This window comes from Podarcis cretensis (genome assembly GCF_951804945.1).
Source record: "Podarcis cretensis genome assembly, chromosome: 3".
In the NCBI taxonomy this organism is placed as follows: domain Eukaryota; kingdom Metazoa; phylum Chordata; class Lepidosauria; order Squamata; family Lacertidae; genus Podarcis; species Podarcis cretensis.
This window is the reverse complement of record NC_137172.1, coordinates 99,579,148-100,686,504: the sequence shown is the minus strand read 5'-3', so window position 1 is coordinate 100,686,504 and position 1,107,357 is coordinate 99,579,148. Positions and strand designations below refer to the sequence as shown.

The 1,107,357-nt window shown below is 42.7% G+C and overlaps 9 protein-coding genes and 4 long non-coding RNA genes across 25 annotated transcripts; 6 read left to right on the top strand and 7 right to left on the bottom strand.

Annotated features, from left to right (window-relative positions):
• The first annotated feature begins 61,917 nt into the window (after positions 1-61,917).
• On the top strand, positions 61,918-94,950 carry TDRP (testis development related protein). Its single transcript, XM_079970185.1, has 4 exons — positions 61,918-62,073; positions 62,766-62,975; positions 89,647-89,750; positions 90,535-94,950. Exons 2-4 carry the CDS (start codon positions 62,868-62,870, stop codon positions 90,878-90,880), a joined length of 558 nt encoding a protein of 185 aa, XP_079826311.1. The 5' UTR covers positions 61,918-62,073; positions 62,766-62,867; the 3' UTR covers positions 90,881-94,950.
• A 7,522-nt stretch (positions 94,951-102,472) lies between these two features.
• On the bottom strand, positions 102,473-121,448 carry FBXO25 (F-box protein 25). 3 transcript variants are annotated; one of them, XM_079970031.1, is made up of 11 exons: positions 121,289-121,448; positions 118,570-118,712; positions 113,781-113,881; positions 112,630-112,679; positions 112,012-112,104; positions 110,479-110,572; positions 109,825-110,009; positions 107,747-107,929; positions 107,097-107,240; positions 105,175-105,201; positions 102,473-103,611 (listed from the first exon to the last, which is right to left on the bottom strand). In XM_079970031.1, exons 2-11 carry the CDS (start codon positions 118,704-118,706, stop codon positions 103,522-103,524), a joined length of 1,104 nt encoding a protein of 367 aa, XP_079826157.1. In that variant the 5' UTR covers positions 118,707-118,712; positions 121,289-121,448; the 3' UTR covers positions 102,473-103,521. The 3 variants fall into 3 exon arrangements, with proteins under 3 accessions (XP_079826157.1, XP_079826156.1, XP_079826158.1); XM_079970030.1 differs by lacking the exon at positions 121,289-121,448 and adding an exon at positions 120,164-120,457; XM_079970032.1 differs by lacking the exons at positions 105,175-105,201; positions 121,289-121,448 and adding an exon at positions 120,164-120,450.
• Positions 121,449-149,233: 27,785 nt separating this feature from the next.
• On the bottom strand, positions 149,234-174,932 carry LOC307212679. The gene is made up of 4 exons (XR_013837086.1): positions 174,838-174,932; positions 151,930-152,065; positions 150,970-151,088; positions 149,234-149,992 (listed from the first exon to the last, which is right to left on the bottom strand). It is a non-coding gene; the product is annotated as an uncharacterized lncRNA (long non-coding RNA).
• A 51,084-nt stretch (positions 174,933-226,016) lies between these two features.
• Positions 226,017-241,375, bottom strand: FAM110C (family with sequence similarity 110 member C). The gene is made up of 2 exons (XM_079970043.1): positions 239,925-241,375; positions 226,017-230,636 (listed from the first exon to the last, which is right to left on the bottom strand). Exon 1 carries the CDS (start codon positions 241,032-241,034, stop codon positions 239,949-239,951), a length of 1,086 nt encoding a protein of 361 aa, XP_079826169.1. The 5' UTR covers positions 241,035-241,375; the 3' UTR covers positions 226,017-230,636; positions 239,925-239,948.
• An 8,813-nt stretch (positions 241,376-250,188) lies between these two features.
• LOC307212719 lies at positions 250,189-254,118 on the top strand. 2 transcript variants are annotated; one of them, XR_013837137.1, is made up of 3 exons: positions 250,189-251,326; positions 253,630-253,730; positions 253,868-254,118. It is a non-coding gene; the product is annotated as an uncharacterized lncRNA (long non-coding RNA). The 2 variants fall into 2 exon arrangements; XR_013837138.1 differs by lacking the exon at positions 250,189-251,326 and adding an exon at positions 252,040-252,765.
• Positions 254,119-321,821: 67,703 nt separating this feature from the next.
• SH3YL1 (SH3 and SYLF domain containing 1) lies at positions 321,822-836,746 on the bottom strand. Of its 2 annotated transcripts, none has more exons than XM_079970065.1 (10): positions 836,740-836,746; positions 345,969-346,079; positions 344,957-345,070; positions 342,470-342,534; positions 338,169-338,281; positions 336,005-336,133; positions 334,286-334,445; positions 333,573-333,633; positions 332,143-332,199; positions 321,822-322,622 (listed from the first exon to the last, which is right to left on the bottom strand). In XM_079970065.1, coding segments are annotated over exons 1-10 (1,008 nt in total). In that variant the 5' UTR covers positions 836,741-836,746; the 3' UTR covers positions 321,822-322,425. The 2 variants fall into 2 exon arrangements, with proteins under 2 accessions (XP_079826191.1, XP_079826190.1); XM_079970064.1 differs by lacking the exon at positions 836,740-836,746 and adding an exon at positions 352,535-352,694.
• LOC307212814 lies at positions 322,630-327,067 on the top strand. Its single transcript, XR_013837244.1, has 2 exons — positions 322,630-324,265; positions 324,643-327,067. It is a non-coding gene; the product is annotated as an uncharacterized lncRNA (long non-coding RNA).
• ACP1 (acid phosphatase 1) lies at positions 352,958-362,160 on the top strand. 2 transcript variants are annotated; one of them, XM_079970197.1, is made up of 6 exons: positions 352,958-353,101; positions 358,362-358,435; positions 359,143-359,256; positions 360,936-360,997; positions 361,758-361,863; positions 361,993-362,160. In XM_079970197.1, the coding sequence occupies exons 1-6, from the start codon at positions 353,059-353,061 to the stop codon at positions 362,068-362,070; spliced, it is 477 nt and encodes a 158-aa protein (XP_079826323.1). In that variant the 5' UTR covers positions 352,958-353,058; the 3' UTR covers positions 362,071-362,160. The 2 variants fall into 2 exon arrangements, with proteins under 2 accessions (XP_079826323.1, XP_079826322.1); XM_079970196.1 differs by lacking the exon at positions 359,143-359,256 and adding an exon at positions 358,973-359,086.
• On the bottom strand, positions 366,664-381,374 carry ALKAL2 (ALK and LTK ligand 2). 2 transcript variants are annotated; one of them, XM_079970198.1, is made up of 6 exons: positions 381,062-381,374; positions 378,417-378,751; positions 371,370-371,423; positions 371,193-371,273; positions 368,369-368,434; positions 366,664-367,294 (listed from the first exon to the last, which is right to left on the bottom strand). In XM_079970198.1, exons 2-5 carry the CDS (start codon positions 378,685-378,687, stop codon positions 368,370-368,372), a joined length of 471 nt encoding a protein of 156 aa, XP_079826324.1. In that variant the 5' UTR covers positions 378,688-378,751; positions 381,062-381,374; the 3' UTR covers positions 366,664-367,294; position 368,369. The 2 variants fall into 2 exon arrangements, with proteins under 2 accessions (XP_079826324.1, XP_079826325.1); XM_079970199.1 differs by lacking the exon at positions 381,062-381,374 and having other exon boundaries at positions 378,417-379,132.
• TMEM18 (transmembrane protein 18) lies at positions 531,559-538,731 on the bottom strand. Its single transcript, XM_079970208.1, has 5 exons — positions 538,335-538,731; positions 537,179-537,299; positions 536,372-536,426; positions 534,502-534,595; positions 531,559-533,220 (listed from the first exon to the last, which is right to left on the bottom strand). The coding sequence occupies exons 1-5, from the start codon at positions 538,374-538,376 to the stop codon at positions 533,125-533,127; spliced, it is 408 nt and encodes a 135-aa protein (XP_079826334.1). The 5' UTR covers positions 538,377-538,731; the 3' UTR covers positions 531,559-533,124.
• Positions 775,149-998,751, top strand: SNTG2 (syntrophin gamma 2; the record flags this gene model as incomplete). 4 transcript variants are annotated; one of them, XM_079969901.1, is made up of 17 exons in its annotated part: positions 775,149-775,758; positions 861,665-861,742; positions 876,429-876,485; positions 876,589-876,646; positions 891,150-891,193; positions 891,303-891,344; positions 914,648-914,735; positions 919,654-919,745; positions 931,970-932,097; positions 941,608-941,737; positions 957,458-957,496; positions 964,368-964,484; positions 977,391-977,462; positions 981,364-981,573; positions 988,321-988,413; positions 991,935-992,045; positions 998,620-998,751. In XM_079969901.1, the coding sequence occupies exons 1-17, from the start codon at positions 775,687-775,689 to the stop codon at positions 998,749-998,751; spliced, it is 1,563 nt and encodes a 520-aa protein (XP_079826027.1). In that variant the 5' UTR covers positions 775,149-775,686. The 4 variants fall into 4 exon arrangements, with proteins under 4 accessions (XP_079826027.1, XP_079826026.1, XP_079826028.1 ...); XM_079969900.1 differs by having other exon boundaries at positions 861,665-861,802; XM_079969903.1 differs by having other exon boundaries at positions 775,688-775,758; positions 861,665-861,802; positions 876,434-876,485.
• A 621-nt stretch (positions 998,752-999,372) lies between these two features.
• Positions 999,373-1,017,884, bottom strand: LOC307212758. 2 transcript variants are annotated; one of them, XR_013837184.1, is made up of 4 exons: positions 1,017,624-1,017,884; positions 1,013,493-1,013,653; positions 1,003,325-1,003,440; positions 999,373-999,479 (listed from the first exon to the last, which is right to left on the bottom strand). It is a non-coding gene; the product is annotated as an uncharacterized lncRNA (long non-coding RNA). The 2 variants fall into 2 exon arrangements; XR_013837185.1 differs by lacking the exon at positions 1,017,624-1,017,884 and adding an exon at positions 1,016,726-1,016,942.
• TPO (thyroid peroxidase) lies at positions 1,003,981-1,104,418 on the top strand. 3 transcript variants are annotated; one of them, XM_079969747.1, is made up of 18 exons: positions 1,029,218-1,029,726; positions 1,030,756-1,030,849; positions 1,032,317-1,032,401; positions 1,038,430-1,038,599; positions 1,039,384-1,039,516; positions 1,042,035-1,042,164; positions 1,042,963-1,043,169; positions 1,055,115-1,055,630; positions 1,066,485-1,066,743; positions 1,069,131-1,069,301; positions 1,071,546-1,071,783; positions 1,072,626-1,072,834; positions 1,073,405-1,073,575; positions 1,076,607-1,076,738; positions 1,081,896-1,081,995; positions 1,101,160-1,101,301; positions 1,102,614-1,102,691; positions 1,104,242-1,104,418. In XM_079969747.1, the coding sequence occupies exons 1-17, from the start codon at positions 1,029,676-1,029,678 to the stop codon at positions 1,102,647-1,102,649; spliced, it is 2,844 nt and encodes a 947-aa protein (XP_079825873.1). In that variant the 5' UTR covers positions 1,029,218-1,029,675; the 3' UTR covers positions 1,102,650-1,102,691; positions 1,104,242-1,104,418. The 3 variants fall into 3 exon arrangements, with proteins under 3 accessions (XP_079825874.1, XP_079825873.1, XP_079825875.1); XM_079969748.1 differs by lacking the exons at positions 1,029,218-1,029,726; positions 1,102,614-1,102,691; positions 1,104,242-1,104,418 and adding an exon at positions 1,003,981-1,003,998 and having other exon boundaries at positions 1,101,160-1,101,559; XM_079969749.1 differs by lacking the exons at positions 1,081,896-1,081,995; positions 1,102,614-1,102,691; positions 1,104,242-1,104,418 and having other exon boundaries at positions 1,101,160-1,101,305.
• The last annotated feature ends 2,939 nt before the right edge of the window (positions 1,104,419-1,107,357 follow it).

The window sequence follows — 1,107,357 nt, the reverse complement described above, 5'->3', positions numbered from 1 at the left end:
ATATTGCAGGTTGGAAGGGGCTGTGGCTGAGAGAGTTTATGAAAGCCCTAATTGCAGTTTTTTAATGTTCAGAAACAAACAGACAATAATCAATTATTGCACATGAAGAAGTGTTGTTGTTTTTTCAGCCACAGGTTCAGATCGTGCACTTCAGGAATGCTCTGTAACATTTTGTTGTGGGGCCTCATTTGTACCATATGAAAAAGCTGAAACAAATCAAAACAAAAACTGACATCTGTGTTTCCTGTACCCCACATTCAGCTAACATTGCACCAGTTGTTGAATAAGAGTGTGGCTTCTATGTGGGAAAAGTTTCATGTATAACTATAATTAAGGGTGACTCAAGCCTTATTGGGACACGGGTGGCGCTGTGGGTTAAACCACTGAGCCTAGGGCTTGCCGATCAGAAGGTCGGCGGTTCAAATCCCAGCGACGGGTTGAGCTCCTGTTGCTCGGTCCCTGCTCCTGCCAACCTAGCAGTCCGAAAGCACATCAAAGTGCAAGTAGATAAATAGGTACCACTCCAGCGGGAAGGTAAACGGCGTTTCCATGTGCTGCTCTGGTTCGCCAGAAGTGGCTTAGTCATGCTGGCCACATGGCCCGGAAGCTGTATGCCGGCTCCCTCGGCCAATAAAGTGAGATGAGGGCCGCAACCCCAGAGTCGGTCACGACTGGACCTAATGGTCAGGGGTCCCTTTACCTTTACAAGCCTTATTCTGAGGTTTGTATGTTAGGGAGGAAACTCTAGACACCACCACCTCTAGCAACAGAAAGGCATGTATACAGAGGCATTAAAACTCTTATGAGCCCCCAAGTTGGAAACTGAAGTGGTACAGCCCAAACACAACTTTATAGCCTCAAGTCAGAACTGCAACTGGAAGAAGAATTTGGCATGTGGTGTAAGCATGACTGTTTGGGTGTCCTAACTGCATCATGGAACTGTGAAAGAAAATCAATTTCCTGCACTGTCACTCAGTGTCTTTTGCAGGCATTGTTACCTTCACAGAAACTCAGACAAAGAGAATATTTCATTTACACCCGTCAAACTTCGAAAAAGTGTTAAAATTAATCAGGTGGGCAGTGAGTAGAAAAGGGGGCACCCGTGCGCTAAATCTATATTCCACTACCCCACCAATGAGCCAGAGTTTGCCGGTTGCATTTGCAAACAATTCCATGATCATAATATGCATAAAGGGAGATTGTGTGTAGCTCCAATACATCGGGCAGAGATCTGAAGGTAAGGTGGAAAGATGGGGATATATGTGCCGTTTTGTTTTAAGATGGCAGCCCCAGTGACTCAGTGCATCTTGCTGTTGACCAGAAGGTCGGTGGTTTGAACACCATAGAATGTTAGTCACAGGCCTGGTTATAGAGAATTGTTTTTGTTTGGCACCTAACAATATGCGATGAAGGTGCCAGGCAAACCTCCCTGGGGAGAGTGTTCCTCAAAAAGGGAGGCACCACAGAAAAGGCCCGTTCTCATGTTGCCACCGTCTAGACCTCTCACAGAGGCGGTACATGAAGAAGGGCTTCAGATGATGGTCAGGGTCAGTTAATATGAGGAGAGGCAGCCATTCTAAGGACTCGCAGGTGGGGGTTTTTTTTTGGGGGGGGTTAAAATGTTTAGCTTCAATCCATCTTATCCCCATGAGCCGCATATGTTCCAAGCTTCACCTACACTGGTACCCAAGTCAATTTGGATATCAGAAAGCTGCAATATGATAATTATGCTTTTGAGTCTGCCCCTCCCCTGAGGAGTCCAGAGCAGGGTTTAGCCTTACAGCAGTAATGTAATGTAGATTGAGCTGGTCAAGGCTTCTTAGCTGAGCAGATACTTGAACCAGATATTCCCCATCTAAGCTCAGAATGGGATCCATTGTGCCACACTTACTCTTGGAATCCAAGTCCAGCATGCATCCAGATTTCACCCTAATATGCATGTGAAATCAAGTTCTTATCATACGTCATAGAATTGTATAATTGGAAGGGATCAGGAGGGTAATCTACTCCATCCCCCTGCAATGTAGGAATCTCAACTAAAGCATCCATTACAGTTGGCCAGCCAACCTTTGCTTACAAACCTCCACTGAAGCAGAGTTCACCACCTCCCAAGGGAGATGGCTCAGCTGTCAAACAGAGATCATATCTCCTCTTAGTCTCCTCTTTTCCAGGCTTAACATAACCATCTCCCTCAACCATTCCTCATAAAGCTTTCCAGACCCTACTCTGCACACTTCCATTTTGTCAATATCCTTTGTCAAACCCAAATCTAATCCAGCTAAAAAATCTTCTATTGGTCAGTTTCACCTTAAGGCGGTGTAGCGAGAGATGAGGGAGAAATTCAGCTGTGTTTGCATTTAAAGCCAGATAATTTGCATTTCCTGATAACAATATGCAAAGCAATACACAGCCATCCAAATTCACACCACTATGAATTTTGCAATGCAGCTCTCCAACCAATGTGTACAAAAATGTATGTTCTAATATTTTCCAAAAAATAAAACCCTTGCAATAATAATAATAAAAAAATAAATTTTATTTATATCCCACCCTCCCCAGCCAAAGCCGGGCTCAGGGCGGCTAACAACAATCAAATAATCCAACAATCAAATAATCCAACATTCTAAAAATATTTCATTATAAAAATTAATTAAAATCAAATTGATGGCAACCGTTAAGCAAAATTCTGTGCAGGTTGCCAGAGGAGGGAGTCAGGCTGCGCCCTGACCAAAGGCCTGGTGGAACAACTCTGTCTTGCAGGCCCTGCGGAAAGATGTCAGGTCCCGCAGGGCCCTAGTCTCTTGTGACAGAGCGTTCCACCAGATTGGAGCCGCAGCCGATAAGGCCCTGGTTCTAGTTGAGGCCAGCCTAACCTTTCTGTGGCCTGGAACCTTCAGGATGTTTTTATTTGCAGACCGTAGGTTTCTCTGTGGTGCATACCAGGAGAGGCGGTCCCGTGGGTACGAGGGTCCTAGGCCGTATAGGGCTTTGAAGGTTAAAACCAGCACCTTAAACCTGATCCTGTACTCCACCGGGAGCCAGTGCAGCTGGTATAGTACCGGATGAATGTGATCTCGCAGTGAAGACCCCATAAGGAGTCTCACCGCGGCATTCTACACCCGCTGGAGTTTCTGGGTCAGTCTCAAGGGCAGCCCCACGTAGAGCGAGTTACAATAATCCAGGCTGGAGGTGACCGTCGCGTGGATCACAGTGGCTAGATCAGGGCGAGAGAGATAAGGGGCCAACTGCTTAGCTTGGCGGAGATGAAAAAATGCCGCCTTTGTTATAGCTGTAATCTGCGCCTCCATAGAGAGGGAGGTATCGAAGATTATACCCAAACTCTTAACGGACAGTGCTGGCACTAATTGCACCCCTGCAAGAGATGGGAGTTGCCCCCTCAATCCCATATCGTCCCGTCCCAGCCAGAGGATGCATTGTATTAGGGGTATTTGTTTGTAAAATGTGTATTTTGGGCAAAATTGCATACAAAAAAAGTGTATCTTATAAATTTGCACTAAAATGCAAAATTTCATGAGATTTTTTTTAGAGCACAAACTGATTTGGAGACCTGAATTTAAGATTGGAAAAATGAGAAACGGAGAGAAACTGAAATTGACAGATCCGCTCATCCCTGGCTGTAGCTAGATAGGAAGGGCTGAGCAATAGATACTCTGTTGCTCAGTCCTATGAGCTGCTGTGTCACCCCCTAGCACTGGAAGTATGTGACATACAATGTGATGCATTCCAGATAACAGGTGATGAAACCATATCTGTAACTTGATTGCACACTGTTAGGATACTGGCAGAGGTTCCCATGTCAGTGGCTGGAAGAAACCTAATAAATTCACAAAGAATGCATCTATCAATACTTACTAGCCATGGTAGATAAACAGAACATTCATGTCCAGAAGCAGTCTACCCCAGAGTACCAAATCCTAGGAACAGAGGAGGGATATTTCAAACACACCAGGCTGGAGGTTTTTGGAAATGGGATGCTAGATTCAATCAGCCCTTTGTCCTGCTTCTTCTCTATTTGCTGGTTGGTACAAAAATTCTGCAGCAGGAAACATGTCACTGTAGACAGGCTCAGCATCCCAAAACGTTTGAATTGTGTTTGCCACGGGCTCCTAAACAAACAAAAACAAACTTTAGAAACAAAGAGGGAAAGCCAATTGAGGTCAATATTACTTGAAAGCTTTATAAATTACCTGTAACATGAAATAAACTTGTTCACTAATCAAAGTTGGTGCCTCTAGACTGGAAGAAATTGAAAACACGGCGCAGAATGAAAATTGCTAACTGTTTGGGGGTTGTTGCTGTTTTGTAAATGGAGTGGCCTTGGTGAGAGAGGGGGGGGATAAAAGGGGAGAAATGCAGAGATTGAAGAGGACAGGCGGCAGTGCCAAGCTGCAGTACAAGATGGATGGAAGTGGAGCAATGCAGAAAAGGCGCCGTCTGTGAAAGGGCACATCAGGACACGGGGTTCAAATTAAATGCTAGTTAAGAATATAATAGGGGGTTGATCAGTGTCACTGTGCTTTATTCAGGGTTTCCATTTGAGAGTTCCAGCTATCAAATGCTTGTTCAATTTACCCAAATTTCTGTGTTTTTTCATGATGGTTTCTAGCAAAGCTGTGTCCCTGCACCACCAGCACCCCACCACATAATAATTCATTGGGTGAAAAATCGGGAACTGAGTCCCGGCACCCTTTAGGTGTATTTCAGCATCTCTGCAGTGTTTGTGGAGGTCGGGAACAGTGTTTTTTTTTTAAGGGGGGGAGCCCTGCTTCTCACTCTCCCCAATGTTGTTCTTAAATGCCACATTTTGAAAACCATTTCGAAGGTACTATGTCCTAGTTACAGTTCTGAGAAAGGGAACTTCTGGCACCAGTCCCCCCCCACTCCACCCAGTTTTCCTGGACTCCAGCTCCCATCATAGTTGACCACTGGCTCTGCTGGTTGGGTCTGAAGGGAGTTGGGAGTCCAGCAACAGTTGGATATGCTACAGTTTCCTCACCTCTAGGGAATTGAACCCCATAAAGGTTTGATTCAGAATATGGGGGTTAGCAGCCTTCTGGCTGGTTTAGAAAGCATGATTGCAAACCCTACATATGTTGTGATTTGGGGTCACCTTGTCTTGAGGGCAAGGAGAGAGAGATAATGCTTCTTCTTCTTTGGCGATCACTCATAGCCGAGTAAGATTGTCTTTCATAAACACGGTTTTAACAATAAGTCCGTAAGTGACTGTGGAGACCAATTCTGGATCCACACGTCCTTCCACAGTGGGGACATTGGTTTCCAGGTGGGAGTTAATTACGGTGTGGATTTGCCAAGCATTCCTTCCTCTTAGCACGTTTCTCCCTTGCGTCCTGAGTTCAAGTGTCTTCAAAGCCCATGACATCTTTGGTAAAGGCTGTTCTCCAACTGGAGCACTCACAGGCCAGTGTTTCCCAGTTGTTGGTGTTTATACTACATTTTTTTTAGACTTGCCTTGAGACAGTCTTTAAACCTCTTTTGTTGAACACCAGCATTATGCTTTCCATTTTTAAGTTCGGAATAGAGTAGTCGCTTTGGAAGAAAATCATCCACACAATATGACCAGTCCAAGGAAGTTGATGTTGAAGAATCATTGCTTCACCACTGGTGATCTTTGCTTCTGATATTAGTTCACCTGTCTTCCCAAGTGATGTGTAATTTTTTTCAGAGACACTGTTCATGGAATCTTTCAAGGAATTAACCTGCTCACAGCAAGTGCATCATAGAAGCTCTGCAGCAGGGCATTTTGTTTAAAGTGATTATACCAAACAAACAAACAAACAAACACCTGAAGCTTTCCTTATAGAAATTATGGGGAGAGAACTCCCCAAAAATAGGGGACTAAATTAAATTGCAGCAAGGATTTTATAGGCTCAAAAATGGAAGGAAGAAGAAATTCCCACAGAATGGTTAAGTAAGGTGATGGACTATACAGAAATGGCAAAGTTAACACCTAAAACAATAGAACCCAATGATGACAGTTTTGTGGGAGAATGGAAGCCTTTTTCGGACTATTTAAAGAAATGCTACAGTTTGATGAATTCGCGAGAAGGATTTGAAGTACGAGCAACAGAAATAATTAGGATTTGCTGTAATATTGTTATGGCATAAGACATAGAAGACAGGGTGTAGCAAAGGTGGAGAAAACAAAATCACCATGGAAAATGGGATGGGAAATTGACAAAACAAAACAAAAATATGCATTGGAGTGTATATGTGGAAATTGTTCTTTTTTTTTCTTGAAATTTAATTTTTAAAATGTCTTTTTTTGAAAAATTAAAAGCTGCAGTAGATATGATACATAAACGTGAAAATTGCTTTATTACATGGGCAGTTCTCAACTACGAAACATATCAGAGGTTTTCTGCTTTAGTCTTCCTGGAGTATTGCAATGGGCAAGCAGATTCTGCACACAACCAACCACAAAATTGTTATCTATACTGAAATATCATGCATGTTTATGCAGAAGTCTCCTTGTGTCAATGTGGCTTGTTCCTTTGTTTACAGCTGCATTCTTAAATTGCTTCTGCTGCTTAGATCCAGTTTTAAAAATTAATAATTCATCACACTAACAATACTATCAATGGAAATAATGAATTATAACAAGTTTTTTTATATATATATATATATATATATATATATATATGCATGGATTAGGAAACATAATTGAGGAAAGAACACACTAGACTCACTTAACAGACACAATGATTGCGTTTTCATTTTATATATAGAAGGAGCTTAAAATGAAGGTCATATCTGAATCCTATTAAAAGTCAGGAAAAGCATTCTTGTTTGTGAGAATTACAAGACTGTGCTATTCCATTTACATTGGTAAACAGATTAAAAACACTTGGCATATTATTCAATTAAATGCAAGATTGCTAACTGACAGACTGAAGTACATTGATTTTTTCCCCCAATTACATTAAGCTAAGTACACTGCAAAAGGTTGCATTAGCTTGTTTGCTTAACCCTTTCATACTTCGCTACCATGGCATGCAAAATTAGTAACATAAAGCACATTTAATCATTTATTTTCTAAATGAATCTAGCAGTGTAAAAACAGGAACCTCCTGTTTGGAACTTCTTGATATATATATTTTTTTCTGTCACTGGAAATCTTACATTTCTGTTTTGAGTCACATGGCCAGATCAAGCTGATATTTTGCAAGAGGGTGGCACAGAAATATTAGTATTTGTAAGCAAAAAAACAGACAAACAAACTTTCTCCAAGGGGTTTTAAGAAACAGGATCTACACACATTAATCTCTTTATGCCAGGAATGATAAATCTCGGGTCCAGGGGCCAAACTGGACCCTCCAGATTTTTCTAACTGGCTTTCTGGACTGCTCCCTTGGTCACTTCCCCCCCACACACCATCTTATTTACTTCTTCTCATAACACTTTTTGCTTGGAAGTACAAGGGGGGGTGGCATGTGTGTGCATACATACCTAATTTTTATTATTAATTCAATTGATCTCCCCTTCTTCCTTCCAAAGGAACCCAGGTTGGCAACTAGCCTACTGTGAAAACGGTAAAATTTACATTTGTCATTGTGTCCACTTTTCCTCTGGCCCTTCCTCCATTGACACGTGGCCCCCAAAATGTTGCCCAGACTTGACCCTCCCCCAAGCCTTTTATTTTTAAAAGTAAGCACTGTGTAGCTGCAAACCATGGGGAGGGAGGGCTCATTCGCCCCTCCAGATTTGCAGAGGAAAGTCACCATGTGTTGCGGTTTTTCAGCCACACACCAGAAAAATTGTTATTTGAATTCAGGTGGCTGATCCACCAGCTTCTAAGTTAATTCACCAATGAATCTGAGAGAAAGCAGAATAATGGTGAGGTGTTTTACATTGAACAGCATTTCCTGAAAGTGTCAGTTGTTTATTATCAACTTTACAGCTCTGCTGGGAGATTGTTTGTGTTACTGCATACTATTTATTCCAAAAGGTTTCATTCACCCCCATCATCAAAGGAATTATCATGTTCGTTTTCTTCCCTTAAAGGTTATGATTCAATTCTATTATTACTGCCAACCATATGTTATGGGATGCTTAAGTTTCTAGCATTCTCCCTTTCTCGACAGAATTTCCGGAGGGATACGTTATGTCACCTCTTGACTCTAAAGTATTTACAGTCATACCTCGAGTTAAATGTGCTTCAGGTTGAGCATTTTCAAGTTACGCTCCGCAGCAACCCGGAAGTAACGGAGCACGTTACTTCCAGGTTTCGCTACTCATGCATGCGCAGACGCTCAAAATGACATCACGCGCATGCGCGGAAGCAGCAAAATGTGATCCGCGCACAAGCAGACGCGCAGTCGCGTCTTACGTTCTATTCGGGATGCGAACGGGGCTCTGGAACGGATCCCGTTCGCATCCAAAGGTACCACTGTACTGTTTTCTTTTTTGATGATTGGGGTAGAAAATTTAATTCAAGGACGTGTTAAAGAGAAATGAATGATGAACTCCGGGGAATTATTATTTTCAAAAAATAATTCCGAGGAATTATTATATTCAAAAAAATATAAATCACAATAATAATAGATAGTCCAACAATGTACTGACCATTCTTTGTCATCCTAGCCCACTCAACAAAGGAAAAGATAAAAGAGACATCAGGTTATTAGAACAAGCAGTAAGATATAAGGACATACTGTAAGAAGAGCCCGTCTGGTCCAACATTCTGTTCTCAAAGTGGTCTCTGTAGGAAGTTTGTAAACAGTCCCTTCCAACTCTATGATTGTAGGATTCTAACTGTAGGACAAAAGAACAAGTTTGCTCTCCCTTCTTGTAATTCTCAGCAGTTGGTAACCAGGAACACACTCTTTGGAATTGTAGGTAAAACATAGTCAGAATGGCTATGTTGCCGTTATTAATATTGCACATTTGGAAGCGATAGGTTGAATAAAAACGGACTCTTCTTGAAATAAAAATGTGGCCAGCATGACTAAGCCACTTCTGGCGAACCAGAGCAGTGCACGGAAACGCCGTTTACCTTCCCGCTGGAGCGGTACCTATTTATCTACTTGCACTTTGACGTGCTTTCGAACAGCTATGTTGGCAGGAGCTGGAACCGAGCAACAGGAGCTCACCCCGTCACAGGGATTCGAACCGCGACCTTCTGATCGGCAAGTCCTAGGCTCTGTAGTTTAACCTACAGTGCCACCCACGTCCCTTCTGATAACGTTATCCTCCATTAATTTGTCTAATCTTATCTGAGTTGTTTGCCATCACTACCACCTGTAGGAGCAAATGCCATCATTTAACTATGCACTGTGTAAAGAAGTACTTTTTTTTTAACCTCTCCTGAATCTTCCAACGTTCAGCATTGTTGCATTTCCCTGAGTTCTAGTGTTATGACAGGAGAAAAACCTTTCTCTATTCACATACCTTGCATAATCCTATGCACCTCTTTGCACCCCTGCAAATGGAAGTACAAAGGGTGGCAAGAATGTTTTACTTGCCTGCATTTTTTATTATCACAGCTACATTTGCAGCTTTGATACACAGTTGAGAAGGAGGAGGAGGAGGAGGAGGAGTGAATGGATGAACCACTCTCAGAAATTTTCCTAGTAATATAGTGACAACAGCTATAACTCTAACCTAGGGGATATCTTGTGGTGAAAAAAAATAGATGACTTTCTCTGAAGAATACAGTTCATATTAGTTCATTACAGCTCTGAAACTAGGTTGTTTTTTCCAAAATACTTTGACTTATCTTTCTCTAACAGGTATAGTGTGAAGCACAAAACAACATATCCATTACTGTGGTTTACTTTTTAATGGGCTCCCCCCCTTTTTTTAGACAATTGGTCACTGTTTAATATAGGAAGAACTTATTCTAGGCATGTTTGTTCAGTCCTTCGGGATGCGGGCACGGGTGTCACAGCAAACACACAAAACCATCGCTTTCTGATGAATTACAGTTTGCCTGGCTACTGTGCTGCATACTGTAGCATGACAAAGCAAACTCTGAAATGTTTAGATAAGCAGGCTGTAAATTGCTTCTTCCTCAGCTCAGCAAACCGAGTTAAATCTGTACGGCAAAGGCTTTTGCACCTCAAACGTTGTTAGAAATAAATAGATATGTACACAATATCCTGAAAGGGCAGAGGAGTGAGAGTGATTTGTTAAAAAAAAACAGGCTCTTCCAGGGTAATGAGAGATGACTACAAGCCCAGCATCCTTGCCGATCTCAGTGCTCGTCTTTTTGTATGGGTTCAGCATGGCCTTGAAAAGCTTTGAGAGCTGTATGGTGAACCTTAAGCAGTATTTTCAATGCCCGCCTTCAGGTGCACTCCTGAAAAGGCACCAGAATGAGGAGAACTAAAGTAAGGGGGCAAATCCCAGGGTATGATCTGAAGGACGTGAGGTCACTACTTTGCCAAGCAGGTATGGGAGACTTCCTGGGAACCACATCCATGTTTCAGACTATCCCAGTATTAAAGAAAAGCAGGTGACATCTAAGAAAGTCAATGTGACTGTCCACAGAGGTCTCCAATGAGCTGAGACTTATAAACGACATGCAAGGAAGGTCATACAACCAAGGTTGAGTACAATGAAGTATCCCACACCTGTAAGGATGCTGTCAACAGCCCTGGAAAAGAGATACAGTGGTACCTTGGGTTAAGTACTTAATTTGTTCCAGAGGTCCATTCTTAACCTGAAACTGCTCTTAACCTGAAGCACCACTTTAGATAATGGGGCCTCCCGCTGCTGCTGTGCTGCCGGAGCACAATTTCTGTTCTCTTCCTGAAGCAAAGTTCTTAACCTGAGGTACTATTTCTGGGTTAGTGGAGTCTGTAACTTGAAGCATCTGTAACCTGAAGCGTATGTAACCCAAGGTACCACTGTATTAGAGCCACAGCTAAGAGCTGAGTGCAGGGTGGGGAACAAAAGTAGAGAAATTACCCCAGAAGGAGCATGACGTGTTCCCCACTGGAGGTACTACCCCTCCCCTAACACCCCTAACACCCCTAGATCCTGACATACGTTAATTTGTTGGGTTTAAGGACGTTTCCCTCCCCCCAAACTTACAACATGATATATTAAAAAGTATCTTTATTTCTTCAAGACCTCTGTTTTGTGACTTCTGTTTCTGCAAAGATTAAAGCAAGATCATACTCTCCTTTTTCTAATATCTTCCAGATAAAAAAGGTTAAGGCCTAGTAAAGAAGGGTTAAGTAAAGGTAAAGGGACCCCTGACCGTTAGGTCCAGTCGCGGACAACTCTGGGGTTGCGGCACTCCTCTCGCTTTATTGGCCGAGGGAGCCGGCGTACAGCTTCCGGGTCATGTGGCCAGCATGACTAAGCCGCTTCTGGTGAACCAGAGCAGCGCACGGAAACGCCGTTTACCTTCCCGCCGGAGCGGTACCTATTTATCTACTTGCACTTTGATGTGCTTTCGAACTGCTAGGTTGGCAGGAGCAGGGACCGAGCAATGGGAGCTCACCCCATTGTGGGGATTCGAACTGCCAACCTTCTGATCGGCAAGCCCAAGAGGCTCAGTAGTTTAGAGGACAGCTAAATACAGACGGAAAGAGACACAAAGAGAAAGAGGATTTGTGACAGTTAGGGAAGAAAAATATGAGCTTGTCTGATTTGTCAAATCAGGATGCAAGAATAACGTCAGAAGAGGCATCGAAGTGTGGCACAGTTCTTAGTCATGTCCAAATCATGTGACAGTGGTAAATCTTTTCCACCACACCCCATAAAGCAGCTCCTTCCCTCCCCCTCCCCGACAGATTTTCTGCTAAAATGCTAAACAGCCCACCATTTCTCAAAATCCCCTACATCTTCATTTTCCTCAGGCACAATCTGAAGTGTAGATTTTAATTATTTCCTTTCTCCTCCACTACCACCATGCTATTCTTTTTATATTCTCTCATCATCGGTTCCTCCTGCCCATATCCCGAAAGTTCAACCATAATTAAAATCTGTCTAAATCAAATCAAAATATTGTGGGAATGCATTTTCTGCTTCACAATTAATGCATTTTCTGCTGCGAAGAATTCTTGAATTAGCCACGGAAAAGAAGAGTTCAGCCAAAGGGCAGCATAATGTCCCTCTTACTACAGATCATGTCTAAGAATACCAGCCTGATCCAGTTGTCCCCAACTGGGCTGGCCCAGCAATGATATTCCACAAATAGGTACCCTTGTTTTAACAGATTAGGATATTTATCCATTCAACAAGAATATATTATTCATTTGGGAAAGAGAAATAAGTCATCAGCATTGTTGATAGCAATCCCACTGCGAACACTGGAGAAGAAAATCCATTCCTAAAAGAATGATTCCTTATTCAGTCCATTTAAGCACATTTGGCCCCCCTCCAAACCAGAAATCATAATTCATATTAGCAGCGTGAGGCTGGAAAGCTGAGCAGATACTTTGTAGATGCAGTCCAAGCATTCTTGGCTAGATTAAAATTTTAAGAAGTATTTTAGAATGCACGAAACATTGGCACTGACAGCTGAGTGCAAAGAATGCTGTAATTGTGCATTTGGAAGTCTAATCACTCCTTGGTAATGCTTGTACAAACAGAGCTCCTGAGTGGCCGCCTTCGTGCAGCAGCCAATGGAAGAGGTGGCTTCCACCCCAATTTGTTAATCCATAGTGTGAGCACTCACACTGGGCATCTATCCAGCCAAAGGTAAGCACATTTCGAGTCTCATCGATTTCGGCAGCAGAGATTTAAACACATGCTTAGCTCTTCCCAATCAATGGGACTTCAAAGTGTTCAGCCTTGGCTGGAGCATGCCTAAGATAGGTCAGAACACCTTAAAATACAGAACAAATGCCACTGTTCTAGGCACAGTGCCCAATCTACTCCCGTCCTCTGCACAGCAGCAGCAGCAAGGCGGCCAGAGGTGCAACTATCAGCTCATTAATTTCCAGCCATCCCACCGCAATTGCTGGCAATGCTAATTTCCATTCATATGGTGTCTTGGACTTCAGACTCCAAAAGGCACTTAACAAATGACCTACATTAATCCACACACCCAGTACCAAAAAATGCAGCTGTCTGGGCTGCAGCCAGATTGCCATTATATATCAAAGGGCATTTAAGGAAAGAAGAATTTTGTACACCTTTAATCTTGCAGGAAAGGAAAGGAAACAAGCCTGGAAACACAGGTGTTCAAACTGAAGATTAAAGAGTGAAACACTCATGGGGGGCATCAACTGAGGGTCCACTCCCCAGCAGGGGACCACTGGCAAGAGCCCCACGGACTTGCTGCAGAGAAGTGGATAGGGGGAAGGATGCTAATTGAGGGCACCTTGCTCAAGAACTCTCCAAAATCTGGAGCCAACAGTGCCCTCTCTCCACTTCAGTAATAAATTCTCTTCAATAATAAATCGATCAAAAATGGTGGGATCCTTAATAATTATTGTTGTTATTCTGTAGGGCATGAGACTCTTAATCTCAGGGTTGTGGGTTCAATCCCTACATTGGGCAAAGGTTCCCCATATTGCAGGGGGTTGGACTAGTTGACCCTCGTGGTCCCTTCCAACTCTACAGTTCTACGATTCTGTCGTTTAATTTATATACAGCTTAAGGCAAAATAGGCTCCTATGAGATTTACAAGCACAAAAATCAATGACACAAACATTAAAATATAAACATCCGTAATAAAAAGAGGGGTTAAAACAATCCCATTAAAACCGCTATTAAAACATGAAACTCAGGTGGGGTATCAAGAGAATGCCTTTATGAACAAGGACACATTCAAAAGCCAGTGGAATGCCAATACTGATGGGGCCTCTCATATTTCAGCAGAAAGTGCATTGCATAACACCAGCACCAGCACTGAAAACGCCTGCTTCCACATCACAAGCTGAGGATTTTAGGCCATTGCAAGGGAGGGAGGGCAGAACCCCCTTTGTTCATCTTTAGCACATCTCAGGGCCACTGATTTCACATGATTGTGTTGAATGACCCTGGACTTTGACAGATAGCTTGGTCAGTGTTTATAATAAAACATCTATTCTATATATGAATGTCTCAAAGATGTCTTTGCATCCTGCTTGTAAGTTTTCAAGAAGCGTCTGGCAAGCTACTGCTTTGGGAAGGGCGGAAGCCCTCAATTCGACTGATCTTAGTTTTGACCCAGCAAAACTCTCCTTATGTTATTTTTTTCTATTGTTGTTGTTGTTGTTTGTTGTCTGGCTGGGTTTCTTCAGCCACTCTGGGCGACTTCCAACAAAATATAAAAAATAATAAAATGTCAAACATTAAAAACTTCCCAGAACAGGGCTGCCTTCAGATGTTTTATAGAAGTTGTCTAATTCTTTATCTCCATGACATCTGATGGGAGGGTGTTCCACAGTGAGGACACCACTTCCAAGAAGGCCCTCTGCCTCTGAATGTTTTATTCTCCTTTTTTTTTGTCTTGTCTGTTGCTGCCTGCATGTGCGGGAGACATCATACTTACATAGCTATGAAAGCTGACATAAAAGGATATTTCAGACAACCTGGAGATCACATTGCATTCATTCTTAGAAGACAGAAAGCTTGTCAATCACCCTACTAATGGTACAAACCTCCCTAAGGTTGCTGTCCCTAGCATACTTTTTTGGAATCAGCTCCATTAAAAATCAACAGGACTTGCATCCTAAATAAATACGCTTCTCAGCATCAGGGTGACTTTGCTGAAGACATGCTGTCTGCCCATTTCTTACACTGGACAGCAGCATCTAAGCACTTGAAGTTGGCTCGCTTCCTTTTGTGATAATATTCTTGTTTAAGGGATTAATGTCCTAATCCATTAAAACTACAGTGCTTATTTGGGGAACAGCATTGTTGTGCCAGCTCAGTTGGGGACAACTAGATCAGATCCTTATTCTTGGAGATAATCTGCAGGAAGAGGTACATTATGTTGCCTTTTGGTTGAACTCTACTTTTCTGTGGCTAATGCAAGAATGGTCCGTGGCAGAAAATGCATTAATTGTAAATTAAACCTTTTGAATAGAGGAAATGGGGGAAATGCTTTTGTATAATGTCTGGCTTTCATTTAGACCAATCTTCACTATGACTGACCTCTGCAGGCATGGGCAGGAGACTCTATAACATGGGCAGGCAAACTAAGGCCCAGGGGCCAGATCCGGCCCAATTGCCTTCTAAATCCGGCACTCGGACGGTCCGGGAATCAGTGTGTTTTTACATGAATAGAATGTGTCCTTTTATTTAAAATGCATCTCTGGGTTATTTGTGGGGCATAGGAATTCGTTCATTTCCCCCAAAAAAATATAGTCCGGCCCCCCACAAGGTCTGAGGGACAGTGGACCGGCCCCCTGCTGAAAAGGTTTGCTGACCCCTACTCTATAAAAATAGCTGCTTGCCAATAGGTTGTAGTTATACAACAGGGTGCTTAAATATATAGGTTGGCACAGAGGATTCAAATCCAGAGGCAGTTTTAGAATGGAATTAATAAAAATAAATCAATTCTTAGGCTGCTGAGCCGGGATCTTGTACTCAACTAACTTTTAATAAGAGCAGTACCATTGCAATTAATAGACTTTAGTTAGCCATGGCCATTAATTTAATTAGGTCTACACTGAATAAAAAACTAGCTGAATATAATACGTTGAATTATATATTGCTCTCTAGCTTTCGGAGTAGGGTCAGTGTGTGTGTTACTTACAGGCTTCTTAAGAGTGGAAGTAGAAGTGACTAGTCTTTTTTGGTTTCCCAAAAGAAGTTTTGCCCTTCAAAACGGAAAGCCAGTGATGTCAAGCTGGCCAAGTTTTAGCCATCATGTTAAATCTAGGCTATGTTCATCACACTGTCTATGGATGGACACACCTGGTGTTACTGCTATCACACAGGGCTGGGGTAATGAAGAGGGGTGGCCATGGACTTCTGCCAATCTCTTGGCCAGCTGCCAGGATGTTTCGAATAAAGCAGAAGTGTTTCATTTTGTTTCATGAAAACCACCAGCATTATTCTCACCTAGCAACGTGCTCACAGATGCATCCCGCCACCCCTCCCCAAAAGCTCAACTCCAGCTCATCATTTCACATGTTGCGGTTTGAGAGCCCACCTGCGACCTTCTTTTGTAGCCACTTTCTGTGAGTTCTGTTGAGTCAAAGGAAGGCGGTTGCCAAGCAAGTGTAGCATAGCAACACAAGAAGGTGCCTTATACCAAACCATACCATTGATCCAGATTGTTCAGTATTGTCTCTACACCGACTGGTAGACCTTGACACTACAGGGGCTGGCACTTCTGAGACGTTCTCCATGCAAACCTTGAACTCTACTCCTGAGCTACAGGCCTCCCTCTAATGGCAGTGGCTGCTATCAGGATTACTCTTGTGCCCAGATTCTTCTGCAGTGTCTTCAACCCACCCTACAAAGCACAGGTTTAGGCTACTGTATCAGCTATCATTTGCCACTGGAATAAAAAGGAAATGTTGCCATTGGCTCTGTTCATATTAAGAGTCTACCAAGTTTCACCACCACCCTGAATAGTCCCAGGCTCACTCGCTCACTAACAAAATATCTGAAGTTTTAAATAACCTCCAATAAGGATGTTGATTTTGTTACCTGTCTGCCATATTCCCAATCTTTAGTTCTCCACATGTCCATGATTTTCCCATTTCTTCTTCACAAGACATCATGAAAATTCGCCAGCCTCTTTGTTTAAATTGCTCCTAAAATATACATTTTTGTGTTACGAAACTATGTGCATGGTCTCTTTCTTCAGGTCACAAAATCTTTAATAAAATTTGTGTGTGTGTGTGTGCATGCAATTTTGCCTGATTTGCAAAATGTTTTCCTAATGTAATGCATTTTAGTACAGCGTTTTCTTGACTATATGCATATTTTTATGCAAACTTTGCCCCAGTATGTGCATTTTTATGCACTTTACATGGGTGGAGAAATGCATTGCAAAATTCAGAGAAGATGCCTCTATTTCAGTTCATTTATTGTTTCACAAAGTAAAAATAGGGTAGGTACACCTTTAGAGGCAAACTGAATCAAATTTATCCCCCATCCCTAGTCCAGACCAAAAAAACCCTGACATGGCACTGCTGTAAGAGACAGGGCAATTTGCAATATTGCAGCTGCTTCCTTTTTTAAAAAGAAGAACTGCGTAAGTGGCCCAGCAGGGCAGTGCTCAGCCTCAAAAGAGTGGCTTAATAACTCAGACCTAGCCGGAAATGTGAACTGGCATTTGCTATAAATGTGACAGAGCAAGATGAAAACAGTTTACCTTTCCACACCTGAACAAGTTTATCAAACACTAATTTTAGTTCATCCTCTTAAAAGCTCCATGTATAATACACAGACAACAGCGAAGCCCATAAGTCAGCGCAATCCAATTTGTATTGTTACATCTCTTCAATGACCTTCTTTCTTCTCTCCCCTTCCTTACCTTCTTCAGCACAATCTATAACCTTTCTCTCTATACAGAAGTCAAAGGCTTTAGCCTTTTTGCCCCTAAAGCTCATTAACCCTTTATTTGCTTTCCTAATGAGCTTGGTACATACCAAAAGAGCTTTCCGATATTGTCAACATACCTTGCTCCAGGCAGGAGTGTCAAGGCCTTCTGCCAATACTTAAGCTTTGCAGATGGATGACATGTGACAGCTTATATAATTGGCTTGGGCTTTATATACTAGTAGACACTGGGATGCAGAGGAAGACCTGTTTCCAGGTCTGGGGGGGAAATACATGTTTGTCCAACTGTACAGATCTCTCTGATAATGCTGAGTGAAGTGTTTTCAGGGGAATAATAATATATACCTGCATTATATACCTGCATTATATACCTATGTGGCATTCTTGATTTCATCTACCAACTTATCCTAAAAAATAATTCTGGTATCTTAGAAACTGAAAGTCCGCCAAAGACTTGGATAAAATGGTTATACTTCTGCGGAGGATCACGCCAGGCTATATCAGATTACTGCAGGTAAGACAGTTGTACCTACCTCTCTCTATCCATCTGTTTCTGGCTATCTATTTTATTTACGCTTCTGAAATGCCTCTGTGTTGCTCACACAGCTTATCATATGTGCTCCACCCAGCAGAATGACTTGGTGAAACTAAATTTCCCATCCATTCATGAATGTCCAATTAAACCTTTTCCGGGAAGTGCATTTGCTATAATGCATGGTAATTGGTATCATTCTAGGTCACACAACGCAAGAAAGTGTATGTTGGCACTTTCTCTGGATTTAAGCAAGGGCTGTATTTTCCTGGAGGCAAACTGCAAAGAAAATGGGCATTTAATATGTGAAGAAAATGTTAATAACGTTAGTATGGCAGGACTCCAAACCCATTAACACAGACAAGCAGTGAAATGTTTCAGTCGTTAGCTGATGATGATCTGATCTTTAACAAATACAGATGAATCACAGCCTAGGGGAAACCAAATGATTTAGTAGTGTACACACACACACACACACAGAGAGAGAGAGAGAGAGAGAGAGAGAGAGAGAATAATTCCCTTAGGTAAATGTAGCGGTTGAGAATACAGTAGCAGCATCAAAGATCTGAATTGAGGACTTTGAGGCATTTCCCACGATTCAATTTCATGGCATTTACAAGCACCCAGTATTCATTGATCAGGATGTTCCACAAATATTGGCAGAATAGTTTATTATGCCAGCAGTTAGGGTTTCTATAACAATTAATATAGAATGACTTTCTCGTCACCTTGTATGTCTCTGTCTCTTATTAACTAGAACTGCCTGTGCTCTGCATGTCCTTATGAATCCTTGTTTATAATGCATTAAAGCATCAGGGGCATTCACCAAGGCTAAAGCCATAAACTCTCGTTCTTTAAACTGGTGAAGAATGATGATGAACCAGGCCTATTGGGCGGGGGCAGCGAAAAAAACTAGAAAGCTCTCCCTGGCACTCTGCTTCTTTAAAACAGAGTTCAGCAACACACTGGTAGTGTTTGAGTGACGAAGGTGATTCACACAAAGTTTCTGCTTAGGAAACCGGGGCAAACTTGACATTCCATAATGTACACACTCCTGTTTACTTCCACTGTACTCATAGTGTACACACTCAGTCCATATCTATCCTGTACCTAGCCTGTCTTTCGTTATGCAATACTGTGTTTTGATATGTTTCACCCAGTGCTTTTTTCTGGGGGGACGCATACCCCTAAACTTTTTGTGAATCTAAGTTTGTCCTCATTGAGGGGCAGTATTTCAATACGAGTAGGAAAGTGAGAGTACCCATAAAAAAAGTTTTTAAGAAAAAAAGTTCTGGTTTCATTCCAAACCAATTTCAATCCAAATGACCTAGCTGGGTTTTAAGCCTGTCGATCACGACTGGACCTAATGGTCAGGGGTCCCTTTACCTTTACCTTTTTATGTATATAGCCAAAGTCAAAGAATGAGGAAAATAAGCAGAGGCTAAATACTTTTTCCAGTTTTCTTTGAGTAAAGAGGAGACTGAAGCGTATTCAGTAAACTGGACATACAACTTTTCATGTTTTTGATGGATGATGTTAGGTCGAAGTAGAAGCCAGAGAAAGGAGATGGGGTGGTGGAAATCAACTTTCCCTGTATTAGGGAACTCAGATGGTGAGAGCCAACATGATGGAGCATAAACATGGCCACTGAGAAACAAGAGTAGGGGTGTAACAGAATGCATGGGGAAACAGTGAGGGGGCAGCTGCGAAAAAAACCAACTCAATGAGAACTGAGCATGCTCAGAAGCTGCAGAATGTTGAGTGCAAACTTGAAAAGAAAACAGGGTCTGGGGGAGTGGAATGCCATGCTCTGACTGGAAGGAATGGCTTCCTTGACACTGACCATCACAGCTGATTTGAGGGAGACTTCATTGCCACATTTGGTTGCGGGTCCTGCTGCATATTCCAAGTTCCAAAAACATATATCTTTCTCTTTGCATCGCCTTCAGATGATTCCAACCTATCATGTGCCATGCTCTCTTGCAGACTCAGGCTGCTGGGAAAATCGTCATCAACACATCAGACACCGTGATGCAACGTGCAGCTGTGCTCCTGGGCATGTTTGGAGTCAGTATGTCCACCTACAGCTCACTTCAGCTTGCGCAAAAGAAGCGATTCCCACTGACCTTTTGACCCGCGTCCTGGGAACTGAGGCTGAAAAGCACCCATTTATTCCCACCAACTGCGTCAAGCCAGTGCGAGGAGGCAAATATGCCAGTGAAAAGGAAGGCCTGTCCTCCGCTATCATTATGGAGGTCGTGAGCCCTCAGTCTTGTGTTCATCTTTTTCTTTTCTGAACTTAAAGCGATGGAAGAAGAACTGCAGATCTTCCCAGGAGAAAAATAAATGACCGCCGACTGAGAGAGACGTTAGATTTTACCTCAAGACAGAGTGCCTCCAGAATGTGATGGATTTCTTTTGCTCTACACAATACGTATAGAAAGACCTTTATACCCAAACAGGAAAAATGAATAGGCAAGCAAGTACAGGCTGATCGGCTCTCTCTCTCTCTGTGTTGCTATGTTCAATTAGGATAATCTCATTATTTAGCCTCAGAAAGTCATTTTGAACAGAAGGTTTTGCTTGGAAAGGGAGGAAATGCTTAAGACAATTTTGGCAAGATGGAGGAAGAATAACTGCAGTCCCTTAAGGACACTTTCCCCCTTGTATTTTCTTTTTTTAAAAAACATTGTAAACATTGGGGAAGATCAGTACAGTAAGAGACTTCAAATGGCGTTGGCCAGCAATACAGATAAACTGGGAGTTTTGTGCAAAGTAGCATCCTGAAATTCAAAGAAAATGCAAAGAAAATGAACGGACTTAAACCACTCTGCATGTGTCAAGAGATCTGTGCTTACTAGCTGGCACAGTTAACTCTGAAGGTGCACATTGCCTGTAAGGTTGAGGGTTTGGGAGCCTGAAACCTCTGGCCATTGCTTGGGCAGTGAATTTGCAGTGCAGGAACACTATGTCACCTCCCACGACCACTTCCAGATTTCCCTTAGGTGCCATTGTTTTGCAGGAACGAAATCATTCTCAGAAGAGTGATCTATGCACACAAAATACATTGAGAGGCACTGAAAGCATAGAAATACCAAAAATTTCTGGAATTTTAAAAAACCCGAACTTATGTTTTGACTTGTGGTTTTGCACTTCAGTACTCTGCTTCAGTAAGATGAGGACAGCATGCTTGATCACTTTCCCTCCTGTAGGCTGTAGATCTGACAATACATCTTGATTCAACTGGGAATTGAGTTTGCCTCTTCGATGCATCATATTCACAACAATATGGAACAGAGAGACAGCAATCATTATTTTGCAGGCATCTTGCGCAAAGACTGCTTTCATCTGTGTTTATAACATTGGTGGTCAGTGAAACAATATTTTTTTCTTTTGTTAATGATACAAATTATTTCCTTTTGTAAACAGTATTTATGTTCAACCACTGTGGGGCATCACACATGTCTTTTTTTTTTCCTTAAAAAAATATAGACTTCAGCGTTGTTTAATGCGGCTTTATCAATCACAGAAAGGCTTATCCTTAAATGCTGCAGCGCTTTTTCTTTATATTTGGAATATTATTGGATTCAAATAAATTAGAAAATTAGGTTTTCAGAGTTAATCCTCTGGAAAATTGTCTAATTCATTGTACGTTTTGTTTCTGCTCCTTAGAATTATTTGACAAAATGTTCCTTCTTCCATCTCTACTCTTAAGCAAGCAGACAAAGATAATACATAGCATCTAGGAGTATTTGGAAATACTTAATAGTGGATATTACAACTTGCCCTAGCAGACAGGTGTTTTTTTTTAAAAAAACAACAACGTTTTTACATCAATGCAAACAATTTTAAAAAGTTAAATTGTTGTGGGGAAACTTATTTTCCAAATGTAATATTTCTCTCTACCACAAAGGTGACAATTAAACTGCCAGAGTGTCACCATGTTCAGTTCCTTATTTATAATGGATTTGATTTTTCCTTAGCTGGGACACATCATGCATCTCATCTGCTTTCAAGTCTCGCAAATGCAATCAAATAAACATTCCACAGTGGGGTGGGCTGGCTTGTGATAATATGTGCTTGTTTCATTTTGTTATTTTTAAGTTCTAATCCTTTGGGGGAAAGTTCCTAATTACAAAACAGGTCTGATGCTTTGATTGAACCATGGTGGGCTTAATAACTCGGCGTACTAAAGACACTGATTAACAACACAGTGAAGATATTAGTTTTATATTTATTCCGTATGCACACAGAGACACAGGCCTGGGGTTGTACATACCCCATTGGGAATCGTAAGCAATTGAGGGCATAGCAAATACAGCACCCACTGGACTGCTGCATCCAGCCTCCAGGGCTGTACGTGCAGTTCCTGTTACTGAATTCGGAATCCAGCTTGCATTCTTGATCTGCTCATCGGCAAGGCAGATTTAACAGAACTACCAAGCGCTGATCCTGCAGAGAATAACAAAGGCAGCTAACTCCAAACTCTCAACCACTCCCAGCAGCCAGCTATACAGCTGCAAATAAAACATTTTAAGTGTGTTTTAAGTGCAATATATAGTTTGACACTAGATAGCAATGGTGAGCCTTATAGAAAATTCAATGTATTTTTAAAAACACTTTTTTTAAAAAAAAGCATTTTCAGAATGGTTTTTATATATGTGTAGATTCCACCCCAATCCTTCTCAACAGGCTTATCAGGTACAGTGGTACCTCAGGTTAAGTAATTAATTCGTTCTGGAGGGCCGTACTTAACCTGAAACTGTTCTTAACCTGAAGCACCACTTTAGCTAATGGGGCCTCCTGCTGCCACTGCGCTGCCAGAGCACGATTTCTGTTCTCATCCTGAAGCAAAGTTCTTAACCTGAAGCACTATTTCTGGGTTAGCGGAGTCTGCAACCTGAAGTGTATGTAACCTGAGGTACCACTGTATACAAATGCTGCAACATGTCACTGCTAAGGGCTGAATGCATACATCACTGACTCAAAGTCAGTGTATTACACACATCATGGGTGACACTGTCGTCTAAACCACTGAGCCTCTTGGGTTTGCCTATCAGAAGGTCAGCGGTTCAAATCCCCGCGATGGAGTGAACTCCCGTTGCTCTGTCCCAGCTCCTGCCAACCTAGCAGTTCGAAAGCATGCCAGTGCAAGTAGATAAATAGCAGCAGAAAGGTAAACAGTGTTTCTGTGCGCTCTGGTTTCCATTACGGTGTTCTGTTGTGCCACAAGCGGTTTAGTCTTCCTAGCCACATGACCCAGAAACCTGTTTGTGGACAGACACCGGTTCCCTTGGCCTGAAAGCGAGATGAGCGCTGCAACCCCACAGTCACCTTTGACTGGACTTAACCATCCAGGGGTCCTTTACCTTTTAACCTTTTTGCAGGGCTATGTGCTGGTGTTATTCATCATCTGAGTGTGAGACCCTTTCACATGACAACTCATACCCTGTGCAGTATTGCCGCATTGGAGAAAGCATCCCAGAGAGTAGTTGTAACAGTGGAAAATACCATATCCGATGTGGTAACTCACTGCACTTATCTTGAAAGGGGACTACAGAGCAGAACAGCTGAGGATCCTAATATGGGCCAGGCTGGAGCAAGGCTTGTTGTGATTTATTAAAGGTGGTTTTATATGCCCGGAAGAGGGCTCTGAACACAGGCCTGCAACAGCTGGGTTTGGCTTTGTTCAAGGGATGAGAGGGAGGGAAAGAGGAAGGAAGTGGATGGATTGCCCTTAAAGAGACAGTGCATAGTTAATTCATTGTGCCTGAGACCACAGAAAATGTCTTCCCATTGGTTTTGTTATATCGGAAGCTTTCTTATATATCCATCTAAAGAAGGACAGCCAGCTAGATCTAGCATCTATTCAAGGTCAAGATCAAATTACAACAGACTGCTAATGAAGAGGTGAGAAGGAGAATGTCACTATTGTAACCCAAGGGCACTTCCAATCCTTAAGAAGAAGACAAAGGCCTCCCTTGGGTCTCAGTTTGGGCTGCTGCTTGGCTCTGGCAAGAGATCTCTCATCAAGCAACTCCGTTTTTCTATCCCCCTCCCCTGCTTGTCTTTTAATTTGCTCGCTGATTAAACACATTGCTCCAGGCCTTGAGTTTGCCTAGAGGATTATTTTTTCACATTCTTCCCTTACTGAGAATCTGATGCTTAATTTGATAACATTCAGTGGGTTGGGTGCTGAGTGAATGAATGGGATAAGGGATAAGGAGCACCTTCCAGATCTGACCCCCCCCCCCATATTTAAAATCACAATTCTGCCTGTAGGAAGTCAGTGCCAAACTTAATTCTCACATGCCCATATAGGCCCCTTTCTCGCCACCTCTTTCCTTTATTAACTCTTTTTCCTTCTCAGATGCAGCTCCCAGAATTAAGAGCACGGCAGCACTGTTATGCCAAGGGGTGAACATAAAGGAAATGAGTCCCCATGCTACTGGACTGAGGATAATACAAATTATTCACATATAATGGGAGACTTATACTGGAGGTTAGCTCAGTGAAAACCTAATATCCTCTCCCAGGAAAGCTTCTTGGCACAATCAGACTGAGCCTTCAAGTGTTATTGGTCCAGGCTTGCAGATGCTCTTTCAGCAGTGATTAGCAGGCATCTTCAGAATTGATTTTGAAATGTTTACTAAAAAAACAACCACATTGTTTATGTTGTCAGGCTCAGGCAGAGAATTAAATTGGGGGGCGTTGTTGTTACAGTTAGCCAGTCATCTGCAATTTTGATTTTTAATCTGTACATATGTATATACCATACATGGTTTTAAAAAATGAAATTGCAGTATAGAAGTATTTTTTTTTACAAATAAATAAAAATATCTTCTTGTTTTCCTCCATATTGGGGAAATATAGTTATTTACGAGGGCATTTCAGTGATGCTGTGTGCCACTACTGATGCTCACTTCTGGCTGTTGTTGGTCGTGAAATGCGTTTTTATTTAGAGCTGGTTCCTACCTCCCACATCTTTCACTGCTTTTTGAAGTTTGTTTTATGTGACTGCCATTGCTCTGAGCCCTCTTGAATATCAAAACTGAACAGAAAGTCAGGATGCATGATCGTCTAAAGGAATTGATAAAAGTCTTCCATACATGTGTACCTCTCCTGCTCTCCCAGTCCCAAACTGCCAGACTCTCCTAGCACCCTTGCTAAATGCTGCTATTCTTGAGAGCCTTTTCACATATGAGGCTCAAATAAGTTTGCTTCCATACATTGTTCCCCAGCTGGATGCTCGAGCCACCTTAAGAAAGGTGGCATGCAAATACCAAAAACCAAACAGCCAAAGTATAATGATTTATAAAAGAAACTTTAGGACCGCCTATGTATCTGGCTGGCTCACTGGATCTGCATAAGGTAAAGGTAAAGACCATTAGGTCCAGTCGTGACCGACTCTGGGGTTGCGGCGCTCATCTCGCTTTATTGGCCGAGGGAGCCAGCGTACAGCTTCCGGGTCATGTGGCCAGCATGACTAAGCCGCTTCTGGCCAACCAGAGCAGCGCACAGAAACGCCGTTTACCTTCCCGCTGGAGTGGTACCTATTTATCTACTTGCACTTTGACGTGCTTTCGAACTGCTAGGTTGGCAGGAGCAGGGACCGAGCAACAGGAGCTCACCCCGTCGTGGGGATTCAAACCGCTGACCTTCTGATCAGCAAGTCCTAGGCTCTGTGGTTTAACCCACAGTGCCACCTGCGTCCCTTTTGGATCTGCATAGCGGGGAGCTATTGTTATAATCAATTAAATTGTCCTATGTACTAATGCACACACCAAAAGTCACAAATCCTTCCTTTTCCCATCTTTGCTTGGGCAGACAGCATTGCTATAATTATACAGTGGTACCTCGGGTTAAGAACTTAATTCATTCTGGAGGTCCGTTCTTAACCTGAAACTGTTCTTAACCTGAGGTACCACTTTAGCTAATGGGGCCTCCCACTGCTGCTGCTGCGTGATTTCTGTTCTCATCCTGAAAGAAAGTTCTTAACCCAAGGTACTATTTCTGGGTTAGTGGAATCTGTAACCTGAAGTGTCTGTAATCTGAAGCATCTGTAACCTGAAGCGTCTGTAACCCGAGGTACCACTGTATAGGAAACGATCACCAAGAATGCCTTTTAAAAAATACCCTGCTCTTTCACAAGTCGACCTTGAATGACTTAAGAACTGGCTTTTGGACTTTGCTGAGTCTTACCTTCTCCTTGCAACACCTATTCGCTGAAATCTGAAACAGCATACCAGCAGAGACGTCAGACTTTATTCAGTTTAACAGTGGCCAACAAGACGTTCTCCCAAACTGGGAACAACACACCCTCTTCCTTTCTTTCTATCAGAATGGAGAAGCACATATAATGGCAGTACTGTACCTGTGTTTAAATCTGTTTGCCTTGGAGGTGCTTTGTCTCTCTTTTCTGTATTTGATTGCCTTTCCATTAAAAGGTTTATGGTGCTGTGCAAAAGGCACACTCCTCCTTTTCCCCCCTTAAGCCTTTGCCATCTATAATCTTTTCTGTGTCTCTATTCTGGGTGTTCAAAAGCCACTTGCTCCACAGTGATTGCTCCTTAAATGCAGTTCCTCAAAGGCTCTCTATAAAAATTATCCCCACCCACCCCAATTTCTTTTTGACTTATGCTTCTCTGTGTACCTCAAGGTACAGTACATTTGTAGGAGCAATGCCTCCGGTTCTGTATGGCATTACAAAAAAGCATTGTGCCGTTTATGGATCAGATGTTCAGGGCTGCGACTTAGGGAGGGGGCAAGCACCCCCTTTACCTTCTTCCCAGTGTTTGATGATCTATTATTTGTTAGGACCGTGTATAATTCTGGCTAGCTAAGGGGATCTTTCCACTAAGATAGCGCCTTCATATTAGAGTGCCTCTATGCAAGAAGATCAAACCTATCCATTCTGAAGGAAATCAGCCCTGAGTGCTCACTGGAAGGACAGATCCTGAAGCTGAGACTCCAATACTTTGGCCACCTCATGAGAAGAGAAGACTCTCTGGAAAAGACCCTGATGCTGGGAAAGATGGAGGGCAAAAGGAGAAGGGGACGACAGAGGATGAGATGGTTGGATAGTATTCTCGAAGCTTCCAGTATGAGTTTGACTAAACTGTGGGAGGCAGTGGAAGATAGAAGTGCCTGGCGTGCTCTGGTCCATGGGGTCATGAAGAGTCGGACACGACTAAACGACTAAACAACAACAAAATAAGTGAGCACAACAAACACTTGCTCAAAATCTTTAAACACAGTGGGGCGTCCCACATTTTTTCCTTTGCAACTTTGTCCATTTTCAATAGAGGGAACTTTTGGACACAAATAAATATTGGCTTTCCCCTCCAAGACAGAAATTTATTTGCTTCTTCTCTACTGCCTCTGAAATGGCACCCCTGGAGACGACAAGAATACCAAGGGGTAGAATAGCCTCCTAGCAAAGCTTGGAGAATGAAACATCACAGAATAGTCCTCAGGTTTTCTAGTCGGTTGTTTTTTTTTTATCATAGCCTTTGTTACAATAAGTGTTGAGTTTAAGGTTACCAGATTTTTTTCAATGAATCCGGGGACACTTTTCAACTGATAGGATTTTGTATGGGGACTGATTTGTAAATCCGGGGACCGTCCTCAAGAAACTGGGACATCTGGTAACCTTAGTTAAGTTACAACATGAGAGCGAGCTGAAGGGGTGAGCACATTGTGCTAAAACGTCATCACCATTCTCGTCACCATCTGACTTATGGAAAGCAATCTTTTGAAAAAGGGAACATCCTGTTCTCATAGAGGCTCCTCCCCCCATTTATGGCCCCTGGAAAATCAGGGTTGCAAAATACAATGAAATACCCTCCAAGTGTCCCGATGTTCCAGGGACAGTCCCGGAATTACGAAAGCCATTCTGACCTCTGATTTGATCCCAGATTCTCCCTCTTTCCTCCACCAGTGCTGCCTCAGCTGAACTTGGGGAGGAAGAGCTGGCACATGTCCTGAGTGACAGGAGCTGTGAGAGGGCATCCTGTTGCCTCCCCATGGCCTCTCTGCTGCTGGTGGTCTCTTCCCTTGGGAAGCTCATACTGGCAGCTGTAGAGCAGGTGAGGAGGAAGAGAAGCAGAGACTGCCAAGGCCCAGACCCCTGTGATGTGCCAGCTCTGAGAGACAGGCAGGGGGCAGGGCCCCCCTGGGCAGCAGAAAGGGGAATAATGATAATAATAATAATAATAATAATTTATTATTTATACCCCTCCCATCTGGCTGAGTTTGCCTAGCCACTCTGGGTGGCTCCCAATCGAGTGTTAAAAACAATACAGCATTAAATATTAAAAACTTCCCTGAACAGGGCTGCCTTCAGATGTCTTTTAAAGATAGGATAGCTGCTTATTTCCTTCACGTCTGATGGGAGGGAGGGAAGAAGAGCGGAGCACAAGAAGTCTTGATTTATTTTTATTTTTTTGAAAAAAAATGCTTTGTGCCCCCATATCTAATCTTGCCCCTTTCTAAAATTTATTTATTGGCTTTTTTATAAATAATTTTAATTAATTCTTTTATTAATAATACTCCAATTAATACGATACCAAATCTTACCACAGCATAATGCAAATAATAAAGCCAATTATACATTCCAAACTATAAATTTTAAAATGACTTCCCATGTTCTGGGAAAGCTGCCAAACGCCATGGCGGACGCACTCTGTGTGTTTTACTTATTGTAAATCTACCAAAGACTAAAATAAAACAAAATCAGGATTAAGCTGCTTTCTCAGGACGGCGGAGGGTGTGCTCGCTGTATTCCATTGGTGAGATGGTGGTGGCAGTTGCTCTTCTTCTGATAGGAAATGCTCAGGGGGAGGACAAAAAACAGGGTGTCAAAGAGGGTCAGTTGTGGGGGAGTGAGAAATGTCCCCATTTTCATCTGAGGAATGTTTGAAGGAATGATAGAAGACCTATACAAGTAGACAGTGCTCCCTGTTTTACAAGATGGGAGTGATCGTCACTGTCCCTCTCATGTGGTGACACCATTTGGTAAATCCTGAAGTGACCTTGTGCATCCAGGAGGAAATGCCTAACTTCATTTATATTTTCAAAACAGTTAGACGTAATGCCGCTTTCGGCCCTAGAGAAACATGTTTCACTGAAGTATTGCTGCTGACGGAAGCATGCTCACTTGTTAATCAGCCTGTTATCAGCACAGACTCATAGTTCCAAGTCATTCAGTGGTTTGCCTATCAGAAAATGAACTGGAGCTTTTGTCAAGGTCCTTGTGCGCTGCCAAGTCAAGATCATGAATGATTCAGGGAGACCATCTGGTTCTATGGAATTTCATACATCTTGGCTAAATGACTGTAGTGCTCGTTTTTACGGTTACGAGATATTCTAAACGGAGAGATTTGGAGGATGCCTTCTGGCATGGGGTTTCTGTGTGAATGTAATTGATGCACCTGATGCTTCATCTTTAAGAGAGTCACACAAACAAATATTTTAATCTTCCCAGATCTTCTGAATTAACACCGAGTAAAACTGCTTGAGAAAAAACAAGCAGCGGAAGATCAAGTGTCTGCAGCCAGCAGCTCCTTTTCTGGAAGAAAATATATGAAGGATGCAGCCTTGAGGCCTCTGTTCAGAACTTTGATGACATTCCTTCCAACAAAATTATGGCTTCAGCTTACTTTACTTCCCTTTAGCTGGCAAAGGATGCACTTAAAAATAAAAACAATCAATGCAAGTGCCCAGTACATCTGGCATCTGTTCTAGAAAAATGCTTTTTTATTATTTCTATTTTCTATTTTTACACAATGGCTTCTTTCCACATCTCAAAGCAGGATCTCACTAGTCTATTCCTTAGGGATGTTGAAGAAAGACAGTTGGGAATCGTATGACAACGGCAACCACCGCCAAATATTGGCTTACCCTTTGAAAACAGATCAGCAAAGTGGTATCCACTTTGCTTGTTTAGCAGCCTGACTCGTCAATTCCTCCTGGCTACTACTTTTTCAATGCACACACAGGACTTCCTTGAGTGAAAGGATTTCTCTATTCGCTTTGTTAGAGGACACAAGTGCACAAAGTCACAAAGAGATGCAAATGTACAGCTACCCCTTCCATTGAAGGGAAGTGTGCTTTAATTCAGCGGTAGAGCATCTGCTTTGCATCTCCCTGTAGGGCTGGCAGAGACCCTTGTCCGAAATCCAGGAGAGCCACTGCTACACAATACTGGGCAAGATAGACTTGTTGCGTGTTGAGACCCCACAGCCACCCCCTCGTTGGAAATAACTCACACAAGGACACGGATATTAGGTTTATGTTATTGGGCAAATTTTGGCCACAACTTTATTGAAATTACAGAATGTGAGCGGTATTGGCTTAGGCATTAATTGGACCTGACGCTGTGGGTTAAAGCCTCAGCGCCTAGGACTTGCCGATCGAAAGGTCGGCGGCTCGAATCCCTGCGGCGGGGTGCGCTCCCGCTGCTCGGTCCCAGCGCCTGCCAACCTAGCAGTTCGAAAGCACCTCCGGTGCAAGTAGATAAATAGGGACCGCTTACCAGCGGGAAGGTAAACGGCGTTTCCGTGTGCGGCTCTGGCTCACCAGAGCAGCGATGTCACGCTGGCCACGTGACCCGGAAGTGTCTCTGGACAGCGCTGGCCCCTGGCCTCTTAAGTGAGATGGGCGCACAACCCCAGAGTCTGTCAAGACTGGCCCGTACGGGCAGGGGTACCTTTACCTTTACCTTTATATCTGACTCCTGCCCATTGTGCAGGAAGTCCAGTAAGGGTAAGCCACCGGTAGGGGGAGCCCTGTCAATGCAAACCAACTCAAGCTCCCCCTGGTGTTCCCGTCAGGGTCGTGTCAAGGCCTTAGCCCCCCAGCCGGGCTTCAGACTAGATCAACACCCCCGGGTTCCTTTAACGGAATACCCTTAAGCATGGAGGGGCAGGTGCTGGCCACACCTCCCCTCCCCCACACAAGGTCAAACAATGCCTAACCGTAATCCTAACAAAGTTGTGACGATTGCTACGAGGCAGGCGAAAACCAAGTGGCCAGTGCCAATTTGCCAAGTGGAAAAATTCCTACCAGGCCCCTCGGACAACCAAGGCGACCAGCTAAAGTCCATAGCAAGGCCATTGCCTGACCTGCAAAATAGGGAGGGAGGGCAGGTGATTGAGGAAGCGAGCCAAAGAGGAAGTCCTCTGGCTCGCTCCTCTGTTTAAACGGCCCCAGCCATGCCCTCCGGCCAGCAATTTGGCTAGCCGGGCTCTGATGTGGCCGGGATCCCCCAGGCAACGGGGGACAAAGTCCCTCGCCCCCGGTGGGGAGTGGGTGGCCACGCGGTCCACCGCGACTCCTCCCCACTGGGAAGTGGAGCAGATTTGTCTGATTCAGAGGAAGGCAGCTTCCTCTGTTCACTGAAGTTCAGCACTGAAGTTTGTGATAGGGACCTGAGAGATCCATAACTGGAAATGGATTTTTTTTTCTGACTCCCCCTTTTTTTTTTTACAGAAAAACCCCATAGAGAATGTTTTTGTTTGGTTCAGAGGACCTGAGACTGTTAGGTCACATCCACACCAGACCTTCATAGCACCCTTATACTCTTTAACAGTCATGGAGAATTCTGGGAACTGTAGTTTAAGGGTGCTGACCTCACAGAACTGCCATTCCCAGCACCTTTAGCAAACTACATTTCCCATAATTCTCCCATGACTGTTCAAGTGGCATAAGAATGTTCTTAATGTCTGGTATGTGAGAAATTAGAAGCAGGGTGCAGAATAAGCTTAACGGCTGTAGGGATTAATGTCTGGGTTCTCCTCCTCTTCAGTTCTGGCCCAAAAGGAGAATCCATTTCAGTTTCACTTTGGCTAGCTCAAAGTAAGGGTTATTCAAATAGTTTTAAACAAATAAAATAACCATTTTCCTTAAACCTCAGGGTGGGTGGGTGAGGGATGCTACCATCCTCAATATTGACTGACACATCCAGACTATAATTTAAAACTATAGTGCCAATATTGACACCACGTTCTTGTTACCACTGAAGGTTATTGCTCCATATCTAGACACAGGGAAGGTCATAACACCAATGTAAATTCCAATTGAAATGTCAAGTTGTTATAACCTGGCCATTTAAATTAATATTTTTTTAAAAAATAGTGGGTGTCAACTGCGGGAAGGAAGCAAGGTTCCAGAGTTACATAATCTCTTTTTGACACTCGCTCTGGCAGTGGATACATAAAGGAGGTATCAACATAAAGAACAGAACATTTAGATTTCCAGGAGAGAGAAAAAAAGGTTTGCTCTTGCTACTCAGAGTGGGCAGGGTATCACCCAGATAGAATGAAAAAGTGAAATAAATGCAAGCTGAAGTCCTTTAAACCTTTTTAATTTTTTTATTCTAGGCCCCTAGGGCATTGACTGAACAGTTAGAATATAGCAGAATGCATCGCTCTAATGAGCATTTTAATTGAATGGTTCAGGTGTTCAACCTGTAAGCACAACGGACCTAAAGACAGCTGGGCTTGCATGCTATTGATGGAGAGGTATGCCGGGAAGGGATACTGATCGCCATGGTAGTATTCCATTATTTCATGCAGCTTACTGCTGCATTCCAGTTCTTCCATACATTCAGAAACAAACCTGTATGTCGCTATATGCCAGCAAAAAATGGATGCTCAGACCTTTGAGTAGCTTCTGTTCACAAATGGAACTGAACACCACCCTTGCGCATATATTTCTTCAGAATACACATATTTCCTCTCTGCAGATCCCACATATCACTTCATTTTTAAAAATAAATTTTATTTCACATAATTGTTTCAAAATATAAGCAAAACACAGCAAATACGTACACACATATACACTTCAAATAAGCACATATACATGAAAAAGGAACAAAAGAGGGGGGAAAGAAGAGAAGAAAAAAGAAGAAGAAATAAAGAGAAAAGAAGAAGAAGAAAAGTTGGAAGAATTTCTTCCAAATTTATTCTACAAATATCTCAATATGAAAATAATAATAAAAATTCATTGATTGACTTCCATCGCTTACACTGCACTTCCTATATACATTTTTTGATGTTACACAGAACATCCACACAAATACCACAACTCATAGAATTTAAGAAGAACATACGAAGAGCTCTGCGGAATTAGTCCAAAGACCTATCACAGTCTGGCACCCTGGTGTCACACTGAGGCCATTTTAAGGTTCCTGTACATGGCAGAGATAATATTGCCGCCCCACTCTTAAACATTTCCTAGCTAGGTATTTGGATCTAATACTGGCATTCTTTCCGCTAATTAGCTATGGAGATAAACACTAATGTTATTTAGCACTCTGATGCTATGACTGAATAGGTTTAGGCTTCCAAACATGCATATGGAGAAAGCACTCAAAATAGTCCTCTGCTTTCTATCATGCATAAGGGAGAACTAAAAAAAATTAAAATACAGAATTTTCATAGTCTATGGCTATAGGAATCTCTTCTGATTTTAGCATCTAGCAATTTGCTTCCTGAAAATCCCAGCTTTCACTAAAATGTTTTTTTTAATGCTTTATTGAAACTAAAGAGAAACAATGAACAGAAATTCATCTAGAAAGAAAACAGTAATAAATGTTACATCAAATCACAATAAATTCTTTTTACATCTATGATGACTTCCCGTCACCCCATCATGCATCTACCACTTATTTTTTCTAACGCACTATCCATTTTCCTTTATTAATTTCCATTAAAGACTTATTCTCCTATAAGTATCCACAATATAGCAGGAGTCATTTAAGGCCCGCCATATTATTACAATGTTCCTTAAGGTGTTTTCTGTACACATCCCATTCTTTAATAAATATCTGTTCACTATGACCTCTCAGTTTCCCTGTCATTTTTGCCAACTCAGCGTATTCTAACAGTTTACTTTGCCACTCCAGTTTACTCAGGATTTTTTCCCCTTTCCAATTTGTAGCAATTAATAATCTTGCAGCTACTGTGGTGTATAAGAATATTTCCCTCACTTTTTTTGGTATATCTATGCCTAGTATCCCCAGGAGGAAGGCTTCCATTTTTTTTTTTTTAATAAAGGAGACCTTAAACATTCTTTTGAGCTCGTTACAGATTACATCCCAAAATTCTTTATTTTCTTACAGGTCCACCACATATGTGGGATTGAACCTTCCTCTTCCCCACATCTCCAACATTTACTTGAAGTGTTTTTATATATTTTAGATAATTTTAATTGCATCAGGTACCAACGGAATTGCATCTTCATAAAATTTTCTTTCAAGGCATAACATGCGGTGAACTTCATATCTACCTTCCATAGCTTTTCGCCAGGCATCCATAGGGATGTTGTAACCAAAATCCTGAGCCCATTTAACCATTACTGATTTTACCTCCTCCTTCTTGACTTCCCAGTCAAGGAGGAATCGGTACATTTTAGAGAAAACTCTCTCTAAAATGATTTCCCCCCAAGATCTCATGATTGTGGAGATAGGTGTGAGGAACAGAATGTGTGCAAAATGACCAAATTATTTCCCAGCGTGACCTTATCACACATAATTACCTTCCTGCAAGGATCTGACACTATTAATTAATCTCCTCATCAAACTCCAGAATATGACGGGATGTTCATCTGTAATTTAGTAATAGTTCCACTGAAATATTAAAAATGTGTTCACATACTTGTCCGCCTGTTCAAATTCTTGCTGTTCCGTAAACAGGCAGATTTTGTTATGAATCACACTTTGCATTTGTGGTGACTGTCAGAAGTTGCAGTTGCAAACGAAAGACAGGGCTCTTACTCGGTGAATTCCTTCCATGTGTGTTTACATGACAAAGGAAGCAAGTGAGAGAAAGAGTAAGCAAGCCATGAACATAAAATAAACCAGCGAGTAGGATTTAGCAGTCTGTTTTTTTTTTTTATAATAATTTTTATTAATTTTCCAAACAAATAATAAAAACAGTATAAAACAGTATGACTTCAAGCTCATCAGTTCATACCCTTTTTTCTTTGACTCCCCCATACCTCCCCATCCCTGCATCCTTGTTTAATAATTCTTTAGCAACCCTTAGGTCCATTGTCTTAATTCCCTTTCATAAAAATTTCTTAAGTTTTTTTTGTTTACTGCTGCAATTCTTAACTTCTTACCCCCTGACATCTTAACATTCCTCAATTTTGCAATTATTTTTAAGATATATTTTGAATTTCTTCCAGTCCTCTTCCACTGTCTCTTTCCCCTGGTCCCGGATTCTGCCCGTCATCTCGGCCAGTCCCATAAAGTCAATCACCTTTGTTTGCCATTCTTCCAGAGTAGGTAGTTCTTGCGTCTTCCAATACTTTGCCAGTAGAATTCTTGCTGCTGTAGTGGCATACATAAAGAAACTCCTATCCTTCCTTAGCACCACTTGGCCCACCATGCCCAAGAGGAAAGCCTCTGGTTTCTTAGGAAAAGTCCACTTAAGGACCTTCTTAATTTCATTATAGATCATTTCCCAGAAAGCTTTCACCTTTGGGCAGGTCCACCAAAGGTGGTAGAAAGTGCCTTCAGTCTCATTACATTTCCAACACTTATTATTAGGCAAATGATAAATTTTTGCAAGCTTGACTGGGGTCATGTACCACCGGTAGATCATTTTCATAATATTTTCTTTTAAGGCATTACATGCAGTAAATTTAATACCGGTGGTCCATAACTGTTCCCAGTCAGCAAACATAATATCATGACCGATATCTTGTGCCCATTTAATCATAGCTGATTTCACCGTTTCATCCTGTGTATTCCATTTTAACAGCAAGTTATACATTTTTGATAAGTTCTTAGTATTGGGTTCCAACAATTCTGTTTCTAGTTTTGACTTCTCTTTCTGAAATCCTATTTTCCTGTCCTGTTTAAACGTCTCATTTATCTGATGGTAATGCAACCAATCTCGAACCTTAGGCTTTAGTTTCTCATAACTCTGAAGTTTCACCCTTTCGCCATCATATTCTAAAATCTCATGATATTTTGGCCATTTAGAATCCATATTAAGCTTTTTTACTTCCCTAGCTTCCATTGGTGACACCCACCTAGGAGTTTTACTTTCCATCAAATCTTTGTATCTAATCCAAGCGTTATACAATGCTTTCCTTACAATATGGTTTTTAAAGCTTTTATACACCTTTACCTTGTCGTACCATAAGTATGCATGCCAACCAAAACTATTGTCGTACCCTTCCAGATCCAAAATGTCAGTGTTCTCAAGAAGTAGCCAGTGTTTCAACCAGCAGAAAGCTGCTGATTCATAATAAAGTCTTAAGTCCGGCAGGGCAAACCCCCCCTCTATCCTTTGCATCAGTTAAAATCTTAAATTTAATTCTGGGCTTTTTGCCCTGCCAGACAAATTTTGATATGTCTTTCTGCCACTTCTTGAAACAGTCCATCTTGTCCACAATCTGCAACATCTGGAATAAAAACAGCATTCTAGGCAATACATTCATCTTAATAGTAGCAATTCGGCCTAACAAGGAAAGTTTCAACCTTGACCATATTTCCAGATCCTTTTTAACATCTGACCAACATTTTTCATAATTATCCTTAAATAAGTTCACATTCTTGGATGTTAAGTTTACCCCCAGGTATTTTACCCTTTTTGTTATTTCCAAGCCTGTTTCATTCTGAAAACTCTCTCTTTCTTCCATTGTTAAATTTTTTTCCAACACCTTCGTTTTTTGTTTATTCAATTTAAAACCTGCTACTCGACCAAATATTTCAATTAGTTCTAATACTCTTTTAGTACTAGTGTCTGGCTGTTGCAAGGTCAATACTAGGTCATCTGCAAATGCTCTTAATTTGTGATGTCTAACTCCGACCTGAACTCCTTTAACCAACTGGTCCTTTCTAATCATGTTTAACAAAACCTCCAGGACTGATATAAAAAGCAAAGGGGATATTGGGCATCCCTGCCGTGTACCTTTTTCTATGGGTATTTCTTCTGTTACCACATTGTTTACAATTAACTTGGCCTTTTGTTGAGAATATATTGCACCTATACCGTTTTCAAAACCTTGACCTACCCCCATCCCTTGGAGATTCTTTTTCATAAAAGTCCAACAGATATTGTCAAAGGCTTTCTCCGCATCCACAAAAATCAGAACTGCTTTCCTGTTAATGTCAACATCTAACAACTCCAAAATGTCTATAATGTTCCTCACGTTGTCTGACATATGTCTACCTGGGAGAAAGCCTGTTTGGTCCTTATGAATCTCTTCTATCAACACTCTTTTCAATCTTTTTGCCAAAATGTCTGCAAAAATTTTGTAATCCACATTGAGTAAAGATATAGGGCGGTAGTTTTTGACCTGATTCTTCTCAGTCTCTGTTTTCGGTATAAGTGAGATGAAAGCCTCTTTCCACGATTCAGGTGCCTTTTTCCCCTTCAAAATTTCATTGCAAACTTCCTTCAATGGTTGTATCAGCCATTCTTTCAGCATTTTGTAGTATTTGGCCGTCAGGCCATCTGGTCCTGGTGATTTTCCCAATTTCATATTTTGGATGGCACCCTCTATTTCTTGTTCTGTTATTTCCTCATTTAAGATCCTTTTACTTTGTTCTGGAATTTTTGGTAGACCGTATTTTCTGATGAATTCTTCTATTTCTTGTTCATTGATTGGCCCTTGTGCATACAATTTCTTAAAAAAACTTTGAAAACAATTCTTTATCTCATTAGGTTTGTGGATAGTTTTTCCATCCACTTCTAGACTTGTTACAGTATTCATTCTCTGCCTTTTTTTCAGTTGCCATGACAGAAGTTTCCCACATTTATCCGCTGATTCAAAAGTTCTTTGTCTCATTTGCTTTATCTTCCATTCTATTTGTTGGTTCATGAGCTCCATGTACTGCATCTGGTAAAACTTTATTTCTCTCAAAATCTCATGGGACTTTGGTTTGGACCTCAGCTTCTTCTCTCCTTCTTTTATTTTTTCTAAAATTTTTTCCTTCTTCTCATTTTGTTGCTTCCTCTTTATAGAATTCTGTTGAATTAGGAAACCTCGCATCACGGCTTTGCTTGCGTCCCAAATTATTCTTTTTTCCACATCTGTTTTCCTGTTGATCTCAAAGTAATCTTTTAATGTTTTACGGGCCTTCTTGTGGATCTCTTCGTCCTTAAATAGGGTGTCATTCATTCTCCATCTAAAGGATCCAGTTGTTGTTAGTTTCATTTCCATCTTCACCGCATTATGGTCGGAGCATGTTTTTGGACATATTTCTACTTTTTTTGTTCTTGACGCCAGACTGCTAGAAATCCAGATTTGGTCTATTCTTGTCCATGTCATTTTTGCTTCAGAGAAGAAAGTTCCCTCTCTCTCTAGAGGATTCCTTGTTCTCCAAATATCAATCAAGTCCATTGTTTCAGTCATTTCAAAAAAGGTCTTTGGTAGTCTCCCTTCTTTTGAAATCACTTGTCTCTGTGCTTTATCCATGTTTGTTGAGACAACTCCATTCATATCTCCCATCATTAGGATTTTATAGTCTAAAAAGTCAACTAATGTCTCATGCAACTTCCTAAAGAATTCGGCCTTCCCCTCATTTGGGGCATATACTCCAACAATCAAAATCTTTTCTCCTTGAATTTGTATTTCAATTGCCAGGTATCTTCCTTGTTCATCTTTAAATATCAATTTTGGAGCCAATTTTTCCTTTGCAGGATTTAGCAGTCTGGTTGATTTCTTATTTCAAAAAGTGTGATACACTCAGTTAAATAGTCCTCAGGGTTTTGCTCATGCTCATAGCTCATAGCTTAGATGATCACCATATATGACAGGGTATAGCCAATGTGCTACTCTCCAAATACTGTTGGATTCCAACTCTCATAATTTTTGACCATTGGCCATGCTAGCTGGGGCTGATAGGAGTTGGAGTCCAATGATATTTGGAGGGTACTGCTTTGTAGCCAGTGGGATGGGGCAGGAATATGGCAGCAACTCTTAAGGTTTGGCCTCTGACTGTGTGGCTTCGTCTGTTTCCCTGACACACTTTGAACTATTTGTTATCTATGTGCTTTCGTCAGAGGACTCACACTCTCAGTTTCATTGCTTGAAATGACACAGGATGATAAAGGAATATTCATGGTGACTGGGGGCGGCCGCCAAGACCACATAACACCAGTCTTGAAAGACCTACATTGGCTCCCATAATGTTTCCGAGCACAATTCGAAGTGTTGGCGTTGACTTTTAAAGCCCTAAACGGCCTTGGCCCGGTATACCTGAAGGAGCGTCTCCACCCCCATCGTTCTGCCTTGACACTGAGGTCCAGTGCCGAGGGCCTTCTGGCAGTTCCCTCACTGCGATAAGCAAAGTTACAGGGAACCAGGAAGAGGTCTTTCTTGGTAGTGGCACCCGCCTTGTGGAACACCCTCCCACCAGATATCAAAGAGATAAACAACTACCTGACATTCAGAAGACATCTGAAGGCAGCCCTGTTCAGGGAAGTTTTTAATGTGTGACATTTTAATGTATTTTTGGTCTTTGTTGGAAGCCGCCCAGAGTTGCTGGGGAAACCCAGCCAGATGGGTGGGGTACAAATAATAAATTATTATTATTATTATTATTATTATTATTATTATTATTATTATGATTAAGGTCAGGGTTAAACTAAATGGCCTTTAAAAAACCCCAAACCCCTTCCTATCTTGCAATTCTAAAACCTTGCATTGTTTTTTTCTCACAAGCACCTAGTTGTCCACTGTGAGAACTGGATGCTGGACTAAATGGGCTGTTGGTCTGATCCAACTGGGCTCTTACATTTTTATGGTGTACAGCTAACCTTCTTTAATAGAATGCTGCACGTAGAAAGCTAACTTCTACCAGTTCCATCAATGAGGATGATGATGATATTTATACCCTGCCCATCTGACTGGGTTGCTCTAACCACTCTTGGCAGCTTCCAACATATATAAAAACATAATAAAACATTACACATTAAAAAGCTTCCCTATCCGGGGCTGCCTTCAGATGTCTTCTAAACGTTGTATATTTACCAATCTCCTTGACATCTGATGGGAGGGCGTTCTAGCCCACTCTGACAGGCAGTGGCTATTCTGGGTTTCAGACAGGGGTCTTTACCATCAGCTGTGCAGGCCTATTTTAGAAACACTTTCAGATTTAATTGCATAATTCCAAGTGATGAGGAATCCATTGACTGTTGGTAACTTGCAGGTGCAAGGCACTATCCATATGCTGATGACACTCAGCTCTATTTCTCCATAACATCTGAATCAAGAGAGGCCATTTTGCTTGCTTTCTGCTTTCTTGCACAACTATTCAGTTCTGGCATAACAATGGTGTTATGCATAGCAGCTTCTGGCCAACGAGGACCACAGTATTGTTATTGATGGTTATGATATAAATGCTATTGATGGTTTTGAACTGCTCTTCTAGAAAAATCTGAATAGTGTTGGCTGTTTCTTTTAGACTCCAAATATTATCAGTTCCTAGAAAATAGCATAATGCATTCTCTGTAAAAGAGCCATCATAGAATAATTATGCCTGGTATTTAATCTCTGTGTTATTGCCTGAGAAATTAATGCATTTGCCAAAGAAAGAGATAAACAGTGAAACAAAAATGTCAGAGTCAGTGATTCACAGAAGTATGTCATTAAAGGAAACTGAAATTTTATATTCTGTCATATCCTTTTATTACTTCAATAACAGCATGTTGCACATCAATTTATCATAAATCATACTAGAGATTTTAGAGGGAGGATGCAGTTTTATGAAAATGAGAGTCTAGTAGCCTCATATCAACCCAAAAAACAAAACAAGAAACCCACACACTATGGCAGGTGAATTATATATGCAGTTCTGTTAAAATAGAGAGATTTATCATCACAGATTTTTTTTTTTAAAAAAAAAAAACAAAGCTAGAACAACTGAGACACTTATATGGGAGTAAAAGTAGGAACACCATATTTATTTAATAGAGTCTAGCAAATCCATGAGCTCTCTCACAGGTAGGGATATATGAGTTCCATCTCATTCTGTGTTCATTACAATCAGTGCTGATTTCGTTCTGCTACAGTTCAGCTTTGACTAAAACCTATGTTATTTTTCTCACTACCCCTAATGGCCAGAATGAAAGCACTCACTGTTCTGGTTAGCTTATGAAGGGCAGGCTGTAGGTTGGGAAGTAACACTCATCACAGAAACACCAAGAGAGGCAGCTGCCGCCATTGCAATCTTGATTTCCAGGAGCGGTCCCAGGGTGGTGCTGGGGGGGAAGTCCGGGAGGGCAACTTGCCATGGTCTCCTCAAACCTTGTGATGGGCCTGCTTACAGTGCAATTCTAGATAAAAGTATGCCCCATTGAGTTCAATGGGCCTTCCCCCAAGGAAAATGTGTTTAGGAGTGCAGCCTCATGCTGATTCAAAATGGTATCCAGTTGTATCCAAATGTGGGCAAAAACCAGCTCCTTAATCTCAGGAACCATCATGAGGAATCTTAAGAGGTGTCCAAACTGAAACTTTCAAAAATTTATAGCAGATAAATGCATCTTCAGGCCGACATTCAGAGGAGACAAAATGAATTCTGGCTCTTTCTGTTAGGGCTTGATGTATGGAGTGATGCCAACATTATTCTCTGGACCCACTAGGCCTTCAGTTTCAGTTATAATAAATTGGCAAGACCTGCTGCTTATGTACCATTTACCTTAACCCCTATGCCTCTCTAGGACATGCACACATCCCTCATCCTCCAGCCTATTCAACTACAGTGGTACCTCGGTTTAAGAACAGTCCTGTTTATGAACGATTCGGTTTACGAACTCTGCAAAACCAGAAGTAGTGTCCCGGTTTGCAAACTTTACCTCGGTCCACAAACAGAAACCGAATGGTGGAAGGGCACTGGTGGCGGGAGGCCTCATTAGGGAAAGCGCACCTCAGTTTAAGAACGGATTCGGTTTAGGAACGGACTTCTGGAATGGATTAAGTTTGTAAACCGAGGTACCACTGTATATATCACACCCTCCAACCCCTTGAAGACAAAACCTAGGACTCCACCTTCCTGTTTTTTATTATGAGAGGACAGTGGCCATTTGGGTTGCTGTGATCTCACACGATTTTGCACTGCAGCCTCACCCAAAAGTGCTTTTTCAGGCACCCCAAAAGTGCACCCTTTGTAGCACTATGTGAGATCACAGCCCCCCCCCACAAAACATTTTTTTTCAAGTGCAAAATTGCACGAGATCATAGCAATCCAAATGGCCATTCTCTTGTGATAAAAAACAAGATGTCCCAGTTTTTCCAGGACACTTGCAGGGTAAGCTATATCTGCCTATGAGCAGATTAAGATGGTAAGTGTCTGGATGTCAATAGCACTGTGATAGATGCAGGGCCCAGCACAAAAAGACCCAGGGCTCAGGCACCATGGGCTACCCTCTGACATTGCCCCTGAAGTTCAGCATCCTTAGCTATCCATCAAAATATCAGGCAATTTGGAGAGGACACCTGCATTCAGATCTGCAGAGGCGAACAGAGGTTTCATCGCACAAACAATGTGTGACCATTCAGTTCTGAGACCTTCCAGCAACTCTAGGAATGTTCTGTTTTGTATACAGTGCCGTGTGTTCTCAATAATACATATGAGAGTAAATGTGGTTAAAAACAAAATACTGTTGCAGTACATTCTGTCATCTTTCTTAATGCAGTTAGAGAAGGGCACAGCTGGAAGGAAGCTTGACAGATTTCCAAGCTCCAGGGTTGCCAGGTCAAAATATCTAAGTTAAGTGAAATGGCAGTGCAGTTGTCTTTGTTTAGCACAGTTTTGCAGAGCCAGAATGTACTGAAACAAGAGTTGGCCATTCTGTCCAGCGCAAGGGATGTCTCTTACAAATAGGCTCTTTTCTTGTGGTCTCAAGCAGCCCCAGCTGCAAATTCTAAAGCAATGCTTCCTAACCATTTTGGTATGATGACTCACAAGTTTGTTGTCACATTGATTTTTATAAAGTCTGTGACCCACTTGTGGGTTGCAGCACCCAGATTGGGAACACACTGATCGGAAGCACAATTACTGCAGGAGAAACAAAAGAATATGGGGACCTATGTACACTCCCAAATTGCTCCTGGAAACTCTTCTACAACCTATCAGTCACAATGACACTCACTGAGAGTGACTTCACATGGAAAGCAGAGAATGACAGAAGGCAATGGCCAAATTCTCTGTGAACCCACCCATTCCACACCTTATCTGGGACACAGTGTATACCTGTCACCCATTGCATCAAGGCTTTGTTGCTGAAATGTTATTGACTGATTACTGTTTTGTGGTTTGACATTTTAATGTATGTTTTATTAACTGCTTTGCAGACCTGAGGGTCAAAGATTTGGGATATACCGTATTTTTTGCTCTATAAGACTCACTTTTTCCCTCCTAAAAAGTAAGGGGAAATGTGTGTGCGTCTTATGGAGCGAATGCAGGCTGCGCAGCTATCCCAGAAGCCAGAACAGCAAACGATCCCTCTTGCTGTTCTGGCTTCTGAGATTCAGAATATTTTTTTTCTTGTTTTCCTCCTTCAAAAACTAGGTGCGTCTTGTGGTCTGGTGCGTCTTATAGAGCGAAAAATACGGGTAAATGAATCTATAAATAAATAAAATAACACTGTCGAGACACAGTGCATCGCCTCCCTTGTTGCAGTGTAATTAGCTAACTAATAATACCAAAGAGTAGCAAAGAGTAACATTCCAAAACCTAGAGAACTTTGCCCCCAATTTGACTTTTGTTATTCTTTCCTTCATGGCAGCTCCTACTTGTTTGGTAAATTATAGCTCAAAGCACTTTAGTAATTTATTAATTTCCATCTATTATTTATTGCCAGTGTTATTTTTCATCAGTGAGGAGAGATGCTCTTTCAGTAAAGATGTTTAGGTCAAGGCCCTTTAATTATTTCAAGATTAATGATGCTATCTTAATCCCAAACTGCCATTTGAATATTGGAGAGGGGCACATGCATCTGGAGAAGTAGTCTTTATTGCAAGCTAAAGTAAACAAAGCAGAATCCAGATGATCTGACTTGCAGTGAAAGTGTCTGACTGCTAGCTAAAGCCAACACAGAATTAGACTCACTAATTCTACATAGTCATGTGATGGTGGCATCTTAATCCTCTTCTCAGCTAAGAGGTTAACCTTCTTCAAACTCTTTCTGAAAGTATTATAAGAAGCTAATTTATGTGATGTGCTTTCCCATCTTTGTGCCAAAGTATTATCGGGAAGAATGCTTTTTCCAGTCTGGAAGTGGGGCAAATTATTATGTTTGTGAGAACTCATCATTGCATGTGAAAAGCCTGATGTTGTGTGTGTGTGTGTGTGTGTGTGTGTGTGTGTGTGAAGGAAGGATTGTGTCAGCATGGCACTTTTAAAGACTAGGCTCTGTATTCAATAATGAGAAAATATGCAGGTTTCACACTATACATTATGTTTTCTTACTGGGTAAATTATATTGAATGAATGCTTCATCATCATAATCAACAACAACAACAACAACAACTAGTATTATACATGAAAGTACTTTAGGTTAGTTGAATAATCTACAATGAAGGATTAGAATTCAATTACTCTTCCCTCAACCTGGAATCCCACTGAACGGGAGGAAGCCCTTGTACAGTTGAGAGCTCTGTGTGTACATTGGAATATTAACAACACCAAGTCAGAATAGCAAGATCTCAGCATCCCTGTTCCATAGCCTCCCATAATATCACAAATTCTGCCAGAAACTGGGGATGGTGACAATGACAAACAACAGGGCAAAGTAAACCTTCAGTCCCTACTATACCCATCTCCATTTCAGCCTGTCTAACCCATCTTAATTCTGTCACTGTAATCTGAGGTTCTGTGAGATGGTTTGGCACAAAGTTTAGAAACTACCGTATTTTTCGCTCTATAACATGCACCCGACCATAACACGCACATAGGTTTTAGAGGAGGAAAACAAGAAAAAAAATATTCTAAACAAAACAGCGGATGTATGATTTTTGTGGTTCATGCTGTGGCCACAGACATGTGATCTGACGGTGAGTTTGGGGTAGCCCAATGCAAAAATCCTGAGAATCCATGTGGATCCATGCTTTGTAACCACGTTTTTGCACCACTGCGGCCCCAGGCAACAGTGGGTGCGTGATTTTTTTTGGTGCAAGCTGTAGCCATGGACATGCTATGTGATCTGATGGTGAATTTGGGGTGACCCAGTGCAAAAATCCTGAGGATCCATGTGGATCTGTGCTTTGTAACCACGTTTTAAGTGGGGAGGGAAGGAAAAGCACTCAAGGGACAAGGGACACGCATGGGGTGGGTGGAGAAGGATGCTGTTAATAATGCAGAAGAGGGGTATAAGAGGAGAAGGCTCCTCTCCTCTCCCGCTTTGCTCCTTTAAAGCAAGCAGGCTCTCTGTCTCTCTCTCCTCCCCACTCAGCTCCTCTTCTCCCGCTTTGCTGTTTCAAAGTGAGACACGGAGGAGGGAAGGAAGGGGAACTGTTATGTACTGAGTCAAATAGGATCCAAACTGCAGCAGTCTGATTGGTCCTAGAACAATAGGATCCAAAAGGCAGCAGTCTGATTGGTCCTAGAACAATAGGATTCAGAATGCAGCAGTCTGATTGGTCCTAGAACAATGCAGCAGTATGATTGGTTGGCAGGAACCACCCAGTCATGCTCCAGATTGAAGTGAATCCACAACCTGATTGGCTTACAGTAGAATTCCGGAATTAGCCAATCATGTGCAGCCCATTGTGTAAATAATGTATATAAAGCAGATACTTTGAGGGGACATTCATTCCTCCTCACCACTATGAGCTGAATAAAGAGCATGAAATCACTTTGCGACTCTGAGTATATTTCACTGGCGACGAAGGTGGGATCCCGCTGAGCTGACTGCCACACACAGCACCGCAGCACCGCCACCTGCCGCACCGCTGCCTCGCACCGTGTATCCAGGCTTCAGCTCCGGGACACAAGGAACTCAGAATGGCAACCGACAGCAGCTTCTCGCCGTTCAACCCAGCATCCGGAGACTGGGAAGCGTACGCCTCCCGTTTCACCTTCCTCCTAGAAGCCAAAGGGGTCACCGATGAAGAAGACGCCAAGAAGAGGGCAATATTCTTCAGCGTTTGCGGAGAGGAGACATTTGAAATCGCCCGGGCTCTCCTTGCGCCTGAAGACGTTGCTACTGTTCCATACAAAACAATAATGGAACAGCTGAAGGGGCACTTTTCGCCACAGCCCTCAGTGGTAGTTCGTCGAAATGCCTTCTATGCAAAGCGGCAAGCCCCTGGGGAAACCATAACTGGGTTTGTGACCTCTCTCCGCCAAGCCGCCCGGTTCTGCAACTTCTCAGAGCTGGAGAACATGCTTCGTGACCGCCTCGTCGGTGGCCTGAGGGATGAGAAGCTGCAACGACGCCTCTACGCTAAGAAGAACCTAACGTTCCAGGTCGCTCTGGAGGAGGCCCTGGCAACGGAAGCTGCCGAGAGGTCGACGCAAGAGGCACGGCCGAGCCAGCCATCCCAACCGAGGGTCCACCACGAAGACCTCACCGACGACTCAGGATCTGACAGGGAGGAGGTGCACCGAGTACAGCAGCGCACTCAAGCAGCCCACATACCACAGCTGCCTCGACGAGAAGGAGGGAACTGCGCAAGCTGTGGAGAAAGTCACGAGAGGAGGACCTGCCGTTTCCGCAACGCAGAGTGCAGGCAGTGCAGAAAAGTGGGACACATCGCCCGGGTGTGTCGGGCTCGGCCCACCCGATGCCAGGCATCAGATGACCAATCCAAGAACCCCAGGTCCCGGGGCCCAACGCACCAAGGCAACTCGACGGACCTCACGGACTTCCAGGTATACCAGTTGCCCCACCCCAACGTAGAAAAAATTTATGTAGAGGTACAGATAGAGGGGGCCCCATGCCGCATGGAGCTTGACACGGGTTCAACTCTATCCATAATCTCGGCAAGGACCTTAAGGAAACTGTGTCCGACTGGGGGTCCCAAACTCAGGCCGGCCCCATTCACCCTCCGGGACTTCCAGAAACGTAAGGTCCCCACAATGGGGGTGGGGACCTTCAGGGTGCAATACCGAGGGCGGACGCGGCAACTGGACTTACTTGTGGTCAAGGGCCCCTACATTAGCCTACTGGGATTGTCATGGTTTGGACCACTGGGGCTAGCTGTCACCGGGGTGAACCACACTAGCTTACAAGTGGACGTGGACGCCATATGCAAGGAATTTCCGGGGGTTTTCGATGGGAAATTGGGACAGTATACGGGCCCCCCCATTGCTCTACAGCTTGACCCCGCAGTACGACCGGTCAGGCTCAAGGCCCGCCGGGTCCCTTTCGCCCTGAAACCCCGTATAGATGAGGAATTGGACCGGCTCATGGAGCAAGGAGTGCTGGAACCGGTGCCTAATGCCCCCTGGGAAACCCCAATCGTCACACCTGTCAAGCCTAATGGTTCAGTCCGCATCTGCGCAGACTACAAATGTACTATAAACAAGGCCCTCACGGCCCATGCATACCCAGTGCCAGTGGTCAGCCATGTCCTTGCCACCCTGGCTGGGTCGAAAATTTTTGGCAAGCTGGACTTGGCCCAAGCATATCAACAGCTGCCAGTAGATGAGGCCACAGCAGAGGCACAGACGATTGTGACGCACAGAGGAGCATTCAGGGTAAAGCGGCTGCAATTCGGTGTCAGCGTGGCACCAGGCATATTCCAGAATCTAATGGACTCTCTCCTTAAAGGGATTCCTGGCGTCACCCCCTTCTTCGATGATGTGTTGATTGCCGGGCCCACACCAGAGGAGTTTGAGGACCGCCTCCGCACCGTTCTGCACCGTTTCCAGACAGCAGGTCTCAAGGTGAAGCGGGAAAAATGTCTACTAGGAGTGCCCCAGGTGGACTTTCTGGGATTTATGGTGGACGCAGAAGGGGTCCACCCGACTGGGGACAAGGTACGGGCCATTTGTGATGCCCCAGCGCCCAAGAACAAGACTGAACTTCAGGCCTTCTTGGGACTATTGAACTTTTACCATTCCTTCCTTCCCCACAAGGCGGCGGTAGCGGAGCCCCTACACAGACTCCTGGACAAGCGGGCCCCTTGGGTGTGGGGCCAGCGCCAGGAGGCCGCATTCCAGGCAGTCAAGGACTTGCTTGTCTCAAACTCGGTCTTGGCACACTTCGACGAGAGGCTGCCGGTGGTGCTAGCATGCGACGCCTCACCCTATGGCATTGGCGCTGTCCTGGGACACCAACTCCCAGATGGAAGAGAGGTACCGGTGGCATACTTTTCCCAGACACTCAACGCAACTGAGCGGAACTACTCACAAATTGACAAGGAGGGTCTGGCAATCGTGAAGGGAGTTAAAAAATTCCATGATTTCTTGTACGGGCGGCCCTTCACCGTGGTGACTGACCACAAACCGTTGCTTGGCTTGTTTGCCCCCGAAAAGCAGACCCCCCAAGTGCTGTCTCCTCGCGTCCTCAGGTGGTCAATTTTCCTTACCAGCTACCAGTATGCACTGATTCACCGCCCTGGGAAGGCGATGGGCCATGCGGACGCCCTCAGCAGGCTGCCACTACCGGAAACAGGCCCTGACCCAGCACCTGCACAAGAGGTTATGAGCCTGGAGCTGCTTCCTGACCGCCCCATTCAGGCACAAGAAGTTGCACACCATTCCAAGAAAGATAGGGTCATCTCCCGGGTCCTGGACTGGGTGTGGAGGGGATGGCCCAGCAGCAGCCCCGGGCCAGAATTCGCCGGCTACACAACCCGCAAACATGAACTGTCGGCCCACAAGGGGTGCCTGTTATGGGGAAGCAGGGTCGTTGTTCCCCAGCCCCTCCGAAAAAGGGTCCTCACAGCCCTACACGAGACACACCCTGGGGTAGTAAGAATGAAGGCTCTTGCCAGGAGTTATGTGTGGTGGCCGGGGATTGACGGAGAGATAGAGGCCTGGGTCAAACACTGCCAGGCCTGCCAAGAATCCCGCCCAGATCCCCCAAGGGCCCCAGTCCAGTCCTGGGAGTCCGCCCGAGCACCATGGTCACGACTGCATGTGGACTTCGCTGGCCCCTTTCAGGGGAAAACATTCTTCATAGTGGTGGACTCCTACACCAAATGGCTGGAAGTCGCACTGGTACCGTCCACTTCTACGTCCGCAGCCATCCGGGTACTACGCAGGCTGTTTGCTACCCACGGGCTCCCTGACACTCTCGTCTCAGACAACGGGACTGCATTTACGTCAGGAGAATTCCAAACCTTCACAGCGCAGAACGCCATCCGCCACATCCGCTCGGCGCCATTCCACCCTGCCACCAATGGCCAAGCAGAACGCATGGTGCGGACCACCAAGGAAACCCTTCGCCGCATGACGCAAGGGGATTGGGAGTACCGCCTTGCCACATTCCTTCTAGCACAGCACAGCACCCCCAGCTCAACAACTGGCAGGAGCCCCGCTGAACTACTAATGGGTCGGCGCCTTGCAATCAGATTGGACCGCCTTCACCCCGATAGAGCTCAGGATGAGGTAGTGGTGGGGGAAGGCAGGAACCCCCGGACCTTCGAGGCCCAGGACCCAGTGTACGCAAAGAATTTTGGGGCAGGCCCTGCATGGGTACCCGCCACAGTCACCAGGGTCACTGGCCCCGTGTCGTACGAGGTGCTAACAGATGGGGGGCAATGCTGGCGCCGCCACTGCGACCAGATACGCCGACGATTCCCGGGAGAAAACCAGGAGGAGGAGGACAGGTCAGAGGAGTCCCAAGGGAACAGTGGGGCAGTGAGGCCCATAGAGCAGCAGGGGCCAGCAGGAGAGGCAGAATCAGTAAATACAGAGAGGACCCGTGAGGCTGAAAGGACACCGGAACCAGAACCACGACTGAGCGAGCCGGTTGCGCCAGACCAAACAGCCCCATCACAGCCAGCATCCTTGGAACACGAGCCAGAACCTGAACCCCGGACCAGGGAACACCCCAGGCCGCAACGCACACGTAGGCCGCCAGCGTACCTTGAGGACTATGAATGCGACCTCCCGGGCAGGACTGGAACTTAGAGGGGAGGGGTGTTATGTACTGAGTCAAATAGGATCCAAACTGCAGCAGTCTGATTGGTCCTAGAACAATAGGATCCAAAAGGCAGCAGTCTGATTGGTCCTAGAACAATAGGATTCAGAATGCAGCAGTCTGATTGGTCCTAGAACAATGCAGCAGTATGATTGGTTGGCAGGAACCACCCAGTCATGCTCCAGATTGAAGTGAATCCACAACCTGATTGGCTTACAGTAGAATTCCGGAATTAGCCAATCATGTGCAGCCCATTGTGTAAATAATGTATATAAAGCAGATACTTTGAGGGGACATTCATTCCTCCTCACCACTATGAGCTGAATAAAGAGCATGAAATCACTTTGCGACTCTGAGTATATTTCAGGAACCATGGATCCTCTGCTCACGACTGCAGCAGATCCCCCCGCCATCCGTAGGCATTCGCTCCATAACACGCACAGACATTTCCCCTTACTTTCTAGGAGGAAAAAAGTGAGTGTTATGGTGCAAAAAATACGGTAAGTTATCCTTTTAAACACAGTCATACGTAAGGATGCGAGATTACAATGCTGCTATCACATCTTTAAACTATTCCATTATCAGTACGATGCAAATGTTTTAAAATATCTTTGTTCATTAGCCAACCTGTTATTGTGCAATAAAAAAGGGTTCTGTAGTATCTTAAAGACATAAACAGATGAATGGATTTTTGTGGACCTAGAAGCTGTGCTGGGAGAGAAAAAGAGAAAAGATAAGAAAAATACAGAAGATGCAGTACTCTGATCTAATCAGAGTTAGTTATGCCCCTAGACGCTTGACATTGTGTAGGGTGCTCTTTCTGATGATATCTTAGAGGTGCAGTGAAGGGGAAAGTGAAAAATGTCAAAGCATTGCCATGCCCTTCAGTAAGCAAAAGAAGAAAAGAAGCACATGTGCTGTTGATGATTGTTGACATGGTATCCTACCCTTCCTCTTGAAGGAGCCCAGGGTAAAAGAAGAAGAAAAGTTTGGATTTGATATCCCGCTTTATCACTACCCGAAAGAGTCTCAAAGCGGCTAACATTCTCCTTTGCCTTCCTCCCCCACAACAAACACTCTGTGAGGTGAGTGGGGCTGAGAGGCTTCAGAGAAGTGTGACTAGCCCAAGGTCACCCAGCAGCTGCAGGTGGAGGAGCTGGGAAGCGAACCCGGTTCCCCAGATTACGAGTCCACCGCTCTTAACCACTACACCACACTGGCTCTCTGGTAGCTAACAATTACAACACAAACAAAATGAGCATAAAACTTTTCCTTTCCAAATGCTAACATTTTTAGAATTTCAGAACTCGGTAGATAATGACCTATGCAGAGTACTACCAATAACTTTCCAAGCATCATATTGTTGTGGCTATATCCTTATAGTTTTGTGTCTACTGGTTTAAATGGAGCTAACCTCAAACAAGTGACTGAGGATCACTACTGAGAATTAAAATACAGATTTTCAGCACTACTGAAAATGTTCACATGGCACAATGGGTATTTTTAGCTCAGTCTTATTTAGAATTGGTCATAGTATCTAAACTATGCTGTTAAGGTGCTACACTCAATATGCCAGCAAGTTTGGAAAACTCAGCAGTGGCCAGAAGATTGGAGAAGATCAGTCTACATCCCAATCCCAAAGAAGGGCAGTGCCAAAGAATGCTCCAACTATCGCACAATTGCACTAATTTCTCACGCTAGCAAGGTTATGCTTAAAATTCTACAAGGAAGGCTCAAGCAGTATGTGGACCGAGAACTCCCAGAAGTACAAGCTGGATTTAGAAGAGGCAGAGGAACCAGAGACCAAATTGCAAACATGCGCTGGATTATGGAGAAAGCTAGAGAGTTCCAGAAAGACATTTACTTCTGCTTCATTGACTATGCAAAAGCCTTTGACTGTGTCGACCATGGCAAACTATGGCAAGTTCTTAAAGAAATGGGAGTGCCTGATCACCTCATCTGTCTCCTGAGAAATCTCTATGTGGGACAAGAAGCTACAGTTAGAACTGGATATGGAACAACTGACTGGTTCAAAATTGGGAAAGGAGTACGACAAGGCTGCATTTTGTCTCCCTGCTTATTTAACTTATATGCAGAATTCATCATGCGAAAGGCTGGGCTGGATGAATCCCTAGCCGGAATTAAGATTGCCGGAAGAAATATCAACAACCTCAGATATGCAGATGACACAACCTTGATGGCAGAAAGTGAGGAGGAATTAAAGAACCTTTTATTGAGGGTGAAAGAGGAGAGTGCAAAATATGGTCTGAAGCTCAACATCAAAAAAACGAAGATCATGGCTACTGGTCCCATCACCTCCTGGCAAATAGAAGGGGAAGAAATGGAGGCAGTGAGAGATTTTACTTTCTTGGGCTCCATGATCACTGCAGATGGTGACAGCAGCCACGAAATTAAAAGACGCCTGCTTCTTGGGAGAAGGGCAATGACAGGCCTAGACAGCATCTTGAGAAGTAGAGACATCACCTTGCCAACAAAGGTCCGTATAGTTAAAGCTATGGTTTTCCCAGTAGTGATGTATGGAAGTGAGAGCTGGACCATAAAGAAGGCTGATCGCCGAAGAATTGATGCTTTTGAATTATGGTGCTGGAGGAGACTCTTGAGAGTCCCATGGACTGCAAGAAGATCAAACCTCTCCATTCTGAAGGAAATCAGCCCTGAGTGCTCACTGGAAGGACAGATTGTGAAGCTGAGGCTCCAGTACTTTGGCCACCTCATGAGAAGAGAAGACTCCCTGGAGAAGACCCTGATGTTGGGAAAGATGGAGGGCACAAGGAGAAGGGGGCGACAGAGGACGAGATGGTTGGATAGTGTTTTCGAGGTTACCAGCATGAATCTGACCAAGCTGCGGGGGGCAGTGGAGGACAGGAGTGCCTGGCGTTCTCTGGTCCATGGGGTCACGAAGAGTCGGACACGACTAAACGACTAAACAACAACATGAATAGTAATTTATGTAGGAATATGTATTGGAATTATAAGTAGCATATATAGTACCTTAGAAGAACTTACGTTCATTCTTTTGCAAGAGAAATAATGCTATACTTCATTAACAAATGTTTCATAGCAGTTCTTCAAGTAAAGCATTCATTAGGTTAATGCTACATACCGGTACTAGGAAAAGATTTCTTTCTTTCTTTTTGTAGGCTTAGTAATTACTAGGAGGGCTGCTATTTATGTTTGTATAGAAAACATGCTCTGACATCAGCTTCACTTGTTAGGAGGAAACACTGTTGGGACATATTAATGTGTTCCTTGCTTTGAATTATATATTTTAACAAAGAAACTTTCCTAAAATGAAAAATGAAAATGTCACCCAAGAAGCTTATTCCGTTTCCTGATTTTGACCACAAGTTTGTGTTTGTATCTGTAGCTGGAAGCTATGATAGCTATTTGTAAGATGTAGGGATTTTCAGCAAGGGGTCAAAACACTGTGACACCAAGAAGCATGCTGATTTTAATTACCAGTGTTGGCTTTTTGTGGAATGATGTCAAAGAAACTTGCAAGGTCATTGGCACTTCAGATATCCTTGCACAATTACTTCTGGATTAACCCTGTAACCTAAGCAAGCTAAATCTCTTCTACTGAGAACCAATGATACGACATGAATCGCATCGGCATTTGATAACACCTATATACCTTAGTGCCAGGTTTGTTCTAGGGTCATTGCTAGGTTCTTGAAAGTCTCTGGGCACAGGCGAATGGAGGAGCTGAAGGAAGAGGAGAGGACAGAGGGGGAAGAAAAGCTGTGAGTGGAGGGAAGCCCTTTCCCCGTCCTTTGGGCTTCCTGGAAAACTGAACAAACCTGCTATTCCTGGAACTGGGCATGGAAAGTGCAACTGAATGGGACACAGCTATGGGCAGCCATCTAGGTACCATCTACCTTGGGCCTGCCCATAAAAAGCTAGTCTAGAGTGAGAGACTAGGGTGATGTCCACTGTTTCCAGGATCTCTTCTTCTTGTGAGACTTTTATGAGTGAGATGAGAGTTTGTTTGGACCCTGGGTGAGGGTCCAAACTCAGAAGCTGAGTGGGTAGGTATGTCAGAAGGAAAATGAATTGAGAGTGATTTTTACATATTAGTAACTTTGTATGTAACTGTGTGTTTTTGTAATATTTTGTTTAAGTTATCTGTTGCTGCTTCAGTTTTTTGCACGTTGCTTATATTTAACAAGTAGTATAGAAATTAAATAATTGCTCAATAATCAACCAACGAACTTTGTGTATGCTAACTAATGTCTATAGATGATGCTGGGTAATTTAGATGGTGGCTTAATAAGATATTATCAGCACTGTGTTTACAGTGCACCAGCCATTTAAAAAAGAGGGGAGGGGCAAGATATTTGTGGCTCACTACAAAAGACCCAGGGCTCAGGTTCCCTGGGCAGGACCAGCTGCATGAGGGATGGGGAGTGAACAGAATTATGTGTATGATGTAATAAATCCCTGCAGTCCCTAAGGTGTTGCACTGGAGGTTGCTGTCTCAGAGTGTTGAAATAAGAATCAACTACCAGTCTGGTCAGATTTTGTACATGGAAAGGTCCTTCGACCTGGGTGTCAAAATGTCTTGGACTGGTTCTGCTCCTGGATCACTCCCAAAAAATGCCCCAGGCTTTGTTACCTTTGAACTAATCCTGCTTTCCACAGTTGATCATTGCAGTGGCAAATGGAGATGAAATGCTCTCCATCATTTTGGCATGATGGTGTCATTGTGGCAGGGACACTGGAGAGGGTCTTCTCGGTGGCTGCTCCCAGACTTTGGAACTCCCTCCCTAGAGATGTTGAAGGTGAAGACCTTCTTGTTCCAACAGGAAGTCTCAAAAAGGCTACCACATATAATTTTGGTAAGGTGCACATTTATTTGAATATATCAAAAAAAACTTATCCTTCCTGGAAACTTCAATATTAATCTGCTTCCATTGACAGACCTGGTGCTCAGAGGGGATTTTTAAGCAGACGACACTGGTCACCGAAACCGTGAACTGCCCCAATCTCATCCAATAAATGTATTCAAAGTTTATCCTGTATCACCTGTGTCTAGTCATCTCAGATTTATTCTAGCATTCAAAATCTCTGAACAGCTTCAGTGAAGCTATCAAAGCCTTACATATTTTCTATATATCTTCCAAAAAGTATATTGATTTGAGGCCAAGGAAGAATGAGATTGAATCTTGGGCAGCAACTATTTTGCAGTACATAAAATTGTTATGGCTTTGAACAGAGGCATCTTACTGCGACAAAACGAGTTTTCCCGCCCCCCCCTTAGAACAGGAAACTGACAGTTTTTCTATAGAACTCATTTATCCCTTCTAACCTTGGGAATACTTTAGATAACTGTACTTTAAAGAAGTTACAGGAAACCTTTTACAATATTTTGCTATCTGTTCTGTTAAGTTGTGGGTGAACATATCAGACGACACAGCGATTCTTCAAACAGCTCTTGTTTATTCACAGGCCAGAACAGAACTGAACTGAAGGGTTCAGCCAGCCTGTCTATATAGAGCTACAGTACAACATAACTGTAACAGTTTTCTAAAACTATCCAATCACTGAACGTCACTTTCGATCCCTTATTTGCATAACTATCTACAGTATCCCCCTGCTGGCCCAGGGTGAGAACTTCAGTACATAACATGTTTCCCAACTGGAGATATTCAAGTGCAGTGTTTCCTCCCCAAACCTGGCCAATATCCAAACAAAGAACTGCACAACTCCTTTCATTCACCAAAAGTGGTCTGGACAACAGTTTCTCTCTACAGCAAGGTCCCCCTGCCACGTGGCAAACTGCTTTTAAACTTGAGGGGAACTCCACATATAAAAGCAGTTTATATGTGAGGGTCTGATGCTGAAAAATATTTAAGGACACAGCTAAGTTAGTTCTGTAATAAAGCTGCAAATTTACAGCATGAATCAGTTTCACCACCAAGACCATCTCTATGCATTTCTATCAGGCTCAGTGGAGCATCTTCCTTCCTTCACCTTCCATATCAGGCCCTCATGTGATCAATGATCCTTATTCACAAGAGGAGGAAATGTCTGTAATAGGGATCAATCCCTTCTGCTCCTTCCCAGAGTTCCAGTCTGAAAATCACTGTCCTAAAATAATGTTCTCAATAAATATAATTAAACTGAGAGGTTGCTTCTCTAAATAGCCAACACATATGGGGGGAAACCCCATTAAGTTGACTTTCATGTTCTGCTGAGAAACTTTATTTTTATTTCTTTTATTTATTAAGATAATTTCTAAACTGCTCTTCTTCAAAAGAGACCCTAGAAATTTCTGAAATAATAGGGGTACCAGTGCTTTTAGACCCCCAATTGTGTCTTTTATCAATTCTGGGAGTTGAATGTGGACTTATTATGTAAACCACATATATTTTTTCTATTAGTAGCTACTCGTATAACCATATCACAGGGCTGGAATGAGTCATTGGGCTTTTCCTTAAACATTTGGTTCAATAAAATAAAATTTATCCTCATTTCAGAAAAATTGTCTCATAAATTAAGGTTATCTTTTGATGTAGCTAAACCTATGGATTTATATGACAAGTCGATCACAGAGATGACATGTCCCAATGGAATATGTTTTTATTTATAGCACTTGTTTTGTATTCTCTTTATATCAGATTGGTTTTTGTTGTAACATCTAATTTATTGTGTGGTCACTTGCGAATGTACTTTATTTTATGTGGGAAAGGCTGTGGACCCAGGGCTTTTTTTGTAGTTTTTCCTTCTTTTTTGTTATTTTCTACATACATGCATACATATATATGTATATGTATGTATATAGTGATACCTCGGGTTACATACGCTTCAGGTTACAGGCGCTTCAGGTTACAGATTCCGCTAACCCAGATATATTACCTCAGGTTAAGAACTTTGCTGCAGGATGAGAACAGAAACTGTGCAGCAGTGGTGCAGTGGCAGCAGAAGGCCCCATTAGCTAAAGTGGGGCTTCAGGTTAAGAACAGTTTCAGGTTAAGAACAGACCTCCAGAACGAATTAAGTTCTTAACCCGAGGTACCACTGTGTGTGTGTGTGTGTGTGTGTGTGTGTGTATACACCAAATTGTTTTTTTAAAATTCATAATAAAGTTTTTAAAAAGGAGATCTTAGAGTGATATCCACATGTGGACAATTAAAAACACAAATTATATAATAAAATGAAAATAGCAAAATGTCATTCCATTTCAAGTACACTAGTCCAATCAACTGAACAAAACTACAGCAGAAATCCTGCATCACAGAACGTCAAGTAATGCCATTCTGACCTGGATGTCTGATTTAAAAGGTATGTCTTCACACCATACCAGAATCTCAAGAAGGAAGGAAAGACTGAATTGGGATGGGAGGGAACGCCCCACAGATGGGGATCCACACCCGAGAAGGTCCAGTGTCATGAACAGCCACTGAATTTATAATTGTTATGATGATAACTTGGACCATGGAGATCTGGGTTCAGGTCCTACCTGATCACAAGTGGTCTCTCCAGTTCCATTAGTAGCCAAGACTGATTTCCTTCAGTAATTTAGAAAGTATGTGGTTGAACTATACCTGTTTCAGAGGATGAAAACACTGCATTTGTCTATTGCATTTATCCTTTATAAAAGGATAATATAGTTGCACTAAGCATGACACAATGCTCTCATCTCATGAAGCTACTTTGCTTGAAGCACTGATATTCATCAGAGAGAAGGGAAAAAAAACTTCCTGGCGATTCATACCGTTCCATCACCTTAGAAGTATGTGAAGGCTAAAAGAACAAAATGTCTTCCCCAAGGCAAAATATTTACGCACACAGAAGAAAAAGAATTTGTAAGTTTACATGTCACTGTAACCAGATATAAGACTATTATTTTAGCACCCACTTAAACAAGTTTATCCACAGGAGGGAATGTTTTAAGAGTTTGGGGTTTACAGGCCTAATATTAAACATAAGATGAAGGAAGATTAGAAACAGAAATGAGAGATGAACCCACAAGGCTTGGTACTTAACGCAAAGCATGGACTTTATGGAAGAACTAAAATAAAAGAAAGTAAAAAGAAAGAAAGAATGAAAGTTTACTTTTAAGATTGACTTACTGCACGCTGGAAATGTTATATGTTGTCTATTTGCTTCCTTAATATTTGTGCATTGAGCCTGAATGAGGAACAAGAGACGTTGCTTCAAAATCTGATAACAAATATGCTGCAAGATATTTTCATAGTAATTTAATTACTGTGGAAAGTCTCTAGCCTGGTGGCAGAGCATACATTTTGGATGTAGAAGATTGCAGGTTCAATGGAAGGGCTTCAAAAGACTTGTCTGAAACCCCAAGGAGCTGCTGCCAAGTTAGCATAGACAGTGCTGAGCTAAATGGACCAGTGGAGTGATTTAATAGAAGAAAGCTTCCTATGATCATACCCCAAAATATTATTACAGGGCAATCCCCAGGGCTGGCCTGCCCACGAGGCACACTGAAGCATCCGCCTTGGGTGGCAGAATCAAATAGGGAGGTAGAAATAAAGAAAATTAACTAACTATCATATTTTCCCCTGTATAACATGCCCCCATGTATAACACACCCCCTATTTGGGGGACTTCAAATAAAGAAATCCTCCATATGCACTATCCATGTATAAGACGAGCCCACCCCCCCCCCATTTTAAATTTGAAAAAAATGGGGGGAAATATAGTTTTACACACAGAAAAATACAGTCAATAAATTAATAAAACAAATTGTCTGAGGAGTAACCTTATTAGTCTGTTTTAGCAAAAATAGCAAAGTCTTATAACTTTGTTGCAGCATAAGCCTTTGTGCACTAGACTAGAGCTTACCTGATGATATGCATAAAGTATTTTACACATACGCACACAAACACACACACACACACACACACACACAGAGAGAGAGAGAGAGTTAAAAAGATGGCCAAATAGTTATGAAATGCAAGATGTGCAGTCTGTGACAATTCGATGTAAGATTAAGTGTATACCGAATTTTTAAGAAATGACTTTTCGTAACAGCAGTAACAAGTAATAATACAATGTTCCTAACTTTGTCATGCTGTTTGAACACCTGCTACAAAAGAAAAGAAAAACATTATCTCAATTAAGACCTAAGTAAAGTTGATCAAACATACTAATAAATTGTATTTCAGCAATTTCTAGTTCAGAGAGTTAAGAGCTGGAGTTATCAAAGTAGTTACAAGGGCTTAAATCTGGCTGAAATGGTTGAAAAATAACTTTTTTTGTTTCATAAAATCACCCCTTTAAAAATTAGTAAAGCAGTTGAAACCTTTATTTTATTTTTTGCATTTGGAGTGAACCAGTGATTGTGCACAGGATTTTTTAAATGGAGAAATTATACAATCTGTAGAAAAGATAATTAGAAGTTGGTTACTGTATGACCCAATTATGTTCTTATTAACCTAAAGCGTACTACCATAGAAACAAGAATTAATTTCAGTATTGTAACAGTTGCACAGCTTTGTAATGTTAGGGAGTGGAAATCATAAAAAACACCATCACTAGGCGAATGGAGCAACAAATTTTATAACGTTGCAGTAGCTGAACAATTTATAATATTTATTTATTTATTTATTTATTTATTTATTTATTTGTACTCCGCCCATCTGGCTGGGTTTCCCCAGCCACTCTGGGCGGCTTCCACAAATATTAAAAATACATTAAAATGTCACACATTAAAAACTTCCCTAAACAAGGCTGCCTTCAGGTGTCTTCTAAATGTCAGGTAGTTGTTTATTTCTCTGACATCTGATGGGAGGGCGTTCCGCAGGGCGGGTGCCACTACCAAGAAGGCCCTCTGCCTGGTTCCCTGTAGCTTGGCTTCTCGCAGTGAGGGAACTGCCAGAAGGCCCTCGGCACTGGACCCAAGCTACACACTGTTACAGCAGGACACCTCCCCCCAAGTGGTCCACATACATTAATTACTGAAGAGAGAAACCACATTCATCAAAGATATTACTTATATTTTTAATTTGTTGTGATGCTTACTAAGTGGGTAAGAAGATTTTTCTTTTTTTGGTGGAAATTAGTTGGATTCAGTGCTGATAATGAGCTTATATACAAACTACTTTTATACCCTGTATTTTTTTATGTGTATATATATATACACACACTAGCAAATGGAAAATGGATCACCATGGGAGCTGTCCTAGCTTGTATGGGAACTCATGAGATGGATAAACAGTGAAGGACGAGACAAAACACCTTCAGTGTCTCTTTGGTCCATGGAGGGGGGGGGAGTAACAACTTTGGGAGGAGCTGCGTTTTAGTTTCTTGCAGAACAAATAACCCCAAGCAGCCTTGTGACACACCTTGTAGGCTGGCTCTTTGATTCATGAGCAGAGTCTACAAAAATCGCAGCCTGGCTCCTGCCACACCAAGCGTGTGACGCCCTTTCCATATGCCATGGGACACCTTGTCCGTGTGCAATGTGCAGGGCCGGATTTAGGTTTGATGAGGTCCTAAGCTGCTGAAAGTAATGGGGCCCTTTATATGTCCAGCTGTCCTTTGTCAACAACAAATTGCTGCTGTTTTTGGTGTTGGATATATGCTATATGGTAATTTATGGACCTAATAGGTATCTAAAGCCATTTGCCACTGTTTTATTTTATTTGTATTTTATCTTATATTTTGGAAATGTACATCCAGGCCGTTTTTTTCCTTTAAATTTTTTTGGGGGACCCCAAGAAAGTGGGGTCCTAAGCTATAGCTTGTTTAGCTTATACATCAGTCCGGCACTATTCATGCAGTGGCGTAGCGTGGGTTGTTAGCACCCAGGGCAAGGCAAGTAATTTGCGCCCCCTAACCCGTGGATTTGCGCCCCCTAACCGTAACCCCCAGATGTTGCGCCCGGTGCGGCCGGCCCCCCCTGCACCCCCCACGCTACACCACTGTGTTCATGAACAGTGTCTACAAAATCGCAGCCTGACTCCTGCCACACCAAGTGTGTGACACCCTTTTCACATGCCACGGGACTTCTTGTTCGTGTGCAGTGTGTGTGTTACGTGCGCACGCCCCCGTTTCTCTTCGCCTAAACAGACTTGTGTCAAACCAAGTGATGTGTCCCTGCTCACACATTCGAGACACGCATCGAGCTCCTCTAGAGGAGCTGGATGGAGCGGGGGGGGGGGGAAGCATTGTGTGAACCTGTAGGTGGAAGTGTGTGTCTATATATGCACAATGTTGGGTGGAAGTGGAGAAAGAAAGGAGTGTAATTGGGAGGTGCTGCTGAATGAGCTAAGTGAGCCCTGTGCTCCCAGTTGTGAGTCAGAAGGGGAGAGGGCTCCTGGCAGAGAAACGGGGGGGGGGGTGCATAGGAGGCAACTCTTAGGGACTGAGGAGGGCTAATAAAATATTTGAGGGGGCTGGGTCCACCTCCCCCCCCCAATTCTTTTTGATGGGCATTTCATTGTGTGTGTGCCCTGTCATGCCTAGGCAAGGCGGTGCTGACCTGCCCCCCCCCCCAAATATTACATTGAAGTTGGCACCCCTGTGTGTGTATGAGGGAGAAAAGGGGGTGCCAACTTGAGTAAAATATGGGGGGGCAGGTAAACGCCACCCTACATAATGGATCACAATTACGCGCACCATTTGAATGGCAATGGCTATCAACTTTGAGGAGGCCAAAAGGGGCCTCGGGCCCTAGGAGTTGGCGCCTATGCCAGGGTGTGGGTGTGTGTGAGGGGGGGAGATGATGCGTCGACTTTAAATATATATTTAAACACACGGGCGCCCCGTGTTGTTGACAGAGGAAGCAGGACCAGCTCCAGTTATCAGACAGGCTTCGCCTCCTTCCACCAGGCCCAGCGGTTGCCATGGCGACGAGGCAAGCCCGCTCGAGCGCCCTCCCTCCTTCCCCTCGCGCGCCCGCCACCCCAACGGCTCTCGCTCCCCTCGCGCCGCCCAGTCAGCCGCAGACATGGCAGCGGCCGCTCGGAGGCTCCGCGCTGCTGCTGCTGCTGCTGCTGCAGCTGCGGTGCTGCTGGCGGCTGGGACGGCCACGGCCGCGAAGGAAGGTCACAGGTGAGGCGAGCGGGGCGGGGAATTGAGGTGGCAAGGCAGCCCCGGCCAGGCCTTCTCCTCCTTTCTTTTTCCTTCCTTCCCATCCTCTCCTCTCAACTCTCCAACAGCGGCGCCCTCTCAGGCTAAGGAGCTCCTACCGCCTCTCCTCCCCACCGGAGAGGAGGAAGGGGAGGCGTGGCCGTGGGAGGGGGGGGGGTCAGGACTCAGCCCCACACTTGGTGCCTCCTCCAAACCCCTCATTCCGGCATCGGGGCTCCTTCCGGACCTCACCACGTAAAACGCGTTTTGTTTCGGCTCCCCTTGAGTATGTACAGAGTGCATCCCACCCCAACCCCCCTTTACCCACATCACAGCCATATTGGGGAGGTTGCTGCACTTCTTGCTTGAGGGGATCAAACTTGGCCCTCCCAGTATTTTCAAGGTGGAGGCTGTGAACTGTGAGGCAGGGGAGGTCTGATGAGGGTTTTTTTTTAGTGGGGTGCATTGCCTGCACAGGGAAGGGGTTGTGCCCCCCCCCTTCTCACACCTTGCGCCTGTCCCATGTCTATCTTGCATTGGGATCCCCTTTCCTGGGCCATGTGTCTCTGCGAAAACTCATTTTCTCTCAAGAAGGGCTTGTTGAGCTGAAGAGCAAAGTCATCTCCTTATTTTTTTTTTTTAAATTAACCCTCTTTTTCTTCTTCTACTTTCAGGAATAAATAAGACCGGAGTCGCCTGTCCGCTACACCTCTTCCTCCTCCCCTCCCCTCCCCCTCCCCACATCCCTCTCTTCTCCTCCTCGCCACCCTCTAATAATGTGGAAACTCAACAAGAGCGGCAAAGTTCTCCTGGATGATTCTCCGGAGGAAGAAGAGAGCCAGTCCCCACCTCCAGCGACACCAGCAGCTACCTTCTCAGCACAGGTAAAAGGCACCAGACTGCTGACTCTGCATCTTTGTATTTTTAGTACCTTTGCAGCCCTGGCGTCTGTCACCTTTCCTTCAGTTTTGTAGGACAGTCTCTTTCTCTCCTCCTTCCCCCACCCCTTTTTACCCATGCCAGAATCTTGGCATTTTTATCTCTGATCTGGCATTATGAGTAATCACTTTCCATTCCCCTTGGATGCCTTAATAATGAGTCTTGTGGCAAGGAGGAACTGGTATGAACCACTGCTGTTTTGTACATACCCTCTGGGAAGCTGGTGTCAGTCTCTCCCTAAAACTTCATGCTCAGCAGTGTTAGGACTCCTGTAGCCCAGTGACTTCATACCTCAGGCCACTCTCTTTTGTCCCTGATCTTCATCCTTAGGCATAGTCAGCGAAGGCACAAGCTCAGTTAAACACAGCAAAAAGAGTAGTGCGTTCTGGCATAGCTGTCAACGTTTCCCCGTTTTTAAAGGGAAATTCCCTTATTCCGAATAGGATTCCGCGCAAGAAAAGGGAAAAGTTGACAGCTATGCATTCTGGTCTGTTGAAAATTTTTATGATTCTGTTGAAAATCCTTATGATTATGATTAAAGCAAAGAGGCTTAAGATTTGAGATGGAATCTCTTTGCATTTTATGTTTTATGTTGTTTATGTTTGAAATACGTAAGTAGTTTTGTCTCAAGTTTCCTTTAAGTTTAAAGTCTCTTCTTTTACCTTTTTGTACAAATGCAAGTTCCATATCAGCACTATAGTCTACTGAAAGCATTACAATTTATTGTTACAGTTTACTTTTTAAACAGGAGGGTGTGAAAGAGGAGGAAAACGAATTATATCATAAATGGATGGATGTATGACTTATGTCCTGATCCAAAACATTGATTTCAAAACTTATTTAACTTAGTGAAACATAAGTGGCGTACCTGGAGTATAAGTTTAGATCCATTAATTATAAATAGTTCATGTATTAAGATGCTACTAATTTAATTGGGATGTATGGGGTTTTTGTTAATGTAAAGTTTAAAGAATTCTGAACGGTACAAAATGTTTAAGGTAACTTGGGCAGTATCCAATGCTCCTGTTTTTCTAGCACAATGGATGTGTACTAGCAGAACTTTTCCACCCTCTTCTTTCCACCGCAGCCCTTTGTGTGCCCCTAAAATCAGATCCAGAGGGTTGGGGACCCCTTTAATGATTGTTGGGTTGGGGGGATGGAAGAATTGGAAATAGAGGTGCCACTGCACTGAAGGCACTGCTTTGGAGACAACCCCTTGTATTTAAAACTTATAAAGGTTGGATTTAGGTTAATGTTTGAAAATATGAAGATTATTAAGAATTAAGAAATATTTATCCGACTCTGAATCCAACCATTTAGGTCTCAGTTCCAGCACTTCATATTTTGACCTGCTTTAAAACCAAAATCCTTGTAAAATACTCATAATCAGGAAATATCAGCACTGAAAAACAGGATAAAGACAAGTGAACAATTTGGAGACTGAATTGGTGGCCTTCACATTCTCACCCCAATTCAGATAAGAAGAGTCATCATGTGTAGGCTTCTACTACATATCACTTGTTAGATCAGGAACTGTGGGTGCAGATAGGATGTGAATCTAAATGCACATCCAAATTTGGATATTCTCTATCCAAGCTTCTACAATGCTTTACTTTTCCTCATACAGTATCTAGAACTCCACCCACATTCTACATAGGACTAGAGGTGTGTCAGAATGCTTATTTGTTGCTGAGCAAATTCCTTTTACTAGAACTGCAGTCCTATGCACATTTACTTAGGAATTAGACTCACTGAACTCAGTGAGACTTATTTCTGAATAAACATGCAGAGGATCAACCTACAGATACATTGCAAAGAGAACTGCTGTCCTGGCTCTACAAGCCTGAGATGCCACAGAAGTTGTGAAATCAAGTACGTGAGGCATCCTAATGCAGAGTTAGTTCACTAACAGCTAGTACTCGCTCCTTGTAATTCCAAGCTTCTTGTCTTAGATAGTTCTGACCACAATAATAAATACCTGAACGTATGTTGTATGTAATTGTTCATGAGGAATATGATTTGGATTTGTTGATAAAAGATAATGAAGCTGCTTGCCTGTTTTGTTGGCTAATCCACAACTTGGTTACAGTAAAGTGCTTGGATTTAGGTTGATCAGAAGTTTATCTTAAATTGGGCTGTAGATAAACAGTAGCTTGCCTGCAGTGTGGAGGAGGCAGAAATGGGAGAGTGCATGTTGCTTCCCTTCTCTTTGGATTCAGAGATGGGCAGAGTTGAGTGGGATTGGATTCTATTACAGTTGTACTTTCAAAATTGTTTGCTTTGGTCTGCTTCGGCATTTTTGTTAAAAAGGTTTTCCATTGCTAGGTTCTATAATAAATATATTTTTGAATAGCAGATTAACGTTCAAAACATTCAGTAACTAAGCCAGTAATAAACTGCTATAATAATGCCAATAACACGGAGAGCTGTCTGCTTGGTTTCCAAAGACCAATAGAGAGCTACTACTGTGAACAGTAACAAGGACTCAACCTGCCAACCTTAATCTCCTCATTGGATAGTAGGTACAAAAGAAATGTGGCTTGAGACTCATTTGCTTCTAGAATCAATGGTTAACTGGCTACTAGAAATGGTTGACTACTAATCCCAGCCAAAATATCTGGACCTTTCCGCTCTACTCAATCAGGAGATTTGTTCCTAATAGCAAACTAGCAACTAGTCAACTCAGCTTTTTCATTTTTTGATGTGTAGCAATCTTACTCCTCCAGTCCATGACATGTTTGCCGTCTTCCATCACATGACACATCCTCAAGGCTGTGTGAGACAAAGGAATGTAGTGAAACGTACTGTGCATAGTAGCTCCATAGGTCATCCTCTTTGCTGGTTGTGCATTAATGAGCTATTTCTGAAAAAACTGGGGAAATGAAACTTTACACAGTATTACTAACTTCTGTTTAATCAACTGATATTATGCTCTGCTTCCCCTCATAGGTGCTTGATGTGAAATCATACATGTTGCCAAATAATTTGAGGAAACACATTTCATAAACCTATCTAATATCTGGGATCTTGGGGTAGCAAGAAGCTTTTTAATGGTCTCCTCTATATCATGGTTGCACAATTTCTCCCTTATGTAGTCTGCATCTGCATGTTACTCCACAATTTTCACCTGAAGTCGTTGCCAAATCTTCTGTTACATAGAATCATAATCACTGGGGGATTTTGCCATATCATTTTAATATAACATCAACAATGAATGTTGTAGAAAAGCATTCTGATGGAATGAAAGCAACTATTTACCGTGCCAAAATGGACACATGAGGACTAAGGGCCAAACTAGTTAAGTTTCTGTCTCTTTAAATATGGTTAAGTGTGTGTGTTGCGGAGAGAAAAGTGTAGTTAAAAGGCATAGTTGATAAATTGGTGTGGATTGTATTTTGGATTTGCAGTAGATCTCCTAATGCATCATTTTATTATAAGCTGTTTCATTATATGCTGTTTTGATTGGTATAATAATAGAAAAAAGTGAAGGGTATACTACTGCTGGCCCTGGATGCACAAACGGTCATATGGAGACACCCCATAGAAGCTTTTAAATAGCCTTCCTGGATCATTGCCAGGTTGCTTTAACATTGCTGTTTCATATAGCATTGTAGCCACATTGTAATCCCCAAGTGAAGGTCTTTATTGCTTCTTCTGGGGCATTTTGAACTTCTTTGCTGTCCAGGCTACTCCTGGAAAAATGGGAACAGAGCCATCTCTGGAGCCATGAAGAACAAGATACTGGATATTCCCAAGGGAGGTGCATGAGACTTTGTCCTGGAGTGTAGGGACTGGATGCTATATTGCATGCCCCAGTATTATGGCAGCTACTGGCTTCTATGGGGAAGCTCAGCACACTCTTCTATGCTTTCAGGGCCACAGGACTGCACCCTTCATCTTTTCAGCTATTCACTTAATCAAAAAGGTTAATGTTACAGACACAGCAATAAGAGAGCCAGCAGGATTTCAGTCACTATTATGCTCAGTCCGAAATAAAACATCCCAGCTCCTTCATATTCAATCATATTAATGGAGTTCCTGTATAGATAGTGTGTGTGTGTGGAGGGGGTGTCTTCTAAAGCTGCCTATATATTATAGAGTGGGAGGCTGTGATTTTCCCTGCTAGTGTACTGCAGCCTGTGAAAGTTGTCAGTGATGTGTCAAACTCTAATACTTGTATTGACAGGGTGTGTTTTTTAATTTAGTTAATGTAATAAGATAAGTATTGAAAGCAGACTTTAATTTTGAACTTTGAGAATGAGCTGCCAGCTTGATTCTCCAACCCTGAAATTAAAGAAAGTGAAAAAGATAGAAAAAGAGCCGAAAATTATTGATGTTTCCCTTTGACCTGTTTTCCTTTGATCTTGTATTATGTTGTACTTAAGCAGTAGAAGTGCAGAGACATGTTTCATATTAATTGCAGCTTATGACTGCTCAGTGAATGTTTCATAAGTTGGCCATGCAATTTTATCTGTATATTAATTAATGACTTTAAAAGTCTTTTTTATACAATTTTGACACTAGCTTTTATGTTAACTGAAGGAACTTCAAGAGAGTCCCTGAGGGCATAGGAGGAGATCAGTACCTTCCAGATGTACTTTACATACATCAAATGAGAGTAATGAAGTCAGATTTTTATACAGTACGCAACAAAGAAATTGTTTGAATTGGGAAAGTAACATTTTGGGAAAAATCCAGATGAAATTACCAGTAAATAAATTCTCTTGAAATCGGAGAATTCCAAATGTGAACTACATGCATTGATAAGATGTGCCTAATATTCCCTAGATTGCACAGTTTGTCTTTTTACCTTCAGAAGTAGCATGTGATATGCAACAAAAATTCCTTTGCAATGTATTTTCACTCCCCTGTAAGAATTCAGAGCTCCTGTTCCAGCCAATCAGCCACACCTTCTTCCTGGACACTAAAGATTGCCAATTCACTCTCCCTATCCCCCACATTTCTCTATTTTTCTTTTCAAAGTGACAGTCAACGTTCCTAAAGTCTGAACATGCTTAGTCCCCCCTGTACTGATTTGGGGTGATGGTAAGTCAGCCCTTTTTGGTGGTTTCAAAAATCCCCCCAACAGTATTATTTATTAAATTTATATGTTGTCTAACTTCCAACTAAAACAAGAGTGACACAAATACATTTTAAAAAATCAATACAATAACATTGATGCTACAATGTTGTTAATTCCTTGCTCTTGTTTCTCACTTCCTTTTTTTTTTTTTTTACTGCAAACCTGCTAGCACAAGACTTTGTGTTTACTATTAGAAGTGATATTCTGCCAGCAGGTACTTCTAACACTTGTAAAGTGAGGGAAAGGGAGTTGAAGGAGTGCCTGCAAGCACAAGTGTAGAAGTGGGGTGCTTGCCTGGGTAGGGGGGGATTTTTTTTGTTTGAAATCACCCACCACCACCATCACCTTACAAGTGCTTGGTATTATCCCTATCTCAAGGCTGTCATGTTTATCATAATCCTGAGGCTATGTTTTCTTAGGATCCAAAATTCTAACGCTTAAGTACATATCCCAAATTCTCTATCAGAATTAACTATGCAAATAAAATTCTTGACTTATGTACTGATCTTTTTGCTTCATTTAATTCCTGTCAATCAGGCATGTAACCTGAGAGTTGTTTTCATCTCTCAGACCTACACTTTTTTGTAAGCTTAACTCATTTTTGCTGACCTTGTTGTTTCATGTAGCTGTAAGAATGAGATATTGCGCCCAAGATCAAATATTTCTGTTGTTTTTTTAAATATATTTATTGAATTTTCCAAAAATTAGTTTAAAAAACAAAAAGAAAGAAAAAACAGCAAAAATACAAAAAACACAAAATACACAAAATTAAAACAGATACAATTTCGAATACTTATTTCCATTAACTTGTTTCTCAGACCTCCTCTCACCTCCCCTTCTTGTATTCCGATTTAAATTTTTAATTCAACAAATCCTTATATTCAAAAATAGACATCAAATACTTAAACAACATTGCTCATTACACTTTTCCTAAAGTCGACCAAAATATCCCTTCCATGGCTTTCCCCAATTCCAAACAAATAACAGAACATAGTAAAAATAAAGCAAGTTATAGTTATATACCCTTTGGATTCCCAGACCCCACCCACCCCTTTCCCGGTTTCAGTCCCCAAAAATGTTCATCAGTTCAATATCTTGTCTAGCCTGGAGATCTCACGTCCGAGGCTTTTAAATCTCTTTCAGCCCCTCTCTGCCGGCCTTTTTGATAAACCTTAATGTTAAACCCCAGATTTCGAAAAGGCTTTGGCCCAACAAGGTCCATATTCTTCCCAGCCAGCCCTCCATACTTAAAACCTCAAGGGTACCCCAACATACTCCTATCAAGTCCAAATGTCCCCAAGATCAAGTTTGTAATCCTTCGGTCTTCAGATCTCCACAAAAGGGGATCTCCACAAAAGCGGAGCTCGGAGGGAATCCGCCATTAAACGATGGTGCTAACCCGGAAGTCCCAAGATCAAATATTTCTGAGCACTGTGCTCTAGTAGTGGCCCACCGCTAAGATCTTAGGGAAGCCTACATCTGGGAAGGAGATGCTTTATTGAGATGGATTAATTACTATCCGTCTTAACCACCCTTTTGTGAGTGGTAAAACTGCTTGTAAGAAGTGTGTGGTCTAAGGCAGAGGCTTGGCCCTTAATATAGGCAATAAAAGATTCTGTGGTCACATTTACTGACCAATGTGACCACAGATCACTTTTCAAGTTAGGGATGGTTGCTCCAAGATGCCTTTTGTTTTAAGTACTTCCAGGCTGGGCAAAGCTTTCATTGGAGACAGGAGCTCCAAAGTGTCATAAGCAAAAAGTGGGAACTGATGCTGTATTCTTTCAGGAAATTTACTTTATTCCTATATGTTTGCATGGCATAATATAAGGGCTGGAATTGCTTTACTCTTTTCCTTACAGATTCATAGAGTGACAGTACATGTTACTTCAGCAAATACATTTGCTAGTACTAGGGCTGAGGTATCCAAAAGGAAGAATCAATGGTGGGAAAGGAGTATTTGAGTCTTCATTTGCATGCATTCCCCCCCTCCCATGCAACTTCTATCTCACAGGCTTTTTCTCTCACTTATTTCCACAGACTTTCCCTCACTCTTAGAACTGGGGGGCAGGCGGGGGGGGGGAATGGTCCACTGGAAGGATTGCGGGTGAGAATTGTCAGGCAGGAACATGTTAAGTAATACTCTCCTGTCCATTGATTCTCCCCCTGCTAATAGTGATGCCCCTCCCCCTCCACTGTGCATAAGCATTATGGGACAGACATGTTGTGAATTTTCTAAACCAAATAAAAAAAACTATAAAATGCTTAACCAGGTTTCCATTTATGATTATCCAGACAAGGAATTCTTTATTTTTACAACCAATAAATTTGTGCAAGAGAGAAGGTGCAGGAGAGAAACATACTGGAAAGGATAAACTTTATTTAGGATGCCCCCCAATTTTCTAAATCAGTTATATCTTGATTAATGGGGCACTTTTGAATTTTAACATCCAGACATTGTTGTATGAGGGTCCACAATTTGTTTTTCAGTGCAGACCCAACTATTAAAGTGAATGATCAAACAAGACTGGTTTATTATTTAACCACAAAAGAAGCAGAGGAAAAGTAGATCTAGAGAGTAATCTGTATACAAAAGAGATCTGTGTGCTTGTTGAATTAATCCCTCGAGCACCTTATGGTTTGCAGAATACTCAAGAAAAGAGCATTTGCACATTCCTCTGGAAGCACACTGAATGTACTGGCACTATATTGCCAGAAGTGGATGGTTGTTGCCAAGGCGTTAAATCAGGATTTCTTTACTGCATAGAAAGCAGCCATTAGTTACTTGTTCATTAACAAAAGAATGTTAAAATGTTCAGTAGTAAAAACACTGTTCAAAATAAAAGTAAGAAGCAATTTCAAGCTCTCGTCATAACCAAAATATACTAGCATAAGGGAAACTAAATCTTAGATACACAGATAAAAATCTAATATCCTCATAATATTTGGGGAAAGAAATACAACCTGTTAATAGATATGTGTTAACATTAGGGCACTAGCTTAAAATAGGCCATTGAAAACATAGCTGCATAGCCTGAGTGTTCCCCATCACATCTATTGATGTGTGTGTGTGGGGGGGGGGGCTTTGTTGCATACCTGGGCCTTCCCTGCCTTCAGTAATTTATAATGGAGGAATATACCATTTCTTTGGAAACACTGATCTGTTTCTTATGTTGGAATGATTAGAATGGCTTCCAAGCAAGAGGCCCAAAAGTGTATCTGAGAATGCATGAATCTCTTGAATTTATGTAATTTGCAGAATGTTCCTGCAGGAAACATTCCATATTTAGCTGTGCTTGAAATTTCCTCATAGCCATTGCATTTGCTACATAATCATCACGCTGATTTTCCTTCAAGGAAAGTAATATAGATTACTACTGCTTATAGGGAAGAACTCTGAATGAGAACTTGGCTTGAATGCTGTGGACAGGATTGCTAATCAGTGGTAAGACTGTTCCCTAAACATAATGCCCCTGCCATTTTATTGTTGTCATATTCTGTGGCTTACCTCAGACAGAGATAAAGAATGCCACATATTGAATTGTTATTACTACTTCCTGCAGTGCTTTGTTTTTATTGGAAATATGCATTTAGTCTTAGAAGCAGGCACAGCCTGTTGAGCAGGCTTGACCCAGGCAACTAAATTTATGAGAGCTACATGGATTTTCCTTGAGGAAATATACCCATCAGTGTGAAAGGCAATCTGCAAAATATGGTGCTCAAAATAGTTCCCCGTCCCCTACCCTGAGGTAATTTATAACTACATCTATTGTAATTTTTTGAAAATCTGTTACTATGTTTTACTTCTCAGATAGGAGCAGGAGTGTGTGTGTGTGGTCTTTCACCTTTTCCTTACCTGGTAATTTTACACTCAAAATCCCCAAGCTCCTCTTTCTACCATCCAGGGGAAAGATACCCATGACCCCATGGAAAAGCCAGTAGCTTTGAGAGGGTTTTTTTGTTGTCTGCAGAAAAATAGTATTTTGGAGAAAAGGTTTAGGCAGCCTTTCTTCCCATAAAAGAGCAGTATAGGAAACAATATAAAAGTAAAGGTAAAGGACCCCTGACAGTTAAGTCCAGTCACGGACGACTCCGGGGTTGCGGCGCTCAACTTGCTTTATTGAGGGAGCTGACGTTTGTCCACAGACAGCTTCCAGGTCATGACTAAGCCACTTCTGGCAAACCAGAGCAGCGCATGGAAACGCCATTTGCCTTCCCGCTGGAGCAGTACCTATTCATCTGTTTGCACTTGATGTGCTTTTGAACTGCTAGGTTGGCAGTTAATATAGGGATGCTTAAATATATTCTCCTAAGCGCTGTGGTCTAAACCACTGAGCCTTGGGCTTGCCAATCAGAAGGTCAGCGGTTCGAATCCCCGCAACGAGGTGAGCTCCCATTACTCGGTCCCAGCTGCTGCCAACCTAGCAGTTTGAAAGCACACCAAAAAGTGCAAGTAGATTAAAAGGTACCGCTCTGGCAGGAAGGTTAATGGCGTTTCCGTGTGCTGCTCTGATTTCGCCAGAAGTGGCTTAGTCATGCTGGCCACATGACCTGGAAAAACTGTCTGTGGAGTGGACAAATGCTGGCACCTTCGGCCTGTAAAGCGAGATGAGAGCCCCAACCCCAGAGTCGTTCGCAATTGGACTTAACTGTCAGGGGTCCCTTCACCTTTACCTTTACGCAATTAAAACATGCAAGTCTCTATAGCTGTTTTACATTAAAAACAAAAACTGCCAGAAGACATGTCTCCTGTACAGCATTTAGGTTTTTACCTGTGTGTATCCGAAAGTGAGGCTATAGAAAGGCACTGTAGATCAGAAGTATCCCTGAGATGTTTCTGCAAGGTTGGGAGGCTTTATCTGGATCAGTGGTAGCAATTTGCTTTGTTTATTTTTTCTTAGGCATAATGTTGCTCTTCAGTAGTTCAACTGGGTGTGTACAGTGACTTTTTTTTGTTAAATAGCAGTCCTTCCAATGTTATTCAGAGCATAAAGTTTACTGAGTGACTTTCAGCCTGTCATTTTCTCTCAGCCTAACCTGCCTTCCAGGATTGTTGTGAGCATGAGGTAGGAAAGGGAGATATTATTAAGCTCTGTAGTGAGTATATGTTTAGAAGTATGAGGTAAGCATGAGTGAAGGTTAGCACCTGAGATACCATCTACAACAACTGTAATTGGAGAGGAAAAGTTTGATTTAGGAAATTTCCAAATTGCAAAAGAAAATGGATTGTTATCAGATCTGAACTGGATATAAACATTTGAGCAAGCTGCAGAAAAGTTAGAGAAATCTACCCTTTTCAGTTTTTACAAATACCCTCTTATCTAAATGAGATCAGGAGAAATTACCAGCTAGATAGAGAAGATACTTACACTGAAACTATATTATAAAAATCTATCAAATGCTCATAAAAATATTGTTGGAGAACATTACAAAACATTTATTAGAAAAACCAATACAGTGATGTGGAAAGCGTTTTATATTTTATATACTATAACTGTCATTATATCTAAAGGCTGTAGGATTGTCCAGCTTGTTTTGAAGGTTCATTTGGCTGTTCATATTTACCTAATCAGGAAAATATCAAAGTATGTTTTTATAGTGATATGAAGATAGTTTTAAAAGGACTTGAAGTGCATTTCATGTTGTGCCAAGCCAGGAATAGAATGGAAAAGTTGGTTTTACAGTGCAGTACAATTCTGAGCCTCTGGCTACATTTTCTGTGAATTACACACTTTGGTACCTGCATTAATTATAATAATGGGTTTAGCCAGAAAGGTGTGCTGTTTCATCTTTGATACTGGATATGGTAGCATAAAGTTCATATACAAGGGAGTGTCTGCATTTTGTTTAATCAGAATACTACTCACTTTTCCAAAGCTTGGTTCGTTAGTCTATAGATGTAGGGAGAAGGTGGTAGCTGAATGCAGCCCATTTATTACATACACACAAATTTAAAACATGGATGAGATAACGAACAAGGAACAAATAGTACTACTTAAATGCTTACCAAAGGAGGCTGTGATCTGAAGCATATATGTTTGGAAGCAGCTTCCATCAATTATAATGCACTTCAAAACAGAAATGGTTAGAACTGGAATGCCAATGTGTAATATATAGTGGTGCTTTAATTTAGCAGATTAAGACTCCCTTAGGTGATTCTAAGCACATTTCAGAAAAGCTATGGCAGCATCTATTGCTTGCATACAAACTGTACTGACAGTAGACCTTTATAAAACTGCTACCTGGGCATAGATCTACATATTTAGAAAACATTTTTCTTTGGCTCCTGTTCACATGCCAAATTTGGAAGAACAATTTTACAGTCGCCGTTTGCCTTGTACTCCTCAGTCACCATCTGGAGAGTATGCTGCTGTTTGAGCCTCCATCTGTGCGACTATTAAGAGGTTGTCAATGAAAGGGGAAAATTGTTACTGATAACTGCTCTTTTAATGAGAGATACTCTGTATACCATTTCAGAACCTTCTAAGTTAAAGGTTGCTCAGTTTAAGACTGAGTTGAGATATGAAAGAACTGAGATACTGTATAAGCACCCAACTTTTCCCTATATTTATTTGCTCTTACACATGTTTGAAGGTGAAGGGAATGTTTTCTAATGGATATTCTAAATTGGCTGTGGTTTCAAGCTGCAGAAGAGTAGTTACATGTTAGAAATTGTGATGGCTATAAAATCATTTTTGAAGACCAAGCATCATGTGGTTAGCACAATTGCTGCAAAAGCATCCAGAACTACTTATGGCTACTGGTCATTACTTCACTGACCCTTCCCCATATTCCTTAGTGACCCACCCACCCATTTAAAGTGATACATCCTGGCTGTCTGGATTCTTGAATCTTAAGAGGAACTTCTGCTGGGAAATCTTTTTAGCATATTAAGTGAAGGGGAATACTCCTTCATCACTTAACTATGGGACACTGGTGAACACAGACTTTTGCTAGAAGCTGGTGCCCCAGATGCTAGTGAGAAAGCTTTTGAATTCCCCACAACTCTTTTAAAGTTGGATATTAAGCAAAACAGCAATAGTGGGGGGAGGAGAGAACAGCTGGACATGATGTAAATGATCCTAAGTCTGCAGTCTGTAACAGTCTTAGGACAAAGTGCTGGAGATGCTACAGAGACATAATAAGACCTAGGGGCAAAACAGATTTCAGGTTGCACCAAGGACAATTTTGATGAAGAAGCAACAATGGCTGTTCTACTATCTGTATGTGTAAAGACGAGCAGTTCGTTGGATCTACTTCCAGCACTCAACTAGTTCTACAGTTTTTGTGTGTATTGGAGAACGCCGAAAATAGTTGACCAAAGCTACTACTGAAATATAGAATTTAGCTTTTGAGCATTTAATGGCCTCTAAAAAATAGGTGGCACTACCCAATTTGGCTTGTAATGATTCTTTAGAACAGGGGTCAGCAAACTTTTTCAGCAGGGGGCCAGTCCACTGCCCCTCAGACCTTGTGGGGGGCCAGACTGTATTTTGAAAAACAACAACAACCCAGAGTGAATTCCTGTGCCCCACAAATAACCCAGAGATGCATTTTAAATAAAAGCACACATTCTGTTCATGTAAAAACACCAGGCAGGTCCCACAAATAACCCAGAGATGCATTTTAAATAAAAGGACACATTCTTCTCATGTAAAAATACGCTGATTCCCAGACCATCCGTGGGCCGGATTTAGAAGGGGATTGGGCCGGATCCGGCCCCCGGGCCTTAGTTTGCCTACCCATGCTTTAGAAAGTACACCACCTAAAATTATTATGCACTTCTGCTTCTGCTTCGGAGAATCTCTGTATGCAAAAAAGGTGCCCAGCACAGTGAAGTGTATATTTGATTTAAATTGTAGAACGGGAGTTTCTATGGAAGAAAGTAAACTATGGACATTTAATCTATGCATTTATAGAAATATCTGTAGTTCTAATTAGTGCTTAATCATTATAAAAGTTTCATGAACTCTCTGAAACTGAAAACTGATTACAGTTTCTAATTTTTATTTTTCTTTTAAGAATAAAGATCCATGTTTTCATAATGAAGTTACATCCTCTGTTTCACAAATTGCAACAAAGGTATAAACTTAATATTGAGATATGAATTCAAACTTGTTTCATGCAGTATTTCCTTTTCCTGGATATTTTACAGTGCACCAGCTTTTTCTGGGTAGGCTGACAAACAACATTCCTCTATTACGTCTTCAGTGACGCGACTTAATTGTTTTGGTATTAGAGTCACAAGCATTTTGGTCTTTGGTATTTCATATGTTCATCACATGGTTTAACATTTGAAAAAAATATGAATAAATAAAGAATCCTAATAGGAGTTCATTAAAACAGTTGCCGCACTGATTTATTTTGCCCTTTGAATCTTAATTTTAATGCTTTGATGTTTAACCTTTGTACTGAAAGAGCTAAGATTGCTGTGAATAAAATTACATATGGATATGTAGTTAACAGGCTGATCTTAAACTTCGTATTTCAACTTCTAGCAGATTCGCATTTAGGAAGAAACACAAGAGTAGCTATGATTTTACAAAACATTCTATTATGGCAGTAATAGAGAAATATTTTGTTGGCACGACAAGCCGACCTGCAAGATTGCAGGTACAAATATTTCGAGTCCATGTGTCAGTATAATTAAATAATACACAGTGAAAGGTCGAATTACCGTATTTTTCGCTCTATGACACGCACCCGACCATAACATGCACATAGTTTTTAGAGGAGGAAAACAAGAAAAAAAATATTCTAAATGAAACAGTTGATGTATGATTTTTGTGGTTCATGCTGTGGCCACAGACATGTGATCTGACAGTGAGTTTGGAGTAGCCCAATGCAAAAATCCTGAGGATCCATGTGGATCCGTGCTTTGTAACCACGTTTTAAGTGGGGAGGAAAGGAAAAGCACTCAAGGGACAAGGAGCACGCGTGGGGTGTGTGGAGAAGGATGCTGCTAATAATGCAGAAGAGGGGTTTAAGGGGAGAAGGAACATGTGTGGGGTGGGTGGAGAAGGATGCTGCTAATAATGAAGAAGAGGGGTATAAGGGGAGAAGGCTCCTCTCCTCTCCCACTTTGCTCCTTTAAAGCAAGCCCACTCTGCTTTTCTCCCTCCTCCCCACTCATACCCAGCTTAGCGAGCTGAAAAACTTTGCTGCTATGTAGCGAGCTAAGTGGGGAGGAGAGAGAGAGGGACAGAGAGCCTGCTTGCTTTAAAGGAGCCAACCGGGCAGGAGCCGCTTACACGAGTGTAAGCGGCTCCTCTCCTCTCCCGCTTTGCTCCTTTAAAGAAGCAGGCTCTCTGTCTCTCTCTCCTCCCCACTCAGCGGCTCTTCTTCCGCTTTGCTGTTTCAAAGCGAGCCACGGAGGAGGCAAGGAAGGGGAACCATGGATCCTCTGCTCACGACTGCAGCAGATCCCCCCCCGCCACCCACAGGCATTCCCTCCATAACACTCACAGACATTTCCCCTTACTTTCTAGGAGGAAAAAAGTGAGTGTTATGGTGCAAAAAATACGGTAAGTGTGTGCAAGTAAAAATTTGATGTTTTCTGACTTTCAGATGATTAATCTTTAATAATATTTATTATTATTATTTTAAGTATAATTTTTCTTCTTTTCAAAATTAGAAATGATAGAATTGCAATGCTTTCTTTCCTCTCCACTCATGAGATTAATGAATCACCAGCTGGTGTCTTTTTTACAGTCTTAATTATAACATTTACTGCCTGAAAGTACTGAAATAATTAACACTCGAGACTGGAATTACACAACAAGGTTCTTATAATAATGTAACTTTTACATAATGTGGTATTATATGAGCATGGCTGCTGCCTTCCATTTCTGATTCTTCAAAGTGCTCTGTTCTAGTGGCACATCACCTGAGCACCTGAATGCCCACTTTAGGCTGCAGATCATTTGCATGCCCAACAAAGTCAGACTGAGAGTGTATCTTTCCACAATACCTCCCACTTCTGAAACCTTTACTTTTAAGCTTACTCTTTTTTTTTTTTTAAGTCATTTAGCAATTCACAATAAAAGCCACAAAAGGATATGGAATGTCTCCCATTCTTCCCTACTTCCTGTCTTCCATACGCATTCCTTTGAAATGTGTTATTCTTAGGTGTTCTCAAAGCAGTGCTTTTCCTTTTGTTCTGAAGTTTGAATGAGGCCTCTAGGTGTTTGTATTCTGTTAATATTCTGAAATGCTGCCAATTTCCCCTTAGATTAAAACAAGACTCAGATTTTTACCAATTCATTATTCACAGGAATGTCTTGATGACACATATTGTCATTTCCAGAGACCTTAAACCTAGCGAATTGTCAAGTCTTCTCCTTGAAGCAGTATTCTTAGGTGCCAGACCTATGGACATGATTTTGTGAGAAGCATGATAGTTAGTGTGGAAACTGCAGTGTCACAAATAGTGGCCAAGGACCTTTAAAAAGAATATGTAAGTTCACGTTCTGTGTAAGAGGATATGGAGCACAGCTGCTATATCAGAGTTTCATTCTTACTCAGTGAAACATGGTTTGTTTCTCTAGCACATGTTGTTTGCCTTTTGTAGGTAGAAGAAGCCTATTCATTGTAAGAAGTGGCACTTGTGTGACTGGGATCTGACTAGAACATTTCTTAAGAAGAAACTTTCTCAGAATCTCAAGGCAGACTTCATGAGCTAATCACTGTAAATCAAGCGTGACAATATGTTCAAACCCTGTCAAATGGTTTAATATTAATGAAGAGCTTAGGCCAATCAGTCTGATCTCGATGTCTGACACATAGGTGCTAGACCTCAGGACACAGTCAGTGATCTAGAGTTTCCTCCTGAAGGACACCTCACTGTAAGGTGGAGTTCAAGTTGAGGTCTGAGACTCAGACTGCGAGAATGAGTGAACAGGATATATATGGCCACATGTTACCCATTGGCTGTCTGGTGCAGATGAATTAAGGTAGGCTAGCAATGGTTTTCAGTTGGTGGGTTGGGATTCACTCACAGCCTAATCTAAGGTGGGTCAGAACAGCAGTACTAGAAAACATAATAAAGCATTACATATTAAAAGTCCACAAATACATTTGGGGCCACAAATTTGGGTCTATAAATATATGTTTAGGTTAGAGGTGGGTCCCAGGTCAGGAAAGCTTGAAGGGCTTATCCTAGTAACAGCCCTTTCCTCAGCCAGGAAGGCAATACTTTCTCACCAGCAACATGTATGCAAGTCTACCCATCCCCTTGTTTTGTATTACTTCTTTTTCCCTGTTGTTTTCTAGAGAATGTTTTTGCTGGCATTTCAACATCAAATTATACTAGCTTTCTTCTTGTTTTGCAGCTTGTAACTTATGACACTGAAAAAATATGACACCTTGTTGTGGCCCAGGACTTGTAAACATTTCCTCAGACATGATCTAGATTTTAGTCTGGCATGCTCCCAGGAAACAAGATAATCCACATACCTGCTCAATAGAAGAGGGATTTTTTTTTGGGGGGGGGGGTCACAGCAGGGATTGCTATACAAGATAGACTAAAGGTAAAGAGTGTTGTAATTGAGGGGAGGAGTTTGTTAGTAACAGGTAAAAGTACCTACAATAGAAGAGTTTTGTATTCAGGAGAGAAATGAGCAGCATTGCAGTACTTGGGCGTCGGTGAATGCTGAATCCTAAGTATGCTGGTAAGAATTGATTTATTTAGGAATAGAACTTCAGTTGGAGACTAAGTATGAGTCTCTGTCTGTCTGTCTGTCTGTCTCTTTCTCTTTTTCTTACTGGAATTCTACCAAAATAATTATGTTTTCAAGGATCCTTGGGCTACAATTCTATACTCACTTACCTGGGAGTGAGCTCCATTGAACTCAGTGAGACTTACTTCTCTCTATGTGTGATTGCATTGTTAATCTGAGGTGAAATAGTTGAAATATCTGTTTCCTTTTGTGGCACAGAAAAAAGTATTTATCCAGTGATGAAAGGAGGAAGGGCAACTTCACTACCCAAGAGGATGGGAATCAGTTGAAAAGTAGAAGTTGCTTTTTCCATTCACCCATTGCTAGGCTGGTCCAGGTGCATGGTTGTGTTGAAAAGAAGGATTTGATGCCAAAGCATTTTATGTTTGAGTATATCACTACTAGAATATATCTTGGAGAGCTACAACCCTAGGCAAAGCATTTTATGTTTGAGTATATCACTACTAGAATATATCTTGGAGAGCTACAACCCTAGGCAAAAAAGGCACCCATTCTATTAAGTAAATCTGTGTGTTCCAGAGTCATACAAGTAACATCTAAAACAGCAGAAGCACATCACAATTATAACACTTCAGAGTCTGTCCATATTGCATTTGTAGAGTTAACAGTATTTAACTTTACTGTTACTAAGTCTTTGTTACCTTAGTTTGGTATCAAGGGAAAGAAATGCCTCTAGTTCCAGCTCTGCATTGTTATAGCCAAACTAAGCCTTGGTAAAACAGGCCTAGTTCAATAATAACGGAGTCTCTTGTCAGTTGTGGTTTTTCTTTTCTCCATAGAACAAGATTCTTACTAGTATTTCCATAATTATTTATTTAATATTTGTTTTTCAAGTCCCAGGAACAATACTGAAAACTTATGCTCGAGTTACATAAAAGAATGGAGGCACGCTCCGGTACATGCCAAATGGCTATTGCAGAGGCAGTTCAGGATCCGTCCATTGTTTCCATTGGAGTTCTGCTAAGCTAACCAAACATTAAACATTAGGCACTCCAACATGGCTGTAGTGAGGGAGAAATTACTCTTTTTGCACCCCTGGATAACACTAGCTTTTATGGTCTTTTTATTCATGTGGCTTCAGTGAAGCGCCAATGGACATTGCTCGGGCTTAGAGGATAATATTTTTTAGAAATAGAGAGAGAATTGATCTAGGTTTCGTATGAACAAGAACTGTGCACAACAGGGGCTCAAAACTGTTAAGGATTGTGAGGCCCATTGATTTCGATAGCAGTGACATAAGCATGCTTTAATTTTCTCATTAGCACCAGAGCAACTTAAAACACTTTGGTTGAATCATGCCATAGAAGTTTTTATAATAATAAACAACAATTTCATAACATTATACTCACATTCATTAATCTGGAATAACTACCGTATTATCTCTCCATGGCAGAGAGTGCCTATCAGCAGCTTCAGCTGGTACATCAGCTGCACCCTTTCATAGACAGGGATAGCTAAGCCACTATGATACCTGCACTATTAACCTCATGTTTAGACTACTATAACATGCTCTATGCAGGGCTTCCCTTAAAGTTAGTTTGGAGGTTGCAGCTGGTTCAGAATGCCACAACCTGAGTGGTGGGTGGTATCCCTTTTGGGGCACAGATCATACTCAAAGGAAGGGATCTTCACAGGCTAATTTTAAGGTCTCGCTGCTTACATATAAATCCTTAAACAACTCTGGACTAGGTTACCTGAAAAACTAGTTCCCCTCCATTGCGCTATAGGAACATTAAGATAATCAAACAGAACCCATTTTGTCTTGCTACGGCCTGATGATAACTGACTTGTGGTGATGTGGAGGTAACCTATTCGCTGGTGGTGCCAGTGTTATGGAATGCAGTCCCCACTGAAATATAGGAGGCCCCAAATGTATTTACATCCCGCCAACTGTTAAAGATTCACCTGTTTAGACAGACCTTCCCTTGATCTCCCAACTTGAGTCTTCTGTTCTAATGACTATGTTCTTTTAATTGGAGTTTTATTGTGCATTTTAATTATGAATAGTTATATTTTAATGCTTGTGTAATCAGTTTTTAAACAACTTTGAAGCCTATTTTGGCCCATGATGTACAAAATTCATCTGTAAATACTTCCAAATATTGGTTATAAAGATGTTCATTCTTAACATACAGAATCTGAAAGTGCTAGCTATACCGTCCATCTTTATAAGATAATAATTGCAGCGTCACTGGCTGCATTGTTGCCCCTGTGTTTTGCAAGGTGACATCCATTCTTGAAGAAAGGCGAGGCTTGGAGCAGCTCTGTACTAGGCTCACCTTGAAGTAATTGTTCCAGCCTCTCGTGGCTGTCATATTGTATAGCTGCCACAAACAAATATCGTGCATTAGCTGTGTCAAGGGCAGAAGGGTGGGAGGGGGGAGCAGGATTTCCAAATCAACACAGTTAAAACTTCTCTCCTTTTGCAAACTGAGGAGGGTAGGACAGGAGCAGGTGGCTCTTCCTTAAGCTGCTTCAATGCCTAGTTCAACAGTGGCCACCAAGCTCAGAGTAACTCTACAAGAGATATGAGCCCTCTGCTAGACAACCTTTGAAAGAATGTCAATGTGAAGCAATATTCTGGGAAGGCAATCATCTAACAGGTTCAGCCTATTGCCTACTTTGTTTGTTTCTACCCTCTCCTGGAAGCTGTAACCCTGGAAACTAGTAATTGTGAACTGGACTAAGTATTTTTGTCATCCCTCCCCAGAGGCTATGCTCAGCCCAAGGACTGAGCAAAAGCCTAATACCACCCCTTTAAGGTGGGGCTTTGTAAAATCTAGTTCCATGAGACTTTCTAGCTCATTTAAAACTGTAGTCAAGATTTTACATAGGCCTACAACGATAAGAAATTACGTAGCTGAAATCACTGGCAGGATGTGATAATAAATCCTTGAGAATTGTTACTTTTGCATTGTCTGTGATTTTACTATATTTACAAAGTCAGACCTATTAATTAACAGTATTTATAAACCATATTTTACCCAAAGGTCCCATACACACACACACACACATTTATAGCCAGATAGTATGTCAGCTGAAATCAAAATAAACAAATTGCGATACAATTTCAGAGAGAGAGAGAAAGAGAGTTAGTTGGCAGTGGGAACTAGAAACAACATATTTACAGGGATAACCATATTTCCCCTTTCATAAAGGCTGGGCAAAGAGATGCAACATTATCTGATGCTGGAAGGAAAATACTTTTGAAGCATGACGCACCTCAGAGTGGTACATCTTCATATATGTTGAGGATTTGGGGCTTAAGATTTTTAGGATGTCATCATTAGTGCTTTGAATTGGGCCTGGAGGATAATTGGCAAGTTATGCACACTGGCCATTATCAAGAGATACATGCAGTGTATGATGCAACGGAGATCTCATTGGATGACTAGCCTCTAGCCATAGGAGCCAACTCCAGTGGGCTGTGGGTGCTTGAGCACCCACAATAATATAGTTGCAGGGGCTGGGCACCCCCAAGGTCAATCAGCAAAGCCAGAGAGAGGCAGCCAGCCAGCCTCTGTTGCACTCCCTCTGAGAGAGCAGTTCAGCGCTGCTCTCGACAGCCAGCCAGTGAGTTACCCTTCTCTGGGGGAAGGCTCAGATGTGGGAGCAGAGTCTCTCTGCCTCTGAGTCTGAGCCCTCTCCAGAGAAAAGGGTGTCTCGCTGGTTGTGGAGAGAAGGAAGAAGAGATGCCACTGGCAGCTGCAACACAGGCGTGTGACATCACATGCACATGCCTACACATAGCCCCCCCTCCAAAAACGCAATGTTGCGTGTCGTGCGTGTGATATCACATGCACTACTTAAAGGCAAGTGTGTGTGACATCGAGCGTCTGTGTTACAGTGGCGGGCACCCACAATCCTGAGGGTGAGATGGTGCCCCTGCCTCTAGCTGCCCATTGTAATGCAGATTTATGTTTGCTCTGTACATGCAGTTTCATTCAAAAGAAACCTGTTTTGGTATGTGGATCTCTTTTCAGGAGCAATTTTTAGTCAAATTTCCATTCCATTGTGTCTAATCAGCTAAATTGAGTATCTGTTTTCAAAAAAGCTTTGAGTCGCTAAAGCATCATAAATAATTTAAAGATAGAATTCTGAGCATGTGATGTAAATGGAGATAAATGATTCTTAACAGAACTGATTTATATTTACAGTAATTTTTTCAGAAAACTTATCTTTAAAAAGCTTTCTACTTTTGGAAACACATATGGCAACCTTACGAGAAATAGATTAGGATTCTATTACAGTGGTACCTTGGGTTACAAACTTAATTCGTTCAGGAGGACCCGTTCTTAACTCCAAACTGTTCTTAACCTGAGGTGCACGTTCGCTAATGGAGACTGCCACTGCCGCCGCGCCACCGCTGCGCAATTTCCGTAATCATCCTGGGGCAAAGTTCGCAACTCGGGGTACTACTTCCGGGCTAGCGGAGTTTGTAACTTGAAGTGTTTGTATGCCCGAAGCATTTGTAACCTGAGGTACCACTGTATCTCTGTGTGAAACTCATAGGCTGTTATGGAGGGAGTACAGTTTTTGTTCCATTATGATCTTCAGTTCCTTTCCCCAGTTTTTAATTAATTACTAAATAAGAAGTTTCTTAAGTCTAGGAAGCACCTTTAGATGCTTGCAGGTTGAAAATCTGTTTATTTTTCATTGTTGTTTCACATCATGAATTCAGACTGTTCTTCCTAGGTTTCCATATGCATTTGGTGTTAAGAACATTTATAAATTATTCTGAGCTAATGATCTTGTATCAATACAACAAAAATTGCATTCAGGGCTGTCTTACTCATTAGGGTTAGTGGCACCCTGCGCCATGGTGCCTGCCCATCATGGGTGCCCAGCAGTGGGAGTCCAGGACTGACCAGGAACAGCTGCGAGGGCATGCTGGGCAGCGATGGCGGCTCTTCCTACGGCCAGCCGTGCTCTCTCACTTCCTGCCTGGGAGAGGAGGCAGCGGTGGCAGCGGCACAAAGCTACACGGTGCCCTTCTCCCTCCTGCCCCCCCCCCCCCCGCGGCAGTAGCGGGACTGCTGAGGACGCCTGCGTGGCAAGCGAGCCTTGAGCTGCCCATCGCAGGGGGCAGGGAGGGGGCGTGCCGAGAACGTCACCCCCCCACCCCTTCCATCGAGGAAAAAAGTGGAGGAAGGATACATTCAGATTTGGGGTGGTGGGAGGGGAAAGCTGAGGGGGGGCGCACTACCATTAGGACTCAGTTCGGAGGTAAGGATGGACTTGAGAGCATGTTCTCCATGCAGTTAGTGGTTAAAAACAAACAAACACCAACAAAAATTCCTTGAAAGGTGGGTGTGGGTTTTAAGGTCCTATTAGATTCAGCAGGTAAGTGCAGTTAGGGCTGCAGCCTTTGTGACCCAAGTTTTGGGTCCTTTTTAGGTTCAGGATGTCACTGCTTTACACCCACCCCCACACTATTTGAAAACGTCAGCTTTGTACTTAAACACAAATTGGCCGAGAACTTCATTCTCTGTGTCTTTATCAATTTATTTAAAGAACAAACTGGTGATTGCTTTAACTTTTTGATATGTGGTGATCTGAATCATGAGGATGAATTAGAAGAACTTATGAGTCTTGAATGAGTCTTGCTTTGGAATTGAGGACTTCATTAGATTTTCTTCTGCCTTTTCATTTTATTTTGTTCTAAGGGCTTGTTGTTAGAGATAATGTGTAAGTGTGGTGTCAGCTCCCTAAAAAAAAGGTAAACAGCTCTGGGGAACCTTTCCTTTAAAAGTCAACAACTTTGGGGTCCCCCCCTTAAAAAAGGTTAACAACTCTGGGAAATGGGGGGGGGCGCCACTGGAGGGATCTTTGCACCACGGCACCAGATATGCTTAAGATGGCCCTGATCGCACTGCAACCCTATTTCTTTGGAGATACAACAGTTCTATTCTGAAATGTTCTTCTGTAACATTCCTAATATTAATGACCTGTATTTGATATTCTTCATTTCACAATATTCCCCAATCTTACTATTTGATTCACTGCATTGTTTGTGTGGGATCTTTTCCTTCCAAATGACAGTCACTTCTGTTTCCCTCTCCTATCTCGAACAAAATGCTTTCAGGGAAGGTTTGTCATGCACATGTTATAACTTGAGCAGCGCATTTGGATTTTTTTTTTTTAGCTGATGTACCTTATGATTCAGGGCCTCTTGATTTCACTGCTGATACAAGTAGAATCAAAATTGTCATCCTCATCTGTTTTCCTTTAACAGTGACACATAGCTGTTCATATTTCTTGTTTCACAAGCTGTGCTCATTAAATTACAATTACTTGATGGCAGAAGATTATTTTGGGGAGCTGGGAAGTTGGCTACTGAAAGTGTAGAAACCTGCTCCAAGAAGCTGTGTGAAGTTGAAAAATAAGAAGACAAAATGGCCTCTCAAGAATCTTCAGTTAGACTTTCACTACACAATCAGTTCAAGCACACTTGTGAAAGATCAGTCATGAAAACAATATAATGTATTATACTTGCTCATCTACTACTTCTGCTACTACTAGTAATAGTAATGATGATATTGCTTCATAAGGCTGAAATTATATAGTGTAGCATTGAATTATTTGAACCTTCAGGGGAAATAAGTCAATTTAAATTAAGTTTTCCTTTTGGATTTTAAAAGGCTCCCATAGTGTACTCTAGGGGACACCAGAATAGTACCCGTCAGAGTGCGTGTTAATTCCTTAAATAGCACCCACATATTCTTTAAGTATTCCCTTAGAAATCTACAATTCATGGGATATTATTTGCTCTTCCTACTCAGTTCCCGTTTACACTGGCTTGGTATCTCCTACACTGTATCCCTATTCCTTAAACATATCCACATTTCATTGAATTCCAGGATTGGATGTGCACCTTTCCTTCCCCATTCTGGACAGAGGGTAGGTGCAAATAGCTTCTCTCTGTGAGCAAGTGCAGTTGTTCCTTTCTCCCATTGATGGTGGTAGGGCATGCAAGTACCATTTTTGTGGCCCTGTCTCTTTCTCTGCTCTTTTAGATGTGCAGCTATTATGTGTTATGCCACAATCCCATGGCAGCAATTATGCAACTGGCATTGACACCACTCTCAGGAAATTTCAGATGTGTTCAATAGCCCTCCAAAGGTTGGTGAACAGTTTTTGAATGGGCCATGAGCAGCAGTCTGAAGAGACCCAGAAGCTGAGAACTAGGAGCCAGGACCAAAGGGCAATCAGGATCTTAAGGCAACTAGGAGGAAGAGCTGGAGAACAAGCTTAGAGCCAGGATGAAGGAGCAAGAACAGAAATGCAAGACCTGATAGAGTTCATGAAAGCCTTGTTGCTCTAAGCAAAGCCCAGCTTGGGGGGGGGGGGCCTAGTTCTTTATAAACCTTCCTAGCCTGCAGGAGACAATGGCCAACCTGAGCAGGTAGAGCCAGACCAGAACTGGAAAGTTCCTACTTGAGAGGCTGCAGTTACATGGCTCATTTCATGGGGCAGTGCTCAGCAGTTCCTAAAAGTGGCCATGGATGTTGACCCTTTGGCAAGGACAGGTGTCAGGAGAGTGGAATGGGAGTATGGACGGCTGACTTGGAACAGTAGAAGGAGCACTCCACAAGGCAACATATTTAAAACAGCACAACCTATATGCTAGAGTAAGGTATCAGCAAGCATGGGGGAACCTTGAGGTTTGCAGAAGTACAAAATATCTTTAGAACACGCCCCCCCCCCCCCCCAGCTAAGCAGACCAATAAAGACTGAGTGTACTTAATGGACAAAGCATGCTGGTAGAATGGAGCTACTTAAATCCTGCACAGCAGCATACCACACAAACGGTTTGGTTGCACACCCAATTGGTTGCTTCCTGTTAATAGTTCACAGCAGAGGAACCTCTTGGTATACCCCATTTGCCTCAGTGTAGAAGGCAACCAAGCTTGAGGTGAATTTCAGTGTGCATTCAGTAACCTTAGCCGTAAAGGCAACAAATTTGATGTTTTATGTCATCAGCCAAATAGGGGTGAACAGAACCAAGTGGTTCCCCTCCAGAAAATTCATGCCACTGCATGAAATGGATTGCAGAATAGCTAGAATGGATTCTGTAGTTAATTTAAGGCACGCATCAAGAGCCCTAGCTGGCCTTGTTTTATATGAAATACTCTAGGAGGCTGTGTTGCAAGGTAAGCCATGTACGGTGAAAAGATGCTTTCATACTCCAGCCATAATCAGTGCTCCATACAGGGTAGCAGCATTTTTGAAATGTGCCACAATATTTCTCCAAATATCAGTGATTGCTGTGACTATTCATTGGCTATAAAGACTGAAATGTGGGAGCCAGCTGATTTCTCTCAAAACTCAACAACAGGTTAGGCCCATTTTGCTTTGCACCTTGGGTTCTACAAGGGCTAGAGACTTCCTTTTTTAAAAAAAAGAAAGAAAGCTGGGAATCTGGAATGGCTATTCTCTCAGGCTCCTCTGTCATACTGTCTTCTAGACCAAATAAAAAAGGAACCTATCCCACTGTAAAAGCTTTCTTATTGTAAAATAATCTGGTAATTTCCACTACCTCAAGCGAGTACTCTTATCAGCAAAGGTGATCAGCTCTAAAGACAATTGAGAATTCCTTGGTTTCATTACAGTAGGCAGCATTCTATAGCCTTCTTTTATAACAACACTTTCAACCTGATAATATCGGTGAACAGATTAGCAAATGAGTGGCAATAGGCTTTAACCCAGTAAGAAACTTTTAAACATTTGGTTAACAGGTGGGTTTTTATTTTTTTTTACTTTAAAAAATGGAGGAGCAGCTGATGTAATTTCTTCATTCCAGCAGTCATAGGTGCAACCTGAAACCTACATACCAACTAGGAGAGCCTAATTTAAATGCCTACCTCCCACCTTCCATTTTAAGATTGCAACTAAATGCAGCCTCCATGCTTTCAACACCAGAGGTTTTCTCCCTCCCCTTCCCTGCTTTATTTTGCCAGCTATCCCGATAAAGAGTTATCAAGAACTCACAAACTTCTACATTATTCTGTGACATTTTGGTTGGTCTGATACATGTATTAACCTAATGTAGATTTTGGAACTATGCATTTAAATATCCACTTTATGGATCAAAATGAAGACATAATTCTTTAAGGCAAAGAAATGAATCAAAATTATTCATAGCTAAGTCCTGATTAGCGTTGGAGACTTAAACACACATATTTAACATTTCAAAGTCCCATCATTTGAGCTAGTAGCCAAGGCTCTCTTGCATTCTCCCTGGGTCACAATTGGTGGAGCAGAGAAAATAGACAAAAATCCCCTTTGAGAGCAGGAATCCTAATGATGGTTCATGTTTGGCAGTTGTTCAATTTTAATGCAAAGTTACTTTAGAAATCTAACATGCTGACATTACTGTTCTGCCAGGATTGTGGGAGGAACGAAGCAAAAACTTTTCAGCAGCACGTACTAGTATACTGTACGTATGCATTAAACCATAATTTATTTTTAACTATGGTTTAATGTGCCATTTTCTACAGCGGTGTTGTATTTTGTAAATGGCATTTCCGTGCGCTCTGGCTTCCGTCACGGTGTTCCATTGTGATAGAAGCGGTTTAGTCATGTTGGCCACATAACCCAGAAAGCTGTCTGCAGACAAACGCCGGCTCCCTCAGCCTGAAGCGAGATGAGCACCGCACCCCATAGTTGTCTTTGACTGGACTTAACTGTCCTGGGGTCCTTTACCTACCTTATATTTTGCATACATTAAATTTTACCTTTACCTACCTTATATTTTGCATACATGAAATTAATTTGTAAAACTATCATTTTTAGGTTCAAGGAGCAGGTTTTCGAGGTTGGAAGGAAGTAACATCCATATTTAATAAGGATGATGAAGAACAGTTACTAACAGGATGTAAATCTCCAAAATCTAAAGGGTATGTATATAGGGGAGTGGGAAGTGATATAAACATGGAGTAAATAATGCAAGTACCAAGGCCGCTACAGGTGTTAAGGCTAGAATCAAGATAATCAGGTAAAAAAACTATTTAAAGTTTAGAAGGTAAGACAGTTCTTACGTCACATTTATATTATTTTTCAGCTTGCAAGATTCTGTTTAAGTTAAGGATCCACATGGGGCAGAAGAAGCAGTTATTGTAGACAATCTACTGAAGTGCAGTGGGATTTTTTAAAGACAGTTGGGTGGAAGCAAAGTACATAATCTTCTCTGAGGGCCATCAGCACAAGTCAGTCTTTGTCTTTCAACCATCTGATGCAAATTCTGTAAATTTCAATTGAAACAATATGCTCATTATAGTATCAAATAGAGGAGCAGATAAACCCAAAATGACAGACACATGTGCATTGCCTACCTTACCTTTCACACACAGATCATCAACACTATTCCTTGTGAGACTTATGCTGGTTGCACATAGGAATCTACAGCTTCTCTTATTAGGGAAAAGGGGTAGGCTACAAGTTTAATACATAATAATGTATTCTGTTCTGATAAATTCTATATTATTTTATTCTCTGTTTAGCCATTTTTCTAGAGTAGAAATGTAAAACGTTTAAATAAAAATACATTTCTAGTGAGACTTGATCAGTTATACAAGGATAACGACAAAATTGTTCTGGTCTTCCTCTGTCTTAAAAGTAAATATGTGAACTTTCTTCCCCCAAAATGTGTTCCAATAAGAACAAATTTTTATTGTTCCCTAGAACAAGCTTAAAATTAAAAGAGGATGTGAAGTCCGAAAAGAAAGGTGGATTTTGGGACAGTTTGGTGATAAAACAGAACATCCAGTCCAGGAAGCCAGACGAAATTGAAGGATGGGAGCCACCACAGATCCCTGCCAGTGATAACCTCAGTGACGCTGGAAGTACTCTGAGTGACTATCCATCTTGGTCAGGTTGGGAAGACGAAACCAAAGGCTCCACAAAATACACCAACCTGGCAAGCTCAGGAAATAGCTCAAGATGGAGCATCAGATCAGCTGGAAGGTTGGTTAGCATAAGGCGACAAAGCAAAGGCAACCTTACTGATAACTGGGAAGAACTAGAATGACATACAAAATGTGAAATGTTCTATAAGTGATAATAAGCGACATGGTTATGTATATCTTCAAACCAAAATCAAAACTGCTTAATATTGCACCTTTACAGAAGAGTATTCAAATTGTCCAACCATCTGCTCACCTTATCCTAAGTTTCTTAGTTCTTCCGTTTTCCATATTGAATGAAGTCGAGCACCTACTTTGTGCCTATATTTCACACATATTCTATAGCACCTTGGCTCGCTTTTTAAAAAAACAAAACCCCCACAATTTAATGAATGTATACACTGGTTGAATATTTGACTGCCTTACATAAGAACTTCTCTAGTTTGAAGTTCTCTCTTCCCTAGTTTTCAGACATCAAAGATCTATATTTTGAATGCTGACCCTGTTGTGTAAAAGTGCTGATTTGCCGTTTGACACTGCATTGTTTCAGCTTGATACATTGCTTTCATTGTCCTGAACATGAACACATGATTCTCAGGCTGGAACATCGAAGATCCTGCATTTCCCCTAAAGTCCTGAATTGCACATGACTTGTAAGAACCCCACATGTACGTGTTTCTTCTTCCGTTACAAAATATTCGCTGATGAATTTCAGGCTTCCATGTATTATGTTGATTAATCAATAATACGGCTAAAACAGGTTTGCAATCATCCCAAACCACATAACCACAGATGAATGAGGTGACCGCTAAGATCTGATTTATGTATTTCCTAAGTGCTGTAGCAGGCAACAAAAGTAGCTTTTATATGCTTGGGCTTCACATTGCAGTAACAACATACAAAAGGGCCCATCGCCTCAATAACCTAGGTCACACAGGTACTTTCTATACTAGTACAGTCTGAAATGGGTCTCTGTGTGCATTACCAATGCAATAGGGAGCCTACCCTTATGACTATGAGTGTTGTCAGCATCTACTATATCATTTAGGAAATGTAGGAATCAGGCCCAATTGTGAGAAAACTATCTGTTTGAAGGGTTATTATTGCTTTTTTCCTTCTGTCCCTATTCCCTCAAACTATGACTCCATGTTGCTCTTTTGCAGGACGTGTTTGATGTTCTCTTGGCATTTACAGAATGACAGTAGTTAATGCTCTGTCTCTGCTTTGTACAAGGGTTATTTAAGTATGTGTATTTGCTGTTGTGAGGTTTAGTCTTACTGGTTGCTGCTACTTTTTTATTAATAACAAAGAGCTATGCATTATAGTGCACATGGGAAGTTGGAAATGTACTGTAGGTAAAGTTTAGGGTATCTCACCCCCCTGAGTACTTTTACCTATCCATTTTATTTAAAATTGTCCAATTTATGAGATTGGAGTGACATAAAGACACTGTAATTCAGTGTACTCGCACCACTGTGACAGAAGAAGTCCAATACATCAATTTAACATCTCCTTTCAATCATAACATAAGATATACACATATGTGTTACATGTGTGCCATTTTTGCATCTGTGATAGCCAAATTCTAACATTTAGCTATATGACACAAGATAATCTTTGCTGCATTGAAGACAAATTGTTAATGGTCAGAATAACCGAGCACCACAACTTGCATTTCTTATGACTTGGCTCTGCGTACAACTTTTTTCAATGGCTGGAGATCTAACTGGCTCAGAATAATTTTGCCCAATTCTTCAGTTCTTGCAAAAGGAAGTCTTAACCCTGACACTACTTGGATGAAAGTAGCAAATTGTCAGTAAAAGAGGAAAAATAGTAGACAGGAGTCACCAGAGAGCCATCTGTTTTTCTAGCTGCCACTATTACTGATCTGAATATGTAAAAAACATGTTAAAAGTGCCTTGTTCTATAATACTGCACCATAAATGCTCAAACCTTTTAATTACTTCCTTGTTCCTTGTGGACACTTGTTTAATACTCTGTAAAACGAATATCAATCCAAGATGCTAGAATTAACTATTTGTCCCAAATTATGAATCTTTACTTGATACTGATGCTGAGCCCATGTACCACAGCTTGTACGTTATTCAGCAATATGGACACCTTTAAAAAATTCAAGACTTGCTTCCAGTGAGATCAGCAATTTTTAAACAAAATGAAATGTTTTATAACTATGCAGACTATCCATTTTATGTTTTCATAATTTAATAGCCCATTCCACATAAAACGTTGTCACCCAGTGAAAGTTTCTGTCACTGGTGGATACAACCCAAAGATTTTACAGTACTCTTGTGCAGGTTGCAGGATTCTGTGGACTCGTCTGTCACAGCTAGAGAGTGCTTGTGGAACAAGAGCTGTCCTCCTGTTCTATTCAGGTAGCCTGCAGCTTGGAATTGCACTATTAGTCCAACTCTTCTTGCTCTCTCCCCCCCCCCCCCAAATGTATTTGAAGCCAATAGCATTTGTGCTATTTTGGCAGGAGGCCACAAAAAGCTTGTATCCTTTCCAACACCAAACTGTACCCGCTTGCTATGGCAATACAATATTTTGCTTTGTAGGGTTGGGATTCTCAGCTGTCACACAACTGAACCTGTATTGAAAAATGCAGATTTGTTTAGGCAAGTTAAAAGCAGAGGATGCAAACCAGTCAAAGCTGACGCTTGTAAGTCTCATTCGGTTGAATGGAAAAGTGAAATGCATGTTTAACTTTCACACATAGAAATAAGTAAGACTTAACACTGCTTAACTTTGGCTAGACCATGTTCTGAATTTTATGTCTTAGATATAATTGCAGAATATAGCCATTTTCTTTATGCAAAGATTTCTATAGTTTACAGTCCTTTGGAGGGCCTTCATACAGCAGGAGCTGAATTGTGGGACGTTGGCACTGAGCTCTGTCTTGGGAAAAAACCCAGGAACGATGGGGCAAAGGTGGTTAGAAGCTCAGTGTTCACCACCTGTGGAAACTTTCTTAAACTGTGATAGGTAGGGGTTATGCCTTGCACATTATACTGTCAAGTGCCTGTACTTTACCTTGATGACATGTTTGTGATGCTACGGCTTGATTCCACGTGAAAGAAATGTTCACACATTTGTGCTGCATTTAGATACCAATGAAGACAAAGAAACATCCATCACTCTAGATCCTGTGTGTTGGCTTAAGCTGTTAAATAGTCTCATTTGTGCTGACGCAGTGCGAGCTTATGCACAGATTCTGACCCACTTCTCAGAAAAGAGTTCCCGTTGCTCCTCTCAGTCACACGACAGGCAAGCCTTTGCTTTAGCTTCTACAAGGCCAGCACACTACAAGGCGTGCCTAGCCCTGCTTTTCTACCTTCCCACCACAACCTATGCTGCCATGAACAGCAGGAGCTCTGAAGGAAGCACTAGCAGCCCGCTGCTGAGCTTGATCCTGTCCCAAGCACTGATGTGAGGGGAGATGTTTCCTTCTTCGTCTGTGTGCTCTGGAGTGGGTGGCAGGCCCACAGGATCAGGCCTCAAGCGGGAATCTGAGATACATAAAGTATCATCTGATTTTTAAGCTAGGGGAGATATTTGTAAAAATGGGACACAATCCAACAAAAGTTCTGCACTTTCATACCTCATTGATTTCCATGCTATTTAATGTGTTTCTCTCTCATTGAAATCAGTGAGATGCAAGTGTCCTTCAGTTTGGCTGGATCATGCTCATATTTTCCTAAAGCATCATTCTTTAATTTTAAGGGCAGTGGTTAAATTTTAATGTAATTTATGGTTGTGCTTTTGTAGGATTATTTGTTTGAAATGAGATTACTCTTTTGTGGTATTTTATGTCTTGGGCAAATTTTTATTCTTTCAATTCTTTTAAAATATCCACGATGTAGATGTTTGTGGACATTCCCTTTTTTAAAAAAGGCATATATCCTTCTTTGCTTTGTAAACATTTGATTTTATGTCCACTGGTTTTAAAGACACCATTACGATTGTATTCCAAGATTGCACATATGTAATGATTTAAATGTTTATATTGCCTTTTCGCTGCACATAAGCATAAATCTTGGCTTGAACTCCATGAAGGTGAAAACGCTTTATGTGGCTGTAACAAGTCACAATGCTCACAGTTTCTCTGGTATTTTATTAGTTTCACTTCAAATATAGTATTTTCACAGATGAATTAAAAAAAAATAGTTGAAACCAAGCTGTTGAATTATTTCAATTAAATCTATTTCTCTTAAGACAGGAAAACCTGTCTGTATTAGTCACTGAGATCCTGCCCGCCCATCTGACTGCCATACTTCTCAAAGTGCCATTGGTCAATTTGTTTGATTTCACAATAGAGCTATAGAAGTCAGTTTCATGGTCTTAGCGTTTCCACATCTGCAAAAAGAACAAAGGTCCAGGGTATTACTTCCCCTGTGGTTACCATAGGTTTAGGTACTCCAATGTCAAATACTCAGCTGCAACAATGCATAAGTGTTTGAGTAAGCAATGGGCTTTTAAATCACCTCTGGCAAATGTGGATTAGTTTAACAGAGCATTTTGGAAGAAAACTACAGATCACTTGCTGCTTATTTTCTACATTTATTCTTTGCCTTCAGCCTTTCACTTACATGAAAAAAATGATACACATAACAAACACAATAAACCACACTAATATGAAAATAGCTGTAAGACATGGTAGATAAAGGCACAATAAAATACGCTACCCTCTTCCGCTTACAAGATTAAAAAGACTGGGGGGAAAGGTATTTGTCCGATGTTGAAATCACATCAAGAAAAGCACCGAACAAAGTCTCCCTAGCGAAAGCACTGCAGAAGGTGCCACCCTGAAAAATACTCTCTCCCCATTCACATTGGCACAAATAAGAGAATAGCCTCTGATGATGTGAACAGGAAGAGGTTCAGTACAAGAAGTCCAACAGATACTGGGGTCCATAGCTGTACACTGCTTACAGCGCAGGGTACTTTAAAAAGTCACATAGCTCACAGCTTTAAAAAATATGATTAAAAACATTTATCATTTCTGAAAGATGGCCTGCATAACTTTCTGTGGTATCTGTCTCTGTTCAAGAAGGGCGGAAAACCTTGCTGGTGGTATTTATTTCTTGTTTGGCTTTGATGGGAATCTTTATGTAAATACTGGTCAAGGCGCAGTGTGGTTATGCCTCCCCTTTGCACATAGCAGCAAGTGGCCATTTATCTCAGCCAGCCGTATTGTGAAGAGTTTTGCTTCCGTTAGCATTAGAAGTCAGAAATCCCCACCAGGGAGCTGCGATGTTATCCCTGGCTACTTGGTTCTTTTGTACAATGCAATAGCTACTGGGCAGCTTGTCTGAAACCTGCTCTGGAGTCACCACTATGGGGGTTTGCGTAAATATCGAATATAAACCAGAGACTGATGGTTGCTTCATGACTATGTATGCAAATAGAGATCTGTGGCACCTTAAAAGGCTGACAGATCCATTATGTCAAGGCAAGCATCTCCCAAACTTCCAGAGCAAATATTTGGGGTGCACGTGGGATTGCAGATGAAGGAGAGAAAGGAAAAGTCCCATTGCCTCGAACTCAAACATGGGCAGCACTGAAATCCACCTAAAATGTTGACTCCCTGCCCATTCCAATATTTAATTAAAAGCTTAATGTTGCAGTTCCTGCCTGTTTTACTGCTTCCTTTTTGAGAAAGAGAGATTTTCCACAACAGACAAGCTGGTGCTACAATTGTTTGCAAAAGTATAATGTCCCGCCCGCCAAAAGAGTCAACATGAACAGGCCTGGGAAAAAACCTAGGATGACAAATAAAAACACAGGACTGCAACAATTTGACAATTTCTTCATCGCCTGGACTCTATAAAAAACAAGAAAATCAAAGATAGAGAGCTGGTGTGGCAGCCACTGAGGCACTTACTAATAATGAAATTATTTGCCTTAAAATAAGCAATGCTGGCTACTGTACCCATGTGCACAAAACTACAAACCAGAGCTGCATACACACATTCAAAGTACATTCTTTCCCTCAAAGAGTTCTAGGCACTGTAGTTAACCCCTCATAATTCCAATTCCAAGCAACCCTTAACAACCTACAATACGCAGATAATTATTTGAGGTGGGAAATGTCCTCTAGCATACTTTAAAGGTATATCATGCACACAGCCTTTTACCACCGGGTTTCTTTGCAGGAACATTTCCTTGGCACTGCAGGAAGATGCCAATCACAAAGGTGCCACACTTGTTTCTGCTTGGGGTGTTGCTAAACCAAACTGCTCTTTGACCAACCGTTATGGATTAAACTGCAGCCCTCGGCTATTCGGTGTAACTCAAAAGACACCAGAATGCCCTAAAAATGCTTCTTGAGAAAGAAACCCTCTTTAAATGATCTCCAGAATGATTTCACAATGGTATTTTGTACTGTGTATTTTATAACCAACCCTATTTTCCCCTCCTTTGCATGCAAACTCCCTTTTGAAACATGTTTAAACAATCGTACCAGCACTTTCTAGAGCTGTCTGATTCCCCCCCCCACAAAAAACCACAGCAGAATATAGCTTGGTGAGATGTGGGGAAATTCACTACATGATCGTGTACCCAGGGGCAGTTTGCAGAGGGAAGGGAAATGACCATACAAACCCAGAGAGAAAACATTATATTGTGACCCATTTTCTGTGAACAACAACAAGAAAAGTTAAACAAAGACCTTCTACTGATCTCCGATTTTCTTTATCCGCCCCCTGCTGCTCAAGGACCTCGACCCTCCTCACTTTCGCCTGCTGTACACTCTGTTTAAGGTAAACAACAGACTCATGATAATGACTTGGCAGTACAGCATATGGCAGCTGTAAACAAGAAGAAAAACAAATCAGTCTTCGCTTCCCATTAGGAAGCAAGCTATTGTTTGATAAAGATCTATGGGTTGATTCCCTTCAGCTCGAAACAGCCCTATGGAAGATTTATTTATTTCCATTTCCCCACCTCAACAGCAGAGTAATTAACATTCCTAATGTAAATAGATTTCATATAAAATAAATCAGCTGCCGCTCCTAAGAAATGTAAAAACTATTCAGATCCGTGGGACGAGGTTGTGGCATTGTCAAACATGCCCTGTTACTATTTTATTCTTACTGTTCCCAGCTGTGTATTGGGACTTGAGCCAGGGTCAATTCTAGGTGAGCATAAAAGCCTTTCCATTTGCTGGTGGGTTTTTTTTTATGAGTTTGTCCTTGAGAACTTTGATTGGCTTTGCAGAGGAGAGAGAAGAAATGCCAGGCTAGAGGGGGGCGGCAGTCAACTGAGCTCAGCCTTCTGTTTCAGACTGAAATCACCTCATTCAGATGCCCACAAGAAATTTCACCCAACTAAGGCCATACTGTTTAACTAACCCCAGTCGTTTGACTCCTGCAGCACGGGGGTATTCAGGAAAAGACTCTGAAGCCTAGTTCCCAGGACCAAAATGAGACAGTGGGTTGGCTCCAAGTAAGTCATTGTGCGAGTGGAACGACTTCTGTTTGTGCAGTGGGACTTCCTCTCCTATGCCACCACACATGTGCCTACACACAGAGAGAGCAAATATGCTCCAGAGTTTCCTTCACCGCCAAGAGCAAATTTGGGGGGGGGGGGGCAGAATGTTCGGGAGAAGTCATTCCACTCACATAATGACTTAAAGAGTCAACCCTGTTAACTGAACTTAAGTCCAATTGATGTGAATGGCTCCCACTGATTTCAAAGATATGATATATTGGGACCCACTGAAATCAGTGGAACACATTTCACAGCTAGGTTAATCTGGAGCCATTGGCTCATACATCAGAATCTGGTCTGCCAGAGAATCTCTATAAAGGAGATGGCGTAGGCTTGGGCTGCTATTTAAAGAGTGTTAGGCGCTGATAGGAAGGTGCTCAAATCCCTCTCCTTACCCAAACTGCTATTTTAAAGTAGTTTACACCACCTTGTACACCATGTATGCCATCTTGAGATCCTTGGACTATAAAGGTAGTATACAAATGTAGTAAAAAATAAATGTAATAAATAATAATAAATGATGTAATAAATATTGTCTCCTGTGGGTGGTCCCAAGACTGGAATTAATCCCCATGTGAATAAGAGGGGCTTTAAAAGAAAAGAAAAACTCAGGCTGGAAGAGAGGTTTCAGCATCTTCCCTTCTCAGTGTAGGGAAATCCCATTGGAAATGATGGAAATTCTCCAACATTAACTGACTGTGATCTGAGCAACTACAACATCCTACCAGAGCAGTTCAAGCCCAACTTTTAAGTGCTAATTACTCCCACAGTCCTCTGGTTATTCCAAGGCCACTGGAAGAGCATCTCTTTGCTTCTTTCTCTTCTTACCAAACATGGTAGGAAATGGACATTATTGCTGCAGGAACTTTGGCACAATTGCTGGAAGTCATGTGCACATGAGTCATCCAACTCTGTTCACTCATGCCTTCATTGTACCAGGTCCAGAGGGCACACCTCTGAAGACCTTTAAAAGAAGAAGAAAACAACCTAAGAAGGGTGCATTAATATCTTTACTGTGGAAAAAAATCGCTCCAGTTTCTACCCTTCTCCACCCAGTCTTTCAACCACTGCTTCTACAGATGGTACAGACTAGCTGACTTCATTTGCTAGAAAAATGAGTATCATCCCTGCTATTGGAAGGCCCACAGCTTTGTGATAGACCTAGCAGAGTTTGCATGCATATTATGTATACTATAAGGTTCAAAACCGTCTGCCATATAGAAACCACAGCCAGTCTCAAGAAACAATACTGCACCAGATGCACCAGAGGTTAGATTTATATAGACTCAGAGACACAACATGACCACATTCATACATCATGATAAACCATGGTTCTTAGCTTGCACATTACTTTTTGAGTGATACAGGAGTGCCCTGATCACTCCTACTATGCTCCTGCCCTGGAACAATCAAGAGAAACAAACCAGGAAGACGCAGTTAAGCTTTGCTTCTAGTTACAACCAAACTAGGGATCATGGTTTCTTGCTTCCCAATAAGCCATACTCCGTAAACCAACCATGGTTTAAAAAGGTGGCTAGCATTTGTGGCTCATTTCAGAGGAAAACCTATGATCCCAGGTCCGGGATCATAACAGGAAGCCAGGCTTCTGATTGTGACTTGTAAATGTGGCCACCAACTCAACAGCAGAAACACAGATGCAATGATGTAGGCTTTTGTTCCCATGTCCTCAACATTCCACATAAAGGAGGGAATGTGCCATAAATGAATGAGTATCAAGAGGCTGCAAACAGTCAAGTGTACACTTTGTTGTCCAGGCTTGCCTTCTCTCCAGTCATCTCAAGCCATGCCAAAACTTTGCCCCAATGTCCTTTTATTTTGTAAAGAGTACTTACACTCTAGGCTACCAAAGTAGTTTCTCCTAGACATATGAGAAACCATTGGTCCTCAGAGCCATTATTAGACACATCTCAGCTTGGAGTTGATCAAAATCCATTTTACAGGACCTTGCCAAAACAAATAAGCCTTTGCTTTGATTAAGAGCATGCGAAAGCTTGCTTCTTCACTTGATCATTCTCCAGATCTTGTTGGACAGCCATTCCCACCACCCATAGATACTGATTATGGAGATGCTGTCAAACCATGCTGGGGGTTGTGTGCACAGGCTTCCTATCCTAGCTCCATCTCAGGAGTAGCAAGCCTGTTGGCTTCTGGATGTTGTTGGGACTCCAGCTCCCATCATCCCTCACCATGGACAGTGCTGGCTAGGACAGATGAGAGTTGGGAGTTCAACAAAATCTGGACAGCACCACATAGACTACCTTTGATTTAACTTCCACCTCCTTCCACTGCCCTTGACTGCTCCAGTTTGCAATCAGTTTGCACCTTGGATTATTCATATTTTAAGCCTGAAAACAAGACCTGCATTTTATACTTTAAGGTATAGCACCTTGTTGATCTGAGGCAAGGGTAGGCAACCTAAGGCCCATGGGCCGGATGCAGCCCAATCACCTTCTCAATCTGGCCCACAGACGGTCCAGGAATCAGCGTGTTTTTACATGAGTAGAATGTGTCCTTTTATTTAAAATGCATCTCTGGGTTATTTGTGGGGCATAGGAATTCGTTCATTCCCCCCCACACACATAGTCCGGCCCCTCACATGGTCTGAGAGACGGTGGCCTGGCCCACAGCTGAAAAAGGTTGCTGCTGAAAAAGGTTGCTGACCCCTGATCTAAGGGCAATGTGGGTTGTGGGGAAACATATTTTATTTCTGATCAGGCTGCAACGTAAGACACTTCTTATAAGGGAAAGTTAAATCCACACATGGTAAAATTGCTTAGGCAATTGCTGTCATCACTTTTCTGTCACAGGGGAAACTCAAGCTGTGCTTCGTTTCTTTATTGTCTCTGCTTCAAGCACTTCCCAGCATTCCCTACAGGCTTCTGTTTGCAGTTCACAAGATGGAGACATACATATAACTGTGGCCAGGACATTAGAAACTGATTGCTCCAAAATACAATCTAATTGAACTCAAACACAATCCAAGTCAGCAGCACCCTTTGTGGCCTCCGGGGATAGGAAGACCATTAGCACGGAGGACAGATGACAACATTTCAGAAGATAAGCCCTAACACCACCTTCCAGGCATAACTGAAGGTTGCTATTTTTACTCTCAGCAGAACCCCAACTTTGGTATGTTTTCCCTTCCGAGAGCAAACAAAGCCTGAATCCAGGTATCTTGCAGGAATAATAAAATAACTCATAAATCAGGCAAGCAGCATTTATGTTGGAGATAAGCAACAGGTTCACAGTACAAGTAGTCCCCTCTCATCTTTAGACACTGGTACGTCACACAACAGAATGCTAGATGCCCAAAGGCTTGGGTTAATATGTACTTGTTTCCACCATCTTTTCCCTCAGCCATACAGTCCTGCTTCCACATTGCTATAGCCGAGTATGACTGTAGTTGCTGGGAAACTGGAATGAGCCAGACAGAGGGGGCTAATGGGCAGTCAATCCCTTTCTTTCATCCTTTGAGAGATGTCAGCATTCATCAAGAAAAATTGTTGCATTAGGGTTACTGTATTTTTGAGCTCTGGAGCTTTTAAAGACATTTTTGGCATGATTTAACTCCTGTTGCCAATTTTCCAGGACATTTGCCCCACTTGTGAAAAATAATCCAGGATGCCATTTTCAGAGGCGAGTTCCAGTACATGTCCTGGAAAATCAAGACGTATGTCAGCCCTAGCTGTATGCTAGTAGAAGAGGGGGCACTCATAGGGTCTAACTACACAAATGCATATAGCAAGCATCTAAATATTCTAAGAAAAGATTGTTGTGGAAAAATGGGGAATCTAACTAGAGAAGCAGCCTGGGGTTTGGGGTTGGAGAGATAGATTAAACCTTCCCCTGCCTGTTGCTTCTCCATTCTAAAACTACTTCTCCTTTGGCTATTTATTAAAAAGGCAAAGACTTGTTTGAGCTCTTAGGGAAGCCACTCTCCTTCCACTCCTCATATGGGGATAACAGGGACATCTCACAAGTGAATGTGACATGCAATTATCAAGATGCAGAGGATTGTTATCACATGGCCAACTCAGCCACTTTCCTGTAGATCCAATAGCCACAATAAGCCAATATGATGATAGATGCATTTTTAAGCATTCATGCTTGAAGAAAATCACATTGATCTCAATCAAATCAAATATCAAGAAGCACTGAGTGCCAAGAAAAAGAATTCCAGACAAGAATTAATAGGCAAAAACCATGATTTATTTGTGTACAAAACTAGAGTCAAAACACACTGTGGTATGTAATGTAAGGCCTGTACTCACATGTATACTACATTATATTGGAATGATCGTTTCAAGATTTTCAGAACACGCTGCAAGTTGTTTTAAATTTGCCCTTTCTGAACTACACTATTACATCTCGAGGTGGGGTGGGGGAGTAGCATCCAAGAGAGTGCTAGCCATTATCAGGCTATTTTCAGTTCCTCTGGAGTTAGCCAATAGTTTCCACAGCAGTACCACGTAGCATTGCTGTACTTGTTACGAGAAACCACCACCATATAAAAGGATGGGACTACCATCAGAAAGCTTCATCGCACTGCAGGAGCCAGCAATCAGCAGCTCACATTATTTAGGACACAATTAAGTTTGACATAATTAATAAAATATATTTTAAGAAAAATAAATATTCTGCATAATGTATTTACAAAATGGCATTGGCTTCTTTCACAAGAGGATGCACAACAGGTACACAAAACTATGTTTTTTACTGATGTGCAGAACTCAATAGCTGACATGGTATGTACAAAGAAGCCTACAGAGAATCTCCTAACATTTATAGGATGTGCAAATTGTGCACAATTGAAATAGGATGTGAAGGGGATGAAGACAAAGATCAAATAAGCAGGTTGTTTTTGGTCACCAAAATGGAAACTGCCTACAGTTATCAACTAAAAATCACTATAGCCCTAACAAAAATGTTATAAATCATCGATGTATTAACAGTTCCAAAATTTGCCTAAAACTCCAATGATTCCTTTTGTAGACACCTTCTCCGGCTTCCACGGTACATCTTCCCTTGCAAAATGAAATATTCCTTCGATTTGCCTGCTGCAAACTGAACATCTTACATGATGCTCTGGTCAGTATTCTCTCCTTTAGACCCTATGACATCCCTTTATAACTACAAAGCACATTCTGGGAAATATTGCACAAAAAGCATAATACATATACTGCATGACTGTACAAAAATATATATGAAGAAATCACCAAGAATTAATGGATTGCACTTAAAATTTGAAGAGGTCTATGAAGTGCTGAGGAGAAACTGGCATGAAGCAGCTGCTGGGATCATTGGCTGTGCAGGGATGTCCTGTATCCTAAAAAAATGAAGGGCATAGTTATTCTCTCTTTGCATAGGCAGGCAAACTATTACTGGTTATGAAGCAGTATCCAAAGCCAACAGTTTATACATAGTAGCTGCTACTATTTATAGATATCAAAATATTGCAACAGCAGTGCCGTTTTGAGAGAAAGATGCGTATCTTGTTCAAGGTCTCCTGCTTCTATCTTTAAATCACATATGAGGCAAGGCCTGGAGCCTCTTGGGAGCTCCAGTTGTACCCAGTGACCAATCCCATAGTTGCTCATGAAGGAAGTGCTTTTGTGACTGTAAGAACATAGTCAGCTGCCTCTTACAGAGTCAGACCCTTTAGTATTGTATTGACTACACTGACCAGCAGATCTGCAGGGTCTTGAACCTTTGGGACATTTACATGCAAAGCACGAGCTCTTCCACTGAACTGTGGTCATCCTAAAGTGTACTTGTGCATGGTCTTCCTAAAATGCACTTGTACAGTACACATTTTTCTTTAGGCAGGCAGTATAAAGAATCATGCATCCTTGCTTACTGGAGTATCATGATGAGAAAAAGGGTGCAAGTATAGGCAATGTATTTGCTCTACAGCTTGCTTGCTGGAGTGCAATACACCCTGTTCTTCATCTGAAACACACAGTGGCTTTGACAGTGTAGGGTGAGGTGCAGGAGACGGGTGTAGGGTGGTGATGGTGGTCATCAAGATTAGCCCTTTTGTGCAGCAATCTGTTTTAAGACAGATGCAGAACAAATTAAAGGGATTCCAGTAAAAGTTTGATAAGGTGTTACAATGTAATGCTTATACGTCCCTTTTACTACTTATGCCGAACATTTCTTCTTCTTCATGTATTGTTTGCACATTCCCTTTCTGTTGTATAGTACAGTGGTACCTCTACTTACGTTCACCTCTGGTTATGTATCCTTCAGGATACATGCGCGGCAAACCCGGAGGTGTTTTTCCAGGATTTACTGTGTGTGCATGCGCAAAAGTGCTCTGCGCCGCACGCATGCGCAGAAGCGGCACCTCCAGATACTCACACCTTGGGATCTGACCAGAGCTCCGGAACGGATCCCGTGCGCAACCGGAGGTACCACTGTAAATGCGCATGGCTATAAACCTTGTAAATAAAAATGAAACCATGCAAATTTTTCCATGCCTACTTAAATGTAAGCCAGAATGAGTTCAATGGGACTTTCTTTCTCCTGGATAAGTGCAATATATAGGACTGCAGCCTAAATAAATGAAAGCATTCCTGGTCATTAGCAACCTAAAAAACACAGCCTTTAAACATAATATAACTTCTCAGGAGAATTAGCTACATTCCTGTGACAAAGTTTAAGAGAGGAGTTCATTGGAAACTTCATCTGATTACATCAGACACTGAATCTTTTTTATGTAATATTTAAAAAGCAGCATTTTATAGCCAAGAAAAGAATTCTAGAAATCTCAATTAAGTGAGAGAACAACATGTTCAGGGCTGTGACATTACAGTAATAAGGATCTTATTTGCTTCAGCTATGTAACATGGATACAGAAGAAAGGCAGGATGAAATGCACATAAAGTACCTTGAGTAACAAAGCAAGGTGGTAGTCCTTTTGAGGAAGTCATGAAGGAAGAAACAGGTAGAGGGGCAGAGACGCAAAAGAGAGGAAGATTTTATTGGACAGAATGACAAGCAGCAGAGTTCAGTACATGATATACAACAGCTTTCTGCAGGGCATTCCTATCTAGGCAATTTTACTGGTTAGAAAAGTTATCCTGCTTATAAGAAATGAAAAATGAAAAAAAATAAAAGGTCAGGAATTGGCATCAATCATGTGAAAGAAATTTTTTGCACTGTATGTCTGTGATAATTAAAGTCCTTGGTAAGGAAACAAAAAGGGAAGATTTACTTTGCCACTCTGACCCCAGCAGATATTTAAAGAATTTGGCCACCTTCATTATCTCAAACACCAAAGATTTTCTCATAAGATGCCCGTAAGTGGACATGATATCCTCAAAGCAGTACCTGGAAGCATGTTCTGCTGAAAGCAACAGAGCTTGAGTCCAAGAAAGCAGACATGAGATCTCATTGCAAGTACCTTAGAACACTATGAGAGTTAAACATCAGCGACTGCGAATGAATTATATTGAATATAATTTGAATATATCTTTACCCTTTTCAGAGTTTCTTTATTACCACATTTCCACATGAGGTTCTTCAACTACCTCTGAGCTTGTATTGTATTATTTGTGTTAAAAGTCCAATAAGTGCCCATGCAGACAGACATGAGATTCTAGCACATGCTCTTACTGCAAACATGATTCAAGAGCTGCTATATGCCACATGTAAATACATTCTTTGGAGCAACTTCAGTTGCTGCTAGATGTGCTAGTAAGTGCGATACTGGAGTACCTTGAACATACAGCTTTTGTGAGTTTCTAATGTAAGTGAGATGGGCGCACAACCCTAGAGTCGGACACGACTGGCCCGTACAGGCAGGGGTACCTTTACCTTTACCTTTAATGTAATGATTAAAGGGAAACTCACACTGGAGAAATCTACATGGTCCTGAAGCTTGTACAACTAAGAGTTTGCAAAATTGCTATTTTGCTATTTGATACCTCTGAATAAGAATAGGCAAATGTCATTTTTTGTTTCTCGTTTTTCCAGTCTTACGTTCTTCATATCAGGTTGTGATTTTTCTCTTTTAAAAACTTCTCTTGACAATCCATCTGCATTTTAGTGCTATTTTCTCCTAATATACATATTTTTTGCAAAGAAATTTTCCCTGTTCTACTGTATTTTTTGACTGTTATTTTCACTAATATATGCATTTCTATGCACTTTTTATATGAATTACTTGGCTGGAGAACTGCATTGCAAAATTCAGAAAAGTATGAATTTGGAAAATAGCTACATTTTTGTTTGCGTATTGTTTCATAACATTAAATAGATTTCCCTTCAAACTGAATTAAAATCTCTCTCCGCCCCCCCCCCCATCTCTATATCTGACAAGAAAGAATCACAACCAGGCAACTGGAAAGGAAACTTTTTGCAAATGCCCATTTGTCTTTTTTTTTTAGACCACAAATCATTAAAAAGGAAAACATAGGAGCAGGCAGCGTAACAAGAGCTAAGGAATGACTAACTTTTTAAGACCTATCTATAAGTCAGGTTCCCCCACTGTAATCCCCCTTTTGGCTATTGCGCACAGGCTCAGGAAGTGGAAGCTTCCATTTGCAAATATTTAAGTTGCTTTCAGTGTTGTGTTTGGCAAGCCCCCGATGTGCTCTAAAAATAAATTCCCAAAATATTTAATTGTTAAACATAGTACAAAGCTGAACTTTTACATTCTGAATTTGTTTTGAAAGCTATTCATATTTCAGACCAGCAGACTATTCTAGTTTGTGAAACGGAAACTCTATATATAAGACTACTCCTCCCTCTGTTTCCTCAGTTACTGAATAGTTTCCAACCTAATATTCTAGGTATTTCATTTCTTACCTTCCAGAAGAGAATACTGCAATGGCGACAGAAATGCAAGGTATCTCCATATTGTTCCTTTATAGGGTAACATTTCTGAAGTGCAAAGAACATCAGCTTCCAGTCAATATGACCTTTTTCTGACAGAATAGGGTGCCTATAGAACTGAACAGAAAGGTAACATTTGAAGGCTATTGTGCTGTTTTAACCAGCATCTGACTCAGATTTTTTAAAAAACTATTTTGGTATGAAAAGTAATGGAAAGTCAGATGTGAAATATTTTAAGAGACTGTGCAGATGTTGACCCCCATTTCCCATCATTTTTGACCATTGCCCATTCTGGAGGGCTGGAGGGTACAGTCCCTGTGCTAAAAAAAAATTAGGTTATTATTTACAAATGGTTATACTCTACATACTTGATGTGATCAAAGCTAGTTACATGCTTATTACAGAGCAGGTCCAAATTCAGGAAGATTTACTGAGCAGTAAACATCAGACTGTGCCATGCACTTACACTCATATGCACTCTTAATTGGAAGCAGTTCCACTGAAACCAATGGGATTGATTTCCAAATACATTTGCTTATAATGAACACATGAGAACACCCCCATGTGTTTTCTGTTGGTATACACAGCCTCTCTCAACTCTACAATAACAAAGTTCCTCTAACCTGTTTTTCAGCAAAATGGTACAGGCAAAGCTTTTTCCATAACTGCCTGTCTTCACTGAGCATATACAATGTGGGAGACACTTGGCCCAAAGTGATAATGTCCCAGCAGTCTGAGAATCTATACAAGATGTTGTTCAGCATATGTAAAGGGAGATCGCAGAGTGTAAGTCCATTGGTAACTTGCTGAAAAACAAGTTAACAACAGTTAGTTATAAGTTCAAAAGTAAACTCACTATTTCAATTTGAGCAGACTTAGGTGTCTTTGTTTTTTCCCCCCAAACACTCAAATCTAAACAGCTAAATTCATCTGAAGGTTGCAGTCCTAATGCCACATAAAGGTAAGGTAAGGTAAATGACCCCTGGATGGTTAAGTCAAGTCAAAGGCAACTATGGTGTCCAGCGCTAATCTCGCTTTTAGGTCAAAGGAGCAGGCGCTTGCCCACAGCTTTTTGGGTCATGCGGCCAGCATGACTAAACCACTTCTGGTGCAATGGGACACTGTGACGAGTGCCAGAGTGCACAGAAACGTCATTTATCTTCCCGTCTCAGCAATACCTATTTATCTACTGCACTGGTATGCTTTCAAACTGCTAGGCTGGCAGAAGCTGGGACAGAGCAACGGGAGCTCACCGTGTCATGTGGATTCAAACTTCTGGCTGACCTTCTGATCAGCAAGCCCAAGAGGCTCTGCGCCACCCGAGACCCCTAATGCCACATACCTGGAAACAAGCCCCATCAAACTAAATGGGACTTGCTTCTCAGTAGATATGGCTAGGATTGCACTGTAATTCATCATAAAACTTGTTGAGTATACGCTTTATTGTGAAAAGAAAAAGGCAACAGTTGTTAAAGTGGTCCCCAATTTTGGACCCATTTGCCTGGATCCAAAGTGGTGTGGCTTGTCCTGCAACATCTGCTGCATCCAGATGTTGTGGAGGATGCTGTCCTGTCCCTGTCTGCCAGTCTGTATGCAGAATGGGGAAGGTGCACCATCTTGCGCTTTGCTTCAGGTAGTTAAGTGTCTTTGGGGCTGGTCCTAAATGCCAACTATTAATGCATTTTTAATGGTTCTGACTAAACCTATAAAATATACCGTTAGAGGACCAAATAAATATTTTCATACAGCCACAGTACATTTTTGAAGGCTTAAATATCAGCAGCATAGCTGTCAACTTACAGATTTGAAAATAAGGGACCAGCAGCCTTGAAAATAAGGGACCAGCAGCCAAAATAAGGGGCCTGCAGCCTCACCTGTTCCAGGCACTCCAGTCTTCCTGTCCTCCTGCAGTCTGGTCAAACTCATGCTGGTAGCTCCGAGAACACTGTCCAACCAACTTTGTAACCAGAGGTTCAACTGAATAGAATCTGAATCACATGCACCACAAGGCCTATGCAGCCTCAACTTAAGATGGCTCCCCGGCCTGGCTTTGCACTGCAAAGTTTGCAGCAGCACGTGCAACAAAATGGCGTCCAGCATTCAAAAACCCCCTCAGCTGGCATTAACTAGCCACACACAAGGCATGCAAGCTCCACCCCCTAGTCGTTCTTAAACTTCTTATTGGGTGAGCAACACAGCCAAGCAACACAGTTGGAGCCTCCCTGGCCAGCAGGGAGGGAGGGAGAGGAGCTGCTTCCTTTGAAATTTAAGGGACATAATTTAAGGGACATAATTTAAGGGACATTTAAGGGACATCCATCAATAAGGGACAGCAGCGGGACATGGCCCTGGAATAAGGGACTGTCCCTTCAAATAAGGGACACTTGACAGCTATGATCAGCAGATACCCAGTACTTTTTGGGAAGCAACTTGGTACAGGATGATGTCTTGAAATCAAGCACTGAAAACAAAACATTGCCTATTTCACCATCACAGTTTAATTATCTTGGTGTCCACTCTACTCAACAAATGTTGATTATTTTTTTAAAAAAACCTGCTTTATGCCTGTTTATAATTCCGTATCAGAGAGGAGGGGGAGGACAGAGAGAGGCAGACAGATGACACCCTGGTGACACCCACAGATAAAAGGATTTCACAGCTCAAATGTCACATTTAACAGAGCCATAAAAGCTGGGTATACCTTGGGTATTTGAAGATTATTGAGCTGCTGCTGCCACAGAAGGATGGTTTCCAACCGGCAAATCCAAATATTGATGTTTCCTACTAGTACCGATTTCCCCACGCCCCGTATTAATATGCACAGCGCAGAACTCAGCTCCTGAAGAAGGTCTTTGATTAGACGTGGGTTGTATTGGTCCTCCAGAACTTCAAGTGGGAATTTAGAAACACATGTGAGAATTCTTGCTTTCTTACTACACTTTACATTTATTTTAAAGAGCTGAAAAGCTGATCCATTGTCGTTTTATAATCTTAAAGGTAACAGCCAAGAATTGCTGCACCAGCAAATAAATGCATATGGCAGGACCAAGTATCTGGGGTTTCCAGCATGATGGCCTTGTTCACACAACATGGCAAGCTGAACTATAGCTTAGCTGGACCAACTAGATGTGGGAGCTCTTGGAGAGGAGCATGCAAATGTGGTGATCCACCGCTGTCTTTTTTATTCCCACACTGCACTAAGCCAGTACATTCCTCCTCCAACAACCCCACTCACTGACCTGCATGCAGTTTCTTGTTATCCATGGCTACTAGGCAAGTGCTTTCTTAAAATCTAAACAGCAATTGATCAAAATGCAAAAGTGTCATTTGCAGCTATGGAAATTTGTGTCCTTACCTTTGCAAACAATTTTGTCCAAGATATTGAAATAGTTCTTTTGAGCTGCACCGCTCAATGAAGTTAACTGAGATTTTGCTATTAATTGCAAAAGCTACAAGATAATAATTGTGTATTAGAAGATGTGTAACAAATAAGCCACAATTAGTTATGTTCTTTAGATTCCTCAACATACAGCATAGGTGGGGGAGGAAGGGGTAGAGTCCCTTCCCTTACTCCATTTCTCCCATGTCAAGTTTTAGTTTGTTAGCTCCTTGGGGCAGGGAAATAGCAATCAGGTGGGCAGGCAGATGAGCTGCCCTCATGATATTTGTGTCACTGTGGCTTACCTGCATGGGGCAGGGTGGCAGCAAGATCAGTGCTGTGCAGATGTGACAGCATGTTTACTCATAAGTGAAGTATCACTGTGTTCAATGGGGCTTTTTATTACTCTTTCTAGGCTTCTCATAGTATATGTTTAAGATAAACACACATAAACACACTTTCTCAGGCAACGTTCACATTTAAGCATGAAGTTCAGAGTTGTCATGCCAATGTCTTATTAGCCCTAACTGTGATTACTGCCGCCGCCAATATAATAGTTGGCTTGTGGTCAAGCTCTAGAAGGGAGATGGTTGAGTGGAGGAATGTACAACCTCTCTATTTGGCTTAGCTATGGTTGAGCAAATTATTATTATTAAATTTGTATACCACCCTTCATTCCAGGATCACAGGGTGGTTCACAACATAGTATAGTTGATCCTTAGCAGCAGTATGTCTGCATTAGCCTACAAATGTGAGTTACATTCAAAACAAAGCTGCTCCCAGGAGTCACCTTTGACAGAGAAATCTGACCATCACCATCCCCGTGTCTTTGGGAACATGAATAGACACTAAACAAAAAAATTAGATCACATTTGGTCACTTGAAGGCCCATTTTGTTTGTTGGCAGAAAGTGGCAGATAAATTATAGTAAAACAGCATGAACTAAAATGCAGACTCCTAACCAAAGCTGTTTAATACATCAGTTTACAGAATGGAAATGAGTAAAATAAAGTCCAGTACCCAAAGAGATGCTTTAGGCAGGCTCAAAGGTTTGTGTACAACCGATTCTGACAAATTTTCATTTTCTAGATGCAGCTTGCCAGGTGACACATGGGGGATGTCACTGGACAAACAAGTCTAAAGCCCTTGTAGGGAACACAGGTACAGCCAAGCAGTCCTTTGGTACTGGTCTATAATAGTTCAGAACCACAAAGAGCATCATGGTAAGACTCAGAGATCTCACACAAAGGACCCCCGGAGAACTCTTTTCTGATTGCTTGAGACATTGTCGCTTTACAATAAATGTCAATGTCAATTTTTAATCTGAGAAATGGAGGCAATTCCTTGGCTCTAGTTTAAGAGGAACTCTCTTAACGTTAGCAACCTTTTGAATATACAGAGAATATATATATATATATAGAGAGAGAGAGAGAAAAAAAAATATATATATATATAAATTACAGTAAGTTAAATTCAATCACAGAACTACATAGTACAAGAGCATCTTACTTTTACCACGTAATTGAACCTTCTGATGTCCTGAATTGCACTTGAAAAATCTAAGCGATTAAAAGCTTCTCCCAGCGTGCAATAGCCATGTCTCTTGAAAAGAAAAGTGGGGAGGGGGAGAAACATGTTAGAGTCACAAAAGAAGCCTTCCCGGAGAGGATAAATGTGAGAAGCCTGGAATGTACCACCCACACAAATCATATAGCTGCTAATGTCCCACAGTCACCTAGCTACGCATTTCCCCAATACTCATGACATATGGGTTGGAAAGTAGAAGGAAAGAAATAAGTTGCTGCTTTGGGAGCCGTTGTTCATGCTGCCTCCTACATTCACCAGTGGCCATTCTCTCCATCTGTCTACATAAGGAAAGTACTATGCAGTAGTATTGTGCTTTAGTATGTTCAAGCTAGCATATAGAAGGTATGAGGAAAAACCCACAACACTGAAGCTTTGAAATCTGAATTACTCTTCCCTATGCAACTGCTTTGTCATGCTGACTCTCCCCCCAGCCAACTAGCTAAATAAATAAGAGTGCAGCTAGCTAATAAATACATTAGTGTGTGTGGATTAATTAAATGGATAATTACCAAAAGCACATAAATCATGCCCACCACTTACTTCTTTAGTGCTTTCTTTATGAACATATATCCATTTTTCACGATAGAAGCCTGGAAGCAAGATAAGGAACACCTTTTTTAATATTCTGCTGCAGATGTATTGATTTACAAGTAAAGAAGACAACGATTCCCCATCAAAAACTAGTAGGCAATCATATGCAAATTCTTTTGCAAAAAGATTCTAACAATCTTTAATAATATGAGAGGGAAAGGTTTTCCACCAATTTTTTAAAAACCAAAACTACTGTCCTGTCCACCTGTGGCACTATGCATATGAAAGCAGATTTCTCTGTGTGTATCCCTGCCTAAAGCCATGGTTTAGAGTTACAAAGACAAGTCAGTGATCTTTCTACCTCCTCTTCCAGTGCAGCTACAGAGGAGTTTGGAAGCTTCCACTTCTGACTGCCTGCAGTTTGTCATGTAATAGACTTCACCCTAGTTAGCAGAAACAAGTCCATTTCAAACCAAATTTTTGATGCTAGTTCGTTTTCTCTAAGTGTAGTTAAGATTAGCCACAATTTAGGGCTCAGACACAACACTGAACTATAGTTAATCAAGAATGGAAGTAAAAACATCCAATCTCAGCAATTTTGTGGGATAAGCATGGCCAACACCACATTAATTAACAATCCCATCAGACACAATTATGCGAATGATTGCTTGGAAGAATCATGAAAGCCATTGTGATGCAAAGAATCATGCATGAAATAAACCAAAATCTATCTGATTTAAGGGAAGCACATTTTCAAGTAAATTTCTGTAAGTCCTGGGTACATTTTAGAAATATTTGAAATGAGATCTTGATTTTACCTCCCACCAGCAGGCTACATACACCCACAATCAAAATTGCACAGATGCTAGTTTACTCAAGTTCACTGTTGGTAAAAGTAAGCCTCCCTATTATTATGTTAAGAACAAAACCCTTAACCAAGATTATTTTTTCATTACCTTCCCTTACCTTTTTTTCATGGAGTGTGTGCAAATGATTAGCATGTTACACATGTCATTTGTTTCCACTGAAGTAATTCTTAGCTACTCTAGCATTCTCAAATACATAAGTATTTGCATTATGTATAGGTTCTGCTGAAATACGCTGGAAAGCAAGCTTACACTGTCAACTATTATCAGAACTAAAAAATAGTTTAGTCTTACACTGAGATTTTGCATTGTTCCTAAAATGATCCTTTTTCCTTTTCTTGCTTGCAAATTCACAATCATCAGCACAGTATATTTCTTCATCATTATCTAAGATGCTGAAAGGGGAAAAAAATCCATTTAAAGAACCAATACCTCAGATACAATTGAACAAACCACAGTATGTGAAGGTAGGAATGAGTCATTTGCATTTCAGAGTTTCATGTTGTTTTGATGGCTGTTGGTTTTACCAGTGCAACAACTCAATCCTATGCATGTACCGGTATACTTGAAGGTAAATCCCACCATATTGAGTTGTGCTTATTCTCAAGTAAGTGTTTCTGATTTCAGCCTAAGGGTTTATGTACACTTATCTGAGCATAAGCCCCACTGAACATAATGGGCCTTTATTTTCAAACAAACATGTAAAATCACACCGTTGCTTCAAACACCTAGACCAGCAGGCTGTTTTCATCATGGCCAAGATGACGCCTATGAGAAGCCTGCAAACAAGACATAAGCAAAATACCCTCGCCTCATTTCTGCTCCCAAGGAACTGGGGCAGAGAATCATGCTGCCTCTGCAGGTACCATTCAGAGCCTTATTCTCCACTGAAATCTGCCATCCTGAATAATTACACGTCATTTGAAAACCGGACCACCTCACACCAACTCCAGAAAAATAAAAATGAACATGTTAGGCAGTATAATATTAGTAGAGATTAAAATAGAGGAAAGATGGATAATCGTAGGAAAAATGCACCAAAATGAACAAGAATTGTCTTTCTACCAAAAAATAAAAAATAAAAATTAGAAGAGTGTCTTTGAAGGCCCACACCATGTCTAATCTATTGGAACTATTTTGATATCTTGAATGGAAAGTACAGTCACGTTGTGTTAGGTGTTTAAATCTCCATAGATCTATTAACTCCATATTCCTTCCCTTCATTGGACCTTATCATTTGATATAATCTATCATATTCTGGGAATACTACCCCATTCAAGTCTCCAATTATTATTATTTTTCCATCGTACAATTCAAATAACCCCTCTTCTAACAAATTGGATGATTAAAAAGAGGAGGATCATGTGTAGTAGTAGAAAAGCAAAAGGAACCAGGAAAAGTGTGGAAGGAAAGTCATATGGTATATACACTTTGGTATGGTTGTAAGTGGGACAGCGAGAGGGGAGTTAATTATGCTCTCTGTTCCTGTTTTGAAAATGCAAATATATATATATATTTAAATGAACAAGTTAGAAAGCAACCATCTCAATACACATCCTGGAGAACCCTACCTATTTACATGCCGCAATTCTGAAATCTGCCTGTAAGTTCCTACTCTGCTTCCTGTTCTTTAACCCAGTAGTCTTCAACCTTTTCAGACTCAGGACCCACTTTTAATCCAAACATGCATTGTGAGACCCTTTTCCTAAACTTTTACCTTATATTTGCATGGTGGTAGTGCTCCTGTTGTGACCCATCTTGGATCAGGCCATGAAGACCAGTGCTTTAACCAATTACTATTTCAAATGAGGACCCACCCTCTTATCCCATAATAGGATACTATCATGGAGTCTTGGGTGAGGGACTTGGTTTAAAAACACTGAAAGTCTAAGTACAGAAGGTCTCCTAGATCACCCCTGTCCACCTGCTTGTTGACTCACAAAGAAACAAATGCATGTGTTTATTTACAAACTGCTTTTATGTAGCCTTGTGAATCAATTACCAAGGAAGCAATTTCATTTATCATTCACATACGCAAAACACAGAAAATATCTGTGGTAAATAATGCTAAAATAATTCATATTTTTCTGTTGCAAATTGTTTTGAATTATTTTAATAGTGTTGTTATATTATTATAAATCCTCTAGATATTCTTATAAATTCTACAACTACTCAGACTGATCCAGTCCCAGTGATCACTACTTTAAAAATCACCCACCACCCAAAAAACCCTCATATGCAATATGTTAGTTTTTTGCAAGCTACGAAAGGGTTCCGTCCAGATGATCAGTATTTTGCAGGAGGGGTTCAAGGACATACCCACACCATGCTAAGCCTCTTCAGCACTCAAAATCAGGGGTTAGCATTACACTACCTGCAATATGTCAAGTCCTCCGAAAGAGATGGCAACCCTGTCATAATGTCCTAGAGGCTCAGTTTATTGACAATCTTTTTGCAAGTTTAAAAAGAATCTAGGATATAGAAAATAAAATTGCTAAAAATGAGTTTGATGTGGAAAGCTATTTAGAAGGTTTACAACAACTTGTAAATTAAAGCTTTTTATTTTCACACAGAAAACTGAAAGGTGCACTAGTTATATCAACACAAGACAAAACACTCAGTTTTCCAAAACACTGATAACCTGAGATTGTTTCCTTTGCAAATAAGTTAGCCTCACACAGATAAGCAAAACTGCTGAAGCTTTACAGCACAAAGTGTACAAAAGGAAAGTAAAATTACTTTTATCTTCCCATCTTTATTCTGACAGGAAAATTGTATACATGCATCTTCCCCCACTCACCAGTGTTCACTTTTATTAAAACAGCTGAGTTTGTCAAATGAAGGTATTTATCACTGTCAATTCAGAGTTTTAAAAAGCACCCACAATATAGCCTGGATGTTGTAAATCACCAAGACAAGAAAAATAAATATTTTTTGTGTGGGGGGGGGAGGGGAGAGGAGGAGGAAAATCACACACTAATCTGGAGGATTAAACAGCAAATATTAAAATGGTATTGCACATCAAGAATTTAACAAAGCATCTCACCAACTTTCCAAATGAATCAGAGAGATCTAGCATAGTATTGAATAACTTTTGAAGTCTCTTCTAGTTGGGCATGGGTCTTTCTTTACAGTGGACTAGCCACTATTTGATGAGCTGTCAGAGAACAGAGCTCAATTTAAAGGAGACCTCTATTTGAGAGACTGAATCATCAGAAGGGGGATTATGGTCCTTGAAGTTGGCTACCAATAGTCAGTGGTACTGGACAGGAGACCAAGAAGGCACATAGGCCACCTGATTCCCACATACTTTCCAGTGATGGTGAGATGCATCTCCACTTAAGTTATGGAAAATATTTCTAAATTTGTATATTCTGTGCAATTTTTTTCCAGCTAGAAGTTGTCCAATAGAAACCTGAATTAAGTAACAGCCTACAATCCACATTTGAAGAAGTTTAACACAGGCTTGCACTGGCAAAAACTTGTATCAAAGTCAAATTTCCCTGATTTTCTAAGACAACTGAGGCAGAGCCATTCAATTCTACCCTGCTTGCTTTACACAAGTCATGTCGCCACAGCTGGAAGCTGTGAGCAGCATGCCTGTTCAAAAGTTGTTTCACTGCAAGTCACCCAGGCAAGAAACTGTTTCAGTGTAGGAGCACAATCCCTTCTATAGGTCTAGGTCTGAGCAACACCTGGCACACTGCTGACACCAAACAGATATAAGGGCTTATCTTTTGCCAGTTTGGGGAAATAACAACAAAAACTAAGGGGCAAGACAAAATACCAACCCGTGATTAGAACTACCATTTTATTATGAATACCACTTTACCATTAGAATTGTCTGTGACTGTTAACTATGTGGTTTATGTGAACGCATGATGTGCTTATTTAGATCATCGAATGTCTGCATGCCACACAATATAAAAGCCATCCTAATATACATACTTCCTGATTTTTCCCCCCTGAAAGAAGGCTTGATTGGCCTGTTTGTTGCCACCAGCAAAACAGGTGCTTAGGTTTTCAAACATATGCATCCTTCATGCCCTTGTAGTGAAGATCACACAGCAAGTCCCTCCAAGCCTGTAATTTCAAGCTTTTCACAACGATGACCTAGTTTTACCAAAATGGATCTAATAGCCCACCTTATATTTAAAACAGGCAAGTCTCCATGACAACACTGCATCAAATAATTAGGTTGTAACATTTCTTCTGAAAGCCATATTATTTTAAATAACTAAAAAGCAGCTTTTAGTTACCCTGCTCTTAAATAAAAGGTGGTGTCCCTTCTCCACAGAATAATGATTGCATGTACCACCACACACTATCCCTACTGCATAGGGGAAAGAACAGGATATTATTTTGCAATATTCACAGCACTGTTACTTGTGTCATCCCACAAAATCCCACATAACCCAATGCAAAATCCAATAGCAAATTATTTTAAGTCAGTAACAGTAAGACACCTAACACTCTTTGTAGCTAGATGAAAAGTCCAAGTGATTTAACAATGCTGACAAATGTTTTACCTGGGAAAAAAATATACTGCCTACAGTCCTAAGGTTTGAAGTCCAAAAGCAACAGCTTTACTTCTAAAATGATTTTCATCCCAAATCCTTAAAACTATGCTTAGTTTCTAATTCCACAAACTACTGCATTTCAACTTTCTGGGCTTTCACTTAAGTGGGCACAATAAATTGTCTCTACACTCTTCTCTTACCTCCCATTCCTTGAACAAAAGTTTTCAATGCTATTTGTTTTGTATCCTGGTGGCAGTAATGGTCATGTGTTGTTGTTGTTTTTAAAGCTAAGTGCCAGCTATGCAACACTTTACATAAAGAGGGCATCAGAAACTGCCCCTATATGATTCCTGTTCCTAACTGTACCTGTAGCTTGAGCATCAAATCACTACATGAATTTGAGGAAAAGGTTCCTGCCATGATTAAGATCAGCAAATAAACAGACAGTTTCCTCTGTGTGTTAAATACAGCCCTGAGATACATGCCCACCTAGAGAAAAATAGGCATTGACTTATAGCAGTATTAAGCTAATGAGAAGGGGCCCCTTCTTTTTCTTCTCTTACACATTATGACTGATGTTGTTAAGCTGATTGTTTTCATCCTCAAGTTCTGAGCTGCAGGGCTCACATCGCTTCCAACCATCTTCTGTCTTCATCCATCTCCACCCTGGAGATCGCCAATCCTGGCCCAGAAAAGGCATGGTTTCCTTAAAGGCAACAAATGATCAATGCAACTTTTAACAGTGTTGTTGTTATGTCAGCAGGATGATATTTATAAATTAACATCAAGAGAAACATTGTGGCAAAAGATGGCAACAAAATAAAAGACATAGCCATGAAGATGAGAATATAAATGGCTATTAACCAATTTGGTCAGAGCATGCCTCCTTGTGTGCAGTATTACGCTAAACATTTCCTTGCAAGAAGATGGGAGGCAACATGAAAGGAACAAAGGCCATGCCATTAGTATCCTGAACTAGTGCACACTTTTACCAGCACTGATCTAAATGGCACAATATGCTGAACACACAATATTGTTATGTCAAAGTAGTTTGTTTCACTTAACATTTTATTTATAGTCACCTTGTAATAAGGTTTTGCTAAATAAAACAGAATATAAATTTCATTAAATAAAATAAAACAAACAAATAATAGGCTGTTTCAGGAATGGCTGCATATGGGTAAAGCGGATTCATCAATCCTAAGAATGCTATCTACTATATGTTGTAACCCCCCCTGTCCATCACTCTGACATTCCTCTTCCACCACCTCACTTTTCTTTGAACATCAAAACTCCTGCATATAGTCAAAATAACTAGTAGCCATGGAGAGTCTTATCCCCCATGAAATCTCCTAAATAGCTTTTATAGCCATCTAAGTCAGTGGATTAATGATCAGAATATTCTGTAATACTTACCAACAAAATAAGTGTTGCAAAATATTTATTCTGACTAACCCCATACACATATATAACGTCTTTCTTCCATCATGCCAAGTAATTTAGTGATATTAATACATAGATTCAATGGCACTGAACAGCAGAATATTCAGGCCAGTGCTATTTTACACAACACACATTTCATAAGATATAGAAATTAAATTCTACAATGTTTTAGTTACACAAGCAACCACCTTGCCCTTAGTTTTGCTAACCACAACTGTGTTTTCCACACTTCTATAACCTCAGTGGATGCCAAAATAGACTCACACCACTTCATTCCATCTCATATTCTTTATAGCTACTCCCTTCTCCTGGCAACAAGCAAAGATGCAAACACAATTCTGACAGTCCACACTCCTATCACCTGCTATCCAACTCTGGCCACAACTCTTCACCAAGAACAGCAGTCTCTGTGGCCCAATTCCAGGCATGTGTCTTTGACACAGTCAATAAAAAATAATGTATACATATAGAACAGAGATTGCTGATATTTGGCAAAAGCGTTATTTCTATGCCTTTAACACGTACTTATTTAAGATACAATGGGTTGTTTTTGTTTGTCTTCTTAAACTGAAGTAAATGAAAATGGCACTTTGGTTAAAGAAGGGACCTTAACACAGAACGCCATTAGAATCTCCTACATTTAGTTATCAACATTTGTGACTAGTAGGCCCTGGAAACCCAACACTGGGACCTAATTTATCCCCTCTTACTCACCTTCATGAAAGAAGGGTGATCAACATCACTTGTTCCCAAACACCTGCTCCAGGCTTTTAATGTACATATTTATTTTACCAGGCCTTTTATGAACCATAAGACTGGATATCATTATTCCTATGAATGCTCTGAATCTGTTTCACTTGATTTTATATTGTTCTTAGGTTATATTTCTGTTTTAATTGACATTTTTATACTGAGCACAATGCGCATCGCTTGGAGGATTTTAAAAACATAAATCTCTTTAGAAATGTTCATAAATAAATAAAGTTTCGATGACCTTTACTCCTGGCTACACGACACACACACACACACACACACACACACACACACATTATATACATACAGTGGTACGTCGGGTTAAGTACTTAATTCGTTCCGGAGGTCTGTGCTTAACCTGAAACTGCTCTTAACCTGAAGCACCACTTTAGCTAATGGGGCTCCTGCTGCCACTGGAGCACAATTTCTGTTCTCATCTGAAGCAAAGTTCTTAACCTGAGGTAATATTTCTGGGTTAGCAGAGTCTGTAACCTGAAGCGTATGTAACCCGAGGTACCACTGTATATATATATATATATAGATTCACATACACACATTATATATATACACACATACATATATATAATATTTAAAATATTCTGTGTATAATATATACATACACACAAGAGTAGAAAACCACACCTAAGGACAGAACTGTAGGGGGGGAGACCAACACCCCCCCCTCACTGCAATGGACATGTACCCTTCCCAATAACTTTTGAGGGGGCACCACATTCATTTTGGGGGAGGGGGCTATACTACAGGCCAGGGGCTTTGGGGGCCATTTAGAGGCAGATTCTTTTTTAAGAGACCAGAGGATTTGTGTAAAACCTGGGGGGGGGAGGGAGAGGAACAAACTGAAGCCCCCCCCACCCATTGGAAGGACTCTTGGCCAAAATAATGAAGAGGCGAAAAGCAACACACACACACCCCCTCTTGGCAGCCCCTGCCAGACACAGCCTCCCCCTCCCCCCCCCCCTGCTCCTTTCTCCCCTGAGGGGACCGTTGGCCTTCCAACGGCCGCCTCCCCTCCCCCTCCAACGGCTCCCACACAACCTCCCCTCCCCCCCCCCCCCGCCTTCTCACCACAATCGCTCCCAGCCAAGGCTGATACTGTCTCTATTGACCGAGACGTCGACGACAACAAGGAACTTCGGTTTCTCCGGCTCCCCGCCCCCCGCCCCTTCTTCGCTTTTCCCCCATTGGCCCTCCTGAGCGGCGCTTGTTGCCACCCGGCATCCCGGCCGCCGGTTGGCTGCTCGGGGCGTTGTGACGTCCCAGGTTCCACCTCCCACACACGTCACGTGACGAGGAGGGACCGGAGCACGTGTCAATGTTTTGGTCAGGAGGAGGAGGAGGCTGGGAGAAGGAGGCGGATTGGGGGCGGGGCCACGCTCCTCCCACCGCCCCCTGGGCGGGGCTAGGAGAACTCTTGAGAAGCGAGAGAGCGCGAGTCGTGCTGAACCGGCTCGGAGCGGCGTCGCTGCTTTGCATCGGATTGCATTTCATACAACCCGCTTTAAGGAACAACGTCCCGTGGAAGTAGCGCGTAGTAGGATGGAGCTCCGCAGAACATTTGCAGCAGCAAGTTCCGGAGGGTTGTGTGTGTGCTAAACCTTACGGGTGTTTCTCTGTAACCTTTCAATTTGCATCGTCTTCTTCTTCTTGTTATTATTATTATTATTATTATTGTATATTTACTTATATTCCCACTTTCCCCCGGATAGGGGTTGAAGGCGGCTTGCGGATAAAACATAGAGATAGAGAGAAAGCAATCATTAAAAAGCAATTAAACATTAATAGAATATATATATATATATATATATATATATGTATGTATATGTATACACACACACACACATATATATATGCACACACCAGTTTTAATGAGTGCTCTGTAAATGATAGTTAAAGTCTTTATATATCAACCTTTTGTGCTCTTCCACACCCACCCAGTGTTCCTGGCCCTTATTTTGGATTCTATTAGCTTCTTTTAAATTCTTACAGACTTTTATATTCACCTTGTGTTTTAATACCTTTTAGCTTTCTAAAGCACTTTTTAGATTTTAAATTCTGGTCTATGACCGTAATAGAGATTTGTATTTTGGGGGTGGGGGTGGGGGGAAGAACCAAGTTTTAGTTAAGTATTTTTTTACTATTTTTATACTTGATAGGGGGTGCAGCTCTCCCTCTCTCTCTCTCTCTCTCTCTCTGTGTGTGTGTATCTATGTGAGAGCTTTTGTTGGTTTGTAAGTCACTTTGGGTTGCCCTGGCCAAGACAAGGCAACTCACAAATTTAATAAATAAATAAAATAAATCTATTAAAAACACACAGTCACAACAAAAACAGTGCCAGCCCCTCTCATTAAAAACTACATAGCAGGCAGGGATTCAGGAGCTATACAGGGCCTCTAGGGAGGTAAAAACATTGGCAACGCTGATATCCTGGCAGAGCGTAGTCAGATCCAGTTTGTATTTCATTTGGTCAGCAGTTTATTAGGATAGAGCCCTAATTTTTAAGCATCATGTATCGCCATGCCTGCCCACCTGTAGAAACACAAAAAGCAATGTGATAAACACATATTACACATATGCTTGGATTGGAATTCAAGGGAACTTTCAAGCTGTCCCTTGGTTAAGGCTGCAGTTCTTAATCCCTAACCATTGGTAGTGCTGGCTGGGGTTGATGGTACTTGGAGTCCAACAACTTCTGAAGGGACTCAGGTTCCTCATCCTTACCATATACACTTACATGGGAGTAAGCCCCATTGAATTCAAGAGGACTTCTGTGTACATATGGTTAGGATTATGCTGTTAGGCAATAATTTAACTCACAATTCTAAACTCATTTTACTTGGAAGTATATGATTTCCTTGGAAGATTCAGGGAAGCTTACTTCCTTTTTTTTTATAATAATTTTTATTAATTTCCACACATATAATAAAGAACAATGTAAAACAATATCACATCATACTCATCGGTTCTTACCCTTCTTTCTTTGACTTCCCCATACCTCCCCATCCCTGCATCCTTGTTTAATAATTCTTTAGCAACCCTTGAGTCCGTTATCTTAGTTCCCTTTCATAAAAAATTCTTAAGTTTTTTTTGTTTACTGCTGCAATTCTTTACTTCTTACCCCCTGACATCCTAACATTCCTCAATTTTGCAATTATTTTTAAGATATATTTTGAAGTTCTTCCAGTCCTCTTCCACTGTCTCTTTCCCCTGGTCCCGGATTCTGCCCGTCATCTCGGCGAGTCCCATAAAGTCGATCACCTTTGTTTGCCATTCTTCCAGAGTAGGTAGTTCTTGCGTCTTCCAATACTTTGCCAGTAGAATTCTTGCTGCTGTAGTGGCATACATAAAGAAAGTCCTATCCTTCCTTGACACCACTTGGCCCACCATGCCCAAAAGGAAAGCCTCTGGTTTCTTAGGAAAAGTCCACTTAAGGACCTTCTTAATTTCATTATAGATCATTTCCCAGAAAGCTTTAACCTTTGGGCAGGTCCACCAAAGGTGGTAGAAAGTGCCTTCAGTCTCATTACATTTCCAACACTTATTATTAGGCAAATGATAAATTTTTGCAAGCTTGACTGGGGTCATGTACCATCGGTAGATCATTTTCATAATATTTTCTCTTAATGCATTACATGCAGTAAATTTAATACCGGTGGTCCATAACTGTTCCCAGTCAGCAAACATAATATCATGACCGATATCTTGTGCCCATTTAATCATAGCTGATTTCACCGTTTCATCCTGTGTATTCCATTTTAGCAGCAAGTTATACATTTTTGATAAGTTCTTAGTATTGGGTTCCAACAGTTCTGTTTCTAATTTTGACTTCTCTTTCTGAAATCCTATTTTCCTGTCCTGTTTAAACGTCTCATTTATCTGATGGTAATGCAACCAATCTCGAACCTTAGGCTTTAGTTTCTCATAACTCTGAAGTTTCACCCTTTCACCATCATATTCTAAAATTTCATGATATTTTGGCCATTTAGAGTCCATATTAAGCTTTTTTACTTCCCTAGCTTCCATTGGTGACACCCACCTAGGGGTTTTACTTTCCAGCAGATCTTTATATCTAATCCAAACATTATACAATGCTTTCCTTACAATATGGTTTTTAAAACTTTTGTACACCTTTACCTTGTCGTACCATAAGTATGCATGCCAACCAAAACTATTGTCATACCCTTCCAGGTCCAAAATGTCAGTGTTCTCAAGAAGTAGCCAGTGTTTCAACCAGCAGAAAGCTGCTGATTCATAATAAAGTCTTAAGTCCGGCAGGGCAAACCCCCCTCTATCCTTTGCGTCAGTTAAAATCTTAAATTTAATTCTGGGCTTTTTGCCCTGCCAGACAAATTTTGATATATCTTTCTGCCACTTCTTGAAACATTCCATCTTGTCCACAATCTGCAGCGTCTGGAATAAAAACAACATTCTAGGCAATACATTCATCTTAATGGTAGCAATTCGGCCTAACAAGGAAAGTTTCAACCTTGACCATATTTCCAAATCCTTTTTAACTTCTGACCAACATTTTTCATAATTGTCCTTAAATAAGTTCACGTTCTTGGATGTTAAGTTTACCCCCAGGTATTTTACCCTTTTTGTTATTTCCAAGCCTGTTTCATTCTGAAAACTCTCTCTTTCTTCCATTGTTAAATTTTTTTGCAACACTTTCGTTTTTTGTCTATTCAATTTAAAACCTGCTACTCGACCAAATATATCAATTAATTCTAATACTCTTTTGGTACTGGTGTCTGGCTGTTGCAAAGTCAATACTAGATCATCTGCAAATGCTCTTAATTTATAATGTCTAACTCCGACCTGAACTCCTTTAACCAACTGGTCCTTTCTGATCATGTTTAACAATACCTCCAGGACTGATATAAAAAGCAAAGGGGATATTGGGCAACCCTGTCGTGTACCTTTTTCTATAGGTATTTCTTCTGTTACCACATTATTTACAATTAATTTGGCCTTTTGTTGAGAATATATTGCACCTATACCGTTTTCAAAACCTTGGCCTACCCCCATCCCTTGGAGATTCTTTTTCATAAAAGTCCAACAAATATTGTCAAAGGCTTTCTCTGCATCCACAAAAATCAAAACTGCTTTCCTATTAATGTCAACGTCCAACAGCTCCAAAATATCTATAATGTTTCTCACATTGTCTGACATATGTCTACCTGGGAGAAAGCCTGTTTGGTCCTTATGAATCTCTTCTACTAAAACTCTTTTCAATCTTTTTGCCAAAATGTCTGCAAAAATTTTGTAATCCACATTGAGTAAGGTTATAGGGCGGTAGTTTTTAACCTGGTTCTTCTCAGTCTCTGTTTTCGGTATAAGTGAGATGAAAGCCTCTTTCCACGATTCAGGTGCCTTTTTCCCTTTCAAAATTTCATTGCAAACTTCCTTCAATGGTTGTGTCAACCATTCTTTCAACATTTTGTAGTATTTGGCCGTCAGGCCATCTGGTCCTGGTGATTTTCCCAATTTCATATTTTGAATGGCACCCTCTATTTCTTGTTCTGTTATTTCCTCATTTAAGATCCTTTTACTTTGTTCTGAGATTTTTGGTAAACCGTATTTTCTGATGAATTCTTCTATTTCTTGCTCGTTGATTGACCCTTGTGCATACAATTTCTTAAAGAAGCTTTGAAAACAATTGTTGATCTCATTGGGTTTATGGATAATTTTTCCATCCATTTCTAAACTTGTTACAGTATTCATTTTCTGCCTTTTTTTCAATTGCCATGACAGAAGTTTCCCACATTTATCCGCTGATTCAAAAGTTCTTTGTCTCATTTGCCTTATCTTCCATTCTATTTGTTGGTTCATAAGCTCCATGTACTGCATCTGATAGAACTTTATTTCTCTCAAGATCTCATGGGATTTTGGTTTAGACCTCAACTTCTTCTCTCCTTCTTTTATTTTTTCTAAAATTTTTTCCTTCTTCTCATTTTGTTGCTTCCTCTTAATAGAATTTTGTTGAATCAGGAAACCTCGCATCACGGCTTTGCTTGCGTCCCAAATTATTCTTTTTTCCACTTCTGTTTTCCTGTTGATCTCAAAGTAATCTTTTAATGTTTTAAGGGCCTTCTTGTGGATCTCTTCATCCTTAAATAGGGTGTCATTCATTCTCCATCTAAAGGATCCAGTTGTTGTTAGTTTCATCTCCATCTTCACCGCATTATGGTCGGAGCACGTTTTTGGGCATATTTCTACTTTTTTTGTTCTTGACGCCAGACTGCTAGAAATCCAAATTTGGTCTATTCTTGTCCATGTCATTTTTGCTTCAGAGAAGAAAGTTCCCTCTCTCTCTAGAGGGTTCTTTATTCTCCAAATATCAATCAAGTCCATTGTTTCAGTCATTTCGAAAAAGATCTTTGGTAGTCTCCCTTCTTTTGAAATCACTTGTCTCTGTGCTTTGTCCATGTTTGTTGAGACAACTCCATTCATGTCTCCCATCATTAGGATTTTATAATCTAAAAAGTCAACTAATGTCTCATGCAACTTCCTAAAGAATTCGGCCTTCCCTTCATTTGGGGCATAAATTCCCACAATTAATATCTTTTCTCCTTGAATTTGTATTTCAATTGCCAGGTATCTTCCTTGTTCATCTTTAAATATCAATTTTGGAGCCCACTTTTCCTTTGCATAGATCACCACACCTCTTTTCTTTACTTTGTCTGATGAGATAAATTCTTGACCAAGTCTCTTATTTATCAGTAATTTCCTATGTATCCTGGCAATATGGGTTTCTTGCAAACATATTATGTCTAATTGTTCTTTCTTCAAAATGTGAAAAACCTGTCTTCTTTTCCGAGGAAGGTTCAAACCGTTACAGTTCCAACTAAGGAGTTGCAGAGACATTTTGTATTTAGGTAGCTGTTCCTCCAACTGCTCCAAGCTTCTGCTCTTCCTCCGATGGTGGTAGTGAAAGTCCAAATGACAAATTTGCTATATCAGGTGGTTCCCTCTCCTCCACAGTTCCTTTCTGCAGATCCTCCAGGTACCTCTCCAAAAATTGTTCTTTGTCCTGAATTGTTTTTATTTTAATCTTCCTTCCTTTGAAGTTAAAGGACAATCCTTGTGGAAACTCCCATCTGAATGGTATAGTGTTTTTCTTCAGCAGGTCTGCTAGGCTTTTGTAATATGTTCTCACCTCTAAAATGTATTTAGGAATGTCCTTAAAAATCTGTATCTGACAATTTTGGATCACCAATGCCTTTTGATAATGCAGATTCAATATTCTATCTCTTTCTTCTTTTGATCTCAGTGTAATTAGACAGTCCCTTGGTTTTTTATCCTGCTTTCTACCCAGTCGAAAGGCTGATATTATCTCAAGTTCCTCGTCTTCCTCCCATTCCTCCTGCCAAAAAGTTATGATGTTCTCTGTAAGAAATTTCACAAGGTTGTCCCCTTCCCCTTCAGGCACCAATCTAAATTTTAAGTTCTTCTCTTTACGTTGAAGTTCCAGTAAGGAGAGGGCTGCATCATGCTCATTCACTTTTTTAATAATAGGCCCAAACTTTTCCCTTGTCTCTTCAGCCGTTGTTTTTGCACTTTCTGCAATCTTTCGTGTTTCTGAATTTTCCTGAATTAATCTATTTATAGAATCTGTGTTAGATTTAACACTAGCTGTATTCACATCCAACCTTGTTGTCAACTCTGTTAATTTTTTAGAATTCTCTGTCGATAGCTTTGTCAATGCTTCCAGGGATTGATTTATTTTAAGTAGTGCCTGAGTCATAGGATCCATAGAAGCTGGTGTTTTTTCCTGCACAGCTACAGTTCCTGATATAGAGCCCCTTTTCTTCTGAGATTGTTTTGCTTTCTGCCTTGTTACTATCTCTTCTGTAGGGGCACTCATATCCTCAAGGTCGTTTTCACAGAGTTGATTCCCAAGTGGAAAATCCCACTGTTACTTTTCCAAGTGCAACAGTTTCACATAGAACCCTCTAGAGGGAGCATTCAATTGTATCCAAATGGCAAAGATAGAAGAAAACAAAGAGGCAAGGAAGTATAACAGTAGCCAGAAGTTTCCAATATCCAAATTGTAATGTCTCTATTTTCTATGTGGCCAAAATGCAACAGGGTACGTCTAAGGTCCGGTAACTTTGTTGCAAACAAGCCCCCACTTCTCAAAGTTTGACAGTCCACGTCCCGGTGTCTTATTTGGGCAGCCCGACCCCGGGGGATTTGGCAATGGAAGATCTTAATTTTCCATTAATTTTCCAGCAGGTTAACAACGTTCCAATCCCTTCCCCCCTTCTCCTGCCAATCTGGGGGGAGGTTTTAAGTCCGATGTCAGTTTGACAGCTTAAAAAAATTAGAAAGATTCCCTTTAAGCGCAGCTTGATTTTCGTTGCTTTATCTCTTCTGCAGTTCCGGGGAGGCAGACTTCCTTAATTTTTGCCTTTCCCGTTTTCAGCCAAATTTCTTTTTTAATGTCCCGTTACTTTTTCAATCTTACTCACGGGTGCTGTAGTCAAATTCCAATTGCAGGAAGGAATCGGCGCTCTCCGCTCATGGCGACGCGGCTTCACTCCGCTAGCTGGGTGACGACTCTCAGCACCGCGCTTACCCCGATGCCGCTCCGAAGCCTTTAAAAAGGCTCCTTCACAGTACCGGGGGGCGCAAAAGGTGCCCACCGAATCTCCTTTGTTCACAGGCTCCGCGCCTGTGATTTTAGGGGTCCCCCGCTTGCCGTAGCGGGTAAGACCCGAACTAACGGAGCAGTCCTGCCTCGGAGCTCGAGGCTCGGACCGCCATTAAGCGCTGGCGCCGACCGGAAGTCCCCAGGGAAGCTTACTTCCAAATAGGTGTGATATCAGGATTTGTTTCCTGTTAATCCCCATGCATTCCATTCTGCCCCAAAGAACCTTTGCTTTGGCAGAGAAATTTGCCCAGAGGACAACATGATTTATGAATGAACTTGAATGTCTTCTTTCTGTCGTGTATTTAAATCTCCGACTTTATAAAATGTATTCACTGACACTAGGCATTAATTATCACTGTTAACCTCTCCCATCAGATTAATTCTTTGGCTTTAGAAGGATGCTCTAATTACATATTGATCGAAAGATTTATCATGTCAATGTACGTCCAGTTTAAACAATAGACAAGGCCAAGGATATTAAGCAAGGCAGCCAGATAGGTAACCCCTTTATTTACTGCGGCAGCAGGACAGCACCCCTAGGGTAAGGCTGAAGAAAACTGTCTCCAGAAAAGGGTTCTTACAGCTTTTATACATTTCCATAAATGGCAAAATAAATCAGAGCAAGGCACACGCGCACACCAGTTCCCTTTGCGTTTGTTATATGACATCTCTTTCCTGATGTTTGAGTTTCTCAACCTTTGCCATACGTCATCCTCAAGGCCTTCAGCTGGTACGTGGCACAAGGTACTTGACTGTGTACACAACAAGCAATAAACCTTTAGTCAGAGACATTAAACAGAAAGTTAAAAATTAAACAGACAATCGCACAGGAAATTTTCTATTCTTCTCTTCACAATCACATCTTTTTGATTTGCACCTTGGAAAGATGTCATATGAATGAGCAGAAATGGGACAGAATAGCTAATGCCAAATTAGAAACCAATGGCTGCTTTCTTGAATTAATTTGAATTAATTTAAACACCAATGAAATATGCATCAGACCTCTTTAGTGTTTGGTATGTATTGTATGTATCTAATGCAGCTTTGCACCTCCACTAGCAACTTGACCAGCAGGACACTCGACCCTGCTTACAGCAGCCCTGCCCCCATGCCTCCCAAAAAACTGCTCTTGTGGGTTTGAGGATCTTGTGGAATAGTCAGGGATATGACACAGAGAACTGAAGAAGGTTGAGGGGATTTGGAAAAAAACAGGTGCCTTCCTTATTGTAGTAGAAACAGCGATGGAAAGGGAATAAAAAGGTAAAGGTAACCCTGATCATTAGGTCCAGTTGTGGATGACTTTGGGGTTGCGGTGCTCATCTCACTTCATTGGCCGAGGAGGCAGCCCATCTAGGAGTGACCACTCCCCGCCTAAAACAGGGGGCGCCCTTTGCGTGGACGCATGCAGCCCCTAGATCTGGAGCGGCTCCAACAGCATAGGCTTGGCTTTGCCTTCCCTCAGGTGGGATACCTGGAGGTCTCCGCATACCTCAGTCAGTTGTCCAATCCCACCTGGGGGAAGCGTTGCCAAGGAGACCAGGCCAGTTAGGGGAGGGATTAGCTGCCCACACAATAGAGGGAGGATCTTACCTGGGAATCCTCACTTGGCTCCAGAGCTTCTCCCACCCTACCCACCCTCAGTTAATGTCTTTTTGCAGATTAACTTTTCTTCACTGGTTTTGCAGGTTAACTTTTCTTCACAGGTATGCGGGCGCTGCTACGTTAAGGTCGCTGTTAAAGGGCCAGAAAGGAATTTCCCTGCATTGGCAGGTTTCACCTTTCCCGTAGCAAAACATCACAACTTTGGCGGTATCAGGCCTTGGGCGGAATCCTTTAGTCCATCTTCCTCTTTGCGGCGGCGATACCAGGGTTCCCCCTTAAAGGGAGGCTTTGACCGTATGCTGAAAGGTCGTCATTGCTCTCCCCTGTGGTGGCGGCGTAACAGGGACGGCTATCTCTGCTTGAACATATGTTCTCCAGAGCCAGCCCATCCCCCACACAAACACTGGATAACCCTGATGCTCCTTAGGTCCCTGGCTGGGGACTGGGGAGGGAGAACGCCCAATGCCTGAGCCAAGGTCTACCCACATTTGAAATTTAATAAAGTTGTGGCCAATTTAATCCCATAGCACGTTGTCTTGAGTCGTTATTCCACATGACGGGGGGGATCTGGGGACTCCGCCTGTCCACGCAAAAGGAAAACTCTGGTCCTAAACCTCTGCTGCCTTGTGGGATATCTTTGGGAGAAGAAAAGACTGAGAAGTAAAGCCTACAGAAAACCAGAGTGGAGTCCCTAAGATGGTTGGATGGTGTCTTGTATGCCTCCTTCCAGTAACTCGTGTACCCAAGCTGGTACCAGGCATATTGCTCTGCTTTCCTTTAGACCACACCAACAAAACCGTGAGCGGGGTATTGTCGCTTGGACAACCTAGAACCTCATACACTGCCCAGCCTTGCGCACCATGGATGTTGCAAAAGCAGCCCTTGATACTGGTCACTGACTGTAATAAAATGATGGAACCACCTCTCTTGGTATGCCCCACAGAGGACCTTAAGGTCCATGAATCATCATAGTTTAGAGGTACCGAGCCCTAAGGAAGTTAGATTATCCTCCACCAGGGCCATCACTTCTCAGTGATGGTTCTGACCTGGTGGAATGCTGTGTCCCGTGAGACTAGGGCCCTGCAGATTTTAACTTCCTTCCGCAGGGCCTGTAAGACAGAGCTTTCAATTTGAACTTAGCCTGATCTTTTATTCCCCTTCCTTCCCTCCCTCTCCCCTCTTTATGAAGATTACCCACTCTGGGATCCCACAGTTTATTCTCCCCTGGTCTCCTCACTGGTCCAAATAGGACTAATTTAGCCAGCTAGCCCTGGTGATCATCTAATGTTTATTGGATGGATTTCCCCCCTAAATTGGTTTTTTAATTCTGAATTTATTGTTATTCATGTTTTATACTGTATTTAATGCTGTTTTTTGTTGCATCAATTAAGTGTTTTAAATTTGTTGTTAGCCGCCCTGAGCCCGGTTTTCTGAATTGGGAAGGGTGGGGTATAAATAAAAAATTATTATTATTATTATTATTATTTATTATTAAAGCAGCAGTTTGACTTCACTCCACTGTCCCTCAAGAAAGATGGATACCAAGCAACATGCCCTGACCCTCAATAAAATTATCAGAGCAGCCTACAGAGCACAAGAAAAAGAAACTAATATGCAACTCCCCCCAGCAAAATCCGTAGGAGCTGTATAAAACATTTGAATCCCAACCAAGATCCCATGACTGGCTCAAGTGTTGTTTCCGTGTTTTGCATCTGTGTCCACTTAGCAGATCTTGGAGTTCTTAATAAAACACAAAGTGGATCTCACATGCTTGAAGCCAGCCCAACTGTGTCAAGGTTTTATAATGGCATGACAAGAACTACCATGTTGGTTTCACTAAAGGCAAAAAAGCATTTTCATCCAAAGTAGTTAATAGGGGGAAATGTTTTCAGGTATAGGACAGATTACTTCAAACAATAAAGGAGCAGAAACCAGACCTTGCACGTAACTGCACAAGATGTATTTAATGATGCATAATTTCAGCCAAACAAGTGTTCCACCAAGTGATTTACATTAATGCAGTATTCAGAAGCATGCTGTTAAGGGGGAGAGGGGAACCCGCAGAATCATATTGTACAACAATTGGAGACGGTTGTGAATTCTTCTGGCAGAAATGGGAAGCAGAGGTGGCAGCAATTTTGTGGTTATAAATCTCCGAGACGGGAGGATGGATGAAAAGCATTACAAAAGTGGAACATGCAGTCATTCATTCATCCGTCAATGGAGAATTTGGCATGGTACTTCTTTTCCTTTGACAAAAGACACTTTGCAAAACCATCAGTGTGGATTCTCTGGAAACAAGAGACTGAGATCAAGGTAGTAGTGTCCCATTTATAAATTGCATCAGTGGGAAGTGGACCTTCTCATTTGCTTTCTCAGCCAACAGTTTTTTTTTTTTTTTTTTAAGGATTAATCATAGCAAGTAGGCACAACCGTTTTGCCATTGGGAAGCACATGGGATAATCATAAATTAATTGTGACCACTTTTGAGGAGTTCCGTAAAGCACACATAGCTGAAGAAAGTTTGGTTGATGTTCATAATAATGGGAGTATTAATGGAAGTGGGAGAAAGACCTTTCCCTTCCTTCCATGACGGCATGTCTTTGGACACCAGTTGTGCCAGAGGTTGTCAAGTGAGCAGCCAGCACAGCTTTCAGGTGCCTCTTACCAGTTGCTGGAAACTGCAGGGGAGAATGTTATTGTAATTGAATCCTGTTTACGTGCTTCCCACTGGCATCTGGTTGGTCACTGTGAGAACAGGATGCTAGACTAGACTGGCCATTGGCCTGATCCAGCAGGCTATTCTTATGTTCTAAGCCAGGACAAGAGTGCTTTCTGGAAATCCAAGCCAACATTTGTGAGGAGAAGCAGGGTTGGCATCTAGATTACTTGTCGCTCTGCAGAGACCAAGGCAACTTGCTTTTCTCAGTCTTAATACCGTCATGCAATTCTACTCAATAGTGATCCAGAGTAGATTTAAATGACTAGTTAGCAGAATGAATGCCAACCTAGCAGTTCGAAAGCATGTCAAAGTGCAAGTAGATAAATAGGCACCACTCCGGTGGGAAGGTAAACAGTGTTTCCGTGTGCTGCTCTGGTTCGCCAGAAGCGGCTTAAGAGATAAGAGAACCAGGTTAAACCAGCTGTACTCAGCTTCTATGAAGGAATAACCCAAACATCACAAACCTTCTGCTTATTCTTTCACACAGAGAAGCTTCCAGAACACTCTTGAATTAATTAGAAAAGAAGAGATCTCTACACATCAGATCAATACTTTCTGCACTAAGAAATGCAAACTGACAAATACAACACTCAAACTACAACACTGTGCTGTAGTGGTGAGGGACCTTTCTAGCCAGATCCTTATCAGATCCTATTCTTGTGGGCCAAATTTGACAGGTGGGTGGAGTTGCCCACATGTCAATTGCATGATGTCACATATGCTTTACTGGCTCACAAGTCTCTTCAGAATCCTCACAGGTATCCTGCCTCGGTGTTCCGGACACACACACACACACAACAGGAACCTCAGCTCAACTCCTCTGATGCTGCAGAAACAAAGCACACTGCACAGATGAGGGGAGGGGAGCCACGAGCCAAGTACGGAAAAGTAAATGACCAATGAGGAGCCAGCTGCAGTCATTGGCATTGGGCTTTGCATGAACAAAAAGGTTTATTACTGGACTCTTCTGCTATACTAGCAGAAGAATGCAACTAATACATTAGAAGAATGCAGCTAAGTCTGTGACGATATAAACATACCGTATAGAAATCATCTAACATTTGCTAAGCACTGTACAGAAAATTGTGAGCAGGTGCACAATCTGTTACCCATGTCTTTGTGTCATTAATGACACTCTTTTTGTCATCTGGCTGAACTCATTTGATGATAACCGTTGTGGGTGACCGTGGCTGTGCAGCTGCAGTTTTCCGTTACTAACTTGTCTTTCTTGAGCGATGGTGTGTTGGCACAGCCAATAGTGAGATCAGATTGCTGGTTGCGTAGTCTGAATTCGACCGCATCAAAACAATGACTTTAAAAGGAGCGGTATGTACATATAAGCAAACAGAGTTAATGGAAGAAATGGAGAGCGTTAGCAAAGGTTTACAACCTCTCCTGACATAAGAAAGGCAGAAAACGAGAAAGAAAGAAAGAAAGAACTGTTTCCAGAGGCATACAAATTGTTCAACAGGCAGGTTTTCCACCCGAGTGAGATTGTATGCAGGCTTCAGTCAACAGTGCAAGGCCTTGAAAGAATTACTGTATTCAAAGTCATTTCGTGTCCCCTCAATTGTTTGTTGCAAAACAGAACTGTTCTGCATCTTCAATCATATTGTAAAAACTAGACAGAATCCTTGAAATATTGGAAGGCTTCAGTCCTGAACATGCATAAGTGCTTGTTCTGACAGAGGTTTTAGCAAAGGTCACAGAAATACACTTTCCATCAGGGAAGGTAATAACTGTTAAGTCATTTTAAATTTGCAGTGCAAGTACAGTGATACCTCATGTTACAGACGCTTCAGGTTACAGTTGCTTCAGGTTACAGACTCCGCTAACTCAGAAATAGTACCTCGGGTTAAGAACTTTGCTTCAGGATGAGAACAGAAATTGTGCAGCGGCGGTGCGGTGGCAGCAGGAGGCCCCATTAGCTAAAGTGGTACCTCAGGTTAAGAACAGTTTCAGGTTAAGAACGGACCTCCAGAACGAATTAAGTTCTTAACCTGAGGTACCACTGTATCACCAAATAGTGGTCATTGTTGCAACATACAGAAAACAGAACTTTAAGCAAATTGCATATACTTAACACTAGATGGCAACAGCACACATTGAAAATAAGCATTTGTTTGTTTGTTTTTTAAGTATGCAAAAGATAGGAGATAAATCTTTTTATAGCTGGTTTGTGTTTGTTTTTATTCACGAATATGAAATCAAATCAAAGCCAAAGAAAATACATTTCTGCACTGCTCTTGTTGGGATTTCCAGTCAAACTTTATATTTATATTTCCCCTTGCTTCAACGCAACGTCATCTAACCTCCCCACAAACAATTCAGAATGAATGCTAATAAAATATCCAATGCCATCTGATCTCCCTTCAAACAAATCACAATGTTCAACAAACCAGTCATCTCGAAGCTACTCATGAAAGCCTGAAAGAGGGCGGGGGGCAGGCGGGGGCGGGAGGCACAGGAACAAGAGCAGATTTGTGTGTGAGCTCCAGTTCTGGTATGGAAAATAAATTCCTGGGCTAAGCATGCATGCCTTCTTATGCAGTTTTATCCCTACCTTCCTGAGATATTATTTTGCACCTTGCTCTAGATAGACTCCAGGTTTCTAGCGCAAAACGAAGTAGCAAGTCTAAATCTGTCCACTCCTGTGGTAACAAGGCCTTGAGGGCTACCTTTCATTTTATCATTTCTTGTTTTCTGTCATTGTCATCATCAGCATCACATAACCCTTAAGATATCATATCCTAAGATCTTAATTCAACATTTAATTGCCTATCCAGGGCTGGCCTGCCCAGGAGGCAAGGTGGGGTGGTCACCTCTATGGCTGCCCACACCCACCTCCTCCACACCCAGCCATACCCTTTGCCACCACTGCCACTTGCCTCCACTTGCCAGTGTGGTGTAGTGGTTAAGAGCAGTAGACTTGTAATCTGGTGAACCGGGTTCGTGTCTCCGCTCCTCCACATGCAGCTGCTGGGTGACCTTGGGCTAGTCACACTTCTCTGAAGTCTCTCAGCCCCACTCACCTCACAGAGTGTTTGTTGTGGGGGAGGAAGGGAAAGGAGAATGTCAGCCACTTTGAGACTCCTTCGGGTAGTGATAAAGCGGGATATCAAATCCAAACTCTTCTTCCTCCTCCTCCTCCTCCTCCTCTGCAGTGCTCAGTGATAGAGGAGGAGGCAGGCACACATGGAGGATGAGGAGATGGCAAAGGGGGCAGCATTTTCAGTTTTGCCTGAAGTAGCAAGACATCCTGGGTCAGCCCTGTCTCCACTCCAAATACTTCTTTGTCTTGTCACAATGCCACCACATGTGAAGGAAATCTCCTTAGTCTTTTTGGCACTTCCAACATATATTTGGATAATTTTTATTCATTTTTTATTTTATTTTTTGTATCTGGGCTGGAGACCACTTGCTTGTCATCTTAAACCAATTCCCCTTTATTCCTATATTGAAGGAAAACTTTTGAGCATCACCTCAGATATCTAAAGGCCCGTTTACCCTAATATTTTGATCCCATTTTATCATATAATTGCTTGCTTGCTCCAGTTCTTTATCATATTCGCTGAGCAACTGATATTGCTAGCATCTGTCTCTTGGTCTTTGCTATAAGATACCATTTTAAAAATAAAGAAAGAATCACAGGTTCCTACACAGTTAAAATATGCTAGTACCCAGTGGAAAGGTCAACGAGAAAAGAAAAGTAACAATAATATTTAGTACTCATTTTGTAAGTCCTTGAAAACCAAGTCTGATCAATCTAGGATCCCTTAGTTTCACCTCCAAGGGCTGCTAATGCATTAGATTCCGAAATGTATTATTGAACAAAAGAATAGATTCCTGTAACTCTAAAAAAAAGTGATTGTAGGCCTGTCAGTTGTGGAGTTCTCCATCTCACACACAGAATAAAAATGTATTAGCAACATTCTCTTTATGCATCTTAGCAGGAGGCCCAAGGAAGTGCTACCTACAAATCACCAATGCAGATTCCTCCTCAACTCCCTGTTCATGCTTTCTTCTCAATCTGTCAGAGAGATGATAGCAGCTTTGCTCTGATGCTCCTCAGATGTGCACAATGCGATAGTCCCTGAACGGCACGTAACCAAAACGTACCCATTCTCCACTCGCTTTCCTCTTGATTAAGAACCATAGTAGAAGATTCTGGGTGTGACTTGAGAGGTGGTACGTTTCTCTGCACCAAGGGAGGCAAAGAATAATCAGGCTAGCATATAGAGAACCCAGTGATTACCCAGAGCTGTGCACAGCAAGCCCCCTTTCTGTGCCACACCAACATCAAAGGGAGGGGGGAAGCAGGGAGAAGGAAAGGCTGATTTCTAGCAAGGATCAACAGCTGCTTTCAGCTTTCTGATGGGGATTCAGCAAAACATCCAGAATGCACTAGGGAAACATTTAGGGAATGTGTCAGGGATGTGGTCCGTTGATTCAGTCGCACAATTATCTGCATCTGATTGCACTGTCGGCCACTTGATAACCCATGAGAGGCCACATGTAACTAGACAAGCTGTACAATCATAGAATCATAGAAGTGTAGAAATGGAAAGGGACCCCAAGGGCCATCTAATCAAAACCCTGCAATGCAGGAATAACGATGGGGAGTCCCAACGAAACCTGCATCAAAGCCTGCACCAAATCTTTGATAAAGAAATAGAACATTATTGGAATGTTGTTGCTGAAACTGAACCGGTATAAACAGACTATGTGTCCTACTTTAAAGAGGATGGTCCTCTATTTGCAGGAATAACTTACATCATGTGGTATGGCTTTAATAAGAGGTATGAAGTCAATCTTGTCCGAAATCCTACTTGGGCCATCCTACATGGAAGCTCTTTTCCTGTCCACGGATGTGCACAAAATGATTCATGTTTTTTTTAAAGAGAGGAGACATGTTTCCTAAGTAAGTGCTGTACAAGTCCTATTTGTGAGGAAAACAGGAAGGATAGAAATTGCAGTCCTACCGTCAATATGTTACCAGCTGCCACTGCAGGTGGGAAAGGGACAGGCAGGCCTCCTAACATTTGATGCGTTGATAAGGGGAGATAAGAAAGCAGCCCAGCCTATGAGAGGGGAGAAAAGGAAAGAGGAATAAAAAAAATTTAAATGGTCAAAGATTCCAAGTCATATCTGTCAGACCAGATTTTTTGGCGCGTGTTCTCGTGATGTGCAGCAGGTGTGACCTCTGATTAACGCTGGTTGTTTTGTGTATCTTGTACTGCAGAAAGCACTGAGGGCATAAAAAAGATGGCCTATTGTGCTAAATATTTTAATATGCCTGGAGATTACATCAGCTGCTATTTTAAAAATTAATTTTAAGCATGCAGTTTAGTTCATACCACATATCTTTCTAGTTTGGGAGATGCCATAGCAGATCTGAAGAGTTTCTTTGGATATTCATTATCTATAATGGGCAGCTCTGGATTGCAACAAAAAATGTGTACTAGAAAGAGCTGCAATCCCAGACACTGATTGGGGTGGACCTAAGTGTGCATGCCTGGGGTTATCTTGGACTGCGGCCAGGGTGTTGCAAAAACAAGGAAGAGAATTTCTGGCTGGGATGTAACTTGCCTTTCAGGCTGGAACTGATGCAAACTTGTAGCCATAACATATATAAAAACATGTTTGCTCGAAGACGGAACTGCTTAGATCGCATTATAAATGCAGTTGATTTGAACAAAAATGCCAACTTGGATTTTAACGAGTTTTGCAAATTCTTGGACACAATATATCCCCCTTTGGTAAAATTGGCAAACATAATTGAAACAGCTCACAGCACAATCTAGTAGTGTACTGTATGTCTGCTCAGAGAAAAGTCATCGTGCATTCAAGAGGATACATGTATCCACATAACGGCACGTCATGTTTGTAAATTCTCCATACCGTTAGGCAAGATGATACAGGCGGACGGTTTGCAAATAGCAACATCCTATGCATTCCATAATTAGTTAATTAATTGACAGTGACTGTATCAGTCTTTTGAGAACAGGTGTGCTACTTGGCAGTTTCTGCAGAAAAATGAAAGTTGTGGCTGGAGTCTACTGGATACAGAATGCAAAGAGGCTAACTTTGGGATAGATAGATAATACAGTGATACCTCGGGTTACATATGTTTCAGGTTACATACGCTTCAGGTTACAGACTCTGCTAACCCAAAAATAGTGCTTCAGGTTAAGAACTTTGCTTCAGGAGGAGAACAGAAATTGTGCTCTGGCGGCGCGGCAGCAGCAGGAGGCCCCATTAGCTAAAGTGGTGCTTCAGGTTAAGAACAGTTTCAGGTTAAGTACGGACCTCCGGAACGAATTAAGTACTTAACCCGAGGTATATGTTTGTAGTGCTCTTGCCATTGGATTTCTCAAGCACAGCCACTAAGAGAGATTTTCAGCCCCAGAACATCTGTTAGCAAGCAAGCACAACCTGTTATAAGCCTATAAGAGAGCCAATGGGGCCTAATGTGTAGACTTGTCATCTTTTCCAAAAGGAAGAAAAGATGAGCCAATGCTTATTTGTGTAAATTGGTTCATTTCACCGCTGATTGTAAATTGTCCATTGACTAGCAGTGAGCCCAGTCTTTGGGGCTTTTCTTTTTCTTTTAGACATCCAGGAGATAACACTCCCTCCTGAGGCTGCCAAAATAAAACTGGTCGGGTGGTGACCTTTGTAAAAAGAGGCCAGAATTTGTTTAAGCTAATGCTGGGAGGAGGGTAGTTGCCTGAAGCAAATGTCAGTGCGTCCCTCAGTCCATCGCAGGAAAGACCAGAGGATGGAGGAGCATAAGGCTATGTCGCAATGGTGAGAGGGTGACCGTGAGATTATGAAAAGTGTTAAAAGTAACAGGGATATGATGCATGATAATATTGGGATACAGGAGGTTTGCAATGAGAAAAGATGGAGACTTTATAGAAAGATTCTGCAGAAAAATAGCAAGACATTTGCTGGGGCATTTCACGGCATGTGATAATGTATGGGAAATTTAAAACACTGTCTGATCCTGGCATTCTAACAGTACACAATGCTTTGCCCCTTAAGTAGCTCAGGGCTTCTATTGGGTGTGGGTGAGGAGAATAATAATAAGAAAAATTAGCTGCATCGCATACTATGCGAGCACAGCAATCTGTAGCATAATTGACTGTGTGTGTGTATCTTCTTTGAGAATATGATTGATCTTGGTGCCATCTCAGCATTAGAACTTGAGTGAGCAGTCAGGGGGCTGAGTACAGAAAAAAGAGCTATTTAAAATTAAGCCATTTCAGAGATGCGACAGCCAGAGGTGGCTGCTCTGTACATTTCAGTGGAGTAATGAACTTTCTGTCCTAGCTGCGCATAGGACGTTGATTAGTCAATGTAGGTTTCTTTCAGTTTCTCAGTTTTCCAAAAATAAATTCAGTTTACCACATTTCCACAGCAATTTGTGCTTTAAAAAAAAATCTTGTGGAAATTAGGATTTGAGTGTGAATTCCTCCTAATATACACATTCTGCATGCAGTTTTGATTAATATGCACATTTTTGAAAGCAATTTCTCCCAGTACAATGCACCTAGTTTTTCTGTAGTTTTTATGCATGCTTTGCCCCAACACATGCATTTTTGCACACAGTGGCTGGCTGAATAACAACAACAACAACAACAATACTAATAATACTAATACTAATAATTTATTATTTATACCCTACCTATCTGGCTGGGTTTCCCCAGCCACTCTGGGCAGCTTCCAACTGAATATTAAAAACAATACAGCATCAGACATTAAAAACTTCCCTAAACTGGGCTGCCTTCAGTTGTCTTTTAAAAGTAAAAAAGTTGTTTATTTCCTTCACATCTGAAGGGAGGGCATTCCACAGGGCAGGCACCACTACTGAGAAGGCCCTCTGCCTGGTTCCCTGTAACCTCCCTTCTCGCAGCGAGGGAACCACCAGAAGGCCCTTGGAGCTGGACCTCAGTGTCTGGGCTGAACAATGGGGGTGGAGACACTCCTTCAGGTATACAGGACCAAGGCCGTTTAGGGCTTTAAAGGTCAGCGCCAACACTTCGAATTGTGCTCGGAAACATACTGGTTGAAGAACAGCACTGCAAAATTCAGAGGAGTGAGATTTTCAAAGAACCATTGTGTTTTGGTTCACATATTGCTTCAAGAAGTGCAAATCAGGTCAGTTTCTCCCCCATCCCTAACTGCACAGGGCTGCTTTGGAAGGGTGTCCTATGCTGTGCATAAATTCAAGCTGGTTTACTAGATTGTCCTCACATATTCTCTCCTCAGTATTTTCTGGGCATAGATTCCTTATACCAAGAAAAGCTTGGACCACCATTCACTTGGAGACATCGACTGGCCTGGGGCAGTCACCCATTTTGAATCCTTGCTCCTCTGCTGGTGTGTGGTAGGAGGACTGATGTATGGTGGTTGTTTGCTGTTAAATAGCTCACACATTGGTTTTCACTAGAAGATGGCAGACGGCTCACAGAAACAATTTGACTCGCCTCTTGCAAGATGAAAAGGTTCTGTCTAGTCCAAGAGACATTTATTATGATAGCTTGATGCTGAATAGGATGGAAAAACAGAGCTGAGATTGCGGTGATGAGACAAAATAAAGACCCATTGAGATGTGGCATCTCCCCTGTGATTACATTGTCTCTGAAGCACCATACACCAGGTGTTTCAGCCCGAGATGCCATCAAATACTTAATACAAATTGGAGTTTTCATACACCTCACAGAAGACACCCTGTATTTTTGGTTTAATACACCTATAATATTGTAAATTATCCAGGGCACTTCAGATACGCTGTAATCACAATCCGCTTCAAACGCTCCTAATGGCACAGTGTCATGTCATCTTTTTTATTACAGGCACAATTTCATGGAATCAGAAAGACTAGGTGGCATGTCTGGAGATGGAATGGGGGAAAACCCACTAGGTGCAAGCAGCTTATGTGGCAAAGCTTGCAGCTGCTCCTGGAGCAGCCACTGTGTGGAATCCGTTTCAAGAAGCCTTTATGTTGGGGTTGCAACATGTAGATTGGGGGTGCAGATCTGCACTGCAAAATTAAGAGAAGTGTGGATTTCAAAGGATGTCTATGTCTTGGTTCGCATATTGTTTCAGAAAGCATGAGTTAATTATGCCCCCCTTTAAATGCAAACTGAATCAACTTTCTTCCCCATCCCTATTCTCCACCTTGCAAATAAGTACTCGCCTGGTAGGCACAGAAAATGGGAAATTACCTGCTGGTAAGAGGGCAAGTGAAGGGACGTGGATGGCACTGTGGGTTAAACCACAGAGCCTAGGATTTGCCGATCAAAAGGTCGGCGGTTCAAATCCCCGTGACGGGGTGAGCTCCCGTTGCTCGGTCCCTGCTCCTGCCCACCTAGCAGTTCGAAAGCATGTAATGTGCAAGTAGATAAATAGGGACCACTCCAGCGGGAAGGTAAACGGCGTTTCCGTGTGCTGCTCTTGTTCGCCAGAAGCGGCTTAGTCATGCTGGCCACATGACCCGGAAGCTGTCTGCGGACAAACGCCGGTTCCCTCGGCCAATAAAGCGAGATGAGCACTGCAACCCCAGAGTTGGTCACGACTGGACCTAATGGTCAGGGTTCCCTTTACCTTTACCTTAAGAGGGCAAGTGGGCACTCCATCCCTCCTCAGCAGCCAGTAAAAACACCAAGGGAACAGCTAGCAGAAGGAAGCCTCTTCTTCCAGACCAAGCACAGAAGGGCAGTAAGCAGGTTGCTGCTGCTGCTGCTGCTACTGGAGGAGGACTTGAGCTTTCACTTCCTTTTCTGGTTACCTCCAGACTGTTGATATTTTGCGGGAGGGACATGATTGCAGGCTGGTTGGTTAGTGCAGTTGGTTCAGTTCAGTTGGTTAGTGCATCTGAAGTGGATCACAGTTAGGAAAGTGATGAGGGGAGGGACTAAAAATTTGGGATAAACAATTGACAGGAAGGTGTATGGCCACCTCTTAACAACAACAACAACAACAACAATTTATTATTTATACCCCGTCTATCTGGCTGGGTTTCCCCAGCCACTCTGTGTGGCTTCCAACAAAATATTAAAATGCAATGGTCTATTAAACATTAAAAGTTTCCCTAAACAATAAAGATAAATAAAGATGCATGTTTGCCTCCCTGCAAACAGATCAAAGCAAACAGATCAGTAAAGAATGAGCATCATTTAACCTCAGTGAAAACTTTGTGCAAGCAAATTGGGATGAAAGCTCAATAGACAGGTCATCTGGAGGTAACAAAGGTCAGCCTCCAGCATTCTACTTTTTTGGGGGGGGGGGGCAAGCTAGTGTGTTTTGCAAGCTTATTTGCTAAGCTGTGCAATCTTACCAAAATATAGACAGGCACAGTACTCCAAAATCCACGGCGTAAAAATATCAAGAATAAAACAGCATGCTACAACACAGAACCAATTTCAGAAAAGATATTCAGAGCATACATTGTGAAAAGTCGTTAGAATATCCAAGTCTTCACTGACTATGGAAAACAAGCAGTGATGGAGCCAAGGGGCTCCCTGTGGTTCCAGATTTTTCACGATCCATGCATATTCTCCATTTGCTGGGTAATATTAAATAGATGAGTAAGCTCTGGGCTGAATGATTAGGTTGCAAGTGAAATCCTGTATGCCTTTTCTCAGAAGTAAATACTGTTGTGTTCTGTGAGGCTTCCTTCCACAGAACTGTGGTTTTTCTAATCCTAATCATCCCCTCAATCAGCTTTAACTTCAGCGGTGCAAGCAATCCATGGCAAAGTTAATATTCCATGAAGGGGAAACAACATTTTAATGTGGGTTTGGGGGACATATGGTTGTGATGCTTGTGATTCCTTTAAAGCTCAAGAATCAAGTCCATCACAGGTAAATTGAGACAGGTCTTATTTTCGTTACTGCTCTCACCTGCCAACTACCCTGCTGTTCTGAAGTCAGCAAAGGTAAGATTTGCAGACTAGACGCCGAATCAGATGCGTATAGTGTGGCATTGTGAGTGCTCCAGAGACATTTGCCAGCTGTTGCTGAATTGACCCCTGCAGGTAAATCCCGTACCAGGCACACACAATGAAAGCTATAAATTCAGAGAAGTACCGGTATTTCATTCCGAAAAATGAGGAACACAGCATTACTGACTAGCTGAACAGCCCTGAGAATACAATGGATCCTGGAATTAGCCAAATGCAAATAGGTTCAGACTCCCCATACCTTTGAAGTGCTGAGCAGTGGAATGAATATTGGCACATGCAGGGATGGGAGAGGAGCTAGACTTGCTGTTCTCCTTCATTTGAACAAGCACAGAATGAACAATCAGCACTGCAGTAGCACGACTAGCTGGGCAAATCATCACATTTCCCCAAGTGAGAGAATATTGCAGACCGAACGCTTGGAAAATGCAATCTCTCTGCAATGCAAGCACCAAGTGTTGCCAATTAACAGCTCTCAGGTGGTGCTTGGTATGAAGGCCATGCTAATTCAGGCTCAAGGTTATATTAAGTTGATTTTGCAGGCTTTGAAAGGTCCTGTTTTCACAGCTCTCTCCATCTGGATGCTGCAGGGCCGGCTCTACCATTAGGCAGAGTCTGGTGGCTGAATTTGGGTGTCATTAAAGGGTTGCACATGGAGAGCCAGTGTGGTGTAGTGGTTAATAGCGGTAGTCTTGTAATCTGGGGAACCGGGTTTGCGTCTCCGCTCCTCCACATGCAGCTGCTGGGTGACCTTGGGCCAGTCACCCTTCTTTGAAGTCTCTCAGCCCCACTCACCTCACAGAGTGTTTGTTGTGGGGGAGGAAGGGAAAGGAGAATGTTAGCCGCTTGGAGACTCCTTAAAGGGAGTGAAAGGCGGGATATCAAATCCAAACTCTTCTTCTTCTAATATTTTAATGTATTTTTACTGGTGGGGATAGGGAGGGCTGTTTGTAGGATTTTCTGTTGCAATATACAGTTACTGACATTCACTTGTGTGCATGAAAGAGTTTACCTGAGCACCAAGCTCAGGTTACAAGTGGATATGGCTTCGTAGGCTCTCAGCAGCCTATGTTCTCCTCTCCCCATTTCTTCATACTTCCTGGAACAATTGAAGAAAGAGCCATGTGGTTTGGCTCCCAACTCAGCAAATGCTGCAAGTGAACTGAATTTCCCCAAAAGGGAAATTTCAAAGCCTGCATCTTTGCTAACCCAAAGATTATATGTAGGTACAGAAACAAGTACTTTTCATTTTAAGTTGTTTGGAACCTTTTAAATTTTTGTTTTGGTACCAGTGGATGGAGACCTATTTGCTGTAACTTCTGGAAATTCTGTGAGTAAAACCATTTGTTTGCAAAGCTAAGTGTCTGTGATTTATTCTAGCCTAAGTATTTTGGTGGGGAACATTTGTTTAAAGGTGGGTCATAGCTAATGTAAATCTAACCAACTTTTAATGTGCTTGGAGCAATTGCCAGTGTGCTTGACTCCGCTATGAGAGAGTAGGAATCTATTTTCCAAACTCTTCTCTCTTACAGTTTCTGCCTCCGATAGTAACATGGCTCACCTTGGGCACCACGCACCACGCACCTCAACTGTGTATCTGTGTGAGTGTGCCTGTGTGCACAAGCCTGGCCCAATGCATTTTGGCACTTGAGACAAACCACAAAATGGCATCCTCTTCCTTTCCAGGGAAGAAGGGGGGGGGAGTGAAGATCAACACCAGGAACAAAGAGGGAATAAAGATATACATCAGGATCCACTTCCCTGTGAATTTTGCCACCTGAAGCAGTAATCTCACCATGCCTCATGGGTGAGAAGGCCCAGTGTCCGTGCCCAATTTGCTGTTCATGTATCTGGAGGATGTGACACTTTATCAAAAATGGGGTAGGGGACAAGTTTGATACCGAACAAATTTTGGACCACTCAGGTTGTATAACATGGAGAAGTTTAATATTTTGTTATCCTATCTGCTTGTAGGCGAAAGTACCCCATTGCTTCCCAGTTTGCCTAGGGTTTCCTGCTTTTTGCTGCACTTTATCAAGAGTGGACTGTTTCTTGGGTGTTTGGTATTATCCACTCCTTTCTCATTACAACAGCAACCTACCAGCAGGACTTTGAATAGAGAGGATCAGCCTAAGAAAATGCATGAAAAGGTGGATGACTCATCAAGTGTTGCATGGTAGGCTAAACAGAGGCATGACATTTTATCAGGTTTGGTGACTAGACACCGATAGGCAGGCTGTGTTCTTCAATGACGTGAAATTATAGGCCTTGTCTAGTAAAAATAGAAACTGAATGAATCAGTGACAGCTTTGGAGGGGAATTTCCTGTTCCAAATGTCAGTTAATAATACTTGATATGAAGTGTTTGATGCCAGCAGATCAAACCATTTCCAGAGTAATCTGTCGTTAGAAACCAGAAGGAGAAGGCCAACACTGAAATTGAGAACGTAGAGGTAAAGAGTGATTTCTCTTAAAATGTATTCCTTCCCTGACACTGGAAATAAGCAGCTATAAATAAGTAAATAAGTAGTTGGGGCAGAAATGCAATTCATCTCACATCTGAAGGTAGATTTACTGAAATTGAAGCAATATGAGAACCGAAACACAGCCGTCTTCAGAAATTTGTTGTTCTCTAAATTTCAAAATGCAATTTTCCGGCTGAGTAATATGTGCGGAAGTACATCTTTAGAGGAAAATGCAGAAAATGCACACATTAATAAAAGCAACGCACAAAAATGTGCCACATTATGGAAAACTGCTTTGCAAAAAATAGTAGGAGAAATTTGCACTAATATGGTAGATTTTCATATGGACTTTGTAAAAATAATTAATACAAACTAATGTGGAAACATGGAAAACTGAACTTGAGACTGGAGAGAAACCCAAATCATAGAGCTTCCCCTTCTGCCAGTGGCAGCTGATGTTTGGAAAAGCAGACCCTAGTCCCTTATGCGGTGAGCTTTGTGTGTAGTTTTGGAAAGAGAGACATCTATGAAATGAATGTGTAATATGAGAATGTTTCATTTCTGTATGAATTATGAAAAACAATTATGTAATGAAAGCAAATAAGCAAGACTTGGGGGTTCTGCCTATAGGGTATGGCAGCCTTGGCCTGCTTTTGCAGTAAAGAGACCAAAATAAATAAATAAAATGTGCTTTGGCTCCATTTGCGGCTTCTCAGCTCTATAATAATAACATAGGCGTGATTAGGGCCTGAGTTCTATGTTTACTTCTAGCAGGTTTACAGTAGGAAAGAGATGATTACGCCTCTTCAGTTTAATGTGGAAAATATTTACTTATGAATGTCCCCCCATGTAGGGATAGCTGGCACTTGCCCTAGAATAATAACACTTAGCGCTTTTTGAGTGCTCTGAACATGGTGTGTGCATTATCTCAGTAACCCTGAGACTGGCATTACTATTATTACACCCATATTGCAAATGAGGAGCTGACTGGAAGCTTCCCTAAGGCTACTCAAGTGAGTTCATGCTGGAAGTGAAACCTGCATATCAAGGGCTCTGGCAATTCTCAAGTCTTTCCCCTGATGTGGTAAATGCTAGTTGAATTTCAGCTCTTTCCCCCTGCCATTACCTTGCAAAAGATAGGAAAATGTGACAAGGTTATGTTGTGAAGTAAATGTGAAGATTGGACTTGAGTCTTGATGCCTATGGCCCTAGTCATGTCCCCTTGCAGTGCTTCAAATTGCTCTGCTTCTGTGTCTTGGCTTGTTACACGTAACATTTTATTGCACTTTCACTATGGTATATGGCGTATTATATAGTGTATGAGGTGTTAGAGGACTGGATTGGTTTGTCTGCTTCCTTGTTTATTTTTATGGGAGTTGGGGGTGGGTAGTGCCTCTGGTGGGGACAATGGTGTAGCATGGGGGCACAGGGACTGTTGCCCTGGGTGCAAAATTGTTAGGGGGCACAAAATTTCAGCACCTGGTGCTGCCTCAATAATGCTGGGCGCTCCCGTTGTTGGGTTCTGTTGAAAGTGACTTCTCCATACAAACCAGGAAGTGACCTCTCTAGAGAACAGAACAACTCTTCTTTTCTTATCTCTGTGGCTCTGATCTCCTGAATGACATGGACACCATTAGGCAGTTGAGTTGAATGTGCATGCTTACATCGTCCATATCCTTCCTCCTTTCTACCTCCCTTCCGTGTAGCCCTGGGCACTGGCAACCCATGCTACGTCACTGGCTGGAGAAAATGCAGTGTTCCTTCTGGGGTAGTTTATCTGCCTTTGGTCCTCACCTTGCACTCGGCTCTCACCTGTGACTTCTAGAAGCTGCCAGAATATGACAGCAGCCACACCTTGGGAATGGCCTTGATGGGTTGCCTAAACCAGGTGAGGGTAGCTGATGGGTCTCAAACCATCAGTGAGTTAGGGACTTCTCCTGCATGTGAAGACAGGCTCTGGCAGATTGAGCAGATGTGACCAATCGTAGGTCCAACGGTCAAGAAGGCGGTTTTTGCACATGCTGTAGAGGGAAGTGGCATGTCAATAATTCATTTAGGAATGCTTCATTGTTCTCAGGCTTGTGATGCATAGTCCAAGGCAACCCCACTTTTAAGTTTGAAATGGGCAATGGTGGTGCATGCCAACTGAGAAGAGGAGGATCAAATGAGCCTCAAGCTTCCAGGCTTCTCAGAGCTTTTGAAAAACTCCATTACATCAGGAAACATGAATATGTATTCCTAATTGCAGAGTCAAGGTGGGTCTAGTGGCTGGCCAATAGAGGAGTATCTTGTAAACCCAGATTTCAAGCTTGGTTCTCCACAGCATAGTCTTGTGACTCTGCCTACTGAATTAAACAAAAGATTGCTCAGGACTGGATTTTGACTGAAACTCCGGGTGTTCAAGGCAAGTTTAGGAAGGGATAATTTAAAATCATGTTGTGGCACCTTTCCCAGAGCTATCTTGTAAGTTCAACAGTGAGGGACATTGAAAATGTTCATTTCAAGATAACAGCTTGTGTGTTTTGAGAGCTTCGCTGGATGAAATAGCCATCAGCACTTTCTGATCATGCAAATATGAGTACCAGTCACTGGAGGCAAAGTTCTTAAATGATGACTTTATTGTTCAATAATTCCCATCCCAGTTTTCTTAGCTACAGAGGCCCAAAGCATGAGAGTCATTGCAAACCAGCAGCGTTGCAGACTTGTGTTTTCCATGTTTCATGACTCCTTGAGATACGGTAATTCATTTGGGATTTAGACAGCAGGCAGGAGAATAATAGCTTTAGCTTTTCATTTAATGGGCTTCTTTTCCTTTTCATCATATCCAATGTCAGTAAAATTACATTCGTAGGAGCACATTTACATCAAACATGACTCACTATTTTTAATTAGAAATACTGGCAGAAAATGATTGGGAACATGTCTTCTGGTAACGTTCATTTCACAAAGTACATTTCAATTGCTGCCTTTTTCTTTCTTTCTTTTAGGTCACCCCAGACAACTGCAAAGTCTCCTATTGGAAATAGTCCTTTTGGTTTCCCACATGTTCAGGACCAGAGAGAAGGGCAAAACAGCAACGCCTCATCCATTAGCCTGGCTAGGACCATCTGCCATTCTGCTCCTCCCTCCCAAGAACAGTCATCATTGGCAGCCTTTACACCTGGCTTCCTCAGAGGCCCCCTTCAGTTGGCATCAGAAGATCAGGCAACACATCAAGGAATCCTCCACTGGTCTGTCTACGGCCAATGGCTCTTTGGCTCTTTGTTGGTGGTTGAAGAAAGCAGTGCAGATCTGAGTTGGATGTGACTTTTATCAGCCACCTGTAGGGCCTTGGAGGTAGTGTGGCCATGTATATAATACTGAAAAAGAGGAAACGCTTCACACACCCAGAAAGGACACAGATTTCCATAAAATGTGCACACACTAATTTGTATGTATAGATGCAAATTCAGGAAGGATGACACTCAGTTGGTTAGGACATGGTGCTTATAACACAAATGTTGCAGGTTTGATCCCCATATGGGGCAGCTGCATATCCCTGCATTACGGGGGGTTGGACATAGGTGATCCTCAAGGTCCCTTCCAACTCTATGATATGTATTGTATTTCTATTTGAATTAAGTGTATACTCAATTCAAATAGAAATGCAATGCATATCACCATACTGGGGAAGACAATGATGACCTGTATGCCTGCTCAGTCTGCAATCTAGGCATTGTTCACCCTTCATGGGCAACTTTAGGGCCCCTCTTGCTGTCTCCCTTATCTTTATCCCCCATCTTGGATGGGACAGACCTTCAAACAGAGGGGTCTCCTCCATAAAGTTGGTCATAGTAAAGGTAAAGGTAGCCCTGCCCGTTGGGTTCAGTCGCGGAAGACTCTGGGGTTGCGGTGCTCATCTCGTTCTATAGGCCGATGGAGCCGGCGTCTGTCCGCAGACAGCTTCCGGGTCATGTGGCAGCATGACTAAGCCACTTCTGGCAAATCAGAGCAGCGCACAGAAACACCGTTTACCTTCCCGCCAGAGCTGTACCTATTTAATTACTTGCATTTTGACGTGCTTTTGAACTGCTAGGTTGGCAGGAGCAGGGACCGAACAATGGGAGTTCACCCTGCCGCGGGGATTTGAACCACCGACCTTCTGATTGGCAAGCCCTAGGCTCAGTGGTTTACACCACAGCACCACCCGCGTCCCTAAAGTTGGTCATATGGCCACCTTATTTTAAAGTAAAAAAGTGGGGTAAATATTCTAAAAATAAATAATGCATGCATGCATCCCTTTTGGGGCTTATGATCTTTCCAATTGTATGATTCCATGAATCTTAACTATTGTCACCTGGTAAATGCAGGCTTTCATAGATGTAAAGGACAGGGCAAAATGACAAATGGATTGATCCAGGAAGATGAATGCTTTGGCTGCAATATATTTGATGTGGAGTGGCACGGTACACAGGCCTGCAAAGGGAGAAAGCAATATGCTACATTAGTCAAAGCAGGATATAATGAAGACTATCAGCCTACAGGCTGGTAAGTAAAGGACAGGTATTGAACATGATGAAGGGTAAAAGACAGCAGAATTGGGCTACGTCCTAGATGTGTGAGTTATGGGCATGGGAAATGTCAAAATAACCTTGAGTCTGTGAGAATGATTGCTGCAGAGGATGTCAATGGCATCAACAGATTTGTCAGAGGAAATTATGGAAATAAATTAAGATTGATGCAGGTATCAAATAAGCCATCAAGCCCCCACTGTATTTAGTGTAAGAAATGACAGAAGCTAAATGAACATTGTAGAAAGGTTTCTGAGGAGCTAGTGGCTCTAACAAATTCCAAGAAACTCTGCAAAAATCGGGAAAAATATTACAGCAATTAAAATTGCACGAATCAATTTTTTTCATTATAACCTTAGAATAAATGAGGCTTATATTCCTAAATGTAGTGACAAAGAGCTATATATAGGCGAGGAGTATTAATTATACATCTCTTGGTTGGGGAGTAATAAATCTCAGTTGAGTTAATGTCATTAATTAACACAATTTGATAGGGGACGATATTGAGTTGTGCTGAAACCCTAGGAAAGGCCTTTAAATATTCTTTGCGATTCTGCGTTTGCCTCTTTCAGTGCTCGCTTTACCTTCAAATTGGGAAGCTTGTTGATTCATTTTAGTGTGGGGAAACTTTCAGAATCACAAGCAGCTGAGAGCATTTACCAGAGGAATAGAATATATTTAACATTCTGCTATTGCGTACTGCATTCTATAATACTAGGGAGTGCCTCCCTGTTTGCTCCACTTACCAACTCCATGGAGAAAGAAAAGGAAGAGAAGTCCCTGGCGGGTCATGGTGGCACCTCTTCCTTCTCTTGAGGTGACCCATAGAGAAAAAGTCAATGTGACCATTAGTCATGATAGCCATTTGCAGGCCTCCAGTTGCTGGAGAAAAATAATAGGAGAGGATTATTGCCTCCATGCCTTGCTTTTGGGCTTCCAAGAGGCATGTGGTCAGATACCGTGGGAAACAGAATGTTGGACTTGGGACCCTTTGTCTGATCCGAGACAGCTCTTCCGGTGGCCTCACTTTCTAGGAAAACTAATTTAATGTAGATGAAGTATTTCCCAGCTGGCCCAGGTGTCATAGATAGTTCTGTTCAGTGGTGGCTGGTGCCCATTGGCATATCCTCCAACATTTCTCCGATGGAAATGGGGACATCCTATTCAATAATAATAATAATAATAATAATAATAATAATAATAATAATAATAATTTTATTTATATTCCATCTGGGCAGCTTCCAACTTATATAAAAACATAATAAAACATTATTTTTTATTTTATTTTTTTTTAAAAAACTTCATTTTGTAGGACTGCCTGTCTTCTGAAAGTTGTATAGTTACTTATCTCCTTGGCTTGGGGTTGCATAACACCATACCCTCCAACATTTCTCTTCCTAAGAGACTTCCTAAGGAAAAGTGGGACATTCTGGAATCAAATCAGAAACGAGGACAGGATTTCCCCAGGAAAATAGGGACACGTGTTAGGATTTTTATCCACCCAAGCTTGCTCAGCAAATAGCACTATGTTGTTTATATCATGTGAGTGCCTGAGAGCATGAGACAGGAAGTCTCAGGACTGTTGGAGTATTGCTGGTGAGTTTAGTTTCACTTCTGTGTGTTAGGCTGTTCTGTACTGATGCTGAGAGAGCACAGTCATGCTGGTGTGTTCTTTGTATATAGACTGTTAATAAAGTATATATATATATATATATATATATATATATATATATATATATATATAAAGACTGTTAATAAAGGGATGCAGGTGGCGCTGTGGGTTAAACCACAGAGCCTGGGACTTGCCGATCAGAAGTTCAAATCCCTGTGACGGGGTGAGCTCCCGTTGCTCGGTCCCTGCTCCTGCCAACCTAGCAGTTCGAAAGCACGTCAAAGTGCAAGTAGATAAATAGGTACCGCTCCGGCGGGAAGGTAAACGGTGTTTCTGTGCGCTGCTCTGGTTCACCAGAAGCGGCTTAGTCATGCTGGCCACATGACCCGGAAGCTGTACGCCGGCTCCCTCGGACAAGAAAGCGAGATGAGCGCCACAACCCCAGAGTCGACCACGACTGGACCGAATTGTCAGGGGTCCCATTACCTTTTAAAAGTAGTTTTAGAGATACTGATTAACTCTTCTTCTGCTATGAGATGCGAGGAGATGAGCGTGCTCCTCTCAGGAGGGAGGGATCTTTTATCACCAGTCTCTCTGGACTGAGGAAGATTTACAGCCAGAGGGTGGCCACCGGAAAGATGCCCCGGTGTCTTGGGGGGAAGGTGGTGGCCTTCCCGGGTGTTTTTCCAACAACTTGGAGGGTGTGCATTGGGACTGGTAGGGCAGAATTCAGTGAGATCAACAGAAGGTAATGACAGAACCAATGGCAGGCACTTCCTGCAGTGGCGTAGCGTGGGTTGTCAGCACCCGGGGCAAGGCAAGTAATTTGTGCCCCCTAACCCATGGATTTGCGCCCCCTAACCCGTGGATTTGCACCCCCTAACCCTAACCCCCAGATGTTGCGCCTGGTGCGGCCGGACCCTCCTGCACCCCCCCTGCTACGCCACTGACTTCCTGTACCCTTCACCCCCTGACTTACTATATGTAAGAAGGCTGGCAAGTAGGGCACTAGCTGAGGGCAGGCTGAGGTTGGTGGGTCAGTGAACCAGCCGCCACTGGTTCCGTTCAGGAGGGTGCCTAAAGTGCAGCGATACGAATTCCCCTCCCTCCCTCTCCTCGGTTGTTCAGCACAACTTCCATTACTGATTCCGAGATACTGCTCCGAAGTTTGGAGAAAAGGCCACAGGGCGTTTAAAGATACTGACACTCTTCGGATTTTATGATCCAATCTATTATTATATAAAAAGATAGTTTGTTCAGCTTTGTCTCCAATGCTTCGCTGTGTCCTGGAGCAGGATATAATTCAGTTGTGGGAAATGTCCTTATGATTCACTGACTGTTACTTTGCTCTGCACATATCTCGATAATTGCCATCTTCTGACCACACAGCTTTAGACAGAAAATATATCCTGTGCATTCATATTTCATCCACTGGAAGGCTGCAAGGGTTTCCCAGGCCTCGTTTCTCCCCCCCCCCCCCCCTTTGTGAAGAAAAAGAATACATGTCCTGATTAATTTTAATCTATCTGAAGCCTTTTGGTTAGTAATTCTAATATCAATCAGAGTGCAATTACCATCAGTTGAGAGTGCTAATATTGATCAAGCCATAACTTGTATCATCAAAAGTTTTCTTTATTTCAAACGGCAAGCATGAAAAGCCACTGCCTTATAGTCGATGTAAGCCATGTCGCTCCATTGTGGTTCGGAGATCAACGCTTTGTGCTCTTTGAACACATTTTAGACCATTGACTGAAAAGCCAGTCTAGACAAATTCTCTTTCAGATCAACAATCACCACCAACATTGCAATTCCTATTATACCCAGCCAGATGGGAAGGGTATAAATATTATTATTATTACAGTGGACGCTCGGGTTGCGAACATAATCTGTGCGGGATGCAGGTTGCAACCCACAGCGTTCGCAACCTGCAGCGGCATGTCTGCACATGCACAGGTTGCAATTCAGTGCTTCTGCGCATGTGCAAAGCGTAAGTAACCCGTTCCGGTACTTCCGGGTTTCGGCAGGTAGGTAACCCAACAAAACACAACCTGAAGTGTCTGTAACCCGAGGTATGACTGTATTATTATTATTATTATTATTATTATTATTATTATTATTATTTAGAAAATTACCTCTCAATTCTCCACCCACCAATGCTAGGCATGGTTCTACACTGAATGCCAGTGTTTCCTAATTATAGCTCTGATCTGACTGGTATGGTCTTTGGCTGACTGACACCCGATGCCCTTTTAAAATGTCTTGCGGAAGCAGGGAATGTTGCGGTTGTTTTTGTTTTTCTTATGTATTTTCTGTTTTCTTATTTATTGTGTTTTTATTTTGTGAATCACCCTGAGATCTATGGGTATAGAGCAGTGTACAAATTTAATTAACAAACAAACAAATAAATATGAAAAGTAAAGGGGAGCCACCATTTTACTGTTTTTTGTTTTCACTTTGTATTTGCTGGTATTTTAATTATTTGTGTGTTTTAAACAGATTTTATATGTGTCTATAGTTCTAATTCTATTGATGTTTCATTATTTTTTAAATGATGCTTTTTTCTATGTTTTTAGTGATTCTTGTTTTTAATCTGTAAGCCGGCTTGAGTCAGGTCAGAGGAAAAGGTAGGGTATAAAATCATCATCATCATCATCATCATCATCAACAACAACAACAACAACAACAACAACAACAACAACTTGTGTGCGCTATATCAGGTTTAGATGGTTGATATTTTGTCAGTATACACTGTGTTTGTATTCTTTTGGTTTGGATATAAGTAAATATATATTGCTTGTTTTCCATTGTTACTAGATTCCATCAAAAAATTATATACCATCATGCCAAGAAGGGTTGTCTGCAAACGTCTGCGGACTTTGGACAGAGAAAGGTTCCCCAGTGAAATTCATAGATTTTCTGGTGTGTGAATTTGAGTTCTCAGAATAAATTTGCTCCAACCTGCTTAAGGCACAATACTGTCTACTTAGATGGGAGAGACATGACATGTAAAGGTAACTGAGCAACACAGTCATGGTGTTGTTTAATGCTGACTCCTGCCCAAAGTGTAACACATTGCTCTGTTAGCTTCCTTCCACCTTGCCTCTTGCCCCAAACAGCTTTCAAGCCAAGGTCAGAGCAGTAGTTCAGCATCACATTCCCAGCGGCACCACGCCATAGGAGAGAGCCTAGTTATCTGAGCTTCATAATTAATGAGCATTGTAAAGGCTGACAGGAGGGAAGGTAGGAGGTTGGATGTGGCTTAATTAACTCTGACATTACCTGTAGAAATGCATACGGATGGAAGCAATGCTTGAAAATTACCACTTGGATTATGGGTTTGGATTGGGCCTGTGTGCTGGTTAGGATAACTGATCGCCAAGGCTGGGATGTGGGTAGAAGTTTGAGATGTCCTTAGAGACCAAGACACAGGAGGATGAATTGAGGAACAAACCAGATTTTATGACTTAAAAACCAGGACAGAAGGAGCAAACTGTAATGCAGGATTGTTATGTACTGAAGTTCTCACCCTGGGCCAGCAGGGGGATACTGTAGATAGTTCAGGTCCACATATGCAAATAAGGGATCGAAAATGACGTTCCGTGATTGGATAGTTACAGAAAATGGTTACTGTTGCGTTCTAGTGGAGCTCTATATAAGCAGGCTGGCTGTACCCTTCAGCTCAGTTCTGTTCTGGCCTGTGAATAAACAAGTGCTGTTTTAAGAATCGCTGTGTCGTCTGATATGTTCACCCACAACTTAACAAGGATCATGAAGCAAGCTGGAAATCAGGACCAAAGAACAAAGGCTACACCTCCAGTCCTCCAGTCCATGGGCCTAATTTGGACCATCAGGCAATTTTGGCCAAATCATGCCGGCATGCTGTATATGACATGTAAAAAAAGTACAGTGGTGGCTGGGCTGGGCCAAAAAGAGGCTTCTGAAGCACTGCTGGTTGGCTGGTTGTCAGCACTTCACATGCAGTGCTTCTGAAGCCCCTTAGATCAGTTGATTGGTGGTGTTTCAGAACCGATGGGCTTCCGAAGCGCCAACGATCAGCTGACTAGCAGGACTTCAAAGCACTCTGCAAAGAACCTTGTGCTGTGCTTTGAAGTCCCACTCACCAGCTGATTGCCAGCACTCCACCTGATGGTGAAATCAGGTGATGGACTGGTAAGTGGTCAGATCCACTTCCCCACCCCTGGGCTATTCAGTAAAGGAAGACCTTGTTGTTCAAGCAAGACGTAGCTGAAATAGGAAGCCCTCTTTTACTCTGTCCTGTCCAAGTGGATCCAAAGATCAGCATGGGTGGGTGGTGTCTGGCTGGGCATTGCAGATTCTCCGGCCAATTAGTCCCAAAATGATTTGGATATAACAAAAAGAGGGCAACAGAAGAAGTGTAGAACCATTAAAACTATTAAGAGTGTGGAGCCATTAAGTGTAGAGTCAGACCAATTAACCATGTCACAATGAGTCTCCATGCCTACTGCCAGAAGATCTTGCAGGTGGGTGGCACTTTCCATGCTACAACCTCCACAAGGAGCAATTGCCGCATTAGGCAGCCAAATAGTGGCTGCCAACTTTAGAATATGTGCTGCAAGGGTTAGATTGCTTGTGACCTGATTGTTTCTGGATCCTCTCCCATTTACCTTTCTGTGATTTCCGCCATCTGCCATTACAATATAAGAAAATCACTTTTTCTTGCATTAAGTTCAAGACTGGTTATATCATCCGTTACTTCTCCTAAACCACTGGAGAATGCCCTGCAAGACTCAGCTGTCAGAGGGAATCAGGCCCTAAAATGATAATCAGTTAATTACTGCCAAAATGAAACCATTCCTATTCCCTTTGGGTGCTTTTTGATCGATTCACCAGTCACTTTTCAAAACATATGCAAAAAAAGAGAGAAAAGCGCCAGGAGAAAATAGAAACAATTCCCTTATGCCTTCTGATAAACTTGCCTCTGCCACCCCCCAAAATCCATGCCAAATTCGCTTGGAAGGCTAAGGGGAAATGGGAATAGGCTGCTGATTTTTTTTTGTGTGCACAGCTACTGCAGTTGCTTAATTAAGTCAGGCGGTGGAAGGCAAAGTTCAACTTTGTTCTTTTCTCTTTTCCTATTCCAGACTTTTTCTGGGATATGTTGCGTTTTTATTTAGGATGCTGTTGGGAAAAGCTGTTGCACAGCCATAACGATACCGAGTGTAATGAAAGGCAGAGTGACCCTTCTTTGTTCTAGCCATGAAGATTTTGAAAACCATTCTGGCAATATTAAATTATTGCATTTGCAGCCAGCGTATCTTCTGTGAGGGAACTCGAGGTGGTTGGCAAGCAGCCTTCCACCCAGACACTGAAGAGACCCAGACCTCCTTGACCACAGCAAGGTTGACACATCATGCGCCTTCAGATGATGTCCTGGGAATAACCAATCTTCACCTTGAAGTTCTTGAGCACAGGATGTTGAAGGTCAGCATATATCAAGCTGTGGAGTTGCAACAGCACTTGTTTATGTGCAGAGCAGGACTGCAACCCAAGCCCTCTTTTCCTGTCAGCGGGGCTGCACAAAGTGATGTGCCTGTTAGGAGCTCATCCTACACTCAAATAGGACCCTGGTAGAGACACATGCCCAACTGGCATGTTCCCTCCCTCCTGGTTGATCGTTCGGGAGCTTCAAAACCTTTCTTCTGCCCGAACATCACAGCGACTGATGCCAACAGACATTGGCACACTTAGGGATCTGCAGAGTCTTCACAGCTTGTGTGACAGACCTCAGCAACTCAGCAACTGCGTCGTCTCCAGGGAAGAAAGGGGGCGAGCCAGGGGCTGCCCTGACCTTAAGTGGCCCTAGGAAGGCCCGCCCCTGCCGCCAGCCAATTGGCTGGCGCCACAGGGTATGCTAATTGGGTGAATCCCTGTCTCCTGTGAGGCTGACGCCAGCCTCGCAGAGTGAGTGTGGGCGGGGTCGTGATCCCACAACCCCCCCTCCTCCTGAAGATCGGAAGGGGCATTGGCACACTTAGGGATCTGCAGAGTCTTCACAGCTTGTGTGACAGACCTCAGCAACTCAGCATTTTATTTACATATAAACACACACGGAGCAGTGCAACATGGCTACCTCTCTCTCTAGCATCAGACGGCAAAGAGAAAGAACAAAGGACAATAGTCCCACTTCACGGAACACAGTAACACAAACATCCTGTCTCCGTCACTTCCCACACTTTGTGGAGTCAAAACATACACCGTCATGTGATAGACAAAAATCCCATGACTCCAATCGTGGAGCAGGAATTCTAACAGTGCCCACTGCCACATGTACAGCCCTGCCATATCCAGCAGCCTGGAGCTGGTGCAGCAATTGGGCCCAGATCAAGTTCCATGCCATAACATGCCTGTAGTGAAAGTGCTGTGGAATCCGATAGATTCCAGGCTAGCTCAGCCAATCCCTGCCCTCAGAGCGCCCCATTTCAGAGTCTTCCACTGGCTGCTGTGGAGATCCCTCAACATGCACATGCTAGCTTAGCCACTGGAGAGCTGGGTGGAGAGAAGCTTCTGCTTAATGTAACACACCCACCCAGCCTGGTTTAGGAGGTTTCGATTGCTCCTGTTACCTATTTAGTAGATGAAGTTGATTAGTGGTACATAGAAGACCAGACCCTCCAAGTGTCCCTATTTTCCAGGGACAGTCCCGGATTTACAGAAGCTGTCCCAGTTTCTGATTTGATCCCAGAATATCCTGCTTTTCTTAGAACAGCCCTATTTTCATTGGAGAAATGTTGGAGGGTATGGAGTTATGCAACCCCTGAGCCAAAGAGAGAAGTATACAAACTTTAGAAGACATCTGAAGGTAGCCCTGTATAGGGAAGGTTTTTAATGTTTAATATTTTATTATGTTTTTTATTTATGTTGGAAGCTGCCCAAAGTGGCTGGGGCAACCCAGACAGATGGGCAGGGTAATAATAATAATAATAATAATAATAATAATAATAATAATAATAATAGAATAGGATGTCCCTATTTTCAAGGGAGAATTGCTGGAAGCTATGGAGAACTGCTTCAGTGGCTGGATGAGAGATGGGAAGGCCTGGAAAAAAGCCGGAAAAATGGGGTCCCCCCTCATGGCCTCAAAATTTCCGGAATTTTTACATCTCTAGGCATATGTGAAGTGGTTCTCAAGCACTACAATGATTTTTGCTTTGTGTTTTGGTACTCAAAGTTCCTTTCCATATAACCTTCATAAAATAAAAGTTTTGGTCACGTTCATTTTTTCAGCTGTGCTCAGGGTGGACGGAAACGGTATTTCTACGTTCTGTATTAAATTTCACCCTCAAGATAAGCATAATGGCTGGGCTACAGTACAACTGCCAATTCATTCACCACAGTGCTGATAAGGGCTGCAAGCTTTGCTGCTATTGACTGGCTTTCCAAGTTCACTCATTTGCGGAATATCTTGAGATGGCAAAGACGTTCGGTAGAGATCTGAGGATCACTGCAGTAAGAGGGCTCTTCATTAAGAGAATGTGTCACAAGAGTTCCCTTTCTGTGTAAGCAGAATAAAAAGCGGGTTATCCCTTTGTTACCAACACCAAACAGAAAATAATGGTTTGTCATTTGCTTTAGATGTCCCCAGCAAGCTTCTATCTACCGTATCTATCTATCTATCTATCTATCTATCTATCTATCTATCTATCTATCTATCATCTATCTCTACATAAACAGATATAAAACAACTGCAGGAATGGCCTTTGATGGTTTTTAGGTGGATTTCACTTTCTCAATTGAAGTCTAGGAAGCTACTCTTGCTTTCTTAATTTTAAAGCAGTGTGTTTTGAAATGAACATATATTGATTGTTCCATTTTCAGACTTCCGGTCGGCGCCAGCGCTTAATGGCGGTCCGAGCCTCGAGCTCCGAGGCAGGACTGCTCCGTTAGTTCGGGTCTTACCCGCTACGGCAAGCGGGGGACCCCTAAAATCACAGGCGCGGAGCCTGTGAACAAAGGAGATTCGGTGGGCACCTTTTGCGCCCCCCGGTACTGTGAAGGAGCCTTTTTAAAGGCTTCGGAGCGGCATCGGGGTAAGCGCGGTGCTGAGAGTCGTCACCCAGCTAGCGGAGTGAAGCCGCGTCGCCATGAGCGGAGAGCGCCGATTCCTTCCTGCAATTGGAATTTGACTACAGCACCCGTGAGTAAGATTGAAAAAGTAACGGGACATTAAAAAAGAAATTTGGCTGAAAACGGGAAAGGCAAAAATTAAGGAAGTCTGCCTCCCCGGAACTGCAGAAGAGATAAAGCAACGAAAATCAAGCTGCACTTAAAGGGAATCTTTCTAATTTTTTCAAGCTGTCAAACTGACATCGGACTTAAAACCTCCCCCCAGATTGGCAGGAGAAGGGGGGAAGGGATTGGAACGTTGTTAACCTGCTGGAAAATTAATGGAAAATTAAGATCTTCCACTGCCAAATCCCCCGGGGTCGGGCTGCCCAAATAAGACACCGGGACGTGGACTGTCAAACTTTGAGAAGTGGGGGCTTGTTTGCAACAAAGTTACCGGACCTTAGACGTACCCTGTTGCATTTTGGCCACATAGAAAATAGAGACATTACAATTTGGATATTGGAAACTTCTGGCTACTGTTATACTTCCTTGCCTCTTTGTTTTTTTTTCTATCTTTGCCATTTGGATACAATTGAATGCTCCCTCTAGAGGGTTCTATGTGAAACTGTTGCACTTGGAAAAGTAACAGTGGGATTTTCCACTTGGGAATCAACTCTGTGAAAACGACCTTGAGGATATGAGTGCCCCTACAGAAGAGATAGTAACAAGGCAGAAAGCAAAACAATCTCAGAAGAAAAGGGGCTCTATATCAGGAACTGCAGCTGTGCAGGAAAAAACACCAGCTTCTATGGATCCTATGACTCAGGCACTACTTAAAATAAATCAATCCCTGGAAGCATTGACAAAGCTATCGACAGAGAATTCTAAAAAATTAACAGAGTTGACAACAAGGTTGGATGTGAATACAGCTAGTGTTAAATCTAACACAGATTCTATAAATAGATTAATTCAGGAAAATTCAGAAACACGAAAGATTGCAGAAAGTGCAAAAACAACGGCTGAAGAGACAAGGGAAAAGTTTGGGCCTATTATTAAAAAAGTGAATGAGCATGATGCAGCCCTCTCCTTACTGGAACTTCAACGTAAAGAGAAGAACTTAAAATTTAGATTGGTGCCTGAAGGGGAAGGGGACAACCTTGTGAAATTTCTTACAGAGAACATCATAACTTTTTGGCAGGAGGAATGGGAAGAAGACGAGGAACTTGAGATAATATCAGCCTTTCGACTGGGTAGAAAGCAGGATAAAAAACCAAGGGACTGTCTAATTACACTGAGATCAAAAGAAGAAAGAGATAGAATATTGAATCTGCATTATCAAAAGGCATTGGTGATCCAAAATTGTCAGATACAGATTTTTAAGGACATTCCTAAATACATTTTAGAGGTGAGAACATATTACAAAAGCCTAGCAGACCTGCTGAAGAAAAACACTATACCATTCAGATGGGAGTTTCCACAAGGATTGTCCTTTAACTTCAAAGGAAGGAAGATTAAAATAAAAACAATTCAGGACAAAGAACAATTTTTGGAGAGGTACCTGGAGGATCTGCAGAAAGGAACTGTGGAGGAGAGGGAACCACCTGATATAGCAAATTTGTCATTTGGACTTTCACTACCACCATCGGAGGAAGAGCAGAAGCTTGGAGCAGTTGGAGGAACAGCTACCTAAATACAAAATGTCTCTGCAACTCCTTAGTTGGAACTGTAACGGTTTGAACCTTCCTCGGAAAAGAAGACAGGTTTTTCATATTTTGAAGAAAGAACAATTAGACATAATATGTTTGCAAGAAACCCATATTGCCAGGATACATAGGAAATTACTGATAAATAAGAGACTTGGTCAAGAATTTATCTCATCAGACAAAGTAAAGAAAAGAGGTGTGGTGATCTATGCAAAGGAAAAGTGGGCTCCAAAATTGATATTTAAAGATGATCAAGGAAGATACCTGGCAATTGAAATACAAATTCAAGGAGAAAAGATATTAATTGTGGGAATTTATGCCACAAATGAAGGGAAGGCCGAATTCTTTAGGAAGTTGCATGAGACATTAGTTGACTTTTTAGATTATAAAATCCTAATGATGGGAGACATGAATGGAGTTGTCTCAACAAACATGGACAAAGCACAGAGACAAGTGATTTCAAAAGAAGGGAGACTACCAAAGATCTTTTTCGAAATGACTGAAACAATGGACTTGATTGATATTTGGAGAATAAAGAACCCTCTAGAGAGAGAGGGAACTTTCTTCTCTGAAGCAAAAATGACATGGACAAGAATAGACCAAATCTGGATTTCTAGCAGTCTGGCGTCAAGAACAAAAAAAGTAGAAATATGCCCAAAAACGTGCTCCGACCATAATGCGGTGAAGATGGAGATGAAACTAACAACAACTGGATCCTTTAGATGGAGAATGAATGACCCCCTATTTAAGGATGAAGAGATCCACAAGAAGGCCCTTAAAATATTAAAAGATTACTTTGAGATCAACAGGAAAACAGATGTGGAAAAAAGAATAATTTGGGACGCAAGCAAAGCCGTGATGCGAGGTTTCCTGATTCAACAAAATTCTATTAAGAGGAAGCAACAAAATGAGAAGAAGGAAAAAATTTTAGAAAAAATAAAAGAAGGAGAGAAGAAGTTGAGGTCTAAACCAAAATCCCATGAGATCTTGAGAGAAATAAAGTTCTATCAGATGCAGTACATGGAGCTTATGAACCAACAAATAGAATGGAAGATAAGGCAAATGAGACAAAGAACTTTTGAATCAGCGGATAAATGTGGGAAACTTCTGTCATGGCAATTGAAAAAAAGGCAGAAAATGAATACTGTAACAAGTTTAGAAATGGATGGAAAAATTATCCATAAACCCAATGAGATCAACAATTGTTTTCAAAGCTTCTTTAAGAAATTGTATGCACAAGGGTCAATTAACGAGCAAGAAATAGAAGAATTCATCAGAAAATACGGTTTACCAAAAATCTCAGAACAAGGTAAAAGGATCTTAAATGAGGAAATAACAGAACAAGAAATAGAGGGTGCCATTCAAAATATGAAATTGGGAAAATCACCAGGACCAGATGGCCTGACGGCCAAATACTACAAAATGTTGAAAGAATGGTTGACACAACCATTGAAGGAAGTTTGCAATGAAATTTTGAAGGGGAAAAAGGCACCTGAATCGTGGAAAGAGGCTTTCATCTCACTTATACCGAAAACAGAGACTGAGAAGAACCAGGTTAAAAACTACCGCCCTATATCCTTACTCAATGTGGATTACAAAATTTTTGCAGACATTTTGGCAAAAAGATTGAAAAGAGTTTTAGCAGAAGAGATTCATAAGGACCAAACAGGCTTTCTCCCAGGTAGACATATGTCAGACAATGTGAGAAACATTATAGATATTTTGGAGCTGTTGGACGTTGACATTAATAGGAAAGCAGTTTTGATTTTTGTGGATGCAGAGAAAGCCTTTGACAATATTTGTTGGACTTTTATGAAAAAGAATCTCCAAGGGATGGGGGTAGGCCAAGGCTTTGAAAACGGTATAGGTGCAATATATTCTCAACAAAAGGCCAAATTAATTGTAAATAATGTGGTAACAGAAGAAATACCTATAGAAAAAGGTACACGACAGGGTTGCCCAATATCCCCTTTGCTTTTTATATCAGTCCTGGAGGTATTGTTAAACATGATCAGAAAGGACCAGTTGGTTAAAGGAGTTCAGGTCGGAGTTAGACATTATAAATTAAGAGCATTCGCAGATGATCTAGTATTGACTTTGCAACAGCCAGACACCAGTACCAAAAGAGTATTAGAATTAATTGATATATTTGGTCGAGTAGCAGGTTTTAAATTGAATAGACAAAAAACGAAAGTGTTGCAAAAAAATTTAACAATGGAAGAAAGAGAGAGTTTTCAGAATGAAACAGGCTTGGAAATAACAAAAAGGGTAAAATACCTGGGGGTAAACTTAACATCCAAGAACGTGAACTTATTTAAGGACAATTATGAAAAATGTTGGTCAGAAGTTAAAAAGGATTAGGAAATATGGTCAAGGTTGAAACTTTCCTTGTTAGGCCGAATCGCTACCATTAAGATGAATGTATTGCCTAGAATGTTGTTTTTATTCCAGATGCTGCAGATTGTGGACAAGATGGAATGTTTCAAGAAGTGGCAGAAAGATATATCAAAATTTGTCTGGCAGGGCAAAAAGCCCAGAATTAAATTTAAGATTTTAACTGACGCAAAGGATAGAGGGGGGTTTGCCCTGCCGGACTTAAGACTTTATTATGAATCAGCAGCTTTCTGCTGGTTGAAACACTGGCTACTTCTTGAGAACACTGACATTTTGGACCTGGAAGGGTATGACAATAGTTTTGGTTGGCATGCATACTTATGGTACGACAAGGTAAAGGTGTATAAAAGTTTTAAAAACCATATTGTAAGGAAAGCATTGTATAACGTTTGGATTAGATACAAAGATTTGCTGGAAAGTAAAACCCCTAGGTGGGTGTCACCAATGGAAGCTAGGGAAGTAAAAAAGCTTAATATGGATTCTAAATGGCCAAAATATCATGAGATTTTAGAATATGATGGCGAAAGGGTGAAACTTCAGAGTTATGAGAAACTAAAGCCTAAGGTTCGAGATTGGTTGCATTACCATCAGATAAATGAGACATTTAAACAGGACAGGAAAATAGGATTTCAGAAAGAGAAGTCAAAATTAGAAACAGAACTGTTGGAATCCAATACTAAGAACTTATCAAAAATGTATAACTTGCTGCTAAAATGGAATACACAGGATGAAACGGTGAAATCAGCTATGATTAAATGGGCACAAGATATCGGTCATGATATTATGTTTGCTGACTGGGAACAGTTATGGACCACCGGTATTAAATTTACTGCATGTAATGCATTAAGAGAAAATATTATGAAAATGATCTACCGATGGTACATGACCCCAGTCAAGCTTGCAAAAATTTATCATTTGCCTAATAATAAGTGTTGGAAATGTAATGAGACTGAAGGCACTTTCTACCACCTTTGGTGGACCTGCCCAAAGGTTAAAGCTTTCTGGGAAATGATCTATAATGAAATTAAGAAGGTCCTTAAGTGGACTTTTCCTAAGAAACCAGAGGCTTTCCTCTTGGGCATGGTGGGCCAAGTGGTGTCAAGGAAGGATAGGACTTTCTTTATGTATGCCACTACAGCAGCAAGAATTCTACTGGCAAAGTACTGGAAGACGCAAGAACTACCTACTCTGGAAGAATGGCAAACAAAGGTGATTGACTTTATGGGACTCGCCGAGATGACGGGCAGAATCCGGGACCAGGGGAAAGAGACAGTGGAAGAGGACTGGAAGAACTTCAAAATATATCTTAAAAATAATTGCAAAATTGAGGAATGTTAGGATGTCAGGGGGTAAGAAGTAAAGAATTGCAGCAGTAAACAAAAAAACTTAAGAAATTTTTATGAAAGGGAACTAAGATAATGGACTCAAGGGTTGCTAAAGAATTATTAAACAAGGATGCAGGGATGGGGAGGTATGGGGAAGTCAAAGAAAGAAGGGTAAGAACCGATGAGTATGATGTGATACTGTTTTACATTGTTCTTTATTATATGTGTGGAAATTAATAAAAATTATTATATAAAAAAAAAAAGATTGTTCCATTTTCGAATTCTTATTTCTTGAGGGGTCTGGAATTTCCAGGGGCCTCTCGGCTTCCGTTTGCGAGTGCCAGTTCTCCCATTGAGATGGGATGCTGCTTTCATCGATCCTCTCATTTTTCATAACAAGCCACTACTGTATTAAACACATTCTGGGAGGCTGCCCTTAACTGTTTGTAGCTGAGAAATGGAACAGGACAAATACAGTGGTACCTCGGGTTAAGTACTTAATTCGTTCCGGAGGTCCGTACTTAACCTGAAACTGTTCTTAACCTGAAGCACCACTTTAGCTAATGGGGCCTCCTGCTGCCGCCACGCCGCCGGAGCACGATTTCTGTTCTCATCCTGAAGCAAAGTTCTTAACCTGAAGCACTATTTCTGGCTTAGCGGAGTCTGTAACCTGAAGCATATGTAACCTGAAGCGTATGTAACCCGAGGTACCACTGTACTAGCAATTTGCTTTTATCATGGAACTAATGAAAGCAATGAACATGAAGATGGGAGTGAAGGGGCCTTGTAGCAGAGGGACCACAGCAGACCCAATCCAGCTCCCAGGTCACCTGCACACTATGAGAGATGCATTGCATTACTACTGATAGACTTTGGGGGGGGGATGTCCTTGGATGTACGGTTATTACCAGGTATGTTGAATTCTGCTCCATCACTCTCATCTGTATGATATCCTGTGGTCAGCAGTCAAAATGAAGCAGCTATCTGAAGTTAGTGAAACTCAGGAACTGATATGATCATAGCATTAAATGGCTGTAGGCTGGATAGCGGAAGCAAAGGATGTAGGCTTTGATCTTCTGGAACACTCGGGGGTTGCCTTCTTCCCCTTTTCCAATGTGATGAAAGCTCAACTTCGGCTAAGAGATCCAGTCCAATTTACTGAGCGCTAAGATGATAAATGGCTTCACTGAAAACCAGTTTGACTAGGTGCGTTTTGAAACTGTTTTTTCATGGTTTTAAAAAAGTTGATAAAAGCTTGTTATCTTTCAGAAGTAACGGAGGAAGAAGAAAATCTCCCAAAGTGAAAATTGTGATGCACAGTTCCTCTAAAGAAAAATAAAATGTAAGAGCCTTACGTGTTCATCAAGTGTTAGTCAAACTTATCCATTTATTAACATTTATCAGTTTCTGAACACTCTAAAAATAACAAAGCGAAATGATTTACGATATGTATACTGCTCGGCCATTACCTTGATCCAGAGACAGTTATGCATGAACAGATCTAACAAATTTTTCCGCATGGGGTGAGATCACTGGGAGAGGAACAGGAGTGTGGAGGGAGTGGACCGCCTCCGACACCACTATTCAGGTAGGAGGACATGCGCTGCACACCCCGCGCACGCCAGGCGCCATACCCCCACAGGCAGCACTCCACGGCCCCAGAACACGCACCACGCCATGGGATGTACACCATGCCCCCCCGGAATGTGCACCACGCCCACGGGGGCCACCAGCCACACCCCCGCCTGCTCTCCGCCCCTGGTAGTGGAGCATGCAGCTTCACCACTGGGTGAGATCCTGCATTCTCACATAACCTGGTCATGATGCACAACCATATGTGTTAAGGCTTCTCCACATGACAACATGTTTAGTTAGCACTCATCCTGAGTTACTTGTGCAAAGCTTAAACACTAGTTGCCCAGTCTTTAGTGAGCTTTCGTTCTGATTTGTTTGCTAGGCAGTTATAAGGCAATGAGCACTCATCCAGATTTGCTACTGGAGTGTTTAAACGTCTTCCCATGAATCATTTCTCCATTCCATGCTTTTGGGTGCTTTTCTCTGTTGGTTTCTTAACTACACAAAGTCCATTTTGTTTTTGTTCTTAAAGCAGATTTGCTGTGTTAGGACAACTGAGACTACATTCATGTGGCTAGCATGACTAAGCTGCTTCTAGCGAACCAGAGCGTCACACAGAAATGCCGTTTACCTTCCTGCCGGAGTGGTACCTATTTATCTTTGCAAATAATATGAAAATGAGAGCAGGGGTGTAGCATGGGAGGGGACAGGAGCAGTTGCCCCTGACGGAAAATTGGTAGGGGGCGCAAACTTTCGACACTCAGTGTTGCCTCAATACAGCTGTTCCCTTCCGTCACTGGGCTCCATTAAAAATCGATTCTCCATACGAACCAGGAAGCGACCTCTCCAGACAATGGAACGACTCTTCTTTTCTTATCTCTGCGACTGCAATCTTCTGGGTGATGTGGACACCATTACGCAGTTGAATGTATGTATACTCCATCCATTTCTCTCCCTCCCAACCCCTCCATGCAGACCTGGGTGCTGGCAACCCCTGGTACGCCACTGAATGAGAGCTGAACTTGTGCTATATTCCACTATCATTCCAGAAGTGAATCAAATATAATGTGGGAGGTAACATCATGAAATTGGAATAAACTGTTAAGTGAATGCAGCCAGTGTGTTTTAACCCACTTCAACCGTACAAACCAAAAGTTCTGGTGTGTGTCTGAATCCCTCCTGAGAACTAGTGACAGTCTTAGCATCATAGAATGGCCTTTGTAAAGTGCCCTGGTCTTTTGTTGGCATTGGCACACCTCCTTTTCCATTTTAGAGCGGTGATGAAGCTGGGACAGCGCCTACAAATGGAGGAAAAGCATTTGCACAACATTGCCCAAATGGTTGGGAGTGTTCCTTTCCTCCGAGGGTGGCTGTGTATCTGATTTTACATGGAGAAGTCCTCTATTTGCAGCTGTGCTTTCTTCGTTTCTTGTTCTTAAATTCCATCCTTCCACATGCTGGAACCCAGAGCAGCTAACAGCCGTAGCCACAAAGCACAAGACCAGGATCACAAGACTTTAATTCAAGTTATCCACAGATCAGAAGCAACCTTTAAAAGCACAATTCAGCAGGCAATAAGCTCTCTTGTTTAAAATGTGCAGCAAAGTTCCAAGAGCCTGGTATTTGAAAGGCTGCCTAGCTGAGGTCCTGAGGCTTAAAGATAAAGAGCCACATGGAGAGAGAGCAGAGACCTTGCACTACACTGTGTGCACCTGGGAAACAAACAGAGAGGGCATCCAGGTCTCTGGGTCATAGCCTTTCCCACTATAGCGAGAGACACACTGTGTTTCTATTTAAAATTATAGAAATTATTTTTTTTATTTGCTCACACACATATAAATCAGCACGGGCAGATTTTATTTTTAATTTTTTAAAATAAATTTATTTATTTGGTTTTTCAAATTAAAGTTTTACAATCACATATCCAATATACATCATAAAAACAAGATGCCAAAGAATCTCCTGGACTTCCCTCCTCCCCTTTGTGGCTCCTATCGTTAGTCATTTCTTCCTGCATCTTTTATAATAATCCAAATCTTTTACAACTCCATTATATCCAAAATTCACCATTAAACTGCAAGTGTTATTCCAATCCTACTAACAGTTTTAACTGTTTGCAATGATTTTTAAGATCAATTATAAATTTTCCCCATTTCTTATTAAGATTTTGGTCTCCCTGATTTCTTTTGCCATTTCGGCATAATCCATCAACTTAATCTGCCATTCTTCTCTGGTTGGGACTTCATCTTCTTTCCATCTCTGGGCCAATGACATCCACGCAGCTGTGGTCGCATGCATCAATAATCTTTTCTGCTCCATTGGGATTTTGGCACAGCATATGCCGATTTTAAGCAAACCTGCGCCTTCTTTAATCCTCTCTCTTTCTTGTGAGGGTGACCATTCTTTCAGCATGAGATCTACTCCTAAAATAGATGCACCTTATGTAAGAGAATGCAGGGATGCGGGTGGCACTGTGGTCTAAACCACAGAACCTAGGGCTTGCCAATGAGAAGGTTGGTGGTTCGAATCCCCGCGACGGGGCGAGCTCCCCTTGCTCAGTCCCTGCTCCTGCCAACCTAGCAGTTTGAAAGCACATCAAAGTGCAAGTAGATAAATAGGTACCGTTGCAGCGGGAAGGTAAATGGCATTTCTGTGTGCTGCCCTGGTTCGCCAGAAGCGGCTTAGTCATGCTGGCCACATGACCCGGAAGCTGTACACCAGCTCCCTCGGCCAATAAAGCGAGATGAGCACCGCAACTCCAGAGTTGTCCACGACTGGACCTAATGGTCAGGGGTCCCTTTACCTTTTATGTAAGAGGACAGAATTGAGGCTTTGCTTCAAATTAAATTCGGCCTAGAATCCATTCCCTCCTCCCCAAGAATATGTATGTAAATTTGTTTCTGTTCCTTTCTTTTTTTCTCTCCTTCAGCAATTTTTTTCTCCCCTTTTTTCCTCATTTTTTTTCTCTCTTCACCTGTTCACACAGTGGCCAGCCAGATGTCTCGCACTCTCCTTCCTGTAGTTTTCGGCAACTGGTGTTCAAAAGCATATTACCTCTGCCAGTGGAAGTAAGACATAGCCATCAGTGTTAGCAGCCATTGATAGCCTCCAGATACCCTCTCCATTCAGCAGTTATGGGAGGGAGATGCAGGATTGCTCCTACAAACCATGCTGGCACCCCCAGCACTAATGTACCACAGGGCTATATACCTTGGCAGCCCTGTGTTTGGCAGCCATGTGAAAGGGATCCTGTATGTTTAACAACAGGCTCCTCCTACAAAGTAGGAGCCTTGGCCAGTCAGGCACAGGAGACTGATCACAGAAGTGGGGCTTGTTCAAAGAGGGATGGCATCCATTAGTGTACCTAACTAAGGCAGGGAGTGGAGCTCTTAATGCACCACCCAAGTTTTAACTGGCATTAGCCAATAGGGAAGCGTGGTATGTAGGAAGAGGTTCGGTATGGCGCAGTGGTCAGAATTGGGTATGAATTGAGGAGATTGGGATTAAAATCCCCACGTAGCCGCGAGACCCTTAAATGCCTCAATTTCCTGGCATTTTGGAGATTTGAGTACACATGGTAACTGCTTAGCAGCACAGATTAAATCGACTTTCCCTCCTCCTAACTGGATCAGACAGGTGAACATTTCGAGAAAGCCTGGCTGCATATTTGTTTTATTAATCATTCTAGTTTAGAATGAGGTCTCTTCAGAATCAAAACAAAATAAAAAAATTCCTTCCAGTAGCACCTTAAAGACCAACTAAGTTAGTTCTTGGTATGAGCTTTCGTGTGCATGCACACTTCTTCAGATACACTGAAGTATCTGCATGCACACGAAAGCTCATACCAAGAACTAACTTAGTTGGTCTTAAGGTGCTACTGGAAGGAATTTTTTTATTTTGTTTTGACTATGGCAGACCAACACGGCTACCTATCTGTAACTGTCTCTTCAGAGGTATCTGAAGAAGTGTGCATGCACACGAAAGCTCATACCAAGAACAAACTTAGTTGGTCTCTAAGGTGCTACTTGACAATTTTTTAATTTTTAAAAATATATATTTCTACTGCATCAGACCAACACGGCTACCTACCTCATTCTAGTTTAGTTCAAGAGGAAGGGGATATGTTTGGTTCTAGAAAAATAGCAAGTGTGTCACATTGATTTCCATACTACATCCTGGTTTCACCAAGCAACTTGCTTTCGTACTTAAATGACAAAAATGGTTTATTCTCTTCTTGGAGAGAGAGAATAAATGGAGACACTGTTTGTCCTGGGTGACACAGTGACAAAAGCCCAGAAAACAAGGTGTCAAAGGTACAAAAAAGTGTATCGTTAGATGCTTTTCTTATTTGAAGTGTTGTTAAGTCTAGGATTGGCATAGACCTTTGTTTACAGTTTCATACATCTCTTTGTCTTCCACTCAGATCAAAGGTGGTATTTTTTGATCAGAGAGAGGGGAAAGGTGTCCTTGGTTTTTGAGTTATTCTCTGTATGCTACAATCTGTATTTGGCCTTAAATTAAAACTTCACAACTCTCTGTTGTTTTCAAACCCACCCGAAAGAACTTGGCACTATAAATGGAGCTGAAATTTCACTAGACTGTGTTCTTTCCCAAAATTATGTAGGTTGGAAAGAGGGTTTGCAAATTCACTCTTACTGATTCTGTTCCTGGTTCTGTTCTGAATGTCCTTCCTTAGACAATGTACAAAGATGGCCTCTCAGAGAGGTCAAACTGTGAGTCCTTTGGAAAACATGGCTATGACAGAGCTGTGTTAAGAGTCGGCAAACGCTGCCAGCTCAAAGTGTGAGAGTGTTACTTCTTGTGGCCTTCCACAGAGGTGTGGTATTCCTCCTCCCAACAGAGGAGCAGAAGCCATGACCTTCCAGATGTTATTGGACTGCAAATCCCATCATCCCTAACCAACACATGAAGAGCCACAGGTTCCCCATCCTTGCAATACGGCCATTAGAGACTTGCTCTGATTTCTGACATTGTCTGATACACTAGGCTGTCTATTTGCATGGCACCAGCCTTCTTATGGATCCCAAGGATGTTTGATGGGCCCCCTTCTGTCCCCCTTTTAAAGAAAACTGGTAAACATCATTTTATTCCACCCTCCTCTGGGGCATCCTTAGTTTTTCTTACTGTATCAAGAATATACAAAATCGGTTTGGTTATTTCATTGGCTTTGTTATTGGTTTTTAGCATTGCCGTGTTCACCTTCCCCTGCCTTGCTTACCTTGATTAATGTTATTACTTTTTAATGGGTTTTATTATTGCTCTATGGCATGTTGTTGGCCACCCTAAGGGATCCCTTGGAGCCATATGGAGTGCCATAAATGTCAACAAGCAAGCAAGCCAGCCAATTAATGCCGAAATGGAATGCTCTCTTTCAGCTAATACCAACTCAAGTCCCTGATGTGGGGAGGGCAGTTGCTTATGGAGGAACTGTTTGTATGTTGCAAATAGACACTGGGAATTTCAAGGTGTGTGTGTGTGTGTGTGGCGGCATCCTAGTGTATCTTTGTGTGCCTTGTGTACTGAGATGCATTACACATCTCACCGCGTCAGCTGAGGGTCGTTCCATTTGCAGGGCAGCTTTTGTATTGCTGCAAAAGTGTCTCCAAGTACAGAGATACTTTTCCCTGGAGGTAATAATGACAACCATTCAGATATATGAGAGAAAGTGAAGAGATGCATGCAGCGACACCAATGATTTGGAGACCACATTGGTTATAGAATGGTTTGTGCTGGCTTTCATGTAGTATATGTGGGGCTACCTTTGAAGGTGACCCGGAAACTGCGACTAATCCAGAATGCGGCAGCTAGACTGGTGACTGAGAGTGGCTGCTGAGACCATATAACACTGGTCCTGAAAGACCTACATTGGCTCCCAGTACATTTCCGAGCACAATTCAAAGTGTTGGTACAGACCTTTAAAGCCCTAAATGGCCTTGGCCCAGTATACCTGAAGGAGCGTCTCCACTCCCATCGTTCAGCCAGGGGTGAGGTCCAGTGCAGAGGGCCTTCTTGGTAGCGGCGACTGCCCTGTGGAACGCCGTCCCACCAGATTTCAAGGAAATAAACAACTACTGAGTTTTAGAAGACATCTAAAGGTAGCCCTGTTTAGGGAAGTTTTTAATGTTTTATCGTGTTTTTAATATTCTGTTGGGAGCTGCCTGGAATGGCTGGGGAAACCCATTTAGCTGGGCAGGGTATAAATAATATATTATTATTATTATCACTTATTAATTATACACTTTGCATCTAGAAGACACCAAACACTAATCTCTAATTAGAATGGGTGTAGATGGGTGTTAGAGGGATCTTTGCTGAGACCCTGGCTGTTGGCTAAGGCCTTTGGTACTGAGTTAAACTAAATATCAATCTAATATGATTCAAAGCTTTGCTTTACTGTTTTAATTGTGAGCGAGAAATCCAGCTATAGTGTTCAACAAGCACCTGACCTTTATAGCTTCAGATTGATTTAATGCCAGATGATCTGATACTGTACAAATATTAATTTACATCATCTGCACTTTGTGTTTGCTATGATTGCCTAATTTTGGAGAAAAATGAGTTTCGGTCATGCATAGGAAAGAACTGAATTACTAATCTAAATGCTTTGAATAGTCTGAATGAAAAGATGTTTAAAGGGTATGTTGTTGCTGCTGTTAATGAACGGAATGGGACACTTCTGAGTAGACATGCTTAGGATTGCTCTGTAAGGCTATTGGGTGTGTGTGTGTGTGGAGAACCTCTGTCTCTGGTGCCAAATATCTGGCCCTTGGGACTCTACTTGGCCCCCAATCCCAGACCACATCATTTGTTGACCCTGACCCTCATCCTCAGATGTTTCAAGACATGAGTCTTCAATGCATTTAGTGTAATCACCAAAGTTTGGGGTTTCCTCCCTAAACAATGGAACTTACCTTCCCCCCGAACAATGGAACTTACCTTCAGTTCATGAGGCCAGTCTCATTAGACCTCTGAGAAGAGCATCAGCAAGTTTTGCAATTCTCTATGCCTTCACTGCAGGGCATGCAGGGAATACTAAGCAGGGGGAAAGTCTAAACTTAGAAAGTGACTGGTTTCTTCTCCATGGAGATATGGATCACACATCTAAGTAGGAGGAAGAATGCCATGTTGGGAGATTTAAGCACCGGCTCCTAGAAAGGCTGCTACTGCACTCTGCTGGTCTGTTTCATGTCAGCCAGTAACTCTGCCAGAACAACACTGCCATAGGGACTTTGCTTTTTAATCACAATGAAAGGGCAATAAATATGGGACCTTTACACAAAGTTGCCAAAAAAGCATCCACACAGTGTGCATGTGGTTTACCTCAGCATGTTAAACCAGGAGCGGCAAGCCTGAGGCCCTCAAGAGGTTTCTAGATCACAGCTCCCATAATCCCTGCTGAGCTGGCTGGGGGTTCAACAGCATACAGAGGGCCACAGATTCCTCACCTTTGTGTCCTTCCCTCAGGCAGAGGGGAAGCTTCCCCTGTTTGAGGGGAAAGGTTCCCCGCTTCAGATCTCAAGCTGAAAACTCACTTAGCTGCTCTTTGTGTTAATCACATTTGTGTTTCCTACCTTCTTCTGTGTTTCCTGAGGCAGCATGCATGGGATGCACCTACATTCTAGCCTTGCTCTGTGAGATGGGGTGGATCGAAAGATCATGGGAGGCCAAGGAATACCTGGTACATGTGCCAGGCCTTCACGGCATATCTCACTGACAAGGATATCAGCAGCCTGTGGACTTGGACCAGGGATAGCCAAGAAGCCATCTTGTCCCATATATCCCTGTCCAGCAATGGCATTCCTCAGATAAGGCACTGCCAGGGGCACAGGCTGCTGGGGGACAAGCCTTTTTTGGGGGGCCCCAATATTTTTGGAGTAGGGGCCGCCCCCAATGTCCAAAAGTGCAGAGCTTCCAGTGGCCGGTTCCTTCTCCTCCTCCTCCTCCTCCTCCTCCTCCAGTCCTGGAGAGGAAGGTGGGTTGAAGCAGCCTCTTGCCAGTCATTGAGTTGCATGGTTGTCACATGCGTGACATCAGGACATCACATGTGCGATGTCGGCCCCCCTAAACTAGGCAGCTGCCCTTAGGTTCACTGGACGGTACTACTCTGTTGCCACTGCTGAAGGGAAGAATCAACAGCAGAGCCGGTTTTAGGGTAGCGGAACTGGTTTTGATCACACTGGACCCTGCACTGCAGGGGGCGCCACAACAGTGCTGTAGAATGGAGTGTGAGAGGCAAAGGGGCGCCAAATTTTGGCACTGCACAGACTGTTTGGTCTACTTCTGTATATGGAATGAGGGACACCATCTTGTCCTTTGGCCGGGACACTAAATGTATTGGGTTGGCCATGCCTCACAACTACTCTCTTACACACACAACCTTCTCCACTCCTGCCCTCCATCTCTCTTGAATATACACACAACATTCTTCCATCTCTCTCAGACACACACACACACATGTTTATCTTCTTCCTCCCAGTGCAACCACATTTCCTATCCTCACACAGCCAATAGCAGTGCAGGGACAGCGATCAGAAGTGCTGGAGGAGTTCACCGGGCTCCCACAGCGATCACAGTGTACAAAGGATTGCTGTCTCTGTGCCATTAGCAGTGCAATCTTGCTGCATTAGAATTGCTGGGTGGGACAGGTTAAAGCCACCACTCTCCAGAAATCTCTTCTCGGGGCAGCAGAGAAGAGGTGGGCTGGGCTGCCTGGCACATGGTGGACCTCAATGAGAGTGATCAAGGGTTGCCTGTGGCCCACTGGCTGCCCATTTCAGGACATTAAGAGGAAAAGCCTGCAATATTGTTGTGCATTTAACCACAATGATAATTGCACTTCCAGCTGATTATGGAAGATGAATGCTTCAGCAATGCTAAGTTCCCCAAGCATGGAGCTTCCTCATAACCTCAGAAATTATCTCCCACTTTCAGACTAGTCCCCCCTGCTTGCTCCGCTTGCACCAGATTGTCGGAACCAATTTAGTGGAAGCCGAGATACAAAATGAAGAAGACTAAGCTAATGAGAAGTGCAGGTGTCTGGGGGGTGAGTGGGAGGCATAAAACATTTCTTCTTCAAATAAAGCTCAAATCCAGTGCATATAATATATGTTTGTAATTCAGGAAGCCAATGTTTTCTGCAGAAGAAAAGAAAGAAAAGGCAAGAAAATCATCTGGTTAAGGGTGGAACTTTTTAAAAAGCGCAATGTAAAAAATGTGCTCTTTAACAAACTATTAAGCCTATTTATTCTAAAACATGGCCCTGGATTTGAGCTCCCAAAGCAGCTCCTCCCCCCCACCCCCGCCCCCCGTTCCTGCCTTCACTCTACAGGAATTTTTCTAATCTCCCTACAGCACATGAGGTAATTACATCTAACCAGAATATATCAGCACAGACAGTTTTGAGTTCAGGCTAATCTCTCATTCCAACCAAGTAGAAGTCATTGCATATCTCGCTTTTTATGCTCTCACATTATGAAGTGAAATGCCTTGGACATTTGCAAAACAGCATTATTTCAAGACCAGAAGAATATGGCAAGCACAATTCCCCTGGTATCTCATTTGCTCTTATCTGCAGGGAATTCTTGACAATGAGAATGTGTCTGTAGTAGGCATTGAAATTAGCATAGCATAGCACAGCTTCCCATCTCTGCTCCAAGGCTTCCAATTCCAGGAGGCAATCTGGGACTACAGTGCAACCATGTGGTCAAAGATATCTAAATCCTAGAATAAAACAGGCTTCAAAAAGCTGCTAAGCCACTTGTTTTGTGAGTGAAGCTGCCCTTCAAAATGAAAAGAAGCATTTCGGGAAAAACCTGTTGCTTAACTTCTGGCAAGTTGGGCTCACTTTTGCCCTTTCCACAGATGCCATACACTGTTGGCGTGTTTACTGGAAAAAGGAAGATTTCCCTCAGCACGTAAAACCAGGCATATACAAAATGATTAGCCACAGTGGAAATCTGACAAAGTAGATGGCGCTCTGGAAGCAGACTTTTGTTTGTGCATCCAGGTGGTCGTCTGAATTGCAATGTTCATCTGGACCTGGCTGGAAGATGCAGGCATGTATGGGCATTCCTACAAGAGCCACTGGTTGTTGCTCTAGATCAGCGTTTCCCAAACTTGGGTCTCCAGCTGTTTTCGAACCACAGTTCCCATTATCCCTGACCACTGCTCCTGATAGCTAATGATGATGGGAGTTGTAGTCCAAAAACAGTTGAAGACCCAAGTCTGGGAAAGCCTGCTGTAGGTGAATATTGCTGAAGGTGGACTGAGAGAAGAACCAGAGCAGTAAGTGATGAATTGAATGAAAGTTCAGGAAAGCTGCTCGAGTGTGGATATGACTGTTACAGCAGGGAGGAATTCTTCTTCCTGCTTCCCTACACTTTTGTAGAGTGTAACTGGGTGCAGGCTGCCCAAGGGCGGGAGGTACCAACTTTCAGGAAATGTGGGGGTGCCAGGGCCCCACAGAGTTGGCGCCTATGTAAGTATACATTAATAATAATAATAATAATAATAATAATAATAATAATAATTTATTATTTGTACCCCGCCCATCTGGCTGGGTTTCCCCAGCCACTCTGGGCGGCTTCCAACAGAGATGTAAAATACACTAAAATGTCACATATTAAAAACTTCCCTGAACAGGGCTGCCTTCAGATGTTTTCTGAATGTCAGGTAGTTGTCCATCGCCTTGACATCCGATGGGAGGGCATTCCACAGGGCGGGCGCCACCACCGAGAAGGCCCTCTGCCTGGTTCCCTGCAACTTGGCCTCTCGCAGTGAGGGAACCGCCAGAAGGCCCTCGGAGCTGGACCTCAGTGTCCAGGCAGACCGATGGGGGAGGAGACGCTCCTTCAGATATACTGGACCGAGGCCATTTAGGGCTTTAAAGGTCAGCACCAACACTTTGAATTGTGCTCGGAAACGTACTGGGAGCCAATGTAGGTCTTTCAAGACCGGTGTTATATGGTCTCGGCGGCCGCTCCCAGTCACCAGTCTAGCTGCCGCATTCTGGATTAGTTGTAGTTTCCGGGTCACCTTCAAAGGTAGCCCCACGTAGAGTGCATTGCAGTAGTCCAAGCGGGAGATAACCAGAGCATGTACCACTCTGGCGAGACAGTCCACAGGCAGATAGGGTCTCAGCCTACGTACCAGATGGAGCTGGTAAACAGCTGCCCTGGATACAGATTTGACCTGTGCCTCCATGGACAGCTGTGAGTCCAAAATGACTCCCAGGCTGCGCACCTGGTCCTTCAGGGGCACAGTTACCCCATTCAGGACCAGGGAATCCTCCACACCTGCCCGCCTCCTGTCCCCCAAAAACAGTACTTCTGTCTTGTCAGGATTCAACCTCAATCTGTTAGCCGCCATCCATCCTCCAACCGCTTCCAGACACTCACACAGGACCTTTACCGCCTGTGGCATATATAGCATATATGGCATATATAGGCGATTACTCCAGAACGGTATTCGCCAATTACTTTTACTTGCCCCTTCTCCTATTATTCCATATAATAGGAACACCATAGGATCCTGCTCTTTTGTTCTAGAAATATACGACTGGAGAAGTGTGTGTGTGTGTGTTATTGGGTTATTGTTCTTATTTTGATTTTATATATTGTGATCATTTATGTGAACCACCCTGAGACCTCTGGGTATAGGGTGGTATATAAATTCAATAAATAAATAAAATAAAATAAAATGTAGGTACCTATGATTAATGGCAACTCTTTTATTGTTCATGTTGGAGCCAGTTGTTTCTGCACATTAAAGGTAAAGGGTAAAGGGACCCCTGACCATTAGGTCCAGTCGTGACCGACTCTGGGGTTGCGGCGCTCATCTTGCTTTACTGGCCGAGGGAGCCTGCTTACAGCTTCCAGGTCATGTGGCCAGCATGACTAAGCCGCTTCTGGCGAACCAGAGCAGCGCACGGAAACACTGTTTACCTTCCCACCGGAGCGGTACCTATTTATCTACTTGCACTTTGACATGCTTTCAAACTGCTAGGTTGGCAGGAGCAGGGACTGAGCAATGGGAGCTCACCCCATCGCGGGGATTCGAACCTCCGACCTTCTGATCGGCATGTCCTAGGCTCTGTGGTTTAACCCACAGCGCCACCCGCGTCCCTCTTCTGCACATTACTTCTTAATGAAGCATCTCCTTGCATCTCCACCTACTGATTGAAATCAGATAAAATTTATTCGGCCGAAGTTATTACTCTTTGCAGTGATAATGGGAGTTTTCGGCATGCACTGGATAAGTTAGGCACAAGGTGCATAGGCTTTGGAAAAATGTTCAGTTTGTCATAGCCTTGAATGATCCAGGATTGCTTTCTGGCTCTCAGAGGTCCAGTGCTAAGTATGTAAATGGAGAGACAGGCAAAACCCACAGAGATTTTTTGTTTGTTTGTGTGCCTCATGTCACAATAGAGTGTGGTAGAATCAATGACATCTATATGACAGACAAAATAGTTATTTGTTTGAGGAATGCCCATTTTAATGCATTGTCAGGTTGTCCAGCCCACTTTGGGAAATGGTGTGGTTATAAATATGCTAAAGACGCTATGAAGAGCTGCGTTAAAATCTGGAGTAAAAGAGTCACACAGATAAACATGTGTGGTGGCTTTTATCCACAAGCAAGCATGAAGAAGAGCAACAGGCAAACTCAACATTTCTAAAAGAGTCTGCCTGTTCACAGAGTGGAGTTAAGTTATTCATGGATTGATGCAATGAAGTTGGACTGCACTGGCCTCTGTGCACAGCTATCGTGCTGACTGGGGATGATGGGAATTGTAGAACTGGAGGGTTCTTGGTTGCCAAAAGTTGCCTAGAAAATAACCTGTAAAGGATAGCATGTGGCACTGAATGCAACCACGAATTCAAACAAGCAACATGGGTTTGCATAGCCTCAGACCTAAAACATAGGCTGAGATTTAGCTGAGATTTTTGCATTGCAGCGGGTTGGACTAGATGACCCTATGATTCTGTGATATAACACTTGCAGGATATGATTATTGGGCAGCATAGGGATTTTTTAAAAAAAATGTGATAAAAGATAGCAATCGGAAGAGCAGCCTTCTTGTCACAGCAGCTGGTGAAATTAAATAATGTTACATTACATACCATATTGTGAGCTTTTAGGTCCGACTGTGCTTAATGGTTATGCTGCCAATGTTAGCAGCAGGACCAGAACAGATTATGAGCAGCTGAAGAACTTGGCGAACTTGCGAGATAATCTGAAAACAGTGGTCCCAGAGGAGAGGACTTGGGAAATCAGGAGTGCTGTTATTACATGAAGGAATGTTGTATAACATATGCCATTTTTTAAAAAATGAAATGCATACAATGGTACCTCAGGTTACAGACGCTTCAGGTTAAGATGCTTCAGGCTGCAGACTCTGCTAACCCAGAAATAGTACCTCGGGTTAAGAACTTTGCTTCAGAATGAGAACAGAAATTGTGCGGTGGCGGCGGGAGGCCCCATTAGCTAAAGTGGTACCTGAGGTTAAGAACAGTTTCAGGTTAAGAACAGACCTCCAGAACGAATCAAGTTCTTAACTTGAGGTACCACTGTATACTGAATTTTGTGGCTGCTGTTTCAACAACAAGAAAGAGAAGAAGACTTCACGACATCAATCTAACAGCACGGTCTTAAACCATGCCGAAGTTTGGCAATGTTATCTGGAGAGGTGTCTGAACTTATGGAGAACAAACACAGAGAAAGATAAACTGTTCCCCTCCCCCCCAAAAAAATATAAGAGAGGAACAATGTGTGCCATTGCGTCCCCACTCTTCGTGTCATTGGCTGGGTGGGGCAACAAAAGGCCCTGCATGATGCTGACATAGAATCATAGAGTCAGAAGAGCTCCACCCTCTGCAACGGAAGCCAGTGTAGTTCTTTCAGGGAAGGCATTCTATGCTGGCAGTAGGTCACTCTGGTTGTTGGGATTTCATTCTCTCCACTGCTGATGTGTGATTGCTTTCATCACATGTCTGTGTTGACATTCCATACTATTGGAGTCATGAGAATGGAAGTTCAGTTACACTGTTCCGTTATGTTGTACTTTTGCTTTTTTTCTGTTCTCTCTCTCAGAGAAGGAGGAGACAGGAGCCATGATTCCTTTGTTCTGTAACACTTGATCTTGTACATAATAAATTAGCTTAGATTCCACACCTCTATGCCTAGTTTCTGCTTGGACTCTGCTACAGTATTGTGTGCACATATCTGGCGTGCTCTGGTCCATGGGGTCACAAAGAGTCGGACATGACTAAACGACTAAACAACAACAACAATCATCTTTGGATATGTGTCGCAGAAGCGCATTGGGATGGAGAAGTGGTGGATGATCCCGAGTGACACTTGAGGGGAAAAAACGCAGCTGCTTGGTGTTTTCCCAAGTGGGTCACGAAGCCCAGCGCAGTACACCAACACTGGTTAGCAGCTTAGCTGCTAGATTCTGGACCTGCTACAGCTTCCAGATCAGCCTTAAGGGCAGTCCCACATAGAGTGCATTGCAGTGATCTACCCTCATGGTTACCTGTGCCTAAACCACTGTGGCTGAACTGTTTATCACATGAATCAATGTATGAAAGCAACTAAGCATTTGCCAAAAAATCAAAGTGTTGGCATTTGCCACAGACTTAGACATTCTGTAAATCCATGGATTTCAATGTGATATGCAGACCTAATTTTGTGTTGTATTGTGACCATAAAGCCCAGTGATATGTGCCAAACAAAGCACATGCATAAATACTTCTGTGGATACAAATTTTTAAAAAAGTAAAATTTGAAAAGCATGAAGAACAAAAGAGCATGTTGAGTAAGCAGAATGTGAATTTGGGTAGTGGGTTTTCCAAAGGATCTCCTGTTGTGGCATGCATAATAACAATAGATGTTCTCCAACGGGAACATTTATACTACAAGCATACTTCCAAAAATGTCATGCAGACACCATTTAATTAGTGACAGAACTGTTAGAGGCTGAGAAATATCTCCCATATATTATGCAAACACCATTTTAGACCATGGAAACCATTTTTCTTCATTTATTACCATTTGTCAAGGTGAAGAATAAAGTGACACATTGGAAGATGGTAACTATAGTAGAAAAATGATGAAAACTATAGAGCCATTGTATGAATAATGCATTCATTCAAAATATTGCTCTTCATTAGAAAGGCAAGCTATTTCAGCGAATGACATCACCGGCACATAAACATTGCTATCCGAGATATCAGTTTACTAAAAAAAAAGAAAAAGAATGGTCAATTTAACTTCAATGTTTATTATACACAATGTTATGAGCTACAGTATGTGCATTATAATGAAAGGGAGAGGAGGTTTCTTCCCCCTGCCCCATTTTCAGTGATTCCCTTCATCAAGTTTGCCCCCACGTGTGTACATTGGTCTTGTAAATAAGCCCACAAACGTTTCTAGTCTGGAAACACTTTTATTACTCCTGAACAAAATTGAAAATGTCTTGCGAAGAAGTTAGTCTCACTATATTCACAAGCACTGATCCTATGCATGGTTTACTTAGAAGTATGTCTCACTTTATTGACTAGGGGTGCAGTCGGAATATTTTGTGGGGAATACTTTGTTAAGTTTTCCTGATTATAACGCTAGCACTTCTGCCTCAGTCTCCAGTGTTCCTTTCACACTACAGTACCTGATGCATGTGGGAACTGTGGTTTTTTGACTAATATAGTGGCATGCCATGCTCAATTCCATTCACTCCAGTGGGTGTGGTGTGACACAAATATGAATGTCATGGGACAACATTGCTACTCCGTCACCCTTTCCGTACATCTGCACTTTTCTTTCCCTGTGAAAATGGCGGGAAAGAATTGTATGCAAGTATGCCAGCCCAATCCTGCCAACCTAGCAGTTCGAAAGCACGTCAAAGTGCAAGTAGATAAATACCTTCCCTCCGGCGGGAAGGTAAACGGCGTTTCCGTGCGCTGCTCTGGTTCACCAGAAGCGGCTTAGTCATGCTGGCCACATGACCCGGAAGCTGTACGCCGGCTCCCTTGGCCAATAAAGCGAGATGAGCGCCACCACCCCAGAGTTGGTCATGACTGGACCTAATGGTCAGGGGTCACCTTTACCTTACCTTTATGCCAGCCCAAACTTCATCACTTTACTACCTCAATTTTCCAGAGCAGTTTGTTTCGTTTCCCTAACTGTTAATTTCCACATTATATTTGAGCTTTCATGTCACATAAGAGCCACTTCCAGAAAACTAATGGCATAAAGAGCACACTTAGCATTCTGTGTTAGTTCATTCCAGAAAAATAATAATCCATTGACAGCCCCCTTAAGCTGGAAAACTGAGAAAGCTGGCTTCTGGAAATATGAATGTATGTGACACCGAAGGAGGAAGAGGAGGCTGTGCAGCCGTCCGCTAGGCCACGCTGGTCCCCATGGCAACTCCTGACACTTCTCCAAGGCTGCGGAGGAGGATGATAGTGGACAAAGGGAGGGGAGAGTGGACAGGCAAGTGGCAGGGGTTAGTGCAGTGCTGGATTTACGTATAAGCTAACAAGCTATAGCTAAGGGCCCCACTCTCTTGGGGACCCCAAAAAAGTTGAAAGGGGGGGGAACTGGATGTACATTTCCAAAATATAAGATAAAAAATAAAATAAAACCTACATACAGTAACAGTGTTTTGTGCTGTGTCGGCTCCTATGATGTAAGTAATGGGACCCAGCTGCTAGCCTGCTCCCTAAAATATCACTGGTTTGCTCATTATGAGTCTTTGTAAATTGTGTTTCTAAAGGAACTTTTGTTATTGCCAAATGCCAATGTGTTTGCATTATTAAGTTTGTTATGAATAAAAAATCATTTTACGTTAGAGCTTAATAATTATTTCACTATTAATATACTTCTTAATTGTATTTTACTGTTAATATACTTCTTAATTGTATTTCAGTTCAACAATTACTTTGATAAAATACATATTTTGTTATGTGCAAATGGCTTTAGATACCTATTAGGTCCATAAATTACCATACAGCATATATTCAACACAAAAAACAGCAAAATTTGTTGTTGACAAAGGGCAGCTGGACATATAAAAGACAAAGGACAAAGGACATATAAAGGGCCCCATTACCTTCAGTAGCTTAGGGCCCCATCAAATCTAAATCCGACCCTAGGTCAGTGGGACGGTGCAGGGGGTGGTGCCCTGAATTGCCCTCCCAAAATGTTGAGAGGTATGACATTTTCCTCATAGGCTTCAGTCTATGGCCTCAGCAAGGTTTCATTCTGGACTACCACTGCTAAGGCTAACCATGGGTCTATCCTCTACATAGCTATGCATTTGAGTTAAATTGCTATTGATGAAAACAGGAATTATCTCCTTGTCCTAATCTCCTTTCCATCATGTGTGGTAAACATCTATATCTGCTGCTACCAACATCTACTATATTTCTCTGGTGCAACATTTGCTGAACAGAGGTAGGAACCGGAAAATATATACACCTTGCATGTTAAGACTGAGACTTCCATCTCCTAAGATAGTCTTCTGATTTGCAACAATAAATTGCTTTGCAGCAAATGCTGCAAATAATTGTTTTCAAATCAGAAACAAAAAACAAAACAAAACGCTTGCACCTTCTAGAATGGATGGATTAATGCCAAACCCTTTGATATTTACTAAAGTAATTTTCTTCCTGCTTTGGTAGCTCACAGTGAGGAGTGTTGCTCAGCTAATGAAGTGCTTTCAACGAATCCAAGTCTTAGCTAAAGGCTGCTCACGAAATGCTTAAATAATGTAGAGCCCTTGATGGGAGAATATAAAGCAGAGCAGAAAAAGCCTTTGGTTTGGTTTCGCTTGATGTAAACAAGGAAACTGACCCTTGCAGCTGATACTTCAAGTAAAATTAGTGGGGCAGAAGGTTTCGGTTTACATCCTTTCTCCCAAATCACAGAGCTGGAAGGGGTCTTGTTAGTCCGACTCCTGGCTCTATGCAGGCAACTCAGAACTAGAGAATCCCTAACCAATGCACCACAAATCTAGGTACATGGGTTCTATTATTGAACTGCCGCTACTATGTGGGTGGGACGCAGGTGGCGCTGTGGGTTAAAGCCTCAACGCCTAGGACTTGCCGATCGAAAGGTCGGCGGTTCGAATCCCTGCGGCGGGGTGCGCTCCCGCTGCTCGGTCCCAGCGCCTGCCAACCTAGCAGTTCGAAAGCACCTCCGGGTGCAAGTAGATAAATAGGGACCGCTTACCAGCGGGAAGGTAAACGGCGTTTCCGTGTGCGGCTCTGGCTCGCCAGAGCAGCGATGTCACGCTGGCCACGTGACCCGGAAGTGTCTCCGGACAGCGCTGGCCCCTGGCCTCTTAAGTGAGATGGGCGCACAACCCCAGAGTCTGTCAAGACTGGCCCGTACGGGCAGGGGTACCTTTACCTTTACCTTACTATGTGGGTGGCACTGTGGTCTAAATCACTGAGTCTCTTAGGCTTGCCGATCAGAAGGTCAGTGGTTCAAATCCCCATGATGGGGTGAGCTCCTGTTGCTCAGTCCCAGCTCCTGCCAACATAGCAGTTTGAAAGCACACCAGTGCAAGTAGATAAATAGGTACCGCTGCAGTGGGAAGGTAAACGGCATTTTCGTGTTCCTGTTGCACCAGAGGTGGTTTAGTCATGCTGGTCACATGATCCAGAAAGCTGTCTGCGGACAAACACTGGCTCCCTCGGTCTGAAAGTGAGTTGAACACCGCAACCCCATCATCGCCTTTGACTGGACTTAACTGTCCAGGGGTCCTTTACCTTTACCTTTACTATCAGGAAGGTTCTCCTAATGTTCAGCCCAGATCTACACTCTTGTAGCAATCTCTGCCTGCCCACCACCAAGTGCTGCTGAACACAGCTGGCCAAACAAAAGAAGGTAGCCCAGCTTTAATGAAGAATTTGATTGTTATCTCTGGGATTTTTAAACTTTGGGCTTTTTAGCTTTCCAATGGAATCTAGATAAGGCTTGCATGCCACTTTACATTATTATTTTATTTTATTTTATTTTTTAATTTGAATCATTTATATATATATATATATTAAAGAAATCTCTAGGCGGTTCTTCTGTAACCTATCTTAAAACATCAAATTGAACAATGCAAAATATCCAAATAAAACAGTGAAAAAGAGAGGAAGAGAGAGAGGGAGATACAGAAGGAAGGAAGAGAATCAGCGATTGTATGTGACTGCGTCTGAGTATGTTTGTCTACTTCTGCGGAAACAGATTATATATATCTATCAATCATCTATCTATCATCTATCATCTATCTATCTAATCTATCATCTGTCTGTCTGTCTATCTATCTATCTATCTATCTATCTATCTATCTATCATCTATCTATCTAATCTATCTATCATCTATCATCTATCTATCATCTATCTATCTATCTATCTATCTATCTATCCATCTATCTATCTATCCATCTATCATCTATCTATCTATCTATCTATCTATCTATCTATCTATCTATCTTCTATCATCTATCTATCTATCTATCTATCTATCTATCTATCTATCTATCATCATCATCTATCTATCTATCATCTATCATCTATCTGTCTATCTATCTATCATCTATCTATCTATCTATCTATCTATCTATCTATCTATCTGTCTATCTATCTATCTATCGGTCTATCATCTATCTATCTATCTATCTATCTATCTATCTATCATCTATCTATCTATCTATCATCTATCTATCTATCTATCTATCTATCATCTATATCTATCTATCTATCATCTATCTATCTATCATCTATCTATCTATCTATCATCTATCTATCTATCTATCTATCTATCTATCTATCTATCTATATCTATCTATCTATCTATCATCTACCTATATCTATCTATCATCTATCTATCATCTGTCTGTCTATCTATCTATCATCTATCATCTATCTATCATCTATCATCTATCATCTATCATCTATCATCTATCATCTATCTATCTCCAATTACACCACTCTGGCTCTGATTTATCGCTATATATTAATGATCCAGTTACCTGTCACAAATACAAAGCTCTCTAAAGTGGAACAATGAAAAAGGCATGGACATCTAGGATTTTTTAAAACAACAACAACACACACACATTTGTCTCAACTTATTTCTGAGTTGTGAATCATCCAGAGAGGGGTGACAACTGATGGCAGATACAAATGCTATGTAAAACAATCCCGATGCATATTCCGCAGCCACATTGCGAGCCCAGAGGAACTGTCAGAGCATCTTTCAAGACGCTGGAATCTGAAAGAAGGGGGGATAGTTAACTTTTCCCTGCCAGAGGAGTATTGGAGTCATTTTTAGCAAGCAAGAGTGTGTGTAGGGAACAGCCAAAGCAACAGCCCAGCAGTTCTGTTTCGAAGACAATATTGCACTCTGGCTTGCTATTACATTTATCTCCCACTTTTTCTCCAAAGAGCTTGAGGTGGTGTACATGGTTCACCCCCCCCTTTATCCTTACAACACAACCCCCCACCCCCAAGAGACTATTTGTTCATTTCACGCTGTGTGCCCTATGCAGCCTTGTGTCTACAGGGAGGTCAACACAAGGTAGAGACTGTCGCCTGGGCGAGAATTCTTCTATGCTGGTTAAACATCTGCCTTACATCAGATAAAGATCCTCTCCTCAGTGAAGTTTTCTTAGACCCCTTTCTTTCCCCAGGGCTACAACAGTTTAACAAGAAGGTACAGCAACTCGGGCTGTCAGTAGAACTTTTGCGATTGATGTCCCTACCATTTGCTAAGGTTATTTGTTCGTGGCTCAAGGTTATCCCATGAGCTTCATGGCTGAGTAGGGATTTGAACCCAGGCCTATGAGGTCCTAGTCCAACATGCTAACTATGCTGGCTCATACTGAATTGCACACTATGCACATGCCCTCCAACATTTCTCTGATGAAAATAGGCACCTTCTGTTCAATAATAAAAAAAATAATAATTTTATTATTTATACCCCCCTCATTTGACTGCTTTGCCCCAGCCACTCTGGGCAGCTTCCAACAAATATAAAAACATAAGGAAACATTAAACATTTAAAAACTTCCCCCAAAAGGGCTGCCTTCGCATGTCTTCTAAAGGTTGTATAGTTACTTATCTCCTTGGCTCAAGGGTCGCATCACTCCATACCCTCCAACATTTCTTTGATGAAAATAGGGACATCCTAAGAAAAAGCAAGACATTCTGGGATCAAATCAGAAACCAGGATGGCTTCTGTAAATCTGGGACTGTCCCTGGAAACTTTGAGGGATACTTGGATGTCTATAATGCACCCTTTTCATGTTATGATAGTAATTTCTAACTGAGAGTAAATCTTCAGTACAGTCCCTTTACCAACCTCAGTATTCTTATTCAAATCCTTACTTTAACTCTGAAAAAGACTCCTTTTCCTTTACCTCACAGGACCATGTCTCTACTCATTTTCCTTTTTGATTTGTCTGCTCTGGAGGCATTCATCACTTATTGAATACCCAATAGCAGGAGCAGCAGGGAATATGGTGGATAGTGTTGACTTTGGGTGGGGAGACTTCACTGGCATTGAATGGGAGCATTTCTTTCACTGCAAATAGTAGGCATGGGTTGCCCAGTCTGGGTGAGGAGTGCTGCAGGAACTGAAACTGCACTGCTCTACCCTGATCAAGATCAGTCCCCTTTGTGCTCCCAGCTCACTTAAAAAAAAAAGCAATTTAAGCAACTGCTAATCATTTGAGTGGTGTTTACCTAGTTTGGCCTTCAGTTTTAAAACAGCTGGTTTTGCTCTCTTACCACACCCCAGGCACTGAAAGCGATTGCCACCGGCACATCAGAGAACTCCTTGTACATATTCCCCCCCTTAAAATATTAGAAGAATTTCATTCATAAAAAGATAGAGTGAGGGGAGAAAGAAAGAAAGAAAGAAAGAAAGAAAGAAAGAAAGAAAGAAAGAAAGAAAGAAAGAGAGGGGGGGAATGAAAAAATATATACCGTTACATTACCATACATTAATATACAGATGTATGGAAGTGAGAGCTGGACCATAAAGAAGGCTGATCGCCGAAGAATTGATGCTTTTGAATTATGGTGCTGGAGGAGACTCTTGAGAGTCCCATGGACTGCAAGAAGATCAAACCTCCCCATTCTGAAGGAAATCAGCCCTGAGTGCTCACTGGAAGGACAGATTGTGAAGCTGAGGCTCCAGTACTTTGGTCACCTCATGAGAAGAGAAGACTCCCTGGAGAAGACCCTGATGTTGGGAAAGATGGAGGGCACAAGGAGAAGGGGGCGACAGAGGACGAGATGGTTGGATAGTGTTTTCGAGGTTACCAGCATGAGTCTGACCAAGCTGCGGGGGGCAGTGGAGGACAGGAGTGCCTGGTGTTCTCTGGTCCATGGGGGTCACGAAGAGTCGGACACGACTAAACGACTAAACAACAACAACAACATATTATTTTTATCCTAATAAACAGGTAACTGTCAATAACCTAATATATGCTGTGTAAACTCATTCCAAATATCATTGTATTTATCCAAAGAAAGTCTGCATCTATAAGCTGTCCGTTCACATGTTGCCAATGTTGTCATTTGATTAAGGGGAATTGTATCTCTATTCTTCCAATGCATCAGTATCAGTCCCTTGGCCACTCCTTGTACATCTTTACAACCACAGAAGAAAAGATGCAGCTGCTTCCTTACAGCTGATCTAGCTTTTTTTGTAGATGGGACTCAGATAAGAATTGTCACACTGTTGACATTAATAAGTGTGGGGATTCATACAGCGACAAACCTTATCTGGGATCTTCATGTCCCAACAATCCAGGTAAAAAGCTCCAGAAACAAACCAGAAGCTATTAGAAGAGTCATGTTTTTCCCCTGCCTCCTCATACCTGTTAGGAGCCCTTCCTCTCATTAGTTGACATAAAAAAATAATTTAAAAAAATCTTCAAGAACAGCTCCATTCAACACTATCCATGGGAGTTCTGTTTCTGCTTACGCAACTCTGAACCACAAGGCCAGACTGATGGGTGGTGAGAGTAAACATTAGCCTAGCCCTTAATTTCTTAACTGATATGATTGAAACTCCATTTTGGTATTGCTTCAGTAATGTTGCCAAGATTACTTTTAAAATATGTAATTGCTAATTCATCCATTCCTGGTGTTCCTTTTTTAAAAATTAAATTAAATTAAAAGCTTCCTTTAAAACCCAGAAACCATACCATCAAGTTTGCTTCTATTTCTGACCCTTATTGCGCACTTGAAATTCATTTGCTCAGACATCCTTGTGGAAGAATCACTTACCTTGCTTCCAGTGCTGAAAGGAGATATTTAATTAAACATCAACTCAGTCAAAATAAAGCCTGGAGCAGTATTCAACTCTGTAAGACATCTCTGCCTACGTTCTAGCAGCTAAATAGTGCCTCCTCCTATTCAAAGGCTTTAAAGAAATTCAAGTGCTGCTTATTTTAGAAAATTCAAGCGCTGTTTTCTTGGAAACTATTTGAAACCCTTTCCTGAGATTTTGAATTGCCTCAGTGGTGTAGCGTGGGGGGTGCAGGGGGGGCCGGCCGCACGGGGCGCAACATCTGGGGGTTAGGGAAATCCACGGGTTAGGGGGTGCAAATCCATGGGTTAGGGGGCGCAAATCCATGGGTTAGGGGGCGCAAATTACTTGCCTTGCCCCGGGTGCTGATAACCCACGCTACGCCACTGAATTGCCTTAGCTCTAATGCAGCATGTGGTTTCAGGAAAAGCATCATCAACACCCCTAGATATCACTGGAACTACTGGGATGCATCAGAGCTATAAATCCCATGAAACTACTGCAGGAGATATCTAGGACTTTTGTTCTTGATCAAGGCAGAAAGAGCAAGAAAGGAGACAATAAGGTATTTGTCGGTGCTCAGATACGATCAGGGATCTTTAGAACTGAGCGCATGAATCAATTTTGCTAAAGTTCTGAGTTGAGATTCCAGATTCTGATCTTGTATTTTAAGTTTAGGACACCCACTCTATGCCAGGGACTCATGACACAAATGAGCATCTTGCACTCTAGTGGCGGATTAGAAGTCTGTCCGTAAAGGTGAAGCAAACTGGGAAGATTCTTCACTGTAGAAAAATGTCCACTGTTAAGTTGTGGGTGAACATATCAGACGACACAGCGATTCTTCAAACAGCTCTTGTTTCTTCAGAGGCCAGAACAGAACTGAGCTGAAGGGTTCAGTCAGCCTGCTTATATAGAGCTCCAGTACACATAATTGTAACAACTTTCTAAAACTATCCAATCACTGAACGTCACTTTCGATCCCTTATTTGCATAGAAGAAGAAGAAGAAGAGTTTAGATTTGATATCCCGCCTTTCACTCCCTTTTTAAGGAGTCTCAAAGCGGCTAACATTCTCCTTTCCCTTCCTCCCCCACAACAAACACTCTGTGAGGTGAGTGGGGCTGAGAGACTTCAAAGACGTGTGACTAGCCCAAGGTCACCCAGCAGCTGCATGTGGAGGAGCGGAGACGCGAACCCGGTTCCCCAGGATTACGAGACTACCGCTCTTAACCACTACACCACACTGGCTGCAGTATCCCCCTTCTGGCCCAGGGTGAGAACTTCAGTACATAACATCCACGTTTGCAGAAAATTGGACTAGGGAAAAAGAGGAAATGCCTCGCCACAAAAGAGGATGCAGGATTGCACAAAATTTGCATGTGCTAATTTATAACTATAGAAGCAAGTTTAGAAATGATTAAAAGGTAAAGGTAAAGGGACCCCTGACCATTAGGTCCAGTCGTGGCTGACTCTGGGGTTGCGGCGCTCATCTCGCTTTATTGGCCGAGGGAGCCGGCGCACAGCTTCCAGGTCATGTGGCCAGCATGACTAAGCCGCTTCTGGCGAACCAGAGCAGCACACGGAAATGCCATTTACCTTCCCGCCGGAGTGGTACCTATTTATCTACTTGCACTTTGATGTGCTTTCGAACTGCTAGGTTGGCAGGAGCAGGGACCGAGCAACGGGAGCTCGTCGCGGGGATTTGAACTGCTGACCTTCTGATTGGCAAGTCCTAGGCTCTGTGGTTTAACCCACAGCGCCACCCGCGTCCCCTTAGATATGATTACCGTAGTTCAAATAGAAATGTGGTACGTCTCACTGCAGTGAGGAAGATGGTCGCCACGTGACCTGCTCAGCCTGCGATTGAGGCACTAACTGGTGCTGGGCAATGCCAAGGCTCCACTGCCCCTTCTTGCAGTGGTCTTAAACTGAACATGGACTGGACAGGCTTCAAACAGAGGACTGTCCCCTGTAAAATGGGATACATGCAACACCAAGCAGGAGCTAATGGGACTGCCATAATTGGTGTTGCTGCTTGAATAAGTCAAGGTGGCAGGAGTGTTATCACACCATGGGTGCCCTGGCCCCTGGGTGCTATGCAGTGTGCATGGCCCTGGCACCAAAATTTGTGGGTGCCTGGCTCCTTCATAGGGAATTTTGTGGGTGCTTGGGTACCCAGGGCCCCAGGGAGTTGGCACCTATGCAAGACGGTCTCAGGGATATGGGGGGGGGGGCCCTCAGGCTATGAATGGCTATAAAATTTCAAAAAGGGCCTGAAAGCACATGGGCAACCAGCCAGTATAATATAGGTTTATCTGTTAGGATCATGCCTGGCCATACCAGACTCCGTCTGAGTTGGTATTTGAACATAGGTCTCTCCAATGCAAGTCTGTATTGCTCCCAAAATGGCAAAGTGGTGTGTCACGCATGTTCTCTCGGATGTGGTAGCCCTCCAACAGCATGTCTGAGACCAGCCAGTCTTCAGGCTGAGGATGAGGTATCCAAAGAGAGGGTCACATGCCCACTGCTTGATCCTCAAATGAAGGAGGTAGCAACCCTCTCCCTTCCTAATCTGAGGTACAACACAGGGGGGATATTCTTTGCTTCCTCCCAGATCAGGCTGGGAGATGTCTTTGAGCCCCCACTCCATGCTAATGTGGTAAAACATCCTACTCTGTGGTCATCTCTGGTCACAATTGATGGTAAAGTGCTGACAAAAATATTAGATTACTCATTGGTTTGATCCAGCAAAGTCATTCTTGTGCTCCTCTGTCCTTATGAAATAAACCAGAGGTCAAGTTGCACCAGTGCTATTTTTCTAGAAAAAGAGGTGTCTTGTTCACTTATAATGGCAATGGCACCCACCTGAGAGGTGCAGGAACTGAGTTCCTGTGAGTTTCAGCTGAGAAAAGCCATGAGTTGTACCTTGGTGTATGTTAAACCCAAGTGTAGTGGGGGCCACCCTCCTGACACCAGCTTTACTGCTGCTCATATGGTAAAAGGTAAAAGACCCCTGGATGATTAAGTCCAGTCAAAGTCGACTATGGGGCTGCAGCGCTCATCTGGCTTTCAGGCCGAGGGAGCCGGCATTTGGGTCATGTGGGCCAGCATGTGGCCAGCATGACTAAACTGCTTCTGGCACAACGGAACATCGTGACGGAAACCAGATTGTATGGAAACGCTATTTACTCATATGAACAAGGATGGGCTTGGTGCAAAGTTGGGGCCCTGTAGTTGCTGTATCAGCACTCTAGCAATGGCAACCTCATTGGTGCAACCATAACAACCATAATAATTTGTAATAATTTATTATTTGTACCCCGCCCATCTGGCTGGGTCTCCCCAGCCACTCTGGGCAGCTTCCAACAAAGATTAAAAATACATTAAAATGCCACACATTAAAAACTTCCCTGAACAGGGCTGCCTTCCAATGTCTTCTAAATGACAGGTAGTTGTTTATTTCCTTGACATCTGATGGGAGGGCGTTCCACAGGGCGGGTGCCACTACCGAGAAGGCCCTCTGCCTGGTTCCCTGTAGCCTTGCTTCTCACAGTGAGGGAACTGACAGAAGGCCCTCGGCGCTGGACCTCCGTGTCCGGGCAGAATGATGGAGGTGGAGATGCTCCTTCAGGTATACTGGGCTGAGGCCGTTTAGGGCTTTAAAGGTCAGCACCAACACTTTGAATCATGCTTGGAAATGTACCATGCAGCTCCAACCTTGCTACTGCCCTGCTTCAGCTTGTTGAAGATGCGGCAGTGACCCCAGAGTCAGGCAGCCAGATCCACCCCAACTCCACATATGCTGCTGCTGGAGACATGCCTTAGATATCAGGTTACCAGCCCAGCATCCTTAGATGGAGTGATCTTTGCACCAACCACCCTTCCATTTTCTGTATTTACCAGGCACTTAAACAAAAGGAGCTCCTGAGGCAATGCAATGACTCACAAGGAAGTCAGTTTAGCTACAGTGAATTAAAGCCTCATAATAAGTCCATTGAACTGTGATGACAGCTGCAGCTGGAAAGTGTTATAACATGTGTGCCCAGAGAGCCGCTGCAAAACAGGGCAGGAGGAGAAAGGAATGAAAACACAAGTCTTAGGGAGTCAAGGCAGGTTAAAGTTTCAATGGCAAGAAAGAGAAGCAATGCAGAATAAAGGGAATGAGAGAATATGTGAGGCAGAGTGAGTGGTTTGTTTAGACCAGTGTTTCCCAAACTTCGGTCTCCAGCTGGGTCTCCAGTTCCCATCCCCCCTCACCACTGCTCTTCCTAGCTAGGGATGGTGGGAGTTGTAGAAACAGCTGGAGACCCAAAGTTTAGGAAAAACTGGTTTAGGCCAATAATAGGGGATCTGTCCTCTCCCCTCTTTTGCTAGTGATTCAGATCTTGAGGTGATGAGCTAAAAGCATAAGAATCGCATTGCTGCATCAGATGAAAGGCCCTTCTGTTCTCCCAGTGGCCAATCAGATGTCCACAGGAAGCAAACAGGCAGGACATGGTTGCAACAGCTGGTGAGCCCTAGCAACTTGTATTTAGAGACATACTGTATCCAACAGTGCAGGGTTTCCCAAACATGGGTCTCCAGATGTTGTTGGACTACTAGCATCCCTAGCTTGCAGGACCAGTGTCAGGGAAGAAGGGCCAAAAACAGCTGGGGACCCAAGTTTGGGAAACCTTGCAACGGTGGAAGTGGAACAATAGCCATCATGGCTAGTAGCCACTCTTCCTCTATGAATTTGTCTCTAACCTTCTTCTAATTCCATCGGAGTTGGCGGCCATGACTACCTATTGTCAGAGCAAGTTGCGTAGTTTAACTACATGCTGCATGAAGGGAGTCCTTTCTTTCACCTGACCTGAATCTTCGAACGTTCAGCTTCCTTGGATGTCTGTCCCTGGGTTCTAGAATCACAAGAAAGGAAGGGAAAGGGAAAAAAAATTCTCTTTCTGTTTCCTCTGCTTTTAAATCGGTGGCTGACTGAAGTCAGAGAAAGGGTTTCCCACTTGAAAGATTCAGCTGCAACTCTACTCAGCCTGGATAGCTCAGTTGGTTTGAGTGTGGTGCTGATAATGTCAAGGTCGCCGGTTCGATTCCTGTATGAGATAGCATTGCAGGGGGTTGGACTAGATGGCTCTCAAGGTCCCTTCCAACTCTATGATTCTACTAGCTATGATGGCTTATGTACACTGCCTCCAATATCAGAGGCGGTATGCTTGGTATATTCTTCTGCATGAGTCCATTCAGACATAAGCCTGAGTCCCTTCGGGTTCAAAGGGACTTGTTCTTAGGTTTAGGATCACAGCCTTAGGCAGTATATTAACCTGCCAATTTCTTTCCTTCTCTTGGAGACGCCCCTGAATTTTGTAACACCTTCACGGGAGGTGTGGAGTTGCGGTGATAGGAGAAGCTCCCTCTGCTGAAATGCTTCTTTCCTCCCAAAAAATTATCCTGAGAAGCCAGGAGCTCTTTTCCATGCCAAAACCGGCAGCAACGTTTAGCAGAAAGAAACGCTGAGCCTTCAAAGCAGCCGGGAAACCTTCTGACAAATTGTTAGCATACTCCTCTACTAGGGGAAAAAAGTTCATCTTGTGCCCCTTAACCCGCTATCCTTTTTTAAAAAATCCTTACATCAGTAAGGCAATGACTCAGTGACAATGAAGAGTACATGCTGCTTAATTTGAGGCCAGCTGACCTTTGCAAGTGAATACCTCGTCCGCTAGGAAAGTGGGAAAATGTAGCTTTAAAAAGGCCAGCAGCGCCATTATGTTGGAGGCATATCAGCAGCACAACAGGAAGACAAGCCTATTGAACTGATACCCTTATCTCATTTAGAAAAGCCCTTCTCTTAAAAGAGGAATTCTAGCAAGAGGGAGAGAGTTCCCTGCCCACCCCCATAGGAATATCTGCTGAATTAATTGCCCTGTTTGTTGGACTTCAGCAAAATGCAGCTCCCCACTCAGGCTGCAGCAAGGGCTAAGTGGTTCTGATAACAAGCTGTTTCTCCCTCACTTCCTATCACCCCGGTGCTTGCATGAAGAAAGCCAGAAATAGCATTACATCTGGAAATTCCTGAACAAATCATTGGATTAATTCCCTAGAGGAGCCTGGTACGACACCTCCAGTCTGTCTGCTAGCACTTGGTGAATCAATATATCCTGCTATTGCCATCAGCAAAATTTCTGTTATTCACTTAATTAGCTTTTACACTGCAAACAAGTTTTTAAAAAGATTCCTATGAAAGTGAGATGCTTAAAATAGCTGGATTTGCACTCCCATCATCTGGCCAAATTGAGTATCTCTGTACAGTTGAAAAGTAGACGGTTAACAGGTAAATCGGATTGGTTATAATCAATGACATTATTTCCAAGGGTTGCTGTGCAGAGAATTGCATAGATGTAAAAATATTTTCTTCAACATTTGGCCTTTTTTTTTGTTTTTGTTTGCTAACCCAAACCACAGTCAGTTGTGACACCAACAAAACCCCTTCCCAGTTCCCAGTAAGTTAACATCACTTTCCTAGTTCAGGGGGTGTTGATTTCAGTCAGGGAAGCCACTGTTTCCTGTGATGACCTCTACACACAGTCACACACACACACATTCAAATGTCCTTGCTGCCAAGCCTTGACTACCCTTCAGAAGGCTAAAAATCAGGAAGATGTTAAGCTGCAGTGCTGTATCCACTTGGAGAAATGCCCTTGAACCATTGTATCGTATTGTGTTGTTCACAAATCAGAGGAATATGACAATTAACTGTTGTGTTAAGCTGCTGAGTCCTCTGTCTCCTTCCTAGTTGGCTACTATGGTACAGTTTTCTTGTTTTTCTCTGTGTCAAGAGCACTAGTTTTGAGCTACCAGATGGAGCAATTTAAATAGTCTAACAGGGGAGCCTGTTGAAAGTACCCAGGCCCATAATTAACCTCTTTAGAGGAGGGGGGAAGCATTGTCCCCTTCCATTCCTTATAAAAACATCCACTATCCCATTGCCAAGTAGGAACAATGCTTAATTGTTTGATTTTGCCTTTCACAGTATATATTTGCCTCGATCCAAAGCACACCTGTGCTGACGGAGATGAATCGACTTTGGTGGGTCATGCCAGCACAAGCTGCTAGGGCTGCCATTTGTGTGTGTGCTTCTAAAGCAGTTACAGCATCTGGTTATTCTTTTTCCAATAGCAAAGCCTAAGTGTATGGCAAAAGGGCGGCAGTTGAGTCAAGCAATTGAAATTAGTCAACTGTAGCTTTGTGATTATGTTAAATTAAAGGGAAGCCAAAACCCAATATGTCTTTTATTACAGCCTGGAGCTAGTTTACTTCAGATTATGAAGGTGTGCAAAGGAGTCAGCCTGTCATTTTGGAACTTGCTAGAACTCTTTGCCACATAGGCCTCCCCTGAGGTGGCAAACCAGCATCTGGGCAATACAACTCCAGACTGCAGGTAAATTCTCCTACATACGAAAACAAAAGAAAAGCAAAAACAAACCTTACTAAGGCACCCATGAGACAAAATGAGGCAATCGCCTCAGGCAGCAGGATCCTCAGGAACTGCAGATCAGAGTGGAGATCTTTATTCCCCATTTGTTCCTGGTGTCGCTCTTCGCTCCCCACTTCTTCCCTGGAGGGGAAGGGGGCGCCATTTTGTGGTTCGCCTCAGGTGCCAAAATGTCTTTGGCCCAGCCCTGAACCTTACATATAAAACAAACTAACAGATTGCAAGCAGGAGGCGGGGGGCAGGGAGAGCTCAGTAGCCTTTCCCCTCAAACACTAGTTTCCTCTTACAATGTGATAAAGGTAAAGGTAAAGGGACCCCTGACCATTAGATCCAGTCGTGGCCAACTCTGGGGTTGCGGCGCTCATCTCACTTTATTGGCTGAGGGAGCCGGCATACAGCTTCCGGGTCATGTGGCCAGCATGACTAAGCCGCTTCTGGCAAACCAGAGCAGCGCACAGAAATGCTGTTTACCTTCCCGCTGAAGTGGTACCTACCGTATTTTTTGTTCCATAAGACGCACCTTTTCCCTCTTAAAATCTAAGCGGAAATGTCTGTGCGTCTCATGGAGTGAATGTGTGGTCCCTGGGGCTGGGTGGGGGGAACCCGGGCTTCTCTAGCCAGCCACGACAAGCTCTGGGGCTGGCGGTGAGGGAAGCTCAGCTGAAGCCTGGAGAGCAAGAGGGGTCGGTGCACACCGACCCCTCTCGCTCTCCAGGCTTCAAAGATAGCTGCCTGAAGCCTCCGGAGCTCAGCAGGAGCTCCCACTGTGCTCCGGAGGCTTCAGGTTCCTTTCGCAGAAGGGTAGGTGCCCCTTCAGCTAAGGCGCAGCGCCCCTTCAGCTAAGCGGGAGGAGAAATGGAAGGGGCTCTGTTTCTCCTGCCGCTTCGATGAAAGGGCGCTGCGCAGAGAGGGGGAGATTTTTTTTTCTTGTTCTCCCCCTCTAAAACAAGGTGCGTCCTATGTTCGGGTGCATCCTATAGAGCGAAAAATATGGTATTTATCTACTTGCACTTTGCTGTCTTCCTGCCATCTATAGTAAGCTGGAGTGTATTTTTGCTCCAACAGCAAGGAGGAGAGGAGTCGGGTGAAGGAACCAAAAGATCTTTGAAGCAGTAAAAGCAGTCTACAGTGGTACCTTGGGTTAAGAACTTAATTTGTTCCAGAGGTTCGTTCTGAAACTGTTCTTAACCTGAGGTACCACTTTAGCTAATGGGGCCTCCTGCCGTGCGATTTCTGTTCTCATCCTGAAGCAAAGTTCTTAACCCAAGGTACTATTTCTGGGTTAGCAGAGTCTGTAACCTGAAGCATATGTAACCTGAAGCATATGTAACCCGAGGTACCACTGTACTGCGTATTCTTTTGTTGACACAGAGGCTTTTGAAAAACCCATTCATGTTTTAAGAACCGGTGAGCTTTCATGCATAGACTTAAACAACTGGCTGCTTGCAACCTGACTGAAGGAAAGTCTTATCCCAAAGTCAATGATGTCCACAACTCTGGTCCTTATGGACACATGCTGGCATTGATTTTCAGTCAAGGCTTATGCCTGGCAGTTACAAATGGATCAAGTGAGAAAGGGAAGGTCGGAGGTTTCTGTAACCATTTCCACTTGTGATTTGTTGCAGTTTCTTGGTCTGAGTTGCATACGACAGTGCCTGACAGAATCAGAAAACCATTACCTAACTATATAAATGGGATGCATTGCTCCTTGGAGAACTAATGGATGTCCATAGAGCAGTGAGCAATTGCCCTTGATATGGGCCGTGCAGTGTGTGTTCTGTGATTAGAGACACTGTACAGAACTGACAACACGGGTGAAAGAAACTGGCTACCTAGTCTGTCTCCACTAATGCCAGTGCTACACAGCACAAAAATCCATGTTTGAAGGTCCTGCTTGTGTGCTTTCCACAGGCATCTGGTTGACTGTTGGGAAAATAGGATGCTGGACTAGATGGGACATTGGCCTGATTCACCCGGCTCCTGCATTCTTACACGCCTAGAACTGGTAATTCCAAAGTTTTAGCATTTGGGGCTTAATACCCTGAGCTCTGCAAGGACAGATCCTGAAGCTGAGGCGCCAGTACTTTGGCCACTTCATGAGAAGAGAAAACTCCCTGGAAAAGAGCCTGATGTTGGGAAAGATGGAGGGCACAAGGAGAAGGAGACGACAGAGGACGAGATGGCTGGACAGTGTTCTCGAAGCTACCAGCATGAGTTTGACCAAACTGCGGAGGCAGTGGAAGACAGGAGTGCCTGGTGTGCTCTGGTCCATGGGGTCACGAAGAGTCGGACACGACTAAACAACAACAACAAAACAACCCTGAGCTCCTTGAATTCATAAAGGCCTTGAGCCATTGTATACAGCACTGTGCACGGCACATAATCTGAAATCCCCCAAACAACCTAAATAGCAGTGTGTTTCAGTGAAGCCTCCCACAGGCTAACAATAATTTTGCAATATCTATTTGTTTGCAGGTATACAGTTGAGCAGGAGGGAAACAGACACATGCTCAGACCGAACAGTGTGATTGTTTAGCATAACACTAATTTTCCCAAAGCAACAGAACATTGGGGCCCTCCATGCATGGCTCCTTCTTGCCAGCCACCTGTGATCTGACTGGCTACGTTCAGCCAAATCTGTCATCCCTTCAAGTATTGTGTTGTTTTGCATCACAAACACTGCATTTTACGCCACCACCCACAAACGTTTACTGATGCATCAAATCAAGGTTAGCTCCCTGCTCCCTCCATCCAACTCTCCCAACTTTATTTTACCCCTCCAAACCTGTGCCAAAGTTTTGTGTGAGTCCTGCGCCACAAACTCAAGGGTGTGCAAGAGAAATATACAATGGCTGGCCCTAGCAAACTCTCAGAATCCAACATTATCATATCACTTCTGAATTTACACACAAAAAGAGTATGGTAGTTTTGTGCAGTTTCGTGTCAGAAACACTGGTTTTGTGATGCCATCCCCATTTCTGCAAGGCGAGTTATGAAGCCAGAATCCCTCTGAGGGAAGGATCCTCCTCAACTACTTCTAACATATTGTCTGCCTTCACTGAGCCGAACAATTGCGGCAACTGCAATTCTGTTTCACACTTAGCAAGGGATAAGTATAGTATTGCACAGAGCCAGAATCCATTTTGTGTCGCTGCCTTCGCATGCCCATATGCAGGCAGGAGAGGGAGTGTAACCTGTAACTGTGGGAGATCCCAGAATACCCGTCAGATTCTTTAATTAGTCACTGTTTACCCTGGATCACCTTTCATTTTAATTTTGGTAGCAGGAGAATGCAAGGTGTGCGTTCCCATGTGAATGAAATAAATAAGGCACTTATCACATCGCCAGCCTGGGGCTGCAACCACTTATATACTTTTATATGTGGAGTGTAGGGCCTCTTTAGGCTTTGAAGCCTGGAAACCCAATTATGACTTCAGGGGAGCTGTGTGCCCATGCTAGATTTATAAAAGCAGCATTTGAAAAAGCTAAACCTTCAATACCTATCTACATCTAAAAGTAGCTTCTGAATAGCAGGGTGCAAAGTTCACCTTCTTCTTCTTCTTCTTCTTCTTCTTCTTCTTCTTCTTCTTCTTCTTATTTTCTACATATTGCTAGGGAGAGGGATGGGCACCAGGTTGGCTCTGCCAGGGCATTTTCACCACACCTCACCACCGCCTCCCCTTTTTACCTCCTAGTAAGAAGCAGTAACATGGTCAGGTGAGTTCTGCCCCTCCACCCTGCTGACTGCTAATGCTTAGAACTCAATTAGAGTTCTTTGTTAGATCCTCGCCAAAGCTGTGTCAAAGTTTTGTGTGGCAAACCTTGAGGTTTGCAATTACAGTAACGGAGCTTTGCCTTAGCTCTCCACATTCAAGAGAAGGGACATTTGTTTAGAGAGCTCCTGCTCCTGATTAGGATTATAAGTATTAGATATTTATATGTTTGCAGAGTTCTCTAAGCAAAGAAAGGCAGGTCCTCCCTGATCTGAGGAATTTGCAACCTAAATCCAGCATGTCAGTTTGTGCATTCTTCTTTTAAAGGTACGGTCCATAAGAGTCTATCCCAGCATGTCTTTAAACCATTCGTTTCATGATTGTAACAGGGGTTCAATGCTTAACTTGTCAAGAAAGGTACTTTAAGCGTGACCTGAGTCTAGGCTGCCGGTGGATAAAATGCAATTATTAATAAAATATCTGTCATTGTATAGTTTGGGTGCAGCAGTTAAAAGCAAAGTCATTGCAGCCTCTCATACTCAAGATGCAATGCCACACAAGTTGTTTTTGGCTAAATTCTTCCTCTTCAAGACATCTTGTTTGAGAGGTGTGTATTTTTTTTGGGGGGGGGAGTTTTGAGGCTTGATAACCTCACTCAGCTTGGAACACTCTGCAACTATCATGTTTCATTTTGCTGCAACATGGTGGCTATTTGGCGTTTGTTTTCTTTGCTTGTTTTAGGATTACAGAAGCTGGAGTTAAAAGTGTAACCTCTTTGAGATCCCACAGTATGGTGGGACATGGCAAGAAAAGGACCTCTGTGATCCTTTACGTCCCAATCCTCTCCCTCCCTCTCTTTGTGGGGAGTGATAACTTGCTTCTTGCCGGCTTGCACTTTTGTTTTCTCAGCCTGTCATTTGCTTTAATTCCACTCCCACCACTGAAATGTAGTCTCTCCATCTAACTGATGCACAAAAGGGATTCATAAACATGATGGCGTGATCTACTTTCAGACACATGTTCTTAATTTCAGCTTAGGGCTGTGGGAGGGGCTCAGCGGATGAGACCCATCAGCAGAAGCCCTGAGCGAGGACTTCCACTTGGGCAGTAGGGCTTTCCCCCCTCCCCACAACCGGCTGTTGTGGGGCAGTTAAGAGAGAACCCACAAACAGCACACGGGGGGAGGAAATGGTAGGTACCAGTAGTTCCATGTGGCAAGCTGCAATGCTTGTGCAGATGGAACCTTTGCCATAGCAAGACATTGAATGTCATCCTCTCTCTCTCTCTCTCTCTCTCTCTCTGTGTGTGTGTGTGTGTGTGAGAGAGAGAGAGAGAGAGATTCTCTTAGATTAAAGGCTTCACCAGGGTCCTCAAGGGCCCCATGCAAGATGACGACTACAAGATGCACTTCCTCAGATACCATTGTGACTGCTGCACTGGGATATGACAAATAGATACCGCTGTGGCAGCAAGGTAAACGGCATTTCCGTGCACCCTGACACTTGTCACTGTGTCCTGTTGTGCCAGAAGTGGCTTAGTCCTGCTGGCCACATGACCCAGAAAGCTGTCTGTGGACAAACGCTGGCTCCCTCGGCCTGAAAGCGAGGTGAGCTCCGCACCCTATAGTTACCTTTGACTGGATTTAACCATCCAGGGGTCCTTTACCTTACATTTTACCTATATGGAGTGGGAGGGATAAGGCAATTCTCAGGTACTCTTGCCCTGAGTTTTTAAGAGATTTTTAGACCTTCACTAAAACCTTAAGCATGACTGCCCGGCAGCCAGTGTTCTATTTAACTAGTCTAAAACAATAGATCCATTTAATTGTTTAGAACAATAGTGACTCACATTGTTGGCCAGTAATGCAAATACTCCTCAGGAATAAGCAGGTAGTTTGAAACATGGTGTGAGGCTGGTAAATGGCTTTTTCGCCCTCCCTAAATGGCACTAATTCCTGCAACTACCCAAGATGCGCTGTTTATCAGTGAACTGTGGGGAGCTGAATTAAGTAGCTGTGTAATAAGTATGCATGGCACATTGCCATTCCCTTTTAGGAAACTTTGCATTGGGGTTTGCCACCCATTAACCAAACAGGAGATACTGTTGACTTTTGTACCATTGAATATTTCTACTCTGGGACATTGCCTATTATTGAGGGAGCTAGCCCTCCTTCTGCCTAGATAAGAACTCCTTACTACTGCAACCTCACAGTCCATTTCCTGCAGCCCCATTGCACAGGACCAGCCTACAAGCGCGTGGCACTTATCTCGAGGCTGACAGCGTGGACTAAAATATGTCTGGAACAAAAGTGGTTAAGCCAGGCTATGTTCCCAGTTTGGAAGCCTGCACACATGACCTTCATTTAAGCAGAGAGAGAGAGAGAGAGAGAGAGAGAGAGAGAGAGACAGAGAGAGAGAGAGACAGAGAGAGAGAGAAGGGAATAACTTTTCTCCACCATATAATACCCTTATAAGGCTGTATCATTTCTTGTGAAATGAAATCACGCTGCAGTCCTTTCCCAATGCAAAAGGCAGCAGGAATTCAGCACTGTACAAATGCACCGGTGGAGACAACCCAATGCATCTGCCAGTGTGTTTGTACCTTCCCAATAGTGGTAATAATAATAATAATAATAATAATAATAATAATAATAATAATAATTTATACCCCGCCCTCCCCGGCCAAAACTGGGCTCAGAGAGGCTAATAAAATCAGACAATCAGTTAAAATACATCCTAAAATCAGATCAGGATCAGAATAAAATCCAATCAGATGGCAACCCGCAGATTAGGGTTGGGGACCTTGAATGCTCACCAAGCCCAACTGTTTGTGCTGAACTTAAATGAGCCTGTGAGAAAAATTGGGAGGCCACTTTCATGCAAGTTCTTATGAAAGGGGAGAGGGAGTCAGACTGAACCCTGACCAAAGGCCTGGCGGAACAGCTCCGTCTTGCAGGCTCTGTGGAAAATGTCCCACAGGGGCCTGGTCTCTTGTGAAAGAGTGTTCCACCAGGCCGGGGCCATGGCTGAAAAGGCCTTGGCCCTAGTCAAGGCCAGTCTAATCTCCTTGAAGTTTAGGACCTCCAAAATGTTATTATTTGCGGACCGTATGGTCCTCCATGGGGCATTCCAGGAGAGGCGGTCCTGTAGGTATGAGGGTCCTAGGCATATATTCTGTTTTATATATTACAAACTATTGTGTCTTTTTATATATATAAAAAGGACAGATTGGGTGGAAGGGTTAAATGGACAGATTTGGGGCATTTTGTGGGAGATTATATACACCCCTACACACAGTGGGGGACATGACACAGATTTTTCTGGTACGTGGTTCCAAGTCAAGGTGCATTATACCCAAAGTCAGTGAAGTTCTTCTGGCACCTGAGAAAGGAAATGCTACACCTCCCCAGCAGTGATACCAGCACCACTACAATAATTAAGAATCTGCTGCACTTTTATGACACCCCTAATTGTCTGTCTGGATATTCACTCGATGGACTGATTCAAAATGAAGGCAATGAGAGCAATCTGTATGAAAGTTGAAGATAATTGAATACCAGGCATGGAAAATTGCAATTTCCTTCCCCTTGTGGCTTCCCCTTTGGGTTTGCTCATGATAGCCATGCCTGCCTCACCCCTCTACTCCGCTATTTGTTGTGTGAGGCAGAAGAGGACATAGAGCAGGGGTCAGCAAACCTTTTCAGCAGGGGGCTGGTCCACTGTCCCTCAGACCTTGTGGGGGGCCGGACTATATTTTGAAAAAAAAAATTAACCAATTCCTTTGCCCCACAAATAACCCAGAGATGCATGTTAAATAAAAGGATACATTCTACTCATGTAAAAACACGCTGATTCCTGGACCGTTCGTGGGCCAGATTGAGAAGGCGATTGGGCCGGATCTGGCCCCAGGGTCTTAGTTTGCCTACCCATGACATAGAGTCATCTAAGTAGAAAGAAACCCAGCAGGAAAGCATTACAGTGTTGGTGTGAATCCTACTTTATGATCCTGATTGGTTCTGGCAGGATGGAAAACACAAACCGTATCAAATCTTTTTTCTTGACAGGATAGACTGGCTTCCGATAGAGAGAGAGAGAGAGAGAGAGAGTGAGACACAATACATTTTGTGCACCAATCTCCTCGCTCCACCAAGAGACCCACCGGGCCGCCTCAGGTGTAGCAATGACCTATTTAAATTGCAGCATTAAAATGGATGAGGGTGCTTTCCTTTTTATCTCCCCAAGTTTTTGACTTCTAAAAGAAGCGCAAGGAACATGCTAATTCCAGCAATGTTTGATCAAACTTTGGCAGTGGTGAGGATTTAAAGGAGAAACTTAGCACTTTCAAACCACTGACAGAACAATGCTTTAATGTTTTGACCTTCACGATGTATTAAAAAAGGGGGGGGGGAGTGTGAATGAGTAAAGATGCTACTGTCCTTTTTTATTTAATTGAAACAGCAGGGGAAGGGCCTCCCCCCCCCACCCCCGCAAATACTCTGCTTAGCAAGCTTAGCAAGCAGGCTGAAAACACTAAACACACACTGAAAGCACTAAACACACTAAAGGGTTATAACTGAAGCATATTGGGAGAAGAGAGCAAAGGCGAGGAGATAGCCAACATGTATTACACTTTAAATGGCACCCAAAACCTCACCACTTATAGCGAGGATTTTGAATAATGCCTTATGAATAGCATTCATTCCGAGAGTAGCAGCCATTGACCTCTCTGCAAGTGAAATAAGAGCCTGTGTCCGTTGACGTGCATAGGAAAGAAAAAAGTCTGCAGCCTTGAAACTGGGTGGGTGAAGGGAAATGCCCACCCCACCAAGGGTCCTTGGCGATGGTGGCACTGTGGGCTTCCTGTTTCATAGACTCATATAGCGTAGTTGTAGTCTTGGAAGAGACCCTGAGGTAAGGTTACCAAAAAAAATTCAATGGATCTGGGGATACTTTTCAACTTCAACAGATTTTGTCAGTGGACTGATTTATAAATCCAGGGACTGTCCCCGGGAAACAGGGACGTCTAGTAACCTTACCTTGAGGGTCATCCAGCCCAACCCCTCGTCTTGGGTGGCGAGGCTTTCTTCCCTGCCCCAGGTTGTTTTGTCCCTGGCATCAGGCCTGCAGTCTTTCACTTCATACATATCTCCAGCCACTCATTCAAAGCCTTCCCTAGGTCAGTACTACTTTTGGATTCTAATGGGGCATTTGAAAAACCACTTAAAGCAGGGGTTTTCAACCTTTTTCAGTCCACGGCTCCCTTGACCAACTACATTCTTTTTGCGGCACCCCTGTGGGGCTCAGGAGCCCAGTTATGTCACCCCTTGCTTGCAGAGCTGACAGTCTCTCACCCTTTTTGAACACCCTCTCTTGTGGAGTGTACTCTCAGCTTCCTCTCCTCTCCCCTCTCCTTGGGAGTCCTGGTAGACTAGTTGGCTGAGCTCCCTCACCCACTTGCTTGCTTACTCCAAGGCTGCCTCAGCTCCTGGCAACCAGTATCCCCTGACCAGCCCCAAACGTACAATTTGCCTGGGGAGCTTGTAGCCAGGGCTGCTGCAACAAACAGCTGTACAAGTCTTTGGGAGCCAGAGACACGAGAGGGCATCAGAGGAGGGAGGGAAGGAAAGAGGGGGAGAGACCAGTGTTTCCCGTGGCACCCCTGACCATCATTCAGAGCCAGTGTGGTGTAGTGGTTAAGAGCGGTAGACTCGTAATCTGGTGAACCGGGTTCGCGTCTCCGCTCCTCCACATGCAGCTGCTGGGTGACCTTGGGCTAGTCACACTTCTCTGAAGTCTCTCAGCCCCACTCACCTCACAGAGTGTTTGTTGTGGGGGAGGAAGGGAAAGGAGAATGTTAGCCACTTTGAGACTCCTTCCGGTAGTGATAAAGTGGGATATCAAATCCAAACTCTTCTTCTTCAAGGCACCCCAGGGTGCCATGGCACACTGGTTGAAAACTACCGGCTTAAAGTCTTCCCTGTTGTGCTCAGACATTTTTGTTTACCCTCTATTCAAGTTGAAGGAGGCAGTTGTGGGGAAGAGAATGCCAACCCTCAACAGGTACCCTTTGGGCCTTTCCTTCCCCCAACAGTCAGTCTAGGAGTTGCAGAATATCCCTCCTTCCGTGCAAGTCTACGGAGAGAGGATTTCTGTTTAAAGGTAAACAATCTGCTGCAGTCCCCCCCCCCCTAAATTGTCCACACTAACTTGCAGTTAGGTTTCAGAAGGAGATCTTTCCCAGAATGATCTAGAGATACTTGAGAGTAGATTTGGGACAATCTGCAGGCACAACAGAGTCTTCACCCTTGAGCTACAGCCCTTTCCCAAATAGGAACATCAAGCTTTCTCATCAACACAGATGAACTCTGTGTGTAGACTGGAGCTACCACACCACCTCCCAGGTTCAGGGCTTGGGCAGGGCTTCCAAGAAACAACAGAAGACAACATACGACTCGTGGGCATTTGATATAGTGCAAGGGAGGCTTCCAGACCTGCCAATGTCCCAGGCAGGTGCACCTAAGGAAACGTAGATATCTCAAAGAAGGCATCTTGTTATGATTTTGAAACAGGGAACTTGGCTTTGTGAGTTTATATCTTTTTATCAGTTGCTCAAGGCATAAGCAAGGCTACCATTTTAATGTCTCTGCTGGCAATCTAGGAAGACGTTTCTGAAATGTGATTGCACTTTTCAGGTGGGTTGAGAAAGAAAGAATAAGCAACCCACAGCAACGCGACCCGAGGCACACAATAATTCTTTTGAAATGTTCTGCCAATTATTTTGAATTGCTTAATACAAAATGCCTCCTATTGACTGGAAGAGTCTAGTCTGTACAAGCTAAACCACTGGTAGAATATGTGATTATTATTTTTTTAATGCCTGGGAAGTTATACCACTTGCTGTTCTTTATTGTATGCATACACAAGCAGGTAGATTAGACATAGATGTGCTTCCTAAATAATGCTTTGCACTGTTGTGGGACGGAGCTGTCTAGCAGAGATTATCAGCATTTCTAGACTTTTGGTGAGTCGAGATGAATAAGAGGAGTCGTGATTACCAATTCACATGCATCTTATTTTAACTTGTGGCGTATTTTGTACGTTTTTATTTTATCACAAAGAATCAATCACTATTGGAAAAAGGGCTGAAACAGCACATGCACTGAATAATCTGAAATGAATAATCTGAAATTTAAGTGAAGGCACTGACACTACAGATTTAACTGATAGTAGAATCATAGAACTTGGCAAGATCACTGGTATACTTACTTTAGTGCCAACCTATGCCACATGACTGTGTTTGTTTCATGCATCAGGAATTGGACTATTTGATAGTCACAGCAGATAGCTATCTTATGTCAAAAATACAGCCTAGCACTTCAGGGGCAAAATTTTCATCCTTTCCCCAATTGTAATGTGCATGTAGGTTTTGGAAATGTCAGCAAAAGAGCACTGGTTTCATTAAAATTATAGCCTTGGGCTAATTTATATTTCTTGCTTATATTTTACATGTCATCACCTTGGCTCCAGAAATTAAATAAGCAGTTGTGCTTTGGTCTTGCGATAACCCAGTCATCATTTTAAACTATTTATAGGTCACTTTCTCAATCTGTTCACTTCCCTCTGGGCCTCAGTGTTTGAAACAATTAAAGACGTTTGAGGTGGCAGGAGAGTTTTGCATTCGATGGCCAAGAAAATTCTCTCCCAGAAGTCTTGGTGGATGATTGCTGATTCCTCTATTTGCAATTCACACAAATTTGAGTCTTTTTTGGCTAGATCTTGTGTGTGTGTCTTGCTGGAGACTGGATTGTCCATATCTCTAGCATAACTGCCTCAATTATAAGGTTACGATTTGTGCACCATCCAAAAAGAGAGGGCATATTAGCATAAGATTTGCATGCACTGATTTATAGGCGTTGATGCAAATCTAGAAATAACTGCTATACTTTAAACAGAAAGACAGTGTATTTGTCCAGAGAAGAGCAGATTGTGCCTGTTTGGTCTGTTATTGAGGTGCAGCTAACTGTTGGCAGGCAACTTCAAAACTCTTGATCTCCCTTCTGATGGTTCTTTATTTTTAAACTCGACTTGGATCAGACAGGCCTTTGCACTTCCAAGCAGACGACAGTGCTCATCCTAGCATAGGGTTTGCCTCATCTGATGAACTAACAGGACTGTTTTATGGCCACTTCACACATTTCATCCTCTTATATGGGATTTTGTATATAAATTTTTCCTTGGCTCTTTTTGCTGGCCCTTTTTGCTGGCCCAGCATGGATAGTTGGCCCCAGTGAATATTTGCCGTTTTCTCCCCTTATGAAGGGAGATAGTAGTAATGGGGGACTTCAATTACCCGGATATTTGCTGGATGTCAAACTCAGCCAAGAGCATAAGGTCAAACAGATTCCTCACTGGCCTTGCAGACAACTTCGTTGTCCAGAAAGTGGAAGAAGCAACAAGAGGAACAGCCATTTTAGATCTGGTCCTAACCAATGTTGATGACCTGGTTAGTGGGGTAGAAGTGGAAGGATCATTAGGCGCGAGTGATCATGCTCTTCTGAAGTTTACTATAGAGCGGAAAGGAGCAGCCAAGCATACTAGGACTCAATTTCTTGACTTTAAGAAAGCTGACTTCATAAAACTTAGGGAAATGCTGGGTGAGATCCCATGGACAGTAATACTAAAAGGAAAGAGAGTTCATGATGGCTGGGAGTTTGTTAAGAGGGAGATAGTAAAAGCACAACTTCAGGCAATACCAATGAGACGGAAACATGGAAGGTGCCTAAAGAAGCCAGGGTGGCTATCTAAAGAACTTTTAACTGAGTTAACATTAAAAAAGGATGTGTACAAAAAATGGAAAAGGGGGGAAACCACCAAAGAGGAATTCAAACAAATAGCCAGCACGTGTAGACACAAAGTCAGAAAAGCTAAAGCACAGAATGAACTCAGGCTTGCTAGAGAGGTTAGGTAAAGGTAAAGGTACCCCTGCCCGTACGGGCCAGTCTTGACAGACTCTGGGGTTGTGCGCCCATCTCACTCAAGAGGCCAGGGGCCAGCGCTGTCCGGAGACACTTCCGGGTCACGTGGCCAGCGTGACATCGCTGCTCTGGCGAGCCAGAGCCACACACGGAAACGCCGTTTTACCTTCCCGCTGGTAAGCGGTCCCTATTTATCTACTTGCACCCGGAGGTGCTTTCGAACTGCTAGGTTGGCAGGCGCTGGGACCGAGCAGCGGGAGCGCACCCCGCCGCAGGGATTCGAACCGCCGACCTTTCGATCGGCAAGCCCTAGGCGCTGAGGCTTTAACCCACAGCGCCACCTGCTAGAGAGGTTAAAAGCAACAAAAAAGGCTTTTATGGGTATGTTCGTAGCAAAAGGAAGAAGAAAGAAACAGTGGGGTCACTCAGAGGAGAAGATGGTGAAATGCAAACAGGGGACACAGAAAGGGCTGAACTCCTCAATGCCTTCTTTGCCTCAGTCTTCTCCAATAAAGAAAACAATGCCCGACCTGAAGAATTTGGAGCAAATGATTCAGCAGAGGAAACACAGCCCAGAATAACTAAGGAGATAGTACAAGAATACTTGGCTAGTTTAGATGTATTCAAGTCTCCAGGGCCCGATGAACTGCATCCAAGAGTGTTAAAAGAACTGGCAGATGTGATCTCAGAACCACTGGCAGTCATCTTTGAGAATTCCTGGAGAACAGGCGAAGTCCTGGCAGACTGGAGGAGGGCAAATGTTGTCCCTATTTTCAAAAAGGGGAAAAGAGAGGACCCAAATAATTACCGCCCAGTCAGTCTGACAACAATACCAGGGAAGATTCTGGAGCAGATCATTAAGCAAACAGTCTGTGAGCACCTAGAAAGGAATACTGTGATCACCAATAGTCAGCATGGATTTCTGAAAAATAAGTCATGTCAGACTAACCTGATTTCGTTTTTTGACAGAATTACAAGCCTGGTAGATGAAGGGAATGCAGTGGATGTAGCCTACCTTGATTTCAGCAAGGCATTTGACAAGGTGCCCCATGATATTCTTGTAAAGAAGCTGGTAAAATGCAGACTTGACTATGCTACCACTCAGTGGATTTGTAACTGGCTGTCTGACCGAACCCAAAGGGTGCTCATCAATGGTTCCTCTTCATCCTGGAGAAGAGTGACTAGTGGGGTGCCACAGGGTTCTGTCTTGGGCCCGGTCTTATTCAACATCTTTATCAACGACTTGGATGATGGACTCAAGGGCATCCTGATCAAATTTGCAGATGACACCAAACTGGGAGGGGTGGCTAACACCCCAGAGGACAGGATCAGACTTCAAAACGACCTTGACAGATTAGAGAACTGGGCCAAAACAAACAAGATGAATTTTAATAGGGAGAAATGTAAAGTATTGCACTTGGGCAAAAAAAATGAGAGGCACAAATACAAGATGGGTGACACCTGGCTTGAGAGCAGTACATGTGAAAAGGATCTAGGAGTCTTGGTTGACCACAAACTTGACATGAGCCAACAGTGTGATGCGGCAGCTAAAAAAGCCAATGCAATTCTGGGCTGCATCAATAGGAGTATTGCATCTAGATCAAGGAAAGTAATAGTGCCACTGTATTCTGCTCTGGTCAGACCTCACCTGGAGTACTGTGTCCAGTTCTGGGCACCACAGTTCAAGAAGGACACTGGCAAACTGGAACGTGTCCAGAGGAGGGCAACCAAAATGGTCAAAGGCCTGGAAACGATGCCTTATGAGGAACGGCTAAGGGAGCTGGGCATGTTTAGCCTGGAGAAGAGGAGGTTAAGGGGTGATATGATAGCCATGTTCAAATATATAAAAGGATGTCACATAGAGGAGGGAGAAAGGTTGTTTTCTGCTGCTCCAGAGAAGCGGACACGGAGCAATGGTTCCAAACTACAAGAAAGAAGATTCCACCTAAACATTAGGAAGAACTTCCTGACAGTAAGAGCTGTTCGACAGTGGAATTTGCTGCCAAGGAGTGTGGTGGAGTCTCCTTCTTTGGAGGTCTTTAAGCAGAGGCTTGACAACCATATGTCAGGAGTGCTCTGATGGTGTTTCCTGCTTGTTAGGGGGTTGGACTCGATGGCCCTTGTGGTCTCTTCCAACTCTATGATTCTAAGCTGCATTCTAACATATTTTAGTCAATTGTTTGTTTGGTTTTGGTTTCTTATAATGATTTTACTGTATTTCTATTCAGTGTTAGCTGCCCTGAGCCTGGTCTTCGCCAGGGAGGGCAGGGTATAAATAATTTATTATTATTATTATTATTATTATTATTATTAGGATAAGCATAAAGTATTTTACATAGAATCACAGAGTGACAGCATTGCAGCATGGTAAGATTATCTTGTCCAATCTGCTGCAGGGCAGGAACCTCAACTAGATCATACATGATAGATGACCATCCAACTTCTGCTTAAAAACCTCCAAGGAAGGAGAGTCCACAATCTCCTGAGGGAGACTGTTCCACTGTGAAACAGTTCTTACTGTCAGAAAGTTCTTTCTGATGTTTAGTCGGAATTTCCTTTCTTGTAACTTGAGGCCATTGGTATGGGTCCTACCCTCTGGAGCAGGAGAAAATAACCTTGCTCCATCCTCCATGTGACAGCCCTTGAGATATTTGAAGATGGCTATCATATCTCCTCCCACTCTTCTCTTTATCAGGCTAAACATAGCCAGTTCCCTCAATCATTCCTCATAAGGCTTGGTGTGGCGATCACACAGGGTCCCTGGACGTTTAACGGTCTATTGATCCCTGTGCCACCACTGTGCTCGCTTCCCTGCTGCCACCAACCCGTTACTCTCGGGTAAAACACTGAGTACAGACAGTTGTTAAAACTGAACCAAATAAACAAGTTTATTTTATAAGCATTAACAAGTTTATGGTTTCTCAGATAATATTCCTGTTAGTTTCTTAACTTTAGTTTCTTTACTGGCCTATACCTTCCTAATACCTTCTGACTGATTATCTCAACTCTTTGACTGACCCTCTTAACAGATTCTCTCCCTCTCTCACATCAGACTAGCCCAACCCACAGACTTATCCTCTCTGTCTCTTCTCCAGACTGACTTCTCAACCACCCTAATTCTCACTCCTTCCCTTGGGTTCCTATTGGTTAATCATTTTACACTTAGTTAACCCTTTTCTTATGACCCAGTATGATGTCACACACCTAGGAGGGCAAACGCCACACTTGGTTTCCAGACCCTTGGTCATCTTGGCTTCCCTCCTCTGCACACGTCCCAGCTTATCAATGGTGTGGTGCCTGGGCATTTACAGCAAACTTTCTAAAGCACATTTGTGAAAAACAGATGTGTATGAGAATACGCCTGTATCACAGAAATATAAAGAGCTGCAGCTCTCTTTTAGCAAAACCAGATTTGCTCCTGCAAAATGTTGGAAAGAGCTCTTGCTAAATGGCTTGTTGAATCTCTTGACCAGAGCCTGAAGCATCTATAAACATTTCTGCTATTGACACCAGGATGCTGTCTTTGCCAAGGCCTTCATCAGGGGTTGCAAGGAAGTCATGATGAGTTAACTCGCAGCCATGAAGAAACTCTTTGGATTCCCCCGCTGAGTTTGTTGGGGGAAAGCCTCCCTTGTTCTTTTGATGCTTTCATACAATCATAGATTTGCAGAGTTGGACCAAACCCTGGGGGTCATCTAGTCCCACCCCCTGAAATACAGGAATCTTAACTAAAAAATATGGTCTGAAGCTCAACATCAAAAAAACGAAGATCATGGCCACTGGACCCATCTCCTCCTGGCAAATAGAAAGGGAAGAAATGGAGGCAGTGAGAGATTTTACTTTCTTGGGCTCCATGATCACTGCAGATGGTGACAGCAGTCATGAAATTAAAAGATGCCTGCTTCTTGGGAGAAAAGCAATGACAAACCTAGACAGCATCTTACAAAGCAGAGACATCACCTTGCCAACAAAGGTCCGTATAGTTAAAGCCATGGTTTTCCCAGTAGTGATGTATGGAAGTGAGAGCTGGACCATCAAGAAGGCTGGTCGCCGAAGAATTGATGCTTTTGAATTATGGTGCTGGAGGAGACTCTTGAGAGTCCCATGGACTGCAAGAAGATGAAACGTATCCATTCTTAAGGAAATCAGCCCTGAGTGCTCACTGGAAGGACAGATCGTGAAGCTGAGGCTCCAATACTTTGGCCACCTCATGAGAAGAGAAGACTCCCGGGAAAAGACCCTGATGTTGGGAAAGATGGAGGGCACAAGGAGAAGGGGACGACAGAGGACGAGATGGTTGGATAGTGTTCACGAAGCTACCAGCATGAGACTGACCAAACTGCGGGTGACAGTGGAAGACAGGAGTGCCTGGCGTGCTCTGGTCCATGGGGTCGCGAAGAGTCGGACATGACTAAACGACTAAACAACAACAACAACAAACTAAAACATCCTTGACTGGGGGCCATCCCACCCCTGCTTAAAAACTCAAATGAAGGAGGTTTTTGAGTCATTAAATCATCAAAGCATTTGTTTCATTAAGTCAGCTCATCTACAGCTTTTTAAAACTTTATGCAGAACGTGTCTTATCTGATGTTTCCTTGTAAGGATGGAGCCGCCAGCATGCCTCAAGTAAGCGGTATTCAAAAACTGAATATACTGCTTACAATGCTTGGCCTCAAAAAGTCACTGCTCATAAGAGAAGAAAGAAATATTCTTCCAGGAAACTGGAAGGGTGATTAATATTCCATAGCTCAGTTTATTTCTACCAGGCTGTGCTTTAGTGGGAAGTCCCAGAATGTCCTGCTTTTCTTTAGGATGTCCCTCTTTTCATCAGAGAAACGTTGGAGGGTGTGCCATTTCATATTCCTAAAACTAAGCAAAGGCGATGTCTTGCTACAGATCTTTGTAACCTGCTCCAGGAGGCCTTTTTATTTATATTTTTGCTGAAGAGTAGGACAAAAATGCTATAAATAATTAGACATTAATTATTTTTTTGAAATTGCAGATTAATCTTGCTCTCATTCTTTTGGTGTGTATTTTTTTTTTTTTAATATCTCAATGTAATTAGATTTCCCACTTCCTCCATTATATGCTGCCATAGACCTTTCCCCCCCCTCCTGAAAGATTTGTTGCTGTGTTGCACAGACCTCACCCTTGGGATCCATTCCTATGCCTTTGAAGATGTCCTGTTTCTATTTATCAGACTCTCTGCAGCGTTGTCTCGGGAGATTACATTCCACTCTGTCTTTTGACTTCCTTCCCTGATGAAACTCAAGGACTGTTATTTGTCTCTTTTTATGATCTCACTATAGGGACGCAGGTGGCGCTGTGGGTTAAAGCCTCAGCACCTAGGGCTTGCCGATCGAAAGGTCGGCGGTTCGAATCCCTGCGGCGGGGTGCGCTCCCGCTGCTCGGTCCCAGCGCCTGCCAACCTAGCAGTTCGAAAGCACCCCCGGGTGCAAGTAGATAAATAGGGACCGCTTACCAGCGGGAAGGTAAACGGCGTTTCCGTGTGCGGCTCTGGCTCGCCAGAGCAGCGATGTCACGCTGGCCACGTGACCCGGAAGTGTCTCCGGACAGCGCTGGCCCCTGGCCTCTTAAGTGAGATGGGCGCACAACCCCAGAGTCTGTCAAGACTGGCCCGTACGGGCAGGGGTACCTTTACCTTTACCTATGATCTCACTATTAGTAAATCTGACTCAATAAAACGTGATTCATTGGTGCTCATAAATTCCTGTCCCCTTTTCTATGTCCTCTGTGCTACTCACAGCAAACAGAAGCATTTTAAAATGCAATATGGCAACTCATCCGTTTTCAGCGAAACCTCTAAATTCATCTTTACCTAACTTATAATAACTAAAGTACACAGTGCAGTGGTGTTATGCAAGTGGGATGTTGGAGCCAAAGTCCAGGACCACCCATCAGAATGAGCAGAAGCCCATCATATTAGATTATCCTCCACCAGGGCCAGGGCCTTCTCAGTGATGGCTCCGACCTGGTGGAATGCTCTGTCCCATGAGACCAGGGCCCTGCAGGATTTAACTTCCTTCCACAGGGCCTGTAAGACAGAGCTATTCCACCTGGCTTTCAAATTGAACTTAGCCTGATCTTTTATTCCCCTTCCTTCTTTTCCCGTCCCCTTTTTATGAAGATTACCCGCTCTGGGATCCCACAGCTAATTATCCCCTGGTCTCCTCGCTGGCCCAAATAGGACTAATTTAGCCAGCTAGCCCTGGTAATCATCTAATGTTTATTAGATGGATTTCCCCCCTAAATTGATTTTTTAATTCTGAATTAACAGAACAGAAATCGTGCTCTGGCGGCACGGCAGCAGTGGGAGGCCCCATTAGCTAAAGTGGTGCTTCAGGTTAAGAACAGTTTCAGGTTAAGTACGGACCTCTGGAACAACTTAAGTACTTAACCCGCGGTACCACTGTATTATTTACAACCGAGCTGGATTGCCACATTTTGAAGGAATTGAAGTAATGCATATTACCATCTCAAGAGATGGGGGCATGTAAGATCATTTGATGTCAGCGAAATAATACTGATTTCCATTTAAAGAAACCCCTCAATAGAATGTTAAGTCTAAAATGACCTACTGCTCCACTGAGAGTATAGCTTCAATTGAATGCATCTTTTACACCTATGCTTAGATATTGGCACACCACCCCAATATCTGGCCTGTGAGAGATTCCAGGATTTTCTCACCCAGGGTTTGGTTTCCTTGGAATGAGGGACAGTAGAGGTTATGGCTTATTAGCACATAGATGCAACCTGAGCCTATCATGGTAGGTTTCACAGTCTTAGCACCTTAAAACGGTCTTGCTTCTCCCATAGCCAAAGCCTTGGATTCAAACACAACTTAAACATAGCTGTCAAACATTGTTCTGACTCTCCAGCTCACTGCTTTAACTTCTAGGTCACATCACTGCAAAACTCTACTCCAAACTCCGGCTTTGTCTGTTGAGGGAGGGGCCCATTTGCCATACCCCTTAATCCCCCATCACCTTACCAGGAAGCCAATTTGGCTATTTCCAGGAATTAGAAGGCTTGATTAGATTTTCACACTTGCTGGGTCCAGGGATTAGAGGTGCCTGTCATACAGTTTAACACTCCAGGCTCAATACTATGTATGCTTTCAATCTGTTCCCCAAACTGTGGACAGTTATCCTTCCTACAAACGTAGGAAATCCCAGTTAATACTGCTTCCCAGAATCCTGTGCTCCTATTTGCTCCATCAGTCAAGGTTCAGGGGTGGGACCATACTTTCTGGGAAACTGTGGTACTCCAGAAATTTGGGTGATTTAAATCCCAATATCCTCAGTGTGTGGGTGGCTCAAACTGGAGTTTGTGGCAATTTCAAATATAAATTCTCCTAATAAATAATTGTGTACAATCATATATTTTCTTTCTGTGTATTCTTACATTTCCATAGGGTGAGCCGTGTTCAGTGTCGATAATTTTAAGTGTTAGGAAAATAGCACAGATATTTGGATAAGAGAATGAAACATTTTTTTAGTCAGAAGATGGGTGTTGATGTGAAGACTCCAGACATCCCAAAGAGAGAGATCTGGCATAATATATTACAATTCCTCAAGTGCTGTTTTGTAAATATGTAGGCGCCAATAGGTATCATGACTGCACTGAGGGCGGGAGGATGTGTTGCAGTGTGTAGTAAACAGACAGATAATTGTTAAAAGCTTGTGGGGGGGATAAGGAGGAGAACAAAATAAATAGTAATAATAATAACAAGAAGAATAGAATGGGGAAAGAAGTCACCCCATTGGCCATGGTTGCAGTGGAACATCCTATCAGCAAGCAACATTCTGAAGAGCTGTGCCTTCTGCTTCCTTTCATAGCTTTTAGAGAAGTAGCTTTATAGAAAAATGTGTGCTAAATTAACAGAGGAAGTTGCCAACTGATGGGCTGGTCCTGGCATAGGCAAACTTGACTCTCCAGATGTTTTGGGACTACAATTCCCATCATCCCTAGCTAACAGGGCCAGTGGTCAGGGATGATGGGAATTGTAGTCTCAAAACATCTGGAAGGCCGAGTTTGTCTATGCCTGGCGCGAAATGCACATTGAACACATTTTAAAATAGAAATCCAAAACACAGAAAAGAACAAAGGAATGTTTCCATTTAGGAAGGAATGGATTGAGCCCAATGAGGGCCCTTATGTATGCCTCCTTTCCCCTTACTTACTGGGGCACAATAGGAGTGGCGAGAGTTTGTGGTAGAACCCACAGCAGAGCTTCTGATATGCAGCCTCAAGCACGTGCACAGCATCCAGGCACAGTAAAAGCTATGGGAACTATATCCCACATGCTTTTCAGCTTATTTGGAACTGATGTTGCCATGAGCATTCTCTAGAATACTGGGAACCATGGGGAAAATAGTCCCCATGGTTCCTGACAGCCTTAGCTGTTTGAAGGCTTGCAGCAGCAATTGGAATCTAAAGTGCAATACTTTAGTACCACTATGGAACTATCTTGGCCACCCCATCACTGACCAAGGTATGTTTGGGAAAGGCAAAACCATACCAGGACGTGCATCTTTTGTGAAAGTTACTAATAAGAAATCCAATGTAGATAAGGACACATATACGTATATACACACATACAATCTTTAATAGCTTTTAAAAATTCAGTTTACAGATGTACTATAATACAAAAATGGATTTAGTTCGCATAACCTGTAAAAATGTCACGAGTGTAGCTACTTTCCTCTGCAATATCCCGGGGTATGCAATTAGTATGCAAAATACAAGAATTTTGGGTCCCGAAATGCGTTCCTTTTATTCATAAGCCATGATTGCATGCCAGATGGCATAAGCTGGCCCAGTAAGAGAAACAATGTGTTATTTTAAGAAACAGCCATATTTAGTCCTGCAATAAGTGGCTGCAATTCCCAGTGGGAACTACATTTCTTTTCCTCTGGATGACAGATCTGGATTATGTTTCAAGTCCTTTTGTAATTACTTCTGAGTAATTTGGACACTGCGTGCAGCCCCTGTGTGTATCCTGCTCAGTGGGAGATTATTAACCTCTTTTCTTCTTCTCTGATGGAAAGAGGATGAAATGAGTTCAAAAGAACGATTTCCCCTCCATTCTGTTCATAAATTCATTATAAAGGAAGTCTCAGGCCTGAGCTGAAACATTGGTGGAGGAATGACTAATGTTCTCTGCTGCAGCATTTAAACTTCAAAAAATAAAAGCTGGATTCAGTCAAATGCCTCAGACAATTACGCAGGGACCAAGAATACCAATGGCTATTAGATGGGTTGGCTACACTGAACAAGGGCAATTTAAATCCTAAAGCCTTCCAGAAGAAGGTCGGGCAGAGAAGAGAAACTTTTAAGAGCTGATGGTCGTGAGCCATTGTTGCTTATAGCACATATACTCATTCCACAATTGTCTGAGGTCCGTTAACATTTTCTTCATTGCCTCCATAGCACCCTTAATGGCACTTCCACATTCCACATTCTAACAGGTTTTCTAGCACATTGTCTGTTGCAAAATTGTGGGATCAGTTTCAGGTGATTTGGCCTGATGAAACAGACAAGGCGCATGCGATGACTCAACCACCAACATGCTCCCTCAACCGTTATTCCTCTTGGCATACTAAAGATTGCTGAGGGGTATCACCAGGTGGAATCACTGCCAGTCAATGGTGATGACATCGATGGGTGGAGAATGTTGATGGGCTGGTTGATCAATGGCCTGACATGCTATGTTAGATCACCCTCCTTGTTGATATACTTGGTTAGCCGCAGTTCAATTTTAGTTTTAATTTCATAGGTTGGAACACTCTGAAAGGCTACATCACACTTTATAGTTTTTAGAGTACACCTTAAAACGTAATGTAAAGATGATATGTTTGTGTTCATTCATCAGCTTGGCTGCTGCAGCTCTCTGGCAAAGTGATAACACTCAGGGATAAGTCCACGTGTTAGTGGTGGTTATATTTATTACCTGCCCTTTACTGCAAAGTCCCAGTGTGGGTTACAGCAATATAAAACACAGCATTAAAACCAGCTTAAAACATTACAATCACAACCCGACTGGATCCTTGAGATTAAGGAATAGATGTTTATGAACCATTTCTGAGCGCAATTCAAAGTGTTAATGCTGACCTTTAAAGCCCTAAATGGCCTTGGCCCAGTATACCTGAAGGAGCGCCTCCACCCCCACTTTCAGCCCAGACACTGTGGTCCAGCTCCAAGGGCCTTCTGGTGGATCCCTCACTAAGAGAAGTGAGGTTACAGGGAACCAGCCCTTCTCGGTAGTGGCGCCCACCCTGTGGAATGCCCTCCCATCAGATGTCAAGGAAGTAAACAACTATCTGACTTTTAGAAGACATCTGAAGACATCCCTGTTTAGGGAAGTTTTTAATGGTTGATGTTTTATCGTGTTTTTAATATTCTGTTGGGAGCCGCCCAGAGTGGCTGGGGAAACCCAGCTAGATGAGTGGGGTATAAATAATAAATTATTATTATTATTATTATTATTATTATTATTATTATTATTAACCTTTCGAAGAATGACATTCACAAACATTTCAGCCACGTACATGTGACTTGAAATGAGTAACTGCTTTGCTTGAATTAGCATGTAAGCACTGTTGCGTAATGAAAACTTATGAGTAACTCTGATATGGTGGGTGATGGCAAGGAGAAGGTGATGCATGTCTGTAACCCAATAGGTTGGCAACAAATAATCACAGAATAAAATGAGGCTGAATGGACAAAATTAGGTGGCACCATTTCCCTCAGCCTGCCAAGTCTCTCACCGCATGGGTATATAGTTAACTCACTGTTTAAACTACCGGCCACTCCCTGACGTTTACTTCCAGATTAATAACTCCATGTCAGAACATTAAAACAACTTCAGTGGAATGGATTAATCATTCACCAAGTCCTACATTCGGTCTCCAGCAGCAGCCATAAGTTCATAACAGAATACAGTACTAACAGAGTATTTTATTCCCTATCACTTACACTGACATTTCTTCATTTTTAACTTGAGATGCATTAGCTTGAAGTCATTTTAGCTGACCTTTCAACTCTACAGTACCAGTCCATGTAACACCAAGGACTGACCTTCAGGAAATATGCAATTGATAAATGCCGGTGCTTTTGATCTTGGTCCCAGATCAACCCCAGACAGAATGACGACCCGTTTCACATTGCCGACAGAATAAAAGACTGAAATGCATTTTGTGGCTTGTTATTACAAATGGAAGCAAAAAGAGCTGCTTCTGTTCTGTCAAACAGAAACTGTTGGATGCAGCAGCTGTTGCCTTCATGCTCTGCTTGTGGGTTTCTGAGAAACATCTGGATGACCACTCTTTGAAGTGGGATACTAGACCACATGTAATTTTGGTCTAATCCAATAGGGCTCCTCCTTTGTTTCAAATCCTAAGCCCTTCATAGGATCTGCATAATGAAGGAAGATATGGCTTCACCTGGAACAAACACCCCCCCCTCGAGAGTCTATGCAATAATCTGTAGCCAGCTCCTGCTGGGCGGAAGCTTGCAAGTTGTGTGCACGGTTTTCTCAAATTATTTATTTTAATGCACTCTTGCCCACCTGGAGATTTAATCCCTCTCCCTGCTGCCTGGCTTGGGCGCAGGCTAACCAGGAGACATCAGGTTGTTCGTGTTAACCTCGCAACCCTAATGACAATGCACACATAAATGTGCACATGAGCATGCACCCACACATAGCAACAGTATAAACACAATTCCCCCCCAGAAAAACCCAAATTTTGTTCTTTGTGTGCGTGCGTGTGTGTATGCATAAAATTTACAAATAATATATGCAGAATTTAAAAAATAATAACAACATAATATATGAACATAAATACCAGTCAGAACCATATTCCTTTTTCTTCCCAGAGAAATTTGTACAAGCCTTTAGTAGCCAATATTCACATCTTCACATCTGGGTTCCTGTAATGCCTGTTTGCATTATACTGTACGGGTCATTAATTTTCACCCAGCACTTTCATGGCAAATGCCAGCATCTAGTCATAAAGCTGGACTTTGTACTTACTCCCTGATAAAATTACATCCATGTGCACTCAACCTTTTTCACAGCGAAGGAACTAGTTGTGGATAAATATATGGCAGTTATAATAAAAATGTGTGCAACTGTCATGAATCTAAGCTGATTGTCTTCCGTTATTCCATACAGTAAAAAGTAATGGGACGGTTTGTGACCTTGCAGCCTCATCTTTCATTTTTTAGTTTTCAAGCCTTTGAGAAGACCTGTGTCCTACAGATAAATGTTAGTATTACATTTTTAGTATTACATTTTTATCCCATCTTTCATCAAGGTGGTTGTCCCTTTTCCCATTTTATCCTTACAACAACCCTCTTCTCACTTCAGGTCAAGGGAGCTGGCGTTTGTCCATAGCCAGCTTTCTGGGTCATGTGGCCAGCATGACTAAACAGCTTCTGGTGCAAGAGAACATCGTGACGAAAACCAGAGTGCACAGAAATGCTGTTTACCTTCCTGTCATAGCGGTACCTATTTATCTACTTGCACTGGTGTGCTTTCAAACTGCTAGGTTGGCAGGAGCTGGGACAGAGCAACAGGAGCTCACCCCTTCGTGGGGATTCGAACCGCCGACCTTCTGATCGGCAAGCCCAAGAGGCTCAGTGGTTTTGACCACAGCGCCACCCACGTCCTTCCCATACAGTAGAGCTGGCCCAGACATGGTGACTGGCCCAAGGTTGCCCAGCGAACGTCATGGCTGAGTTGAGATTCACCCAGGTCCTAGTTCAATATTCTAACCACTACACCAGACTGTCAAACTATACCAAGCAAAATCCCCATAACAAAACAAGCACTTCCTACTCTGACCTCTTCTCATCTTATCCCCCTAGAGCATAAATAGGAGGGAATTACTTGCACAATGCATGTGCTGTGAATTTGTCACCTGTGTACTAACTAACCAAAATGAGGAATAAGCTTCACAACAAATGAGGATGCCATGAGAAGGGAGGTGAGTCAACAGTTCAGGGCTACAGTTTACATGATAAATGTTAGCCAAGGAGCTTTGCCAATTAGTCTGTTTGCTCTTATCTCAAACCTTCCCACTGACTTCCCTCTGCAAACCTTGTCTGCACACTCTCCCAGCTCCTTTGTAATCCTCCATGAAATTTACTATTCTCTACCAACTTGTAGTTTCTCCTGACACCTTTTTATCCCTTACTCATCCTTGTTTGCTATCAAAGCTGCTTAGGAGATTACAAGTGCAGATAGAAATGTTTTCTCTTTGCTTCATGCAGTGGATCTTGAAGGCATGCGCTGTCAGGAGTATACATGCTGGAACTCACCATGAAGTTGTTACGGTAAGATGCCGGGCGACTCAGGGCAGCCCTGAACAGAGGCCAGTTTGACAAGAGCTGTGTTCACTGCCTGTGGAGGTGCTAAAAACTATGGCAAGCTCCCTAGCTGGTTTGGGGTTCTGGTGCAGGCCAAATAAATGCACCCTTGGCTCCCTCATTCTCTTAAGATTCAGGTGGATGGCTAGAACAGCTTGGAAGGGCCCTCGCACAACGTGTGTGTGTGCGCGCGCAACAGTAGGAGCCTGGCTGAAAAGCTTAAAGTCCATGGCAACTACAAGGGAGAGGGACTGAAGAAAAGAAGATACGAATTGGCCTTGCCACGTAGCGTGACCAATCGCAGCCAGGAGCTAGGTGGAGTCATTGATCTGAAGAAAAGTGTAGACTCGCACATGCTGGCCAGCTTCCATTTTGACTTGAAATGTTCGTTTTGGGCTTCTCGGAAGAATGTAAAGGCAAGAATCAGTCAGGGGGAGCACCAGCCCGCAACAGTGCCCACCTGAGAGGTGCCGGAACTGCGCTCTGGTACGCCCTGGCTGAAAAAAAGCACTGCATGCACTTATGATCTGTTAAAAATCACCAAGTCTGTTCAATGCACCTAGTTGGGAGCAGGGGCTAGGGACATAGGAAGCGGCATTATATAGCATTAGGTCATTGGTCTGTCTTGCTCAGTATTGTCTATGCTGATTGGCTGCAGTTCTCTAAGCTTCAGATAGGAGTCATTCCATACCTACCTGGAGATAACAGGTGTTGAATTGAGACCTTGTGCATGCCAGGCATGTGCCCCACAGACCTATGGTTTCGCCCCATACATTCATTCTACAAACCATTTTGGCTAATGGCTGTGCAATGTGGTTTAAATGGAGTTTATCACAGAGTATGAGCTTCGTAGGAAGCTGTGATCAATTACATCTCCCCGGTGAATATGCCTGGATGATATCTGTGTTCTCCATACATGGATTTTGTCAAATTGCCTACAGTACTTTACATGTACACAGAAAACGTCTCCCATGCATGTATGCAGAAAAAACATACTGTGTAAAGCTGCCCATATTCTCATAGAGTTTAAAGAGGAAGGAAGACCACTCCACCATTAGCTTGTCACATAAATAAAGAATTGCACAGCACACTGTGAAGTGGATTACATTTGTGGATTAGCAGCCTTAACCATATAGCTTTTATCCTTGTTTAATGACCTCTTGCCATGTTAGCAGCCTTTTGTGTGGGTCAGGAACCAATCCTGATGTCAATGAAGTGATGATGCAACTTTTTATAATGGAAAAATATATTTGTTCCACAAAGCCATTTAGGCACTAAGCAAAAAGTAAAACAACAACACACACCTTTTAGGTTTCCCCTAAGCACTGAGGAGATTTGAAAGAAATGCATATTTTCTAAATTCATTATATACATTATATACAACCACAACAAACAAAACAGCCCAATGAGACAGATGATATTATCAGAACATCTAAAGGATGGGGGGAAGACTTCAGATATTGAAGTCAGAATATCTCTACTTAGTGACTCATAAGTACATTTTCCTTAGATACATACTATTACTTACATACATTTTTAAATTAGAAATTAAAGTGCTAGCTTAGTTTCCCAGCACTGGAATAAATTACAGCACGATACATTTCATCCTTGCCCCCATGCAGACATATTTACACATACAGACTTCCTATTTAACAAGATTCCCAATCATTTCAATGGCAGGAGAGGATCTGTGTACATAAACTAATTTATGTACAGAGCAGTTCCCTCCATTGAAATGTATGTGGACCAGATAGGAACTTCTGCATTAAGACTAGATCAAAGACTTGAGGCAGTGGGGTGAATCATTAAAAGAAACCCCCTCGTCCAGTGCCTCTGATGACCCTTCTCTCTGAAGTGCCTGCATTTTCAAGGACTAACGACAGAAGACGCACAAAATTGATCACTAGGTGCTTATTTCACTTTCTGTAACAAGGTTAGCTTTTCTTTGGTGCAATATGGCAAGCATTTGGAAGAGCTTATTTGCTTCATGGACTGAAGTAGAGAAGCAAAATAAATTTCACTTTACTCCATTTCTTTCAGAACTTGCCCAAGAACTAGTGCTATAAAAACCAGAACAAAACAAAGACGACAACAACAACAACAAACAACACGTGACTACGTTTTTCAGCTTTCAACAAGGGCCCTACCCTCCATTATACCAAACACTGCATAGTAACATGGATGTAAGAGAATTGATGCTTTTGAATTATGGTGCTGGAGGACTGCAAGAAGATCATACCTATCTATTAAGGAAATCGGCCCTGAGTGCTCACTGGAAGGACAGATCCTGAAGCTGAGGCTCCAATACTTTGGCCATCTTATGAGAAGAGAAGACTCCCTGGAAAAGACCCTGATGTTGAGAAAGATGGAGGGCACAAGGAGAAGGGGACGACAGAGGACAAGATGGTTGGACAGTGTTCTCGAAGCTACCAACATGAATTTGACGAAACTGCAGGAGGCAGTGGAAGACAGGAGTGCCTGGTGTGCTCTGGTCCATGGGGTCATGAAGAGTTGGACACGACTAAACAACAACAAGAGAATGCAGGGTGGAATCATAGGCACCAACTCCTAGGGGCAGGTTGTCCTCGCTCCCCTCAATATTTGTTGGCGGCGGGCTGAGTCCCCCCCCCCAACGTTGAGGGGGCAGAGGAGGCCGAGCGTGGAGATGAGCACAGCGAAGCATCAGTGGCCGGCTTCTCCTGAGCGCATGAGAGGAGGAGCCACCGGCTATTGAAGCCGCACGGTCCTGGGCTCTGGGCTCAGCCTCCTCCCAACAAATTGCACATTGTGTGTGTGATGTCACAGGGATATGTGACACTGGGCTCTATCATTATTGGGAGCAATGTTGGGTGGAATTCAGCATTGAGCTAATTTGGGAATGTGTATGCAGATGAAGCTTGATTCTGCAACTGGACTTCCCCCGTTTTCCTCTCCCTACGCACCCACTAAACTTGTTTCTGGGTTTCCCCTCAACCCTCCAGAACAGATTTAGGGGCTACACCATGGAGGAGGGGGCAGGACAGTTCAGCTGAGCTAGGGAACTGCGTTCCGTGCATGCACGACAACTTCATTGAATCTCGTCAATCTGATGTTTCTTCATTAGGTGAAGAATTCATAAGGGATTCTCTGACTAAAGAAAAGTGACTGAAGCATGCAGAAGCACAGGTGCTGGAATATTATATATATATTTTAAAACAACCCCAATAATAATTCATTTTTAAACAAAGGACAAGCTCTATAGGGTCAGACCAAAGGCCTACCTTGCACATCTGTTCCCCAGAGTGGATAACCAAATACCTCTCCGGGAAGCCCCAAAGAACGACCTGAAAGCAATAGCCCTCTCCTCCTGTTGTTCCCCCTAGCAACTAGTTCCTTGTTACCTCTGATCCTGGAGGTAGCATATAGCCATCACCATTTAGGGCGTCTTGGGAACAAGGGACACCGTCATATTTTATGAAGCTGAGATATTTGGGCATCCGTGATACTTAGGTATCTAAATCAGGGCTGTAGAACTACAGCTCCCATCGTGACCACCTGTGACCATTGGCCTTGCAGGTTGGGGCTGCTGGGAGTTTTGAGTCCAACAAAATATGGAGGACTATAGGTTTGCCACCCCAGTTCCTAAATAAAATGATGGTTCAATCTCAGAACCCTATTCCTAAGTGGCCTCAATAGTGTACGTCGCTGTCGCTGTCAAGAATTAGAAACCCAAGGCCAACGGCAAGCCCACTCCTACTTTCTCAGGCTTAAGTACACTGAGAAACAACAGTACTAGCTCTCAAGTTCTCGAGTAGAGGATTGCAGCCGCACCCTTTTACTAAAATGGTAGAATTATGGGTAAGGTTATCCAGGCATAACAATGTATATCGATCTCATAACAGGAACTGCTCTCTGTACTTCCAGTTTGACCATGCCAGCCTTGGAATGACTGGTGGGCACAATCTGAGGAATGTTCAAACATTTCCCCCTTTATTTGTTAATAAAGCTAAGCTGAAACTTTATGGCACGTCAGCATGTCAATTAATCCAGCATGTGTGACTGCAGCGTTTGGTTAATAAGCATGCCTCTTTTTTTCTTTCTTTAAGAATATCTGTTATACATAATATCAGTATTCCTTCCAGTCCCAGATTCCACTTGTAGATTCTTGTTATGAGTGTCCGTGTGTGTGTGTGAGAGAGAGAGAGAGAGAGAAAGAGAGAGAGAGAGAGAGGGAGAGGGAGAGAGAGAGAGAGAGAAAGAAAGAAATACCATATTTTTCTTTGTATAAGACTAGGATTTTTCCCCTAAAAAATAATGTCAAAATTTTGGGGGCATCTTATACAGGGATACATCTCTCCTCATTTTCTTGAATCAGAGTCCCCCAAAATAGAGGGTGTCTTATACATGGGCGCGTTTTATAGACGGGAAAATACGGTAAAAGGGGAAGGCATGTTTGCACCTGCTTGTTATTGCAGAAACGACAGCCATTCCCAAGTGGCAAAGGAGCAAACCCTGTTTGGAAAACCACTCAAAAGTGATCTTCTCACAGACGTGGCAAGCACCTTAGACAGTGATGTGCCTCCAGGCCTGTCTAGATCATCCATTTTACCTTGCAGTCTAGCCAAGTTGTTTTTTTAATAAAGAAAAGCAATGTCATTCCCTACCAAGGAGTACTGTTCCATGTACTGTTTGGTAACATACCATAATATGGCTCGATATTGTACACAAGTGGAAAGTGCTACCATACACACAAGGAAGGGTAGTGGTGGTGGAGCTGTTGATTTGCTTGTCTGGCTACATCCCTTTGGGGATTTCCTCTCAGCCTTTGGGACAGGGACATGAGGAAACCACAGTTAAAAGAGAGGCTGGGAAAAGAGAGAATCTGGCTTGTAGGGTCAATAGGGAAAGCACAAGTTTTCTATGCAGAAGGTTGCCTTCAATCCACATTATCTCTAGGCAGAGTTGGGAATGGTTCCTGCCTGAAACCTCGAGAAGCTGTTGAGCTAAGGGGACTAGTGGTTTGATTCAGTGTAAGGCAACTTCTAATGCAACCCTGTCCACTGCATTTTTCTGGTACCCAGATTAAGTTTTCCTGGAGAAAACTCTTAAAAACACACACACACACCTACAAACACTGGATTCCAGGTGTTGCATGAAAAACAAGCAGTATGTGGGAGATCCCTCATGTGAAGAAAGAATGGATAAAGCGTATACACTTGAGAGACATTGTTTAGGAAAGCAGTTTCCTGTTACAAATGAAGGTGAAGGCTTTGTCACCAGAATCCCAGCTTCAGGGAAACTTTGCACCAAAAGTCATTCCCGTGTAGAAAATCAGTGTGAACATTGGGCAGCTGCACATATGCCTATTTTGCCAGATGTGCGCATTATGTGTTTATTCGTTAGGAAACCACCGCTCAGTGCAGTTTCCCATAGCATAAACACAGGGCACACAGGGCATTATGTTCCTCACACCTAACAGTGCACATGCAATTTGCTATTACAGAAGTGATACTAATCTAGGACATTGCCTTCTGTGAAAAGACACTCAGAGGTTACCAGCTCTCGGTTTCTGCTTCGCTAGAAGATTGAGCGTCAGATAAATTCCATGTGCAGACCAGCATCTCTGTTCCCCTTCAGTATGTTGGTATTATGAGGCAATGACTTCAGATTCTTCACCCTTTAGCTATGGCTGTTCCTTCTTTTCCAGGTGCTGGTATTGATTCCCATTTCAATTTGCAGTTCAGTCGTCTCATGGGACTCACTTGTGCAGGTGAGGAACCATGAGAGAAATGGTTGCCACAAGTCCGTATTCCACCATTTTGCTACAAGTCCATGTTCCCAGCCTCCATCTCAGGGGAATTCCTCCATTCTAAGAAAAGAAGGGGAAAGTGTTATTGAAATACTATGAAACACTTCATGCTGCCATTGAGCTAATATATATTTTTTTATCCAGCTGTATAATGAGTACTGGAATAGTATTTTAAAGTTTGACTGCATTGGTGGTTTACTATATAAGATCTCTGCTGGATCAGACCAAGAGCTTCTCTTGTCTAGCATTCTTACCTCACAATGGCCAACCAGATGCCTATGGAAAAACCCACACGTAGGCTCTGAGTGCAACAGCAGTCTCCTCACTTGTACCGGTAATTCCAAGCAATTGTTATTCAGGCACATACTGCCACTGATACTGAAGGCAAAAAAAACACTTGAGGGCATGAAGCGAGGCTGGCGAGTGGTGTGCCAAGGGCCAGATAGAGGCCTGGAGGGCCGCATTTGGCTCCTCGGGCTCTAGACTCCCCACTGCATGGCACTGCCTGTTGTAACAAAACATGCCTCCTTTAAAAACGACAGCACATACCTAAAGGCTTAAATGATAGAAATGGCTCCTTAACTAGCAACTCCTTGAGCTAAATTAGATTTCCTGCACTGCACACAGGTCTGCTTTATTTATTCATGCCGTGTTTTACAAGTCATACTAGAACCCCATGAAAAATTAAGCTGGGGATATAAAAGATTCATGGCTTAAGCTCCTGACCCATTAAAAGCTCAGAGCTTTGTGCAAAAGCAGTTCTCTCGGGGCACCTTAGCATACAGTCGAGTAACTACATGCATGCCCTGTTCAATTGCTCCCCTCTTTTCTTTGTCCGCTGAGGGACGGTGACATTTGTTGGTCGCCATGTAAGCAGCTCACCAGTCAACACTTCCTGAGTCTTGGCCACTGAGCTTTCATAAGCCCGCGGCCTACGAAACTCTCCTGCCCCCAAAGCTGAAGAGGGGCCCATTTGCTCACAACTTGCTTTGCCTCTTTTTGCCCCTGCGTTAGCCCTCAGTTTTTTTTTAAGCAAACGTTTAGACGACAAACGCGGCAAAGCCCGGTTAAGCACAGCTCTGAAAAAGCAGCGGGAACCAAGTAAAACTCCGTAGGCACTTCCTAGCAATCGTCTGGGGATAATTGCTGTCAACCAGAACTCAGCCTTATAGGCCCTGATAGAAAAGCTCCTCTAACTGCTAGTTATTTGTTCTCTTGCAAATAGAGGCTTAGCATCCGCGTGGGTGGGATGTGCCTGGATTTTCAGCAATTATGGGTTGCATTCTCAGCAGGTGCAGCAAGGCAACCTCCCTTGGTTTAAATCACCAGCACTTCGCTCGAAGACCTGAATGTTTTATCATTAACGTTAAACTCATGCCAATATGTGCTGTGTTTCTCAGGTTACTGGAATGATTCTGATTTTGTTGTGAAAATCATTCTTCCTATTCCTGCCTGGCAAGACTCCTGGGCAGTTAAGAGAAGAGGCAGAAATTTAACAGGCTGTGTAGAGGGGAAATGGTGGTAAATCCAGCGAGGTTTACTGGATAACTACTTGACCCAGTGGTATTTTACTGTGACACGCATATATTTACATGATAAGCTAATCGTCTGTGAGATGTATTTTTCAAGTGGAAACTATTTTTCATATATCAGGAACTGAATCAGAAATCACGGGAAGCAGGAGAGTAAAATTCTCCTCACCACCTGGTGAAATTATGTGCAAGTGCCAAACTTTTAACCACTGCCTTTCTTCTAGAAAAAAAAAAGGTGCCAGAACTGCGTACACTTGAGTACTTCCAGGGGAAAAAACCACTGGTTGTATTTTTGTACAGGGCAGCTTCAAAGACTGTTTGTGCAGGCATCATGTTAGAGAGATCTTAAATGTGGTTAAAAGATTGGTAGCAGGCAGCAACTCACTCCCTCTCTTCCTTTGGCAGCATTACTGATAGTGTGGTCGCCATGGAGTGGAGTAGCTTGGGGAGCGGGTGGCTCTGCCGTCTAAACCACTGAGCCATTTGGGCTTGTCGATCAGAAGGTTGGTGGTTCGAATCTGTGTGATGGGGTGAGCTCCCGTTGCTCTGTCCCAGCTCCTGCCAACCTAGCGGTTCAAAAGCACACCAGTGCAAGTAGATAAATAGGTACAGTGGTGCCTCGCAAGATGAAAAGAATCCGTTCCGCGAGTCTCTTCGTCTTGCGGTTTTTTCGTCTTGCGAAGCAACCCTATTAGCGGCTTAGCGGATTAGCGCTATTAGCAGCTATTAGCGGCTTAGCGGCTATTAGCGGCTTAGTGGCTTAGAAAAGGGGGGGGGAGCGAAAAAAATCACAACTCGCAATACATTTTCGTCTTGCAAAGCAAGCCCATAGGGAAATTCGTCTTGTGAAGCGCCTCAAAAAACGGAAAACCCTTTCGTCTAGCGGGTTTTCCGTCTTGCGAGGCATTCGTCTTGCGAGGCACCACTGTACTGCTGCGGTGGGAAGGTAAACAACGTTTCCGTGTGCTGCTCTGTTTTCCGTCATGGTGTTCCGTTGTGCCAGAAACGGTTTAGTCATGCTGGCCACATGACCCAGAAAGCTGTCTGTGGACAAACGCCGGCTCCCTTGGCCTGAAAGTGAGATGAGCACTGCAACCCCATAGTCATCTTTGACAGGACTTAACCGTCCAGGGGTCCTTTGCTGTTTTACCTTAGCATTCGTGGAACAGCGCTAACTGTGGATAACAGTAACTAGGGACTGGAGTTAGCTGTATTGCAAGCCAGTTCCAACTCTGGTTGAAAGCTAAAATTCTCCAGGATTTCAGTCAGGGGCCATTCCCAGCCCTATCTGAGGATATCTGGTATCGAACCTAGAAGCTCCTGCAGGTAGACTACCAGCTCTGCCACTGACCTATGGCTTTTTCTTCTCTGCCACCCACTGTGCATTTTGCCTGTGCATCAGAGGGTGGTGCTCTCCTCATTCTCTATACAAAGGTGAGCCTGGTTTATCAGAGCACTTAAAAGCAATCACCGCATTTTAGGGCTTTGATCTGTTAATTAAAAAAAATAAATTATATGGCTCCTACCAGTTGGGCTGCTGGAAATCTTAGCAAACTAATTACAGTGCACATCCAGCACAAAGTTTGAAAAGAGCCACGGGTGCTTAACTCTACAAGCCTTAAGCAGTTCCACAGACATTACTGGACATGAAGGCACAAGGACAAACTCAACGTGCAGGCTTTGCCATCTAGATTGTAAGTAGGGTATCCTTCTGCCCCAGGGTGTTTTTAAAAAATATGAACTCTGTTCCACAGTTACGATCCTGTCTGCTAGCTGCCTTTCTTTAGAAGTGCAGGGCCTGATAAAACTGCTAACAGGCACAGGCATCTCTGTTTGCTCTCTGGACAAGGGCCAATATTTGCAGGAAGTCAAGGATGTGTTGTTTCAAGGCAGGAAGTTCCCAGCCTTGCAAAACTAGGCCTGGATTACAGAGTCGCAGGTGTATGATTCTCAAACGGCTCATCCTCTGACTAATCAATTGTGTAAATAACGTGATGATGAATTATATCTGGGCATTTTGTAGTTTAGATTAAGAGAGATTACCTGGTCTAAAAGGCAGCGTGTGTGTTGCCTGTGTGCTCTTAAAATGCAACACTTGAATGCTTTTAGTTTAATGAAAGCTTATTCTGTGTCAGCGAGTATCACAAAAAAACAAGCCTCTTGCAGGCACATGACCGTACATTTTACCACATTTATGCGAGCACAAAATGTGCAATTAGTTGCCAAGAATGTCCAACAGAGAGCCTTATTTGAACATTGTACGTCCTGGCTCTCAGATGGTCTTTACTATGATCCCCCTTCAGAGCCTTTATAAGTGCTTGCAAATTAGTAATTAGTGGTGCCCATTACAGTGGGTGTTGAAGCTTATTGGGTGACCACAAAGCTTTTTGAATGACTGTGGACTGAGGATCCTTGTAAGGCGAATAAAATAGGTAAAGGGGGGGAAAGCACAAACACTGCCCTGAACACTTTGAGGAGTGGGGGATATAAAAATGCTAATAAAATTAATGTCTCTTGGAAGTTTACAAGTGGGACATTGGGATAACAGCATTGCCCTGGAGTTTGTCCCCACCATTTCAGATTCAGGAAGGGAGAAGGCTGTTTGTGTTATAATCTCTTAGGCTTTTTTTAAACAAAAAAATCAAGTTTTTGGATTGTCCACCCATTTTAGAGATGGGAACATGTTTTCTCGAAAGACTTCTACAGGCTCAATGCCTTGATAAGGTGGCACATGTGATGCTTGATTAACTATTTTGAAGTGTCCGCTCTGCACAGTTGGCTGCTTCCCAGTTGTGGCACAAATTGTTTTTTATCTGCGATCGCTGGGTGCTGCCAGTGGATGGTATTGATGAGCGACAGGTGACTTGTAAGGGCATGAAATAGGGTGGGTGTGTGAGAGAGAGGGGGGAGGGGGAGGGAGGGCGAGTGAACGAGGTCATGTTATATGTCTTAATATGCACATAAGCAGCAATTCTTGCCAACAGATTGCGGGTGGGATGGAGGCCCCAATCCACATACATTGTACTGGATCCTGAAAATCCTGTTGGTGGCTCATGGCTCTGAGTAAGCCATGACAACAAGAGCCAGAGTTTGGTTTTCCCTCCACCCCCACCCTCTGAAATCCTGCCTAAATTTGCATCTGTCCTTATATATTAGTATGCACGTATTTTATGCAAACTGGTGCCCCAAATTTCTGAAGTAGCAAGTACCAGCAGTTTAAATGGATGATGCCAGAACAGCCGCCATGTACCAAATAACAAGAAATTGTGGAGAATACCAGGACAGAAGCAGGATGGTCATACGTTCTAGACTAAGGGGAATTTAAGAAGCATAGACTCTGTTATGTACTGTAGCATTCTCAGGTGAATAGCCAATCCCATCCTGCTTGCTTGCCCCACAGGGATCTACAGTACCAGTGGAAGACATTTTGCCATCTGAAGCAGAACCCACATCCTCTGTTTATTTTAAACAACTCTTGCTCCATCATTCACACACTGATTCCTGCCTTCAGTAAATACCTGAATCAGGCTGCTTCTCCCTGATGCATGGCTGGGTCAACCCAAATTCTCAAGGTATCTGTTCTATCTACTCTCCTTAGGCATCTCTATCTGTCTCACTTGCAAGTTAAGTCCAACTAAATTCAGTGGGACTTACTTTTGGGCAGCAATGCTAAGGCTCAGGACTGGACCATGATATTTTCTGCAACACAGACAAGACCAGTATTTAATTACAGAACCTTCTGTTTATTGACATGAGGAAGGGCTTTCATAAGAGCATAGGGAGAACCCCCTTCTGGGTTAGGTCAAAGGCACATCTAGCAGCCTACAGAGAACTCACAGGCAGGAATTGAGAGCAAGCACGTTCTCCCCACTTGTGATTCTGGGCCACTGGTATATTGCCTCTGACAGTGGAGGGACAAATTACTTAACATAATTTCATAGGAGAAAAATTAATTCATAGTAAATCACATCTATTCTGCACCTGATAGTGGTCTGGTATTGCATCAGTATAGATACAGGAGGGGGGCGGGGGTTGTGTTTTTAAATAAATGCTCGACCTTAGTTAATCATGGAGAAATCTTCAGCTGCATGCAGAAATGATTAGGATATACATGTGAGGTATTTGTGGTGAGGCTTCCCCGCCTCTCATAAAAAACATGTATTAGATTTATGAGAGAAAAAGCTATTATTACAGTTATTCATTTCCCCCAGGAATGGAGATAAAGAGATTTGTTGTTTTTGCTATGCTTAAAATAAAACCTTAATGGGATTCTGACCTCGGGCATTTCGGTTCTGCTACCTTAAAAGAAAAAAAATACCAACCAATGTTTAACTGTTTAGCAGAAGCTATCAAGTGTTTTCTGCTTTGAACTCCACCCTACCCAAAGTTAACACCGTGGGAATCCTCTGTGTTGGAACATCAGTAGTAGTGCCGGATTTATGTGTAAGCTAAACAAGCTATAGCTTAGGGCCCCACTCTCTTGCCCCCCCCCCCATATTCTTCTTCTTAATTGTATTTCACTATTAATATACTCCTTCTTGATTGTATTTCAGTTCAACAATTACTTTGATAAAATACATATTTTGTTATGTGCAAATGGCTTTAGATACCTATTAGGTCTATAAAGTACCATATAGCATATATCCAACACAAAAACAGTGTCTGAGATAGTAGAAGACAGGAAGGAAGGAAGGGAGGAAGGATGGAAGGAAGGAAGGAAAGAAATGCCAACAGATAAGGATTGGGCCCTTGGGAGGTTCTTAATTTGAAAGGGAGATGCTAGGTGCTGGCTGGTCAGCACTTTTCTAAATGGTGCTGAACTCTGTTCTGTGAGAATCAGGCTATAATTAAACAATTGATGCTACACTTAGTAATCGTGGTTCTGTGCTTGACTGTGGTTCTTTGAAATGCACCTTTTTAATCCAGATGCTACAAGCGGAGAAACCCTGTAATTCGCAAGGTGTAGGTGCAGTGGGTAAGATAGAGAAAGGAGCCTTCAACTGTATACCTTCCCTGCCAGGTCCATATGAGCTGCCCCTATGTCTCTCTCTGTGGCTGTTCACACACCATAGTTTTAAAAATGTATTTGATGCATGTGACTGTCTCCAGAAAAATAATTTGGGAACTGTAATTTGTTGAGGGTGCTTTGCTGAATATACCTGAAGAAGCGTTTCCACCTCCATCGTTCTGCCCGGACACTAAGGTCCAGCGCCGAGGGCCTTCTGGCATTTCCCTCCCTGCGAGAAGCCGGGAACCAGGCAGAGGGCCTTCCCGGTAGTGGCACCTGCCCTGTGGAACGCCTTCCCACCAGATGTCAAAGAGAAAAATAACTACCAAACTTTTAGAAGACAACTGAAGGCAGCCCTGTTTAGGGAAGCTTTTAATGTTTAATAGGTTATTGTATTTTAGTGTTCTGTTGGAAGCCGCCCAGAGTGGCTGGGGAAACCCAGCCAGATAGGCGGGGTATAAATAATAAATTGTTGTTGTTGTTGTTGTTGTTGTTGTTGTTGTTGTTGTTGTTGTTGTTAAAGCACATTACTTCCCCCAAAGAATCCCGAGAACTAGTTTGTGAATGCTGTTGGGAACTGTAGCTCTGTGAAGGGTAAAGTACAGTTTCTAGGATTCTTAATGTCCTTGAAAAGTGCTACAAAAGTGGGATCCATGCAACCTATGTCTTGAAAGCGAAGTAAATGGGAATTGTTTGTTGTATGTATTTTTAGCAACTGAAAAATAAGTTTTAAAAAACCCCAAAACATTGCAAATTCTTCAGCTGGGAATTCCTCCATACAATGACTGCAATATAACACAGACACATGGGCCTCCTTAAATCTGGAAAAGTGCAAGAGGAAGGGCACCCAGTCCCTATCGGCCTAAAAACAACAACATGGAAGCATTCTGCCAGCTGTGCACAACAGGCACCAATGAGGTGTTTGTAGATTATGGTCAGTTTCTGGACAGACCGTGGTGGCTTTGTTTAGCAATTGACTATTCCAGCATGCTCAAGGCTGCTGTGTCGCAGCCTTAGGATGCTTGCAGACATACCTATCTACAAGAACACCTGGCCGGTTTATTTATCAGACGGGTTTCCAGTGTTTGTTTGTTTAACTTGAAACCTTGCTTGGAATAGGGAAGGGTGTCATTTTGTGGTTGTCACGTGGGACACCAAAGAGCACTCTGCACAGCCAGCTGTTTCTGGAAACAGGAAGAGCTGCTTGCTCCCAGCACATTCCTGCTTAGAAGAGAGCAAAGCAGTTGCTAGTTCTTGCAAAGCTCCTACTGTGCATTGGTGCCCCTGCAAACACCATAGAATGGATGAAAGGGGTGTAATCTGATGACCACTGAGTGCTTAATCTCTGTTCATTCCAGCAGGACTTGTAGTATACTTACCTGGATACTGGACTTTGCCCCTTGTTATGGAAGGACATGGAGCCTGTCATAAGTCAGGGACATTCTGTCTTGATATAGCACTTGATAGACACAGGGTCAGTATTCATGCTCAGTGTCCCATTAGCACATCCAAAATCACATATGGAAACAGTGGTGCAACACACAGATAGAGATGGCAACTATTTCTGTATTCTCTGTACAGTATTCTGCATTTTATTTGCCACTGGGATTATTGGAATCACTGTCATTAGCTGTGCATACAAATGTTTTCTCACAAGGATAGATCACAGTTGCACAGACAGAGAAGAAAAGGTCTAGTGCGATCCAGCCTTCTGTAAAATCAACACAAGCAAGGCCCAAGTCTGTGTGGAACTTTCCATAACTACAGGGCTTTTGCATGTTAAAGGGGTTTTTCTTTTAATCTCTCCCATGAGTATACCCTCACCATAAGCACGTTGTTTGCAAAGGAACCTACTTGCAAGAAAGCATGGCTAGGTTCACAAGCGAACATCACCATCCCATCCATGTTTAGTGGGAAGTGGGTCCCACCAGGTTTAGCGGGGTAAAATCGTAGTACGGAGGATTGCAAGCCTAATGCTCAAAATTTCCTTTCTATGCAGCTGCAGCCATATTGCCCAGCTGCTATCACTTTGAGCAAAATGATTTAAATGAAATCAAACAGCAAGAGAAATTCCACTTTTCAGCACATCAGAGAATGGGGGTGCCAGGAGACAGGTGGTACAAGCTATTACGGGGATATGAGAGGAGCCGTGTCACTCAACAAACCAGGTGGAATGAAGAAGAGGAAGGGAGACTGGCAAAAATTGAATTTAGCATGGTTTGCTTGCATGTGCAGAGGGATCCCAGACAGGGAAATGAGGCAGGGGACCAAAACGGACAGCTCCTAAACAGCAAGGGGTCCAGTTTGCTTATCTTGATTAGATATAATTAAGTCCTGGGTGAATTTCTAGATTTCCTGTTAACATAGCAGGAACTTTGGTAAACAAACTATTTGCCAGGCAGCAGACTTCAGGCGTGACTTTTGACTTCCTCCTGAGGGTTTGATCCCACTCTAGCAAAGTAACACGACTTTTAAAAAGTCAGCTTAAAAGCCCTAGCATTCTATGTCATGCGAAGAAGAGAAAAACAACAACAACATTTCTGGAAAGCAGATCAGGTGTACATACTGACGACATTGATCTGCATAGAATTTGAAACTCCAAATGCAGCCATTGTGCCCAGTCGGCACATCATCTATATCTTTCCTCCCTGTCTTTGTAGATTAAGTCCTCCGTTCTTTATGCCCCTTAGTATGGTTCCCCCCATGCAAGAGGTGAAGGGAGGAGGTCACTGTGTAAAGAAACACTCCAGTACAGCCAAAGATACATAAGATAATATAAGGTGGGCATTGCATACCCATTATCCTTACCTGGCTATGATGCTTTCGGAGGTACTATAGCATGGTCTTAGCCTCCTTGGCTTTCTTACATGTGTACAGCCATTTGATTATCCGAGCATTGCGTTCAATTACTGACGTGCCAGTAGGGACCTGTTCTGTGAGCTCTTCTTCCAGGAGCCCATCGTCACCGCTGTGCCTCGTGAAGTCGCTTTCCGACGTTGCCACACTGATGCTGCGGATACGGAAGGAAAAGTTGTCAGAAGCCACCGAAAAGTTCTCTTGGCCAAGGTCCTCTATTACCTCAGTGTCCAGACCACAGTACTTGAAGAACGTGTCAAACTCGGAGAAAGATTTCGAATACCGAGAACTAATGTCCGACTGGGACCGGTGCAGACCTTTCCGCCTCACCTCCTTGATTTCATGAGGGGCTACCGTCAAATTTGAGGCATTTTCACATCTGCTGGTGAGGATGGCTGCTGGGCCTGTGTTTGGGGGCGCATTGAGTCCTGCCAGATCAGAGTTTTGGCTTGCGCCTTTGACCAAAATGGACCCTTCTGTTTCAGGGTCAGCGATATCTTCCTTCAGAATGGCCTTGGCTGCCTCAGAAGGCGACGGTTTTTCCTTGAAAGGACTCGGGAACAGCCTTCGGACCAGACTCCCACGAGCGCTCTCGTGGCTTTGACCTCTCACAAACTCACATTTCTGGCGATAGATCACCAAAGAATCTGGCCTGATCTGCCTCCTGCCACTGCTGCGCCTCACAATCGGAAGGTCACCACGCTCAAGCGGAAGGGGGCTGGGATCCATGGTGTTGTTCACGTTGGATGGGGCACGCTTCTCCTCAGGCAGGTGATTGTTGACTTTCTTGCTCTCCACAGAGGTGCTCTCGCTGCTGCTGCTCTCGGAAGCTGAGCTGAGTGCGGTGACCGGCTCCTGCTTAGTGTTGATTACCTGCTGGCTTTTGACATACTTGGCCTTGTCTGCTGCCAGTCTTTCCACGGCGCTTTTCCGGCCCGGGTTGCCCGCCTCCATCTGCTTGCGAAGGTATTCGGGGCCCTTGTTGAGCAGCCGTACTGTCAGCGAGGAATGGAAGCCAGAGATGGCATGCATTCTCACCGCGTGAGAGATTTCTGTTGGCATAGCAGGCAGCTCTCAGGTGTCCCACGAGCTCAATCACAGTTCAGGAAAAAAAATCAGCCGATTTCACAATCCCTGTCTCCTCCCTTAAGTCCCGAGCCTTCATGGATAACAAATTCAGGGATCCTTCCCCAAAACAGCTAGCCCCTGCTGCTAGCTTGCTTTGTTTTTATTACTATTATCTATCTTTGAAAGAAGAAAACTCCTCTCTGCCTTAGAAACAGCCCAACTGTCTGCGCTTGCTGCAGACACTCTGACTGCACGCACCTCCACACAGCTGCTTCCTTGCACATTCACCTTTCGGCTGAGCCAACCCCTGCGAGCCAGACACAGCCAATCCTGTCTGAGCGCCGAGGCCTCTCTGACATCACCCAGAGAAGGAGATGGCTCATTGACGTTAGAGGAGTGGCTCAGACCATCAACACTCCATTTGCCTCTAGCAAGGACAAGCCCTAATGAAAGTGTTTGTTTAGCATATGCTTTCAGCTGCCTCCTCCTACAGCAGCCAGGGAAGTCTGTGAATGAAAATACTGGAGGAGTCCTGCTGCAGCAAAAGGCTGAGGGACAGAGGTGCCTGGGAAAGAAACTTTGCAAACGCACTGCTGCCTCCGCCTAGAGAGGAACTAGGTTTAAAAAGGGCACAGGATTGCTTCTTTTACCTGTTTTGCTATTTTGGAAATTTCCTGCCGCAGCTCCAGAACTAGCCCTATTAAATATCTTCTGGGGCAACAACAGACACACACATAACAAGGAGCCCATAAGTCATTGACTCAAAGCTGCTAGAAATATCAGAGAACCATTAGGGAAAGTGAGATAGAAGAAGCCAAAGATGGATTTTCTTTTACACTTTTTAACCAGAGATTAAAACCCAGCGACCTTTCTCATGCACATCATTTGCTCTATCATTGAATTGCAGTCCTTCCTTCACCCAATGAATACCCTTCGTTCTTTGCTTTAAAAAGCCATCAGGCAGCTCAACAGCTGCTGTGGCTTGCCCTGGGGATATGTAAAGCGATTGCTATCTGGAGATTTCCTACCTTGAAGTCAGAGGTGCTGTCAAGCTTGGTTCATTAATATATATCAGGTGCTTAGGGACTCATCCTTACGCAAGTTATTATTAAGGCATTTGACTGGAAGAAACAGTTGTGACATTTGGAAACTGACTGGTCACATACTGTCAATGGGCCACCTATCATTTGACTTTAGTCCAATATGGCCAAGATCTGTAAGAAGTCAAGAAAAAAACATATTGGGTAAGTGCAGCCTCCATGTTGTTGTTTTATTGTAGCAGGCCTTAGCCAAACTTGGGTCTCTAGCTGCTTTGGGACTACAACTCCCATCATCCCTAGCTACAAGGACCAGTGGTCAGGGATGATGGGAACTGTAGTCCAAAAACAGTTGGAGACCGAAGTATGGGAAACACTTTTTTAGAAGCAGATACCACACCCACTGCTGCCATGCAGTCCCTGGAAAGTCCTCCCCACACCATGAGGGATTGTGGCCCTTGAGATAACAGGCTTCCCACCTTTGTTCAGTTTTCAAAGAAAATATGTATTTTTCTGTTTATTACTTTGTTCCAGTCTTCCCAACATGACTGATTGCAACTTAAGTTCTTACTTCTGCTCATTACCTCCATCTTGGCTGTGACATCCTGCTCAGACACAATTTTCTGCCACACCAACCCCAGTCCCAGGTGTTTTCAGTAGATCAGATGCTTCATGACAGATATTCTCCACGTTTACACAAGGCAAGCTCTGAATGTAGACAGGATGCCCTGTTTTCTGCTAGCCCACTTCTTGGACCTTCTTCTGCACTGAGAGGCTTCAACCTGCACACGATAACAAGCTTCTCCTAATTGAATTAACTCTCGAGATTAAGTAATGTTGTGGATAACAAGGGTAAAATGGCTCAGCTCTTCACTATAATTATATCAATTCCAAAGCTGTAAGAAACAAATGAGCTTAAATCCCAGCATTCAAGGTTCATTAGGTTTACTTTGCACGGAGCAGAATCACACATGCGATCAGTTCCTATAGTGCATGCAAATGTTCCGGACAAGAGCCCAGTGTTTCTTGCTGGATAGTGTGTGATGTTCATAAAACGTATGCTCTGAGTTCCATTTAAAAACACACACACACACACACACACACACACACCCGTCCTTATGAGGTCATTTCTGCATCAGGAATCTGTTAGGATATTTCTGCTTTTGCAAACAGCTGATGTCACTGGAGAGATGTTCAGACCACAGGATAAGAAGAGGCCGCTCTAAGTTGTGTCAATTGATACGCAACTGAGCTGCTTTTTCCTCCCTCCCCCATTGTGAAGCATCGACTAGAGTGGGAGGGGAAAGAATCGGCAAAGGATTATCAAAGTTCACCCAAAGTGCAACCCAGACAGGCTTGAAACTGTCTGCATATAATCCCTGGTCAAACAGTTAAACTGTAAGGCTTGGCATACAATTTTCATTTCCTTGATTGAGAAAGAGGCACCAGTTGCTAACTGCGTGGGGAGGGCCAAGCTGCCAATCTGAGCAATGTTAACAGTTCACTCTTTGCTTGTCTCCAGAATTCCTCTGTCAGTGAACTTCTGCCTAATCACACGCTTGTGAACCAGCCAAGGTGGCCTCTGCTCTTTCTTAACGCCAGCCTTGATCAAGGAAAGGCCTACCATTGACTTCAAAGGGTTTGGGATAGGTGAGTGCTTATGACCTCATTTCAGAAAAAGGAAACCTGAGAGAGAGAAATGATGTTGGGACTGAGAGGGAGGCCTGGAGATGCTATCTGTGAAAAGCTCGCAGGTGGTAGGACTGAGAATCTGCTGAAGAAAGCCTGACAGTGAGTTGAAAGGAAGGGCAGATCTATATAATACATGCAACACACGTCCGTCTCTCCTAGCATCGCCACCGCACCACACATTTAAAGCCCGCGACTCCCCCTAAATAATACTGGGAACTATAGTTTGTTAAGGGTGCTGGGTCTGTGAGATGGAGTCATTTGCATAAAATGTACAGTGGTGCCTCGCAAGACGAAATTAATCCGTTCCGTGAGGCTCTTCGTATAGCGGTTTTTTCGTCTTGCGAAGCAAGCCCATTGACAGCTTAGCAGATTAGCGCTATTAGCGGTTTAGCGGCTTTTAGCGATCAGCTGTTAAGCGGCTTATCAGCGGATCAGCTGATAAGCGGCTTAGCGGCTTAGGAAAAGGGGGGGAAAGGGGGAAAAAACCCGCAGGAACTCGCAAGACATTTTCGTCTTGCGAAGCAAGCCCATAGGGAAATTCGTTTTGCGAAGCGCCTCCAAAACAGAAAACCCTTTCATCTAGCAGGTTTTCCATCTTGCGAGGCGTTCGTCTTGCGGGGCACCACTGTACTTTGGATGCACCTGAAATCAACAACTTTTGCATCCAAATATGGCAACCGTATTACAGTGGTACCTCGGGTTACATACGCTTCAGGTTACATACGCTTCAGGTTACATACGCTTCAGGTTACAGACTCCGCTAACCCAGAAATAGTCCTTCAGGTTAAGAACTTTGCTTCAGGATGAGAACAGAAATCGTGCTCCGGTGGCACGGCGGCAGCAGGAGGCCCCATTAGCTAAAGTGGTGCTTCAGGTTAAGAACAGTTTCAGGTTAAGAACGGACCTCTGGAATGAATTAAGTACTTAACCTGAGGTACCACTGTATATGGTTGAATACAAGGGATGATTAAGGCAAAGGACACACAAAACCAGGTTTGGAAGAGAGATAGCACCATGTCCATGTTCAGCGGGTTAATTCCATGGACAGGGAATAATAGAATCATAGAACTTAAAGAATTGGAAGGGACCCTAAGGGTCATCTAGTCCAACCCCCTGCAATGCACGAATCTTTTGCCCAACGTGGGGCTTGAACCTTGAGATTAAGAGTCTCCTGCTCTACCGACTGAGCTATCTATTTTATACTAATTGTAACAAGGGGAGAACTGGTGCAATTTATTTTGCACTAAGAATAACAAGGGGGAACTGGTATAGTCATTTAAAATGGCAGGAGTTGTTCACCTGGCTCAGGGTGGTAGAGCAGGAAGAGCAGAGGGAAGAGGTGTACAGGCCTCCTGGTGACTTTCCTGGCATCTTTGTAAACAGACTTTCCCCCCTTTTGAAGGACAAGGATGTGGGTGGGGGACCTTTATGGTTCCATGAGCCAGATCCTTATCAGGATCTGCCTCTCAGGCAATTTTGACAGGTGGGCAGTGGGGATTGCAGTTTACCCCTCACAGAAAGTGTGTTCTCCTTCATGGGGAGCACGTGTTGTGGTGGGGTCTAACAGGACACCCCCTCTTGGTTACTGGGCGGGACCATTTGGATGGCCATGGCTGTGACTGGGCCAATTTGGGTTGTTGGGGAGATTTTGATGTTACCATTTAGAGGGTTGGCCCAAAGGTTGTATATTCTTGGCACACAGCTTTTTTCAGTCTCTTTTGCTGCGTGCATTGGATTGCCTGCCCACTCTCCCTAATTTAGGGCTGTTGCATTTGACATTGCTATACCTGTCATGGGGTCGTCTGCTTTTGGGGGCAGGGGCCTGGGAGGAGTTTTGTCCATTTAGCTGATTGGCTGGTGCCATTTGGTTTTTGCCTACTGCGTAGCAAATCGTCACAATCTGTAAGGTTGTGCATAGGCATTGGTTAAAATTTGGTTGGTGGAGGGGTAAGGGTTGGCTGTGCCTGTCCCTCCAATGCTGCTGCTGCAAGAGAATTCCGTTAAAGGAATCCAGGGGTTTGCCAGACATTTGTCCGTATCCCTGGCAAGGGGCTAGGGCCATGCAAGCCCCTGGGAGCATGGGAGGGGTGACGGTCTGGTGCCCAGCCCCATTCTCTCCCCAATATTGTTTTCCCTTGCTGACTTCCGCGGAATCCGGAAGTCAGTTTTGTCCCGGGGCGGGAGACAGATAGTCGTAACCAATGCCTAAGCAACCACTCACATTATGTATTTTAATAAAGTTGTGGCCAAAATTATGCCAAAAACCTTAAACAAAAATTCTGTGTGAATTGTGATTTATTTAGGGGGGTGGCTTGGGGACCTCGACACGCAACTATAATTCTCAGGACCCTTAACACATCAATAGCTCCCAGGATTCCTTTAGAAAAGCCATGTGCTTTAAATGTGCAGTGTGGTGACAATCCTGGAATGGACAAGCAGTGCGAACTGTATAAGGCAACTTCAAAAAAGATATTTTTGTTTGTCCTGTACATTTTGTATTCAATAAAATCTTACTTGTTCATTTATTTATTTTTAAAAAGCCCAGCCCTTGGAGATTTCATGCGCTGTTAGCTTCCCTTTGATTCTTATCTTTCCAGTCCCTCTCTCGCTGCTCTTTGCAGGCAATGGATTCTTCCCCCTTTGCTTGTTATATCCTGTCCAGCCTACTGCGATATTATCTAACCCCGCTCAGACTTTCACAGACAACGGATCTATAAGGATGCCTGATTACTGAAAGCGATTGCCCACAGGCAGCTAGGAACAAAAATAGCCGAGCACAGCATCGTGATTGAACTGACGTGCTGCATTTGACAGGCAGGTCTTTTAAGACATTTCATCCTCCTTGTGCATCAGATATGGGGCTGAGTTCTGCAGACCAGTTCAAAAAGTCTTTATGTTAAATTAGATCCTGTTCCCTCCTCACCCTCTAGCCTTACACTCTCCCGTCTGCCTTAGCTAACCAGTCTGTGTGGTAGAAATGGCAAGGCAGGAGACAAGGCCTTTCCTTTTCTTCCCTTCTCACCATCTTCCTCTTGGAGGTGGTTTACCTAGAGATGAACCCCAGTAGCTCACGTGCCACCTTGACACACTCTTTGAACCTAATCTACCTCACAAGATTGTAGTGAGGATAAAATAGGTACAGAAGAGGCGGAGGAGAATAAATAATCAATAATCCCCATTATTTGGAGGGGGGAGCCCTTCACCACAATGAATGGTGTTGCCCCAGCACAACTTTGTGTGAGACAAAATACCTCAAGGACCACCTCTTTCCATATGAACCTACCTGGACCCTGAGATCATCTTCTGAGGCCCTCCTTTGTGTGCCTCCTCCTCGAGCGGTGCGGAGGGTGGCAACACGAGAACAGGCCTTCTCTGCAGTGGCTCCCCATCTGTGGAATGCTCTTCGCAGGGAAGTTCACCTGGCGCCTTCATTACACACCTTTAGGTGCCAGGCAAAAGCGTTCCATTTTAACCAGGCCTTTGGCTGATCCGTTTGACATCCTATATACCCTTTTAAAATGTAGCTCTTTTCTGGGGGGTTGCTATTGTTGTGATCTTTTCTGTGAATCGCCCTGAGACCTCCGGGTATAGGAAAGTATATGAACTCAATTAATAATAATAATAATAATAATAATAATAATAATAATAATAAACATAAACTCAACATGAGAATGTTCTATTCAGCAACATCCTTGTAGCAAGCGAAGTTGCTCTTAAGTTATCCAATATGAGGGATCAAGGAAGAGTACACTTTTGACAACAATCTTGTGAAGCATGGATTCTTGAGTCCTGTAAGGCCAGCTCTGGGCTTTATGGACAGTTGCTGCTAAGCCGTATGAGCTCCAGAAGTGCCGATTCTGTTCGCTACGTTCTTGCAAGGTTCAGTGATTTCACAGTAGATCATTAAGCCTGTTTCCCCGTAAGGTGCTGACACCAAAACCTCTTTTCTCCTCTGATTTTCAGTTATGCTGGCATTTGCTGAGCCTTCTGTGACTCACTTGACATCTGCCCAGACTTGCCAAGCAGGAGCAAAGTCACCTCAAGGACCAAAGCATTCCAAATCTAGAGTGAATGACTTTCCGAATGGGTTACATTACAAGGAGCTGTCTTAGGCCTTTCATCTGCACAAGTGTTTTTCCTCATTACCCTGATGTAAATATTACATGTTTAAAATGATATACAGGCTGCAGTCCAAAACAACATTTACTCCACAGTGGTGCGGAATTAACTAGATCTTAGAGCACGGAAGGAATGTTAGCATGCATTTGCTTATCATCTTCCAGGAGCTTAAGTGACCTCTCCTCTCCTTTATTTGTGAATGCAGCATGGGAGTTATCAGCTTGGCATATTGTTTTGACTTTGAAAGGAGACACAACAGCATACCAAGGCTGCAATTCCCGCCTGCCTTGCTACACTTTCACACATTTGTGGTGTGTTGGTCTTGCATTGAAACAAGCAGATCCTTCACGCCAGATGTCCACACATATCTTGTGGTAAACCACAAGTGAAACGTGAGAACTTCAGAACATTATTACCAAGACGTTGTGGCTCGGGGTCAGTCTCTGTCATGTTTTTTTGTTGTCATCACTTAGAAAGTCTTGTGAAGGCAGATAGATCTACCACAAGGCTGTAAACAGGGTGGTGTGAGAAGCACATTCTAATATATCAACCACTAGCAATATACACATCTGCCAAAACATTTGCTGTGGTAAAACACTGCTAGAACACAGCTACATCATCATCACCATCATCATCATCATCATCATAATTTATTTGTTCCCCGCCCATCTGGCTGGGTTTCCCCAGCCACTCTGGGCGGCTTCCACAAAGACCAAAAATACACTAAGATGTCACACATTAAAAACTTCCCTGAACAGGGCTGCCTTCAGATGTCTTCTAAATGTCAGGTAGTTGTTTATCTCTTTGACATCTGGTGGGAGGGCGTTCCACAGGGCGGGCGCCACTACCGAGAAGGCCCTCTGCCTGGTTCCCTGTAGCTTTGCTTCTTGCAATGAGGGAACCGCCAGAAGGCTCTCGGCGCTGGACCTCAGTGTCCAGGCAGAACGATGGGGGTGGAGACGCTCCTTCAGGTATACTGCGCCGAGACCGTTTAGGGCTTTAAAGGTCAACACCAACACTTTAAATTGTGCTTGGAAACGTGATGAAAATGGTGCCACGTATAGCTGCTAAATTTTAATGGGTGCTTTTCACTAGAATGTTGCAAACCGAGTGAAATGCAAATATATTGCGAACACTTCACCTGAGGAAGGTGAGATTTTTCCATTGCATTTTTCTTCCACCCCTTCAGTATACCTGAAGGAGCATCTCCACCCACATTGCTTAGCCCGGACACTGAGGTCCTCCTCCGAGAGTCTTCTGCTGTTTCCCTCACTGGGAGAAGCGAAGTTACAGGGAATCAAGTAGAGGGCCTTCTCGGTAGTGGCACCCTCCCTGCGAAACGCCCTCCTTTCAGATGTCACGGAGATAAAGAATGACACAACTTTTAGAAGACACCTGAAGGCAGCCCAGTATTGGGAAGTTTTTAATGCTTAATGTTTTTATTATGTTTTTATATATGCCATAAGCCGCCGGATAGGTGGGGTATAAATATTATTATTGCTATTATTGTTGTTGTTATTATTATTATTATTACTTGTCCTTGTGCACTCTTCCCACCCATTCTTCATTAGCATCTGTGATAGACTAGGAGCACAATCCTACGCACACTTACTTGGGAGCAAGCCCAATGCAGCAGGACTTCCTTCAGAGTAAACATGGTTTCCTTTCATTCTTAGATCTTATTTCTATCCCCTTCTTTCTATGCCACAGATACGCTTGCGTCGGATTGCACTGAAAGTGCACTTTCATAACAGTGGCTGTGCAGAATACGGTCCGATGAGAACTAGTAGACCCAATATCCTACAGTCATCCGCTTAATTCCTTCCAGGTGGGATTCTGGCACACTCAGGGCTGTTCATACATTTATAAGGGGAGCAGATGGCCGAGGTGCGCACACCCACTGAGAACAGCTGGCAGCTGTCACAGCAGCAAAATACGGTCCCATTTGATAATGAACTTCCAAAATAATTCACCTCCTGTTGGGAGACCTTGCACTGCACTCTGGCTGTATAAACACGGAGCATTTTAACTGAGAACCTTGCCATCATGAAGGGGAGAGATATTTTCTCCCAAAAGAAAAACAATTTAAGCTTATTTTAATGTTAGTAGTTGGTGAAAAAGCAAGGTAAATCTAGAGGGGTGTTTTTTTTTAATGTATGGAGCTGGGAATGCATTTAACAGACAAGGACCATTGATGTGTCCTGTTTTGTTTTTTAAAAGAGTGCAACAATAAAAACATATAACAAATGTGCATTCTGGAGACTAGGAGGCTAAGAATGTGCTCACAGAGGACCATCGCAATGCACAAAGCACTTTTGCAACTGTCTCTCATTTATTCAAATAGCAACAAACAGGCTAAAGAGGAGGGATGTTGACTTGTCCAAGGTCAAGCAAGTGAGCTTCATGGTTGGGTAGAGATTAAAAGCTAGCTCTCCCCTCTCAAAACCCAAGCTCCCATATTTCGTAGCCCATATTGATCTGATGGACATCAACTTCTCCTACATGTGCAACTCCCCATTGATGCGAGGTTACTTCCAAGGCACCACACGTATGTCTGAATTGTGTGTATATTTGAATTGTGCATATTTGAAACACCATTGAAAAAGCTTGCAAACACCTTCTGAACCTCTGCGAACCCTTGAAAACCCCTATAAAAAAACAACAACAACCAGCAGCACTTACCAGAGGCCAAACTCCGCCACAATTGCTCCCTCCAAATCTTCTTGCTCAAACTCCCAGATCTCCACAGGTCTCAAGAGTCAGTGCAAGGACTCCTGGGATTGCTAGATGCTGTTTTTGCAACTTTTTTGCCCTTTCTGGGCGCTCTTAGGGCTGTTTTTGCCATTGTTATAGTCACCTCTGGGTTCAGCATGGTGCAGCGGTACACAACCGCATGTCAATTGACTGTTGCCTATACTTCTGAGCAGATATGCACAGAATCAGGCTTTTAGCTGTGAAGTCACTCCAAGAGGGGACAAGCCTAACATTGCCCTCGGTCCCATTGCCACCTTTGCTTCATCTCCTCCCCTGGAAATACAGTACAAAGATATTCAAAACAAATGCTTCATGCTTCATGTTGTGGTGGCCACTCATCTTAGAACAAATTAGCTCTATTTTATTTTTGTTCCCCCTCATTTCTTGATGTATCCTGAGTAAATACAGCTGGCCATACCGTAAGAAAATAAAACATTGTGGATCATTTCCCTAATCCATTTTTCCCCCTCCAGCTTATGCAAGTCAATTTATTCAAAGGATCTTCCATCAATATGCAAAAAAAGAAGAAGAAGAGGAGCAGATTTTCTTGGATGACCTACTGAGATAATAATGTACTCAGCATATCTCTCAGATCCAACTGAAGTGACAAGTTTCTGTAGCATTAATCCTTCAGGGGATGTGGTTTGGAACGAGATCAGAGCGAAAAAAGGAGAAAACTTTGCTGTAGGTTAAGGATATGTTTTCATTTAAAAAGACGTCAGTCAGGTTAATTCACTCTATCACTTAACCAAATTAAAGGAACACCGAAGATGTTGAACACACATTTTTAACTAGGGTTGCCCTGAATAATTCATGCAATGCTTGCTGGAAAACAACCAACAGGCACTGTACAGCTCTTGAGTCCACGAAAACAGAAAAAGGGATTGAGGGAGGGAGAAACCACTTAGAAATATTATGTTGTCAAGCGGAAAACTATATGTTTATGCTTTCTAAACCACGGCTATGTGTTTAATCTTCAAACTTTGAGAGGCAACATGTAAAAAAATAATCAAAATAAGGAAAAACAGCTTTGTGCTTTGTGCGTCTGTAGAATGTGCTACTAGGCCCTTTGAGGCCTAGCTGTAGGTTGCCTTTTTATGTTTATAAAACTCTTGCAAAATGCATTTTATGCCATATGAGGGAACTCAGCAAAGCAAGTTCCCACTTATAATTTGTTTCTAAGCAATGAACATGTTACAATTAGCTGCTCCAGTTGCATGATGCTGGTTTGTGAGGGAAGTAAAATTCTTAAAATACAGCTTGTGTTGTGGTTTCAAACAAACTCAAGGGTTGGCTGGCCAAGCGTTTTATTACTTCATTATTGTTATTACATGTATATTGCACATTTCCCTCAAAGAGCTCAAGGGGACCTATATAATTCTCCCCCTCCTCACAACAACAACCTTGTGAGGTAGGTTAGGCTGAAAGACAGTGACTTTGCTATGCATTACTAGTGCAAAGGTATTACTGTACACACACAAACACACACACAGTAGCAGAAGAAAGGGGGGGGGGGAACCTGTTGACTATTTCTACTTGGTATTCCCCACTTTCAAAAAAGAACGCACAATGTTAAAATTATGCATCCAGGGAATCCAAATTCAGTGCAACCGAATCAGTATGCTTACGAAGATTGGTCTTGTTTACATATTTTATTTATTTTGCATAATTTATACGCTTTTGTATATTTCATTCTGCTTTTCCTAATCAAGGAAACAGGCCTGGAGCTTGACAAGACACGGCAGCCTCAACTCACTCAGAGGAATCCTTATTTAGCCTTCTGACTAATTAGATTTTTATCCCCATACTTCCAAGCATATCTTCCTACTCTTAATGGCTAGACTTCTGGTTTATTTATTTTTATGGAAACTGGATCGAGCACCCTTTCTACACCCCCTCCAATCAACTTTGTAGCATTCACGGCTGCATTTTAAGAACAACAGACAAGCACCAGCATCAGAAAGCTGATTCCTGTCTCCTGCTTCTCATCTAATTTGTCCCACGTTGTGTGTTTCCATGGAATCAGGGCATTGACACAGCTCTGTCAATACTCTCGGTTGCCCCGATGACGAGTGGCTGATTTTATCAAGGCTGCCATTTTGAATGCCATTTCCACGCTTGATGTAAGTTACTGAGGTGTTTTTGGAAAGGCCTACATTTGTGAGCCCCTTTCATCACAGGACTCAGCTATACAGCTCCAAATCAAACATTGTAAAGTGTAATATACAAATGTGACACTAGATGGTGACACAGAGCTATGCAAAATTCAATGTGTTTTTCAAAACATTTTTTAAAGCATTTTTACAGCGTTTTTTGTATGTGTATAGATTCCACTGGGGGACACAGGTGGTGCTGTAGGTTAAACCACAGAGCCTAGGACTTGCTGATAAGAAGGTCGGCGGTTCGAATCCCTGCAACGGGGTGAGCTCCTGTTGCTCGGTCCCAGCTCCTGCCAACCTAGCAGTTCGAAAGCATGTCAAAGTGCAAGTAGATAAATAGGTACCGCTCTGGCGGGAAGTTAAATGGCGTTTCCGTGTGCTGCTCTGGTTCGCCAGAAGCGGCTTAGTCATGCTGGCCACATGACCCGGAAGCTGTACGCCGGCTCCCTCGGCCAATAAAGCGAGATGAGCGCCGCAACCCCAGAGTCGGTCACGACAGGACCTAATGGTCAGGGGTCCTTATAGATTCCACCACAATTCTCTCCATATGTTGAGTGATGGAAATGAGGGAGAACAAGCAAAAATAAGTAAGCTTAGAAAATAAGTAAGCTTCAAATTCAAAGGAGTACCTCAAAAAAAAAAAGCACTTATTATCTGACTGGCAAAGGCAAAAGCCATACAGAATAGAAAAGTCTTCACTAGCCGGTGGAAAACAGTAAAGGGTGGTTGGGGGGTGAGCAGCCAAACTTCATAGAGAAAAACGCTCTGCATTTTGGGTACTGCACAGAGAAGGCCATCCTTCAATGTGTTGCCCTCTGTTTCTTCCAGGTGGGATGCAATGGCCTTTCTGCCAGGTGCAGGAAGCAGCCTGACAAGGAAGGAGGCAGTCCTTTAGGTATCATCGAACCAAGCCGCTTAGGGCTTTAATGGTAATTACCAATGCTTTAAATTGTTCCTGGAAACCAGAGCAGCTGATGCAGGATAAACATCTTTTGGTCTTTGCCACCTCATTGCGGCCCAAATGTGGCTTCTGAAATGCTCAGTTGTTGCTTTCTTATCTCTGTAGATGATTGCGTGCTTTGTTGTGCTATATAGGGGAGAAGAACAGACAGAAACTTTGACTCGCAGATAAAGGGAACAACAGGCTCAATGGAGTTTTCAGTGTACAGATACATCTCTCCAGTGATAACCTTTGCCCAACTTAAGGAGAACACAGAAGAGATCCAAAGTGAAATTGATTGACTCTTGGCCACGGGTTGGCAAACTAAGTCCCAGGGGCCGGATCCGGCCCAATTGTCTTCTAAATCCGGCCTGCGGACGGTCTGGGAATCAGCGTGTTTTTACATGAGTAGAATATGTCCTTTTATTTAAAAAGCATCTCTGCACTATTTGTGGGGCATAGGAATTGGTTCATTCCCCCCCCCAATATAGTCTGGCCCCCCACAAGGTCTGAGGGACAGTGGACCGGCCCCCTGCTGAAAAAGTTTGCTGACCCCTGCTCTTGGAAGTCATAGAGAATGCTATTAACAACAGAGGCAGGGCTGAGATGTGGGAAGGGCTACGGCTATGTTTTGGGTGCATAAGGTGCCAGGTTCGATCCCTGACATCACCAGGTATGGACCCCTGCCTGAAACCCTAAAGAACTGCTGCCAGTTAGTGTAAGCTGCACTGCACTAAATAGGGGTCAATGGTTCGACTCTATAAAGGCAGGATCCTACATTCTCATGATGAGCAACCACTGTGCCCCTAGTACATAACCTCAAACCTTTCTCCGATGGAAATAGGGACATACTCCATAATAATAATACCCTGCCCATCTAACTGGGTTGCCCCAGCCACTCTGGGAAGCGCCCACCATATAAAAACATAAAACATAGAGTGGTAGTTAGAACTGACAGAATATGTCAAATGGGCAAATTTAACGGTGAAAATCGGAGACCAAGCAAGGGCAGATTTTAAGGAGGAGTGGAAACCTTATGTTGAATATTTAAAGAATTGTTGCATGTCGAGGTTCCCAAGCCACCCCCTAAATAAACCACAATTTACACAGAATTTTTGTTTAAGGTTTTTGGCATAATTTTGGCCACAACTTTATTAAAATACATAATATGAGTGGTTGCTTAGGCATTGGTTAAGACTATCTGTCCCCCCGCCTGGGGACAGAACTGACATCTGGATTTCAGCGAAAGCCAGTAAGGGAAAACAATATTGGGGAGAGAATAGGACTGGGCACCACACCGTCACCCCTCCCCGCATGCTCCCAGGGGCTTGCACGGCCCTAGCCCCTTGCCAGGGATACGGACAAAAGTATGGCAAACCCCTGGATTCCTTTAATGGAATTCCCTTGCAGCAGCAGCATTAGAGGGGCAGGCACAGCCAACCCTTACCCCTCCACCAACCAAATTTTAACCAATCTCTAACCGCAGCCTTACAAGTTGTGACAATTTGCTGCGCAGTAGGCAAAAAACCAAATGGCACTAGCCAATCTGCCAAATGGACAAAATTCCTACCAGGCCCCTGCCCCCCAAAGCAGACGACCCCATGACAGGCATAGCAAGGTCAAACGCAACAGCACTAAATTAGGGAGGGTGGGCAGGCGATCCGATGCACGCAGCAAAAGAGACTGAAAAAAGCTACGTGCCAAGAATATATAAGCTTTGGGCCAACCCTCTAAATGGTAACATCAAAATCTCCCCAACAACCCAAATTGGCCCAGTCACAGTCATGGCCATCCAAATGGTCCCGCCCAGTAACCAAGAGGGGGTGTCCTGTTAGACCCCACCACAACACGTGCTCCCCATGAAGGAGAACACGTGTTGTAAACCTGCAACAAGGCGGGTAGGATTTGAATGAAGATCAGCAGTTGAATACTGTGGAGAAGATGGCATATGGAATAACTATAATAAGAAATAATGGAAATTATGAGGGAGACTATGGAAGGGTGGGCTGGAAGTCAAATGTGAAATGAATGTGAAGTAGGAAAGCATGTACTAATTTGTAAAGCTTTGAAATGCAGAAACAAAAACTATAAGGAAAAGAAAAGAAACTGGGGTGACTTCTGTAATATTGTTCCTGAAGAATAGAGGCACTTGGAGGGTCTGCTAGTAGGCCGCAGGATGTCACCAGGTGTCATCTTTCTGAGGGCTTCCCAAAATCCAGAGCTCGCTCTTAAACTGGAATATGATGCCACCAGGAGCTGATTCCATGGTCAGGAAGGCCCTACACACCCCTGGTGTGGTTTGGTCATCCTAGCCATGTGGAATCCGCCCACTGCTAGGGTGACATTTGAAAGACCCTTACGTGGAATCTCCTTCTGTGTTCTTTCACTTGACTGTCTCAACACACCTCCAGCTAATGATGGTGCCAGCAAATGAGTGGTATGTTGGTGGGATGAGCAAAGATCCCTGGCAAGCAGGGAGAGATAAATAATAGAAGGGCTTCCTAGGGTTTTATTTCTGCTCTAAAAACAGCAGTATATTTTCCTGTCCCTTGCATGGCAGGGCTCTCCTGACTTCAGTGGAAGCTGTTTCCATGCAGAGCTATAACTCTTAAGCTGGAAAAAAAGAAAAAGAAATAGCCTGATATGAATATGGCACGTTCAGTAATGTGCAGAACTAATATGCATCTTTCATTTGAACAAAGACAAGCAATGTAGAATTCCCAGGGCACCACTCTGAATACCCCCCAGGTAGAGATGTAATGGAAGAAATAAGAGTTGGGCAATTACTTTTCACTCTCCTGCTTCCTCAAAGAGGACCTGATGGGAGACATTTAGAAGTATTAATTTCTGACAGCAGGCAGGGAGCCAGAGGTCAAAGGGCAAATTCTTTTCACCATGACACATTCAGGAGCATTCAATTTACCTTTGTCATCTCCATCTCAAGTAGTCCATGCACAAGAATGGAAACAAAGCACATAACCGGAAAGCAAAACAAGCAATTGACGTCAGCTCCTGCTCTGAAATAAAATGTGAACAGGCACGGAAAGTTTCAAATATCAGCAGAAGAATCAAATGTTATACAAGAGTAACCATCTTTCCTTGAAATATATGCATTTGCCTTCAGCTCTATTTTCTCTTGCATGCCAGAATAAATATATTTGGTGCTTTTAAGAGTGCAGATAGAAATTCACAATATATTGGTTTCTTTTATTTCCATACTGTCGGACTTATTCGCCTTAGGCAATGTACAAAAGCAATGCATTCAAATGTTGAAAACGCATTCAGATGCTGAAAAACAGCACATAAAATATTGCAAGGCCAGGGCTTTGTTCTAATAGCAGTGAGATATGGCAGTAAACCATGTCAGGCTGCAGGTGGAATATTCCTTCAAAATAAATAAAAACCCTGCACATAGAAAACAAGATCCTCCTTTCAGTTGTTCACATTCTGTGAGACTGCATGGAAGAGAAGAGAAAGGCTATGCATGTTCACTGAATGCCTGAAGTACTAGGGCAGAGCTGGAATGTTACCTCAGATTTACTAACCTTATTCACAGTGTGTGTATGAAATTTAGGAGGAGTGTGAAGATGTATTATGGCGGTTTATGGGGGGGGGGGGTTGTGTGAAAGTTTATGATTGGGCAGCACCATCTTTCCCCCCTCACAATTCTCCTCTGAACACTGCTACGTGATGGCATCACATTGTTGTGAAGAGACATGTGAGGTTGGATCAGAGGGGCTTCTGCCAGCTCTCAGGAGGAACCCTGACATCCCCAAACAGGGGGTGGTGAAAAAAGATGCAGTGAAGATGCATTGTATCTTTTGCCTCCCACCCCTCTTCCTCCTCCTTTTCCTCCTCCTCCTCCAAATTTGAGCCAAAAGTTATTCACAGACAATTGCCATCACTGAGGTGCACGTCTTACTGCAGCTGTCCTTGTTGCCTGGCCCTGGTCAGCCATTGGCCAAATTTTGCTGTTTTTCTTTAAAAATAAATAAATACATTTCTCTTTCTAGAGTTGCAGGGTTCAGTTTCCTTGATAGAATCTGCAGGAGTGGACAGGTCCAAGAGGCATCTTGTCTACCACATATGCCTTACAAATGAACCCTAAGTAGGGATGAGTAAAGCTGTCCACTTGCCATTTCTCTCACTTTCTCATTTTCCTAATCTTACATCCAGTTCTCTGTTATTTTCGCATCAGTTTGAAAATCTGTTCTATTGGCTAGCACAGAACGCTTTGTTCAAGCCTAATTTTGGGTGTGTGGGACCCTGTGGGCATCAGGAAAGGCCTCTCCTGTGCGCTTGTGAGCACCTCACGGACAAGCCCTGCAGTTATGTACTGAGTTGAATAGGATTGAAAATGCAGCAGTCTGATTGGCCCTAGAACAATAGGATCCAAAATGCAGCAGTCTGGTTGGTCCTAGAACAATAGGATTCAGAATGCAGCAGTCTGATTGGTCCTAGAACAATGCAGCAGTATGATTGGTCTGCAGGAGCCACCCAATCTAGCTCCAGATGGAAGTGAATCTACAACCTGGTTGGCTTACAGGAGAATTCCAAAATTTGCCAATCACGTGCAGCCCATTGTGTAAATAATGTATATAAAGCAGATACTGTGGGGAAACAATTCATTCCTCCTCACCACTATGAGCTGAATAAAGAGCATGAAATCCACTCTAGACTCTGAGTATATTTCACCTGCCATAAATACTTCAAATGTACCAAGCCAAAGTTGTGCATTTCCCCCTTACAACAGCAACCATGTCACTAGTTGATGAGCTTGCTGCAAAGCCTGTTAAACTCCTTTACGCGCTAACAGTAAAAACAATAAATCCACCAGAAGATTACATTTTAATGGCCTCATATAGATGTGGCGCTTGACTCCCCTTCCCCAGTTTATCGCTCCTATGGCATTTTAAAATAACCGTGTCTGAGTCATCATCAGAGGTCTGAGAAGACGTACCAGTAGATGAGGAGGAATCGCCATCTCTGCGCCTCTGAGCCCTGCGTTTGGAGCGATGACTCCTCTGCCGCTTGCCACCAGATGAAGGGACTCTAGGCACTGGGAGTTCTTCCTCTGAAGACTGCACACTGAGCGCCTCCCTTGAAGGGGCCAACCAAACCTGCACAGAACTGAAAACATGTGAGGAGCTTGGATGGGAGAAATTTCCCCCTCCCGCATGCTGTGCAAGTTGAGGCCCTGAGCTCCCACACCCTGGGGGTGCTGACTGCGAACGAGGCAGTATATATAGGGTATATATAGGTCCCTCGAACCGTTTGGACTGCGCCCCATTGGCCAGAGTGAACCCAATATCGAGGGACCTACCAATTGTGGCTGACCAATCTTACCCACCCACAACATAGGTGGTCGGCCTTCAGGTCTCACTGCAACATGTGAGGACATGATTTGGCCATGCTAACTAGATAGCAGTGGCATAGCATGGAGGGGAAAGGACACAGGGGAGGTTGCCTTGGGCACAAAATTTCAACACCCAGTGCGGCCTCAATTCAGCTGCACACTTCCATCGCTGGGTTCCACTGAAAATGACTTCCCCATGAAAACCAGGAAGTGGCTTCTCCAGACAACAGAATGACTCTTCTTTTCTTATCTCAATGGCTGCAATTTCCTGGGTGATGTGGACACCATCAGGAGTTGAATGCACATGCATACTCCCTCTGTGTGGGTAGGCGTTGTCCCGTTTCCTATCACAGCTAAGCTTAAAGGTAAAGGTAAAGGGACCCCTGACCATTAGGTCCAGTCATGGACAACTGGGATTGCGTGTTCATCTCGCTCTATAGGCTGAGGGAGCGGGTGTTGTCCACAGACAGCTTCTGGGTCATGTGGCCAGCATGACTAAGCCGCTTCTGACGGACCAGAGCAGTGCACGGAAATGCTGTTTACTTTCCTGCCGGAGTGGTACCTATTTATCTACTTGCACTTTGATGTGCTTTCGAACTGCTAGGTTGGCAGGAGCTGGGACAGAGCAACGGAAGCTCACCCTGTCGCGGGGATTCAAATCACCAACTTTCTGATCAGCAAGCCCTGGGCTCTGTGGTTTAACACCAATAGCACTTGCATAACTACACTCCACATTACAGTCGCATTTCAACCTTTTACTGTGTTTTCAGGAGATATGTGGCATTTTCCTAGCTACAAGTATATAGAACTTTAGTAGCTAAGAAAATGCTTCCCAAGCCTAATGCATGCCAATATTGTACTATAAATGGGGACTTAAGGTGCAATTACTATTTTAAAAAGATTGTGTGGAAAGAAGACACATGCTATGCTTTGTTCTCTTGAATTTTTATAATATCTTGAAGCCAAAAAAGGTATCCATTAGATACTAATAAATGTATTCTGTAATGTATACGTTCCCCTCATGCTGTATGCATTCTATTTTTTTAACAGTTTGGTAAAACTCAGTTGCACAATTTAGAAGAAAATTTAATATTTTGCAGGATCCTAGTGGTAGCAGACAATAGTGCTACAAATTTAAATAATAAAAACAAATTTATTATATGGTTGCAGACCTCATAAATACGAAACCTTGAAATCATGCAACTTTTAACATGCATGGTGTGTGTAATATAAAATATATAAACTCAGAACAGAAATCAACCAAGATACCACCGAATTAGCAAAATCTCTTTAAGAGTTTGAAAAAACTTTTAACATTTGTAAATTATAACAAAAAGGGGAAAAATTACATACAAAGAAAAGAAAATAACCCTCAAAGCACTAAAATCATATGCAGCCTAAGATCCAGCAGGAGTCAACAAACATTTACAATATTTCCACACAAATGGGAATTTATTTAAACTAAGGAATTCACATTTAATGAAAATAATGAAGGAATGAAGAGTTGGCACCATTATTTCCCTTGCTTCCCAATTACTGGTAGTCCAACAGAAATATAATGAGCACATGTCTGCTTAAACATATTTTCATAAAATCCACACTTTGGAATAAGCAGGAGGGACCATATAGCCACAGGCTTCTTCATTTGTAAATAAAATAAAATAAAAGCATGCCATATTGGAAAAGCCTCTTGCTACTTTCAGCTCGTGAGAAAACTTTCATAGAAGAGCAATTTGCCAGATTTTTCAAGACCAATAATCTAAGTTGAGAAAGGCTCATGTGTGCTCTCACCTGGCTGGTGGTTCAGCACACAGAAAGTCCCCAAGGCTAAGGAGACGCCAACCTTCTTCTTCTTAAAGAAAGCCAGGGAGCTGCAATTTCCCATCATCTGCATTCACCTTTCATATACAGTGGTACCTCGGGTTAAGTACTTAATTCGTTCCAGAGGTCCATTCTTAACCTGAAACTGTTCTTAACCTGAAGCACCACTTTAGCTAATGGGGCCTCCTGCTGCCGCCACGCCGCCAGAGCACGATTTCTGTTCTCATCCTGAAGCAAAGTTCTTAACCTGAAGCACTATTTCTGGGTTAGCGGAGTCTGCAACCTGAAGCGTATGTAACCCAAGGTACCACTGTAGTCTAGTAAACAAGTGCGAGGGCAGGCAAGGAGCCAGGAGCCCTGCTTTTGGAAATCCCTGCTTTCTTTTACATTTGCTTCAAACAGTAACAGCTTTTTCAATCTGCCCTATGGTTGACTTAAAAGGGGGCCCAATCATCTGAGATGCCAAGGACATCGGTGGCCAAGTTCTGCCAGCTAACAACATCCCAGGAAAACTTGATTGATGCAATTTAACCATGCACAGAATTCAATTTGACTGTAAACATTGCACCTTTTGAAAGCCGTCTGGGTACCACTCCATCCACAACCTCCTCCTTTCACACTAAGACACCCTGTTATGTTTGTTTTCCTTTCGAAAGGCGAGACTTAATTGGGGCAAGAGGCATGGCAGTAGTCACCAGACAACATACCATTGTCTGAAGAAGACTTTCAGATCCAGCTTTTGCTTTCTGAAGCCAGACACTTGTGCGGTTCAATTGACTACTCCTAACCTGCCGCAACAAGGGGATACAGGAGGATAGGCAGGGTCAGGCAAACATACCAGCTAGTTCAGACTAGCATCCCTTCATTCATTCATCTACTCCCACCCACTTAGAATCTAGCCAGCAGGCACAATTAATGAGTCACTCTTAATTAAATGCAACAAGAGATTACACTGTATAGAGCCAGAGTTACTGAGGACAGGCACACGTGATGGATTTTGTCAAGTGGTGTCAACTTTACTTGGGAATATCATTAATTTAAAAGCAACTAGCCATCATTATAGAGAACCCCCTGCAAGACCATGGTTTCCTAAGGATTTCATTTGGTCTGCATTGTTAAGCAACCCCCTCTGATTCACCCTCTTGACTACTATACAAAATGGAATGTCCTTATCTGTTGGGTTGCACACCGCTCCGTATTTTGTAGTAAAGGCTTTGGCTCAAAAAAGTACCAAAATTTGTATTCAAATGCACACAATATTTTGGGGACAAAATGTCTACAAAAGCCACAGCAAGCATTCTTGCATTTTTAGAACCGGATGTGCAAACTGAGGATATAAACAAGGCAGAATGGGCTCATGCAAAACTGACACGGGCCAGAAACAGAATGATCCATTGAGTTACCACCAGCTTGGTCCCATACCCTGCTCTGGAATAATTTGAGCACCCAAAGGGTTGATTGATGCAGGCATGTAAGCTCAGTTGGCAACATCGCCAAATGCCCTGTATGGAAAAGTTTTGTGGAAACAACGTAATACACAAAAGTTCTGTCCAAGTTACTTACTTATTTGGGGGGCGATCACAACCCAGAGGGGCTGAGCAGAGCAACGATGTCGCTGCTGCATCCATATCTACTGGTGCAGCAACTGGTCCCAGATCAGGTGCAATGCTGTCACTTGACAGCAGTAAAGATGCCTTGGCATTCCACAGATCCTGGGCTAGCACAGCCCACCCCTCCCCTGTGTCAGGAGCTCAGCCTACACACGAGTAAGACCCTGGTAGAGACACATTCCCCACTAGCATGTTCCCTCCCTCCTGGTCGATCATTCGGGAGCTTCAAAAGCTTTCTTCAGCCCGAACATCACAGTGACTGGTGCCAACCAACACTGGCACACTTAGGGATCTGCAGAGTCTTCGCAGTTGCGTAACAGATCTCAGCAACTCAGCATTTTGGCTAATCAACTTTCTTTACATATAAACACACATGGAGCATTTCAACATGGCTCCTTCTCTCTCTAGTATCAGACAGCAAAGAGAAAAGGAACAAAGGACAATAGTCCCACTTCACGGAACACAGTAACACAAACATCCTGTCTCCGTCACTTCCCACTCTGTGGAGTCAAAGCATACACCGTCATGTGATAGACAAAAATCCCATGACTGCAATCATGGAGCAGGAATTCTAACACCCTGCCATTTCAGGCCCTTCTGGTGGCTGTTGCTGATAGGGATTTCACTTTTGATACTTTTGTCCATTTAGTGGGTAGAAGGGAGAGGTTGGTGCTGATGGAGTGATCATTGTGCCACTCCATTGGCAGTGGCTGGTAGAAGGTTGGTTTAACTAGCAGAGCAGGGCAGAGATGCTGCCCAAGCCACAACCATCCCAACCCAGCTGTGTATGGCAGCCCCAGAGGCATCTTTCCTGTTGAGCTTACTGGTGCCTTGCGCCAGGGCGCTGGCCTCCCAGGGGTGCCCCAGCGAGTGGGGGAGCTGCGTGGCTTTGCCAGTGGCTTCCCCTTTCCCTGCACCCGCCAGCTGCGCCTCGCCAACCATATGGCTGGTGGGCGTGCAGCTTCCTCCCAAGCCTCCGTAGGAGGAGAGCGATCCCCACAGAGGCTTACGAAGGAAGCTGCGCTCCGCCAACTACCGTATTTTTCGCTCTATAACACGCACCAGGCCATAACACGCACGTAGTTTTTAGAGGAGGAAAACAAGAAAAAAATATTCTAAACGAAATAGTGGATATATGATTTTTGTGGTTCATGCTGTGGCCACAGACATGTGATCTGACAGTGAGTTTGGAGTAGCCCAATGCAAAAATCCTGAGGATCCATGTGGATCCATGCTTTGTAACCACGGAGGAGGGAAGGAAGGGGAACCATGGATCCTCTGCTCACAACTGCAGCAGATCCCCCCCCGCCACCCGCAGGCATTCGCTCCATAACACGCACAGACATTTCCCCTTACTTTCTAGGAGGAAAAAATGAGTGTTATGCTGCAAAAAATACGATATATGGCTGGTTGGCATGCAGCGCTCTCTCTCTCTCTTGCACGCCCTGTGGGAAGAGGGCGATGGCGAGGGGGAACCGGAGTGCGAGGGGAAGGAGGAAGGAAGGAAGAAGAAGAGAGGCGCCCCCCAACTTGCCCCCTTTCTTCCTCCAGCTGTGGAGCCGCTGCGCTGGGTTTGCAGCCCTGCTTGCAGGGTCCCCTTGCCCATCCTATTCAGCTACATCTAGCCTGAGCCGTGAGTAGCAACAGCTGCTGCCCTGGTTTCTCTCTCTCTCCCTGGAATCATGCCCTGTGTTTAATGTTACGGGCAACTCTACCCCAGGGAAGGGAAGCCTCCTCCCTTCACTCTTCTTCTTCTTCTTCTTCTTCCTCTTCCTCTTCCTTCTCCTTCTCCTCCTCCTCCTCCTCCTCCGGGGGTGGGCTCCTTCTCCACACACCCCCACCAACAAGGTCCCAAGGGGTTGTAAAGCAAGCCAGACCATTTAGCACTGACCCCATTCATTCCAGCAGCTGGCCATCACCCACTCCAAGCCCTGCGAAAAATATCATCACCATTATTATTATTACTATTATTATTATTATTATTATTATTATTACTACTACTACTACTACTACTATTACTACTACTACTACTGCCCTCCACCCATAGATATCAGCGTGGCTCACAGCCTGAAACTACGGTGCTAAAAACTAGAACAAAGGCAAACCAAACCAAGCCAGCAACCCTCCTTCTCCCTTATTTGTGAAACAAGCCTGTTAATTGCCTATCCAACAAAACAAAAAAAGGCACTGAAGGTTTTTAAGATCAATGCAACCAAAAAGCATTGTAGGGGGGTTGGTCTAGATGACCTGCAGGGTCCCTTCTAATTCTACGTCTTTCTGAAAAAACACACACGCACAACCCAGCTATGGTCCTTCTGCAGTCCTCGCCCCAAGCAACTGCGTGTGAGACTTGCTCCCCAGAAAGTGTGCCTTGTCTTGCTACCTGTGATTTTTGGCCTCTCGTCAGCCCCCTCCCCCAAATCTATTCATATTCCTTTCTCCCTAAACTCCAGTATTACATTTTCCTCTGGTTGAGACTTAAAACAGAAAGCCCTAATTCCCAACTGTGTTTCTTGCTGCAGTCCTGCTGTCTACTCAGAAGTAAGGTCCTATTAGATTCAGCAGGGCTTACTCTCAGGTAAGTGCAGTTAGGGCTGCAGCCTTTGTGACCCAAGTTTTGGGTCCTTTTTAGGTTCAGGATGTCACTGCTTTACACCCACCCCTCACAATATTTGAAAACGTCAGCTTTGTACTTAAACGCAAATTGGCCGGGAACTTCATTGTCTGTGTCTTCATCAATTTATTTAAAGGACAACAAACTGGTGATTGCTTTAACTTTTTGATATGTGGTGATTTGAATCATGAAGATGAATTAGAAGAACAGCTGAGTCTTGAATGAGTCTTGCTTTGGAACTGAGGACTTCATTAGATTTTCTTCTGACTTTTCATCTTATTTTGTTCTAAGGGCTTGTTAGAAATAATGTGTAAGTGTGGTGTCAGCTCCCCCAAAAAAGGTCAACAACTCTGGGGAACCTTTCCTAAAAAAGGTCAACAACGTTGGGGTCTCCCTGTTAAAAAAGGTAGACAACTCTGGGAAAGGGGGGGGGCTGGAGGGATCTTTGCACCACAGCGCCGAAGGCCTTGGGTAGCCCCCAGTATTTCCCCACCTTTTCCTGCCTTTCTAAGACAAAAACTAAACCAAACAAACAGGGAACCTGTCAATCCCCTGCTGGACAGCTTTGGTATATCTCAATCCAAGCTAAGTCTATCACTAAATTAAATTTGAAACAGAAAAGTCACCAAAGATCTCATCTCCTTCATGTCTTCTTTGGCTGACAGCCTTATAAATGAAGCAAGAAGAAAAGATTAATTAACGTGGATGAGATCAGAAGCAGACTGTCGAGCAACCAGGAAGAATAGAGCAGTGGGAAACAGGGCATAGGTGCAGAGTTTATATTTTAAGACAGATACATAATGAAAGGAAATTAATCATACCGCCTTAAAAATGGTGCGAGCGTGTAACCAAGCAACTGCGCCACATTCATTTCAATCTTTTATCCTTTGTATTCTCATAAAATTACTTTTAACCAATAAATTTCCTTCTCTAATGAGATAGCGTGTGAACGTGCTGCTGAAACCAATGAATGTTAATTTTAAAGCATCTAGTACATATCGTTATGAGTTTGTGGGTGCCAGACCCATTCTAAACCCTGGACCCAGCAAGTGTTAAAATATAAGCCAAACTAGCTTCCTGTGTTCTGGTAACTGACTGGGTGATGGGCCATTAAGAGAGCAAAGGAGAGGGGGCTCAGTGCCAGATGACGAACGGGTGGGATCCCTCCTCCAGCTCTGAGAGCGTTAGTAGGATGAAGTTAGAGTTGAAGGGTGGAGTTTGCTGTGATGTGACCTAGATTTTTTTTTTTTTAAAAAAAAAGCTACAGGAGAGAGAGAGCGCACACGATGACCAATTTCAGCTTGAATCCAAAGCTGTGGCTATGGGAGAAACAAGACCTTCTTGGGGTATTAATGCTGTGAGCCCCTCCATCATAGGCTCAGGTGGTATACATGTGTGAATAAACCATAGTGGAACCTCTACCTGCAACCATAATCCATTGTGGAGGTCCGTCTGGAGGTCAAAAAGGGTCGCTGGGAGAGGCGTTGTTTTGCGCAGGCTTGGGCGGAGATTGCCACTCCTGCGAATGCGTGAACGGCAGCAAACCTTCCAGTTACCTCCGGGTTTGCCGCGGACATTGGGCGAAATGGACGCAGGCGGACGTAAGAAGAGGTTTTACTGTATCATAAAGACACCACAGTCTCCGCTGTGCCTTATTCCCAAAAGGAAACATGGAGACTGGGCAAGTGTGCCTGGAACCCCAGGAATCCTGCACCACCCGGAGATTGGGATGGAATAATGCAAACATAATCACTGACTCCATGAACTGGCTTTCACTAAGACTATTTTTACTTTCACACGCACTTGTTCGCCACCCTCAAGGATAAGCAACACAGCAGGAGTGCGGAAGCTGTTGCCCTTCCAGTGCTGTTGGGCTTCATCTGCTACCAGCCTCAGTGATGATGGGAGTTGAAGTCCAGCAACATCTTCAGGGCCACCAGTTCCTCATCCTTGCATTATGGTACGGCAGCCCATCACGATCCCCTGCCAAGCAATCACAGTGCAGTTTACATACAGGGCAACATATGACTGAGGTGGGGTGGGGAGACTTCAGACTCACGGGATTCGTCTCATCTTTTTACTAGAATCTCAAGGTTTGCAAGCCACTGGAGCCAGTTGTAAAAGACATACAGTGGTACCTCGGGTTACAGACACTTCAGGCTACAGACTCCGCTAACCCAGAAATAGTACCTCGGGTTAAGAACTTTGCTTCAGGATGAGAACAGAAATCGTGCTCTGGCGGTGCAGCGGCAGCAGCAGCAGGACGCCCCATTAGCTAAAGTGGTGCTTCAGGTTAAGAACAGTTTCAGGTTAAGAACGGACCTCCAGAACAAATTAAGTTCTTAACCTGAGGTACCACTGTACTGTGAGACTCAAAGAACAGTGAGCACAGGAATTTACTTTGAATATATGAGCTAGCACTTCCACACAACACAAATCCACAACAGAATTTGAGGTGAGGATGTGTCATGGAGTTGCTTCTCCCACCTGGATGTCCTCTTCACCTTTGCTTGATTTGTGCACCTCTTTGGGCATGTGCAGAGTGTCGTATCATGAGTGAAGGGGGGGGTTGCCTAGGGTGCAAAATACCCTTACACTGGCACAGGCTATAATGTATTGACCTGTAGTACATAACAACAACAACAACAACTCAGGGGGGAATCATATTATTTTCATTGTTTTAAATCAGGCATAGGCAAACTCGGCCCTCTAGATGTTTTAGGACTACAACTCCCATTATCCCTTACCACTGGTCTTGTTAGCTAGGGATGATGGGAGTTGTAGTCCCAAAACATCTGGAGGGCCGAGTTTGCCTATGCCTGATTTAAATGCTCAGGATTTCCCAGCTGTAAGCTGTTTCTTCCAGAGAACTTTCTCAGTCTTCTAGGCCAGGTAACCCTGAGACAGATGTGAGCATGCACTTTTAGTTGCTTTGACCCCACCCTGTACTAGCGGCAGCTTCGCAGAGCACGCCCACCCCTTCATGCATGTTTCTTTTTTCTTTTTTTTAAAACTTCTCAAGAATGAACATGTTCGTTCTGCTTGCCGCTTGACTCCACAATCAGGATGGTAAGAGCCCTGAGGCCTTCCCCTCCAAACACATGAACCGCCTGACGTGGGGAGAAGAAAAGTTATTTGCTCTTTGAAACCAGGGGCAGTCCTCTTTTCCTGCATCTATTTCAGGGTTCTACATCTGTTTTTTCCACTGGACTATCAGATCGGAGCCATCAGAGCAAAAGGCATTTTTGGGGAAAAAGAAAGAAAGACAGTTCTTGCCTCAGTATGGGCAGAACCAAACATTCCCCGCCTCCGCACCAGTAGGATCCAAAAGAGCTTGCAATGTGTTTGCAGAGGAGAGTTGGTGAATGCAAGGGGCTTAAATGCACCCCCTTCCCCTCCTATGTAGCAATAAGAAGCTTCCCGTAATAATATTCCCGCTATCGTGGGCGGTGTGGGTTTGGAAACATGCATTTTCTGAGATAACATCTAGCACCCAGCAGAGAAAAAGGGAGATGGAAAGGCAGATGTAGAAATCAAAGGGAAAGACCAGCGGGAAAGGGAAGAGATTTCTGCTTGCCAGTGGGTATGTAGAAAGCTTTGACAAGCTCCCATTGCAAAACAGCAATTATTAATGCCGGTGGGTAGAAGCGAAGCCCACAAACGCATGTCTGTACTTAAGAAACCTGATGGGATTGTATAAGATGGGTGTGAGCCACTGCCTCGCCTCCTGTCCTAGATGTGACCGGATGCCAAGGAGGGAGCAGGAGCTCAGAAGCAAAATATAGGTTAGACCAGGGAGTCGAGGGACCCCAGGACCTGGGACTCTCTGATCCCAAGCCACACACCTCACTGATCCCACTCTGCACTCTACTCAAGTCCTTTTTTGCCTGGCTGGAGTGCATCCCTGAATGACAAGAATGCTTCTTGCCTGCCTGGATGAAAGACAGAGAGAGGCGGAAATGGGGGAGGGGGAGGGGGGAGAGAGTGTGCATAGAAATCTCTGGGTTTTGTATGGCTTGGGTGTAAGAGTTGCATCCAATGCTCTGCTCACCACTGAAATGTGTCCCCCGCCAGGTGGTTGTCCACAAGAGAACGTGGTCTTCAGGAGACCACTAAATGGTCTTAGTCGGGCATAGGCAAATCGGCCCTCCAGATGTTTTGGGACTACCATTCCCATCATCCCTGACCACTGGTCCTGTTAGCTAGGGGTCATGGGAGTTGTAGTCCCAAAACATCTTGGTCATAGTTCTTCTTTTTGGATGACCTCCCCTTAGGGAGTTCATAATCTGAGGTTCATGCTAAAGGGGGTCAATCTCAGACTGCAGGAAAATGTGAGGACATTTGGTACCAGAGAACTAGGAGGAGAAAAACCTAAAGTTTAGGGTAGCCACAGCCCTTGATTTAAGTGGGTCTACTTTGAGTACGATTTGGTTAGATACAATGCTTTGTCAGCAACATATAAGATACTTACTCTTTTCTCTCTGATCAGCTGTTGCACTATTAATTTATGTCAAGTTACTTTGCAAGGTGGGACGCAGGTGGCGCTGTGGGTTAAAGCCTCAGCGCCTAGGGCTTGCCGATCGAAAGGTCGGCGGTTCGAATCCCTGCGGCGGGGTGCGCTCCCGCTGCTCGGTCCCAGCGCCTGCCAACCTAGCAGTTCGAAAGCACCTCCGGGTGCAAGTAGATAAATAGGGACCACTTACCAGCGGGAAGGTAAACGGCGTTTCCGTGTGCGGCTCTGGCTCGCCAGAGCAGTGATGTCACGCTGGCCACGTGACCCGGAAGTGTCTCCGGACAGCGCTGGCCCCTGGCCTCTTAAGTGAGATGGGCGCACAACCCCAGAGTCTGTCAAGACTGGCCCGTACGGGCAGGGGTACCTTTACCTTTACCTTACTTTGCAAGGTATTTATTTCCTTCTCCCTTCCTTTCTTCAGTGAGGCTTGTTTAAGTCCTCTTGATGGATAGTGGTATGTGACTTGCTTGTGTAACCAACATTTGGCTGAAAATTATTCACCTCAGTTGTCATAACCTTGTGGATTCTCACTTCATTAGTTCTAGAGACACTTGGGTGAGAGGACAGAAATAGCGTGGTTCCTCCTGACCCTCCTGTGAAAGTTTGTTAAGTCTAGAGCACTTAACTTACTCAGATAGCAAGTCTTTGTAAAATAATTAGTCAATATTCACCTTTAAATCTTGGCAAAGAAACATAAATACATCATTAATACGCTGTGTTAACAACCTGTGAGGAGATGCTATGAGGCATGTACTGAACAGGTATTAATTATACACTGATGACATATCCTCCTATAACAGAGAATGTATTTCTATAATGGATGGGCTCCTATTTCAGAATGGAGGAGACATTTGATTCAGTTTGCTTTTGAAGGAGAACCTACCCAATCTGCACTTTCTGAAGCAGTGTGAAAACTGAAACACTGTAGCTGTAGCACTCTCTTCTCCAGAGCACACTCTTCTCCAGAGCCAGTCACATAGGAAGAAGAAAAGTTGCGAAATAATGTCTCACCCACCCCCAACCAAATTCTAGCAAACTATTGATAAATCTTAGATAATTAATAGGTTCTCACTCTACATGTGTCAAGGCCACCAAAACCCATTTCTGCCTCCAAACCTGGCCAAAAGCCCTTCTAAAATGCAACCAGAAAAATCAATTTTATCCGCACAAGCATTACTTTTCATCTAATAGGTACAACGTTTGTTTGGCTGGACAACATCATTATGCCAGCGGTTTGGTAGTGTTTGCATTGCTCAGCGTCAATTATTGCTTCTGTAATCTTTGTGTTTTTGTGTACAGTACTCCCCAAGTCATTACGTTACCAAAGCCACACTGAGCATAGGGCTGAGATGTTATACTTAGGCAGTGCTATTTTTATAGAAAAAGAGTTGCCAGAACTCACCATGAACACCTCCCTTGTTCTCTTATAATGGCAATAGCACCCACCTGAGAGGTGCCAGAACTGAGTTCTAGTGAGTCCGGCTGAAAAAAAGCCCTGTACTTAGGTATAGTAGATGTCTGGCTTATTTAGACATGTTAGACCACTACGGGAAGAGATTACTGCTGAGGTAACGTGGCTCCTGGTCTACCAAAAGCTATTCACTAAAAGCTTGCTGGCATACAACACTGCTGCAAGTCTACGTTTTTAAAATACATTTGAAAATTGCATTTCTCTGAATTGATTGGAAAGGAAGTCCATGAAATAGTCACATAGCTACACCGAAGTTCCATACCTATAAGTCATTTGCCAGCAATTTGAAATTGTGGGACTGTGCTAATTATTAAAACAGACGACATGTATGATAAAACAGGAACAATATGCGACACTCCTTCAGTTTCTTGAAAGTATGTTCCTTCCTCTGTGACACAGGCGTTCATTTGTCTACCTCAGGGTTTCCAAAACTTGGGTCTCCAGCTGTTTCTGGACTACAACTCCCATCATCCCCAGCTAGCAGGACTAGTGGCCAGGGATGATGGGAATTGTAGTCCAAAAACAGCTGGAGACCCAAGCCCCGTCCTGCCTCATTCTCAGGGCGCTTGAGAATTTCCATAGCATTTGGGTGTGTGCTGGCTTTTGAGTGCACCTTGTTGTGAGGTGGCCATGGGTGGCAAAAAAAAAAGTGTTTTCTTTCCCACTAAACGTTTCTCCAGCACTCTGCTGCCTCCCCAGCTTCCCAGGATCCCTGATCTGGGGGAAAAGGAAAAGAACAACTTCTATAGGCAGAGTTACCTCATAATGTCATTCCCTGGACCTCAACTGAAGCACACGCAACCAGGAAGGCTTGAGAATACCAGCTACTGGTGAAATGATTTCCAGAATGAATGAGAGACAAGTCACATACATTCAGAAGTAATTGGCTCAAAAACCCTGTGCTCCGCACGAGAAAGTCATCAAAAAAAACCCCTCCGCTTTGGTAATTTTCAAATGCAATCTCTTTTCTCACAAATTGATGGAGAATAACCATAGGCGCTGACTCCATGGGGCCTGAGGGGGCCCGAGCCCCCTCAAAAATTCGTTTGGGGGGGCTCCGCCCCCCCAATAATTTAAGAAAATTATTAGTTATATTATGCTTTGTAAAATCACAAAATTATGTTGGTATTTTTTATTTTCCTTGTTTGACGATAGTTACCTTTTAAAATACATTCAGTAATGAGTTAAAACAAAGCCACTCCCGATCTAGAGAGGGGATGGGGTTGCGGGCTCTCGTTCCCCCAGCAGCAGCGGTTTGGAGGTCTTGGGCCCCCCCAATATTTTTTATAAGTCGGTATGGGCCCCCCCCAATATTTTTTATAAGTCGGCGCCCCTGAGAATAACAGTTGAAACATGTGTGAATCCTTCCATTTCAGCATGCAAGAACCCAACTGTGATCGTGGGAAATGGACATCAAGAACTCTTAGCAAACATGGCATCTCTTTTTGCACTTTGAAGGCTCAGAACTTTCCTTTTCTTCTCTGGAGGGAATCCCCCTTGCAACTGGAAAATCAGCTAAGAGATGGACATCATTGGAAAATGGATGGCTCATCTCTATGAGGTTAACTGTCGTCTTGCACAAACAAACTTCAAAGCCACCAGGGGGTGTGGGAAGGAGGGGGGAAAGCGTTGAGCGGCTCCATGTGTTCTCTGACAAGAGCTGCGTGTTCTGGCAGCCTTTGTGGCTTCTTGCACCCCTGAAGGTATGAGCATTGTGTCTACGTGCTTTTTTTTGCTTTTTTGAAGGTTAGGCAAGTTCTTGCTATTGCTAAAGCATATCTATATATATATTTGACAGCTAGCTTTTGCAAACAAGCCTTTCCCAGTCCAACCTTGATTGTGACATCCTGGGTGGCTATTACCCAATTCTGTATTTTTACAGAATCTGGTCGTGCAGCACAATCCTACACACACACACACACACACACACACACACACACACATATACGAATTAAGCCCCACACTGAGGGTGAATCACTGAATGTGATGGGGACTTTCTGCTGAGTAAGTGTATGTTTATGATGGCAGTCAAGAGTGTTTAGTATATCTGAATGAATGAATTGGATACAGAGTAAAATGTGCAGTAGGGAGCTGGTGGTAGCTGACTTTCCTGCCTCCTGATTTCCCTGTCAAACTCCGCAGCCCTGATAACTGAGTTGACCTGATCTACAAACAGCCCACGTGGATGGCTCTGTGGTCTAAACTGCTGAGCATCTTGGGCTTGCTGATCAGAAGGTCGGCGGCTCGAATCTGTATAATGGGGTGAGCTCCTGCTGCTCTGTCCCAGCTTCTGCTAACCTAGCAGTTCGAAAGCATACCAGTGCAAGTAGATACATAGATACCGCTGTGGCAGGAAGGTAAACGGTGTTTCCATGAGCTCTGGCTTCCATCACAGTGTTCCATTGCACCAGAAGCAGTTTAGTAATGCTGCCCAAATGACCCAGAAAGCTGTCTGTGGACAAATGCCAGCTCCCTTGGCCTGAAAGCAGAGATGAGCGCCGCACCCCATAGTCGCTTTTGACTGGACTTAACCGTCCAGGGGTCCTTTACCTTTTTACCTTACATGTAACTGATAGATTTGATGGCTGTGATTTGTACAGATATTATTCCTGCACATGGTTTTAAATCTAAAATGAGAGCAATGTCATGATTGAATCCTGCTTGCAGGTGGCTCCATACAATATGATGCTTTGCCTGTTGATTCAGAAGTAAGTTTGACTGAGATCAGTGTAATTTGCTGCAAAATAAGCTTGCACAGGATTGCAGCCATAATTTCTCTCTCTTCATCTTGCTCTCTCTTCTGCTTATCCAAGAAAACTATAGCAATATGGGCAAAACAATAACAGCAACAAAAAATATATTCATTGCCCTATTCTGTTAGGGATGTTTTTATTTCAGGACACAATGATTATTTCCCAGGCTCTCCTGTCAAAGTCAGGACATTTGGCAAGCCAGTTTTAATTAACGCGTGATTGATTATCTATCATATGATTTGGTTTGCAAATTGCTGCAACGTTTTTGTGCAGAATTTGGCAGTTTTCCACTCTAAAGGTATTCTAAAGGACATATTTGAATGTGAACTATACAAATTGTTAGTTATAAACAATAGGATCATAAGTGATCTGAGATATGTGTGTGGAAGTGAGCCATTCATATGAATCTCCCCAAGTTGTTAAAAAAAAGGGGTGTGTGGAACAATCACCACGAGATGTTAAGGCACTTCTTAAATGCTGGGAAGCTGTGGACATCCATCTTGCTTGTGACGAAACACCATCCCTGTGTCATAATGCAAGACATGGTGGAAGATCTGACACCTACTTTTGTAGGAGTCCCTGGCTGTAACCCTAGAGAGCAGGATCTTCAGCCTCCGTTCTGATCTTTGGTCTAAGCTAGTTGGTTTGGCTCCTCTGCAAATTCCCTGCTGACCATGGTGAAACCAGGCTCCTTGCCCTTCAGAAGAGTATCGTAATCCATAATTAGTTTTTTAGATGCTTAGTTACATCACCTCCTGCAGCAGTTCCCACAACAACAGACTGCTAAATTTATGGCAACTCCAGGGCAATAAGGATCATATATTACTATTTTTAGGCCGGGGGGTGAGAAAGACTTGGAAGCTTTTCTCTGTCAGCCGTGAACGTGACAGATAAACTATCACTGAACTGGAGAGAGTTTCCTGGCATTTTCTGAGCCAGTGAGCCTGGAATCCCACAAGTGAAATAAAGCAAGCTTTAGAAATGTCGTAACTATGTGGATTGGGAAAGAGTTCTGGTAAAGAGAGCATCTTGGACCACGTTTCCCCCAGCCGTCTTTATTTTATGATAAATGCAGATCAATTCCCATTAGTATATAATATTCCAGGTATGTTTAATCATTGTAATTGTAATATAATTCCTTTTTATACTATCAAAATACATTTAAAAACAATTTCCATTGCCAACATTAATCTGTTTCTTTGCTTCCTTTCCTATTTTTCCAGTAATTTAAACACATACATCAATTTACAAATAAATACACTAATTACTGCCTTTGCGTGCTGTTTACTGACTTGTTTAAATCTCCCCTAACAGGTCTTGGGGCATTCTGAAAGGATGAGAAGATTGCCATAAAATAATCTATATGAATTCATATAGATTTCATATTCTTTTGATATTTCAGAGAGGGGGAGAAATAGGTCTCTTTCAAAAAAATAAGTATAAAACATTTGCATCACAGTATCACATTCTTAGGGATGCAGGTGGTGTTGTGGTCTAAACCACAGAGCCTAGGGCTTGCCAATCAGAAGGTCAGTGGTTCGAATCCCTGGGACGGGGTGAGCTCCCGTGGTTCAGTCCCAGCTCCTGCCCACCTAACAGAAAGCACATCAAGTGCAAGTAGATAAATAGGTACTGCTCTGGCGGGAAGTTAAACGGTGTTTCCGTGCGCTGCTCTGGTTCTCCAGAAGCAGCTTAGTCATGCTGGCCACATGACCCAGAAGCTGTCTGCAGACAAACGCCAGCTCCCTCGGCCTATAGAGCGAGATGAGCGTGCAACCCCAGAGTCGTCCGCAACGGGACCTAACAGTCAGGGGGTACCTTTACCTTTACCTATCACATTTTATCCCCTGCTCCCCAAATTGTGTGCAAATATGCACATTCATCTTCAGTGTAAGTGTAAGTGGCTATCCTATTGGTTGCCACTGGTGGAGCACTGTGGAGCACGACATGTTGCAGAGATAAAGAACCCAACCAGGAGACACCATTTGCTTTTTCCGTTGTGGTAGGAGAAAGTGGCCCTTGAAACAAGTGGTTCCCGAAAGGTTATCCTATGGCAAGGCAGTCCCACTGCATCCTCTGCTAGGTGCAGCAAGCTTTCCTCGCTTCCTGCATTTTGTCTTCAATTGTCACTTGGTGTGCAGATAGGTAATAATGCTTATCTCCATCTCATGGGGGGGGGGTATCATTCACCTAGCCAACCCCATCAGCAGAAGCCAGAACACAAGTACATACTTCCACTTGCACAATGGGGCTTTCCCCTCCTCCTCCTGTCTCCTTAACCCCCCAAATTTTTTTGACTCAGGGGAGTTAGAAGTTCCCAGAACAGAGCACAGGGCGAGGAGAGAGGGTTTTCTAAGCTGCAGTGATTGAGCAGATGGAATCATTGGTAGAGTGCATTGCTTTCATGACTCCTGCATAGCAAACAGGACTACGTCAGGCAGTTAGTTTGTGTGTTAGTATTTGCACACAGTGAATTACTTGTGCCCTGTTTCCTTAGGTACAGGCCAGAGTCTCCCCACCCTCTCTTCCCCTAGGAGAGACTCAGCTTCAGGCCCTGAGGAGCCCCGTCAAAGAGTTGTCTACACCCAGTTTAATCACATCCTGCTGGTTGCAAACACCTGCTCGAAACCCAAATCAATAGTTGAGTTCAGCAGACAAGAGAGGTGCAATTCAGTTTTGATGGAAGGTGTGACAATTATATGCCTGTTGGAAATTATTTCCCTTTAGCAGAATGGCTTTCATTCCGCCCTCCCAACCTTCAGGTTTGTGTAGTCTGATCTGATCTGCTGGTTGCCCTTGGAAATTAACAGTTAGGTGTATTAAGATTCACCCCTGGGAAGCTGTGTTGCTTTTAAGTACTACAGGCACTGCCCATGTCTGCTCAGCCAGTTCTCTTGAAGACTTTGCACTTAAGCAAATGAATTTGCTTTCTGTCCGAAGCAGAAAAAGGAGACCTGGAATAGGTGATGGGTTTGTGTGTGATGCTGTCAGAGTAAAAAGTGGTGGGGTAGAGTAAACAGACTGGATAAATGCGTTTCCCAGAGAACAGAGTATTTTTAGTTCCCAGAATTTGAAGATCAAGCTTTTGATTGAAAGCTCTCCGCACATCACACGCACCCCCTAAATGGGGCATTTGTTCACATTTTCTACTTCACAGCAAACTTCACAGTTCCTTATAAATGTTTATGCATCCTGGAGAGCTATGAACTTTACTTTCCTATCTTTATAAACATTACTAGAGTGAACATATTTACACTGGTCTACAGTACCAGATTAACATTGCTGTGTTCCAGTCAATGGGCTTAATGTTACAATGGAAATCAATCGGACTTAAATGTGCTTATAACTTCAGGTGAACTGCTGACAAGTGGGCCATAAGAAAGATCTAAGCTGTGCCTTCCTCCCCATCTGCGGATTAAAAATAATTCAGTGTGGAAACCTGAAGAATGCTGAACCCCAGACTTGGAAGCATCTGGCCTCATTTTGAATTCAGTCCAATCCCTTTTGAGCTGGGACCCACTTAAAATGGTGCATTTTCTTGCTGGGGGTTCATGGGGGGAATTGCAAACCTCACTAGCCCCCCTTATCATAAGTCAGCAGTGGAAAGTGTTCAGAACCAAATACCCATGGTAGGTGCAGATATCACATATCCTTCCCTTCTCTCTTTCTATGCTTCACTCACCCATAATATATTTATACTCATTGATTCATTCTCTCTCTCTCTCTCTCTCTCTCTCTCTCTCTCTCTCTCTCTCACACACACACACAAAATACCCTTCTTCCCTGTATCCAAACATCCTTCATTCATTCTTTCCTTTTATAGGTTTCTAATGCTGTTTTACTGATTTTATGCTGCTCTGCGGTTTCATACTGCTTCTTGTTAATTTTGTGCTGGTGCTGCTATTGATTGCTTTCGTATTATGGCTGGTTATATCTGTTTTGCACTGATTTAAATATGTGAGCTGGCCAGACAACAGTTGATTGGATGGGATTGAAATCTTAAATAAACAAAATAATATGAATTCCTTCTTATCCATCTCTCTCTCTCTCTCTCTCTCTCTCTCTCTCTCTCTCTCACACACACACACACACACACGATAAGATGCTTTCCAAGCTTGAAGAAAAATTGTCATTGATTGATCCCTTAATCCAGGGGCAGGGAACCTCTGGCTTCCAGGCCAGTCTTGACCTGCAAGGGAGTCCAAGTTGTCCTGTAAGGCCATTTTCTTCAAACCTTGCCCATGTGGCTATCAAGGTGACATTACATGACAGGCAGGAAGGTGGGATTTGATCCAGCTGTTGAGTGGAGGGAGGGAGTCCCACTCAGTTTGCCTGAGCATGCCTGTTCTCCTTCTGATGTCAACAGATGCACACATATAAATCAATGCTTATTTCAGTCTCAAACCTTCAAATAATTCAGCATTTCAGAAACAAATGCATGAAGGTGGCCTTGGGTTCTCTTGTCTCCTGCAGGTAGCGTTGATGTGTGAGCTCTGACAAGAACGTGCAGCTCCTGCACAAGTGCTTTAGTTTCGTGGAGGGGAATATTTTAGTGTGCATGGCAGCTTGACAACCTAGTAGGAAAGAAGTTCCTGGAGCTCAGTCCTTGATTGACTGATTGATAATCACAAACTGGGTTGACCTATGGCAACCCCAAGTCCTAGGGAAGACCTTCAGGGCAGGGAAGCTCTGACCACACCAGATTTTTGGATCAAGGGTGTCAACAAACAGGTGCAACTACAGTACTTACCGCAATACAATTGTCTTGAGCAGGAAGGTTGGAGGACCGGGAAACTGTTACATATATACAATGGTACCTCGGGTTAAGAACTTAATTCGTTCTGGAGGCCCGTTCTTAATCTGAAACTGTTCTTAACCTGAGGTACCACTTTAGCTAATGAGGCCTCCCGCTGCCGTCACACGATTTCTGTTCTCATCCTGAAGCAAAGTTCTTAACCCGAGGTACTATTTCTGGGTTAGCGGAGTCTGTAACCTGAAGTGTCTGTAACCTGAAGCGTCTGTAACCTGAGGTACCACTGTACACTGAAGGATAAGAATACTGTAGGAAGCAATGGCTGGAGCAATATCATTCAGCTGATGCAGATCTTTGGCACAGGGCAGGGAAACGATTGGTGGAGCAGTTGGAATTTCTAAGTGTATGATAAACAGGCTGAAGGAATGAATGAAAGAGAATGTGCATGGTTTAATGAGCTAGATTCTTGTCAGCAGCATTATAAATCCTCTGGTCAGAACAACCTTGAAATGGGCAGGGAATACAGCTCAGCGAAGCCAGCTGAATAAGAAATCGCCTTCCCTTCTCTGCACATTTGCGGGGAGATTTCTCTTAAAGGGATCTCTTCAGCTTGCAGCCTGGCTCTGTAACAACATCTAGTGGTTTCCTCAGAATACTGCCTCATTCCAAAGAACCTGGATCGCTTGGGAGAATATCAACAACCACTTCAAAAAATATTTTTAAGGCATCCCCACCTTGGATTGATTATTACACACACACACACACACACACACACACACACACACACTGGCATTGTAGCACCTGCATAATTCATATGACTAAGAACAATCATGTCTGATTATAAAGTTTATTATTTGCACATAACACACTTAGAACTAGATTTCACCAGGTTTTTAATCTCCATGCTGCTTTTCCTCATAACATGCATACTTTTGAAAAGCAATAGTAAACTGAAGGTGTTTTAGTTGATTTTTTAATCAGTACAAAGAGGCTGACACTTGGTGAGGTGAGGCTGCATGTTTGTTTTTTTCAGATGAACATAACTATTTCTGCCAGTGCTTTTTCTAGAAAAAGAGGTGCTGGAACTGACCACGAACACCTCCCTCGTTCTCTTAGAATGGCAATGGCGCCCACCTGAGAGGTGTCAGAACTGAGTTCCGGTTGAAAAAAGCCTTGATTTCTGTCATGTTTTTAGAGTACTGAGCTGTTTACCATTTTGTCATCTGCACAGGAAGCTAGCTAATGCTGTGTTAGACCATTGCTTAATCTTTCTCAGTGTTGTTGATAATGGCCCTCCAGGATTTCAGAGAAGGGTCTTTCCCTCCCCTACTTGGATATGTCAACTGGGATTTCTCCATGCAACTCATGTGTACAGCCGCTGAGCTATAACTCCTTCCCCCACTTGTTAAGAAAAACCATAATTTTTCTTAGGCTATATGACCATGAGTTCAGCATATTACTCAAAAATTTCCAAGAGCGAATTGGGATTAGGCCTTGAAGTGTGTTATCAGGAATCCTTGCATCCCTTTTGGACCATAAATGGGGAATCTTTGAGACTGGTGAGAGGCCAAACTTTTGACTCTGATCAAGCAAGGTGTTCTTTGTTTACACTGAGGAATTTTGCTTAAGGCTCCAGAACTTTGCCTGCAAGCCAAGACATCAACATGCACTATGAATTTTAAGCAGTGTAGAAAGTTGGTGGAGGCAGTTGGCACCTCTCTGGCATCTAATCAGATTGTTGTGTGTGTGTGTGTGTGTGTGTGTGTGTACACACATCAGGATTAAATGAATACAGAGCAATTAGTTTGCACCAATGATGAATTCCAGAACTAAAGAAAATGTCTTGCTTAATAGTGAATATTTTTATTGATATGCTATTATTTACATAAACAAGTTTCTCTCCAACATGATATGCACTGCCATACCTTCCATTCCAATATTCAGAAATGAACTCCATCTTCCAGCAAATTCAACATGCCATAGTCTTCCCTCCTTTGAACAGATTTTCCTCATCTATTTCTGCCCATTCCAAACATTTGATTAACCACACCCACTCTGTTAATGCCAGCTACTTCCTTTCTCCAAAAAATGTTTTTCTTATTTTTCCAAATGATGACAAATCAAATCAAATTACTTGAATACAATTTCTTAAAATCAGGTTTCCCGCTCCTGTTGCAAACCCTATGTTGATCATTTCCTCCTATAGCTGCATCATTTCTTATTTAGTGTCCAGTTGTCAATCTTCATTCGCCGTTACGTTAGTGCCTGTTACTTCCATTCCTGCCTGTACACACACACACACACACACAGCAACTACCAGGCAGATACATACTAATGGTACCAGATTCAAAGCTACCTCATCCTCAGTTACTTTGAACAAAATCAGCTGCTGTGGATCGCCATGTCAGAGATGCCTCCAATAGTTGTGATTCGGCACCCCCTTTGCACCACATATGCAAAAAATGGGCATCCCTGGCTGTGCATTTCCAGCATTTAAAACGGTTTACGGAATAAATTTCATTTAATGGCAGAATATAGGTCTGCGTACTCTACTGATCTCTGGAAAGGAGGGTTATCATAGCCGCTGTGAAAAGTATCCCAACGTTGCAACCGGCCGTCTGATTGAGAGATGCAATTGCAATGCAAAGCAGAGGGATGCTAGGAATTGGTTTTAGCTGCGGGGCCACAAGGAGCAGACAGGTGCCACTTTGGCTCACTTTGTGACTCACCACCTGTCTAGTGGAGCAGGGCCATCTGTATGGCTGGAAAGGGCCAAACTAGGCTCCAGTTTGTGTCACTGGGGCCGGATTCAGATCCCTGACTGAAAATGCAAGAGCTCTTGTTGTGCCTTCATCTGGTCCTGGGATCTTAGAATCAGGTCCCGTGATCCTCAGAGGGGGTAGGGAATCTTTTTCAGCCTGAAGAATGGGCCCAAAATGCAAGAATGTGAGTGGAGCAATGGATGTGGCTCTGACCTTTGTACAGGAGCCTACATTCCAGCCAGGTAAAAGTCACATCTCAGTCATCCATTCAGAGGCATTATCTCATTTCAAGGGGCCATTCCAGGCAGGCAACTGCACTTGAGGAGGCCACAGAGCAGAATTGTGGCCTGAAGAGAAACCTGGGGGCCAGATACAAATGCCTGGAGCAAGCTTAGATCCCCAAATGCTATTGGACGACAACTCCCATCATCCCTAGCTACCAGAACCAGTGGTCAGGGACGATGGGAGTTGTAGTCCAACAACATCTGGGAATCCAAGTTCTCCATCCCTGGTCTACAACCTCAGTGCCATGGCTCCTAGGATTGGCTTTAAAGGAAACGGACACTCTCCCAAAGCTTTAATTGTAAGTGCTTTCATTTAAAGATTAAAGAACACCTATCAGCCAAATTCTACTTTTAAAAAATTGGAACAGTTCATATCAGCACTGGGCAATCACCCTGCATGTTATATTTGGGTGGAACAAACATTTTAGCGTATTCTCAGAGATGAGCCAAGGCAGATTTGGAGATAGTTTAGCTTGTTGCAAATCCAAGAGCCTGTGATTTGTAGCTTTTTTGATTTTGTGGCATTGGAGTGGAAGTCATTCAGCTTATACATGATGAGAATAGTAATGAAAAACCAATTTGCAAGGGGGAAGTTAAAGCGTTCGAGTAAAAGACAGGTTGAGTTAGTTCCTGAGTCGAGAGAAGTTGTACTTGCACTTCTTCAAAGAATTGCTCTCCTTCTAGAAAGATAAATAATATATATTGTTTTCTGCTTCTTATGTAAAAAATAATAAGCAGAGTATCAGCATCTTTGCCAGATGCAGAAATTTGTTCTGGATGAGTGGGGAGGAAATGGGCAGAATAACATAAACCATTAATCATTAGTGCCTTTCCGTTAAATAAAATCTCTAATAGAGCCATCTTACTTTTCTAAGATGAAAGGATGAAGCCTGTAGCTTCAGCCTCACAAATTAACTTAAATAATATAGTCATGTGGTGTATAGAATTGAACTACCTGAATGTAAATTGAATTCCTGTTTGCATGTTCAGACTGGCTCCCTGTGGCTACTGTTTATGACACTCAATGTGAGTATAGACTCAGTGAAGCATCATATGCAAGGCCCCAGACTGTTTATGGTTCCCACCAGACAAAAATGGTCCCCACTAGATTGCATCAGTAGACAGTGAGCTCTTCTTCACTGGAGGTATTTAAGCAGATGTTTAACAGTCCTGTTATGGATGCTGTATTTGCATCCTGTACTGCAAATCCCACAGTGAACCAGGGCTTAGGCTAGATGACCTCCAAATTCCCTGCAGTTCTCTGGATCTATTTTTGGATGTTTGGTTTTTTTTTATTGAGGGCTACTACAAACGTAGTAGCCCTCAATGCCTAGACAGCATCTTAAAAAGCAGAGACATCAACTTGCCAACAAAGGTCCATATTGTTAAAGCCATGGTTTTCCCAGTAGTGATGTATGGAAGTGAGAGCTGGACCATAAAGAAGGCTGATCGCCGAAGAATTGATGCTTTTGAATTATGGTGCTGGAGGAGACTCTTGAGAGTCCCATGGACTGCAAGAAGATCAAACCTCTCCATTCTTAAGGAAATCAGCCCTGAGTGCTCACTGGAAGGACAGATCCTGAAGCTGAGACTCCAATACTTTGGCCACCTCATGACAAGAGAAGACTCCCTGGAAAAGACCCTGATGTTGGGAAAGGGCACAAGGAGAAGGGGATGACAGAGGACAAGATGGTTGGACAGTGTTCTCGAAGCTACCAGCATGAGTTTGACCAAACTGCGGGAGGCAGTGGAAGACAGGAGGGCCTGGTGCGCTCTGGTCCATGGGGTCACAAAGAGTCGGACACGACTAAACGACTAAACAACAACAACAAATGTGCAAAAAGCAGCACAGGGGTAAAGAAAAACAAATGAGTTAATGGAATAACTGCAAACAAAATTAAGCATATTAATTTTGCACATGGTCATCTGAAAGGGATTCCCACGTGGTGGGGTTGATGTTGCCAGCCTTCATGTCATGTTTGCAGAATCTTCGTAAGCGTTGCCTGGTGCTTGAAGCCAGCTCCCCGTAGAGCACATCCTTGGGGATCCTGCCATCTTCCATTTGTGGACGTGACTGAGCCAGTGTAGGCATCACTGAGACAGGAGTGCAAACATGCTGGGCAGTGACCAGAAGAGGGCTGACTGATGGGAGGAGCGCAGAGAGAAGAAATGCCATGGTGCATCTGCAGCAGCTCAACTGGACATCTTCATCTGCCCCAGCGGCAACCAAACATGTCTCTCCTATATTGGTCTCTAGAGCCACAGCAGGTGCTGTAACCTTCCAACAGTTTGACTCCCCTTCTCCCAAAAGGTGCACTCCTCCATTGTCTCCTGAGAAAGTCGGATTCCAACAGCAACAACATACATGCATATCAATTATGGTAAAGTGTTATAAGCCATAAGAATGGGTATGCATGCCAAAATAAGAGAAAGGTAGCTGAGCTTAAGTCAATGGAACCATTTGCCGGTAGGTTGTGACTGATTTAAGTCCCATTGACTTTTGCATCCCAAGAATAGTTAGCTTTGTCTGGAGCAGGGCAAAACACTCTTTGCTCTTTGATTTTGCTTGCTCTCAGTAAGAGACAGCTCAATCTGCTCTGGAAGTGATCTGTAGAACTTGTTCTTGTTGCCAACAAGGAACCCAGAAGAAGAAGAAGAGGAGGAGGAGGAGGAGTTTGTATTTGATATCCCACTTTATCATTACCCGAAGGAGTCTCAAAGCGGCTAACAATCTCCTTTCCCTTCCTCCCCCACAACAAACACTCTGAGGTGAGTGAGACTGAGAGACTTCAGAGAAGTGTGACTAGCCCAAGGTCACCAAGCAGCTGCATGTGGAGGAGCAGGGAAGCGAACCCGGTTCACCAGATTACGAGTCCACCACTCTTAACCATATGGCCATATGGCAGCATGCTATGAGGCTGCTTAAAATAAATGCCCCTTTGAGCATCTGGTTGTGAATTAAAAAATACAATGAGATATTTTAGCAAGTAATTGTGCAATTCTATGCAGCTTTTTCTGAAAAGTAAGCCCCATTAAACTCAACGTGACATACTTTTCAGTAGACATGCATGGGATTGTGCTGATTTTAAGTTAATAAATAGCTGCTATTTCCTAAGGCCTTGCTGCATAAGCATAAGAGTGGTTTTAACCCACGGCAATTCAACATGAAAAATCATGGCATTTCAGCAACACTGTAGCGTTGCCCCTGGCAATGTGACAGGCAGGTAAAGCAGTCCAGATGTTTAGGCTAGGATCACAAAACACATTAATCCTCAGCAATTCCACTGCAGGGCTTTGTTCCACAGCTGCATTTCACTTTGTGCTCAATCACATATTGATCAATGGCAACAATAGCTTTGAAAGAGAACGTTTGTTTTGCTAATGCGCATTTAGTCATGAAAATCGGCATGACTTAGAAAACAAATTGGGAAGAAACTTGATTCTCTTATAAATATGTTAGATGATCTCTTGCATAGTTTCAGTGTTTACTAGTTTTACATGTTTGGCCTGAGAGCTTTCTCTCAGAAAGGCTGCAGCCACCTACTTCCCTTCTTCTTATGCATACAAAACAACAGAAGTAGATGTCTGGTATCAGAAACAGGTTCTCTGTAAGACCCCCACTTACACTGTCCAGGCTACCAGCATGTGGGAGGTAATTCTTGCCAGCATCATTAAACCTAGCTCATTGTTGTGCTTCAAACATGTTGAATGCTTGTCTTCCAACTATAACAATTTGAATTCTCTGCCACTATTACAGTGGTCGCTGCTATCATTCTGTGCTATGTCTGTCTATTTTAAGCTGACAAAGGAGTCCATTTATTTATATTTTCTTTCCAGAAGCCAAGATGAGTTATTGCCATTTCTAAATCAGCAGTGTGCAGCTGCAAGATGTTTCTTCTTCAAGCACATTTCCTGTTTGTTCTTTAAGTTTTAAACACTAATGTATTTCATCCCTTAGGTCCAAGGTAAGGTTTATGTTTAAGATAATGATCACACCTCCATCCATCAATAAAATGACTCACTTATATGCAATAGATGGCAGAAAGAGCAGAGTGGACACACAATCCACCTAGCCCTTTCTAGGACTTGTTGCATCCACTCATTCATCTTGTGGGCCTGAGAAGATGATGGCTAACTAATGGACATGAATCTGGTATTAGCTCTTGTCCAGAGAAATGAGGGCTGCACAGTCTTCCAGAGTGTTCCCAGGTAGCATCTTAACCATTCTGTAATTCTTCTGCATTTATAGTTTGCCCTACACACACACACACACACACACATAACTTCTATTTTGCGGTAAGAACATTTTTAGCCCTATTTCTATAGTCTTCTTGCATGAGCAGAGGAGAGAAAGAGAGAGAAATTATGGCTGCAATCACATGCATACATACTTTGCAGCAAATATCACTGATTTCAGTTGAGCTTACTTCTGAATCAATAGGCATAGGATCAGATTGCATGGAGCCAACTGCAAGCAGGACTCAATCATGACATTGCTCTCATTTTAGATTTAAAACCATGTGCAGGAATAGTCTCTGTACAAATCACAGCCATCAAATCTATCAGTTAAATGTAAGGTAAAAAGGTAAAGGACCTCGGACGGTTAAGTCCAGTCAAAGGCGACTATGGGGTGCAGCGCTCATCTCTGCTTTCAGGCCAAGGGAGCCAGCATTTGTCCACAAGCAGCTTTCTGGGTTATGTGGGCAGCATTACTAAACTGCTTCTGGTGCAATGGAACACTGTGATGGAAACCAGAGCTCATGGAAACACTGTTTACCTTCCCACTGCAGTGGTACCTATTTATCCACTTGCAGTGGCGTGCTTTCGAACTGCTAGGTTGGCAGGAACTGGGACAGAGCAATGGGAGCTCACCCCATCGCGGGGATTTGAACCACCGACCTTCTGATCTGCAAGTCCAAGATGCTGAGTGGTTTAGACCACAGAGCCACCTATGTGGGCTGTTTGCAGACCAGGTCAACTCAGTTATCAGGGCTGTGGAGTTTGACAGGGAAATCAGGAGGCAGGGAAGTCAGCTACCACCAGCTCCCTACTGCACATTTTACTCTGGATCCAATTCATTATTTTTTCTCCCATTTATATCCTACCACTGAAGAGGAAAAAATAATAATAATAATGAATTGGATCCAGAGTAAAATGTGCAGTAGGGAGCTGGTGCAGAGTAAAATGTGCAGTAGGGAGCTTTTTCTCCCATTTATATCCTACCACTGAAGAGGAAATAGGGGACGCAGGTGGCGCTGTGGGTTAAAGCCTCAGCGCCTAGGACTTGCCGATCGAAAGGTCGGCGGTTCGAATCCCTGCGGCAGGGTGCGCTCCCGCTGCTCGGTCCCAGCGCCTGCCAACCTAGCAGTTCGAAAGCACATCCGGGTGCAAGTAGATAAATAGGGACCGCTTACCAGCGGGAAGGTAAACGGCGTTTCCGTGTGCGGCTCTGGCTCGCCAGAGCAGCGATGTCACGCTGGCCACGTGACCCGGAAGTGTCTCCGGACAGCGCTGGCCCCTGGCCTCTTAAGTGAGATGGGCGCAGAACCCCAGAGTCTGTCAAGACTGGCCCGTACGGGCAGGGGTACCTTTACCTTTACCTTTACTGAAGAGGAAAGGGAAAGCCTAGACAAAGCTTTTGTTCACAGGTGATAGTGCTGCTGAATCATTGTTATGGCTTCTGCAGTCATATTGACCAGGGACATAGCAGGGCTATGGTGATTTAGCTTTTGTTCTGGGAAACTCTTTGATGTTCACTCAAATGTGTTTTCACCTCGATTTAGGTGGTTATTACATTGGTGTGTGAAGCGAACATAGATCCCAGAAGGAAATTAAATGCACTTAGTTCCTCTTCATCACTACCGCCATGAATTAAATCCAAGTAATAGCAGCGCTTGAGGAACTGCTGCCTCTAACACAAATTTAAGCTAATTAACAAATGACAGAGAACACAGCTTAATGGTCTCCACCTCAGATTTAAAACATTTGCTTGTTATCCACCCATAAATATCACATTGCAGAAAGTGGCTGAAGCTGGCTTTAAAGGGGATTCATTGCCAATGCAGGTTCCCACATACTAAGTATGGGCTGACAATTTAACACAGTAAAAATGATGCCACTTCAGAAGAAGAAGAAGCCTTCATTCTGGGCCCGTCTACATCTTTTCAGCATTGTGAAGATATTTAAAACCATGAGCACAAAAGGAGCTGCCTAGAACTATCGCTTCTCTGGTGTCTTGCAGCTTCACCAAGTTCTCTGTATCTCAATCTATTTTTCTAGAAAAAGAGGTGTTGGAACTCACTGTGAAACTTGTTCTCTTATAATGACAATGGCACCCACCTAAGAGATGCCAGAACTGAGTTCTGGCGAGTTCCGGCTGGAAAAAAGCCCTGCTCTTATCCAAATGGAGAGACTTAAATCAGTTCATACAGAAACAGCATGCCATAGTTGCTTGTATAGTGAATATTTCACATATTAAGTCTCATTTTTAAAGAAACAAAGTTGTGTGTTGACAAAAGGGAAGTGTGGTAGAGAGCATCCTAAAACGCCTGCTGTTCTTTCAGAGAGAAAACAGGAAGGTTGCTGATCAGGATTATCCCTCACGCCTAAACAGAAAGGCACTTTGAAGCCACTGTGTTTTGTCTTAGTCCCATTTCCCCACTCTGCTGAATTTGTGCTGTCTCTGATTTGTGTGTCAAGGGGCTGTGTACACACCACTGCTTTAAGACACAGTGAGGGTTGCTCTTTTTCCCAATTTGAAGTTAATTTGGAAGAAAAACACGCCAATATGCATTACGTATTTCATCAGAAACAACGACAGGCTAGATACAGGATAGACATGGATTGCGTCAAATGTTGTGTGTACACCACTTTTCAAAGCAGTGCTGGGAATGCACTGGATGTGGAGTAAATAGGAATGTGTACGCAGGCTGGATGAGTTTTGAAGAAACTCTAAAGCAAATCAGACTGATTCTCTGGAAGCCTTGCTTTGAGCAGAGGAGGAGCATTAGGACTCACAGAGGATGGCAGGATACTGGCAAGAACTGCTGAGTCATCAGAAGATGTTGTGTGTGAGAGAGAGAAGCTGGGTCATAGGGGACCCAGTGCAGCATTTGCTGTGAGGAGAAGGGCCAAAGAGCAAACCAAGTCTGCAAATGAATAACATTAGAATTGGCAGTTTTACACAGGGATTAGTCAGCGATACAGTTAGGTAATTGCAGACTCTGAATTTAATACGCTTATAGAATCCCCCCTTCTGGAAACGGCAAATTGCATTTCTTCACTTTCTTCAAAATGTGGTAAGCCTTGTTGCATTTGCAGGCCCCGCTGCCCATTTTCCTGAGTGGGGGTCTGGATTCTGTCCCCCTCCCCCCAAATCCTGCCCTGACAGCGCTGCTGGTCTTACTTGGTGCAGCAGGTCCTTTTAAACTGAAATTTTATTGCAGAATTATTAAAGAAAGAAAAGCAAAAGGGAAAACACACACACACAGAAGGGGGGAATGGTATAAAATGGTATAAAATCAGTTAACATTTACAATAAAATAAACATGCACCATAATTTATGTATAAAGATCAATATATGCCACCCAAATGTCCAATTATGTATCCAAACAAAGTTGTTTATGAAAAGTGCATAGCACGAGCATTAAGGCCTTCAGCCCATTGCATAATAGAGTTGTACCTTGGATCCGGAAAACCTTGGTACTCGGACGTTTTGGCTCCTGAACACTGCAAACCCGGAAGTGAGTGTGCTTCAGGTTACAGACTCCGCTAGCCCAGAAATAGTACCTCGGGTTAAGAACTTTGCTTCAGGATGAGAACATAAATTACACTGCTGTGGCGCGGTGGCAGCGGGAGGCCCCATTAGCTAAAGTGGTACCTCAGGTTAAGAACAGTTTCAGGTTAAGAATGGACCTCCAGAACGAATTAAGTTCTTAAACCGAGGTACCACTGTAGCTCCCCCACTACAGGGAAATAATTCAAGAGTGTGTGAGCACTAACAAATATCCAAGAAATTTCTTTCTCCACATAGGACTCAAAAGAGTTATTTGATCTGCCTCTCTTGAGGTGGCCAGAAATCTTTTAATTTCCCTAAGCTTCCTTAGCACAGGCTGCATTTCAGAGAATACACATTATTATCAATGCTATTTGGAAAAATAATAATGGAAATGCTCTTTACTCTGGCCCTTATGAACTCTAAATGTTCAAACAAAACAAAACAAAATCCTACCAGTAGCACCTTAGAGACCAACTAAGTTTGTAATTGGTATGAGCTTTCGTGTGCATGCATACTAAATGTTCAATAACTTAATTTCAACATGCTGCCTATTTACTACTATGATGTATCCACTACGTTCTTAAGGAGGCTTAACTGAGTACATGGAATGTTTTATGTTCCTCACCCTCTGAAATGTATATCCAAACAGCTTGTTTATATTTCATGATCTCCCAGTGCTGCTGAATCCTCTGGTTCTTTATGTTTTCGGCATGTACAATTGGTACATCTTCAGATCAACAGCTATGTTGCTGGAGGCCCACAGTAAGGCGGCAATAATTTCACATCATGCTGAAAACAATATAATAAAGCTGTGGTTTTTAAAATTCTCCTATTGGAGAAAGAGCAAACACAAATGTGTTTAAGAGGCTGGGTCGCAAACAGGTATTTGTTTGAATTATTTAAAGGGTTTAGCTTTACTATTTTTTTTAATGATGGCTTTTCCACCGCCCCCATGCTTTTAGCTGTTTCTATTTTAGCTGTAAGGTGCCTTGAATTCCTGTCAGAGAAAGCCCTGATATTTGCATGCTCTACTTTCTACAGGATAAGTCTCTCAGTAGCTCCTTTAAAAAAGGTAAAGGACCCCTGACAGTTAAGTCCAGTTGCAGATGACTCTGGGGTTGCGGCGCTCATCTCACTTTACTGGCCGAGGGAGCCGGCATTTGTCCGCTCCGCAGACAGTTTTTTCTGAGTCATGTGGCCAGCATGACTAAGCCACTTCAGGCGCAACGGAACACCGAAACCAGAGCAGTGCATGGAAATGCCGTTTACCTTCCCGCCGGAGTGGTACCCATTTATCTACTTGCACTTTTTAGTGTGCTTTCAAACTGCTAGGTTGGCAGGAGCAGGGACTGAGCAACAGGACCTCACCCCATCGTGGAGATTCGAACCGCCAACCTTCTGATCGGCAAGCCGAAGAGGCTCAGTGGTTTAGACCACAGAGCCACCCGCGTCCCTCAAGTAGTTCCTAGACATGGATGAATCTCACAATTTTGTTTCTCTAAGTTTCTCATTCTTCCAAACTTCACTTCAGTACTCTGTTTCCGCAGCAATTTGTGACCCGCCCCCCTGCAGAAAATCCTCTTGAAAAATCACCAGGATTTTAGGATGAATATTCCTTTTTTCTGTTTTATTGAAGAAGAACAGGATATTTTAATGCCACCATCATCACAGAGGTGGCTGTGGAGAGGATATACAGTGGTGCTCCACAAGACGAATGCCTCGCAAGACGGAAAACTCACTAGACGTAAGAGTTTTCCGTTTTGGAAGTGCTTCGCAAAACGAATTTCCTATGGGCTGGCTTTGCAAGACGAAAATGTCTTGCGAGTTCCTGCATGTGTTTTTTCCTTCCCCCCTGTCAGGGAACTGCCATCGGAAGGACAGGTGGTGAGAAGGCTTCAGGAGAATAGGAGAGACACTTCTTCAGCAGAAGAGGGAACCAGTAGGGGGAGTGCGGGAGCTCCAAAGGAAAGGGAGTCGGAGGGGAGGCTCTGGGATACTTCCAGTGAGAACAGTGAGGAGGTATCAGGACAGCCTTTAAGGACCCCCACCCCCCGCCGGAAACTGTCACGCAGGGAATCCAGGAGGCGCATGTCCGTGAAACAGCTTTTATGTTGGAAACGTTTCCGCAAACGCCCACTGTCAGATTCTACCAGCGACTGACGGAGCCATGCTGAAGGGCTCCGCTCAAGGCAGGGCTTCACTACACTGAGTGAGCTCTGAGGGATCCAGCTTCAACGCACAAGCAGCTCATTATCCCACCACAGCAATCTGACAGTCCCTGAAAGCAGCTTGTGCAAAGAGAGGCATCATGAGCAACCCAGCCGGAGCCGGAGATGGGGGAGCAGCTGCAGCCGGTCCTAGCCTGGAAGAAAGGTACAAGATGTTGGAGGTACAGTTAGCTCTGCAAACGGCGAGGCTGGAGGAGAGGAGGGCTCATGATGCAGAAAAGGGGAAAGCCGCCCAGCTCTCGAGGAAAGTGCCTGGACTGGTGCAGAAGTTTGGGGGTGATCCCAGGAATTATCAAGCCTTCAGGACAGAGATGCAATATGCCCTCAATCTGCAGTTTGATGATTTTCCTGATGAGGAATCGAGGGTTGCTTATGTGATTGGCCATCTCGAAGGCGGGGCAAAACATTGGGTGAGGCCACTAATGGCAGCCAATAATGAAGCCCTAAGGGACACAAGGAAGTTTTTTCGCGCCATGGACCTGATGTTTTCCAGCGAGATTGAGCAGGGAGTGGCGCGCAGGCAGTTAATGGCGTGTAAACAAGGGAACCGATCTGTCCGTGAGTACTGGACTGAGTTCACCATGTTGATCCATAAATTAGGTTGGGATTTGTCAGCGGAACCGATACAAATGCTGTTCGAAGAAGGACTATCTTCGGCAGTGAAAGACGAACTTTCCCGGGGGCCCAGGGCGGAGTCTATGGACCATCTGACTAAATCAGCGCTGGCCATAGGATCACGCCAGGAGGCCAGAGCCTTGGAGAAGCGGGAAGGGAAAGGGGAGCGTTGGAGGGATTTCCGCATTCCAGAGATGCCAGAGCAGCCTTCTCTGCCAGCAGAGCCGATGGAAATCGGAACAGCGCGCGCGCGCGCAATTTCAAACCCCAGTGAAGGGCGGAAGAAGGAGGGAAAAGGCGCCAAAAAATGTTTTCTCTGCCAACAGCCAGGTCACTTTGCCAGAGTTTGTCCGCAAAGAAAGGAATGGCAAGGAATGGCGGGAGCTGTTGGGGAGGAGGGAGAAGGAGCTAAGGAGCAAGTAAAAGCCAACGCCTGGCTGCCACCGACGGGGCACAGCAGCCAGGCCAAGGAACAGTAAATGTGCCCACGCCAGAACCCCCAAGACCAGCTCTTGTAATAGAGGTATTGCTGGAGCTGGCAAACGGACACCCACTAAAAGTGAAGGCGCTATTAGACTCAGGCAGCTCCTGCAACTTTATGAGTAAGGAGTTTGCAGCCGCACATCAGATACAGACCATTCCTTTAAAAAATCCACTGCAGGTGACCACGATTGATGGGAGGGCGCTGTTGGGGGGAGAAGTAGACCAGCAGACTGTCCCCATGACAATGAGGGTGGCAAGACACACGGAACGGATAGCGTTTAATATAGCCACGTTGGGAGGAGCGCCCATCATTTTGGGGATGAGCTGGCTAGCGCTGCATGATCCGCTTGTGGGATGGCATCAGAGAGTGGTTTCCTTTGGGTCAGCACATTGTATGGGACACTGCACAGAAAAAGGGGGCCAAGTAGGCACTCAGGCCACGTTAGCAAAGATAGAAGCAATGGATCAAGGTAGGGTACCACGACAATATGCAGATTTTGCCGACGTCTTCAGCGAAAGGGAAGCAGATAAACTACCCCCGCACAGACCCTTTGACTGCCAAATCAACTTACTCCCAGGAGCGCAATTGCCAGTGGGCAAGGTGTATGCAATGTCTGACAGGGAGATGCAGGAGCTAAGGGAGTTTATTGACAAAAACCTCAAGCGTGGGTTCATCAGGGAGTCACGAGCGGTGGGGGGTAGCCCAGTGTTCTTTGTGGACAAAAAAAACTCGGACAAACCGAGATTAATTGTGGATTTCCGGGCCCTAAACGCAGTGTCCGAACCCGTGACTTTCCCTATGCCCAGAATCGATGACATTCTGACCCGGGTGAGAAAAGGGAAGATTTTTACCAAGCTGGACCTGAGGGGGGCATATAACCTGATACGTATGAGAAAGGGAGATGAGTGGAAAACCACTATGTTCACCCCCCTGGGGGCATTTGAGTACTGCGTTATGCCTTTCGGCCTCCAGGCGGGATCAGCAGTATTTCAATCATTCATGAATCACGTACTAGGACCATTGCTGTACAAGAACTGCGCTGCGTTCTTGGACGATGTACTGGTGTACTCAGAGGATGAAGAGCAGCATGTGCGAGATGTACGAGAGGTACTGAGCAAACTGCAAGAAAACCAGCTGTGGGTGAAACGGGAGAAGTGTCAGTTTCACACCAGGGAGGTGGAATTCCTTGGGTACCGGTTGTCGGACAAGGGGCTGGCCATGGATCCTAGCAAGGTGCAAGCGGTGCTGGAATGGAGGCCACCGAAAACTAAGAAAGATGTGCAGAGGTTTTTGGGGTTCGGAAACTTCTATCGGAAGTTCATCAAGAACTTCGCCCATTTAACAGCCCCCATCACGGATTGTCTCAGCAGTAAGAAGAAATTTGTCTGGACGGAAGAAGCGCAGCGAGCTTTCGAAAGTTTAAAGAGGGCGTTTGCTTCGGAAGAACAACTCTTACACGTGGATCTGCAGCAGCCGATGAGGGTGGAAACCGACGCGTCTGACAGAGCGGTGGGCGCCGTGCTCCTGCAGCCAGGAGCGAATACGTCGGAATGGAGACCGTGTGCCTTCTTCTCGAGGAAATTGAACAAGTCTGAGAGGAATTATACAGTGTACGACAGAGAATTACTCGCCGTCCACGAAGCGTTCAAGAGATGGAGACACCTGTTGATTGGTGCGCAACACAAGGTTCAAGTGCGGACAGACCACAAAAATCTAGAATACTGGAGAACAGCCCGAGTATTGAACCAGAGACAAGTAAGATGGGCGCAAGAGTTCTCCAAGTTCAATTTTGAAATTCGCTACGTGCCAGGGGCTGAGAATGTCAGGGCGGACGCTCTCTCCAGAAAACCTGAGTACTTGGAGGGGGAAGGAGGGGCGGAAGAAAGACATATCATCTCAGAGGACCACTGGGTTTGTGGGGCGGCATTGGTGGGGCAAAGAGAACTGGTAGAGGGTATTGAAAACGATGAATATGCCCAAGAAAAACTTAGGGAACTCAGGGAGACAGGTGAGAACGCAGGGGGGTTTGAGGAAAAGAACGGAAAACTATATTACAAAGGGGCGCTCTACATACCAGATGGGGAACTAAGAGGGCGGGTGCTTAAACAGTTGCATGACAGCCCCACGGCGGGGCACTTCGGGCAGCACAAGACCATGTGGTTGGTTACCAGGGAGTTTTGGTGGCCCAAGGTGCGGGAAGACGTGCGGGAGTATGTCAGGGGATGCGACAGGTGCCAAAGAGCAAAGGGAGAGAGGTTGGCGCCAGCAGGGTTATTAGAACCCTTACCCACCCCAGAAAGGCCATGGGAGATGGTATCCATAGACTTCATGACCGATCTACCGAGATCCAAAGGGAAAACCGCGGTCATGGTGGTGGTAGATATACTAACTAAGATGTGCCACTTTATAGCTTGTTCACATGCAGTGGCAGCGGAAGAAACCGCAAGGTTGTTTGTGGAGCACATTTTTAGGTTGCATGGCGCCCCCTTGAGGGTTTTGAGCGACAGAGGAAAACAATTTACTTCTAGGTTCTGGAGGAAACTAATGAGCATGTTGCATGTGGAGGTAAGTTTTTCCACCGCCAGGCACCCAGAAACAAATGGGCAAGCAGAAAGGGCAAACGGGGTTTTGCAACAATATCTGAGGTGTTATGTAAAGGACAGAGAAACTGATTGGGTAGACTGGTTACCTTTGGCAGAATTTGCCTACAACAACGCGGAGAACGTGTCCACAGGGATGAGTCCCTTTCTAGCCAATTATGGGTGTCATCCTCGGGCGTTTCCAGGAGAGGGCGGGGGAAGGTGGAGTGTACCTGCAGCGGAAAATTTTGTTGAAGAGATGGAAGCGATCCACCGTCAGCTCCAACTCAACTTAGAGAAAGCCAAAGAAGAATATAAGAAGCAAGCAGACAGAAATAGGAGGGAAGGCGAAACCATAAGGGTGGGTAACCGGGTGTGGCTATCCACCCAAGGACTGCCGTTCAAGGGAGGGTGTAAGAAATTGAGACCCAAACGGTTGGGACCCTTTGAGGTCATACAGCAGGTCAACCCAGTAGCATTCAAACTCCGATTGCCCAGTCACATGAAATTGCACCCAGTATTTCACAGGTCATTACTGTCGCCGTACAGAGAGGGATGTGAGTGGGGGGAACATGAGAGGGAGGTCACCCGGACACCCGTCATAGAAGAGAGAGAACGCAACATGGATGTGGCAGGGATCATTGATTCCAGGTGGAAGGGGAATCAGGTGGAATACTTGGTAGAATGGGAGGGGGAGGAAGAGTCAGAAAACACATGGGTACCGGCAGAGGAAGTCAAAGACGAGATTTTAATAGAAACGTTTCATCGGCGTTTCCCAAGGAAACCACAACCAGTGGCAAGATTTAGGAGGGAACACTTCGGGACTACAGATGAGGAAGGGGAGTTTGAAGGGTTCCCAGAGTCGGGAGTGGAGGTGGAAACAGATTCCGACGAAGGAGAGGAAGAGGGGGAAAGAGACGGAAGGCCGTGGTTAGAAGTGTTTGAATCCTCGGAGGATGAGGGGAGTTCCTTCCAGGGATTTCCGTCCTCGCCGCCAGTAAGAGAAGAGGCGGGAGGGGGTGAAGGGGGCCCTGGGGGGGAGGTGGATGTCAGGGAACTGCCATCGGAAGGACAGGTGGTGAGAAGGCTTCAGGAGAATAGGAGAGACACTTCTTCAGCAGAAGAGGGAACCAGTAGGGGGAGTGCGGGAGCTCCAAAGGAAAGGGAGTCGGAGGGGAGGCTCTGGGATACTTCCAGTGAGAACAGTGAGGAGGTATCAGGACAGCCTTTAAGGACCCCCACCCCCCGCCGGAAACTGTCACGCAGGGAATCCAGGAGGCGCATGTCCGTGAAACAGCTTTTATGTTGGAAACGTTTCCGCAAACGCCCACTGTCAGATTCTACCAGCGACTGACGGAGCCATGCTGAAGGGCTCCGCTCAAGGCAGGGCTTCACTACACTGAGTGAGCTCTGAGGGATCCAGCTTCAACGCACAAGCAGCTCATTATCCCACCACACCCCCCCTTTTTCTAAGCCGCTAAGCCGCTTATCCGCTAAGCCAATAAGCTGCTAAAAGCCGCTAATAGCCGCTAAGCCGCTAATAGCGCTAAGCTGCTAAGCCGTCAATGGGCTTGCTTCGCAAGACGAAAAAACCGCTAGACAAAGAGACTTGCGGAACGGATTCTTTTCATCTTGCAAGGTACCACTGTATTGATTGAAAATGTATTGTCTTATAACTGCATTTTAACTTCTGAATAAAAGTTGTTTTTTAAAGGATGAATATTTCCTAATAATCATATTTCTGTATGCAGTTTTGAAGAACATGCACATTTTTGGCAAGCAGGTTCCCCATATATAATGTATTTCTGTATGTTATTTTCACTTACACATGCTTTTTGTGCATTCCCCATAATGTATGCATTTTTTGTGCATGCTACTTCGTTGGAGAAAACTTTTATGTTATAGGCATACAAATAATATAAATTAGTAAGATTGCATTGTTAGTGACAAAACTGTTTTTTAAGTACGCCTGTATATATATATATAATATATATATAATATAATATATATATATATATATATATTATATAATATATATAATATATATAATATATATATAAATATATATCATCATCATCATCATCCCACCCTTTTCTAAGATATACTCTTGCTGTTGCTACTGTGGAAATGCAATTTTGGAAATGCACTTGTGGAAGGGGACAGCAATTGCAGGAAGGGAGGGACCCCATAGCTCTATCTTTCAACTCAGCCTTGCTACCTCTTAACTTTCAGTCTTTGCCTCCTCTATAATAGTGGCGGACTGCATTTAACATTTATCTCTCCTGTTCTGTGTGTAGTTCTGGCCCAAATCTGGAGTAAAATGTGTGTATGACACAATTTCCCACAGCACAGGTTTCAAGGTGACCTTGCCCTGCATCTAATCACTTGCACTTTTCATTTTGAAACTCTTCATTTCAAAATCTACAGCAAACTACTTACAAATCCTTGCTAAGTGTTGTTGTTGTTGTTGTTTTGCGAGGGGGCACAGGGGTAACATACTGTGCTTCCTAGGGAAAGAAAACATTTGAGATTTGTTGCTTATTTGAAATCCTACCACGGTCATCTCTCCGGAGGGAAGCGCCGCTAACATTCCGGAGATTTTTGATTATGTTTTGAAAAACAAGGCAAACAGCCGTCAGGCCAAAGCAGTATGTGGCATCTCCAGAACATTTTTCCTGCCAAGAAGATTGCTTTCATGGCGCAGCTGGCCATGTGGATTTATACAGCGTTTCAAAGTACATGGAGCGTCCGTTGCCATAGAATTTAACTTCACTTTCAGGGGGAAAGCTTAGTTTGTGATAAAAGACATAATAAAATACGAGGACGATTCTGAGATGCCTTTAAAAGTAAAACGATAAAATATTAGGCCCTGCATCAGAGGACTAAAATATATTCAAAAGTAGCTCTGGAAAAATTTGCTTAACAGACAAGATTACTGTACTCACATATTCTTTTACATCTTTTGTCTCCAACTGGTGGCTATAACTCCCAGTGGTGGACATGAAAGCCTTGTGATTAAGACAGGTATGGAATCAAGCAAATTAACAACAACAGCAACATTGTTGAGTTCATATACTGTAAGGGAGCGGGTGCAGTGGCGTAGCGTGGGGGGTGCAGGGGGGGCGCAAAATTGGGGGGGGCACGCTCGCACTCGCAGCTCTCTGCCCCTACCTGTCTCACTCACTCTCTCTCACTGCAGTGCTGGCTGTGCGAATCCGATCCGAGCTGCCGGGTCGCTGCCCACTGTGGAGGGGGAGGGTGCCAGGCGTGCATTGCGGTGCGGAGCGGAGCGGAGAGAGAGCGAGGGAGGGACTATCTGGGGAGGGACAGTGCAGCGGCTGCCCAGCGCAGCGCTGAGCGCGGGAGACCAGCCCAGGCAGCCGACCCGACCAGCCCAGGCAGCAGCAAGAAGAATCTGGCAGCGGCGGCAGGTTAGGGGTTAGGGGCGCAAATTACTTGCCTTGCCCCGGGTTAGGGGGCGCAAATTACTTGCCTTGCCCCGGGTGCTGACAACCCACGCTACGCCACTGAGCGGGTGGCACTGTGGTCTAAACCACTGAGCTTCTTGGGCTTGCCAATCAGAAGGTCGGCAGTTCGAATCCACACAACGGGGTGAGCTCCCGTTGCTCTGTCCCAGCTTCTGCCAACCTAGCAGTTCGAAAGCACGCCAGTGCAAGTTGATAAATAGGTATTGCTGCAGCGGGAAGGTAAATGGAATTTCCGTGCGCTCTGGCACTCGTCACAGTGTCCCATTGTGCCAGAAGCAGTTTAGTCATGCTGCCCACAGGACCCAGAAAACTGTCTGTGGACGAACACCGGCTCCCTTAGCCTGAAAGCGGAGATTAGTAGCCTTTGACTGGACTTAACCGCCCAGAGGTCCTTTACCTTTTAATCTTTATATACTGTCTAGACTTACCAGAAAATAAGCCCTATTGAAGCAATGGGGCTTCCTTCTGAGCAGACATACATAAGTCTCATACTGTAACATTAAACATGGCTGTGGTAGGGAACTATACTTGCATAAGGCACTGGGAAATATACTGCTTTGTAGTGACTGTGTGTTTTGTTTTAAAGTGTTATCCAGATGGCTTAAAAGTGTTCACTTTGAAGATTAGGTTTCTGGAATCGTTTTGGGATTCATGCCAGCCTTCTGTGCAAATGAAATGAGCATCTTCCCCACCCTGGACAATGCTCCCCTAGACCCCATTATTACTGAGGATTTCATTGGTCGCTAGCCTGTTTCTAAAGAGCATGTTACATCTTTGCTTTCACATAGCTTCAGGTACCACACTCTGCCTGAACTACCTGTTTGGTACCAGGCTGTTGTGTGACCTACTGATAAATCAGTACAGTATTGGTAGTTTTAGAATGTGCTTTTATATCTACTAAGCAGTATATATTAGAAGGAAATGAGCGCAGATTTTTCAGACCAGTAGGGAAGAAATGAGTGCTGTTTGAAGGCAAACTGCAGTAAGTCCATGTTGAAGCCAGACATGGTGTTTAGTGACATCTAGGGACCATATTGCGTATTTTCCTCACTGCATCCAAAGGTTTGAAGTTGAGGTCAAAACTATTTTCTATGGAATGTCAGGTGTGTTTTGTCTCTACAAATGGCAAGTTAGCCTTTCTAGATGGTTGAAAAGCAAGCGAGGTATAAAGTTAGGAATAATAAGAGAACTCCTAATTTCATGCGGAAGGGGGAAAGGATCCACAGTGGCCGAACTCTGATTGATTGATTGATTGATTAATCAATGAATTAAATTTATATCCTGCCGTTCCTTGCAAAGGAGTCCAGGGTGGCAAACACACACAGGGTAACAATTAAAAACATCTGAAAACGATTCCAGTACAGTTGTTCTTCAGAAGACCACAAATACAGCATGTGTTCCTCATGTGCCACAAACGCTGTTCTGCGTGTGGGTGTACAATGCTTTATACAAGGATGTGCGTGCAAACTTGTGCAAGTGGAGCCGGGCTTCTAGATTTAAGCTGGACTCTCTTCATTTAAAAAAGAGGCTTCACAGTCTTGTTTTTCAACTGTGCTGCAAACCTGCCTTCGCGACTGAACAGCCAGACGTGCTCCCACTGCCACCATTGCTTCAAGCTCCAGCCCAGTATGAATACCCCTGAAGGTCCTGCTCTTGGACTTCTGCCTGTTTCTAGCCCAGCCCTCTGTCACACATCTCTCTGGCTTTTGTCCTCACTACCAGTGAAGTAAGATAGGGAGTCTAACCATTGGACCTCAGTTGCACAGAGCAACTTCCTTTCTTATACAGGGGATCCATACCTGGGGGGCATTATCGTTCGTGCTTTGCTAATTCCACAATGGGATCCTCCATTAGATCTTAACCGTTACTGGATCTAGGAATTAGAAGAGACTCAGAAAACATACAGCCTCCCCCCTTTTCCCCAATACCATATTTTTTGTTAGAAGAATATGTCTAATAATCAGCTATGCAGAGCGTCTCAGAACCCAAACGATTCGGAACCCGAATGACGGAAACCTGGAAGTAATTGCTTCTGTTTTCAAATGCACCTCGGCGCGTTTCTCCATTTTTTCAATGGATTTTGCCAACTGCCCATTGATCCTCGGTTTTCGAACATTTCGGAAATCGAACAGTCTTCCAGAACAGATTACGTTTGAAAACCGAGGTTCCACTGCAGTTCATATTGAACCCATTACCAGTAAAAGAGAGAGAAAGATGCACAATTTGCCCTGCTTCAAAAGCAAAACTTGAAACATAAAACATCTCCATCTTTTGTTTAGCTTCCTGCTATTCTGTTTACAACTCTTTTCCAATGGTTTTCCATTCCGACCTTCCCACTCATAAGTCACACATTTGACATCTTCTGAAAGAGAAAATGCTTGTATTCTGTCACAGAGCAATGGTCTCCATCACTCAGCTATCGGTGAAGCTGTTTGCCTGATGTAGCTATTGATTTTGTAATTACCTTGCCCTGTGTTTTCTTTCCAGGTTGTCTGTAATTAGGGGTGGGGAAGAGACAGCTGACTCTATGGACCAAGCTAGACATTATTTGACCCATGTATCTCCCAATAACATCTAGATCCAGGATAGGCAACCTGTGAAGCTCCACTTGCCATCAGACTCCAGCTCCCATCAGCCCCAGCCAACCCCACCAGTGGAAGATGGGTATTATAGTCCAACAACAGTCTACAGTTTTCCCAGCCTTGAACCAGGTAGAGCAGATGTGTAACATTATACCATTACATTCAGTCTTACTCTAATGATCTTCACAGTGCACTCTTGCAGAAATCTTTCCCATTTACATGGCAGTGGCGTGTGAGGTCTTCTGTTGTGAGAGACTTGGCCTTGCTGTTTTCCCTGGTCATATTTCTGCCAGTATACTGTTTTAATAAAACTTGGTCCTCTTACAGGGTTTCTAAACACCACGAGAGTCTTTGATCTACAGTCATAGCTCTTTTCAGAACACCTCCTGGAAAACATAGATATATTTTTCCAGATGGGTATAGAAGCAGACCCAATATGGACTAAAAGTGTCTACAAACTGGGCCATTTGAGTCAGGGTAGTGTAAACAAACTCCATTGGCCTCCTGTTATTTATTTGTTTATAGCATTCCTCCAGCGTTAACTTACAAACGTTCGAGCCTATTTTTATCGGGTTTAATAAAAAGCTTCTCCTGGGTTAAGAAGCCGGAGGCCAAGTTTCTGCCTGGATCATAGCCACAAGGCTGATCTACAAGATTCAGAAAACACAGGTTGGCTATGTAAGCAGGGAAAGATGTTTTAACTTCAAGAGCACTGGCTTCTATTGCTCTGTTGTAAATTATAAAGTTGACTTGAGGAAGAGAAGTATATAGTTTTAAGGCTGAGCACATGCACACACACACACACACACACACACACACGGCTTTTTTCAGCTGGAACTTACTGGAACTCAGTTCTGGGACCTCTCAGGTGGGCGCCATTGCCATTATAAGCGAATAAGGGAGGCATTCATGGTGAGTTCCAACACCTATTTTTCTGGAAAAATAGCACTGTGTATACACACACACACACACACACACACACCCGGAAGGAAAGGTCTCTATTCCACTTTACAAGCCGACGAGCACTGCTGTCACCCTGAAAATGTAATTGCCACAATGTACGTCTGGCGGTTCCCTCATTGTGAGAAGTGAAGTTACAGGGAACCAGGCAGAGCGCCTTCTTGGTAGTGGCGCCTGCCCTGTGGAACGCCCTCCCATCAGATGTCAAAGAAATAAACAACTATCTGACGTTTAGAAGACATCTGAAGGCAGCCCTGTTTAGGGAAGTTTTTAATGACTGATGTTTTAATGCATTTTTTAATCTTCTTGGAAGCCGCCCAGAATGGCTGGGGAAACCCAGTCAGATGGGCGGGGTATAAGTAATAAATGATGATGACGATGATGATGTGCCAAAATAGCTAGAGCTGTACAAGGACTGGGAAAGATACCTGCCTCAAACCCTTCATAGCTAGGGGGCAGTGTTAACAATGGTGTTATGTACTGAAGTTCTCACCCTGGGCCAGCAGGGGGGATACTGTAGATAGCTATGCAAATGAAGGATCGAAAAGTGACGTTCAGTGATTGGATAGTTTGTATGCAAATGAAGGATCGAAAAGTGACATTCAGTGATTGGATAGTTTTAGAAAATGGCAACAGTTACATTGTTCTGGAGCTCTATATAAGCATGCTGACTGAGCTCCTCAGATTAGTTCTGTTCCAGCTTACAAATAAAGAGCTGCTTTGGAAGAATTGCTGTGTCGTCTGATATGTCCGCCCACAACTAAACAAATAGGAAGCTTGACGGACCAATAATTTGACTTGGCATAAGGCACCATCCTGCACTTCTATAGTTAAGACCAACATCAACTGCAATGGAAGCTGCTGAAAATGGAAGAAAAGGCCTTTTCAACTATCATGCCACATCCATCACACAGTTGGTTACTGAAGCAAAGAGGGGTGAGTTTCAGCCTAGAGAGGAAGAGGTTGCACATGATTTAACATCATGATAGATGTTTCGAGTTCAGCTGTGGGGCTCAACACTGTATTCGATACACAAGGGGTGGCAAAACACCTAAAACCTGCTTGTCAGGTGCAACGGTATGAATGGCTGCTAAGTCACGAAAAGCATAAGGCAACTTCCATCGCTTGTTCCCTTCAGATGTGACATATACTCGGAGTCAAGTGTGAATTTCATGCTCTTTATTCAGCTCGTAGTAGCAATGAATGAAACTTTCCCCAAAACGTCTAGCTATACATACATTATTTACACAATGGGCCCCACGTGATTGGTTAGTTCCGGGCTGCTCCTGCAGGCCAATCAGGTCGCTGATTCACTTCCACCTGGAGCTGGATTGGGTGGCTCCTGCAGACCAATCAGACTGCTGCATTCCCAATCCTATTGTTCTAGGATTCAGCTCAGTACATAACAAGATGTGTTGCAGTTGCAAAAACTTCCTTTCAAATACACTTTCTTGGAGTTTTATTAGGGCAGCTCAGAGCTCTCCCATAGAGCTGCAGTAGATATAAACAAAACCAGGCATAATTGTTTTATTAGTGGGAAAGGACATGGAGCCAAAGTGGTACACTTTTATCACGAGAAAATGTTCCATGCCCTCATGCAATCCCACCACTGACAGATTGCTGTACAGAAGGGTCCTGCTACAGGTTCTCACAGCACTGCTAGAACGTTACATATTGTAACTCCAGCCAGACTGGAATTCATTTCATTCTGAAGGTCTTGCCCCTTTTTTTTTTGAGCACATCCTGCAATATTGTAGCATGAAAAAAATAGATAAGACTTTCCTTTTTGCTTTTTTTTTAAAGGGGGCAATAGGTTACCTAATCCATGTGAGGAATATGGAACTTCCTTTCGAATTCAGCATAATATTCAACAGGATGAAGTTTCCTGGAAGCCTGGGATGTGAGGAGGGTGGGAAGGAGAAGAATAGTAAAAATAAATAGGAAACAAAAAGACAGTTTGAAAAGAAATTCCTGTGCTTGGAGCTATTTTAGGACTATGTGAAATGGCAACGTTGCAAATTGGACTATCCAAATGCTCATAAGGTTGTAAGTAACATAGTACCAAGTGCTTCCCAGGAATCTAAAAACAAGCAGTCTTTTACCCTGGCTGATCCTGTGTTTGTGAATATTTTTCTTGGGCTTATGTTTTCCATAGAATTAGTCGACTAAATCCATTTTCTAACTAAATCCAGTGATGTGCATGCATGCTACATTTTAGAAGAGCATGGAAATCTGGTGCAGTTCCTCACTAAAATATGTTTGTTTCAAGTGGACTGTGGTATACCTTTTACCATTTACTACCTTATAGTTGCAATGACTACTTGCAACTTCTATTGATCACTTACAGATGTCAGGCTAGCAAAGCCATCTTTACCTGCAACAAGAGCCTGGGGAAATATGCACAGCTCTACAAATCATGCAAGATTCTGCATGGAGTCCAGAACAGTGCTGGTACTGGTTCTTCTTGTTCTGTCACACTGTAAAAAGGCATCTTTCCATTTCCTTTAGCTAGCAGAAGAGATGGCTACAGAAGTTAAACTGGAGCAGCTGGCTGTACAAAGAGTTCTTGGCACTCCTGGGCTGCAGTTGTCAGACTTTGGGTTGGTGCTGGCTGACTGCAGCTTCCCAAATATGCAATAGGATAAATTAATGAATTGCCACAGAGACCGAGGATACCAGCACTGCTTTTCCAAAGAAAACCGTTCTTGCAAAAGGCGTTTCTGAACATTTCAACATCTACAGAAGGTGGTGAGGTGCAAGCGGTATCCAAAAGTTTGAGATAGCTGCAGCACAAAAAAAAAAGAGAGCACTCTGAAGAAATTAATATACTGCATGTTCAGACCTAGAAACCTCTCCCCTAAATAAATTCATACTTGACTCAAATTTTTGGTTTGGTTTTTGGCAGAATTTAGGCCACAACTTTATTGATTACAGAAAGTGACTGGTTGCATAGGTTCTGATTCGACTAGCTCCCTGCCATGCAGGTAGCGCTGACCCAATGTTCCAGCATAGGTCAAGCCAAGGGTGAACACCGGGATAAGCGGAAAGCCGGGAGCAGGCTAACTCCACCACCCAAATATCCCCCTGGACTCAGGCACAGGCACAACCCCCTCTCAGGGGTTAACCAAACCATTGAGTCCCTGGATTCCTTTAATGGAATACCCTTCACATAGGGATGGCGAGAGCGTTCTCCCATCCCTATCACCTGAACCAAAGCCTATCCTCAACCTTACAAGTTGTGATGATTTGCTACACGGCAGGCGAAACCCAAATGGCAACAGCCAATCAGCCAAGTGGGGAAAATTCCTGCTGTGCCCCTGTCCCAACGACAGATGACACACGACGGCATAGCAAGCTCAAGCGCAAAGCCCTAAAAGTAGGGAGAGGTGGGCAGGTGTTCTGAATGCACGTGCCGAAAGAAGAAGCTCTGGGTCACGTGCATGGGCATAAATAGGTCCCTCAAACTGTTTGGACTGTGTCGCATTGGCCAGAGTGTACCCAGCTTTGAGGGACCTACCAATCGGGTGTTGTGGCTGACCAAATGTACCCACTCACAACACAGGGTGTCGGTTGTCCAGGTCTCACTGCAATATGTGCCATCTTTAAGGGAGGACCCGATTTGCTGTGGATTTGTGGGTGCCCTGACTCCCCTGGATTTCTGGGTGCCCTCCTTCTCCCTAGATTCCTGGGTGTTGGGGTTTAATCAGTGTATAGAGAAATTTTATATTTGACTACCATGTAGTGCTCTGATTTAATTTATTTTTTATATTATGTTTATGTATGTGGGTATTGTTATGTATTTTGTTATGTGAATTTATTTGACACAGTTTATTGTGCTGTGTGTGTATGATTAAAAAGGTAAAGGGACCACTGATCATTAGGTCCAGTCGTGGCCGACTCTGGGGTTGCGGCGCTCATCTCACTTTATTGGCTGAGGGAGCCGGCGTACAGCTTCCGGGTCATGTGGCCAGCACTACTAAGCCGCTTCTGGCGAACCAGAACAGCGCACGGAAACACCGTTTACCTTCCTGCCGGAGCGGTACCTATTTATCTACTTGCACTTTGAGGTGCTTTCAAACTGCCAGGTTGGCAGGAGCAGGGACCGAGCAACGGGAGCTCACCCCATTAAACCGCTGACCTTCTGATCGGCAAGCCCTAGGCTCTGTGGTTTAACCCACAGCGCTACCCGCGTCCCTGTGTGTATGATTACACACTTACATATTGGTTCATTGCAAACCACTGAGACCCTTTGGATAGTAAGTGGCTTATAAATGAAATTAATAATAAAAATAAAAATACAGAGCAGGTCCAGCTCCAAGCAAGAAATCTTACTGATATGTAACACATAAACAATACACCAATTGAAATGATGATAAAGCAGTTTTTAAGAAAGAGAAGAGACAAAATATAGGTTAATTCAAATATTAACAGGGTAGGTTCACGCTATACATACAGTGGTGCCCCGCAAGACGAATGCCTCACAAGACGGAAAACCCGCTAGACGAAAGGGTTTTCCGTTTTGGAGGTGCTTCGCAAAACGAATTTCCTATGGGCTTGCTTCGCAAGACGAAAATGTCTTGCGAGTTCCTGCGGGGTTTTTTCCCTCCCCCCTTTTTCTAAGCCGCTAAGCCGCTTATCAGCTGATCCGCTAAGCCGCTAAGCCGCTTAACAGCTGATCCGCTAAGCCGCTTAACAGCTGATCCGCTAAGCCACTTATCAGCTGATCCGCTAAGCCGCTAAACAGCTGATCCGCTAAGCCGCTTATCAGCTGATCCGCTAAGCCGCTAGGCTGCTTATCAGCTGATCTGCTAAGCCCCTAAGCCGCTAATAGCGCTAATCCGCTAAACCACTAATGGGCTTGCTTCGCAAGACGAAAAAAACGCAAGACGAAGAGACTTGCGGAACGGATTCTTTTCGTCTTGCGAGGCACCACTGTACATTGCTTTGCTGTTACAACCGATCCAGTGCTGTTCTTGTGAGGATAGAATTCATAATCCTTCAAACTAGGGAAGTGCAAGGTACTTTTTAGAATAGGAGAACATGTGAGGGGTAGTATGGCTGATCCATTAGACCATATGCAAAATAGACTTAATGACAAATCAAATTCATTCGTTAACTATTCATTATTGGCTCGGCTTAAGCAAGAAAGCCTAGGGAATTTTCCGGCCTAGGGCCGTGACCTCCATAGACGTGAGGGTCTTTTATTTTGGAAATCTGTTTATTTTTATTATTATTTTTTGCACAGGGTACCTAAGTGCCCACGCAACTGGTGTCCCTATAAATAAAACGCAAGATGTAAACAATTGGGCCTTTGTAGGATTTAGCATTGTTCCACCAAAGTTTCCCCTTGCTCTTTTCCCAACTTAAGATTCCCACCGCTTTTCCTTGAAGAAACATTTTCCGTTCCCACGTTCTTGTTTCTTTTTAATAACATGCATTTAATTATGAAAATAAGGCAGGGCCACGGGGTTGCTTTGAGACTGATGGGTGTTTTGGACAGCTGCGGCTTTCAAGAAACGGCAGTTCTCTTTTTTGTGGGAATGTAGTCCCGGGACTGTGATCTTCTGTGAAATTGAGGCCTGCGATCATGTGGTAAAGACATTTCAGGGACTCCCATTTTGCAGAGCACACTCCTTGCCCTTTTGCATCTCCTAAATTGGGCATCGTGTTTGGATGTAAAGGTACACAGAAACTGTGTATGGGGCGGGGGGAGTCACAAGAGGCCAAAAAGAAAGGCTTTCAACTCTCATTGACAGTTGTCCAGAGAGTTGTACCAGTCAACAAATCACTGACAATGCCATGCAACTCCAAAAAGAAGGAGGCCACTGAATGAATCAGATGTTTAGTACATACAACAAGAAATATTTCAGCATGGAAGAGATGCCACAAAGGAGCTATGATGCTCAAAAGAGACCACCTTTTCTGTGAGTCCTGGAAGACTTGCTTCTTGCCTTGCAGGCCACTTTCTACCTGGCCTGAGAGGGCTTTGGGGCCCTGAATGGCTCCAGCTACAATAGCTGAGGCTGCTGAAGAGGTCAGAAGCTATCTTTGCTGTGAGTCCTGCAGGACCTGCTGCTTAGGACTCTTGGGGTGGGGTATTGGTGAGGCGTTTTTGTTGGGTCAAGATTTAGTTTTGGAGATGCTTAATTTCCGTTGTTATTGGTATTAACTTTTTGCATCTTTATTGTTAGACCTTTTGTGGGGACTGTTCAATTTCATTGTACAATGGTACCTTGGTTCTCAAATTAATCTGTCCTGGAAGTCCATTCCAAAACCAAAGCGTTCCAATAATCAAGGTACGGTCCTATAAAATAAATAAGACAGTACTGTAGATGATAAAAATGATTTTTTTTTTCTTACCTGCATTGATGATAGTTATTGTTTGGATGGGGGACTTTTATCCATTTCCGCAGTCACACAATCAATCAATCAATCAGTAGCTGAACTGGGTTCTACAAAGTCACAAAAACAAATTAACTGAAAAAGCCTCAAAAACACAAAACAAATAGCAAAAACAAAAGCACCAAACTTAAGTCCCTTTGACTTTCAAAAACCAAGGCGCAGCTTCTGATTGGTGCAGGCATCCTGGAAATAATAGCCGACAGCTGCATTGGACGTTCAGCTTCTGAAAAATGTTCAAAAACCAGAACACTTCCAGGTTTTCGGTGTTTGGGAACCAAGGCATTTGAGAACCAAGGTACCACTGTATACTTACTGAGACATTGTTATTCCATGTTTATAACTACTTTTGTAATCACGCAAATCTTTCCATGTTGTATGCTGCATTGAGCCTGGTTCAGCTATGGAAAGTGTTATGTACTGAGCTGAACCCTAGAACAATAGGATTCAGAATGCAGCAGTCTGATTGGTCCTAGAACAATAGGATCCAGAATGCAGCAGTCTGATTGGTCCCAGAAGAATAGGATCCAGAATGCAGCAGTCTGATTGGTTCGCAGGAGCCACCTAATCCAGCTACAGGTGGAAGTGAATCAGCAACCTGATTGACCAGCAGGAGCAGCCAATCAGGCTTCTGGAAGAGGTGAATCTGCAACCTGATTGGCCTACAGGAGCAGCCTGGAATTAGCCAATCACACGGGGCCCATTGTGTAAATAATGTATATATAGCTAGATGTTTTGGGGGAAGTTTCATTCATTGCTACTACAAACTGAATAAAGAGCATGAAATTCACACTCGACTCAGAGTATATTTCAGAAAGGCAGCACACAAATAAACAATGATGGTGATGAAGGATGCATCAATATGAGCAGTGCTATTTTTCTAGAAAAATAGGCGCCGTAAGTCACCATGAACCCTTGTTTTTCTAGAATGGTAATGGCGCCCACCTGAAAGGGGGCAGAACTGAGTTCCAGCAAATTCCAGCTGACAAAAGCCCTGAATATGAGGCTAACGGTACTAAGTTCATGCCTTGGGAGCTAATACTTCTCTCATCCTATGATCAGGCCTCTGCCAGGGTCATTGCCTTAGCTTCTTTTCAACTATGCAAATGCAGATCACAACTTTAATCCTGTGCATGCTTACCAGAGCTGAGAGGTGAAGTGCATGCTATAGCTGCAGAAGATCCCAAGTTCAAGACTGGTCCGAAGCCATGGAGAACTGCTGCTGGTCTGTGTAGACAATACAGTGGCACCTCTGGTTAAGTACTTAATTCGTTCCGGAGGTCCGTTCTTAACCTGAAACTCTTCTTAACCTGAAGCACCACTTTAGCTAATGGGGCCTCCTGCTGCCGCTGCGCCGCCAGAGCATGATTTCTGTTCTCATCCTGAAGCAAAGTTCTTAACCTGAAGCACTATTTCTGGGTTAGCAGAGTCTGTAACCTGAAGCGTATGTAACCTGAGGTACCACTGTACTGTGCTAGATGGACCAATGGTCTGATCTGGCCCTAGACTTCTTCCTCTTTCCCCATATATTTGGAAGTGAACGTTCTTAGGATTAGATTGCAAAACCCAACAATGACATTTCTCTTAATTATACCAGCTTGCCTTATACCACCACCATGGCCAGGGACAGTCCCACCATTAGACAAAATGAGGCATCTTCCTCTGTGCCATGCATCCCCTAAGCTAGCCTGCTGCCCTCAGGTGCAGTGTATCATTGCCAGCGTTGAAGGACTTGCTTAGCATTTCACATCCACCTTGGCTTGCCTCTATGATCTATGGATGCATCCAGGCCATTGTCTGGTCCTGTTTCACTGACTTGAGTTTTCAGTTCCTGCTGCCTGTGAATGAGGACAAGATGCTTAGCCCTCTGAGCTTATAAATTCCTAGCAGGGACAGGGTGCATCTGGGAGGCTATCAATGCCTCCATGATGAGAGGGAGGTTGTGAGACTACTCTAGAAGGAGCCCTTTCTTTAGACCTTGAGGGCTACAAGAGCATCAGCTAGCAACAAATCTACCCCTTTTCTGGGTCAAAGGCAGGTGGCTGCTGTCCAGCTTCCAGAAGTGGCATTTGAGGTGCAGTGGGGGGCATGAAATGCTGCAGAAAGACTCCACCCACCCACCCACAAATCTGAGCCTTCCTCACATGTCCAGAGTGTTGTGCACAGCCCTTAGATCCAAGACATTGCCTTTCAATAATGGTGATGAAAATAAACCACTAACATTGTTTTTTAAAATAAATCACCAGCCTGTAACTTGCTAGGCTTTTGCTGCCCATGCACTCCACTCCCCCCCCCCCCCCCAATTCCTGCTTGCCCTCGCCGGCGTTCTTCTCCCCCAGCAATCAGGTTTCTGTTGAAAGAATGCTGCAGAAGAGTGGAAAGCGACTTTCATCCTCTCTTAATGATCGGATCTCTTCTTCCTGAGAAGAAACAGCCTAGAGGTCTCGGGTGAAGAATGAGATTTCCAGCATTGTGACAAGAATCCTGTTTGACAACCCTGTTTATGTTGTAGGAAATAATGACTGCTGACAATTTTGAGGACCACCCGCTGGATTATTTACTTTCAGAGTCAACTCTGTTTAGATAGTGTTACAGTTTCGCATCTGGCCTGCCCGCACATGCTACTTGAATGCTGTGTTTCAGTTAGCGCAATGCGCCGGGAGTGTAATCAATAATGTGTATATGTCACGTTGTCAAGCAAAGGCTATTAATATCACACTCTTGAGGCTCACATTAAACATTTTGCTCACTTAAAAGGCCAGGAGCCCATTAATGGAATTGGGTTTTCTTTACATACTAGGGATGGAAATGCTGGTGGAACAGCATGTGGATGATTGCGGGTCGCTTTTAAGATGGAAGAAAGTAGTTTGTGCTTGTATTAATTCAAGGGGCACTAGCTGGTCCTTATTTCAGGGATCAGGTGTGCTGTTTGGCCCCTTTTGGACTGTGCTACAGAGAGGGAAGGGATGCGGGTGGAGCTGTGGGTGAAACCACAGAGCCTAGGACTTGCTGATCAGAAGGTTGGCAGTTCGAATCCCCACGACGGGGTGAGCTCCCGTTGCTCGTTCCCAGCTCCTGCCAACCTAGCAGTTTGAAAGCACGAAGTGCAAGTAGATAAATAGGTACCGTTCCGGTGGGAAAGTAAATGGCGTTTCCGTGCGCTGCTCTGGTTCGCCAGAAGCAGCTTAGTCACGCTGGCCACATGACCTGGAAGCTGTATGCTGGCTCCCTCAGCCAGTAAAGCAAGATGAGCGCCACAACCCCAGAGTCAGCCACGACTGGACCTAATGGTCAGGGGTCCCTTTACCTTTACCTTACAGAGAGGCAAAGGGAGATTTTGTGCTTACATGAGTCTCTACCATACTAAGCCTAGGACCAGCATGGACTGCAGTGTACAAAGATGAACTCCAGATTCATTTTATGGTAGCTTTTGAAGCTGCTTTATATTGAATTACTGTGTTCTCAATTTTTGCTTTGTAAACCATTTGATCCTAGAAGTCAGAATTGTTTCAAATAAATAAAACTTGCAGGTCTTCCCCAGCACATTGTCTACATGGCCAGTTGTCCTCTACAGCACAAAACCAGGAATGCTGGAAGTTCCCAGGACACTTGGCCCCTTTGGTTTATACACACTAGGGCAGGTTACAGCCAATCGGATGGATCTGGATATGTGGAGCCCTACCGTTAGGCAAAATGAGCCAACTGCCTCAGGCAGCAGATGCTGGGTGACGGGGAAGTGGCAAGATGTAGGAGGGCAAAGCTACATAGCTCACCCTGAGTTCCCCAAGCTAGACTGGTGACTTCAGGTGCTGTGGAGGACACTGTCCCATTGCCAGTGTTGAAATAAGACTCAGTTGCCAATGTGAGTGGCTTTTGTACATGGAATGGAGGGGGAATTGCTCTTTGCTTCAAGCAGCAAAATGGTTCAGACTGGCTCGGAACCCAGGCTGCGTCAGTCACGCTTTAATCTGAGCAATCATATCTGCTGCTATGGAAGTATCCACTTGGGCGCCATTTTGTGGAATGTACCCACAGAAGAAGGTGGGATTAGCTTTTAAGTAAATATGAGTGGGCTGTTAGTACGGATCCAACCCAATGTGCTTATCCTCAGAAACCTCCAGGTAGAAACTGAGGCACTATCTCCATGACTGGTAAGGCTCTAGTATAAATAAACACAGATTCACCCAAAAATTAAGGACTTTGCAATTAAGGAGAAGGTGTACTCAAGCAGAATGTGCCATCAGTGGGGTGGAGGGAAGGATCGGTGTGAAAGAGATATTCCTCTCAAGGCATGCTGTCATTCCAGCACATGCACGGAAATGGCTACTTCCTGTTTACCCATCCATGTTACAACAAAGCATACCTATGGGGTTTCATAGATAGCAGCCTGGTTCACACGCCACAGTAATCCATACCTTGGCTCAGCTGCCACGCTGGCCTAAAAGTCAAGTGGAAGAACAAATTTGTGTGCAACTCTTTGGGAGTATGCGCAGTCCTGGCACACCATAATTTGGCTTACTATGCGGTTTGAATGAGAGTAGCTGAAGCTCAAAACTGATTACACTAGTCAACAACAAATTTGTTGTCTGGGTTTTTTCAGTTGATTTAGGACAAATCTGATGTGCTGAATCCAAAAATCACATTGGTTTTGCTCAATCAGGTCAAGTTTTTGAGCTATGGCCACATGTTGTTTTTTAACGTTTTTGTAATCTTCAATCAGCACATCGTCCTGTAGCTCATTGTGATGAAATTCCAGTGCCTATCTTCGGAGAACTTCCTGACATTAGTGACGAAGATGCCTCCAGTGTTGAAGGACATGAAGAAGAAGAAGTGGTTCTTGAAGATGATGCTCCACATCCATTTTCCCAAAAGGAGTTGAATGATCTAGTTCATGACCTCAGCTTGTCAAAGGACTCTGCCAAACTGTTGGCATTCAGATTGAAGGGAAAAAACCTCCTTTCTGACAGTGCTCGCATCAGCTTCTTCCGCAACAGGCATCAAGAGTACCTCCATTTTTTCTTGGAAGAGAAGGACTTGGTGTACTGTGCAGATATTGCGCAGCTTCTGCTCAAGCTTGGAGTGCCACAATACGAACCCAAAGATTGGAGACTGTTCATTGACAGCAGCAAGCGATCACTGAAATGTGTTCTGCTACACAACGGCAACCAGTTTGCCTCTATACCCCTGGCTCACTCGAGTACACTGAAGGAGAACTATGAAGCAGTGAAGTATGTGCTGGAGAAAATTGGTTATGATCACCATAAGTGGTTTATTTGTGTTGACCTGAAGATGGTGAACTTTTTGTTGGGACAACAGCCTGGCTTCACCAGGTACCCATGTTTTCTGTGCATGTGGGATAGTAGGGACCGTGCTCAGCATTACACGAAGAAGGACTGGCCTGTGCGGGAGGAATTGGTGCCTTGTAAAAAAAGGAACATCATCAACAACCCTTGGTGGACAGAGACAAAATACTCTTCCCACCGCTGCACATCAAGCTCGGCTTAATCAAGCAGTTCACCAAGGCTCTGGACAAGGATGGTGACTGCTTCACTTACTTGTGCCAGGCTTTTCCAGGATTGACCATGGAGAAGTTGAAAGCTGGCATCTTTGATGGTCCTCAGATCCATCAGCTCATCAGTGATCCAGAGTTCGGAAAGTCAATGAACAAAGTGGAACTGGAAGCGTGGAAGGCATTTGTTCTGGTAGTGAAGTACCGTATTTTTTGCCCTAGACGCACTTTTCCCCCTCCAAAAATGAAGGGGAAATGTGTGTGCGTCCTATGGGGCGAATGCAGGCTTTCACTGAAGCCTGGAGAGCGAGAGGCATCGGTGCGCACCGACCCCTCTCGCTCTCCAGGCTTCAGGAAGCTATTCGCAAGGCTTGTGGGCAGCAGCCTGCAGCCCGGAGCATGGGGCGCCCTCCGGAGGACGCCTCATGCTTCGGGAAGGTGCTGCAAGCCTCCCGCGCCGGGCGGGAGGTCCAGCCGGGTGCGCGGGGCTTGGGGCAGCAGCCTGCATCCCGAAGCACGGGGTGCCCTCCGGAGGACACCCCGTGCTTCGGGAAGGTGTCCGCAAGCCTTGCGTGCTGGGCGGGAGGTCCCGCCGGGCTCGCAAGTCTTGCAGACAGCAGCCTGTTCTGGGGGCTGGGGTCAGGGGAAGCCCCACGCCTGGGGGGGGGAAATATTTTTTTTTTCTTTATTCCCCCCCCCAAAAAACCTAGGTGCATCTTATGGTGCGGTGTGTCCTATGGGGTGAAAAATATGGTACTTTCTTGGCAACAATAAGTCCAGAAACTACACAGAACTTGTCAACAACATGCTGACTGCTTTCAGAAACCTGGGCTGCAACATGAGCGTCAAGATGCACTACCTATTTTCACATATGGACCGGTTTCCTGAGAACCTGGGTTCAATGAGTGACGAGCAGGGGGAGAGATTCCATCAGGACATGAAAGAGATGGAGACCAGGTATCAGGGTCGCTGTGACGCAGTCATGATGGCTGACTACTGTTGGACTCTGAAGAGAGACCTCCCTGCCGCTGCGCATTCCAGGAGTTCCAAGAAATGGAAGTTCAAGCCCTGAAGTTTGAAAAATGGTGAAGCAACATGCAATTTACGTGTACTTACCTTTATCAATGCCCACCATTCAGTTTACAGTAAACCTGACCTGATGGAGAGAAACGGATGCCATTTCCTGATTCAGCAGTGCAAAAATACCCTAAATCAGTTGTAGAAATCTAGACAACATTCAAAAAGTAAAAAATTGTTGCCCAGTGTTATTAACCCCTTAGCATTTATTTATTTTAAAGCAAAAGTGTTCCAAGGCAACAGACTTGTGCAGCAGTGCCACAGAGGGCCAAAAGTGAGCAAAAAGGCTGTGATTCTCTAGCCTGGATTGCTCGGTTGGTTAGAGTGTGATGCTGATAACAACAAGGTTGCAGGTTTGATCCCCGTATATTCCTGCATTGCAGATGATCCTCAGGGTCCCTTCCAACTATACAATTCCATGATGCTATGAATGCCTCTCTTACTCTGTTACAGAGGATTGGTGCTATTTTAAAATCCTGCAGATAAAACAAAGGATGGTTTATCCCTTCAAACACCACACCGCTCACTTAAATATTATCTTCACTGCTGCCACTGCTTCTGTAGATCAAGGACAATGCCTTTTGGAAAGTAGCAACCAGTCATTTATATACAACACTTGCTGAAAAGAATCCTTAGTCGACAAACGGCACACGCTTGAGAATAAACTTTCCAGATGCCCACATCTTATAGCAAAACTCTGATGTGATAAACTGTATAAGAACTAAAACCCCGAAAGCCACAATCTAGCTAAAACAAAGCACATGTTAGCAGGTGCCAGTGGCGTAGCGTGGGTTGTCAGCACCTGGGGCAAGGCAAGTAATTTGCGCCCCCTAACCTGGGGCAAGGCAAGTAATTTGCACCCCTAACCCCTAACCTGCCGCCGCTGCCAGCTTCTTCTTGCTGCTGCCTGGGCTGGGTATTCACGGTAAGGTAGCCACAGCGGCGGTGGGTCCGTGTCAGGTGATCTGAGGCGAGTTGCCGCTGGCGCTGCGGCCCAAATGACGCCGCTTACCTGGAGGAGGAGGGCAGAGAGGCGAGGAAAATGCAACATGGTCCAGCAGCTGCAGCAGCAGCAGCGGTGGCGGGGCTGTGAGGAGGGGCTGCCTGCCGTGCCCTCCGCAGCCCTGATGCGCGGGGACCGTGGCGAGCGCTGAGAGCCACTACCTGCCGGACGCCTTCAGCCCGGATGCGTGCACAGCTTGTCGGTTCCGCGAGACATGGGGCTCTGCTACAGCCTGTGCCCGAGGCTCTTCGGCGACTCCGGAGGCGACGAGCACATCCCCCCCAGATGTTGCGCCCGATGCGGCCGACCCCCCTGCCCCCCCACGCTACACCACTGGCAGGTGCCCAGACCTCTTTAAGAGAGCCAGTGTGGTAGGGCTAGGACTGGGGACAATTATGTTGTCATGAAGCTCCTTTGGTAAACTTGGACCAGTCATTATCTCTGAGCTAGCCTACCCTCTCAGGATTTTATGCAAATCAGTGGAATTTAACAGTGCTTCACTTTGGCTAGAGTATGGGACAGAGGAAGGAAGGGGGAATACATTTTTTGGGGCAAGTTGACAGCAGGGTTGTTGTTTTTAGCAGGAACTCAGGGCAACTGAGTTCTCTTGCATTTTTAAAATCAAATCATTCGGGTTTTTGTCTGGGTGTGTGTGTGCTGGAACAGATATAAACCCAGTGCCTGAGCCACCCTATATATATATACAGTTGTACCTCGAGTTAAGAACTTAAGAGAGCCAGTGTGGTGTAGTGGTTAAGAGCGGTAGACTCATAATCTGGGGAACCAGGTTTGCATCTCCGCTCCTCCACATGCAGCTGCTGGGTTACCTTGGGCTAGTCACACTTCTCTGAAGTCTCTCAGCCCCACTCACCTCACAGGGTGTTTGTTGTGGGGGAGGAAGGGAAAGGAGAATGTTAGTTGCTTTGAGACTCCTTAGGGTAGTGATAAGGCAGGATATCAAATCCAAACTCTTCTTCTTCTTCTTCTTAATTCGTTCTGGAGGTCTGTTCCTAACCTGAAACTGCTCTTAACCTGAAGCACCACTATAGCTAATGGGGCCTCCTGCTGCCGCTGCGTCGCTGCTGCATGATTACTGTTCTCATCCTGAAGCAAAGTTCTTAACCCAAGGTAATATTTCTGGGTTAGGGACGCAGGTGGCGCTGTGGGTTAAAGCCTCAGCGCCTAGGACTTGCCGATCGAAAGGTCGGCGGTTCGAATCCCTGCGGCGGGGTGCGCTCCCGCTGCTCGGTCCCAGCGCCTGCCAACCTAGCAGTTCGAAAGCACCTCCGGGTGCAAGTAGATAAATAGGGACCGCTTACCAGCGGGAAGGTAAACGGCGTTACCGTGTGCGGCTCTGGCTCTGGCTCTGGCCAGAGCAGCGATGTCACGCTGGCCACGTGACCCGGAAGTGTCTCCGGACAGCGCTGGCCCCTGGCCTCTTAAGTGAGTTGGGCGCACAACCCCAGAGTCTGTCAAGACTGGCCCGTACAGGCAGGGGTACCTTTACCTTTACCTTTAATATTTCTGGGTTAGCGGAGTCTAACCTGAAGTGTATGTAACCTGAAGTGTATGTAACTCGAGGTACCACTGTATAATCAATAAAATTGTGGCCATTTCTAATTCATATCATTGTCTGCTTGAGTTTATTAATCACATCTGACATTTAGCCACTGACCAGGGAAGTGGGGTGGCACTTTGACCGGGCTAGCAATAAATTAACTAACCAACTTCGTGGTGAGTTCCCCCTCCTTTTTCCAGAAAAAAAGCACTGGGAAAGGGTATGACATATCTGTCATTCAAAACTAAAAAAAACCTTAGGCCTTATCTTAACGATGTACAGAAGGGCAATATTTGTAGTTCCGACAGTCTACTGGCACAGACAAAATGGTGACTTCTAACGTGAAAGCTAAGTCACCAGCTGAACAGAATGCAAACAGTTACTTCAGAGATACAAAATGCTAGGAAATGAAACTTGGGTTATGGAGCTAACATGTGCTGGCAAGGATTAGGTGTTCCGAGCATGAGAAATTTAAAAACCAAGCTAAACTTGACAAGGGGGTCAGTTACATGGGGATATCTGAAGAGAAAGATCCTGTTACTACTAAAGCAAATGGAAACTCCATCCATTGCTTTGGACGCACGGAGACACTTTTTTGGACGTTAGTCCAAGGCCTAATGAAGCCAACAAAAAAATCTTCAGAAAGGTCCCTTAAGGTTAGTGGATCCATGGCATCCTGTTTATAGCCCAAGGCAAACTCTTCTTGTTGTATGTAATACATGGATATTGGATGGCCCAGATTTGAAGTTAATTAAACACACATATACAAAGTAAATGACCCGCAACACTTAAGTAAGTGACCCGCAGAACTTTTGTCAAGCTTTTCTATGTCTGTTTGTCAGAGCCTGATGGATGACAAGCAACCAATTAAGAGTTAAAAAATGATGGCTTGCGTTTTGTAACGCAATGTGGGAGTTTGTTTTAGAAATCAAGTACGAGGGAAATAGATTAGGTGAACCAGTGCACAAAGGATGTGCTAAAGAAATCAGTCTACATGTAACACGAGAATTATACGTGTGTGTGTGTGTGTGTGTGTGTAAGTAAAATGGGACTATATTTCATTCAGTATTTTTTTAAAAAAAAACAACAACCAACAATGAAGCACATGCATCTAGCATTTTAAAGAGACCCCATTCTGAACCAGGCATTACAAAAAAAAAGTTCTAATTCTGGATGGACTACTTGACCAAACTTTCAAAACTGCACCACTTACCGTAGCAATGATAGATGACACAAGAATAACTGGCCAAAGAAAAATGATGTATGTTCTCGCACCACCCCACTTTAAAACACTGCTTTCTATTATTGTAAGTATTTCTAATAAGTCAATCTTACCTTCTCTAGAAACATTTGCCAAATATTTGCCCCAAGGCTAGGCTGCAGTTGAGGCCATTTCCAAATCAATGGTTGGAGCAATGGTTCCAAACTACAAGAAAAAAGATTCCACCTAAACATTAGGAAGAACTTCCTGACAGTAAGAGCTGTTCGACAGTGGAATTTGCTGCCAAAGAGTGTGGTGGAGTCTCCTTCTTTGGAGGTCTTTAAGCAGAGGCTTGACAACCATATGTCAGGAGTGCTCTGATGGCGTTTCCTGCTTGGCAGGGGGTTGGACTCGATGGCCCTTGTGGTCTCTTCCAACTCTATGATTCTATGAAATCAGAGACTTCACAACACAAACTTTTCATGATTTACTCTTTCATTTCATTGCTTTTGAAGAATATGAAACAAAAACCAAAGATACCCATTTTTTACCCTGTTTACGTAGAGGAGCAAGCGGACTCGGACCCACACATGCAGACAAGCAGAACACATATTTAGGACTTTGATGAGCCTTTCCTTGCCTACTGAACACATGGTCCTTCTGGAGTAGCTATCGCTAGTGATTAAATATATACATATACCCTGCAAGTATATATATAAAAAAAAGGTTCAGAATCCCGAAAGGCGATGGAGATGGGGCTCCATGACTTTTTTAACAGTTCAGTTGAAAGACCATCAACTTTGGGCTGCTGTTCTTCTCCTTGAAATATTTCAGTCCCTGCCGATCATTTACAAGAATTCTTATACATGAAACAGTGGCTGAATTTGCTTCTCCTCCTCTTCCCTCCCAACTCCCTTTTCTTTTGTGTCATGTCTTTTACATTGTTAAGCTTGAGAGCTGGGACATTTGGAAGATTTTCCTGCAGCCTCTTTTAGTTGAAGAACGAGGTAAAAAAATGCTTTACAATTAGTAATAATAATGTACAAACTTACTAGTTAATCAAGTTTTTGTTCTACAGGAATGTATAATATCTATGGGCTTCTGGAAATACCCAAATTCCGAATTTTATAGCAATCAACACATCTCGGGTTCTTTGTGTGCTGAATTTCAACTTCCTGGGAGACTTGCATACCATAAACATTTGGGGATAACACTTTGGGTGTCCTGTTATAAGTGAGAGGTATATACAAGGGACTCATTTTTCTGGCAGTCAGGTAGCCAAAGAAAACCACTTGGGTCTAGTTTATTGGGATTTACTCTTAACAAGTTCAGTGCTCCTGTCAGTCAGCAAGTGGGATTCAGTCATATGCATGGAGAAATGAATTTAAAATAAAATTAAAAACCCTCCCCATCTATCCAATGGTAAAATGTGTAAATATATATTATTTGTTCATTTAATAAATTTATACATTGCTTGAATGTAAAAAATCTCAAAGCAGTTTACAAAAAGATAAAAAACATTATTTGTCTAGTGTTGCAGCTAATGTGGAAACTGCAGGGTGATATTCTGCTGAGCAATATACAGAGCTGAACAACCTGCCCCACAGACAGCCATAACATCCGAGCAAATCCTTTCCCAAGGAAAGCTTAAAACTTTGGTTGCCATTCACCTGTGAAAGGAAAAATTGAAACAACGAATGGTAAAATAAACTACAATCGACAGGCTGATTCTGAATTGCATTATTAAAAGGAATATACAATTCCTTAATGTCCTCCCTCTGAGAATTTCTAAGGAAAAATAAAATACGATAAACACTTGGTTTATACTCAAAATATGCCTGAGTACTACCAGAGGAGGCAAAAAAAAGGGGCCACACTATATAGAAGATGGGGAGTAAACAAGGCATTTATAGGAGTTAGAATGTGTCAAATAACCAGGGGTAACCAGTTCTACGGATAGGAAAAAAGACCACAAGTTTAATGATGCTTGTCTTTGGTATGTAATGAAAGCTAGACTTCTCCAGTGTGGTGTAGTGGTTAAGAGCGGTAGACTCGTAATCTGGTGAACCGGGTTTGTGTCTCCGCTCTTCCACATGCAGCTGCTGGGTGACCTTGGGCTAGTCACACTTCTCTGAAGTCTCTCAGTTACACTTCCCAGAAGTCTCTCAGTCTCACAGAGTGTTTGTTGTGGGGGAGGAAGGGAAAGGAGAATGTTAGCCGCTTTGAGACTCTTTCGGGTAATGATAAAGTGGGATATCAAATCCAAACTCCTCACATATTTTTCTAGTTACTGGTTAAGGTCCTCTTTGGATGGTATGAAAGAGGAGAAAACCAGGAGGCACAGCAGGACTTAACCACTTTGACTTATGGATCTTCAATTGTGTACTGGGGCTTCCAGTGGAACGTCAAACCTCTGGAATCCAAGGGCCATCTATGCTCATGAAAGTGAGTAGCCTAAATACTTAGTTTGCCAAGGAACTGCTAACTTCAGGGCTAAGTCATCACACATGACAAAAAAACCCTGCCCTCTCTCTCTCTCTATTCACCATGACTCTGCTGGAGCAAGTCACAGACAAGGGTGGTGATGGTGAAACAGCCAGAAGACAAATTCAAAACATGGAACGGCTTTGTAAACGTTGTACACACTGTAAATGCTTGTTGGTTTTAAGAGAATGCCGAAGAATTCCAATTGGCAAGATTTTTATTTAAAGATTTTATTCGACATTATTAATGACAAGTGTTAAATACAAAGCACACAACATTCAATCTAGCATCCCTGATGCAGCTCGTTGCGATTAGACTCCATGATTTCACCCATTTACAAATAAGTTACAAAAAAAATATTAAAACACAAATTTTCTGAAAATATTAAATTAAAAACAAAATCTGTAAAAAATACAGGGCTTGATCCAGCAGAAAGAAGGCACACGCCCCCTCACAAGGAGGAGCTGAATAAGGCTCAACAGAACCAGAGGGTAAGGCAGGACAGGGAAGCACTGAAAGGAATGAGAAGCCCATGTGCACCTCCCTTATCCACAGCCTAGCCCTTCCAAGGTGCATCAATGGGCAACAGAGATGGCACACACAATTCTCTCATTCTCTGCAATATCTGCATGTACACCTGGGAGAGGAAGGGCAAGGACAGGTAAACAGGGCTCCCAATGGCATTTCTCTGCTTTGGCCAACACGCAACTGGATCAAGCCAAATATTTGTAATTAACAATTTTTTGTTGCATATTTAAGAGCAAGTAGTTAAGACAAAAAGGGCAAGGCCACCTGAATGTGCTTTAATTCATGGTCACATAATTAGCAGGGAAAATGCCAGTCCTGCCTTGCAAACTTCCTTCCCACCAATCAAACTGTGAATCTGTTTTCGTCGTGATCTTGATCCTATCGCCCACGTTGAAAGTCAAGTCGCCTGGCTGCTGTCCTTCAAACGGATATAGCGCTGTAACGAATGTAGGACTGGTGGCCTTTGAGTTTCCTAAGAAACAGAAGAAGTAGAAGAAGACGGCAGTTCAGGACCTGGGTTTCATATTGAACGATAAATTTCACAGAGTGCTGAAGTCCAGCTTGCCTTGACAACAAGTGAGCTGCCACAAAGTACAACATAAATCACCCCAAACCACTCCAAGACTGGAGACCAAATTTTGTTACAAGTTAAACAGGAAGTCAAGCGTTTTCATGCATGATTCTACTTCAAGCCTTCTGGTCCATCTTCATTGTCCTTCATACAAAGGATGGTCTACTCAGCATGTATAACATGTTGAAGATTGGAGCAACTGAGGGGAGGGAGAAAAGGGGAATGTGGCACAGAGTAAGATATGGGGGAAGGTCTACACAGATCTTACTATGTTGGTTAGAGGTACACATCCAAGTTCTGTTGAGTTTCGTAAAATTCCAATACATATTGCATAAGACACAGATACAATTTACAGAGATGGAGAGAGATAAAGTGTTCAGAGGCCATAGAATGCGGTAGGCAACCAATCCATAATTGGCTATCTAAACAACAACTACAAGAGGAAGGCGGCCCGTTTTCTTCATTCCCTTCTTGTATTTGGCTGGCTACTTCTGGGCAAGGTGGACCTTTGGTCTGAACCAACACTATAAGGCTCTTCTTGCATTCTCAAGATCTAGCAACATTTGTCTATCAAAATACTTCCTGTGAACAAAATATTCAAGGCACCTCCTATTGGCAGACTCAACATCTAAAAGAAGAAAATGTTGGTGTTGAATGGTTTGGGCAGTTCCTACTTGTGTTGCAGGCAAAAGGGGCTAAACAGTAAGGGAAAAAAAGAAAAACCACATTGAAGCACAGAAAGTTGAAATCTAAAGTCCTGCAGGAACTTAGATCTGAGCTATCTATCAGCTCAAGCATAACCAAAATATTTTTTAATTGGTGTGCAAGTAAGCGGCGAGGTTTTCTTCTCAGCTTGCAGGAGAGAAGATATTTAACCCATTTTGCTCATACGAGAGCCTACACACACTTTACCTTACAGTTGAGGAAGCCAGAGTGAAGGCAAAAATTAAATAAAATACTGCAAACTTACAGGGCAAATTAGCCAAAGAATTGTGCACCTTCAATTCCAAACTAGAGTTGGTAAACCTATAGCTGGTTGTGTGTAGCATCTGTTTATATTTAAGAAATTTACAAAAAACAGCATCTCTGGACAACTCTTGTTGGCAGCATTCCAGCCTTTTGAAAATACACAACAACCATTTGTTTGCCTTTAGAGTATTTTAAGGAAGGTTTGTGGGAAACAAGGCCATGCAGTTGTTACGTAAGTTGTTACATTGCAACTGTATTTCAAAAAGATTTAAAAAATGCTCAATCTACACAAGATGGTGCTACAGTGCTACATTCAAATGACGAAAACGCTATTGAGCCCTGTTCATCTGTTAATAGCAAACTTGTAGACCAAACATTTGATGATAATCTTGTCTTGTGTTTTTGTTATGCTATATCCATGTAGAATGGAGGAAGATGTTTGCTACTGAGAACGTTCCTGTGAGCTGGGGTGGGGGGGGCTTCAACACATCTAGCAAATTTTTATCTTGGGAAACTGGCCAAGGTGCTTGCTCAAGAATGGCTAATCCGTTCAACATTAAGGTACTTGTAGCTTAGTTTGGGACGCAGGTGGCGCTGTGGGTTAAAGCCTCAGCGCCTAGGACTTGCCGATCGAAAGGTCGGCGGTTCGAATCCCTGCGGCGGGGTGCGCTCCCGCTGCTCGGTCCCAGCGCCTGCCAACCTAGCAGTTCGAAAGCACCTCCGGGTGCAAGTAGATAAATAGGGACCGCTTACCAGCGGGAAGGTAAACGGCGTTTCCGTGTGCGGCTCTGGCTCGCCAGAGCAGCGATGTCATGCTGGCCACGTGACCCGGAAGTGTCTCCGGACAGCGCTGGCCCCTGGCCTCTTAAGTGAGATGGGCGCACAACCCCAGAGTCTGTCAAGACTGGCCCGTACGGGCAGGGGTACCTTTACCTTTACCTTTTTAGCTTAGTTTTATAGGAGCAGGAAGCTCAGCAGATCAGCTTGCTGTGTTATGTGACAATCCTAAATGACTGTTGCTCCATTTGCTGCCTTGGGCACTTTTTGGAAAAAAGCCAATTCCTGGGCTTGGATCCATATGAAAAAGCCCTGCTGAATGATGCCAAGATCCAGCACTCTCTTTCCACAGTGGCCAACCAGAGGCAACCACACCAATGTGAGCATTAAAGCTGTTTAGAAGGGGGGGGAAACCATCATCTGAGTTCATGTTCCTCATGCAGTGGGAGCCAAGGCAGAGAGAGAATTTCCCATGCAAGCAGGAACCATGACTGTGCAGGTTCTCAACTGTGCCCGTTAGACATGCAGGGGCAGAGCTGGGGAAACTGTGTGGTGCGTTTGTGTGCAGGCACACAGGCTTCCTTGCATCCATGTATGTGCAAGTGTGTGAGAAAAGGAGGGGGGGGGAGACAGCTGTACTATCCCACAGGTATTCATGGACACCCCTTCATGAAACAACATAGGGGAGAGTTTTCATATTTTATTTCAGTTCCATCAAGGGTGGAGATAGTTACCAGATTTTTGTAACTACTGCTGCAGTCTAAGAGAGCCCTGCACTTACAAAACAGAGAGCTACCCAGAGCTTTAAAAGCCTACTGTTTCCTGAGAAAGACGCGTACACCATCATTTGCTTGCCTGTTGCAGGTGGTGCTGTGGTCTAAACTACAGAGCCTAGGGCTTGCCGATCGGAAGGTCAGCGGTTCGAATCCCCGCGGTGGGGTGAGCTTCCATTGCTCGGTCCCAGCTCCTGCCAACCTAACAGTTTGAAAGCACCTTAAAATGCAAGTAGATAAATAGGTACCACTCCAGTGGGAAGGTAAACTGCGTTTCCATGCGCTGCTTTGGTTTCGCCAGAAGTGGCTTAGTCATGCTGGCCACATGACCCGGAAGCTGTCTGCGGACAAACGCCTGCTCCCTCGGCCTATAGAGCGAGATGAGCACTGTAACCCCAGAGTCGTCTGCGACTGAACCTAACGGTCAGGGGTACCTTTACCTTTACACTCTTGTTGATTACTCTTTTAATGCAGCTCTGCAGTAGGGCAAGATTGCACATGACTTACGGAGAAGCGTTGCAGAGAAGGGGTACGGTTGCGAAAGAAGCAAAATTCGCACTAACCAGTTTTGGGGGAAAGGCATCTATTATTAAGGGAGAGGCTCAAAGCACCAACACTGCCATTTACCCATTCCATCGTTTCTATTAAGGAGACATGCCTAATTTTTTGTGGCTTGCTCTGCACAATGGGTTGGCTCAGTTTAACATATCTTCATGCATTTATTTACTAAGAAATGATTGTGAGAGTCAAGAACTAGAAGTGAGATGTGCCCTTTCTCTATCCATTGTTACTCATCCAGCTTTGGTAAGAACACTTTGCCTCTGTTTCAAGCAATGCAGCATTATTTAGGGAAAACGGTGTTCTGAGGCTCCTATGCATGCCACAGACATTTTCCTGCACCGCACGCCACACTACAACAAATGCTGATAAAGCCTGCTTACGTTGAGAAGTGACCTATAGTAAACCCCAAACATAAGCTTTGTCAAAGACCACATTTCTCTCCCTTTACCCTCTTACGAAACAGATGTTGGGAGAGAGGTTTAAACGGCCAGCAACGGTGACCTGGCAACTCCATGGCTATTAATCCAATTCATATACAAAAGTATCATTTTTTTATTGCTGTTTGTACTGGGAAAGTCTTACAGCGTCTGCCATAACCGATCTCTGTCATAATCTCTAATCACGCTTCCCCCTCCGTCAGAGGGCCGGGGGGAAAGTTGTAGGGGTGGTAATATAATGCTCAGATCGTCTCCCACAGGATATTTGCTCCACAATAATAGCCTGCAACAAGGGGCTATTAGACCAACTCTCCCAGATTGCAAAAAGTTTGCTTACGGGCAGTTAATTATCTACGACTCTGTTAGATACCAAGATATAGAATCAAGTTTTGAAACTAAAATTAGGATTGTTTCTCAAAAAGGCAGAGGAAGAAAATGAAGACATTAGGGGAGACAGCAGTGATGGGGATGTTTTTTGCACCATTCGTCAAGGCAGTGTGCTCTGCCACGCATCTGATCTGAGTCTCCTACTTTGAGTCTGCTTTTCAGTGGCACATTTCAGATCCACATCAGGTGGCTTTCTACTTTGGTAGCATGATTCATTTGGTTAAGAAGCTAGCCCTATAAAACCAGGCTCTCTCTGTTCCTACGACATGCCCTGTTTAAAATCCATGTGCCTATTATAGCCTGGAGAAACTGAATACAACTGGATTTTGTATAGATTGATTCTTCTTACAAGTTCTTTCCAAAAAGCAAAATGAATTATATGCCTTTGTTCCTTGCCTCAAGCCTGGGGTGCTATTGGATGGAGAAGGCTTAACTTCTTCTTTTTTTTAATTCAGCCTTTAATTACTGCCAAAAAACCTCCATTGTACACTAAATATTATTTGTTTCCTCTGTGAAAATGGCATAGTTGCCATGTTAAGGATACTAAAAAGGTAGACGCTCTTAGTGGCTGCCTATTACTCAAGTTAGTTTTTAACAAAATGGCATTGACCCAAAACACACATAAAACAAAGACCTCAATTTTCTAGTCCTAGCATGCACTGACCTCAATCTTTATGTGCCTTTGTAATCAGCTGGCTCAGCAGCAGGAGATGGAGTCCCCCCCCCCCGCAATACAATCATAATTCCACATAGTATTCTCTCTCTCTCTCTCTCTCTCTCTCTCTCTCTCTCTCTATTTTTGCTCGTTTCATGACAGTATAAGCCAAAAAAAGAAGTTTGATTTAAAATGATGGCACAAGAGTGCAAGAAATAATATTATAATAGCAGAGCAATTTCAAAAATAGGAATTGTTTCCTGGGATTTCCTGTTTAATGATGAGAATTAAGACAGTTTATAACAACAGAGGGAGGTAAGCTGCTAGATGGATGTTTATTTTAGATGAAAATAAGCTACAAGCCTGACTAGAGAAAGAGAACCACAAAAATAGGACTATGCTGCCTTAAACCTTTTAAAAGGGAGAGAGAATTCACTCTAATGTTTCCAAAGTCTCGTACGTCACCGTGGCTTACGAATTTACAGAAACACATTATTCTCTTGCTTAAAGATCTGTTCATACAAATATCCATTAGTTAAACCTGATCTGATTTGCTGCTTTTTACAGTTTATAATCTGCTACAGGTTTCTCTGTAGAGACCATTACACACTGCAACTCAGCAGACATCTCCCTTCCCTGCTTAAAAAGAAAAAATACTTCAAGTCTTGCTTTAGCCATTAAACATACAAATGGTTTACATGCACGCTCAATATTATCTCTGTTATCTCTGTTACCAAAGAAATAGTCGAATATTCATTTCACTACTAAGTGGTGCTATCTTGCCATCTACAATAATTTCTTCTGAAGTCCCTTGAGAAAACAATCAATGGTTACAATTTTATTGCTATGTGCAGCAAGGCATTGCAATGCAGTCTTATTCATGTTTACTCATAAGTAGGCCCCATGGTGTTCATTCCTAGTATACATGCATGTATGACTGCAGCCCAAATAGCAAATTCCATGCTAGGGAAAATTAGGAAAGTAACTGAAAAGCTGATGTCGTATACAAATCTATGGTGCAATCGCCTTCGGAATACAGTTCTGGTTGCCTCAACTCAAAAAGGTTATAGACTGTTAAGAAAGTTTCAGGAAAAGGCAACAAAAAATTTAAAAGGAAAGGGGGTGGAGCAACTCCTGTATGAGGAAAGATTGCAGCACTTTGCTTTGTTTTTTATAATAAGTCAAGTAAGAGGCGACATGATAGAAAATTATAAAAAATTCTGCAAGGTGTGAAGAAAGCAAATGGAGAATTTTTTCTCTCGCTCTTTCATAGCACTGGAACTCATGAAACCAATGAAGCTGAAAGTTGAAAGATTAAAGGACAGTTTGTTGTTGTTGTTGTTGTTTAGTCGTTTAGTCGTGTCTGACTCTTCGTGACCCCATGGACCAGAGAACGCCAGGCACTCCTGTCCTCCACTGCCCCCCGCAGCTTGGTCAGACTCATGCTGGTAACCTCGAAAACACTATCCAACCATCTCGTCCTCTGTCGCCCCCTTCTCCTTGTGCCCTCCATCTTTCCCAACATCAGGGTCTTCTCCAGTGAGTCTTCTCTTCTCATGAGGTGGCCAAAGTACTGGAGCCTCAGCTTCACAATCTGTCCTTCCAGTGAGCACTCAGGGCTGATTTCCTTCAGAATGGAGAGGTTTGATCTTCTTGCAGTCCATGGGACTCTCAAGAGTCTCCTCCAGCACCATAATTCAAAAGCATCAATTCTTCGGCGATCAGCCTTCTTTATGGTCCAGCTCTCACTTCCATACATCACTACTGGGAAAACCATGGCTTTAACAATACGGACCTTTGTTGGCAAGGTGATGTCTCTGCTTTTTAAGATGCTGTCTAGGCATTGAGGGCTACTACGTTTGTAGTAGCCCTCAATAAAAAAAGATGCTGTCTAGGCCTGTCATTGCCCTTCTCCCAAGAAGCAGGCGTCTTTTAATTTCGTGGCTGCTGTCACCATCTGCAGTGATCATGGAGCCCAAGAAAGTAAAATCTCTCACTGCCTCCATTTCTTCCCCTTCTATTTGCCAGGAGGTGATGTGACCAGTAGCCATGATCTTCGTTTTTTTGATGTTGAGTTTCAGACCATATTTTGCACTCTCCTCTTTCACCCTCAATAAAAGGTTCTTTAATTCCTCCTCACTTTCTGCCATCAAGGTTGTGTCATCTGCATATCTGAGGTTGTTGATATTTCTTCCGGCAATCTTAATTCCAGCTAGGGATTCATCCAGCCCAGCCTTTCGCATGATGAATTCTGCATATAAGTTAAATAAGCAGGGAGACAAAATGCAGCCTTGTCGTACTCCTTTCCCAATTTTGAACCAGTCAGTTGTTCCATATCCAGTTCTAACTGTAGCTTCTTGTCCCACATAGAGATTTCTCAGGAGATAGATGAGGTGATCAGGCACTCCCATTTGTTTAAGAACTTGCCATAGTTTGCCATGGTTGACACAGTCAAAGGCTTTTGCATAGTCAATGAAGCAGAAGTAAATGTCTTTCTGGAACTCTCTAGCTTTCTCCATAATCCAGCGCATGTTTGCAATTTGGTCTCTGGTTCCTCTGCCTCTTCTAAATCCAGCTTGCACTTCTGGGAGTTCTCGGTCCACATACTGCTTGAGCCTTCCTTGTAGAATTTTAAGCATAACCTTGCTAGCGTGAGAAATTAGTGCAATTGTGTGATAGTTGGAGCATTCTTTGGCACTGCCCTTCTTTGGGATTGGGATGTAGACTGATCTTCTCCAATCTTCTGGCCACTGCTGAGTTTTCCAAACTTGCTGGCATATTGAGTGTAGCACCTTAACAGCATCATCTTTTAAAATTTTAAATAGTTCAGCTGGAATACCATCACTTCCACTGGCCTTGTTATTTGCAGTGCTTTCTAAGGCCCATTTGACTTCACTCTCCAGGATGTCTGGCTCAAGGTCAGCAACCACACTACCTGGGGTATATGAGACATCCGTTTCTTTCTGGTATAATTCCTCTGTGTATTCTTGCCACCTCTTCTTGATGTCTTCTGCTTCTGTTAGGTCCTTTCCACTTTTGTCCTTTATTATGGAAATCTTTGTATGAAATGTTCCTTTCATATCTCCAATTTTCTTGAACAGATCTCTGGTTCTTCCCATTCTAAGAAGTACTTTTTTGCGCAGTGTGCAGTCAAACTATGGAACTCGGTCCCATGGGAGGCAGTGATGGCCGCCATTTTGGATGGCTTAAAAAGAGGATCAGTTAAAGGCTATCAATGGCTACTAGCCACAATAGTTAAGTTGTGCCTTCACTGCTAAGAGGCAGTATGTCTCTGAATACCAGTCACTGGGAATTGCAGGTGGACAGAGTGCTGCTGTACTAGTGCCCTGCTTGTGGTCATCCCATGGGCATCTGGTGTGAGAACAGGATGAGCATTGCTTCAGCAGACTCTTCTTGTTCTTATGTTTTAGGGCAAACTACTACATTACCGGATGCAGGTGGCGCTGTGGGTTAAACCACAGAGCCTAGGACTTGCTGATCAGAAGGTCGGCAGTTCGAATACCCGTGACGGGGTTAGCTCCCGCTGCTCGGTCCCTGCTCCTGCCCACCTAGCAGTTCGAAAGCACATCAAAGTAGATAAATAGGTACTGCTCCGGTGGGAAGGTACATGGCGTTTCCGTGTGTTGCTCTGGTTCGCCAGAAGCGGCTTAGTCATGCTGGCCACATGACCCGGAAGCTGTACGCCGGCTCCCTTGGCCAATAAAGCGAGATGAGCGCCGCAACCCCAGAGTTGGTCACGACTGGATCTAATGGTCAGGGGTCCCTTTACCTTTACCACATTACCATTGCCTGTTCCATGTGGTGAAGTCCTGTTTTGCATCGAGAATGTCTATGTTCAGGAACTAGCCATGCACATGCATACACAGCCATTCCTCACTCAGGTGGAGGATAATCTCCCTTGGAGCATTAACACTAATGGGATAATGTTCAAGTGTCTTCCTAACAAGTAGAACCGTGATTTCTTAATTTGGTGTAGTTTGATCAGTGGTACTGTACCAACAAAGATAGAGTGGCTTGCCAAATTATTGGAGTACTACAATATATCCAAAACAATGGGAGAAATTGGAAGGATCTCAAAAGAGGAGGCAGACAGGGACTGGAAGGTGTTTAAAAGATACTTGCAAAACTATATCGAAAAATCAGAACTCCTATTAGAATAAACAAGTTTCGTTTCAAATATTGGAATACTAAATAAGATGGATAACAATGTGTAATAGAAAAAGAAGCATGAAATTAGGTTAAAGGTGTGTGAAAGAAAGTAATAGAAGTAGAAAGAAATTGCAATTGAGTAGATTGGAAGTCTAACACAAAGGGTGAGGGGTGGTGGATGGTGATGGGAATTATCTGTGGGATTGAGTGTAGGTATGTTGTAGGTATGTTGTATGTATGTAGGTATGTTGTATGAAATGTATGTTTGTATGTTTGTATGTGTATTAATGTTGAATTATTTTAACAAAAAAAAATATAATTAAACAAAAAACAAAAAAACAAAACCCAGTGCAAAGAGTTTATCTTTTTTTGCATGCAGGACCTTTCAACGACAAGAAATGAACACAACATTACATCAGCCTGCTCCTTGGATCTGGACTACAAATCTTGTAAGCTTTATTCAGCCATGTTAGGTACATTCTAAATAAATCTCTCTCTAAACATCTGAACCAAAATAAAGAGAGATTGAAACTCGTGCATACTTTCAAGGAGGAGGCTGGAATAAGAACAGAGTAGTGGCCCAATTTGGATTGTTAAGTGTCAAGATTTGGTCTTGTCAAGAGATTTTGTGAATTCTCAAAAGCTACTTTGACACTGATGATGAATGATAATATTATAATATCAACACTCACCCACTGCGGCAGAATAGCTGGGAAGTTCAGGGTAAAGTCTACCTGGTGTTCTTACAGCTGCAGAGGAATTCAGAATATATTTTATTAGTTAATATGCCCACTTAATATCTTCTTTAATAGTCTCAGTTTGATTATCATGAAGCTATAGTTGCTTTTTCCAGAAATGACAGTCATAATTAAGCAGACCAAGAGAGAACAAATAACGACCAAAAAAATCATAATAATAGTGAAAACAACAAACCGTTTTGTTTCCAAGACAATACATACATATATCAAAGCAGATGCGGTAGGTGTAAGGGGGGAAAATGCCTCTTCTGTGCTTACCAACTGCAGGGTTTTTGCAAGGATTTGTATTAGAGTTATTTCAACCAACACCTGAGTAAAACTGATGGCAGCTTCTAAAAATCAATTTTAAAAACAGCATTTAATAACCCAGCTGATCCACCAGCTAAGGCTACAATAATATCCCCACCTACCTGGATGCAAGTATCGGTGAAGCTACTGAGACTTACCATATTTTTCCGTGTATAACACGCCCCCGTGTATAAGACCACCCCAATTTTTGGGGACCCCAAATTAAGGAAATGGGGGGAGATTGCCCAGAGTTGTTAAGATTTGGGGGGGGGGGGATTGCCCAGAGTTGTTGAGCTTTTTTGGGGAGGGATTGCCGACAATTGCTGACCCACCTGACCACCGCTGCCAAGCACATGCCTCACCAAAGCCACCAATTGTCTGCCCGCTCGCCACCAGCAGGGGCACCAACTGCCTGCAAAATTGCTGCAGCAGCTGCCAATCACTAACACGCCTTGCTGCAGTCACAAATCATCAGCACAATTGCTGCCGCTGCCGCAAATTACCACCACGCCTTGCCAAAGCCAGCAATCACCCGACCAATCGCTGCTGACCATCTCCTGCTCATGACTGTCAATGTCCCACCTCTGCACTATCCATGTATAAGATGACCCCCAATTTTTAACATTTTTCTAGAATATAAAAAGCTTGTCTTATACATGGAAAAATATGGTACCTCTTAGAAGGCCTGCATAAGATCAGGGTTGAAGTGCCAGTGTTCAGCAGCGTGGCCCTTTCCCCTATATATGACCCTTTGTATACAGCAATGCCTCCCCCACCCCCACCCCCTCCTTGAAGTAAACAAGGAACGCACCATGGACAGAAGAGCTCTGTAGATACAGGTGGCAGCTGATGCAACAATGTGACAAACCAAGAACAAGGCAAAATCCTACATATACAAGACTTGTGCACATACACAGAATCACACCCCCCCATCTCGTGCCGGCAGTCAAGAAACTTAACAATTTATGGAAGAAAAACAGAACTCAGGGCACATAAAACTAGAATGTATGTTTTTGTTTTTTTTTTGAGGGGGGGGGGTTTACTGCAAAAAGAGAAAGCTGATAGTTATACAATACCTTCCGGTGTGGTTTGCGCCGGAGTCCTGCGTGATTGTCGCTTCGCCGGTTGCTCGTTAACCTGGCAGGGGAGGGGTAAGAGAGATGTCAATATTTTTTACCTTCGGTTACAAGTGCAAGAAACTCAAAGGTTGTGAGAATACACACACACACACACACACACACACACACACACACATATCTTCCATGTTTACTGAAACACTCATGCCGAGCCATTCGGCTCAACGCAGTGCCATAATTGTTGTGCACTGCTCTTCAAATGCCCACACCTGGCTGGAAAAGTGGTCCTGAACTATGCTATTGCCCCTCTCACATGAAGAAACCACCAGCTTGCATGTGGCTGGAATGCAACATACTGTGCTATAGCAAGAATCGTCTCCATTGCCCCCACCGCCACACTTTTTGCCTTTAGGCCCTCCCCCCGCGCCCCCCACTATTGCAAGAGCAAGGGTGTCTTGTTCTTGGCTCTTCAGAAATACAGTGGTTCCTCAGGTTACATACGCTTCAGGTTACAGACTCCGCTAACCCAGAAATAGTACCTTGGGTTAAGAACTTTGCTTCAGGATGAGAACAGAAATCGTGCGGCAGCAGCTGAAGTGGTGCTTCAGCTTAAGAACAGTTTCAGGTTAAGAACGGACCTCTCGAATGAATTAGGTTCTTAACTCAAGGTACCACTGTTGAACCAAGCAGATTTCGCATGAGCCTGCCCACACCTTCTTGGGTTCCCTTGTTACTGCCATCCAGCTTCTTCCCTCCTGAGTTTCGTATTGCAGAGTGAAAGACTCAAGGATGTCATAGAGGTCCTGCGCCAGAGGAGGAGGAGGGATGTCACCATACAAAATGGCACTAGCACGGACCTCCCGACCGTAGAACCTGGGGAAAGATGTGTGTCATGTTTAGTCTGCTAGGTGGTGAAGAGGGATTTCATGCAGTACCCTCACCAGGGGTAGGCAACCGTCTTGAAGTTGAGGACTGCCTACTAGCAGTAAAGGTAAGGGACCCCTGACCATTAGGTCCAGTCGTGACCGACTCTGGGGTTGCGGCACTCATCTCGCTTTATCGGCCGAGGGAGCCAGCGTTTGTTGGCGTACAGCTTCCGGGTCATGTGGCCAGCATGACTAAGCAGCTTCTGGCAAACCAGAGCAACGCACAGAAACGCCGTTTACCTTCCTGCCGGAGCGGTACCTAATTATCTACTTGCACTCTGACGTGCTTTCGAACTGCTAGGTTGGCAGGAGCAGGGACCGAGCAGCAGGAGCTCACCCTGTCGCGGGGATTCGAACCACCGACCTTCTGATCGGCAAGTCCTAGGCTCTGTGATTTAACCCACAGCACCACCTGCAGTAGGTGAGGCCAAAGCCAAAAGTGGGTGGGGCATTCATTTCCCACCCCCCCACCCATTAATTCTCTTTTTCACAGACACAGAACCACCCCACCCATCCTTCTACACACAAGCACATCTACTACACCCATCTATTATTATTATTATTATTATTATTATTATTAATTCAATTTATATAACACTCTTTTATCAGAAGAACCGAGGGCACTGCACAACATTTAAAACACATTACAGAAAATCAGTGATAAAAACCTAACAGAAACACAGTCAAAAACATACTGACAGACAGCCTAATAATAAAACAGTCATCATAATAACAGTCCACTCCCCCCCACTTTCACAGGCCGTAGATGATTATAATAGCCATAGGCCTGGGTAAAGACATATGTTTTTGCCTGGCGCCTAAAGACATGTAGTGATGGCGCCAGGCGAGCCTCTCTGGGGAGAGCATTCCACAATTGGGGAGCCACCACAGAAAAGGCCCATTCTCTAGGTCTCTCATCCTGGCCCACATATGCATGCAGAATGCGTGTCTGCCTCTTCAGCTGTAGGAAGAGCAGTAAGGAGCAGGGGATGCCCTGAACTAGAAAGCCATAGGCTGCTATCTCTATGCTCAGTTTTTATCTCTATGGTCTGAAGACAATGTGTGCTTGATTCTCTTGCTAGCCAGACTGAGTGTGAAACATCCTTGCCTGAAATCATGGAGGAAGATGGGGCCTTCCTATGTTCTACAATGTGTTCGATGTTCTTTCTTCATTTACAGCATGCCTGTTACTCCAAGCAGCTTACGGTAGAGTCCACAGTTCCTCCTCCCTCTATTTTATCCTCACAAAGACCTTGTGTGGTAGGTTAGAGAGAGATCATGACCCACCCAAGGTTAGGGTGAGCTCCTTGGGCGGGTGGGAATGGTTCTGTCCTATCTCAGGGAATGAACATTGGTCTGTCCTGTCTCTATCAGACACTCTAGCCACTACAACTCCAGTTATATTATTTCATAAATGTATACCCTGGCCTTTGTGGGGCTGTCATGGTGTTCTGACAACAGGAGCTAAATTTTGAGAAGAACGATCTCAACTGCCCAGCTACTTACTTGCCATTCGTCTCCTTCCTTTCAATTAAGCAGCTTCCTTCTAAAGACACCCCGGCGAACAGCCCTCGAGATCTGCAGTATGTATAGACAGCGGCAGAGCTTCTCAAGGCAACGTCACCTTCAAGATTTCTAAGTGGGAGGAAAAAACAGAGGGTGGGATCCAGCTCAGGAGTCTCAGCAGTGGAAGCCCTGTGCGAGGACTTGCGCTTGTGCAATGGGGCTTCCCCTCCTCCTCGGAGTGGGGGGGGCAGGAGAATCCCTGGGGACCTTATGGGGTCCTCGCCATAGGATCACATTCACCCGGTGCTATACCAGCTGCACTGGCTCCCGGTGGAGTACAGGATCAGGTTGAAGGTCTGGTTTTAACCTTTAAAGCCCTATACGGCCTAGGACCCTCGTACCTACGGGACCGCCTCTCCTGGTATGTCCCACAGAGGACCTTATGGTCTTCAAATAAAGACATCTTGGAGGTCCCGGGCCACAGAGAGGTTAGGCTGGCCTCAATCAGAGCCAGGGCTTTTTCGGCTGTGGCCCTGATCTGGTGGTCGCTCTGTCACAAGAGACTAGGGCCCTGCGGGACTTGACATCTTTCCGCAGGGCCTGCAAGACAGAGCTGTTCCACCAGGCCTTTGGTCAGGGCACAGTCTGACCCCCTCCTTTGGTGATCCTCGTAGAACTCTGGCCCAGTGGTTGCCATTTGATTTTAGAATGCTGTGTTACTTTTATTGCTGTTAGCCGATCTGAGCCCGGCTCTGGCTGGGGAGGGCGGCATATAAATATATTATTATTAAATATATTATTATTATTATTATTATTATTATTATTATTATTATTAGGGTGGAGCTGGAAGGGAGAGAGGAGTGACTGCTTTGTCTGCCAAGCTGAAATGATTGCTCCGATGGAACAACTGCCTTAGTGCAACACAGAATTCCTCCTATAACCACAGAATGGGAGGACTTGGGAGAGTTGGAAGGGACCAGGTGGGTAATCTAGTCCAACTCCCTGCAACACAGAAATCTTTTTGCCCAACATGGGGCTCAAACCCACAACCCTGAAACTGAGAGTCTCATCCTCTATCTGAGCTATCTCATCTCATGATCTGTTCTCAGCTTGGGATACATTTCCACATTTCACCAATACTCGAGTGTGTGTGTGTGTGTGTGTGTGTGTGTGTGTGTTTGCATTTGCACATTTCCTCCCTTTTGAATAAGGCTGGCAGAACAGTGTAGTGGTGCCCCCATCCTTGGTGGTAATAGTCAACTTACTCTATATAAGAATAAACCACTACAAACCCATTTGGGTATAAACATAATAAACCTGATTACTTGTATATAGACAAATATGGATGTTTTCAACAGAGATCTTCACCCTAGCCTAAAGTCCTGTCCAGCCCACAGTGTACACTGTTGCAACGAGGAAACCTTATGCTGCAAGCTGCTTGCACCCACGTAGTGCTATTAAGAATTTTTAGGGATTCTGCAAAACAGTGCAATCCCCATGAAACAACTCTTGCTAAACAGAGTGTGCGTCCCCTCTCCTTGCTTAGGAGCCAGGGAAGAAAGACCTGAAGGATCTCCAGCTGTTTTGGAACTACAACTCCCATCATCCCTAAACTAGCAGGCCCAGTGGTCAGGGATGATGGGAACTGTAGTCCCCAAAACAGCCGGAGACCTAGGTTTGGGAAACTCCACCCTAGAGAAAGCATGCCCATGTATCCCTTTGAATTCTCTTTTCTTCTAACTAAACGGAGAGAAAGGAAGTGGAAATCAGAGACATGAGTCACATAAGTGGGTGGAAAGCAACAATCTACAGGATCTGGCCCAAAGGCTTCCTTGCACAGCACCCATTATTGTCAGGAGCGCTTAGTGCTGTTCCTGACGTGCTGTTTTGTGTTAACTGTCTTGGAGAAAACCCCTGCTAAAATCTTCCTGCCCACTCTGCCACTAGGCGGTCTCCAGAGACTAGTTTTGATATGAGGAAACAAACATTCAGACAGCCGACTCCTCAAGGCACCGTGAACTAGAACAAGTCCCTGGAGCTTTCCCTCCACTCCACTCTCATTGGATGATCAATAACACCATTTTCAGCTTACTGAAGATAAATAAAGCTGTACGGTAACAGCTTTTGAGAGCTCAGTATCCTTTAGCATTTCAGTGACACTCACCTCCCCAAAGGCCCAATAGCGACTGTAAAATTTCCTCCCAGAGTAAGATTGCCACCTTTTGCAAAAGCTTCAACAGCTCTCTCATGGTTCAGTATTACCACAAGGTCTGACACCTGGAGAGAGAAAATTAAAAAGCAGAATGTTGAATCTATTTTCAGAAGGAAAGAACTCAGATTTTTTCGTTTGCCTACAAGCAGAACAGCAGAGAAAAAGAGGCCCTATTGAAAGACTTACTTTCGTGAAAACAAGCTGAACCAACAAATCTAGTAATCCCGGTGAATGCTTATCCTGGGGAACAAGAACTGAAGTTAGCTATTTATTTGTCTGACCAGGGCACACTGAAAGAGGTGGAAGGACACACACATCCTGCAGGTTGCCCATCACCCCATTGGTGGATTTTTATTTTAAATAAAGGTAAAAGGTAAAGGGACCCCAGACCATTAGGTCCAGTCACGGACGACTCTGGGGTTGCGGCACTCATCTCGTTTTATTGGCCAAGGGAACTGGCATACAGCTTCCGGGTCATGTGGCCAGCATGACTAAGCCGCTTCTGGCGAACCAGAGCAGCGCACAGAAACGCCATTTACCTTCCCACCGGAACAGTACCTATTTATCTACTTGCACTTTGATGTGCTTTTGAACTGCTAGGTTGGAAGCAGGGACCGAGCAACGGGAGCTCACCCAGTCGCAGGGATTCGAACCACCAACCTTCAGATTGGCAAGCCCTAGTCTCTGTGGTTTAACCCACAGCGCCACACGCGTCCCTCTTTATTTTAAATAGGCAACTGTTTAATACACTCTTGCATGTGTACACAGGGCACCACAGTCACCCTCTTCGAGCTATCCAAACAGATCAGCTCATGAGCAGGGAGTTATTGCCCAACCTCTGCTCATCAAATGATCAAACTGGGTATACTACACCTCTTCTTCTTTTTGCTGCTGCAAAAACCAGTGGGATCTGGAAAAGTTGCTTTCAAGTCATGCTTAAGCCCCCAAACTTGGGTGTGGGTGAACCACACTTTAGCTACTATGCATAAGTTTTTTTTTTTTGTTTTTTAAAAGTGCTCTTCCCCTCATTTAGCTTGATAAACCCCTTGATCATATGGGAGACTGAAGGGAGTTAAGTAGCTGTTATCTCAGAAGGAGCAAAAATGCAAACAAGCCCTTAGGAAAGAACTGCAATACAGATGTTCGTTCTGAAAGCATCCCTTTGTCACCTTGACTTGCACTGGCACAACCAGAACTGAATTGAGTGCACTGTTTTCAAACAATGCCTAAGAAATGTAGCATTTGTTTGAGTGAAGGGAAGCAACCAGGGTGACTTGCTGTAGAATGAAAGAAAATCAGGATGTAATCATTTTGGGGTGGGATGGGGAGCAGGGGCGGAGGAAGGAGGGTGCAGTAACGGCGGGCTGCCCTGGGTGTCACTACTGAGGGGGGTGACAAAATGCCGGGCGGCACTCACTGTGGGGCCTGCAGCGCGCCTGAGCCACACATCTCTCCTGGGAGTGATGAGGTGGCTTGGGCGCCCGCAGGGTCCACTTTGCTCCAAACAATCTGCCCACCGCATCCCCCTCAGCTGTAGGGCGGCTGAGTGGGAGGAGGCAGGCAGACTCCTTGGAAGCCCCGCAAAGCGTCATACCCCGACTGGCCCTGCCCTGCAGGCAGCTGATCCCGCCCCTGGGCACAGGGCACTCGTGCTGCCCCAGGCACCAAACTGGCTTGCTCTGCCACTGGGGGCAGGGAGAACATTAGGCTGAGAAAACTCTCCACACAATACAGACCACGATCATTTGGCCAGTCCTGGGTGAAGTGTAATTGGAGGTCCAAGTGACAATTGTTTTGCCCTAGTTATGCCTGCTCACAACACAGCAACACAAGTAGCTGCATTGCTCCCAACTCAGACAAGTCGGTGGGACGAAGGAAGCTGCCTTTCCACTTTGACTTCTGCGGCTGCACCTGCACATGGCAGCTGCTTCCAACTTCCTTCCAAGTTGAAGTAGCTTTCAACAGAATGGGCAGCTGCAAGAATGGATCAGCTACTACACCAACCGCACCACCAGGGTTTTGTTTAGATTTCTTTTGGCTAGCGACAACAGGTGGTATTCACCGCTAGTACTATTCAGAGTGGACCCATTGAAGTTAGTGGACATGACTAACTTAGGTTTACTGAAGTTAGTGGACTTCGGTTCATTATTTTCAACAGGTCTACTCCAAGTGGGATTTAGCTGCATACAACCCTTTGCTCTAATTTTTTTTTTTTTTAACCTGCTTGGGCAAGAACTGGTTGGCAGTCGACAAAGCATGCACAGAAGAGATCAAGGTTATACAACACTCGCTGGCAGCATCTCAGGGCTCCGTAGCCATGCCAGTTATCCATCATCAGGAGTGGGCAGCGCCTTACTTACTTTTTAGAAAAGCAAACAAATGGCATGCTTCCTGTTCAAGTTTCCTCTCTGGACGTAATTCTCAAGGAAAAGCATTATAGCTGTGCTTTAGTTTGGCAAATGAATGTACCAGATAGGCAAGCAAGCTCTTTTTTGTCTTCCATCACTAACACTTGAAAGACACAGGATGGGATACAGATGTTGTTGGACTACAACTCCCATCTTCCCTGAGCTCCGGCCTTGCTAGCTAGGGGTGATGGGAGTTGTAGTTCAACAACATCTGGGGACCCACAGGTTGAGTAAGGCTGCATCGCTTCCCAACTTGGGTCTCGAGCTGTTTTTAGACTACAACTCCCATCACCCCTAGCTAGCAAGACCAGTGGTGAGTGGGAACTGTAGCCCCATCTGGAGATCGAAGTTTGGGAAACACTGCTGTAGATGTTCACAGAATCGTAGACTGGAGAGTTGGAAGGGACCCTGAGAATCATCCAGCCCAATCCCCTGCAATGCAGGAACATGCACCTGTCCCCATATGGAGATCAAGCTTGTAACCTGGGGAATTATCAACACCATGCTCTAACCAATGGAGCTATCCAGGCTACAACTCCAATCATTCCTAAGCATTGGCTATGCTAGCTGAAACTGATGGGAGTTGCAAATCCAACATCATCTGGAAGTGCATGGGATCTCCATTCCTGACTACAACAGAGCCTCTTGCAGTCTGGCTACCATAAAGAAGTACAGTCATACCTTGGAAGTCAAACGGAATCCGTTCCGAAAGTCTGATTGACTCCCAAAACGTTCAGAAACCAAAGCGCGGCTTCTGATTGGCTGCAGGATGTTCGGTTTCCAAAAACAGTTTGCAAACCAGAACAGTCACTTCCAGGGTTCCGGCATCCGGGAGCCAAAACGTTTGAGAACTGTCACGGCTAAAATGGCCGCTGTTTCTTTAATGCAAATAAAGCTGGGTCAGCATGACTCAGTGGTCTGCACCAAGTTGTATATATAAGTGAGAAATGTTAGTTTGTTGCTGAGGCTGGTGTTTGGGTTGGTTGGTGCTGGTGTGTATAGTTGTTCAGTCATGTTTTGCACAAAGACTTTTAAGAATAAAACTCTGCAAGGATATTCTCGTGGACTCTTTTATGCAGACAAGGGTCCGAGGACCAGGCTGAAGAGACAAAGGGAGGTCAGAACCCTTTCCTTCTTTTTTTTGCTTTTTACAAACACTGACAAGAACTAGGCTGTTTGAAAACCAAGGTACGACTGTATCATAAATGTGAATGCAAATATGAATGCTTTAAAAAGAACTCTTGCCCAATATAAAGAAAATCTTATTGAACCACAGTCATACCTCTTCTTGCTAACACTTCATGTTGTGTTTTTTCGGGCTAAGAACACGGCAAACCCAGAAGTGTTTACTTCCGGGTTTCGCTGCACACACACAGAAACGTTCTGCGCTGTTTGCACATGCGCAGAAGCATTCTGTGCAGTTCGTACATGCACAGAAGCACTCTATAGCACTTCACACATGCGCAGAAGTGCAGCTCTGGTTACAGACTTTTTGGGGTGCTAACGGAAACCTCAACCAAAGGTACCACTGTATATGAGTTTTAGTCAATCACGTACCAAATCTGCCTAAGTTTGCATGCAAGAGGGAAAAAACCGTCCTAAAGGAGGAAGACATGCTCTCTGTGTTACTGTGTGATAAATACAACTGTTGCAGCAGGCACTGTCTTAAAAGAGAACCATTCTGCCCCTTTTCACACACAGGATCCTCATCTGTAATTTTTACTACGTATATCATCATAATTTAAAAACTGTGCCCAATTAACTAGAGACATGGTTTTAGGAGCCAATCAAAATGTGTGTGCGTGTTTTCTAACCAACTAACTAAACGTTGCAGCGTTAACTTACCTCGATTCCAATCTCAAATCCGCCACCAAGGCCAGCTATCCCGATGGCAGACGGAGCTGACCAGACTAGAAGAGAAACAGAAACACACTGTGAACATGCAGAGTGTTTTACTTTAGAACTGAACAAGCCAGGCAGGTGCAACAGGGAAAGAGGATGCTGCTGTATTAGATTCACGCATTTGAAGTTCATTTGCAAATAATCCAATGCTATTCTGCATAGCTTTACTCACAAAGAAAAAGAACTTCGAAGGAAATCGCTTCATACAGTTCAGGCATTTCTACAACGCTGAATTTTTTGTTCCAATACTGACTTGCAAATGAAAGACTGCACATTCAAACAAAATATGTATGTAATACAATACGTAGGTCATTTTGAAAAGCATGATACAAATGTCTATGTCAAAGTGTGCCAAGGAAAGCTGGAAGCTGTTCTTCAAAATGTTTTATTTTGCTCCCAGTTTTGAATCTCATGCACAGCTGGAGAAACTACAAAATCCAGACAGTTTTGGTAAAATTTAGAAGCCTCGAGTAAGGCAAGTCACATCATGTGCTACATACACCACTGAAACATAAACAAGCCACAAACTATTGTTCGGGAATCTTAACAGGAACTAAATTCCTTTCAAACCCTCCATTAGCTTCTGCCGGCCACTAATTGTCAGACTATCTGCCATGTCAATAGAAGGAAGTATTGCAAGTGGAGAGATGCTACTGTCTCATTATCTAATGTCCTATTATTCCTCGTAAAATGTGTCCACGCTGGTTTTTGCAACTGAGGTTCTGTGTTTATGTCTTAGGGGCTGGCCACTGAGAAAATGGGATGCTTGACTCAGGCCTGCCCCAAGACATTTTGGCACCTGAGAGGGCCACAAAACAGCAAACAACCCAGGGAAGAAGGGGTGAGTGAAGATCTACCTATCAGGAACGAGGAGAGGAATAAAGATCTACATCGGGAACAAAAGTGGGAGGAGACCAGCAGCCCCTCCTATTCACCAAGAGGCCGTTGCAGAGGTGGCATTTGGGCTGCCAATGATGGAGCAGATCTGGCCTCAAAAGAGAGCACCACAGATGTTGCTGCAACTACAGCAGCGAGTGATGCATTCTTCCTCCCCTTGGGCATCCTGCCTCCTGAGGTGATTGCCTCGCCTTGCCTTATGGGCAGGCCAGCCCTAGCTGGACTAGATGAGCCATTGGTTTGATCCAGTAGGAACTTCTTATGTTCTTAAGACAGTTCCCAAGGATGTCACTAGGCATCTATTATATGAAGAGGGAACTTGTAGCCTCTCTAGATGTTGTTAGATTACAACTCCTATCCTCTCTCACCACAGCTTACGCGACCTGGGGCTGATGGGAACCTATCACCTGGAGAGCCACAGAGGTAAATATACTTCTTCTAAAAGAAACGTGGAGCTGCTCATTTTTAGTCACTGGAACTAACCAAACAGGACTCTCACGTACAGGAATGCTCCCATTACGTAATCTGCAGTGTTTTCAAAATTGCAAGCTGCTTTTTATGACCGAGTATAAACTCAAGACAAGGGAACATTTGTTTGCGAGCTATTCTTTGGAGATTACGGAAGCGCTCAGTGCCTGCCAGCAAAAGGACACAGATGTGTGCCTTTGAAACATGCCTCCACCAGCAAGACAATTCTGTCTCAGTTTTAGGATTTTTGTTTTCAACGAGTGCCTTCACACAAACTGATCTGCTGGAGGGAGGGGAAAGCTTCAGGCTTCTTGTCTTGCTAATAAGAGGTTTCTGTGAATGGGTGTCAAGGTGCTTGTTGACCGGAGAAACCCTTTCCAACCTGGTGCCCATACTATGTTGCTAAGGCTACAACTCCCACTATCCCTGACAATTGGCCAAGAGGGCTAAACAGATAGACTCATAGAGCTGGAAGGGACCACAAGGGTCATCTAGTCCAACCCCTTGCAATGCAGGGATGTTTTGCCCAATGTGGGCATTGAACTTGACCCTGAAATTAAGAGCCACATGCTCTATGAACTGAGCTGATTGGAAGGAGGCAAGTGAGATGTGTGTTAAGAATCCAGCAATAACTGGAGGGCGCCAGGTTGGAAAATCTGGTCTAGAGAACAGCACACGGTTCTGTACTTTAACTTCACTATTACGCTCCTGGACATCATGAGATTGATTTCTTTTTGTACAACTGAATAAATCCTGATAGAATGATCTAACCTTCTCTGCCTACCCCCTATCTTCCCATTTTTATAATGCATAAATATACTCAGTCAGATAATCAGATGAACAGACACATACTTCAAAGTAGTGAAATTTGTGATGGGGGCCTAAGACTCAACATCCTCTACGTTCAGCTGGGAGGGTAGTTGCCAGATATGCCCAATTCATAATAGCTCACAATTTCATCCCAATGGACATGCAGGCCCTGTTGAAGCTTGAAAAACTCTCGGCATCTCTTTTTGCATGCAGAAGCATTTGGACTGCTTTAAAAGGAGGAAAGGGCAAACTTACTTCCGTTAGGGAGGCGAGCCAGAACGATCCCACTGCCTCCTCGAGCTGTTACCAAAAACCCAGCTTTGATTACAGACAAGACTGCAAGACCTTTTGCTTTGGCAATTACATGAGCTGCAAATAATGAAATTAAATAGTTAGATATTATGGAGGCAAAAGAACCAATACTAGGGTTGCTGTATTTCCAGAGGTAAAAATCTGGGCAAAAAAAGAAAAAGTTGTTGAGCCACCAAAAAGAGGACATGATCAGGATTTCCTGGACATATGGCAACCCTAACCACTCCGAATTAGGGGGGGGGGGGGGAAGCTTTTTTCATTTAATTAAGCTATTATGCAGAGACTTGACACTTTGAGGCAAAATTTTGCTTTGATACTCTTGATCAAGGAAGTCAATGAAGTCTGAGGGACAGACTTTAGTTTCACTTTCAAATCTGGGACCAATGGGCATGTTAGTTTTGAAGCTTGCCCTTCTGTGTGTGATACTGATTACTTAAAAGCAGAGGGGCAGGAAAGGAATAACCAGATTGCCATTTAACTGGCATTTTACGGGGACCAAAATGTTCGAAAACCAAATCGCTGTTTCTGATTGGCTGCAGGAAGCCCTGTCGGACGTTCAGGTTCCAAATGAACGTTCGCAAACCGAACAATCACTTCCGGGTTTGCAGCATTCGGGAGCCAAAACATCTGAGTTTCAGGGTGTTCAGGGTGTGCAAGGTACGACTGTACTTTGCAAATGAATTTGCAGGACATGCCTTGGACCACTGCTTTTTCCTAGACTGCGATACCAGCTTCTTTCCGGGAAACAGTTTATAGAAAGCTGGGATTGCAAAATGTAACAGGGGCTTTAAAAAAGAAAAAATCTGCACACAATCCATTTCATGTTACCAAATGCAGATCCCAGGCCTTTAATCAGGTGAACTCACAAAGACAAGACTAGAGGGAAACTTAGCTCTAGAAAGAACAAACAAACTGAAGTTGTGAACAACAAGATGAAAAACTCTCTTTTACTAACCAGGTATGATCTTGTCAGGGCCATTTCTAGAAGTGATTTCTGTAAATTCTCTTAAAATCTTAGCTGCCTTCTTTGCTTCCGACTTCAAATTGGAAGGTATAGGGTTATTCACTGAAAAGGAGGGGAAATATAAAGGAGTATTGTAAGCAAAACATGAATATTTCAAAAGGGGGTAAGAAGCATCTGTTAGTTCCAAGAGCTGGTAACATTTGTTGCATCCCTAACAATCTGGCACAAATGTCTTGCTTAGTAACATCATATAATGCTACCACTATCTCCTCCATTATCAGCATAAAGACATGTCTGTGGAGAATCATTCCACAGTACAATTTGCTATTTTTGAGTATTGAGCCTATGGAGAAATGACACATTCTTTCACCAGTAGCTCTGAAGTGTGTGTCAAGCTAAATAAAAAATTTATCCAATTTCATTCCACCAATGAGCAACCAAGAGCTGCAGCAGGCAACGTTAAAATGCAGATAAGTTCCAGCAAAGGGACTTACTAGCTGATGGCTTTGGAGTGATTATGCCACAGCTGATTCAAGAATGATGACATCGAACCCTACGTGAGTCAAGCATATGACAGAACAGGAAAACAGGCAGGTTTCTAAAAGAAGCTTGAAGTCTGCAATTAGAATTCGGACTAACAGTGCTGTGTTGGTTGAATATCTCTGCAAAGTAGAGGCTCTCACTGCATATCAAGATGGTTTAAATAAATAAGGTTCCACTGCAATCTCCATTAGCCCAAGGGGGGAAAAATCATATTCTTTTGGGTCCTCTTGAAATGCTTTGTAAATACCTGTCCTTCATTGCTGTCACAAGAATAAAAATGTAAACCATGATGCCTATGGAGCACAAAACCTATTGTTAGTAGCCAAATTGTTTACATTCCATTCATCCATCCACACTGGACCTAAGTATTATTAAACATTAAGCCACTTAAAAGCATGGGCACTTAGGCTGAGCTATAAAGGTTAAAACATTTTATCTGTATTACTGAGGTGTTAAAAGTTACTGAGGAGCAAAAGTAAATATGTGAATAGCTTAGGTGGCAGAACCATTAGACTTTTTGGCGTAGCCTTGAAATACTTTTCACCTAAGGAACGGTTGCAGAAACTTTATTCATGTAACACAGTGTCATCATTGTGCATTGTGCTTGCAGCATAGGAAAGGACAGGAGTATTTCTTGAGGAGCTTACAATCTAACAAGATACACAGCAGAGAGGCCACGGGGGAAGAATGTGCTATCATGAAGTTGCATGCATTTAAGGCTTAGTTTTAATCTCACTAATGCATGAGCAGATTGCAACGAAGACTTCTCCAAGGTGGCATGTTTTGCAGGAGGGATTTGAAGAGAAAGAGGTGACCTCACAGAGAATAGTTTGTCATCAATACAACGCAAACATCTGTCTTAGTTTTAGTCCTCAAGAGAAGTTAAAAGGAGTGACTGATGGTAGCAGGACAATATAGGCAGTGCACATGAGAGCTGGTAAAGATTTTTCAAGTATTAACAGAAGCCCTGTTGAGCATAGGATTGCAGTCACAGAATGTGAAATAGTTGGGGATTTTTAAACTCCTCTGACTTAGATCCAAATGAGAAACTCAAAACACTGCCAACCCTATACAATGGAGTAATCAATCCATAAACAAACACTGTGTAAGATATTATGAGTTAACAAAGATCCACCCAGTAAGATAACAGAAGGCAAAACTAATCTGCTCATAATTTATCAGGTGAAATATTTCTCAAAATTAATATACAAAAGGTCAGCTGTGTCCAAAATAAGGAGCCAGAAAGATAGGAGAGCATGAGATATCAAGAGTGGAGAAAACTCCCTCCAATGAAATTGCTCAGTACAACTAAATCTGAAGCAAGGATTGGGTGGAAGATAGTCTTGTAAATGCACTGTACCAATCACGTTATCCTTTGAGTACCTCTGATGTCTCCCTTTTTTTGTTCATGAAGAAGGGGGGTTGTCATAAAAAAGTCTAGCACAAAAACATGAACACAGCAGGTGGAAAGAATTTATACCCCAGCGCAACAAACCTGACTTGCAAAACTTTCTTATCAGAGAGAGAGAGAGAGAGAGAGACATCAAGATGGTTTGTTGGAAATCTGGCTGCACATGGTTATCAGAGTTTAATTACATTTCCAATTATACTTTCAAACTGTACAACGCCACAATCATAGTACAGTGGTACCTCGGGTTACATACGTTTCAGGTTACATACGCTTCAGGTTACAGACTCCGCTAACCCAGAAATATTACCTCGGGTTAAGAACTTTGCTTCAGGATGAGAACAGAAGTCATGAAGCAGCGGCGCAGCGGCAGCAGGAGGCCCCATCAGCTAAAGTGGTGCTTCAGGTTAAGAACAGTTTCAGGTTAGGAACAGACCTCCAGAACGAATTAAGTTCTTGACCCGAGGTACCACTGTACTGAGTAAATACCCGCCTTTTAAAAACATCACATACAAGGTACACAAAAGGCACATGCTTTAATCAGTTGTTATAAGTTCAGTTTTATGTTTGCTATGGGAACGGTGCAACCTTATCATTGGACACACAAAGTGATATAGAGGCAAAATAGTAATGAAATGCAGCTCTGAATCTCTTTTCAGGCAAGTCCTTAGGGAATCTAACAATCCCACCTACAACTACTCAGAAAAAGTCACGTTAAGTTCAGTGGGGCTTGCTCCTAGGTAAGTGGGTATAGGATTTCAACCCAAATGACAAAACATTATCAGAAGGATTTTATGAATCTCACGGCAAATTACCTTCATATTTGAAACAGCTTGAAATGAGCCTCTAAGTACGCACAGACTGAACTCCCCATCCTCCCCCTAAGCAGGATAATCTTGCTGAATGAAAGCTAAAGGGTAAAATAATATGACAGCAGCTGAGCAGAAGAGGAGAATGAAAATATTTGCTTGAATTTACCTCTTTTAAAGTGGCTGCATACAGATACAGAGATATTAGATGACTGCAATATTTTGGAGAAGCAAAACCAAAAAGGAAAGCAATGCTAAGAAGCATGAAACTTTCATGTAATTCAGGCTTTCAGACAATGTTTTTGTAGCAGTCAGGTGTCCACATATGCAACAGAGGACAGCTGTGGTCCTAAGCTTCTGGTATCTCCAGGTAAACTGGGGGGGGGGGGGACGACAACTGCTGCTAGTCAGTGTAGACAATACTGAGTTAGACAAAGCCAAAGGCCTGACTTGGTAAAATACGCTTTCTCTTCTTAAATTGCTTTTTATCAATTTGCTAAACAGTTATCAAGGCGGAATACAGAGCTTGGTAAGTGAGAAAAATATATATCAGCTAAAGACTGCAGTCACTTTTGTTCCAACATAGATAATAATAATAATAATAATAATAATAATAATAATAATAATAATTTATTTATATCCCACCCATCTGGCTGGGCCTCCCCAGCCACTCTGCGCGGCTTCCATAAAAACCAAAAATACAGTAAAATCACATGTTAAAAACTTCCCTGAACAGGGCTGCCTTAAGATGTCTTCTGAATGTCAGGTAGTTGTTTATCGCTTTGACATCTGCTGGAAGGGCGTTCCACAGGGTGTTGCTCCATAGTGTTGCATGTGATATAACGTATGAAAACAATGATCACCCAATCTTACCAAGCCAATAAAGGCATACCATGCTTTATAGAAAGTGTCTGAGGTTTCTGTTTTGTTTTGGATGCAATGCTCCTTTTGTATATGGTTAACTTGTCCCTAATAATGATGTCCCATACTTGCGAGATCCAAGCTTTGAAGACGTTTGTATTTAGAGATTTCCAGTACAGTGGTACCTTAGGTTACATACGCTTCAGGTTACATGTGCTTCAGGTTACAGACTCCACTAACCCAGAAATAGTGCTTCAGGTTATGAACTTTGCTTCAGGATGAGAACAGAAATCAGGCTCCTGCGGCGCAGCGGCAGCAGCGGGAGGCCCCATTAGCTAAAGTGATCTTCAGGTTAAGAACAGTTTCAGGTTAAGTACGGACCTCCGGAACGAATTAAGTACTTAACCTGAGGTACCACTGTAGTTTGCTATCACTAATATAGTTCTGTAAGATGCTTATTAGCTATATCTTGGCTCTGTATAGTAAAATAAGATACCAAAGCCTATTTTGGGTCTTGTTGCATGGACTGCCTAGTATGGATACAAATATTATTCATTAGGTGTCGCTGAAACCATTACAAAACAAAATACACAAAATAAAATACATTACACAGTTATCAATAATTATTATAACTAGGCATTCTGTCAGATAAGAGTAGATAGTGGTGAGACGGCTTGTTTTGAGCTCTGTGGTTTGTTTTTAGCTCGATTATTTTAAAAATTGCAGTTCCAGCTCTTTTTTGTTAACTGCTTTGAGGTTTTCTTCTACAACCAAGATACAGTTTAAATAAATTTTATGAAATAAATAAATAAAATTGCATGGCCTCCCTATTTAAGGGGAAATGAATGCGGAAATACAGCTTTAGCATTATAAAACAGCATACTAACATTTAAAAAGCCCAGGTAATATTTTTCCTGTGCTGCGGGAAAATGGGAGGTCAGGAAAAACGAGACAAGCACCTCAGAACAAATCTTTGCATGATACTCCAACTCAAGGTTAGCTTTATCTGAAAACAGATCACAGGCATTTTAGCAAGTAGTAAAGATGTAAGTGCAGAAAACAAGGACATGAGAAATGTCATATCTGACTGCTTTTAGTTCTCTTAACCTTGCAGGCTGCATATCATACTTTGGGAGGGCAACTGATGCAAGTGTTGCCAATAGGATTTCACATGCAAAACCCCTTATCTGTATTCAGAATACACACATTTCAGTTTATTCAGTGGAGTCAACATTATTACATTCCCTCTGCTCTCTTAGACTGAGAGTTTGAGGGCATATCCTGACTTCTCAACGAAGTTTGTAAACCACTCTGCAATACTTACTCACTTATTCCATTTGTGCCCTGCTCTTCAGCCAAAAAGCCTCCAAGAGAGGCTTACATTGAAACATTCTGAATTGCAATATCAAAGCCACAGATTTCAGAGAAAAGGAGAGAACATTGACCACAGCTAGACGTGCTGGCTTTTGTAGGTTTATGATAGATACTTAGGATAAATTGATTTTTATTATTTTTAAAAAACTAACAGCCAAGAACAATAATTACCAAAATTCACCAAGCAACAGTTCTTCACCATCACCCTTCCAGGTCCCAAGGTACATTAAGAGAAAAATAAGTGAGTGCAGACACAGTGATTTATAATAGTTCCTTTGGATTGGATTTCCAGGTTATTTTGACACCATGGCAAACTCTTTTGTCATTGGCAAAAAAACCTACAGCTGGTCACAGCAGATGATGGAGAAATTCATGACTTTATTGTAGCAGTGATTTAACCCTCCATTAGCTTCTGCCAGCCACTAATTGTCAGACTATCTGCCATGTCAATAGAAGGAAGTGTGGCAAGTGGACAGACGCTACTGTCTCATTATCTAATGTCCTATTATTCTTTGTAAAATGTGTCCATGCTGGTTTTTGCAACAGAGGTTCTGTGTTTATGTCTTAGGGGCTGGCCACTGAGAGAATGGGATGCTGGAATCAGGCCTGCCCCAAGACATTTTGGCACATGAGCGGGCCACAAAACAGCACCCTCCACCAAGGAAGAAGGGGTGAGTGAAGATCTACCCATCAGGAGAGAGGAGGGGAATAAAGATCTACATTGGTAACAAATGTGGGAGAGACCAGCAGTCCCTCCTATTCACCAAGAGGCCGTTGCAGAGGTGTCCAATAATAATAATAATAATAATAATAATAATAATAATAATAATATTTGTACTCCACCCATCTGACTGGGAATAAAAATAGGAATATAATAACACACATTGATACAACATAAATGGGGATTTTGGCTAGCTTGCACCTATTCAGTCCAACAACAACAACAACATTATTTGTACCCCACCTATCTAACTGGGAATAAAAATAGGACTATAATAACACACATGTTAATACAACATAAATGGGAATTTTGGCTAGTTTGCACCTATTTAGTATTATGATAATAATAATGCAGTACCCTGACTGACTGGGTTTTCTGGACCGCTTCGTGTGTGTGTGTGTGTGTGTGTGTGTATGGGAATATATTCCATATAAATATACCATTACACATTACAATCATCTTTTGACTGAACAAGAAACATAAAACAAGAACTGGACTCGAAGTCTGTGATTCTAAAAGTGACTTACACTAAGGCAGTCCTATTAATTTATCAGTGGACTTGTTTCACTCTTTTTAAATAATGATTTATTATTTATACCCCGCCCATCTGGCTGGGTTTCCCCAGTCACTCTTTTAAAGCTTTGCAAGCCCCTCATGTGGGGGGAAAACTGGACTTATAGAACTAGACGGGGAAGAATTAGGGAAACTTGGGGAATAAATATGGGCAAGACACACCCCACGTGTACTTTTCCCCAAAACTCCATTTCCTCTCTCCCCCCCCGCCCCCACCACCTCCCAAATTCCCACCTCCCTCATATCCACACCAACCAAGCCTACTTACTGCTTCCAAGAAGGTACCATCCACACCCACCCCTGGCTTGGGAAAGCCTCGGGAGTATCTACAGCAATGCAGCCAACCACTCGCGACAGAAACTATCCCTGCGTTCCACTCTAAAGACCCCGCCTTGCAAGAGGCAGCAGCAGCAGCAGCAGCAGCAGCTGCTGCTCACCTGGAGCAGGTGCATGGGCGGGCGTGAGGCGCCATAGGCGTCTAAACCACGCGCCTGATTTTCTTTTTTCTAACGTTGGAATCGAAGCCAACGGGGCCGTCAACTCCTGAAAGGGAATTAAAAAAAAATAAAAATGATTTCAACTTTATTTCGTATCCTTCACATTCGCCCGCCCCCCCCCCCGCCGCCGCCGCCGCCGCCACTCAGGCATTATACGAAGACGGCCGTCGGCTGCCGTAAAGCGGGAAGGGCGGCTTTTCGCGACAGTTGCGAGGGCCTCCGAACTGCCTCTTTCGCCTCATTTTCCTGTTGGCGGTTTCTGAAAGAAGGAGAGAGAGAAAGAGAGAGCGAGAGCATGGCGGCCGGGGAAGCTAAGTCCGTTTTATTCGTTTGCCTGGGTGAGTGGAAAGTGGGGCTGGAGAATGGGGGGAGGTAAAAACGCAGCTTTTTAAAAATAAAAATAAAAATGCATGGGGTTTAATTATTATGCTTTTCTATGTGTTGGAAACCGCCCAGAGTGAGTAGTTGTAGTAGTGGTAATAGTAATAACAACAACAACAAGAAGAAGAAAATAATAATAATAATAATAGGAAGTGTTATGCAAGCTAACAAAATATGTTCATGGACTTGGAATACAAAAATGTGCTGCACATTCATATTATTCAGTTCTCTAAGCTGTCCTGTTTCCTCCCCCAATTACAGTGGTACCTCGGGTTACATACACTTCAGGTTACATACTCCGCTAACCCAGAAATAGTGCTTCAGGTTAAGAACTTTGCTTCAGGATGAGAACAGAAATCGTGCTCCGGCGGCGCAGCGGCAGCAGGAGGCCCCATTAGCTAAAGTGGTGCTTCAGGTTAAAAACAGTTTCAGGTTAAGAACGGACCTCCGGAACGAATTAAGTACTTAACCCGAGGTACCACTGTCTATCAGAAGAGCTAAGCCAGGAGCAGCTAGAAGAGCCATGGCATTCTTTCTTGTGAAGAAAGAGATGGGCAGCCAGAGTGGAATCCAGTGTTACCACTAAATCTCTTAAAACTTGTACATACAAGAGCTGCCTAGAAGCGAGAAACATTTACATTTGGAGTAGGACAGAAGCTGCCGTGCTGTCTGTGGTGATGGAAGGAGACTGTTTTACATAACACCACCTCCCCCTGGCTTTATAATACATCTATTACTCATGCGTTTGGAGGGGGTCTGTAACTTGGCAGACAGAGAGAGAAGGCCTGAAATACAGGACAAATCTGTCAATACAGGACTCAGCATTTTACACTGAAATGCGGAACAATCCTGTATTATACAGGACAGGTGGCAACCCTACTTTCTGATGATCTCCTGGTTCAGATCTTCCACCTTCCTTTGTGGCACTGGCAGAACTATGTTTATCCTAGTAATGGGAAGGGGCATTGGTGAGTTTAGTGGTTTCCCACCACCATCACCTCCCCTGAGGAATGGCCGAGTTGGGAAGGTAAGATACAACTTGGATACTAGGGCTGGGTGATACCTTGTTTTCAACATCACAATATATCACCAGCTAAATATGATATCTTGATATATCACGATATATATCTGTGGTGGCGGAGGGCCTTGCTGCCCCCCACGAGGGCAGAGGGTCCCACCATACCTCCCTGCAGTGGTAGAGGGTGCATCACACTTCCTCGCAGCAGCAGAGAGCCTTGCCAGGCCGCCTCATGGCAGCAGAGGGTGCCACCCTACATCCCTGTGGTAGCAGTGGGCCCAAGAGTGTGAGGGATTATCTTCATTTCTTATTGGTTAGGACAGAGGAGGGAGAGAGCAAACAAAGCTGGAGACACCAGTGCCTGCATAGTATGTGCCTGCAATTTATCTGCAAAGTATCGTTCCACTGAGGAATGGGAAGTTATTAAGTCTTCAGCTTTTATTTCACCGGTACATGTCCTATGTTTACATTGATTTGCAAAATATAAAGCTGGTCAAATATCACTTAGCTTCTGCTTTTGGTTTGTAATAGGAGTAGTGGATATTCTTTACATAGCAGACTATAAGTTACTTAATACTTGAAGAGTAACATGTCTGTGGATCTCTTGTGGTGTACAGTACATGTGAGAAATAAATGGGAAGGGTAACAACAGAAATGAAGGCTGTATGCTGCTACATTTGCTCAGAAGTACCACTGAATTATGGGGCTTACTCCAAAGTGCATAGCTTTGTTTTAATATTCCCGTTGGTCCCTAGGGCATCACTGGTGTAGGAAGGACTCCATCTGCCCCAGTGCTGCCCTGGCGAGCGAAAATAAAGCATCTCTTTATCTTGGCAAAAAATTCTCCCACAGGCATGCTATCATTATTAGAAGGTCTTAGAGACAATCTCCCTCCCTCCCTCCCTCCCTCCCTCTCTCTCTGTGGTGTGGCATTGTTTAGAGAATGTCCTGTTTCCTAAGTCCCTGGTGCTGACTTTCTAGAAACGGTGCCAGGAGAGAGAGAGAGAGAAGAGAGGTTCTTTTACAAAGGTAAAAAGAGGTAACATTGGCCCTTCACCCTGTTTCTTAGATTAGTGGACAAGTTGAAACCTCTCCATTAACCAGTGTAGTCCCTGGGGTTCAACAGTGTCACCTGCTGAGAAAATTATTTAAAGAATAATACTTCTATTTTGAAAAGGGAAGCCAAATCATTTGGGGTTTTAGGGGCCACCAGATGTTGATAGAAGCCGATTACAGCTCAGGTTGGCTACTCCTGGTATTCAGTCAAAAAATCCTCTGGAAGAAATGGATGAACCTTTCCCTGATAGCCGGCACTGAAACTACCCTGCAGAGTGAAAAAAGCAGGAGAGGAATTTTATGGAAGCTACAGCCTGATTATGAGATTGCTGTTACTCTGCCCAGCCTCATTGCTTCTGGGGCAAAAGAAACATGAAATGACTATTTTGAAACATGTATCAATTGGTAAAAATCAAATAGATGCATCTAAACATGGGCCCTGTCCATAGTTGTACAGTCTGGACTGTTTCAGTGAGGCATGCACAACAATCATTCAGTGGATTATGCCTGATATATCTCATTCCTTTGCCCACATGTGAAGTAGGAGATATCACTTTATGAAACCTTTTTCCTTGATTAAATTGTGTTGATGGAGGTGCTGCAGCTGAGAGAGTGGATGACGTCTCTTAAAATCTCTAAACAAATGATAGTGATACAGTTTTTCTCTGTCTGCATTTAGAAATCCTGCTTTTAATCCTGGCTGGTTGCTTTTGGAAAGTGTTCAACTAGGATTAGACTAGGGTCCGGCAGCATGGTGTGGAGACTGTAGATAGAGCTCTCTCCTTCAACACTTAGAAGCAGTGTTAGAAACTGAGATATGAAAACTAGGAGCTAAATGGCACCTTAAACCCAGGTTATGGGTGCAACAACAGAATGTCTAGGCACACTTTTTTAATACCAAGGAGACAAAGCTGAAAATGAATGAACTGCAGCTAAAATATTATGTTCATTTTCCACATGGTCTCGTCCTTCCCCTGCCCAACCCCCTAATATTCCTAAGAGGGTCTCTTCTCCAGTCTTCAGAGAGTAGCTGGAAGTGAGGAGGCAGAAAAAGGTCCTCCTGTCCTTACACTCTGCAGTTTTAATCTGAAATCATGGGTGTAGTACTGCGCCCAGAGCTCAGAAGCTGCTCACACTAATGAAATTCCCTGTCGCAAAATGCACCTAGAGCATTGAGAGTTTCGAACACTGCTTGGAAGTTGGGTGCTACTCAATTAAATTGATTGGCAGTAGATTGGACGTAGTTAGAAGACAATACCTATTTGTGCAACACATTTGTTGTTGTTGTTGTTTAGTCGTTTAGTCGTGTCCGACTCTTCATGACCCCATGGACCAGAGCACGCCAGGCACTTCTGTCTTCCACTGCCTCCCACAGTTTGGTCAGACTCATGTTTGTAGCTTCGAAGGCACTATCCAACCATCTCATCCTCTGTCGTTCCCTTCTGCTCGTGCCCTCCATCTTTCCCAACATCAGGGTCTTTTCCAGGGAGTCTTCTCTGTGCGACACATAGTTAACTTAATTTGCTTCCACAATGTGTGGTTTTGGCCATTGGACAGGGATAACTTTAAAAGGAGACCAGACATAGTCATGAAGGATTGATTCATCAACAGCTTCAGCCATGACTGGACATGGAAGAGGCATCTAGAGCTGAACTAAAACTCCTGACTGGCAACAGCAGGAGTTGATGCAGCAGTGTGTACACCTCTGCATCCACAGCCCCACCACTCACATTGGGGCAACATGAAAAAGTTCCTCTTCACTACACCAGATCCTAGGCTGAGCCCATGGCCATCAACTGATGGCATCAGAGCCAGCTGCAGAGCCAGTGAATCCTGCACTGGCACACATGTTGTGAGTTCCTGCTGGCAGTAGCCTCTATCTGCCATTTGAGGATCAGTATTGAAATTTGGCTGTGAACACCCCACCAACACTCTTTGCTGGTGGGGTTCTTTGCCTAATCTAGTCCTCTTCCAGCACAGGAGGGCGAAGCTGTTAGTGTACCTCTAAATACTAGCAGCTGGAGGGGACAGAATACTGGAGAGGGAAGGTGCTGTCAAGTCCTGCTTATGTGCTTCCTGGGAACATTTGGTTGGCTGCTGTGTGAAAAGGATGCTGGATTAGATAGACACTCACTCTTGGTCTAATTGAGGTCCCAGGAGATAGTTATTATATGCTTAGTAGCTACGTTAAAGTTGCACTGTAGACTCTTGTCAGCCAAAACGAGAATGTGTGCATGTTGTCATTGGAAGTTGCATTGCTGCAGAGTGATGAACAGACTGAAACCAAATAGTAATCCTGCCTTTACTGTTTTAGTATCAGAAGAGGGATTATCCATTAATGACCCCTTCACAATGCAAACACTGAGTTAGGCAACGCCACTTTTATACCCATTATGTTGAGGTGCAAGGAGAAGGTTGGCCTGTAGTTCATCTTGTAGCACAATTCTATCTGTGTCTACTCAGGGGAACAAATCATATTAAACATAATATGACTTACTCCCAAGTAAACAACTCCAGGGTTTCAGATATAAGATTTATTTTGTAGGGAAAGGAGATGGGGCAGAAATGAGTTAATACCTCCCCCATGTAATTTCTTGTATCTCCTTGTTGAGCCCCAGCTTGTATTTTACTAGTATGAAGTTAAAGACTGCATTACAGTGTACTTGTAGCTTGAGTCAAAGCAGGTAGTTGTTACTCAGTGGAAAAGTCTGCAGGTCATAGGCTGTGATTTCACTAGGTGTTTTAGGAACTAGGCTTAAAATCTGGAAATGCTGGTGATTTCAGTGGAATGTGTTGGTGAAATTGTCTTTTGGGGATGTAGAATTCAATCTGTAACAATACATTGTCAGCAATGCTACTGGAAACCAATAAAGCCCATAGAACACTGGTGTGTACTGACCTGCAACAATCCACCTCTGCTAAAAGTTGGCTGCTATTGGTGAACAATAATGGGCTTCTCGCAAGCCAGGTGTGGAAGTCAGGAAGTGAACACTGCTGTGAAACTGCACAGAAGGGGGAGCTGATAAACCCTGTGGCTTTCTTCAGTTCTTCACATCTACCTCCACAGGTTCTGGAATGTTTCACTTTAAGAACACAGGAGTGAGAGATTGCATTTTAGAGTCACTGTATCTTTATTTCCACAGGGAACATTTGCCGCTCTCCTATAGCCGAAGCTGTTTTTAGGAAACTTGTGACTGAAGGAAACATTGAAAACAAGGTAAGTTTTATTTTAGCCGCCAAAGCCGCCATTCTGTTAGCATGATATAAATATTTTGACCTTACCTGCATCTGTCTGTACCAATTTATCAGCGTTTCTTTACCAAAGCCAGATTAAATGTATTTCCATCAGAAGTGCTAAATGGCAGGTTGAGGGGCATCCCTTATCAGAATAGGCTCTGTGTATGCTCTCAGGACCTCAGTTGTATTAGGCATGTGCTACTGCACTGCAGACAATATAAGCAAGCTAGGGATCTATTGATTAAACCCCTACTGGCAAATCAGCTGGGTAAATCTGAAACCTAGTATACTAAATATCTTCTGGACAAGTATAATGGTATCACAGTGGCCGTGGCAAAGTTTCTTTCGGTAGTCATACGTATCAAAGATCATCATACTTAAGACTAAACAAATATCATCTCAGTCTCCCTCTGCCAGGGGGTTGTCTGTATGAATCTGCATTTTATTCTTAATCTGTGTTATGGATTTTTGGACTGCAATAAAGATTATTATTATATTTTGACTTGTTTTTCTGTAGTGGAGGATAGACAGTGCAGCAACATCTACGTATGAAGTAGGAAATCCTCCAGATTATCGAGGCCAGAATTGCATGAGGAAACATGGTGTTACCATGAATCATATTGCCAGGCAGGTACTGTACCCATATTGCTTTCACTGTATGTATGCATATGTTCTTGTTGTTCACAGTGGGTGATAGACAGTGGTGCTGTTTCTGACTGGAATGTGGGGCGCTCCCCAGATGTGAGGGCTTTAAGTTGTCTGAGAAATCATGACATTCAGACGGGCCATAAAGCACGACAGGTAGAAAGAGTCTGTTTGTTGTTTTCTGGAAACTGTGGGTGGTGCAAAAGTCTTGGTAACTGCTGTAGGTTGGATTGCGCATGGATTGGCAAAGTATTAAATGTTTAACTACTCAGTGTCGTCGTGGTTAGAGCAGTGGAAATTCTAACAGCATCTGCGTAAAGTGGTTGGAAGAAGCCGTGTTCCAGAGCCTGTTAACACTGTTCCCTGACTGAAATGATTTCAGTGGTTAGGAATATTACTATTTTATTTCTTTGCTAGCCAAGGTGAATCACTTGCCATGAACCTAGTTTGCCATTTTGTTGCCCATTCCTCCAGTTTAAAGAGATCCTTTTGAGTCATATTGCACTTGGCTTTTCATAGTACAGTGGTATCTCTGGTTACAGACGCTTCAGGTTACAGACTCCGCTAACCCTGAAATAGTACCTCGGGTTAAGAACTTTGCTTCAGGATGAGAACAGAAATTGTGCCGTGGCGGCAGTGGGAGGCCCCATTAGCTAAAGTGGTACCTCAGGTTAAGAACAGTTTCAGGTTAAGAACGGACCTCCAGAACGAATTAAATTCTTAACCCGAGGTACCACTGTACTAAAGAATTTGGTGTTGATTGCAGGCTTGGACTTCTCACCCCTGGCTGCAGTTCATTAATAAACAAGTTAAATCACACCAATCCCAATAGAGACTCACTGTTAGCTTCCCTCCATTGTGACAACTGTTCCTGGTTCAGAGCTTAAGCAACTCTGCTCCAGTAGACAATTGTAGGATATAAGAGATGGCTAAATGATATTGATTTCAGTGTCTCAGTTAAAATAAATGCACATAATTTATCAAAATTCCTTTAAGGCCTGACCTTCTTTAGATGGATTCATAACTGCAGCATTTCTGTTAGACAAAGGATGTGTCACATATTCCCATCTGACTTTTCCTTTCCTTTCGTGAGGTCTTGCTTTAGTTGTTTTCCCCATTTACAGATCTTTTTATTATTGTTCCTTTAGCTTCACTGGTGCCCTTTTTGACCTTAAACTCCCTTTGGTCCACTTCATGTAAAACCCATAGAACTCAGCATAGATTAGAGCCTCTCAGCAGTTCTGAGTGCCTGCCTTCTACTTTTTCTTCTATTTCTTCTATTTCTTCTTCTTCTTCTTCTATTTCTTCTATTTCTCTTGATATCTTGATTCCTCCCCCCCCCACCCAATATTTAAAAGCTTAACAAGGAAAGCTTAAATGGTATAGTTCACATCTGTTGTTTTCAACACATCAAAATGTGCTCTGAATGTTATCACAGTTCAAAAGAAGAACTGATGGCATCTTTGGAAGAGCACATTGTTGAACAATACTTTTACATCGTAATCATTACAACCCTATCCCAGAATTTCTGAACAGTGTGTGATTTTTGAGAGATAATATGAGCAATAACTTGTGTAAATGTTCCCTGGCCAAATGCTAAAACACTAATTGTTCTGTCTCCAGTTTTATTTTTCGACAATTGATTTCTGAGCTGCTTACTTTGCAGCTGTCAGTTAGCATACATAAATGTCGTTTGGCTTTAGAATTTTAAATATGTATTGCTAACTGCCATCACTGCCACACTGGCTTAACCTTATTTTGCATTTTTTTTAATTAAGAATTGTTGTGACATGGATCTCTGTTAACAGTGTTTAAACATATTTGTTAAATTCTAGGTTACAAAAGATGATTTCCTGACGTTTGATTATATGCTTTGTATGGATGAAAGTAACTTACGGTAAGTTGTGAAAACTATGTGCTTTTTGCTTATAGATGATGATAGTTCTGATTATTCTAGCCTAAATGGGTTGTTTGCTACATTTAGTGCCTCCTAATAGACACTAAAGCCCTTAAAGAGTATTCCCTAATAGACACTAAAGCCATTAAAGAGTATTCCCACTACACCCTTTGTCTAAAACATGGGGAGGGAAACAGATTAAATTCCAGATGTTATTGAACTACCCTCAGCTCTGGCCAGCATGGTCAATGCATAGAGATGATGGGGAGTTAATTCAAACACAGCTGGAGGACCACAGGTTCCCCGTTCTGGATCGGAATAGCATTGTACCTTTTGCATTATAGTAATTTATTCCTCATTTGAGCAAATGATTGCCAGGATTACTCTGCAAAAGGAGAACAGGCTGCTGTATGAAATCTATATTTCTGGTGGATCCAGGTGTTATTTCAAGTCAATGTTCTGAAACTGTTGCATATATTTTCTGAGCCTCTCATTAGTATTTTTGGCTCCATAGTGTTAATATTCCATAACTTACACTTATACTTGGGTACAACATTACATAAAGATTTGTGTGTTAGATGCTGCATACTAAATCACATCACACTGTTAAAAGTGTGTGGGTTTTTTTCCTTTATACACTGTGATTTTTGTTTCCTTTATGCACTGCAAACTCTAAGGACATCTTAGTGTCAAAGGAAAAAAAGAAAGAAAGACATGCCACACTTAATGACAAAAAGTTGCCTAAACTTTTGCTTTGTAGAGATCTGAAAAGAAAAAGCAATAGTGTTCAAAACTGCAAATCTCAGATTGAGCTGCTTGGGAGCTATGATCCACAAAAGCAGCTTATTATTGAAGATCCGTACTATGTAAGTATTCAATTCTATTAGTCCTTTTTAACTCAAAATCAGTGTTTTAGCAATCAGTGTTGTAATAAAGAAATATGTTTAACTTAAATTGGTTCATTTTTTTTTTTTTGTCTCTGCTTCTTTCTATAGGGGACTGATGAAGATTTTGAAACTGTTTATCAACAGTGCCTTAGATGTTGTAAAGCATTTTTGGAGAAACCTCATTAATGGGGCAAGTGTTTGTGAAAGCAAATAATATTTAGCTGTTCTGTAAAATTATTCTCAATTGATATTAAATTGTAAAGATTCTAAAAATAAGTCCTTTTTTAGCATACTTAATTTCATGATGTGCACTGCACCTTGTACTTGAGAAATGGTAGGCTTATAAAATTAATATTGACCTTGATCAAGCATCTATATAAGGGGGAAAGCATCCAGTACTGACAAAATAAATGTGTATCTGAAGAAGTGTGCATGCACACGAAAGCTCATACCAAGTACTAACTTAGTTGGTCTTTAAGGTGCTACTGGAAGGAATTTTTTTATTTTGTTTTGACTATGGCAGACCAACACGGCTACCTATCTGCAACTAAAATAAATGTGTGTGATTCTTGGTATACATATTCCACATAGTATGTAAAAGAATTCCTGTATGCATACTCTAAATATGATACACCTATGCTGTTTTCCATTGCTACTTGTATGTATGGTACTTTTTAATCTTAAACATCTTTCTTAGAAGTATTTTTTGGATGTTTTGTCACATGATTAAGAACTGAAGACTTAACAAAACAGTCTCTTTTTACTTTTTCCATTATTTGTGATTTGAAAGAGAGAGAGAGACTTACAGCCATATAGAGTTGAGCTGTATGAATTTCACAAGTCTGCATAACCACATAATAAGTTCGTTGTGTGGTCTCTTGATGCGTAGTACAGTCTCCTAGAGTCTTGGTCTCTCTTTTTTTTCCTATTTATTAAAACAAAACCTAGCCTTTAGTAGCTGCTGAGATGATGCTTGAAAGAGGATAAATACAGCCTTGTGAAGTCTTGGAGCAGTGTGCATGGCACAAAGTGTTCTTTGCAGATCATGTGTACTAACGGAAGCCGAGTAAATTAATTAAATATGCTTCACTTGCCCTAACATATACAACCTACAACCGTGTTAATTTCCACACAACAGAATTTCGGCATTACCTTCTTTTTAATCATAAGTATACACAGCCCTGCTTTTGAATTATGGAGCTGGAGGAGACTCTTGAGAGTCCCATGGACTGCAAGAAGATCAAACCTATCCATGCTTAAGGAAATCAGCCCTGAGTGCTCACTGGAAGGACAGATCCTGAAGCTGAGGCTCCAATACTTTGGCCACCTCATGAGAAGAGAAGACTCCCTGGAAAAGACCCTGATGGTGGGAAAGATTGAGGGCACAAGGAGAAGGGGACGAGATGATTGGACAGTGCTCTCGAAGCTACCAGCATGAGTTTGACCAAACTGCGGGAGGCAGTGGAAGACAGGAGTGCCTGGCGTGCTCTGGTCCATGGGGTCACAAAGAGTCGGACACGACTAAACAACAACAACAACATACACAGCCCTGGCTATAGATGAGAAATGTCTGAAGAGAAGAGTTAATAGGCCAGTAATTGCCTCATTGAGAACTAGGACTGCTCTCTTCTGCTTCATGGGCATTCCCTTATAGGTCTATAAGCGAGATTTCCTTTTGACATTTTCATTTAACATTATCATGGTAATCATAATCATTATAATTTTATAATTTTACACCGCCCATCTGGCTGGGTTTCCCCAGCCACTGGTAAACATTCTGTAGATCATAACCACATTCACCACTTTTTAAAAAGTGATATATGTTTAGTGCCTACACCCTCCTGTCTCTTATAGCTGTGATGCCTTTCCTGAATATCCTCATGCTGGAACTTCTATGTGCCTCCATCATGTTTTTTCTTTCCCATCATATCAAACACATCCTCCTTGGTGGTTTGCTTTCAAGTGGCTTCATCAGTTACTGATACTCCTCGGAGCTTCTCTTCCTAAATTGTTTAAAGGATGCTTTTAATACTCTTCTCCCATCTCCTTTCTTGTAAATAAGCTGTCTTTCATGACTGTGCCAGTTCGAAAGCATGCCAGTGCAAGTAGATAAATAGGTACCGCTGCGGCGCGAAGGTAAACGGTGTTTCCGTGCGCTCTGGCACTCGTCACAGTCCTCCGTGCGCCAGTGGCGGTTTAGTCATGCTGGCCACATGACCCGGAAAACTCTGGACAAATGCCGGCTCCCTCAGCCTGAAAGCGAGATGAGCGCCATAACCCCATAGTCGCCTTTGACTGGACTTAACCGTCCATGGAACCTTTACCTTTACCTTCTTATCACCTCTTTGAGGTTCAGTTCCTCACGATGCAGAGCAGTACAGAGAGCATATGGGTAGAATCATTTTATGGGATGCCATACTTTTCCCTGCGTTGGTTGCAACTTGGCTTAGAAGAGCTAGATAGACCATGGGATTTGAAAAGATCACTAAATCCTTGATCCCAGGCTATTCCTTAAAATGTCTGGGCATGATGACAATATGTGACTCGCAAGTTGGCATTGCTTAGCTTCTCTCTTGCCCCACCTCCCTTTCTTGGAAGAGCATTTCATTATTGCTGCTTCAAAACTGAGCCAAAGAAAAGCTTCTGTTACCCAGAAGCAAGCAGCAAAATCCATAGCGTGCCACAAATGTGCTTTACTGCTTCTAGTAAAGGATGCTACTGAGTGCAAAACTCCTCCGGGTAATAAATAGCTCAACATATAACATAAAGCACATACTGAAGGGCGTTGACATGAATAAATGTCTATTTGTAAATAGTTGGATGTCTGAGCTATTCCTGGTCTACTGCTTGGTGTCAAGCCCTGCAGTGTAATAATGCATGGTAGGCTGTCTTATCTTTTAAACAGCCAATTATAAAAAATGTTTGCCAAGATCTTTATCTTCCTACTTAGCAGAATTAATAAATACAAGCTGCAGACCAGAAAATAGGAAGTTGTCACAATAATTCCTTTGGCTGAGTGTTGCTATAAACAGTGGTTATTGAAGTATTTTGCACTGTGTGTACACATTAAGACATTAACATTTCCCCTCTCGCCTACTGCTTCTCATGTCCCAAGCACATTTGCAATATTTATTTATTAGTTTATCTTATTTATTAGATTTATATACCACCCGCCATCATAAGATTTCAGGGCTGTTCGTGAGATTAAAACGCAAATAAATAGTTAAAAACAGCAAAACAATACCCCCCCCCAGACACATTTAAAAGGCTGTGGAATATTAAAACAGCCAAAAGCCTGATTGAAGAGGAACGTTTTTCGCCTGGCACTTATAAAGAAGGTGCCAGACAAAACTCCCTGGGGAGATCATTCCACAAATTGGGAACCACTGCAGAAAAAGCCAGTTTTCATGTTGCCACCCTCTGGACCTCGTGTGGAGAAGGCACAGCAAGAAGGGCCTCAGATGATGAATGCAGAGTCCAGGTTGGTTTATATGGGAAGAGGCGGTCCTTGAGGTTCTGCAGGTCCTGAGACTTCAAAGGGAAGCTGAGCTTGTATAGCCTGCATGCCTCAAACTTTGAAGTGGGCTAGTAGATATTGGAGCAGCATGAATCAACTTCCTGTTGGTGCTGCTGGACTGGCATGTTGTGTTCCTGGTTAAGGACTAGCATGGGCAGGGAGGTTTAATGGTGCTACTAGATAATACTACACGTTTACTTAGTGTTGAGGGCAAACTTTCTTTAAAGAATCTAGATTCAGGTAGGTAGCCGTGTTGGTCTGGCGCAGTCGAAATAAATTAAAAAATTGTCCAGTAGCTACTGGACAATTTTTACATTTTTTTCTTTAAAGCAGGAATAGTGTTCTTCGAGATTAGATCCATATTTTGGGTACCTTTCCCATTTCCCCAAATAACAACCCTGCTGGATTTAAAATGCACCTAGTTGAATTCCATTGCGTGCAAAACTCCATAGCTATTGATTTAAAATGTCATAGGAAATTCAGAGGCAAATAGCTATAATTTATTTTAATAGGCTATGCTCAAGTGCTGCTAGGAATATATTTTTGTTTTAATAAAAATGCTAAGTTTTATTCCTGTAAAGTTTACAGCCGCACTAAAGTTAACTGTCATACTACTTGACTTGAAAATACAAGAGCAAATAAAATAGGGAAAAGATCAGCTTAGCTGTATTGATCCTTGCAATGTTTTCATTGCCTTAGTTTCATAATGTAGCTAATTACTTTGAGTACACTATGTGTTGGTGTTTTTTTTTTTAAAAAAAAAGCCTGCGTGAAATACAAGTGGCCATCTGAATCTCCGATCCTGATACACACGGAACACTTTTCCGTGGTTGCTTTCAAACTCCCATTTAAAGGAAAAACCTTCAGGTGTTGCAAGTATATGGAAATGAATGTTTCATATTGACGGGACCCCAAGGCAACACTTAGAGAGGAGGGGCAAGAGCAACAATTACCATGCTTCCATTAAATATAGCTACAGTATTGAATTGGATAGAGATGGCTATTTTAATAAGCCCTGGTGATGGTGACTTGGCAGGATGGAAAAGGTGGTTGCACAGGCAAGTAGAGTCATGGGTGGGTTACCCTTCTGAATGAACTGTTTGCAAGGATGCTGTTAGCCCACATGAAGCCCACCTTGGGGCATGTTCCATCTCTCATCACACAAAACATCCCCACTTTGAAAAGGAATTTGATGTCTTTGTCTAGTGCAGTTCTTTCCCTACTACAAGTAGGAAGAAGAATAATGATGATGAAGAGCCAAGTTATAAACCCAACACTTTATTATGTATGTTATTTACAGTATTTACATATTGCACATTTAGCTGGAATGTTCATACCTCTATTGTACAGGAAACAGATGGCATTTTAGTGGATGCAGAATCCAAGTTTTACTTAAAACATGTTTGTCTCTTCCACATGGCATGCAGTTTGTACTCAGTAAGAGTACACCATAACAGATTTATGAAACATTTGTAACCAAACACTTTCAATTCCATAAGCAAGAAAGGCAACCTTCTCCACAGGAAGGCTTCCTTGAAAGTGTCCCATGACGTCTCTAAATGAAACATGTTCTTACTTGGGAGGTTGATAATTCACTGAATTTTTTGGCAATGCAACACTTCTGATATAGGGTGGCCTTAAAGTATGAAACATTTTAAATTGTTATGGTAGAAAAACTACCAGAAAAAAAATGTCTATCTGTAAACAGTGGTGACAGAATAGAAAACACATGTTTTAAAGATTTTATGGGAAGTAGTCTATCAACTTGCAAAAATAAATCTCTTGTTCACAATGGAATATGTTACAAAGATGGTAAGTTCAATTTCCCTGTGGGTTTCCAAGGCACTTCTCTTGGTTCTTGATAATAGCTTTTTCCCTTGATAGTAGTAACATCTGAAGCAAAGATAAGACAACACCGCCCACCACAAAATATTAGTTTCTCGGTTTTCAAGAGAGCAAAATATTTCACTTTTGTTTTTGCTGCACAATCTGGCATACTAAAACTCTGGGTCGGTTACCATTTGCTGTCAAGGGATGGGGATTTAGGTAAGTGAGCTAAAGCCTTCACAGTTCATGAGCAGCAGTTCTTGGCTACTCCAAGGGCAACAATATATTTTTACTTCTTCTTAAATACACTGATTTCCCTACTTGTGGCAATCATTCCTATATGACAGGCACCCCCAAACTCGGCTGACTACAACATATATATATATATATATATATGTGTGTGTGTGTGTGTGTGTATATATATATATATATATATATATATATAAATGGCTTTATCATAAAAAGTAAGAAAAGTCAAGTAAAGTATGAAGAATATTGAGCTTCACCCCAAAGTACAGTTTGTTTTGTTCTACAATGTTTTATTCACAAGGGCTGAAAAGGATCTCAATCTCAGTGTTGATTCCAAGAGAAATGAATAGGTTTTGATTCCTGATATTGCTTACTGTTGTTAAGTTGGTATTTCAGTGAAATAGAAATGTGCAGTTTTGGATACAGATTCAGCTGAATGCACATAACGTGTTTGTTCATGCATCAACTACATTATAACTGTATCATAGATACATTAATCACTCCTACATGTATATTTTTAAGCTGCATTCAAATATGGCATAATCAACCTGTAACTTTAAATAGAGACCCAGTGTCAATACATAGATGCTGACTCAGCCCCTGAAAATAAGCTGTGCCTGGATGTGCTTTGTTTCACTATCTGCTAACTGCATACAGCTATGAATTCACCCTTGATGTCTGAGAGTCTTTATGCTGCTTTCCGGTAGGGGGTATCCTTTTATTTATGGCTGGTATTTTGCCGAGTGAAGGGCGTTGTGTCATTCTCTCTGAAAGGGGAATACCTTCTCCAAAGAGCTATTGCGCAATGCTCATTAATTGTATCAAGTCCACAATGGTGATGTTGCTATGCATATACAGGCAGTGTGCAATTGGTCCTTTCAAAAAGCTTACCTTATCCTTCCGTGCACATTGGACTTACTGCCAACCGAGTAAGAAGCCTGGCACATCTTTTATAGTCTAGTGAAAAGATCATAAATAGAAGTTAACAAACAACCCGGCATAACTTGAGGTGTTTTTTTTATAAAAAAAAAAGTTTATTATCGTAAGGTTATACAAGGAACTGCAAGCATGTTGCAATTCATTTTGAAACCATTTATTTTTAAGTTATAAGTTTGAATTCTTTGCTTAGAAATCTGGCTGTATAAATGAGATTTTTTTAGTTTTTAAAGGGATTTTCTCTGCTTTTGCATGTATAATGCTATGCAGACTGGCCTGGAAGAAAGCACCTCTCAAGAAGAAACGGACGTGCACATGTAAACAGCTAGCTCCCATGGCTATGAACATGCACAGGAGAAATAGCTGCAATGCATGTCTGGACAGCTTAGGTATGCAGGATAGCAAATAAAATTGTGGTGTTCATTCCATAAAATGAAAATTCTCATTTTCTACTAACAATGAACTAGCAAAGACTGATAATAATCTGAAGCTGAAAACTCGAAGGGGATAAAAATTAGAGCACTGTTCATCTTCAGTTTGAATTTCTTGCCCTTTATTTGAGCCACAGATTACATTTTAGTTGTGTGTACAAAAATGTAATAATGTGAATATTGCCAACTTGTATCTGCTACTGTATATACATCAGTCAGGATTGGTCCCAGCTCATATGACATGTACACTTGGTGGAAAGCTTGAATATGGGACAATGAAATGGCCACAGTAAGATAATCATATCTCTAGGTTAATAAATCAAGATATGAGCAAGGATTTGATCTATGCATACGGGCCCTTTGCTCCCCCATTTCTGATGTAAGCAAGCAAATCAGAAAGTCTTCAGTTAACTGTAGTTTCTCATTTCATCTGAGCTAGGATATTATCTCAGCTTCAAACCATGGCTTAATATCATGACTTGTTCCAAAGTATGAAATGGAAAACTGGTTAATTAGAGGCTTGCATACAGAGACTGCATGTGCAGAGAAAAGGCCTGTTCATATTACTGTCTGAAGGTGAGCAATTTGTGAAACCTCTAGACTTTGTAAAATCTAATGACAAGGATCAAATTTTTAGGCTGCTTATCAAACTACTAAGCTCATGAAAGCTCATGAAAGATGTATACCTGCAAAATTCATTCAGGTAATCAATTTTATGTGAACTACAGCCTGAAAAGAAACTATTTTGTGAGCCTTCACATTTGACTTAAATCGTTCTGCAACCTACTTTGAAGGCCAAAACATTAATGTGTGTGTAAAAGCCCTGCTGTTATGGTTTTTGGATACTACAAAAACACAGTTAATCTAGTAAGGGAATTAATTCTTCTATGATTGGCAGTAGAATTAGTAATTTTCTCTAATACAGCAAATGACATGTGTCTGACTTGCACATGCAAGTAGTTTTTTTTTTATGCACAGTTGCCAAGAATAAACAATCAAAATGTGAGTCAAGGTATTTAAATGGCTGTCAAGTCAGGCTAAGGCTACTGGGGGAACAGACATTAAAGATGCACCATTAAGTACTCCTCCCTATATCACACTAATATAATCTATCAGCTATCTGTTGAGAGGACTATCTGTTGAGAAACTAGTCAGCAGCCCAAGCAGTGATGTGCAACGGTAAAACCAGCTGGATGGGAACTGTTCAATTAGTGTTGCCTCATTACTATTCCCCCCCCCCCCGCAAAATGGTGTGCATAGGTTAGGGGGGGAAACTCAAATGCAATAGTTAAGAGTCATAGTTATCATTCTTAGGCTCTTGGATTATGGGTGTACAGTAAGCCTGCAATTTACAGGCATTTAACTTGTGCACATTCAGCTTCACATGCATGACGAAAAATAAAAAGGGGCCAGGGTTCTTGGTGAAATGACTTTGGCAATGCCACCCACCATTGAACCCAGTGTGTTTTGACTATATGCGATTTTGGCTTTGGGCAATCCCCGGAATGTAAGGAAATGCATCATTTTAATAAGTGTGACATTGGTGTCAGCTGTGACTTCTGCCAGTTAAACAACTTCTTAACTGCTTATGCATCTCTCTCTCTCTCTCTCTCTCTCTCTCTCTCTCTATATATATATATCCCAGTGTTGCAAACCCAGATTTTATTCTTTAATGTCTGTTATCTGATGTACTATTAAGTTCCAAGTTACTATATTGCAAACCAAAGGCAAAGGAGTTGACAGATAATTGGCATACAAATTTGAACTGCCTGCGGAAAGTACATTTTAAGTTGATAGTTAAAGCCATGAGACCTCTTGGAGGAGTCACAGCAAGAGCACTTAAAATATTGTCCCATGGGTTGCAACTCTGTGGGTGAAATCCAACAGTGTCTGTCTGCCAGCAGAATGACTGCTCTTGACAGAATGGGTTCTCCCACCTGCAAACTCCCAACATCTGTTCTGGGTGGTTGGAAGACCCTATGAAGCAGATCTGTAGGGAGACGTCTGCTCACATGATGCTGGATGTTGCCCTATGCTTAGGAAATTTAAGATGAAACTCATAGTTCACACTTATAGGTACTGCTGGTTGTCTTCAACAAACCCATTGAAATTAATAACCATGACTAGCTTATGTCCATTACTTCAGTGCATATACTCTTGAGTAAAAGCGAGTTGAGTACATCCCTGAATATTTACATTTGAGTCTCATTATACAGCAGTCTGTTTAATTACTGTAATTCCACAAACTCCTTAAATAAACCGAATAATAATTGCATTGGAAGACAGCTCTTTATTGAATGCAACTAAATTAAATGTCTGGCAATGGATTCTTGGGTGATAACACTTACATGCAGGAATGGTGCAGTCTCTTGTATGATGGTAAAGTCTATGAAAGTGTTTAGTGCATTTTGGACCAAAATAAAGATGACCTGGGGGAGAAAAGAAGCAGTGGATCAGTTGAATTAGTAGCGTAAGAGGATAATTACAGACAAAAGTACCATGATAGAATGATAAATTCTGCTTACCTGTTAAATGGTTTAAAAACTTGTCTTTCATTCTCAGATCTCTAGGAACTATTTCTGTTAAAAGGAATGAAGGACATTGTAACAGAGTCGTCATTCATGTTCATTTAGCTTCTAGCTAATTTTAAGATGTTAAACTGGTTGAAAAAGGCAATGGCATTTTCATGGATCTTAAAAACCAATTGTAGGCTCATTATTTGCCCTTTGTAAAATTCTCATGTTCTAAAATTCTCATGTTCTAAAAAAACACACAACCCACCTAGATACACCTAAGCAAGTGTTTATAGCATTGAACACCCACTGAAATCAGTAACATTTTGAGTAAAGACAGCTGGGATTGAATTTAATTTTGTTCACAATTCTGGGAAGCAAGTGCCATTGAAATCAAGTGGGATGTTAAACTGGTTTGAGCAAACTGGATGTTAAACTGGTTTGAGCAAAAGCAGTCAGCTTCTGTCCTACTCCAAATGTAAATGTTTCTCACTTCTAGGCAGCTCTTGTATCTACAAGTTTTAAGAGATTTAGTGGTACATTGGATTCCACTCTGGCTGCCCATCTCTTTCTTCACAAGAAAGAATGCCATGGCTCTTCTAGCTGCTCCTGGCTTAGCTCTTCTGATGTAACTGGCGGAGGAAACAGGACAGCTTAACTGAATAATATGAATGTGCCCTACATTTTGAAATTCCAAGTCCATGAACATCTTTTGTTAGTTTGCATAACACCTAATATTATCATTATCTTTATCATTATTATTCTTCTACCCATTTCACTGGGTTGCCCAAGCCACTCTGGGCAGCAGAATATAAAAACACAAAAAAACACCAAATATTTAAAACTTCCCTATAAAGGGCTGCCTTCAGATGTGTTCTAAAAAACCATATAGTTGTTTATCTGTTTGACATCTGACAGGAGGGAGTTCCACAGGGCGGGTGCCACTACTGAGAAGGCCTTCCGCCTGGTTCCCTGTAACTTCATTCTCGCAGTGAGGGAACCGCCAGAAGGTCCTCGGAGCTAGACAGCGGGAGTGGAGACGCTCCCTCAGGTGTACAGGGCTGAGACCATGTAGGGCTTCAAAGGTCTGCACCAACACTTGGAATTGTGCTCGGAAACATACTGGGAGCCAATGAAGATCCTTTAGAAGCAGTGTGATATGATCCTGGCAGCCACTCCCAGTCATCAGTCTAGCTGCCACATTCTGGACTAGTAGTTTCCAAGTCACCTTCCTAGACATTCAGACAGTGCCATGTTTGTGCATCTGAGTTGAGCTGTTGAAACACAGGTGCCACTGCTTGGGTATGTGATGATTAATGGGAGTGTCAGTAAAACATGCAAATCTGCTGACATGTCAGAGACCAGCTGTTGCTCCATGTTCATGTTAACGAAGAATTTTGCATTATATGGTTTTACACATACAGTAGATGTTTGGGTTGCGAACGTGATCTGTGCGGGAGGCGCGTTCGCAACCTGCAGCGCTGCGTCTGCGCATGCACAGGTCGCAATTTGGGGCTTCTGTGCATGCGCGAGCCCCGAAACCCGGAAGTAACCCATTCCAGTACTTCCGGGTTTGGCGCAGTGCACAACCCGAAAACACACAACCTGAAGCATCTGTAATCCAAGGTATGACAGTACACGTACTTATACAGAACTATAGACACCCATAATGAAGAACCTGGAGTTTGGCATAACAGAATCTGTAGTGTCCTATTTACCGTATTTTTCGCTCTATAACACGCACCAGACCATAACACACACGTAGTTTTTAGAGGAGGAAAACAAGAAAAAAAATATTCTAAACGAAATAGTGGATATATGATTTTTGTGGTTCATGCTGTGGCCACAGACATGTGATCTGACAGTGAGTTTGGAGTAGCCCAGTGCAAAAATCCTGAGGATCCATGCTTTGTAACCACGGAGGAGGGAAGGAAGGGGAACCATGGATCCTCTGCTCACGACTGCAGCAGATCCCCCCCGCCACCCGCAGGCATTCGCTCCATAACACGCACAGACATTTCCCTTTACTTTCTAGGAGGAAAGAAGTGAGTGTTATGGTGCAAAAAATACAGTAGTTCCTAAGCTCAATTCTTCTGAAATAATTGCATTTTGTTATCCAGGACAGACAAATGTTCATCAAGCACGGTCTGAGAAACTGACTGAATAGGAGCATATTTTCAGGAAATGTAACCACAGTATTGTAAGGGAGGACAACATAATCTACTTGCGTCTTACTCATGTGGTTTGCTTTCCCACATACTGTATTAAATGGAGGGGAATGCAACTAGTTCGTTGAAATCCTCTTTAGCTCCTTGTGGCTGTCTCCTTGATTTACTGTCACATTTTATTGCTTTTTGTTACTTACATTAAGACATCCGTGTTGATTGCACATGAAATGCTACACTTGTCCCTTTTTTACCATAAATGAATGCCTAAGTGGCCTTTGAATTCCCCTGGGACCTCTTTATTGCATTTAAAGTCAGAACTACTTCCAACCAGATCTGATTCACTGGTAAGTTTTAGACATTCTCGAAATTCACCATTTATTTACAGTACTTCTAAGCATATCAAGCTCAGTTGAATTGACCTTATAATATTTGACCTAATTATGTCATGCGCAACATTAAATGCTTAGATGTTTCTTTCAAAAGTCCCTCAGGGGACACTCAGGCATTAGATGATTGATAGGTAGAGTTCTGGATAGTAGTTCCTTGCAATGATAGCGAGACTGCTGGGGAAAAGCCTTTCAGAAGTTGGCAAGTTGCTTCAGCACTGTTTTATTTTGATTAGAACAGGTTCTACTTCAGCTGCTGTGCTCCAGTTATGTGCTGCACAGTGGTTCTACATCAAGCTCGAGCCGTTAGTTAAGCAGGTTTTCAGTGTGAAATCTGTTTCTAACACATTCCTCATGAAAGTTGTCCAAAACATGAATAGCACCATGTTAGGGAAGGTTGATGCAGACTGTGATGGATTCTATGATTTCAAACTGCAGCTGGAATCATATTTTTGAGTGCTCCTCTCTTTATATATATATTTAAAACCATTCATCCGCCTGCATGACAAACAAAAAATAAAATCTTGTACAGGGAGAAATTTAGATGATTGTTCTTAATGTGCCAGTTTACTGTGCGAAGGGGTGTTTTCCATGTAGCAGAGAGACCAACACTCTGACCTTTATCCAGCACAATAAACAACAAATTCTATAATTTTACAGGCTTCTTCTACATAATAGGCCGGATTCAACTAACAGATTCAATTAACGAGTCAACATCCAGCACACTTGGGCAGATACTGGGGCTTATACACTCTGGGAGAGACCAGTGGTGCTGATGTTTACCTTGCCTGGACCTCATGCAGTATGTGTCACCGATTAGTGTCAATGCCACTTAAGCGATTGCATTGGTGATGGTGGGTTTCCTAGGAGAGGTGGGCATTTTTTTGATTCTGATCAGTACTGGGCAGCTGCGATTTTATATTTCTCATAATGCAACGGTGCAGAATTTGCCAGGTGCTCTGGAGTGTTGCAGTGTAGGGAATTTTAAATGGTGACCACCAGGCACAAATTCAAACTAGTAGCCACTTTTGCTCCCCAAGTAAGAGTGTTGGTGCTGTTGGGTAAGCCCATAGGGGTGGGCCAATTGGTGCCAGAAGAACCCAATCGGAGCACAAGACAGGGAATCTGCATCAGCACCATGGCTGTCCATCAACAGCACCGTTGGGTCACCCAAGCCTGGTACCTGACCTAGATTTCAGGGTCTTGCAAAGTTCCTTGCTTTCCCTGTGACTAGCTGAATTGTGTATATTGCACATATATTGTGCAAAATTGTGGAAATTTATAAAGTAATTCAGCATTTTAAGTCAGAGAATGCACAGTATTGTATACAACCCAAAGCTGCAATCCCAAGCAACCTTATTACTTTGATAATTTACTTTGAAATGAGCTTGTTTAGATCTGGATGCAAATCTTATTAAACATTAGCTGATATTAGCATATTATAGTGGCTGACAGGAGCGGGAGGGAGGATCTGCATCTTATTAGACTAACTACAAATAGATTGAATCTACACAGGCATGTGGAACCCTTGCAAGTGAAATTTCACTTTCTGAAAATTTTAGCGCCCACTGCTCAATAGCAATGGTGTACTTGAGTACTGTGTTTAGTGAGAACTCTCTGTAGGAACTCTCACTTTGTCAACAACAATTACTCTTTCAAGGAAAACCTCCCAAGTTCTAGATGCATCAGAACTTTGGGTGTTTTTCAGTACATAACTTTTTTCAGCCTTTTGGAATCTTCCCTTTTCTTTTCCTGTTGTGCTTTATAGCCATTTACTTGCAGATGGATGGCAATTCAGTGCCACCCATGGGGTGTGGTCTAAATCTTCCCCATTCCTCTAAGGTGCCTCCTAAGCAATATAATATGTGATTAAGTACTACTCAAACAGGATCCAGCAGATCAACTATATTTGCTCTAATTGGCAAGTATTTATGATAAGCCTAAATTCCCATTTTCAAGGGACTTGCAAGTGTAGTCTGCAAATCTTTTATTATTATACGTAAGATTTGACAATGCAATCCTGTGAATTCAGTGGCGCTTACCCCCAGGAAAGTACACACAGAATTGTAGTCTAATTGTCTAAAGCCAAATTTCTGAAATAATTTACAGCAGAATTAAACCCCAACAAAGAAATGCTGTTTCAGAGTAACTAATGGCCAGTTAAGCCAAATAGTATGATTTTAAAGAATTAAAGTTCCAGTGATCAGTGGCGTAGCGTGGGTTGTCAGCACCCGGGGCAAGGCAAATAATTTGCGCCCCCTAACCCATGGATTTGTGCCCCCTAACCCGTGGATTTGCGCCCCCTAACCCTAACCCCCAGATGTTGCGCCCGGTGCGGCCGACCCCCCCTGCACCCCCCACGCTACGCCACTGCCAGTGATATAAGCACGACTAAAATTGGCTAATTTTTTAGTCTGCAACTAGTTCTGATTTCTGGTCCAGGAAACAGACAGTTCTTAAACTGAAAATTTGCCATTGGTAAGGCTTCTTTCCAGAAACATGTTTATGGTGTCAAAAACACAGGCATAGAAATATAATTATAGCATTTCTCAATACATAACAGAGACAAACCCAGCCAGTACAAGCACTATCAAACCCCAATGATTTCTGAAGAGTAGCAGGAAAAAGAGAGAACTGCTTACATTTCAGCAATGAGTATGCTGCCACATTTTCTGCATACCTTATGTATATACACAGCCTTGTTTGGAGAATTGGGGCGGGATAGCTGCTGCTCTGGTTTGGAGCTGAAATCAGTTTTGGACAGCACTGATGGGCTGGCCCTTGTATCAGTCATGAAGCACCTCCCTCTTAAGGGCTGGACTATGTGCAATGCTGATTGGTTTGCCCTTGTGCCAGTCACAAAGCTATCTCCCCTATCTGAGCAGATTTCAGTTTTAAACAATGTACAACCACAGCAAATAAACAAGTTGGATACCTAGAGGGGACTAAAAAAAAAAAAGTTGGCTGTCTCAAAGCCAGGGAAGGGTGCTTGCAAGCTGGAGGTTGTTTTCTGGTTGATAAAGCATGAGGAGTGGAGTACAGCTTGCACTGCAGCCGAAAAACCTGCCATGCTACTCTTTCAAGGTATGACTACAAGTAGCCTTAATAAGAAGTTTACAGAAAGTGACAAAACATCATTCCAGTTGCAAAGTGTTCCTTTCCCCGAAGCTTGCAGACAATAGGTAAAAGGTAAAGGTAAAGGTCCCCCTGCCCGTACTTGCCAGTCTTGACAGACTCTGGGGTTGTGCGCCCATCTCAAGAGGCCGGGGGCCAGCACTGTCCGGAGACACTTCCGGGTCACGTGGCCAGCGTGACAAAGCTGCATCTGGCGAGCCAGAGCCGCACACGGAAACGCCGTTTACCTTCCCGCTGGTAAGCGGTCCCTATTTATCTACTTGCACCCGGAGGTGCTTTCGAACTGCTAGGTTGGCAGGCGCTGGGACCGAGCAGTGGGAGCGCACCCCGCCGCAGGGATTCGAACCGCCGACCTTTCGATCGGCAAGTCCTAGGCGCTGAGGCTTTAACCCACAGAGCATAGCTCAAACATTTTTGTCCTGAAGACTGCTCTAAACAGCTGATAGCAGACCTGCTTCAAAGATCTTCCTCAGATAACTTCAAAAAAAAAAAACATTCCACATGAGAAACTGAAAAATATTCATTCAACCAATGCAATTTAGTTGCTAAGGGAGGTTTCCAGGTGTCAACCAAAAACTCGCCTGCAGCCAACTGTTTAGAACATTCTTCAATACAATAGTTTGCGTTTGTAATTATATTTTTCCTGCTTCGTTGTAAATTTCTCATCCTCAGTATATTGTTACAGTCCTGTGCTTTTCAGGCCCCTTATAGAGAACTGTATAATTACTTCACTCATCTATTAAAATCAATGCAATTTAAATTTGCTTAACCTTCAAGATAAAATCTAGAAAAAAAGAAACTTTAAAGAAGCAGAAAACCTGTGGGAGATATCCGAGTGACTAGCAGTAATCAAATGTAGATTTGCACACGAAGTTGCCTTATACTGATGCAAACCACTCTATTGGGGCGGGAACCCTCGAACTATGGAAAACTTTTAAAAAGAAACTTCGGAAAGTTTCAGATTTGCAATTGACTAGACTAGAGTAACAGACAAGGAACTGTTAGCGAGCCTCAGAGCACACACATCGCAAAGAGATCTCCTTTAGATGATGATTCTCGGATTTCAACCTATTAATTTGCTCTTCAGCGCCATCGATCTCTGAAGGAGGGCATAGCATGGTTATTCCGCGTTCAGCGCGAGGGGAGCTTTTGCTAGTCTGGCGTTTGCCTTCAGAGCGGTTATTGAGGAATCCGCTGCACAACTAAGGACGAGCAATTTGCAAGCCTCCCCCCACCTCCGAGATTTCTCAGATGCAAACTAGCAGCTTGATGACCGAGCCCTCCGTTTTGTAAAGTTTAACGCAAAAAGAAAAATGAACGTAACAGGTTGCAGCGTCTTCTCTAACACAATGTGGTATTAGTTGACTTACCAACTCTCTGTTCTTCTGAGTAAGATCCATAATCGGGTACTACTTCCCTTCTCCGGTCCAAAAGATAGTCTTGTTTGTACTGAACCCCGTTCTCCTCGTCCTCCTCCAGGTGGTATTTTTTCAGTTCCTGAATGATCTCCATGATCAGGTTTAAGAGGTTCTGCCTTTCCTTCAGCCCTGCGCTAGATTCGGGTCTCTCTTCGCAATGTCCCGCTGACAGCATCGCCAGCACCAGCCCCACCAACGCAGGGGATCTCAGGAATCTGCCCATGGCGCTTCCGAGATCAAACGAGGGATAGATGGAGCCACTTTCCGAGTCCACTCCCTGAAACCAGCTGTGGAGAGGAGATAAGTGTCACTGCCAGGTGTCACATCAACGCGAACAGTGAGTGGCAAGTTAAAGCAATTATTCTCCCTTCAAGTTGAGAGTGCCCAGATTTCTAACCTCTGCCTTCTCTCCCTCTCTTTTTTACTTAAAAGAGGGGGAGGACCCAGATCCTCAGCTGGCAGCTCTCTCTGCTCTTTAGCCAAGTAGGATCTAGTAGCAAGAAGAAGGCAATTGAATTCCCCAGCGGCATTCGCGTCTCACTCGCTTGATACCGAACTCACTGCCCTTGCTCTTGGTGCCACGGAGTTAAAGAGCGCTTGCTTAGGACAGGAAGATGGATATCGAATACTTTTAACACATGGTGTTGGGGTTTTGTTTTGGTTTTAAAAGCAGTGGGTGGGACCTGGAGATCAATCAATCAATAAACTTTTCGCTTCGAAAACAAGGAAGAAGCGTAACCCTATCCCTCATTGAGTCCACAAGCAGCAGAGGGCTAGGAGAGATTTATTTGCAGAGGAGCTGCTTTCTGGAGTATTCAGATCAGTTTGGCAGAAGACACGGCTTCCAAAGCAGGACCTGAGCGCCAGCGATGAAACTCCTCCTTGCTTGTTTGGCACGCGAGGGAGCCTTGCACGAAGGGAAGGGCTTACTCACTCCTCTCGCTTAACTGGGAAGCCCCAAGAGTGGGAATCAATGCTTCTCAGCCAGAGGCAGTGCCACCGAGTGGTGGCACTTTACTCCGGAGCCTTTACACCAGGGATGAGGACCCTCGAGATGCTGTCGGATTCCAACTCCCATCAGTCAGTCACAGACAGCATGTCCAATGGTGAGGGCGTGATGAAAGATGAAGTCCAGCAACTGGGGCCGCCCGCCTCGCACCAAAGGCAACCCGCCTCTCCCAACTCAGCAGCTTCCTATTGGAGATCGGCATGGCTTTATATGAAAAGCAAACTCTAGGAGAAGCAAAGGACCTGAGGGATTCCGCGCCCCCCTTTCCCCCTCCTCTTTTCCTTTTGGAAACCTGGAAACCTGATTTTGCGTAAGGAGAGGCAGCCGGAGGGAGGGGGAACGCAAGAAGCTAGTGCAAAATGCCAGGCAGGTAAATAGAGTCTTGCCTGGAAAAGTTTGGCAAGCTTTCACGGCATTCTGCAAGGGGGTGGGGGGCGCGCAAGTGACGCTGTCTTTCAAGTCTACTCGCTCCCTAAGCGCTTGGCTAGCCAGCAGGCTGCCTTGATCCGAGAAGAACTTGGCCGCTTTTTTGCTCCCCCTAATTTGTAATCTGATGAGGAAATGTGGCGGGGTTTCCCCTCTTCGCTCGGCAAGTAATGTATCAAGTGGTTACATGTTTACATCCGAGGGCATACACAGAGAATCCAAAGAGACGAGCGCAGGCTCAGGTGCTTTGGACCAGCAGAGTGGGAACTTGTGGTCCTCCAGATGTTGCTGAACCCTCGACCCATCATCCCTTAGCTGGGGCTAATAGGAGCAACATCCGGAGGGCCGCAGGTCCCCCAGCCTCGACCCAGTCTAAACCCCCTCTCTCCACGGACGCCAAACCCCACGCAGGCACATCGGCGGGTCTGGGAAGCGCCTGCCCCTTCGGTCCTTCCTTGTCCGGCGCGCCTTCCTCCTCCTCCTCCACGTGGCTGGCGGATGCTCGAGGAAGAGCAGCCTTCGCTAGCCTGGAGCCTCCCAGATGTCTGAGGTCTGCGACTCTCCGCAGCCAGCGCATCTGGGAGGCACCAGGCTAAGCAAGTCCGGCGTGGAGAGAGCGAGAGAGAGGTAGGAACAGCTGGCTGGCTGAGAGCGACCCATTCATTCGAAAAAGGCGGCTCGGTCCAGCCAGAGCTGTCTCTGCACTTCTGTGCCCCGTCGATTTCGCGAAGAGAAGAGCCGAGATTCCACCCGTTGAAATCAAGGCGATTTCAACGAAGCGCTTTAACTTTGGCTAGGACTTTCTCTCGGTTCCAAGCGCGGCTGCTGCGCTCGGCTTCTCCTCTTCCTCCTCCCTTCCCCACCCGCGAGAAAGACTCGGGAGGCAAACGGGGCGAGCAGGGCGCCGGTGCCACAGCCCTCTCAGCTTGACCCTCCTCCTTGCCGGGCGGCGGCTTGGTGCCTCGGGCTCCCTCCCCTCGCTTCACTCGCCGCTCATCAAGTGAATCGGCTGGCCGGGCAGGCGAGTCGAGCCAGTCGAGCGACACCTTCCGGAGGTGCCCGAGCGCAAGTACGCCACCGCCGCCGCCTCTGGCCAGAGAGCGGCTGAATTTGGCCAGAGGCGCGCCGCGGATCCTGCTCCTTGAGCTCTCGGGAGCATTACCTGCCTCCGTTCGCCCTTTGAGGCGGTGTGTGTGACGGGGCTCCCTCCCTCGCGGGCCGGAGCCTCGCTTCTCTCGCCGCGCTCTGTCTCCTTTCCCCGGCGCGCACGCCGTCCGCTCTCCCGCCACCTACTCCATGTCCGCGCTTTTATAGAGGCTTATATAGGGTATCCGTGAGGTGGCCGCCGCCGCCGCCGCCGCCTCAGACGGTATCGACTTGCAAGTGGGTGGACGGCCGGCTCTCCCCCAAGTCCCGCTCTGCAGCCCCTCGAGTCGCCTCGCAGCCACTGAAGTTCTCCCCTCACGGCTCCCCCGCCCCGGTCCCTTCTTATGCTGCCTCCCCGCAGACGTAAAACGAGCAGTCCCGGCTCAAGGGGGGGGGGGGAGGGAGGAAGGAAAGGGGGGGGGGGCTCAGCAGCCCGAGTTTCTTTAATTAGAAACTCCGCCTGAAATATTCATTTCGCCCCCCTTCCCAACCACCCACCCCCACCCCGGCCCGCTCGCTCGCTCGCTCGCTTCCCGCCGTTTCCTCGGGGCGCGCAGCCTCCCTCGCGCACTTCTCGTCTCGGCCCGCCCGGCGGGCTGCATCTCTCTGGCATCACTGCCCGCCAGCTGAGGGGGGGGGCGGATTACCAGCAGCGGCTCGTGGGCTTGGCCGCTCGCCCCGGCCTGGCGCGCTTGGCGTTCGGTGGGGCGGGAAAGGGCGGGGTGCGAAGACGAGGAGCCGGGTTTGGTTTACATTATCTAATCTTCCGGAGCGAGAAGATCGATGCCGTTCCCACTCGTCGGAGAGAAGAAGAGAGACTTTCCCTTCCTTCCTTCCTTCCTTCCTTCCCCCCCTCCCTACTTGTGGCAGGAGCTGTAAGGCGGGCGGCTGTGCGGCTGGGGGACCCTCACAGCCGACGGAAGGGACGAGGACCCCACGCGGAGAGAGCCTTTGCCACTTATAATGTCGCAGGAGACAGTTCTGACTGGATTCTCCCAAGCAGAGGAGCCAACTCCTAGGGGCAGAGGTCCCTGCAGCCCCCCCAAAAAATATTTGAGGGGGCCACCGCCTACTCCCCAGTTGATGGGCGTTGCCATTTCAATGGCGTTTGTGCAAAGTGTCATGGATCGATTATGTGGGGTGGGGCTTACCTGCCCTCCCCACCCCCACCCCAAAATTTTATTCAGGTTGGCACCCCTGCCACCAAGGGACCCTGCTGGCCTGTCTTCAGAAGTGACAGGCCAGACTGGGCTTGGTTCTGGGAAGCCCACCAGCAGGGCAGGAAGTTGGCAGCGTACAAACCCCAGCAGTTGTGTTCAGTGGCTGCAATCAGTTGGAAACATAAGACAATAATCCAGAAACAAGTGAAGTAATAATCAACCAAACTGCTTCAGAGCATTTGCAGAGTGCCTTCAAATCACAGCAGGCCACCCTCAGACAATAGGGTACTATTAGAAGACAGCAATTCCTTCATTGGTATTGGCCACCTGCCTCTGCAGGGTACCATTTGGATGGTTATTATTATTTTTTGCCTCAGGCTCCCAATTATGTCATCTTGTCCTTGACCCACACACCTGTCCACACAACCTAATGGTAAAAAGAAGAGCTTAAAGGACTTTGAAACCTGACACACATTTTCTTTTCTAAAAAATTATGCACTATCTTTGGATGAAGGGTGGCGTAGAAATTTCATGAATAGTAATAGTAGTAGTAGTTGTTGTTTAGTTGTTTAGTCATGTCTGACTCTTCGTGACCCCATGGACCAGAGCACGCCAGGCACTCCTGTCTTCCACTGCCTCCCGCAGTTTGGTCAAACTCATGCTGGTAGCTTCGAGAACACTGTCCAACCATCTCGTCCTCTGTTGTCCCCTTCTCCTTGTGCTCTCCATCTTTCCCAGCATCAGGGTCTTTTCCAGGGAGTCTTCTCTTCTCATGAGGTGGCCAAAGTATTGGAGCCTTAGCATCACGATTTGTCCTTCCAGTGAGCACTCAGGGCTGATTTCCTTAAGAATGGATAGGTTTGATCTTCTTGCAGTCCATGGGACTCTCAAGAGTCTCCTCCAGCACCATAATTCAAAAGCATCAATTCTTCAGCGGTCAGCCTTTTTTATGGTCCAGCTTTCACTTCCGTACATCACTACTGGGAAAACCATAGCTTTTATTATATGGACCTTTGTAATAGTAGTAGTAGTAATAATATATAATGGTTCAGGCCCAATGCTTTGGCACAATGGCACCACAGACGCAAGACCTGAGAAAACTAGCACCTCATAGCTTGGGACACATACTGACTAAACTACGGTACAGTATATGAAAATCTTCACTTCTCTCACGAGCATTTATTTATACTCTACTTTTTAGGAGAATCTCGCAAAGCAGCAGTCATGGCATAGGATACCAATAGAAAACCCAGTTTTAAAAGTTGAAATTTAAAACACCACAAAATTTTAAGACAGTTTTAAAAAGCAACCGTTTGCACAGCGCACCATAAAACACAAACGTAAACAGAATGAAACAGCATGAAAAGGCTTGTTTATTGACTTGATTACAAGAGAATTAAGCTAGCTAAAGGGTATGGAATATGTAACTCCCTCCCCCCATTTTTACCTTCACAAGAACCCTACAAAATTATGGCTGAGTAGAGTTTGAACCTGGCTCTTCCCAAGCCTAGTCTTATTTCATATCAGCTGTAGTTTGTATTGGGCAAGTACAGTCATTGCTATGTGTGCGTGTACAGACATACATGGGTCCTTTAAATGTGATCATGTAAATCATGGCTACATATGGTGTACACTCAAGGTGCGAAGTGGATGTCAAATCAAGTACTAGTTTTGAATCTGAACAGGTGACTTGCTCAGAAGTAGCTTACAGTCACTTGGAACTATTAGACAGTGGCAAGCATGTTTTAAAAAACTGCTTACATGAATGGTCTATTCTCCTGTACAGTCAAACATTCACACAGGATTACAGTTCTTCAATGAAATGAAAAAAGCAATGCCACCTCAATGTGGACTCACCAGATTCTCCTAATTATTTCATTTGCTTCCATGCTCATTTTGCCACCTGTAAAATGGGACTAGCAGGTATTCCACACACCCTCCCATGGACATAAAGGAATGTTAAAGTGTTTTGTGCTCAAAAACATATTATTATGATTAATAATAAAGAACAATGGTTGTGTTTGTATGTTTGTTGTAAAAAAAACAACAACCCCTGTCTCCATGAAATCCATTAATTTTCCTACAGGGAAAAAAAAGATTTCCTTTAAGGTGCCTCCTAGGCAATATAATATGTGACTAAATGCTACTGAAACAGGATCCAGCGGAACAACTCTATTTGCTCTAATTGTGTGTATATAAACCTCTCCCTTTTCTGCTAATAAAGTAAATAGAAAGTTGGATCAGACGATGTGACCCTTTCCCAACCTGCGTGAAATGGATAGGGAGGGGGAAGAAGCAGTAGAGATAATCAAGATGCACTCTGGTTGACTTAGGTAAATAATCAAGTACTTACCAATGCAAATAATGTTTCAGGTGCAAAGGACAAGATATTTAGAAGCACCCTGTCCAGGTGAGGAGAGCGGCAGCCCACAGTGGTGCTGCTGCTGCTGAAGTCCAGCAATGGCAGCATTGGCTGAGACGAGCAAGAAAAAAGGAAACCATCAGGAAAGAAAAGGAAATATACAGTGCCTCCCTTTAGGAAACAGCAAGCTGCTGAACCCACTGCTAGGCTTAAATTCCTAACTCATGTGCTCAATCTTGTGCAAAAGTTTAAAGAACCAGTAGAGATTTGTTGCTCTTAGCCAGGGGTCAGCAACCTAAGGCCCATGGGCCACAAGGGGCCCACGGGGGTCATTTAACTGGCCCCCGAGCCGCCCCCGAACTGAACCGCCTGTTCGGCGAGCCCCTGCGCACTGCACTAAACCGGCACAGCACGGCACAGGAACTTGCTTCCACTGTGCCGGAAATCGCATCTGCATAGATGCAGATGCTAGAAATCACAATCCAGCCCCCAGAGGGATCTCCACTGGAGTGAACTGGTCCAGGCGAGGTAAACCTTGCTGACCCCTGCTCTTAGCCATTGTTTTCGAGAGCCACACACTTTGGGGGGAACTTTGCAGCCTGTTAGCGATGGCCTTTCCAAGCTAGCAAATTGACAGATCGTACACATTGTTAGATCCAAGTATACATAAAAACTCATTCTGAGCTATACAATGAAATCAGGACTACATGTCTATTTCAAACAAACACATGTGGGTATTTCCCTGTTTTGTGTCATCTGTCTGTACGATGGAGGCACACAGCTTGTGTTCTGCAAGTTGAGATATATTCCTGGCTCTCTCTGGGAATTATTTCTCTCCCAGTGCCAAGATTGTTAAAGCAAGTGAAGGGGGAAGTGTCACACTGTTGCATTATATGACATGTATGGGTTGTCCTGTTTTCAGACTTGCATTCCTGCCTGCCACTGCAAATTTCTTTCCTCCCAATCTGAGGCTGTTTTGGAACTCTTGCAGCCCAGCATTCAACCCCATGTATGGCTTGACTTGCTCCGTGTTGGAGGGCCGGCTGTTATTATGAGCTAAAAACTGTTGTGCATTTCAGCCTGTAGATGTAAAAATGCCGTGTTTTCAGAACTGCTTAATCAGGGTTTCTTGGACTATGTGTGAGCCAAATTTCAGCTTTGCAGCTGTTGGGGAAGTTCCTCAACAAATCTTATACTCCTCTCAGTGATGTTCAAGTGATGTGTCTGCGACATATCATTGCAGTGAAGCACAAAGATTTTACCAGCATGCCTCTCTGCACGTAAAAGGGCAGTTTGAACCATGGTTATAGAAGACTTCACATTTTTAAAGTCCTAGGCAAACATCTACTGGCAAGTCTGTTGATGATGGAGGTAATGGTGGATCCTCAGGCAGATGGAAAGACAGACAGATGGCTAAAATGTTGTTTCATGTACTATTGGAGGTTGCTTCATAATCTAGGACTGAAGCTGAAGTAAGCCTAGGTCTGTCTAAAGACAATGGCTAAGCATTCAAGATTCCTATAAGTGTATTCTATGTTCTTGTGGAGGTTTGGGACACACTGGTTTTGATCAACTCAACCTGATATTCTTATACATCAGCTATCGTAAGACAACTGTATTGGCTGCCAAGTAATTTCAGGACCTAATTTAAGATGCTACTTTTGAACTTTAAACCCTTAAACCATCTGGGTCCTAATTATCTCAGAGGACATTTCCTCCCAGTAAGCATTAAAGATTTACTGAGGACCTTTTTGAAGATTCCAACATGCATATGGAAGCTAGATTGAGGCCCAGCAAAGCATTTCAGTCATCTTGAGTGACTGCAAGCCAGGAAGAATTGCTTTATAACATGTAGTCCTTTAGATATCTATGCACCTGAAGAAGAAAAGGAAAAGGGTTAGGTAGGTGGGAAAGAGATCACTCTACGATTTATGAACAAAACTCATTTGTTTCAAAAAAGGACTTACAGAAATTGGAGACAGAAAAACACAGTCTTCATCTGTCCCTCTGGTAGGGGCTAGATATTTTACATCTAGAATAATATGAAAAATGTGCTTATGAGGAACTCCAGATACTACTAGTATGGCACCTCGTTGTTGTAGATGCTGCTTCTGACTCTACTGTGCTAATGCACAGTACCAACAGCATTTGAATATAGTGGACACACCTTTAGGCTAGGAAATAAATAAATGCTAAGTTGTGATATTTTCTTTTCTGGAAAATTTTGAGGAAAGGCTGGTTAAACGCCTGTCAGAGATGGTTTAGTGCAAGGGAAGTTGTTATTATGCCAAGGAGGGAAAAGGGCCAATTTGCACTTTCTGAAATAATACATAAATTGAAATGCAGCTACCCTTCAAAATTTGCACTGCTCTGGATTTTGTAATGCAGTTCTCCCATTAAGTAACGTGTACGAAAGTGCCCTCCATTTTAAAGCAAGCCCACCTAATTCATACCTCACAGACAAGATACCTATGTTAAGCTTCAGAATTCCCACATCAGCAAATGATGCGGTAGAATTCTTCGCTCAGAAGACGTACCGAAACAGGCTGAAAATTTACATATTCAAATACTAGTTTTGTACAGTTTAGAAACAAAACAAACAAACAACCCACAGCTTACTGCAGGAATAGGATTGAACAGACTTCTGAAGGAACACATGCAAAGCTGGCATGGACCCAAAGTAGAAGCGTCATTCCATTCATACCTGCCAATAAATAAATAAAAATAAATAAACAATAGAGAAGTCACTCCTCAAACAAAAGGCTACCTAAGTTAATTCACAGCCAGCAATGAGAGTTTTGTCAAGAGCTACTGCTCATGCACCTCCAAAGCAGCTGTCTTTGTAGTTTGCAGAGCAACCAATAGTTTTGATGAAGGGGGTTGACAGACTTTAAAGTACTTTTGCACTACCTATAAATCAGCTGCTTTGGAGCAGCTGGTCTGCTCAATGATGACAGAATTTGCTCCGAAGCTAGAGAAAACTGGGCTAAGGAAACTCAGGGGAACATGGGGGTAGCCAGGATTTTTTTGGGGGGGGCAGTGACTTTGTTGGGGGGCAGGACTTTTGTTGGGGGGGGGCAGCACTGATGTGATTGGTCAGTTAAGTATTTCCATTGTTTTACTTGATGGGGGACGGACGGACGGGACCCTTGGTTACACCCATGCAGGGAAATAGTACTTAATTTGTAATACAGTGGTACCTCGGGTTACATACGCTTCAAGTTACATACGCTTCAGGCTACAGACTCCGCTAACCTAGAAATAGTACCTCAGGTTAAGAACTTTGCTTCAGGATGAGAACAGAAATTGTGCTCCAGTGGTGTGACAGCAGCGGGAGGCCCCATTAGCTAAAGTGGTGCTTCAGGTTAAGAACAGTTTCAGGTTAAGTACGGACCTCCGGAACGAATTAAGTACCTAACCCGAGGTACCACTGTACAGCTGAACATCACAAGTAGACAAAGTTGATACCAAACTATGGGGAAAAGCTCTTGACATCACTACTCCAAACTATTTCTAGTTTCTGTTCTTTACTGGAATATAGGTACAAAACAATGGGCCCGATCTATCTCATCAAGACTGGAGACTTCTCAGTTTCACTGATTAAAGACAAGAATAAATGCTCTCACATTGGAAGAATCAATAGGATATAAAAGTGCTTAACATTGATAGGTCGTGCCTAAGATCAATAGCAAAAAGACAGTAATCATTTGAAATTATAAAACTTTCTCTGCCTAAACATAGTCCTGATAGCCATAGATTCACTCTGTGGGTACCGCTTCAAAGGTAAAGATGTTTTGACTTGAAGACTTAGTTGGCCTATATAAAAACAATGACAAAACATGCTCCATTTGAGTCTTCCCACGGAAGATTGGTGAAATTTTCATGCTAAGAGGCTCAGTGCTTCAATTGCACTCTTGTTTTGGCTGATTAAAACAGACATAGGATTCCCATCTATATTTAATAAAAGAAAGTACTATAACTTTCTTCAGTTGTGGAACAGAGTTGACTGTTTAAGTGTAATTGCAATGCAAACAACATCCAGACAGCATCTAGGCTTGGGAAAAAAGATTGCTAACAACAATCCTGAATGTGGATGATAAAAAAGTATTATTGGATCAAATCTTTTTTATTTTAAAACCCACAGAACTTCAAACAATATTTTCTTTGAATCTTCTTTTCCTAAAACATCAGAATGGAACAGGAGGTTTTATTTTGAAGACCAAAACAGAAAAGCATACTTCCTCCAAGCAAATGAGAAGTGCTGTGTGAAACTCTCAGACTGACTGAGACAAGAGGTGCTGGTAATTCTGTCTGGTTCATTGAATGGATATCAGCTGGCTGACAGGACAACTGGACTTGCCAATCAATGCATCCATCTATCATTCAAAAGGACTGACAGAGGTACATTATAAAAATTCAAATTTCAAGTCAAATATAAAACTTAACCATTAAAAAATATCTCCACTGATGACATCTGTTGTTTTCTGTTGTCTATGCAATGCAGTTCATTCACTCATTCTTCACACTACAGTGGTACCTCGGGCTAAGTACTTAATTTGTTCTGGAGGTCCGTTCTTAACCTGAAACTGTTCTTAACCTGGAGCACCACTTTAGCTAATGGGGCCTCCTGCTGCCGCTGCACCGCGGAAGCACGATTTCTGTTCTCATCTTGAAGCTTCTGTTCTCATCCTGAAGTTCTTAACCCTAGGTACTATTTCTAGGTTAGCGGAGTCTGTAACCTGAAGTGTATGCAACCTGAAACATATGTAACCCGAGGTACCACTGTACTTTCCCACCATTGGCTCCAGAAAGTGGGCAACTGTGGCTTGAGTACAGTAGTGCTCTGCACAAGCGGAAAAACTCCTATCATTGCACAAGGGATGAGCCACCAATTTTTGACCTCTCTCCCCCTCCCCCACCAAGCTGTGCCACATGCAATACTATTCTAGAGGATCCGACCTTGAACACTTGGATTTCAAATGGGGATATGGGCAGGAATGGGAAGGGAAGAGACAGAGAAAACCCATTTCATGAGCAGACGTTTCAACCCAGTAGATTTTGAAATGCAAAAATAAAAATAAAAGAAATTAACACAAAGGGTGGTGCTAAGTTGTTGGGTTTTTTTTAAAAAAAACTCCATGAATGGTCTGCGGAGGGAAGCTTCTTCCATTCACAGAGCATTAAATACCACCACTCATATCTATAATATGGGAGCACCTGGTATTTGCTTTTGAGGTCTACCACTGCTACCAATAGGGATGCGGGTGGCGCTGTGGGTTAAACCACAGAGCCTAGGACTTGCCGATCAGAAGGTCAGCGGTTCGAATCCCCGTGACAGGGTGAGTTCCCATTGCTCGGTCCCTGCTCCTGCCAACCTAGCAGTTCGAAAGCACGTCAAAGTGCAAGTAGATAAATAGGTACCGCTCCGACAGGAAGGTAAACGGCATTTCCGTGAGCTGCTCTGGTTCGCCAGAAGTGGCTTAGTCATGCTGGCCACATGACCCAGAAGCTGTACGCCGGCTCCCTTGGCCAATAAAGTGAGATGAGCGCCGCAACCCCAGAGTCGTCTGTGACTGGACCTAATGGTCAGGGGTCCCTTTACCTTTACCTTTACTGCTACCAATACTTAATTTTCAGAGTTGTAGGCTGCATCCTGTTGTAGAACTGCCACGTCTGTGGAGGTAGAATTCAACCTTGAAATTTCATTTTGTAAAAAATTCTTGTGTGCATCTCAGTATGACTTCCCTCCCTCATGTGTATTGCATTGTTAGACACAAGTAATACAATTTTGTATTTTTTTTTGTATATAATTTTATTAAATTTTCTGTTTTACAATTTAAAATACTCATATCCTTAAGATAACAATGACTTCCCTTTCCATGGTTCATTTTACATATAATAAATCCCTGCATATTTTACAAAAACTGTACCATTCAGTATTCCATTATTGTATCCATCAAAATTTGTTTACACTGTTGAATTTATCTTAATGCTGCCAGTGTTTTCAGCTGTACACAATTATTTCCCATATATTCAATAAACCTTTTCCAATCTAATTTAAACAGATGTTCTTCTTGTTCTCTTATTCTACATGTTAAGTATGTGAGTTGTGCATATTCTGTCAACTTAAGTTGCCATTCTTCTTTAGTTGGGACATCACTCGTTTTCCATTTTTGGGCAGTAATAAAGTTTCGTAGATCAGATTCGACATGAGTGTAGCCACTCCACCTTATACAACTGCAAAGTTGCATGGTATGTTCCCAGCAGGATTCGTTTTGCATAAGTGTAAAATAATATTTGTATGTCGGGCTCATCTCACGGAGCACTTGACTCCCAAGCTAATGTTTGCTGCAACAACAGCTGCTGGCGAGGGCAAAGAACTGAGAATTCCTCCAGAGCTGAAGTCAGCTGGGGAACATTTACGACTCCAACAGATGTAGAAATTCTTAAGGTAACCAAACATATTGAGCACTTTCCCCCGTTTTCCTACATGGTGCACATGCCAAGAAGATTAAAATCCCATTAATCACCATTGGAACCAAAACCCGAGGAATCCTCACAGAGTGTCACCACCTCTGTTAGCTAAATGTTGCAGTGAAACTTTGTAAATCAGATTTCTGTGCATCTCAGGCAGAACACAGGAACATATAGGACCAAAGCAACAAAGAACATTATTGATATTTTCTGCTTCATTCTCACCCGCCCACTACATCACTGGCCAGGTAACTGCAAATTTGAAATATTTGACTAACTCACAAATCTCCTGTCTTTCATGTGTGTATTCCACTTGTTTTGCATGCGGAAAACATATACGCTCAGCACTTCCCTATCCCAGTACTGTCCTGGTGAGCAAAAACAAATTCATGCATTTCTGTGTCCTGTGTAGTTTAGCAGTGTAAAGCAAGAATGAATGAATGGACTAAAAACTAATGAACGAACGAACGAACGAACGAACGAACGAATGTGGCTGTTCTACAGTTGTAGAACTCCCTTCTCCCGGGAGAAAAAGCCTGCTGTTTTAAAGACACACAGAGTGAAAGTTACATTCCTTTCCATTAAGTGGGGACAGGATATTGTGCTATTGGCAGGCGATTGGCGCTTGCAAGATCACCCTAAGGATAAAATGTAGTTAGGAAACACTTTTTTTATAATTGTACAGAAATGCCCTAAGTGGACACCTGATGAGTACTGTAAATTCTGAGTCCATATCAACCGTTCCCAGGGCAATTTGCCAGGCTACATAGATTTCCTGTGTTGAAGAAAATCCCACGGTTAAAACCATATGGATAATATAAAACTGGTCCCAACTCATTTGCTGAAAAAAGAAAAACAATATGTGACCACCTAATAGGATATGGAATGGTGGGGGGACTAGCTTGATTTGAAGAAAACCTTGAAATGTAAATACTAACAAGGACTGGTGTTTTAGGTTGCGCTTCTTCATCTGACATTTATTCCATTTCACCATCCTCTAGATTAGTATGGTTCTTTGTAGGGACTTGTATCTTGGAAGCAAAGCATTCCTTATATTCACAGTGTGGCAGGATAGCTGAATTAAATGGATTTTCTTTTTCTTTTTTAAGTACAATCGTACCTTGGTTGATGAATGCCTTGTGAATTGAACGTTTTGGCTTCTGAACGCAGCAAACCCGGAAGTGAGTGTTCCGGATTGCGAACATTCTTTGGAACCTGAACGTTCGACACAGCTTCCATGGCTTCCGATTGGCTGCAGGAGCTTCCTGCAGCCAATCGGAAGCCGTGCCTTGGCTTCTGAATGTTTTGGAACTCGAACGGACTTCTGGAACAGATTCCATTTGACGTCCAAGGCACGACTGTACTCCTAACTCTAGTGAATGTCAAAGGATCCCGACTGATGTAGGGTCAGCAAAGGAACCTCTTGGTATGCCATCTCTCTGCATCCAATTAAGACTCTGACTTTAAAAGTTGAATGATGCTATGTTCACTTAGAGCACATACACACAACCTTGTAGAGCAGCCTTTCTCAACCTGTGGGTCCCCAGATGTTGTTGGACTAAAACTCCCATCACCCCTAGCTAGCAAGGCCAGAGCTCAGGGATGATGGGAGTTGTAGTCCAACAACATCTGGGGACCCACAGGTTGAGAACCTCTGGTGTAGAGGATTTGTTGACTGGCTGACTACGCAAAGACATTTGTGAAGCAGCTGTGAGCCCATGCTGAGCACACAGACCCCATTTTACTTCACACAAGTAGTGGGTTATAGGCATGCTAAATCAAGTATAGTTACTTAGGGGATTGATGAATTGATTGCTTTAGCAAACCAGATTGATGAAGTTGCCGAGGGTGGAGAATATTCACCAGAAGTGCTTGTGTCAATTGGCTCTTAAAAGTTGTAAGTGAGGAAGCCAGTGATGGAGGTTGGAGTCAATGCTGAGACTCAATTCAAGACTGTGTAGCAGTGCCAGATTATACCCCTAGGGAGGCCCCTAGGCAGTCAAAATCTTGGGGGCAGGGGGTCCACATGTGCAAGCTTTAGTGGGATAACGTTGAACTAAGAAAGCTTGAATGTGATTTTCTTTCAAGATCAAATCAATATTCTTTTGATCTGTTGTCCTGGCCCCCCTAAAAGGTGTGGGGCTCATAGGCTGATGCCTGCTCTGCCTCTAGCACTGGTTCATTGTAATAATATTACACAGCAATTATGAATCACTTCTTGTACATTATCTCTGCAATTCTTACCACAACCCAATAAGGTAGATCACTATCATCCTCTAAATATGCATATGGGGTGCTTGATGTGGGCATATGAGTCTGAGATAGCTGTCTAAAAGCCACTTGGAGAATTTCTGTACAGTGGTACCTCTGGTTAAGTACTTAATTCGTTCCAGAGGTCTGTTCTTAACCTGAAACTGTTCTTAACCTGAAACACCACTTTAGCTAATGGGGCCTCCCGTAGCCGCTGCGCTGCCACCGCTCAATTTCTGTTCTCATCCTGAAGCAAAGTTCTTAACCTGAGGTACTATTTCTGGGTTAGCGGAGTCTGTAACCTGAAGCGTATGTAACTGGAAGCATATGTAACCCGAGGTACCACTGTACTCACAGCTTGCATTCTTTACCAATACAACTTTTGAAAGACATGGAAATATTCATGGTTCAAAGCAGGGGGAGAGGAGGGTTCTTAATCTCTTCAACCATAATAGGTCATCCATCCCAAAGTTTTAACCAAAAGAATGGGAACATTTCTGGTTGGGTGAGATCCAGCACAGTGCAAGTGGGCACCCACCCATGCAACAGGAGTTCTCCTTCCTCTCCTCTCCATTATAGTCCTATAGCAGATTTTGGGGGCACATAGGAGACAGGAGGGGAGGGGAACAGAGAGACTAGAAGTCTGTTGCGCAAGTGCATTTCCATTGCAGAAGGAGCCTTCCACAACCGGATTTCCCCCTAAGATTCTCCCCTCCTGAACCAGTATATGAATATGAATGTATATATGCAGATGAATATACATGTGCATATACTCTACTATGTGCTAGGTTTTGTGCAGAACATGCGTGCAAGTCGGGCTACCCAAGTTTCATAATGTGGTGGTTGAAAGGACTGATCCATTACTCACAATGCCCTTAAATAATCCTTTCCTTTCTCTTCGTTGAGTTGTAAAGGCTGAATAGCAATGTCACTTTGCATTATTTATAAAAAGACACAACATGTTTATTGTACATCTGGATCACAGCCGTCTCTCCGTACATAACTCTGCCATGATGCAATAACATGATCCTTCAGCTCAAAACTCTTACCGTCATGAAGCACAGCCACACTCACACATTGCACAGTTTGCATGTTGGACTGTGTTTTGGAGCCAGTTTATCCTAAGGCTTATGTTTATAATGATTATAAAACACCATCTTTTGTAGTTCTTTTTGGCGAGTTTGCTAGTCCCGAATATGGCGTTTGCTTTTGATTTCTAATAGTTCTCTTGGCTTGCTCCAGTTTACTTTATTTGATGCCCTTTAGTGTGCAGCAATGGCGAAAGAGGCAAATTCCTTCCATTTTAGGAACTATTAGGAAAGCATTTGAAAATAAAACCGCCAGCGTCGTAATGCCTTTATACTAATCTATGGTGGGGTGGTAATGTTTGCAATTCTGTGTACAGATCCACTGACCTCATCTCAAAAAGTATATTGTAGGGCTGGAAATGATGCCAAAAGCAAAGAGGGGAGAAGGACAGCAGAACAATCAGGTCGGGTGGAGAGTCTTCTGTACAAGGAAAAGTCAATGCCTTTGGAGGTTTTAGTTCAGAGGGGAGAAAATCTGATTTACGGGAGGAATATGGCTGAGTTTTATAGTATGGTGTGGAGAAAATGGACGTAGTGTATATGTATTTTTCTCCTCCTGCACCACTGGAACCAATAAAATGGATTAGCAGTACAGTGGTACCTCGGGTTAAGTACTTAATTCGTTCCGGAGGTCCGTTCTTAACCTGAAACTGTTCTTAACCTGAAGCCCCACTTCAGGTAATGGGTGCTTCCTGCTAATGGTGCCACCTGCTGCCGCTGCACCACCGGAGCATGATTTCTGTTCTCATCCTGAAGCAAAGTTCTTAACCTGAGGTACTATTTCTGGGTTAGCGGAGTCTGTAACCTGAAGCATATGTAACCTGAAGCGTATGTAACCCGAGGTACCACTGTAGTTTCAAGATTAAAACAAACAAAAGTACTCACAAATTCACCACCATGGTGATGGGTTGTGATTCTGATGGCCTTAAAAGCTGATTATTCACAAGGGGAATGGCTATGTGAGCTCAATGGGATCTCCAAAATTGAGAGTCAGTTTATGCTTCTGAATGCCAATTGCTGGGAGGCAAATAATGAAGGAGAATTGATTGTCTTCATTATCTGGGATTTCTGGAATCATCTGCTGATCAGCTGCCAGAACAACCCAACAGTGAAAACTAAAGACATTTCCCTCCTCTTGTGTCTCTCTTTTCTGCCTGCTACAACCATTCTTTCTCTTCCATTATTATGATGATCATGCTTGGATAAATCCTCCCACTCTATCTGTCAAAACTTGCTTCTTGTCATTCACTATGCATCACAAGCTGTGAAACTGGACTCCAGTCTGATTGGAAGCTCAGGACACCAGTGCAGCCAACCTTCATCCAAGTTCTTTCACAGTTCCGTCCATGGTCAGATTCACTTAGCTTGGAAGTCTGAACAGTATCAGACCCTTCAGCCCATTCTCTGAGGCCTGACTAGTCTTGGCTTTCTTTCACAAGAGGTTGGTACACTGTTGAAACCTATCATTTGACTTGTCACTCATGACCAGGGACCTTGAGAAACGGTGAGAAGCGCACCGCTATACACGACATCCATCCTTCGTTAGGATCTTCTCGTATCCTCTAGATTTAGGGTTCTTCCTGCCAGTGCTGTTTTTTCTTGGAAAAGAGGTGCCGGAACTGACCATGAACACCTCCCTCGTTCTCTTAGAATGGCAAACGTGTCCACCTGAAAGGTGCTGGAACTGAGTTCCTGTGAGTTCCTGCTGAAAAAAGTCCTGTTTCTGCCCAATCTGGTCAATATTGCTGTGCTTTAAAGTCCTGGAGAGGAGTAACTCAGCTATGCTGGTCTGTTCAGAAAGGAAAACAGCCACACAGAAGTGTAGATGCCCACCTTCCCCCCTCAAAACCCATTGCTTGTATGTTTAAGCAATCAAGTGTGTATTGTAGTTCCCCTACAGCAGGGGTGGGCAACATTTTTTTTGTCGCCAAAGGCTACATGCAACATTGGGTGATTGCTTGGGGCCTGTATGTCATTGGTGGAGTGGCAGAACCTGGAAGTATGAATAGCTATAAACATTCAGTGCACAGATACACACTCAGTGATGCACATAGACTCAACATACCCATACAGTGGTACCTCGGGTTACATATGCTTCAGGTTACATACGCTTCAGGTTACAGACTCAGCTAACCCAGAAATAGTACCTCGGGTTAAGAACTTTGCTTCAGGATGAGAACACAGCAGCGGCACAACGGCAGCAGGAGGCCCCATTAGCTAAAGTGGTGCTTCAGGTTAAGAACAGTTTCAGTTAAGAACGTACCTCCGGAACTTAACCCAAGGTACCACTGTATACACTCTTTTAAAACACACACACTCACTCAACACACACACAAACATTTAGGCTGCACTGGATCACTAGGTAGGCTTTAACTCTACCCCTCTCCCTTTCCCCAATGATCTCCTTGCTGCCAAGATCGCTGTCTATCTGCAGAACATTTGCAGTGTGGAGACAGAGACTTGGGCTACATCAGGATCGCTGCAGGTGGGAGACTTTAACCTTCTCATGGCAGCATCTTGACAGGGAGTAGCCATCCCAGTGCAGCCAAGTGTCTCTGTTCTGCTTGGGGCTTTAACCTCAGTCACCCTATTTCCCTCACTGCCCAGTTGTTCAACAGTAGGAAGCAGATGGGGCTTCTGAGGCCTTGTCAGGCTTTCCACACTTGTACACCCACTAAGTCAGGAGTATCAAGCTTACTCAGGGGCCCGTATTTTCGCAATGGACCCTTTTCATGATGAGCTGTTCCTACAATATGTGCTATACTTACTAAAATGACAGAGCTAGGATATCAATCCACTTTGGAAAGGTCATTCCGACACTTTCCCTCACACAGCATTATCAAAGGGGGACGGGTTCACTGAGGCAAAAGTTGACCAAATTCTAAGGGGGAAATTCTGTTCATGGCAAAGTCAAAGCTCTAACTGGTGTCAGGTTTTCATCTACTATATATAATGAAACATTGTTTGTTCGCTATGCATTTATACACAGAAGGCAGAGGGCCTTCTCGGTAGTGGCGCCCTCCCTATGGAACACCCTCCCTTCAGATGTCAAGGAAATATAACAACTATCTGACTTTTAGAAGACGTCTGAAGGCAGCCCTGTATCAGGAAGTTTTTAATGTTTGATGTTTTAGTATGTTCTGATATATGCTGCGAGCCACCCAGAGTAGCTAGGGAAACCTAGCAAGATGGCTGGGCTATAAATAAATAAATAAATAAATAAATAAATAAATAAATAAATAATTATACCTCTTGACCAAAAATTTTGGTTCCTGAGATGAAGCAGCAGGTTTTCATCTACGTCTGGTTATTATTGGATGCCATTCTGAATCCATACCTTCCAACATTTCTCTTATTAAAATAAGGATGTCCGCGGAAAAGAGGGACAGGATCAACTCAGAAACTGGGATGGCTTCTGTAAATCAGGGACTGTCCCTGGATAATAGGGACATTTGGAGCATCCGTGAATCAGGATGACAGACTCAACCTTTCCAAACTGCACCGGCTTTAACCAGATTTTTCATGAGATCAAGGAGCAGCATTTTGTCTATTTGTCATTTTAAAAATGAAGATGGAACACTGAAACTCAAAATTGTACTTTTGGGTTTTGATTTCAAAACTTCACTTATTATTATTTTTTGGATTGCCAAGTATGAGGCTGCTAGTTTAATATATATTTTTCACAATGATAGCAAAGATTATTACAAATAAAATGCAAGCAGATAATGATGCTTAATGAATCTATGTGTGAGTTTAGTGGCTTCACAACAGCCATGGTATTATTCTCATGATCTCATGCACTGGCATCATGTTTGGGTAACAAATCTTGTGTGGGAAAGTTTATTTATTTTAGGGAAAAATGAATTTTCAAGTTGAAGGGACTATTTCTTTTGGCCTGGTGTTCTTTAAAAAGCAATTTTCATTACGCCTAAGGCACTGTTTTTTTGCAACTGAGGGTATGACAGATGAACTGGACTGTCACAACCGTGTAGAGTCTACTAACATAAACAGATTTCTGGCTGCCAAAGGACCACATACCCAGTCCATTATAAAACATTTTCTAGTTTTATACACTCTAACCAGCCTGTCATTCAGTCAAACATGTTTTCCACCCTTTCAGTGCCAGCCTTGGAGAGAAATGGGGAGTCTAATCTTGATCAACAATTATGTCAACGGAAATAGATATGGTGTCTATTCCAGGTTTATTAAATGCTAAGCACAAGGGTTTATTGCTTGCCCATAAGGTATAAATTGCAGGATTGGAGAAGGAACTTATGGATGCCTTCTAAAAAGTCCATCTGTAGCAGCAAATAACTGTGAATAGTATTGATGAAATAAAATGGATGAAGTAGATGTTACATGAAAATGTCCACAGAGCCTTTAGTGACACGGCTCTCTTTTTTAATGCAGAGTTTCTAGAATCCAGGCAGCATGGGAATCCAACCTTGCTTTATTTTATGTTGATGTAGCACAATTATTGGCACATATATGACTGTTCAGATGAATCATTTCAGGGCAAATAAGCTTAAATTAAGCTCACAAGATTAGTGAGACAATTGAGCCTATCCTAGGAATAAGAGATAATTAATGACAGGTGGAGTAATTTTACTACCTTGTTTGGCACCAAGCACTAGGAAAAGAATATAGTCAGATGATCTTAACTGCATTTTGCAAAATAACTTTCCCAAAGCCCCCAAACCATCTAGAAACCAGGAGTGCCAAAATGGAATTTGCTTGGCTGACCCCCCCCCCCCACATTTGAAATATGATTTATTCTTGAAAAGCTCTTAGAACATAGCTTTCTAATTCTGAAACTGAGCATTAGTCCACAGACCAGTTAGGACAATGTTCTAGAGATGGCGTAATACCAATTGATTTCAGACTAAATTACATAAAATGTCTAGTTCAACTGAGAATTGAGAATTGGACAACAGCAATAACCCTAAACAAAGAAACACATTGGTTCCATATTGAAATCTGAATGGCTGTTCTCAATAGGTGATTTCTGAAAATATGTGTGTGTGTGTTTATTTGTATGTAGAATAAAGGATATTAGAGCTTTGAGAACCTATGCATGACAAATGTTTAATACATTTAATACATCCTTGTAGAGTCAGCTGCTCAGTGGAGCAAAGCCAGGTTCATTGTAGTTTGCACAGGGTTTTTCAGGTGCTGCTGATCAGCTGGTCAGCAGTGGCTGCAAACTTCATTTTGGCTCAGTCACCTCTTTACCTGCCACACACTGACATCATATATTAAGTCTGATGTTGATTGGATGAAATGGCCAAATGACCTGATGGGCATAACTACCACTGCCATAGACATTCTAATCTGAGCCAATGGCTTTAACTGCTATGTAACATTTATTTAGCACTAGAATGTGCTAAGAACTGTTCAGCCCATCATAAAACAGATGGCATGGACTAGTTCAGTTCTGAACGCAAGCACAAACCAGCCACTGAATCTGAAATGCCATATGTAGGTTTCAGTCCTATACAATGGGATTTACTTCTGATCCACATAGGATTGTGTTGTCAGATACTGATGGAAGATCTATTCTGGCATGTACCCTGTATATGTTTTTTTTTTAAAAAACAATTTAGGATGTTTCCCCCTGACATACACAATTTATGGGAGATTAGAGCATGTGTACACATCGTGAAGTGTCATCAACATGCATTGGCAACGTATTAAGGGTATCTGCTTCTCTTGCCACAACAGCCTTATAATGTTGCTTATCTTATCCCTTTCTGAAATAGCAACATGCACGTGTGATAAATCAGATGAGTAACAATGCAACAGAATATATGTGAACAAGCTCAACCTGTTATGACAGGAAACCATCTGGTTAATCCATTTGGCTAGAAAACACAAATATTTCCAGCTTGTAATCTGTATTCAAGGCTAAACCTCCTTCATCGCCAACTTGCTAGGTTGTCAACAGCTGATCTCAGGAGGATGGGAAATAGATATTGCAGCCCTCCGTATTCTGTTTGGAAAAGCAGGATATGTTGGATCATTATTGGTGAGTATTATATATGTCCCACAAAGGCTGAGTCCATGAGTTGCTTTGAAGGTGGAAGATATGTGCAATGTGTTCCCAAAGGTAGGAAATCAGATACATTTCCCTGCATTTCTTCTCCTCTTCGAGGCTACGCAAAGAAGACGGGTTGCGTGATTAAAAAATAATATACAGGTCATTTCATTTTATCGTAAATGTACGAGGTTAATTTTAATATCAAAGTGAGACTGTACAATGTCGACCTAATGAGATTCCACTGAATGGTTTAATTGGGGGAGGAAATAATTTTCAGGCCAAAAAGTTGTTTAAAATGAAACAAAAGTTTTGATGTATTTCGGGGCATGGGGAGGAGGGATCCTGCAGCAGACACAGGCAGAGACTCGGAGAGATTGGATGTCACAGAGAGGTAAGGGATATGTTAGGCCTTTTGGCCACAGCAGTTTGTCTAAGACGCAGGAGAGGGGAACACCATAGCTCAGTGGCAGAGCATCCGCTTTGCAATGCAGAAGGTCCCATATTCAGTCCCCAGATAGGGCTAAGTGAAACCCTGGGAAACCCTGCTGGTCAGTGTAGATAATACTGATGGACCAATGGTCTGAATTGGTGTATGGCAGCTTCCTATAGTCCCTGTTCACTTCTAATGGCAGTGGTGGATGAATGCTGGATTCCAAACATTCATACACATGCAGCAGTGGACTGATTTCCGCCCACTCCCTACATCCCTTCTGTGTAGGGATGAAGAGGTAATTGCTGCTGGGTTGAGGGTTCTCCCATAAGGCAGAATGAGTTTTGAAGAAGTGATGAGTTTCTGAAAAGTATTGGGTTGTGTAGCCAACTAAGCTCTGATCAGAATTTGTTGTTGTTGTTTAGTCGTTTAGTCATGTCCGACTCTTCGTGACCCCATGGACCAAAGCACGCCAGGCACTCCTGTCTTCCACTGCCTCCCATAGTTTGGTCAGACTCATGTTCATAGCTTCGAGAACACTGCCCAACCATTTTGTCCTCTGTCGTCTCCTTCTCCTTGTGCCCTCCATCTTTCCCAACATCAGGGTCTTTTCCAGGGAGTCTTCTCTTCTCATGAGGTGGCCAAAGTATTGGAGCCTCAGCTTCACGATCTGTCCTTCCAGTGAGCACTCAGGGCTAATTTCCTTCAGAATGGATAGGTTTGATCTTCTTGCAGTCCATGGGACTCTCAAGAGTCTCCTCCAGCACCATAATTCAAAAGCATCAATTCTTCGGCGATCAGCCTTCTTTATGGTCCAGCTTTCACTTCCATACATCACTACTGGGAAAACCATAGTTTTTACTATACGGACCTTTGTTGGCAAGGTGATGTTTAAGATGCTGTCTAGGTTTGTCATTGCTCTGCTCAGAATAGATGGACTGAAATTGGCTGACGCACGTCCATTAATTTCAACAGGTCTACTTTGACTATGGCCAACAACTTCACAGAGTGTTTTCAGTGCTGTGCGCAGAGTGCCTTGCAACAGGGCTTCCTCTTCCATTCCTTTTTCATTCCAGTCCATTCCTCTTCCATTCCATTGCTGCTTTTAGCCTCCTCACAGGCATCAGGTTGGTGGCACAATAGGCTTTTTTTACAACCTTAAATTTCTTTCGCTGTATGCATCCCAAAATCTGCCCTGGAGGGTCCCATAACCCTCTGGAACAGATTTTGAGGGTGCACAGTGGCCTGCAAGGGAGCAGATCAAAAAGGGGAAGTTGTGCTGCACAAGTAGAAGTTTATTGCACAAGTGGAACAACAGTGTTGGATGGAATGCAATGAGTCTAGCAGAACTAGCAGAACTCTTCAAGAAATTAGCATGTCCAGAGATAAAAGGCTAATGCTTTCCAGAAAGGTCCAAATTTCCCACACGTACATGTGCCCGAAACATTGAAAATAATGATGTTTAACTTTTCAAAGTTTTAAATAGCTGCCCCAGCCCCAATTTTAGTTTTAAGTATAAGCAAACAAACACGGCTTGGGTTTTTCAAACAACGAATTCTTCATGTTGTTGAATCCTTCAGAATATTTTTGTACTTTCTCAAGAATTGTTCTTTCATGGTACAAAGAAATCATTTCAGGGTTCACAAATGTTTAATAACAATGCCGAGACTGGTTTCTATTTTCACCAGGAATGTTTTAGTTTAACAGGAGGACACTTCTCCAAGTTAAAATTTTTGCTCCAGGGACGCGTGGGAATTGCCATTTTCTGAGGAAACATCCTTTTATCTCATTACATGCCATGGATTTTATGCAAAGGTTTGTAAAGCTTCACACTGTGGCTTAGTTCCAGAGCGTACCTTCCACAACCAGAAGGGATTCTACTATTCCAGCAGAGGCTCCCACACATGGAAGGAGGTAGTGATCTTCACTGATTTCCTCATGAGCTTCCTTTGACACTTCTCACGACCATTCCCGGGCAGATTTTCAGGTGATGCACAAAGAGCTGCAGAAGGGAAGTGGAATCATGGAAAAGAATCCCCCTTATTCCTTTAGACCTTCCCACTCAACTTGTGAAGGGCAGAGGTGAAGGTGGCAGAAATGGGGGTGTTGGGCATTGGTGCTGGTGTACACCATTCCCCTCAGAACACCTGAGCAGGATTTCAGTTTTAGCCAGCCAAGCTGGGGGATTTTTTCATATCCCCCTAACAGACACTGATCCTCCCTCCCTCCAGGCAAGCAAGAGAGGCAAATTTTAGCCAGGCAGGGCAGGGAGCTAGACCAGCGAGGGGTGGGGCCTGGAGAGAGGCTGAGGGAGTGTGGTTTTTGTAAAATCCCAAGATCCAGACAGAGAGGTATGCAAGACTCATACCCTCCAACCTTTCTCTGATGAAAATAGGGATGTCCTTTTTGATGGTGATGGTGATGGTGATTATACCTTGCCCATTTGATTGGGTTGCCCCAGCCACTCTGGGCAGCTTCCAACATATATAATAACATAATAAATCACTGAAAAAATTCCCTCTACAGGACTGCCTTCATATGTTTTCTAAAGGTTGTATAGTTACTTATCTCCTTGGCATGGAGGTCACATAATTCCATACCATCCAACATTTCTCTGATGAAAATAGGGACATCAGACTGTGTTTGGCTCCTGAGCCAAGGTTCTCCCACACCTAGTCTAAAATTACCTTGCTGTGCCATTGATCACAAACGGCAATTTGGTGTGAGCCGTGCCCTCTTGCAAGTCCACTGTGGCCCCAGGCACTGCCAATGTGCTTGGACTGAAGCCACAGTGATTATGAACTAGCCCATGGTCCATTATCGACAGTACAGGCTCATTCAGATCCATTTCAGACTAAGCATAGACTCCAGATGCTATGCTTCAGTCTTGCATTTTCATAGGGAGCCTCTGATAAGGTATGACGAGCTCATGGATTTTGCAGATGGCTGGGAGCCTGATTCAAAGTGAATCAACAGAAACCGGACTTGCAAAATCCAGTCTTCCAGAGTTCAACAGTCCTCCCCTGGTGTGCACCCTCTCTCTCCCTCTGTGTGTGAGTATGTGTGTGAGTGTCACCTACAAAGGCACACAATGTGCCTGGACCCATAAATGCTCCAGGGTTCCATAAAGTCATACTGTTGTTGTCTTCTTATTTTCATCATTTTTTAAAAAAAGTTTATTTCAACACTTGAACACATTCCCAAACTTTGTCTGACAATGATAATCCTGAGATATTCATTTATCAAATATCTTATCTAGAAGCTTTTGAACCATGGAGGAGGCTTTTCATGATCCAAGCCACTCACGATTAATGAGTAATCAGCCACCCTATCTTGATTTACCAAGACTTTAAATCTGAAGTTGGTGTTGCTCCAAATCTTGAAGCCAAACTGAGTTCTAGTTCCCAGGTCATCAAGCACTGCTGTCAGAAGAGAGGTGGCTGGGCTCAGTGACCTTTTCTATGTGTCCCATATTCTTAACCAGCTAGTTAAAAATCATGTGTGCAATGGACAATCACTTACTTGAGTTACATGCATTGTTTCTCACCCAGTTTGGTCCTTAGCATGTTTCAGGCCCAGATCTTACACCTGAATTTTACTTGCCCCAGAAGTCAGGCAGTAACATTTAGAAAGCTGAAACTGGAAGGAGGTGTGTTCAATCATCCGCCTGCTTTTATTGATTGCAGTATGCTGAGAGCTTGGCCTCTGATGTAATGTGAAGAAACCGAGCACATTGCAGTCCTCCAGGGACTAAGAAGCTTTGTATTATTACATGAATCTTCTTTTCTAATAGGAGTGCAAAGTTTTCATTTCTGTTTCCAATCTGAAGACGCAGTTTTCTTCATGAAGATTTTGAGGTATGTCCAAGATTGCATGCTTTCCAACGTTTCTCTGATGAAATAACATCCGCTCCAACATTTCCCCAATGAAAATAGGGACACCCCCCTCCAACATTTCTTCGGTGAAAATAGGGACGTCCTATTCCATACCCTCCATTTCTCCAATGAAAATAGGGACATCCTAAGAAAAAGTGGGACATTCTAGGATCAAATCAGATGGGTTCTGTAAATCCAAGACTATGCCTGGAAAATAGGGACACTTGGAGGGTCTGAGACTGTGCTTGTTTCTTCCTACAAATACCAGCCCACAACTGGTGGTCTCTTTTAGACCATGGATGCTATCGTGCTTCTCTCCTGAATCTAGGAGGTTGGTTACTACACTGAGGTAGCCTACAAGATGTGTGATTTAAAGCAACCGACGTAGCAGCAACTGTTTGCCTATACCTGTTCTGACACCAATAGAGCCACAGGGGATTTCTCTGTCACTATTATAAGGGTGGAACATGTTAGCCTTCTCCTACCCATGGACAAATGGGCCTGCTGTTAATTCAAAGTGATGCATTTAGTGGTATGCCTTGTTTGCAGTGCGACAATTCCTTCTCTGTACTTCCTTTAGACCAAACTAGTACATTACCTCCAATGGATAAAGAAAACTTGGGGACATACACATACAGGAGTGTCCCAACTTTGCTAGGATCTAGTCCTTTGGATTAGACAGGACAGGAGTGCCTGGCGTTCTCTGGTCCATGGGGTCACGAAGAGTCGGACACGACTAAACGACTAAACAACAAGTCCTTTGGATTCCGGATCGGTCAGAGACCACAGCAGAGTCTGTAGAAGCAAAAAGCAGCTAGGAAGCCTGATCTTTATTGTTGCAACAAAGTTTCAACTGCTTTTACCCAGATCCCATAGGAAAGTGGCATGTACTGTATGTGCTTCTCTCTTTAGGTCTCCATGTATATGTATGTATGTATGTATGTATGTATGTATGTTGCACATGGATGCCTGAGAAGAGAGCGAGGCACCCGCTCCAAAATCCAAATGTGCCCATGAATTTTAAATGGCTGCTACTCCTTGGTGTAAACATGTGACACGATGCTGAAAAGCCTCTAGTGACCTTATTTCAAAGGGAACGAACCCCAGGGTAAGCCCTGGAACCTGTGGAACCCTTTGCTACTTGAATCTTAGAAGAGTTTGGATTTGATATCCCGCCTTTCACTCCCCTTCAGGAGTCTCAAAGCAGCTAACATTCTCCTTTCCCTTCCTCCCCCACAACAAACACTCTGTGAGGTGAGTGGGGCTGAGAGACTTCAAAGAAGTGTGACTGGCCCAAGGTCACCCAGCAGCTGCATGTGGAGGAGCGGAGACGCGAACCCGGTTCCCCAGATTACGAGACTACCACTCTTAACCACTACTCCACACTGGGGGCATATAACATCATGGTTGTTTGAGTGTCAAGATAGGTAGTACAGTGGTACCTTGGTTTGCAACCGCTTTGGATTACAACCGTTTTGGATTACAACCACATCAAACCCAGAAGTGCGTGTCCCTTTTTTTTTATTATTACAACCAATTTTTTGGGGGGAGGCCCCACTGGCGAAAGTGTGCCTTGGGTTACAACCGGTTTTGGTTTATAACCGGACCTCCAGAATGGATTATGGTTGTAAACCAAGGTACCACTGTAGCTTTCACCTACTGCTTTTCATTCCTTCTCCCTTCATTTACAACCAAGGGGGAACATCATAAAGCTAGTAGGCAAAGAGAATTTTTCAGGCACCAAGAGATTACAGGGAAGTGTTGTACATGTAGGAGAGCATTGTAGGAAGCAAGCTATGTAACGTATCTTCAGAACTTGCCTTTCTTTCTATGGTAATGTATCACCATTGAGCTTATGAACACATTTTCTTCAGGTGGCATCCAAACACCACATTCTTTTCTCATCTTGGGGAAAGGAGAAAAAAAGATTAAAGATAACCAAAGAACCACTGATTACATACTCTCTAGATTTTGTCATTCATTCCACACAATTACATTCTCTTTCTGAGATCCTGAGGGCATGTGATAGGTTTCGAAAGAAGTAAACAGCACAGGAAAGAAACAACATTTTAATTACACTGGCAAAGCAAGAAGCCTTGCTTCGCATCCTGCACTCATAAGAAAGTATGTGTCACAGGAACTGGAGAAATGATTCATTGGGGTGGGAGGGGGCATAGCTCTGACTTTTGCCCAGTCTCCCATGCATTTCTGGAAACTAACTTCTCGAGGTCCAGAGTACCTTACACCTTCTTGAATAGATGCTGCCCAGTGCCTCCAATGGGGAAGGTACATAGTAGAGGAATTTGGAGAGGGCATTTTTCAGAACAGTTAAGGCTGCATCTTAGGATCTCTGGATGCTGTGTCTTTCCAGCAGCCCTACATTAACATCTCTGCTGGATCAGACCAAGGGTCTGTCTAGTTCAGCATCTAGTCCACAACAGCAAAGCAATTGGCTCTGGGAAGCAGATCTCGAAGACAGTAACCCTCTCCAACATGTCTCTTCCAACAACATGAACTCAGTGGCATTCTGTATCCAGACTTAAAGGTAAAGGGTAAAGGGACCCCTGACCATTAGGTCCAGTTGTGGACAACTCTGGGGTTGCGGCGCTCACCTTGCTTTATTGGCTGAGGGAGCCGGCGTACAGCTTCTGGGTCATGCGGCCAGCATGACTAAGCCGCTCCTGGCGAACCAGAGCAGCACACAGAAACACTGTTTACCTTCCTGCTGGAGCGGTACCTATTTATCTACTTGCACTTCATGCTTTCGAACTGCTAGGTTGGCAGGAGCAGGGACCGAGCAATGGGAGCTCACCCCGTCGTGGGGATTCGAACCGCCAACCTTCTGATTGGCAAGCCCTAGGCTCTGTGGTTTAACCCACAGCGCCACCCGCATCCCGTATCCAGACTTAGTGGCTTTCTATATCTGGACATGGGTGTAGCCTACAGCTCCCGTGAGAAATACCCAAAGGTAGACACAGCACATGACACCATCAGGCATCTGATCTGGTCACAATGTTCCCATGGGGCACACCACTGCTGCCTGACCTGGACCACCATTCATCCCCCTGTGGTCTAAACCACTTAGCCTCTTGGGTTTGCCAATCGGAAGGTCGGCGGTTTGAATCCCTGTGACAGAGTTAGCTCCTATTGCTCTGTCCCAGCTCCTGCAAACCTAGCAGTTCGAAAGCACGCCATTGCAAGTAGATAAATAGGTACCACTGTGGCGGGAAGGTAAATGGAATTTGTGTGCACTCTGGTTGCCGTCACAGTGTTCTGTTGTGCCAGACGCAGTTTAGTCATGCTGGCCACATGACCCAGAAAGCTGTCAGCTCCTTTGGACTGAAAGCTAGATGTGTGCCACAACTCATAATCACCTTTGACTGGACTTAACCATCCAGGGGTCCTTTCCCTCCCCCCCTTTTTAGAGAGAGGGTGGCACCCACTCCAAAATCCAAATGCATCCATGAACTTTAAATGGCTGCTACTCCTTGGTGTAAATATATAACAAGATGCTGAAGAATCTTCAGTGACCTTATTTCAAAGGGAACCAACCCCAGTGTAAGCCTTGGGACCTGTGGAACCTTTTGGAACTTGGATCTTAGGGGCATATAACATTATGGTTCTTGGAGACTTAACTGTCCAGGGGTCCTTTACCTTTTACCTTTTATGCTAGAATTATGGGAAGCTGGAAGCTACCATAAAAATTTCCCACAATGCCCTTATGTCTGGGGCATTGTTGGAAATGTTAATGGTGCTCCCAGTCTCCGGGTGCTGTCACCACCAGGTAAGCCATTCAAGGCCCACTGGGGCCCTTAGTATTGGGTCCACTCTGTCAACATTCAGTGACATATTAAGTGTCTCTATTATTTTTTCTTTCTTTCTGCTTGCGGTTGGCTGTGTTGAGCCATCAGGGGAAAACTACTTAACCCTTTGCCCTCTGGTTGTTGGGCTTGTTTGTTTTTTTAGCCCAAGCTGCCTTTTCACTTTGTAGGAGGAACCACAGAGGATCTAAGGGGAACCCATGTCTGTAGCAAAAAATAAAGTAAAATAAAACATGCAGGTCCCCCAATTTTTCCTCTGTGTGTCTACATACATAATTGAGTTATGTATATTTTTATCGTGTTGCAGAATTGCTTTAGGGTGCTTCAAAGAAAGCAATTCACAAATGAAATAATTAAGAAATAAAAATTTAAATCCAGTAAATCCTAGATTCATTTTGAAGGTCTAACAGTTATTTCTAAATGCCTCAGGGAACACAGGCTCTCATAGTAAAACACCAGAAGTTGTTGAGATGCTACTTATTTACTGTATCGCTATGATTAACCAAAAACACTTGTCTCCTACAATAGTCTGGTATCCCACCACTATGGCATTGATCAGGGTTGCTGCCTGTGGCTGGGACATAATGGGAGTTTCATGATGCCTCTGGATTCAGAGACTGCCTTGAAGGTTTACGTAAGCTGACTCTATGATTAATATTCAGAAAATACTTTAGATACTCATCATATAGCATGGAAGACAGATGCTTGATATGGATTAGAATAACATTCAGTAGCCTTAGGCTAGTAATCAAGCAAAAATCCCAAAACGCAATTTTAATAACTAAAGTTTGACTCGTTAAACTTATTAAGTACTTTTACTGAGTACATTTAGCTGACTATAGATGGGGAGTGTTGATCATCCTTGGAGTGCTGATCATCCTTGGAGTCTGTCTGTCCTGGAGCATCTGTCTGTCTCAAGAGACAATGGAAGAGTGCACCATCGGAGCACCGTTGGAGAGTTACAGCGCCTGCTGTGGCTGTAGAGACCAATACAGGAGAGACATGTTTTGTTGCAGTGGGGGCAGATGAAGACACCCGGTTGTGCTGCTGCAGATGCACCATGGTGTTTCTTCTCTGCACTCCTCCCAGTGGTCATTTCTCCTCTGGTCAGTGCTGTGGATACATGACTTGGCAGTCTGTCTCCAGGACTATGGTCACCTGCAAGGAATTTCCACACAGTGATGTTAATGTTACCAACCTTCATGTCACATGACGCCTTTATAGCACAGAGTTGGTGTGCTAACAGGCTTGCTGCCTGAAGCCAGCTCCGTGGAGTAGATCAATTGAAATCAATACCCATTTATTTCATTGGGTGTACTATGAGAATTACTTCGTTGGATACCACTCACTGATTATAATGATAATAAAGTATTGCAAGCAGTGCTTTTCTTCTGGGGGGATGCAGGAGTACACGTACCCCAAAACATTTTCTGAATCTAACAGAGAAGAAACTATATATTTTTTTAGTTTCTTCTCTAACACAGTGAATCATCAGTTCCATTGCTACCCCCAATGGCGGCCTCATTTCCTTTCCCAGTATTTCTTGAGTCTCAGATGGAAGCGAGCATATAATGTGTGAGTTAGCATGGTGATTGGTCAGTTTCATTGTTACCACCTCCAATGTTGGCTTCATTTCCTTTCCCAGTGTATCCTGAGTCTCAGATGGAAGCAAGTGTTTAATGTGTGAAGCAGCTTGGATTTCACCAACAGCAAGCAGAGGAATCAGGAAGATGTTAGTGCATGCAACCTTATGCCAGTGTGGAAGTTACTGTGAGCTGTCAGCTGTGTAATATGAAGTAATGCATATTCTTTGTACTTTTGTCCATTTACTGTATTTATTTTCCCTGATTTGAATTATAAAATGATGATTTTCTTGAGTCAAAATGAGAGTACTCCTAAACATTTTTTTAAGAAAAAAAAGCACTGATTGCAATTCTTTGTGCCTATTTTAGTTCATGAAATTAGACATAGTAGAGATCCATCGCTAGTAGAAGCTTCCTGTTCTGCACATTTCTGCATCTTGTCATTGCTCTCCATACAGTCCAGCAAATAAAGATGAGGAGCTGTGATTCAGAACCCCACACCACAGCGTATTGGAGCTCCGTAGGACTCCAAAGCCAACAAAAGCCAACAAAAGAAAAATCTCACTTCCACATGCAGTTACTAACAATGTGACCAAAGTTCATAATTCCTTGGCTCAGAGTACAAACCATTGCAACACATTAGGGTCACCTTTCATTTTAATTGGAGCCAGGTTATTTATTTGAAGTGGGGTTCTCCCCCCACCCATGTCTGCTCTTCAGCCAAAAAAGCCTTCCAGAGTGACTTGTAAAGATCAGTAATAAGACGGCCTCTTTCCTCAAGCTAACAATCTAAAAGAGACAAAACAAAAGGGATTTGGAGGTTGGGGAAAACTTGAACATTATTAGTTCTGAGTTTTTAAAAGCAAACTCCTGCCAGCTGATCCTTCTCTGACCAATGGATGGGGCCAGTTTTGTCTGTCCTTCCCCATGCTTCTTTCCTGGGAGAAAGGAGTGCCTGTGATGCTGCTACATGTTACAGATCTGGGGGCTCCTGCAGCTTGTAGTTTTCTCAGGGCTCCTTGTACCTGCAACCAATGGCATAGCTAGCTGCAAAGCCTCTTCGCCACCTTCCCCTCAGCTGTAGGAAGGCTGAGGGAGAGGCGGTGGGCAGACGCAAGCCCCACGTTGCTGTTTCAGGCAGCTCGGAGCCTGCAGGTGCCCAAGCCACCACATCACACCCAGGAGAGATGTGTGGCTCTGGCACGCTGCAGGCCCCAGGGTAAGTGCCAGCCCCTGCAATGTGGCACCCAGTGGCAGCCGCGTTTCATTGCGTTTGTTGACTGAACTAAAAAGTTTCATGAGAGCCAGTGTGGTGTAGTGGTTAGGAGCGGTAGACTTGTAATCTGGTGAACCAGGTTCATGTTTCCGCTCCTCCACATGCAGCTGCTGGGTGACCTTGGGCCAGTCACACTTCTCTGAAGTCTCTCAGCCTCACTCACCTCACAGAGTCTTTGTTGTGGGGGAGGAAGGGAAAGGAGAGTGTTAGCCGCTTTGAGACTCCTTAGGGTAGTGATAAAGCGGGATATCAAATCCAAACTCTTCTTCTTCCTCTTAAAAAAACCACATATTTTTGCCATTTTGTCACCCCCCTCAGTGGTGACATCCGGGGCAACTCATACCCACCGCACCCCCTTCCTACGCCACTGCCTGCAACATGGTATAGCAACTTTACGGCTGTCAGAAAGAGGAAAGAAAGAGAAGGATAGAGATACAGCATTTTGAATTTTTGGCAGGCAATATTACTAGAACCTTGACGGTGCTACAAAATGCTAGAAAGTTTGTAAATGTGATGCTCCTATAAATTGTACGTATCCAGTACATAACTGAAAAATGACTTAGAGTATTTGTGGTGTGCTTTCTCGTTTTGTCTTGTCTTGTGATGTCCCAAACCATTTTTGAAATGAGAAACCGAAAAACTTCTGTTTTTAACCTTTTAAACTAAGCTAAAATAATCGCAATTGCCATAATGAAGGTGCAAGTGTATTTTTATTGTAAAAAAAGAGAGAAAAGGACTCAACCCTTTTAGAAATGAAAAAAAAAATTCCACTAAAAAACCCACACACATCAAACTAGTTTTGGCCTTAGGCTTTCATTTTGTTTCATAAAAATAAAATGAAATAATGGAATGAAATTTCATAAAATAATGAATAACAGAGTACAAAGTCAGGCTTGTTGTCTGACTACTACCAGCAATGTATGCCAAATCCATAAAGAACATCAGTTTGGATGCATGAGGCAAGGAAGCCAAAGCTACCCATATGGAGTGTGAAATCAGACTGTATTTTGCACAGTTTGCTGGTATATAGAGAGTGGAAGTATGCATTATGCACACCACGGTGCTGTCACTGAAAATGGAATTCCTGTGTAATGCCGTAGAGTCGTCAACATGCTTGCCCTCCCTATCCCACAGCCTTACTGCTGGCATTGCATTTAGCATTCATACGAAGGAGCTTTTTGCATGTGTGCCTTCAGTGTGAGGGGGAAAACCTGGATTAATCAGAATCCCCTCTTGCGTGGGGTTGGCACATGTGGTGTGGCCTCCACAACTGCCTCATGCATTTGTTCAACACACGAGGGGACTCAGGTGAACCTCCTATCTGTTTCCTGCTTCACGTTATTGGATGCAACTGCTGGTGTGTGTGTGTGCATAGATGTGTGTGCATAATATGATGCCACAAGAATGATTCCTTACATTGTGGCATAGAGGAGGAGAACGAAAGTCCTTTTCTCTTCACACAACACTCTTCTGGACAGCCCACTGGGTGACTGCACCTTTGGCAGTACCTCTGATGCTCCACAGGTTTCTTCAGCCTTGCCATCTATGCATTAGGATGACCGTCTGAGGTGAGAGAACCTATGCACAGCTCCAAGGACCCAGGGAAGATGCCCATGCATGCAGGCTTTCCCACTTCCAATGTTCATGTTGATACAGTACTGAGGAGAACCTCATGTGATCAACCAAATTTTGCACTACAATTCTCTGCTCAAAAGAATATACCAGAAGTGCATTTTGTGTGTGTGCACTCAAAATGCATACAAAAGTGAGCACTTTTATGATACAGTGGTACCTCGGGTTACATATACTTCAGGTTACATACGCTTCAGGTTACAGACTCCGCTAACCCAGAAATAGTGCTTCAGGTTAAGAACTTTGCTTCAGGATAAGAACAGAAATCGGTCTCCGGCGGCACGGCGGCAGCAGGAGGCCCCATTAGCTAAAGTGGTGCTTCAGGTTAAGAACAATTTCAGGTTCAGAACAGACCTCCGTAACAAATTAAGTACTTAACCCAAGGTACCACTGTATATTATGTTGGAAAATGTGCATCCTGAGGGAAAAATGCATTCAAAACAGTGCCAATTGTCATACAGGTTCATTATTATTATTATTAGAGATTAATGAAGAGATGGACTTGTGGAAAACCTGACAGCAACTGGACATAGACTGAACTGTCCATTGTTAGCATGTAAGGGACTCATCTGTTATGTGTAACGTGTAGTACCATCAAGTGATGCTCCTCTGTTCTTTCTTGATTTGAGATTTCTGGCTTGGGATCTGTCTTCAACCTTTTGTCTATTCCCACTTAGTTTGGAATCTGTTTCTGCCCAGCTTGCTTCATAAATGTTCTAGATACCTTCTTTGCACCTTTCTACTTGTGCTCCTGCAAATAATATGACTAGGCCTCAGGTAAAATATATACCCATTACTGTTCTTTCAACCTACCACCAGCAGATTTGCTGCTGGCTTTTCCCATGGTTTCACAAGACTTTCTTTGTAACTGGATTCGAAAGTCCTAATCTCATTTCCAGTAGTTGAGACTTTACCCAGAGAGAAAAGACTGTAAATTTGGCTTTGACCTTGCTTGTTGTTGCCAGCCTTTTCTGAAGTTAATTATCCTTAGGATTCTATTTTGTCAATCCTGTTGGGATGCTTTCATTCCCCCCCCCCCACAATAAACAATAAAATGTTTATTGTGTTTACATTGTTTTAGCAGATGACTAGAGTCCTGTCACATTCCTTCTTTAGCTACACAGAGAGGCCCTGTCCAATCCAATCCAGTTACATGGTAGTTAATGGGCATAGCTGTAATTGTTGTATAATGCTTTTAAGAATGAAACATGCAAGACCTTGCTTTTAAAAAATCTCTCCACAACCTTTCTTTTTTTTTGGGGGGGGGAATGCATGGGGTTCTCTTTCACCACAGCATACAGACCTAGAATCGTAGAGTTTGAAGGGATCATGATGGTCAACTACTGTATTCCAATCCCCTACAATGTAGGAAACCTTTGCCCAACATGGGGCTAAAACTTATGATCCTGTGATTAAGTGTCTCATGCTGTACCAATTGTGGTGATTTAATTTCCCTTCTTAACAATGACTCAACTTTCTTAAGGCCCTGCTGCCTTCAGGGACTCTGGTGAGCATCTACTCAATCTAACAAGGAATAAGTTTGGGCCATGAACTTACCAGGTCTCAGGCAGCTGGTCCAGGAAAACTGATATAGTCACATCATGGCCCATATCACAACACCATGCTCGTATTGAGGTGCTCTACCATGATGCATTTTTTTTACCTCCTAGCACAGAGGTGAAAAGCCTCCCCTCTCCAATGGACCTCAAATATACTGTGTGTTACTTATTGAAGGAAAACCACATGAAAATGATCCACAGATGGTGCCGATCAGAAGGTCGGTGGTTCGAATCCCTGTGACGGAGTGAGCTCCCATTGCTTGGTCCCAGCTCCTGCCAACCTAGCAGTTCGAAAGCACGTCAAAGTGCAAGTAGATAAATAGGTACCGCTCCAGTGGGAAGGTAAACGGCGTTTCCATGTGCTGCTCTGGTTTCACCAGAAGCGGCTTAGTCATGCTGGCCACATGACCTGGAAAAACTGTCTGAGGACAAACGCCAGCTCCCTCGGCCTGTAAAGCGAGATGAGTGCCGCAACCCCAGAGTCATCTGTGACTGGACTTAACAGTCAGGGGTCCTTTACCTTTACCTTAGACTAGTGAAAATATTTAAAGCTGAGACAGGCAAATGCTGGAAGTGTAAAGAGGTAGAAGGATCATTCTACCACATGCAGTATGTCGTGTAAAGTAATTAAGGGATTCTGGGAAATGATCTATAACGAACTAAAAAAAAAAAAAAATACTTAAGAGAACATTTCCCAAGAAGCCAGAAGCTTTCCTTCTGGGAACAGTAACAACAGAAGCCCCCAAATATCAAAAAGAAAATAATTTATGTATGCCACTACGGCAGCCGGAACTTTGCTTCCACAAAAATGGAGAACAGAAGAAGACCAAAGAGGAATGGCACTTTAAGTTGTTGGAATATGCAGAGCTAGCAGGTCTGACTAGTCAAATACGAGAACAAGACAATCAAGAATATAAAAAGGATTGGAAAAGGTTTGTAGAGTATTTAAAAAATCAGAATGAACAAGTGGACAGATTAGCAGGACTTGAATAAATTCAGCAGTATAAAGGCCAGTAAGAGAAAAATCAAGAAGAAGTGAAGAACTTGGTAACTTAGAATACACAGAAGAGAAGGAAAAGAAAGGACACCAGAGAAGGAGAGGAAGGGAAGTCCTTAGGTGTCTTGTGTTGTGTCCCTGTTAGGTTGTGGTTTTGTTTTCATTCCCCCCCCACCTTAACTTTTACTTATTCTTTTGGAACTGTATGTAAAAAACACAAATAAAAATTATTATTACTATTTTTAAAAAGCCTCCCCTCCCCTTCCATGAAGGCTTCCTCCCCTTAGGGAAAATGTCACAGGGACCACAACAAGCAGAAAGTGGGACCAAAACATATATTCATATTACACCACATGCGCACAAATGCACACTCCATTCTCTCCCCCCTCCCTCTTTCTTGCTTTCTTTCTTTTGCGCGTGCGCGCGCGCACACACTCTCTCTCACACACTTTTATCCAAGGACAGACAACAGGTTTTCTTTCTGTACTTTTTCTGCCCTCCTCCCTCTCAAAGGACAAATACAAAGTTACCACAGTTCAGGGACACATTTCAGCCAGAGATAGACAATAGACTTTTCTTGCACTTCAACACCCAGCACCCCTCTCCCCAGCTCAGAGGTTCAGCTTCATCTCTGTAATTAGGAAGGTTGTGTTTTGTGAAGAACACATTCCAGCAAGACATGTCTTCCTTCCTCCCTTCTTTCTCTCTACCACCATACACGGACATATTCTAGCTAGGGAAAGACACACGCACGCACACACACACACACACACACACACACACATATCACGGGCTTTTCTGGCAACTTTCCTGATAACAAGAGGAGTGAAAAATGGTGTGCACTAGCTGACCTCTTCAACATAAGATGGGCTTGCCCTCAGTTCCTACCTAGAGATACGAGGAATCTGGATGTGTGGAAATATTGTACTCTGCACCTGATTCCTTTTGCACACGACCTCAGCAAAGTGTGCTTTTCTATTTTGCCGTTCAGTAGCCCAAACAAGAACAAAGGGCTTTCCCCTAGAGCACTGTCACGGTCCAGTTTCATGGGAGCTCTGGGCTCACAGGGGAATCCGGCAGTGCCAAGTCCAAGAGGAGAGCAGATAAAAACAAAACCTTGGACAGCTCCAAGGGGCCCCTGCTGGCTGAACTATTCTCTCTCAAGAAGGTGGCTGTAGTGTAGAAGATGTTGACTCTGCAGGTAGCTAGAGTCACTGAGAGTCATATGCGGGCTGAGCTGGCTGACTGTTTGAAGGGCTCTTGCTTTATTTTGAAGTCTCTGAGGTCTGCAAGGCTGGTGTTAGAGTTGTTCAGTGGAATCCTTGTGCAGGAATGAATTTTATGCTTATTCATAAAAAGAAAGAAAGCAAAGCGGTTCCCTACAGCAGCAGATAATAAATATTATTAATAAAGTATATGACTTAAATATAGCAACATGTCAACATGTCAATACTTAATCACAAGATGCAACAAAAAGTTAAATGGATAGTGATACCAATAATAAAAAGGCTGAGTCCTGCTTGACCTGGCTCTTTCCCCTTCCTGACATCCTGCCCTCTCCACTCAAACAGCGTCCTGCTGTACTGAAATCCTCTGTTCTCTGCTGGAGTGCTGGGAAAGGAGATGCCACCTCCAGTTTGTGCAATTCAATTGCTTTCAAAAAGGGGGCAATTCAAAGGCGACTCTGCTCCTGGCTAATCTTCTGACCCTTTTTGTGTGGGAAGATAAACTAATAATTCTCCATCGCATTTCATAAGTGGTTCATTTTGTATTTGGGGATGCAGTAACTCTCATTCACAGAATTTCTACCCTGCAATTTCCTTCCTATTGTTTTTTTTCTGAGAAGGGGAAAAGAAAACCCTGTTTATGCCACAATTAGCCAATTATTGTTAGCTAGAGAGGAAATTGCTACATTTTCAATGGAGCACCAAAATCCTTTATTATAACGCACAGGAATAATTGCTATGTTATTCTTATGCCTAGGAAATTAATTTCCAGTGTTGGGGAATGTATACTTCCCCCCCCCAAGTCCCTTGCAGAAATATAGGAGTCATATAGTAAAAATCCTAAGTGAGGTACAGCCATGTTATATCTGAGAGAGCAGCATATGGTTGCAAAGAACGAACTAGCACATTTCAGCTGGATTATATCGAATATCAATCATATAAATATATAGATATAAATATAAATATATTCTTCTAGTTAGAAAGCCATGAATAGAATTCATAACCAAAACATTTGCTGGAAACATACACAGTCAAGTGCAGGCACAACTCCTGTTCTAAACTGGTTTGGTGTTTAGTTTATATTGTTTTAAGCTATTGTTTTGGGGCAGAGAGATCCAAAAATGAAGCAGGAAGAGAACCCAAGCAGAGGAACAGCCAAATTTTGCTGGGTTCATGTTGGCAGGTAGATGTGGGATGGCCTTTAGAAAACGTTTCCTCTCCCTACAACCAGCTGTTAATAAATTGACTGCCACCTCCAAATCATTTTCTCTTTCTGTCATCTATCTATCATCTATCTATCTATCTATCTATCTATCTATCTATCTATCTATCTATCCATCTATACCCAAATCCCTAAGCATACTCTCTTGAACTCATGAGGTGTAAGATAACCTGCCACTTATGTGCTGGTATTAGGGCCCAATTAAAAATAAATAAATTGAATGATAGGGCACTCCCTAAATAAAAGCATCAAATCCTTTCTTCTTACCCCATTGGAAAAAGAATAACGCACCATCCTTATATCAGATTAGATTGAGGAAATCTGGTTCATTGTAACAATGATAAAATTAACTTGCCTTCAGAGAACACAAATAAATCAGCCAAAGAGATTTATGGGGGAAATGGGCTATGTCCCTTATATTTTGGGAATGATAAATGCCAAGACAGGGTAATCTTATAAAAAATATATGCCAGTATTTCCATATTGTTGGGACCCTTCCAACTCTATGGTTTGATGACTCAGGGTTGGTATACTGCCCTTCCTCACTCCCATTTCCTGTTCCAGGGGTGCGTCAAGGGAATAGGAGGACTTTGAATTGAGCAGATCCCAAGTTTCCCCTGATCTACCCACAAAGCCTCTTTCCCCCATTCTGAGCCCACTGGAACACCAATGGCAACGGTTTCTGAAGCTGCCACAAGGATCCCTCTGAGAGTGATAACGGTGATAATCGGTGCTTTCTTCTTCTTCTTCTTCTTCTTCTTCTTCTTCTTCTTCTTCTTCTTCTCAAGGGTACACAGTACTGGCCCCTCTTTTTGTTGTTGTTAAAAAGTGTGGCATTTACAGTAACAACTTCATGGTGAGCACCGGCAGCTATTTTTCTAGAAAGAAAGAAAAACACTGGTGATAATGATTTATTAAATTGGTTTGTCACTTTTCTTTGCCATTGCAACCAAAAGAGACTTACAACAACAACAAGTATTTTAAAACCGCCATAGAATTCAGTGCTGAGGAACCCCACATGGAAGGCTTCAATTAGGACTGCAGCCACTTCAAAGTGATGCTATGCAGCCCCAGCTCTGATAGCTGCTCCAGAAGGATACCATGGTCAAAGGCAGGCCCTTTTTTTAAAAAAGCCAGAACTCACCGGAACTCAGTTCTGGCACCTTTCAAGTGGGCGCCATTGTCATTCTAAGAGAACAAGAGAGGTATTCGTGCTGAGTTTTGGCTCCTCTTTTTCTAGAAAAATAGCACTGGTCATAGTTATTTTTTTAAAAAACCACTTGGAGATCAAGAATAATTAAGAGGGACACACTCCCCTTGTTTCTCTCATGGCAAAGTTCATTATACAGGGCAGTCAAAGCACTTTCTGGTCTAAAACCAGGCCTAAAACAGTTGGACACAGATAACCCACAGGTATCCCTCTCTACAAGTGAGGTCAAGGAAGATTTGCACTAGGGTTGCCCTTTCAGAGACCACAGGATTGCTTCCTAAGGTGTATTGTTATATAATTAAAACGATTCATAACCTATCTGGAGGGCAAATTGTGGTAGAGAGATGAGATAGGCAGATAGATAAATTCATAGGCAGATAGATAGTTGTTACCCTTGTTTGTTTGTTTGATTCTGAAATTCTTTCACAGATACTTACCATTTTCCCCTTGAAATTTTTCACAAAGATAACATGTCACTCCCTCATCCTGTGGCATCATTAACTGTAAAGCATCCTCCGCAGTTCATTTGCTGTTGAGAATTCCAGTAAGCTTTCAGACACGAGCATCGCTTAACCTGTTTCCCCTCCTTTTTCTCCTCTTGCTAATTAAACTATAGAAAAGCTGTCCTGCTAGGAAGTGGCAGAGAAAAATTAAAAACATCCTCTATTGTAGAGAAGGCTGTAATAATAGCTGCTGTCCACAACTTTCCATGTAAATTACCAGAAAGGAATCAACTGACTTCTAATAAACCAGAGTACTGGGACAGTTCCTCAAAACCACATGGGCTCATTATCAGCTTATTATTCTGACTTCTCTAAAAATAATAATTATTATTAACTTTGAATTTCCTTTCTTTCCACTCAAAGGCTGATGCTCTTTTAATTATGATGCAAAGGGCAGCTTTTACTTTCCTACTACAGTTGCTGAATTTGAACGGAAGCTTTATTCCAGCTTTCTTATATTAGCAACATCTTATGATTTATGCTTTCTTCTAAGATCAGTAAGGAAAGTGGTATTCTGATAATGGTTCAAATAGGAAGACGAGGGCAAGAACACAGCTTATTGAAACCTCTCAGTATTTGAAACAACATTAATATTAAAGTACTGGTACAGAGTGGAAGACAGGAGTGCCTGGCGTGCTCTGGTCCATGGGGTCACGAAGAGTCGGACACGACTAAACGACTAAACAACCATTGGTACAGAAGTTGTGGGTTGGTGGGGAAGGAAATATGGTCCCATGAAGTATATGAAGGAAGATATAGAGCTTGCAAAGCAGCAAGTGGAAACAGTAGCCTTATATTGTGGCCTTGCAGGTGCTTGGCCAATGCTCTATTTTTACCGTCCCAACCAGACAGCAAACACATGACATTTGTCAATGGTCATTTTCCCTAGTGAAATTTGCTTTTGCATTGAACACTGAACTTTGTTGCCTAGATTTGTATGACATGTTTTCCCCAGGGAGACCCGCCTGGCCCCAAACTTGTCATTCTTTCAGCACTAAATTAAAGACATCTTTTTCCTGGGCATTTGGGCATTGCCAAAGATGTTATTAAATTTGATTAATCATAATGTTTATGTGATTTTTTTTTAACTTTGTAAATTGCTTCAGGGCTTTTTCAAAAGTGGAAAGTGATGTGAAAATTTAGAAAAACCTAAACCTAATACTTCCTTATATATAATAGATTAAGAACTAGTACACATAACCATCCTAATTCAATTATCTGTTCTCAGTGTGTGCCAGTCCAGGGCCAGAACAAATCATTGTGCCACCTGAGGCGAGGCAGAGTCAGAAGGCCCCGGCTCCCCACTATCAGAGGCAGAGGTCAAGGATTCAGAAGGTACATCTAACTGGGAGGATGATACTCTGTATGAGCCAACCTGCAACGTCCATGCTTCGGCTGAAGTTCTAGCACTAGAAGAACTTGCAGTGCCAGCACTCTCCGGCCTGAAGATTTTGCATTTTTAGAGTCTAAGGACTTCAGCTCAGAGGTCATGGCCAAGCCACAGCCTCCTCTACACCACAGGAGTCCATGGCTCCTAAAGAAGGCTGTGTCTTTTTAAGTGTAGAGACATCATTCATCAGGGCTGGTCAAAGGAGGCTGGAGTCTTATCTGAGGCTCCAGCATGGGTTCCACTTGGAGCTGTCCAGGCTCTACCCACTTTCCATGCCTTTCATACTTTGATCTCTGCTTCACCTGACCTTCCTCATCTGGTCTCGTGCTCTACATTACTTGACTTTGCATCACTAGAACTTTGTTTCTTAAATGTGGAACTGTGGTGGTATGTGACCTGGCGTTCCCTAGACCCTGTGCTTAGTACAAGCTCCCATCTGAGCTAGAACCCTGTCATCCAGCTGGGACAGAACACCATCTCCCTGTGAACCAAACTCCTCTGCTTCCACTGCTGACAGCACCTTCTTTCTTCTCCTAAAAGACCCCTGGGACCATTTTGCCCAGGTCTTTCTCTGGAGAATGGAGGGTCCTTCCTCAGAATGAGGCATTGTGGGAGAGCCGACCTTGGAGAGTGCTTACAACCCTGTGGTGGCAAATGCTGCTTAAAATTTCACTACAGAGCCTTGGCTAATAGATGGATTGGCCCTTGCCAATCTTCAGTAGGGCACAACCAGGTCGCTGTTCCCTCTGAAGTTCTCTGCACCTGCTAAAACCTGCTCCTTAAGTTTGGGTATCCTTCAGAACTGCATGGGAGGTGTTACTGAGGCTGCAGTAAAAATAGGGGTTGAAACAAAAATATGAGAAGTATATATCACTATAAATTTCATCAGTATCCAAATCCATGAGTTTTACAGATCAGCAATGGGTTCTACTTTATTTTATTGTACTTCATTTTGGTTTGATCCATTTCAACACCCAGCTTGTCTACCTGTGATAGCTTTTTAGGTTACTGAATGATCTTCCTCCTAGAACAAGATCTCAAGGTTTGGCAGAATCTAATGTTGGGTTATTCTGCATAAAGATGTAAAGAAAGGGTAGAAGTGGCTTTCTTCCATTTTTAGGAAATGTTGTGCTACACACACACCCCACAACCCAATCTGTTGGGAAACAGTTTCCTGATAAATATTCAAGCAACAGAATAAGATTGCCAAGATACAAGTACTTCTCTTTAATAAACCATGTTTCATATTGTATGCTGGCAAAATGCTTTAAATGAAAACAAATATAATCTTGATGAGTGTTTGGACAAGGTCTTTTTCACTTATGTCTACTGTACATCCTGGGTTGCCAGATTAAATAATTGAAGAAACTTCTAGCTGCCTGGGCTTTTTAACAACCATGTTAGTTTAACTGCAGGTTTACTAAATTATTTAAATCCATTCAAAGATTAGGGCATTCAGGCTCTATGCTTTTCTAGGCTGTTTTACCTCTAATTGCAACCATTGTGTACATAATAATTCAGATGGATAGGGAAATGACTCTGGCTGTTTGCACCTTCTGATGCATTACCTGAGTGGAGTCCCAACGGTATGGTCAAATACTTTAAATGCAAAATAGATTCACCATAATCCAATATTTCAAATTCAAAAACTGGACCTTGCTATTTCTTCCATTCATGCATTCATTTGGATGTGCTGGCTTGTAAAGGAATCAGATTTTTGGCTGAAATTTCTTACTGTTGTGACATGTCTAACTAGATATCTGATCAAATTTCAAGAGATGTAAGCCAGACCAAGCCCTGTAGCACATGGTTGCTTTGACAGATAGTGTGAATTAAAGCCGGAGACTCCCCCAATGTCAAAGCTATACATTTTCAGGAAGCACTAGTGTAGTGGCTAGAGAGTCAGACCAGGGAAATCTAGGTTTAGGGTTGAAGCTCATTAGATGATCTTGGACCTGTCACAGCCTAACCTAGCACTGTGGTCTAAACCACTGAGCCTCTTGGGCTTGCCGATCAGAAGGTCGGCAGTTTGAATCCCCACAACAGCGTGAGCTCCCGTTGCTCTCTCTCAGCTCCTGCCAACCCAGCAGGAAAGCATGTCAAAGTGTAAGTAGATAAATAGGTACCACTGCAGCAGAAAGGTAAACGGTGTTTCCATGCACTCTGGTTTCTGTCACAGTGTTCCGTTGAGCCAGAAGCAGTTTAGTCATGCTGGTCACATGACCCGGAAAGCTGTCTGCAGACAAACGCTGGCTCCCTGAAAGCGAGATGAGCGCCACAACCCCACCCCAGAGTCACCTTTGACTGGACTTATCTGTCCAGGGGTCCTTTACCTTTTACCTCTTGAGGATAAAAGTGAGAACAATTTTCGCTGCCTTGAGATCTTGGATGAAAAAGACAGAATACAAAAACAATAAATAGAATAATGATAAAATAACAAACAAGACTTTCGAGACGTTTTATTTTAGAGAAAAGGGTTGCCATATTTTGAAGAGCAAAAAAGAGGATGCTATGATGACTCTCATTTTAAATACCCCTACTATATGTAGGCTGTAGAAGTTGTGATATATTGCTGAGGGGAGCAGGAGAGATGAGATGAGGAAAGCAAGTCTTCAACCACCAGTTATGTCAATGACTCATCCAGAAAGTGTAGCCAGAGACATTTTGGCAATTTTTTAAAAAATCACCTGAACAGAAATTCTACCCCTGAAAAAGAGGATGTGTCCTGGAAAAAGAGGACACATGGCAACCCTATGGGGAGAAAGTGGATAGAGGAATGATTTTCTCCTCTCACTTTCTTGATGCCACACGTAATTCCCTCATAGGGGTGTCCCCTTGATCATTTTGCTTGCCCTTTTCTGGCTCAATAATATCATTTTTAGGTGAGGCAACCAGAACTGTACACATTATTCCAAATGCAGTCACACCATATATTTGTATAATGGTATTATGATAGCAGCTGTTTTATTTTTAGCTCCCCCCCCCCCAATAATCCATAGCATGGAACATGCCTTTTTCAAAGCTCCCACACACTGGGTTAAATGTTTTCACTGAACTGTCTATTATGATCTGCAAGGTCACATTCCTGGTCAGTCACCAATCCCCCTCACTTTCTACCCTGGGTGGAGCAAGCCCTCAGGGTTTAGGAAGCAGATAGCTCTTCTTCTCAGAATCACGACACCAATACCACTTTCTGTTCCACAGGCCATTTCCTGATTTGATTTAGTGATTATATCATTTTAAGTATTATTTGAGATTTCCTTAAGACTATTCAAGAAAGGCTCATTTGCTATCCAAAATATTTAGAGAAGAGGGTTTTTACCTCAGCGTTTTGTCAGTCGTGGCCACAAATGGGCTTTTTTTCAGCTGGAACTCACCAGAACTCAGTTCTGGCACCTCTCAAGTGGATACCATTGCCATTATAAGAGAACAAGGGAAGCATTCATGGTGAGTTCTGGCACCTCTTTTTCTAGAAAAATAGCACAGGGCTTGCTTGTTTTTCAGGTATTGTGGGAAGTGGGTAATATCTCAGTTACTGTTTCTTATCAGTGAGTGTATTACCAAAGCACTAATGGATTCACATTTATTAAATCATTTAAATTGTCTTTAAAACTTAGTACACATCCAGAATATAGCATGATATGACAAGACCTAATTAATTTCAAATGTCCAGGTTATGTCCTTCTACGCAGATTCTAAGACTGAGATATTAGGGCTCCAGGACAAGGATATTATATTACAGTTGGGACCTAAAGATAGCTAGAAATTAAATATGTTTGGTCATTTTTCATGTTCTGTTTCTGACATCAGAAATAAACACTGAATCAAACTCATGGCAGAGCCCTCCACTCTGAAGCAGCTCTGCCAAAATTTGTTACATTTGTCCAGATTCAGTAGTTGAGAACCGCAGACTGAGAGTGCAATCTTGTACATGTCTACACAGAAGTAAGTCTCAGTGAATTCAGTGGGGAATTACTCCCAAGTGATGCAGGTGGCGCTGTGGGTTAAAGCCTCAGCGCCTAGGACTTGCCGATCGAAAGGTCGGCGGTTCGAATCCCTGCGGCGGGGTGCGCTCCCGCTGCTCGGTCCCAGCGCCTGCCAACCTAGCAGTTCGAAAGCACCTCCGGGTGCAAGTAGATAAATAGGGACCGCTTACCAGCGGGAAGGTAAACGGCGTTTCCGTGTGCGGCTCTGGCTCTGGCTCTGGCCAGAGCAGCGATGTCACGCTGGCCACGTGACCCGGAAGTGTCTCCGGACAGCGCTGGCCCCTGGCCTCTTAAGTGAGATGGGCGCACAACCCCAGAGTCTGTCAAGACTGGCCCGTACGGGCAGGGGTACCTTTACCTTTACCTAAATAAGTTTCAATAGATGCAGTCATTAGATTAAGGGGTCCAGTTTTGCTAGGGGGATAAAGATCTGCATGTGAGTGAGGAATTTCTAAAATGAAAAGTTTGGGCTTTATGCCTACCTCATACCCTCCAACATTTCTCCAGTGAAAATAGGGATGTCCTATTTATTATTATTATTATTATTACTACTACTACTACTACTACTACTACTATCCCACTCATCTGACTGGGTTGCCCCAGCCACTCTGGGCGACTTCCAACATATATAAAAGCACAATAAAACATTAAACATAAAAAAAATACTTCCCTATACTGGGCTGCCTTCAGATGTCTTCTAAAGGTTGTATAGATATTTATTTCCTTGGCTTGGGGGTTGCATAATTCCATACCCTTTCTCCAATGAAAACAGAGACATCCTAAGGAAAAGTGGAACATTCTGGAATCAAATCAGAAACTGGAACGACTTCTGTAAATCTCAGACTGTCCCTGGAAAATAGGGAAACTTGGAGGATCTACTCTCTGCACATGACTCCACATCCTTTCCCAAACCTAGAAGATATTGTCCCAAATCTCATACATGACACAGGTTGATTAGGATAAGTCTGGTGTGATCAATCTCTGAGCAGAGATCATTACTACACTTTTCAGGACTGAGCTATTCATTGCAAATATGATTTGATGTGCTCCACACGACGGGGTGAGCTCCCGTTGCTCGGTCCCTGCTCCTGCCAACCTAGCAGTTTGAAAGCACGTCAAAGTGCAAGTAGATAAATAGGTACCACTCCGGCGGGAAGATAAACGGCATTTCCGTGCGCTGCTCTGGTTCACCAGAAGCGGCTTAGTCATGCTGGCCACATGACCTGGAAGCTGTACGCCGGCTCCCTCGGCCAATAAAGCAAGATGAGCGCCACAACCCCAGAGTCGGCCACGACTGGACTTAATATTCAGGGGTCCCTTTACCTTTACCTACATGTGCCCAAAAAGGGTTTTGGATAATGAATGGTTAAATGGATTGGGTGCAGAGAAGCAGTCAACTGGAATCAAGTTCTCTTCTCATTTTAAAAGTTTATGTGTGTTTAGTTTTTTTTAGCAACAGATGTGTAGATGTAAACAATCCATGAATTCAACTTGTGGTACCGCTTAATTTCTAAATAAGAGGTCAATCTTGTCTGAAAAACATATTTGGGCCCCTTTACATGGAAGCTCTTCGCCTGTCCATAGCTGTGCAGAGAATAATTGATTTTTTAATATATATTTTTCTTCTTCAAGAGGTGGAGACAATGGCACTCTGCACATGTCTGGAGTGCACCCAGCAATGTTTCAGTTATCCAGCTATTTTTTTAGATCTACATTGCTTTGGTCTAGGTGTAGTACTAGGTGATATGCCGCTCTCAAATTTAATTTCATTTATTTTTATTTAACCAAAGTTATGCACTTCTTGATTTTTAGCAAGTGGTTGTAAGTGGTTTGCAAGAAATATTAATCAGGAGATAAAGTTAAAAAGAATTAAAAATATTTAAAAGTAAGGAGATCAAGACGCACCAAAATATTTGTGTCCAGATAAGCCTGCCTAAAGAAAAGCGTTTTAAGCAGGTGCTGAAAAGAGTAAGGTAAAAAAAAAGGTAAAGGACCCCTGGACGGTTAAGTCTAGTCAAAGGCAACTATGGGGTTGTGGTGTTCATCTCGCTTTCAGACCGAGGGAACCGGCGTTTGTCCACAGACAGCTATCCGGGTCATGTGGCCAGCATGACTAAACCGCTTCTGGCGCAATGAGACATCATGACAGAAACCAGAGCACATGGAAATGCCGTTTACCTTCCTACTGCAATGGTACCTATTTATCTACTTGCACTTTGACATGCTTTCGAACTGCTAGGCTAGCAGGAGCTGGGACAGAGCAACGGGAGCTCACCCCATCACGGGGATTTGAACCACCAACCTTCTGATCAGCAAGCCCAAGAGGCTCAGTGGTTTAGACCACAGCACCACCCGCGTCCCCTTGCTGAAAAGAGTACAGCAAGGGTGCCTGCTGGATGTCAACTGACAGTCAGCAGATGCTGCAATCCCAACACACTTACTTAGGAGTAAGACCAACTGAACATCATGGGACTTATTTATGAATAGACCATGCATATGGTTGTTCTGTAAGTTCACTGTTGATGTAAGAAGTGGTCCAATAACAGATTTTTATGATCTCTAATTTTACAGGCTTGAATGTGAAGAACAGCTGATCAATATATTTTCAATATTTGGGCAGCAGAACCCAGTAAAAGTGTGACCTATTAATATGTGCATAAACAGCATGAGCGTTGCTAGAAAGAAAACAGCTGGGCTGTTTCCTCTTTTTGGGGGGTGAATTCTAAACACATAACAGTGGTATCAACTGTGTCAAATACCATTGACTATATAAATGTTTAACGACCGGCTCAGCTTATTACAGGAATTTATATTTCCTTATGGGAAAGGATAGATTCAATATCAGTATAGCATCTCTCTCTTATCCCATTGCATGTGAAAGTATGTCAGGATTAGGAACAGATCAAGGGAGGCTGCATATTTAGCAGTGTTTTGTCAAAGCAAGATAATTTGCGGCTTCTAGTAAGTCAACCACAAATACGTGTTTTCTGTTAACTAACAAATGTCCTGTTTCACCAAACAGTATAAAATAACAAGCACAAAAATATGGAACCAAATGAACATATTAAAGGTAAGCCAGATAAGCCCGGTGGTAGCTATTATTTAGTTCTTTTCAAATCAAGAAGCAGAGCAATTTTAAGTATGTTTCTGAGCACAATTCAAAGTGTTGGTGCTGACCTTTAAAGCCCTAAATGGCCTTGGCTCAGTATACCTGAGGGAGTGTCTCCACCCCCATTGTTCAGCCTGGACACTGAGGTCCAGCTCCGAGGGCCTTCTGATGGTTCCCTCACTGCGAGATGTGAGATTGCAGGGAACCAGGTAGAGGGCCTTCTCGGTGGTGGCACTCGCCCTGTGGAACATCCACCCATTCATCCCCTTAGAGTGGTGAGTGGCACTATTTAGTGGGAAGAAATTTCAATGAAAATTATTGTTACTACATATTTTACATGGGTGTTTATTTGTATATATTTAAAAATTTTAAATATGGATGTTTTATGGTGGCCTATGCTTGTAATAGGGACGCAGGTGGCACTGTGGGTTAAACCACAGAGACTAGGACTTGCTGATCAGAAGGTCGGCGGTTCAAATCCCCTGCTCCTGCCAACCTAGCAGTTCAAAAGCACGTCAAAGTGTAAGTAGATAAATAGGTACTGCTCCGGCGGGAAGGTAAACGGTGTTTCTGTGCGCTGCTCTGGTTCGCCAGAAGCGGCTTAGTCATGCTGGCCTCATGTACGCCGGCTCCCTTGACCAATAAAGCGAGATGAGCGCCGCAACCCCAGAGTCAGCCACGACTGGACCTAATGGTCAGGGGTCCCTTTACCTTTACCTTTATGCTTGTAATAAAGGTTTGGCAAAGTAAGGACATAAGCTATCTGCACGGACAGGCAGTGGCTCTCCAGGGTTTCAGACAGTGGTCAGCTGTATATGGAGATGACGGGGACTGAACCTCTGCACAAAAGGATTGTACTGTACTGCTGAGTTATGAACATTCCCCAAAGGAGATACAAGCATATGTTCACTGCATGATGTATTAAATCCCACATACTGTTAGGAGGATGCCAGATATCTGTACAGTGGTACCTCGGGTTACAGATGCTTCAGGTTACAGACGCTTCAGATTACAGACTCCACTAACCCAGAAATAGTACCTCAGGTTAAGAACTTTGCTTCAGGATGAGAACAGAAATCATGCGGCGGCGGCACAGCAACAGTGGGAGGCCCCATTAGCTAAAGTGGTGCTTCAGGTTAAGAATAGTTTCAGGTTAAGAACAGACCTCCGGAATGAATTAAGTTCTTAACCAGAGGTACCGCTGTATAAGACTTCTAGTTTGGAGCTTGTCTGAACTAGGCTATGTCATATAGTATTTTCCTTGATGAGTATTTAGATGCTCCAACAATGCATTTATTTTATCCTGATTTCCTGGACACTCTGTACTGTGGCTCATATTAGTGCACTTCTTAGACCCCTATGAACACCATTAATCACTCTGTTTTGCTTCTCCCAGGAGAGGCTAACTCTCAATGACAACACACCACACACCCAACATGTGTTTCTGCAACATACTGGCTTAGAAAACATACAGTAATTGGCCGTTTATTATACCGACTTAAACCTTCTTATTGATGCCAGGAATAACTGTACAATTTCGGGAGGGGTGGGGAAGGAAAGAGCACATTTTTGAAATGTAAATAATAGATAAAGGACACCAGCGGAATGATCACAACCCAGCAGTAATCCCCCCAAGAGGAAAATAGAGCCATATAAGTCCAATTTGTGTTGAAAAATCCATTAGCCAGGAAGTTAGTAAGCCAGATTCTGCCCTATGACTCTGAAGGGAATAACTTAATGTTAGGAGTTTGGTGCCGTGGATAAGAAATGGAAAAAGGAAGGAAGAAATTTGTCTGCATTAAATTATTTCACATTAAGAATTCTCTGTCCAGGAAAATGTGTTTCACGGTACCAGAGTGTAAAATGATGGAACATAGTGGGCCATTTTTACACTAACTTGATAACCAACCTGATAACCAAGAAGACAGGAATGCATGAAACCTGCATTGCTTCATAAGGAGTTGCCTCCATCCAGAGCATCATTTGCCAGTAGCGACCTGCCACTCAGAGGTCACCTGTCCGTTTTCCATTACAGTTCTGTGATGGCCTGGGAATCGGATTCAGAGGCTGAAGCTGGGGAATCCCAGCCTTCACAGGAGTCCCCACCTCCAGGACCAGCTGATCCAGGGCTGGGGCTTGAACCTGAAGGGTCCTCACCTGTGCCGGATCCTCAGAAGCAGACACCAGCTGAGTCTGCTCTGGCTCTGAAGGTGATTGAGGACCCATTGCCTGCAGGTGCTCCAGTTTCAGCCCCGTCAGGGGAAGGTGAGGTTGCCTCTGGGTCCCGTAACCCTCCAGCCTCTCCGGAGCTGCAGAGGCTCAGGGCAGAGAGGCGGAGGGAACTAAGTTCTCGCAGGAGGAGTGCTCACCTCCAGGCCAGGAGAAGCGAGTCACCTGTGGACCGGGGCTGCCCTATGCCTCGGGGCAGATAAAAGCCAGCCAGCTCAGTCCCAGCTTGCAGGAGCAACATTGTTGGTGACCTGTTTCTGCTGGCATCCTGTCTTGCTCGTCTGCCAGAGTTCCTGACCTCACCCGACTCCTTGCCTTGGACCCCACTTCAGCCTTGATGGACAGCCTCCATACAACACCCTCGACCTTGGACTGGACTTGGACCATGCCGCATGGTAACCCCCCGGGACCAGCACAAGTTCCATGGTTTTAATATCACCCTTGTTATTGGCAAGAATAGGAACACAGGAAGTTGATTTATGCTGAGTCAGACCATTGGTCCAGCTAGCTCATTGTGGACCTACTTGCAGTGACCCACCCCACAGGGAGCAATGTGTGAGCCAAGTAGGGAAACAGGACAGCATTCTGGGATTTAAAAATTAGCCACAACTTTATTGATTCCAGATATAGGTTGGATTTGGCTGAGGCACTGGGTGTGTATCCTTCACAGCCCCCCTGGCAGCGGGCTGTCACATGACAGGGTCAAGCCCAGGATTGATGGGTTATCTGTAAGCTGCAGGTCTATATTTATGACCCTCCCAAGCCTCTGAAGAAAAAGAAGAGTTTGGATTTGATATCCCACTTTATCACTACCCGAAGGAGTCTCAAAACAGCTTCCTCCCCCACAACAAACACTCTGTGAGGTGAGTGGGGCTGAGAGCAAAGAAGTGTGACTAGCCCAAGGTCACCCAGCAGCTGCATGTGGAGGAGTGGGGAAGCGAACCCGGTTCACCAGATTACGAGTCTACCACTCTTAACCACTACACCACACTGGCTGAAGGAAGCTCTATGGCCCATCTGCCACCCACCTTGGCTTTTGGACAGAGATTTCCTGCTATAACCCTCTAATACCCTGTTATCACACAGTTCTGGGCTGGGAGTGATGCACCACTTCCCCGCATGTTTTCCACCCAAAGATTCTACCCAATGCCTTATCCACCACCCGAGATGCTGAAATTGCCAACTTGCTGACAACTGACCTACAACTGCAACCTAGCTACAATGCCCCCCTTTAGGTCCTTCAACCAACATTCATTTCCTGCAGGTGAAAAGTGTACACCATCAGGCCTGAATGAGTCCATCCTGTCAGATGACACGGCCTGCAAGGCACTTCATCACTTGGCACAGTGCCCAATTAATCTTCAGGAGGGCATAATTTATGGGTCACTGCTGCATGAATGAAAGAGGAGGGCTGTGGGAGTGGAAGGCCCTCGCTTCATGTTACAGAACCTGAAAAATAGGCCCATACATGAGGTTAACAATAGGAAGATTTAAAGGAACTATTGGAAACTCAAGGCAGCAGAGATATGAGATGATCAGAGCCCCCCCGAACATGAAGCATGGGAAGTCCCAATAAAAATTTATAATTTGGCAGAATATTTGGACTATATGATATGTATTTGTATAATTTGGAATATTTAATGTGATTTGATTGGATTGTTAAAATGGAAATTCTAATAAAAAATATTAAACATTATTATTATAAAAAATTATTTAAAAAAAGGAAAAGAAAAATAGGCCCATACATGGAAGCTGGGTTTTGCATTTGATTTCTCGCATTATTACCATATTTAAAATTTCATTTTAACCACCAGTCTTGCATCCAAATGTTTGAACAAATGTAGTGCAGCTGGGCTTTGATTTGGTCTTCTCAAAAATTCCAGTGCTCAGTTGGGATAGCAGTTTGGGGAGCATAGACTGCGTATATATCATAACTTTAATGCACATTCTCTCTCCTAAAATTTTCTCGGCACTGTAATTTATTCCTCATAGAGTTGGAATTCCCAGCAACCCTTAACAAACTTCAGTGCCCAGTATTCTCTGATGGGGGAAATGTGCTTTGAATGATATTCAAAGGTATAATGTGTATACAGTCTAATCACAGGAATTACACATTGGCTACAAGATGTTTGTAGGACAGGAATAACTTACATCTTTCATATATTGCTAGACTGCAGCTATCATAATCCTTGATCATTGGCCATGCTGACTGGGGCTGATCGGAATTGTAACCCAACAACATCTTGAGGGCACTAATTTGGTTACCCCTGTTGTATGAAAACACCTTCAGAAGAGTGTTTTAAACACGTCCATTACCGACTTTATCCCTTCCAATCTTTTACCTCTCATGACAGTGCTGGATCTTCTGGTTCTCTCATATTTTAAAATAATGTGGATATATCATGAAGGATGAATACCTCCCATGAGACCCTGAAAGTACTATTGGGTTCTACCTTCTGTTCTTTATCCATCATATGAGAAGAACACCTACAGATGTCAGCCTTTTCACACACCTAAAGGTTGAAGGTGGCTCCAGCTGTGGAGCCAATTATACATTAAAGAAGACAATTGCCCCCAAACCCCAATATTTGTAAGATAGAAATATGCTTGCATTGGAGCCACTGAAACTTGGCAACACTCCCAAGGAATTCAGAAATGTTAAGGCCTATTGAAAACTGATGTAACTTATCATTCTTTTTCCCCCTTTTGTTTTGAAACTCCAGCTTTAAATATCTCTTCACACTGGCCTTGACATGTTGTGAGGATTTTTTAAATGACTGTTTATGAAGGACCTGGGACTTATCCTAAGGATGGCCAGACCTTCTCTTCCCTTCTACGGTGGTCTTCTTAGTGATGGAATCCCACTGGCAGATCAGTAAACTAAAGGCTATGTTTTACCTCTCACTAAAGTGAATGGGGAGGTTTGCATGTATGCCATGGAGAGAGAGGTCCATTGTTAAGCATATACATTAACTGAGCATAGAACAAAATCACCATGCCCCTTCAAGTTCAGTACCCTATATGACCAATGCATAAAGGTGCCCACTGATGAAGGAACATAAAGAAGACAATACTGTATTGTAATATTAGAGGGAGATTGATGATTCTGTGCAATAGAAAACTAGTCCAGCTGACAGTGATTCAGAACAGAGATGGGAAAATATCCTAAAGCTTGGCTATTGCTTTCAGTTGTTACCAGAAGCCAACATCTCAGGCCTGGTCTCCCCTCGCTATTGCTGCAAATATCCTAAAGGTTGTCTCAGTCCCTCCACAACCTGAAAAAATTGGGAGAACCCCAGAAATGTTCATATCAAAGTGAGTCTGCCTGCTCTAAGACCTTAGCCACTGGCATGTTGGGACTCTAGGTTTAGCCATACAGTCAACATTTTTGACCAAAGGCCACAAAGTGAATTTAGAGGTGAAGCGAAATTTGAATAAAAACTCATGTGTTTTTTTTTATTTTACAAGGTGACATGCGTCACATCATCCCAGCTTCTGCCCCTAGTCCAGATGATAATATTCTAAAATATTTGCACAGCTGCTGCAAAAATCACTCTGAATCTCTTCAAAGTCCAATAAAACTGATATTGGGAATGCAGGCCAACAGATTACTAGGATTGAACAACATTCCCTCCCGCCACCAACTGCTTGCACAACTCTGACTAGACCTACTGTATATATTTTATAGATTGTGTAAATATTATATTGGGTAAAGAAAGCAGGCACTCTCTCTCTGCTTCTTCTGTCTCCGATCACAGCTATTTATCCAATAAAATGTTTACAGATATTACAGAGTATGATGGCAGTTAATACAGCTTTTTGTTGCAACCCTCCTTGTGTTCTATATATCTACTTATATCTATCTGTTACGGAAGATTCACTTTGTTACAGAAATTACTATTTTCATAAAATACAAATGCCTGTGATAGCTGTTAAAATAATATTCATCTGCTCATATACTGCTATATAAAATGTGTATTAAAAATAGTTAGTTTCTTTTATTTCAAGCAGCCTGTAATAATGGAAGGTATTGTGCATTTTAAGGGATAAAAAGGTAAAGATAAAGAGACCCCTGACCACTAGGTCCAGTCACGGATGACTCTGGGGTTGCGGCACTCATCTTGCTTTATTGGCCGAGGGAACCGGCGTACAGCTTCCGGGTCATGTGGCCAGCTGACTAAGCCACTTCTGGCAAACCAGAGCAGCACACAGAAACGCCGTTTATCTTCCCACCGGAGTGGTATCTATTTATCTACTTGCACTTTGATGTGCTTTGGAACTGCTAGGTTGGCAGAAGCGTGGAACAAACAACGGGAGCTCACCCCGTTGAGGGGATTCGAACTGCTGACCTTCTGATTGGCAAGCCCTAGGCTCTGTAGTTTAACCCACAGTGCTACCTATTTTAAGGGATATGTGGTCTAAATTCCCTACATTCTAAAGTCACTTTTCCTTGAGAGTCTGTGCAGTGCTAGTGCCCTGCATATTGCCAGTTTATTTCTGTTGGCATGATTCCCTCTCCTGTTTAGTTTTAAGCTGTTAAATAAGTTTAGTTTATTTGCATTGTTTTATACAATGTTGTACGGTGTGTGTGTGTGTGTGTGTGTGTGTGTACTTCTCGACATTATGATTGCTTGTAATTGTTCTAAATATGTGTTTCTGAATTGCTTTTATTGTTCATTTGACATGTTGGGAGCCACTTGGGAAGGATTTTGTGGGAAAGCAGCATACAAATAAACAGACTAATGAAGACGTGAAGAAAGCTTCTGTCAAAGCCAGGATAGCGATATGGGAAGCTTTATATCCACTGCAGAATAATCTATGTCCAACAGTGGTTCAGTCTCAGGGCCACTGCCATGGATACCAGGAGCAAAGAAAACAAGTGCAAATGAACAATGGCAGCTGGTTAAGAAATGATAGGCAGTGTTGCTTGTTGATTAGACAAGGGCAAAGTGCTAGGGTGGATGTTTAGTCCTGGTTTGACCAATCCAGAGGGCTTTTACTTGACTGCCTATGTTGGACAAACCTAGACAGCCCTGAGTGCTCACTGGAAGGACAGATCGTGAAGCTGAGGCTCCAAGACTTTGGCCACCTCATGAGAAGAGAAGACTCCCTGGAAAAGACCCTGATGTTGGGAAAGATTGAGGGCACAAGGAGAAGGGGACGACAGAGGACGAGATGGTTGGACCTTGTTCTCGAAGCTACCAGCATGAGTTTGACCAAACTGTGGGGGGCAGTGGAAGACAGGAGTGCCTGGCGTGCTCTGGTCCATGGGGTCACGAAGAGTCGGACACGACTAAATGACTAAACAATAACAACAATGTTGGACATCCCTGGACCTGTCTGAGAAAAGTGTGTGTGTGTGTGTGTGTGAGAGAGAGAGAGAGAGAGAGAGAGAGAGAGAGAGAGGACTAGGAGGAGGAGGTGTCATAGAAATAACAGAAACAATAAAATTAAAAGTTGAAATGGGTATGAGAAGGGCTTAGCAAGTGGAGGTTGGAATGTGAAGGTTGTGTTTGCAAGCAAACTGTGAGAGAAGGATGGAACAACATTCTGAGGACAAAGGAAGCAGGGAAAGATAAGAAAGTTGTTATGCCTCACAATTAAACCAGTAGAAGCTAGTAGAATGAAGTTCTGCCGTGTATGGATGTAACTGCACCTTTGCTTACCTTTGCTTGAAAGTGTATAAATGCTTGTGCTCATATTTGGTGTGTTACCCCTCAACAGCTTGCTGGTTCAGGTTGTGTCACACCAGCCTTACAATGCCTAAATAAACATCCTGTATGACTGTCAGTTAATGTCTGGAATCTTTTGGCCATCCAGGTTTAACTCACAGGGTATTGGGTACTGAAGCCCCATATTTCCTGGAAGGAAGGAAGGAAGGAAGGATAGGCAATTTTGGTTACTCCCATCCAATTAGCAGCACTATGTGTGCACTTTCCAGTAACTAACAAACCAATGAACTAACAAATGACTACTACTACTGTTATTTATAATAGTTCTATACTGCCCTTCAGCTGAAGATCACAGGGAAGTTTACAATATTAAAACACAAAAATACATCCACAATAAGAAAAACAACACTCCCCACAGTTTAAAAGGCCATAGTTTAATTATCCAAAGGCATGAGAGAACAGGAATTATTTTGCTTGGTGCCTAAAGATACGTAATGAAGGTGCCAGGCGAGCCTCCCTGGGCAGAGCATTCCACAAATGGGAAGCCACTGCAGAAAAGGCCTGTTCCTGTCTTGCCACCCTCCAGACCTCTAACAGAGGAGGCACATGAAGAAGGGTCTCAGATACGACTACAGGGTCTGGGTTGGTTCATAAGGGGAGAGGCAGTCCTTGTAGTACTGCGGTCCTGATCCATTTAAGGCTTTATAGGTCAAAACTAGCACTTCAAATTGAGACCAGGAACTAATTGGCAGCCAGTGCAACAGGGCCAGGATTGGCATTATATAGCTCAATCCTTCTTGCCCTCAGTGAGCAACCTGGCCACTGAATTCTGCACTAGCTGAAGTTTTCAAGCCCCATGCCATAATCTGACCTAGAGATTATCAGAGCATAGACAACAGAAGTTGTCCCTGGTGTCACCATTCAGAGTACAGACTCAAGGACTAGTTATGGAAATAAGGAGGGGGGGGCATTTATTGGAAATCAGTTTTGTCACCTCTTCCCCCCCAAACCCCGAGACAATGAGCCCAGCCACTTTTTATTCACAGTCGCATAAGTACTACACTACAACATGGCCATAAACTTCTACATTCAACCGCTAAAAAATACACCCAATATGTAGCAATGGAGATTTATGTTACTGCTTTATGAATAAACACTGTGTTTTATGAATGGACTCTGTATTTTGTGAATTACCTAAGAGCCACCAATAGGGAGCTCTAGAATCTGACAGCTAACCAATTGGGTACTACCAAACAGCGACCCCTATTGCTGAAAGCAGGTAACCAGCAGAGAATGCTTCAGCTCAGCTTTTGCACTGTTGACTGAACACCCCCTGCTGTGCAGATAATGGAGAAAGCTCATAAATTGTATCCCTTCTGGCATCCTGGCCAACTCTATTATGCTGGTGTAAAACCTGGTGCACCAGAAGCACAGAATAGCAGCTAATAAAATCCGCTCATACGTCAGCAACTGATAAGACTCATCAACCAGTTCTCTTCCTAAATTATAAAGCTCCAAAATACAGGCCAAAAGAGAGCAGGTCTGGGAAGAGCGAGGCATACAATGGGCACCACCAGTGAAAAGGCCCTGCTCTGTGTAACTCCTGCATGTAACTCCTGTAATTCCATTGGAGTCTCCAGGTCCAGTACAAAGACCATAAGAAGGGAGGGCAGGGACCTTGAAGTTCCCAACAGTTATCAAGCAAGCAAGCAAGCAAGCAAGCAAGCAAGCAAACACACAGTCACAGTCACAGTCAGGACGCCTATGTCCTGGCCAGGCCTGCACCCAATCTTGTTTTTGTACAATCTTGTTTGTCCTCAGTGACCAAAATCATATTATCAACATATACAAGTTGAAGGAATCGTACAAAACAAAGTGGCACTAATAAAGAAAAGTTCCAGGGTGGCAACAGAAAACAAACTAAAAATGCTTTTACAGTTCATCAAAACTATCCAGCAATATCAAGTTATAGGAAAACTGGTGCTATTAGCAGTAATCCTTCTAGCTGGTTAATTGGTTTGGTAACTTCCATACACATGACATGTGATGCTAATTATTTTCCCCAAGAGTTAAATGATAACTAATCAGAGGCAGCTACAGGAGAGCTATGAGATTCAGGTGAGGGTCAGATGCCTTGCCAATCCCAGCAGGTATATAAGAGGACGACTCGGCCTGCCCAGGTTAATTTCAGTGTTAATTTTATACATTTTTTAAAGTCACCATGGTATTTAACAATAATATTTTATGTCCTTTAGAGGAGAAATTGTGAATTGTAGAATTTTAAATACCTGTCATCATCCTTGGGATCACTTAATTTTGTTTATAATACTCTTCCATTTTCTTCTAGTTGTGAGGGTGGGGGAAGGGGAGGGGAGGGGCCTCACAAGTGGAGTAGCCTTGGGGCCTCTTTTCATCTAAATCCAGCCCTGGGCAGTACCTGGTTTTGAAAGGATTTTTAGTTCTCTATTAAAAATCTCTTTGCTGCGATCTTTAACTACAGTTTGGAGGCATTGAAGAGAAACAGCTGGATTTTTTCCCACCTGATTCAGATTGGCTTATCTGATAGTAATTCAGCGTCCTTATTTGCGAGCCTTTTACCATGTGGCAAACAGGAACACAGGAAATTACTCGTAAAACAGAAATAATTGTTCAGATGTTCACCAAAGCCCCCCAGTTCAAGGGAAGAAATCTCGCTGCTTGCTTTCAAGGCTGGATACACAGTACAGAGATGCTATCCCAATATTTTGTTTTCTCCGGACATAATTTAGGTAGCTCTTTGTTACCTTAAAATCATCATCATCATCTCAGGGACACTCAGAGAATTTCTTCCATTGTCAGTGTTTATCATCCTAAACAGCATGAACTGGCACTTGTACGGCCACTTCACAATTCACAGTGATGAGCGGGAATCATGAGTCAACGTATTCATCATTCCACTTATTTGAAAGCCGCATTGCATAACACTTTGCAAACGGGTGCAAACCATAGCAAAATAGATGCGTGGTTTTTTATTTTACATACGAAGGTGCATATGGGTGTGGGTTTTTTTTTAAAAAAAACAACAACTCCATGAAGGGTGTCTAATGGGTGGTGGTGGTGGCAGGTGGAGTCACATATTAAGTGACGTTGCGTACATAAGAAAAGCCTTTTATGGGTCAGGACAAAAGTCTATCTTGTTCAGTATCCTGTTGCAGGACCCAGACACAGTGAAGCCATAGACAGCGGGGGGTCTAGGTATGGCAAGTTGGAATAAACACAGGACAACCAGTGGGGATATAAACAGGACACAATTGATTACAGTGTGGAGAGCCAGTGTGGTGTAATGGTTAAGAGCGGTAGTCTCGTAATCTGGTGAACCGGGTTTGCGTCTCTGCTCCTCCACATGCAGCTGCTGGGTGACCTTGGGCTAGTCACACTTCTTTGAAGTCTCTCAGCCCCACTCACCTCACAGAGTGTTTGTTGTGGGGGAGGAAGGGAAAGGAGAGTGTTAGCTGCTTTGAGACTCCTTCGGGTAGTGATAAAGCAGGATATAAAATCCAAATTCTTCTTCTTCTTCTTCTTCTTCTTCTTCTTCCTCTTCCTCTTCCTCTTCCTCTTCCTCTTCTTCTTCATACATCAATGGGTTTTGGCGCAGACTCTGGATGGGTATCCTTAACCAGCCAACCCATTTTCTGGTTGGTTCTTTGCACAGGGTTAGCCAAGGCAGCGGGTGGTTGCCCAGTGACATACACCAAGTCAGTGTGACCCTGCCCAAGATCACCTTGATGGAGCTATGGCCCATCTGGGCATCTGGACAGAGACAGCTCCACCCCAGCCAGATCCCTTAAATGGGATACCCTGAATCCTTGGACCCAAGGGGGTTCTGACCCCGCCATCCAACTAGACTAAGGATCCACTTCCAATGCCTTATCCACTGCTCGAGTTGGCCCTTCCCCACCAATTCATTGCTGAACCAGTCACATCAGCAACCAATCCTTGATGCCATTACACAAGCCGTATAACCAATCTTCATGACCCACTGGTGAAAAGTACACCCTGTCAGGTCGGTAGAGAGCTCCATCATGAAATCGATTTTATTGATTTCCCAAATTTTACCGAATTGGCCACAAATTAAAACAAATTTATTACAATTTTTTCCAAAAATTGGCTTCCTGCAATCCTTTCTTGATGCATACAAAGTTTCCTTTTGTTGCTGCTCCCCCCCCCCCTAGTTGTTTGTGGGACACAGTCCATTAAACTTATTTATCCTTGCCATGTACAATATTTTAACATTTGCCATATCGACAAGTGATGTTACTTCACAAATGCTCAAATCTACAATTTGAATTTGAATTTAAAATAAATTCCTTTCTTTCCTTTTGCATGTATGAAGCCCAATAGTTCACTTTTACTAGATGTTTTCCCTTTTCTTCTTATCTGTGCAGCCCACTCTGTCAAAGATTCTGTCCAGAACTCCTAAATTCCCAATTCACGTATCTCCTGTATCTCCTGTTGTTGTCCCTTTTTAAAAAGGGAAATTTAAAGTTCCATTGTCAAATTTAATGGGTGCTGATTGGGGTGCCGAATCACCTGCCCCCCAGTGGTATCACAGAGCTCTGCATAGGGGGTTGGACTATAATGACCCTTGGGTCCATTCCAACTCTAAGAGTCTGCGTTCTACGATTGCGCTGTTCATTTCCTCCTATTATTATTATTATTATTATTATTATTATTATTATTATTATTTCCCCACCCATCTGGCTGGGCTTCCCCAGCCACTCTGGGCGGCTTCCAACAAAATATTAAAATACAGTAATGCATCAAACATTAAAAGCTTCCCTAAACAGGCTGCCTTCAGATGTCTTCTAAAAGTCTGGTAGTTGTTTTTCTCTTTGACATCTGGTGGGAGTGTGTTCCACAGGGAGGGTGCCACCACCTGGTTCCCTGTAACTTGGCTTCTTGCAGTGAGGGAACCGCCAGAAGGTGCTCGGTGCTGGACCTCAGTGTCCAGGTAGAATGATGGGGGTGGAGGCGCTCCTTCAGGTATACTGGACCGAGGCTGTTTAGGGCTTTAAAGGTCAGCACCAACACTTTGAATTGTGGTAGGAAACGTACTGGGAGCCAGTGTAGGTCTTTCAAGACTGGTGTTATGTGGTCTTGGCAGCTGCTCCCAGTCACCAGTCTAGCTGCCGCATTCTGGATTAGTTGTAGTTTCCAGGCCACCTTCAAAGGTAGCCCCACATAGAGCGCATTGCAGTAGTCCAAGCGAGAGATAACCAGAGCATGCACCACTCTGGTGAGACAGTCTGCGGGCAGGTAGGATCCTGAGCACTATTGACTCATAACCAAGGCCCCAAGCAGCAGTAGTATTCTTATGAATCCAAACAATGGGTATTCAGAGGCAAGGACAGTGAAGGTAGAAATGGTCTTGGGTAGGAAGCTCTCAGGAGAAGTTTTGTGTGCCCTGCTACCAAACACATTACTGTCAATTAACAATTCTCTCTGCCATTGACCTCTCCCCAAGATTAAGACAAGGGAATGAAGAAATAAGCCTCCTTCCTGAAGCCTAAAATTTTATTTGGATTCCTTAAGCGGAAGGCCTAATCTTTGTTTAAACAACAGCAACATAACTCGTTGTTAGATTCCTGTCGATGTCTACCACATTAGTAAAGTACTGGTTATACATTACGGTCAGAAACCAAAGGAGAATGAGTGAAAGGAAACAGATCCTGTCACAATCACATCTGGATATGTGAGGGATTATTATATGAAGCAGTAAAATAGCCACACATAGGCATAAGAGAACAGCTGGCGCATATAGGGCTAGATGTCTGGGTAAGCTTGTGCAGGTCCCTTCTTAGAATGCCACCACACTGTAAGGCAGAACTAGTCGCTATGTGAACCCTTAATGGTGTCCTCCAGCTGTCATCATTCTTCTGGCAGAGATTGTAAGGAGGTGGCTTGGACTTAGAACATGTTTTGCATGCAAAAGGTCCCAGCCTCAGTTCCCAGCATCTCCAAAGAGAGCTGGGAAAATAACTCCTGTCTGAAACCCAGCAAAGCACTAGTCAGTGTCAACAGTACTAAGCTAGATTGAGTAGTGGTCTGATATGGTACAAGGCAACCTCATATACCACTGTGATTTGCTAGATCTGCTCATGTCTTTATTTCATTAGTCTTCAGTTGCAGGGTTGGAATCGTTATATGTATTCTTTTAAAAAATGAATGTGTATCTATCATTGATCATCTATCATCTATCTATCATATATCTATCTATCTATCTATCTATCTATCTATCTATCTATCTATCTATCTATCATCTATCATCTATCTATCTATATCTATCATCTATCTATCTATCTATCTATCTATCTATCTATCTATCTATCTATCATCTATCTGTCATCTATCTATCATCTATCTATCTATATCTATCTATCTATCTATCTATCTATCTATCTATCTATCTATCTATCATCTATCTATCTATCATCATCTATCTATATCTATCTATCATCTATCTATCTATCTATCTATCTATCTATCTATCTATCTATCTATCATCTATCTATCTATCTATCTATCTATCTATCTATCTATCTATCTATCATCTATCTATCTATCATCTATCTATCTATCTATCATCTATCTATCTATCTATCTATCTATCTATCTATCTATCTATCTATCTATCTTGCTCTTATATATTTGAAACGACTATTTGATCCTATGAAGGATTTCCATAGGATGCTTTTACTTGCTCCTCTGCCAACATACACATACAATGGTACCTTGGGTTACATACTTCAGGTTACATACACTTCAGGTTACAGACTCTGCTAACCCAGAAATAGTACCTCAGGTTAAGAACTTTGCTTCAGGATGAGAACAGAAATTGTGCGGGGCAGCACAGTGGCAGCGGGAGGCCCCATTAGCTAAAGTGGTGCTCCAGGTTAAGAACAGTTTCAGGTTAATAACAGACCTCCAGAATGAATTTAGTTCTTAACCCGAGGTACCACTGTATAAGCATAACTGGCCATTAGAAGAATTGGGACCTGTGCATTAATTCATACCCTCCAACATTTCTCAGATGAAAATAGGGACATCCTAGTCTTCCTCCTCCTCCTCCTCCTCCCTGCACATCTGACTGGTTTGCTCCAGTCATTCTAGGTGGCTTCCAACATATATAGAAACATAATAAAACATTAAACATTAAAAACTTCCCTCTACAGAGCTGCCTTTAGAAGATGTCTTCTAAAGGTTATCTCCTTGGCTCAGGGGTCTCATAACTCCATACCCTCCAACATTTTCCCAATGGAAATAGGGACGTCCTAAGGCAAAGTGGGACGTTCCAGGATCCAAGCAGAAACCAGGATGGCTTCTGTAAATCCAGGACTGTACCTGGAGAACAGGGACACTTGGAGGGTCTGTTCCTCCCATTATCCTGCAAGCTCTCCTTGCCTGAGTGCCGGTGCCTGGAATCTCCTCTCATACCATGGAGGATGGCTACTTGCCCTGATGGCTCTGCTCTGCTTCCACAGCTGGAGGCCAGTTGTGTGGGAATGTTCTGGGGTGCAGGAGAGGATATATTGACTAATTATATCCTTATCCTACTTGTGCTAACAAGTTCCCAAAATATCAGCAGAGTTTATAGACATTCCCCTTTAAGTTCGCAACGGTAACGCTTGCACAGGTTCGCTAGAACCTCTATAATAATTACTCTGGTAATTTCCCCTTTTGTTCCCTCTTAAAATACAAGACACGACACAGTCTTTATAAAAGTATAAAAGAGTTTACTCACGTTCTGTTCACAATATGATCCCAGAAGGTAGGCAGGCTTAAAAAGGTTACATACACTTAGAAACTATCTTATAGGAAGATAGTACTGTCCTCTCTTGGCTGAGAGCCAAGAGGGCATCCTTAGATGTTTCCTCATCGAAGGAAGATGGCAGAGAGAGGCAAGAGGCAAGAGAGAAGAGAGAGAGTGGCTGCCTGCCCTGTGCTTTTATCATTACCTGCACAGGTGAGGCCACACCCACCTCTGGTCACATGCGGAGGAAGTCCGTCCCCAGGAAGTTTACCTGCTTGCTGGACAGACATCCCTCCCCATGTTCTAACATGTACACTCTAGGAATGTTGTCATTGACTGCTCCTGTGTTTACATCCCACAAGTTGTGCTTCTGGATGCCAGTTGCTGGAAACCAAAGGAAAGGAGAGTGCTGTTGTGCTTGGCTCCTGCTTGTGGGTTTTCCAAGGCATCTGGGTGGCCGCTGTGAGAACAGGTTGCTGGACTAGATAGGCCATTAGCCTGATCCAGAAGGCTCTCCTTGTGCTGTTAAACAACCTCAGCTGATAGGGCACGAGACCTTTCAGAGCTTCTGCCAGTCAAAGCAGGCAGCACAGGGACAAGGTGCTTTGACTCAGGATATGACAGTTTTGTGTATTCAGGGGAATGCATGTGACTCATCCACTGTGTACATTACACAAAGTTGGAACGGCTTTCTAAATGATTCATCAGCTTTCCACTCGTACAAATTTGTCAGGGTTTGGCAATGAAGATGTACATTTTTTGTGAACACACATGGGTTGAAGGCAGTTTTGTGAAAAAACAAACAAAGGCACACACTGTATGGATAAATCGGTGTCATTGTTTATATGAATTTGTATATAAAAGGCTTGGCTTTTAGGGATAAAGTTTGGAACAGAAGCATGAACCATTGCTAGCTTTTGCCATCCAGCAAACATCCATTATTTTATTAGTTGAAACAGTGTTGACGTTAAAAGTAATTATACTTAAGTAATTTGGCATTTGTAACGTGGTCCTTGTACTGGCTGTGTACTGCTGCCAAGCTTGCACATAAACTATATCTGTAATATTATCTCAAGTTTAAAAAAGGAATAGTAATCTGTACTTGAATTTATTTATAGCATTTATATTTATATCTTTCATTTGATCTAATTGTAATTTTGAGGCGGTATGTATGAAATGGATGTAAGTGCCCCTCAGAGACTTTACATCGTTCTTTGTCCTGACTTTGACAGTGTTGCTGGTTGAGTAGATTAGAATGGAGTTCATTTATGCCAGCATTAACCCTATTATTAGGTAAAGGTAAAGGTACCCCTGCCTGTACGGGCCAGTCTTGACAGACTCTAGGGTTGTGCGCTCATCTTACTCTAGAGGCCGGGAGCCAGCGCTGTCCGCAGACACTTCCGGGTCACGTGGCCAGCGTGACAAGCTGCATCTGGCGAGCCAGCGCAGCACACGGAACGCCGTTTACCTTCCTGCTGGTAAGCGGTCCCTATTTACCGTATTTTTCGCCCCATAGGACGCACCGGCCCATAGGACGCACCAAGTTTTTTTGGGGGGGAACAAAGAAAAAAATTTTTATTTCCCCCCCAGGCGCTTGTGAGGCCGGCAGCGGGCAGAAGCGCTCTTCTCCCCGCTGCCCGCCTGCAGATCAGGTCCGGGGACAACGGGAGGACGCACTGGGCCTCCCAACTGTCCCCGGAGCTTGCGGGGCTGGCGGCCGGGAGAACCACGCGTCTCCCCGCCGTCAGCCTCCAAACCACATCGGGAGACAGCGGGATGGCGGCGTTCTGCCTCCCCGCTGTCCCCCGGCCTTGTGGGACTGGCGCTGCGGCTCTCCTGAAGCCTGAAGAGCGAGAGGGGCCGGTGTGCACCGACCCCTCTCGCTCTCCAGGCTTCAGCGAAAGCCTGCATTCGCCCCATAGCACGCACACGCATTTCCCCTTCATTTTTGGAGGGGGAAAAGTGCGTCCTATATGGTGAAAAATACGGTATCTACTTGCACCCGAGGGTGCTTTCGAAGTGCTAGGTTGGCAAGCGCTGGGACCGAGCAACAGGAGCGCACCCCGGCACGGGGATTCGAACCGCCGACCTTTCGATCGGCAAGTCCTAGGCGCTGAGGCTTTTACCGACAGCACCACCCGCGTCCCTAACCCTATTATTATGTTCACCCTAAACATGTACCCCCATTGTTCAGCCCAGACACCGAGGTCCAGCTCTGAGGGCCTTCTTGCAGTTCTGCCACTGCAAGAAGTGAACTTACAGGGAACCAGGCAGTGGAGCCCTCCCATCAGATGTCAAAGAGATAAAGAACTACACAACTTTTAGAAGGCATCTGAAAGCAGCCCTGTATAGGGAAATTTTTAATGTTTGACATCTTATTATGTTTTGATATGTGATTGAAGCCTCCCAGAGCGGCTGGGGAAACTCAGCCAGATGGGCGTAGTATAAAATAATAATAATAATAATAATAATAATAATAATAATAATAATAATAATAATAAATAAATACTGGAAGACAGTAGAACCTGGGGGTTAATGATTAGGGGAAAATTCTGTAGAAATCAGGATATTGAGCTCTAGCTCTGAACAACCTTTTAGCCCTCCAGATTTTGCAGAACTCCCATCAGTTCCTACCAGCATAGCCACTCGTCAGGGCTGATGGGAGTTGTATTCTGGCAACATCTCAAAGGTTCTCTCTTGGCTCCCTCTGTTCTAACTCTGCAAAAAAACCCCCACTATAACACACTCTTGTCATTGTTTGATGAGATTATCTAGCAAGAATGAGGTGACATTCAGTTTTTACTCATAGTTGCTGTCACAGAAGATATCAGGGGTATTTAGCAAGTATGTTTGAAAATATGAGGCAGAATGTGAACATGTAAATATAAAAGGAAATATCAGAAATCATAATGATAAACTCTTTCCCTAGAAATGATTTAGTAAAGCAGGGTTTATTTGGTTAGGAGCCATGGTACACAAAAGGCCAAGCTCAGCCTCAATAAGGCAGATATTCAAAGTAGGTATTGTGTTGTTGTTGTTGTCTTATGGCCAACATACCTTCTCTCACTAAGATGAATGTTATGGAAGCCCTTGGCTTCAACTTCCTCTGGTCCAGAGTGATGCTGACACATCCAAGAATAGGACAGAGACACCATTGTTGGATATTGTAGGAAGAACAATATTCCACCTCTGTACATGGGAACTATATTGACCAATGTTCTCCTGCCATGTTTCTTGCCATGGAGCTTCCTGTATAGTACAAAAAGGAAGTGGCAGCAGAGGTTGGGGTAAAGAGCAAATGAAAAGCAGGAAGTAGCATTAAATACATGTTGCATGGCCAACACAGTGCCTGAAGATACAGTTATTGTTGCAGTCGCAAACTTAGGACAGTGAATGGGACAAAAATGGCTTCCGACAGAGCAATTAGACAGGTGGTTTGTTGGAATCCCCCTGCATACCTCAGCATGATCTGGTTCACAATATGAGCTTTCGGCTCTGCTGGCAGCCAGTTCTTTCATTTCCTGCTTATTTTGGAAACCAATTTCTTAGTGAACCGAATTTCTGGAGCAAAACCAAATCCCCTTAAATGTAATACCATCAATTAACATCTGGCCCCCATATTCTACTGCCTTAGCTTTACCTGATAAGAGTCTAGGGACTATGGATCTATAGTTTCAGAGATTTCTAGGAACTGATGTCTACCGTAAGGAGCAGAAAGTGCAGCACCTCAACCACTTTGGGCCAATGATTTAATCTACTGCTGTATAGAATTTCAGTGCAGAACTCTCATGGTGAGGATGAGGCCACAATATTTCTGCGTGATCTTATAACTTATACTATGCTCCAAATGACTGGAAGCAATGCATTCAAGCTTTCAGGAATGAACTGTCATGCACAGAGTTACAAACTGCAAATTCATCGTTTTCCTGGTACTATGCAGCTATCAAGTTATTTAGTGTAACGAGGCACCGTTTCTTTTTTAGCTTTATTTTCTTTTTTCATAAACATGTGCACATTTTTCTTTGAAGCCCATAAAGCAGAGCAACAGAGTCTTTCTAAGTAATTTGAAAGCTCTCGATCCTTAATCTGAAGTGTGATGTGTAAATAACACATCTTCCGGTACAGAGGACCGCCATCTTGGATGACTTTAATAGAAGACTGGACAGATTCATGGAGATTAAATCTATTGGTGGCTTCTTCTTCTTTTGCAAAAATTTTATTAGTTTTTACAATATCAACAACAAACAAAAACATAAAACAAACAAAACATAACAAACATAAATCCTAACCTTATTGAAAATAACAGTTATTTACTTTGTAAAACGACTTCCTCGTTTCCCCTTAGTTGAATTTCACTGCATATCCTTATAACGGTTTTCCAAATCCCAATTTTAGTACCCTTTAAATTAAACATTAACATCTTTAAATCTTCTCCTTCTTGTATTAAACATATTATTTTGTCAGTTAACATAAGTACAATCCTAAACCCATTGAGTATCTGGACGCTATTTCCAGTTATTTTAGCTTAACAAATTTAGCTAAATAATCATTAAATTTCTTCCATTCTTCATGGTATTCCTCCTCCTTCTGGTCGCGGACTCTTCCGGTTAGATCGGCTAGCTCCATAAAATCCATCATCTTCATCTGCCATTCTTCTACTGTTGGTAATTCTTGAGTTTTCCACTTTTTAGCTAACAGAATACGAGCCGCAGTTGTGGCATACAAAAATAGATTAACATCTTTCTTGGGCAATTCCGAACCTATTATTCCAAGAAGAAAGGCCTCTGGTTTCTTTGTAAATGTATATTTCAACATTTTTTTCAATTCATTATAAATCTTTTCCCAGAAGTCTTTCACCTTGGGGCAGGTCCACCACATATGAAAGAATGTTCCTTCCTTTTCTTTGCATTTCCGACATGTATTATCACAGTTATGATACATCTTTGCTAATTTTACAGTAGTCAAATACCATCTATACATCATCTTCATAATATTTTCCTTTAACAAAGTACATGCGGTGAACTTCACCCCTTTCTTCCACAATCTTTCCCAGTCCTCAAACATTATATTATGTCCTAAATCTCTTGCCCAATCTATCATCACCGATTTAAGTTGTTCATCTTTCGTATGCCACTCCAGCAAAAGCTTGTACATTTTAGATAAGTTTATACCTTCAGTATCTAACAACTCCATCTCCAACTTGGATTTTTCCAAGGCAAAAACATTTTTCTTATCCACTTGATACAATTTGTTAATCTGGTGGTAATGTAACCAATTTAACTTATCTTTAATTTGCTGAAATGGTCTTAATTTATAACCTTCCTCTTCCTCTATTAATAAGTCATAATATCTCAACCATTTGGTATCCATATTTAATTTTTTCTGGGCCTTTGCCTCCATTGGTGAAAGCCATCTGGGCGTCTTTCTTTCTAAAAGGTCTTTGTATTTTATCCAAACATTATACAACGATTTCCTAATTATATGATTTTTAAATGCTTTATGGGCTTTTACTTTATCATACCACAAATATGCATGCCAACCAAACACATTATCAAATCCTTCCAAATCTAGTAAATCTGTATCTTCTAATTTCATCCATTCTTTAATCCAACAAAGTGCAGCAGCTTCAAAATAGATTTTTAAATCTGGCAGAGAGAATCCCCCTCTTTCTTTAGAATCCGTAAGTAATTTGTATTTAATTCTGGGTTTCCTCCCCTGCCAGATAACTCTAGAAAGTGCTGTTTGCCATTCTTTAAAACATTTTACATTGTCTATAATTGGGAGCCCCTTCATGGATCACTGCCTTGCCGTGGCGAAGGGGCTTGAAGAACTCAGAGAAGCTATGAACTATGCCGAGCAGGGCACCCAAGATGAACAGGTCATAGTGGAGAGTTTTGACCAAACGTGATCCACCTGGAGGAGGAACCGGCAAGCCACTCCAGTATCCCTGCCAAGAAAACTCCATGGACAAAGACAACAGGCATATAAAAGTTATGACGCTGGAAGATGAGCCCCTCAGGTCGGAAGGCGTCCAACATGCTACTGGGGAAGAGCGGAGGGCAAGTACAAGTAGATCCAGAGCTGATGAAGCGGCTGGGCCAAAGCCGAAAGGACGCTCAGTTGCGGATATGCCTGGAAGCGAAAGGAAAGTCCAATGCTGTAAAGAAAAATATTGCATAGGAACCTGGAATGTAAGAACCATGAACATGGGTAAGTTGGAGGTGGTCAAAAATGAGATGGCAAGAATAAATATTGACATCCTGGGCATCAGTGAACTAAAATGGACGGGAATGGGTGAATTCAGTTCGGATGACCATCATATCTACTACTGTGGGCAAGAAACCCGTAAAAGAAATGGAGTGGCCCTCATAGTCAACAAAAGAGTGGCAAAAGCTGTACTAGGATGCAATCTCAAAAATGATAGAATGATCTCAATACGAATCCAAGGCAGACCTTTTAACATCACAGTAATCCAGGTTTATGCACCAACTACTGGTGCTGAAGAAACTGAAATTGACCAATTCTATGAAGACTTACAACACCTTATAGAAGCGACACCAAAGAAGGATGTTCTTCTCATTATAGGGGATTGGAATGCTAAAGTAGGGAGTCAAGAGATAAAAGGAACAGCTGGCAAGTTTGGCCTTGGAGATCAAAACGAAGCAGGGCAAAGGCTAATAGAGTTCTGTCAAGAGAACAAGCTGGTCATCACAAACACGCTTTTCCAACAACACAAGAGACGACTCTACACATGGACATCACCAGATGGGCAGCATCGAAATCAGATTGATTATATTCTCTGCAGCCAAAGATGGAGAAGCTCTATACAGTCAGCAAAAACAAGACCTGGAGCTGACTGTGGCTCAGATCATCAGCTTCTTATAGCAAAATTCAAGCTTAAACTGAAGAAAGTAGGAAAAACCACTGGGCCGGTAAGATACAATCTAAGTCAAATCCCTTATGAATACACAGTGGAAGTGAGGAACAGGTTTAAGGATTTAGATTTGGTGGACAGAGTGCCTGAAGAACTATGGATGGAGGCTCGTAACATTATACAGGAGGCAGCAACGAAAACCATCCCAATGAAAAGGAAATGCAAGAAAGCAAAGTGGCTGTCCAATGAGGCCTTACAAATAGCGGGGGAGAGAAGGCAAGCAAAATGCAAGGGAGATCGTGAAACATACAGGAAATTGAATGCAGATTTCCAAAGAATAGCAAGGAGAGACAAGAAGACCTTCTTAAACAAGCAATGCAAAGAAATAGAGGAAAGCAATAGAATGGGAAGAACCAGAGATCTGTTCAAGAAAGTTGGAGATATGAAAGGAACATTTCGTACAAAGATTTCCATAATAAAGGACAAAAGTGGAAAGGACCTAACAGAAGCAGAAGACATCAAGAAGAGGTGGCAAGAATACACAGAGGAATTATACCAGAAAGAAACGGATGTCTCATATACCCCAGGTAGTGTGGTTGCTGACCTTGAGCCAGACATCCTGGAGAGTGAAGTCAAATGGGCCTTAGAAAGCACTGCAAATAACAAGGCCAGTGGAAGTGATGGTATTCCAGCTGAACTATTTAAAATTTTAAAAGATGATGCTGTTAAGGTGCTACACTCAATATGCCAGCAAGTTTGGAAAACTCAGCAGTGGCCAGAAGATTGGAGAAGATCAGTCTACATCCCAATCCCAAAGAAGGGCAGTGCCAAAGAATGCTCCAACTATCGCACAATTGCACTAATTTCTCACGCTAGCAAGGTTATGCTTAAAATTCTACAAGGAAGGCTCAAGCAGTATGTGGACCGAGAACTCCCAGAAGTGCAAGCTGGATTTAGAAGAGGCAGAGGAACCAGAGACCAAATTGCAAACATGCGCTGGATTATGGAGAAAGCTAGAGAGTTCCAGAAAGACATTTACTTCTGCTTCATTGACTATGCAAAAGCCTTTGACTGTGTCGACCATGGCAAACTATGGCAAGTTCTTAAAGAAATGGGAGTGCCTGATCACCTCATCTGTCTCCTGAGAAATCTCTATGTGGGACAAGAAGCTACAGTTAGAACTGGATATGGAACAACTGACTGGTTCAAAATTGGGAAAGGAGTACGACAAGGCTGCATTTTGTCTCCCTGCTTATTTAACTTATATGCAGAATTCATCATGCGAAAGGCTGGGCTGGATGAATCCCTAGCCGGAATTAAGATTGCCGGAAGAAATATCAACAACCTCAGATATGCAGATGACACAACCTTGATGGCAGAAAGTGAGGAGGAATTAAAGAACCTTTTATTGAGGGTGAAAGAGGAGAGTGCAAAATATGGTCTGAAGCTCAACATCAAAAAAACGAAGATCATGGCTACTGGTCCCATCACCTCCTGGCAAATAGAAGGGGAAGAAATGGAGGCAGTGAGAGATTTTACTTTCTTGGGCTCCATGATCACTGCAGATGGTGACAGCAGCCACGAAATTAAAAGACGCCTGGTTCTTGGGAGAAGGGCAATGACAGGCCTAGACAGCATCTTGAGAAGTAGAGACATCACCTTGCCAACAAAGGTCCGTATAGTTAAAGCTATGGTTTTCCCAGTAGTGATGTATGGAAGTGAGAGCTGGACCATAAAGAAGGCTGATCGCCGAAGAATTGATGCTTTTGAATTATGGTGCTGGAGGAGACTCTTGAGAGTCCCATGGACTGCAAGAAGATCAAACCTCTCCATTCTGAAGGAAATCAGCCCTGAGTGCTCACTGGAAGGACAGATTGTGAAGCTGAGGCTCCAGTACTTTGGCCACCTCATGAGAAGAGAAGACTCCCTGGAGAAGACCCTGATGTTGGGAAAGATGGAGGGCACAAGGAGAAGGGGGCGACAGAGGACGAGATGGTTGGATAGTGTTTTCGAGGTTACCAGCATGAGTCTGACCAAGCTGCGGGGGGCAGTGGAGGACAGGAGTGCCTGGCGTTCTCTGGTCCATGGGGTCACGAAGAGTCGGACACGACTAAACGACTAAACAACAACAACAACAACATAATTGGGAGGGCTTGAAACAAAAAAAGCATCTTTGGCAGCACATTCATCTTAATCACAGAAATCCGGCCCATTAATGACAATTTTAAGTTAGACCACACCTCTAAATCTCTTTTAATTTCATTCCATATTTTCTCATAGTTATCCTTATACAAATTCAAATTTTTCCCAGACAGGTTCACCCCCAAGAATTTAACTTTTTTCACAAAATCTAGGCCCATTTTTTCTTGTAATATTTTCCTTTCTTCATTATCCAGATTTTTCTCTATTACTTTGGCCTTGCTCTTGTTTAATTTAAATCCTGCTACCTGACCAAACTCATGTATTAGCTCCAGTGCTTTAACTGCACTGGAGTCTGGATCTTGTAATGTCAGAACTAAATCATCAGCAAAGGCTTTTAATTTGTATTGTTTCGAACCTACTGTAATACCTTTAACTTGTTCGTCTTTTCTAATCATACTTAGCAAGACCTCCAGAACCGAGATAAACAGCAGAGGGGACAGTGGACACCCTTGCCTGGTTCCCTTCTCAATTCTAATTTCCACTGAAACCACATTATTTACAATAATTTTAGCTTTTTGTTCTTGATAGATCGCTTTAATATCATTTATAAAACCATGACGTATCCCCATACTCTCTAAGTTATGTAACATAAAACTCCAAGAAACATTGTCAAAGGCTTTCTCAGCATCAATAAACATTAACATTGCTTTACAACTCTTTCTTACTTCTAACTTTTCCAAAATATCCACAACATTTCTAATATTGTCTTTTATATGTCTTCCAGGCAGAAATCCTGCCTGGTTTTTATGAATATACTCCGATAAAACCTTTTTTAGCCTATTAGCCAGTATATTTGCAAAAAAATTATAATCCACATTAAGTAGGGAGATTGGTCTGTAGATTAAGTAGGGAGATTGGTCCATTGGTGGCTTCTAGCCATAATGGCTATACTCTGCCTATCAGTCAGAGACAGTAATTCTTCTGAATACCAGTTGCTGGAAACCACAGGAAGGAAGAATGCTTTAGTGCTTCGATACTGCTTCCAGGTTTCTGACAGTCATGTTGGGCATATCCTCCAATGTTTATCCAATGAAAATAGGGACGTCCCATTCCATAATGATAATTTTACTATTTATACCCTACACATCTTACTGGTTTGCCCCAGCCACTCTCGGAAGCTTCCAACATACGTAAAAACACAATAAAACATTAAACATTAAAAAAAAAAAATCCCTATATAGGATTGCCTTCAGCTTGGGGGTCAGATAACTCCGTACCCTTCAACATTTCTTCAACGAAAACAGGGACATCCTAAAGAAAAGTGGGACATTCCTGGATCAAATAAGAAACCAGGACAGTTTCCCTAAATCAGGGACGTCCTTGGAAAATAGGGGCACTTGGAGGGTCTGCCTGGGTGGGCACTGTGAGAATAGTTGCTGGACTAGTTGGAATACAAGAAAGGGAGGTATGAGGAGGTCTGGAAAATAAGTTAAAAGAAAATAAGTAATGGAAATCTTATGTGTTTTTAACTACTTTTGTATTTCTGTATTTTTCTTTTTTGTATTTTTGCTATCTTTTTATCTTTTCCTTTTCCTTTTCATTTTATATTGTATTACTTCTTGAAAACTTTAATAAATATTCTATAAAAAAAAAGAGAATAGTTGCTGGACTAGATAGAACATAGGCCTGATCCAACACGTTCTTATGTTCCCATGTTCTTATTTTTTTATTCTTAAACTATGTGTCTAGGACCCACATGTATGCCACCTTGGGTTCCATTATGTAAGAAATGCAGGCTATAAATATAATAAAGGTAAAGGTAAAGGGACCCCTGACCATTAGGCTCAGTCGTGACCAACTCTGGGGTTGTGGCACTCATCTCGCTTTATTGGCCGAGGGAGCCAGAGTACAAGCTTCCGGGTCATGTGGCCAGCATGACTAAATGCTTCTGGTGAACCAGAGCAGCGCACGGAAATGCCGTTTACCTTCCCGCTGGAGCGGTACCTATTTATCTACTTGCACTTTGATGTGCTTTCGAACTGCTAGGTTGGCAGGAGCAGGGACCAATCACCTTATGGTCGGCAAGCCCTAGGCTCTGTGGTTTAACCCACAGCACCACCCACATCCCTATAATAAAAAGGTGTAAATAAATCAAATGATATTATAGACTTTCAGACCATGAATAGGCACCTATGAACCAATCTGCTTAGCGATATAGAAGTGTGCTGGGCCACATAGCCACCACATTTCATATTGTGCCCAGTTCTGTAGAATCAGTGTTGTTAAGGTGGAAAAGGACATCTCCTTTCAACTTCCTGCTGCAAAGAGCTATCAGTGCTTTCAGAAAATTTGTAGAATGAGCATGGTACATATATCCAGGGTAGAGGGGGGTGGGGTGGGATACACTCAGGAATGTAGCCAAACATGCAGTTAAGATGAGTAAGCCAGGTTTGCTGTCACTCTATCCCCCAATTGAAGTCAATGATAACATATGTGTCCTCACTGGCAATAGTCACCATTCATTTGTGTCCACTAGGCAGATTTCCATTTGTTATACATTCTCTTTCGACAGATTCTGAAGTTTAAAGAACCTAAACCCTTTTAACGACATGCATTGAGACAGATGTACCAGAGAATTAGCGACAGAATGATGGCTCTTTCCCTGCTTTCACATCTGCTGTTCTACAGAGCTGAGCAATTCGTTGTGAAGCTACTATGCCTCCTACAATGAATTATTCCCATGCTGCTGGCAAAATGGCTTGTTCTTAATACCTCTGCATTTAACTGCCATCATGGGAAATATTTATTCCTTCCTATATTCCTGCCAGTGGAATGTTCCTTCTTAAGAAAGCCTCTCGGTGTTTATTTATTTTAGCTCCATGTTTCACTAGGTTTGTATGAATAGATCTTAACCCTTATGCAAAGGAGAAGATTAACCAGGAGTTAATTCAACTCTTCAGGTCAGCCCAGTGAATTATAAAAATGCACAAAGGAAGGAAGGAAAGTGAAATGAAAGGGGAATTGGCTCTACTAGTTATTGGCTGTTCTAGTTGGTGATAGGCAGCCAACACCTGCACCTCTCCTGGGTGTGTAACGGATCAGATCAGTTTAAGCCAAGTTATGTCTGCTCTAAATGGGAAAATCAACCAGTTCCCTCTGAGAAAATCTGTATCAATCCAGACCAATTTGTGTACTGCTGGGGTACCGTCTCTACTTACGCATTCAGTCCCACATATACTCTCCCTTTAACCCCCTCATCCAGTAGCCATTGGGGCAGTAGCATAGGTGTAGTGCAGCTGTACTGCTTACCTGTCCTCCCTCCAGATGTGTCACTGCTGTGCATTGGGACAGAGAGGAGCATCAAGGCCAGTGTGGTGCAAACACGGCAGCAGGAGACCAGATTGGCTCTGCAAGTGCATTTGCACTCCATCACTTTATTTTTTAGAGAGATTCTGTTATTATTTATTACATTTATAAACCACCCTTCATTTGAAGACCACAGGGTGTTAAAGAAAGTGGCCTATCTGAATCAGGTCACCAGGTCTTTTATCTTCTTCTCATTCACCCAGTTTTCCCTGACATACTCTGTCAAATGGTCTTTGACCACTGATACACAACTTAACTTCCTGCTGAAATCTTGTGATTTTTTTTATTTTTAAATTTGCTCCGCAAATGTTTTGCATAGAAGGTTGTCTCACTTTTGTTGTGCTATATAGTGCAAGGCTGAATCTAGACACGTCAAATAAGCGATTCTGTTAAACGTGTTGTAAACTCATACAGGGAAATCCGGTAGGGAAAGACAGGACTCCACAGCGCCATCTGGTGCCACAATGTTATATTGCATATACAACACATATACAATGCTTTTTCTTTACCAATCTAGCTGAGCCCCAAGGGGGCCCTCCAGATGGCAGCAATGTAGTAACATTGGGGAAGCATCACAGAACTACCAATAAAGTCAAATAATGTGAGGATTGACTACCACTTACGCACTTTTGTTGCATCAGTGCAAAAAAACCAGTCTGGTGGGGCCATTGACTGCTCTTTTAAGAATTGTTGAAACATTTGTATATTCTTTCTAGCTGTAAAAACTGCTTTGGTCAACAGTAAATCAGAACATTATATTAGTTATAATAACTACATTCTATGCTCCTTTTGCAATGCATGATCTTGTTAAGGTAAAGGTAAAGGTACCCCTGCCCGTACGGGCCAGTCTTGACAGACTCTGGGGTTGTGCGCCCATCTCACTCAAGAGGCCTGGGGCCAGCGCTGTCCGGAGACACTTCTGGGTCACGTGGCCAGCGTGACATCGCTGCTCTGGCCAGAGCCAGAGCCGCACACGGAAACGCCGTTTACCTTCCCGCTGGTAAGCGGTCCCTATTTATCTACTTGCACCCGGAGGTGCTTTCGAACTGCTAGGTTGGCAGGCGCTGGGACCGAGCAGCGGGAGCGCACCCCGCCGCAGGGATTCGAACCGCCGACCTTTCGATCGGCAAGCCCTAGGCGCTGAGGCTTTAACCCACAGCGCCACCTGCGTCCCATGCATGATCTTGTTATATTATACTAAACAAGTCTTACTTTTGCTTAATAGTCTTCTGATTAACCTTGCTCTGAGCAAAGAAGTTGCCAGCCACAGTGACCACCATCGACCAAATGCCTAATAATTTCTGGATCCACAGGACTATTTCTGGTTTCTGGTTCTCACATGGTTGAACAGGGGGAAATTGTTGGTGGCAACAAGTGAAGTTAATCTCCCTGTGTAGAATCTGGTTACCTGGTCTTGACTTGTAAACATTGTATTGGGGGGGGTGTGTGATGTCAGAAGAGTGACAACAGTGTGGCCGTTACCCAGAACAGACTCTCTACTAGGATGCACTATTAATGACCACTCCCCACCTTTTGCATGGTCGTGCGCAGCCCCCCGGATCCCAGTGTGGCTCCCAGTAGTTCGGGCTGGCTTCACCTTCCCCAGGCTGGATACCAGGAGATCTCCGCCTACCTCAGCCAATCACCCAATCCTGCCTGGGGAGGCGTTGCCAGGGCATCAGCCAGGTAAGGGGAGGGACCACCCTGCCCACACAACAGAAGGTGAATCTTACCTGCGAAGCGTCAGTTGGCTCCAAAGCTTCTCCCACCCTGCCCTCCCTCAGTTAAATCTTCTTTTGCAGGTTAACCTCTTCTCCACAGGTACGCGGGCACTGCTACGTCATTGTTGCTGTTGAAGGGCCGGAAATGAATTTTCCTGCATTGGCAGGCTTTGCCTTTCCTGAAGCAAAATCTCACAACTTTGGTGGTTCAGGCCTTGGGCGGAATCCTTTAGTCTATCTTCCTAAGTGGGGGTGGGGTGTGAAGCAGTGACCCACACCCCCCTTGCAGTGGTGACCCCAGTGTTCCCCGTTAAAGGGGTCTTTAAGGGACCATATGCCAAGAGGTTGTCATTGCTCTCCCCTCCAATGGCAGTGAAATGGGGGGTGGGCTCTCTGCTTGAACATATATTCTCCAGAGACAGCCCAATCCCCACATATTCTAGATAACCCTGATGTCTCCCAGATCCCTGGCTGGGGACCGGGAAGGATAGACACCCAATGCCTGAGCCAAGGTCTCCCTACATCTGAAACTTAATAAAGTTGTGGTCAATTTTAATCCCATTGCACGTTGTCTTGAGTCATTATTCCGCTTGGGGGTCGCCTGGGGTTGGGGGGACTCTGTCTGTCCACACAATAGGAAATCTAATTACCGGTACACATTTAATTGTGCTATTGAAGCTGTGCGCTCAGGTCCAATTTGCTTTGCTTATTGCCACCACCCACGTGCTGCGCTTACTACAATAGCATCCAATAGTCACTGCCATTTAGGCCACACTGTGCTCTGCAATAGCGAATATTGTGACAATCTTGCCCAAATCATCAGAGTAGAACCCTCAGATCAGTTCCCGCTCGCCAGGCCATGACTGATGCCTTTTCACATCCATTTGGAACCGATGCCAGGATTTCACAATCACTTCAGCTGTAAGGTTGGGTCAGTAATGATGAAAACACGGCTTGTGTGGATTGGCTTTCACTCAGGGAAGTTGATTGGAAAAGCAAACAGCTGTAAAGTCACAGTAGACAGATGGATCAGCAGGTAAGCACCAAAGCTGTAACAGTACATGAGAAGGGGAAAAGGGAGAAAATGCACTGCAAATAAATGTGATTTGGAACAGTTCCGCAAAGCAAAATAGGCCCTTGCTCAAAAATAGCATCTGTATTTTCTTCCCAAACCATCCATGTAATTCAATCTGAGAAACTATTAGTCTCCAATCCCCCCTGCCAATCCAAGAGTGGCTGACTTCACATCAGTAGCAGAGATGTCCATTTCAGTGGGTGAGCTTCCTTGCAGGAAACACAAAACGAGATCTATGATTTCTATATAAACAGGATGGGGAACCTGAAGTCCTCCAAATGGTGTTAGACTATAGCGTCCATCATCCCTGACCACTGGGCCATGCCAACTGCAAATAAATAAAAATAAAGTAATCAAATTATTGAAAAATAACTAATGTGTTCAGATAAAAGAGAAACCTTTCAAGCAAATCATTAGCTACCCACATTTCTCTGAGTGATTCATAGAATCATAGAATTGTAGAGTTGGAAGGGGCACCAAGGGTCATCTAGTCCAACTCCCAGCGATGCAGGAAGTATCCATGGCACTTGGGCATTCAGCCTCTGCTTAAAAACACCCAAGGAAGGAGAGTCCACAATCTCCCAAGGGTGTGCTAATCCCATGGGTTACCCGAGAGGCGAGGTCCAAGTCCAGTCAGTGGTCAAAGGTGCAACATGGAGGCAGCCGGTAGTAGGGCAGGGAGTCAGGTGAAGTCAGGAACAGGCATGCAGCACGGAGCCAGGGTGGGTCAGGAGCTCAGGCAGGAAAGCAGGACAGGATTCAGGCAGGAACTAGAAACCAACAATGTTGCTCCCGCAACCTGGGACTGGGGCTGGCTGGCTTTTATCTGCTCCGAGGCATAGGACGGCCCCGATCCTCTGGTGACATGCCTCTCCTGGCCTGGAGGCGAGCACTCCTCCTGCGGGAACTTAGTTCCCTCCGCTTCTCTGCCCTGAGCCTCTGCAGCACAGGAGAGGCTGGAGGGTTACCGGACCCAGAGGCAACCTCAGCTTCCCCTGACGGGGCTGAGAGTGGAGCACCTGCAGGCAATGGGTCCTCCATCACCTCAGGGGCCAGAGCAGACTCAGCTGGTGCCTGCACCTGAGGATCCAGCACAGGTGAGGACCCTTCAGGCTCATGCCCGATCCCTGGCTCAGCTGGTTCTGGAGGTGGGGAATCCTGTGCAGGCTGGGATTCCTCAGGTTCAGCCTCCAAGTCCGAATCCCAGGCCATCACTGGGGGGAGTCTGTTCCACTGTCAAACAGTCAGAAAGTTTTTTCGACTGTTTAGTCCGAATCTCCCTTCTTGTAACTTGAAGGCATTGGTTTGACTCCTACCCTACAGAGCAGGAGAAAACAAGCTTGTTCCCTCTTCCATGGGACAGCCTTTGAGATATGTGAAGATGGATATCATATCTGCTCTCAGACTCCTCTTCTCCATGCTAAACATACCCAGCTCCTTCAACCACTCCTCATAAGGCTCGGTTCTCCTTTGCCTGTGGGAACTCCTTGAACTCCAAAGATTTCAAGAAAGTATGCATTCATGGATTTCACTTTCTCCTTGTCCTGGAAGGAAGATATGTGACTGGCCCAAGGTCACCCACGGCATTTCAGGGCAGGCACAGCAATCCTAACTACAGAAAGCCAATTGAACTTACGCTGGTTTAAATTAAACCAGTGTAAATTACCCCTATTCCAAACTCTGTTCAGGAGAGGGGCTACTGTCAGCTGAACTTTTGTGGGTGTTGAGTTGCCAGGTTGTGTGACCAAGCTGAACCGAGTTAGGATCCAGTGGGGAGGTCACTACACTAACCTCCCTGCCACCTTCCCACTCCTCCACACGGTTATCAACAATGACCTCTGCATTGGAAAAGCAGGTAAATAACACTGCCCACACTCTGCCCCACCAGTTGCTACCGTGACAAAGTGATTGTGGCTGCATTCTGACTGTTGCCTGTGTCTTCCTAAGCCATGGCTGCACATTCCTCACACACTTGCTTCTTCTTCCCATCATGCACCAGCTTCAGTTAAGCCAGGGTTCTCCATTAAGTCTTAACCAGAGAACTCTGGCTTAATATCAATTAACAAACCAGGATAATAAGCCAGGATATACAGTGGTACCTCGGGTTATATACGCTTCAGGTTACATATGCTTCAGGTTACAGACTCCGCTAACCCAGAAATATTACCTCAGGTTAAGAACTTTGCTTCAGGATGAGAACAGAAATTGCGCTCCAGCGGCATGGCAGCAGCGGGAGGCCTCATTAGCTAAAGTGGTGCTTCAGGTTAAGAACAGTTTCAGGTTAAGAACGGACCTCCAGAACGAATTAAGTACTTAACCCGAGGTACCACTGTAATAATACAGAGGCTTTTTTTTGTCAGGGGAACTCACAGGAACTCAGGTCTGGCACCTCTCAGCATGAGGAGACCAAGAGAACAAGGGAGGTGTTCATGGTGAGTTCTGGCACGTCTGTTTCTAGAAAAATAGAAAAATATATCTATATCTATATCATCTATATCTATATCTATATCATCTATATCTATATCTATATCTCCCCAAAAGGAAAACCCATTGTAAAAATGTGCCCCCAGTATCCTGCTTCCACTGGTACTTGTATGGAACTGGTATGGTGGAGAGATGGGGCAGAATTCTGAAAAAGAATATACTCTGGCCTAAATATTATGCAGTTACTCTGAAACCTGTGGGGAATGGGGAATTCCTTACCTTCTTCTCTTTTTACAGGTTTTAACCGTTTTGTTTAGTTTAAAAAAATTCAGGTCCATCTCCAAAATTGACGGTTGATTACTTTGTAGTTGTTAGTTATGTGCCCACTCCTCTTAGGATTTAACAAACATTACCCCCCGCCCCCCGTTTTGTTGTAGGTAACTTTAGAAGTTTAGTAATAGTCAGTGCTTTTTTTCTTTCAAAATGTTTTGGGGTACTCTCATTCTGTCTAAGACTCAGGAAACACTGTGACAGGAAGTGAGGCCGCCATCGGGGGTAGCAACGGAACTGACGATTCACCGTGCTAGATAAGAAACTAAAGTTTTAAATTTTGTTTGTTTCTTCTCCCGTTAGATTCACAAAATGTTTAGGGGTATGTGTACCCCTGCACAAACCCCCTACCCGAAAAAGCACTGGTAACAGTTGCATTAGGACCAGTTACTTGTTTGTTTTTCTTGCAGCACGGTAGTCACAACCAGACTGATGTCATTAGAACCAATGCCATTCCTTCGGCATCTTTGTGCGCTGGCATCTTTGTGAATTGTGTCTTATATGATTGTACTCTCAAAATTAAACCCAATAAATGTGATGGCACAGTGGCACCAAGATTTCTCGATTGCAACCACCTCAGATAAATGCTGGCAAGCGCCTAAGGCTTTTAAATTGCTGTGTTTACATCGAGTTCAGCTTCTGTTACTTCTCTGTATCGCTGAGGGCTGGCGGGTGTCACAACACAGCAGCTGTCAAACAAAAGCAATGTCAGAACTGATTCTAGCTGCTCCAGAAGTGAAGTGCAAGTAATGAAACACCCACACACCTGTCTGACTTTTGCCAAAAGAGATGAGAGTATTAGACTTCGGAAAAGTGTGAGTTTTACCCATCTGGGCCTACTTCTTCTTCAGCAGGTTTGCTGCCATCCGTTCCCTTGCCCTCTCCCTGGGCCCAATCTGCACCACTGCCAATGGACGAGAAGGAAGCTGCTTCATCACCTCCTTGTTTGCATGCTCAGAGCAGAAACACTCAGGGTGTGGAGTGCAGTGGTGCAGTGATAGTTCCCTCCCAACAGTGGCATCATTGCTGCTTGCTAGGACAATGCACAGTGAGCTTGGGTCCCTGCAGGCACACAGGCAGAGCCAACACAACATTCCTACTACTGGTGTGCATGCACAACCTCGACAGGGCTGCTACCTCCATCCACCCCTGAGCCATCCTGGTGAGTGACAGGGACATCACTGTTGGGAGCGCAGCAGAAGAATAAGAATAAGAATAAGAATAATTTATATCCCGCCCATCTGGCTGGGTTTCCCCAACCACTCTGGGCACCTCCCAACAGAATATTAAAAACATGATAAAACATTAAAAACTTCCCTAAACAGGACTTGCCTTCAGATGTCTTCTAAACGTCAGATAGTTGTTTATTTCCTTGACATCTGATGGGAGGACATTCCACAGGGCAAGTGCCAACACTGAGAAGGGCCTCTGAGGTTACAGAGAAGTAACCTCACAGTGAGGGAACTGCCAGAAGGCCCTCAGAGCTGTGCATCAGTGTCTGGGCTGACAGATGGGGGTGGAGATGCTCCTTCAGGTATACTGGGCTGAGGCCGTTTAGGGCTTTAAAGGTCAGCACCAACACTTGGAATTGTGCTCGGATACGTACTGGGAGCCAATGTAGGTTTTTCAGGACTGGTGTTATATGGTCTCAGCAACCACTCTGTCACCAGTAGCCCCACGTAGAGCGCATTGCAGTAGTCCAAGCAGGAGATAACTAGAGCATGCACCACTCTGGTGAGACCGTCTGCAGGCAAGTAGGGTCTTAGACTGCATACCAGATGGAGCTGGTAGACAGCTGCCCTGGACACGGATTTGACCTGCTCCTCCATGGACAATTGATAGTTCCCCACCATGCCAGTGGCTTCTTGTTCAGAGAAGGAAGGCAGAGACAAATAGGAGGAATGGAGACGACAGGGGTCTACAGCAGCCTCACTAAATAGGTGCAGGTCTCAGAAACTTCCTGTTTATACTGGTTCCCAGTATCAGGACTGAATTTGTGCCCTACCTGCCTTCAAGCTAACTTCCTGCCTTCAGTCTTTGACTGCTTAGAAACAAAGCTTTAAGAGTGTATGTACTTTTAATTTTCATATTTTTGCGTAGTATACAGTTTTATACATCATTGTACTTCACCCTGCAATCTTCCGTGGATATGTGGTCTAGAAATGATGATGAAAAAATAATAGTATTAACAACAACAACCATAATAAATGGAAATCTTATCCAATCTGGGAATGGAGGAATTAAAGGTACTTAAATACCACATCCTTCTGTAGCATGTTATGTGTTTTCTGTAAGCCAGAAGGTAAGGTGGGGGGAAACTACTATTCCCACACCAGCCAAATATACTATTTAATGTTAAATGGCTCCAGACGAGTCACTGGGAATGATTCCAAGTTTGAGTGTTGTTAATATTTTGATGAGACAATATTTCCTCCCTGTCTTCTAATACTTGGCATGCAATGTTCAGTATCGTCCTTGTGTGTTCAGGGTAGCAGGGGGACCCTTCTGTTCCATTTCAGGCTGCATACAGGATTTAAAAGAGCACCCAACAATATCAAAACATAAACTAAAACTCACTCCTCACTCTTGAAAACCACCACACCAAGTTGGGTAATAACATATTCAGAGGCATCCTAATCAGCACAGTGTGGAATGATTTGATCCACCACCTGGATTCAAAATGGCACCCAACTGTATCCAAACACAGACCAAAATCTGCTCCTTGCTCTTGTGAACCAACAATTCTAATTGGGCAACAATACCTGTAGAGGTGTACAAACTGGAGCAGTTTGGAATGGTTTAGTTCACCACTGGACTTGAAGCAGGATCCAATGGTACTCAAAAGTAGGCCCAAATCCATTCCTCAATCTCAGGAACCTCCATGACAAATTGGTTGCTGATATTTCTGGAGGCATCCAAATTGGCTCATGTTTGCAATGTTTCGATCCACCATCTTGATTCAAAATGGCATTTGATAGCTTACAAACAGAGGTAACATCTCCTTTATCTTAGGAACCCTCATAACAAATTGGGTGGTGATATCTTAAGAGGTGTCAGGGACTGGTAGGGCTCCGAAGAGTTGGTGACAGAAGCAGGGGACCAGGGGGAGTGACCCAGGAGAGGGGAACTATCAGGCGTGTGCCTTCCTTATCTGGGACAGGCTGTTACAAGAGATGTCCAAACCCATGGACAACAGTCAGATAGACAAAACACTTTACAAAATATATATGTCCATGTCTTTAGAGGTGTGCAGAGATAGAAATATAATGGAGAAGGGGGATGTAAGCTCACACTGACACTAAAAATAATCCATTAATTCTAATTTGATCATATATATTGATATGAGCAGTCCATATGGCCAAAGAGATATCCAAATGAGACTGATGATTATAAGATATACCTTCAAATGTAGAAAGGCAGTAAGTTCTCCAGACCACTGAGTAACAGATGACACGTGTTTATCCACACTTCCACTCACCCAGACCACTGAGTAACGGATGACACGTGTTTATCCACACTTCCACTCACCCAGACCACTGAGTAACGGATGACACGTGTTTATCCACACTTCCACTCACCTTGTGCTATCTAGGCATGGGCCTGGGTGGTTTTGCCTTTGGCCTGCCACTTTTCTTCAGAAAACCCACTCTTTAGTACTAAACTGAAGAGCCAATGTCAATTTGGAGAAAACCAGGTTGACTTTTGCTCCAGTTCAGTGGTAAACACCAGGTTTTCCCAGGAGAAAGTGACTTGGCAAAGGGAAGTGTGCATGAGCATCAAGTCTCTTTGCAACCACAAGATCTTGCAAGATCCATAAGGGCTCGCAGGAGTCATGAAGACGGATAGAGGAAGATGACCTTGCTACCCCCCAACACACTGCCAAAGACAGGCTCTCATTCTCCCAAAAGCTTAAGATATCTATAGCCAAAGAGAGAATTTTAATTTCAGCTTCTTCTCCTTTTCCTTCTTTCTTCTGTATTTCTGCATTTATGCCTTTAAGTCTTTCAGCCCTTTTTGTTTCATCTTCCAAAGATCAGACAGTTTAAATATTGTTTGCCTCCTTTTATCTGATACACAAATACTCCTTTCTATCACGGCCATGCAGCTGCTCTTCCATACTTTTATTACAATCACATTCTGAGCCACGGACTTTATTGCTCTTTGCACCAAACAATCTTTAAACTCTGCAGATATTGTAAATCTGGGTCTCTTCATCCTTTTCTTTGCGCTCAGTTTATGCCTGGGCCAGGTAAAGAAAAGAAATAGGGAGCTGAAGGCTATGAAACAGCAATCTAAAGCTGTGATGTCAATGACCACACTCATTTTGGCTTGTTTTCGTAGACGTGTACATGCCAAGACATAGAAAGTGATAACATTGGCAAGATCTTGTCAAAAGCCTTAAGTTCTGAGCGTCTGAATAAATCAATGGCAAATCGTTCTTCTGCTTCTATGCCATTGACCAGCCTTGAAGAGGACACTAGCTGGTTTCAGATGAAAAGGTGACCCATCTGCACCTCTGGAGTATGGCAGACTTGCAAACAGTGATATCCATGTGGCCCTGCTGTCTGTCTATAGCAGATGTGTAAGCAACCCAGTGCCCTCTAAATATTCTGGACGTCAGTTCTATCAGCCCCTTGGTCAAGAATCAGGGATGGTGGGTCTTGTAGCCCAGACACTTCTGGAGGGTCCCCACACTGTCTGCCCTTGGTCTACACCCCAGATCATTTTATATGCCAATTTATGAAAGCAAGATTTAGTTAAAACTTATTTCCCCTACCATCCCCTTTTCAGAAGAAAAAAAATACTCAGCGCCCTTGTGGAATCAGTCCGATCTGCCCTACCTACCAAATAGGCAAGCTGCAATCCACTTCTGAGGCCTGAGTGAAGCCGAAAAGGTTCACCCAAGCCCAGGAAGACACATCTCCAGCTCACCCATGGATCTGGGGGGCGGTATTGTTGCCGTCCCTCAACAGCTCCTGACCTGGCGGGAAGTGTCATTACACAACAGATGAAACATGCATGAATGGTTTTTCAAAATTTCCATCTCTTTTTTTTCTTTTTTCTTCCACACCCCCATATTTTCATTCAATGCCCCCCAATTGCACCCGAGGCTACTACTGCCCCCCTGATCAGTCTAGTGTTCCCCAGAGGGTGGTATCACCCACTTTGGGAAACACTGAGTTAAAACATAAAGGCTTAATTCCAAACTTTAGAAAACGAAGGTGTATGATTCTCCTAGTTTACACTTCAGAATTTGCACCATAGGAAATGAAAACTATGAGATCTATAGCAGAATAACGACAGCCAACATTCAGAGTGCTTTTAATCCTCTGTGTGCTTTGCAAATTATCACATGCAGCTGTGTCAGTTTCACAACATTCCTGGTTGTGTGTGTTGGGGGGGGGGGCGGGAATCCAAATGCCTGAACGTTCCAGCTGAACTAGAATACATCATATCATTAGTTCCTCATATTGTGAAGTGAAAAAGCTGCAGACACCACAAACAAACACATTGGGGCTGCGCTTTAAAAGCCTATTGCAGCAAGCAGTCTTTACATTTATTGCAAAAAGAATGATCCTCTATTATATATTAGACAGGGGAGTAAAAAGTTTCAAAGCACACAGGCCACATAGTCATTTCCATGTTTGGCTGGCAAATCCTCTTGCAATATTTGAAAGAGGACCTGCTTCTTTGCAGGGGCCTGGAAGGCAGCCCATATAGCTTTATCAAACCACCTACATCCTCATGATGTATCATAACCCTTTGGGGCTAAAGGAAAAAAATACTGTAATTCGCATATATGCTGATTGTGAACACGACGAAAACCCACGATGATGCAATGTTTCACAATAACAGATCTGCCTACAGATCCATCAAATTCTTATGGAGATTCACAGAATCCCTTCTGTGATTTCAGATCAGAAATCTCAGAGTATGTTTCTCCAGAAAGAAAGAAAACAGCCTACTTTAATCATTTTGGCATGGGCAGCAGAATCAGAACAATTCAACATGGTACACTCAGAGATTGAAAACACTTTTTTTTTTTTAAAAAAAAAATGAAGTTCTATTTATGCAATAAAACTGAAACCTGCCTCGCTCGTTAGCCTTTAACATTTCACAGAGCAGCCTCACGTTATTAAACTGGTTAAGTTGTTTCCCTATGTCTCCTGCGCTATGATGAGCTCGTGAGTTAGTCAGAATGCCCAAGGTCAATTTACTTGACTATGTTCCTGATTCTTCTGAATCAAGGTAAATGGTACTGCATCCACTGTTCTAGCACTCAAGCTCAGCATGCTTGCCAGCTTCACCCCTTCATCCTTGTCTGTTCAATGGAAAATCTGGAAAGAGACTCCTAACTATGTGCAGCTGTATGCACATAGCTCTCCATGCGATTCGCAACACTTGATTATGTTGTGTAGAGAGAGTTGACATGCGTACAGCTGTGTGCCAATTGGATTGCCTTTCAGACATTGCATTGCAGTGGGACCTACATACACAACCCCTTCCCTCCCCCACTGCGTGTTTAGTGAACACACGGGTGGTTCATGTGGAGATCCCTGTTCTTCTAAAATTGCAGGGATGTGGGACCTGTGGCTTTCCAGCTGTTGTTGGGCTTCCAACTCCCATCAGCCCCAGCAAGCGTGGCCAATGGTCAGGGATGATGGGAGGTGTTGTCCAACACCATCAGGGGAGTCTTTAGCATATGTGCCGCTGGGGTGCAAAGATCCGCCCAGCGCCCCCAAGTCTGACAAGCACCGCCGTTGTGAATGACAAGCGCCATTGCTGACGTGGCATGTCTTTGATAAATGAGCGTACAAAGTCAAAAATCCTTTAGTGAAACAGTAATTATACATTTTAGTAATACCTAGGTATATATGTATTTCTTTTTCTAGCTAGCTTGATCAAAATAATTTATTATTTCATAACAGGTAGATGATAGTTAAGAGCTTAGGTGGCTTCGGTGGTGGGCGCCGGGCGCCCCCCAGAATTTGGCGCCCGGGTGCCCCACACCCCTTGCACTCCCGGGTACAGACGGCCCTGAACACTATCCAAAGGACCATGGGTTCCTGACCACAGTGGAGCCTTAGGATGGATTTACACAACATCCTCAACAAACATGGGTCCCCAGAGCTGAAATCAACAAACTAGCATGAATTTGGGGTGCAAGGAGTCCTTTGCAGTGGAGAATTAGTAGATAAGAATGGGTGCTTCCTTCTTCTGCCCACTGATTCTTCCCTGCAACCAACCCCACCAGCCACCGTTGTTCCTGCCAGGGCCTCTGCTTTGCATGCAAAAAGATGCCAGTTTCACTCCCCAGGTGGACCTGGAAGGGCTCTGACTTGTGTATGAGGCAGCCTCCTAAGTGCCTGTGTCATGAAGCCTACCCAGAGTGGGGCAGGGAGAGAGAAAGCATGAACATGAACAGGACAGCCTGTTGAATCAGGCTAGTGGCCCATCTAGTCCAGCATCCTGTTCGCACAGTGGCCAACCAAGTGCATGGTTAGGGTCAGTATATAGCCTGGGTTGATTGGAGTTGATATTGTTGTTTTTGATGTTTGTTGGGCTGGTCATGTTGTTCAAATGCCTGATTATCGTCTGCCAAAGCAACTACTCTATTCCGAAAGCGTAATGCTGGTGGTCAACAAAAGTGGTTCAAAGACTCTCTCTAGGCAAATCTAAAAAAAAAAAAAAAGTAATATAAACACCAACAACTGAGAAACACTGGCCTGTGAGCGCTCCAATTGGAGAACAGCCTTTGCCAAAGGCGTCATGGGTTTTGAAGACGTTTGAACTCAGGACGAAAGGGAGAAAGGTGCTAAGAGGAAGGCAAACTTGGCAAACCCTCACCGTGATCACATCCTGCCTGGAAACCTATGTCCCCACTGTGGAAGGATGTGTGGATCCAGAACTGGCCTCCACAGTGACTTATGGACTCACTTTTAAAACCGTGTTAATGGAAGACAATCTTACTCAGCTACGAGTGAAGAATAGCTTGGGTACAGGGTTTGAAAGGAGAACTGGAGGACTGAACAAGAGTACTTGCCTGCCATTGCCCAACCCATTGCTCCCCTTCACACTGGGAAACAAGAGTTTGGGAAACCCAATGTTGTCCTAGTGGTATATTTATTTTCTTAACCAGCTCTGAATCCAGCTGGCACATTCCTGGTCAAACATTTGAACCCCAAGAACACAGGCTGAAGTGCTTTGGATCCTGAGACGTTTCAGTGGGAGGGGGTTGGCAGAATGTGACTGTTCTGCACCCAAAACCTATGGCCTGAGGGTTAGGAGATTCTTCTGAATGGAGTGGGCTGTGACAAAGAGGGCTGAGGAGGAAGATGGGGTCACCAGAATTTGGAAGGAGGCACCCATGCATAGAAGGAGCTGCTCCTCCCAATTTCCGGCAATTCCCTCCTCCCCCCTTTGCCCATGCCACCTTTTAAAGGAGTTTCCTCTGACCATCAATAGATGCTTTTGAGGATGTTCATGCAGCCAAGGAGAGGAAGGGGAGGGAAAGCCACTCCCTTCCACTAGTGCTTCTGAACATCTGAAGCATGGCATCCAGCATTTTTAGAGTTAAGCAGACATCCAGATACCCAGTTGCAGTTCCTGTGCGGCAAGGTTGATAAACCAACTCCAAAAATTAAAATAAAAATACGTTACAGAACAAAACAAAACAAAAGCTATGGGTTTGGATAACACCTTTTATTCAATGTTTGGGAACGGAAAGAATATTACATGCAATGTATTTCTTTTCATAAAAATTGGCAATAAAACAAATGCCCCACAGGGTGTTTTCTTTTATGACCAAATCCTGCTCACCTTCCCATAAAAGTATTCACAGTGGAATTCAGTGGGGAAATGTGGCTCCCTTCCAGCTATCACCTCCTTACTGCGCTCTATTGGAAAGGCTAAAGCCGTTGTTTGGTCATGGCACTTGGGATTGGGGGGCTGGGCTTGAGAACATCACCCCCTTCCTTCTCTCCTCAGCTTTGTCTAAACGTTTTTTAAATGACACATTTCTCCTTCCCTCAAAACAGTGAATGTTTTTGAAACCGTGAAGGTCAACTTCACTCTCACACAGTTATTAAAACTTATTTTAAGATGGCCACATTTACTTATTCTTAGATCAGCTTTTGGGATTCATCTCTCCCTGGGTAATTTTCTGTTGGGCTGGTTTATAGCAGCCAGTGACCTGCCATGCAATGGCCTCCGGGAATGTTGCTGCTGGAATCACGATCCAGCTGTGTTCCCACTGAGACACTACAAGCTTGAGCAAATGTCTGCAAGCAAGAGGTTGTGCATGTAGCTGCCACAATTTGAACAAGAAGAAGGAAGGAAGGAAGGAAGGAAGGAAGGAAGGAAGGAAGATCACTGAGGTTTAGAACTCCTCCAGCCTGGTGTTTTATCGCCAGTGTATTCTTGATACGGGATGCAGGTTAAACCACAGAGCCTAGGACTTGCCAATCAGAAGGTCGGCGGTTCGAATCCCCGCAATGGGGTGAGCTCCTGTTGCTCGGTCCCTGCTCCTGGCAACCTAGCAGTTCGAAAGCACATCAAAGTGCAAGTAGATAAATAGGTACCGCTCCAGTGGGAAGGTAAACGGTGTTTCCGTGCGCTGCTCTGGTTCACCAGAAACGGCTTAGTTATGCTGGCCACAAGACCTGGAAGCTGCACGCTGGCTCCCTCAGCCAGTAAAGCGAGATGAGCGCTGCAATCCCAGAGTCGGCCACGACTGGACCTAATGGTCGGGGGTCCCTTTACCTTTTTTATTCTTGATACAGTGGTGGATTTATTCTGTTTTGTTATTCATCCTGTGATGCTTTCCCAATGCTGTTACATTATTGTTATCCAGAGTGATAATAGTACAACAAAAGTGGGACAACACCCCATCCCTCTCCCCGGAGCAATTGTGGTATGAGAAGTGATGTGATTTCATCAGGAAGAGATAGGATATGCACTGAATGGAAGTGAAGCAGTAGAACCATTCGCAGGGCCAAATAGTATTGAAAGCGGAATCGCCTAGGACCACTGCGAAATCATCATGACTACTAGATACCAAATGTGCACAATAAAAAAAGATTTTTTTTTGAGGGGCCATTAGTCTTTCTCCCCCTCCTGCTGCCACATAAAGAGCCTGGGTTGAGAGTGCAGCCTTTTTGCCACAGTGCTGATGTCCACCTTGTTCCCCCATACAAGCATTGCTCATTCTCCATGAATAAAAAGTCTGCGAAGGAGTGTACCACTCATCAGATAACGGACAAACCCCTCTGAAGAACCATGTCACAAGGAAAACTTTGTCCATTAAAGGACATTTAAATGTGAGTTATAATGCCCAACTCCTTTTGAAAGGGTTTATTTGTTTTTATTTGTTTACTTGCTTGTCACATTTATTTATTCTGTTGGGGCATTCTTGGCTGATTACAATTTCAAGGAGGATTGCAATTTAAAATACAAAAACTTATTTATTTTTTTTAAAAAAAAAGCTATGAAAGACTAATACAACAAAACAGCAGAATTGGTGGTTTTTTCTGAAGTTGGTGGTATGCACTTAGAGTCAAACTGCATTATGGTGAATGCACAGGATTTGTTTGTTTGTTTGTTTGTTTAAAATACAGATGCAGAAGGGCCCAAATATTTTTGGAACCATGGTATGTGGGGAGGAGAAGCTTGTCCCTTCACCCCCGCTTCCAAGCTATGATCACGCTGAAAATTGGCCTCCCCATTGTGACTAGGAAGCTTAGGTCATTTCCAGATGGTTTGCTTTATTGAGGATTCATCCCGGTTTGTTTGCACAAAGTTTGCAGCTAAGCGTAGGCTATTTACTGAGCATTCTTTCTGATATGTTTCCACCAAGTTTTATGACATTGCGTCAAGCAGTTGTTTTGCCACCTTTTCTAATGCATTTCCCTATCGCCTTCTTTGCAACAAAAAAGTCAGTTTTGGGGTTGGTGTGGGGGGAAGCAAGTTTGTTGAGTAAGAGCATCAAATCCATCTGAACTGCACAACCTAAATTTGATGGTATGCACTGAATCCCACCAGCAAAAGTGCGGTGCTCTGCTAACACCCTAAGACAAAAGTTCTCCTTGGTGCCAAGCCTCCTCTAAGCCTCCTCACCACACAGGGAGAGTGGTTTTCACCCCATTCATGGATGAGGAATCAAGAGATAAGCTTACCCCTTCCTCATAAAGGTAAAGGGACCCCTGACCATTAGGTCCAGTCGTGAACAACTCTGGGGTTGCGGCGCTCATCTCGCTTTATTGGCCAAGGGAGCCAGTGTACAGCTTCCGGGTCATGTGCACAGCATGACTAAGCCGCTTCTGGTGAACCAGAGCAGTGCACGGAAACGCTGTTTACCTTCCCGCCAGAGCGGTACCTATTTATCTACTTGCACTTTGACGTGTTTTCGAACTGCTAGGTTGGCAGGAGCAGGGACTGAGCAACGGGAGCTCACCCCATCGCAGGGATTCGAACTGCCAACCTTCTGATCGGCAAGTCCTAGGCTCTGTGGTTTAACCCACAGTGCCACCCACATCCCCACCTTCCTCATAGCATGGTCCAAATAACAACCAGCAGCTGTAATAAAACAATTCAAGAAAAGCAGTGTGCAATGAGATGCGATGGCTTTGTTGAATTGTATTGAACATCTTGATGCATTTGTTGTTATTTGCTGTTATGTTTGATAGTATAGTGATTGCAATGTTTGTTGTTTTTAATGCTTTTGTGATGGTTGTGAGCGACTCTTTGCTCAGTACAGTGGTACCTTGGGTTACATACGCTTCGGGTTACAGACTCTGCTAACCCAGAAATAGTACCTCGGGTTAAGAACTTTGCTTCAGGATGAGAACAGAAATCGTGCTCCGGCGGCACGGCAGTAGTAGGAGGCCCCATTAGCTAAAGTGGTGCTTCAGGTTAAGAACAGTTTCAGGTTAAGAACAGACCTCCGGAACGAATTAAGTACTTAACCCGCGGTACCACTGTATTTGTTGTTAGAAAAGCAGAATACTCATATCAGGTCATATCAAATCAGATGAATACTTTGGCTCTGAGCTTCTTTTTTCCATGGCTTCCTCTTAGGAAGATAGGTGAGGGGTTTCCTCAGCTGGGGTCTTACACCACTGATAGTCTCTTTCAGAAACCAATGGTCCCTGCTCAGTGCTTGTCTTTTGGTTTCTCCAGAGTGCAAAGGTTTTTAACCCTGGAAGGGCGAAGGAGGTCTGCCCCATGGGATTCCCTCATGCCGTTGGGAAGTCTCTCCAGAAGCTGATGGTGTGACTTCCCAACCTGCTGTTGAGGTGTTCATCCACGTCTGGCCACAGCAGAGAACTCTGCTCTCAGTAGGAGAAAGATTACAGGAATCGAAAGAACTAATATTTTCTTCCTAGTTTGCTTTTCAAACACACAGGTCTCTAGGGCTTCATTAAATCTCTTCTGAGTAATGGAAAGGTGAATAATGGGATAATTGTTTGTAATGCAGCTCCAGCACACACAAAAAGGGGGGGGCACGTATCTCATCCACCTTTTTCTTCAGTGCTTTATTGCTTTTAATTCCACCCCACCCTGTGCTTGTGGAGTTCCCAAAATTCCCAGCATAGGCCCTGAAGTCTCCAAAGGGCCCCTAGTGTGAGAAAGACATTGCCCTTGACCAGAATCTCCTCAAGGCTTCATGCAGCTTCCAATAAAGTCACAACAGTAATGATACACTTTAGGATGGAAGGACTCAAAGCAATTTTTCATTTTATAAATGTACCACTTACAAGCACTCTTAAATAACCCCACCTACCCATCCAGGATATGTGAAAAGCAATAATTGGAGGAAATGATTTAAAATAAACATTCATGTTTTTATTTTATTTTTTCTCTCCCTCAAACCACTTTTCCTAACATAAGCCATTTTGTGTGTGTGTGTGTCCCTCTGTGTGTATGATTTCAAAGCAAGCATAGCACTGGCTAAGGTGGTTCCGGGAGGATTACAAAGGTCCGTATCAGTTTTACGACACACTCCTATACATGTTTGATTCTGAAGGAAGCCCCGCTGAGGTCCCTGGGACTTACTCCCAGGTAAGCGCAGCCTTAGGAAACCACACAGCAAGGACTTTTGAAAAATAATTGTTTGGAAAGACCCTTAGAGACATATTCTAGCCCAAATCCGAAGAAAGTAAACCAAGCTTGTCCCACTTAAATCAAGTTAACCATGACTGATTTGTCATTTGCCCTGTTAATTACAATTGCAGTGGAGTGCAACTTGTTTTCTCTGAAATGGGGCTGGAATAAAGGCGGTGCATTGGAGACAAGATGGCAAACAATTCCAACGTTATTTGTATATAGACAACTCTTAGGCAGGGGTTGACTTTGGTCTTTCAGTTTTAAGTGGTTCCTTGTGTTAGGTCAAAATTTGACACCCCCTGCCTCTCGCTTTCTGTTCTCTCTATTCATCATGTCATAGTTGAAATGCCCTGCAGCGTCCCCTAGGCTCAGTGCCCAGTGTAGCAGAACCAGTCACTCTGCCCTAAAATCCCCTTCTGTGTTAGGAAAGGGTATTCTTTTCAACATCTCAGTTCATTTCTGGATATTTGACATAGCCTACTGTTATGTACTGAGCTGAATCCTAGAACAATAGGATCCGGAATGCAGCAATCTGATTGGTGCGCAGGAGCCACCCAATCCAGCTCCAGGTGGAAGTGTATCAGTGATCTGATTGGCCTGCAGGAGCAGCCAATCAGGCTTCTGGAGGAAGTGAATCCACAACCTGACTGACTAATTCTGGGCTGCTCCTGTAGGCCAATCACATGGGGCCCATTGTGCAAATAATGTATATATAGTTAAATGTTTTGGGGAAAGTTTCATTCATTGCTACTACGAGTTGAACAAACAGCATGAAATTAACACTCAACTCTGAGTATATTTCACCTACCAAGTGAAAAAGCACTCAGTTCAGATTCACATCCCTACCTGTGTATCAAAAACCCCCCAAAACCTTGCATGATTATAACCATTCCGTATCTACTAGCAATCCTAAAAATCCCAAACATGGCACTACAGACACAGGAAAAATTCTGGCGCCATTTTAGAATATCTTTTCATCCTTTCGTTGACCTTTTGCCAATATAATAAATTAAAGATTCCAAGCCTCTCTCCTCCTGCTGCTCTCCCCTGATTCCTGCTTGGTTGTTAATCAGTGAATCCACAGGGAACTTAGAAAGTGCAGTCGTAGTCTTTACAACTAAAAGGAAGCGCAGGGCAGAAAAAATACGTTATTGTGATGAAATATTATCAGTTTTTGGCAACAACACTTATCCCAAGGACTAAAACACCTGCAATTAGCAGCTCTCTGTATTTCCAATTACAGTGGTACCTCGGGTTAAGAACTTAATTCGTTCTGGAGGTCCGTTCTTAACCTGAAACTGTTCTTAACCTGAGGTACATTAGCTAATGGGGCCTCCCGCTGCAGCGGGATTTCTGTTCTCATCCTGTAGCAAAGTTCTTAACCCGAGGTACTATTTCTGGGTTAGCGGAGTCTGTAACCTGAAGCATCTGTAACTCGAGGTACCACTGTATCAGGTAAGGAACACACAAGCTTGGATCACTGCAGGAAATGCAGTCACATCAGGCCCCACACGTAGCACATCTCTGCTCCTACATTTGTCCCTCTAAATATAGAAAACTGCCTGATAGTGAGTCAGATCATTGGTCCATGTAGCTCAGTTTTGTCTACACTGACTGGCACTCTCCAGGGTTTCAGAGAGGAGATCTTCCCAACCCTGCCTAAAGATCCTGATGATTGAATGAAGGACCTTCCACAGATGCTCTACCACCAAGCCCATTCTGATGTTTGTCTGACTTTCCATGTTTGGCTTTGCTGAATTTAATTCCATCCCCCAACCTAGGCAGTCTACCCAGGTCACGAGAGGGGTTGCTAACAGGCTTCTGCCCGCTGTACCATTGGACCCATGTAAGAAATGCTGGTCTGGTATTTGTAGAGGGTGTTGTTTCTATGATCCCAAGTTCTTGTGTACGTTGTGTTACATCGTAACTCACCCTGTGGGTAAACGGTGGGCTGTAAATGGAAGTAAATAAATAATCCAAGCCAGAAGTCATCATTCATCCGGCACTGGCTCCTGAGCCGTTCTGCCGCCTGAGGCAAAAAACCAAGATGGCGCCTCTCTCCATTCCTCATACAGAAGGTGACTCGAGCAGAAGCAGACTCTTCCTTCAATACTGGTGATGTGACAGTGTTCACCAGCACACCAGAGGGCAGCAGGTGGCCTGGGTAGGCCATGTGTCCTGTGTTTTAGAGGACAGTCCTCTATTAGAAGGGCTGTCAGGTTCAAGTCTGGTAAAAAGACAAAGAGGCAGAAGAACACTGGGTGTTTGGTGGGAGGGCAGTGGCCTTGATGTTAGCCATTGGTAGACTGAAGCAAACAGGGCAGCTGGTCATAGGCTATATCTCAATGTTTTGATGGGTTGTAGTCCTATTGAAATCATAGGAATTCTTTCAGTATTCACACCTATGCATTTATATGAAAATGTTATGCAAATCTATTTTGCCCTATTTTTTGTTGATGCTAAGTGATGAGGTACAGGTCAAACCATGTGGCACACATTGCTCTGTCTTTCAACATTTCCTCACTGCTCTTGGTCTATCTTAGCAACCATGAAGACATTACTGTATTGCTTTTTGCCCTCAGTGGATAACCAAAGCAAGCTCGTGTCAGAGCCAGGATTAATCTCCTGAGTTCACATGCAGATCTTGTGAAACTTGTGAGATTGTGAGGCAGCAAAACCTTTGCCTGCAAACCTTGCAGCACTGAAGTCAATACAATAATAAAATTTACTTAGTGGCATTGATATATGGCAGTGGGAAGAGCCTCTCATTCTGTCTGCCAGCATGGAGACAATGACTCACATTTAGAGGGAGCACACACAAAACTCTTTAACCTGTGTCCTTGGGGAGAGCAGGACACAAATAAATAATAGGCATTGCCAATTGCTATTTGATTTTGGGAGCTACAGCGTTTGGCAGCTGAAATCACACAGCGCTTTGCCACTATGAAAAACGCAGGACTCGGAGACCAAGAAGGTTATTACACATGCTATAACGATTATCTTATATTTATGGATACAGTCTCATCAGCACACAAATGATACCTGAACCCTTGGCTTCCTTCACAAACAACTGAAAAGACTTGTAGCTTTCCCACACTCCTTTCTGGCAGTAGTTGCATACATAACTGGATAAATTACAGACAGGAAGGGATACAGGAATACAAATATGACTTTGATTTTCTTTTTTTTCCCCTTTTCTTTTTAAAAACCTGTCTCATAACTAGCAAATAAAGCAAGAGATAGATAACCAAAGAGAGATAGATAGCAATAGATTGATTAATAGGTAAGATAGGTTGGCAGACAGACAGATATAACTAGAAAAACTGATAACAAGAGAGAGATATTCCGGATTTTAAAACTTAAAGTAATGGTGCATTTCAGGAAGATAAATAGACTATCCTTAGCAATAGATTTGCTTTGCATACAGTTCGTGTGTGTGTGTGTGTGTGTGTGTGTGTGTGTGTGTGTGTGCATAAAATTTCTCTGAGCTGTGATTGACAGTGGCAATGTCCAAGTCTGAGAAGAGGAGCTAAATCTGCTCAACATTCAAATTCTGTTCCATTAATTCCCCCTCGCTCCCCATTTGACCCAAAATTACAGAGCTGGAACAAGGGCCAGATCTCAGAGAACCGACTCTCCAACACTCTGTGTGTTCCCAGAGAGAGGAGGTTTGCCAGGCTGGGCTGCTTGGGCCAGGATGCTTCAGGTGTGACCACTTCCTAAAATAATACATCTTACCTCTATTTCCGCTGTATAATGTTTTCCGCATTTGACTTTGTTGAATTTAATATTATTCTCCAACCTAGACATTCTGTTTTTCTCCATCAACTGCAGGGGGAAAGATATGTACACAGTTTCCCTCCCGGGAAGAAAAGCTTTGAGGCAATTTTGATTAATAAAATAAGTAGCCTGTGTAGGAAAGGATTAAGCTCACTCTTAACTATGTCATTGTTCCGGACAACATCCCCAACTTCCTTTTGGAACAGCAGTTCTCAACCTGTGGGTCCCCAGATGTTGTTGGACTACAACTCCCATCAACCCTGAGCTCTGGCTTTCCTAGCTAGGGGTGATGGGAGTTGTAGTTCAACAACATCTGGGGACCCACAGGTTGAGAAAGGCTGTTTTAGAATAAAACAGGTTAGTAGATCGTTTATTACATTTTGTGTAGTTGGTCTCTCAGATAGGCGTCCTTTGGATGTCAAAGTGTTGTGCCCAAGGACACTCAGTGACTAAGGATGAGCTGGACATACTATCAAGCATCCTAGCTCTGGAACCAACTCTATGGCTTGGATCCAAAAGTGCCTTTGATACCCTGTGTGTGTATGTCTAATTAATAATCCTTTCCAATGGCAAGACTGGGCCAGCTGAGACCAGGTTACTTAGCATGCTGTGGTCTAAACTACCAAGCCTCTTGGGCTTGCCAATCAGAAGGTCGGCGGTTCAAATTCTCCCAACGGGGTGAGCCCCATTACTCTGTCTCGGCTCCTGCCAACCTAGCAGTTCAAAAGCACCCCAGTGCAAATAGGTAAATAGGTACCGCTGTGGCAGGAAGGTAAACGGTGTTTCCATGTGCTCTGGTTTCCATCACGGTGTTCCATTGCGCCAGAAGCAATTTAGTCATGCTGGCCACATGACCTGGAAAGCTGTCTGTGGACAATCACTGGCTCCCTCGTTCTGAAAGTGAGATGAGCGCCGCAACCAGTCGCCTTTGACTGGACTTAACTGTCCAGGGGTCCTTTACCTTTACCTTGCAACAAGAATTTGATATATTTCTCCAGTGTATAATGCTTCCCATATTTACTTTGCTGAAGCTCACTTTATTGCTTCACCTAGATATTGAGACTATATAAATCATCCATTCATCTAGGATTTTAATCCTCCCTATTGAGCTTCTGGGTAGATCAGATAAACATATGTTCCATCATGCCTCTGAATACTAGTCACTAGAAAGCAACAATGAGAAAAGAATTACTGCACTCGTGCCCTGCTTGTGAAAAGATAGCTGACTGATCGCACAATGCTGGACTGGAGAAGTTTACTCAGTGGTACTTTTCTTATGTTCACTTCTCCAGATTAATAAATATGTTAAGTGGAATTGGATCAAGCCTCTCTTGGACACCACTGTCACGGTCCGGTTTATGGGTGGTCAAAGTCCTGGCAGAGGACGTTGGTACCGGGGGCAAGACGGCGCGGTGGGAGCAGGAACGGGAGTCCGGAAGCCAGGAGTCCGGAAGCCGAGGGTCCAAGAGCCGGGAGTCAAGAAGCCAAGGGTCCGAGGGTCAGGAAACCAGGAGTCAAGGGTCCAAGGATCAGGAAGCAAGGAGTCAAGAAGCCAAGCAAGGAGTCAAGATTTCAGGGCTGCAGGGGGAAGGGGTCACTCATGCCAGTTCATCCTTAAGGCAGGGGTGAAGTCCCTGACGGAAGTGGAACCAACAGGCAGCTTCATTCAACAGGGTGTCCGCAGCCCACCGATGGAACTCTGTGGCGTACTCAGTAACTGGGCAAGCCCCCTGCCGGAGGTTCTGCAGGGCCATCTGAGCCATCTGGGTGCAATTCGGTTCCCCGAACATGCCCTCTAGGGCAGCAATGAAGTCGTCCAAACTCCCCAGCAGAGGGTCATCAGCCTCAAGGTACGGAGTGACCCAAGAAAGTGCCAGGCCCGTGAGTAGGCTGACCATAAAGTACGCCCGGCTCCGTGGGGTGGGAAAGTCTGCTGCACAAGTGGCGAACATCAGCTGACACTGGCTTACAAAGCCTTGAAGAGCCCCATGCTTCCCCCAAACCTCTCCAGCGATGGGACGGGGGGAGCACGTCGGGCTGGGGCCACAGCAGGGGCCACTCAAAGTGCTTGAACCTCCCCCTGGAGCATAGTTAACTGCGTGTGGAGGTTCTGCAGCACCGTGGTGAGATCTATAGGCCGGGCTCTGTCCATCTTGTACCCTGGGCGGGACGTAGGTTGGCCACAGCAAACTGTCATGGTCTGGTTTATGGGCGGTTGAAATCCTGGTGGAGGACAGCGGGACCAGGGGCAAGACGGCGGGGTGGGAGCAGAAACAGGAGTCTGGAAGCCAGGAGCCAGCAAGCTAAAGGTCCAAGGGTCAGAGACCTGGGAGTCAAGAAGCTAAGGGTTCGAGAGTCAGGAAACCAGGCATCAAGGGTCCGAGGATCAAGAAGCAATGAGTCAAGAAGCCAAACATAGCAAGGCAGGAAGTGTGTTGCTGTGGCAAAGACCCAAAGGGAAATGCTGACCTTATATCTCTTCCCGGCTCTTGCCACCAGGTGCTGTGAGTTACCAATTGGCCTCACCTGTGCAGCCGCGCCTTGCCTCTTCAGAACAAACTTAGGAAAGCCCCAGTCCTGCGAAGCCCTACCAGTCACAGGACTTGGCTCCTGCACACACTTCCGACAACCACAAATTAATTCTCCATTGACACATGCATTAACTAATTACTCTTTTGAGACGAAGCTTGCCAATAGCTATTAAATCAAACTCATTTCAAAGGATTCATATTTCTGATCGAAACAACATATGGTACCACACTGAAATTAAGATATATTGCATATAGCGCATGTTCCACTTATTCACTAAACCTGTTGTCAAGTGAAAGAAATTACTTTTCTCTTCTCTTTTTTAAAGGAATTTCCACATGATATTTAGAGTGACGAACTCTTCCCTGAAACCCAAAGCACTGGTCATGACTGAGTCCCAAATAAATAAGCTTAATATGTTCCACATGTCCAAGAGTAGGGAGCCTATGTTCATCCAAGGGTTTGCAGTCATGTATCTGTGGCGCTGTGGGTTAAACCACAGAGCCTAGGGCTTGCTGATCAGAAGGTTGGCGGTTTGAATCCCTGCGACGGGGTAAGCTCCCGTTGCTCGGTCCTTGCTCCTGCCAACCTAGCAGTTCGAAAGCACGTCAAAGTGCAAGTAGATAAATACGTACCACTCTGGTGGAAAGGTAAACGGTGTTTCCGTGTGCTGCTCTGGTTCGCCAGAAGTGGCTTAGTCATGCTGGCCACACGACCCGGAAGCTGTACACCAGCTCCCTCGGCCAGTGAAGTGAGATGAGCGTCGCAACCCCAGAGTCGTCTGCAACTGGACCTAATGGTCAGGGGTCCCTTTACCTTTACCTTATCTGTCCCTGCCCCCCCCATGAGGTCCTTGTGTAAGCTCTGTTCATTTTGGTCTATGGTTTGTGAAGCGTATGGCCAGTTCTCGAATTTTGCGAAAATGAAGTATCTCCCCTAGATATGATTTCCTAGGCAAATGTGAAGACAACATCTAATCACCATTCTAGAAACTCCAGAGTAGGACAGCGAAAGCCATGCTGTTGTGCCTCCTCCCTTTAGGTAACAGTTGTGATAATAGCAGGTTGACTATACCACTTTACATTTCATTGTGGCTGAAAAGTCCCGCCCTAATAGCTTTGATCTCTATGAGTTTTTTCTGCAACAGGAGACAGTCTGGGTAAGACTCCCAATGATCTAAACCATGTTCCTGCACAAAATGACCTAACTGGAACCTCAGATGTATCTGAATCAATAAGCTTGCAACCTTTATTATAGATTTTTTTGGATCTATGATGCTCATAACAATTTCATAGAGCATCACATTGGATCAGTACTGGTACAAAGCATTGTGCAATTTGACCAAAATATTTTCACTGTTCTGCAAAGTATTGGGGGTTCCAGCAGAATCTGAGAATAATCCATATCCTTGCAGCACTTGATTATCTCTGCAGCACTAAATGTATGGTAAGTAACACATTTTATGTTAAGTAACTTGTTCTCCCATGTAAGAAATTCCATGGAATGCTTTAACATCAAAATTGGCTATTATTTGATATTTGGGAGCATATTACCAAAAAGCAGATCACAACATTTTCAAATAATCTTTTGAAAGCAAAACACTGTGTTTGGCACGAGGGGAAAGCAACTTTTTATAAATAGCCTTTGCAAATTCTTCTTTGATTGCTATCTCAAGGTCTCTATTATGCAAAAATAGGCACCACAGCTGCATGTCTATAATTTAGAAGACTTGGTTTTAAAAATATCTTCACTTTGGCTGCCTTAATAAGTTCCTTATTAAGAGTCCCATGATCCAGCTCTTCTTCCGCAGGGAGTCTCTTCTCTGAATGAACGAGGTGGTGACAGCAGATCAAGCTGCAGTGCCAGTGTATAAGCAGCAATGGGACAGAGTTTCGCCCAACTGAAATTTAAGGTAGAAGCACAGCTTCCAGTTGTGACAGAAGTATTTCCAGAGTAGGCTCAGCAGGTGGACATCTCAGTTGTCATCTTACCATATATGTGTTTCTAGTTCTCATATTTGAAAGCAGTAAATATGAATATATTAGGACAAACATTTTCAGCATTTGAGAAAGTTTCCCACCCTTGTAACATGCCAAATTTCCTTCAGGCCATGGTTGTAAACCTATTTAGAACCAGATCAGTGCATGTTTATGTCATAGAATTCTACTCAATATTTATCCAGAGCAGATTCCAATGTATAGTTAGCAGATTAAAAACTTAAACGCATTGCAGGATTCCCCAAAAATAGACCAGAGGCAATTAATATTTCATCCAGCAGAGCTTTACTGCTACTGAAGGCAAGAGAGCGTAATGGTCACAAATCCAATACATTCAGGATTGGCACTGTCCATAAGAAATCCAGTTGCAGCAGATTTAACTTATAATAACTTATAATAAGACTAAACCTTAACAGTATATACAGAACACCACACCAGAAGGAAGACAGATAGAAAGAGAAAGTGAAGTCCAGGCTCCTTCTGGCCCTACTTTTATAGTCAGCATGACTTTGACAGAAGAGATAACAGAACCAGTTTAAACCAGCTGTACTCAGCTTCTCTGGAGGTGTAACCCAAACATCACGAACCTTCTGCTTGTTTCTTTCATACAGAGACGCTTCCAGAACACTCTTGAATTAATTAGAATAGGAAAGATCTCTACACATCAGATCAATACTTTCTGCCCTAAGACATGCAAACCGACAGTTTATTTGGAAGTAGCAGTTTGAAAGCATGCCAAAAAAGTGCAAGTAGATAAATAGGCACTGCTCCGGCGGGAAGGTAAATGGCATTTCCATGCACTGCTCTGGTTTTGGTGTTCCATTGCACCAGAAGTGGCTTAGTCATGCTGGCCACATGACCCGGAAAAACTGTCTGCAAACAAACGCCAGCTCCCTCAGCCTGTAAAGCAAGATGAGCGCTGAAATCCCAGAGTCGTCCGCAACTGGACTTAACTGTCAGGGTTCCTTTACCTTTTTTATTCTTGTTTGTCACTTCAGTCATGAGGACTAGTCACAGTAGGTTCAGATCTGAGTTAGTGATCTTGCCAGTTACTGGTGCTTTTCACAAATGTATGGCATGTGGGCCACTTGTTGTGCTATGAGTATTTGTGGTTCAGACATGTTTGTTTCAAGGGTTTACATAAAGGGACGAGCCTGTAAGTGGTGCCAGGAATGTGTCTGCAAAGGTAGCATTAGTGGTTGCAAAGCACTGTGTGCAAAACAGTTCCTTTAGGGACATATTGATGAGAACTTTCCCTGCTTATATTAATTTAGTTTGGTTTATACCATGGGATGGTGTCCAAATAATGAGCTGTGATTCATCCGAATGACTCATCTAGTCCCCAGCACTGGGGGACAGGAAAAGGTGGGGAGGCTGTAATTCAGTGACAAACATCAGTTGGATGACATGGCTTATAGTCAAGAAATAATCTGATATGAAGCCACAAAAAAACAAAAGAGAGAAAGCTTCTGCTGCAATAGAATAGGCACCTGATACCACAGTACTTTTAGTTAAGTTGTAAACTTTCTTTCTGTAATATGGAAGCATGGAGACTATTTTACCCAATACCTTGTTTAATATTAAACAGAAAAACTACTAGATCTTTGACCTTTTCTAATGAAGACACTAATTTAAATGTGTGGATTTCTGCAGGATAACACGTAGATTAATGTTTATTGGCAGGCACTGTTCAAGCACCAGCAGCCCACTCACAATTGTGCAGCTGAAAGGTTATAATGAATGTTTCAACGCGTAAGCTGCAGATGTTAATCAAGGACTGTTGTCTCTGTCCTTTTCCTTCTATGCAGGATGATGACCTTAGGGAGCCTTGGGTATCTTCTATTTCCAACATTGAAGGCGTGTCTTCACCTGGACACTGAGATCCACTGAGGGCCTTCTGGTGGTTCCCTCACTGAGAGAAGTGAAGTTGCAGGGAAACAGGGAGAGGGCCTTCTTGGTAGTGGCACCCTTCCCGTGGAACGCTCTCCCATCAGATATCAAGGAGATAAATAACTATATAACTTTCAGAAGACACCTGAAGACAGCCCTGTACAGGAAAGTATTTAATGTTTGATATTTTATTATGCTTTTTATATTTGTTGGAAGCAGCCCAGAGTGGCTGGGGTAACCCAGTCAGATGGGTGGGGTACATATAACAAATTATTTATCATCATCATCATCCTGGCCTACTATTCAGAGCTACTGTAAGGCTGGCTGGCATCCATTTGAGGTTAAGCTATTGGAAGGTTGCAGCACCTACTGTGGCTGTAGAGACATGTTTTGTTGAAGCTGGGGCAGATGGAGGCATCCAGTTGTGCTGCTGCAGATGTACCATGGCATTTCTTCTCTCTGCTCTCCTCCCAGTGGTCATTGAGCCAGTGTGGTGTAGTGGTCAAGAGTGGTAGACTCGTAATCTAGTGAACCGGGTTTGTGTCCCCGCTCCTCCACATACAGCTGCTGGGTGACCTTGGGCCAGTCACACTTCTCTGAAGTCTCTCAGCCCCACTCACCTCACAGAGTGTTTGTTGTGGGGGAGGAAGGGAAAGGAGAATGTTAGCCGCTTTGAGACTCCTTCGGGTAGTGATAAAGCGGGATATCAAATCCAAACACCTCCTCCTCCTCCTCTTCTTCTTCTTCATTTCTCCTCTGGTCGCTGCTAATGGATACATGACTTGACTGCCTGTCTTCAGGCACTGAGGTAGTCTGCAAGGGATTCTCACATTGGCAGGGCTGAGGTTGCCAGCCTTCATGTCGCGTTTGCAGACATCTTTGTCGTTCTGCCAATGAGCCTGGTGCCTGAAGCCAGCTCCCTATAGAGCACATCTTTGAGGACCCTGCCATCTTCCATTCTGTGGGCATGACCAAGCCAGCAGAGACGTGGCTGAGACAGGAGTGTGAACATGCTGGGAATGTGCTGTAAGGAGCACTTAGAAATAGTACTGTATAAATATGAAGTGTTGCTGCTACTGTGGTTGCTGCTACTATTACTATTAATAATGGGACGATAGTGTCAGGCTACATTCCTGGAGCAAGAAAGCCAACTACTATGGTTTTTGGAGGGATGCGGGTGGCGCTGTGGGTTAAACTACAGAGCCTAGGACTTGCCGATCAGAAGGTTGGCGGTTCAAATCCCCGCGACGGGGTGAGCTCCCGTTGCTCGGTCCCTGCTCCTGCCAACCTAGCAGTTCGAAAGTACGTCAAAGTGCAAGTAGATAAATAGGTACTGCTCCAGCGGGAAGGTAAACGGCGTTTCTGTGTGCTGCTCTGGTTTGCCAGAAGCGGCTTAGTCATGCTGGCCACATGACCTGGAAGCTGTACGCCGGCTCCCTTGGCCAATAAAGCAAGATGAGCACCGCAACCCCAGAGTCGGTCACTACTGGACCTAATGGTCAGTCGTCCCTTTACCTTTATGGTTTTTGGAAGGTTAGAATATGAAAATTATGGAGGCTCATCTAACACTTTATTGTTTGGCTTGTGTGTTGTGCTGCAGCTAGCATGTTCAGTTGCGTGTGAGAGAGACCCAGTGTCAAAACCTTGATCAGTTATGGATCTCATTAGGTTCATTGCCACTTTGGGCTCCATGATGGAAGAAAAAACTAGATGCAAATGTAAGAAAATTAATTGGGTAGGGTTGAGAAAATTGCTCCGAGCCTTATCTACCTTACAATTAGCAAAGACAAAAGGAGATTGGATTGTAATCCATCCCGAGTCTTTGGAATAGGGAAAGAAGGAAATACAATAAACCAGTGCTTTTTTGCTAAAAATTTGTTTAAGGTTACTCTCATTTTCCTACTCATATTGAGATACTGCCCCTCAATAGGCCAAACTTAGATTCACAAAATGTTTAGGGGTATGTGTACCCCCTCGTACCCCCAGAACAAAGCACTGCAATAAACCCTATTTTCAGCCCTCTAGGAACCTTCAATAGTTCATGTCCATGGTTGGAAGGAATTTGAAAAGGAAAAAGTCACCCAACATTACCACTAGGTGGCATAAAAACTATGTTGGGGAAAAAATGTTCTGGAAATATTATGTAATTCTGAGATTTCCAACAACACCCAATAAAGGCTGGAGTTTATCACTGACAGTAGGCTCAAAGAAAGATTGTGTTGTTGTTAACTGTAGTTATTATTACTAACTTCTTTCTTCTATACTAATATCAGAGTCCTCAAATAATCACCTATTCAGACACACACACACACACACAAACGGAGAGAGAGAGAGAGAGAGAGAGAGAGAGAGAGAACTGACTTAAATATAACTATGGCATCACAGATGAAAAGAGAATAAAGTGATCAGAAAGACAACTTCTACATGATCTTTTAAAATGTACATTCTATATATTTTCAAAAGTACAGTTGTAATGCAAAACAATTATATCTGTGCAGATTCCAACACATCCAAGGTTGAAGACAGGGATGGACTCCAGCTCCCATCATCCCTGACTAGCATGGTGTACATTCAGGGATGATGGAAGTTGTATTCCAACAACTTCTGGAGGACTGCTATTTAGGCATCACTTGGTTTATGGAACAGTAACTTCAAAAATAGTGTTCTAACTTGAGATAACTATCTATCAGCATCAACATCTGGAATGAAAACTTTGTGTGTAGACAATTATGGGATCCAAACTACACATTCTCAATATGCCTGATATGAGCTCTTTAACTGCTTCAGGTGTCTATTTTCTTAATTATTGGTAAAACACAGGTGTGGATGTGCAATAAGAGTATGTTTCTGATTAGTTAGAAAGGCTCGAGGCTTACTTAAAATTCTTAATGCCTGCCTGATTATCACATCAATAAAGAATACATATTTTTAATATCGATTCTCAGGAAAAGTAACAGCTCCACCGTAATACCCACACACCTGTCTTCAGTAATTAATGAGGTGGGGCAGTGACATTTTGCAGGGTCACAATTGAATTAGGCCCTGGAGAATAAGTAACACATAAACCTTTTCCCACCAGTCCTTTGGTAGGCGACTCCAATGTCATGCTCACAAAAGTGTTCAGGCTGTGTGCAAAGGCCAGATTTTGCCCTGGTGTTTAGCATTCTTTCCCACAAGCATTTTTTTTTAAAACAAAAATCATTGAAAATTACAGGCCACATCTGTCACAGGGCTACATTTAAAGCAGGTAGCTGGCTTGGAGGGGAAAGATAGTAGCTTCTAAAGGAATCGTTCTCTCTCTTTTTAATCTAACTCTTGTCGGGCAACATAAGAACCCGGCTTCAAACTTATAAGAAAAGTTCATCTTCCAGCCAAATCCAAGAAATACTGTGGGAATGAGCCATCAAAAAGCGGTGCACAGCTTGAGCTGCAGTGACCTCAGCATAATTATTTATCATTGTAATTATATATGTCTTACGGGTGTCTAGATCAGTTTTCTTCAACCTCGGGTTCCCAGATGTTTCTGAACTACAGCTCCCATCACCCCCTGCTGGCTTAGTCATGGGTAATGGGAGTTGCAGTACAGAAACATCTGGGGAGCCAAGGTTGAAGAATATTGGTGTAGATTCTGTGCAAGGCTATTTTTAAAATGAAACATTGTTTGCAGACCAAATTGAAGAAAGGCTAAAGGCATTAGGGAAGCTTTTAGTGTTTAATAGTTTACTGTATTTTAATATTCTGTTGGAAGCTGCCCAGAATGGCTGGGGAAACCCAGCCATATGGGCGGGGTATAAATAATAAATTATTATTATTATTATTATTATTATTATTATTACTACTACTACTACCTGGAGAATGATAGGCAATCAGATAGCAATCCTCATGTATTATAATAATATACAGTTACTGACACAGACTTGCATCAATGCGATCAAGGCTCTCCTTTCATCGGACAGTGTGCTGGTACAGTACAGTGAAGCCAGGCCGCTGGTCCTTGCCTGCGACACCTCACCTTTTGGCATCGGCGCTGTCCTTAGTCACCGTTTTCCAGACGGAAGAGAAGCACCACTCGCCTACTTTTCCAGGACGCTATCTCTGACTGAACGGAATTACAGCCAGCTCGACGAGGCACTGGCACTTGTGGCCGGAGTGAAGAGGTTCCTATGGCAGGACTTTTGACCTCATCACTGACCAAAAGCCGCTCCTGGGCCTCCTCGCCGGTGATCGTCCAACTCCACCGGTCCTCTTGCCGCACATGCTGTGATGGACTGTTTTCCTGGCTGCCTACCACTACCGGCTTGTCCATCGCCCGGGGAAATCGATGGGCCATGCCGACGCCCTCAGCCGTTGCCCTCTTCCAGCGTTTGTGGAAGACCCGGCTCCAGTTTCATTGCTCCTCCTGATTGAGGATCTTCCGGCAGTGCCTGTACAGTGGTGCCTCGCAAGACGAAAAGAAACCGTTCCGCGAGTCTCTTCGTCTTGCGGTTTTTTCGTCTTGCGAAGCAAGCCCATTAGCGGCTTAGCGGATTAGCGCTATTAGCGGCTTAGGGGTTTAGCGGATCAGCTGATAAGCGGCTTAGCGGTTTAGCGGATCAGCTGATAAGCGGCTTAGCGGATCAGCTGTTAAGCAGCTTAGCGGCTTAGCGGATCAGCTGATAAGCGGCTTAGCGGATCAGCTGTTAAGCAGCCTAGCGGCTTAGCGGATCAGCTGATAAGCGGCTTAGCGGATCAGCTGATAAGCGGCTTAGCGGATCAGCTGTTAAGCGCCTTAGCGCATCAGCTGTTAAGCGGCTTAGCGCATCAGCTGTTAAGCGGCTTAGCGGCTTAGCTGATCAGCTGATCAGCGGCTTAGCGGCTTAGAAAAAGGGGGGGAGGGAAAAAAACCCGCAGGAACTCACAAGACATTTTCGTCTTGCGAAGCAAGCCCATAGGAAATTCGTTTTGTGAAGCACCTCCAAAACGGAAAAACCTTTCGTCTAGTGGGTTTTCCGTCTTGCGAGGCATTCGTCTTGCGGGGCACCACTGTATCAGCTGCCAGTGTGGCCTCCGCATCTGCCCAGGATCGCACCATCAGCAGGTTGCTCAACTGGGTGTGGAGGGGGTGGCCACAAGGGCCTTTTGCATAGGAGTTCCAACCGTTCACAACCAGACAACATGAACTCTCGGCTCATCGCGGCTGTCTGCTGTGGGGAGACCGCATCGTGATTCCCCAAAGACTCTGTCAACGCGTCCTGGAGGCTCTGCACGTTGGCCACCCGGGAATCGTCAAAATGAAGGCGTTGGCTCGGTGTTACGTCTGGTGTCCTAACATGGACGATGCCATCACTGCCTGGGTGTCCGCCTGTCAAGCGTTCCAAGAATTGAGGCCTGCACCACCAGCAGCTAAGGGACACACCTGAGAGACGCCAAAGACACCCTGGTCGAGGGTGCACATCGATCTGGCCGGCCCCTCTCATGGCCGGACCTTTATGGTAGTGGTGGACGCCTATTCCAAATGGCTGGAGGTGGCCCTGATGCCCTCCACCACTACCGAGGCCGTCATCCGGGTGCTGCGAGGCCTCTTTGCGACACATGGGTGTCCTGATGTCCTTGTCTCCGACAACGGACCACAGTTCACGTCAGGCACTTTTGAGCGGTATCTTTTGGGACTGGGCATCTGCCATGCCCTAACAGCACCATTTCATCCATCCAGTAACGGGCAAGTGGAGAGAATGGTGTGCTCGGCAAAAGAGGCACTGGCGTACCTGGACCAAGGAGACTGGCACGAGCGGGTCGCCGAATACTTGTTCGTGCAACACATCACCCCTCATGCGGCCACAGGGCGGAGTCCTGCTGAACTGCTTATGGGCCGCCGCCTCAGGTCACCGCTCGACCGGCTGCACCCGGACTTTGCCGTGGCCGAACCCCCAGGCTGTGCCCAACGCGCCATGGTCATTTGTTCCAGGAAACCAGGTCTTTGCCCGGAACTATGTGGGGGACATTCCTTGGGTGCCAGCCACAGTAGTGGGAGTCACTGGACCTCGTTCGTACCAGGTGGCACTCGAAGACGGACGCTTGTGGCGCTGGCACATAGACCAGCTTAGGCGCAGGGTTGGGGACTTGGACACTACCGTGGTGCCCCCAACTGCGCTCGTGGCTCCGGAAGAGACACTTACAGATGGCGAGGCTTCACCTACACCTTCCTCGCAAACTGCCAGCGTGGAGCCGAACCAAGCCACTTCAGGGTTAACCTGAGCTCAGGTTGCAAGTGAATGTGGCTTAGCAGGCTCTCAGCAGCCACTGCTCCCCCCCAGTCTCAGTTTCTCCATGCTTCCTGGAACAAGTGAAGAAGAAGCCATGCAGCCATGGCTCCCTGCAGATGATCTGAATCTCTCCAGAAGGAGATTTCAAGGCCTGCCTCTTTGCTAACACAAAGATGGCATGATTCTTTTTGTAAGGAAACCAAGTTCTTTTCCTTTTAAGTCATTTGGAACATTTTCCATCTTCATTTTGCTGCCAGCAGATGGAGACTTGTTTGCTGTAACTTCTGGAAACGCTGTGAGTAAAATTCTTCTTCTTTGGCCATCACTCGTAGCCGAAGAAGAAGAAGAAGAAGAAGAAGAAGAAGAAGAAGAAGAGCAGCCATAAGAAATCAGAAAGCAGGCTAAAACTGAGTATATCTGAAATATACTCAGAGTCGAGAGTGGATTTCATGCTCTTTATTCAGCTCATAGTGGTGAGGAGGAAGAAAGTCCCCCCAAAGTATCTGCTTTATATGCATTATTTAGACAGTGGGCTGCACGTGATTGGCTAATTCTGGAATTCTCCTGTAGGCCAATCAGGTTGTGGATTCACTTCCATCTGGAGCTGGATTGGGTGGCTCCTGCAGACCAGTCATACTGCTGGTCTAGGACCAATTGTTCTAGGACCAATCAGACTGCTGCATCTGAATCCTATTGTTCTAGGACCAATCAGACTGCTGCATTTTGGATCCTATTCAACTCAGTACATAACAATATCTATCTCAGTGCTCCCCTTGGCCCATGTATCTCAGGTTTGTCTACAATGATGGGCAGCAGCACTCTAGGGTTCCAGGCAGGAATCTCTTCCAGCCTTACCTGGAGATGCTAGGGGATGAACTTGAGGTCTTCTGCATGCAAAGCAGATGCTCTTCTACTGAGCTACAGTCTTTCTCTTTCATGTAGAAAGTGGGCAGGGATGCTATTTGAGAAGCTCACTGAGAAAGCTCTTTTGGGAAGGTACCACAAGTCATCACTTGTTTCTTTGGATCCATGTCTTTTTACTGGAAGGCACCCCAAAAGTTCTGGTAAGAGTTTCCAACGCAAGTATTAGTGGCAAACACTATGAATTATTCACCATGAAATAAAATAATTTATTCATGTGGTCTGACATCAGTGCCCCAAATGAAAAAATACACACTCCCAGTTCCGTAAGATTCAGTGTGGTCAGGAAAGGAAAGGCATTTCAATTTAAAAATAAGTGCCTCATTCATTTTTTAAAAAATGTTTTGTTTAGGGATAAATGAAATTGTCTCATACAGTCATTCTGAATATTTTATGCCTGCAGTAAAGTACTGTATATAACATTTATACACCCCACATAATGTAAGTACCTTTTCAAATTCAGCTTGAGTGAATTAACAAGGTTATTTTAAGGCATGCATAAATTTATGCTAAGATTTACAAATTGTGTTTCATCAGCTTCTGCTTTTTTCTTAAGCACTATGGGTTGTACAGTGGTACCTCAGGTTAAGAACTTAATTCATTCCGGAGGTCTGTTCTCAACCTGAAACTGTTTTTAACCTGAGGTACCACTTTAGCTAATGGGGCCTCCTGCTGCCGCCGCATGATTTCTGTTCTCATCCTGAAGCAAAGTTCTTAACCCGAAGTACTGTTTCTGGGTTAGTGGAGTCTGTAACCTGAAGTGTCTGTAACCCGAGGTACCACTGTATTCAAGTAAGCCCTGCTCAGAGTAGACCCATTTAAATTTATGGATCTAAATTCGCAGCAGTTGAAAATTAAAAGCTGTATTATCATGGAAAACTGCTGGGGGGATAGCCAATGCAAAATCAGCTATTGCAACAAAGTCAAACTTATACAAAGTTATATTAAAATATATGCCAGATATGATATGAGTTGCCTGGGAAAGACCGACTGACACCCCATGAGTTTGTGTAATAGCATTAGTAACAATCAGTAGTAGTAGGAGTGAACAGATTTGCATTTAACAAGTACTTTCACCCACCAAGGAGTTCAAAATCAATCTTCAAACGGAGCAGAGAAGAATTACAAGTAGAAGAGAATCGTGCAGTTTGGAACAAAATGGTGGCTGTGTTGTACCAGGAGGAAACAGATCATCCAAGATGCATAATTGAAAGATGTCAGGTGGGATTCAAAGCACTGCTCTGGAGCACTTGCACATGCCAGCAAGTTTCAACATTTTTCATTTGAAGAGTATATTCTTCCCCGGCAATGACTATGTCACAAATAACTTTGGGAACTCCTCTTTTTCCATCATTCTTTTGCCATGCTGCATGGGAGAGAAACAATGGTTTGCCAAAGCCCTCTTGGGAGATGGATGCACAGGGTTGTATCCAGCTCAGACAAATTCCGAGTAGTCTGGCCATGTTGTTCAGATGCCTGATTATCGCCTTCCAAAGCAACTACTCTATTCCGAACTTAAAAATGGAAAGCGTAATGCTGGTGGTCAACAACAGAGGTTTAAAGACGCTCTTGGGGCAATCTTTAAAAAAATGTAGTATAAACACTGACAGCTGGGAAACACTGGCCTGCGAGTGCTCCAGTTGGAGAACAGCCTTTACCAAAGGTGTCATGGACTTTGAAGACACTCAAACTCAGGACAAAAGGGAGAAACGTGCTAAGAGGAAGGCACGTTTGGCAAACCCTCACCGTCATCAACTCCTGCCCAGAAACCTATGTCCCCACTGTGGAAGGATGTGTGGATCCAGAACTGGCCTCCACAGTCACTTATGGACTCACTGTTAAAACCATGTTTATGGAAGATAATCTTACTCGGCTACGAGTGATCACCAAAGAAGAAGGTGACTTGTTGAAATAAATTGGTTTAACATTAGTCATGCCCATTGAGTTCAAGGGGTCTACTCCAAAAATGAGTTGCTTAGTCACAAACCACAGTTCTTCTTTGGATCACGGCTCCATTATAGCCCCAGTCATCCCTTGAAATAACTGGTTTCTTCTTGACCTAGGGATGAGCTTTTGGTCTGGCAATCCGCCCCACCACCACCACCACACAAGGCGGGGATGGTGGTGGTGAATGAACCCTGTAGCAGACTGGGTGGCTGTGGTCAGTTGACCTCCCAACACCTCAATCACTGCTGCTTATTGGAAAAGAGAGTAGGACAGCAGGGAGGTAGGTGCAGTACAGACACATTGGTAGGAGCGCCAGTTAGGATCCATTGATGTGATTGCACCATACCAGCCTCTCCACCACCTTGACCCTACCCCTCCAGATAAGCAGGAGTGGGTCAGCTGTTGGGAGGTCACGTGAGCCCTCCCACCACCACCCGTCACTGTCTGCTATGGCATGAAACTTTACACACACAGTTCTAGGTGTTTCCAAGTACACTTTATCATAGGATTAAGCTGTAACAAAGCTCAGCAATCCTAAGCATATCTACTGAAAAGGAAATCCCTTGAACTCCATGGACATTATTTCCATCTAAGTGGTTATAGCTTTGCAGCCTAATCCATTTCTCAGTCAACCTAATGTTTTCTATGGCTTCTATCTCCGTCAGACCATATTTTAAAAAATGATCTTCTCTAGTAAATGTGGTGGCGGGGGTGGCAACTTCTTAATTTACACAATCAATGCAAAAATTCCATGTTGATACTTTATTTTAAGAATGCAAACAGGAATTTGGTTTAACCTTTGGGAGCTCACCATGTTCATGAAAACATCTTAATTCCTAGCCATATTGTACTCTTCAGGACCAGCATATGTCCTCTGAGTGATAAATGTGTTGGTGCCTCATGATGCAAGGAGCATAATGTCTCGTTAAGTTTGGTCTCCTGTGGACCTCAGCAGTTTTAATTTGTTCAGGCTGAGTAGCGCAGGAATCCATGTACGTGAAGGTTAAAAAAGAAAATGGTGCGGTTGAAAAGCTCTGTCACAGCTTGCCATTTTCTACCTGCAGTTATCACCGCTCCTGTATCCTGTTTCCGTTCCACCCACAGGATTGGCCCAAAACATTTTGCTACTAAAGCCAAAATATTGCCCTCCTCATTCGACTTACAAAAATCCAGCAGCTAGTCTTACTTCAGCCATGGTGATGAGATAATACTATGCCTTAGGGCAGAACAGAGTAGCTTAGGGGACCCAAGAGGAATAATGGGAGGACGGCTGCCACCTCCCAGCATTATACCAGACCTTTCCCCATGGAATTAAAACAACAATGACTATCAAAAAACTGGTGAAGTAGAAATTAGGGTAAAGGTAAAGGTAAAGGGAACCCTGACCATTAGGTCCAGTCATGGCTGACTCTGGGGTTGCGGTGCTCATCTATCTTTATTGGCCAAGGGAGCCGGCGTACAGCATCCAGGTCATGTGGCCAGCATGACTAAGCCGCTTCTGGCAAACCAGAACAGCGCATGGAAACGCCTGTTACCTCCGAGGATGTGGACAGGCTGCTTGGACGAGTGAAACCAACCACCTGTCTCCTGGATCCTTGCCCATCCTGGCTTATAAAAGCTAGCCGCGAAGGACTGGGCGATGGGCTTCGTGGGATGGTGAATGCTTCCCTCCATGAGGGAGCCTTCCCAGACCCACTGAAAGAGGCGGTTATTAAACCACTTCTTAAGACGAAAATTATTGCTAAAAACATGAATCAAGAATTAATTGAGGAAATACAACAAAGGACAGAGATAGAAGTGGTGAATAAAGTGAAGTATTTAGGAATATGGTTAACCCCCAAGAACATTGATTTGTTTCAAAACAATTATTTACCTATGTGGAATCAAATAAAAAGGGATTTGGAGATGTGGGGAAGACTGAAATTGTCCTTTTGGGGGAGAATATCTACGATAAAAATGAGTGTGCTACCAAAGATGTTATTCCTTTTCCAATCACTGCTGATAATCAAGGGGGCATCAATCTTTAAGGAATGGCAAAAAATAATTTCGAGATATATCTGGCAGGGTAAGAAGCCAAGGATTCAGTTTAAGTTATTAACAGATGCAAAAGAAAGAGGTGGCTTCACCCTGCCAGATCTGAAAATATATTATGAAGCATCATGCCTCTGTTGGATAAAGGAATGGATTAAATTAGAGAATGGAGAGTTGTTAGATTTAGAAGGATTTGATAACAGATTTGGTTGGCATGCTTATCTATGGTATGAGAAGAAAAAAATTCACAAAGGTTTCGAAAACCACATCTTCCGAAGATCACTGATAGAGGTGTAGGAAAGGTATAAAAATTTGTTGGAACCTAGACTCCCCCATTGGATTTCACCATTAGAAGTGATGAGTGTGAAAAAAATCAATATGAGGGGGAGGTGGATAATATATGGAGAATTGGTAATAAGAGAGGGGGGAAATGGAAAATGAAAACTTATGAAGAGGTGAAAGAATCTGTTTACGACTGGTTACATTACTTTCAGATCAATGAAATGTTTTAAAAAGATTGTAAAATGTGTGGGTATGAAGGTAAAGAATCAAAATTCCAAGTGGAGGTATTGAATAATGAGTATAAAATTTTGTCTAAAATGTATAAAATGTTGCTGGAGTGGCATACAAGAGATGAAGAGGTAAAAGCAGTAATGATACATTGGGCAAGAGACTTTGGTTATAATATACAGTATGATGATTGGATGAAATTATGGAATGAAAGGTTAAAATTTACGGCATGTACTGCGTTGAAAGAAAATGTAATAAAAATGGTTTACAGATGGTATATAAAGCCAGTTAAACTGGCTAAAATGTATAAAACATGCAATAAGTGTTGGAAATGTAAAGAAACTTCCACATGTGGTGGGAGTGTAAAGGGGTGAAAGACTTCTGGGAAATGATATACAATGAATTGAAAAAAATGTTGAAATATACGTTTGTTAAAAAACCAGAGGCCTTTCTATTAGGAATGGTAGGAAACGAAATTAATAAGAGAGACTGTAAACTGTTTCAATATGCAGTGACTGCCACAAGGATACTTCTGGCCCAAAGATGGAAGCAGGAAGAAATTCCAACAGTGGGAGAATGGAGAAGGAAATTGACTGAATATGCAGAATTGGACAAATTGACTGGGAAGATTCGATATCAGAAAGACCAAAAGTTTATCGAGGACTGGGGGAAATTTACAGAATATCTGAAAAATATATGTGATGTACAGACAACGCTTGTTGGTTTTGAAGATACTCTGTGAGATAGTAAGAAATACTGCAAAAAAGAGAGTAAGAGGAAAAGGAGCTGGGAAAGGCAATATTATGTTTAGAAATGCGTTAATAAATAGAAATTTTATGAAAGATTGACAGAAACTGAGGGATGTCAAAAATTGAAGAATGAGTGCAAAATAATTTGTTGACTGTATAAAATTTGTTTGGAAAATGAATAAAAATTATTTTAAAAAATAAAATAAACCTCTGCTTAAAAAAACCATCTTTAGATGCGGCCACGATGGCCAACTATCGCCCAGTCTCAAATCTTCCATTCTTGGGCAAGGTGATTGAGCGAGCGGTTGCTGAAAAACTCCAGGCACGCCTGGAAGAAGTGGACCATTTGGATCCCTTCCAGTCGGGATTCAGGCCTCAACATGGGACTGAAACTGCCTTGGTCGCACTGGTCGATGATCTCCGGTGGGCTAGGGACTGTTTCCTAGTTCTGCTGGATCTCTCAGCGGCGTTTGATACCATCGACCATAACATCCTTCTGGACCGTCTTGAGGGGCTGGGAGCTGGGGGCACTGTCATACAGTGGTTCCGCTCCTTCCTCCTGGGCCGTGTTCAGAAAGTGGTGGTGGGGGATGAGTGTTCAGACCCCTGGGCTCTCACTTGTGGGGTGCCTCAGGGTTCTGTCCTCTCCCCCATGCTTTTCAACATTTACATGCAGCTGCTGGGAGAGATCATCAGGAGGTTTGGGCTGGGTGTTCATCAGTATATGGATGATACCCAGCTCTACCTCTCTTTTAAATCAGAACTAGTGAAGGTGGTGAAGATCCTGTGTGAGTGTCTGGAGGCGGTTGGAGGATGGATGGCGGCTAACAGATTGAGGTTGAATCCTGACAAGACAGAAGTACTGTTTTTGGGGGACAGGAGGCGGGCAGGTGTGGAGGATTCCCTGGTCCTGAATGGGGTAACTGTGCCCCTGAAGGACCAGGTGCGCAGCCTGGGAATCATTTTGGACTCACAGCTGTCCATGGAGGCACAGGTCAAATCTGTGTCCAGGGCAGCTGTTTACCAGCTCCATCTGGTACGTAGGCTGAGACCCTATCTGCCTGCGGACTGTCTCGCCAGAGTGGTGCATGTTCTGGTTATCTCCTGCTTGGACTACTGCAATGCACTCTACGTGGGGCTACCTTTGAAGGTGACTCAGAAACTACAACTAATCCAGAATGTGGCAGCTAGACTGGTGACTGGGGGCGGCCGCCGAGACCATATAACACCGGTCTTGAAAGACCTACATTGGCTCCCAGTACGTTTCCGAGCACAATTCAAAGTGCTGGTGTTGACCTTTAAAGCCCTAAACGGCCTCGGTCCAGTATACCTGAAGGAGCGTCTCCACCCCCATCGTTCAGCCCGGACACTGAGGTCTAGCACTGAGGGCCTTCTGGCGGTTCCCTCATTGCGAGAAGCAAAGCTACAGGGAACCAGGCAAAGGGCCTTCTCGGTAGTGGCGCCCGCCCTGTGGAACGCCCTTCCAGCAGATGTCAAAGTGATAAACAACTACCTGACATTCAGAAGACATCTTAAGGCAGCCCTGTTCAGGGAAGTTTTTAATCTGTGATATTTTAGTGTATTTTTGGTTTCTATGGAAGCCGCCCAGAGTGGCTGGGGAAGCCCAGCCAGATGGGCGGGTATAAATAAATTATTATTATTATTATTATTATTATTATTATTATTATTATTATTATTTACCTTCCCACCGGAGCAGTATCTATTTATCTACTTGCACTTTTTGGTGTGCTTTCAAACTGCTGGGTTGGCAGGAGCAGGGACCGAGCATCGGGAGCTCACCCTGTCGCGGGGATTTGAACCACCGACCTTCTGATCGGCAAGTCCTAGGCTCTGTGGTTTAACCCACAGCACCACCTGCGTCCCAACAGAAATTAGTGTGTGTGCAGTTATTAAAGAACCCTTCAGTGGTGCTTGGTAAGGTGGAAGGGAGACCCACTGTAGGTGGAGCCAGAACCAATGGCAAGCAGAGCTAACTCATTCTGTCTTTTTCTCCATTCTCCTCCTTCCTCCAATGGCAATAAGGGCACTAGGGAAGAGAAAGCTGACAGCGAGCACCGCCCCTTGAACTGGTTGTAAGAAAGAAGGCTGGCAGGTGGGAATGGATTGGTGGCAGGCTGAGGTTGGTCAGTGCCCAATTCATCCTAATGGACCAGCTTCCACTGGTGTGCCCACTTTTTTGAACAAATAGGGAAAGAAACTGTCAGTGAAGAGCACTGGTCTTCCTTTGTACTTCCTTTTCACATGCAAAAGAATCCTACAGAATGACATTCACTATTAAGCCAGGTTAATAGGTTTTTACACAGAGGGAAATGACAAAAGTTCTAACTTATTCCAGATTCCACCTCCACCTTCCATTAATTTCCATCGGTGTTATGAAAACCCTGTTGTGAGAGCTGAGTTTTATCATGATTGTTTCACATTAGTTTCCCAAAGCATAAAGCTGATGTAGTGAAGCGCGAGAGGAGGGGGGGGAGGAGGAATGAAAACATGTAGACAGCAACCAAGCGATGACGGAATTTGATTTATTAACACCCATTCCTGTGATTCACCCACCGGTCCACCTACAGCTACGCAGATTAGATGCTAGGTCCCAGAGTAACAATCTGCAATTGCAAACAAATAAGACCTTGAATAATACAGCCCCCTTAAAGTGATATTTTTCTCTCTCTTTTCCAATTAAAATGTGGACATGTGTTATTTTTAATAATCCCTGGGTTTCAAACCAAAAATGACAAGTGAGCAAAGAAAAAGGCATTTGCATGTTCCTGTGGTGTTCATTGAGGAACGATTTGTTCTCCTCAGGGCCAACCTTGGCTAATTTATTAAGATGCCATTCAGAGTCCAACTACTGCAGCTTATCTGCTTCTTTTTGGAAGTTCTGAAGACCTCTAGGTTGGAAGTCATGTGAAAGAAATCCACAATGTGGCCTTTTCCCATTAGTGCTGAGCCAGTAGCAGATGGTGGGTGGGGTGGAGATGCTTACCTGGCAAGTGAATCATCACTGCTTACCAGCGGGGAGGGTGGCATAGTTAAACCACACCAGCAGAAGGGCTGGATTTGCTCTGCTGGCGCATTTGCCCTGCACCAATTTTGCTCCTCCCAATAAGCAGCAGTGACTTACCTGCCAGGAGGTCAGGGAAGAATTTCCACCCTGACACCCTGACTGCTCCTATGCTGGTCTGAAATGGGACACTGCACTTCCATCCCCTGAGAAACAGCCATTCCCTGTCGGTGATATTCAGCAACCTCTTTGGAAACAGGTGTGAAACTATTCATAAGAGGTCAGATGTTGGGTAGAAAAGGGAACAACATCCCCATTGCCTTGATGCTCTCTCACACTGATTCAGACGCTCCTCCCAGACTAGCTGGGGTGGAATATGAAAAGGAATATGCGACCAAAGGTGCATTTTATTTGAAGCAATCCAGTAAGAGTAGATAGACGCGACCCACATTCAAATACACTTAGTCATCTACATTCTGTGCCAAACAGGAATTTGTAACTACGCACAAATTTAGAAAGTATATTTGAGCAAAAGTATTTCTCTGCTGGAGAGCAATGACATTGGTCATACACAACACAACAAGGCAGGAAGCGTTGGCCCAATCAGCCAATGGGCAGGGCAATTCAGAGGGAGGGGAATGTGAGAGCGTGGTTTTCTCTCTGCGATGACATCAAATAGCTATATCTGACTGGCACTTGTCGCCAGCACATCATCATGACCTTTATATGATCCCTGATTGCTTGGGATTATCCAATGTTTTAGCCAAGTTTTTTTTTTAAAAAAGGCACCAAAGTTGTAGTGGAATGAAGAAACAATGGATAAGAGTGGGCATGGAAAAAATGTACAAAATACCAAACCATTTTGTGGATGCTTCTCACCTCTCATACCCCCCCCCCCCAATAATAAAAGTTCCTCCAAATGCAGTAAGGTTGCTTCCCTCCCATGTCTTTTCCCCAAAATGGAGTGCTGCTGGTATGAGAGGAAGCTGCAACATGGACGCTTCCCATTGTGACCACAGACTTCGGAAAACACTGTGTAGAAGCAGCCGCCTTGCAGCACTTCCTATGCCACTAGAGGCTTTGACTTTCTCTGTGGAACTGTTGTGGGTAGCAGGAGAGGATATACTGATAAAATATTATCCTTCCTAACACACACTAGTGAGTTTATTCATACAGCAGAGTACACCCCCCTCTTTACACAGCAGGAAGCTAGTTGCAGATTCTTTAGAATCTCTTAAGTTCTGTTATTCCTGGTAAGACCTCTTTGATTCCCTCCGAAAAGAATAAAGACACAGCAGTCTTCTTTTAAAAGTAACAAGAAGTTTACTCACATTCACTTCACAGTTGAATCCCTGAAGGCAGGCTTTAGCTTAGAGTTGCAGAAGAGGGTTTGAGTTCATCCCATATGGGAACTCATCCCACATGTTGCTGGCTGAGAGCCAGCAGTGCAGTCCAAGAGAAGAAAAGGCATCAAAAGAAGAAGGGGGCTGCATGACTGGACCTTTTGCGTGATCTGGAAGGGTCACGGCTAATTACCTGGTCACATGGAAAGGAAGGATGTTCCAGACCAGGTGTATCAGGAAGTTCAACTGGCTGGATCAACATTCCCCTGCATGTCCACTTTAGGCAAACAGGAAACGTTGTATTTGTCTGCTTGTGTTAAATCCCACACTACCCCATTTACAATATTCACGTGCCAGCTCTTGCCTTCTCCCCATGCTCATCTTGCCCGTACAGGGTAGTCTCTGAGCAAAGATGACACCTCATTGAATTCTCTAAACAGTGCTTAAGGTAAAGGTAAAGGACGCCTGACCATTAGGTCCAGTCACGGATGACTATGGGGTTTCGGCGTTCATCTCATTTTACTGGCTGAGGGAGCCAGCGTACAGCTTCGGGTCATGTGGCCAGCATGACTAAGCCGCTTCTGGTGAACCAGAGCACCACACGGAAATGCTGTTTACCTTCCCACCGGAGCAATACCTTTTCATCTACTTGCGCTTTTTGGTGTGCTTTCAAACTGCTGGGTTGGGAGGAGCAGGGACTGAGCAACGGGAGCTCACCCCATAGTGGGGATTCGAACCACTGACCTTCTGATCGGCAAGCCCTAGGTAGAGTGCAAATGCTCTATCATAGTTCTGTGTTTCTGCTCTGCCTGCTGGACAAGTGACCTGTCTCGTTTCTGAACAACATTAATTTGGCTCTGTTTGGCACAGCAGATGTAAGTAACGTCGTTTCACTCAAACATTTACCAGGGGGTCGGAGCAGTGATTACCGTTGTTCCACAGGAGAATGAACAGTATCTGAAGGGAAAAAAGATGCTGAAGGGAGAGGAAGATGCCCTGGAGGCTGCTTGCTGTTTATTCTGCACAGGAAGTGAGCCAGCCGCCTCTGTCAGCTAGTCACAACACTGGAATTACTCCGGGAAGCCTGCAAACAATAATGCTTCAATGGTGATTCCTGCTGACACCCAGGCGATGTGAAGTGTGTGTTATACAGTATCTTTGCAGTACAAAGATCTCTTTCTTCGGTCCTGTGCACCTACAGGGACTTTTGTTGGCTCGACATTACAGAGCAGAAAGTTTTTTTTTTAATTGACATTGCACAGGTTTCAAAGCCAAGAGATAATCACAGACCCTTTGCTGGGGTAGTTGATTATACACAACAGCCTTTCCCAACCTCTCCTGACGTTTTGGGCTACAACTCCCATCAGCCCCAGCCGACACGAGCCATAGTGAGGGATAATGGGAGTTGAAGTCCAGAAATCTGAAGGGCATCAGGTTGGGGAAGGCTCCTGCAGGAATTATGCTTTTCTTTGGAACTTATTTGCTGGTTCTACCCCATTCCCTACGAGGACAGGGCATCGTACTCAACTTTGTGTGGTTATCTGACCGAGGGACCTAGCCATTCCTTTGAGAATCACTTTTTGCTTTGGAGACTAGGGTTTCAGATGACCCCTTACTTTGCTCTTTAAACCATTGGCTGCAGTGCATTGGGGTTTTGTTGTGGAACATGTAACATCTCCTTATCATAGCTGTCAACTTTTCCCTTTTCTTGCGAGGAATCCTATTCAGAATAAGGGAATTTCCCTTTAAAAAGGGGGAAAGTTGATAGCTATGCTCCTTATACAGCATTTCATTTACCCGTTTTCAGCCTGAAATGTGCTTGTTTGATTTAAACTTGCCCATATGAAAACGTCTAGCTGAGACTTAATTGCGAATCAATTATTTGGGCATTTCTCCTTTGCAGAAAGAGTGGTTCTGCAATTATAGGTAAAGGTAAAGGTACCCCTGCCCGTACGGGCCAGTCTTGACAGACTCTGGGGTTGTGCGCCCATCTCACTTAAGAGGCCAGGGGCCAGCGCTGTCCGGAGACACTTCCGGGTCACGTGGCCAGCGTGACATCGCTGCTCTGGCGAGCCAGAGCCGCACACGGAAACGCCGTTTACCTTCCTGCTGGTAAGCGGTCCCTATTTATCTACTTGCACCCGGAGGTGCTTTCGAACTGCTAGGTTGGCAGGCGCTGGGACCGAGCAGCGGGAGCGCACCCCGCCGCAGGGATTCGAACCGCCGACCTTTCGATCGGCAAGTCCTAGGCGCTGAGGCTTTAACCCACAGCGCCACCTGCGTCCCTTTTATACACCTGCGTCCCTGCAATTATACTGCCTTGTAAAATTATATGTGCCTCAATTAATACACATATATACACAAATAAGGAAGGAAGGAAGGAAGGAAGGAAGGAAGGAAGGAAGGAAGGAAGGAAGGAAGGAGCAAGCTCTGGAAGTCCATTAAAATAACCATGGGCCCAACTTGCTTTCAAAGATACCTATCCTCTGATTACTAGTCTTTCTCCTCCTATGCAATGAATTGGAGTAGGGTTAGCCTGCTCCTATTTTGGAGACACCCCTTCTTATCTGGTGGATGTTTAACAAATGGTAGAAACTCAATAAGATGGCAGCAGTGACCTTGGGAGCTGAAGTCTGGTTCAGATGGAACAGAGAGACAGAATTGGGTGCCATCTGCATATTGGTGACACCTTACTCTGAATCCCCTGACGACAGCTCCCAGTGGTTTCATACAGATGTTAAATATCATGAGGGAGAAGATGGAACCCTGTGGAACACCACTGGACAGCTTTCACAGTGACATCCCATAACTACTTTCTGAAAATGGCTCTGGAGTCCCTTGGCCAAACTGTGATGGATTTAAGTAATCAGCTTTCTCCAAGCTTACCTAAAGCTGGACAACGGGCACATTCACAAGCACCTTGCCCCAAACCAGGATATTTTCCACTAGATGGTAGATCCCACCTTTCTGTTATTTGTTTAATTTACCACTTTCCAAAGTTTCATGTGGCTCCAGATGATGTACCATATTGGCCTGAATATAAGCTGCACCCAAATATAAGCCATACCTTTAAAATTCAAGGGAAGAAAAAAAGAGAGACAATACCAGAATATAAGCCGCTACCTTAAAATTCCTCAGGCACTCACACCCGTTCTGTTTTACTGTATGTCTGTTTCAGCAGCAATATCGTAAAAGCTTTTTGTAAGGTCGCACTTTAACTTTTCACGGTCAGAATTTGGGCAAAAAGTGAGGCTTATATTCAGGCCAATACAATATCTAATGTCATGTGGAGTTTGGTTCTTAGCCACCATGATGTGGGACCAGCTTGACACTCACAATAACTATGTAAGGCAAGTTCTTTTTATCCCTTTTACACACAACTCAGACTGTGAAATAATGATTTGCCGAAGACATCTGCAGCTGGTGGAGGGAAGCGGGAAGGTGACCATCCCTGTGTGGCTGTCTGTGAAGTCACAACACTGCTTGCATAGGGCCATAACATGTATGTCCTTTCCCCAGCCCCTCACAAGTCCATCTGTGGTGCAAGATCAGCTTTCCTTCCTGCCACTCTCTTGGGCCAGTCTGCTGGGTGGTCAAAGGCCACACAAGGAGTCCACAGAGCATTGATAAGCTCATTTCTCTCTTACTTTATCCCACGATGCAGCCCCACTGACCCCTGCTCAAAGCACAAATAAAATAAGATTTGTCCAGCCAATGTTCAAAATACAGGAAGCAGACTTTCAAGTTACAATGAACTTTTTCACAGTCACAGTTGCTCAGAGCAAAGAGAGAGAGAGAGCTTGAGGATGCTAACCCAATAAAGTTCTGTGTTCTTTAAGTTAAGAGTTACACATAAATTAGATGGCAAACCACCAGGTCTTAGTAGCAGGTGGATTGGTGGGGTGGTGGCACTCATCTGACCTCCCAACAGCTGAGTCACTGCTGCTTATTAGGAAGGAGAGGAGCTAGGCAGCAGGGAGGTTGGCATGGTGCAAACACACCAGCAGGACTGCTGAATGGACTTCACAAACCTCTTCATCCTTCTTCTGCCCAGTAAGCAGCACTGACTCCATTGTCAGAAGGTTAGATGAGTGCCATCAGCCTCCTAGGCCGTTTGCTTCTGCTTAGTGGTGAGAATCAGTTTATTCTCCCTCTCTTCCACTTTACCAGTAAAACAGTTTGTGTTGGGGGGGGGGGTAAAACTGATATTGTTGGACTTATTCCACAGCTACCTTGGCATATCAAATGCTGATCCAACAGTTTTTAGCTTCTTCCTTTTTTTTAATGAAACACATTCGCAGCTACGTAGATACATCTGCTCCCTTTTCATAGACAGAAATAGCAAAGAAGTAATATAGTCCTGTTTCTTTCAATGCCCTGAAGACTGAAGCAGTCATTTTAAGGCAATTGCGTTTGGATGGTCTGATGTCAATTGTATACAGCGCTTCCATGAAGAATGACTCTTCCTTCATTTCCGGTACATTTAGCTTCGTATCTACTCTGATGCATTTTGCGATTTTCTAGCACTAGTAAGGGTACTTTTGGGGCACAAATGACAAACTTTGAGCGTGGAACACTCATCTCACTAGGCTTATGCTTAGCAAGGATGGGCTTATACACTGCTCTCCTACCAAGCTACCAAGAGACAAGAAAGCAAAGTGAGCCTTCTATGGAGCCTTCTCTACGGAAATGGCAACCAAAACACCTAGAAATTTGGCTGATGCTTAAAATAACATTACCTAGTGTTGTGATTCTCCATGGCGCTTTAGCAGAAATGCTCAGAGTTCCAGGTTCTTCAGTGCAGTATATTTATTGTGAGCTATATATACAAATATAGGAACGCAGGTGGCACTGTGGGTTAAACCACAGAGCCTAGGACTTGCTGATCAGAAGGTCGGGGGTTCAAATCCCCATGATGGGGTGAGCTCCCGTTGCTCGGTCCCAGCTCCTGCCAACCTAGCAGTTCAAAAGCACATCAAAGTGCAAGTAGATAAATAGGTACCGCTCTAGCGGGAAGGTAAACGGCGTTTCTGTGCGCTGCTCTATTTCGCCAGAAGCAGCTTAGTCATGCTGGCCACATGACCCAGAAGCTGCACGCCGGCTCCTTGGCCAATAAAGTGAGATGAGCGCCACAACCCCAGAGTCGGTCACGACTGGACCTAATGGTCAGGGGTCCCTTTACCTTATATATACAAATATCTTCAGGCTATAATACACGAGCAGTTCATACAGTCAAACAGAGTACCAGGCTGCACCTTAAGACAAATAGGAAGACCTTTCTATCTCTCTCTCTCTGACCACACTCCTCTACACCACACCGTGGTGTACTTTTGAAAAGTTTTCCCTTTTAAACTGATGACAGCCAATCAACTGACAGCACATTACTGCTGAGTCTTTCTGTCCCAGCACTTCCATAGAAAGTATTGCAGGCTGATTACATCAGCCAGCTGCATCAGCTAGCAAGCTCAAGCCTGCAGACTTACTATCTCACACAGCATTCTGTGAATCCCAACACCCAGAGCGATGTTAACTGTCCTCACTCGCTCTGATCTCCACAGCTGTGGGAAGGCCTTAGAGTGGCCCTTCTCAAATGCTAATGGAGCAGGATGGTTTCCCATTGGGGAAGGGTTTTAACTCAGTGGCAGAGAATCTGCTTTGAATGCTGAAGCTCCTGCATTCAACCCCTGGCATCTCTGGGTAGGTCTGAGGGAGATTGGCTTGAAACTCTGCAAGCCCTTTTGCCAATCAGTGAAGACAACAATGAGCTAGATAGAAGAATGGTCTGACTCAACATAAGACAGCTTCTTATCTTCCTATGATGGTCCGTGGAGATTATTTAGCTGACTCTATAATATCAATTATCCAGTACCAACTATCCAGTTTACAGTCTTAGCAGGTCTCAGGGACAGGGAACTCACTTGAAGACCTGAGACATTCAACTGAATGACTCCTGAAATACACATTTTTGTACGCCATTTTGCCTAACAAACATATTTTTTTGCAAAGCTTATTTTCCCTAACACATCGCATTTCTGTTTCCCATCCATTCACTATAGTATATGCATATTATGCACATTCTACCCTAGTAAATGCATTTTTGCACCTGATACTTGGCTGGAGAGCTGCACTGCAAAAATCTGAGAAGTGTGAGTTACGAAGGATGGTTATGTTTAATTTCACATATTGTTTTAGAAAGAGTGAATTACATAGGTTCAGCCGTTAAATTTCTCTCCCCTTCCTGCTTCTGACTATGTTACCACTAACAGGTTTGGATGGTTGGGTGAGGGTGGTGCTGTGGTCTAAACCACTGAGCCTCTTGGGCTTGCCGATCAGAAGGTCGGCGGTTGAAATCCCCATGATGGAGTGAGCTCCCATTGCTCTGTCCCAGCTCCTGCCAACCTCGCAGTTCAAAAGCATGCCAGTGCAAGTAGATAAATAGGTATCGCTCCGGCAGGAAGGTAAACGGTGTTTCCATGCGCTCTGGTTTCCGTCACGGTGTTCCATTATGCCAGAAGCGGTTTAGTCATGCTGGCTATATGACCCGGAAAGCTGATTGTGGACAAATGGCAGCTCTCTCAGCATGAAAGTGAGATGAGCGCCACAACCCCATAGTCGCCTTTGACTGGACTTAACAGTCCAGGGATCCTTTACCTTTACCTGACCTTGGAAGGTTGGTAGAACGATACAGATGACCAAAGCTACCGTGACTGAGTTTAGTTGCCTGTAATGACCTCTATGTTTGGTGTTAATCAGCTCAGAAAATACAACGCTAGATAGAAAACAATAAGAAAACGCAATGCAGTTCGTGTCAGTGTATGTGCAAATTAAAGTCAACACAGGATACTCTCTTTCCTTTTGTGCCCAGAGGGTGTGTGGATTCATCACATGTTCACAGCTGGGTTTGAGTGGGGCCTCATTAAGTTGATATAAATATCCCCTGTCTTCTGGGGTTGTTATCTTTTCCTTCCCCATGTTGGCAACATGGTTATTTGGGTACACAATAAAGTTTCTCATTATATATACTCCAGCTGTGTTTTGCACTCATGGTGTGATCATTTGCAGAATGTAAGCCTTGAGAGCTTCTTTAGCCTTAATAGTGGTAATGCTAGTAATGTATTGTTTTTGTAAAAACACGCTCTTTCACACACACACAAATAGCATTGGATGGAAAAAAGCATAGAAGAGCTTGGGAAAAGAGGGGAGGCGGGAACTACCAAACTCTTACCATGGTTGCATTCAGGTTCATCTGCATATCTCAGGTGATTCACATCTGGATTCATACCTGAAACAGGTTGCTCAGATAAAATAGCATTGCACAATGGCATGGCTTTCATCTAGACCCTTCCTTCAAATATACAGGTATATGATATCCCACAAAGCAGAAAAGAAACCAGTTTATCAGTTTGAATAACATGCAAACAGCCTCATCTGCATCTGTTTGGAAAATACATTCATTTTGAAACACTACAATGGCTGCAGATGGAAAATTACAGGCAGAGATAGAAAGAATGTTTTTTCTCTTGGGAAAGTTGCAGGAGCAGACTACGGCTATGAATAAACAACTTATAACCTTTTTTTTTTTAATATTCTTTTTTATTAAGTTTCATTTATCACACACACATAAAGAAAAAACAAAACCATCTAAGACAACAACTAATACAGAAAAGAAAAAGTTTACATTAAGCCCAATACTTATTAAATTAAATAACAGAAAATAATGACAAAAAGAAAAGAAAAAAAAAGAAAAAAATGCACCACAGCAATGAAAAAAATAAAAATAAACTGATAAATAGCACATACTTGCTGACTTCCTTCCCTCCTGATTTCGGGTTCTTAATTTTAAAAGTTTCATTTTTACAGCTGATGTTGGGTTATTTGATCTATCTATACATCGAAAGTTTCATAACAAGCCTGCTATATTTGGTAGGTTACTATAGTTACCTTCAATATATGTCATAAATTTAATCCAGTCGTTATTTGACTTTGTATTCTTTTGGTTTCTAATTCTCTGCGTCATTTTAGCTAATTCGACGAAGTTATATAGTTTCGTTTGCCATTCCCTCATCGTTGGTATATTTCTGTTTTTCCAATTTTGGGCAATTAACATTCTGGCCGCTGCTGTTGAGTATTGAAATAAGACTCTATCTTCTTTCTTAATTTCTTCTCCGATGATACCTAATAGGAAGGCCTCTGGCTTTTTCGGGAATGTATATCTCAATATTTTTTTTAATTCATTATATATCGTATCCCAAAATTTTTTTATTTCCTCACATGTCCACCACATGTGTATGAAATTGCCTTCTTTTGTTTTACATTTCCAGCAGGCCTTATTTCCAGTTTTGTACATCCTACTTAGCTTCTCTGGTGTAATATACCATCTATATATCATCTTCTCTAGATTTTCTCTGATTGCAACACTCGCCGTGAATTTTAATCCCACCTTCCACAATTTTGACCATTTTTCATATTCTATGTTGTGCCCCAGGTCTATCGCCCATTTTACCATAACATCCTTAATTTCTTCATCTTTTGTGTCCCATTCCAGTAATAAATTGTACATTTTGGATAATAATTTAAATTTATTTTCTATTATTTCAATTTGGAATTTTGATTTCTTTTCATTCATTCCAATTTTTTTATCTTTTGACCAAATCGCGTTAATTTGATGGTACTGTAACCAGCTTGTCAACTTTCCCTTCAGCTCCTCATATGGCTTTAATTTCCAGCTGTCTTCCGATCTTATCAGTAAATCTTCATATGTTAATTTCTGTTCCTCCATATTTATTTTTTTAATAGTTACGATGTTTACTGGGGACAACCACCAGGGCGTTCTCCATTCTAACAGTTTTTTATTTTTTTCCCAAACTTCGTATAATGGGCCCCTAATAATGTGATTTGAGAACCCTTTATGAGCCTTCTCTTTATTTGCCCAGAGGTAGGCATGCCATCCGAACCTGTTGTTTGCACCTTCAAGATCCAATAAATCAGTGTTTTCCAAGGTTATCCAGTCTTTAACCCAGCATAGGGAGGAGGCCTCGTAGTATAATTTCAAGTTAGGGACTGCGAGTCCCCCTCTCTCCTTTCGGTCTGTAAGTAATTTAAATCTTATCCTTGGCCTCCTTCCCTGCCAAATGAATCTTGAGAGGGTTTTCTGCCAATCTTTAAATAATTTTGACCCCCTAATTACTGGAATATTTTGAAACAAGAACAGCATTCTTGGAAGGACATTCATTTTTATTGTCTCCATCCTGCCCATCCACGAGAGGTTAGCTCTGTTCCAAACATCCAAATCTTTTTTGATTTCCTTCCATGTGGTTGTATAATTATCTTCAATTAAGTTTATGTTTTTTGGTGTAAGCCATATTCCTAAGTATTTTATTTTTTTTACCACCTTTATCCCATGTTTTCTCTCTAATTCTTCTCTTTCCTCAGCACCCAGGTTTTTTGTCAACATTTTGGTTTTTAGTTTATTCAGTTTAAAACCGGATAGTTTACCATATTCTTCTAAGATCTCCAGCGCCTTGCCCAAACTACCTTGTGGTTCTTCTAAAGACAACATTAGGTCGTCCGCATAAGCTCTTAGTTTAAATTCCTTCACTCCTATTTTAATTCCTTGTATCTCTCGTTTCGATCTTATTCTGTTCGCCAGTACTTCCAATACTATAATAAATAATAGCGGAGAGAGGGGGCACCCCTGTCTTGTACCCTTCTCGATTTTAAATGTGTTTGTAAGATTATTATTTATTACCAATTTGGCAAATTGGGTTGAGTATATTGCCTGTATTCCTTTCAAGAATTCACCCTCTATTCCTGCCACCTCCAAAGATTTTATTAGGAACAACCAAGAGACATTATCGAACGCCTTTTCGGCATCTATGAAAATCAATGCCGCAGGTATATTATTATTAATCTCCAAATATTCAATTATGTTTATAATGTGTCTCAAATTATCTTTCATGAACCTATTTGGGAGGAAACCCGCCTGGTCCTTATGGATTAAATTTATTAAACATTTTTTCAGTCTGTTTGCCATGATATCTGCGTATATTTTATAATCGTTATTCAATAGCGATATTGGCCTATAGTTCTTAATGTTCAATTTATCTGTATCCGGTTTTGGAATCAACGTTATAAAAGCCTCCCTCCAGGACTCAGGAATCTTTCCTCCTCTTAGTATATTATTCATGGTCTCGCAGAGCGTTGTTGCCAATTCATCTCCCAAAACTTTATAATATTTTGCCGATAAACCATCCGGTCCCGGTGCTTTCCCTAATTTCATTTTTTTAATCGCGTTCTGGATCTCCTCTATATTTATAGGTCTATTTAGTTGGGATTTTTCTTCTTCCGTTATGACCTTTCCTTTACAATTCTCCAAATACCTTTCTATTTGGGTTAGGTCTTCTTCTCCTTTTTTATATAATCCCTCGTAGAATTTAAGAAAATTTTTTTGTATCCTTTTTGGGTCTTCTATCACTTCTTCTTCTACTTTTATTTTATTTATCACATTTTGCTTTTGCCTTTTCCTCAATTGCCAAGCCAATAGTTTTCCAGTTTTATTTGCTGATTCGAAATATCTTTGTTTCATTTGCTTGACTTTCCATTCAATTTCTTGATTCGTTAACATCGAATATTGTGTTTGTAATATTTTTATAATTTGTATACTTTGCTCATCTTTTGGATTCTCAATTAATTTTTTTTCAGCCTCCCTTATCTGTCTAAGGATTTCTTCCTTCTTTTGCTGTCTCATTTTCTTCTTATAACTATTTTGTTGGATAAAGAAACCTCTTAGGACCGCCTTACTGGCATCCCATACCACTTCTAAGTTTATTCCTGTATTTAGGTTCAAGTCAAAATACTCTTTTAATGTGGCTTTAGCTTTTTCTACAACCTCATCATTGTCTAACAAGTATTCATTTAACCTCCATCTAAAACCCCCTTGTGAAGTGCCCTTTAATTCCAGTGTTATTGAATTATGGTCAGAAAGGGTTCTTGGTTGGATTTCACATTTAGTAGCTCTTAAGGTTAACTCCCTTGAGGTCCAAATTTGATCTATTCTGGCCCAGCTTTTATGTACCTCTGAGAAAAAAGTAAACTGCTTTTCCGTTGGGTGCTTGTGTCTCCATATGTCTATTAGATCCATATTCTCTTCCAGGTCTTGGAATGATTTTGGTAATTTCCCTTGGTTTCGTTTTCCCCTTTCTGTTTGTCTATCAATCTCTGGTGTTGGCACCGCATTGAAATCTCCCAATAATATCGTCCTATTGTTTTCTAAATTCATCAAGACTTGTTCTAATTTCTTAAAGAACTCTGGCCTATTAGAATTTGGGGCGTATATATTTACCACATTAATCTTTTCCCCCTGAAAGTTGATTTGCACCCCTAATATCCTTCCTTCTTTATCTTTATATATCAATTTAGGTTCCCATTTTGCGTTAACATATATTACAACTCCCCTTTTTTTTTCCGTCATGGAGCTTATAAATTCCGTTCCTAAATTCTTATTTAACAATACATGTTTGTGCTTTTTGGCTACATGTGTCTCTTGAATACAGATTACGTCCAATTTTTTCTTTTTCAAAACATTTACAATTTTATTCCTTTTAGTTTTGTCATTCAAACCATTTACATTCCATGTTAGAATTTTAAGATTCATTATCGTATTTATCTACAATTAAGTCAGTAAATTACTAATTTAAGTTTCTCCGATTTAAATTCGGGTGGTTTTACTTTCTGTTCCTTCTTCCTCCTCACCTCCTTCTTCCTCCTCACCTACTTCTAACCTTGAACTCTAAAATAAGTGACTCTGCTGAATGCACAATGGACTTGACCAGGAAAAAATCTGCAGCTGAATTAGAAGAGATAACTTTGGAACAGGAGGAGAGGGAACAAGGAGTGGAGCCAGTACAGATGGAGAGTACCAACCAGAAGCCTACATTGTCAGAACATAAAGAAGAAGACCTTTGGATTACAAATCTGCGAAAGATGCGAAAGAGGAGGGAGGAAGCCCCTGGAACACTTGGAATATTTGAATTTAAAAGAAACAAGAAATATGATTGGGGCTTCCTCTTTGAGTATGGAAGATTAGCTGACCTTTCGCAGCAGCTGGTACCAAGTACTTTGGATGGAAGAAAATCTGATGAGACTGAGCTTAGAACTCCTTCGAGACCCGATGACCAACAAAGAGGGCTACCAACAAAATCGGCAGAGAGAGACTGACAGAGACTTGAAGGCCTCAGATGTGAGGAATCCAGGCTAAAAACTGTTTTTGTGGACATTGGGACATTGGGAAGGGACAGAAACCGGGGCGGGGGGGGAGAAAGAATTTTAAAAATGTTTATGACCTTTGTGTTTGATTATTATGACCTATTTTTAAGATAAAAGGGAAATTCGTGGAAGGAATTTGGGTCGACCTTAGAAAAGGATTTAATATTTATAAGAAAATTGGATAAGCAAAATTTGGCCAAGTAATAAGAATCAAGTATTTCTTTAAAAATATATATATATAACAATAATATGTAAAGGATGAGAGATATGAGCTTGCTGAGCTAATTTAATTGAATTAGGATGTAAGAAGGGGGGGTGGGGGGAGGTCAAGAACTGGGGTTAGGAAACTAAGGATATGAAACCTTATATGTGTTGTCTTTGTCTGTGTGTGTCTGTGTTTATAAAATGTGAAAACCCAATAAAAATTTTATGGAAAAAAAAAAGGAAAATACATTCATTTTGTAAATTGGATGATGTATTTTTTTGACAGAAAGATTAAAAAATAATAATTCAAAAGTTGCTCAATTCTTTCTCCCCACTCAGAAAAGCTCTTTTTCAAGCTGCAACACTTGTGCAGTCAGCACTTTTCAGTATTGTACATTATACAGTGCAACCTTGGTTCCCAAACTTAACCCGTTCCAGGATCCTGTTCGACTCATGAAACCAATCGAAAACCAAGGCTTCTGATTGGCTGCTAGAGCTTCCTGCGCTCAATCGGAAGCCGCATCAGACATTCGTTTGAAATCCGGAACACTTACTTCAGAGTTTTTGGCATTCGGGAGCCAAAACGTCTGAGTATCAAGGCGTTTGAGAAAAAAGGTACGACTGTATTAGATCTTTTGATTTCTATATGGTACTTGTTTTTTTTCCTTCTCTTTAGGCTTTTCCTTAAGATTACATTGAAAAACCTCACTAGATCCAAATGAGAATTTACCAGGCAGGCACTAATTCTCAGCTACAACTGACATAATGTGGACACAGGTTGTAGTCTTCCTTCTTATGGGTTTGTGATTTGCCCTGAAAACTTCCACAGGCGCCATTGTTTTATAGCTCTGTTACAAACTTTTCTATTAGAGAGGGGAAAGCTTTTGAAAAGGCAATAATGAGCAAGCTCTTCTCAATTTGATTCCCACCAGCTCTCCTGCTTTTTGCATGGCAAGGAAATTAACTTTCACGTACATGTGAGATAATCTCCTCCCGACAAGATGCCCATGTTTTTTTATTATTGGGTTTTGAATTGCCTTTGGATACCATCGATTTGGATATTAACTCCATGGCAGAGGAAGGCAAAAGTGCAGTTTACACTTGGTGAATTATTGATTTCACAAAAGTATCAATTCTGGTCCTTTAAGCCAAGATCTTTCGTGCTCTGATTGACAATGTATTTTATCCTCTTAGGTTTTCTGTTTCATTTTAGCCGTTCAGTGTGTCATCTTTGGTTTGGTCTCCTTTGCATACACTTTGCTGCAAAAGACAAGTGGGAATATTAGTTTGAGGAACGAACAATAGGAAATGTACAAGTCACCACAATGGATAGCAATGAGTCATGCTACATGACTAAGGGACAGGATGGTTTTAATCTTTCTTTCTTTTCAAAAAGTCTTCCCCAGAAAACAACACGTCAAGGGCAACAGGCCCACAATTAGAATGTTACAGCACAAGCTAACAGTACAAGGCAGCCATCAAAAAGAGTTTGCAAATCTATCCTGATCTCAGCTTGTTAAGAAATCTCAGATTTTGCCCTCTCTCCCGCCCCTTCTCGTGGCATAGACTCATAGCTATCTGATTCCTATTGGGTGAAAAGCAGCAATGACTACCGTCATCTCCAACTGTTCTGCAAATTAAAGGTGTCATTTCATATTTCAGTCGTTTAGGCAACCTCCAGAAAGTTCTGGCCTCTTTCTTTCCATGCCATTCATGATTTTATATACACCACATGCAAAATCATGCTCATCTTTAGTCTTTCCTCAAATGGAATATTCACCAACCCTTTGAATATTCCTGTTGCCATTTTCTCTGCTTTCCCATGCTCTAGAACATCCTCTTTTTGAAATAAGGCAAGCAGAACCATACACAGTCTAACATCAGCTACACCAAAATCAATATCATGTTGTTATAATACTTGCTGCCTGGTTTTCAATTCCCTTCCCAATAACACTGAATCTGCTCTTCTTTGTGTGTGTGTGCATGCACACACACACACACACTGTGGCACAGTTCCCAACTTTCAACAAGCTTCTAACTATGACTTTAAGATTGCTTTCCTGGGTATTCACATCCACTCAGTGCGGAAGCGGGATTGGGATGCTGCTATTATCAAACTCCAATGTGCTATCAGTTTGCAACTACAATTTTGACAGCGGCTACTAAACAACTAGGCCTGAGTGAGGAGTTCCCAGCAGAAGTATTGCTAGCCTGGTTTTCCTTTGTCCTTCCAACAATCTGTCAGCATTCTGTGGCTCCATCCTCACTGAGCTATTTTGAATCTATCCCCCTGAAGGTATTTTCACAAACCTTGAGGTTCTGCCAAGCCTGAATGTGTTGTGAATTGCCCTGAGATCTCATAACCCTCCAACATTTCTCTGATGAAAATAGGGGCGTCCCACTCCATAATGATAATTTGATTATTTATGGCCCACACATCTTACTGGGTTGCCCCAGCCACTCTGGGAAGCTTCCAACATATATAAAAACATAATAAAACATTTTAAAAGCCCTTCCCTATAAAGGATTGCCTTCAGGCAGTTTGGGGGGGTCCGACATTTTCCCAATGAAAATAGGGACATCCTAAGGAAAAGTGGGACATTCTGGGATCAAATCAGAAACCGGGATGGCTTCTCTAAATCAGGAATGTCCCTGGAAAATAGGGAGACTTGGAGGGTCTGAGATCTATGGATGAAGGGTGGTATACTACTACTACGGTGGAACCTCAGTTCCTGAACAACTCTGTTGTCTTACTTTTCGGTTCCCAAAAGCTAGAAACCCAGGAGTAAATGCTTCTGTTTTCGAACGTTTTTCAGAACATGAATGTGCGACATGGCTTCTGCTGAGTGCAAGAAGCTCTTGCAACCAATGGGAAGCCACACCTCAGTTTTCGAAAGTTTCGGAAGCTGTTCGGGCTTCTGGAACGGATTTCATCCAAGAACTGAGGTACCACTGTAGTATTACTACTATTCCCTCTTTTATGTGGGTGGTGCTGTTTCAGTGACATAAGCAATCACACTCACAGCACAAACTTCATAAGCAGAGAAAATGATGCAATGGATAGCTCCAATAAGCATTCTAAATCTTTTATAGTACTCTTTTTTTGTAATAACGAAAGTTGTTCCAGCTCTTCTGCATGAGCTTGGGGAGAAATTTTTGCCTCCTTACAAGATTGTAAACAGCTGCAACTCCAAGCAACTTTTGTGACATATGCCATTAAGCTACTGGATACATGACAATTAATAACACGCCAGTTACAGTTACTGCAATAGCTTCATTAAAAAGTTGGAAATACAAAATGATTGGGTCTGAAAGAATTAAGCTGTGCATAACAGGCAAACAGAAAGCATACCTTTGAGCCCACATCATCAACATCAGACGGCTCAAATTCCAGAAAGATGCTAATGGAATAAACATCTTTAATGGGACACAGTTATCACCAGCTCAATTCCTACTCAGTAGAACAAATCACCCAAATAGTGTACAAATATGGACTCCTTAATGCAGCTTTGAGAAACTTGATGTTGCTGTGCAGATGTGGTTAGACTTTAACTCCTATCAGCCCCAGCAAACATGGTCAGTAGTCAGGAATGATAGATGTCCAGTAACATTTGGAGGGTCATCACTTTGCTGTGGGCATGGGACATTATTGCAGTCAAACCAACAATTCATGTTTTGCCAGATAGGCACGTGAAGGGGCTGAGGCTCACAGAAAAAATTGCTAGAGAGAACTCTGTGAGGTCACTTCCTTTACCTGCCTTAGCAGGAAGCTGTACCGCTACATACTTCCTTCCTGCCTGGGCAGCCTCCACTTTCTCCATTATGCTTCTAAACTGACCAGGCATGCATGTCTGAGCTCTGCGGCTCAGACAACACTTTTTAAACCTACATTTTGTACTTTTGTAACTTAGATAGTAGTTATAAACCTACCTTCATTTTGCTTCTGTAACATACCGTCAAGCTCCAAACAGAGAGAGTCACGTGACCCACACCTTGCTCTAATCCCCCCAAAAGTGCTTCTTTTCGGGGTGAGATATGGTGCGTTCTGGGGTGGTTTGGGGGTACCATGCGAGATCGTGGCCCCGAGAGAATGGAGCAAGAGGGAGAGATCATGGCACCCAAAATAGCCCCTGCGATCTTGCACAAAAAAATGGGATGTCCCTTTTTTCGGGACACTTGGAATATATGCTGTAACTCCTGCTTCAAGACCTTGATTGTGCCAGTAAATGCTGCTTTTTATTCACAAAACAATGTGTGTGTGATTGTTGTTTTAAAAGGGGAGAAAGGAGTAATACCAGGAAAATCCAGTCTGCCTCAAAGCATTATGGATTATTGTTTCTAGAATTTCAGACCAATCTTTTCTTAGCTTCTAAGTTTAAGTTGCAAAGGGTGATACTCTGCTGATCTCACTAATGTGAACAAGGAAGGACAACAACTAAATAATATATCATATCCTAGTGTCGAAATCCACTCCCACAGTGGGCACATATATAAATATTTTTTAAGTATGTATGCGTGAGAACACAGATGTGATCATGCACCCTATACAGATGATCATCCAACCCATACAGAAATGTCATATACACTGTAATGCTCCCCCACAAATGTCAGAGGCAGAGTTTTGTTAAAATAGAAATGATATGAATTTGTACGAGGCTATACTGGATTAGAACCCTGCATTTGATTATTTATGCAGGAACAGGTGGTTTTAGTATTTATTCTGGAAACAGCCCTATTTTTGACTTTGTCCTCTAAAATTTGCCTCCAGCTCCTCCCACCCCCAGTTTTTTGTACGCTGATCCAGGCTAAGTAGTATAATATATAACATAAAGCTAGTCCATGTTTGGTATGTCAGAACTGGGAAAAGAAACAAAGACCATATACTGGAATAATATTATGTGGAATCCAGGACAGGACTATTAAAATGATTTTAAAACCAGGTTTTTATAAATCAAGCACTCTGTACTTGAGGCTTAGGGTTATTTAGATGACCCCTGGCAATAAAAAGAGTAAGCGTAGAGTTGTTGTATGGTAATTAATACCAGATGATACAAATCATGTTTAATTTGCATCTGTTTTGAAGGACTTCTGCCATCTTGGAGTTTGCATGAGGAATGGCTATTTCCACATAGTCTACAATGCTAAATATATCATGTGAAGCTCTAACCTATCTTATGTGAAGGAATCACTGGAAGAGATAATAATGATTTCTCAGATGCTTAACATCCTCTGTCAGGGATGCGACTGAATTGTCACTTAAAAATAAAATTTTAAGTACAATTTAGGGGTTCCTGCAAGTGATGCATCAAAGTAATTTTGGCAAGACCAGGCTATAAGGGTGGTGGTGCTGGCAACCAGCTTGTCACCAAGTTTTCCCTAAAACAAAATTTGGAGGCCAAACTCTGAAGCAAGCAAGAGAGTAAATGTGTTTTTAGAGAAGCAAAGAGAATTTTGAAAAGATCAGAAGAAAAACCCGTGTGTGCATTTTAATTACTACCTAGGATTTGGACAGCAGCGGGAGATCTCACAGGAAAGCACTGCATAACTTTTATGAACTCTGTGATGCTAATTATTTTGTGCTCCCAAAAAAGCTGAGACTTGATCCCATAATGACAAATGCTTACAGCTGGAAACACAAACCACTGGCCAAATTGCCCTCAAGGTGTTAGGTGGAATACCAAAAGTGTTAATTCTTCAAACAGCTGATAACACAGTATGAGTCGTGGACAAGGTATCTGATTTTCTTTTGGTGAAAAGCATAATGGAGTCTTTGATTAAATCCCTCTACTTTCCTTTGCCTATAAAAGTAGTTTGTGAAATGTTTAATTATTACCTATCCTTCACCATGGGGACGCAGGTGGCACTGTGGGTTAAACCACAGAGCCTAGGACTTGCTGATCAGAAGATCGGCGGTTCAAATCCCCGTGACGGGGTGAGCTCCCGTTGCTCGGTCCCTGCTCCTGCCAACCTAGCAGTTTGAAAGCACGTCAAAGTGCAAGTAGATAAATAGGTACCGTTCTAGTAGGAAGGTAAACAGCGTTTCTGTGAGCTGCTCTGGTTCGCCAGAAGTGGCTTAGTCATGCTGGCCACATGACCCGGAAGCTGTACATCAGCTCCCTCGACCAGTGAAGTGAGATGAGCGCCGCAACCCCAGAGTCGGCCACGACTGGACCTAATGGGGTCCTTTTACCTTTACCTTATCCTTCACCATGAGGTGCATAGACTGCTTCCATACTAACTACAGTTGTACCTTGGTTGTCCCACATCTTGTTTTGGCTCCTGAACGCCGCAATCCCAGAAGTGAGTGTTCCAGTTTGCAAACGTTCTTTGGAACCCGAATGTCCAATGGGACTTCCACGGCTTCCAACTGAGTGCAGGAAGCTCCTGCAGCCAATCGGAAGCTGCACCTTGGGTTTTGAACTTTTTCAGAAGTCAAATGGACTTCCAGAACGGATTCTGTTCGAGAACCAAATTACCACTGTATTTAGTCCAGTATTTTCATCATTTGATCACTTTCATTTATGATCATTTCATTCATTGACTCCAAATGATGTCATTGACATTTGTATTCTAGTGCTGTCTCTGCTGACCTCCCACAATTTTTCAGATATGCTTTGTGGTTTTTTATTCATTTTTTTTTAAAGTTAAAATGCAACTGCTTTCTGTCCTCTCCATCATGGAATGGCAAAGTCGTACTGACAATTTGCAGGGTTCCTCTGCCTTTAAATAAAGACTGCCTGCTTCCAGATTCTGCCTGTTTTATTGCTTCCTGTTGAGCGCAACAGCAGGATTATTGGTGAGCGGTATGCTGACTACCTACTGAGTTGCTGTTAATTGTAGTTTTGTTTATTTCTCTCTCTTTTTACAAATCAGCAAACAAAGGGAAAAGAACAGCGAGTCAAATGAATATAAACATCATAAAATAACTATCAAAGAGCTGTGACTATCTACCCAAACCATCTTTGCACTAGGCTGAGGTTGGATTAGGTGGAGATGACCAACTTTGTCAGCCTTCAATTGCAGAGTTATGCTGGCACCAGCAGCCAATGGAAGGCCTCAAGTCGGCCCAGGATCCATTAGGTCTGAAGCCCGCTCCTCTGCCATCACATGACAGCATTGGGCCCAATTCAGGCCCAATCAGTGTGCCAGGTTGGAACAGTGATTTGTCTACCCCCTTCCCGCTTTTTGCTCAGCTGACATCCCTGGCAGAGCTATATATGCAGCAGTCTCCCTGCTACTTCAACCAGCTGAATAGCAGCTGGGGTTAGGATTGCACCCAAAGGCGAAAGCAACACAATGGACTCAGCTACATTAATAAACAATGATTTGAATGTGCCATAAACATGCAACACCAGATGGTGCCAGAGAGCAGGAAAATTCTGACTTATTTATAGCGGTTTATCCCCCCATATGTAGATCCACCTCATGTTATATAGCTCCTAGTGACATATGTGGAACTATTTGTTTTCTTGGACATTATCATTTCAGTATTTGATTTAAAAAAACACTAGTTTTCCTGAACTCTGATAATATTACTGTTCTCCCGGTTTTTAGTAACTATTCAATATTATTGCTATCTTTGTTGCTGTTAGAGCATAATCATTTCTGAATGTTCAAGCAGCGCTGTGGATCTTAAATAGGAAAAGTGGATCATATGACATAATGTAGGTGGTTACTTCCGTTTTATGTTCCATTATTAATTTCCCAAAAGATTACTATTCCCCCTAAAATATGCTGTAGGGTTCCGATGTCTCCATAAATTATAGATTATCTCTGCATAAATTTTGCTTGGTGTCTATCATGTCCAATGCCATCTAAATAGTATTATGCACTGTTCCCTTGAAATGCATACCTAGTGAGGCTTGGGAGACATTCTTCCAAATCCAACTCAAATTGTCCTATGGAATTATTCTCCCAAGACTCCCCCCCCCCCCAGTTTTGCTGATTAGTGGGAGTTAAATAAACAGTACTATTTCTCCTTTAAATACTTATTTTCAGTGGTTCCCCTGCTGAATCACATCTCAGCTCTTTTATTCGTTTTAAGACATCTTCCTCGTCTTTCTGTATATCATCTCCACTTTCTCCTAATAGGAAGCTGCCAATTCAGATCACGTTGCTCAGTATTGTTTGCACGGAGACTGGCAGCAGTCTTCCACAGTTTCAGGCAGGAACCTTTTCCCGACATACCTGAAGATTCCCAAGAATTGGACCCGTGACCTTCTGCATGCAGAACACGTTCTCTACCACTGAGCTATGACGCTTCCTGAAACTCACATTCCTCCTCTTCAATCTTCAGGTCTTTTTAAACCTCATATCTTGTGCACTCCTTCTGATCATTCATAGTATCATGGAATTGCAGAGTTGGAAGAGACCATGAGGGTCATCTTGTCTATCTGCCTGCAATGCAGGAATCTCTTACCCAATGTGGGGCTCGAATCCATGGTCCAACTTGTTTCTCTGCTACCTTTTTAAAAGACATTACTGAAGACATACATTTTACCCATGATTTTCAGTCACTATCCTTCTTGTTTATCATGACTGACATCTGACACGTCTCCCCTCTTCCTTTCTGTACCTCTTGCAGTAAACGATGAAGAAGATAGGATTGCGCCAACACAAAATGGGAACTGTATTGAATAGAATTTGCAGGCGACATTGCAGGGGAAATGGATATTAGCTAAAATTCTTCGCAAAAGACATGGAGATATGTTGGCATTCAGTGTGTTTGTACGTGTAGCTAGCATATTCCTTGAAAGGTGGGCTCAGCTAATCAACCCCAGCTGCAAAATAAATATCAAATACCTTTCACAGACTTTATTATAAGTGTGTCCTATTAGAGTGTGGGAACAATATTTGTGGCGGGGGAGGAGGGCACACAAAAACTCTAAGCCACCAACGGTTTCACTGTGGTTCCCCAGGAAAATAAAGCTGTCAATAAGTGAAAGAACAATAAAAGCATGTCAAATGGATTATTAACAGCTCCACTTTAACATGTGTAAGTGATTAAAAGGCTCAGTTTTATACAGATCTGAGCTCTTCTTTCTAAAAGTACAAATGCAGTTGACGTTAAGCATGGCGATTTTGAGATTACTCTTATGCGAGCATCCATGTCCACTTTGACATTCCACTGTTTTTTTTGCAATTCAGATAATAACTTCCTTGCGTATTTATTGAATACAGCCTTGGAAGAAGTGAGCCTGGAGCATAATGGAGTCCCCACAGTGCACCCGCAGTCTCAGAGCTGGGATCTACGATTTGTTCCTCACAAAGATTTGTAATGCGTAGGTGGTACTCAAAGTCACCTCTCTCTCCTCCCTTGCCCATACTCTGCTCCAAGCTCTGAAGTAATAGAGGAAAGTCAACTCACAATGTGATGGTGCTATGCCAGGCTTCCTCAACCTTGGCCCTCCAGATGTTTTTGGCCTACAACTCCCATGATCCCTAGATAGCAGGACCAGTGGTCAGGGATGATGGGAATTGTAGTCTCAAAACATCTGGAGGGCTGAGGTTGAGGAAGCCTGTGCTATGCCAAATGATGTGTGTGCTTAGATCCTTTGTTATAAAATGGTATCCCAGAGAACTCTGAAAGGTCCTCTGGCCTGTGGCTCAGGGAGGAGTTTAGTAATTGCTTCCTGCAAAGGCAGCTTGCCCATTGTTAACCAGTCGCAGGGAGAGTTAGGTGTGGTAAAAGGCACATTGTCAATTCACACAGGACTTGTTGTTGTTGTTTAGTTGTTTAGTCGTGTCTGACTCTTCATGACCCCATGGACCAGAGCACACCAGGCACTCCTGTCTTCTACTGCCTCCCGCAGTTTGGTCAAACTCATGCTGGTAGCTTCGAGAACACTATCCAACCATCTCATCCTCTGTCATCCCCTTCTCCTTGCGCCCTCCATCTTTCCCAACATCAGGGTCTTTTCCAGGGAGTCTTCTCTTCTCATGAGGTGGCCAAAGCATTGGAGCCTCAGCTTCACGATCTGTCCTTCCAGTGAGCACTCAGGGCTGATTTCCTTCAGAATGGATAGGTTTGATCTTCTTGCAGTCCATGGGACTCTCAAGAGTCTCCTCCAGCACCATAATTCAAAAGCACCAATTCTTCGGCGATCAGCCTTCTTTATGGTCCAGCTCTCACTTCCATACATCACTACTGGGAAAACCTCACACAGGACTAGCCAGTGCCATATTGTAAAATAAGAGCACATCCTAAGTTGTTCCCTAGTATCGTTAGCAACTGTGTACTTAATTAGGTAAAATTTCATCATCGCAGAGAGCAAGACAAATAACGTAGGGTTGTGTGTGTTTTTGTCAGAAGCTGAACTGCAGCAGAATGGAAACAGAGCTGCCCATTACAAAGGCAGGTCAGAATGGAAAGGGATGCCTTCCTACAAGGGTGGATCACTGAAGGAGGAAGGACCTAAGAGAGGAAGTTCATGCAAGAGGATTATAAACATGGCTAGTTTGTTTGTAGGAGGGAGGGGAGATGGATAGGCTGTCCTCAATTCTACCCTACGATAAGCACGTTTCTTAGGTCAAAGAGCAGATGTCAAAAGTAGCTCTAAGCCTTGTCCTCTGGCACAGGAGGAGTTAGAAAACACTAAAGATTTGTGATTTTGTGGAGCTCACCACAATGTTGTTCAGATATAAATGCCACACAGAGGGACATATATATGTATGACTTCTTACAGCTATCTTTGCTGCCCATGTGATAATAAATGATTGTATTTCCCTTCTAAAACTGTGCCTTGTGAAGGGGAAGGAGGTTAGTTCTCCTCCCATATCTGCATCTTCTTTACAGCATCAAATAGTGCATTAAACTTGTTCATCAGTTACCAGTTACTATACTACATCTTAATTCATCTGTAGCTTGCTTTTTGCTTTTCTATTTAAGTGAGCTACTGTGTCTTGTTGAAGGGCAGAGCTCCAACTCATTAAAACTTTTTCTCGTTTTCCTCATATTCAAATTTCTGCCTGCTATATTACAGTGGTACCTCGGGTTACATACACTTCAGGTTACATACGCTTCAGGTTACAGCCTCCGCTAACCCAGAAATAGTGCTTCAGGTTAAGAACTTTGCTTCAGGATGAGAACAGAAATCATGCTCTGGCGGCAGGGCGACAGCAGGAGGCCCCATTAGCTAAAGTGGTGCTTCAGGTTAAGAACAGTTTCAGGTTAAGTACGGACCTCCGGAATGAATTAAGTACTTAACCCAAGGTACCACTGTACAACAAAATAACAACAAACAAACCCATGGTTATGTAAAGCATACTCAATAAACACATGAGACGTAACCAGCTGTGTTCTTAAAGAAGGTATACTATTCATAGTATCAAATTGTAAATTTCAACAGAAGTAACTCATAAAATTCAACAAATGAACAACGATGGTTTGGACTTTATGAACAGACAGGTGGAATAGACACCATTACACGGATAGACGTTATGCATGAACTGACTATAGAATGGTCAGATCCACTGGGTCTTCTGCTTTGTTCGTTTGTTGAATTTTATGAGTTACTTCTGTTGAAATTTACAATTTGATACTATGAATAGTATACCTTATTTATGCTATATTACAACTGCAGCTGTGGCCACGAGGTGGCATGCTTGCCTTTCTGTTGCCTTCATAGCCTTTTTCCACGTTTGGTTTTATTCTCACAGTGTAGTTTTTTGGTTTTGGTTTTTTTAAAGTGTTCATTTCCCATAACAGCTTGAGGAAGCAGATACCACAGCTTGTGACCTTCCTGCTTCTGATTGTCACTCTAGCTCTCTCATGAATTCCAGAAATCTGTATTAGGGCAATAACTTTATTAGGCCAACCAAAATGTCACAACAAGACAGTGTGTGATGTTGCAAGTTGCCCAGAACATTTCATCAGGGTAAGTAGCAAATAAAATGGAGAGTCATGGAGCTCTGCATCTGGTATGAAATGGACTACTGGGAATGGCTAACTCCTCATTCTATCAAAAAGGGGCACTGGGTTTGATTTAGACCAGGCATAGGCAAACTCGGCCCTCCAGATGTTTTGGGACTACAAATCATCCCTAGCTAACAGGACCAGTGGCCAGGGATGATGGCAGTTGTAGTCTCAAAACATCTGGAGGGCCAAGTTTGCATATGCTTGATTTAGACTAAGTTGGTTGAACTTGCGTCCCATTGAAATAAATGTGAAAAGTTTGCCATGACTTAATACCCATTGATTATACTGGGAAGTATATGCAACCAGTTTAGGTTTAGTGTGATAAAGGTGGAGTAGAGGGAACTCTGGGAAATGTAGCTCTCTGAAGATAACAGGGATCTCCTCACAACTCTTAGCCCCTTAACAAACTACAGTTCCCAGAATTCTTTGGGAGGAGCTATGGCTGCTTAAAGTGCTATGATACTACTCTAAATATATAGTACAGATGATGCCTAGATTATCTCCAATGCTTTGGGCCCTGCTCCTGACATGCACAGATGGTCTTAGACGTTCAGTCACTAGATGGTGGAGTAGGACTGAGAAAACAATTAATTAATTATTGTTTATCTCATTCCAGAGTATGTGGAAGCCAATAATCCGACCCAACAATTAATGATAACCTGATGAAACTTCTACTTTTGTTCCCTCAGACACCTCTTCCTATCTTAGAAAGGAGGTTAATAATCTAAATACTAAATACATTAATTTATATTTCCATGTGATTGTACTTAAGTGTTTAAACATGGAAATCTTCTGGTAAAGGCGGTAACAGGGGAAAACAGGAAAGCCCTTTTTTTGAGAAAGTTTGTGACACAGCAGCACCTAGTGGTTTGTTTGGCAAATTATATTACAACGATGATTCTAATCTTGCTCACAAATGCTCATTTCTTTTTATGACTCAGGCCTAAATGAGTGGTAACCAGCAAGAAATGGAAACATTTGTATAATTTGTGTTTACTCTTCACTTGGGCTTTCAAGCCGTTCTGCTGCATTTGGTGACAGATGTAAAAGAAAAGAAAAGTGGGGTATTTTCTGTAGTATTCAGCAGTGCACAGAGCGTATAGCCCTTTGGATCTTCCTTTTCCCTCTCAACCCTGTGACATAGGTTAGAGACTTAAATCTCTAAACTAACCAATGCAAATCCCTTGTGCTCACCAATGTACATGCATAGAGGTCCTCTACATGCAGGTAAGGCAAAGGTAAAGGACCGCTGGAAGGTTAATTCCAGTCAAAGGTGATTTTGAGGTGTGGCACTCATCTCGCTTTCAGGCCAAGGGAGCCGGTGTTTGTCCACAGACAGCTTTCCAGGTTATGTGACCAGCATGACTAAACTGCTTCTGGCACAACGGAACACCGTGATGGAAACCATAGCGCACGGAAATGCCATTTACCTTCCTGCCACACCAGTACCTATTTATCTACTTGCACTGGTGTGCTTTCGAACTGCTAGGTTGGCAGGAGCTGGGACTGCGCAACGGGGGCTCACTCCATCACGGGGATTCAAACCGCCGACATTCTGATCGGCAAGCTCAAGAGGCTCAGTGGTTTAGACAACAGCACCACTTGCATCCTCTACAGGCAGTGGGATCTCAGCCGACTGAGGAGGCCCCTTCGCATGAAGGTGTTCCATCTACGCACAAATACTGTGTAGAGTTAATAGGTGTCCTCAGGAACTTTCCCACGGCTGGTAGTGGGCCAAAAATAAAACACCAAAGGAGGGATGCAGGCTAGTTTGTCTCATTCGCAAAAGTGCCTGTACATTTTGCCTTTTATCTTAGGTTCTACAAATAGGAAGAAACTACCGTTTGCAGAATGGTAGTTCTGGTTTCAGGCCATTTTGTTCAAAATTATTAGATACAGAAATGGCCTAAAATTTACCTTTTTTCTCAGGTACACTGAAGAATTAAGGAGGGAGCACTTTCGTCCCAAACAGCAGTAAAAACTGTTAGGAGAAAGGATGCTTAAGTATGCACAAAGCTTACTTCCCCCGCCCCCCCCCCTTCCTGCGGGGAAAGTTATTTTAACAACAAACCAGGTATTTTTTCCCAAGTTTATGGTGCAATCAATCTAGGTTTGTCAGCATAGTTTTGTTGGTCTTATCACTTCATAAATCATTCCACCACTTCATAAATCTAGTCCTGTTATGAGCATAATAGCGTACCTCGACAGTAATCCCTGAAAGGAATCACACCTTTAGAAAAAAACACACCATGAAAATAAATTGTCCTACTTCTTGTTTTTAAAGCAGTACATGAATTGTGTTTATGTATGTATATGGGAGAGAGGGAGGGAGGAAAGAGCGGTCAGAGCTATTTTACTATCAGTTTTTAAACATTTTCCATAATATTTGGCTCACTTATAGCAAACTGCAAAAGAAACCTCTACTATCACAAAGGAACATTTCAATTGCTATGATATTAACTATATCATAAGCTATATTGATATGACAGCAGTTTCATTTCTTACATGGCTTAAAGCACAGCATGATATATTAAACATTACATGCTCTGAACGAAGGTATTTTTTTTTTTATCCACTCTACAAACTGGCACTATTTAGGTTTCTGAATATTTCTCAGGTTCCCTCAGTTTTAACGTCATGAGGAATGACCGCTCCCCACTTAAAACGGGGGGCGCCTTTTGCGTGGACGCGTGCAGCCCTGGATCTGGAGTGGCCCCATCAGCATAGGCTTTGCCTTCCCTCAGGTGGGATACCTGGAGGTCCCGCCTACCCCAGTGAGTTGTCCAATCCCACCTGGGGGAAGCGTTGCCAGGGAAACCAGGCCAGGTAAGGGGAGGGATTACCTGCCCACACAATAGAGGGTGGATCTCAATTGGTAATCCTCACTTGGCTCCAGAGCTTCTCCCAACCTACCCACCCTCAGTTAATGTCTTTTTGCAGATTAACTTTTCTTCACAGGTTTTGCAGGTTAACCTGTCTCCACAGGTATGCGGGCGCTGCTACGTTAAGGTCGCTGTTAAAGGGCCGGAAAGGAATTTCCCTGCATTGGCAGGTTTCACCTTTCCCGTAGCAAAACGTCACAACTTTGGCGGTATCAGGCCTTGGGCGGAATCCTTTAGTCCATCTTCCTCTTTGCGGCGGCGATACCAGGGTTCCCCGTTAAAGGGGTTTTTGAAGGGAGGCTTTGGCCGTACGCCAAAAGGTCGTCATTGCTCTCCCCTGCGGCGGCGTAACGGGGGCGGCTATCTCTGCTTGAACATATGTTCTCCAGAGCCGGCCCATCCCCCCCCCCCACACAATGGATAACCCTGATGCTCCCTAGGTCCCCTGCTGGGGACTAGGGAGTTAGAACGCCCAATGCCTGAGCCAAGGTCTACCCACATTTGAAATTTAATAAAGTTGTGGCCAATTTAATCCCATAGCACGTTGTCTAGAGTCGTTATTCCACATGACGGGGGGGACCACTCGGGATCTGGGGACTCCGCCTGTCCACGCAAATGATCCCACCAGGTAAAACTGCCTTCAAGATGCTTCTGGTATTACACATGCAAAGTATTAACAGTGAGTATCATTTACCTTTTTAAGAGCTGGAGCTGCTACTTGAAAAAACTCTCTTTTGCATCAGATCCAAGGGGTGGTTGTTGGGTTTGGTCAAAAGGGTCCCTCTCCCCAGGCCTGCCCATCTCTGCCTGTATCACTTCATTTGCATGGAATTGGGTGGGTAGGTTGACAAACAGAATAATCCTATGCATGTTTCCCTCAGAAGCAATATTTTTGCCAGCTTTACATGATTTGCAAACGACTGTTCCTGAACAGCCTCACCAGTACCACCTATGTGCGGGTGACCAAATGATTGGATGACTGCCTTTGACTGTATCCAATGGCCTTTCCCCTTCCATTTGCTGCCGAAATTGTGGCAGATGCGCCCACACTGATGGTGCATAGATGGCGTTTTGTGCACCTGAACACTGCTTTATTTCCCCCAAACCTTTGCTGGCAATAAATACAGTGGTGCCTCGCAAGACGAAAAGAATCCGTTCCGCGAGTCTCTTCATCTAGCGTTTTTTTTGTCTTGCGAAGCAAGCCCATTGACGGCTTAGTGGATTAGCGCTATTAGCGGTTTAGCGGCTTTTAGCGGCTTAGAAAAAGGGGGGGAAAGGAAAAAAACCCCGCAGGAACTCGCAAGACATTTTCGTCTTGCGAAGCAAGCCCATAGGAAATTCGTTTTGCGAAGCACCTCCAAAACGGAAAACTCTTTCGTCTAGCGAGTTTTCCGTCTTGCGAGGCATTCGTCTTGAGGGCACCACTGTACCAATGTTCTTCATCTATTTGCTTCAGATTTTTTCTCTGATTATACTGAAGGTGTTAAGCTTATTGCGATTTTCACATTGTGCTTTTTAAACGAAAAGCGGTATTAAAATATTCTAAATAACTGAAGTTAAGTCTCACTGGGCAACATCGTGTTGCACAGACTTTCTATTGACCACTTTTAATGAAAGGGCTGGCAGTGTGCTGCTTTTAATGTAATGATTTTTATATATTTAACAGTTCTTATATATGTATATAATTTCAATTCTTTTAATGTTTTAAACAATCCCCCCCCCCTATGTTTTTAGCGATTTGTCTTGAGTCCCCTCAGGGAAAATGGTGGGATATAAATCAATTTATCACCATCACCACAACACAATGAGACTTTTCCTTCTTCTGCTTCTGCAGCCACCCCTTTCTGCTCTGGAAAGTCCAACAATTTCCCAAAACTGGTGTTGGGGGTATGCGGGGAGCTGCAGGAGGAGGGTGAAATCTGTCTACTACTGGTCGGACACTGTTGGATTTCAGCAACTTGAGTTCAATGCATAGGATTTCAACTTTACACTGCATTCCTGTACAGTGGTACCTCAGGTTAAGTACTTAATTCATTCCGGAGGTCCGTTCTTAACCTGAAACTGTTCTTAACCTGAAGCACCACTTTAGCTAATGCGGCCTCCTGCTGCCGCCACGCCGCCAGAGCCTGATTTCTGTTCTTATCCTGAAGCAAAGTTCTTAACCTGAAGCACTATTTCTGGGTTAGCAGAGTGCGTAACCTGAAGCGTATGTAACCCAAGGTACCACTGTACATGTATACTCACAGATAACAGAAACCAGCAGGGTGTACTCTCATGTAAGAGCATACAGAATTGCAGCCTAGATGTATTTACAGGTGTCTTAATAGCTCCTTTTTATAACAAATAAACAACTCAATGAACACCTAAAATAAAATAAAAAGTTTAATGTAAAAACAGTAAACTTACACAAATTCCACGGCATATACAGCAATATACAGTATTAATTTACAACTCAGATGTACAAATATTTTAAAATAATGCTCAGTTTAAGTCCAAAAAACTGATATCCAAGAAAGTATGCTGGGATTCACAATCACGATTGCTTTACAAAACAAAACGTTGCACTGGGGTATCATTTCCGAGCTTCAAGTGGCAGAATGGTTGCAGGGGGGGGGGGGGGGGGAGCCCAGTTGATACGGATGACAAATCATGGAGTTAGTCAATTTTGAGAACGGGCACTGCATATGCAATAGGCTGATTTTCAACTGGTAGTAATTGGAAAAGTTAAAATTGATGGTTTTTCTTTTTTAAAAATTAAAGGTATTTTACATCCGATTAGCATTTTGGCACACCTGCTATACAATGTTCACTTTGATGCAGGATTAGTAGCTCAGTAACTACTGTATAAAAGTACTTTTTAATTTATACACAGTACAGTGGTACCTCGGCTTAAGAACAGTCCTGTTTACAAACAATTTGGTTTACCAACTCCGCAAAACCGGAAGTAGTGTCCCGGTTTGTGAACTTTACCTTGGTCTAAGAACAGAATCTGAATGGTGGAAGAGCACCGGCGGCGGGAGGCCTCATTAGGGAAAGCGCACCTCAGTTTAACAACGGTTCAGTTTAAGAACGGACTTCCTGAACGGATTAAGTTCATAAACCGAGGTACAACTGTATACAATTAAATTCATTGTATGAAATGATTTACTACAGGCTCATAACAAGGTCGTTTGCCTAAGACAGACATGTTCAACCGGTTGACTGTGATCGGCAGGTAGATCTTTGGGGTGCTCCAGGTCAATTGTGGGATTAAAATCAGTGATCGCCTGTGTGCTCCTGATAGATCGCTCTGCCCCCTGCACTATGTTTCACTGCGGCTGCCGTCGTGAAAGCCCGTATTCACTGCGTTGTTGCTTGAGTGTTTTATGGAGGGCTGATGGCGTACTACTGTGTGAGCGTTTTTATGCAATTCTCAATTCTCCCCCAAAATAGCCGAACAACTCTGGGCACTCCTCCCCCCCAAAAAGGTCAACAACTCTTGGCAATGGCAATGGGTAGATCACAGTCTCTAGAGAGCTGGACATGCCTGGCTAGGGTGACATCCAATTGTGCCCATTCATCCACAGAACTGACTTCCTTCCCCTCCACAGCTGTGTCTCTCTCTCTCACACACACACACACCTGAAGGTTGGGGAACCTTTAGAGCAGATTTGGGGGTAACACAGAGGACTGCAAGAGAAAAGGAAGGAAGGTGAAGTCCTACTGCATGAGCAGAAGTCCACTCACACAGTATTGGGATATAATTCACAGCGGACAACAATTTAAGTTAAAAGAATCATTTAAGAGAAAGACAAAAAAACAAAAAACAAAAAAAAAACCCCAACCCTGTAAAACTTGTGAAAGAAAAGGGCATCAAAGCTCAAATCTTTCAACATCACATTGTTAAGAATGATGGCATGACGCCTCTCACATACATTTACAGGAGAAACCATTATTTATTGACTTTTCTTATTTTCTCTTCTTGCTTTCCTTTTTAGCTGCGCCGTCTTCAGTTCTGTCATTACATTCACTGTTTTATAAACCCAAGCAATCTGAAAAGCAAAACAAATAATTATGTAGGCGAGTGAAGTAGCAGTCCTTTTGTATACGAACAGGCAACTATTCTTCAAGGGCTGGTCCTTCTGTAGACAAAATGCCACCGTTCAGGTACAAAAGGGAGGTATGATGTCACTTGGGGGGGACCCCTGAAATCTGTAAAAAGAAAAACCCCAAAGCCTTCAGAAGGTCTAAGGGATGGCGAAAATCCAAGCACCCCAATGGGGACTGAACATGTTCAATGGGCAATGAATGCTGACCGTCTGCTAGAAAGGGAATCTGGAAAAATCAGGAAGAGCGACGAAATAAACATGCCCAGCTGGCAGTCTTGAGCAGGAACAATGTTTTACTTCATATCATCATCATCACCATCATCATTTAATTTTTGTAACCTGCCCATCTGACTGTTGCCCCAGACACCCTGGCGGCCTTCCAACAGGGTATACAACAACAACAAAACAGAACATCCCACATTAAAAGCACCCCAAAATAATAATAATAATTTCACTTATTATTTATCACTTATTTTTGTTGTTGTTCTTATTGATGTGTTAATAGCCTTCTATGTCTAAGAGTCAAAAGGTGATGTACAATAAAAATAGCAAACAGTTAACACCCCTCCCCAATATATATATATATATATATATAAATCAAAAACAATACAAAACAGACAACCATGGCAGAGGCCCATTCATCCAACTGGAAAGATTTTTTTGGAACAAAAATGCCTTCAGTTGTTTCCAAAAGGTGCAGGTAGTGGATGCCTGTCATATATTGACATAAATGCTATTCCACAGAACAGGGACAACCACACTGAAGGCCCTGCTCCGAGGTCTTGTGCAGTGGGCTTCCGAAAACGTTGGAACTTGTGGGAGCCAGAGCGACCTACCGGTCACATCAGGGACATACTGCAAAGTTCAGGGCTGACTGTGGATTCTTACAGCACCATCCATAAGCAACTGAGATGTTTGGGGAACTCCAGAAGGTTCCAGTTGTTGTTGTTTAAAAAAAAAAATTAAGAAAAAAACCCCTTAAGTGGAAGTGAGGGCACATAAAACAGCCCTGTGAGGACTGAACATGCTCCGTGGGCATGGAATGCTTCGACTGAGGTGGGGCTGAGGAGGGAGAGAGATAATAATCTGTCCTGGAAAAGGGCATAGCTGGCTCCCTGGACCCAAGTATTCCACACAGCAGCATTCTGTTGCAGGCCCCACTTGTACATCGGAGCGCACACATTTATAAGGCAAAAGAAAGAAAGAAAAAGCAGCAGCTCTTACCACAATAACGATAGCATTCAGCAGCAACGGTGCTGAGAACACTATGGAAATGAACATTCCTCTTGAATCAAAGTATTGGTGCTTCGAGAACAATCTGCAAAGGAAAACAAAACAGATGTTAGTAAAAACCGACACAATTCTACACGCGTGATTATTTCATACGGATGATCTAGTATAGTCGCTACAAATACAAATTAATGGTTACCGAGAAACAAAAACATGGCACTTTTGCTCTCCCAATGGCTCGCTGAGGACACAACGGGGGCAAGAAATTCTGCTCCTTTGCCTTTCACCAGCACTTGGTAGGCAGCAAACGTTCAACTAGCCTCCATCTACACTTAAGCTGTCTCCCAGCCTGGTTCACTGCCCACAACTTCTCAGTAAGCAAAGGTGAAATGTGAGTTCCTGCAGTGTTGAAGAGAACCTTCAGGAGCCATTTTGTCAACAAACCTCCTCCCCTCCCCTTTTAGGACATTCACCTTGGACACTCAGTGTTTCTCAAACTTGGGTATCCAGCTATTTTTTGGACTACAACTCCCATCATCCCTAGCTAGCAAGACCAGTGGTCAGGGATGATGGGAATTGTAGTCCAAAAACAGCTGGAGACCCAACTGCTTCTAGAGCTTCATTTTAGATACCCAAGGTGTGAAATCTTTATTTCCAAAGTAAATAAAGGACACCAGATTCTTGCCACTCGCATGTTGCTGCCCCAGAGTTTGACTTGACTCAGCCATGATAGTTAAATGTATATCTGGAAGCATATTTGCGACACGCCTGCTGTTCAGTGTTGGCATTTTCTATCAGGAGGTGCAGTTATGTAAACCACTGCAATGAACATAATAATTGGAGGTGTCTAGTTTACCTTTTTTTCTACTGCTTCTGCCTATGCCACAAAACTTGCTTTAAAAAGGGGGGGAGGGCTGTATGTGTAAGCTGTTAACATTTTGTAACATCATCTAGATGACTTCTGTTTGGCGTAACAAAATGTATAGGGTGCTAAATGTAAAGGCATAAGCACTCAGATGTCCCACTGATTTGAATGGCAGTGAGCTAGGCATGACTCAGACTCTCCCACTGTCATTAATGGGATTCTTAGCCAACAATCCTATGCATATATTCTTGGAAGAGGGCTGCTAAGAATTTAACCTGGGGGGGGGGGCCCTTTGCCAATCTAGTGCCCTCCAACTACAGCTCCCACCTGCCTCAGTTGACTGGGCCTGATCGGAGATGTAGTCCAACACATTTGGAGGGCAAATTCAAAATATCTCAACAGTAGTAGTAGTAAAGGTAAAGGGACCCCTGAACAATAGGTCCAGTCGTGACCAACTCTGGGGTTGCGGCGCTCACCTCGCTTTATTGGCCAAGGGAGCAGGCATCCAGCTTCTGGGTCATGTGGCCAGCATGACTAAGCCGCTTCTGGCGAACCAGAGCAGCGCACGGAAACGCCGTTTACCTTCCCGCTGGAGCGGTACCTATTTATCTACTTGCACTTTGGCATGCTTTCGGACTGCTAGGTGGGCAGCAGCAGGGACCGAGCAACGGGAGCTCACCCCATCGCGGGGATTCGAACTGCTGACCTTCTGATCAGCAAGTCCTAGGCTCTGTGGTTTAACCCACAGCACCACCCGCGTCGCTTAGCAGTAGTAGTAGTAAGTAGTAGTAATAATAGTAATTTTATCATTTATATCCTGCCCATCTGGCTAGGTTTCCCCAGCCACTCTTGGTGGCTTACAGCATATATAAAACATAGAAAAACATCAGACATAAAAAAACTTCCTGATTAACCTGTGGGAAACGGAAGATGACAACAATTTCGGCATGATAAAAGGTATTTAAAGTAAACATAGGTGCAGAAAGTTCATGTAATTACCTCCAGTTTGCAGCCGCAATTTCATTGATATATTCTGCACAGAATACCAGGGTCACTACAACCAAGAAGACAAATTAGAATTATGAAGCTTTAAAGAATCTTAAGTGTGGGAATGCATGTGATATATGAAACCACGAAGAGAACATCTTTCCTAAATGTAATCTGCAAGACCGAAGAGCTTATAGGCTTCCATGCACAAGTTTCCATAGTCAATTCCAAATTTAACTAGCGTGCCCAGGTAAGGGATGGATGAGGAACCTGTGGCACTCCAGGTATTGCTAGACTTCAAGTCCCATCACACCTGACCATGGGCCAGCTAGGGTAAACTTCAATATCTAAATTTTCTGTTTATATAGGCATTTATATCTATTGCTACAGCAAAAAGTGAGCGCTTACAACCATAAACTTTCAATTATAATAAAATGAAGATTCAACAAAAATACAGGGATGTCAAGCTATGAATGTAAACTTTAAAATTCTAGAATCTTACACTAAAGCGGGGTCATTTTCTCAGCATGCTAGCAGTAAAGGGTACGAGAAGAAAGGACCTAATGCTAATGAAAAATATGCCTTTAGAAAGTTTCTCTAATACTTTGTGCATGTTGGAATAGATACCCCAATATGTCATATCCCAATTTGAAAGTGATCAACACTAACGTACATTGTGCAGAAATGCATACTATACAGTTTAGTAAGGTTACAGAGATAGGCAGAGAATGAAAATGACTGCATTAATTCCTTTAAAACATACCCAGATGCTAACTTCAGAGCAACAATATCATAAAAAATACTTCATTCAATACTCACTGATCGAAAGGAAGTGTCCTATTTGCAGGCGGTAGTGCTGGAATGAGAGGTAAGTGAGGAAGACGTAAGCTATGTGGAAAAATACAAGACCTAGGATCCATGGTTCAGTCCAGTCTGTGTCCTATGAGCAAATCAGAAAAAAAATCTATTAGAATTGTGTCATCAAATGCAGGCAACAGATCAATCACCCTTTCAGGGAGGTGGAAAACCTACATTGCCCCTCATAAACTGATGAACTTCAGCAAAGGTGCAACAAGAAACAGTGTATGCCTGTAAATGAGAAGGGGACTCAAACCGATCTGCAAGAAATGTTACAGTGGTACCTGTTTGAGAATGGGATCCGTTCCAGAGGCCCATTCGCAACATGAAAAGCCCGCAACCTGAAGCGCCGTATCTGTGCAGCGCGATTTGGTGCTTGTGCGCATGCGCGAAGTGCGATTTAATGGTTCTCCGCATGCGTGAGCAGTGAAACCCGGAAGTAACCCTTTCCGGTACTTCCGGGTCGCCACAGAACGCAACCTGAAAAAAACGTAACATGAGGTATGATTGTATTTGGTTTGGAGCAGCAGCTCAAATGACAGCTATTGTTGGACTACAGTTCCCATCATCCTTAGCTAGCAGGGCCTGTGGCCAGGCACGATGGGAGCTGCAGTCGAACAACAGCTGGGAGACTCAAGTTTGAGAAACACTGAACATTATTTCTTTTAGTAAATAACCAAGAGAAACAACCACTACTGGTTTTGTAGCTGCAACTCCTATTCTAAGCATAAGAATGTTTTTGGAAAAGTTACATGGATCATTTTTCTCTAACGGAGGCTATATTGGAGCTGCGGGAGGCGCGCAATATATCCCCAAGCACGCCAGCAGGTTGGAAGGCGGAGAAATATCTTGCTGCAAAGACGGACGCGCCTTTTCCATTGCAAGCAGTTTGTTCCTCCAGAAAACAAACCCGGCAAGAGAAAGAGAAAGCAAAGGGAGACGAGACCCCGGCCTGCTTTTCCTGCTCTGAGCAATAGTTAAAACTGCGCGCGATGCCTCTCCCTTTTCCCCCAGGGTGCAATAACGCCATGCTACCACCCCGACCAAAATGGGGAGGGGGGAAAGAAAAAGAAAAGACGCACACAGAGGGCGTCTCTGGCACGGCTAGAGGAATTACCGTCAGGATCCTGGAGACTCCAACGGGCCTCGGAAGCTCCATGGTCCGGGAGAGGGGCAGGAAGGAAGGAAGGAAGGGCGGAAAACAGCCGCCCGCCTCTCCGCTTGAAGTCAGGCGACGCGGCACCCTTCCGGATTCGGCGCCAATTCCGCCATGCGCGATGCGTAACGGTGCGTAAATGTTGGGAGAATGGAGACGCCTTCTCTTCCCTTCTCCCTCTGGCGTGCAGCAAACGCTTCCGTGGCGCGCGCTGCGCAGCAATTAGAACTGCGTCCGATTAGAATCCGGAAGGATGTGCATTAAAGTTCCATTTGGAACAAGTTTGCGGGGGAGGAGAGAAACTCCCTCTGTCTTCACGAGAATACGCCTGGAGGCGTGGACAGTAGGAAAGATTTGTTTCCTTCCCCCCCTCCCCTTCAATGGGCGGGATCTTCGCAGCTGTCTCGCGATGCTCTTTTTTTGGGGAGGCGGGGAATTTGGAAGCCGTATATAAGGCTGCGAGGGGCTGAAATATTAGCGTCATAGCATTGCTGGATTGGAAGAAGATTTCGTGGGTCATGTAGTCCAAACCTCCTGCAGGAATTTCAGCTAGATCATACATGACACACACGCGTGTGGGTTGGGGACTTAGTGAGATGGAAGGAGCCGCGCTGGTCCGGTCGCTGCAGTGTTTGAAAGTTTTTTTCTTTCTTGGTCAGACACCGCCCCCCCCCCGCGCTTTTAGCGGTATATTTTGTGGGGTGTTTTATGTAGGTTTTTAAAATCTAGAGTTGAAATAATAAAGTTAAGCAAATTCACAACAGTTGGATTTTCAACGAAGGACACTTAGCACTGCAGCTTTAACGACAACAAAAATAATATTTATACCCCTCCCATCTGGCTGGGCTTCCCCAACCACTCTGTGCGGCTCCCAACAGAACACGAAAAACAGAATAAAACTTCAAACATTCAAAACTTCCCAAAACAAGTTTATTGTTGTTTTGTGATTACTTATGGTGTTTGGTAGGGACGCAGGTGGCGCTGTGGGTTAAAGCCTCAGCGCCTAGGGCTTGCCGATCGAAAGGTCGGCGGTTCGAATCCCTGCGGCGGGGTGCGCTCCCGCTGCTCGGTCCCAGCGCCTGCCAACCTAGCAGTTCGAAAGCACCTCCGGGTGCAAGTAGATAAATAGGGACCGCTTACCAGCGGGAAGGTAAACGGCGTTTCCGTGTGCGGCTCTGGCTCGCCAGAGCAGCGATGTCACGCTGGCCACGTGACCCGGAAGTGTCTCCGGACAGCGCTGGCCCCTGGCCTCTTAAGTGAGATGGGCGCACAACCCCAGAGTCTGTCAAGACTGGCCCGTACGGGCAGGGGTACCTTTACCTTTACCTTTATGGTGTTTGGTATAGTGATCGGGCTACTTAAAATCTCCTTTAGGTAAAGGGACCCCTGACCATTAGGTCCAGTCTTGGCCGACTCGGGGGTTGTGGCGCTCATCTTGCTTTATTGGCTGAGGGAGCCGGTGTACAGCTTCCAGAGCTATTTATCTACTTGCACTTTGACGTGCTTTCAAACTGCTAGGTTGGCAGGAGCAGGGACCGAGCAACGGGAGCTCACCCTGTCGCGGGGATTCGAACCGCCGACCTTCTGATCAACAAGTCCTAAGCTCTGTGGTTTAACCCACAGCGCCACCCGCTTCCCTTAAAATCTCTTTTAAGTCCCTCTAAATGTTAACTGAAAATTGAACACCTTCCTGGAAAAATGTAAGGCTTGCGTAGCAAAGAAGAACTTTGATCATGTTGCGATCACTGGAGGGCTTAAAAGTGGACAGACTATTGTTATTTTGCTAGATGGCACTAATGGGGTCAAGAAAGCTTCATGTATACAGGAGGCCATTCTAGGAGGGAAAGGACAATTGTAGATGTTATTTTTGGTCTGATTAACATGATTTTTGATAGTTAACTAGGTCCCTCTTTCTAGGAAGTTTAGAACTCAAAATAATGGAGAACACAATGGAGACAAGGAAGGCTATAGGCATGTACCGTATTTTTCGCTCTATAACACGCACCCAACCATAACACGCACGTAGTTTTTAGAGGAGGAAAATCCGTAGGCATGCCACCTGTAGGCATTCCCTCCATAACACGCACAGACATTTCCCCTTACTTTTTAGGAGGAAAAAAGTGAGTGTTATGGTGCAAAAAATACGGTATTTTGGTTACAATTTCATTAACCTTTGAGATGGAAGATTAAGAATTTAAAAGAAAAGGCAATCATTTGAAATCTTAAAGTTCAGATAAGTGCTTTCGTATTGCCGTATGGTTTAGACATCTGAGTGCTGTCTTATCATTGCTTTTTTGAGGCACAGCGGAGGTACTTAAATAAAGAAAAGTTGAAAGTAAATGTTAAGGAAAATAATGCACTTTGTTAGTTGTGAATACATAATTACTGTACCCCATTATATTGGACACCTCCACTGGTTTTAATTCCCTACAGCGCTGATGTGTGCCCAGGGAAATATCTTGCAAAATTTGTACAAATGTTCTGGTTGGCTGCAGGAGTGTCCTGCACTCAATCAGAAGCCATGGAAGCTGTGTTGGACATTCAGCTTCCGAAAAACGTTCGCAAACCGGAACACTCAATTCCGGGTTTGCAGCATTCGGAAGCTGATTTGTTCAGGAGCCAAGCCATTCGACTACCAAGGTACCACTGTATTTGTTTGCCTTTAACTCCCTGTAGTTGTCATATCAATTCATCTTTTTGGGCATAACAGTGAAAAACAATTACAATATCTCTGTCCTGAGACCTATTTCCCAGTGGGCTTGCTTTAGGTCAGTTTTAGAGAGTTCAAAATCAGGAAGAAGGGAAGGGATCCAATTAATAATGAACACTTTCAAATCCTTATCTTTTACTCCCTCTTCCATGCCCCTCACTCTCAGGTTAACTCTTTGTGATATGTGGTCCTGGTATTCTAGTTTTAAGATGAAGAGATGATTATGGTGGTTTTATTTAGTGAATTTGTTAGTTGCTTTATCTTTCCCATGGCAACCCGGAACAACTTACACAAACAGACAGAAATATACATACATAGTTAACTATATAAGATACATAGTTTCCTGAGCATATCCAAGTTTTAAAATTTGTGTTTAACTTCCACGTTCATAGCTGAGTTAGCAGTTTTAGCTGCTTCATCTACTGTGGAGGTTGATGCTGCAATCTTTCCTTCCAAACTTTTCTTATCAAACACTCTGTAAGCTGTGTTATAGGTTGCTGAAAATGTTTCACAAACTGCTTAGCAGTCAGAGAGGCTCACTTCCCTTATCAAATCTTCTGGATGCTTTCAAAGGAAACATAGCCATTTTAGAACGACAAGCCTGCTCTTTCTCGTAGGCATCCGATAACCGTTCTGACCTTGAAATAGTTCCTTAGCAACTTGGTACAGGTCTAGGAAGCATTCTCCTCAACTTCGGAAACTTTGTGTTTCACTGTTTTACATCGAAATTCAGCCATTTTATTTTCCATCAGCGTCCTAGCTGTGGGATTACATCGCCAACTGGCATTCCAGCCAGCCACTAAATTTGTGAAGTGGTCAGATGATAGCGCCAGGGAATATTGAAGGACCATAGACATGGGTAGGCACAGAAGGAATAAATAAAAGAGTCTGTGTGAACTAGGTTTTGAATACAGTTGGAAGCAGCTCACACCAACTTCCCCCCCCCCCCCTGCAGCGGGGGAAATTAAAAGTAGAGGGAGGACAACTGGATTTAAATTGAATTATGCATCCACATTAAAGTATAAAGACAGAAAATGGAAGGAATGGGGATTCAAATTAGCTGTTGTGTCCATTTATATTGTATAAAGGGGAGGGAAAATAATTCAATAAAGGAAAAACTGGCATCTCCTGTAATATAATTGCACCTGTCCCAGGTGGTGACAGGAAATGAAGAGCACCCTGGAATTTTATAAGCATCTCCTTCTGCTGTCTGAGGAAGATACAGCTATTATTCTGATTTGACATGTGTCAAAATATTCCCCTCGTTGCTTTCACGCCAGTTAATACACCTCGGATGACAAGCTACCTCCAGCCCACAGTGCAGAAGTGAAAAACAGCAAGTGAGCATCATGTCGACTTTTTAATGGTTTAAAGGTGAAACCAGTGTGCTCTTGTTAACTAAAAAGAAGAAGAAGATTAATAGGCATGTTGTGGACTTTTGCTGTATAATTTATATCTTGCATTTCTAGATTTGGCATTTGGCTTTACAAGTAGTTTCCTCCCACATTGGACTTTAACAGCAGTGAAAGAGCTCAAGTTTGGTGCTATTTGCATGACCACTTAATTTTTATATTACATCTATATTGCACCCTTCTACCCAGGAGCTCTAGTTGGTGTACATGGTTTTTTCACCCATTTTTATTTTCAGAATAACCTTCTGAGGAAGATTAGGCTGAGAGTTGGTGACCCAGTCAGCTATGTTTTCCAAGTGTCTATAAATGTGAAGCTGGGTCACCTCAGTCTTAGTCTAACCAGTATTTCACACTAGTTTTCTCAGTGGCATTTAAAATCCTACTGCTCATTAAGTTTAAAGAGATGAAAAGCAATGGTTGTCTTCTTTGCTCCCACAGCCCTTCGTAAAGCACAAGAGGAAAATGCACAACCGGAAGTTATCTGACCATGACAAAGGATAGATGTCAATATCCCCCACTTTCAGATCACCCTCTTCCTGCCCAGTTGAGAAAAACATGATCCAAAGTGTGGTCTGCCACAGGTGTTGGGCTGGTGACATGTTGGGAGAGCCCCATGGTTGTCATGGCAGCCATGAAGTCCTGAGCTAATTGCCTCAGCATGGGCGTTTACATCCCCCCAAACCAGTGCTATTTTTCTAGAAAAATAGGTGCTGGAACTCGCCATGAACACCTCCCTTGTTCTCTAATAATAGCAATGGCACCTACTGGAGAGGTGCCGGAACTGAGTGCTGGCAAGTTCTGGCTGAAAAAAAGCCCTGCCCAAAATTAGCCCTGCCCAAAATTAGCCCTGCCCAAAATTAGCAGTCTTGGAGTCCTCAAGACCACCTCTGAGACCAGCACTGACAAATCAGGCAGGGAGACTGCTGGGCAGTGAGGCGGGCGCTAAACCGGCAAAGACCCGAATCTGTCTTGATTACCTAATGCCATGAAGAAACACTCAAGATCCCCACTCAACTGGACAGGGAGACTGGAGACAGAGATGGAATTTCTATAGACCACAGCAAATCCCCTCCCTGACCCTCGTCATCTAAACCCTCTTCTACAGGGTCTAATGGTTGTAAATGGTGAAACATCTAGACCCAGTTTATTTAGAAGAACTGCAGTTTCTTGTTTAGCTGTCGCTATTAATTATGACCTCGCATCAGAATCAAGTGGAATGGGAACCCCCACCTATTTTGATAACTCCTCCTTGTTACTGTAAAGGTAAAGGACCTCTGACAGTTAAGTCCAGTCCCAGACGACTCTGGGGTTGTGGCGCTCATCTCGCTTTACAGGCCGAGGGAGCTGGCATTTGTCCGCAGACAGTTTTTCCGGGTCATGTGGCCAGCATGACGAAGCCGCTTCTGGCGCAATGGAACACCGAAACCAGAGCAGCACACGGAAGCGCCATTTACCTTCCCGCCAGAGCAGTACCTATTTATCTACTTGCACTGGTGTGCTTTTGAACTGCTAGGTTGGCAGGAGCAGGGACCGAGCAACGGGAGCTCACCCCGCCATGGGGATTCGAACCGCTGTCCTTCTGATCGGCAAGCCCAAGAGGCTCAGTGGTTTAGACCACAGCGCCACCTCCGTCCCTTTCCATGTTACTAAAGAGTGCTCTATTTCAAAGTCAATAGTATCATTTCATATGCATTGCCAAATAAAATCACATTGAATGCGTTTTTTAAATAGTAAGAAAGCAAGCCGAAAGAAGGCAAACTACTTAATGGGGTGTGGCAGACAACATTTCCGCTTGCAACTGGGACAGGGAGGTGGCAGGCACATATATCAAGTGGGTTCTTTTCCAAATTGTAACGTACATTTTTGTGTGAATATTCTCAAAGATTCTGACATAGCTTACAAGGGTGGGAGGATGAATCTAGGAAGCATTTCTGTTAGCTGCACATCTTCCTGAGAGTGTTCTTTTATCTTCAGGTGGCATCTCATTTGCAGACTTTGAAATGATTTACATTTCCAGAAGTTATGAGAGATATTACAACCTAACAACTGGACTCCCTGTACGAAACAATTACTGCCAGGGGAAAAAATAAATGTGAGCAAATGGTTTGAAGGCTAATGGAGGCAGATGGGAAACTGTCCAACTTAGAGATAATATTAGGGACATGCAACTTAATTATGTCTAAAGAGAATGCCTCTTTTAAAGCCGTACGAGATGTTGAAATTATGAATGCATTAGCACAAACTTTGCTGCATTTTAAAGGGCTGGGAACCATCAAAAACTGTAATTGCCTTAAATGCTAATAATCCCCTGTTCTTAAAAGTGTCTTTAAATTTCGTGTCCTTTCCCTGATTGTACAGCTAAATTCTTTGTCTGCCACAGTAGTGGAAAATGTGGAAGGAACTGAGATCAAGCAGAAAAGCTTTCTCTGGAGGAATGGTAGTAGGAAATTTCAACTAATTCCTCCTGCAACCATTCCATGTTGCCCCCCTTCCCCCCATTATGTAAGGTCCCTGAACTATTTGGAACAGCTTTGCAAGTGGGAAGAGGAATAGACACAATCACCCTCCCCGCTTCTTCCAGTGGCAGCAGGTCCTGTCTATTAAAAAGGAATGGGCTGGATCCTGTTTGGCTGACTGCCAATGCGATCTGGAACAAAGTGGGGAAAGGGCTGGTGACCAGGTTTGAGTTAAAAATACCAAGTCAAATTAAAATATATGTAGCTTTTGTCCATGAATACTGTTGAAATATGGAAGACTTAAAGCCGTTGTTCTGTTCTTATCATCATGCTTTCAGTGATTTTTGTACAATTGATGGCCCTTGGCTAATTAATAAAGACTTAGTATTACATTGGGACCATCCTGTGGGCAGAACTCATGGGAGCTCTGGATCCAACCCGTAGTGCAGTTGTAGCAGTTTGCAATATGGGGGGGGGGAGGGAATCATTAACATTGGAGGGGTAGGATGGGGAACCTCAGATTGAATCCAGCCCTTCGGACTTCTCTATCTGGCCCTCAGGTCACCAGCTCTACTCTGTACCTTCCTGAGTTGTTGTTGCTGCTGTTGCGTGGCTATGACTCTGTTCCTTGAACTCTGATAATGCCTCTTAGGTGCCCGGATCATCGAGAGAGAGAAGTGTGTGGATAAGTTAGGAAAATTCAGATTAGTTGCTTTTCCTACTCTGGCCCTGAGCACATGAGGCTCCCAGACGTTTGTCCCGAAGGAAACGAGGCCTTTGGGCTTAGGAAGGTTAAGAAATATTCCACTGTTTGAAACTCAACAGCCGCCTACTTCTGTCTGAGAGTGGAGACGAACCAATTGATTTTATAGACTTGGGAATCTAATTCTTTATGCAGAGGATCCTTCTGGGTTCCAATTACCCTATATGAGATGTAAATTTATTCGGCATCTTAAAAGGAACCAGTCCATTTCGTCTTGATCTCTCAATGGCTAATGGTGGTTACTTGCTGCCCTGGATTGCGGTTTAATGGATCGAAGGAGCAGGCAGAAATCTGGTCCATGTGCAGCAATGTGTGCTTGATTAATAACATTGTTATCACTGTGAGACCAGGTGGGTCCTTCACATTGTAGTCCCAGGAGCATCTAAATCTGAAAAGCAAAATCCTATGCACTGCAAGCTTATCCCTGGAAACCTGCTCTGCATTTCAGCAGAGAAGCAAGAGACGCTCCGTGGAGAAGCAAAAATGCTGAGACTGCACACAAGTGTTGCTCTGTGCTGCTCAAGAGGCTCTGCAAATTGCAGGTGTGTCACCCCGATCATTACAGCATTAGCAAGTCAGATTGAAATACCTGTTGAGCCTTAACAGTTTGGGGAATTTCCAGAACTAAACGACTGAAGCGGACCGGGGGGAGAATAAAAAGAGGTGTAGATTAGCAAAACTGCACAATAATGAATTTAATAAAGGTTTCCTATGTTGCCAGCTTATGAATCATAAGTGCTACCAAGCATGCTTTGCAGGGAAAGAGGGAAAGCAATTATTTCATTACATCCTTTATAATGCAAATGAATCATACAACTATGAGTCCTGAACAAAATAAGTGGTCTCTTTCTCCTTAGCAGAATTAATTTCCCTTTATTTCTGAATAAGGGAAAGAATACTAGATAGCAAACTGTTTACAAGAAAACTATTCCCCTTACTATTTATCTTTCCCCTTGATCCTTGTTCCATTTTGTAAATATCAAATTCAGAGCTAATGACCCCAAACATCAGGGAATAACTTACCACTCTTGAAGAGACCTCTATTAAGAGAGGAAGTAATAAGCAGTGAAAAAGTAGGGCATGATAAGTATTAGGGAACAAAATGGGTATTTTACAGTACAGGCCTATGTATGCCTACTGACCAATAGGGGCTGAAAAATCTGCTAATTTTTGATGTCTCAGTTTCTTCTCATTTTCCCAATCTTAAATCCAGTTCTACACAATTCCACAGCAATTTGCATTTTAAAAAAAACCACACCAAAAATCCTCTGATCCACCATTTTAGTGAAAATTTCTCCTAATACATTTTAGCACACAGTTTCGGCTAATATACACTTCCTTTTTTTGGCAAGGCATTGTCCCTAATATAATGCAGATTTGTATGTTATTTCCTCTACTAACATGCACTTTTGTGCATGCTCAGTTGGAGGAATGCATTGCAAAATCCAGCAAAATGCAATTTTTTGTAGAATAGCTTTGCATATTGGCCTGAAGTGTGGATTAGGAAGTTTCTCATTAAGTTCTGCCTCCAACCCTACTCAGAAATGAAGCCCACTGACTAATGTGGCTGCTTCCTTCCAATGGGTGGTTTGGATGACAGCCCTGACTTTCAGTCCACCCAGCCTCCCCAAATGTGCTTTGCAATCTGGACTCCAATTTCTGGATAATTATTTTATGAATAAGCTGAATGTAGAACGCAAGGCAAAATATTAAAGTTTCCTTTTCAAAGGAAGGTTTTTTTTTTATGAAAATCCTTTCCAGCTGAGTGCTTACTTATTATTTTGTGACAGAAACAGAAATGGAGCATTAGGTAAAGATTTACAGAGCACAAAGCTGTTATAAGAGGCTTACAGGTGAACAAATTGCATCTTCTTTCTTGCATAAGGATTTCAGCAACAAGGAAAGGAACCTAAACAAAGATTTGGGAGTGTTTTTTGAGGTGGGGAGCAATTCAACACTATACTGCTAATACAACAGACTGAGACATACAGTGGTACCTCGGGTTAAGAACTTAATTTGTTCTGGAGGTCCGTTCTTAACCTGAAGCACCACTTTAGCTAATGGAGCCTCCCGCTGCCGCCACGTGATTTCTGTTCTCATCCTGAGGTAAAGTTCTTAACCTGAGGTTCTATTTCTGGGTTAGCGGAGTCTGTAACCTGAAGTGTCTGTAACCTAAAGCGTCTGTAACCTGAGGTACCGCTATACCTATTAAGCAGGTTGCAATGTGGCATCCCCGGGTCCTGACTGAAGGTGGCGCAATGAGACACCTGGCTATTAATCAGAAGCTTGGTGGTTCAAGTTCACCCACGGACAGCTCTGATCAGGGTTCCTGCCTTGCAGGACTGGATGACGCTGGGATCCCTTACAACTTTATCCTTCTATGATTCTATCCCATGATTTATTTTGGGAGTCATACTGCCTATTTGGATTATGAGGAGGGTCTTTTGAAAAATCTGAGTTGTTCATTTGAATTCTTTCCTGACCTTTACCATAAGGTCAAGCCCACATGAAGAATTCCTGATCTCCTAGTAACACCCATTTTGTATTAACCCTTTAATAAGAGCATTCTAATGCTTGTAGGATACGGGACGCAGGTGGCGCTGTGGGTTAAAGCCTCAGCGCCTAGGGCTTGCCGATCGAAAGGTCGGCGGTTCGAATCCCTGCGGCGGGGTGCGCTCCCGCTGCTCGGTCCCAGCGCCTGCCAACCTAGCAGTTCGAAAGCACCTCCGGGTGCAAGTAGATAAATAGGGACCGCTTACCAGCGGGAAGGTAAACGGTGTTTCCGTGTGCGGCTCTGGTTCGCCAGAGCAGCGATGTCACGCTGGCCACGTGACCCGGAAGTGTCTCCGGACAGCGCTGGCCCCTGGCCTCTTAAGTGAGATGGGCGCACAACCCCAGAGTCTGTCAAGACTGGCCCATACGGGCAGGGGTACCTTTACCTTTAATGCTTGTAGGACTATTCAGGGGTCAGCAAACGTTTTCAGCAGGGGGCCGGACTACTGTCCCTCAGACCTTGGGGGGGGGGGGCGGACTATATTTTGAAAAAAATATATGAACGAATTCCTATGCCCAACAAATAACCCAGAGATGCATTTTAAATAAAAGGACACACTCTACTCATGTAAAAACATGCTGATTCCCGGACTGTCTGCAGGCCAGATTTAGAAGGCGATTGGGCCAGATCCAGCCCCCGGGCCTTTGGTTGCCTACCCATGGACTATATCCTGTAAAAGAAGCAGTAACATTTGCCAGGGGGTTTCTTTCAGTTTATGCATATCACTCATTGTTCCACATACTAGGTCTGAGCACAGGACAGAAATTTTAATTTCAGAATCCAATTCAAGTTAATGGAAACTCTCCTGTGGATTTTAGCAGACTTTTGTTCAGGCCCATGCAACACCTTTCAGCTATGCAAAAAGCATCCTTATGGTCTTTCTTGGAATGGGGATAAAAATACTTAAACTTCCAAGCTGCAGTGAAGCCTCCTTTCAAATTATGTAGTAGATAATCATTCGTTTGTTTGGGTCAAACGTCAAAAGAAAGGTAACAGAAGAGAGGTCTGTTCTATACAAGAAGCATTACCTGTGCTTGTCATTTCATTGCTTATTCTATAGCAGCTTTCTCATAAAATGGCAGCAGAGGGAGCTATAGGACAGGTAAACTCTAGATTTTATCTATATAGTTGCACAGAGATGGATCGTAGTCCTTTGCTCACAGCACCTACAAACAACCAAACCAGTCACGACTCAACACCAAAACAGATGTGTGGAATCTGTTACTGGTGACCTAGTATTTTGGAGGTGTTTTACTTCAAAGTAGCCACAGGGCCCTGTGATCAAAACAGGCACAAGGGGGGTGGGGTGGACATTTAACCCTTTCTTCCAGACGGTTCCCTTGATCTGGATTAAAAGTAAAGGTAAAGGGACCCCTGACCATTAGGTCCAGTTGTGGCCGACTCTGGGGTTGTGGCGCTCATCTCGCTTTATTGGCCGAGGGAGCTGGTGTACAGCTTCCGGGTCATGTGGCCAGCATGACTAAGCCGCTTCTGGCGAACCAGAGCAGTGCACGAAAATGCCGTTTACCTTCCCGCCGGAGCGGTACCTATTTATTTACTTGCACTTTGACGTGCTTTCGAACTGCTAGGTTGGCAGGAGCGGGGACCGAGCAACGGGAGCTCACCCCGTCATGGGGATTCGAACCGCCGACCTTCTGATCGGCAAGTTCTAGGCTCTGTGGTTTAACCCACAGCGCCACCCAAGTCCCATCAATCTGGATTGCATGTTGTTATTCCATTAGCGGGAAAATAGCAGCAACAGACAGGTACCTGCACATTCCCACCCCAGAGTGGGGGTCTACAGCAGCTTCCTGGCTGCTAATTTTGGTTAAGAAAATAACACAAGAGAATTGGGTTCAGTGTTTGCTCTGATTCAGCAGTCTTGGGGAAATCAGCAGGGAAATGGAAAGCAGCTCAGACCCATGCTAGAAAACACAGGACAGGTGGAAAACTGCTCAGACCCATGCCTTCTAGGCATGAGACAAACAGAAGTGTGGGTCTGCAGCAGGGTTGGAGAGCCTTCTCAGCTGGAATGATGCATTCCCTTCTGGGCGAGCCTGGGAAACCTGGAAAGCCACTGCCAGTCAATATTTTGATGGTCTGTATATGTAATTTCCCCCCTATTTTTCAAATCCTTGCACAACCATCCTATTTAATTATTTTTGAGATTTTTTTTTAAATGGTCAGACCTTTGGCACACCTTCACCATCACCACTGTCCAGCTCTGATTCTAACTAGTGTTGCTGTGTGATTGCCACACACACAATTAATAGCAGCTACACCGACAGGGCACTAGTAAAACTTCATAGGGCTGCAAGCATCCCACAATAAACAACGATGTTCAGTTCAAGCCCTGTCAATCTGTGCAGCTCCCTTTCTGTTAGCCATGGATCAGGAAGCAGGGTAGATACGTTTAGCATAAAGCATTAATATTCCAATTGTGCTGCCTCAATTCTACTGCACGTAACATGTCTCATTGACTTGCAAAAAAATGCCAGCTTTGTGTCTGAAATCTAGCATTCATCATCCCACGGGAGGAGTGCAGGAATACTCAGTTTACCAACTGTATGTTGCTTTGCTTACTAAGGTCAATCACTGTATTAGGTTTCATTTAGAGTCCCTTTTTTAAAAAAAACACACTTTGGTTTAAATGTGAGGTTTAAAGTCCTGCCTCCAAGGCAGGTTCAAAGCTGCTGAGAAAATTTAGATTCTGGCGGTGATGAATCTTGTTATTAACAGGTGTGGAAAACCAAGTACAGTGGTACCTTAGGTGTCGAATGGCTGGGCTCCCGAACAAATTGGCTCCCGAACGCTGCAAACCCCGAAATAAATGCTATGGTTTTTGAACGTTTTTTGGAAGCTGGACATCTGACACGGCTTCCGATTGGGTGCAAGGAAGCTCCTGCAGCCAATCAGAAGCTGTGCCTTGTTTTTGGAATGGTTCTAGGAGTCGAACGGACTCCTGGAATGGATTAAGTTCGACAACCAAGGTACCACTGTACTAACTTTCCAGTATGAGTTACAGATATGTAGCCGTGTTGGTCTGCCATAGTCAAAACAAAAAAATTTCCTTCCAGTAGCACCTTAAAGACCAACTAAGTCAGTTCTTGGTATGAGCTTTCGTGTGCATGCACACTTCAGATACACTGAAACAGAAGTTTCCAGACCCTTCTATATAGTGAGAAGGTGGGGAGGGGTATTACTCAGAAGGGTGGTGGGAATGGGTGATTGGCAGATAGCTGTGATGAGCCTGTTGACGACTCTTAACGACTGCAATAGGTCTTACAGGAAAAAGCAAGGGGTGAAAAGGTGAAAAATGGCTTTGTCATGTATAATGAGATAAGAATCCAAGGTCTTTGTTCAAACCAGGTCTCTCCATGGTTTTAAGTTTGGTGATAAGTTGCAATTCAGCAGCTTCTCTTTCCAGTCTATTTCTGAAATTCCTTTGAAGTAAAACAGCTACTTTGAGATCTTGTATAGAATGTTCTGGGAGATTGAAGTGTTCTCCTACTGGTTTCTCTGTCTTGTGATTCCTGATGTCTGATTTATGTCCGTTTATTCTTTGGCGTGTCTGGCCTGTTTGTCCAATATAGAGAGCTGAAGGACACTGTTGGCACTACAACCCACAATAATACTACAACCAGACCTAACACGGACACTGGCACCAGAGCCTGCAATAAACCCAGATGCCAACTTTGCTGCCACATACACCCGGACAACACCATTACTGGCCCCAACAACATCACACATACCATCTCGGGACTATTTAATTGCTCATCGTCTAACATTGTGTATGCCATCAAATGCCAACAGTGTCCTTCAGCTCTCTATATTGGACAAACAGGCCAGACCTTACGCCAAAGAATAAACGGACATAAATCGGACATCAGAAATCACAAGACAGAGAAACCAGTAGGAGAACACTTCAATCTCCCAGGACATTCTATACAAGATCTCAAAGTAGCTGTTTTACTACAAAGGAATTTCAGAAATAGACTGGAAAGAGAAGCTGCTGAATTGCAACTTATCACTAAACTTAAAACCATGGAGAGACCTGGTCTGAACAAAGACCTTGGATTCTTATCTCATTATACATGACAAAGCCATTTTTCACCTTTTCACCCCTTGCTTTTTCCTGTAAGACCTATTGCAGTCGTTAAGAGTCGTCAACAGGCTCATCACAGCTATCTGCCAATCACCCATTCCCACCACCCTTCTGAGTAATACCCCTCCCCACCTTCTCACTATATAGAAGGGTCTGGAAACTTCTGTTTCAGTGTATCTGAAGAAGTGTGCATGCACACGAAAGCTCATACCAAGAACTGACTTAGTTGGTCTTTAAGGTGCTACTGGAAGGAAATTTTTTTGTTTTTCCAGTATGAGTTTTCCGGTTCAGGTTTAAACCCCAGATTGGAGTTTAAAGACATCTGAGATGGCTCTGGATAATTATTAAGAAGTGTGTGGGTGAGAGCAGGGGGCGACATTAATTTCAACAGAGACCATAGACTATGGGAGCACTTTTCAAAATGTTGCAGCGTGTTTATAAGCTGAGCCTTTCATGAATGTTTGTATTGTGGGAAGCTCTTCTGCATCAGCAGCTGCATGACTGAAAGGCGATGGTTTTTAAAGCCTCCAGAAAGCTTATTTAAGGCTCAATAATGGCAACCCAATATTATAGCTCTGAATATTAGCAACCATTATGAATTCATTTTTAGTATTCTTGATTGGCACAATGTACAGGGTTTTTACATGGGAAAGCATTAGTAACTCAATCTTTCCTGCTGAGTCACATATACTCTGAGAAAGAAACTATGAAAGCTAATGATAATGGTTTCCATAATCACGCGAAAGTTAAGAGTGGCAATCATTCACTGAAACGAATGCAGTCGCCCCATTATTTGTAGTATTGATGTTGCCATCAAGCATTCTCTTAATAATTAGGAAAATGGGAAATAAATAGAGAGCAAATGTAATCTACAAAATACAATATTCCTGTTTATATTTGAGGTAAAAGTACTTAATCATTATCTACCTTTTTGGGGGGAACGCTTTTGATAGAACCAGCTCCTTCATTTCCCTCATGCAAATAAAAAACTGTTGCTCTTTGGAGGAAAGTAATTGAAGTAAATTAGTATGTAGCAAATGTATTCCTGCTTTACAATTATATTCCATTCACTTTGCCATTTAGGAGAAAAATATGCTTTGCATATTAATGATTAAGCAAATGTAAGTAGTATTCAGGGAGGAGGGGTGATCCCTCCAAGAGTTTATTTCACTTACCTGATTTATTCTTTAGCAGCAGTATGAGTTCATAAAGTTGACTCCCCACCCTAACTTGTGGAGGCCTGTGGTCTGTGCTTTTCTTTGATGCCTTCAGGTGATGCTGTCAAATGGCAATTCACTGCCTTTGCTCAGATTCAGCTGGAATTCTCCTTTCCGCTGCCTTCCAAATGGAGAAATGCCAAAAGGAAAACTTGTCGTGAGGTGCAATTTCGTAGGGTGGAAGAAAAGCAGTTGAAATGGGGAGCACAAGATCTGCTTCTAGGGTGAAATTTATATGCTCACTGGGAGGAAAACCAAGAAATCATAGATGCTTGGACTTATTTCAAGCAGCAAGCAAGATCCCCTGATTGTTAGGAAGGAACACATGCGCTGCAAACTTTGTGAGGAAAACAATGGTTTAATGGTAACTCATGAAGGGAACACTCCAAATGGGATTTCTTCAACTCTCTGGAACACACATTTCAGCTATCCTGCATTTGTTGCAGGGCTGCAGGACGACTCTGCTGGAGAGACCAGAGGCAACTGGACAGGATAAATCAAGTACCTAGCAGTAATATCAAGAACTGATAATTTGCTGCTCTATTTGGCATTCATTTTTCTTCTTCTCCCATCCCCATCTTGTCTCATGGGCTCTTCCTTCTGGACCTTCTGGTCCTAACCCCACTTATCTGGGTGTTTAGATGTGGGAAAAAATCAGTTTAGTTCACATCTAAAAGTGAACTTCACATCTCCTGAAATATGCGAACAGAAAATGCTCCCTTAAAATTTGCTGTTTTCTAAATTTGCTTTGCAGAAAAGGGGATTTGCTTTGCAGAAATGTTTGATTTTGGCAAAATTGCATTACATTAGGAGACATTAAAATGCTGATGTAATTTCAGGAGGAATTTTTTTTTTAATTGCAAACTGGAGATGTGGAGAACTATCTTAGCTATCTATAAATAATTAGGCAAAGGGTCTACCAGCATCAGCACTTGAGTTTGAAATCTCAGAGCTTGTAGAGGACACTCCTGTCTCCCCATAGCCAATTCTCGGGTGATGCAGTGCTGCTTTGATTATTTAAGGAAGGAAGGAAGCTGGTTTTAGGAGACCCAATACCATCATGTTGGGTTGGGTGTAGGGAGAGGCAGCCCTTTGTCCATTTCATTGTGGCTTTTTATTAGATCACACCAGTTTAAAATGGAACTATTTGAGTCATCCATTGCTCTTCCGGGTTCGCTGCCCTGCTCCTCCACATGCAGCTGCTGGGTGACCTTGGGCTGGGAGCCAGTGTGGTATAGTGGTTAAGAGCAGTGGACTCGTAATCTGGTGAACCGGGTTCGCTTCCCTACCCCTCCACATGCAGCTCCTGGGTGACCTTGGGCTAGTCACACTTTTTTGAAGTCTCTCAGCCCCACTCACCTCACAGAGTGTTTGTTGTGGGGGAGGAAGGGAAAGGAGATTGTTAGCTGCTTTGAGACTCCTTCTTCGGGTAGTGATAAAGCGGGATATCAAATCTTCTTCGGCAACTGCTGTCTGACTTTATCTTCTGCGACTGAGAGAGGAAAGGAAAAATTCTTGGCTTCCATTCCTCTTGCCCCATCCCTCTTGGCACAGCTAAAATAGAGCTGAAAACTCAGGGGGTGGTTGCTTCATTTCTAGATCAATATTAGCCAAACATGTGAATCAAAACGAATTCGTTCTTCTGAAGATCAGCTTGTGCTGAAAACTTTTTTTAAAAAAAGAAAAACCTTAAACAAAACACCCTCTTTCATTTCACCCCTACACGTTTTCTGAAGGATGGTGGCTGATGATACTGTAACACGTCGAGTCAGTTAAAATAACTGTTCAATATACCAAACATGACAAAGGCAGGGACTGTGTTAATATCAAAACTGCCTACTCCTATTTGAAAGTTCAAATATGTTAGCATTCATCTGTCTCCTGTCACTTTGGCTTTTCTTCATCTCTGGTTTTGTGAGTGATATCCTCAGAGGGAAAAGATTAAACTGCAATAAATATTTATGCCAAAAATTCAATCCAGGTAGTTCTCTTAGTGTGTGCCCCTTGCTGAACGTGCATTTTATTTAGGGAGGAATCGTCTCAGGATAAAGAGCAAAGACGGAGAGTGGCTGGACCTGTTTCTCATGAGAATCCATCTCAGTACTGCTTCTCCGTTGGATTGCTGTGGTAGGAGTAGTCTGGGGCCCAGCATGGTTTTAAAGTATATGGCATCCTCCCCCCAAATCCTGGGAAGTGTAGTTTTGTTAAGGCTGCCAGAAATGGATGAAGTAAAAATCCATTGTGTACACCAGGGATGGGAAACCTCTTTCTAGCTGAGGGCCACATTCCAATCCAGGCAAGCTTCCAAGGGCCACATGCAGGTGGTGAGCAGGACCAGAGGTAGAAGTGGGCACAGCAATGAATGTATGGTAGGTTAGTTGTGTGCTGCCAAATACAGCAGTTCTTTCTAAGGATATCAGGACAAAAGGAATGAGGAGGTGGAAGGGGAACCAAAACAGCAGGCATGCAAAGCATAAAATAAAACATACCAGCCAGGGGCTACCCGATCTCCCCATCAGCTGCCCAGATCCCCGACCATCAGTCTCCCAGCATCAGGTCCTTTGATCTGGGTAGAAGCTCTCCGGGCCCCTTCCACCTATGGCTTTTATAGCCTGCCTTGATGTAATCAAATGCACTTGGCATTACTCATGATTAGCCCAGGACCCTGAGATGGAATTAATACAGAGCAGCTGAGAGTCTCCCACTACCTGCAGCTGGCATCCAGCCAGCACTTGCAACACAGAAGAACCCAAAGAAACTCCCGACAGGTGTGTGAAACACAAGAATCCAGCAGACCTCAAACTGGGGATGTTAAAGGAAAAGGGACATGCCACCTAACTCCTACCAGTGTCTTTCACTTTTCCACTACAAGTTGCTACACACACACAATCCTCAATCCAGACAAGCAAGTGGTTTTATCGGTGTTCAAGGTCGATTTAAAACCAGCAAAGGATGTGGCTGGGGGGAGTTCTGAGAGCTAGACAGAGCGGTCTCATGGTGTTAGGATGCTGTCAGCAGCTCCCAGCTAGTTGACCAGGAAAGTATAAAGATAAGAAAAAGTTTCTTATAGTCCTTTTTTATTTCAAACTTTACACAGAGAGGCTATAGAACCCAGCCTCTTGGATAATGGCATTGTCCCGAGTGAATCTCCACCCCCCGTCTCTCCCACTTCCTCATTCGTCATCCTCATCATTTCCTCTATGGGTGCCGCTGAGTGCTGTCTGTCTTCAAGCTCTTTGCTCTCCTACTTTTAAGGCTCACCAGGTTCTGGGAGATGGAGGGTCAGGAATGGTTTCTAATGACAATGTGTCAGCCGGGTGTTGCTCTGGCTCTCCCATGATTTCCCAACTTTCCCCTTCATCTGCCTCTGAGCTGCAACCTCCCTCAAACCCCTCTTGTAAATCTATACTGTCTTCCTCTCCCTTCCTCCTCCCTGGAAGGGTCAGGATGGGGAGGTGGTCTCCACCATTCTTTCCCTGCCCTGTCCCCGACACATGGCAAGACACCACAGATGGAAAAGGTCACATCTCCCTGGTAGGGTTCTTGCTTTGTAACCAAGAGGTCTTAGGTTTAGCCCCAAGCCTAACCAAAGGGGAATGGGAAAGACCCCTGTTTGAAGCTCTGGAATGCCATTGGCAGACAGTGTAGTCAATAATACAGCCTCGGCCCAGTATACCTGAAGGAGTGTCTCCACCCCCATTGTTCTGCCTGGATGCTGAGGTCCAGTGCCAAAGGCCTTCTGGTGGTTCCCTCATTGCGAGAAGCAAAGCTCCAGGGAACCAGGCAGAGGGCCTTCTTGGTAGTGGCGCCCGCCCTGTGGAATGCCCTCCCATCAGATGTCAAAGAGATAAACAACTAGCTGACATTTAGAAGACATCTGAAGGCAGCCCTGTCCAGGGAAGTTTTTAATGTGTGACATTTTAATGTATTTTTTAATCTTTGTTAGAAGTCGCCCCGAGTGGCTGGGGAAACCCAGCCAGATGGGCGGGGTACAAATAAATTATGATGATGATGACGATTATTATTATTACCACCAAACTAAATGGAGCACTGATCTGACTCTGTATGAGGAGCAGCACACTGACCCTACATTTGCTAGAAGTGTAGCTATGTGTGGGTCAAAATATTTGCGAAGAACAACCTCTACAGATCAAGAAAAAGCAGCACAAAATGCTTTCAAAGTTAGACATTAGGCTTTTAAGCGGTTGTTTGACCACTGCCTTTTTATATTGGGGGGTATAAGTAAAGGGCAATGTTAGGTTTGAGATCCCTCACTTACCTGAACTTAATAAAAGCACCACACGTCGGATGGATCAAAAATGAAGTGGTTGTTAATTATTCAGCACCACATCTATTTATGGCTTATTTCATAAGAATCAAGACGAAACAGCCTTAGTTTATGTGGCAGGGGAATTAAATATTTAAAAAAGAAAAAGAAAATACAGAGCAGTTATTGTAGCCTGCTGCTAAGGCACATAAAAATTAATCCACTCCGTTTTAGAGGGCAATTAGTATGTCAGATACTCACAAGATGTGTACAAATCTGTGAATTTAAAATGACAAAACGACACAATAGTCTTGATTAGTGTGAGAGGAACACATTGGATTGCTCCTTTATATCTGTGTTAGAAAGAGAGCATCCTTGGCTCCCCCTTCATCTTCCATGCTGAATTTAAGAGACTTTGGTTTCCAAGGTTTTAGCAGTTTGTTGTAGTATATCTTAGTCTACTTTATGCCTCTCCATCCAATGATTTTATATCTGGGCCCTCCTCCCTCTCCCATCAGCACAACAGAGTGATTTCTTGGCAATTGCTGTGCAGCAAGATCAACATCAAGCTATTCACTTACTGTTAGTAGGTTTATTATTATTGCCCTACTTAGTGCTTTTTCCTAAATATTTTCTGTATGCCTGCAAACCTTGCTTTCCTCTCGAAGTCTTCCAGAAGTACCTCCATCTTCTATGTTTACATTTAAGGATACACAACCAGGAAAAAGAATTTGCTATTGCATGTGCAGTGGGACGTCAAGCTTCTCCTATGCACCCTTCTCCTGTCCCTCACATGAATCTAGTTCTGCTCCAGTGTCTCCCAAGTCAGCAATGGGGAGGAGATGATGATGATGCCCCTTTGTGTGAGTGGATGCCTGCTCATGCTACATTGGATCTCATCCTACTTTTTTGTTTGTTTGTTTTTTGTTGCTGCAATGTATATGATTTTCAAATCTACAAGGAAAACATTATCCGTTCAAATACAGTCATACCTCAGGATGAATACGCTTCAGCTTAATTTTTCCCTGGTTGCACTCTGCGCTCATGCAGATGCTCAGAATGACATCACGTGCATGCGCGGAAGGGGTGAAACGCAACCCACAGACGCGCAGTCGCTTATGTTCGCTTCAGGATGCGAACAGGGCTCCGGAACGGATTCTGTTCGCATCCAGAGGTACCACTGTATGTTGGTTTGCACTATGCAAACTTGAAATGTATAAAAGCTGAAGATGTCTATACAGCATTCCAGGAAGGCAATGCTGTGAGAAATTGCCTACATGTTGTGGTGAAATGCAGCACATGATAAATCCTGTATAAAATCTTATTCAAAAGTCACTGAGTAGAGTAATTGGTGAGCCTGCATCCAATCACTGTCTCTCAGCCTAACTTACCTTCTTATCAGGGGTAACTTTGTGATTAGACGTTACCCCCATACTACAGGATGAACAAATTCAGTAAACACGTATGTGGGAAGGCATGAAAATGAGTATGCTAGCTCCACCCTATCGCAGATATTAATATTGTGTCACCTGAAGCAACTGGATGCATAAAAACTGACTCCTTTTGGAGTAAAAAAATGTCCATACCCATAATTTTTATTCAAAACTTTACTGGCATAACTTTCTTGAAAACTGAGCAAAAAACCATTAGCCTGTTTTCCAGCCCCAAGGTTGTGAGTCATTAACACATCCTTCTTGCATAGAGCTGGGAACAAAAGACCAAAGACCGTCTCCCCAAGATGCTGTTTTACAACTGAATAACCTCCCATGTGATCTAAGGTTAAACACTCACATGTTAGAGCAGAGAACAAAAACAGTTAATTATCAACCCATCTAAGTGCTTACAGAGCTCTTCTTGCTCTTCTTTAGCTTCAATGGCATTTTCCGGTTAAACCCTTTCAGCGATACACACAGGCATTCCACATTTCAGTGTGAATTAAAGAATTATACTTTAATGGATACCCTCCCTCCCGGTCCTCATTCTAATTGCCCTCTACAAGATGTAGGGTGGATCCGTTGAAGTAGCGAGAGTCCTGTACTTGCGGAAGCCCCCTGCTTGCTTTTGAACCCTGGAAAATAAAGTTTCTAAAACATTTGGGGAGCAACCACAAATCAAGGAGCCTCCCCATTTCAGAAGATTGCCCCCAGCTTGTCCCAAGCAGATCCGAGCATCCTCCTACCCTCCCTCATGTGCTTAAAGAACACTGCTTGAAGAGGGCTAGTTCTTACAGTAATCTTTAGAGAAGAACATAAAAAGCTAAATATTAATGCACTAATTTTGAAGCACCTGACAAAGAGGTCCTGTTGATTGTGCCAGAGTCTTCTGCATGGAGGCGCTTAATTGCTTATGGTACAAACGGTGCTATTCTGCAGGGCGCAGTTGTGGCGCCCCTTGCTCCAGTGTTTGTCTCGAACCCATTACTTCCTCTCTGTTGGGCTGCAAATAACAGTTAGATTTTTCTTATTAAGGGGAGGACAGTGTTCTTGAAATGTTCCGCAGGGCTCAGCCAGATGGTGCAGGTATGGGAGAGCTCATTTGCCTTCTAAACCTGTGGCATGAGGAGGCTGGAATCAAAGCAGCCCTCTGTGTGACGATACATCTGATAAAGGATATTCTTCAATAGGATAGCAGGTAAAGGGCCCTTTCATAGTACACCGCTCACGTACATAATCACAGTAGGACACCCCGCTGCCTAGTAAATAAAAAATGAGTGCCAGCAGATTATATGTGAAGTGGGTTGTTTTTTTTCTTGAAGGGGAGAGGGGGTGAATTTCCTGAGGAAATGGAAAGGCATCCTATGTAATTAAAGGCAAAGAATGGACAGATGGGATACCCTGCGTAACAGCAAATGTTCTCGTATACCCTTTATCCTCCGCAACAGCATTCTGTTCACCCACTGGGAGAGGAAGGGAATGATCTGTATTTGTTGGGCACGGGCTGAAATACTTCTGTTCCTGTTTCAGTAGCCTTTAAGTACCGAACAGATGTTAACTTCAGGGTGTTTTTATCAAAGCAAATATATGGGGCAATTTTAAATTATTTTTTTAAAACGAAGTTAACTGTAACTTTGCCTCGTCAAGGCTTGCACTTTTGTTCTGAGAACATGGGGCTCTTTCCAAATGAGGGGGAATCCGTTCCAACTTTGCGGTGTTGTGTAAAAGTACTTTGTTTTGTTTTGCTGGCAAATGTCTATAAAGCGCTGTTTATCCCCTGGAATAGAAGCAAGATTTGTTAACCACAGCCTGTTGACATTAGTGTGTTTGTGTGTGTGTGTGGGGGGGTCCTCATTGGTTTTTAATGGTGATGGGTTGCTGACTTCACTGCTGACATTCAGTAATGACTTCAGGCAGCAGAGCCAGTAGACAGAGAAAGGTACCTGTCATTTCTAGAGCAGGGATTTTCTTTTTTGACATTCTCGAGAGACGTACTCCTTGACCCGGGCCATTTAGCCTGGGGGATGGTTCCATTTCTCCACATGTAAATTAGGGTGTAAGCAGACACGATGTTTAAGTTTGGTGGAAATGGTTTGAACATGCCTATACTGCATTCAGAAACATTTGGGTCATCCTCTGTCGCAAAGGTGGAGTTGGCGTCTTCAAACCACACTTAGGCTGCCATTCAAAACACAATTACTTAGAAAACAAGCCTTACCATGGGACTTACTTCCAAGTACACATGCATATAATTGCGCCGTTAGACATTTGTGGGTACCAAGCTTTCTCAAAGTGCTTTGAGGCCTGATTCACAAATAAGCTGTGTGGGCGGCCACGAAAAACACAACTGTGTGGAAGCTTCTCCAGGCGATAAGCTGTTTGTGTGAATGACACCCCATCTGGTTCCGGCAATTTTTGTGTGAGCGCAACTTGTAAAATAAAAATAAAAATGCAGATTTGCATTGGCAAGGGAGGAGAACTCACCACATGAGAGACTTTACACAAACAGGAGCTGTTTCCACGTGTTTTTATTTCACCCACATGGCTGCTTACATGGGCAAACCAGTCTGAGAGACTTCTGTAATAAATGTTTTGCACAATTTGATTCTACCCAGTCTCCCAGATCTACAAAACCTAATCCTTAAATGGCCAATTTATAACAATAAAATTTGACAGAGACCAGTATTCAACAAAGATAAAATTATAGATGATATAACAACAAATTAACTTGTCTATTCATGCTAAATCCTAATCAAAATCCTTATATGACCAATATATGACAACAAAATTTGTCAGAGTCCAGACATGTTTCAACCCAATTGGTCTTCTTCAGTGGTCAGAAGAAAATTATTATATACATCTTTGCCACAAATAATTGGTCCATTGGCCTTCTCTGTCTAAATAATTTGGTGAGCTGGCCAGTCATATAGCTCATGACTAAGATTACTATCCGCAAGTAGTACTAGTATTATTCTGGAAATTGTGGCCAATAAACTATACCTTTTGGGCATTTTTCAAATCTTAGTCTTTGAGTTTGATTTTGTTGGTCTGTCAGGATCCCAGGCCTACAATAGTGGCTACTGCTGGCCCAAACAAGAACAGCAGCAAGACCAGAGACACCAATTTCCCAATGTGCCTGTGGCCTTTTGCCAACACTGCAGAAACTCTGAACATATACAGTGATGTGCTGTCTCCAGAAAACAGACCTGACAGGAAAATATCAATTCCGTCAGAACACTGATGATGAAGTATTCAGCCTCATGCAGCAGTAGCTTAGCAACATGGTGAGACTTCCAGTACAGCTGGTTAGGTCACTAATGTATGCCTTAGGTGTGCCAAAAGTGTGCAAGCTTTAGATTACTCTCTTTCTGATTGCTTCAGCATGCTTGCCAATTTAATGTATACTTTTCGAGTTATATTTTTATGGGCCTCCACTGACTCTAGCTTTGTCTGCCTCAGCTCTTTCAGAGATGCCCTCAGGTCATAAAAGTCTGCATTTGCTGTGTGTCTTCTCAAGGCCCGGCGTAAGACATGGTGCCCCATGAAACAAGCAGGTGGACTATTCTGTCCCCTCCTCTACCTCTGGTGGCAATCTCAGTGCACCACTCTGAGGTCAAGGTTGCCCCAGAGAAAGCCTGCGTCACTGCTGTGTTTTTCTACAGTAACCACTTCAATTAACTGAAGTTACTTTAAACCAGAGGTGGATTTAGGGCAGTGTGAGTGGTTGGTGCCATGGTCTAAACCACAGAGCCTAGTGCTTGCCAATCAGAAAAGGATGGAGTCCTGAGATGGTTGACTGAACTCTTTTTCTCTCTCTCTATACTGCAAATAGGGGCGTGGGTGGCTGTGGGTTAAACCACAGAGCCTAGGACTTGCTGATCAGAAGGTCGGCGATTCGAATCCCCGCGACGGGGTGAGCTCCCATTGTTCGGTCCCTGCTCCTGCCAACCTAGCAGTTCAAAAGCACCTCAAAGTGCAAGTAGTTAAATAGGTACCACTCTGGCGGGAAGGTAAACGGCGTTTCCGTGCGCTGCTCTAGTTTGCCAGAAGCGGCTTAGTCATGCTGGCCACATGACCCAGAAGCTGTACGTGGCTCCCTCGGCCAATAAAGCGAGATGAGCGCCGCAACCCCAGAGTCATCTGCGACTGGACCCAATGGCCAGGAGTCCCTTTACCTTTACCTTTACTTTAAACCAGAGGTGGATTTAGGGCAGTGTGAGTGGTGTGACTACACTGGGGATGCAGCTGAGGAGGGCACCTTCTCAAAGCCATTAAGCACTTGTTCGGCTTTGGGAAGGAGGGCTCTGAGAGGGTCCTAGAGCCCTTCTGCCTTTCCCCAGTGCTTACCAGGCATTGGGATGGAGGTGGGAGGGCTCTAGAACGCAGCCAGAGCCTTGCACCTCTTTCCCAAAGCCTGGCTTAAGCTGGCACCGCAAGGGCTGGGGTGGAGGGCACCAAATGTTGGCCTTGCACAGGGCAGCATATGGCCAAGGTCCTGTTTAAACATTGTTTGCTGCCATGGTGGCAAAGTGCACATCTCTGTCTTGCCCACAATGCCTCAGACTGAGGAAGGACCCCTTCTTTACAGCAAGGCATAGAACAGCTGCTCTCACCTTATTGGCTGTTGGGTAGGAGAGAGGACCAGGTGGTCTGGTTAGCCAATTGGCAGCTACTCAGCCGACCAGCCATCTGCTCCTGGCAGGTGGGCCAGTCCTGGGGGATGGTGGGAGTGTGATCCACTGTTCCTCCTGATTCGGTGCATGTACATTTGGTTCATGATAAGACCCACCCTGTGCATTCAACACACACTTCCTTCTTCTGTTAAAATAACAAAGGTATAGACTGTCTCTGGGTAGTGGAAGAGGAGAAAAGATGGGGAGTAGAATCCTGATGGGTGCAATGTAGTTGGGCAAGGCATTATATGAAGTGTGGCTTGCTTGCCCATCTGAATTAATAACACATTTCCCTCAGTAAAAAACAATAACACTTCTATAATCAATGCCAAACCAGGCATCTGTTCTTCAGGCATGTCAAAACACCAGAGCGTGGTGCTCTCTGACATCTCCCACCTACACGAAATGCAAATCCACATACAAGCTAAAATATTCACTTCTGATTATTTCACAGATATCCACATTCCCAGATACCCAGGTTCCACATTCCGTGTTCCAAAATGCGGGTGTAGCCCCTGTAGCGCCCAGATGCCATTGGAACTCCAGCTTCCATAGGCCCCAGCCAAAATGACCAATAGTTAGTAATGATGAGAATTATTTCTCATGCAACAATACCTGGAGGGTTCTGGTTCCCCCCAGCTGTTTCTGTTCTTGATGTTGCATCACAAAGAGTTGTACACTGTTGACTTAATTGGGACAAAATTGTGATTGTGGAAGATAAAATATTAGCCATGTGGGTCCCTGGTATGTCATCACCCAAATCGGCAGAGTTTCAAATTTATGATTAGGTTATTGAATGGGATCCCATTCTGTAGGAAAGGAAAACATCCGGCTTAGCTTTTTTTTTGGCAATTAATGGCACAAATAAGACGTGCAGGGGCGATCTTATTTCTCTCTCCACTCCTCCTTTCGCTGTATAGGGTTAATTACTTAGACTTTGAAGGAAGCCAGTGTTGAGGTTTCTTTCTAAATAAAAGAATCTATGCCTTAGAATATTAGCTATTATGAAAAGAGAATGTCGGCTCTTATGAAACCAGCAATTACTTACAAAGAAGGCTGGAGACCTGAAATCTGCCATTTTATGAAAGAGTAGGAAGTGCTCTCTCCAAATTACAGAGGTGAAGCTGACAGCCTGACAGCTAAAGGGCAGAATGATTTATTCTCATGTAAAAAATAACTCGCATCTGTCACACTTGCATCCCGGAAAACTATTTGTACTGATAGCAACGTGTTAACTATTTCATTTCTTTCTATTCTTTATTAAAAAGCACAAGCCACTTCCTAAGCAATTTTTTTTTTTAAAAAAAAAATATGAGCTAGCAGAGGAAGCATGTTGTGTAAAATTCTAGGGATAGAATTCAAGAGAGTTTCTGCAGCAAGTTTTGCCAGAAGCACACTTTTTCTCCTAAACAAAAGACAGAATCTGGATTCAAGATGACCTTAACAGATTGGAGAACTGGGGCAAAACTAACAAAATGAATTTCACAAGAGACAAATGTAAGGTTCTGCATTTGGACAGGAATCACCAGCTGCACAAATATAAGATGGGGAACACCTGGTTTGCATGTACATGTGAAAAGGATCTAGGGGTCTTAGTAGACCACAAGCTTAACATGAGTTAACAGTGTGATGCAGCAACAACAGAAAAAGGCTAGTGATATTCTATGCAGAATACTGCCACAGAAATATAATGTCCCAATCAAAGGATGTGATGGCACCACTGTATTCTGCCTAGGTCAGAACACACCTGGAGTATTGTGTCCAGTTCAGGGTACCACAATTTAAGAAGGATATTGACAAGTTGGATATGTTTAGCCTGGAAGAGAGGAGACTGAGAGGAGATATGATAGCCATCATCAAACATCTCAAGGGCTGTCACATGGAAGATGGGGCATGCTTGTTTTCTCCTGCTCCGGAGGGTAGTACCCAAACCAATGGCTTCAAGTTACCAGAAAGGAGATTCTGACTAAACACCAGGAAGAACTTTCTGATGGTAAGAGCTGGACTATGGAATGGGCTCCCTGAGAAGGTGGTGGACTCTCCTTCCTTGAAGGTTTTTAAGCAGAGGTTGGGTGGCCATCTGCCCTGGATGCTTTCATTGAGATTCCTGCATCATAAGGGGGTTGATCCTTGGGGTCCCTTCCAATATCATAGTTCTATGATGCTTTGCAGGTCATAGAGTCATCTGTTGCCATCCCTAGGTAACATAAAACTTGAAAATCAAACTAAGACTTCAACACTGCAGTGAAGCATAATATTCTTTTATTTAAAAAAATGACTTTTGATTTTATTTCTAATCTTTAAATAGTAAAGTGAACATTAAAACAAGAGCAAAGTGAAAATTTCCCATGTTAATTCTTGGTTACTGCAGTACATACATTTTTGTCAATATTTCTTTTATGCTTCCTGCTGTATTCTAAAAGACAAATGACATTGTGTACAATTACATTTTGTCTAGTTATTTATCTATACTGATTTTATATTTTGTTCTTTGGGATCTCTTATCCATGGCATTTTCAGCAGTATTTTACAAAACAGTGATATTTTTTTAAAAAAATGCATTTAATTAATCTCTTAATACACAAGAGAATTCTGCAGCACACTGACAGACCTTTAATTTCCAGAATAGTTTCTGTGGCCTTCTACCTAGCTGAATAAAACAAATTACCCCATGTAATTTGTAATCCAATAAACACAATAATTCCATTTTAGCACATACATCCTCTGGCTTCTCACATATCATTTTGCAAGATGAAGCAGTGGCAGAAATAGCAAGAGGATACTCCAGAGCTGTTTTTTTTAAAAAAAGAATAAAGTAAGTGATATAAATCAGGGTTAAATAGAATTAAAATCCCATTTTTGGAATTACATTGTCCTATTGAGAACTCACAAAAGCTTTAAATTAAGTGTATATATTATAAACAAAGCCACTCAGAAATCCTATTAATAGCTTTGAAAAGTCATTCTTTGCCACAGGTCAGTTCTGGTATCCTCTCAGCTTGTTTCGGATTCAGTACAATATAACAGCAGATCAAAGGTGAATCGTTTTTAGAAATTAATTCTAAAACAAGGGGATGTGTAAAAGAAAGGCTATGGCCAAATACTAAATATTTCATTCCCTTTAAATCATTATAACTGTTTAGAAATAAATAGATATGGAAGTTATCTATATCTATCTATCATCTATCTATCTCTATCATCTATCTATCTATCATCTATCTATCTATCATCTATCTATCTTTCTATCTTTATCAATCAATCAATCAATCAATCATGTATCTTTCTATCATCTATCTATCTCCTGTTGGGGGGAAGGGTAATACTTCTGGTGGGGGACATGTCGTGCTCCTTCTGGTGTAGTTTGTCCACCTTTGGTCCTTATCCTGCTCCTACCTGTGGCTCCTAGAATCTGTCAGCATGCAACAGCCGTCACACCCCAGGGAACGGCTTTGATGGCCAACTAAACCAGGTAAAGGTAGCCAATGGGTCTCAAACCCTCAGTGAGTTCGGGGCTTCCCCTGCTTGCAAAGACAGACTCCAGTGGATTAGCGGACAAGACCAATGGTGGGTCAACAGTCAAGAAGGCGGTTTCTGTCCATGCTGAAGAGGGGAGGGGAGGGCAGATGGGGCTCGACAACCTGGCTTCCCTTAAATAATACTGTAGTCCCGTTGATGTTTTGAGTGCTTGTGAGACAGGATTTGTATTTACATTGGTTTTTTGTTTTTGCTACAGTTCTCTTTCTCCTGTGTTTCCAGCTTCAAAATGAAAAGTGATGAATTTTGTTTGAGTGGGGATCGAAGATGCTCGGGACAACATTACCCAATTTAAAATGCAAACCTCCGCTTACTTTACATTCTGCTGGTGCTGCATCCTATTTACAACCAAGGCACTTCTGTGATAATAACCCTTATGTGTATTGGCTTAAATAAGAATAGGACATTTGAACTGAGCTCATTATTTTTGCCTAAGGCATGCCTTATTCATGTTATCGTTTCACTGAGGATTAACTATTGAATGCGTGTTGGCTTACTGATATCCTTTCATAAATCTGCTTTCTTCTGCTGTCTATTCAAAACGGTTTCTCAAATATAGAAAGGCTTAAAAACAAGAACTGTGTAGGCTCCCCCCCCCACATCCCTTTGCAGGAAGGAAATTGCTCTAGTTGATGCTTCCACCTTGGCCTGCTCAACAACCACACAAAGAACGACATCTCCACAGAGGGGCCTACATGTGAAGATCTGTGAACAGCAAGAGCACAGTGCGATTCCCGTCTTCACATGTTGGAGTACAAGCATGCAGGCCTCTATGCAGCCATGATGTCCATTGTGTGGATGTTTGGAGTGCTAAGGGAGAAGGACTGAATTGCGTGTTGAGGTCCCCAAGCCACCCCAATAAAACACAATTCACACAGAATTTTTCTTTAAGGTTTTTGGCATAATTTTGGCCACAACTTTATTAAAATACAAAAAAATGTGAGTGGTTGCTTAGGCATTGGTTGTGACTATCTGTCCCCGCACGGGGACAGACTGACGTTTGCATGCCTGCAGAAGTCAGTAAGGGAAAACATTTTATGGGGAGTAGATTGAGCTGGGTACCAGACCCTCACCTCTCCCCAAATGCTCCCAGGGGCTCTTGCGTGGCCCTAGCCTCTTGACAGGGGTTCGGACAAAAGCATGGCGAGCCCCTGGATTCCTTTAACGGAATGCCCTTGCAGCAGCAGCATTGGAGGGGCAGGCACAGCCAATCCATGCCGCTCCACCAACCAAACCATAAACCAATGCCTAACCGCAACCTTACAAGTTGTGACGATTTGCTATGCAGTAGGCAAAAACCAAATGGCACCAGCCAATCAGCCAAATGGACAAAATTCCTACCAGGCCCCTGCCCCAAAAGCAGACGACCCCACGACAGGCAAACAAGGTCAAATCGAACAACCCTAAATATAGGGAGGGTGGGCAGCTAATCCGATGCACGCAGCGAAAAGAGGAAGCTCAACGCTGCGTGCAGGGAATATAAGACTTCTTAGCTGTCAATCAAAAAATGGCAACATCAAATTCTCCCCAGCGACAAGAGGAGTCCAGTCGCAATGGTGGCCAACTACCTTTACCTACCCAGCAACAGTGGGATGTCTTGTAAGATCCCACCGCAACACGTGCTCTCCATGAAGGAGAACACACTTTGTATCATCATGTCAGGGCTGTACTGTGGGCAGCCATAAAAAGTTGAGCCAGGAATTGGAGGCCATTGGGCAAGTCAGTAGTTGGCACTGGAGGGCAAAGCAGGAGACTCTGCCTGCAAATGGCACCTGCTGACATGTCTTCTTTTGCATAAGTCCGCTCACCCTCTTGGTGTGGCGGCGTTGCAGGATGGCAGAGGCTTCACTGGGGCATTAGCCCCTTCCGCCTATCAGGTACCAGATCCTAGCCTGAACCCTGCCTTGGCGATACAGGCTGGGACTTGGGCTGTGCCAGGGGGGAGCAGGGTAGGCTTCCCTCGGATTCGCCCCTTGCCCATTTAAGCAATCTTCACCTGGGGCACTGCCTGTTCATTCCTTTGCCGGGTTTCTGGGCATTGGGGCAATCCTTTGTTTGGACTTTTCCATCTATAAGACGATTTTCTTTTTTACCTTAAAACGCTTACAAATTGGGGTCGTCTTACACATGGGTAGTGCAGAGGGGGGACGGTGGAAATGATTTCTGTCTTGAGTAGTAAATTGTCACTGGCATTATTGTGGGTGATAGGTTGCTGTGGCAATTTCCGCTTGTGATTGGGAACTGCTGTGACAATGTCCGCTTGTGATTGGGCACTGCTGCGGCAATGTCCACTTGTGATTGGCCGCTGCTGTGACAATGTCCGCTGGTGATTGGTCGCTGTTGTGACAATGCCTGCTGGTGATTGGGCTTTGCTGCAGCAATTGGGCGTGTGATTGGCAGCTGCTGGTGTCGATCGGAAATACAATAGGAGGCTTCTGCGTTGCGTTCTATTGCGAGCGTTTGGAATTTGGGTGAGCTTTTTTGGGGCATTCCTCCCATTCTGGACAATCTTCCCCCATTTTCTTAATGCTGAGTCCCCAAAACTAGGGAGCGTCTTATCCATGGGGACGTCTTATAGACGGAAAAGTATGGTATATTTTTATCCCGTGATGCTTGTTGATTAAATTAACATTGCTGTTTATAACGGGCCATTTGTAGCTTCCACTGTCTGCACTGCTGATGTTTGTTTATCCTGATATGGAAATAAAAAATGGCACCATATGTAGAGACCTCTATTTCACTTGAATGATGTTGTAATGGGGCAGTCAGGAGGCACAGCTCGGCAGATTCCAGTAATGTTGATCTGCACTTTTACAGATATCATGAACATAAAGATAACAATATTTAATGTCACCAACCAAAGGAGCAAAACCTCCCACCTCCTGCATGGAATATACCTAATTTGAACAATATATTCAATTTGTTTTGAATGTTCTGTGAATGTCTTGCAAACTGCTTATGATGTTACATTTCCAGAGTCAAATAGGAAAAAACACACCTCCCATGACAATATGAATCAGTAAACAAATGCATGTGTCTTTTGGGTGTATTTGATTCTTGGGCTTTTTACTTACAACCAATCTAATTCCTTAGTGAAATCCATGTCCAGCATGTTTGATTTGTTGTTAAAACAAATGTGACAACTGGTAAGGAAACAAAGGCAATTTAGAAACTAATGCATATATATTTCATTTTGAGAAAGCAGAATGTACTTGGTTATTTGTTTTTTTATATATTTATATAAAAAAGCCAAGGTTGCTTCTGTAACTATTTTTTATTGTGTTCAATTCTTAACATTCTTTTGTTTATCAAAGGTATTAAGGGTCTCTGAAGGGGTTCACAACAAAGGGCTTACACAGGGGTAAATAACATCAAATTCTCAAACACCAAACAGTAATACATGAAGTGATATAATTTAAATGCAATTAATAAAACAGAGCACCCCCCCCCCCAGGTTCTGTCTTTCAAGTTGTGTCACTGCAAAACCTCTTCAGGAAGCTGAATATTTTCTTATGCCTGGAGGGGAAGTAGCTGCCTCAAAACAGGGTTTAACTTAGGCTTGATTGGACCATTGCTATTCTATAGCTACACACTACAGGTTTGGATGAGGTTTGTTACAATGTTGGTCTCCACATCTCTATATACAGACATCTATAAATATGTGTGTAGTTTCATTGCTTGGTCATGCAAATGTAGACTAGAGGTGTGTGCTTTCATATAACGCAAGAAGTTGTTTTTTTTCAAGGGGTGTATCCTGTCTGTCAGTACTCAGTGTGCCCTGAGTTATTACCTGAGAGCTGTTATTACATACTGCTTCATGTTTGGCTTACCTGGCAAATACCTCTAGAGCAGAGCTTTCCAAACTTTTCATGTTGATGACACACTTTTTAGACATGCATCATTTTGCGACACAGTTCAGTCACTAGCAAACTGGAGGTTAAACTAACCCCTTTCCAGCCCCAGGAGAATCACAGGGAATGTTTCCGTGACACACTGCAGCCGACACACTAAGGTGTCGCGACACAGTTTGGAAAGGTCTGCTCCAGAGTTTCACACATTTTCCGAAACAGTTCACCAGCTAAAATCTGTGTCTTTGTTGCTTGATCTTAGCATACATTGTTTTTCCTGTCTCTATACTTCCTTATACTTCCGGAGGCGGCGCGAACGGCAATGGCTGCCCTTTCCTAGTCGGGAAAGGGAAGCTCCGCCGAAAAGGGTCTCCCGCTGCGGCGAAGCGGGGACCCATTCAGGAAAACCACAGGCAGCAGAAGCCTGTGGTCTTGGGGTCCGGCGGGCGCCAGGAGCAGCCCCCAAAACGTTGAAGGAGCCCCGTAAGGGGCTCCGGATCGCGGAGGGGGTTGCGGCGCTGAGGATCGTTCCGCAATCGGCGGAGTGAAGCCGCGTTGCTGCTGTCGGTGAGCGCTGTCCTTTCTTCCTAAACTACAGATTTGGAAAACAACAACCCGTGAGTAAACGGACTTTAAAAGTTTCGGGACTTTAAGTACTTAATTTGGCTGAAAGCGGAGTGACGAAAAATAGGAAGTCCGTCTTCCGCTGTCATTGAATCATTAAGCAAAGAGCCGGAGGAGTGGAGGCAAAGAGTGAACTTTTAACCTAACAGATCTGGGCATTCATGGAAATTATTTTTAAGCTGAATAAGGACTCTAAGTAATTGATTATATGACTTTTATGTGGACTTTGATACCTTTCTTCTATTTGGATTACAATTAAAGCAAGAAACCCAGGTGCTGGAACTGCCTGAGTAATTGAGTAGCCAGCTTGCAGGGCTGGATACTTTTGAACTTAAACTTTGAAACAATCTGAGGGAGTTTGAACTGGTTACTTTGAAGCATCTTTTGGAATACCAGCAAGCACTGTCTGAAACACTGAAACACTGTGACTTTTTAAACACTAACTCTGCTAAAAATTACCTTATTGAAGGCTCTCGGACATTAAATGGGATTACAATATTTTTATGGAAATTTGTCTTCTTTTCTAAAGACATTTTAAGTTCCCCCTAGAGGATTTGGGATTAATAGCAGTGACATTGTTTTACTTTCTCTTTCCCGGCCTCCTGTTTGATTATTACCATCTGGGCCGCTGTTTCTCTCATGGGAACAACTCAGCTTGACCTTGAATTTTAGATAACTCTGGAATGAGTGGCGCAAGAAGAAAGGGACCGAGAACCAGACAAACAACTCTAACCGCAGTCTCCCAGGCACGTAGATCATCTGTGCCTACTGTGCTTACTTTGCCTACTCTGACTTCTGAGAAAGAAGCTGCTTTTCTGCCAAGGGCAGAAACTGAGGAATTTCAATTGGAAGAGATGGCCTCAGGAGGAATCAGCTCTACTTTAGAGAAAATTCTTGAAAAACTGGAATCTTTGGGAAAAAAAGTGGAATCTTTGGATAAAAAAGCTGATCAACAAACAGCTAAAATTGAACAAAATACTGAATGTTTAAATAGACTAACTGGACAAGTTGCACAAAATGTGCAAGCAATTGGAGAACTGAAGGAGACTGCAGGTGAAAATCGGAAATTGGCTGAAGATACCAGCCAAAGATTGGGAAATTTAGAGAAAGAGGTAAGACCACTCAGCAAACAAGTAGGTGAACACCAGACCTATCTTTCTATGATAGAACTACAGAATAGACAGACTAATTTAAGGATAAGGTCGATACCAGAGGTGGAAGAAGGCAACTTAGCTGAGTTCCTGACTAAAGAATTTTCCAAGTTTTGGAACCTAGAGGAAAAGGACTTCAAAATTACATCAGCCTTCAGACTTGGAAGACTTATAAAGAGAGAGAAGCCCAGAGACTGTTTAATAATATTGAGATCAAAGGAGGAAAGGGATAAGATTTTGGGCCTACATTACGGAAAGTCACTGGACATTCTGGATAAAAGAATCGAAATTTTTAAGGATATTCCTAAACAACTGTTGGATCTTAGAGCTGACTATTTGGAACTAACAAGACTGTTAAGGAGCAACACAATTATCTTCAGGTGGGACTTTCCTCAAGGATTATCTTTTACTTTTAGAGGGAAGAAGATTAAAATCAGATCACTGGAAGATAGAGACAAATTTCTGATTGCGTACGGAGAGGACCTTCAAAAAGGACTGGAATTACCCTCGGGGCCTGTAGTACCAGAGGTGCCTGCACCCTCGGATTCTGAAGACCCAGCGAACAAGGTACTACCCCTAGAAAAATAACCAGACTTATCCAGGATGTCTCTGCAACTTTTGAGTTGGAATATAAATGGCTGTAACATTCCGGAAAAAAGAAGGAAAATTTTTCATATATTGAAAAAGGAACAATTGGACATTATTTGCTTACAAGAAACACATGTGACTAGGCTCCATCGGAAAGTACTAATAAACAAAAGACTTGGTCAGGAATTTATATCTTCAGACAAAGTAAAGAAGAGAGGCGTGGTGATATATGCAAAAGAGAGCCTGTCACCCAAATTCTTATTTAAAGATGAATATGGAAGAATTTTGGCAATCGAAATACAACATCAAGGAGAAAAGATTCTGATATTAGGAATTTATGCACCAAATGAAGGGAAGTCGGAATTTTTCAAGAAGTTGCATGAGACTATGCTGGAACATCTGGATTATGACAACATCATCATGATGGGAGATATGAACGGGGTTGTATCAACAAATATGGATAAGTCACAAAGCCAGAATGTCACTAAAGATGGCAGACTACCAAAGACCTTTTTTGAAATGACTGACAATATGGACTGGATAGATATTTGGAGAACGAAGAATCCCTTGGGAAAAGAAGGAACATTCTTCTCTGAAGCTCAGCTGACTTGGACAAGAATCGACCAAATATGGATAACTAAAGGTCTGGCACCGAAGGTCAGAAAGGTGGAAATCTGCCCAAAAACCTGCTCCGACCATAATGCACTGAAAATGGACATGATACTATTACCAACTGGCTCCTTTAGATAGAAGATGAATGACAATCTGTTCAGAGATCAGGAGATTACTAAGAAGGCCCAGAAAGCATTGAAGGATTACTTTGAGATAAATATGAACACTGCGGTGGAAAAAAGAATTATTTGGGATGCAAGTAAAGCTGTGATGAGGGGGTTCTTGATACAACAGAACGTGGCAAGGAAGAGGAAACAAAATGACAGAAAAGATAAGATTTTGGAGAAAATAAAAGAATTGGAGAAGAAGTTAAGATCAAACCCGAAGTCCCTGCCAATCTTGAGAGAAATCAAACTCTATCAAGCACAATATTCTAAACTGATAAATCAGGAAATAGAGTGGAAGATTAAATTAATGAAACAAAAAACTTTTGAATCGGCAAACAAATGTGGGAAACTGCTAGCTTGGCAGTTGAAGAAGAGACAAAAATTGAATATAGTTACAAATTTGGAAATTGAAGGAAGAAATATTCAGAACCCCACGGAGATTAGGAAGTGTTTCCAGAAATACTTCAAAAAATTATATACTCAAGGGCCGCAGAATGAGGATGAGATAAAACAATTTTTGGAGAAAAATGGACTTAAAAGGCTGTCACAAGAAAATAGATCTCTCCTGAACAGTAAAATAACATGTCAAGAAATTGAACAAGCCATTCAAAACATGAAACCGGGCAAATCTCCAGGGCCAGACGGGCTAACCTCCAAGTATTATAAGATATTAAAAGACCATTTGATTCAACCACTGATGGAGGTTAGCAATGAAATTATGGAGGGGAGGAGGGCGCCGGAATCGTGGAAGGAAGCTTTCATCACATTGATACCAAAATCGGAAGCTGAAAAGACACAACTTAAGAACTACCGTCCCATCTCCCTTTTAAATGTGGATTACAAAATCTTTGCAGATGTTTTGGCAAGTAGATTTAAAAAAGTTCTAAATGAAGTAATTCATAAAGATCAGGCAGGCTTTCTCCCAGGTAGACATATGTTTGCTAATACAAGGAACATTATTGACATTTTGGAACTTTTGCAAATTGATATAAATACAAAAGCAGTGTTAATCTTTATAGATGCGGAGAAGGCCTTTGATAATATCTCTTGGAAATTTATGAAGGGAAATTTAAAAGAAATGGGAGTGGGTCGGGGTTTTGAGAATGGGATTGATGCAATATATTCAGAACAAAAGGCTAAATTGATAGTAAACAATGTGGTCACTGAAGAGTTTAAAATTGAAAAAGGAACACGTCAAGGCTGCCCGATTTCCCCTTTGTTATTTATATCAGTTCTGGAGGTGCTCTTGAATATGATTAGAGGGGACCGGTTGGTGGAAGGGATTCAGGTCGGAGCGAAACAATATAAACTCAAAGCTTTTGCAGATGACCTAGTTTTGACCCTGCAGGAGCCAGAATCTAGTACAAAAAGAGTATTACAACTGATTCAAGATTTTGGTCGGGTGGCAGGATTTAAACTAAATAAACAGAAAACTAAGGTGTTGGGGAAAAATCTGACAGATGTAGAGTCGGAACAGTTTCAGAGAGAAACGGAACTAACAGTGGTTAAAAAAGTAAAGTACCTAGGGGTAAACATAACAGCAAAAAATCTGAGTCTATTTAAGGATAATTATGAAAAATGTTGGTCTGAAATTAAGAGAGATTTGGATAGCTGGACAAAATTGAAGCTTTCTCTGTTAGGCCGAATCGCTGCTGTTAAGATGAATGTATTGCCAAAGATGTTGTTTTTGTTTCAAACATTGCAGATTGTGGACAAGACAGAGTGTTTCCGGAAGTGGCAGAGAGATATATCTAGATTTGTCTGGCAGGGCAAAAAGCCCAGAATTAAGTTCAAGATACTAACTGATGCGAAAGAAAGAGGGGGCTTTGCCCTGCCAGACCTAAAGTTGTATTATGAAGCCGCAGCCTTTTGCTGGCTAAAAGACTGGCTACTTCTTGAGGACACTGACGTATTGGACTTGGAAGGGTTTAATAATGCCTTTGGTTGGCATGCATATCTATGGTACGATAAGGTTAAGATTAATAAGGTCTTTAAGAACCATATTGTCAGGAAAGCAGTTTTTAAAGTCTGGACAAAATACAAAGACTTATTGGAAAACAAAACTCCGAGGTGGCTCTCACCTCTGGAAGCTAAGGCCCGAAAAAGACTCAATATGGAGGCCAACTGGCCAAAATATTGGGAAATATTAGAAAAAGATGGAGACAATTGGAAATTGCAGAGTTTGGAGAAAATGAAGGATAAAGTGCGAGACTGGTTACATTACGCTCAGATTAAAGAAGTTTTTAAAAATGACAAAAAGCTAGGGTTCCAGGTGGAGAAATCGAAGTTGGAAACAGAATTGTTAGAGCCAAAAACTAAGGTTTTATCAAGAATGTATAACTTGCTGCTGAAATGGAATACACAAGACGAAATGGTTAAATCGGTTATGATAAAGTGGGCTCAAGATATTGGGCATAATATTATGTTTGAGGACTGGGAAAAGTTGTGCACCACTGGGCTGAACTTCACTGCATGTAATGCTTTGAAGGAAAATGTAATGAAAATGATATATAGATGGTACATGACCCCAGTTAAACTTGCCAAAATATACCATTTGTCTGATAATAAATGTTGGAAATGTAAAGAACATGAAGGAACATTCTTTCACCTCTGGTGGACTTGCCCTAGAGTGAAGGCCTTCTGGGAAATGATTTATAATGAGTTGAAAAAGGTATTTAAGTATACCTTTACTAAGAAACCAGAGGCCTTCCTTCTGGGCATTGTCGGCCAGAAGGTGTTAAAGAAGGACCGAACATTTTTTATGTATGCAACAACGGCAGCAAGGATACTCATTGCCAAGAGCTGGAAAACTCAAGATCTACCCACACTGGAAGAATGGCAGATGCAGCTGATGGACTATATGCAACTGGCCGAGATGACTGGCAGAATCCGAGACCTGGGAGAAGAGAGGGTTGAAGAAGACTGGAAGAAATTCAAGATTTATCTACAAAAGTATTGTAATTTGGTTGAATGCTAAGAAGGATGCTAGATCATAAATAATTGCCTACCACTGAATTAGATTGAACTTGACGATAAGTGAGATTGAGGGAAACATAAATTTGCGGAGAATAGATTAAATTAACTGAATAAAATTTAAGAATATAAACAAGATGATAAATTGCTGGAAAAAATTTACAACGATGTAAGTGGGAGTGGGAGACGCGAGGGAGTCCAAAGAAGTTCTGAAAAATGTGTTATGATCCATGTTATATTGTTTATTATTTTTGCATTTTGTATTTTAAAAAATCTCAATAAATATTTATAAAAAATAAAATAAAATAAATTGAAATGCTTAGCCTTTCCTAGTTATTATTTCCCCTACTAAAGGATGTGGCATTGTAGTGTCTGCCACATAAAGGTAGGATCCTACTTCCAGTTTGATTGTAACGTTTACATTGCATAAAATGGAATAGGAAAGAGAAGAAAGAAGAACAGAGTCATTTAGCCAAAGCCCAAACAATGGTTCTATCGTTGGAATATCTGTTTGTGTGCTTTTTCCTAAAGGAGGGAGGGGGGAAACACACTTAAGCTGTACTCTCTGAGTACATTCTGAGCACATTCCAGTGCAGCAGAGTATATTGCTGCAACTGACGCACGAGTCTGAATACTCTCAATGAAGAGTGACTGGCATTCAGAAAGCTAAATATGGGCACTGTTCACCAAGCCATTTCTTTTATTGTCCTTAACAGATTAAGGGTGCTTTGAAGGCAGTTATTGATTTTAGCTGAGCCACAGTTGGGAATATATATGGCAGGAATCGTTATGTTCACAGTACAAAATGTTTGACGTTTCTGCCATTGGTATGAAGAACTTGTAGATAAAGTTTACACAGTCTTTAATTGCTCTATTAGGAGAAGGAGAAGGGAAGGATTTTCATTGATTTCTCCTGTTCTTTGTTTCCAATTTATTGTTCGCAGATTATTCCTCTTAATTATACATTATGCTCACTGCCTTCAAACTCCAGCACTGGAAACATTGTACAGTGTGCAGCAAGACCACTTAACACTAGTATGGCCCAGTTGATATTGATGCAACTGCAAAATTGACATAAGACTCAGATAGCGGTCCTGAACTCTCTTCAGAAACTGGGCCTTGCTCCTCAAGCCATCCTAAATATGGGATTGGATCAAGCAAGATCCGTGGTCAGGCAAAAAATTATAGACATAGAGAGACAACAGGACCGCTTGAGGTCCCCTGATTACATAATTGCAGAACATGAGAGATATGTTGCTGTCCCGGCAGCATACCTCCATTTCCTTGTATCCAGAAATGCAAGAAGGGCCTTTACTCTTGCCAGAAGTTTGGCTCTGCCCTCGCCGGTTCTGGAAGGATCTTTCGGAAAAGTCCTGTACACTCAGAGACTTCGTGCCTGCCCATTAGGGGAAATAGGAAGCCCTGAACACTTATTTTTTAGATGTCCTTTTTATGATGAGGTACGTAGAGATACCATTGACCCCCATCTGGTGAGGCTTGCTGACCTTCCAGACAAGCCTAAACTAAATTTTCTCCTCTTAGGCCAAAATCACAAGATGACCGGATGGTTGCCAGATTCTGCACACTGATTTGTAGGCATAGAACACCCCCTGGAACAAATAGATCACTAGGAAAATTGCTATAGCCAGCCTCCTGGGCGTCCTAGGGGCAATTTGCATGTTAGTTTAACCTTAGGTCCTTTTGTTTTCATGCAACTGTTTTAATTTTAATCTACAAGCTGTTATTGTATATTGTTTTAAATGTCTATTTCATTCTTGTGAAAGCAGTCTCAGTTGTGCTTCTTGAACTGGTCTTTGACCGTAATAATAAATTATTACTAATGGGACATAAGACTTTCCTATTCCATTTTCAAACATAAGCCCAAACAACATTGTATCCCAGTCATATGGTGAGCTGTTCAGTCTAGTTCACTGAGAGATGGCATTGAATGTGGAACACTTGTGGTTGAGTATCTCCCTGAGCTGTGGATTTTCTGGGTAATCATGGACAAATGACCCATAATTCCATTCTTCACCTGTGAAATGGGAATAAGATTGTGTCAGGGACCGGGCAGAGGAGGAATGGTGGAGACCACCTCCCCAGCCTGACCTTTCCAGAGAAGAGGAAGACAGTTTAGATTTACAACAGGGGTTTGAGCTCAGAGGCAGATGAGGGAAAAGTTGGGAAATAATGGGGGAGGAGGAGGAAGCAGCACGAGGAGGGTGACAGCTGACGGACACAGTGTCTTTAGAAAGCATTCCAGTCCCCTCCTCTCCCAGAACCTGGTGATCCTTGAAAGGAGGAGAACAAAGAGCTCAAAGATAGAGGGCACTTCTTAGCACCCATAGGGATGACACATGAGGAAGTGGGAGAGACGGAGGTGCGTGGCCGTTATCCAAGAGGCTGGGTTCTAAAGCCTCTCTCTGTAAATACTGAATGAAAACATTCATAGAATCATAGAGTTGGAAGAGACCACAAGGGCCATCTAGTCCAACCCCCTGCCAAGCAGGATACATCAGAGCACTCCTGACATATGGTTGTCAAGCCTCTGCTTAAAGACCTCCAAAGAAGGAGACTCCACCACACTCCTTGGCAGCAAATTCCACTGTCGAACAGCTCTTACTGTCAGGAAGTTCTTCCTAACATTTAGGTGGAATCTTCTTTCTTGTAGTTTGGAACCATTGCTCCGTGTCTGCTTCTCTGGACTTTGTCTTTGTCTTTGTCTGGACTTTGTCTGGACTTTGTCTTCCTTGTCTTTGTGTGTTCTTGGCCGTGGGAGTCGCTGGCATCAGCCTGGCAGTCTCATAATTCAGTAGCAAACAGCAAGTATCTCCTAAGTACTTGAGGCTGTACATACATGAATGGGAGCAAATTCACATGGAAGTAAGGTAAAGGTAACAGACCCCTGGATGGTTAAGTCTAGTTGAAGGTGACTAGACTTAAGGGTTGCAGTGCTCATTTCACTTCAGGCTGAGGGAGCTGGCATTTTTCTGCACACAGCTTTCCGGGTCATGTCGCCAGAATGACTAAACTGCTTCTGGCACAACGAACACCGTGATGGAAGCCAAAGTGCACAGAAACACCGTTTACCTTCCTGCTGCAGTGGTGCCTATTTATCTACTTGCACTGGTGTGCTCTTGAACTGCTAGGTTGGCAGGAACTGGGATTGAGCAATGGGAGCTCACTCCATCGTGTGGATTCGGAACTGCTGCCCCATTAACCACATTCTGACCTCAGCCAGCCAGTCTGTCTACCTTCTCACTTGCAACCAGTCTAGATAATATGAAAAAAAGGTGAATTGAAATTCCACTAGACACCTTCCTAAACTATGTTAAAAGTAGACTCCCCACAATCATGCAAGTCTCAGATTCTACATATCGTAACCACTGCAAGACTGTTATATACAGTCAGGAAAACACCCACTATCCAACTAAACAAGATTTGATAGAAAGATATAGGAAGAGTCAAGCCTGATTAAACTAACAGCAATGTTAAAGAACAGAGATATCTATCAATGGGAATTTGATAATTGGAGTGTGTTAACAATTTATGTGAAAGGAGAATTAAAAGTATCAAATACTGGTCTGGGTTATTTTTATAAAGGGTATAGAACAGCCCTAATCATATAAACAGTTAAGAGAATATTCTTGTGTTTGAGTGTATGTCTGTCAAGATACTGCATTATATATGTCTTATGATTGTGTTATGAAAGGACTTTTTATGAGAGAGAGAGAGAGAGAACGAACCAGTCTGGAGGTAGCCTGTCAGCTTTCTCCTCATTTAATCTCAATACTGTCCTTGTAAAACACAGCTCTGGTGAGCATGGGGTACAAAAGTAGAACGAGCTTATTCTGCCTGTCATTGACTCTGGCTGTTAGCCTCCCTGCCTTCTGCTCTAACAGTTCCAGACTGTGGCATCCTGAATTCCTATTTTGTGACCACTGTGTGTGCCACCTTTCTTTTAAATGCTCCCAAGACAAACTTAAAATAAGCCACAGCTGAAGTAGACCAATAAAATTAAGCTAGGGCAAATGTTAAAATAACAACAGGGTCTGTAAAAAGCCCAGGAGATTTGATTTTTTTTAAAAAAGCCTTTGCCTGGTTATGAAAAGGGGGTGAGGGTGGCAAAATGGATGAACCTCTTTAGGGAGGACATTCAAAAGCTCTTAGTATCACTGAGAAGGCCCTGAGAGCCAGTGTGGTGTAGTGGTTAAGAGCGGTAGACTCATAATCTGGTGAACTGGGTTCACGTCTCCGCTCCTCCACATGCAGCTGCTGGGTGACCTTGGGCTAGTCACACTTCTTTGAAGTCTCTCAGCCTCACTCACCTCACAGAGTGTTTGTTGTGGGGGAGGAAGGGAAAGGAGAATGTTAGCCGCTTTGAGGCTCCTTCGGGTAGTGATAAAGCGGGAAATCAAATCCAAACTCTTCTTCTCTCCCTGCTGCCATACCTCAGTAGGCTATGGGCATGCAGACGAGGGGTTTCAGTAAGGACCTAAAAGTCTGACTAAGGCTATTTAAGAAGAGGTGACCCTTCAGATAAGCTGACCCCAAGTTGTGTTGGGTTTTAGTGGGTAAAACCACCTGTGGAGGTAACACTCCGCTTTGCGAAGGCAAACCTCGTGCCAGACGTGCAACAGTATGTCCAGGAGTGTTATGCCTGCTTTCCCTGGCCTTTTGCCTTCTTGGCTAGAATACAGGGTTTCCCCCCTGACCTTTTGTCCTTTCACAATTTGTTGGCTAGACATACTGCTTGGCTGGAGCATGGCAGGAAACACAGACGTAATTAAGTATCAGGGGGAACATTCGAGGGAAGCACCTACTGACACGTGTATTTGCTAATGCTGGAAATGTGCTTAGATGGAAATACGTTAAGTTCAGGGTGGTTTCACTACTGTTTCCAATTGGTGACTTCTGCTAATAAAAGGAGCTTCGGCAGAGCTAGCCGGCAGCTTGCCTGGAGCATGTTTGCCAGTGTGCTTCTGCACAGCTCACCTGCATTCAACCGCCTGTCATCTCCGTTATTCCTACAACCACCACCTTGAAGTGGGTCTGAAATGAACCGGAAGCCAGCATAGATGATGAAGTATGCGATGCTAAGTTTCTAGAAAAAGAGGTGCCAGAACTCACCATGAACTCACCCTTGTTCAATGGTGCCCGCCTGAGAGGTGCCAGAACTGAAGTCCAGTGTGTTCTGGCTGGAAGGAAAAAAAACCCTGAGTATTGTATATGTTCACATCATCTAGTTCCATTTGAGAACCTTGTAGCCCTGTTTTGAAGTAACCAGGCCATTTTCAAAGGCATCCCTCATGTACAACACATTGGAAGATTCTAAGTTGGAAGTTACCAGAGTGTAGCTATCTGTAGTTAGGCTATTCAGGTAGGATTACAGTTGGTTTATCAGTCAAAACTAATGGCTCTAAGCAGGGCCAGCCCATCCATGAGACAACCTGAGGTGACTGCCTCAGACAACAAGAATCACAGGAGCAGCAGGTCCCAATGTATATATTTATTCAGGGCTGGCCCACCCATGATGCAAGGTGCAGAGACTGCCTCAGGTGGCAGGATCCACCAGGCCAGCAGATCCCAATGCCATTCTTTCTTCCTCGTTCATGATGTATATCTTCCCTCACCCCTTCTTTCCTGAGGCCATTTCAGGATCTGCCTCAGGTGCTATAATGTCTTGACCCAGCCTTGATACTAAGCCACAAGGATGTTCTGTGCTTTTAGCGACAATGCTGCATCAGCGACTACCTGAAACAAAAATATATATTTCCTGACCAATAACTTGCAAATGCGAAAGTCAAAGTAGCCTAAATGTTATTACATATCTATTTTCGTGCACTGAACATGCAACTTTAGAACAATTTGTTCACAGTTTCATGCTCAGTGCATGGGAAGAGATTCGTATTAAAACTGCTTCATTGATCACCAGTCTGCAAATTTATTGTAAAAACAATAATTGCTTCATGCAATAAATAACATAGCCAGGAATGGCTAATGGTTACACCTCCATTCATAAAACACATTAACCCACCCATGCATGTAAACATATTGCTCATTCTGTATTCAGTACATACTGAATTAGTTTTAGACAATGGTTTATACAACCTAATGTGGAACAACATGTACAGTTTGCACGAGAACCAATGTCTCCCATAGGCAGATATGTGGGAACCAAACCATTTTCATCAGTGGCAAATCAACGAGTGTGAACAAAGAGCTGGAGTTTAACTCTAGAAAGAGCCCTTGAAGGCGTGGTAACGTTTTAGATGTGCTGCTGTATTTAATTTATTTCCCCACAAAATGTTTAGAATTTAAAGATGTAGATTTCTATAAATTAAAAAACCAGCACTGGCCAAATCCCACAGTAGTAGTAGTAGTAGTAGTAGTAGTAGTAGTAGTAGTAATGATAATTTCTACCCCGCCCATCTGGCTGGGTTTCTCCAGCCACTCTGGGCAGCTTCCAACACAAGGTTAAAAATACATTAAAACATCAGTCATTAAAAACTTCCCTAAACAGGGCTGCCTTCAGATGTCTTCTAAATGTCATATAGTTGTTTATTTCCTTGACAACCAATGGGAGGGCGTTCCACAGGGTGGGTGTCACTACCAAGAAGGCCCTCTGCCTGGTTTCCTGTAGCCTCACTTCTCGTAGTGAGGGAACCACCAGAAGGCCCTCGGCGCTGGACCTCAGTGTCCGGGTTGGACGATGGGGGTCCATTGTCCTTGTCCTTGAAACACTATATGCCACCATGTTGAAACAAACTGCAATGTTCCTCAGGGAGAACCGCCAAACTTTGAACCCGATCCTTTACTGGGGGTGCAGCTGGGCAGGCAAACCCCCAGCCATTGCCACCACTAGTTCCACCTTGTTGGGAATGATGAAGGCAGTGGTTAATAGAATGACCCATGACTTTTCATGTAATATAGAATTGTTTCCGTTAATGCATTTAGCAAGAAACATTGGTGTTACATGATTAGCAAGTGGGCTGTGTTTTCCACAAGGGTCAGTATTCTAACATTATTGCATGATTGATTGATGGCATTTTCCTCTTTCCCTCCCTGTCCCAGTTTCCCCACTTGAGGCCTGTTGGTTTCTTTTCCATATTACTAACATACATTTGATGCATTTCCTATTTAATGTAATTTTCATGCAGCGGCGTTGAGGTTCACGGCGTTTGGAATGTGTGTTTACAGAAAGTGACAGATCATTAATCCAAGCCTCTCTCAAGGCATGACCTCAGCTACAGGCACAATGACAGTAATTTCTCAAGACTTCTGACTTCTCATCAGGACGCTTCTTCGGCTTGTACAGTTGGTTGCACCTAATAAACTACATGGTAATAACCCATCAATGCTAACTTTGTCCTCTAAATTGATGCATAATCTATCTAGAAGTGACAATTGCTTTTGATACCCCCCAAAAAAATCAATAAATATACTGTATATATAAGGCACTGTTGCTTTCTCCAGTTTAAATGAAGCAATTCTAACTAGTTGTTTTCGTTCACAGTTAAATGTTTCATTACTTCCCGAGTGCTGTTACACTTGCGGAGATTATGAGAGGAAATATTCATGAGCGACACACTGACTAATATGTTGTACTGTGCCCCACTGAACAATTAGTGGAATAAAACAAAGTAATAGGCTGGATTCTCGTGGTTTCCATTCCTCATTACAAACTACTTAATTGCTTGCTTAGTGTCCAGCAGCAATGGAGGAATGAATAATGTAAGCAAACTGGCTGAAGCGGAACTTGGACAGGACTAAAGCAATGATGTTTTGGGAGACGATGAGGCTAGAGGAGGAAGAGGAAGAGATGGGTGCCAATAATGGATGGAACTCAGCTTCCCCTAATCGCTCAAGACTGTAACCCTGGATTTGTCATTGCACCAGGAATTTGGGGTCATAACGGTGCCCGGGAGGACTCCAGTTGGTGGGCATTTATTCGATTTGATCAAAGTAATAGTCATCCTTGTCTTTGTATGTCAAAAGGCAGATTCCTGCAGTGTGTTCCGTACTGCGCTCCTTTGAGCTGCAGGCATGAGAACACCCTTTTAACATCTCCAGGAAACTCATAAATGCTGTTACCAGGAACTTTGCAAGGTCCTTTCCCCTTAAAATAAAAGGTCAGTTATGTTTTTCTTATCTTCTGCTTTTACTTTATCTATTGATTTGTGTTATTTTATTCTTTCCCCCTTCTTTTGGTCAGTGGGACACTCAGTTGAATGCCACCCATCATCATCTCCTAGGTTTTACTCACAAGCAGACATATTGCAATTAATGGAACATGACTAAATTAGAACCATTAATGGGTAAAACTTCATTAAATGCCACCCAATACTCAATAGGGACGCAGGTGGTGCTGTGGGTTAAACCACAGAGCACAGGACTTGCCAATCAGAAGGTCGGCAGTTCGAATCCCTGCGACGGTCCCAGCTCCTGCCAACCTAGCAGTTCGAAAGCATGTCAAAGTGCAAGTAGATAAATAGGTACCGCTCCAGCGGGAAGGTAAAAGGTGTTTCCGTGCACTGCTCTGGTTCGCTAGAAACGGCTTAGTCATGCTAGCCACATGACCCGGAAGCTGTCTGCGGACAAACGCTGGCTCCCTCAGCCGATAAAGCGAGATGAGCACTGCAACCCCAGAGTCTGTCACGACTGGACCAAATGGTCAGGGGTCCCTTTACCTTTACCTTACAGTTCTATCCTGCTCTTTCTTCAAGGAGCTCAAGGCAGTGTGTATGGCTCCCTCTTAGTTTTATCCTGGCCCAAGGTTACCCAATAAGCATTTTGGCTAAGCAAGGATCCTGTCCTGGCCAAGCGAGGTTAATACAGTATGCAACATTCTTCCCTGATCGCTGCATTGAATACACGCTGACTCCACCCCAGAAAACAAAGAATGATCTGCACTCATCCAGACTGATTTCTAAAGCATTCATTTTTCTGTAACTAGAAGTCAGGCAAAAAGTATTGTTTTGTTAAATAAAGCCTATCATCTCAGCTGCAGTGGTGGTCTTCCATTGGCATCCTATCTTTCCTCATATGATTTATTGAGATTTTTAAAGACTATACACACTTACGTGGGAGAAAGCCCAACGGAAGATACTGGGTTTTACTTCTGAGTAGGCATGTACAGCTTGCTGTTAAACATCTATTTTTCAAACATGACCCATTATATTTTGGGAATGGGTGAGTGGGAGGTGTTTCACATTATATTCCTTTGACGAATTTTCATGATATTGGTTGAGAGCTCCATTCATGTACTGTCATTCTGGGCCAACTTAATGACCTGTGGATTTGTTTGAGGGAAGTGGGTGGGTGGTGAAACGGGAGGCTTAATAGGGTGGTTTGCTTTGTCTCACTTTATGCTGCATTTCCCCCCCATAATTATTCGGCTTCACTTTGCTTTTGGGTCTTTTGTTTCATCTTGGCAGCCCAATCTACAAATGAATTAAGCAATTCTCACATAAGCCAATTTTCTCTCATATAAACTAGACTTTACATATAATTATGCCACAATGAAGACCAAGTAACAGGGGATACGACACACTGTTGTGCTAAAACACGGATAGAGGACCTTTAGATGTGGACCGGCCTCAGCTAGCATGGCCAATGCTCAGGAAAGAAGGGATTTGTAGGTTTATCAACTTCTGGAAAGCCATGGGTTCCTCGCCCAGACTTACAAACTCAGTGCCACCATTACTGCAGGATCCAACCCAAATGCAGTTTTTCAAAAATTATGCCCAGGATGCATCCCATTCTCCAGTTAGATAGGAGAGTCTATATACCACTGCTTCTTGTGGTATATATAAATGCCAGAAATCTGGCATACTTTGGCGTAAATGCTGCTTTAATATAAACTGGTCCTGGAGTCTAAGCCTTTTTTTTTTTTTTTTTTTTGAGGGGGGAGCAACGTTGCTCTCTCTGCACCCAGGGTTGTCATACTGGGCTGCTACTGTGCAACCAGTAATATGAATATTGACCTGTTTCAGAGCGATGATATGACTTATGATATGACACTAAGGTCCAGCGCTGAGGGCCTTCTGGCGGTTCCCTCACTGCGAGAAGCGAAGTTACAGGGAACCAGGCAGAGGGCCTTCTCGGTAGTGGCACCCGCCCTGTGGAACGCCCTCCCATCAGATGTCAAAGAAATAAACAACTATCTGACTTTTAGAAGACATCTGAAGGCAGTCCTGTTTAGGGAAGTTTTTAATGACTGACATTTTAATATTTTTAACCTTCTCTTGGAAACTGCCCAGAGTGGCCGGGGAAACCAAGCCAGATGTGTGGGGTAGAAATAAATTATTATTATTAATATTATTATTATTATTATTATTATTATTATTATTATTATAGAACCCAATGACAAAGTGCTTAGGCCACTTAACTAAGCTTGACCAGGGCCTTTTGCACCCATATCCCTTCTCTTCCCGACTTCCCTCCCCACTTTAAGAAAGCCAAAAGCAGCCGTGGTCGCTGTGCGGATGTTATTGGCCCAGAGATGGAAAGAACATAAAGTCCCAATCAGAGAAGAATGGCATATTAAATTGATGGATTATGCCGAAATGGCAAAAGTGACCAGAAGAATCAGAAATCAGGAAGAACAGAATTTTAATAAGGAATGGGAAAAATTTATAATTTATCCTAAAAATCATTGTAAACAGTTAAAATCGTTGGTAGGAATGGAATAACACTTGTAGTTTAATGGTGAATTCTGGATATTATGGAGATATAAAAGATTTGGATTAATAGAAAAGATGCAGGAGGTAATGACTAACAATCAGACCCACAAAGTGGAGGAGGAGAGTCCAGGAGATTATTTGGAATCTTGATTTTATGATGTGTGTTGGATATGTGAGTGTAAAACGTTCATTTGAAAAACCAAATAAATAATTTTTTTAAAAAAGAAAGTAAGCCAAAATCAAAACTTAACATCCCTGCTGAACAGAAACGTTTGTCACTGCTTCATGACTTTTCAGTTTTTTCTAAAATAAAAGATATTGATTGGCATTGAGAGTTCCCGTAGCAGAACGTAATCCACAAGACTTCAGGCAACCACAGCACGGACAGGCAGTGTCCAAGGAGGCAAAACATGGTCAAAACAAGCAACCTAGAATGCAAAATCTGGATAAACGAGGCAAATTACAGTAGCAGCGAGGCTCCACCCCTTCAAGTGCTCTTGATTTAAATTAGGGACTTTGATAGGCAATCCCGCCCTGCAATGAGACCAGCCAGGTGATCTTCATTGGCCGGTCATACATGTGACTCCTGGCCACCGGGAATGGTGGCTGGCTATGAGGGCCTCAAATGCCGCCTGCTCAGAAGATGGTAAGAGGCCATTATCGTTTTTGCTGTACTTTTCCCCATGTTGCTGCCATCTTTTCTGTCATTTTGAAAATAAAATTATTTCAGTCACATCCTAGAGCTTACCTAAATTCCATGTCCTGATTGTCGGCTTTCGAAAGGGAGGTCTTGATCTTTCACAAGGGAAATAACTCTATGACTGCCTCATCTCTCTTTTACTGAAAATATAAAAGTCCGTATCACAACAGCTCATTTCTTACTTCCTTTTTAGTTATACAAAAAAATCTGGCTTGCATATCAATTAAAGGCTCCCATGTTCTGATTCAATACAATTTTAATGATTTTTGTAGAACAGGCTCTAGTGATTAAAAAACCCGAAAAATGTTGTTTAAAAATTAAACACTGGCATTCTGAGATATGGACATAAAATTGAAAGGTCAGGAAATTAGCCTTTTTAGTATTGTTTCAAATATCCATTTGTATTATCTTCAGGAATTGTCAAATCTCTAGCTTGAATGATGTCAGAAAATGACACAGAAACGCCAGTTGTAATTAAATCTGTTGTCAGGAGCAGACATCATTTCAGAATGATGTATGGTTTTGCAACTTATGATTTTTCAAAACTCCCAGCTGATTCTTCCCCCCTTTCTAGGGTTCCAGTTGATTCGCACCCATGCCCACCCTCTCTTTGTAACCACCAAAGTCCATTTTATTTTGAGGAATCTACTCCCTGTCTTATCAGCTAGCATGCCAAAGCGCTAATTTGCGACTCCCGTTACTGATATTCCAGCTCATTTCCCATCTTTGTGGCAAATGATAAAGTACCAGCTTTGCTAATGGAAGATGGGCTCTGAATGAACATAAAAGTGGTCCTATTCTGGGTGAAAAGAAATAGTTCGTTCCATGTAGATGATGCATTAGATTCTATTCATTCAGGAATGAAAAGGAGTGAAGGAGTTCAATAGAATAAAGCAACAGAGGTGGTAGCTTTCGAACAGCAAGAGAAATAACATAAATTATAGGGCAATTTTAATACTCCTCTAATCCTGCCAGATGAGCTGTCATAAACCTGGGGAATAAAATACCTGCCTGCCAAAAGGGTTATTATTATATCTGCCTTAGAAACCTGTCTAAAAAGTAACTCCATGCAATATTATTCTATGCAATGCAGAGAGGAAGTAGACGTTGGCATGGGTGGCTAAATCTCCTGCAAAGTAAAGCCAGGTGTGGTACTTATAAATTACAGACATCGTAGGTCATCAAATGATTTCTGCGACAGACCAGCCCATGATTATTCCTGCACTGGTGGTAACCTACGATTAAGATTATTTTAATAATGCAATCTATTGGTGCTGTCTTTGAAGATGACCTAGAAATCACAGCAGGAGCCAAAATTCTTTGGATTCTCTCCTTGCAGGATGCAAAGATCATAATGTACCGATTTTCACTTAATTGCACTGGCAGCCATCAAGTTTTGATTTCAGACAAATTCAAAATGTTACCTACTTCCAAAGCCCTGGACTTTCAGCAAACCTTGGTGCCAATCACTAGACCTCGTTTTAAAGCAGACAATGGTAAATGAATGCCTGAATAGCTCCTGGTTACGTAGTTTCTAAAAATACAGAATGAAATAGTTTGGCTGGGGGGGGGGGTTTGAATTTAAAGCAACTACACATTATGTTTCTCATGTTTGCATTCAGTTTTATTTTCTTTCTTTCTTTCTTTCTTTCTTTCTTTCTTTCTTTCTTTCTTTCTTTCTTTCCGCACCTTAGTATTTTAAAGTGCTATTGCTTTATTGTGTATTTTATTTATATATGTTTATATTTTAATGTTTTTGGAACTTGTGTTTTATACAGTGCTATTTTTCTAGAAAAAGAGGTGCCGGAACTCACTGTGAACGCCTTCCTTGTTCTCTTAGAATGGCAATGGTGCCCACCTGAGAGGTGCCAGAACTGAGTTCCGGCAAGTTCTGGCTGAAAAAAAGGTTTTATATTTTGTAAACTGCTCAGAGAGATGCGGGTGGCGCTGTGGGTTAAGCCACAGAACCTAGGACTTGCCGACCAGAAGGTCGGCAGTTTGAATCCTCGCGACGGGGCGTTGCTCGGTCCCTGCTCCTGCCAACCTAGCAGTTCGAAAGCATGTCAAAGTGCAAGTAGATAAACAGGTACCGCTCCAGCGGGAAGGTAAACGGCATTTCCGTGTGCTGCTCTGGTTTGCCAGAAGAGGCTTAGTCATGCTGGCCACATGACCCGGAAGCTGTACACTGGCACCCTCAGCCAATGAAGCGAGATGAGCGCCCCGACCCCAGAGTCGGTCACGACTGGACCTAATGTTCAGGGGTCCCTTTACCTTTACATTTTTAACTGCTTAGAACCTATTTCTGGCATTATGTGGTATTTATATAATAAGGAGCAGGAGGAGAAAGGTGCATCTGTCCAGAATGCAGTTTCTAACATGACATCAGCTCAAGGCACAAGGGAGAACTTGGTTAATTTCTTTCCAGAGACGGACAAATCACTCTGCTTCTGGTCTGTGTTCACTTTTGTCTGTGTTCACTCCTAAGAATTGTGTTGTCCCACTTCCATTTTAATATGAGAAGCATTTTTATTATTAATTTTAATTAATAATTAATTGGCATAACCATCCCTTAAACCAACATAATACAACCCTCGCCTATCTCTCCATTAATTTAAACCAATTAATATCACCTAAAACTAGGTTATTTCCATAGCAGATGCAATGTTTTTGTAAGAATTCATGTTACATGGTCTTCCTGATTTTCTCTGTTTCTTTTTTATCCAATATGTTGACTTTGCGAATGTAATTACTTTCCAGCTACTAATATTTAAATTCTGTGTTGTTGGGTCCTCTTATTCCCACCCCACACCCCCAATTCTAAGCAATTAGGACTTTAGCTGCCATCAACAACTAATGGATAAGTTATGCTGTCTGACTGATTAATTTCCTACCCTAAAACCTAGAAAAATTATAATAGGATCTTTTGGAATCTTTACTTATGCCAGCCCAATACCTTATGTTCGGGGAAGGCTGTAGCAAACTAATCATTTTGATGAAACTGCAAACATGAATTTCAGGCTGTTGCACACTTGTTCCTTGGAGTCTGATCATGTTTGATTTGCATGGGTCTTGCTTGGTAAAATAAACAGTAGAAAAAGTCTATCCATGATCAAGTCGCTTATTCCTTTCTTTTTCTAGTGCTGGCAGGACCACAAATCAAAATTAGAATTATTCCTCCTCTATTTTGTTAACAAGAAGTTTACAGTTAGAATGACTCAGTAAAACAATAACTTTTTGGACATATTTATTTATTTTTAATATATTCATATACTGCCCTTCATCCAAAAAACTCAGGGCAGTTCACAAGATAAAAATATAAGACAGAAGCACAAAATAAATAGTTAAAACTAAACAAAAAAAAAACCATTCCCCAAAACATATTTAAAAGGCCTGGTTGAAGAGGAACGTTTTCGCCTGGTGCCTAAACATGTATAATGAAGGCGCCAGCTGAACCTCCCTGGGGAGAGCATTCCACAAACGGGGCCACTGCAGAAAAGGCCCGTTCCCATGTTGCCACCCTCTGGCCCTCTCATGAAGGAAGGCCTCAGATTATTATCACAGGGTCCAGGTTGATTTATATGGGGAGAGGCAGTCCCTTGAGGTACTGTGGTCCTGAATAGAAAGTAATGCATGCCTTATTTTAATTTCTGGCAGCAAATCAGTCAGAACAATTACACGCCAAGTGATGACAATGGGGATTGAGCTGAATTCACATGTTCGTTTGACCAGATGACAACTGCCTTCCAGATGGTCTCCTATTAGTTGGCTAATTGCTTGACATTTAAGAAACTATCATTCACGATAACTGGTCAGCTATAGCAGGTCCATAAATTTATGTTATGAGGGGATAACGGAAATTGCTGCCGCAGCTATTACTATTTGTTATCTGTACAACATCAGGAGCGCGCAAGGCAGCCATGGGGAAAGCATCGTGGAAATTCAACGGATGAGCTCTTTTGTTCATAAGATTGGAATCACACTGGGAAAAGGACAGGTCTTTTTAGGAACAGCACCTTTTCCTGAGTTTAACAGAAAAGAAATCCATACTGTCAGAGCAGTTCTGCCATAACTATGATCCACTGCATGGATTTTGTTAGCCATTTACCAACAATGCAAAGTATGCTGATGAAAAACATACTCATCAGATGCCTGTTATTTAGCTGAGATTTCTTTTTTTTTTTTTAAGTACTTTTTATTCAAGTTTTGAAAATACACATGTCTATACAAATATACGCTATACAGATCATATCACCCAACTTACAAGCATACATGTAGATATACAAAAGCATACATGTAGATATACAAGCATACATGTAGATATACAAAAAAGAAAGAAAGAAAGAAAAAAGAAAAAAGAAAAAACAAACAAACAAAAAAAAACCTTTGGACTTTAGTTAGTCCTGGACTTCCCTCCACCCTATTGGTAAGTATCAAATAATCCTACATTCACGTATTTTCTCTTAAATTTAAATATTAGTTATTCTCTGTTAGAGTTAATCGAAGCCCACCAGTGTCATCTACAATTTATTTTCAGTATATTTCCAGTATTTACTCCAATTTTTATGAGATATTTGCTCAAAATATTAACCTATTTAAAGATAATTACGAGGTCACCTGGAAAAATATTAAGAGAGATTTGGAAATTTGGGACAGAATGAGACTATCCTTCTTAGGAAGGATAGCAGTTGTAAAAATGAATGTTCTACCCAGAATGTTATTCCTATTTCAAACTATCCCGGTGCTCAAAGGTCTAAAGCAATGCCAAGAATGGCAGAGAACCTTGGCGAAATACATCTGGCAGGGAAAAAGACCACGAATTAAAATGAAAATATTAGTAGATAAAAAGGAAAGAGGGGGCTTTTCCCTACCAGATTTGAGTTTATACTATGAAGCGGCATGTTTATTGTGGCTAAAAGATTGGATAAGATTGGAAAATAGAGAATTATTAGATCTGGAGGGCTTCGATAATAGGTTCGGGTGGCACTCGTACCTGTGGTACGGAAAGGTGAAGGCACACAGGGGCTTCCTAAACCATATTTTTAGGGGTCCAATATTCCAGGTATGGGAGAGGAACAAAAATCTCTTGGAAAGGAAAACCCCTTGGTGGATCTCTCCAATAGAGGTGTTGACTATTAAGAAAACTAATATGGAAGAGAAGAATGCCACTTATGAAGAACTTATAACTAAATCGGAACACGGTTTGAAACTTAGACCTTATGAGGAGATAAAATCTCTTTTTACAAGTTGGTTACAATATTACCAGGTGAATGGTCTGCTAACTGAAGATAAAAAGAAATTAGGATTTGAAGATAAAAAATCTAGGTTTAATGTGGAGGTAATACAGGGAAAGAGTAAAGCACTGTCCAGGATATATGACATACTACTGGAGTGGTACACTAAAGATGAGGAGGTGAAGGAGGCAATGACAAAGTGGGCGATAGATGTGGGCTATAACATCGATTTTGAAAGGTGGTTAGAATTCTGGAATAATAATATAAAGTTTACGGCGTGTATGGCATTGAGGGAAAATATGTGGAAGATGATATATAGGTGGTATCATACACCGGTGAAATTAGCTAAGATTTATAGGTTAAAGAACAAACGATGTTGGAAATGTGGGGAAGCAGAAGGCGATTTCTACCACATGTGGTGGCTATGTAACAAAGTGAAAAAATTTTGGGAACTAATATATAATGAACTTAAAAAAATTCTTAAATATACCTTTCCCCAAAAACCTGAAGCCTTTCTGCTAGGAATGCTGGGTAAAGAGATTAAAAAAGAAGATAAGAATATATTCCTCTACGCCACCACAGCCGCAAGAATCATGCTGGCACAAAACTGGAAAACGGAAATTATACCTAATATAAGTGACTGGCAAGTTAAAATGGTGGAATACGCCGAACTTGCTAGACTAACGGCTAGAATACGAGACCAAGATGAGCAAATATCTCATTTAGCTGAGATTTCTGCATTGCTGGGGGTTGGACTAGATGACCCTTGGGTCCCTTCCAACTCTACGATCCTATGACTTTGCTGCCTGCAGCCAGGCCTGTTCTTATAGTAATAATAATAATAATAATAATAATAATAATAATAATAATAATGTATTTATTTATACCCCACCCATCTGGGCGGCTTCCAACAAAATATTAAAATACAGTAATGCATCAAACATTAAAAGCTTCCCTAAACAAGGCTGCCTTCCGATGTCTTCTAAAAGTCTGGTAGTTGTTGTTCTCTTTGACATCTGGTGGGAGGGCGTTCCATAGGGCAGGTGCCACTGCCGAGAAGGCCCTCTGCCTGGTTCCCTGTAACTTGGCTTCTTGCAGTGAGGGAACCGCCAGAAGGCCCTCAGCACTTGACCTCAGTGTCCGGGTAGAATGATGGGGGTGGAGACGCTCCTTCAGAGGCCTTTTAGGGCTTTAAAGGTCAACACCAACACTTTGAATTGTGCTTGGAAACGTACTGAGAGACAGTTTAGGTATTTCAAGACCGGTGTTATGTGATCTCGGCGGCCGCTCCCAGTCACCAGTCTAGCTGCCGCATTCTGGATTAGTTGTAGTTTCTGGGTCACCTTCAAAGGTAGCCCCACATAGAGAGCACTGCAGTAGTCCAAGCGGGAGATAACCAGAGTATGCACCACTCTGGTGAGGCAGTCCGCAGGCAGATAGGGTCTCAGCCTGCGTACCAGATGGAGCTGGTAAACAGCTGCCCTGGACACAGAATCACACAGGACCTTCACCACCTTCACTGTTTCTGATTTGAAAGAGAGGTAGAGCAAAACCTGAACTACAAATCTGCATCCACTCAGCCAGCAACCAAACAATAAAACCTGCAATCAGCCAGAAAACACCTGCAATCAGCCAGAAAAACCTCCTACAGGCAGGCAAGCAAGCAGCACTCATACCAGTATACAGGCAACACTTCAAACTTGTGCAAGGAAAACACACACACAAACTTGCTGGCTAGGAGAACAGATCAGGCAGGGACCAAGGCGGTCTTCTGTATATCTGTTCTCCATTTTTAAAATATCTCTCTGTTTTTAAAATATCTCTGTGACAAGGCTGTTTCTATAATGCACACACACACACACACACACACACACGCACAAAAACAAACAAACACACACAAAACCCCACAAGGGGAGAAACTTCATAATCATGATTCAGGTGCCATAGTCCTGTGATAAACTCATGTCCTCCAAGTCGTGTGATGATGCATTTATGTGGCAAGGTGTCCCCCCTTCCCTTGGAACCTCCCCAATACCAAGAATATAAAGCATTTTGGGTAAAATCAGGCCACAGTTTTATTGACTACAGATGTAAGAGGTTTGGCATAGGCATTGGGTAGACTCCACCCCTTCCGGCCCACCTACTCAGCAGTGTGAGTTTGCACATTGGATCTCGATTTGACATCTGTGTCAATCATTGGCATGCCTCATTACAAATGGGTAGTGAAAGCCTATTATGCCTTGTAACAGATTGAATCCTGCCTTTTCGAGATCCTCCTTGAATGGTGTGAAAAGGAATTTGACAAAAGGCATGCTAGTAAATTTTATTGGGCTAAGCATGCTGACATTGTAAAAGCAATAAATTAAATAGAGAGTTGTTGATGGAGCCCGGCTTCAGACAGATTTTAATCTCCGAAGTGTTCCTAGCAGAGCTGCTAATTACATCCTTTCCCTATTCAGTTTAATTGCGGACCAGAATAATACAGTTTCCCTGGTAATATGTTAATGTTCCTATAGCCAAGTTCGATTATGGTGTTTTGTTGTTCTTCACTTTGTGAATATTTTGTTTGGGAAAAACTTCGTTCTGTTGAGCCAATAATATTACTGTATATGTTCCCCATCAGTGTTACTGGAAGTAGGTCAACAGAAGTTGTCACTCAGCAAGTGAAATACAGTTTGTGGCCAGTCAAGTATTTGACACCTTCATCCCCACTCCCCATGCTTTTAGTGTGAGGCAAAAAATCGAGTTTTATTCCACCCCACTAATTTCAATGCAAAGGAAGCACAATGCTAATAGAGGTGTGTAACCAGTTATGTATTGTTTACGGACTTAATGCAGCAACAACAGTGAATATCAATTGTATTCACTGGATTAATTTCTGTTCTGGACACGGGACAAATAATTGAATGCTGGCAATTTCTGCTCCCAGTTCCATATTTGTCAGAATTCACCAACCTTTGTCAGTCAAACTGTGAAATCCTACTCAGGTCTATTTAGAGGTCCCATCAAGTTCAATGGGACGCACTCTCAGGTTAGAGGTATGGGACTGCAGCTCAATTTGAAATGGTACTATAGGTAGGTCACTAAGCAGATTTCATAAAGTTGGGTTAATAACATAGCACTGATGAGTAGAGCCAATGCTAGTGTCATACAATAAAATCTCAAGGTCACCAGCTGGGTTGGCATTACACTTTCCAGTTATTTAATATGTTTTTAAAAACCTCAGTCTTAATTACAGTATCTTACAGTGCTTACCTTAGGATAGCAGGGAATCCTGCTCACAGAAGGTATGTTTCCAACAAAGCAGAAAAGCATTAAGTGAGAACACAAACTTTATGAAAAACTTATTTTAATAGCCCACTGGAGTTACATAAGAAGGGGCAGGTGGGACTTGTCACCCTGGAAAGTAGCCCATATAGGAGAAGGAGAAGTCTGGTCCTAAACCTCTGCTTCCTTGCAGAACATCTTTGGGGGAAGAAAAGGCTAAGGAATAAATCCTACACAAATTCAGAGTGGAGTCCCTAAAACGGTTGGATGTTATCTTGTACGCCTCCTTCCAGCAAAGAGTACACCTCCTGCAGCCCACCTAGTGCCATACATATTGCTCTGCTTTCCTATGGACCACATCAGCATGGACAAGAGGAGGGTCTTGCCATCTGGAAATCCAAAGTGTGCCTCAGGAAGAGCACTTCGCTGCTGCTAACTGGAGTTACATAAGAACATACACTGACCATTGGTTCATCTATTTACGTATTATTGACACTGGCCGTGTGTGGCGTTTGCCCTCCTAGGTGTGTGACATCATACTGGGTTCATAAGGAAAGGGTTAACTAATTGTAAAATGACTAACCAATGGGAACCCAAGGAGAGGAGTTAGAGTTAGAGTTAGAGTTAGAGTTAGAGTTAGAGTTAGAGTTAGAGTTAGAGTTAGAGTTAGAGTTAGAGTTAGGGTGGTTGAGAAGTCAGTCTAGAGTTAGAGAAGAGACAGAGAGGATAAGTCTGTGGGTTGGGCTAGTCTGATGTGCGAGAGTGAGAGACTCTGTTAAGAGGAGTCAGTCAAACAGTTGATATAATTAGTCAGAAGGTATTAGGAAGGTATAGGCCGGTACAGAAACTAAAGTTAAGAAACTGACAGTAATATTATCTGAGAAACCATGAACTTGTTAATGCTTATAAAATAAACTTGTTTATTTGGTTCAATTTTAACAACTGTCTGGACTCAGTGTTTTACCCGAGAGTAACGGGTTGGTGGCAGTGGGGAAGTGAGCACAGTGGTGGCACAGGGATCAAGAGACCGTTAAACGTCCAGGGACCCTGTGTGATCGCCACACTGTGGTTCTGCAGGGTTGCACTCATGGTTCTTTGGATCTAAGCATCTAACTCAGGCATCCCTATACTTGACCCTCCAGATGTTTTGGGACTACAATTCCCATCATCCCTGACCACTGGTCCTTAGCTAGGGATGATGGGAGTTGTAGTCCCAAAACATCTGGAAGGCTGAGTTTGGGGGTGCCTGATCTAACTGTGCATAACTTTGTATGTGTGTGTGTTTGGTGTAATATAATATGGCAACCCAAGAAATCATTCCATATGTGTTCAAACTGAGCCAGATTGGCAGTTCGTTATCACAGCTTAATTGAAATGCATCCAGGTAAGTGCTTACATTTCCTAAATAACGAGAAACAGTTTGAAGGCTGATAAAAGATGAAGAAACAGCTGTCTGGGAAAACCAAGTCTATTGCTGGCATACTGGGGATACCAATGCTAAGCAAGCATCAGATCGCCAGCTAGCTCGTTTGTAATTGACATACCTTCTCCACGAAAAGCTCAGTAGAAATGCTGGTGCAATGGCCACGTATTTCAATATGTCAGACTTTACCTGCATTTACTACCATGATGAAACAGCAGCATTTTCAGCCCAGCCCTGTCTCCAAAGTTGACCGCTCAGGTGACTGAGAATGTCAACCTGTGCTGCATTTTTCAGAAGTAAACCATTAGGACTTGTGGCTACAACAGTCAAACTCGTCCTTTGGACTCAAACTCAATTCATGCACAAACAGTATGTTATGGCATGGGAACCATGTCCATATGGTCTGGTTCCACACCACGAAGGAAAATTCTATTGGGAATGCAGCTACTCTATATAATGAGCTGGATTCAGAGGTCTCCCAAAGCATAAAAATTAAAATAAAATAGAAGTTGCAACACCCAGTAGCTTTTCCCCCAGGGGGTACTCAAGGATACACAGTACCAGCACCTTTTTTCTAGAAGGAAAACACTGTCAACTCCAAAGTAAAAGTCAAACTATCTCCAAAGGGGGGGGGGGATCTTAAGCAATCATAAGCATTTCAGGTTTGGACTGTGGGGAGATTTAATACCTAATAATACATTGTTGAGCAGTGGGGGGCAGAATATATTTGAAGACGTTTTACTGTGTTTACCTTTTTATACCTCACAATAAATGCACATAAAAATGCTTGTGAAGTATAGTCCGATATAGGGGAGGGGAAGTGTTACTGCCTGCCTCCCCCCCCCCAATTTCTAAATGGTCTCTTCACTCTTTGGAAAGAGAAAAAAGGAAATTAAGTTGCTTCTTTTAACATGTTTTTAAGCCCCTATCTTGCAGCTGGGATTTTCCCCCTGTAATCGAAAAGGGAAATAGTGCGGACTGGTTTGCAAATCCCATTAAAACCGTCTGTGATACTATGTGAAGAAGCAACATGCTGGCGAACATTGCTCAAAAATTTACATGCCCCTTTTCCCCTAAGTTCCTGCTACACTACCGGGGGGGGGGGGGGAGCTAATCTGTCTTGTGTCAGTCAGATCTGTTCCCCCAAACAAGTGGTAGGCCACGACTAGGCCAGGACAAAATATTGGGCCCCTTGTGAGTATGCTCTAGTGGGGATAACACCGAACTAAGAAAGCTTGATTGTAAATTTCTTTCAATACAAAATCAATATTATTTTGATCCTTTGTTGCAGGGCCCCAAAAAGACATGGGGCCCATATACTCTGCTTATTTGGTAATCTGGCACTGCCCGCTTGCCCACTTGCCTCTCCCACTGGCCTGCCCCCAGCTGCCACGGCTCAGATGCAATCAAAAATGGCACCCAAAACCAGGAGGCAAGACAGGAAAAGAGGGTGGTGTCCAGCTGGGGGTGGGGGTCGGGGAAGTGGCTGCCCAAGAGAGGGAAGAAAGGACTGTGTATGGTTGCAGATAATATTGGGGGGCACTCCCTAAATATTTTATAGGGACCAGGGCACCTACGCTTGGTTACCACTTATGCTTTGTTGAGGGAAACAAATGATGGCCTCATTTCAGCTTCTTTCATTCTCACTGCAAGTGGAGAAGGACAACTGTAGGGCCTCATGAACACCACACACCAGCACACGGCTTATTCACATGAAACTATAGTTTGCTTTAAACTACGGTTTAATGTGGCGCCTGAACCTGGCCAAATTATATAGTCATCACCTCATAGTATCCATGCTAGTATCATTTGGAGGGTATTCTGAAAGGATCCATTAATTAACCTAATAAATGACCGAGTTGAAGAATTAATTAGTTCCCCTAATGCCTCAATGGAGTTAATAGGGAATTCTTAAACAGTTTCTTGATTGAAAGCTAATGTGATAGTAATGAGAAACATACGTACCTGAGAATACTATTAAGTTCAGGCAAAGTAATGAGCAACATGACAGGGGATCCATCAAACTATATGTAGAAATGAATTTCCTTCATTAGACACTTTACATAAATACAGACCTTCTTTTCCCCTCCGTCAAATGTGAGAGATTTGCAAAGGAGGGGCTATCAAAGCAAAGAATATATACCCAAAGTAGTCAAACAAGGCAGCAGTAAAACTGCATCACTTCTGTCCTTCACAGAAAATAAAGGAAAGAAGAAGTAAAGTGGGTTTTTTAAAAAAACAACAACAACAAAACTTACAGAAATGTCCAACTTGTAATGGATTACTATGACAATTACTGTATGACAGGATATTTTCACCAAATCTCTGTCATCAAAAAGCTTTCAGTGCTTTCCTTTCTTCCATGCTTAGAAAAGTGAAATAAGATGATACATGAATTAGTAAAATAGCTGAAATTTGTTTCCTTAAAGTTTAACAGCTCTGTTTTAGAATCTGAACACACATCCACACCAGACATTTAAAGCACTCTTCTACCACTTTTAACAGTCATGCGTTGTCATTTCCCCACCAAGAATGCTGTGAACTGTGGTTTGTTAAGGGTGCTGACCTCACAAAGCTACAATTCCCAGCACCCTTAACAAACTACAGTTCACCGGATTCTTCATGAGTTTGAAAGTGGTAACAGTGATTTAAATGTGTGAGGTAGATATGACCTTAACCTCTGCTGAGGCAGCAGCTCAGAACCTCATGCTTTAAGTGTGAGGAATAAATGGTGGCAGGGAGGTCTTACTAGAGATAGTCTCTCCTTAACTTCAAATTATGCATTATTTCCTGTCAAGAGCATGATATTCCTAATTGGGAAGCAGCTAAATATTAGGGGAACCCAGTTGTTGTTCCATTAGCTTTTGTTTGTTGGTTTTTGTCAATCTTGAAAAACTTCCATTGCTTCTTCCAGCATTTTCTAGAAATGATTAATTTTTATTTCCTTTGAGGTGGACCTGGAGGAATTCATTCATTGAGGCTTTCTGACAGTTCAGGGGAAATCTATCTATCTATCATCTATCTATATCTATCTATCTATCTATCTATCTATCTATCTATCTATCTATCTATCTATCTATATCTATCTATCTATCTATCTATCTATCTATCTATCTATCTATCTATCTATCTCTCTCTCTCTCTATCTATCTATCTATCTATCTAATCTATCTATATCTATCTATCTATATCTATCTATCTAATCTATCTATCTATCTATCTATCTATCTATCTATCTATCTATCTGTCTATCTATCTATCTATCATCATCATCTAACAATGGAGGCTGATGTCCAGTTCCCACTGAAATGGCAAAGTTGTGTTCTGGGCTGTGCTACGTCAGATGGCAGCTCACATTATCACGTATCTTAGACAACTGCAACTTCCAGTGTGGTGACAATTCTGTGGGAAAGACGACAAGATGAAGTCCTGCCTAGATAGTTATGTCATGTAAATATTGTGTGCCCCCCCCCCAAAGTGGGAGTTACATCTGGCTAAGCACCTCCCTTATGGCTGAGAGGACACCTAAAGGCACCTCCATCACCTTCTCTTCTTCGTGTTTTTTATTATTATAAAAAACCATATTCTTCTAAGCTTTATGCCACATTTTGATACTACATATTTAGAACTGAGTGGGAGGCTCTCGAAATTTATTTCCTTAGGGGTATTGTGAAACAGCATGTGGAACAACGGATAAGTGAGTGGTGGGGGTGTTGCAGAATCTTAAAATCATCCCACTTAATAAGTTGTTGCTGCCAATGCTTCTTTAAGCTAAAAGTGTATTTACTATAGGATAGATGTAGGGATCTTCTCTGATTTCCAAGTGCCAGTTCAGAATGCTTTTCCCTATCTGGAAAACAGTGGCAATGTAAATCATTACATACCTTCAAAATTAAAGTTGAATGACCCCCCATTCCCCCCCCCAAAGAACAATTCTGTTCAGAAACAATCTTTCATTTTACTGAGGCTTGCATTACTTGCAGTGCCATTTTTCTAGAAACACAGTTGCATGAACACTTACCCGCCTGAGAGGTGCCAGAACTGAGTTCCAGTGAATTCCAGCTGAAAAAAGCACTGATAACATGACTTTTGTACATCTTACAATCACTTTTCACCAAAAGCAGCTAAATACTCCTTGAGATGTGTATACAGTGCTACCTTGGGTTACATACGCTTCAGGTTACAGACTCCGCTAACCCAATAATAGTATCTCGGGTTAAGAACTTTGCTTCAGGATGAGAACAGAAATCGTGTGGCAGCAGAGCAGTGGCAGTGGGAGGCCCCATTAGCTAAAGTGGTGTTTCAGTTTAAGAACAGTTTCAGGTTAAGAACGGACCTCCGGAACGAATTAAGTACTTAACCCGAGGCACCACTGTATAAGAGTTTCTTCAATAATAAATATTTGTCCTAATTGTACCTGCCAATAACTTTAACAGCAATTGAAATGTAGTTATAGTAAGCCTCTATCCTTTATTTTATTAAAAGGTTTACATATCATGGTAGACAGGTTTAATTAAGAAATTTAGAGTAATTTTGTACCAGTCTGGCCAAAACCTGTATCCAATGTGCTGTTAAAATTTTTCCCTTTTACTCTAAAGTGCTGTGAATCAGGATCACTTTTCCTCATATCCTTAATATCCTGTGGAGCACCTTCCCATCAGATGTCAAGGAAATAAACAACTATCTGACTTTTAGAAGACATCTGAAGACAGCCCTGTTTAGGGAAGTTTTTAATGACTGATGTTTTAACGTATTTTTAAAGTTGGAATCATCACAGAGTGGCTGGGGAAGCCCAGCCAGATGGGTGGGGTATAAATAATAAGAAAATAATAATAATAATAATAATAATAATAATAATAATAATAATTTAATGCATTCTCCATTAGTTGGGAATGCGAGAGGATAAGCCACAAGGCAACAATCTTAATGCAGGATTCTCCAACATTAGGGCCCCAGGAAAACCTGCCAAGTCTCCTCCTTTAGCTAGGAGCGATCAGTTTTGAACCTATCACCCTTTCAAAACTATTCTCTGACTTATGTTCATATTCCATTCCATTTCAACTTCACTATACTTTTCTAAAAGAGTAATATTGATTAAGTGCACAAGGTCTGGACCTAGATTAAAGTGTAGCGGAAAACAATCCTTTTACAAAGTGAAGAGTTCGTTTTCTGCTTAATTAAGACAACTTTACAAAATTTGAAATGTGAGGTGGTTCAGATTTAAAGTCTTGTGAGCAGATTTTCTTTTTTAAAAAATACAGTATATTAATGCTATCTAAAGCTTGAAGAACCCAAGAAGCAATCTAATTCTGGATTTTGCTGATAAAAGGTAAAGGTAAAGGTACCCCTGCCCGTACGGGCCAGTCTTGACAGACTCTGGGGTTGTGCGCCCATCTCACTTAAGAGGCCGGGGGCCAGCGCTGTCCGGAGACACTTCTGGGTCACGTGGCCAGCGTGACATCGCTGCTCTGGCGAGCCAGAGCCGCACACGGAAACGCCGTTTACCTTCCCGCTGGTAAGCGGTCCCTATTTATCTACTTGCACCCGGAGGTGCTTTCGAACTGCTAGGTTGGCAGGCGCTGGGACCGAGCAGTGGGAGCGCACCCCGCCGCAGGGATTCGAACCGCCGACCTTTCGATCAGCAAGCCCTAGGCGCTGAGGCTTTAACCCACAGCGCCACCTGCGTCCCCCTAGGATTTTGCTGATAGCCCAAACCAAATGACAGTGGAGCAGATTCTTTCTCAGGAGGTTGTGGACTCTTCTTTCTTGGAGGTTTTTAAGCAGAGGTTGGATGGCCATCTGTCATGGATGCTTTCGTTGAGATTCCTGCATTGCACGGGTTGGACTAGATGACCCTTGGGTCCCCTTCCAACTCTACCATTCTATGAACTCCCCCATTATCAAGCCAAACAATCCATTACACAGAATCAGCTCTAAATAAGTCAGAAATTAAATCAATATAACAAAAGAAAAAAGCACTATGTAAAAATTGCATAGAATTTATTTTGCTCTCTGGTGCCATCTGGTGTTGCATATTTATAACGCATTCAAAACGTTGTTTTTTGACTAATGTAGCTGAATCACAAGTCTCCCATAGTGCTGTCCCAAATCCCATTCTGCCATTCTAGGAAAGGGGTAGTAGTCTTGGTTTCCTTAATACAATTATGCGTTGCCAAGGATGATGTTTTTCTTTTATGTTAAAAAGATCTCCCTCAGCACTCAGTCAGTATGGCCAATCAGGATTAGTTTTGTGAGGGGTGTTCAACAGTGTGTTACTAAAATGCTGCCAAAGAGAGAAAGAATGTTAACAGGATCATTGCTTTTAAAAAAGTTTTTATCAATTCACACGTGTGCAACAGGAGCAAACCATGGTGGGGTTTGGGGAGAGATGCTGGAGAAATGGGAAATTGTGTGGGGGAATTGCATTTCCCAAAGCTTGAGCTAATTTTAGAAATTCTCCTTATTCCTAGAAAAGTAAATGCAGAATGATGAAGAAATGGTATGGGTGTGTGTGAATAATGTCATTCTTCATTCATTGACCTTATCTATTCTCATATCCTTATCCAGATACGGTAGGGGAGAGTCACTGTGAATTTGGGATTTGATTTGGAAAGAGCCAGCCCAGGGGTCATGGAAGGACTAGGTGTGTGGGTGTGTAAACGATATGATACTAAGATGTATAATTGGCACGTCCATCATAATAAAGAACAGAAAGCATAGTGTTTGACCTTTGCAGTATGTTTTTCTATCTTTTCATTTTTCATTCATTCATATCTTTCATTGTCGCCGTGTAACTTAATGTGGCTCACTGAAGGTTTTAACATTCTGTTAATGTTAAAACAGCTCAAGAGGGATGGAGCTTATCACATTCCAGAGTAATTTTGAATTTTTATTTTAAAGATCCATTTTTATTAAATAGAGTCTGCTGTGGAATAAAAACTGTGTTGCTCTACCGCTCAAAGAGAGGAATAAAGATGAACCAGGGATGGGGGACAAATTTCTTTCCAGGCAAACTTATTTAATTTGTACAGTGGTACATCGGGTTAAGAATTTAATTCGTTCTGGAGGTCTGTTCTTAACCTGAAACTGTTCTTAACCTGAGGTACCACTTTAACTAATGGGGCCTCCCACTGCTGCCGCGCCGCTGGAGCATGATTTCTCTTCTCATCCTGAAGCAAAGTTCTTAACCCAAGGTACTACTTTTGGGTTAGCGGAGTCTGTAACCTGAAGCATCTGTAACCTGAGGTACCACTGTACTTTCCAGACAACAGCTGCTTAACTGGAGTTCCTCTTCTTGGATTGGCATGAAAGGCCCATTTAAACAAGCCAATCGGAAGATGGCACGGTGGGCGGGTGATGCTGAGACTGGGTCTGCCCAGTTCCTATAAACTGAAGCCATACCTGGGCTCCACCTGCTCAGACGATGTGGGATTCCCCATCTTCCCATCCTATTCATATGTGGTCCTGCAGGCAAGTCAGTGTGAGGACCTTGCTATCGAATAGTTCATCACCATATTTGGGCCCAGGGAGGATTTTTTCCTACAGACAAATTGCCCCGTCTGCAGGTTTTTGCCTCCTTCATAGCAAATGTCACAATTTTGATAGAAAAGGGGTTGGGTTGGATCCTTAGCCATTTAGGGACCCTATTAAAGAGGTCTGGGAATGAGTACTGCAGTCAGGGAGCCCATATGGAGGGGTGCTATGGGCTATAGCACCCCTTCTGACTGGCAGCCTTGGCGCGATTGTCCCACTTGGTGCATGTCAGGGGGCATTCCTTAACCCAGGGTTGACCAAGCAGCAGGCAGGCTGCTGTGAAACACAACTGAAAGGGGGATCAGTGTCTGTGCAGCAAAGGAATACTTGAGTCAATAATTCAGTGTCTGAGAGTGGGAGCTAGGGCAGAAATTCTCTCGCAAACAATTCCGAGTGGTAAAACATTTGACTTGCAAGGTAAGATCTCCAACACGTAGCAAAACACTTTTGTAGCTGGAACTTCAAATGCAGTGATTTAGATATGGCATAGATAGATTGAAAGAATACGTTGTTCAAATAATATCTATCTCCAAAGATCTAATTTATACATGCCCTGTATTCTGTATAACACCAAGATATTTGGATCTCAACATGTGTACTTTAAACATGGCTTTTTATTGCTGTCTGGCAGAAGAGCTAATGTTTGTTTTTAAAAGTATATTCCCTTTATAATATGTAACATACCACTGATTGCTTTTCTCTCTCTCCGTAAAAATGCAAATCGATGTATTAATATTTAATTTAAAATAAGCTATCTAAAGCAAACTTTTACTGGTGTAGTGATTCTGTTTTTATTATAATTAGTTCTTTCAATGAAACAGTAAAAAGTTCTTTCCTTTTTCTTTTTTTAATGTAACATTTTCATTGTTTAAAAGCTCTTCTCCATGGTAATAAGCAAGTTAAAATTCCATATATACTAATAACAATTACTATAATACGAATATTACAACCATATTTTAGCTTAATTGCATAACTGAATACAATTAGTCTTTGTGTATTAGAAAGTCATTAGAAATGGAGGCAATTTGGCTGCCTATAAAAAGAACACCATTAAGCAAATTAAAAACAATGTTAAAAATACCACTTCCCCAAGTACATGAAATTTCATTCATTTATTTCATTAGTCTTAAGGGGCTCAGTCCAGCTTCATTAACCACTGACTCTAAGAATTACATATACATGCATTTCTGTTTGATTTCAATGAAAATTTTGGGTGTTCATACCCTTTTAAAAATGACTCGCTTTTAAAAGAAATTGAACCCTAAGTATTACAAGTATAAATTACTGAATATGCTTGTAAAAGGACCAGCAAAAAGTACTCAACAACAGCTGCCTAATTTTTGCAGCTGCTTTCATGCATGTAATTAATGTGACAGCCCAGTTGTATTTCTGGTCTACGCTGTAGTGCTTCTACCCCCACCCAACCCCAGTTTCAGAACTCTTGATGGTTTGGGGATTAGCAAGTGAGCATAGTACTTTCCTTTCCCTCAGAAATTAGTAGACAGGTAATGAATCCTCACACTCTGTTTTGTCTAAATGACTACAGCAGCTGCAATTCAGCATTTGGACAGTTCCCTTGAGTCATTTTGATGATGCAAATATGTTGTCATCATTAAGTTAAGATAGAGGAGTTTAGTGATAGAATACCCACCTCCTATGTGTAAAGTCCCAGGCTCAATACTGGCTTGTCCAGGCACAGTCAATGAGTTAGAAAGACCCTTATGGGGAATCTAGTCTAACACCTTGCTCAGTGTAGGATCTGCAATGGAAAACCCAACTGCAGCTTCCCTTACGGATGGTTACCTAGCCCTTGCTTAAATACCTCTCAAAAGAAGAGCCTGCCACTTACCAAGGCAATCTGCTCCACTGTTGATCAGCTTTCACTGTTAGGAAATTTCTCCTAATGTTTAGAGGAAATCTGCTTCCCTCTGACTTCCCTCTGGACCAGCAAAGAACAAGTCTACTCCCTGGCAGTTCTTTTTGCTTAATTTTTTGTTTTGTTTGTTTATTCACTACCGCCCTTTATCCAAATATCTCAGGGCAACATACAACATTAAGAACATAATTTATGGAGCATAATAATAGGAGCATAATACATAGCATAATAATAGATAGCATAATAATACAATAATCATAGCAGGCACCATGAGGTTCGACTAGTCAAATCCCTTGCAATATAGGAATCTTTTGCCCAATGTGAGGCTTGAACCCACCACCCTTAGATTAAGAGTCTCATAAACATATTTGAAAACTAATGTGCTGGTAATTTGGCACTCCAAATTACTTTTAATCCCTCCCTCCCTAATGTTCAAATGGCCAGGATATGGTGTTTAAACCCATGCTTTAATTCCACATAAAGTTCTAACAGTCCATTATATTTCCAGACTGATACCTTTAAGCAGCACATTATGCAAATGTGTTTCTCATCAATATTTTAATTCATGTTTATTCCTCTAATCTAGTTTTAAAATGTGGGAAGACACAGTGCAGTAGGCGTAGTGGCAAGGCATGAGGTCTGTATCATGGCTATAATTTTGTCTGACATTAGGGAATACAGCTTTGGTGATACTTTCATTAGGTCTTGTCTGATATTAATGAGACAGTCTGTATATAAAAGTCTCATTGCCTGTTTATATGCTCAGTTTAGTTAGCTGCTGCAACACAAAGTAAGTACCAAAAGAAGGGCTTTTTATGTCAGTTACAGGCATTGAAGGCTGATGTTTATTGGGACTGGTGGGGTGAAAGAAAGTGTGGGGAATTAGACATTTGCAGAGTATGTGGAAGACAGTCCTGGGTCGTTTGACCCTTTAGTTCTCTTTTTCCTCCCGTAAAAATTACACAAGACACTCTCGTTTAAAGAGCATATAACTTTTACTTAGTGTACTTGCAGTTGCAGATTAAATATATATACAATGCAGGTGGATGTTTCTTTTAGTTGCTAAAGCATCTTACATAGATTAAGCTTCACAAAGACAGTACTTTAGAGTGTTCAGTGCACTTCACACAGAACTGGAAGGGACCCAAAGGATCATCTAGTCCAACCCTCTACAAAGCAGGAATATACAGCAGTCACTTATGAGGATCGAACCTGCAACCCTTGCGTTGTCAGCGCCACGCTCTAACCAACTGAGCTATCCAGCTATCCTATTATAAACTAACATTTACAGACTGACTGATATGCTGTGCACTCATCAACACTGGTCAGTTAAGATGTTCACAGTGCTTTATAAACATGTGACACCAGAGGGCACTGTATAGCAGCGATCTGTCATCAGTGGAAAATTGACTTTTTAAAGCGTTTTTACAGTTCAGTGTAGATCCAGTCCCTGACTCTGAGGCAGACACCAGCACAACGCAACATATTTGCTCCTCTAACTGTTAAGACTCACAAAACTGACCCAACTGAAATAACTGCCACAGAATGCATGACATCACAGGGTCCTTCAGCCCTTTCAAGCATTAACCCTTTACTTATGCATTTTGGGTACTAGTATCCCACAGCAAGGAAGCCAACAGTAGGTGGAGCCAGAGGCAATGACAGACAGTTTTGCAAGGGCAACATTGGGAATAATGAGGACGAAGCTGACAGACAGTTGTTTGGACTGGTTGTTTAAATAAGGTGGCAGGCAGGGGCAGGCTGGCTGAGGTCACCTGATTCTGGCATCATTCCCCCAACTACAGTGTAGCCAATTTATTTTGCAGCAGTTATTCAAAACTGAGAGTCTAATAAAGACTTGTGGCTTATTTAGCACTGGGAAAATACTACTGTTATTTGTTTTTCATATGCTTTCTTACAAAGCCATTCATTAGTGCATTTCTTAGTCCTAATAAACTTTCACTCCTGAAAGCTTTGTCTTAAAACATCATTGTCCAGGGTCTCTAGTAATGAGTTTTCATTTTAATACCTTCTCTTAGACCAGTCACTTTTGAAAGCCCTAACAATCACTTGCTTTTCATTAAAAGGATTTTCTATTTTGAGTTGGGTTGCAATATATATATTATTGAAGCCATAAATAAAGATCTCCTGCCTGGTCATATGTAGCAAATACATCTGTACTCAAGTTACATTTTGATTTCGTTGGACTTCAAACCTATCACAGAATACTGTTATCCTATTTCATGAATGTTTATTTTGTTAAAATGGATATTATATCTATCAGATACAAATGGCAGGGTTTTGTGCATTTTTTTTTCTTTTTGTCAAGTGAAGATATAATACGGATTCATCTGGATGACCTGGGCTGCTTTTTTCAATAACACAGGCAATCTTTCTATTACTGTTGTTCTGCTTTGTTGCAGGTTCTGAAATATTTCCTTTTGCCTTATCTCCTTCAGTGTAAACAAGTATCTATGAGCAGCAGGTGTGTTTGGCAATACAATGATAGTCTGCAAAAGCAGATATTACAATCCTGACATGTCTATAATAAAAATGTCATCTAAATTCTGACAGATCATTGTACTTCCTTCACGAGAGCCTTCTGCACTGGGCAGTAAAGAATGTTCCTTCGGAAACCACAAACGATATAAAATGAATTACAAGTATGAGGCACTCGATTAATAGCAAATAATATACTTACTAAAGCTATCTGCCTATACTGGACAAAGCTAATAAAAGCTATGTTAAATATAGAATCTGCTTATTATTGTTTAAGTCAGTTGCATTGTGCAGAAGCTGTGGAATTTGATGAATGGGATAAATAAAATATTGTTTCCTTCTGAGAAATTGGCAATCACTCTTGTGAAATTTGGAAAGCCTCCCTCCTGTGTGCGAGAAGAAATCCACTGCCCAATTCTTCAAGACTGGAATCCAGCCTGATTAATTTCAAAGAAATTTAGGCATACACACATTTTGTGCAAGATTATGTATGCCGTTTCTCAGTCTACTCTGCACACCCAGCAAAATGAAGTATAGAATCACAAACTAGTACAGTAGACTCTCCACTACCTATAGTCTCAAGTGGCATAGATATAATTTTTGAATGCTGTCAGGCAGGGGCAGACTCCCTCAAATAACTAAAACAAAAACTAGAAAACTAGCGCAGCAGGAAGAAAAATTATAGTCAAATCTAGTCCATTTTCTGCCATGCTAGCTCTGTGTTTTAACATAGGGAGCAGGGTTGACGAAAGAGGTAACCATTTGCAGTATAAAAAAGGTAAAGGGACCTCTGACCATTAGGTCCAGTCATGACCGACTCTGGGGTTGCGGCGCTCATCTCGCTTTATTGGCCGAGGGAGCCGGCGTACAGCTTCCGGGTCATGTGGCCAGCATGACTAGGCCGCTTCTGGTGAACCAGAGCAGTGCACGGAAACGCCATTTACCTTCCCACCGGAGTGGTACCTATTTATCTACTTGCACTTTGACGTGCTTTCAAACTGCTAGGTTGGCAGGAGCAGGGACCAAGCAAGGGGAGCTCACCCCATCGCAGGGATTCGAACCGCCGACCTTCTGATCGGCAAGTCCTAGGCTCTGTGGTTTAACCCACAGCCCCCCACGCCCCTATTTGCAGTATAGAGAGAGAGAAAAAGAGTTCAGTCAACCATCTCAGGACTCCATCCTTTCATTTCCACCTCATATGTACAGTAGATGAGTCCTGGGAATGTTCCTTGCCTGAAACTCTGGAAACCGACTGCCACTCAGTGTAGACTGTGTTGAACCTGATGGACTAAAAGGTCTTACTTGATATAGATAGCTCAGTTGGTTAGAGCCTGATGGTGATAATGCCAAGGTTGCAGCTTTGATCCCCATATGGGACAGCTGCATATTCCTGCATTGCACGACGTTGGACTACATGATTCTCAGGGTTACTTCCAACTCTATTTGATGTCTATGAGTCCATCCACTTCCTAGGTAACTCTTTGCACTTCCATCTCTGGGAAAATATTGCTGTGACATGCACACACCTTAAAGATCAGGGTGCTTCTGAATTTCTCTTCATTAGAATTTCTCCATTCATTTAGATCTCAAAATCTAAACCTGCTCTTGTTTCTAGAATGTAGCCGATTTATTATGAATCCTTCATTGTCTTCTTTTTATTTTTATTTTAAATATTTTAAATATCCAGTTTGCTGCTTCTTTCACTTCTTTGATGCCCTCCCCTTCAATCTACTTTTACCAATGTGTGTACATGAGCTTATTAATAAAATAAAACAAAAAAGCTATCATGATGTGATCATACAATTAATTGCACAATTATTGTTTTGGGGTAGTGCTTTTGCTGATTCGCACATGTCCTCTCGTCCATCAGCAAACACTGTGCAAAATACCGTATTGACCCAAATATAAGACGCACCCTAATATAAGCCGCACCTTTAAAATTCAAGGGGGGGGGGAGAAAAAAAGATAACGAATATAAGCCGCTGCCTTAAAATTCCGCAGGCATTCACACCTGTTCCATTTTACCATATGTCTGTTTCAGCAGCGATATTGTAAAAGCCAATTTTTGTAAGGTTGTGAATTTAAGCCATACTTTAACTTTTCATGGTCAGAATTTGAGGAAAAAGTGTGGCTTATATTTGGGGCAATGAGGTACATTGGAACAAAGGACTGAATTTACTATGTACACAGATACCACCAACAGAGCAGAAAACATATAAATATTAGAGAAACAGCCACAAGTATCCAAAGGAGTTCTTACTTTACCATTTCCCTCCTAATTTGTATTGAAGATAAAGGAAATGACATATCATTTTTGGTAGCATGAATAGTCATCAAAACATATCAGAGTGTCAGTGGCTCTTCCGGGTCCAATAAAGGAAGAATCACCATCTCTCTGGACTCGCTGCAAATTGTAGTATAAAGAACATGGCCAACAGATTATCCACTTTCACAGAACAGTCATTCATAAGGAAGATCTCACTAAATGGACCAGTTAGGAGAACCGAGGGAAAAACATTAAAATGAGTGTTGTGTTCCATTAATGCAGATGTGCAGATTGGTAAAACAGAGGTTTTAAAAAAGACACAAATGTGTGAAAGGTATAGGAAACTCTGCACAAATCAATTCCAGAATGTTTTGGCTTTTTAAAATTATCCTATTGAAGGAGTGTTAAGGATGAGGCAAATGCATGGCAGAGCAAACCCACAGAATAATAAAGTCATGGAAGAATGGAATTCAAATCGTCCCCACTGAAAGGCTAGGTATCTTTGGAAGAAGGGGTGCAGTAATTTGTGGGTTTCTCATCCCATGCGATGGGGCTGGGGAAGCCAGTAGGCACCTCTGTGACTTGGCTGGGTCTGCTTACAATGGAATTTCCAATAGTGTGCCCTTGGGAGAAGGAGCCGGAAGTCTGCTTAGCCAGCTAACTGTCTGACTCATGTTAACAAACTTCTCCAATTGGTGGGGGAATCTCCCTTTCAGGGAGAGGGATGTGGGCTGGTTTAGTCACCTCTCCTTCCTCTGCTGGGATGTCTGAGACCAGTGGGGTAGGGCGCTGGGAATGTCTTCTAATAAAATATTCAGTCCCTCCTTGCCAACAGGCTTATCCTATTCCTCATACCCCTCGGGGCCCTATTGTCAGGAATTCTGCAGCATTTGGTCATGTATGCACTCTGGTAAGGTAAAGGTAAAGGGACCCCTGATCATTAGGTCCAGTCGTGACCGACTCTAGGGTTGAGGCGCTCATCTCGCTTTATTGGCCGAGGGAGCCGGCATACAGCTTCCGGGTAATGTGGCCAGCATGACAAAGCCACTTCTGACGAACCAAAGCAGCACACGGAAACCCTGTTTACCTTCCCGCCTGAGCGGTACCTATTTATCTACTTGCACTGGTGTGCTTTAGAACTGCTAGATTGACAGGAGCAGGGACCGAGCAACGGGAGCTCACCCCATCGCAGGGATTTGAACCACCGACCTTCTGATTGGCAAGTCCTAGGCTCTGTGGTTTAACCCACATCGCCACCTGCGTCCCATCCACTCTGGTACTTAGGTACAATAACACCAAGCATTTTTCAAGTTCTATTCCTTTTGCTGCAAAACTAGGGTTGCCAGAATTTCTGGGACATAACTGGGATTTGGCCGTTGGAAACAGTGTTCGGGTGGAAATCTCCAGAATGTCCGGGGAAATCTGGACCTATGGCAACACATGTCGTAAGTGTAGATTTTGGCGAATGTCTTTAAAAATAGCTCAAAAACTCAAAAAGCTCAAAAATATGAAATATGGCAACCCAATCATATTTCAGTATTTTGAAATATGGCAACTCTACGCAAAACAATGTTAAGTATACCAGCTGATTCCCAAGTAAATTAATGGTAGTTAAAAGTGCATAAACCTGTAATCCTCTACTCACTTACTTGGGATCAAGCTACATTGATATCAAGAGTGCTTACTTCCAAGAAGACATGTATAGGATTAAACTTTAAATATAGCCTGATAATGTCCATATGATTAGGAAGAAAGGCCTTGTGAATTGGCGGGAGTTAAAATTATTTCCAAATAATATGTGAAGATGGTTGTTTGTTCATAAGAAAGTTTTTAGGTAGAGAGATCAAGGATCAAAGTCAGTGTTCTAAGATTGAAATAGCTAGAAATATAATACCAAGACATTACTTACTGCTATGGATAAAAACCTATAATCTTTATAATGGAATGGTGAATGCTAATAGGAAGAAAAATCAATAAGAGAGCCAAAACCAGTCATCCTTTTGAGTTATTCTTTGAAGTCTGTTTTCTAAGCTACAACTGGCATCTATAATTGATACTAGATAACCTTGAAGTGTATAGTTTTACTGCGTTGCGAATGTATTCCTATGAATATAAATATTGCTGAATGTTCACACTGAACACCACAAAGTTCTGAAAACCGATCTCCTTTTGAAGGACATGTCAGGAATCAGCTTCCCTTGTTACTCCATTCGTTTGTGGGTGGCTTAAATTACAAAAAAGAAGGGTGCCCATATTTGAACTTCAGGGTATTAACATTTACAAAGCATTTGTGTAACAACAACAACATCAACAACAACAAAAATACAATAAGTATGTCCCAATATGTTACAGATACACAATGCAGCAGGCACAGCCCCAATATGCAACAACACACACTCCACCCCAACACATGGGGGGGGGGTGTCCCATGGGTTACCTGAGAGGCGAGGTCCAAGTCCGGTCCGTGGTCAAAGGTGCAACATGGAGGCAGTCCGTAGTAGCTGAAGCTGGCTGCAGGGCAGGGAGTCGGGTGAATTCAGGAACAGGCATGCAAGCAGGGAGCCAGGGCGGGTCAGGAGCTCAGGCAGGAAAGCAGGACAGGATTCAGACAGGAACTAGCAACCAACAATGTTGCTCCCACAACTTGGGACTGGGGCTGGCCGGCTTTTATCTGCCCCGAGGCATATTGCAGCCCCGATCCTCTGGTGACTCTGCAGCTCAGAAGAGGCTGGAGGGTTACCGGATGCACAGGCAACCTCAGCTTCCTCTGACAGGGCTGAGAGTGGACCACCTGCAGGCAATGGGTCCTCCATCACCTCAGGAGCCAGAGCAGACTCAGTTGGTGCCTGCACCTGAGGATCCAGCACAGGTGAGGACCCTTCAGGCTCATGCCCCAGCCCCTGCTCAGCTGGTTCTGGAGGCGGGGAATCCTGTGCAGGCTGGGATCCCTCAGGTTCAGCATCCAAGTCCGAATCCCAGGCCATCACTGGGGGGGTCAACCATGACCTGACCCAATGTAGAGAGATGAAGACGCAGCAGTATTGTTATAAGACGTCATGTGACTTGAGATTGCTCTCCTGCTGCACCCCTCCAAGTAGTTGCTTGTCTTGAGGGTGCACTTGTTGTGGAGCTGATGGAGATAAGCAGGTGAAGAAGCCTTTGAGATGGCCTGCTTGAGACGAACCAGTAACTAATCCGATCTGAAGCCAACAGCAGGCTATCCCTAACAGCAGGAAGCATGTCCCTTTCTGATGAGCATGAGGGTGATGAGGCAGCAGAATGAGCATGCTCACAGGGCTGTAGCTCAGTAGTAGAAGATATCTGGTTCAGTCTTCAGCATCTCCATGTAGGACTAGGAGACATCCCTTGCTGGAGAGCTGTGGCTAGTCATTGTAAACAATACTGAGCTTTGTTATCTCGTATGCTGGAAAACTCACTTTCAGAATGCCTCAGGAGAGCTCAAGCCACCATCAGATCAAACCACTTAGCTCCAAATGCAGCAATACAAGCTGCTCCTGCTACCTTTTTTATTGCATAAAAGCACTCATACGCTTACGCTGATGTGTGAATTTAAACTCTCCAAAAATGTTCTATTATTGTTCTATCAGGGGGCAGAGATTCTTTCTGAATGTGGAAAGAGCACACAGGTTTGCTCTTGAATAAAGCAGGTTTTATTGAGAAGACGGGGCAGTAAAGAACAGACCAAAGCAAAGACAAACAGCTTATGTCCCTTCCTTTGGTTACCAGGAACCCTGCCAACCCTGGCAACAGATGTAACTCCTAACAGCCAGGGCACAGAACATGTGTCTTTAGGGATGCACAGTTCAACCAGGGTAAGTATTTCCAGGACTTACGTGCTATCAGAGTTACGCAGACCACACCTGGTTATTTAGGGTTATATAATCAGTGGCTCTGATATATATATGGCAAGCAAGCAACACAGATAGCTCTAAGATTAGCGGATACTCCCTACAGCAGGTCTCTCCATGGGATCCTGTGGAAGCCTATTTTAAGGATTAATATTAATATTCCCACACAGTACCATCTCAGCATGTTTCTCAGCTGTCAGAAACTAATATTTTTATGGGATAAACAAAATTAATCCCTTAAAGAGCCTGAGGCCCACTAAAAAAAATTAGGCATGAGGGGGCACTGTTGCATGCCACCAATGAAGTCACTATTTTTAAAATTTATTTTTACTGTCTCTGTATCCTTCCTTTCTTCCAAGTTGGGATTCAAGGCAGCTTACCTTTAAAAGCATCATTATAAAATACAAAGTAAGAAACACATTCTAGCTAAAAGTAACATTAAAACACATTTAAAACTAGCATTAACGTATTGTTTGCCCTGACAGCAGACCCTCCAAGTGTTCCTATTTTGTAGTGACATCCCTGATTTAGAGATGCTGTCCCAGTTTCTGATTTGAACCCGAAATGTCCCATTTTTCCTTAGGATGTCCCTATTTTCATTGGATAAATGTTGGAGGGTATGGAGTTATCCAATCCCTAAGCCACCTGAAGGCAATTCTATATAGGGAGTGGGTTTTTTTAAAAAAAGTTTAATGTTTTATTATGTTTTTATATATGTTGGAAGCTGCCCAGAGTGGCTGGGGCAACCCAGTAAGATGTGTGGGGTATAACTAGTAAAATTATCATTATGGAGTGGGATGTCCCTATTTTCATCGGAGAAATGTTGGATAGTATGTGACAACCACCAAGAGGCCAGCATCATCTGTGCCATAGTTTTCAATGGTCAGTCTGAATAGGAAGGTCTTAGCCTGCCTTGGGAAGGAGAACATAACAGGAGCCAATTTAACCTCTCATGGGAGGAAATTCCTCAATACAGCTACACAAATGGCTGTCTCTTGTTTCACCACCAACCATGTTGCTGATGTTGATGGGACTGAGAGAAGGTGCTCACCTGAGGATCTTATACCAGATATAGGTATAGGGAGATATGAACTTCCAGGAGGCCTGCGCCCAGTCATATTGGGCCTTATAGGCCATAATCAGCACCTGGAACTGTGCACAAAATGGATGGGTAGCCGGCAAAGTTTTTTCACCAGGGGACTAAAATGCTCCCTATAACTGGCCATAGTCTGGCTGCAGCATTCTGGGCCAGCTGAAGCTTCCAAACACATTTCAAAGGCAGAGTGTGTTGCAATAGTCAAACTGGGATGTAGCTAAGGCATACATCACTATGATCAGATACCACACATCTCAAGGAAAAGGCACAGTTGGCGCATGAGCCATAATGGCATGCTCCTGGCCACCACCAAAACCCAGGCATCCAGGTTCAACATAGACTCCAGGAATACACACAAACTATGGGCCTGAGTCTTGAACAGGAATGTAAACCTATCCAGCACAGGGCAAATTCCCATTTCCTGAGCTGCCTTCCAACAGACCAGGAGCATCTCTGTCTTGTCTAAATTAAGCATCATTTTGTTCACCCTAATCCAGCCCCATCAATGACATCAGTGATATTCCTGTGCAGCTGTACAGGTTTTTTATAAAGTCAAACAAAGTAAAATGGAAAGTTCTTTAGCACTATTATTTCACAGGCATTTGGGGGAACCAGTGAGATGACATTTTTTTACAAAAAAAACCCCACCTACTTTGTGCTGTTTGAATATCCAGCTTTGCATTATTTCACTTTAATATTTTTTCTTCTGTGCTCTTGACCAAGAATTTTAATACTGCTAATACTGATAATTTTTAAATATACATTTACTAAGAAAAAAACTCGTAATGAAAATTAAATATGCTGTTGAATACCTGGCTGAGTCAAGTATTGCATTTTTGTTCACCGTGCTAAATGCTAAGAATTTTGAGAGTTATTGTTGACGCTTTTACTGGCTGGGCTTTTATATAATAGTAATGCTTTGTTGAGCAAATAAGATGGAATCCTGGGAATGCATTAGCTGAGCAAAGAGGCTAAAAATAGTGTTCCTTCCAGCAGTAGGTTAATAGGCACACACAAATTCACTTTGACATCTGAAATGAATGTTCAGAGCTCTTCCTTTTGTCATAAATGAAACCATATTGTATCCATATATACAACCTTTTCAGTTATTTGCCCTCCGGTTGTTCCAGTTGACAGAACTTCCCTAAACTAACTTAAAACGAAGAGCAAATGTAAAACCTGCCAGATCCTAAAAAAAAAAAAAAAAAATGTTTTTAAAAACTATTTTGGTTGTGCCCACAGTGTATGCACATGTGTTCTAGTGGGATGCATTCATTCCCCTTTGAAAAATAATGGAGATAAGCTCTTGCCTCACAGCCATTTGTTTCACTGGATAAAGTATCCACAGTGGGCAATACCTAATGGACTTAAATCCAATGATTTCAGTGGGTCTAATCTGAGAAAGATTTAACTGGATATCAACCTACTTTGTTTGCTTGTCTTGGACACAATCGACCACATGTGTTTGATTATCTCATTGAACTTAGTCGGAGTTAGAACATGGGTTAGTTTTGAGAAGACTGTACACTAGCTAGTTTATTTTCAGCAACAAAGTAGTGCCAGCAAAACAAATGTCTTTCCTTGGTAGAAGGGATTGGTGTATTGCTTAAGCAGTACAGTGGTACCTCGGGTTAAGTACTTAATTCGTTTTGGAGGTCCGTTCTTAACCTGAAACTGTTCTTAACCTGAAGCACCACTTTATCTAATGGGGCCTCCGTCTACCGTCGCTCTGCCGGAGCACGATTTCTGTTCTCATCCTGAAGCAAAGTTCTTAACCTGAAGCACTATTTCTGGGTTGGCGGAGTCTGTAACCTGAAGCGCATGTAACTTGAAGCGTATGTAACCTGAGGTACCACTGTATTTGAAAATATTTTTTTAAAAAAATTGATTTCTAATTTATTATGCTTTGAGGCTGCAATCCTATACCCACTCACTTGAGAATCATACCATTAGACTTACCGTATTTACAATTCGCCATTGAATCTAATGCTCACCTTTTCTGGCCAAATTACGTTGTGAAAATTAAGGTGTGCATTAGATTCAATGGCACATTTACATTCACCAGCAAATACTTTTTTTGGTTTCAAGGTTCTGAAAATTGAAATGTGCATTAGATTCGATGGCACAATAGACTCAAGTAAATACAGTAGTGGAATTGCACTTTTAGTTTTTTGCAGATAAAGTCGCTCAGATTCAGAAGGAGGTAGACTCCACCATGGGAGCAGGGCCAAGGCGGGAGAGTGCTAGAGTCCTGTCTAGTCATGTTACATGGGATCAATTCCAATCTGTTACCTCCGAGAATGGGGACAGGCTGCTTGGATGAGTGAAACCGACCACCTGTCTCTTTGATCCTTGCCCATCCTGGCTAATAAAAGCGAGCCAGGAAGGGCTGGGTGATGGGCTCTGCAGGGTGGTGAATGCTTCCCTCTGTGAGGGAGCCTTCTCAGACCACTGAAAAAGGCAGTCATTAAACCGCTTCTTAAAAAGCATCTTTAGACCCGGCCAATTTGGCCAACTATTGCCCAGTCTCATATCTACCATTCTTGGGCAAGGTGATTGAGTGGGTGGGTGCTGAACAACTCCAAGCACTCCTGGAGGATGTGGACCATTTGGATCCCTTCCAATCGGAATTCAGGCCTCACCATGGGACTGAAACTGCCTTGGTTGCGCTGGTCCATGATCTCTGGCAGGATAGGGACAAAGGTGAGAGCTGTTTCGTAGTTCTGCTGGATCTCTCAGTGGCCTTTGATACCATTGACCATAACATCCTTCTGGACCATCTAGAGGGGCTGGGAGCTGGAGGCACTCTTATACAGTGGTTCTGCTCCTTTCTCCTGGGCCGTGTCCAGAAAGTGGTGGGGGATGAGTGTTCAGACCCCTGGGCTCTCACTAGTGGGGTGCCTCAGGGTTCCGTCCTCTCCCCCATGCTTTTTAATGTCTACATGAAGCCACTGGGAGAGATCATCAGGGGAGTTGGGCTGGGTGTTCACCAGTATGCAGATGGTGGCGCTGTGGGTTAAACGACAGAGCCTAGGACTTGCCAATCAGAAGGTTGGCGGTTCAAATCCCCACAACGGGGTGAGCTCCCGTTGCTCAGTCCCTGCTCCTGCTAACCTAGCAGTTCGAAAGCATGTCAAAGTGCAAGTAGATAAATAGGTACCGCTCTGGAGGGAAGGTAAATGGCGTTTCCGTGCGCTGCTCTGGTTTGCCAGAAGCGGCTTAGTCATGCTGGCCACATGACCCGGAAGCTGTACGCCAGCTCCCTCGGCCAATAAAGCGAGATGAGCGCTGCAACCTCAGAGTTGGCCACGACTGAACCTAATGGTCAGGGGTCTCTTTACGTTTACAGCTGGACAAATCTCAAGAGTCATCTAGTTCAACTATGAATGTGCCCAATTTAGGGCTAGGACCAAGACGACATTCTACCAACTTCAGCTGATTTAGCAAAGAAGGATTTGAAAACGTTGTGTTGAACGGTAATAAATCTCATATGGCTTACTACCACACTTGACGGCCGTTTGAAAGTATGACTACTCCAAAACACAGCTGCCATATTATTGTCTCACCTTTACCTTAGGGACTATATAACTTTTTCCCAAACTCTGCTGGTATGCAGTTTGTTTCCAGGCCTAATTTGTTGTGCTGGTGCACACCTTTAATATCCTTAATGGCATGTGTTCAGAACATTTGAGGAACTGTTTTCCGCTAATTGAACCTTTCCAGCCAGTAAAGGTTTTGGAAAGGAATCTTCTGGTGAGCCTGGGGTAGGCAAATCCATCCATTTTGTTTTCTCTCGTTTTCTCGTTTTAAATGGAAGTTTCCCACATTTCTGCATCAGCTTGCTTTTTCTTTAAAACCCCAGGAAAAAATTGCCAGTTTAGTGCTCATTTCTTCATCTGCCATTCTGTCCAATATAATGCATGTAGTATGCTTTCTTCACTGATAAAAGAACATTTTTTATACACACTTTCCCCCTAGCATATGAATTTTCATATACATGTGGTTTTCTTTTCTTTTTTAATGGAGAACTGCATTCAAAGAAATGAGAAATGGAAATCAAGAGGGATCGCTGCATTTTGGTTCATGCATTGTTTCGAAGTGCAGTTTTCATAGCTTTGCATTATAATGTTAACTACAATTCAACTGAATTAAATTTGCCCATCTGGAGGCTAGTGGCTACTACTGAGCAAGACTTTTAAATGGTGGACCTAAGTGAAGTGTTCAAACAGGTGTAGGGAACCTGCAGACCACCATGTGTTTTTGACCTACAACTCCCATCAACCCCAGCTAGCATGTCCGCTAGCCATTGGAGTTGTAGTCCAGCAACAACTGGAAGGTCACAGGATTCATTCATACTTGCTTTTCAATCTGCTTCCAAACAGCTGTGTGATAAATCCAGGAGCTTTGCCTTTTAAGCAGGCTGTGCAGGTATTTCCTTTTACAGAGGTTTTCAATAACTATATGAGAAGAGATATGATGGCTTTCTTCAAATATCGCAAGGGCTGTCACATGTGTTTTTGACCTACAACTCCCATCAACCCCAGCTAGCATGTCCGCTAGCCATTGGAGTTGTAGTCCAGCAACAACTGGAAGGTCACAGGATTCATTCATACTTGCTTTTCAATCTGCTTCCAAACAGCTGTGTGATAAATCCAGGAGCTTTGCCTTTTAAGCAGGCTGTGCAGGTATTTCCTTTTACAGAGGTTTTCAATAACTATATGAGAAGAGATATGATGGCTTTCTTCAAATATCGCAAGGGCTGTCACATGGAGGTGGAGCAAGCTTGTTTTCTCCTGCTCTGGAGTGTAGGACTCGAACAAATGTCTTCAAGTTACAAGAAAGGAGATTTCAACTAAACATCAGGAAGAACATTCTAGCAATATGAGCTGTTTGACAGTGGATTTAACTCCCTCGGAAGGTGGTGGGCCTTACTTGGAGGTTTTCAAGTAGAGGTTGGATGGCCAATTACTATGGTTGCGTTAGTTGAGATCCATGCATTGCAGGGGTTGGACTAGATGTAGGGTTGCCATATTTTGAAGAGCAACAAAGAGTACACATTTGCCAACTTCTACTTTTAACTATGGATCACTATGACAATTCTACCCATGAAGAAGAGAACATATGGCAACCCTACTAGATGATCCTTGGGGTCCCTTTCAACTCTAAAATTCTATAATCTATTATCATTTTTCAGAGCCTGGGGAGAGTCTTGAGGCCAGATAGTCAGGCCTTGAGAAGCACGGTCAGTCTCTGAAGTTGTCCCACCATGTGGCTAATTTGCATCCAGTGAAATAAAGACCCCTTTACTAAATAAGAATAAGGTGCCCCAGACGTCTTATTTATTTGATTCCGCCCCCTTCACTTCTGTCAGCCTGTCAAAAATTCAAGGTAATGAGGAACCTAAGGAAATCAATTCAGCTGTTGACTGTTCTATGAAGTGTGACACACGATGCTGGCACACCTGTTAGATTTTGCTTAGTTAACAGGTAGGTGCCTACGGCATGAAAATGATGTTTCTGCCACTCATTTTGTTTGCCCTCTCAGAGTGTGGCCCTACCCGTAAGTTCATTTCAAAAAAAAGTTATCTGCAAGAAGACTATGAGGAGCTGAAAAGGTAGCTGTGTGTGCCCTTTCCTTGGCAAAATCCTTTCTTGGTGTCATGAAAATATCAGACAGACACAGTGCCTTCATGCCTGCTTGTCTGCCTTCTTTTTATAAATGCTAATGCCATTACTGCAGGCCTCCCAGGATGTACTGAAAATGTGCTGAGCTTCTTTTACACAGAAGAACACCTACCTTAATTATTCATGGAGAAAAAGACTCGGCTGCTGCCAAAGATGCCGTGATGAAATAATCTGAGCAAGAAGGAACCTTGACAGCAGCATTTCCAATATATGCATCCCAATTCATGAATAATAAATTGATTTCAAGAAACACAAAATACTGCATTGTTAAGTTCCATTTTGTAATAAATAAGGGGGAGAGGGGAAAAGGCATTGCTATTTAGACGTAGGCCGGTGGGATGCATCATTGACTGCTATTACCTTCTCCTTCCCTTCCTTCGCCTTCCCTTAAAACACGTGGACAAGGCCATAGACAGGATTTGCTGGGAAATGCTCAGGTCTCTGGAACCAATTTCCACCTTATCCAGTGAATTCTGAAAACAAAGCCTGGATAGCTCAGTCGGTTAGAACATGATGCTGATAACACCAAGGTTGCAGGTTTGATCCCCATATGGGACATCTGCATATTCCTGCATTGATTTGATTTGATTCCAATTTGATTCCCTCCCTCTCTTTCTTTTTTCTTTTGCTTCTCCTCCTGCGATGAGGCTACATTTTAATATTTTAATGTTTCAATATTTTAATGTTGTATTTTAATTTTGTTTTTAAGTTGTAATCATTCAACTTGTTTTTATTATTGCTTGTAAGCCGCTCTGAGCCCGGCCTTGGCTGGGGAGGGCGGGGTATAAATAAAAATTATTATTATTATTATTATTATTATTATTATTATTATTGCAGGGGGGATCCTCAGAGTCCCTTCCAACTCTATGATTCTAAATCAATTTTATTCTGGAATCAACAGCTAATAGAAAAATAAGCCCTCCTACAAGAAGCCAACACAATTTAAGACTGCAGTCCTAACAGCACTTAGCTGGAATTGTTGTATGGAACTAGTTAGTGGGGTCCACTTTGGCGTAATCAGTCTCAGCAATGGGCACTAAAACATTCTTGAGAGATGTTGCAAAGCTCAGTCGTAAATGGTGTGGTGCTCACCTGACCTCCAGTTGGTGACATCATTGCTGCTTACCAGGAGGTGGGGGGGGAGTGGGGGTGAGATCAGTGCGGTGCAAACACACCCATGCCACCCCTGCCTGGCAAACACCATATAATGACATGGAAGAATAATGCTTCCATTTGCTTCAAATGCTTCCGTATGATCTGCAAATGAGAGGTTGCTTGTGGATTATGCCTGACACAGGAACCTAGTGTTTGTGTCTACACTGTACTAGCGCTAACCTTGTTCCTATGCTTCTCCTGCCCATTGGGAGAAAGCTTAAGTTATCAGCATCTGTTTGGGACATCTGGATAGGATCAGAAGTGAGTTCCCGAGGAAGGGGAAGCCAAAACATGTCTTCTCTCCTTTCCACCCAGGTTCCCGGTCTTATAGCCATCCAACATCCATTTAGCACACATCTTAAGGCACATGAAGCACAGAAGAGTTCAATCAGAGCATGGGGAAGGGGAAAATGTTTGGGAGGAGCCGTTCTATCAGATATGAGTTTCTATTAAGTTATATCAAAGAGGCCAACTTCACTAAGTAAAATGGATCTTGATTAATTTCAGTGAACCTTCATTCTGGCTGACACATACACATAACAGAGCTCACACAGCTGTGATTTTTTTTAAAAAAGAGACTGAAACTTTTTGATACCCTTCCAGCTGAAGATGTGTACATTCACAAAGGAAATGTGTCATTAGAGAATACTGGATTTCATGGGAGATTCTGTAAAACAGAAGTCATGCTGATATCAAGGTTTTGGTTAAAGTCCTCCCCCCCCCCCCCGCCCTCTGCTTGAAGTGAATCAAACAGTGAGATGTGTAAAAGTTGAAAGAACAGAGACAGAGCTCAGGCTGGGGGGGGGGGGATGAATGCTGTTCACAGAAACTGCTTTGCAAGTTGGAGTAATAAGTGAATAAATGTACAACAGAAGTATGCCTTAAGACTAGACTCTTTCAGTGTCCTCAAGACACGCAATATGGAAAGAAACCCAAGACCTCAGGACCTAATGCAACCATAAGACAAAATGTGGAACTTGGGGTGATGCATACTTTGAGTAGTATGATGTCATTATAATATTTGCTTTATTTACTAATATACAAGAAGATAATAGTGGAAGAAAACAGAGTCAATACGATATGATATGATATGATATGATACGATAGTCTTTATTGTCATTGTCCCATACAGAACAACGAAATGGAAAAAATCTACATCAGACATTCAAAAAACAACACACCTGCTATCCCAGCTATCCCAGCCTGGTTAACCCCCTAAAAACTCTGATACCCCATAATTAAATACAATATACTCCCATAGAGACTACCTTACACTGCGTTTAAAACCAAAATCACATTTGGATAGAAACTGTTTCTCAGGCAACACAAGCACTGATTCTGCATCCCATTTCCAAAGAGTAAATGCTGTTGTGGCTGCCGAACTTTAGCTAATTCCATTTGAAAAGTTCTCTCTCTCTCTCTCTCCCCTCCTCTCCCCCTCTCTCATTTTCTCTCTGTTTCTTCTAACATCTATAACTTCAGCTCTGCTTATAGTTATCTCTCTGTTTCTCACCCAAACTCTGATGGTTGTCATATTCCGAAGGCTGCAGCCATAAAATTCAGCTCTTTTATTAAGGTCCTGATTGTTCCATCAGGTTATCAAGCAAAACTGCAGTGAAAGGTGCAATTCACAGTAATAAAGGCCGTCCAAACCACAACAGTATGGATCTATATGACCCATGCCTGAGCAAGCTAAGGATAAATTGCCCTGAATTTGTGCGATCTTTTGATATGCACAGCACAGTAAACAATTTTAGAGAGTACACTGTGGCTCCAAGCATCTTTGCATCGTGACATGGGGAGAAAATTTAATTCAGCATCTGAAATGCAAAAACAGATGTGCTCAATCAAGCAGAGAATTGTTCATAATAATATGTGTTCCATGATTTTGCACTTACTAAATATATGGTAAATAGCCAAAGCTTTTTATCAACAGCCTTTGCACATCTCTGCGACTGAGCCTCACCACAGATGAAAGCACTGAGGCCAAATAAAATCCTTTTACAAAGAAGCAAAGCAGCGAAGCATGTAAGTCAACTTTTTGCAGGGTGTAGTAAGGAAACCACTTCAGAGAATGTAAGCGGATGTACTCACTGTAAGTTGTAAATCAGGGTTGTGCATTTCTACAGTTTTATGTTCCCGCTACCTTAATACTCCTCAACCACAAAGAAAGATCAAAGAACTTCAATTCCCCAGGCACACATCATTATACACATATCATACCAATCTATCCCTATCCACCTTTACTTTCTCGATGAGTTGTAAGCTCAATGCAAACTCTGCAATGAGGAGCCTTGTACAGATCCCTGGGAACTTGGCTGCTCAGTAGGGGGAGGAAACACTCGCCTGACCTTGGCAAACAGTTAAAGTTTATTTCAAGAGATAGTTCCTTATACTTTTTAAAAAATAGTATCCAATTATCCATTGCAGAGCCATGGACTGTATGCTGCTTCCCCATAAGGCACTGAACACAGATAAACAATGTACCTGCTTTAAGATGTTAGATCATTATTATTTGCCTTCCTTAGGCCATGGGGTCGTTCATCTTCATTGTTTTTACATTTTCCATGTCAGTGATTCATCAACATTTTGCTATCTTATGTGGATTATTAACATCCTTGCAGACATCTCTGTTCAGTTTGCTGTAAGTAATTTCCCCTCCCATTCCCTTTATGGGGACATGTAACATCTTAGTTGTTTTTTTTGGGGGGGAGGGGGGGGAACAGCCTGTAGTATAAGTCTCCAAAGGAGAGAAACTGAGATTTCAATATAGGGTGTGAAGTCAGTCTCCTGAGTAAATAATTGAGAGTTTAATGCAGGTTATATGTTGTCTGCTCAATTTTATATCCAGAAGAAGAAGAAGAAGATGATGAAGAAGAAGAGTTTGGATTTGATATCCCGCTTTATCACTACCCGGATGTCAGGGAACTGCCATCGGAAGAACAGGTGGTGGAAAGGCTCCAGGAGAATACCAGAGACACTACAGCAGAAGAGGGAACCAGTAGGGGGGGTGCAGGAGCTCCAAGGGAAAGGGAGTCGGAGGGGAGGCTCTGGGATACTTCCAGTGAGAACAGTGAGGAGGTATCAGGACCCCCTTTAGGGACCCCCATCCCTCACAGGAAACTGTCACGCAGAGAATCCAGGAGACGCGTTTCCGTTAAACAGCTTTTATGTTGGAAACGTTTCCGCAGACGCCCACTGTCAGATTCTACCAGCGACTGACGGAGCCATGCCAAAGGGCTCCGCTCAAGGCAGAGATTTACTACACTGAATAATCTCTGAGGGATCAAGCTTTTACGCACAAGCAGCTCATTATCCCATCACACCGAAGGAGTCTCAAAGCGGCTAACATTCTCCTTTCCCTTCCTCCCCCACAACAAACACTCTGTGAGGTGAGTGGGGCTGAGAGACTTCAAATAAGTGTGACTGGCCCAAGGTCACCCAGCAGCTGAATGTGGAGGAGCGGGGAATCGAACCCGGTTCACCAGATTACGAGTCCACCACTCTTAACCACTACACCACACTGGCTCTCCAGTGTCCCTCTAGGATTTGTTGGAACTCCAGCTTCCATCAGCAGCCCAGCCACTGTGGTCAGCTGTCAGGGATCCGTCAGTTGTGATTCCTGCATTGCAGGAGGTTTGCATGAGATGACCTTTTGGGTCCCTCCCAACCCTACAATTCCAACCCTATGATTCTATGAGGATCTGCATGGTTAAATATGCAGTGGTACTTGATTCATCCCTAGAGACCCTGGAATATATTTCAGTTCAGTTCAGTTCCTTCTTAAAATTCATAACGTTGAATTTGAAATATCCTGTGATCTTTTTTTGTATGCCACTACAGCAGCAAGACTTTTAGTAGCCAAAAAAACTGAAAATCGCAAGAGATACCAACAATAGAAGAATGGCAGATGAAGATGGTGGACTTTTTGGAGCTGGCCAACCTGACTGGAAGAATCTGCGACCAGAAAGAAGAGGAGACACAAGAGGATTGGAAGAATTTTAAAGAATATTTGGCCAAATATTGTAATATAAGATAAAGAGAAATTTCTTGGAAGTAACAATTAGGCTTAGGGGTAGAATATGAATATGTTATTAATAAATATTAATGATTAGAATATTAATAAAGGAGAAGAAGTTAGTAAATGAAAGAAGTTAATATTAGAAATATGAATTTGGAGAACTGCTAAATAGGGGATATAATGAAATTCAGTTAGAGGGAATTCGAGGTAGTTATCAATGTTATGAAATTAGGATTTGGAAGTTAATATTCATTTTTATGTGTTTTTCTTTGTATTTTGTGTATTGTAATGTTTTTCTTTTTTCCTGTTTTTTCTTTTTGTATGTGGTGAAAACCAATAAAAATAATCGGGGGAAAAAAGAAATATCCTGTGATCTTAGGGAAAAGTTCAGGAATTTTCAGTTCCCAGCACGGTGCAAGAGCCTGTATTTTCAACAGAGTGAACGTGAGTTGAATGAAGAATGTGCAGATAGAACGTCCTTCTATCACTGGATTGTGCCCCTGTTATCCAACACATAGCTTTTCGATTACAGTGGCAGAGCTTTTGCAGAGAGGAGAAGTGATTTCAATAATGAATATTTTAAAGTATGTTGACATTTTTTGAAATTGTGGGTAATTATCTTCTGCTGGCTGCTGCTGTCGTTTGGGCAAAAGGAGCCTGTTTACCATCATCTAATGATGACAGACTTCCTATCGCTAGTATCAATTATTTATAACACTAATGGAAACAAAATAGACTTCATCTCTTTCAGATACTCTTCGATCATCCTGTTCTCAGCAAGGGGAGTTATCTCTTGGCCCAACGTTCCCCAGGAAGCCAGAGAGCCATGCTTTCTAACAATAACATGATTGGGGCTTATTACTCAAATGAGGTTTGCTGATCCCTGCGACTAGTCAAGCGTGGCGGCCGTGAATTGAGAAAAATGTGGTTTTAATGCGTCGTAGGAAACGGCTGTGTTTCCTCAGTGTGACTTTTATTTACTTTGAGAGAATGAATTTTGAGCGCGATTAGGCAGCCTTGTAATGCAGAAAGCAGTCCTGGTTGTTAGAAGTCGCTCCGTTTCCTGATGGCAGTATAGCCCTGACATTTTTGGCTGGATAACTCAAGGGCAGAAAGCGTGTTCGGGGAGTAGGAAATACCTAGTTCCTACTTTTGAGCTGCCCTCAGTAATAGGGTACAACATAGGTAAGCACTCAGGAAACCAGCATAGTGTTCAAATATGTACATTGTGAGTCCAGGACAGACAGTGAGTTGGTTTGCTTCCTAGGATGATATCTACCAGAGAACAACTAAATGAACATTTCTTCAGATCTCTGTGCAAGAGCAGGTCTTCTGATACCTACAGCTTCCCTTACCCTGCGCACCATCCTTATCAACCACTTCTCTCTCTCTCTCTCTCTCTCTCTCTCTCTCTCTCTCTCTCTCTTTCTCCTGCTCCCTTCCATGAACAGCCCTGGAAGGATATGCTTCTTTCCAATGAAAGAAATACTGTTTTCCTGTCAAATGGACACAGTAGATTGTGTTACTCTTGCATTAAGGACTACAGAAACAGGACGACCACATGATACAATGGTACCTCAGGTTAAGAACTTAATTCGTTCTGGAGGTCCGTTCTTAACCTGAAATTGTTCTTAACCTGAGGTACCACTTTAGCTAATGGGGCCTCCTGCTGCCACTGCGCTGCCCCTTTGCAATTTCTGTTCTCATCCTGATGCAAAGTTCTTAACCTGAGGTACTATTTCTGGGTTAGTGGAGTCTGTAACCTGAAGCGTCTGTAACCTGAAGCATCTGTAACCCCAGGTACCACTGTATAGTGTATCTTGAAATGGAGAGTGGAGCTTGATTCTCTCTCTCGGGATGCAACTCTTGCCACCATTGAGAAATGCCAAAAGATTTCCCTATCTATGAAGGATGGGAACAACAAGAATAAACAGAAAGAAAAGAGGGAGTGCAGAAAATAATCAAGCAGAGGCTATACACTTCTCTGCTTTTCTTTGATTGATTTCCTGCTTCTGAATAGCAGGTTAAATGGAAACACTTGTAAGATTGTTTGCATTTCTAGTTAAAGTTTACATTTCAGCTGTCTGAAGAAGATTCCTTTGTAAAAACATATGTTTTACTATGTTTAACTGCTCAAACCCATAAATGTATACATCACTAAGTTCAATGGAGCTTTCTCCCAGGTAAGTATGCATAAAATTAGTTATGCCACCCAAAATTGGTCTAGAAGCTGCTGAAGAATTCTGTCAGGAAAAAAAATGGCATTTGTCATTCATTTTTAACATTAAATTAAATCGTGTCAAATATTTTTATTTAATGATGTTGAATCTTCTATATATGAATGATTTGTTTTTTGAGGGGAACCACATTAAAATAAAGCGGTCCCAACAATTCATTCAAATACACGAAAAATACAGAATATTTATTTATTATCAAAACTACTTGCATACTGCAATTTCACTACAAGTAAATCAAAGCAATCATATATACCCAATAAAAACAGCTTGAAGTACAGATCACCAACTATTATTTACTTATTAAAATATGCAAATATTTAACTTATCTGCCTCTCATATGAATAACAATGGATCAAGGAAGATGGGATTCCTTTTTGTTCCATTCTTAAGAATTGCAAATTATTCTCGGAATCCAGGTATTTGTAGATTAACTATAAATATGCCAGGTGATTAGAATTTAGGCATATCATAAAACAGGCGGAGGAATCCTGTTGAGTTAAGGGAGGAAGAACTGAATGTGGATGAACTTGCACCACCGAGGCAAAATGTGGTACTCCATTTTTCCTGCTCCTTACATTGACTTTTTTTAAAAGATGATTTCCCCTCCCTTGTCACCCCTAGGATTGTCATAATTGTGGAGGCAGGGGAGGGATCGCTTATAAGCCACAAAAGCACTCCTGTTTTGACCTCTCTGAAATTGGAATGGTGGCAGCAGAGGGGCGATGGTGGTAGTCACTTCTGCCACACTGTTCTTCTGACAGCAGCATCACTGACTGACATAGAGCTGGGATGGAGCAAAGTCAGTGCTGTGCAGATGCACCAGCAGAACCAATCTGGCATTCCTGCCTGTTCAGCTGCATGGCCCCAATCTCACTGCTCCTTTACGCCAGCTCTTCCCTCTAACTGGGATGGATGGGGCAGATTTCCCAGGGACCATAACATTGCATCCTAAGGAGCATTAAAGGTAAAGGGACCCCTGACTATTAGGTCCAGTCATGGCTGACTCTGGGGTTGCGGCGCTCATTTCGCTTTATTGGCCGAGGGAGCTGGCGTACAGCTTCCGGGTCATGTAGCCAGAATGACTAAGCCACTTCTGGCGAACCAGAGCAGCACACGGAAACGCTGTTTACCTTCCCGCCGGAGCGGTACCTATTTATCTACTTGCACTTTGACATGCTTTCGAACTGCTAGGTTGGCAGGAGCAGGGACCAAGCAATGGGAGCTCACCCCGTCACGGGGATTCAAACCGCCGACCTTCTGATCGGCAAGCCCTAGACTCTGTGGTTTAACCCACAGTGCCACCCACGTCCCTTTAGGTATACACAAAATTTTCTGGTAGAAGGTAGCGCTGACCCAGGGTTCCAGTATAGGTCAGCCAAGGGTGGGCACCTGGATAAGCGGAAAGCCGGGAACTGGCTAACTCCACCACCCAAATGTCCCCCTGGACTCAGGCATGGGCACAACTCCCTCTCAGGGGTTGACCAAACCATCGAGTCCCTGGATTCCTTTAAGGGAATACCCTTCACATAGGGATGGCGAGATCGTTCTCCCATCCCTATCACCTGAACCAGAGCCTATCTGCAACCTTACAAGTTGTGACGATTTGCTATGCGGCAGGCGAAACCCAAATGGCAACAGCCAATCAGCCAAGTGGGGGAAATTCCTGCCGTGCCCCTGTCCCAATGACAGAGAACACATGACAGCATAGCAAGGTCAAGCGCAAAGCCCTAAAAGTAGGGAGAGGTGGGCGGGTATTCCAAATGCACATGCTGAAAGAGGAAGCTCTGGGTCACATGCATGGGCATAAATAGGTCCCTCGAACCATTTCAACTGCGTCCTATTGGCCAAATTGTACCCAGCTTTGAGGGACCTACCAATTGGGTGTTGTGGCTGACCAATTGTACCCACCCACAACACAGGGTGTCGGTTTTCCGGGTCTCACCACAATATGTACCCTCTTTAAGGGAGGACCCGATTTAATAATAATAATAATAATAATAAATTTTATTTATATCCCGCCCTCCCCAGCCGAAGCCGGGCTCAGGGCGGCTAACAACATTAAAACAGTATGACATTATAAAACATTATAAAAATGAATTAAAATCAAAATTTGGTGGCAACCATAAACTAAAGCTTTGTAAAGATTGCCAGAGGAGGGGGTCAGGCTGCGCCCTGACCAAATGCCAGGTGGAACAGCTCTGTCTTGCAGGCCCTGCGGAAAGATGTCAGGTCCTGCAGGGCCCTTGTCTCTTGTGACAGAGCGTTCCACCAGGTTGGAGCCGCAGCCGAAAAAGCCCTGGCTCTAGTTGAGGCCAGCCTAACCTCTCTGAGGCCTGGGACCCTCAAGGTGTTTTTATTTGAAGATCGTAAGTTCCTCTGTGGGGCATACCAGGAGAGGCGGTCCCGTAGGTACGAGGGCCCTAGGCCGTATAGGGCCTTGAAGGTTAAAACCAGCACCTTAAACCTGATCCTGTACTCCACCGGGAGCCAGTGCAGCTGGTATAGCACCGGATGAATGTGATCTCTAAGCGAAGACCCCGTAAGGAGTCTCGCTGCGGCATTCTGCACCCGCTGGAGTTTCTGGGTCAGTCTCAAGGGCAGCCCCACGTAGAGCGAGTTACAATAATCCAGTCTGGAGGTGACCGTCGCGTGGATCACAGTGGCTAGGTCAGGGCGAGAGAGGTAAGGAGCCAACTGCTTAGCTTGGCGGAGATGAAAAAATGCCGCCTTTGTTGTAGCTGCAATCTGCGCCTCCATGGAGAGGGAGGTATCGAAGATTACACCCAAACTCTTAACGGATGGTGCTGGCACTAATTGCACCCCCGCAAGAGATGGGAGTTGCCCCCTCAGTCCCATGTCGTCCCGTCCCAGCCAGAGGACCTCTGTCTTCGAAGGATTTAACTTCAGCCGGCTCCCACGTAACCATCCAGCCACAGCCTCCAAGCATCTGATCAGTGTGTCTGGGGCCGAGTCCGGGTGGCCGTCCATCAACAAATAGAGTTGGGTGTCATCAGCATACTGATGGCAGCCCAGCCCAAAACTCCGGACAAGCTGGGCGAGGGGGCGCATAAAGATGTTAAAAAGCATCGGGGAGAGTATTGCACCCTGAGGCACACCACACACCAAGGAGTGGCGGGATGACAATTCCCCCCCAAGCGCCACCCTCTGTCCCCGACCAGAGAGAAACGAGCGCAGCCATTGAAGGACTGTGCCCTGGATCCCCACGTCGGCAAGGCGGTGGTCCAGGAGTTCGTGATCGACCATGTCGAAGGCTGCTGACAGGTCTAGAAGAATCAGCAGCCCCGACCCGCCTCGATCCAGCTGCCTGCGGAGATCATCTGTTAGGGCGACCAGAGCCGTCTCAGTCCCATGACCAGCGCGGAAGCCGGACTGGAATGGATCCAGAGCTGATGTTTCATCCAGAAACCTACCAAGCTGTTCAGCAACCGCTCTCTCAATCACCTTACCCAGGAATGGAAGATTCGAGACCGGGCGGTAATTGGATAGATCTAAGGGATCTAATGATGTTTTCTTTAAGAGCGGGCGCACCACTGCCTCCTTCAGTTCCCCTGGGAATGTCCCGGTGCCAAGGGACAGATTGATGATATCCCCCAGGGGAGCCCGCACCTCTTCTGGACACGCTCTAATCAGCCAGGACGGGCACGGGTCGAGAGGACAGGTGGTGGGCTTTCCAGCTCGGAGGAATCTGTCTACATCAGCTGGGGATATCCAGTCAAAGTGGTCCAATACTGAACCCGAGGACAGTCGAGGGGCCTCCAGTTCCTTTATTGTATCCAAATTGGCAGGGAGGTCATGGCGGAGCAACAAGACCTTCTCCGCAAAAAAGCTCGCAAATGCCTCACAGCTGTGTGTCAAATTGTTATTTAAATTTGGCTGTCCTTCGAGGGACGTTAAAGACCGAATTATACTAAATAATTGCGCCGGGCGAGAGCTAGCGGATGCAATGGAGGCCGAGAAGTAGGACTTTTTAGCGGCCTTCACTGCCATCTCATAGGTTTTCATAAAAACCCTATAAGATGTTCTTGAGGCTCCGTCACGGGCACCCCGCCATACTCGCTCTAGCCGTCTGAGGTCCCGCTTCATTTTCCGGAGCTCCTCGGTAAACCAGGGAGCCCGGTTTCTGCGGGGTCGCAGAGGGCGCTTAGGTGCGATCTCATTGATGGCTGCCAGGAGCTGGGTATTCCAGGCCTCAACAAGCTCAGTCAATGAGTCGCCAGGGGGAGAAAGGTCCCGCAAGGCTTGACGGAATCTATCAGGGTCCATCAGCCTCTGCGGGCGAGCCCAAATTGGCTCGCCACCCAAGCAGGGTGGGGGTGGAACGTCAATCCTGGCTTTCAGAGCATAGTGATCAGACCATGGCACCTTCATCGAAGGAAACATGATCACATCTATACCGACGCCAAAGATCAAATCCAGCGTGTGGCCTGCTTGATGTGTGGGGCCCGAAACAAACTGGGAGAGCCCTAGTGTCGCCATGGAAGACACCAGGTCCAGAGCCTGTGAGGAGGGAGTGGCATCAGCATGGATGTTGAAGTCCCCCAATACCAATAGGTTAGGGAACTCCAAGGCCCAGCCGGCCACCGCCTCCAGTAGGCCTGACAGGGTGGCTGCTGGTGCGCTAGGTGGCCGGTACACCAGCCAGACAGCCAAGCTCACCTCGGAGCCCCACACTAGGCCAACACATTCAATGCCGGGGATCGATGGCGATGGTAGAGCCCTGAAAGAACAATCTTCCCGGATTAATAATGCCACCCCTCCCCCCCGGCCCACAGTCCGCGACTGGTGAAGGACGGAGAAACCCGGGGGCGCCATCTCTCGTAAGGTAACAGTATCCCCTTCGCGCACCCAGGTCTCAGTCACACATGCCAGGTCAACCCCCTGCGAGGTGAAGAAATCTCGCAGGGTGGCGGTTTTGTTGCCTATAGACCTGGCATTGCACAACACCAGTGACGGAGGTGAGTAATCCTTGCTCACCCTACCCTCGTCTCTCGGGATGGGGCGCAGATTGGAAGGGGTACGAGCATATCCGTATCTCGATCCCCTTCGCCTATGACATCTGCCCCCACCGCCATACCTCCCTCGCCCCTCCACAGTAGGAATCCCAGGCCTCATACTTGCCTCCATTTACAGAATATAAAAGCAAACAAACAAAAACAATTACATAAAAACAAAACCAATCCCCACCCCACTCCCCAACCACCCCACCCCAACCCAAAATAAATCAAAACAAAATAAAAGTACATGGATAAAAACCACCGCTTATGGTGGTACAACAAAGCAAAAAAATAAAAACAGTTTTAAAACATCTAAAAACACTTCCAACAACCGCTGCAGCAGCACCAGTGTCCCCGAGGCTGCGGCGGTGGTGAGCGTGGGCCTCGCCCCCTGGCCTGGTGGAGAATGGGCCTGCAGGGGGAAGAGCCCCCCCCCACAAACGCACGGCAAAGCGGCAGCAGCGATGTTCCGAGGCCTCCGTGGAGCCTTATATGCTGAGGTGGAGTCTGGGGCCCGCCCCCAGGCCCAAGGTGGAGAATGGGCTTGCAGGGGGAGCGGTCCTCCCCAAGACTCACCGGCAAAGCGGCAGCAGCAGTGTCCCGGGCCTCCTTGGAGTCCTTCACGCTGAGGTGGAGTCTGGGCCCGTCCCCAAGCCCAAGATGGAGAATGGGCTAGCAGGGGGAAGAGCCCTCCCCACAAACGCACGGCAAAGCGTAATTCCTCTTTCAATACCAAAACAGCAAAAAAATATTTAAAGATCACTGAAGTTTTATGACTCTCCGGTATAGAAAATAATAAATTTTGTACAGGGATTTGTTAGAAGATAATTCTTGGTTGCTAAGAAACTGACTGGCTGGTGGCATGCACCATTAGCAAAGATCTTTAAATAAACTTTGCAGAGCGCAGACTAAATTTTGTCTAAATAAGATTTTCCTCAAAAACTGGGCAGAGGATTGTTTCCAATAATGCCATGAAGATTATGATGAGAATCGCAATTCACAAAAGTTGCTGTTGCTTTTATTTGTTCGATTTCCCTGGACACAAAAATCATATACAGCTAAATGTCCCCATGTACATGAGTCCAGTGAAGGGGAAATCTGAGAAGTGGAAACAAGTTTCCATGATCAGAAGCATTCTTTCAATGCTGCTCATCCAAATCCTTGACATTTTTGAGGAAAATCTTATGCTAAATGGAGACCTTTGGCATGTTACTGTGGCCTGTGGCAGGCTTGCCAGTCTCTCGGTTTTTCAACCTCAAGCAGGCCTGCATTCTGCATGGTGGGTCACAATTTAGGGGGTCTTGGATTCTTTCCCCTGGAATAATATGGCAATGAAATATTACTGAAATGGGAACTCTGTTATCTTTCAGGTGTCTAAAATACTTTTAGAAATGAACATATGGAAATCGTATCGCCAGCAGCTTGATACAAAAAGTGGGATTAGAACAAAGTTTGATTTCTTTCATATTTATTTATTTGATAAAAAGAAAATTGTTTTAAAAACCTGCTGTGTTTGCTTCACCGTGCACATAATCTCCATTCCCTTCTGGTGTGTAAGGGGACTGTTATTGGTCTGGAATCAAGTACTTTAATCCAAGCAATGGCTCAGTCATTTGCTAAACAAACAAACAAACAAACAAACAAACAAACAATGTTAAGTAAACAACAAATGCCTGCTCCCTCTGGCAATTTGCAAATTTTTCCAGTCATGAATGAACTTCTGCCCCTTAGCTGCAGATAGAATATTACCTGAATGCTGTGCAGGAAGGAAAGCAAAGTTAGTACCAAAACAGTTTAAGCATCATAAAGTATTATGAAGCATTAATAAGGAGCAAGCAATACAAAATTTGGATTAGCTCAGATCACGGCGTAGGTGATATGGTAAAAGGCAGAGAGCAAGATGCACACACAAACACTCACATTCTGCACAGTCCCACTGTAACAAATGCACATTTTAGTATGTTTGTAGTCAGAAAAGTACAATTACGTAAACCAAAGCAACAGCATGGAATTGGTTGTGTAGGTGGAAATCATTTTATGAAACATACACCAAAGTTTCTAAAAGGAATTATGAAATCAACCACAAGTGAACCGCACTGGGACAAAAGAACATCAAAAATGTGAAAGAAAAAGAGCTACGAAGCGGGATGGGAGCAATAATTTGCAAAGACTGAACAAAGCGAGACACCATCTCGAATTCCATCACCGCTCAGAAACTTTCTCCCCAAAGGAAAATGACTTTACATACGCAGGACTATTTTGAGCTGGCAGCACTTCTATTTGTTATCTATTTGCTAAATATACCCACCTTTTTTGCCAAAATTGTCACAATTGTTTACACATTCCAATAATGTGTTTCATTATTGAGGTACAAAAAGAGAAGAAAAGGAATGGAGAAGTGGGGAAAGTAAAATGATCAAATTCTAGTTCAAACTCTTCCATATTGTCACAACACAATGAAAATATTTACAGTCAGGTGGAATAGTCAATACAGGAGACAGTGTGGGGAGCCAAATGACAGGTCAGCCAAGCCAAGGAAATGGACCAGGCTTTTTTTGTACCTCAGCTGCAGCCAGTAAGAATGGCAAATGATGGAGAAAGTTCTAGAAGGGAAGGAGACAAATAGCAATTAGTCCCAGGCGTCCAAGCCCAAAAAGAGGGCTTCACTGCAGAGACAATATTAATCCATTAGGCAGCTTCCAGTATTACTATATAGCAGCAGCTAAGTGCTACAAAATATACATATGGAAAGGCCCACAGACATCAGAAAATGGAATAGGAGAATTCTACGTGGGGCTGCCATTTTGAGCAACAGATTTATGTTTATCATTACATACCTTTCCATCCTCAACATCATCCTGAACTAGTTCGCTTCTTAGGAACCATCTAGCCATGAAGCAGAAAAAAGGGGATGAAATGTTGTTTGATTGAACAACAAGTTTGTGTTCAGGTGGCAGAAACAAAGGGGGGAAATCAAAAGGCTGCATACTACCTTTATCAAGGGGAAATGGCTATTGATTTGAGAACTGATTACCTGTGCTGGCTTTATGGTTTAAAAATCCCCACACATCCAGTTTGTATACACAGGGTTGTTATTCTTCCTGTTCAATAACCATAAAAGCAGGCTGTCCCAGATCCTAACACTATTAGTCAGCAAATACAAAAGGTCAGAGGAAATCTCTGCAAAATAAACAAACAAACTTGGTTATGGGAATTCAGCCTTGGCATATTTAATTAAGGATAACCTTGACTGTCAGCTGCTTAAATGAATCCTGAAGAGTTTCTAATCCATCTAAATGTTGCTTCCAATAAGCTGTAGCCCAGGAAATAATATTGCCTCATATAGGATAGCTAATGTGCCATTCCTTCCTGCAGCATATTTATCACTGCCATAAAACCATTCCGGTATCTGGTTTATTTGAGTGTGCATGCTAGCAGTAATCCTGAATAACTCCATAGATTTCCATTTCTAAATAGGATTTTTGTTTCATTTTTTATTTTTTGAATCACACTACCCAATACAGTTTGACCCCCCAAAAGTATAAATCACATTTCCTTTGATGTACAAGAAATTTGATGTCTCCTGAAAGTTTGAAATAATTCCTGAATACAATATGCTTCCAGCAAAACTTCTGCGTTTGACTTTTTAGTCTTGTTTCACATGAACAGTTACTTTAAAAACATTTCCACAACTCCTTGTCTGTTGAGAAGAAGAAGAAGAAGAAGAAGAAGAAGAAGAAGAAGAAGAAGAAGAAGAAAAGTTTGGATTTGATATCCCGCTTTATCACTACCTGAAGGAGTCTCAAAGCGGCTAACATTCTCCTTTCCCTTCCTCCCCCACAACAAACACTCTGTGAGGTGAGTGAGGCTGAGAGACTTCAGAGAAGTGTGACTGGCCCAAGGTCACCCAGCAGCTGCAGGTGGAGGAGCAGAGACACGAACCCGGTTCAGCAGATTAGGAGTCTCTTACTCTTAACCACTACACCACACTGGCTCTCCAGTAATTGTCAATGGTAATTGTCAATGGGACAAGCCATGTCATGTGAATAGCCATTTGGACCAGGCCAGAAGTAGGGAACCACAACTCCCATCATCTCTGGCCATTGACCCTGCTAGCTAGGGCTGGTGGGAGTTGTAGTTCAAAAGCATCTGGAAGTCCAAAGTTTCCCTACTCATGGTCTAGGCAGACTTGCCATCATTTTAGGTCTCCTCAGAGTTTATGGAAGTAAATGGAGAGATAAGTAATTTGAGGAGAAGCTCAAAGCAGACCACAAATTTGCTGATTGGAGGCTTTCTGGCGACTTTCACTAGCTTAGTTCTTTGGAAAGAAAATATCCCAATGACATTTGCAGAGTGCATATCTGAAGAAAACGTCTGAAGGACTTTGTTTTTATTATCCTTCAGAATCACTAGGAGCTAAAAGCTTCTACTGAATGTCAGCTTAAGTACCATGAAGTATTTGTTTACACAAGCATGTCAGTCACAGTCAAATTGATATAGGTTTTCACAGAACCCACAGTTTTTTTTATAGAATTTGTGTGTTTTTTTAAAAAAAATTAAGACTTTGATGAATAGCATGGTGATAGTCTATGCTGTGTTGTATATAAAATCTCTTAATATTAGAGAAAGTAAGTATAAACAATAATATATAGTGGAGAAACATAATGTATTGTACCAACAATTTGGCTTTATGGACCCTGTAGCTATGCAGGGTTGCAGAATAGATGTTTGCAGTTCTAGAGAAAGCTAATAAATTACAGCTGTTGGTCATAGCTGCCTTAATTAATGAGTACATTTCATGGGATTAATGGCTCTGAGCCATGGCCTCAGCTAATGCAACTATAGTTTCATCTCAGTTTGGGTCAAGTAAAGTCTTTTTCCTGTAATGTTCAAGATCAGTTTTCTCAATTACAAACAATAATTTTAGGAAATGTAAGCTTTTAAGGTTAGATGATGGAAAAAAATTGGCACAAGGGCCCTGGGACTTATGAGGTAGGTCACAGTCTGAGGCTACATGTCAACTGAGGGCCAGAAAACAGCCATATTCCCCATTGTCTTTCATAGGCTAAAGTTTGAAGAAACAAGTCACACAGCAACAGCTTTTTTTTTATCAACTCCTCTTTCTTTGTTGCGAATGTTAAAGGCACAGTCTTAGTTTCTGCCCGGGCACTGAAACACACTGTAGTTTTTCCACTCAAACCATCCAGACTCTCCACAGGATGGAATTTACTTGGATAAATTTATCAGGTGAACTAAGTGATTACCTATGTGTCTGGCAGCAATTCCAGCTGCTGAAAGAATGGCTACTGCAATCCAGCCACATCGATTAATTTAAGCCAATTGGAATTTTCTAGGTGCGGGGAGGGGGGGGGGAGAGCAGGTGTGATAACACTTTCAATTTAAAAGCTAAAATCAGTGATTTCCTCATCCTACCTGTTCACTATGGCTTTTGATGAAGGAAACTTGGGGCTGATCTTTGAGAATTGCGTTGGGTGGTACAAAATATCACCACACTCGCCGAGTGTGTCAGAGGCATCCATAAAGTTGAAAACAACTTAACATAAAAGTCAGGAAACCTGATCCTATAGATCTGGATCTGTTCTGCAATACCAGTAGCTGGGCACTGGAGCTTACCTTAGATATGATGAAACAAGGCAATATCCTCCTACTGTCTTGTTTGTAGTATTAGATATGGCCACAACAGGGTTATGTATGCCTTTAAAAAAAGGTTGAAATTTTGCATGTAGGTGTCTGCCAATACTGTGAAATTGCATGCTAGTTCAGTAGGTCTAAACCACTGAGCCTCTTGGGCTTGCTGATCAGAAGATTGGCACAACAGTGTGAACTCCTGTTGCTCTGTCCCAGCTTCTGCCAACCTAGCAGTTCAAAAGCACACCAGTGCAAGTAGATAAATAGGTACCACTGTGGCGGGAAGGTAAATGCCGTTTCTGTGCTCTATGGCACTCGTCATGTTGTCCCGTAGCACCAGAAGCAGTTTAGTCATGCTGGCCACATGACATGGAAAGCTGACTGTGGTCAAATGCCAACTCCCTCAGCCTGAAAAACAAGATGAGCGCTGCACCCCATAGTCACCTTTGACTGGACTTAACCATCCGGAGGTCCTTTACCTTTTACCAACCTAGTTCAATAGGTCTTGGTTATGGGTCCATCTCAAAGTCTCCCAGTTTTGTCCTTGATTCCAAAGTCAAATTCCTTATGTGTTCTGTCAGAATAATACTGGGGCATAGGCTAGGGCTATCAGTCTTTCAGTCTTCAGGAATATCATGCATCTTACTGAATTTCCTGTAACACCAGGTATGATAATGGTCTTACGGAAGGTCTGTATTGAGTACCTGTCATTTCAGTTTAGACTGTTAATTTTTTTTAGGTTGGGCATCATAAAAAAGGAGCACACTCAGGCTATTAACAAAGTGTATGGCCATTATTCATATAGATCGGCCCCCTATTGCACCAGATTATTCTGGATGCATTAAACTATTCAACCTTCATTTTGCCCTACGGCCATAAATGCAATAATGTTTGAAACCACCTTATGTAAAGGCTGTCAAACAATACAAATACAAAAGAGATGTAACCACACATCCACAATAAGTCAAACTCCTCTCTAGTGCAACCTTTATGACTCGCAATGTCTATTTCATTGACAGACAATAGTTCATGAAGGGTAGTTTCCACAGAAAGTCTTCCTAAAGAAATCTGCACAGAAAAAAGAAGTTCAGTCTGAAGTAAGGTTGAGCCAAGGGTTCTCAGAAGACATCTTCTATTTATCTCCATCCCCCACCTCCTCAGAAAAAGACCAGTGCAGCTTTTCTCCAAATATTCTCCACTGTGTTTTTTGGGTGGTGTCCTGCACTAAGTCCAGGACATTGTGCAGGATGCAAAATGGCAACCAAGAACAACAAAACAGGAAGAAAGAAGCTGTAGTGACTGCCCCCCACCAGAACCTGTGAGAGAATTTCTCTTCCTCCTGGAGATATTCAATGGAAAGATGAGGAGGAATATTCAAAGGCCATTGAAACAGACCATATGGTAAGAACAAAATAAAACACTGAAGCAGAAGTTCTAAGAACAATAAAATTCAACAAACTCTACAACAACGAAACCACCCACACAAATTCTAAAAACAACAAGAGCATGTCATTAAACATGAAATTAATCTTCCATAAATGATTTGGTTACAACTCAGGGCAAGATTTTCTAAACAAAAATGTCTTCCGTGGGCACCTCAACTTCATTATGCTAGCAGTTTGTCTTACTTCGGCTGGTAATTGATTTTACCTCCCCACCTCTATTTCTCTATTGACAAGGAAAGTGGAGAATTTTGAGAGACCATTTGTTCACAGCTCTAGTCTGAAGGCTCGCTATCCAATTGACTATTGAATTGAAATTAATTGACTCTTGTTATGATGAACCCTTAAAAGTAGTAGGAGGTCTACCTTTTCAGCAAGAAAAAATGGCAAATGTGAAATCCTGCTCTTGCATGCACTACAGGACCCACAAACACCTCCCACCATAGCTGTGACTTTGCCTATAGATGAGCTAGGCAGCAAGCAGCAGTTGGAGTGTAGACCTCATGGCCACAGATCTTTTCCCAAAGAAATCCATTAGTTCTCTTTGTTTTTGTTCTGGTAACCATAAATCCACACTCTCTGTATGTCTCATTGACCATCAATGAGTCATTGGTAGCTAATTACATCTCTTCAGATGCAATCCTATACACGCTTACCTGGGAATGACTTGCATGAAACTCAACAGAGCTTTCTTCTGAGTAGACATTGACAGGGTTGTGCTGTCACTGTCTGCAACTGGCAACCAGCGAGAGCCAAGCATTTTCTTTTTTTCTTTTCTTTTAAAGAAAGCTAAAGAGAGATTCTGTGTCTGCCAAAAAGGTATATTGAGTGGCCACTCCCTCTTTGGGGTTAAAACTTTGGAGTGATGGTTCCCAGAATTCCTGAGAATAGCTGTTGCATTTTCTAGAAGTAATAAAATCAAATATAACCCAAACTAACTATGGCACAGTCTGGATGCTTATAGTGATAGTTCTGGCTGGAAACCAGCAATAAAGTGTTAGTATTAATGTATTCCAAGTATAACTTGAACGTTTGTTAGTAAGCTAGTGACAATTGTACAAATGACGCTTCAGCTCTGAATCTGCTTGTTTGCATTTTTCTTACGAAGTCAACATTACTGGATATTATTAATAGCATGCGGATGGACTTTGGTTTGCCATTTATTTAGCCCTGTAAATGACTGATTTTGAGATAAAAGTGGGAGAACCCTAAGAGTTTGTTTCTCAAAGCAGTGCAGTCCAGCTCTTAATCTGGGCACTTCCACTTGAAATATTTCAGATTACACGATTTTAATCTTAACTAGATGTGTGTTCCTCTTTTACAAGTCAGCTGCATAAGTACTATGCAATGCACTAAGTGACAATAAGAACAGAAACCACAGAAATGCCATGATAATTCAACAACTGTTCAGTTGTACATTTTTTGTCCAACTTGTACAAGTAGGCTGGATGATGAATGTTATTACAGTGAACTTTGTAGATGGACATTTGTCATAAGTGAAAGTTTACCTTTTGCCGCAATTCTCCCTTGGTTACATCCCTGTGGCAACCCTGCTTGAGTTAGCGTATCATTTCAGTCCTTAGTAACTGGCTGTGACTTCTTAGCTTCATTACCTGCTATCAAAGAACAATTTTGTACTTAAGTGGCAAGTTCTTGTACAGGGGTATTTCAAAATTGCTTGAGTACGTTTCCATAGTGATTAAGTAGTGTCTTTTATTAGGAAAAAGCCTGAAACTCGTAACTCCAAAAATGCCATAGAAATGGGAATTATGATGTCATGCGGGGGGACTTAACCTACAATCTGTAGACTATGTACTGTACAACTGGGTTTCACGATTGTTGCAATAAAATTATAGGCTACCGCATTGCATAATTATGTGCTGGTTTTAATCAGGGATGTTTTTTATGCCAGTCTGGCTAGTATGTACAAAAAAAACATTCACTTCACCCTGACTTCAGTGAGACTGAGGAGTGCATTACTGGGTTTAGGACTGCAACCAGTGGGCATATTCCACCACGTGTTGGGCCAAGTTATTGTGCAACTTTCACTTTGGGGGCTCTGAGTTTACGAATGGCTAACATGTACAGCTCAGCAAGTTGAAACTGTGTTTTCCATACTGCCTGCCCAGGACTTGGAGAACAATTTGCAATCACAGCAGCAGTGCTATACTTTTGAGCCACTGGACATGGAGTTTTCAGCTCCAGTGCTAGAAATAAACATTGTACTGAGAGCACAAGGTTCCAAATGTCATTACCTTGCTCCATAAGCAATCTGTGCAGCTCAAAATACTGTCAAAAGCAATTGATGGTATATACATCAAACATCCTTATTCTATGTCTTGGCATACTGTCTTGTTCATTTAATGAGCACTAGCTGTTTCACATGGTGAGCACAAGGCAGGGACATTGCCACAGTCTAGGCTATTCCGCTGCTACTGGACATGTGCATAGTGGGAAGCAGACTTTTTTGGGATTATGGCATGGTGATGGAGCTAGCCTGTGTAATGCTACCATTATGCAAAACTGTGGGATCATGGAATTGTAGAGTTGGAAGGGATCCCAGGGGTCACCTAGTCCAACCCCCACAATGCAGGAATTTCAACTAGAGCATCCATGACAAATGGCCATCCAACCTCTGATTAAAAACCTCCAATGAAGGAGAGTCCACCACCTTCTCAGGGAGCCCGTTCCATAGTCAAACAGCTCTTACCATCAGAAAGTTCTTCCTGATGTTTAGTCAGAATCTCCTTTCTTGTAACTTGAAGCCATTGGTTTGGGTCCAACCTCTGGAGCAGGAGAAAACAAGCTTGCTCCATCTTCCATGTGATGACAATGCTTTAGATAGTTGAAGATGACTATCATATCTCCTCTCAGTCTCATCTTTTCCAGGCTAAACCCAACTGCAGGGCCAGATTTAGGTTTGATGGAGCAGCTTAAGTAGCCCCTTGGTAGCCAATAGACGACCCAACAGGCCAAATTTCTACCCCAGCAACCAAGGGGCAACCGATGGGGTCTTGTGGCTATCCAAATGGCCCTTCCTCACAACAGGGAGGCAGTTTAAGTGATCTCACCGCAACACAGGCCTTCCATGATGGAGGACACAATAAATTGTATTTATTTACATACAAATCCCAAATCTCCATTCATTTGGCCTCCACAGGCTATTTAGTCATTTGGATTTAAAGGAGGCAGAAGGAGGCTACAGACACATCATACATTTAAAGCACATGTCTTCCTCCAAGGAATCCTGGGAACTGTAGATTAACTGTGCTAGGAATTGTAGCTGTTCATGTGTGGTAGTAAAGTACAGTTTCCAGGGGTCTTTGGGGAAGCAATGTGCTTCAGATATATGGTGTGTACACAGCTGGACTCCCTCTATGAATAGAAAGGTATTTGATCCAGTGGAGGGAACTATCTGTAAATATAAGACAGGAGACAATTTTTGCCAATTTTTCCTCCCCCCTGTAGGTCATAAGCTGTTGCCAAAAATGCCCCACCTCCCATTAGTAGAGACCAGGAGTATTCTTTTCATGGGCAGAATTCAGCACACAGGTTCTTAGGACTGTACCCTGTATTCTTCCACCACACCCAACAGAGTTGAAAATACACCAGGTTTTCTCTTTTCTTCTCAGCTCCCACCTTTGCTTTCCCTTTTCTAAAGAATGTGATGGATTGTTGTTGTTGTTTAGTCGTTTAGTCGTGTCCGACTCTTCGTGACCCCATGGACCAGAGCATGCCAGGCACTCCTGTCTTCTACTGCCTCCCGCAGTTTGGTCAAACTCATGCTGGTAGCTTCAAGAACACTGTCCAATCATCTTGTCCTCTGTCGTCCCCTTCTCCTTGTGCCTTCCATCTTTCCCAACATCAGGGTCTTTTCCGGGGAGTCTTCTCTTCTCATGAGGTGGCCAAAGTATTGGAGCCTCAGCTTCAGGATCTGTCCTTCCAGTGAGGGCTGATTTCCTTAAGAATGGATAGGTTTGATCTTCTTTGAGTCCATGGGACTCTCAAGAGTCTCCTCCAGCACCATAATTCAAAAGCATCAATTAATTCCACCCAAAAAGATTAGTGAAAAGAGGAAAAGTTGTGACAAGATTTTATAGGTTCAGATCTAGAAAGAAAAGGTGGTTGGCTATCCATTGATCCTGACAAATTATATTATAAATCCTTCCAAATTACTTACAACGTGCTATGCAAGGAAATAAATTGCATTGGCCAGGGCTGATGGGAGTGCAGGCTAACAGCATCTGGGGAGGCCAAAGGGTCTTTAGCCCTGCTGTAGAGAAAAGTTCAGAGCAGCTATCAGTTAGGCCTTTTAAAACATGGATGCTATATGTTTAATAGGATCACCAGGAGTCATAATATTTGCCTCAGGGAACTGCATGGTATACCAGTTGAGCATTCCTACTCCAGAATACTCAAAACATTGACAGTGAAGCAAGAGGTCAGTTCAGGATTGTAGAAGCTTGCTGGTATTTTCTACCTGTTGTAGATGGGCTCTTGTCATTTTGACTACATCAGATTGGTGAAGGTTAAATTTACCAAAGTACAGTGAACATCATTTTTATGTTGCCTCTGGGGTGGAGGTGTTTTGTGGTGATCTTGACCAGAAATGGCTTGGTAAGCAAAATGTTTTGCAGGCAAGTTCTAAATGACCATAGACCACAGGAAAATGACCATAGACCGAAACCAGTGGGAGATGCTGACAAGGACTTTTATTTTCCTGGTATCCAAAGAACGCACAGGAAATTAAATGTCTTTCTTCTGGATAAAATTTAGATGAGGGGGGGTGTACACCTTTCCTAAAAGCATGTGTGAAATGTTTAAGAAACATTGCTCCACATAAAAATAGATCCCACAAGCCTTCATCTCTTCAGTGTTGCCCAAACTTGGGTCTCCAGCTGTTGTTGGACTACAACACCTATCATCTCTAGCAAGGAGGACTAATCATCAGGGATAATGGGAATTGTAGTCCAAAAACAGCTAGAGACCCAAGTTTGGGAAACCCTGAATCTTTTTATTTCTTCACCTCTTGTATCTGCCCACACCTAGATATCTTTCTCTTGGTCACTGACTTCCAGAAAGTTTCAGTCAAATCAAAGGAAGACTGCGGCCATATAATATTCAGTAGTTGAATGCACAGGTTCTTGTTTTTTTTAAAAAAAATAAAAAAATCAAAGTGCCGTTCAAATTAATTTTCCAAATTCCTGATTTTCATCAGGCACATTGATTATTCTTCAAGAAACATACCTTCAATGTAAAACGGGCATGAAGAGAATCTCTATTCCTCGCTGATTTACAGGTAGGAGATAAAAAATTCCTCTCCGATATGCTAAACGCCTCATTATATTGCTACCCCAGGCTGTGATGTGAGGTTTTAAAGAAATAACAGAGAGACTGTGCTTTGGTATCTTTTTTCATGTAATCAGCAGCTCCTCCCCTCCCCCCTTTCAAAAACACAGAAAGACAAATCTCCTGTCAATATGAGCAGGTGAGAACTGAAAATAAATAAAACTGATCTACTGCTTTTATTTTAAATCCCCTTTGAAGCAGCTTATATCAGAATTGTATTGAAGATCCTTCCTTGAGGCTCCATCAAGATGTTTTCGGTACTGCACTCAGAAAGAGAGTGACATTTTCTTCCCGGTTCTTCTTTAAAGTACTGCCTTGCCTTTTTTTTATGAAAGAAAGAAGAAAGTTAAGAACTCGAGGACTCACTATGCTGGATTAGTTAATTGGTCCATGCAGCACACTGCTCCGGTTTATGCTTCTTATGTAATGACAAACCGCCCTGAATGCTCCATATCGCAAGCTGCTGGCACAAGATACCTAAGCAATCCAACTCTACGATGAATAATAAAGCAACTGGATGCATTCAGATAAAAAGTGGGGCAGGGGAAAAGTGATCCTGAGCATCCTATACTCAGAATGATGTGCTGTCTCCTCCCTGTTAGCAACTTTGCCACTACCGTGGAGACAACCAATAAAAAAGGTGTAAGTGGACGCTCGGGTTGTGAACATGATCCGTGTGGAAGGAACGTTCGCAACCCACAGCATTCACAACCCGCAGCGCACGTGCGGGTTGCAATTTGGCGCTTCTGCGCATGTGCGGCGGTCGAAACCCAGAAGTAACCCATTCTGGTACTTCCGGGTTTCGGCACGTCCGTAACCTGAAAAAATGCTACCTGAAGTGTCTGTAACCCATTCTACAGGCTAGTTACACTCGGTGTGAGACACTGTTGTCATACACACAAGATGCCTGCTTTAGTGCATGCGAGATCACGGTGCATGCTAGGAAGGAAGCTGACTGAAAGGAGAAGTGGTGAGATCTTCAATAGTACCTCAGCCCTGGAAAAAGCCCTGCTGGATGGCCTGATGGTACCAACACAGACATGCTGTCTTCAGCCTTTGTTCAGTACCTGAACCTAACGTCATAGCAAACTCTAGAAAGGAATTCAAAAGGTAAGTTTCAGGTCTGACTTGTATTTCTGGGCTAGGGTGCATCAATATTATATTCAAACCTGAATATCCCCCCCCAAAAAAAATTTAAATTAACATTTTGTGAGTCCCACTGTTTTTCCCTGGCTTTATCCTTCTACCAGCTAAACAAGGGGCTTGTTTGATTTCATTCATTTAGAAGATTTTGACTCCCTCAGTTTCCAAGGAAGCTTCCAGGTTAGGCACAACAATACAATAAAAGCAGTATGGTGATGATGGTGATGTTTCTGTTAAAACAGCAGCAAGAAAGGATCATAAAACCAGGTTAATTTAATTTAAAAATGCAGTGCCAGAGCAGGAGGTTAAAATCTCAAGATAAATTTTAAGTGAGAGAATTAAAAAAATTGTACCTCCCTCAGGAAACTCAAGAATGGAGGACAAAGGAAACCAAACTTTTGGGGGGAAGAGTATCAGTATCATTATCAAACTCTATTTCGGTCACAGACCAGCATAAGATAAAACATACAGAAAACTGAATACATAAGGCTTATGTCAGGGGCTCAGGAGCAGAGGCACAGGGGAGAGAGGAAACGGAGAGCGAAGGGGAAGAATCTGAGGGCAGCGTAGGGGAGTATGACAGTGGCCCGAGAGATTCCATGAGCCTCTCCAGCGATTCAGAAGATTCCCAGAAGGGGGCGCCGATGGCCAGGGCAAGGGGGGTCCCAGGAGGGACGCACCAGAAGCAAGGGGCCAGCGGGGACTCCCAAAGCAGCAGCGAGAGATCAGGACCAGTTTCCCCACCAGAGCGTAGCGGGGGGGAGGAGTCCCATGTATCAGGGCCAGCGTCTCCACCAGTAGGGAGAGAGGATGAGTCAGGGCTGACCACGCCTCCATCGCTGAGTGAGGGAATGGAGGGGAAGTCAGATCCAGCTGCCCCCCCCGAAGGGGGAAGCAGTGACAGGAGCAGTGTAACGGTCAGGAGGAAGGTTGCCGGCTGGGCGCGCGCGCCAAGTTCAAATGTACAGGCGCGCGGGACAGCAGAAGACCCGAATGGGGAACCAGGTCCTAAAGCCCGCCGGAGGCAGGGGGAAGACTCAGGGGACTCAGCGTCAGAAGAGTCTAGAAAGGGCAAGACCCCAGTGGACAGGCGGACCCAGAGGAGGAAAGAGCAAAGGAAGAGGTGGAGCAAGGCTAGAGTCTTAAACTGGTGTTTGGGGGGAGGAGATTCAGACGGAGCTTCAGCGGTCTAGACTCCAAGACGTAGAGCTGCGCACCGCGGCTTTGAAATCGAAACTGATCTTCAATAAAGACTTTTGTATATAACAAGAACTGGCGTTGGTCCTTTGTGAGCTGGGACCTCGGGCAGCTCTGACAGCTTAAAACAGGTAAGGTGTTAAGTTGTGGGTGAACATAGCAGACGACACAGTGATTCTTCAAACAGCTCTTGTTTATTCACAGGCCAGAACAGAACTGAACTGAAGGGCTCAGCCAGCCTGCTTATATAGAGCTCCAGTACAACGTAACTGTAACAACTTTCTGTAACTATCCAATCACTGAATGTCACTTTCGATCCCTTATTTGCATATGTGGACCTGAGTAAAAACTATCTACAGTATCCCCCTGCTGGCCCAGGGTGAGAACGTCAGTACATAACATAAGGGATAAAAGCTAATAATGAAAAGATGATTATACCATACATAACATTTAAAGATAAAAACAAGGACCAATGGTTAAAAGAGACTATAAAGGAGGGAACGTAAAGGACCATTTTGGGCCTTCAGCTTAGGCCTAGTTTGTGGCACAAACCATCCTTCAAGGAACATCCATAATGGCAGCACAAAATCTAGCAACTGTGTATGTGATATCTGGGTTTTGGGGGGAAGATGTTCCACAGTTTGGTGGTTGCCGTCAACAGCAGCTGTCCTCATTCTGAAGATGGAACAGAATTTGTATTCCAGAGTCAATCTGTGTACAATTCTGCCTCCATGAATGATGTTAGTATACTAAAATCACTGAATAAATGCATTGCTTTATAAACAAACAGAAAAGTTAGAAAAGTTAGGGGGTGCAACCATTCCTGTATATCCACCGAACATAGGAATTTGCTGTTGATGTACCAATTCTGACCATTGGTCCATCCATCTCAAAATTGTTTACACTGACTATCAACAATTATTTCTGACCGGGATCTCAACCAGCCCTACTAGGAGATGCCAGAGCCTTCTTAATGCAGAGCCATGACTCTACTACTGAGCTATGTCCAGTTCACTCCTTGTGCTATTTGTCTTGCTAATGGCCAATGTATATCTGTGCATAATGATTTTGCTTGGAAAATTCTATTGTCAAGAACAATCATGACTCAGGTTATCAGAACTGAGGAGGGAATAAAAATAGCCATTTAGTTACCTCTCGGCTTACCTGATGGCTGAACTTAATACTAATCAGAGGTGAAAAATCAGTTGCTGATCACTATAATTAGATTTGAAAGGTCATTTCTATAAATAAAAACATATTTTGGACTACCGCAGCCAACAGATTGTGGAAGAAAGCAGTGCCACCATTTCACCATTAATTAAACTAAAAATAGTTCAGCGAGAGGACTCTTACAGATAACTTCCTGTCAACCCTGTAGTTTATTTTCTGGCAAGTGACATGCACTTTAAAACAAGCAAATTAAGCGAAAATAATTTTAGCAAAGTAGACGGATATGATTTCACTTCAATCATTATTCTGCAACATAATATGTATTAATTGTTTATAGTGACAAAGCTGTGTATAGCATGTAATTGGAAGTCTCTTAAGCAACCATCGAAACAGCAGTGAAATAATACATTTTGTAGGGTTGGCATATGTCCAGAATTTCCTGGACATATCCGGAATACCACAGTATGGCAGCCCATGTTGGCAGTGCCTTTGTTACCGATTTGCCATAAAAATAGCTCAAAAGCGGCATTTTTTGCAAAAATGCTCAACAACTTAAATATGGCAACCCTAAATTTGGGAGACTATGTTTATGCACAAACTCACCCAGTAATTACAGCAAGGAAATAACCTTCATTTTAAATATGACATTCTGACACCATGTTTTTCATTTATTTCCTACTTGGCAGTCCTTGATCAAATTCTAATCAATTGCCATATATATATATATATATATATATATATATATATTTTACTGACACACACTCTCTTTCTCCTCGTGTGTGTGTGTGTGTCTATGAAATGGTACAGTTAGGCTACATTCACACTGTATATTTAAAGCACAGTGATATCACTTTAACAGTCATGGCTTCCCTCAAATAATTCTGCAGTTTTTAGAAGGCCCTTATGGTACTAAAGTTCCCAGAGTGGTTTGACAGTCAATTCCTCTTCACAGGGAACTCTCAGAACTGTAACTCTGTGAGGCATAAAGGGGAGTCCTAACAACTCAAATCACCCTAACAAACTATGCTCCCAGAATTCTTTGGGGGAAGCCATGACTGTTTAAAGTGGTATCTTTGTGCTTCAAATGTGTGGCATCAGTGTGGCCATAGTGAACATCTCCTTTGACTGTTTTATTCTAGTCGTCTCACAAGTGTGATATACTAACAATACAATCCTTTGCAAGTTGTGCAATACTCAGAAGTAAGTCCCACTATGTTCAATTGAATATTGAATATTGTAATGACTGAATTATCTTTATTCTTTTAGTGATTTTGCTGTATTGTCTACTATGTGTGGCCTCTATTTGTAGCATCATTTCAAAATAAAATTCCACAATAGGAAAAGACTAATCATTATCGACCAACAAATGCCGTTGTTGCCATAACAAATATAAATAGAATAACATACAAAAATAACTCTGAGGATAATATTGAACAAGTGCTGAAACTGATAAATATAGGCAAGAGTTGGTTGTGAACAAGTCTCATTGAATGCCCTGGATTAGGATGTAGGTGTGACTAAAAGATGGCTAAATTACTTCAAGGCATGGTTAACATTTGTTGAATTGGGCCCATTTATCACTATAACAATGATAAACATTTTTGGCCAGATAGGTTTTTGAAGAATAAAGTTGGTTAACTAATAGTGCAAAAAAATGTGATTTTTTCCACTTGTAGATATGGCTTTGATAAATTGCAGCTATCCTAGCTCTGCATTTAAAATGTATTTATATAGATATTCATTCATTTTTAAATGCATGTGCCATCTGTCTTTTCTGACGCACTCAAGGTGGGTCACAACCAAATATTTACTTTAAAACGTCCCAATAGAAGACCTGAAATAGAGTTATGACATTTAAAATTGCCTGAAGCCACACATATCTAGTCAAATCACATAATCATCAGCAGGAAATAATAAACAGTAACAACCAACTGAATGCTAAGCAGAACAAACACTCTTTCACAGAGTTCCACTCCCCCCCCCCCCAGAAGTCATAAATACTTTCCATAGATGGCTCATTTCAGGAGTGAGTTCCAGAAACAAGATGAAGGCTCCGCTCGCAGGATGCTCAGTCTGGCAGTAGGCAGATAATGATGAGCAAATCTGTCACTTTTGCAACTTTCTTCCATTCTGGAATTTTATTTTTAAATGTTTTTTAATCTACCTAAATATGTTTTCTAATGCATATTTACATGCACATTTTCTCTTGAAATATATACTTAAACGTGTATTTCATTTCTTTCTCTAAACTCTTTTAAATACACATTTAAACAGCTGAGAATTGTGTTGCAACATTCAGAGAAGTGTGAAATCCAGTGGATAGCTAACTTGTCATCTGTATATTAGTTTGAGCGGAGCAGATCAGGTAATTTTGTGTTGTTGTTGTTGTTGTTGTTTAGTCGTTTAGTCATGTCCAACTCTTTGTGACCCCATGGACCAGAGCACGCCAGACACTCCTGTCTTCCACTGCCTCCCGCAGTTAGGTCAAACTCATGTTCATAGCTTCGAGAACACTGTCCAACCATCTCATCCTCTGTCGTCCCCTTCTCCTTGTCTTTCCCAACATCAGGGTCTTTTCTGGGGAGTCTTCTCTTCTCATGAGATGGCCAAAGTATTGGAGTCTCAGCTTCACGATCTGTCCTTCCAGTGAGCACTCAGGGCTGATTTCCTTAAGAATGGATAGGTTTGATCTTCTTGCAGTCCATGGGACTCTCAAGAGTCTCCTCCAGCACCATAATTCAAAAGCATCAATTCTTCGGCGATCAGCCTTCTTTATGTTCCAGCTCTCACTTCCATACATGGATCCACAAGCATCATAATCCTCAAGCATCTCTGTCCCCATATTAAGGATCTATATTCTGTTGTTTTCATTCAATGCATTCCATGTGGCAGTCTTTTTTTCCAAACTGATTTGGAATACATGTTCTAATATTCCATACCAACCATAAAAAGGTTGTCAGTTGGTTTTTATTTGGTAATAATAAAAGGAGAATTTCCTGGATGCCTAGATCCAGGTTTGGGGCAAAAACTCTCTGTGAGAGAGCAGAGATTTAAAATCACAAAATATGCAGCAAACTAAAGCATGGAAATATAGATGGTTAGACCTTTAAAATATCCTCTTCTAAGTTGCTTCCAAAGCTTTTCCTTTCTTCCACTTTAGTAATGAAATAAACCACACAGTGAAAATGGTTTTACTTACAAACTCTTCAAAGGTCAAATTATTGTCCTTTTTCATACAGCAGCAAGAAAACACAGGCAGTTTAACAGCATCGAAATTGGTAAATGTTTCTAAATTATTTGTATAAAAACACAAAGATAGTGTGCTTAAGCCACACAGTCTGGGCTTGGAGAGATCAGCCCAGACATCCTTCCTCAGTTACATGGTGGAAAGAGGATGAACAAAGGCTATGCTAACCCAAGATGAAGGGGTGTGACCTAGGTCAGTCTAGGAGGACTGCTTATTCTATTATCTTAACCCCTTCATGCATTAATTAGAGCCAAGCATGGTGGTTATGAGAGGCTGAATCATCCCACAAAGATTCCATATCTTGCCTTTCCATCTTGTTTCTTTATTGGTGTTTTTAAAAACTCAATCACATCTTGAATATTTTTTGTGGGGGGAGAGGAGGCTGACTAGGGTAATTTGCTTGCTCTGGTTAGGTTTTTTTTAAAAAATAAAAACCTACATGATGTCCAAATATTATGATTAGGTGTAAGGTATTTGGAAATGATCTGTCAGCTTTCTGTATTATGATTATTAGGTAGTACTGCTTCTTGTCAGGTTCTTTACCTCTATGTCAAAATCTTTAGGTGAATGTAACCAGCATTAATTTGAGCTTTTTTTTTCACCTTAGGTTTCCAGCTGGAAGGTAAATAATAACATCCAGGAGCCTTAGAGTTCTGATCTATTCAACCAGAAGCATTCCTCCTAGGAATTTTAGATCAAGATATAAAAAAGGAAAATTGGAAATTATTTATGTACATAACAACAGCGGCAAGAATTATATTAGCACAAGCTTGGAAGACAGAAGAAATACCAAGGAAAGAACAATGGCAAGGGAAACTTATGGAATATGAAGAACTGGCAAAACTAACAGATAAACTACATGAAAAGGACAACAAAGACTTTAAAAGAGAATGGGAACCATTTACAATATATATGAAGAGACAACATAAAGAACTGGACTCATTGGCAGGATTTGAGTAAACAATCGCAATTGTATAGAATAATAATAAGAAATAGATTATATGTATTGGGAAAATTTGAGGGGAAAAATATGCAGGTGAACAATATGGAAATAAAACAAAACGGGAGTATGAGGGAAGTCCAAGGGAGGGGGTAGGAAAATATGGAAAACTGTTAGAGAAATATCGTTAGAGGATGTATATACGGAAAAACCAATAATTTATTTATATTTTTATTTTATTTTTATTTTTTAAAATAGAGTTCTGATCTATCCCACGAATCATTTTGCCCAGTTCCTATCCTGCAGCAGGAGACTGGCACTTTTCAGACATTTCAGAAATGTTCAGACATTTTCTGGATAGCAAAAGTCAGCACAGCAGGCACGCAACATTGACATCCATCTCCACCATGCACTTCCATGATTCTATGACCACAGCTCAGTAAATCCCATGGAGATCATCAGACTATGGAGAAGTGCCATAACTCAGTGGTACAGCATCTGTTTTGTGTGCAAAAGGTCCCTGGTCCAATCCCTGACAATTCCCTTTAGGGCTGAGAGAGGTCACTGCCTACAACCCTAGAGAGCCACTACTAATAATAATATTATTAATCATCATAATTTTAATGTGTGTATGCACACCCTGAGTGCTCACTGGAAGGACAGATCCTGAAGCTGAGGCTCCAATACTTTGGCCACCTCACGAGAAGAGAAGACTCCCTGGAAAAGACCCTGATATTGGGAAAGATGGGAGCACAAGGAGAAGGGGACGACAGAAGACAAGATGGTTGGATAGTGTTCTCGAAGCTACCAGCATGAGTTTGGCCAAACTGCAGGAGGCAGTGGAAGACAGGAGTGCCTGGCATGCTCTGGTCCATGGGGTCACGAAGAGTCGGACACGACTAAACAACTAAACAACAACAACATGCCACCCATCTGACAGGGTTGCCCCAGACACTCTGGGCATCTTCCAGCAAAATAGTCAGTATGCCATTCAGTGTGAATGTTTGCTTGACTTACTTTTAGGCCATCCTAAATCCACTGACCAAACCCCACATATACTATTTTCAGAAACTGTGGGGAGAACCCCGGCCCCCAGGAATTTTAGGGGATCCTTGCCTCCTGCAAACCGATAACAGTATATTTCCCAAATCTTATTTGCACTAAAGGGATGTTAATTAAGAGAACATGAAGGCATGATACAAGACCTTGTTGGGATAACTAGTTAATTAAAAAGATGCCAGGAACTTCATGCAAAGTATGCTATGTGAAACTTAAGAACCCTCAAAGTGAAAAGTAGAAAGCAGGATTGGGCAAGATCTTTTTAAAAAATGCATTCTAGCCCCGACAACATCAAAACAGCATCTCCTTTGCAACTTGTCAGAAAGCGCTTGATTGACTTCTACACACCAGGATCACAGAAAGTTATTTCCTAGAAAATAGTGCTTTCAGCCATGAGCATGAGGAGGGGGAAATCCTTTAAACCTTGCACATCAGAGCATCACCTTTATAACTGACATCTTAATTCCCTTCCCACAAAGTTGTGGCAGCAAAGCTGTGGGAGTGGGATTGAAAAGTCGGTTTTAATTTCAAATTTCTTCATATGCCCCAATTCAGCAATGAAGGTGGTCCTGCAGAAGGCTTTGCGATTCCCTGTGCACAAACCCACCAGGTTTTAAAAAGAGTGAATCCATGTCCTGCAATGTCTTTGGAAAAACTTTATTCTTTCTCTCCTACTACAAATATGAAAGCATGGCCAGGGAAGGTATTTAAAGGTACAATGTGTGTGTGTGTGTGTGTGTGTGTGTGTCCATCCGTCTGTCCATATAATAGAGGATTTCACTTTTTGTATACCGGTATTTAGGGATTTCACCCGATGCCGCAAGCTATTCATAATCCTAACTGATGTTGCATTTGCTACCTAAGATATATGTTTCCCAAATCTGTCAAAAAAAGTTATGTTTTGAAAAAGTTTCTCATTGTTGATGCCTCGGTTTAAAGTAGAAAAGGCTGTGATCACTATGCACATTAGTTCCAGGCTCTGTATATGCTGTTCTTTTATGTCTGAAGATAACTGAATCTCTGTGGGCAATTCTACATTACCATCATTAAATGCAAGTGAAGAGCTAGCACACAGGTATTTCAGATCCTTCCTATGTACATCCAACGCACAGTGTTCAGATAGGAGACAAAATTCACTGCAGAGGAGTAAAGTAAAGGTAAAGGGACCCCTGACCGTTAGGTCCAGTCGTGGCCGACTCTGGGGTTGCGGAGCTCATCTCGCTTTACTGGCCGAGGGAGCCAGCGTGCATCTTCCAGGTCATGTGGCCAACATGACTAAGCCGCTTCTGGTGAACCAGAGCAGCGCACGGAAACGCCGTTTACCTTCCCGCCAGAGCGGTACCTATTTATCTATTTGCACTTTGACGTGCTTTCAAACTGCTAGGTTGGCAGGAGCAGGGACCGAGCAGCGGGAGCTCACCCCATCGTGGGGATTCGAACCGCCGATCAGCCTTCTGATCGGCAAGTCCTAGGCTCTGTGGTTTAACCCACAGCGCCACCCACGTCCCTAGGAGTAGGCCAGCCTGATTCCACCACCCCCAGCCAGTCAGACTACCTGGATGGCATCAGGCTGAGGAAGGCTGAAACAGGCTCTACACTGGTATGGCTTTTAAGCCTTTCCACGCACAATGGAAATCCATGGACATTCCTACGGAACTCTGTTACTAAAAGCTTCTGGAGCAGGCTCATTTTTGCATGGTTGGTTTTTTTTGTGGCCGACCATATGAAAACCAGCTAGTTTCATCTTTTGCACAAATGTAATTCTTTCAATTTGTATGCACAACAAAAGTCCATGTCAGGAGCACTTTCCGCTTGCGTTTTTCACAAAAACGTGACCCGACACTCAGCATCAGCCAACGATGAGATAAAACACTCCCCAGTGCCGGCAGCAATTACACCACCCCATTTAAGTCTTCTCTATATGACAAATGCGCTCAGACTGCCACTTTTCTAATAGAAGTCAGGAATGTAGGTCATTAGCCCTTCCTTACTTCCAACGTTGATATTAGCACTGTGAGGAGGGTGCCAGCCAGCCCAAATGGAACATATGCTTTTGTGTTTCTGCTTAGAAGTCTAAGGAAGCTTCTAAAATGCCTTTATTTTCCACTTCGTCATTCAGATTCAATAAACTGCAATGCACGTCAGTGCTTGGTATTATTTTCACACCTCTGTGTTGGTGGGTGTGTTGGGGTGTGTTGACCTGCAACACTTGACTTGTCCCTGGAGGAATGAGGAAAACCAGTTCCTCACTTCAAAGGAGGCCAGGGGAAATGGGAATGTGAACACCTAGCTTCTAAGTCATTCTTGACAGAATAGGAAAACTGATTGTTTGTGGGGCAGTGGGGAGGAAGCAGCACAGGAAATCTCAGAGGAGTGTGGTAGACTCACAACTTTGTGAGACAATGGTGATGGTGATTATCATTGATTATGTCAATCCTACACAGGTCAGCAAGCAGCAAAGTAGTAAAACACTACAATTAAAAATAAAATAAAAATGTATTTAAAACAGCAAAATGAAAATTAAACCATATTTAAAATAGCAAACAGTGAATGAATGCATGAATGAATACTAAAAGATTTTTGAAACAGCCACATATCTTCACAGCTGAAAATCTCAAGTTTGCATAGAAATGTATCTTTCAGCCATCAAAGATTAGAATGAGGGGGCATGACTTGGAGTTTAATATTTAAGTATTTGTTTTCCTTGTGAACACATGACACCTTAGCCACTAAGCTACATGGTTCATGGGATATGCTGGTAGAAAAAAGATGCATGTATTTGCATGTTGATTCCTTATCAAAGACCCTTTTGTACATCACAGTATAATTTTCTACCTGTCATAGAACAAAAGATAATCTGATTAGAAACACTGAAGTCATATATTTAGTTTGCTTATCATTTAAAAGGTAAAAATACCCCTGCCCGTACAGGCCAGTTGTGTCCGACTCTAGGGTTGTGCGCTCATCTCACTTAAGAGGCCGGGAGCCAGCACTATCCGCAGACACTTCCGGGTCACGTGGCCAGCGTAACGAAGCTGTACTGGCGAGCCAGCACCAGCACAGCGTACGGAAACGCTGTTTACCTTCCCGCTATAAAGCACTACCTATTTATCTACTTGCACTTAGGGGTGCTTTCGAACTGCTAGGTGGGCAGGAGCTGGGACCGAAAGACGGGAGCTCACCCCGCCACGGGGATTCGAACTGCCGACCATGCGATCGGGAAGTTCTAGGCACTGAGGTTTTACCCACAGCGCCACCCGCGTTCCCTTGCTTATCATTTAAATATATATATATAGAGAGAGAGAGAGAATGAGAGGGAGGAAGGTCCATATATTAAATCTCAAGTATGCAAGTATCTTCCTCCTTGTTTCTGAAGTACTCCAATCTGTTCCCAATGCCAGCAGCTAAAGCAGAGTTGACGTAACACTGCTGATGCTACCAGCACTGATAAATTGGATTAGAGGCTGGTGGTGAACTACAAAAGCTTGGTGCATCAAATCAGGATCAGGCACAAGAGCCTGTGGTTCACCACCCCGATTTAAGCACATGGCAGGATCTAAATTATTTTCGTATGTTTAATATCCATTAATATTTATTAAAATTTATATTTTGCAGTGTATTATTTGGGTGTAACTGTACCGTGATTCATTGAGGGCTTTAGGGTATGTCCCATGCATAATGAGTTTTTAATACCATGGGTTGTTCTATTATAGATCATCCCTATGCATGATCTGCATTATGGTTGACGTATTTGTTTAGGTTTGTTCTTTCAGTGCCCAGAAACACGGTGGGCACCAACTGAAATGCACTGTTCGCCTTACTGTTACAAGATTAATTTTTCCATACCATTTTGTAGCTTTGGGAGGAATTTAACATAGCACTGCATTCATCATTCCGTCAGGGCAAGCATTTTGTTCCCACCCTTTAACTCTTCTTTTGGTTCTTCTGGGTTTGCAGCACAGACTGTTTTGTTTTCCTTCCTAGCATGTCACCGATACTGTGACAGAACATTTTGGTGAATGTAACAGGCTATCTTGTTTGACCTTGCCAGTGGTGTGCAGTGTGAATTCACCAAGAGGCCACATGTTTTGTTACTGGTGTGTTATAGGGGTTCTTTTGGCAACTACCTTTTGCCTTATGAGACTTCTGCCTACATGAAATATAGCTCAACAACTTTCCCCCCCCCAAAAGCTGAACTTTTCTGTCTAGATTTTCACTTTTTGTAATATGGCAACCCTGATGTTAACCTTTTCAAATTATTTGTTTTGAAGGGTTACATTTTCTCAGCTTCTTGAGCCTGAACATAGACTCTGGATTGTGAGTGAGTAAGTGAGTGTTGTTACATTTAATTAGAAGTGCCCTGTCCCCAATACTGACGCAATTCAGACCAAAAAAGTTGATGCATAATTGTCTAATGAATAAAGTGCTTATTGGGTGCAAACTTTAAAAAACACACAGGTGTGCGACTGTATATTATTAGTTGCACACATATGCGATTGTATCATTCTAGGTAATTTCAATTGCACACTGCAATTTGCTGATGGATTAATTAGGCTGAATATGTTAATCTACTAAAGGAGCAATGCGTGTGAATAGTGTTGCACCAGGAATTTCTCTCTGCTCATTTTCCTCATTGTGCCTTTTTTATCTGTTAAGCATCAACTTTGCTCTACCCCTATTCTGTGTAATGGGGCTATTGTGAAAAAGGAAAGGAGATATAGCAGGGAGACTGAAGCTCAAGAGCCATGGAAGTGTGGTTTACTCCTTTTCAACCACTCGAGAATAAAAGAAGGCATGGTTGGGGGAACACACAAGGGAATCAAATTATTTCATAGTTGAATTGTGGTAGAATATAAAGGAAAGGTAGCAGGTGGCGCTGTGGGTTAAAGCCTCAGCGCCTAGGGCTTGCCGATTGAAAGGTCGGCGGTTTGAATCCCTGCGGCGGGGTGCGCTCCCGCTGCTCGGTCCCAGCGCCTGCCAACCTAGCAGTTCGAAAGCACCTCCGGGTGCAAGTAGATAAATAGGGACCGCTTACCAGCGGGAAGGTAAACGGCGTTTCCGTGTGCGGCTCTGGCTCTGGCTCTGGCTCTGGCCAGAGCAGCGATGTCACGCTGGCCACGTGACCCGGAAGTGTCTCTGGACAGCGCTGGCCCCTGCCCTCTTAAGTGAGATGGGCGCACAACCCCAGAGTCTGTCAAGACTGGCCCGTACGGGCAGGGGTACCTTTACCTTTTACCTTTATAAAGGAAAGGTAGCCATTATGTATGAATTATATTCATCCTCTCATTTGATGGCTTTTATGAAGAGCTTGTCAATTCATTGTCTAGTTTCATTTATTTTTATACTAATGGAATAATAATGCTGATTAACCTCAACATCAAAAAAACAAAGAACATGGCCACTGGGCCCATCACCTCTTGGCAAATAGAAGGGGAAGAAATGGAGGCAGTGAGAGATTTTACTTTCTTGGGCTCCATGATCACTGTAGATGGTGAAAGCAGTCACAAAATTAAAAGACGACTGCTCCTTGGGAGAAAGGTGATGGCAAACCTAGACAGCAACTTAAAAAGGAGAGACATCACCTTGCCAACAAAGGTCCGTATAGTTAAAGCCATGGTTTTCCCAGTAGTGATGTATGGAAGTGAGAGCTGGACCATAAAGAAGGCTGATCGCCGAAGAATTGATGCTTTTGAATTATGGTGCTGGAGGAGACTCTTGAGAGTCCCATGGACTGCAAGAAGATCAAACCTCTCCATTCTGAAGGAAATCAGCCCTGAGTGCTCACTGGAAGGACAGATCGTGAAGCTGAGGCTCCAATACTTTGGCCACCTCATGAGAAGAGAAGACTCCCAGGAAAAGACCCTGATGTTGGGAAAGATGGAGGGCAAAAGGAGAAGGGGACGGCAGAGGACGAGATGGTTGGACAGTGTTCTCAAAGCTACCAGCATGAGTTTGACCAAACCGCGGGAGGCAGTGGAAGACAGGAGTGCCTGGCGTGCTCTGGTCCATGGGGTCCCGAAGAGTCGGACACGACTAAACAACTAAACAACAACAACCTGTATATTCTCTTGATTTTGTGCAGAAACCAAAAGAGAAAGCCCCTCTTTCCCCCAATTTAGTTCATTTTATATGACTTGTTTATTCTACTGTGTTGTTGCCTGTTGATTATGCAGCTGAAGGGGAATCGAGAGGGAGGGAGGGAGGGAGGGAGGGAGGAAGAACACATGTGGCATTCCCCTCCCCTCCCCAGGTTCAAAATGCTTCACATATATCATTTCTGTAATCCCTACAACCACACTCCAAGGGAGATCAATATAATCTCGACATTTCAGATGGAGAGCATGGGACCACAGGTCAATTACTGAGCTTAATGGTAGAGGCAAGATTTGAAACATGGGCTTCCTGGTTCATACCTCAAGCCCTCTTCAGATGTTTCCTTCCATTCAGATGTTTGGTGTGCATGTTTATGTTTGCTACCACTGCAGCCAGGATTCTGTATGCAGAGAAATGGAAAGAAGAAGAAGTTCCAATGACAGAGGAGCGGACTTTGAAAATATTGGACTATGTGGAGATGGCAAAACTGACAGCAAAATAAGAGACCCGAAAGAAGAAACGCTTGCAAAAGAATGGAGACCCATTTCGGGTTATTCGAGGAAATATTATAGTCAAATGAAATCGCAGGCAGGACCTGAAATAGAAGCAAAGGAATGAGAATGATAAAGGAATGTAATGTAGGATACATGCTTTAGAGAACTATTGCATATATGGCAGTAAATGGATGGCTTTAATAGAAATATCATGGGAGTAAGGATCTGAATATATTATTATTTATACCCCAGATGGGCGGGGTATAAATAATAAATTATTATTATTATTATTATTATTATTATTATTATTATTATTTATTTATACCCCGCCCATCTGGCTGAGTTTCCCCAGCCACTCTGGGCGGATCCCAATCGAGTGTTAAAAGCAATACATCATTAAATATTAAAAACTTCCCTAAACAGGGCTCCCTTCAGATGTCTTTTAAAAATTAGATGGCTGCTTATTTCCTTCACATCTGAAGGGAGGGCGTTCCACAGGGCGGGCGCCACTACCGAGAAGGCCCTCTGCCTGGTTCCCTGTAATCTCACTTCTCACAGTGAGGGAACTGCCAGAAGGCCCTCGGCGCTGGATCTCAGTGTCCGGGCTGAACGATGGGGGTGGAGACGCTCCTTCAGGTATACAGGACCGAGGCCGTTTAGGGCTTTAAAGGTCAGCACCGACGCTTTGAATTGTGCTTGGAAACGTACTGGGAGCCAATGCAGATATCTCAGGACAGGTGTTACGTGTTCCCGGCGGCCACTCCCAGTCACCAGTCTAGCTGCCGCATTCTGGATTAGTTGTAGTTTCCAGGTCACCTTCAAAGGTAGCCCCACGTAGAGCGCATTGCAGTAGTCCAAGCGGGAGATAACTAGGAAGTCTAAATCTTAAGGGAATATTGTACTGAAATTGAACTGAATTGGTTAAAATGTTTGAAAAATAATAAAAAATATGAGAAGTTTTTTTAAAAAAAGTTTAATGAGTGAGGAGTGAATGCATGAGGGGGAAAGTGGGAATGTATCAACTTGACCCACCTCCAACATTGTGAATGCAGCTAGCAACAGTTTCTGTGCAATATGTGTGTGTCAAGGCTCCTTTCCCACAGACCATTACGCTATAAACATGGATGGCCCAGTGAGAGGAGACACAAGAGATGGCAGCCCCTCTCCTCTGCAATGTGTTGCTCCAACATGTGAAGGAAATATCTGAGCAGGCTTCAGCCTCTTGGACCACTGCTATTATTACAGTAGACAATTATTTTCGCCTCCTTCTGCTGCACCATTCATTTTGCCGTCCCTTTCCCTCCACTCCCACCCTTCTTCTCACCCTCTCTGCTCCTCAGACTGTTATGAAATTAGGCTAAGAGTTGCGTGTGGCTATTGAGCTACAGCGCACCGTTTCTCTAGGGGAACTAAATGCTAGCACTGAGGAGCAGCCACCAAGAACACCTCCCTGAGTTTAGAATGTTCTCCTTAACATGAGATATAGCTGCTGGAACATTAGGGCTGACTTTGGAATCTTAAACACATCAACCCAGAAGTAAGACTTACTGCCAGACAAGTAGGTAGGGGATTGCCTCACGAGGTGGTCTTGTTCACCCTTTAGGGTTTTAGAGGTCATCATCACCTTGAATTGAGCCAACAAAGCAATAGGTAGCCGGTTGTGGAGTGCTGCTCTAATATGCCGCCACCAGTACTGCATAAGTCACCTTTGACAGCTAATGCTTCTTTACAGTTTCTATGCACATCTTTAGGGCTTCTGGATCTGATATTTATTTCCTCTTGCTGCCAAGTTGCAGATAATTGGTGGTTGGGCTCCTCAGGTCAGGGTGTCAGTCATGCTTCCAAAATGATATCTATCTATCTATCTATCTATCTATCTATCTATCTATCTGTCTATCTAACTGTCTATCATCTATCTATCTATCTATCTATCTATCTGTCTGTCTGTCTGTCTATCTAACTGTCTATCATCTATCTATCTATCATCTATCTATCTATCTATCTATCTATATCTATCTATCTATCTATCATCTATCTATCATCTATCTGTATCTATCATCATCATCTGTCTATCTGTCTGTCTATCTATCTCCAGGTTATAACTCTTTAAATGCACAAAATGAAATTCTAAAGTGGAGAAACAAATTGACAGAGGAATAACTGTTGGCACAGGTTTGGTAAATCAATTATTTAAGAAGAAGCTGTTGCAAGTGTTAAAAAACAACAAGGTATTGGTTTAGATTGTTCACATGCAAGGTCATTTCTGCTCAGTCACTGGAGATTTAAGCATCTCCTATGCTCACACAGCACTAACAAAACTGACTGGAAAATGCACACATTGCTTAATGAGCAAACTATGTTTCACCAAAAGGAAAAAAAAATGTCAGCCTAAATGGCTCCTTTAATTATACATTACATAAATTCTCTTTATGCCCTGTCAACAGGATTCCTCTGCGTGACAGAGATGAGGGAATACATGTAGAATATCCACAGCACAGGAGAAATTCTTTGGGGATTTTCAGGGGAAGGAGTAAACATTTCCAGTTAAGAACTTATTCTAAAGGGCTGTGAGGAGCTCTCTCTAACTCCCTCAACTTAGAGAAACTGTCACGGCCCTCAAAAAGCCATGTGATAAAAAATATTAGCAATAAAATAGCAGCAGCAGCAAAAGACACCTATCTGAAAACTGCATGAGGGTGTACAAATCAACTATCAGAACTGGAATGAAATCTGTATGTAATAGATCCTGACTTAATCTACTGCACCAAGTATATTCAACCTTTTCGGACCCAAACCCACTTTTAATCCAAGCATACATTTGGGGAGGGGACCCATTTCACCTTCATGCACACTGCCCAGGTTTGTGCCCCAGGCAGGTCACTTTGGTGCTGCTAACGGAGCAGTTTGACTTCACCCCTGGAAGTGCACTCCATTGTCTTTCAAGACAGCCAGATGCCAAGAACAACAGCATTTGCATTGTCATAGTGCTCCTGTTGCAACCCACCTTGAATCAGGTCGCGACTCGCAAGTGGGCCCCAACCCACCAATTGACGAATTAGTTATTTCTTAAGACTAGTTCAACCATTATGGCTGCCACATGGGGACCGCTGTAAATTGATCCATCAGAATTGCACTCCTATAAACACTCTCTTGGGAGTAATTCTAATTGAACTTAATGGGATTTATTTCTCTTGCAGGTTTGCCCTGCAGGAGACTTTAAAGATATGGCCTGTGTTTACCCTAACATCATAAACTTATTGGAGCATGCTGGTAGAAACACAAGCTTTCTCTGAATATGCTTGCCCCTAACCGTCTGAGTCCAGTTCATGCATTAGCTAAGGAATCTGTCTCTGGTTTTCCATCTCAAAAGGAACAATCCAAATCCAAGATGTGCTGGGATGAGCAAGTTGGTATCTTACAGGTCCTCAGCTCATCTGACCAGTTCGTGATGCAGCTGGGCTATGCCAGCATAGCCTTCACATCCCAGCTCGGCTGGAGATACACTGGTGTAAGCCCCTCATCCTGACTCAGTCAGGACTTAGGCAAATGAACTGAGACCATCAGATCTTATCTGGTGCAAACCCTGAAAAATAGGCATTCCAGGGGAGTGGTCAGGTTGAGAACAAACAAGGGGAACTTATGCTGGATCCTAATTCCGTCCCCCTCAGTCATGTGACTTGACAACCCAACAGAACTTAGCGCCAGCAAAAAGGGTGGCGTAAGTCTTTTAAAAAGACTTGTTTCCCCTTTGCCAGGCTTAGACCAGAAATAGCCCAACTCCTGGATGGATTTTGGCTTAATTCAAGCTAGTGTAAATTCTGACAGTTTAGGATTGCTCTGTAATGATGCTGCCTGAGCTATGGAGCCACGCCATGGAACTGTGTGAGGTAAACAAACTGCATTTGGGAATTCTTAGCCTACACTTCACCTTGGCCATATGGCTGGGGGAAAGATCTGTATCGTTTCCTATGTGCCTTCACTAGCATTCAGTTCTAAAAAATGCATCACATCACACCAGATTTTGGTGGGGAGGGGACTCTCATTGACACAACAAGCACAGCAGCAGCCTCGGGCACTTTTTATCTGTCAAAATTTTTAAAGGACTCTTCTTAATTTAGAGAAAGTAAAGTCAAAATGTGAAGGAGCTGTGGTTGCCAGATCAAAGCTTCAAAAATATATGTAATATACTATTTGACTCAACAGCTCATACATAACAGGCCGACTCTGTCCTATGCCTCAGCCCACTGGCTCAGAAACAATGAACTGTAGTTTTGTCAGCTATCATAATATGAAGGATAGGTTTTTCAGTATTACCAAAAACAAATGATCTAAATGTACTGTAAGCAAGAAGATTGGTATGGAAGATTTGCAGCAGGGTTGCCAACCCTTCAGACAGTTTGTGTATCTTTGCATTTAATAGCAGGTGGCTATACAGTGGTGCCTCGCAAGACGAAAAGAATCCGTTCCGCGATTCTGTTCGTCTAGTGGTTTTTTCGTCTTGCGAAGCAAGCCCATTGACGGCTTAGCGCATTAGCGCTATTAGCGGCTTAGCGGCTTTTAGCGGCTTAGCGGATAAGCGGAGAAGCGGCTTAGCGGCTTAGAAAAAGGGGGGGAAAGGGGGGGAACCCGCAGGAACTCGCAAGACATTTTCGTCTTGCGAAGCAAGCCCATAGGAAATTCGTTTTGCGAAGCACCTCCAAAACGGAAAACTCTTTCGTCTAGCGAGTTTTCCATCTTGCGAGGCATTCGTCTTGCGGGGCACCACTGTACAGGAACTTGCAGGTTTTCATGGTCTGATAAACCTTTTTCACCTGCAAATTGCTGAAGATCAGATTTCTGTGAGAGATGGGGACGGGGTTCAATTCTGCTAGTGTTTGAAGCAAATTTGCCTAATTCACACTTTCCAGAACAACCAGAGAAGTGAAACACAGCAATACTTCGAAATTCACACTTCTCTGAATTTTTCAGTGCAGTTCTCCTGCCAAGTAGTGTGTATAAACATGCATATACTAGGGTATCGTGTGCATTATACACACACCACACACACACACACACACACACACACATACACACACAGTGGGGTAAATAACAAATCCAAATGCATTATATTACGGGGATTGCTTTGCAGAAATATGCATATTGGGGAAATTGCATACAGATTCACATTAACTCCTACAAGTATGGGATATAGTTATTAAGCAATGTGAAGTCCAGGCCTGGTTAGGCCTTGTCTTGAGGTATCAAGGGAAACATTGGTGATAACAAACTATTTTCTCCTCCTCTTTCACAACTGAAGCATCTGATTAAGGCCTGTATTTTAAAATGAGCTTAAAGATATATTTGCAAATGTTTCATGCCAGGCAGAAACCAGCTGGCTAAGTACTCTGGCAGTTATCTTCCTGCTCTCCTGGACAAGGGCCCCCCTGATTTATAGCAGTAGCAGGAGACAAGTTTCTCAAAATTGTAAAAGGGAAATACAGGCTGGGAGCAAATGTTACACTCACCCTACAAATTACAGAATACAATCAAGCTGCAAAAACACTAATTAAGAGTTGGTAAATAGTAAGATTTACTGTTTAACAGAAAATAATACTATGTTCCTCTCATCAGACTCTAGCCATATTTTCCTAAGGGCAATAAATTTTGGGGAAGAGCTAATGGGAAAAGCAGCTGGCTGGGAAAGGAGGGTGTAAACTGAAGAGGCTTCTTTTTAAAGCTGTTTTTTTAATGAGTTCCTTTTTACGTTGCAAAGGCCTTTTCTTCTAAAAAGCTATCTATGTTATGTATGAAATTTGTTGGCTTAATGTAATTAGGCAAAGGATTTAGAAAGTAAGAAATGTTAGATTCTTATGTTAGATTCTTATTTCATTGATGGTGTGTGAGAATGTGAACCCAAGATCTCTGTTTAGATAGAATTTAATACCATGAGCCATCTGTTTTAGCCATTTGTTTTGGAATGCAGGGACAAAAAGTGATCTGGTAATTAAGGTGCCTTGTCGAGGCAAATGTAAGATATATGGCTACTTGTCTGCCATTTATGGATAGAAGGAAATATAGCTCTTTGTCTCCCATAAAAGGTAATAGGAAATGGGTGTATCTTTTATGATTGGTTCTAGCAAACAGCCAATAGGAATTTCAACCAGGCTGATTGGACGGAGGCTGCCAAAGGAGGAGCAAGGGGGCTGGGCTGAGGAAATATAAGTGCTGGCCATCAGGGCTGAAAGGGGCAGAGCTTTGGTAACGATATACCACTGTGCCTATCATTTATTTGTCTGACAAATAAATTATTATTTTAATTTCTCTATTGCTGTGTTGAATATTTCATTCCAGCTAAGCATTAACCACAAGCAGGGTGCTACACAAGCTGGAACTACATAGGGGGAGGCAAGGAGGAAATCAATGAAAAAATCAACTGCTACCCTTCTGCCAGCAGAACTCTCTAAAAGCAATAGGTATTTTGGTTCATGGGATGAAGTCTTTGTATCCAGTTCATAACAGCCACCATCTCTGCCCCTTAGAGATGTTGGTGGTGGTTATTAACAATCAACACATTTCAATATAAATATTGAATGAAAAATAATGTTTCACTGGAGATGGCTGTAGGGAAATGAAGAATAACTTCACCTGAAGTTTCTATGCAATGCTTCAGTACAGACCTCGTTGCCCTTTAAATCCATCCTCGTTAAAGTCTATGCAGGATTCTGGCCCCAAATCTCTATCAGAATCTCTAGCCTGCCGATTGCTGGGCTAATGAAGCGAAAACTTTGTACAGGAGCATTGGCTCAAGTGTAAATTGAATTCCACCCTGCTGTTCTTCCCTGGCATGTTGAGATAGCTCCAAATCTATTTGCTCCAGCATTGTAAAAAATGAAGATGATAATGACGTACAGCACAGGCTGATTTCAGAGATGGGTGAGTGAGATAAGAATTCTAAAATACTTTGCATAACAATATAATTGCCTCGAAGAGGTGTACAGGCAGACTCAACAATGTGTGTGGGGGGGGGTTGTTTTTGTTTTTAGAAAAAGAGAAATAAATAAATTAAGACAGACAAATCCCAAGGGTGTAACAATTTTATAACTGCATGGGAAAAGCAAATTTCAGTAGGATCTTGTTTCTCATGATCAGTATTCCATTTCCTACCTGCAGGCTGTGATAAATTCAATGAAAGAGGGGGGAAAGGGGCATCTATAGTTATCACTACTGAAGCTCAGTTGCTATCACTGATGCTATAATCCCATGCTGCATATTATTTTTCAATCAGGACAGTCGTGGAAACCAACCAAGCTTGTCATGGCTTGTGAAAACCTAACATAAGATCCATTTAACATCTGTAAAGACCAAAGAGGAATGAAGAGTCCATAAGCAGTCTTGAAATGATGGAGCATTACCTCAACAGCACATAGCTTTAGGGCTCTCTCTCTCTTTGCAATCATTGTGACTTCTACGTTTCTCAGAGCCAAAGTACCTGTGACAATGGGTGAGGAAGAAATTAGGCTTGGTTTGTATTTTAATGTGAAGCTACCCAGTTTGCACTTCCCAGAACATGGAAACTGAAGCACAGCTATTCATCAAAGCTCACTCTTCTCTTCAATTTCTCATGCCGTTCACCCAGATAATGTATATAAAATAATGTTAGAGGAAAGTTTGCCAAAAATGCATATATAGGTGAAAACAGCATACAAAAAATGCATTTCTAATAGAAGAAATTGCTTGCAAAAATGTGTTAATTAAGAGAAATGTGTACTAAAATGATGAGCAATTCATGTGAGAAGGTTTTCTTTTTAATGTAGATGAATGTGGAGAACCAAACTTAACTCTGAGGAAAAAATGAGAAATAGAGAGAAACAAAAATTGACAGATCTGCCTGTTCCTTTCTTTCCTGTGCCAGTTTCCCAATTGAAACCTCTTTACCTAAGGCAAAAAGCAAAACAAAACAGGTGTACTACAGAAATCGGTATTTTCTTTTTCCATTGAGTCTTCTAACAGCTTTGAAGGTGACATCTCTGCCCTGGAGATATGGCACATAAGGAAAGATCTATTTTTTTAAAAAAATAATATTTATTAAGATTTTTAAGGGTTACAAAAAAAACAAAAATAAAAGTAATAACACCATATTAAACAAAAACACAACAACACATCACAATAAGAAAAAAGAAAGAGAAAAAAACCACACAAAAACAAAAACAAAAAACACAACTAATCTTCCCAACTTATCTTTCATTTGCTTGTTTCCTTGACCTCCTCACACCTCCCTTTTTTGTATTCTAATTCGATTAACTATTTCAGCAAATTCTTTCCATCTTTTCCAATTTTTGTTCTGTATTTTATCTCAGTATAATGTAACTTTACTTTCCCTCCTTTCACCAATTTTTTTTTTCTTATCCTTAACATTAAAACTAAAATACTTATATATGCTTAACTCCTTATAACATTTCTGCTAAATCCATAAAATATCAATCCACCATTTTTCTATCACTCATTAATTTTGCGGTATTTCTATATATAAACTTTAAATTTTCCAATCTTCTTCCATCAACTCCTCTCCCTGGTCTCGGATTCTGCCAGTCCTTTCCGTCAATTCCATATAGTCCATCAATCTGGAGATCTTATGTCCGAGGCTCTTAACTCTTTTCCAGGTCCCTTCTGCAGATCTTGTTCATATTCTTTAATGCTAGAAAGCAAATCTCGAGAGAACTCCATCCTAACATTACTTTTATTCCTTCTGGACAGTTCAACCAAATTTCCATAGTTGAAGCTAGAGTCTATACAGTGTTTCAGGATGTATTTCAAGGTTCCTCCAAATCCAAAGGCCCCCAAAACTTCAGCCTCCTTCAAGTCCAAGTCCATGTCCCAAAAGTCAATTAATCCCTGGATAGAGAGATCTTTCCAACTTTCCTTCTTCAGTCCAAGCCGGGATCCAATCCTCAAAATCTGGCTTTTTCTAGATTCAATCATAAAAGGCCTCAATTTATAGTCCTCAATTTGCTTCTGTAGAACTAAGGGTCCCACTTGTGTTATTTTAGGTTCCAAGACAACGACTTTCTCCTTTTCCTCCACCCTTTGTTTTGCCAAGGTAGGTTCCTGTGCCAAGTCCTGAATTATTTCTGTGTTGGTGTTCACTTTTTGTCTCATATTAGTCACTTTCTGTTCCAAATTATCAGTTTTAAAAGTCATATCATCCATCTTTTTATGAATCTCTTCCAGCAAATAGTTTGTCTTAAGAGAGTCTGTGTACTGGTCCAGTAAACGCTTCCGCTGCGCAACCAGCAACAGTTCTCTTTGCAGAGCATTAATTAAGTCCAGTGCAGAGATTCTTGTTGCAGTACAAGCTTCAGAGTCTCAGCAGCAAAGAAATAACGACACAGGGAAGCCTGTCTTTCCAAAGACAGGTTTATTGCAGAAAGATAACAGAAACACCTCCAGAGCTTTCAGACATTTTTGTATCACGCCCCCCAGAGGCAGAGAAAACAAACACTCTTTATATACTGAGCAACTTAACAACTTAACGAGCTTGACTACTTAAAGTCACATGACATTGCTAACTTGCCAGCATCTTAGGTTTCACACCCTAACACCCCCTCTCGCTGGCAATACAAAAACAAAATTACTTCAGACCCATTTCTTCACAAAAGTTTTCATGCCGCTGAAACCCAAGCGGTTTTGTAAAACCATCAGCTTGATTTTCATGACTGGGACAGTAATTTAATTTAACAATTCCTGCTTTTACCGTTTGACAAACATTTTGAAAGCGGATATCCAAATGTTTTGTACGACCTTTAAACTGCCCATTTTGTGCTAACTTAAGACACGGTTGATTATCACCCCATACAGTGATTGGAGTGATGGCCTCTTCATACATCTCTTGTGCCAAGCATTTGTAAAATTCTAGATCTCTACATAACAACTCAGATAAGGCACAGAACTCAGCTTCTGTTGACGACAAAGCAATCAGGTTCTGTTTCTTGGATCTCCACCCAATCAGAGAGTTACCAAATTTTATTACACAGCCAGACACTGATTTTCTATCCTTTAAATTTCCCCAATCACTATCTGCCCAACAAGTAATCTGTGCTTGTCCTTCAGAAGATAATTCAAGGCAAAAATCTTTGGTGTATTGTAAATATCTTAACACTCTTTGAATTCCTTTCCATGCATTTACACTAGGTTTTGAAGCTTCTCTGCTGAGTAAATTAACAGCGTAAGCAATGTCTGGTCTACTCCATTGCGAAAGATGAAGTAAGCTTCCCAGTGCTGACTGAAAGATTTCAGCACGCTTGAATTCAGCACTACCCTTGAACTCATTGTCTTTTACAAAACCCATTTCCATTGGTGTTCTAACACCTGCACACTCCGTCATGCCAAACTTTTTCAACATTTGCAATATCTTGCCTTTTTGATTCAGTAGAAAACTGCCCTTTTTCGTCCTATCTATCTGAACACCAAGATAGACCTTTACATCACCAAGATTCTTAACTTTGAAGTGTTTATTTAACTCTTTGGCTTGTCTTTTTACTTGTTCTTGTGTCTTTGAAGTATAAATCAGGTCATCTACATAAACAAGCAAAGATTCTTGAGCATCTCCTGAACCTCTGAAATATAAGCAATTGTCAGCCTTGCTCCTGCTAAAACCAATGCCTACCAAAACGTCATTCAAACACTCGTTCCAATTATGAGCAGATTGCTTGAGTCCATAAATAGATTTATGTAGTTTCCATACCTGATTTGATTTACCAACTTTCAATCCTGGCGGTAGCTCCATATAGAGCTCTTCAGCCAAGTCTGAATGAAGATAAGCTGTAGAGACATCAAATTGATTCACTTTGAACCCTTTCTGAGCAGCAACTGCTAATAGTGCCTGAAGGGTTTCACTCCTTGAAGTGGGTGCATAGACTTCGGAATAATGTAACCCCTTTCTTTGAGTAAAACCTCGAGCTACAAGCCTTGCTTTGTACTCTGGTTTCCCCATCGCTGTTGTCTTTATCCTGTACACCCACCTACAACTTACTGCCTTGGTACCTTCTGGCAGTTTGGTGATGGAAAACACACCCAGTTCTTTCATAGAATTCAACTCCTTTTGCATGGCCTCACGCCACCTACTGGCCTCCTCCTGGGGTAATTGCTCAACCTCCTCAAAACTTTCAGGTTCGCAATTTGCCAAACCAGCCCAAACACTAATAGCTTGGTACCTTTCAGGAGGTATCCCTTTGTTGGCACGCTTGGAACGCCTTAACAGTTCCTGGGATGTTCCTTCAGTTTCCCCCTCTGACCCAGAATCACTAGTCGTCACCTGTTTATCACTAGTAGTTGAAGAACTTTCTGATTCTGACTTTACACGTCTCTCTTGCTGTACGGGTGAACTTTTAGAGCTAGAAGATTCTGACTTTACAGACTTGGGTGAACTAGATGATTTCTCACCTTCGTCCTCAGACTCAAATTCCTCAGCCTGTTCTGGAACTAATACCTGCCCTGGGGCCTGAGTTTCATTGTACTGTTCACCACATCAAATAGTATGTCAGGATTTCCATGAATTTTATTCCAACCATCCTGTTCACAAAATTCTGCACTTCTGCTGATTGTGATTTTTGTTTGATTGCCTTCTACATTCACAAATCTCCAACCTTTTGTGTTTGCTTGATAACCACAGAAAAACATTTCTTTAGATCTAGGATCGCCTTTCCTACGTTGTGCCCTAGGCACCAGCACATAAGCACGACATCCAAAAACTCTTAGATGATCAATTTTTGTTTTTTTCCCAAATAGCATGAAGTAAGGAGTGTTGCCTACTGTGCTATTGTACACTCTGTTAAAAGTATAATTCGCATACAGTGCAGCCTCAGCCCAAAACTGCTGAGGAAGTCCAGAATCAAACAGCAAAGCAGCAATGGCTTCCTGTAATGTTCGAAATTTTCTTTCGGCAACTGCATTCTCCTGTGGTGAATAGGGATTGGTAAGTCTATGAACTATACCTTTCCTTTTTAACCACGTCTCCAGCGTGTGGTTCACATATTCCCCACCACGATCTGATTGTATTTTACGCACCCTGGTGTCAAATTTACATTCGACTTCTTCAATCCAATCCATCAGGATGGAAGCTGCTTGTGATTTTTCTTTCAGAAAGAAAACCCAACTAGCCCTTGAAAAATCATCCACCAAAATTTGCATAAATCTCGCACCTCCAAGCGATTTGACTGGCATAGGGCCACACACGTCTGTGTGCACAAGTTCAAAGGGTTTCTTGCTTACTCTATCAGATCTAGGATAGTTACATGTCTTAACCTTAGCATGTTTACAAGCACAACAATCCAGAAAATTTGGACAGGGTTTAATGTTACATTCCTCAGCTAAATCTGGCATCTTGCTTACATACTTAAAGCATATATGAGCTAACCTTCTGTGTAGTAGATGTGCACAACCTGTATGAGGAGCCTTATTTACACACTTAGCTTGCGCTTCACCTGTTGAACATCTACCTGCTGCTAACTGCTCTTCATCCAAAACAAAAAGCCCATCCTCACAGGGAATTTTAACTAGCTCCTTCCCCTGTTTCGAAATGGTGCACACATCATTTTCAAACTCAACCTTAAAACCACTTTTTACCAGGCATGACACACTCAAAAGTCCATTCTTCATTCCTGGAAGAACGAAAACAGGAAGGTTAGTTTGCAAACAATTAACATAAATTGTGCCTTTAAGGTTCATTTCTCGTTTACTATTGTCTGCTATAGTCACAGTTTTTGCAACTGGCAATGTCTTGCCATTCATCAAGCTGCCACTAGATGTCGCTGGAACTAAATTGTGACTTGCTCCACTGTCAATTATCCACTTCAAGGTTTGTTGGCTCCTTTTAGGACTCTGTTGTGCTGCCATTGCAGATAGTCCCTTATCAGCACCTGCTCCCCCTCTGGATCGTTGATTCTTGTAGTTCTCACTTCGTCTTCCCCTGTAGCTCCGGAAACTGACCTTGGACTGTTGAAATTCCTGTTGCTTTTCTGGACACTTTGCTATCAAATGAAACCTGCTGCCACATCGAAAACATGACTTGCTGGCCATGGCAGACACTTGTGAGGCTTCCTTACAACTCTGCCTGCTAGTTCCCCCACGCTCTATGGTGGCTCTATGGTGAATTCGCCTAAGAGCTTCCCAAATTTCAAATGCAGACCTTAAATTTTCCACATGAGGTAATTGGGAATCATCTATCGATACCATCAACATGCATCTAGCTTTAGTGTCCATTTTATCATGTTCCCTGTTCTGAGCATGTGCAGCAGCCTGTTGCTCTGCTGTGGCATCTGCTGCAACAGCCACAAATGGCTTTCGCCTCTGGACATAGTCAGCCCACACTTCTTTGGCTTCCAACCAGACTTGAGCCCTCTTAGACCACTGCACGTAATTAGCAGAGTTCAACTTTGTAAAGGGAACCTGGAAATTTTCCACTGCCATTCTTGGGGTCGGCTGCTACTCCCTCTGTGTGCCCTTGCTTCTCTTTCCCCTTGGGATTTGTTTTACTCACTTTTCAGACGCCTCCAGCCTCCTCTGAAGCCTTTTAAACTTTTTTCCCTCCGTCTCTTCACTAGCAACCTACCACCGTCCTCTGTTTTTATTAACAAAACAAAAAACACAACGGGAGGTCAAGCTAGCCTTTTGCAGCTTGAAGCTGTAAATCTTCACTTACGCAGCTCTCTCAACTTTCTGCAGCCTCTCAGTTCCTTTAAGAGCTGGATTTACGACCAAGCTGGTCTTCTCTCATCCGAAAGCTGCTTTCACTTTCTCTGCACACAATACAGCTGTAGAAACGTAGAAAAACCCATAACCTAAGAGAGTCTGTGTACTGGTCCAGTAAACGCTTCCGCTGCGCAACCAGCAACAGTTCTCTTTGCAGAGCATTAATTAAGTCCAGTGCAGAGATTCTTGTTGCAGTACAAGCTTCAGAGTCTCAGCAGCAAAGAAATAACGACACAGGGAAGCCTGTCTTTCCAAAGACAGGTTTATTGCAGAAAGATAACAGAAACACCTCCAGAGCTTTCAGACATTTTTGTATCACGCCCCCCAGAGGCAGAGAAAACAAACACTCTTTATATACTGAGCAACTTAACAACTTAACGAGCTTGACTACTTAAAGTCACATGACATTGCTAACTTGCCAGCGTCTTAGGTTTCACACCCTAACATGTCTTACATAATGCAGTCAAAATAACTTCTCCTATCAACCTTTTTTTGATAGTCCAAGGTCAATCTCTGGTTCTCAGAATCCTTATCTTGCAGCTGAAGACCTCCAAGTTACACTCCTATAACAATTTCAAAGGCTCCCTCTAGAGGGAAACAGTCTCCACCTGTATCAGTTCTTTCAAGCACAACTCAGGCATTAAACATAGTTTCGATTTTCAGTTACTTTCCCCTCCATCTTAAATGCAGAAAAGGACAATGGAAACAGTATCTTACTCTTATTTTAGCTAGCTGTCAAATCCGTTCTGTCAATAAACTTTCCCCAAGCGTCATCTGGCAGCCGTTCCCAGGTTCAGAGCTGTGGTAATTTGATCTTCCCCTCACTCCTGCAGGCTTACTAAGTTCAAAATTCAAAAATTTCCCCCCTCTTCACCTGCTTCCAAGGGGGTTTTGTATTTTTAACCAATGGAGATTTAATCCTTTATCAAAAACTTTCAAAGACTTTAGCTTGTAACGTCTTTGCTTCAGTCTATTTACAAAAGCAGAAGGCGGACTTCCTGTTTATGACCTTCCTGCTTTCAGCGCCAAATTAAGGTACTTAAAGATCCAATTTTCCGTTCTACTCACGGGTAGTTGTTTAAAATCCAATTGTCCACAGGAGAAAGTTATCGCTCTCCAGCAACGGCAATGCGGCTTCACTCCGTGAAAGAAGCAGTCGATTCAAAGCACCGCGCCGCTCACCCCATGTTGCGCCATATCCCCAAAACAGGGTTTCCCCACGAGTAGGGGAGGCGCAAAAGGTGCCAGCCGAATCCCAGGTTCACAGGCTTCTTTCCGCCTGTGATTTCAGTGGGTCTCCGCCTTCGCCGTGGTGGTCAGACCCTACTTTCCACGGAGTAAGTTCCTCCTGATCGGAGGAGCTCAGCCATTGCCGGAGGCACCAACCCGGAAGTCCATAAGGAAAGATCTAACCCTTCTTTCACATAACTTCCCATCCTATCCAAACCTCTTCTCTCATGTCCACTAAAATCAAGCTTTCAGAAGCCCTGACATTTGAAATTAATATCAGTGTGTCATAAATGACAGAGTCTACCATGGCTATCGGGACGCAGGTGGCGCTGTGGGTTAAAGCGCTTGCTGATCGAAAGGTCGGCGGTTCGAATCCCTGCAGCGGGGTGCGCTCCCGCTGCTCGGTCCCAGCGCCTGCCAACCTAGCAGTTCGAAAGCACCTCCGGGAGCAAGTAGATAAATAGGGACCGCTTACCAGCGGGAAGGTAAACGGCGTTTCCGTGTGCGGCTCTGGCTCTGGCTCTGGCTCTGGCCAGAGCAGCGATGTCACGCTGGCCACGTGACCCGGAAGTGTCTCCGGACAGCGCTGGCCCCTGGCCTCTTAAGTGAGATGGGCGCACAACCCCAGAGTCTGTCAAGACTGGCCCATACGGGCAGGGGTACCTTTACCTTTACCTTACCATGGCTATCATCACTGGTCAACAACCAAGAGGGAACCATTGACCTCCTGGAAATATTTGGGTTTAAGTTGGGTGTCCTAAACAAACTTTGAAAGACAATGCTAAGTCATAATGTTCAATGGTGCCATCAGAGCAGGATAGTGGGACAACTGTCCAGATCCCCACTCCATAGCATGAACAGAAGGACCCCCGAACGCAGCAAGGTTGGCTTACCACATTTTGAAATAAGTCATGCAACCTAATGATGATTGCTTTATGAAATAATGGAAGCCATTTTGGACTATTTGAAGAAATATAGTATGTTGAATTCGTGAACAGGATTTGCGCAACAGAAGGAATTAGAGATTATTGTATTATTGTTATGATATAAGAGAGAGAAGATAGGGTGCAGCAAGGGAGAGAAGTGAAAAACACAATGGAAAATGGGATGGGAAGTCAACAAAACAAAAATCTATTATCTATTGGAATGTATATGTGACATTTCTGGAAATTTAATAAAATATATTTTTAAAAATAGAATGTGATGCATATTACCATCTTTAAAGGGATCTTCAGTAAGTGCATCAAATAAATGGTCTAAATTTAGTTAACGATGCTACTGTTTGAACTTAGCAGAAATCGAAATAGAGATTGCCACAGTCAACCATAAAGCTTGAGGGTGTTGGATGTGCTGAATCAGCAGGCCTGACACACACAATCCTCTCTCTGAATTTGTGCTCTGAGTGAGAAGATAGGCACCTCTCTACCCACATAACAAACCCAGTGATAATGTTGAAATTTCATATGCCAACTCATAGCTAGATGCTTTTGAATGACAAGTAAATTATGAAACATGATAATTATAGAGCCAGGTATCATCTAAATGTCATCATCTATGCAATTAGAAGTTAAGCTTAAATTTCAAGTCAAAAGCTGGGGAAAAGGTGTCAGAGAAGATGCTTTGATGCAGGCAGATGGATGCCTGCTAAAATTATCTGAAATTTATCACTTGCTCTGGGGTAATGTAATGAAATATTGTTAGATATTTCTATAGCACGCTGTATTGTTATAAAATAGATGACCTACTGAAAATAATGGATTTTTTAAAGTACTTCAGAAATGTTCACTACTGTAGAAAGTTGCATGTAGAATTTATAGGCTGCATGTGGACATCAACCTACAACATAACAGTGGTCTGCAGATATCCTTTAAGTGTTTGTCTGAATTTCTCACAACTAATAGAAGTTGAAAAAAGCCCATTTTGAAACTTTCTCCAGTCAGTATTGTTCTCCGAAACTTTAGAAAACGTCAAATGTTCTATGCTATTCAGTTCTGGAACATAAAGCTATTTATTAGTTATAGGACCATAATTGTGACCTTGAGTTAAGGGTGAGTTGGTTGAAGTGCCTTCTGCCATTGTAATGAAAAATTGGGGGCAATAGGTTCTAAAACGTATAGTTAGAAAACGATTCAACAGATTGATTTGAAACTTGGAAATATAGGAAAGAAATGTTTGAGGACAGTCCATGCCAAATTTGGAGTAGAAACGATGATAAATGAATTATTCTGAATAAGTTCAACATTTGATCGGTGACTTTGGCTTCTTCTTCTTCTTCTTCTTCTTCTTCTTCTTCTTCTTCTAACAACAACAACAACAACAACAACAACAACAACAACAATTCATTTGCCCAGGGTCCCCAAGTGGGTTACAACAATTAAAACACAATGTTAAAAACAGTTTAAAACAACTTAGCAGGCATTGTGCATATCCCACTACCAGACCTACATGGGGTAGGTTGTAAGATAAGATTTCTCCATTTCTAATGTGTCTTTTAGGCCAGGTTTTCCTCACCACCAAAGTAACAACACTGGAAGAGCAAAAGCAATCTTCATAGCTGCAAATCCTTCCATATTTTAAAGAGCAATCTGAATGTAAATAGAAACAGTGTGCGCTTATTAATCCAACCAAGATGAGAATCTCCACAGGACACTGTTCGATAGGGCTAAATGGGCATTTTTAAAAAATGGATTTGATGGAAGGTGATACTGCTCAGATTTGCCTCATCGTTCCATCTGTAAGGGGAGATTTAAAGTAGCTCCTGTCCATTTCTGTAACCTTTTCCTCTCTCGTTTGCCACGCTTTATTTTGGAGCAGTCCCCCTTCCACATGTTCTAACACAGTTGCTGCTGTTAGTGTGTCACTCTTATTGAGTCCTTTAATGCTCCTGAACATCAGCAGTAAGGGGGAGGGGAGGAGAGATTATGCCAGGTTCCTGGAAAGAGTTGATGGGAAACTGCCTCCCTCCATCTCTGGATGTGGGTTCCACCCAGATGGATCTCTTGACAACCCAATATCTGGATTTTGGGAAATAGACTTTGAGGTATCATCCTCCTCAACCTCCTCCCTGAAGATGGTCCATAACCCAGGGTTCACTTTATTTCCCCATTTTCTGTACAGCTGCTGTACCCCACATTAAGTACCAGAGTGCATCCACCTATTCCTTTCCTCATTTACCATTCACTGGTGATGATGGTGAATTTGGTCTGGCTATGGACTTCTCTCTATCCTGCCACTGCAAACTGGCCAAAGAGTGAGATCAAACTGCAGTCCTGAAACAGCTGCTGGTGGCCCCTTGTCTCAGCTGCCTCCTATAGCCAGCTGTTGTGCCAGCTCAATCCCTAATAGGGACAGGTAAGAAAATTGGTTCAGATCACATTTTAATGTGAATCTACCTAGTTCACACTTTCTGAAACAAGATGCGAATCAAAATGCAGCTGTCCTTTGAAATTTCCACTCTTCCAGGGCGGGGAAGTGTGCATTAAAATGTACATATTAGTGAAAATAACTCACAAAAATGCATTATGTGTATATTTGGCAAGATTGCATACTAAAATGATGTTGAGTTTTCATAAGGACTTTTTTGAAAAATCACAAACTAATATAGCAATGCAGTGAACTAAACTTATGATTGGAGAAATGAGAATCTTAGGGAAACCAGAACTGGCTTATCTCTGCCTTATGCCTAAGCTTGCATCTACAACCGCAGGGTCTATCAACATACTGATGCCTGCATGATCCACTTTCCCCCAGGGCTGAACACAGTGCCACCCCAGTTTGAATCACACTTCAGGAGCAAGTGGAAAGAGCAGGATTCCCTTTACTGTGAAGCAATATCCCATCTCTGCTTGCTCTGTTTGTTTCTTTTATTCTGTAAATATTACCGAGAAATATTACCGAGAAAAAGCTCTCTGTTCATGTCAAAACAAACTTTGTGTTGCTACCATTTTCCACCTTTGGAAAGAAATGTGCATGGTTATTGTATCATTTGTCACACTTGTTATTTCAAAGGTTGATTGGCTCACATAATGGGGGGGGGGGAGAATGCTGCTAGGTTAAAGACTAGCCAAACAAACAAACAAACAAACAAGAAATTCCTGATGCACAACAATGCTTCAGACTGTCTGGATTATTTAAAACAACAGCAACAAACAAATGATTAATCATTTGAGCCATTTTTTTTTTTTAATCTTTAGACCATATTGTTGTTATTATTGGTGTAGCAAAAATTTCAACTGGTGGAGATCCTTTTGTATAAAGGGTTTATCTAACTGTAACAATCACAAGGACATTCATGGCTGGATGTAGCTACAGGGATTTTAGATAGACACATGCAGTTACTTTCTTTCTACACACAAAAGCCTAGTGCATAGGAAACTCAGGATTACTTTATTAGTAGGACAATACTAATCAATGTAGGAGGGGTGTTGAGAAATACCCCTGCCACCCATTTTCAACTTGTATTGCCTTTCAGCAATAGGGCATCTATGACTTTTGCAGTTTTGTGTCAAATAAATTGAACTCTTTCTCAGAAGGACGTAGATGTGCAATTTGGATTCCACAGCTATCTTATGCTTTTCTAAAACCCATTTGTTCTGTTTTGTCCCCCAATTCTGTCTCTTATCAACAGGTAAAGGTAAAAGGTAAAAGGACCCCTGGATGGTTAAGTCCAGTCAAAGGGCAGGCCGCAGGTCTTCATGTTATATACCTGCTGAGATTGACAAGGCATCTGATCCTCACCTGAATCTCTTCGCTCTCCTGACAAGTGCTTTGGTCTCAAAACTTTCTTATTTGTTAATTTGAGCAAATAACTTTATTACAAACAGTATTTCTACCTGCAACACACTTGAGAAAACCTGCTCCTCTTCCTTTCACAGATATTTTGTTGCCATTTGCAACTGTAGCTGCCTCTGATTAGTTATCATTTAACTCTTGGGGAAAATAATTAGTATCACATGTCATGTGCATGGAAGTTGCCGAACCAATTAACCAACTAGAAGGATTACTGTTAATAGCACCAGTTTTCCTATACAGTGGTACCCCAGGTTACATACACTTCAGGTTACAGACTCCGCTAACCCAGAAATAGTGCTTCAGGTTAAGAACTTTGCTTCAGGATGAGAACAGAAATCGTGCTCCAGCAGCACGGAAGCAGCAGGAGGCCTCATTAGCTAAAGTGGTGCTTCAGGTTAAGAACAGTTTCAGGTTAAGTACGGACCTCCGGAATGAATTAAGTACTTAACCTGAGGTACCACTGTAACTTGATATTGCGAGATAGTTTTGATGAACTGCAAAAGCATTTTTAGTTTGCTTTCTGTTGCCACCTTGGAACTTTTCTTTATTAGTGCCACATTGTTTTTTACGATTCCTTGCAAATGAAGGAAAACAACTTTTCTGCTTGTACATGTTGATAATATAATTTTGGTTACTGAGGACAAACAAGATTGTACAAAAACAAGACTGGGTGCAGGCCTGGCCCGGACATAGGCATCCTGACTGTGACAAAGATGTAATGTGTGTGTGTGTGTGTGTGTGTGTGTGTGTGTGTGTGTTTGCTTGCTTAAAAGCTGTTGCTCTCCCATCTTATGGTCTTTGTACTCAACCTGGAGATGCCAATAGAGAGCATTCCATGTCAAGAAGGAGGGCAAGTGGGCACTCTATCGAATGACAGGGCAGGAGCTACACAGAGCAGGGCCTTTTCACTGGTGGTGACCATTGTATGGCTCGCTCTTCCCAGACTTGCTCTCTTTTGGCCTGTATTTTAGAGCTTTATAAGCTAGGAAGACTTTGGGAGAACTGGTTGACAAGTCTTATCAGTCACTTATGTATGAGCTGGGGAGCGGGTGGGCTGGCGAAACCCCCTAGATTTAGAGGCCCTGGGCTTCAGCCTAATTAGCCTATACATAAATCCTGCACTGGCTTTCAAACTGCTAGGTTGGCAGGAGCTGGGACAGAGCAACAGGAGCTCACCCTGCCATGAGGATTTGAACCGCCAACCTTCTAATCAGCAAGCCCATGAGGCTCAGTGGTTTAGACCACAGTGCCACCCACACTATGATAAACTAGAACAAACCTATCACTTTAATTAACACAACAGAAGTCACATCCACACAATATATTTAAAGCACTCTTACACAGCAGCTGTGTGAGAGTTGTATCAGGCCCGGCTCCCAGAGACATAGCTCCTGTTGATACTAGGCTTCCTGCAACCTGGTGCTTCCTAATATAGCCCTAGTTTCTGCGCTCTCAATAGCACCTGGTGGATTATTTTCATTCACTAATTCCAGTTACACTTCCAGCTCTGATAGCACTCAATGGAACAATACATCCAAAGAATGAGAAGCTCTAGAAGCTGGTTTGCTGCCTGTTGATTGTGTCCATCATGCCTTAAAGTTGGTCTGTTGTGCTTTTCTCAGGGTTTAGTTTTGCTTCCAAAGATCTCACAAAAGCTGCCTAACAGATCTATAGTCAGGTCTATTTCTCATCTTTGGTTGAACAAGAGGATAGCATTGTTGGCAGCATGTGCCATCCAACTTTATCTGGTTTGGTACATGATAATATGTCAGTAAGAGACTTTGGCAAAGCGCCAGTTTGGGATTTTAGCGAGCGTTCTGCAGCCCATGTAATCCAGATGCCACTTTCCGTTTTCATTACATTATCTTGCATAGGAAACAAAATGCATGTTGAATGGGGTTGCTTGATAGGCTGCCTTGTGTTATCAACAGGCTATAAAGCTTTGCTGAAGATTTTGCTAAGATTTTCAGAAAGAATTTATCTGAATCCATCTGACCAAGAGCTGATACAACGTGGCCTGCTTTCACCAATGACTAGTGATGCTCTAGTCATTGACCAGATAACCAATGACTAGGGGACGTGGGTGGCGCTGTGGGTTAAACCACAGAGCCTAGGACTTGCTGATCAGAAGGCCGATCAGCGGTTTGAATCCCCATGATGGGGTGAGCTCCCTGCTTGGTCCCTGCTCCTGCCAACCTAGCAGTTCAAAAGCACGTCAAAGTGCAAGTAGATAATAGGTACCACTCCAGCGGGAGGGTAAACGGTGTTTCTGTGCGCTGCTCTGGTTCACCAGAAGCAGCTTAGTCATGCTAGCCACATGACCCGGAAGCTGTACGCTGGCTCCCTCAGCCAATAAAGTGAGATGAGCGCCGCTACCCCAGAGTCGGCCACGACTGGTCCTAATGGTCAGGGGTCCCTTTACCTTTTTAGTGATGCTCTGCACATGCAGAGGAATATAATCTGTTGCTTGTTTCCATAGAAAATGCCACCTGACCGATTTCAGGTGGCATTTTCTATGGAAACAAGCAACAGATCGATGATGACTCACTGGGCAAAGGATTTTGGTTACAATATTGAGTTAGCAGTGCGGAACAGATTATGGACAACAGGTTTGAAATTTACAACATGTTACACTCTGAAGGAAAACTATATGGAAATGATGTACCGTTGGTATTTAACTCCTAGTAAATTAGCTAAAATGTACAAACATGCTGGAAATGCAACGAGAAAGAGGGCACTTTTTATCATATGAGGTGGTCATGTAAGGTGGTAAAAGATTTCTGGGAAATGATATATAATGAACTGAAATAAATGCTGAAAATAACTTATCTTAAAAGACCAGAAGCTTTTCTTTTGGGGATTTTAGGTGTCAAGATTCTGAAGGACCAGGTTAAATTATTTATGTACACGACCACAGCCACAAGGATCTTGCTAGCCCAGAGACTGAAAGATGGTACAACAGTTGGGAGATCAATTATGGCTTTCTGGCATATAATGGGGCATAGCAAGTCTGAAGGTTAGAAGTATCTAACTGAATATCTTCCTTATGTTTTCCCAATGTGCAATTGCTCAAGCTACTTGTACTTTTCAGGCAGCCGAATCATTATGAGATGATGATGGTCATCAGATTGCATTATTTCATATTTAGGTTAAAGTCTTCCTAGCTAATGGGCTGGGCAAATGCTCTTTATATTGTAGTGTTTACTTAGCTACATTGTTGATAGCAGTCCACAGTACTTCTTTCACATTTGTATCATTCTTAGTGGTATTGAAATCGTTCCGTATTTTCCCATGAGAAACATTTTCTGCAGCTTCTTCCATTTCCATTTGTAATGTTATTACTCTATTTCCTAATGTATTTAATAATGCAATTCAGAGTAAAACATTCTCTCTGGATAAAAATAATTGAGAAGACAATAGGGACCTTTTTAAGCAATTGTGTTAATTAAGAAATCAACATGACAGTGCATTTCTGCTCAGTTTCTCCATACTCTCTGGATTAGAAAAAGTCACTTGGTATTCAGTCTGATAACGACACCTTGAGCATAAAATAAATTAACAGGAATGCATATCATGTCATGTCTGGTGTATAATGAAAATAACTTTGCATCTTTACCCACCATCGTTGCCATTCCTGGCACCAGCAGTCATCTCACTTACTGCAATGTTGCTAAACAGAGAAAGGTGTACAAGTGAGTTGTGCATCTTCTTTCTGAATTTCCCTATACAGTGGTACCTCAGGTTACAGACGCTTCAGGTTACAGACTCTGCTAACCCAGAAATAGTACCTCAGGTTAAGAACTTTGCTTCAGGATGAGAACAGAAATTGAGCAGCGGCAGCATGGTGGCAGGGGGAGGCCCCATTAGCTAAAGTGGTACCTCAGGTTAAGAACAGTTTCAGGTTAAGAACGAACCTCCAGAACGAATTAAGTTCTTAACCCGAGCTACCACTGTAGTAAGACAAGGGTACACAAATGGTGGGCAAAGCTCACATGAATCACATGAGAGGGCTGTACAACTTACCCCTTCTGACCAGTACTCCAGAAGCACATAAAAACAGATGCACCACTGAGTAACTCACACATTTTTTTTTATTCAATGTTTCCTCATGTTGTCTAAAACTACTCGTATATTACCATTATCAGATGTAATTTTTCTTCAGTGGAATTGGTCTTTCTCTGTCACTTTCAACCTTATCGCTATGACTATATAGTGGTACCTCAGGTTACATACGCTTCAGGTTACATACACTTCAGGTTACAGACTCCGCTAACCCAGAAATAGTACCTCGGGTTAAGAACTTTGCTTCAGGATGAGAACAGAAATTGTGCAGTGGCGATGCGGTGGCAGCGGGAGGCCCCATTAGCTAAAGTGGTACTTCAGGTTAAGAACAGTGTCAGGTTAAGAATGGACTTCCAGAATGAATTAAGTACTTAACCCAAGGTACCACTGTACCACACTCTCCAACATTTCTCTGTTGAAAATAGGGACGTCCCATTCCATAATGATAATTTTTACTATTTATACCTCATACATCTTACTGGGTTGCCCCAGCCACTCTGGGCAGCTTCCAACATATATGAAAGCATAATTAAATATTAAACATTTTTAAAAACATCCCTATACAGGATTGCCTTAAGATGGCTTGGAGGCTGGATAACGCCATACCCTCCAACATGTCTCCAATGAAAATAAGGACGTCCTAAGGAAAAGTGGGACATACCGGGATCAAATCAGAAACTGGGATGGCTTCTCTAAATCAGGGATGTCCCTGGAAAACAGGGACACTTGGAGGGTCTGCTGCACTCTTAGGGGATATGCATTTCATACCAAAACTAGTAAGGCATTGGAAGAAAAGAGTTGGGTCATTTTTTTTTTCTGAGTCTGCCCCCAATTTTCTGTGTTTCAAACCAGTTCAAGTACGGTACATTCCCCTCATTTCACTGCTTATTTCTCATCTCAAAATCCAGAACTCCATCCTGTTCCTTTCTCATTATCAGATCTCTACAAATATGTCATTTCCTGGCCCTGTGCTAAGAAGTGCAAAGTGTCTAAAATACAGTGGTACCTCGGGTTACATACGCTTCAGGTTACATACGCTTCAGGTTACAGACTCCACTAACCCAGAAATAATGCTTCAGGTTAAGAACTTTGCTTCAGGATGAGAACAGAAATCGTGCTCCAGCGGTGCGGCGGCAGCAGCAGGCCCCATTAGCTAAAGTGGTGCTTCAGCTTAAGTTTCAGCTTAAGTACGGACCTCCGAAATGAATTAAGTACTTAACCCGAGGTACCACTGTATATGTTTTCAGTTGCCTGATCTCTAACATTTTTTTTGATCTGTGCACACCTAGTGGTGTGCAGTAATGACCTTCTGGCAACATGTCACTGCCACCAAACAGTGAACATTAGGTGTGGTGTTTTTTTAGAACCCCCTAAAAATCAACATAGATGACTTAATGCAGGGTATCTTCCACTGATACCCACCTTAAAATGCAATATAGTAAGCACTTAAAGCAAAACCTTCAAGAACTGCATTGTGATGTGTAAACAAAACAACTCACTGGTACCCATGTGAAAAGTTCTAAGTAAAAAAGAGCTACTTAACTGGACCATAATTAGTGCTATAAAAGCCATCAGCAGAAGGGGGGGGGGTTAGAAATGATTGATAACTGTGCCATAATTGACTCATGCCTGTTTGCCTTCCAAGTCTTCAAGGCTTGATGCCCCCGACATCCATATGAGGAGCAGAGTCTGGGATACAAGCAGCATGATTCTCTCCTGAAAATAAGCTTTCCATTACTTTTTCATACTTTGAAATGTCACTGCCAAATATTCAACTTCATAATCAAGTATAATTATTGGCCTGCTGGTTGTTTTTATCAAAGCATTTGCTGCTTACTCTAGCTGGATCCTCTTCTCCCCAGTTTTAAGGAGATTGACAGGTGAACTATCCTGTTCCATAGGGGTTATTCAGATGCCAAACAGTCTTTCATTTTGACATTATATTTTCTCCTTTTTTCCCTGGCTTATCATGAGCTTTGCTCTGTTTGCGTGCCCTTTATTACTCTAACCTCTCAGTCGCTATCTTTCATTATCCCTTCTGTACTTGGATATGTGCAGGGTTTAATTACTGGATGTTCATTCCAAGCCTATGATGATAAAAAGGCGCCCATTCCCCAAATCCTGTGTTAGAAAGCTAGTAAGATATTAGGGAAATGAGGCAAATTTTTCACATCTTGAAACCACTGATTATACCCTTTCCCCATTAGGTTGAAATGACAACCTTTACTGACATGAGTAAAGCTTCTTAAAATGAAAGGCTGAGCCTCCTAAGCTTGGAAGCCTAAAGGGACCAGGGAACCTAAACGGATTGTGTGTACAGAGGCCTGCTCGTTGTTTTCCAAGAAAAGTGGTTCTGTCCCCAGAAGACCATGAACTAGGGCTCTGATCCCGCCTGCTCCTCAGGGGAAGAGGCACCACACAGAGATAATCTCTCTGACCAGGAAGAAGATTTGACTTCAGAAATGGTCTTTGATGACACAGCCTCCTCAGAAGTCCCATCGCCAGAAAGGACTGTCAGACCAGCCTCCATCCAACCTGAGAAGGTAGAGCTACCATCCTTAGACTCCAGCTCCAAGGCTGCGACCACGTTAAAGTTGCCTACATGAAACCACATGAAAATAATAATAATTCCTAAAGCAAACAAGCTCTGTTTAAGAGTAGAAGCCTCATACATTGTGGGGGTAGAGCCAACACCCAACTTAAGGCTAAGCAAAGTTTGTTAGTATAGTTGTTAGAGCAACATTTGGAGTTTACTTGTTTAGTTTCCAGCCCTCCACTCAGATATTTCTGTGGCACTAACAACTTTCCTGCTCTGCTTATCTTACCTAACTTTCCACTTGGTCTGGCCATGCTTATTGGAATACAATTCCTGTCCACTGAGCTGCCTTTCTGGTTTTTGACGCTGCCTGGACCCTTCATGGATCTGGCTGCCTGGAATCAGGAGCCAGCTGTGGCCTCTCTGGCCTCCCTTGCCTGAAATACAACACCGCATCAGTTTACTCAAAAGGGCAGGAAAATAGGAATGGCAATTTGTCTAGAGTGCTCCTCTCGCTGTGCCAGTGGATTAGAATGGGACTGATGTCAATGAATGAAAGATCTACTTTTTCTGAAGCCTTTCTGGGTGTCTGGAATGTGGAGTAAAACCAACTTGAACATTGGGTTTCAATTTATGGAGAGCTGAAGTGTGTGGGGAAGGGGGACTCGCAAGTATTCTGTGGCAGATGACATGGAGGGATTCTGGTTACTGATGCTTACGATGAGGTTGAGAGGGAGGGGAGAGACATCTGGGGCTCCCACTGATGTTTTTGTACCATGCCAACCTGATGTCTTGCCTCCTACTCCTCTCATCTTCTGGTAAGTAACAGTGATGCAACTGACTGGATGACAGGTGAGCACCCCCCCCCACCCACCACTGTGTCTGCTACACAAGTGATTATTTCTTCTGGTGCACCTATACGTCTGATTGGGGAACCTGCTGCCCTCCAGATGTTGTTTGATTCACAACTTCCATCAGCCCCAGCCAGCATGGCCAATGCTCAGGGAAGATGGGAGTCTAACAATGTCTGAAGACACACAGGCTCTCCATCAATGCCATAAATATGGAAAAGTAACACGTGTTCTTAAAGAGCTTTCTGCACATTGCCTTTAAATATCCAAGAAAATGGCCTTTGAAGCTTGATGTGAATCTTTCATCCATTCCTTCCATCTGGAAACCTTTTTGATTTCTTTACTAAAACAGCATCCTTTCTTGAATATGGGCCGAGCAAACATTCTTTCCATTAATCTTTCTGCTGTTGGTAGTTTCTTGCTCCATTGATGGCTCATAACTGAAGCTGGTAAAAGAGGTTCTGAGCCACGATGGTCACTTGAGCCTCACATTCTCCCAAACTTTAAGCCTTCTTCTTTAGGGCAGGAATGCGGAATTTGTGACCCTCCAAGATGTTGGACTCTAATTCCCATCAGTCCCAGCCATCATGGGAGATTATCAAGGATGATGGGAGTTGTACTCCAGCAGCATCTGGAGGTCCACATGTCCCCCTTTGCTGTTTTGTGGGAGTGCAACCTTATCCAAAGCAGATTGAGCTTTACCCACCTGGGCAGATGAACCATTCACCAAGGGTACCTCTAACTTTCTGGGACTGGGTTTGTTTATTGGCTCTCATCCTGTGTATTCCATGCGCAGTTTGTGATGGCACTACCCAAGACACCGAATTAATATTTTGCTTAGACCTATATTAAGCAGGGACGCGGGTGGCGCTGTGGGTAAAACCTCAGCACCTAGGACTTGCCGATCACTTAGACCTATATTAAGCAGGGATGCGGGTGGCGCTGTGGGTAAAACCTCAGCACCTAGGACTTGCCGATCGCATGGTCGGCGGTTCGAAACCCCGCGGCGGGGTGCGCTCCCATCGTTCGGTCCCAGCGCCTGCCAACCTAGCAGTTCGAAAGCACACCCGAGTGCAAGTAGATAAATAGGGACCACTTACCAGCGGGAAGGTAAACGGCGTTCCGTGTGCTGCGCTGGCTCGCCAGATGCAGCTTGTCACGCTGGCCACATGACCTGGAAGTGTCTGTGGACAGCGCTGGCTCCCGGCCTATAGAGTAAGATGAGTGCACAACCCTAGAGTCTGTCAAGACTGGCCCGTACGGGCAGGGGTACCTTTACCTTTATCTTATATTAAGCAGATATTCTAATCCCTAGTTATGTTGTGTAGGTCTATCCTCTGAGTCATATATCACATCACTTGCAGCATGACACAAGACCTATCAGAGGAATTAAACTGTAGGAGTCAATCTGTAGTGCCATTCCTGAAATAAACATCTCTTGGGGAAGGAGAATGCTGTGATGTTTTGGTTGTCAATATTCCTTAGGCAATATCTTGTTACTTGTTGTGATGTTGACCCCTGGAGGATACTGAGCCATGCGAGTGAGTTGACACTCAAAGGAAATGTTAGGAGCATCAATTGCACTTTGTCCTTTGATTGTCAAATTATATTAAATTGGACAGCTACTAAAGTGTTTGATTTCTAGCCATTAGACCAGAATCTGTTTTCAGTTGCACAGGTAAAAACAAGAAAGAATCCAGTCTTTATAGATGTTCATACAGCTCTCTGGAGAGTTTGATTGTTAGATATATTTTTTTCAAAGCACACACACAAATGAATTGCTAACTCTAAATGGTACTCAAATCTAAGTTGAAATCTGGCAAATATGTGAAAAGGGCATTCTCTCCCCCATTCCACTGTGTTTTAGACCACAGGAAGTTCAAGTTGACTTCCATATAAAATAATGGACACAATTTATGGAAAGATTGCTACAAAGAAAGGCCATAACTCAGTGGAAGACCACACATTTTGCATGAGCAATAGCCCACATTCAATTCCCCATGTCTTCTAGTAAGGCTGGGAGAAATCCCTGTCTGAAATCCTGCCAAGCCACTGCCAGAAAATGTCAACAGTACTGCTTTAGATGGATCAGTGGTTTGATTCAGTACAAGTTAGCTTTCTATGTTCCATTTAGGTTTTGATTAAATATTATTATCAGTCTTTTTTCAGGGGGAACTCAGTTCTGGCACTTGTCAGGTGGGTGCCATTTCAATTCTAAGAGAAAGAGGTGTTCATAGTTGAGTTCTGGCACCTCTTTTTCTAGAAAGAATAGCACTGATGAAGTAAATTATTTTATATTTATCTATAGCCTGCCTTTTTCCCTGGCGGGACTCAAGGCAGCACTGGAGGCTTCCATGCACACATCAACATTTTTAAACTGGGTTGCCATTGCCTACACATGTGGTGTTACTGTAACAGTGTCCCATGACTCGTGGATCCTCACATAAGCACATCAACCTCTAATACCTAACAGATGATTGATGCCCATGAAGGTTTGAATTTGAGCACACAACCCCACTCCTGGGTCAGGATTTCAAGCTTACAGAAATGTATGTGCATCACTTCTCAGCCTTTTGGCTAAGATCAAGTGTAGAAATGTATGTGCAGTACTTATTTGTGCATGCATTTCCTTTTGCGGCACCAGGCTCACTGCAACTTCCTTTTTAATTCCTAGCAGCTGTAATGGTTACCCCCCATAATATCCTATAATATGGGAAGTGCTGTAGAGCATCTGCTTTGCATTCGGAATGTCCCAGGTTCAATACCTGGAATCCCCAAGTAAGGCTGTGAGAGAACCCTGTCTGAAATCCTGAAGAGCTGCTACCAGACAATGTGGACAATACAGAGACAGATGGACCAGTCTTTTGGCTCATTATAAGGCAGCTGCATATGAGTGATATTTTGCAATACTCTTCAAAGATTAAGTGTATTAACTAGCAGAGCTCTTGTTATAAATAAGTGCAGTGTAATGGAAGGGCCAGTTTGCCTCCATTGTTTCTCTCCTAAAAATAAACACCCTATTTTAAGAAATCCATTCTTAATCTTCTATATAATAGATTGGTTTATTTATGCTTTAATAATATCTGCAAGGCTGTTACGTTTTCTCTGGTTATATTTTCGACGGTGTTGTGTGCTGTTTCTTATTTGTGCAACAATAAACAAAAAGAAATCCCTTCCTTGCTAACGAGCCTCCCCTCTCTATCACAGAAAAAGAGTGAAGTATGTAAGGAATTCACACTCCATTTTTTATTAGATGCCAGTCCTAGAGCTCAATTTCATAGAATCACCGAATTGCAGAGTTGGAAGGGAGCCCTAGGGTCATGTAATCTGACACTCTGCAATACAGGAACTACAGTGAAAGAATCCATAATGGATGGGCACCCAACTTCTGTAAGAAAAATCAACTCCAATGGAGGAGAGCTCACCACCTTCTGAGATAGTCTATCCCACTTTGAGATAGGTTAGGGGCCTTTTTTTTCAGCTAGAACTCACTGGAACTCAGTTCCGGCACTTCTCAGGTGGGCGCCATTGCCATTATACAAGAACAAGGGAGGTGTTCATAGTGAGTTAGGGCACCTCTTTTTCTAGAAAAATAGCACTGGATAAGCTCATTGTGCCCATCTTCATTTGGCCCAAGGGAATGCTACCTGTCTCCTATAATGGAACCCATGTTCCTAGGGACCTGCGGGAGGTCTCACCTCATGTGTAAGTTACTAGAACCAAGATTAGACTCTTTATGAGTAAAATACTAGTTAGGCAATGCTGCTTGTGTGTGTGTGTTTAAATGCAGCTACCATCCTCCTTCTAGTTATCTTGTTGTTTGGCTCTTTAAAAGAACTCTGAAGTGGTATTTCAGAAGAGGCTGGTCAGTGCTGCAGAGCCTCAGAGTTCAAACACTTAACCTATCATCCTCACTAAGCTTTTAAGGAGGCATGGAGTAAGTCCTTGCCCGGGTCAGAGCAGGGAGTTTGCTAAAAGATATCCTTCCTCAAAGCCAGACAGTAACAGAAAAATTGGGGACTGGGAAGGGTGATCGTGCTCAGTCAAATAACACCAGGCTGTTCTCACTCAAGGGCTGGAAGTTGTGAGAGTGTATAAGATGTACATAAACACCTTAACAGAAAGGAAATAAAACTGGGACTTCTCCCAACTATTGTTAGGTGCTGGAAGAAAGTATCATTCTTCATCTCATCTGAATGGAGCGCGGCAAAGTGCTTGTCTGTGAAGTATATGTTTGCTGGAAAAATATGACTCTTTTGTTAAAAGAGAACATTCAGACTCTTGGCTTTAGGTGTAAATACAACAAAATAAATGGAAGGGAGTTTTCTTGTCTCTTCTCTCCCTTCTTCTGCAGTGATTTTTTTTCTTTTTCTTTTTTTGGAGTGCCTGTAAAATATGTCTGGAGAAGAATTCTCTGCTGCTCCTGAGAATTTCAAAGGGAAAGTCTTTTTAAAATGTAAATCTGCTAGCTGTTTAAAATGAAAAAGAAAACCTCCGTATGTTTGTGTGTGGAAGGAAATAAAAAGAGAAAGGTCTTATAGTATTAGTCAAGCTAGGAAGCAATAGGAATCTGTACATATGCAAATTGGCATAATGTAAATTCTCGAGCAGGTTCTTATCCTCCACTGAACAAAAAAACTCCATGAGGTTCTTTTCTTGGGTGTTTGGAGGGTTTATTTGGCATCTGAATAAATGAGACAGCCAGACCTATGGAAAAGCATGTGTGAAGCAGGGAAGTTGTCTAGTGGTATACAAATTAAAAATCCAGTCAGTCAAATAATCCATTCATTATTCATGACAAAGATCCGAAGCTGATCTTAGGAAGTTATTATAACATGGATATTCTGGCAAAAAACAACAAGAGATAAATAATGGGGGGAGATTAACCTGGCATGTAAGTTGCAAAGGGTTTTCAAAGATCAGGTGGCTCTGAAAATCAGAACTGAGCTTCAGATCACTCAAGCTGAGGCTTCCCCACTGAAAGCCATAGGGCTGAGTGATAGCTGGGGCAATCTGTTTCAACAGAGGGCACATGGGAAGGAGAAAGACCAGCTACGAGCCATCGAAACTTGAACAGAAAAGGCTCAGGAAGGAGGAAGCATGCCCTATCTTAAGTCTCCCACACTGGAGGGAATTAGTTACGTTATCAGTCACAAGACCACATCCCCTTGCACAGGCAGAGGCCCTTGCACTAATGGGACAACTTTGTTGGATACATCCCAGTATTTCTTTTTGGATTTGCAACTGTACATATCAATTAGTATGTGCACATTTTATGCAAATCTGTGCCCTCTTTTTTTGGTGATTCCTAGTCTTTCTGCTCATTAAAAATGAAAGGTCTGAGTCTCACCTCTTCATCCTAGTGTCTTGGGTACAGAGATTCCAATGCGCGAGCTGAAAAGATACCCACGCTTTTGTAAAATCAACCTGAAATAGACCTTGCTGTTACTAATGGATGGCTAGAAATAGCCACTGATCTTGAGAATTGTTAGAAACGCTGGCACTTTAATTGGAAAGAGATTATTAATGCATGGAGCAGGGCAGGGGTTTTCAATTTTTTCACCTTGATGAGGGCACAACGCCTAGCCTTTCTGCTAAAGAACCACCGAGTGTCTGTCACACAACAGCAAAGTGCTTCGCAAAGTACTCTGGGTGATGCTGCAGGGCACACAATCAATTCATATGAGGCACGATGGCAAGGCTTGGGTGTGCCAAGTCTGTAATCCAGTCTTTTTCAAAAGTTGCCATCCCATGTGAAACGGGCCTCCATTTTTCTGCCTCATTCATAAGGTACTTGAGAATTTCTTTGTGGCCTTTTAAGTTTACTTTAGAGTTGACAAGGTAGCCATAGATGATGTATATGTTTTTCTTTTTCTTTCCAGCAAATATTTCTCCAGCACTCTACAGCCTCCCTGGCTCCCCATACTTAACAACAACAACAACAACAACAACAACAACACATGGGAAGAATTCCTTCATGATATATTTCCCTGGGCAATGAGGAAGCCTGTTGAGAGCAGCCTGCTCATAGGATGATGTGTACAATGGAAGCAAAGACATTCACTAAGCCACCTCAAAACCATGGTAAGTGTAACAAAACACCCTTCAGAGTGTCATCAAAATTTTCTCTCCCCTTTGATAATTTCCAAAAGCAGTTTTTTGTCCCGTTAATTGGTGAAGAATGGTGTCCATGTGTTATTATTCAACATGAGGGAGGCCTCAGGGTCTTGACACACAAATTGGTGAGGAATGGTAGGAGAAATTTGGCACCGCCTTTTCAACAGATGTAGCTGTTGAATGAATGTAGAATGGTCTAATGAAACCTAGAAAGTGCATATTTTTAATGTTTTAGTGCTGTGAGACGTAAGCTGGAAAGAAACTTCCACGTCCTTAAAATTTCAGACAAAACATCTCTGCATAAGTGCTAAATATAGCTGTAATTAAATTTCATTTAAATTGCACAGCTTTCATTCTCCTGGATAAGAGTGCCACGTGTGATGTTCAGAGGCAGAAAGTATTTAACGCGTTTAGAGTACACCTAATTTAATTAATTTTGTACATATCTGATGGAAACAAAGGCTCCTTTATGAATTGGTTCTTTAGCATTATCAAAGGAAGACAGCATTACATCCGCATTACAGAATTTCTTGACACTACTTGGGGAGCAGCAGATTAATGGTGGGAAATTGCAAGTAAAAACACACTTCAGATGTGCTTGCTTACAAATATCCAGCCATTCTTTCCCTGCAGAGCCTGCCTTGCCAAATAGCCACAATTATAATGTTGTGCCTATTTTTACCATCCTGTTTACTTTTATACGTCCCATAGGATGCTTTTGATGAGTTTGTCAGACAGGATGCTGGGGGAACCTAGCATAATTTGAAAACCAATTGAGTGAGCGTAAAATGAAACACTTGGGGCATATAGTCGAGATAAAGTTAAGCACACTTTGATTTCCCTTTGATTTCTCATGCTCAAATCTCCTCCATTGAAATGGATGGGATGATGGTTGAATTGTGCCTTTAGTATTTCTTGGATTGCTAAAGATGGAAACTAGAAATCATCAAGTGGCTGGGGAAACCCAGCCAGATGGGCAGGGTATAAATAATAAATTATTATTATTATTATTATTATTATTATTATTATTATTAAGAATAATGTACCACTCCTCTGAGATTGCACTCACTTACCCAGGAATAAGCCCCATTGAGCACAATGAGCCTGCACCCATTTGTCGAATGCTCTCTCCAGGAAGGTTCACCTAGTCCCAGAGTGGTCAATTGAGACATTTGGAGCCTTGATCTGGTTTGATTTTGGGCCATTACGTTCTTGGTGTTCATCTTTCAGTCAGGTGGGAATGGGTATTTTTCTCATTAGCTGTTCACAGCGGATGAACACTGTTAGAATTCATTATGCTTGTACTTATTTTTCTGCTATTTATAGAATTTTTGAATTTTAACCTGTTGTAAACAGCTTTAGGACTGCCACGAAAGGTGACATATAAATAAGTAATAATATATAATAATAAAGATGTATAGGATTGTTTTGGAATCATAGAGTTGGAAGGGACCAGGCAGGCAATCTAGTCCAACCCCCTGTAGTGCAGGAATATTTTGCCCAACATGGAGCTCGAACTCATGACTCATATTAAAAGTCTCAAGCTCTACCAACTGAGCTATCCCAGGATGCTCTTGCTACATTTCCCCGCTCAATAACATCCCCAAAGTGAGTTCGGATTGCTTGCATGTAGAGGAAAAACGTTGCAGGAACCAATCACAGCCTCAGATACTAATTAAGGTGGAATCTACACACATATAAAAAAAGCTGTGAAAATGCTTTTTTTAAAAGTTTTGAAAAATACATTGAATTTTGCATAGCTCGGTGTAGCCATCTAGTGTCACATTTGAATATTGCATTTTACAACACATTTAAAGCATTTTATTTGCAGCTGTATAGCTGAGTCCTCAGTGTCCAAACATTTCTGCAATAATAAATCAGAGCTTAGTTCTTGCTCGCCATTATAACTAGATAGTAAATCCACATTTAGGTCTCTAAGGAAGACCCTCTTTGTCCATTTCCTTAACTTCTTTGCCAGTGCAGATGGGCAATGTAACCCTGCCAAAAATTCTGAGAAGCAGATGGGATAACAAACTGCTCCACTGGGGGACTTCCGGGTTAGCGCGATCTGGTTAATGGCGGATTCCCTCCGAGCTCCGGAGGGAATCGGCTCCGCTGGAGAAGGGTTCTACCGCGACGGCGACGCGGGGACCCTCAGAAACCGCAGGCGCTGAAGCCTGCGGACTTGGTGACTCGGCGGGCACCTTAAGCGCCCCCCGACCCACGAAGAGCCTTTTTAAAGGCTGCGGAGAGGGTACGGGGAGCGGCGTGGTGCTGTGAGTGGACCGCTACTGCAGTGGAGCGTAGCCGCGAGCCATGGCCGGAGACCGCTGACTTTCTTCCCTGAAATTCGGACTTTAACTAACCCGTGAGTAGAATGGAATTTGGACTTTAAAATTTTTACTTTTGAATTCGGCACGATCGGGGGATGTGCTAAAGGGAAGTCCGCACCCCCCTGCTTACAGAAGATTTAAAGCAAGGATCGGAGAACTAAGGTGGAGAGTTTTTTCTTTTTGGTATTTTTTAAAAGATAATATTTCCATGAGTTTGACAGAAGAAGATTTGTGCTGGAGAGTAAGAGTGGAATTTTAGAAGCTCTTGTTTAAACCCCCCCCCCTCAGACCCGGGAGTGTCCTGTATGTGAGCTGGAGAAAAAGGAACAGGAGTTTGACAGCTGTCAAAGGAGCTGTCAAACGGGCAGTGAAAGTAAAAATCTTATTATTCAACACTTCTCTGGACTAAATTTGTTACAATTGAACTAAAGAGGTTGGGAACAAAGTAGTGAAATAACAAAGTAACGGACTGTTGGGAAAGGACTATTAAGTAACCAGAATCCCCCTAGGGGAAACATTGAAACACTACAATGGCTGCAGATGGAAAATTACAGGCAGAGATAGAAAGAATGTTCTTTCTCGTGGGAATTTTGCAGGAGCAGACTACGGCTATGAGTAAACAACTTATAACCTTGAATTCTAAAATAAGTGACTCTGCTGAATGCACAATGGACTTGACCGGAAAAAAATCTGCAGCTGAATTAGAAGAGATAACTTTGGAACAGGAGGAGGAACAAGGAGTGGAGCATGTACAGATGGAGAGTACCAACCAGAAGCCTACATTGTTAGAACACAAAGAAGAAGACTTTTGGATTACAAATCTGCGAAAGATACGAGAGAGGAGGGAGGAAGCCCCCGGAACACTTGGAATACTTGAATTTAAAAGAAACAAGAAATATGATTGGGGCTTCCTCTTTGAGTATGGAAGATCAGTTGACCTTTCGCAGCAGCTGTTACCAAGTATTTTGGATGGAAGAAAACCTGATGAGACTGAGCCAGAACTCCTTCGAGACCTGATGACCAACAAAGAGGGCTACCAACAAAATCGGCAGAGAGAGACTGACAGAGACTTGAAGGCCTCAGATGTGAGGAATCCAGGCTAAAAACTGTTTTTGTGGACATTCATTTGGGAAGGGACAGAAACCGGGGCGGGGGGGAGGAGAAAGAATTTTAAAAATGTTTATGACTTTTGTGTTTGATTATTATGACCTATTTTTAAGATAAAAGGGAAATTCGTGGAAGGAATTTGGGTCGACCTTAGAAAAGGATTTAATATTTATAAGAAAATTGGATAAGTTAAACACAGCCAGTTACGTTGTGGACACCTTTCCAGGTCATGTGGCCAGCATGACTTAACCGCTTCTGGCGCAACAGAAAACTGTGGTGGAAAACAGAGCTCATGGAAATGTCATTTACCTTCCCATCGTAGTGGTGCCTATTTATCTACTTGCACTGGTATGCTTTTGGACTGCTAAGTTGGCAGAAACTAGAACAGAGCAACAGGAGCTCACCCCGCCGTGTGGATTCGAACTGCCAACCTTCTGATCAGCAAGCCCAAGAGGCTCAGTGGTTTAGACCACAGCGCCACCCGCGTCCATAAGAAAATGTCCTGCTTTGGGGGAGCACCAGTGTCCTTCATGACATCTGTAGCCATAACTACGGTTCTTGCCCTCATCTCAGGCGTATTTGCATGCCTAGCAACCTACCGAAGACATTTTGCTGCTTGAGGCAAAGCAGAAAACTGCACCTCCCACTACTACCTCTGCTGGCACTTTGTCTTCCTCCACAATCTGCCTCTTGCCTCCTCCACTGCCACCATTTCCCCCTCAGCCCACTACCCAATGGAATTGTTGGTGTGTATTTTAATTACATTTTATAGTTGAAGACTGTTTAGAAGCTAATTTTGGCATATGAATAAATACATAAATAAAATTGATAGGCATTTTACAAGTACGAAATAAAGTGTGAGCAACAAAGAAAAGGGATGAAATATTGACACCAGAATCCAGGATTCTGCAGTGATCTTGATGGACTCCAATTCCCATCAGCCTCAGCAGGTATGGTCAGGGGTCAAAGGTGATGGGAATGTATTCCAATGGCCCCTGAAGGGCCATACATTCCCCAGCCCTGGGATACTGTATGGAAAGCTCACGCCCAAACATCTGTGTGTATCTTCTGAATGTTTAAAATTGTCACCCTATTTATTCTTTATTTTACTTTTTGGTGGGGGTAAAGGAATCACTTATCACAATAAGGGGGAAAGAGAACAGATTAATTTGATGTTGTAACTCATGTTAGGCTCTCTGTGGGAGGCAGAAAATGTCAATTTTCATACCATCTATCAAAGCTAAGCCTGAAATGTGGCTGACAAATATCTGTGATGTAGGTGGCCAGGGGAAACATCTTTAAATTAGCTAAACAAATTTCCTGGAACGGTGGGTTTTCATGTCACCGTCTTACTTTTCAGTGCCCCCCCTTCCCCTACCCCTATTTTTGTCATCTGATGATCAAGTGAGCCCCCATAGTCTGCTTTAGGTGAGCAAAAGGAAAATTTGGAAATAGCATGCTGGATTCATTACTGATTTTCTTTTGAAGTTTTTACTGTGGGGAAAAATTATACGGTATCATCTATATATGCATGGCATTTTACAACATGGGCTGTAAGCTGCCTTATATGACTCAGACCAATGGCACATGTAGTTCAGCATTGTCGTCGCTGTTAGAATTCCTGCTCCATGTTTGCAGTTATGGGATTGTTGTCTATCACATGACGGTGTATGTTTTGACTCCACAGAGTGGGAAGTGACGGAGACAGGATGCTTGTGTTACTGTGTTCCGTAAAGTGGGACTATTGTCCTTTTTCTCTCTTTGCTGTCTGATGCTAGAGAGAGAGGGAGCCATGTTGAAGTGCTCCGTGTGTGTTTATATGTAAATAAAGTAGATTAGCCAACATGCTGAGTTGCTGAGGTCTGTCACGCACATGCTGCGCAAACTCTGCGGATCCCGAAGTGTGGACTCTAGAGTAAGGTTACCAGATTTTTTTCAATGAATCCGGGGACACTTTAAATAAAATAAAGAAATATATATACACTACATGTTCGGGACGTTGATGCTGCAGCAATGGCGGCGGCAGAGGGGCGGGTGCCGCCTTGACCTCAACCACCACGTTTCTCTGAGGCTTCTCTCTCCTTTCTCCTTGAGCCTTGGCAGCCCGTGAGTTGTTGGTTCTTCGGTGGTGTGGAAGTGGTGTGCAGTGGGTCGGGCATGGAAGGTGGAGAAGGAGGGCCGAGAGCAGCAGCAGGAGGAGGAGGAGCAAGGCTCGGGCAGTGTGATGCCTCCCTTCCCATCGGAGCAGCCCTAATCCCATTCCTACATTCGAGCAAGCAGGAGGGGGTCGGGATCCCTCAGCTGGGAAGGGAGGCTTCCCGTTGCCTAACTGAAATATACTCAGAGTCGCAAAGTGATTTCATGCTCTTTATTCAGCTCATAGTGGTGAGGAGGAATGAATGAAAGTCCCCTCAAAGTATCTGCTTTATATACATTATTTACACAATGGGCTGCACATGATTGGCTAATTCCGGAATTCTACTGTAAGCCAATCAGGTTGTGGATTCACTTCAATCTGCAGCATGATTGGGTGGTTCCTGCCAACCAATCATACTGCTGCATTGTTCTAGGACCAATCAGACTGCTGCATTCTGAATCCTATTGTTCTAGGACCAATCAGACTGCTGCCTTTTGGATCCTATTGTTCTAGGACCAATCAGACTGCTGCAGTTTGGATCCTATTCAACTCAGTACATAACACCCCTCCCCTCTAAGTTCCAGTCCTGCCCGGGAGGTCACATTCATAGTCCTCAAGGTACGCCGGCGGCCTACATGTGCGTTGCGGCCTGGGGTGTTCCCTGGTCCGGGGTTCAGGTTCTGGCTCGTGTTCCAAGGATGCTGGCTGTGATAGGCCTGTTTGGTCTGGCACAACCGGCTCGCTCAGTCGTGGTTCTGGTTCCGGTGTCCCTTCCGCCTCATGGGTCCTCTCTGTATTTAATGATTCTGCCTCTCCTGCTGGCCCCTGCTGCTCTATGGGCCTCACTGCCAGACTGTTCCCTTGGGACTCCTCTGACCTGTCCTCCTCCTCCTGGTTTTCTCCCGGGAATGGTCGCAGTGGTGGCGCCAGCATTGCTCCCCATCTGTTAGCACCTCGTACGACACAGGGCCAGTCACCCTGGTGACTGTGGCGGGTACCCATGCAGGGCCTGCCCCAAAATTCTTTGCGTACACTGGGTCCTGGGCCTCGAAGGTCCGGGGGTTCCTGCCTTCCCCCACCACTACCTCATCCTGAGCTCTATTGGGGTGAAGGCGGTCCAATCTGATTGCAAGGCGCCGACCCATTAGTAGTTCAGTGGGGCTCCGGCCAGTCGTTGAGCTGGGGGTGCTGTGCTGTGCTAGAAGGAATGTGGCAAGGCGGTACTCCCAATCCCCTTGCATCATGCGGCGAAGGGTTTCCTTGGTGGTCCGCACCATGCGTTCTGCTTGGCCATTGGTGGCAGGGTGGAATGGCGCTGAACGGATGTGGCGGATGGCGTTCTGCGCTGTGAAGGTTTGGAATTCTCCTGACGTAAATACAGTCCCGTTGTCCGAGACGAGAGTGTCAGGGAGCCCGTGGGTTGCAAACAGCCTGCGTAGTACCCGGATGGCTGCGGACGTAGAAGTGGACGGTACCAGTGCGACTTCCAGCCATTTGGTGTAGGAGTCCACCACTATGAAGAATGTTTTCCCCTGAAAGGGGCCAGCGAAGTCCACATGCAGGCGTGACCAAGGTGCTCGGGCGGACTCCCAGGACTGGACTGGGGCCCTTGGGGGATCTGGGCAGGATTCTTGGCAGGCCTGGCAGTGTTTGACCCAGGCCTCTATCTCTCCGTCGATCCCCGGCCACCACACATAACTCCTGGCAAGAGCCTTCATTCTTACTACCCCTGGGTGTGTCTTGTGTAGGGCTGTGAGGACCCTTTTATGGAGGGGCTGGGGAACAACAACCCTGCTTCCCCATAACAGGCACCCCTTGTGGGCCTACAGTTCATGTTTGCGGGTTGTGTAGCCGGCGAATTCTGGCCCGGGGCTGCTGCTGGGCCATCCCCTCCACACCCAGTCCAGGACCCGGGAGATGACCCTATCTTTCTTGGAATGGTGTGCAACTTCTTGTGCCTGAATGGGGCGGTCGGGAAGCAGCTCCAGGCTCATAACCTCTTGTGCAGGTGCTGGGTCGGGGCCTGTTTCCGGTAGTGGTAGCCTGCTGAGGGCGTCCACATGGCCCATCGCCTTCCCCGGACGGTGAATCAGTGCATACTGGTAGCTGGCAAGGAAAATTGACCACCTGAGGACGCGAGGAGACAGCACTTGGCGGGTCTGCTTTTCAGGGGCAAACAAGCCAAGCAACGGTTTGTGGTCAGTCACCACGGTGAAGGGCCACCCGTACAAGAAATCATGGAATTTTTTTACTCCCTTCATGATTGCCAGACCCTCCTTGTCGATTTGTGAGTAGTTCCGCTCGGTTGCGTTGAGTGTCTGGGAAAAGTATGCCACCGGTACCTCTCTTCCATCTGGGAGTTGGTGTCCCAGGACAGCGCCAATGCCATAGGGCAAGGCGTTGCATGCTAGCACCACCGGCAGCCTCTCGTCGAAGTGTGCCAAGACCGAGTTTGAGACAAGCAAGTCCTTGACTGCCTGGAATGCAGCCTCCTGGAGCTGGCCCCACACCCAAGGGGCCCGCTTGTCCAGGAGTCTGTGTAGGGGCTCCGCTACCGCCGCCTTGTGGGGAAGGAAGGAATGGTAAAAGTTCAATAGTCCCAAGAAGGCCTGAAGTTCAGTCTTGTTCTTGGGTGCTGGGGCATCACAAATGGCCCGTACCTTGTCCCCAGTTGGGTGGACCCCTTCTGCGTCCACCATAAATCCCAGAAAGTCCACCTGGGGCACTCCTAGTAGACATTTTTCCCGCTTCACCTTGAGACCCGCTGTCTGGAAACAGTGCAGAACGGTGCGGAGGTGGTCCTCAAACTCCTCTGGTGTGGGCCCAGCAATCAACACATTATCGAAGAAGGGGGTGACGCCAGGAATCCCTTTAAGGAGAGAGTCCATTAGATTCTGGAATATGCCTGGTGCCACGCTGACACCGAATTGCAGCCGCTTTACCCTGAATGCTCCTCTGTGCGTCACAATCGTCTGTGCCTCTGCTGTGGCCTCATCTACTGGCAGCTGTTGATATGCTTGGGCCAAGTCCAGCTTGCCAAAATTTTTTGACCCAGCCAGGGTGGCAAGGACATGGCTGACCACTGGCACTGGGTATGCATGGGCCGTGAGGGCCTTGTTTATGGTACATTTGTAGTCTGCGCAGATGCGGACTGAACCATTGGGCTTGACAGGTGTGACGATTGGGGTTTCCCAGGGGGCATTAGGCACCGGCTCCAGCACTCCTTGCCCCACGAGCCGGTCCAATTCCTCGTCTATATGGGGTTTCAGGGCGAACGGGACCCGGCGGGCCTTGAGCCTGACCGGTCGTACTGCGGGGTCAAGCTGTAGAGCAATGGGGGGGCCGTATACTGTCCCAATTTCCCATCGAAAACCCCCGGAAATTCCTTGCATATGGCGTCCACGTCCACTTGTAAGCTAGTGTGGTTCACCCCGGTGACAGCTAGCCCCAGTGGTCCAAACCATGCCAATCCCAGTAAGCTAATGTAGGGGCCCTTGACCACAAGCAAGTCCAGTTGCCGCGTCCGCCCTCGGTATTGCATCCTGAAGGTCCCCACCCCCATTGTGGGGACCTTATGTTTCTGGAAGTCCCGGAGGGTGAATGGGGCCGGCCTGAGTTTGGGACCCCCAGTAGGACACAGTTTCCTTAAGGTCCTTGCCGAGATTATGGATAGAGTTGAACCCGTGTCAAGCTCCATGCGGCATGGGGCCCCCTCTATCTGTACCTCTACATAAATTTTCTCTACGTTGGGGTGGTATACCTGGAAGTCCGTGAGCTCCGTCGAGTTGCCTTGGTGCGTTGGGCCCCGGGACCTGGGGTTCTTGGATTGGTCATCTGATGCCTGGCGTCGGGTGGGCCGAGCCCGACACACCCGGGCGATGTGTCCCGATTTTCTGCACTGCCTGCACTCTGCATTGCGGAAACGGCAGGTCCTCCTCTCGTGACTTTCTCCACAGCTTGCGCAGTTCCCTCCTTCTCGTCGAGGCAGCTGTGGTATGTGGGCTGCTTGAGTGCGCTGCTGTACTCGGTGCACCTCCTCCCTGTCAGATCCTGAGTCGTCGGTGAGGTCTTCGTGGTGGACCCTCGGTTGGGACGGCTGGCTCGGCCGTGCCTCTTGCGTCGACCTCTCGGCAGCTTCCGTTGCCAGGGCCTCCTCCAGAGCGACCTGGAACGTTAGGTTCTTCTTAGCGTAGAGGCGTCGTTGCAGCTTCTCATCCCTCAGGCTACCAACGAGGCGGTCACGAAGCATGTTCTCCAGCTCTGAGAAGTTGTAGAACCGGGCGGCTTGGCGGAGAGAGGTCACAAACCCAGTTATGGTTTCCCCAGGGGCTTGCCGCTTTGCGTAGAAGGCATTTCGACGAGCCACCACTGAGGGCTGTGGTGAAAAGTGCCCCTTCAGCTGTTCCATTATTGTTTTGTATGGAACAGTAGCAACGTCTTCAGGCGCAAGGAGAGCCCGGGCAATTTCAAATGTCTCCTCTCCGCAGACGCTGAAGAATATTGCCCTCTTCTTGGCGTCTTCGTCATCGGTGACCCCTTTGGCTTCTAGGAGGAAGGTGAAACGGGAGGCGTACGCTTCCCAGTCTCCAGATGCTGGGTTGAACGGCGAGAAGCTGCTTTCGGTTGCCATTCTGAGTTCCTTGTGTCCCGGAGCTGAAGCCTGGATACACGGTGCGAGGCAGCGGTGCGGCAGGTGACGGTGCTGCGGTGCTGTGTGTGGCAGTCAGCTCAGCGGGATCCCATCCTCGTCGCCAGTGAAATATACTCAGAGTCGCAAAGTGATTTCATGCTCTTTATTCAGCTCATAGTGGTGAGGAGGAATGAATGAAAGTCCCCTCAAAGTATCTGCTTTATATACATTATTTACACAATGGGCTGCACATGATTGGCTTATTCCGGAATTCTACTGTAAGCCAATCAGGTTGTGGATTCACTTCAATCTGCAGCATGATTGGGTGGTTCCTGCCAACCAATCATACTGCTGCATTGTTCTAGGACCAATCAGACTGCTGCATTCTGAATCCTATTGTTCTAGGACCAATCAGACTGCTGCCTTTTGGATCCTATTGTTCTAGGACCAGTCAGACTGCTGCAGTTTGAATCCTATTCAACTCAGTACATAACACTAACTGAAGAGATCCCTGCCCGCTCCTGCTTGCACGCAAGCTCTGATAGGCAGTGTGAAGCCTCCCTTCACATCTGAGAGATCCCTTCCCTGCTCCTGCTTGCACACAAGTAGGAGTTGGGAGGCTGCTCCGATAGGCAGCATGAAGCCTCCATTCACAGCTTAGTTGCTGGGGTCAGGGAAGGTGAAGGCAGCCCGGAAGCTGCATCTTAGAGACCCTGCACCACCATCATATGAGGACTTCTGAGCAGCTCCTGAAGCCAGCCAGAGCCAACTGCTCCAGGCTGCTGAGACTGCATTTCCTGTGGACATTAGATGAAATACGGGCACATTCCAGGGATGGAATTTGTCTAGGGACTTATTCACAAATCCGGGGACTGTCCCCAGGAAATGGGGACATTTGTTAATCCTGCTCTAGAGACTTTCTAATAAGTGTGCAAAGGTCAAGGACAGAGTCCTCTCCCGCATTATCCAATTCATACCTGAAATGGGCTGTTATTTTAGCTGTTGAGAATATGGTTTGCTTTTTTTAAAAAAAAAAAAAAAAACTTTTTCCTCCCTTTTGTTCCATTTCAAACAGTTCTTTGAAGTATATATGTTTTCAAATCACACCTTTTGTAAACTTTATTTATAGTTTTCCTTTCGGGTGAACCTGGTGTTAAATCGATCATGTCAAGACCGGAAGCTATTCATACAACTTCACAAAACTTTTTCCGAACGTAAAACATTTTGTTTCCTGCAATTTGTGCTAACATTAAGTATATAATACGAGCAATTATTCCTCATTACCGTGAGAATATCTACAGTACTTGTGTCAGATCTCATTTACAGGCTTTCCGATTCAGATCTCTGCTACCTAGGAGTTCAAAGTAATTGCTTGGAAAAAGCAAGCGCAAGAAAAGCATAGGACATGTTTTAATTATTGTTTCTGAGCGCACTCTCTTGATTCTTTAGAATTAAAAAATAAGGAGCCTGCAGGGAAATGAGAAACCAGCTGTCAGCACAAGAATAAATTCTGGTATTATCAAATGTACCTGTTGAGACCAGTTAGAGGTAAGCTTCAGAGGGCTTGAGGAAACAAAGGTTTTACAAGGCACAAACTGGGTTTAGCTGGGCAGGAATCACCAACCTTTCGGAGCCCATGAGCGCATTAGCAAACTGGAGCTAATGTGGTCACCACACACAAACTGCAGCCATGCGCCACAACTAGAGATAGGGAAAAATTAGATTTAAGTTCCCGGTTAAAAGCAAACCTATTTAAATCCACACTTTCCAAAACAATACACAAACTGAAATTATCTCCCTGCCTTCTAAACAAACAAAAAACCCCCAAAAACTTTATCATGATCTTTTGCATGGAGTGCGTAGAGAATAGGTCTTAGAGTCATTGTCAGAGATCAGACTCAAGAGGGCAAGATGGAGGAATGGTGGAGATCACTCCCACCCCTTCTCCTGATGCTGCAGGAGAAGAGGGAGACAGCCTTGATTTGTGTGTCAAGGCCCCAAGCCCTCCCACATTTGTTGAATAAGAAAACACATGAACACCAGTATTTTAGGTTAATGGGCTAATTAAGGCCACAACTTTATTGGTTACAGAATGTGAGTGGAATTGGCTTAGGCATTGGAATTGAATTGACTATCTCTGACTCCTGCCCTCCACCAACCACCAATAGGGGGAGCCCTGTTGATGTACATCGGGGTAGCCAACTCCCAAGAGACTGCAATCTACTCACAGAGTAAAAAACTGGCAGTGATCTACGCCCATTTTAGGGGGTTCGGGTCAGACTTTTTGAGCTTTTTGGGGGAGGAGGAAGGCCTGTTTTTTGGGGGTGCAGGACTACAATGTTGACATTTTTATACGGAAACCAAAGCTGTTGAGCTTCTTGGGGGGGGGAGGCAGTGATCTACCAGTGATCCAACACAGATGTCCAGTCCTCTACCGGTACATCACGATCTACCTGTTGGACGTGCCTGATGTAAGTCAACTGAGAGCTCCCACAGGGTCCCCAATGACATGGCCCTAGCCCATACCCACGCCCCCGGATCCCTTTAACGGAATACCCTTAAAGAGGAGGGGCAGGCCAAAACCTCCCCTCTCATAAACTGGGTTTTACCAATGCCTAACCGCCAAACCTTACAAAAGTTGTCACGATTGCTACGAGGCAGATGAAAACCACATGGCTGGTGCCACTTTGCCAAGTGGAAAAATTCCTACCAGGTGCCTCAACGGCGACCAACTGAGGTCCATAGCAAGGCCAAATATGACAAATGCATGAAAAAAGGGCAGGAGGGCGGGAGATCCACTGAAGCAGGAAACAAGAAGGCAAGCCACGCCCCCAGCCAACCCAATTGGTCTTCCAGGGGGGCGTGGCTGTGGCCAGGACTCCCCTATGATGCGGGGGCACTGCCCCACCCCCACTGTGCACGGGGAGAGCACGGAGCGTGCCCGCAACACCGCCCCCAGGGTAGGGGGAGCAACTTTACAGCAGGGCTTTGAGGGGTTTGAAGAAAGTCACAGCTCAGAGAGAGAAGAACAGAAAAGTTGGGGCGTGTTAGAAGAAGGGTAGGGGGAGCTGTGGCAGGGCAGCCAGATGACACGTTGTTCACTGGAAAGTATTTCTGACCCCCCTTCTCCCAGAACACAGCACTGGTTAAGAGTACAGGGACAAAGGACTCAAAGACTTTTGACCACGAGTGGCCACCATAAGGGAAGATGCTGTTGCAAGGGAGGAAGGAGGAGGAGTCCAGTTTGGAACAACGCCATTGTTGAGGCTGGTTGTGTTCTTTTGTCTCTCGCTATTAGGATTGAATAAACCTCATTAAAAAAGGACTCTCCCTTGTTTCTTTGCCCTTGCTGCAAGCGGGGAGGATTAGCTTTCCAGAAGCCTTGAGAGAGCTTTGACAATCATAGACTTGTAGAGTTGGAAGATCCTTCTAGTTCAATCTTTTGCCCAGTCTGGGGTTTGAACCTACGACACTGAGATGAAGAGTCTCACTCTCTGCTGATTTGAGTTTTCAGGGTGGCAATTTCTAAAGGGAAGTATATGGAGTCGTCATTTGCTCTTAGCTGGTGAAACTGCAGCCTAGACTTACCGGTAGGTCATTTTCAGTCTTCCACGATCTGCACAGATTGTCACATCCCCTCTCATTCTCCTCCCCCCAATCTATACATTTCTAAATGATGGGATTTTCAAGAGTGTCCTGTCTGTTGGACATCTTGGTTTCTGCGCCAAATGTACTCTGCATTACAATGATAAGTCAGGACTATAAGTGTAACGCAGCAACCTTAGACAACACCTCTCATCAAAGTACCATTTTAATTCCTTTAGCACCATTAAAACTTGATCTTCTACACCATTACCTCTTAATTGTTTGACTTGATTTGAGATTTCTAAAGAATTTCTTTTTTTATGGAGCATGAAGAATTGTTTTCAATTTAATTATTTTATTGCTATAAATATTTAATTCCATTTTCTTTTTGCTTTTAGCGGATCATGTGTGTTCCTTAAATTAGCAAATATATATCATTAAGCCACGGTACATACATAATTGATATTAATTTAACAAATACGCTAATAAGTATATTTGCGCAGCTTTCATGAGAAATATATTCTTGAGAAATCTTTTGGAGTATATTAGGCTCATAAATTGTTTGTTTTTTAAAAAAGAATATGCACCATGGTACCTCTAGATATTTCAGATCAAACTAATTTGTGCTATTGAACATTCAGAATGAGATCATACTACATTTACACTATATTTATGCACTATAAAGAAGTTGAAGATATTTATGAAGCCCAACAGCTTTACCAGAGACCAATGTCCAAGAGACATCAACTTGCCCAAATGCATACGAAGGTTTCAAAGCAGGATTTTACTATGTGGCTTCAATCTGCTAAGACTGAGAGTAAGTTCTACAGAAATTTGTGGCATTTCCTAGAATTAGAAATGCACCAAACACATCAGGCTACAGGTATCTCAGTAGAGGAGTCTAGAGCAGGGGTTGACAATGTGTCTATTTAGGCGAACATTCCTCAGAACTTGAGCTTCTGACCTTGTTTTAACTGTTTCCATTGTTATGCTTTTTAAATGGCTTGCTTTATCGTATGTTTTAATGCTATTTTACTCTGTACTTTTATTTATAGATTGACTTTATAGTTGTAAACCCCTTAGAAACCATTTTGGCATGCAAGCAGTATATAAGTTAATTAAAATAATTTATGATTGTGAATAACTATGTTTAGCCATGTGGGCTGATGTAGGAAAACATGATTTTGGGTAGATCTGATGTGTGCACAGCTCCTAACTAAGATATTAAAACATAGGAATACTGCACACTCAATGTCTCCAGCAACCTGGCTGTAACAGGAAAACTAAAAAACCCAAGTCTTGTAAATAACCAAATGTATGAATTTTCCTGGTAAGTTTCCATTTTGTTTGTGCATAGCCAGTGTGGTGTAGTGGTTAAGAGCAGTAGACTCGTAATCTGGTGAACTGGGTTCGTGTCTCCGCTCCTCCGCATACAGCTGCTGGGTGACCTTGGGCCAGTCACACTTCTCTGAAGTCTCTCAGCCCCACTCACCTCACAGAGTGTTTGTTGTGGGGGAGGAAGGGAAAGGAGAATGTTGGCCGCTTTGAGACTCCTTTGGGTAGTGATAAAGCGGGATATCAAATCCAAACTCTTCTAATATGGGTGGCATTCAGTGGTAGATTTGTGCTAGTAGAAGGTGCTTCTACTTGTCTGAGGTGGCGACCCCACTTTTCATCTCTCTCCCTTACCTACTACAGTGGTACCTCGGGTTAAGAACTAAATTTGTTCTGGAGGTCCTTTCTTAACCTGAAACTGTTCTTAACCTTAACTTTAGCTAATGGGGCCTCCCGCTACTGCTGCGCTGCCGCCGTGCGATTTCTGTTCTCATCCTGAAGCAAAGTTCTTAACCCAAGGTACTATTTCTGGGTTAGCGGAGTCTGTAACCTGAAGCGTCTATAACCCGAGGTACCACTGTACAGCCACCTATGCCATATCCCAAACTGTTCAAAAGACCCTCACAGTCTGTTTTTGGAAATGGTGGTGTCTGCAGGGCTATGGGGCATTAGCAAAAACTGGATTATTTACCTTTTCATGAACAGAATTGCCTTCCACTAGCACAAAACCACAAGGAGACAGTACCCTATATATACGTGTGTAATTAATGGCTAGATAGGTACATTTCAGATAGAGATATTAGTAGAGAATAAAAAGCCCAGTAACACCTTGCTATACTGCCTGACAGGGATCAATTGATTAGTTGATTTTGGATTTGCTCACTTTCGTTGTAACAGTATACTGGGCTTGGCAGGATTACAGCCTGTTCCCCTACATCATCCACTAATTGAAGGGGGAGGGAAGCGTTTACCCTGTTATCTCCCTTGTGAATAATATCCTTGAGTGTAGAATCATTAAGAGCTCCAGAGTCAGCTGTGAGCAATAAATTACATGACTACAAGGTCATAAATTGTAGCTCTAGAACTCCCAATAAGGGCAAGCCTTGCCAAAGCACTAGAAAATGTAAATTCCATTTGTTGTTGGCTTCAAAAGTAAAAAAAATTAAAGATCTGTGGTGTGGATCCCGAGGTATGTTAACTTAAGGAATTTTGCCGAAATGATGTTTTCTATGCCCTCTTTAGCTCTGTAGCCACCAATACTGTCCCCCTCACCTTCAAAAGGGTTGTGTTAGCTTCTTGGATGATGTAGGAGGAACACAAGAGGCTGATGCTTCCTTCCATGGTCGTATTAACTTATCATAGGATTGGTGATTGTTAAAGCATTGTCACAGAAAAGCCATTCCTGATCTGGACTCAAGAGTTGGCTCCTCTCCTGGATGTTTCCCAAGCAGTCTCAAACTGCATCTGCACACCTCTGGTCTCTGTTCTGCGCTCGTCATTATTATGTGCGTTCTTAGAGAACAGGGGGCAGGAGAGCTTGACACAGTGGGAAAGGGAGACTTCCTGGATTCTTCAGCATCCTCTTAACTCCTCTGCTTCAGCCTCAGAGTCTGAATTGCTCCCTGTCACTGGCTCTTCCTGCTCCCTAAACCCTGTTGCCCCTTTGGCATCCAGGCCCTCCTTCCAGTCTTCTCCCCCTGACCTCTCCTCAGTGTCCCACTACCAATCCCCTGGATCTGAGCCTTCTTCATCTGGGTTTCCCTGGCTAGTGCCTCCCACCACTCCTCTTTGTCCAGCCAGCCCCTGACATTAGGGTCTCTAGAGGTCTTAATCCTGCCCTGCATCCTCTTCTCACAGTGGCCAACAAAATGGCTATGGGAAATCCACAGGCAGGATCTAGGTACAAAAGCACTCAATGTGATACCTAGCAACAGGTTTTCTGCATGATGGACTGCCTGTGGCAGAACATAGCCATCATGGCTAGTAGTTCCTGATAGCCTTATCATCCAAGAATTTGTCAGGTCATCTAAAGCCATCCAACTTGGTGGCCAAAATTGCACCACTACATCTAGTGGAAGCAAATTCCGTAGATATATGTGCTCTGTGAAGAAGTCCATATCAACTTTCCCCACACCGGGCACCTGTTTTAGTGATTTTGGGGCAGTGCAATGGTTAAGGTGTTGGACGAGGAAGAGGAAGAATGAGGTTCAAATTTTGGCTCAGCCATTGTCAGGGGGCTGTAAGCAACTCCCACGGCTGGTTGCCAGGAATGTACAAAGACAAGGAAAAGTTGTTACCATAGGCTTGGAACACAGTCTCTTGGATAATGGTATTGTTCCGAGTGAATCTCCACCCCCCATCTCTCCCACTTCCTCATTTTTCATCATCATCCCCTATATGGGTGCCGCTAAGTGCTCTCTGTCTTTGAGCTCTTTGTTCTCCTACTTTTAAGGTTTGCCGGGTTCTGGGAGATGGTGGGCCTGGAATGCTTTCTAGTTATAACATGTCAGCCAGCTGCTGTAGCTCTGCCTGCTCCTCCTCTCCCATTATTTCCCAACTTTTCACCCATCATCTTCCTCTGAGGGTGGGGAGATGGTCTCCACCACTCCTCCTTTGCCCAGCCCCTGACAGCCATGAAGCTTCTTGGAGAACACCTTGAGCCATTTACACCTGCTCAGCATTACCTACCTCACAGGGCTGTTGTAAGGCTAAATTGGTAAGGGAGAAGAACACTGTACACAACTTTTAGCTTCTTGGGTGTGATGGCCTGGGATTCGGACTCGGAGGCTGAACCTGAGGAATCCCAGCCTGCATTGGAGTCCCCGCCTCCAGAACCAGCTGAGCCAGGGCTGCGGCTTGAGCCTGAAGGGTCCTCACCTGTGCTGGATCCTCAGGTGCAGGCACCAGCTGAGTCTGCTCTGGCTCCTGAGGTGATGGAGTACCCATTGGCTGCAGGTGCTCCATTCTCAGCCCCGTCAGGGGAAGCTGAGGTTGCCTCTGGGTCCGGTAACCCTCCAGCCTCTCCTGAGCTGCAGAGGCTCAGGGCAGAGAGGCGGAGGGAACTAAGTTCCATCAGGAGGAGTGCTCGCCTCCAGGCCAGAAGAGGCGAGTCACCTGAGGATCGGGGCCACCCTATGCCTCAGGGCAGATAAAAGCCAGCCAGCCCCAGTCCCAGGTTGCGGGAGCAACTTTGTTGGTAGCCTGTTCCTGCCTGCACCCTGTCCTGCTCTTCTGCCAGAGTTCCTGACCTCACCTGACTTCCTGCCTTGGATCCCACTTCAGCTTTGACGGACAGCCTCCGTACCGCACCCTCAACCTTGGACTGGACTCAGACCTCGCTGCACGGTTAAGCCTCGGGACCAGCACAGTGGGTGATATGAAAATGCAACACATATAAATGAAATACAGCAGCCAAGAAACTAAATGAGAAAGGGTCAGGGCTCCTAGTCAACAAGGCATGTCTTTTGTTCCTCCGACATATTCCTGGTCATTTCCTATGATAAGAGTATAGGGATATATCATTAAAACATGCTGATACTTGGGAACATATTAATGCTCTTATCTTGAACAGGAAGGGTAGATATGCAGATCACATAACTGCTTTCAAGAAGGGGTTAACATTTGGAGAAGATCCTGTGAATTAACTGTCTTAAGGATATTAGTAGTAGCACAGTGGAAGTGTTTGCCTTATGCTAATATTTAATTGGTCTCAACTTCGTCTACTGTGTTAAACATTCGATGCCCTCCTTTATATTGAATTCTGGATTCTGCTGTGACTAATTTACTGTTTGCTTATAGGAGTGAAACATATGGTCCGGCTATTAAGCAATGGGTTTTGCTACACCTATTGGTCTGGAATGATTTCAGTTGCCAACTCATGCAATAAATTATCACTGCCAGAGGTAGATAACCTGTTTGGGGCATAATTTCTCTCTAAGAAAATAGGAAAATGGCCAGCATGACAGTAACTGTTGTGACATTAATTTGATTGTTGAACTACAGCATAATGACTTGTTTCCAACTGACCTAGAAAATGGACGCACTTCATTTGAGCATCCGTTTCAAACTGAGATGATAGCCAAGTATCCTGACCATACCACCTCCATGCCAAAATCCTCTCGACTTGCTATTAACAAAACCAGGGCGAGGTCAAACTTTGTTGCTTTAGGGTGACAATTGATTTGCTTCCCGCATTCATTTGTATGTGCTATGGTACTGCAAAAAAAAAATCTAGCTTTTTCCAAATGAACTTACCCTCCACTTCATTAAGAACACAAAAAACATTAAGTACATAGGAACCTGCTGGATCAGGCCAACCAAATGTGCTCACCGCGATCAACCAAATGCCAAATACTTGTGGGAAATCCACAAGCATGACCCAACCGCAAGAGCACTCTCACCTCCTGCAGTTTCCAGCAACTGATATTCAGAAGCATATTCATCCAGCCATGGAGGGAGATCATAGCAATCATGGCTAGTAGTCACTGATAGCCTTTAGCTCCACAAGTTTGTCTAATCCACTTTTAAAGCCATTCAAGTTGGTGGGCATCACTGCTTCCTGAGGGAGCAAGTTCCATAAACTCACCGGCCTGTAATTCCATTCCCTCCAACATGTCTCAGGCAAAGATAAGAACATCTTATTCCATCCTCTCCAACATTTCTCTGGTGAAAAGTGGGACATCCTATTCTATCCCCTCCAACTTTTCTCTGACGAAAATGGAGACATCCAAAGGGGAAGTGGGACAGCCTGGGATCAAATCAGAAACTAGGATGGTGTCTGTAACTCTGGGACTGTCCTTGGAAAATCAGAATACTCTGAGGGTCTGAAATTTCCTGCATCCTTCCTTGAACTCCTTAAAAAAGGGGGGAAATGGTGCTAGATTGGCTACTTTCCAGTCCTCAGGTATGAGAAGTGATATGAGGGAAAAGTTATGTACAGTGGTACCTCGGGTTAAGAACTTAATTTGTTCCGGAGGTCCATTCTTAACCTGAAACTGTTCTTAAGCTGAAGCACCACTTTAGCTAATGGGGCCTCCCACTGCTGCCGTGCCGCTACCACACGATTTCTGTTCTCATCCTGAAGCAAAGTTCTTAACCTGAGGTACTATTTCTGGGTTAGCAGCATCTGTAACCTGAAGCGTCTGTAACCTGAAGCGTCTGTAACCCGAGGTACCACTGTATTTTCAATAGAAGATCAGCCATTTCACATTTGAGTTCACTGAGAATTCTCATGTGGATGCCATCCAGACCCGGTGATTTTACATTTTTTGTTTTGTCTACTAGGCCTGGAACGTCAACTCTTGTCACCACTACCTTCCTTATTTCCACAGATTCACCTCCTGTAAAGTTTGGTTCAGGCACTGAGATCTGCCCTACATGTATCTTCCAGGACCCCATAACTACATTTCCCCATATCATTTGTTTCAACTTGCACCATGACTGCTGTCTCCTCCCCAGTGCTATCAAGCAGGCTATTTAGGTGATGGGTGACATCTTCAACCTTTGTGCCAGGCAGGCAATTCACTCTGCAGTCTACTTGCCCACCCAAGTATCTACACACCTGTTACTTACATGGATGGATTACAGATTGTTGCCCCATGGTTCCAGAATAAGGGGAGGATTTTCCAGAGCAGCCTGGCACATCTTAAATTTTTTTACTTCAGGCATGTACCATCTGCTGGGTTATGCTGGATCTGTACTTAACCTGGATTTTCAAAAGAGAGATGAAGGACATTCTGATTCCAGAACTGATGTCTTCTAGTTTCCCTGTTGACATTCTGTCGATCCTGATCATTATCTGTGCAATAGGTTACAGGTGGCATTTATGAAACAGGTGACATAAACAATATGGTTGAAAAGCTTCTGCAAATAGCTAATTTATATTTGTTTTCCCAATCTAAAATTTACTGCGAGGAACAGAACAAAGAGAGGGAAGGACAAGTGTCAGAAGAGATGCATGTGCACAAATGTGGTTACTTATACTTAACATTGGCCATAACTGGGCATGACCAAAATTAATAAAGCAGAGGCATTGTGAAGCCACACAATATGTAGATGTCAAAATAAAATCTATGATTCTAGAAATACATGGAGCAAACTTTCCCTTGGATATGTGAAATTAGAGCAGCTCAACGCCCACTTTTGTTGGAAGCCTTCTACAAAGGAAGTATAAAAGCAAGTTCGTTTCCTGGGGAAACCACATCTGCAATGTATATTTGAGGGGGGAAGAATCCCTTTGGTGAAAAAGTTTCTCTTTATATGCTAATTGTCTCAGTTCAAAGAATAGCTCAGTTGCTCAAAATGTGAACAAAAGTGGGCAAGTGGGAAGGGAGAAACTAAAAAGCAAGATTTCATGGCAAGCGGCGGTAAAAGAAGTAGCAACAAGCCAGAGGAGGAGAAGGTATCCAACCATCATTAGGCATTCCTTCTTCCCCCGCCCTGCCACATCATTCTTCATAGCTGAAGGGAGAGCATGCATGGGAAGAAAACTAGATTATATTTTGTCACCTCAGTGATCTCTGACAGATAAGTTTGTCAAGTAAATGTACAAAAGCAAATATATCTTTAAGGGGCATAAACAATGTACAAATGACTATTACCGGTGATTCTTCACTCTCTCTTGGAAGTTAATTTCCTGGAGAGTTTGCTGCTGTCGTTTCAACTCAGTACATAGCAACTTCTTAATGTGCTAATGCGGAACAGGTTAGTAGAACCAGTGGCGTAGCGTGGGTTGTCAGCACCCGGGGCAAGGCAAGTAATTTCCGCCCCCTAACCCGTGGATTTGCGCCCCCTAACCCTAACCCCCAGATGTTGCGCCCGGTGCGGCCGGCCCCCCCTGCACCCCCCACGCTACGCCACTGAGTAGAACAAATGAGAACAACAAGCCCATCCCCAACAATCCCGTTTGGCATTCCCCCCCCCTTGGTTTACAAGTTTCACTACACTGTAGTTGGGAAATGGTCTCATGGTTCTTCATAGCACTGAACATAGTGAAAATCAGCGTCCAAAACAAGGCAGAATTAGCACTGACATTTTCTGACCAGAGATGCCTGAAGAAAGGAAAGCTATCACTGATAACCAAATCAAAACTGTCATGGATCTGAATCCCTGTTTTTTGTTTAGGAAGGAGCTATCAACAGGAAATAGTTTTACATGGGCCCATAGTTCTGAAGATGCTTTTTTAAAAAATGCCCCAATTAGGGGTATATTGCAATGATATTCAATGATGAGACCTTGGACAGACCTTTATTTTACTCTCGCATACCCAGCCCTCCTCTCAGCACTTTCTTTCTCTCTCTCTCTCTCTCTCTCTCTCTCTCTCTCTCTTTCTCTTTCTCTTTCTCTTTCTTAGATGCACACACAAGTTATCCTAGAGCAGTGGAATCAGGGTATAATCAGTCACATCCAGTTTTCTGGAGGAGGAGGAGGAGGAGGAGGAGGAGGAGGAGGAGGAGGAGGAGGAGAAGAAGAAGAAGAAGTGGTGTTTGGATTTGATATCCCGCTTTATCACTACCCTAAGGAGTCTCAAAGCAGCTAGCATTCTCCTTTCCCTTCCTCCCCCACAACAAACACTCTGTGAGGTGAGTGGGGCTGAGAGACTTCAGAGAAGTGTGACTAGCCCAAGGTCACCCAGCAGCTGCATGTGGAGCAGCAGGGATGCGAACCCGGTTCACCAGATTACAGGACTACCGTTCTCAACCGCTACACCATACTGACTAAAGCACTGAGGCTCAAGTTAGGACTCCTCCAGATGATCTGTTCACTGAACATTCATCCTGATCTGCTCACACAAAGCTTGTGTAGAATAGAATAGTCTGTTAGAATAGTCTGGTTTTCATTGTCCATTCATTCTGTCTTGTTTTATGTGAGTTTGTACACCAATGGACATTCATTCTGAATTCATCCCAGTTTGCTTGGACAGTGGTTCTGCAACTTCATTCATCCCAAACTTTTCAGTGTTTTTCCCCATCACTTTCTTATCTTCAAGAAGTGCAGGGTTCTTTTAAGTGGATTTGTTGTGCGAGGGCAACAGAAAATTTTAACTGTGCAAACCTAAATTTCCAGTATGCTCTTGATGCCTCCCAGAAGCTACTGACTGGAAACGACTGTAGATATCAGCTGTGTTTGTTACACATGTATCTATAATACACAAAGGAGTGCAAATTTTATGTTAAAAATTGTTTCATTGCATAACACATGCTGATCTCTATCAAAAGCCCTTTACATTTAGAACCTCCACTGTGCACAAAATGCTAGGTTCATGCAATTTTTATTTTATTTTAGCTGAATTTTGTGTGTAATGGCAATCTAAATAAGCCATTAAAGGAGGTTTCTGTTCACTTGGGGGAGACGAGTTTAGCGTATTCCCCTTGGCATGTTGCTGATATACAACTGCTAGGGAGCGATACATCTCTAAAGGTAAGAAACCTGTTTTATCATTTGGGAAATAATAAATGTCAACACATAAAATAACAGGGCCGTTATATTTAATAGTCTGTCGACACGGATTGGCAGGAATGGTGGCAGCTTCTTAATGACCTGAAGGTTCACCGCAGAACACATCACTTCAAAAACTCAATAATTGTCATGTCACATTATAAAACTGGCAACAATGAAGGGGCCGGGGAAATGAGACAGAATAGGCTCAAGCTAAGTGACTCATGGAAAGCATATCCCTTTGCTTAAAGGTAATTGTCGCTGTGCCACTGAACCACTACTTCTCTCCCACTCTCCTCCCCTCAGAACGTTGTCTGGTTCCCGCCCTTCAACAAATAGTTCTTTATTGATCATTTTGACATGTTTTCCTTAGTAAGCTAAATTAATTTCACATATTTGGGAGTGTGTCTACAGAAAAACAAGACTAAGAACACTAGTCAGCTCCATTTTGGAGCTAACTTTTGTTGAATGAAATATTTAGTCAGCCACCATTGTTTTAATCAGTAACGGGGAGATGAGGGCTCCCTGTTTCCCTGGTATATTTGACCCCTCAGAGTTCCAGAGATTCCTCCAAAGGGGAAAGTGGATCACACTGAAGCTCTAGATGCACAACAGAGCAAACAAACCCCCTGGTTAGCGGCCAGCAGTATTGCAAGATTTGAAGAAGTGCAGCATCTGAAGGATAATTATCTTCTGGTCTGGAAGGGGCTGATTATGTCAGTTTGTTGAAAAATGCAGACCACCCATTTCCCCTCCATCTCTAGCTAAAAGGCATATGGCCAGAATCCACAGAGCAATGCACCTAGTGACATGCACTCATGGAGAATGGAGAATTTGGCCTACTGTCTCTTGGAACAGGATCCTCTCATGCAACATAGTCAACATCTTAGCAAACCAAAGAGGGGACTTTCTAAAGCAGTTTGTGATATTGCATGGAGATCTGAGGTTCAAGCTCTTGAGCATACCCACAGCAACTCTTTTATTCTTGTCCTCTGTTTAGATCCTGCACTCTTCCATGATCTTCACAAGAATTCAATTTTGTTTTGTTTTTGTCTACTAACATCCCACTTGTAGAGAAGGTCCAAGATATTTTGGTGCCTGGGGCAGGGCAGCAAATGGTTTCCCTTCTCACCAAAGGGCACAAAGCCAATCAAGTTATTTTAGCACCTGAGGCACAAAACCATAGGCACATCTCTCTCTTTTCTCCCTGGCAGAAAAAAAACACAATAATAGATCAATGAATAATATGATGCTTTTTCATATCACCCAAGATTAGGTGGCCGAGGCCGTTGTATCACTCTGTCTGTTATGGTTGGCCCTGCCCATCAGTAATGTTTGTGGCAGGTCTCTTGTCTATGACAACATCTTTCTGTCCACATCAGATGTCAAAGAAATAAAAGACTATATGACATTTAGAAGACATCTGAAGGCAGCCCTTTTTGGGGAGTTTTTAATGACTAATGTATTAATGTATTTTTAACCCTCTGTTGGAAGCTACCCAGAGTGGCTGGGGAAACCCAGCCAGATGGGCGGGGTAGAAATAATAAATTGTTGTTGTTGTTGTATATTATATTCATAGTAGTTAACAACAAGTAAAATGATAACAGTATGAACCAAAGACGTAAAATCAAAGATTAAAAAACAGCTAAAAAATGAACACATTAGCAGAAAAGCAGATCAGTAAAACCCTTAACAATTTTGGCATTTCCCCAAACCCTTCTTAAAAAGCCAATTTGGACCATGTACCAGAAGGCAGGCAAAAATTGAACTAGACAGTCCCTGGCAAGGGTTTTCCACAATATTTATATTACAGAGTTTTTATGCATTAGTATATTGTATGGTGAGTGTTTTCTCTGTGAGACAAAGAATTAAAAACATAATTCGTATAAATCAAAAAGGCAATAGATGTTCTCATTTCTCTGACATATCTTTCAGCTTTTTTTGCTAATGCATATCCTCCCTATTTTTATATTCCATTTATGGTTGATGGTTGGTTGGTGTTATGCATTTTTATGACATTAATCCCAAAACTAAATTAATCATGAAAATTGAAAGGTAATACAATTTGGAAAGAATAAAGGTATTGTTTGTTTTTGAAACAGGGAATAACAAAAGTACATTTCAGGAAAATTGTCATTAGTGTCGTAATTCCCCCCAATGTCACCTGCACATTTCTTTTTTTTCCCTCTCTTTGGCAAATATTGAAAATATTATGATGCTAACATGCTTACCATCACTAAGAATGAAACAAAACATTTTAAGAAACCTGGTCAACTTCATCCACCCTCATCCCATGTCTGATGTCATTATGTTGCTCACCATCCATTACTTCCACTGATGGAGCTGAGGGATGACTAACCCTGCCACTCTTCCTTCCATAATCCCTTTGGGGAAGGTCCATAGCTCAGTGGTAGAACATCCACTTTGTATGCAGAAGGTCATAGGGCCCATCCATGGTATCTCCAGGTAGGGCTGGAAGAGACTCCTGTCTGAAATCCTGGTGAGTCACTTCCAGTCAGTTTAGACAATACTGAGCAACGTAGATGAACCATTAGGTCTGACTTGGTGTGAGTCAGCTTCCTACGTCTCTAGCACAATTTCTGCTGCGTTGCATGTTGTATCAATGCAGTGTGTACTGATGCCATGATACAGCTTAAGTAGACATGATGAAGGAGGAGAGGGAGACTTAACATGGGGCTTAAGTTTTGGCTAGAAGCCCAGTGTTTCATATAATCCTCTGAAATATGAGGACTATAGCTCAGTGTTAGAGCAACTGATTTGTATGCCGATGGTCCTGGGTTCAATCCCTGGTATTTCCAGGTAGGGCTGGGAATGATTCCTACCGAAAACCTGAGAGTCAGAATAGACAATTAGATGGACCAATAGTTTGACTCAATAGTGGGGATTATTAGGTTGTTCTTGTTTTTATTATGTATTATGTATTTTTATACTGTGATTTTATGTTGTGAACCACCCTGAGACCTGAAGGTACAGGGCAGTATACAAATTCTAACAATAACTAAATAATAATAATAATAATAATAATAATAATAATAATAATAATAAATAAAAAATAAAAAATAAGCAGCTTCTTATCTTTCTCATTTATTTTCATGATCTAGCATCAAAGCTTCCAGTCTCTGTTTCTTATCACATTAGAGAGCTCTGACAAATCCTAACTGTTTGTGACCCACAAACTTCATATAAATCTGACAAAATGTGAACCACAATGGGCTGAGTTTGTGTTATGGTAATGACCACAAGGTGAACCAGTACAGAATACCGAACCATAGTCATTGCAAACCAATAAAGCTGTAACAAATATTTTTGTTTTATCCAAATCAATTCTTAGCCAGTTGAGCCAAATGCACTGAGTATCACATTTGTCACCAGTGTACCGGATTGAGTTTAAGTGCCTAACTGAAGATAGGAGTGATTGATTTTGTTAAATGAATTAAGTTACATAGAAGTTTGATTATTTTAATTTAGTGAGGGCCTAATACAATTAATCATAAATACTCCATGTGCCAGCCCAACTATTTATAGCATCAAATCATACAGATGGTGATTTGAACCGTATCTGCGGCTTTAATTCTAATTGTTGTTTTCCTTTTTTTACCAGTTGTGGTTCCACACTGTGAGATTCACTCATTTGGAAATACCTGGTGTTTTAGCTAACAGGAAAAAAAGGACAACAGAAGCAACAGGTGATAAAACTGATAGTGTGCACTAAAACTCATGACATGAAATTATTCATCTTGCTGTATACATTCCAAATGTGGGAGATCAATTTGCCAGCTGACTGTTGTGTGGTCCCAGGTGGCTTTTCAGCCATTTAAAACCATATGCAGCCATTTGTCTATACACAATGCATCTCACAAACGAAGCAGATTGCAGATATCCTGCTGTGGTTAACATGCAATCAATTATTTTGTAACTTTCTTTTTCATTGTAGGTGTTTCTGAAAATACGCTTTTAACTAGAGATGAGCCAAGCTGCTTAATTTAAACACACACAAACACACAACTTTCGATGTTTGTGCCAAGAAGAAAAAAGAGCTTCCCTATAAAAAGAAATGGGAACGCTTGGAACTTTATCAAAACTCTGCAACACTTTTAAATAAAATAAAATAAAATAAAATAAAATAAAATAAAATAAAATAAAATAAAATAAAATAAAGGTTTTAGTTGCTTCTGGAAACATCCCAGAGCTCAGAATCACAGAAGCATGGTTATCTTTGCATATGGGGGAAATAATTTGTGTTACAGCCTGCTATAGGCAGGAGTAGGGGAAGAAAATCAATTAAAATAGTGTTATAGTAGTCAAACCCAGACAATGGGAAAGAACAGACTGATGTAATGTTATAAACAGGAGGAAAACTATTTTAAGCAATATTTGACAACTGAAAATGCCAGGACATCTGAGAAGAAAATGGAAAAAACCAGAGAGGAAAATTAAAAGAACAAGTAAAAAAAAAATAACACAAAGTTTTCAGAGAAACAGAGAAATGATAACAGCTCAGAACTTAATCATTACCTTACTATGACCCCTGCACTAGTCCCTGCAGTCCTATCCCCTGAATCAAACTAGGTTTTGATACTAGTCTGGGAAAGAAAAGCACCCTGGAAGAAACACCAGAGCAGCAGCAGCTCACTCAGTGGGGCAGCTCACTCAGTGGGGCAGCAATAGCATCCTAGTTTCATGCCACTTGGGATGCGGGTGGTGCTGTGGGTTAAACCACAAAGCCTAGGGCTTGCCAATCAGAAGGTCAGCGGTTCAAATCCCAACAACGGGGTGAGCTCCCGTTGCTTGGTCCCTGCTTCTGCCAACCTAGCAGTTCAAAAGCACGAAGTGCAAGTAGATAAATAGCTACCACTCCGGTGGGAAGGTAAACAGCGTTTCCGTGCGCTGCTCTGGTTCACCAGAAGCGGCTTAGTCATGCTGGCCACATGACTCAGAAGCTGTACTCTGGCTCCCTTGGCCAATAAAGCGAGATGAGCGCCGCAACCCCAGAGTCGGCCACAACTGGACCTAATGGTCAGGGGTCCCTTTACCTTTACTATCATGCCAGTTATTGGCAGGGGTGCCAACTCAAATAAAATATTGTGGGGGCCTAGGTAAGCCCCGCCCCACATAATCACAGGACACAGGAACAGACACCATTCAAATGGGAATGCCCATCAACTTTGTGGGCCCCCCAAAATACTTTATTGTGGGGGCTGAAGCCCCCATGGCCCCTAGGTGTTGCCTCCTATGCTTACTGGGATGACCAAGATGAAAATGATGCCGGGGTTTTGTGACTGCACCAGCTAGATGCTAGATTGGTTTTATGGATGCATCCAGACAGCCCCCACCTTGCTGGCACCTTGACCCCCCCCCCCTTCTAGGAAGCGGTAGTGATGCTGCTGCAAAAAGGCTATTGCTCCGGCGTGCCCCACTGCTCCTGCCCACAGGTGTGTGTGTGTGTGTGTGTGTGTGCGTGTGCGTGTGCGTGTGTGCACATGGGTGTGGTTGGGCTCTAAATCTCCTTGGACCTTTAGAATGCACCCCACTCGGCATGAACAGGGCAGAGCTCTTGGTTCATGAATGGGACAAGCCTACTTTTAATGAGCTTAGATGTGTTTGTTGAAATATAATCATGCTTTTCGTTGACCTACACCAAACAGTTGCTTGTTGAAAAACCTAACAGACCATAAATTCAACACTAAGTAATTTGCTAAGATTGTGTGACATTACCATCTGACATTATGTATACTCTATTACCAAAATGAAAAAAGAAAAAGAAAAATCCCTTTGCTTCAAGAAAAACACACACAGAACCTAATTAAAGGGCGAAGCCATATGTGTACACTGTTTTGAATTTTAAAAGATTTATGCTAACAAGATTAACTTCAATAATACTTGCATTGTATTGTATTTAGATGCTGGGTTAGTGATTAATGATCCCCCTCTCAACTGTAATAGATCTTTGAAGTCTATAATCCATCCAGTTTACTTCTTCTCTGGAGATAAATAGTTGAAGTTTCCTATATATGACTCATAGCAATAGTTACATGCTTTGGTCACCTTAATGTTACGAGGATCAGACAAATTCATGGAGGAGAATTGCCACTAACCCTAATGGCTATGTTACACCTCTACTGTTGGAAACAGCGATGATTCTTCTGGGAACTACAGGTGGGGAGGAAGCTCTTGAGCTCAGGTCCTGCAAGACATCTTGAGGGACTAGACCTCAAGATGTACATTTTCTTTCTGAATTATTTAATTTTCTCTTGTTTCAGTGGACGAAATGCTTGATTGTTCTATAAGCCACAACTGAGAAGTAGTTTTAAAAAGAAAGAGAATATCCTTCAAAAATGTTTCATAAAAATTTAGGGATTTTATTCCATTACTGTTCCTAGATTATCCTAGAATGTCTGATTACAAAAACAAACAACTGGCATGGAATCTACTCTATTTCCCATCTTCAAAATGGAAATGAAGAATGTTTCATACCATCATAATACCCATCTAATGATTGCAATTAAAATGTGACATTAAACTACATGAACCTCCCATCTCATATTTGGGATGCAAGCAGTGATCCATCGATGAGGGGACACTGATTACTCTATTACCATATAATTTCAAGTTAAAATGTGTATTTATTTATTAGTTAGCTTCATTAGTCACAACATACTATATACATCTCTAAACAATCTTCAGCAGCCATTTAAAATAATAAAGCTCTTGCAGCCAATCAGAAGCCCCGGAAGCCCCCCTGGACATTTGGCTTCCAAAAATAGTTCGCAAACTGGAACATTCAGGAGGCAAAATGTTCGACTGGCAAGGAGTTTGACTTCCAAGATATGACTGTACACCACCTTGAGCTCCTTGGATAAAAAAGATGGGTTATAAATGTCATTAATTAATAGCTAGTTAGTTAGTTAGTTAGTTAGTTGTTAGTTAGTTAGTTACCGTATTTTTTGCACCATAACACTCACTTTTTTCCTCCTAAAAGGTAAGGGGAAATGTCTGTGCGTGTTATGGAGGGAATGCCTACGGGTGGCATGCCTACGGATTTTCCTCCTCTAAAAACTACGTGCATGTTATGGTCGGGTGCGTGTTATAGAGCGAAAAATACGGTAGTTAGTTAGTTAGTTAGTTAGTTAATAACAAATGGGTTGTTCAAACACCATCCAACTGTCCATTAGGAGGACAGTTTCTTTTAACTGCCTAACTTTTACTTTCCTAGCATTAATTCATTCTTAACACACATCCACAAGGTTCATAGTTTGTCGCTTGCTCAGCTAAGTGATGCATTCAGTGATGTTCTGAGATGAAATGCATTTGACTCTGGGAGAGCAGGGTCCAAATCCACACTCAGCCATGGAACTCACAGGGTGACCTTGGGCCAGTCACCATTTCTTAGCCTAACCTATCTCACAGGGTTGTTGTGAGGAAGAAATGTGGGGAGGAGAACTATGTACACCATCTTGAGATCCTTGGAAGATAAATTTCAGGATATGTCCTCTGCTACTCAATGTGGACAACATACACTGTTCAGTTGTCGTAGCCCAGGATTCCAACCCCCCAAATGACAGGGGAGCTCTGTGATAATTAGGTCCATGAACTTCCACAATCTCCAAAGTGGCAGAAAGTGAGAGTTCCCCCTCTGGTTTCACAGGAAGGAGATAGGGCCCCCTCTCAGGTTCTGTCACTCCTGAATTTCCAACAGCCCAAGTGGACCCTCCAGTATAACCCCACCAAGCCCCAGGGGCTACATTTCAACCCAGTCATCACTTAGTTCCAATGAGCATATCAGCAACACTCCTAGCTTCTTGCTTCTCACTAGATCTTGTAAACCTTCTGACCTAGTTCTGGAGATTGCCCCACAGGGAGCTTTCCATGGTCCTGAACCTCAAGGTCTTGCCAAACCCAACCAAAAGAGGTTCCAGCCTGGTGCTAATATCCAATTTCATGACTTCCTCTCCTACTGCTTTAGCTTTGCCTTGCTTAGTTGCTAATCAAAACATGAAGCTTCCATATCAAGAATTCTTTACTAGTTTTGCTTTCAAGATTCATGTGCTCAAAATGAAATAATATATTGCTGCTGCAGCAACAAAAACGACTACAATTAAACATTTGTTTAGCTCCACCAATGTGCTAGGATGGTAATAGGTAAAGGTATTATATAGAACACAGAAGTTACATAAATACCGCCCAGATTGCTTATTTTCTATACTAGATAGACAGGATTTGGGTGGCAGATGATGAGAGATTGATGAAAGACCTGTCAAGTTGGCTTTCGGGTAGAGCCAGAGGTGAAAGCAAGATTCAGAAAAGACTTGAAATGCCACATTTAAGGTCCTCTTATTATCTTATTTATAACTTATTTGGGGGGGAGTGATGCAGTCAGAATTAAGCAATTAAGTCATATCCAAAAGGGGAAAACAAAGAGGGAAACAAACTTTGGCCAAGAAAAAGTGGGAGGTGGCAAGCAAACAGTAAAAGTTGCTTTAAAAAAAGGAAAAAGAATCTGAGGAAGGCATTCCTAAAAACATTAAGACCAACAATAAGTTATCTAAATACAGGAGACTTTCTAGGGAGGCTGTTGGAGCTTTGCATGACAAGGAAGTCAAAGGAGTGCTAAAGGAGGATAAGGAGATTTCAAAGAATGAATGAATTCTTTGCATCTGTCTTCATAACAAAAGATGTAGGTTAGATTCCAGCGTCTGAACTAACTTTCACAGGGAAGAAGATTTTCTTCCTTAAGGGCCCCCCTCAAAAGTGTGTGTGTGTGTGTGTGTGTGTGTGTGAGAGAGAGAGAGAGAGAGAGAGAGAGAGAGAGAGAGAGAGAGAGGTAAAATATGTATCAACACAGTTGAGGAATATTTCTTATTCATAAACAATCTGGAGTGGAATGTTCTAAAACAGATTTTTGCCAAGATGGCAAACATCAGTGTATTTGCAGGAGGGCATAGGCAAATGGGCCAAGGGGAGGAGAGTGTCCCTCAGAAATTTCTCACCATTAGCTTGAGAGACTTCCAGTGACAGAGGCCAGCTTTAAACTTTTGGTTTCAAAATCAGCAGGCACGTTTGACACTGGTTTGCCCCTACACACCCTCCTAGAGTTCCATGTTGGTGTTATGAAGGAAAATGTTGAGTCCTTTCCCTCCATAATTTGTACTTCCACAAAGTTTCAGAACGTATAAGGTGAGTATGCCTTTATTTATCGATACTGCAGTTTTACTGACAAAAGTACCGACATAGTTTCTTATTTATGGCATTCTTAAAGTACTTCTCACTTTCCAGAGGACACAAAGGTCAGAAGAGAGAGCTTCTTTAATGGGAGACAGTAATTCAGAGAACTTAAAAGTGAATTCACATTTCTGACTATCCTGTGTGCGATCAATGGGCCCTACTTCCACACAAGGTGTCCAAAATCTATGTGTAAGCTTCATAATAACCTGCTCAAGAAGCATGAATACACCTGGGTTTTTAATACCATTGCCTTCTGAAGACTCATGCTGAAAGTCTATTATTCAGCTGCGCAGTGCTGGGCTCTAGTCCAGGTTCATTATTTGTATGCTAAGGGTCTGTTCAGTAAAATATGAGATATTATGATGATCGATCGGGTGATGGGAAGTCGACTGCAACCAGAAGTATGCACCAAAATTTAAATTAATAGCAATAAAAATATGCTGTGTAATGTACCTAAAACCATTCAGAAGACGTATATGATTATGCACAGTTATCTCAATGATACTGTGCTCTCTTTATACCTGCTTATGCGCACTGGCATATTGCTTCACTCCATTGTAGAGTCCTACTCAGAACCAATTTGGACACCATCATGACCCCTGCATTTCAAGTCTAGCTCAGGAGCGCACAATTTCAAAGAGCTCTAGCACAGAGCTACCTGTTTCAAGTGGCAAACTCCACAGTGGCAAACTCCACGGATAAGGCCTTGCAACTAATATAACTCATGGAGAAATGTTCGAGAATTATGATGGGTGGAAGTGAATGAAAAGCATCTGGCACAGAATAAACTTGCGGAGGAAGTAATGGCATCAATGCATGAGGAGTGTAGCAGGGGGTGTGGGAATAGGCCAACCTATCAATTAAAATGATTGAATTGTTTTCCACGACCCAATGCTTGAATTGACATAACTGCTGTTATCCTCAGTTTTTATATCACCATCTCTGCCAGTCAGGTTCTCCAGATCAAGGTTACCTGGGCAAAGTCTGCCAATGAAGCAGCTGGGTTTATACATCTGCAAGGAGCTCTCCTCTCATTAGAGATCCTCCTCAGATCAACAGAAAGCTTAGAGCAGGAGTAGCTAATGTGGTGCCTTCCAGTTGCTGTTGAACTACAGCATCCCTGTCATCCATAACTATTGACCATTGGCCATACTGGCTGGAGCTAATGAGAGCTGTAGTCCAACAACATCTAGAGCGCACCACATTGGTTGTTTATGGCATGTTTTATCATTTTTACAGCCTCTTTCTATTGATTGGTACCAGCATGCTGCCTCAATAAAGACTAGTGTAAAGGGCCATTGTGGGTTGGCAGCATAATAGGTCTAAACAACCAAAGCACCAAGCCAGATACAGCCAACCACTCAGTGCACTTCCACCTGAAATGATTTGACAGCCTCTCTTCCTTTGTAGTTCAAGGCAGGCAGCAAAAATTGGAGGTCTTTCAAGCTCCATTTAGACTGGTGGGCCCCATTCAACTTGGTGCATTACAAGTTGAGCAGCCGTGGGCTATGGTATATTTGGGTTCAGTTCACCTCTCACACTGTCGATGAAAACTGAATTGTTCAGCATGCTGAATTGCATGATTCCAGCGCACTAAAAACTCAGGGTTTTTGTTTTTGCTGAATAGATACATGAATAAATAAATTGCTCCTTGTTTTTCTCTACCTCCCAAACATGTGTCTTTCTTGTGTCTTAGTATAGTATGAAAATGATCTCCCAGATAAATTTTTTACAGAGCGATTAAATATTTAACACTTTGCAGCAAAGGGGACCCGTTGTATCTCAAAATGTCAGTTATGTCTCATCCCATCTTTAATTCTCAGATAGTTGAAATGTAATGAGGCACCGCAAATTTAAGGAGCACAAGTTTAAGAGACAGCTTCCTTTTTGCCACACTTCTCTTTCTTTTTTTCCTTCCTTTTTTGCAGGCTGTAATGAGCTACATTAACTGAACAGGGGAAGCTGAATGGGTAATTAGTGTACTAGACCTAGTGAAATTAAAGCAGTACAATTCCACTTGCATTGCCAAGAATACAAACCATGCAATTTCAGGGCAGAAAGCCCTGCTAAGATGACTGTGCTGCTTATTATGATAAAAGAGATGAAATATTAACATCCTTGTATCAACAGGCACTTAAAAACAGAGAACAATCATTTAGAATAACACACAATTGTGAGGAGGGAGGAGAGGAAATGCCCTCAATTTCACAGTGTATCTAAAAGAAAACCCACATGATGGTCACCCAGAAAATGTGACCGATTCACAATACAATAGTAGATACTCAGGTGCCTATGTTTGTTCACAAATCAGTGGTGAGTTGTTCGTATGTATCCTTTACCACATGGGGGGATTTGGCTTTTACCACATGGGAACGTAGGAAATTGTTTTATTCAAGCTCACCCCATTTGTTCTTCTGGATCAGCATCTGGCCCTGGTTGGCAGAAGTTTCAGGTGGTCTTCCCCATCTGTATCTGAAGATGCCCTGGGATGGAACCTGGGACTTCCTGCATGCAAAACACATGTTCTAGCACTGAGCCGTGGCCCTTCATTTGCCAGTGACTAGCAACAGACAGCAGCCACGAAATTAAAAGACGCCTGCTTCTTGGGATAAAAGCAATGACAAACCTAGACAGCATCTTAAAAAGCAGAGACATCACCTTGCCAACAAAGGTCCGTATAGTTAAAGCTATGGTTTTCCCAGTAGTGATGCATAGAAGTGAGAGCTGGACCATAAACAAGGCTGATCGCCGAAGAATTGATGCTTTTGAATTATGGTGCTGGGGGAGACTCTTGAGAGTCCCATGGAGTGCAAGAAGATCAAACCTCTCTATTCTGAAGGAAATCAGCCCTGAGTGCTCACTGGAAGGACAGATCCTGAAGCTGAGGCTCCAATACTTTGGCCACCTCATGAGAAGAGAAGACTCCCTGGAAAAGACCCTGATGTTGGAAAACATTGAGGGCACAAGGAGAAGGGGACTACAGAGGATGAGATGGTTAGACAGTGTTCTCGAAGCTACCAACATGAGTTTGACCAAACTGCAGGAGGCAGTGGGAGACAGGAGTGCCTGGAGTGCTCTGGTCCATGGGGTCACGAAGAGTCGGACACGACTAAACAACAACAAGCAACAAACAACAAACTCCTTTGCTAGGCAAAGAAGGTCGAGATACATGGCAAGGAGCCTACCTGCAATTTCAATCATTATAGCCAGCAACTCCATTGCCTATTGCAGACTTGGGGAACCTGTTGGCTTCCAGATGTTGCTGCACTACAATTCATCCCCAATCTGCATACCAAGTGAGTCGGGGTGATATGAGTTGAGGTCTACTAACTTCTGGAAGCCCAAATGTCCCCTGCTCCTGGCCTAGCGGTTGAGAGGGTGACTGCATATTGATCCCCTGCCACTGCCCAGAATGGCTCAAGCCAAGAGAATCACCTGGCCAAGAACACTGAACATGACTGAATTGGTGTCCATGTACTTTCAATGCCTTTCAAACAACTGAAGGCATTCTAAGCAAGGGACTCTCCAAGAATTCCGAAATCCTGTATCCCTTGCTCAGAAACAGGAATGTTAAGTTGTCAGGCACTGCAGGGAGAAAAGTTCCCTATAAATATTCTTCCATTTATTACCTCATCTTATTTGCATAAGCCAGGGATATTAACTGAAATCACTAGGGAAGGAGAAGGCAGCTATATCACCTTCAAAAAAGTAATAATAATCCAGTTGTTGCCTTTGCTAGGAATAACTTTGAAAATTTCTACTCCTTAGCAGTATTGAAAGAGAAGAATGGGTTCATGTTACCACACTGCCCTGGAACCAATAAAAAAATGCTAAGGTTCTAGTCCATGGGGTCACGAAGAGTCGGACACGACTAAGCGACTAAACAACAGCAACAAGGTTCCATAATTACAGATATTTTTAAACCCTCACAATACCAAGGCATTTTTATTTTCATGTCTGTACAGTCATACCTCGGGTTAAATATGCTTCAAGTTGAGCGTGTTTGAGTTGTGCTCCTCAGCAACCCGGAAGTAACGGAGCTGCTTGCACATGTGCAGATGCTCAAAATGACGTCACTCGCATGCGCAGAAGCAGCGAAAAGAGGCGCGCGTGAGTACGTGCGCAGACATGCCGTCGCTAGTTACGTTTACCTCTAGATGCGAACGGAGCTCCGGAACGGATCCCATTCGTATCTAGAGGTACCACTGTATATACTTTTACAATCCACAACCCATCCGCCCACCCTCAAAAAAGCAATCTGCATTACACATCTCTTCTTGAATATAAGTGTGTATTTTTTGCCGGCACATTTCTAGCTCTTTCCCAAAAGCCAGAAAAGGAAACTGATTTTCAACAACTTAGTTGGTCTGCTTAAAAAAAAAAAAAAAAGTTTAATTCTCAATACACATAAACCATTGTTAGCGTTTTCAACAGGCCTGAACCAAAACTGCACCTGACTTGGGCAGCCCTGAGTATGGATGGTGAAAAGGGATGTGTTCTCTCTATTTCAAAGTAGTGCTCTGCGCAAGGACAAATGCCTTTTGTTACAGGTAAGGAGGAAGGGGGCATGTCCCCAGCTTACCACTGTGCTGGAAGCATGGAAAACAGAACTGGTGCAGTTCAGTGCACTATGGAGCAGCTGTCTGGTTAGGCAACAGGGTGGCATGTTCCCTCTCTCACCAGGTTCTGCTGCTGAAGATCCCCTGCCCTCTCTCATAGTGTGGTAAGATAGGTTGTGGATACTCCATTTGGTTGAGATAAATGGGTGCCATCCTATGTTTTGTGGTGCTACACAGCAAGTAAAGATGGGGCAGAAATTTGATTCAGTTTGCCTTTATAGGCAAACCTACCTCATTCATGATCAGTGGCATAGCAAGGTCTGGTGGTACCCGGTGCGAAAAATTTCTTGTCTCCCCCCCCCCCCATTGAAATCTAGTTGGACTCCCAAGAGACTGCAATCTACTCACAGTATAAGAAGACTGGCTGTGATCTACACATTGTCATTGCCAGGCATTGTTGAGTTTTTTTAAGGGAAGGATTGACCAAAGTTGTTGAGCTTTTTGGGGGGGTTTCAGGGTTTGGGTCCTGAGTTGAGGGAGCTTCTCTCCTTCTCTCCACCCTCTGCTTGTTTGCTCAACTGCAGCCTTCCCGTCCTCTCCCTGCATGCCTCCTCCAGCAGCCCAGGGGCGAGGGGCTGTCAAAACGAAGGGGGAAGGCCTCCAGCAAAGCGGAGCAGCTCCCCCCCATCCCCCAACGACTCAGAGTTGTGAGCAGGCAGGGCACCAAATGTCACCCCCCTGGGAGATGACACTTGGGGCGGTCCGCACCCACCACACCACCTTGCTCCGGCCCGTTCATGATTTCTAAAAAAATACATGAGCTGAAACTTGGGCAGCCTTTGATATTCACACTTTTTTTGAATTTTGCAATGCAATTCTCCAACTGAGCAATGTGTACAAGCATGCACATACTAGTTTGACTGTAGTTGTCTGTGCATTGACAATTTCATGGCTGGATTACTGCAACGTGTTGCATGTGGGGCTACCCCTGGAGATGATCTGGAAGCTGCAGCTGGTGCAGAACATGACAGCAATGCTGCTTTTGAAGGCTCATTACTGCCAACATATAGCACCTCGATTGTGGGACTTGCTCTGGCTGCCAATTTTCTTCCAGGCCAAGTTCAAGGTGGTGGTGCTAACATCTATGTCACTATGCAGCTTGGGGCCAGCACAATTACAGTAGTTTAGATGAGAAGTAGCTGGATAATCTTTGGCACTGGATATAGAGCGGAAAGTTTGTGTGCTTCGAGAAATATGTCACTAACAAAACTGGGTGACTAATTGGAATGAGAAAGGACAAGTAATTTCTAAAAAGTTGTTCTAATTTACTAGGTAATTTTAATCACTCGCTTATTTCAGTGATTTGCCAAAAAAGTGACAGTGTTAAAGAAATCTTCTATGAAGATCTGCCTGCCAGATGCTTCCTTGCATTTCTTAAGTAGTTACAGATAATTCTTCAGAAATAACCACTTTGCAGAGGGTACTATTAAATATTTTTGTATAAATTACCCAAACTCTAGATGTGTTTAATTCTTTCTATACAGTTTGGATTACTTTTCAGAAGTATTACTAAGTCAAACGTTACAGGGCAATTTCCTTGGCAAAACAGATATCTTTTGAGAATGAAAGCAAAATGCAATTTCAGTGTTGTCTTTCATTATGGATTTAGAACACAAAACCTTTCATTAGAGCTATATTATTTATAGAAAAAATATTCAACAGTTATAAGAGGCTGCATGAGTTGTCCAATTGATTAATATGAAGACCTCTTGTATACTGGAAGTTGGTTGAGTAAGTACATAATCTTGCTGAGTTAAATTACTTTATCAGCCCTACATTTCAGGCAAACATTTGCTTTGAAATGCTATAATGTGAAAGTCATTTCAGTCACAGAACAAAATATTTTCTGTGATTAAGACTTCCTATTTCTCCCCCCCCCCCAATGTTACAATCTAATGTATTTTAGGGAATGTATTTGGGGGGAGGGGTGAATAAATATACAAGCATGGTTGTGCTGTTTGTGCTTCTGTGTGGCAAATGAAGGAAGAGACATAGGAAAAGATAGTCCTTCATATTTGTAATCAATTCCAAGAGAATAAATTGGTGCCTACTCAGAACATCCCACATATGCCCTTGCAACACTTTTATCTTTTGCAAACACACCCTGTGTTTTATTGACAACGATTACCTAACAAACAGTGTGCTTGTGACATGCACCATGGCAGAAATAAAAGCAGACAGTATAAAAGAAGTATAAAGGAAGATGTCAGGGCAATAAACCAGAGGCTATCTACAGGATGGTAACAATATAATAACTATCATTACAGCAATTACGTCTCATTGTGGTTGTCTTTATCTAAAGTGCAGCTCACAACTGCTCTCTCAATGTAGCTCGGTTTTGTCCATAGCAAGAGCACGCCTGAAAATGTTTTGTCACAATCTGAATTGGCCTTGAGAAATGTGGCTAAGAATGAATCAGGTCCTAGATCTTCATCTGACAACAATGTACGACAATTACGATAAGTGCCCCTGACATAATTCGCAGAACACTGCTTCCTCCATTTGCTCACTAGCAATTCTTGGTGACTAAGAATTTTCTGTCCAGTTCTGTTTCTAAATCGTTGCTCTCTGGGTAACCATCAGGAGTGGATGGGCCATCTGGGACCCTCTACGTGTTGTTAGACTCCAGTTCCAATCAATTGCTGCCAGTATGGCCAATGATCAGGGAAGATGGGAGTTGAACTTTAGCAGCATGTGAAAGAGGCAGGTTCCCTGTTGTAGGGGATATTGACATATTACCAGCCCCAATTAAGTTTTTCAGATCTTTGAGGGGAAGGGGAAATAGTGGCAGTAGAGACAGTGACAGAAGCTTCAAATTCCCTGGAGCATTTTGCAAGTATTCACACTGAGAATGCTCAAAACTTCAACCTTTTGTAATCATGTGCATGAAACCCTTTTCAGGGTGAATCCAAGGATGCTCATGCATCCCTGGTTTTTAAGTCAAAATGAATCTTGTAATGGGGAGTCAGAGTTCCCCAAAAAAGTTCCTGAATGATCACCACCTTCTCAGAAGACTAGCTTACTTCTGACGGAGCATAATGGTTGCTGAAGATTTAAATTTTGAGAAGGAGATGGAATCATTCATCTCCTAAAGCTCTTTTCCATGCAGGAATCTCAATATTAGGGCTGTGGCCTTGAGCTGTGCTCTGCATTTAATAAGGAAGCAGACAGCTGTCTAGAGTCATAATCATAGCAATGATAAAACCTGTCTTATGTTAGAAACCAGTTTTTTTGCATGTGTGTAACATCCTGAACAACCGCACAGTTAAGTCATCATACCCTTTGCAAGAAAAATTGTAATAAAATAGCAAATACATCACAACTTTTACTTAGTGAAGAGATATTGATTCAGAAAGCACAAGTTGTCATCGGTTGGCATCTTACAAATCGGCAAAATATGCAATGTTTTGGGTGGGGTATCAGCACTGGATACCAAATCAAGTACCGAATAGAAACAGGTATTTGGACCTCCTCCAAAGTGAAGTGGATCTTCTTCCAAGTGATCCAAAGTGGCCTCATCCTGAAGCTTTGCACCTGCTTCAGAGGTTTTTAGTTTCAGTGTGTAAGCACCCAGATTGAGATACATGTTTTGAACCCCTCAGGGGAAAACTCTCCATAAACACAGAATGCCAGGCAAGGGGAAGTGGTGAGACAATTTGGGACCAACAACTCTAGTTTCCAACCAGAGAATGAATTTCTTAAGTTGTGGGTGAGCATATCAGAGGACACAGTGATTCTTCAAACAGCTCTTGTTTATTCACAGGCCAGAACAGAACTGAACTGAAGGGTTCAGCCAGCCTGCGTATACAGTGGTGCCTCGCAAGACGAAATTAATTCGTTCCGCGAGTTGTTTCATATTGCGATTTTTTCATCTTGCGGAGCGCGGATTCCCTGGGTATTAATGGTTGTAAGAAAAAGGAAACAAACTCGCAAGACGTTTTCGTCTTGCGAAGCAAGCCCATAGGGAAAATCGTCTTGCGAAGCAACTCAAAAAATGAAAAACCCTTTCGTCTTGCGCGTTTTTCGTCTTACAAGGCATTCGTCTTGTGAGGTACCACTGTATAGAGCTCCACTACAACGCAACAGTAACCACTTTCCATAACTATCCAATCACTGAACGTCACTTTCAATCCCTTACTTGCATATGTGGACCTGAGTGAAAACTATCTACAGTATCCCCCTGCTAGCCCAGGGTGAGAACTTCAGTACATAACAGAATTTACTAGGTATCTCCTGTCACAGTGCTTTGGGGAAAGAGTCACTGAAGTTGAGAATTGAGAGACTTGTGTTTAGAAACCTTTAACTTTTGCACAAGGTAGGAGTTGCATCCATTGCTCTGCCTACTTTTGCCTCTGGTCCACTACAAAGCAACCTTTCAACCTTGGGCTAAATAAGGTCCCCCATGCTGGTTTATGTTAGGTGTTAGTTATGGGTATTTCAACCTGACAAAATAATTCTGCACCTAGATGTGAACCCAATGGTTGCAATCTTATAAAAGTGTCTATGTGTGTGCATGCACACGTGTACTTTCCCAGCAAAAAGGGTAATTCATCTCTATGCCCTCAGCTAAGCTTATTCGTTCTGAACACCATGTCAATAGGAACAATGATACCATATGGTTCCTTTCCAATCTGAACATCACCTGAACCAAGAGAGATTAATGCTAACATAAGAAGGAATGGTGTGATGTGGCTCAAATGACATTGGACTAGACCACAGGGAAGTAGTTTTCATGCTGCTTTAGTAATGTATTATTTACTCCTTGCGCTGTGTATAGTTGAGTAAAATCATTATACAAGTAAACATAGATAGGATTGGGCTGCTGGCTCCCCCAAATGTATTTTTAACCCCTTCTACATTAGATCAAACTGACTAATAAGCCTATACACTCCTAGGTTATTTATGGCTCAGGTGGAGTGTAGCCATTGAATAGATTTTTTAAAATGTCTAATGTGGAAATAACTTTACTGTGAGCAAAGTAATGAATGCCATATCAGTATTCTGAATGAATGTGACTTACTTTGATTGGAAAGGTGGAGAAACACAAAGTTGAATCCTGGTTTTCGTCTTCCATGGAGCTAGAAGACTCCCACTTTCTTTTCTCCTTTTCTCCTAGAAGAAGAAGGGGGGGGGAAATAGTTTTGAACATGCCTTCTGACTAGTTATGCAGAGGAGACGATGCATCTCGCTTAACTTGTCCCCAGTAGAAACACTCAGTAGGGCTTATTTGTGCACAGACATGTGCAGAATTGCACTGTAGCTTTTTAAGCTTGGAAACATATCTCTCATTCCCTAGCCCAAAAAGGTGACTCGCATCTTTCATTTAAATTATCCCATGTAATTAATGAAGATTATAACCTACAATTAAAATGCACATATCAAAACACTGCAATCAGACTCCTAAAAATAGCTACCCAAAACGATTAAGGAATTCCAACCACATTTTAGAAAATGGTTTCCTGAAGGATGACTTGAACAACTTTCCGAATTATATGAGTGAAATGATGAGGAAAGGTGTTTCATAAGAAAGGGGCCATTACCAAGCAGGCTGTGGACGTGTTATTCATTAGCTGAATCTTAGGTGACCACCTAAAGCAAGAAGAAGCTCCAGAAGCTCTTAATCTGAGGGGGTACTTGTGATAACGAAAGCTAGTTGTGTCTCCATTCACCCTTCACAGTTCTTCTGGTTTGGTTCTGGTGGCACAATATGCACAATTGCCAATATCTGCCTGGTGAAACACTGGTGGAGAAGCCATGCCAAAAATTATTACTAAAAGTACAGAACAATGTGAGTGGTCTGCATGGAGCTGACTGCTTGCGAAATTGGTAGACACCTGGACTGGCAGTAGCTGGCATGTGTTGAACTATTTTATATAATGGCATATATCTCACCACTTTTGGCAACAGTAACTTTGGGCAAGAAAATAGTTAGGTCATATAATGTTGCTTCCAAAGACTGTTTGGTACAACGTACATTGATACTTATTTTCTATCTGATATGCATGAAAATGGGATTTGCTTGACTTTTGGAGTTAAGCGCCTTATCCTCTTAGTGTTAAAAAGCAAAAGTTTCACTAAGTTCAAAGACCACATGCAGACTTTGTCATATAATTTTTCAATTTCTGTACTGCCTTAGCATTTTGATTAAATATCCTGTGTCACCTTCAGCTGTTCCCCACCCTGAAAACAATGAGTTTTTAGGATGTGTTGCACCTTGTAGTGCTACTTTGATGTTATACCTAATCAGCTTCTATAATGCCATTCATTTCAGCTAATATATAGCAGTTCTTAGAAAAGATTTAATGTAGTGCCTACATTGGCTGTAATTGAAATGTCCAGGAAACTAATTTGGTGAAATGGAAAGGGATAGGAGCCAAATTCTGAATTCTTTCATTCTTTAGTACAATTTGTGCTTTATCTTTCCCCCCTCCCTCTGTTTCAGTTATCATCAGTAACTAATAAGAACCTATCAACAAAATATCAATAATTTAATTTCTACTCATAATTTTTATGATGGATAAGAATGAAAGTTTTACGGCAAGCAAAAATGCAATTAATAGCAGAGGGTGTGCTGCCAACTTTTATTATGTAAATTAGAGGCACTACACAATTATTTAATGCTCCTGAGTGGGAAATGTTCTGTGCTGGAGAGAGAGAGAGAAACGGAGTTAATTCTGCCTTGACTAATAACTGTTGAGATTATGTGCAGTCTAATATATTTTTGGCTTGCACCAGATGTAGGAGGCTTGATAAAAACAGATTGGCCAAGAAATGGCTTCTCTGGGGATCCGTCATGAGAATCGAATCATGAGATGCTAATACATCTAAAAAGTCATAGTGAGGGTGATAATTACAGCCCAACTTTCTGCATGAGCCTCCAACAGCTTTGCTTGGATAAGCACCTACAGGAAATATGTCATGAGTCCTTGAGGAATACTGGACCTCAAAAACTACTTTATCAGGGGTAATCAATGTGGTGCTCTTTAGACATAGTTGGACTCTACCTCCCATCCATCTTGGCCAATGATCAGGGATGATAGGAGTTGTAGTATGAAAACATCTGGAGGACACCACTTTGACTACCACTGCACCATATTGTGCATTCTCTTCCACCTGCCTTGCCCCACCCTCTGACCCTAGGAGTCCTCATAAAGGAGGTGCTCCTGAAGGAAGAACTGTGAGGAGAGAGACTCCATCAGGCAAGGCCTCCTTCCACCTGCCTTGCCCCACCCTCTAGTCTCTGTTTCTCAATTTGTATTGTATTGTTTCATGTACTGTGGCTTGCCGTTGTTTTATTGATTATAGTATAGATATTATTTATTGTAACTGTTGAGTGGATTTCTGTTTAACTTTTATATGTTGTTATTATTATTTTATACTATTCTAATGATTGTTGAATGTTACTTTTTTGATGTAGGTTGCCTATTATGTTTTATTATCGCATTTTTGTATTGCATTAGATTGTTATAAGATGTACATTTTTTGTTCCTTCAGCTTCTAAACCACCTTGAGTATTGTAAAATAGAAAGACGGTATACAAATTTAAAATGATGATGATGATTGATTGTTGTTGTTGTTGTTTTATTAAAACTTTTCAACGTACAGTAAAAAACAGAAACAAAACAGTAAATTAAGAAATAAAGAAAATGATGGAGAAAGAAAATAAGGAAAGGGAAAAGAATAATAACAGTTGTGCCTACAGGAATTCCTCCTAACAGCCCAATGTTCAATCCAGAGTAGGATTCAGTTATTCCTTTCCTTTCCATCCAAGAAATCAAAAAGAGGTTCTCCAATTATTATTATTAATCAAAATCAACCATAATCTTTCTCCAGTCCAACTTCAAAACTTTGCCTCATTATCCAAACTGTAGGCGGTGGCCTGTCACTAATGTTCACCAGCAGGAGTCAGGACAGTATTAAGACATTTTGTCAGAGCTCTTTTTCAGCTGGAACTCACCAGAATTCAGTTCTGGCACCTCTCAGGTGGGTGCCGGTATAAGATAACAAGGAGGCATTCATGGTCAGTTCTGGCACCTCTTTTTCTAGAAAAATAGCACTGCGTTTTGTGACTGTGGTGCAGCAGACACCCTAAATCAAGGTATATAGAACTCAGGGCTGGTCAAGTTCCATCCCCTTCCCTGCCAGTAAAAACAAAACAAATGTAATGTCTAACAATTTGCTGCTCTTCCATGAGACTCCAAATCAGCTGACTGAGGCAGCTGCTCCAACCTGTCTGATGGTTGGGGCAGGCCTGATTGATATAGCCTTTCACATTCTTCAGATAATAAGTTTCCAGTTTTAAACAAGCAACACCCTGGTATCTGTAATCTTGCCTTGGGATGTGAATCACACACTGCAAACCAGCCAAATCTTTGCAGTAAAAAGGTTTGTTTATGCAGTACCACCACTAATAGCAACACCTCTCCCCCAAATGCATATTCTTTCTTTGAATATGTTTAATATTAAATATTTGCTCTCAAATGACAATTGGATGGGGAGGGGCTCTGCTTTTGCAGAACAGGTAGCTGAGTATCTTATTTGTCTTGCTGAGTAACTGAAATATCCATGCAGAATGTAGAAAAATCAGGATTTGTTGGTTGGTTGCAGTTCAATGTTAAAATGTCATCATTGAAATACTTTTTGCAGTTGAAGAAAATCGAAATAATGCTGCTCTCTTGTTGGTGTCTGTTTGTGTACTAAATGAGATAGAGAACTAGAGGTTGGAGAACTACCAATCAGCAGCCTTGATGAAACAAGGGGTGAAGCCTTGCGAGTTGCAAGCAAACAGATGACAGATATTGTGACAGCAACTATATTTACAAGCCACTGATCTGAACATGAACATTTTAAATTGGGTGGGGGGTGGGGACCAACTCAACAGAGATATAGTTTCTCTTGGATTTGGAACACTGCTCTGCACAGACTTGCATTCTTCCTAACATTTTCCCTCAAGAGTATTACCACGAGTGCAAAAGTGACACTTTGCTAATTAAAACAAAATGCTCTGTCCTCAGACAGAGAACTTTTTCTGAAACTCAGAGATTTATAAATAGTTACTCTTCAAACTGGCGCGGTGAAGTCGCAAGAAAATGCAGGGTTTGGAACATCAGTGTAACAGTTTGACAGGGATATAACTTACAGCACAAACTGAACCATGTCTATTCAGAGCTCCCATTGAATCCAGGGTCTGATAAAGCGGGATCCTTGACCATGTGGATCATACCCACATTCAGGTGAATGCAAGTATAAGTTGCATGCAAGCCTTTCCTGTACAACATGGAAAATCTGGGACTGATGGAAGGATGAAGATGTTGGAAGTGGGGCTTTCATACACCACATGTTTCCACCACATGTGAAGCACAGTTGCGTGTCGAAGTCCCCAAGCCACCCCAATAAAACACAATTCACACGGAATTTTTGTTTAAGGTTTGTGGCATAATTTTGGCCACAACTTTATTAAAATACAAAAAATGTGAGTGGTTGCTTAGGCATTGGTTGCATTGGACAGACTGACATTCACACACCAGCGAAAGTCAGAAAGGGAAAGCATTTTGGGGAGAAAGATGGAGCTGGGTACCATGCTCTCACCTCTCCCCAAATGCTCACAGGGGCTCTTGCGTGGCCCTAGCCCCTTGACAGGGGTTCGGACAAGAGCATGTTGAGCCCCTGGATTCCTTTAATGGAATACCCTTGCAGCAGCAGCATTGGAGGGGCAGGCACAGCCAATTCATGCTCCTCCACCAACCAATTCATAAAACCAATGCCTAACCGCAACCTTACAAGTTGTGACGATTTGCTATGCAGTAGGCGAAAACCAAATGGCACCAGTCAATCAGCCAAATGGACAAAATTCCTACCAGGCCCCTGCCTCAAAGCAGACGACCCCATAACAGGCATAGCAAGGTCAAAGCGAACAACCCTAAATATAGGGAGGATGGACGGGTGATCCGATGCACACAGCGAAAAGAGGAAGCTCAACACTGTGCACAGGGAATATAAGACTTCTTGGCTGTCAGTCGCAAAATGGCAACATCAAATTCTCCCCAACGATAAGGGGAGCCCAATCACAATGGTGGCCAACTACCTTTACCCACCCAGCAACAGTGGAATGTCTTGTTAGACCTCACCGCAACACATGCTCTCCATGAAGGAGAACACGCTAAACAAGACAGCATGTGAAAACCTGCGCTTTCACCCTTATGTGATTGACAGTATGTATCTGTGGGCAGGACACCACACAGCAGTAAACCATCCAGACTTTCACTGTGACAATGGGATGCATTTGACTGAAAAAGGCAAAGTTTCTCCCTGATTTTCTTTTTAAGATGTGGGAGCAAGTTTTGAGAAAGAAACTCAGCCAATATCTTGGTCCCGAGAGATACACAAGAAAAAGGAAAAGTTGTGAAAAAGAATAGAATAAACTTGAGAAGAATCGAAGAAGATGTCGATATGAAGCTAACACCAGGGAAACTGTAAGGCAGAAAGCAGAGAGGCATAAGCTCAGAGTCTAGGTTGCAAAAGCGACATTTCTGCTCTGGAGCACCAGGGAAATGGTTGTCAGAAATCACAGGAAACACAGAAGAGACATGATTGAAAAAATGAAGTTTCTTTGTTTCTGTTTATTTATTTTTACACTTGCAAAGTATTTTTAAATGTTGTACTTTGAGTCACATATCAGAAAGGGAGGATGGGACGTCAAACTAAGCATTCAACCGCCACCCTTACCCAATCCAAAGATATAGTTCAGATCTAAATTATTATTATTATTATTATTATTATTATTATTATTATTATTATTTATTTATACCCCGCCCATCTGGCTGGGTTTCCCCAGCCACTCTAGGCGGCTTCCAACAGAATATTAAAATACAATAGTCTATTAAACATTAAAAGCTTCCTTAAACAGGGCTGCCTTCCGATGTCTTCTAAAAGTCTGGTAGTTGTTGTTCTATTTGACATCTGGTGGGAGAGCATTCCACAGGGCGGGTGCCACTACCAAGAAGGCTCTCTGCCTGGTTCCCTGTAACTTGGCTTCTCGCAGTGAGGGAACTGCCAGAAGGCCCTTGGGCCCGGAATCTCAGTGACCAGGCAGAACGATTCCTGAAGTAGAAAGAGGCTGAAAGTTGCTGGTGTCAATGTAAAGGAAGACATTAACACAAGCATAGTGTTGTGAGGTTGTGGGGGTTTTTTTGGGGGGGGGGCTGTATGTCTGAGTCCCAGTAAAATCTAATGGAGGATCCCATTGTTGAATTAGCCAGGCAAGGGCTATAATGGCCCCTACGTTTGGCTCATTAGTAGAAGAAAGGAAGCTGCTTCGTGCCAGAGGACAAGCGGATGGACTCTCTCTTTCACCTGGCTGGTAGTGAGACGGACAAGAGTTAGAGTTGTATTGTGTGAGAGAACTGGGCTGGAACTTCTGGCAGAAGCCAGAAAGTGAGAGCCATGCTTGATTTCTGCTTGAATCCAAGGCTGTGGCTATGGGGAAGGAAGACTTCTGAGGTGTTAAGGCTGTGAACCCCTCCATTGTAAGCTCAGGTTGCATATATGTGGAAATAAGCCATATATCATAAAGACAGCACAGTCTCTACTGTCTCTCATTCCAAGGAAACCGGAAGCTGGGTAAGTGCCTGGAACTCCTTTTGGACCGCTCAGAGATTGGGGTGGCGTGCATGTCTCATGTCTTTTTTTGTTTTGCTATCTAGCCACATGAAGTTTGTGCATCAGTTTTTCAACAAGTGCTGTGGTATTTCAGATACTGTTGTGCCCAAGCTCAAATGGACCCAGCCAAAATGGTCAATGGTCAGGGATGATGGGAGTTGCAGTCCAGCAATCTCTGGAGGGTGGCAGCTTTCTCATTCTTGTAGTAGAGCCATCAGTCCTGATCACTATCAAATAAATGCCTAGAGCTGATGAAAGTTTCTTTCCCAAAGGAAGCCTGACCTGTGCTAATTCTTATAACCCTGGAGCTTCCTTAGCTGAAGCTAAGCAAATTCATTAGCTGAGAGATTTTGTGCTCTCTGTTTATTGCATGCCGTACCCCAAAGACTCAGGGTAGGTTACAACAATTTTCTATAAAAGACAATTTTCAGTGTTGACAAACTCAACATCACACCCTTTCGCTGAACTTTGATGTCAAATTATCCCCTTCATTTACCTCGCTGTATTCTCTACCTTGACACATCTCCCCAGCGATTCAGCAGTTCTTTGATGTCAGCTGCGTCGCTAACTAATTATGGGTTTTGATCTTGGAATATGCTCTAAGTTTCTAATTTCTTTTCCATTAGAGGCATGGCGCTGCCTTCCCCTGCACTTCTAAGAATGAAAAGTTCGGCAAACTTTCCTGGCAGTTAATGCAATTGAAATGATTTGGATGTGCTTCCATATACCGTATTTTTCGCTCTATAAGACGCACCAGACCATAAGACGCACCTAGTTTTTGGTGGAGGAAAACAAGAAAAAAAATATTCTGAATCTCAGAAGCCAGAACAACAAGAGGGATCACTGCACAGCAAAAGCAGCAATCCCTCTTGCTATTCTGGCTTCTGGGATAGCTGTGCAGCCTGCATTCGCTCCATAAGACGCACACACATCTCCCCTTACTTTTTAGGAGGGAAAAAGTGAGTCTTATAGAGCAAAAAATATGGTAAGTAGCTTTCTGGCTGGGCTATGAAACTGGGAAAGAAGAATGCAGGAAAGTCTTTTTGTTTTCTGAACACATCAAATTCTCAAAACTTTTTGTTCCAAAAACTCTTGAAAACGGTAGATGTTTGACCTGTGCTGGCAGCACTGATATGGATATTCCTGAGGTATAAATAAATAACTGCAACAAATGCTCTTCGGATACACTGCTTGCTTTGTAGCAATATAAGCTTGATTTTATCCAGCATTTATCCAAGCCTGTGCCTTTGGTTGACGTGTCCTAAATCTCTTTTCACGTTCGCACATGCAGACAATGGAATGCCGTCTCTGGTCCTGCACCAAATGTAGTATTGCCAGCCTAAAATCAATTGATGAAAGACCTCCAGTAACGTAGCATTGTTTGCAGTTCACGAAACTGGAATTATTTGCATGGTATTGCATTGACATTGGGAGGGAGCGAACTTCTAGTGCCTTTGCCTGCTGTGCAACAGGAATTCAACAGCTTAAGTCTTTTTAGTGTGGAAATACAATTATCGTATGTGGAAAGCTTCACCTGATTATATTCCATAAGTCAGACACCTTATGTGCGTTGCCCCTGAATTTTTCCGGGGGGGGGGGGACCTGCTATAAATCTGCATATGGCTCAAAGCATATGCAAATATTATGCCAGTTTCTGTCCTCTTTTGTGAGTGGGGTGGAGGACCAAATTCACATACAATGTACTGAGCCCAGAAAATTCTATTGGTGCCCCTGCTGAAGAGTCAAACTGGGAAGAGGTGTGGTGTTCACCATGGGGGATGCTGCCAAAATGCCAAATTCCTTTGGCAAATCCTCCCCACCCCCCTGTGTAATGTCCAACAGCTCTTGCCTTTGGGAAGCAAGACATCATATTTTGATTATCCCCATCTTCCTGGTTGTCATTCTCTAACAGGTATTAAGAAATAATGGGAAGATGTAAAATAGAAAATTAAGTTATAAGTAAGAAAAGGTTGAAATTTAAGGCAACAATATGTTTAAATTTAAGGTATGAGTAAATGATAAAAATTATCTTAAATTTAGAAGTATAATATTTGGAAAGTACAAAATAAGGTATGAAACAAGGTAATAATTTGCTGATATTTTTAATATAAATAATGCAGGGTAAAGGAGATGTGAGGAAGTCCAGTTAGTTATATATAAAAAAATTGTATTGAATGGTTGGTTTTTTTTCTTTTTCTTTTTTCTTTTTTATTTCCTTTTTTCTATATGGTTTTTTGGTGTATTTGTTCTGGCTTTTTTGTGTACTATTTTTTGGTGAAGGGATCTTGTATGAAAATTTAATAAAATATTTTTTTTAAAAAAAAAAAAAGAAATAATGGGAAGGGTCATGTTGGAACATCTGCTGTGCATGTATTGCACACTCCAAATAGTTACATTGTGGGAAGGAGGGCACTATTAGTGGTTCTCTATGGGCCAGAAACTTAGCTCATGTCAACAAGGAGTCATGCATTCATTGTTATAAGGCCCAACTCTGCAGAACTCCCTCCAATAAGATGTTAGATGAGTACCTTCCATTTCAGAAGGCCTTTGCACACTGAAAGTTTCTCAGAAGTTGTCCTTTTTAAAACAAAAAACAAAACTATTTTTTATGTTGAGATTTTTAATTCTTGAGGATTTAAACCTTCAAGGATTGATTTATATTTTAAATGTTCTACGTTGTATGTTTTGTTGTTATAAGCTGCTTTGAGACGTACATGGTGAAAATCAGGATATAATTCTTCAAATAAAATAAGATCCCAGGTTTGATCTCTCTCCTCTCCAGGTAGGGCTGGGAGGTCTGAAACCCTAGTGTGCACTGCTAGTCACTATGGCCAATGCTAACTTGGATGGACCAGTATTATGGGTTGGCATAAGGCAACTTTTCCTGGATAGCTCAGTTGGTTAGAGTGTGGTGCTGATAATTCTAGGTTTGCAGGTTTGGTCCCCGTATGGGACAGCTGAATATTCCTGCATTGCAAGTAAATGGACCTCAGGGTCCCTTTCAATTCTATGATTTCAGATGTGGCTGTTGCCCTTCACTGAGTAAGAACTGATAAGTCATATGTGGAGGAGAGGGGGAGAATTTGCTACTGGAATGCCTCTTTGACAGCATATTCGTGGTAGGGGGGACCCCTGACCATTAGGTCCAGTCGTGACCGACTCTGGGGTTGCGGCGCTTATCTCGCTTCATTGGCCGAGGGAGCCGGAGTACATGTGGCCAGCATGACTAAGCCGCTTCTGGTGAACCAGAGCAGCGCACGGAAACGCCGTTTACCTTCCCGTCGGAGTGGTACCTATTTATCTACTTGCACTTTGACGTGCTTTCGAACTGCTAGGTTGGCAGGAGCAGGGACCGAGCAACGGGAGCTCACCCCGTCACAGGGATTCGAACCACCGACCTTCTGATCGGCAAGTCCTAGGCTCTGTGGTTTAACCCACAGCGCCACCTGTGTCCCATCTTCATGGTACAGCCATCTTTTTACACCTCTCTGGCTCTTTTAATGCAATGCTGAGGAGCCTCAGGTCCTGGGGGCAAATGCAGTTCTTCAACCCTCTTTATTTGACCCTTGGAACTTTTCCCAGGCTACAGCCTCTCCCCATAGTGACAAACCTCTCTGGTCGAGTGCTTTTGCCGGGGTGAGATATTGTATGGATATGTCAAAAGGCAATCTGGGCTGAATTAAGTAAGACAGAGTTGTTCTGCCTGGCCTTTGGCTTGGAATCAATTTGATTCCCTCCCCCTCTTTCTTTTTCCTTTCTCCTCCTGTGATGGAACTCCTATTTGGGGACTTCCCTGACTTTTTTTCTGGCCCATGTAGGACCAGTCTGGATAGTTAGCCTTGGGGAAGACCCAATGTTTTCATCCCCCAAAAAGTTTTTGATTTGAGTTTCCATTGAAATGAGGCTGCATTTTAATGTTTTAATGTTTATTGTTGTATTTTAATCTTGTTTTTAAGTTGTATTTCAATCAATTTGTTTTTATATCGGTTGTTAGCTGCCCTGAGCCTGGTCTTGGCTGGGGAGGGCAGGGTATAAATATTATTATTATTATTATTATTATTATTATTATTATTATTATTACTGTGTAATTAAAGCAGCAGCAAGAGTGATGTTTGGATCCCTTTTGGAGCTCGAAGTATGGGTACCCCCAACAAAATTTTTAAAATTTGGCTGTGTAATTTGGAACTAATGTGATTTGGAATTGATGTGATTTGATTGGCCTGTTAATAAAAATTATTTTTTAAAAAAATATTCTGGATATCCTAGAAATAAGGACAGGAATGCCATTGCAAGACTTGGCATAGTTCTACAGCCATGAGGTGGCCATGAAGGCAAACTCTTATGCTTGGTATTTTGGCAGCAGAGCTCTTTAGCTGTACAAAATGTTTAACCCTCTGATCCTAAATAAATGCCCCCAATAGTAAGTTCCATTGAAATCAATGGACACCACATCAAAGGAAATGTGATGTAGGTAGGCTGCTGAGCTGCTATCTTTGGTGCTAATGTCTAACAACCTCTGAGAACAGCCATCCAAATATTTTCCAAGCTATCACTTATTTTGTAATGGCTTGAGTGCAGTCCTTTACATCTGAGAACCTAGGTTGTAAAGCCATGAGTTCAGCTGCAAGGCAAAAGTGTAATGAAATGTGTGGGCTGGCTTCAAAAAACGCATCCTAAGCCATTAAGATGTGGATAGACAGGGTAGCAATTTTATACGCTTAGAGAAGTTAAGCATATGAATTCTGCTAATCAAATAGTTCTGCCAAATTCGCTTAGACATTGCTCACACTTGGTCAATGCTGCTTTGGAGATCCATTTGTTACCAGCACTTGCCAAGTTTTATGCTCGCCCATAAAAAAAAAAGGAGCTTGCATTTTCTGTACAGATCATGAAAACTGCATTTGACTTTGAGAATTTAATAGAGAGAAAAGAATGTTTATATGATCACTCCCCTGCTAAAAGAATAAAGACATATTCTGAAATGGCAAAGCAATATTGTTACATTATTATTATTATTATTTAGAATTGCAGCTTGTTACTTGAGTTTGGGCTGGCTGCTGCCTTCTTCTGATATAAATGGCAAGGCGGGGAAGTGGGGAGACTTCAAACTATATTGGTTCCCCTGCCTTGTAGGTGATAGTTGTGGCATGATAAGTGTTTTTTGAAGAAAAGAACATGAAGCCTAATATTGTGTAAAGGGGTAGGTAACAGACAAAGAGGATGATTACAACAATTTGCAAATCAATGATTCATATGCAGCAGGAGGGTGAAATTCATAATGAGCAATAAAAGCAATGTAATGCGTATGCGTGTTGCAGGAAGTGTAGATAAAAACTGGCTGGGACTTTTGGAAGTATTTCTTACTACAAACATTCGGGATGTCTTTCCCCTGGAAGGTACACGTGGCTAATCAGTCGCACCGTATTGGCATTTTAAAATAGTAGAATCAATATTTAAAGAGAACACATATCTACTACACTGCAGTTCCGTGTAGGCAGTGATGTATCTCAGCTTGAGGAAAAGATATATAGCTATTTATTATTTACTAAGGTTGTAGTTGATAAATCAGTGGGAAGCCAGTTTTAATTGGCAAGGGCGAATTTTAATTGGTGGCAGAGCTTGAGGGTGAACTTGTTTATTTTCTGCAGCACTTTTGACTCAGATGCATATTTCTGCAACAGGGGGATGAAAAAGAAAATATGAAGGCTCAGTTAGAGGACCGTTAAGTATGATGGGTGTTAAATCTGCAGGTTGTTAAAAATGAATAGATTACTGAGAGATATATGGGGCAGGGCATACCAGCATAACTGAAACTCTGCCCCACATTTCTCTTTTTTGTTACGAGACTATGTGAGCAATAGGAAGTGTATTCAGCAGCACTGTATTAAGGGATAATGTGGCTGGGTTGGGACTGAATCTCTGGATCGGTAGTCAGTGACCCACACCTGCAGGATGCCAATGGCAACATGGACATCCCCAAACCTTACCTCTGCTTCACCCATGTCGTTTCTGGAATACGTAATGCTGCTGGGTGTCTTTCATTAAAATGCCAAAGGTTTGGGCATTACATGTATTTTCAAGTTAAAGAAATGTTTGTAGATCACCAAGATTAGCATTTGTTGTTTAACTTAGATCGATCGTATGCAACATCAAAACCCTCTTGCAAAAACAGTTGTGGTCTATGGGGGAGGGGATTGGAGCTGTATCCAATGCTATTCCTTCTTGGAATAGACCCACTGTAGTTTATACCAACAAAGGTCCGTATAGCCAACAAAGGTCCGTAAAGTTAAAGCTATGGTTTTCCTAGTAGTGACGTATGGAAGTGAGAGCTGGACCATAGAGAAGGCAGATCGCCGAAGAATTGATGCTTTTGAATTATGGTGCTGGAGGAGACTCTTGAGAATCCCACAGACTGCAAGAAGTTCAAACCTCTCCATTCTTAAGGAAATCAGCCCTGAGTGCTCACTGGAAAGACAAATCGTGAAGCTGAGGCTCCAATACTTTGGCCACCTCATGAGAAGAGAAGACTCCCTGGAAAAGACCCTGATGGTGGGAAAGATGGAGGGCACAAGGAGAAGGGGACTACAGAGGACGAGATGGTTGGACAGTGTTCTTGAAGCTACCAGCATGAGTTTGACCAAACTGCGGGAGGCAGTGGAAGACGGGAGTGCCTGGTGTGCTCTGGTCCATGGGGTCTCGAAGAGTCGGACACGATAAACCACTAAACAACAACAACAACAAGTTTATAGAAATGCCTAACTTAGGGTTATTAATTTCAATTGGTTTGTTCTGATACAACCCTAGGTTTTCACTTGAATACGCTTTGATACAGGTAGGATTTGTGTTACTTGTGGAAAATTGAAAATGTCATTTTTTAAACATGACATGCTTGATTATGTGTGAAACATGCAATTAATGTTTATGGGTGCATTAGAGTTTATTTTATTTTAATTATTTAGCTATGTATTTTAAATTCATCATTTTGCGATATTTTAAGCTATAAATGGTTTTGGGGTTTTTTCACTGAGTTGATGTGGGATACTTCCTTTTGCCTGTGTGGACAGGCTGAATAATAAATCTAAAACCTGAAAAGAAAGCAGCTAGGATCTGCTAATATCAAATAAATTTGAAAACACTCATGATCTGAGGTTGGCGAGTTTATCTCCTACGTAATATATTTAAAATAAGTGTAGACCTCATTTGCCCAGCCTCTTGCAGCTGAATATATTCTCATTATCTACCTCAATATTTCTTCAATGACTTTGACTTCTTGACCCCAATGGAGCAGTTTCCCACCCACCCCCCATATTAATTATATGGTGTCCTTGTGATTCTGTTCTAATTTTATTGCTGTTCGGTGTCATTGAAGGTTCCTTGCCTTTTATTTCTGGGAAGGGATAAAAAGATGCTCCAGTTTAGCTCAGCAAGCTTTCTCATACAAACCTCTTTAAACAGATCAATTATTTCAACCTCCCTCTGTATCATTTCAACTAGCTGCCCCAATCCAGAGTCTCATGTTTGCTCCACGAGAGTACACAGATTCCCTACTAAACCAAGTTTTCCAGTTCACTTCACTGGATAAAGTGGCTCTACAAATATAGTCCTTTAAGTTCACGCACTGAATTAAAAAGTGGTCCGTCCTTCTCTCTCAGCAGTTCTAGAAGCATCAGTTGGTTTGTACACACAGTGCTCTAGACAGGGGGGCCTATCTGTGAGCTCCACACATTGGTTAGTAGTCCTGTTCACGCAAGGATGTCTCAGCAGAAAGAAGGGCACAATGTGCCCATTTAATTTCCTGTGGCTACAAGAGATCACTAGATGGCAAAGAGGGTTACCTTACCGGTTGGTTGGTTGGAAGGAAGGAAGGAAGGAAGGAAGGAAGGAAGGAAGGAAGGAAGGTGCTTATTTTTGTTAATTTAATTAGCCACTAGGTAAAAAGGTAAAGGACCCCTGGATGGTTAAGTCCAAAGGCAACTATGGGGTTGCAGCGCTCATCTCACTTTCAGGCTGAGGGAGCTGGCGTTTGTCCACAGACAGCTTTCCGGGTCATGTGGCCAGCATGACTAAGCCGCTTCTGGAGCAATGGAACACCGTGATGGAAACCAGAGTGCACAGAAACGCTGTTTACCTTCCTGCCACAACAGTACCTATTTAACTACTTGCACTGGTGTGCTTTCAAACTGCTAGGTTGGCAGGAGTTGGGACAGGGCAACGGGAACTAACCCCGTCACAGGGATTCGAACCACTGACCTTCTGATCGGCAAGCTCAAGAGGCTCAGTGGTTTAGACCACAGCAGGAATAGGAGGGCAGCATGCAGAGAAGTTCCCTCTTTCACAGTTCCCATGAAAATTGTGCACTCAAGCTGATATTAGCCCTAAAAGCCAATTGTGCCAACAGAATTCTAACAGAGGTCTAATAGCAGCAGGAGCAGGGATTTTCAGTGGGACAGCAGTGGGGATCCCCCCCCCCCTTCAAAACTCTCTACCTGCCACAGTCTCAGCACTGCACAGTTGCCCCCAAAGCAATGATTTCTTGATTTCTTTGTTAAGTGCCTTAACACATTTAATATAACGTGGTTTGACTCCAGTTGAGAATTTTGAGTATCTATTCCAAATTAAGCGAAACAGGGCCCAATCCAGCCCAAAGATAAAACATGGTTAACTCCCACTGATTTCAACTGTGAGATTTAACCGAGTATGCTTAACTCCTCTGTTGAGATCAACGGGATTTAACCGTAGCAAGCTAATACTTGTTATTTTTATGGTACAAGTTGGTAGGAAGCACCCTTGGCCTCGCTGCCTCTATGATGTCAAACTCAAGTGTTCAGCTGTAAAACACTTCTTCTATTTAATGTGTGTTGCTTTTACATAGTGCTGCTAAAGAAAAAGCCCGCTAATGAAAAACAAGACGTTGGGGGGGAAAATATTATCTAAGGCTATTAGACATCTCTCTTTTTAAACTTTTCATTACAAATACTGCTAATTACAGGGCTTCTCTTCTTGAGAGCCCAGCTGCTGTGCCTGATTAAGAAGCATTTATAAATCAGGAAGATGGGGGTGTTCTTAGTGTTTTACTTAGGGGGGGATTCTAAAAATATTTTTTATAAAAAGAGTTAAAAAACCAAATACTTAAAAGTGCCATAGTGATGGCAAGAGAGGCTGTTGAAGTAGATATAATACGTACTCCCCATGGAAATATGGCAACCAGCATAATGCATCTCTTCACTGGAAGGCAGATAGGTTTTCCAGAGTTATTTCCAACTTTTAAAATAAATTGAGCAGGGGGGCTCTTATCCACCAACTGTGCTATTTCAAAGGTTTTTCTTCTGTGGCAGGGGCAGGGTGTGGGGAAACAATATGCATAGGAAGGTACAAAGTTGTGCTGTTCGGTATTGCAAAAAACAACAACCCCTGAATGTTTATTAACACCATTATTGACATATTATGGGTTTTTAAACACACACAAATCTTAAGAGATATAGGTGCATGTCTGAAACACAGGAGGGTGTGTGTCATGCCTGCTTTCCCCCAAAATAGCATCTCCTTTTTCCCCCAAATCAGCTTTAGAAGACAGAAGTTTTAAGGTGCATGTGCAGATAACATGGAAAAACTGAACAGATAGTCTCTGCTGTTCCCAAGTGATGTGAGACTGAAGTGTTTATATTTTCACTGAGAAATAGGTGCAAGGGTCAACCATCTATGTGTGTACACTGGCCAAAATCCACTAATCAATGTTATCTGTACTGCTTATTTACTGGACATCACTCCTATGTGGTCCCCTCTTCCTCCCTGTGTTTGACTTTTCAGAATCTTACCAGACAGCAGGATTTCCCCTCCTTGGCCAGTTGTCCAAGCCCTTCAAATACAGCAGATTGCCACATCCCATCTTCTTGTTTGACATCCACAGCTCCGTTGTGAAGTGGTGGCATTGGTGCCACCTTGGAAAAGAGGCCTCGCTGTTGTTTCTGACTGGAAGTCTTTGCGTGGTACTCTTTGAGGCTAGGGCGGCAAATTAAAAAAACTCATCCTACATAACAGGACTAGGCAATGGTTTGGACACCTCACCAGATTCATCTTCTCTAACGGTGGAGTTAAGGTCCCGGAGGACACAAGCAATTTTATCCTCAACTTTGCAAACAAGTCACAGCGAGCTACCATCGGTTAATTCTCTTCCTTTGGGACAGACTGTAAAGGGCCCCACACTACCTGGAAAAAGCTCTGCTGGATTTCACAATGAGGATGCAATGCAGGTCTTCTTTGCTGCCTTCACAGTCACTATGTAGGCTCAATTATGAGCTCTCATCAGTTGATCACATTCAACTGCATCCTTCACTTGCGCTCAAGCTGTCTCCCAGCTTGTTTCCTCATCCTAAATTCTGGAATATAGCAGAAGCCAAAGGGGCTCCACAAAGCTGGAGTATGAGATTATGTTTTCTTGAAAGTACTTGACAAACCCATGAAAGGTAGAATCTTTTATTTCTTTAAAAAAAAAGATTTGGAAGGGGAAAACAACTTACAAAAGGCTTTGATGGAAAAATCTGAATAAATTATCTAGAAGAAGGTAGGATGAAACAACACAAGCCTAAGAGATTTATAGGTCAATTTGTATTCAGCATGTTATTTCATTTTACTTCTGCATAAAACCTTTTACACAAGGAGTAGCTAAAATATCGCTATCTTCTGCTGAAGGATACCGTGCATTCAAAATCTTAAACTATAATAAAACATAGCATAGCAGTCCACTGAGCCTGTAATCTTAACTCCATTTAACTGTAAGTAAGCCCCACTGAATTCAATAGGACATACTTCAGAGTAGATACAGTGAGGATTGTGTTGTGCTTCATTTTTATTTTATTTATTTATTTATTTACTAATTCATCTTTCAGCCTCCCTGTTTATATACAGCCTAGAACAGGCTTCCTCAACCTCGGCCCTCCAGATGTTTTTGGCCTACAACTCCCATGATCCCTAGCTAGCAGGACCAGAATTGTAGTCTCAAAATATCTGGAAGGCCTAGGTTGAAGAAGCCTGGCCTAGAACCCAAAATAGAACCAAACTCATAATCCAGTGAAATATACTCAGAGTCCTTTAGTGACTTCATGCTCTTTATTGCAGCTTGTATTAATAATAATAATAATAATAATAATAATAATAATAATAAATTTTATTTATATCCCGCCCTCCCCAGCTGAAGCCGGGCTCAGGGCGGCTAACAATAATCAAATAATAAAACAGTGATTGAATTGCCCTCCCCAAACCTAAGGCTTTTATAGACATTATTTACATAACGAGTCCCGTCTGATTGGCTGATTCTGCTTCCCTCCTGGAGCCTGATTGGTCTTTTCCTGCAGGCCAATCAGTTGTTGCATTCTATGATCCTACCAGCCTGACAGGCTGATTAACTTCCTCCTGGAGCCTGATTGGTCCTTTCCTCCAAGCCAATCAGTTGTTGCATTCAAGGATCCTACTTGCCTATTGTTCTAGGATCCAAGCTTAGCACATAACCCCATGTTCCATACCTGGGCTTATAACAAGTTTTTCTGGGTGCATCCATGCTCATTTACACACCTTTCTGCCAGTCTGTATACCAGTCTGCCTTATCTGTCTAAGCAAGCACCCGGCATTCTGCAACACTGAAATTGACAACACTGAACTAGACAGAACACAGAGAACAGTTACACAGATAGAGGCTGACTCAGATCTCAGTGACTTTATATCCCACTTTACAGGTCAAGAAAAACATCCACTACCACTGCAAGCAGGCAAAACCTGCTCTTGCAAGAGTTTTACCATGACACTGAGTATTACCATGTTTGTGTGTTCAGACCCAGAGAACTCCCCCCTAAATAAATTCACACTTGACTCAAATTTTAGTTTGGTTCTTGGCAGAATTTAGGCCACACCTTTATTGATTACAGAAAAGTGAGTGGTTGTATAGGCTCTCTACACCGTTGTATAGGCTCTCTACACCGTTACAGTTAGCGCTGAGCCAGAGCTCTATCATAGGTCAGCCAAGGGTGAACACCTGAGGTAGGTGAAAAGCCCGGGAACAGACTCTGTTCACGCTCCCAGATGCTCCCCTGGATTCAGGCATTGGCACAACCCCCTCTCAGGGGCTGACCAAACCAAGTTGAGTCCCTGGATTCCTTTAACGGAATACCCTTCACATAGGGATGGAAAGACCATTCTCCCATCCCTATCACATGAACCAGAGCCTATCTGCAACCTTACAGGTTGTGATGATTTGCCATGCGGCTGGTGAAACCCAAATGGCACCAGCCAGTCAGCCAAGTGGGGGAAATTCCTGCCGTGCCCCTGTCCCAACGACAGACAACACACAACGGCATAGCAAGGTCAGGTGCACAGCCCTAAATATAAGGAGAGGTGGGCGGGTGTTCCGAATGCACAAGCCGAAAGAAAATCTCTGGGTCACGTGCTAGGGATTAAATAGGTCCCTCAAACCATTTCGTCTGCACCCCTTTGGCCAGGTTACACCCAGCAACGAGGGACCTACCAATAAGGTGTTGTGGCTATCCAATAGACCCACCCACAACCAGGAGGTCAGTTTCCAGGTCTCATCGTAACACATGCCCTCTTTTAGGGAGGACACAATTTAGCACTGGAAAAACAACAACATCAAAAATCTAAATAGCAGGTCTCACCATGAACAGTTATTCAGAGCTGAATAAGGAAAATGATCATTCTGATATTAATCTGCCATGATCAATAGCACCTCATGTGGCAGGGCAGAGCTGCAGAGCTACCTTTCTGTGACTAGTATTGCTGCAGCTTACCTGAATGGGACAGGGCAGGATGGCGGGGTTTGTTTTTATAATGTACCTGTAAATGCACCTGCCCAGTAAGCAGAGAGTCTTATTCTATATTATACTGAACTGCTCAGCAAGTAGCCCAACAATTTGGGTATCTCCATGAGGCTGTCAATTACTGAAGCTAAAACTACCTATCTTTCCATCTAAAACTTGGATTGCGATGGAAGAATGAGACAGCTTCAAGTGGTATCAGAGGTCCACGAAAATGAGGTCAGGTGTTTAATGTTGCTCACCTGAGTTATATATATATAACACCTGCTTAATTCATTGAACTCTCTGCCTACTGAGTCTTTGTTTTACTTTGCTATTTTTTTATATCTCTGACTATTTTAGACGTAACCTTTCTCCCACCTTTATTTCTTACGTGGTTTAAATGTCCCACCAGTGCCAATGTTCCCTGCTTTCTGAAAGAACAACTGCAAGAAATGCTTACAAGTTTTTTCACATACACTTTCAGTATTGTTTTTTAAGGTTACAGCCTTGTTTACCGGTACTAAAATCAATAGGAAAATTTCATAAAGCCTCAGTTGGGATTGTCCGTTGATGTACTTTGGCGTAGGCCTTATGGATCTGCCTCTGGCTCTCAAATTGTACCTGACATTTCTTTCTAGAAAGTTTTCGGGTTGTGAATTCTGGTAAACTGAAATGTGCTGGGCTTACAAAAGTTCTTAATCTCTCTCCTTTTTAATAACTTTACAAAAAATAAATAAAGCTTGTGGCATGCTGATATTTCATTTTCTCACATTTTGATTATAACTATAGACACCGTACCTACGCTTCAGTGCTTAGATAACGTATTGCAGTTTACTTCTCAGTGTGGTTTTTCAGAATTTCGATTTCCCCCCCCACACACACCCCCAAATGGATTTTCTATTACTGTTATCAGTTGTTAGTCTCCCACCTAGACCTTAAAGGTGGGGTCTAGGAGCTTCATCCAGCCCAAGCAATTTCTTTCTGGCACATCAGAATTTGGCAGAGGCAACCAAAAATGTAAGCGGGGAATTAAACAAGGCATGGCATTTGGGTGGGTGGAGCCTAGCATCCTGGCATATGCAGGTCACCCCTACCTCAGTCATCGTATCAACTGTCTGATGAGCACAGAAAGGCAGACTACTGCATCTCCCCTCATCAGCTGCACATAGAAGAAGAAAAGTGTTTGGCTTTGATTACCCACTTTATCACTACCATAAGGACTCTCAAAGCAGCTAACATTCTCCTTTCCCTTCCTCCCCCACAACAAACACTCTGTGAGCTGAGTGGGGCTGAGAGACTTCAAAGAAGTGTGACTGGCCCAAGGTCACCCAGCAGCTGCATGTGGAGGAGCGGGGAATCGAACCCAGTTCACCAGATTACGAGTCCCTCCTCTCCAGTTCATGACATGTAGCCACCATGCATTGAAAGCAAGAGGCATAGCTTTTTGCTACACTAAATGCAACAGGCATAGCTTTTGGTAAGGCATAGCTTACTAGAATTGCCTCAGATGGAATTTTTTTCAATGGAATAGTTCATATGTTATAAGTCACTATGGTATGGAATCAGTAGATACATGCATATGTGTGAATGTCTCAAGTGTCCTGAATATTTGCTTCTTATATGTGTCAGTAAGGACACAGAACTTTTTTTTACTAATATTGGGACTTTCTGGGAAAGGCTACTTAGGACAGCTGTAGGTATCGCCAATATGAAACAAAAGCCATCTCTTTAAATATCCCAATCACACATCGTGGAGTGTCTGATTTTAAAAGTCTGTCACCAAACGGATTCCCCCATCCAGATTCCACTACCAGAAATGTGCCTCTCTGAGAGAATATCACTTCAGAGAACAGACTTTAGGGAGATAAGCTACAGGTGGAAGGAGGGTTCAAAATCTCCATTGCACATATCACATTTGCTTGGGGGGGGGTTGGAGTATATTTCTCTCTCTCTCTCTCTCTCTCTCTCTCTCACACACACACACACACACACACACACAAGTTTAAGACACAGTTGGGAAAACACTGCTTTTAAAGAGATGGGTTAGCTACTGTCATCATGAAATAGTTTGGCTGTAAGACTTTTCAATAGTACCTAAGCCCACAAAGATGTGAGGCAGAATATGAATAACTCTGAATGCATGGTAAGCAGATTGTGAATTGGATGGCAACCCAAAACAAAATGTGCAGGGGAGAGGCCGTGATTGTTTGTTCCTGTGAAAGTCGCAGGTCTGAAACGAAGGCCTGATATGTAATTGTAATGTGTGGGGAATGGAGAATAAATTTGCACAACAAGAGGGTTTGTAGTACTTGGAGCGTGTATATGTTCCCTAATTAAATGGTTGTGTGAATACAGGCCCCTACTGTTAGTTTTAATTATAACATTTGGTGTAAACGAAGGGAAAGGTTAGCAATTTAATTTAATTCAACAACTTGTTCCATCTTGCATATCACTTGCTGACAAGTGACATTGTTCCTTGTTACTTCCCTGCGTTTAGAGGTTGTAAAGAATGCCACAAACAAAAAATCTACAGGAAGGGCTATAGCCCATCCTCCTACACAGAAGATGCTTAAATGCAGTTGGAGGAAAACCGAATGAGGCATAAGGAGCTGGACTGCAGCAGGACTGCAGCCAAGCTCACTTTCAGTGGTCTGCTCATACAGTGATGCAAGTGTCCAATATCTTTAGGAATCATCTGTTCATTCTCCCTTTTAGTACTTCTTGCTTTCTGATAGGCAGAGCATCAATGAGGCAATATCCCTTTTGACAATTTCTCATTTCAGCAATTAAAATTAACCAGCTCAGTGGTCTGCACTGTACATTATGGGGAATTTCCCAAAGGTTTTAGTCAAGAATCAATCAACTTTTCCTTCAGTTGTGGTATTTTCATTACAAGACCAAAATATTGCCTACACAATCTTTCTTCCACACACACACACACACACACACACACACACACACACAGTATATGTGTGTGTGTGTGTTCTGCCCTTATATCACTCAATAAAATTAGTCATTAGAGATTGTCATGTGTGTATATATATATATATATATATATATATATATATTAAGGTAGATAAACAAAGATGCTAAAATACATGTCTATATATGCCTCCCCCCTTCCTCTCCAGTGCTTTTTCTGAGAACACTTTCTTGCAGCCAACCCTGGCAGTTTAGATGAGAAAAAAGTTCCCTCGGCAGTTTTTCTGACAAGCCAGACTTATCCAGAAGGTGGCACGTGAATGGAAAAGCCTTTGCTGTGTTGGCCACCCTGTGTCAGGGGCTGGACTGAGGAGGAATGGTGCCCCCCTCCTTCTCATGAACCTTCCCGAGAACAGGAGGATAGTATAGATTTAGAACAGTGGTTTGCAGAAGGACATAGTTCAGAGCATAGCTGTCAACCTTCCCTTATTTGGTGGGAAACTCCCTTATTCCAGCGCCGTTTCCCGCTGCTATGCCAGATTGTTGATATCCCGTAAATTTCCCGGATTTCAAAGGAAGCAGCTCCTCTCCCTCCCTGCCGGCCAGGGAGGCTCCTCAACTGTGTTGCTCAGCTGCGTTGCTCACCAATAAGGAGTCTGAGAATGACCAGGGGGTGGAGCTTGCATGCCTTGTGCCAATCAAATCAGCCGCGTTGCCTGGGGACTCACCTTTGCTTCAGCGCTTCCCAGCGGAGAGGTGACAGTGTGGTTTTCCTTGGTGTTGTATCCCTTTGCTGGGTTGCTGTGCTGTGGGAACCACTGTGTTAGGCTTCGTTTGGCTGCTGGCTGGGCTTTCTGCCTTTGGGCCTTTGGCTCGGAGGGGCTCTACTCTGTGTGTGTGTGTGTGTGTGTGAGAGAGAGAGAGAGAGAGAGAGAGAGAATGTGTCACTTAAGCTGATAGTAGGAATGCTGTAGCTTCACACACTTACCTTCACACAATGTGTAATTAACTTGGGGGATTTTTTTACCACAGGATGTGGTAAGGTCAGTACTTTAGATTTACAAGGGGATCTGAGAGATGAATGGGAGATACAGTTTGTCAGTATTAATGGACAGCTAAATAGAAACTTAACCCCAAAAGTTAGGACCAAGATTCAAATCCTGACTGGGTAACCTTGCTCACTAGTAACATTGAACCATGAGAACGAGATGGTTGGACAGTGTTTTTGAAGCTACCAGCATGAGTTTGACCAAACTGCAGGAGGTGGTGGAAGACAGGAGTGCCTGGGACAGGTGAGGCTGCTGATCCCTTATTTTAAAATCTGAAAGTTGACAGCTATGGTTCAGAGAATGTGGAGGGGGAAAGCTGGGAAATATTGGAAAAGGAAGCAGAAACACCGGGGGAGACACAGCTGACAGACTCTGTGTCTTTGGAGAGCATTCCTGAGGCCCCCTGGCCCAGGACTAGACGTGCAGTGGGAGTAGCTGAACAGAAAGCTCAGAGACTGAAAGTCCAACCGGTGCAGGAATGATGTAGGATAAGAGAAATGAAGGGGGGGGGGTGTGGAACTTTACTTGGAGCAGTGCCATTAATAGGGAGGCTGCATTCCTTCATCATTCTCCGTGAATTATTGAAGAAATTGCTTGGTGAGAACTTTTATCGTTTCTCTGATTCTGGGCTGCCACCTTGGGAGAGATCTGGTTCCCCGAAGCCTTGACAGAGCCTTGACACCCTAAAATGTCATCCTGAGGTTCTCTAGACTAGGTGTGGTGAACCTGTGGTCCTACTGATACTATTGGTCGGCAACTTCTATCAGCTTCAGCCAGCATGGCTGGTGATCAGAGATGCTGGAGGTTTTAACAGTCCAGCATCACCTGCTCTAGACCTATGGAAGTTACATGAGTGTGGTGATAACCTCCAAATTCTTCCAAAGGGTAAAAGAAATGTTTCAAAAAATATTCTCAGTGAAGAGAAAAAAGGAAGCAACATTACTAGAAACTTGAAACTATGTTTTCCACTCTCTTTTCATTAATACAGATGTTTAGTGGAAGTTCAGATGCTGCTGCTTATTTATCTTAGGACTCAGCTAGACTGATAAAGAAAAAGCGGTTTATATGCATTGTATGTGCAATATACAGTGGTACCTCGGGTTAAGAACTTAATTCGTTCTGGAGATCTGTTCTTAACCTGAAACTGTTCTTAACCTGAAGCACCACTTTAGCTAATGGGGCCTCCTGCCGCCGCCGTGCGATTTGTGTTCTCATCCTGAAGCAAAGTTCTTAACCCGAGTTACTATTTTTGGGTTAGCAGAGTCTGTAACCTGAAGCGTCTGTAACCCAAGGTACCACTGTAACATTGTGCCACCAGATGGCGGCATGGAGTCCCATTTTTCTCTACCTGTTTTCCCTGTTTAAATTTACAACACTTTAAACTGAAACGCTTCTTTGATGTGCCTAGATCCAACCTTAGTCACTATAGTAAATGGATGTCAGAATCAGTGTCTTGGAATAGGCACCCAATGCACTGAAAATTGATGGTAAGATTCTTCTGTTTACACATCCGTATATAAATATGCACTCAAAGTCTTTTGGAATTATTTATCCTAGAAACATTTGGCTTCAAATAATAAATAAGGACCATTTCTGTAATGTATTCAGGTGACCAAAAGATTCTGATTTTTTTTAATCAAATGGAAGTCTTATATTAATTTTTAAAGGGTTTTTGTTTTGTTTTGGGTACATAATCCTGAACAAATATTTCAGAAATCAAAGTTGATTTCAGTTTCAGCATCACCCTGTATATATTTACTCAGAAGTAAACCCCTATGAGGTAGTTCAATGGCAGTTACTCCCAAACTGTATACATAAGATTGCCACCTGTCATCATATTTGTAGATTTCATATATGTGTTTTTAGAAGACATCTAACTGGTTGATAAGTAAAATAACTGTAAGCTATTGAGTCTGCAATCCTATGTGCCAGGGTTTGGGGAACTTCTGGTTGTCTAGATTATAACTCACTTTAGCTGCAGCCAACAGGACTAGTAGTCAGGAATGATGGGGGTGATAGTTTAGCAACCTGTGGAGAGCCTAGATTCTGGTGTCCCCTCCCCCCCCCCATACTTCTCCTTTCGAAACATATAGTGTTAACATTTAAATATCTGGTGCTTGTGTCTCTTAAAGACCCAGCCACTGAGCAGAAGAGTGGACACCTAGAAATTTTACCGTTTTTGGAGCTGGCATCAAATACCTAGATATACCTGTGATATAAACAGAGCAGCTGTTTACCAGCTCCATCTGGTACTTAGGCTGAGACCCTATCTGCCTGCGGACTGCCTCACCAGAGTGGTGCATGCTCTAGTTATCTCCCGCTTGGACTACTGCAATGCGCTCTACGTGGGGCTACCTTTCAAGGTGACCCGGAAACTACAACTAATCCAGAATGCAGCAGCTAGACTGGTGACTGGGAGTGGCCGCCGAGACCATATAACACCGGTCTTGAAAGACCTACATTGGCTCCCAATACGTTTCCGAGCACAATTCAAAGTGTTGGTGCTGACCTTTAAAGCCCTAAATGGCCTCGGTCCAGTATATCTGAAGGAAGGTCTCCACCCCCATCGTTCTACCCGGACACTGAGGTCCAGCACCGAGGGCCTTCTGGTGGTTCCCTCACTGCGAGAGGCCAAGTTACAGGGAACCAGGCAGAGGGCCTTCTCGGTAGTGGCACCCTCCCTGTGGAATGCCCTCCCACCAGATGTCAAAGAGAACAACAACTACCAGACTTTTAGAAGACATCTGAAGGTGGCCCTGTTTAGGGAGGTTTTTAATGTTTGATGTAGTACAGTATTTTAATATTTTTTTTGGAAGCCGCCCAGAGTGGCTGGGGAAGCCCAACCAGATGGGCTGGGTATAAATAATAAATTATTATTATTATTATTATTATTATTATTATTATTATTATTATTATATTTCAGTTCTGCTTATACCAAAGTGAGATGAACCAAAAAAAAGGACTCCAGGGTGTCTCTGAATGACAGCCAATTTATAAATATGACTCTGCGGGTCACAGAGCTGCTGAGCTCTAGCTCTATGGATGCAGGAAAAAACAATGTTAGGGCTTGGCCCCGTCTTGCCCTAGTGACCAATCTCCCCTGTGTATCATTAAACCATAGTTTAGACTTATGACTGAACACAGCCATTGTGTTTTCTTGTTGATCTCCTTCACTGTTGAATCTGACCTCTTTCCAGCAATTGGCTTGGCAAAGTGGTATGGCAGCAATGGGAGGGGAGTGGGAAGAGCAAGCATTGGGGAAAGGCAATTCATCTCTCTGCAAACGAGAAAGGATGCTTTATGTAGTGCACCCAGCTAAATGGCAGAGACAACTGTCTTGAAAGGCAAATCAATCACAAGAAGGTATGTAAATGGAGTACTTAAAATAACATTAAAAATGTAAGGGTCATTTATGGTAAATCTATATATAAACTAATGCTCGAATGCTTACAGTAAATTTTTTGGTAATTTACATTGCAAATACCAACCTTTAAACCAAGATTTAATCCAGCGGATTATAATAGGCGAGTTAACAATTCTCTGAAACACAAAACATATATTTGTTTCAAATTAATTCAGCTGCTTGCACTGAACGGAATAATATAGAATGAGTAACAATGAATGATGATGAAAAATCCAAATTATATCATGTAATGAATTGCAACCCTGCCAGGAGGAACAAAGGAAAACACTCAATGAATTTTAAAGAGATGTGGCTGGTTTGTTGTTGTTTTTTTGAAAGAAAGTGTGGCAAATACAAAACAACATAAATGTCCTGATTTATTTCGGGGCATAGTGCTCAGGGATGTAAGTTTCCGCATGCATATCCTCAGTTGGATTGGGGTGTGCAAATACAGAGCTGTATATGCAGAAGACAGGGATTCCTGTGCAGAAAATTCACCCTTTAGCTATTCAGGTGGAATTCTATCTTTTTAAATAATAATAATTAATTAAGGCTTTTCCATAATACAATAAGATAGAAGAAACTAATGCAAATAAAAACAAGGCCTCTGAGCTCATCAGCCAAAAAGGACTCTTCACACTGCTCAACAAAATAGGAGGCCCACCTAAGCTTCACAAGATGTTAATGTCCTTCCACCAAAACAGGTGTGGCAGAATCCAGTATGACGACTCATCCTCAGATGCCTTCGCTAGAAAGAGCAGTGTGAAACAGAGCAGCGTTTTCGCCCCAACTCTCTTTGGCCTATTCAGCTCTCTTATGCCTTCAGCTCAACTGCAGACAGTGTGTACTGTTGGGATACTGCCAGGGAGAGGGAGGCATCAGGCAGGCCTCAAAGTCGTCTCCAGACGATCACCGGTCTCTCATGGAACAGCATCAGTCAATTAGCGACATGAGCCTCAGAGACATCCCAAGACTTGTGCACACCCTTTCAGCAGAGTCTCCACAACGAAAGGATGAACAGGAGAACATATTTACAGCTTTATTCAACGTAGATCAGAACAAAGGAAAAACATGACTGCTGGCCTCCGTGTCCAGGAAAACAGCCGGTACAAAAGCTATATACAAAACAGAAGTTCTCAGTGAGAAGCTGGAAGTCAACAGGAATGTGATACACAACAGCCTGTTCCCTTTTTTAAAGGTGGAATGGAACTATATCCTAACATGTACTTCCATTCAAAGAGTGACGGGGGTCTGCTCAACCTGGCAGATCTCTGTGCCAAGACAAAAGTTTTGGAGGTCCTTATCTGAGAGAAGTAGTTTGCAGAGGACACAGCCTTGACAGTGCATTCCAAGGATGCTCTACAGAGGTCCCTCAACAGTTTTGCTGAAAACTGTGGGGAGTTTGGCACTGACAACCCACACTACGCCACTGCTTAACCATATTGTGCTTTATATGCTGTAATTCATCCTTGCACTTTCTGGCAAAAGGCAGGTAAAAAATAATACTACTACAGCTACTACTAGCAGCAGCAGCAGCAATAACAACATGTTGCAACTAATTAGGAAATCTGAATCTATTGAATGTCTGCCAGGACATTTACTATACCTGATGCTCTGTAGAATTTTGATTCTAGTGGGGGGAAATTGCTGATTTATTGCAGTTCCTAACAGTTGAAGCAGAACTTTTTAAAAAAGGGCACACCACAGTTAATGGTGGGGGAAGGGAGTTAAAATCTGAGTTTTCATTTCCACTGAAGATCACCATCCATAGGATTTCCATACTTCTAGCCAGCATATGGTGGTATCTCTGTGGGTTAAACCACAGAGCCTAGGACTTGCTGATCAGAAGGTTGGTGGTTCGAATCCCTGCGACAGGGTGAGCTCCTGCCAACCTAGCAGTTTGAAAGCACGTCAAAGTGCAAGTAGATAAATAGGTACCGCTCCGGCGGGAAGGTAAATGGCATTTCCGTGCACTGCTCTGATTCGCCAGAAGCAGCTTAGTCATGCTGGCCACATGACCCGGAAGCTGCACACCGGCTCCCTTGGCCAACTAAGCAAAATGAGTACTGCAACCCCAGAGTCGGCCACGACTGGACCTAATGGTCAGGGGTCCCTTTACCTTTACCTCAGACTTTTAGCTTCTTCTGCTTTTATATTTAAGTTATATGTTATATGTTGGGGGGAAATATAATTTTTAAACACTGTTGTTGTTTCATCTCTCTGACATTTGGATGGCTTCTATCAAGAAATCCTCCATACCCAACTGCATACTGATTAAAAAAATAATTCATCTTGAGTTTAAGAAGAGCTGCCTGCTCTTCTTTTCCCTTTCAAGTTCTTCCTTCATTTGTGCTGTAAATTTGATAAATAAATAAATAAATAATAGATTTTGCAGTATTGTTCTCTCAGTAGGGTACATTTTAAAGTCAATGATACAATGACTTTTTCCAGTCCAACAAAGGGCACACCTCATCAGTGTTCTTGGCTTTTTGGAATAATTTCAACCTCCAAAATGATAGGTTTAACTGTTTTTTTCCAACAGCAACAGTTTGGAACGAATTCCATCAGTGCTCTAGGCAAAAAAGTTAAACTTCTGTAACTAGACCAGTTTTACTGAATTTCTCACAAATATGGGCATCAGATATGGACCTTAACAAAGGTGATACTTTGTGCGAACTTTCATACTCATATGAAAAATCATATTGGTCTAATAAAGAACATAAGACCACTGAAAATGCATTCCATGTTTATAAAACTTCTGCGGTTCCATAATTCAATGAATGTATGCTGATCCAATTCCTTATTTCCCCCCCCGAATTTTAAAACTGTATGAGAACTGAACAATAAGATCAGAAAGAATAATGTGTGCTACTAGGCTTTGATAAATGGAATGGAATTATTAAAGAGGCACTGAAAATTTCCTTTTATTTGCTATTCTCTTTCTACATGGCTTAACATTAAGTAGAAAATACCCAGTATTTTGCAGACTATAAAAGTCAGCAATAAAATGGTGCTTTTCTGTAAATTGTTCACATTTACAGTTGTATTAACCAAGCAGGAGCTGTTTCAAATGTAAGTATCATGATTGTTCTTCCAAAGAGAACAGATGTGGAGAGTGGTCCAAGATGTTTACATTTTAATATGAACCTACCTAATTGATCCTTCCCAAAACAAGAAGCACAGTGAAATACAGGCCTCCTTTATAAGTTCCTCTTCTCCAAGTTTTGCAATGCAGTTCCCAACTTTAAAAAAATGCACATAATAGGAGAAAGCATGCAGAAAATTGCATCTATTAGTGAACATATAAAACAAAAATTAAATTAGGGGATATTACTGCAAAAATGTATATGTTAATTAGGCAAAATTGCATACACAAATGTATATACTGTATCGGGAGAAATGGGAACTGAAATGCTGATGAGTTTTGATGAGAACTTTTTTCAAGAAAAGCAAACTGATGCAGAAACGTGTAGAACCAACCTTAAGACTGAGAAACTGAAACTGACAGATTCATCCAGGCGAGTTGCCTATTGAGGATTGATCCCTATTTGTTTGTGCAAAGCTTGCAAAGAGGTCCACAGCGGTTCTGAATTGTTTGCATGGAGGTTTTTCAACAGCCATTATTTAATGCTCATTCATCTTGATTACATGTCCAGAGGTTATATGACTTCCCATCATCCAATTCCTAGGCACACTGTCTAGTGCAGGGGTCGGCAACCTAAGGCCCATGGGCCAGAAACGGCCCATGGGGGTCATTTAACCAGCACATGGACCCCCCTTCTGGCTCTGAGCTTCTGCGATTCTATGGTTCCATGACCAAAGCAGGGCAGGATACACTACAAGAAGACACTGTTGCTTGAAATAAAGCAAAGGAGAGATAATAGTTTGTGCAATCAGGCCCACAAACAAAAGTGCTTGGAAGAAGAAGGGTGATGGGTGGGACAAACTGGGGACTATACAAATCACTCTAGTTATTACTGTTTTGAGGACAGACTCACAAAAACAGCATCGTGAGTCTGCTATAAGTATACACATATATGATTCCCTGTACCCCCAGGATCCATTAATCTGTAACAAAAATTAAAAACTACCTAATCACCATTGTAGTGGAAATTCAACCTTTTCAGGCTGTGGAGTTTTGGGCCCCACATTAGTGAGGTATATTTATAGTGCAGACCTTGAAGTATTACTGTTGACATTTCATAGAGTTTACATTTATCAAAATAAATGATACAGGTTTTCTGTCTGAAAATAACTTACCCTTTGAATAATTCAGAAGTATTTAGAAAGTTCCCTAAATATCGTAAAGATTTATTTTTTTTGGGGGGGGGGACTTATTTGTTGTTAGCTGCTACTCATCTGCTGTTTAAGAGTTTCTCTTTGCAAAATTATCTGCTCCGGTTTCCTTTTACATATAGCTACCAATATCCAGCATGGATGAATGTAAAGCGAATGAAACTTCCACATAAAATCTGAACACTGTAAATGTCAGAAGCTTCCAGGCTATATAAGAAATGCAAACCAATTTTCACTGAATTGTATTAACATTTTAATTAAAAATGATATAGATAAGATTCTCTCTGTGTGCGCATGTGTATGGACACACACATGCACATGTTGCTCTTATTTTTCCTTTCTTGTGACCAACTGTTGAGAAGTTTTTAAATTAAAAAGTAAATAGTATAGAAAATTAATTACTGTTCTACTTATCTCCAAGACATTTTCCATTGAAGCCCTTTGTTATTATAGCAGAATTTAATATGACCTTTATTTTTCCTATTTAAATTTTATTGACATTTCTGTTTTTTTTTTCTTTCTTTTACTCATAAGAATTATGGCATACTGATAAAATGGTAAAAAGGGAAATGTTACAAGGCAGCAGAGGCCTAAAAGTTTGGGGAAAGAGCACCATAACCGTTCAACTTCAGGTTATGGAAATATAAGCAAATTTGCAACTCCAGAGGCACTGATGGTTTTGGTTATGGCTTCTGTTGGAAGCTTTTAGCACTGTAATCTCTAACCTGCTATTTAAACACAATAAAGTTTAAAAGGCTATTTGCGTGTTTAGCAAAAGGTCTGAAGATATGTTTATGCCCTTTAAGAGAAACTGTAACGAGATGCAGGCTGTCTGGTGCCTATTTTGCATGCTCAGATAAACACTTCCGTGATTCTGCATATTAATTAGATTTTCCCGTAAAACCTACATGGGTATGTCTTTGCTCCTAAACATAAGCTCCAGGACATATGGAGAGATCATTGCTGTTTAGGTTGTTGGACTTGTGAAAGCCTTCCATGTGTGTTGGATTTATTTCTTCTGGCGTAAAAGTTATGAGAAGGATTTGTGGCATTATCTCACACTCATCATCTCAAAATTGTAGAGCAGGTCTCTTGGGTATTGCATCTCACGCTATACCATGATCTATATCATAGCGCATTTTCTTTTTGTTGAGAAGAGCATGCATGCTGAGAGCTTTACATTTGCACTAAGATCGATTATCTACCGCTGATTATCTACCGCTGTCATAGTGAAACCATGTGGTGTGGGAGCAGGCAGTGATTCAAGACCAGGAGTCTCATGTTGGAGCAGATTAGGCCACAGCTTTATTGAGTACATCAGAACAGCATTGGGTGTGTACCAACCCATCTGCTGGCTGATATGCTGTCGGCTGACAGCCAGGATTGACTTGTTGTTGTGGTCCCCACACGCCATGGACCACTTCCGGCAGACCTCACCTGGCCATCGGTAAGGGGCATTTTGACCTCTCAGCTCCCAAGCTGGGCTTCTGGGCAGCAAGCACCATCCTCCAGGATCCATTAAGAGGATCATGAGGATGGGGTAGGGTGTCCCTCCTCTGTCCCTCCCTACTACTACCAGTGTGGTGTAGTGGTTAAGAACGGTAGTCTCGTAATCTGGTGAACCGGGTTCACTTCCCTGCTCCTCCACATGCAGCTGCTGGGTGACCTTGGGCTAGTCACACTTCTCTGAAGTCTCTCAGCCCCACTTCCTTCACAGAGTGTTTGTTGTGTGGGAGGAAGGGAAAGGAGAATGTTAGACTCCTTAGGGTAGTGATAAAGTGGGATATCAAATCCAAACTCTTCTTCTTCTACTAAGGATCCAGCCCACCAAAAGAGAGTTGTGATGATTGCTATGAGGTAAGCAAAAAAGACACAGTACCCAGCTAACTTGCCTGAAGGTTGCATTCATCCTGAGCCCTGACAACAGTGACTAACTGTTGCCCGTAGCAATGCTGGAGTCCTCTCCAAAACAAAACCTTGGCATTAGAAGGTGGGTGGGTGTGAAATTTGGGTGAAGAGTGCAGTGCTGGAGCCAGGCATGTCCACCTTTGATACTCCAGAGGCTGACCTGAAGAGTGGAGTCTGGCCCATCCCTAAGTCCCAGCATGAACACTGAATGGCTCCCAAGATCTCATTTCAAATCTCGTCCTCCTGTGTGTCCTTGAAGCACTTCCCGCCATGGGAGGATTGAGATGCCAGCTGCTTCCCACCCCACTTGCCAATAAAATATATATATGCACATGAGATCTGTTGCACCTGAGTTTTTGATAGATAGCTGTTGTACAGAAAGAAAAGCACTCATGTTGTGCTTTTTGTCTTTGTCCCATGACTATACACATGATCCTCATACTACTTACTGATCAGAACTGAAATGCTAATTATTATTTCAGTCATTTTGCAAGCACGGAAGTATTTATTTATTTTAATCTGCTTGACAGAAACACTGATATCATTGTTCCTCTGAAATAAGTACAAATGCACATTCAGAGACTCCCTGCTACATAGGCTTGCCTTACTGCACACACAGATTCTTGAAATGTGTGCCTGCTTCCCCTGCAGTGCTCAGGAAGTGACAGAGTAGAAGAGCCTATGGAATTTCTTCTGCCTGCAACAGCTACAGCGTGAACAATCTGCTGCCTCGAGGCTTTTCATTGCCTCTTCTTTCCCCTCTTTATTTCCTGTCGCTCCTGATCCCACAGCTTAGAGCAGCCAATCTGCAGAAAGGGCTGCTGCTGCTCTGTTAAGTTTTGCATTGCTTACGAAGCTGCTCTAACGTTAAATTGGGGGTTGGGATTGGGGACATATTCCCACAGAGGTTCTCCACAACTTGAACCAGAAGGTGCTATTACTAATTAGCACCAGTCGTCTTTTTTGCCAAGAGAGCAGCAGGTTGGGAATGGTGAAATGCATACTTGCTTATGAGAAGTATCACAAAAGCCCAGCAAAAGTTACAAGGCAACAAGAATATTTATTTATTTATATTGCGTTTGTATATTAGTAACTCTTACATAACTAAAACAGATATATAAAAAAATCAGTGTTGCCATAACTTAAACATTACATAGTATTGATGCCTAACTGCAACTTCTCCCTGTCACTGGCAATGTGCCCCATTAAGGTGCAAACTACACATTACACACAGCTGTATGCAACTTCTCTCAATTTTCCTTGAAACGAAGAGCAGCTATAATAAGCTTCAGTCTGTGGAAAGTAGAAGACTGGCATGGAGGGGTTTTGTCTACACTGGAGCAAAATGTGGACTTGTACCTACCTGCCTGTCTCCTCAATTATCCAGGAATTGAAATTCCTGGGTGTCTCAGATTTTCCAAGCCCTGCATATAAGGGGTGGGGGGAATCCAGGACAACAATGGGATAGAGAAGCTGCTACTGCATTGAGCAGAGAGGCAGATGCAAATCTGTATTTTGCTCTGGTACAGACAAACCCATAGCTGCCTTCAGGCTGTCAGTATTTTGCAGAAGGGATTCAAGTGCATACTAGGACTTTTAGGTTTTCACAATTCAGCTGGGTTGCAGCATTCTGCCGCCCTGGAAAAACTTGTCCACTTTTTAATGACAGAGTTTTTAACTGACTTTTAGCGATTAGGAAAGTGATGAGGAAATGTACTGAAAAGTGTGGGGTGAACAAATCATTAAGGGGGGGGGGGAGAGAGAGATGTAAGCACAACAAAAGCAAATCAAGATAAATGTCCACTGTTGAGTAACCTCAAGAACAAATGCTTAATAGACACGGAATATAGTCTAACCTCTGCGTAAATTTTGTGCAAGTCGATCAGGACAAATGCTGAATAGGGAGGTCATCTGGAGGATCCTGGAAATAAACTTTCTTTCAGAAAAGCAGCTGGGGGTGGATTTTGAGCGGGTAAAAGCTGCATCTTCTCAAATGTGCATATGTTTACCCCCTCAGCTGAGCATATGAACTCTTGAAAAGTGACCCATTTTTGTTGAGATACCTGTTTTCACCCATGATGCACTTTCAAAAAATGGCAGGGATTAACTCTTCCTTAGCCTTTCTGGATTATTTGTTTATATTTATATCCCGCCTTTCCTTCATGGAATTAACTCCGCCCCCTCCCCTCCTTTTCATTATTTCAAGTCCCAATGCTGTATCCAACAAGTGTCCATCCCATTCTTCTCTCTCGCAGACCACCCCTAACCTCTTTCCTCAATACTGGACCCACACGTGATGAAAATAGCACGCCTTTTAAACAGCGAATAGATCTTTTTTACTCCATTTGCAAACACTTAGGGCTCGAAACTTCGCTCTTAAGAAAAGACAGTACCGTGGGCTTTTGGCTGTTTCTTAAATGCCCACAACGTCTCCTGGGTGGCGCGTGTGAGAGGATATGAGAGAGGGTGGGGAGGCTTAAAAATCCCCGACAGATCGCCCAGCATGGCCACATTTCTGCCTCCATCACCCTCCCACCCTCGACAAGAGAGCGAGACAGCCAGAAAAAGAGAGCGAGCGAGCTGCCAGCATCTCTTGGCTGCCAAGGAGCGCGAAGCTGCTGCGCCCTTCTGAAGGGAGGAGAGGGAGAGGCAGCGGCGAAGTTAAAACAGGGACGCGTCCGCAGTCTCTCGCGCGTGTGGACGGACTGAAAGCCAGGCAGCCTCGGGGCCAACGCAGCCCTGAGCCCCGCGCGCCAACGCCACCCTCCCGCTCCCTCTGCCCGCCCTCTCCTCCGCGCCTTCAGCCAGCGAGGAAGAGGAGCAGAGCCAAAAGGAGCGAGAGCTTTTGCCCCTCGACTCAGCGCCAGCGCGGAAAGCAGCACACGTCTTTCCCCGCTCGGCTCCTCCACTGGGTGCTTTCCCGCCTTGGCTCTGTTGTTGCAGCTGCTGCTCTGCCTCCAAAGAACCGCCGCCTGCGGGGCTGCTGCTCCGGGAGTGAGCGCGCACTCGCTCGCTCGCTCGCTCTCTTGCTCGCGGCTCCCGGGGATTTATTAAATGCGCGTGGCGGAGTTCGCCATTCAGAACGGACTAATCTAGCTGCATGGGAGGAGATGAATGTGGCGGGGAAGCCGTCTCCTCAGCCACAGCTCGAGCGCCCGGACAGCCTCCTCGTCCCCACTTGGGCAAGTACCGTTTTGCTTCTCTCCCTTCACCCCTTCCCTCCACCCCCCCACACCATCCTTTCAAACCAGCCGCCTTCTTTCCCTCTTTCTTTTGCATTCTTATTATTATGGTTATGTATTCTTATTATTATTCCCGGAACTTGAAGAAAGTTGCGCGAGGGGGACGGAGAAGCGACGTGCCCAAGAGCGCAGAGAGTTGGCCGGCGTTTATTTCTTGTGGCGTTTTTGATTTCTCATTTGGGGCTCAAATGAGAAATCAAAGGCGAAGGTAACAAAGCTTCCCGTTGTGGTACATTATAGGGAGCCTCAGCAATGTGCATGTTGGGTTCCTTTCACAAGAGAGACAAGAGGAGGCGAACTGTGAAGAAAAGTTGGAGGCTTGGAAGAGGGCTTCTTCCTTGGGTCGCTCCCGGTTCCAACTGGACCCGGCGCGCGGTTGCGCGTATCTTTCCTCGGACGTAGAACTCGAGGGAGGATCCTGTGAGCGTGCAAGAAGCAGAGCGCGGGGTGGGGTGGTGGGGGAGAGGGATGACTTAACCCTTTCCTCTCTGATCTATGCTCTCCGCTCTTAACTCTTATCCCCAGCCGTCTCTGCGTGGCTGCTGATGAGAGGGCAATCAGCCTGGGTGTAGCCAGGATTTATGTTGGGGGGGGGCAGGCTTCATGTTGGAGTGGGGGTGGGGAGAACCTCAGTTAGTTATTTTTATTGATTTACTTAATTTAGGAGGGGGCAAGTGCCTCCCTGCCCACCCCTTGGCTACTCCCACGACATTCAGCCTCAAAATCATTTTGCATTATGTAGTTTTGAGCCACTGCATGGGTGCAGCTCAGCATATTTAGGTTGCAATCATGGGGGTGGGGGTGGGGTGCGGGGTGCAGGGGTCAGCTGTCACTCCCCACCCCCAGTGAATAAATAAATAAAAATAACTAAAAGTAGAAACTGTAGAAAGATTTTGACAGATTTTTCTGAGTGCTTTTTTTGGGGGGGGGGTCTAAAGAAATAATTTGAAATAACTGTTGTTGAGACATTTCATTCCGAGTCTGCTAGACAGAGCCAGACAGAGGATGATGACAGGTGGGTGTTTTGCACCCACAACATAAATCCTGGCTACCTCCCTCCCCCCATAGCTATCAACTTTTCCCTTTTTTAAAGGGAAATTTCCTTATTCTGAATAGGATTCCTCTCAAGAAAGGGAAAAAGTTGACAGCTATGGTCTCTCTCCCCCCCCCCCCTTATATAAGTCCTGGCTATGCCCATGGCTGCAGTCCTGTCCACAAGAATACCTGGAAGCAAGCCCTGTTGAACTTAATGGGTTTTACTTCTGAGTAGACCTAAAGAGGATGGTCCTGCTCCTTCGGAGGTCACTCCCATTGGCTCCAGTGATGCTTGTTCCTAATAACAGCACAAGCGTAACCATGGCTGCTCAGAAGTAAATCCTATTTTATTAAACGGAGCTTACTTCCAGATAAGTGGGGTGAAGATTACAGTCTTAGTTGAATGAGTTCCTCTCTTTAAAACAACAACAACAACCTGTATATCAGCCTTTCAAATGCAGTTCATTTTTAGCTCTCTGCTTCCTTACACCCTCCAGTTCTTTCACAGGATGTGCAGCTTCTCAGGATTTTTGAATAGTGGTAAGGAGAATAAGTGGGATGAAGAAAAGGATGGTTTTTGGGGTCATATGATGTTCCCTTATGGTTTACTCCTGTGCATTTGGAGCAAAGTGAAAGAGAATCCATATTCAGGTCAAATTGCTGGTGAAATGATCTCTCTTGCCCCATACATACAACTCTTCAAAATAATTGATATATCTCTTTTACTCAAATAAAAGTTTTAAAATTCTAGACAGTAAAACTGAATGCTGAGTAAACAGATGGGGAAGACAGAGCCCCCTTAACAAGTACAGTGGTACTTCGGTTTACAAACTTAATCCGTTCCGAAAGTCTGTTCTTAAACCAAAACCATTCGTAAACCGAGCCGTGCTTTTCCTAATGAGGCCTCCCGCCACCGGTATCCTCCAAGGTAAAGTTCTCAAACCGGGACCCTATTTCCGGTTTTGCAGAGTTTGTAAACCGAATAGTTCTTAAACCGGACTGTTCTTAAACCAAGGTACCACTGTAGTTTAGATATATTAGTTCCACAATAGCACAGTAGGATGCACTTAGTCAATTGATTTAATTAGGGGCTAAGTAGTCATAACCCTACCATCATCTGTGTCTCTGGCTTGAACTGTAATAATTAGTTTTGGGAATTGTCAGTGTTCCATGTACTGTTGGCCGGTTGTGGCAACTTTTTGGACCATAATTCTGAAATTGCAGAGGAGTATCACTTAGGAATGTAGGAAGCTGCCTTATACCAATTCAGACTATTTGTTTATTACTTCCATATTGTCTACTCTAACTGGCAATGGCTTTCCCAAGTTCTCAGGTAAAGATCTTTTCCATCACCTCCTCCCTGATCCTTTTAGTGAACATGCAACACATGCTACTGAGCCAATGGTGCAGGAACCAATTCCTAAAGATCCCTCATCTGTTCTGAGACAGCATGTCTCTATCTAAATATCCCATTCCCCAACATACTTAGACCAATAGTTTGTTGAATGAACAGTATTGTTTGGCTTAAAACTAGAGAGACATGGGGTCCAAAGTGTGCTACATCAGAATTGGATGATAATCCTAGTAAGTCATAGAATCAGTGAAACAACTGAAACCAATGGACCTGCTCTGATCACAAGTGAATGTTGGATATCACCCAATATCTCTAGGTTCTATATGACATTTGTTTTATGTGTTATGGCATGATGGCTCAGTTCAGTGATCAGTGGTTTTGATTGTGCCCTGTGCAGGAAATATGAGATAGGCACCGTTAGTTGCAAAGTGTTGGGAGGATTCCATATGCTGTTGCTCACATTTGTTATTTTATCATTTATCAGATCAGTTACTAAGGTAAAATTAGTCCATTAAGCCTTGGCACTGTAAATTTTTAAATAGAGCAAGCTGTATGGGCTACTTTAAATAAAATGAGTATGTCCTGGTGCAAGGATTCTGACCTTGGTTAATCATAAGACAAAACCACCATGTTGTGATGAACACATTAAAATTCTTTACAAGCAAAATGCTCTGTTTATTATTTATTAATAAACAATACTTAGACTTGATGGTTATTTAATGTTACTATGTGTCCAAATCCATGAAAGCAGTTATGTATTCTTCAATTTTTGTTTCAGCTATGTTAAAAGGAACTTTGCATGTACCCATCAGATGTCACAGGAACATATCATAGATACATATCACTATTCTTTTTAAAGTGGCTAAATAATCTTTATTGCACTGCTAGTAGCAAGACTTATAACAAATGCAGTGCATGATGTTCGCTAGATATAGATGAAAATAGTAATTACTCCCTTTATCACTCTTAATTATTGTTGTTTGAAGTTAATTGCCTGCTTGCCTTGTCAGCTTTTCAAATATGTCAATTTTTGAAAAAGTGAGTTGCTCTTTAAACGCCATGCTAATATTTTCTGCAAACAGAGCTATTCTTACCTACTTGACATTCAACAAGATGGGAATTTTTGAATTATTGTTAATGGAATCAGTAAATATCCTGTCGTCTTTTATAAGCTTCATTAACTTTATAAAGTCAAGAAAAGCATGAATGGAAAATGTGTGTGTATGTGCATGCATATGTGTATATATTATATATATTTAATTTATATATTGCCCTTCCTCCTGGAGGAGCCCAGAGTTTTTGAAAACCTGGTGCCCTTCAGCTGTTTTGGATTACAAACCACATCAGCCAGCTAACACCAAATAATTAGGAAGGCATCAGTTTGGTGAAGGTATGCCCTGGAAAGTGTTTCTGTTGTGTTTAAAGTGGGTGTAGATTTATGAATCCTTCTTGATTTTCATATGTGTAGAAGACTGGTGAATAGATCCTGTATGGAATGTAAAAATATGCAAAATAGTCATGGAAGAGTCCATTAGGCAACACTGTTGAAGAGTAAAGTACATGCCTTCTTAACTATTAAATATAGTTTTTGAAAAACATGTTCTCGTTGTGGGTGTGCCTAAACAGTCTGTTGGTTCTAGAGAGTGACTTACATAAAATCTCTTCTTGTGCAATTCCCAGGGCTCAGTTTGATTCAGGGCTTGGGCATTTACATACAGTAGAATGCTAATATGTTTACATGAATGAGACTCTTGCAGTTTTGCTAACACCTTTTCCCATACGTTACAGCTGTTATCACAGAAAAGTACAGAATAGCATCAGCTCAACCTAAAGTTTTGTCTGTATTGGGCAAAATGTTTATTTTATTTATTCATTCCAAAGCGTTTTTAAACTGCTTAATATTTAAATTGGTTAGTGTCGTACAGAAATACAAACACTAGAACAGTACGACCAAAGTCAGAAATTTAGTGATAACAGAGCTCAATCTTATATGTCAGGGAATACTTGGAGGAAAAAGATGTCTTAACAATGCATCTGAAGTAATTGCTAAATGAGACTTCAAGTCTGGCAGGGGGAAGGGCATTCCAGAGTACAGAGGCAATGACAGAAAATGCCCATTTCCATGTGATCACCCTGGATATTCTGTAGGGTATAATGCTATGAGTAAAATTTCCCCAGATGATCCAAGTGACCTTGCAGGGCTATACAGGGACAGGCGCTGTTGCAGGTAGTCTGGTCTCGAGTTGTTCAGGGCTTTGTATGTGAGTAACAAATCTTCAACATAGCCCAGTAGCTAATCAGCAGCTAGTTCTGATCTCTCAGCAATATGAGTCCAGGTCCTCCACTCAACAATCTGGCCTCAGTGTTCTGCAACAGCTGCGTTTTCCAGAGCACTTTCAGTTGAACCCCTACAAAGACCTGGGATAGCTCAGTTGGTAGAGCATGAGACTCTTAATCTCAGGGTTCTGGGTTCAAAACACACATTGGGCAAAAGATTATTGCGTTTCAGAGGTTTTGACTAGGTGACCAGGTAACTCTACAATTTTTATGATTCTAAGACTGCATTACTCTACTCCAGTCCAGTGGTGAGGTCACTAATATATGAATCATATTGGCAAAACAAGCCCTGTCCAGGAAAGGGCATAGTTGGTGAACTGATCTTGTTTGCTAATAAGTACAAACTATTTACCTGTTGCTTCAGGGGCAATGCAATCATGTCAGGAGCTTGTAGAGTCCCCAACTCATCACAGAGTCTCCATTTTTTCCAAGATCAATTCTATTTTTTGGGCCTTCATGTAGCCTAACACTGCATCCAGGCATCGGTTCAAAACAGTATTACATTTTCAGGCTGTTTTCACACACAGCATAAAAGCCACTTCTGGAACTATCATGTGCAAGCTGAATGCTAGTTTAGTGCTCATTTCCTTGTCATTTGCTTCCAGGGGGGAAAAAATCCCATTTGCAAATAATGTGAAAGTGTGTGCTAAACTTGGGCAATATTCCACGATTGTTCCTGAAGTGGCTTTTACATCACATGAAAGCTCAAATATAATGTGGGGGAAAAGCAGTAAGGAAAACATTGTGGAAATAAAGTAAATTGCCTTGTGAATGCAACCTCAGATGCAACAGAGCTGGGTGTAATCACAGTGCCATGCCCCTAACACCACAACATCCACCTCTAGTGACTTCATATAGTTGTTAAAGTAGGCACCTGTAGGCATATATTAAATAGAATTTAAATATTTCTATATGGCACCCCATAGCACAAGTGACAGAGGTTAGATACATAATCTCTCAATGCCATTCTCTCAAATGGGCTCCATAACTAAGATTTGAACTATTGTAAAACAGTGCTGGGACGTGGGTGGTGCTGTGGGTTAAACCACAGAGCCTAAGACTTGCCGATCAGAAGGTTGGCGGTTTGAATCCCCGCAATGGGGTGAGCTCCCATTGCTTGGTCCCTGCTCCTGCCAACCTAGCAGTTTGAAAGCATGTCTAAGTGCAAGCAGATAAATAGGTACCACTCTGGCGGGAAGGTAAACAGCATTTCTCTGTGCTGCTCTGGTTCGCCAGAAGCGGCTTAGTAATGCTGGCCACATGACCCGGAAGCTGTACGCCAGCTCCCTTGGCCAATAAAGCGAGATGAGTGCCGCAACCCCAGAGTCAGCCACGACTGGACCTAATGGTCGGGGGTCCCTTTACCTTTACATTTAAAACAGTGCTACTAACTCCCAACTGATGGAGACTGTCCAGGAGGACACTGTGGTTAACGGTATTGAAAACTGCTGATAGATCAAGCAAGAGCAAAAAAAGTTGTACTCCCACTGCCCCTCTCTCGAAGAGGGTAATCCATTAGGGTGACCAAGGCTGAGTCTCTTCCAAAACTATCCCAGACTCAGATGGGTCAAGATAACCAGTTACCTCCAAGAATATAAATTGTCTATGTCCTATAGTTTTCAAGTCGTGCGACTCAAATTGGGTCTAGTAGACCCAAAGTTTAAAGCAATGTTGGCTAAAGTCACTTCTGGGGCGCCTTTGTGAATTGGGACCCCAAAGTTTAAGTTTCCTTCGTTTCATAATGGCTCCGCCACTGGTCAGAGTGGTGTTGCACTCATGTCCAGCTTGCAGGCTTCCTACAGGCCACTGTGAGATGATGCTGGACTAGATGGTCCAAGCATCACTGCATTAGATGCGGCTTATTTCCAGGAAAGTCTACACAATATGATTGCAGCTTGAGCCTCCCCAAATCATCCATTATCTGTGATTCCTTTCTCCCTCTATTTTAGGATGCAAAGAGTGCTTTGGAGCCTAATCCCTTTCTTCAGCAATGAAACACTGTAGCTAATTCTCATACATGGCTTGTGGAGGATCCAGTTAAGCAGGAGATCCAGGAAGCTGTAAACCCCACTCCTACTTTATAAATGTGGTAGTAACTATTTGCAGCGTTGGTACACTGCTTTAGGAAAGAAAGATCTATGTGGACCTTTCCTCTGATCAAGTATTCCAAATTATGTAACAGCCCCTCTCCTCCCAATATAAATGGAAACATATACAGATAAATTAGAACCTTAGATAAATGCAATAGATATGCTTTGGCATAAGGCACATTATTGCAGAGCTTTAAATTTGAAAGCCCTGTTCTTAAAGTGTGAATATCAATTAGTTTTAAATGCTAGCTAATGTAGGTTGAAAACGGATGGCAATTTAGGATATTTCTTTGTGCAAGGTGAAGGTTGCTGTAGCTAGTGTTCTCTTGCAAAAATGTAGATACAGGACTGCCGGTGTCTCTATAATCACTGACAGCCAATCCTGCTGCCTCATACACAAAAATGAAGACTGCAGGAAGCCTTTTCCCCAACAATGAGAGTTTACATTAGTCAAATCCTCAGATTTTTGCATCTGTACAAGACCAACAGAAATGAGTACAATTTGTGCAGGTTAAGCTGCTGGAGGATCTAAGCAACTATTTTCATTGAATTCAACTTCAAATTAGTTTCATAATAGCTTTCTGCATGCCAGCTGAGCAAGTTCAAACCCCCTACGCCTTTCACAAGAATAAGAAAGAGCTTGCATCTCTTGCAGAGTCTGAAAAAAATGTTTTTGTTGCTGAGAGGTGGTGCAGAGTTAAGGTGTTTTGGATAAATGATATGGGAAGATACAGTTTACATCATCATCATATATTCTTTTAGGATCCATCTAATAAATACATTGTTGTGGGGAAAAAACACATTTTGTATGGTGCAGAAGTAACAAGTTTAAGTATCTGGATTTTAAAGTAGTTGTCTTCACACCTTCCCATGTATTGATTGATGATAATCTGTTCTATTTATAAAACATTTTGCAGTATATGTGTCTTATCAAACCAGTGTGAGGCAGGTTCTTTTTCTTGTTAACTTATTCACTAATTTACGTGCAGATCACACAGTAATCCGCCTTGAGATTAAGCCATATCTGAGCTAAATCAGATATGTGATGGAAATGGATATTATACAACAACCTGAAAAGCTGAGGGACAGTGATACTTCATACCAGAGATGCCTACATATTTAAGGTCAGACAAACCAGAGGGTTAGTCCAGGTATGCAAGGTGAAGGAAAGCTGAGGTCAAAGTCCCAAGTCGCAAACATGCAAGGAGGATAACACTCTGGCTTGTTCCAAGTGGCACCTAGGCTGCAAGGTAGACTGGGATGTTCCAAGAACCAGTAGACCTGAATAGCTGGGTGGTGTGGACACTCTACTCTTAAAGAGGTACAACCTATTTTAGGAGCCAGAGCCCTCAGCGCCTGAAGACAGTAATACAACCTCTTCACACAGGAGGGGAGTTTGAATCACATGCTCTTCTAGGGCTGGGTCTTCTGAGGAGGCAGGGATCTCACAGGCTGGCCCAGAGGGCACATTCTCTCCTCCCTCAGTCTGACATGAGTGAATGTCATGTAGATGAGTCCTCAAAATATAGAAATAAATCTCATCCATCCATCCTGTCCAGGCTCTTGAGCACACATCTGTCCAACCCATCACCACATGTTTTTGGTTGTTTTAGTCTTCAGTAATAGAGAGGACTCTAGGTTGACGTCCCATTCCCCCACAGGGGAGGGATGTTTTCAGCAATATGAGAAGTAGAATGTGTGGTTATTCAACTTGAGACGGCTGCACCGTCTCTCCAGCTAAGATGTTTTGAAGGTGGAGGGTGGGTGGCAGAATCTGGCCCATGTGTGACTCGTCCAGGAAGACTGTAGTGTTCCAGACTGAAGAAACTAGCCGCCGCCGCCGCTGCACGAAAAAACACGTTTGTTACTAATTCATTATAGCTGTTCATTATTTCTGCAGAATGGTGCATCTCTTTGCCCCATTAAATTCTGGAAATTATACCATAATCAAAAATACTTTTCAATAAGCTTTCCGTTTTTGCTTGAAGTAACTTGTGCTATGCATCTGTCTCCCTTGGCTTTATTATCTGACTGATTGTCAGGTGGTAGTATTATTTTTTGGCTTTTTTATGGTTTGAAAGACAATTCTGAACAGAGCCCCTGGTTTTGCTTGTTTGTTAAGAAGAAATGATTTAACCTTCAGAGGGTCTGATATGCTAGCAAAAAAACTTTCGGTATAGTTGTCTGGTTTCTAGGTGGCCCTTGAGGTCCCTTTCAACTCTACGATACTAAATTCAGTTAGCTTCCAATTAAAGACTTCTTTCTGGGCTCTTTAGGAAGCTAGTGAAATTAGCTTCATTTTTTTTCTTTTTAACCCTGATAATCCCACAACAAGCATTACAGAATCCTGCTGTTTTGTACTTCTAGTACAAACTGCCAGGAAATCTCATCCCTTGTAGGCATTTATGATAGGTAAGTTTTTGAAACTTGGCAAACGGCAGAGTACTGGGCCCATTGTTGACCTCACTGAATTACCTTTACACCCCTAAACTCTCAGCACATCAGAAAGCTATTCCTAATTTATGGGGGTTTGTGGAATCTGTCCCCAGTCTTCTGCTTCTTTGCTCCAGGTCTGTATTTTACCAGTATCGCTCAATTTGGCTTAGAGCAAACAGTGGGCTAGTAATGAGTGTCAGCAAGTATCAAATGCCACAACTGGGACTAATATTTTATTTCATAGTAGGAAATAACTATTTTAAGTCAATTGCAGCAGCTAACTGATTCCTAAATGATTTCTGTGAGGAAGTAGTTCAGCTAGCCAAAAGGACAATGTGAACTTTAAAAAAACAAAAACAAATGATGCTAATTTTGCCAATTATTATTTTCATATTTTGGTGTTGTTTCATAGTTGCATGCAAGTCTTAATGACATTAAACAGTGCATCACCATATTGTACAATCACCTGGGGGGCAAATAAAATAGTACAATGATAAAGTATTAAAAAATTGAGGATGATGATGATAATTTATTATTTATACCCCGTTCATCTGGCTGGGTTTCCCCAGCTACTCTGGGCAGCTTCCAGCAGAATATTAAAATACAATGATTCATCAAATGTTAAAAGCTTCCCTAAACATGGCTGCCTTCAGATGTCTTCTAAAAGTCAGATAGTTGTTTATTTCTTTGACATCTGATGGGAGGGTGCTCCATGGGGGGGGGGGCACTACTGAGAAAGCCCTCTGCCTGGTTCCCTGTAACTTTGCTTCTCACAGTGAGGGAACCCCCAGAAGACCCTCGGAGCTGGACCTAAGTGTCCGGGCTGAACGATGGGGGTGGAGACGCTCCTTCAGGTATACTGGACTGAGGCCGTTTAGGGCTTTAAAGGTCAGCACCAACACTTTGTTAAGCTTGGGGGTTGCATAAATAAAGCAGCCACACATATAAAAAGCAGATAAAAAGATTACCTTAAGGCTGCGAGACTGAACACACTTTTCTGGGAGTGAGTTCCACTGAATTCAGTTCACTTGATTGCACTGTAAAACAAGACAGACTTAGGCTGGTATCTGAAGAAGTGTGCATGCACACGAAAGCTCATACCAAGAACTAACTTAGTTGGTCTTTAAGGTGCTACTGGAAGGAATTTTTTTATTTTGTTTTATCTAAAAAGATAACAGTCCTGGTGAAACTCAGGGTTGAAGTCGCATTGTGAGTAAAACAGCTAGGGTAACACAGATTTGGTTTTGGGGTTTTTTGTGCGAAAGCTTTGACAGAGGAAAATGCAGTTCTTTGCTTCCATTGCTATACCACTCTATAAGAAGTCTCCTCCACAATGCGCTGTTTTTGTTGTTGGTTTTTTTTTTTTTAAATTTGGGGGTGACTGAGCTTGTGACATAGAGTTTCTCCTTCTTTCGCTCAGAGTAATGCCTTACGAAAGTAATCTCTTTTTCTACAATCTTGTTTTCATTAGTCTTGTAAAACAATTAATTTCTAAATAAATAAATAAAACCTCCAAAGGAACATTACATTATTTCATTTCTAGTAGCCAGGAGACCTTTCTGCACAATAAAATCATCTGGGTTAAAATTCCAGGTGATTAGTTTTGGTTTTATTTATTTGATTAATGCAGAGGTTTGTTTCAGGAGATCACCCTGCAGTGGGAGGCTTATATTACTGCCACATCCTCTTTGAATGCGACAGCTTATAAAGTTTGCAGTCAGCCACAGCAAGAGAGGAAGAGTTCCAGGAGCTCCCCGGAAAAGACCCTGAGGCTGGGAAAGATTGAGGGCACAAGGAGAAGGGGACGACAGAGGATGAGATGTTTGGACAGTGTTCTCGAAGCTACTAACATGAATTTGACCAAACTGTGGGAGGCAACGGAAGAGAGGAGTGCCTGGTGTGCTCTGGTCCATGGGGTCATGAAGAGTCGGACATGACCAAATGACCAAACAACTAAACAACTAAACAACAATAACAACAACACAGCAAGAGAGAATTGATACTTAAGTGAGAAAAGGAAAGGAGTCCGATAAGGGGCAATATTTTGCCAGTGTATTTTGGAAAGACATGTGCACCACTATCACATTAGATGTAATGGGAGGGTACAGCAATAAGTATACAATAAAACATAAAAAAACCCATTTAAAAACAGTACAAAATAATAATTAAAAAGAGAACAGAGGACTATTTAGTTGTCCAAAACAAAACAAAACTGCAAGTAATCCAACATATAAAAATGTTTTGCTGCAGTATCTTTCCACAAAAAGTAAATAAAGGTATTGACTGTTGAATAGTGGAAGAGATGGAAGAAGGACACAACTCTGTTGGATTCACAGCTCTTTATTGCAGCATTTAGAACTGCTCCTGGAATCAGACTGGCTGCAGCCTAGCTGGCTGCTTTATATAATACTAAGTAACTTGAAACAGTAACAACTCACAACTAGCTAACCAATCAGGAGCGACAGTTTTCAATCCTTCATTTACATACTGGTGGCCCTGAGTGAGAACTGCAACTTATGTAATGGGAGGATAACATTGTAATGGGAGTCATAACATTGACTAAAAATCAAACCCCCAAATAAAAAAACCAAAATAAATAGACTGACATTGCTGCCTCCATGGTTTCAATATTTGCTTCTGTATTGTGCTGAGCTTTCCATCTCAAGAATAGCATGGCTTTCATGGTGGAATTCTTTTGCCCCTCTCTTTATTCATATATGTCAGCAGGCAGATTTCTATAATGAGATTTACTAACTCTCCAAAGGATATAACCTTGAAATGCAGGGGCTCTTTAGCACAATCTAATCAATATTATCTCATTTATCATCTCTTGTGAAGCTTGGATTGTAGTGGGGACAAAAAATGCATTTGTAACATTTAGGGAGAAAAGTTTCTGGGCAGGAAAATCAATAGAAAAACCCAGTTGTTTTGTGTTATATCGGAGTAGTGCCGACTAGAATCCCCCAAGCCTTTTATTTAGACAGGTAATATGCTTTATGGCAATTTCATATTAATGTATACATGCTTTATTTTTATTTTCTATATAGAGTATGGTATGTTTTTGTGACCAAATGGGTGGAATAAAAGAAGATCACCTGTTTAGAGCTTTGCAATTAGCTCAACAAACTTTCTCATACATAATAGCTTTCTAGGCGTGGAACAAGTGGAAGTGGTGATGAGCCCTTAGTTATTAGTTTCAGTGGGTCTACTCTGATTCGAGGCTAATGTGCAGAACAAACATAGCTTTCCACCAGATCCTGCACTTTTCCAAAGGTTGTGATACAGTTCCCAGCAAGTTAAATGTTTCAAAATAGGCATTGAAGTTTGTATTTTGAGAGAAAACGTACATCTTAAATACATATCAAACATATTAAACATATTAGATACATATTTTGAAATAAAGACATTTAAAATATATATTTTTTGCAGATTAACATGGTATGGATTTTTGGATAAAAGCATATGAAAGAATAACTAGCTGGGGAAAAAGATTTTTCCCATCCCTGAGGACATATAAAACATTCTAAATAGGCACTGCAGTCCGCTAGGTGTTTTGAGAAGGGGCTTGGTGTGTTGTATATAGCCTGCTAGGATGCATAATTTGCGTCTCTGACAACATACCAAGTTAAAAGAGGTGAATTTTTAAAAGCAACCTTCAAATTCCATAAAATATTATTTTTGTAGAAAATATTTTACTGTTGCCACAATTATTTTTTAATGTGTAGGTAACACATTTTTGCATACCATTCCGCTATCCCTTTCTACTGTCTATTGCTGTGTTATCTCTGACAATATAGGCACACCCTTTACATAAACTTTAAATACAATGATATTGAAACACAAATGGAGAACATACAATTTTTAGCTGGTGTAAATTTAAGGCCCTATTGTATTTAAAGTATGAAAAGAAAAACAATAAATTTACTGTGGTTATTCTTGTGTTCCTGTTTGGTGTTGCTTTTGGCCAGTACTGGTATGGTGAAATGTGTTAATGGAAATTTTGAATTTATATTACCATCAACTGAAATTTGGAGTTGCGTGCTTGTAACTCAGGGAGGCAGAGCATGCATCAAGTTATATGCATTTGTTAACATATGGCATATTCGATTGATTGCAGAAAGGTATTTGCAAGCATATGGATCCAATTTAAAGCATTATATCACAATGGAATAGTTGTCAGGCTTTGAGTTTAGGAGATTGCATCTTAAGATTTTATGTATGTATTCAGGGCTTAGACAGCTAAAAGCTGGTTTGCAAGAGGACATTTTGAACACTTGTGTCTTTGCTCATCTGGTGAAACAATCAAGAGAGATGAACCAACAAAGTATTCTTTTAGTTTCACATATGAATTGCCAATTTATAGCATGAGCCTAACCATGTTTATTCAATAGTAAGCCCATTAGAATCACAAGGATTTACTTCTAAATAAGTGTTTTTAAAGGATTGCAGCCTTTGTTGAGAAGTAAAAGTAAATTGCATTGAACTCAAATGGACTTTATTTTAGGTGTGTAGGATTGCAGGCCTGTTGTCTTTGTCCATGGAGTAAGGAAATCAGCCCTGAGTGCTCACTGGAAGGACAGATCCTGAAGCTGAGACTCCAATACTTTGGCCACCTCATGAGAAGAGAAGACTCCCTGGAAAAGACCCTGATGTTGGGAAAGATGGAGGGCAAAGGAGAAAGGGACGACAGAGGACGAGATGGTTGGATAGTGTTCTCGAAGCTACCAGCATGAGTTTGACCAAACTGCGGGAGGCAGTGGAAGACAGGAGTGCCTGGAGTGCTCTGGTCCATGGGGTCACGAAGAGTCAGACATGACTAAACAACTAAACAACAACAACAAGGCAAAAACCAAATGGCACCAGCCAATCAGCCAAATGGACAAAATTCCTACCAGGCCCCTGCCCCCAAAGCAGATGACCCCATGACAGGCATAGCAAGGTCAAACGCAACAAACACCCTAAAATTAGGGAGGGTGGGCAGGTGAGGAAGCTCAACGCTGCGCGCAGGGACCCAGGCTGTCAGTCAAAATTGGCAACACCAAACTCTCCTCACCAACCTGAGGAGAGTACAATCATACTTTGGCCAACCAAACCAACTTGCCCAGCAACAGGGGATGTCTGGTTAACTCCACCTCAACCCGTGCTCTCCATGAAGGAGAACACGCTTTGGTGCCAGAATTAAAATGGTGGCGCCGGCAAGTTCAAACATGCAGGCCTTGAACTCTGCTTAGCACCACTGCTGGGCCTCCTTGCCATTATGGGCAGGGAGACAGGTGTCCAAGTAGCATTTCCATTAGAAGTAACACTTGCCAGACAAGCTTCAGCTGCCCATCGTAGGGGCACAAGACAGAATGATGACCTTGTTCACATAGAATCACTGGTGCTTTGGTTTATGAATGTGGCGGGTGGCTGCTGCTTCTGTCAATGAATAGGCATTGCCAGTGGATAGGGAACCCACAGACAAGGGAGAAGAGCCCACTGAAGGCAGCTTGTTGTGGGCATCTGAAAAAAACAAAAACCTTGGAGCCAGTTCTGCAGAATTGCTTAAGCAGAGAGCTGTTTCTACTTTTGCAAGAACACACAGAGGCAGAACATGTGAGAACCACAAGAAAAAACCCAGGAGAGTATTGATTTGCTGATGGGACCTTGTAGGTGCTTCTTTAAAAGTGAGTAAGGAAAGTGTAGCTCTTCCAGAATGAACACCTAGGCCTGCATCCAAAGTTGGCCACTCTGAGAGCACAATACTGTACTAGATGAACCTGCTGGATCAATCCAATGGCCCATCTCCACCAGCGCAATGCGACTTCCATGCGCACAACAGAGCTTCCTCTCCCTCTCCTGTCTCCTCCAGCTGCCCACACACCCTCAAAATCAGCTCCAGGGGCTTGGGGAACTTTGCATAACCGATTTTGGGGGTGGGCAGGGAGAGGAGAGGAAACAGAGTCCTGTTGTACCAGTGGAAATTGTCAGTGTTTGTAAAAGAAATGGTTCTGACTTCCTTTTTTACTCCTTTGCTTAGTCCTCAGACCTTAGTTGGCACAAAAGAGTCTTTGAGAAAGAGTATTCTTGCAGAGTATTGCTGCTTTTATTCTTTAAAAGTCTTCTTTTCCAACCACGGCCAACAGCTTTTACACACACCAAACACAACCAGCTTTCTACCATCCAACCAACCTACACTCAACACTAACATTGACCACTCTATATATACAGGTACAATTTGGTGAAAGGTTGCATGAGTCATTGTAGGCCACTGACTCATGCTGCATTAAAGAAACAGCGGCCAATTTTTAGCCATGACAGAAATATGTATGTGGAACACTGGAAACACTCCCATGTTGTCTGGTAGCCCCCATATGAAAAAAGCACGTTGCCATTGTTCAGTTTACAATCCATTGCAAGATCTGATGTCTTACAAAAGTTACATTATCTTAAAATAAATCAGCCATGTAATGAAAATTACATAGAGTTGCTATTTGTGCTTTTAGTGTCTTATTCAGTGGGTGGTAGCTGTAGGTCAGTAGACATTCAGGATTAGCTCTGGCTGGCAAACCTTGGTATTCATTTGTAACTTGTTGATATTTTGCAATATGTGACTACGAATGGCTTGTGCCATTATTACTGTTCTGCTAATTTTATACCACCGTTTGCCTGACTGATCACTGTAAAAATGATTAATTATTGCAGCATCTGATACATCAATATGGTTAGACAGTGGTCCTGAATAGCAGGGTACCTTCTGGGAGCACAAGAGAGCAAAAATTGCATATGAGCAGTCTGCATCGCACTATATTATATGGAAGCAAGACACAAAACTCATTATCCAAGGTTTAATGAAGCTTTGTGGGGGAAAACAAATGTTGCAGAAAGCATCTTATAGCGTTTTCAGGGAAGCAAGTATTCTCATTTCAGCTGAAATTATTTTTCCTTTAAAATTACACAGCATTAACAAAATTCTGGTTGAGGAAATGGACTTTTTGACTAGGAATGAAACTGGAATCACTTTTACACTACAGTGGTACCTCGGGTTACATACACTTCAGGTTACATATGCTTCAAGTTACAGACTCCGCTAACCCAGAAATAGTACTTCGGGTTAAGAACTTTGCTTCAGGATGAGAACAGAAATTGTGCTCTGGCGGCGCGGCAGCAGCAGGAGGCCCCATTAGCTAAAGTGGCGCTTCACGTGAAGAACAGTTTCAGATTAAGAACGGACCTCCGGAATGAATTAAGTACTTAATCCGAGGTGCTTACTGTACTACTGAGCATGCAGTAGTACTGTGAAGTTAGGGATTACAGAGGCTAGCATGATCCCCTCCCCACAAGAAAACAAAACAAACAAAAACAGTTATCTTTACTTATGGCACTTATGGCCTCTCCAACTCCAACTACCTTAGTTTTCTTATATTCTTTGCTTTCACATCACTGAACGCCATGTTAATTTTGCAGAGGTGCGGTAAAGCCTCCAAAATGCTTCCTAAAATCAAGTGACTGAATTGCAGACAAGCATTTTATAAATCCTAGAGACATTAATAATGTAAGTGTACTTTCAGTCATTGGAAGACCTGAAACAAGCAGCATTGCTTCAGTAAACTGTCTTGAGGATCAGCCCTCTCAAGGGATAACATTTGCTCTCCAAGGGGCCTGTCTGGAGGCGAGAGAGCTGTGTGGAGGAAACAGTAAATGGGCAAAGCTTGCAGACCACTTCTGGTGCAGTGGGCTAGACTCACAACCCTCTGTGACCTTCTTAGAATTGCTCTCCCATAAGAATAATTGTTCACCACTGCCTATGCCTCTTGAAGGTCATGTTGAATTGAATAATTGAATAGAAAAGCAAGCAGCAGCTATATGTTGCATTTCACTTTTTCTTTTTTCTTTTAATGCACCTAGCCTTTGAAATGGGCACCTGAAGTACACTTACAGCCCAGCTTGCCTATTACATTTCAGGCAGGGAAAAGGGGAAGTAATTTGAATCCCCATTTTCAAAACAAATTTATTTATTTGGTTTTTCAGATTAAAACTTTACAGTCACATATCCAACATACAACACAGAAACAAGATTCCAAAGAATCTCCCCTTTGTGGGTCCTATTGTTAATGATTTCCTCCTGCATTTTTTATAGTACTGTAGTCCAAATCTTTTACCTCTCCGTTGTGTCCAAAATTCACCATTAAACCACAAGTGTTATTCCAACCCTACTGACAATTCTAACTGTTGAAACAATGGTTGAATCCCCATTTTCATTGGGCTGGCTCTACCTAGGCATCTTATAGTAAAACTCAGCTTTCCTGGTACTTGGAGACCACAACAAATAGGTATTTTCACCAAACCATGCCAATATTATACTAACATGCCTGACCAAAGAATTCTGAGATCACCACTGGTAATTTGAGCAAAAGTAATATTTTCCTCAGGACGCAGGTGGCGCTGTGGGTTAAAGCCTCAGCACCTAGGACTTGCCGATCGAAAGGTCGGCGGTTCGAATCCTTGCGGCGGGGTGCGCTCCCGCTGCTCGGTCCCAGCGCCTGCCAACCTAGCAGTTCGAAAGCACCTCCGGGTGCAAGTAGATAAATAGGGACCGCTTACCAGCGGGAAGGTAAACGGCGTTTCCGTGTGCGGCTCTGGCTCGCCAGAGCAGCGATGTCACGCTGGCCATGTGACCCGGAAGTGTCTCCGGACAGCGCTGGCCCCTGGCCTCTTAAGTGAGATGGGCGCACAACCCCAGAGTCTGTCAAGACTGGCCCGTACGGGCAGGGGTACCTTTACCTTTTTTAATATTTTCCTCACAGACAACACTTACACTAGCTTTTTTTTTAAAAAGGATCAACATTGTAAATCTTTTTGTTACCATAAATGAGAAAATATAAATATAAATATATAAGCAGGATGATTTTTAAGGGGCTTAATTTGTTTGTTTTCTGCATGTGCCTAGCCACCAACAGGAGTTCTTTGAGCTGCTCACAAAGCCAAAAACATACAGAGCATTAAAAAAAAGAGTGTATAAAAATTAAAAGCAATAACAAATTAATTTAAACATGGAGAAATTAAAACTCAATTTCAAACTCAATTTTAAAACTCAAATAAGATTTCTGACTATATATTGTGCATTATGAATGGAACACTGTCTTTTGATTCCTTGTGGGCTTAGATTTGGTCCCTCTTGATTTCTGGGAACTGAAGGCCGCTCACGAAACAGTTAAAATGAATTTTCAGAAACATGCTGCAGATGTTCAGAGTGGCTAGGAAAACGGATAGTGAAGATGAAATTGTTGAGGATCACATGCTAATAATTTTATTTTACAGGTGTAGTCTTTTAGTTTGTTGCAGTAAAATACGCACACAAATAGATGTCTGGGGCACCTTAAAGGCTAACAGACTTACTGTGTCATAAAGGTACGTGGGCCAGATCCCATTTCATCTGATGTTCAATGTGTTGCCTTTGACCTAAGAAAGCATAAGGAACAGTATGTTGGTTTCTCTTTAAGGTGCCATAAGACACTTGGCTTTTGTTTCATTTCATTTGCTGCCGTTTTGGTGTTTTGTTGTTGTTGCGATAGACTAACAGTGACATTTTCCATAGCAGTGGTTCTATCGCAAGCACCAGATGTAGCTGGATGAAGCAGAAATCTATCAAGCTCATGAAGAAAGTAATCGTGATCCCTCCCTCCATTTCTCTGTGCCATCTATAAGTCTGCACACGTAGGTTACTATGATGGAAAATCCCTGTTTGAGCCAAAGAGCACCATTTTATTTTATTTTATTGGAACTGCGGTATAGCAGAGTAGAGAGTGTGACTGCAATTAATAACCCACTTTTCTTTTGACAGGATATCACTTGTTTGGGGCCTTCAAGAGGTGTGTGCTTGTCAAATGTTCAGTCGTCACCTTCCACCAGTCTTGACGACATTCCTTTGTTGTTGTTGTTTAGTCGTTTAGTCGTGTCCGACTCTTCGTGACCCCATGGACCAGAGAACGCCAGGCACGCCTGTCCTCCACTGCCTCCCGCAGTTTGGTCAGACTCATGCTGGTAACCTCGAAAACACTATCCAACCATCTCGTCCTCTGTCGCCCCCTTCTCCTTGTGCCCTCCATCTTTCCCAACATCAGGGTCTTTTCCAGGGAGTCTTCTCTTCTCATGAGGTGGCCAAAGTACTGGAGCCTCAGCTTCACAATCTGTCCTTCCAGTGAGCACTCAGGGCTGATTTCCCTCAGAATGGAGAGGTTTGATCTTCTTGCAGTCCATGGGACTCTCAAGAGTCTCCTCCAGCACCATAATTCAAAAGCATCAATTCTTTGGCGATCAGCCTTCTTTATGGTCCAGCTCTCACTTCCATACATCACTACTGGGAAAACCATAGCTTTAACTATACGAACCTTTGTTGGCAAGGTGATGTCTCTACTTCTCAAGATGCTGTCTAGGCCTGTCATTGCCCTTCTCCCAAGAAGCAGGCGTCTTTTAATTTCGTGGCTGCTGTCACCATCTGCAGTGATCATGGAGCCCAAGAAAGTAAAATCTCTCACTGCCTCCATTTCTTCCCCTTCTATTTGCCAGGAGGTGATGGGACCAGTGGCCATGATCTTCGTTTTTTTTGATGTTGAGCTTCAGACCATATTTTGCACTCTCCTCTTTCACCCTCAATAAAAGGTTCTTTAATTCCTCCTCACTTTCTGCCATCAAGGTTGTGTCATCTGCATATCTGTGGTTGTTGATATTTCTTCCGGCAATCTTAATTCCGGCTAGGGATTCATCCAGCCCAGCCTTTCGCATGATGAATTCTGCATATAAGTTAAATAAGCAGGGAGACAAAATGCAGCCTTGTTGTACTCCTTTCCCAATTTTGAACCAATCAGTTGTTCCATATCCAGTTCTAACTGTAGCTTCTTGTCCCACATAGAGATTTCTCAGGAGACAGATGAGGTGATCAGGCACTCCCATTTCTTTAAGAACTTGCCATAGTTTGCCATGGTCGACACAGTCAAAGGCTTTTGCATAGTCAATGAAGCAGAAGTAAATGTCTTTCTGGAACTCTCTAGCTTTCTCCATAATCCAGCGCATATTTGCAATTTGGTCTCTGGTTCCTCTGCCTCTTCTAAATCCAGCTTGCACTTCTGGGTGTTCTCGGTCCACATACTGCTTGAGCTTTCCTTGTAGAATTTTAAGCATAACCTTACTAGCGTGTGAAATGAGTGCATTCCTTTAGAGTGTTCTAAATGTCCTGTGTGGGTGTCTGGAGGCAGTTGGGGGGGGGGTCAGTGGAATGAGGTTGAATCCTGACAAGACAGAAGTAGGGGGCAGGCAGGTGTGGGGGAATCCCTCGTCCTGAATGGGGTAACTATGCCCCTAAATGACCAGGTGTGCAGCCTGGGGGTCATTTTGGACTCACAGCTGTCCATGGAGGTGCAGGTCAATGCTGTGTCTGGGCTGTCTGTCTACCAACTTCATCTGGTACACCGGCTGAGACCCTACCTGCCTGCACATTGTCTCACCAGGGTGGCACATACAGGGTGTGTCTGGGTTATGTCCAAGATCTATACAGTGGTGCCTCGCAAGACGAAATTAATCCGTTCCACGAGTCTCTTCGTCTAGCGGTTTTTTCGTCTTGCGAAGCAAGCCCATTGACGGCTTAGCGGATTAGCGCTATTAGCGCTTTTAGCGGCTTTTAGCGGCTTTTAGCGGCTTTTAGCGGTTTATCAGCTTAGCGGATAAGCAGATAAGCGGCTTAGCGGCTTAGAAAAAGGGGGGAAGGGGAAAAAAAACGCAGGAACTCGCAAGACATTTTCGTCTTGCGAAGCAAGCCCACAGGAAATTCGTTTTGCGAAGCACCTCCAAAACGGAAAACCCTTTCGTCTAGCAGGTTTTCCGTCTTGCGAGGCATTCATCTTGCGGGGCACCACTGTACTGAAATGTAATATTTAACATTTGCTCAAAGTGTTCAAAGTACCTCACACGCAAAATCTAGTTGCAATCCTGGGTCAGGTATAATTATTCCCCACATTTCCATTTTGGGGTGGGTGGGGACTGAGGCTTGGGTAGAAAGTGACTTGCTTAAGACCACCGTTTGCAGAGGTGAACTTGGTTTGGGAACTTCATAGCTGAATCCTTTAGCACCATCGCTAGACCATAGGAATATTTCTTCCTAAGATAGGTTTCTAAAGAAGAGCTCTAGCTTTTGAAAAGCTGTAGTTCTTACGAGTCTGGTGGCAGCAGATAAAGCTCTGTGGTTAAGCCCAAACAAGTAGTTCCAAGTCAGAATATGCAAGGCTTGTTGAAAAGGACACATCCAAATCTTTCTCAGTTGATTGGTTCCATGACAGCAACCACTTCATGCATTTGATGAATCGAGCACTGGCCCATGAAAGCTCTTGATACAAATACTTTTGCTAGTCTTTCAGGTGCTGCAACCCTCTTTGATGTCGGTTCTTTCACGTTTTAAGCTCTCATTAATTCAGGCTATGCTTCCGTGTGCCCATGCAGCAGCGTTTGTGACAATGAGACTATCATGACTGCTCAGAGTTTGAGCCATGTGTTTGAAAAAAGAATTCAGAATTTCAGACTGAAATACTGGGTCTAGGAAGATTACTCAGTAGCTAAAGACATGTGATCTGTGATAAACAAAATGAGAGTATGGTAACTGTAAAACTATTTATTATTTTGACAATTTATATGCCACTTTAATTACAATAATCTCTAAGCACTATACAAGAAACACAATTTTTAAAAACCCAGTTAAAATTACTGTATAAAATCAGAATTCATTTAAAATATCTATTTTAATTACCTATTTGGGGATCATTCATTATATAGATTAGTTAGAAAGGCTAAGTTCTAACACTATAATTCTAGTATAGATGAATAACTCTTAATCAGACCAAGCCTAAATCTCACTAGTTTGGTGACTAATGGAATAATTTATCAATCCAATGTGTTGGATGTTATTCTAAGTGATATGGCCCTAAGGAGGTGCTAAACCCAAATGACCTGTTTCATGGACTGTTCATTGGCTTTTAAAGGATTGTCAAGGTTGTAGCTGGGCATGAACCTTCTCCGCATTGTCAACTGTTGGGCAATATTTCTCTCCAGTTTGGACTGTCATCCATAGAAGCTGTCACTCATAGAAGCTCTCAGACAGTTTGCTAAGGTGCATGGTGATAAGCACCATAGTTTCTTGGGGGCAGGGGGACCACACATCTTCAAAGCAGAGCATTGTCCAAAGCTAATATTCCACACTGCACCACACTCTCATTATATGATGTAATCCCTATCCTTCATATAGTGGTTTGGGCATGCACAGTGCTAGGTCCTGGGCCTGCATGCCAGCTGCTGTGATCTATGGAAGTTGTTTACTTCTCATAGTGGCTATTCTGAGTGCACTGACCTTATTCAACCCATTGCCATTTTAGGGTCCTATAACTGATAATATTAGTATTCTACTCATAGAAAGTTCCTCTTGTGATGACTTGTGGAACCTCCATGATAAATCAGTTTTGATGTCCACATTTTTCCTGGCACACTAGATCTCATGCAGCGCTATACATGGCCCACAAAAACCCAAAGGACTTCCGATATTCATCCTCCTAGAACATCATGTGAAGGTCCTCATTCTTTTAGAGATCATCTCCAATGCTACACTGGTGTAACCCTTATAAGAGGGTGGATGGGTCATACTGCCTGGAATTAGGCCAATCCGCTTTGGGTTGGGGCCTTATATCCCAGCCCACCCACTCGGATTTTGCTCTGAAATCTTGTGAGACCTGGAAATACTGGTTCTCACTTGTTTTCCAGTTTCACTTCATCTTGAGAGCACTTGGGAAGTTCTCTCAGTTGCTGTGGCCAAACTGGATTGTGGTGGGGGTGAAACTGTTCATCTCCTTTCTCCGCACCATCTGTGTGTCAGGGACCCTTAGCGGGCAGGAAATAAATATTCCAGAAAAATAGTTTAGTTTTTTTAAAAAGCAAAATGTTATAGTTGAGGCTATTTCTGCACTGAAGGCAAAAATATGTCCTACATTCTTGTCTTTGGGTAGTATTGCTCCCACTGACTTGCATCCCATTAGGAGTATGTTGGGTCTGTTTTATAACACTGTAGCGCTCCACTACTAACTTTGAGGAAAAGTTTAATTGAAAGAAGTGGTTCAAGAATTTTAATAATTATTAGTTATCTGTATAGCATCTCCATCCTCTTGATGCGAGTAAACGGGACAGCCAAATAATAATTTCTTGAAATTCTGTTCATTCACGTAGCGCTAGTTTTCACTGTACTTTGTCTTCTGCAATCTAATTTTTAGTAATTAGGTTATTGAACGGCTATAATAGATGTCAAGAAGTGAGGTAATGGATATAGTCAGAACCATTTCATGCTTTTCAGATAAGATTATATTATACTTAGGCTGGGTCATGACTGACTTCATGACTTCACCAGTTTAATTAAGTCCAATGTCTAAAATGGAATAAAATTGCTTGCCTAAATTGTCATTTCTTAATAATATCACGGGGTGTTTTATTTTGCCAGTCATCTAACAGAAGGTATTTACTTTATCAGATACGGCCTGACAGGTTTACTTTCTAAGAGATTCATTAACAGCACCTGTAGTGGGTTTAAATGACCTTGCACTTGTGGAAAGTGATTTAATTTCCTTAGCTTAAAAAATGTCCAGTCAGTCATTTTTATTTTATTTTGAATTTTACATTATGCAGTACCTCCACACTCTTTATAATCAGGTGTACACTGCAGTTACTGAGATCTGTTTTTTCTTCCTTTAGAATTGCCAACACAGATGTTTTCCCCACTATATTTTATTTTTAAAATATTTTTCAAAATATGTTGCCATGTGACCCTTTTTGCTAAGGAGTCAAAACACTTGTTAACTTCAACCCTCTTAAGGCATTATCAAGGTGTGTTGTTATGTGGGGGTGGGGAGGAGCTGCAGGGATGAGCATGTTGGCTCCACCCAACCCTCTTGTCTTCATTGCTTTTTAACTTTAACACGGCCTCAGCCCTGTATACCTGAAGCCCCGTATATCCCCATTGTTCAGCCCGAACACTGAGGTCCTTCTCCGAGGGTCTTCTGGCGGTTACAGGGAACCAAGCACAGGGCCTTCTCGGTAGTGGTGCCCTCCCTGTGGAACACCCACCCATTCGATGTCAAGGAGATAAAGAACTACACAACTTTTAGAAGACACCTGGAGGCAGCCCTGTATTGGGAAGTTTTTTATGGTTGACATTCTATTATGTTTTTATATGTGTTGGAAGCCGCCCAGAGTGGCTGGGACAACCCAGCCAGATAGACGGGGTATGATGATGATGGTGATGGTATGTTTTAGAATCCTGATGTTCCAGCATTATAAAATGCAGGGAGCTTCCACACATAGAGGGAGCTTTATGCAATTAGCCTCCATGAGTTGGGAAGCACATTCATTCCTGCTTCCTGCCTCACCTGATAACCTTAGGGCTGCCATATGTCCATGTGGCGCTTTGTCCTGGATCTTAGGCAAGTTAATCGGAAAACTGTGGTTTTGTGAAAGAAAAGGGAAAAAAAGCTCAACAACTTTGGGGTGTCCTGGTTTTTACTTTTTGAAATATGGCAACCCTAGATAAAGCGAGATGAGCTCCATTGGTCACGACTGGACCTAATGGTCAGAGGTCCCTTTATCTTTACCTTTTTTAGATAACCCTGCTTGGTAATACCTGAAGAGAGTTTCTCTGTGACATCATTGGAACTCAAGCAAAATTTAGGGATTTTCCTGGCAGGACAGTACCAGTCACAGCCCTTTATGGTATTTTTAAAAATACTTTTAAAGTGATTTTGCTTGCTCACTTCAGTGGTCTGGCTCACTAGTTTTTGTTGCATTATGCATGACTTTGGGAAGAAGGAAAAACCCCGTACAGGGAGATTGCTTTGATGAGGAGTTGTGGTTTCCCTGACTCCCCTAGACCTTAAGCTTCCTTCTGCCCTCAGCATAGAATGACACAGGGACACATGAGGCTGGTGGAGGTGGCAGTGGTCCCAGCTGAGATATGGTGATGCAGCCACCCACTGCCACAGGTGAGGTATTTGGTGAGGTCAGGGGAGCGATTTCTGTACCCTGCAGATGTTTGTGCTCCTCTGGGACATCACCAACCCAGTGCTTCACCTCTTTGTCCCTTTTGTGCCCTGGCAAATACAGCTGGGAGGGCTCCATTGTTTCTCCACCCACTCATGTTCTGCTGCTGAATGCTGAGACAAATGCGCATCAACACTGTGCCTAACCACAGTGTTGATGCAAGTGCATCAGCACTGGCCATTCTGCACGCTCATTTGAAAATGTGGAGGATATGAATAGTATGTTAGTCTGGAAATATTCATTCTTATGAGCAATGTAGGAAATACCTCGTATGCTGTATTATATGCTAACAAAATAACAGATCTTACTAAAATTGCCATTTTAATCCCCATAACATAGGAATATAGGAAGCTGTCTTATACTGATTCAGACTATTGAGCTATCTATCCTAGTATTTTTTGAATTACGGTGCTGGAGGAGACTCTTGAGAGTCCCATGGACTGCAAGAAGATCAAACCTATCCATTCTTAAGGAAATCAGCCCTGAGTGCTCACTGGAAGGACAGATCATGAAGCTGAGGCTCTAATACTTTGGCCACCTCATGAGAAGAGAAGACTCCCTGGGAAAGACCCTGATTTTGGGAAAGATTGAGGGCACAAGGAGAAGGGGACGACAGAGGATGAGATGGTTGGATAGTGTTCTCGACGTGTTGCTCTGGTCCATGGGGTCACGAAGAGTTGGACACGACTAAACGACTAAACAACAACATCCCAGTATTGCCTATGCTGACTGAGGACTTTTCAAAGGAAGCTTTTCCAAGCTCACTTGGAAATTCCAGTGATTAAACCTGGGACCATCTGTCTGCAAAGCTTGCACTCTATATCACTATGGGGGCATTCCCTTAGTGTGGTGTAGTGGTTAAGAGCGGTAGTCTCGTAATCTGGGGAACCGGGTTCATGTCTCCGCTCCTCCACATGCAGCTGCTGGGTGACCTTGGGCCAGTCACACTTCTTTGAAGTCTCTTAGCCTCACTTGTTGTGGGGGAGGAAGGGAAAGGAGAATGTTAGCCGCTTTGAGACTCCTTCGGGTAGTGATAAAGCGGGATATCAAATACAAACTCTTCTTCTTCTTCTTCAGGTATGAAATTTTGAATGGAGGTCCCTCTCCTGGGACTCCAGAATGTTTGCTTATACTTTTCATCCAATGAATCGACCACCAGAGTAGGAATTAAGCAGAATTAAAAACGGATCACTCGTGATGTAATATTATGGCTAATATTACTTTATTTTTATTTTTTTAAATGATATTTATTCATATTTTAAAGATTACAAAGAGAAAAAAGAAAAAGAAAAAAAGAAAAATAGAAAGGACAGAAAAAATACAGACAATTGAAAAAAAAATCCAACCTTTACATTGCTTGCTTTCGTTCACTTACTTCCTTGACCTCCTCACACCTTCCATTTTTGTATTCTAATTCAGTTAGATATTTCAGCAAATCCTTTCCAGCTTTGTTTTTATCTTAATAATTTATCTTACTGCTAAAACCAGGTAATTCTATTCCAACATCTTTCTAACATTCCTTAATTTTACAATATTTCTGAAGATAAACTTTAATTTTTTAATATTTAATAAATTTAATATTTAATATTTAATATATTTTTAATATTACTCGTGATGTAATATTATGGCTAATATTACTTTAAGCACAAAAAGGAACAGGTAACAGGGAGGCCTGCAGTTTTCATTTGCACATTTATATATGAAGATCGTTGTGATAGGTCTAAGAGCTGTTAAATAAGCTAAAACAAAATGCTTTCTATTGTTTTGTGCTCTACGGCTTGACCTTGTCAGCCAAGTGTGTGAGTGGTTTATATCCCCCTTTTTTTGCCCAATAATGTTACAGAGTTATTGCTAGTAAAGATGAAATTCATGGACACTCATATTAATGTGCTGTACTTTGGAATGTTCTTTACAAATTTGCTTTCCCTCTAACTTATTTATTAGGTAGATTAGCAGAACAAGCTATTTTACACCAGCATAAGCAAATGCAGTGAAAATGCTATCATAGATGGGAAGCAGTTCATACGGAGTTGGTTTTGAATTCTAAAACAGTTTGATTATGCTATCAGATCTTTATAAAGTATGCATCCCTTGGGAGTAGAGGAGAGCGAATGTACTTGTTGACAGTTTGAATCAAGTTCCCGCTGTGGCAGTAACTAGTTATGGCAAGTAGCCAATTCTTTCATTCTTTCTTAAGTTGTCGCCTGAGGTTGCATTCATTTTTGTACCAGCTGGTGTTTCTTTCTTTAGATATGAGGTATAAAATGGCAGAAAAGCAATCTTGATTTTATTTACATGTGTCTGAAGCCGATGTAAGGGGGGCGGGTGTTGTGAATGCCATTTTAGACTGCGTCTTGCTCCGAAGAGCTAGCTCACAAAGAGTAGTTGCAAATTATTTTATAAAAAATCAAACTTTGTAGCACTCTGGAAGTGCTAAACTAAGTGTAAGTTCAGGTAACTTTGTGGAGGAAAGTATATGGATTTCTTAAATAATAATACTGTTTTTTACCTTTCGGAGAGGATGTTCTGAAGCTGCTGGAGTGATTGCTGCCTGACATTATTGTCACTTGTTCCCTTGTTAGGGCCCTGATGAATGTGTGGTGGATGCAAGGGGGCAAGAAATTGATCTGGGAGAGAAGGACAGCAATTTATGTGGTTTGGCTCCGCCTGTGAGGAAGGAGCCAGGGTGGGCAAAAGAGGAAGGGTCAGAACAGTCTGAGAAAGAAGGGGCACACAGAGGACATGTTGGAGATGGAGGAAGAGGCTGTTCAGGCCAGGGATAGGTCTGTTGAATCTCTGCCACCCTCTGCCCCACTGTCTCCTAGATCCTGAAAGGGCTTGAAGAGGAAAGAGCAATGATGGCTTCCATGTAGGAGAAGCCTCAGGTTGCATGTGCACACCCCACCAGATGAGAGGCGGGGTGTGGAGGGAGGCGTGGACCCACTGTTGCTGCTACCACTCCATAGGGCATAGACCTGGGAACAGCTGCCTGGATGCTAGAAGCATGTTTGCATGCAAGTGTATCCAGGGCACCGTAGGAGCTGCTGTGAGTGTGCTCTTTTGATAATAATAATAATAATAATAATAATAATAATAATAATAATTTATTTATATCCCGCCCTCCCCAGCCGAAGCCGGGCTCAGAGTGGCTAACAGCAATAAAAGTAACACAGCATTCTTAAATCAGTATTCTAAAATCAATTCAAAATCAAATGGCAACCACTGGGCCAGAGTTCTACGAGGATCGCCAAAGGAGGGGGTCAGGCTGCGCCCTGACCAAAGGCCTGGTGGAACAGCTCTGTCTTGCAGGCCCTGCGGAAAGATGTCAAGTCCCGCAGGGCCCTAGTCTCTTGTGACAGAGCGTTCCACCAGATCGGGGCCACAGCCGAAAAAGCCCTGGCTCTGGTTGAGGCCAGCCTAACCTCTCTGTGGCCCGGGACCTCCAAGATGTTTTTATTTGAAGACCTTAAGGTCCTCCGTGGGACATACCAGGAGAGGCGGTCCCGTAGGTATGAGGGTCCTAGGCCGTATAGGGCTTTAAAGGTTAAAACCAGCACCTTAAACCTGATCCTGTACTCCACTGGGAGCCAGTGTAGCTGGTATAGCACCAGGTGAATGTGCTCAGGACATATCCCCACTTTTGGACAGGATGTCAGATCTTTAAATGTAGTCATCAACAACATGGCAGCTTGCTTCCTAATTAAACTCCCCCCTCAAAAAAATAAAATAAAAAAATACTGGTTGAAGTTAATTACACCCTGCTGCCGTTTAGCATTCTTGTTTCCTGTAGTGTGATGATTAGATTAATGAGATTCATTGGTACTGATTCTCTTGTCACATTCTTTGAAACCAGATGGATTCTGAATAAAAGTCTCTTTCTTGCACAGCCTTCCTTGGCTATAATGAAAATGTTTCTGTTCCTGACCTTTCTCATGTACTAATGACATACAGATTTTATGATGAAGGGGGAAATCTCAGTGGGTGGCCTCGGGCCAGTCACTGCCTCACAGCCTAACCTACATCACAGGGTTGTTGTAAGGATAAAATAGGGAAGGTGGAGGGAAGCCATGTATGCCATCTTGAGCTCCTGGTTCCAGAAGGTGGGATATAAATGTAATAACGACAAGGTAAAATTAGTTGTGATCTCAGAATACTGAAACGGGGCATAGAAAGTCATTGATGCTGGAATACTCATTGTCCATAGTTGGTCGGAAAGTATCCATGGGAGCTGGCCAGTGTTAATGCCCAACATGGTGTAAGCTGGGCTTCTGGGATTGCACTGGGTGACTGAGGGAGCAAGGGCTGACTGCTACAAGTACTGGCCCTTCCACTAGCATTGAGGATGGGTGGGAAGACTGGTGGGTCATGAGAATTGGCTGGGGAAGTCATAGCCCCTCCTTCCATCTCCCAGAACCACTGTGTTGCCGGACAGTGGTGCCCAAATGGAATGAAGACCCAATCTTTACCTTACTGCCATGCCTACTCTGCTTACATGCTGTAGAAACCAAAGTGAAGTTTGGGCCTGTTTCAACCCACACATGTGTATTTGTTATTCCCAGTCCTGCTGCACGAATGAGCCGCAGCCTGCCTCACAGATTTAATGCCATTTTATTGTTTTGGTAAAGTATATTTCTAGTCTTCTTTCCTTCCAAGGAGCTTGGGGCAAAATACATAGGGTTCTCAGGTGGTTTCTCATCCGAGCACTGACCATTGACTCAGACTTGTTTTACTTTTAACAAGGATGCTGTCTGAATTTCCTTCAGACCACCAGCACTTTAATGGGGGGAAAGCTACATGTATCTAAAGGTACCTCGGGTTACATACGCTTCAGGTTACAGACTCCACTAGCCCAGAAATATTACCTCGGGTTAAGAACTTTGCTTCAGGATGAGAACAGAAATCGTGTTCTGGTGGCGCGGCGGCAGCAGCAGGCCCCATTAGCTAAAGTGGTACTTCAGGTTAAGAACAGTTTCAGGTTAAGAACGGACCTCCAGAATGAATTAAGTTCTTAAACTAAGGCACTACTGTACATGGTGTTTGCCTTGTTAAAAGCATTTACTACCATCATTATTGAAGCCCAAATAATTTGAAATGTATGTGAGGCTTCTTCAATTTTTAAATGTGAAATTCAGATAATGTGCAGAAATCCACATACCGTATTTTTCCTTCTATAACACGCAGATTTTTTCTCCTAAAAAGGAAGGGGAAATGTCTGTGCGTGTTATTGAGCGAATGTGTGGTCCCTGGAGCCAAATGGCGTGAGGGGAGGCAAAAAAAATCAGGCAAAAATCAAATCGCACAAAGGGAAACCTGAAAAGAGGAAGCGGCTGCTTTCCTGCATTCTGCCTCAGGGTCTTACTGCCCACCCATCTCTGTTTCCTTGCTGTGTTTGCTCAAACGGAACAAAGAGCAAGGAAAGCCCCTCCCCTCCAGGCAAGCAGAGGGGAAAGCAGAGTGTCATCTCTGTGCTCCGTGCTGCTGAAAACATGCAGGAGGGAGAGAGAGAGAGAGAGAGAGAGATGGATGGCTGGCTTGGGTGGGTAGGTGAGGGAAAACTTTTGCCTTCCTTTCCTCCCTCCCGTTATACCCCTCTCCTGCATTCTTAGCCAGCTGCTTCTCTGCACACCCCTCTCGTGCTCCTTGTCCGTTCTGTGTTTTTCCTTCCCTCCCCACTTAAAATGTGGTTAAAAAGCATGGATCCACATGGATCCTCAGGATCTTTGCATTGGGTCACCCCAAATTCACCATCAGATCACATAGCATGTCCATGGCTACAGCCTGCCCCCCAAAAATCACGCACCCACTGTTGCCTGGGGCTGCAATGGTGCAAAAACGTACAAAACATGGATCCACATGGATCCTCAGGATCTTTGCATTGGGTCAGCCCAAATTCACCATCAGAGCACATAGCATGTCCATGGCTACAGCCTGCCCCCCAAAAATCACGCACCCACTGTTGCCTGGGGCTGCAATGGTGCAAAAACGTGGTTACAAAGCATGGATCCACAGGGATTCTCAGGTTTTTTGCATTGGGTCACCCCAAATTCACCATCAGATCACATGTCTGTGGCCACAGCATGAAGCAGAAAAATGATACATCCACTGTTTCATTCAGAATGTTTTTTCCCTTGTTTTCCTCCTCTAAAAACGATGTGCATGTTATGGTCAGGTGCGTGTTATAGAGTGAAAAATGCGGTATATCTCATTCAAGCATTCGTAGATGAAAGAAACACTGTTTGACTTCAAAATGTTTTTCTCAAAAGTTTATTCTGCAATTAGATGTGATTTTTCAGGAATATTTGCACACTCCCGGGAAATATACTCCATTGTTTATTTAAAGTACTTATGTGCCACCTTGCAGGGCAAAGCTTTCCCAATGCGGCTGATAAATGATGATTAGTCTTCTATACAAAACAGGATAATTCAGCTTCTCATAGGCATAGCAGGAACTTTGTGATTCCAAATGATTTACAGTACAATTCACTTGCAGCACTTCTAGTCTAGATCTCCAATTATCTTTTTACCAATCTACATGTTCTCCAAAATATTGCTTCTGGCCTTTTTACCTTGACGCTAGTTCCTGTTCTGAATTGTCCAGTACTAATGATGGACGGATTCTGGAATCTTAATGGCAACCTTTTTCAGATGTGGTTTGGCTTTCTTCATAACATCTTCAGTGTTTTCTGCGCCTGTAATTTAGCTGAATTTAGTCTCGTAAATTAATGTTATATGAGTGATATTAACACAATTAGATAATAGTTTTTTAAAAAATTCCAATAATTTCTGTTCTCACCGATTGGTTTGATAATTTCATGCACTTTAGGTTCTTTGAACAAAGTAAAGGTAAAGGGGCCCCTGATCATTAGGTCCAGTCGTGACCGACTCTGGGGTTGTGGCGCTCATCTCGCTTTATTGGCCGAGGGAGCCGGCATACAGCTTCCGGGTCATGTGGCCAGCATGACTAAGCTGCTTTTGGCAAACCAGAGGAGCACACGGAAATGCCGTTTATCTTCCCGCTGGAGCAGTACCTATTTATCTACTTGCACTCCTTGCTTTTGAACTGCTAGGTTGGCAGGAGCAGGGACAGAGCAATGGGAGCTCACCCCGTCATGGGGATTCGAACCGCCGACCTTCTGATCGGCAAGTCCTAGGCTCTGAGGTTTAACTCACAGCGCCACCCGCGTCCCTTTTGAACAAAGTAGTGCAGTTTTAAAACTTCTAGATCTTCTCAAAATGTATGCCAAGTTTTTATTGATGCTTTTATTGTGCAAAATTAAGGCTGCTGTCCTCAAGCTCAGGTATTTTCTGTGTGTCAATGAAGCTGTTTGCAGATTTCCTTGAAGGTTCTCTATTGACTGCTCTTACTGTTGAAGCAATAAGACATATTTGGAATTGAACAGTGCTTATCTTCCTTTCACAGTGTGATCTGCTGCAGTTATCTCCTCCCTCTCTCTCTGTATTCATATAGGCCCTGGTTTGCATGTCACTTTAAACCCTAGTTTAAAATAAAGGATGATTCAAGATGAACCCACATTTCATTCCTCCACAGTTCCTTCCTTCAGAGCCCTGGGGAGGAAACAATAGAGCAAACTTTGACTTACTGCTTGTGGTTTGGGGAAAAAAACCTGGAGGAGTTGGTCTGCATGCAACAGAAAGTAAGTCTGTTCTCCGATTCCTTCCCAAGAGTGCTGAAGGAAGGAGCAAAGTGATCCCTCATCTTAAATCACAGTTTGTTTTAATTTGTGGTTTAAAGTGACACGCGGACCAGGCTTTCATTTTCTTTGATTGCATCTGAAGTTGAGACAACTAAAGCACTCAAAAGGTATTAAAATACAATTTTTGGAAATTCCTATCATGGATGACTACTATTCAATGTGTATTGCAGTATGAGAAAATAGAAGAACTGGATTACCTCTCTTACCCACCCTTCAAATGTTTTTTGGAATTGCATACTTCTGAATGAAAATTATTATCCTGCTCTCACAGGAGATGTGCCCTTTTCTCAGTTCTCTCTCACCCTTTCCATGACTGCTTATTTTCTTCCTTGCCATTGTTGCTCCCTTCTCAACCCATGAGGAATCCTCTATTTATAATTGTACTATTTTGATAACACATTTCACACTGGGCTTGGTTCAGGCTTCTCCAAGCTGATCTGCCTTATTGTGTGAAGATGAAGGAGAGATTATCTGTTCTCTCTATCCTCTACCTCTACCCACCTCTATCCAGGCAGTCAGTCTTTGTACATATTAGCTAATGCACAGCAGCAGTTAATTCCCCAGAAAACATCTAGGCCATTGATGTGCAGTTGAGGCCTAGGTGTGTTGGATATTACATGCACAGGCCAACTTCAGACATGCTAGCCCCACAGAGAAGTTTGATGCCTGCAGAGGTGGTCCAAGTATGCTGGTTCATGGGAAGCACAGGCGATCTATTGCTCATAAAACATAACAAAAACATAAAACACAAACATTAGCAACCGGTGAAATGGGTTTCTACGAGGCAAGACATAGTGATTACAAGAGACTTTATTGAGCTGATGGCAACTGCTTATATGTATTTTTGAAGACCTGGGCCACTCCCACACTCAATGTGATTGGCTGTCTAAACTCCCAAGCTGCGAATCGTAACCCAGAATTTAAGAGCCTGTACCAAACCCTGAAAGTGCTACGTGATTGGATATCATGTATCTGCTCAGAATCCTAGTTCAAACTCACAGACCACTGCATACTGTATATATCAACCAGTAAAACAGTGTGCTACAAATTAGCAGTAGTAGAACAGTCTCATTCAGATTAAAAAGGGCTTCACCTTTGTTCTTTTTTGTGTGTCTGCAAACTAAGATGCATACACTTGCTACAGATAATGAACCAAACGTCTGTAATGTTACAGTAAACATAACATGCTTCATCTTGTTAAGTATATATGATACAAGAACGTCATGGTATGCTTATTTGTATTTTTTGTGAAAACCCAACAAAAAGTTATACAAAAGGAAGCCATCACCTAGCATTGAAAATACACAAGTTGGAGAGAGAGAAGATCAAACATCTGTCCACCAATATTGGACAGGGGCTTGCAGAATTGGATGATAACTTTCAGAGAAGATTGTTGCATTTTATGTTTAAACGCTGGCAGTCACTAAAAGTGTTGTGCTCATAATAAAATGACTGCCGTTGGCAAAGCTAATATTGTAGGGAGTGTGTTTGGGTTGAACAGCTCAGCCATGTGAGAAGGCTAAAGGAAACGGCTAATCTTGTCAGCCTGTGTCAAAGCATACGGGAGACAGAAAGACTATCTGAGCTAGTTAATCAAGTATGACAGTAATTCTTGTAGTAAACATATCATTTAAGCAGGCGTGTTTTATTGCTGTGGTGCGATGTGAACCGTTGTGAAAACAGAATCCTCCTGTTATTGGCAAGAAATGATAGCTGAATAGTGAAATGCAAAAATTCACTTTGTGACAGATCCCATCCTTCCATTTATTCTTCCCTTCCCTCCCCATATACTACTCTCCTGGTATGCCCCGTGGAGGACCTTAAGGTCCACAAAATGACAACACTTTGGAGGTCCCAATTCGCAAGGTGGTTAGATTGGTCTCAGCTAGGGTCAGGGCCTTTTCAGTACTGGCCCTGACTTGCTGGGACGCTCTGTCACAAGAGACTGGGGCCCTGTGGGACTTGACATCTTTCTGCAGGGCCTGCAAGACAGAGCTGTTCTGCCTGGTCTTTGGTTTGGACTCAGTCCAACCCTTATGATTGCTTCCCCTTATGGTTTTGATCTGTGGGCTTCTATTAAAATGAGGCTGCATTTTAAATTGTATTTTAACCCGTATTTTAAATTGGTCCCCCCCATTATGTTTTTAGTGTAATTTTTTTGGTGTTAGCTGCCCTGAGCCCGACTCTGACTGGGGGGGTATAAATAAATTATTATTATTATTATTATTATTATTATTATTATTATTATTATTATTATTATTTATTAAGTGCTTTAGGGCACTTGCAGAGTCATAAGCAGGGTCCTCACTCAAACCAGCAGATCTCCCCAAAAGTCCCATTGGTGTGGGACTATAGGATTGCTGGGTGATGGATAAGAATAGATGATCCCTGCACTTTTGTCCCATCTGCTCTCTAAAAGCACACACATGAATTTGTACAAACACATTCACACACACAAGTCAATGTCCACCTATGCACATACAGATTTGCATGTATTTGTGTGCATGTGCTTCATTCACGGTGGAAGGAAGAAGGAAGCAAAGAAGGAACCAGGCTCCCTCCTCCACTCTTCACAGTAGAGCCTGCTGATTCCTGGCTCTATGCATGCTTTATTGTGTAAGTTATTCTGCAATTTTAGGAACCGGTCCAGAATGCTTCCACTGCATGCAGGAGCCTGGTGTTGTTCAACCTTACAATGGCTGCAAAAATTATACACAGTCGTACCTCGGAAATCAAACACCTTGCGAGTCGAATGTTTTGGCTCCTGAATGCCGCAAACCCGGTAGTGAGTGTTCCAGTTTGCAAACGTTCTTTGGAACCCAAACATCTGACATGGGTTCCACATGCCTTGGTTTCCAGGCATGTGGAAGCCATGCCTTGGTTTCCAGATGCTTTAGAGGTCGAACAGACTTCTAGAACAGATTCCGTTTGACTTCCGAGGTACGACTGCACTTCACATTTCCCCCAGTTCTAAACCAAATGTTGAATATATCTGTTTGTTTGTTTTATGTACATTGGATACATATGTTTAGTTTCAGTTCAAAATTCAAGCACTAAGATATTTGTAGTTACAAGCACAAATAAATATTTGCAGCTACTGCTACAAATCTAAGTTTAGAAGTTAAAGCATTTTAACCAAACTTTGGCAGATGTCTTTGGCAAATAATGATTATTGAGGGATAAGGTGAGACACTTATGAAGAAAATGGAAGGCAGAAATTCAATAATGTTCTTCTCAACATTTTTATTATCATTTAAAAATCCTCTTATTGAGGATTTGTAAAGGGAAATTATATAGCTATTCATTCAAAAGGATCCAGATTATGTTTTTCACATTTATTTCTTAAGCACTGATTAGCAAAAAGATTATCATCATCATCATCAAGGAAAGAATTACTTTTGATGTTTATAAATCTAATAAGATGCTCTGTTATTTGAACTGTGATCAGGGAAGGGGGAATTTCCAGTGACTGCACTATTGGTCAAATCAGAAACTCTCTTCTGTTGCTGGTTTAGTATGTTTCTTCTTCCTCCAAACCATTCATTATTAGAAAACATGCCTTTAGCTTACAACAGAAGATGATTCTGTTGTTCAAGATTTTAAAGTGGCAGCTTGTATGTTACCTGAAGTGAACAGGAGAGGAAAAGACACAACATTAAGACAACATATTGTCTCTTGCCTCCTACTGTCTGACAAATAGTGCAGAAAATGTGGCACTTGAACATTTTTGGAGAAACGCTTCTCTCCCTCTTTGACTATTTGATCTCATTCTCAAGCTAGGTGAGAAATCTATAAGAAGGTTGTCACAGAAAATGTTGATGCATTTGATCATGAAGCAGAAGCAAGGATGTGCTCCCAGAGAAAAAGTACAATGCACTTATTCTCCATATGGTCGATAGTATTTTGTGGGAGTTTTCTCTGCACCAGTCTTCAGCATCTCCATGTGGAAACCTAGAGCAGCAATATTCTACAAAAAATATGTGCATTGTATAGAAGCCAGCAATAAAGGGTGCAGTCCAGTGCTCAAGATACACTGCTAGTGTGAAGGATACACTAAGATAATGGCCAAACAACCTGTATAGAAGAGTTATGGGCAGTATAGAGAAGGAGACCCTTACACTGGCCTATGGTGGAAGCAGTATCTGCTGCACAATTTGTCATCCACTGCTATGGGGCTGGTGGCTCTTGCAACTGCCATGTGGCTGGCACTGGCCATAGAAGCTGCTGCTGCTGCTGCTGCTTCTTCTTCTTCTTCTTCTTCTTCTTCTTCTTCTTCTTCTTCTTCTCTGGCTTGTGGACCTCAGGGCTTCCCTGCCCTGTTTTGTGGGGGGTGGAGCCCACCTGCATAAAGCCACAGAGGGGCTACTCATGAGTTGAAGGAAGGAGGATGCTAAAGACCATGTCTGTATGGTACCAGTTGGGGAAAATAGGCCTTCCTGTCTACTCCCACAGTTGGAGCAAGGATACAAATAGGGTGGTACTGAGCACCCTGTGGGACTACCAATGCCCATACTTCCAGTGGAAGCTCATATTGTGCTTCTACCAGCTGCAAAGCTGAGCAACAGAGTGATCCTGACTTCTTCATGCCATCCTTGCCAATAATGATAATGATGGTAACGATGATGATGATGATGATGATGATAAACTGACTGGCAGCAGCTCTTCAGGGTTTCAGGCAGGCATCACTCTAAACCCCACCTGGGGATGCTTGGGATTGAACCTTGGACCTTCTGCTTGCAAGTCAAGCCAAAACAAACACAGCCTTTTAATTTCATCCTCATCACGATCTACTATATTAATCACTATTTTACCAAGGCTCTCTTTTTTGGGTGTAATGTGAATGGAGAGCCATATGTTGAACTTGACTGATGACAAGAAGACTGAAGTTTTTTTCATTAATCTTTACCGCTTCTGTTTAATTAACTTCTTCTTGAGAAAAATAATAAAGAACATGTGTATTGCAACATTTTAATAAGTTCTTGAGTCTTCTTGTCCTTGACTGTGTGACAATGGTGAATGAACTCTGTCCTTAAAAAAATACACTCATCAGTATAATTTAAGAAAAGGATGGAGGTTCAGGGGAATATCATTCCCACCTTTTCCCCAATACTTTATATTATTTAACAAGATAAATGCTAGACACAAAAGAGGATTCAACAGAACTAAAGCAGCAGAATAGGCTTTAAAATTAATGCGAATAATAAAATCTTGAAGTCAGGGGTTGCTGGAGTTTCAAGATGTTCTGTGTAATACTGATGTATATAATACGGGGCTTTACTCTATACAAGACAGCTTCTTGTGTTCCCTATACCTGTTGCCCCCAAATCCATAAGCATAGTCATTGTCTATAGGACAATTGTTTTTAAGGGTGTGGCCAGACACAGCAGGAAATTTAGGTGACTGCAAGGATATAGAAACAGGCTCCCTTGCTCCCTCCCTCCTTATGGGTGAATCTGTTACTCTCATTTTATCATTTTTCCAATATTATATCCAGTTCTCCACATTTCCATACCAGTTTGGGATTCTTTTTTTAAACCCTCATGGATATTCACCAGCATTTTAGTGTACATTTATCCAAATATACACATTTTTGTGTGCAATTTTCCCTAGTAGATATACATTTTTGCAAAACAGCTTGCTCAAATATAATGCATTTTTATATGCTATTGCATGTAATATGTTCACTTTTGCATGTTATTGTATGCAATATATGCATTTTATCTTCATTTTACCCTACTATAACCATTTTTTAACACATTACTTGACTGGAGAACTACCATGCAGAAGTGAGATAAATGCAAATTTCAAAGGCTAGCTATGTTTCAGTTTGCATAATTTTTTCAGAAAATGCAAATTTGGTAAGTTTGTCTTTAAATGCAAACTAAATTGAATTTCTTCCTACTCCATATCATACTCAGATTCTGTTCCAATAATACTGCTTACGTCTTTAAAAATACACATTTGTAGTACTCATAGAAAATTCTTTTGCTGTCTGTTGTAGTAGGGTTTGAAAGGCAGACTAAATTTACAGAACATTTGACAAACACTGCACGACCCACTTAGCTAAAGGACTGATGAATGCATTTGTGTGTCACTGCAATACGGAAAGATCTATATTTCTTACTTTATGAGACACCACCAACTTTGTTAAAGCTTATGGCAGCTATAAGAGCCATGTAAGGTGCTTGGCAAGAACAATATTATGAATAGATTACTATCTCAGCCCTGCATTCTGTTTAGAACACTTGTGTGGGTGGATGTAACCCATGTTTTTCATTATTGGTGTGTATAGTTATATTTAGGTTATTTTAAGGGAACGGCCACATTCAGCTGAGCTTGCTTACTGATGATGAGCTGAAATTATTCTTCAAAGTTTATGCCAATTTATTTAAGTCTCCAGCTCAGCAAGAAGTCAAATGTAATCAGGAACAAAACAGTGCCTTTTCGTGGGGGCGAGGGGGAGACTGGGAGCAGGCAGTCTCTGCATAATTTGTCAAATGATGGAAATATATGCACAAGTTGATGTTTGCTAATTTCCTGTTCAGCAATCTAAACAGGCCCCCGATTTGGGCAAAGACTTGTCTGGCTTTCCCTTTCTGAGGAAGATTTCACAAACCTTGTTTAGTTTTGTGTACACACACACAAACACAAACACACAGAGTGTTTTTATTATCCAATCTTAAGTCTCTTTTCTTCACTCCTTCCCACTGTCTCCTCACTTGCTTAATCCCCCTCCCCCACGCGTGTGGCGCTTTGGTCTAAACCACTGAGCCTCTTGGGCTTGCCAATCGGAAGGTTGGCGGTTTGAATCCCTGTGGCGGAGTGAGCTCCCGTTGCTCTGTCCCAGCTCCTGCCAACCTAGCAGTTCGAAAGCACACCAGTGCAAGCAGATAAATGGGTACTGCTGCAGCGGGAAGGTAAACGGCGTTTCCATGCATTCTGGTTTCCGTTACGGTGTTCTGTTGCACCAGAAGTGATTTAGTCATGCTGGCCACATGACCTGGAAAGCTGTCTGAGGGCAAACGGCCTGAAAGCGAGATTAGCACTGCAACCCCATAGTCGCCTTTGATTGGGCTTAACCGTCCAGGGGTCCTTTACCTTACCTTTATCTCCCCCTACATCTTTGGGCTCATCGACATTTGCCTTTTGTCTTGCTGGTCTGTGCCCAAGTGGTTTATTTTATTTTATTTTACCCCACCGCTTTCCCTAGGAAAACCTGCTCTTTAATGCTGAATCAGAACAAATAGCAATTCGGGTTTTCCACGGATAGTCATTTGCTCTGATTCAGCAGTAAAGAGCAAGTTTTCTCCAGTTGGGAAACCACTGGGGCAAAAAATATATAGCAGTTGGACAGGGAGCTTTAAAGTGTGGACCTGTGCCTAGAAATACAGCACAAAAACAATGCAGGAATCCTACTCACACCCATCCCTAGGTGGGCTTGAATCACCAACCTTCTGGTTATGAGCCACCTGTATTGTGCCCTTTGTTGTGCTGGTTTCAGCACCAGCAACTCCCTGCAAGCTTAGTAAAGGAGGCTGGCAGATGGAGATGTTCAGGAATGGGAGGAGGGAAGACATGTGTCTCTCCGCTGAGAGCAAAGGGCCAGAGGAGGTGTTGAAGGCAATTAGAAAGTGAGATAAAAGGTATAATAAATAAGAAAATAAAAATAAAAATAATGGTGTATTGGAATAAAAAGGAAGAGGATAAAAGAGGAAATCTGTTATGGGAGGAAGAAGTGAATGTAAAAGGATCAGGGGGTTTGGGATAAAAGGTACTGGCAGCTTGGGTGGTGATACCAATAAGGTATGAATTGAGTGTGAAACGAGAACAAGAGAAGAAATTAAAGGAGATGGAGAAAAACATACTTTTGAGAGGCATGTGGGGAAAATATAAAAGAAAATATTTCTTCCACATCAGAGTTTCTAGATCAGCAAATTCAGCCTAAAATGAGAAGGTGTAGTCACAGTGCCCCCAGAGCAAATGCTTAGCTTAAGGAAATTTGAAGTACGGAACTCCTTGCAGCATGAAAAACATTGTGGGAAATTATTTAGCAGTTCCAAAGATGGATAAGATAAGAACATAAAGTGGTGTCAGTAATTGCCAGCTGGTGCTGCCAAAATGTGCCTGCATCTAACGCCGTTTTGTGACTGGTGGGCCTCAGTATTTTTCAGTCATCTCAAGTGGGCCTTGAAGGTAGAAGGTAGAAGGTAGATAATCTTGGGTGTAGACAATGCTGAGGTAGAAACCAAATCAGGACCAGTGGATTTACTTGGTTTAAGGCAGCTTCCTAGGTTCCTATCCAGACTAGTTTCCTTGGATCCTGGTTCAAACATGGGTACCGTAATTTGCAGAAGGGTGGATGGTGAATTTCTGCTCAATGAAGTCATGTGTTGGTCCATTAACAATGGCATAAGAACTGTCCTACCGCTGCCAACATCAATATCTTCAGATACAAAGTCCCGCTTTCCTTATCCTGTTTCATGACTGCATGCTAGTAAATAGGGAAACCAAGCTCTATATCTAAATCATGTGCCAACAAGAGCATTTCCATTTCCTCTTTTTCTTCTCTTCTTCGCATAACACTCTGGCAATGATCAAACCCATGGGTAGGCAAACTAAGGCCCAGGGGCCGGATCCGGCCCAATCGCCTTCTAAATCTGGTCCGCGGACAGTCTGGGAATCAGCGTGTTTTTACATGAGTAGAATGTGTACTTTTATTTAACATGCATCTCTGGGTTACAGTGGTACCTCAGGTTACAGACACTTCAGGTTACAGACGCTTCAGGTTACAGACTCCGCTAACCCAGAAACCCAGAAATACTGTAGTACCTCGGGGTAAGAACTTTGCTTCAGGATGAGAACAGCAATCATGTGGTGGCGGTGTGGTGGCAGCGGGAGGCCCCATTAGCTAAAGTGGTGTCTCATGTTAAGAACAGTTTCAGGTTAAGAACAGACCTCTGGAACGGATTAAGTTCTTAACCCGAGGTACCACTGTATTTGTGGGGTCTGCCTGGTGTTTTTACATGAGTAGAATGTGTGCTTTTATTTAAAATGCATCTCTGGGTTATTTGTGGGGCATAGGAATTTGTTCATCCCCCCCCCAAAAAAAAATATATAGTCCAGCCCCCCACAAGGTCTGAGGGACAGTGGACCGGCCCCCTACTGAAAAAGTTTGCTGACCACTGATCAAACCTTTCACTCTCTTTTTCTCCTGGCTTGGTTGCATGTGCTCTTTTCCGTTTGTTCCATCTTAGCTCCAGTGTATGTAAGTCACTGACTCTCAGTTCCTCCTAAAAGGTGAAGGACCCCTGACCGTTAAGTCCAGTCGCGGACGACTCTGGGGTTGTGCGCTCCTCTTGCTCTATAGGCCGAGGGAGCTGGCGTTTGTCCGCAGACAGCTTCCAGGTCATGAGGCCTGCATGACTAAACCGCTTCTGGTGAACCAGAGCAGCGCAGGGAAACGCCGTTTACCTTCCCACTGGAGCAGTACCTATTTATCTACTTGCACTTTGATGTGCTTTCCTCCTAGCAGTTCCTCCTAGCTACTGCTTAAAACTTTTAAAATTATGTATAAAGTCTGCTAACCCTAGACGCTATCATATGAGCAGGGGAACAGGTGGGTGTAAAAAGATGTACCAATTGATTAAGACCTAATCTAACACAATGAACAGTTATTGGTAAACACTGAAAATAAAATAAAAAAGCTTTAATTTTTATTTTATATAGTCTTTTTTTGAAACAGAGCCCAGAAGAGAAAGGAACACCAATTCAATGCTTTTGGATTTTTAATTAATAAAGGTCATTGCACCTCTGCAACCTCAGGATTTTAATGGCTTCTTTGTGCATTCCCACAGGAGAAGATGTCTTAGAGTCAGTCCAAATATTGAACAAGGCATGTGAAACAGCATATTCCACCTCAGATAGGCAGGTGGGGGTCACTAGTTCAAGGCAATCCCATATCACAGAATCTATGCCTGCACAAAAGTAGCACATCAGGAAGACAACGGGCTTAAAAGCCTACTTCCTCACCTGCATGGAGATTTTGACATGAAAGCCGTTTTTAAACAAGCAGTCTTCCAGGGTTTTACATCTAAGCTGCAAAGTTCTCATGAAGACCGTTGTCACTGTTAAATGTTTGAACTGGTTGCCAGCATGTGCGAGATCAGCTGAATGGATTCAATAAGAAATATATTCTAACCATTTCTGAAAGGCAGTGCTTAAACTACGGTACTTCAGGTCCTCAGTTGAAGTAAAGGGCAACTAAAGACTAGTTTCTAATAAGAGCTATTCCTAGTCTTCTGAAGAACCAAAGTAGCAGTTTGAAAAGCTTCTCTGATTGTCTGAAAGCTTACTGCTCTCTACTCTAAACCCTCTTTTTAAACTTCACATAAGATAATTAAACAAAAAGCCATAATAACACCACACTCTGCATATTGATATAATCTGTTAATCCAAACAGAAGAATTTCAAGGAACCATCTACTTACTATTTCATTGCAACCTGTGTAACATTTTTCATAATTTGATCTTTATTAATATCTGCCGCCCTTAACGCTGCTTTAAATTGTATGCACGGGGAGGGGAGGGGAACAATAGATCCTTGTGATAGCACATGACTGTCACTCAGCTGCTACCAGGGCAGTGTTGAATTCAAGGTGCAACTACATCTCTTTGGTACAAATGAGGCCTGGATCATTTGTGACCTCTACATTTGCCACATTATTTAACTATGGCATCAATCTATAGTCAGGCATCAACTCAGTTTAAAGTCTACAGGAACATTTATGAGTTTCATCTGAAAATCATGAATAGTCCGTTCAATTAGAATGTTTTAAATGCATGAATAATTTTTCTTAAAGGTTCTTAAGAAACCTTGCTATTGGAACCCTTGCTATTGGAACTTTTGTTCAAAGTTATTCAAAGAGTAACCTAAGACTTGGAGCATGCCAGCTCCAAGATAGGTGTTGTTGTTGTTGTTGTTGTTGTTGTTGTTGTTGTTGTTGTGTTGTTTAGTCGTGTCCAACTCTTCGTGACCCAATGGACAAGAGCACACCAGGCACTCCTGTCTTCCACTGCCTCCCACAGTTTGGTCAAACTTATTTTGGTAGCTTCAAGAACACTGACCAACCATCTCGTCCTCTGTCGTCCCCTTCTCCTTGTGCCCTCAGTCTTTCCCAACATCAGGGTCTTTTCCAGGGAATCTTCTCTTCTCCTGAGGTGGCCAAAGTATTGGAGCCCCAGGTTCAGGATCTGTCCTTCCAGTGAGCACTCAAGGTTGATTTCCTTCAGAATGGATAGGTTTGATCTTCTTGCAGTCCATGGGACTCTCAAGAGTCTCCTCCAGCACCATAATTCAAAAGCATCAGCCTTCTTTATGGCCCAGCTCCTACTTCCATACATCACTACTGGGAAAACCATACCAAGATAGGTACTGTTCTCAGAAAGAAGCGTTGGCAGGTAGTATTAAACACTTATGCAATGCTGAGAGCAAAAAGTTTTTTTCAAAAAAAGAAAACATCAATGCAAAGATGTGTGAAATTTATGTGCAGACATCAAGGAGGCAAATATCAAACATCTATGCAGATCAATTGGAAATGCCTTTGAAGAAATCCTGTTAAAGTTTGTCTGTGCATATGTGCGTGTTTGTGAGCGACATGCACATATGCTACACACAGTCATGTAAAGACTTGCATTCTGCATGCTTAGATAGATAGATAGATAGAGTCATTCTTTCTTGGCGTGTGCTTGGGAATTCAGGATTGCTTTTGACAGGAAAGACTGTTTGAGTTGCTAAATATCAAAAATATGTAGCCACCTACCTCATTTTGGCAACAAAATTGCACATATGAATAAATGTCCTTCAAAAAATTGCTGTGACAATGAAGAGGAGGAAGGAGGGAAAGAGAGAGACGAGCCCATTGTGTGCTTCACGTCTGTATCCTTGCAAAAAAAGACTGTCAATTGTAAGGCCCGCCAGTTTGAGATGGACAGCAGGCTGCTTTCATTAAATGACAGGAACATCTGTTGCCGGGAAAACACATATTCTAGCCACAGTCTGTGACTTACCAGTAATTGCAGTTGTCCTTGCTGTTATTAAATTGTCCAGCCATGCAAATACAAGTTAATTTTGCTGTACTCGTTTAATTCTCCCAAGCAGAAAGTACCGTGCCTTGTAGCAATTTCGTTGTTTGCTTTATATTTTTTGTTTGTTTGTTTGTTTCATTTAGTTGGCCTAATTTGTCTCAGTCTGTAGGCTTGTTAATTATATTAATTTCTCTTTTTCATTTTCATTTTTAAATTACAGGAGTATTCACAAGCATCATTAACCATTTGGCTAGCATGAAAACAAAACGCTGCAATACACTGAACGCTTGCAAAACCATGTAACATTTATGCTTCAGAAGAAAACTATGCTTCTATATATGCACAGTGCTTCTGTGTTGACAACAAAAAGATGTACAGAGATACATTAGTGTTTATGGGAATATACCTAGATAACTTTCATTGTTTATAACTTTCCTTCCTTAAATTTCATAGGTGAATTAAGCTTATTCTTTGAAAATACTATGTATAGCCAACCAAATGCTGTTCCCACACACACAGGCCACCCCAAATTGAATGAGAAATTGCATAGAAATGGTACTTAGCAGACTGGCCCAATCAAATGCTATTAATACTGCCTAAGACAGTATGTAAGGGATGCGGGTGGCGCTGTAGGTTAAACCACAGAGCCTAGAACTTGCTGATCAGAAGGGCGGCGGTTTGAATCCCTGCGACGGGGTGAGCTCCCGTTGCTCGGTCCCTGCTCCTGCCAACCTAGCAGTTCGAAAGCACATCAAAGTGCAAGTAGATAAACAGGTACCAGCGGGAAGGTAAATGGCGTTTCCGTGTGCTGCTCTGGTTCGCCAGAAGTGGCTTAGTCGTGCTGGCCACATGACCCGGAAGCTGTACGCTGGCTCCCTCGGCCAATAAAGCGAGATGAGCGGCATGCATATTTGTGGTATGATAAGGTCAAAGCACATAAAGCGTTTTAAAATCATATTGTTAGAAAAGCACTGTTTAATGTCTGGATAAGATATAAGGACTTGCTTGAAAATAAAACCCCAAGGTGGTTGTCACCAATGGAAGCGAAGGCTCAGAAAAAGCTCAATATGGAGGCCAAATGGCCGAAATATTTGGAAATTCTGGAACAAGAGGGAGACAGATTAAAACTACAGAGTTTTGAAAAACTAAAAAATAGAGTACGGGATTGGCTCCATTATTATCAAATAATGGAGGCATATAATCTGGACAAAAAAAATGACTTCCAGGTGGAAAAATCAAAATTGGAAATAGAGCTGTTAGATCCTAAAAGTAAGAACTTGTCAAGAATGTATAACTTGCTGTTGAAATGGAACACTCAGGATGAAACGGTAAAATCAGCTATGATTAAATGGGCACAAGATGTTGGACATAATATTATGATGGCTGACTGGGAACAGTTATGGACCACAGGTATGAAATTTACGGCATGTAATGCCTTAAGAGAGAATATAATGAAAATGATTTACAGGTGGTACATGACACCAGTCAAGCTTGCAAAAATTTACCATTTGCCCGATAATAAATGTTGGAAATGTAAAGAGACCGAAGGCACATTCTTTCACCTTTGGTGGACATGCCCAAGGATTAAGACTTTCTGGGAAATGATTTATAATGAAATGAAAAAGGTATTTAAATATACTTTTTTGAAGAAACCAGAGGCCTTTCTCCTGGGCATGGTCGGCCATTTGGTGCTAAAGAAGGATAGAACTTTCTTTGTGTATGCTATAACAGCAGCAAGAATACTTATTGCAAAGTATTGGAAGACACAAGATCTACCCACCTGGGAAGAATGGCAGATGAAGGTGATGGACTACATGGAACTGGCGGAAATGACTGGCAGAATCCGAGACCAAGGAGAAGAGTCGGTGAAAGAAGATTGGAAGAAATTTAAAGATTATCTACAGAAATATTGTAAAATTAAGGAATATTAGAAAGATGTTGGAATGAAGTTACATGGCTTTGGCAGAAATGTTATAAAGAATTAAGTATAATAGATTGTAATTGGATTAAAGGAAAAAATAATGTTAGAATTTGTTAAGTTAAATGATAGGACAGAAGTTTGAGGAAGATGGAAAGGATTTGCTGAAACAATTAATCGAAGTGGAATACAAAAAAGGGAGGTGTGAGGAGGTCGCTGAAACAAGTAAAAGAAAGTTAATAACATTGAAGGTATAGGTTGTGTTTCTTTTTTTCTTTTTTAATTACTTTTGTTTTATTTTTGTTATGTATATGTGGTATTTTTGTTTTTGTATTGTATTGTATTGGTTTGTTATGTTTGATTCTTTTTCTTTTTTCTTTCTGTAACTTTCAAAACTTTAATAAATAATTTTTTTAAAAAAATAAATAAATAAAGCGAGATGAGCGCCGCAACCCCAGAGTTGGTCACAACTGGACATAATGGTTAGGGGACCCCTTACCTTTACCTTTAAGACAGTATGTTTAGTTGTGAAGAGGGGGCTACACTACAAAGAAAAAATGGGGGTGGGGAGGATCCTGTTTCTACAATTCTAGGCCAATTAAATATTTTGCTGGAATTAAGAACTGGGACTGCTCTCGGAATCTCACAGCAGTCCCCAGCACTTAATAGGTTCTTCTGTTGCATGTGTGATCAACCATCATATTCTGACATAGATCAACAAGGTCTAGGATTTTGTATCACTGTAGTGAACACTGAATAGATAGCTATCTGAGGCTTTATCTCTGAATAAACATCCACAAATGTACATTTCCCCCCATTACTGAATCCAGCTAGAATCGGCTAGCTCTTTTGACATCCACATTAATGTCTTTGCCCAGTATTTGTCTTCTTTGAAATAATCTGACCACTTAGACCTTCCGCATGTCTGCCTGCGTGGTTGTCAGTGCTACCCCTATCTTTTGCAAGGTTTTTCATTTGTTTGTTAAATCCAGAGCTCCTTTCTTGGGTTGCTGTTTTTTGTTTTTGTTTTTAACTGGACCTGGACCTGAGAAGTGGGACTTAGAAACTCCCCAGGCAGCTGGACTGCTTAGGATGTGGTAGAGGGTCTTGTGGCAGCCTGTTTTAATTATTCTTTGGGGAACTCTTCTACAAAATAGTGGCCAGGCAGTAAAGAACCCCCCCTCCCCACTCTAAATCCATCTCATCATGTTGTTCCTTCACTAAATAAGAACTCTATCTACTGAAACAGCTCTGCCCATGTATGCTTTGAAACCGAAGCTGGAACTGTTAAGTTGTGGATGAACATATCAGACGACACAGCGATTCTTCAAACAGCTCTTGTTTATTCACAGGCCAGAATAGAACTGAACTGAAGGGTTCAGCCAGCCTGCTTATATAGAGCTCCAGTACAACGCAACTGTAACAACTTTCTGTAACTATCCAATCACTGAACGTCACTTTCAATCCCTTATTTGCATATGTGGACATGAGTGAAAACTATCTACAGTATCCCCCTGCTGGCCCAGGGTGAGAACTTCAGTACATAACAGGAACCATGCAACATCAAAGCCAAAGGCATGGGTTCCCTTGTGATTGTGCAGAACGCATGACAGAGCTTGGGGGCTCCTAGCACTGAGTGTGCTGAAATCATGTTCAGAGTCTCACAAATTAAAGCCATCAAATTCATTTATCATTTATTAGTCTTATGGGACTCTGGGACATTTAGAATATGTCATCCTGAAGTTGGCTGACGTTTAGTTTATTTCATCCTTTTTGTTAGAAATGGTGTCTGGCTTTATAGGCTTTGGATGAATAACCACAGTAACAAATTTTTATTAGTCTGACTTGATAATTGGTATTATTGATCTTTGTTGCGTCTAGGTAGAAATTGCTTTGAATTGCAGCAAATGTTATATCTTAAAACAAAGCGTGTGGTCTCATGGGAAGTGCGATAGCTAACATAAAGTGGCAGCATTTATCATGCTATGATATTTTTGTTGTTCTTGTTGTAGAAACGTGAAGCAAGCTATATAACATTACCCACAATTTATTAATTTGATCCCTTTCAAGTGATACTTCCAGCTATAATTACTTTTTTTTTATTTCTGTCATAAAATTTATAAATGGCAAATATGATTTCAAGTGACACATTAAAAATGGAATATGTGCATTAAAAAGACATGGGTGGGTACGAATCGTTCTTACTGTATGCAACGGGGATTTTTTAAAAAAAAATTATCCAGTGGTATTTTAGAGCAAGCATTCTATCACTCTGAAAGTATTAAATAAGGATTGTAAAGCAGAAAACAGTTTAAAATAATGAATGGCACAAGTAACAGTTATGTTCTTGTTTATTTGTATGCCACCTTTCGGGCCCCAAAGCCCCCCAAGGTAGCTCACACAGAATAAACAAACAAATTTAAATACAATGAAAATTGTAAAAATTCAAAACAAAATCTTAATGCTTCAGAAATATTAAAAATAAATACATTAATGTTCTTGAGGAGGAAAAGGTCAAGGGCAGTCCCCCCCCCCAAAAAAAAAAGTTAAAGAGAACAGTAGTACACAACCAAAATAAAAAAATAAATAAAAAAGAAATTGTCCAGTAGCACCTTAGTGACCAACTAAGTTTGTTCTGGGTATAAGCTTTCGTGTGCATGCACACTTCTTCACATACACTGAAACAGAAGTACACAACAACCACTCCATATAATGGTCATAGAATCATAGAATTGTAGAGTTGGAAAGGACCACAAGGGCCATCTAGTAATGCAGGAATCTTTTGCCCAAAATGGGGCTCGAACCCTTGACCGTGAGACTAAGTTCCTGTTCTACTGATTGAGCTAAAAGGTGGGTGGGGCAAGGCAGGTGGAAGTCTCTCCCCTGTGGCCCTGTGATGTTCAAACAGAACCATTTTAGTGCAATGCAGTCACAAGGCCGTTGACTGAAACTGATCCGTGCGTAGGCAAGAGGCTGGCTGCATTTCTCCAGCTGGCTTGCCCACAGCCTCAGGCTGATCCAGTACAGATGCTCCCAAGGTGCAGAAAATATAGCCCATAGAATAAAAATGGAAGCTCTCTGGCAGCTTCTAGGAGCCGCAGGTGAGAGCAGGCTGGGGACCAAAGGTGGAGAAACTGCTCTAGAAGGAGCATGTTCCCCACCAGAGGTACTACCCATCCCTTAACACCCCTCTGCAAACCTAAAATTACTGTGAGGTGCTTTTCACTTTCCTAAAAACTTTGAACTTACATTGCAAAAGGCTCAGCCAGTTCATACCTGCCAACCCATTGCATAGAATGGCTTAACTAGGAGATGCTTATTCAGAAAGAATACAGTGGATTCTCAGTGGAACCTACCTAGTCTAGGTTAGGCCCAAATTCTCTAGGTGTCACTGTTGATCTGCATCAAAATACAGGGATTTGTAACAGAACTACATAGCTAGTAGCTGTCAATGGCCCTGTGTCCTATGAATCTGTCTAAGCCCTTTTGAAGCCATCTGATCTAATAGGCACCACCTTCTTCATCTTCTAGCAATGGATTCTATAAAATGATTCATGTGTTGTGTGAAAAAGAAGAAGATTTTTGCCTTTTTTTAATTATTGTGGAAAAACTTTAAAAATGCTAAATTAACCAACGGCAGTAGCAGTTTCACATAGTCCATAAGCTATTGTTCCAAACAGTGGTAGCCACCTTATTGCAGGGAAATGACAATAACCTCAAAGTACCCTACTTGGAGACAAATAGATGAACTGACAAAGTTTTTGAATCCAGGAAGAAACAGCAAGAAATGAAAAATACACTGAAGTGCGTACAAAACAAGCAGACCCAAGAGGACTTACAAAAATAACACCAAAACTAAGTAAAACTGGAATCCACAATAGAATTAGAACTTAAGATGTGTGTGTGTTTGTGTATTTGTGTGTGTAGGTCTGACACATCCCATCCCACTCAAAGAGGCCACTAATACCTAAAACCTTCCGGATTAAGGTCCAAAAGCCTGGATAAAAAGAAATCTGTTCTGAAATAAGTGACTGAGAACGTGAAAGAAAATGAAACAGCAGCATTCAAATTAGGTTTCCTTTTTGTTTTATTTTTAAAATGAACCTGAGTACGGTATTTCCTGTGTACCATGCCGGGTAAATGTTTTAGGTGGTCAATAACAGAGATGTAGAGTTCAGTATCCAAACTGTCTCCTTCAGCATAATGAATAGTCCCGAAGGAAGCTCTTCGTCCCTAAAGCAAGATTTCTTGCATAACCACTGCAGAACAATGTATCCCACCGCCACTCCCAAAGTGAGAATTTTGCCTAAAGGCGCAGTTCTGCCTTAAAGGCAATGTACTCCCAGCTTTCTCCATGTAGCGATGGAGTGAAGAATTTTTGACTCAAAGGAGATAAAGCTGTACAGGAATGGGGGGTGGGTAGGAAACAGCAAGGAAAAGTTTGTTTCTACACATTGTTCCAGTTTAAGCTGATAAAATGCAGGGGTTATTTTACCCATTTTGCCCCCAAGATAAATTGGCCGTCAAACTAATCACAGTACTGAGGAGGGGAAATCCTGATAGTATGCTTGTAGTAATCACAAGGCTTCATTTTCTTCCATGGTGTTAGGCACTGGTTTCACAGTGGGGCCATCCATCAGCAGAATGGAAACCATGGGGGGGGGGAGTTGCCTTCCCCATGCAACTGCCTTGCAAGCTCTTCAGATCTGCTTCGGACCCCCCATAGCAGATTGGAGGGTTGCACGTTACGTGTAATGCATGCCCCCCCCTCTATTAAATACCTGGTATGTGGCTCCTTTGTGGGACGGAGTTGGCGCTGTGGGTTAAAGCCTCAGCGCCTAGGGCTTGCCGATCGAAAGGTCGGCGGTTCGAATCCCTGCGGCGGGGTGCGCTCCCGCTGCTCGGTCCCAGCGCCTGCCAACCTAGCAGTTCAAAAGCACCTCCGGGTGCAAGTAGATAAATAGGGACCGCTTACCAGCGGGAAGGTAAACGGCGTTTCCGTGTGCGGCTCTGGCTCGCCAGAGCAGCGATGTCACGCTGGCCACGTGACCCGGAAGTGTCTCCGGACAGCGCTGGCCCCTGGCCTCTTAAGTGAGATGGGCGCACAACCCCAGAGTCTGTCAAGACTGGCCCGTACGGGCAGGGGTACCTTTACCTTTACCTTTATGTGGCTCCTTTAAGAGAAATAGCTATGGCACAGGAGGCCAGCTCCTACAATGCTGACTCAAAGGTGACCAGAGAAAATAGTTACTGCTCTGTGCAGGCACCCACGACTCATCAAAAGGAAAGTTTAATTTGCCATTAATTCAGCCCATGAAGATGGAAGCCACTTTAAAAGAGTTTGTGCTTAAAGGCAGCCTATGAATCTTTTACGTACATAAAATATATAAATAGCAGTGGGCCTCCAAATGCTATTGAAGTTCAACTCCCATCAGCCTCTGCCAGCATAGCCAACAGTCAGAGATGCTGGGACTTGTCCTGCCCCTCCCATAATACCATCACAGGTTCTCCAGCAATGATTTATAAATTTACAGTATGGTCTGATTCAGGCATAGGCAACCTTAGCCCTCCTGGTGTTTTTGGGACTACAATTCCCATCATCCCTGACCACTGGTCCTGTTAACTAGGGAACATGGGAGTTGTAGTCCCAAAAACATCTGGAGGGCTGAGGTTGCCTATGCCTGGTCTGATTCAAGTCTGGGGGTGCACCATTACTCATTTCGAACATATTTAATCATAATACATTTCCATATTAAGGAAAAGTATTAGATTTTCTTCTCAACCTTAGTGTTCTTTTTTTTTGGGGGGGGGGTTGCTAATGTGTTCATCCCTGATGGCTGGGAAGCGAAACAGAGCTAATTGGTTAAGATGTTGGTGGTGAATACTTAACTCGTTTAATAGCATAACAATCTAAAAACAATATAATACTTTTAACAAGAACTTTAAAATATCTGATCTCCTCCAAGTATATTTATCTGGTATAATCAATTTTGCTTGCTGGTGGAAGACAGAAAGCCTGAATGTTTAATATTATTGCTCTGTTCCTCCCAGAGTCACATACTAATTAAGGTGAATCTATACAACTGAATTCTCATTTAATGTTGTGATTTAAAAAAACAACTGCCTTTTTATTGTTGCCAAGGAAGATCCCAATGAGGCTCAGTGATTGCCAGCAGTTATATTTGTTCTGCCTGGTATCAGTACACTGGTACCTTGGGTTACATACACTTCAGGTTACATACACTTTAGGTTACAGACTCTGCTAATCTAGAAATAGTACCTCGGGTTAAGAACTTTGCTTCATGATGAGAACAGAAATCATGCAGCGACGGCTCAACGGCAGCAGGAGGCCCCATTAGCTAAAGTGGTGCTTCAGGTTAAGAACATTTCCAGGTTAAGAACGGACCTCCAGAACAAATGAAGTTCTTAACCCGAGGTACCACTGTACCTGCTTTGTCTTTACTTTAGTATGGATTGCAGCCCTTTAACTTGGTTTTGGCAGAATTTTGTTTTCAGGGGCATGATCTTTTTTGTTATTTGCAAACACACATTTACACTGAATCAAAGGAGAGTTGAGATGCAGGCTACATACAGAAGTCGGTCTGACAGAGCCACAAAGCCTGCATGTTGTTATGGCTCCGGTAAGCACAATGGTTAAGAGTTTGGATTACCCTTTTATACAAGAAACTTTTGACATGTTGTACTGAGTCTTGGCACTTACGTAACCTTCCAGCAGGAAGATATGCAACTGAGATTCCAAATCAGTGCTCCTGGGCACCGAGGTTTACAATTAACCAGTCAAGATTCCTTTTTTAAAAAACTCTTTAATCTTGAAAGGAAAAAAAGTTCATTGGAAAAGTATACCTTTCACACAGCCCCGCTTCTGTTTTGCTTAGATTCATTGCATGGTTCAGTTTATAAGAAGACCATACATCATGTGCTTCTGGGTTTATCTGCAGACTAATACAGCAGTAGACTGTGTTTATCTGGTAAATGAGCAGTCAGATATCTACTGTATGGCTGCATCCCCTATACGTGATTCACCTAGTTTTAATGCTCCCATATATACCAAAATCTGAGAACAGAATAAACATCAATGATTACAGATTACTGGTTTTTAAATTGCCATTCAAGGAAACAATTTTCACTATACTGTACACTTCAGTCCAGCTCTTATGAGAGAATAATGCTTACTGCTTACTGCCATTTCCAGAGCTACAGTACAGACTGGTAAGATAAGTAAAAGTTTTTTTTTTAATTGTTCCTTCAGTCTTCTGCAGGTACTATTTCTGTTTTATCTTCAGATGTGAGGGGGTCATTCTGTATTACATGAAGTACTGTTTTACAAGCTATTCATAATTTACATACATGGGATCATTTATTGTATGATGTTGTGACCCACTCTGCAACCTTGGGGTGAAGGGTGGGATATAAATGTCAAAAATAAATATAATGTGAAGAAATTTCTGTCAGTAATAGGCAACCATGTACTGGAATGCTTGCATTTTTTGATAATTCCACCCAAGGAGGAAATTATGACGCAATCTGCCCCCATACCCCTTCCAATAGTAGTATGAATGTGTTTGTTGAAGTTTGGTGGGAATAATGTACATCTACTTTGTACTGAGCTTTTTTTATATTTGTGTTGATTGATGAAGTTGCATAAGAATTCCAGACACAAGGCCAATTACCCTATCTTATAAATAGCTAATAGAAGAAGAAGAAGAGGAGGAGTAGTAGTAGTAGTTTGGATTTGATATCCCGCCTTTCACTCCCTTTAAGGAGTCTCAAAGCAGCTAACATTCTCCTTTCCCTTCCTCCCCCACAACAAACACTCTGTGAGGTGAGTGGGGCTGAGAGACTTCAGAGAAGTGTGACTGGCCCAAGGTCACCCAGCAGCTGCATGTGGAGGAGCGGAGACGCGAACCCGGTTCCCCAGATTAGGAGTCTACCGCTCTTAACCACTACACCACACTGGCTCTCATAGACCTTTAGTTGGGGAAACGGCATCAATCAATGGTTAAAATGAAGTGACTGGATGCTTGGCTGCCTGCTGGATGTCAGTCTGGCTGTGGAAGTGACATCATCACAAGAGGTACTGGCAAAAAGGCAGTGAGATTGGTTCAGCCTTTTTCAAGCCAGCTGCACACGAGAGTTTCCTCTTTGTTCAATAAATCAAACTCATATTCTGTCCAATACTTTAATGTGTGGCTTGTGTGTATCATTTGTCATACTTCACATAGGTGAAGAATTTGATCACCCCTCTTCTTTAAAATCAAAATACAAAATTAAGACCTGAGAATATATCCTGAGATGGAATGGCCTTCACTTTTTGATATATATGAAAAATGGTCAATCCGTTAGGGATATTGGTATCACATTGTTGTTCTTTTTCGACTTTTAGCTTTATGTCTGTTAGCCATCTATAAATAATTAAGACACTGTACTTTCAGAAACAGGGAGAAGCTGCAGAGCAAAGGGAAATTGAGATGTGCTAGAAAGAGTTGCTAGAGAGGCGAACCCTCAGGCAAGTTCAAGGGAAGTACATTGTAACTTTCAACTGTGATTAGCTCAAGGATGGCAGCTCATGTAGACTTCCTTTTCAAAAGCAGGTGACACCATCTCCAATCTGTGTTTAAAGCTATTCAAGCAAAAGTAACACAGGTTTGTTTAGATACTGGGTGAAACTCAGTTTACCATAATACCTTCTAGAATCTAGTTATTTTTCACTCCCTGGGTGTAGAACAAGGGTGCCTGCCAAGTCAATTGAGTTGTAAGGGTTCAAGCAGAGAGTGAAATTAAGATGTGAGCATTTGCTTCTCCAGGAATCTTTCCATATGAATATCCCATCAGATCATTTGGTAGTATCAAGACAGATACTGAATATATCACATAGGCAGCTTATAGGACCTTAGGAAGCTGCCTTATATAGAATAAGAGTCAGACCATTGATCCATCTAGCTCAGTATTGTCTACTCTACACTGACTGGTAGCGCTTCTCAAAAGTGCTGTTTAAATGAAGGAGAAGCAGATCTTCATTTTTTTAAAAAAATAATATTTATTCCAGTTTCAAAAATTACAAAAGAAAACATTAAGCAAGAAAAAAACAAGACCATGTATACAGACAAGCAAAAAAACCCCCAGAAAAATACAAACAATTAAGAAAAAAAGGAAAAAAGAAAAGGAAAAGGAAAAAAAAAACAAATCAAACCTTCCCATAACTTATTTTCCATTTGCTTATTTCCTTCACCTCCTCACACCTCCCTTTTTTGTATTCTAGTTCAATTAGATATTTCAGCAAATCCTTTCCATCTTTGTTTTTATCCCAATAATTTATCTTAACATACTGTAATTTTACACTCTCTTCTTTCACCAATTAACTATCCATTTTTACTTAATCCTTTATATCATTTCTGCTATAACCACATAACTTCATTCCAACATCCTTCTAACATTCCTTAATTTTACAATGTTTCTGTAAATAAACTTTAGATTTCTTCCAATCTTCTTCCACCAACTCTTCTCCTTGGTCTCGGATTCTGCCAGTCATTTCCGCCAATTCCATATAGTCCATCACCTTCATCTGCCATTCTTCCCGGGTGGGTAAATCTTGTGTCTTCCAGTACTTTGCAATAAGTATTCTTGCTGCTGTTGTAGCATACATAAAGAAAGTTCTATCCTTCTTTGACACCAATTGGCCGACCATGCCCAGGAGAAAGGACTCTGGTTTCTTCTGAAAGGTATATTTAAATACCTTTTTCATTTCATTATAAATCATCTCCCAGAAAGTCTTAATCCTTGGGCATGTCCACCAAAGGTGAAATAATGTGCCTTCGGTCTCTTTACATTTCCAACATTTATTTTCGGGCAAATGATAAATTTTTGCAAGCTTGACTGGTGTCATGTACCACCTGTAGATCATTTTCATTATATTCTCTCTTAAGGCATTACATGCCGTAAACTTCATACCTGCGGTCCATAACTGTTCCCAGTCAGCCATCATAATATTATGTCCAACATCTTGTGCCCATTTAATCATAGCTGATTTTACCGTTTCATCCTGAGTGTTCCATTTCAACAGCAAGTTATACATTCTTGACAAATTCTTAGTTTTAGGGTCTAACAGTTCTATTTCCAATTTTGATTTTTCCACCTGAAAGCCAATTTTCTTATCCAAATTGTAAGCCTCCATTATTTGGTAATAATGAAGCCAATCTCGCACTTTGTTTTTTAGTTTTTCAAAACTCTGCAGTTTTAATCTGTCTCCCAATCTGTTTCCCAATATTTTGGCCATTTGGCCTCCATATTGAGCTTTTTCTGAGCCTTTGCTTGCATTGGTGACAACCACCTTGGAGTTTTGTTTTGAGAAGCAGATCTTCAAACAGTGCTTTTGAGAAGTGCTTTAAGACAACCCCTGTGGTCCTGTTTAAGCTGAAACAGGACTGGGGACTGCCTAAAAGTGCTTCTCAAAAGTGCTGCTTTTCCTACTAGCTAGCAGAAAGGAAGGTTTGAAGGTGTCAGCTGATGGGTGGGCGTGGTTTGGTGGAAATGACCTCATGGACCAAATTGGAACCCCTGATGCGCTGAGATTAGTCTGTGGGTCAGATGTCCCCTACCCCTGGTCTATGTGGAAGGTGAAAGGGTTGTCCTTTACAGACCTTCACATTCCACGTAGATTGAATTGCATGGGGAGGGGATCATGTCCATTCCCTAAAGCCAGCTCTCCAAGGTCTGAACATGTGGATCATCTTTGTGTGTACTGAACCTTCCCATGTACAAGTTGCACACAAACACACTCCCTCCCTAGAATCAGGAATTTCCTAGAATCAGGAATTCTGAAAATACAGTGTTTTCTATCTTTTAGAAACAGTTTGTGTATATCTATCTATATATGTGCACATGGAGGCTCTGGATATACAGAGCTAATTAGCACATGGGCATTAGAGACAGGATTAGTAGGCGCAATCCAGGTTTGCTTCTAGACTGTCAACCTATACAGAATTTGGGTGTCGGGAGAGGTCTAGCAATGCTTGAGAGCCACATGAACCCATGCTCAACTCTCCAGGGCCCATATATCCAAATGGGCATGACTGAGATGCAAAGATGGGTGCAGTTCTCAAGGCAGCCTTCCAAGAGCCTTATCCCTCAGCCATTCCTCTTTGAACCATTTTTATCATTCATTATTCACAATTAAATTCATGTCCTTCTTAGCAAATTCAGCGTTAATAATATAATTGCTCCCGAAGCTTGAATGTTTGTGCCTGTATCCCTTATACTTATTAGTATATCAGGGCAGCTTCTCTGGCCAAATGGGGACTCAGTACATGAATACAAATCAGATGCATGTGGTGTCGATTGTGAAAGGGCTATTTAAGTTGTTTTGTTTTGTCACAGGCCCCTTGTTTCTCTTCAAATACAGTGGTACCTCGTGTTACAGACGCTTCAGGTTACAGACTCCACTAACCCAGAAATAGTACCTCGGGTTAAGAACTTTGCTTCAGGATGAGGACAGAAATTGCGCGGCGGCAGCAGGAAGCCCCATTAGCTAAAGTGGTACCTCAGGTTAAGAACAGTTTCAGGTTGGTTGACTTCCGGTTGGTCACCCGTTATGGCGGACGGAAGCTCTTTTGATTGAAAGAGCACCGGTGCACTGAAGGCTGGGGAAACCGCTAGAGTGTTGCGGTACCCCGAAATAAACCTCAGATTGAGCATTCTGAGGACCTGGTGTTCCTGCGGGTGCCTGGAACAAATTAAGTTCTTAACCCGAGGCACCACTGTATCTGGAAGTGGCAAATGGGAAAGGATGGGATCCTCCCTTATATGAGTTTTAAAGGAACAAGGAGTTTTAAAGGAACAAGTGCATGCATGTGCTGGCATGGTGAATGCAGTTGCCATAACATGCATGCAATTTGTGTACCTGTGTGCCTAGGTAGAAATAACTGCATGCGAAGCCACCTTGAGTCCCAGAGTCCATCTTTACCACTCAGGGGGCCAACATGGCGCCAAGGTAAGACGCGCTTACCGGTGCTCTTCGGACTTCTTTTAATCTTCTTTTAATCTTTTATATTTTATCTTAACTGACCCAGTCAGTTTTTAAAGTATTTTATAATTGCTGCAGCCGCATGCTATGGAAACTCTCTGAGAGATTTGGCCCTGCTCCAGACTGCTGCAGCCTGCTCTTTGTTTCTCTCTTATCAGCGAGCCGGCCTCAGCTGCTAAAAGAGTTGAGACATTATTTTAATTGTGTGTCAAGTGTTATGTTATTTTAAGAATCGTATAATCCCTGGCCTGAGGAAAGTATGGGTCAGAAAAAATGCTTGAGAGACTTTGACGAGCCCCTATCATCCCCTAAACCAAAACTATCAAGGTTGGTGCCTCACCGGAATAGAGGAGGGAGTGACCATGCCGAGCAGTGCTTTGCAGTGGAAACCCAAAATCGCTTCCTACCTCTAATTGATCTAGAAGCTACTCCAATTTTGATGACTCAAAATGTTTCAAAAGTAAAGCCTGTAAAGGAGAATACGAAAGAAAAACTCTCAGCACAGGAAGATGGTTTGGCATCTGACATGGGGGAGTTCCCCGGTTGTGAGCAGTTACACTTAGTAATTAAGACCCTTCACTGTATTTTTAAAAGGCTGGACGAGGTATCTTCACAATTATCCAATATCCTGCTGAAAATTGAAAAACTTGAATCAACAACACAATCCTCAGTTTGTGAGGTCAAAAACTTACTGCCTCACCCCAATTCAGATAAAATAAAGGAGACTAAAATTAAATATATCTTAAATTCCCAATTGAACAATCAGATATTAACTCTGCAACCCAAGAAAAGTTGCCTTTCTGTTAGGTCGGAAATAGGAAGATGGTCAACGCTAGAAGGGGCTAAAGACTGTTTGAGCAAACTTTTAAAAATTAAGAAACATCAGATTGACCTATATGCTGTGATGCCCCGGCAGACCAACTTCTTGAAGGTGATACTTGCGTTCCACTCTGAAAAGATACCATCTATTATTGTTAGGAGAAAAACGCTTTTGTTCATGGCCGACATCGTAGCAACGAGGGTTTTTACAGACACCAAGATCAAACCCCTTCTAAATAGGTGCCCTGGCGGTGAGGACGTTAGGACAAGTGACTCTTTACCACTCTTCTACTGTTAAGCAATCTTAGTTCCTTATTTTTGATGGAAAATCTCAAACTCATGTTGTATGTCAAAGATTTCAGAGGTGTTGCTTATACAGGGGAAACGGGTCTGCCCCACGGGTTAGTGGTCTATTGTGATGTGCTAAACTATTTTGTCCAGATCTTCAGTTTCTGAAATATGGCAACCCTAGCTTTACCGTATATCATTTTTGCAAGAGCATTCAATGATGTCTATTTCTAATATAGTAGCTTGCTCATTAAAACTATTTCATCTATGTACTGCAAGTATTTTATGGCTGCTGTACATAAGTGGTGTACATTATGTACTGTAAGTTGATCAGAGAGAAAAATAATGTGTTTTGTGTAGTGCTATGGGTTAATGACACCATAAATATTATTTGTAAAATGGAAACATAATATACAACTTGTCAGTATAAATTTCAAAGATAACATGACTGTAACATTTTTATTTGTTGAATAGAACAACTTGATATGTTTACATTATCCCTTGAGGATAGGAGATACTGCTAGCAGCTAAGCATGCCTCTTCTTCCATTCTGCCTAATTTTTAATGAATAGCACAGAGCTATTAAATTTAGCGCTATAAAGTTCTCTGACACTATGGTTCTCCTGATGTAGCCAACAAGCTTGGATATATTTAAAAAGCTAGGCACAGAAAGTAGGCACTCAAATAAATCATTAAGATGATGCATGCTGCTTCCAGGAAGAAATTGTAGAGGTCTGCATCTTGCAACAATCTATTTTGGTTTTATGCTTCAGGCAAGATCTGGAAAACAATCCCAGGACACGATGGAGGGCAAGAGAACAGCTTGCAAATACATACCCATCCCTGTGCTTTGCATTGATACGGAATTTTGTGCTGATCTTCATTTTAAAGGATAAGATCTATCCCCAAAGAGGTCATGCATGTCTAAACTGTTCTGATATGCAGCTCACTGGAATGCTTTCTGAAAGTGTAGCCATCCTCATAGGTTGTACCAAAACCAAGAAAGTGTGCTGTGGCATTGAAAATGCCAACAATGTGAAATGAGCTTTTGTGTGCTACAGCCACTTTGCCATGTGAATGAAATGAGTCACAAAAGTTGGATAAATAGATACGTACAAAGTAAAAAAAGGAGGTATATAATGAGGCCAGAAATGTGTCCCATTTCTATGACAAGAACAAATGAATACCTTACCATATCTACAGTAGAAATGACTCACTTCCAACTAATTAGCAGAGCGAAAATATGATGTAAAGGCCTAAAGGGGATCAATGAATTTCCATTGTGAGAACTATAGTGAGCAACTACAGTTCATATTCTACATAGTATTAAATTTGCTAATCTGGAATCTTGTATACATTTTTGTAGGTTCAGTGGGTCTTGTGAATAGTTTAATATTGTATTGTAAGGTTTGTATAACAGAGAGAGAGAAACAGGATGACCTAATAAAGGAGGGTTGAAAAAAATCGTATTTAATGGGGATTACCTCAAGAAATTTGGATCATTGATCCAGGAAACGGGGAAAGGCAGGGGGTGGCAGCTGCCCCCTCCCAAATCAAGAATATAAATAAAAGTAATTAACTAAATAACCAATTATATCACAGATAACTTGGTTCTGTCCACCCCAACATAAAGCCTGTCCTCCCTAAAATATACCCTAGCTACGTCCATAGATTTTTCTGACTTCAGTTCCTTAAAATGTTTGTCTGTGCTTTATTACTATTATCTAGAAATCATTATTTGATTGCAATTACAGTGCTTAGGTCAGCTTACAATAATTTAAAAACTCCCAACAGTCCATTATTTTCAAAAGGAAACAATACAGGCAGTTTTTGGCAATATTATAGGATCTAACCTGAAGTGTTAATTTGTGCTATACTCTGAAAAATAAATAAAGTTTCCGCCTTGGTCTACTTAGGCAGAGGTCTTTCCCAGCCCTGTAAACTGAGATTGTGGTCAGTTGAGATGCCAGGATCAGAACCTGGAACTTTATGCATGCAAAGCCATTAGGGTTGCTCAGTTGCCTTCCCAAAAGCAAGCATTGTTGCCACTTCCTAAGAAGGAGGGGTGTGAGGTGTCAGGAGCTCAGCACATGTGGTTTTAGAAATGTTAAATGCACCTCTTCTGTTGTTGAATAATTACATCACATAAATGATTTTGTATTTTTCAATGCTGCGATACAGAATATATTGTCTTTAAACCCTTATCTGTATTTTGAAAATCTAGGCCACTTTCAGTAGTGAGGGCTGCACGCTTGCAGCCTGTTTCAAATATGTGCATTTGAAAGTAAAGCTCTACAGAATTCAATAGGGATCATGACCCAGTAGGCATGTTTAGAACTGTGGCCTTGGGTTAAGTTCTGGAAACCTCCAATTTGGTTCAGTGCCCAGATCCAATTCTATTCTTGGCTGAGGATACATCTTTTGTAATGACAGCAATTAAGGCTACACAGTGGGTTCAGACTGTAGTTTGGGACTGTATCCAGATGGCATCCCAAATCATGCCATCAGCTGTCGTCCCAAATCATGCCATGCAGTTGTTGTGTCACCTGCGTGGATCTCACCAGCCCATTTGCACTACCAGTAATCAGTACAGGGATTGGCACAGTTCCCACACTGAGAAAAACAGGCAGTAGCAAACAGTGACAAATGGGTAATAATCATCCACAAAAAAAATGATCTTCTGGAAATACCCTTTAATTTACTTGCCTGACAGAGTTGTCCATGGCAATTGATCTTTCTGTCTTAAATGTTCTTTTGTGTAGGAAAGGGAAATGGTGTTCCAAAAGTTCTGTGAAACATGGAGACCTTTGAGAGAAAAATGATCCATCAGTCATTTGTTCTGCTCTCCTGATAGACGCCCTTTGCTGTGGCATGGAACAGTCCCCCCTCCGCCCCCATCACAGCAGCAGCATAAACTACTTGCCAGCTTAATGTGCTGCTTTAAAAGAAAGAAAGAGATAAAAAAAAAAAACTTTGGCTTATGAGCATAGAGGTATCCTATCCTACACAGCAGCTAGGGACAGATCTCTGAAAGCATCTTCTATTGAGTTAGTTGTGATTATTTGTCTCAAAGCAACTTAATTATTTAATGGGCAATGTGGAAGTTTTGTTAATGAAAGCACGTGCATGTGCTTTGGGCAGTGCTGAATTCCTCTGAGAAATATGAACGTGTTAAAGAAACATTTTGTGCATGAACGTCTGTTGCATAAAGGGTTCATTCTGTATATTGTAGGCTGGGGCTGGATGCATTGCAAAAACTGGTCATCAACGATAAAGAAGCTGGTTTAGCAGAGTGTCATCTGAATCTAGGCTCAAGTTTTAACTTTCTCCGGACAGATCATGAGCTGTAGCCAAGCTTTGGCCTATGGTGTACAGCTCTTGATTTGTCTGGGAAAGCTAAACCATAAACCTCACTTCAAGTCACATGCTGAGCCAAACCATAATATGGAACACCACAGCGACAAAGCAAGGGAGGAACAAAGTGGTCACAATCACCTCTCTGGGAGCCTATACTCTTGCTTGTTTGCGCTAAGCCATGTTTGGCTTGGTGCTATGTTCAAATGAGGACAATATAAGACTACTTCATCTGGATATCAATCCTTTTGTTACCACAATTGTTTGAATTCCGGGGTGTCCCAGGGAAATTGGGATGGTTGCTATTACGTACTGAAGTTCTCACCCTTGGCCAGCAGGGGGATACTGTCAATAGTTTTCACTCAGGCCCACATATGCAAATAAGGGATTGAAAGTGGCGTTCAGTGATTGGCTCGCTACAGAAAACGGTTACTGTTGCGTTCTAGTGGAGCTCTATATACGCAGGCTGGCTGAACCCTTCAGTTCAGTTCTGTTCTGGCCTGTGAATAAACAAGAGTTGTTTGAAGAATCGCTGTGTCGTCTGATATGTTCACCCACAACTTAACAGTTGCAGGGTATGCTACCAATATGAATGAGTCTTTTTACATAGAAGAGAGACATTTATATCTTAAGATAGAACTAAGTCAAAATTAAAGAGCGTATGGAAGTAGTAAACTGAAATTTGAACTCTGTGCTTTTTGAGACTCATTGCATTTTAAGGCTATTTACTTTAGGGCAGCTGTTGTTTATATGAGCTCATAGTGGAGATGTTAAATGTTTTTATAAAACACTAATGGAAAAGGAAAGAGAGATTTTTTTCACAATATAGATGAACATTACTTAATACCCTCAAGCCTTTATTTTAATGAAGAAAAATGAAAAGGTCCCCCCTGCCCCCTGAAGAAATCATCACCAGAGATAATATTCATAATTTTAACAGGAACAAAATAATGGATTTCTAATGGATTTTGTTACGACCACAGAATAATTGGTACTGAGAGTAGCACTTCTTTATAACCTAGCAGATGTATGGGGAAATGGTGTTTGAATATTGTTACATTTACATGCATGCTAGATTCACATAAACAACATTTTCTGATAAAAAAAAGTTCAAGTAAGACATTTATCAGTGGATTTTCCTTCATGCAGAGGTGCCTCATATTTGCTTTCATAGCATGCAGTTTAACATTATTTACTTCGTAACTGATGGCAATCCTGTCTTGTAGCTTTTAGTCTTTACTCTTTTGAGTGAGCTAACCTATAAATGTGGAACGTAAACAAAGTCGTTTCTAGTGTGAAAAAACAAATAGCACGATTCTATGCCTATCTACTTAAAAGTAAACTCCTTTGAGTTCATTAGGGCTTATATTCTTAGGAAAGTGGTTATGGGGTTGTGGCACATACAATATATGTGCAAAATCTATTGGAACACAGGAAATTGTCTTATACCGAGTCCGTCTAGCTCAGTTCAGTATCATCTGTGCTGACTGACAGTGGCTCAGGAGTCTCTCTCTCTCTCGAGAAGCTGAGAATTAAAATTGAGACCTTCTGCATGCAAAGCAGATGTTCTACTGAGCTACAAACTGTCTGTCTGTCTATGGGTTCATATCATGTTCCCCAAGATTCTTGTACTAGTTTGGCAGCCACACTGTCTGAACTAGTATTGGCAGGTGAAAGACTGGCAGTGGTTGCAGGCACATGTCATGTGCAAGGATACTGCACAAGTTTTGGACAGACATCTCATCCTATTCAAGAGGTTCTTGAGTGAAATTAGGCAGATGGGCTGTGACCGAGTCTAGAGCTCTACAGGGTGTCTGATGGTAAGTTGCTTATATTGCTGTTGGCAAAAGGCACTGGCTGAATTTCACAACATGAGGTTTAGAAGTTGCAAACCCGCTGAAATGCTAATTGGCTCAGCTGAACTGAAAGAGTAAGGAGAGGAATAAAGGAGACTGATACAAGACATTTTGAGACCAAGTGTCATCAAAGCCTGAGATAGGTCAAAATGAAGAAGTGAAAAGGCTTGAGGGGGGTCACTTGCCACTTCTCTGTGGTCATCGTAGCACTATTTTGAAATTAGAATAAAGAAGTAACAGCTACTGCAGGGCGTGAAACTTGCAAGGCTCAGCTATAATTTTGCTTATACCCATAATTGGTGTGAAGTATTTTCTACATGTGTGGTTTTTGACAGAACATTGCCATGAATTATTTTAGATACCCAGACTGGAAGTGGGGGGTCTCAGGAGACATTTGGGCTGTCGCACCAGGGTATGAAAAGTGGGAAGTGAAACCAGTTTCATACCATCTTCAGAAAGAGGGGTGTGTGGTCTGAGATGGGATCATGGCAGGGTTTTTAAATGAGTCATTGATATGGCTTGTCCAGTAGAGACCCCTAAAAACATGGCATCATAAATGGCGCTTTGGGAATGGGCCTAAGTCTGTACTGAAAAAAACGAATCAACGTCCAAAAGTAGCGTTGATTAAACCAAAGTTAACCAGATGATATTATTTACATTGGGTGTATGAGCAACAGCTCTCTTTACCGAATATGGATTCTCATGTAGTTTAATAACCATACTTCTGAAGGACTCAATTTATGTTCAGTGGCTGGAGATATCACTCAAAGGAATACAATCCACAGTGCTTGTCTGAATTCTTGATTATATAAAGCATCAAGAATGTATGATAGAAAATAGATCATCTTGTCACACTATGTCATAGTAAGTCAAGTATAAGAAGATGACAATGAAGATAAATGTCAGGATATTCCCAGACAGTTAAATCTTTCCACCAGCATATATATATATATATATATATATATATATATATATATATATATATATATATATAACCCTTCATCCACACAGTGGTCCTGATCTGCACAAGGACTTCTGCACCTATTTGTTATTTTAAAAAACCATACAAGTACTAATTACGTGAATGGTGTCACATCCAGTTTTGCCCTCACTCTTCTGAGTGAAATGTGGCTCCTACTATGGCATCAACAGTGATAAAAATGAAAATAGACTGTTAATTGGTGAAAGGAGGGAAAGTAAAGTTACATCATATTGAGATAAATTACAGAACAAAAATTGGAAAAGATGGAAAGGATTTGCTGAAATAGTTAACCGAATTAGAATACAAAAAAGGGAGGTGTGAGGAGGTCAAGGAAACAAGCAAATGAAAGATAAGTTATGGGAAGATTAGTTGTGGTTTTTCTTCTTCTTTTTTCCTTATTGTGATGTGTTGTTTTGTTTTTGTTTAATATGGTGTTTTTACTTTTGCTTTTTGTAACCCTTAAAATTTTTAATAAATATTATTTTTAAAAAAACCAGGGATAAAAATGGTTAAGTGGGACACACCTCAGAGTGGCGAGAGCTTTGTTGGTGGGTTCATAGGGTGAGAAAAACAAGCTATTTGACTGTAGGTATTCGTAAAGGTGATCTGAAAACTGTCCTTGATTCCTTGATACCACTATGAAGAGTTAGGTAGATTTATCAGGTTTTTTTCATCTGCTGCCTTCGTCTTCACAAATTTATCTTTCCTTAAGTGGATGACACTGAGCACAGATAAACCTTAGACAAGAATAAACATTCTCTGAAACAAACATTCTCTGAAATAACCCTCTGAACTTTTTGAAGTTCAACATTTTCTGGTTTATAAATAAATGAATACAGATATAATTGTATAATTGAATGTGAATTCTAGCAGGAGTTATAAGCGAATGTTGAAGATGATAGTACTTGCGAAAGAAATATTTATAAGTCATGTGACAAATTAATCTCACTTGGTATTCCCTTTTTCTTTTTATGCTTCACTTTTCCTTCCTTTCCCCTCTCTTTATTCACTTTCACTTACATGATAGAAACATTCATTGTCTCTGCTATCCCTATCCACAAATCTGCATTTTTTCTTCAGATAGAAGATCTAGGCAAAATTGTTTTTCTTCATAAATCTTCCATTTAAAAAATCATGGCATTTTTCTCTCTCTTGAGTTGCTTATTTCTTCTTACTTGATTTAGCACTTCTCTTTACTTTTCTAGGTTTTCCAAATCTTTTTCCACCATAATATTTAAATATATTATTTTCTATATCATGAGAAAATAATGTCACATATGGTACTGGTATATTTCCAGTAGTATTTCACAAAGGAAGGGAAAATAGTGTTAAAGTTAAGAAGAGCTCTGCTGGATTAGACGAAAGGTCCAGTAGCCCAACATCCTATTCTCAGAAGGCTCAAACAGGTGCCTACAGGAAGCTGCAAGCAGAATATGAGAACAGCAACACTCTCCCCACTCATGAATCCCAGCAAGGGGTTTCGGGGGCACTGCCTTTGGTTATGAAGGTCGTAAACATCTATCATAGCTAGTAGACACTGCGATAGCCTTACTGCCCATGAATTTGTCTCATACTGTCTTAAAGCATCTAAATTAAGGGCTATGTCAACATCTTGTGGTAGCAAGTTTAGCCATGCATACTTTCTTTTATCATCCTGAATCTTCTAACATTCAGCTGCATTGGAAGACCCTGGGTTCTAGTATGAACTAAACTTAAAACTGTTGCAACCTTTCCTCATACAGGAGTTCCTCCGACCCCTTGATCGTTTTAAAGATAGCTCACTCTGGTCAACAGTCACAGGGAGCACAAAGTTTTCCAGTGGTTTAACAACAAGGCTACCAGCTTCTCTAGCTGAGTTGCAAAGAGTGATCCAACATCATTTACCAATGATGTTGAGAGCAAAGGCATGGAGGCTTCCCCTGTAGCACTAAGTAAATACAGTGGTACCTCAGGTTACATACGCTTCAGGTTACAGACTCTGCTAACCCAGAAATAGTACCTCGGGTTAAGAACTTTGCTTCAGGATGAGAATAGAAATTGTGTAGTGGTGGCGCGGCAGCAGCAGGAGGCCCCATTAGCTAAAGTGATACCTCAGGTTAAGAACAGTTTCAGGTTAAGAACAGACCTCCAGAACAAATTAAGTTCTTAACCTGAGGTACCACTGTATGTGGCTGCTGAATGGGTAGCAGTGGCTGGTTTGGGTTGCGGTTATTAGCACCAACCATACCAAGGCATTGCTAGCCACTCAGCACCCAATGACCTGTATGGTTGACATGCAATATGAAATGTCCTCTGACTGAAACTCTTGAGTCATCGGGCAGCATGCAGTGGGAGCAATCTGGTAACCCACCACCAAATACCACATAAGCTGCTGCTGGTGGTGGTGGTTGCAATTTTGCACAGACACAGTTTCCTTTCCTTTTCCTTGGCTTTCCAACTGTGCCCTTTCAGTAAAGTGGCTCAAAAGTTAAAGGGGGAACAGGCAGGGAGACTCAAGGTCCTGTGAGTTCTTGCTAAATAAAAATAATTACAGTTATCTGTTTGAAAATAAGTGTGTGGAATGTAATCAAGGCACCTTGCTTATCTTGCGCAATGCTATAAACAGTGCATAGGATGTTAATTTTACTCTGAGGTCACTTACCTTGACATTCTCTGATCTGCCGACCCTTCTGCTTCTAACCCAACTGGTGTGTATGTCAGGGTGGGGTGGGGGCTTTGTTAAAACTCCCAGGTCACCTTCTCATGGTCCCTTTGCAGTGTTGACATGGGAATGAACTGTGTTTCAGTAGTTCTGACATTGCAAGGGCTTTGCAAGCTGTCTCCCCACTATGCCGTTTCCCCCAATCCCTCTTTCCCATTGTATCGCTCCAGCACACATCTCAAGCCTTCTTTGAGGACCTTTCCTAAAAAAACAACACTTGAAACAAATGCTTTCTGCAATTGGTTTATATTTTAAACATACATCAAAAGTGACAAGCAGCCACATTTCAAGGAAATGGAATTTAAACCGGCAGAAGTTATTCAGATGCATTTTTTAAAAACCCTCAGCTTTTTGATGTCTTATGTTGAAGTTTGTCTAATTTTCTCCCATTATGTTTTCCAGTGATGTGTCAACAAAGTGGCACGAAATAAGCTTTCTGTTCTATTTTATGTATGTTTCCAGCAGATGGATTTTATGTCAATCCGCTATACAGTAATTTAATGCTTACAGTCAGATGCAGTTGTGTCAAACAGCTCCGGTTTTGCTCATGTCGCAATTCATTTTATGCTCCATCCGAACAAAGAGGTCAAATCTATGGACTCCAAACCAATAACATCACAAATAGCTTAATGACTCCTGGTGCCATATTTTTTCCTTAGTTTTTATATGCTTCCCTTGTTTTTAGCTCAACAAATAAATTGAAAAAGAAACTTACCAGCAACTCAACATATTTAAATATTGTAACATTTCATACTGCTGAGGGTAACTTTCATAAATGCCACTTTCTTGAATTTTATAAGGAATGGGCAGAAGTTACCGTATTTTTCGCTCTATAAGACACACCAGACCACAAGATGCACCTAGTTTTTGGAGGAGGAAAGCAAGAAAAAAAGTATTCTGAATCTCAGAAGCCAGAACAGCAAGAGGGATTGCTGCGCGGTGAAAGCAGCAATCCCTCTTGCTGTTCTGGCTTCTGGGATAGCTGCGCAGCCTGCATTCGCTCCATAAGATGCACACACATTTCCCCTTACTTTTTAGAAGGGAAAAAGTGAATCTTATAGAGCAAAAAATACGGTATTTCTGTGTAGAGTGAACAGAGGAGGAACCATGCCTGTTGGCTCCGCCACTGCATGTTTTCAGTTTAATATCTGCATAAAGCATGGCCTCAGTTGCATGTACAGTGTCTATTACAGGTCAAATTCCATGTTAATTGTTTGCCTACTGAAAATGCATGGTAAGGTGTGTGGGAGAGTGTCTGTTCCTTTCAATAAGCAGAACTGGATGAGTCAGCCTTTGGTTTTAGACAGTGTTCCGAGTGCTCAATTATTTGTAAGCAGTGTCTTGTAATCTGTGTAATACAATATTCTGGGGTGTTCTGGGGTTTCCAAATGTCACCACCAGGACTAGCATTTCTGTGGAACTGAAATTCTAAGTTTAGAAATGCAGCTCAAGTAATTCCCACCCCCATGCTCAGAATTTCATGTGTTTCTTTCTGATAGGTCAAACAATGCAAAAAGATTTCTATTGTTGTGAGATCTTGAATGAAGCAAAGCTAACTGAACAGAAATATTTTGTAGAGCCAGTGTGGTGTAGTGGTTAAGAGCGGTAGTCTCGTAATCTGGGGAACCGGGTTCGTGCCTCCGCTCCTCCACATGCAGTTGCTGGGTGACCTTGGGCTAGTCACACTTCTTTGAAGTCTCTCAGCCCCACTCACCTCACAGAGTGATTGTTGTGGGGGAGGAAGGGAAAGGAGAATGTTAGCCGCTTTGAGACTCCTTAAAGGGAGTGAAAGGCGGGATATCAAATCCAAACTCTTCTTCTTCTTCTTCTAGTCTGAACGTTCATAGAATCATAGAGTTGGAAGGGAACTTGAGGGTCATCTAGTCCAACCCCCTGCAGTGCAGGGATTTCTTGCCCAACATGTGGCTCAAACCCACAAACGTGAGATTAAGAGTCTCATGCTCTACCATGCCTGTTTCTCTCTCCCTTGTATGATTGAAACATACTGAAAAATATCGGAAAATTCTATACTTTGACACTCAGTATAAAGTTTAAAAACTTTAATCCCTTGGCACTTAGTAGGACAGATCAGATATTCTCTGTGCTCCCCTTGTAAAGCAGTAGTTATGTTTCAGTAAGCAAAATAAATTAGGTGTTGACCTTGAATTTACTGTGATGCTTCTTCTTTTTTTTAAAGAAGGAAAAAAGTCTGGACCATTTTATAAATGTTTTTGTAATGGAGGTTATTATAGAGGCAAATGCAAGTACTTAATCAGATAATTAAATCAGTTGTGCTAACAGAACCCTCTACTAAGATCTCACTCACACCATACATTTAAAGTAGTATTGTATATCATGGTAACAGTCATGGGGAATACTGGAAACTGTAGTTTGTTAAGGGGCATGACCTTAGAGAGCTACAATTCCCAGCACCCATAACAAACTACAGTTCCCGGGGGGGTCTCCATGACTGTGAAAGTGTTGTAATAGTGTTTTAAATGTATGGTGTGGATGTGACCGGAGTAAAACTGGAAGAGATACTAGATATCTGAGTAGGCACAAGGAGTTAATTTGATAGGCAAGGTGTGATATGCATGAAGCTCTTATTATATAGGTATCCACAGTGACCAACACTGGATTCTGTCCACAGGGCAGTATTTAAGAACTGTTGCCACATGCCATTAAAAAGACTGAATGGCGTACTGGAACGCAGTGTTTTTCTTTGCTGGAAATTGACCCTTTAAGTAGGTCCTGATCTATACCATCAGGCACCAGCCAAGCAATGGTTCCTCTGGACACCACCTGGAGGTTCTACCTGTGAGAGATGAAGGATCTCAGCTGCAATGCCTCAGGCAGAATGAATGATGGGGAAGATGTTGTTGTTGTTGTTTAGTCGTTTAGTCTTGTCCGACTCTTCGTGACCCCATGGACCAAAGTACACCAGGCACTCCTATCTTCCACTGCCTCCTGCAGTTTGGTCAAACTCATGCTGCTAGCTTCGAGAACACTGTCCAACCATCTTGTCCTCTGTCGTCCCCTTCTCCTTGTGCCATCCATCTTTCCCAGCATCAGGGTCTTTTCCAGGGAGTCTTCTCTTCTCATGAGGTGGCCAAAGTACTGGAGCCTCAGCTTCAGGATCTGTCCTTCCAGTGAGCACTCAGGGCTGATTTCCTTAAGAATGGAGAGGTTTTATCTTCTTGCAGTCCATGGGACTCTCAAGAGTCTCCTTCAGCACCATAATTCAAAAGCATCAATTCTTCAGCGATCAGCCTTCTTTATGGTCCAGCTCTCACTTCCATACATGGGGAAGATGGGGAAGATAGGGAAGGTATAAAAGCCTCAGAGAGAGGGAAGAGGAGGGACAAGTCCAGTGAGCAGGCTGAAGAAGCCAGGCCCTAAGCAAGGCCTTTTTTTGAGAGACTCATCTGCCGCAGGCCATATGCAAGTTATCTCCCTAAGCCCCATAGGGTAGGGCCAGAGAGGGTATTCCAGCAGGTCTACCCCAGCCCCCTTCATCCACTGGGGGGCATAGGCGTTCCAGACTTAAGCCTGACAAGCAAGTGACATCGAAGCAGGGCATCCTTATTCTCTTCAGTGGAAGCTTCCCCAAAACACTCTGTGAGCCCCCGACTTCCCCTGTGGTATATGGGATTTACTCCTGATGAGACTGCCTGGAAAAGGGAGAATTAGAAGCTCTGGAGAACAAGTTGTGGCAAGACAGCTGTCCCATGAGACGACTACTGCTGAAAGACTTTACTTAACAGGGAAAGCAATCTGGGACACCTGGGGAGTTCATACCAGAAATAAAGCTTTATTTGTAGCAGAAATGAGTTGGTGCCTTCTTTAACTTAACCCCTTAATCTGATATGGCCATTGGATGATATGGAGTTGGCTTCTTTTGACATGCCTTCTTTCCCTGAGGTACAGCACGATTCCATATTGGTACAATGATTTTAAAAAGTAGTAAGACATGAGTGAGGGGACGCAGGTGGCGCTGTGGGTTAAAGCCTCAGCACCTAGGGCTTGCCGATCGAAAGGTCGGCGGTTCGAATCCCTGCGGCGGGGTGCGCTCCCGCTGCTCGGTCCCAGCGCCTGCCAACCTAGCAGTTCGAAAGCACCTCCGGGTGCAAGTAGATAAATAGGGACCGCTTACCAGCGGGAAGGTAAACGGCGTTTCCGTGTGCGGCTCTGGCTCTGGCTCTGGCCAGAGCAGCGATGTCACGCTGGCCACGTGACCCGGAAGTGTCTCCGGACAGCGCTGGCCCCTGGCCTCTTAAGTGAGATGGGCGCACAACCCCAGAGTCTGTCAAGACTGGCCCGTACGGGCAGGGGTACCTTTACCTTTACCTTTAAGACATGTGTGTGTGTGTGTGTGTGTGTGTGTGTGTGTGTGATTTAATAAGTGTTTGGCACAGTGGGAAATCATCTGGTGTTTGAGAAAGGCCTGGAAAGGCTTAATTTTAGCAAATAAAAATAATCAGTTTGGCTCTGGAGGATGGAGGAAGAAAAGGTCATTGAGAAGCTTAGTTAGGATTCAGGTGTGGTGTGCAGTGTGCTTCTGCTTTCTGTGGCTTTGTCCTCTTGGCCCAGCAAGTTAATATGACCTTTCTGAAGTCACTTAGACCTTATGTTGGCATTACCATCTGCCAAGAGTTTGATACAGATAGGAATTCTGTTATATTATATGCCAAGGACTGTAACTTTAGAAGATTGATGGGGAAACCCTATCAGCTCCTTTCCTGAAGTCTTTCCCTACAAGCTTAGTCAGCCACTTTTGCGGAGACAAATTGAAAGGGGTTTTCTTGTGTAGATTTTACTCCAAGATGACCCCTCTCTGCCTTAACTTAAATATACAGAGAATGCATTTTATGTGCAAAAAATCATAGAGACTATTTGCAACGTTAGAGGTGAATGAAGAGCAGAGTGCAGTCTACCCAACCCCTCAACTGAACCAGCAATTAACAGCACCATCTTTCCAACACTTCCTACACCCCTGCCCCCAGACCTGCTTCCTGAGGCAGCTTCCTCACTCTGCCTAATGTCACTGACTGACAGGGTGTGTGAAATAGCTATCATTATTAGCAACCAGCAGCTCTGCTGGGTATAACCTACTTTCACGGCCCTAGGCAGCAACCCCACTCCAAGGACCACTCTACGCTTATGAGCGCTCTTCTATCCACCAGATGAACCAACCACTTGCCTTCCCAGTCTCATACCAGTGTCACTTTCCACATCTAAAAAGGTCCTTCTTCCACAAGAAGGGTCCAACTCAGCTTGGTTCCCTTCCTTCCCTATAAGTCTGGATGCTCACTTCCATGTTCCTAGAACAAATATGGTGACACCTTGCTGGGTAGATCTGCAACCCTTCTGAGCAAATAGGTCTTCCAAGGAACTGCCCTATGTAGTTGCTAGCCAGCTCACATCTAGACTGACAAAGTAGCTGCACCATAAGTGGTCCTACTGCCTTTCATGGTGACTGATCAAATAATTCTGGCTGATACCAAGTGAGCATTACTCCTCTGTAACAAACATTCCCTGGACCTGAAAAACTAGGGTCTTGGGGAAAATAATTCACCATAGGTTTATACTGGACATGCTAGGTTTCTTTATAAGTTGATGAGTGACGACTTGGTGCTTTGCACATGCAGTCATAGAATTGTAGAATTGGAAGAGACCATAAGGGTCTTCTGGTCCAGCCCCCTGCAATGCAATAATCTTTCACCTATGACCCTGAGATTAAGAGTCACATGCTCTGCCAACTGAACTACAACTCCCATCATCCCTGGTCATTGGCCATGCTTTCTGGTGCTCATGGGATTTGGAGTTCAGCAACATCTGGAGGGTCAGATGTTTTCCCACACACTTGCTCTAAAAGACCTCAAAGGCTGACATGGAAAGAAAGCTTGAAGCAAGCTTATTAGCAATATTACAGTGGCACACCATGCTAATAATCTATTAAAGGGAGTCAAATATAAAATAACAGATTCTGAACAAAATGGTATGGCTATTTCTGTTCTTGTCATACCTAGCAAACACTATGGTTTTCTGGCAATCAGTTTTCACCTGTGTTCTTTGTCTAAATCTTTTTTTTTTTAAGTTTTAAACTGGAAAATTAAACATTCCATCTGCATCACATTCACCTTCTGCATTCTCATCTGTACTGTTGGCACTTTTGACAAGTAATACACATTGTAAAAGGCTTTTTATTGAAAGAGACACTTGTCAAGCTACTCAGAATCTGATTTTTAGTAAAGTTGCCACACTATATTGAAAAAATAGTCTAAAAATGCTAACCATGGTAGGTTTAGAAATTAGTGGTTATCTTCTTATTCCCTTGCTCTATGTTTAGGTGGCTGTATACTTTTTTTAATGAGCCCACTTGTCAACAAAATGTATATAATAATATTCTTATTCATTTTCACGGTCTCTTCAAGAATTCTAAGAGAGGCTTAAATGAATTCCACTTTACAAATAGACGGGTATGATTAAATCATGCATTAAAGGCATAATTCTGCAATCACTGTACTTATAAAATTGGGTGTAGAGTGAACAAATATAGTTGCTGATTGATTGGATACATTCTCTTTTACATAATTCCTTACTATGCAACATGCAGATGTTCACTTCTCATAATTCTTGGCTTTTGTTAGCTTTCTCTTAAGCTAGAAGGTGGTAAATAAATTAAGCAAAACAAACCTTTTAGTTTGGCTCTCAGTCATGACATCATAGTAGACCACTTTCCATGCAGTTCTAAAATTAGGGGAACCGTCAATGTAATTCTGTGCAGAATTCTTAAGTCCCAGTGAGCTGCATTGCACTTACTCTTACGAACATGGCCTGCACGACGGTAACCTAAATGGTCCATACGCTAAAAACACAGGAAGCCACCATATATCAACTTAGACAATGTCCGTCTAGCTTAGCATTGACTAGCAGCTGCTGTCCAGGGTCCTGAACATTAGTCTTTCTTTCCCAACCTTACCTGAAGACAGAAGGGATTGAAACCTGAAACTTTTTGCATGCAAAGCATATGCTGCAATGGAATTGATGCTCCAAGGGGAAACACAGCAGATCCAGGGCTTTTTTTTTCTTCAAAGGAGGAGCGACACGAAGGAAATTGCCTGACCCTCCATGCTCAGATATGATTAGGAAGGCTTATTGCCTGTTTGCGACAGATTAGCATACAAGAAGTCAGAGAAGGAGGAAGATAATCAAGCAAAGGCTGGGTATTTCTTCCCCATTCTTTTATGACATTATTTTGGGGTCCAAGGGCTGGAGTGACATTCAGTCACCCTTCTGAGGGCCACATAGCCAGTCCATTTATGCTTGTTCACACACCTACTTAGTTGCTTACTTGCACACACATCCCTGCCATGAAGATCTTCTACAGAGGCCCTCCTGGCTGTGCTCATGATCAGAAGGAGGATGTTTATGGTTGCGGTGCCAACTCTGTGGAAACGTCTCCCTTTTGCTATAAGTATACCTGAAGGAGCGTCTCCATCCCCATCGTTCTGCCTGGACACTGAGGTCCAGCGCCAAGGACCTTCTGGTGGTTCCCTCACTGCGAGAAGTCAAGTTACAGGGAACCAGGCAGAGGGCCTTCTTGGTAGTGGCACCCACCCTGTGGAACGCCCTCCCACCAGATGTCAAAGAGAACAACAACTACCAGACTTTTAGAAGACATCGGAAGGCAGCCCTGTTTAGGGAAGCTTTTAATGTTTAATAGGTTATTGTATTTTAGTGTTCTGTTGGAAGCTGCCCAGAGCGGCTGGGGAAACCCAGCCAGATGGGTGGGGTATAAATAATAAATTATTATTATTATTATTATTATTATTATTATTATTATTATTATTAGGACCCTGACATTGATGATGTTCTAGCACTTACTAAACTTGTATTTGCTTTCCAAAGCCTTTGCTGGGACTTGATACCAACTTGTTGTTACATCTCTTTTCAGTTATTTTTGGCCTTGACTTTGTGGATGCTGCAGGATCATTTTAATGTGTTGTTGTTGTTGTGAACTACCTCAAGATGGCTTATGAAGAGCAGTATAAAAATAGAGAGAGATCGAGAGATCATTCTTTCTCCCTTCCAAGGCAGGATGAGATTTCTTATAAAGTCATCCCCAACCCAGTGCTAGGGGTGGAGCCAAAGAGGACTGAAAACACTGCCATTTACTCTTCACAGCTCTTTTTGTGAGGAAGAAAACACAGTGTCCCCTACAGCTCTGAGATGGGGGGAAATGCTGCCTTTTACTTTTCATTGGGCTTTATCTCCTGAACTCAGTGCTGTGGCACTTAGAACCACAACATGAGCTTGGGAGACAAAAGAAGCCCTCTGCCTGCTCGCTCTCTAAAGAGTTTTTATTGCAGAGGGATTTCAGTGCCGAGCACCACAGCACTGAAATCAAGAGATAAAGCTCAAAGTTGGGGGCAAGGGAGCAGTTTCTTGGTTTTGCCATCCCCATTTTATATTATTCCTACTTCAAGCTAGCAGTTTAAATGACAACACTTCTGTTGTGAAATTTAATTCTAAATGCAAACGAAGCTGAAACATTTAGCTCAGTGGTCTCTCTTTAACCCTTTTGTCTTCACACGTCGTATTGTATGTAGCCGCCCAGAGTGGCTGGGGAAACCCAGCCAGATGGGCAGGGTATAAATAATAAAATAATTCTTCTTCTTCTTCTTCTTCTTCTTCTTCTTCTTCTTCTTCTTCTTCTTCTTCCTAAACCCTTTTTCTGTTAAACTTTCCTCCAGTGTGGTGTAGTGGTTAAGAGCAGCAGACCCGTAATCTGGTGAACCGGGTTCGATTCCCCGCTCCTCCACATGCAGCTGCTGGGTGACCTTGGGCCAGTCACACTTCTTTGAAGTCTCTTAGCCCCACTCACCTCACAGAGTGCGGTGGGGGTTGGAAGGGAAAGGAAGTTGGAAGGTGGGGGGGGGGGAGGGAAAGGAGATTGTTGTTAGCCGCTTTGAGACTCCTTAGAGTAGTGATAAAGCAGGATATAAAATCCAAACTCTTCTTCTCTTCTTCTTTTGGCTGGCTGAAGTTCGCTTGTTAAAAACCCAATGTGTTTTACAAACTGAATGTGCAGTCAGAATTCAGTGGAGCTTACTCCCAGAGAAGCATGCATAATATTACAGTCATGCTGATTCTAATATATTGGGTATTATGCTATGCACTTCTGTTATTTTGGTGTGCATGATAATGTATCCATACAGCTGCCTGCAGTTTTGGACTCTCCTTTGGGGCATGGCTGTGGATGCTGCCTTGATAAGCCCCTGCACATCAACATTTACCACTATATCACTGACTTGTGAAATGAAAGTTGATTTTTATCTGTAGGGGACATTTAAGCAACACCTACATTTTCTCTCTGCATGTTATTTATAAAAGATTTGGCAGAAGGTTTTGTCAATTCTTCCACTGTTGCCAAGGGAGCACAGTTCAGGGATAAGTAAGCAACTGTGTATTATGTCATAACCCCGACAGTGTCTCAAGTACTGTACTATTTTCCCAGACGGACTGGGAATTGGCTTCCAGGTTTATTTTGCCTCAACAGTATCTCTATGACTGATTTTCTTTTTTCATTTGCTTGATGTTGATTGCTCTGGTTTTCACAACCTGCTAAGCCAAGCCTGGTGAGAGTGCAAGAAAGTTTACGTACTGTGCACAGCTAAACTAGAGTTTCAAATGATACATTTCTTGAAGGAAATATTGGTTCCAAAATTTATATTTAGACAAGTGGCAACTTGGGGGAAAATAAGAAGAAGCTAAACAAAGGGGATTCTATCAGAAAATTCATAGAATCATAGAAATGCAGAGTTGTTAGGGACCACGAGGATCATCTAGTCCAACCCACTGCAATGCCGGAATCCTTTTGCAATGTGGGGCTCAAACCCACAACCCTGAGATTAAATGAGTCTCTTGCTTTACCAACTGAGCTAAATTGTAATAAACTGATGCATATGGGGAAGTAAAACTGAATTAATGGGAAAGAGATTTGGGATGGGCTATGGCGCTGTGGTCTAAATCACAGAGCCTAGGGCTTGCTGATCAGAAGGTCGGCGGTTCGAATCCCCGTGACGGGGTGAGCTCCCATTGCTTGGTCCCAGCTCCTGCCCACCTAGCAGTTTGAAAGCACGTCAAGTGCAAGTAGATAAATAGGTACCACTCCGACAGGAAGGTAAACAGCGTTTCCGTGCGCTGCTCTGGGTCACCAGAAGCGGCTTAGTCATGCTGGCTACATGACCTGGAAAAACTGTCTGCGAACAAACGCTGGCTCCCTCGGCCAGTAAAGCGAGATGAGCGCCACAACTGCAGAGTCGTCTGTGACTGGGCTTAACGGTCAGGGGGACCTTTACCGTTACCTATTTCAGATCAACTAGGAGCCAGGTGGAAAGGTATTCACAAAGTTTATTAATTAGGGAAGCATAAAATAAATTACTATTGAGATGGTACTTAACACCTGCAAGAATAAATGTAATTTTTTTGGTAAATTGATTTAAATGTTGGTAATGCACAGCAGGAAACACATATTGTTGCATGTGTGGTTGGAATGACCAATTACAGCTAGTGATTAGGGGCAAAATGTACATAGGCTGATATACGAACCACATTGAGACCTTCCCCAGTGTTGATTCTGTTTAATATAATTGAGGGTGAAGTGGTTAGGAATCTGAAGCCACTATGTAGCTGCTAAGCTAGTATGGACCATGAACAAGCTCCAGAGAGTGGGAGTGGTTAATAAAATACAGTGGTACCTCGGGTTACATACGCTTCAGGTTACAGACTCCGCTAACCCAGAAATAGTAATAGTCTGGAAACTTCTGTTTCAGTGTATCTGAAGAAGTGTGCATGCACACGAAAGCTCATACCAAGAACTAACTTAGTTGGTCTTTAAGGTGCTACTGGAAGGAATTTTTTTTTGTTTTGTCCAGAAATAGTACTTCAGGTTAAGAACTTTGCTTTAGGATGAGAACAGAAATCACGCGGCAGTGGCACGGCAGCAGCAGGAGGCCCCATTAGCTAAAGTGGTGCTTCAGGTTAAGAACAGTTTCAGGTTAAGAACAGACCTCCGGAACGAATTAAGTACTTAACCTGAGGTACCACTGTACATGAAATTGATGGAAAGGGGCAAGTTAACTGAATTAGTTTACAAAAGAGAAGGAAGGTTATGGAATGTTGATTTTGCTGAGAGATGGAATTATTTTGTTGGACGGAGGAAATCAAGGAATGTAAATGTAAATAATAATATATTTTTTAAAAGACTAACAAGTTCACATGACATGTTAAGCCAAACCTAGTAAGACTATACGAGATTGTGGGTTCCTGAAGAGCTGCTTTATTCCTCATTGCTTCTTTTTGCTGCCATTTTAAAAATAAAACAGAATTGGCGGGTAATTCCAGTTTTACATTTGTCTGTTCCTTCTTGCCTTTTTCCCAGGTGGAGTGTCAACTGGGAGGCACCTGGAAAGGAGATGAAATACCTGTCCTATGGTTGCCACATTTCCCTAAACCATGGAAGCCTAGTTTGTGTAGCATGCATATTGTTTGCTAATTATGCAAAACAAGCAAATTAATTGTTGAATTATCTGTTAGCTGCTTTGTACTTGCTCCTGGAAAGAACCTCAAAAAAAGTTGGAGAAGCCTGAGAAGAAGCATCTTTTTACCTTCCAAATTTGCTTACGGTTTCTTCTCGGACCTCAAGCTTGTTAGGGGAGCAATGCAATAAGTTGCTTTGTCTGTTTTTTCCATCAGCACATGACTCATCATCTTTTCATGTGCAAGCAGAATTTCCATGTTTGAAGCTAGCTCTCCTTACTTTCTTCTTAGCATCCACCCTGAGAAGCGTTCTGGAAATTTTTAACATGTGCTCACTGCTATGTAACATTTAAGTTGGTTCTAATGAAGTTCACTTTAACTTTTTTCAATTATTCCTTTTTCTAATGGGTCAACATTGCTACCTTTAGTTTTAATACCTTAGAAATGTTATTTTGAGTTATAAAGATTTATATTGAACAAAGACCAGGAAAGTAAACTCCACCAATTTCCAGAGCACGGGGGGAGTGAATTGAAGAACCAAGAAACAAAGACCTACCTATTTTGGTCCTCATGCTTCTCCCTGACCCGCATCCCTCCCCTTGTGTGACTTTGCTTGGCTGAAATGTGTCCTTGAAATCTGATATTGCCTCTTGCTTGCCTGGAAGAGGTATGTAGAAATCTCTGGCCTCCATGGTGTCAAATCCATTTGTCTTTCCATTAGTCTTTTCGTTTTTGCACCGGACCCCACCCGCCACTGGTGTGTGCCCCTTGGCATAAAATTATACTTACAAGTCATCACGGCTGATGAAGCTCTTTGAAGCCCTCTTTGCAGGTGTTCACATCCTAAAGCACATTTCCAGAAAGAATAATAACTGGACTAAACTTTCAGTATACTGTTTAGGGAGAAATCTTCTAGAAGAAACCCTTTCTGTTCACTTTAATTGAAAAGATAACAAATAACACTGAGGCCAATGGCTTTTTAAGTCATATTTTCATCATGTCACAGACATATAAGGAAGCAACATGATATTTTGACAACATAAGTTTGCTTTTTTAAAATATTTACTGTGTAAATAACATTGGTTGTATACTGCTAGAAGGAAAGCTCATTCTGGAAATTAATTCTCAGAAGCTCATGTATAGCAAATATACTCTTCTTGCAGTCAATGAATTGTGCCATATATATGGATGAGCTGTCTTTATGCCGTATAGTTCTGTGTATTTTTGTATTGACATACTGTAATCTCTTATCTAGCATGTCTTCACGTTGCTTCCCCCCACCCCTTAGGAATTACTGGCCTGACTTTCCTATAATCCTCTCCCAAAAGGTTTCTTGTTTACATAATAAGTTTTCAAGGGCACCTAGTTTTGCAGCCTTGGACTTCTAAAAGCTTTCAACTCCTGTTTACCTTTGTGATTTCTGGAAGATTTAAAACCATTTCCTTAATGGCACCTGGTGTACAGAACCAGGCTGCGGTGCTGTATTTATTTATTTTCTCACCCAATCTCAGTGCTAAGAAAGGGGGCATCCCTGTGGCATTTGTGCAGATAAGGAATGAAGGCAGAGAGATTGCCATGCCAAAGATCATAAAGGGTCTACCAACCCACTCACTCACTTGCATAGAATCCCTTGTTGCCTGTGGCAACCAGCCAAGTTAAATACAAAGGTTGGGAGATAGCTGGAATCCAAATAATTGCATGCAGTTTTCTGTTTGCATATGCAGCTTCTCAATTCCCCATTATCACAACAGTTCCACGTTGTGTGACTTGGTCATCCCCACCAAGTTAAACTTGAGACATGTCCCATGAGAAGAGATTGCCACCAGAAGGACATCTGGTATCTCCCCCCCCCCTCCATGGAAGTGTTTTCAGCTCACATGAAGGGTGTTGGTGAAGGTTGTATCCCAACCATGTTTCATAAAACATGGTGATTGTTGTCAAAACTATTCTTTTTTATGGTTTATTTTAATTAGAAGGCAGCTGTTCTTTTTGGAAACGTGCTGAAAGCTGGAAACCTTTGCAGGAAACAATAACAAATGATGCATAAGAAGAGCCTGCGGGATCAGGCCTGTATAAGGCCGGCTCACCCATGAGGCAAGGTGAGGAAGCTGCCTTAGGCGGCGGGGTCCACAAGGGCAGCAGATCCGGCTTCCGAGCAATTCATTGGCTGCTGCCACCGATGCCGCTGCACTGCTAGCAACAATTGCAGCACACTCCTTGGAAGCTGGATTTGCTGTAAATGTTGGATTGTACTGATATTCTTAAATATAACAAGGAGCTACAACATGCCAATTGTCCATCCTAGCAACAAAGCATGTCGCTCAACGATGTTTGTAGTGAGGTCAATAGGAATAGAATAACTGAGTATGGGCAATGATGCTTCCAAAGTAGCTAGCTGTCCATTAAAAAGTAAAATAAAGTTCTAAAATCTGAATACTATTAGTTACTACATCCTTCTTGCCTGTTTGTCTGCAAAGCCAAGCTTGTGAACATTGCAGCACAAAATGTAAACATTAAATTCTAAACTATTCAAAATTATCTTCCAATTTAAAATAGATGTTTTATGACTTTTTTGGTTTGTTTTAAAACTTCATTGCCTATTCAGAGTCTATTTGGAATGTCGTGGTCTCTGTTCTAGCAATTTATCTACATCCTGTTGAGTGTTGGTCCTCCCTTCCCCCACCACAATACCTGTCCTTTTACCCAAAAGGATATTCTGAAAGTTCATTCTGAACATGTATTACTGAATTCAAATGTTTGTGTCTGATGTCTTGAGCAGAGAATGAGGTTGACAACAATCAATCATATCTAATTAGCTGGTGACACACTGTGTTTACAGTAATTAAACAAGCCATTACTGCTTACTTTCTCGTCATTAAGATCACACAGATTGAGAACCAGCTGTTAATCACTCCTGTTCCAAGGCTAATGTCATTAACAGAATATGCCTACATTATAACCCAGGGCTATTTTTAACAAGGCTTTTAGTTGAGAGACTTGATATAAGTAATAAATGAGGTGCATTAGGATCCATACAGTGGAAGATTTTGGAGTGTTGTGTCATCATTAATCACAAATTCCCATTCATCCCTTGTTTTGTGTTTCAGAAAATAACCTATACATAACCTCCACTTCAGCTTGAAAGTGGACAGAACAAACATAGTTTTATTTCATCATGAAACATTGGCCCTGATATTTTGGATTATTTCTAAAAAAGGTTTTTGCATGACATCTGATCCACAGTGTCCAGTGGTTCATTCATGGGACCCTCAGCTGACTTGTCCTTATCATGCTTATGTCTGTTCCTGAGAATTGAATGAAAGTTACAGATAGATGTACTAATACATAGCTATATGGATCATGGGTTTCTTAAGCAGTAGTAGCACTTGATATTGGTCTGTGTTTGGTTAAAAAATGTCCTCTGCTAAATAGTTGTAGCTCCATTAATTTTTCCATTGACTTCAGTGAGAAGTGGATTCCACACATAGATATCTATGAAAAATTTATCCCCTCATAATTTTTTTAAAAAACCCCTATTGCATAATGTAACTCATATGTGAATGACATTTATTGTTTAGGCTTATTGCTTATAAATACAGTGGTACCTCAGGTTAAGTACTTAATTCGTTCCAGAGGTCCATTCTTAAACTGAAACTGTTCTTAACCTGAAGCACCACTTTAGCTAATGGGGCCTCCTGCTGCTGTTGTGCCGCCGGAGCCCGATTTCTGTTCTTATCCTGAAGCAAAGTTCTTAACCTGAAGCACTATATCTGGGTTAGCGGAGTGTGTAACCTGAAGCGTATGTAACCTGAAGCGTATGTAACCCGAGGTACCACTGTATTTTTAAATTAATGCAAATACGGAACAAAAACAGGAAGTCTTTTTTTTTAAACTTAATGCTGTAGATCTAAGTAAGCTTAAGCAAATGATCCAAATTAAACTTTGTTCAACATTATTGAAGATGGAGGACTCGAATAATTTCTTGGAAGATGCATTCAATCAGTTTCTCTCTCATATTGGATGACTGTTTAGTTGCTTCTAAGATGTGGCCGGCTCTGTTTTGGGGTTTTTGGTTTTGGTTTTGGTTTTTGAGAATGCTGGCAGATTATACAGTAAGATAATCATTTCATTCAAATGTCTATGATTTGAAAAGATCTACATTATGTTCCAGGATTTCAAGCAAGAATCTCTCCCATCCCTACTGGGAGGTGCCAGCAGGATTTGAATCTGGGGCTTGTGCTTGCAAGGCTTAAGCCACTAAGCTTAGACCACTAAACTATGGCCCTTCACCCATCACTGAGTGAATCTATGCATAGTATCAATGAATGACTTTCCTTTTAGCAGTCTTGTGATATTTCTTTTTAATGCTTAGATACCAATCTACTCCTGGTTTGCATTTCGCTACAGTTTGTGGCTGGATAAGTAGTTGTGTGTGTTTTATGCCTATTTCCATCAGAAGCACCAACTAGCATTTTATCACTTTTCACAGTGGATGTTTTAAGAGAGCAGAAGGAGGGGGAGACTTGCATAAACTTTTTGTTCATCTCTAAAGACTGAGCTCCCATTGCTCGGTACCTTCTCCTGCCAACCTAGCAGTTTGAAAGCATGTCAAAGTGCAAGTAGATAAATCCAGCGGGAAGGTAAACAGCGTTTCCGTGCGCTGCTCTGGTCCGCCAGAAGTGGCTTAGTCATGCTGGCCACATGACCCAGAAGCTGTACGCCAGTTCCCTCGGCCAATAAAGCGAGATGAGCACCGCAACCCCAGAGTCTGTAGAAAGTGACTTTGTTCCTGTAGCATTGGCACAATGCTACACCAGCAGTGTTGTGTTGCAGAGGAATTTGATGACTTTTCTTAGAGGCGAGTTTGGGAGAACGAGACATGTCTGCCAAATACTTGTGGTGCAGGAAAAGCCTTCATTAGCTCACACTGCGAGACTTTGCTGGTATGCAAGAGCTAAAGAAGATAATAGGATTAAGCAGTTCATGAATATTGATATAGAATGTAACTTGAATATTTTCTGCTAAAGTGTCTCCTTACTACCTTTTACCACACAGCTTTGCAAGCATAGGTGAGATAAACTGTTATTAGGACACAGAAGATACAAATTATATATCATTGTTATTTTTAAAGGCTATGCATTTGACATATTTGATCTGTTTTTCCCCTCCCTCCCCCCCATTACCTTGCCTCTACAGACAAAAACTGGTATTGCATTGCTATATGACGAAATATCCGAAAACGCCTATGAAATCCGACTGAAGCTTACAAAAGAGGTACTAACAATTCAAAAACAAGATGTCATCTGTGTTAGTGGAAGTGATCACAGTGCAAATGTAAGTGCTTCTCTAACTTTGTGCTCCCAACCATATGTTTTTTCTATCTTTCAAAATTACCTGAAAGTACACTGTTCTAAACAGGTAATATCAAAAGTGTGCCAAAGGATATGAATAGCTTGCCAGGTAGAAATAAATTCTTAAAGGTTTGCAAAGCAATAACAGCAGCAAAGGGAAATAAATGAAAGTATGTAAGAATTGGGAACCCCATTTACCTTCAGCAGTGTTTACCTTTCTGTAAAGTACCACCTTGGTCCCAATGAAATACTTTGACGAAGAGAATAAAGACACATTATGTTCTTCTCGGTATCAAATATTGATGCTCCCATGACTCCTAAGGTCCTCAGGTTCTTATGGGATTTAAAATGGCGCAACTGCTTTTTCTTTTCCATGTGCCACTAAATATCCTAAACAGGGCTGTGTCGATATCCATTTGAACAGCTCAGATTCACGTGCACTTCTACACAGATATTTGTGACACTGCTCAAAGGCACAGCCCTTCTGTAAAGTTTAAACATCTTTAAACTAAATGTGAAAGGTAGCGCTTTGGGGAGATAATGAAACTTTTTTGAATCTGCCTTGAAGCTGGGAGGCTAGGACTGAATTACACTTTGAACTATTGACAGAACTAATGTTTATTTTTTATTCTTTTTTTTAAAAAAAATGTCATCTGGGACCACAGCACTGCATGTTTTCCAGCTCACCTATTTTCTTTCTTATTTACTTGTTTCTGAAAGTCATCTGTAGAACCAAACTCAGGATAATAGGAATAGTTTATCTTAATGTGAAAGGGGACAGCGAGATGTGACCTGGGTAAGAGACATTCAGTGAACCGCAAGGTACTTTGGCAGACAGCATGACTTGCTGCTAAAGGTTCCTTCAGCTAAATCAGTTAACAGACACCCAACCCTTTACTGAGGATTAGATGCTGCACTCTAATTGCAGTATGTCACCTGTCGCTATATACAGTACCAGGTTATTAATAAATGGCACATTTCGTGATGGAAGATAATTGCCAACATGGACTTCTAAATGGTACAAAGGTGACATCCATAATTAAGTCATTTGGCACTTTGTGGTTGATGATAATTGCCAACATGGGTTTCTAAATGTTAAAAGGGTGACATAATATGCACACATGGATAAATGTTTAACTCGACAAAAAATGAAATTCTCATAAACTCTAATTTATTGCACATATACCCCACCGTTCCCCTCCCCCAGGAGCTCAAGATGAGAACGTGTTTCTCTCCTTCATTTTATCCTAACAATACTGTGAGTTAGGTTAAGCAGAGGAAAAGTGACAGGCCCAAGGTCACTCAACATATGCATCTTTCCTGTATGAATTCATTGTAGAATATTTGTTGTTGTTGTTAAACAATTTCAAACTGGAACACAAAATGTAAGCAAAAATAAAAACCCAAACCTTTGTAACATTCTCAAATGTTTGTTACATTTTGGAAATGCTAAAATATCCACCCCCCTACTGCACTTCCTAAACTGTCATTGTATAACAGATATCTTCTTTATCGTACACCTTAAAATAAAAACGGTACACTTCTATTTTGTTTTTGTTTTTTCCATTTCTCATCTGTTCAATTTGGTTTATTTCCTTCCTGTTGCTCATCCTCTTCTTCCACCTTAGGGTTTTTCCACTAATACTTCATCCAAGGAATTCATAAGTACTCAGTGTTGAGCATTCTTCCCAGGAAATTAATATCTTCTCAGTCTTATAATCTCCTTTGTAATCCCATCTATTTCTACCTGCTAGCCTCCCACTCTTTACTGCTTCAGTTTATTTTTGCTCATTGTCGCAGACTTGTATAACTTATGACACACCCACCCAGACAAGCCAAAGACCACCTGCTCAGCTGTATAAGGGGCACACAACAACCCTCCTTTTCCACATGGCTTCTTGCTAACTTGTAAAGTGGTGCCTCTTTCAATTGGATTATTGGGGACAGGTAGAGACTCCAAGTGCAAAATGTTAGGAGTTCAGGATGTCCAATTAATTTCAGTAGATGGAGGTCCTGAGGAAAAATTATATGAGGTGTACCTGTCTTTAGATTAGGGACGCAGGTGGCGCTGTGGGTTAAAGCCTCAGCGCCTAGGACTTGCCGATCGAAAGGTCGGCGGTTCGAATCCCTGCGGCGGGGTGCACTCCCGCTGCTCGGTCCCAGCGCCTGCCAACCTAGCAGTTCGAAAGCACCTCCAGGTGCAAGTAGATAAATAGGGACCGCTTACCAGCGGGAAGGTAAACGGCGTTTCCGTGTGCGGCTCTGGCTCGCCAGAGCAGCGATGTCACGCTGGCCCACGTGACCCGGAAGTGTCTCCGGACAGCGCTGGCCCCTGGCCTCTTAAGTGAGATGGGCGCACAACCCCAGAGTCTGTCAAGACTGGCCCGTACGGGCAGGGGTACCTTTACCTTTACCTTACCTGTCTTTAGAGGACCCAAGTCTCGTTTCTCAGTACTTACCCTGCAAATCTTCAAAATCTTTAGACACCCTCTCCCTGGAAAATAGTTTGAAAGAGTATTCTCCACTCTCTGAAAAGTCTGCTGGGTGTGTGCTCCCATGTGCTGTGTGCCTTACCATCCAGAAAGCTGGTTAAGCTATATTCTGAACTGAAGTGCTTCAGTATGTGTGCTTCAGTGATTACTGCTCAGTTGAAAAGGCAGCTTGGCTTGTACACGATGATTCCAGATGGACCCCTTTCATGAAAAATATGGGAATGAGAGGTGAGACAGCTATAAAGACAAGGCCAGAGACAAGTGGGAGTTGTTGAGAGGTGGGTTTGAGCCCAAGCTCAGGGGCTGCTTCTGTGTCTTAGCCTTTTGGAATGTCCCAGAAATGGCCTGAACCAACCCCCATGCTGGGAGCAGAAGTCAGATGTGATGTTATAAGCAAGAAGGTCATGATTAAAAAGTTGGGTTTATTATTCAGAGTAGCTAAGGCTTTTATGAAAGGATAATGACTTTCACAGAGGATGATGACAAAATGGACACAACTGACTCCGGGGTGGGGGTGGGGGGTCATAAACTGCATGAGATGTAATTAATCGCCTAGCTGAGAGAGAGGGCAATTATCACCCAAAGATAAAAGAAAGCATATCATTAATGTTGCTAGCTTGTAAACCATGGAGGGAAGCATAAATCATTAATAACAGTGGAATTGATCTGTAGTTGTCTGCAGAATCTTTCTGGATCAGTAAATTACAGGCATATAGTTCAGATTCTGTTACAAACATTGATACTGGATTCTGCAGAAAGTTAGGCCTTTCTAAACAATAGGTGTCATCAAAACTGCCTTCGAACAGGAGCTTCTCATTCTCGTATCGGATATGAAATAGTAAAACTCTCTGTATTTCACAGTGTCCAAATTACTGGGTGGGGTGGGGTGGAGAGAGCAGTCCACTTACCTTTTGTAATGGCCCTTGAAGCTACTGTCATTTGGAAGGATATAGGAGGATCAATATTTGTCAGGGGCAGGGGCACTTCATCCTCAGTTATCCAAGCCTTGTTCTTCCATCAGGTTTTCAGTCTCAAAACTTTCCTCTAGAAACTGCAAACATACAACATTTCTGCCACTTCACATGTTACTGTATTTATAATGTTACTCTATTTAGGCACATAGACTGCAATCCTATACCAGCTTAGCGGCAAAAAAACTCAATGGGACTTACTTCTGAGTAGCCTGAGACACATATAGGATTCGTGCTGCTAGTGTCACAATTCTCTAAATACAATGTTTTGTCTCAAGAAATTCTCACGTCTTCTTTCTGTACAAGCACACTATTTCGTATAAGCACGTGATTTTGCTGTTTCAGTTAAAACAAGTCAGTGGTGATCATGTGTAAAACAATACAAGTACCCTTCTTTTTTCCCCCGACACCAAGACCAGTAATGAATTGTTACTGTTTCAATTTAGGATTTGCATTTAAATGTGATTGTACCTAATTCACACTTTCTGAAACAATATGCAAACTGAAACAGAGCCATCATCCTTCCAGATTTGTGCTTCTCTGAATTTCGCAATGTGGGTCTCCAGTCAGGTAAAACAAACAAACAAACAAACAAACAAATAAATAAATAAATATATTTATACCCCGCCCATCTGGCTGGGTTTCCCCAGCCACTCTGGGCAGCTTCCAACAAAATATTAAAATACAGTGGTCTGTTAAACATTAAAAGCTTCCCTAAACAGGGCTGCCTTCAGATGTCTGATATGTTTTTAAAAATGCACATGCTAGGGCATAATGTGCATAAAACGGATATATTAGTGAAATTAACATACCCAAATGGATTGTATTTGGGGAGATTATTTTGCATAAATGTGAACATTAAGCAAAGTCTACATATATAAAAAATGTGTGTATTAGTAGAAATTTGTACTAATATGCTGATGCATTTCCATGAGGACTCTGTCTGTCTGTCTGTCTGTCTATCATCTATCTATATACACACATACATGTGTGTGTATAGGAAACTGATGTGGAAAACAGAACTTAAGCTTGGGGGGGGGGAAGAAACTGAAATTGACAGATTCTCCCATCCTTAGCTTGAACATATGTCAAACTGAATGGATGTGAAGGCTTGCAAAGAATTCCACCTTTCCATTTGTAGTGTATTATCCTGTCCTTTGCAGAGGTGATAGAAGTAGGTCAGGATTAAAGTCATGCTGTTTAGGAGATAAATATAACCTTTCTTCTTTGTTCGTCCTTTTTTCATGATTGGTTTGCACTTCCGCTTCACAATAGCGAAGAGAAGCCTGGCAGCCTTCAGGTAGCTCAGTCATTGCTCACAGACTGACGTGACCATTTCATAAGATACGCCACACTTTCTACCTTCGTGTAGAAATTAGTTCTGCACATGGTGAAAAGGCTTCCTATTACAGTATCTGGCTGAATGGTGTATGGAAGACTTCCACATGAAGGGAAAAAATGACCTTGGCGCACGCTAACCTGGTCGCTTGACACATCCTCCATATCATACTTTTTGGCATGTACAAGTAGAGACAATGGACTTAATGCACAAACTGTCTTTCATTCTTTAGAAATAAGCCTCGCTGTTGTCAATGGAAAAGCATTCCAAAGTAATGTTTTTATGTAGGATTGGAGTGTTATTTACTTTTGCATGCTTGACAGACATTCCATTTATTACATTACGGCACTATGAGAACACGTCACGTTATGTCCCTATTACAGATCCGCTGTGAACCGTGTTGATAACAACTTCCCCTGCCCTTCAAAATAAAAATAAGATATTCCCCTGGCTTGGTACACTGACACATGCTATGTTGCTCAGAACATTTCACCAGCATATGTCCCATTCAGTTTATTGCATTGTGCACTGACACATACAGAGCAACTTCCCTTCCCAAAATACATCAAAGGAAGCAAAACATCCCTGATGCCTTTCGACTTGTACTTTGTAGCTGCTGCATTCCAATTTAGGAAAATAATTTCTTTATCAATTCAGCATCCGTCATGAGTACGTCAGGGGGAAAGGCTTTAATAAGAATGTGGCTATTAGTGAATCTGATAGGAAAATCAAAATCACAAGTTGAAAACCGGGGGTGGGGGAGGGAATATTGATTTCATGTTGTGGCAGCTTTTCTGTTCCGAACAGCAATTAGAATCTCTTTTCAAGCCTGAGTGAAGTTTAAACCTGCATTACACAGTGAACTCTAGTTCAAAAGTAGTGGGTGTGGGTATGTTTACTATATATTTTTTAAAAGGATTCACATCACAGTATATATTCTAGGATAATTACTGAATAAATCAAGAGGCCAAATGATACCTGAAATAAGTCACAGCAGCAAACTAAATAATATATATTATCATTTAAAGGAACTCGAAGTAGTTTGTCAGTTACATTTAGAATAATTGGACAGAACATAGCTAGCAATCTTTCTAAATATGGAGTGTGAATCTTTCTGCAGTAATAAAACTAATTACATGGAAAATAGAAAACTTAACCTGAGGAGGTACACTGGATCCACAGTTCTCAAAATACCCACCCAGAGCTACACTTAGTCTGCAGTGTATGCTCTGAGCTCTCCTGCCTACAAGGCTTGCTCTGTTTACTTTAATGGGGGGGGGTGTACATGCAGAGTTCCTTCTCCCATTAGAGTGACGGGGAAAGCCTTTGAGGAAAAGAATTTTTTTAAAAAAATTTTTTTTATTAAAGTTTGAAAGTTACAGAAAGAAAAAAGAAAAAGAATTAAACATAACAAAACCATACAATACAATATAAAAACAAAAATATTACATATACATAACAAAAATAAAACAAAAAGAAATTAGAAAAAAGAAAAAAGAAACACAACCAATACTTTCAATGTTATTAACTTTCTTTTACTTGTTTCAGCGACCTCCTCACACCTCCCTTTTTTTGTATTCCACTTCGATTAATTGTTTCAGCAAATCCTTTCCATCTTCCTCAAACTTCTGTCCTATCATTTAACTTAACAAATTCTAACATTATTTTTTTCCTTTAATTCAATTACAATCTATTATACTTAATTCTTTATAACATTTCCGCTAAAGCCATGTAACTTCATTCCAACATCTTTATAACATTCCTTAATTTTACAATATTTCTGTAGATAATCTTTAAATTTCTTCCAATCTTCTTCCACTGACTCTTCTCCCTGGTCTCGGATTCTGCCAGTCATTTCCGCCAGTTCCATGTAGTCCATCACCTTCATCTGTCATTCTTCCTGGGTGGGTAGATCTTGTGTCTTCCAATACTTTGCAATAAGTATTCTTGCTGCTGTTGTAGCATACATAAAGAAAGTTCTATCCTTCTTTGGCTTGGTTTTCTGTACTGATGCTGACCATCATCCTGTACACAAAGGAAGGTCTGGATCATCTCAGTAGGCTGCACTACTATGCAGGTCTACTCAGATGTGAATCCTGTTGAATGCAATGGGATTTATTACCTGGTAAGTGTGTATAGGATAGTAGCCCCTATTTCATTCTGTGAATAGGAAGATACAAGTTTGAGTTCCGATAAGTGAAATACAGTGTTGATCTCGTGGAAGCGTCAATTAAGTTAGGAGAAGGGGAGCTAATTTTCTCTGATTCTCCCTCCATAGCCCTTAACACCACTTCCCACAGTGTTCTGGAACAGATTGTGGCGATCACGTGGTATTGATGTTATCTCACCTCTGCCGCCACTTTTGTGGCGATCACACAGGGTCCCCGGACATTTAACGGTCTCTTGATCTCTGTGCCACCACTGTGCTCGCTTCCCCACTGCCACCAACCCTTTACTCTCTGGTAAAACAGTGAGTCCAGACAGTTGTTAAAAGTGAACCCAAAACACCCCAAGTTTATTTTACGAACATTAACAAGTTTATGGTTTCTCAGATAATATTCCTGTCAGTATCTTAACTTTAGTTTCTTTACCAGCCTAGACCTTCCTAATACCTTCTGACTGATTATCTCAACTGTTTGACTGACTCCTCTTAACAAATTCTCTCACTCTCTCACACCAGACTAGCCCAACCCACAGACTTATCTTCTCTGTCTCTTCTAACTCCAGACTGTCTTCTCAGCCACCCTAACTCCCCCCAAAAAACCTATGTGCTTAAACCTTATACACAGTTAACTCTGCCCCTTGGGTTCCCATTGGTTAGTCATTTTACAATTAGTTAACCCTTTCCTTATGAACCCAGTATTATGTCACACACCTAGGAGGGCGAACTCCACACAGATTTACTTAGTGCTGTGGCAGGAAGCAGGAGGTGGAGAAAATCAGCTCCCCTTCTCTTACATGAGTGGATGTTTCTACTGAATCAAAAGCCATTCTGGAAGCAGAACAGCACTAGAATAATCATCCAGTATGATTTTTTTCCCTTCTTTTAAAATGGATGTACTGCCAACTAGCCAGCAACAGCGCTTGCAGTGGCTAAGAAACAAAATGCTAAAATGAATTGCATCATTCTTTAAAAATCATTCATCTCCTGTTGCTGCTTTTATATAGATGGCATTGAGTGGTTTGTTTGCTTTTGCAGTTTTTTTAAACATATCTGCATATAGAGAGCACAGTAGAACAATGTGCCGGTGGAGTGTTTTTGTTACCAGAAGCTTCCAGCATTTGACAGCACGGAAAGATGAAGCAGAGACAGTAAAAAAAGGGATTACAGTAATACCAGCCCATAATCCAGAACTTCCATTACCAATCGTCACTCATGCACATGACTAACAACTTCTGTTGCAGGAGATAGGTCTGTGGCTGGGATTAGTTTTCAGGAAATCTTCATCCAATAAAACCTTTAAAGCACAACAATCAGGTCCCGTCCTCCCACAAAATTGCCTTTAAACTGTGCATCTTGGGTATAATTTACTTCATAGTGGAATACTTTTTTTAAAATAGCATAGTATTTCTGCTATACAGTTGTGGAGGTATTTAGATGTTTAGAAATATATATACGGTAATGAAAAGAAACCCATGCATTCTTGGTGGAGCATGATATGCTGGCAAGGAATAGCAGGTAGTAACACTTCTCAAAGTCAACAAAAGCCCATGAGAATCTCTCCGTTCCTTCCCCAGTGGTTAATAGTAGCAGAGGGTGAATTTCCATCCAGATCACAGGAGAGTTTAAAGCTCCCCTTGTAACATACTGTAGCCCCAATAAAAAACAGGATTTTTGAAGAAAATACAAAAAACTGATGTTTTGGTATTATGTGTAGTTTGGCCCTCAGTGGAATTACTTAATATTTCAGTTAAAGGAACAGTATTCACTCTACAGAGCAGCTATTTAGACAGATGTATAAACTCTGTGCTCAGAATAAAACAATGTAGGAATGAATCTGTGGTGGAAGAATGGGACTATGCCTTATAGCCAAAGCTTTCACTTCATAGATCAGAATATGTGCATGGAAGGCATATATGTATTTGCTCTGAAATCTCATTTCAGAAGGAATGGATTACACACTGGATGCTGTATGGAGATAGGCTTCTGTGCACACCTGCAAATCAACATATGCAGGAGACCCAACATATGGGTCAGCAGGCACAATCCTCTCACCTAACACATTCACTTATATTCCTGGAGCCTACTCACAGCTGATCGAACTGCCACTCACCATCCCACATGGAAAACAATGTGGGATTCTGTGAGTCTGGAGATTTTTTGAGGGTCCTTAGCTGCAATTTTATGCATGCTTCTAAGCAAGGAAGGTGAGCTGAATTCACCAGGTGTACAGAAGCAGCTCACCAAGTGGGGCAGAGCTGCTGTGCTGTACTAAAAAGGAGAAGGGCAAAGCAATGAGTCAGTCGGTAAAGTGCAAACACACCAGCAGGAGTGCTGGATTGGCTCAGCTGAAGTAAGCAACAGTGACTCACCTGCTGGAAGCTCTGCCCCACCCAGTGAGTAAATACCGTATTTTTCCATGTAGAAGACTAGGTTTTTTTCCTAAAAAATAATGTCAAAAATTAGGGGGCGTCTTATACACGGGGCCATCTCTCCCCTCATTTTATTAAATCTGAGTCCCCCAAAATAGGGGGCGTCTTATACATGAGGGTGTCTTATAGACGGAAAAATCTGGTAATTTGTGAGATTGAATGATTGCAATCACAGAGTTCTCTGTGGACCTTTCATGCTTGCCAGAATGACTGAATGCATATGCATATGAATGCTTATAGGTAAAGTAAAGGTACCCCTGCCCGTACGGGCCAGTCTTGCCAGACTCTAGGGTTGTGCGCTCATCTCACTCTATAGGCCGGGAGCCAGCGCTGTCTGCAGACACTTCTGGGTCACATGGCCAGCGTGACGAAGCTGCATCTGGCGAGCCAGCGCAGCACACGGAACGCCGTTTACCTTCCTGCTTGTAAGCGGTCCCTATTTATCTACTTGCACCCAGGGGTGCTTTCGAACCGCTAGGTTGGCAGGCGCTGGGATCGAACGACGGGAGCGCACCCCGCTGCGGGGATTCGAACCGCCGACCATGCGATTGGCAAGTCCTAGGTGCTGAGGTTTTACCCACAGCGCCACCCGTGTCCCCTTTTAAAACATGTACAATGAACTCAATCTTTTGCAGAAAAATTATAAGGTAGAAGTAAATACTCTTGTTTTAAAAGGTTTGCAAGTCAACACTCATATTGTGATTTCTTTCCCCTGTTGAGTATTTTAATTAAAATAACTGGCATTTAAAATAAGTTAAGATTTAATTGCTCATTTCCCCATTATCTGGATATATTTAGATACTAGTTAATCAAACATGTTGCTAATTAACAAAATTCAACCTCAAAATATTAAAATGCTGCAGTCCTTCTTAACATTTGATTTGATGCCTTACGAGATGATAGATTCTGTACATCTGGATTAAATATCAGATATATTAGTTAAGTGCAGCTGGTATGCACATATTCATTAAAATTTAATTGCAGAGCACTTTCAGTGCACTACTCTTTATTATTTCTTTTCTTGAATGACTAATTGCAATTTGTCAGGCTAAATAACTGTAATCTGAGACTTGCAAAATGTCCTGGTTTGTGCATCACAGTAAGCCAAACTCTGTCTCACTGGCCCTGTGCAAATGTGCTGCTTCCCAGAGCTGAGCTGGAAGCTGCTTTCCTCCTCCCAAGTTCTTTTAGCTCAGTGCAGCAGCTAAGCCAAAGTTTTCCTTAGCGTGTCATCTGAACCCAGGATGGCGGTTAAGGAGAAGAGAGTTTGGCTGCCACACTTTGTTGTTGTTTAGTCATTTAGTCGTGTCCAACTCTTCGTGACCCCATGGACCAGAGCACGCCAGACACTCCTGTCTTCCACTGCCAAGCCCCAGGTTGGTCAAACTCATGCTGGTAGCTTCAAGAACACTGTCCAACCATCTCGTCCTCTGTCGTCCCTTCTTCTTGTGCCCCCAATCTTTCCCAACATCAGGGTCTTTTCCAAGGAGTCTTCTCTTCTCATGAGGTGGCCAAAGTATTGGAGCCTCAGCTTCACGATCTGTCCTTCCAGTGAGCACTCAGGGCTGGTTTCCTTCAGAATGGAGAGGTTTGATCTTCTTGCAGTCCATGGGACTCTCAAGAGTCTCCTCCAGCACCATAATTCAAAAGCATCAATTCTTCGGCGATCAGCCTTCTTTATGTTCCAGCTCTCACTTCCATACATAACTACTGGGAAAACCATAGCTTTAACTATACGGACCTTTGTTGGCAAGGTGATGTCTCTGCTTTTTAAGACGCTGTCTAGGTTTGTCATTACTTTTCTCCCAAGAAGCAGGCAGCTGCCACACTTAGCTGAGCCTAAAGGAGCAGAGCAGCTGTAAGCCCTGCTCTGGGAGCCAGCATGCTCATTACTAAGCTATGGTTTGGCTTAGCATTACACACGAACACAACCAATTTCTCAGATTCACTAGCCCCTTAAAACTAGTGCTGAGATGATGACGTGACCTCGCTTTTCTGATTCCCTTTGCAAGCTATGGAGGCAAAACAGCATTTTCAACTCAGTTCCCAGGCGACTTCAGTTGCTTCTTTAAAAAATATTCATCCAGAGGAAGGGGGTGGGTGGGAATGTTACCATGTCTTGCCAGAATTCAAGCTCACTGTAGTTGTAACTGAATAAAAGCCATGCAGTTGGTTTGGAATCAGTGGCGTGCCGTCAGTAGACTAGGGGGGAATATGCTAGTTCCCTAAATGTCCCTGGCAAGTTAGAGTATTAATGCCTAGCATCTCCTTCCCTAAGCCTGGGAAGCTTCTGCTCAGCTTAGGGAGGGAGGTGCAAAGCCACTTCCGACCTCAGGGGGAGGTGGTGTTGCCGGCTTCACGCCCCCAACACATGCGCAGAGGCTGGCTCCCAGCCCCCGCGCGATCTGAGGAATCCTCGGGCTGCATCATCCCCTGGCCAGCCAATCAGCTGGCTTAGGGGGTGTGGCTTGCCTCATCTAAGGCAAGTGCAGCCCAGGATCTCCCTCTTTGGCCGCTCAGCTGCTGTGGTTTCCCGCCCGCCCGCCCTTCAAGGTTCCTCTTCTGACCTTGCTATGGACCTCGGTTGGTCGCCGTTAAGGGGCCTGGTAGGTATTTTTTCCATTTGGCAAATTAGCACCGGCCATTTGGTTTTTCGCCTACCTCGTAGCAAATCATCACAACTTCTTCGGTTTTGGCGGTTAGGCATTGGTATGGGTATTGTTATGTAGATGGGTTGGGGGGGAGTAGCGCCATCACCTCCCCCAGATATTGAAGGATTCTGGGGGGCGTGGCCTCATCCGAAGCCTATGGAGGTCAGGGCCTAAAGCATGCCCCCCAGCGGTGACCCCGGAGGAGTTTCTAGTTGATGTGCATCAGCAGGGCTCCACCTGCTGGTGTTAACCCTTCCCGGTCTCCAAGCAAACAGGCTGAAGCCGGATAGTTGGATAGGACCAATGCCTAAGCCAATACCGCTCTTTACCTGTATCCGCTGCCCCTTACTTAACTAACATCACTAACGAAGCTTATAGATGGGCTTTCTCCAGAGCCCGCTTTGAGACAATGCCCTCAGCAGTGCTGTACGGCAAATTTACGCGGGTACCAATGCATGCGCGTCTCTGCCCCTATATGTCTAATAAGGTAGAATCTGTCACTCACATCCTTCTATTTTGTGAATTCTATAGTGAAGAACGAGTTCAACTTATTTTGCCGCTTTTATAAAATTTATACCCCTTCAACATTATTTGGAATCCTCCCCCGAAATTCTACGAAAATACCTTCTGGAAGATTCCTCAAGCTCAATATCATATGAGGTGGCCAAATTTTGCACTTTAGCAATCAGGAAGCGTAAATCTCTTTTGTTGAATGGCACACTGCGAAGTTCCCTTGTGTAATATCTTTTTTTTTTTCTTGGTGCTGTTGTTTATTTCCTTTTGTTTGATCTTGTGGTGTTCTGTGTTGCTGGCTTTTGCCGCAATAAAACTTGACTTGACTTGACTTTACCTGTATCCAATAAAGTTGTGGCCAATTTTAGCCCATTAACCTAAAATAACGGTGCCATGTGTCTGTCTTTATTCCTACTGGTGGGAGGCTGGAACTCTCCACACAATGCTCTGACGGGGTCCAAGAGCCCACCCGCCACCTTCTCAATGCCCGCCCAGCTTTGGGAAGGAGGCAGCAGGGCTCCAGAATCCTGTCAAAAGTCTGGTGCCTCCTTTCCAAGACTAGAAAGCTTTTGCCCGGATTAGCGAGGGAGGCGCAATTTCCTCCCACAAATTGCCCCCATAAACTGGCACCTCTGGCCCTAACTGTTCCCTTACGAAAAATTTCACTGCACACCACTGTTGGGAATGTTGAATTTGCTTTGCTAGTGCAGCACCAAAGCAATAATGCAACAAGTTCTTTCCTCAAGCTGATGATGTCAGTTTCTTTTTCATATATGCGTAAAAATAAAACTCTGCAGAAGGCTTTGTGGAAATTAATCAGACTTACAGGTGTTTCCTTAGAAAACAAATCAAGCAACAGTTTTGGTAAAATGAAACGTAATATAATAAATATAATATAAATATCCGAACAATAATTTTCCTCTATACAGAGTGAATAATAATAATAATGATAGCAACAACAACCTTGAAATATCCAACCATATCTGCTCCCGGTGATGAGAAAAGGTATTGTGGCTACAGCTGCACTCAGCATGTTGCTAAACAGTATTACTGTGCATTTACTGTCAATAGATAAAATGAAGCTCTTCGTGTTCCATTATTATGTCAAGTACCAAGAAAAGTGAGCATGAATAAAATGTCAAAAATGCAAGGTGCTATTAAACGTGAGATAGATTGCTACAGAAGATGCCCATAAAGATTTTATCTCACGTACCTGCTTTAAAAAAAAAAAGTATTGAAGAAATAACCATGAGAAATAGATTAATATGAGTGGGGTAGCTCACTGCAGGAAAGTCAGCTGGATATGGAAAAAGATTGATTTGAAAACTAAAAATGGAAATCAAGGGTATAACTGATATCAGCAAAGAATACAAACTTTTGTGCAAACATACACCGGAAGCAATGCTCTGTATTTTTAAACTTTCAGAGATTTGACAAGGGCAAACCAGAAAATTTTAAATTAAAGCTTATCAGTCCAATCAAACATTTATATTGTTGCACCTATTCCTTTAATGAGACTTGGCATATTGTGCTCACAGTGTGATCCTCTGCAAGTTTACTCAGAAGTAAGCCTCATTGAGTTCACTGCGTGTATAGGATTGCTGTTCAAGTGATTAAACCACATAAAATTAAATGGGACGTGCTCTAGAGTTGACAAGCATAGTTATCTGCGGTCAGTGGCTCCAATGGCACAAGCTCCTGTTCATATCTGTGAACAGTGGAAGAGTCTGGGCAACTGGTCAAAAATCATGAAAGTCCTGTTTGCATATATCTGGATTGCATTTGTCATAGAATATTGTGCAACTCAAGGTACAAACTGGTGCAAAGGATTTAATTTCCCCCTTCAGTAAATGAAGAAAAAAAGCCCTTCTTTTGTGCTAGTGATAGCGTTATGAATTAAATATCATATTATTTTATGGAATTAAGTCTTTCAGCTTTCTAGAATAATTATGCTGAATATGAGAAGAGAGAGTAGGTGAGACAAATTCGATATGCATGCATCTAATATTGTATTTTCACCTAAATTTATTTTTTCTACCATTTTTTAAAGCACAGAACTGTTAAACTTCGTAGACAACCAGTTGGTGGTTTGGGCTTAAGTATAAAGGTATGCATAATTCTTTCTTCTCTTCTCTTTTTTGATACATAGTACAAAAAAGTGAAGTCGATGAGTAGCTAAAACTCTTCTTCTTGTCACTTATCTCTTTCAGGGTGGTGCTGAGCACAAAGTGCCTGTCGTCATATCAAAAATATTTAAAGATCAAGCAGGTAAAGCAAATGTGTACTTGCATATGGGAGATTTTGATATTAAATGCAGTAATTAAATGTGGATTCACTGGTGCAAATTCAATGTGGACGCAGAAAAATGTCCTGTTTTTATATTCAACCTAAATTTAACAGTTTGGTTTGCTTCATTTTCATTCATTTGAATTGCATTAGTTTTGTTTTTGATCCTTTATTCATTTACTAATTTTAGTTTTTTCTATTGATTTCAATGGGATACTTGGTCTTCTGCCTGTAACTTTGCTGTTTTCTGTCGACACTGGCATTATAGGGCATTCTACACTATTAGAAAGCACCTTTCCAAGTTTGGACAGACTGGACAGAGGGTCCCAATTGTATACGCAATTATGAAAGAGCAACATCCTATAATTGCCCCATTGCTTTCATTGGGTGATCCCAGCTCCAGTTCACCTGCCTGCGGTGTTTGTGACTATTAGCATCACTGTTTCAGGCATTCTACTCCCTCTCCAAACACATTTGCCATTTATTTTTTAAAGAGAATTCACACCTCTAGCGCAAATGAAATTCATTGTGAGTCACAGTAGTACATCTCAGGGGATTCTCTGAAGATTCGGTGGCCATGCTTTACATCTCTGCATACTATTTCAGCTTCCAAAAATGTGCAATCATGACAAAGTAGGAATCTGAGCAATCCTCAGAGAGAATTTTTGCTCTTGTTGTGTTTGTATATTCCTACATGAACCTTGATTCCATTTAGGGGTCTGTGGAATCATGTTAAGAAGCAGTTGTTAGCAATCTTGGAAAGGAGGTATTATTTACTATTAGTCCATACTTATATAGAAAAGAATTAGGGAAAATATTGTGGTAAACTTCCAATAGTTTGGAAAGTGGGATAACACAGCAATGAGGCACAGACCTTGAAAGAGATACGTGGAAAATGAAAATCAAGCAATGCTTCAGGGTATCAACATTAGACATGGGTACATGAGTAAACTTACATATAAGTTATTTAAATAAATAAATCCCAAGTAGCCTATTATTGTGAAGTTGTCTGTCTAGAGAGGAACATAGTCTTGTGAGAATAATCCTATAAAAGAAATAACTGTTACTCAAAGCAAATACATTACACTGACAGAATAATGTGATGCGTTGACGTCCATACTATGGGGGTAGGGAACACTTCTCAGTAAAGCTATACTGTCTAGGACAGTGATGGCCAAACTTGGCCCTCCAGCTGTTTTGGGACTACAATCCCCATCATCCCTGACCACTGGTCTTGTTAGCTAGGGATGATGGGAGTTGTAGTCCCAAAACAGCTGGAGGGCCAAGTTTGGCCATCACTGGTCTAGGACAATCTTTGCTTCTCCCCGCCCCCCATCTTCTAAGCAGCTTAAATTTTCTAGAAATTGTAATGCAACTGTCTTATTTTTGGAGAATTTGAAAACAGAATTAATTAATGAATATGGGACTAGAGTATATGCCTCATGTATATTGTGATAAAGGACCATATTTTGCATGTGACCATAAAGCTGTGTTCATGCTCATTTGTGTCTAGGGCACTCATGTTTTCAGGTTAAAGAAGGGCTATTCTTGGACCTCCACGCCCAGGTGTTGCATTGTTGTACTAGATCTGCCTGATCTCTGGTGCTACATCAGTTTGCTAGTTCTCTGCTCTGGTGACTTCTAGTTCTCTGCAAGACAAACCTTTCTCATGAGCTACTTGCAGGGGAATACATGCAATAAGAACTGAACAGGGTTCCAGACCTGTAATGGTCCTAGGGGTTGCTCGTGCATAAAATCGGCGCCACACCTGGCTGGGTTGCCTGAGTGAACCCTTTCTGTCCGGACAGCCACTCACCCATGGCTGTCTCAATCGCTGGCAGAATCCGTCAGTGGGCGTTTCTTGAACTTCTTCCAGCAAAGAAGCTCTTTGGCGCCTAGTCTCCGCCTACTCTCCCTGCACAGAAGCCTTCTGCGCAGGGAGGGTGTGGGCAGCGGAGGACCCATGCTCTCCCAGCTGGTCTCCGGCGAGGAGTCATGGAGCCACCTCACCGATTCCCCCATCTGCCCCTCTTCTCCACTGGTGCTGATTTCCTTCCCCAGAAGATGGGCTGCTTCTCTCCCTCCCGGGACGCTCTCCGGAATTCCTCTGGAGCCCTCCCTCTCCCTCTGGCTCCGATGGCAGTTCCCTGACAAGACCATACGAAGTTACTAGCAAGCCTGTTCCTGAGGCAGGCCGAGGCAGCCTTTGGTGGCAGAATCCAAGGGGCACCTTCCTGCAGGCATGCCCCAACTCCCGCTGCAACGTCTTCTGGGTTCTGGTGAGATCTCACGAGAACCCCACAAAAATGTGGGGCTCTCACAATATCTCATCAGAACCCACATCCTTGCAACCTTGGCAAGTGAGGCTTTGGCAGGGGTGGGCAATGCACAGCACATGCATATGGCGGCAGCTTCCCATTTTGCCTCAGACACCTTATACAAACTCTTGGCTTAGTGTATTAAAGGAGAGCATAGATATGCTTGGGTGCAATGGAAACCTAGTGGAATGGAGAAAAACAGTGAGACATCCCGTGTTAGGATATTTCCATTCCTCCTTAAAAGGGGAACAGGCTGTTGTGTGTCACATGCCTGTGTACTTCCTGCTCACTGGGAGTTTCCGTTTTGTATATAGCTTTTGTTCTGGCTGTTTTCCTCGACATGGATGCAAGCAGTCATGTTTTTCCTTTGTTCTGACCAACATTGAATAAAGCTGTATATATGCTCTCCTTGGTGAATCTTCCGTTGTGGAGAATGCTGAAAAGGATGTGCACGAGTCTTGGAATGTGTCTGAGGCTCGTGTCGCTAAATGACTGATGCTGTTCCAACGGGAGACCGGAGGACGTCCGGGGACAATGTGTAGGCCTACATGATGGCCTCTGTCTCCCTGGCAGTATCCCAACATCCCGATGCTACAAGATGGACAGGGAAGGATTTGCTGGAGATGTTGCTCTGTACATCAAAGAGAGGCATTGAGCCCAATTGACTACAGGTATATCCTTCTTGTGGGCTTCCCATGCACATCCGCTTGGCCACTAGAAGCAGGATGCTGGACTAGATGGGAATTGCTCTGATCTAGCAGGTTCTTGTGATCTTCTTAAGTTTTATGGTGCTGCGATGTGGTTTTAGTTGAATTATGGTTACGATCGTGTTGCATGAAATTTTGTACATTGCCTTGAAAGGCCAGTTCCACCTCATAAAGCAGTATATAGATTGGTTAATAGACAAATAAATGCCAATTTGAACATGTGCTGTCATCTAGAAATTTCTCCCCACACCATCATGTTTTGCAACTTCTGGAACTAGTTTCCTACTCTTGCTACCTCCCTTTTTCGGTGTGTCCAGTATTATTTTATTTTGTTCTACCCCATTTTCCATAAGGAGGTCGAGAGATGGTTATCAAAGCTGGCCAGCACTTAAACTGGCTCTATTTCTGTGTTCTGCGCCCTTTTAAAACATATTATTTCTATTTGCAAATTCTGTCTGTGATTAAGGGTACGCTTAGCACAGTTGCTTCAATCAGCAGTTCTTATTGTGCATTCTCAGAAACCAGAGGTAGCAAAATCCAGCATGGAGGGAAAATCTGGCACCACACTTTTAAAACCACATAGAACTTAAGCAGCTTGGAGAGAAGAGTCCTTTGGGAAGGTTGGAAGCTTCATAGTACTGTGTTCACAGAGCAATTGTTGGGGCCTGCCCTATACAAGACTGTTGAAGGGTTCAGGAGAGCAGCCCTTTGATTAGCAGAACTCCTATCTTCTACAGCAGGGATAGGAAATCCATCACTCCTCAAGCTCCCACCAGGCCCAGATGCCTGGCTAGTGGCTGGGATGATAAGAATTGTAGTCCAACAACATATGGAGGCTCACAGGTTTCCCATTGTGCTCTTCAGCTTCTCCAAAGAAGTACTCTGTAGGTTTTTCTCTGTTCTCACTTCATTTTGTCTAGGTTTGAAGAAGTTGCCCAGTTCAGCAATCCACATTTCAAAAATGCACAGGATAGGGGAGTGGAGTGGGGGAAAGCAATCATCGCAGTTTCTCCAGTTCCATATCCCTGAACTGCCTTCATGATATCAGGACTTCCCATTTTGGGGTGCCATGATCTCTACACGGCACCCAAAAATGTGCAAAATCACAGAGCCCCCAAACATGTGAGATCAATGAATTCTGTGCTCTCATGCAGTCGATGTGACTCACACGAGAGCACAACCAGGAAGATACACATCCCAGTTTTCGGTCCCAAAATGTTGAAACATATGTAGATTCACTAAATATTTCATTTTGCTTTTAATACAGGGTTCCGGTTTAGATTCCCTTGGACATTAACTCATCACAAAACAGAATAAAAGTAGTACAAGGTAACATAAATATAAATTAACCCAAACACAAATAAAGCTTCAACATGAATTTTAAATGCTGATTTGCTTGCAGCATGCCCCCTTTACACAAATATTAAAATAAAATGAATGTGAAACCTAAGTGAACAAAAGCATTCTTTTAATACAACATTCACAGAGATACTGTCTTGTACATGGCATAAAAATAGCATGTGAAGGAGGAAAAAATGAATGTGTTTCACCCCCTCAGTAAATGAGCTAGGTGGAAAAGAAGGAAGAAGAATGCTTATACTGTAAGCTGACAGCGAAATGTAATAATGGAGCAGTAAAATGAAAGTGTGTGTTCTAGAGAAAAGTTGTTTTAAAAAAGAAACTGGAGGCGTCTGGATAGCCTACCCAAACCAACCCTGAAAATGGATGGGGAAAGTCATAGCAACATGTTGAAGACAACTTTTTATGTGGCTAAAGCCTGGTTGTTTCATTTTCCTAGTTATGTATGTGTACACACATACACACAACTATTGGACGGGCTGCAGAAATGCTTTTCCAAGCCACGCAGTCACAGAATGTTGACGCCATTGTGATGATGCTCTTTTGCCCACTATCCAATTTCTGTAGAAGTTGCAGGCTTACAACGTTCTAAACCTTTGCAGTTCCACTGTGCCCTTATCTGATACAGCATGTGGAGTCAGACAAGCAGCAAAAACAATACGAAATGAATTCTGTTGAAACTGAGTGGTGGATATAGTTCACTAAACTATGCCAGAGGCTATTTGTTGCAATGGGCACCCCCACACACACACCCTGGGAATCCATTGAACATGCTGTCTTTTAGCAGAGCAATTTCTATTGAATGCCAAAACAGACAGGCAGACAGATAGATAGATAGATAGATGATAGATAGATATTAAAACTGATATATTCAGTTTAATCGGGGGGGGGGGGATGCCACACTCATGAAACACTAGTGCAGAATTCTTATTTACTCACTGTGGTCCTGGTCTTTGTGGGATTCCGTGATCAGAGTAAGTCAATGAATGAAGACTGCTTTAAATTTGAAATGCATTTGTTAATTTTAAACATTTTAAAATGCATTTATGCATGGTGTAGCAGTACGAGAATGAGTGTACCCTGTTTGCCTGTATGCCATCATGGCATGTTGCTATCCTGTGGGGTTATTGTCAAGGAGAGGGTGAGATTCAAGGGGGTAGTGTGATGGCTTGTGAATGCTCTCCGCAAGAAATGCCTCTGCTCACTCAGAGATACATATATACAGTCTTTATTTTACATATGTACAAGCAGCACGTTACAATCATGCATCCGAATCCTCCGGCTCAGATTCTGGGAGTGCCTTATGCCCGCCCCTTCTCCAACAGAAAAAGGTGTGGAATTTTCATGTGATGTCTCTGTCCCCTCCTCTTTAACACTCTCCTTTCCTTGGCAGACAGAACAGGCATTGTTTCACTGTCTGTGCCAGAAATTCCTGTGCGGTGTTGAGGCTCTGGTCCAACATCTGTGAGCTGTCCCTCCTCCTGGCTTTCCCTTCTTTCCTCCACCGCCACTTCCTGCCCCCCTTCCTCTGCCTGTCTCTGCTCCTCCCCTTCATTCTCCGGCAATACCATGACAGGTAGATCAATAATTGGAAGAGAAACGGAATACAAGCCCCAGCTAGAATAATGGGTTATTTGTAATGTTAAAGGGTACAACTTCAAGGAGCAGTTAATGGGTTATTCATACTGTTTCCAACAAGGATATTTGGGGTCAACTTACATATGTATCCATAACATAAAAGACAAGCAGGCATCATCTGATATTTGAGGGTGGAGTTTATAAACTTGGCAACTGCTAATGTCGATTTGGCCCAGTGCATTTCTCTTATGACAGTGGTGGCCAAATTTGGCCCTCCAGCTGTTTTAGGACTACAATTTCCATAATCCCTGACCACTGGTCTTGCTAGCTAGGGATGATGGGAGTTGTAGTCCAAAAACAGCTGGAGGGCCAAGTTTGGCCACCACTGTCTGATGAAATCCTCTCTAATGAAAGAAGATAGCCTTTTTAATGGTTCACATGGGAAATTCTCAACAGGTGGGCTTCTCAGCTGGAATCACTCGGGCAAGTCTTCAAGATTGTAGATCCCCACATTGTGGCCCAAGCCATTTTTGGCATGCCACAACCACAAATCGGAAAGCCCTGATAAAACGCACTGGGGCAAACAAAATTCCCTCCCCTCCAATAAACTTGTGGCAGCTCTACTTTACAAATCAGGTGTTAAGATTACATTTTATCGTACAAGGAAAAAGTGTTGTTTTTTTCCCTTTGTGCGCTGCATGAAATATCCCTGTGATTAGAAACGATTTTGCATCTAAGATATCAAGGGCAAAATGTGGAGCCACAAAAATAACTGCAGGAAAATTAATGAGTTGATAGTACCTGTTAATAATAAATCATGTTTTTCTTCATTTCGTCTTAAGCTGTGTAGCTCAGTAGGAAACATCCCTTCCATTACCTGTGCACATTCAGTTCTGCCCTTTTGTTTTCGCGTATCTCCTTCCCACTGTCTTGAAACAAGAAATAATAAGATCTCTCGTTGGCCTCCAGTGCCATCCTTTGAATAGAAAGATTGAAGACGCCAGTCTGCCTCTCTTTTATTTCCTTATAAAACTTTAAATATTCATTACTTCCGTGGATTCATTGCCACATTACTCAGTTCAGTACGCCTTTTACCTGTGGTATTAATCATGTCCATGTTGGTACTATCCTCTCTGTTCTCAGATATTAGAATGCATTTTAGTTGCTTGAGATGAGGTTTTCTTTCTTTGTCCAAAGTAGTGGATTTAGTACTTCGTTGAAGTAATGGAAGTAAGAAACCTTTTAAAAAAATAAATAAAAGGTCCACTTCCTTGAATTGTTATGGTTAAAAACAACAACACAGAGTTGACATTTTTTCCCTTGTAAAGCGAAAGTAGCATAAAACCATAGTTTGACATAAGAGAATTCTAAAAAGCTTTACATTTTGTGTAGAATTTATGGAGTCGTGTCAGCTGACTGTTGCTGCCAGCAGCTCCTCTTGAGATAAATCTCTGTGCCACTTTAAAAGAGAAGCAATATAACACATGGGTGTTCTTAGCATGGAGTATGGCTTTACAAAAATGGTATTAATAGACAGTCTCCATTTTAGTTCTTGGTGTTTATCTGTTGCATCATGCGTTTTGTAAGCAATGAAAGAATATGTGTGCAAGGCTACTGTTTGTTAAATACAGAGAGCCAGCGTGGTGTAGTGGTTAAGAGCGGTGGACTCGTAATCTGGTGAACCAGGTTCGCGTCTCCGCTCCTCCACATGCAGCTGCTGGGTGACCTTGGGCTAGTCACACTTCTCTGAAGTCTCTCAGCCTCACTCACCTCGCAGAGTGTTTGTTGTGGGGGAGGAAGGGAAAGGAGAACATTAGCCGCTTTGAGACTCCTTCGAGTACTGATAAAGTGGGATATCAAATCCAAACTCTTTTTCTTCTTCTTCTACAGATCTACTTATGAAGAAAGTAGAACTTTGTAATTTATATGTTATCACCTTAGGGTTCATTATGCTGTTGCAGAATAACTTAGCAGGTCTTAGCCTGGCCAGTGGCAGGATGGAAGAACAGCATATAAACCGCTCTGAGCTTTCCCAAAGGAAGAGGGAAATCTATGTGTAATAAACAGTGTATTGTTCCAGGAGCCTCTAAATCATTTATGAGCTTCATTTCACACTTTGGTGTTGTCAAAGTTTATTAAGTTGGAAGACTTAAAACTGTAATCCTTTCCCCACTTTCCCCTTCAGTGCTGTTTTAAGTTAATATTGCGGGTATTGCAAATTCATACTATTGTTTCTTTATCGCCACTATAGCAAGCTTATGTTTGAGCACCATACCAATATAATAACCATGATGCGGTAAATAAAGTCTATGGAGCTGTGTTTTGATTGATGTGCCATCTGGGGGAAAAACAGAATGCAGCTACAAGATAAAATACGTTTAAGATAAAATGATCCGATTGGCAGCATGAGTTTTTCCATTATCCAGAGGTAGCAAGAAATCACAGGAGAAGCATCATCCTATTAATCCATGATAGCTTCAGCAGCAGAAACAGCTCTGTCTTCCTGGCAGGCAAACTTTAGTTTTTAGTCTAACTTGAAAAGCCAAAATTTGGATGAGATGCCATGTAAGGCAATGGCTGTGTATTGCTCATGTAGTGGATTTGGGGGGTGACCATGTACCTGTGTTGCAGAAGTACTCTTCTGCAGTTGCTTCTGAGCTGCAGCAGGTACAGTGAACAAGCACTAGGTAACCATTAGAGAGTTGGATCTGTGTTCCAGTTATGGATCTTAATGTTCAGACTTCTAAGCTCCCAGTACGTTTCCGAGCACAATTCAAAGTGTTGTTGCTGACCTTTAAAGCCCTAAACGGCCTCGGCCCAGTATACCTGAAGGAGTGTCTCCACCCCCATCATTCTGCCCGGGTGCTGAGGTCCAGCACCGAGGGCCTTCTGGCAGTTCCCTCATTGCGAGAAGCAAAGCTACAGGGAAGCAGGCAGAGGGCCTTCTCAGTAGCGGTGCCTGCCCTGTGGAACGCCCTCCCATCAGATGTCAAAGAGATAAACAACTACCTGACATTCAGAAGACATCTGAAGGCAGCCCTATTCAGGGAAGTTTTTAATGTGTGATATTTTAATGTATTTTTAATCTTTGTTGGAAGCTGCCCAGAGTGGCTGGGGAAGGCCAGCCAGATGGGCGGGGTACAAATAAATTATTATTATTATTATTATTATTATTATTATTATTATTATTATTATTAGCTCTGGTGATTGCAAGGTGGCTTTTAAGACTAAGACGAGCCTTACATGGTTCTGCACATTCAGTCATACTGAAGTAAATCAACTTGTATGTTTATAACAGTCACAAGCTGCAAGGATGGCAGCATTGGGATGAACCATTGTTGGTATGCATGCTGATCTCTCTGGTGCAAGTTATTCCATGGGCCATTTTGGACAATGCAATCCCAACTCTACCAGCCAAAGTTAAGTGCTTTGAAGGGAAAAGACTTAAGTATTGAGAGCCAGCATGGTGTAGCAGTTAAGAGTGGTGGACTCGTAATCTGGTGAACCGGGTTCGCATCCCTGCTCCTCCACATGCAGCTGCTGGGTGACCTTGGGCTAGTCACACTTCTCTGAAGTCTCTCAGCCCCACTCACCTCACAGAGTGTTTGTTGTGGGGGAGGAAGGGAAAGGAGATTGTTAGTCGCTTTGAGACTCCTTAAGGGGAGTGAAAGGCAGGATATCAAGTCCAAACTCCTCCTCCTCTTCCTCCTCCTCCTCCTCCTCTTCTTCTTCTTCTTCTTCTTCTTCTTCTTCTTCTTCTTCTTCTTCTTCTGTGGGAAAAGACTTAATGCCTGATCCTATGCAGAGGTAAGTGCATTTATTGAAATCAATGAGTTCATGCACACCTGCATAGGATCCAGCTATTAGCAGCGTCTGATTTTTCCTGAAGGAAAATTGGAACTAAAAATACTTGACCTTTGGTTATATCTTCTGGCTGAAATACGGCTCGGCTCTGGTCATTGAGAATCAGTTGCTGAAGTATTGCAAGAACTTCATATAAATACAGGGGAGTTGTTTCCTGGTTGGGCTACTTTGCACATAACCCTAAGCCAAACCATGACTTAGCACAAGCATCCAGACTCCATGAGAGGAGACTTTGGCCACTGAACTGCTGGGAGCTAAGCCATGGTTTGCCAGAAGAGCAATGCTGAAGGGAAAAGACCAGTGTATGACCACTGCCTGTCAAGTTGAGAGTACTGCATTAGATAGACCAGCTTAATGTACAGTATTCCAAAAGCAAAAGAAAAGAGCAAATTCTGGTAAGCGCACATTAGAGTTTACTCATAACATTTCCAAAATTCTCATACTGCTTTCTTTTTGCGCTGTTGATCAGATTTTGTTTTCTTTACCATCTGTCATGCCTACATATAGTAATTTCTTGGAATGCAGTAGAACCAAAGAACTAAGCATATTGCCATGCTTTAAAATATAGCAGTATGAAACAAAATGAGAGAAAAATATAACCTTACCAAGAGGACTACATTAGACTTTAGGAACACTCTGTATTCTTTCAGTATGGCAGACATACAGTTTTTGAAAGATGTTTTGATTCAGTTTGAAAAGCCTCTGTATTCCTAATAGCACACATTTAGCACAAAAGAGTGGTAACTGTGCTTTCCTGGGGTACAATTTATGAAAAGGCAGTTTGGACTTTACTGTAGGACACTCAGTTGTATTCATTTTGCTGTGAAAGACGTTTTTTTAAAAGATTAAAAAAAAGCCTTACTCATGTTGTTTGGGTTACGGTTTTTTGTGTTGTGCTTTTGTTTACCCAATAACAGAAATAACCATAATTTCAGCTCTCTGGTATGTATCTGAGCCATTTTTCAAACTTTCAGAAAACCATATTTCTAGGCCACTTTATTCCATGTCTCACTTTTCTTGATATAGAAAACCAGAATAAAAGCACCATTATGTAGCAATCTTTTTTTTTTTTTTTTTTTTTGTAGTGGGAGCTAATCACAAACTCCTGCCAATCAAACTGTACAGAATGTACTTGTTTTCCTCAAAAGAAAAGGAACAACTCATCAATGCACGGTCACGTACATCTTAAATAAGGGATTTTTTTTTTCAAGTTCTTCTCATACACCATGGAATACATCCTGGGCTTAGGAAAATTCCTGTAAGAGAATAATTCTCTTGCCATTATAAAGCAACATCAGAGCCTTCAACAGTGGCATATTCTGTAAAGTAGAGAATTTTGTTAAAAATAGAGAAAGTGGGACATGCTCTCAGCCATGAGATTTGAGTGGTATACCTAGCTCATGTTTTTGGGATGCATCAGTCTGGTTGCCAGTGGCATAGCATGGGCAGGGCCACAGGGGCAGTTTGCCCTGAGCGCAAAATCCTTAGGGGTGCCAAAATTTCAAAAGGAAAACAAATAGCATAGTAAAAAATATAGATAGATGATAGATAGATAGATAGATGATAGATAGATAGACAGATAGATAGATATAGATAGGTAGATAGATAGATGATGATGATGATGAGAGAGAGAGAGAGAGAGAGAGAGAGAGAGAGAGAGAGAGAGATGATAGATAGATAGATGATAGATAGATAGATAGATGATAGATAGATAGATAGATGATAGATAGATAGATAGATAGATAGATAGATAGATAGATAGATAGATAGAGATAGATGATAGATAGATGATAGATAGATGATAGATAGATAGATAGATAGATAGATAGATAGATAGATAGATAGATAGATAGATAGATAGATAGATAGATATAGATGATAGATAGATGATAGATAGATAGATAGATAGATGATAGATAGATAGATAGATAGATAGATAGATAGATAGATATAGATACTTTAGAAAGATACCCATTCCTAACCAATCTCCTGTCCCACTCTCTGCCATGTTTGATGCTCATGGGGTGCCATGGCTGTCACTTGGGTAGGTTGCTGAACTCTTGCTCCTTTGATCCCGTGTATCAGCAGTGCTGAGGATACTCGCTTTGCTCCAGGTGCTGGCAACCCACGCTACACCACTGCTGGTTGCAGTAATGACCGCTCCCCACTTAAAACGGGGGGCGCCCTTTGCGGGGACGCGTGCAGCCCTGGATCTGGAGTGGCCCCATCAGCATAGGCTTTGCCTTCCCTCAGGTGGGATACCTGGAGGTCCCCGCCTACCCCAGTGAGTTGTCCAATCCCACCTGGGGGAAGCGTTGCCAGGGAAACCAGGCCAGTTGGGGGAGGGATTACCTGCCCACACAATAGAGGGTGGATCTTAATTGTTAATCCTCACTTGGCTCCAGAGCTTCTCCCACCCTACCCACCCTCAGTTAATGCCTTCTTTTGCAGGTTATCTTTTCTTCATAGGTTTTGCAGGTTAACCTTTCTCCACAGGTATGCGGGCGCTGCTACGATAAGGTCGCTGTTAAAGGGCCGGAAAGGAATTTCCCTGCATTGGCAGGTTTCGCCTTTCCTGTAGCAAAACGTCACAACTTTGGCGGTATCAGGCCTTGGGCGGAATCCTTTAGTCCATCTTCCTCTTTGCGGCGGCGATACCAGGGTTCCCCGTTAAAGGGGTTTTTGAAGGGAGGCTTTGGCCGTACGCCGAAAGGTCGTCATTGCTCTCCCCTGCGGCGGCGTAACGGGGGCGGCTATCTCTGCTTGAACATATGTTCTCCAGAGCCGGCCCATCCCCCCCACACACACTGGATAACCCTGATGCTCCCTAGGTCCCCGGCTGGGGACTAGGGAGGGAGAACGCCCAATGCCTGAGCCAAGGTCTACCCACATTTGAAATTTAATAAAGTTGTGGCCAATTTAATCCCATAGCACGTTGTCTAGAGTCGTTATTCCACATGACGGGGGGGACCACTCGGGATCTGGGGACTCCGCCTGTCCACGCAATTCTCAGATGACTTCAGTGCTTTGTTCCAGTTGTGTGGATGGGGTATTGCCATCATCAAAACATAAGAAAGTGCACAGGACAACCTAGTCCAGCATCTTGTTTCACACAGTGGCCAAACAGATACCTTTCTGGGAAGTACACAAATAGGAAATGGGGACAATAGCCCTCTCTGACTGTGGATACCTGGCAACTGGTATTCAGATACATTATGCCTCTGTTCCTGGAGACAGTATAGTCATCATACTTAGCAGCCATTCCTAGACTCTTCCTCATTAATTTGCATAAATACACTTCTGGAGCTACCTGTGTCAATCCTTTCATCTGCCTATCACCTGCTGGGAAGGAGAGCAAATCCTGGTTCACTGGAAATGAATCATGAAGCGGGGTCCTCCTCCCGTATGATTTCTATATTCACATATTTAACAAAGCAGAATGGTAAGATACCACAAGGAAACAACTTCCACTCTGTTGGTGGTAAGTCTGAATGGGGACTTATTTTCTTCCCACTCCTGCTTGACACTTGAAAGAGTCTCACAAGCTCGGAGCCCTGGATCTGTTAAGTTCCCCAGAGCACCAAATTTCCTAGGGGGAAACACATTGGGTCTCTGCAGTTTCCCAAGGGCACCTGATGTTAGTATGGAAATCAGATTTCCTTGGGGTTTCTGGTGACTTGAACGTTGCCATGGCAGCATTTGATCCCAGTGACAAGCAGAAGCATGGAGAAAGAGAGAGAAAGAGATCCCGCCTACCATGTCTGCTGCTGCTATGACAGCCATTACAGCAGGAAGTGCCAGGGAAGAAGGTTTGGAGACTTACAGGGTGTTGGTAATTACATGAACATCCAGATTTTTGAAAGGAGGAGGGAGTCAGTCCAGAGTGAGCCATCAATGTTCACTTGTAGGGAAACTGAGGGCAGCAGCACATCTCTGAACTAGACCGTAGACCTTGATTTATGCCGTTTTTAACTATTTCCTTTTTCTAATTAGAGCAACGTTCTAGGAAGCCATTGAAAATATGAGTGAAAATCAACAGTGCTATGATGAGAGACAAGGCTTTAAAAAAATGTGTTTCTTAGAATAGGAGAGATCGTATGCTGCTTTAGTTATGCATGCAGCTGGCAAGGTGACATTCACATTAATTTCGTGTTGCAGAAACTTCGCAAATTACTGGTTGAAATAATATAGAGGGTTACTCCATTCAGTGAAGTGGATTCAAAGTTCACACTAAATTGCTTTATTAAATTCTTTGTGCAACCTCCTTGATTAAAGCAGCCTCTGCACATCTTTTCAGGAGGAAAGAACAAGGGAGGCAGAATTCCTATTTTACTGTCCTACCAAAGCTAATGAAAAATGTGAATTATATTTCCTCCATAATTTAATGAAATCCATCATTAGTGGGAAGTGACATTTGTGTTCCATATTAAATAATCTTTTGTGACTGGAAATCAGCCCTCTTAATTTCCTTAGAATTGCTACCAATCTATTTAGCTTTGCTGGGTGATTGCTATGCTGCTGGCATTTTTACAAGAGATGCAGTTGTAGAAGTTACTTGTACAATAACCCTGCTTAAGACAAACTGCTGCAAGAAATATGTCCTTATTGTAAGTCTCTCAATTAATGTGTGGTTTTTCTTTTCTTCAAATAACTCTACAGCGGACCAGTCAGGAATGTTATTTATAGGAGATGCAGTAATACAGGTCAGTTTACTCTACACAACTGCTTCAAAAGTATGCTACTATTTTGATGCTTGTATAACATTCTGATATTAATCTGATATTTCAAATAACCATTTTGTGACATTTTTAGGTTAATGGCATAAACGTAGAAGGTGCCACCCATGAAGAAGTGGTAAGTTCTGCTCCTTAGATTGTTTCTTTACCACTGTTTCCTGTATGTTACTTAGGATGTTAATGTTGCTGTGTTGCCAGTGTACAGTTCTCAGCGCACTTTTTAAAGTTATGTAGCCATTTATTTATTTAATTGAATTTATATACCACCCTATACCCGTAGGTTTCAGGGTGGTTCACAGGATAAAATCAGAATACCTCGGGTTACAAACACCTTGGGTGACAAACACTTCGGGTTACAGACTCCGCTAACCCGGAAGTAGTACCTTGGGTTAAGAACTTTGCCTCAGAATGAGAACAGAAATTGCGCGGCGGTGCCGCAGTGGCAGCAGGAGGCCCCATTAGCTAAAGTGGTACCTCAGGTTAAGAACGGAGCTCTGGAATGAATTAAGTTCGTAACCAGAGGTACCACTGTATAAAACCACAAAGCACATAATCAAAAGAAAAACAACAACCCAATAACACACAAACACCAAACACATTTTAAAAGGGCATAGGATGTCAATCAAATCAACCAAAGACCTGGCTAAAGAGGAATGTTTTTGCCTAGCGCCTAAAGGTCTATAATGAAGGTGCCAGGCGAACCTCCCTGGGGAGAGCATTCCTCAGACAAGGAGCCACTGCAGAAAAGGCCCATTCTCGTGTTGCCACCGTCTGAACCTCTCTTGGAGGAAGCACATGAAGAAGGGCCTCAGAAAGTGATCTCAGGGTCTGGGTAGATTCATATGGAAAGAGGCGGTCCTTGAGGTATTGTGGTCCTGAGCTGTTGGCATATTTCTTCACATGGATGAAGTCTACACACACACACACACACACACACACACACATTTATATATTTGTGCTCGCTATTCTGTTCACATGTGAGACCTCTACTCTCCCTCCCCTCCATCATGGAAATTAGGTAAGGAAGGGAGGAAGACACTCCCATTAACGCCATTCAGTTGCCACACATACATAGAAAAGAAGGAGCAGGAAACCTGTAACTCCTAAGAAACTTGTAATGAAAAAACATAATCAGAACTAATCATACAAATAATTGCTTAAATCACCCCATGTTTCTTTTCCTTTTCTGTTTTTCTTTTTTAAGACAATGGATCCACATTAGCTCATCCTGTCTAATTCATTAGCCAGTTTTGATATGCCTCTGCATCTACCAAGAAAGGCAGAACACAGAAAAGCAAAGTCTGAATTTGCAGTTAGTTGTGGCCACTTGAGAAATGGTAGATTAACTGAGGTTGGAGAAGGATATGTTGAAAAAATTGAATTTTAAACTGGGAACACACTTCTGTGTCGTCTATCAGTCCCTCCAGTATATTAATTCATCTTAGATCTTAAGGTGCTTCTCTTGTTATTTTACCTGCATTATTTGCACTTAATACTGGTGTAGATTTACCATTGTCTATCTGGTACTTGGCTGCATCCCAACTGCAAAGCATCATCACACTTTAGAACTTAATTGGTGGCTCAGCAACTAATTTTACACAGCCTGGAAGGCAAAATCCCCTCCAAGAAAAGAGGATTGAATTGAAAGCCTTTTGAACACTGCAGCACACATAACTAAATCCTTCAATCTGTTGCACTTCAATTTCTGCTAAACTCTTTATACCAATGCAAAGATCAAGAGAGGCACCTGTTTGGGTGGACAACAAAACATTCCTCAGAAGTGAGGAGACCAATGGGTTTCTCGTTCGGCTGAAGAAATCAAAGTGCAAGTCAGGTCAGGCAGCATGATGTAGCAAATTGCAATGCAAAGAAAAGACCATGTAAGCTGAAATAGGAAGGTAACACATAAAGCAAATCCAGCAATTTACAAAGCAAAGGCTTTGCCTCAGCAGAAGCAGAATGGCAGAGGACAGCTGTGGTTACCAGCAACTAAGGCTGCTTGCACAACCACCTGTTTATTGAGCATTTATTTTGATTTTTTGTGGGTAGGTTATTCTACCCTCCTTTTTAGGGTAGCATACAATGTTCCATCAATCCAGATTTTTTGGGGGGTAGGGAACAGATATTTTGCTCTACAGTTGTGTAACATGAATTTTGCTCCCCAAATACTGATAGGCTGGAAGCGACCTAGGTCGCAAATAGTGGTCTCAGTTCACAACTGGTTGCTTCCTTGCTTTGAATTTCAGCCCCTTGTAGTAAGGTGTAGTCGTTCTATACTGAGAGAAAATTGGACACCACTCATGGGCACCCCAAATCAGAAATACAAAAAAATCTGGTTTGTATTGTGAATTTGCCTAGCTCATGGTGCTCAGAAGCCACACAATAAGAAATTCAGTGTTATTTCCTTCATTCGTCTATAAAGTTCTTCTACAAAGATTATCCAGACGCATGAAATGTGCTTTTAATTTAATTGTTGTCCATTCTGGACACCAATCGCACACCGACTTCTAAGGTCCGAAGGAGCTGCGGAGAGAGAAAGCCCAGGAAGCTCTTGTGCCTTGAAACTAAGAATCTGTGAAATATCAGGAAATGTTCAGTTAGCCATAGTTTCCTGTTTTATCCAAACTGTGAAACCATGATTATCAATTTTAGCACAAGCCATGCTATTAAATACGGTTTGAAACTGGTAACCATAGTTTCCTAGTAATGGCAAACAGCAGCAGCAGCTACAACAACTATGGTTAACTAAAGGTTTTCTGGTTTAATTGTTCATGCTTCGAAATGGAGTGTAACAGGTTTGTTTGTGCAGGCACGAACCTCAGTCCTATCAGTGCCGAGATTAAGCTGAGATATGATTATCCAAATCAGCTCTGAAGCTTTTCCTAACCCTTTTTATGCATTCTATACCTATATTTATTTTACCTTTTAAGCTTAAATGCAATTTACAGACTTCAAGAGCAACACATCCTGCTTGGAAAAGCCACACACTCATTTTAAAAAGTATTCCCTTTAACAGCACAGTTCTGGGTTTGTCTGCTCAAGCCTAAATCTCATCAAGAAATAGTCAGCCCTAGTGTTAGTTAGCATTTTCTTTAAAGGTAAAGGTAAAGGGACCCCTGAGCATTAGGTCCAGTCGCGGACAACTCATTTCACCTTATTGGCCGAAGAAGCGGCGTACAGCTTCCGGGTCATTTGGCCAACATGACTAAGCCACTTCTGGCGAACCAGAGGAGCGCATGGAAACGCCGTTTACCTTCCCGCTGGAGCGGTACCTATTTATCTACTTGCACTTTGTGCTTTCGAACTGCTAGGTTGGCAGGAGCAGGGGCTGAGCAACGGGAGCTCACCCCATTGTGGGGATTCGAACTGCCGACCTTCTGATTTGCAAGCCCTAGGCTCTGTGATTTAATCATCTTCAGGATATTTTAAATACTTATTTTTATCAATAATTTTAATGCTGCATTATATATTTTTGTAAACCACATAGAGGTTTATCACAATCAAGCGGTATATATGTTTTGTTATCAACAGAAGAAAGGGTTCCCCAGCCCTCATTTAATGCCAGTAACTAGTAAAATAATCATGTGTCTGAGGTAGGCTAATAGGACAAACACTTAGAGGTGCCCTTCTGGATCTCGTTTCCTCCCCTAAGCCTGAAAGCAGTTTCTCTCAGACCTTAGAGTAGGCATCCCCAAACTCGGCCTTCCAGCTGTTTTGGGACTACAACTCCCATCATCCCTAGCTAACAGGACCAGTGGTCAGGGATGATGGGAATTGTAGTCCCAAAACAGCTGGAGGGCCGAGTTTGGGGATGCCTGCCTTAGAGGGTCTTCTGTGAAGACTTATGCCTCACAGAGAACATCTTGTGAGGCTGAAGGGAAATGAGTGGCAGGCTGCCTTCAGGTCTTTGTCATACTTTCAGCAGCTGTGACTGTATATTTGCTGGCAGTATAAGAGCAATGCACACATGGAACCTGCAGTATCCAGTGCTTTAAAAGGTTTGGCATATGCGCCCTTCTTCCTGTCCTTTGATTCCTTTCATGAATGCCTAAGAGGCCTAGCCTATGTGTATTGAGAGATTCACTTCCACCATGACCTCTCCTTCTGCACCCTGCTTAGTCCCTCTACCTATTTTGCTAATGCAAGGAGCTGTGACCTAATTACATACTCTAGAGAAGTATAATGCTTCTCTCTGTTCACAATTGGATCACCGCTGAGCTTGTATGTCTGAAACAAATGTCACTGTTGAACCTATTCTTGTTACTTTGAACATCTCAAATACCATCCTGTTGTCTATTATAACAGCATTGTTTCATAAATATTTATTTTCGTGTTTTGGGTTCTGAACTTCAGTTATCAGTGCTCCTGATCTTACCTAATACAATTGCACTCTTGCTTTTAGTGCACTCACTCTCCTATCCTAATTTTCACAGAATTGTGAAAATGCCAGAGTTGCATACCTTCCAACATTTCTCCAATGAAAATAGGGGTGTCCCATTCCATAATGATAATTTTACTATTTATACCCCGCACATCTTATTGGGTTGCCCCAGCACTCTGGGCAGCTTCCAATATATATAAAACATAATTGAACATTAAACATTAAAAAAATTCCCTGTACTGTACAGAATTGCCTTGAGATAGCTCAGGGGTCAGATAACTCCATACCCTCCAACATTTATTCAATGAAAATAGGGACATCCTATGGAATAGCAGGATATTCTGGGATCAAATCTGAAACTGGGACAGCTTCTCTAAATCAGGGATGTCCCTGGAAAATAGGCACACTTGGAGGTTCTTGAGTTGTGCCTTCTAGTACATGGAAACCAGGAAACAAAACCTATTCCAAGTTTTAAATGAAATTTGCATTTGTCTATTGCAATTTCTTTCTGGTGGATTATCTGCCACTAGTATAGTATCTCTACAATGACAACCATTAATATTATTCTGAGAAGGGAAAATTACACCGCATGACATTACATTGCAAAAAGGATTAAAGAAAATCCAATAAAAGCATTTTTTGCTTCAAATCACTTCACTTGACATGGTAAGAACTTAATAACTGAACAAAAGTCATGCCGAATTCATGATAATTTTGTCACATTATAAGAAGCTAAAATGATTATAGCGACTATTAGCACGAATTTAATTTGAAACTTTATAGGCAATGTCCCTCTATTACCCAAGTGACTTGGATGATTTTTGTGAAAGGGGACCTAAGTTAGCAATTAATGTAAGGCCCATTCTTATTTTATCATCGTTAAACCAGTAAGAATGTGTGTGGTGTCATAGTATTGTGATAAACTGAGGCTTTGTAATGAAGGTAAAAAGCAGTTAGTGTAGACAATAGAATAAATAGAATACAACAGACAGAAGAACACTCCTGTTTTTATGCATATATTTAAGAAGGGCACAAAACCGTGTCTGTCTAAAACCTGTCCTAAATCGAGTTTTTCTTAACTATGTATTTTGAGGGGGAGCTCAGCACTTCTTCTTTCTTCTCTGTCCTATGCCTGTTAAGTTCCACTTAGCTTAATGGCAGCAAACCAATGGAGCTTCAAACCCACATGTGCTGTGAAAAAGCAGAAGACTCTTTCCTTTCATATACAGGGTTCATCGTTTTCCATATTTCCACTGGCTACATTGTAAGCACCGTTGAATTTCACTGAACACTGTCCTGAAAGATCCCCAAACTGCTTTTCAGAGAAGGTTCAAGGAGCTACAGCGAAAAGGTTAAAAACCTAATGGGTGGCTTTTTTTGTGGAGAACTGCCATAGTTTAGTGGTAGAGCACATGGTTTCCATACTGAAGGGTTCGATCCCAGAAATCATCAAGTAGGGCTACAAAATACCATTGTCTGAAAAGTCACGGAGAGTCACTGCCAGCCAGTGTAGCCAACCCCAGACTAAACAGGCCAATGGTTTGACCTGGTAGATGCTTTCAGTACACAAAGTCTGACATTTGCTCCTGTTAAAGACCATTCCTCAATAATCTGACTTTAATTGGGCCACTCATACTTTGGATTCAAATAATTATCCCTCCCCCCCCCCAAAAAAAATACCTTATAAATGTGTCTGAACATTGAACCCATCATGCCTTTGATTATTTAGCTGGCACAGAGAGTCTTATGCAAAATATTATTTATTGCATTTATTTATTACATTTATATCCCATCTTTCCTTCAAGGAAATGGGAAGACTTCTACCATTTTATCCTCACAGCAACCCTAAGAGGCTGAGGGGCAGTGACTGGCTCAAGGTCACCTAGCGAGCTTCAAGGCTGAGTAGGGATTTGAACTCTGGTCTCCCAAGCTCTCTAACCACTATATCACACTGGCTCTCAAAATCAGAATCGGAATTATTATTATTTGGGGGGTGGGGTGGAAATTAGGGAACAAATTATGTTCCTGCTGTCTTAACAATGTTCCATTGTCATTTTCACTTTAAATCTTGTCAGTCTCTTGTGAGCTCAAATTAGCACAGTTCTCTCTTGCAAAAAAATTATTTGCTTCGGTGCTCATACAGAACCAACTGATCACAGTTTATCTAGCTGAAACTAGCAACATCTGTTATCGCTCTCAGGAGGAGGCTCCCCCCACTTCCCAAACCCCGGCAAATATTAATTTGTATCATAAGGCAATATTAACAAATATCCATTAACAACCGTCCATTTTATAGTATTCTTCCTGAAATCGACCAAGGCTTTATTTTACAGCTACATTTAACAGGTTAGCTTTGTCTGCACCCAGAGAACTGTTGGTTTGCTTCATAGCAGCTCAAGGAGCATTTGATCTTTAGGAAGCTAGTCAAAATCAATGCCCTATCCAAGCCCTTGCCGATAGGAAATGGCAACATTGCACCAGCTTTCCTTTGGTCCTGAAAGACCATTGTATGAGTGAAGGAAGGCAACATTGAAAGGACTCTCTACACCAGCCTTTCTCAACCTGTGGGTCCCCAGATGTTGTTGGACTACAACTCCTATCATCCCTAGCTAGCAAGGCCAGAGCTCAGGGATGATGGGAGTTGTAGTCCAACAACATCTGTGGGGGACCCACAGGTTGAGAGCTGCTGGTCTACACCTTCATTCTTTCTCGTTTCTCAGCAGTACTATGCAGTACTTTAATACACTTGTGTCATGTTGGAATTAGGAAACATCAGGTCCAGTGGCTGCCTGCATATGAGAGGCTAGAGCTAGAGTTCTATTTTCGCCAGAGGCCACCCATCAAATTATGCCATATTATGACCTCATGATGGCAAGGCATTGGGATCTTTTACCCTGAACCTTTTAGTTGCTATATCTATATGAGGGATGTGGAATTGGTGGCTCTTCAGAGGTTGCCGGACCAAAATTCCCATTATCCCTGACCGTGAGTCATGCTGGCTGGGCTGATGGGAGTCTGCTAAGGTATGAATTTATTCTGTTGGTTGAAACCGCTTTTCATTTGCATTCTGATTTGATTCTCCTGTTGCTTCACCTATGCTGTTTCAGTTTTGAGTGCACTTCAGAAAATGAAAAACACTCAAGAGTGAATTGGGATGTTTGTAGATGTCCTTAGATTTAAAATGACACTTTACCATGGGGCTACCTCTGCTGAGTTTCACATCTTAACCGACTGGTAGTTAACAAGCAGTTGTTTCACCCCTCAAGGGTGAATTGCTATATGAACCAAGAAACATTTTACGTGAACTTGTCATCAACTTTACACCAAAAGGATGGATACAGAACAGGTCTTGTACACAAAGGGGAAAATATGAACTTCTGCAGAATAAGCAAGCCCTATGCCCAAGACAAACACAGTGGAAGTTGAATACAGATCTGTATTGCTACAGGAAGGGAAAGTAGGCAGGAGTTTCAGCTTTGCTTGCTGTAGACTATTGCATTCTGTAAAATTAATAATACTGTACAGATTCAGGCTCAGTTGCATTAGCCACTGCATTCACCTGCAGGAGACTTTTCAGCCATTCCTGATTCAGATGCTGCAGAGAAATAGAATTGGGTATCACCAGCATACTGATGACACCTCACTCTAAATTTCCCGGTGACTATGCCCAATAGCTTCATGTAGATTGTAAAGAGCCTGGGGGCCAAAAAAGCACTCATCCAGCACTACCTCCTGGAGATAAGATTGGAACCACTGTAGAACAGTTCCACCAATGCCAGTTGCCTGTAGATGGTCCGGGAAGATCCCATGGTCTCAAAAGCCAATGAGAGATCTAGCGAGAGCAACAGGATCACAATCCCCAATAAAAGAATATCCATCAGGGCAACCAAAGCAGATTCAGCACCAAACTGGTGATCTGTGCTGTGACTTCGAAGAACAGTAGAAGCAGCAACTGCTTCATCATAATCTAAGGCTGAAAGTGTGTGAGAAAAAGAAATTTAGAAAATCAGTTGTGAGACCGGGATACAGTGGAGGTCACTTTGAGGCATGAACCATCCACAAGGACACTAAATCATCCACAGATAAAAATACCCACCGGCATTGGAACTTCTTGATGTGCAGAATGTTCAGCAGAACATCCCGATTGTTTTAAGTCTTCTTTATTCCTGGATTTTTGCAATATACTCTGCAATTTTCATTTGTTGAAGTCTGGAGCTATAGTAACTAACAGTGAGATTTAGGACTTTTGCCATTGTAGCAGACCCTGTCTATGGAGTGCTTTGTCCATGGAGACTTGCATAACACCATACCTGATGTCTTTTTAGTGCTTAGTGAAGGCCTTTTTAAACTTTAGCTGGACTTCCTAAAACTTCTAAGATATTTTAGACCTCTTAGATTTTGAGTCTGTATATTGTGTGCTATGTTGTGACTGCTTGTAATGCCTTTGATTCCAAATATTTTCCTAAATTTTGTATTGTTGTGCTTTTAATTTCTGCTTTGAAAGTTTTCAGACTAAATGGCAGGATACAAATACGTGAAATAAGCAAATGTAGCATAATAGACTTTTTCAGACCATATGGTTATACGAAGCAGGTGTGAACTAATGTATTTTTTTTCATTTCCGAAGATTGCTTCAGGGGTGGGTGTAGAAATATTTTCAGTGTTCAAATAACCCATTTAATAAATGCATACAAAATCTTTTTAGGGGCATGGGACAGGGATTAAATCTGTCAACACTATTTGACTTTCTTTTCAATTGGGATAAAATAGAAGGGAAAAAACATCATACATATATATACTCCCCATGTATAGTCCTATTCATACAAATTTCTATATAATAGTATTTCTATAGCTGACTCAATGACAATACTACAATTAAGTGGATATTGGCATCCTGTAGAAGTTTTCCCAGCTGTGTTCAAGCTTCTTGCCCACAAACTATTTTTACATGGGGCAGCCGGCCAAGGGTCTGGGCCTAATCAAAAGGATATTTCCCATGGAGTTAGCATTGTGCTGGAAGGGTAAAGAATTCCACCAGGCCCTGAGCATGTGATTGGGTCATTCAAACATTCTCATAGCTACAAAAGAATTGCGCACAGCTAAATGCCTCCCACAATGGCTGGAAGAAAGTCTTACATGTGCTATTATCTCCACCCTGTGGTGTGGAGAAATTGAGAATGTCTCTATATTCTTTGAATTTGGATGAGATTATTCTAGAGCAACAAATTACCAGGAGGCATTGTTCCCTTTAAAAGCAAACCTAGGTGGGCAATTGATTAATATGATTGGTGACAAAATGGGGCCACTGAGAAACAACAGAGAAGTATCAGCATGCTCAAGTGACAACAGAAAGAGTAAGTATAAATCAGAATGGACATATATTTCTGTGAAGTGGGTCATTGTCACGGAGGAAGTGCCTAATTCAGCATTTCTCTTACGCCCAAGTCCAGCTCAGTAGCTAATGAATCACTTTTTCTCATTGTGTGTTTAAATACCTGATCAATAGTGGGAAGACTTTGCTGCACTAGCTCAAACTCATAAGTGAGTCAGTATATCCACATGTATGGTTCTTTGTCTTAAAAGCATGGATCAGACACAGTAGGAAACCATGTGAACACTAATTGAATGCCATGGGCCAGGAGGTGGCTTCCCCTGCTGATCAGAAGCCTGAAGGAGAAGTGACTCCACCTGAAGCTGATCAGCCCTCACAGAGGAGAAGGCACTGATGAGAACCAGCTGGCTCTGGCCTTTAAACAGAGCTCTCAGCAGCAGTCAGATGCTGGAAACAGTGCCTATAATTCCCCACTGCTTCCTGCTCTCCATCTGGATTTCTTGACCTCTGGACTGGACCCTTGGCTCTGTGATCCTCTGGATTACCTGCCTTTGTATGTGGATTCTACTCTCAGGCAAGACTTCCTCAGAGACTCTCAGCCCCTGTTTGATCAGCAACAGGACTTGGACCAGGTACGACAGTGAATGATTCTGCCTGCATCTTGGGATCAGATATTTTCCCTTTCCTTCTCTTCCTTCTTCAAATGGCAAAAGAGGTGATTGAAAACCCTCACATTTATGCACGATCAAGGCACACACAACTGTGCATGTGTGCATCATCGTGATACTAGAAAGTGGAACAAAAATGGGCCTAAAAGAGTGTAAAAATAACAGAAATGGTGTCTAGCAATCCCACGAGCCCTTGCACCGACTTTTGAGTTCTATGGACAGTTTGAGTTTGAGAAAGGAGGTTTGGAGACAGTGATTGTGGTGGAGTTTGGGTTTGGGGTTTTTTGGGGGTTTTTTTGTTTTTTTGTTTTTTTGTTTCTTTTGCATTTTCAAAGGGTTTTCACAGGTTTAGAGCAGGGGTAGGCAAACTAAGGCCCATGGGCTAGATGCGGCCCAGTCACCTTCTCTATCCGGCCCACAAAGGGTCCAGGAATCAGCGTGTTTTTACATGAGTAGAATGTGTGCTTTTATTTAAAATGCACCTCTTGGTTAGTTGTGGAGCCTGCCTGGTGTTTTTACATGAGTAGAATGTGTGCTTTTATTTAAAATGCATCTCTGGGTTATTTGTGGGTCCTAGGAATTCCTTCTTTTTTCAAAATATAGTCCGGCCCACCACATGGTCTGAGGGGTGGTGGACCGGCCCATGGCTGAAAAAGGTTGCTGACCCCTGGGTTTAGAGGGTGTTTGCAGGCTTTATCGATGGTGTTCCCAATAAATACGGTTTCACTTAAACATGCAATTCCTTGGAACATAACCCCCGTGTAAATTGGGAGTGGCCCGTACTTTTGCTTTTAAACTAACCATAATTCCCTTGTCATCTGAACTTGGAGAACTGTGGTTTGTTTAAACTATGATTTGAAACATGCCAGGGTCTGAATTTATAATCGGAGATGTGTTCTCACTCATGTTGCCTTCAAGCCTCTCTTCAGGCTTGCATGCTCAATTTCTTCCTCTCCTGTGGTATGTGAAAGAAGTGAAGAGGAAGAAATCAAGCATGCAAGCCTGAATCTTGTGTAAGCTGAATCGTTGCTTCTTATTTAATCTGATTTAGCCCAATAAGGTAAAATCTCTATTGCGTCTTCCTATTCACTATGTGACCAATACATTACTTTGCTGTGAGCTTTTTTCTTCTTCTGTACAGTAGGGTTGCCATATTACAGCAAGCCAAAAAGACACCTTTGCTGACTTCTAACTACCGGTCACGGTGACAACTCTCGTTTTAAATACTCCTCCTATATGTAGACCACAGAAGCGGCGATATATTGCTCATAGCCATGTTCTTGAATTTCCATGACAAAATCATAATAAGAATACAGACAATTGAATTTATGTGGCGGTGTCAACATGGCAAGGGAATGAGAGATCAGGAATCTGTAGTGCAAGTGAGCATTTTTGTCAATGTGTAACCTTCTTCCAACTCTACCATTCTGATTCTATGACTGCGGGGGGGGAGGGGGAGGATTTTCAGGATCCTGAGGATTTTGAGGATCATATGGATTAATTTGAATTTGAACTGAACATGAACCATGTTGTATGTGTTACATATGTGTGTGTGTGTGTATACCGCCATACATATGTACAGTATATCTGACATGTGTGCAGAAACCAAACCAAAATACCCAGATCTTTTGCCCAATTTAAAAATCTGCCTGGACAGAAATTGTGACCCTGAAAAAGAGGATGTTTCCGGGGGAAATCGGACACATGGCAACCCTACTGTGGAGCTCATAATGGAGTTTTCTAATGCTCTAGTCACAAATCTTTAAACAAAAAAATATGCAAAAACTAAATGCTATTCAGTGCTCCATGCCAAGTATTCTCAGGAATATGTCTTTCCCCTTCCATATTTAAAAATATCAAGTATATGGCCATAAGGCTTCTAACAGTTTCCTTCCTTATGAACCAGACTGTGAAAATTTGCCCTTAGGCCTCAGCCGAACTGTTTTGTTTTGCGCTATTTCATTCATATTTGCCATTTGATGTTTAGAAGTTTCACAAACTCTTTATATTGATTAGAAAAGTATTCATTAAAATTGCAGGCATAAAAAACGCCTGTTTTGATTGGGTTGGGTGAATTGCCAATTATCTTTGTCACGCCAAAAAGCCCCCCAACAAGGTTTATTTATGGCATTTTAAAAGACCCTTCAAGCAAATTTCCTGGGCCAATACATAAAAAGAAAACATACAGCCAAATTATTAGCATTAAGTAACATCACAATAGGGACGCAGGTGGCGCTGTGGGTTAAAGCCTCAGCGCCTAGGACTTGCCGATCGAAAGGTCGGCGGTTCGAATCCCTGCGGCGGGGTGCGCTCCCGCTGCTCGGTCCCAGCGCCTGCCAACCTAGCAGTTCGAAAGCACCTCCGGGTGCAAGTAGATAAATAGGGACCGCTTACCAGCGGGAAGGTAAACGGCGTTTCCGTGTGCAGCTCTGGGTCGCCAGAGCAGCGATGTCACGCTTGCCACGTGACCCGGAAGTGTCTCCGGACAGCGCTGGCCCCTGGCCTCTTAAGTGAGATGGGCGCACAACCCCAGAGTCTGTCAAGACTGGCCCGTACGGGCAGGGGTACCTTTACCTTTACCTAACATCACAATAAACTAACAAGGTAGCAAATCTCAAAGGAGCATTTAAAAAAAATCAACAATCAAAATCAAAGCTGAAAAGTTTGGCAAAATAAGGTCTTTGGTCTTGGAAAAAAACAACAACGTAAGCACCAGATGAACTTATTATGCTTTTGTCTTAAAAAGGGAATTTCACAACATGTCTCCGTACATTAGATCTAGTTTAGTCCTAAATCCTTTGCATTATCTTGGCTTGGATCACAGATACAGTGGCTGTTCATTAGCTGAATATAGATCAGTAAACAATTTGTTTCAGAGATATTCTTTAAAAATTGTCAAGGACACATTAAAGGTAGAAAAATCTTAAATAATAAAGAAGTATAAAAAGCATTGTTAACTCTAAGTTAAAACGTTAACTTAAAAATAAAGTAAAATGCTTTCAAATTCACAGAAATCATGACCTAGTCATGTTCCCCAACTGGCTTCCATAAGGCAAGTATCTCGTTTTCCTGAGTCAAAGGCTACTATGCCATATTGCATTAAAGTCAGCAGTGAGAGTTGTACTTTTCTCTAAGCCATGAAGAAGGGTATATTCATAAAAGAATGAGATAAAGCAAGGAACACAAATGTGTTTTTCAATAAAATGTATAGTTAGCCTACTTAATACAGTAGATAGAAACCAGAGATGGTTAAGCATACTGAAATTCAGTGAAATCAATATCGCTTAAAGTACTTGAAGGCTCTTTGAATTGTAACCATTTCCTTATTGTGTTAATCAAGTCAACAGTCTAATAAACAGTATCATGCTCTTGAGACCCACATCTCCCGCTGCCCACACTCAGAGTTTTGAATTATTCAAAAAGATGGCTGAGAAATGTGTAATAGCTAGTATTAGTAATAAAGTTTTTAGACCCACAAATGCATATTCCAAAACTAAAGATGATGTTAATGTTGAGGAGAAATAATTGGAAAGACATTTTGGAGGAATCTTAAATTACTCCAGCTTCTAGATCTTTCTTAAATTCCTATAAAACATGTTATTCAGCAGGATGTTGAGCTTTATTGGGTATCATTTATATATACAAAATTTCATGTGCAATCTTCCTCTTGTGTGTTTTGGCTGCTGCAGTATTTTACAGTGTAGCACAATGAGTAGGGATGATATGTCAGTTTTGGTTTGCTTAGGCTTCTCTTTTTTTTCAACCTTAAATCCATTTCTCTCCATTTTGTTGCTATATGTGAAAAACCATCAACATTTTAGAGCCAATTTTACCCAACAAGCAAATGTTTATATGCAGTTTCCACTATAGTACACATTTTGACAAGTGTCCCCCCCCCATTGGCTGTTTGTGTGTGCTATTTTCACCACTATAGTCATTTTATGTATGCATCCCCCTAAAATATGCATTTTTGGTAAACGTTACTTGTTTTGGTTGGTGAGCAGTGTAGCAAAATTAAGTGTAAAATTTTGGAGGACAGTTGTTTTTCAGTTCCCATATTGTTGTTGGAAGTGTAAATTTGATAGATTCAACTTCAAATGAGACCTGAACTGAATATCTCCCCATCTCTATAGTGAGAGGGTGTGTGCATAATGTGTTACTGTCTGGTTTTCTGCAAACAAAATATTTATTTCATAAAATTTATGTGCCGCTTGATTGTAAAAAAACCTCAAAGCAGTTTACAGAAAGAATAAGAATAAATATGTTGAGACTGCAGAAAGTGAGGAGGAATTAAAGAACCTTTTAATGAGAGTGAAAGAGGAGAGCACACAATATGGTCTGAAGCTCAACATCAAAAAAACTAAGGTCATGGCCACTGGTCCCATCACCTTCTGGCAAACAGAAGCAGAAGAAATGGAGGCAGTGAGAGATTTTACTTTCTTGGGCTCTATGATCACTGTAGTTGGTGACAGCAGTCACAAAATTAAAAGACACCTGCTTCTTGGGAGAAAAGCAATGACAAACCTAGACAGCATCTTAAAAACAAGAGACATCACCTTCCCAACAAAGGCCTGTATAGTTAAAGCTATGGTTTTCCCAGTAGTGATGTATGGAAGTGAGAGCTGGACGATAAAGAAGGCTGATAGCCAAAAAATTGATGCTTTTGAATTATGGTGCTGGAGGAGACTCTTGAGAGTCCTATGGACTGCAAGAAGATCAAACCTATCCATTCTTAAGGAAATCAGCCCTGAGTGCTCACTGGAAGGACAGATCGTGAAGCTGAGGCTCCAATACTTTGGCCACCTCATGAGAAGAGAAGGCTCCCTGGAAAAGACCCTGATGTTGGGAAAGATTGAGGGCACAAGGAGAAGGGGATGATAGAGGACGAGATGGTTGGACAGCGTTCTCGAAGCTACCAGTATGAGTTTGACCATACTGCGGGAGGCAGTGGAAGACAGGAGTGCCTGGCGTGCTCTGGTCCATGGCGTCACAAAGAGTCGGACACGACTAAACAACAACACAAAGTCAGGAGTTGCGTGTAATGTAAATAGTACAATTTTACCTCTGTGCTTTCATGCTGATAGCAACCCGCCAAAAGGGCAACTGATGATGAGAGAAGGACAATGATCCATGAGTGGTCCAAGACAGTCAGCAAAGGAATTTCTTTATTTACCTGAAATAATATTTATCCCACTTTCCCCATCTCTCAGAGACCGCCAAGGCAACAAAAAAATAATGCAATGAAACCATGCTACTGAAAAAAAAGATTGTGTTTGATAAAGGGGAGGCTGCAGAGAGATAAGCAGCAAAGGGGAGCTCATCTGTTTAATCAATAATAGTGGAATTATTCCACTTTTTGCATTGCCAATGATTAAGGAAAGGCAAGCTTTATACACAGGTATCACCTGAGTTTGGCCTCTAATATTCCTCACTTTCTTTTCTTCCAAAAGAACAGATGAACCAGATAGGGAACGTCTTTCCAATAGAGGCCTATCTGGCACTGCCTGCCTGTCAACACACTGTAATGATTTGGCTGTTTGGACAGGCCTTTGGGCTTCATGAGAATTGATTCTTTAGAGCTATCCATTTGCTATTTGTTGCCATGGTTATGCATTTCACCCCTGAACTTTTAAATGACTGCCATTGTTCTATTATTACTTTTACTGTTTTGCATTTCCCATTCAGAACATACAAATAGGGTCCTACACAAAATTCACCCTGATTTTTTATATATAAAATGTGATTCATAAATGAATAATAACAACAAACGTTGCTGTCACTCATCTGGGAGATTTAACAAATTGATAATTATACAGATAATAAGACAGAAGAAGAGAAGAGATACCTCCCAACCCATAGCTTGTGCTGCCTATTTTCCCCCTTCTAAATACTACTACAAATGCCAAATAGAATGCCTTTTCCATTTTCCCCAGCAGTCTTTGCCCACCATCTGGAGTTAATTCTACCTATTTCTGTATTGGGAGAAGCAGGTTATTTTATTTATAACACAACCCACAGCTTCCAAGTTCATCTTGTGGTCTTTTATACCTTGCCTTTATTGCACTGCTTACTGCTAGAGAAAGTGAGACTTCTTCCTTCCCAGTAATCTGTGTCTAACTCCTTCCATATCTCTCAGTTCCATGGAAAACATGGTGATACTGGCAGCACATGCAAGGTAGCCATCTTGGAAGAGGATGGCCAAGCTGGCAAGGCAAATGATCATTCAGGGAATCTACGTGACCTGACCATTATTATAGCCTGTAATTTATAGGTGTGTTATTAGATGTCTTCTTGTATTCTCACAGCAGCAGTCTTAAATTAACTGTTTGTGTTAGTGCTTATGTTTAACAGCAGCCAAGTATTATAATTAAGTGAAGCAAAACAAGTGGCCACTTAACCCTCGTCCAGTGGATCTAAGTAGAGATGAGACCTCCTTGGAAGAAAACTAGAACTTTATTTGTTTACATTCAATGAAGTTACAGCTTAATGGTTGCTTTTGAAAGGCACAACACCTTGTTTCAAGCAAACGGTCTTTGTAGAGATATTTAAGATCTTTCTTGACTTCAGGCTTTAAAGCTGTCACTGGACACATAAATTCTTTCTAGCACAGATGTTGCCTTACACTACCCATAAAACAGTCCCAGACCCTTCTAGAATCCTAATGGTCCCCTCAGGTAAATAGAACCTATCTCAAACTGAGAGCCAATTCACTCTGTCCCCACTGACAGATAACTCCTATAGGAATCTATTCAGTTAGTCAGAGTCCCCTGCCCACGTATGTCTAATCTCAGCATCTAACTTGAATTCAACTCTTTCTCTCTCTCTCTCCCTCTTCCTCCCCCTCCCTCCCTCCTGGTTGACTGACCAACTTGCTATCTCTCCCTGGTTGGCAGACCTCATCAGGAGGCAGACCCAGGACCTGTCCATCACAGTGGGCATCATAGCCATCAGAGATATGGTTGCAACACTCCAAAATAAAAACCTTTCATACTGACTAAATAAGCATACTCCTCTTTACTGCTTATCTATGTTCAGCCTTTCCTTCACCCCACACTCACTCATCCTCTTTCTTTGTATGTCATTGTTTTGTAGTGTTCTTTTCCTATTCAGCACATACAAATGGGTGTACGCAACATGATTGGGTTCGGATTTGAAAATAGCATAATGCAGTTTAACTGTTATGTCTAGACAGCAGAGTATGAAATGAGACATAACTTTGTTGGTTTTTCCTATATTCTGCAGCAGACAGCATCATTGATTTTATTGGAAGAAGGTTGTGTGTGTGTGTGTGTGTGTTTAATATTTAAGGATGTAAGTGTTTGGAGCAACCTGTGCTAGTCACAGCTGAACAAGAGATTGCTGTTCACTGCTTGCCAGCCTGCAAAGCTGATGTAGGCATTTGTTCTCTCAGGCCCTACCAATCATTCAACTTTGAAGCTACCTAATTGCTGCTGGCACTTTCAATGGAAAGGGATGTGCGGTGGTGAGAGGAGCAATTCATTTCTTTATGGACTACCTTGGTTAATAGTATCCTTAGCAAGAGATCGCAATTCTCTCTTGATTTATAATAAGAAATAAACTGAGTCTTTATGATCCAGAGGTTAATTAGGCCCATCATTAGTCAGTGCTTTAGGACATGTTATCTTTCAGAAGCTGACAAAGACGGACAGAACTATGGTGTTATCCAAGGAAGGCTACAACTTATTGGAGCATATTGTCCAGCAGCCAGCTATTTCCCTTTCTGATATACAGCCTCATCAACCTAGTTTAAAGTCCAGAGCAGTTCAGTGATCTGGGCTCTGAGTTAAGTCTATCTTTCCTTAAAATACCATGGGTTTGTAGCCAGTGTTGTATGAGCTGTGGACTTAGCAATGAACAAATGTCAGGTAACTTGATGCAGAAGTAAACTGATTGATTCACCCCTAATCTCCATGTTAGAGAACTGCACATTCATCTAGGAATCACCACAAAGGAATAGTACAGAAAGTGGTACAGGACATGGCAATATGGAATACTCCAGCTCTAGCCATGCCTTCACATCTTTCCTCAGCTTAGTGAAAAATGAATGAGCCTCTGCATACACTGAGCACTTTGTGATTGCCTGCAACTAAGTCCTACAACTGATTTGTAAAAAGGAATGGGAATATATTAGGGTAATGTGTTTTTTCTATTGGCATAAAGGTTGCTTTTCAGAAGAATCATCAGAATAACACTTCAAAAGAGAAATCAGTCCGGAATGTAGCAACATCCGTTCCATATTTGGTGTTTCCTTTTTCGTTTTCACTGTAATAATTTCTTGCTGCAGTATTTTTAGGGGTGGAAGAACCTTGTCTTTTATTTCTCCCTTACTCAGAGCATACCAAAGCACCAACAGAATGCACAAACTTAACTGCATCTTTGTTTATATATTGAATTTGTGTTAAAAGCTTCTGTTGCCGTAAAGCATCTATTATTTAACGACCTTCTGTATCATTAATTATTTCCTGTAGCAACAGAAATTGATTTCCTTCCACTTTCAGAATGTGAAGATCTGTTTGACCTGCCTTTTAGCCATCATGTGTGACTCTAAAGTAACACCCTATAAGATGGTGAAAAACCAGCAGCTTTTAATAAATAACATGTTGGTAGCTTTTGTTGGAACCTACATTATTTCCTTTTTATTTAAAGGTGCACTCCTATATACACTTAATTGGGAGTAAGTCCTGTTGAACTCAAAGGATTGCACAGTTATTGGATATGTTTTTAGTTTAAATAAAGTTTGTTACACAGTGAAGAGTAAAAACATTACGGTGGCATAAACTTTCATGGGCCTGAACCCATTTTGTCAGATGAATGAAATCTTTATTGGCCTATAACAACGCACAAAGAAGGTGCTTGCCATTTTCACACAGAGTCAAGTGCAGAGAAGGTCCAGTGGGAAAAGATAAGAAATAAAATTGAAATGGATCCAGTTGAATCCATTGGCAAAGCAAAAAGAACACTGATGATTACTTTTGCTAATGAGCTAGCCTTTCTCAGTCACTGTTCAGTCCAGTCCTGTTGGTGTCATATCTGCAAACTTTGTGGCTTGACTCTGGAAAAAACCCCATATGTCACAATTTATTATTATAAACATATGTCATAAGATGTTTAGGATGCTGCAAGATTCTGCTTTGCATTCACATTTTTCATCTTGCTGTTATTCCAAGGAGCTTACAGTGGGCACATCGAGGTTAGAAAACTTTCGTCTCTCCAGATGTTCCTGGATGAATTGATCATTCCTGACCATTGATCATGTTGGCTGATGGGAACTGAAGCCCAGCAACATTCAAAGGGCCACAGATTCTCTGTCCATGGTGGACTGGGTTCTTTCCACATGGCTGGCATTTCTTCAGATCACATGACATCACATGCTTTTGCTCCTTTGAGAGTGCTGATTGATCCTTTTGTCCCTGTATCTATCCCAATCTTTGACACAAATAGGTTTTAGGGGTTCGTCATGTTCGTTTTTCTCTGGCAACCTCTATTTGTCAACCCCAACTTCCACTTTGCTACTATGAAGAGGGGTGTCAACAGAGTCATTTTGGAAGAGATAGGTGCTGGCCAGGCTAAGGGATGCTTAACCCTTCTCCTACGCACTTTGTTTCCACCGCTTCTCTGACACTTTCCCCACTCAGAGTTCAAGTTCCATGTTTGCGACAGAAAGTTGAATGAAACATCATCCAGATTCATGATAAACCAATCTTCTAGTCTCTCCAGAGGGAACACCAGGGCTAAGAACACAGTAAATATTCCTAAGATGACCAGGTTTGCTGACCATCCAAATACGCTATGATCATTGGATGCATCAGGGTCAATAGCTACCAAATAATTACGGTAAGAGCATTATGCTTATAATTTGAAAATACTGCATATTGACCTCTTTTTAAAAGAATATAGAGTTATGTTTATTAATACTGCTTATACAGAACAGAGGTTGCAAATAATAAAAAGAACTCTTCTCTATTAACTGATAAAATTGGAATGAGTGACATGATTTGCCATAAAATTATAACTCGTTGCTATAGCATACTAACAGGATTTCCCTCCTCCATTATTACAATATTCTTGATTATTCAACAAATGATCTGGAGAGCAATTGTGAGTCCATTTACTCTTTCAGAATTAGAAACAGTTTTGTCAAAAACTTAAAAGCATCAGATGCAGCTTTGAAAGCTTCATTATCATGCAGATTAGTAGATAGGGGGCAAAGTGATTAGCTGATGTGGCTAGTCTGGAAAGAAGACATCAATTCATTCCAGACCCTAAAGTGGATATTAATAGAGTTCAGGAAGGCATGTTTGCCACCCTGAAAAAGATTAGGAAATAAATACCTTCTCATTTAAACATGGGCAAAAACTCAACCCACAATTTTGTTAACCTCTACATAGAATATTTTACACCAAATTGACTATATATATATATATATATAGTGTGTGTGTGTGTGTGTGTGTATTCATATATATATATATAGTGTGTGTGTATATATATATATATATATATATATATATATATATATATAAACATATCGTTGGCATTGTCGAGAAGAGAGCATTTTGGAAACAAATAATTTTATTTCTTAATATAATTGAAAATGATAACAACAGTTAACAGATAAGGTAATAACCTCTTTTGAAGTTATGGGAGGTTTTGGTGGTTCAAGTCTGAATCAGACACCACATCTGGTATGAAGAATGGATCCTTTCCTCCCCTCTGGTTTGATCAGTGTTTCCCAAAGTGGGAGATACTGCCCCCCTGAGGGGGTGCTGGAATAATCCAGAGGGCTGTAGTAGCCTCAGGTGCAATTGGGGGCGTTGAATAAAAATAAGGGAGCAGTGGAAACATAAAAAAGAGAAGAAAATTTTGAAAAACCATTTGTGCATGTTTCATCTGTTGTGTAATGACGTTTACCGCCAAGTCAGGCACCGTTGCGGGTTGGTGACAACGGCTCCCCTGGATCCAATGATTGTGCTGCAGGCAAGGGGGTTTTCTGGGCTTGGGTGAACCCTTTTCAGCTTCACCCAGGCCCAGGAAGTGGATCACAGCTTGCCCTGGGGCAGTTCAGGCTATTACTCTGAGTAAACATATATAGGATTGAGCTTCTTGTTAACTTATTTTTCAAGAAGTTGTAGGTAGAAATACAGATAAAATAAAAGAGTGCAAATTTGTCACTGCATCTTTCTGTTCGCTTAAAGAAGATAGATTTCCAGGGTGTTCTGAGTATTTATTTATTTTTCTGAAAATGGGATGATAGGCCAAATGAGTTTGTGAACCTCTGGGTTAGATTACCTGGCAGTTGTGGTTTTGGAGACGGCTCTTGACCTATTAGTAAATCTCATGTTTTGTACATAGAAGGGCCAGGATTCAGTCCCTGGCCATTTTCAGTTAAAGGTGTTGGAGTAACTGGACATGAGGAGGGGTTAATTTTCTTCATGGATTTAAATCACTCCAAGGATAAGCTGATCACAGGTGCAACATCAGTCAAGCCAGTTGCTATGGTAATGGCCCAGTCCCCAAATATATTTGTGATTGATGCATGTCAGCTCAGTAGTGTGAGTCTGTTAGCCTATAGTTAGTTTGTATGTTAGTTGATGTTAACATACTGAATTGCTGGAGTTTATTTGGAGCAATGGTGATACTTTGTACTTGTATGTATCTGTATATATCTGTGTCTGCAAAAGTCTACAATATATATATATATATATATATATATATATATATATATATATCTACATCCAGAACTGTTTTACTGAGACTTGTCTTCTGCAACATTAAACTCTTTGGACCTTAAGCTTCTTCTGTGTGGTGACTGGTACTGGAAGCAACTTTCATTGTATGGGTATCTCACCTGAGACTCCCATCAAATGGATTTCAAGTAGCAGGACTAGAAAGGCTCTCTGCTTTAGAGAATAGTCAGTCAAAATAGATAATTTGTGGCTAGTTCAACCATGAGTTATATCCCTCACTTTATATCTCCTGGCATGTGCAAAAACAAGTTATGATACTACTAAGCTGATGGAGAACGTAACATTGATCACGGAGTTCAGCACAGAGTTTCAGTGGCCCTTACATTATAGATATCACACTGCAAGAACCAGATATTGCATTTCTCTAGTCATTACCTTTTAGTGATAATAATATCAGTTAATGATAGGGTGTGGTAGACTGGAAGATGATGCAATGAAACCAATGTGGAATCTAGCATGTCTGTACTTAAATACAATTACATTATAAATAATTCTGTGTGCTAGGATTCCAGATCTTTTCCCCATTGTAACTGATCAAAGTAAATATACCACTTTTTCCATTTAAGATTGGCACCTAGGCATGCTCATGTTTCTCCCCCCCCCCCAAATTTCATTGGGTAGATAATTCCATATATTTATTGATGTGTAGATGGCAATAGTAGTGGTGAACATGTTTCACTAGACATAGGTTGCAAATTGTCTGTGGTTCTTAGACAATGCATGCCTTGATAAACTCCCATTCAGATTACTCTTATACACTCTCAGGGGTTACATGAAGACATTCCTGGTTCATATGACATTTGCTGGCACTTAAATAATACTAATTATGCCATAAAGAACATAATTTCCACAATGCAGCAAGTTAAGATGGTTGATTTGCATGGAAGAGATAAGCATTTGTTTAATTTCCTCCACTACCAGTTTGAAATCTAGGAGATTATTAAATATTTAACTTTGGTTGGGTTGTGCTCTAATTCTATTATCAGAATTGTATTTGAAGGATGTCATTCCCACTCTGCAACCTTGCACTGTGCGAACAGAGCTCCCTCTTTAAATTTAATTTTTTCAGACTCTCCAGCTATTGTAGATATTCTTTTCTTTGTCATTTATATTTTTGTGGTCTAACCCTCAATGTATTCTTCATTCCAGCAGCAAGCATGAATATTGGATTCCTGACAAAACTACGAAGATGTGGCTTTTTTGATGTACACTATTTTGCTCTCTGTGGCTGGTTCTTCTTTGGTATAAAGTAGCTGTTATTTGTCACACTGACAGGTGCATCTACTGCGAAATGCTGGCGATGAAGTTACCATCACTGTTCAGTACCTCAGGGAAGCTCCATCATTTCTAAAGCTCCCATTGGGTAAGGGAAAATTAATGGATCTGAGCAAAACACTTTCCTCCCTGCGATATTTCTCATAACAAGCAGACAGTTGCGCACAAACAATATTTCATTCATGAATGCTTTAGTTCAGGAAAGATTCTATATGGAAATGCTATACTATTTAGTGTTTATATATGTTTAGGCATGGATGCAAGCCACTTTCCTTTGATACATGTATGCATATTGTAACCCACATGGGCAGGGCTTGTGTCATGGATCTTTCTCACCCAATCACTGGCCCCCTAAGAGGAAGAGCAGTATGATTGGGTAGGAAAGACTCAGAAGATAAGCCCCACCTATGTAATAACAGTAGTTATAAACATAGCACAGCCATGTGGGCCATTGCCCACTCCTGCACACATGCAAAGAATCAGGTTGCAGCAGTGCTGTGATTTTCTGTGCTTTTGAAACTAACAGGAGTTATCTGCATATAGCTGAGCTCAATGTAATTATTTCATCAAACTCATGGTGTGTTTTTTAACAAGTATGTTCTAAGAATCATAATCATTCTGTTAAATTGCAGCCAGGTTGCCATGTCAGCTATTTAAAAATGGTTCAGAATTTGATTTGTGCAGGAAGTTTCTTAGACTAGAGCCCACTAATTAGCTTTCACTGCCAAAGACGGGGAAGCTTATGAAAACAGAGAAGGTAAAAATACTGCAGTGTGTAGGCAGCGTTCACCCATAAATTCCTGATTCAACTGAAAGCAGTCAAAAGCAGACTATTGGGAAAAGTTCCATCATACCCACTGCCATAGAGAGTGAGGGAGAGAGATCATCTTCTCAGGCATATGTGTGAAACGTGTACAGGTCCTTAGACCAGAAAAGCCCTACTACTCATTGTGGGTGATGTATATATAAATTTAAAATCAGCAATCCAGGAAAGTATAGAAATTAGGGATCCAGTATAGATTTTATTGAGGCTAATGGTGTAATGTGCAAATGGAAATACTGATTTTAGTTAAAGGTAAAGGTAAAGGTACCCCTGCCCGTACGGGCCAGTCTTGACAGACTCTGGGGTTGTGCGCCCATCTCACTTAAGAGGCCGGGGGCCAGCGCTGTCCGGAGACACTTCCGGGTCACGTGGCCAGCGTGACATCGCTGCTCTGGCGAGCCAGAGCCGCACACGGAAACGCCGTTTACCTTCCCGCTGGTAAGCGGTCCCTATTTATCTACTTGCACTTTGAGGTGCTTTCGAACTGCTAGGTTGGCAGGCGCTGGGACCAAGCAGTGGGAGCGCACCCCGCCGCAGGGATTCGAACCGCCGACCTTTCGATTGGCAAGTCCTAGGCGCTGAGGCTTTAACCCACAGCGCCACCTGCGTCCCTTTTACTGATTTTAGTTATTGGCGTATAAATATGTGGTAAGAGGATCCCCAAGTTTAAGGAGTGGTGGAAATAAATATTTTGTTTTACAGTTATATGTTGGACTCTAGGATTTTTGATTCTGGGCTTTGTTAATACGTTTTAAGAAACAGTGTTTTTAAGTTGTTGTTTTCTTTCTATCATTGTGGTCTTGAAGTGTCTTTCATTGGAAGTAAGGTCCTTTGACCAAGTAAATGATCTTTGGATCTCAGCCAAGAGTGGACAGTTTGGTGGAGCACCTAAGCTCTGATTGGTTGAGTCACTGCTGTTTACCAGTATCTAGATGGGGAGGGAGGCAGTGATGAGGTGGGCGTGGTGCAAGTGTGGAGCCAATCTAGCACCACTGATCTCACCCAAAATTGGGTATGTCTAAATTCAGTATTTACTTCAATGCATGCACAATCCATCAAGAGGAACACATCCCACTAGCCATGTGTGCTCTCTACCCGGAAGTAGAGTACAAAAGGAGGACAGTTGTGGTTCGAGGACCCGACCCCCGCAATGTGAAATGAATACACAAGGACACGTGATATAAGGTTAATGGGCAAGGAAAGGCCACAGCTTTATTGATTACAGCAGTGAAAAGGTATTGGCTTAGGCATTGGATCTCTAAAACAAGTGGGTTTATTCATCAGTAGGTGGAGCCTGTTGATGCTAATCCAACTATAGGCTCACCCCTGATGTCACCGAGGGTCGTGCCATGGCCTCCCGCCAAGCAGGCATTGGACAGAATACACGACCACCAGATTCCTTTAACGAAATACCCAAAAATTGAAGGCATAGGCGATGGCCAAACACAGTATCAGCCCTGTAGGCTGGATTGGGCTTCTTGGGTCATAAGTCATATATTTTTGGTTTATGTGTCTTAAAAAAAAAGATGAAGAAACTGATTAATTGCTAAGTTTATTTGTGTTTAGCAATAAATCATCTTTGGCTGTATCAAAGTTATTAGGAGAGAGAAGATACTTAAAGTTAAAACTGAGAGTATCACCCAGCCAGAAAGAAGGATCGAGACAGATGTGTGCACATTAAGATGGAAACAGTTTAGCATCTAAGACTGTTGAGATTCTAGATTTTTTTCCAGATCATTCTCTGCTTCATGTTGATTAGAAGTGTGAATATTTTTTCTAAATGTTAGGATTGTGAGGTGACCTGAAAACTACTTGAAGGGTGATGTTGCGTCTTACCATCACTGCTATTATTGCTTGGAAAATTGAAGTATCTTGCATTGCAAGCAGCTTATTTAGAGAAAAAAATTCTAAGTTCACCCTCTGTAAATGAAATACATCACTAGATTTTTTTTTTATTACTTGTGCCATTCTATTTAACAATGAATAAGAAAAAATAATAATTTTTGGTGTCAGTGGTTTAGCAAAGGAAAACCAGCTTTCAAAACAATATAATTTGGAGTTTATAATATGAATGCAATTGAGATGGTTTTAAAGAAGGGATTTTAAAAAGTGTTAAGGAAATCTATTTTGATGACCTTCTTCTCTCTCCCACAAGTCTGTGTATGTATGAGAGTGAGAGAGATGCTATACTACAAACGTTTGAGCAGGTTATTAAAATCTATTTATTTTAGTCTCCCTTCACTTCATTGCTAGACAAGCTTATAAATCTTAAAATAGCTTTCTATGTCTGCAGGATTATTTTATTTTTTAAGTTGACTATGTTTTTATATTATTGTTAATGGTACTGCTATTGCAATATTATTATTTTTTATACTGTGTCTTTATGCTGTGCGAACCACATGGAGTGGGCTATGCCCCCCCAAAAAACTGGCATACAACTAATTTTTATACAAACAAATAATAGAGTGTCCATGTGAGAATCGGAGACAGTGCTTTTTTTCTTAAAAAATAGGTGTCAGTACTCACCATGAAGTTGTTCCAGTAAGTGTCACACTTTTTAACCATAAAGGGAGGTGGAATGAGATGCTGGTACTACGTACCCTTGGGTACCCCCTGGGGACCTTCCGATCAGATCCCCCCCCCTCTCTCTCACACACACACACAGAGACTGACTGACTTTTGATCCATCTAGCTTAGTACTGTCAATCACACTGACTGGTAGTGGCTCTCCAGGGTTTCAGACAAAAGTCTTTTCCCTGTCATAGCTGGATATAACAATAATAATAATAATAATAATAATAATAATAATAATAATAAAATGTCCAGTAGCACCTTTATAGACCAACTAAGTTTGTTCTGGTATAAGCTTTCATGTGCGTGCACACTTCAGATACACTGAAGCAGAAGTCACCAGACCCTTATATATAGTGGGAGGGTGAGGTGAGGTATTTCTCAGAAGGGTAGTAGGAGATGGGTTGGGCTCGAACCTGTGACCTTCTGCATGAAAAGATTCATAACTGAGCTGCTTCCTCCCTTGACCACTTTCTGTTGGTAGTGTGGCTCCCCTGCACTGTGCTTATAGGTGGGGAACTAGAGCATGATAGGGAAGCTAAACTCTTGAGGGAAGAGTTAGAATTGGAGGAAATGAAGGGCTTATTACGGAGAGGGCACTGCACAGACATAAATGGCCAGGGAAGGGCATATGATCCATAACGAAGTCATGCTTGCAAGAAATCAAATACTCTCTCTCTCTCTCTCTCTCTCTCTCTCTCTCTGTGTGTGTGTGTGTGTGTGTGTGTGTGTGTGTGTAAATATGATTAGAAATTAATGTGGAGAAGAAAAGGAATTAACTTTTAAAATGTTTAAATACACCCAGAGGCTCAGCTCATTGAGATGACAGGCTTCTTACACCTCAACCTGGGGTGACTTTTAAGGTTTTGGAAAAGGAGTAGACTAATTAGCTTTCACATAGGAGGAGACTTCTGAGCCAATTCTTAAATCAGTTTGATGTTCCTTACATCACCAGCTGGGTTTCAAAAACTCCTTGGGCAGTTCTTCCTTGAGAATAGTTGATCTCAGTAGAGGCTGGTGGGGCCACGTGGGTGGCGCTGTATTGCTTTCCTGGCTTCAGCACAGTCTAGGCACAGCATTGGGAGAATCACATGTCCACTTGAGCAGTACTCAATGCCATCCCATGCATTTGATTGACATGTGTTTCTGCTGCAAAACTCTGTGATCTCATAAGCTCAGTTAAGAAATTTAGACTACCGTCCAATTCATTTTTTATTTTATTTATTGCTTTCTCTGTCTTGCATGCTAAGAAATGTATAGAACATGGTGGAAACTATTAGAGTTAAATCATATAGATATACATGGTATAGATCTAGATATATATATGCAGTGCTTTTTTCTAAATAAAAATTAGAGGTCCTCTCATTTTCCTACTCATATTGAAATACTGCCCATCAATGAGGCCAAACTTAGACTCACAAAATGTTAGGGATATGTGTATCCCTGCATCCCCCCAGAAAAAAGCACTGTATTTACAGTATGATGTAGATATTTGGATGAACTCACCATTTTGTACATACACACTGCAATTCTTCTTCAATCATGTGCATTAACTTTCCACTGATGAAAACAAATTATAACACTTTTTTAAAAAAAATATGCTGCATTTTAGGTTCCCCTGGACCATCAAGTGATCACAGCAGTGGCACGTCCTCCCCTCTCTTTGACAGTGGTTTACACTTAAATGGAAACTCAACAAATACAGTAAGTAGCTTATACCACTTTGCCTAGTTGCACGTGTAGTTTATGTGACTTGAATCTCAGGAGAACGAATGTGGCTTATGCCATTTAACAAATTTCAATAATGTTTATTCTAGTACCATATAATGGTCTGAGTAGATCCTGTGGGTGCCAGAGGACTAGATTGGAGTTTACTGTATCGGGACTCTTTGAATAGTTGAGAAAATGTTCAGGGGAAAATTGTTCAAAGATCTGGATTGAGGTGTCATTAAAAGAGGAGCAGAAGAAGAGGGAGGAAGAATATCACAGGGGCCAAGCATGCAGTGGAGAGAATGGGTATACTTTACCAAGTCCTGGTGATTCAGGGGTAGGGGCAGCCCAGGCTGAAACCCAATTAGCAAGTGGAGAAGAAAGCACACTAAATTTAAAAGACATTGCCTTTCATATATCAATGAAAAGGAGTCTTCTGTGTTCAGCTCCATTGCATTTGAGAAGCCAGATATAGGTGAACACACACACACACCCAGAGAGAGAGAGAGAGAGAGAGAGAGAGAGATGGAATAGAACTGGAGCAAAAATACTTCATATTTTATCTGGCCCTGTAGAAAAGTCACAACCTTCCTTCATCAGAAACAAAAAGATTTGAACAAGTGGAAGATGTCTATTTCCCCAAGATCAAAAGCCAAGATTTCAAATGCCTGGAAATGAAAGTGGCTTCAGCTTCTAAGGTGGTTTGTTGAAAGCACAAGCATGAGGCAGCATTTATCAGATTGAACTGTGATCAAATGGTCAGATAAGGAGGTTTAGAAATGTCAGTTACCAGCAATATTCCACCCCCCCAGGAAATGTCATCTGTTCAGTGAAATGGTGCAGTATCTTTTGTTTCATGTACATTCTTTTTCCCCAGAATTGACCCAGTTTTTTTTAAAAAAGGAAAAAGAAACAGAGCACCTTGTTGCATTTTCAGAGTTTATCACACCAGGTCCTGTATTGACCTGATTCTTTAAGAATGTGAATATTGCTTAAGCTGTATTTTCATTTCAACAGCTGTAACTATGATACTGATATCTATGTAGACTAGGCATATTTTTTGTCTAATAATGACAAATCTGAAATGGAAATCTGAAATGGAAATCCTCCCAAACTATCTCCCTGGTCCTGTCAGCTGAGCTAGCGACAGCTGGTGCCTGAAGAATAGCTGGTGTACTGAAATCTCACTTCCAGTTTTCCACCAGATACACAGAAATTCAAAAACAGTTGTTGTATCTCCTTTGGCATTCTAAAGACAGGCATCTGATATTAAACCACTTTGCAGATATCAGTAAGTCTAGTGAGGTTGCATCAGATAGTCATATTTGTTTTGTTTTGAGCAATAATCCCAGAAGTAGAGAGGGGAAACTTCAATGGTACCATGGAACAGCTCCATGGAAACCTCAAGCTGGAGACTATAAACCATGGGTAGGCAAACTAAGGCCCAGGGGCCAGATCCGGATCAATTGCCTTCTAAATCTGGCCCATGGACAGTCCGGATATCAGTGGGTTTTTACATGAGTATAATGTGTACTTTTATTTAAAATGCATCTCTGGGTTATTTGTGGGGCCTGGCTGGTGTTTTTACATGAGTGGAATGTGTGTTTTTATTTAAAATGCATCTCTGGGTTAATTGTGGGGCATAGGAATTTGTTCTTCTTCTTTTTTTCAAAATATAGTCCAGCCCCCCACAAGGTCTGAGGGACAGTCGACCGGCCCCCTGCTGAAAAAGTTTGCTGGCCCCTGCTATAAGCGCAGAGCTCAGATGTTGCTTCAGCAGCTAACATCCTCAGACGGAGTCTTAAATAGGAGTTGCAGCTCTACCTCAGTTGCGAACTCTGTCCTCATTTATTATTTCCAATATTTTGATAAGTCAGTTCATGTAAAGGGGTCTGCCTGCCTTAGCAGTTACAGAGTGGATTAATTGTGGTTCACTAGGGCAGAGACCTCTGAGTCAGGGGTGGGCAATGTGACGCCTTTGACTGAAGAAGTACTAACCCAATGGTTGGCTTCCCCTGTGCTGTATGTATATGTACATATACAAACACACACACACACTCACAACATAGTTTGAGAAAACATTGTTTAGGTAGTGTACACAGTCATGAGCTTAGCACAGGCAGACATGATGAGAGGACTACTGAGTCTAAAGCTAGGGTGTGATGCTTCTTCAGGTGGCCTGACTACCCCATATGAATTGTAATCACTATACAGAAAACATGGTTGTATTTGTTGTGTATCACCTGCAGGAGCCATAGAGGAGGTTTGTGGGGGCACAGAAAACCCCTGAAATTCTTGATACCTGAAACTTGTTGGGTAGAATTTAGCAGTGGGAGTTCTATTATCAGCACATACTACTTTAGCAGTTTATGAAAATCTTGGGTATCTTATTTGGAATTTCTACATTATTGGCACCATAAACTTTTATGGTTAAAGGAGAGCTTTGTCAAAGGAGTGGTTGGAGATGAAGAGGTGAAACCATGAAGGATGGATTTCACTGAGAGCTGCAATTCTGTGGAAGGTCAACTGTTTTGCATGTAAAATGTCTCAGGTACAATCCGTGGAATCTCCAGGTAGTACTAGAAGAGACATATTAAATCTTGGAGCACTGCTGCCAGTCTATGGAGATTAGAGAGTATGGACCAATGGTCTGCCTCAGTAGCGGGCAGCTTCCTGTGTAGCAGGTGACCACAGAACAAGTGAGGGATATAGAACTGCAAGGAAGATGATGTCAGATACAGTGGTACCTTGGGTTACATACGCTTCAGGTTACATACGCTTCAGGTTACAGACTCGGCTAACCCAGAAATAGTGCTTCAGGTTAAGAAGTTTGCTTCAGGATGAGAACAGAAATTGTGCTCTGGCGGCGCAGCAGCAGGAGGCCCCATTAGCCAAAGTGGTGCTTCAGGTTAAGAACAGTTTCAGTTTAAGAACGGGCCTCCGGAATGAATTAAGTACTTAACCTGGGGTACCACTGTAATATTCTGGAAAGGAGCAAGAGTCATAAGGCTGTGTGAGGAAAGGCTGTTAAAGACATGGAACTACAGGGGAGAAGATTGTACTGAGTATAAATTGGAAAGGATGACAATCAAAGCTTTGAAACCTTGACATTCAGCGCTATAGCCAGTGCTATAAGCCCAGATGTGGAATGGTTGAAAGGAGTGCTGGGATCAAAATGTGAAAAGGAAAGGCCAGAGACAGCCAGATGATTAATAGCATTCAAGGTGAGAGAAGAGAGAATGAATCAAAGGGGATCATACAAAGATTTAAGGACTTGGAGACTGGTTGCCTCTCTGAAACAGGGCAGGAAAGACACCTGTGGACACAATGTTCAATGGAATTTAAAAGTAAAATGTTTATTCACAGGAAATGACCAGGATTTCTTTTCAAAAGTCCGGGAGGGGGGGAAAGAATACTGTTCAAGCACCGACAAACAATTATTGTGCATACCGAAGAAATGCTATGATTAGCTGTATTTAAGGTTATTATCAAGAATAGGCGCTGAAATTCAGGATGGGTTTGTGTCTGCTACAGATGTTTTGAGCTCGATAGAAATACTGGTTTTACAGAAATGGCACAATTATAAAAAAATTCCACACTTCTGCAAAGGCTTCCACTTTTCAAGCAAAGCAAACTGAATGAATGGCTAAATTGGCAGTGAAGGCTATCAACGAAACAAAGGGAAAATATGAATACAACATAAAAATCAGTCTATATTAGCTGTAGAGTTATGTGAATGTTATAGATATCCCTGTCATTTCTTTTGTGTTTTAAAAACTTCCTTCACTGTTTAATTTTTTAATATAAACCATTTTAATACAAACAGGGCATTGAACACCCAGAAGGCTGTGTCTAGAAACACAGGAAACTGCCTGTGTTTCTGCTCTTAGTCCATCTGGTTCAGTGTTGTCTACACTGGTGGACAGAAGGTCTCAAAGTTTCCAGGCAGGGGACATTCCCAGCCATACCTGGAGATGCCAGGTGATTGAGCCTGGGACACCTGCATGCAAAGCAGACAATCTACCACAGAGCTACAGCGATTTCCCTAAGCAAAATTCATGGGTGTAAAAATAAGTCCTACATCTAGCGCTTGGGGGTTGTGAAGCTTGTCACTGCCAAATCTTAACTGTGCCTGAGGAGGAGGGGGGATGCCTGTAGAACCTCCCCATTTCCTCCTCCAACAGTGGTGCCACTGGTGGAGCTAATAGAAAGCCAATTCCATCATCCAGCCAACTCTTCTCCCCCTGGGCTCCCCAAACCCACATGAATTTAGGCTGAGGGCTGGGTGCAGACCCTGGTCTAGAGCAGTGTTTCCCAACCTTGTGCCTCCAGCTGTTTTTGAACTACAACTCCCATCATCCCTGACTAGCAAGACCAGTGGCAAGGGATGATGGGAATTGTAGTCCAAAAACAGCTGGAGGCACAAGGTTGGGAAACACTGGTCTAGAGGATCCCTACTTCTGCAATAAAATAAATAGGCAAGTGTTGCAGTGGAGGGTCAGGGACTGACAAAGTTGTCTTTGGTATAGGAATGTTGCAGGATTTGTGGAGAGTATGTCAAAGGGTATGGAGGGGGGCTGAGGGTGGTGCCTGCTAGCTCTATTCCTGACCTCCATATGTTTAAAATATTGGTGGTAAAGGTAAAGGTAAAGGTACCCCTGCCCGTACGGGCCAGTCTTGACAGACTCTGGGGTTGTGCGCCCATCTGGGGTTGTGCGCCAGGGGCCAGCACTGTCCGGAGACACTTCCGGGTCATGTGGCCAGCGTGACATCGCTGCTCTGGCCAGAGCCAGAGCCAGAGCCAGAGCCGCACACGGAAACGCTGTTTACCTTCCCGCTGGTAAGCGGTCCCTATTTATCTACTTGCACCCGGAGGTGCTTTCGAATATTGGTGGTACCTGGTACAAAAAAAAGCTCTTTCCTAATCCCAATTCCACTGGCACTGATAAGAGTTTTGAGACTATAAAAAATCCTCATTGCAAATATAAGTTGAAAATAAGCAAGAATGTGGAAGAGATCTTACGATTTCTCAGTCGATAGGCAAATGTTTTTCAAGGACTGACTCCCCCCCCCTCCCCCGAAGTTTCCTAATGCAGATTAGCTAATTCAGAGTAAGATTTTTGCCAAAATGATTGGGAAATGTCCATTAGTTTTTCCTTTGAACATATCCATTGAAATAATATGCAAGCTATCTTAAGTATATGCAAAGTCGCATTTCAACTTCCAGATGGTAAAAGCATTTCTCATAGAATCTTAAATTTGTTCAGTCCTCTTTACAAGAAAGGATTGTAATCTTTGTATTCATTGTCACTAGACAAAATAAATATTTCAGGAATCTCAATTTTTTATTTCCCCCCTAAATTTTCAAATTTCACACTACAAATTAAACATCTTTTATACCATACATGTATTGACTTCCCTCCCTCCCCTTCCAAGGTTCATTTAACTTTCCCACCATTCCTGCATAATTTGAAATATCCATCTAATTCTGTTTTCCTATCTTACATCACTTCAACATTTATTATACTGTTGCATGTACTTTAATACTGCCAGTGTTGTCAACTGTACACAATTATTTTCAATATTCTCGGCAAAAGATTTCTACTCCTAGGAATCTGAATTTCTAATGTATGGCTATGTGTTGATTCTTCCATCCAGAGGCAGCCTTAATTGGAGCTTTATAAATTACTAAAATTACTAAAACAACATAAGGAATTTGTTCACTTTTTTCCTCTATAGAGCTTCACAGTCATTCACAGAACTAAAACAGAAACTTGCCCAAGTACTGCAAATCATTTGTCATAAGAATATGAAAGGCTGACAGCTCTAACCGACTGTGATCCCATGAGTTTCTTTTCTTCCTCCTCGTTTAAGCATTAGGCACATTGCTGCAGAAAGGATGTCTGATTAGTTCTGCTACTTAAAAAAAAGTTTTATTGTTTTTACAAGAACTGGTTGCTTCACCCCTGCTGAAAAACTTGTTGTGTTTCTCTTTCTGTTTTGAGCAGTGTGCCTTTTGCTTTGCTTTGTTTAATTGCAGGGTCCCTCTTCTCTCTCTTTTCCACCCCTGCCTTGACCACAATGGCTTAATATCTAAACACAGATTCCAACTTTTCCCAATAGGCCCCTGCTAGTTAAAGTTTGTATCAGAATCTGGCTGAAATTTACAGCAAGGTGGCCACCAATTGCCCATAGAAGACCCTTGGAATGAACCTGTGTTATGACCCATGACACAACATTGCTCCAGAGGCATTCTGAGGTAGAAATGGTAGCTGCTTCAACCAAGAGAAAATGTTCTGCCACCTCCACAAGCAGAAGCTGAATGAAGGTGCGAGATTCAGGGCAAATAGAATAAGGTGTTTCTTCAAGCAGTGCACTGTTGATCTTTGGACTTCAGTGCCACATGGTGCCATGGTGTCCATTGGCCATATAAGGGAATTTGGCTATACAAGGGAATTCATAGAGGATTCATATGGCTGCTAGCCATAATGGCTAGATACGTAGAACCTTCCAGATTCAGAAGCTGTGTACAGTGTCAGTTCCAGGTTTTGGGGGGTCTTTGGATGGCTCACTTTTCATGGATCCCTCTCCCTCAGTCAGTCTACCTTCTCACTGTTGCAAGACCAGGTGGCTCCTCCTATAGTAGGGAGCCTTGGGAGATGCCCATCCATACAAACCCTTGATGCTGGCCCCAGCAGCATGGCTGAATACTAGTTGATGGGGTGGGCACCCAATGGGAATTTACTGTTGCCTTCATGTTGTGCTTGTTGTTGGTTGAAAAACTGAGCAGTTGTGTTAGCTTTAATGTAAAGCTAAATTCAAAATAGCTGAAGATGAAGAAGAGTTTGGATTTGATACCCGCTTTATCACTACCCGAAGGAGTATCAAAGCGGCTAACGTTCTCCTTTCCCTTCCTCCCCCACAACAAACACTCTGTGAGGTGAGTGGGGCTGAGAGAAGTGTGACTACAAGTGGATGACCCAGGCAGCCAGGAACTTCATGTGAAAAATTGTTGCCAGAAACTCCCATCTTTCACTGAAGGGTGACTTATCACTCACTGTTCCAGGGTGGAATGAGAAGAGCCAAAGAAATCTCTAGCCCTTGTGTGTATCACCTCTCTGGTCACACAGCTTTGTTGAATTGCAATTTGTATCTCCCAGTAGCGTAAAATGGGGCCAAGTTGCATGTTACATACAGTTGCCTATAACTCTGTCCTGCTTTTCTGTCTGCACGAAAATACATGGGAACTGCTCAACATGTAACCATGGGGAAAATATCACTCTCTCTTAGCCAAACCTATCAGAGCCCTTGTTATTCTTGTGTAAATGGTGGTACCCTGTTGAGCCCCTGTCTCCAATTTTGACAGCCAGTCATTTCTGCATGGACTGACTCTCTGGAGAAATAAAGACACCGAAAGCTTCATGTTTGACTAGGTGAATTCATTTAATTTTAAGTCTGGATATTTATTTTAGCTTTACTGAGCGAAAACATTTCCCTTGACAGAAGGCGTTAGTTTCAAGGAATGACAATTGAGCATTTTCATGAGTCCTGTGTTGCTAATCATTTAAATTCTTGTAGCAAAGGGATCTCAACTCTCCAGTTGTTATTTGGGATGTAACGTTCTGTCCCCTTTGAAATGGATTTAATTGCCTGACATGTGTATGGATACATTTCTTTCGTGCTACTTTCATTATTTCAGTGTTAATTATCTTCAACTCGGATAAAAGTCGAGTCCAGTCTAAGCCAAATAGAGGTTGGATATAAATATTGATTCATATATTAAGTCAGAGACTATGCCCAGCTGTTATACAAACCAAGATCTGTAATACAAATGAAGATATCTGGAACACCCCCTCATCAGATGTCAAGAAAATAAACTACCTGACTTTAAGAAGTCATCTGAAGGCAGCCCTGTTCAGGGAAGTTTTGAATGTTTGATGTCATATTGTGTTTTAATTTGTTGGAAGCCACCCAGAGTAGTTAGGAGAATGCAGTCAAAATGGACAACAGTTTAGTTTAGTTTAGTTTAGTTTAGTTTAGTTTAGTTTAGTTTAGTTTAGTTTAGTTTAGTTTACCTAACCTAACCTAACCTAACCTAACCTAACCTAACCTAACCTAACCTATTTCTGCTAATGTATCTGAGAACCAAAGGTGATTTAAGTTGAATAACAGTGTGTGCTCCAAGGTCATCTAGTGAGCTTCATAACTGAGTGGAAATTTGAACCCTGGCCTCCAAGTTTCTAGCGTGACACTCTTACCACACTGACTTTTTATGTCAGAGAGGCATAACTCGATCTCCCGAGCCTTCTATCTTTAAGTAACTGTAAACATGGGGGAACTCTGATTTTGAGCACAGACGCGACACACAGTCCTGTTTTCTCTGTGTTATTTTCCCTCCATCCCAATCAACTGTTAGTGGTTCTACTAAGGAAAACCATGGGTTGTATTCAACGTAGTTCTAAAGCTACGGTTCCATCAGCGCAAAGATTTTCCTTGTGAGATAAAACCTTCTCCCCCTCCCCTCCCCTCGCTTGCCCTCTAAATCTTTTCTGAGGTTTCCCCCATCCCTCTGGAGCAGATTTGGGAATTGTGAGGAGTGGGTCCTGTTGTGCCAGCTTATGCTAGAACTGCAGTTCAGCTGAATATGGCACTGCGTACTTTACCCTGTGAAGCAAACAGTTCCTTCAGGTGAAGAGGCCATTTGGACTGGGGGAAATGGCAGTGTAGGGACATTTAACACATTTTGCACATTCCTTGGCTCCTATGCTGTTAATTTAAATGGTCTAAGATTTGAGCAAGGCCAGCCCTACCATAAGGTAGGTAGCAAGGTGGCTGCCTAGGCAGTTGATTGTGGGCATCATAAAAGGCTTAGTTCTTTAACTTATTAGTGTTGTGTTTTTACTGCTAGGGAGGGGAAAAATCACTTGTGGGATTTTCTTCTGCAAGTTCCAAATAACTTGAGTGGCCCTGACCTTTGTGGGGATGGCTCCATTTCCTGCTCCACCTCAGTCAGCAAAATGACTTGGGCTTGACCTGGATGGGGGAGGTGCTTGAGGTGGGCTGTAGCAGCTATTAGTAAGCAGCCCCCTTTGTGCCATTCAAGGCATTGTTTCCCAACTAAATAATAATAATAATAATAATAATAATAATAATAATAATTTTTATTTATACCCCGCCCTCCCCAGCCAAGGCCTGGCTCAGGGAGGCTAACAAGCAATAATAAAAACAAGTTGAATGAATACAACTTTAAAGCAAGATTAAAATACAACATTAAAATATGGACACATTAAAATATTAAAATGCAGCCTCATCACAAGAGGAGAAAGGAAAAAGAAAAAAGAAAGAGGGGGAGGGAATCAAATTGGCTCCAAGCCAAAGGCCAGGCGGAACAACTCTGTATTACAGGCCCTGCGGAAAGAAATCAGATCCTGCAGGGCCCTGGTCTCATAAGGCAGAGCATTCCACCAGGCCGGGGCCAGAGTTGAAAATGCCCTGACTCTGGTTGAACCTAACTTCCTTAGGGCCCGGGACCACTAGAGTGTTGCTATTTATGGACCTTGAGGCTCTCCGTGGGGCATACCGGGAGAGGCGGTCCCGTAGATACAAGGGTCCCTTACCTTTCCCGCCCCAAACTGGCCACAGTGATCCATGCGACGGTCATCTCCAGGCTTAACTACTGTAATTCGCTCTAGGCGGGGCTGCCCTTGAAGCTGTCCCAGAAACTCCAGCGGGTGCAGAATGCTGCAGCGAGGCTCCTCACGGGGTCTGTGCCATGGGAGCATATTCATCCAGTGCTTTTCCAGCTGCACTGGCTCCCGGTGGAGTATAGGGTCAGATTTAAGGTGCTGGTTTTGGCCTTTAAAGCCCTTCACTTTAGGTATAAAGATGGTTCAGTAATTGATGTGCAGGGTAAGAATACCAGAGTTGCATACCAAAGGCATTTTATGTTTGTAGCTATCCTATAAATCAAGTTCTGTAACTGAGAAGTGCAACCCAAGATTGTGATTTATTTTTTTAGTACAGCTTATTATTAAGGATTCTGCCCCCACCCCACCCCCTGTACAATGTATTCCATGGAACTGGGGGGAAGGTCCATTTTGCTTCATCCAACCACATCTCCATGTTTTGTCTGAGTCAGTATATTCACATATTTTGTAGCTCACATTTCCACGTCTTGTCTTGTGCAAAGTCACCATAAAAGTTTGCCACCACAGAAAATACTAAACCATTAATAAATGTTGTTGATGTATTAAAGAATGTCACGAAAATCATGTCATCTGTGTGATGAAAATGATAAAATGAAAGGAAGGAGCTGGTTATTTTGCAATTTAGGAGGAAGAGTTTATTTATAAATATTAAAGTAAAAAAAGAAGAAGTTCAGGATGGAAACTATTAGAACAGTTGCACTTCTGTCACTGCTGATGTCATGTGAGATGCATTGTGCTTGTTTCCCAACTGTGATGGAAGAGCAGAAGTTCCTCTTAAATCATCGTGAGTGAAATTCTGAAGCAGGGCAATCTGTGAGATGATGTAGACACAATGCAACACAACACTGATGTATTTGTGACATTGGGCCAGTGCAGAGTGCCTGGAGCAAGTAGATATCCAAGATCTACCAGGACAGAGGAACAAATATTAAAATTCTATAGCTGGTATAAATTAAGTAGAGGCTTGTATCCAGAGATGTGTGGGTGTTGTATTACGGATGGATTAATAAGCATGTTTATTAATCTGGAGCACAATAAGTATTTCATATTGTGCAATTGCTATCACCTTTCTACTTAGTACTACTTAGTGCAATTCACTGAATGAATAATACATTTCATGATGTGTCACTTTTTTCTTGCTGAGTGTCAGGCTCTCTCATGTGGCTAAGTGAAGAACAATGCAACGGCAATGACTTTTATGTAAAATGTGAAAATGTCTGCTTTGCTGCACTCCGAGATCTTTGAATATGCCACATTTCATCAGTCGTCTTCCCAGCCATTAATTGCAAGACTTTTCATCATTATAAGGCTGGTGAATGAACAAGGCGATATATGGTCCCTCTTTGAGTATTGGAACTTTTAGGATTGAGCAAACTACAAAATGAAATAAATTGATGATCTGTTGTTACTGTACATTCTGACTTGTGCCAATTTACAGGACATATTGTCTGTTTCTTCAGTGGCTAATGCCAGAGTATTTCTCATGAAAACACCTTATTCGCTTAATTCTTTCTTAGTTGGCAAGCTTAGCAATACTTTTGCAATTAGTTGCAAAACTTCAGGCACCAGTGGGAATAGTGCAGCTTCTTAAATTGCTATCAGCTATGAAGCAAACACATGATTAGCACACTCATTATCTGTGAGGGGTGCTGTTTTTGGAGCCGGAACCACTAATTGAAAGAAAGTTTTGACTGAAGGAGCATGGAGATATTTGACCCTTGCTTTCAATGAGCTTTCAAAAATGGACACATAACATCTTGCAGGAATTGAAACAAACTCTACCAATGAAATGCCAATATTGGTGTTTGCTTCTGTGTATCTGATTATATACTTTTGTACTAAATTACGTGTATATAACCATGCCTCGTCAGAACAAGTTACTTCAGATTTGATCTGTGCAAGTTTTGTTTATTTACAAGGCAGTTAATATGATTTGTCTTTGCAGAGGTTACATGTAGTTTCATGTTCTTAACTGCAGTAAATAAGGAAACAATAATTTGTTGCAAAGCTCATGTTTTGCCCATGAAGAACTTTGTATTCATAGTTCCTTATATCAAGATAGGCATGCACATTTTCTTTTATTTATCTCTGAAATTCAAAAAAAAAAAACTGACAAGGTACAGTGTTTTGCAATCACATTATCCTCTTACTTTATTGTGCGTTTGAAGTAAATAAGACTTCTGAGAGGTCTGCTACATGTAAATTAGCATTATTTATCACTTAAACATTATGTTGTCATGTGTAAGGCTTATGCTTTTAACAGAAATAAAAGCAATGTTACCACTGCACAAATAATAGGGGAGAAAATGAGCTCAGACAGCTCACAAATGTTCCATTTTTACATAAATTATTGTTTTTGTGGGTTTTTTATGCACTCTGAATTTCCCAAACAATGATATTACTCTGCCTTATTAGTTTTGAGAAAGGGCACATCCACAGATAAATATTCATGTTTCCTACACGGTGTGATCTAGTAGACTGTGCTTACTGATTCTCATTTATTCTATACAGGCGCCATCATCACCTTCTTCACCCATAGCTAATGAACCAAAATATGAGAAGCGCTGGCTGGACACCTTATCAGTTCCTTTGTCGATGGCCCGAATCTCGAGGTACAAAGCTGGAACAAATAAATTAAGGTTTGTAATCTGAAAAAGAGTTAGGTTACATGATTTGCATCCTTCTCCTCGCAGCCAAGGGACTGGCTGCTTGAAAATGCATGGAAGAAGTCTGTGGGCTGTATTCAACTAACATTTACTCCTATTGGAATCAATGCACCTAAGTTTGTCACGGCTATTAATTTCAGTGGGTCTACTCTTGAGTAAAAGTCAGTTGACTACAAACCTATGGGACATTTTTCTCTCAACAGTCATAATATGTAATAAAAAAAAATATTCCAACAATTGATTCCAAGCTCACCAAGAAAAAGAAGCCGGGCTGATGGCTTGTAAGCATTGGGAAAATCCAGCTGGAGTTGATTTGTTTCTTTTTTTACATTTATGATCCTGCCACTTACTCTCAAAGCTCGGGGCAGGTAACAATTATGACCAGACTAAAACCGGCAAACTGTAAATGAGAGCTGAAGTCCCACCTCTACCCAATTTAGCCACCCCTCTTCCACAACCCAAACCTTAAATGTCCATTTGTTTCTCTGCAGCGGCATCATATCCCGGAATCCCTTTGGAATCTGCGTTGAACCAGAAAGTGGGCAAGCTTTCATAATATAATAATAATTGATCATTTGTACCCCGCCCACCTGGCTGGGTTTCCCCAGCCACTCTGGGTGGCTTCCAACACAGATTAAAAATACATGAAAACATCAATCATTAAAAACTTCCCTAAACAGGGCTACCTTCAGATGTCTACTAAACGTCAGGTAGTTGTTTATCTCTTTGACATCTGATGGGAGGGTGTTCCACAGGGAAGTTCATCACGTCCCTTTATTTGTGATATGGGAACACCCAACTCAGACTGCAGTACCTTTGCATCAGATGAAGAATTCCTCATAAAGTGGGGTGACATTATACCCCTCTGTACTATCTGGAGTTTCTGCCGCTATCTCCAAAATCTTTTAAAATCTCCCTTCAGTGATTGACTTTGCTTGTTTACATTTGTTGGCTCACAATGTAAATAAGTCCCTCTGGCTTAAAGTCTTTCGTAGCCCCCCTCCAACACACACAAGCACATTCATTTTCCCTGTATCCCCCCCCCCCCACTAAATAACAAACACTTTCAACATTCCTATGAGGAAAAGTTGCAGCATTGGGGGCTTTTTAGTGGAGAGAAAAGGTAGATAAGAGCAGCAGAAGTGTATAAAATTATGCACGGCATAACAGGTGATAGCTCCCATGTATTGTGAATTATTTTGAGGGAAAAGAAGGGGAGGGGGAGCATTGTTTATAAAGTGCAAGGAATATTTATGGAGGTTAATGAAAATGCAATCTTAACCCCTGGCCGGCAGCAGCGTTGCTTATTGTAACAGAGAAGCCAGCATGGAATTCACAGTCCTGGCATTTGCATTCTCCAGACGCTTGTGGGCAGGGGAGAAAATGCCCCTTCACTGCACTGAGAGGTTGTGTTTGCCATCTTTTAACACTGAAAGCACACGCAAAACAGCCACAAATAAAGCTTTTCTCGCTGTCTCTCTACATTAGGCAGTGAGCAAGCAACGTAAAATGACCCTACTAGTCTTAGTCATTTTTCTCATTCTGATGCCTGAGATAGTGATCTATTTTTTGGCATTCTCGCTATCTCATTCTAAATAATCTTTTATTTTCTTCAAATATTCCTGACAGGTTCCAGATTTCTGCACACAATACAGATTGCTTGTCGTAAGGTTATAGCCTTATCTGATCCCCGGTGCTCTTCCATCTCTGTTGTTCACCTTAATCTTTTCTATAAACTTACATCTTGTCAGTATCTTTGACACCATTGATTATAACATTCAGGACTTGTTTCTCACTGATAGGCATTATGCTGCTGAGAGGCACGTATTGTTTCTCGGACATCTGTTCAGCTAATGGGAAGAGACCAGTGCAGTTTTAAAGTGTACGAAACACATTATTAATTCCATGCTGTTCTTTACACATGCACACCCACCCACCCACATATATTTACACCATCTATATAAACTTTGGGTGATATCCATTGGGTGCTTGTCCCTTGATTTAAATGAGCTGATCTGGTATAGGAAGGGAATACTCTGCAGTTTCTGCTTTTCTTTTGCAATGTAACTGAGCTGTATCCATTATGGTGAGATACCAGAAAAAGACAAAAAAAACATTAAAGAGCTTAGGACCCTCTGCAGAATCCTATGGCCAAATCCCAGGCATGGCAAGGAAAAGGCACAGCTTTTGGGTCTAGTAAAAGCATAAAGAGAAGTCCATACCCTTATGGTATCTGCCCAGGAAAGATCTCTGCAAGAAAGAAGCCAGGATAGTAGCCCCCACTGCAACAGGAGGGGCATTGCTAATGAGTGATATGCCAACTCAATGCACCCTCAATCCACCAGGTCAGAGAAGCATTGAGACTTTCTGCCCCAGTGGTGCCTTCTGGGGAAAAAACACAGAAGGAGACTTTCTATAAGCCAATGTCCTGCAGGGAAGATCCTGTTCAAGAAAGTCTCCTGCAGCTCTGACTCCTCTCCTAACAACCCGTTCCTCCGTAAAAGTACCAGCTGAAATGAATTATGCAGCAGGAGAGCTTACCCTAACTAGACTGTCTGTACACAGCCTTTGCACATCACTGAAGGGCTGCTTCCATGATAACTGACCTTGCATGTGTGATTTACGAATTCTGCAGCCCTCAGTGCTCTCTTCCTGCGACTTTATCACACGATAAACCAGAGAGGAAGTGAAGCATAGTAAAGTGAAACTATAAATAGCAGCAACTATGCTGAAGTAATGAATGTGTGACCAAGCAAAGGTATAATTTCCTTTGTCGTTATTCATGTTATTTTACTGCAGGACAAAAAGGCATTTGCGTTAAGTGCAATTTTCGCGATGATCTACCTAGAAATCAGCATGAAATAAAACAATATCCATCATTGGTATATCCATTATGTACTGTTACTAAGCACAGGAATTTGTACACTTACCCATGTGCAAGTGCAGCGTTACACTTTTAGTTAGCTGTATTCCTAATTGCCATGACTCTTAAGCCTGGCTTAGCTTGTTGTCCAAAGGTGGGATCACAGTTAACCTTTCTCCTACTTAACCATGGTCTATAGCCAGAGAACAAACATTGGCTACAGATCATAGAATCATAGAGTTGGAAGGGACCCTAAGGATCATCTGTCCTAACTGCCTGCAATGCAGGAATATGAAGCTGTCCCACATAGGGATCGAATCTGCAACCTTGACATTATCAGCACCATGCTCTAACCAACTGAGCTATTCTGGTTAAGGAGAAGAGAGCTTAACCACAGTCCTAGGTTTGGATGACACACTACGTCAAACCTTGGCTTAGCTGCCCCACAGTGTACTAAACTGAATGGGTAGGAACAAAGCAAATGTCAGCCTCTTTATGGGAACCAGTGTATTCACATGGTCCCAGTAAGCCACACTTTGGGCTTGGCCACAATGAATGCTTTTTTAAAAAAAGATATCAATAGACAATATTTCTAGAAAGTGATTGGGTCCATATTGGCCCTACTATGCCTGACTGATCTAATAGTAGTAGTTACATCTGGATTGACAGGATGTGTGCTTTAGCATTGATATACAATAATAATCTAAATCTGCTGTACGCTTGTTATTCTGATTCATGCTTATTTTTTTCCTTTTACCGTCATTCAAGTAGAAAGTTTAATGTCTCACACAGTAGATGCAACTCCTTTTAAGACAAAAAAAACAGTTCATGTGCTAAAATAATCTACACCAAACATAATACAGCAAGGACAACAAAATACATGCAGAGAAAGTAGATGTTTTAGGGGAAGTATGACTTTAGGAACGAATGGCAAGTATTTGGGCCGAATAGGAAATATTCTAATAGGTCACTAAGCAGATTTGAGCACATCATGTGTAATGGTACTTACTTTTCTTCCCTCCCCCTTTCAGCCCCCTATCCATCCCTATAATCTGCTTCAGAAACTTGGGGCACCCTATAGAGCAGTGAAGGGACAGAAGGAGCTGCAGGAGGGAGGAAAAGAAAGGGGAATTTCATCATACCCCGTATGAGGATTTCACTAGAGTGCACCCTTGTACAATGAGGGCCATAGGCTTTGCATTAACCAAAGTGTAGAGGGAACTCAGTAAAGCTGCCTTCTTCTGATAAGGGTGCAGAAGAAACAACTTTTCCGAGCCCACGCTTAGTAGAATATTTGTCCAGCAAAATATTGCAGACTGAAACTTAACAAGTTCGTACAAAAATGCATAGTGTTGATCAGCGCAGGGGAATCTTTTTCAGTCTATGGGACACATTAGCTTTTTGAGAACCTCCTGGTGGAGAACACAAGGTGGTAATGGAGGTGGGTTGGGGCAACAGATGAGGCTCTTTCCTTTGTACTTGGCTACTTCGCAGCTGTACAACAACCAGAAGTGTCCAAAAGCATACATATTTCCAACCCCTATTCATGTAAGCAAGAGGCATTATGGCAGTTCCTCTATGCATTCCAGCCAAGGAATAAGACTAGAAGAGGGTAAAGAGAGCAGGAGGGATGGCTTGGAGAGGGAGAATGGCCCAGCGACATCACCAAGGGCTGTACTGGATTGCCCCATTTGGCTCCCAGGCCTGACAATATATTTTATAACACTTCTTCCAATGGTGGCTTATTTCTATCATGCAAGCAGAAAGTGCTCAGCTTAAAAAGTCTGAACTTAATGTTAGCAACTTGCCTTTCTTTGTCCTTTTCTAACAATGCAGGTATGTTTCTACATGCCTTTTCCCTTTCCTTTCATGTTCTATCAATTGATACAATAAAGTGCTAGCTTAACGAAAGCTAACTTCAAAGCGAGAATAATTGTTGCAAAGGATATTAGGGTAGATCACATGCAAACAATTACCATTTTGAAAAGCAGGCTTTGAAACAAATTATACGAGGCATGTTTTGATCTTAACAATTTCATAGTACCAAGGTCTAATCTGCCAATTAATGTGCTGTTTTTCATGTTCTTTCTGTGGAATAAACTGAATTTTTTCACACTGACCTGCATCTCAAAGACCTTAGATGTCTGCTTCACTTCTCCAGTTATCGTGAAGCTGAAACCTGACATTTTAAGATATGTATCTGGGCAGTAAACAGTCCTCTTGCAAGATCATGCAACAGCTCTTCTTATTACAAAATTTGTGATTTGTGATTTCTGTTTGGCTAAACTGTGGAAATTCTGGTACCTGGGCTAATGTAACATTAGCTCTGAGGCAAATCAATATTGCTTGGCCTAATTTTGTACGAAATTTTGCCATAGCACAGCATTGGGTCTCTTGTTTCCCCACTTTGACCCTGAATTTCCTTGCGGCATTTTACTGTTTTAAGTTGCATATGGACCATTTAATCAAAGCACCCAAGCTTGCTTACATGTTTGCTCAAAGTAAATGAATGAGCACTTTCATTACATGACTAAAACAAGCCAGAGTTAGAGTTAATGTTAAATATTGACTACAGCCATGGTCAAAAACTCAAGGCCTGATGATAAACTATTTGAGAATTCAGCTGTTCCCAGCATAATTTGTTGAGAAAGAAGTCAGATATGTACAGTGGTACCTCGGGTTACATAAGCTTCAGGTTACATACGCTTCCGGTTACAGACTCTGCTAACCCAGAAATATTACATTGGGTTAAGAACTTTGCTTCAGGATGAGAACAGAAATTGTGTTCTGGCGGCGTGGCAGCAGCAGGAGGCCCCATTAGCTAAAGTGGTGCCTCAGGTTAAGAACAGTTTCAGGTTAAGAACAGACCTCCAGAATAAATTAAGTTCTTAAGCCGAGGTACCACTGTATTCTCATCAATGAAGTTTAAGATACCAAGGAATGTTCTGATGAGAAAATATATATTGAACCTCTTTGGACAACAAGAGAATGCTGATACTGTCATATCTGAGGGCTTTTAAGTACATTAGTGTCAAAATTTTGTTGTTTATTGGAATTGCCCAGGTCCTGCTTTACATGGGATGGTAATACCCTTTGCAAAAGACATAATTTGTATTTATTTTGTGTCCTTTGGTCCAAGATAGGTTGTATCTTCAAGGAACACTACGACTGTTGTGATCAAATTTCTTTAAAAAACCCAAACAAACCATAAGAACCAAGCTGGATCAAATCAAGAATCCTGTTTGGAATGCTTCTTTAAGCTTTACAAGCTAGGCCATGAGGGCAATAGCTATTTTCTATAACTTCCCTCCAACACCTGGCATTAAATTGTGCACTGCCTCTGAAAAAATGGGCTGCATTTAGCTGCTGGTGGTAATAGCTTTTCCTAGAAATAACATCTTTGAATTGTTCTCAAGTTCTCTGACTGGATCTTTCACAAGTTTAGAGTATGGTAATGAGAACAGGAAATAATATGATTATAATTGGCAGATGGAAGAGTGGAAGTAGCTCCTTTTCTCTTTTTGTTTTTCTTATTTAGTTTTTGATAGTTTTTTATTAATATTAAATTATATTATTATATGGATGATAAAAAGATTCAAACAGAGAGAGAACATTGATAGAAGATATTTTTTGTGGCAGATAGAATAGAGTTGTTGTTTTTCCTGAATGTGAGGCTGAGAAGGATGGGAGCTGTCTCAGGTGGGAGCTGGGAAAACATAGATCTCTTTGTGAATTGAAGATTAAGATAGAAGGCTGATAGAATACAAAATTTAGTGTTAGTTTGGGTGTCTGTTTTGTTTTTGCTTTGTTTTTGCTTTTCTTCTTTTCCTTTCCTTTCCTTGTTATTGTTTTGCTCTCTTTAGATATTAGCTTTGTTTGATTTTTTGATTTTTTTTTTTTAAGACAACATAATTATCACTCATATTTTCTCTTTTAGTCCACTTTGATCCTTTGGACATTCACTTTACTAACAGGGAAAATGATTCTCCCTTTGACAGTCAACATGATGCAGCTGTTTCAAGTTCTTGCTCAGCTCATGCAATCTTTCTTAAACTAAGAAGTACCTGAAGAAGTGTGCATGCACACAAAAGCTTATACCCATAACAAACTTAGTTGGTCTCTAAGATGCTACTGGACAATTTTTAATTTATTTCAACGGCGTCAGACCGACACGGCTACCTACCTGTTTCTTCAACTCAGTTACTCTTGCCCAGTGCTATCTTTCTAGAAAAAGAGGTGCTGGAACTCACCATGAACACCTCCCTTGTTCTCTTATAATGACAATGGCGCCCACCTGAAAGGTGCCACTAGCTGAGTTCTGGCTGGGAGGGAAAAAGCCCTGCTGCTACAGGATTCTTATCCAGGTTAAGTTACATTAAAATATTCTGCAACCCATTCCAATATTTTCGCGATATGACAGAAATTGAACTGATACAGAAGTTTTCCTTGGTCATGGGTTTTAAAAGCATATGGCTAAAAACAACATAGGTGCCAATAAACGGCCAATGCACTATACACACAACAGTGGTGTGCAGTGACATTTTTGTAGGGGAACAGTTAGGGCCAGAAGCATCAGCTTGCAAAAGCAATGGGGGAGAGGGACGTGAGCATCACGCCTCCCTCCCTAAACCGGGCAGAAACCTCCTGGGCTTTGAGGAGATGCCAGGGCTCTGACAGGAAGCTGGAGCCCTCTTGCTTCCTTCCAAAAGCTGGGCAGGCTTTGGGAAGATGGTGGGAGTGCCTTGGACCCATCAGAGCATCACACCTCCCTCCCTAAGCCGGGCAGAAGCTTCCTGAGCTTTCGGAAGGTGGTGCCAGGGAACCATTTAGGGGACTAGTCTAGTCCCCGTAGCCCAGTGACCACATGCCACACTGGCCACTAATGAAAAATAAAACAGAGGGGGTGTCTTTAATGGTGGTGGGCAGTAACACTACCCTACAGAGAGTGAAGAATGCTAAAGCCTAGCTCTGAACTGAATTGTAACGACTGTGTATAAATATAGGTCACATTCAAATGGACTTGGGTTCTATAAGCTTACAGTTCTATTGTAGAAATGGCGCTAAGAACAAACCCTTGAAAGTCAGGCCTCAGATCAGATGATTGACCTGAATGTTAATTATTTAAAAGCTCACATAGAGCCATAACAAAAATACAGAAATCCTTATTTCATTTTAATTAATGGTATCAATGAGTGAATTGTGAAGATGCCCAGTGTCCCTTTTGGAATTATCATTGTGAGTACTGATGTAGTCTAACTTTTTCATGGCATTTTCCTTAGCACAGTAGGAATATGTGGAAGGAGAACAAGAAGTCGTCTTGCATAGTAACTCACCCTAATGCAATTTATTTAATTCCTTGTTGGCATGCTGCATTTATCTTAATGATAGCTTTACAACCAGCTTGATAGGTCACTGATTTCAGTATGAAGATATAACACCTTTCTCTTGGTATTTCCTGACCCATAAAATGACTAGCCAGGCCCAGATCCAGTTCAGAATTACCAGGCTGCCCAGCCATTTTATTGTCAGTTCAGATAAATTCTGATTCCATGCCCCAAGGTACCCTGTGGTGTGAACTGTACTAATATGCTTCGCTTAAACACAGTAGGCCTCCTGCTCTTTATAGTTAAATTATGAAAGAACAATTACCTGCTGAAGGCTTTCATTTATCCAAGCTATCTGCATGTCTGAATTCCATACATAATGGCTAGTCAGTTTACATATGAATAGTGCCACACTTACTCATGAAGCATAGAAGAATTTGCACAGGCATGTGCATACATGCAAAAGCTTCTCAAGACTGCAAGAGACTAATTATAATTATATTATTTCCTCTTATTTTAAAAGCACAAGATTGTAGCCTTGGTCCACCATGCACAATAGCTCAAGATGCCCCAAGCATGTGATTCATGCATCTGCTTGGCCTTCACCTCTGTTCATGTATCAGGCAGTTTGACATGACCATATCAGATAGAATGTGAGCCATGGGTAAAGGAGCTGGCTTGTGCTTGAGCTGGAGGCCATGCATATACTAGTCATATACTAGTCATAATCTGCCTAAGGGTTTCCTTAAGTAATCTACCTGTTGTTATCTCAACGGCCCTTTGATTTGCCATGTAAGGATAAACTGTTACTTTCACCCCCATATTACAGGTGAAACAACTGAGGCTGTAAGACAGCAGGTTGGCAAAGCTCAGGCCACCAAGGGGAGTGTGTAGTGGAGCTGAGATCTGAAGCTGCAAAGGCTGAGCACAAACATTATGCTCTCAACTACCATGCTAAATTATATCACAAGATCCTCCAGCTCATCTGCACGTAGCACTACAACTGATGTGATGCAGCTCTGAGTTATCTGTGTAAAATTAGTTTGAAAACTGAAATACTACATAATAATAATAATAATAATAATAATAATAATAATGCTCAAATCCTGTACCTATCTCTCTTCCTTGCACTGTAGTTCTGCTGTTTTGATATCTTCATCCTTAACCCCACCCCCACCCCACCCCACTCACCATTTATAGTACATGAGGACTAATTTGCAGAGACACCATAAGAAGTAAGGACTAATGGCTGGTATAGCATCCTTGATGGTGTATATATATTTCTTCTTGCTGCAGATCTAATGCATTTGAAGTACTGGCACTCGATGGAGTTAGCACTGGGATACTTCAGTATTGTTCAACCCAGGAGAGTGTTGACTGGCTGAGAGCATTATCAACTAACATCAATGATTTGACACTACAAAATGTATGTTGCTTCCTAGATATTTTCCCCCCTATTTTTTTGTTGTTTGGGGTTTTTTGGGGTTTTTTCCCTTAGTGATTCAGAATGATTTTTTCCCACCTGCCAGAGATCAGCATAATATATTGTTATGTGTTTAAAAAGACATTGATTTCAGGAAGGAAAGGGGGAGAAAAAAGGCACACCTTGTCAAATTTGATGATGCCTTGCAAACTCTCCAAACATTCATTGTGATCAGTCACATTTTATAAAAGGGAGAATTAGAAAATAACAGCCTTTTACATTCCAGGAGGGGGGTGGTGGTCACAGAGTATATCAGTAAGGACCTGCCTTAAGCCTTGCAGTGCCATTAGTCCTGGGAGCTGCTGCTTTCACTTCTCACATGAATATTTTTTAAATAACAAGGTGAAACGCTTGTAGATTTATGGATGTATACTTTTGTAAATGCTGTCCCTATACTCTCTCATGTACTTTTATGAGCATTCATATTTAGGTCCCTAAACAACATACAGTATCTCATTATTCAAAACCTTTTCTAAGAAATAAAAATGCTTAAATCGGCCACTTTTATTTTGAAGAAAAAACAACCACCATGGGACTCTTTTTCTGGTATGTGCTCCCAATCCAGATCAAGATACCATGCCAACGTTCTACTGGTAAGCCACCCCATCTTTGCCTGCTAATTCCCCTCTATTACCACACCTCTAGAAGAAAAAAGAAAAGAAAAGAAAATACAGAAATAATAGTTGGGGGTGGGGCATGGTTCCCTTATCCAAATTGGAAGCATGTTTCAGATAAGGCCTCATGGTTTCTTCCCCACCCCCACAAATTAGAAGTGTGGATAATTTAACATGTACTTTAGTCCACATGTACCTTAGTCCACATAGGGACGCGGGTGGCGCGGTGGGTAAAGCCTCAGCGCCTAGGACTTGCCGATCGCAAGGTCGGCGGTTCGAATCCCCGCGGCGGGGTGCGCTCCCGTCGTTCGGTCCCAGCGCCTGCCAACCTAGCAGTTCAAAAGCACCCCTGGGTGCAAGTAGATAAATAGGGACCGCTTACCAGCGGGAAGGTAAACGGCGTTCCGTGTGCTGCGCTGGCTCGCCAGATGCAGCTTGTCACACTGGCCACATGACCCGGAAGTGTCTGCAGACAGCGCTGGCTCCCGGCCTATAGAGTGAGATGAGCGCACAACCCTAGAGTCTGGCAAGACTGGCCCATACGGGCAGGGGTACCTTTACCTTTAGTCCACATAAATGCATGGCATTCATAGACATCATCTACCACTGTGAGAATGTGGCCTTCCTCTGCTTAACCCTTTCCCACAAACAACCCACAGCCCACCTGTCCCTAAGGACCGCTGTGTCAACAGCTTTAAAAATATCTGATTAACTGGAATGTCTACATAGCTATAGATGCATTCATCTCAATAAACAAAAATCACAGCCAATCACTATAGAGGTTTCAAAACTGCAGCTTCTGCTGACTTCAGGTCTCTTCCTTCAGTTGAAAATACTGATTTTGCAAGTAAAGGTGCAAAACCACAATTTTTCTGAGAATCTGTGGATTGAATCCAGACTTTGTCTTCTGTGGACAGAAAGGCTCCTTCCATCCTCAGAAGGCTTTTTATCAGGCAGAGTGATCCCCTTAGAGCCAGACTTTACTCCTGTTGATAAATATAGGGTCGGACCACACCCTAACATACTGTGTCCTGTTCGGGACACCACAATGTAAGAAGGATATTGACAAGCTAGAACATATTCAGAGCAGGACAACCAATATGATCAAGGGTCTAGAAACCAAGCCTTATGAGGAATGGATGAGGGAGTTGGGTATGTTTAGCCTGTATAAGAGGAGGCTGAGAGGAAATATGAAAGCCATATTCAAATATCTAAAATCCTGTGACATGGAAGATGGAGCAAGCTTGTTTTCTCCTGCTCAAGAGGTTACAACCTGAACCCAGTGGCTTCAAGTTACAAGAAAGGAGATTCTAACTAAAGATCAGGAAGAACTTTCCGATGTTAAGAGCTGTTTGACAATGAAACAGTCTCCTGTGAGAAATGGTGGACTCTCTTTCCTTGGAGGTTTATAAGCAGAGGTTGGATGGCCATCTGTCATGCATGATCTAGTTGAGATTATTGCATTGCAGGGGTTTGGACTAGATGACTACCTTCCAACTCTGCCATTCTATGACTTTTGAAGATTCCCTTACCCCTGAAGCTCCCATTCACACTGTTCCGAAATAATGTTGCACTAATGTGGCAGGAGTAGTGGAGAAGGAGCATAAGGGACTTCCCTTTCCGATCTAGCAGGAGTAAAGTCTGGATCTAACCAAGTGTTTTATGAGCTTTAACTTGATACTTCTTTCATTCTCATGAGATCTTAGCAAGTGCCCTAAAAGATTATTGCATTGACTTCACACAGCTCTATATAGATTTTGACTTTCACCTTCTGGTTTCACAGAATCTGCTACACATATCAACTTAGTTTCTTTGATTTTCTCTCCCAAACAGTAAACAGAGAGACTTTATAAAGAAAAGACTATTCCAGGTGTTGCTAACATCCGCTGAGTTTCATGGTGCATCCACACACATGGCAGGGGGTTTTTTGTCTGTGCAGTCTGCTACTAACATTTGTGCAAGGACGTGGCATGCTCCACAGTGCATCTTGTGAACTGTCATTGTAGTGACTACAGATAGGGGAGGATTTAATTCACTCTACAATACAAAACAAAGTTGCCTGTTTCTCACCTTCTGGACTTACCTCCTGGGTTTGGATACAATTGATTGATTGATTGATTGGATTGGATTGGGTTTCCCTGCTACTTTTCATTCAAATGACTCTCAAAGCAGCTTGCAAACAATCACAATAACAGGACAGAACATAACATAACATAACATAACATCACAAATACAGCATAAATCATATAAAATAACAAATCATGAATAAGACAATTGCAATATTTAAAACACTATTAAAAAACAGCAACTAAAAAATAAGCTAAACATCACAATGTTCGTATTATATAATTAATACGAGCAAAAGTCATATTATATAATTAACAAATCTATACGGCATTCATAATATAAAAAACAATATTTAGAACATTAACAAAATAGCAACTAGATAGAAAAAAAAGCTAAGCGCTGTTAAGGTCATGCACACAATCTCCACGCTCCCATGACTCATCATCTTTCACTCTTTTAAGTTCAATAAAATACAGTGGTACCTCGGTTTACGAACTTAATCTGTTCCATAAGTCTGTTCTTAAACCAAAGCCATTCTTAAACCGAGGCATGCTTTCCCTAATGAGGCCTCCTGCCACTGGTGCCCTTCCACTGTTCGGCTTCCGTTTGTAGACCGAGGTAAAGTTCGCAAACCGGGACCCTACTTCTGGTTTTGCGGAGTTCATATACCGAATAGTTCTTAAACTGAGAGGCCAAGATAAAGATGTTGAGGGAGCCTCAGCAGGATCCCGGTGGCCTGGATGAGCTCATAGCCAGGGACTTGGGGTTGCGCCTTGGTCTTGGCATCCAGGCCACTTTTCTCACATGGATCCGTAATGGGAAGGGAAAGGCTTAAACTTTATTCCTTTGCACCTTGATCCCAATCCCACCAGTTCCAGTGGCATCTGTTATGACCTCTTCTCCCTGCTCCTTTTTCTTTTCTTTTTTAAAAAAAATGAAAAGTTTTTATTGTTAAAATAATTCAGCATTAATACACACACATTGTGAATATACAAGCATACAAACATACATTTCATACAATCCTTAAAAATATTCAAATATACCTACACTCAGTCCCACAGATAATTCCTTTTCCCATCACCATCCACCACCCCTCACCCCACCCTTGTGTTAGACTTCCAATCTACTCAGTTGCAATTTCATTCCACTTCTATTACTTTCTTTCACACACCTTTAACCTAATTTCATGCTTCTTTTTCTATTACACATTGTTATCCATCTTATTTAGTATTTCAGTATTTAAAACGGAACTTGTTTATTCTAATAGGAGTTCTGATTTTTCAATATGGTTTTGCAAGTATCCTTTAAACACCTTCCAGTCCCTGTCTATCTTCTCTTTCGAGATTCTTCCAATTTCTCCCATTGTTTTGGATATATTGTAGTACTCCAATAATTTGGCAAGCCACTCCCTGCTCCTTTTTCAGCTCTTCTGGCTTCAGGTTGAGCTCCACACTGAACATGGAAGGTACACAAATGAGACCACATATCTATGAACTTTTCCACAGCACTGCTTGCATACAATTTAGCTAGTATCTGAGTTATACCCAGAGAAGTCATGCCCATTAATATAAGTGTATCTGCTCTGAATGTGACTAAAATTAGATGCAAACCCCTTGCATTTTTATGAAGGTGTCAGAAGAGCTACATGGAGAAATCACAGTGTTTGCTGAGCTAGTTGAAAATGTGTATAAAAGTGGTGCTGCAATTTGATGTGCTGTCCCTTCCTGCGCAATTTCATAGAAAAAAGGTGGCTGCTCCCATGTACCTAGGGGGCAGCCATATTTTCTTCCTTACAATGTCCCCGCAAGGCCATCAAGGACGTAAAACGGAATAAAAGATTGCTGCCTTCGGAGTGTCAGGGGAGCAGACATCTTTTTTCCTCTAACGGTTACCCAGGAAGGGATAGTATGTCATAACGGCACATCCAGGGCATTTTTTTGATTCATTTTCAATAAGCTCAGCAAGTGCTGGGCTGTCTACCTGCTCCATGGCTGAAAACTATTGAAAGAAAGTTTGTAGCTCAGTGGTAGAACATCTTCTTTGCATGCAGAAGGTCAAAGGTTGAATACTCCTAGCTAGGGCTAGGAAATAAATAAAAACCCTGTCTGAAACCCTGGGTAGCCATTGCTAATCGATTTAGACAATGCTAAACTATATAGATCAGTAGTCTGACTAAGCAAGAGACAGCTTCCTATGTTTATAAAAGAAATGAGAAAAAACGGCCCTCAGACCACCTTGTAAATACTTTAAAAGAAATTAAATTACGTTTTTAAAAATTGAATGCCATGAGAAGCATGTTAAAATAAAAATAAAATTAGGATCCCACCCCCAAAAAAGCCTGCATGGAAACAAGACAGAAGACACATTTAAAACACAAACCAGATCAGTTCTATTCCATTCATCCCTATTTCTTTATTTTCTCGTGAAAAGATTTGTACCTTTTTCAAGAAGTGCAAGCTTTCTGTGAATAAATACCCATGCAAGGTCCATCTACTGCCCTCTTTCTCTCCCTTTATAAAGGTAAAGGTAAAGGTACCCCTGCCCGTACGGGCCAGTCTTGACAGACTCTGGGGTTGTGCGCCCATCTCACTTAAGAGGCCAGGGGCCAGCGCTGTCCTGAGACACTTCCGGGTCACGTGGCCAGCGTGACATCGCTGCTCTGGCGAGCCAGAGCCGCACACAGAAACGCCGTTTACCTTCCCGCTGGTAAGCGGTCCCTATTTATCTACTTGCACCCGGAGGTGCTTTTGAACTGCTAGGTTGGCAGGCGCTGGGACCGAGCAGCGGGAGCGCACCCCGCCGCAGGGATTCGAACCGCCGACCTTTCGATCGGCAAGTCCTAGGTGCTGAGGCTTTAACCCACAGCGCCACCTGCGTCCCTGAACTCCCTTTATAGGACCCTTTATTATTATTATTATTATTATTATTATTATTATTATTATTATTATTTTAAAAATATGCTAAATGTGTAGCAGATTTCATTTGTTTGCCCCTTTACTGAATTCCTTTTAGTAGATGCTAAGCCAATCAAGAATGTGGCTATATCACAATCCCATATTACGGTTTCCAGAAACACACACATAGTCTATCTCTCTCCCCCCGCCCCCCGCCCGCCCCTTGCTTGGTAGGCTATCATTTGCTAACTTTATTGATTCAGCAGTTTGGCACCAAACACCTTAAATGTTTGATGCTGTGGGTTTTTTGGGGTGGGGTGGGGTGACGTATTCATGCATGCTGTTTATTTCATATGTACATACAGAGAGAAAGTGTGGGATAAATGCCCGAAGAATCTGGCATCTTTTTTAGAGTAGGAGCAGTTGGTTTAGCTCTGAGACTCTACAGCTGCATCTTGCAGAATGGCTAACAGAACGTGGTTCCAGAGGGAATATTTCTGTGACTGTCTTGTAAAGTTGAATTTAAGCATGTGTGGTAAGTGGGACAGAGGCATATGGTGCCTTCCTGCTGCCTGCCAAATTCTGCTGCCACTGATAGTGAAATGTTCCTCCCTTCTTCCTCTTTCCAAGTAAGATTCACTCCACTGTGTATACATATGGTATAGTTAAAAATGCGTGCGTGGGTAAGCTTGAACAGGGGAGGAAACATTGCACGTATGCAATATGGTCAGATCCGTGCTAAAATAGGCAAGTATGAAACAGCCTTCGGTGTCAGTTCCACTACAAATATCAGGTCATAATAAAGCTGAGGCTTTTCGCTCCTTTACAGATACGGGAGTTCCAAACGACCTTCTTCATTTCAGTAGAGGCAACAACTCATTGTTTAAATTCCAGAACCAATGAGTGGTTTTGCTGCGCTTATTGAAATGAATGGGGGAAATCCATACATTCCAGAGCTGAATATATAATCATCATCATCATCATCATCATCTATTATTTATACCCCGCCTATCTGGCTGAGTTTTCCCAGCCACTCTGGGCGGCTCCCAATCGAGTGTTAAAAACAATACAGCATTAAATATTAAAAACTTCCCTAAATAGGGCTGCCTTCAGATGTCTTTTAAAGATAGGATAGCTGCTTATTTCCTTCACATTTGAAGGGAGGGTGTTCCACAGGGTGGGCACCACTACCGAGAAGGCCCTCTGTCTGGTTCCCTGTAACCTCACTTCTCGCAATGAGGGAACCGCCAGAAGGCCCTCGGCGCTGGATCTCAGTGTCCAGGCTGAATGATGGGGGTGGAGACACTCCTTCAGTTATACAGGACCGAGACCGCTTAGGGCTTTAAAGGTCAGCACCAACACTTTGAATTGTTCTTGGAAACGTACTGGGAGCCAATGCAGATCTCTTAGGACCGGTGTTATGTGGTCCCGGCAGCCACTCCCAGTCACCAGTCTAGCTGCCGCATTCTGGATTAATTACAGTTTCTGGGTCACCTTCAAAGGTAGCCCCACGTAGAGCGCATTGCAGTAGTCCAAGCGGGAGATAACTAGAGCATGCACCACTCTGGCGAGACAGTCTGCGGGCAGGTAGGGTCTTAGCCTGTGTACCAGATGGAGCTGGTAGACAGCCGCCTCGGACACAGAATTAACCTGCGCCTCCATGGACAGCTGTGAGTCCAAAATGACTCCCAGGCTGCACACCTGGTCCTTCAGGGGCACAGTTACCCCATTTAGGACCAGGGAATCCCCCACACCCACCCGCCCCCTGTCCCCCAAAAACAGTACTTCTGTCTTGTCAGGATTCAACCTCAATCTGTTAGCCGCCATCCATCCTCCAACTGCCTCCATACATTCACACAGGACATTCACTGGTTCTGATTTAAGAGGTAGAGCGAGGTGTCATCTGCGTACTGATGAACACCCAAACCCCTGATGATCTCTCCCAGCAGCTTCATATAGATATTAAAAAGCATGGGGGAGAGGACAGAACCCTGAGGCACCCCACAAGTGAGAGCCCAGGGGTCTGAACACTCATCCCCCAACACCACTTTCTGGAAATGGCCCAGGAGAAAGGAGCGGAACCACCGTATAACAGTGCCCCCAGCTCCCAGCCCCTCTAGAGGGTCCAGAAGGATGTTATGGTCGATGGTGTCAAAGGCCAGTTTGGTGTGGGTTTTGTTGCTGTTCATTGTTTGTTGTTGTTTCTGCGCTGGAAGTTGCTCATGGGACAGAGTGGAATCTTTCAATGCCCTGCGTATCAACGTGTTTCTGAGACCATTCTGAAAGGAGCAGATTCCACTAGAATACCCGTGAATCCTGCAGTAAGCTCTAAAGCAGGGGTGGGCCAAAATTCACCTGACATCACAGTGACATCAGGCGATGCTGCACTTTGAAGCCCCAATTGTTGGGACTTAAAAGCACAGTGTGGGGCTGTTCAGAACCTCTTTCCCAACAACATTACTCAGCAGCATAAGAGTAGCACTGGGAAGAAGAAGCAGTTTCCATTAAATGGAAAACACTTCCCTTCCTTTGAGCAAGGCTTGCTCCCTCTGCCCATAAGTTAATTGGCAGATGGGAGTGTTAGAATTCCTGCTCCGTGATTGCAGTCATGGGATTTTTGTCTATCACATGACGGTGTATGCTTTGACTCCACAGAGTAGGAAGTGACGGAGACAGGATGTTTGTGTTACTGTGTTCCGTGAAGTGGGACTATTGTCCTTTGTTCTTTCTCTTTGTTGTCTGATGCTAGAGAGAGAGGGAGCCATTTTGCAGTGCTCCGTGTGTGTTTGTATGTAAAGTAGATTAGCCAAAATGCTGAGTTGCTGAGGTCTGTCATGCAAGCTGCGAAGATTCTGCTGATCCCTAAGTTTGCCGATGTCTGTTGGCATCGGTCACTATGATGTTCGGGCAGAAGAAAGCTTTTGAAGCTCCCAAAGAAAAGACCAGGAGGGAGAGAACATGCCAGTTGGGCATGTGTCTCTGCCAGGGTCCTACTCGAGTATAGGACGAGCTCCTGACAGAGAGTGCACCTTGCTGAAGCAAAGGAACAACGCTATGCTCCCAACTGCTCCTTTGATGCCCCACACTTACCTGCCCCATCCCTGGTGTCATGTATGCCATCAGGCATAGGGCAGGTAGCAGTGGCTTCCCCAAAACAGCCCCACAGGCCAAATAGGGAGGCCTGGAGTGTGAAGTATGGATCATGCTGTTGGAGGTTCCCCCTCTCTTGCTCTAAAGGGACAGGTTGACTTGAAAACAAACATGAAAAAGCAACTCTGCCCCCTTTTCTCATCTCCACTCTAAAGTCATATGAGCCAGGGAGAAGGCTTACCCAGGGTATATAAAGAGAGGCGAGCTAAGCTTCAGAAGGCTGGGAAGCTTCCCAGAGCCAGACACACAACCCGTCCTCCAAAGGCTGAAGCAGCAATAGCACTTTCTGGAGACTGCACAGCCTCTCCCTTGAAACTGTGGGGGTTTTTTACAAGCCTATCCTGGAGCTTGCACCTCTTAATACCACTTGCATGTCGAGGTCCCCCAAGCCACCCCTAAATAAATCACAATTCACACATAATTTTTGTTTAAGGTTTTTGGCATAATTTTGGCCACAACTTTATTAAAATACATAAATGTGAGTGGTTGCTTAGGCATTGGTTCCGACTATCTGTCCCCATGCCCAGGGACAGAACTGACTTCCAGATTCCAGCGAAAGCCAATAAGGGAAAACAATATTGAGGAGAGAATGGAGCTGGGCACCAGACCCTCACCTCTCCCCGCATGCTCCCAGGGGTTTGGATGAAAGAATGGCAAGCCCCTGGATTCCTTTAACGGAATTCCCTTGCAGCAGCAGCATTGGAGGGGCAGGCACCACCAATCCTTACCCCTCCACCAACCAATTTTTCAACCAACACCTAACCGCAACCTTACAAGTTGTGACAATTTGCTACGCAGTAGGCAAAAACCAAATGGCCCCAGCCAATCTGCCAAATGGACAAAATTCCTACCGGGCCCCTGCCCCAAAAGCAGACAACCCCATGACAGGCATAACAAGGCCAACGCAATAGCCCTAGATTAGGAAGGGTGGGTGGGTGATCCGATGCATGCAGCAAAAGAGCCCAGTGAGTGCTGCGTGACTTGATTTTATAACCTTTGGTCCGTCCCCCTAAATGGCAACACCAAAATTTGCCCAGTAACCCAACCGCCCAATCACTGTGGATGGTCATCCATACTAACCTGCCCAGCAACAGAGGGGTGGCCTGTCAGACCCTACTGCAACACGTGCTTTCTATGAAGGAGAACACGCTTTATATGAATAACAATAGTGAGATGAAGAGTATTTATCACTGCCATGTGCCAGTGAGCTTAAAGGACGAGAAGCAACCCAAATATTTCTTTATAACTAGCAACAATTGTAAATTTATCTTAATTCGTCGTTACACACACCCAGCAGCTTGGCTTTCTGTTTTAGGAAGGGTGTCATCAAACTGCACTTATTTTTCATGATGAGATGAATTGCAGTCTGATCCTAAACATCTTTGCACAAAAAAACAAGTCCCTGAAATTTTCAATGAGCCTTTGTGCCAGGTAAGCACATTCAGGGCTGCAGCCGTAATCTTTTTAAGAAGGTGCTTTGGTTTCTGTGCTCATCAATTATTTACTATACATATCTCCATAAATTATTCAGTAACTGGAGTGAGAAGGGGGCGGGGAGAGATTTCTAAAAATATACTTTTAGCATACATTTAAGGCGGGGGTTGTCCCCATTCAAAAAGTTTTATCTTTCCAACATACTGAACATTAGTTCATTTTATTTCCACTGGGCCTTTGTGAACTTGAAACGACACCTGGGTTGCCTCTTTGTATCTAAAAAACATCCAGCCATCTTTGTTGTTGTTGTTGTTGTTGTTGTTGTTGTTGTTGTTGTTGTTGTTGTTTTAGGATAAAGTCTGCAGCAGATATGGGAGAGGCGGGGCATGCCACTAATGTAGCAAAAATTCAGAAGATAAAATAAATAGGTGGGAATGAATAGGTTTTAAAAAGCTGCACCGAGTTGAATCCAAACCTGTTTTTGAACTAAAAAGTTCTTCCTCCAGGGAAATCGTTCTACAGTTAGACAGATATGAAAACCACATCTTCTAGTTTAGTTTGCTATTCATAAAGGAACTACTGTCTCCAAGCTTGTCTGAGGTCATTGCATTGACTGTAACTTTGCATGCCAGCCATCTTGAGAACGATAAATTTGTGGCCACAGAACAACTGAGTAAACGTAAGGACTAGGAAGAGCAATATCTATTTTTTTAAAAAACCAAGAAGAGTTCTAGATGGTTTGATTCTAGCACTTTAATAATAAAGAGCTTTAGACTGCTCAGAATGGTTGTTTCCAGTGGAGTCTGAGTGCAAACAGAGTGCTTGCCCAGTTAAACTTCCCCCTTCTTTTATCCCCCACCCACCCCAGCAGCCCCTCTGCACCCAAAATCTGTTCCAGAGGGTTGTGGGGTTACAGGGGGAAGAGAAGAAGGGGAAATCCTGCTCATGTGGCATTGAATTTGATTCCCTACTATTATTATTCCCATATTTTAGTTGTAGGGGGGAGACGGTGAGCATGACAGCAAATGGCTTGTTTAAGGCCATCTGGGGTGCCGGTGGCGCTGTGGTCTAAACCACCTGCACCCAACTTAACCATCCAGGGGTCCTTTACCTTTACCTTACCTTAAGGCCAGCTCATTTCCTTATTGCTGAGAAGAGGGTTTCTTAATTTATTGTGCAGCTCCTTAGGCATTGCAATAGTTCTCAGACGCTCAACATGGAAATATTTTAGTAAGCGTTTTAAACTCTCATTTCTATAAAGGTGTAACCTCTGTGCTGATGACTGAAAGTAATGTACAATGAATGCATGGAGGGAGGTAGCCTATAAGCTGTATGTATTTCAGCACTGTCCACACAATCAGAAAGTTCGTAGATAGAGCATAGACATGTACAACTTGTCCTAATGTCTGTGCCCTCCATTTGTATCCAAATGTGTTCATTCAGAACATGAAAATTACAAGCAACAGGAGATTGCAAGCACAGGAGATTGCAAATAGAGTGGTACCTCGGGTTACATACGCTTCAAGTTACATATGCTTCAGGTTACAAACTCCGCTAACCCAAAAACAGTGCTTCAGGTTAAGAACTTTGCTTCAGGATGAGAACAGAAATCGTGCTCCGGGGGCGCAGCGGCAGCAGGAGGCCCCATTAGCTAAAGTGGTGCTTCAGGTTAAGAACAGTTTCAGGTTAAGAACGGACCTCCGGAACTAATTAAGTACTTAACCCGAGGTACCACTGTATAGGTCAAGTAAGCCACACTTATGATTAAATTACATGAAGGGACAGCCGCTAGGGTGAGGTTAACACCTGAGGGCGATCTCACAAACTCTGTACCAATAAATAAGGGGGTACGACAAGGGTGCATCCTTGCCCCCTATCTTTTTAACCTCTATATTAGTGACATGAGAACGCCCCTAGCTGAGGCCCAAACCTCCATTCATGCACCCAGGCTTGCAGACTATCGCTGCCCCTTATTATTGTACGCTGACGATGCGGTGATCCTCTCTTATTCTCGAATCGGTTTGAGGAGGGCCCTTAAGATTTTTGCGTTATACTGCCAAACAAATTTACTTACTATTAACCATTCCAAATCTAAAGTCCTAATTTTTTCCAGGAGTCGTAAACTGTATAGATGGGAACTCGAGGGGAAGCCAATTGAACAAGTTTACAAATTTCAATATCTAGGAATTTACTTCCAGTATAATATGGGATGGAAAGCGCATATCACATATTTACAAAATAAGGTTAAAGCCCTTATCTATGCTCTATTACGCTTCTTCTTTACTGAGGGGGCTATGCATGTTCCATCCGCCTTAAAAGTTTATAGTGCGAAACTATGGCCTATGCGGTCCCTTTATGGGGCGCCTTTGTAAACCTCTTGCCTCTGGTGACATTGCAAAATCTTTTTCTAAGACGCCTTTTGAAACTACCCTCCTGTGTAAGCAACTCTGCCATTCGCCTAGAACTTAAGATCCCCTCCCTAGAGATTCTGATGTGGAGACATGCCTTTAATTATTGGCTGTCCCTTTGGCATAAATTGCCAAACTACCATCTTATTCAGTGCCTTTGGAGAGATGAATTCACCAACCCATGGGCAACAAAAATCCATTCCAAACTGTTGTCTTATGGAATCTCTCCTTCCGATATACTTAATTTAGATCTAATTACAGCTAAAAAGGTCATCAAACAAAGATTGGAGGAGGTAGATTTGCAACAAAATCTTACTACAGGTGGAGGTACATGTTCCCCGATAAATCAGGGCATTACATCTATGTCCCAGATACCTCGATATCTGTCTACTTTATCGGCTGCGTCGCATAGATTCGCATTTGTTAGAGCCAGATTTAATGTGTTCCCCTCAAATGTTCTGAGCAATAGATTTTCTAACGGTAAAACCTCTGTTTTATGCGCATGTGACAACAAATCAATAGAATCCCTCTATCATATCTTGTTTAATTGCCCCTTATACATTGTTCCCCGATCAAGGATCCTGAGTTCAATCATTCTGGAAATTGCTGCTAAACCACCTGAATTACATCTAGCTTATCTACTCCAGGACATTGACTCTTATAGAACATTACAGGTTGCTAGATTCCTGATTTCAGTTCTTTCATATAAAAGACTTCATGGAATGCTGCATGACTATTAAAAATCCAGTAAACTCTATGCACCATCTTGATCTTCAAGGCCATAACATGGTACATCTAGAGATTGTAAATAATGTGAAAGAGATTATGCGTTGAAATATTTTAGTTGATATTTTAGATTGTAAAATGCTATTTTATCTATTGATTTGTTTTACCTTGTGGGCTTATAGCCGAATAAAGTATTATCTTATCTTATCAAGTAAGCCACAGTTTTCATAGCAAATATAGCTTATGTTATATACAACCAGCTTGTCTAATGGAATTTCAGAGGGTAGTCCTCTTGATGATATTCCCAAGTAATGTGAATGACCCATGCAGAATAATGTTCACCTTTTATGAAGGCTCTTTTAGACAACTGTTTGTGAAAGCTCTTTATGCATGCTCTTTTATCTAAGCTTTTCCATGCACAATCACCAGATTGTATATAATTTGTTTTCACGTGTTTCTGAAATAAAATGCATTACATTAAGATTTCTCCTGAACACAATATGCTGCTATGAGAGAAAGATGAGAGGCAGGAGAGGGTGCCAAGCATCAGAAAAATATGCCATTGAGTATATCCACCTTTCCCCTCCAGTGTAGATTTTTAGAGTCTACGCTGTAGGGAGCAATTGTATTTGTATTTGGCAAGGTAATTCTCTAATTTGTGCATATTATGGTAGTATTCTCCACTGCCGATAGGATTTTTATTTCCAAGTAAGCAGTTCCAAACCAAAGACTGAGTTTATATATATTTTTATAAAAAAATAGGTAAATTGCATTTTGTTTTGTTTTTTTAAATGTCACCATGACTTTCTAAGTTCCTCACAAGAAACTGAAACATTGACCTTAAATAACCATTAAAATACAGCAATATACATCTGCAATTACTGGTCTATGCGAATGAGGATAATTTGTAGAACAATATCTCCTAGTGTATGTGATGTTGGTTATAAATTGGTTGAAAATTTCTTGAATTCTGGTAAAGTTAATGCTCAATGGTTTGGGATCAGCAGTGCTGAGAGAGTGCTAAACACTTTCCCTTGCTACAACTACCCAAACCATCATCCCACACAGGTGAAAAGGGGCAGATACAATTTTAATTCAAACAGTGTCAACAACAGCTTCTGGCAGGGTGGATTTTGATCAGGGGAAAGGTGCAGTTAGAAAAGATTTAGATACCCCTTCCCCAATGCTGCTGCCCTGTTCCAATTGTTCCCCTTCCCCATGGCTAATTTCAAGTCTTTTAAAATAAATTGTATTTTAGGCATCAACATCATCATCCAGTTTTTGCTGCCGAGCAGAGGGCAATTCACAAAATTGATGTGAAAAAGTCAGGAGTGGCTTGTTTAAAGAGATTAAGAGATCACTTTCTTCATGTGTATATATGTGTGTTCCAGCACATAGCCCCGTCATTGCATACCACTTCATGTTGCTGCCAATAACGTCCCTTACTTGTAAGACGTTTGAGATTGAATTAGTGGCATACCATACAGTAAGTTGCTGTGGGATTCATACATTGCTATCCTATGTAGATTTCCCTGGAAATCAGTTTCACTGGGACATACTATTGAGTAAACATTATACTCTATTGTTAGAGTACTGTTGTTTATATTATATTTTATGTGATTGCTTAATTGTAGACTGCTTTGGCTATTTTAATAGAAAAGTGATGTATAAATATTTAAAACACAATAAATATATAAAAAGCTGTGTAAGCATTTTTATGAAAGTGATAATTCATATTTGACAGTATAATTCTCCAGTGGTCCACATAGTATAGTACAGGTCTTACTTATTTCGAGAGGGAACCCCGAAGGCAGAAAAAAATTAAGGATCTGATGCAAAGTGTGTTTAATGTTCCACATCACTGAAATCAAGAGGATATTTTTTTCCCCTTGCTCACAGAAGTTTCCGGAGGGTTATGCTTGCTGCAAATTTCTCTAGGAATTTGAGTTACAGTACTGCTTAAAAACAAGAGATACTGATGGTTTATATACAGTTATATTGTAGCTTTCCACAGTTGAACATCAGTAATAAAGTAAAAGTAAATGAACAACCAGATGAAAGTGATTAAAAAACACACCTATGAATACCTTATTCAAATGATTTGCTGAGCTGAGGAATGTGTGATATGAGTGAATTAAAGAATGAACAGTGCCTTTAGTCTCCCCCACACCTCCCATGAGGATATAATGTACAAAGCTATAGGTTGTTGTCATTTTTTCATTTTATGTCTCTAATGTGAATGTAGTATGTTTGCATCCTAGTTTGCAATGTAGATGACACTCTACAGTCAAATTCTAGCTATATACAAAACATATAAGATACAATCTGATTTATTATTAAATGGCAGCTATATCTCTTCTTTTTTTGCAGATGAAGATGGCTAATAAATGCTGTTCTCCCTCAGATCAGGTATGACAATTTACTTTGTTTATTGCTAAAAGTCTGCCATTTCACTTCCGCCTTCCAATTAGTCACCAAAAAAAAGGAGCACATGTAAGCCAAAGTTCAGCACTTTCAAAAGACCCTGATGCCAGTAGGAAAACTGAGCACATATGCACATTGTTTCCACTGAAATAAATTAATCAGAAGTGTTTAACTTTGCTTGGACCATGCCAAAAGTTATCTTTTTGCAAGTTGCATAGCAGTGGACACATGTAACTGAAAGCTCTATATAAGCATTCCTTAAGGGAAAGCATGTTTTATTATCTGATATTCCATCGGTCAAAACAGATTTCAACAATTAATAGAGGACCCAGGTTAGAATTTTGAAAGTTTTCAGAATCACAGCTGACAGTGGTGATAGGGCAGCAATTGTATGATGTAATATGCAATTAGTTAGCTTGCTCTGCAAATGATCGTGTCCACTAAGGTGTTTTCAAAACATTTCTATTCCTAGTTGCCTGGTACCATCCCAGTCAACCAAGCATAAACCACAACCTTGCCATTGGCATGTGGAAGGCAGGCTGCAGAGATTTTGCACTCATGAGACCAAAAGGTGTTAAGCAAGTGCTAACAGAAAGAGGGGGGCTAATAGAAAGTGGCAGCCGAGAAGAAGAATCCAGGCTACTTCTCTCTGCTTCCTAACACTGCTCTTTCTTGCAGCTTTGTGATGACAAGATCCCCTGCTTTTCCTCCAAAAACTAAGAATATTTCAGAGCTTCCACCCAGCAATTTATTGTGAATTGAGTGTTGCTCATGGGTTGCAAGATTTGTGTAGCATCCGCATTATAACTTCATCAAAATCCCATCCCTTCCCTTCCTAATTTAATAGAATTTTTACTAGTTTCCAAATGGCTTGTCATCCCTCAGGGGATTGACACCTAGACTTTTTGGAAAGGAAAATCTAGGGAGGTGGGAAAGAGATGAGCACATGATGCACAGTGTGAGAATGTCTTTCCAGATATTTATTTAATATCTTGCATTCACTTTCCATAGCACACTTGGTTGATCAAAAAAACAATAATTTCTAGACCAAGAAAATGCAAGGCTGATCTCTTATGGGTGTTCTCACCCAAAAGATTAATATGGTATTGATTTGTCTTATAATATCATATTTTAACTAAAGCAAACTATTGATTGTGAGGATTTTTGTGTGCATGTGCATGCCACCTTGTGTCTTGCAGCAGGAGAAAGGTAGGATATACTGTATTTACTCAAATCTAACGCTCACCTTTTTTGGCCAAATTACGTTGCGAAAACTAAGGTGTGCATTAGATTTGATGGCACATTTACATTTGCCAGCAAATACTTTTTGGGGTTTCAAGGTTCTGAAAATTGAGGTGCACATTAGAGTCGATGGCTCATTAGACTTGAGTAAATACAGTAGATGAAATGAAATAAAGAAATAGATTCAGTGAATTTGTCTACTATAGCCAACCTCCATACATAAGGAGGAAGGTTTCCAATTAAATTTAGAGTCCCAGCTATTTTCTTTTTAGAAATTAACTAGTGAATCTTTATGAGTGTGCTATTAGTGCAGTTTGTGAATCGTTGATATCAATTATAGTAGCATGGAATATCCAAAGAAAGGAAGAAGGCACATAGACATGTGCAGCATGTGTCACTGACGTACCTCTACAATTAGATAACAAATGGCAGGCACTGTGAGCAGTCAGAGACATTAATGAGCTGTTGAAATACAGGAAGCAAAAATGAGTCACAGTTCTTGCATCTGTGCATACCATTAATACCAAAAGCGGGGCTCATTCACACTGATAATACACACATCTTCCCCTAGACGGGAGATGCACAATTCTCTGCTTCAATTAATTACATATGAAAGCACTGGAAGCAAGACTTGGAACTTGCTTTCATTCACATCAAGGCTGTAGCTTAGTGGTGAGCCTATAAGATATGCCCATCTAATGCACCAGTCTGTTTACATAGTGGTCAGCCATAGTGGGAAGCCCACAAGAGAGCAAAGAGTGCAGTGGAACTCTCCCACTCATGCTCCCCAACAACTGACATTCAGAGATAATAATACCATTATATGATTACTACTAGCTGTTGATAGTCTTATTAACCGTAGAGTTATCTAATCCCCTTTTGAAACCATCCACGTTGGCAGCCTTCACTATCTCTAGTAGCAACAGATCCCATAGTTTAACTACTTGCTGTGTATCCATGGGACAATGTCCCGGGTTCAACCATTCCTGGTAAGCCTGGGAAAGACTCTGCCTAGACACCTGAAGAGCCACTGCCTGTCTGTGTAGATATTTATTGAGCAAATCAAGTGATGGTCTGACACAGTTTATTTCTTACAGGCAACATCACAGAGAATTAGGTATCAATGACTGTTCTGCTCCACTAACATAGACAATATGTCCATGTCTACTAGTTGCTAGGAATCACAAATTGGGGGGGATACTATTGCAATCAGGTCTTTCTTGGACTGATCCAGCAGTGCTCTTCTTATGTTCTTAAAACAGCTTTCTATGTTCTTTCCATTTATATCTGAAATTACCCCTCTTCTTAATGTAACATGTGCTTTGCCTTTGCTGCAAAATTCATTCCAGACATTTGGACAGGACTGATTCAGCTAAGCCATTTTTCATTGTAATGATTCTTTGAGACATTTGTTTGTTTGTTTGTTTGTTTGTTTGTTTGTTTGTTTGTTTGTTTGAAGGCTCATATATCTGCCTCAGTGTGAAAATGAAATGTCAGCCCCATAGCAGAAACTTGTACATCATCTAGTTGGAACTTGTAGAAAGTTAAGCATTCCTGCTCTCCAAATATTAGCACTTTTCGAGTCTGCCTTGTATAATTTATCAAAATGTTCAGAACACTGAAAGCACTTAACGCCGTGTTATTTTTTGAGGCAGCTAGATTTGTGACTCAATTTCTAAACACACACACATCAATGGATCAAAGGTTTTCTTTACGAAGCATTAAGGATTGTCTCCAACAAAGTTGTCTCCTTCACACCAGGGCTTCTGCTTGGGCAATAGAATTTCCCCTCCCTCTCCTCTCCCCATAGGTCCCATATGACTCCCAATCTTCTCCAGAGGGTTGAGGGAACCCCAAAATAAATTTGGGGAGCAAGCAGGGGAATGAGAGAGGGGGGCATTTCTGTTGCACAAATGGGACAGCTTCACTGGATAAGTGATATAACCATAAATGTGATTGTGCTATGTGTGCAGAGGACACACACGCACACCCATCTATTATTTTAGCTTAAAATGAATTTTCCTCTCATTGCTTTATGGGAAGTCTAAAGTGAGGTTTTTAATCAACTTAATATGAACTACTAGTCTGGTGTCAATCCAGTTTTATTACTATAGTATTTTGAAGTATGTTCAGAGATTGAAAAAACAGATTGGTAATGGTTGGCTGGGCACTTGTATTCTATATATTGGAAATAAGATATCTCACTGTAGAGAAGCAGATTTTTTTATTTTTTTTAAAAAAGCTCTTGCTTAGACCCACCCTTCATAACCAACCGAAATCAAATTCTAAATATAATTAACTGCAATTGCTCACATTAATTGCTTTCTGTTCTTGCCTGTCCTGCCTTTGCCTGTCCGCAGCAATTATAGTGGCCACTTATGCATAATAAAAAGAATGTTTCTCCATCAAAAAAGATGAATAGATGATACAGGTTTGCATAAAATCTGCATATACATACTTAGAAATTATCAATAGCATTTAAATAGAAATGCAAAACAGCTCCCATAACTAGATGACCCAAGTGCCTTTTCAGTCCGCTGCCCCTGTTGCCCCTTCTTATTGTTCTTTAACTTCAAGCCAGGCTTGAACTGGATAGCCCTTCAAAGAGAGGACTCTTCTCTATAAAGTAAGACACATGGTCACCCTACCAGCAGTCAGATTCTAGATTGTAAGCTTGCTGGGGCAAGGAAAAGCTTGTTTTCTCAAGGAATGTATTGCAAGGTTAAAACAGTGCTAAGTGAAGGGTGGGAGATGATAGATAGATAGATAGATAGATAGATAGATAGATAGATAGATAGATATTATGCAAGACATTTTGATGGAGAAGGCTGGTGATAACTTATGGAAGAGCAGTTGATATGCTTTGTGTGCAATAAGTTATGTAGCTCTAGAAACTTAGCAGTTGCAGTATTAGTAATTTGCTCACCGAATCTATGATTTTGAAGTATTTAAAATAGCCCATCATATAATTTGCATGCTAATGCGATGGCAGTCCTCACTGCCAGATGAAGATCTTGAACTCCCAGCACAGTTTCTGCCAAAGTATCAAATGCATACATCAGATGGAGATGCAGGCAAGGCACAGGTTACAAAGTGCAGCAGGTGGAGAGGAGATACATGGCTAATCACAATCTAAAGCATTGTTCCAGCAAGCAACATATCCCCTGCACCTTCCTTTCGAAGAACAGGACCAAGGCAAGCAAGCAGACATTCCTTCAAGTAGCTTAGGCTTGCAAAGTTTATTTGCTGGCACTAACACCTCTGTTTCCATGGAGGTGGGAATTGGTGCCAATTTGGCATTAAGTGTGCCAGAGGAGGTGGTGTCAGGGTGTGTCTGGTGTCACAGAGGCAGAACACTCTTTTGCCAAACTGCTTAGCCCCTCCCCTGGATCCAACTCTCAATTTCTTGGACTACTGGCCTCTTCCTCCCCAAACTCAGAGGGGTCCCAGTTTCACCGCCGGCATCCCACTACGCTCCTTCCCAGGGTTATTCAGCTCCAACTCCCTAAGCTCTTCCCATTCCTCATCAGGATCCAACCATCCCCCTCCATATCTCTCCAATGGGAATCATGACTGCTAACTTTCTTTAGAACTTCAGGCAACCTGGCAAGTTTATTAGAGTAATCGCGAGTTTTAATTGCCATTTACTTATTCATGTGAGACACGCAAGATTTCAGAAGGGCAAAATCTGCTCCAGCTTCACTTTTCTCGGTTTCCTTCTCCCTTGTATATAATTGCTGTCACCAACTGCTCATTTGTATTTGAATAAATAGACCAAACAAGCCACCCTAAGATGCCTGAAGCTACAACTTTCTTTGCCTTCTTAATTTTTTATTGCAACATGACACACAATGGCATATCTTACTCCTGGTGAAGTCATTGTTCCCGTTTTCAGCTGCAACCCTGCCAGCCTACATATTATGTTTGTGAAATGCCTATTTCTTCTTTATTTTTATGCTCAGCAGTTTGCCTTCCCTCTATTTATTGTAATACTTATAATCTCCAAAATAAATTTTACATAAAATCGAGGCTCATGTTTTTGTTCAGTCTTTACAGTATCTCTATGCCCTTTTTGGTGCTTTTTTTTTTTTAAAAAAAAAGGATAAATAGCAATTCTTATGCAGAGGATGTCACTGAAGGGGTATTAACATAATGTATTGTTTTGTTTAATCATGGAGATAGCAGTGCAATCTTCTACATGTGTACTCCGCAGTAGGCCTCGTTGAGCTTAATGGGACTTACTTCTGGGTTAGCAAGTTTAAGATTGCAGATATCCTAAAATCTCTTCATGGAACGCCACTTTCATATTTATTTATTATTTATATAATGGATTTATACACCTTTCTTCTTGAACACATTATAAAGGAACCTTAAAAACTCCCCATAAAGCAATACTTCATGGTTCTTCATACCTGCCAAGTTTTCCCCTTGAAATGTATGCATTTCAAGCATAGCTACTACTTTGAAGAATAATGGGATTGTTGTTTTTCAATTATTAATATGAGTTGTTATTAATAGCTGGATAAGGAGTGAAGCTTGGATCAAAATTTGCCTTGCACCAGTGAAAATGAATTTGTGCTTGTGCAACCACGTGATCCTTACTGTTTCCACTGATTCCCCCATCCCATGCCATGCCCCATGCCATTCTAGAGGCCCCCTACTTCTCAGGAGTGGCTTTTAAGTAGGAATGCCCTACTCTATGAGTAAAATGTTAAATGGAGTTCTCTGGATCTGACTCATAATCTTTCGGTAAGAAATATATATTTACTCCATGGTTTTATATATACACTTAGTTTACCTGCTGTATATTCCTTATGATCTGATAAATATGTTGATGCTCTTCAGACTGCAGGAGAGCATGACATAGCAATTGCTTTAAAACAGATACTTCTAAACAAACATTAGTGATATAGGACTTGCCAATATAGCTATCCCATGAATATATGGCATTGTCCTGCCCTTGAATCAAGAGCCATTCATTGATCCATCTTGCTTCTTTAACTGGAAGCAGATCTACCACGTTTTGGTCAAGTCTTTCCCAGTCCTACTGTTTGAGATGCCTAACGATAGATCTTAGAGATTAAACCTAGGACCTTCTGCATGCATCCTCTGTCGCTGAACAATGGCTATGACATATGTACGTATTCTCAAATCCTTGTGGGTATTTTTGCACATTGCTCAGTTTCCGACAGCTGTGCTGCTATGCACATACATCAGATTATGTACTTTATTAAACATTGTTCAGCTTCTATGTGCAATGACTTTCAGTTAGTTTTAGCAACACCAGAAAGAACCAGGGTGCTCTATTGATTAATCTTGTTTTTAAGTTGTATTTCAATCAATTGTTTTTATATCGGGTGTTAGCCGCCCTGAGCCTGGTCTTGGCTGGGGAGGGCGGGGTATAAATAAAAATTATTGTTGTTATTCTTATTCTTATTGTTATTATAATTATTGCATGTTGAGGGTTTGCGCATTAGAGACCTTAGAGCATTGGTGTGCCCAGGACAAAGAGATTGTGCTTTCTTCTTCTAGAAGTGATGGTCAGCAGGATTATGTAATATATAACTTCTGGTAGACTGAGTTGAAATTCATTTTCAGAGATTTTATTCTGCAGGTCATTCATATGGGGTGGGTGAATGAGAGGCTCCATGGCGCAGATTCCCCTCAGCTCTATAAATTCAAGTTCCTGGCATTGAAGGGTTCGTCATTCTACATATTCAGCACGCCACCGGTAAGCAACCTTTTCGCATGTGATTGTTATTGAAATTCTTTTTGTTGGAACAGAAAATGACCCTTCCTATTGAATAATGAAGCACAGTGGAATTTACAAAAGGATGTTCACAACAACTCTTTCAGACACTGTTAATCTTTCTCTCCCATGCATAAAACATGGAGATCACTGGGAGCAGGACTTATTCAGGGCTTTAATAATGTCATCAGGGCTTTCTTTGCTTTTTGGGCCTAAGTTGAGGCCCAGGTGGCCTGATGCAGGTACCTAAAGCATCACTAGCTAACTAATACATTATAATTGTAGCAGGGTTTGTGGTAGATGTGATAGCATGAGATATTAGGAGCAGGAATACAATTGCATGGTGACTGAATGAGCAGTAGGGCCTTTTGACACTTTTCCTCTACAATCTACGTCTCTGGAGAAAAAGGTCACAAGCCTTGGTGCTCATTCAAAATCTATCTAGAACCCATCCTGAAACCAGAGTCTCTTGGACAAAATTTTCTTTCGCCACCATATTTAGAATGCAGTCTTGCGTTTTTAGTTACAGCCACTTTTGACAACCAGAAGGCTGCAGGTTCCCTACTTCATGCTTTAGGCACACACACACACACACACACACACACTAAGATGATGCATGGAGATGGAATGGCAAACAATTTAGTGGTGTGGGATCTGGTGCAAGATACTGATTTCTTTACTTAACATAAAGGATAGGGAAGTATTTAGTTACAACAATATAATATGACGCTGAAGGGAAAAAATGACACGTGGAACTTCCACCCGCTTCTTTTTTAAAAAATCCTGGTAACAAGATTGTCTTACGAACAGTGCCAAATCCTTTGCTTGAAAAACCCAGTTTTGTTAGTTAAGGAAAATAAGGGAATTATGCAAAGCAATAATTTATAACAACATGCCTATTTTGCACATATTTATGTAACCTGCATGCTTTATTCTTAATCTAATAGTTGATATTTTGAAACTTGGAATTTGAAAGTCAGTGTGTTGTGGTGTCAGGAAGTCAAATTTTCACACAATTTGCCAATCTTGTGTTTTTAAGTGCAAGATGTTGACTGTCAAAACGTGTTGGCAGTTCCTTTGGCTCCTTATAAAAAGGTGTGCCCATCACAAAAAGCAACATTGTCATTATCACTAATTAGCATTGCTAATTTGAAGTTGTTGTTAATCACTTCCTAAATGTGAATAGACTGTGAACACTAAAAATGAGTATGGTAGAATAAGTTTATTTGACTGGTACAAACTACCATATTGCAATTACAAGCTTTGGGCTGTATGCAGATGATTAGCATATCCAATATTAAGACCAGGTTTCTCCATAGTTTTCAGCTTAGTGATAAGTTGTAATTCAGCAACTTCTCTTTCAAGTCTGTTTCTGAAATACTTTTGCAATAAGACAGCTGCTTTGAGATCCTGTATTGAATGTCCTGGGAGATTGAACTGTTCTCCTACTGGCTTCTCTGTCTTGTGATTCCTGATGTCAGATTTATGTCCATTTATCCTTTGGCGTAGGGTTTGGCCGGTTTGTCCAATATAGAGAGCTGAAGGGCACTGCTGGCATTTGATGGCATACACAATGTTAGAAGATGAGCAATTAAATAGGCCTGAAATGGTATGTTTGGTGTTGTTGGGTCCAGTGATGGTGTTGTCTGGGTGTAAGGGGCAGCAAAGTTGGCATCTGGGTTTATTGCAGGCTCTGGTACCGGTGTCCATGTTAAGTCTGCTTGCTGTATTATTGTGGGTGAGGAGTTGCATTTCATGTTATTGGGCAACACTACCATCTTCATTTTCTTTTCTGTGAAGAGCCTCCAAATATGTGTCTGTCTAAACTTTGTGGTAGGGCAGCAAAGGACAGTGGGCACCCATCTCCACTTAAGAGCTTCCAAGGACATTTGACTGACTATTATTATTATAGAGACAAAATGCATTTGTTTATTCATAGGCATTGAGAGTTGATCCTTCACCATGCTGTTCCAAGAACAGAATATTAGCAAGTGGGTAGTAGTTACTGTATTTTTCGCTCTATAAGACGCATTTTTCCCCTCCTAAAAAGTAAGGGGAAATGTGTGTGCGTCTTATGGAGCAAATGCAGGCTCCATGGCTTCAGCAAAAGCAACGTGAAGCCTCCAGTCAGTGCGCACCGATCCCTCTTGCTCTCCTGGCTTCGCTTCGCTGGAGAGGCACTGTGCAACTCTCCCTCTCTGCGCAGCACCCCTTCAGCAAAGTGGGAGGAGAAATGGAAAGGGCTCTGTTTCTCCTGCCACTTCGCTGAAGGGGTGCTGCGCAGAGAGGGAGAGCTGTGCAGTGCTTCTTCAGTGCTGAAGAGGCACTGCGCAGAGAGGGAAAGCTGTGCAGCGCCCCTTCAGCAAAGCGGGAGGAGAAATGGAAGGGGCTCTGCTTCTCCTGCCACTTCACTGAAGGGGCGCTGCGCAGAGAGGGAGAGAATATTTTTTTTCTTGTTCTCCCCCTCTAAAACTAGGTGCGTCTTATGGTCGGGTGCGTCTTATAGAGCGAAAAATGTGGTACTTAACACTTGGATGTACTGCTATGCTGGACTCAGAGCCCTGCTTATTATGGGTTTCCCAGAGGCATCTGGTTGGCCATTGTGACAACAGGATATTAGACTAGATGGGCCTCTGGCCTGGATCCAGTAGGTCAGAGGCAGTAACGCTTCTAAATACCAGGTGCTGGAAAGTACAGAGATTTCTCTTGTGCTCCTGTCCTTGTTGGGTTCTTCTTGTAGGCCTCTGGTTGGTGAGATCAGGATGCTGGACAAGACAGGCCATTTGTCTCATCCAGGAGACTGTTCTTATGTCCCAACTTTTTAACGTTTTCATGTAACAGTTTGGTAAAGAGAGAAGGAAGCGCCCTAAGCGTTTTGAAACTTTCAAGTCTTTTCTTACCCTTCCCTAGTGAGAGGGGGAGCAAACAGAAGCCTGGCTTCACTTCTCAGCATGTCTTATCGGAGGGCAAACAGAATGCCATGTTCCACAGCTAGTAAGTCGAGACGTTTAAAGAACATTGAACAGAGAATTCTTAGGAGAAACTGGGTAATTCAAGTCATACCCTTTGATTGCCAAGCATCTATGGGTGAGTGAGACAAGAGCTACCAGTGAACAGTTATACTCACTGACAACAAAAGGTAAAATATAGCAAGCCATGTGCCTCCCTTTCATAGCATATAACTGACAGAGTTCAAACAGCGATGGAAGAAATTTGACCTCTTGAACACAATTACACACTATGTGGGTTTGCAGCTTCATAGTCATTTCTCTTCATCAATGCATACAGACACACAGATCAATGTAGAGGACAAAACCAGGATTGTGACCCAATCCTAACAGCTCGCAGAACTAAAAAAACAGGTGCTGTAGGAATTTTCCAAAAACTTTGGAAGGCCAACTTTGCTTTTGCATTGTTATATTACATGCACATATTCCGATGAACATGTTCAGAATTTTACTGGAGCAGCTTGATTTAAAACCAGACAGTTAACAACTGTTTTCAGTCAAGATGAAAGGCTTACTTAAACCATCGATTTCATGAAGTTTCCAAACATTGGCATTCCAAGCATACAACACTGGTTGTGAAAACTATTAAAACAGCTTGGTTTGTGACTAAATAGAAAGTTTGTGAGTTTCCACAATGCACATCCCTTTTTTGAACCATCATTTTTGTAAGTTTCATGTGTTCAACCTCAGTTCTTCTAATACAGCCTCTAATACAGCTACACTCATAGCTTCAACCTTACAAAATAATATTTCTAATTTTATTAGAAGGAGACAAAGTTGTTTATGCACTGCTACCCTATTTGCCATAATAATGAATTGCTGAGTCACACACAAATTTGTCATTTTGATTAGAATACTTGCATTAAGATACATTTTAAAGGTTTTGTTTTACTCATAATTCTTTTTTGCTATAAAAACCACAAGCACCTCAGCAGGAGGTGTGCTTTTAAATAAGGTTTTGTTGCACTGTTCATTTTGATTCAAAAACTAGTTACTTGGCATTCCATAAGACGATGGGGTTGCCTTTAGTCATGCAAAACCTTGTGCATTGCTTAGTTCAGGTCAGTAATATTAAGCCGCTGATCCAGAGATTTACGTACGCTTATGATGACTATCTAAGGGTCCATTCCCCTCCCCCCCCCAGACACCACTGATGTGCTAGGCAATGGAATGTAGGTGGGGTGAAATATTTGGGGCATAGGCCCAAACTCCACTTTGGACACATGGACACACTCAAAACACCCCCTACAAATGAAACAGACAACTGTATGACTGAAAAACTGAAAAACAGGTCTAAACTGTGAGCCACATTTTGTTCAGCCCCCATTTTGTGGGCTGGGAAAATGGAAAATAGCTATATGGCTTTTCCCTGTGATAATCAGATTTTCCCCCCCCCCCCCTTGAAAAAGGAGAGACAAAAACACTTCAGAAAGTACTGTACCGACCCCCGTCTTTTGCCAGATGGAAAATGTGGGGTTTAATTTACTTGTTTACATATGTATAATCCACACTTTCATAAAAAATGTGTCAGTACAGCATATAAGAATGAAATCAACATAAAGCATCCGTAAAAAACATCAATAAAACATCATTAAATGCTGATTGGTTAAAATAGAGAAAATTCATATTGCCTGTCTAAACAATGTAGTTTTCAAAATTACATGAATTTTCACAAAATGATGGGCCAAACAGTCAGAAGGCCTCTGTTGCCTAAAGGGTCCCATCCTTACCAGCAGAATGATCAGAAAAGCTCTGCTGGATGATTACTTGAGGATGCAGTAGACATTAGGCCCCCAAATACATGTGATTTTAACCCCATGGACCCAAGATTATTGGGAGTCTTAGGCCTGTACCTTGTCTGGGTTTTTTTCTTGTACTGAACAACCAGGACACCAATCTGGTTCTAGGAGTTAAAACACCATCCTTACTATTTCAGTAGAGAAAAATTAGCAACCAGCATCCTCATATCAAGCTCCCAACCACCTAAAATAGGAGGGATCTTGCAGAATCCTCATAGATAGGTGTGCCTGCACCTAATGCTATATTGTGGAATCTGTTGGGAATCTGATGTGAGATACAGCAGAAGTTGCCCCCAGTTCCAGTCACTACACAGAGGCAGCTTAAGGTCCAAAATAGTTTATTGCTGCAGAAGATAAGGCTTCAGTAATACAGTTCCACATGTTGGTATATACATACAGCTTATATGTGAAAATCTATCTGTTGCTTCAGCAATTCAAGACATAACACCGACTCCGACTCATGGGCCGATGAATAAGCTGACATGCCATAATCACTTATATAGCTGCCACTGACCTTGCATCTATTGGCTTATCTTATACAGTGGTACCTCAGGTTACAGACGCTTCAGGTTACAGACTCCACTAACCCAGAAATAGTACCTCGGGTTACGAACTTTGCTTCAGGATGAGAACTGAAACCGTGCTTTGGCGGCGCGGCAGCAGCAGGAGGCCCCATTAGCTCAAGTGGTGTCTCAGGTTAAGAACGGACCTCCAGAACGAATTAAGTTCTTAACCTGAGGTACCACGGTACATGGGGTGATTTGTGCCCATGCAGAAAATTCACCCCTTCTTCCATGTCCAGTTTCTCCAACAGAATCTCTATTGCTGGAAGGGGGGCTCACCTTCCAGCCTTGTTCCAGGAGCATTTCTCCTCATTTAGACTCTTGAAGCTGCTACTCTTCCCCCCACCCACCTCTGCACTCTGCTGAAGTTATTTGAGTTTGCTTCCTCTTCCTGTGCTTCTCTCCCCTTGACCTTTGGCCGCCTTGTATTCTCACACCCATCAGGGTTACCAGCACACTGTTCCCTCAAATCCATCTTCTGCTCCCTCATTTCAGTGCAGAGGAAAGCTCTTCACTCCTATGCCTTTCCGTGCATAGAATTGTGTTCTGCTGTGTATTTATATATATTCTTTAAAAATTCACTTAACATCAGCATAGAAAATCTCGCAACTACATGTCTAAGAAGCCCTTCTTGCGAAGATCAGCACATTCATCAATGCTGAATTATAGGGACAAAGCAGTGTATTAGCACTGTCAATCTAGATGGGTTAAACCAGGTTTTTTTTTTTAAGCTAATCTGTTATTCAAGAACTGTAGGAAGACTTCAGCAAAAACATTCACTAGAAAGGAAAGACTTAATCCCTTGATCACAATGGTACCTTTTTAGCAAAACTGACATATCAGAAAGCTTTAATCTATTTGCTTGGGTTGTGTAGGCTTTGTTGGGTTTGTTTTGTTTGTTTTTATCTATGAAATCTATACTATGAGCAAGATTGCTGAATTTGCTCTTTTATTGTTGGAAATATTTGTTTGGAATATGATCAACTGGTTGGGTGTTTTGTTTTTTTCTTTCCATTTTTCTAATGGGAACAATGATTACTTTAAAATTCAGAGACTCTAGAGAGCTGAGTACACCTACAAGCATCAAATCCACACACAGAGATATCTGCAACCCATTAGACACCATTCAAGTACATAAGATTGTACATCTTTAATTTCCCATATTATTTTGCTAAAAGAAGAGTACAAGCAATGAAGCTGTCTCAAGAAAACTAGCGCAAGGTGTCTCATTTTCAGTGTGGAAATTAAGTTAATTCCTCTTTTTGCAAGGATTATCTTTAGATCTAACTATTAGTTAGATTTAGATCTAACTATTACTTTTATTTAAAAATAGTTATATCATTTTAAGTAAAATGTTATTAATTTCACTCAGCCTCACTCAGCTGCATAGTTGTACCCCTTCAGTCAAACTTTATGAATGCCTATGTTGTGGGATTTTGATATATGTGGTGTTCTGATATACGTGGTGTTAGGAGTACAAAATCTGTCAAGTTTAGAGATACCACAATTTTTGCTACCTTTGGGGAAAGTAGTTTAATATATGACAGACTTCATAAATGGCACCCAACAGGCCCCTGTAGGAGTTAAACAACTTTTCAAGAATTGGGCAGGTGCAGGCCTTGGCAATTATTTTGTAACTGCAGTTGCTCAAGAGGCTAATTAGGGACTGAAAATTACGTTTTTGTCTTGTTGCTGGCAAAGTCTTTTGAACTATTGTCCTCAAGACTCTATCGTGTTAAATAAAACAGCAAACAAATGTGATCACAAAAGATTCTCAATAAGCTATTACTAGGCATTTCCCACTTCTAATTCATTTTAATTATGTTTAAATAAATCAGATGGTAATTAAAGAATTCTGGGAGAGGAGCAAGTCTGTATACCAACTTTCCGTGTTCAAGAATATTAATGCTGGGTGTGTCTTGGAGAAAAACACATTTCCTGATGCAACCCTTACTCTATTCTTCCAGAGGACAGGCTCCAGAAGGAAATGGAGACATTCAGAAACACTGGGAAACTCTGGTATGCTAGGGCAGTATAGGTTTGGATGATCTGAAAGGGTACTTCCCATGCACAATTACTGTATTTTTCGCTCTACAAGACGCACCTTTTCCCTCCTAAAAAGTAAGGGGAAATGTGTGTATGTCTTATGGATGCAGGCTGGGCAGCTATCCCAGAAGCCAGAACAGCGAGAGGGATCGCTGCACTTCCTCTCGCTGTTCTAGTTTCTGGCTTAGCCGCGCTCTATCCCTTCCCCTACCTCCCACAAAAGGCAGCAAGAGCCACGCTCCCTCTAAAGAGCCGCACGGAGTGTGTGTGTGGCTCTTGGGGGCTTTTCCCCGAGGAGGGAGAAGGGCAACCTGTCAGTGACGGATTGTCCTTCTCCCTCCTCGGGGAAAAGCCTGCAAGCGCCACACACACGCTCCACGCGGCTCGTGAAAGGGAGCGCTGAGCAGAGCCTGGGATGCATACAGGCTCTGCTCAGTGCTTCCTTTAAAGAATATTTTTTTCTTGCATTCCCCTTCTAAAGACTAGGTGTGTCTTATGGTCAGGTGCGTCTTATGGAGTGAATAGTACGGTAAGCTAAGGTTAACTGCCTTTCTTTTAACACAAAGGAGTCAGGTTCAGTGACTGTCTTCTCCTTGCAGTGGGTACTGGACTTCACGTACAATGTCCTTTCCTCTTGGAGCTCTGAGAAGCCAGTCAATAGGTGTACGGTGAGGCTTGATTAGACTGGAAGCAGTTCAAGATAGGTTGCTTACACTCTCAGGAGTTCCCACACTGAGGAATAACAAGTGGATCCGCTTCCTCCTCCATGACAGTGGAGACGTTTGGCAGGAAACGATCTTCATTTGTCCTATGCACTGAGTTCTGTACTAGGCTTTCCTTTACCAGGCAAAAGAAGCACCTAGACTCAAGGAGTTCAGTGAGCAGACACCTATAACACAGTGAAGAAATTTGGTTCTCCAAAGTACCCAAGGTTATTAAACAGTGTCTCATTTGGACAATATGAATAGGGGTAGTTTCTCTGATGAACCCTAAGCACTTGTGTTCTAGGTTCAAAACAACAAACCTTTCTTAGTCATTTTCTAATACATTGACCATGCAAGCAGACTCTTCTTAAATAAGCTAAATTCTATCCCACTCTTGCGCAAACAGATGAATGGACCTTTTCTGTAGTGGCTCCTCTTCTGTAGAATGCTCTCCCCAGGGACGTTTGCCTGGCACCTTCATTATACACCTTTAGGCGCCAGGCAAAAGCGTTCCTCTTTAATCAGGCCTTTGGTTGATTTGATTTACATCCTATGCCCTTTTAAAATGTGTTGTGGGTTGTTGTTGGTTTTCTTTTGATTATGTACTTTGTGGTTTTATATTCTGATTTTATCCTGTGAACTGCCCTGAGACCTACAGGTATAGAGCAGTATAAAGGTAAAGGTAAAGGGACCCCTGACCATTAGGTCCAGTCGTGACTGACTCTGGGGTTGCAGCGCTCATCTTGCTTTATTGGCCAAGGGAGCTGGCGTACAGCTTCGGGTCACATGGCCAGCATGACTAAGCCACTTCTGGCAAACCAGAGCAGCGCACGGGAATGCCGTTTACCTTCCCGCTGGAGCGGTACCTATTTATCTACTTGCACTTTGACATGCTTTCGAACTGCTAGGTTGGCAGGAGCAGGGACCGAGCAACGGGAGCTCACCCCATTGCGGGAATTCGAACTGCCGACCTTCTGATCAGCAAGTCCTAGGCTCTGTGGTTTAACCCACAGCGCCACCCGCGTCCCTATAGAGCAGTATATGAATTCAATAATAATAATAAATTCCGAAACAAGTGTGCACAGCCTGCACTACTGGATTAAGCCAGGACCACTTTCTCCATTCACTGCCCATTAACACACACACTGCCTTATTAATCTAGAGAAATAATAACATATGACCTTAGTGAAATCAGGGCAGCATTAACAGAATGTTAGTTTTACAAAAAACCCAGGAGAAATAAAGAAGCATTATTATTTTTATTTTTTGTAAAGGGAGAGAAAGACATATTACTATTTGAAAAGAGCCATTTTAAATTACTTAGATTTCTTCAGTTCTGATTTACAAATGTAAATAGAAGCATTTAGATTAGGACCACCCATTTCTTCTAAGCACTTATAGACATTTTGGTAACACTGAAATGTAGTTTTAAGGTCAGCACTTACAATTTTTACAGGTCAGCATTCTTCATTCCACATTTGGTGTGAGTTTTGCCAGTTCATTCCTATCTACTCTTTCTCATCAAAGATTTACAAATTTTTCTTTTACTTAAGGTACTGTAATCCAGTAAATAACTTGTTGATGATTTATTGTACTGAAAAATCTAATAATATGACGGAATAGTTGAAAGTTGATGAATGTTCACAATACAACTGAGCTTAATAGGAATTCAGCAATGTTGAAGATGACAGTTTGTCTTTTTAGGTGTATACAATATCAATAATATGTTATGACAACATTGTTCAGTTAATTCTGGGGTAATTATTATCATGTTGCAATATTAGCCCCGATTCAGCAAGCAGCAACCTAATTGTCCATAGTTATAATAAAAGGAGCCACATAACTCCATGCACCCATCAGAACACTGAACTTACATTCTTCCACTTGTTAGTGGTCAAAAAATTTAAATACTTAGACATTCACTTCCAACAGAATGCTTGGAAAAACCATCCCAAGTTTGCACTAAACGTGACAGATACCTGTGCTTTGGCTATCACCTGTTTGTTTGTTTGTTTGTTTGTTTGTTTGTTTGTTTGTTTGTTTCCAGTAGAGGGAACCAATATGTTCCTGCTACACTAAAGGTTTTCAATGCCAAAGTAAATCCAAAACTTCTGTATGGCATACTATTATGGATTGGTGCCGTTGACCACTCACTGGAATGCAGCCAATCAAAATTCCTTCGTAAAATCCTGGGTATGCCAAACTGTGTCCCATTATGCAGCCATATGCCTGGAAACCGGACAAGGGCCTGTGGAAACTAGAGTGTGGTTTATCACCTTAAAATTATGGCTACACCTTCCTTTCAAGTCTGACCCCTCTTCTCTAATTTTTCATATGCTGTTGGAATCCCACCGTTCCAAATGGTTAGCTTGTACCAAGAATAAAATTTAAACCATTGGCCTATCATTTGATTTGCGACTTATGCTTCCACTGTTATAAGTATTTTAAGCAATTAAGAGCAGATTTGTAAAGAAGGAATTCCAAATTCTGAGTCGTGCAGCCAAAAAATCTTGCTCTCTGTTGGAGTTAGGGATCTTACGATGTACCAGTGGCCCAGGTACTATTTTATAGTTACAAATGATATGACATATTTTAGGAAGAAGTCTGCAAATACTGTCAATTTCCTCTTAGATAGCATCTCATTGTATTGTGAGCATTTTGCTGCTTGAAAGCCCATAAAATGTCACTCATGTTCTAATGATAACCTTGCACACTGGGATACGCAGACAGTTTCAATATAGCTTTAAGTGTTATACTTTTGGGGTTGTTTTTTTAACACTCAGAATATACTCTGTGCCCTTTGTACCACCCCCAACAATCTTTGCTGCAAAAAGCATGGCAGGCTGCAAGAACATCAGAGAGATAAAAGGAATCCTAAACATAACAGAGGATGGTGAGGAAGCCTAAGCTTTTGTTGATAGGGACAGGGAGCAGGGGGTCATTTGTGACCAATTCAGCTCTGGCACCAAGAGCTAAAAGCCAAAGCCATTTTACACAAAGCAAAGGAATGACAGGAAAGGAAAGAACAGCGGAGCAAAAAGGAATGACAGAAGCACTTCTTAATAGAGAGGCTGGCAATTCAGCCCACAATCCAGCTGATTGAAAGCAACTGGATTTAAGGAAGTTCTTTTCCCTTCACCCAACTCGGGTTAAACATAGCCCTTCAGATTCATTGGATAGCAGATTATTCTCGATAAAAGCAGTGCAAAGGCAAATAACTGGGCCTGTTTCTTTTTCTTTCTTTTTCTTTTGTATTGTTAGGAATTTTGGAAGGGGCTTGCCAGGCCCCTCTACTGCATGAATCCAGCACGTGTTAAAAGCTAATCAAGCCTTTTAAATCTGGGAAATAGCCAAGCTAGCTTCCTGGTGAGCTGATGGGGGCTTAAGGGGCTCTGTGCAAGATAGTACAATGGGTGGGGACCCCTCCCTCAACAGACAAAGCCAGAGCTTGGGGTTGGAGTTTTGCAGCGATGTGACCTAAAAGTAAAGCAGCAAGCAGGAGAGAAAGTCAAAGCAATATTTGAGAGCTGTGTTGAATCTGAGGCTGCTGCTATGGGAGAAGCAAGACACTTTTGGGATGTTAATGCTGTGAATCTCTCCACCATAGGCTCAGGTTGTACACATGTGTAAATAAACCATACATCATAAAGACACCACAGTATCTACTGTGCCTCATTCCAAAAGGAAACATGCCTGGAACCCCTAGAACCTTGCACTGCTCAGCGATCGGGGCAACGTGCAACAGCATCATTGGCTAAAGAAGTCAACTGTCTGTCAGAGCCAACAGTGATGCCTGTATCTGTAATAAAGATCAGATATTCAGTGAAGGGGTTTGGGGGGGTTAATTCTCTCTTCATTAGTTTTTTTTTTATTAATTTAATATATTGATTACCTACTTCATTGTAACTATAATCCCAGAGAGGGCTAAGCAAAACACTTTTTAAAAAACACATAATAATGGTATAAATATAATTACAAGGGCAAATGTGGGACTTCTAAATAGCTATTACAATATGTTTTAACTCCATGGCCTCAGCAGTGACTTAAATGGTGTTAGGATAAAAAAAATTCCTTAAGTGGTTTTCCTGAGGTTTGTTTCACAGCGTCTCCAACAGATGAAATAAGCTGCTTTTCAAACAAAAGCTTGATCCTGTAAGCCTATATGCGTTTTACGGATTGCTGCAATGCCTCGATTTATCAAAATGTTTTAAGACAATGATGAGTCTCTTCAAATTTACCTCCACATTTGCTGCTAGGCATATACTTGCACTACCTGCGGAACAGAGTTCACTTTTCCCTTATGGCTTTTCCAGAGAGCACTCTATGGGCACATAGCGCTGTCATATTGTTAGATCTCAGCAAGTTACACCCTATTCAGTGGGGAACCCAACTGGGAGCCCTACGTTAAGCAAGTCTGAGTTCCCAAAAGAAAGCAGGGTGCGTGTAATGATACATATTTAAAGCCCAGATATGCTGCCTCCGTGTGATGCATGAAAAAGAGTTGCTACAGAAGGAATAGCCATTGTACAATGAATAACTGTTCTCAAATTTCCTGCTTTTTAAGAAATAAAAACAGTATCTATTCTATGTTTGTCTGTTGCTCCAGAGAATGAACACATAGCCTTCAATTAACTGAACAACCAGATTAAAATAAATAAATAAATAAAAGAAATTAAAAGTTTATAGAATAGTAGGAGAATATCTTTTTTTGGCAAAAAGTATTAGACCCAATGTATCTAATAATATATATTTTCTTTTGGTATTGCAGGTTAGCACTCTAGACTGGGTACGAGCTGAAAAAACCTATAACCTCTGTGAGGTTCTATTTAAAGTCCACAAGGTAGGTCTCCTGTTAAGTTATGGACTACATTTGGAATGGGAGACTGTGATTTTCAGAAATTAAAATAGAATGTGTTCAGATTAATTTTCTTGGATAAGAAGTAGTTAGCCAAAACTTAATCTACATTACAAAGCTAGTTCCTAGCAATGAACTATTGCCATTATTTGTGTTTGATGATCAGGCCTTGGCTCATTCTGAACAAATGCGGACAATTCTTAAACCCAATTATCAAGGGGAGCCAACATGGTGCTCTTCAGATATGGCTGCAGTATAACTCACAACGTCCCAGCCAGGAATAATGTGAGTGCATGTTCAACAACATCTGGAAGCACCATGTTGGCTACCCCTATTCAACACAATCCATTTCATATATAATGTATTGTGGGGGGAGTAAGATTGCCCCTTTCAGCTGATGTTCCTGTGCATAGCTTAGTGGCCTAACAACTATTTTGCATGCATAAGGTTCAAGATTTGGTGCCTAACATCTCAAGTAAAAATAATTTCAGGTAATAGGGCTGACTGACATCCAGGAGGGATGCTTCCACCACAAGGCTGGATGAAACAAAGTTCTGCCAATAGAAGGCAACTTCTAAGGCATGGCTTTGCGCTGGTTCCTGTCCCGTCTTCATGACTTCCTCCAGAAGGCATGGCTTGGGGAATGTTGCCACGCATGCTGTTTTAATACTTGAGTGAAATTATACGGAGTTTTGGAGTGTGTTGCCCTCAGTATGCTGATTATATGCAGTTCTGTTTCTCCTTTACAGTACAAGCAGGTTTGGTGCTAACTTTGAGACTTTTTTTTTTTTTTTTTGTATAAAGTAATATGCAGGTCTAAAACATCAAGCCCAATCAAATCACATATGCCTGAACAGTTAACTGGTCACCCAGATAAGCTCCAAGAATCAACTATTTTATGATCCTGGTGGAATGTACATGTTTTGAATTTTGCATGCATTCCCTCATTAAACATTACAGCGACGCCTGAGTGTCTGATAGCCCTAGAGAAGAGGAACACACTCTGAATGACTGGAAAACTGCTCTTGATAGGTAGACACATTCAGTTCTTACCCAAGGACTGATGCATGCCCTTTGTTTTCTTTATTTCCCTAATATTCTCGTAGGGTTAATTTCAAGAAGAAGCCAACTTAACAGCCAATTCTGATGCTACGTTTTCATTTTGAGGTGGGGAGGGGAAGAGTTGGAAATAAGCTGCCCACGATTCAGCCCTTTACATTCCTGACATTTTAATAAATGAACACTTAATTGTCAGTCTTGATGAATACATTAACTGAAACACAAAAAGCTTCAGTGTACAAGTCTAGCCATTCTTCTGTTGACACTTCAGTATAAATGATAATGAAGGAAACTTAGAGCAAATCAATTAGGTTGGAGTAAACTTAATTTTCAGAAGAGATTAAAGCTTCTCTATTACAAATTCTAAGGCGCAGTTTGCTCTGCAGAAAATGTTCCTTTGAGTTGTTTATGCAAGCAAGTTTTTCCTTGCTGACTTTTCATGATACAAACTTTTAAAAAATGAATAATCTTTAATGCCCTTCATATATTGGGTGGTTTCAGACCTGCTGTCCACCTGATTCTCCCTGCTCTGCTTAGGGCAATGCATGGACAGAACCATCATCTGCTTTCAAATTCCATGGCAGGAGTGGGATGATGAACAAAAAGAGGAGCTAAAGAAGCCATTGTCCAACTACAGGCATTTGCGTGTCGTGGTCCCCAGGGCCACCCCAATAACTCACACATCACACAGAATTTTTGTTTAAGATTTTTGGCATAATTTTGGCCACAACTTTATTAAAGTACAAATTTGTGAGTGGTTGCTTAGGCATGGGTTGCGACTATCTGCCCCCACCATGGGGGACAGACTGACATTCCGCACGATGCGAAAGTCAGAATAGGGGAATACACTTGGGGGTAGCGTCGGAGCAGGGAACCTGCCCTCAGCCCTCCCCAAATGCAACCAGAAGCTCATTGCTATGGCCCGAGCCCCCTTGACAGAGTGGACAAGCAATAGTTAGCCCCCAATTCCTTTAACGGAATCCCTTGCAGCAGCAGCATTAGAGGGGCAGGCACAGCCAATCCATGCCCCTCAACCAACCAAACCATAAACCAATGCCTAACCGCGAACCTTACAAGTTGTGACGATTTGCTACGCAGTAGGCAAAAACCAAATGGCCCCAGCCAATCAGCCAGATAGACAAAATTCATACCGGGCCCCTGCTCCAAAGCAGACGACCAAGGTCAAAGCGAACAACCCTATTCTAGGGAGGGGGGGATGGGCAATCCGATGCACGGGCGAAAAAAGGAAGCCCTAGCCTCGTGCAAGAAGTTTTAGCATTTCTGGCTGTCAACCAACAAATGGCAACATTAACTTCTTCCCAACAACAAGGGAAGCCCCAATCGCATCAGTGGTCAACAGTCAATTAGCCGGCCCCAACTTTGGAGTGTCCTGGTGGCCCCCACCACAACACGTGCTCTCCTTGAAGTAGAACACGCTTTGCCCCATGTTTCCGTATCTGTTTTTTCCCCCACTGTTGTACCACCATGTGGAAGTAGCATTAAAATAGTTCAGTGTGAATAAATGAAGAACCAATAGCATAAGACTAATATATATTTATATATCATACATACATAGCCCAAAATCAGATATAAATATGAAGTCATTTGGTTATTGCATACTGATGAAATACTTGTTAGACTTTTTTTTTTTGCAGAAGACATATACGGTTTGATTTCTCCCCTCCCCTTGGTAGGTTTTCTGTCTGGGATTCTCAAAAACAAAAACCAAAAAACTTTACCATCATAATGTTTCCTGGCTCTACTGCTTCACAGGGATGCCATTATGAAGATATTTAAACAAAGCAATCTGTGAAGCATAAAACTAATATTATATGCTCATAATTAAAAACGCTGCTTGTTTGATTTGCATACCCTGATGTGCAGGATCTCTAAAGGGGATACCTTTTATTAAAATATATCAGCATGACAGTATTGTTTGTCACAAGCTCCGGTGTTAATTAAAACACACATCAGTGTGGATTTAGCATTTTAGCATATTAATATTGCTATTACTTGTCATTTTAATATCATATTTTTGGGGTTCACCCCTACATTTGTCCACATATCAGATATGACGGTAGATCACCACTGAGCAAGTCAGTCTGAAATACATTGCCCCCCTAGCATTACTCTGGCCTAAATGCTGCAATTCATACCCTAAACTTCCAATTTATGGGGTTTCCCAGTTCACTTCAACACAGGAGTGAGGCTGTGTGACTGTACCTTATGTTGAAACAAACAGTTTGATTTTGCTTTTACGTACTGGTTGTAAACTTATTGAGGAATGTTGCGCTAAGTAAAAATATAAATGAGATTTACACTATGGGTAGACTGAATCTCTGTCATCAAAAACAATTTGCTGTATTGAGCCAAATGAGCTATTTCTATTTTCTTGATCTACTTTTGTTGTAAAGGTTCTTTTTTTTACTGTTGTGCATTGCTCTTCGTTAATTTTAATCAGTCTGTTTGTTTGTAAGCCATCCAGGAAATATTTGTTGATGGGCAACATTCAATAAATAATCATCATCACATACTTTAAATCAGTTTTCCCTGGTTCTCCAATGGTAAAGCCAGGAGAACCAGAAAAATAAATATAAAACATATATATTAATACTGCTTTGCTCCTGGTCATTGATGCTCAACATCACAATGAAACTACAGTTCCTCCTTTTTCTGCATAACTTTGATTCTCAAATTGAAATCCTCACATTCAGCAGGTTATGTTCCTTGATAGAGGGAATTACATTAACAAGAACAAAGAGCAAGTATGTACATTTTCCAGCACTCCTTTCTGATGAAATATCGCTTGCTAAAATATGTCTTTCAGCTCTGGCTTAATGATGATTGCTGGCTACAAGCAAACTTATATCTAGGTATTCACCAAGACTATGAGCTTGAAGACCAGAGGCCATATTGTTTCAGTGTTGTGGTTGGACATGGCAAGAGCCACTATTTCAATGTGGAACTGGGGAGTGACCTGGCAGTATGGGAAAAATCATTTCAAAAAGCAATTTTTTTGGAAGTTCAGAGAACAGGGGTAAGTAATTTAAAATGTACATAGCATGATATTTCAACATCTATGTAAGAATAATAACTAATTTTAAAACACATGTCCCATATATATGAGCGTGCTGAGTAGCAGCCAGTGGGACAACAGCCTCCTTCTGACTCCAGTCTCACCTTAGGTTACCTGGACATGTTCCTGTCTGGAAGTTACACTTGATCAATCCCTTCATTTGGCTGGGATGCAAGGGCAAACCTTCTCCCTGCTGGCAGTCCAATTTTGGAACTTCCTTCCCTTTGAAATCAGAGGGATGCTCACACTGCTGCATCTTAGATGCCAGGTTAAAACCTGACTGTTCAGTCAGACTTTTGGATAACAATGCTCCTGTCACTTACAATTGTTTTAATAGTTGTTTAAATTGTATATTTTTTATTTTAGTGTTGCTGAATGAGTTGTGTGATTTAAAGTTATTTTTATTGTTAGCAGGCTAGAGATCTGGGGCTGTAGTGTAGGGTAAAGGTAAAGGGACCCATGACCATTAGGTCCAGTTGCGGATGACTCTGGGGTTGTGGTGCTCATCTCGCTTTATTGGCCAAGGGAGCCGGCGTACAGTTTCCGGGTCATGTGGCCAGCATGACCAACCAACCAAAGCAGTGCATGGAAATACTGTTTACCTTCCCGCCGGAGCGGTACCTATTTATCTACTTGCACTTTGTGCTTTCAAACTGCTAGGTTGGCAGGAGCAGGGACCGAGCAATGGGAGCTCACCCCATCGCGGGGATTCGAACCACCGACCTTCTGGTCGGCAAGCCCTAGGCTCTGTGGGATTTAACCCACAGCGCCACCCGTGTCCCTGTAGTGTAGGTAAACAGAAGGCAATGATTTGACTCTGTTGATGACCTATGTGAGAAGCTTCTGCTTTGACTGATTTACTTGTTCACAGCGTGGTTCATAGTCGTATGCTTGCACTATTTACTCACTGCACCCAGTTTACTACAGCAAAAGAAGACGAATTTTAAGCCAAATAAATCTGATTGCACAAAAGTCAGTGGGTCAATGTCAATAGCATTCTTCAACTGGACACAGTTCCTTCTCCTCTGACATTTATTTATTTTTTAGAAAATGAAAGTTGAAATTTATGCCCCACATCTTAATCTGAACTCTCCTATAGAGCAAACACAGAGGTGGCAAAAATCTATCCATATTAATATTGAGTAATGTATTTTTCCTGTAACTTCATTGGAACAAATATCACTTCCCGGCAGGTCTACTTCAGAATTCTGTTGCCAGTTTCGTTTTCTTAGCTTGCATTAATCATGTTATTCTAACCACCTACCTGATTTGAAGCACATCAGATGCTACATTATATGACCCTGCTGATGTTTTCCACTGTTGCCTATTATTACACTATCACCTAGTGGTGCTACAAATTCTAAAGTAGTCTCCATAAAATAAAATAGCTATATTTTTCTACACGCAGGTAAACATTTTAGAAGCCTTAATGTAGTTACATTCTAACAGAGAAATAGTAATGACTAACTTCATTCTATATTATAAAGACAGGCAGATATATTTGGGCACGCAAACTTTCTCAAAGATTCTTATAGGGTGCCACAAAACTTCCAGACAGTGGCTGGGTTCAGGCATAATGTGAAACCATGGTTTGTTTAGATAAGCCATGGTTTGTTTTAATGGCACATTTTGGACTTAGTGGCTTAGTGTTATTATGTAATGAGCACAAATGAACCTTGGGTTCTCATGCTCTTCCTTCTACTCTCTTCCGCTTTGAGACTTGTTGTTGTTTCAATCAAGCAGTGTCTAAATTTTAGGAAGTAAATTAATAAATCACATACTTCTCTATTAATATTTTTCACATTTTAAAATAATGCAAGTTGGATCATATGAGAACTGGCCTCATCAAATTTTCTACATTTTACAATGGCTTTTCCATCATCCTTGTGGGGGGGGGGGGGAAGAGAAATTTCTGTGAACTAAATTATTTGAACCCATCAAATGAGCAGCAAAGTCCATAGATAAGTATGCTAAGTGTTTTATATTAAAGCCATGTCAGTTAACAGCTGCCACTACACCATGTTGCAATGAGTTCCACATCTACCAATGTGGTGTTACATCCCTGCTACCTCTCATCCGGTAGCAGCTACCTCTCACCCAAAGCATATAATTGCTGCCTGGCAGCTAATGCTAAATTCAGGCAGTAGCTAAAATAGTGTTATACTTTATTTGGAAAAAAAAAATCAATCATCTCCCTGGGACAACAATGCAAAATAAAACTTTCTATAATGGGCTCTATAAATTCAAATGAGATATTAAAAGCTGTTTAATTAGGCTAGATTTATGAGGTCATTAAAAGATAATTATCTGTTTGTTGCCAGAAGAACGGCTTTAATTACACAATTAAGGTTTAGATTGTTTTCATTATGTATAGTAATGCATTACACTTTCACTTTTCTTGGTCATTTTTATGTCGTTAAGTCCATTTCACTTCAAATCTAATTTTAGAAACCCACAGTCTTAAGAATCAATTGCACATCTGCCCTCAGCAGTAAACTTTGGCAGTGTGGGGGTAAATTTAAGTCTGTTTGGCTTTTCCATCAGTTACAAAAACAATAAAGCAAATTCCATGAATCTCACACAGAGTACCTACAAGTTTAAGCCCCTAACTATAGTACCCTAATACAGTCATGGGGAAACTGGAGCCCACCTAATTAGCCCTTTCATGGGTCTTAGTTTGGCCCATGAGGTTTTCCCTCCCCCAACCACATCCATCTTCTGCACACCTGACATGATATGTAATATCAGGTGAGGAGCAAGTAGAGGATTGCCTGCCAATATACAACAAGGTGCCTTAAAGCACACTCCCCCTTGGGCACTGGCAAGAGAGGCTTACTGTTGCCACCAGTCAGTTGACTGCAAATGAGAGCAAGCCAGTAGGAATCAGCTGTGCCTGCTGAATTCATGAGCGCAACCAATCCTAGTAGAATGCAGAGCTTGAAGTCTAATAGGCCCTGAGTGCAGGCTACCTGTGATCAGCTCCCTCTGTAGAAAGTGGATCCTGAAATCTGCATGGATTGGCAGTAAGTTCAAATCCCCATGTGCTTGGCTTGGCTTTTCCTTTGTAGCGTAGTATGTGAGGTGGATGGGCCCCACTCACCTGTCAAAATGGCCTGCCAACAATGGGTGAGGGGTGGGGATCAGATCCACTGGTCCCATTCCCCTTCTCTAACATTTCTATAATGCTATGTCCATCTGTGCAGGTGTGTCCCACAGTATTAGTCTTACATAACTTTGCAACCATACTGTTTCCTGAACTGTAACAGTGAATCTATACTATTGTGTTTTAATCAGTGCATGCCTCTGATTCTGAAACATATGGGGGGATTATATTGGGAAATGGTACGGATGCTGTCCAGAGGTACATGTAGGAAGGCAATGAGATATAAGAGGCTTGAAATAGCGACTCCAAGGAATAATAACCAGTGCTTGAATTATTGGGGGTGGGGGACAACCAAGAGGGTCTATGATGAAATCCACAGTCCAAACCCCTTTAATTCCATCCCACTTTTAGCTAAAACCTTCCCCTTCCTCTGTTGCTTCGTTTTGCATTACATTGTTGTTGTTGTTTAGTCGTTTAGTCGTGTCCGACTCTTCGTGACCCCATGGACCAGAGCACGCCAGGCGCTCCTGTCTTCCACTGCCTCCCACAGTTTAGTCAAACTCATGCTGGTAGCTTTGAGAACACTGTCCAACCATCTCGTCCTCTGTCGTCCCCTTCTCCTTGTGCCCTCCATCTTTCCCAAAATCAGGGTCTTTTCCAGGGAGTCTTCTCTTCTCATGAGGTGGCCAAAGTACTGGAGCCTAAGCTTCAGGATCTGTCCTTCCAGTGAGCACTCAGGGTTGATTTCCTTCAGAATGGATAGGCTTGATCTTCTTGCAGTCCATGGGACTCTCAAGAGTCTCCTCCAACACCAGAATTCAAAAGCATCAATTCTTCGGCAATCAGCCTTCTTTATGGTCCAGCTGTCCCTTCCATACATCACTCCTGGGAAAACCATAGCTTTAACTATACGGACCTTTGTTGGCAAGGTGATGTCTCTGCTTTTTAAGATGCTGTCTAGGTTTGTCATTGCTTTTCTCCCAAGAAGCAGGCGTTTTTTAATTTTGTGACTGCTGTCATCATCTGCATTACATTACCATTACATTAGCCACGACTAACTAAAGTGCACTGGATTTAGTTGGCCTACTCTTACTAAGTCAACTACAACCCATTGAACCAGACATGGGGAAACATACAGCCCTCTAGAAGTTGTTGGACTGCAACTCTCATTGGCCATGCTGGCTGGAAAGGCACTGATTCCCCACCCCTGCACTGAACAGTAGCTCAAGAGCCATCACATTATAATTCAAGCACTGATGACGACATGGAACCACACTAAGTTCTTGCCATTATTTGCACAAGGTGATGGTGATCCTTTGCACAACTTGGTAAGTTTAGTATGCTACCCTGATCCACTCATAAATCAAGGCACTATATTGGTATAGGGGGCAGAACCTTACCCAAATTAAGGCAGAGGAAGGACTAACATAAAAAATAAGATCTCTGCAAGTATTCTGTACACTTAAGCATAATAAGGAATGGAACATGCAGAGTGCTAAATGCCCCCAAAAAAAACAATTGTGCCAATGCTACTGCATAAATATTCAGCCATACTAGTGGTCTAAGAAATGATATATAAAAATAACTCCCTACATTTCTGTGTGTTCCATATTCGTGTTTTGTTTTTAGGCTGGCAGTGGTTAGTATAGGGTTGTATAGTTCTGATCATACTCATTACCATTTCAGAGGAAAACTGAAATAAGCATGCAGCATAGTTTTTTGTGCTGTACTAATTTTAGCAAGGTGTATGGAATCAACATGAAAAAAGATCACAGAAGCTGAGTTTGAAGTTGATTTACTCTGTGATCAAGCCAGCATACTTCTAAAGGTGCTTTTAACAAGTGTACAGAAAACTGAAAAAAGGCTTTGTTATCACAAGGTAGAAGCAATACTCCCTTGGTGTGGGGGGGAATGGTACTGAAAAAATGCTGGTGCAGATTCGACTCTAGGAGCACAGAATAATCTATAGCAGTTTTCCCAAAGTAGAACATCAGCTCCTAAATGAGATGTGAGGTCCTGTTGAGCAGAATTCCTCAACTCTAGATTGGTTCTGCCTTGCACTCTGCTCCACTCTAGTTCCAGTTTTTTTTTATGAAGAATGTCTGATTTCAGAATTGGTGCATGTGCAGTTTTGCCTTTGTTATTTAAGTAATCCACATGCACAAGAGATTGTGCTTACTGAAATAACATGGTGTAAGCTTTTATTTATTATTTTATGGTTAATTTTAAACTGAATTTATCTCTATGGTTTTGGGGGGGTTACCTTATTGTACACTACTTAGAGTCTATGGTCTTAAGCAGTATGGAAGGGCATTAAGCAGCCTGTGTTGCATAAAGGAGAAAACCCCACAGAGTACATATATCAATAAGGTGCACATTACTGTGTGCATTTAAAAAAATGTCCCAATGAATATAGGATGTGCTTTCAAAATTTCATCTTTGACGAAAATCATTCAGTGGCCTATTTTACATGTCACTTTTAACAGTAGTTAAAATAAACTGGTTTAAATGCTGCTGCACACAGCTGAAATCATGTGTGCTTCACTTCTCCCCCACTCCTGCTGCAGCCACAGTGCTGGGAAACAACCTATAGTCTGGCCTAGCGTTACATCCAAACCTGGGCTCAGGGTCTGCTTCCTCTAGACAAACCATATGCAGTAAGCTGAGAACAAACCTTGATTACCACTTGTGGGTTGACCGTATGCTTTGTGTACATGAAGTGTGAAAACTGATGTGTGTATGTATTGATGCATGGATAAGTGTGTGCTATGTGTGAGAATAAATTGTGTAGCTGTTGTGCATGGATGTGTATAAATGGTTGTGCATGGAAGAAAGTGTGTGTGGGATATCCCTGTTGGCTTTTTGCATTGACCCCATCCACCACTGGCAAATAGGGCTGGGAGAAATCTGCCCAAAACCCAGGAAAGTCTCTACATTACTGAGCTAGATGGATCATTGGTCTGACTTGGCACAAGGCAGTTTCCTATGTTTCTAACTTTCCTGAACCAGCAGTAAGCCACTGTGGTGCAGTAGTTAGAGCACTGGACCATAGCTGTCAACCTTCCCTTTTTTTGTGGGAAATTCCCTTATTCCAGCGCTGTTTCCCGCTGCTTCCCACTGATAACCCGGATTTTTAGATATCCCGTAGACTGACCCCGGGACAGGTGAGGCTGCTGATCGCTTCTTTTCAAATCTGAAAGTTGACAGCTATGCACTGGACTAGGACCTCAGAGACCAGGTCTCAAATCCCTGCTCAGCCATGAAGCTCACTGGATGGCCTCAGGCTGTCCTGGAAGACTGTAACTAGCCTATCTCATGAGGATAAAATGGGAAGAAAAAGGAACCATGTACACCACCTTGAGCTCCTTATAGGAAAGGTGGAATAGAAATGTGATAAATAATCAATATGCTTGTGGTTTAGTGGGGGAAAATATTGTGGTTATTTTGCATCACGTGCATTGTTGCACACCACCTTTATATTTTTATAAGAGTTGGCAATATATAATTATTTGGGGAGAAAATAAAAATGAAGTATGTTGGAGTTTCAACAATGCGAAAACATAATTTGCTGTTCATCATATATGCTTTCTTTGCTCTTTCCCCAGTCTAAAACCTATACATGTAGCTGGCAAGGAGAAAGCTTGTGTTTCACCTTAGACTTTGCTTCAGGATTCACCTGCATTGACAACAAAACAAAGGTACGAGGAAGCAGAAGGTGAAATATAAGAATTTGTTCTGTTATGAAGCACCCATGCTGTTCCTTGAGAAAACAGAACTGTTGCTAATCCTTTTCTGGTGGTGGAAAATTCAGGGTGAATCCAATCAAAAACACCTTTGAGCCTATTGGGATGCCTGTTCCATGACATTGAAGTGTATTCTTTCCTGCTGCCATTCCATCAGCAGACCGCTGACCAGTGCAGCTGTTCTGGTGTGAAAGTCCTTTTATAACCATGTCTGCCCATTCCTGATGATGAACTCTTGACAGCCAGCTGTGACTCATTTGCAAGGCATTTCATTTTGCCCAGTAAATGGCCCCAGACACATTCGGCACTTAGATGCTATAATCTAAGGACAGCATCTTTTATGGAGGTGTCCTATAACTTTGCTTCCCTGGCTTGAATTATTGTTGCCTAAGGAAGTGCTAGCAGTAGGAGTCGTAACTACCTCCCTCCTCCCCACTCCGCTGTTAATCACCAAAATTAACACCTTGAGGCAGAATGACCACTGTCCTTGAAGCAGGCTGTGGTATGCCCAGTGTTCAAAAAGCTTTCTCAGACCTTCCAACTTTCACTTCAGTGCTTTAACAGGTGTACACTCAGTGTGACTAACATTGGAAAGAGTCCACTACCTGCTGACAGCAGAGGGTTCTTTTAGATCTATAAATAACTGGAAATATTTTTAATTAGTTTTTAATAAATGGCTTGTAAGTCACTTGGCACATTTTGTTGTTCTTGTTGCACGTAAAAATTATTTATGTGCCTTTCCCATCAAACTGACCTTATGAGCCACTTCACTGACATGTGAGCTCAAGGCCCTGAATATGCACACAGGGTCGGCCCTACCATTAGCCGGAGTGAGGCAGCTGCCTTAGGCAGCAGATATTTGTAGTGAAGAGGAATGCTTCTGTTTATGGGGCTGAGGGTGGGGTGTGGCAGCACCTCAAGCATTAAATGTTTTGGGCTAGTTCTGTCTACACAGCAAGGTAAGTTCCAAAACCCTTGAACAGTAATCAGGTGAAATTTTATCAGCATGAAGAAGGATATGAAGAGCGCAGAACTAGAATTTTATATATGAGAAAGACACCAACTATATAAAATTAAGTTATTTTTGAAAGCTAATGGAATATCAAGTAAGCCCTTTGCAAACAGCTTGGATTTGAATTTAAAACTTCACGTTTGATTTAAGGGGGTATGGCTTGCCTCATATCAAATTAGCCAATACACTTTCAATCAGAAAGAGAAGATTATTACATCTGCATTACCTGTGTCAATGTTTAATGATGGAACAGAATGCTTGATCAATGAAATACTGCTCCGACTAAATCCATTTATCAGAAAAAGCTGTAAAGTGCTCCACCACAGCAGTCACTTCACATTGATTCCCTAATAAAAGGACAAAACGTTAACCAACAGTAAGGGGAGAAAGTAGAAATTTCATTATGACAGTAAGAAAAGAGAAGTTGAGGCAGAGATACTGTGTACATAAAAGAACTGTGTCAAACTGACTACTTTAAAAACATTATTTATACCTTGAAGGTTTGCTATGAAACTGAACAAAAGCCTGAACAAAAATTCTCCCAAGTAGTCATGTTTGCCATCTATGGAAGGTTTTTTTCCTCCCGCCACTATTTATTTTTCTGCTTCTTCTGATATTGCGTTCTCTAGGTTGATCTAAGTGACCATTCTCTCAGGCTCATAGGAACGGGAAATGACTCCCTGCAACATACAGGACAATCTTAATATCACACCATAGAATCTCATGCGAGTTGGTTAATTGTGTGATGTTCCATTTCCTGTGCATCTTTTTCTTAGCTACCTTAGCGCTTGCAGAAGCTGACCATTTCCATCCAAATTTATGGGGTGACATTCATCGTGCTTATTTGCCAGTGCCAGCAGAACAGACACTTGCGCAATGGAGCTACTTTCTTTCCTCTCGCTGCCACCCCCTGCTCCCCACCTCCAAATCTGTTCTAGAGGGTCCCCAACCTGCTGGAGCAGATTTTGGGGCGTGAGGGGGACTGCAGTGGAGAGAGCGGAATAATAATAATAATAATAATAATAATAATAATAATAATTTATTATTTATACCCCGCCCATCTGGCTGAGTTTCCCCAGTCACTCTGGGCGGCTCCCAATCAAGTATTAAAAACAATACAGTGTTAAATGTTAAAAACTTCCCTGAACAGGGCTGCCTTAGGATGTCTTTTAAAGATAGGATAGCTACTTATTTCCTTCACATCTGAAGGGAGGGCGTTCCACAGGGCGGGTGCCACTACCAAGAAGGCCCTCTGTCTGGTTCCCTGTAACCTTACTTCTCGTAGTGAGGGAACCGCCAGAAGGCCCTCGGCACTGGATCTTAGTGTCCAGGCTGAACAATGGGGGTGGAGACGCTCCTTCAGGTATACTGGACCAAGGCCGTTTAGGGCTTTAAAGGTCAGCACCAACACTTTGAATTGTGCTTTGAATTGTACGGAAACGTACTGGAAGGAGAAACCCTGCTTTGCAAATACAAATCCCATCTGTCGGCAGATTAATACAAACTGATATCACCTATGGAATTCAGATGGAAGTGAACAGCTTCTGTAAGTGCTAATGCAGCTAAGAGGATTATTAGAAATAGGATGTTGCACAAATAAAGAAGACCACATCAAAGTCCAAATCATGGTATTAAATAAATAAATATAACTATAACTGTAACGTTCTGTTCAGTGATTTTAGTGAGAAAATGTCTTCCATTTCAGTTCTGAAATTACTGAAAATTTATTTTGAGCATGGAATTTCACCACACTGATAGGAAACAAGGAAATAAAATCCACACTGAGATCAATACAGTGAAGTAACAATATTTTGAGTGCCCTCATAAGCATAGTAAACTGTCAGGGAACTGCCATCGGAGCGAGAGGGAGAGGGAGAGGGAGGGCTCCAGAGGGATTCCGGAGAGCATACCGGGAGGGAGAGAAGCAGCCCATCTTCTGGGGAAGGAAATCAGCATAACACTAGCGGAGAAGGGGGGCAGATAGGGGAATCGGCGAAGTGGCTCCATGACTCCTCGCCGGAGACCAGCGGGGAGAGCACGGGTCCTCCGCTGCCCACACCCTCCCTGTGCAGAAGGTTTCCGCGCAGGGAGAGTAGGCGGAGACTAGGCATCAAAGAGCTTCTTTGCTGGAAGAAGTTCAAGAAATGCCCACTGATGGATTCTGCCAGCGATTGAGACAGCCACGGGGGAGTGGTTGTCCGGACAGAAAGGGTTCACCCAGGTAACTCAGCCAAGTGTGGCGCCGATTTACGCACGAGCAACCCCTAGAACCATTACATAAACCAACAAACCTTTAGCAGTTTTGTGTGCTGACTGGAAGTAAGTAATGCTTCAGTTTCCCCAAAAAATAGCAATATACCATTTATTTCTTCTTTACTTCTAACCCAAAATGTTCAATTGTTTCGGGAAGGTGAATATTCAAAATATCAACTCAAAATGTTAACTATCTTTCATTTCTTTGCAGAATGTCCTCTGGAGATTTAAATTTTCTCAGCTCAAAGGGTCATCAGATGATGGGAAAACTCGTGTGAAGCTGCTTTTCCAGAATACAGAAACCAAACAAATTGAGACAAAGGTTGGCAATGAATATTGCTGTGTTATATGAAACTGAATTTATATCAAGAAAATCTTGATTCCAGTTCACCTTACATAGTCAATTATAATTTCAAGTTTTCTCGTTTCTGTGCCATGCAAGCCAGGTCACAAATAACCATCTAGTATTGCTCATAGATTATTACACAAAAACACCAGAAATTGTGGCCACTTTTTTGTCACTCTATGTGCAATTGATCAGGCCTGATTTTAACATGCCACAACTGAAAGAAATAATAAAAAAGACAATGTGGCTGGCCTCTAGCAACCTACCTTAAGCCTTCAACACAGTAGTCAAACCACTGACTATTACTTAGCTTTATTAATTAATACTCATTGACTCCAAGCTACTTTTGCCTGCATCTTTCAGCAGCTCAGAAGCATCTACTTTCATCAGAAAAACTGCCTGCTTAGGGAATAAATAACACCCTTGACAATGCACATACATGGACTTTCAATCTAAATTGCAGCCTCTCAAATAGACATTGGGTTAAAACAGAGGTGAGGGAAAGAATATGGCTGGCAGGCCTGATCCTGACGCTCTCTACCCCTTGCAGGCCACAGTCCCTGATTTTCATGTTAGTCTGACTAAAATATTAAATTGGTAACTAATCCTGTGCAGTTTTCATAACCCACCTCACCCCATCTCTTCCCTTCTCCACACAGATATTTATCAGCTTTTGTAAAGTAATTTGAGAATTCCCCAAATTGTCATAACATTTTTGTGCTTGTACAAATCCTCGCGTACGTGTAGCTTTAAGGTGTTACCAGAAGAACAAAATGGAAGATGATTGATGGGCTCAAGGGACAGGCCAATACTAGCATTCAAGACCTGTTTTGGATTCAGAATCATTGCTAGGACACAGGAGAAAGAAAGGCTGATAACCTCAACATTTATTATTGATGCAGTTTGTAGTACAGTAGTGACCGAGTTACTGATGGGAGCGATGGATTTTCAGGAGAGGCAGATGGTGCTGGACAGGAAAGTGTAGCCAATAATGAGAAACACAAAATGTCATCAAATAATGCAAGTTTCATTCCCCTTGAGTAGATAAGCTAGTAAATGTCAACAGCAGCCCAGTAAAGAATTATTTCAGCATTTGTTGGGCAGCAAACACTATGGTTAAGTTTATGATAACGTTTTCCCTAAACGTTTTTGTTTGAATCTTTATATTAAAAATTTATATATTCAGTGGGATTCAATTTCACACTATTGACTTTTGGGCAAAGGAGCTGCCCACAGTTTTCCTGTATTAAATATTATGGGGTTTTTATGTTGCCATTTTATAGAGACAAGAGCTCCCCACAAATATGCTAGAACCTTGTTGCAGACATGTGTCTCCTCCCTAAGCAACAAACAAATAAAAAAAATTGAAACAACTGAAGCAAAATTGAAAACTTAGTTTATAACTGAGAGAACCGAACCTTAGTTACGTAAAAGACATGGATGAGCTGAAGAAAGCATAAAGATGGCACCAGGCTAACCTCTCTGGGAAGGCTTTTAAAAACTCTGGTGCCACAACCAAAAGCCCCTCTGTCTAGCGCTGGGGTAGTCCTTCAGATGGACTGTTGAACTACAACTACCATCAACCCCAGCCAATTGTTAGGCAGTGGTGCGAGTTGTAGTCCAACGACTTTCAAAGTGCAGCCCATTGGTTACCCCTGACGTAGCAGTGACCTGACTCTCTTCATTTGGTTCAGCCACTTTAGAGCAGAGCATCTGAAGATTTCAGTACAGTGGTACCTCGGGTTACAGACGCTTCAGGTTACAGGACTCTGCTAGCCCAGAAATATTACCTCAGGTTAAGAACTTTGCTTCAGGATGAGAACAGAAATTGTGCGGCGGTGGCGGGAGGCACCATTAGCTAAAGTGGTACCTCAGGTTAAGAACGGCCCTCCAGAACAAATTAAGTTCTTAACCCGAAGTACCACTGTATTTACATATACAAGAAGGTGCTATTTCAGGTAACTTGGTCCCAAGCCACTTAGGACTTTAAAGAATAAAAACAGTAAATTGGGCCTGGAAATGGACTGGGAGCCACTGCAGATGACAAAGCAAAGGCATAACGTGATCAAAATGCTACCACATATTTATTTTCAGGAGCTTGAGCTTGATGGTGTTGCGCTTCCTGTGTGCTTATTTCTATCGATATCAACAGGATAACCTATAGATATCACTGATATTGACTGACGTCTTGCATCAGTAGCAAGCTGCATTCAAAACAGTTGAAATTCAAAGTAATTTCATTGTTCTGATTGCTCTGCTGTTATACAGGGACTGTTTTCAAGGTCAATAATGTGCCGTCTGGTAGGAAAGCAGTTTGCTGATTAGTTTACTGCTCAACAAGTATCCTTGAGACACAAACATATTTATGTGAAGAAATTTTGTGCAGAAGGAATGTGTAAAATGTAGTGGGTCCAAAAGCAACTAGCTAGCACTTTGATTTGTGCAGAAGGGTGAAGGGCTATGTTCAGTATCTCGACATACCTGTTGGGAAGCCAGGGTGCTTAAAAACATACCGTATAGATAACAATAACATAAATGGAACTGCCTTTTCAAATGGTGAGATTTTTTTTTTCTTCAGTGTATCATAGCTGGCAAATTTGCACGGGAAATGATGTAGGTTTAGCGTGGGGGGGGGGGGGACTTACGAACATTGAGAAACATCCGATGGATGTGTACACTGGCTTTTAAAAGCAAACATTCCACCAATATTTCCTTCCAAATGTAAGCATACAGTACATTTTAAATTTCTTTTTTAAAAAACAAAAAATCTATATACATAACCCTGGGGCTCAAAAGCTTGCACTGGCTGCCCATATACCACCAGCCAAGTTCAAGGTTCTTGTATTAATTCTCAAGCCTTAGCAACTAGAGACCAGGATACCTCAGGGACTCCCTGATCCCTGAGGTCTTCAAAGTAGCCACTGTTTGTGGTCGCCCATGGCTTGAATTCACAAGGAGATGCATGTACAGTATGGAGGGCTCAATTTTTTGAAACTGAGATCAGTCAGGCCCCCAGTGTTGAACTTCCAGTGCTTACTGAAGACTTAAAAAAAAAAATCCAGCAGGCTTTTAAATTGAATTCTGATTTCATAGTTTTAACTCATTTCAGTCTCATTGAGTTGCACTGGGACTCCTGTACAACCAACTGTGATTTAGTGGTATACTGATTGTTGAAATAAATATTCAGTGAAAAGTATCTGCTGGTAGAAAGAGACATCCCTCTTAAACTCCCCATATATTTCATTGTTTTGGGGGTATATTCCATATATTTTGGGGGTACAGATGTCTCCCATCACCACCCCTATCCCTGACTGTACAATGGTACCTCAGGTTAAGAACTTAATTCATTCTGGAGGTCCGTTCTTAACCTGAAACTGTTCTTGACCTGAGGTACCACTTTAGCTAATGGGGCCTCCCGCTGCCGCCGCGCGATTTCTGTCCTCACCCTGAAGCAAAGGTCTTAACCCAAGGTACTATTTCTGGGTTAGCGGAGTCTGTAACCTGAAGCATCTGTAACCTGAAGCGTCTGTAACCCGAGGTACCACTGTACGAGATATCAGTTCTAGGAATCTTCATTTGAAGAAGGACACAAACTGGTGTACAAGAACAAGTTAAAGTGCACACAAAAGCAATTTTAGCATTGCTTATTGCTCAAGACATTTTCCTTGATTATGTGAAATGGGCCTCTAGTTTATAACTAGCCACTTGATAGCGCAAATGTGTGACATTCTGGCTGGTGGCTACTGCTGGAATTGTATCAAGCCCCAGTGTAGGTTGGACCTGAAACAGGGAGAAGGAATATGGGCAGAAGAGAAAGTAAAACCTGCTGCATAAAGTTGGTAAGAGGTTTCTGGAAGGTGACAGCAGCTTCTAAATTATAGGGAACTGCACACTGATGGTGCCTGAGGACTAGCAATGCCTCCATGGAGTTTTCCTCCCTTCTGACCAACCTCCAGACATAAATCTCCAGTACTCTCTCATTTTACAGGGAAACTTAACTCAGTAGAGAGCTGTTCAGTTTGCTACAGTTCAGGGACAGAGGGAGCAGAAAGCACTTTTTCCTGCATCAATATCCTTACAAGCCCCTAAATACAAGCAATCCACATTGCTTTCAGTGCTACACAACTGTATATAGGCCTCCAGTTTAAGCAATTTTGCAATCCCAGATGGATTAGCTTTTAGTTATCCTTCTGTAATGTAGTGAGACAAAGTAGTAATTTGAACCACGAAGCTGAAAAAATGAGGATGTAAGAAACCTCCCTGAGAACTTTTGCTAGCCTTGTGAACACTTTTTTTTTCTTTTTTCTTTTTTTTGTAGCTTCTTTTGAAATTCTTCAGCTGTAATACCAAATGAGGGAATGACAAACCCTGGCCTAAAGCTTTGAATTTTGCTTTAGGCCAGATCTGGTGACAGCTTAGAGATGTTCCAAGCACCCTAAGAAACTTCACTAGTCTTACTAAAATGGTTCTGACTTCCTTTGAAATTCATATAGTGTTTCACCTGAGGACGAACTTGAGCATTCATTTCAAACTTTCCCTCAGCTGACATTTCAGCAGCAGCACTAGAAATATACAAGGTGACATTCTTCTTTAATCTACGAATACATAAAGTGGCTCCCACAATCCTATCTCCAGCAACTCACACAGAATCTCTCATTTGGATCCAGACTTACTTCTGAGTAGACATGGTTAGGATTGTGCTCTAAGTCCTATTGAATTCAATGCAGCTTCATCGCTTAGAGTAGACTCACTGAAATCAATGGGACTTCATAAAAGGGTCAGGAAGGCTGAAAGCAATAAGTGAACCAAAACACATTCCTACTTAGTAATGACTGACTTAAGACCCATTGATTGCATGACTAATACTTGAACAACTGTTGGACAAACAGCAGAAGGAAATAAGTGTTTGAGCTTGGTCTAGTGCTGGAAAACAGCACTGAGCATCTGGTAAGGGCATATGCAGTGTGTGATGCATGAATTCTTTTGCAATAGATTACGTATTACCAATAGATCTATAAGTACCATTATGTATATTTTTGCTCATGCACTCACTGGATGTTTAAGGGATAAATAAATAAAGCATTATTGAGGCATCTGGTTCCGCTCTGCTTTAATGGAGGCAGGCCCTACGACAGTCGGAAGTCACTGGTGAAGGAAAAACAAGGATGATTTAGGGGTAATTTAGGGGTAATCATGCTTGCATACCCCCCCCCCCGGGACAGAGGGGAAAGGGCTTCACTCACAGTCTGCCTCGGTACCTGGGCTCTCACTCCAGCATGGAATGTGGGGGGCAAGGAAGTGCTGAGTGTAAAAGCACTTCACCTGGTAAAAACCCTCCAACGCCACCGCCATTAAGAGACAGAGGTTCTCCTCTTAATTAGAGCTTAATTGGACTAAAGTACATGTGCATGCAGGTGGCGCTGTGGGTTAAAGCCTCAGCGCCTAGGGCTTGCCGATCGAAAGGTCGGCGGTTCGAATCCCTGCGGCGGGGTGCGCTCCCGCTGCTCGGTCCCAGCGCCTGCCAACCTAGCAGTTCGAAAGCACCTCCGGGTGCAAGTAGATAAATAGGGACCGCTTACCAGCGGGAAGGTAAACGGCGTTTCCGTGTGCGGCTCTGGCTCGCCAGAGCAGCGATGTCACGCTGGCCACGTGACCCGGAAGTGTCTCCGGACAGCGCTGGCCCCTGGCCTCTTAAGTGAGATGGGCACACAACCCCAGAGTCTGTCAAGACTGGCCCGTACGGGCAGGGGTACCTTTACCTTTACCTTTTACATGTGCATGCTAAAAGAGATGAGATCACAAACAGCAGAACAAACCAACTGCAAGGACTTTAAGATTTTAACTTGAGAAGATTTCAAAAGACTTCAGTTCAAAAGATGGTGAACCGCCCTGAGACCTCTGGATATAGGGCAGTATATACCGTATTTTTCGCCCTATAGGGTGCACCGGCCCATAGAGCGCACCTAGTTTTTTGGGGGGAATAAAGAATTTTTTTTCCCCAGGCGCGGGGCTGGGGCAGGGGAAGCCCAAACTTCCCCCGACCCCAGCCCCCAGAACAGGCTGCTATCCGCAAGCCTTGGGAGCCCGTCAGGAACTCCCGCTGGGCTCCCCAGGCTAGCAGATATCTGCTCGAAGCCCGGGGCGCGCTGAGCAGCTGTTCGCAAGCCTAGGGAGCCCAGCAGGAAGTTGCGCCAGGCTCCCAAGGCTTGCGGATAGCTTCCTGAAGCCTGGAAGGCTTCAGCGAAAGCCTGCATTCGCCCCATAGGACGCACACACATTTCCCCTTCATTTTTGGAGGGGGGAAAGTGTGTCCTATAGGGCGAAAAATGCGGTAAATTCTAACAACAACAACGGTGGGGGAGGGGTGCCTACCTTGAGGGGAAACATTATTCTTCATTCATGAGAAAAGATTATGTTAAAGAAGGTTGCATCTGGCGTATAATTTAGAAGAAGTTACTTTTTACGCTCTTGATGCATTTTGACCTATAAAATGTGTGAAACTTTATATTTCACCATTTTTTCCCCTTTTTTCCTTTTTCTCTCATTTCAGGAACTAGAATTTCAAGATTTGACAGCAGTTTTAAACTGTATTCACTCATTTATAGCTGCTAAGGTTGCCTCTGTGGATCCATTATTTATTGACAGCCAGAGCATTGCAAGAAAATATACCTACAGTAATTGAAGAGATTCTATGTTGTGATTATGACAGATAAATTATTTTCTTAAAGAAAAAAATATTTCATGCACAATATTGCGATCCCATGTGATTTTATAAGAGATATATAGTTGTGTTATCAATAAAAGTTACTAGTTTTCACATTTGATTCATCATTGTTAAATCTGATGAGTTAAACATTTATTCAAACTGAATCAGTTTGTTGCCTTGCACTTAAATGAATATTTTCACACTATGATGAATTGTCTTATTTTAAATCTTATTCTCAAGCATTACATATTACAAAATTAAATAGTAATATCAGGGGACCAGAATATTCCAAAAGGCTGAAACTGCACTTGTAGACTAAGGTTGTAGTTGAACCTAACATTTTCATCTACAGCCTGGTTTATAATTAACTCAAATGATTATGCTAACCAATTTGAAATTCAAGATTCACTTGAAAAAAACAGACCTGTCTTATTTCTCCACTAAAAAAAAGCCTATTCATTTTTCAACATCAGTACTGTTTATTATTCTGAAAAGCAAGATTCTACAGTACTCTATCACTCCACAAGTAAATGTTGGACCTTGTCTATTTAAAATGCTGGCAGAGTATACAGGTATCTGTTTTTCATTTAATTTAGTTTTCACTTATTTGGTTTTCCATACAATTTGAATAAATAGGTCTGTTTGCGGGGGGGACGGCACTCTAGGTCATATCCCATATTTGTCATCTTGGATTATCATGTTACCTATGAAAGCAAAGACATAAGATTGCATTCAAGGTAAGTGCCATTTTAAAACTCATTCATACTATTTACATTGGTTTCTTCAAGCAATTCAATGACCTTAACTGATAGTCAAGTGCAAAGTTTCCAAACTAGTTGCACTTTGAAGCCAGCTGACACCAAGACAACACCGGCTCTACCATTAGGTAGAGTGAGACAGCCGCCTCAGGCAGCAGGTACTGGAAGGTGAGAGTCTGTGTCCCATGCAGCCTGCCTTCCTCCTCCTCCTCACCTGTTCCCCAGAGATGGTGAGAGACACTGTCAAGTTGTCAGTGTTGCAGTAAAATTTAAGAGTACATGGAATGGGCTGGGAGTGGAGGTGTCATATTCTCTTTCACCTCACGCCACAAAATGTCTTGGGTGAGTCCTGCACCCTAATTATGCTGCTCTTATTACTGACATTATGTTAACCCTACACAAATCCCTAAGACAGTTGCATGGTGCCTTGTACACCTCCTTCCAGCAACAACTGCAGCCAAGATGGTGCCAAATATATTGCTCTGCTTTCCTTTGGACCCCATCAGTGAGGCCAAGAGGGGAGTCATGATGTCTGAGTAGCCCAGGACTTCCATACACACTGTCCAGGCTTGCGCCCTGGGGAGGTCATTTCACTGCTGTTAATGCAGCAGTTTGACTTCACCCTGAAGTCGCACTCCATTGTCTCTTGAGACAGGTGGATGCCAGCAACACCAATGTGAACCCTAGTACTCTCACAGTGCAACCTATTTAGAAATAAGTTCAGTGGGGCTTTTTTCAGCAGGAACTCACTGGAACTTAGTTCCGGCACCTCTCAGGTAGGTGCCATTGCCATTATAAGAGAACAAGGGAGGTGCTCATGGTGAATTCCAGCACCTCTTTTTCTAGAAAAATAGCACTGGTCCCAAGTACATCTGTATAGTATTGCAGATTTAAAGTCATATGACTATCCAGTGACACAGCCATAGTTCAATAATAACTGAATCAGATTTGACATTTTACCAAGATTTGAAGCATGCTTCACAAAACCAATTCAACTCTAGAAAACTTTTAAAATACATCACTGCTAAGTACTGTTTCAGGGTATAAGGCTCAAAACTTTCCAAAACTGATCCTAAAGGAAAACTATGTATGTAGTCAGAACATTCTTCAACACTTTCATTGCAGCAGCTCCCATTACTAAAAAGGCAAGAGGTTATGCAGCTTAAAAATGACTTGTTTCTGTTGGTGGGCAACTGCTGTAATTATTACATCTACAAGAAATACTTCATGTGTGAATTTTCCTCCTGCATACATATTACATACTTAACATTGATATAGCACTTTTCATGACCATATACATTATTGAAGTGCAATGCATACATGTCCTAAACCCCAAATTAAAAAAGAGCACCTTTGAAATAGTGCACTGAAAAGTATAAGGACATAATTCCACCACTAGATGAACATGACTGGCTGTGTCAATGTGGATGGGGACAGACATTCAGATGCACTCCCAATAGAAATTAAAAGGGCCGCTCTATATCCACTTTGAAGTAATGGGGTTTTAAGCCCACGGTTTCTGATCCAGCAAGTGATAGGCACACAGAAACCTATATGCAGATCTCTTGATGTAGTTCATGGAAAGTGACCTATGTTTTGTTGATAATAGCAGTGATCCAGTATTTAATGTTCATTTGGAAGCAAGAAATATGTTGTGCTAGAATGCAGCATAGAAACATCATAGCTTTGTTTATTACAAATAAATATAGGTGATATGATATTTTAAACAAATATTTTACTTTTATATTTATATTTTTCACAAACATACGAGTCTATTTTTAAAATATATGGAAATGCCCAAAGTAATTTTTATCTTTATATTTATTGAGTATAACATTAAAAAGGCAAAATAGTGGCAGGTTTAAGCTGGCAGGTATGATGCTTCAGTGGTTATATGGAAATATTCTGAAATATAATGGGGCAGGCAATTTAAGCAAAGGGAAGTCTGAAGATAAAACTGACTATAGGAAGTGAGTATACCACCTCTCAAGCCATGGCCTAGTTAAGCTACAGATGTGATAATTCCACATCTATAATGGGGCAATTTCTTTATTAGGCCAACTAAAATAACACAAAATGAGAGGGCAAGCTTCTAGATTCCTCAGAACGACCATCCACACACATGCCTCAGCTGATGCAAGCACCTTAATTCTTGTCATGAGAAACTCTGTCACAGATCTCCTATTGGCATAATGGGGTCATTGGATTGGGTTCTGGCTCCAACTAGGTCACAAGGAAGCAGGAAGAAAATCTCTTTGGGAAAGTGGGCGGCTCCCAATCAGTTTTGCCGACTCGGCAAGTTCAAACAGTCATCTGAGTCACAAACAGTAAAGGAAAAGAAAGACGTCCACTTTCCCCCAATATATCTAATGGGAACCAATTGCCAACAGGGCATAAAAACATGTGTCAATATTAGAGGCAAGTTGCAGTCCATATTAAGGAACGGCTCTAGTGACCCCATAATGCCCTCAGAAACCTACAGTACTGGTGAGTACCAATCGTAGTGTACTACTGGCATCATGGGGTCTCTAGATTGGGACATATCAGAGCTCACCAATTAGGGCAGGTCCCAACCGCAACCTAAGATCTACACTTCAGGTATATGCCAATCATACTATCTTCAAAGAGCATTCATGATACGGCCGGTGCTATTTTGCAGCAGAGGGGCTCCAAGATGGCCCTGCTCATTAGTGATAGCTGCAAGGATGGGATATTGAGGGACCACCACACCTAATTCACCTGTAATATTAATCAAAACACCCCTGTTCCTCGCCTATACTGCTTAACACTTACAATTCCTATGAGAGGCTTCATTCACAGTCCCAATCTGCTACAAGGGAGTTGAAGCAGTGCTCCTACAACAAGGGTACCAATGACCCATGCAGATTGCAACTTATTCCAAAACAACAGAATTGCACTGGGGAAACCTGCTTTCATACCTGGAATGCTCTCGTTGCTTAACGCTAAAGCATTACTATTGAATGGGGCTTTTACCAGGTAAGCATAATTCCTATTATTTGAAAGGCAGATCTAAACTTCTTTACACTGCACTTCCCTTCATACAACAAGTTAAGCACTAGCACAAATTCTAGGGTTTCCACATGTAACAGGTGAGTACATAGAGTCAGTAGATTTGTGACTGTGGATCAAACTACATAAGATGCAAAAGGTATTTTAAATGTTAAATAGAATCTGCTGAGAGCTCCAATGAGAATATGAACCGTGGTACATGGGGGTTAACTCTTTTCTTCCCCACTACAGACTCAGTTGACATCCTGCCTGGCTACTGCTATCCAAGAAAGGAAGCTCCCATTGCTGCCAGCAGGATTTGTGTGTTTAGCATCATGGATAATTTGACCCACAACCACAAATCTTCTGACTATGAGCAATGGCCTGAGTATGTTTTTTCTTTTGCATTTTGGAGTCATTAGCATTATGTGTTGTTTGGCCATACTATAACACCTACCTGGAGCTAAAGCCTTCCTAACAAAGCAGTAACTGCTCATAGGAGCCAAGTCCTAAAATATTTGAGGCACCATCCCACCCCCACCCCAATTGATGGACACTGCCATTCAAATGGTGTTTGCGCACCGCATCATGTGGTCGGTTATGCAGGACAGGGCTTATCTGGGCCCCCCAATATTTTAATCAAGTTGGCACCCCTGATTGTGCTGATTTATTGCTTGGGAAGAAAGAAGCAGTTTCAGGCAGGGAGACTCATAGCTCCCCACTGACAGACTGGCTGATCACGGCTTATCTTCATTTTTAAACTTCTTTCACTATATGCTCACCTGGGACAGGCAAACTCAATGAATTCACAGCTTGTACATGTGTTTCTTCATTTAGCGAGGAAGCCCCATCCACTTCCTGATCTAGCATGGAAGTGCTTGTTTTTAACCTTCAAAAACTAAAACAGAGAAAAGTTCTGTGCTGCTTGGCAAGAAGAATAAAGCAAAATATGTCAAGCATTTGGCCTCTAGAATTAAATGGCCCACCCCCCATTAATATGTATGCCTACAATAATATAATATATTTTATTTATACCCCGCCCTCCCCGGCCAGAGCCGGGCTCAGGGCGGCTAACACCAATAAAATTTCAGTAAAAACATAATAAGGGGGAAAAAAACACAATTTAAAATACAGGTTAAAATGCAATTTAAAATGCAGCCTCATTTTAAAAGTCAAAACCATAAGGGGAGGGAAACATAAGGGTCAGACTGAATTCTAAGGCCAGGCATAACAGCTCTGTCTTGAAGGCCCTGCGGAAAGATGTCAAGTCCCACAGGGCCCTAGTCTCTTGTGACAGAACGTTCCACCAGTACTGGGGCCAGTACTTAAAAGGAACTGGTCCTAGTTGAGACCAACCTAACCACCACCTAATCACAAGACTTGGGACCTCCAAAATATTGTCATTTGTGGACCTTAAGGTCCTCCGTGGGGCATACCAGGAGAGGCGGTCCCGTAGGTACGTGGGTCCTAGGCTGCATAGAGCTTTATAAAACCCTAGTGGAATAATTAAGTGCAAGTAAGGAGACAAATGGTTTTAAACTGGTTTTTCTTTTAGATCTTGCCTAAAGAATTGGGCTACGAGATCCCAGTATCTTCTTCCACATGTGGCATTTGCTTAGCAGCTTATGAAATAAACTTGTGCAAGGCAAATAGATCCTTAGTCGGATAATCTGGTTCGCGTGTGCAAGCTCTTCCTAATTCAAAAAGTAGAAGTTATATGTGCTCTGCTTACTCACATACAACTTGCTCTGGATGTCCATACCCTAATGGCCTTCAGGGTTCTTGTATTAATTTACAAGGCCCTTAACAACTTGGGTTCAGGATACCTTAAAGGACCACCTGACTCATTATAGCCCTCCTCTTTGTTGAGGGAGTCTCTGTTGGTGCACCATGGTTTGGATAAATAGCTTGCATCCGCCAGCAGCCATGCATCGAGCATTGTAGGCTGAATTATATGGAACTTCTCTCCTGTTGAGGTCAGGCAGGCCACTACCCTGTTGATCTCCCAGAATCTACTGAAAGCTTGTTAAATTCAGCAAGCATTTAGACTGAATTCTGATGTCTTCGCTTCAACTGGTTTTCATTCTTATTGCATTGAATTACTTGTACATGGCTTAGAGATGACTGCAATTAAGCGGTATAAGAATTGGCGAAACAAAACAAAAATGCTCACACATCTGCAAGGGAACTGCACAGCAAGTTCTCTTCCCTTCAGGGATCCTGCCATCAGTGTTTATACAATACTTATTTTCTGTAATTTTGGCCACAGTGATCATTGTGCAACCAAGCCATCATCTGGAAAATCATGTATTTGTCCTCATCCATCAAGAAATACCCATATATATCACCCATCTGGAGACCTCCCTGTGCACAGATGCATGTGTCAGGGAATGGAAAGCCCTTCATCCGACCCAGGGGTGTGGAGTGGAAGATGCTCTTGCACCTCACCAGCACCACCAAAGAGATGATCCGCATTGCCTGGTCCAACAGTGCTGATTGCTTTTTGGTGAGGAAAGGCTCATTCTAGCAGTCAACTGCTATGTGTACGCATCTGTGCAATGAGGCCCTCCAAACACAGATTCAATGTTTAACCTGCTTTTCATCTTAAAAGCCCTTTTCTACACTGTCCTACCAGTAAGGTTCAAAATGCAATGTATTTAAAAAAAAAAAAAATCACACAGACTATCTTTCCTATTTCTGGCTCATTTAAAATATTGATCCCCCCCCCCATTTGTTGTAATTGGCTATCTTTTATTGTTTGTCCGGTATCTGCAGAAAATCCTGTAACATTGTTTACTAATAAAGAACTTTTGTATATTGAAAGCAAATAAAAACGCCAATATGTTTTTGCACAAAACACCAGGATATGTTCCATCTATGCAAGTCTGGTCTTCTATTGTTAATGGATTGCGTTAACGATGCTGCCCCCTGCCTCCAGTAAATGTATTCGTTTCAGTTCTATCAACATTATTTTATTGGACAATATCTAATGTGAAATGGGACGCAGGTGGCGCTGTGGGTTAAAGCCTCAGCGCCTAGGACTTGCCGATCGAAAGGTTGGCGGTTCGAATCCCTGCGGCGGGGTGCGCTCCCGCTGCTCGGTCCCAGCGCCTGCCAACCTAGCAGTTCGAAAGCACCTCCGGGTGCAAGTAGATAAATAGGGACCGCTTACCAGCGGGAAGGTAAACGGCGTTTCCGTGTGCGGCTCTGGCTCGCCAGAGCAGCGATGTCACGCTGGCCACGTGACCCGGAAGTGTCTCAGGACAGCGCTGGCCCCTGGCCTCTTAAGTGAGATGGGCGCACAACCCCAGAGTCTGTCAAGACTGGCCCGTACGGGCAGGGGTACCTTTACCTTTACCTATCTAATGTGAAATACTTAGGATTTCAACAATTACTATAAGTAATGGGCTATATATGGGCAAAAAGACTGTGACTGAATTCTAGCAAGATGGAGATACTGTGAAGAGGCTGTTCTGGATGAGAATACACTCCACTTGAAGGAGCAGGTAACATAGTATGGGGGTATTGGGAGATTCACAGTTTTCACTTGAAACTAAGTGGTGGTGATGAGTACCTTCTTTCTACTTTCAGCTGGTCTGCCCAGCTACAACTGTTTATTTATAAGGGCAGTGGTCCATGCTCTGGTAACCTCTCATTCAGATTATTGTAATGCATCGTACATGGAGTTGCCCTTGAAGACAATCAGAAGCTTTAATTGGTGCAGAATGCAGATGCCAGAATTCTGACTGGTAAAGCAAGGAGAGATCATGGTCACCCCAGACGGCCACTATTTTGTGGGAAGTATTCAACAACATGCCAGAAATTTAGTTTTGCACAAAGGAAGTGCGCTAAAGCACTCTTGTGCAACAAAAACCAACTTTTTTTTTAAAAAAAAGGGAGGGCTTTGTCTTAGGAAGGTGATGAGGAAATAACAATAGATGGGCAGGAAGTCTTATAACCTCCACGCAAGCAAATCAAGAGAAATACTTGAGTCTCCTATAACCTCACAGCAGACAAATCATAATGAATGCCCCTCATATAACCTCTGCAACTTTGTGCAAGTGAATAAGCAAGTTGTCTGAAGGAGCCCTAAATTCCACCAGTCTTCAAGCAGTGCGTTGGTTGCCTATTCACTTCTGAGCCCCATTCATCATGCTGGTTGCTCACCTTTGAATCCGTAAATGGTTTGAGAACATGTCTCTTATATCAGTCTACCCTGTTTTTAAGATCAGAAGGAGGGGGCTTCTTCATGTTCCACTGCTAGGGGAGGCTTATTCAGTGGTGATACAGGAAAGAGACTTCTCTGTGGCAATGTCACATTTGTGGAATGCTCTCCCTCTTACAGGTGAGCATTGTTGTTGTTTAGTCGTTTAGTCTTGTCTGACTCTTCGTGACCCCATGGACCAGAGCACGCCAGGCACTCCTGTCTTCCACTGCCTCCTGCAGTTTGGTCAAACTCATGTTCATAGCTTCGAGAACACTGTCAAACCATCTCATCCTCTGTCATCCCCTTCTCCTTGTGCCCTCCATCTTTCCCAGCATCAGGGATCTGTCCTTCCAGTGAGCACTCAGGGCTGATTTCCTTCAGAATGGATAGGTTTGATCTTCTTGCAGTCCATGGGACTCTCAAGAGTCTCCTCCAGCATCATAATTCAAAAGCATCAATTCTCAAAAACTCCATGGACATAGACAACAGGTGAGCATTAGGTACCACAGTTGCTTTGTTGTTTTTTGGCAGCAGGAAAAGATGTTTGTTTAATCAGGCTTTATAGGATTCTAATGAGAGACTGTTTTAAGCTTTTTCTCTCTAGCTGGTTTTTTTAAAAAAAATATTTTCTTGGTTTACAGATCAATTATATTTGTTATGAGACATTAGTGTGGAGTACAGTGTGAAGTCAGGAAGAAGAGGGCAGGGAGAGGAGGTGTGGTGGTGAAATTTGCGGGGGTTTTTTACAGTGGGAATTTGTGGGATTTTGTGTCAGCGTCAAGTAGATAGGTTCTCTTTCTATTCGCTTGTCACATTTCCTTGGGAGTGAGAGAATTGGGGGCCCAGGGTATGGTTGGTTGTCTGTGGTTGGCTGCAATGGGGTTTGTTTGCATTTGTGGAGGGTGGGGGAAAGGCTTGTTGGGTCAAGTAAGACAGATTGATTTGTAAGCTGTTGGTGGATTCTTGTTGTTGTCTTGTTGTACTGTGTATGTGATAAAGGGGAGCCATACTGGGGTGAAGACGTTTTCTTCTATGTGTCCCCTCTTTAGCCATTTTTAATTTTGGTTGCTGATGTTTTAAGGCCAGTAATCAATCAATCAATCAATTGCATTGATATTCCACCTTCTTCTCCGAAGGATCTCAAGGCGGCTTACATGGTTCTTCCCCTCCTCATTTAATCCTCACACCAACCCTGTGGTGTAGGTTAAACTGAGAGGCAGTGACTGGCCCAAGTTCAGAAAAGTGGAAATTTGAGCCCTGGTCGCCCAGGTCCTAGCCCAATATATAAAAGAAACATTATTTTATGTTTTACCTTGCCCTGGTATCGGTATTATTGAAGGGCATATGTCATATTCTGCACACACAGTCCTAGGTTAGCGCAGGATCCTGCCAAAAATAATTGTGCAGTTATGTATGACCATCCAGGGGCACATGCATCATTTTTACACATTGCATTATTGTTTTTCTTAGTTTCCCTTCTGGCAACTCCCTCCATCCCAAAACTAATATTAAAACTTGCCAATGTGTCAAATGTAGCTTAGAATTCAGCACTAGAACTGCCAGAAGGAGGGGTGGGAATCCAGTCCATATGAGCAATTGCTTGCATGAATTCTTACACAGCCTTCCTGAAACAAGATATTTGCCCTGATCCACAGGCCTGGTTGTAGCAGCATCTAGGGTCTAAATCAGGGGTCAGCAACCTTTTTCAGCCATGAACTAATCCACCATCCCTCAGACTATTTTTTTTTTTTTTTGAGTGGGGGAAAAGAACGAATTCCTGTGCCCCACAAATAACCCAGAGATGCATTTACAATAAAAGGAAACATTCTACTCATGTAAAAACACACTGTCCGCACTGTCCGGACTGTCCGCAGGCCGGATTTAGAAGGCGATTGGGCCGCATCTGGCCCCTGGGCCTTAGGATGCCTACCCCTGGTCTAAATCCTCAGCTGGTGCCTGGACCCACCAACTCCACCTGCTTCATTGGTGGTCACCTTCATTATATGTCTGAAAAAATGGGGAAGAGGTGAAGGATCTGGACCAAGGTAGAAAGGTTAATGTTGGAGCTGGACATCTGTTATGAACTGCCAATGAACTGATGAGTGCTTGATTTATCAGCTAGATGCTCAAGTAGTTTGGCGGCAATCTCCATCCTATCAGGACAGCTGCTTTTCAGTCACAACAGTCAGCTGGCTATATGGGAACACAAGAAGCTGCCAACTCAGACCATTGATCTATCTAGCTTAGTCTGGTCTAAGTTGGTTGGCACTGACTCTCCAGGGTTTCAAGGCAGGAATCTTTCCTAGCCCTGCCTGGCAACACCAGGGATTAAACCTGGGAGCTTTTGTGAGCAAAGCATTGGCTCTGCCACTGTGCTACAGCTGTGTAATGGTGCTGTAAAGGAACTTGGTGTTTAGGGCGCAGAACAAGATTTGTAACATACACAAACATAGTCTGGCCCTGGGGATTACATTTTCATTTGATTTGGAACTGCTGGTAAAATAACACCAGTTTGCAGCTCAGCTCACAAAAGTGCAACCGCTTTCAGCAATGGATGGAGACTTTTGTGCAAGATTAGACTGGAAGATCAATTGTAGTCTTGTTGTACTGTTGGGGGGGCGGGGTAGTATACAGATGAATCTTTTCATGATTAAATACCAGTCCAAATCCTTCTGAAGAGAAAGAAAAAGCAGGAAGGGATTTTGTTTCGGATAGTAAATTATACTACAGTGGTACCTCGGGTTAAGTACTTAATTCGTTCTGGAGGTCCGTTCTTAACCTGAAACTGTTCTTAACCTGAAGCACCACTTTAGCTAATGACCGCTCCCTGCTTAAAACGGGGGGCGCCCTTTGCGTGGACGCGCGCAGCCCCTAGATCTGAAGCGGCTCCAACAGCATAGGCTTGGCTTTGCCTCCCTCAGGTGGGATACTTGAGGTCTCCGCCTACCTCAGTCAATTGTCCAATCCCACCTGGGGGAGGTGTTGCCAAGGAGACCAGGCCAGGTAGGGGAGGGATTACCTGCCCACACAATAGAGGGAGGATCTTACCTGGGAATCCTCACCTGAAGCACCACTTTAGCTAATGGGGCCTCCTGCTGCTGCCGCGCCGCTGGAGAATGATTTCTGTTCTCATCCTGAAGCAAAGTTCTTAACCTGAGGTACTATTTCTGGGTTAACGGAGTCTGTAACCTGAAGCATATGTAACCTGAAGCGTATGTAACCCAAGGCACCACTGTACTGTCCTACAGCTAGCTATGCAAAATTGTAGTGGCATCCAGAATGGCTTGCCAACATGAGATAGCAACATCCACTGTGGCACTTCTGATATATTATCTTGGAATGGCTGGATGCAGCGGGATGAAGGGAGCCAGGGGATTGGTGGTGGGATGATGATGAGTGGTCAGAGGGAGAAGATTTCTGGGCTAACGGAGTCTGTAACCTGAAGCATATGTAACCTGAAGCGTATGTAACCCAAGGTACCACTGTACTGTCCTACAGCTAGCTATGCAAAATTGTAGTGGCCATTACCATGGGTACAATAGGGAGAAAAATCATTAAGTGGTTCCCCAAGCCCTCAGCAATTTTCAAGTGTTCCTTGGAGGAAACAGTTTGAGAACCACTGAGTTAGGTATGTATGCTTTTCAGAGAAGTGCAGAAGCCAGCAGACAACTGTATCTGACCCAAAGTTCAGAAAAGGTGAAGCAAGGTAATTTCAGCGTGAAATTTACAAAATTTAAATCCCTCTCTCGCTTGAGTCATCACTGGTAAGTAAAGCTATGAACAAGACAGTTCTTTTAGGCCTGGCCAGTGAGAACATTAACCCTTTTGTTCTTTTAAAAGCCCAAAACATTGCAGATGAATGCACCAGCTGCTTACTCAGACCCACAGGGAAGTAGAGATAAGAAAGTGCTTTTTAAAAGTGAGAAGCACCGTTAGATATACAAAGTTCTGTGTGGCTCCCTTGATTTTGTCTATCGGATTACAAAACTGAGAAACAGCCTGAACCTGTGACAATTATAATCTATGGTGCGTTGACTCTTGCAATTTATGACAGATGGAGGGTGGCAATGGCCACACAGTGTGTCAGTGATTGGTCTGCTGTAAAACATATTTTATTATCCCACAGATTTCCTTTAGTGTGAAGAAAGTGGATAAGTAAAGAGAGGACGAGAGAGTACAACACTCCGGGGAAGTATGGGTTGATTGGGGAGGTTGGGTGATGAGTCTCTAAAATTTACAGTCTAAATGGAAGGGCAATTGCATTAGATTGGGTGTTTATATCATCTCTCTGTTGCTTTTTTTAAAAGGCTACTTATTTTCCATGACTCAGTCAATACTATTGAATGAAAGAAAGCAGAACATTCTCATATACCTAGTTAGCATAAAAGGGTATGACAGTAATGTTGCTATAAGAAAGAAAGATTGCCCGTTCCAAAGGAACTCTAAAAATAAAATGGACCAACAGAATATTGATTAGTGTGTCATTTGGTGCCCTTTTTATTTTGTCATTTAGCCTAGTGAAGAAGACAGAGAGGGAGGGGGAAAGAGTGCCACTGGCCTACTTTCAAATAATCTACTATGAAGTGCTGAAAATTATTTATTAGAGTTTTTAAAGAAGAATTCACGTGGACTGCCTTTTCCTTTATAACTCAGGGGGTAACTTAACTTTTTCTACTTAAATCCCGAAATGAATGACATAATAAAGCATTTCGGTGCCCTTTGTTCAAAGGAGATTCCAAACTTTCTCACACCTCTTTAATGAACATTATAACAAATCCAAAGACAAAATTCAAATACTTCCACAATCTGCATTCATGCACACTCCCAATCCCATTTTATCAGCATCTCAGTTCATCAAGACTCACGTGCAGATGAAAGCAGGCACCTGTACATGCACACATTGCTTGGGTCCAAAAGTGCACGCACAGACATGGTTCCTGTGTTCAGTTACCCCATCCAACACTTCATGTATGACTCTCATCGCTATATCAGGAACCAAAATCACATGAAGCCTCCAAGCTGGTTTCAGATTTTCAAGACACATTTCTCCTCTAACATGATTGAGCCATGTTAGTCAATGACTCAGTCGGACACGAGTGATTCGAATATCTCGTGCAATTGAAAGACACCCAGTATACTATGTAACAAGGTGCTAATAAACTGGTAGGAATGGAATATAAAAGACCAAAATACAGTTTGGGAAGCACATTCGCAAGAAGTTCGTAATGGCTGTGGAGGATAAGTGTTTGACATTGAGAATGGTTTCAGATATCATCAAAGAAAAGTCAATGAAACCAGTTCATCTTGGTACCAAATCAGCCACTAAATCAGAGGTGAGTTCCTGCAGATGCTATTGAACAATTCCCATCATCCCTGGCCATTTGCCATGTTGATTGGGACTGATTGGAGTTGAGTCCAATAACCTCTAGAGGGCCACAAGGTTCCCCAGTCAGGCACCAGTTCTTCACTGTGTTCATATTGATGTTTGAATTGAAAACCTATGATGTCCCATTACAGCAACTGGCAACATAATTTCCTACCCCATGTTAAGTCATTGTGCAAAGGATTCACCATTGTGCTCTTATGATTATTCCATCAGTGCAAGCATTTTGGCTTCTCAGACGGAATGACTGTCCCTCTCCTCCCTCTGTGTGCTGTTCTGAGGGTTCTCCCAGTTCCCAGAGCCCATTTGATGGGGGCATAGGGGGGAGGACAAGGGGAAAGCTCCATTGCTAGAGGGATTTGTTGTGCCGAATTGTTGAACTGAATCCAAGCCTCTATATATTTGTGTTTGGTTTCTTTATTTTCATACACACCTAAATTCTTTACAAAAGTGATTTAACTTTGCCTACCCAACAGTACTTTGGGCTGGGGGGCAGGCAGCAGCCCAATCGTGCTGTGTAACAAACACGTTTTGAAACTCAGTGTACAGTGGTACCTCGGGTTAAGTACTTAATTCATTCTGGAGGTCCGTTCTTAACCTGAAACTGTTCTTAACCTGAAGCACCACTTTAGCTAATGGGGCCTCCTGCTGCCGCTGCACCGCCGGAGCACGATTTCTGTTCTCATCCTGAAGCAAAGTACTTAACCTGAGGTACTATTTCTGGGTTAGTGGAGTCTGTAACCTGAAGCGTATGTAACCTGAAGCGTATGTAACCCGAGGTACCACTGTATTACAAAGACCGTTTGCAATGCAGCATGGCAGAACTAAAGCCTGCAATCCTATACCCATTTACCTGGGAGTAAGTCTCACTGAAATCAATGGGCATTACTTCCAGGTAGGTATGTCTAGGATTCCACTTACTAGAAGATCTCTGGGTTTTGGGATAAGACCAATTAATGCGTGTTTGAAAGTCACGCAATCATGCACACACGCACGGTGCCAACCTGAAAACGTCACACAATGCATCATTAAAAGGGCGGAACCAGGCTGAAATGGGAGCGGGACCCAAAATGGAACCCCCCACATGAAATGGCCAGCAACTGTACTGTAATACTGACCATGTGGTAGCCATATGTAGCTGTACTACATGTAGATATTAGATGTGCAATTCAGACAAGTACATATAGGGTAAGGTAAAGGTACCCCTGACCATATAGGGTACTTGATATGTATTATATATGCCTGGCAGTGTCCTTGGTTTCTTTATTTAAGGCACATATGCTTCAGTAAATAATCCTCCCACATAAATTCAGAGCAGGTAAAAAAACAGGTAAATTTCTTAAAGGGCAAATTCACTTACTTGGCTGCATGGATGAGCACACTAGGAAGATGAGCTGAACAGGAGGTAGATGTGATTAGCAAATCTCCTGGAGTGGAAAAGGTAAGGTGATTCACTGCATGGCCTCATCTACTGCCATAATTAAAGAAAACAAGGTGCTGCCTCGTTGAAGTGCAGAAACCCTGGGAAAAAGAAGAAGCCGCAAACTGAACAGAATATAACTTTTTGAAAGAAAGTGCATCGCTCATGCATTTTCTAAGGAAATTGATTTTTCAACTTCTTCTGTTAAACTCTGAATTCATGAATAAGGTATAACAGACCACCTGCAGAGAGAATCATAAATGGAAAAAGGAACAGATAAGCTGGCCATTGGGCTCCAAATCTCTGAAATGGGGACAGAGATTGAAAGGCGAGTTCTGAGGTGAAAGCTAAGCAACAGCAGATCTCAAGCTTGTTTGCTCAGAGCAATCTACAACCTTTTCAAAATCCAACACAGGGTCCCTTTAATGGTGTGGGAGGCTGTGAAACAGCAGCTTCTACACTTGGCCCCAAAGTGATGTTGTTAGAAGACCCTGGCCACATGGGAGGATAACACACTGCACAACCTTCGTAATGTCAGCATTGCCAACACTTCTGGAGGTTTCACGCTATCCTTGGCTGATCTGCAGCCCATGTCCCTCACACTGCCTGGGCCATTTGGCATTAGTTGAGAAGCATGGGAAGAGATCTACTGAGCAGTTTCCAGGCGACCAAGACAATGTGAGATGGGGCCAAGAATTATACAAGATTAAAATGACTGAGGTTGGCAGACTTCAGCATGTGTGACCACTATGTTTAATACATGGAGGCCATAGAGAATGGTATCTGTATACTGATTACTAACACACACACACACACACACACACACACACACACACGGCTTCACAGTTCTTTATCACACTGCTGACATAGCAATGCCAAAACTATTAACATCCATGGGAAGAAGAGGCAGTTGGATATGCGGACACCAGCATTATGTATCAGGGCAGGTGTGGGCAGCATAGCCTGATTTCATGTGATCATCAGTTTAATTTCATGTGGTTGGCAAGGAGGGATAAAAAATGAGAAAGGGGGTACCTTCACCCACTTTGGCTGCATTCTGCCCAGCATCAGCATATAGCGCTCAACAGATCATTCCCCCCCCCCCAAAAAAAATACAGCTCACAGGTTCCTCACCCTATGTTAACTACAGTGGTACCTCAGGTTAAGTACTTAATTCGTTCCGGAGGTCCGTTCTTAACCTGAAACTGTTCTTAACCTGAAGCACCACTTTAGCTAATGGGGCCTCCTGCTGCCACTGCACAATTTCTGTTCTCATCCTGAAGCAAAGTTCTTAACCCGAGGTACTTTTTCTGGGTTAGCGGAGTCTGTAACCTGAAGCGTATGTAACCTGAAGCGTATGCAACCCAAGGTACCACTGTAGAAGTCATTCCGGCGATCTCCTGCCTTATAACGCACAACAGGTAGGCAAGCCCTTATATTTGTCTTTTAACATCTATGTTCTAACCTTCATCATATTAGAATTCCTGGTTCCACACAAGCAGAAAAGAACAGCACAAAAAAATAAAAGCAAAAGCAGCCGGCAAAGCTATGAGACTACATATGCACTCCTTGGGTTTGACACTAGTTGATAATGTTGTGGGTCTCTCAACTTATCCTTCTTGAATCAGGGCAGGGAACAGACCTCTAATCTACAACAGCCTCACCCAATCTGATAGTAATTGTAGTCCAAAACGTCTGGAAGGAGTCTAAGAAAGCAAGTCTAGAGCCCTCATTCTCTTCCTGTGAGCCACTGTTTCAGTCTCTCCTTCCCTCTCTTTCTCATTCTCTCTGACTCACCCATCCAAACTAGTGACTCACTAAAGGCCCAGCTCAATCTTCCTGAGCCATAACCAAAAGTTATTCTCTCAAACTGATGCTTAGTAACTCAAAGGGTAAAGAGGGCAGGTCTATTGAAGAGAGAGGATTTGTATTTGGCCATGCACTCCCCCCCCCTTCTTTTTTTTTTTTTTACAACAGCTATCAAGGCTGTTTTCACCAGGTTGGTCCTGGTTGATCAAACAGACCAACAATGTCCTGGCTTCTCAGCAGCTTGTGGTTTTGAAAATATGACACATGTTTTGACTGTGATGATGGCAACTATGGAAGATCATGGAATTAACCATGCCGAATACTAGCAGTGTAGAAAGGAATCTATCCTTTGGTATGTTCACACATTACATCCAACGAGTATACAATATGTGCATACAAATAGTACCCATGTACACTACAGTCCATATGTTACGTACAATCTGTATCCATGTACACTATAGTTCAGTTGTACAAGTGAACAAATGTACAATCTTTCACACAAACAATTCTGCATGTGTAGAGACAGCTTATAGCTATGCTCAGTGTAGTGTGTGAACAACCCTCTTGTTTCCCCTTAGTTATGCCTATCCTTTCTGCAGTAATTGTCATAATTAGGAGAGTCAGTGTTGTGTAGAGTATTGGACTAAGACCTGGGAGACCAGGGTTCAAGTCCCCACTTGGCCATGAAGCTCACTGGGTGACCTGGGACCAGTCACTGCCTCTCAGTCTAACCTACCTCACAGGGTTTTTATGGAGATTAAATGAGGCAGGGGGGAACCATGTACGCTACCTCAAGCTCCTTGGAGCAAAAAGTGGGACGTCAAGGGACTAAACAAATAAAATAACCAGAAATAACCATTTCTGTTCATCATGCTAGCTGGGGCAAGTACTCATTTGCCTTCTGGCAAGCAACCAGATTTCCTTCCCGCCTTGGAGCTACAGAAGTGGGTCCTGGGAATTGGTCCTGGGAGTCAGTTCATCAAGCTATCCCCAGTCCCAATATTGGAAATAAGGCTGGGGGGGGGGATTGGCACCTGCTTTAATAAGACAATCAGAGTGGCTTGGTAGCACAGGGCCAAACTGTTAAGCCCAGTGCTATTTTTCGAGAAAAAGAAGTGCCGGAACTCACCATGAACACCTCCCTCGTTCTCTTAGAATGGCAATGGTGCCCACCTGAAAGGTGCCAGAACTGAGTTCCGGAAAGTTCTGGCTGAAAAAAGTCCTAGTTAAGGCCACCCTTTCTTGCTCTCACAACCTATCATTTTAAAAAATAATAATAATAAACCCAAAGTTTGATTTATACATTATTGACCCAACAGGAGGAAAAGAAGAAATGTTCAATAAAACATCATAATAAAATGCACCACAAGCTTCTAAGCTATTTTATTCAAGTGCCTCATGAGAAGAAGCGGCTGGGCGGTAAACATGGTTGTCTGGAGTTAATTCAAGCAGGTGCCTCCTTCAGCCTGTAAATATAAACTTAATTAAAGGACTAAACGATTCAGAAAGAGTACGGGTGGGCGGCTTTCAACAAAACGCAAGCTGGAAAAGCAACTTTGTGGGGGAAATGAGAAAGAGGGAATTGAGTGTTTGTCTCAAGCAAAAAAAGGGGGGGAGGAGGGGAAGAATGTTTGAGGCCTGATGAATGGCATAAAAAGCACACCGAACAGATGAAAGGCTTTGAAAGCTAGGAAGTATATCCATAGCTACCGGCACATTTTAATTCAAGCTGAAATAGGCGGTGGAAAAAAGCAGGTGGTAGAAGCCTTCGTTTTAAATAGGATGTGGATTTCTATTATACATGCCTTGTGGCCTAAACCAGTGTTGCTCCAAAGCAACCACCAATGTAGTAATTGTTCTGCCGTAGATTCTTCTTTCTAAGCACTGTTTTCTTTAATATGCAGCTGAATGCCAAGTCACACTGGGCATAAATTATGGAGAGGGGCAGAAAAGCATATTCATAGAATTAAATCAAATTTAACCCATAATCAGAGCACTTTTTTAAAATGCCAGGGGGTACTTTTTCAAAATTGTTAAAGCACCCTAGAATACGGCATGAAAGCCAGAGGCTTAAAGCTGCGCAAATGGGCAGCGTGTCAAACGATTTAACTTTTTTGCTTGTTTAGGAGGATCAGGGATGACGGAAATTATTCTAGTTCAGTTTTTAAAAAAGGTTAAATATACTTGTAGCTTGAGGGGGAAAATGAAATATCATTTATATGTTCTTGGTCTGTGTGTCTGAAGTGATAAGGTCATTCATACCATTGGGTTGCAATAAAACTACGGTGATCTTGTGTCCTGCTCCAGAGGTAGATTTCTGTTTGAAGGACTGTCCTCTATTATTTGAAAGGCCGTCTGATCCAAGCCCAGTTTCAAGATAAAGAAGCATCATGCAGGAGAGCAGAGGAGGCCTTGAAGCTGCGCATCAACATTTGGCAGCACCCAGGTTATCTGAAAACAAAACAAAGCCACAGTCATATTTAATTAATATTTCAAAAATCTCTAAGTGGCTTTGAAAGGAACTTTGCCTCAAAACAGACCTCACAGAAATTAAGGGACTTAAATTAGTCGTGGCTATTCATTTCAATGGGTTTCTTCTGAGTAAATGTTAGCTGGCTATACAATCCTTACAAATATATTGTTTTTTGGTGGGTATGTGGGTGCCATGGGCCCCTAAATTCCTGGGTTCTCTTGGTAGTTCTCTGCCCTCAGAACCTGGGTGGGGAAGAGGGCATTCTCTATGGTAGCACCCTAAATTGTAGAACTCCCTCCCAAAATGCATCTGGCACCTTCATTATACAGCAAATGTTGACGATGCACCTCTTTACCCTGGCTTTTGGCACTTGAGGTGTACAGTTTTAGGACCCACCTTATTTCTATTAATGTTTTTAAGCTGTTTATAATATTATGTTTCAATGTTGTCACCTGCTCTGGGACCTTAAAGTGAAGGATAGGTAATTAACAGTAGCAGTCTTCATGGACTCAAATCCATTTCACAGGATTTAATTTAAATACGTACCTGCCAAGTGAAAGCTTAGTTGACAGGCAAGCCGTTAGGTTATAATTACTATAATTATAATTTACTATATCTAAATTAGCATTTTTCTGTGTCCCATTTTACCTGTCTTTTGGACGATGATGGATAGGTGACCAAAGAAGTCTACAACCTGCACGCGAAGTTGTGGGAAGGGAAACAGACAGAGAATGCAGTATGCTCATCACTAGTATTACCATCTTTTGAGACTAAAAGGTGCAACGAGGTGTTAAGAAATATCGTGTTGATGGTAAAATAAAGCCACTACCCCAGGAATCCCCAACCTTCGGCCCTCCAGATGTTTTGGACTACAATTCCTATCATCCCTGACCACTGGTCCTGTTAGCTAGGGATCATGGGAGTTGTAGGCCAAAACATCTGGAGGGCCGCAGGTTGGGGATGCCTGCACTACCCTCTCACTCACTCTCAAACTGCCCTTTTGACGTCAGATTCTTTCCCCTCACCCTCACAACTTGGAACACAGAAAGCTGTCTTATACTGAGCCAGACCCCTGGACTATCTATATCAGTATTCTCTAAATGGACCGGTAGCAGCTCTCCAGGATTTCAGACACAGGTCTCTCCCAGTCCTGTTGGGAGATGCCTGCATGCAAAGGAGATTATCTACAGCTGTGGTTCCCAACATGGGGCACACGCCCCACAAGGGGGCAATTTGATTTTTAGGGGGGGGGGATTCGAGAATGAGTTATTAAAAGTGAATGGCCTTTTAGGCTTCCTCCACGTGAAGAGGAGTTCAGTTTTTGAATAATAAGAGAGGGTATCAGGGTTTTAGAGATGCTAAAGTAGGGCATGGCCAAAAAAAGGTTGGGAACCACTGATCTACAGCCTCTCAGAACCTAAACATTGGAAATCTGTTATCAGTACTGTCTGGGACTCAGCAGGCGCGATGCATTTCATTAAGCAAGTCTCCACTCCACAAATTGTGTCCTCCCGAAAAGAGGGCATGTGTTGCAGTGAGACCTGGAGACTGACCTCCTGTCTTGTGGGTGGGTAAATTGGACAGCCACAACACCCGATTGGTAGGTCCCTTGACGTTGGGTTTAATCTGGCCAATGGGGCACAGTCCAAACGGATTGAGGGACCTATATATACCTATGCACGTGACCCATAGCTTCCTCTTTCGGCTCGTGCATTCAGAACACCCGCCTACTTCTCCCTATTTTTAGGGCATTTTGCGATTGACCTTGCTATGCCGTCGTGTGTCATCTGTCGTTGGGACAGGCATGGGAGGAATTTTCCCCACTTGGCTGATTGGCTGTTGCCATTTGGGTTTCGCCTGCTGTGTAACCTTGTAAGGTTACAGATAGGCTCTGGTTCATGTGATAGGGATGGGAGAACGCTCTCGCCATCCCTATGTGAATGGTATTCCATTAAAGGAATCCAGGGACTCAACTGGTTTGGTCAACCCCTTAGAGGGGGTTGTGCCCATGCCTGAGTCCAGGGGGGCATTCGGGTGGTGGAGTTAGCCCGCTCCCGGCTTTCCGCTTATCCAGGTGTTCACCCTTGGCTGACCTATGCTGGTGCCCTGGGTCAGCGCTGCCTGCAAGGGTGCAGGGAGCTAGTCGAACCAGAGCCTATGCAACCACTCACTTTTCTCTAATCAATAAAGTTGTGGCCTAAATTCTGCCAAAAAAACAAAACTAAAATTTGAGTCAAATGTGTCTTTATTTAGGGGGGAGGTCTCTGGGTCTGAACACACAAATAGGTGAAACACATAACCATTTATTCCATTGCTGAAGCACTCGAATTTCCCTGCATAGCACACCTAGAAGTTTTTGCACTTGCTCAACTGACCCTACATAAATCACTCCCACCCTCGTTGTAGATAGATATAGATTAGATATAGATATATAGATACACAAACACACAGTGCTATTTTTCTAGAAAAAGAGGTGCTGGAACTCACCATGAACACCTCCCTTGTTCTCTTATGATGGTAATGGCGCCTACCTGAACTTAATTCTGGTGAGTTCTAGCTGAAGAAAGGCTGTGTGTATGTGAACTGGTATTTCTTTCTTGCTGGGCCTATCTATCTAAATCTACCTATTTCTATCTAAATCTTTCTTTTCTTTTCTTTCAGCTGACTAATTCAAAACCAGTAACCTGAAAAAAGTTTTGGGGGCAATGGGGGAGGGAGCTTTACACCAACCAAGGTTTAACTCAGACTTCTAAATAATGGCTTTGTTCCTTTTCGAGTTGGAATAACATGAAACATTCAGGTTTGATATGACTCCTATGTTTTTAAATATATAAACTGCCCTCACAGAATTCACAAGGGCCTTGTTTACAACTTGCCTCCCTGTGGCCTGGCCAGACCAGGGCTCACCTCACGTTGTCTACCAAATAACACCACAACAAACCCCAAAATAGGAAGTGTGAGGGGATTCAAAACAATGAGGAACCACAAATATAAATCATCTGCTTGAAAAAAATGTCCTCAGATTTCTGAAGTTAGCTTGGACTGTGATAGGAAACATTTACAAACCACCTTCCTTGTTTAATTATTTTATTATTCTAGTCAAAACATCTACCACTTGTTTACTGCCCTCTAGAATAGGTTCTTATCATGTTCTTTGTACTTTTATGTTACTAGTTTTGTTCTGTGTGGTAAATCATTTTCATATTTTTTTTTAAATAAAAACAACATGTCAGACAAACTACTACCACTTATTCACAGTGGGAGACTAGAAGCAGCAAGGATTTCAAACACAGCAGAGCATTAAAGCAATAATCCTGGATTTTGGAGATGTTCATGACGTCAATTATCCAAACTATTTTGTTTACTCTATCCGAAAGGCCACTCTAGCAGTTAGTGTTCCAAAGACTGCCAGTGATGTACTGTCCTAAGCATGAGAATACTGTTACGTTTCCACTTTGTTTCCAAACACCTCAGTAAGTGTGCTCAAGTCGTATTGTCCAAAGCATACTTTACTGTGTGCTAGACGAGACCAATAACGCAGGTGTGCATTCCATTGATTTAAACAGAGTTTTCCTCCAAGTCATTGCACTTCGGACTGCGGCCTCATCTTTTATAGATCCCTTGCAGCCTTATATAGTAAATCTGACAGAACAAGATTGCAGAAAGGTTAACAACAGGGTTACTTGGCTTTCCTCTGAAGAAGCAATCCAGCATCTTTATTCAGTTATAGTACTACAAAGCCTTTTGACTGAAAGAGGATTATGCACAAATGTTCACTTTCACCTGGCTTTTGTACGACTCCCTATCCCCTGGAACCTTGAACAGACAGTACAAAAACCTCCGAGGAAAGGAGATTATCAGGGATCAGCCTACATATTATGTCTAACATCTACGGCAACTGCTGAATCCCTGCCTAATATTGTAATGGGGTGTGATTGGATTTAAAGCTTAATTCTCAAACTGCGGGTCTGCCTCAAAGCAAGAGACTTAGGAAAACCTGGATATGAATTCAGACTTTAACATCTACACTTTATATTGACTGACCTCTTTAAGATGCCAGTCTCTCATTAAATACCAAAATACAGCTCCTGTTTTAAAATGTACTCGCGTTGAAGGATGAATAAGTTTCATGGTTTTGTTTGTTTCTGTTTTGCACACTGAGGGCCTCTTTGCAGCAGCAGCAGCAAAGCTCCCTGCACCACAAAGCAAATACCATCTACCAAAGGCTAAATGGGATGCACACATACCAGCATTGTCACAGAGACCACTGCAGGAGCTAATTCCATGTGGCCCTGTTCATGATGTGGGAAGGAGCTGCTGCACAAGGGAACAGGTAGGTAGCTGTGTTGGTCTGCCGTAGTCAAAACAAACAAACAAAAATTCCTTCCAGTAGCACCTTAAAGGTAAAGGTAAAGGTACCCCTGCCCGTACGGGCCAGTCTTGCCAGACTCTAGGGTTGTGCGCTCATCTCACTTAAGAGGCCGGGGGCCAGCGCTGTCCGGAGACACTTCTGGGTCACATGGCCAATATGACGAAGCTGCTCTGGCGAGCCAGCACCAGCGCAGCACATGGAAACGCCGTTTACCTTTCCGCTATAAAGCGGTACCTATTTATCTACTTGCACTTAAGAGTGCTTTCGAACTGCTAGGTGGGCAGGAGCTGGGACCGAACGATGGGAGCTCACCCCGCCGCGGGGATTCGAACCACCGACCATACAATCGGCAAGTCCTAGGCACTGAGGTTTTACCCACAGCGCCACCCGCGCACCAACTAAGTTTGTCATTGGTATGAGCTTTCGTGTGCATGCAACAGTACCACTCTATTCTGCCTTGGTCAGACCACACCTGGAATACTGTGTCCAATTCTGGGCACCACAATTTAAGAAAGATGTTAGCAAGCAGGAACATGTGCAGAGGAAGGCAACCAAGATGATCAAGGGTCTGGAAACCAAGCCTTACATAGGAGGGAGCCATGGTTGCTAAATCCACTCAGAAGCCATTTGGGTTGTATAAGTCTCTATACATTTTTAAAATAGCCATAAATAAAAAGTGGCACAAGAATGCTCTACATGAATGGGACAGATGGGCCCCTTTTTGTTTTTTTAAGTCTTTAGGCAATGTGGTATTGATTTACATACAAGGCTTCTCCTCCCCACAAACTTTCCACTGAAGAAAAGCTGCAAGAGTTTGTGCTTTGTGAATCAATGCCTTTCAATTAAAGCAAAAAGGGCAGAAGAAAAGTGGTGTTGTTAAAAAGAAAAACAAAGGGCTCCAAACTAAACTGAGTCATTAGCAGAGCAAAAGAAATTACTTAACCTACATAAGGGAAATCTCAATTCTTAAGAAACTCCATGGCTTTGGGTTTTTGTTTTTTTAAAAGCAATTATATGTTGAGAAGTTTCAGGTTCTTTCAGTCTGCCACGCTTCTAATGCAAACCAAGCGGGGGAAACGCAGCTATAAATCAGATAATTTGCAAAATGCGATTTCTTATCCAGCCCTAGGTCTGCAAGAAAAACAACACCACAGCCACACAAAATAACAGAGAGAGTGGGGAGGAAAAGTAAAATCTAAGTAGTAAAGACAGCTTTTCACCAATGCTTAACAGCTTCTAAATGTCAGAGATAGAGACAAAAGCTAGCAGAGCTCCAGTTGGGGTTGTAAGATATGACCACCTCCCCTTAGCTACTGGGGGGGGGGGGCAGCATGATTTGGCTAAAATGGCAATGATCAGGTGGTGGTGGCTTTTATTTTTTTTTACAAGCTCTCATTCCTTTCCTCCCATATATTCAAACATCTTCTAACCTTGAGTTTCCTAACGCTAACCGTGGCATTTAACTTATAATGATAGTATCTACATACGAAAGACAGCTGATAGTATTCTGTCACACCCTGCAGGTTATGGCTGGAGTCACCAGGGATAGAGGAGTCGTTGTAGCTGCTGCCCAGTGGTGTTCGTGAATCCACATGTTGACTTTCTCCCAAATAAATGAGTGGCTTGACATTCAGTGCTGCAGGGGAAAGCAGAGCTCTATGCTTGGGAGCCGCACTGCAGTGAGAACAAAACTAGCCTTCCACAGTTTATAGAAGCCCAGTTTCTACATACCACTAAGCCAAACCATAGCTAAGCACAAACGTGGGGGTCTCGCAGCAGAAATCACTGCCATTTCACTCCTCCCCTGGTCATCCTGCTACCTGGAGCTAAGCTATTGTTTAGATTGGCATTGTGTCCAACCCTGGGCTCATGGTTTGTCTCCCTCAGACAAACCACAACTGGTAAGCCAAAAGCAAACCTTGACTACAGCTTGTGGTGAGTCTGGATTTAGACATGATGCCAAGCCAAACCATGGTAGTGCAGCAGGAGGAGGGCTGGGGGAGGAGTGAAGTGGCTGAAATTTCTGCTGTGAGTGCTCATGTGTTCACATTTAAGACTGGAAAAACAAGAAACTAAGAGAAACATACATGGACAGGTGCATCCATCCCAGATTGTATTTGGTCATCTCTTCATCTCACACTTTTTGATGCATTTCCCCATCACTTTCTTAACTGCAAAAAGTCAGTTTCTTTCTAAGTGGATTTGTTGCGCCAGGGTGACAAGAGTGCTTTAATTCCTTTTAATTGCACAGCCTAAATTTATTGGTATGCACCTGAATGATCCCTCCCACATAATACCAACAGTCTGAAGGCATTCAGAGACATGGCAGGGTCTGCAACTACTGAAATTTGTTAAATGATAAATGTTTCACGTCTTCTCTCCGAAAGGTCCTAATATTTGAAAATGAGCAGCTAGGGTCATGTTCTCCCAGACAGCCTTTCCATTTTGAAGCAGGCCTAAACCTGTGCTCAGCCTAGGTTTGGCCTTCAGTAGAAACTAAATGTGGGGGTGGGGAAAAGGCTTTCTGTTTCTCAAAATTAATTAAAAACAGGTACAGATGGCTGTCAAGTCAAAACTCCCCTCTTGGATGCTGTTTGAACTGATAAACACTTCAGCCTCAAACACTGAAGAGGTTGAGGTGCTTTGTAAACAAAAATGTTGACACAGGGGAAATTCTCCTTTAGCTTAATGGGAATGCTTTGATGCAGCTTTGAGGAGAGGTTTTCTTTCTTTTGGGGGCAACTATAGATGGGAGGTTGCCTTTTTAAGAGCCCAACAAAAGTATATTTGACATGTTTCAGCCCTCACTGAAAATGCAAGAACAGCTAAAGCCTTATAAGTATTTAACAGTGCTTACAACCTACCGTATTTTTCGCCCTATAGGACGCACTTTTTCCCCTCCAAAAATGAAGGGGAAATGTGTGTGCGTCCTATGGGGCGAATGCAGGCTTTCGCTGAAGCCTGGAGAGCGAGAGGGGTCGGTGCGCACCGACCCCTCTCGCTCTGCAGGCTTCGCGGACCTCTCCACAAGCAGCGGGAGCGCTCCCGCTGCTTGCGGAGAGTTGCTTGCATGCAGAAGCCTGCGCGCACTGAGCTCAGCGTGTCCAGGCTTTGCGGACCTCTCCGCAAGCAGCGGGAGCCAGCGCTGGGCTCCCACGGCTTGCAGAGAGCTGCCTGTTTGGGGGCTGGGGCAGGGGAAGCTCGGGCCTCCCCCGCCCCAGCCCCGCGCCTGGGGGGGGGGGAAATAATTTTTTCCCCTTTATTTCCCCCCAAAAAAACTAGGTGCGCCTTATGGGACGGTGCGTCCTATAGGGCGAAAAATACGGTATTTGAGAATGCATCGTTAAAGCCTTTTATTTAATGAGTTAGCTGAAATGAAACTGCTTTCACTATTTTGTTCATCTAGAGGAGAAGCACATTCATCTATCTAATGATTACTTCTGATAAAGCTAGCCTGTTGAACTATAATATCAAGGGATGGGTCCAAGAAGCAGAAACAGCTGACAAGCATGGCTTTCTGAAACATTTACCTGATGTATTCTTGCCTTATGCCATCTCCTTTTTCATGGGAGGGAAATAGGTTTACTTGCCCCAGGCCTCTCACTTCAGCTCTGACAAAGTATTAGGTTGCAATGCCTGAACTACTTTTCCTTCCAGAACCATTGTAAGGGGTCAGCATTTTAAGGCCCAGTCTGGCAGAAGATCCATCACTGAGCCAGCATGCTGGGTTAGACTCCTGTTTTTCAATGCAAGAGGGAGCTAGCAGCAAAGCAGCACAAAGGACTCGCCCTCCGCTATCTCTTCTAGGCACCCTTCTTAACAGGAAATTAGCTATTGGTCGGCAACATCACAGGCGTCTTGGGGGTGATTGTCCATTTCCCAGTGGGAAGCGTATCTGCAAAAAATGGAGCAGCTATGCACCTATAAGCTAAAAAGAATCACTGCTCTGTGGCTTTGCTATGTATAATTGTTTAATTGCACACTGAAATAGAGAATGCCTGTATGTTGCTAAGGGTTTATCACTGGAAAATTCCACTGGCGTATACTAAACCAGTGTGGGGACGCAGGTGGCGCTGTGGGTTAAAGCCTCAGCGCCTAGGGCTTGCCGATCGAAAGGTCGGCGGTTCGAATCCCTGCAGCGGGGTGCGCTCCCGCTGCTCGGTCCCAGCGCCTGCCAACCTAGCAGTTCGAAAGCACCTCCGGGTGCAAGTAGATAAATAGGGACCGCTTACCAGCGGGAAGGTAAAAGGCGTTTCCGTGTGTGGCTCTGGCTCTGGCTCTGGCTCTGGCTCTGGCCAGAGCAGCGATGTCACGCTGGCCACGTGACCCGGAGGTGTCTCCGGACAGCGCTGGCCCCCGGCCTCTTAAGTGAGATGGGCGCACAACCCCAGAGTCTGTCAAGACTGGCCCGTATGGGCAGGGGTACCTTTACCTTTACCTTATACTAAACTAGAAAGAGCTTTCTGAGCTTTTAGCTGGCTTAATGATTAACTGTTGGTGTTCTCTGCTAGCTCTCGTTTGAGTTAGATCATGCGATAAAGGTAGGGTTTGTTTGTTGCAAAATCTCAGAAAAATAGAGATTTTGAGCTATTTTTTAAAGGAAATTCAGCAAATAAATAAATCAACACTTCCAAAATGGGTTGCCATACACCCGGGTTTCCCCAGACATTTTAACCTCCCGGACGCTATTTCCAATGTACATATCCTGGATATGTCCAAGAAATTCCAGATATATGGCAGCCCTAGATTAAGGTGTTCACTTGCAAATCTTCATTCATTCTTTGTTCCCAGGCACACTGGGAGAAGGTATGTGATAACGGTGCCTCTTCAGGAGCTGTGTAGCCTTAGGCTGGATGCAGGCTAAGGGAGAGACAAAGCTTTGTTTTTTGCTCTGATTGTAGTTAAGTTATATATTTAAGAAGACGACCCTATGCTTGAATAAGCATATGTTTTATGGAATTTTTCTGGCTGTGTCATTGATTGTTTTTGTACCAATTTTGAAGAAGTTCTGGTTAGTACAGCTTTAAATCATAATTATGGGTCTGGGCAATTATTGTTCCAAAAGGAGTCAGCTTTTATGCATCCAATTGCTTCATGCTGCACAATAATATCTGCCATGGGCTTCTGGGAAGGGCCTGTCAATTTCAGTTATTTCAATTGTTCATTTTCCCCCAATTTGAAATTCAATTCTTCACATTTCTGCAGCAATTCGTGATACAGGCATACATACCCATCAGCAGTTTTGATTAATGTACACGTTTATTCAAGCAATCCGCCCTAATACAATGCATTGCATTATTTTTAAGCCTATGCATAATCTCCCCCACTCTGCCCCAACCTAACCTAGGTTGATTTGGGATCCATTTCCCTACCTCAGCTCCCGAACTCTGCCTCCCAAAATACATCCCTACCAGGCATCAAGATCTGTTGCCAAGCGACCACTGCTATGGCAGCCAACCAGCACTACCTCTGCCACTGAAGGTTCCTGCTTTCTCCTCCCCAGTGTCATCAACTGGCAGGACAACGAGGAGGAAAAAGATGATGATGACAGATGATGGTGAGGGGATGGAGGTCAGTGCACAGGAGCCAGAGCAGTAGGACCCATTCACCAGAGCCAGAGGAGCCCCTGTCTCCACAAACACAGCTGGCTCTGAGACATAAGGAGCAGCGGGAGATATGTGTAGGAGGCTGAGGCAGGTAAGGGCCCTCAGCCCAGGTGGAGCTTGTTAGCTCGGGAAGGAGGTGTGTGGTTCATCAGCTGGAGTAGGCTCAGGACAGATGAGGGTCACTTGCCTTGTCAAGCCCAGATGCTGCAATCAGCATGCAGCGTGTAAAGGGGGAGCAGAAGTGAGGTGCTGGGTCTGCTCAACTTCCTATATTGGTTGAACCATGGCCTAGCTGTTCCGGGGAGCTCTTGGGCACTGTGCTTGTGTGGGACTGACCTCCAGGTGCCCTGACCCCTGGATTGACTGTAAAGGCGGGAATCTGACCTGACTGGACTTTGGACCCGTTGACCTGCTGGATTACACACTAGTATCCGCCATGGGATTGTGTACACCAGCTGGACTTGCCACCAGGTACCCCGTGGTTCACAACACACTTTGCTTTTTGCTCTGGTTCTAGTTTTGTTATATATTTAAGAAGAAGAATCTATGCCTGGATAAAGCATATGCTTTGTGGAATTATTCAGGATGTATCATTGACTATTTTTGTACCTGTTTTGAAGAAGGTCTTCTTGTTAAAGCTTTGAATCAGAATTATGGGTCTGGACAATTTTTTTATTCCAAAAGGAGTAAGCTTTTGTGCATCCAATCGCTTTATGCTGCATAGTATCATTTGCCATGGGCTTCTAGATAGGGATAGAAGGACCTGGCAATTCCATTTCTTTCAATGTTTCCAATTTGTAATTCACTTCTCCACGTTCCTGCAGCAATTTGTTATTCACACACTCATATGCACATCCTCTCCCATCCTCCCCCAATGGAATCCAGGCTGACTTGGTAACCACTGCCCTACCCCAGATCCAGTCCTTCATCAACTTGTAGGGCAGGGCTAAACTCTAATTAAACATCCGGTCAGGATGTTAAATGCTGCATCTCCTCCCTCTCTAGTGCCCAACCAGGTGCAGGAGGGTTTAATCGTCCTGTGGGATGGAGGGAATTCCTTCACTGCTGCCATGCAGAGGCCCCCTTCACACAGCTCGCACTGGGGCAGCTACTGTGGGTGGTGTTAAGTTGTGGGTGAACATATCAGATGACACAGCGATTCTTCAAACAGCTCTTGTTTATTCACAGGCCAGAACAGTACTGAACTGAAGGGTTCAGCCAACCTGTTGCCACTACAATGCAACAGTAACAACTTTCTGTAACTATCCGATCACTGAACGTCACATTCAATTCCTTATTTGCATATGAGGACCTGAGTGAAAACTATCTACAGTATCCCCCTGCTGGCCCATGGTGAGAACTTCAGTACATAATAGATGGCACATGGGGCACCCAACCAACTCTCAGTACTTGTGGCCCTGAGCCAACCACCTTGCCTGCTCCTCTGCAAATACATCTCAAGTTAAAATGTAGTCCAAAAATCTGAAACTCCAGAATTCCAAACTAAAAGGAAGTGGGCCATGCAATATTACTGGAACGCATTATTGGAACGCAAACCATGAAGATGAAATGCTGCATTATTTGTGCAAAAATATAAATAAAATGGGCCAATGGCAGTGCATCAAATCACTTTCGGTAAGAACGTAAGAATAGCCCTTCTGCATCAGGCCAAGAGTGATGTAGTCCAGCATCCAGTTCTCACAGTGGCCAAACCAGATGCCCATGAGAAGCCTACAAAGCAGTACTCGAGCAGAAGTATACAGCTAGTTCATACTGAAGACTGGCAGGCTTATTCGTGCATAGAGCAAGTTTATACTGAAGGCTGGAGCCTTGGAAAGCATATCACTGTAGTGTTTCAGGAGAATGAGTGCCAGTGATAAACAACACAGCTGCAGAACTTCAGCAGGAAAAAAGGTCAGATTCTAAAACTTTTGTTTCTTGGAGCCCATATTTTTAGCTTGAAATACGTAAAAACACTTCCCTTTGTTGTGTGTTTTTTGTGGGCACTATTTCATGCAGGGATTTTCGAATCATACACACACAAGCAGTGTGACAATTAAATATGCCTGCAGGATTTTTCATCAGCGTATTGCAAAGGTGAAACCAAACTTTTATGATGGGTTGAGTAGTTTCTCTACTCCTGAACTGGTTACCATAGACTTGATTTACAATGGCATAGGAGTGCTCCACTGAAAAGCACTGAGGTGATCTTGAAATTTTGTCTTTGGTACTAGATCACTGATAGCAGAGACATATGTAGAAGTTGATGTTGATATTGAGGTTAATATGTGGAGGTTGATGTTGCAGTTATCAACTGATGAAAGGGTGTATATGAACCACGGTTCTGTTCCAAAAGCATGTACTTTTAGGTTTAATTATGTAGTGTAAATTATGTTCATCTATAAAATATGCATTTCCCCCCTCCAGCTGCAACCAACAACCAACTTCCTACAAACAACATGCATTGGCTTTAATGTGATTCTTCTGAATTACAGCGATTTCAATCTAGAAAGTTTTCAAGGGTTTTTTTAAAAGCAAATAAAACATAATAATGTAATTATATGTACTGTTTTGAAGTTTAATTGGAATATGGGAGGCATTTTATTTGAAATATTTTAAGCAAACCTCTGCTATCTCGTTTCACTCTGTGCCCGTTTTCCTTTGTTAATTAAACTCTATGCAAAATAAGTTGTTTATTAATTTAACAAATAATGTCACTTGATTGTAAGAAAACCTTTGATCAGTTTGTTTCAACTTTTGTATCTCATTTTATTTATTTTTACATAGATTAGATGGTGAAGGTTAAACTTCTGATTATTTGAATCTTTAAAGAGACTGAAATAGGATCAAATTTTGCACAGCTAGAAAACTACTTATGTATATGCTGCTTTTATAAACTGTAGTCATAGTTTCATTCACTGTACTGCTTTCATTATTTTTCAGATGAGAGTATTCATTTTCTTCATAATTTTAATAACAATGGTCAGTGTAGCTGTTTTCCTTGCTTTTGTCCAATGGGGCAGGAATGACTTATTCAGTAAGTAAAAACAAAAACATTCTTTACAATACAGGGGGGAAAGGGGCACACATAATGCCCTAAGTATTATTTGATGTATTTGGAGGGGGGGGGACTCTAATATCGTTTTTTAAAAAAACCTCTTGGTTTACTTTATTGAGATTTTTTTATAGGATTTTATTCCCTTGTTTGGGGTAAAGAAAAATCATTCACCTTTTCTGTCCCGACAAAGTTCCGAATGTGTAGTTTTAAATTATATTGTATTTCATGGCATGCTATTTTTTGGGAATTCACACTTCATTTATTACTTTCATCTTTAGAAAGCCTTAACATCAGGGTCCCATTCCTAATTGTGTATTGATGTTGGTCCACTAGCTGCAGCAGTTAGGAGTCTTACAAAACGTCCCAAACCCTAGATCAGGCACCCCCAACCTGCGGCCCTCCAGATGTTTTGACCTACAACTCCCATGATCCCTACCTAACAGGACCAGTGGTCAGGGATGATGGGAACTGTAGTCCAAAACATCTGGAGGGCCAAAGGTTGGGGGTGCCTGCCCTAGATCCTCATTGCTGGCTCTGCTGTTAGGGAGTTTCCATTGCTGCAAAAGTCCCTGCTGTATCCAGCAAAAAACAACAACCAAAAAAAAACCTTACACACCACCCCAATCTGTAAGGTACTAATCAGCCAAAGGCCCAGTTGAAGAAGAAGGTTTTTGCCTGGTGCCTAAAAATATATAATGAAGGTGCCAGGTGAACTTCCCTGGAGAGAGCATTCCACACATCGGGTCCTCCCTTAAAGAGGGCACGTGTTGCAGTGAGACCTGGCAACCTAACCCTGTGTTGTGGGTGGGTATGATTGGATAGCCACAACACCCAATTGGTAGGTTCCTTGATGCTGGGTTTAATCAGGCCAATGGTACGCAAACTAAATGGATCAAGGGACCTATTTATGCCCATGCATGTGACCCAGAGCTTCCTCTTTTGGCTTGTGCATTTGGAACACCCGCCCACCTCTTCCTACTTTTAAGGCTTGTGCGCTTGACCTTGCTATGCTGTCGTGTGTCGTCTGTCGTTGGGACAGGGGCACGGCAGGAATTTTCCCCACTTGGCTGATTGGTCGTTGCCATTTGGGTTTTGCCTGCCATGTAGCAAATCGGCACAACTTTTAAGGTTCTGGTTCAGGTGATAGGGATGGGAGAACGCTCTCGCCATCCCTATGTGAATGGTATTCTGTTAAAGGAATTCAGGGACTCCATGATTTGGTCAACCCCTGAGAGGGGATTGTGCCTGTTCCTGAGTCCAGGGGGGTATTTGGGTGGCGGAGATAGCCTGTTCCCGGCTTTCCACTTATCCAGGTGTTCACCCTAGGCTGACCTATGCTGACCTATGTCCCATTCATGGCATGTTGCATGCTTTTGTGTATTGCTATTACAAATTATGTCAAATTATGCTTTGGTCCTGTGGTGACTCTCTTTTAAACATGCATAGGAAAAGCAAAAGAGCATGGAATTAGGAGAACTCTGCAGGAAACCGCTTCTATCCAAGGTGAAGAAACAACCAGAAGAAGAGAAAGGTGAGGTAGCAACCCCATACCTGGCCTTGCTCAGTGATCTCTTACAGGTGCCTGCTTACAGAATTTCCTGTCTACATTCACCTTACAATTGCATCAAGGCAGGACAGAATAATAAAAAAAGCCTTCTGCACATCATAATTTACATATGGGACTCTGGATTACAATAATAGGCTTAAAGTGGAGACAAAGATTTATACTGATTAAAGCACTGATTCCAGATCATGCAGGCACAGAAACCACAAGGGTGGTAGAAAACGAGCAACTTATGGATGACTAGAATCTATGCTTGTGGCAAGAAATTCTGTTAAGTATTCTAATTCTTCCAACTTTGTAATTGCAACTTGCAGCAAAACAAGGCCCATGTAACTTACAACAAACTATTAAACTGTGTTGTGATTGGGGTTCCAGAGGAGAGCTGGAGGAAACCCAGGTAGAAAGCCTTAAAGCTCATTGGATGATCTTGGGCCAGTCTCTGTTTCTTAGCCTAACCTACTCCATAGGATTGTTGTGAGGATAAGAGAGTTGAGAACCACACATGCCAACTGATATGCCTGGAAGAAAAGCAGGGTTTAAAGGCAATATATAAATAAATGGGATCAATGTATTATTTATACACTCAGAGGTGGTATAGAAAAATTGGGGGTGGGCTTTTGCTGCCCAGCTCCCCAAGGGACTCTGGGTCCCTTCAGTCCATGATCAGCAAGATCCAGTGAAAAGCAAGGCAGATCTTTATTTTTCTGTTGCAAAAGAGTCCCCTCCCCCTTGCAGGGAGGTAAGACAGACGCAGAACAAAATTGTACAAGCCCCTTTAAAAACTGTATATGGTGCCCAACCCCTTGGTCAAAGACCACCCTAAAAGCATCATACATACATCACAACGTCTTGGGCAATCGCTCATAGCTGAGTGAGATTGTCTTCCATGAACATGGTCTTAACAGTGAGTCCTTAAGTGGCTGTACAGGCCAATTCTGGATCCACACATCCTTCCACAGTGGGGACATAGGTTTCCAGGTGGGAGTTGTTCTCGGTGAGGGTTTGCCAAATGTGTCTTCCTCTTGGCACGTTTCTCCCTTTTGTCCTGAGTTCGAGTGTCTTCAAAGTCCATGACACCAGTAAAGGCTGTTCTCCAATTGGAGCTCTCGCAGGCCAGTGTCTCCCAATTGTCAGTGTTTATACTACATTTTTTAAGATTGGCCTTGAGAGAGTCTTTAAACCTCTTTTGCTGACCACCAGCTTTCCATTTTTAAGTTCAGAATAGTTGCTTTGGAAGACAATAATCAGGCATCCGCACAACATGACCAGTCCAGCTAAGTCAATGTTGAAGAATCATTTCTTCGACACTGGTGATATTTGCTTCTTCCAGTACACTGGCATTAGTTCACCTGTCTTCTCAAGTGATGTGTAACATTTTTCGGGGACACCATTGATGGAATCTTTCCAGGAGTTGAAGATGGTATTTATAAGTGGTCCATGTTTCACAAGCATACAGTAAGGTTGGTAGTACAATAGCCTTGTAAACAAGCATTTTGGCTTCCCTGCAAATGTCCCAGTCCTCAAACACACTGCACTTCAGTCGGGAGAAAGCTGCACTTGCAGATCTCAGGCGATGCTGGATCAATGTCTGCTCTTGTGGAAATATAACTGCCCAGGTAGGAGAAGTGATTGACACTTTCCAATGTTACACCATTGAGCTGGATTTATGGCATTGCAGAAGGGTTGTTTTGTGCTTTTTGGTGCAGCACTTTGGTTTTTTGAAGGTCGAGTGATAGGCCAAGCTTTTCATAAGCAGAAAGGCTCTATTCCAATAGCATGAGTATCATGACGACCGGTGGATTCTTATCTGGTGCAGCCTTCATCTGCCTTCACAGCTGACGTAACATACCGCTTGTTATCTACCACCTGTTCTGCCGTTGAGGACTTTTTGGACCATTCTTTGTCTAGCTTCCTCCCCTTTGACCTTACTGCCTTGGGTGACCCTGCTGGGAGTACGAGACTCCCAATGACTTCACTCACAAGGGTCATAAAAGGTAAAGGTAAAGGACCCCTGACAGTTAAGTCCAGCTGCAAAAGACTCTGGCGTTGCAGCGTTCATCTCACTTTACTGGCCGAGGGAGCCGACATTTGTCTGCAGACAGTTTTTCCGGGTCATGTGGCCAGCATGACTAAGCCGCTTCTGGCAAAACCAGAGCAGCGCATGGAAACGCCGTTTACCTTCCTGCCGGAGCGGTACCTATTTATCTACTTGCACTTTGAAATGCTTTCGAACTGCTAGGCTGGCAGGAGCTGGGACCAAGCAACAGGAGCTCACTTCGTCGCAGGGATTCAAACAGCCGACCTTCCAATTGGCAAGGCCTAGGCTCAGTGGTTTAGACCACAGCACCACCTGCATTCCTCACAAGGATCATAGGAACGTGAAAACCTACTCACCACAACAAGGTGATGATCCATTGAGATAGTAGGTGGTCTGCAACAAAAATTTGAGAGTGGCTCTCTCCTGTCTGTCAAGGTACCTAATAATGTTTTGCTGATTGCATTACCTGAGCAGCCTGGCCATTCTTTTGAGATGGTAAATACTTTAGTTCTTGCAGGCATACCATATTTATACACAAAATATGCCCTTAAGACAGGATTTGTAAGTGAAAAGAACTACTGGGAAAGGTTTCTCCAAGATATTTCCTTCTGCAGAGGAAATACTTGAGTAATTAGAAGGGCCAAGATTGCTTTTGGGATCAGTGGCGTAGCATGGGTTGTCAGCACCTGGGGCAAGGCAAGTAATTTGCGCCCCCTAACCCATGGATTTTAGCGCTTGAGTCTCTTCTGCGCCCCCCCCAGATGTTGCGCCCGGTGCGGCTGGCCCCCCCTGCACCCCCCACGCTACGCCACTGTTTGGGATTGTTCTGTGTGCTACAATAATGTGTAATTTTCTCAAGGAATATTTCCTGAAATTTGTTTTTGTTTTTTTTTAAATGATATTTATTAAGATTTTCCAATTACAACAAAAGAAAAAAAATAAAAAAACCAAAACATCCAATTTTAAAATCTTTTTCCAAATAACATCTTTTCGGGACTTCCCCTCCCCTCCCCCTCCTGTATTCCAATTCTTACAAATAAACAAAAAAAAAAATTCAACAAGTTCTTATCCCAAATTTGAACTTATTATCATTGACTCAATTTTAAAAATATTTTCCCATCCCCTAAAATCGACCTGTTCCCTTCCGCAAGTTCCCCCCTTTAATATGCAATACAGATTAAAATAGAAGAAAAATAAAAAAAATAATTTTACACCCTTTGGATTCCAAATTTCCCTTCCCCCTTTCCCGGTTGCGTTCCCAATGTTCCTCGACGTCTGATGTCTTCCTGGAGTTCCCACATCTCTCTAAACCATAGTCCTTTCCCAGTCATCTTTAATTTCGAATGTCCAATCTTGGAAGGAGTCTGTCTCAAAAAAGGCCCATTTCTTCCATCCAGATTTTTATATCTAGGAGTAAAAGCTCCAATTTTATTTCTTTAAACCTGTCAAATCTGGATGTCCCAAATGTTCCCACTTCCAGCTTTGTCCAGTTCTTATTATTTTTGTTGTTCTTGTTGATCTCACTCCTCCTTTTTTTTTTTTCCCCTGCTCTCCTGCACAAATGTTCCAATTCCAAAAGCTTCTAATTCCTCTGCAGAGGCTTGTTATTCAAGAACAAAACATTACGTCAAGTCCCTTTCATTCTTCAATAGATAAATCTATTGTCTCCTTTAGTGCGTAGACCTCTGTAGACAAAATAGTGTTCCATTTCTGCAGTTTCCCAGGAGATAGAAAGTTCTGGTCAAATTCCACGCCAACAATACTTGTAATGTCCCTCGGCTCCTCTAGGTGGTTTGCAATAACTAAATTCCCTTCCAGATCACGTCCACCAGTCAAAATAACTTGTTATTCCTTGTTTGTAACAATTTGTATCCAATTTGTAACAAATGTAACCGGCAAAGTCCTCGTAACAAAGTTCTCTATTTTATTCTTCCGCTTTGACAGCTCTTTGACAGCTGTCAAAACCTCTATTTCTCTTCTCCCGGCGCTCTCACAAATCGCTCCCAGGGTTCCGGGGGGGGGGTTGCTTTTTAATCAATTCAATTCCACCTTTCTCCTCCAGCTCAGTCTTATGATTTTCCCTCGCGAAGTTAATAACTTTGTCAAAGTAGGGTTGCACTCGATCTTAGTTGTCAAATCCTTTGCTTTAACTCTTCTACAACAGGGGGGCTGACTTCCTTTTTGCGCCTCCCCCGCTCACTCCGAATTTAAAAAAATTTATCCCCCTTTTTAGTCCAGGTTCCGATTACTCACGGGTTATTCTTTTAAGTCCAGATTTTCAATAGAAGAAGTCAGCGCTCTCCGTCGAATGGCATGCGGCTTCGCTCGGCAGGGGAAGCGAAGGACTCAAAGCACCACCACCCCCCTGTCACCCGCTCCGCAGCCTTTAAAAAGGCTCCTTCGCGGGTCGGGGGACGCAAAAGGTGCCAGCCGAGTCACCATGTCCATGGGTTTCAGCGCCCATGGTTTTTGAGGGTCCCCACGTCGCCGGCGCGGTAGGACCCAGCCCCTGCCGAGAAGGCTCCCTCCGGAGCTCGGAGGGAGTCCGCCATTCGGCGATGGCGCCAACCCGGAAGTCCTATTTCCTGAAATTTGAAGGGTGAAGGGTTGGTTTTCTGTGGAGAGTGTGTCTGCTATGTGTATGCACCTTAAAATTTTTCTAACAGATGTATGTACAGGTGTAAACTTAATATCGCAGCTGTGTGGGAGCAGCAAAAAACATTGCACTGAACATTCACTAAATTACGTGAATGAAAACAGAAATTTGCACTTTTTAAAGTAATCTACAAATCATTAATTTTGCAACCTGAGAGTGTGTTCCAAATTCTCAGCAATGTTTGGGGAGAGCATGCTGAACAATGTTAATTCGTGTCCTGAAGGGGTGTTCTTTACCAAAGTTTAATAATCCTTGATTTTGAAGCATCAGTGGTGCATTGAGACCAAGAACTTTCAAACTATGAAAGGGCGGGGGGCGGCAGAGTGGGAAACAATGAAGGAAGGAGAAAGTGCATATTTCAGATTTGATCTTCAGAAAGTAACAGGGTGCACAGCACTGTGAAAACCCAAATGTTTAGCTCGCAAATAACTGAAGCAAGAGGCAGTACAATACAAATGAGTTTCAGCACTGCCCTTGAGGATGAAAAAGCACTCCTGGGTTGAAGAGGCAGTTTCTCATCCAGTTTCAGATTGGGAAGCTCTTAATCATTCCATAGAAAGGATTTCAGGGTTATGTTTGCTGATTTAATGAACTAAGTTTTGGAAGAACTTGCGCTGAGTGAACAAGTTTCATTTGTGACCTCAGCTTGAACTTGAATCCTAAGAGGGAAATAGATTTCTTTTGTAGTTTTTCTTCCTTTCAGACTGTATTATTTTTGCCGGGTCTCACCCCCCCCCCCCCGCTGCCATGTACCAGGTGTTGAACACACATGTATTTGTTTACAATTAACATTAACAGTGCCAATCATTACTGGCACAAAAATCCCTCTAGAAAGGCTGTTTCTAAGTACTGTCCAGTGTCTCGCATATCTAACTGCTCTCAGATCTAATAAAACGAACCAAATTATGGATTTAACAATAATAATAGATTTGTTTTGTTGTCCATCTCACTGGGTTGCCCCAGCTACTCTTGGTGGCTTCCAGCAAATTAAAACATTGTCCACCGTTTTGTGAGTTCTAGGTTTATGTATGTTAAACAGAGTATAATAAATGCATACAATAAATATACCATGAACAGCTTTTGCAGTCTATGATAGGAAGCACAGACTGAAGTAGAAATAGAACTCTTGAATCTAAAAGGCCAGGAATGTGCTTGAACAGAGAGAAAAAAATGTATTTAAAATACCCACAAAGAGAAGCTGATAAACAATGATGGAGCAGTAAGTGCAACCATGAAAATACTAAGAGATGACAACGTAATTAAAGGGGTTTTTTTATCACCATTATTTCTTTCTTCTGTAGGCTTCTCGAAAGACATGATACAATGGCTCCTTCACAGTTTTTGGCATTTTCCAAATATTCATATCAAGAGACTCAAGCTATCTCTCAAGCAGCCGAAAGCATGGAAGCTTCGATGCAGGTTTTGAAAGGAAAACTTCACCAGAAGCATAAACGTTCCTTGCTTCCAAGTGGTAAGCACAAGCAGATGCTCACAAGGATCCCTTGTGGCTGCTTAAGGGTTGTGCTTCTTAGATTAAAGCAGTATTGACTTCATTCTAGTCTTATTTTGCTGCAGGTAGGACTTAAATTCATATCTGGGCTGTGCACACAATTGAACACAATTGAAAAGAGGCCGCTTTTTGTGCTTCAGGGAAGAAAGTCAGATACTCCAAATAACAAAAAACACTTGTATCAGTGTCTGAGATCCTGATGCGAAGTTCATCTCAGGAATGCTTTCAAATGTTTATTTTTGTTTGGCTTGAGTGTACAGTTTACTAATGTTTCTGGACATGTAAAAAAACAACAATAAGCACTTAAGAAAAATATTTGCATTTTATTGCAAATATGCAACTGGCATTCAAACTGTGTGTGTGTGTGTGTGTGTGTGTGTGTGTGTGTGTGTGTGTGTAGTATGATTCTTGCATCAGTATTTTGAATGGTGTTGCACCAGTAATTGCAGTATTATTAATTTGCGTTGTTGCCCAAAGCCTTTCGAGAGACAACATTTAAAAACATTAATATTCTACCATTACAAAGAGAATAAAACAACTTTCAAAACAGACACAGGAAGTTTAGGCAGCATACTAGCAACATGTAGTCTATCAAAAACATTGGGGAAAAGATTAGATTTTCTGTGGCAACAAAAATATGTCAAAGAAGGTGTCAGGCAGGTATTGCTGGGGAGAGCATTCCACAGATAATGAATGGTAGTCAAATGCTGTGCTCAAAGAGTGAAGCAGTGTTTTTAATTTCCAGACGTGTTACCTGCTGATGTTCTCATGATGATTAGCAATGTATCTGGATGTCTGCCTTACATGTTGCCACCAAAATGCCCAGACAATTGTATGACCAGGAAATACAGACATATCACCGGAGCTTGCCAGAACAGGTAAATCTTACAGCAAGAGGTATAATTATGTTGACTCTCCCCCTTGTAATGCAAAACAGGCTGGCCTCCCTTGTTTTTCCTTGGGCTTCCATACTCACTTAGTTTCACATTGAAACTCTCTGGGTTTGCTTCATTTGAGAATCCTTAGAATTTTTACAAGCTCGTTTGAAAAATATAGTTGCGATTAAGGATAAATGTTTGCTGTTTAGCCCATTATGGACGCATCTGTTGGCTGTAGATGTTTGTGGGAATGTGCAGTATCATTTAAACCCTGAACCATCTTTGAGAAGCCCCAGTAAGTGCTTTAATGTTACATGTATATTGAATCTGGCAGTTCAGTATTAAGATATACAGTGGTACATTGGTTTAAGAACAGCTTAGTTTATGAACAACTTGGATTAAGAATGCTGCAAACCCAGAAGTAGGTGTTTTGGTTTGTGAACTTTGCCTTGGAAGCAGGACATGTTCCACTTCCTGTTGAGTGTAAATTGAGTCCCCCACTGCAATGGGAAAGCATGCCTTGGTTTAAGAATGCTTTGGTTTAAGAACGGACTTCCAGAATGGATTAAGTTCGTAAACCAAGGTACCACTATATATGCAAGGTTGCTTAATCTAACTAAAGAAATATATAAAGTGTAGATTTGCATTCAGGCTGTGAAGTGGAGCTTTATATGAACACAGGTTGCCCTTGGCAGAAGATGGACTGTGTCAAAAAATTGTACCCTACACTTCACTACAGATATTTCTGTGCATTCTTCCTTGAACACAGCACTCTTGCTCATGTTGCTGAAGATTCGGGTTTCCCCATTTGTTTCAGCTGAGGGAACAAATCCACAAGCACACAGAATGTGCTTGCAGTTCTGTTTGCCTCCCCACCGCTTTTGAAAAGAAAGGTTTCTTACCCCAGTAACATTCCAGTGATCTGCTAAAATATTAAAGCAATCAGGAAGAAAATCACTGGTTAAGCTGTTAAATTAACATATCATTACTTTTAATTGAGTGAAATAGCACTATGTGCAGTATTTTATGCCATTTCAATAAAGACAAATCAGCTGTAACTAATCTGAATGCTTTATTAAGGCGTACGTCAACCTTCAAATGTGAATTATCGCAGTTAATTAAATGTATTACTGTCCCACATTGCTTTGCAAATTGAGCCCCTTTGTATACTGAAGATCAATGAAGTATTACTAAAATAATTGTTCCCTGTTAAGTGTCCCTACAGAAACATAAGTGTATGACTAACTTTGTGTAGATCATCTGTGTCTTTCTGTACAGTTGCACCTTGCAGTGACTCCTGTATACAGTGGTAACTCAGGTTACATACACTTCAGGTAACATACGCTTCAGGTTACAGACTCTGCTAACCCAGAAATAGTGCTTCAGGTTAAGAACTTTGCTTCAGGATAAGAACAGAAATTGTGCTCCGGCGGCGCAGCGGCAGCAGGAGGTCCCATTAGCTAAAGTGGTGCTTCAGGTTAAGAACAGTTTCAGGTTAAGAACGGACCTCCGGAACGAATTAAGTACTTAACCCGAGGTACCACTGTAGAAGGAACAGTCTTTTTTGTTTGGTGCTCCAGTAAATATCTGTTCTTCTTCCTATCATCATCATCATTCCTTACTCATTCTTTAGTGCAGTTGCTGGACTGCCACTCCCATCAGCCCCAGCTAGCATGGGCAGTGGCAAGGGATTGTGGCAGCTCTACTACAAAACATTTGGAGGGAAAGAGATTGAGAAAGCTGTTTCAGTCACTCCGAGAAGCTTACTTGGGACTTTGTGCTTTCACCTATGTCTTTTGCACAAAGAAAGAATTAATTGCCCCCAGGTTTGGGGAGCTCTGAAAATAGCAAAGGGCCACTAAACCCATGCAGTTGTGTGTGCACGGACATGAAATTGCCCAACGTTCAACATGAAAACTTCTCATCTTTTTCAACCTCTTTCCTTCCTTATTCCCAATAATCACATGGCTTTGGGTGATTTCCTTGAGATCTTAGTTTTCTTTCTTGCTCTTGAGCCATATTCCAAGAGGTCATAATAACATGAGTTGTGTTTACAGGCCAGGATCCAAAGAGTTACCACTTCAAGAGTGTGGAAGGACTTGGGCACGCCAAGCAAAATGTTTGACATCTCCCCTTCCCCTTTGCTTATGCCATACTGCAAATTCCTTTGAAAATCCCCTCCAGATTCAAGAGAGGTGTATCGTGTGGTATTGGGTGTTGCCTGTTTGATACCCACAAGTTCAAAGCTCCATTGAGAAAGTGGAATTTGTTCCATGGCACTTTGGATCCTGGCCACAGCCTCCAGCTATAAAAAGTTTTGCAAGGGATAGCTGACTTTTTAAAACAAACCTTAAACTTGTTCCATACTTATCTCAAGCTTGAGGAGTTGCATATGATTGCTTTTCATAAATCTGTCACTGAATTGAACTCATGGCTTTTGAATATTTGCCCACATGCCTGCTGCAGTTAATGTTGCTGGTTATATCAAAATGTATTCTAAAACATTTTAATTGCATAGGGAACATCCTAGATGGGGAGCCTCCAACACAGCCCTGGCTAGATGGCTTCCTCCAGTTTATGAAGATGGACTAAGTCAGCCCAAAGGATGGAATTACGGTTTCCTACATAATGGATTTCCATTGCCGTCGGTTGGTACTCTGTGAAATCATTAAAATGTGTTGTTTTTTTATAAGAGATTTCTATACCCTGCATCAACAAAGTTTCCAGGCATAGAGCCATAGCACAAGAGAGAATGTGATGAAGGAAAAAATAAAACCCACCCACTAAACAGTAACAAATGAGACTTGCTTCTAAGCAGACTCGCACAGGATCGCAGCACTAATGTAGCTATCACACAATATGGTCCTTTGTTTCTGCCTAAAGATGATTAGAGACAAGCTTCTTGCAGGAGTGGCTGCCTGGGGCCGTGGGTGCCATGCAGCATGTGTGGCCCTGGCAGTGAAATTTGTGGATGCCTGGCCCCTTCATGGGGAATTTGTGGGTGCTCGGGCACCCAGGGCCCCAGGGAGTTGGCACCTATGGCTTCTTGTTTACCGCTTAGAGCAGGACTAAGAAACCTATGGCTCTTCAGATGTTACTGAACTATAACTCCCATCATTCCACACCGTTGACTAGGCTGACTGAGGCTGACTGAGGCTGATTGGTTTCTAACAATCCAGAGAGCCACAGTTTCCCTATCCCTGCCTCAAAACAACTTTGCCAAGAGAGGGGGGTGTGTGTGTGTGTGTGTGTGTGTGTGTGTGTGTGAAGTTGTTCATGTTTAACAATTTAATAAAACTGAAATATGTTTTTAAAATAGAACAACTTTGTGACTTACGTTAATTTGGCTAAAGTGGTCAGTTCTTAGTTGCTTTCACCCCCTTTGGCTATTGAATGAAAAGTAAATAGTGTCTCATGTGCCAACTCAGTTAACTCTTTTTCTCCAGGTGCGTGAAGTGACAAGAAACATTATTGAGGTATCTAATGAGGCTGTTACTGAAGATGAGCAACATTCTGATATGATCACTGTGTGGGGGCAATACATCAGTCATGACCTTGCATTTACGCCACAGAGTGTAAATCGACCTTCCTTTCTGGGAGAAGCAGACTGCCAACAGACCTGTGAAAACAGGAGTCCATGTTTTCCAATACAGGTATCCTTTCGGTTTGTTTTCTTTAAAATATAATGGTCGATAAAGGTAGTTAAAATATGAGAGAATAAATAAAGCCATGTTTATATTTTGTTGCTAAGCCAAGAGTTTTATCAGAATGGGGAGGGGATTACTATGGTCTTCTGCATCAAGTTTTTCATTCCAGTAAGGAAAGTAGAAACAAATAATTCTCTGTTTTAAAGGTGTCATTCAGTTTAACTTTTCCTATGAAGGCAAAGACAGCGAAACACAAAATCTAGAAAGCTATTATTTCACTGGGGATGAACTGATTTTCAGAGTGTTATCAAAATTCACTAATTTTGAGTTCCTTTTTCAATTAGTTTTTATTGGCCACAATAAGTTAGCATTACAGGTACGCTATTCCATAGGAACATACCCAATAATGAAGTCACTATTGTATACACCGACTGGCAATAGGCCTCCAAGATTTCAGACAGTGGTTCTTGACCATCCCTCCCTGGAGATGCTGGGAATTGAATGTGGGACTTCCTGTATGCAAAGCAGATGCTTCTACCACTGAGCCACAGCTGTTCTTGATACTTGTTGTGCTCTAGAAAAAAACATCCTTATGTATGTATTGCTATTAAGGGCAATTTTTTTTCATTTTTGTTTTTTTTAGAGTGACTGTGGGCCAGTGACTTTCCAGTGTTTTGCGCATGAGTCTTTCGCAGCAATGCCTGGAGATGCCAGGGATTGAACATGAGACATTCTGCATGGAAAGCACATACCATACTTTTCCTTGTATAAGACTAGGTTTTTATACTCTAAAATTATGTTCAAAATAGGGGGCGTCTTATACATGGATAGGGACACGGGTGGCGCTGTGGATTAAACCACAGAGCCTAGGACTTGCTGATCAGAAGTTTGGTGGTTCGAATCCCTGCAACGGCGTGAGCTCCCATTGTTTAGTCCCAGCTTCTGCCAACCTAGCAGTTCAAAAGCACATCAAAGTGCAAGTAGATAAATAGGTACCGCTCCGGCGGGAAGGTAAACAGCGTTTCCGTGTGCTGCTCTGGTTCACTAGAATCGGCTTAGTCATGCTGGCCACATGACCTGGAAGCTGTACGTCGGTTCCCTCGGCCAATAAAGTGAGATGAGCACCGCAACCCCAGAGTCGGCCACGACTGGACCTAATGGTCAGGGGTCCCTTTACCTTAAACATGGATAGTGCATAGGGGGGACGTGGGATTGGTTGATGCCATGAGCCGGAGATTGTCAGCAGTGTGTTATTGGTGGCTGCATCAAGGGGTGGTGTTGATTGGCTGTTGCTGCAGTAATTGGGCGGGCAATTGGCTGCTTCTACCAGTGAGAGGACAGACGTTAGCAGGCTGTTGCGACACTCACGAGTGTTAGCGTAGGTCTGGCAAGTGAGTGTTTTTTGGCAACCCCAGTGGCGTAGCGTGGGGGGTGCAGGGGGGGCCGGCCGCACCGGGCGCAACATCTTGGGGTTAGGGTTAGGGGGCGCAAATCCACGGGTTAGGGGGCGCAAATTACTTGCCTTGCCCCGGGTGCTGACAACCCACGCTACGCCACTGGGCAACCCCCCCCCCCAAAAGCTCAACAACTCTAGGCAATCTCCCCCCATTTTCTTAATTTTTTTGTCCCCCAAAATAGGGGGCATCTTATACACAGGGGGGGGTGTTAGGCATGGAAAAGTATGGTACTCTACCCCTGAGCTATATGGCGCTTCTGTGAGGATATATGTGAGAATATATATGAGTCTGTAATTCTGCTGCATGTTTTTAGTATAGGCTTTCTATCCTTGAAAACGTGTGTTTGGCAAAAGAAATATGATCCCTAGAATTAATGAATGCAATAATTTGCTGTTCTGTGGGAGATTTTTTCCTCCTTCTCCTCCTTCTCCTGGCAAACACTGCTTGAAAAGCAGAAGGCACCTTTAGAAGATACTTTCTACCCATTAGCACCTTCCCCTGAAGAATACAAAAGCTCTTAAGCAAAGAATTCAGTGTTCGGTTACTCCTTCGCTGGCTTAACAGTCCCCTTACAGTGCCTTCACTATAGCAAGCCTCCCCATTGCCAGATTATTCATTCCTGCTAGTCATTGTTTGTTTTGACATGAAGTCTTTCCCGTTAATTAAAATTCTTACTTTTACATTTTAAATTTCCCTTTCTGTACAATGCAAGTCAAGACCACCACAAAATAGTGCCTAAATTTAAAGGCCAAATTATAATCCCTTTGAACGAGGAGGTGCACCTACTGAGACTCCCATTTATATAGCTATTTCAGAACCAACAGAAACCTGATACTGCTTAGGATGGACAAGGACAAGAAACCTACCCTGGACATACTACGGGCCCTTGCAAAGAATGTGAACATACCCAACAGATCTGGCATAGCAGTTGGGGACCCAGCCTTTACAACCTACAAGCAAAGTTGCTTCTACAGTTCTGGATTTCTATTGGAAACAGTGGTAGGAAGGTGACAGTTGCTTCTCCATCTCTTATCCCATTGCACCTAACAGGAGCATGGGCTAGTTTTCCCTCCCAATCCAAAATCACTCTGCGAAATCTTAAAAGCTGTGCAGCGAGCCAACAGCAATCTGTGTGGAATTTGCTTCCACAAGAGGAGGTGATGGCCACTAGACAAATTCAAGGAGGCTTTGAAAGAGGATTAGACAAATTCAAGGAGGCTTTCAATAGCAACTATGTACCACCTGGGAATCACAAGTCGGGTCCTGCTTGGGGGTTCTTCTCTCGTAAGCATCTGGTTGGCCACGGTGAGAACAGGATTTTAAACTCATGGGCCTTTGGCCTGATGCAGCAGGTGTCTTCTTATGTTCATATGAACTGGAATTAACTGTTGAAGAAGCAAAGAACATGATGTAGTGGTGGTCAATATGAGGTCCTCCTTCCTATGGCAAGTGGTCAGGGATGACTTGAGCTGTAGCCTTATGGACTGAGCCATTAGGTTGTTTAGTTTACTTTTAGTTGAAACTGAATTCTTCTTAAGAACATTTTGCTCAGACCTAGGTTTCACTGTGCCAGCAGGGATGGACCAGACAAAAATGCAAACTCTCACACTTGGAGTTACTCTGACATTTCTGATCTAGATCTTTGTTTAATTCATTTGATTGAGCTAAAGGCGTTTGTGGAATTAAGGTGATGTTATCTGGCAAGCTTCTTGCAAATTGGTAAATAAGTACTTATTTGTAATGTGCTTCTCTGGCCATGTTTTTGAAATGCCACCGAGGGTATTTTGCAGAATAAGAATTGTCAAGGAAAGAGCTATCCTGGCTAGGTTTTGTTTTGCTGCTTCTTCAAACAAGAGGCCTCCATAGAGAGATATTTTTTATTATCCTGGACTTACTTCTTCCTGTGGAATATCATCATGCTCTTCTATAGCACACATTCTGGCAGATGAAAGTACCACGTCAAACGCTCCACTTGGGAAATGAGCTACAGAACTGCATCCTGTTAACGGTACAGTTTCAGAATATCTAAAGATTGTTTTGTTTTGTACTTGTTTCCCCCATCAGTGGACAATGTGAAATTATAGAGCTGGAAAATGGGCATTCTTCCAAACCAAAGTGTTGCCCTTTTCACCCTTCAAAAAGTAGCAAACAAACATTTATTTAAAACAGATGGGAAAAAATTTTCCTAGGTTATAGTTGGCTACAGTAATACACAAGACTCGCTCCTGGAAGCTCACCCTGAGGGCTCTTTGCAGTCAGGCAAAACTCACTGTTTGAGGTTCCTTCCACAGGGATGTCAGTCAGCAATTGATGGTGCCTCTGCTGGTGTCAGGTGTGGCACCCTCGCCCTCCTGATATTTGTCTTTCTTCCTTTCATCTTAGGTTTTAAAATTGCCTGGAAACTTTGATTGCCTATGCATTTTGAGAATCTACTGTTGTTTCCCCTTTCCAATTTTTAAACAGTTGTTTTAATACTTTTTTGTAAGTATAGTGAGAATGTTTATTGCTGGTAAAAAACTTTACTATGCCAGATGGCTTAGGGAGGAGTCTATGCCAGATGATGATGATGATGCTTATTATTATTATTATTATTATTATTATTATTATTATACTACAGTGGTACCTTGGGTTAAATACGCTTCAGGTTACATACACTTCAGGTTACAGACTCCGCTAACCCAGAAATAGTACCTCAGGTTAAGAACTTTGCTTCAGGATGAGAACAGAAATCGTGCTCCAGCAGCGCAGCGGCAGCAGGAGGCCCCATTAGCTAAAGTGGTGCTTCAGATTAAGAACAGTTTCAGGTTAAGAACGGACCTCCAGAATGAATTAAGTACTTAACCCGAGGTACCACTGTACATTTAGGTGTTGTTGATTTTTAAAAGAAATATCACGTCTAATTGCACCATAAACTATAAATTATTTCCTGCATGCATATAAGGCTCTCCTGCACATATAGGTTGTCCCATTCCTTTCAAAGCAGGTAGTACATAAATGAATATCACTCATTTAAGAAATAGCTGCATGGATTCCTTTCAAAGCAGGTAGCACATACATGAATATCACTCATTTAAGGAATCGCTGCATGGATTATTCTCCTACCTTCAGTATGTTGCGAGATTGAGTATTACAAAATTACTGTCCATTTAAATAGGCTCATATAAAGTCTGATGGGTGTGGGCTTCCGCTGTGTAAAATGTAGCAACTGCACTGTGCAAGAAAATTACAAAAGCTGTTGCTGGTGGTCATATATCTATAGCTTATATGCCCCCTACTTTGCACAAGGAAGACTTGACTCCAAGGCTAGCTTAGCTAACAAAAGAGGCTTCTCATTATGCCGCCACCTGTCCAACAGGAGCATCCAGAAAGATTTTTCTAAAACATTTTGGGAGGTGTTTTTCTCTCCTTCATAGGCAGTGTGCTATCCTGTCGGGTGGGGGGGTCGAAATGCACGTGACCATTCTCAGTTGTGTATTGTGACTGTCGTCGGCATAATAATATTGACTGCAAATTCTGGCTGCTTTTAATACGAAACCTATTGCAATGGAAAGTGTATAGGAATGTGTATTTATGAAACTTTATGGAGCAATTGTGCCACAGGAAGTTCACAAGAATCCTTTGTATCTTAGGTCAAGCTAGTTTTTGCTAGTGTCCTGAAAGACATTTGGTACACTAATTAAAAGATGGATTTTTTAATGCAGTCCCAGTTAAGATGCAAATAACTTATTGATGGTTACAAGGTGTTTCAAAGTGGAAGGGACTGTCCTAGAAGGTGGTGGACTCTTCTTTGTGGGAAGTTTCTAAGCAGAAGTTAGATAGCCACCTATCAGGGATGATGTTGTAGTGGCTTTTCTGTGCTGTGCAGGGAGTTGGATGGCCTTTGACCTCCGTTCCAACTCTCCAGTTCTTGGGAGGGAAATGAGCCCCACGCTGGCTCCTTTGTGTCTTGCTAAAATCCTCAAGGGTGAAGGTTTTTGATATGATAATAAGAGTGAACAAGCAGGCAGAAGCGGTTTTCTCTCTCTCCTCTGAACCTGAAAGCTGAGCCAATGCTACATCAGGCACTCATCTGAGCAAAGCATGATGGGACATTGCTTGAGGAAGGAGCTGGTGGATTTAAACTACGTTTTCAGGACAGAGGAGATGAGCTCTGAAGATAAAGAGCCACAGAATTAAGGGCAGCAGACGGCAAACATACAAATGGTCATCTGTCATGTGTGATCTAGTTGAGATTCCTGCAATACAGGTGATTGGACTAGATCAGGCATCCCCAAACTCAGCCCTCCAGATGTTTTGGGACTACAACTCCCATCATCCCTAGCTAACAGGACCAGTGGTCTGGGATGATGGGAATTGTAGTCCCAAAACATCTGGAGGGCCAAGTTTGGGGGTGTCTGAACTAGATGACGCTGAACTAGATGACTAGATGTGTCCCTTCCAACTCTCCAATTCTATGCTTCTATTGTTCTATGAACATCCATCCATCAGATGTGGTGACAATTTATTTATTTGTTTATAACAGAATCCTCGGAACTGTTGTTTAACCCTCATAGAGCTACAATTCCCAGCACCCTTAACAAACTATAGTTCCTGGGATTACTTGGAGCAGGCATCCCCAAACAAGGCCTTCCAGTTGTTTTGGGACTACAGTTCCCATCAGACCTGACCACAGGTCCTGTTAGCAAGGGATGATGGGGGTTGTAGTCGCAAAACATCTGGAGGGCCGAGTTTCGGGATGCCTGATTTGGAGAAACTTATGACTGTTAAATTGGTACAAGACTGCTTTAAATGTTTGGTGTGGATGTGACCTAAGCCACTTTTCAAAGCTGCAACTGTCCCAAGGCAACTTACCTTATTAACAAATATGCTATTTATTTATTTATTTATTTATTTATTTATTTATTTATTTGAAAGCATTAAAACATATGATTCAAATCACAAGAAACTAGCCAGTTCTATTAAATGTGCCCAATGCAATTAAATGGATTATCTGCCCCTTTGAACAATTTGTGTTTTAGGGTTTGTTTTTCAACCTCGATTTATTTACGTTCCTTTCTTAAGGATTGAGAATAAGAAACATCCCTCTGAGCAACGGATTTCTTTTCTCAAAATAGAAGTATAATACTCTTGAGTATTATAATTACAATTCAGAGAGAGATTTTAATATCTGGTAGCTATTTGATGGCCTCTGCAGTAATTAATAAAAAAAAGTCAGCGTCGTAATTATATTTTATTTAAAATAGCCTTGGTGATAAATACAATTAAATAGCTGAAAATATTTTCTTCTAATGATTCAGGATGAAACAGCCTGTGAATATACTGCCTCTAATTTTAAGCAGAGGATCTGCTCTCTAACTCTTCAATGTGAAAAGCTAAGGTCAGGTGGGTACTTTTTAGCAGAGCTAGAATCCTGTTCTAGAAGTATTTCTTTATTGATAGACTTCATCAAATAACCGAGGTGGGTTGTTATCTTCCTGCCAAAGGAGGAGGCAGAAGGCACCTAGAAGGTCACTAGTTTAGGCAAGGTACTGCCCTAGGATCCATAGATCATGTGAGTGTCTGCAAAGGTCCTCTTGCATACAGCAGTACTTGCCCAGGATGAGGAACCTGTAGCCTTCCACATATTGTCAGGCTCCAACTCCCATCAGCCCCTGACAGGGATGAGTTAGAAGTCCAGCAACATCTGGAGGGCCACAGATTGCCCATCTCCGGTCTACACAATTGGTAACTTTGTGTTCTCAATGACAGTTGTGTGGACAGAGCCCCGCATATGTATTGGGGCTCTGTTCAGGTATTCAGATGAAGGTATGCAGGTTGAAAATACAGCCTGATACTCCTTTCCATGTGCATCGAAGTCTTTAAATTCATTTAATCTTATCCGGCAGAGCTTTTCTTCTGAGTTAGCACTGGGAAATGAGGTGAACTACCAAGAAGGAGCCTAGTTCATTTTCGTCCTGTAATTTCTCGGAGCACATTTTTTGGAGCATTGATGATGTCTCCTAGGTATTATAAAAGAGCACATACGATTGTTGCAAGCATTGGTGTTACTCTTACAGATCACATAGGATTTGGGGTCTATGTAGGATGATGTTTCACAGTGGTTCTGTGATTGGAACGCCACATAGCGTATTCTCCTTCATGGAGAGCACGTGTTGTGGTAGGGGCTAGCAAGACACCCTGCTGTTGCTGGGCGGGAAAGAGTTTGGCCACCATTAGCAGAGCGCAGGCTGTTGCTGGGGAGTATTATATGTTGCCATTTTTTGATTGACAGCCCTAGTCTTTAAATGCCCTGCACACAGCGTTGAGCTTCCTCTTTTCGCTGGGTGCATCGGATCACCCGCCCTTCCTATTTTAGGCTGTTTGCTTGACCTTGCTATGCCTGTCATGGGGTCGTCTGCTTTGGGGCAGGGGCCTGGTAGGAATTTTGTCCATTTGGTTGATTGGCTGGTGCCATTTGGTTTTTGCCTACTGCGTAGCAAATCGTCACAACTTGTAAGGTTGCGGTTAGACATTGGTTTGGGAATTGGTTGGTGGAGGGGTATGGATTTGGTTGTGCCTGCCCCTCCAAAAGTGCTGCTGCTGCAAGGGTTTTCCATTAAAGGAACCCAGGGGCTCGCCATGCTTTTGTCCGAACCCTGTCAAGGGGCTAGGGCCACGCAAGAGCCCCTGGGAGCATTTGGGGAGAGGTGAGGCATGGTTCCCAGTCCCGTCTCTCTCCCTGGGTGTTTTACCCTTTTCTGACTTTGCAGGCTTGTGAATGTCAGACTATCCCCATGCGGGGTCAGATAGTCGCAACTAATGCCTAAGCAACCACTCACATTGCTTGTAATTGAATAAAGTAGTGGCCAAAATTATGCCAAAAACCTAAAACAAAAATAATGTGTCACTTGTGTTTTATTGGGGGGTGTCTTGGGGACCTCGACACACAACTATTTTTCTTTTCTAGAAAAAAAGAAGTGTCCAAGGGAGGGGCTTATTTGGGTCAGGATCATTGAGGGTGGGGAGAAGAAGGCTCCAATACACCATCTCTAACGCAATTTGCCCAAAGAACTGCAATGAACCACAGAAGGGAAAACTTTCAGGTACAAAATTATGGCCCTATATTTTCCCCTTGTAATAGACAAGCTGAACTTTCCTTCTGGCATGGTACTGTGCAAAGGAAATGGCTTCATGTAAATACACTACAGTAAGAGTTACTGGTTGCATGAACAAGAAGACATGAGGCATGTTTGATGTCACTTAAAAAGGAACATAGTAAGGACATAAACAAATACATTAAAATACGTAAATGAAGGGGTAATAACATACAAAATGAATTGCATGAGGGGAAATTGCTTTGCAGAAATGTGTATTTGAGGAAAAATTGCATACAGAAGTATGTATATTAGGAGAAATCCACACAAAAATGCTGGTGAGCTTTCAAGAGGACTTTTAAAAATGTAGAGAACTTAAGAATGGGGAAACGAGAAATGGGGAGAAACAAAAACTGACAGATTCCTACCCCGCCCCCTGCTGCCACTTGGTGTGTTGCAAGAAACTTTTCACCTTAGTTCACTAAGTAATTAAATGCCTAGTGAATTTATTCAGATTCTACTTCACAAACAGCATTTCAAAAGAATATAGGATCCAATATAGTCATACCAAGCAGTAGTAGGAACAGTGTTGCCATAGATTCACATGGTGCTCTGGCTCTGAGGAATTTACAGTTTAAACTGGGAAAGGAAGAGAAGAATGAAAGAGGGGTGGATATGAGCAATGGGAGTTACCTGGGTTTAGGCTTATTTTCAGCTGGGGGAATGGAGGTCCATTGGATCCTAAAAATTCCTTCCCTTCAATTGAAAGGGAAAATAAGATGCATCTAAGTGACCAAATTAATAAAGGAGGCAAACACTGCATCAGGGGAACATCAAGCAAAGAAAACACTTGATTACACAACAGAGGCAATAAAGGCCACGATTAACCAGAGAAATATTCATTGTCAAAATAAAGGATCACTCCTTGGAACTGTTTCCACTAAACTAATGAGCAAAGAAGTGGGAGCATTTATTAATCAAACAAGTTTTAATCAGCTTAGAAGATAAGCAAGTATTTAACATAATAGCCTCCTTGATAGCATTCCCCACAGTAATGAGTTTTCAGTGCTATTTTAGAAAGAAAAAAAACCAACACGGCCTATTGAATAATATGGGGGGGAAATGTCATTAAGCCACAAATTTTAAAGCTCCATTACAAGTACTGTATCCTTCAGCCCTCATCATCTCATTTAAATCCCAGATTTCCTCTCTGTGTGCCTGGCATTTCCCCCATTCAGTCTGGTTTTTCTCCACCTGCATTAACACAAATTTAAAAATCCCCCTTTTGTTTGTTAATAGCACCTTGAACATGGAACAGATTTGATGCATTTATAATGTAATATATGATACCTGCAAGATTAATATAGGGGTTTATAGAGCTTATCTTGACTTCTAGAGTATATGCTTAAAAAAAAAGAACTACTCTCAACAGCAAACAGAAGAAAAGGTGGATTAGGTCAGCAATCTCTACAAAGCTGGTGCTTTTTTTCTTTATCAAAGCACTGCAGAGGTTTCCCTTGAGGGGTTATTTTAGCAAACTGTATTGAAAAGTACCAGCCCTTCCTTAACAATCGTACATAATGGCAGAGAAAATTTGTCCTCTTTCCAAAGTTTGGTTATCTTTTGAAATTCACAACTGAGAGTTCTCACTGAGGACTGCCCCATGAGGGAAGGACCCATTTTTCTTATCCTGCCTTGTCATGGTTCATTACATTAAGTGATATGTTGCTAAACTTCAGACAAAATGGGTAGGGGCAACAGGGCCTCCCGACAACGATTTGATTCCTTTGTTGGCAAAGGATAAGATGGAGTTCCATCATCTCCCATTCTGTGCACAGAAGTCTACTTCAACACCTACAGCAGAACATCAACCTTCCCTGCAGCTGAGGGCACCAGGTTAGCTTAGGGGTTGTAGAACGGCCATGTGTACACACAGGTCTACCCTCCCAACACCTTGCTTTCATTCTCTCTTTTCCAGCATCTGCTAAGCCAGCTGACCCTCATTTTGTCTGGCCAGGGAGAGAAACACATTTCTAAGTCGTATTTTCTTGTAGGTATGTCAGGTAAAAAAACATGTATGTGGATTTTGTGCATCTTTCATTTTCAAATACTGCACGTACACACGCACATACATACCTTTATTCTGGTGGGCTACTGAAAACCTCCCATCATTCTTACAAATATCTGAGAAATTGGCCAATTGCCTGCCCGGGACAGGATTGCACTTCTTCTGAAGGAGCAGGAATGCAATCTGCCTTCTGGTTCCAGCTTTGTCTCTGGAGACCTAGGTAGCCTTGGTGGTAGCTGAGACTGGTGTCAGCATAGTGCACCTCTGTTCAGAGATTGACAGTGGTTGTCAATTTACTGTTGGGCCAAATTCAAAGTGTTACTATGAAGCCCTTAGCAGCTTAGGAATAGTTTACTTGAAGGGCCGCCTTATCCCAATTATGCCTGTTTAACCACTTTGTCATTCACATGAGTAATACACGTATTTACAAGACCAACACCCTATATATTCTCATATTTTAACTCTTCCCCCTCACCCCACAAAAAAACAGTTTTTAAAAACAGAGCCCATATGTTGTGAAACTGCAAATGATATCTGTGTCCATTAAAACTTGGGGGCCCTTTGAGTGATTATGTATTGATGGGGTATTAATTGATGCCTAAACTGAAACTGCAGATTTTCCACTGAATAAATTTCAAATAAAGACCTGGAACTGTAAAATGGAACACAATCAGACCAGCAAAACAGCAAATATATATATCAATATATTCCTTTAATTTGCCTATAGAGCCCAACTGTTTAACAGTAAGAACGAAAAGGATTTGTCCTTTCTAAACAAGGGCATTAAACTGTTTTATGCCAAGTGCAAGGCGAAGGGTGTGATTTGTGCACATGCCCCTGTTCCCTTGACAACTGATGTTATGTACTGAGTTGAATAGGATCCAAAAGGCAGCAGTCTGATTGGTCCTAGAACAATAGGATTCAGAATGCAGCAGTCTGATTGGTCCTAGAACAATTCAGCAGTCTGATTGGTCCGCAGAAGCCACCCAATCCAGCTCCAGGTGGAAGTGAATCCACAACCTGATTGGCCTACAGGAGAATCCCGGAATGAGCCAATCACGTGCAGCCCATTGTGTAAATAATGTATATAAAGCAGATATTTTGGGGAAACATTCATTCCTCCTCACCACTATGAGCTGAATAAAGAGCATGAAATCCACTCTCGACTCCGAGTATATTTCAACTGATGTGTCATGAAAATGAAAGAGGCCTTCCACTCAGAGATCTAATCCACTGTGTGCACAATACACCATAAGAAGCAGCCCTAAGAGTTCAGCCACATGTGCATCAGCAAGAGTTGTGTCATAGTTGTGCAGTATGTTCCCTAACAAAGGTATTTTACCTAATCCACAGGTTTTTGCCAATGATACGTTCTCTACGAACCTGAGCTGCCTGCCATTTTACCGCTCATCCCCTGCATGTGCCACTGGTCACCAAGGATTTCTCATAGGAAACCTCTCTGTCTTAAATCCAAGGCAACAGATTAACAGCCTCACCTCCTTCCTTGACGCATCGACTGTTTATGGCAGCACGCCTGCAACAGAGAACAAACTGAGGAACCTGACAAGCGAAGAGGGCCTCCTGAGAATAAACACGCGATATTTTGACAATGGCCGCGAATACCTTCCTTTTGTGGCCCAGGGGCCTTCCCTTTGCGCCCAAGACCCCAAGTCGGACAAGAAAGAAAGGATTGAATGCTTCATGGCAGGAGACAGTCGAGCTAGTGAAGTCCCTTCACTGGCAGCTATGCATACACTTTGGTTGCGAGAGCACAACCGCCTGGCAAAAGCGCTGAAGGAAGTCAACCCTCACTGGAGTCCTGAAACTGTCTATCAAGAGGCCCGCAAAATCGTTGGCGCGCTGCATCAGGTAAGCAGGCATTTACCTGCATGTCGTTGTGCGTCATACTTTTTGATTCTGACGCTATACAAATAACAAAGTGTGTTTGCGTAAATAAACATGGGAGGGGGTGAGGATTGCACCCACGGTTCCTGCCCTTGTTCAGTTGGAGATGCAAGTTGGGCCATGCATATCAACTGCTCTTTTCAGGGCTCCAGAGCACTGAGCCTATGCACAAAAGAAGTGTTGACAGTAGGCATCAATCCCATCACTGCACCCTCTCTATCTGCAAGCTGCCTGTTATCCCAAGTCACTCTGCACACACACCCTGCACCCTATTAGCCAATTCCTAGGGGCCAAGGTAGGGACATGGGTGGCGCTTTGGGTTAAACCACAGAGCCTAGGACTTGCCGATCAGAAGGTCGGCGGTTCGAATCCCAGCGACGGGGTGAGCTCCTGTTGCTCGGTCCCTGCTCCTGCCCACCTAGCAGTTCGAAAGCACATCAAAGTGCAAGTAGATAAATAGGTACCACTCCAGCGGGAAGGTAAACGGTGTTTCCGTGCGCTGCTCTGGTTCGCCAGAAGCGGCTTAGTCATGCTGGCCACATGACCCGGAAGCTGTACGCCGGCTCCCTTGGCCAATAAAGCGAGATGAGCGCCGCAACCCCAGAGTCGGTCATGACTGGACCTAATGGACAGGGGTCCCTTTACCTTTATTATGTCTAGCAGGCATATCGTCCATGAGCTTTATTCTCCTTGTCTACAGAGTTTCCAACTATTTGAAGAGGGGTGTAGAGTACTTAGCTTGTTTCATCTCTTAAGTCTATGCTTTCAGTTTTCTCTCATGCTTTTCTGGCAAGTTCTGCTGCCCTGTGCGTTTTATCCTGGATAACTTCTCTTTATAGTTTCACTTTATAGTTCTACTTTACAGTTCTTTGGGGGCATAGTTTGCAAAATTGCATTTTGTAGGCATGTAACTGCACTCCTTGAAAGAGATTAGAGATTTACGGTGCACAAACACTTTGCCTCTAACGCCCTTTAACCACATGAAGCAAGATGAAAAATTATAAGGGTAGATTACACACATATACATATGCCGCTTTGTGAAGGAATCCTATTTCTCTTTCCAGCTGCTTACATGGGCCTAGAGTAGGGTTGTTCAACAAGGGGGAAGTTTCATTTCCCCCAATAAAGCTGAACAACTTTTGTTTCTGGAAGTTTACTTCTTGGAATATGGCAACGCTAGCCTGGAGCATGAATATCTTACAGAACATGGGTGGAATCCAGTTGGTTTCTTGCATTTACAGGGCCTTGAAGTTGATCTGCATTTTGCATCTAGACAATGAACTAGATACAGGTCACCTGGCCACAATCTTTTTCACTATTTTATGATGGGTTGTGTTTCTATTTAAATCGTAATAATTGTTTCTAAATTTGCACCGATACATCTAAATTAGCCTGAGCAAATCTCATGCAAATCTGATTAATATTTTGTCCTCTTCTAATAATGTACTTTCTATTTGGGGGCAATGTGCAAGCAGCTGCCCTACCTCTTATACAAAACCTATACAGTCATACCCTGGATCTCAATTGCCTTGGCTCCCAAACGATGGAAACCCAGAAGTGAGTGTTCCAATTTTCAGATGTTCTTTTGGAAGCTGAACATCCGATGGGGCTTCCGCAGCTTCCGATTGGCTTCGGGAGCTTCCTGCAGCCAATCAGAAGCCACACTTTGGTTTCTGAACATTTTGGAAGTCAAATGGACTTCCGGAATGGATTCTGTTCGACTTCCAAGGTACAACTGTAGTAGGTAATGCTCAGGCCTGGCTTACACATGCACTAAAATGAGGCAGTTGAATCTTAAAGTGATAGCGAGGACTGTGCCACTTCAGGGAAGATGTTTTTTATGTGACCTCAAGTGTGAAAAGTTCATTTGCAGATCAGAAAGCAAGGTTTTCTATTTGTAGAGATGGTTTTTCTACACAGAGGATCATTGGAGTATGTGACTGTGCACCTGTAATTCCAAGCAGTATTCGTGCTTTCACCTCAGAAATCTATCAGCTTATTCTGGGGCATCGATAGACAAGGACTTGTTCATCCTGGGCACATGGACAGATTTGATCAATAAAAGCAAACCCACACATAGCAGCCTGGTAGAGCTTTCAAGTGATCAGTTATTTCTTGAGAATAAGAAAAAACAAAGTCTAGCATGCATATATATGCATATATATATGCTAGACTTTGTTTTTTCTTCTCAAGAAATAACTGATCACTTGAAAGCTCTACCATAGAGAGAGAGAAAGGATAAATGTTCTATTAGCTTCCTATGTCTAAGGCGAGAAGTTCAGTGGTCTGCCTACTGATCCAATAACAGCATGCAACACTGATCAGGTGCATATACCTGCCATTCTGAGAAACTGCTCATACTCAACACAGTAGTCCTGTTCATGTGTTCAGAAGAGCAGGGTGTGCCCACAAAACCTGCCCCCTCCGTCATTTCACTGTCATCACCACTCATGGAGTCCTCCACACTATGCAGGCTAAACTAGACGATCAGGGCTGTAAATGGCACAGGTATCCTCCACAAGCAGAAAAGGATCTGCAGTGCAGATGTTCTGCACCACAACAAATGGAGGACAGTGGGAGAAGATATAGTGTTGCAACAGGAGGAGGAATGTTCCTTCCATCTTACAATGATATACAGGAAGAGAAGGGTGGGATCTAGACACATATGAAAAATGTTGTGCAATTCTTTTTTTAAAAAAAAGTTTTGAAAAATATATTGAATTTGCCATAGCTCACCATCGCCATCTAGTGTCAAATTTGTATAATGCACTTTACAACACACTTAAAACGTTTTACTTGCTGCTGTATAGCTGAGTCCAAGATCAGAATACGTGGTTAGGCCTTCTGGCAGCCCGATTCATGTTCCCAAAAGCAGATTTTGACTTTGGGCAACTGGACTATAGTTGCCTTTGTGAAGAGAAATATGCCACCTAATGGCAATAAAATATATAGCAAAAGTTATTCCTGCATCTCTCATTTGGAGCTGGGCATCAGACCGTCTAAATTATGCTCTTTATGAAGCTGTTCACATTTCTATGTGAGAATTCTAATTAGGATACAAAAAGATTGCACACTTCATTTAATCGTAAATAAAAATCTCTTAACGACCCTGAACATTAGTCTTCCTTATAGCTTCCTTGCACGCACTGTGCAAGTCCCTCTGTCTTAAATGTGCTGTTTGCTTTAAAATAATTGCCTTGAAAGGCTCAGAATGGCTTTTTGGCACTAGTTAGCAGTGAACAAATCTGGAAAGAAAAAGAAGAAACCCAATGCACACTAGGCTTCTGGGCACTCGAATGTTAGTGTCTTGGAATCAGACACGTTCTGCCCTCATACAAAATAATTTCCAAAAGGCATTTTCTGTGTATGACTCTGGGCTACTCATCATCTGTCTGAGTATCAGAGATTAATGAGATCAGCCTGTGGCACATTAGAAATGATTTGGAGTGGATTTAGTCAGTTCAGGGACACACATGCCAACTCTATATGCAACTCGGCTACTTAGAGCGTCAGCAGCCTCCACAGTTGAGGTTGCCCATTCATTTACACTCTAAGAGTTCTTTCCGACCAGCTATAACCTTGGGGGGGGGGGCGAATATTGCAGGAGGCTGAGAAAGAGAGAGCAGATATAGTAAAAGGGCGGGGAAAAGGAAAACCCTTGTTTTGTTTGGTACACTAATATGAAAACTGGAAAGTCAAAGCTATAACAGTGAACTTTTATAGCCTTTTTAAAGAAAGATTTAGATTCTCTGAGAACAAAGGCAATTGAAAATATTTTTTTCCTCTGGGAAAATATCATTACCAAGGATTTATTCAGCACTATTGTTTTTTTCCATCCATACACCCACACATAAAAAAAAAAAATACTTTGTGAAGACAATATCACTATTTTCTATATGGGGGCATTAAAATGGAAAGATAGCAAGTGCCCAGATCTCTGTGTCACACCCAGTTAGACACTCCCCATGCTGTTAAGGCAGGCAACCTAGTTCTAAATCAGAAAAGTGAATCACAGAGCTGGAAGGGACCTCAAAGGTCATCGAGTCCAGCCCACTACCAGTGCAGGGCATTCACTGCTAAAGCACCTCTAAAGAATAACAGAAAGGATTTAAATCCAGGTCTCCCCACTCTGTGTCCCAGACTTTAGGCAGTAACCTTATTGTTTGCTTGCATTTCTTTTGTGTTCCACTTTATTCTCATTTGCACAAGGCTTCCAGTTCCTGAAGGAAGCCGCCTTGCCTCTGAAAGCTTCCTTGCCTCTGCTCACTAACCACGATGGCATCCTCTTGGGCTTGGGCTTTCCTTGGAGGACTGTATCTGCATTGAGCTCTTGAGGACTGCACTGATGCCGATGTTCTGGCACTCCGTTTTTGCTGCATGGAGCTCAAACTTAGTTTACACATTTCCATCAGGAAATACATCTACTGCAGATGCAATCTTAGCTTCATTCTCGTATCTCATTTAATTCTTTTTTTAAAAAACCAAACAAACTCTAAACCAGTCCTCTGTTTGCTCTTCCTGCCAGTGGCGTAGCGTGGGTTGTCAGCACCCGGGGCAAGGCAAGTAATTTGCGCCCCCTAACCCTGAGTGAGCCAGGTAGGGGCAGAGAGCTGCGAGTGCGAGATCGCCCCCCCCCAGATGTTGCGCCCGGTGTGGCCGGCCCTCCCTGCACCCTCCACGCTACGCCACTGCTTCCTGCTCAGACATATTTAACTTCCAAGGCACTTCCACAGATGATGCCCCTGAAGAGGAGGGCTGGCTGCTTGCAGACTTTCAATTTCTATTCCTTTTGCCTTCTTTTCAGTGGATCTGCTCAATTCAGGTCACAAAGCTATATTGTTAAGGTGAAAGTTGTGTGTTTTATTTTATTTTTCTTAGCTGGACTGAATGTCTCCACTGCACAATGCAGACCATATCTCGCAACAAAGGCTGGCCGAATACGGGTGTGTCCTTTTCTTTCCCTTTGGTAGTAAGGCACAGTCTTAAACTGTGCCCAGTGTGGGAAGCTCTGCACTGCAGGGATCTCGTGTTGAAAAGCAGACATCTAATTTAAAGGGACAGCCAGATCATGCTAGTGATGCATCCAGTTGTTCAATTTCCTGCCACGCTAGGAGCAACTGGTGCCATATATGATAGTGATTACCCCATCAGTATTTGAAGCCTTATTTCAAGCTGCAGAAAGTTATTATATGTGGGATATGGAAGGTGTCCAGAATTGAAGGCAGGTCATTTCGCTCTAATTAGTTTGAATCCTGCTTTTAAAATAGCAGCAGATTACCAGGGTTTCTGATGGGACAACAGCCTGGGGATGGAACCAATTGCTACTCCAGTTAGATACAATTCATAAGTGTTAAATATTACTAATTAATTAAATATCATTGATGAGCTCCTGGAAGGAGAACGTGCCCATGTACTATTTGCAAGTAGGACTGCAATCTAAACCCGCTGCTGCCAAGGGCACTCGTGGCAGTGGTGTAAGGGGCGAGGGCAGGAAGATGGGTCCTGATCCCTGTACAAGCCTCAGATTACACTGCGGCCAGGCTCGGATCAGGCCCGACGCCTGCCAGCGCCAACTGTGAGAGCTGCTCAGGATCTAGTGGATCCCAGGCTGGTTCAGCCCTGCCCCACCTTAGAATGCCTCATTTCAGGACTGTCTGCTTGGTTTTCCCAATGTGGATACCAGTGTAAGCCTTCCTTCCACTTGTACATGCTGTGGGCAGAAGAGTGATGCAGGCATCAATCCATTGGTGGTGGGCAGGGGTATACTGGCTGAGCTGCTGAAAGCAAGTGGAGGGGCTCCTTGGCTCAACCCAAACCACCTACAGCCCAGCAAAAGGGTGGGGGTGGATTGTAGCCTGCACCAGCAACTTACAATAATGGCAAAGTTTTTGACAAGTTCGTTATTACCCAGACAGTGGGAAACTGTACAGTGGTACCTCGGGTTAAGTACTTAATACGTTCCGGAGGTCCATTCTTAACCTGAAACTGTTCTTAACCTGAAGCACCACTTTAGCTAATGGGGCCTCCTGCTGCCGCCGTGCCCCCGGAGCACAATTTCTGTTCTCATCCTGAAGCAAAGTTCTTAACCCGAGGTACTATTTCTGGGTTAGCGGAGTCTGTAACCTGAAGCGTATGTAACCTGAAGCGTATGTAACCCGAGGTACCACTGTATTGGCTTCAATACCTAAGGTGTCATTCAATTTAAGACCAATACAACAGTAAATAATATTTAGAGTTTATTGGACCCCTTTACGGTTGTATAAAAAAAGAGTTAGGTAAGACAGCTCAGTGTTGGTGATGTGGCAAGGACAATGCCTCTCTGAAACACATCATTTTTGTACCTTGTTCTTTACTTAACACAGTCCAGCACTTTCTCTCAAAACTTGCAGAAAAAGTTAAATATTTAGGTAGAGAATATTTTACTGAACTATATACCTGCAGTATGAAAATTATCAACGGGACAACGGAAATGGATTTTCTGTGCCCTAATGGGACGCAGGTGGCGCTGTGGGTTAAAGCCTCAGCGCCTAGGGCTTGCCGATCGAAAGGTCGGCGGTTCGAATCCCTGCGGCGGGGTGCGCTCCCGCTGCTCGGTCCCAGCGCCTGCCAACCTAGCAGTTCGAAAGCACCTCCGGGTGCAAGTAGATAAATAGGGACCGCTTACCAGCGGGAAGGTAAACGGCGTTTCCGTGTGCGGCTCTGGCTCGCCAGATGCAGCTTTGTCACGCTGGCCATGTGACCCGGAAGTGTCTCCGGACAGCGCTGGCCCCTGGCCTCTTAAGTGAGATGGGCGCACAACCCCAGAGTCTGTCAAGACTGGCCCGTACGGGCAGGGGTACCTTTACCTTTACCTTAATGGCCAAGAGGAATTGGAAAAATAAAGATACGATACCCTTCAATCAATGGACTGACATCATTGGCAATTTATGAAGAGGCTGCTTACAGGCGCAGGCTCTGTATGGATAAATACAATAACATTTGGAATGAATTTATACCAAATGTAGTAGGATATTAGCATTTCCATAAGCACTAGGACAACATGAGATCATGAGGGGTGATCCTGCCATGGATCAGGGTGAAGTGAGCTGCTTCAGGTGGCATCTGATAGATCAGAAATGAAGGTACACAACTGAGGGTGCACATTGGCTGTCAAAAACCATAGGACTGCTGGGGAAATTTCAACGCATTCGAAATATTGCTGGGAAACAGAATGCGTCATAGCAACAGGACCAGCAACAATGTGTTTGATTGCCCTCCACAAATGAGTCTCTGTGACATCTATGCTCCTACCTTCCAGCAGGACTAATGATCTGGCAGGCATTGTGTAGGAAAGTTGAACCTTAAAATCCAATGGGCAGCCTCTTAATAATCTATCATATTTCAGGCTTTGGTGTTTGAGCACTGTTAATTTGCAAAGAGCATAACTGAAAGCTAAAGTAATGAGGCAAGGAAGCCAAGCTTAACTGCTCTGGAGCGAACACCAAGGGCTTGGAAAGAGCCACATCTTTTTGTAGTTTGTCTGAACTTGCCTTTTTGGTGTTAAAAAATAAAATAATCCCCCCCCCCCCAAAAAAAGAGTGAAACACATTATCTGATGAAACTACGTTATCCCTGCCTGAATTTTTCAATATGCACAGTATCAAAGCACTGGGTGAATTTGTCCATTCAGTTTATTGCATATTATATCAAACCTATCATGTATTTTATTAGTTCTCTATACTTCATATTCTTCCCATTATGCTTTATTAAGTCCAATGTAATCTTAAATCTGCAATGCAGTTTTCATATTTTCCATCGCAATGTATCATTTCCTCTCTTTTGATCAGTGTTTCTTATAAGCTTTTTTCTATATGCTTCAATAAGCCTAATACATTATCAAAAGAATTTGCCAGGGGAACACTTATCAGCATTTCTATAACAAACTGTATGGTTTTTGGGTTGTTGTTTTTTTGAAGATAACTATGAATTGTCTGCTGATAGACCCATTTAGACCTATCAAATGGATTTTGTGACCAAATAGTCTTTAAGACATGGATAGTGTTACATACAGGAAAGAAGATTCCTATGAACAAATAGGTCTTTACCCATAGATCTGCCTAAAGCATGAGTATCCCTTGGCCCTGCACAGCAATTAAGCTACAGGGTAGGAGTTGGGTTGTGTTGGGGGAGAGAAACATCTAGTCACATTTTTGAGGCCTGTTTTCCTAAGCCTAACTGCTGCACAGAGGGCGATTTTCCGAGAAGCTGCAGTTTTTGGAGGAGTGACCCCTTCCGTCCCTGCATGCTGTCATTCTGAAAATCACCCTCCAATGGCAATTAGGGTTAGGGGGGGAAGCTCATGTGAACCCCCCCCCCCACACACACAAACACAATTAGGCCTAATTTGTGTGCCAGTGAGGGTGATTTTCAAGGGAGTGGCAGCTAGAAAGAGTTAAGCCCCAATGTCACATGCACTGCCACCCCTCCATCCCAAAATGGACCTCCAGAACGAATTAATTTCTTAACCCGAGGTACCACTGTACTGTACAGAGTTTTCATATTTTCATAATACATTGGTACCTCGGGTTAAGTACTTAATTCGTTCTGGAGGTCTGTTCTTAACCTGAAGCTGTTCTTAATCTGAGACACCACTTTAGCTAATGGGGCCTCCCGCTGCTGCCGCGCCACCGGAGCACAATTTATGTTCTCATCCTGAAGCAAAGTTCTTAACCCGAGGTACTATTTCTGGGTTAGCGGAGTCTGTAATCTGAAGCGCCTGTAACCTGAAGTGCATGTAACCCGAGGTACCACTGTATCTCTTTATATTCAACTATATACAGAATGAGCATGCAGGGAGCAACAGGACTGGCACAAGAATTAGGGCACCCTGCACTCACCGACCCCCCACTGCTGTTTCCCCCTGCCATTGCTAACACCTCCTCCTTTATCTTCTGGTTGCTGCCACCCCTTTGCTCTTCCCCCTTTCCCCTGTATTTAGTCCCCCCCCCCCAAATGTTTTGCTGCTGCATTAAAAGCGCTGGCGGATTCTCAGCCTGCCCCTCCCCTTTCGTCATGGCCGGGAGAGTGCTGCTGCTGCAGCAAATCACAAGAGCTGCTGTTCTAGTCACCTCACCCAGAATGCCTCGTTCTGAGGAAGGACCCCCCTTGCCCCTTCCCCAGACCAAAGCAGAAGCTGCATGTAGGTGGCCTGTGTTAGCAGCAATAATGACAGTCAGGCGGTAGTGAGACAAACAAGTCTGGCATCTGAGGATGTGGGTCCCAATTCACTGTCATGCTAATACCTGCTACCTGAGACAATTTTCTCAGTTTGCGCTACTCTAGCACTGATCCTGGGGAGCAAGAAGGCTCATAAGTAGTCACTTCTACTACCACAGTAGCACCAGCCACCCAGAGGAACAGGCACGTTTCCCCAAGGGCTTTGTTAAAGGTAAAGGGACCCCTGACCATTAGGTCCAGTCATGGCCGACTCTGGGATTGCGGCGCTCATCTCACTTTATTGGCCAAGGGAGCCAGCATACAGCTTCCGGGTCATGTGGCCAGCATGACTAAGCCACTTCTGGCGAACCACAGCAGCGCACGGAAACGCCATTTACCTTCCTGCCGGAGCGTTACCTATTTATCTACTTGCACTTTGACGTGCTTTCGAACTGTTAGGATGGCAGGAGCTGGGACCGAGCAATGGGAGCTCACCCCGTCGCGGGGATTTGAACCACTGACCTTCTGATCGGCAAGTCCTAAGCTCTGTGGTTTAACCCACAGCGCCACCTGCGTCCCTAAGGGCTTTGTTAGGCAGCTTCAAAAGTTTGCGTCTTTCCCTTGTCACTTTCAAATGGCACAAACAGTTCCCTTGCAGCAGAATCCTAAACAGGTGCATCCAAAAGCAAGTCCCATTAAGTTCAAGGGAGCTTACTCTTAGGTCAGTGTATGTGGGATTGCAGCCTTAAGCTCTTAGCCTACACAGAGAGGTGGATTCGGATATCGTTATATAAAGGTCATTGCAAAAGGTTAGTCTGATGGACTATTAGGTCAATAATAGAACACTTTCTGTTTAATGTCAGCTAGCAGGCTATAACAAAATAGACAGACAGTTATATCTTTGTTGGATGATCCATCAGCATGGAGACAATATTATTTCATTGCCAGTAAAGAATGCTGTGAACATTTTGATACTACTGAACACCTCCGGTCCAGATTGGCTGTGGCTTAATTTCCCCGTCCTATTAGAAAAGTTCCAGCTGAACTAATCTTGATCTGGGGAAACCACTCCCACAATTCTCCATGGTAGGGAATGGGCACTGATATTAATGCCCCCCCCCCCTCAATCCCCAATCAATGTTCGAAACTCGCCAGGCAGATTTTGCACCTGGCTATCGGCCACTTTTGACCAAGTGACCGAGTGCCAGGATGATGTCTGATGTCTCCGCCATCTGGAGGTGCATGCCTGGGAATCCTTAGATCTTGACTGTTTTCACACACCAGCCACACATCCTGTAGAATTCTATCCGTTATGTTTTATCTGCACAATCAAAATGAATTTCAGGAACCAAAAAGTCGTATTGAAAAATACAACTTTTGAGCTGTCTGGCCCCAAAATGGCCTCTAGGCATTCCATTTTGGCGATTATAACCCTGGTTTAAGGAGCCATTTGGCATCTAGCTTATATAAATATGACTTTGGCTCTTGTTGCTAGTGAATGTCCCTATATCTAAGGAGACCAGACCAACATCTGGCAAGGCTTTGTCTTTTCAAACACACGATAGGCTTCCTACGACATTGTTATTAACTGAAATATTCTGGTTTCCCTTATTTCCATCCCAGATTATTACCCTAAGAGACTACATACCAAAAATCATTGGACCAGATGCTTTTAACCAATACATTGGTGCTTACAAAGGCTATGTTCCCACAATTAATCCTTCAGTATCCAATGTATTTACTACGGCAGCTTTTCGCTTTGGCCATGCTGCAATTCATCCAGTCATAAAGAGACTCGACGTACAGTATCAGAATGATCTAAATCTTCCTAATCTTCAATTGCACGAAGCTTTTTTTACCCCGTGGAGACTTATTAAAGAAGGTACATTGTTTAATACTATCACATCTTCTTTCATTACTGCAAAGTTATTAGCAACTTGTAAAACAGGGAGACTTTGTCTTGATTTCATCATTGTTCAGACTGTTAAACAGACCATGAAGAGCAAGTGCTGAGGTGTTTTTCTCTTCTTGACTAGCATTTCCAAAGTCATAAAAAACCCCAAAATAAATTGAAATATTCAGTTATTTTATCTGTGTGGAATGAATTACCGTATTTTTCATCCCATAGGAAGCTCCGTCCCATAGGACGCACCTAGTTTTTTGGGGGGGAAATAAAGGGGAAAAAATTTTCCTTTATTTTCCTTTATTTTCCCCCCCAAAACCAGGTCGGGGAACAGTGGTATGGCGGTGCTCCACCTCCCCGCTGTCCCCCGAGCTTGTGGGGCTGGCGCTGGGGAGAAGCCTCCAAACACAGATTTCACCTTCATTTTTGGAGGGGAAAAAGTGCATCCTATAGGGCGAAAAATACGGTACAGCTTGGAGGGACAAGGGAGAAGAGTGAAAGGTTTGTGTAGCCTTACTGTTTTAATAATTATAATTATTGTACCCCACACATCTGACTCGGTTTCTCCACCCTCTTTGGGCAGCTTCCAACAAAATATAAAGGAGCAAAACATCAAACATTAAAAGCTTCTCAAAACAGGGTTGCCTTCAGATGCCTACAAAAGGAAATAAAATTGTTTGACTCTGACATCTGATGGGAGGGTGTTCCACAGGGCGGGCACAACTACCAAGAAGGCCCTCTGCCTGGTTCCCTGTAACTTCACTTCTTGCAATGAGGGAACCGCCAGAAGGCCCCTCAAAGCCCTGTTGTTGTTGTTGTTATTAGCTTTACAGCACAATACTATGTATATCTGGTCAGAAATAAGCCCTATTAAATGAGTCTTACTCCCAGATAAATATGATAGGGTTGCAGCCTTATCTTAATACAGAGTTTCCATATGATTGCATCCAATCAAACCCAAGATCAAAGTAAACCTGCTGCTGGACTTAAATTAATCACATCTAACTTGTCCATTCAGTCCAGAGCGTCTACTCTGAGTAGGGCTTAATTGGCTGCAACCCATTAAAAATTGTACACATTTGAAAACGCTGGCAGTATTAAGGTAACTTCAGCAGTATTACATATCTAAAAGGCTGTAAAATGAGGATGGAGAAAACTGATTTAGATGGATATACAAGAATATGCAGGAATTATGGGTAAATTAAAAGAACCTTGGAAGGGGAAGGAGGGAAGTCATTGAATGTATGGGTATAATAAAAGATGTTCATGTGGAAATGAAAACCTGAAAACTTTAATAAAAAATATTTTTAAAAAATTCAAGTTTAAAAAACATGTTATAAATAGTACTTGTCTTATTCTAGAGAATTATAGTTAGCTTATTTATACATTTGATAAAGAAAATTAATGAAAATAATATTGTTATTATTTGCCTAACACTACTTAGTGGAAGATGTTAAGAATCTGCATGACTTGGAAATTTTAGCTCCTGCAATTAGATTAGGAAAATAGAAAGTTATGTTATAAGTAAGAAAAAGTTGAAATTTAAAGTTATTTTATGTATTATCTTAAGGTATAAATATTTGACAAAAGGTACTTTAAATTTAGAAGTAAAACACTCTGAAAGATATAAATAAGATACGAAACAAGGTAATAATTTGCTGATATGTTTATTGTAAAGAACGCAGGGTGAGGGAGATGTGGGGAAGTCCAGTTAGTAACCTAAAAATGTATTTTGAAAGTTGGATTGTTTTTCTTTCTTTCTTTTTCCTGGTTTGTCCTTCTTTTTCTTTTCTGTAAATTGAAAATGTAATAAAAATTTTAATAAAAAAATAAAATAAACCAATGGATTGAAATACAAAAAAAAAAAAAAAGAAGAAGAAGAAGATGTTAATATCTTTACATCTTTGTTACTTGGTTGTTTTTTTGAAAACTAGAAGAAAAGTGCATGCAAAGCTGTTAAAGCACAATTCATAGTTAGTGAAGGGTCCTTAGCCGGCTGGATGAAAATCAAGGACTTTTGCACTTATCTTAAGACAGTGCTGGATTTGTGGCTGCATACATTTATTTAAAGCATTTTTATCCTGTTTCTCACTCCAAAATGCCCATGATAAGACAGACGCTTTCAAATGTCAGTGATAAGACAGTCCTTGCTCTGAGGCCGGCAATCTAAAATACGTGACACACACAAAAATGGACTGGGAGGGAGGTAGATTTTTGACAGAGGTTTTGTAACAACCAGCTGGGATGGAAATATTTCAAGGGCAGCAGGAACCCAAAAGCTGTTGGTCTTTCAGCAGAGGTGATGGAGAGGCCCACCCCTTCCCCTCTCCTACCTTCTCTTTGTGACCTTCACTTTGTTCTCTTAGGTGGCTTGGATCCCCTGCTAAGAGGAACTTTGGCAACTGCTGCAAAACTACAGGTACAGGATCAGCTGCTGAATGAGGAGCTAACCAAGAAGCTATTGGTGTTGTCTCATAATGGTTCTTTGGATTTAGCGTCGTTAGATTTACAGCGGGGACGTGATCATGGACTCCCAGGTATACTGCGTTATTTAACAATACATCTTGTGGTAATAGTAGCAGCAGGATTTGTGTGTTGCCTATGCCAAAGCCTCTAGGCGACTTATGTTATAGCACTGGGCAATAGGGCTTTGCAGGCAGTGCTGATTTGAAGTCCCTGCAAAGTCCCTTTTGGCCAAGCCCCACCCATCATATATGATATCAGGTGTAGAGCAGGTGAGTGTGGATTGTTCAAAACACCCTCACTAGCCAAAGTGGGAGGCCTAGCCAGATTAATAGAAGAGACTTCTGTGTGTGCAAAGCAAAGCCTCGATTTTGTTGATCCCTCTTACCTTCTTAAGCACCCCACCAGCTGTTCTTGAGGGGTCTGGGACCCTCTGGAACAGAATGGGGTGTGGTGCAGAGGGCTACAGTAAATCGTTGGGGTTGTCAGCCAAAAGTAGGTGGCCTGACTTCTAGAAATGGAAGTGCTGTCCTCTATGGCACCATTGGGTACAACCCAATGAATTTACTGGAATGTAATATTATTGTATTAGCAGTCAGTGCACTGTGGTTGTTTATTTCATTTTAATAGCAGCTGATAATAGTTTTACTTTCGCACACACTTTCCTGCTTAGTTAAAGCCTTTAAGAACATTTTGATCTACAACTTCAGTTTGTCTTTATCAGCAGTTTCCACACCTCCTTACAAATTATGTATGTTATGTTATTAACATGGTATACGTTGTTATCTTAATTAGGAGAACACGGCCTGTTCTCCCACTTCAAGCCAGGCTACATTTAGTCCTTAAAAGAGGCACAAATGGTCCACAGTGAGCTTCTCATCATCAGCCACCCATTCCAGAAAAGAGCTATTGACTGGTTTGTGCATTGGACTGAATAACACCAAAGTGGATTTATTACAAATCTCAGTACTCAAGAATTACAACCTGTATCTACATTTGTCTTATTATGTTTTCCTATGGTACCAGAATCGCTTGTACGCAATGCTGGTATATCATAATGCTGTACTGGTTCAAGCATAAAATACACCCTATATAAAGCATCCACTTACTGCCTCAGAGCTTAGTTAGAAGCAAGACACCAGTCTGGTGTGGCTATGTGGATAGGGCACTGGACTTGGATTTGGGAGACCTGTCTCAAATCCCAACTCAACCATTAATGGCCATCTCGGTAGTAGAACGCTCTCCCATCAGATGTCAAGGAAATAAACAACTGTCTGACTTTTAGAATACATCTGAAGGCAGCCCCTGTAATGGGAAATTTTAAATGTCTGATGTTTTACAATTTTTAATATGTGCTGCAAGCTGTCCAGAGTGCAGAAACCCAGTCAGATGGGTGGGGTATTAATAATAATAAATAATAAGCACATTTCATTATTTCCCTCACCTCCGCCTGCAACAAATCATTGTCTCTCAACCTGGTCTACTTACAAAGTTGTTATGAAGATTGCATTTGATAAGCACCCTGAAAAGATGGGTGGGATATTAATTTGACAAATACAGTGGTGCCCCGCTAGACGAAAGGGTTTTCCGTTTTGGAGGCGCTTCGCAAAACGAATTTCCCTATGGGCTTGCTTCGCAAGACGAAAATGTCTTGCGAGTTCCTGCGGGCTTTTTTCCCTTTTTTCCCCCTTTTCCTAAGCTGCTAAGCCACTTATCAGCTGATCCGCTAAGCCGCTTAACAGCTGATCGCTAAAAGCCGCTAAACCGCTAATAGCGCTAATCCGCTAAGCTGTCAATGGGCTTGCTTCGCAAGATGAAAAAACCGCTATACGAAGAGCCTCACGGAACGGATTAATTTCGTCTTGCGAGGCACCACTGTACATTTTTCAGGACGCCCGCAGACCACTAGTAATAATTTATTTTATTATTTGCTATTACATTTCATGTTTCCCCCAAAAAGCTCAAGGTGTCATAAACACTTCTCCCCCCCTCCAGTTTATCTTCACAACAACCCTTTGAGGTAGGTCAGGCTGAGAGGCAATGTCTATGGCCCAAAGTCACCCTACAGGGTTCATGGTTCCCAGGTACACCTTCCCAGGTATGAACTCTAACCATTCCTCCACACTGTCCCCATTCACTACTAAGGATCATGCCTCGCATATTTCAGATCAGAGTGAAGGGATTCCAGGTCCAAGAGTATCACTGCAGGTAGGCTTGCATCAAGCACTTTAGGAACTGGGCAGAGCTCTCACAGGAAGCGGTCAGGGCTCCCGTTGGGAAACCTTGTTTGATTCGTTCTACGAATGCCATATTTGTAGGCTACAATGACTGGCGAGAATTCTGTGACCTGCCGAGGCTAAGGACGGAAAGCGACCTGACAAAAGCGATACAGAACAGGAAGACGGTGCAAAAAATCATGGGACTGTACAAAAACCCTGACAACATGGATTTGTGGCTAGCGGGCATAGTAGAAAGCGTGCTTCCAGATGCCAGAACAGGTCCACTGTTTGCATGCATAATTGGAAAACAAATGAAAGCATTGAGAGATGGTGATCGGTAAGTTTACTTGCATTGTTCCTTCCATTAGCCCTGCTTAGGCATTATTAGCTGTTCTGCTTTTCCAGGCCAAACATACCCAATTCCCTCAACTGTTCCTCACAAAGCTTGGTTTCCAGACCCTTTATCATTTTGGTCTCCCTCCTCTGCACACATTCCAGCTTGTCAATATCCTCCTTAAATTGTAGTGCCCAGAACTGGACACAGTACTCCAGGTGTGGTCTGACCAAGGCAGAATAGAACGGGACTATTACTTTCCTTGATTGGGACACTATATTTCTGTTGATGCATCCTAGAATAGCATTAGCTTTTTATGCTGCTGCATCACACTGCTGACTCATGATAAGCTTGTGATCTACTAAGACCCCTAGATCCTTGTCGTGTGTACTACTAGAAAGCCAGGTGTCCCCCATCTTATATTTATGCCGCTGTTTTTTTCTGCCTAAGTGTAGAACCTTACATTTGTCCGTATTGAAATTCCTTTGGCCCAGTTTTCCAATCTGTTAAGGTCATCTTGAATTCTGATTCTTTCTTCTGTTCTTCTATAGCATTATCTGCCTCTCCCAGTTCAGTGTCATCTGTAAATTTGATGAGCTAATTTGAGGATGGCAGCTAACACGCTTGTCTTTGCTGTCCCTCATGCAATTCTAATCACACAGGGGATTAGAATACCTGAAAAGGATATTTATTAAACTGGATTTGGTAAAAAAAAAAAAAAACTTTGAAACAGGATTGCCAATTGTTTCAGAAGTTTGATATCTAGGTGGGGCCAAGTGGTGGAACATAATACACTGTGGCCTATACTCCTGTCTTACAATATTTTTGGTCTTGTTTCTACATAGATTTTGGTGGGAAAACGACAATGTTTTCACTGAAGATCAAAGGCAAGAACTCAGAAAATATTCCTTATCCAGATTAATCTGTGATAACACTGGTCTCACTGAAGTGCCCCTTGATGCCTTCATACTTGGGAAATTTCCTAAAGATTTTGAATCTTGTGAAAATATACCCAGTATTCATTTAGGAGCTTGGCAGGAGACGTTTCACCCAGGTAATTCTAAAAATTAATATCCTCTCTTTTGTCAAATATTTGGTATGTTTAGAAATGAGGAGAATGCTGGAGGTTTTGACAGCTGGGATGAAATGATCTGAGTATCTTCTTGCCACCAGGCAAAGCCATGTTTCATTCCTTTGCATTTGGCAAAAGGAATGAAAGGGTATGAGAGGGTACAATAGCCCAGACTCTGCATTCATCATCTGAGGCCTTTGAACAGGGATAGAAAAGCTGCAGCTCTCCAAATGTGGCTGGACTTATAATGATAGTAATCTTATTATTTCTACCCCATCCTACAGCAGGGTCCAGCTCCCATAATTGCTGACCAAGAGTGGTCGTAGAATATCTTCACTCAAGATTAGGAATTTCAGTTCTCTGGGTTGCTCATTTTTCCACACTTATATTTAGTACTCTACATTTTGCAGCAATTTGTGTTTCAATTCACATGAAAATTTATCAGCATTTTAGTACAAATTTATCTTAACAAAAACAGTATATGCAGTTTTGACTGATGTACACTAATGTATTATGTATATTTTTTAAAAAATGTTGTGTTTTTGCTTCTAGAGTTGAATTGTGCTTTCCCAACAAGAGTGGAACATGGTGACTTTGTCCATTGTTCAGAGGCAGGGAAACTCATTGTTACCTACTCATGCCACCAAGGATATGAGCTATTAGGAGAAGAACAATTGTCCTGTATACAGGGGAAATGGAATTTGAAAGCACCGGCCTGCCAAGGTGCCTATGGTTTTTAAGTTTTGTCTGCTATCTTCTAGCAAGAATGGCATTGCCACATTGGAATGTTTAAACATGAATAATTTTAGAGGGCTGAATAAACTTGGATCCTGTAGTCTATTGTGAAAATTCATTTATCTTCTGAGGTCACTCTTGATGCTGCCATCAATAAATTTCTTTTTCAGCTTACTTACAGTTTCTAGCTGTAGAGCCTGAGAATTCACACGTTCCAGGGCTTACTGAGACAAAAACGTGAAACAAATTGCAAAGAGATTTGAAAAGATATAAGCGTACTCTTCCTTTCTTCGCTTTACTCTGATCTCACAAATCATCCTTGGTCCCTTATTTTAAGAAGACGTGATCGTCCCCACAAACTATTACTCTGCTCCATATATTTGTGAGTTAAGCAACAGACTGAGCCAAGTCTCCCAGAATGCAACTAAAACATAAGCCAAACTGGGCAGCTTGCCTGACCACGCTCCTTCTTGCTCTCAGTGTAAAGGAATACAGATCAAAAGGAAGCAATAGGATTCACAGAATCATAGGATGCTTTAATGCCCATGGAGGGCCTGTGTGCGTTTTGAAAAACTAAAAAGCTTGTAGGATTTAATTAGCAGCAGGCATTAACAGGGTTTAGCCAGGATATCCATATCCATATCCAAGTTTTTTGCCTGAGAAATAAAATAAGACTGCATCTGATCAGCTCGTTCTCTCCTACGGGAAGAAAAAGCTTTCTGCTGCTAGCACCTTTTTCAAACATATATTGCTGCACTTTTATTTGGTTGCACCAGAAATATAGAGCAAAATGCATTGAGGCATGCCCAGGGATGTGGGGGTTCTTTCCGCAAAGAAACTCGCCTCTCCCCCCCCCCGCCAACTATACTATTATTTGTCTCTTCAATGCCACAGTTGAGGAAACAAAAAAAAGTAGTGCTCAAATTGAAGAGTATATACTTCCAGGTGGTCGGATATTTTACTACACCAGTATTTTGGGGTCAGGGACACTAGTCCCACAATTAGGTAGAGTGAGGAGGCCACCCCAGGTGACTGATCCTTGGGTGGGGAAGTTGTTGCAGTGAATTGTTGGAGGACACGGCTGTTAGCTATTTGTGATTTTTTTAAAAAAAAGCCTTACACAAGACTTGAAATTCATTTCTCTCCCTTGAGCCCAAGAGAGGGTTTAGTCCCTTTTGTTTTCAAAACTTCTTCATAGCAGCGCATAAGTTATTAATCCATAGCTTGCCTGTTCTCACAAACTCCTCCAGACAGCATCTGATTGAAGTCACCACTCTAATCAAACAATCAACCATGAAAATAACCAACCAACTGCCAGCTCCCAACTTTCCCCAGTACCATTTATTCTTTGTGAAATACATTTATAACGCAAATACAATATAAATACTAACAACCGCTGCCTGTGCCCTGTGGCTTGCACCACACCTGCTCTTTCAGATGTGGTAGGAAATTATTTCCTATTGCCAGTGCAATCCAAGGGCCAATCCAATTGACTTCTGTGCATGGACAAAGAAAGGACATGATCAAGTCTGGTTTGGGAACTGTGAAGGAGATAGAATGCCTTAAAATGTGAGCTGGACAAATTGTCCTCCGCCTTTAACACTGGGAAGGCCCAGAAAGAAAGATTGCCTTCTTTTTTGAGTTACTATCATGATCCCCTCCTTCGCATTATAAAAACTATTAGTACAGATGGTTTCCTACTGAATCCAGTAAATCAAGCACCACAGGCACTCAATCCCCCTTCCAATGCCTTGAAAGTGAAGAACTGCATGAGTTCATTTCAATGCATTGCATCAATTTAGGACTTTACTCTCACTTACATTACATTTCTACAAGTCACCGTATGTAGCATTTCCCAGCATGTCTGTGCACATGCATATTCAACCTTCATTAAGGGGGAGGAAAGCATCAGGAGAGAGAGAGAAATTTAACAAGCTCCTACTGAGGAAGACATTACAACAGGTGAATTCATTTGCATGCAGGAGCTACAGTTGGTACTCAGTTAGGCCTGCTTATCAACATTGCTTGGAAGAGACAGTGATTCAGATAATGGCACACTTGAAATGAAATAGGGATAGGGAATTGTAACTCTCTCTTTTAGTCACATCCTGTGAGTCACCTGAATTTTTTCCACCTAGTTGCGAAGCAAAGAAAGAGATGAATTATAATAATATTTTGCCCCCTAGCAGATTAATATTCTGGCAACAAGCTGAATGGAAAAACTTGCGTGAACCAGTCGTTTATTCTCCAATAGGTGGTTAATATGTTAAACTATGTACGGCAGGCTATGGAAACAAGCAGTAGAATGGGAAGTGCACTAAGTCAAAAGAAAAACACAATCCTAGGCTGCTTGCATGGCTGTTAGTTCAGTTAGCTCTTCCTTTGCTCCATGTGTGTTTATACAATGTATTGCACACACAGGGCTCAGCTAGGACTCAGCCAGAATGGTGAAGAAAATGTGATTTATGTGTGTTCTATGTGCAATATAACATTGTGCCATCAGGTGGTGACATGGAGCCCTGTTTTTCTCTACCTGTTTTCCCTGTTTAAGTTCACAACACTTTAAACTGAAACACTTCTTTCATGTGTCTAGATCCAGCCACAGTGAAGCAAATTATGAATAAATTAATAAAAAAGTATCTGGTTGAACAAATCTTGGGTTTTTTTTCAAATGCTTTACAACAGCAGCTCCCAAACCCTTTTAGGCTTGAGGGCCCCTTTGAAATGTAAGAAACTCAAGAACTCAGTTTCCCCTACCTAAGAAAGAGGCAAAACACCCCAAAAAGGAGGTTTGATTTCTGTTCTGGAAAAATAAGCAAAAAACAGCAGTTTCTAATACTGTTTCTATTTCCATCAGAACTCTCTTGGTGCTAGTGCAGACTGCCCATGCATATCTGGGTTTATTAAGCCAGAATTAATAGCTTATCTTTTTGTGCAAATGCAGCATATTTTAGGATCCGCCTTCTAGAAATACACTTTGAGTTTATAACTTTGTTTTAACTTTTGTGTTTCTCTTTAGACATCAACGAATGTGAAAATAATACCAATCCTCCATGCCACTCCTCTGCTCAATGTGTCAATACCCAAGGCTCATTCCAGTGTCTTTGTACAGATCCCTATGAACTGGCAGAAGATGGGAAAACATGCAAAGGTGAGGTGACTGCACTGCTTTGCTGGTTAAAACGTAGCAACATAAAACAACGAGGCAATCTCAAAGTCATTCTCTGTCATTCACACATGCTGTAGTCATTTATGTGAGAACCATTCTAATTATCTTCCGCTGTTTCATACTTATCAACACTGAATGATCACAGCAGACTTCTAAATGTAAGGGTCACTGTAAAGAACACAACCAGCCACTGTGGTAGGTTAGAGAGAGAGAGAGAGACTGGCTTAAGTCTGCTTCCTGGCTAAGTAGAAGTAAGAACTCAGGTGTTGAGAGTCCAAGGAGGCAGTCTTTGTAGTTTTGGATAGTGTAACAAAGGCAGGGGTGCCAATAAAATATTGGAGGGGCCCAAGTGAGCCCTACCCCACATAATTGATTACATGACACGGTACCACACCCATGTCCATTACCGTAACTTGGGAGGCCCTCAGATATTTTTTTGTGAGGGGTGAAGGGACCTCGGCCACTAGGAGTTGGCTCCTATGAACAAAGGTGTGGGAAAACATGTCTGACATTTTCTTCTTCTGAACAACAGCAGCAGCAATAACTCTCACTGGTGGGATTAGAGAAACTTCCTCATTCCCTTTTATGTCATGTACGTATGGTAATTCCAGGACTTGTGCTACCATATGAAATTCAGTATAATCCTTGGATAGTTAATAACAATTTTTGAACCAGCGGGTGGCCCGCACAGCCAGGCTGCATTTATGTTCCTTTACATGCCATAAATCCTTTTGTGCTGGATTAAATGCCTCAGTCTTAGCTTTTTCCAATCAGTAAACAGCTAGTTATTTATTTATTTTTACACTAAAAGGGAAAGGGTTTAGGCCCAGGCAGTTATTATGGTTCTAAACTGAAGTTAAAGAAGTTTGGGTGTCTGATAAACATAACTGCCATGCCCATTAGAGGTCTCTGAAAAGAAGATGACTGCAATCTGGCCCACAGAGAGCTGGTGTGTGGAGCAGCACTCCTGAGGTTCTCTTCAAAGGAAGAGTGTCAAAAGTTATTTCCTTGAGAGAAGGATTTGTAATAATTTGGAAAATCAATAAACATAATTGTCAGGGAGGGAGACTTAGAGTGGCAATGCAGAATCCTCAGGCCAGAGGAGCACTGACACCACACCCCAGGCATGTCTTCTGGAAGTGCTTCGGGGGCTGACCCTACATGCTCTCCCTCTTCCGCTTCAGAGTCCTTATTCTCATTTCTTGAAGTGAAGGACTCTGGCTCCAGGGTTATGGCAGGCCTTAGGTTTGAATTCTAAGCAGGCATTTATAAGAAAGGTCACAGGGATCAAGCTGCATTCAACATGTCTGTCTGAGCTGCATTCATCCTGGTGGGCCACAAGCTAAGCAGGTCTGCATCATAAGCAGATAAGTCAAGTTTACCAGCCTTTCTCTCCAAGTAAGCTTGGGGATTCGTTGGCAATTGCCATAATAAAAATACAGAACTGTGAAGGCAGTCTGGATGAGATAACTAAAGCAAACCTTGAGCTGCCTGTGATTTGCTTGTTAGCCCAGAAGAGCATCCCAAGTTGCAAATGATTGGTACGGTAGTGTTGTAGAGCAATTGAAAAATGATTAGTGTGAATTACATTATTCCAGCAACTTCAGACTTCTAACTCTTAACATCTGTAAGAGGTCTAATAATATCTGTAAGAGGTCTAATAATATTTTATGCTGCGCACTCATTCAACCTCCATTCATACTTGGAACATGCCAGGATGTCTTAAATTATTCTTATTTATTACACTTGAATGCTGCTTTCTCCAACTCAGGGCAGCTGACATTGGTATCTTCCCATCACAACTACCCTTGTGAAGTAGGTCTGAGATTGTCCAAAGCTATCTAACAAAGCTTTATGTCCAAATGAGTTTAGAAGCCAGTACTATTTGGTCCACATCTAACATTAAGACCACTACTGCAAACTCTCCCTCATGCTAGGATTTTTTGTTAATCATTCTGAAACTGACAGTTCTGACTAAGGCATGCTGTATCTTAGTTTTGTTGCAACCCAGTTTGCCCTAGGAGGAATGCTTTACCTCACAGACCTCTTCCTGGAGTCCTGTTCCAAATTAAATGGAAAGTGTGGAAGCTGGAGTAGAAGGGAGGCTACTGCAAACCTATGAAGTTTGTTGTCTGAAGGCAACAACACTACTCATCTGTCAAAAACAAGCCTATTGCTGTACATAAAATGTGAAGTAGAAATCCTTGGGTCTTTTTGGTGTCTTGTTTATTTTGTCCTTGGTTTGAAGCATGATAGTTGCTTTTTCCATTAAGTTGTTAAAAACCTTTTGATGGCACTGTTTTAATTATTCCTTACTTCATTTGTCTAATGTGCCTAATAACCATTCAACCTGTAACAGATAGCTTGCAGTTTTGTTCCTCAGATGACTCTGTTCCTAACACTTGTTTGGGGATTAATCTTCTTAATCGTCTTCTTCTAGGGAGGGAAAAGCCTCTTGATTGAATTTTGCTTTGCTTTTAATTATTGTTATATGTTTACCAGCACTTTTGCATGGGTATTTTCATTTACAATATAGACTGTTCATTTCACTGATCTTTGAAAGAATCTTTATAGGCCAACAAGCAGGGCCCTGCATCAGAATGTTGCAGTGTATTCCTGGCAAACCTAAGGCCGAGGGGTTGTTTATCCAAGGATCTCCACACCTAAACAAGGCAGAAATTATTCTCAACTTTGGCAATGGTGAGGACATGAACAGAAGTGTGACTTTGAGGGCAGCCCACACTTGCCCTGTACATGTGAATAATGTATGGCCATCAGTTTGGATGGCTTTAAAAGAGGATTGGACACATTCATGGATGACAAGGCTATCAACAACATCTTGCCTTTTAATACCAGTTGCTGTGATCACAAGTGGGCAGGGTGCTGTTGCCAGTGTGGTGTAGTGGTTAAGAGCGGTAGTCTTGTAATCTGGTGAACCGGGTTCGCGTCTCCGCTCCTCCACATGCAGCTGCTGGGTGACCTTGGGCTAGTCACACTTCTTTGAAGTCTCTCAGCCCCACTCACCTCACAGAGTGTTTGTTGTGGGGGAGGAAGGGAAAGGAGAATGTTAGCCTTTTGAGACTCCTGAAGGGGAGTGAAAGGCGGGATATCAAGTCCAAACAACTCCTCCTCCTCCTCCTCCCCCTGCTTGCAGGGCTTGTGAAAACAGGATGTTGGACTAGATGGGCCATTGACCTGATTCAGGAGGCTGATCTTAAGTTCCTATGAAGGGAGCTGCAATCTTTCAACATTCGTTGTCATTGAGTTCTTCTGTTTTAGAGTTCCCCCTCTACCCTTAGTTCTTTTCCTTGCATTTTTTCTGCACGCATGCATATACCTCTGGGTCACCCTAAGTATGCTGATTCCTTTGCTGTTCTGGCTACATAAGCACATGGATGGTCAGACTTGGGTCACTATTAGAAGGAATGATTTCCTCAAGGTGCACCAACATAAAAAAACACCCTGCTTCTGTGATGTTTGGTCCCACTCTGTACCCATAATATGCAGTACCATTATTGGACTAGTCATGTGACCTGCCCACCTCCTGTGGCTCCTATGCACTGGTCAGGGCCAGCCCAATATATTTTGCTACATGAGATGAAGACTAGGGATGGTGCCCTTTCCCATTCCATGCACAGAAGCCAACTGGATTGGCAATTAGATTATACTTCAACATTGGCAATGGGACAGCACAATCCATTGCACCTGAAAGAGCAGTTGAACTTAGGAGGTGCAGGGCAGACCACATGTAACTGTGTGCTCCCAACATTTCACTGCCCAGCTTCCTCACCTGGAGTGACCCTGTCACTTTGCCTAATGGTAGGGCTGGTCCCCATACTGGTGTAGTAGAAGATCTGACCCCTGGAAACGTGTGTTCCAAGAGTCCTTGGTTTCTAGTACCTGTCCCTGGTATGTCATTGTCTCCTTTTTATCTTTTGTAGAAATCTTGGGAATATAAGCAGTGTAATTATTCTGGTTTCAGACACTCTTGTGGGTTTCTGGAAATGATATTGGAATAGAAGGATGGGCCTGAATGCAATTTGACTCTAGTGCACATGTGCAGACAAAATGGACACACAGAGCTAATGCTTTACTTCCAACCGCAACTGTCTATGCAGAAAAGTAGCTGAAGTGCTCAATTTAATGGACATGGCAGAGGTGAAGCCTACAATTAAGAGTGTGAGAGTGAGTGAGTGAGTGAGTGAGTGAGTGAGTAGTCCTTAGGCAATGATCCTTGCCATGTGAATAGGAGTATTACAAGTACAAGCCTATGTACTTGATGATGGAACTTGTACAATGTACTTGATGATGGAAGTTGCTTCCACATCATTGTCAAATTGACAACATCAACTGGTCTTTAGCTGTCAAAAAGTTAGCAAGCAAGATATGAGATTGATCTGTTATTGTCCTGTGGTTTGACCTGCAAATTAAATCCACATACTGTATTAGGCTTCTTTGGGAGGAAAGGTAAAATATAAATGTAATAAAATAAGTATTTTCACCCATTCACTCCTCTCCTCCTCTCCTCCCACACCCTAGCAAGGCAGACCAATACCTTAGCTGAGACCCTGGATAGAGAGAGGAGCGATAGAACATTTTTTACAGACAATAGCTACAAGAAACACTCTCAGTCTCAGTCATATAACTCTGTATTTGATCTTTATATTAGTTATTGAAATATGAAAAGAAAATCTCATTTGCAGGAGGAGTGATACACTTTGCAAGTGAATTCCATTGCTTGTGGGGGGTTGTCTATCAATTTTCAAGACATAAAATATTCTGGTGTCAAATATAGATAGCCTTTGAAAAGATTATATACATTTTATAGAAAGAAAGACTAGCATTGTTGCATGGTGCAGAGTGAAGGAAGGAGACCTTCAGCATGCATAAGTTGGAAATCATATACACTGCAGATAGGACAGTTCTGTAGCTTGGCACCAGCCATTACTACCTAAATCCAAAATGGTGCTCACAGCCCTCTCACTGCCAAAACAGTATTGAGTTCCCATTGGTAACAGTGGCAGAGGAGAATTATAAGATGAGTTGTGTGATGACAGCAGACCTCTGAAGTCTCATTGGCAGCATAAAACTACCTATCCGCCTAGTTAAGAAGTATAATTTAACATTTCATTGTTTCAGATTCTGGAAGGCTTTCCAAGGGTTCTCTAGTCTCCATCATTTTAGGTGTAATTGTGTTCAGTTGTTTGGCAGTATCAAGCTGGTTTGTGATTTGCCGGTGGTAAGTATCAACTGCTTATGGCCTTTCTACCTAGTTGGGCTTTCCCCACCTCCTTCCTTCATAGAATTTTTCATAAAACGTTCTTTCTGCCTAACGACCAAAGTCCTTTTTGTACAACATGGAGGGCAGAAGAATGAACATGCATAGGAGATGGACCCAGGATCCCATTCAAGTAAAGATGTCCCAATGTTTGAACAGATCTGTGAACCTTTGACCTAGTTGTATCATCAAATGAACAAGTATAGGCTGAAGGCAGAGCTTGCCACTACAATGCTCTCTTCTCCACCTGCTGTTCATAATCTCCACAAATGTAGTCTGAAAAGGGCTTCTATTTTAGGTGATGTTTAGGTGATGTATGTATATAGCTCAAGATTTTATACATAACAGTGCTATTTTTCTAGAAAAAGAGGTACCAGCCAGAAATGTTTTAAAACTTAGACTAAAACACTTTGAACAAGGTTGGCTGATATCTTGTGCTTTCTTATTTTAAATTTAAATCAATGCACTTGCTATTTCATGGACAGTAGAAATGTTTGGCCAAGATAAGAAAAAGAGGAGACATAAAATGTGTACCCAAATACCAATAGCTTTCGAGAGAAGATTTTGCATGCTTGTTGCTGTTTTCTGTACTCGTACTGCAAGTACACCCATTTACGGAATTAAGGCTCTGGACTACTTTCAACCCCCCTGCCTTATCCAAAGTTAGACAAATGTTGAAAAGTAAGAGCATGTATCCTGCCTTCACTTAAACCTGCCCATCAACAAGGGTAGCCGATACAGTACCCTCCATATGCTGTGGACTACAATTCTCAATAGCTGCAAATAATACAAGGATCAGAAATGATGAGAGTTGTGATCCAAAACATATGGAAGGTAGCACATTGTTGTTGTATTTTAGTCGTTTAGTCGTGTCTGACTCCCATGGACCAGAGCACGCCAGGCACTCCTGTCTTCCACTGCCTCCCGCAGTTTGGTCAGACTCATGTTGGTAGCTTCGAGAACACTGTCCAACCATCTCGTCCTCTGTCGTCCCCTTCTCCTTGTCCCCTTTCCCAGCATCAGGGTCTTTTCCAGGGAGTCTTCTCTTCTCATGAGGTGGCCAAAGTATTGGAGCCTCAGCTTCACAATCTGTCCTTCCAGTGAGCACTCAGGGCTGATTTCCTTAAGAATGGATATGTTTGATCTTCTTGCAGTCCATGGGACTCTCAAGAGTTTCCTCCAGCACCATAATTCAAAAGCATCAATTCTTCGGCGATCAGCCTTCTTTATGGTCCAGCTCTCACTTCCATACATCACTACTGGGAAAACCATGGCTTTAACTATACGGACCTTTGTTGGCAAGGTGATGTCTCTGCTTTTCAAGACACTGTCTAGGTTTGCCATTGCCTTTCTCCCAAGGAGCAGGCGTCTTTTAATTTCGTGGCTGCTGTCACTATCTGCAGTGATCATGGAGCCCAAGAAAGTAAAATCTCTCACTGCCTCCATTTCTTCCCCTTCTATTTGCCAAGAGGTGATGGGACCAGTGGCCATGATCTTTGTTTTTTTTTATGTTGAGCTTCAGACCATATTTTGCACTCTCCTCTTTCACCCTCATTAAAAGGTTCTTTAATTCCTCCTCATTTTCTGCCATCAAGGTTGTGTCATCTGCATATCTGAGGTTGTTGATATTTCTTCTGGCGATCTTAATTCTTGCTTGGGATTCATCCAGCCCAGCCTTTCGCATGATGAATTCTGCATATAAGTTAAATAAGCAGGGAGACAATATACAGCCTTGCCGTACTCCTTTCCCAATTTTGAACGAATCAGTTGTTCCATATCCAGTTCTAACTATAGCATCTTCTCCCACATAGAGATTTCTCAGGAGACAGATGAGGTGATCAGGCACTCCCATTTCTTTAAGAACTTGCCATAGTTTGCTGTGGTCGACACAGTCAAAGGCTTTTGCATAGTCAATGAAGCAGAAGTAGACGTCTTTCTGGAACTCTCTAGCTTTCTCCATAATCCAGCGCATGTTTGCAATTTGGTCTCTGGTTCCTCTGCCCCTTCGAAATCCAGCTTGCACTTCTGGGAGTTCTTGGTCCACATACTGCTTGAGCCTGCCTTGCAGAATTTTAAGCATAACCTTGCTAGCGTGTGAAATGAGTGCAATTGTGCAGTAGTTGGAGCATTCTTTGGCACTGCCCTTCTTTGGGATTGGGATGTAGACTGATCTCCAATCCTCTGGCCACTGCTGAGTTTTCCAAATTTGCTGGCATATTGAGTGTAGCACCTTAACAGCATCATCTTTTAAAATTTTAAATAGTTCAGCTGGAATATCATCACTTCCACTGGCCTTGTTATTAGCAGTGCTTTCTAAGGCCCATTTGACTTCACTCTCCAGGATGTCTGGCTCAAGGTCAGCAACCACACTACCTGGGGAATACGAGGCATCCATATCTTTCTGGTATAGTTCCTCTGTGTATTCTTGCCACCTCTTCTTGATGTCTTCTGCTTCTGTTAGGTCCTTTCCACTTTTGTCTTTTATTATGGTAATCTTTGTACGAAATGTTCCTTTCATATCTCCAATTTTCTTGAACAGATCTCTGGTTTTTCCCGTTCTATTGTTTTCCTCTATTTCTTTGCATTGCTTGTTTAAGAAGGCCTTCTTGTCTCTCCTTGCTATTTTTTGGAAATCTGCATTCAATTTCCTGTATCTTTCACTATCTCCCTCGCATTTTGCTTTCCTTCTCTCTCCCGCTATTTGTAAGGCCTCGTCGGACAGCCACTTTGCTTTCTTGCATTTCCTTTTCATTGGGATGGTTTTAGTTGCTGCCTCCTGTATAATGTTACAAGCCTCCATCCATAGTTCTTCGGGCACTCTGTCCACCAAATCTAAATCCTTAAACCTGTTCCTCACTTCCACTGTGTATTCATAAGGGATTTGACTTAGATTGTATCTTACCGGCCCAGTGGTTTTTCCTACTTTCTTCAGTTTAAGCTTGAATTTTGCTATAAGAAGCTGATGATCTGAGCCACAGTCAGCTCCAGGTCTTGTTTTTGCTGACTGTATAGAGCTTCTCCATCTTTGGCTGCAGAGAATATAATCAATCTGATTTCGATGCTGCCCATCTGGTGATGTCCATGTGTAGAGTCGTCTCTTGTGTTGTTGGAAAAGAGTGTTTGTGATGACCAGCTTGTTCTCTTGACAGAACTCTATTAGCCTTTGCCCTGCTTCGTTTTGAACTCCAAGGCCAAACTTGCCAGTTGTTCCTTTTATCCCTTGATTCCCTACTTTAGCATTCCAATCCCCTATAATGAGAAGAACATCCTTCTTTGGTGTCATTTCTATAAGGTGTTGTAAGTCTTAATAGAATTGGTCAATTTCAGTTTCTTCAGCACCAGTGGCTGGTGCATAAACTTGGATTACTGTGATGTTAAAAGGTCTGCCTTGGATTCGTATCGAGATCATTCTATCATTTTTGAGATTGCATCCCAGTACAGCTTTTGCCACTCTTTTGTTGACTATGAGGGCCACTCCATTTCTTTTACGGGATTCTTGCCCACAGTAGTAGATATGATGGTCATCTGAACTGAATTCGCCCATTCCTGTCCATTTTAGTTCACTGATGCCCAGGATGTCAATATTTATTCTTGCCATCTCATTTTTGACCACATCCAACTTACCAAGGTTCATGGTTCGTACATTCCAGGTTCCTATGCAATATTTTTCTTTACAGCATTGGACTTTCCTTTCGCTTTCAGGCATATCCACAACTGAGCGTCCTTTTGGCTTTGGCCCAGCCGCTTCATCAGCTCTGGATCTACTTGTACTTGTCCTCCGCTCTTCCTCAGTAGCATGTTGGACGCCTTCCGACCTGAGGGGCTCATTTTCCAGCATCATAACTTTTATATGCCTGTTATCTTTGTCCATGGAGTTTTCTTGGCAGGGATACTGGAGTGGCTTTCCGGTTCTTGCTCCAGGTGGATCACGTTTGGTCAAAACTCTCCACTATGACCTGTCCATCTTTGGTGGCCCTGCACGGCATAGCTCATAGCTTCTCTGAGTTATTCAAGCCCCTTCGCCACGGCAAGGCAGTGATCCATGAAGGGGACCACATTGGCTACCCCAACTGATTAACATAGGGGCCTCTTCCCTTTGTTGCTGTTCTAGGGAAAGTTTGTGAGTAGGAGTATAGGAAGCTGACTTATTCCAAGTCAAATCATTAGCCCATCTAGCTATGGAGGACAACAGATTGGGGAAAACAGGTCTATAATGTTTGGCAGCAATTTCCCAGAGTTGGACAAGATTGTCTCCTAGGTTTGCCTGGAGATGCTGGGGACTGAACCCTTTGTTTGCAAAGCATGTGCTCTACTACTGAGCTTTGGCCCTGCAAATTAGAAAATTGTAAATCAGAACTAGGATTGGTGTGCTGAACACACCCTGGTTCAAATTCCTACTCAGCCATGAACTTCATTGACTTTGGGCCAGCCAATCTCAGTTTCTCTCTCTCTTAGTATCTCTTGTTGTAAGGGGAGACGAATTTACATTCCCAAAGGAATCAAAATCCAAATAAATAAATGGGGGAAATGGAATAAGCTAATCTATTAAGCTCCCTACTAGGTGGTTAGGTCCAACTACAAAAAAGAAATCACAGCTGTTTTAGGAGTCTTCAACCACACTGGCTAGCTTTTTGAATGATAGCAATACAAGACTGAAAATCCAACCCAAATTTTAGACATAATTCAGCAAGTAACTGGCCTTCTGCACATCTGGACAGATTGCAAAAGGTGCCTAAGGAAAACATACTGACACTGTAGTTTCTAATTCAAGGTATAAGAGAAATTATTAATTTTTTTTTTTTTCCCCTTCATGGATCACTGCCTTGCCGTGGCGAAGGGGCTTGAAGAACTCAGAGAAGCTATGAACTATGCCGAGCAGGGCACCCAAGATGAACAGGTCATAGTGGAGAGTTTTGACCAAACGTGATCCACCTGGAGGAGGAATCGGCAAGCCACTCCAGTATCCCTGCCAAGAAAACTCCATGGACAAAGACAACAGGCATATAAAAGTTATGACGCTGGAAGATGAGCCCCTCAGGTCGGAAGGCGTCCAACATGCTACTGGGGAAGAGCGGAGGGCAAGTACAAGTAGATCCAGAGCTGATGAAGCGGCTGGGCCAAAGCCGAAAGGACGCTCAGTTGCGGATATGCCTGGAAGCGAAAGGAAAGTCCAATGCTGTAAAGAAAAATATTGCATAGGAACCTGGAATGTAAGAACCATGAACATGGGTAAGTTGGAGGTGGTCAAAAATGAGATGGCAAGAATAAATATTGACATCCTGGGCATCAGTGAACTAAAATGGACGGGAATGGGTGAATTCAGTTCGGATGACCATCATATCTACTACTGTGGGCAAGAAACCCGTAAAAGAAATGGAGTGGCCCTCATAGTCAACAAAAGAGTGGCAAAAGCTGTACTGGGTTGCAATCTCAAAAATGATAGAATGATCTCGATACGAATCCAAGGCAGACCTTTTAACATCACAGTAATCCAAGTTTATGCACCAACTACTGGTGCTGAAGAAACTGAAATTGACCAATTCTATGAAGACTTACAACACCTTATAGAAGTGACACCAAAGAAGGATGTTCTTCTCATTATAGGGGATTGGAATGCTAAAGTAGGGAGTCAAGAGATAAAAGGAACAACTGGCAAGTTTGGCCTTGGAGATCAAAACGAAGCAGGGCAAAGGCTAATAGAGTTCTGTCAAGAGAACAAGCTGGTCATCACAAACACGCTTTTCCAACAACACAAGAGACGACTCTACACATGGACATCACCAGATGGGCAGCATAGAAATCAGATTGATTATATTCTCTGCAGCCAAAGATGGAGAAGCTCTATACAGTCAGCAAAAACAAGACCTGGAGCTGACTGTGGCTCAGATCATCAGCTTCTTATAGCAAAATTCAAGCTTAAACTGAAGAAAGTAGGAAAAACCACTGGGCCGGTAAGATACAATCTAAGTCAAATCCCTTATGAATACACAGTGGAAGTGAGGAACAGGTTTAAGGATTTAGATTTGGTGGACAGAGTGCCTGAAGAACTATGGATGGAGGCTCGTAACATTATACAGGAGGCAGCAACGAAAACCATCCCAATGAAAAGGAAATGCAAGAAAGCAAAATGGCTGTCCAATGAGGCCTTACAAATAGCGGGGGAGAGAAGGCAAGCAAAATGCAAGGGAGATCGTGAAACATACAGGAAATTGAATGCAGATTTCCAAAGAATAGCAAGGAGAGACAAGAAGACCTTCTTAAACAAGCAATGCAAAGAAATAGAGGAAAGCAATAGAATGGGAAGAACCAGAGATCTGTTCAAGAAAATTGGAGATATGAAAGGAACATTTCGCACAAAGATTTCCATAATAAAGGACAAAAGTGGAAAGGACCTAACAGAAGCAGAAGACATCAAGAAGAGGTGGCAAGAATACACAGAGGAATTATACCAGAAAGAAACGGATGTCTCATATACCCCAGGTAGTGTGGTTGCTGACCTTGAGCCAGACATCCTGGAGAGTGAAGTCAAATGGGCCTTAGAAAGCACTGCAAATAACAAGGCCAGTGGAAGTGATGGTATTCCAGCTGAACTATTTAAAATTTTAAAAGATGATGCTGTTAAGGTGCTACACTCAATATGCCAGCAAGTTTGGAAAACTCAGCAGTGGCCAGAAGATTGGAGAAGATCAGTCTACATCCCAATCCCAAAGAAGGGCAGTGCCAAAGAATGCTCCAACTATCGCACAATTGCACTAATTTCTCACGCTAGCAAGGTTATGCTTAAAATTCTACAAGGAAGGCTCAAGCAGTATGTGGACCGAGAACTCCCAGAAGTGCAAGCTGGATTTAGAAGAGGCAGAGGAACCAGAGACCAAATTGCAAACATGCGCTGGATTATGGAGAAAGCTAGAGAGTTCCAGAAAGACATTTACTTCTGCTTCATTGACTATGCAAAAGCCTTTGACTGTGTCGACCATGGCAAACTATGGCAAGTTCTTAAAGAAATGGGAGTGCCTGATCACCTCATCTGTCTCCTGAGAAATCTCTATGTGGGACAAGAAGCTACAGTTAGAACTGGATATGGAACAACTGACTGGTTCAAAATTGGGAAAGGAGTACGACAAGGCTGCATTTTGTCTCCCTGCTTATTTAACTTATATGCAGAATTCATCATGCGAAAGGCTGGGCTGGATGAATCCCTAGCCGGAATTAAGATTGCCGGAAGAAATATCAACAACCTCAGATATGCAGATGACACAACCTTGATGGCAGAAAGTGAGGAGGAATTAAAGAACCTTTTATTGAGGGTGAAAGAGGAGAGTGCAAAATATGGTCTGAAGCTCAACATCAAAAAAACGAAGATCATGGCTACTGGTCCCATCACCTCCTGGCAAATAGAAGGGGAAGAAATGGAGGCAGTGAGAGATTTTACTTTCTTGGGCTCCATGATCACTGCAGATGGTGACAGCAGCCACGAAATTAAAAGACGCCTGCTTCTTGGGAGAAGGGCAATGACAGGCCTAGACAGCATCTTGAGAAGTAGAGACATAACCTTGCCAACAAAGGTCCGTATAGTTAAAGCTATGGTTTTCCCAGTAGTGATGTATGGAAGTGAGAGCTGGACCATAAAGAAGGCTGATCGCCGAAGAATTGATGCTTTTGAATTATGGTGCTGGAGGAGACTCTTGAGAGTCCCATGGACTGCAAGAAGATCAAACCTCTCCATTCTGAAGGAAATCAGCCCTGAGTGCTCACTGGAAGGACAGATTGTGAAGCTGAGGCTCCAATACTTTGGCCACCTCATGAGAAGAGAAGACTCCCTGGAGAAGACCCTGATGTTGGGAAAGATGGAGGGCACAAGGAGAAGGGGGCGACAGAGGATGAGATGGTTGGATAGTGTTTTCGAGGTTACCAGCATGAGTCTGACCAAGCTGCGGGGGGCAGTGGAGGACAGGAGTGCCTGGCGTTCTCTGGTCCATGGGGTCACGAAGAGTCGGACACGACTAAACGACTAAACAACAACAATTAATTTTTTGGAGCCACTTCAGACAAAGCTAGTAGCATTGGCAAGACTGTCCGCACTTGAAAGTTAAAGATATAGGACAGCAGGCTATTGCACAAATGGATCAATGGCACATCTTTTCATCTGGTAGACAATGTGGGCCATGTAAAATGCTTGTATTAAAACCAATTTAGTCTTACTGACTTCAGTAGGGCCAAGTCCTAAAACCAAGTGCTTCAGCATAACTGAGCTGTAGAACAGGCTATTAAGCTGCAACCCCAAACCATTTATTTTGGAGTAATTCTCACAAAGGAGTCTCACTGAAGTCTATGAAAGTAATTCAGGACTGGCCAAAGAACATGTGGCTTGCTTACTTGAGACCCTAGCATTTAGATGCACCTTGTTGAATGCCATTCAAAGCCCCCAAAATGCTTTCCTTTAGCTCAGCAGGACTTTTCTGGTTCACGTCAATATATCAGTCGGGGAAATGCTATTCTGGTGGCTCCCTGTTGCTTTTAATGTTGTGTCAAAGGACCTTAAAGGCTGATCATACAGTTCTTTAAAAGCTGCTGTAAAGGGGGGGGGGGTTCTCTGTGAGCACAGTGAGTGGAACACGGCAAGGAGTGCATTACCTACAGTACTGACTTATCACAGCAGGTGGCTAGCTTAGCCACTATTATGATGTCTTGACTCTGTGCCCTGACAGTGTTGGAAAGCCAGTTAACTGGAGAGGACACACAGCCTGGCTTTTGACACAACTATCAAGGAAACTACAAATAGCCAGCTTTAAAGTTAGCAGTCCTGCTAAAGGCCTCGTGGGAGCAGCTGGCATAGCTTTCCAGTTCTATAGGAGAAATGAGGATTTGGACATTTTAAGGATTCCACAGACCCCTATCTGTTTGTGCGATGATGATAGAAAATCATTGTGAAGCTCCACTAGGGGAGAGGGACAGGGGTATCCTGAAACTTTATAATAGGGGAGGGTCTTGGCACCGATACTACCCTGCCACAAAATATCAAATCAGTGCAGTCTCAGTAACATCTGCTACTCTCCCTATAAGGAGGCAGGTCTTTATGGTTTGAGTTCAACAAACAAAACTTGCATGCAATGCTTGACTGAGAAACCTTATACAGTGGTGCCTCGGGTTAAGAACTTAATTCATTCTAGAGGTCCATTCTTAACCTAAAATTGTTCTTAACCTGAGGTACCACTTTAGCTAATGGGGCCTCCCGCACCACCACTGCACGATTTCTGTTCTCATCCTGAAGCAAAATTCTTAACCTGAGGTACTATTTCTGGGTTAGCAGAGTCTGTAACCTGAAGTGTCTGTAACCTGAAGCGTTTGTAACCCGAGGTACCACTGTATCCAAAAGTATTGCTCATGTAATAGCCGCTCACCTGGGGCATGTCTAAATTTCCTCCTGGTTTGGGGTTGTGAGGGGGTACTAGGAAAGACTTAGGATCCATCAGGTCCCAGGGACACTTCTCATATTTCCCCCTCTTTGGCCCCCACAGCATGGTCAAGGGTCAGGGATTATGGAAGTTGTAGTTCAATGCCACCTAGAGGGCTACAGTTCCCCATCAGTGTTCTAGGATGTTGAGGGCAACTGAACCAGTGAAGCTTATGTTATGAGTCCATAAAATCATAGAATTCTAGAGTTGGAAGTGACCCTGAGGATCATCTATCCACCTACCCTGCAATGCAGAAATATGCAGCTGTCCCAATCTGCAACCTTGGTGTTATCAGCACCATGCTCTAACCAACTAAGCCATTACAGGAAGCAATGGAAACCAGACCAGCTCTGGTGCAGGAGTATAGATGAAGGCAGGCATTTGTGTCTCTTCTAGTTTCTTTGATGAAAGTTATTTAAGCAAACTCCAGAAATAGTAGCAATGAAAGCAGCAACAGAGAGGCTGCCAAGCACTGGCCAAAAGGCGCAGTGTGTTGGAGGCTTGAGGGAAATCTGTTAGCATGTGGTGAAGCAAAGCATAGACAAATGTAGATGTCAGGTGTGCTGGGTACACTATACTGTCATAGCAGCTGTTGCTGCTAAGAGGCTTTGAAAAATAATTCAGAGTTTAAATGATGAACGTGCCACAGGTTGTATATGCTGGATCTTGAGACACTCATCAAATCACCAGGAAAGCCTGCACTACACAAGGATCTGCATTGGGCCAAAGATGTAGCACTCCAGCTGCTTAAGGGAAAAAAGGAAAGGGAAACAAAAATAGCTGAAATGGAAACACTGACATTTTACTTAGTTGGTTATCCTGATTTATTACACACAGAGAGAAAGAAAAAGTATTAGCTAGCTTTGCTAGCTTACATATACCAGTGTGGTCATGAAGTACATAAAATAAGAGCTGGAGATTGAAAAAGAGGACATATTAAATGGTGTTGATACATCGCTCCCTCCAAAAATCTGTCCGAACTATTTTCTAATACTATTTTTCTTGGTGTTTCTGCTATTTGCTTATATCAATGCTTGATTTTAGGGCTGCTTCTGATATGTAGGAAAAGTCTGAAAACTTTGCCAAGTTGGTAGAATATAATTGTGTGTCTATTGCACAGATTTCCCAGGCCATTAACCTGCAGATAAGACTATTGTAATGTAGGATGTGTAGGGTGGCCCTTGAGAACTGTCTGAAGGTTACAACTTTTGCAAAATGCCATAGCCAGGGTGCAAATGGGTGCTCCTGTTTATTCGGATATAACACAAATTCTAAGAGTTGCATGGTTGTCAGTGGTCTTCTGGGTCTGGTACAACTCAAGCCATCTGGTACAACTGAGCCATTACAGGAAGTTACGATGGTTATGATGACAAAGCCCTAAAAGACTTGGAGGCTAAGCACCTGAAAGAACACATTAAGATCTGCAGAGGAAATCATATTGGTGATACACTTGCTGAGCAAGGCTTGCAAGTGCAGGGTGGTGAGGTAGGACTTCCATTGTGATGGCCACACAATATCTCCCCGCAAGATGTATCATGCCCCTACCCTGTTTGCATTCTTATGGCAGGCAAAGACATACCTCTTTCCCCAGGCCTTTGCGGAGGGGTGAAATGCATACCTGAAGGAGCGTCTCCACCCCCATCATTCAACCCAGGCACTGAGGTCCAGCTCCGAGGGCCTTCTGGCGGTTCCTTCCCTGTGAGAAGTGAGGTTACAGGGAACCAGGCAGAGGGCCTTCTCAGTAGTGGCGCCCACCCTGTGGAACACCCTCCTGTCAGATGTCAAGGAAATAAACAACTACAGTGGTACCTCGGGTTACATACGCTTCAGGTTACAGACTCCGCTAACCCAGAAAAATTACCTCGGGTTAAGAACTTTGCTTCAGGATGAGAACAGAAATTGTGCTCCGGCGGCGCGGCGGCGGCAGGAGGCCCCATTAGCTAAAGTGGTGCTTCAGGTTAAGAACAGTTTCAGGTTAAGAACGGACCTCCGGAACGAATTAAGTACTTAACCCAAGGTACCACTATATCTGACTTTTAGAAGACATCTGAAGGCAGCCCTGTTTAGGGAAGTTTTTAATGTTTGACATTTTATTGTGCTTTTAATTTTCTGCTGGGAGCCACCCAGAGTGGCTGGGGAAACCCAGTCAAATGGGTAGGGTATAAATTATTATTATTATTATTATTATTATTATTATTATGGCTTCATATTTTATTCTGCTTGGTGCTGCCTGTTTTATCCATAACTGCTCTTGAATTATAGATTGAAGAATAATGATGCAATCATTAGTCTTTGGTCCTTGCAATATCTTGCAAACCCTAATGGAGAAGCATTTTCTGGTGGTTCCGTAAAGGTCTTCATACTAGACCACCACTTTGTGGCTGTGATTAAGCTAATGGGTGTTAGCAGATATTTAAGATTTAACCATAAATATTGTTGTTTTATGGTTTTAGCTTTAAGAGTTTGTGTAGGTTTTTAAGATTTAAAATCAGTATTATTTATACTGAATCTTCAGGAGAAGTTTGGTGGGGCAGGGAGGGGTGGAATCTAAGGGCAGAATCCAGCCAAAGTCAAGCATGTTTAAAATGTATGATCCATTAATTATAATGAAAATGTGTTAATGATCCTATTAAAATCGAATTAACATGTAATGCTTAAATTGTAACCTTTATAAATAATCCAGTAAACAGCACACCAAGAATATATGCGGACAAGGAATATGTACTTTAAACCAACCATTTGCAAATGTTATTTCCTGTAATTTCCTTGCCACATATACAGTGGTACCTCGGGTTAAGTACTTAATTCGTTCCGGAGGTCTGTTCTTAACCTGAAGCACCACTTTAGCTAATGGGGCCTCCTGCTGCCGCCGCACCGCCCGGAGCACAATTTCTGTTCTCATCCTGAAGCAAAGTTCTTAACCCAAGGTAATATTTCTGGGTTAGCGGAGTCTGTAATCTGAAGCGTATGTAACCTGAAGCATATGTAACCTGAGGTACCACTGTACATATCAAAATGTATTAATCGCCCACCATGAAAATGCTTAGATAGCTTTAGGATATTTTGAAGAGGGTGTCTTTAATAAGATATATTACTTAGTATAAAGTTCATTGGAATCAATGTTAATTTATTTCTATACAAATGGGTTAATCCTATACACACTGACCTGGAAATACATGTATGGTTGTGGATGGGATTGCACTGTTAAGATTAAGGGATAGAATAGCTCTGGTTTTGTCCTCCAAGTTCCCACCCACACCCACCTCCACTCACATGCCTAGTTCATAGCCTTGGGTTATTAAAATTGCCTTTCTGAACTCTCTAAATAGACTTTAAATAGCGTAGACCACCAGAGCTCCATGCTGCTGACCTCTTAAGACTACTGAAATTCAGATAATAGAGATCAAAAAACCCAGTTAGATTAACACACAAAGGCTACAAAAATTTACTTTGATTAATACCCTGAAGCACACCGCTACGTTGGCTGGTCTAAGTCAAACTGAAATCTTGCTTTTCAGCAGAATGGAACAATTGACATAATAATGTTAATGAGAGAATGAGAAGACATTCCATTAAATTTTAAAATCAGGCAGAAGGACTGCTTGCCTGGTTTCATTATACCCCTTTCACTTACCATGACTCCTGAAATTCACATAAGAGCTTTCCCTTTGTAGTGCTATGGAAATGTCTTCCCCAGAAAACGGTTGCACAATGCCCTTAATCACCCGACCTGGCCACAGTGATCCATGCGACAGTCATCTCCAGGCTTGACTACTGTAATTCGCTCTACGCGGGGCTGCCCTTGAAGCTGACCCAGAAACTCCAGAGGGTGCAGAATGCTGCAGCGAGGCTCCTCTCGGGGTCTCTGCCACGGGAGCATATTCACCCACTGCTTTTCAAACTGCACTGGCTCCCGGTAGAGTACAGGGTCAGATTTAAGGTGCTGCTTTTGACCTTTAAAGCCCTTCGCGGCCTAGGACCCTCGTACCTACGGGACCGCCTCTCCCAGTATGCCCCACAGAGAGCCTCAAGGTCCATAAATAGCAACACCCTAGTGGTCCTGGGCCCTAAGGAAGTTAGATTGGCTTCAACCAGAGCCAGGGCCTTTTCAACTCTGGCTCCGGTCATGAGACCAGGGCCCTGCAGGATCTGATTTCTTTCCGCAGGGCCTGTAAGACAGAGTTGTTCCGCCTGGCCTTTGGCTTGGAGCCAATTTGTTTCCATATTTTAATGTTGTATTTTAATTTTGTTTTTAAGTTGTAATCATTCAATTTGTTTTTATTATTGCTTGTAAGCTGCTCTGAGCCCAGCCTTGGCTGGGGAGGGCAGGGTATACATAAAAATTATTATTATTATTATTATTATTATTATTATTATTATTATTAACTACCACTCTAATGGCCTAAAGGTCTTTGAGTTCCAGATCTCGCAATTCCATCTGCTTTTACAAGAGAAGGGAGCTTGATTTCTTTCTTAAAGCCAAAGTCAATAGTCAGGAGGGAATTCGACAAATGAAATCTGACAGAGAGGGGCAGATTCCTCTCATGCAAGGTTATATGCATTCTAAGGCTTTTCTTTGCTCATTCCCCTCAAATTTTATTCATGTTTCACATGGATCCTGAAGAGGGTGTCCTCTTTGGGCTCCAGAGAGGGTCTCCTTCTGAGCCAGGTGGATTCTCCATTTCCGGGTACCACTTTCAGGTATCTGGCCCTGTGTGTAAATGAGGAGTTGTCTGTACTCACATGTGCAGCCTGAAAGAAAGTTGCAGCTTTTATTCCTCGATTAGACATAAAAGTAAATTGTTATTTTCCAAAAAATGGAGAAGGGGACAAACTCCCCTCTGTGCATTGGTTAGGTACTGAAACAACTTGGAACCCAAACATTGCAAACCCGGAAGTAAGTGTTCCAGTTTGTGAACTTTTTTCGGAAGCTGAACATGCTCCATTTTTATTGTTTGAGTTTTACGCTGAGGTCTGTCTGTTTTTGTTATTTATTTTGCATTTTTGTGGCTTTTTTTTGTGACTGTGTGGAACCCAGTTCAGCTACTGATTGTTTGATTGTCTGACTGCAGTTTACTGTTCATTGCTTTCATTTTATGGATGAATGGTCTTGTTAGATAGCAAAATTCATGTTAAATTGCTGTTTTAGGGGTTGTTTTCAAAAGTCTGGAATGGATTGATCCATTTTGCATTACTTTCTATGGGAAAGCCTGTCTTGGTTTTGGAACGGACTTCTGGAACTGATTAAGTTTGAGAACCAAGGTACCACTGTAGACCAGTTTCATGATAAGCAGTCCATGAGGCTGTCTACACTTGATCTCCATTTTAGAAGCAGAGTGGAATCCCAACATAGCAAATGTTCCATCAGGGCTAGGATCTCTGCTTGTATAATGGAATGCTATCCCCCTCCCTTCACCTGCCCCACATTTCACTCTCAATCTAAGAGTTCTCCCAACCCTCAGCAGCAGATTTGGAGGTTTGGGGCAAATGCAGAGGAAAGAGAGAGGGAGAAATCTCACTGTGCAAGTGGAAATCCTTGTTCTGACAGGACTCATTAGTAAAATACTGCCTTTAATCCAAAGGACACACAGACCTAGGAACTTACTGCAATACATTGAAAAGTCACTTTTTTTTTCCTTGCACCATCCCACTTAAATAACTAGAAGTCACATAGAGTAGGCATGCAGACATATTGTCTGTTCTGAGTTCATGACAAACCACTCAATTCATCTATTTGGCAATCAAAACAGAAGCCTGATGGGTATACATTAAATGAAAGGATTGAGAATTGTCAAAGGACTCGGTGATGGCGATTTCCTTTGCAATGAGGAGATGCCAAGGCCAGTATCACATGGCTAACACTCTACAGCAGTCAGGCTACCGGTGCAATAAGCAAAAGCTGCCAAGGCTACAAGATTACTTTTCTTATTCTTTTTTCACTGAATCAACTTGTGCCATTTCTGCCTGTAATCACCTTCCCGACCTCATTCTCCTCCAGCTATTGTACAAACCATCTTCTCTTACATGGCAGCCATGAAAGCCTTTTGAACGCCAGAAAGTAGCTCTGAAAATGAATGTTGAGCAAGGCTGGGCAGCTGGGGCTGAATGAAGTTTGATTTCCCTCTTAACTTTCGTACCAATACAAGTCTTTGTGCCTACAGCTGCATTTCAAATATATAGTCATCTGAATACTACCAACAGAAGGGAAAAAAGTATTCCCCTTTGATGGGGTGGTTGTTGTATTTTTCATGTATAATAAATCACTGTAACTGAAGCACTACATGCAGGGTTTTTTGGTGGGGGGGGGAGTAATCTATTTTTAATGTTGTTTTGGCAGACTTCATAGGTAGGTAAGTTACCAGGGAACGAAAAAGAAAGATGCATATGCTCAGGTTTGGTTAAATGATATGCAAGAAGATTGCATTCTCCATGGGGTAATACGATAACAAAAGTTAGAAATAAAACAGAAAATGAGTTTTGACGGGTAATTTGGATGTGAAACAGAGGCCAGGGTGTTTTGATCAGTGTTCGAAACTCCCACTGTTATAGGCACATTTTGCGACAAGGAATTTCATTAGCGCAAGCAGCTTCTGAGCTCTGGGCGCAGTACTGCACCCATGATTTCAGATTAAAACTGCTATGTGGAAGGAAAGGAGGACTTTTTTCTGCCTCCCCACTTCCAGCTACTTTTTGAAGACTGGGGAAGAGACCCTCTTAAGAATATTAGGGGGGTGGGCAAGCGAAGGATTAGACCATGTGAAAAATGAACATAATATTTTAGCTGCAGTTCATTCATTTTCAGCTTTGTAATATTGTTTGAAAAAGCGCACCTAGACATGCCATTTAGCTCCTAGCTTTCATATCTCAGTTTCTAACACCTGTTTTGATAATATAAACCTGGAAAGCTGGAGTGGGTGGGGAACTGGTATTTTTGTTCTCTTTAAAAGAGGTTCTGCCTTTAGAAAATGCTGTCACCAAGTGATTAGAAAGGCTTCAACCCAGTCATTGGGTGCACAGACCTTTTTTCTGTAAAGTGGCAGAATGTCAACTCTTAAAAACCACAATAACCTTGGTCTTGATGCCCTTCAGAAATCATGCCCACCTTTTGCCATATGCAGGCAACTGTGTGTATTCCTTTTCCTTTGAAAATCTGCAATATAGCATAGAGACTCATTCTGAAACCAGGACCTTCCGGTATGAGGTTGAGGGCTGCAATTCTGTGACATCTACTTGGACGTAAGCCCCATTGAACTCAATAAATGTTGATGGAGTTGGGCTCTAGTTTGTGTAAGTGAAGAAATGTTTGAGGTGTTTACCCCCCCCCCCTTCTTCTAACTTGCACGAATAAGGATCATGTGCAGTCCTCCATCTGATCTGTTACCCACAGAAACTGAACAAAGTCCATAAGCAAGAAATAGGCTCCTATTATGCTTCTGTGAAGCAGCACGTTCTTTGGAGGAGAAAAAGGGCATTTGCAGAATACAGTTGCGCTAAATTGATTTTGATGTCTTGAGTCACTTGAGATGGCTCACACATAAAGGTGAAAACAGCTGTCATGCTCAGCGTCCGTCTCAGGGACATAGTGATGTACTTTTTGTGTGTGAACGTGCCGTTGGAGGGGGGGAGTGTTTTTAACCTTGCATCTGCTCCTATCCCATCTAATGTGAATACTTCACATGGCACGACTACTAAATGAATCTCTTTAACGTCCTCTGCTAAGTGTGCACTGCCTGATTGAGGTTCATTATATTATTGCACCTGTCAAATAATATGTAATCAGTGAAACTTTCCTGAGACTAAAAATCTATCTGTTGCCCTGTGGATAGTCTAAAACTTATCTCCATTGGGAGGGTTCTGAGGGAAAAAACAATGAAACACCTATCTTGAACTAATTTATATGTTTGGCCTCTGTACCTGAGCGCAATGATTAACATTAACATCATTGCAGTCTCAAAGCTGGGCAAGCAATGAATTAGCAAGGCTTTGTCAGTACTCACACTAATTAGATTGCAGTCCTATATCCACTTACTTAGAAGTAAGCCTTGCTAAAATAAATGAGGCTTACTTCTGAGTAAACATGTATTGGCTTGCAGTGCACAGGCAATATATTAAATTCCACTAAGCCTTCTTAATGGTTTCATTTCAGATCTGTTTACTCACGGCTCTATGGCTTTTAGGCGAGTCTGAGTTCCAAAACATAGTTAAGGACGAGGTCCAGGTTTGCACATAATGCTAACAATGGTTAGCAAAATCTAAGGTTGATAACCAACCAACCAACCAACCATGGCTTATGAGTGTGGTTTGCTTATGGCTAATACAGTATTATTAGGGACACAGGTGGTGCTGTGGGTTAAACGACAGAGCCTAGGACTTGCCGATCAGAAGGTCGGCGGTTCGAATCCCTGCGATGGGGTGAGCTCCTGTTGCTTGGTCCCTGCTCCTGCCTTCCTAGCAGTTTGAAAGCACACAGTGCTAGTAGATAAATAGGTACCACTCCGGCGGGAAGGTAAATGGCGTTTCCGTGTGCTGCTCTGGTTCGCCAGAAGCGGCTTAGTCATGCTGGCCACATGACCCGGAAGCTGTACGCCAGCTCCCTCAGCCAATAAAACGAGATGAGTGCCGCAACCCCAGAGTCGGCCACGACTGGACCTAACGGTCAGAGGTCCCTTTACCTTTAATACAGTATAGTTAAGCTGCAGGTCAGATATAGACAATCAACCTATGCTTTACTAAACTATGGTTTATAAACCATGACATGGTGTTACATGTGAACTCAACCACCTTCATGACTTTCTTAAGGAATAATTTACACTTTCTTACCATTTCAGCTGCAACATTAAATAAACATACAATAAAATTTATCTATGTAGTATGAAGAACAATTAGGGATGTCATAGAATTCTGACAAAAACTGGAAAATGAAGCAGAAATTGCTGCAGTTTACATGTTTCTAGGCAGCAACAGAAATCAGTTAACTATGATTGGTATTTCTTCACATCATTATTGTGTTTTACTCCACAACTGATAACATAATAGCTTCTTAAACATTATTTTAATGCTTCTTTTACATTGAAATGAATGTCAATTATGTAAGTTACATATCTTAAAAGTTAAATAGCAGGCAGGGAGGCAAATAGCATAGAACTTGGCAGAAACCAAACTGCAGCAGAATGGAAACTACCTTCACTGTGGTGTATACAGGTTGGAAAGGAAATTGCTGCCTTCTTGCATCCCTAGCAACAAAGCAGGACATCACCCCAAACACTATTCTCAGTTTTAAGGCATTACTAAAGTAGTGCAAAAGATGAAAGCTTGTCACCTGCTAAAAGCTACACCTTTTAGGCTACACCTGATAAATTCCCTATTCAGCACAACTCTTTAAGGACCTCACTTTTGCATCTGACCATCCCAGTCATGCTTAAAATTTTAGGTCACTTCATGGGCTCACAACTCAATTGTATCGCACATGCTTAATACGGACAAATCTCAGGTTCAACCCTGGCCTCTCCAGTTAAGAGGATATTGGGGGCAGTGCCAGGAAAGTCGTGAGTCCTCAGAGAGCCAATGTCACTCAAAGTGGACTAAGCAGTAAGATCAATAGCATGACTCCACATACAGCAAATGTGCATGTTCATTTGACAGGTGGGTGATGACTGTTTGTATTTAATAGGTCCTGCTCGGCTAGAGGCTCAGTTAATTCACAGGTGTTAAATGATGGAAAGAATCTGTCTCCTGAAGAAAACTGCCAAAACAGCTATGAAATGAATATATCACAAACACAGTCAAATATACTAGTTAAACCAGTTGATAAGGTATGGTGTGCCTTAAAAGCTTCTGGAATATTGTCCTTTAAATTAGTACAAGTATTTTTCATTCGGCAGCATATTTAGCTTTCAAGTTCAGCTAGACAACTCCAAAATATTTGTTCCTAATGGGACTGATCATGCATATAATAATGCAGAAAGTCTTTACTAGGCACAACTTCAGCAGGGTTATTGTAATGGGAAATTGTTCAGTAAGAAATAATGAAAACACAAGATTAGCAGGGATATCGGAAAGTAAACAATAGAAAGGGTTTTAAAAGAAGAAGGTGATGCGAACTGTCTCATCAAAATACAGTGGTACCTCGGGTTAAGTACTTAATTCGTTCCAGAGGTCCGTTCTAACCTGAAACTGTTCTTAATCTGAGGCACCACTTTAGCTAATGAGGCCTCCTGCTGCTGCTGCACCGCCGGAGCACAATTTCTGTTCTCATCCTGAAGCAAAGTTCTTAACCCAAGGTACTATTTCTGGGTTAGCGGAGTCTGTAACCTGAAGCGTCTAACTCGAGGTACCACTATATCGTGGATAACAGACCCAGAATGCTGCTGAATAACACTACTGGATGGTCATAGTTAGTAGGTTTTAAAATATTTATCTGATTTCATTATTTATTACATTTATCCCCCACTTTTCTTCCATGAGAGTCAAGATGGCATACTTGGAGATTCTGACTCTCATCCCCAAAAGCCAGACATCTTAGCATGAAGAAGGTTGCTACAGCACATGGCTTCATGTCGTGCCCAGGAACCTAGAAATAAAGCCGCAATATACTGAATTTTTTGAAAAGCACCTAGATATTTCAGGACGTATCCAATTCAGATTCATGGGGTGGGGGGAGAGAAACCAGGGTTGATGCTTAATTTTTAATATGGTCCAGCTTTTTCTCTTAACAGAAGCCACTTGTTTTATTAGTAAGATTTCCATTCCTGGCAGAATACAAGGATATCTTGCCATTTCCAACACACGATGATGGCCTTCTTGCCAAAACCTTTGAACACAACACCCATGGCATTGCCCATTTTTCTCTATGGCTAAGCTCTCTGGAAGCTCTAGTGCTCTGCTACAAAACTTCCTTGTGTTAGTTGCAACCAGTTTTGTGCTCCTTTTAACACTACAGAACAACTGCTATGAAGAAAGGGAAACTATATTCATAGGATATATGAATATATGAATATGCATAGGCCATGTGAGTTATGCCCATTTTGTTTTTGTTGGCGCTGTTAATTGATGATCAGACAAACTCATACTTATGAATGCAGTCCTTTGTTGTCCTGATAGATGTACTTTTTAATTTTTTTACAGGGATGTGGTGAGACAGGCGAAGTGAGACCATGTTGATTCTGCTTGACCTTTCGGTGGCTTTTGATAGCATCACTCATGGTATCTTATGGGATGCCTCTGCAGGTTGGGTGTAGGGGGCACAATCATGCAGTAGCTCCATTTTTACCTGCAGGGGCAGTTTCAGAAAGTAGCATGGGTGGGTTCTGTTTGACCCCATGTCTCTTACGTTATAGGGCCACAAAGTTCCATTGTATCCCCAAATTTCTTGAACATTATATGAACACCACCCACATGACCCCTGAAGGTGAGGTGATACAGGAGTATGGATACCATATCTTACTCCAGGCATCCAGCTCTTTCTCTCTGTCATCGGGGTCAAATGAGGCTAAGCCAATGTTGAGTTCAGTAACAGGCTGGATAAGGATCAATAAAGTTGAATTCTGACAAGATTGGGGGGGGGATTATGCTCAGCCTGTTCTGGATGGGGCTACACTCCCCCTAAAACAGCCTTTCTCAACCTGTGGGTCCCCAGATGTTGTTGAACAACAAATCCCATCACCCCTAGCTAGCAAGGCTCAGGGATGATGGGAGTTGTAGTCCAACAACATCTGGGGACCCACAGGTTGAGAACCGCTGCCCTAAAAGATCAAGGACACAGCTTCAGGATGCTTCTTGAAACAACATTGTCATGTGAGGCCCAGGTGGCATTGACTGCCTTCTGCTGGCTTCATCTGATTTACCAACTGTGGTCATTTCCCAGACAAGGCTTACCTGGTCACCATGCTTCATACTGAAAGAGCTACACTGGTTGCCTGTTTACTTCTGAGCCCAGTTCCTAGTGCTGATACACACCTTTAAAGATCTAAATGGCTTGAGAGCCAAGTATCTGAAGGCACACTCCTTCCCAACCCTGCCTGCCCATGCCAAGATTGTTCATTGGGGCACTTTTACAACTACTTTCCCTAAAGGAGGCTGTGCTATGTAGCTCCAAAAGAGAGGGCCCTTTCTGTGGCAATGCCCCAGCTCTGGAACACTTCCCAAGAGGTATGACCGACACTAGCATTACAATATTTTTGGCACCAAGTTAGAACATTTTTTATTTGCCCATGCAGCATTAAATGGATTTGTTTAGCCTACACAATAGTTTGGAAGTGCTGTTGCTCCTTCTCATTTGCTAATGCATTAGGAATGTTTCATCTGTTGTATTTCTATCTGGTATTAATAGTTTTATTCACACACATTGCACGCCATCCTAGAACACGCTCAGATGAAGGGTGGTGTGGGAATCTTTTAAATAAATTAAGAAAAGATCGCTATCGCAGACTGTTTCTGATGAGGACAAAGACAAATCCACAATCTGGATTATTTGTGCTCATGCTGTCAAAATGAATGAGCCCAAACAATGAAATTGGGTTGGATCAACACACCCTGGCATCACAAAGCAGCAGTTAAAGTGTAAACGCGTCTTTGGATTTGGGGAGGTAAGAGGAGTATGATTATGCTGGATGAGTGATAGCTCAGCCAAGGAGCTACAAACATTATCATTAGGGCTTTAGCCCAGTAGCCAAATGCATTTTGGTGTTTTTGCTTATTTGGGCCAGATTTAAATGGGAAATTAATGAGTGCCTTTGTTTTCTTTTTCCCTTTAGGATCATCCCAGTAGTCCCAGCATTCTACTTTGCATATGAATGATTACGAAACATTTGTAGAAGATCCCATCAGGCTGTGCTTTGTAACAGAAAGCAAAGAGAACTTCAATCAGAACTGAATAAATGATCTAAAGATATATCATTGCCAGGCGTCTCTACCCTTAGTAAAGATCCCACAACAACCGTAATCTTTCTTCATTCGTTTTGAAGTTGCCATTATCGCACAGTTTCCGATAATGTTCTGTTTCAATCTATGAGTGTCTCAAAACAAATTTACATGTCCATTCTGTGTTCAGAAAGTTCCCTTTCAAAATGCCAAGAGAACTTCCTTTTATCTCTGCTTTCTTGCAGCAGGACATTTCAACAGATATGGAGAAGAGAGGGGGATTGCAAAACCCTCATAATTCCAGGAAGGTCCTCATCATTAAGCGAACAATCCCAAAGAAGGGAAAAAAGCATAAATTACACCAGGTTAAATTAAGCTAGCATAAAGTACTTGTACCTGGTGCTTGTACCTGAGCTTGCTGTGCATTCCATATTGTCTCAGGACAATCAGTCAGAGTTTCAAGGATAGTTTCACTGAGTTTGGGTTTGGTAAAACCTGGGCTTTGCTGGTTGAGCCAGAGCTCAATGAGGCCTATGCAAACCTGTGTCCCTCACCCTGACTGGCCAAGGCTCAGCCAGGAGAACTTAAGTCTCCAAATGGGGATATGGTGGTGGCAAGGAGAGATTTACAGTTCTTTTAGCTCAGCCATGTGAGGAATCCAGTGGAATTTAGCTGGCAGTAAGGGTGATGTAAGTCAAATTCCTCCTGAATGGATTTTGGAATAGGAGCAACTAAGCCGGCATACGTTACGCCAGCTTTCTATAGTTATGATTGTTCAAGTAAGTGGTTAACCTTACAGAACTTTTACAGATGCAGCTACAAAGCAGCTTGGTCAGACTGAATACTAAGCACTCGTGTGCAGAATAGCATGTTACATTCTGAAACGAAAATGGTGGTCTTGAGGAAATGAGTCTCAGTTCGTAATACACTGGAGCACTGCAGACTGAACTGATTTGCATTTCAAACCCAGCAACTGAAAACCAGCAAAAATCAGTAGAAGCACACTGTTTAAAATCCATGGCTAAGTTTATCATCTGCAAAGGTGGAATGCTTTGTGTGCAAGCAAGGCTATTAGTAGTGCCTTTTATTTATTCATCTTATTCCTTCTTTTAAATGCTTCATGTCTAGCCATTGAACCACCCACTTCAAACAGTATTCTGTCCCCAAACTACTCATCAGAATGAATATTATATGTGGCCTAATAAAACAATTTTGTGTCCAAAAAGTGCTGCTATCTGGAATGAGCACTGAGTGAACAAGAGTCTTTCTAGGACCAGGGGTCAGCAAACTTTCAGCAGGGGGCCAGTCCACTGTCCCTCAGACCTTGTGGGGGGCGGACTATATGGGGGGGTGAACGAATTCCTATGCCCCACAAATAACCCAGAGATGCATTTTAAATAAAAGGACACATTCTACACATGTAAAACATGCTGATTCCTGGACCGTCCATGGGCTGGATTTAGAAGGCGATAGGGCCGGATCCAGCCCCCGGGCCTTAGTTTGCCTACCCCTGATCTAGGACCTTGGAAAACATTCAAATGAAACCTAGAAGTGCACACAGTATTGCAAAGCAAAAATAAAAAAAAACAGAACAAAAAAATCCACACATAGCACAACACACAGGAATTTCTAATTACTTGTCTCCATTTTGAAACTCAGGCCCTAACCCTACATTTCCAGAAGGTCTTTGAAGCTTTCTTGTAATCAGATCAGCAGTTACTTTGTGTGGGATATTTTAACATGGTTGACAGCTCAGTGCCGTTCCAAAAGGATGGCATCTCCAGTAAGGCTTATTTTAAACATTGCAGCAGCAGCAGACTGGTTTCCAAATGTGTGCATATTTAAGAAGGGAGCATCTTTGCACACTATTTATCTAAAGGGATGACATTGCATCAGTAGAGTTGCTCTCTGATCTTCGTGCATTCATGGAGCATCTGAAATGAGTTTATCCACATATACACAGAGGTTCACTTCAGATATTAAAATAAACACATGCTTTCAGGGGCAGAACCTGCCTCCATGATGCCAGGCTCCATACCCTGTTAATCCTACCCCGTTAGTATGTCCAAAAGAGGATGGAGATAAAAGCAGCCTTGGTTCTCTAATGTACTTCATGTACACATTTCCAGGCACATGTTTACATTACATTACATTTTAAAGTGTTCACAATAAACAGGAGCACCATCCAGCCAAACAAAATAATTTTAAGTCTTGTTTATTTCAAACCAAAAAACTGGAAAATGTGATTAATGATAACTCAAAGAGCTAGTGGCAATAAAAGAACACACCCAACACATACAGGGTGAGACAATACAAAACTGCATTTCTTCAGTTACATCTGCTTTTACAGGAGCAAAATTTAGCAAAGTGTGCATGCATGTTTACAAACTCAAAAATTGGCTTGACAGGCCTCATTTTCAGAAGGTTCTGTTTGGTTTTTTAACTATCCTGAGTAGTTCTTTTGAGAATATTCCATCATGAAGGCAGGAGGGAAAAAATGGGTCTAAGAAAAACTCAGCCAGCTTGGACATCTTCATGCATACAGAAACAAACCAACAGAAGTGTAAGCAATTGGTTGTGAGTACTTGATCAGAAGCATTGCATGTTTTAGTGGTGAGATCTATCAATGTCAGATGACTTGAGGGATCTCCGATAGTGAAATTCTCTACCTTATGTCTCTGTTTTATCTGGAACAGATTTTTATTTTAATATTTTAAAAAATGAGCTCCTCATTCTTCCCCCCATCCCACCTATAACAGGGTTGCCAAGAGCAGTAAAGGATAGTAGACCAGAGACCACATCTGGCAACTGGGTGGAGTCCAAGCCAGCGGTTGGTTGGTTCTGCCTCCCCCTTTCATTCGCATCCACACACAGCCTGCTCAGAGACACAGACTTTGGCCACCACAAATGGAGCTGTTAACCTTCCCACCATGTCAAATTTTAACTGAAGATGGAGTTGGGAAGGAAGAAGTCTTTGCTCAACATAAGGGGACAATGGAGTTGAACATTT

Excerpts from the sequence above, each read along its gene's own strand:
- FBXO25 (XM_079970030.1), bottom strand. Across the intron at positions 110,573-112,011 it reads GGTTCAATTACGTGGTAAAA|CTTTTGCAATTAATAGCAAA; the intron begins GTAAGATGCTCT and ends ATTATCTTGTAG. Across the intron at positions 103,612-105,174 it reads ACCTTGCTTTGTTACTCAAG|GATACAGGACATCCCTGCAC; the intron begins GTACTTTATGTG and ends TCATTTTTTTAG.
- TPO (XM_079969747.1), top strand. The coding sequence starts at position 1,029,676 with ATGAGTGCCAGTGATAAACAACACAGCTGCAGAACTTCAGCAGGAAAA. Across the intron at positions 1,029,727-1,030,755 it reads GAACTTCAGCAGGAAAAAAG|ATGAGAGTATTCATTTTCTT; the intron begins GTCAGATTCTAA and ends ATTATTTTTCAG. Across the intron at positions 1,101,302-1,102,613 it reads TAGTTAAACCAGTTGATAAG|GGATGTGGTGAGACAGGCGA; the intron begins GTATGGTGTGCC and ends ATTTTTTTACAG.
- FAM110C (XM_079970043.1), bottom strand. The coding sequence starts at position 241,034 with ATGCCAACAGAAATCTCTCACGCGGTGAGAATGCATGCCATCTCTGGC.
- TMEM18 (XM_079970208.1), bottom strand. The coding sequence starts at position 538,376 with ATGGAGCTTCCGAGGCCCGTTGGAGTCTCCAGGATCCTGACG. Across the intron at positions 536,427-537,178 it reads AGGACACTTCCTTTCGATCA|TGACCCTGGTATTCTGTGCA; the intron begins GTGAGTATTGAA and ends TCTTGGTTGTAG. Across the intron at positions 533,221-534,501 it reads TGAATGCTATCGTTATTGTG|ATTGCTTGGGTTTATAAAAC; the intron begins GTAAGAGCTGCT and ends TTTGCTTTTCAG.
- SH3YL1 (XM_079970065.1), bottom strand. Across the intron at positions 345,071-345,968 it reads CCCTGACAAGATCATACCTG|CTCATGTAATTGCCAAAGCA; the intron begins GTTAGTAAAAGA and ends CATTATTTGCAG. Across the intron at positions 333,634-334,285 it reads TAACAAGGGAACCCAAGAAG|GTTAACGAGCAACCGGCGAA; the intron begins GTGTGGGCAGGC and ends CTCCCCTGCCAG.
- ALKAL2 (XM_079970198.1), bottom strand. The coding sequence starts at position 378,687 with ATGGGCAGATTCCTGAGATCCCCTGCGTTGGTGGGGCTGGTGCTGGCG. Across the intron at positions 371,274-371,369 it reads GTTTTTAAACCATTTAACAG|GTCATCTTTATTTTGGTCCA; the intron begins GTAAGCAGAATT and ends TTTCTCCCCCAG. Across the intron at positions 368,435-371,192 it reads AGACTGCACCATTCCTGCAT|ACTATAAAAGATGTGCCAGG; the intron begins GTAAGTGTTATC and ends TCTTTTCACTAG.
- TDRP (XM_079970185.1), top strand. The coding sequence starts at position 62,868 with ATGTGGAAACTCAACAAGAGCGGCAAAGTTCTCCTGGATGATTCTCCG. Across the intron at positions 62,976-89,646 it reads CAGCTACCTTCTCAGCACAG|GTTCAAGGAGCAGGTTTTCG; the intron begins GTAAAAGGCACC and ends TATCATTTTTAG. Across the intron at positions 89,751-90,534 it reads AAATCTCCAAAATCTAAAGG|AACAAGCTTAAAATTAAAAG; the intron begins GTATGTATATAG and ends ATTGTTCCCTAG.
- ACP1 (XM_079970197.1), top strand. The coding sequence starts at position 353,059 with ATGGCGGCCGGGGAAGCTAAGTCCGTTTTATTCGTTTGCCTGG. Across the intron at positions 358,436-359,142 it reads AAGGAAACATTGAAAACAAG|TGGGTGATAGACAGTGGTGC; the intron begins GTAAGTTTTATT and ends TGTTGTTCACAG. Across the intron at positions 361,864-361,992 it reads TTATTGAAGATCCGTACTAT|GGGACTGATGAAGATTTTGA; the intron begins GTAAGTATTCAA and ends TTCTTTCTATAG.